This window comes from Homo sapiens, chromosome 22, assembly GCF_000001405.40.
Source record: "Homo sapiens chromosome 22, GRCh38.p14 Primary Assembly".
Lineage (NCBI taxonomy): Eukaryota > Metazoa > Chordata > Mammalia > Primates > Hominidae > Homo > Homo sapiens.
Genome location: NC_000022.11, coordinates 33,058,777 through 34,006,370, shown reverse-complemented (window position 1 = coordinate 34,006,370; position 947,594 = coordinate 33,058,777). Strand labels below are relative to the sequence as shown.

Here is a 947,594-nt window from a genome sequence, read left to right as displayed (position 1 = left end):
TCTCTGTTCAGTGCTCTCAACTCTGAAGGCTGTGAGACCCCTGATTTCCCACTTCACACCTCTATATGTCTGTGTGTGTGTCTTTAATTCCTCTAGGTTAGGGTCTCCCTGACCAAGCAGGTCTCGGCAGAGTACAAGCATCAAGCCTTGGCAGCTTCCATGTGGTATTGAGCCTGCGAGTGCACAGAAGTCAAGAACTGAAGTTTGGGAACCTCTGCCTAGATTTCAGAAGATGTATGGAAACACCTGGATGCCCAGGCAGAAGTTTGCTGTAGGGTCAGTGTCCTCATGGAGAACCTCTGCTAGGGCAGTGCAAAAGGGAAATGTGGGGTTGGAGCCCACACACAGAGTCCCTACTGGGGTACCACCTAGTGGAGCTGTGACAAAAGGGCCACCATCCTCCAGACCCCAGAATGGTAGATCCACTGACAGCTTGCACTGTGCACCTGGAAAAGCCACAGACACTCAACACTCGCCCATGAAGGCAGCCAGGAGGGGTTGCTGTATCCTGCAAAGCCACAGAGGAAGAGCTGCCCAAGTCTATGGGAATCGTGCATTAGCATGATCTGGATGTGAGACATGGAGTCAAAGGAGATCATTTTGGAGCTTTAAGATCTGACTGCCCCACTGGATTTCAGATATGCATAGGGCCTATGGCCTCTTTGTTTTGGCCAATTTCTCCCATTTGGAATGGCTGTGTTTACCCAATGCCTATACCCTCATTGTATACAAGAAGTAACTAACTTGCTTTTGAGTTTACAGGCTCATAGGCAGAAGGGACTTGTCTTTCCTCTGAGGAGACTTTGGACTGTGGACTTTTGAGTTAATGCTGAAATGAGTTGAGACTTTGGGGGACTGTTGGGAAGGCATGATTGGTTTTGAAATGTGAAGATATGAGATTTGTGAGGGGCTGGAGCAGAATGACATGGTTTGGCTCTGTGTCCCCACCCACATCTCATCTTGTAGTTCCCATAATTCCCACAATTTGTGGGAGGGACCCAGTGGAGATGATCAAATCATGAGGTCAGGTCTTTCCTGTGCTGTTCTGGAGATAGTGAATGGGTCTCACAAGACCTGATGGTTTTAAACCAATGGAAGTTTCCCTGCACAAGCTCTCTCTCTTTGCCTGCTGCCACTCCACGTAAAATATGACTTGCTCCTCCTTGCCTTCCACCAGGATTATGAGACCTCCCCAGCCACGTGGAACTATAAATCCAATTAAACCTTTTTCTTTTGTAAATTCCCCAGTCTCAGATATGTCTTTATCAGTAGCATGAAAATGGACTAATACAACGGGATTGAGCCCATTTCTGCCTGACTCCAAAATGTCATTCTATCCATGAGTCTCTTCTTGTAGGATAGGTCTCTACCCTCAGTCTCTTAATCGTGCTTCTCAGCAGTACAGGATTGCTCAGATCCTGGCCCAGAAACCAGTCCTGCCCTTACACAGGAAGAACAGTTACAGAATAGTTGCCAAGGTTGTACTTCACCCAGATCTTCCCTTGAGCCTAATACATCACTGCTGTGGAGTGTGTGGCTCAGAGAGAGGCCTGAGTATCCTACTGCCTTCTGACTCCTGGGATGAGCATGCTCAGGCAGGCATGCAGCAAGGAACCAACAGACAGACAGAGCCAGAGACACAGAGCCAATCGACTCCTCAAGGGAGACCCTAAGCCCACCTCCCCACACAGTCTCTTGGATAAGGGTGTGTAGATGTTGGGGTTCATGTCTCTGTGGTCACAGTGACCTTGATTTTGCAGAAAAGCACAGCCCATGGGAGAAATACCTAATGTAGATGATGGGTTGATGGGTGCAGCAAACCACCATGGCACATGTATACCTATGTAGCAAACCTGCATGTTCTGCACAGAACTTAAACACAAATAAACAAATAAATAATAAATGGAAAAAAAAAGAAAAAAGAAAAGCACAGCCCAGTGGGTGCCCTGGACCTCAAAAGATGCAAGGAGTAGTAACTTCATACCGTTTTTCCAGGCTTGTGGCCATGCAGGCAGAGCCTGAAACTCGTTCCCAGCAGAAGAAGGGTGTTTACTCAAGAGCAGAGTGGTGTTTCCTGTCTTGCTTCCAACACCAGCCTGAATGAGGACAGACATTGTACTGGCTTCCTTGCCTCCAGCGGCACTTGGAGCTGATGCCTCCATGCAATAGCTCTCAGGGGATTCAGAGCTTTTGGGTCACAAATGAAAGGGAAGAACCCTTCCTCGGGCGTGCCCTGCAGGCTGGCTCCCTCCTGGCTTCTCAGCTCACATGAGGCATGGTGACATGTGAATGTCACACTCAGGCCCTCTCACCAGGACCCTCACTGCCTCCCTGTGAGAACACTTTGTCTTGCCACATTATTAACTGGAAAAGCTTGGGGTCATTTGTATCCTTAGAGCGCTGTGGAGGGCAATGACAAAAGTACTTAAAAGTTCAAGATCTCTCGAAAATCCTGGGCTTTGTGTCTCCCTCTAGAGAAGGGTAACTGTCGTCAGTTTCTGAACATTAGGCTGGTCTCCAGTCTATAAAATATCCTCTCTTATCCATGCCATGCCATGAGTAACTTTTAAAATCTACACTTTCATGTGAAACAAATCCCAGCACTCGCCAACTGCCATCCCTATTTTTTTCTTCGTTTCTTTTTTTGTAGTTATGATGTTCTTTTAACATATTCTATTATTTACTCATTTATTGTATTGATAGTCCCTCTCTTCCCACCAGCACTACAATATAAGTCCCTCGAGGAGGCCAGGGCTTTTCGTCTGGGATGTTAATGCTTTGTCTCCTGTGTTATGAACAGAGAGGCACACACTTGGTGTTTAGTAAATATTTGTTGACTGATTGAAGAAATGAATGAATCAATATTAGAAGAGGAATATTTAGGTGTTTAAATGTACCTGGATATTTAGGTGTTTTTCTCCAAAAAACTATGCCTCAAAAATAAAGTCATCTCATATTTAAGTCCTTAAAAAATCTCTGGGTCAGGCACGGTGATTCACCCCTGTAACCCCAGCACTTTGGGAGGCCAAGGCAGGCAGATCACAAGGTCAGGGGTTCAAGACCAGCCTGGTCAATAATGGTGAAACCCCGTCTCTACTAATAATACAAAAATTAGCCTGGTCTGGTGGCATGCACCTGTAGTCCTAGCTACTCAGGAGACTGAGGCAGAAGAATCACTTGAACCCAGGAGGTGGAGGTTGCAGTGAGCCGAGATCGTGCCACTGCAATTCAGCCTGGGTGACAGAGTGAGACTCCATCTCAAAAAAAAAAAAAAAAAAAAAAAAAATCTCTGAATGAGGCCACTAACTCCATTTTTTCCGGGACTATTACTTCACATTTGCAAATGTTAGATGTGATTCTAAACAAGGCATGCCTGAAGCTAGACCTACCCTTGAACTTCCATGTTGGCCTAAGCCAGGCGGAGTTCAGTTTCTGTCACTTGCAACCAAGATTGCAGAACAACACAGAAGAGGGAAACACTGGCCCTGTTCAACAAAGATTCCTAGTGAAAACCTGAAAAATAATGTTCACTAATGTTTATACCATACTACTATAAGCCAACAATACTCTTCTTTGTGATATATATGTATGTGTATGTGTATGTGTATGTGTATGTGTGTGTGTGTATACTCATTTAATTCTCACAACCTCAGGAGCACAGTTGGGGATAAAAACCAGGAAAGAAAAGGAAAAGCATAACTGTCAGAAAAGGAAAAGCATAATTGTGTCTGTTCCCTGCCTGAAAGTGGAATAAATGTGCTGCAATGGATAAGCATTCTGGAGTCAGCTTCATGAGGAAAGAACTATTCTTTTTTTTTTTTTTTTTTTTTTTTTTTTTAAGACAGGGTCTCAGTCTGTCACCCAGGCTGGAGTACAGTGGTGTCATCCTGCTTCACTGCAGTCTCAACCTCCTGAGGGTCAAGTGATCCTCCCACCTCAGTCTCCCAAGTAGCTGGGACTACAGGTGTTCACCACCATGCCCAGATAATTTTTTGTATTTTTTTGGAGAGACAGGGTTTCACCATGTTGCCCAGGCTGGCCTTGAACTCCTGGGCTCAGGTGAGTCACCTGCCTCAGCCTCCAGAAGTGCTGAGATTACAGGTGTGAGTCACCATGCCTGGCTTGTAAGGACTAGTCTTATGCCCATTCTGTAAATGAGAAAACTAAAGTGCTGCAAGATGAATGACCTGCCCAAGTCACATATCTAGTAAGTTGTAGAATCAGAGTTCAAACACTAACAGGCCTGGCCCAGAGGCCACATTATGCTTTATTGCTCGCACCAATTTAAATCTATGTGTAGGGATCAGAGCATTGCTAGAAAAGCCATCCAAAGAAGTTGGACTTGCCCCTTTTCCATGTCCCATGACACATCTGGAGGCACAGGATGTCTATGAGGGTAATTTCTGACAGGGCACAGCCAGGCCCCTGAGGGTGTCCAGCTCTGCAGGTGAGTGACCCAGATGCACACACTGACTTGCAGCTGTGGACATGCAGGAAGCTCAGCATGCACAAGGCCAGCAGGCTGGATGTTCTCACAGGGTCCCTGCCCGATAATCCCCATGGGCTGCACTGGCCGGCTTTGACTTCAAACACAAAATCTTTTTTTGATTGAGATTATGGCCTTTTTTGGCAGCTCCCAAAAAGGAAGAGGATTACTGCCTGATAAAAGAAAAATTCTTACTGAAATGGAGTGAGGCAACTTTGACTTGTAGCAAGCACAGTGTTGGTAATGCAGCGAGAATAGATTCCTGAGAGGAAAGACCCTCAGGAGCACAGCTGGGGATAAAAACCAGGAAAGGTGGTTAATTGTCAGAAAAGGAAAAGCATAATTGTGTCTGTTCCCTGCCTGAAGTAGAATAAATGTGCTGCAATGGATAAGAGTTCTGGAGTCTGAATTGAACATAAGCCCAATAGAAGGAGCAATAATTCAACCCCTCCTAAGCATGGGTTTTTTGATTTGTACAGTACAAAGTTCAAATTCAAGAGCTGACACTCATTGCATAATGTTAGTCAGGTTACTGAACTACATCAGAGTTGCTGTGAAATCAATCTGCACTGCACTTGGCACAGAGTAGGTGCTCCACAGATGCTCTCTTCCATGTCCCCTTGCTTCTGATGCCTTCGAGGGCACAGCAGCATCCACCTCTTCCACACTGCCAGTCTGTTTCTCCTGACCTGAGATTTCTTAGCATCTGCTTTACACCAACACATTCTGCATCCTCCCAACATGCTTATTAATGACTATAAAGAATAATGACTCAGGGTTAGAGTTCAGCAGAGAGTGAGGTGACAAAACACTGAGTGGACACATTGTTCTGAAAACACTGAGCACAGTCCAAAAAAATAAGATTAAAAGGCACAGTAAAAGAGAAAGAGAACTAATCCAGAAGAGTCTCATTCTAAGTCTTACCTTAACCAATATGCAGCCTTATGTATATCACTCAACATGCTTGCATCTCAATTTTCTTACCTGCAAAATCGGAGCATAAGAAGGAATTGGTTTTATAATATAAGCATTTTAAACTGTAAATTCCCCTCTGAGCATTGCTTTAATGCATCATACAAATTTTGATATGTTATGTGCTTTTTCATTTAATGCAAAGCATTCTATAACTTTTCTTGCAATTTATGTTTTGACTCATCGGATATTTAGAAATATATTATGTACTTTCCAAACACTTGGGTATATCCCAGACAGCTTTGTGTTATTGATTTCTCATTTAATTATCTGTGTTCAGAAAACATATCAGCTTAATTTATGCCAATCTTGGTGAATGTTCCATGTGCACTTGGAAAAATGTATATTTTGCTATTGATGGGTAAAATATTTTGTAAATGCCAATAAGGTCAAGTTGACTGATATGTTGTTCAGGTCTCTAAATCCTTACTGATTTTCTGTCTGCTTGTTCTTTCAATTACTGAGAGAGGAGTGCTGAACTCTCCAATTATAGTTGTGGATTTGTGGATTTTTCTTCTCACTTTCATCAAGTTTTGCTTCATATATTTTAAACTGTTATTAGGTATGGAAATAATAAGGACTGTTGTACCTTCTTGATTAATTGACCTTTCTGCTATTATGAAATGTGATTCTATATTCTTAATGGTATCCTTCCTTCTGAAGTCCACTTAGTCTGATATTAATATAGCTACTCCAGCTTTCTTATGCATAGTGTTCATATGGCATGTCATTTTTCATCCTTTCACTTTTAACCTATCTCTGAGTTTACATTTCAAGTGAATTTCTTGTAGACAGCATAGATTTGGGTCTTGCTCTTTGTATCCATTCTGACAATCTCTGCCTTTTTATTCGAGCACTTAGACCCTGTATATTTAGTGTAATTATCAATATGACTATCTTTTAAATCTATGATTTTGCTATTTTTTTCTATTTGTCTCATCTGCTCTTTGTTTCCATTTTTCCCTTTCTGTCTTTTTTTGTATTGGGTATTCAGTAATATTCCATTTTTATCTCCACTGTTGGCTTATTATTATAAATGATTTCTTTGTTTGATTTTTTCAGTCATTTCTGTAGATTTTACAACATGAATCTTTAAACTATTACAATTTAACTTCAAATAATATTATATTACTTCACATAAGAACCTTGCAATTATATAGTTTCATCTGTCCCTCTCATATTTTCTAACAGTTACTAAACATCTTATTTCTACATATGTTATAAACCACAGAATACATTGCTATTACTTTTCCTTGGAATGGTCAGCTATCTCTTAAAGACACTTTTTAAGAGAAGAGAAAAAGTATTTTATATTTACCTACATGGTTATCATTTTTGGAGCTGCTCATTACTTTGTGTAGATCTCATCAGTCCTATTTCCTTTCAACCTGAATGACTTCCTTTAATAAATCTTGTATATATGTTTATTAATGATAAATTTGCTCAGCTTTTGTTCTTCAGAAAATATCTTTATTCTGTTTTCATATTTGAATAATATTTTCAGTGGGTATGAAATTCTGTATTGGGAGAGTTTGAGATTTGGTGTGTATACTAGTCTGGTTGGGCTGCCGTAACAAAATATCATAGACTGTACGGCTTAAACAACAGAAATTTATTTTCTCACAGTTCTGGAGCTATAAGCCCCAGATCAAGGCCTAGCATGGTCAGTTTCTGGTGAAGGCTCTCTTACTGGCTTACAGACAGCCATTGTCTCATTGTGTTCTTACATGGTAGAGAGAGAAAGAGCGAGCTCTCTGGTATCTCTTCTTACAAAGACACTAATACATCAGAACAGAGCCCTACTCTTATTACATTGTTTAATCTTAACTGTTTCCTTACTCCAAATACAGCCAAACTGGCATTTAAGGCTTCAACATATGATTTGGGGGTGGAGGGGGTGGAGACACACATTCAATGTGTAACAGTAGATTTTAATTTTTTTAGTACATTAAAAACGCAATTCTATTGTCTTCTGGTTTGCTTTCTTTCTGTCAGGATCCTGCAGTCATTCTTATCCCTACTTCCCTGCACATAATGTCTCTTTTTTTTTTTCCTGACTGTTTTTAAGATTGTTTTTCCCTTATCACTGGTTTTCAGCAATTTGATTTGGACGTACCTTGGGTGTGTTTTTTGTGCTTATATTGCTTAAGGTTTGCGGAATCTCTTGGACCCATGGGTTTATAGTTTTAAACAAGTTTGGAAATTTTCAATTATTACATCTTTAAATATTTTTTCTGATCCTGCTTCTGTCTACTGGGACTCCATTTCACTCATGCTATACCATTTGATAGTGTCTCACAATATCAAGAGCCACATGTCATTGAGACTCTATTCATTTTTTTGTCATTTTTTTTCTTTCTTTTGATTTGGGTTAGAAAATTTCAATTGCTATGCCTTCAAGTTCATTTGATGTTTTTCCAGTGCCTAATCTATTGTTAATCCCATCCAGTAAATTTTTCATTTAAGATATTGCATTTTTTATTTCTAGAAGTTTCATCTGATTCATTTTTATATCTTACTCTCCTTATTATGTTCATATTTTCCTTTAAATCCATGAGCATATTTATTATAGTTTTTTTCATGTCCGTGTCTGATAATTTCATCATCTCTGTCATTCCTAGGTCTATTTCTATAGCCTAATTTTTTTTTCCTGTTTCTTTGTATGTGGGATTGTCTTTTATTATTGGATTAAATTATACTGTTTTCCTTTAAAGAATATGAGATCTTTTCTGGCAGGTAGATACATTACTTCAAGTTTACCTTCCCTTTCTTATTTTTTTAAATTTTTCCCCTATTTTTCACAGGTGTTGAATTTTTAAAAATTCAACTGTGTCAGGCCACATACGTAATAGTCTCTATGGCTACCCCAGCCTACTACTAAGGCATGATCCCTTTGGATCTCTAAGGAATACCCTGAGTGTCCAATGAGCTCTTCCACTCTGGCTGGTCACTACTCATATATCTCTGGCCCTGCGTGAACTCTGAGAATTCATCAGCTTATAGCTTGCCATTCTATGGCCAGATTCATGGAGTTTCACCCTACACACATAGCTTAGTATTCACTAACTGACTTGAATAGATCTCTATGTAGGAGCTCTCTGCATTTCTCCTTCCTCACTGGTTCTATGTATCATAAATACCAGACACTGCAGCCTCCCTGAACTCCAATCCTAATCTCTATTTCAGCAAGACCACCATACAAGGTAGTCAAGATAGTGCCTCCAAGCAGAAAGCCAAGACCAGGCTGAGACTCACATGTTTGTTTCACGTTTCTTAGGGATCATAACCCTACACTGCCTGCTGCCCAATGTCTAAAAACAGTTTCATATATTTCATCTTATTTTCTAGTAGTTTACAGTGGGAGGACAAGTCCACTTCCAGTTATTCTATCATGACGGAAAACAGGATTCTGGTCCATTTTGAAACAATTTTTAGCAACAAAACTCTCTTTTTAATGAAATCTGTCATATAAATACAATATAGCAGAGGGACAAATGTGAGAAATTCAGGGCTTCACTGAATTTTAATTCATATCGTTGGACATAATTCTTTTATTATTTATGGAACACCTTATGGCATCAAGTTTAAGAATCATTTTCTGGATCAGTTTTCATATCTCTTGATGAAAGAAAGGACAAAACAACCCTGAGGGATGCTAGAAGACAATACTAGACCTTCTCTTTACTTTCAACTCATTTTAATATTTCTTTTTCTGGTAAATGTTTTATGATGGAAAATGTATTAGAATGGTAGTACCTTTAAATACTTTGTAAGTAAACAAATATACATACGTAGGTTAAAGGATGTGTGTTTAATGTTTTTGCGTGTGCATATCAAAATAGCTTGAAGACCTCCGGACTAGATCAGAGGTCAGCAAACTTTTCCTGCAAAGAGCCACAGAGTAAATATTTTCAGTTTGAAGGTCATATGTTCTCTGTCAAAACTACTCAATTCTGCTGTTGTAGTATGAAAGCAACTATAGATTATATGTAAATGAATGAGACTGGCTGTGTCCCAAGAAAATTTTATTAACAAAAATAAGAAGCAGGCTGGATTTGGCCCTCAAACCATAGTTTTTCAATCCCTGATCTAGGTGATTTCTGAAGACCCTTTCGGCAAGAGAATCTTCTGGCTCAACTTCAGCCTGCAAACTATAGAGAAGTAGAATGGAGTATCTGATAGCTCTAGCTCCCTATCTATTCTTAAAGGGGTCATATAATTTTTTTTTTTTTTTGAGATGGAGTCTCCCTCTGTCACCCAGGCTGGAGTGCAACGGCATGAACTCGGCTCATTGCAGCCTCTGCATCCTGAGTTCAAGCGATTATCCTGCCTCAACCTCCCAACTAGCTGGGACTATAGGTGTGCACCACCACACCCAGCTAATTTTTATATTTTTAGTAGAGTCGGGGTTTTGCCATGTTGGCCAGGCTGGTCTCAAACTCCTGACCTCAGGTGATCCACCTGCCTTGGCCTCCCAAAGTGCTGGGATTACAGGTGTGAGCCACCATGCCCATCCCACACACTCCTTCTTTAATCTTTTCAAAAATCATACAATGGTTAAAACTCAAGACACTGGAATGAAACTGAAGTTAGCATCCTAACTCCACTGGGTAGAGCTAGGCTCAGTTTTATTACTTCTCTGTGGATCCATTTTCCTCCATGTCCATCATGTGTCAAACAGGAATTCTAATAGCTACCTAGCACAGAACTTGACACAAAGTACATGTTCATTAATTGTTGGGATTCCTCCCCTAGTCTCCACTCTGGGCCTTTTTTGCCCTTCACAGCAACAAAAAAAAAAAAAAAAAAAAAAAAAAAAAAAAAAGGAGAGAGAAAGAAGGGAGGAGTTTTTTTGTATATCTTTGATCCTTCTCCCCACAAGGTTTACTTCTTGTGCTATGAAAAGTGTAAAGAGAGGTTCCCCTACAGCTCTGTATGCCTTGCCATGCACCAAAACACCTTCCTTACAAAATGGGATGGGGCCAGGAAGGTAGGTGATGGCTGGTACAATTTATACCACATCCTTTAGGTTAGCGATCTCCAAAAGGAAGCGTCTACACCAGGGATTTTACAAAATGATCCACTGGGGCACAGGCAAAAAATGTTAGAACTTCTAATCATATTTATTTTCCATTGCATCCTTTAAAAGTTCCCAGTTTGATATGTTTTTCCACGTATTTAATATATAATACTATAGTACATGCATGTAAATTATCAATAATTATACAGATGTTAAAAATATGCTAAATATTTTCCTGATTATGATATATAATAAGGGAGATAAAAAGCTTAGGAGACCTCTGCTCTACTGCTCTAGGGCTGTAATTCTCAACAGGGATATTTAAACACATTGATGTGTCAGGGAATTTAAAAAGAGGCAGGATAAATTTGGTACCTGTTCTTGGAATATCCATTTTGTTCAGAATTATTTTTTTCAGAGGGGGAAAACAGTTAATATCATTAAAACAAACATATATTTTAGAGTTGAATGCTAACTCCACATGATTTTTCCATGACAAGCATTTATTCTAGATCATGCGATATAATATTCACAACAATATTATTAGATAGGTGGTATTATCATCCTTTTTCTACAAGGAACTGTGGTGGGTAGAATTCTCAAATCACTGTCAGTGACTCATGATCTTATGTATTAGCCCATTCTCACACTGCTAATAACGACAAATACAAGACTGGGAAATTTATAAGAAAAAGAGGTTTAATGGACTCATTGTTCCACGTGGCTGGGGAGGCCTCACAATCATGGTGGAAGGTGGAGGAGGAGGAAAGGCACGTCTTACTTGGCAGCAGACAAGAGGGTGTGTACAGGGGGACTGCCCTTTATAAAACCATCAGATCTCGTGAAACTTATTCACTATCACACAAACAGCATGGGGAAAACCCGCCCCCATGATTCAATTACCTCCCACAATATGTGATGATTATGGGAGTTACAATTCAAGATGAAATCTGGGTAGGGACACCACCAAACCATACCATCTTATGTAATCTCCTCCCCTTGGAGTATGGGCAAGATCTACAGAGACAATGGGTTATCACTCCCGTGGTTGTGTAATATGGCAAAATAAGTTTCTACAGATGTAATTAAGGTTCCTAATCAGCTGAGTTACTCAAAAGGGAGATCATCCTGGGTGAGGCTGACCTAATCATGTGTGTTTTTAACAGGCAAATCCATCAGTCACAAACTAAAGAAGACAGAGTGACAAGTTCCTGCTGGCCTAGAAGAAAATAAAGAGTTGGCCAGGTGCAGTGGCTCATGCCTGTAATCCCAGCACTTTAGGAGGCTGAGGCGGGCGGATCACGAGTTCAGGAGATCAAGACCATCCTGGCCAACATGGTGAAACCCCATCTCTACTAAAAATACAAAAATTAGCTGGGCATGGCAGTGCATACCTGTAATCCCAGCTACTCAGGAGGCTGAGGCAAGAGAATAGCTTGAACCAGAGAGTCAGAGGTTGCAGTGAGCCAAGATTGTGCCACTGCACTCCAGCTTGGCAAAAGAGCGAGACTCCATCTCAAAAAAAAAAAAAAAAAAAAAAGAGATGTTGTGAACTGCCTGAGACAATTACATGCTAAGAACTAGGGGCTGAGAATAGCCTATGGCCAAGGGCCACCAGAAAAATGGAATCTCTCTTCTACAATCACAAGAAAATGAATTATGCCAACAACCCATATGCTTGGAAGAGGACCTCAAACCTTAGATAAGAATTGCAGCTCCAGCTAATTCTTTGATTTCAGCCAGGTAAGAAGACCCACACCCAGCTTCCTTACCCATGGTAACTGTGAGATAATACATTTGCATTGTTCTAAGCTACTAAGTTTTGAGTAATTTGTTATGCAGCATAGAAAACTAATACAGCAAGTTCAGAAGCTCATCTGAGCTTCCAGCAAAGAAGTGTTGCCAGAATTCAAACCTAAGCAGTCTTAGTCCATTCATTTACATGGTCATTCGTTCAACAGTGTTCCTGTTTCTGGGAATATAGCAGTGAATAATAGATGCCCCTGCTCTCATACAGAGTCTGTCCTAGTGTCACCGGACACCTTGCCTTTCATGCGATACTGCACTGCCTCCTTATAAATTGAGGGGTCTTTAAGACAAAGTCTAGCACAGCCAAACATAGGAGGAGATTTCAGATCCTTCCCTGCCTCTTTTCAGGATAGGTAATTTTTCCCAAATAAGAGAATGAGAAATGCAAACCAAGGTGAGACCACCAACCCTGTAGAATTCCCATCTATTCCACTTGGATTTGGCTTTCTTCTGGGACTCAGTGGGCCTGCTGAGGGGGTCTTTCTCAAATAACCCAAAGAAAGTCAGCATGGGGGCGCTTCGGCTGCAATGTCGTCAGTTCTACATTTAATTTGATTTAATCTGGTTTGTTCCTGTGGGGTATTTTTTTTTCCCAAAAAATCAGGTTGTGGGTTTGTTTTTTAAAAAATACTCAAGATAGGCCAGGCGCGGTGGCTCACACCTGTAATCCCAGCACTTTGGGAGGCCGAGGCAGGTAGATCACAAGGTCAAGAGATCAAGAGCATCCTGGCCAACATGGTGAAACCCCATCTCTACTAAAAATACAAAAATTAGCTGGGTGTGGTGGCACATGCCTCTAATCCCAGCTACTCAGGAGGCTGAGGCAGGAGAATTGCTTGAACCAGGGAGTCGGAGGTTGCAGTGAGCTGAGATCGCACTACTGTACTCCAGCAGCCTGGTGACAGAAAAAGACTGCATCTCAAAAAAAAAAAAAAAGAAAAAGAAAGATACTCAAGATAATTCACAGATTTCCCAAAAGAGTTTTTTTAAGGACTCATTACTTTGATGCCAGTGCTTAGAAAGGACCAGAAAACTATCACTACTCTTGGTGGGGCAGAGTTAAGCCAACTCTGGGTGATTAGGGTGCACCTGCTGGACGCCAGCACCCAGGAAAATGGTGAAAGCAAAGGAAGTTCATTGCATGGTCATGTCCTCAGAGAAATGGTACAGAAAAGCACATAAATATAAAACCCTAACATTATATGGCTTCACAAATGCAGACATCAATGGGCACACCCAGGAAAAGTCCATGGGCTTTGGAACCTCCCAGACCTGGGTTCTAATTCCTGCTCTGCCCCTCTCTTCCTTAGGAGATTTCCAGAGTAATAATAATAATAGCAATAGCCACAATTTTATTTAGTGCTCACAATGCTGAGCCCAATATATACATAATTGCAATCACTAGCTCTCATGAATCTAAAAAGTACAATATAATCTTTATTTTATAGATGAGGACATAAAGCTCAGAAGAGTTAAGCAACTTACGCAACATCAGCCAGCTAAATAGTTGGGAAAGTGATGTTTCTCTCCAAGTTTGCTTAATTCCTCAACCTAAACTCTGAGCTTCAGTTTCCTCATTTATAAAATGAGTTTGATAATCCTCACTCCATGAGGTTGCATGGAGGAATAAATGAGATAATGTCTGCAATGAATCTGGCCCACGTTAGGGGCCCCAGACATCTTAGTTTCCCATGCGGAAGCAATCAGTGGTCTGCACAAATCCCATCAGATTTCATGGAGGAGGTATGACCTGGGAAGAACGGATCAGACTCAGAGGCCATTTTGTTTCAAAGCCTTTAGAGGTGTCTCCAGTTCCTCTGTATAGTCAGGCTGCTGGGCACTATGCAAAAAAGAGAAATGCTGCCTGCTTAGTAAGAGTAATGCATTATTTCTCTTCTCCAGTAACTCTTCTCTAGTAACGGGTAAAGGAGTGTGTGATTCTGCTCTCAGTGCAAACGCTCAGTGTTGGGCACGCACTGGGATGCCCTGACTTGTCTGCTTTGCAGAACAGCCTCATAAAGAAGCAATGGTGTCTTCCCTGAGAAGTGATAAGCGCTTGTCTGTTTGAATTGAAAGAGAAATATTTATCCAGGTTGCAAAAGCCCTCCAGGAGGGCATTACATGAAAAACAAAAAAACAAAACAAAACAAAAAAGAAAGAAAGAAAGAAAAAGGAAGGAAATTTCTTGCTGTATTGAAGAATCAGTGCTTCCCTTTTGACATTTCATAAGGCATAAATCTGATAGCAACAGAAGCCCTAGAGACACACTGTTAGCTAAACTGCCGGTGAAGGCATATTGCTAAGGAACCCAGGGAGTGCTGTGTCCTTGCTGTTCTTATCCTGAGCACAACTCCTGTCTATGGTATCTCTGGCATACCTCTTCCTCCCAAGATTAACTCATCAGGGACTCCAGTTTACCCTCTTAAAAATGCATGTTTTAATCCTTGTCCCTGGCTCTCTTGCAGAACCCATCCTGGTCAGGCAATGACTCCGGGGCCTGAATTTAAGAAAGTTGGCACGGCTCTCTGGGGTCTTCCAACAGCTGGTCCTCATGTTTCTAGATGGCTTTTAAAAGTCACCCCTTTGCTCTTTGGTGAGAGGGAGAAGGAGAGCACCTGCTATGGGGGTGGTGCTGATAGGAGGAAGTGGAGGTTTAGACAGGATGACACCATTTATTCAGTGCTACCAGTAGCTAATGGTGGGTTTCAATGAGGCATTTGCTGCAGCAGCTTAGAAAAATATTTTTTAAATAATGACTGAGTGGAGTTCGGAAACTGATCATCTCTGAGATAAAATTTAAGGATCTCCTTACTTACAGAGGATGTTGGCATGCTGTGGATCTCAAACTTCAGCATACATACAATTTACCTGCTTGTTTTACTTATTATGATTATTATTATTATTTTGAGATGGAGTCTCACTCTGTCACCCAGGCTGGAGTGCAATGGCATGATCTCAGCTCACTGCAACCTCCATCTCCCGGGTTCAAGCTATTCTCCTGCCTCAGCCTCCTGAGTAGCTGGGATTACAGGCACGCACCACCACGCCCGACTAATTTTTGTATTTCTAGTAGAAATGGGGTTTCACCATGTTGGTCAGGTTGGTCTCTATCTCTTGACATCTTGATCCACCCACCTTGGCCTCCCAAAGTGCTGGGATTACAGGCGTGAGCCACCACGCCTGGCATGTTTTATTAAAAATTCCTGGCCCCTATCCCACAAAGTTCTGATCAACAGGGGAACCCATGAGTCTGCATTTAACAAGCCTTAGGTGTGATTTGATGCAATGGCTAGGGAGTCAACCTTTGTTAACCAATTAGATGAAAAGAGATTGGAGTCAGGCAGCAGCATCTGGCTCTGATTCAAATCCTCAGTGGGTCATTTACTTGCTGTGTGCCTTAGAGCATGTGACTTGACCTCTCTGGGCCTCGGGTTCCTCATCTGTCCAGAGCTGTCACCATTTGGAATCCTAATTTACAGACTCTTTGAACAGGAGAGGAACGAGGGCAGGAACCACTTGATTGAGCCCTTTCTGCAGACCAGCAATGTGATTGCATCCTCTCCAGCACTCTCTCGGCTAAGGAATTCTCCTTGTGAAGTTAAGGAGTACATACTAAGCTGGTTGGGCTTCTGAAAAATGTCTTCAAGGTGGTAGTTTCTGACCCATATTTTAATGTAAGGTAGATGCACTGAGTTCATTTTGATCAACACACATTGATTGTTTTATAAAATGAGAATCTGTTTGTACATGTTATATAATGCAACTTGATTCATTCGTTCAGCAAGCATTTATTGAGTTTCTACTGTGTTCTGGGCCCTATGTGAAATGCCAAGGACCAGGATGCCATGGTGAACAGGCACGGTCTGCCCTTTCCAAGCTAGGCACACTGGCATTCCTTGCTGGATGACGGGGTAATTTAATCAGAAGCAGCTGGAGCAGACACAGCCCCTCTCGGCCCACGTAGTCAAGGGAGAGAAAAAGCTGGGAGCCCACTGCACCTGGATCCAGGAGCTGAATCCGAGCTTGGCTGCTCTAAAATGAGAAAGCCTTGGGCCAGGTGAATTCAAAATACCTGCCTAAGATAAGTAGCAAAACAATGATGATGTGATATTTAAATACCAGAGCCCAGAATTCTTATCAGCTGTGCAGGCTTGTAGGGAGAAGACCAAAACAATGGAAAGGCCACACACTGGCTTAGACGTGAATACTGAGACATGAACAACCAGCTTTTCTCTAAACACAGTCCTCAGGACACTGACCACACAACCACCTGTGGAGCTTATTTAAAATGCAGGTTGCAGGGCCAGGCGCGGTGGCTCACGCCTGTAATCCCAGCACTTTGGGAGGCCGAGGCGGGTGGATCACGAGATCAGGAGTTCGAGACCAGCCTGACCAACATGGTGAAACTGTGTCTACTAAAAATACAAAAATTAGCTGGGCATGGTGGTGCGCGCCTGTAATCCCAGCTACTCAGGAGGCTGAGGCAGGAGAATCGCTTGAACTCGGGAGGCGGAGGTTGCAGTGAGCCAAGATAGTGCCGCTGCACCACAGCCTAGGCAACAGAGCGAGACTCCATCCCAAGAAATAAATAAATAAATAAATAAATAAATAAATAAATAAATAAATAATAAAAATAAATTAAATAGTAAATAAATAAATAAAATTCAGGTTGCTAGACCAGGCATAGTGGCTCTCACCTGTAATCCCAGCACTTTGGGAGGCTGGGGTGGGATGATCATTGGAGCCACCCAGAAGTTTGAGACCAGTCTGGGCATCATAGTGAGGTCCTCCATCTCAACAACAACAAAAAAATTAGGTGGGCATGGTGGCACATGACTGTAGTCCCAGCTACTCAGGAGGCTGAGGCAGGAGGATCATTTGAACCCTGGAGGTTTAGGCTGCAGTGAGCCATGATTGTGCCATTACACTCTGGCCAGGATGACAGAGTGAGGCCCCAATACAAAAACAAAAATTCAGATTGCTAACCCCCTAACCCAAATTTACTGAGTTGAACCTCAAGGCGGAGGGTGTGTGAAGCACATATACAGCGAGAACATCTCCTGCTTCCCTCACCTGGTGAGCCTATTCCATCTAGTCTGAGAAGTGCTGCAACCTGCTATATCTAGTCTATATATTGTTTATAGTACACATGGGCCAGGGCACATGCCCCTGGCCCAGGAACAAGATGACTTGTCCTTTTGGTAGGAAAGATAATAAAAATAATAATTGATAATATTTACTGAGCACCTTCTATCTTCCAGGGAGTGGTCCAGGCACTTTACATACAACTCATTTGATCTTGGCAATAACCTCATTGTAGTGTTCTTGTTACCCCCACTTTACAGATGGAGAAACTGAGACACAAAGAGTTCAGCGACTTACCCAAGGTCGTATTCATTAGGAATGCAGCCAAGATGCAAACTCATACCTATAGACGACATAGTAAAGGATCCAGCGTTTTGTAAAAACAAAACAAAATAAAAGCAAGGTGCTGGCCGGGTGCGGTGGCTCACGCCTGTAATCCCAGCACTTTGGGAGGCTGAGGCAGGCAGATCACCTGAGGTCAGCCTGGCCAACATGGAGAAACCCCGTCTCTACTAAAAATACAAAAATTAGCCGGGCGTGGTGGCACATGCGTGGTGCAATCTCGGCTCACTATAACCTCTGCCTCCCAGGTTCAAGCAATTCTCTTGCCTCAGACTCCCAAGTAGCTGGGATTACAGGCACGCACCACTTTGCCCGGCTAATTTTGTATTTTTAGTAGAGACAGGGTTTCACCATGTTGGTCAGACTGGTCTTGAACTCCTGACCTCAAGTAATCCACCTGCCTCGGCCTCCCAAAGTGCTGGGATTACAGGCATGAGCCACTGCGCCCGGCCAGAATATGCATTTTAAGATCCACAGGTGATTCTCATGGAAGCATAGGCTAGAGAATTGGTCTCCAAAAGGAGGAGTGTTAGATAGGGAATAAAAATACTGATCTGCTGGGAGTGTGGGAAGAAAATATTAGAATTTCTATTTACTTTTAATCTCTTTTTTAAATGTCTGATATTTTTCTGTGTGTTAACATATACATAGTTGATTAGTACTGAGCACACAATACACAGTTTGTTAAGTAAACATTGTCCTGAATGAAGGGGGTCTCACAGTCACACACACTCAGATAATATTAACCCTTTCTTCCCTGCAACGCTCCCAGCACCAACTTCCAGGAGCTCTATTATTGGGTGGGAATAGAGCTCCTTTCCCATGCATGCTGTTTTCTTCCTTTGAGTAAAAAACTCTTGGCTGGGCGCAGTGGCTCACACCTGAAATCCCAGCACTTTGGAAGGATCACCTGAGGTTGGGGGTTCGAGACCAGCCTGACCAACATGGAGAAACCCCATCTCTACTAAAAATACAAAATTAGCTGGGCATAGTGGTGCATGCCTGTAATCCCAGCTACTTGGGAGGCTGAGGCAGGAGAATTGCTTGAACCGGGAGGCAGAGGTTGTGGTCAGCCAAGATTGTGCCATTGCACTCCAGCCTAGGCAACAAGAGCGAAACTCCGTCTAAAAAAAAAAAAAAAAAAAAAAAGACTCTCCGTTTTTGAAATACTTGCCATCTCTATCCCCACTGGGAGGGGAAGAGAGATTGAAATCCTTGGAAAATTGGTGGCCCAGCCACTTTCTCTTGCATCCCCTCGGAGAGAATGCATGCATTTCACTCGGCTCTTCCCTGGAGAGTTTTGAAGGGGGCAATTCTGCCTCTACACGGGGTGCCTGGCATCACCAGTCCCCTCTGCATATTCTATCAACTCTCTCTTCTGCCCTTCCCCCATTGTGCTAGTCTGGAAAAACCTAAATCCTGGTCAACTTCAACACTCAGTCTGCTCATTGCCTGCCCCAGGAAGTTGTATGTGGCTGAGAAAACACGCGCAAGGTAGCTGACAGCCCTCCCCTTAAATTCAGATTGAAATTCAGATGGGCCCTAATCCTGCCTGGCAGACCTGCCATGTTTTCCCACTCCTGTCTTCCTCTTTTCTGCCAGATGACTTTCCCGCATTCCTCCCTCCCCACCCTTAGCTAAGGACCTTTGTCTCCTGTGTCACATTGTGAGAAGGCACCTGTCCTTTGTCAAGGCTTGTCTCGCCTGGATTTTGTATTTAGATATTTCAGTCCCCTGGAATCAAATCAGATCACCATCACTGCTAATTTTGTGCTCTTTCCAGCACACATAGCACCACTGGCTCCCCATCAATGTTGAATACAAACACCACGTTTTTAGAAACTGCCCTTTTTCCAAGCACCTTATTAATCCTCAAAGCATTTGTAAGCTTTAAAAAATTTTTGCTAGCAGCATGTGACATGAGGGACAGGCCACAGCTCACGTTCCCCATTTTCCAGACCAGGAAAACTGGGACGCTCGGCTGAGTTCCTGGTCCAGCATCATACGGTGAGTCAAGTTAGAGTTGGAGGGTTTTGTCCCCTCTTTAAAACCCACCGCCTCTTTGGGACTGTATTCTAACAAAAGGGAATCAAAAAATGCAAAATACAAAGGCTTCTCCCCTGCCCCCCAAATGAGGCTGAATAATGCAGCTGAAAGTTATCTGCAATTGTGGCTGGTTTCAAGGCCCAGAATGTAGGATGGGGGCTAGGGGAACTGGGGAGAGGTCAGTGTTTTCATCCAATGAGACTTTTTGAAATAATGAAAATGACCCAGATCTGGGCTGTCTGCAAAGGGCTTTCAGTTCCTCTTGTGGCTCTCAAATACCAGCCAGGCTGAGCATAAGCTGTGAAGAATTACCTGAGCCTATTAAAAATACATATTTCTAGGCCCTAACTGAGACATACTGAATCAGATTCTCCAGGGTTGGATCAGAAAAATCTTTATTTTTTAACACACTCCTTAGCGTTCCTGATGCTAGGTTTAGGAACCCCTGAGTCCTTGTCATTATGAATCTATTTACAGTATATCCTAAAACGGCAAAGCTCTCAGGAGCTTAGAGATAGTTTAGTCTCTCACCCCTCATTTTACATATAAGAAAACTGAGTCTCAGAGAGCAGATGGGACCTGTCCAAGTTCCTGGACCCAGAGTAAGTTAACTGTAGTCCATTTAACTTTGAGTTACAGTCCCAGATCTAACTTTGGGATCAAATTGACATCACTGAAATTCACTTGTATATTAACTTTTAAATGGCTAAAAAGCAGAGTCAGGTTTCTCATTTAGATTCCTCTCTCTGGTAAAGCGAATCATCTGAGTCACGAATAGGCTTCCTCACACCCCATAGGATTTTATAAAGTGACTTCCATCCTGAACAGGAAATGCATCCCATGGGCCTTCTTATTTTTCTGTGTTGGTCTTTGGGTATTTGGCAGAGTTGGTCCCGAGATCAGGTCTCAGGTCTCAGGAATGTTTTGCTCACCATCTCTCATTGTCCCACTCTGTTGAATCCCTGTAAGTGGCTTGAGTCTTCCAAACCCTGAGTGCTCAAGTGACCTCCTTAGTCAGACCCTGAAAGGCACTCACCTGCATCAAACGAAATGCAAATACATTCTGCACACACTTTCTCTCTGTGGCAGGGAGGTTGTATGCACTGGTGACATCCTTAAAAAGAAAAACAGGCTGGGCGCAGTGGCTCATGCCTGTAATCCCAGCACTTTGGGAGGCCAAGGCGGGCAGATCACCTGAGGTTGGGAGTTCGAGACCACCCTGACCAACACGGAGACACTCTGTCTCTACTAAAAATACAAAATTAGCCAGGCGTGGTGGCACATGCCTGTATCCCCAGCTACTTGGGACGCTGAGGCAGGAGAATTGCTTGAACCCAGGAGGCAGAGGTTGCAGTGAGCTGAGATTGCGCCATTGCACTCCAGCCTGGGTAACAAGAGTGAAACTCTGTCTCAAAAAAAAAAAAAAAGTAAAACAAAAAAGCACATGCCCCTGGCCCAGGAACAAGAGTCACTGATGGGAGAATAAACATGCCACCATCTGAGTGGGTGACAGATTGGGAGGACAATTACAGCTGGTACTACTGGGAGTCCCTGGCAAGGTCTCTCCCTCTAAGGATTTGTCCCTAGAGTCTTTGCTTGAGCCTGCTGAACTCTGGCTTGTTTATCTTGCTTCTGGCAAGCCGAGCGCTTCCCCAGATAGCCACCTCCTTAGACTGACCCGTCTCCTGGGAGCACTGAGCCCAGCATGGTGCCTGGCACTTGGGCATTCACAAAAATATCTGTTGAACCTTTGAACTGAACTTACCCTTTCTGAAAACATATGTTTCTTGGGCGGCTTCCAACCTAACAGCTGATGCCGAAGTGAGTTCAATTGAATTTCTATCCAACAAGCATGGAATGCCTGCTGTTTGCTGTAGCTGTATTAAGATCAATGAAATAGAGGCCCTCCTCACCAAAGGCTGCAATCTAGGGGAAAACGCAGACACACATTCACGTCATCCCTACATAAGGCAGCCTCTGATAAACGTAACTCAAAGAAGTACAAAGAGGCAGGCGGCACAAAGGGAAGACTCCTGCTTGACTTTCTCCTTTATAGTTTATCCAAACACCTCCTAAACCACTGCAGATTACTTATTGCCTTCTTCCCCCACCCAAAATGGTAAGCTCAAGGGTGGAAATCTTTGTTTCTGTTCACTGATCTTGCCAATCACCAGAAGAATTCCTGGCACTTAATAGGTAATTCACAAATATTTCTGATTCATTTTTGAATCAGATAGGATCTAGATTCCAATCCTTTTTGCTGTCTATTAGCTACGTAACCTAGGATCACTTTTTTTTTTTTCTGGCTTCAATTTCCTCCTCAAAGAATCAGGAATACTAGCAGTTGTTGTCAGAATTAACGTTTATAAAAATGTAGTTCTCAACTGATGGTATTAATGTTGCGATCATCATACTGATCTTAATATTTTTAAAAGGCACAGTATCTTGGGAGAAAACTTGGTTAATTATGGCTGGGCATGGAGGCTCATGCCTGTAATCCCAGGAGGATCACTTGAGCTCAGGAATTCAAGACGAACCTAAGCAACATAGTGAGATCCTGTCTCTTCAAAAATAAATAAATAAATAAGAAAAAAGAAAAGGCTATTAATTGTAACTGGCACACTGATTCTATTTTTCAAGTATTCATTAGGTTTCTGCCAGCCACAGTAGTAACAGGAAAACCAATTCATGGTGACTTAAACAAATAGGGATCTATTTTTTTCCCATATAACAAAAAATCTGGAAGTGCCTTCACAATGTCAGGGCTGGTGTCTCTGCAATTCTCTTGATGGGAAAGGATGGCAAACTATGGCCCACAAGCAAATCCAATGCACTTCAAAGAAAGGTTATTTTGGAACACAGCCACTCTCTCTTGTTTACATATTGTCTATGGTTTTTGAACTCCAATAGCAAAATTGAGTAGTTGCAACTGAGACTCTATAATGCACATTGCCTAAAATATTGGCTAAAATAGTTCTTATTTGTCCTTTATGGAAAAAGTTTTCCAACCCCTGTTCTTTATGATTGCTTAATCAATGGTCACACCTCCAAAAGCACATCTGCTTTCAAGACAAGAAGAGTCCTAGCTACTCGGAAGGCAGAGGCAGGAGGATCACATGTGCCCAGAAGTTTGAGGGTGCAGGAGTTTGAGCTATGATGGCATCACTGCACTCCTGCCTGAGTGCAGAGTGAAACTCTGTCTCTAAAAAATAACCTCCCCACACAAAAAAAGACAGAAAGAAAGACAAGAGGGAAGAGGTGACATAGCCATGTTTGTCCTTCTAATCAGGAAAGCAAAAGCTTTTCCAGAAGGCCCAGCTGACCTCCCTTTTCAGCTCATTGGTCAGAACTGGGTCACATGTCCACTTCTTGCTGAAGAGGAGTCTGGGAAAGTAGGAAATGGATTGTTACAATTGGTTAGACTGACCTGGCCAATAAGGGAGCTACTAGCCACAGGTACCTCTTCAGCTCTTGAAATGTGGTTGGTCCAAATAGAGATGTGCTGTAAGCACAAAATACACATCAGATTTCAAAGACAACACAGAAAACAGAATGTAAACTATTTCATTAATTAGTGAAAGAATCTATTTCAAATGAATTATATGTTAAAATGTTAATATTTTGGATATAATGGGTTAAATAAAATATAATATCAAAATCAATTTCAGCCGGGTGCAGTGGCTCACCCCTGTAATCCCAGCACTTTGGGAGGCTGAGGTGGATGGATCACTTGAGGTCAAGAGTTTGAGACCAGCTTGAGCAACATGGTGAAACCTCATCTCTGCTAAAAAAAAAAAATACAAAAATTAGCCGGGTGTTGTGGCAGGCACCTGTAATCCCAGCTACTCAGGAGGCTAAGGCAGGAAAATTGCTTGAATCCAGGACCCAGGAGGCAGAGGTTGCAATGAGCCGAGATCATGCCACTGCCCTCCAGCCTGGGTGACAGAGTGAGACTCTGTCTGAAAAAAATAAATAAATAAAAATCAGTTTCACCTGTTCCTACCTACTTTTTCAATGTGGCTACTAGAAAATTTTAAATTTCGTACGTGCCTCACATTCTTGGCTCTCATTATATTTCTATTGGACAGCACTGTACTAGACTAATCATGATCTGTTGCCTGAGGCTGGGAAAATTGCTACCCTCCACTACAGGAACATTCTGTTGGCAAGGAGAAAATGGGAGCAGACATTGGATAGTAACTATAGGGTTTGCTGTTATTCATTTATTAAAAAAAGAAAAAGAAATGAGTACCTAGTCCATGCCAAGCACTATGCTAGATGCTTGGAATACAACAGTGAGCAAAACGGATGTGGTCCTTGCCCTCGTGAAATTTAAAAAGTCTTCCTGGAACAAGTAATATTGGACCTAGACTTTAGAATGGGATGGGCCTTGACAGGCAGTGACAGGCAATGTTGGGTGAGATGGGCTGGAGGGCATAGCAGGCTGAGGGAGGGGAAAGGGGAGACATCTGGGGAATGGAAGGAGGCAGGGTGACGGGGACCCCTTCCACCCAGGCCCACCGCCCTCCTCTTCCTGTTCCATCCTAACCCAAGCATATTCATCTTCTCTCCACTTCCCAAACATACCATGTCCTTTCTCACCTTTGAGACTTTGCATGTCCCACTCTGCTAACTGGAATGCCCTTCCTCCTCTCTGTCTCCCCGTTAGAGAAAGACTATTGTACCTTGAGGCTCAGTGAAAGCATCCTCTCTTCTGGGAAAATGTCCTTGGTCCCTGATCCAGAGGTTAAGCTCTACTTTCTTTGTGTGCTAATAATAACAATAAAAGTAGTATAGTAGTAGTAACCATCTACTGAGCACTTACTATATATCTGACACTATGCTAAATACTGTATATTAATTAAACTGAGTTTCATGACCACCTTATCAAATAAAAAAAATTTTTTTTTGAGATGGAGTCTCGCTCTGTCGCCCAGGCTGGAGTGCAGTGGCACAATCTCGGCTTACTGCAAGCTCCGCCTCCCGGGTTCCCACCATTCTCCTGCCTCAGCTTCCCGAGTAGCTGGGACTACAGGCGCCCACCACCGCACCCGGCTAATTTTTTTTTTTATTTTTTAGTAGAGACGGGGTTTCACCGTGTTAGCGGGGATGTTCTCGATCTCCTGACCTGTGATCTGCCCGCCTCAGCCTCCCAAAGTGTTGGGATTACAGGCGTGAGCCACTGCGCCCGGCCATCAAGTAAAATTTTTAGCCTATTTTCCAGATGAAGAAAGTTTAGAAAAATTGACAGTTCCATTTCACATGGCCTAAGCTAAAACTTTGAACAGGAAAAAAAACGTAGGCGGCTGTGAGGAGTGGGAAAAAGGCATTTTAGAGAGGACATGGTGTTTCTCCAACAGGAGAGGCAGATGGGGCAGGGGTGAGACAGGGGAAGAGGGGAAAGAGCAAGCAAAGAGTAAATGGGGAGGAGCCCACATACCCCACAAAGACGTGTGAATTTCACTCTGGAGATAATTGTATGTCAAAGAAAGAATCTACACAGATGAAGGGTATTATTAAATTTGCATGTTGGAGATGGGAGGACATTTAGTAGGTGACCCTTTCCATCCAGACAAAAGATGATGAGTGGAGGAAGAAGGGCAATGGCAGCAGGAACAGAGACTTGTGAGGGCTTTAGGAGTGCTCTTGGCAGTCTGGTGAATAATCGGCACATTAAGTTGGGAAGATGAGATTTACTCCCCAGCTTCCAACAGGGCTGTATCACTCATCTCAGTTAACCCCACATCACCCTTCAATTAGGTGTTTGCATTCTTGTTTTACAGATGAGAACACTGAGCCCCAGACAGGATACGCGGCCTGCTTAAGGTCACACCAAGAATATCACAGCAACAGAGTATGCCTGACCTTTCCAAAGCCCAAGATCTTGCCATAATTCTATACTGCCTCTAATCCAAAACCGGGACCTGATTCTCTATCCTCAGCAGTTCTTGTTTGTCAGTCATTAAATATGGGATGACTTGCTGATATTAAGTATCAAGTATTTAAATGCTTCACTCATCTGCAAAGCATTTTGCCATCCTGGGTCTTCATGTGGCTTTCATTTTATTCCCTCTTGGGCAAATACCATGCTGCAGCTGGATAATAGGACCTCCATGTATGCACTCATGCCTCTAATGGTAAAAAAAAGTTACTTACCTTTCCTGACCTTGAGCGCCACCCCTGCTCCACCCATCCTCCTCCTATTCATCTCCCTCCTTCTTTATCTCAGTCAGCACAGAAGGAATCCATCCAGAAGGCCACAGAATCTTCCACAAAGCAGAATGTATAGGGAACGTTGTACCTTGGTTCTACTTTAGGGAAGGGTAAAATTTTGTTTAAAAAAAAAAAGACTAGGCCAGGCATGGTGGCTCACGCCTGTAATCCCAGCACTTTGGGAGGCCGAGGCGGGCGGATCACGCAGTCAGGAGATCAAGACCATCCTGGCTAACACGGTGAAACTGGTCTCCACTAAAAATACAAAAAAATTAGCCAGGTGTGGTGGCAGGCGCCTGTAGTCTCCGCTACTCGGGAAGCTGAGGCAAGAGAATGGCGTGAACCCGGGAGGCAGAGCTTGCAGTAAGCCAAGATCGTGCCACTGCAATCCAGCCTGGGTGACAAAAAAATAAAAAAGACTAAATTAAATGAGTGTACCCCCAAAAGCCTTGGATTTAAACTCAGTTATGGCATTTGTCACCTTCTAATTGGCTTTTGAGTCAGCTGCAGAATGTGGTCCCTCTCACTCTATGGTAAGTGCTTTGTGGTCAGAGCCAGAGTCTTCCCCATCTTGGTATCCACAAAGCTGTCCTCACCCAGTGCCTTGGCAAGTAATTAATGCCTTCGATGTCCACTTTCCTCATCTCAGAATGGGAAGAACAATGCCCAACCAAGCAGGTTGATGTCATTAAATGAGACAAGCATGTGCCCAGCAGATAGAAGCTACTCAGTGAATTTTTCTTAGTTCTTTTGTTTGGTGGTGGTGGGAGACAAGGTCTCTCTCTGTTGCCCAGGCTGTAGTTCAGTGTCATGACCATAGCTCACTGTAACCTCAAACTCCTAGGCTCAAGCAATCCTCCTGCCTCAGCCTCCCAAGTACCTAGGCTTACAGGCACATGTCAGAGGGTCTTACTACGTTGCCCAGGCTGGTATCAAACTCCTGGACTTAAGTGATACTCCCTCCTTAGACTCCCAAACTGAATTTTCTTAGTTCTTAAAAGAATGTGGGAAAAATTAAATACAAAAGGATAGCTTTATAGTTAAATAAGTTTTACCTGTATGTTGTGCAAGACTAGCCTTTTTTTTTCTTCTGTAAAGGCATTTCACACTTATTCTAAGTATAATTTGTTTATAAAAATATACTTAGTACCTATGGTATTCTTACCACAATGCTAGTGATTATTGCAAGGATGGGCAGGAGAAGGCAATACACATGATAGAAGGAAAAGAGGGACTAACACTTATTGAATAACTACTAATTGTCAGACATTGTTAAGAGCTGAATTTTGCCCCCATCTCAGTTCATATGTTGAAGCCCCAACTATCGTGGGATCTGGCCAGCAGCCCACAATGCAGCAGGGCTCTTTCTTTGTTCCCAGGTGGATCGGCAGGTCGAGAAATAATAGACACACACAAGATAGTGAAAGCTGGGTCCATGGGGGTCACTGCCTTCTGGTCCTGTGGTGCCGCCGATGCACTGGATATATCAGCATTTATTATTAAGTTTAGTGAGGGCAGGGGTAGGTTAGTGAGGGATTTAGGGTCATTTGATTATGACGTGAGATGGTCACATGGGGATGAAGTAATTCTTTAACATAACATCTATACAACAACCCCCAGTACCACAGAACATGAATGTACTTAGAGACAAAGTCTTTAAAGAGGTGATTATGGTAAAACGAGGTCAAATGGGTGAATCCTAATCCAATATGATGGTGTCCTTATAAGAAGAGGAGATGAGGACACAGACGTGCACAAAGGGAAGACCATGTGGGCATGCACAGAGAAGACAGCCACCTGCAAGCCATGGAGAGAGGCCTCAGAAGAAACGACCCTGCTGGGCTACATGCCGTGGCTCATGCCTGTAATCCCAGCACTTTGGGAGGCAGAGGCGGGAGGACCACCTGAGGTCAGGAGTTCGAGACCAGCCTGGCCAACATGGTGAAACCCTATCTCTACTAAAAATACAAAAATTAGCTGGGTGTGGTGGTGCATACCTGTAATCCCAGCTACTCAGGAGGCTGAGGCAGGAGAATCACTTAAACACGGGAGGCAGAGGTTGCAGTGAGCCGAGATTGCGCCATTGCACTCCAGCCTGGGTGACAGAGTGAGACTCTGTCTCAAAAAAAAAAAAAAAAAAAAAAAAATATATATATATATATATAGGAGAAACAACAGTAAAATGAAAAAGAGAAAGAAACATTTCTCACAGCTAAAGAAAGATGCGTGGCTTCCGATTTAAAGGGCACACGAATGCTGAACAGTCTGAATGAGAAAGACATTATTTTGACCTTGTAATTGTGGGTACCTGGCACAAGAGGGACTCAGAGGTAACTGGGTTCCCACCTTTACCCTTCACATTTGATGCTAGGCACATGACTCTATGGAGGTAGCTTCCTTTCTCTCCCATCTTCAACGGGACTTCTTTCTGTTATCTAAGATGAAATAAAAGCATTCATTTAGAATTCATCTTTGATTCTGGGCCAATATTTGTGGTGTATGGAATTGGAAGTGTCCATTTCAGAAGAGGGTTGTGGTGTAATTAGAGTTTATTAGTCTCTACAGTGTGTGTTCATCAGAAGTTCATCCAGTTTGACCTAGTGTTGGCCTGTGACAGTCTAAAGCTTTAATCCCTGCCAAATTAGAGTGGAAATCATGATAAGGAACCATCTAGAGATTTTTAATTGCAGATAAAACATACAAAATGTTTTTTGAAATCTCATGTAACAATCTGTTTGGATAATATTATTGGAGATGTTGACATTTAAGTGAGAAAATTATTGTGCATAAAGTGAAGCAGAATGAAGATGGTAAGAATCTCTGAGCAGATAGCAAAAATAAAAAGCTACATAAACCAGTTGATTTTTAAAATTAGCACAGCTTTAATCTGAGATGCAAGATATCAGTTTTGTAAGCATTATTCAGGGCTGGCACTTGGTGAGGTCCTACGTCTCTGGAGGAGTAAACAGTTCACGGGATTATTTTGTTAATCAACTCTGAGGAGAGAGATTTGGACAAAAACACTTTACTTAGTAAATGAAACATATTTAATTTGCTGTCTCATTCTTTGTCAGTTTGTCATTAGAGGAACCCGTATCAAGACTTATAGCAACAGCTTTCCATCAATAGTTGTTTGACAGTTACTATGCTACTAGGTGCACCTTTCAAATTTATAATTAGGAAGACTTGGCAGATGGGACATATTGATCAATAACATAGTCAATTTTCTATTATGGAAATAAATTGATATTTCCACTGTAAAAACATTTCTTTCAGTACCTCAGAACAACACTATTTGTTTCCAGCAAGAAGGTAACTAAGAGGAGGCATAAATGTTTGACAAATTATAATAGGCATTTACCAATTCTTTCAACTACATTCCATTTTCAATATTCCTAGAAGATATCAGGGCTTAGCAACTTTCTTACGGGAAATTATTCTCAGATTTTTGCCTTTAGTCAAGAGAACTGGATCCAATACTTCTCATATAGTTCATCCTATCAGGATCAACGTTATCAGAGATGGAATTGGCATTGATGGGAGAAGTAATACAATGGAATGGGCATAGTTTTAAGAATCAGACAGATATAGACACATGTCTTGGCTTTGAACTTGAAGACATTGCTAATTATCTCTGAACCTTAGCTTCCTTGCCTATAAATTGGAATCAACTCAATCCAGATTCAAATTCTGACCCTTTTACTTATACTAGCAAGGTGAACCTAATCAGTTTATTAGGCCTCTCTTAGCTTTGCTTTCCTCAATGAACTGTGGTGAGAGTGAAACAAAATACATACATAAATATCACAGCACCAAGGGCATGCCTAACAAATTTTAGTTCCTCTCCCTTCCCTATGCTATGTTATCTGAGTAATGTACAAACAATGCACCAAGGTACAGAAATTTGAGGTACAGTTGTGCAAAGCATTCAGTCTTTTTAGATGTCATTTCCTCTAAGAAGGTGAATTTATATCCAAATATGAAATCACATTAATGTACCAGCTTTGTTATCCATTGTTTATGGCATATAAATAAGCAAATCAATCTCATATCTTTGTTGAGAAGCAATTATACACAAGGTATGAGAGCAGATGATATGAAGACCATGTCATGACCACAAATCTCAAGAAGGTTAAATCCAGCGGGGAAGTCTCTGCTCAGTCCAAGAACAAACATAGTTATGACAATTACACTAATGTCTCCCAGGGTGAAGGGGAGCCCAGACTCTCAGGATCTCAGGAATTTTCACCAGTAGCTAACTTCTGCTGAAATATATCAGATCTTCTGTGTTCTGAGTCTCCTGGCTCCTGGGGTATGCCTTTCCCACTATGAATCTAGCCTGCTTGAGGAGCGGGGAATGAGTCAGTCCTGCTCTAATTACTGACAGTGTTATCATTGGCACAATCTACCTCAAGCTGAGATATTATCTACTCTCTCCATTGCAGCCACTTCAATATTGAAGAATGCTCTGAAGCAGAATCAAACCTGGCCACTGCCTTGGGACTCGGGTCTTGGAAACCATCTCACGATGGTCAGGATGGACAATGGTACCATTTATAAGGAAGATGAGAAGAAAAAAAAATTAACAAAATCCTTGTTTGGGAAGAGAATGAGAATGGAAAGTCAAGAGTTCTATTTTGAATATGTTAAGTTTTACATTCCCACTCAACACCTGTGTGGAGATGTCTAGTAGAATTTTAGATATGTGAGTCAGGAACTCAAAGGAGATGGCTGAAATAGTGAACTGATGTTATAAATTGGAGAACTATATTATTACATGGAGCTAAGTAGAGCCATGAAATTATTATAGCTCTCCAGAGGCAAGAATGTAGAGAAAGAAAATAAACCAACCCTGGGGAAGATCTCCTGAGGATATGGCATTGGAGAATGAACAAGATTTGGATGGATAAAGAGAGAGGAATGCCTTCAGGTAGTTCAGCGTATGAACAAAGAGCCTGGAGAGCACATTATGGTGTCTTGTTTGGGGCTACTAAAGATACTAACTAACTGAGTTTTCAAACAGTGTCCTATGGAACCCGGTTCCCCAGACCTACTGGGGGCTACCATTTTGGGTCTAAAGAGAGGTCAGCCATGTGGGTCTCTAGTCTCCCATCCCTGCTTCAACCATAACTACTTATTTCTTGTCTCTTTTATGATTTTTCATATAATATTGTCTGTAAAGAGAGAAATTCAATGCTTCTTAAAAATTATATTTTTTGTTTGTTTTTAATTGACACATAATAATTGTACATATTTATGGAGTACAGTGTGATGTTTTGATACATGTATACATTGTGTACAAATTAAATCAGGGTTTTAGCATACCCATCACCTCATACATTTATTATTTCTTTGTGGTGAGAACATTCAAATTTTGGCCTTCTAGCTACTGGAAATATACAATCCAATATTGTTGACCATAGTCAACAATAGAACACCAGAACTTATTTCTCCTATTTAACTGTAACTTTGTATCTGTTAACCAGTCTCTCTCTACTGCCTCCTTACCCTTCCCAGCCTCTAGTATCCATTATTCTACCCTCAACTTATACAAAATCAATGTAATGTTTAGATTCCATATATGAGTGAAATAGTGTGGTATTTGTCTTTGTGTGCCTGGCTTATTTTACCTAACATAATGTCCTCCAGGTTCATCCATATTGCTCCAAATGACAGGATTTCATTCTTTTGTTGTGACTGAATAGTATTCCATTGTATATATGGATATATATACAAATATATATATATATATGTATACATACTTGGATATATACATATATCACATTTTCCTTATCCATTCATCTATAGTCAGACACTTAAGTTGATTCCATATCTTAGCTATTGTAAACAGTGCTGCAATAGACATGGGGGTGCAGATATCTCTTCGGCACACTGATCTCATTTCCTTTGGCTATACACCCAGTAGTAGGATTGCTGGATCATATGGTAGTTCTATTTTTAATTTTTTGAGTAGCCTCCCTACTGTTTTGCATAATTGCTTTGCCATTTTCATTTCCACCAACAGTGTATAAGAGTTTCTTTCTCCACATCCATGCTGGCATTTGTGTGTGTGTGTTTTTTGATAATAGCCATTCTAACTGGAAGGAGATGGTATCTTGTTGCATTTTTGATTTGCAGTTCCCTGGTGCTTAGTGATGTTGAACATTTTCTCACATATCTGTTGGCCATTTGTATGTCTTCTTTTGAGAAATGTCTAAACAGGTCTTTTGCTCATTTTTAAAACAGATTTTTTGGTTTTTTGCTATTGAGTTGTTTGAGTTTCTTATATATCCTAGATGTTAACACCTTGTCAGATGCATAGTTTGCAATTATTTTCTCCCATTCCATAGATTGTCTTTTCATTCTGTTACTTGTTTCCTTTGCTGTGCAGAAGCTTTTAGTTTGATGTAATACCATTTGTCTATGTTTGCTTTTGTTGTCTGTGCTTTTGAGGTCCTATCCAAAAAACCCTTGCCCAAATCAATGTGATGAAGTCTATGTTTCTTTCTAGTAGTTTCATAGTTTTAGGTCTCACACTTAAGTTTTTAATCCATTTTGAGTTGATTTTTGCATGTGGTTAGAGATAGGGGGTCTAGCTTTATTCTTCTGCATGTGAATATCCAGTTTTCCCAGACACTTTATTGAAGAGATGTCCTTTCTCTATTGTGTGTTCTTGAAACCTTTGTTTCAAATCAGTTGGTTGTATGTGCAGGGATTTATTTTGGTGTTCCCTACTCTGTTTTATTGATCTATGTGTCTGTTTTTATGCCAGTACCATGCTATTTTGATCATTATAGCTTTGCAGCATATTCAGAAGTCAGGTAATTTGATGCCTCTAGCTTTGATCTTTCTTCTCAAGGTTGCTTTGGCTATTAAGGGTCTTTTGTGATGCCATATAAATTTTAGGATTGTTTTTTCTATTTCTGTGAAGAATGTCATTTTTATAGATATTGCTGGGTACTATGACATTTTAACAATATCAATTCTTCCAAGTCATGAGCATGGAATATCTTCTCATTTATTTAATGCTTTTAAAAGAAGTAGGTTTTCTTATAATATCACAGGTGCAGGAGTACCAAGAAATGTCTTGTCTTCTAGATTCTGGCACTTATGTCTGTGTGACTTTGATCAAGTTTGATATAAAGTTTGATCATTTGATATAAAATGAGGCTACTAGCCTTTCCAACTTAGTCAATTAGCTGAGAGAATTAAATAAGAAAATTTGTAAAAGTAATTAACAGAGTGTGTGACATCCAGTAGGTTCTCAACCCTTGCTGGTTTCTTTCCTTTCTTGAATGAGTGCTGACCTGGAAAAATTAATCCCAAGAACAGCAGTTTCTGGATTCTCTAGCATTGCTAGCCTGATTCCCAAGCCTTTTCATCTCCTTGGGGGTCTTTTTTTCTTCTCCCAGTCTCAGCAACATGCACCCATACGCTCATACACAGGCACCTACACACAATTTTATTTTCTTCCCGTTGCCAACAATGTCAAGTTTTCACTTTATTACAGCCTCACCTGTTCAGGCTCCCTCTCACACCCATGAATTCCTACATGGCAGTCCTGCTGGACCAATGTCTCCCCAGGGCCCAGTGAGCTTCCTGGTGCTCCACGCAGCTACCTGGTCCTGTCTGGGAACCTGCTGCAGGGAGGAAACTGCCCAATGGCCCTGCTCCTCTTAGGGGCTGGGCTTGAATGGGAGGCTTTGAGAATCCAAGAACTCACTTTATCCCACTCAGAGCCAGAACTGAAGATGTCTGGGGGGAGAGCTAGGTGCCTGGAGAATGGAAAGAGAGAATTTTAGACATTCAGGACTTCTTGGGTTTATTTATTTATTTTTTTTTTTTTTTTGAGACAGAGTGTCACTCTTTTGCTCAGACTGGAGTGCAATGGTGTAATCATGGCTCACTGCAACCTCAAACTCCTGAGCTCAAGCAATCCTCCCACTTCAGCCTCCTGAGTAGCTAGGACTACAGGCCTGAGCCACCACACACAGCTGATTTTTAAATTTTTTGTAGAGACAGGGTCTTCCTGTGTTGCCCATGCTGGTCTTGAACTCCTGGCCTCAAATCATCCTCCTGCCTCAGCCTCCCAAAGTGCTGGGATTACAAACATGAGCCACCACTCCTGGCTGACAAGAGAGACATTTTAAAGGTCTATTTAAATGATGGAAAAGTTATAAATTTCTGCTTTCCTCCCTGGACCAGATTGTATTTTCCAAAGACGGCAGCACCATTTCCATCCCTCAGGCTCTTCTACAATGTGACCCTGACACTCCTCTGTCAAGAGGTCGGATCCATTTCTCCTCCTTTTGAAATCTGAGCTGATTGTAGGACTTCCTTGTAACCAGCAGCATGCGGCAGAAGTGCTCTGTGACTTCCAATACTGGGTAAGAAAAGGCCAGGCAGCTCCCACCTGGTTTTCATGGAATGCTCCCTCTGGGGACACTCCCTGTCGGAAATGAGCCTTCATGCCACATGGAGAGCCCACATAGAGGGGCTCTGTTGACAGACCCAGCTGTGCACAGCCTCTGAGTCATCCTAGCACAAGGACCAGATGATAACATGTGAGTGAAGGAGCCTCCATATGACTCCAGCTCCCAGTTGTCTGAGTGTCCTCAAGTGAAGCCCCAAACATTGTGGAACAGAGACAAACCATCCCCTTTGTTCCCTGCATGAATTCCCAACCCACATAATCTGTGAGCCTAACAAAATGGGCATTGTTTTACACCACTCAGCGTGGGGTGGTTTGTTACGCAACATTAGTGACTCAAACACTCCCCCAATGCATAAAATAAGTAAGCATACACACACACACACATGCACACACACACACACGCATCTTCACTCCTGGTGGAGAATGGGACAAACGTTAAAGAAGAAAGATCAGCTCACCAGCTCTCTCTGCATCCCAGTTTCTTCATCCATCAGGTGATAGGGAAAAAAGACTCTGTGCTCCCAAAGGCCCTCCCTGCTCTAACACCCTGCCTCTGTGATCTTCCCTCGCTTCCCTTCAGTTAAGCCTGGTTGAAACCCTTCATTTTCTCTGAGGTTGACATCGCTGACAACTTCCCTGGACTAGTTGCACTTTAGAAAGCCTTGGAGCCTAAAGGGAAAGGAACAAAGCTTTGATGGTGGAATTTCAGAGCCAGTGGATTATTTTTTTTTTTCAAGAGATGGGGAGAAGTGGTTATAAGTCTTGAAATTAATAGTATCGGTGTATCATTATTACATAAATGAATTCTATGATATACAGTGGTTGTTATTGTACATGGAGTGTTACCATGTGTTGATGCTCACTTTGGGCTAAGTATTCTTCTAGGTATTGAACATGCATTATCCTATTTAAACCTCACAGCAAGAAATTCCCTAACCCCATCATGAGCGGTACCTGTCCTGGCACCACGTTAGGGAATATAAAATGTCTGTCACGTGGAGATGTGAAGATGCCTGAGAATTCTGCACAGAATGTTGGTTTTAAAATTTGCTGCAGCAAAACACGTTCCATACTCTGAATTGAGGGGTTCTCCTGACAAAATTGGATCATATTAATGTCTTCATTTGCAGGGGAACTATGTTAATGCAGAGCGCTTTCAATTTTCCTCCCATAATTTTCATTTAAAAATCTTTGATGTCCACTCCCACTTGCTGGTGAAGAAAATCAGTTCTAGCTCAAAGGGAAAGCAAATGTTACAGTAATTATGAGAATGAACTCGAGTTGGACCTAGGTACCAAAAAATGAACAAAATGAGTCTGCCGTTTACTGGGGCATGACCTTGGACTTGTCACTTAACTGTTCCAAAGCTTAATCCTGTTGTCTGTAATGTGGGGTAATTATAGCTCCTCTCTTACAGGGTTGCCTTGGCATTGAGGAGATTATGTATTCAGCACAATGCCTAACACATGTAAATAGTTCATAAAAGTTTGCTGCTTTTGGCCAGGCACGGTGGCTCATGCCTATAATCCCAGCACTTTGGGAGGCCGAGGCAGGCGGATCACGAGGTCAGGAGATCGAGACCATCCTGGCTAACACTGTGAAACTCCGTCTCTACTAAAAATACAAAAAATTAGCCGGGTGTGGTGGCGGGCACTTGTAGTCCCAGCTACTCGGGAGGCTGAGGCAGGAGAATGGCGTGAACCTGGGAGGCGGAGCTTGCAGTGAGCCGAGATCGAGCCACTGCACTCCAGCCTGGCTGACAGAGCAAGACTCCATCTCAAAAAAAAAAAAAAGTTTGCTGCGTTTACTAATAATCCACTCATACATCATGGTAGGCAAATTCAAGAGAGATGGCAATTTCCAAAGTAATTTTGACCTGCTAGAGGAATTTTTAGAAAAAAGGAAAATTGTGTGTGCATGCATGAACATCTGAGTTTTGCAAGCTAGATAACTTCTTCCAGTAATACTTCCATATTGTTCATTAACTTTCCACTTTTCTTTTCTGATATAAAAATACCCTGCAGAAAAGTAATACACTGATTGGGAAAAAACATTTGGAGAAGAACAAAAATAAATTCTAATCCTTAGGTAAGTTACTTATCTTCTCTAAACCTTCTTGCAGACATATATAAAGTGCTCAATAAATGTTTGGTGAAGAAAATTCTAAAAATTATACTAATATCTTTTTCATTTTAGGATTAAATGAGATATAAAATGAAGGTACTATTCACAGTTACTAGTTGGCAAATGTTAGTTTTCTTTATTTTTCTCTGAGCAGCAAAGTAAGACCCCATCTCTACAAAAAAAAAAAGAAACTCCAAATTTGATCAGTTCTGTTCATTCCTGATGAATTTTAATTCTCTATTTATCATACAGATAACAGTGTTTTAGCTGTCAGAGAAACTGAACAGGCTGCACAGGAATTAACCTAAGAGGTAGCTGTGTCTGCTTTTATCACTGACACACACACACCCCTTGAATATAGTGTCTCATAACCATGAAGTCTGAGATGGTCTTGGAATCATTAGACTCCCTTCCTCTGGAGATGAATTTAGATATCTATATCTCCCTGAAAGAAAATCATTTGTTTCATCTTTAAAATTAAGGAAGGGAGGATGAAGGTTCCAGTGGTTCTTTTTTAATGCTCAGCAATTTCTACTCTTCCACTTAGAAGCAACTAAATTCCCATCACATGACTCATCTTCTTGGCATAAATCAGGTGACCAATCTAAAAGCCCCAGTGTGTCAGCCATTTCCTAGGTAACCAACCCCAGGTGACTTTAATGGATGGCCCATAACAGACAGAAATCAGCCAGAGATAGGAAAGACCTGTTGTTTTGAGCTTTTTCTCAATACTTTTAAATAATTAAAAACACCATCAAGAAGCTAATCCATAGAAAAAATGATATGTAAAATATGATTGCATAGTGCTTTTCTGCCTTCATTAATTCATTCTAGATGGGAAAGAACCATTTACTCCAAGCGTTACTTGTCCTAGAAGAAATTTCTTCCAACCTTTGATGTGAAGTTAGAATTATCACACCAGATCTTGTTAAGGGAGTGAGTTTCAAATGAGCCTGAGCTAATTATTTGCAGCAGTAGTGACCTCTAAGTTTCCTTTTAATCTGAAAAGTTAAACTAACTCTTTTGGGGGTGCACATTGGCTCGAATTTAGTAACTCAAGTAAGTTTAAAAGTTAGGGTCATCCATTAGGGAATCAGTCCTCAGTGACTCTTTGGTCCAACACTTACCAGTTGCATGACTTTTGGAAACGATGCATAATCTTTTTAAGACCCTATTTATTCATCTGTAAATGGGAATAATAAAAATTAGTTGTATCCTGTCGCAGTGCTGGGAATCAGGAAATTCAGATAAAGCACAGAATACAATACCAGCCGCATAGTAAACACTTAATAAAGGTTAGAAATAAGTGAACAAAAGAATAATCATCTTCTTATATGTAAATACTTACTAAATGTCAGCCACCAGACTAAAACACTTACACGAAAATGCTAGAGCTATAAGAATTAAATGGCTCCTGAATTGAAAGAAAGAAAATAATTAACCTGAGAATATTGGCAGCAGCATCATAAACAGCAAACATACCTTGAGCACCCTCGATTAATAAAACAGTGGAGTACAAGGAGACAGCATGGACTTTAGAATAAGAGAGAAGCACATCTAGATCCTCCTTCTCTCTTACAAGCCATGTGGCCATTACTAAAGTAAATTAAGACAAAGAATAGGCCAGAAGAATCCCTGAGCAGAAAAAGCCAGTTAGGCCTCATAAGTGACCTTAACCTTGCTTGATTTGCAAACAGAAGCAAAACTTAACTTCGAGCTATTTCTTTTGCATGCCTATATTAAGTAAAACCAGAACTTCAGCTCAACCAACCAGAAGCAGCCAATGATTTATAATTAGATAACTAGGAACTTTTCAGGGAGATAGACCAAATAAGGCAACTTTATAACCAATTAAATATTTAACCAATTAAATATTTTCTTTCTATTATTTCTGCATTCACTCTACAAAAGCCTCTTTTGGTTCAGGGCATCCTGATTCATGAACTGCTTTTTGCTCTAATAAACTCTTTTTTTAAAAAAAAAAAAGTTATTATGGGCCAGGCACGATGGCTCACACCTGTAATCCTAGCACTTTGGGAAGCCAAGGAGGGTGGAATCACCTGAGGTCAGGAGTTCGAGACCAGCCCGGCCAACATGGTGAAACTCCATCTCTACTAAAAATATAAAAATTAGCTGGGCGTGGTGGTGGGTGTCTGTAATTCCAGCTACTCGGGAGGCTGAGACAGGAGAATCGCTTGAACCTAAGAGGCAGAGGTTGCAGTGAGCCACGATCATGCAATTGCACTCCAGCCTCACCAACAGAGCAAGACTCCATCTCAAAAAAAAAAAAAAAAAAAAAAAAAAAAAAAGATACTGTGTCTCTGTTTACCTTTTAACACCACGGAAAAGCAACCTGCCCTCTCATCTTCAAAATGAGTAAGTTCATCAGAGCTCACAGTTGCTATCAACATAAATGATTCAGCAATGTTAACCAAAAAAGCAATTCATTAGAAGTACAACAGATGCTTACAGGGTCAATGCAAAACTGGAAGAAGAACAGTTTGGAAAACTGGTAAAGGTTTGCAAAGACACCAGAGGGTTAAGTGGAAGGAACCATAGAAAAACCACATAGCAGCTGCTGGCATGAATAACCACCTCCAACTAGCCCTATGTTGTTGGGTTCCTGGCTCAAAATTCGAAGTTCTCAGTTGTGACAGCTATGTCACTCACAAGCTGCTGCTATCTCTGCCAGGATAAAAGAGGCCTCTTCAGTCTCCATCACTGGAGGTAGATATTACCTCCACCATGACCGTACTATTGAGCTATTCCAGAAATGTGCAGTTGGGTACCCAAATGACAAATGCCCACTCTGATAGGAATAATGTTACAAAATCTTTGTTGTGAGAACAAAGGAACTAAGATCTTTGAAATAGATCACAATGCCCAGCATATAGTTGGCACCCAAGTGGAACTGTTAAATTGGAAGCTATTATTATTAGACGTTGAAAGTATATCCTCTGGAACAAAACAAACTTTAATCGACCACTTATTCTGTGCCTGGATCTATGCTAGGCTGAGGATACACTAGTGATAATATAAGTTAATATGGTAATACATCTCCTTACTGTGTAATGAGGATGGCAGATGAGTGAATAATAATAACTGGAAATACCTGTGATGAGGACTATAGGTTCTGGGTAGGTGTAAAGTGCTCTGGACGCAAGGAGAAACTATTCATTCTCTCTGTGTATCTGGAGGAAGTGGAAAGGAAAAGGAATTCCTCACTGAAATGGTGGCATTTGAGTCTGGAAGACATTCTTTTCTCCAACTATCCTGATGCTTCACATTCTCCAAGATTCTGCTTCTAATGAAACAGCTTTGACTCTGAATCCAAAATGCAGGTTGTAGGATTTGAATAGAGAAAAGCTCTGGAATGAAATCCTCCAGGTGGGCAAGAGGTTGTCAACCAAAGGAATTCTTACATGAAATGTTTTTCTTCATTATTTTCCATAGTTACCCCTTCCTCATGTCCAAGGGGACACTCTTCCTCCATTATTCATTATCTGGCCCAAAGGAAAGGTTTTCCTTTCACTGTTCGTTATTTCAATGGATGGCCAACTTTTATTGAGGAGGTGACCCAGGCAGTATTTCCTAGTGATTAGGCACTGGGTTATGGAATCAAGCAGATCCCAATATAGATCTTACCTTTGCCTTAATTCTCCAGGTAACCTTCGGCAACTCATTGAAACTGTTTGACCTTATGTAAACCAAAGCTGACCATAGTAAGCACAATCACAGAACTGGAGTGACACCGCACACATATACCTTTGCAAGATAATAGGTATTCAGTAAATGTTAGCTATATTCTTACTATAATCAGAATTGGGAGAAAGTGCTTTTTATCAGCAAGTAGAAGAGGGGATTGCAATTTTCAAAGCCTTTACTAAATAGTAGCAGAGACAGGAAGGAAATAAAGAAAATTCAAGAAATACTACAAAGTTCGACATAATCAAGGGCAGGTTTCTGATTCTTCCATAGCTAGCTCATTCCATTTCACTGTTTCTTCAGGACCTACGACAGTGGCTGGTACCAACAAGGTGTTCTATAAATATCTTGTGAATTATTTAATTAATGGCATCTGTTTAATCAGTCAATGAGGTTTACCCCATGACCATCACCTTGCCACTCCAGGAGATACCATTTATATATGACACACATAGATGACAACATCGTGCTTCAGAGCAGTGGTTCTCAAACTTAGCTGGACTTTGAAACCACCTGAGAACATTTCAAAAATCCTAATGCCTAGGTCCCACCCCTAGGGAATTCTGATTTTAATTGATATGTAGCATGGGCTAGGCATCAGAATTTTCTAAAACTCCCAGCAGATGATCATGTGCGGCAAAGTGTGAGCACCGATTCTCCAAGAGGCCATTGTATTCTGTGTGAGTTTTGAGCCCTGGTCTGTACAACAGAGTGGTCCACACCGCTCAAGTTCTGTGTTCCCTAAGACATACAGTGAGGGGGGAACATGGGTGATTCTGCTAAAGGTGGCAGTTTATTGTGGTAAAAGAATACAGAATGGAAGTTGTTTAAACCTAGGTTTAAGTCTAGGCAAACGTATTACTAAATTGTGTAACCTTGGGCAACCCACCCTGGAGGCCTCAAAATTCAATGAGCTATAATAGAGTGCCTGGAGGAAGGGTGGGACCTGTATGAAAGATGATTATATCTATGTCTTCCCTGACTGTTCAAGAGTAATCACTTTTGTACCCTTCTCTCACATTCAGAGTCTGCACCAGAGGTTGGAAAAGTGCCTATGTATAGATCAAATCCAATTGGCCACTTGCTTTTGTAGCTAGTTTTACTGGAACATAGTCATGCCTATTCCTTTATATATTATCTAAGGCTGTTTTTGCTCTACAGCATTAGAGTTGAGTATCTACAACAGAGACCATATGGCCCACAAAACCTAAAATATTTACTATCTGGCTCTTTAAAGAAAAAGTGTATTGGTCTCTGGTCCAATCACCAATTAATTACATTTTATATGCTACTTTGGATAATGAAGATGGATTGTTATTTGCAAACCCCCTCCCCCGTTAAGATTTTAAGGTCTTTGAAACTGAACCACCTCCTGCAGTTTTTCCCTAATAGTACTATTTGACATTCACTTCCTGCTTTCCAAAGAACTTTGATATGTGAGCTATCATTTCCCACAGAGTCTAGTCTAGTGTTGGGCAAACAGAAGACACTCAAAAAATATTTTACTGATTGATTGCATTTCTCTGATTTATTTCAAGTTCTAAGCAATTGGGCCAGTGGTTATTTTTGTCATTGATGTTAAGGGTCATGAAAACCATCACAAATCCCTATATCAAGTGGGAATGGAATATTTCAAACCATTGTACAAAATGGATTGTTATTACATTTCTGGTTGTCACTAGTTTTTATCCAAACCCTTTATAAGCATTATGTGATTCTTCCCACAAGAGACAGAGCCATTTCTGTAAAAGAGAACAATGTTTAGAATCAGACTTGAGTTAAGACTCCAGCTTGGCCTTTTCCTAGCTTCAAGGCCGTGGCCATATGGCTCATGTCTTAGTATCATTTAGAATCTAGACAAGTCAGAAACATGTTCTTTCCTCCACTTGTATGTCTAAGTTTCACTTTTCTACCTATCAGCTCCACAGAAACAATAGTTTAGACTGGGAAATTGCTTTTTATAGTTGTAGATGAGGTTTAGACTGGGAAATTGCTTTTTATAGTTGTAGATGAGGGCACGGACCAATCTAAAGTCAGGTAAACTTGCTAAGAAAAAACAATGATGAGAAGCAAATGTTCAAACATGAAATACTCATGCCTGTCTGTGAAGCTCTGGAGTGATGTGACATGTCTTGTCACTGGTTTGACCTACTTACAACTCTTCTATGTAATAAATGACAAAGCACTCGATACTGTTAAATATTCTACTTCAGCACAATGTATAGTTAATTTTAATGATGCTCTCTAGTTATTTTATGCTTGTTATTATATGAGCCAGGAGGGCCTCTTTTTTTTTTTTTTAATCATTGAGTTAACCAGGGAGATTTCATTATAAACGTAAGCTGAACATGGTCCACTGCTTAATGTTGTGGCTAAGAGTGATCCACGTTGAGATTTTTACATTGAATATTTATGTAATTATTTTTGGTTAATTCTATCTTTATTCCAGGTATTGGATGCTTCTTTGTTGGAATCTTGTATTTATTTTGTGCTCTATTTGTGTGTTGTTAACAATGTGGATAATTTATAAAAGAGCCCCAGACATGGATTATTCTGCAGTTAGAAAACAAGATCAAGTGTGGAATTAAAGAAAATAAGTTGGAAAAGATGGTTTCCAACTATATAAGGAGATGGTATAGTCACTAGCAGTTCTGTACACTATTGCAGGTAACCAAAGATATGAATTATCTTCTCTACAATCCTAGATGTGGCAGCAGAAATGAATTCTTATATTTATATTTGAATATGGAAGAATATTGTATTAGGAGAAACTCACTTCAAATTAAATAATGAACCATAAGAACTTAAATGTGGTTACTCTTCAGAACCTTAAACATGATAATGCTGACTAATAGATAACAATAATCTCTCCATGGTACCTATCTTACTTCATTTGACCATTACAATGTTGTTATAAAGTAGCCATGGCAGGCATGAAAATTTCTATTTTATAGAAAAAGAAACTCTCCTCAAGGAAAGCCAGAGCTTTCCCCACGCATATATACCTGGGCTTTAAGCCCATAGCTGACTTCAGGTCCTTTGAGGTTTCCAACCCTTTATATATGAGCCATCCTCTGCTCCCCAGAAGAGGGGCAAGCCTGGTCCTAAGGATTTTTCTGTGCTCGCTCTTCCTACTTCATTCTAGGTTCTGACTTTCTTTCTTTCTTTTTTCTTTTTTTGAGACAGAGTCTCGTTCTGTCGCCAGGCTGGAGTACGGTGACATGATCTCAGCTCATTGCAACCTCCACCTCCCAGGTTCAGGCTATTCTCCTGCCTCAGCCTCTCGAATAGCTGGGAATACAGGCGTGTGCCACCACATCCAGCTAATTTTTGTATTTTTAGTAGAGTCGGGGTTTCGCCATGTTGGCTAGGATGGTCTCAATCTCCTGACCTCGTGATCCGCCTGCCTCTGCCTCCCAAAATGCTGGGATTACATGTGTGAGCCAACGCACCAGGTCTGGTTCTGACCTTCTCTTTGGTTTTGTCTCACAGCTCTAATCTGCACTTCCCCCTTGGGAATCATCACACGGTTTAACTTCCCTCTTTGTGACTAGATTTCTGGCTCCTGATTGAAGGTAACTACCCAGTCCCATGAAACTCTGTTCCTAGACCCATATCTATTCCTCTTTTTTGTTGTTGTTATGTTTTGTTTTGTTTTTTGAGACAGGGTCTCTCTCTGTCACCCAGGCTGGAGTGAAGTTGCGCTATCTCAGCTCACTGCAAACTTCGCCTCCCAGGTTCAAGCTATTCTCATGCCTCAGCCTCCCGAGCTAGGATTACAGGTATGCGCCACCACACCTCGCTAATTTTTTCTATTTTTAGTAGAGACGGGGCTTCACCATTTTGGCCAGGCTGGTCTCGAACTCCTGACCTCAGGTGATCCACCCGCCTCAACCTCCCAAAGGGCTGGGATTACAGGCGTGAGCCACTGTGCCTGACCCTAAATCTATTCCTCTTTACCCTTGGCAACCAGAGCCTGTTCTAAGAATGTATTTGGGTACTGCAAAGAATCTGTGCATGCCATTTACTCTGGGGGCCTCTGTTTAGAGACCAGCGGTAGAGACTAGAGTTCTTGCTAGGGTCTGGGGACAGAAGAGAGGAAGACTATGAAGAGAATGTCCTCCATCTGGCTGGCTACAAAAACTGGTTTTAGATAGGAACAAGACAGACAGGTTTCTGTTTGTTTGTTTGTTTGTTTGTTTGTTTGTTTGTTTTCCTTGAGATGTGAGCAAAATCAAAGCTACTTTGGGACCCAGGATGGTTATTCATTCAAGAAATATTTAATGAGCAACTACTATGTGCCAGACACTATTAATAGACACTGAAGATACATCAATAAATGAAACAGAAAAAAATTCCTGCCCTCAAAGAGCTTGTATCCTATGGGGAGATGCAGATAATAAACATATAAACAAAAACATATAAGTTTGAGAGTGCCAATCCTTGAACATGGTATATGTTTCTATTTATTTTGTTATTTTATGTACTGCAGTAATGTTTCACAATTTTAGTGATTATATCTTGACTTTTATTAAATTTAGTTTTAAGTATTTTGTGTTTTTAAAGCAATTATACATGGAATTTTAAAATTTCATTTTCCAGTTGTTTGCTGCTAATATATAAAAATAGTTCCTTTTTATATTAACATTCTATACAACCTTATCAAATTTATTTATTAGTTTTAGTAGTTGTGGATTCCTTGGACTTTTCTATGTAAATTACCATGACATCTACAAATAGAGACAATTTTGCTTCTTTCTTTCTGGTCTTTATGTCTTTTATTTCCTTATCTTGCCTTATTATAAAGGTTAAGACATCCAGTACAATATAAATAGAATGGTAACAGTGGACATGCTTGTCTTAATCTTAGGGGGAATGATTCAATATTTTACTATTAATTATGATGTTAGATATACAAGTTCTTTATAATGTCCTCTAACAGATTGAGGAAGTTCTCTTCTGTTCCTAGTTTGTAGAGAGATTTTTATCATGACTAGGCATTGACTTATGTTAAATGTGTTTTTGCATCTGTCGAAATAATCATATGGTATCTTACTCCATTGGTGCTGCTGTAACAATATACTACATACTGAGTAAGTTATAAATAATTGAAATGTATTTTTTATGGTTTTGAAGGCTGGGAAGTCCAAGATCAAGGCACCAGCAGAAAATGTGGTACTTATAAACAATGGAGTACTATTCAGCCATAAAAAAGAATGAGATTCAGTAATCCGCAACAACATGGATGGAACAGGAGGTCATTAGGTTAATTGAAATAAGCTAGGCACAGAAAAACAAACATCACATGTTATCACTTATTTGCGGGATCTAAAAATCAAAACAATTGAACCCGTGGAGACAGAGATTAGAAGGATGGTTACCAGAGGCTGGAAAGGGTAGTGGGGTGGGTGAGGGGGAGGTAGGTATGGATAATGAATACAAAAATAGAGTGAAAAAATAAGGCCTAGTATTTGATAGCACAACAGGGTGACTATAATCAGTAATAATTTAATTGTACATTTTAAAATAAATAAGAGTATAAATAGATTGTTTGTAATACAAAAGATAAATGCTTGAAGGAATGGATACCCAATCTTCCATGATGTGATTATCACACATTGCATACCTGTATTAAAAGATCTCATGTATTGCATAAATATATATACCTATTATGTACCCACAAAAATTAAAAATTAAAAAAGAAAGACACCAGCAGGATTGGTGTCTGGTGAGGGCTGCTCTCTGCTGCTAAGACGGTGCCATATTGCTACATCCTCTGGAGAGGAGGAACTGTGTCCTCCCATGATGGAAGGGACAGAAGGGCAAGAGAACTCTCTCTCTTCAACCTTGAGCCCTTTTATAAGGGTGCTAATCCCATTCATGAGGGTAGAGCCTCTCAAAGGCCACACCTCCTAATACTGCTGCATTGGGAATTAAGTCTCAACATGAATTTTGGAGGGGACATCATTATTCAAACTATAGCATATGGCTTTCTAAATTTAGTCTGTTAATATATGAATTACACCAAATCTTTAAACACAGATACATTTTAAAAAGTCATAGAATAAATGCAACAAGGAAAACAAACAAGTTAAAGGGAGTAAGAGTAATGAGATGCACTGTTTCAAACAGCGTGGGCAAGGAAGGTCTCTCTGAAGAGAAGACATTTGAGTAGAGACCGAAATAAAGTGAGAGAGCAAGCTATGCAAAAGCATGAAGGAAAGAGCATTCCAGACATCAAATGATAGAAGATGGCTTTGAAGACATAACCAGGGGCTGATTATACAAGCCCTTGGGGGCCATGAGACGGAGTTGGGGATTTTATCTTGAGTGTCATGGGAAGTCATGAATAGGTTTTAAGCAACAGAGCTCCATGAACTGATTAATGGTTTTAAAAGAACATTCCACCTATTATGTGGAGAATTGAATGTGGGTGGCAAAAGCGGATGAGAAAATTAACCAAGAGATTATTTTATTATGCCACAGGGATTATAGCATGGTGGGTGCTATAATTAGAAAAGTAACAGATGAAGTCATCAAAGGTGATCTATATGGGATCAATTTTGAAAGCTGAGACAATAGGCTTATGCTGTTGCTGTTACATTGGACCTGGGTTAAGGAAAAGTGAGAATGCAAGAACTCCTTGGGTTTGAGCCTGAACAACTGGATATATGATGGTGCCACTTACTGAGGAGGAGAAGAGGATTGAATAAAGAACCAAGATGTGTGCTTTTGAAATTTAGACATTCACCTATTTGGGTGAATCCAAATAGGCCAGGCTGGGTGGCTCATGCCTGTAATCCCAGCACTTTGGGAGGCCAAGGAGGGCAGATCATGAGGTCAGGAGTTCGCGACCAGCCTGGCCAACATAGTGAAACCCCGACTCTACCAAAAAATACAAAAAATTAGCCAGGAGTGCTGGCACACGCCTGTAATCCCAGCCACTCAGGAGACTGAGGCAGGAGAATCACTTGAACCCGGCAGGCGGAGGTTGCAGTGAGCCAAGATCATGCCATTGCACTCCAGCCCAGGCAACAGTGTGAGACTCTGTCCCCACCCCCCAACCCCCCCCAAAAGAAAAGATAGCAATCCAAAATAGATGGCTGAGTATACAATTCTGGAGCTCAGAGAGGAAATGAGAGTATAAAAAATTGGAGAGTCATAAATGTGATCCCATGGGGCTAAGTGAGTTCACAGAGGAAATGAAAGTAAATAAAACTGTGCACTAGGAAATACCAATGCATAAAGAGTCAGGAAGAAGAGGAAGACCAGCTAAGGAGGTTGAGATGGAGCAGCCAGTGGAAGAAGAGGAAAATTAAAAGAGTTAGGGTGGCACAAAAGCCAAGTGAAGAAAAAGTGTCAAGAAGAAGAGAGTGCCCAATGTTCCTGAGAGGCCAAGTGAGATAAAGATCACAAAAGCGGCCATGGAATTTGGCTGGAAGACACAGGAACCTTGAAAAGAGCAATTTCAGTGCAGACAGTGTTGTAGGAGTGCTAAATAGAATAAATTAAAGAAGAGAGAGATTTGGAGTGGCTTGGTTGAGTGGATTGCAGTCAGCAAGTATAGACAAATTTTTTACAAGTTTCATTTTAAGGGAGAGCAAAGAAATTGCTCAGGCCAGGAATGAGAAACAAAATCTAAGGATAGTTTAATTTTGTGTAAATATCATAGATATTTCTTACATGTATACATATGGTGGGAATGAGTCAGTAGAAAGGGAGAAGTTGATGATGCAAGAAATAGATGGGATAATTGAAGGAGCAGCAAAGTCAGCAAATCGTGGGGGCAGGATAAGGTCTAATGTGCCACAGCCAGGACTGGCCTGATTCAGGAGCTGGACCAATTTGCCCACTGTCACAGCAGGGGAAGCAGGGTATGGGGGAAGCGATGAAGATTGGTGAGTAGATTAGAAAGTGTCAAGATGAGGCAGTTCTCTTCTGCTTGATTCCATCATCACGGCACCATAAAGACATGAGGTCATCAGCTGGAGTGAAGAGGCTAGAGCAGGGATGGAAGTTGAGAAGAGAGAAGTTATTAAATAGCAGTCTTAAGGGTTAGAGAATGAGTGGATTAGGAAAATCTAGGACTGCCAGACAATGCTAAAGTCCACCTAGGAGTCATTATCATAATTTGAATTGTGATCCACCAGCTCAGTCCCCATATGCATTTTTCTACCTCCGTGTTCTGCTACTTAGGCATAGAAGCAGAGGAGGACAGCAGAGTATATGGGGTCTAGCATGCTCGTTTGATGGAGGTGAAGGGTGGGAGAAGGAAAGCAGGGTGTAGTACACTGCCGTTATTGCATTGCTCTAAAGAAATACCCGAGGCTGGGGAATTTATAAAGAAAAGAGGTTTAATTGACTCATGGTTCTGCAGGCTGTACAAGCATGGTGCTGGCATCCACTGGGCTTCTGGGAAGGCCCCAGGGAGCTTTTACCCACGGTGGAAGGTGGAACAGGAGCAGGCAAGTCACATGGCAAGAGCGGAAGCAAGATGGATGGGGTGGGGGTGTCACCCACTTTTAAACAACCAAATCTTGAGAGAATTCACTCACTATCTGAGGACAGCACCAAGCTATGAGGGATCTGCCCCCATCACCCAAAAACCTCCCACCAGGTCCCACCTCCAACACTTGGGACTATATTTCAACAGGAGATTTGGATGGGACAAATATCCAAACAGTATCACAGGGTATACACCAGGGATTGATTGCAGGGATGGACAATGTTATCTACACCGAGTAAAGGAGGGAGTGACAGATAGTAAAACACTGTTAGGGTTGACGGAGGCCCTGGTGAGGTTGGAGGTGTGTGTTTGTGGGGATAGAATGGTAGTCAAGTAAATGAGCTGGAAAAACAGGAAGTGGTTATCAAAGCAAATGAGATGTTTAAATGAAGAATTTGAAGATAGCCGAGCTATGGCTAATGACAAGGTCTATGATTTAACCATGTGAAAAGATCCTTGACATTTGGGGGTGGAATGAGATCCTACGAGGTGAGAAGGGTATGAAATGGAGGACAGAGGCCTGGGTGCTGGGCAAATCACTTACCTAAATGTTGCTCTTGAAGTCTTGTATTTACACATCCTTCCCCTCTGATATCTGCACAGCTTACTCCCTATCAACTAGCTTTCTCTTACAGTTCTCACTGCTGTCCATCCCCTGCCCACCCTGCTTTATTGTCTGTGCTATTTATCACCAGCCAACATGTTACATGGGCATTTGTTATTTGTCACCATGCCCCACCATGAAGTCAAGGACTTTCTGTGCTTTCATTCACAGCTGTAGCTTCAGAATGGAGGGACAGTAGGTAGAAGAGACGGTGACAATCACTGAGGACACGTATCTCACCTCCTAGCCTCCTGGTGACCCTTGTGCAGATACAGAATATCAACGAGCTCTTTTTTTTTTTTTTTTTTTGAGACAGAGTCTCTCTCTGTCGCCCAGGCTGAAGTGCAGTGGCGTGATCTCATGTCACTGCAACCTCCACTCCCAGGTTCAAGTGATTCTCCAGCCTCAGCCTCCTGAGTAGCTGGGACTACAGGCATGCGCCACCATGCCCAGCTAATTTTTGGATTTTTAGTAGAGATGGGGTTTCACCATTCAACCAGCTCTTGAAAGGGCTGCCAAGGAGGCAGTGCTCTCAGAGGCATTAGGGTAATGAGGGGAAGGGGATGCAGAGAGAAGGGATTACAGCTTTAGAATTTGTGAGTGTGCATCAGAGGACAAGGTAAATGGGTATGAAATTGGGTCAAATTAGTGAATGTGTGGGGTGGTCTAGAGATGTGCCCAGGGGGCCAGGGATGGCCAGAGAGGCCTAGGAGTGTGATGGTGACTGAGGTAACAGGGATGGAAGGCATCATGGGATCAGTGCTAGTGGTCTTGTACGGGAAGGTGAGTTTGCAATTTTCACTATGGACTCCCTTTAGGGATTGCCCTAGTGAGTAGTTTGTTGTGGGGAGGCAGATGGTCTTACCAGGAGTTCAAAGACTTCTGGGGGTCTCTTTAAAGAGTGTGGTAGGTTACATCATGGGGTGTCTCTCCCCACCTCTGCATAGAACCCTGCACCCAAGAACTGGCAATTTGGAAAGAATTGAGTCACTCCACAGTTGCATGGATCTAGGCATCCTCATGACATCACAGCAATGACAGCTACAGGTAGGGATCCTTTAAGCAGATGCCAAAGCAGTAGAGGCAAATGAGGAGAGCTGAAGCAGGAGAGGAGATATGGGATGGAGAGCTTCCGAGTCACTGCAATTTGAGAATCATGGTGAAGTCATCCCAGCCTCTAATAGGTAGATAAGGCCAGAAGTCATAGAAGTGACAGACAACAGTTCTAATATCAAGCCTCTCTACATCACTTTCTCTGTATAACCAAAACCTTTTTTTTTTCTTTTTTTTTGGAGATGGAGTCTCATTCTGTCGCCCAGGCTGCAGTGCAATGGTGTGATCTTGGCTTACCGCAACCTCTGCCTCCCGGGTTCAAGCAATTCTCCTGCCTCAGCCTCATGAATAACTGGGATTACAGGCATGCACCACCACACCTGGCTAATTTTTGTATTTTTAGTAGAGATGGGGTTTCACCATGTTAGCCAGGCTGGTCTTGAACTCCTGACCTCAGGTGATCTGCCCGCCTCAGTCTCCCAAACTGCTGGGATTACAGGCATGAGCCAACGCACCTGACATCCAAAACCTTTCTCTATATAACTCACTTCTTGCTTTCCCTCTTTAAAAAAATGGCAAAATTTGCCTTTTTAAAAAGCTTCCCTAATGCAGAGTTTCTTAAGTACTGAGATTTCAAAGGATATCTCAGTTTGCAGAGTTACCCAGAGTTGAGATGTCAAAAAGTTAGAAAGTCAAGAATCATGGCACTTTCCCCTACAATTGTGCAAGTTATTCTTCACCAGGGCACACTTTACCAACTTCAAGAAACATCCTTTACTAATTTGAACAAAGACATTAGATGGGCAAATGGCAGTCCTGAGTCAATCAATTTGAAAGCAGAATCAGAGCATATGTTGAAGAGGCAACAGAGTACTTTTCATCTGTATAACATGGGAGGACGTGGATTCATTTATGGGAGGAGACATTCAGGTTAAAAGTGGGGAAAGAGACCCAGGGATTTCTTTCTAAGGAGTCATTGAGAACAGCCTTTTCAGCAAGTCTTCCAAAAGACAATGTATGTTGTTTTAACGTCAATTCTGCCTGGGGTAGAGGGTCTCTCAAGGTCTCTTCTAGCCCTAGTAATATATTTGCTTTTGTGTTTTCATTCCTATTCAGAGGGTTAGAATCATAACCTTATTTATCTTTGTGTGTCCAGGACTTGGCCAAGAGTGAACACTCAGAATATTTTTGGGTGGCCTGGTGAGGTGGCTGAGGCCTGTAATCCCAGCACTTTCGAGGCTGAGGTAGGCGGATCACCTGAGGTCAGGAGTTCCAGACCAGCCTGGCCAACATGGTGAAACCCCATCGCTACTGAAAATACATAAAAAAAAAAAAGTTAGCCAGGTGTGATGGCAGGTGCGTGTAATCCCAGCTATTCAGGAGGCTGAGGAAGGAGAATTGCTTGAACCCAGGAGGTGGAGGCTGCAGTGAGCCAAGATTGCACGACTGCACTACAGCCTGGGTGACAGAGTGAGACTCCATCTCAAAGAAAAAATATATATATATATACACATATATATATGTTTTTGAAGTAAATTGTATAAAATGCTGCATGTAATAATGTGAAGTTTCACTTCTCAGGCAATTCTGAGCTCAGAACTTTAAAACCACAAAATCAGAATAGCTACTAAGCCTAACTAATCTTTTTTGAAAGCACTATATGAATTATATTATTTAATACTCATTGCATTGCTCATAAGGTACAGTCACCTCCCTTTTACTAATAACAACAATAATAAATGCTTACATAGTACTTAATACATGCCAGCATGTGGTTCTAGGTATTTCTACTCAAGTTGGAAGAACACACCTTTGACGGAGGTACCATTATTATCCCCATGAAACTGATAGCAAAACCGAGTTGTAGGAAACACATTTAGTAAGTAGCAAAGCTTATAACCTCTCTGGCTCCAACATCCATGTGATTAACCCATCAATTTTGCTGTCTGCCCAAATTATTTGGTCAAAATAGTAACCATACCAGGATCTTTCAAAACATCTAACCAGTATTTTCTCTGAACTTAGAATCTGAAAAATCAGTGTTCTTTTTTTTTTTTTTTTTTTTGAGACAGAGTCTCACTCTGTCACCCAGGCTGGAGAGCAATGGCGTGATCTCGGCTCACTGCAACCTCTTCCTCCAGCGTTCAAGTGATTCTCCTGCCTCAGCCTCCTAAGTAGCTGGGATTACAGGCACGTGCTAATTTTTGTATTTTTAGTAGAGACGGCGTTTCATCATGTTAGTCAAGCTGGTTTCGAACTCCTGACTTCGTGATCCACCTGCCTCGGCTTCCCAATGTGCTGGGATTACAGGCAGGAGCCACCGAGCCCAGTCAAGATTAGTGTTCTTAAGAGAAGGGAGGGTAACAAGAAATGGGAGAGTGCCTCTATGAATATGTTCAATTCCAACGAAACACTGAAGGAAGAAAAAAATCCCAAGAGTTAGAAATGTTATTTGAAAGCCTGACTGCACATCTTCAATGATCAGTATGCCACCCTCACAGCAAGTGGCTCAAGTATAGATATCCCGTTTGGTCATTAACACCCATTATCTCACTCCCCCTACAGACTTGCCAAATTTACTTTTAACTGCTCTCAGCACTGAGACAGGAGGAGGGCAGGATAATGAGTCTCCACAATGTATAATTATTATAAATGAGCAGAGATAAACTACACCTGTCAAAATAAATGATCAGCATCCAAAATCGCTGGTTTCTCCATTTACTGTTTTGTAAACTTGAGTTATTCACCCTTGCTAATCTCTCCCACTGCTGTTTCCAAGATATTTTTTCCTGATCCGAGCCCCTAGAGTTAGCTCGGAAGGTGCTTGTCACCTCCAAAGTCTTCTGAGGATGAGAGAAAAGCGTGAAGTAAATTGTTCCTGCAGGAAATGAATTACTAAATAACTAGACTTCCCTGAAAGAATGTCAGACATGGGTTGGCTCATTGTGGCTCAAGTCTATCAACAATCAGCCTTTCAATAATACCCCCTTTTTGTTCTTTTCCTATGGTTCTGCCAAGTGACAGAGACAATAGCCACACAGCATAGGAGCCAAAAGCCAATTTTAAGCGTAACTGTATTTAGAAAATGTTCAGCTGACAGTATTTTAGATGCAGAAACACTTATTTCCATACTTATTTCCAATACTTATTTCCAGGAATACTTATTTCTGAAGCTCGGAAGTTCAAATCCAACAGATGAAACTATTGACTGGTTTCCAAGTTTGTCCACGCAGGAGTAAAGTAAAATAATTGTGTACGTGGTTTTTAATGATCGTACACTTACATTTTTTTTCCCCTGAGAATTTGTTTTCTTATTATCCAGGTGTACCATTCAGAATTCTTAGGATGTGAGCAACAGAAGTAAAGAAAGAAGCCTTACTAGAAGGACAATGAGATCACTTAGCAAGTCATAGAGCTGAACAGTCAGATGGGAACCGGGGCCACTCTGAGCATGTCAGACACAGGAACATAGTACTTCCTAGGGGTCCCAATCAGACCAATTTTAGCATCTTCCATTTCCTTTGAGAGAAAATCTGATTGACCCCGATAGGGTTATGCAACTGCAAGGGCGGGTGAGAAGGATACTCTGTGAAAGGTGAGCTAGAACCAGAGAAAGGGTAAACAAACAAACAAAAAAAATATAGCTCTCACCATGGGTTTTGTTTGTGACTTCATACAAGAAACCATTTAGAGACCAGCCTGGGCAACATAGTGAGACCCTGTCTCTATAAGAAAATTTAAAACTTGGCAGGGTGTGGTGCATAGTCCCAGATACTTGGGAGGCTGAGGTAGGAGGATCGCTTAAGCCCAAAAGTTCGAGGCTGCAGTGAGCTGTAATCACGCCACTGCATTCTGGCCTGGGCAACAGAGTGAGACTCTGTCTCCACAAAAAGTTTTAAAATTGGCAGAGTGTGATGCATACCCATAGTCCCAGCTACTTGAGAGACTGAGGCAGGAGGATCGCTTGAGCCTAGGAGGTCGAGGATGCAGTGAGCTGAGATCATGCCACTGCATTCCAGTCTAGGCGACATAGCGAGACTCAGTCTCAAAAAATAAAATAAAATAAAAAGGAAAGAAAAGAAAGAAACTCTCAGCCTTCCAAAATTTAGTCCCTGTTCCAACACACTCTGGCCCAAGACATAAATCCGTACTTCTTTGAGCTCCTGGGTGTCAAGCAGCTCTAAGAAAAGAAAGACAAGCAGTGGTCAGTACATGAAGCTGTTTGGACAAGGCTGAGTCCATGGATTTGCTCTTTGTTGGACTGGCCTGGTGCGATGGTTAATACTGAATGTCAACTTGACTGGATTGAAGAATGCAAAGTATTGATCCTGGGTGTGTCTGTGAGGGGGTTGCCAAAGGAGATTAACATTTCAGTCAGTGGGCTGGAAAAGGCAGACCCACTTTCAATCTGGGTGGGCATAATCTAATCAGCTGCCAACACGGCTAGAATAAAAGCAGGCAGAAGAATGTGGAAAGACTAGACTGGTTTAGTCTTCCAGATTTCATCTTTCTCCTGTGCTGGATGCTTCCTGCCCTCCAACATCAGACTCCAAGCTCTTCAGCTTTGGGACTCGGACTGGCTTCCTTGCTCCTCAGCTTGCAGATAGCTTATTGTGGGACCTCAACTTGTGATCATGTGAGTCAATACTCCTTAATAAACTCCACTTTACCTACACATCTATCCTATTAATTCTGTCCCCCTAGAGAACCCTGACTAATACACCTGGATTCAGTGTTAAGGAGAGTAAAAATTAGCTGGCCTCTATTTACCAAACACCCCTATAAATTAGTCTTTTCCTAAATTGCTATAAAGAAATACCGGAAATTGGATAATGTATTTTAAAAAGAGGTTTAATTGGCTCATGGTTCTGCAGGCTGTACAGGTAGCATGGCTGGGGAGGATTCAATCAACTTTCCACCAGGCGAAGTGGCTCACACCTGTAATCCCAGCACTTTGGGAGGCCCAGGTGAGTGGATCACAAGGTCAAGAGTTCGAGACCATCCTGACCCCAACATGGTGAAACTCCATCTCTACTAAAAATACAAAAATTAGCTGGGCGTGGTGGCATACCCCTGTAGTCCCAGCTACTCTGGAGTCTGAGGCAGGAGAATCATTCGAACACCCGATTCGGAGGTTGCAGTGAGCCAAGACCGTGCCACTGCACTCCAGCCTGGCGACAGAGCAAGACTCTGTCTCCAAAAAAAAAAAAAAAAAAAGAAGAAGAAACTTTCAATCTTGGCAGAATGCAAAGGGGAAGAAGGTACATCTTACATGGTGGGAGCAGGAGAGAGAGAAAGGGGAGGTGCTACAGACTTCTAAACAACCAGATCTCATGAGAACTCACTATCACGAGAATAGCAAGGGGGAAGTCCACCCCCATGTCCAGTCACCTCCCACCATTCCCCTCTTCCAACATTGGGGATTATAATTCGACATGAGACTTGGGCAGGAATACAAATCCAAACCATATCACCCCCATAAGACTACTTACTTAAAGATATCTCTCAGACACCCCCCATCCACTGGTGATCCTGTGGTTCATTTAGCCTTGGGGATGAATCCAAGTGTGATTGATACTCAAAACCTTTAATGATCTGCATGGCAGAGCCTCTTCTACCCCCCAGAATAGGTTCAGCACCTCCTGTGCCAGAAATTACCCCTTTAGTTGCTGGATAATGGAAAGGTCCAATTCTCCAGGGGAGAAGCTGGGTGGTCAGAATAGGAGCAGTAGCACTCAGGGGTCTCAGCATCACAGCTGTTTACCCACCAGCACAGAATGTTTCAGTATTTTAACCATCAGTATGCCTGTTTTGGTGTATATCTGAATATCAGCCTGGTATACAGCCCCTGGAGGACTTAAGCCTGTGGGTCTTTGGACAGATTTAAACAGATTTAAAATCTAGCTAAGAGCAGCCTTAGCCATTGGAATTTTTGACTGAAGAAGGAGAAACAGAGGGGATTAAAAAAAAAAAAAAAGATTTCCTTGGGAGGGGTGCCTTAACCGCACAACCCCTACTATGCCCCAATTCAGCAGGAAGCAGTTAAGAGCAGTCGTCGGCCACCCTCCCCAACAGCACTTGGGTTTTCCTATTGAGAGCAGGGACTGAGAGACAGGAGTAGCTGGATTTCCTAGGTCAACTAAGAATCCCTAAGTCTAGCTGGAAAGGTGACCGCATCCGCCTTTAAACACGGGGCTTGCAACTTAGCTCACACCTAACCAATCAGAGAGCTCACTAAAATGCTAATTAGGCAAAAACAGGAGGTAAAGAAATAGCCAATCATCTATTGCCTGAGAGCACAGCAGGAGGGACAAGGATCGAGATATAAACCCAGGCATTCGAGTCAGCAACGGCAACCCCCTTTGGGTCCCCTCCTTGTTTGGGAGCTCTGTTTTCACTCTATTTCACTCTATTAAATCTTGCAACTGCAAAAAAAAAAAAAAAAAAAAAAAAAGATATGAGACAGAAAAATCCCAGCACCAACCCAATGCTTCCTCCTCCTCCCAGGTGAGGTTTCTCTAGTCTTAGGGACCCTGTCCTTTTCCCTGTAGTTGCAGCCTCTTGATACTCACCTATAGCCCAGTTCGCAGGAGCACTCTGGAGCGCTAGTCTGGGACTAGGTATCAAGCCCTTTCTCTGCTTATCTGAATCTGATGGGTTGCCCCAGTTGGAAAGCTGGGCTCCAGCCCTATTCAGGAGCTTTAGTCCCCTCTGAGTGACCCAATATAGAGAAGCTAATGACACTCTTTGTCCCCTAAGGCCACCCTTTGTCCCTTGTAACTGGCTTCTGTTACAATAATCAGCCTGGTGTCTCCTTCCAGACCCATGATGGGGGCATGGCCTGCTCTGCATCATTTCCTGCCATTCATTCATTGGGTCACTTATTAACATTCCCTGGGGAGCCGGGTACAGTGGCTCACGCCTGTAATCTCAACACTTTGGGAGGCCGAGGCAGGCGGATCACGAGGTCAGGAGATCCAGACCATCCTGGCTAACACGGTGAAACCCTGTCTCTACTAAAAATACAAAAAAATACAAAAAATTAGCTGGGCGTGGTGGCGGGCACCTGTAGTCCCAGCTACTCGGGAGGCTGAGGCAGAAGAATGGCGTGAACCCAGGAGGCGGAGCTTGCAGTGAGCCGAGATTGCGCCACTGCACTCCAGCCTGGGTGACAGAGCGAGACTCCGTCTCGAAACAAAATAAAACAAAAGAAAACAAAACTAACATTCCCTGGGGATTGCAGGATTAATGTAACACAATCCCTGACCTTAAGGAATCAAAGCTCTACTCTTGAGCACCAGCTTGTGCCTGGAGCTGACTACCTGCCGATGGACCTTTGTGGAAGCAGTAACCTACTTGTATATCTAGACGTCTCTGTGTATGAAATTCCAGAAGATGTTCTCCACCCATTTGTTGGGAAACCTGAACACTGGGGTGGTCACTGGAGACTGGAATAATTGGATATTAGAATGTATCCTTCCTTTGCTACTGTGAGAGGTTCCATTCCCCACAAATGGGATGATTTTAGCCCTCTCTTCTCTCTCTCTCACCTTCCCTGGTTTTACTAAGTAACCAGACACATCTAGCAATGGCCCCACATAGCAATCTTTTTGTTTTTTTGAGACGAAGTCTTGTTCTGTTGCCCAGGCTGGAGCGCAGTGGCACGATCTCGGCTCACTGCTCACTGCAACCTCCACCTCCTGGGTTTAAGCAACTCCCCTGCCTGTCAGCCTCCCGAGTAGCTGGGATTATAGGCGTGCGCCACCATACCTGGCTAATTTTTGAATTTTTAATAGAGACGGTGTTTCACCATGTTGGTCAGGATGGTCTCGAACTCCTGATCTCATGATCTGCCCGCCTCAGCATCCCAAAATGCTGGGATTACAGGTGTGAGCCACCACACCCAGCCCCCACGTAACAATCTTAAGTTCCTCCTAAATTCTTGGTTTATCGTCATGGAGAGTCCTGTGTTCTCCCTGTTTATTGGGAAGTTCAAGGCCATGGGCTGTACTAAATGTGAACGTTCCACTTTCCCCAAAGCCTCTGCTTTAAAATAAAAAATATAACATGAGCTTAGAGAGGTCACCATAAAAATTCATCACTAAAAATAGGTTATTAATTCGGTAGATGCCTGATTTTGAAATGTCCTACTTTGTTACCCTAAATTTCAACCTTTGCGATATCCATGTTTGGCTAACAACTAGCTAGCATAGTGTTTATAGAATACAGGAGATTGGAAGAATTGGCAGAAATGTGTTTGAGGGTATATTTGCCCTTCAGAGAGAAAATAGCCCCCCAAAGCAAGGTGTTGCACATATCAGACAAATTTTTGTTTTATTCTAAACGCAACCAAGACACATAACTGGTGATAACGAAGCAGGCACCAAATTGTCTTCTGCTGTTAGTTTTGTGGTGAAGCGAAACCTACAAAGGTTAGCAGACAAGGCTGTGTTGGCTGCATGAAAGCACCTTATCAATGTCCTAAGATGTGAAGAAGAACATTTCTAGGTGCAAAAGGCCATTGGTGTTCAGCCCTGCAAGAGCCTGTCTCTCTGATTCATAAACCTGGACTTCAAATACCCAGTGTCACCTGGTCTGACCCTCTTTCCCAGGACCACTCAGCAAATTACATTCTCACCTGGTCCCAATTCCTCAGACTTCCAATCCCATTATCCATTTTCTAGCTAACAGCCTTGGTCCATCTTGAAGGCCTAATATTCAGACCTTCTTTCCAAGCAATGACTTTGACTGACATTCAGAAACCCTCTCCAGCTACTCTGCGTCTAGATGCAATGAGTAAATGCCACTTCCATAGGGTCTCCATTTAAAGAGAGAGAGACAGAGAGAGAGAGAGGATTATTAGCCAAGCACAGTTATTCTCTAGAATAAGCTAACACTTGTCTTTCCCATAAAGACTGGCAATGACATGAGGCCATTCCTTTCAAAAGAAGCTATGAAATCAACTGCCTTTACTTCTATCTGGAATTCATAAGGTTTTATGCCAAAAAAAAAAAAAAAAACCCAAAACTAAAATCTCGATTTGCTGCGTAAGTGGTAAATTGGGAAGTTATGTGGACTTCATAGCTTGTCTTTGGTTTAAGCAGCAGGATTTCCCAGCTGGTTTCTCTTGGCCCAGCTCTTGGATGTTGACACTATCTCTACAAAGAATACTCACCACTTTTGGCTATTTGGTACACTGTAATAATTCGCTGGCAGTTTACATGATAGATAACAGAGCTTTTAAAAGCAGATTTTTTTCCTGCCCCCCTCGTCAAAAATGCAGGGCTTAATTGTTCTTTCAGAGCATTACTGGGAGAGCTGAGGGAGGGCATGGAAACTAAAACAAAACTGAAGTCTGTGTGATGAATTTTCTGAAAATGTTCCATCATGCACCTGCTTGCTGGGCAGTGAAATTTGTTGAGGAAAACATTTGAAAAGGGGAGGTGACTCCTAGACTTAATGTACTGCCGGATTTCGTTGTTGATCAAAGCAAGGAAGCAAAACCATTCTTTTGGTTCCATTATTTCAAAAATGTAAAAATTATACACCTCAGCCTTACTGTATAAAGCTCTGTCAAACTATGCTTTAATAGCAAGAATTCTGGACTCTGAAATTATAGACTGGATTCTGCCCCCAACACATCGTGTGACCTAGAGCATGCTCTCATTCATTCATTCTTAAATATTTATTGAGTACCTAGTATATGTCAGACGCTAGGCTGGGAAGCAAGTATACTTAAGTAACGAAAACACCCTTCCTACTGAAGAAGTCAAAAATAAGAACTGAGTCTAGACAGGTGGAGGTCAGTGGCAACCTTAGCGAGAGTCATTTTCCTGGAAGTAACAACACCAGAAACTTTACTGGAGTGGGTGGAAGAGTAACTGGCAGGAGAACTAGAGATAGCAAGGACCAACAAGTGTTTCTAAACTTCTCAAGAAGGCAAACATATGTGAACTGCCCACTCTTACAGCAGAGACCTGATTTGCTGCCTAAGTGGTAAATAGGTACATAGATCAAGTCCCCTCCCCAGATATAGTAAATGGATAGTGCCAAAATTAAGCACTTGATGGGCAATTTCTCTCAATGAACTTTAAATTCAGAATGATTTGGATTCTATTCCACTGGTGCAGAATGATTGTCATTTTAATAAGGCTTAACCAAGGAAGATTTTTCTCTTCTATGCCTACGCTTCAGCCATCAGACACCACTGATTCTCTTTTGTGTCTTTTGGCAACTATAACATGAGTTTGGACTAAGGGCTTGGCTTTTAGAACACAGTTTTGCTTGGAGTAGATGATCCAAGGGCTGAAGACTGACATACTCTCTTTTTTTTTTTTTTTTTTTTTTAAGACTGAGTCTGGCTCTTGTCACCCAGGCTGGAGCACAATGGCATGATCTCGGCTCACTGCAACTTCCACCTCCCGGTTCAAGTGATCCTCTTGCCTCAGCCTCCCGAGCAGCTGGGACTACAGGTGCATGCTACCACGCCTGGCTAATTTTTTTGTATTTTTAGTAGAGACAGGGTTTTGTCATTTTGGCCAAGCTGGTCTCGAACTCCTGACCTCAGGTGATCTGCCTGCCTCGGCCTCCCAAAGTGCTGGGATTACAGGAGTGAGCCACCACGCCTGGCTGACAGACATACTCTTAAATTTTGTGGGTGTTGGGCTGGTGCCAGGAAAATCCTATGAGTACTATTGCTAAAAACCTTCCCTGACCCTCAAGCTACTTCTCTGTTTATCTCTTAACAGGGAAAACTTCTCAAAACACATGATACAAAGCACCTAGAATAATAGTACCTGGAACATAGTAAACATATATAAGTGTTTGTTGTTGTTTTTATTTCTAGGACTTAATTCCTCTGCATCTCCAGTTAGGACTTTGATGATGGGTGTTCCATTTTATCAGCTGGTAATTCTTGAGCATGAGGCAGGTGACCACAGAGAACTACCAAAAATAAACACTTTTATACATAGTAGGGTTTGAAAACCATAAAATTGATCATTACAATTATTGGGGGATTGGAGTACCTAGGTGAATGACTCTTGAGATACATGTATGAGAATGCATTCAGCTACAAGTAACAGAAAACATGGACCCACTCAATCTAAACAGTTAAGGAAATTTTAAAATTTCAAATTACGAGCATCCTGAAGAAGAGTGGCTTCAGAGTTGATTAATTCAATATCCAGTGACATCATCAAGGACCCATATTTCTTCTAATTTTCTTTTTTTGTTTGTTTGTTTTTTGTTGTTGTTGTTTTGTTTTGTTTTTTTGAGACAGAATCTCATTCTGTTGCCCAGGCTGGGGTGCAGTGGTGGGATCTCGTATCATGGCAACCTCCGCCTCCTGGGTTGAAGCGATTCTTCTGCCTCAGTCTCCTGAGTAGCTGGGATTACAGGCATGCACCACCATGCCCGGCTAATTTTTGTATTTTTAGTAGAGACGGGGTTTCACCATGTTGGCCAGGCTGGTCTCGAACTCCTGACCTCGTGATCTACCCACTTCGGCCTCCCAAAGTGCTGGGATTACAGGCTTGAGCCACTGCACCTAGCCTCTTCTAATTTTCAACTGTACCATGGCGCTAGCTTTATCAGCTTTGTCCTTGGTGAAACTATGCTCACAAGATGGCTGCTGCCATTCCACGCATTGTATGCAAACACTGAAATGTCCAAAGGAAGGAAAGAGCCTATCTCTTCCACTGTCTTTTTTTGTCAGTAGTGAAAACTATATCCCAAAGCTTCAGCATATTTCTCACATCTCATTGGCCAGAACTAAGTCACATTTCTAAACCAGTGTCCAGCAGGGGAGATATAGATTTAGATGGTAAATTTTGGTAGATTTTGAAGCTTGAGACTTTGCCAGCAAGGATGAGGGCAAATGGCCTTGGCAGTAGGCAATGGACACAGTGTGTATGGCAGAATTACTGCCTGGCCAGCATGTAAGCAGTAGGCAGACAGGTTGCTTTGCTTTAAAGAGTAGAGAATAATCAGGCCTCCTGGGACCTTCATTCAGTGCAAAAGTATATTGAGTAGACTAAGAGTGTTTTTTTTGTTTTTTGGGTTTTTTTGTTTTGTTTTTTTTTTTTTTTTTGAGATGGAGCCTCACTCTGTTGCCAGGCTGGAGTACAGTGGGGCGATCTCTGCTCCCTGCAACCTCTGCCACCTGGGTTCAAGCAATTCTCCTGCCTCAGCTTCCCAAATAGCTGGGACTGCAGGCATGTGCCACCACACCCAGGTAATTTTTGTATTTTTAGTAGAGATGAGGTTTCACCATGTTGGCCAGGATGGTCTTGATCTCTCGACTTTGTGATCCGCCCGCCTCGGCCTCCCAAAGTGCTGGGATTACAGGCATGAGCCACCGTGCCCCACCGACTAACAGTGTTTTATTAAAAAATATTTAACAAAGGCCTGGTTTTCTGTGCTAAGATTGATAAAGGAACAGTTTTGGAAACACTGCCTTGGGCTATTTCCTGCTGGATATACATTTATGGCAACTAATCAAAAACTTTCTGTGGACAATGGAAGCTCCAAACTCCTCCTGTGACCTACTGGCTGGAAGCGTCTGTTACACTACAAATTTAGTGAGGCTGGACAGTAAAATGTTTAAAATCTTCATAAAAATAAACCCCAAACAAATGAAACAACCACAACAATAAAAGCCCTGCTTTTCTTTTTCCTAATTGATTCCTTGGGAAATACAGTAGGAAGAGGTTAATGAAAAAGGAGCCCAGATAAATAGTTAAGGCGTTCCTGAGATGTAGGAAGGGCTAGAAGGGAGATTAAGAAATAAAGACTCATGGCCAGGCACGGTGGCTCACGCCTGTAATCCCAGCACTTTAGGAGGCAGAGGTGGGTGGATCACCAGAGGTCAGGAGTTCAAAACCAGCCTGGCCAACATGGCGAAACCCTGTCTCTACTAAAAATACAAAAATTAGCTGGGCGCGGTGGTGCATGCCTGTAATCCCAGCTACTCGGGAGGCTGGAGGCTAAGGCAGGAGAATTGCTTGAACCCGGGAGGCAGAGGTTGCAGTGAGCGAAGTTCACCATTGCACTCCAGCCTGGGCGACAGAGCCAGACTCCGTCTCTCCAAAAATAAAAATAAAAAATAAAAATAAAGACTCACAATCTAAAATCTGTGCTTTGCCCTTTAAAAGCCCAAGAGAGAATGTATTTGTCTCAGAGAAACTGTGCTGTGCAGCAGCTGCATGTCTGATGAGGCCAGACTGCAGCTTTTTGAAGCTTTTTTAGGGGGAAGTATTATTGTATTTGGCACTTGGCTCAACAGTATTTTCCATGATGACCACTAAAGTTTTCATATCTGGTTCTTGTTTACCACAATTTAAGTGATAATTATTTATCTCCCACATTTACCAATAATATTTTATACTTTTAGATCAATCACAACTCTTCTGAGTTAGCTTTCATGAGTTAACTAAGTACACACTCTTCACACAGAAAATAAAATATATAATGTAAAATATATATTACTCTTTAAAGTCTTAATCAAAATCATTTTTAAATTTTTAAGTAGAATTTCTGAATGTTATAGCTGAAGGTAGATTGGCTTATACCATCTGGCCAAAATCTGTAGCCAAAATATCAGTGAGATCACTAGCTGTTTCTGAATAGTCCCGAAACCTCCAATTTTGCTAGTATCACAAACTGACAAATAAGAGCATGAAGGCTTCTACAAAAAGACAACTGAAATGATAAAGTAGATGGAAGGATCATGCTAATACAGGCTAACAATGATTGTACTTGATAGAATGAGACAGAGGGCTTTGGAGATTAGTTAATAAAATCATAAAGGTTAATAAGAAAAACAACAGTCATTATTTATTGGTCATCTATTATGTGGCAAGCATCATACAGTGAGACTTCTAATGCACAGGGTTTAGGGTTACAAACAACAGAAACCATTTCTGGTTAAGCAGAGCAGAAAAGGACATTTTGGGAAGGAAAGGCTGGTAAACTCCATACTGAAAACTGGCAGGAAATAACAGGGCCTGGGAAGCTGAGACCACAGGGAAGGACGTATCTCATAGTTAGTCTGTTTAGGACACGACCACATCTGAACCACTGCATGTGCCTCCCTGGGACTCTGTGGCTTTCACTTGGTCAGCCTCTATTGAGTGCACCATGTCTTAGCTGCCAGAGAAAGGGAATTTCTGCCCTTCCTCAGCTTCCTTATTGAAGGTGGAGTTGTATCTCACCAAGGTCCTTCCAAAAGAGAATTTCACCATAATAAGAATGATATTTTCCAGCTTCATCCATGTCCCCACAAAGGACATGAACTCATTCTTTTTTATGGCTGCATAATACTCCATGGTGTATATGTGCCACATTTTCTTTATCCAGTCTATCTTTGATGGGCATTTGGGTTGATTCCATGTCTTCGCTATTATAAATAGTGCTGCAATAAACATATACATTGGGGCCTGTTTGCGGGTGGGGAGAAAGGGAAGGGAGAGCATTAGGATAAATACCTAATGCATGCAGAGCTTAAAACCTAGATGACGGGTTGATAGGTGCAGCAAACCACCATGGCACATGTGTACCTATGTAACAACTCCGCACGTTCAGCACTTGTAACCCAGAACTTAAAGAAAATAAAATAAAATATATATTTAAAAAGAATTTATATACTGTACATTCTGAGACATTATCCTTAAAGAATTCTGAGCCAGAAAGAAAAAAGAATGATATTCAGTTGCTGCATAGTCTAACAGATAAATAAATGGTCACTGAGGTCCATAACCCTTCTTCCTATATTTAAAAAAAAAAAAAAGCCTTTAAGAGATTGCTCTCCACTAACATAATACCCATGCAGCTATCCTTTTTACAACTGAAAATGAGCTATGAAATGTTCTGTTTGAAACACTGCCTATGGTGAGATGGTGCTCCTTCACTCTCCTGCAAGACCACCCGTGAGGGCCACCACAGTGCTAGATCTTAGCTTATGTACACAGGGCAGACTCACTGCACACCTAACTCAAAGGTTTCCTTTTCTGTTACTGGAAAATCCCATGATGTCATAGATGTGGAATGGCAGCAGAGTAAAAGGCATAAGTATACTCGGAACCTGAGCAAGGGATGGATGCAATTTATTTGTGTCTTCAAAATCATTTGGGGTCCAGTCTTGCGTGTGTGTGTGTGTGTGTGTGTGTGTGTGTGTGCGTGCGTGTGCACTTGTGTATACATTTTAGTCAACCAACCAAGCCATCAATTAGAACGACTTGCAGTTGTTTGAGCTAGTACACTGGATTGAGTCTAAAGAATATGTGCCCAGATCAAAATTATCTTGCAACTGACCCTTTTTCACTAAGACTACGGTTTTTAATCGAACTCCCAGCTCAGAGCATGCTAGCATATGAGTTTATTTACAGGCATGGAGCACATAAATAGAACTAGCTTCTTCTTCAAAGATAATGGCCTTAGGCAAGAGAGTTTTAATACCTTCAAGCAAGAGAAAAAGAGCCTCATCAAACATGAGGAGGAACAGCTGCTTCACTTAATTCTAAGTGGGAGAATTACTGAGGGCTGGGAGTGTCCAGTGCTCTGAATCCTCTCATATATCCCTATTCCAACTCTTGAGGGCCTGCTATTTTGTCAGCAATAACCTAGTTTATACAATAACCTAGTTAAAAGACATTTGGTGATGCCGTGAATTCAACAGACATTGCATTGGCAATCAACAGAATCAAACTTTGCTTTTGGTTTTCAGCTGTAATAGATAGGAGATTATTTAACTACAGTCATTCAGAGTTCCTGGTTTCTGAGTTCTAAGCCAACATTTTAGAGATTTGAGGATATCATTTCATCTCTTTATGTTGTCACCTATAGTCCATGAATTCCTCATGCTCTTGTAGATACAAAACACAACACAAACACGACACATACCATTCTCTTTCTGCCTTTGTCTTTTCCATATTTTAAGTTTTAAAGCTTCTCAACCTGTTTACCCCCCTCACAGCTAACAATGTGATTTAATTACTAAGCTTGAAGCTGTACCTTCTAACCTCTGATGAAAGAAAACTCAAGAAAAATAAGGAGACAAATGTTCACTCTTTCCCTTCAGCTACAGAAAAGCAGATATGATTTTGTGTGAGGATGCCATACGTGTAAGTACATTTTCCCAACTAAGGAGTCTTGTAAAACTCTCAGACATGAGATGGTTTCAGTGGTCTGGAAAAGTTACCTTTAACCTAAAGAAAAAAAGCTGCAATTGTCTGTTATTTTAATTATTTGATGCCTGAATATAATATGTAGAGTGATATCCTCATTTTTATAAAGGCTACAAGTACTTGTGAAGTTTCTTTGACAAACCAGAAGGGTTTTATTAGTACTTCTCTGTTTATACTACATGCATGGATGTAAGAAAATTAAATAAACATTTTCACTCTGTTAGATTTCTTATTTAAACAAAGTATCTCAGACTATTTCAATAACATCCTTTAGATTGTTCTATGACAGCAAACACTCACTATGCCTTTGAGGGGATCAGATGCATTGATTTAATTAACTGTCAGACCACCATATACCTTAGTCTGCCAGATTCTCACAACCCCAATTAGGCTAGAAATGATTACAGATTACTCCCTTTCCCCTGATAGTCTATCATTGTCTGTAACCTACTCACTAGTGGCAATTTATGTACCAATGAGTGTTCTTGGTTGCAAACATCAGACAGAAAATTATTTTATTGGAAGGTTATTGTATAGCTCACAGAATATATGGAAGGAATTGAAATTAAAGCTCAAAACAAATGTAGCATTAAAGAAAGCAAAGACACAAAAACCACGATCAAGGCCATGTCTCTCAGAGAGAATCTGGTTAGGGTGCTACTGTAGGTACTGTCATCCCTCGAGAGTCACTGCTGCTGCCACAGATTTTTGATTCTGCTCTGTCCACCAGGAACAAACTCTGTATGGCCCTGTATGTTTGTTTTGCTTCCTCAAAAGGGACATTTGATTGGTTCAGTCTAGGTCACATGCTCATGCTCTCCTTGCAAGCGTGTGGAGAGAGGAATCTCTGCCCTCTGATAGACATTTGCATATCTATTATCCATGTGTTCTGGCTGCTCAGGACCCTTTGAACATCTTGTAATCTCTAAGTAGTCCACCCTGCCCCAGTGGGTCCCGACTTCCCAAAGCAGAAATTTGAAAAATCTCTCCTCCAGGTACCTTTGCAGCTTTGACCCAGACATGTGACCTCAGCTTCACCCATCAGCAGGGAACTACACAAGGAATCAGGCTCTGTGTGGAGCACCCATTTTGTGGGGTTGCTAGATGCAAGGTTGAGTTTGTCATGCAGAAGTGGCATCGAAGCTGTAGCAAGATATTGAGTTCCTAACAAGGGTGCAAACTCTAGTACTCAGGGGCAGCACAGCAGCTTTCTCAACAGGCCAGCTCCCCAGCATGGTTTCAGGCATTGTTCCTAAGCTCTTGAGTTTCTTTCTTCATCCCTCCCAATGATGTAAGTTAGCTCTCTTCAGCTTAGTCATCCAGAATCAGTTTGTTTTGATCAAAGTCAGGAGACCCTGGCTGGTGATGCGTACTCTACTTCAGTTTCCACATCAGAAATTGGGACCCTGGGCTGGGTGCGGTGGCTCACGCCTGTAATCCCAGCACTTTGGGAGGCCGAGGCGGGTGGATCATGAGGTTAGGAGTTTGAGACCAGCCTAGCCGACATGGTGAAACCCCATCTTTACTAAAAATACAAAAATTAGCTGGGTGTGGTGGTGTGTGCCTGTAGTCCCAGCTACTTGGGAGGCTGAGGCAGGAGAATTGCTTGAACCCTGAAGGCAGAAGTTGCAGTGAGCTGAGATTGTGCCACTGAACTCCAGCCTGGTGACAGATCGAGACTCCATCTAAAAAAAAAAAAAAAAAAAGAAGAAGAAGAAGAAAAGAAAAGAAATTGGGACCCTATTTTCCACTAAGACCAAAGTAATGAGAATTTCATCCTGAGTAAGAAGGATATTCTGGCTGGGTACAGTGGCTCACACTTGTAATACCAACACTTTGGGAGGCCAAGGTGGGCAGGTCACTTGAGCTCAGGAGTTCAAGACCAGCCTGGGCAACATGGTGAAATCCTGTCTCTACAATTTTTTTTTTTTTAATTAGCTAGGTGTGGTGGCATGCATCTGTGGTCCCAGGTACTCTGGAGGCAGAGGTGGGAGGATCACTTGAACCTGAGAGGTCGAGACTGCAGTGAGCTGTGATCATGCCACTGCACTCCAGCAGCACAACACACACACACACACAAACACACACACACACACACACGCACAAAGGAAAACAAACAAAAAAAGAAGGATATTCCAACCTTGGGTAGTCCCTTGTCCCCACAAAAATGACACACTAATACTACAGTAGTATTCTCACATGTATTATCTCCAGCATTTATAGCAATCCTTAAATTTGCTATGACTTTGTCACTTTAGAAATTAAATTAATCAAGGCTCAAAGAGATAAAGCAACTTGTATAAAGTTACACAAGCATGCAGGTGACAGAGCAGCAACTAAACCCATCAAGTTTCGATTCCCAACAAGCATTCTAAGCCAGAACGAATTCCTAACTCTTGTTATTTTCCACTATGACACACCTTTTTATTCACTGAAAGTAGTAATAAAAACACAAAACAGGCCGGGCGCGGTGGCTCACGCCTGTAATCCCAGCACTTTGGGAGACCGAGGCGGGCGGATCACCTGAGGTTAGGAGTTCAAGATCAGCCTGTTCAACATGGCGAAACCCTGTCTCTACTAAAAATACAAAAAAATTAGCCAGGCATGGTGGCGGGCACCTGTAATCCCAGCTACTCGGGAGGCTGAGGCAGGAGAATCACTTGAACCCAGGAGGCGGAGGTAGATCCCGCCACTGCACTCCAGCCTGGCGACAGAGCGAGACTCCGTCTCAAACAAAACCAAACAAAACACAAAACAAAAACCACAATGTTAACAACAGCAAACTTTTTCCTCCAAGAAAGCATGTTGTACCTATTGAAAGAATTTTCCGAAAGGAGGTATTATATAAGAACATTCCAGAAGGTGACAGACAATGTCCTCACCAAGAATTCCACAATGAACATAGAGGAGAGGTCCATTCAGTTGATTCTTGGGGCAGTAAAGCCTTCTATCTAAGCACACAGGGACTGAAGCTTCTGCTGTTTGAGCTGTGATGATCCCGAGGAAGTCCTTTAACCTCCTTGAGCTTCATCTTACTTGTCTAATAATAGAGCCATCTCCTTCATCATGATGCTGGAAAAATAAGATGCATATAAAGGACTCAGGGGGTGCAGTGTCTGACATACATTAAATGCTCAAGAAAGGTTGGCTATTATTATCCTTGGGTGACCTTTGATAAAATGTGGAGGCAGTCCACAGAGAAGCACGTCAGCTGAGGTTCTGAGGGAGGCTATAGTGATGAGGTCGAAGCCTTACATGGGTCCAAGTGGATCCTGTTCCTCTACTGGAGTTAACTCCTAGGCTGAGTTTTATTGTTTTTCCCAGAGAAAATAACATCTACCTTCCCTAATTCACAGTCATTAAGTGAGTAAAAGAAGATAATGTATTTGCCAAAAAAAAAAAAAAAAAAAAAAAAAAAGCACTGGGAAAAAAAGTTAAATGCCATCAAGTTGTAAGGTATTGTTGTCCTTGTGGTTGTTATTATTTCTGGAAAGCTTTTACTCTGGTAAATAATAAGACTTACTCTTGAAAGCCCTTTAAGTACATAGGGCCTAAATATGTGACCTAAAGGGAAAAAAAATGATTTCAGGGATTTAAATCAGTCTGGCAAAAGGAAGGTTGAACAGGGTGATTTAATTACTTTTTGTAACTGAATATTGCCTCCACATGGAGGGTGGTGACCAAATCGTCTGGTTTCTACCAAGGTCTAAAGAATAGGAAATTAATTTTTGGTGCAAGTGGAGAAGATTAAGTTAACACTGAGAATCACCTCCAGACATTCGGTTGGAAGGATTAAAGATGCCATATGTAAATGCTATCCATGTAACATTAGGGGCTTTCCAGAATGAGAAGTCAAGGTGGATGCTTGAACCAAAAAAAAGAGCCAGTGGTTTATAAAATAAGATGATAAATTGTATTCTAAAGGGAAGCTGGGATGGGCCATGAGCTCTCTAAAATGGAAGCTTGGAGCCAAGCAGCTGATAGGAAGTAGTCCCAGCAAATCCATGATTATTATTATTATTTTTGAGATGGAGTCTCGCTCTGTTGCCCAGGCTGGAGTGCAGTGGTATGATCTCGGTTCACTGCAACTTCCGCCTCCCGGGTTCAAGCGATTCTCCTGCCTCAGCCTCCCAAGTAGCTGGGACTACAGGCATGCGCCACCAAGCCCGGCTAGTTTTTGTATTTTTAGTAGAGACGGGGTTTCACCATCTTGGCCAGGCTTGTCTCGAACTCCTGACCTCGTGATCCACCCACCTTGGTCTCCCAAAGTGCTGGGATTACAGGCATGAGCCACCACGCCCAGCCAAATCCATGATTATTAAAATGCCATCCTATTCCCACTGGGAGGGAGGTAGAAGGGGATGGGGTGAGAGAGAATAGCATAAACCAATTCAGTTTTGAGTCAAAGAATCACTGACAGTTTTCAGGTAAGCTCCCTGTTGAAGACAGGGTGTTCCCAGAATAGAGTTTAAGATTAGGCTACATGAGGAGGTCAAGTCTGTATTGCAGTGAGAATTAGAGAGATGCAGTTGAGAGCATGACAAAAGTTTGAGCTGGGTTTCCTGCTCGTCCTAACAGAGGCAAAACTGGAAGACAGAGTGACAGAATATTGTTGGAGAAGGTTCCAGAACTGTGCTGACTCGGATCAGCATTAATTCATGCTAAGTGAATTAGTGAAACCCTGTCTCTACTAAAAATACAAAAATTAGTTGGACTTGGTGGTGCACGCCTGTAGTCCCAGTTGCTCAGGAGGCTGAGGCAGGAGAATCGGAAGCTCAAGGTAAATCAAGCCTGAGTTTTCAGTGGGACCACACTGCTACTTGGCAATCCATTTATTCATCTCTTTTGATTCCCCTAAATACCCTCAATAGCTGTTCATGTCCTATTGTTCTCTTCAAGACTCTCCCTCCTACTCACTAAGCTCCAGCTATACTGAACTTTGTTTAGTTGTTCAGACATGGCAAGTTCTCCTGCCTCATTGCTTTGCACATGCTATACCTCCTACCTGGAACACTTTTTAAACTCACTAATTCTCTGAATAACTCCTACTTTATTTATTTATTTTTTTGAGACAGAGTCTTGCTCTGTCGCCCAGGCTGGAGTGTAATGGCACGATCTCGGCTCACTGCAACCTCCGCCTCCCAGGTTCAAGCAATTCTCTTGTCTCAGCCTCCTGAGTAGCTGGGATTACAGGCACATGCTGCCATGCCTGGCTAATTTTTTGTATTTTAGTAGAGATGGGTTTCACTGTGTTGGCCAGGCTGGTCTCGAACCCCTGAGCTCAGGCAATCCACCTGCCTCGGCCTCCCAAAGTGCTAAGATTACAGGTGTGAGCCACCGCGCCCGGCCCATTACTCCTACTTTATATCTCAGCCTCAATGTCCCTTCCTCAGAAAGACTGTCTTTTAAAAAATTATTTTACTTTAAGTTCCAGGATACACGTGCAGAATGTGCAGGTTTGTTACCTAGGTATACATGTGCCGTGGTGCTTTGCTGAACTTATCAACCCATTATCTAGGTTTTAAGCCCTCCATGCATTAAGTATTTGTCCTAATGCTCACTCTCCCAGCCAGGCACCGGTGTGTGTTGTTCTTCTCCCTGTGACCATGTGTTCTCATTGTTCATCTCCCACTTATGAGTGAGAATATGCGGTGTTTGATTTTCTGTTCCTGTGTTAGTTTGCTGAGAATGATGGCTTCCAGCTTCATCCATGTCCCCACAAAGGGCATGATCTCATTCTTTTTCATGGTTGCATAGTATTCCATGGTGTATATGTCTCACATTTTCTTTATCCAATCTATCATTGATGGGTATTTGAATTAGTTCCAAGTCTTTGCTACTGTAAATAGTGCTGCAATAAACATATGTGTGCATGAGTCTTTAGAGTAGAATGATTTATAATCCTTTGGGTATATACCCAGTAATGGGATTGCTGGGTCAAATGGTATTTCTGGTTCTAGATCCTTGAGAGATTCCCACACTGTCAGAAAGACTGTCTTGAACTCTAACTTTGGTTATGTCCCATAGTACCTCTCCCATTTTATTTGTGGCATTTGCCCCACTTAATAATAATGTATATATTTGTGTTCATTTGCTTAATGTTTGTCTGTCCAACTAGAGAATACCTTCTGTAAGACAAAGAACATGTCTGTTCTGTTGATTACTAGCACCAGTCTAGAACGGTAGGCCCTCAACTAATCCCGGTTGAATGGATTAATGTTCATCAACTCTGATGTCTCCATTAGAGACCTTTTCCACCAGTTTTCAGCATGGATTTTACCTGTCTTTACCAAGTTTTTATTTTCAACTACACAGCTATGGGTGGAGATGGAGAAGCTTCGTCATGCGCTACCTTTATTGGGCCTGTAGAAACTGCAGGAGCCTGGAATTCATAGATGGGACCTTCAACAGAACTCCAACCACCTGCCTTCTATTTGAGAAACTCTAGGTATTGACTCACCAGACTCTGAAAGGTCTAGACACCACAGGAAAAGCAGAATAGGGACACACAGTGAGAGGAAGAGCTGGGAATTGTAGTTTTGCACACTCCACTTGTTCAGAGTATCAGGGAGCCAGCTGGAAGAGAAAGACAAGTTTTTTTAGTTTTGATTCAGCAAAGCCACATAAGATGTGAGTCAGCCAGGGAGGGGACTTTCAGCCAGGAGCTATTTGTGCATATCAACCTTTTGTCTAGCTGTAGAGCTGAAAAATAGTTCAAAACTACTACTCTGAGAATTGGGCGATGGGAAATCCGTCAACCTAGGGTATTAGTAAACACTGGGTGTAGATGGATTTGTTCTTACTTGAGGATAAATGAGAAGAAATCACCAACCACACTAAGTCAGTGGAAAACACTGCACAATAAGAGAAAGGGAAGGAAAGGGAATATCTTAAAGGCTTAAAGAAAGAGAAATTGTCTCCAAATGATTTACTATGGGAAATAAAGTAATGCTTTAGAATGTGCTTGACATCGATAAAACTGTAGCAGAAAGGCCAAGATGTCAAGACAAAGAAAATGAAATTAAAAGGGAGACTAGTGGCATAAATAAGGATTGTAAGGAGAATGAAAAATGAAACAGAAATGGAAAAATTAAAGTCTACAATGAAGCCGTAAAGAGCAGAATTGAACATATGGAAATGTAAGTCAGTAATGTGGAAGATGAACCAGGGTTGCCCTCTTAGAAGGCATTTATCAATGATTTGGGTTGAAATAATGAGATAGTGAATGACACGTAATATTAGATGGAACATACAGACAAAAAATAAATACAAGGCACTATCCTGAATCTTTACCCACTCCCTCCCCAGCTCTTTAGTTAAGACTGCGAACAACCAGCCGGGCGCTGTGGCTCACACCTGTAATCCCAGCCCTTTGGGAGGCCAAGGCGGGCAGATCACGAGGTCAGGAGTTCAAGACCAGCCTGGCCAGCACGGTGAAACCCCACCTCTACTAAAAAAATACAAAAACTTAGCCAGGCATGGTGGTATGTGTGTGTAATCCCAGCTACTTGGGAGGCTGAGGTAGGAGAAATTGCTTGAACCTGGGAGGCGGAGGTTGCAGTGAGCCAAGATCATGCCACTCTCCAGCCCAGGCAACAAAGTGAGACTCCGTCTCAAAAAAAAAAAAAAAAAAGATTGCTAACAACCAGCTGGGCACGGTGGCTCACACCTGTAATCCCAGCACTTTGGGAGGTTAAGGTGGGCGGATCACGAGGTCAGGAGTTCGAGACCAGTTTGGCCAGCACGGTGAAACCCCATCTCTACTAGAAAATACAAAAAAATTAGCCAGGCATGGTGGCACGTGCCTGTAATCCCAGCTACTCGGGAGGCTGAGGTAGGAGAATTGCTTGAACCTGGGAGGCGGAGGTTGCAGTGAGCCGAGATCGCGCCACTACACTCCAGCCTGGGCAACAGAGCAAGACTCCATCTCAAAAAAAAAAAAAAAAAAAGATTGCGAACAACCTTCAGAAAGCCCCTGAGGTTTTGCTTCTAGTGGCTCAGAGCTGTCCCTCCAACTTCATGTCTTAGTCTTACCTTTTATTCTGTTCTCCTTTTTTTTAAGTACTGGCACTTTGTAGAGGCAAGGTGGCATGGTGGTTAAGAGCACACTTCTAGAAATAAACCGCCTGTGTTTGGATTCCAGGTCTACTGTTACTGTGTTATCTTTGGTAAGTTATCTGACAGCTTTAGGTCCTAGTTATCTAATCTGTAAGTGGCCATGATGGTGACAGTAACAGTAACTGTTAACACCTCACAGGGCTTACTATAATTAAATGAGGTAATGCATGAAGGTGTTTTGAATAGTGCTAGTTGCAAATTGCAACTCCATGGTAAATCATTATTCTAATTTTTTTACATTATCCCTGGTTTCTTCCTTTCTATTCAACTCCAATTAGTACTTCTGGGGTGATATTTCATTTGAGGCTTTTAAGGGACACTCTAGATTTTGGGTTCTGTCTTGGTTGTATTTTCTGGAGCCCACGTAGAAATCTTATCCTTAGCTCTTGAATGCTACCTTAACCACAGTCTGCGGCTAGTATCCCAGATCCCCACATAGGGAAGTCAAACAAGAATTATTGATATTTTTTGAAAGGAACTAGAATAAACAAGTAAACAGAAGTAAGAAGGCCGGGCACAGTGGCTCACGCCTGTAATCCCAGCACTTTGGGAGGCCCGAAGCAGGCGGATCACGATGTCGGGAGATTGAGGCCATCCTGGCTAACACAGTGAAACCCTGTCTCTACTAAAAATACAAAAAATTAGCCGGGCGTGGTGGCGGGCGCCTGTAGTCCCAGCTACTCGGGAGGCTGAGGCAGGAGAACGGCATGAACCCGGGAGGCAGAGCTTGCAGTGAGCCGAGATCGTGCCTCTGCACTCCAGCCTGGGGGACAGAGAGAGATTCCGTCTCAAAAAACAAAAAAAGTAAGAAGTATGCCCAGATTTACTCTGTGGGGGCAATTTGGTTAGCACTTAGGAACTGGGGGACCGGAGTGGGGGGTGGGAGGAAGGCTATATTAGGAGGCTGATGATAGACAGGTAGGTTTTGTGAGATTCCAGGTGAGAGATAGGGTCTGAGGTAAGACAGTAACAGTTTGGATGAAGCAGAGGGAATGGATTTGAAGGATATTCTGAGGGTAGGTTGGACAGGGATGGGTGATTGAGGAAAAACAGTAGATGAAGCTCATGAATAGTTAAGAATTTAACTTATTATCTTTTAGTGTTTTATCTCTATCTACTTGACCGTGAGCCACTAAAAGAACAAGAACTGTCATTTTTCTTAAAATCCTCAATGGTCAGCATAGTAACTGACACAAAGCAGGGATGTATTTTCAACTAATCTTGGATCTAACTTAGCTTTTCAGTCTCTGATCTCTTAAACAAATGCTTTACCATAGCAATCACACCTTCTGCTTAACATCCTTGCTGTTTCTCAAAGCTCGAAACTTCTTCCCTTTACAGACGGCCAAATCTTGACAAATCTTTAAAGTCCAGCAAGGGCCTCTTCCTTTTAGAAGTCTTCCAAAGACAAGATGGACCATGGTAGCCTTGCTCTTCCAGATTGACGGCACTGGTTGTCCTCAATGCATCTTTCATGATTACTCAGTGACAACCCTTCCATTTATCTAATACTTGCAAAGTCATTTAACTCATCAAAGTAAATGCTTTGTTCCATGAATTGGATCTGGAGATTCTCAAGTATCGGAACCATACCCACATTTCTTTCAGTGCACTCTCCCCACTACTCTCACCCCGTAGAACGCATAGCACTTGAGCATGTGAATAGCAGCTACCCAATATATCATGGGCCACATAATCACTCGGTTTCCACTTCTAAATACGCAGGTTCCATTTAAAATCTTTTTAAGTTAGAAATTCTTTTAAAATATGGTTTAAGATAAGAAACTCCTCACTTTCTAGCAGGACTGGATAAAACACTGCCAGACACAGCCCCTCCCTGGCATCCAGACATTCTTTAATCTCCCAAGAGAGAGAAAACCAATTTGAGGCTTGGATCTGGGAGTTTAACTGGGACACAATTACATGCCCTCTTCTCACAGAGGTCATCAAGCCAAATCCCCTAATTCTGTGAGCACCGCGCACTCAAGTCCAAGCGTACAAAAATCAAAGCCGAAGCTCCAAGTGCCAAGGTGAATAAAGGACCTGTTACAGGAACTTTAAATCATCAGCATTTCTCAAGTCAGATTCTTGCCAGAGCATAGATCTACCAAGGTTAAAGCAAGGGTTCTGGAAGCAGACTCCAGGTCCCACGATAGAAATACTAGCAGAAACTACATGGCAGAGGCAAGGATGGTTAAAGGACCAACCGAGCAGGTGGGGTTTCAGAAGGACCAACCAAACAGGTGGGGTCTCAGGATTTGATTGCAGATGCAATAGGAAATTAGAATGATACCCAGTCCCCCAGGCAAAAGGAAGGTGTGGCTGAGCAGAACAACCATATGTGATGAGTGTTGGGTGGAGGATGGGAACTTTCTTTCTTCCACAAAAAAGTGGAAGAAAGCAAACCCCTTCCCTCATGCTCTTTTATAAGGGCCCTAATCCCTGCTGTCATGACTTAATCACCTACTAAAGGCTCCCCCTCTTAATACAATGATGCATGTGGGTCATCCTAGGCCTCTGTTTCACACCATTATAGAAGAGCAAATAATTTCCAAACTGAATTTCACTCTGGAGGAAAGGGAGCCCCTTGTACCCTTCCAGCATTGGCTATAATTGCATCCAGGAATAGGGTGGATGAGAATTGCTGAGTCTGAATCTTTTGGCAGTAGGTCTTTATTACCTGTATCAGTTAGGATGTTCAAGTAAGAGAAGACTCAATTAAAACTTACACAATAGGTAGATTTTTTTGGCTCACATAAACAAGGAGCTTGGAGTCAGGACAAATGTCAGGGTTGGTTTCATTCAGTGACTTAATGATATCATCAAGGGTCCTAGAGCAGGTAGTTAATTGGTACCCAAGAGCCATTTCTCCTCCTTTGCTAACAAAATCCAAAAATGTTCCATTTCTAGATGGTGATTCATGACAAACTTAAGTCAATCACAAGGAGAAGTCTACTAATAAAAGGGAAGCCTCTTTCTACATGCTTTTTAGCCCCCTGCTTTTGTTAATGGCTGTTGTGAAACCTCAGTTCTTGTCTTCTTAGTTTAAAAGAATTTAAACAAGAGACACACAGCAAAGGAGATGCAGCATAGAGCAATTTATTGCAAAGGAGGAAGAATGCTATGAAAGCTAGGTGCAGAATAGACAGTACACCCTGAGAAAAGATTCAGGGCGGGCTGCTCCTAAGGATGAGACAGCAAAGACTGGCACTAGGGACACTCCCTTTATGGGAGTCTTATATGATTATTCATAACGGGGTGGGGGAGAGGTGTTACTAGTAAGCATGTTCTGGGTGGCCCTCTAGAAGCCCATGCGCAGTAGCTGTACATGCTTGTTCATACGTTTCATGTCTCGTTAGCATCTTAAATATCCACCCAGGGGTGCTTTTTTTTTTTATCATTACAATGAGCAAAGGGTCAGTCTGAGGACAGGTGAAATAAAAATGCACATGCATTTTGCACAGGGGAAATTCCCAACAGGAGATAGCTTTGCTTGAGTGGGTTGACTCAAGTATGAATGCTTGACTACAGTATGACTACAGTATGAATGCTGGGGCTTACTGTGTTGATGGTGCAATTAGTACAGTTGCTGCATCCCGAGGACATGGTTACTTCCTTGACTATCCTGCCTCAGTTTGGATGCTGGTTTGGGAACACAATGTCTGGAGCTCTCACAGCCATCTTGTGATCATGAGGAAACATGGAATGCCAATATGCTGAGGAGGCAGAATATCAAGACTAGAAGATCTTGAGTCCTTGACGAAATTGTTGAGCGGTTGCACCAAACCTGGACTTACTTACCTCGAGATTTATCATTACGTGAGATCATTATTATTTAAGGTTAGCTGGGTATTTCTGTTATTTGCAGCTCAAAGTATCACTAACTGATATGGATTGAGTTTTCTGTCTCTCTGTGCTCTGTTATCCTCAGTGTCAGCTTTATCTTCTGTAGTGGCAAAATGACTGCAGAAATACTAAGCTTTGTATCTGTACATCAAATTGGTCCAGAAGGTAAAAACACACTTTTAGTGATCCAGCATACACATAAGAGTTGTGAGATTCACCCTGACTGGACCAGCCTAGGTTATCTACTCAGCTTTGAACCAATGATAGTGGTCAGTGGCATGGAATATATTGATTAGCTTATGCTATTCAGGATCTGCTCCTGGAACTGAGAATAAGAATCAAAACCAGGATTCTTTTAGCAAATGCTCTCAATGCCTTGCTCATATCCCCTAGGCTCACCTGGGTGATCACCTCCACCTTTGATGGGCAGTTTCCATATACACTAAAGACTTCCAACCTTAAGCACCTGCAACTCTCTGCTGAGGTTATTCTCGGGCCATGGAAGCACAAGTGAAGTCTCAGGCGTTATGAATTCCCAGGAACCACCCTCAACAGATGACGGAGTTTGATGGATAAATATTTCTTTAGGTTTCTTGACCTAGTGAGATGGTTCTTAAGTTATGTTCTACATTTGTAGTGTCCAACACAATAAGCCAACACATGTGGTTATTACAATTCAAATTAATTGACAATAGATAAAATGAAACATTCAGTTCTCAGTCACAGTGGCCTCATTTCAAGTACACAACAATTGCATGTGGCTAGTGTCTACCATATTGGACAGTGCAGATAGGTCATTCCATTGCACAGAAAGTTATTTTGGGCAGTGCTATTCTGCACAATCTCTCTGAGCATACTCTCAGAACTGAGCACATGTTGATCACTTATTAATTCACCTTTCTTTAGCCTTCTTTCCTTACCTATTTTGTTTCCCCACACCTTCACTCTATCTTAGTCCATTTGTGCTGCTATAACAAAATACCTAAGACTGGTAATTTATAAAGAACAAAAATTTATTTTTTACATTTTTGGTGGCTGGGAAGTCCAAGATTATGGCACTGGCGTTTGGTGTCTGGCAAGGGCCTTCCTGCTGTATCTTCACATGACAGAAAAATGGAAGAACACAAACCCACTCCTTCAAGCCCTTTTATAAAGGCCCTAATCCCTGCCCTCATGATTTAATCACCACCTAAAGGCTCCATCTCTGAATACAATCACATTGGTGATTACCTTTCAACATGTGAACTTCAGGAAATACCCAAATCGCAGCACTCTGCTTCCTGGAATCACCTCCCAAATAAGCTTCTTGCCGCAAAGTCCTTGTCTCAGGGTTTTGAAGAATCCTAACCAAGGAAATACTCTTAGGAAGAGGAAAGAGAGGGAAGGATGTTGTTGACTTCCAACAAATGTCTTCTACATTCTTGCTACTCAAAGCATGGTCCACGAATGGCAGATTTTTAGAAAAGCAGAGTCTCGCCAGGAGCAGTGGCTCACGCCTATAATCCCAGCACTTTGGGAGGCCGAGGCAGGCGGATCATCTGAGGTCAGGAGTTAGAGATCAGCCTGGCCAACGTGGCGAAACCCCGACTATACTAAAAATACAAAAATTAGCTGGGCGTGGTGGCAGGTGCCTGTAATCCCAGGTACTCAGGAGGCTGAGGCAGGAGAATCACTTAAACCTGGGAGGTGGAGGTTGCAGTGAGCCGAGATTGCGCCACTGCACTCCAGCCGGGCGACAGAGCGAGACCCTGTCTCAAAACAAACAAACAAAAAAACAAAAAACAAAAGAAAAGCAGAATCTCAGGCCTCACCCCAAACCTACATAACCAGGATCTGCATTTTAACAAGATTCCCCAGGTGATCTGGCTACACAGTAAACTTTGAGATGTTCTGCCTCATAGCTCTTTTAAACAGAGGGAGGAGAAAACAGAAACTGATAAAAACACACCCTTTAAACAGGGCTTCACACTAAAGAGCTCCAAAAGGTATATGTCATAATGTTTCATTTCAGGACTCTGGTGCTTTTACCAATGTTTAAATTTTTTGTTTTCATTTTTGTCTTGAGGATCTTATGGCCCACTAGCTTGAGCTCCCCTTTCCTTGAGAAGAAAAGCTCCCTTTGTCCTTTGAGTTGACCTCTTTGGCACTGATTTTTTTCTTTCTGTCTCTAGAGGGGCTTTGACTCCCCAGTTCAGCATTTTATCATAAGGTGGTCAGAGAGCCAATACCTGACAAAGTCCTACTCTGACGGACTTTCACAGCTGGCGAGTGAATAAACCCTCTCTCCTAAAAGACAATGGGATTCTCTATCTACAGCCAAATTTGTTCTAATTAGCTGGCTCTCAGCTTTGCAGGGGCAAGTCTTCTGGAGGTTAATAATGCTATTTTGAGCATACCTGTATCTCGCCTGTTAATGAACATGATGATGTCAGCATAAAATAGTTTCATTCCACAAAGAAAGACTTTATCCCCATTCCCTGTCTCATGTCTCCATTCTGGACTTGCTTGTTTTTACTTAAATTATGTTCAAATCACACTTCCATTAGTGTTAATTTGGTGGCTTTTGCAATGTTTTTTCATTCTTTACCTAACAGGTGATTTCTTCTTTGCTTAGCCCGGATGGAGACATTTGTTTTGTTCAGCAATGTCTTTTGATTATTGGCCTAAATAAAAGAGCAATGTTTCATGCCCGGTGCTTAAATTTTTGCTTGAAGTGTGTCAGGACAGAGCATCTTTGGCAGATATTTATCTAGCATTGGTTTAAGGAAAACTAGGCTTTTTCAAACCTGTGCTATCTGAATGCTGTTTGATTCTTGACTCTCATAAAGGACATCTTAACTTTACCTACTGGTAAGATATGGAAAAAATACTATGTGACTGCTAAGGATCTGGAAGCCATGAAAATTTAATTGCTAGTTAAAAATTTTAGGCAGCTTTCTGTAGGATCAGACCCGACATTTAGATGTTTTGATAAATATAACATTAATTAAGATACTGCAATCCTTCCATACTGGCTAAGTAGCCCTTGGAGTAATCACCCCTCCACTACCACTGGCTGCCATTCCCACTATACCCTGTCTCCTCACCCCTGCTGCAGGAACCACTCCTTCCTCCCAACATCAACACCACCATTTCACCAGAACCCAGCACTAAAGAATAAATGTCTGGCCTAGCAGAAGCCTTCAGGACTCAGCTCTAATGCTAGTGCCCCTGTGGCTGGCTTGACTTCAATTAAGTTGGCAGGTGGGTGCCCTGCTGTACAGGTTGCTTAATCTTTTAAATATCCTCTTTGTGAGAATTCAATCGTCTTGTTATGTAGCTCTTGAAGAATGTGCAAAACATTCAGAAAACAGTCCTCAAATCTTTGAAAGAACGTCCTGTTTGGAATGGCAAACATAATTGTGCCGACTTTGAGACAGTTAAGAGTATTTGGTAACCCTCCTCTCAAGGATACAATATTTCCTTTCTTGGAGGTGAGAAAAGAGTTGAGAAACTAAATTGACTTAGGAGTCAAAATTGGACTCAGGTCATTTATTACATAAAACTAGATTTGCCTCCAAACTTTGCACTATGTTTTTGTTTGTTTGTTTTGAGATGGAGTTTTGCTTTTGTCGCCCAGGCTGGAGTGCGATCTCGGCTCACTGCAACCTCCGCCTCCCCGGTTGAAGCAATTCTCCTGCCTCAGCCTCCTGAGTAGCTGGGATTACAGGCGCCCACCAACACGCCCGGAACATTTTACCATTTTTAGTAGAGTCGGGGTTTCGCCATGTTGGCCAGGCTGGTCTCTAACTTCTGACTTCATGTGATCCGCCCGCCTCAGCCTCCCAAAGTGCTGGGACTACAGTGCACTGTGTTCTTAACGTGCCTTTAGATTCCCCAGTTCCTAATATCAGGCACACAGAAAAACGGAGGTGAGAGTGTTTCCTGGCTTCCTCTTTGAGATGCCTTTAGGGCCCCCTAGTGGCTGCTTTAAGACCTCAGGTTTCTTAGGATTCGGTCTCCTTGACCCTAATAAAAAATAAGAGACCTTTCCGAATCTCTTCAGTGACAGGTACAATAACTGTGTGGAGATAAACAGATAACAGTTGGTTTAGATAGCTCATTTTTTTTTTTCATTTTTCAGTTCTCAGCAAAAGCTGCGCTCATTCTTTACAAATAACAGATATATCACTTTACATATTTTATTCTGCATTCTCATACTATATCGTAGCGGAAATCCTTTTAAGACATTTGTATCTTGGTTGTGTCAAAAGGCTATAATTCCTGGTAACTACATCCTACTTCAGGGTTTCCATGTATATGTATATACATATTTAGTTGCTTGGACTGGGGAGTTGAGGAGCTTTACAATTTTCCAACGTAATACTTTAAACCTGGGGCTTGATGTACTAACCAGAGGACTCAGTATGTGGCACATTTCAGTCTGACAACATTAATATCATTTAGAGCATTAGCTATGCCACTGACTGCAGGCACTTGCAACCTTGATTTGATAAAACAAAGCTTTTCCACATTTAAGGTGCTTATTGACCAATGCAAGTACACTTTGTGAAATCCACTAATAAGGCATTATGTCTTCAACGTGCCTTACTGACCAGCGTGAACATTGCTAGCTCCCACACCATGGTCACATTTTTCTTTCTTAGATTCCATCTAGAGAATGTACTACACTTGAGTCATTATAATGGAGATGTTTCTTTCCCGGAAGCTTATCTTTTAGTTTCTGATGTTATTCAACTATTTCTCCTTCGCTTGTAAATTTCAGGTCTTTTCCTTTCCTCAGTCACGTTACCTTTATTAATATGCTAATGTGCTGTAATAATGCATTTTACACCACTAATGAAGTGAAGCAAAGCAAAACGTAAAAAGAAAGTACAAATTCTCCCTTTAACTTTACCCGGTTCCGGGGAGGGGGTAGGGGTGAGAGAGGAGGAAGAGAGTAGGAAGGAAGGACATTCGGGCGGCAAAAAAATAAAAATGATCCCCTTGTTTTCAGCGCGTTCTGGAACAGAGCTGCACGTCAGAGGAAGAACTGAGCAGCCTTCGAGCTAAAAGACTTGGCATTAAACTTTGACACTTTAATGGTCTCTAGGATATTAGATAGTATTTTTTCATATAATGTTCTTCTCCGACACGGTAATGGCATCAGAAACAGAATCTGCTATGCCTGCCAACGTGCACGGTGAGGCTCATCGCCGCAGAGGTAAGACAGCAGGACCCCAGCTTCGCAGTTAACTTATCCCGAAGCTCCAAAGCAAACGTCTTTTACTTCTTCGCCGGGGACGCTGCTGTACCACCGCTGCCTCCCTTTCGCATTCTGCTGGGCTCGGTCAGCCGCTGAGATTAGGTAAACAGCGCTCCGGAGCCGGGGCAAAGCGGGCGCTGCTGCTGCTGGTGGGGGTCGTTGTTTCACGAGGCTGGAGGGAAGGGGGATGGGAGAAGGGTCCCAGCTCGGTAAAGCCAAAGGCCGAGAGTGTGGTTACCGAGGCGGGAGCCAGGTCCGGAGCCAAGCAGGGGCCAAGCCTCCGAAGCCCTTGCCGCCCCACCCCCCCAGCCCGACCTCGAGGAGTGGGGTCAGCTGGGCAACCCAAGCTCGGCGGCCCTTTCCCGCGCGCCCCCTCCCCAGCCCATCCTTCCCCTGCCCCTTCCAAGAACTAGGGTGGGCTTCCCGCTGCCTCGCTCGAGTCCTGGAGAGCGGAGAGGCGCGCAGAGGGAAGGCAAAGACCCGGCGGCCCGCCCGGCTGGGGAGAGGTGGAGACCCGGGGGGAAGGGGACCCCAGAAGCCCTGGGACCGAGCTGCGGAAAAACCCGGGAGCTGGATCGCGCGCCCGGAGCTCCGGTCTCCGAGTCCGAGTTGTGCAGCTCTCGGCGTCCTCTTTCTCTCCCTGCCTCTCTGCTTTCGCCTCCTCTGGGTCTTCTCTCGAGGGCATCCTCCTTCCATCCATTCTCACACCCCCGCTCCTGTGCCCCGACCCATTTCACCCACTTCTCCTGTGGCTCGGGAGGACTCTCCGTACCCCCACCCTGGTCCCTAGAACTGGGAGGCTGGAAGTCCATTCAAGGGATGTTGCGCGCCGGGTTCTTATGCCAAGAGGGAAAGAGCGAGAATAAAATCAGCAGGGGAGGGGCGTGTTGTGCGTGCATGGGGTGTGTGTTTGGGGTGGAGGAAAAAGAAATGTAGTTTCCTCAGAGGAAGAGGAAGCCTTGGACAGGATTCTTGGATACCGATCCCAGAAAGATGCCGTCAGAGCCCTTCGGCGGGGCTCCTCACAGACTCCGGCTGCCCCACAGCATGCCCACCTCCGAGAGAAGCTGCGACCCGAGGCGGGGAAACTTCCTACTTCTCACGACGGCTGTTTTGTGCAATTTGGGGAGCAGGCTGCATGGTCCTGCAAGCCTGCGAGCCTCTCTACCACGGCAGCTGCGGGCCCGTCCCGCTTCCCTTCCCCCTTTTTCCGCGAGGCACGCCAAGCCCGAGGCGGCCGGGAGCCGCCGGGGTTGGGGGAAGAAGGGCGGGGAGCTCCCAGCTTGCACCCTTTCATCCCGACCCGGCCCGGGATCCCGGCTCCGGGTGTTGCTTCCGCCTGCCTGCCAGCCAGCGAGCTGAAGAAGCACCGGGGCGGAGTCTCGCCGGGGGGCGGAGCCTGTGCGGGGGCGAACTCTCGGTCCGCGCGGCTGCGGCGCTTGCCATTGGCCGGCCGCTCGGTCACGGGGTCGGGGGCGGGCGCCGACGCGGGCGCCGGCCCCGCCCCCGCTCGGAACCCAGCCCCGGCTCGCGGTCCCCCCCGGCTGCACAGACATGACACAGACACACAGTCACTGCAGCTGCTGAGCGAGTCCGGCGCTCTGGGCACGCGGAGGCGGCGGGGCCAGCCCGGAGCCCGGACCCCAGCGCCCGCCCCTGCCGGTTCCCGCGCGGCGGCCCACTCCTGGCCGGGCGCGGGAGGCGGGGATCGCGCGCCGGCTCCGGCCAGCGGCGCCCGGCTGCCCGCGGCGGCTGCAGCGGCCGCCCAGCTCCGAGCGCCGGGCGCTCCGGGAAGCCGGCGCATCTCGGAGGCGGCGGCGGCGGCCAAGGCCGGCGAGCGCTCCCGGCGGCGGGGGCCGCCCGCCTCGGCTCCCCGCACCCACCGCGCCGCGATCCACTCGCCGCGCCTCCGCTCCCGTGACCTTCCCGGGGCGCCTCCCCTAGCCCCGCGCCCCCGGCCCCGCGCCCCAGGCCGGGGCGAGGCCTTTTCCGGCGCTTCTTTCCCGCGGAGCCGCGGGCGGGCGGCGCAGGCCCTGGGGGAGAGCGCGCCGCGGCCGGTTGCAGCCCCCCCCGCGCCGCCGCGTTCGGCGCCCGGCCCGGCCAGTCTGCTCCTGCCCCGCCGCCGCGCCGGAGCCCGGGCGCCCGAAGCTGGGGGCGCGGCCGCGCTCGTCTCGCCGGGCTGTTCGCGGGCAGGCCCTGCCCTGAAGGGACGAATCGGCTTGGAGCGCGGGAGGTGGAGTCGGCCCCGGCGGTCGCTCCCTGGACCCAACCCGAGGCTGACCCAGGCCCCTGCCCATGCGGGGCGCCCCTGGCTCGGAAGAGTCCCCCGGGCCGGGAGCAGCTCCAGGCAGCGGCCCCGGAGGAAGAGGAAGAAGGGACAGTGCTCAGCTTGGGGGACCCGGACCCTCGCCGCGGCATTTGGAGCCGGGGGCAGTCCCGAACTCTGTGCTTGGCACCGCCGCTCCGAGTAGGGCAGCGCCTGCCGGGACCCTGACCCGGACCCCCTGCGCCTCGTAGGCGGCGGCGCCGCCGCGCCACCCTGTTCTTCCGTGTCTCCCTCTGCCTGGCGGCAGTCACGGCCAAGGTAAGAGCCCCGGAGCGCGAGAGTCGCCGCGGGGGCGCCGTGGTGTGTAGCGCCGGACAAGTTCTCCGAACCTGTGGCTGGTACCCCCTGTACTCGGGATGCCGGCGGGGAGGCCGGGCACACCCTCTGCTGCCCCGGCCGGGAGCCCTGGAGAGGCTGGAGGTGGAAGCCCCCAGTCTCCGAAGTCCCCAGGACCCCCTCAGGGCCTGCTCGGCTTCTGGGCACACAGGCTGCTGGCAGGGAGCGAGCCAGGAGGAGTTTCTGGTTAACACCACGAGGGCATGTGACCGATACCCGCACCCCCGGCCCTCTTGTTAGCGGTGAGCACCTGTGGTTCGCGGAGCCTGCCGTGTTTGGAGAGGGCCCTGTTGGGCGGTACGCAACTACCTTTCGTGGTGTGATGCTGTGAATAACTTTTCTTGTTCCTTCTTGCAGACAGTCCTGCGCAATTTGGGGGCGAGCAGCCACAGCTTGCGAGTCCCTCTTTAGGACAGAGTGGTTGGTTGGCATTGCTATCTGTAGGGGGGAAGCCCAGCCAGCATGTCCTTCCTGTTAGTCAAAGCTGCTTGTGAGGAGTGATCAGTGTATAGCTATCCAGACATTCTTGTAAATGTCACTGCTTTTGAAGTTTTGGAGTGAGGACTCCAAAGTTTGTGTATCCTCAAGTTATTTTGTTCATTGCCTTATCCTCTTTTAAATGTTCCTCTTAAGGAACCTCAGTTGTACAAGCCTGTCCTTGCCTGTTTGAAATTTATTAAACCTGTGAGCTTCCCCCAGAACAATCTGATTTTAAATGGGTCACTTCGGAGGGAACAGATTGTCTCTTGCACACTGAATCCATCCCTTGGGTGACCCTGTTTAATGGGGTTGGACTCTTTTTTTTTTTTTTTTTCGTCTCTGTGCTGATGTGCCTCGGTTGAGCAGGTTTCTGCTGAATTCAGAATCCGTGAATTTTGTCACTCAGTCCATTAAAATGATCTCCTGAGGGAGCAAAATAGCAGCTTACATTTTTCGTGAATGTCACTGGAAGTTTTACAGGGTCTTATGTAAGTGCCCAGAGAGAGAGAGAGAGGAGGGAGTGGGGGGAGATCAGGCTCCTGCTTCCTTCAAGGGGAGAAACGGAGGGGGTGGCAGGTGGGGGCGTCCGCCTCCCTGACATGCAGATGCCTTTCTTCTCTGACACAGGTGTGGAGACCTGAAGTGCTTATCATTCCGTGGAGGCAGTCACCTCGGGTTAATTTTTCTTCTCACTTCTCCTGTCTTCCCACCTCAGGAGTCAGCTTTGATAGACTTAAGATAAGGAAAGCTTCTAAATTAAGAAGGGAACAAGTGGTGGTTGTTTCTTCTCCCATCCCTCACAAATGGGTGACATGAATGAATTACTCACTGGCACGCTTGGTCCTCCCTAGGGGTAAAAATAAAAGAAATAAAAACGCCAGCTTTAAGATTTCACACATCTCTTAGTGTACCTTTATTGTTCAAGAGTACTTTAGTGAAAATTGCTTGTGGAGAACACATTTATCGAGCCTGTCCCTGTTAATTCCATACCAGGAAGAAAACTCACTCGAACAGAGAGGCAAAAATCACCAAGATTTAGAGGTTAGTGGGTTTTCAAGAGTGGCGAGGAAAGGAATCAAATCCCCCTGGCAGGAGAGAGAGGTTTTTAACGGGAAGATCGGATTGCTCTGGAGTGAGCAGTAGCTGCTGACAAGTGTGGGCCCTCCTGCTTCACTTAATGAAGTGTGCTGGGGTGTGGATTAACTTTTTGATGTGAGCCAATGCAGATTCCTTTGGCTTTTAAACCATACCTGGAAGGGCCTTAGAAATGAAATGAAAGGTTTTTTTCATCTCATCATAGGTCTCGGAAGTGCTTCCATCTCTTGGGAAGGTTGTGACGAAGGTTTCCTTTGTTTCTGGGTTCCTGAGCTGCGCTTTAAAGTTGATGCACAGTGCAGGGAGGGTGCGTCCTGTAGTGTCGCCATCCTTCAGCCACCTACAGTAGCAGGACACTAGGGGGGACTAGTTATCTTTTCCACCATCGAAGAAGAAAACACCAGGGCCCATGTTACTGTGGTTTATCTTGAGGGTTCATGAGCCTGTGGTTTATGTTGAGGGTTCGTGAGACTGTGGTTTATCTTGAGGGTTCCTGAGATGAACTTTTTGGGATCTAGTACATGCTTGCACTAGTGAGTGGATTCTGAGTGCCTAAGGGATGGGCCTGCTCACATCTAAATTGTCATTTGGACAACTCAGAACCAGTTAACTGCAAAATGTTATGTGACATTCTGAAAAGACTCAGTTATAATCTCTAAGTATTTAAGGACTACAAAAAGGCTCTATCCTTTGAATATTAGACCATCCTAACTTTAAGTTCCCTAACAGTTTGTAATCAACACTTTTGGTGTTTGGTTTTTGACTGCATATTCCCTGCAGTCATCATAAAATCACATGGCTTCAAAATGTCTCTGCAGTGGACTCCATCAAACTTAAAATTCCCCTTAAAAATACATTCCGTATACTTAGAGATGTTAACATAACATTTGACGGTGTAGTTGCACTTCCACCTCAGACGCTGTCTGCACTTTTAATAGTATGAAATCATTAATGTCCACAGCCCTTCCAGCAGAATTGGAAGATAATTCTACTTCCCTGAAGAACACTGACTGCCCCATTGCCTAGGTTTACCCAAGTAGCTAAGTCTTATCAAAGCTGATCCCAGAGGTGGGAGTAGCGGGGAGACAGGAAAGATGCAAGGTAGAGGCCAAGAAGAGCCTGCTTAGTTTAGAATACTGTCACAAAAACAGGCAGATATCACCAAGATGTTGGTCACACTGGATTCTAAAAGGCCCAGTTCAGCATGTAGAGTTAGACTCTGTTTGAAACCTGTGAACCCACCTGAGTTATTACTTTTCCCTTGAACTCTGGGGTCTGGTAGACGGCATTTGTGACCCTTTACCCATACGTGTAGTGCACATTTAGGTAGTTGAAGGGGAGCTATTGTTGTGGTCTAGGAAAAATGGTCAGCAGACAGCTTTATTTCTAACATTAAGACTTTATAGATTGATTCTCTTGGGCACAGTACAGCCAAGGGGTAAGAGATTGGAACAGGAAAATACCATCGCATTTGCCATTGAGCACCAACGATTGAAGACCGATCCTGTGGAGAATATATGCTGTCATCCTGAGACATGAATGAAGTCTTATGAATTTGATGGAAGCCAGGTGGCAGAAGTAGAGGCAGGAGGCTGGCCTTCCTTACGGTCCGTGAACAAGATGAAGGTGTCTTTTTGGCTAGAGATTCTCAGAAAGGAGGAGCATACTGCATTGGGGGTGGGGGATATAAGACCCAAAAGGCTGAGAGCTCTAGACACCCTGCCACTGACACACCTCGGGGATACAGCCACCTTGGAAAATCTGCTTAGTGTTGGTGAGGTCGCTCTACATGGAGTATTTGCCATTGAGAGGTGTTCAGCATTTCTCTGTCACATTGGCGTATGGAGAGTAGCAGGCAGCAACGAGTGAAAGGCTTCGTTAAATGTATTTTATAAGACTTTTCATCTTTTCGTTTAACAAATAATAATAGACCATCTACCCTGTGGCAGGTGCCATGCTCTGTGTGGAGGTTACAGAGTCAGGTTACATTTAGCTTCTAGTCTTTTATGGGAGGCAGACATTCAGCTATTTGTTTGTTTGTTTGTTTTTTCTTTTTTTTTTGAGATGGAGTCTTGCTCTGTCAGCCAGGCTAGAGTGCAGTGGCATGATCTTAGCTCACTGCAACCTCCGCCTCCCGGGTTCAAGCAATTCTCCTGCCTCAGCCTCCCGAGTAGCTGGGATTACAGGCGCCCGCCCCCACGCCCGGCTAATTTTTGTATTTTTAGTAGAGGCGGGGTTTCACCATCTTCGCCAGGCTGGTCTAGAACTCCTGACCTTGTGATCCACCTGTCTCGGCCTCCCAAAGTGCTGGGATTACAGGTGTGAGCCACCGTGCCCGGGCCAGACATTCAACTATTATTACCAGGTAAGTACTATCCTGCAGACTTGTTCAAGGGATGAGTTTGAACTTCCCAGGAGAGTAGGGAGGAAGGGGATCACAGGCAGAAAGAACAGCATGGAAACCCTAAAGTATCTATTGTGGTGTGTATGGAGAATAGTCATAGTTAGTGTGGCTGGAAGGTGGGATGTGCCCGAAGAGGGAAACGCGGTGTTAGAAGAGAAATAATTTAATAAGATTCCATGCTGAGGACTGTGCCCCCGCTTCTTGCTCTGTGTATTCAAATAGTGGCAAGAATGGTTGCGAGATAAAATCTGAGCATGCTAACTGGTTATCCCACATTGTTATTAAAAACAGAAAATTTTTTCTTTTGTCCGTTATCATTCTACGTACAGCATTTTGCCTATTCTTTAAAAAACTATTAGCAATGCAAATAAAGAAAGGGTCCCTTATCAACCCTAAGTCTGCCCTCTTGTGTACATGAATTACACCTGGCACTTTCATTATGTCATTATGCAGCAGTGGGAAAAATGACAATGTTACTTGACAAATGATATAATATGAAAAAAAAAACACTTAGGTGAGAACAAATTCCATTTTATCAGATATGCTCTGGGTAGAGTTATGGTTGTGTTTAACACCTGAACAAGATTCATATTATGATCATTTCAGTTCTAGTCTAAACTTCCTTTGCTGTTAGAAAAGAAAGAGTTTTGAATATTGAGAATGGGAGGGTAGGTGGGCATGTGTGCATATGTGTGTTTCTTGGGATGAGGAAACTATGGTGAGGAAGAGCAAGCAACAGTGTAACTGCCTGAAGGATATTAGATAGAGAATGTGGAAAATCACAGTTGTAAAAGCAGTCTCCAGGGCCAGGTATATTTAGTATAGTTTTTAGAAACAGCAGCCAGAAGGATAATGGGAATAAAAGTTAGAAGCCTCTCTCTCTCTCTCTCTCTCTGTGTGTGTGTGTGTGTGTGTGTGTGTGTGTTTGTGTTTGTATGTTTGTCTTGTCTCTATCATCCATCCCTATGTTGATTGGGAGACAGGATGCTTTAATCAAGCCCCAGGGGATCAGGGGTTTAGTCTTACAGCATCCTGTGCTAACTTGCTGTGTGACCTTAGAATATTTCTTGGCATCTCTGGGCTTCAGGCGCTGTCTCTATACATTAGTGTGTTACTGATCTTGTAAGTAGGAATTTAGAGGCCCAGGGAGGGAAAGGGCTTGCTTCAGTCAGTTAGCTTAGCCTCTACACTGAGCACTCTTTAGGTTGTCTAGTTTTCTCCTTCTTAAATGGAAAGAAAGAGGCCTGACCAGTTCATAGGTGCACTCTTCCTTGAAATATAAAGCACTGCAAATACACAAGGCTGAAGAAAAGAATCACAAAGTCTTTGTGATTGGTCATAGCCATTTTCATAAAGCAGCAGCCAGACTTGCCAGCTAACTTATTACCTATGGTGGAAACCCGTTAGTTCTGAAATGTTACACTGTTCTTTGACCACTATTTGAGAATTAAGTGCTTTGTGATTAAAAACAACAGCAACAATGCTGAATCTTGTAATTATTTCATAATTAAGTAAATAAAAGCTGAGGTGACCTCTCCGGATTTTGCAAAGCCCTGAATGTAACTTGGAAGGGGAAACCCATTCATTTGGCCTGAACGGGAGATTACCTTGTAGGGGAGCTGCTGGGTGAATATCAAAGGTCTTTTGAAGAAAAACAGAGTAGAAGAGCAATTGGGTAGATACACAAGTCAGGAAAAATGCAAAGTGACTTAGTTTGATGCCTCCAAATGTGTGAGTTGCTAGAAAGAGGGCTCCTCACTATGGCTGATCTCCTGGGGGTAGAGGAAAGAGGAGATCTGAAGTAAGTGCAGTGTAAATAGAAGGTTTGTTACATTCTTATTTGGGAGTTGAAGCCAAGTGGAGGAGTGCTGTATTTTAGGAGAAGTGGGCATATAAAATGTGATCTTAAAACTAAATAATTTGAGATAAGTTAATTGCAGTACAAAAAGATTTTTACCTTACTAAAGGGATTCATAGTGAGTCTCCTTTTAATAGCTAATTCCGTTATTATATTTCAAATTATTTGATGAACACAATCATGATAGACCCTTTTGGGAGCCTCACCTGTTATGCAAAACCAAGGACTTTTCGGTTGGGCACAGTGGCTCACCCCTGTAATCCCAGCACTTTGGGAAGCCGAGGCAGGTGGATCACGAAGTCAAGAGATTGAGACCATCCTGGCCAATATGGTGAAACCCCGTGTCTACTAAAAATACAAAAAAAAAAATTAGCTGGGCATGGTGGCGCGTGCCTGTAGTCCCAGCTACTCGGGAGGCTGAGGTAGGAGAATGGCTCGAACCTGTGAGGCAGAGGTTGCAGTGAGTTGAGATGCCGCCACTGCACTCCAGCCTGGGGAAAGAGCAAGACTCCTTCTCAAAAACAAAAAGCAAACAAAAAAAACACCAAAGACTTCTCAAACATAAACGAATGTTTTAACAAATAACCCGCTAGGAGCCTAATATTCAACTGTATTGCAGAAAGCAGTACAGTGGTTATGTAAACTGTCATTACCGCTAACCTAACACATGGAGTTACATCACTTACTTACTTTTGGCAGATTACTTATTTAACTACTGTTCTGCCTGGAGATAACAGTACTCACCTACCCACCTTCATAAGTTCCTTAACCACCCGCACATTCTACCTCTAAGAATATATCAAGAACAAAAGTGGTTTAAAAAGTAAATTAGGTAAGAGTTTCCAGGATTCTGAGTTTTTATAATTGCAGAGACATGGAATTCATTTTGTTCTGCTTGAGTATACAGGAGAGGCGGTGTGTATGAGACATTAAAAAATATCAAAATCAGGCCGGGCTTGGTGGCTCACGCCTGTAATCCCAGAATTTTGGGAGGCCGAGGTGGGGGGATCACCTGAGGTCAGGAGTTCGAGACCAGCCTGGCCAACATTGTGAAACCCTGTCTCTACTAAAAAATACAAAAATTAGCCGGGCGTGGTGGCGCACGCCTGTAATCCCAGCTACTCGGGAGGCTGAGGCAGGAGAGTCACTTGAACTCCAGAGACGGAGGTTACAGTGAGCCGAGATCACAGCCATTGCGCTCCAGCCTGGAAACAGTGAGACTTCGTCTCAAAAAAAAAAAAACATGCTTGTCTGCTGGTTCTTCCTTCACTGTAACAGAAATATCTAGGGCTTTTTTTTTTTTCATTGTTGTTCTTCCTTTATCTCTTATGAGGCTTTCCAAAAAAGATTTTGTTCTAGGAATGGAATAAACTGTAGGGCGTTTAAGGCTTCAGAGGTAATTTTGGGCAACCTGGAGTTGCAGGTAATCACAGGCTGGGGCTGGAATTGAAAATGCAGTCTCACCCATAATTTGAGCCTCTTTTGTCGCATTATGGGGCTGTGCCTTGGACAGGCAGCAGACGCAGATGGAGATGGAACCCTGACTACTGAGAGAGCTTTGCTTTTAACATAGTCCTTTTCTGAATTACCAAGGCCAATTGGGAAGAAAGGACTTGCCGATCTTTCCAGCTCTCCATGGTAGCCATAGAATTTAGGAAGATTTACAGCAGAACGTGGGCATCTAGGGATTTCTTTCTTCCTTTTCTTTTTTTTAAATTTTAAATTCAGAAGGGAATCTTGGGCTCTTGAGTGTTATTCTGTGGTTAGGGATTGCTGCGGCTTCCTTGGATACATTAAATGCATATTTGTTATTATTGAGTAAGGTTAACCTTGCTGCGGCTAACTCGAAGCCATCCCCTCCCCTTTTGTTTTTAGAACAGTTGCGTAGATCCTTCATGTGCCAACACTGTTTGTTTAAGAGCCTTCTTGACTGATGTCAGCTCTCATCTGGAAATGGCATTTTGTGGTTGTTTCAGAAGCCAAGGGAGGCATAGAGGCAAGCCCATAGGCCGGTGGGGCTTTACCTTTCTTCAGGAGTGGTGCTGGTGCTTAGTAGGTCTGCAGTTAGTAAGTAGTTGTGTCCACACTGAATGATTTGTTTTGTGAATGAATGGTCATGTTTTCATTACTGGGGTGGAGGTGATGCGGGAGGGAGAGGTGGGTGAGTAACAGTAGACTTAAATGGTGATGAGATAGACTTGAGCTCCTCAAGGCGTCTCCTAGCAGCTTTTGTTTTAAAAATGTGAAGGATATTTCAGATCAGCAGAATGAATTCTCTGAAGGATCATTGTTGTGGTTCAAACATTGATGGCTTTGTAAAAAGGCAAGGAGAGTACAATACCGAAATGCGTGCTTTCTTTCCTCCGAGTTTGTAGGGATTTTAACTTATCTGGAATGAGAAGAATGGACATGCTGTAAAGCTTGTTCACATTTACATGACAAGTTGCCTTGAAAATGCCTGGAAAGACATTTTCAATATGAGAAACTTTAGGATGGTTGTTGTCCAGCATGGATGACGATGATTATGAAATGACTTAGGTGTAGACCGGCGCTCCCATGTCAGGAGGATGAAGTGGACGTGGGAGAATGGAGGGAGGGACTCAGTACTTGGTCCCCAGCAGGAAGAACTCTCCTCGACCATATTGGTGTCTTTACCCATTTCCCAATATGACTCCCTCTCTGCTGGGTTTCTCAGTTACAAGAGCACTCTCTGATGCCTTCCGTCTGTAAGGCAGAGCTACTGTATTGAGAGACTACCAAGGCTGGAAGAGACCTTGGAGCCCCACTAGACCAACACCTTCATTTTACATCCGTAGAAACTAAGGCCAGACCTAAGGGAGGTCAAGATGATTATTCAGAGGGGAGGTGGAACCAGAACCTAGGCTCCCTGGTCCTCAGCTCTCCCTTCTCTGCAGCATGCTCTGCTTCCATCCAATCTGCACCCAAAGCACGTTCTTCCAGTGTTTCTTTTGTGCCAGGCACTCTCTCATTCGGTCATTTTTGTTATTTCATTCTCACAGCAACCCTGGGAGGGGGATGTGCTCACTCTCCCACTTCACAGATGTGGAAACTGACGCTTGTGCAAGGCCCACAGCCATGAAGAAGGAGCCAGGACTCAACTCGCAGCTGTTCAGACTCCTCAGTTTGTTGTTCCAGGACCGACCTTGCCCCTGGCTTCCCTGCCTCTCTGACCTCGCTGTATTTCCTAGGACTCCTCTCCAGGTTTTCTTTGTTCCTAGCCTACTAGGCTTCACCTAAAAATGCCACTTGTTTTCCCACTTGAGTGGCCTTGTTACGCTGCTTTTTTTGCTGGATCCAACCCCCCATCCTCTCTCTTGTCTCTGGCTGAAATCGTTCCTGACTGTAGGCTCTGTGACACTGTCTCTTTGTGGGGTTTCCTTCACTTGCTCAGCCAACGTTGATCAAGCTCCTACTGTGTGCAGGTCCTGGCTTGACAGCGGAACACAGAGGTGCAGAGTTACTCATCGTCCATTCAGGAGCCTCGTCTTGGTGAGGGAGGAAGAGTCTCGTAAGGGGATGAGTGAAAGTCAAAGGGCCCAGAGGACAGTGTGTTGGGTAGCATTCTGCTTGAAGAAGTCAAGATGAGAATATTAGATTTGGGTCTTAGTGATTAGGAGATGGGAGGATAGGGTAGGAGGAGGCGTCACCAAACAGCAAACCAAATCAAAGGCTGTGCTTGGCCATCTTCAACTAGGCATTGTCAGTATCTACATACTTTAATTCTTATTCCTTCACTTAGGTATTAGAGGCTGTGAGTACGTTACACCCATCCTTATATCTATGAAAGCACCTTGCGAAGCTCTTAGTACTTACGACTCCTCCACTCAACATTTATTATATTAAATTCAGAGCTTCCTGTCCCTGCCCTCGAGGGACATAGTTGGAGAGCTTGCAAAAAATGTGTCATAAGTTAAGCAACAATAGAAGATTAAATGAACAGTTACGAGCAACAATAGAAAGGAGGTAGCAGTGTAGTGAATGGATGTGTGCACTGTGGTGGCTGAACACGGATGGGAAGTCAGAGGTGGGAGCTTCCTTTAGCTTCTCAAACTCAAAGGAGGGGTGGGACTTGAGTTGGGTCTTTGGATACAAGACAGTTAAAATCTGAATGGAAGGATTAAGGGAGGGTAGTTTGGCAAGCACAAATATATTTTTTGGGTTGGAGAGGAAGCCAGCTTGGGTTTCTGTTAGCAAGGAGTTGCAGATGAAGTTGGTGAGTTAGGCCGGGCGTGGTGGCTCATGCCTGTAATCCCAGCACTCTGGGAGGCTGAGGCGGGCGAATCATGAGGTCAGGAGATCGAGACCATCTTGACTAACGCGGTGAAACCCCGTCTCTACTAAAAATACAAAAAATTAGCTGGGCGTGGTGGCGGGCGCCTGTAGTCCCAGCTACTCGGGAGGCTGAGGCAGGAGAATGGCGTGAACCCGGAAGTCAGAGCTTGCAGTGAGCCGATATCATGCCACTGCACTCCTCCAGCCTGGATGACAGAGCGAGACTCCGTCTCAAAAACAAAAACAAAAACAAAAAAAAAAAAACAAAAGAAGAAGTTGGTGAGTTAGGGGCTGTGGGCTTTGGGAAGGCAGGGTGACTTTTCATCAGGGGGATGTGGTGTGCTAAAGGCCCTGGTTTTGGAAGGTGCACCTGCATCGTGCCTGGGACAAATTGAAGCGGGGAGAGATGGAGGCTGGGAGACAGCTGGACAGGATTTTGTACCAGTTCATATATGAAGTTCTAAGGGCCGCCAGGCTGGAACTGTTACAGGAGGACAGAAGCCCAGGGAGGCTTGTGAATTTTTCTCTGTTGAATCACTGGCTCACAAACATTTGCTTGATATGGAAGTCTGAGATGGCTTTCATTGCCCACTGTAATATGGCCTTGTTGGAATAAAGTCCACTCGTGACACAAGCAGCAAGTCTTAAAATAGCGCTTTCTCCTTTGGCTTGGCTTGGGGTAGAGCTTTGGTGAAAATACACTTTTCGGGGCCTCTCTTATTGGGGGTTTGTTCAAATGGGCTCAGGGTTATAGAACAACCTTTTTCCTAGCCTTGGATGGCACCCAATAAGGGGTATAATAGAGAAAATTCTTCTTTTCCTCATGAGTGGCTCCTAAAGCAGCTGCGTGGAGCTGAGAGCAAAGTGCTTGGAGCTCTGACATCTGGGTTCTGGATTCACCTTAAAAGTGAAGCCAATTTCTTTGCTTCCTGTGACGGCTGGTGTTTCTCTGTCTGAGGAGGAGCTTGCTTTGAGATTACGGTACACACTTTTCAGCATTGTGGGGTAAGCCATTCTGGATAACAGAATTTCTCAAATAGGATAATCCAATCCCTTACAGACAGCAAGTCTTTATTTTTAATCTTTAAGGAATGAGGGTTTCTCTAGGATGTTCTGTGTACTTACCCTCACTGGCTCACCATCAGCCCCTGGAAAACTTCAGCTGTCATATTGGGACGCACAAAGCTTGTTATGAACCAGCCCTGCCTTTCTCTGCAGTCTCACCCCCCACCCCTGGCCACCCCCCATTTCATGCATCATCAATCTGTAACTTAATCATTTTCTTCTTTACTGATTTTTTTCCCCCTAGACCTGTCAAGCTGTGCACATACCCCTCCTGCCCGGTAAGCTCTTTCCTTCTTTATCTGCCTGGGACACTTGTGTTTTTCCTTCAGAACCCAGCTCAGGTAGTCCTGCCTCTTAAGCTTTTCCTGGTACTGAGCACTGAACCGCATCTGCACCTCAGTCTGACTTCTGCAGCTGCACTTTCTGCGCCGTAACCTGACTGTTTTGCTAGAGAGCGGGAGCCTTTCAGTAAAACTGCATCTCAGGGGATCTTCTAGGTTTTACCGTATGCCTGGAACATGCAGTCAATACAATAAATGGTTGTTGTTGTCGTTTTAGATTTCAGTGAATTTGCTGGCCAGGCATAATGTAACCCTTTCTGATGAAACCTCGAGTGTCATACTGTGCTGCAGTGGTGGATGGGTTGATGTGAATTAGCCTCTCAAAGTATTCCGGAATCTAAAGAAAACCTTCCCCCTCTCACCAATGACCAGAATGGCCATTGGGCATTCCTGGGGTACACTGATGCCTTCAGGAAATCTGGTGGTGCTGGTGAGGTAGAATGCATCTTAGTCATCACTGCAGACCTAGAAATGTCTTCACACAGGCCGGGCACGGTGGCTTACGCCTGGAATCCCAGCACTTTGGGAGGCCGAGGCGGGTGGATCACGAGGTCAGGAGATTGAGACCATCCTGGCTAACATGGTGAAACCCGGTCTCTACTAAAAATACAAAAAAAAATTAGCCGGGCGTGGTGGCGGGCGCCTGTAGTCCCACCTACTCAGGAGGCTCAGGAGGCTCAGGAGGCTCAGGAGGCTGAGGCAGGAGAATGGTGTGAACCCGGGAGGCGGAGGTTGCAGTGAGCCGAGATCGCGCCACTGCGCTACTCCAGCCTGGGTGACAGAGCGAGACTCTGTCTCAAAAAAAAAAAAAGAAATGTCTTCACACAAGCTCTCAAGGGCTGAGTATTGAAGTGGAGGATTAGCAGGTAGGAGGACTTGAAGAACCTTGTACCTTTTATGTTTAATAGTATTCCCCATTTAAAGAGCCAGATGCAGAATGGCAGTCATAATTGATGGAGAAATTATCAGACGGTGATGGGGACTGGCTAGGGAGGATCGAATAAATTTGTACAGGAGCTTAGCAGCAGTGCCTAAAGACTCTTCTCCACATAACCACATGTTTATGTTAGAATATTTAGTATTGCCTCTAGTATTCGTGAGGTCCATTTGGGTTTTTATGGCACTGCCCTTGTAAGCCAGGCGTGAGTGCTGCATGAATAGGTTTGCTTAGCAAATCACAGAGGAGTGACAGAGGAGCCCTGGGCTTATCAGAAGGTTTGTGTGATCCAGGCACTAGCAAAACTTTATGAACTTGCACTTGGCACGTGGTGTTGGTTATATGGTTCAGGAAGCCCTACTGCTTCTCCAGTAGTGGTCTGATTTAATCCATACCAAGGGGTGCTTGTTCTGGGTCTTAGCTTTTGCCATTTTCCTTTTTCTTCTGCTTGGAATTATCTATAACTCCTTTGGAAATACAGCATTTTTGAGCTCATTAAATTTGTTAATGTGTGTATTATGTTGAGAAAGCACTCAGTTATTTAGAGTTGCTTCATTCCCTTTCCCTTCATCTCTTTGCCTTCCCCACCTTAGAGTAATTGTGCTTGGTTAACCAGGAAACCAAGGGCTCCTGGGGATGAAGAAGAGGCCAGTCTTTCTCTTCTTAGCCCTGTCCAGAGATCTCAGAAAATTTGCAGAGGCCCTGAAGGTAAAAGCAAATGGTTGCCCACTAATCACCTGAGGCAGTTTTTCAGGAGTTTTCTGTCTACCTTGCACTTTTCTCTCATAGGAAATTTGGGCTCTGACAGTTAAGAGAGATGGCAGCCAATGAATGGGATAGGAAAGGCCCCTTCCTTAGCAGTTTGTAAGAAAAGGTACTGAGGTGTGCTTTACAAGTATTATGCCTTTTGACAGCTCTCTAAGCTGAGTAGTTTCATTTTACAGCTAAGGAAACTGAGGCTTGGAGAGGTTATTTGCTCAAGCAATAAAGCCCAGAGACTGGAAATGAATTTTGTTTTCAGAATATTTGCTTTTAATCTCTGTCCTATAATCCAACAACCCAGGTGTCCTAATACTGGAAATATACATACCCCTGGGAAATACATGAAGACTTTTCATGGAGTATGCAGATGTGGATACTTCTAAGAAAATAAATTTTCACATCTCCAGCCTCACATATGTGCCCTTCCCTGAAATTGATCAGCCTGAGATGATCCCTGTCTGGTCCACGGTTCTCCCAATCCTCCTTTCATGGTTATCCTCCCTCATTTTGTTTATTTTTATTTTTATTTAATTAATCAATTTATTTATTTTTGAGACAGAGTCTCGCTCCGTTGCCCAGGCCGGAGTGCAGTGGCGCAATCTCGGCTCACTGCAACCTCCGCCTCCCAGGTTTAAGCAATTCTCCTGTCTCAGCCTCCTGAGTAGCTGGGACTACAGGCGCCTGCCACCACGTCTGGCTAATTTTTGTATTTTTAGTAGAGATGGGGTTTCACCTTGTTGGTCACGCTGGTCTCGAACTCCTGACCTCAGGTGATACACCCTCCTCAGCCTCCCAAACTGCTGGGATTACAGGTATGAGCCACTGCACCAGGCCCTGTCCTCCCTCATTTTATAAAGGCACATCTCTTAGCCAGAACTAGTCTTATTCTGGCATGTTGCTCTGGGTATGAAAATCTCAAGGGTCACCTAACAAAGGGACTATTTGAAATTGGTATGTTGAGGTCCTTCTAATCACAGCAATGCCACATGGTTGCCTCTTTCCCTTTTGTCTTTTACGTGTTGAAACTTGGTGCCAGAAACAGGGCATTTAAGCCCCTTTCTCATGTGAGAGAATAATATAACATTTTCAGTTCTTAAAAAATAACTTGCTGTTGGATTTTTAAAATGAATGATGGCTATCAGATTGCTAGATTCCATTTAAAACTGTGATGTGAAAGTTTTATTTTAAAATGTTAATGTTTACAATATGCTGAAAATTGTATCCTTAGAAATTGTGTAGTTGAGGATGAAAACTTTATGTCAGCCTAAAAATAGGCACGGCAGTACAAGTTTTTCAAATTTCAGAATTCAAGGGCCCAGGCATGGTGGCTCATGCCTATTATCTCAGCACACTGAGAGGCCAAGGTGGGAGGATCGCTTGAGCCTAAGAGTTCGAGACCAGCCCTGGCAACGTAGTGAAACCCCATCTGTATAAAAAACAGTTAAAAAAAATCAGCTGGGCATCCTGGTGCATGCCTGTGGTCCCATCTACTCAGGAGACTGGGAGGTGGATTCCTTGTGCCCAGGAAGTTGAGGGTACAGTGAGCCCTGGTCACGCCATTGCACTCCAGTCTGGGTGACAGAGCAAGATGCTGTCTCAAAAAAAAAAAAAAAAAAAAAGGAATTAAAAAAAAAAAACTTAAATACCTCTGTACTATTCTGTCTCAGATACTGAAGTTTGGAGTGGGTAATTTTTAAGTTGATTTCTGCCATAGACCCTTATACACCTGAATATTTTTTTCCATAAAATTTAAAGGACATCAGTATTTCCTAAAGCTCATACATTGCCCTCCTGATTAAGCACACTTGAAATTCTGTTGGGTTTCAGGATAATGTAAACATCCTTTAAATGTTGATGAAACTTTTACACATGTAGCTAGTCATGTGATCGTGTATGCCAGAGTGCCTCAATGGCTCACTGAGGACTGTTTCAGGTACAAATTATAGAAACCTAACTCATAGTGATGTTAAATAACCATTCCACTTTATCTTCTTAAGTGACTGAAGACCCGAGGGCAGCGTCAGGCAGGGCTGGATCTAAGTCCTCGAACAGCGTCACCGACTCTACTGCCCCACGCCTGGCTCTGCCTTCTTCTGTATTGGCTTGGTTCTCAGGCAGCCTGTCCCCATGGGATGCCAGGAGCCCTGGGTGCACATCTGACTTGCCCCACCATCGTAGCTGAGGGAAAGCATCTTTTTCCCAGTACATCTGGCAAAAGTCCTGGTTGTGGCCAGGCGCGGTGGCTCATACCTGTAATCCTAGCACTTTGGGAGGCCGAGGCGGGGGGACCACGAGGTCAGGAGATTGAGACTGACCTGGCCAACATGGTGAAACCCTGTCTCTACTAAAAATACAAAAATTAGCCAAGCGTGGTGGCACACGCCTGTAATCCCAGCTACTCAGGAGGCTGAGGCAGGAGAATCACTTGAACCAGGGAGTCGGAGGTTGCAGTGAGCCCAGCCTGGCGACAGAATGAGACTCCATCTCAAAAGAAAGCCCATGTTGTAATCTGGTTGGAAGAACCTCCACCACATCCCCGGAGCTGGTAGGAGGAAGTCAGTCCTATTTGAATTGCTTGAAGAGTGGGGAAGGAGTCATTCTAGGAGAGAAGCTGGGTAGACAGAATGGCCGAAAATATTCAGTAGGAAGATTAATCTGAAGATCTAGAAGTCATACAAAAGAGACCACAGGTCTCTATAAAACCTTTTGACTGTCCTGTGTGTACTTCCCCTACCAGCGCCAGTCAACACTTTCCCTGCTAGGATACTCATCCGCCCATTGACACAGTGGTGTCAGTGATACCTTCTATTCCCTGCATCAGTCATTTCAAGACTTTTTTTGTTTTGTTTTGTTTTTTGGAGATGGAGTCTCGCTCTGTCACCAGGCTAGGGTGCAGTGGTGCGATCTTGGTTCACTGCAACCTCCTCCTCCCAGGTTCAAGTGATTCTCCTGCCTCAGCCTCCCAAGTAGCTGGGATCACAGGCGCCCACCACCATGCCCAGCTAATTTTTGTATTTTCAGTAGAGACAGGGTTTCACCATGTTGGCCAGGCTGGTCTCGATCTCTTGACCTCGTGATCCGCCTGCCTTGGCCTCCCAAAGTGCTGAGATTACAGGCGTGAGCCACCGCGCCTGGCCAATTTCAAGACTTTTAAGGACACGGTGAAGAATCTCTGACAATGTGTTTTGCCATTCTTTTTTTTTTTAACTGTTATGTGATTTTATTTATTTTTTAAAAAAATTCAGAATGGTGGAATTCCATCTATTTTAGTTTGCCAGGGTGGCCATAACAAAGTACCATAGACTGTGGAGCTTAAATAATATTAATGTATTTTCTCACTGTCCTAGAGGCTGGAAGTCTGAGATCAGGGTGTTGGCAAAAGCCTCTCCCTTTGGCTTATATGTGGCTGTCTTTTCCTGCTGTTTTCATATGGTCTCCCCTCTGCGTGTGTCTGTGCTCTAATCTCTTCCTGTTATTAGGACATCAGTCATAGTAGATTAGGGCCCACCCTAATGACCTCATTTTAACTTAATTACCTTTTTATTTTTTGAGATGGAGTTTCGCTCTTGTTGCCTGGGCTGCAGTGCAATGGCTTGATCTCGGCTCAGTGCAACCTCCGCCTCCCGGGTTCAAGCGTGTCTCCTCCCTCAGCCTCCCGAGTAGCTGGGATTACAGGCACTCGCCACTGTGCCCAGCTAATTTTTGTATTTTTAGTAGAGACAAGCTTTCGCCATGTTAGCCAGGCTGGTCTTGAACCCCTGACCTTAGAAGATCCACCAGCCTTGGCCTTCCAAAGTGCTGGGATTACAGACATAAGCCACTGCGCCCAGCCTTAATCACCTTTTTAAAGACCCCGTCACTAAATACGGTCACATTTTGAGGTTCTGGGGGTTAGAACTTCAACATACGAAGTTGGGGGAGGGGATGTAATTCAGCCTATAACATCATCTGTTGTTTTAATGCTGTGAATGGGTTGTATTTTGAAAAACATGTACATATCTTGTTTGAAACACAAATTAGTAACAGATTCACCTAGGCAGTGCAGACTGTTTCAGGGATGGTTAAGTTTGATGTAGAGTTTATTATTCGGGTACTGCTTTCCCTTTAATAGGAGTAGAGAGAAGACAAAACGTACAGATGAGAACTGGTTGTGGATTTGCGAAAAATGCTTGGGGTTGGATAGTGAGAATCTGGACCTTTCACCTCCCTAGGCTCAGTGCTGCCGTGTTGGAATTGTAGCATTGTCCTTGCAATTGACAGCTTCTCTGCGATACTCTGAGGGTGGACTTGGGTTGTGAAATGAGTTTTATGACTTTTTGGGGAATGGGATGGGTGGCTGCCCTAAGGCAGGACTCTGTCTTTGAGACCAACAGCTCATCCTATTCTTCCCACTGGAGCAGTGGATTGGCCAAGAGCTCTGCTGGGCACGCCAGCACTCCCGTGTGTGAGAGAGTCTTGTCGTCTTGTTTTTTTGTGTGTCTTACGGACCAAAGTTTTCAAGTGTGGGGTTTTATGAGTCCATTTGGCCCACGTCGTAAAAGTGCCACTGTTGTGTTGGAATGATTTCTGTTCATTCTCAGAGCTAATCTTTAAGGTTCTGCCTGTGACAAACCTGTTCATCGTTCCACTTTATCAAGAAGTTGTCATTGTTCTCGCTCTTGCACTAATTACTGTTTTAATGTGGCTTGTGTGTTCATTGTCTGGTCTGTCTCTGTTTAGAATGAAACATCACAGCCAAAAAGATGTGGGGAGTAGGTAGCAGCTTTCAAATTGTAGTCTTTTCACATTAGAACCCAAAAATCCGCTTCCCAAATTTTGCTTGCCTGCAAACCAGAAATTTCAGTACAATTTTAGAAAGCCATTTGCTATACGATGTGGTTAAAGTATGCATATGTTCAGGTTGAGGGCCTGAATAAGTCATCCATGTATCATCACCCCTTTATCTGCCAACATCGATTGTGTTAACTGATTGGAAGATTGTCATTTCAACATTTTAATTTAATTTTTTATAGAGATGCTATCTCACTCTGTTGCCCAGGCTGGAGTGCAGTGGTGTGATCCTAGCTCACTGCAGCCTTGAACTCCTGGGCTTAAGCGATTCTCCCACCTCAGCCTCTCCAGTAGCTAGGACTGCAGGCATGTGCCACCTCACCCAACTAATTAGGGGATTGTCTTTATGGAAGACATTTCACAGTGTCTGAGAGAGTAGGACATAGGATCAAGAAGTTTTGGCAGAACATGGTTTATTGTTATTTCCATGCTAATATTTCCTGGCTCCCCTTGGGTAAGGTGCTTACTTTCTTTGCATTCATTTCCTATGGCAGCCGTAACAATGTACCACGTGCTGAATGACCTAAAACAACAGACATTAATTGTCTCACAGTTCTGGAGGCCAGAAGTCCAAAGCCAAGGTGTCTGGAGGAGTCAGCAGGACCACACTCCCTCTCCAGTGGCTCTCGGTGAGAACCCTTCTGGTTCTCACTAGCTTCTGGTGATTGCTGGCAATTCCTGGTGATCCCTGGCTGGTAGACATGTCCCTCCAGTCACATAGCTATTTTCTTCTTGTGTGTCTTCACATTGTCTTCCCTCTGTACATGTCTCTGTGTGCAAACAACCCCCCCTCCCTTTTTTTCTGAGACAGAGTTTCACTAGTGTCACCCAGGTTAGAGTGCAGTAGCGCGATCTCGGCTCACTGCAACCTCTGTCTCCCGGGTTCAAGCGATTCTCCTGCCTCAGCCTCCCGAGTAGGTGGGATTACAGGCGTGTGTCACCATGCCCAGCTAATTTTTGTATTTTTAGTAGAGACGGGGTTTCGCCATGTTGGGCAAGCTAGTCTTGAACTCCTCACCTCAGGTGATCTGCCTGCCTCGGCCTCCCAAAGTGCTGGGATTACAGGCGTGAGCCACTGCGCCCAGCCAGCTTCCCCTTTTTATAAGGACAGCAGTTATATTGGATTAAGTTCCACCTAATGACCTCATTTTAACTTGATTATCTCTGTAAAGGCCCTATTTCCAATGAAGGTCACAATTTGAGGTACCAGGGGTTAGGACTTCCTCATGTCTTTTGGGGGATTATTTCAACCCTTAATACTGTCTGAGCTTCATTTTTTTCTCCTCTGTGAAACAAGGTCTGTCATCTGTTCTCGCCTTTAATGTAAGGATCAAACACAAGTTAATGAGAAAGCAATCTAGAAATCGTATCCCCTGAGTGATGGCCGGATGCCCGTTGGACATTAGAGGCTCTTCATTCCAAGCAAGTGACATCTAATGAGCATTTGGGTCTGACACGTGATGTGGTCTGTGAGAATTTTCAATTGTAAGTCCTTTGGAGGTAAGAATGTTGTACCTGAGCTGTGTGTTTGGTGGAAACGTAGAGTGAGCCGGGGCTGGGCTTGCAAGGGGGAGCACCACCCGGGAGCTGAGCTGCATCTTCTTAGACGTCAGGACTGCTGTGTTCCTCCTTGTCCTGACTTGCAGGCCAGTGACTGCTGCCCTGTGGTACAATTTGAGTGTAAATCCTGAGATATCTGTTCCAACTCCTGAATCTTTCATGGAGAGTGTGGGAATGTATTCTGGTTTTTTGGTTTGTTTTCATGAGCTGTATTTTGATATTCAACAGAGGTTCACTTGGGGCAGAGGCTAAGAATGTTTTCAGACTGCATTTCTCTTTTGTTTCTTCCTAATAACTTGCAATGGTTAGGGGAAAAAGCTACAAAACAAATAAGCCAAAAACAACCCTCCAAACCCACACACTGACATTTAAAGGATTTGTGCCTTTTACTTGCATTTACTTACAGCATTGTACAGATTGCTGTCTGAATATATACATCTGGATGTATTCTTTGAGATGCCCAAAGCACTGCAGAAGTCTCACTTCTTTGTTAAATAGATTTTCATGTTATTCCCATCAATTGGATCAGAATTTCTGAGGGCTGCTGGTCATCGATGTTGCTTTGCTCAGATTCATTCCTTCATTTGCTGATTCACTGAACACACAGTTGTTGACCCTCTGTTATATGCCAAGCACTGTACTGGGCACAGTGAGGGGGCGGGTGAGGAGGAGAACAAGACAAAGTCCCAGTCCCTGCTTGCTTGGAACTCTCATTCTGTGTGGCTTGGTTCATTGTGAGCAGATTAGGTTGGCCCTTGGCTGTCATGCTTCCAGGCAAAGCTATCCCTTTTGTCACTTGCCACCTGCAGTTCTGGGCTAAAAACTACCATATGTATAACTCCTCTTGGTATTTATTGGTTTGTTACATCCAATTTTGCAAAGCCTGATGCATTGTTTGGTTAGAAGGAATCCTCTATTCTACTCCCAAGAGGCCGCTCAACAGGCTTTGATGATCCGTTAAACCCAGTTCCATTTTTGACATGGGAGAGCCTGTAACTTTTTTGCCTGTTTTGATTTTGAGTCCTTTATAGGGTATTTTGAGAGTTGGGCACCATCAGGCGGGTTTGATGTCAGTGCCTCACAGGTGGGCGATGAAGTTCTGGGATCAATTTTGTTATATGGCCGCCTTGTACAGTGCCACACTGGAAGCTTACATTGCAAGACATGTTCTTTTCATGGCGAGATTGAGATGTGGTAATTGAAATGGGAATGGCTGAAAGGAATACTGATGTCTCCATACTGCAGGGAGGGGTCCAAAGCCATCTTGCTGAAGAGCAGCAGGGGTTTGTGGTCCTGTTCACTTCTGATAGGGAGCAGCATAAATAGCACATCCTGTCACTTCCCGATGGATACAGTTGCGTGAGGACTTGTTTATAATGAATGGTCCTGGAAAACAACATCTCAGGGAATGAGGAGGCAGGAGGGAACATTTCTGCAGGGATAGGAGAAGGAGGAACTGGTAGAAGATGTCATGGAGAATTGCATAATGGGTTGGTTTTATCTTAAGAAGAATCTTTTTGTTTGTTTGTTTGTTTTTGAAATGGAGTTTTGCTCTCGTTGCCCAGGCTGGAGTGCAATGGCACAATCTCGGCTCACCACAACCTCCACCTCCCGGGTTCAAGCGATTCTTCTGCCTCAGTCTCTGGAGTAGCTGGGATTACAGGCATGTGCCACCACGCCCAGCTAATTTTCTATTTTTAGTAGAGAAAGAGTTTCCCCATGTTGGCCAGGCTGGTCTTGAACTTCCAACCTCAGGCGATCCGCCTGCCTCGGCCTCCCAAAGTGCTGGGATTATAGACGTTGAGCCACTGTGCTCGGCCAGTCTTAAGAAGAATCTTGTAATGATCTTGTGGAAGGAGAGGAGGAAATAAAAGTAGGGTTACGTGGTGTAAAGTGCTTTGCACTCCCTCTGCATCTCATGGAAATGCAGAACTTTTGGGCTCCCAAGAGGGATGTGGACCAATGGGATGCCTTAGTTTGTGGATGGGGGGCGGGGCACTTGGGCCCAGATCAAGGGAACCGTGTAGGCTCACACCAAGTTAATGATAAAATTCAGGCCACTTGACTTCCAACCTTTTATTTTCTCCCTCAAGCCCAGGCTGTCTTCCGCATCATTCAGGAGCTCTTTTAAGCCTGGCTCAAGCTTTCTTGGGGCCTGTGGGCCGCCAAAGAAACTGCATAGTCCTCTTGGTAATTGTTGGGTACCTTTTGGGTGGCTACAGCTGTGGCCACGTGTATGCTGAAAGGAGTGACAGGACTGGGTCTCTTGTTTTTTAAACAGGGTCTCATTGCTACAATCATTGAATGTATTTTTTAAAGATGAATATAAAACAGCTACCCTCCCAAGCAAATCATAAAACAAATTATGCCCTTGCCACCCAGAACTACAGAGAAACAGCAGGCACTTCGTGGCACAGAGAGTAATGGCTGCAATATTAAAACAATGATGGGAAAACCAGGATCCAATAGCTGAAAGCAGGGAGGAAAACAGCCTCGTAATCCCCCAGGGATAATGGGTCTCACCGACAGGTCCCTGTGATTTATTGTGCTTAATGTACTTATTTTTATTTGTCCCCTTCAACACGGAGCTTTGTCACTGAAGAGATTTGATAATGGCCTGTTTGCAGTCACTTAGACTCTCGTAATAAAGCGCCACATTTTGGCTGTCTGTAGGTTCCGCTGGCTTCATTGGCATTCCCCCTCTGATTTCACCTTCACTGGCTGAGCTGGGATAGATCTAGATAAGGGCTGCCTCCCTTGCGTATTCCCGTCATGCTGCCCTGTCCTGACTTCTGCCTGATAGCCAGCCTTACTAGGTGGCTCTCCAGGCCCAGCTTGCCTCCTGCTTTCGTTTTATGCTACTTTGGGACCACAGGAAGGAACCCCTTATTCTGCCTGAAATAATAATGGATCCCTGGGACTTTTATCTTTGTAGACCACCAATGAGAGTTTACTGCTTGCAGCTTTTTGGGTGAGCAAAAATAAAAGCGGAGGAGTAGGTATGTGGGGTTTTTGCAAAAGAATGGGCTTGATTTAAAGGCTGTAGTGCCTTCTGAATGTGGTAGCCAGCTGCTTTGCAAAGAAGGGTGTGTGGGATTCAACAGTTGTGAGTGAGTCAACCTGAGGCTTTCATTTCAGCTTCTTCCTGGGCTTTGAAGGAAGGGAGGTAGAAGCTCTCCAGGGAGCTCCACAAAGGAGGCATGACTGGCCTCCTTCCTGCAAAACTGTCCCTGATCTGCTAACGTTGGGGTGAAGAAATCCAGGAAGTGAGAGACAGGGGCGATAACCAGAAAAGCAGCTTCAACTGTTTTCCAGGGCAGCATGTGTGTTTCCTCTCTTTGAGGACCTCTCTCTGATACCCCACCATCAGGTCTGGTCGGCGGGGAAGGTTCTGTGCTGGGTTGCATCTGACACTTGGCCCCTGTAGCACAGCTGGGGGAGAGCATTGCTTTCATTCTGAATACTGAGAGAGAACGAGTGAGTATCTAATTACGGAAAACTCAAATAGTGTAACTGAAAAAGACTCCTTTAAAATGTAGGAGCAGCAGCAAAAGTCAAGCACACCAGGGGTGGGAGCCGGGAGTGGAAGGGATCAGTGTCGCTAGGCCTCAGTAGATGGAGTGCTGTGGACACTGTGAAGTTTGAACATTCTAGCAAGGTGACGGCATCATTGAGGGAGAGATGGTGCTAACAATAGGACGTTGCTCTCAGTCACTTGGGCACCTTTTACTTTCCTATGCCTCTGTCAAAAGTTTTAACAGGCTCCCAAGCCACTGGACCCCAGTACACGGTACACTTTGGCCTCAAATGTGCCCCTGGTACCTTAAGATCTAGCAGTTCTGCTGAGTATATACCCAAAAGAGTTGAAAGCACAGTTCTAAAGAGATATTTGCATACTCATGTTCATAGCAGCGTCATTCACAATAGCCAGAATGTGGAAGCCACCCAGGTGTTCATCAGTGGAAAGGCTAAACACCATGTGGTGTAGACATACATGGAATTTATTCAGCCTTCAAAAGGAAGGAAGTCCTGTCACATGCGACAACATGGATGAACTTTGAGGACATGATGCTGAGTTAAATGAGTCAGTCATTAAAAAGATAAATATTTATCATTCCACCTATGTAAAGTCCCTACAGTAGTCAAATTTGTAGAGACAGAAAGTAAAATGGTGGTTTCCAGGGACTAGGGGAAGGAGAGAATTGGGAGTGAGCTTTTAAGGGGGAGACAGTTTCAGTTTGGGAAGATGAAACAGTGCTGGAGGTGGGTGTTGGTAATGGTTGCACAAAAATAGGAATGTGTGTGATTCTACCAAACTGTTCCCTTAAAAATGGGTAAAATTGTAAGTTTTATGTGATGTGTATTTTACTACGGTGAAAATAAGGTATCTCTGGCAGGCAGACTCTAAGTTGGCCCTCATGATCCTCATCTCCTGATCTGCTCTTGTGTGGTCCCTTTCACTTGGGGTGTGCAGGGGACTTGTGACTTGCTTCTAATAAGACCAGAGCAGAGGCGAAGGATGTCACTTCTGTGATTACATTTCCTTATGTAAGACCCCATCTTCATAGCAAACTTGCCCTGAAGGATTTCCTTCTTGGCTTGATGAAGTTGGCATGTTGGGGGAGCCCATGTGGCAAGGAACTGTGGGTGGCTTTGAGGAGCAGAGGGTGACCCCTGCCCACAGCCAGCAAGAAGGCAAGGACCTCAGGCACAAGGAAATGAATTCTGCCAGCACAGGAGGGAGCTTGCAGGTGGATTCGGCCCCAGAGCTCCCTGGGGACACCTTGGCTGTGTAGCCTTATGAGATTCATGAACCATAGACACAGCTAAGCCATGCCCAGGCTCACACTGAGCTATAGGAACTGTGAAATAATGAATGTGTGCTGTTTTGAGCCATCAACTTTGTGACAGTTTGTTACACAGCAATAGATAACTAATATGTAGCCTCCCAGGAGACCTGCCTGAGTCCATTCCATCCTAGTTTTCTACTCTGGTCACCTCAGGTCTCCATCTCCTCCTCTTGTCCTCTGTGAGTGGGCAGATGGCCTGCTTTTCTGTTTTCTGTTTATGCTCAAGTGCATTCATAGTTAGAGCCAATTTGTCCTCCTTGTGCCTTCCTGCTCTCTCTGGTTTCCGGTTTGTGTGTCCCATCCAGAGACCGAGGGTGCCAACTCTGCCCACCTCTGTAGAGGTGTACTCTCCTCCCCATCCCCCACAGCACCCCCACTTGCCTCTCCAATATAAGGCTCATGACACAAAATACAGGTGATCGGTGATCAGATTTTCTAGGGTGGCTCTAATTGCAAATATTCTGCCCCATTTGTTATCCCATTAAACCATTAAACTGTCCCAGGCATTCCACTTTGGTATATAAGCTCTTCCGGGACTGGCTCCCATGTGACAAATTGAGAAGTGCCACTGCCATTTTTTGAGCACCTCCTGAATGTCAAATGCTTGATTCATGATTCTCATTGTGTTTTCCCAACAGCCTGATGAGGTGGCTGTCATGGTGCCTGACTTACAGAGGAGCACACTGAGACCAAATGAGGTTCATTTCCTTGTATGAGGTCACACACATGTGTGTGACCTTGGACCAGATATGGGTCCAGACAAGGATGAGAACTCCAAAGCCCTGTCCTAACTTGCCTGGGGCCACTGCCTTGGAAGAGCACAGTAGTTTTTCTGCCAGCTCCCATGTCCCAGTTTTGTTTGAAAAATAAGAGTTGCTGCACACAGAGGCTACTTCGAGGTTTCTGATAATTCATTCTGATGGACAGCAGTGGGACAGTGTCGGGTAGGGGACACAGCTAAAGCCTCAAATTGAAATAAGAAGAGGAGACAAGGGGGTCAGGAATAAGGTTGCAACTGGGGTAGCCACCCTAGTGAGTAGAGTAGGGGTCCACAGTGTTTCTCACCTAGGATGTGTACTAGAATCCTCTGGAAAGCTTTAACTGATGCTGATGTCTGGGATCCACCCCTAGAAATAGTGATTTTAATGGTTTGTGATGCATCTTGGGGACCAGGATCAAAAACTCCACAGGTGATCTGCATAGGCAGCCAAGATTTAGAACACTGGGAAGGAGGCCTCCATATGGTACAGGTTGAACAGGAAGTAGAGAAGACACAGCCTTAGGATAAGGGCAGGGCCTGGACCAACAGCACAACCTCTCTCCCCATCTAGAGGGTGACCCTGAGTGCTCATAGGGTCAGCCTCTAGATGGGGAGGGGAGTTGACCCTTAGACTTAGAGCATCCAGGTCTGCAGGGCCGGGAGCCCAGTTTGGGGACCCAGTGAGGCCTGCTCATGCTTTTCCTGTGGAATCGATAGATTTCCTGCATCTTCAGTGCCTTCAATGCACTTCTACTCAACATGTAGTGAAAGGGGCGGAGGTGCCCTGTGAGACTTGTGACGTTCAGCGGGCCTTAATAATAGGCCTGCATGGACTGCCTTTTGTCTTTGCTTAGAGTTCATGGTTAAACGTGGGGTTTGTGGTGTTCCCATGATACCTGAATACCGCTTGATGAGAGGGATTAGATTGCAAACACCTTGTGAGTGGGGAACCCAATATTTGTGTCTGCTAGAATGAGTGATATGATGGCTTACCTGTACCACTTAAGTTAATGATTGATTTCAACAGCTTTTGAAAGTTGAAGCACAGAAGTCTTAAGGTCACTTCGGGAGGTGAAAAACTTGGTGATTATCACTGTATTTAAAATTGTGGCTCTCCGATAACTCCACACTTGCCTTCTTTACCCTGCTCTGTTTTTTCCTATAGCATCACCGTTTGTTAATATGCTGTGCGTTTATCTGAATGTGAGCTGATGACGGCAGGGTTTCTGTCTTTTTGTGTCTTAGGCATAGAGAACTCTCAATAAATATTTGTTGAGTGAATGGAGTAAATGGTGGCCTCTACTAGTGTTAGTGGATCCAGAAAGGACATGGAATAGTTTAAGATTTATTCCTTGGTTGAGTTCCAGGAGGAACTGCAGGATTTACTGGGGTGGTGGGAAGAGGAAGGGGGACAGTGCTGTGGATACATTTTGTTTTACCTACCCTTTTGGAGCTGGTGTTTTCTTTCTCAATTAAAATGTATTTTCTTTAGCGGTTACTTTGTAATGGAAAATGACACTTCTGCCAGTTTTAGTCTTTTATGTGTTCTAAACCGAGTCCTTTCCTCCTGCTGTGGCTTCAATAATGCATCGTTTCATAAGTTCACAGAATTTAATGTGCTTCTGCTGAACCCCTAGTCTCAGCCAGATAGTTAAATGAAAATTAACCACTGTAGGTTGGATTCAAAGTCACCTATTCACCTTCTCCCTTTTTAATCCCCTTCCCTCACTCCACGTTTGCAAAGCAGTGTTGCATTTTTCTTTTTTGAGAAATAGGGCATGATGTGTGCCTGCACACGGGCTCTTGTGTGTGAATGGGAATATTGATTTATTTCACAATCAGAGATCCATGAAAAAATAACACTGTGAACATACACATTTTTGAAATGCTGCCTCTTCCGCTGAAGTACAGTGGAGTGTAGGGACCTGTAGCAAACTAATATTTAACGAGGGTGCCACTGTTGTACCACCTTTAGAATTCACAGTGGCTGCTAGTGAAACTGGCATGTGTCTTGACAAGGCTGTGAAATGTAGTCAGTCTTCTTTCATTCATTCATTTGTTCATTTATTCAGAGCCAGATGATCATTTTGTATGCATGAAGCACCTGAGTGGTGGATGTGATAGGCTGATTGCATTTGTGGCCTCAAATCTTCACACGTTTCTGATTTCCTACCCAACTCCTTTGACTTTTGACTTTAAGTTTCACCATGTGACTAGCTTTGGCCTGAAGTATGAGGTGGAGGGGATGGTATGCCAGTTTTAAGCCTATGCCTTAAAAGATCTTGAGCATTTCTGCTTTTTTGTGTCCCTGCCTTTGCCACAAAGAGTGTGCCCTGCCAGCTGCTGGTCAGAAGAAGAGTAGGAGAGGGGAGCAGAGCCACGCAGCCAATTCATGGGCCCTCAGTGAGAAACCAAGCCCAGTCTAGATCAGCCAAGTCCCAGCTGACCTGCAGGTGCATGACTAGAAATAAGTGATCGTTGCCTCAAGACACTGGTTTTGGGATGGCTCATTAGGTAGCATTATTATGCAACAAATGACTGATGTGGTGGGTTGCTAACATGATTCAGACGTGAATCCTGTTTGAAAGAAGCTTTGTAGTTTTGTGAGGGTGGTGAGAAGGCCAGGACAAGATTGTGAACTCTCGTACGTGGTAGAGAAGGTACGAAACGTCTTAAGAAAGGACTCATGGTGAGAGTGGCTTTTGAGAAGGCATTTTTAGGTGATGTTGTCAAAGTCGAGAATAGAAGAACTATTAGACTAGGATCCTATCAGACTAGGATTTTGAGTTAAAAATATGTGATATTTCAAAGTTGATTTCATCACAGCCAATGCATCGATGCCAATTTTCCGTTAAATTTCTAATGACTTTGCTTTTGATGAACCAAAACCAGCTCTTACAACTTAAAGCTACGCTGCTGTCAGAGAACATCTCCGTTTGATAATAGCCAACATTTACAGTGCTTATCACAAAGAATTTTACCCAGCATGTATTTGGTCTATGTACTGTGTGCCAGGGATGTGTTTGCTAAGCATTTTATAGGTATGATCTCATGTAATCCTCCTCATGATCTGAAGAGTTGTAGGTACTAATGTTGGGTCAATTTTCCAGGTAAATTAACCAAGCCAGAGAAGGGTAAGTTACTTGCTAAAGTCATGCAGTAACATCGTATTCTCATTCTCCTTCCTGCACCTGTCTCTCCTAATAGAATGGCATCCTCTCAATACAGTTTTTTTTTTTTTTATGGCTAGCACATAGCATGGTGCCTTGCACATAGTTGTTGCTCAAAAAGATGTTTTTGTTCAACAAAAAGTGAATAAATCTTTTAAAAAGGAATAATGGCTTCATCCATGTCCATATGGAAGTCATAGCCAGTAAGGAAATGAATTTCTGGACTAATTCATATAAAACAAAGGGGCAAGTTTAGTGGTGGAGATATTGGAAATTTTTATAGGCATTTGGTAGAGCACAGAGGAGAGCCTCTTGATTCAGCCTTGAAAGATAACATTTCTGGAGCTGGTGAACTCTGAAATGACTCTCAAATGAGGGGTCTGAATGAGGCAAGGGGGAAGCAAGGGGCCTGCCTGTTGAGGAGACGAGAGTTCACAGAACCGTATGCAGCTTCCCATATGCACAGAACCGTATGCAGCTTCCCATATGCACAGAACCATATGGAGCCCAGGGTAGCTTCGGGGACAGGTAGCTGCTCAGTTGTAAATGTTTGTTTTTCTGAGCTGTTGCATGCCTTGGCGCTAGGGCAGTAAATCTCTGAGCAGCTATGCCCAGTAAAGTCATGAAAACTTGAGTCTCTGTAGTCTCATAACCCCTTATTTCCACCTGCCTAATGCTTGTTGCTTTAGGGAAACTGAGGCAGCACCCCCCCGCCCCCACCCCAAAATTATGACCTCCTCTGTCCTGAACAACCTGAGGAATTGTTGCCTATGAGGGCTGGCTTATCACGAAGCTCATGGTCCTTTTGAATAGATCTGAGAATTTTGCAGATATAAAATAAATTTGAAATAGCTTGTTGTAGTTTAAACCTTGACAGCATTATGTGCAGTGATTCTTGGTTTTTGAAACAATTTCTTGATGATTCTCAACTTGACTCAGACTCCAGCATGTACCTGTGAGATTTTGGTGAAGTTCTGTTGCAGAGTTTTGAGCCTCAGTTTTTTCATTTCTTGCAGCTTTTTGAGCCTCAGTTTTTTCATTTGTGAAACAGAGATAAAATATGCCTCCTAGAATTGCTGTGCGGGTTAATTTGAAAAAAATATGAAGAAAAGCTCATTTTTTTTTTAAGCACCAACTACTGTGCCAAGCACTCTTTTTAGCCTCTATATGAATGAATTCATTTGACATTTTAAATCCTCACATAAAACCCTAAGATGGAATAAACAGGAGTGTGAGCCCCGCCTTGCATCTGAGGCATTGTGGAGTTTGGTAACTTGCTTAGGGCTACAGGGCTGGGTAGGGGAGAAACTAGGATTTGAACACCAGAATTATGCGCTTAACCCTGAAGCTGTAGTAGCTCTGTTCCTAGAATGTGGCAGGTGCACATGGGTCGCTAGTTCCCCTCTATCTTCAGACCACTGTCGTTGTTCTCTCCCAGGCCTGAGGAGCCAGTGGGCCAGCTGGGCTGGGAGGGCTTGGCAGGGCCCTGGCCTGGCTCCCCACTTATGGGGGGCAGAAACCTGGGGCCTCCCTTTCAGCACTGACATGGCTGGTGGTTTGCATTTGCCTGTGTGTTCCTCATCTGTCTATCCCATGAGGTTTCACACTACACAAGGGCGGGGGCCATTTCCGTTTTCCTGGTTCACACTGTGTTTCTGGCACCGAGCTTCACATCCTTCCCTCATTGAACACTCAGAAAGTTATGAATGAATGAATACATTTTTATTTAGTTCTCCCCTCCTCTATCTTCTGGTCACTCCAGACCACTCTCCCTTTAAGACCCAGTTCAAATGACCCCATCCCCTTGTAGGTGCCTCCGTGAGTATTGCTTGCATCTCCTTTGTTTCCTGTCCATGAGCCCCTCCGGGACCCCCTGCAAACACCAGACCCAGAGCCTGCCTCCCCATGTTGGATGTTCCCAATCAATGGTCTTGGCGTGAGTTGATTGAACAGAGTCCCTATTTGAGAAGAGCCTGACTTATGTCTCTGCTAGACTTTAGAGGGGACCAAGAATAAAGGGTCTATTTAAGGAAACCATTACACAAAATTTCCAGATACGTATTATTCCAGCTCCAGAATCTCAAACTTCTGAATGGATGGGCTCCAAAAAATACACTTTCTTTTCTCTCATTGAAAAAGATGTCATAAATGGCGCTAAGAAATGCTGCCGGTGTGCAGAAGTCTGCCTAGCCCAGGAGGGAGCTTCCTGGACCTTTGCCACGAAAATTGTCAGACATACACTTGCAAACCTGACAATTAAAACGGAAGACAATACAATAGAATAAGAATCTTTTCCATTTCTGTTGAATGAGGGGGCTTGAGAAAAAGCTCACGAAATTAAAAGGAGAATGAAGACGCTTCTGAAGGGAGCTCGGTAAGAATTTTAGGGGCAGGTGGCATCTGTTATTTATTGTGCCAGTTTTGATTTCAGATTACAGTATATGCTTTCTTTTGGGGAAGTGAGGTGATATCCTGGTTGAAAGCTCAGGCTTTAGGGTCAGGCAGATGCTGATTTACATCAGGAACTTAAATGTGTAACTGACTTTAAGTAAGCTACTCAAAAACCACCAGTCTCTTCATCTCTAAAGGGAGTGAAGTATGTTACAAAACTCGTGAGTGTTGTATGAAGATATATTTGTTTTTTGTTTTGTTATTGAGACAGAGTCTTGCCCTGTTGCCCAGGCTGGAGTGCAGTGCTGTGATCTTGGCTCTCTGCAACCTCTGCCTCCTGGGTTCAAGCGATTCTTGTGCCTCAGCCTCCCGAGTAGCTGGGATTACAGGCACGCACCACCATGCTTGGCTAATTTTTTGTATTTTTAGTAGAGATGGGGTTTCGCCATGTTGCCCAGGCTGGTTTCTAAGTCCTGATCTCAGGTGATCCTCCCACCTCGGCCTCCCAAAGTGCTGGGATTACAGCGGTGAGCCACTGCACCCAGCCTGTGTGAGGATATATTCGAAGGTGCTTTGTAGGTAGTTGGAGGGCTCCATAAATGTTACCCACCTCCCCCGTGTGTGATACAAATATTCTTTATCATGAGCTTTATTAGTACAGTTGTCCACCACGTGCACATCATTTCTTGGTTGGAAGGGAAATGGAAGGGCATTTGCAAATGCAGAAGGAAGGGATTTTCATGAGGTCATTGAAGATGGTGACAAAATGGAAGGGAGGAAGGAGTTTGTTTCTCAAACAGTGTTCCTTCATGGGCTCATGGATGTTCTGTAAGACTTTTTTTTATTACTTTTTTTTTTCGTTTTTTAAAAATTGACCTTTTGATGTCATCTAAAATTAATATAAGCATCTTCTGGGTCATGAATGTGACTACTTATAACCAAATACTGGTCCTAGGTGAGGCATTGCTTTGGTACAAAGTGGTCCCTCTTCAATTGAAGAAAGAGAATGAAGTGCAGAGGGGCCTGACTGTGGAACGGGAGCATTGGTGGTTCCACAGTGTTGTCCACATTGGGAAGGAACGATGGAATGAGCTCCATGCACAGGGTGGGGCCACCATCTTCAGGAGAACCTGGCCAGCCTGAGCAAAGTGGACCATATTCCTTCTGGGAAGTGGTGGTTTAGGTCAGGGGAATAGAAACAAACGTATGTGACGTTCACTGAAACTTGTATTGGCGTTGATCTTCAAGGTAAACCTTGTAAGTTTGTTTTGATTTCAAGATTGTTTTAGAGCAAAAATCATAGGCATGAGAACCTTGTCCTAGTCTGTTCAGACTGCTGAAGTAAAAATACCATCAACTGGGTGATTTTTTTTTTTTTCTTGTGAGATGGAGTCTTGCTCTTGTCACTTAGGCTGGAGTGCAGTGGCACGATGTCAACTCACCACAACCTCCACCTCCAGGCTCAAGCAGTTCTCCTGCCTCAGTCCCCCGAGTAGCTGGGATTACAGGCACCCACCCACCACGCCTGGCTAATTTTTGTATTTTTAGTAGAGACAGGGTTTCACCATGTTGTTCAGACTGATCTCGAACTCCTGACCTCAGGTTATCCACCCGCCTCGGTCTCCGAAAGTGCTAGGATTACAGCTGTGAGCCACTGCGCCTGGCCAGGTGACTTTTAAATAACACGAGTTTAGGTCTCGCAGTGCTAGAATGTTGGAATTCCAAGATCAAGATACCAGCAGATTCGGCACCTGCTGAGGGCCTGCTGTCTCTTGGCCTTCTCATTGCGTCCTTACGTGAAAGAAGGGGCGAGGGAGCTCTCTAGTGTTTCTGTTTTAAGGGCAGTAATCCTATTCTCGAGGGCTCCACCTTCATGGTATGAACAGCTCCCAAAGGCCCCACCTTCTAATAATACCATCACATTGCGGGTTAGGATTTTGACAAAGCAATTTTGGGGGGGACATCGATATTCAGACCACAGCAGAACTCATTCGATGTTCACGTGCTGTTCTTTTCACTTGGAATTCTGTTTCCTTCACTTCCCCACCCTGGCCTCGATAACCCCTGCTCTGACCCAGGTCTCTGTTTAATTACCGCTTTTTCACCCTACCATCACCACCTTGCCCAGACCAAAACTTGCCTTCTGTATTTGTAAAGCCCTGCGAGGCACTTTTCCCAGTTGACTTTATAGGCTTTTATGGGATGTTCTGGTTTATTTGTTTCTTCCCTGCTGGACTGGAAGCTTCACAAGAGCCAGGGGTGTCTTTTTGTCGTTTTCCTTGCCACTGTATCCTGCAGTGGTGAGCGCAGTGCCTGGTACTTGGTGCTCAGTAAACATTTACTATAAAAATAATTTTTTAATTTTAATGTCTTACATGTTTTTCTCTTCTCTTTTCTTCTCTTTTCCCTCCCTCCCTCCTTCCCTCCCTCCCTTCCTTTTTTTTTCTTTTTTTTTTTTTTTTTTGGCAGAATCTCACTCTGTTGTCCAGGTGCATGATCTCGGCTCACTGCAACCTCCCGAGTTCAAGCAATTCTCCTGCCTCAGACTCCTAAATAGCTGGGATTACAGGTGTGGGCCACCATGCCCTGCTAATTTTTCTATTTTTAGTAGAGACAGGGTTTCGTCATGATGGCCAGGCTGGTCTTGAACTCCTGGCTTAAGTGATTCACCTGCCTTGGCCTCCCAAAGTGCTGGGATTACAGGCATGAGCCATTGTGCCCAGTCCACTTTAATGTTTAAATAACATAGGAATAAAAACAGTTTAAGCCCAAACTAGATTCTCTGCCAGTTTCTTTTCTCTAAATGTGCCCCCTAGTCACACAAGTCACAGGAACATCCTGTAGGACGGCTGGAGGGCCTAAGTCAGAGTGTCTGAGTCCCCAAGTGTAGGAGAGGAAAATGGGAGGTGGGAATTTACTGGGTCCTTACTGAGCACCAGGGAGCAGGATTGCTGTGGGCTGGCTTCCATGGATCTAGCCTGCACCTCAGCTTGGCTGCGTGGTTACCTGAGATGCTCACAGGAGGGAGTTTTAATTCAGTGATACCCTTCCTGGGGCTCACATCTTTTATTTTATTTATTTATTTATTTATTGACCAGAGTCTCACTCTGTCACCCAGGCTGCAGTGCCACGGCATGATCTCGGCTCACTGCAATCTCTGCCTCCCAGGTTCAAGCAATTCTCATACCCTAGCCTCCCCAGTAGCTGGGATTATAGGAACGCCACCACGCCTGGCTAATTTTTGTATTTTTTGGTAGAGATGGGGTTTTGCCATGTTGGCCAGGCTGGTCTCGAACTCCTGGCCTTAAGTGATCCACCTGCCTCGGCCTCCCAAAGTGTTAGGATTACAGGTGTGAGTCACCACGCCCGGCCACATCTTTTATGATCTTTTATGAGAAACTTGGGCTCCAGCGGAAGGTGAACAGGAAGTTGTAGGTTGGGTGGTTCATCTCCCGGAGGGTAGCTGAGCTGCTTATGCCTGCAGTGAGACCTCTGAATGGGTGTCACTCACTAGATTTCATTATAATTATAACTTTGTTTTAATAGCCTTTCAGAGTTTATAAAGCACATTAACAAGCTTCATATTGCTCTATCAATATCAGTAGTTACGTAAGGCTGCCTTATGATACTGATATGAGATAAACATTCCTATTTTTGTAGATAAACAGACTGAGGCTTAGGGGGATTGGTGTGAACTTGGGGCTCGGGACTTCACGTGTAGTTAGCCATCTGAAGTACTGGTGTGTACCCCAATTCTACTCCTGGGATGAAGTCTCAGAGGCAGGAGTTGGAGCTGCCCCCTCCGCAGAGGGTCAGCTAAGATATCAGCTTGAAATAAAGTGGCTCAGTAGCAATGTAATTATATTTTCAGCAACTTAAAAAGTGATAGAGTCACTGGTATAGGAAGCATGGTATCGCCTGTGGAACACACACCCTTGTGCCCTGCAAACCTGGGTTTGAAAGCGAGGGCTGTCACTTTCTGGCGCATGTGGATTATTTAGCCGATGAGCCTTAGTTTCTGCATGGGCAAAACGAGGATGATAATGGTTAATCAGAGCATTAGGATGAAGTGAGTTATCATTTAAAAACTGCCTAACTCAGCATTTAAATAAGTTCCAGTAATTATTCGTATTCTTCCCAAGGTTTTACCTGCCCTTTTATTAATTCCTCCCCCCCATGGAAAGCCTCACAAATACATGTGCTGTTGGTGCCATCATGGGCTCAGGGTGACTCCGCCTTTGTGTGCTTGGCAGCATCTCAGAAGCTGCAGAGAGCCTGAGCTTCAGAAAACAGGAGGGGAGGTTGATTTGTGCCATCAGGAAACCTAGGGTTGCTCCTGTCATTGTCCTTTGTAGACAAAGGTTGACTTTTGGAGTAAGTGCACGCATGCCACTAAGAGGGTGATTTGCAGGAGGTGGAGGCTTTCCTTCCCTGGGTAGGCAGATTAAAGGCGGGGTTGCCGGCCCTCCGCAGTGTAAGCCGTGACCTCGAGAATCTGGCAGCTCCGCGGGATGGTGGCATCTGGCCTTTCAGGGCCTCCCCAATCTGGTCTTGCCCGGTCTCCCACAGATTCCCTGCATAGTTGTGACACTCCAGCCAAACTGACAGTCACTTGGATGTGGCACATGCCTTCCCATAGTCAGGCCCTTTGCGTGGGCTGGCACAATATGGGGGCCTCAGAAGAGAAGTGGGGTTTGATAAGTGGGCTGCTTCTCCCACACTGACTCACCCTGAATGATAGCAGTGTGTGAAGAGCACACTCGTTAATGCCATCAGAGGAAAGAGGGTCAACGTACAGTGACCCAGGATAATGTTCCCTGCAAGCGCATGATCGCTTTAAAGTGCTGTGTTCCCAGCAGTGTGGACGGACAGCTGCAGTAATGATTCGTACACAGAGGAAGCTGGCATTGACCGAGGCCAACCGCATGGCCTTGGTTTCTGCCCTGAATGAGCTGACATTCTTGTTGAAGGTGAGACAGGTGGTGTGGTTGGTGGGCAGAGACCACCTGACTTAGATAGGTTCAAGTCTTTATTTTTCTCATTGATTCATCACACAACTATTTACTGTGCACTACTGTATATGAGGCACTGTTCTAAGTACTGTGGGACTGTTAGTAAACCAAGGGACACGAGTCCCTGCCTTCATAGAGTTTGTGTTCTGGCAGAGGGAGATAGACTAACACACAAAACAAGGAAAACATACTGTGTCTCCTGTGGTGGTAAATACTCGGAGAGAAGAAAATACAGAAGGGAGAGAGAGGGAGGGTGGAGTGTGTGTGTTGGCAGGAGTGGGTTAGGGTTTGCGGTTTTAAGGAGGTTGGTCCGGGAGGGTTTGCAGAGGTAATTGGAGGAGATGCCTGAAGGTGGTGAAGGAATGAGTCATGGGGCTTTCTGGGGAAAGAGCCGAGGCCCATGCCAGTGCAAAGGCCTTCAGGCCATTTCTTAATTGCTAATAGAGAGACCACAGAGGGGTCGTGTGCCTGGAAGGGCGCAAGCCCCTAGGAAAGTATTGGGAGAGGATGACAGAGAGGAACCCAATTGTTCTGGGTCTCCTGGGCACAGTGTGCATTGGAAGAGATGCATGAGCTGATTCATGTTTATCAGGATCACGAGGCTACTTCTTGGTTGTGCATTGGCCCCAGGTAGCAAAGGCTGAAACAGGGAGACTGCGGAGGGCTGTACTTCAGGCAGGAGATGAGGGTGACTTGGGCCAGGGAGCAGTACTGGAAGGCTTTGAGAAATATATGAGTCTGAGTCTCTGCTGCTTACATTCTCTATGACCCTGGTTGAGTTACTTTGTCTTATTACACTTTAATTTTCTTGACTCTGCAATGGAAATAATAATACTGAAACTTCCTGGAGAGGCTGCAAGGTGGTAGCCAAGCATCACCCTGCTTGCAAAGCAGCGCTCCCCGACACTGTGGGTGCTGGAGGTGTGTGCATGGCCCTTTGCATCATATCTCACTGGAAGGGTCTTAAGCTGCTGAGGCTGAAACGTAAAGATAACAGCAGCTTCCTGCCGCACAGACTTCTCCGGCATTGGCATCCGAGCATATCTTTAGAAATCTTCTAACCCATTCTTGGTTATTATTTGCAATCCAGGGCCCAAAGTGATGAGTTTTCCCATTTTCAACATAATTCATCTGGCTGTGTGTCATGTCTCATGGCCTCTTGGATTTGTGGAGAGATGGGGGTGATTTGTAGACGCACGTGAGGAAAATTGGATTATGGAGTGATTAGTTAAAAGAGCGCTCCATCAGTCTATTGAAAACCCCATCGTTTGGGGCTCTTGGAGTTCAAGTTAATCATAGCAAAGGTAGGAGAATGGCAGGAGAAAAGTAAAATTCCTGCCCATTTATGTAAGCAGGGGATGCATACCTGTTGTCCCATGATCAAATCTCACAGGTTTCCTAGACATGCTGAAGTGAGGTAATTCAGTGCATCCTTTTACTCTGTGGAATGTATGAAACTTTTATTTGCAAAATACCTTATTTGTAGTCTTAGTTGCCTTATATGATAAAGATTAGCCTTCCTGTTCCAGTGTTACTGATGAGAGGCTGAGTTTCATCTTTGGTGTTTTTCCTAAGCTTTAACAATGCCCCCCTGCTGAGAGGTCTCCTGGCTGGCATCTGCTTCCCTCACCTGCCCCTTTATCACTGCTGAGGGTGGAACTGGGTGTGGGGGGGCATCTTGGTATGATTTGGATATAGTCTGCACTGACTTGAAACACAGGCATTTCATTTGCCCCAGGTTACTGGCCTTTTTTCATTTCATAGAAGGCAAAGAGAATTGGCCGGGTGCGGTGGCTCAAGCCTGTAATCCCAGCACTTGGGGAGGCCGAGGCGAGCGGATCACGAGGTCAGGAGATTGAGACCATCCTGGCTAACACGATGAAACCCCGTCTCTACTAAAAATACAAAAAATTAGCCAGGCATGGTGGCAGGTGCCTGTAGTCCCAGCTGAGGCAGGAGAATGGTGTGAACCCGGGAGGCGGAGCTTGCGGTGAGCCGAGATCGTGCCACTGCACTCCAGCCTGGGTGACAGAGCGAGACTCCGTCTCAAAAAAAAAAAAAAACAAAAAAAAACAAAAACAAAAAAACCCCGCAAAGATAATTGATAGCATTTGCGGGTGTGGCAAAGGTGTTAGTACCTCCTCTCCTCTGTTAAAGTGCTATTGGAGACTTTCATTCAGCCATATTTGGCCTCCTGGTTACAGTACTGCCCTGAGGGCTTTGCAGTGTTAGCCTGATGTCTGGAGAACCTGCCCCATGTGCCACTGTTTTCATATTCAGGCTCATGAAGATGATCACTCACTTAAGGGTTCCTATTTCCTTAACCTTTTGTAGTGAGACATTGTAACTTGTTTCCTGAAACCGCAAGGCTTAACATGAGTGAAATATACTCTGTAGGTGGGTCTTTTTCAAAATAAGGTCCATGGGTCTATATTCTGTATGTTTTATGAGAGGGAACTATTTAAACAAAACTGTTCAAATTGGGGTTTATATTTTGATGAATCTGAAAAACAAATGGCTGTGATTCTTTGCTGTGATAATTTGCCATGGAAACATATTTTTGTAAGACTCTGCCTTTTAACCACACTTCTCTTCTTTAAAAAGGGTCAAGTTATTACCCACATTTGATAAACCCAATTATAATTCTTATTTCTTTACCTTTCATTTCTCAAAAATCCTTTCCAGGTGATGAGGTTTAGACCAGCCTTCCCACACAGATGCTCACCTTTCCTCTGAGTCCTCCAGCTGCTCATTTGGAGAGCTGGAGGTGACTTCGCCTGGGGGATTTAGTGCAGGGACTTCTGGGGGCACCAGGGCCCGCTACAGGCTTTGAGCAAGTTGCTTGTTGAGCTGGACAGTAAGCCATGCAGCGTGTTGTGTGTGCAGAGCTTCTTTTTCGGCCCCGGGGGGCTCGTAACTGTGTTCTGGAAACCTGGTACACAAGAAGGCATCTGGAACGTCAGACTCTCCATATGGGAGCCTGTCAGAGAATGTCGTCGCGTTTTGGCCTAGCAGCCTCTGTGGCATCTTTATCGAAAGTAAAAAAAAAAAATTAAAAAAGCTACTTATTAAGTAGACAAGGACAGTTTGGAGGAGGACAGTTTGTAAGAATAGCATTTATTCTTTGCAATCAGAAGGCTAAAAAGTACATTAACATACATTCAAAGTATATTAAACATAAAATATATTCTAATAAAAAGTACATTCACGTATAAAATAAATCTCGCTTCCATCCCTCTGCTGCTGGGTTGGCTGTCCACAGAATGGGCACAGCGAGGCAGGTGTGAGGGAGAAGCATATACTTATGTTAATATGTATGTCAAAAGTAAGAGGAGCAGAGGGAATGAAAATATCCATATGAATTTTTTTTTCCAGAATTTAAAGCAACACCTAGTTGAAGATTCAGATGAAAACGTCTCAGTCCCTTATGGCTGGGAGGTTTAGCAAAGCTTTCCCAGAGGAAAGAACACATCATTTGTGTGGGGTGGCTCTGCTTCACTGAAATGACCAGAACGTAGCTGTTAAGCCTGGGAGGATGGGTCAGGCCACAGGATCAGGTAAGAGTGTACCCTTCAGGCCGCACATGGCAGAGACTGCACATGACTTGTGCACGGATAAGGTCTGGGCCTTATCTCTGTCTCTTCTGGCTCTGGAATATAGTACATTTCTCAATTAAGCCTCAGTTTCCTTATCTGAATGCTGGCATGGTAATGGCAGTCTTGCAGGATAGTTAGAATGTTCAAATGAGAGAGTCTATCATAGTTTGCTCTGCTGTTTGCTCCATAGAAGCTGCGGATGGTTGAGATTTTGGTCAAGACCTTTCTTTCGTCTGATCTGACTTGGGTCCAGATACTTGGAAAAATATGGCAATCATGCTGGGTCCAAAAGGCTGTGGGATTCTTTTACTTCAGCTTAAACCTGTTTTATTGGTCTTCCGGAAATGCTTGCAGAAATAAGAGCATGTTAACGTGGGTGGACACAATTTGGAGTGCTTGATTAACTCAGCAATTAATAAAAATGGAGAGGTGACAATTGGTGTTACCAAGCTACAGTTGAAAGCAGTGCACTTGGCCTCTCTCCATGCAAGCAGATTGGTGGAGAAGCCACCCATGGGGAAGAACATCAGAATTCAGAAGAGTGAAGCAGGTTGGGAAAAAGGTACTCAGAACAAAAAACAGGGTGTCAAGATGAGCTGGTTGCTTATTACATTCATTTAATCAGCAGATGCTTACTGAGTAATTCCCATGTACCTGATACCGTGCCAGGAGCCGAAGATACCTACATGAATTAGGCATAGCCTCTTCTTTGAAGAGAGGCTGATGCTGTTTTGGAGGTAACAGACATATAAGCAACACATTCTAATACACTATGGCGAGTACAGGATAGATGGTGTTTCAAGTTCATGCGTTACCAAAGTAAGGAGTGGTTAATTAATTTTACTAAAAGGGAGAGAACAGTATTGGCTTTAAAGAAAAAGTGGTTTGAGCCAGACCTGCCAGAATAAGTCGATGGGAAAAGATATTCTAGCACAGAGGACAGGAAGAGCAAAGACAGGGAGGCCTAAAATGAAGGGTGGATTTGCAGTTGTTAAGTGGGAAGACTAGATATAGACTGGGTTTGAAGTCTACTCTGCCACTTACTAGCTGGGTGGCTGTGGACAAAGCAGTAAGCCTTCCTGTGAGTGGTTTCATCATCTGTCAAATGGGGATGCAGGATCCATGCCTCATGGGGCTGTTGGGAGGATTCCATGTTAGTTTAGTGTGCTTGGGATGTTGTGACCCCTCCTGAACATTACAGCCCTGAGGCATCCCCTGTTCTTTGATGTGCTGTATATAAGAAAAGAGACTGGGCGTGGTGGCTCACGCCTGTAATCCCACCACTTTGGGAGGCCGAGGCGGGCAGATCACCTGAGGTCAGGAGACCAGCCTGACCAACATAGAGAAACCCTGTCTCTACTAAAAATACAAAATTAGCCAGGCATCGTGGCGCATGCCTGTAATCCCAGCTACTCGGGAGGCTGAGGCAGGAGAATCGCTTGAACCCAGGAGGCAGAGGTTGCGGTAGGCTGAGATCACGCCATTGCATTCCAGCCTGGGCTCGGAACTCCATCTAAAAAAAAAAAAAGGAAGAAGAAGAAGAAGAAAAGAAACTGGGACTAGAAATGTCACTATGGCCAAGTATTGAAAGCATCTGAATATCATGCATCCTGATGATATCTCTGCAAACATTTACCCTCACTCTTTTAAAACCATATCTTAAGCTATCAAACACTTATCCTATTAAACACAGCATCCATCGGTGATCCCAGTGACAAGTAATTGAATGTTAGTTCTGGAGTCTTTCCTGGGGTGATGGCCTGGAGAAGCCTCTCTTTTAAGGATTAGATTCAGAGGTAGAGGTAAATGAGTGTTGAGCACCAGGAAGAGCTGAGTTCAGCATTGAGTTAGATCTGGGGTCAGATTCTGGCCTTACCTTTGTTAGCCGCTTGACCTCAGGCACATCATCAGGTTCATGTTTAGTTTCTACATCCATGAAGTTAATGTATTTATATATTGAGATGTAACATTTTCTCTGAAGAGCTGGGATTGAAAATTCCTTTGAGAAAGGAATTGCCTTCGTTTAGGAAAACAGTTTGATAAGCTAGAACAGCATTTTGTCAGATAGAAATACAATATAAGCTGGCCGGGTATGGTGGCTCATGCCTGTAATCCCAGCACTTTGGGAGGCTGAGGCGGGCGGATCACAAGGTCAGGAGTTTGCGACCAGCCTGGCCAATATGTATTTGTATACTAAAAATACAAAAATTAGCTGGGCGTGATGGCGGGTGCCTATAGTCCCAGCTACTACTTGGGAGACTGAAGCAGAATCACTTGAAACCAGAAGGTGGAGGTTGAAGTGAGCCGAGATCACACCATTGCGCTCCAGCCTGGGCAACAGAGCAAGGCTCTGTCTCTAAAAAAAAAAAAAAAAAAAAAAAAAGAAATACAATATAAACAACATACATAATTTTAAATATTTTAGTGGTCATATTTTTAAAAAGGTAAAAAGAGGTAAAATTAATTTAATAATATGTTGTATTTAGCCCAGCATAACCAAAATATATATATATAAATTCAAATGTTACATTCTTTATTTCATACTGTCTGGACTGTGGTATGTATTTTATTATTATTATTATTATTTTTTTGAGACAGAGTCTCGCTCTGTTGCTCAGGCTGGAGTGGAGTGGCATGATCTCGGCTCACTGCAGCCTCTGCCTCCCAGGTTCAAGCGATTCTTGTGCCTCAGCCTCCCGAGTAGCTGAGACTAGAGGTGTGCACCATCACGCCCGGCTAATTTTTGTATTTTTGTAGAGACACGGTTTCACCATGTTGGCCAGGCTGGTCTCGAACTCGTGACCTCAAGTGATCCCCCCACCTCAGCCTCCCAAATTGCTGGGATTACAGGTGTGAGCCACCGTGCCCAGCCTGTATTTTAATTTATAGCACAGCTCACTTCAGAGCAGCCACATTTCAAGTGTTCTGTAGTATTTTCCTGTATCATCGTATTACATCCTTCCAGAATTCTAAGAAGTAATCATTTCTCCCATTTTGAAAATGGGAAAACTGAGGCATAGAGAGATTAAGAAACTTGCCCAAAGTCATTCAATGAAGGTTTGAACCCAGATAATCTGTCCTCAGAGCCCTGCTGTGCTAGTTTCTTACAAAATCTTGGGAAAAAAAATTTTTTTGGAGGATACTTGGGGCTTTCATTTGGCGTAGACTGGGTAGTTTATACCTCAAATGGAGGGATAATCTTGACTAGACTGAACCTCGCAACAGGGTTAACAATAAAATTACATGGCAGATGCACCCCCAGGGCACCATTATTATACATAGCAGGGCCTCAGTAAATGGTATTCTTTCCCTTCTCTTCAGACCCATAAAATCAGCTTTTTTTAAAAAGGGACTTTCTTAGTTTTGTTTACCTCTGGATCCATTCCTGGTACATAGAAGACGCTCAGTAAATACTTGCGGAAGGCAGAGAGGATGCTTTGGGGTCACTGGATGTGATGATCACTCACAGTTGTTGGGGCATCTGCAAATACAGTGGTACCATTAGATGGTGGGTTTTATAAATACAGCCCTGGGTGAAGGGGGCTTATGTGGAGAGATGACCAGAGTGTTCAGATCTGGAGTTCTTTCCCTGAGCCGAGGACAGTCATAAAGGCCAGTTTTTGTGTCCCATGCCAATGCTTTTTTTTTTTTCCAGTACATTTTTATTTTATATTTTATTTATTTATTTTTTTATGTTGTTTTAAGTTTTGAGATACATGTGCAGAATGTGCAGGTTTGTTACATAGATACACATGTGCCATGGTGGTTTCCTGCACCTGTCGACCCGTCATCTAGGTGTTAAGCCCTGCATGCATTAGGTATTTGTCCTAATGCTCTCCCTCCCCTAGCCCCGCACCCCCGCACCCCGACAGGCCCTGTTGTATGTTGTTCTCCTCCCTGTGTCCATGCATTCTCATTGTTCAACTCCCACTTGTGAGTGAGAACAATGCAGTGTTTGGTTTTCTGTTCCTGTGTTAGTTTGCTTTTAAATAGAAGTATAGCATATTATACCAGCAGCAAAGCACAGAAAGCATAAGTGTGCAGCTTGGTGAATTTTCACAAAGGTAACATATCTGTATCACCAGCTCCCAGAACAAGAAATAGGACATTACCAGTGACCCGAGTGCACCTCCCCCTCTCCCATCACTGCCCCCTGTGTCTCTAAGGGTATCTGCTCTCCTGATTTGTGACTCCATAAATTACCTTCGTGGGCCCACACTTTTGAGCAAATCCCAATGGTTGGAGTTATCATGGGGACCAGTATGGGGGTCCAGTTAGTTTCAGTCCTGTTTTATCCCCAGGCCTGGGGTTCTAACCTGGTTCCCGTGTTCATGGTACAGATGATAAACTGTGCCCACAGAGGCCCACCCAACTGCTGGGTCTCATGGTGAGAGAATAGATCAGTGATTCAGACACAGAAATTACATGCTCCAAAGCCTGCATTCTTGACCATCCTGTATGTTTTCTTCTATGACGTTTTGTTCTAAAATCCCAAGATTGGGATATTTAGGTTGAGATCTTTGGACTGAATCCTATCTGGGAGTGGCTGCTGGAAAACTGTGGAGGAGGAACCCATAGCTCTGCATCCCAGAGCCCAGATGCAGCATGCTCCTGGCCCCCGGGCACTGAAGGCTGCACCTCACCTACCAGAAGTGACCTGGCTAGCAGAGCCCATCAGGTGGGGCTGCCGGAGGTGTCAGAGTGTGGGACAGGCAGGCTTCTCATTGTCCTGTGTTTCCCGCTTCCACTTCCTGCTGTCAAGCACTCTCAGGCACTGGTGAGGGAAACTTCCAATTAAACGAAATCAGGCGGCTTCCTCCCACCAAAGTGAAAATGCCCTGTGCTGCCAAGTGCGAGCTAAATTCATCGGTCACCTGCTTTGCGGCATGGGACATGGCTGGGGCTGCTGCCTGTTGGTTGCTGTGGATTTTAGCACCAGTCACTGCTCAGAGGATGCAGCAGGCATGGCGGGCTGGGGAGGGCCATCTCTGCTCAGCCTGGAGTCCCCTTGGCATGGTTGGAGATGGGCATGTGTGTTCTGGAGGAGCTTTGCTCTCTCTGTGGCACAGCCCTCTGCCCCCATGGTTCCCCAGTCAAGAGGGACAGGTGGTGGCTGTCATTCTGCAGTTGGCCCTGGCCACAGAGAGATTTGCCAACAATTCTGGGATGGAGACACCCCCAGCTTCTTTGGCCCAGAGACTGCAGCTTGACCCATAAAGCTGCAAGCAGGCAGTTCCCGCAGCCTGCCTTTCTCTCCAGAATGGTGAGGGTGGGGTGTGGGTAGAGATACATATTATTATAGCACGAGGGTCAGTGCCCTGGCTCTGAAATTTAATTCAAAAGCCAGAATAAAATTGCCCCTCTGGAGGCAATGGTTCTTATAAAAATGAAGCCAGTAATATTTATTATAATCCTAGTGAGTGAGTTGTTGAGCAGCTAATTCTTTGCTGGCCACTGGGCCTAACCTCATAGATGGAGTGGTGTATCTCTGGAGCTAGACTGCCTGGGGTGAATCCTGTATCCTCTGCTTAGTCATGTCATCTTGGACGTTTTTCAACTTCGCTGACCTTCTGTAAAATGGGGATCACAACAGTCCCTACCTTTTAGAGCTGTGTGAATTATTAATCCATGTAAAGCACTTGGAATAGCATCTGACATGTCAGTGGCTCCATACACATGTATATAATGTTGGCAGAGTCAGTTACAGTCCTCTGACTACTTTTCTATGGTGGGAACTTTATTATTCCATGTTTAACAGACAAGGAAACCGAGGCACAGACAGGCTAAGTTACTGGCCTGAACTTTCAAAGACAGTTAAGTACCAAGGTGGAATTTGAACCCAGGGGGACCTGACTCCACACTTTCCAGTGATCGTTGGGTGGAAATAGTGTCTTGCCCAAGATTTATTACCTAAAAATGAAATATATTTCAAAAAAGATACCCTCAAACTCTAACATTTCCAGTAAAAGCAGGACAAATACTCTATTTTATAATCCATTTAAAATAATAAACATAGCTGCAGTTCGTTGAGCAAATTGCTCCGTTTCAGCTGCCACGTGTTACATTGCCTTTCTGTTTGGGTCACGCCCTGAGACCTTTGTGAAAAAGTTGTGAGGTCAGATCAAAGCGGCGGCTGATGTGCTCCTGGAAGAGGAGGTGTCCTGGGGAGTGAGGACAGTTGCAGTAGCCTCTTAGAGGAGTGAAAACCTGAAGACCAGCTTTCTACCCTTTGTCTGCACAGGGTTTCCTTGAGGTGAGGCGTGCCTGTGGTCCTGGCCTGCTGTATCCCTCTAACCTCAGCATGTCTTAGGTCCTGTCCCCGGATTCAGTCAGGCTGTCACAAAGGACCGAGTTAGCCAGGAAAGAAGAGGTTTTGCGTTGGACAGAGGTAGGATGCAAAAAGCGGCCTGTGGAAATAATGTACCATTTTCTTATTTAAGTTCCCTGAGCAGAGGCAGGAGAATAGAGGACAGGAGGAGAAGAATAAAGGAGGAGGGAGGGAGGGGAAGAGAGACGGAGGAGGGGGAGAGAGAGGGAGAGAGAATACAGCCGGGTGGGGTGGAAGGAAGAAATATCAGGGTTGGGAGGTGAGAGGAGAAGGGATGCAGCCTCAGTGGGGGAGGAGGAAGAAGAGGTGGAGGAAGGTGAAACCAGTGACTTGTACTTGGCTTCTTGTGACATGGAGTGAGGAGGGCAGGGCAGGACCCAAGTGGGAGGCAGATCCTAGGCCTGGTGGAAAGGAGGAGGAGGAGGAAGGATGTGAGGTAGCAGACAGTGGGAGGGTAAAGAATGGCATATGAATCTGAGAAAGGATCATACAAGTTTTAGTGCCAGAATTGGTGATGGGGTGTTTTGGATGGGTAAACAGAGGCACGTTGTTGGACCCTGGTCAGTGGCTGTTTCCCAGGTTCTATGGTTGTGACATGCTATCTTCCTGGGTGGGTGAAGAGGCTGGACCCCAGGCAGACGAGCACGCTGAGTGCCACCTGCTCCATGCTTCCACTCGTCCTGTGTTGCCTGCCTGCATCTCAGCTTCCCGGAAGGCCCCAGGAGCGACACGGCCTTCAGGGCTTTCAGCCGGGGGCAGGAAGTGCTCCATCTGACACCATTCAGAACAGACTAGACAAATAACTCCACAGCATGTCTCATTAGGCCAGGAACACTCCAGCTAATCGAGGCGTGCCTTTGTCGTGCGCTGCTCGTGCCAGGGGAGTTAAAAAAAGAAATAGGCCTGATCCCAAGGGTGTGGGCAGGGCAGAGATAATAAACCCAAATACAAAGTCAGGCCACCCAGGAATGAGGTGGTGTGCTCTATCGGGGCCGGATTCCCCCAGCTCCAGATCATCTGGCCAAATCTGCACCCTCCTCCCGGGCCTCCCTTTTGCTGGGGATGGTTTGGGCAGAGGTGAGTGGGCATGCTTTCTGGTAAAAGGATCCGATTTTAATGTAAGAGGCTTGCTTGTGTGTTTTCCCAGCTAGTTCACTTCCATGGCTTTATTTATTTTTTTTTTTGAGACAGAATTTTGCTCTTGGCACCCAAGCTGGAGTGCAGTGGTGCAATCTCGGTTCACTGTAACCTCCACCTCATGGGTTCAGGCAATTCTCCTGCCTCAGCCTCCCGAGTAGCTGGGATTACAGGTGTCTGCCACCACACCCAGCTTATTTTTTTGTGTTTTCAGTAGAGACAGGGTTTTGCCATGTTGGCCAGGCTGGTCTCGAACTCCTGACCTCAGGTCATCCACCCGCCTCAGCCTCCCAAAGTGCTGGGATTACAGGCATGAGCCACCGCGCCTGGCCATGGCTCTTTTCCGTGCTCCAAATTCACTCAGTTTCTGGCTCTTCCTGCCAGTGTGCTCCATAAGACCAGCTCCCAGGGAGCCCTACACTTAGCGTTTGGTCTGTAAATTCCATGGGACTTGCTTCATAGCTGTAGAAACTCAGGTTCAAGGGCGTAAAGGATGTGTCCACAGCTAGTGTGTCGCTGGGGGGGTGGCGGTGTTGGTGGTGATGATGGGGATGGCGATGATGACACTGGTGATGACGATGGATAGCAGCTGCTGTGTATTTTCTTAGGAGCCGTGTTAAATTCTTTAATGGCAAAGATCGTGCTAGTAATAATAATAATAATAATAATAATAATAATAATAATAATAGATAGCATTTACTGCGTGTCTGCTCTGTGCCATGGAAGGTTCTCAGCACTTCTGGTACACTCAACCTGAGAATGACTCTGTGAAGTGGATGCTGGCGTGCCCATTTCACAGTGCAAATAATGAAGGCAGTGTCACGTCAGAGTCTGCATTCTTACTGCTAAGCCACGCCGCCACATGGCAGTCAAGACAGCGTGCTGTGTGTGGAGTGACCAGCCTCTGTGGGTGGGCGAGTGACTGGCTGAAAGGTTGACGTCAGAGCATGCTCTATTTTAGGTTCTTCAACTCGAAGGAACCCCCTCCATCACTCCCACCTCCTGCCACCCTAGTTCCTCATTCCTTTCCCCAATATTGTTTTCTTTTCTTTTTTTTTTTTTTTTGCTGATTTAGAAATAGACTTGACTTCCTGGTGCTGAGACTGTTTAGATCAATTAACACTAATGAACATTGCTAGTTAGCTATGGACTTTAGTTCTTCAAGCCTCTGACCTTAAATTTTTTTTTTCTGAAGGTCATCAATTAACTATTTACTTCATTATGGATTAGTAATCATTAGTTAAATATTGCCATTTGTTCTGTAGGTCACCGGTGTGGTTCATGCAGTGAAAAAATCAAGTGTTTCAGTGAAAAGTTGCAGAGAGAAAGAAAAAAGAGAATGAGGGAAGACAGAGGAGTATGTGTGTGTGTGTGCGTGCACGCTTATGTGCAGGGGAAGGAGGTTGGTAGTAGTGGTGTTTAGATTAGCCTTAAAATAAGAAGCTTGAAATTAAGGGTAAAGGTCTGGTTCCAGATGCTCTAAAGCCATCTGTTATTTACCTGGACAGATTTTGATACCTCTCTTCTGTCCTCTAATAGCATCTGTGTTCTGACTTTAGTCCTGGTACTTACCTGGATATATGGTAATTTGGCCATTTCCATGTCCTTCCAGATGGAGCACCTGGCAGGCTGAGTCTGTGTCTTTTGTATCCCCCTTACCTGACACAGTGCTGGCACACAATATGTGCTCATTAAATGCTTACTGAAATGACCTAGCACATAAAAGCTTTGTAAGACAGGAGCTTTATTTTACTCTGTCTGCTTTGTACTCTAGACACCCCAGGTATTCCTATTCTGATTTCTGTTGCTGCTATAGACCTGGGTCAGCCTTAAAATGAATATAAATATACGTTAATTTGAGCTAATGGGATGTATGGAAACCACTGCCTATCTAATTAATTTATTTGTGCCATGAAATAAATGTTTTAAGGTGCTCCTGAGTGCAGAGCATTCTATCAGCAGGTGGAATACAAAGTTTTAAAAGAGGCTAGGGATGTGGGCTGTGTCACCAGACCTTCTGAGTTCAATTCTAGATCAGACACTGTTCTGGTTATAGTGGGTCAGAGCACAGATTCTGGATCTGGGTTTGAATCCACATTAGACCACATACAAGCCTTGTGCCCTTATGCAAATGATTTAATCTCTGTATGCCTCAGTTTTCCCTCCTTTAAAATGGGACAGGCCGGGCACGGTGGCTCACGCCTGTAATCCTAGCACTTTGGGAGGCCAAGGTGAACGGATCACCTGAGGTCAGGAGTTCAAGACAGCCTGGTCAACATGGGGAAACCCTGTCTGTACTAAAAATACAAAAATTTTACGAGTGTGCTGGTACACACCTGTAATCCCAGCTACTCAGGAGGTTGAGGCAGGAGAATCGCTGGAACCCGGGAGGCAGAGGTTGCAGTGAGCCGAGATTGCGCTACTGTACTCCAGCCTGGGCAACAGAACGAGACGGTCTCAAACAACAACAACAACAACAACAACAACAACACAGACAGTCATGGGGATGTTGTGGGGTTAGGGTTGTTGTGGGAATAAAATGAGTTTGTCTGTAAAGCACTTGGTACCATGTTGATACCTGTCACTGGTATTTGTTGTTAATGAAGATTTAGTGACTTCATGTGTAAAACCCAACTGTGTCAGTACTTGTCTTCATAGAATTGTGGTGAGGACTGTATCAGTTTCCGAAGGCTGCCATAACAAACTGGATGGCTCAAAACAACAGAAATGAGACAATAATGTCTCTTGATTCCAGAGACCAGTTTTGTGTTGGCAGGGCCATGCTCTCTGAAACTGTGTCCTTCCTGGCCTCTGCCTAGCTTCTCTTTGGCACTCTGGCTGGTAGATGCGTCCCTCTAAGCCCCTGTCATCACTGGAGCTCTTTCTGTGTGTCTCATCACATGGCCATCATGTTATAAAGACACCAGTCAGACTGGGTTAAGGGCCCACCCTTCTCCACTATGACCTCATCTTAACTGAATTATATCTGCAATGAACTTGTTTCCAAATAAGGTCACATTCTGAGTGGGGTTAGGACTTCAACACATCTTTCTGGGGGATACACAATTCAACTCATAACTAGGGTGAAATGCGAGACTCCACATGAAGTATTGAACCCAGAACCTCTAACAAAACAGTGCCTTCAACATCAGCGGTTTCTGTTTTTACTTCCCCATACTCCTGATGACGGCCCTTTGTGGGGTGGCTTTGGGCAGTTCTCTGAACATCTTTGAATTTCTATTTCCCATCTTTTCACCGTGATGTGGCACGTCTTCCAGCAACACTGAATTATGTAGTTTTCCTGGTCTGCATTGCCTCATCTCTGAAATGGGGAGAAAGGAGAACCACCTCCCAGAAGGGACCCCCTTCCCAGGATGACATGAGGGTACACACCTATGTGCTGGTGGTCTGGACATGCGAGTGCTTCCCACGGTTGCTACCCCTCCTTTTGTGCCTGGTGTTTTCTCGTCAGTGAGGACAAATGGCTTTTGTAGTACCCCTGCAAACCACTGCACAGACCCGAGGAGGCTCCTCTTTTCCTTCCCATGGAGGTGGGAAGCCAGAGGCGCATCCAGATGTGAGGAGGCTTCGATTTTTCAGACCCCTGGGTTGCTTTGCAGTCAGAATGGAGAATACTTTTTTTTTCCCTACTTGGGAGGGAGCTGAACACATTTGCTACAGAGAAGTCTAGATATCTATGGAAACAGTCCTAATTTTAGCCTTGCCACACTTAATGCCAACTCTGAGAGTGTTGTTTTGGGTCAGGGCCTGGGGAGTAGGGAAGGTGAGTAGGCCTGCAGGGGTCAGATCAAGCAGGGAGTAGCCAACCGACAGACAAGAGGAGGATGCAGTAGAAATCTTAAGTGGATCCAAAGGAGCTGGCTCCAAGGGTAAGAGAGGGCCAGAATGATGAGCATTGATCAGAAAGTTGGATTTCAAATGAAAGGGTCTCCCTTCAGAAAGTTGGATTTCAAATGAAAGGGTCTCCCTTCTTTCCCCCTTTTGCTCTCCCTGTCTACATTCTGCTCATTTTTGGAGCCTCGTTCATGGCCCTTCTTTCCACAACCCCACGTTTGGAATCAGCCAGTCCTGCCCTGAGTGCCTGGCATCTTAGAATTCTGTTGAAGTACTAGTGGCTGCCCATTTAGTTTTGCCGTGAATCCGTGTACCTTGCAACCCCCTTTCCATTTAGTTTTGAGCCCCTCAAGGTCAGCCATGGTCATTGTCAAGTCTGTGTGCTGTGCCTGCCATGGGGTAGACATACAGTAAATGCATGATGAGTTGGGATTTGACATGATAGGTGATTTCTGGTTGACCAGACCAGGGCGTGGGCAATCACTAGAAAGGGGCATCAAATGAAGGAGTTTTTAATAAGAGGCACAGAAATGTTTTTGATGGGAGGAATCTGCCTGGTTAGGGGAGTGGAAATTGCCTGTAATACAATTAAGGACATGTTAGGGAGGGCCATGGGCAAGAGGAGGTCATGGTGTGGCAGATGCTGGCTGGGATGGTGAGGGAAGTGAGGGACAGTAATGGTTTTAGGCCACGTGGGGAGCATCACCTAACCTCATTTCAGCCCTGTCCTCCCCACCAGGTGAACTCCTAGCAGGAATCCTTGTAGATCAGATACAGGAAGACCCTTAGACATCATCTCGTCTCGAAGTGTGGTATTCAAGACAGGCATTTTTACACTAAAACTTGGCTCTTAATTTTAGTACATGTATAAAAGCCACATAGAACTAGCATTCCAAACCTGGCGTTTCTCAGGTGTTTCTGCTTCCGACGAGGCCGGCTGTGGTAGTTGCCTCTCAGTCCCATGGATTACAGGGTGCTGTTCCCACACACCCATGCACATGTGAGACCTGTAATGAGCACAGGGCCTGTTGTCACCATTTGGAACGAAGTCTTATGCAGATGGACGAGGTTGCTGGTATGAATTCTTGCACTGAATTTTCATATGCTTTGTATTCTTTTCAGCAGGATGAAATGTACCGTGGTTGTGGGAAAATGGAGCGGGTAGTGTGCTGCAAGAGATTACAGGGTAGGCTGCTTGGATCCGGTTTGGCCCTCTCCTCTTGAATGAGGAGGGAATTGGGCAAGCCGCAGGTAGACCAGGTGGCCCCGATAGATAGTGACCGAACTGGTACTTGAGCTGCATCTCCTCTTCTTGTCTAGCCATCTTGGTGTTCTAGGTAGGACATGAGCTAGGTCCTACCAAAGACTTGGGCACTTTATTTAAGTTCTCTCATGTAATCCTACTAACAACGTTGTGAAGCATGCACTATTTTTACTTACTAAACAAAAAAGGAGCGATCGGGACTAGAGGACTTGAAATAACTTTCTGAGGCCCAGCCTGCTGGTGCGAAGTAGATCCAGTGATTCAACGTGGCTCCATCCCATGACATTTAGCTGTCAGGGAGCTGCAAACCTATGAAACAGAGCTTTCAGATTTTGGAAATAGAAACGCAGGCAGCATAGTGCCACTTGCTGCCTCCTGGGAAAGCCCCTTGTCGTGAATAATAGAACCAGCGCTAGAAGGCACGTTGCTCAGGCCGGCAGGTGAGTCCGAGGGCTGGGGAGGGGTTTTCTGGGCAGTGGGACACCTCCCTCTTAGGGGGTTTCATTTGTCCAGGGCCAGTGAAAGGCTGTTTGGTCCCTCTGCTGAGTGAACAGTCCCAGCCCACAGGATGAGTCAGAGCAGAGTCCAGAACAGAAGGCAGAGGGCATGTGTGCAAAGGCCATGTTTATCCCAGGCATTTGGATCTTAAGATTCCTGTTCATGATGATTAAGGTTTTATACATAACACTGTTTACAGACTGCTTTATGATCATTTATGAGTGTCACCTGGCAACAGCTGAGTTAGCCACATCCATCCACCGTGGGGTAATTAACTCTGGGCCCACCCAGAGCCCAGTTCATTGCTTGTGCATTATTGAGCCTCCTCCCCACACCCTCATTCATTCATCTATCCATCCATCCATTCATTCATTAGAGCCCTTTTTGTCAGATGCCACCTTTGTGGGTAGCTTTGTGGTTGGCATTTCTTTTTCATTGCTGAGAATACGTAATATGCTGGACATGTTGGTGTTCCTGTTAGCGTAAGCAATAATCAACCCCTTTAGTGAGACTGTAAGCTCCATGAGGGCAAGGCCTTTGTTCATTTCTATGTCTCTGGTGCCTAGAAGAATGCCTACCCATAGTAGGTGCTCTGTGAACATTTATTGAAAAAAAAAGTGAATGGACTGAGTGTCTGCTATGTTTGGGCCTGTGGGAGGTGCTTTCTATAAAAGTCTTTCTAATCCTCGCAGCAATCCACCGTGCACCATAAGGGTGTCTGTCGTCCATTCTAGGGCTCCATCTGGTGTGTGTTTACCATTATCATAAGCATTATTGTGAGTGCTTCCAGAGCAGATAATCCTTATTATGACTGAATAATGTAGCTACATTATCCCCATTTTACAAATGAGGAAATGAGGCACAGAGAGGTGAAGTAACTCACCCAAGGTCACACAGACCCTCAAGCTTCAAGCTACTCCTTCACCTTCATATCAGCACTGTCTTACAGAACCTTCTGCAGGATGGAACTGCTCTCCATCTGCACCATCCGATGTTGTCACCGCTAGACATGGGTAGTTACTGAGTACTTGAAAGGTAGCTAGTGCAACTGAGGAACTGAATTTTTAATTTTGTTTAATTTTAATTAAATTTAAATAGCCACATGTGGGTTGTGACTCCCATACTGGGCAAAACAGCCCCCTATATGCTGTCTCTAAAGAACAACAGGCTGGGTACAGTGGCTCATACCTATAATCCCAGTGCTTTAGGAGGCTGAGGCAGATTGCTTTATGATCATTTATGAGTGTCATCTGGCAGCAGCTGAGTTGGCCACATCCATCCACCATGGGGTAGTTAACTCTGGGCCTACCCAGAGCTGAGGCCGGAGGCTGAGGCAGGAGGATTGCTTGAGCCCAGGAGTTGGAGACCAGCCTGGGCAACATGGTGAAACCCTATCTCTACTAAAATTACAAAAATTAGCTGGGCATGGTGGTGTGCATCTGTAGTCCCAGCTACTTGGGAGGCTGAGATGGGAGGATTGCTTGAGCCTGGGAGGCAGAGGTTGCAGTGAACTCAGATCATGCCACTGGACTCCAGCCTGGATGACAGAGCGAGACCCTGTCAAAAAAAAAAAAAAAAAAAAAAAAAAAAAAAAAAAAGAATAACAGCTAACATTGAATGCTTACTATATACTGAGTATTTTTTAAATGTTTTACATTTAAAATCCTGACAACCACAAATGAATTAACAAGAGTCAGAAGTTAAATACCTCCTTTACTCTCAAGATTTTATGGCAAGATACTAGTGTAGCTGGATTCTCCCCAAGGATGCATTCTGCCTGGCCCAGAGTTTTCAACTATCACCCTATTTTTATCCTTATTTTCCCTGCGTACAGCAAGGGATATCACCATGGAAAGGATCTCATTGTTCATAATATTTGTCAGCCCCAAACACAATGCTACCTGCCACCCTCCTTGGTAAAGGGGTCAACCTATATGCAGGCTTGCGAACTCACTGTTCCCACCAAATGACTCATTTAGGTTGAAAACATTTATTTGCACAAAGTGGAGTTGTGTCAGTGTCACTTTGAAAAGAAAAAGACGCCAATATTCCCTACCAGGATGTTCTGTCATGAAAACAAACAGATGAAACAAAATCTACTTCGAGGTCAGAGTGAGAAGAAGAGAAGGTCCGGCTGAAATTATCTGCAGTCTTGCTGGAGGGAACAAATGGTTGCAGCTCATGGGTATAGTGGCATTTTACGGCTCCCAGCTGTGCCTTCCCTTCTTGAAGATGGGTGAAGGGGAGTAGGTTCTGGGCTAGACTTGGGGCTATGGAGCAAAAGCAGAGGGAGCTTGTCCTGCACAGACGTGGAAGCAGAGGTCACTGAATTCTGTTCCACAGTAGAAGTCAGCAGTACTTTATGATAACAGTGCATCCAAACGTGTTCTGTCTGCTGGGCTGGGCCTGACACCCACGGCTGTGACTCTTTCAGAAACTGCGAACCAACCTGTGGGTGGGCCAGGGATCCAGGTCAGGAGCAGAAGTAGGTTAAAGGTGATCGAGAGAGACATGTGAGAGAGTGAGCGAGAGATAGAGGCCTGCAGGATAAGGCCACATCAGGAGTACAGTCCAAATATAGGCAGTGATTGTGAAACCCAGGGACTGTGGGCTAAAAGTGCTGTAGATTCTGAAAGTAGGAAGAGGAAAAATGTGGCCACGGGCCTCTGGGGAAAGCCCTGTTCTGTGGGCTTTGGCCACTTAAATCTATATGTCTTCTGCTGCTGTCTCAAGGCAGTGATGCAGCCCTGACTATCCTTCTGCCCATCTATCCATTCATCCATCCATCAGTCCAGCATTTGAGTCTCTATTCTATGCATGGTACTGGGGATAGTGTGGTAAACAGGGCACCATCCCTACCCTCAAGGAGCTTACAGTCTTGCCTGGTAAAATGTACAGAAGCATGCATTTTTGAAACAAGTAAAGGAAGAAGACTTAGGCGCTCTCCACTCCAAGGCCACCTGCACCTTGCCTATGTAGCTTTCCCCAGCAACACGAAGCCAGCATTGGTTTCTTAAGTTCCCTTCTTGTCTTTATCATGTATGTACTTAGTATCTGTATTGTGCTTTGGGCTATTTATTTATATCAGCATAGCACTTTATTGCATCTTTATTGTAAATAACCTTCCTGAACATAGGGGCCTCCATGTCTTTGCTGGGTCCTAGCTCCATGGTAGGCACTGATGGGGGCTCCAGGATTATTGAAGTAAATGAGAGCCCCTTAAACCTACAAGGAACCTTAATGGTCATCAGTGGTCTGAAGGGTCTTCTTGACCTTTCCTGCCTCCCAGCTTCCTCCTGTCTCTGTCAGGTCAAGACTCTACCTGCCTGGTAGGTTCTGTACAAACCATTGCCAGGCAATGGAAGAAGAAAGGGGAGCTGCACCCCTCACTGGAGTTGGAACTTCTGTGATGCTTGTCATAGCTCCATATGCCTCACATTCACCTGGAAACATGGGAGGCGTTAGTTAGGCCAGATTAACAGATGTGGGATGCCATATAATGACTTTGCCTTCAAGTGAAACTGCAGTCCAATGGGAGCAGGCCCCAGACATTGGCCTCCTCAAAACCCTGGGTTACTTTTAGTGTCTTCCAGTTCAGGAACCACAGTTTTCAATTTTTTGAAAATAAAAGTACTCCTATCTCCTTTCATTTTTTTTTTTTCTGAGACAGAGTCTCGCTCTGTCATCCAGGCTGGAGTGCAATGGCGCAATGTCGGCTCACTGCAACCTCCGCCTCCTGGGTTCAAGTGATTCTCCTGCTTCAGCCTCCTGAGTAACTGGGATTATAGGCATGCGTCACCACATCCAGCTAATTTTTGCATTTTTTTTTTTTTTTTGGTAGAGACGGGGGTTTCACCATGTTGGTCAGGCTGGTCTCGAACTCCTGACCTTGTGATCCGCCCACCTCGGCCTCCCAGTGTTGGGATTACAGGCATGAGCCACTGGGCCTGGCTCCTCCTTTGTATTTCTAATAAAGTTTACCTGAACTTACAGGGTCTTCTAGAAATGGGGATGGGATTGACCAGGCATTGTCAGCCATCCCCTGGCCCCATCGTGAGGCAGGAGACTGTTGGGCAAGCCGAGACGGCAGGGACCCCACCCTCTTGACTGCTAAAGGAAATAAAGACAACAGCATTATTGAGTGCTTCTCCATGGCAAATGCTTTGCCTCAATTACCTGATGAGGTTGGATTAACCTCCATTTCAGAAATGAGGGAAGTGAGGCTTGCAGAGGTGGCACGCCCGAGATAAAGGAGTGACTGAGTGGCAAAGCTGAGACTTGAACCCTAAACTGTCGGCTCCCGTGTTCCTGTGTGCCACGGTGCTGTGTGAGAAGTGGGAACGGTGAGTTCCCTGCTGGGCTCAGTATGGAGGCAAACCGCTTTCTGCAACACATTCCTATGCTCTCGGACAGCTTAATTGACTTCTGTGCCTTAATTTTCTCATCCGTGAAAGAGTATAATAATAACAACAATAATAATAATAGACTAGAAATTGGCCAGGCCCTTGGTGAGGACTCGGTGCGTGCTACCTCTGATAGATACTAATATGTAGGTATAGTAGGAACATCAATCATCAATATTGTTTTGACTCTTTTGACCTCTGATAAAAAATTTTGACCATGGACTGCCCTTTTTGTGTTAATAGATTTGTTAGGTCAATGAAAACACAGCTCTCACAAGAAGAACTTATGTTTTATAACACCAAGCCCACAAACGAACGTCATGGTGGCCCCCGAGGACACGTGACAGAGCTGGGATTTGAACCCAGGCCTATCTAGCCTCTGTGTCCCCACACTGTTTCTCTTGGGACCCAGGTGTCCGGCTGGCCCTCAGCTTCCTGCGTTCCTGGTGATTCGGCCCTGGCGGTCACAGTGTCAGGTACACCCACTCAGAGTGGGTTTATGATACAGTTAGGAAGGAGCCCAGGCCACAGCACTGGAAAAGACGAAATTGTAGTGTTGATCAAGGCCAGGAGCCTCTTTGCTCAGCGACTGCCGTCAATCCTCTTCCCTGAGAAGATCGCCTGTATTGTTCAAGATGTTCGGATATAACCTCCCCCAGGAAGGCTTCCCTGATGTCACACACACCTCTGTCGAAGGCTCCCAGGTGGGCCGAACAGAGTCTTCCTTTGCTCCCATGGCAGCTTACAGGATCTTTGGCAGCCTTTTCCATGATGTTTTCTTCCCAGGGGTTTGTGTAGCTTGTCTTCACCACTTGCCGTGAGCTCTCGAGGACAGAGGATTTGTCTGTGTTAGAAACATCTGGTTCCTGCCGGGCACGGTGGCTCATGCCTGTAATCCCAGCACTTTGGGAAGGTGAGGCAGGTGGATCATTTGAGGTCAGGAGTTCAAGACCAGCCTGGCCAACATGGTGAGACCCTCTGTCTACTAAATATACAAAAAAATGAGCCGGGCATGGTGGCGCGTGCCTGTAATCCCAGCTACTCGGGAGGCTGAGGCATGAGAATTGCTTGAACCCAGGAGACAGAGGTTGCAGTGAGCTGAGATCATGCCACTCCAGCCTGGGTGACAGAGTGAGACCTTGTCTCAAAAAAAAAAAAAAAAAAAAAGAATGTCTGGGTCCCAAAATCCACTTTTCTTCTACTGAGGACATAGGAATGGTCACCTTCCCTGCCCTTTTCTAGGGCCATGTGGCTCATTCTGGCCGAAGGGTGGTGAGCAGAAGTGAGTTGCATAATCCCAGTGAAAGCATTTATTTGCGGGTGCAAGATCTCCTGGGGCTGGCGCGAAGTGCTGGGGGGCAGGACTGAGGAGTGGCACCAAATGCTGCGTAGGAGAGTTCTCCAGATTTGACAGTCAAGGATCCTCATGGCAGCATGGAGAGGCCAGGCGTGTCTGCGTGGCCATTCTGTGGGTGAGGAGCCTGAGGCTTAGTGAGGTTAATTGCTTGTCCAAGGGATCTTGTGCAAATTCCATGGCTTGTTCTATGGCAATATGCTACATTCGCTGTTATGATTTCTTGTTGTTGCTGTAAATTGTAGGCTAAGGGTGTGTGTGTGTGTGTGTGTTTGTGTGTGTGTGTAGGTGGGTGAGGAGTGGGAGTGAGGAACAGCTAGCCGAGTTGCAGTGCTTGGTCCTTTTGCAGAATGGGTGTTAGCAAAGGCTGGCATGCTTAGCCCAGGTGGTGGCTGTACTCGGCCACCAAGTTAACGAAGAGAAAAACGAGTTAGCTGTTACCTCCTCTCAGATGTCAGTTTTCCTTTAATGTGGAGCTTTGGAGAGAATACCAAGATAGGGCTGTGCTTACTGACCTTTTCCTTGCCGCACAGATGGGAATAAGGGGGGTGGAAGAAAAGGAGGAAGAAGAGAGGTGTTCGAGGCAGAGGCTGCCTGGGCGATGCCGCTTCGTTACCCACTCTCAGCCTAAGGAAGCGTTGCCCACCCTGAGATTCAGGGTTGAAATCTCTCTAGCGACAGTGCCCAGGAGTGCAGGCTTCACACTCCAAGGACCTTGCTGAGGGTGCATGGATGTACGGGCAAGGGTCGTGGTTGTGGTGGCAGTGCAGTAGGTCATCAGAAAGGCCTCAGGCTGGCTGCGCCCACGGTGTTCCCCGTGCTGACTCCAGCTTGCAGGCAGATGCACCATTCTAGTTGTTGTGGGCAGCTGGAGTGGGGGACTGGCCCAGGAGGGTCAGGGTAGTGGCCTGGTAGTTTGCACGTGTTGGTCTTGCCCCCGCTTTGCCCTGGTGAGCGCTGAAGTCATGTTTGTGTGAGCCAGGCATTCTCCTGATCACGGTTGCACGCCCATCCTCAGAAGAGCCCCCTCTGAGGTGCTGATCCCACCACCACCTTCACAGCTCAGGACGCTGAGTGTCAGAGAGGCTGGGTCGCTTTCCTCAGGCCATGCTTGCTGCTGAGTAGAGAATCCAGTGTGGAGCCAGGACACTGTGACCCTGGAGTTCCCAACCACTAGGATTGCCCCTCCAGGCCCTTAACTTCTCTGGCCACAACTTTATTTCTTATTCCGAAAACAAAGACAGTGGGAGAAACAAATATTTATTTGAACATCTATGGTATGCCAGGTGCTATGGGTTAGACTGTGTACATTATTTTATTTAAGTCTTATTTCAAGCCCTGGGGTTAAGTATCAGCTTCTCGATTTAAAAAAATTCAAAAAAGGCCAGGCATCGTGGCTCACGCCTGTAATCCTAACACTTTGGGAAGCTGAAGCGGTAGGATCACTTGAGTCCGGGAGTTCAAGAGCAGTCTGGGCAACATAGTGAGACCCTGTCTGTACAAAAAAATTTTTTTTTAATTTAAAAAAAAATTTAAAATTTTTTAATTGTAAAATACACATAAGATTGACCATCTTAACTATTTTTGGGTGGACAGTTCAGTAGTGTTAAGTATCTTCACATTGTCGTGCAGCCAATCTCCAGAACTGTTTGGATCTTGCAGAACTGAAATTGTGCATCCTTTGAACAAGAACTCCCTATTTTCCCCTCCTCCCAGCCCCTGGCAAGCAGCATTCTCTATGGGTTTGAGTCCTCCAGGTACTTTATATGAGTGGAATGATATAGTATTTGTTGTTTTGTGACTGGCGTATTTCACTTAGCATGAGGTCCTCAAAGTTTACATCACATGGTGTAGCGTGTCGATGATATTTCCTTCTACTTTATATGTATGCCACATAGCACCTTGGTTTGCCCATTTATCTGTTGCTGAACATGTCCTTGATGAACCATACATGTCATAATGGGTTGCTTCCAGCTCTTGACCACATTTTGTTGATTTCGTTAATCATTCAAGACCAAGAAAACATACCTGGATTTAAGCCCCGGTCTCTGTTTGATACCTGACTTCTGACTGCTTTTTACTTCCAAGGATCCTCCAGCTTTAGGAGTTGAGAAGAATTTTATACAATGTGGCCTTTGTTAAGCCTGAAACTGCTTTGGGCCTGTTGAAAACTCCCTTTTATTTTCTGAGTCCCTACTCAGACAACACTTCTTCCAGAAGCCTGGTGGGGACCAAGTTTATACCGCCAGAGGCCACAATGTAAGGTGAAGGCTTTTTGTTTGTATCTGTTGGGTGCCCGTTGTTTTCCTAGTGTCATTTCTACCTTTTCCCAAAGCTCGTGCGTTTGTTTCCATATTTTAAAAATGACTATGATGAGATGTCGTTCTGAAATTAGGAAGTACAGTAATACAACATTATTATCATGATACAGGTTTGCATTTATAAGGTGAGCTCCCTTGGGGCTAGTCATTTTTATTTTTTTTAATTATACTTTAAGTTCTGGGATACATGTGCAGAACGTGCAGTTATGTTACATAGGTATACATGTGCCATGGTGGTTTGCTGCACCCATCAACCCGTCATCTACATTAGGTATTTGTCCTAATGTTATCCCTCCCCTAGCCCCCGACCCCCTACAGGCCCCAGTGTGTGATGTTCCCCTCCCTGTGTCCATGTGTTCTCATTGTTCAACTCCCACCTATGAGTGAGAAGATGCGGTGTTTGGTTTTCTGATCTTGTGTTAGTTTGCTGAGAATGATGGTTTCCAGCTTAACCCATGTCCCTGCAAAAGACATGAACTCATCCTTTTTTATGGCTGCATAGTATTCCGTGGTGTGTATGTGCCACGTTTTCTTTATCTAGCTTATCATTGGCATTTGGATTGGTTCCAAGTCTTTGCTATTGTGAATAGTGCTGCAATAAACATACGTGTGCATGTGTCTTTATAGTAGAATAATTTATAATCCTTTGGGTATGTACCCAGTAATGGTGAGAGACAGGACTAGCTGGATTTCCTAGGCCAACTAAGAATCCCTAAGCCTAGCTGGGAAGGTGACCGCATCCACCTTTAAACAGGGTGCTTGCATCTTAGCTCACACCCGACCAATCAGGTAGTAAAGAGAGCTCACTAAAATGCTAATTAGGCAAAAACAGGAGGTAAAGAAATAGCCAATCAACTATCACCTGAGAGCACAGCGGGAGGGACAATGATCAGGATATAAACCCAGGCATTCGAGCCAGCAATGGCTACCCTCTTTGGGTCCCCTCCCTTTGTATGGGAGCTCTGTTTTCACTCTGTTAAATCTTGCAACCGCACTCTCTTCTGGTCCGGGTTTGTTATGGCTGGAGCTGAGCTTTCGCTTGCTGTCCACCATTGCTGTTTGCCACAGTCACAGACCTGCCGCTGACTTCCATCCCTCTGGATCCAGCAGGATGTCCACTGGGCTCCTGATCCAGCAAGGTGCCCATTGCCGCTCCCGATCGGGCTAAAGGCTTGCCGTTGTTCCTGCACAGCTACGTGCCTGGGTTCATCCTAATCGAGTTGAACACTAGTCACGGGGTTCCACGGTTCTCTTCCGTGACTCGTGGCTTCTAACAGAACTATAACACTCACCACATGGCCCAAGATTCCATTCCTTGGAATCTGTGAGGCCAAGAACCCCAGGTCAGAGAACACGAGGCTTGCCACCATCTTGGAAGCGACCGGCCGCCATTTTGGAAGCGGCCCGCCACGATCTTGGGAGTTGGAACTCCCGGTTCCAACTTGGGAGCAAGGAACCCCGGTAACAATGGGATTGCTGGGTCAAATGGTATTTCTGGTTCTAGATCCTTGAGGAATCGCCACACTGTCTTCCACAATGGTTGAACTAATTTACACTCCTACCAGCAGTGTAAAAGCATTCCTATTTCTCCACTTCCTCTCCAGCATCTGTTGTTTCCTGGAGGCTAGTCATTTTTTCTCAAGCCCAGGTCTTAAGCAGATAACTGCCCTGGGTGTGCAGTAATATGGTTTATGGTGTCAAAGGCGAGATCTCTTGTGTGATAGGCTAGAGATTCTCTCTGATGCACTCGATTATCATTTTCTATTTAAAATAGGCATTTTGTTTATCTAGGAGAGCATTAATTACTAATTACTAACATTTACCGATAAACAACTATAAGAAATATTTAAGTAAGTGTTTTGTTAGTATGTGTCCTTGAAAACTTACTGCAAGTGAACATGTAATTTAACTTGGCCTTTTTCTGATTGCATCGTTTCTTGCCGTTGCCTGTCCAGTGGGAGTATTTATTGAATTCTTGCCCTTTGGGGCTTCCCAGCTGTCTGGGTATCAAAAGCTCCCAATGGATTTTTTTCTCCTGCCCTTGAGGGGAGTCTGTTCCTTTTGGCTTCCAGCTTAGAATAAAAGAGCCACTAATCTGTCTGCCCCATGAACCTTTACTTAAAGATGTTCTTTTAGGCTGGGTGCGGTGGTTCACCGCTGTAATCCCAGCACTTCTGGGAGGCTGAGAAGGGCGGATCCCTCAAGGCCAGGAGTTCGAGACCAGTCTGGCCAACATGGCAAAACCTCATCTCTACTAAAAATACAAAAATTAGCTGAGCCTGTAATCCCAGCTACTGGGGAGACTGAGGTACAAGAATCACTTGAATCCAGAAGGCAAGGGTTGCAGTGAACTGAGATCACGCCACTGCATTCCAGCCTGGGCAACAGAGCGAGACTCTGTCTCAAAAAAAGAAAAAAAAAAGTTATTTTAGCTTTTTCTGCTTGCTCTTGGAAAAACAAAAATTAGGGAGCGGCGGGGAGACAGGAGAGGATAATGACAGACAGGTTCATCTGACAACTAACCTTAAAGGGGCCTTGTCTATTTTTCAGAACCTACATTAAGAAACGCATTCAGATGCATCAGCCGTTTGTAAAGCACCTGTCGTGAGCCAGGTAAGATGTGTAGCGTTTTCAAAGCTGTTTTATTAAATCCTCACAGAAACCTTTCCAAGTTGCCGTTTTTCAGCAGGGCGATCTGTGCTGAAGTAAGCTACCTCGCTTGGCTCACACAGCTAAAAGTAGACGCACCAGCCTAGGGCTTGGCGTTGTCCGCCTCTAAGTTTAGGGCTGTAATCCGGTTCTTTCACCAAAGAAGACACAGTGGCTGCCTCACAGGGACCTGGAAACAGTGTCTAATTCCCAGTTCTGGTGGGATTTCCCCTGTGTCTTACTCTCTTGGCTGATGATCAGTAGATCTATTTATCACTTCTAGGAGCTGCGCCTTAAGTCTTCATTTCAGCCTCTTCGTATGGACCTCACTGAGGCTCTGAGGGGGAAGTGACTGCTTAGACCCACCACCCACCCACCCAGCTTGTTCTGTCGGGAATGGTTCTGACCCTCTTCCATGGAGAGGCATGTGTTTGTCTGGGTGGAGAACATTTCCAGAGGAGCATGGCCCCCTGAGAACTGGTCCGGGTATGGCCACAGTTCAGCACTCTGGTTGGATTCTGCACATGAAACATTTTGAAATCTTTTCAGTGGAAGTTTGGTTCTTGGACAGCTCTCTTCTGCTGTCCCCTAAACCCCCTATTCCTACTGAGATCAGAGGCCATTTGTTGTACATAGTCATCGCCCAGGTGCCAGCGTAGGGCTGGGTGCCCGGGAAGCCTCCAGTAAGCAGCACAGAGGTGCGGGGTGCGTCTCAGGATGCCAAGACTTGATCCCGACTCCATCATTTATTATTCCTGTTCTCTTAACCTTTTAAGCTTCAGTTTCTTTGTCTTAATAAAAAGGGGGCATGTGAAGAGATGACAGTAGTCCTTCATGGTTTTGCTGTAAGGACTCACTGAGCAAAAAACGTGTAATGAGGGCAGGTATGGGCTTTATTAATTTTTGTATCCTGAGGTTGGTATTCACTACATATTCATCAGAATGATGATGAAAAAGTAAGGAACCCCCCCACTCTGAGTTTCATTTGCTCCACTTCGAAAACTAAGATACTGGTGTTAATCTGTGGTTCCTGGGGGCAGAGGGCTGCTCATCAGAAATTCCTTGAGGGCCTTTCCCAGAAGCACAGGACCAAGCCCCACCTCTGAAATTCTGATTCCTGCCATCTTGGCTGGAATGTGGCATTTGGGTTCTGAAACATGGGTCCTGGGGATTGTACCACACAGCCCTGGTGAGGCGTGATGGGCCCTCCAGACCCTGAGGTCTCTCGCCTGATCCTTTCTGGGTTGGGCAGGTTGGGGGCACATGGAGTGGCTAGCAAATGGTTAGGGTTCTGACAGTTTCCCACTCCACCCCTCTACCTTCCACCCGTTCTTCAAGGCCCACTTTATTTTTATTTATTTATTTTTTTTGAGACGGGGTCCCGCTGTCTTGCCCAGGCTGGAGTGTGGTGGCGCGATCTCCGCTCACTGCAAGCTCCGCCTCCTGGGTTCATGCCATTCTCCTGCCTCAGCCTCCCGAGTAGCTGGAACTACAGGTACCGCCACCACACCCGGCTAATTTTTTTGTATTTTTAGTAGAGACAGGGTTTCACCGTGTTTGCCAGGATGGTCTCGGTCTCCTGACCTCATAATCCGCCCTTCTCGGCCTCCCAAAGTGCTGAGATTACAGGCGTGAGCCACCGTGCCCAGCCTAAGGCCCACTTTATATGCCACCTTCTCCAGAATGACTGCCCGGGCCTCCTGAGCTGGAAAGTGCTCTCTCTCTCTGCTGAATGCCTTGTGGTCCTGCCTCTGGGGTTTTGTAATGCTGCAATCAGCCATAAGCTTGTGAAGGACGCGGCCTCGCTTGATGCAACATGGCACCCCACAGCACCTTCGCCGGGCTCTTGCATCCAGTTGGCATATCATTATATATTTACATATGTCACCGATACATTTATGAATAACTGTTTCAACAGCTAACTCTTTGGCTTTATAAATCACAACTGCATCTCCCAAGATTCCTTCTGTGTCTCTTCAGACCAGTAACACAGAATGTCTTTGTTAAATTGGACCTTTTTTTTTTTAAATAAACTGGAGACACTTGGGGAGAATAAAATGATGTACTCTGCTTTTGTAATTAGCTGTGATGATTAGACTATCTTCTTCATAATGTCTTATTTTTACTTGCTTTGGAATTTATCAAGTGCTCTCTTTTCTATGAAGGTTACCCTTCAAGTGAGTAAGGGGGCTTGATTAGAACACTGGGGGATTTACCTTGTACTTTTTAAAAATAAGACTCATGATGGAGAAGGCTGATGTGAGCCGATGGTGAAAGGTCAGCCTGGAGCTATAAAAAGGGGTCTCTGAGCTGAGAAACTGAAACCGATGCTCCCAGACCAAGATTTTTTTTTTCTGCCATCAACTGCTGAAGTAATTAATAGTCACTTTTATTTTAGAATTTGTTTTATATTTAACAAAGCAGCCTGTCATGGCTTCTCTTCATGCCCAGGGCAAGGTCCTTTCTTTTTTTTTTTTTTTTTTTTTTTTTTCCCCTTAAGTGCATTTATAATTACATTGATCAGCTCTGAGTTTGTGATATGCCAAGTCCTTGAATGTGATACTCATTTGCTTTCACGTTTTTGATGCAAATGGATCTTGGAATCCATTCTAGAGTGCTTTGGTAGATTTTTTAATCCACAATAGGCAATTTATCTTGTTCAGCCTCTACAAGGACTGTCTGGTATGGCCGGTCTGGGCATCTGGCTGGCCACGAGCCTGCCCAGTAGGGACTCAGTTGGGACCTGCTGAGAGCAGTTTCACTTTCGCATTTGCTTCCTCTTGTCCACAGCTGAACTGAGAGGTGTTCTCGGGGATCCCTAGAGTATTGAGAACAAAGAGCAGAAGGAAGAGCTTGCATACTTCTATTTTCCATCCATTCAGTGAATATTTAGTGCCTGCCCCAAGGCAGGTTTTGAGGATACAGCAGACGGCACAACAGGCAGACATATCCTTGTGGACGTGCTCTGGCACCAAGCTGTTTCCAACTCAGCACATGTGGGAAAGGAACTGGCACTTTTTTGTATCCTTGCTATCTTCGGCATATGTGGGCATACTTATTTAAGCCTCACAACTGTCTGTGAAGTAGGTATTATTAAGGGTTATGTAGGCCACATGTATCTGTGAACATCATACTGGTGTGTGGTGTTTTGCATAATAGAGCTATGAAATTATGCAGCTGGGGTTTGAAAATAAACCCTGCCTTTGGCCATCTAGATGTTGAACAAGGGACTTAAATGCTCACAGCCTCCTCCTCTTCCCCTGTTTTGAATGAGGCTAAAGGTTGGACCTCTCAGGATCATTTGGTAGTTAACACTTTGCAAGTTGGCATGGATACACACAGGTATTGTAAACCTGTGTGTGCTTGAAAAGCAGCGGCTGTTTCTGCCTGTGATTCTGGAGTTACTTCTGGATTTGATCCTATACAGAATGCTCTTATATCCTGTTCATTATAGGGAAGGAAGCTTGTGGCAGGGAATCTGCAGACCCACGTTCCACCTGGTTCTATCATCAAATTGTGTGGTCTCGGACAAGTTCCTAGACCTCTCTAGTTCTCAGTTGTCGCATATCTGAAATGAGACGATGGTGCTGATTTCCCTTTGGATTAATTTCTCCTTGGATTAATTTCTCTTTGGTGGCTTTGTTTAGGCCCCCCCTTCATTTCCATCAAGACTTTCTCATGTTTCAGTTTCATATGGCGGAGGGCTTGCCTGGCTGCCTCATTGATCACTGTGACCCTCGCCTGGCATTCCCATCCCTCTTTACCCTGTTCTGTTTTTTCTTTATTTTCATAGCACTTATCACTTTTCTTTCTTTCTTTCTTTCTTTTTTTTTTTTTTTTTTTTTTTGGAGACGGAGTCTCGCTGTCTTGCCCACGCTGGAGTGCAGCGGCCCAATCTCCACTCACTGTAACCTCCGCCTCCCAGGTTCAAGCAATTCTCCTGCCTCAGCCTCCCAAGTAGCTGGGACTACAGGTGTACGCCGCCACGCCCGGCTTATTTTTTGTATATATGTTTTTTTAGTAGAGACGGGATTTCACTGTGTTGCCCAGGCTGGTCTCGAACTCCTGAGTTCAGGCAATCTGCCCGCCTTGGCCTCCAAAAGTGCTAGGATTACAAGTGTGAGCCACCGTGCCCAGCCTTTATCGTACTTAGCACTTTCTAACAGACTGTATGTTTTTTTAAATTTGTTGTGTTTATTTTTATAGACAAAAAACACATGTTACCTTTGCTGGAATGTAACCTAATTAAGGGGCGAAATCTTTATCGATCTTGTGCCCAGACCACCTTGAAGCCATGAAGGGATGCTCAGGAGGCTTTGTTAAATATAAAACAAATTCTGAAATAAAAGTGACTATTAATTACTTCCACAGTTGATGGCAGGAAAAAAAAAACTTCATCTGGGAGCATCGGTTTCAGTTTCTCAGCTCAGAGGCCTCTTTTTGTAGCTCCAGGGCTGACCTTTCAACGTTGGCTCACATCAGCCTTCTCCATCATGAGTCTTATTTTTAAAAAGTACAAAGTAAATACCACAAACAGGTATTGTGACTTGTGGAACAAGTTGTCGAGAAAATTACAAAGAATAGTTCCTTCTGCTGCTATCTGCTTAGAGCCAGCCTGGCTCTAATAGCTGGGGCCTTTGTGTGTTCTCTTCTTGGGCATAAAGAGTTTCACAGAATACAATATAGAGTGATGGAGTCACTCTATGTTGGTAATAGAACAAGACAAAAACAAGACCACTCAATCATCAACACTGAGCACAGATAAAAGCAAGATCACTGCAAGGCACAAAAACAACCAAACATTCCCCAGTCTCAGCTCACACGAATGTTTCTTTACCGATTATGGCTTTAGCCTCATTCTGTTCCTCCTGCCTCTTAGATAAAAATTAGGAAGCTACGTCATCATAAAATTTCTGCTCTGTTGACAGCACCCAATTCAGAGCAAAACTACATTTCCCTGAGCCTACCCCTAAATCACTGAACACAGTCCAAATTGTATAATGAGCTCCTCCTGACATCCTCTTGCTGAGATCTCTGAAATTCTGCCTGTTGTAGTGTCCACCTTGCTGCAGTGAACCAATGAACCCAACTTTGTTTGACCACAGGTATGTTCCTGGTAGTCTTTAACTGGAGCCGGTGGCATAGTCGCTTGGTGAATAAAACTTTGTCCTAGGCATCACTGTAGAAATGTGTAGGTTATTTTACAGCTGAATGGTATTGAATAGACATGTACACAGTTTAATTGGAGAGCTGAGTCACTTGATAATTGTGGAAACAGAGCAGGATGTGACAGAAGGCAGAAATGCAAAGGTTGGGTAAGTGTGCCTCGAAGTAAGTGACTTGAGAGAAGGAGAAAGCCTAGAAGGCTGGGGCGGTAGAGAGAAGGTAGCTAGGGCTGGAAGACACAGTGGGGTCTTGAGTAAATCGCTTGTTTAGGAGTCAAGAGACCCAAGGTCTTATCCTGGATTTACTGCATATGAGCTGTTAACAAGTCCAATTGTTAGGTTTTTCATTTGTAAAAAACAGGGTCAGTAATCTCTCCTCCTTATCTCACATGGTAGTTAACTTGTGTGAAACACCTTGTAAAGTGTCTTGTGCTGGAAAAGTGTAAGGCCTGGCTCTAATTGTGGAGAGAATTAAAAAACATGCAGTTTCAAGGTGTTTCACCCATAAGCCAGGTGCCAAATGATCCCTCTCTGTCTTCCACCACCCAAACTTTAGAAATGGGGGTTGCCATAGGAACCTTGTCATTATCATTCAGCAGCTATAGACTTGCTCAGGTGGTGTCTTTTTTTTTAAGACCGGTTAGGTTACTTATAGGGTCTTGGGAGCAGGAGTGTGGTGGGAGGGGCATAAGAGAGAGGCAGGGATAGAATTAGAATGGGGAGCCAGCAAAACTCTTCCTCCATCAGATGAGGGGCCTGGGATCCAGCTGCTACCTTTATGCCCTCCGCCCTATCCCCCTCCACTCTGAGTCAGACTTGGTTGTTCAAGGATTTAAATGGGAAAATGTGTTAGCCAGATTATCCTTCCAAATAAGGTTATAAAGTCTACCGTATTAAAGAGGGGAAGATTTCCTTCTGTGGAATTTCAGATCTTGATAATAGTAATGGTAATAATAATAATACGACTGTCTGTCATTTATTAGGTGTTTGTTATATGCTGGACACTGGATTCAGCATTTGTGGGTGTTGCTTCCTTTAGTACTTGCAATAAATTCATTGTTATCCTTCTTTGCAAATGAGGAGGCGGAAACCTAGAGGTTAAATTACCCACCCACAGTCACCAGCCAGCTGGCCTCACAGCCCAGAGTTGAACTAGGTCCCTCTGACCTCAAGTGCGGAAGACTTAAGACTCTGCTCCCTGGTTTCCTTGCAGATAATCCTAGGATATGAGAGCTATTATCTAGAACACTCGTCTTTTAGATGGGAAAATAGGGGTTAGAAGAGGTGAAATCCCTGTTTGAAGGCCGTGTTATTGCTGCTGCTGGTGGTAGGGCCTGGGTGTGGCCCGAGATCTTCTGATCCTCAGTCCAGAGAGTGAATAGGACTTTTCTCCTGATGGGTTTAAATATGAGTGGTTGTGGTCGCTGGCAGTTTCTGCAACAGAAGTATGGTCCTCCTTTTACTTTTCTGTGGAAAAGGCCCTCAAGCTACAGAACCAGATCATTGCACCCCCACCCCCTACCAGCCATCTGACCCTGGGCTCCTTCTTTAATCTCTCCATCCCTTTGTATTTCCTCGTATGGAAAATTGGGATAACAACTGTACCTATACCTTAGTATTGTAATAAGAACTAAAGGAGTCCGGGCGCAGTGGCTCACGCCTGTAATCCCAGTACTTTGGGAGGCAGAGGCGGGAGGATCGCCTGAGGTCAGGAGTTTGAGACCAGCCTGGCCAACACGGTGAAACCCCGTCTGTAGTTAAAATACAAAAAAGTTAGCTGGGCATGGTGGTGCTCATCTGTAATCCCAGCTTCTTGGAAGGCTGAGGCAGGAGAATTGCTTGAACCTGGGAGGTAGAGGTTGCAGTGAGCCAAGATCGCACCACTGCACTCCAGCCTGGACAACAGACTGAGACTCTGTCTCAAAAAAAAAAAAAAAAAAAAAAAAGAGAAGAAAAGAAAAAAGAACTAAAGGGATTAATATGTTGAAAACTCATAGCCTGGTGTCTAGTACCCAGTAGGTTATGAGTGAGTACTGCCTGTTAATAATGTATCGCATCCCTCGTTTGAAGGATGTAGTCCTAATTTGAGTTTTTTTCAGTAGACTGGAGCTCCTGCCCTCACCCTATAGCATTCGTATCCTCTGAGATACATGGATACTGTTGAAGTTATGGTGAAGATGATGGGGTGCTGGGAGGTGGAGTGGAATGGGATTGATTGATGAAAAAACGACATTAGCTTGCTAAGGACACCCAGGTGGTTGAGATGTTCTGCGAAGTGGGCCTGTGTGTCTGCTGGACCTGGAGTTGAGGGGACAGCTTTCTTCTGAGGCAGCGTCTTATCCTGGGGTGACTCCGGGAGGCAAAAGCATTAACTATTGATGAGACTGATGACACACTATCATTCCTAGACCAGAAATGGTGCAAGAACAGAGAGGATTTATCCTGCTCTTCTTTCTCTACACAGTCCCTGTGTCAGAGAAGGTGTCTGCTGAGTGGACAGGCCAAGAACTGTTCTCTGGGACGGAGTGCAGATGAAGTAGGGGGTGTAAACCCATGAAGAACAATGAAGCAGAGCGAGTGAAGCAGGACAGGCTGGGGTGGAGGAGAAAGAATTTGCCTTTATTGTGCAATTAGCCTTTTCGATTCTTTAAAAGCTTTAGGAGATAGTGAATATGTCCCTCCAATCTACAGACCCGAAGAGGCATCTCGGGAAAGTGATTTGCCCAGGGGGACAGATCAAGGACCTGACCCCAGGTCCCTCTCTCTGCCTCAGAGGCCCTCTGGGATCCATTAAAGGGTCTTGTCTTGAGTAATTAACTGAATACTGGTTTATTCAGAATGAGGGGTCTTTAATTGGGGGATAGGCATACCTTTGGTAAAACCACTGGAGTTTTTGGGCCCAGTGTCTGGCAGTGTGCAAGGAGCGTGGGGCATCTTTGGCACAACGCGGCTTCAGGAAGAGCCCTCCTTCCCTTCCTGAGTAAGGCAGAGTTTGAGTCAGGCTGGGGTGGGCTCCTGGTGTGGGGACAGGTTATTGTGGGTGCTGGAGGGAATGACTTTCACTCTGAGTCATTCAGTGGCCTGCAGGGGTGCAGGGCTGGGGGTGGAGAGAGAAATAGAGGGCTGGCCAAAGACTCTCAGTGCCTGCCCTTTCTTACCCCTAGGGCCCATGAGCCTGGTTTAAAAACCGCTTATCCACCACCTCGTTTTCATTCTCACACACTGAGTCCTTTAGACGTAAGCCTGTTGGTGAGGAAGACTGTTGCAGTGGCTGAGATGTGCTGGGCGAAAGATTTTCAACTAGTCTTTTCCTAATAAGCACCTACTTGTTTATATTCTGAGCTTTCACAGCAGCATTCTAGAAAAAAGAAATACGGAGGACTCAAAAAAAATACGCTGCCTGATTTAGTTTTGATTGCTCACGTCTCTGGCTTCTTTCATGGAACTATTAATTGACTATAGGGAGTAGCTGCTTTTCGCACAATAAGCTCCTAGTCATGAAGCAAAATGGTGACATTGATCATTTTGGGGTCCCTCAGACTCTGGCAACGTTGAAACAGGCTGTCAGTTTTTTTTGTAACCACCAGTTAGCATGAGTGGGGGTGGCAGAAATTACCAGTTTGATTTTTGATCAGGGGCTATGGCTTATACTTAAGCTATTTGGAGGGAGGAGAAAGCGTGAATGAGCGAGTTAAGGCAGTAGAAAGATGGAGCCATGCTGGGTTTTTAGGCAGTTGTTTCAAAAACAACACAAAGTGAGAAATGGTGAAAACCAGGAACTGTTTGGCTTTTTCTAGTTTACAATGAGAGAAGAAAGATGTTTGGGGAATTTTAGAAGACTTGAGTCTATCGTGTAGTACATCTGGTGGAGTCCTTGTACAGGTCAGTTCACAGCGTACCACTGCTTAGAAGTGGACTGGATTTAATGGGGCTGGCTATTTATTCAGCAACAACTTATTATTCACCTTCTATGTATAAAGCACTACTCTGAATAAATGTCTTCTAAATTGTTAGAATCTAAACTATACTCAATATTGTTACCATGTGAAGCATATCTTATGGAATTATGATTTTTTAAAAAACTGTTACTCCCATGTCATTAAATGAAAAGTTTCAGAACAATGGTAGTTGAATGCAGTTTGGGTAAAACTGTGAATATCTAATATTCTATATTTGTGTATGCATGAAACATTTTGGAAGATGGATAAGACACTGTAAAATAATCAGTCTAATAAAGTCAGTGTTTTAATCCATGGTTGCCAGCATCACAAAAGAGAAACAACCAGATGTCATGTGCCTCTTGATGGAACTTTATCGGGGAACCTGCCCCGATAGTCACGTAGGTTCTTTTCTATTTTCCTAAGCGTCGGCTGGCTTGAGAAATAAAGGACAGAGTACAAAAGAGAGAAATTTTAAAGCTGGGCATCCGGGGGAGACATCACATGTCGGTAGGTTCCGTGATTCCCCACAAGCTGCAAAAACCAGGAAGTTTTTATTAGGGAGTTTCAAAAGGGGAGGGAGTGTACGAATAGGGTGTGGGTCACAGACATGAAGTACTTCACAAGGTAATAGAATATCACAAGGCAAGTGGAGGCAGAACGAGATCACAAGACCACAGGACAGGGGTGAAATTAAAATTGCTAATGAAGTTTCGGGCACCATTGTCATTGATAACATCTTATCAGGAGACAGGGTTTTGAGAGCAACCGGTCTGACCAAAATTTATTAGGCAGGAATTTCCTCTTCCTAATAAGCCTGGGAGCGCTATGGGAGACTGGAGTCTATTTCACCCCTACAGCCTTGACCATAGAAGATGGGCACACCTAGTGGGGGCCGTTTATAGACCTATACCCCCAGGCATGTATTCTCTTTCCGAGGGATGTTCCTTGCTGAGAAAAAGAATTCAGTGATATTTCTCCCATTTGCTTTTGAAAGAAGAGAAATATGGCTCTGTTCCACCTGGCTCACCGTTGGTCAGAGTTTAAGGTTATCTCTCTTATTCCCTGAACAATTGCTGTTATCCTGTTCTTTTTTCAAGGTGCCCAGATTTCATATTGTTCAAACACACATGCTCTACAATTTGTGCAGTTAACGCAATTATCACATGGTCCTGAGGCGACATACATCCTCCTCAGCTGACAGGATTAAGAGATTAAAGTAAAGACAGGCATAAGAAATCACAAGGGTATTGATTGGGGAAGTGATAAGTGTCCAAGAAATCTTCACAATTTATGTTTAGAGATTGCAGTAAAGACAGGCATAAGAAATTATAAAAGTATTAATTTGGGGAACTAATAAATGTCCATGAAATCTTCACAATCCACATTCTTCTGCCATGGCTTCAGCCGGTCCCTCCGTTTGGGGTCCCTGACTTCCCGCAACAGAACTTGGATCTGTTCAAGACCCTAGATCTAGCTATGAAGTCACAGGAAGTATACAGAGGGCAGAGATGCAGGTTAAATGACAAACAGAGACGCTGTCATGAAAATTCAGACAGCGGAAAACTCTGTAGAAAAACAGCTCTGTTCTTCACCAAGGAAATTGTAAAGGGGAAAATTTGATGGCACTGGTGGCTTGTGGATTTTAGATGAAGTTAAGGAATTAATGTTCTTTTCTTAGTGTGGTAATGAAATTGAGATTTAAAAATAAAGATTTTGAAACCCTCAGGACCAAGATGATAGTATATCGCGGATTTGCTTCAAAGTAATCACGGGGCGGGGAGAAAGGGAGTCATGGGAATGAGTAGGTTAGAGAGGAAACAAGGCTGTAATTATCATGACTTGATAATTACTGATATTGGGTCATAGGTACATAGGGACTCTCTTGTTTTAATGTTTTTAACATTTTTCATAATACAAATGTTAAGTGAAATAATGATTTAGTCTATTTCTTAGCCATTTCCTAAAGATATGCATTATAAGGTCCATTATAGGCCAGGCGTGGTGGCTCACACTTGTAATTCCAGCACTTTGGGAGGCTGAGGCGGGTAGATGATCTGAGGTCAGGAGTTCGAGACCAGCCTGACCAACATGGAGAAACCCCGTCTCTACTAAAAATACAAAATTAGCCGGGCATGGTGACGCATGCCTGTAATCTCAGCTACTCAGGAGGCTTAGGCAGGAGAATCGCCTGAACCCAGGAGGTAGAGGTTGCGGTGAGCTGAGATCGTGCCATTACACTCCAGCCTGGGCAACAAGAGTGAAACTCTGTCTCAAAAACTAAAAATAAATAAGTAAATAAATAAGATCCATTATACATCCCATCCTGGAATTTTTCAACTTGATGTGATGCTACAAAGATGATCTAGTTCCCTAATATCATTCCATGAACTTCTAGGATTCTGGGTTTCCCAGGGGCTGGGGGAGGTAAGGGAGAGAGACTCAGGTAAGTGGGACTTTAGAATCCTGTAAATACACTTCAATCACAGATGCGTCACCTGTGTGTTTTAGATCTTTGCATTTCCCGGAAGATTTTATTGGGGACAAAAAGGGGGCTTGTTATTTATAGAAAGAAAAGTTTGAGGCCAGGCGCGGTAGCTCACGTCTGTAATCCCAGCACTTTGGGAGGCCGAGGCGGGTGGCTCACGAGGTCAGGAGTTCAAGACCAGCCTAACCAACATGGAGAAACCCCATCTCTATTAAAAATACAACATTAGCCAGGCATGGTGGTGCGTGCCTGTAATCTCAGCCACTCAGGAGGCTGAGGCAGGAGAATCTCTTGAGCCCGGGAGGCGGAGGTTGCAGTGAGCCGAGATTGTGCCATTGCATTCCAGCCTGGGCAACAAGAGCCAAACTCCGTCTCAAAAAAAAAAAAAAAGTTTGGAAACCACACTCTTATTTTATAAACAAGGAAACCAAAGCACACAGAGGGGAGGTGATATACCCAAGTTCGCACGGTAGGCAAGTCGCCAATCCCCAGACCCCATGGCAGCTGTTTTTATGCTCTTCAGTCATGCCGGTCCCCAGTCATTACCCTTCAGACCTCTTGCACAGGGGCCCCAAGGAAGATAGGTCACCTGCATTCCAGCTTCCAGTGCTGCCTGATCGTCCTAAGTGGAAGCTGTGCTGAAATTGAAATCACTTCCTGTGTTCAAAGCACCGAAAGGAGAGCCCCATTGGAGATGCACTTACTGCATGCTCCCAGCTCCCAGCTTGCTCTTTACTAAACTCCCTGTGCCAGGGAGCATTATAGCAGGAGGAATACATTGAATTTGGGAAACAAACAGTCTCATTGGGACTCTTCCTGGGCTAGAAAGCCTGTATGTTGAACACTTAATCATTTTTAATGCTTGTTTCACCTGCTCTCATCTTTATTTGCCCTCAATAAAACCAAGAAACCTTGGACGGTCTCAAGAGGTATCCTGTCTTTCAGGGTTAGGGACACTGTGGAACACAGAATCTAGGGTTGCAAGTCTTGTCTGTAAATTGGAGGTTTTTTCTTGTCTTTTTTTTTTTTTTTTGAGACGGAGTTTCACTTTTGTCACCCAGGCTGGAGTGCAGTGGCACCATCTCGGCTCACTGCAACCTCCGCCTCCCGGGTTCAAGCGATTCTCCTGCCTCAGCCTCCCAACTAGCTGGGATTATAGGTTCCCACCACCATGCCCAGCTAGTTTTTTGTATTTTTAGTAGAGACGGAGTTTTAATGTGTTGGGCAGCCTGGTCTCGAACTGCTGACTTCAGGTGATCCGCCCGCCTTGGCCTCTTAGGAAAGAAAGGAGATGAGTAAACTAGAAGTGGGAGGAAGGGTGCCGGGAACAGACTGTGGGAACAGAGTTGCACATATATTCTCTTACGGCCATTTTGGACCAGTGGCCTTTAAACTTCTTTTACTGCACTCAAACCTGCAGGATAAGACTTGTTTTCATCAGTAACATTTGAGTAGAGGTTTGGCCAGGTTGTGGGTACAGGGAGGGCTTGGGGCAGGGGTGGGACCTCTGGAGAGGATGGTGGTGGGACTGCTAGAGGGTTTGAGTGCGGTTTGAATAAACCCCCATATGCATTTTGGATCTTCCTGCATCCGCTACTCTTTCCCTGTCTACCTCTGTTGAGACCTCTTTAATTTTTTATTTTTATTTATTTATTTATTTATTTATTTATTTTTTTGAGAGGGAGTCTTGCTCTATCCCTCAGGCTAGAGTGCAGTGGTGCAATCTCGTCTCACTGCAAACTCTGTCTCCTGGGGTCGGGCGATTCTCCTGCCTCAGCCTCCCAAAGTGCTGGGATTACAGGCATGAGCCACTGTGCCTGGCCCAAAGTGCCAATCCTTACAGCCACCCTCTCTGCCTTCCAGTCTGGAAGGGACATACTCCCGACCCACTGCAGTATACTGAACAAAGATGTTCACACGCACAGGGCGGTGGGGAAGGAGAGCTGACCCATTCACAAGCAGGGAAGATAGAACGGAAAATCAAGGACAGCTTCACAGAAGAGATAAAGCCTGGGTTGGGTTGTGAGGATGAAAAGGATGTCTTCCAGGAAGGCTAGGAGTATGGAAATCCAGGGCCACGTGAACAACATAGACAGGACCCCCCCAGAGGAACAAAACAGATGCCCTGTTTGGAGAACTGTAGGTGTTGTGGTTTTTTTGTTTTGTTTTGTTTTGTTTTGTTTTGTTTTGTTTTGTTTTGTTTGTGCTAGAATGGGAAATGTGAGTGAGAGAGAGCAACAGGTAAAATGCTGGAGACATTCTCAAGAGTAACATCCCAGCTGCCCTCTAGATCAGTAGCCATTAGCGGCATGTGGCTACTTTAAATGAGTTGAAATGAAATAAAATTAAAAATACAGTTCCTTAGTCTCAATAGCCACCTGCAGCTAGTGGCCACCATATTTTAGAGCACAGATGTAGAAAATATACATCATGACTGTTGGGCAGTGCTGGGCTGAATGTTTCCTTATTTGGCTCACATCTGTCAAGCTGCACCTGGTGTTTCGTGACACCTGCACGCGTCAGGTTTTGGAGTGGCTTGCTTCGTTTTGGTAGAAGAGCCTGTACTGGCTGCTCAGGGCCACAGTGGATGTGCCAGAGAGATTGAATGTATAGTTAGAAGCAATGTACAATTGCTCAAGATATGAATATTAGTAACTTTGTTTTATTTTTTAGCACTGCTCAGATGAATATATAAAAATCCGAAGAAATATGTTATTTCCCCTCTAAGCCAGCAGAGCTACTAGTTTTATTAAGCAGACAATGGCAAATCTATTTTTAATTTAATTTTTTATTAAAAAATGCCCTACTGCTTGAGATTCTAATCTCTAGCTGAATAGTAAGTGTCATTTTCGAGTTGCGAATCGCCAGAGCAACAGCGTGCGTCGAAGGCACTTAATAAATAGGATTCGGTGCTTTACGTCCGTGTAGAGACAAAAATAGATCAAAAAGCTTTTCGATTTTACTTTTGAGTACAGTGTTCTGACTTTCTAGATGGTAAGGAACCATTTAGAACTATAAAGGGATTTCGATTTCGATAACAGTAACTGTGTTTAATGTTACAAACTTTCTATTTTGTAAGTGGCTTTCTTTGAAGTCCTGTTGGCAGTTTGTTAAATATTTTAGACTGTTATTTGTGACCAAGAGGTTCAGTTTGGAGGACTTTTTGTGATTCACCCGTGTGCTTTAAAATAATTTGCCACTATTTTTGGAGTACTCGGTCCCAGGAGATTTGTGCATGAGTCCTGATTTTGTCTCTTAGTAGCAGTGTGACTCAGGGCAAGTCACATAGCCTGTGCTGAGGATCTCTTGGCTTTCTGACTTTGTATTTATTCACCCTGCTTAGTTTTCCCAGGGAGACCCACACTCACACCCACCCTTTAGCCCATGGACTTTGGTGGAGATGATATTGTGCAGGGCTTCAGGGGGAGACATAGGACTCAGATTATTCCTAATACTGGCTTATAGTAATTGGCTTAGAGGTGGTTTCATGACCTAGTTGGAGCCCACAAGATGTGATGAGGCTTTTGTTGGGGCTGTTGAGAGGTATGTGTGTTCTTTCCCACTGGCCTTGAACTCAGAGGTTGGAGCTGCGGATATTGTAGCTACATCCAACCTAGTAGCTGTCTTGCTACTGCATGGCATCTGAGTATGAAGTCCGTGTGGATGAGAGCAGAGCTGAGGTGGAGAGGGACCAGGCCATCTCCTGGACCCAGATCAAACCTTGCCACAGGGTAGATTCACCTCTGGACCTTACAGATTGTGAACTATTCAGTCCTTTATTTTGCCTGCATTAGTTTGAGTTGGATTTTCTGTCACTTTCATTGGAAAGCTCCCTCAAAAACTCTGAAACATTTTTTGTACATTTGTAAGAGGAAAAAAAAATGAGAGTAACAGAACAGACGCACCTTGGCTTAGCATAGATTGCATCCTGCTAAACCCATCGTAAGTTGAAAATATCAAGTTCAAAATTTGCGTTTAATACATTTAACCTACATTACAGCATAGTTTAGCTTAGCCTGCCTTAAACATGCTCACTTTCATTGGCCTGTATTTGGGCAAAATCATGCAACCTAAGCCTAGGTATATTAAATACTGTACTGAAAATGAAAAACAGAATGGTTATATGGGTACTCAAGTATAGTTTCTATTGAATGCATATTGCTTTTGCATCATCATAAAGCTGGAAAGTCATCCAGGTGCAGTGGCTCACGCCTGTAATCCCAGCACTTTGGGAGGCTGAGGCGGGTGGATCACTTGAGCCCAGGAGTTCGAGACCAGCCTGGGCAACGTGACGAAACCTTGTCTGTATAAAAACTAGAAAAATTAGATGGTCATGGTAGCATGTGCCTGGGGAGTTTAGGCTGCAGTGAGCCGTGATCACGCCACTGTGCTCCAGCCTGGGTGACTGAGCGAGACCCTTTCCCAGAAAAAAAAAAAGCTGAAAAATCTAAGTCGAATTATCCTAAATCGGGGACTGTCTGTACTTACCTTATATCTAGGGTTGCTGTAAAGATGAAGGAGGGCAATAGATCCAATAGTACTTTAAAAGTGGTAAAATACTAGATATTTGCAAGAAAAGATGCTAGAACCTTTCACACCAAATTTTGACTGTGTGAGAAATAAATCAACAATGTAGTTTCACAGCTCCAAGCTAATAGAGATTAAACTATATTACTCTCAGTATTTTGCCAAAGTGAGTTGGTCTTCAAAAATAGTTTTAAAAGAATGTATGTATAAAAAGTTTTTAAAGACAGGAAGTAAAACTGCAACAGGATTTCTTATTCATTTTTATGACCATTTTTGTCTTTTAAAAACTAGGTCCCTTTTTATGCATGGATTCTATTATTTTTCCTAGATTTTACAGTGAGGGGATGTGCATTTTCTTGAGGGGGTGCCGATTTGGTGCAGTGCTGCTTTGCATATATTATTAAATCAAATAGTTTTATAATTGAATATGAAGTAGGGCAAAATCCTAAACCTAGTTAGTATGGGTGTGCATTTCCTGCGTATTCATTTTCCTGTGTTGGTTTACATAGTTTCTTACCACCTTCAATTCGGAGGCATTTTAGAGGCATTTTCTCTAATGATCTGGCCCATAGATCGTTTCATAAGTAAATGGGATCAGCAGGGTTTTATGTCTCCTACAGCAGAAGGTGCCTGGGCTTTAGGGTTGAATGCATCTGGGTTTGAAGCCTGGAGCCCCCACGTTTCCTGGGTCCAGGTGATCTTCTCTGGAACAATGAGGGGCATAGTTCATTGTAGTAGGCATGCATGAAAGTTAGATGAGGTGACGCAAGTCAAAGTGCCTCATACCTGGTAGGTAGTTAATAATCGCTTTTCTTATTTTTTTATTTCATGTAAACGTGTGATTTGAAGGCAGTCAGTCTGTCTCTAGGGAAATTAAGAATTTTAGCAAAGAATCAATTGGTCCCCATAGCATTCATATTTTAACTGTTCAGGCTACTAAATCTTATTCTCACTAGTTGTTCTGTTTTTGTGATCTATACAGGCTGCGGTAGAATGAGAATGTTCTCTATTGGCATGCTAACATATGGTCACTTATTTGTTCAGTTATTTATTTGTTTGTTCCAACATATGTGTAAATGGGGATCTTCTCTGCCAGGGGTTGAGGAAAACATGCTTTTTTCTCGCTGATATGGTTTGGATGTTTGTCTCCTCCAAATCTCATGTTGCAGTGAAATCCACAGTGTTGGAGATGGGGCTGGTGGAAGGTAATTAGATCATGGGGACTGATTCCTCATGAATGGGTTAGCACTGACCCCTTGGTGATGAAACAGTTCTTACTCATGAGAAATCTGGTTGTTTAAAAGAATCTGAGACCTCCTCCCTCTTTCTTGCTCCCACTTTTGTCATGTGACGTGTCTGCTCCTCTTTTACCTCCCACCATGATTGTAAGTTTCCTGAGGCCCTCTCCAGAAGTGCAGAAGATGTGGGTGCTATGCTTCTTGTACAAGCCTGCAGAACCATGAGCCAGTTAAACCTCTTTTCTTTATAAGTTACTCAGCCTCAGGAATTTCTTTCTAGCGATGCAAAAATGAACTAATATCCTAAATTATTTCTTGACTTTTTGGTGGGTCTATGGACTGGGCTATTTCTGAAGCCACTGTTTAGGTAAAAGCATTGGTTTCTATCAGAAATTCTACATTCACTTCCTCTCCTGGCAAAGGTTTTTCTATTATGGGAGTAGTTCATTCCTTTCATTTTTTTCCTCCCTGATATAAACAAAAAACGTGGAGAGCCGTCACGGGTAAGATGGATTGGATTAATTCTGCAGACACAATCAGGGAGACCCAGGAGCCTTTGGGGGAGTGAGGGAGATGAACATCATCTCAGGAAGAACTTTTAACCTCTGGAACTCCCCACCAGTAGGACGGACTGTTCCAGAACGCAGTGGTGATCTACTGCCAAAGATGTTTTATTAGGATAGAAATCGCTAAAGGACAATTATTTATTTATTTATTTATTTTGCTGGGGACAGGGTGGAGTGCAGTGGCACAATCATAGCTCACACTGCAGCCTCAAACTCTTGGGCTCAAGTGATCCTCCTGCCTCAGCCTCCCAAGTAGCTGGGACTGCAGGCATGCTCAACAACATCCAGCTAATCTTTAAACTTTTTGTAGAGATGGGGTCTTGCCCTGTTGCTCAGGCTGGTCTCAAACTCTTGGCCTAAAGGAATCTTCCCATCTTGGCCTCCCAAAGTGCTGGGAATACAGGCATGAGCCACTACACCTGTCCAATTTTTTAAAACACATTTTTTGAGATCCTAGTGGCTGTATGAGTCACTGAAGATTGAATAGACGAGATTTCAGCAGCCATAGTCCCCACATAGAATGTCAGAAGCTTGAAGTTCCATGTTACTAGAGATTGTGTAGGGGTAATGATTGAGAGCAAGAGTCTGCATTCTGTGGGCCAGTCTGTCTTCCTTTAGCCCATGAGCTAAGAATGGCTTTTACATGTTTAAAGTGTCCAAAAAAATCAAAACAAGAGTACTGTTCTGTAGCACGTGAAAATTAAATTTCACTGTCCATAAATTAAGTTTTCTTGGCACACAACCATGCCTGTTTCCTCTTATCTGTGGTTGCTTTCCTACTACAGTGATTGCGAGTTGCCAGAGAGAAAGTATGGCATGCAGAGCTTACGTGATTTACTATCTCACCTTACACATAAAAATTTTGCTGGCCCGTGTTCTAAAGTAGAATATCCTCAACTTTCCCACCCTGAAACTTTGTGGAAAATGATAATGTTTGTTCAGTGTACTGGGATAAGTGGAAGATATCTTGCTGGCCTGGGGCTGAAGGCACCACCTTAGCACACCTGAGGCTCATTTGGGGCAGAGCCTCTTGAAGTTCTCATTGAGAGCCGGCTCTGGCCATAGGCTTCAGCCCTACCTGCAGCTGTTTGATACGAACACACTCACCTGGGTCAGCTCTTCTTCCGAGGCATCCTGAAGATGCCTCATGGACTCAGATGATCATAGTCATCTATGTAGCTGACTCTCACAAGGGTTTTCACAGTTTACAAATGCTTTTCACTTAGGCTGCTTGCTTTTTCTCTGTTTTCAATGGTTACGTTTGTCTCTCACAATCCTTTTGGTCCTGGTCTCTCTCCACTTGAATTAGCCTTTCTTGAAGATGTTAGGGCATGCATGAAAGTGTTTGTTGTTAAAAAATTCGTAATGTTGCAGGGGGAGACAGGACAGGATATATATACATACACACATGTATATATAAACACATATATGTATACTATATATGTGTGTGTGTATATATCCTGTTCGTATCCATATGTACACATATGTATGTATGTATAGGTGTGTGTGTGTGTGTGTGTGTGTATATGTAATACTCTCTACTCCATATATATATATATGGAGTGGCATGTGAAAATTAAATTTCACTGCCCATAAATTAAAAGTATTGCAAAATCCCTGTGCCTTTGGCATTTCAATCACAATCATGGATGTAGCAGTGGGACAAGAGGCTGGAGAAAGCAGGGCCAGATCTTATAGAGTTAGCTGGAGGCGAAGCTCACTCTCCCACATGGAGGTCCCGTGTGCTGCCTGGGTTCTAGCCACATTCTTCTATATTGCTTGGTTGTACTACAGTTACTATTCTGGGATTCATGCACGACCCATCTCCCTTTTCGTTCTCAGTATGTTCATGGTAAACTGCTATTATCTGAACTGGCTTATTGAGTCTCTGTTTCTTGTGATCAGGTCATAATGGTAGTTGGTACTTACAGTGTTCCAGGTCTTGGCCTCACACTTTACATGGATTAATTCTTTTTTTTTTTTTCCAGTAAGGTAGATAATGATGGCCATCCCTATTTTACAGATAAAAAATCTGAATCACAGAAGGGTTAAGTTACTGGTCTAGGTCACCAGCTAGGAAATGAGAGGACTGAGGCTTGAACCCAGGTGGCTTGTTGCTGAAGCTCATTCTTTTTCTACCTTGGGCTGCCACTCGAAGCCATGGAATGCAGCTGAGATGCCTGGGTGTGGAACTTGGTGGGAACAGAGGGAACATTGAACCTTAAATGGGTCACAAACCTAGATAAGTGAGATCGGGCCTGGTCTGGTACAGCAGTTGTAGAAGTTGCAGGGTTCTTGGTGTGCAGGAAGCAAATGGACAAAAAAATATGACAAGGCTGGTCCTTGGTCCTGCTGGCCTGAGGGAACCTTCCAGTTTTCTGGCAGGGACTGTGAATGGGGAGACTAACACAGTTGACACCATTGTGTGCCAGGCATTTGTTACTGTATTTAATCCTCCTAATAACTCTGCAACTGGTGGTCTTGCTTCCATTTTCCCATATTACATAGGAGCTACCATGCTCAGAGAGGTAGAGAGCTCCCCTAGGATCAACTAGTGAATGGGGGCCAGAGCCAGAATTTAAACTTTGGAACCATCTGCCTCCACTGTCTTTCCTTTCCATCACACCAGCTCTGTAGGAAGCAGGCTGAACTGGACTGCACTCTAGTCACTGTCAACCTTTCCTGGTCACGGATCCCTTTGACAGTCTCTTGAAATGTGGCCTCTTCCCCAGAAGTGCTTGTTTGTGTACATGTATGCACACAGAATTTTGAATGCAAAATCTGGAGCTTTACAGAATCCCATTTATGGGTTCAGAGCTGTTTCTGACTTTGTAAAGTCAAGCTAAACCGGAGCTAATACAGTTGGGAGGAAGAGGAATGGAGTGATTGCTATAACTACTGGCTTCATCTGGATCTTTTTCCTGATTAGCAGTGACTTTGCTCATTCTGGTAGTTAACGCCTAATGTGTGTTAGGTTCCAGACCCAGACCTCACATGCTCGATTTTATTTCAGGACTGCTTTAACCGTATGCCTCAATTTCCCCTATTTTAAAGATGATAAAAGGAAGCTTGGAATTTGGACATTTATCCATGCCAGGTGAGCTGGAGAACCTGGCTTCTAACTTAGCTCTTCGTTATAACGACTTTCCAAATAGGCCGCAGTTAGTGCCAGCAAGTCTTTAGCATGAATAAGTGAGTGCTTGAGGATATTGCCAGGCTCTCAAATGTCATTTCTCACCTGTCTCTGTTAGGCAGCTCAGATCCACCAGCCTGGGGAATGCTGCTGAATTTCGGTTTTTATCCTGAATGCCATCCGATGCATTAATTAACATGACTGTGAAAGCACCTCACACTCTTGGAGGGTTATAGAACTAGGAAGTCCTTGCAGCCTCTATTGCAGGCAGCAGTGCAGTTAATCCCTGCTGAGACAGTGCCAAGCTGTCCAGGGAGTTGAAAATCACAGGAGGTTTGCAAAGACTTGCCTGCCTTTACAGACTCCAAAGTGTAGAATTGTAAATGACAGGACACTTAAAAATGCCACATATTGTGTGAATGCTTCTCTAGCAGTAAAATATTATACCACCATAAAGCCCTTATGAACATGTAATAATAATTTCTGCATAAGCACCAGCAATAAAGTGAAATTCAGCTCCATCCAGTTTTGCAAGAATTTTCCCTGGTGGAGAGTGCTAGCCATTGTGTGAATTCTCATCTGGGTGAAGAGAAACAAAATCCATTTCTCTGAACATGGTTATTCTTTGGAAATAGCTTTGGCCTCAAACTTTAGAGCAAAAATTATCCTGCATGGGAAATGCTAACTGTATCATTTCTAAAGCTGTAGCTTTGTCGCTGAGGCATATTAACATGATAGAAACTTTTCCTTGGGGCTCATGACTTGCCTCTGCCTGATTTTTTTCATAAACTTAAAGACCAGTGAATGGAGTGAGCAGTGCTCTCTTGAAAATTCACTTTTACCATTTGGCTTTTTTAAAAGAAAATTTTGTTCATCTTAAATGTTTATAGTAAAAACTATAGAATGGGATGATAAAGAAAACTTGCTCATATTCCTACCACCCTCCAGTTATTGCCGAAGGTACTTTCACTCGCGTCCGTGTGAAGAGACCACCAAACAGGCTTTGCGTGAGCAATAAAGCTTTTTAATCACCTGGGTGCAGGCGGGCTGAGTCCGAAAAGAGAGTCAGCGAAGGGAGATGGGGTGGGGCTGTTTTATAGGATTTGGGTAGGTAGTGGAAAATTACAATCAAAGGGGGTTGTTCTCTAGCTGGCAGGGGTGGGGGACACAAGGTGCTCACTGGGGGAGCTTTTGAGCCAGGATGAGCCAGGAGAAGGAGTTTCACAAGGTAATGTCATCAGTTAAGGCAGGAACCTGCCATTTTCACTTCTTTTGTGATTCTTCAGTTACTTCAGGCCATTTGGATGTATACGTGCAGGTCACAGGGGATATGATGGCTTAGCTTGGGCTCAGAGGCCTGACAGGTACATATTTTATATTTTCTTGATTATGATTATTTTTGCTCCCTATTTGTCTGAAAGCTCTACTAGAGAAGAAATTTTGTCCGTTTTGGCTGCTGTAGTATCCTTAGCCCTTAAAAAGACCTTATCACATAATAGATGCTAAACAAATATTAGTTGAGTAAGTATTATATTCTTGGTGATAGAAGGAGTCAGGCTTTATTACCTTGAATCCCAGCTTTCCCACTCGGTGGCTGAGTGGCTCCAGTAAGTTATTCAGCTTCCCCGAATTCCAGTGTTCTGCTAAAATGACAATAATTGAGCTGGGCATGGTGGCTCATTGCACGTAATCCCAGTACTTTGGGAGGCTGAGATGGGTGGATAACCTGAGGTCAGGAGTTCGAGACCAGCCGGACCAACATAGTGAAACCTCGTCTCTACTAAATACAAAAAATTAGCCAGGCGTGGTGGCGCATGCCTGTAACCCCAGCTACTTGGGAGGCTGAGGCAGGAGAATCGTTTGAACCCAGGAGGCAGAGGTTGCAGTGAGCTGAGATCACGCCATTGCACTCCAGCCTGGGCAACAAGAGTGAAGCTCCATCTGCAAAAACAAAAATAAAAATAAATAAATAAAAATGACAATAATTGTGCACAAAGACTGACCTCACCTAGTGTGTTAGTTTGCTAGCCCTATCGTAACAAGGTACCACAGACTGGGTGGCTTAAATGATAAAAATATATTCTATCACAGTTCTGCAGGCTAGAAGTCCAAGATGAAGTTGTTAGCAAGGTTGGCTTCTTCCAGGGCCTCTCTCCTTGGCTTGTGGAAGGCTGTCTTCCTGTGCCTTCATATGGTTTCCCCTCTGTGTTGTATCCTTATCTCCTCTTCTTATAAGGACACTGGTCATTCTGGATTAGGGCCCACTCATACATTCCCATCTTACCCTAATAACTTCTTTAAAGATCCTGTCTTCAAATACAATCATATTCTTAGGTACTGATGGTTAGAACTTTAACATATGCATTTTAGGGGAGGCACAGTTAAGCCTGTAACCGAGGGTCACTGGTTTGATTAGACTTTATAATTGGTAATCCGCCATTCAGATGTTTCAGTATTACATTAGTTTCAAATCTAATTGAGGAGATAATGTAATAAAAGGTAAACATAAATAAAAGTCAGCTACCTCTACAGGCTGAGACATCATCTGCTTGGTGAGCACAGTGCTCTTGGGGTTCTGGAGTTGACTGCCACCCCTGCACTGGGGCATCCTGCAGTTCTCCCGAAGGATGAAGGCACAGGTGCCTCTGAGACTTACTGAATCACTGTGGCCTGTGTTTACCCACCTGAGGGCAGTCACCACACCTCAGACCAGATGGGCCCGTAGTGCCTGCCAGGCCATGTCTGGCCCAGTCCAACAACAGTCGTCTAATAACATTTAGCACTTATTGAGTGCTTACTGTATACTGGACATAGATCCTGGGCCTCAGTCCAGAGTTCCAGTTAACTGCATGTGCCAGACCACACAGCATGTGCCAGAGTCAGTGTCAGGCTCTGTGCTCTCTTGCCTGCTGAGCTGGACCGGTTCCCAGGGAAGATATCTTTTTGCTGGCAGCTGGGAGCCCCAGCCAGTAGCAAGTCTGGGGCTGCAGCTTAAACAGCCTATGCACAGTGGGTACAGTCAGCTGATTCCGAGCCCTCTGGGGTTGCCGCATCTTAATCGACCCTTCCTGACTTCCATGCTGTTGAGGCCTGTATTGGAGGGTCCAAGCCACAGCTTGCGTGAAGCCTGGGGGCTCTGGGTCCAGGCTCCCTTGGTCACTGACAGCACTGACAGCACTGTCCCTTAACACTGACAGTGTGTTAAGGCTCGAGTTTGTCCCATGGGCCCTCCAGTTGTGTTTTGGACCTCTGTACCTCCATTCCCTCTCAGTTCTGTTCCTGATCTGTCTTGTTCTTTAGACAGAGCTCACAGGGTACCTCGGGCTTGGGCTTTGCTGTCTGGGACTTTTCACCGATGAGAATGGGACTCCATACATGAGAGAGGAAGATGGCTGTGTGCTGTCTTCTGGTTCTGGAGCTCGAGCTAAGTGAGCTCTGCATGTTTGAGCTTCCTAGGAATCTGGTCATTATGACTGATAGGTGCCAGGACTCATGCTGAAGGTACTCCAGTAAGAAAAGCACGGTATTATGGGAGCCCAGGAAAGGGGCCACTGACTAGAGGCTTCCAGGGAGATGTTTGATTCCTGAATCTTGAAAGCTGAGTTGGTGTTAGCTGGGTGAAAGGAAGAAGGGAGGGCTTTGCAGCCAGTGGGAACTGCAGGAACAGAAAGGTGAGAAACGTTTGAGGTGTGAAAGAGAGCATTATTCTAGGGCTGTTACTACCCATGTCCAGAAGCTTACGACTTGGAAAGGTGGAGTGGTTGCCTCGGGATTACGCCTGGGCCAGGCTGGGAGGGGCTTTGTGTGCTAGGCCAAGCAGCTTGAACGTTATCCTCTTTGGAGGCTCAAGTCTGTGTATGTGTATGTGTGTGTGTGTGTGTGTGTGTGTGTGTGTGTGTACATGCATGTGTGTGTGTTGTGTTAGGACCTGACCCTGTAGCTTCCACTGTTTGCTAGTGGTATGTCTATGTCTGAGTTTGCAAACTGCAAGTTCTTGTCCAGTTATCTTTTTTTAAAAACTTAGGAATACTTTTCCAATCCAATCGCTGGTTTTGGGAAGCCACTGTGAGTGGCTTGAGAGTGCTCCTCTGGCCCCAGGGGCCACTTAGGGACCTGGGCAGGCATCGGTCCTAGGGCAAGAGGAGAAGAGGCAGCTTCCGATGAGCCTCCCACTCCGTCCTCACGGCAGGGCTCCCCGCCCTCTCACCTGACATCTTCCAGCTCTCCAGGCCCTGGCTTCCTGTCTTCAGAGTGTTCTGGAGGAACAGGAAGGCAAAGCAGAGGGGGGGTGCATGTATGCACGCACATGCAAGATCAGAAGGGACTTTTTACGAATTCTTTCCTTGACACTCCTTTTTTTGTGTCGCAACTTTGCCTGTGAACCCTTAGAATCTCTGCTAATGAGCCGGTCGCAGTGGCTCATGCCTGTAATCCCAGCACTTTGGGAGGCAGAGGCGGGTGGATCACCTGAGGCCAGGAACCGAGATCGTGCCACTGCACTCCAGGCTAGGCGACAGAGCGAGACTCCGTCTCAAAAAAAAAAAAAAAGAAAAAAGAAAAAAATAATATCTGCTAATATGTGAGCAGTATCATCGTCATCACCACCATTGTCGTCTACATTGCTGTGGACCAAATGTTTGTGCCCCTGCAAAATCCATAGGAAACCTAACTTTCAAGGTGATGGTTTAGGCCTTTAGGTGACACTTAGGTCATGAAGGCAGAGCCCTCATGAATGAGATTAATGCTTTTATATAAAGAGACCTCAGAGAGCTCCCTCACCTCTTCTTCTACGTGAGGGCACAGCAAGAAGACTGCTGTCTGTGAAGCAGCAAGGGTGCCCTCACCAGACACTGAATCTGCTGCTTCCTGATCTTAAGCTTCTCAGCCTCCAGAATTGTGAGAAATTGTTTATAAGCCACCCAGTCTATGGTATTCAGTTAAAGTAGCCTGAGTGGGCCAAGAGAACAACCACCACCGCCATTGTCATCATTTCCAGTCTCTATAAGCTTGCTTGTATCAGCTTTGCTTGAGGTGTGTTTAATTCTCACAGTAACCGTAGGAGTTAGATACTTGTTGCATCCTCATTTCACCCTTGAGGAAACTGAGGCAGGGAAATGTTCAATAAATTGTCCAAGGTCACACAGCTGATAAGTAGCAGAGCTGGAGTTCAAAGGCAGGCCATCTGGCACAAGAGTCAGCTTTGAACCATTTCCTCCTGCCTCTCGTGGAGGAAATGTGTCCCTGACAATTCCTTCACCTGTGAGCTGGAAGGAAGGAAGAACTCGACAGCAGCCAGCTCCCTTTGCCTCGGCATCTGCATGGTGTTGGTTTCTTCTTCACTGTAGAGCTCCCCTAAGTTTTATGTTATAATCAAATGTGGTCAGCATTTGCTTATGGAATTTGATTTAGCTGGACAGTGTCTCTCTGTAAATTTTACAGATGGAGTGTCTCTTGAAGACAGAGTGGCCATGGGTCTCAGGCCTTGGGTGTCACGGTGGGAGCACACACGGTTGCTTTAATAAATGAGCAGAGAGCATGGTTGGCACCCGGCCCAAAGGACCTTGTTGACTGGTGGGCACATGGTATGTTACATCTGTCATTGTGAGAGAATTCCTCATCTTCCCACAGACATTATCTTGCCAAAGCACTTTTGCTTCCATCTCATCCTTTCCTTGGACAAGTCATCTATAATCTCTCAAGCAGGGGCCTGGTCTGCCTCCTGCCTTCACCCTTGTAGGGAATGGTGGTTTCTTCTTAGGATGACTGGGAGCTCCTTGGCTCAGAATGGGTTAACTCCAACCCGGGCTGCCTCCTGAGGACCTGTCCCCCTGGATCACTGTTGGTTTTAATCTTCATTATCTTGAATGGCAATGCTGTTAGCACCCAGGAGGGGTCCTTGAACAGCCAGATGGTGGCTGGATTTTTCTGCCAGTCATCAGTTTTCATCTGATTGCAGTGCAGGTGCAGGGAGGAGGAGGGGTTTTAGTAGTCCCCATGCCTTCCAGTGTTCAAGCACATTCCTCCAGGAACCATTAAAGGAACTATTAAGGCTGGGAGAATTTTTGAGAGGTAATATAGTGGATTCATTCACTTAATAAATATTTATTGAGCACCTACTGTGTGCCAGGAACTGTACTAAGCACCGGGGATACAGGAATGAGCGAAGCAAAGCCCTGTCCCAGTGGATCTTATAGTAAACAAACAAATAGGTATGAAATACGTCAGGTGGCATGGAGTGGTGAGAAGGGGAAATATGGCAGTTTAATGGTAGTGGGGTCAGAGGCTCTCTGGGCCATGCGTGAAGGGTGGGATGATGCTGTTTTAGAAAAAGAGACTACAAGACCGGGTGCGGTGGCTCACACCTGTAATCCCAGCCCTTTGGGAGACTGAGGTGGGCGGATCACTTGAGGTCAGGAGTTCGAGACCAGCCTGGACAACATGGCGAAACCCCGTCTCTATTAAAAATACAAAAATTAGCCAGGCACGGTGGCACGTGCCTGTAATCCCAGCTACTAGGGAGGCTGAGGCAGGAGAATCGGTTGAACGTGGGAGGAGTTGGTTGCAGTGAGCCGAGATCACGCCACTGCACTCCAGCCTGGGCAACAGAGCAAGACTCTCTCAAAAAAAAAAAAAAAAAAAAAAGAAAAAGAGACTTCACAAAGCATCTCTGAGAAAGTAGCATTTGATCTAGCACTGAATGAAGTGAGAAAGCGAGCCTCTGAGATAATTGAGGAAGAACATTCCAGCGAGAGGGAATAGCAAGTACACGGACCTTGATTAGCAAGGAGGCTGTGGTGGCTGAGTAAAGCTAGGGAATGCTATACACCAAATTTATGCACAAAGAACTTTTTTCCTTCTCTTCTTGTAGCATTATTATGTTTTCTCATTCATCCGTTTATGCATGCATTCATTTAGTAATTCTTTACTGAAGCTAACATTGGTGTTGGGCACAACGTTAGGGACTGGGACTTTAGACTTCAGTGTGTTCCTTTGGGGAAACCACAGGGGTGCTGGGTGCTGGCATGGAAGGTACCCTCAGAGTTGTCTTTCTCAACGTCGCTTACTTCTCACTCCTCCTTCATCACTAGGCTTCAAAGAAGAGCCTGTGGCTAAAGTTTTCACTTTCTTAGCTTTGCCACCCAAACCTGGCTTCCTTCCCACAAGCTGCTGCTGTGTGCTGTTGATGACCTAGTTGTCAGATCTAAGCACCTTTCTTCTATCCTCATCTTTTCTGAACTCTGCAGTGGCACTTCATGCCATTGACCATCTCCTTCCTTGTTTAGAAGCCTTTCTGTCTGCCTTCCTTGAAGAGGACTCTCTCAGGATGCCCTGGATTCTTTAAGAACTCCCATCCAATCACCTGTGTCAGCGTCTCTCTTCCTGCCCTTCAAAGGCAGGTCACCTGCAGGTTCTGTGGCTTCTTCTCATGGATCAACTTACTCCCTTGGTATGTGAATTACCCCATCTGTCCTACTGGCACCTTTAAACTTAGCATCTTCAGTGCAGAGCTCATCTTCTCCCCTCCTGAGAATTCTTCCTTTACACTGCGTCTCTTCTGGTGAATACACCTTTGTCCCCTTCCGCCATCTCATTTCTTCTCATCTGCCCAAATCTTAGCAATTTCTGTAATACTCTCTGATATCATCTCTTTTATTCTAGTTCTTCTGCTCCCTGGGCTAAGTCTTCCATAGGACAATGGCTTTCAAACTGTGCTTCTCAGCCCTGCAGTATGCATCACCTGGGAACTTGTTGGAAATCCAAATTATCCAATCCCACCCTCGATCTCTATAATCCGAAACTCTAGGGGAGGAGGTGTTGAGGGGAGGGCAGCAATCTGTTTGAACAAAGCTCTCCAGGTGACAGTGATGTTCCTAAAGTTTGGGAACCGCTGAAGTAGACAGTGGAAGTAGCTTCCTTCCCAGTCTCCGTGACGGGCCCACTTGGCTCTACACCACGATGTCAGCTTTTTCTTCGAAAAGAACAGCCCTGATGTGATGCCTCTTCTCATCACACGCCCTCTGTGGCTCCCGCATTGGCCACGATGGGACAGATGTGAGTTCGTATTGTCCAGGAGTGAATTCAGGCCAGAACTTTTGCACTTATTTCCACTTTTCGGGGCTAACCCAGAATTGCTTTTTAAATGTACATTATATCCCTTTGTAAAGATGTGTCTCATTTTTTGCAGTCCATGTGCCAAAAGTTTATGTGTATTTTTTTGGCGGGGGGACAGAGGGGCGAGGAGGGTAATAGGACCTTCTTTTCAGTAAACTCTTTTTTTTGAGACCGGGTCTTGCTCTGTCACCCAGGCTGGAGTACAGTAGTGCGATCTCGGCTCACTGCAAGCTCCGCCTCCCGGGTTCACGCCATTCTCCTGCCTTGGCCTCCCGAGTAGCTGGGATTACAGGTGCCTGCCATCATGCCCAGCTAATTTTTTTTTTTTTTGTATTTTTAATAGAGACGGGGTTTCACCGTGTTAGCTAGGATGGTCTCGATCTCCTGACCTTATGATCTGCCCGCCTCGGCCTCCCAAAGTGCTGGGATTACAGGAGTGAGCCACCGTGCCCGGTCCAGTGAGCTCTTTTAAATGTCTTAGGAGAAAGCATTGATAAAAGTAGCTTTTGTTTGATAGGCTGCATCTTCTGGGTAATCCGGGGTGAATTGCCTCCATCCCAGACCCTTTTCAGGTGGAGGAGGCTGGGGTTAACTGATTTCTAAGGCTATTTCCAGCTTGGATATTCTAGGGTGAGATGGGTGTTGACTCTCATTTATCTGTTTTAAAGGGTTAAATTTTTTTTTATTGTTTTTTTAAAAAATGAGTTAAGATGAGAACTATTGTAGGCCAATGATAACAGGCTCCAATTCCTGAAACCTGTAGCTGTTCCCTGATTTGGAAATAGGAAAAGACCCTTTGTGGATGTGGTTAAGTTAAGGATCCTGAGATGAGAGAAGCATGGATTGTCCAGGTGGGTACTAAAGGCAATCACATGTCTCCTTATAAGAGGGAGGCAAGGCCGGGTTGATGGCTCTCGCCTGTAATCTCAGCATTTGGGGAGGCCGAGGCGGGCGGATCACAACGTCAGGAGTTTGAGACCAGCCTGGCCAAGATGGTGAAATTCTATCTCTACTAAAAATACAAAAATTAGCCGGGTGCGGTGGTGGATGCCTGTAATCCCAGCTACTCAGGAGGCTGAGGTAGGAGAACTGCTTGAACCCAGGAGGCGGAGGTTGCAGCGAGCCGAGATTGCGCCATTGTGCTCCAGCCTGTGCGACAGAGCGAGACTCCATCTTAAAAAAAAAAAAAAAAGGTATGCAAAGGGAGATTGAACACATAGGAGAAGGCAGTGTGACCCTGAGGGTAGAGACTGCAGTCATGCAGCCACAGGTCAAGGAATGCTGGCACTTATCAGAAGCTGCAAGAGTCGAGTAATAGATGTGTTTTCCCTGGAGTCCCTGGAGGGAGCACAGCCCTGCAGCACCTTGATTTTGGACTTCTGGCTTCCAAACTTGTGAGAGAGTTATGTTTCTGTTGTTTTAAGCCACCGTTTGTGCTATAGCAGACGTGGAATTTTACCACTATATTAAAAAAAGACAGAAGTGAACACTCCTGTGTTGAAATGTGATCTGGACAGCGGGTCTCTCTGTCCTTGGCATTGAGGTTCCTGGCAGGATGTATGTCTTCAGCACTGCCCTCCCCAGCTCTGTGCTCTTACTCAAGAGTGGCAGTTTCTGTCTCCCAGCCTTGTCCCTCCATTATAACGCCTTCCCACATCCACACCTGCTGTTTTGTTTTATTAATTGCAGCTGGGGAATGTAGCAGCTTCCAGTCTCTGTTGGAGTCAGGATTGATGGGTAGTGGGAAAAAGCCACAGTGGGCTTCGTTCCCTCTCTCTGTCACCATCTGATATGGTTTTGCTGTGGCCCCACCCAAATCTCACCTTGAATTGTAGTTCGTGTAATCGCCAGTGTCATGGGAGGGACACAGTGGGAGGTAATTGAATCAAGGGAGCAGTTACCCGTATGCTGTTGTCCTTGTGTTAGTGGTGACAGTGAGTGAGTTCTCACGAGATCTGATAGTTTTAGAAGGGGCTTTCCCTCCTTTTGGTCAGCGTTTCTCCTTGCTGCCACCATGTGAAGAAGGACATGTTTGCTTCCCCTTCCATCATGATCGTAAGTTTCCTGAGGCCTCCCCAGCCACCCTGAACTATGAGTCAATTAAACCTCTTTCCTTTATAATTACCCAGTCTCGGGTATGTCTTTATTAGCAATTACCCAGTCTCGGGTATGTCTTTTATTATAATTTATAAATTACCCAGTCTCGGGTATGTCTTTATTAGCAGTGTGAGAACAGACTAATACCCCATCCCATATTTGGGGACTGGATAAATATCCGTATTCTGAAATGAACAAACTGTTCTCTGGAACATTCCTTTACAAAGGATTTCCTTCATAATGCAAAGTCATTTGGGGCTCCTCCATAGTGCTTTGTAGTAGAAGCCAGCATTCTCTGCAGAGCAAACTGGGGGAATTGTCTGAGAAGCTCAGTCTTTAAGTTGCTCATCGACTGATCAACTGCTGGAATGACAAATCATAGCATTTTAAGACTGGTCCCTGGAGATGACCAAATTCACTTCCCTCATCTTGCAAATAAGAAAACAAAGACCCAAAGTGTTCCTGGGATGAGCTGTAGTAGAACATAGCATTATACTTGGCCCTTGCTGACCACCTGTGTCTGTCCCTTCTTCCCCAAAACTGTGCAAAAATATGTTGCTGGACAATAGCTGTTATTATATTCAGTGTTATAAACTGACATTTATTGAAGCCATATCGTGTACCAGTACTTCTCTTGACACTTTTCTTGTATTAAGTCATTTCATTTTCATTATAGTCCTATGAGTTACATGCTACTATTATTAGAAAATGTTTGGACTTTATAATTGGTCATATTTTTAAATTCTGGAGTCACCATTTTGTGGTTAAATATAAACCTCGTGTGTAGAGTGGGGGTCATGTGGTTCCAGCACAGGTCCTCAATGAATGTCTACAGGTGAAAGGAATAACATGAATGAGTGTGTAAGTGATATGGTTTGGCTCTGTGTCCCCACCCAAATCTCTTGTCAAATTGTAATCCCCATGTGTTGGAGGAGGGGCTTGGAGGGAGGTGATTGAATCATGGGGGTGGACTTCCCCCTTGCTGTTCTCGTGATAATGAATGAGTTCTCACAAGATCTGATTGTTTAAAAGTGTATAGCATTTCCCCTTTTGCTCTCTCTTTCTCCTTCCACCATGTGAAGGCATGCTTGCTTCCCCTTTGCCTTCTGCCATGATTGTAAGTTTCCTGAGGCTTCCCAGCCATGCTTCCTGTACAGCTTGCAGAACTGAGAGTCAGTTAAACCTCTTCTGCTTATAAATTACCCAGTCTCAGGTAGTTCTTAATAGCAGTGTGAGACTGGACTAATATAGTAAATCATGGACTTGGGGAAATACATATAATGAAGAAATGTTGGTCAATAAAATGTTAGCAAAACTCAATCGGGCATGTGGCATCAACCTTTTGGGTCTATCATTTTCTCATCTGTAAAATGAGGATAATGATATCAGCCTTAAAGGATTGTTCTAAGGATGTGATGGGATAATAATATAAGTACTTACCATGATGGCTTGAAGTTACTGAGCACTCAGCTAATGGCAATAATTACTATTAACTGGTAGACACTTAACAGGGCAAATGAGGAATGAACCATCACTGGGCTGTGGGGTGGTGCTCTCGGGTAACTGTGAAGCCCTGTATCGAGACGTGCCCTTTAAACAGGACAGCATGGAGGAATGAACTGCAGATGACTCAGTTCGAACAAAGATATCCTGACCCCAAAGGGCAGCAGAAAGAGCTCTCTCCATAAATGGGCCTAGCTGGAAAATTCCTCACTATCTATGGGGAAGGCACAATGGGCAGGAGAAGTCATTGGCTGTGTGCAGATGCATCTGTCTACAGTCACACTGTGTATAGGGATGAGTCATTGCTGTGTCCTCAGATGCGGAGGGCAAGGACAGGGACAAATCATGTCGTCGGACCTATCTGAGGGGTGCGTGAGGCTGTGTTCTGGAAGTGTGGCTGGACCTCATTTCCTTTTCCAGTTACAAGTTCCATGTAAACTTAGATAAGCTATTGTAATTATTTTTTACTTCCTGATAGATAGCAAGATGGTTAACTGAGATGAATATTTATTGACCTCTACTCTGTACCAGGCACTGTATCAGATTCTGGGAAGACAGGATGAAAACATAAGGCTTCTGTCCTTGGGCAGCTTATTACACAGGCAAGGAAGCCAGCATTAACAGGTGTACCATGATGCTGTGAAAGCATTTATACATGTGTACATACACACACACAGACACACAGCCTTTGGGCAGCCAAGGTATGTGCTATGGTCTGTGTTGAAGCTCATGAATTTTTCTCATGGGAAGACCTCTAGACTGTTGAGTCATGACTTGTTATTCTTTTTTAATACATCATTTATATTTGTCAGGATGGATTAGGTTGTGCTATTTATATGGACAACCCCGATATCTCTGTGTGGTTGAAATAACAAAGATTTATTTCTTGTGCAACACATTCATCTGTGGTAGGTGTATAGGTGGGGTGTTTTATTCTTCCCCAGGTAACTTATACCCTGGGATGCTGGTGTTTCCACTAGCTGGAGTGTCATAGATCACTGTGGCCAGAGGAAATTGGAACTTGGGGGATCATGTTCTACTTCTGGCTTTTGCTTACAGTTCATTGGCCAAAGCAAGTTACATGGCCACTGCTCACTTCCAGGCGCTGAGGAAGATCATTCCTACGTGTGACTGGAAGGATAGAAACCAGAGGATTTCTGATAGCCTTAACGACTTCCCCTTTGTTCTGACCAGCTTTTTACATTTACATTTCTTTCTTTTAATTCATATTACTTTTTTGAGATGGAGCCTTATTCTGTCACCCAGGCTGGAATGCAGTGGCGTGATCTCGGCTCACTGCAACCTCCGCCTCCTGGGCTCAAGTCATTCTCTTGCCTCAGCCTCCCGAGTAGCTGGGATTACAGACGTCTGCCACCACCCCGGCTAATGGTTGTATTTTTAGTAGAGATGGGGCTTCACCATGTTGGCCAGGCTGGTCTCGAACTCCTGACCTCAGGTTATCTTCCTGCCTCAGCTTCCCAAAGTACTGGGATTACAGGTATGAGCCACTGCACTTTGCATTTCTAAGCTCTTACTGTGCCTGGGCTACATTTGCATTTCTAAGCTATGGGAGATCAGCACAACAGTGCATTTGAAAGGGGAACTTCAGATGCCGGCCAGAAACCTGAGCAAGAAGTGACAATCTGACCTCTAAGAGAAGTATAGGAAAGCCCTGCCTACCAGCTATAAGAACTCAAACTGGGGCAGAATGGAACCATGGCATAGGGTAGGGCTGATTGTCCAGACATGTTTGTAGCTCCCAAGGGCACACATAGTGCTGTTGGCAGCTTAGTGAGATTTAATGCTACATAGTGCCTATACCAGGCATCAGGCCAAGGTTGGGAATACATAATTAACCGGGATCATTAAGAAAAATTTAGAATATATTTATTATAGATTACAAGATCAGGGAAGTATCTTTTCACTTAGTTAAAACTAAATATACCCGCAATAGAAACAGCTCTTTAAAAAAAAAAAAAAAAAACCTAAAAAAGTCACTTAAACGGAACCTGAGTGATTGGGACATCACTGTTTATAGTTTTCCATTTCCTTCACATGAAGTTTTTAATGCACTTGGGCAGGCTTTTCAGTCTAATTCCTCTGTTCCTATTTTTTTCTTATCCATCATAATGATTGTTGAAGATTTCCAATAATGTATTGAAAATTGAACTCCTTTGATAGCATATACACACATGTATGTATACATGCACACACCTTTCTGCTGGGAAAAATATGGACTTCAGTGGTCAAAGGGAGTCATTGATTGGGGCTAAGGAGGGTACAAGTCATCATTGGAGCAGACTTGCCTGTTACCTCCACTCTGTTCCCCTTCTCGGCATGCTCTTAGACGCTCTTTACGCAGGCTGGTGGAGAGAAATCTTTCTAAATACCTTTGGCTCACTTTCTTGGACATCCTTACCATCTCATTAGTCAGACAAACATTTGTCAGACGTGGTTTATATCTGTAAGGCATGGTGGGGAAAGAATGAGAAGTGTAAGTCATGGCCTCTGCACTCTAGGAGTTTATCATTTCAGGATGGGGAGGTAAACTAGTGTTTGCTTGCTGTGTGTCAGGCACTGTTCCAAGCTTTTTTTTTGGCTGCACCATCTCCTTTGACCCTACAGTAGCCCTCAGTAGCTGCCATTTTTTTCTAACTTCGTAACGATGAAGACATCGAGACTTGGAGAAGATAACCAACATCGTCTGTGCTTAGGAAGTGACAGCATTTGTGGGTGAAGCTGGGATTCTCCTAATGCCCTCTCTGCCTTTGTCACAACATCTGCCAGCCATGAAGCAATTAGAGATTCTTAAACTGGAGGAGAATCTTGGGAGGACAGAGATATTTGTTTGTTCTCTTCACCACTGTATCCCTGGTGACTAAAGAGAAGTCTGCAATAGATACGGTGGTGATTAAGGAAGATTCCTGCCCTCAAGGAGCTTGCAGTCCAGGGTTGTGAAACTGACGAGTAAATGTATTGTGTTGGTGCAGGGTGTCAGCTACCCTGGAACAGAGAGCCATGTGGGAGGCAGAAGAGGGGGTGGTGCACTTAGCCCAGGAGGAGCCTCTGGAGGTTGGTTAGACAGCATGTGTCTCCTGAGCAGCAGCAGGGACAAGGACTAGAAGAAAAGGGCAAGTGTGGATATAGCAAGCCTGGTTCAGGTGCCACGATGAATGAGAAGGTGGTGAATCAAATGGTAGCATTGGGGTAGAGAGGAAGTATAGGGCCTGGCAATATAATTGCTGTGTGATTAATATTTTTCTTCTTTATTTTATCCTATAGTATTTAGCTCCAACACTTTAAAATGAGAGGCTGTGGATGGTGGCTCAAGCCTATAATCCTAGCACTTCGGGAGGCTGAGGCGGGAGGATTGCTTGAGGCCAGAAGTTCTAGACCACTTTGGGCAGCACCACGAGACCCCCATCTCATCTCTACTTAAAATAAAAAATTAGCCGGGCATGGTGGCATGCGCTTGTAGTCCCAGGTACTCAGGAGGCTAAGGTGGGAGGATCTGTTGAGCCCCCGAGTTTGAGGCTATAGCGAGCTAGGATTGTGCCACTACCCTCCAGCCTGGGTGACAAAGTGAGACCCTGTCTCTAAAAAAATTAATAAACATAAAATGAGAATAGAAGTTATGGCAATATGCTATGGGAGAAAATAAAGGGAAGAAAAATTAAAAACATCTATTGTCAGGCCTTATGTCAGATCTTATATGGGGGGTTTTGCAAATTTTCATTATTTAATCAGCATAACTATTCCTTTAGGCAGGAAGAATGGTACATTAGTTAAAGCAGGCTGAATGGACCCCCAAATTCATAATGACCCGGGATGTTTATTTTGCACTCACAGAATGAGTAACTATGTGGGGTGAGTGAAAGCAGGGGAGGTGTCTCTGCTCCACACAGTGACCCTGGCCTAAGGAAACACCCTGGACCATCCACATGCAAGCTCTAGACACTGATGTCCAGCCAGCAGAGGGCATTACCTGCGGGTAGGGCCCACATCACGCTGCACATGTCCTACTGGCTAGGACTTGGTCACATGGTCACACCTCACTGTATAGAGGCTAGGAAGTGTCTCATCCTGTGCCCAGGCTTTGGTGAACAGCTAGCTGTCCACAAATGGCCCAGAGTATAGGAGAAGAAACTGAGTTTCTTAGAAACACACAAATTTCCTTAGGGTTACAGAGATTTTTTATGGAGTAGGCAAGGTTCAGATTCAGGGCAGTCTTTCACCCCATGGGAAAGTGGAAAGGGTGGTTGAGGAGGTGGGGATTAAATGAGGTGGATTTAGTGGGATTAGGTAATTAATAAAGGTAACTTAATTATTTGAAGTCAAGGCAGTTGACTTCAACCCTTAGATGATGTCAAGGGCTGGAGCTGGTGCTAAGGAGGCTCGGTGGGGAGGTTTGTTGGTATCAGGGAAATTAAGGATTTGGTGAAACAGCCTGTGGATGGATAGCCACAGGCCTGCTGGAGTTGCCCTGGATGGTGACGTAGTTGGCAAGGGGAGAAAAACCTGAGATTGTTAGAGGACAGCAGAGGGATAGAGCTTGTGACCAGAAGGTCTGAACTTTAAAAATGTCATCCAGAGCATTCATATGTGTGGAATAGCTCATTTTTCAGCTCTGCCATGAACTTTGTAGAATATTAGCGCAATGAAGAGCTTTGTACTCACACACCACTGGGAGAAGACATAATGAGATATGATGATGGGACTGACAAAAGTTGGCTGTTGTGATCCATACTTTTGGATCCCAAAGCCCCCAGGAGCCCGTGTGAACTCTGAAGTGGTTTGACATCTGGGACTGGGCTGCTGGTGACGTCACTCCATCCAGTCCTCCTCAAACTGGTGGCCTTTGAAGTTGTTTTTGAGCATGATGATAAATCAGCCATCAGTTGGTATTTATTGAGCACATACCATGTGCCCAAGTAATTAGGCACCCGTTTCTGGGATGGTGCTGGGAAATAGGAATGCGGTGTAGCCTGCAGCCCTAATCAGAATCTAGTTGTGGAGAGACTAATAGAACTTTCAGCCCACCCAAGGGAGACCACAGTGTACAGACTTCCTGAAGGTGGGGGAAGTCCTGGACTCTTGCCCTGCTGAGTTCTTACCCTGCCAATTTGCCTCGAAAAAGCCACTGGGCTCCCTGGTCCTTGGGTGTCTAAAGTGTTTAACAACCAACAAAAATCACAGGCAAATCTGCTTTGTTTTCATTGTTCGGTAGGTATTTGCTGTGTATCATTTCTTCTGGTCCATGAAGCACAGCAGGGCAGGATACAGAGAGGCTGCCCTCAAGAAGCAGAAGGAACAATTTTAATTTATTCAGGAGGGAAAAGTTAGGCTTTTACAGGCTATCAACAAATACTGATTGGGAACCTCCCTTTTTCTAGGGCTCTTCTCAGGGCCACAGTCCCCCTTCTTTCTCTCAGGTCAGTTACAAGCTGGTGCAGCTGCTGAATGAACTTCCTCCCCTCCTCTTTTCTCCCTCTTATTCTTCCTTCCTTCCCCTGTCCTATATTTATTCAGAAAATATTCATTGAACACCTACAATTTATCAGGCTCTGGAAAGACATCCCTGAGTGAGTTGATAGGGTTCCTGTCCTTGTAGAGTGTATGTTCTCCTTGCAGCGACAGACTACAAACAAACTATAAGCAAATACGATGATTTCGGATTTTAACCCATGCCCTGAATCAACTGAAGACAGCAGGGTTTGGTAAGTGACTTGAGGGGGCACAGCTGGATGGGAAGGTGTGAGTCTCAAGAAGCCCTATGAGAAGGAGCTACCATGTGGCTGGAGGACCAGTGCCTAATCCAAGGGTGGAGACATGAACCATCCCCATTTTTACAGGAGAGAAACTAAAGCATAGAACCTGTCCAAGGTTAAATTAGTTGTGGATCTGGGGTCTGAACCTAGGTCATCTGCCTGTAAAGGCCCTTCCTCCACAGTGTGAAGCTGCCTGCACCACCATGCTACCCTGTTCTTCCTTCCTCTCCTCCCCCTTTCCTCCCTCTCCTCCCCCTTTCCTCCCTCCTTCAGCTTCTCCATCTATCATGAGTGGATAATGATTTTGTCCTACCTTACCGCTGACCCCCTTGATAATATTGACCTAGCGGGGAAGTTGTAAGGCATAACTAATAAAAATGACAATGAAGCATTTGCCAACAGAAGGTGTACTACTGAATGCTAATATCGGTGAGAGCCTGTCTGTGATGCTAGGGCAGATTTATTAGACAGCTGTTTAGCCAGCATGAGTTTCCCTGCCCCCAACTTCACCAGGCAGCTGAGTCCAGTTCGAGCAGCTCTGTGCTCTAGACTTTTGCTGTTACCTCTCTGTGGTCCCTTCTTATCTGGATGTGCAACAACCCAAACACTCTTTTCTGCAGTGGATTGGGCTTGGCTGTCAGGAGAACAATGGATAGCGTGCTGGGTATGCAGCCATGAAGGTTGTGGGGTCTGCCCCACGGGTCCCCTGCGAAAGAGAGAGAGAGAGAAACACAAACGAGTGATCTGTCTATGGCTGTAAAATGGGGTGGCAGTACTGACTCCCTCATAGAGCTATTTCAAGCATTAAATGAATTTATATATATGCAAAGGGCTTAGAAAGTATCTAATAGACAAGTGCTTTAAATACCTCTAAGTGGAGGTGTCAGTACCTGCAAGTCTACTGATATTTGACTTTGAAAATGTGTGCCTTCAAAGGGGCTAGATGGGAGACAAGGCTGTTGGCAAGCACCAGGTTGTGAAGAAACTTGTGTGCCTGGCAGAGGCGAACCATAGGGAAACTGCCGAGCCTCCAGTGTATATATTTGATTGTATGTATATGTGTATGCATGTATGTATGTCTATATACGTATACACATGTGTGTATGTATAGAAACACATATATACACATATAAATGTATATGTGTGTGTTTGTATATACATGCACCCCTCCACCCCGACTTCCCAGGGTCTTAGCTGTAGGGGCAGATTGTGGTGGGTGAGGTCAGGTTGAGGAGAATGACTTGAGTGAGAGAGGCACTTAGAGGAGGTTGGCAGTGCGTTAGACTCACTTTTCCTGGAGAGCATCCTGGAATTTGAAATGATTGAGAATGAACACTGCGTTGTGAAAAGGATATTAATTTTGGTGGCCAGATATGCCTGAATTTGAATCTTGGCCCCAAAAACATTGTCTGTCTGTATCTGTCTTTCTGTATCTGTCTGTCTGTCTGTCTGTCTGTCTGTCTGTCTGTCTGTCTGTCTATCTATCTATCTATCCATCCATCCGTGCATCCGTCTGTCTGTATGTCCACCCGCCCTCCCGCCTGCCTGCCTGCTATGGTCTGAATGTTTACACCCCCTCAGAATTTGTATGCTGAAATCTAACCTGCTGTGTGAGGGTATTAGGAGCTGGGCCTTTGAGCAGTGAGGTCTTGAGGGTGGAGCCTACATGAGTGGGATTAGTGCCCTTAAAAATAGACACAAGGGAGCCTTTCACCATGTGAGGACGTAGCAAGAAGACGGCCATCTGTGAACAGAAAGCAGACTCTCACCAGACACTGAATCTGCTGTTGTCTTGACCTTGGACTTCCCAGCCTCTAGAACTATAAGAAATAAATGCCTGTTGTTTATAAGCTACCTAGTCGGTGGCATTTTGTTTTAACAACTTGAACAAATTAAGAGTCTGCCTACCTACCTGGAAGCCAGACTGCTTATGGAGGATGAAACCAAGCATGAAAATCCAGATGCTGTCCTGCCCTGTTCATGGATGAATTTTTGCTCTTCATTTCTTCGCCCGCAGCCCACAGAGGTTGCTCGCTGAGTCAGGCCTGGAGTTCCCATCACTCTTAGACCTTTTTTATTTGTAAAAACAGTGTGGGCATCAGAACACCAGGCCATGTCTTTGTTTGCTTATTTAATGACAACATTGAATGCGAAAGAGGAAAAGTTTGGAGATAATTGGACTCAGGAGGGTTGCCTGTGTTTTTGGAGGTGATGAACAGTTGATAGTCTCATAAGTAGTACTTATGATGATCTGCAAATGGTTCAGCAGCTGAATCTCTTACTTCCACGGCACCTCTCCTCGTGATTTTACTCTCCCCACAAACCCTTTCTGGTTCTCTGCAGATGCATGAGACTGCACACTCACAGGGCTCTGCTGAGCCGTCTGCATGGATGTGAATACATACATGCCTTCCGGTGTGGTTCACAGAAAGACAGAGTTCAGATCCTTGCTACAATTCTCTGCTGAGAACTCATGGCCAGGCAGTCTCTTCCCTGAAGTGGCAAGCCCAGGTGTGTGAGTCCCTGGGCTGGGTTGATAGACAGATGTTTGCACTTTGCACACTATCAGATTACTAAGAATGGTTCTTGGCTGAAGAGTCCTTTCTGGTTGTAGAAGCCACCATCAAAAGCCAGTCCCTCAACCACTTATTTTAAAACAGATGAAGGCAACCCAGTGCTTTTTCTCTGATGGCACATTCTCCCCGCATGAGGAAAGGAACATAATTGGAAAATGGGCAATATTCACAGAACAATTACTGTGCCTCTTAATGAGGTTTGCATGAAGGCTTCCAGTGAATTAATGAAGAGCAATGATTTTGCCATTCACGTTGAACAGCTGGACAACAATGATAAGGGTGCAGACTGTGAGGTCTCTGGCTTAGACGAGGTGATGAGGACCGGAGGAAGTTCTAGCTTCTGCCCTTCTTCAGTTCTCCTTTGGTCTCACTACTGTCCTGGGAGAAACTGAACGTGCTAGGCTGCCAGACTGTGCCGCCCCAACAAAAAGTGAGAAGAACCAGTTTGGCTGGGCTGTGGGCTTGCATCTTCCTTGGACTGTTTTTCTAGATATATTCAGTGGCAGATCATTAAATCTCCTCCTTTACTGGGCTATTCTTATTAGGAATTATGGTGACTTTTGGAGGGCAGTGTGTCTTGCGGAAAGCAGCATACCATGTTGAGTTGAAGATATGAGTCTAAATTATGGCCTTGTCGTTTAATGTCTGTGTGTTCCTTGCACATGTTGTTTCGCTGCAGGCAGGGAGCTGCAGTTTCTTCACTTGAACAAAAGGCGATCATACTTACATAGGTGACCTGTTGTGAGTATCAAATAGCCTGTATGAAATTACATTATGCATATGTTAGTATCAGTCAGGGTTCTCCAGAGAAATGACCCAATAGGATGGTGTAGTTGTATAAACACACACACACACACACACACACACATATACCTTGATTTTAAGGAATTAGCTTATGTGATCGTAGGGCTAAGTCCAAAGTTGTGGGTAGGTTACACTGGCAGGCTGGACTCTTGGGCAGAAAATGAAGCTGTGGTCCTGAGGCAGAGGCAGAATTTCTCTTCCAGGAAAACTCAGTTTTTCCTCTTAAGGCCTTCAGCTGATTAGATGAGGCCCATCAATACAATTGAGGATAGACTCTTTTACTTAAAGTCAACTGATTGTAGATATTAACCACATCTACAAAATAACTACCAGAGCACCTGGACAGTGTTTGATTAAGTAACTGGGGACCATAGCCTAGCCAAGTTGAAACATAAAACTAACCATCACAGTCATTATTATTGTTACTGATATGTCAGGAACCAAAGTATTTGACCCTGTTGGGCCCTATTGGGGACTGTTGGAAAAGCATCATTTGCTTGCCTGACATGTGCTCAGTGTCTTAGCTTTAGGGATAGATTTTCAGGGGCGAGGTCAGGTTGAAGAGAATGATTTGAGTGATAGAGGCACTTAGAAGAGGTTGACAGTCCATCTGACTAGCCTTTCTTGGAGAGCATTCTGGAATTTGAAATGGTCGAACAAGAGTGAATACTATGTCATGGAAAGGATATTAATTTTGGAGACGAGATATGATTTACACTCTTGGCCTCAGCATGTCTTTCTTCCCCCATCGAGATACGTAAGTTAACTTCAGTGATGCTTTTTAAAGTTTTTTCTCTAAACAGGAAAAATTAATATTTACGTTTTAGGCTTGTTGCAAGAGTGTGGAGTATCTCTGGCATGATTTAAACACTCAGTAAATAATTGTTTCCCTCCTTGCATGTTTGTTCAGTGTTCATTGAGTTGTTCTAATGTGACGTTTGTTCTTATGTGGAGATTTTCCTATAAGGTATTTAAGGCTGAAGTTGGGAGCATCGTAGAATGCAAGAGTTTGGGAAAAACTGGAGATACCAGTCAAGATGGAGAAAAGGATGGAGTTCAAGGGTACCTGGGCTTCCTGTCTTCACTGTGAAGATGGATTTCACCATGAGATCTTTACTAGGCAGAAAAGATGGAACATCCTGCAGTAGTGTTTTGTCATCGAGCCCACAGCCGAGGCCGAACAGAAGCTGTATGTTGTTCCTCAATGGTTGTGTCCAAATGGGAATGAGTAAGACTTCAACATTTCTGAAGATGGATGGTCACCATTCTCAATTCTGTTTTATGTATCTGGTGGGCCGTTGAGCAGAAGAGATCCCAGATGTCAGACACATCTGTCCTCCACCAAGATGTGTGTGTGGGACATTGCTGGAACTATGTTTTGTTTCTGGTCTTGTGGCATTTGACTATCGGAGATGAACAAAAGAGCATACAATCCTGATTTATTTCCACAAGCTTCTCAGGACTAGGGCTTGACAGTCTTGCCTGGGGAAGCTTGTTGATTCTTAGAGTGGCACTAATTTTTTTTTTTTTTTTTCTTGAGACGGAGTTTTGCTCTTGTTGCCCAGGCTGGAGTGATGGCACGATCTTGTATCTTTACTAGAGACGGGATTTTGCCATGTTGGCCAGGCTAGTCTCGAGCTCCTGACCTCAGATGATCCACCTGCCTTGACCTCCCAAAGGAGTTGGGATTACAGGGGTGAGCCACTGCGCCCGGCCTAGAGTGGCACTTCTTAATGCAGTAGATGTACTTCATACCACCATTTAAACCAATACTAAGAGAATAGTCTGTATTCATATGCCAATTTGGTACCACCTAATAGGAGAAAACCAGAAAGCAAACAGTGCTAGTTGCATTAATTATCTCTGTTTTATTTGTCTTTTAATATCTTTGTCTCCTTGAGGAGGCTATGGACTTCTTGAAGGACAGACAGTTTTCATCTCTGTGCTTCATTGTCTAGCACAGGGCCTGGCGTGTTGTCAGGGCATAGTACCTGTGTGTTGAATGAGCAAATAAACTGTGAAGAAACTTCTTGATCTTTGTTGGCCTGGACAGCTGTTGAGGCTTGACTGTGCTTATGGAATGAAATATCCACACAAAGGGAAACTTGGTAATAGCCCAGAACCCCAAGGGGATCATTGCAGAGGGACTGATAGATGGACAGGATGGCCTGGTGAGGCCTGCGCCATCTGTGCCTTCAACCCGGCGGATCAAAGATGAATGTGTGATTGAGTGAGGCCTCACTGATGACAATGCACCCTGGCTGGAAAATGCACAGCAGGAGGCTCTGGTTTGAATCTCAGTTTTCCTAGGAGACCTGAATGAAGAGAAAAGGCACCGCAGTATGCAAAGAGAGAGTCATCACTTGTGCATGTGTCTGGGGGAAGTAACGAATAGAAGACATTACATGTCAAAAAGAGCCTCGTCCAAAATGAAGCCAAGTGACTGTCACAAGTTCTGGGCAGGTGAGATGCTGTGTCAGAACCGTGAGAAGGCAGGGGAGGCCAGGCACAATTCCCAATATGTTTTAGAGCATACCTGGAGCTTAGCATAGCCCTAACTTCATGGTCCAGCCCTTTGGGGCATGTGCTCCTGGAACCTTAGCTATTAAGTGCCCTTGAGTGGGAAAATAAATGAGTTTTTAATGTCTGTGTGTACATGTTGTTAATCGTTTTCTGCATTTGCCACCTGGGTTGAACCTGTCAAATTAGTTTCCAGTAGTCCCTTTTAATGCATTGTTATATACCCAAGGTGGAAATCTCAGTCATCCTTAGAGACTTTCTGTAGCCAATTTCCCCTTTCCTTGTTCCTCTCTTACTTAGGTCATGCAATTGAGCGCTAAGCCCGGGTCAGCCCATTTCCTGTGTTCTGGTCTTTTTCTTTCCATTTGTCACAGTTCTGGGCTGGGCTCCCATTATCCCTGGCCTGAAGTATTTCACTAGCTGATGCTCCGGCCTCCTCCTTCCTGTGTCTCCTAATCCATCATTCTTATACTGCCAGAATGACTTTTCTAAGGCTCAGAGCAGCTCATGACATTCCCTGCTAGAGCCTCTTTGATTACTTCTTCTTGCCTCTAGAAAAAGTTTGAACAATTTACCGTGACGTAATAAAGCTGTTCCCAGTTGGGCTCTGGCCTTCTTTCCTGGTCTTGGGCCCCACCTCTATATACCAAATCATGATTTTACCACTTCCTAAATACAGCATGCTCTTCCACGTTGCGAATATTTGGGAAATCTTTTTTTCCTTGGAAAGCTGTTAACTTTTTCTCCCTGTCAGACTCCTAGTAATCCTTCAAGACTCAGGTTTTGTTGGTTGAACTGAAGCTCATGCAAATGATCACTTAAGAGGTGCTGAGATTGGCATACTTCTCCAGAGTGCCTGGCTTTAGTGTAGTGGAAATTCTCTTCAGCCACGAGCGTCCCACAAGGGAGCCTAGTTTGTTCATGTCTTTACTTGCTCTGCTAAATTATGTTTTATTAATGTGTGTGCTTGTACTGTTGCTCAGGCTACTGTGCTAATGACTGATAATTGCCTTAATGAGCTATTTGTAAGAAATACAGTAATACCAGTAGGGATGAAACCAGACCCCACCACAGCTGGTGGTCTAATAGCCTTTTGACTGACTTTATGGAGGAGCAGACTGCAGGGTTATTGCAGTTAACATAAGCAAGAGCTCAGAATCACCCACTTTTCCCTGAACACCCAATTTACCCATCTTCCACTCACGCATTAATCATGTTTATATGAGTCGGGGGCAGGTTAGGTTATGCTGCAGTAACAAATCTCGCATAGAACAAAAAAATCACTTTGGGAAGCCGAGGCGGGTAGATCACAAGGTCAGGAGATCGAGATCATCCTGGCCAACATGGTGAAACCCCGTCTGTACTAAAAATACAAAAATTAGCTAGGCACGGTGGCGCACACCTGTAGTCCCAGCTACTTGGGAGACTGAGGCAGGGAAATTGCTTGAACCCGGGAGGCGGAAGTTGCAGTGATCCAAGATCGCACCATTGCAGTCCAGCCTGGGCAACAGAGCAAGACTCCATCTCAAAAAAAAAAAAAAGAAATTCATCCCTCACCCTGTACTACAAGTCCATCACAGGCTACTCATGGCACTGCTGCATGCTGTCTTCACTCTGGGATCCTGATAGTGAGGCAGTCTCTATCAGTACTCTTGCTAGTCCTTAAGATAGAGAGAAAAGGGCGCATAATGGTTCTTAAAGCTTGCAGTGAGTTGCATGCATTCGTATTTCATTGGCCAGAGTAGGTCCCATGGCTGTTCTGGGGCAGAGAAGTTCTACCTTGATGTGCTCAGAGCTGAAGAGCTGATATTTGTGAACAATATGAGAACCACCACACCATGGTAGAATCTTGGATTCATGTGCCTTATGTAATTTGCTTCTGGGGAGTCAAGAGGGAGATTTTGTTGCCTTCAGCGGAGGTCCAGAGAGTACTGTGGGACCAAGAGTATCGGGCTATGGCTTTGGGTTCAGCCAGTCCTTGGTTCAGATCCTGACCAGCACTTGCTAGCTATATGATCTTGGTCAGTGTAAACTCTCTCAACCAATTTCTTTACCTGCAAACGTGAAAACAGCAATACCTATTTTATAGGATTGTTACATATTCCATGAGATAATGGGTTGAAAAGTTTTATAATTTTGTCATAATAAATGTTAGTTCTCTTCCCATCCCCCATGCTGTGTCTTGTTCAGAGTGAGAGATCTGGTGTCTGTTGCATGCAGACTACTGTAGTTTTTTTTCTGTGCTCTCCTGGGTGGTAGCAACACCCGCCTATAACTACAAGTGCTTGAAATGTGGCTAGTACCACTGAGGAACTGAACTGCAAATTGTAAAATCTTTATTACATCTAAAAAGTGAAGCAGTGTAAAGTTTTTTTGTTTTTTTTTTTAACACAAGCTTCTGGTTTTGGAGGTACTATTTCACTTCAGTCATTGAAAATTTAGCACCCCAATTGAGATGTACTTAAGTGTAAAATATGCATCTGATCTTGAATATTTAGTATGGAAAACTATAAAATATCTCATTGGTTATTTTTATATTGATGATATGTTGAAATAATATTTTCATACATTGGAGGAAATAAGGTATATTATTTAAATTAGTTTCACCTGTTAGCTCTTTTTAAAATGTGGCTGCTAGAAAATGAAAAACTATACATGTGGCTAACTAGCATTATATAATATTTCCATTGGAAAGTGCTGGTTTAGACATGCAGAATGTGAGGCCCACACCTCTCTGGAAATTCAGACTATTCATCCATCTGTCCTTGCATCTAATAATACATATTTATTGACAACTTCCTATGTGCTATGCACAGGTGTTGTGCTAAGCTTTTGGGAACCAGTGCTGGTCAAAACAGGCATATTCTCTGAGCTCACTGCTTATTGAGGGCATGGAACATATAGTTGTGTATGTTCATAAGTATAAATGGTAGCTCCATCTAGAAAAGTGCAGGAGGCTAGGGAAATACATCACACAGGACCTGATTTTTTTTTTTTTGAGATGGAGTCTCACTCTGTCACCAGGCTGGTGTGCAGTGGCGCAATCTCGGCTCACCGCAGCCTCTGCCTCCTGGGTTCAAGCAGTTCTCTTGCCTGAGCCTCCTGAGTAGCTGGGATTACAGGCACCCACTACCACGCCCAGCTAATTTTTGTACTTTTAGTAGAGATGGGGTTTCTCCATGTTGGCCAGGCTGGTCTTGAACTCCTGACCTCGGGTGATCCGCCCACCTTGGCCTCCCAAAGTGCTGGGATTACAGGTGTGAGCCACTGTGCCTGGCAGGACCTGAGCTTTTTAATACATGGGGTGGGTGGGCGGGGTTAGGGAAGGATGTACTGAGTTTCTGAATAAGGAGAGAAGAATGGATGAAGATGGGTCTGGGATTTGAGACCCACCAGACAGTGTTAAGAGCTTGTGCCCAGGTTCTGAGGCTGAGGGGGAAATAGGTTTAATGGTGCTACTGGGTCTGTCTTCAACTACTGCTTTGGAAGTTCACAAACAGTTCATGGGAAAATGCGAAGAGGATAGACTTTGCATGAAACACTGGTTCCTTTTGCTACATCCTCAAAGAAGTGCAACTCCAGTGTACTCGTCACTGTGAAATTGATCCGGCTCACATGTGGGGTGGTGAGCATTGTCAGGGCAGGGGAATACGGGGCTTTATTCTTCTTTACGATCCCAGCGTCGTGCAGGGTGCCTTGTGCTTTGTAAACATTCCATAAATACTGTTTGATTTCATTTGCATATTACTGGAGAAGACTTACTATCTGGATTTCCCCCAACCTATTTGTGCCAAGCACCTTGGTGGTAGGGGCAGGGAGGGGCTGCTTTTGTGTTCTTGCTGAGTCTCAGCACTCTGGCAAGGCTTCATCTTTCTTTTCTCCCCATAAGGAGTTGGATGAACATAACAAGAAGAGAACAGCCTAATTTAAAAAGTGGATCAAAGACTTTAACAGATACCTCCCCAAAGAAAATATGCAGATGGCAGATAAGCACATGAAAAGATGCTCCATGTCGTTTGTCATCAGGGAAATGCAAATAAAACAACAGTGACGTACTGCTACACACTTATTAGAATGGCCAAAACCTGGAACACTGGCACCACCAAATGCTGATGAGGATGTGGAGCAACAGGAACTCTCATTTGTTGCTGTCAGAATGCAAAATGGTATAGCCACTTTGGAAGACAGTTTGGCAATTTCATATGCAACTAAACATACTTTTACCATACAACCCAGAATCTCACAACTTGGTATTTACCCAAAGGAGCTGAAAACTTACGTCCACACAGAAACCTTCACATAGGTGTTTAAAGCAACTTTATTCATGATTGCCAAAACTTGGAAGCAGCTAAGGTGTCCTTAAGTAGGTGAATGGATAAATAAACCATAGCACATCCAGGCAATGGAATATTATTCAGCGCCGAAAAGAAATGAGCCATCAAGCCATGAAAAGACATGGAAGAAATTTAAATACATATGACTAAATGAAAGAAGCCAATTTGAAAAGGCTACTTACTGTTTTCCAACTGTGACATTCTAGAAAAGGCAAAACTCTGGAGATAGTAAAAAGATCAGTGGTTGCCAGGGGTTGGGAAGAGGAAAGGATGAATCAGCAGAGCTCAGACTATTTTTAGCGCAGTAAAACTACTCTGTATGATATGTGTAATTACATATTCCTCAAAACCAATAAGATATTTATCAAAAATGAACTGTCATGTAAACAGTGGACTTTAGGCGATAATGATGTATCAATGTAGGCTCACCAGTTGTAAGAAACTTACCACTCTGATGGGGTATGTTGAGATTGGGGGAAGCTGTGCATAGGTGGGAGCAGGAGGTATATGGGAAATCTCTCTATACCTTCCTATCTTGCTGTGATCCTAAAAAATAAAGTCTATTTTTAAAAAACTAAAGACCTGGTTACGAAAGTGAATGCTTATTGAACACCTACTACATGCTGGTTCCTAATAATTAATCGTGTAGATTAATTTATTTAATCCCAAACAGTCCTGTGAGGCGGGTAACATGACTGTCCTCCTGATTGTGCAGATAATGAAACTGAGCACAGAGAAGTTAAGAAATTAACTCAGGGTCACATAGCTTGGAGGTGGGAGAGCTGGGATTTGCATACAGACACACTGTCTCTAGGGCTTTGCTTTTAATGACTTGTTGCCTTACCTGCTGCAAACAAACTGCCTATCCAGCTGTCTTTGTGGAAGTTGCATGGTTTGAAATTGCAAGGAAGAGGATTTTTTTTTTTGAGACGGAGTCTCACTGTGTCGCCCGGCTGGAGTGCAATGGTGAGATCTCAGCTCGCTGCAACCTCCGCCTACCAGGTTCAAGCGATTCTCCTGCCTCAGCCTCCAGAGCAGCTGGGACTACAGGCACGTGACACCATGCCCAGCTAATTTTTGTATTTTTACTAGAGATGGGTTTTCACCTTGTTGGCCAGGATGGTCTCGATCTCTTGACCTCGTGATCCGCCTGCCTCGGCCTCCCAAAGCGCTGAGATTACAGGCATGAGCCATCACGCCCGGCCAAGGAAGAGGATTTGAAGTCAGCTCTGAGTCTTATTATCTTCCTCCGAGTAGCACAGCTGGCATCATTGCATCACTGAGAGCCTTCTAAGCCCTGGACACGGCTCTGGGTACCCAGATTCAAAGATGGATTAGCTCTTGCCCCGTTTTCAAGGAGCTTATAGTTGAGGAGATGTCACATTGCAGGTAATTTCAATGTAATGATACAGCCATGTTCTCAGAAAGTGTTCAAGGAACTGTTTGTCCTCTTGATGTATGTGATTATGTCAAGAGTTGTTCCTGCAGAAGATCCTGTAAACACTGGGGCTGGAAAATGTGCCAGGCTTATTGGTGAGACTCTAGGCTGCCCTGGAGGCCAGACTTTTGGACTGCAGCTTGCTCACGTGTGTCCCTAGCTCCATTTGCTTCAGCTACCCACTTCTGGTTTTGGTTTCGGTATCTGATGCTCCCAACACCTCACATGAAGCTTGCAAAACTGTTGCCATAAACTTAATTTCTAGCAAAGGGCAGAGAAAGAAGTCAGATACAAGAGATCACATATTGTTTGATCCCATTCATAAGATATATCCAGAGTGGGTAAATTTATGGAGACAGAACATATATTGGTTATTACCAGGGGCTGGGAGGGAGGGAGAAAGGGCAGAAGCTGCCTGATGGGTGTGGGGTTTTGTTTTGGAGTTCATGGAAAAGTTTTGGAATTAGATTGAGGTGGTGGTTGCACAGCATTGTGAATGCACTAAATAAATGCCTCTGGGTTGTTTAAAATAGCTCATTTTATTTTATGTGAATGTCAGCTTAATAAATTTCAAAAAATAATAATCATAAAATGTAGCAAGGGGAGAGGCATTAGACAAAGTTCATAGTGACAGTGAACATTGTTTGAATGGAAGAAAACAATTGGAAGAGAAGAAATAGGACATGTTAGGTATAATGATGGTTGTTATTTTATTTATTTATTTATTTATTTATTCATTTATTTACTTATTTATTTATTTTTTGAGACAGAGTCTTGCTCTGTCGCCCAGGCTGGAGTGCAGTGGTGTGATCTGGGCTCATGGCAACCTCTGCCTCCCGGGTTCAAGGAATTCTCCTGCCTCAGCCTCCCCAGTAGCTGGGATTACAGACACCTGCCATCATGCCCAGCTAATTTTTTGTATTTTTGCAGAGATAGGGTTTCACCATGTTGGCCAGGCTGGTCTCAAACTCCTGACCTCAGGTGATCCGCCCGCCTGAGTCTCCCAAAGTGCTGGGATTACAGGCGTGAGCCACCGTGCCCGACCAGGGTTGAGTCTTTACTCTGAATGAAGTTGGGAGCCATTGGAGTGGTTGGGGCAGAGGAAAGAGATTCCTTGGCTTGCTTTTCTAAAAGATCTCTTTGGTTACTGACTTGAGCAGAGCTTGCAGACAAGGATAGAGGAAGGGAGATCAGTTAGGAAACTAGGACAGTTGTTTCATTCAAGCAGGAGATGCTGGTGGCTTAGACCAAGTGTAGTGGCCAAAGTGTTGGGATATAGTCCAAATCCAGGTGTGTCTTTAAGGTATATTCAGCAGGATTTTCTGAGATATTGGATATGAGACTAACAGAGGAAGAAGAGTCAAGGGTGTGTCTAGTTTTTTATTTGAGCACCTAAAGGAACGAAGTTGGTGGAGTTCGGGAGCTGTCCATATATTCTAACTGGGAAGATTGCAAGAGAAACAAGCTTGGGAGAGAACATTAGGAGTTCAGTTTCAGTCTTATTGAATGAGTGGTGCTTTTTCGATATATCCAAGTGAATATATTGGGCCAGACAGTGGGATATGAGCCAGGAGTTCTGGAACAAGGTTAGGGTGGGAGATACAGATTGGAGGTTGCTGGCCTTTGCAGGCCATTGAAAGCCGTGAACCTGACTGGGATCAGCTAGAAAATGCATGATGGTAGAGAAGAGGAGGCTGAACTTGACTGCACTCTCTGCATGCTCTGGAAAAATAAAACCTGGGTTGCACTGGGGACATTGGGGGCTAGTTCAGTCATTTTTTAGAGCTGGGGTTTTGTTGTTGTTTTTGTTTAAGCCAGGCACTTTAGTCTTAACTTTCAGGGAAAATCAAAGTAGGTTGTTCAAGGTACCCAAAACACACAGATATGCAGCTGGCTTTCTGCAAAGTGTTCATGTGAAGAGGTGCCAGGTGTGTGCCTGGTAAGTGTGTGTTTTACTGAGCAGCAGGGAGCTGAACTGTGGATCTCTTGCAGCCTCCCTTTTGATATGTGCGTCTCAAGCAGTCAACCTGCAAATTGCTTTGTATTCAGAAGGTGCCAAATACATGTTCATGGAATGAATGGATAAATGGTCCTTGCCCTTTGTGCCTGAAGACCATGGTAGAAAGGTGCAGTTTATTATTTTATTGTTGACTTCTGGTTTGAACCAAAGAGGTTTTTGCATATACGTTGGCTATTAGAGATCAAGTCTGCGTTCAATGTTGGAGATTTATTATATTTTGGATAGATAGAGGGCTCTAAAGGCAATTCCCAGAGAAATCCAAAACTATTGTCAACAAAGGCAGCATTAGTGGAATCACTGACTAACTTCCCAAAAAGTTATGTTAAGCAGGCCTTTCTAAGGATGGCAGTCAGGATTGCTATGTTCTCTTCTGTATAGGGAGGAGAGTACAGGATGGCAGCCAGGATTGCTGTGTTAATTCTCTTCTGTATAAACAAGAGAGTACAGAAGACAGTTAACATAACAATCCTGACTGCCATCCTTCAACAGGCCTGCTTACGAGGTTGGCTTTGGCTGGCATCTGGGGACTTGGATTTTAGGAGGGTTCCCATCATTCTCAGACCCGATAAGACTGGGTCACTGTGCTTAAACTGTTGATGCAAACAATATAGTTTATTCTGAACATCTGTTTTCCTTCTGGGAGTCTACAATTTTGGATGCCTGCCTAACCAGTCCTGGGTGAAAACCCTAGGCACGGAACCTCTAATGAGCTTCCCTCGTAAACATGTTTTCACACGTGTGGTCACAGCTCATTGCTGGAGGAATTAAGTGTGTCCTGTGTGACTCTACTGGGAGAGAACTCTTGAAGCTTGAGCCTGGTTCCCTCCAGACTTTGCCTCATAGACCTTCTTCCTTTGCTGGTTCTACTCTATGTCCTTTTGCTGTGATGAGTCATAGCCATGAGATGCTGTAAGTCATAGCCACATCTACATGCTGAGTCTGGCGAGTCCTCCTAGTGAATTGTTGAACCTCACCTCCTCTGCATTTTTGGTTGTTGGTGTTGTTAAACAGCCAGTCATATCATCTTACGGAGCTATGAATTCCATTAGCATTTACTGGATTCCAGCTATGTACAACATACTTGTAAAACTCCAGTTTGCCTTAGAAACTGAGTCAAACCACCAAATGTGTCCAGGAGTAACTCGTTCCCAAGACATTTCCAGATATCAGGCAATATGGAAGCTACAGAGATGAAGTCTCTGAAGCTCAATTGAGATAGGAAATGTAAGTTGTATAGAAGTTGTATAGAAGCAGAACCCCTAGAACATTGAGGGAAATGAGTGCTCTACCAATTCCATAATGTAATAGTAGCTTTTATTAAGAGGAGGGTCATGAATGCTGTCTTGGGGGAGTTAGAGAAGTGACTTTAAGGCATTGGTGGACTTTGCTGGTGTTGAGAAAGAATATTTTGATCTTCCTTGGTATCCGTCGTCATCTTTTAGCTTTCATTTGTGTGTTGATCTATCCACCCATCTTCCTGTCCATCCAATTGTCTGTCTACCCACTCACCCACCCATCTATCTGTCCAGCCTTGCCAGGCAGCTTGTTACATTCATGAGCTTTGATTATGTGTTAGGCTGTGTTCAAGGCACTGAAGTACTGGGGTGAATTGAGTAGGGTCCCTGCCCTCTTGTGCAAAGGAAGGATTTGGTTGGGTGGGAGATGACTAATGAATCCGTACCCTGGTGGTATTGTTTAGGGAGAGGGAGATAGACCTGGGAATAAATATTTATTCCTAGATAGAAGTGCACAATTCTTTCTAGGGATACACAGGTACACATGCCCAATTCACCTTGGTGGGTTGAGTGGGGAGAGGGGCAGGGTGACAAATAAGAGTTACTTGTCACCTTACCTACTGTATATCTAAGCATATTGTCCATACAAAGAGATCAGTGCAGGAGATGTCCTGTGTCCCTGTCTTCATAACCAGAACGGGGAAGAAAACCTCCTCCTGTGAGTTCCCCGAAGGTTAATTTAAAATATTCTTTTCATTTGGCTTTAAGATTACTCAGAGCCATCTTTAATACACAATTAGGGACATAACCATTCCTAAAGGTAGGTGGCAGCTGCCTTCATTCACCTGCCAGTGATAATCAAAGGAAGACTCCCAGCCTGTCTAGTCTGGAACATTCAGCAGGGCCTAAGAGCTCTTCTCTAAGTGATGATGGGACTGAAGCCATCTCTGTAGTGCTTCCCTTGCTGTTCTGAGCCATTTGCAGTGGGAATAAGTGCTTATGGAGTCAGCAGCTGTGAGTTGGGGGAGGCAAATTATTACTTTTATTTTTGGCTCTGCCTGGGGTCAGAATTTCTTTTGTTTCTGATTTACCTTTTATTTGAGAAACTTGGCATGATACCTGTGTTCAGAGGATTCATTAGTCATCTCCCTCTCAACCAAATCATTCCTTTGCACATGTGATTGTTAACCCCTCTTTTTTTTTTTTCTCCAGAGTTAGTTATCAGGCATTTTTTCAGAGGACTTTCATAAGGTAGTCTGAACAAATGAAGATATTATTTTCATTAGTAAAAATAGTAACAGCAAACACTAGGGGTGTCAGACAGTGTTTTAAGTGCGTATATAGCTTTACTCTTTTGATACAACTTATGAAGTAGATGCCATAATTATCTTCCCTGTGTTACATATGAGGAAACTAGTCACTGGGGAAGCGGGGGGTATCAGGTAATTTGTCCAGGTACCTCTTCTGATCTTGGATTTTAAAAGGAGTTGGAACACCAAAAGCACAATTCGTAAAACAAAATGGATGAACTGGAATTAATCACAGTTTAAAATGTGGCTTTGTAGGAGAATCTGTTAAGAGGGTGAAAAGAGACGCCACTGACTGGGAGAAATGTGTGTAAATGACACATTTGACAGAGGACTCGTATCCTGAATATATAAAAATCTCTCCAGACTCAACATTAAAAACCAAACAATCCAATTAGAAAATGGGCAAAAGACTTAGACATGTCACCAAGGAAAATACACAGATGGGAAATAAGCGCATGAAAAGATGCTCAACAACATCAGGGAAATATAAATTAAGACCATAATTAGCTACCATTACACACCTATTAGAATGAATACGATAAAATTTGCTGACAATATCAGATGCTGGTGAGGTTGCAGAGAAACTGTGTCTTTGGTGGGAATGTAATATGGTATGACCATCTGTCAATTTCTTAAAAAGTTAAATATATACCATATGTATTAGTACATTTTCATGCGGCTGATAAAGACATACCTGAGACTGGGAAGAAAAAGAGTTTTAATTGGACTTACAGTACCACATGTCTGGGGAGGCCCCAGAATCATGGTGCGAGGCAAAAGGCACTTCTTACATGGCGGCGGCAAGAGAGAAATGAGGAAGAAGCAAAAGCGGAAACCCCTGATAAACACTTCAGATCTTGTGAGACTTACTCACTATCATGAGAATAGCATGGGAAAGACTGGCCCCCATGACTCATTTACCTCCCCCGGGTCCCTCCCACAACACATGGGAATTCTGGGAGATAAAATTCAAGTTGAGATTTGGGTGGGGACACAGCCAAACCATATCACCGTATGATCCAGAAGTCACACTTCCAGAAAAATGGAAACTTGTGTTTATAGAAATACCTATACACAAATCTTTTTAAGAGTTTTATTTGTAATAGCTCAAAACTTATAAACTACCCCAAAGTCCTTAACAGGTGAATGAATGAACAAAATGTATATCCTTGCAGTTGAACACTACTCAGCGAGAAAAAGGAATGAACTTGATGCGTGCAATAACTGAGATGGGGCTAAAGGCTATTACGTTGAGTGCAAAAAGCCAGTCTCAAAAGGTTAGAGACTATATGGTTCTGTTTGTACAACCTTCTCCCAATGACAGAATTATAGAGCATAGGAAAAGATCAGTGGTTGCCAGGGACTAGGGTGGGGTGTGAGTATAATGGGGTAGCATAATGGAGTTTCTTCAGGATGATAGAACAGTTCTGTATCTTGATTGTGATGGTGGTTGCACAAATCTGTACATGTGATAATATTTCATAGAACTACACACAAATACAAAAAAGCCTGAATGTATGCAAGAACTAATAAAATCTGAATAAGGTCTGTGGTCTAATTAATTGTATCTTGCTGATGTTACTTTCATGATTTTGATAATTATAGTTATATAAATTATCACCATTGGGAGGAAACTGGATGAAGGGTACACAGGACCTCTCTGTACTATTTTTGCAACTTCTTGAGAGTCTATAATTTCAAAATGAAAATAACTGTAAAGTTAAAAAACACACAGGGAGGTAGGTATTTAGCAGTCAGAGCTTTTGATATAATCCTTGCCTGCAAGGGGCTTACTATTTGATTGGCAGGGTTTGGTGTACTCACATTAAACTTTTGGAACGGAATGAGTCAGGGGATAGCAAAAAGCTTAGCTTCATGTCTTAAATGAAGCTTAGCTTAGATGTCTTAAAAATTAAAGCAAGCCATAAGTGCGTGGGACAGCGAGGATCTTCTTCTTCCCTATTTCCTGGCTAAATAGAGCCCACCACATGCACATGTGAGCACACATGGTCTCAGCAAATTCTAGTTCCTACTTCAGATCCTAGCTCTTCTATGACCTTATCTATGGAGAGGTCTGTATTTTCATTCTCCCCTGAACCAACTATGTCCCCATACCAATACACAAAGTCTTCTTCCTCCATATTACCAAACTCTCCGTTTTCAGTCACTCTTGCTTTTGTTTGTGAGAATGTTCCTTATTGACCGGGCACGGTGGCTCACTTCTGTAATCCCAGCACTTTGGGAGGCCGAGGCGGGCAGATTGCCGAGGTTGGAAGTTCGAGACCAGCCTGACCAACATGGAGAAACCCCGTCTCTACTTAAAATTAGCCGGGCGTGGTGGTGCATGCCTGTAATCCCAGCTACCTGGGCAGCTGAGGCAGGAGAATCGCTTGAACCCAGGAGGGGGAGGTTGTGGTGAGCCAAGATTGCACCACTGCCCTCCAGCCTGTGCAACAAGAGCAAAACAACTTCTCAAAAAAAAAAGAAGTTTCTTATCTGTATATGTTTACAAAAACAGCCATCCCTTTTTGTTAAGGAGTTAGTTGTAGATTTGTTTGTCCCCACCACATGGATTATGGCTTTGTTTTCTCAGCAGCAGTGCCTGGTCATAGCCCGGCTCCAGAAATGCTGCTTAACTGATCAAACAGTGGGCAGTGGTATGCCCGTCTCCAGATGCTTAGTCTAACTTCACGTGGATAGGCTCGCATCCTACCCACGGGATTGCAGGTGTTTCTTTGGCGTGATACTCCACCACTGAGAACATTTTGCAAGGTACCAGGCATATCTCTGGCTCTCCATCCATGCATGGATCAAGCTGCTATCAGTAACTTCCTGGAGAAAAAGAAACTCCAGGAATCTGGAGGAATAATACTAGATAAAATTGTCCAAATTATCCATGCACACCAGAAGCTCAAATTGAATACTGTAGATGGCCAGGGTCCACAGTGTTGTTGTTTTTAATGGGATGCAGTAGTGTTGGGTGGAAAGCTGAAATGCCTGACTTTTAAGGTTCCTTCCAATTCAGAATTTTTATGGTTTTGCTGTAGGATGTATGTGCTCGTGCTCCATTTTAGAGCAGCACGGAAAGCCCTCCTGGAGGATTCCTCCGGATGAAAGATTTAGGGTGGGGTCATGGTGTCTGCATTTGCAGCCTGTGTCATGGACCCAATGAAGCTAGTGAGGTGCCAGTTTTTCTTTGTGCATATTCTTCCAGTGTGTCAAGGAGCTTGGGGTGCAGGGACCTGAATGATTACACCATCCTCTTCAGATCATATCTTTGAAAAACGTGTCAAGGTCCTATGTCCGGGGTTTGGAGCAGCAGTGCCAGCGTGGAACACTCCTGTTGCGAAAAAGCCATGTGTGTTGGTAAAGATGGAGAAAAGCAGGATGTGGTCATCCAGTGAGCACTCCAGTGGTTGCTCCTTCTGTCAGCTCTCCCTTTCAAGCCGTCGGGATCCCAGAAGCTTTCACTGTGTTCCTTTTTAACTTGTACATTTCATCATGTAATATACATGTTTATTTGTAGAGGGAAATGCAGAGTATGTGCATGTGTGTAATACCTATACTCACTATTTCAGACATTGCTAGGTACTTTAATATCTAGGTACTTCATTTGATTGATTGATTGATTGATTGATTGAGAGACAGAGTTTCGCTCTTGTCTCCCAGGCTGGAGTGTAACGGCCAGATCTCGGCTCACTGCACCCTCTGCCTCCCAGGTTCAAGCAATTCTCCTGCCTCAGCCTCTGAGTAGCTGGGCTTACAGGTGCCTGCCATCACGCCCGGCTAAATTTTGTATTTTTAGTAGAGACGGCTATTTCAGTAGAGACGGGTTTTCGCCATGTTGGCCAGGCTGGTCTCAAACTCTTGACCTCAGGTGATCCACCCACCGTGGCCTCCCTAAGTGCTAGGATTACAGGTGTAAGCCACTGCACCCGGCCAATGTCTAGGTACTTTAATGTGTAGGTACGATAGCATTTATTGCTTTACGTAATTCATGCAACACCTCTGTGCATTAGGATTATGATCCTCATTTTATAGGTGAGCCACATGGGAGTGAGGCGAGGAGGGATGGTTAGGTTACGGTTGTAAATGGCAAAGCTGAGATAAGACTCAAAATCAGTTTATCTTCAGAACCATTTTGCAAGTAAGGGAGGATCCCAGATCTCAAAGTGCCTGTATCAGTTAGGATGCCTTTGTGCCTTTGGTTGTGAGAAGCAGACTCTACAAACTGGCTTATGCAGGTGAGGGAATATACTGGAAGTTTGCCATAACTGAGAACTCCAGAGGCAGAACCAGCTTAGGGGAGATTGGTCAGGGCTGTCACTTGTCTCCTGCGGTTTCCTAGGCTCTGTCCTCTTCCATGTGCTTCTCCTCTGCCTCCAACCACCGTTGGCTCCTCCATCATTGGAGTAACTCTGGCTCATGCCCATTGGAATCAGTCACTATGGCAAGGGAGCTTTGATTGTACTGGTTGTGTAGGTTAACACGATGGTTTTACACAACCATCTGTAAAATTTGGGATGGTGGGATACCTCCCCAGACCCAGACTTCTGGACACCCTAGATCGTTTTGGGAAGAAGAAAGAGGAGAAAATACCTGTCAACAATGCCCAAAGGCAGAGAAAGGTGGAGCTAAGGGCTTGGTGAAGGGGAGCTGAGAAGGGAGGAGGTGCAGGCTAGGGAAGGCGAATGAACTGGCTGGAGGGGTGCCCCCTTCTTGTCTTTTTCCTCTGCTTGCTTCTGTGCCAACTTACATACCTAGCCATTCACGGGTCCATCACCCTCTTCTGTCCCTGATGTTCTTTGCCAAGCTCCCACTCTCTTTAATTAACAACTTTGGAGATGCTTTTAGAAGAGCCCAAGTCTGGCCAGGCATGGTGGCTCACGCCTGTGATCCTAGCACTTTGGGAGGCTGAGGCAGGCGGATCACTTGAGGTCAGGAGTTCAAGACCAGCCTGGCAAACTTGGTGAACCTTGTCTCTACTAACAATGCAAAAATTAGCCAAGTGTGGTGGTGTGCCCCTGTAATCCCAGCTACTCGGGAGGCTAGGGTAGGAGAATTGCTTGAACCAGGGAGGCGGAGGCTGCAGTGAGCTGAGATCTCCAGCCTAGGAGACGGAGCGACATCCCATCTCAGGGGAAAAAAAAAAAAAAAAAAAAAAGCCCAAGTCTTACTGTGTCACCTTTAAGGTAAAAATCTCCCCTCCTCCTCCACCTGGCTCTGTTTCTTTGCATTTTCCAAGGTCTTCCACAAGAGGGACTTTGCTGTTTTCTTTCTGCAGTTTCTTTAATGGTGTGTTGGTATGGTGCTTTTGGTGGGATAATTTTACTTGGAAAATAATGTTTCTGACCCATGTCCTTCTTTGATTGATTTTTTAAAGATTTATATTTTGCTTTTCTTACGAGTCTTCTGGATTATTTTGGGTGTTTCTCTCTTTTTTGTTTTCCCTGGGAATTTGAGTCTAGCGGGGGCTCAAAAGAGGTTCATTTCGCTAGTGGCTTTGCCTGGTGTCCTCCCAGTCAGAAGTCGGCGACGCTGGTCAGTGGTGCAGCCTTCTCTCCAAACTCTGTCTGCCTTCCTCTTTTCTGATATTCTGAATCCCTAGCTGCGTATTCTCCACTTCTCGTTGAAACCAACTCTTAGAAAAAGGGCTGATGACATGTTAAATTAGCTACTTTGAGTATGTATGTGTATGGATGTATACCCGAGTAATACTCAAACTCTTAATTTGTTTTAATTATTATGCCTTGATTAGGTTATTTAAACTTCAGAACTCCTGTGAGGTACATACAAATGCCACATTTTACACATGAAGAAACTGAGGCCCAGAGATGTCAATTGACTTGCATCAAGTCAGTTTAGAAATAGCAAAGGTGGGATTTGAACCCAGGTAGTCTCTGGCTCCACAGCCTATGTTCTTTTTTTTTTTTTTAATACTTTAAGTTTTAGGGTACATGTGCACAATATGCAGGTTTGTTACATATGTATACATGTGCCATTTTGGTGTGCTGCACCCGTTAACTCGTCACTTACATTAGGTATATCTCCTAATGCTATCTCTCCCACCTCCCCCCACCCCACGACAGACCCCAGTGTGTGATGTTCCCCACCCTGTGTCCAAGTGTTCTTATTGTTCAATTCCCACCTATGAGTGAGAATGTACAGTGTTTGGTTTTCTGTCCTTGCAATAGTTTGCTGAGAATGATGGTTTCTAGCTTCATCCACGTCCCTGAACGCATCCTTTTTTAGGGCTGCATAGTATTCCATGGTGTATGTGTGCTACATTTTCTTAATCCAGTCTATCATTGATGGACATTTGGGTTGGTTCCAAGTCTTTGCTATTGTGAATAGTGCCGCAGTAAACATACGTGCGCATGTGTCTTTATAGCAGCATGATTTATAGTCCTTTGGGTATATACTCAGTAATGGGATGGTCCACAGCCTATATTCTTAACCACTATGTCTAGTGTGTTTCTCTCTTTGTCTCTCTCTCTCCCTCTCCCTCCTAAAACTTCTTATACATAGATCCGTTAATGTGTATATATAGTCATGGTTGCTGCAAGGATCAAGTTATTTGCGTCTGTGTAAACCTACATATAAGTAAGTAGTGGTAGTAATTATTATGGCTGTTAATGAAATACTTACTGTATACCAGCAATTATGCTAAGTGTTAAGTACTTAAATTCTCCCATGCTGAGCTTTCAGCAGCCCTACAACTTGTTACTGTATTTATCCTACTCCTACTTTTTAGATGAAATTGGGTTTTAGGATTAATTTATACCAGATTACACAGTTTACAAAGACGGAGACTGAATTCAAACCTCTTTAAAGACTAGTTCTCTTAAAATAGGATCAGCAACAACTCTTACCATTCATTGAGTCCTATGACATGCTGAAGGTAAAGGAAAACAATGCTGACGCAGTCTCACTTCAAGCATCCTCTGAGGGAGTTTGGCCTCATTTTATATGAATAGTGTTCCTTTTTACTCTTGAAATTGTCCCATTTTAAGGCCGGGCACGGTGACTCACGATGGTAATCCCAGCACTTTGGGAGGCGGAGGCAGACGGATCACCTGAGATCAGGAGTTCAAGATCAGCCTGGCCAATATAGTGAAACCCTATTTCTACTAAAAATATAAAAATCAGCTGGGTGTGGTGGCACGTACCTGTAATCCCAGCTACTCGGGAGGCTGAGTCAGGAGAATTGCTTGAACCCGGGAGCGGAGGTTGCAGTGAGCCGAGATCGTGCCACTGTGCTCCAGCCTGGGCGACAGAGCGAGACTCCATCTCAAAAAGAAAAGAAAGAAATTTTCCCACTTTGAGGAAATGAGTCTGTGGTTTCTGGATGGATAAGAAAACTGAGTTTAGAGAATTTGTGCCACTTGTCCAAGGCCACACAGCAGTAAAAGGATAGACTGGGGTTGGAACTCTGGTCTGTCTGAAGAGGCCAGGCTCTTCACCCTGACAGTTGCCTGGCTTCTGGTATTTGCTGCCTTCTTGCTCCTCTTCGAGAGCAGTTCTGGCTTTAAAAACAAGTTCTGTGGGCAGAGGTACTCCATGCCCCAGCCTGAGCCCTTGGGGCCCACCTGGGATTGGTGGTGTCTGGGCGATCTCAGGGTTCCCTTCTTTCTTCCCTCCCTCCTGAGAAGAATCAGACTCAGACACCATCTTTTGTGGTCTAGTGTTTGGGAAAAGACGGCTGCACAGTCTCCACCAGCATTTGCAAATTATTCACAAATTATATGCACAGACACATGGGGCCCAACTACATACGTCGCAGACTTGAATGTGGGTCCTGGGAAGCTTCTGGATATGTGAGTTTGGGGGTTGGGCATCCCATCTAGCATAAACTTACCATCTTCATGCTTGCAGCCTTGCAATATACAGGCCCTGTTTTCCCCTCAACATTAATAAACTTTATTTTCCCTGCAGTTGTAGGAGACAGAGGCTCTATAGAAAACTTACAAATGAAAACATATTCTTTTGGAAAAAAAAATTATGGTTATCAATTCCTTCTTTATTAGTTTTCTTTTATTTTTAGATCCATTTGCATGAAAGCAAGAGATTCTCACACCACCCCCTCTTTGTATGATTATGACAGAGAGGCAATAAGAGGACAGATTCTTATGAAAAAAAAAAAGTTGGGGGGTGCTTGCCTTATTTGAGAAAACAGAGATCTGCAGTGATGAAGCTACACATACCACATAGCTTAAGAGAGGAGCTGGAAAAAGTTCTATTTAGGGAGAAGGATTTTTCCTGTGTTCTTGCGGGAGGTAGGAGGGACTCTGGAAGTGACAGTAGCTATCCGTATTCTGGAATAAAAGCTGTTCTCCTGAGAAAAGAAGCAATATTCCTCACTTCTCACAGCCTGTGCCGGGTTTCAGGTTTGGGAGTGGGAATTGGACATTTGAACCTTTCATTTCCTAAATGGATTTGCAATAAATAAAACTAGAGTTAAGGCCTCATTTCAGTAAACATGGGGGAGCTGTTGGAAGCTGCTGCTCCCTGTTTCAGACGATTATCTCCCACTCAGTCCTGGTGGGCATTATGTATGCCAGGTGGGAGCGGAGACTGATTTTGTCCTTCCTCATTGAAGCCTGGAAAAGTCTAGTATCTTTTATCAGATGTGGGGTGGTTGGCTGTTTCCTTTTCTCCTCCAGCCATGATATTTTTAAAATTGACAGCCCCGTTGTGATCCAGGGTGATGAGAGAGAGACTGACATTTTAAAGTTTCAGAACATGTTTTTCAGCTCTTCTTTGGATTGCTAATGTGAATAATAATGCCACATTGAACACTTATCCTGTGCGATGCTGTAGGAGTGTGGTAAACATCTCATAAATCTTCATGGCACTGCTCGCTGCAGCATGGCCAGTCGTGGAACTCCCTGCCTCCGTCTCCTCCTCTGGGCACGCTCAGCAGCTTTCGCTGTTTGGGTGGAAAGCTGTTTGTGGATATTAAAGGAGATGGTACTTGGTCTAGAAGAGGTGCTCAATGTCAGTGTCTTCTTTAGCCCCTCCCCTGGCCCCACCTTCTCCTTTCTTTTTCCCGTGGCTGGGGTTTTGGGGAAGTCCCTGAACACAGTGAGAAAGGGGTCTGTTTTCTCCTGAGTAATTTGAAAATCTTGGCTAAGAATGGGGGAGAGAAAGGAGGGTGTGGATGCTACTAGGTGAGGGCTTGGGAACTCCTACATTTCCTATGGAGGAAGAGTTTCAAAACTTGTGTTTTTTTGCTTCTGTGCTTTGTTTTTTTTTGTTTTGAATATGTGACTTGATTATTCTGGTTTGTAACGTTGTCTTTAGGAAATGAAAGATGCCTCATTATTTTCTGATTCCCCAATATCCTGCCCTCTTAGGGGTTTCCTAGTAACAGATTTTCCTGGTTAGACCTTGCCCTCCTGTGTTAGTTCATTCTCATGCTGCTAATAAAGACATACCCCAGACTGTGCAGTTTATAAAGGAAAGAGGTTTAATTGATTCACAGTTCAGCATCACTGGGGAGGCCTCAGGAAACTTACAGTCATGGTGGAAGGGGAAGCAAGCACATCCTTCTTCACATGGCGGGAGCAAGGAGAAGTACCAGCAGGGAAAATGCCAGACACTTATAAAACCATCAGAACTCCTGAGACACACTCATTATCACGAGAATAGCATGGGGGTAACCACCCCTTGTGATTTGATTACGTCCTAACAGGTCCCTCCCATGACATGTGGGGATTATGGGAACTACAGTTCAAGATGAGATTTGGGTGGGGACACAGCCAAAGCATATCACCTCCTAACAAGTATAATCCTAGGTTGTCTGTGGCCATAGTGCGTTCTGTTTTACCGAATTGACGTCTCTGAGTCTGAACACTGGTTCTGCTGCTAAGTGCTCCTGGACTCTGAGGCTCTGCATTTAGGCTCTCTGGGCATCTATTTCTCACATAGAAAAGGGAACAGATAATAAAAAAGCCTACCCTGTGGGGCTGTTGTGAGTAGTAAACGAGGTAATGTTATCAAGTGCCTGTCTTAGCATGCAGTATGCACTTCACAAATAAGACACATAAAAATTTCTTTTTCCCTTGGACACAAGACTTAGAGTATTTTTCCTAGGATGATGGTGGTAGTTGTGAGTAGTAATATGAGTAGCAATGGCACTAGTGCTGGCAGTAATAGTGGTAGCACTAGTGCTGGTGGTCATAGAAGTAGTAAGCCTTTGGCTTGGCTTCCATAATGAAAGTCTATAATGATTTCTATATAATAATCTCTGCTCTTTAGCAGCATTTTTCCAACAGAAATTTATCCATAAAGTGCCCAATAACCTAATGATAAGGCATTGTTAGCAGTGAGATATTCCATACAAATGAATTTTCAGATGAAGTGGCACTTTTCCCTTTAGGCAGCAACATTTCTAAACACAAAATGAAACCAAAGAGGCATAATGATTTTGTGGAAAATGTTCTAAGCTAGTATTTTTCTTCCTTTGCAAACAGAAAAGACTGAAAATAATTAAATTTTTTTGTAATATGACTCAGTTCCCCTTTGTGCCATATTATAATCCATGGAAATTACTGAGTTGTGCAGAAGAGTTTACTCCTAGGGTATACGGCCCCAAAGGATCATGCTTTTTTAATTCTTGAGACTGCTCTTTGTTCTTCTTTTTTAATTTTTTTGGCCAGCCATAAGGATACTACGCAGACATGCTCACCATTCCTAAACTTCCTGGGGAAAGTTTAAAGGTGGCTACAGCCTTTCCAGTGTACAGCACAAAGACATTTTAATTTTAATGATTTATCTCGCTCATGAGCTTTTCTCATTTACTTATAGAATAAAGTTTTCATTCTTCATTTAGAAGGCTTTTCTTTATAACTAGTACAAGTTATAAAACAGACCATCTATCCTTTATATTCTCTTAAGAAATTTGTGTTTGTGGTAGGTAAAATGAAAAGTTACTGCCGTTGTTTTTGGTAGAATTTACCTGGTGTTCACCTTGAAAGGATATGTGCTTGTGGGCCTTTTAAAGCAAAAACAAAATAAAAAAAGGATTGAAACTTCTGAAGTTATCTAAATAAATATTCTTGGTATGTATTGCTGTGAAAACAAAATTCAACAGAGCTTTTAGATGTACATGTCAGTTATATCTTATATTTTGTAGAACTTGAGAAGTTGGCATGTCAGATTAGTAGATGCTCTGGATGCGGAGTTTTTCAATCTTTGTGACAGGTAGGATACATTTAAACTTTGGTCAGCTTCCGGAGAGGCATAGCCTGGTCTTTCATCATATATCTGAAGGCAAAAAGATAGATGGAAATCTCTAAGCAGTATGAATTGTAAGTATTTCTGTTGAGTTATAAATACCTCAAGGAAAAGAACCATCTTAGTTTTCTTTTATTCACTTAACAAATATATATTGGCTTTTGAAGTGGTTGAGTGTAGAGTTCTAGAGTTAAAAATATTTTGGACTTAAAGAAAAAAAAATTGGTTTAAATTCCTGCTGTATCCTTGGATGATTCAGTGTAGGCCAGTTTCCCTTCACAATAGTTATTGAGGGGCTACTGGGTGTCAGTTGCTATGCCAGGTGTATTAGCATGTTCTCACGCTGCTAATAAAGACATACTGGACAGTGGGTAATTTATAAAGGAAAAAGGTTTAATGGACTCACAGTTCACATGGCTGGGCAGGCCTCACAATCATGGCAGAAGGTGAATGAACAGCAAAGTCATGTCTTACATGGTGGCAGGAAAGAGAGGTTGTGCAGGGGAACTCCCATTTGTAAAATTCTCAGATCTCATAAGACTTATTCACTACCATGAAAACAGTATGAGGGAAACCCCCATGATTCAGTTATCTCCACCTAGTGCCGCCCTTGATGTGTGGGGATTATTACAATTCAAGGGGAGTTTTGGGGACACAGCCAAACCATATCATTCTGCCCTCAGCCCCTCCCAAATCTCGTGTTCTCTCATTTCAAAACCAATTATGCCTTCCCAACAGTCCCCCAAAGTCTCAACTCATTTCAGCATTAACTCAAAAGTCCACAGTCCAAAGTCTCATCTGAGACAAGGCTAGTCTCTTCCACCTATAAGCCTGTAAAATCAAAAGCAAGTTAGTTACTTCCTAGATACAATGGGAGTACAGGGCTTGGGTAAAAATTCCCATTCCAAATTGGAGACATTGGCCAAAATGAAGGAACTACAGGCCCTGTGTATGTCCGAAATCATATGGGGCAGTTAAATCTTAAAGCTCCGAAGTGATTTCCTTTGATTCCATGTCTCACATCCTCTAGGTCATGCTGATGCAAGAGGTGGGCTCCCATGGAGTTGGGTAGCTCTACCCCTGTGACTTTGCAGGGTACAGCCCCCATCCTGGCTGCTTTCACAGGCTGGTGTTGAGTGCCTGAGGCTTGGTGCAAGCTGTTGCTGGATCTACCATTCTAGGGTCTAAAGGACAGTGGCCCTCTTCTCACAGCTCCACTAGGCAGTGCCCCAGTGGGCACTCTGTGTGGGGGATCCAACCCCACATTTCCATTCCACACTGTCCTAGCAGAGGTTCTCTATGAAGGCTCTGCCCCTGTAGCAGACATCTGCCTGGACATCCAGGCATTTCCATACATCCTGTGAAATCCAGGCAGGGGTTCCCAAATCTCAATTATTGACTTCTCTTTACCCCCAGGCCCAACAGCATGTGGAAGCCACCAAGGCTTCAGCCTTGCACCCTCCGAAGCAATGGCCTGAGCTCTATGTTGGCTCCTTTTAGCCACGGCTGGGACACAGGGCACCAAGTCCTGAGACAGCAGAAAGCAGCAAGGCCCTGGGCCTGACCCACGAAACCATTTTTTCCTCCTAGGCCTCCAAGCCTGTGATGTGAGGGGCTGCTGTGAAGACCTCTGACTTGCCCTGGAGACATTTTCCTCATTGTCTTGGCAATTAACATTTGGCTCCTCATTACTTAGGCAAATTTCTGCAGCAGGCTTGAATTTCTTATCAGAAAAAGGGTTTTTCTTTTCTATTGCATTATCAGGCTGCAGATTTTCAAAACTTTTATGCTTTGCTTCTCTTGTAAACATAAATTCCAATTCCAAACCATATCTTTGTGAATACTTAAAACTGAATGCTTTTAACAGCACCCAAGTCACCTCTTGAACGCTTTGCTGTTTAGAAATTTCTTCTGCCAGATGCCCTAAATCATCTCTCTCAATCTTCTCTCTCAAGTTCAAGTTTCTACAAATCTCTAGGGCAGGGGCAAAATGTCACCAGTCTTTTTGCTAAAACCTAGCAAGAGTCACCTTTATTCCAGTTCCCAACAAGTTTCTTATCTCCATCTGAGACCACCTTAACCTGGACTTCATTGTCCATATCACTGTCAGCATTTCGGTCCAAGCCATTGAACAAGTTTCTAGGAAGTTCAAAACTTCCCACATCTTCCTGTCCTCTTCTGAGCCCTCCAAACTGTTCCAACCTCTGCCTGTTACTCAGTTCCAAAGTTCCTTCCACATTTTTTGGGTATCTTTATTGCAGCACCCCACTTCTGATACCAATTAACTGTATTCATCTGTTCTCACACTGCTAATAAAGATACACCCAAGACTGGGTAATTTATAAGGGAAATAAGTTTAATGGACTCACAGTTCCACATGGCTGGGAAGGCAAAGGAGAAGCAAAGGCACGTCTTACATGGCAGCAGGCAAGAAAGCTTGTGCAGGGGAATGCCCTTTTTTATAAAACCATCGGATCTCATGAAACTTATTCACTACCACGAGCACAGTATGGGGAAAACCGACCCCATGATTCACTTATCTCCACCTGGCCCTGCCCATGACATGTGGGGATTATTACAATTCAAGGTAAGATTTGGTTGAGGACACAGCCAACAAATAATACCAAGTATGGTGGACATAGCTGAGAACCAGCTGGATGCTTGGTCTCTGGCCTCCTGGACTTTACTGGGCAGGGTTTCATGAACTCTGTCATCCTCATATCCCTTTATAGTGTTTGGCCACATCTTCTTAAGACCTTGTTATTTACTTAAATACATTAAAGATATTAAGAAGTTTATGTCATTCTCTATAAATAGCAGGGAACCACAGGAACTAAACCATGTTCAAGTCTGGCTAGATGCTGCTACTAGCCAAAAGCTATCTGAATGGAAACTCTCAGTTCCTTCTTACCAAGTGTTGAAGGGCTGTAAGGACACACTAACAGTGTATTGAGGCTTGCCTGGAATGCATTAGAAGAATTGTCAAGGGAGGGGGTAACTTTCTCACTAAGTTCTTTTGAACTGAGAGATGAAGATTTTTAAGGCTGATGTAAATATTTGATTTTTCTCATTCTGATTGAGCTGAGTGCAACATGTTGGGAACGGCTTCATGCAGAAAGCCTGTGGTGAATGGGGTCTGGAAGAAGACTTTGGAGTTGACTTGGAAGGAAGATAGTTTGGAGGCAGGACTGGTCATAAAATCACCTTTATTTGCTTTTGAAATATTATTTTATATCAGGTGTCAAATGTAGAAATCTGAAATTCTGGAAATTAAAAGCTGTTTCAGAACAATATTGAGATATCACCCATGAAGATCCTGTCTTGGTAGGAGGAGCGTAGGGAAAATGTCCTGATCAGTGCACTCACTTATTGCCAGGGACAATAACATCACCACTGAGAATAAGGTCACCAGTCTAACTAGTGCCCCATATTCTGTAAAACTTGCCTCTCCAGTGCTTTTCCAGAGGTTTAGGTTAACCAGCAAATCAGAAGTCTCAAAGATCTTTTCTAGTTCCTGCTTGAAATTGGGTAGAAGATAATACCAGCTGTTACGTGGAAGTATAGCATGCCATTCACTTAACGTGGAATGAAGCAAAACATTCTGAGAGGGAAGACCTATTACAGTGCATGTGTACCATTATCTTACTTTTTCTTTCTTTTTTTTTTTTTTTTTGAAATGGAGTCTCACTCTGTCACCCAGGCTGGAGTGCAGTGGCACAATTTCGCCTCACTTCAACCTCTGCTTCCCGGGTTCCAGTGATTCTCCTGCCTCAGCCTCCTGAGTAGCTGGGTCTACAGGCAGGCGCCACCACGCCTGGCTAATTTTTGTATTTTTTAGTAGAGACGGAGTTTCACTATATTGGCCAGGCTGGTCTCGAACTCCTGACCTGGTGATCCGCCCACCTTGGCCTCCCAAAGTGCTGGGATTACAGGCGTGAGCCACTGCGCCCAGCCTATCTTACTGTTAAGCTGTAATGGTGTTATAGGCAGGACAGGTATTTGGTACTGAGGAAGGCTCTTCAAGGATGTGAGAATTAAGCTGAGTGAGACCTGAGGGAAATGCCAGGGGACCCCCTCAGGAGGGGAGGCTCTGAAGGGAGGAGAATTCTCGGAGACCCTCTGGAGGGAGTAGGGAGAGAGAGAGGTCCCCAACCTCCTTCTGAGGCACCTCTTTATAAGGTTGGAATATTTTGTACTGTTTCCTATCTCTTGGAGAGAAGAGTCCACCCTTTCCCAGGTAACCTGTCTCAGCTTTGGAGAGGCTGAGATGGAATTCCAGGGACCAAATCTAATTAATTCCTCAAAAGAGAAGTGCCTTTTGGGAGTAGCAATATTGAATCTCACTTTGATAGCTCCTGGTGGAGCAATTTGGAGAGAATATATTGGGGATGCTTTTTTCCAATTAATATGCTTGAATAAGAACTTTGGTGCTCCTTTGCAGTATAAAATGAATGTATAGTAAAAATAAGAGCCTTTTTCTTCTAAGAAGGGCCTTATTAGAACTTGGAAAGCCACCTTCCCTGTCTTCCCAGCACCTGAATACTGTGCCCTACTTATGCCCAAAAGACAATGTACTTCTTGAGGAATTTTTGTAATTTAGAAGCATGTTTTTGCTACCTACAGGATTAAAAAAATAAAAATAATAAAGATGCTGTCAGACTTGGCCTCCAGGCAATTTAGTGCTGCCTGTGGCTTCTGGTACTGTGCATTTTAAACAGTCCTGCCTCTTCTCCTTTTTATTTTTTTACCACCCTGCCCTGGTTATGGCAACTTAATACAGCATGTCTAAATATCTACCCCTTGTTTGCACAGAAATAGTGCACAAATTAGATAAAATGGCATTTCCTTTCTCTCTTGACAGCTTGGAATTTTTTTTTAAGTGGCTTTGACAAGATTCAGGGCCAAATTATGAAATCACCAGGTGACCCTTTCCGTTCATCAGCTGCTAATGAACTTAGAAAATTGAGATCTCATCTGGCAGACAAACTCATTTTGTTTGACAAGCAGCTTAAAAGTATTTGTAAATGAACAAATTATGTTTTTTTTCCCCTCCAGTTGGCCCTGTGATCACTACACATGGGTTTTACAGTTTTGTTTGTTTCTTTTTTAAACTTGTCAGAGGTCTGTAGAAACCAGGCACTGGGTTTCTTCCTGTCTTGATTCCTTTCATGTTGTGCATTGTTAGCCTAGGGTAGGTGATTCACACTAGCCACTCTGGTAGTAATCGGTTAGGGTATTAGAAAGAGTGCTGGATGTGAAACAGGCAGGCCTGGGGTGAGATACTGTTCACCCGTTACTCATCGAGTGACTTTATGAGTTGTGTAACATCTGAATACTTCAGTTTTCTAATTCATAAAATGGATGGCTAATTTAAGTGGGGTGTGTGTGTATATATATACACATATATACGTATATATACACATATGCACATATACACATGCATATATACACATATGTATGTATACACATATATGTATATACACATATGTATGTATACACATATATGTATATACACATATGTATGTATACACATATATGTATATACACATATGTATGTATACACATATATGCATATACACATATGTATGTATACACATGTATATACACATATGTATGTATACACATATATCTATATACACATGTATGTATACACATATATGTATATACACATATGTATGTATACACATATATGTATATACACGTACACATATGTATGTATACACATGTATATACCCATGTACACATGTATACACGTGTATATACATATATGTATATACACACACATATAATATACAGTATATATACTGTACAAATATAGTATAAATACGTACAAATATAAACTGTCTATGTGTGTATATTATACATATATGTGTATATACATATGTGTATGTGTGTATGTATACTATATGGTATACATACTGTATGAATATATGGTATATATATTGTTTATGTACAAATATAAACTCTGTATGTGTGTATATAAATAAAATAAAGATTCATTTTGTGCATATTAGTACCTGTGACTGTCTCCTGAAAGCAGAACAGACTTCTTTGAGGGTAGAATGCCACTTTTATTCTAACTTTTCAATACATTATTGATCTTGCACCGGAGCACCTAAACTCTGAACTGGTTTAAAAAGTGAATTAGGGCACTAGAAATCCTTACCTTCCATTTTTGTTCCCTCAAATTTAAGCGAGAAGTTAGTAGTTCTTTAGTTAACTTCCAGGAGCTCCCACGCTATACACAGGCCATATGGTGACAAATAGACATTCTGGAGTCAGATTGCTGGGTTTATATTTTTGTTCCATCATTTACTGGCTTGTGACTTCGAGCAAATTGCTTTATTTCCTCTTCTATACATTGGGGATAGTATTAACTAATTTACAGGGTTGGATTTTAGTAAGACAACGTATGTGAAGCACTCATGTATGTAGAGCTTGGCATTGCAGAAAGATACTGCTCAGTATATGATAGAAAATACTACTGCAAGTCGTAATGTTATTGGTTTATTCATTAGCAGAAAGCAATTGTTGCAGTTGTTAAACAAAACGAAACGAAAAGCCATTCTAATTAAGCAGAGTCTAGTGAGAGCTCAGAGGAGTCTGAGTTGGTTTTACCAAAGAGGAGGTCTCTGAAGGATGGATTGGAGGTAATCTTGGATCTGCCATGCACTAAAAGGGGAAAAAGAAAAAAGAAAGAGAGAGATTGTCTTAGTGATTTGGAACTGATTGGCCTTACCAACTTGGAAGCTCCTTTTAAACACATAGGTCCTTTTTAGAGCCCATTGAGGAAAGACCACTCTAATCTCCCTCTACCGCCCACTACTTCCACTACTTCCAGTAGAGCCTGGTGGTCAATAACCACCAGGGAAGTTAGAGCCCGTTCTGCAGCAGTGATTGTCAGAATCATGCAGTGGCACCAGCACTGCCATTCTCTTATCCTGCGACCATATCCTTGGCTGGGTTGCAAGCAATTTCTCATATGTAGTAGGCCACAATGGATACTTGTTTGATTAAATCAACAACAACAACAATAACAACAAAACACTGCTCTTCTGTCTGGAGAGTACTTTTAGTAGACACCTCTTCTTCCTTTCATGATAACTCTCCATACAAATTTGTGTTTTTTGAGATGGAGTTTCGCTCTGTTGCCCAGGCTGGAGTGAAATGGCATGATCTCAGCTCACTGCAACCTCCGCCTCCCAGGTTCAAGCGATTCTCCTGCCACAGCCTCCCAAGTAGCTGGGATTACAGGCACCCGCCACCATGCCCAGCTAATTTTTGCATTTTTAGTAGAGATGGGGTTTTGCCATGTTGGCCAGGCTGTTCTCGAACTCCTGACCTCAGGTGATCCACCGCCTCAGCCTCCCAAACAAATTTTTAAATATCTCAGCCTTCTAGTCCCTTTTCCCATGATTTGGCTATAATCTCAAACTGCTCTTGCAAATTTTTTTTTTTTCTGAAGAAACATAGTGCTCAAAGAGACTCTCATCACTCTGATGAGAGAGAAACAGATCCAGTGGATTAACGTGTTTTGCTAAGTGCTGTGATAGGAGACCTAGAAAACAAGCTTTTGGCCCTTTATATGATCTTGAGGGAATCTCCTGACCTTTTGGATACTTAGTCTTTTCGTCTGTAAATTGAGTACCATAGCATTTGTGTCACAGCATTACAATGCCAATTAAATCAGGCCGAAGCACTGTAGTGTATGGCCTGACACGCTACGGTCTGGAAATTTCTCAGGAAAAATAAGGGTGTGATGAGTGGAAGTGGAACACTCCCTCTCTCTCTCTCTTTTTTTTTTTTTTTAAACTTGATTTTGTTTTTTTGGAGACAGAGTCTCACTCTGTTGCCAGGCTGGAGTGCAGTGGCGTGATGTTGGCTCACTGCAACCTCCACCTCCCGGGTTCAAGTGATTCTTCTGCCTCAGCCTCCCGAGTAGCTGGGATTACAGGCACGCACCACCACGCCCAGCTAATTTTTGTATTTTTAGTAGAGACGGGGTTTCACCATGTTGGCCAGGATGGTCTTGATCTCCTGACCTCGTGATGCGCCCGCCTCGGCCTCCCAAAGTGCTGGGATTGCATGCATGAGCCACCGCGCCCAGCCCAATTTGATTCTTTATTTTGGTAGTAGCTAATCTATGTGATGAAGCCCTGACTCTTCATTGTTCTCGTGTCACTGATGTAAAACAACAACACATTTAAATGTGTGTTTAAAATGTACAATTCATATAATGTACAATTTAGTGGTTTTTAGTATTTTCACAAGGTTGTGTGATTGTCACAACGAATTCCAGAACATTTTCCTCACTCCCAAAAGAAACCCCATATGCATTATCAGTCACTGCCACTCTCCTCTTATTCTAGCTCCTGATAACCATGTTCTGTCTCTGTGGATTTGGACTGGGAGAGACATAAAGGATAGGGGCTACTCTCCCTCCCGTCTTAAATGCGTCTCAGTCATGAACCTTGCCATATTTTAGTGCTTTAAACATTTTTAAAAATAGTTGATTTGAGGAGGAGGAGGATAAAACAAACAGCAGAACCCAAAAAGAAGAACTCGGACTCCAGACTTAATTCTATCCTTTGCCCTCTGGCTAACTTTGGATATGCCAATTCTTTGTCTGAGCCTCATTTTCCCCATGCAGATAATTTACATTGTATTAGAGAACTACCTCCTCCCCAAGCTCTCTTTCAGGCTTAAATTCAGTGATCTTGAGTCTGTGTGTGTGTATATATATATATGTATATACACACACACACATTGATTTTCTTTTACCATGTGCTGGTTCTTTCAGTCTCTTGCTGCTTTCTGTTATCCACGGAGCTGGCATTGCTTTCTATTTTTATCAGTGTACTATTTAAATATAGAAATAAATATCTTATGTATATCTATTTGTGTGTGTGCATAAAGCAGTGGAATTTATGGACTAATGCGGTCACTTACGTAAATTACTTAGCACGGGGTTTGGCACATACTAAGTGCTAGATAAGTATTATTTGCTAGGTGAGTGATGGGTCACCCTGGGGTAGACCAGTTGACATTTGCTCATATGGAACTTGTTCAGTGAATTGTCCTAAGTGATCACAGCTGGAAGCTGCCTTGGTCTTTGGATGGGGCTTCTGCTGTCTGCATTCTTTCCTCTTTGCTTTCACTAGTTTCTGGAACACGTCAGTGTGAATTTTTTTTTAAGGCAGAGTCTCGTTCTGTTGCCCAGGCTGGAATGCAGTGGTGCAATCTTGGCTCACTGCAACCTCCACCTCCCAGGTTCAGGTGATTCTCCTGCCTCAGCCTCCCGAGTAGCTGGGATTACAGGCACCCACCACCATGCCTGGCTAATTTTTGTATTTTTAGTAGAGATGGGGTTTCACCTCATGTTGGCCAGGCTGGTCTTGAACTCCTGACCTCAGGTGATCTACCCATCTTGGCCTCCCAAAGTGCTGGGATTACAGGTGTGAGCCACAGCACCTGGCCGTCAGTGTGAAATTATAGATTTGGAAAAACAAATCCTGTGAGAAGAGCAATTTACCGTACCCTGCTCTCTTCAAGTGACGTGGGAAATGAAAAACGTCCAAACTAAGACAAATTTATTGGATACCAAAACCACCAGGCTATTGATTCTTAAAGCCAGACAACAAGGTTATGAATTGGGTGATAAAAATGGAAAGCATTTAGCTTGACTTCTAAGGCGGGGCAGCTTTGTGCGCTATCGCAGTTATTGGGTTCTACTGACAGCCCCACAACTAATGACCTAGCACTTATTAACCAGAGTGTTTACTCTATGTGCTACATCTGTCTAATGTGTTGTGTGAGTGAGATATATCTGAACAATTTGATTTTGTATTGAGGCCGGGGTGCCTGAGACTTACTCTGTAACTTTGAAGGCTGCAAGAACATTAGCTAAAAGTTCTTAGCTGCAGCAAGGAAAGCAAGAAATTGTTCTAAGCCCTAAATAGTTTTGCACTGCTGCAGAGGAGGGATTTATGTCTCCTGATGGGTTTTGGAATGGATAAGCAGATGTTGTGTGTTAGATGTTAGAGATCAGTTATTGAACCCACAGTTATTTTAATTTGGATGCTGAAATTCAGAGAGGCTGTGTTCATCAGGGTCATAGTCAGTTGCTGACTGAGATTTCCTAAAGCTTGGCTTCATGCTCCTTCTTTCACACCATTCAGACTGTTGAGGCCTGTGGCAGCTGTCAAGACCGTGCTGTCCATCCTCCAGCTGCCTGGAGTGAGCCCCACTGCTCTTCGACAGGGGCTGCTGGGGACTGGGTATCACTGACCCCGTGGAACTGAAATGCCTCTTTTTGACTCTGTCTCACAGTGGTTTACTTGTGTCTTTTACTCGATGGTGCAGGTAACTGTTATGGGTTGAATTCTGTCTCCAGAATTCATATGTTGAAGTTCCAAGCCTCAGTGCCTCAGAATGTGACCTTATTTGGAAATGGGGTTGTTGCAGATGCAATTAGTTGAGGTCATCCTGAAGCCACTTGGGTCCTTAATCCATTACAACCAGCGTCCTTGTAACGGGAAGTTTGGACACAGACGTGCACACAGGCACAATGTCGCGTGAAGGTTGGAGTTGTGTTGCCACAAGCTAAGGTCCTACCAGGAGCTAGGAGAGAGGCCAGGAACAGATCTTTCCCCAGCGCCTTGAGAGTGAGCGTGCCCTGTTCACACCATGATCTTGAACTTCTAGCCCACAGAACTGTGAGACAAGTTTCTGCTGTTTAAGCCACCCAATTTGTAGCACTGTTGTTATAGCAGCCCTGGCAAACTGACACAATAGCCCAGTGAGCATTCTATACCATGAAAGTAGAATTAGGAGAGGAAGATACAGTAGACTGTACCCTCTTACCACCCCCTAGTTCTTCTTTTTTTAATTTTTTTTTAATTTTTTTGAAACAAGAGTTTTGCTCTTGTTGCCCAGGCCAGACTGCAGTTGCGCGATCTTGGCTCACTGCAACCTCCGCCTCCCGGGTTCAAGTGATTCTGCTGCCTCAGCCTCCCAAGTAACTGGGATTACAGCACACGCCACCACACCTCCACATCTGGCAATTTTTGTATTTTGAGTAGAGATGGGGTTTCACTATGTTGGACAGGCTGGTCTCCAACTCTTGACCTCTGGTGATCCACCCACCTCCGCCTCCCAGTGTCCTGAGATTACAGGCATGAGCTACCACGCCTGGCCTTTTGTTTTAAAATGATCAAACTGTCGCTAGGAACTTGATTACTTCTCACTGTAGAGCTGCTGGGTGCCAGATTACAAGCTAGGTACTTCCTGGTTCCACTCTGTACTATTGTGTGTAATGTATGGCATATTATTTAACCTACCCTGAGCTGTGGTTGTCTGATGTGTACAATAATGGGTGGAATAATGATAGACAAATATTAGGAGTTTGGGGTGGATTAAGCACCCACCATAGAGCCAGACATATATAATGAAATAACCACCGTTCCTTGTGTGGTTCTAGAACCTTATGTGCTAAATTCTAGAAATTTAGGATCATTAATAATAACAAAGATAAATCCCATGTATGCAGAGCGAAGAGATTTAGGTAAACTTAAGAAAAGGCATTCATCTCAAACAAGTACTTACGCGCAAATGTTTGTAGCAAAACTATTCACGGTGGCCCAAAGTAAAAGCATGCCAAATATAACATCACCTGATGAATGGATAAACAAAATGTGGCCTCTCCGTGCAATGGACTATTAATCAGCTGTAAAACAGGATGCTAGGCTGGGTGCGGTGGCTCACGCTGGTAATCCCAGCACTTTGGGAGGCCAAGGCGGGTGGATCACCTGAGGTCGAGAGTTCGAGACCAGCCTGGCCAACATGGGGAAACCCTATCTCTACTAAAAATACAAAAATCAGCTGGGTATGGTGGCAGGCGCCTGTAATCCCAGCTACTGGGGAGGCTGAGGCAGGAGAATTGCTTGAACTCAGGAGGCGGAGGGTGCAGTGAGCCGAGATTGCGCCACTGCACTCCAGTCTGGGCGACAGAGCGAGACTCTTTCTCCAAAAAAAAAAGGATACTGCGCTGACATGTGCTGCAACATGGATAAACCTTGGGTACATGGTGCTGAGTGAGAGGAACCAGACCCAAAAGGCCATGTGTTGAATGATCCCACATACATGGAATATACAGAGCTGCTAACTCTGTAGAGGCAGAAAGCAGATGTTGGTTGCCAGGGACGAGGAGTAAGGGAAAATGGGAGGTGACTGGTTTTCTTTCAGATTGATGGAAATGTTTTAGAATTAGATAAAGGAGTGGTTGCTCAACATCGTGAATGTACTAAATGCCATGAATTGTACTTGTTAAAGTGGTTAATGTTATGTTATGTGTATTTTGCTGCAATAAAAAGAAAAAGCCCGTCTCACTACAAGGATATTTATGTGGCTCAAATCAGGGGGTATCTTGAAACAAGGGTTAAAGGGCATTGCTGTTGGAAACCATCACACGGGGTACAGTTCAAGGTTCTTGGAATCAAGAGTCCCTGTGCTTTATCCTTATAGAGACTTTTTCTGTGACCTGAGGAAACTCATGTTTCCATCTGTCTAAAAGAATTTCTTTCCTGACTCTTTTCCTCCTGTGGTGGCTTTGGTGACCCTTTGATGACTTCTCCTTTCATTGCACCTCATAACTAAGACTGTGTCACAGGTCATCCCTGAACCAATTCTGGGCAAAGGAGATGTTGCTCTAAAGCATGAGACCAGTCATGGTTTATCCCCTGCAGCTACAGGCCCCACTCCTCAGCATAGTGTTACCCTGTGTGACTGAATCTGCAATGTGTTAACAAGGAAAGCCCCCCAAAACAGGGGCATGACTGTTGGGAGGGCCCCCAGCAGGGCATCCCAGAAGAAAGTTTCACATTGGCCTTTGGGCCTCCACCTAAACAAGCCGTTCTTGTGCTCGGCCTCAAGGTCATTAGTCCTTCCTTCCTCCCTCCCTTCACCTGCCTTCCCTTCACCTGCCTTCCCTTCCCCTGCCTTCCCTTCCCCTTCTCCTTCTCCTTCCCCTTCCCCTCCCCCTCCCCCTCCCCCTTCCCCTCCCTCCCTCTCTGTTGCCCAGACTGGAGTGCAGTGGTACCATCATGGCTCACTGCAGCCTTGACCTCCTGGGCTCAAGAGATCCTTCCACCTTGGCCTCTCAAGTAGCTGGGACTGCAGGCATGTGGCACCACACCTGGCTAATTTAAAAAATGCTTTTTTTGTAGAGATGAGGTCTCATGTTGTAGCCCAGGCTGGTCTTGAACTCCTAGGCTCAAGGGATCATCCAATCTCAGCCTCCCGAAGTGCTGGGATTACAGATGTGAGCCACGACGCCTGGCCATTGATTGTCTTAAGCACAGATCCCATCATTCCTGCTCGGAAATCTCGAGTGGCTCCCTAGGGACTGTGGAAGGAAGTTCAGATTCTCCTTCACTGAGCATTCAAGTCCTGTCCCAGTCCCATTATCTGAGTGTTCTCTGTACCTTTTCTTCTGGAAGGAGCGGTTGGTTGCCACACTGTGTGGTTCCAGCCTTTCATTTTTTCTAATGGTTCTTTCTGCCAGGAATGACTTCTCTCTCCTTCTCACTCTTTTGAAATTGTGCCATCTTCTGGCTCAGCTCATTTTTTCCTGAGAATCATGTGTCCCTGGCTCCCAACTTATGTTCATGTTTGTGGTGTTTGTGTCTGCCTGACTATCCTGTACACTCTCTTGAGGCCCCTCAAGAGCAGGGGCCCATGTGCTGACCATCTCTGCATCCCCATTCTCCAGCCCTGGACCTGGCCTAGCATGTACCCCAGTCAGTAGGTGCCTTGTGGACTGTAGTGAATGGCAAAGCGTAGAGAAAAGGTAAAGCAATAGCTGTCTTCCCTGTATCATTTGGCACCAGAGATATTTGTATGAAATCTCCCTAGGCCTTGGAACTTGGAAGAACAATACACTGCACGTTAGACAAGTCAGGACCCTTCAACACTAAGGGATGCCAGAGTGCATTTCCCAGTATTGGTCCTTGTGAAATGCTTATGTGTATTTGCTTAAGCAGAATGAAAATGTGAGGCCTGCCTGCTTACGTCGTCCGTTTCCAGAATGAAAATCGGAAGAACAAAGATCGAAATACTCCAAGGCAGGGCTTCATAGGTAGTCCCATGGATGTGATTAAGGGCTGATTTAACATTCAGAAGAAAAACATAAAAACCAGCCTTCTTGAAGCTGTAGTCTGACCTTGGGAAGAATGTATATCCTCAGGAAAGATAAATTTGCGTTAAAGACCTCTTTGGCAATGCATTGTTGAAAGAGGTTAATATTGTAAGTGGAAAATTTTGATTACTTCTCGATTCTTTCCTCCCATTTGCTTCTGTACCTGTGTCACCCCAGAGAGATCTCTATGCTAGAAGTAATGTCCACACCACCTGCCTGCCTGTGGCTCAATTAAACTTGAGTTCCTGCCCTTTTAAAGTACAATCCAGATTGTGTGCAACAATACAAAGGGTGGAAATTAAGAAAACTCATTGGGATGCAGATCAGTGCACTTCACTTCCCCAAGCCAAGGGAGATGACTCTGGAGGAAAAGATAAAGATGACCACAGTGAATTTGCAGGTCATCTTTTGTGCATGTGCTTGGTTGAAACATCCTTGGAACCTTTCAGTGAGGGAAAGGTCCTCTCTGAAGAAGTGCTTGCCTTAAACCAGGTTTTCTCAGTCTCAGCCTTATTGTCATTTGGGGCATAATCCTTCTTTGTTGTGGGACTGTCCTGTGCCTTGTAAGATGTTTATTAGCATTCCTGACCTTGACCCACCCGATGCTGGTAGCATCCCACCCTCCTGAGTCTTTTTTTTTTTTTTTTTAAGACAGTGACTTGTTCTGTCACCCAGGCTGGAGTGCAGTGGCGCGATCTCGGCTCCCTGCAACCTCCACCTCCTGGGTTCAAGTGATTCTCCTGCCTGAGCCTCCCCAGTAACTGGGATTACAGGCATGCACCACCATACCAGCTAATTTTTGTATTTTTTAGTAGAGATGGGGTTTCACCATGTTGGCCAGGCTGGTCTCGAACTCCTGACCTCAGGTGATCCACCCACTTCAGCCTCCCAAAGTGCTGGGATTACAGGCATGAGCCACTGAGCCCCGCCAACCCCCCAGTCTTAATAATCAAAATTGTCTTCACATTGCCAAATGTCCCCTGGGGTAAATTACCCCCTATTGAGAACCACTGACTTAGAGGCTCCCCATGGGGAAAAGCAGAGTTGGTGTGGGAAAGTCTAGCAGTTAAAAGAGGCAGCAGGTGGAAAGGCAGAGAAGTGTGAGGCCGCATAGCAGCTTTGCCCATGTGGTGTTCCTGGATTAGAAGGTGTGATTTGGACCATGCCAGGGTATGAAGCTGGAAAGGTCAGGTCGACAGGGATCCGATTTTGGAGGCCTTTGCTACCAAATTGAGAGAAGCACATTCAATTTGAAGCTGGAAATCTTGGGGTTATTCCCAGTGCCTCTCTTACAGCTGTGGGACCTAAGCCACTTAACCTCTTTGAACCTCAGTGCCCTTCTCTGTTAAGTGGAGTCGCACAGATGGATTGTAAAAGTTGAGTGAATTAAGGCCGTGTGAAAGTGTCAGTATGGTACCTGGGTATCCTAGTTGCCCAATAAATGTTTTCTTCTTTCCTAAGCACTGTCACATCCAGTTAAATCCGGTTCTCTATAGTTCTGCTGCCACTAACTCCTGCTGCTATTTATCCAGCCTGTATTACGGCAAAGCTTCCTGGGCTGTCTGCCTCAACTCCATTCTCAGTCTGATGTAAAGGTTTAGAAAATACTGAAACCTGCACAGTCCAGCACGGTGGCCACTAGCCCATGTGGCTCTTAAGCACCTGAAGCGTGGCTACTTCAAACTGAGATGTGCTGTCAATGATAAGATGCACTCTGTATTTGAAGACCAAGATGAGAAAAAGAACTAAAGCGCCTCATTAGTAATGCTTTATATTGATTACATGTTAACATGCTAATATATTAAGCATACTAGGTTAAATAAAATATTAAGATTAATGTCTGGCTGGGCATAGTGGCTGACACCTGTAATCCCAGCACTTTGGGAGGCCAAGGGGGACGGATCACCTGAGGTCAGGAGTTCGAGACCAGCCTGGCCAACATGGTGAAACCCCCATCTCTACTAAAAATACAAAAATTAGCTGGGTGTGGTGGCACGTGCCTGTAATCCCAGCTACTCGGGAGGCTGAGTCAGGAGAATTGCTTCAACCCGGGAGGTGGGGCTTTCAGTGAACCGAGATCGTGCCACTGCACTCCAGCCTGGGCCACAGAGCAAGACTCCGTCTCAAAAAAAGAAAGAAAGAAAGAAAAAAAAAGATTAACGTCTCCTATTTTTTTTAACCCTTTTTTTAAGTCAACTGTGGAGAATAAGGTAAGTTTTGTAAGAGTGGCCATTGTCTTATCCAAGGAAGCCTATTGATTCTTCATGAGAGAATCATTTTCTGGTGCTAAATTTTGAGACATAATTTGTTTCATAGGGGTAGTCTCTTTTGAAAAATGGATATGGTCCCTTCAAGAAGAGCAGTAGCATATTGAATAATGTGTTTGGAGGAGTTTTTTTCCATCCGCCCCTCCACCCCCACCCCACCCTTCTGGTAGATGTAAGAGTATTCTTTCCTTTTTCAATAGTTCTTCCTTTTCCAAGATACACAGCCTTGAGGCAGAATCAGAGCACATCTTCCCCACCTCACACATGATTTGTGGTTATCAAAGCAAACAAACAGTAGTGTCTGTACTGTCCTTAGATTTTGATTGGTCGAACAGCTATAGTCAATCAATTTATTTTAGTCCTATTAATACTACATAGCATCTCATATTGTTGTTTGATAATCGTATTTTGGATTTCATTTGATCTCTTGCAATCCTTGCAACAACCACGAGTGCCTGATATTGCCATGGGCTTTCCCAGAAAAATGACGGGAGGCTCCAGGATAACAAATCAGTTGCCAGGCTCCTGCAGCTTGTATCTGCAGAGCTGATGCTTGAGGCCAGGTTTCCTGACTCCCAGAGCTTTGTAAATGCTGTGAGGCCCATGTGAAATGCAGACTGTGCCTTGGAGTTTGCTTGTTATATAACAGAGACAAGATGGGCACAATTCGGGTGACAACTAATGTGTCTTGACTGCAGAGCTGTATGAAAATGGGTGGTTGAGGACTGTGTTGGATGCCTCAGGGGGCCACTGCCCCGATCTGTGACACCACAGTGGTTCTGAAGGCAAATGTACATGTTTCTCTGCAGCCAGAGAATTTGACTTCGCAGCAGGATCAAGACAAACTGAGTTGGCAGGAGTGGACCCTTGTGGTCCTTTCAACATAGTGAACTCGAAATTTTCAATGTTTGTTTGAGAGCATATTGCGTGCGGCTTTTAAATTAGAGTTCACATGATGAATCTTTAATAGTGCCTCCAAGGCCAAGTGCCATTAGGAAGTGCCAGTTTGACAGGCCAGAGGATCACCTTCAGGGAGGAAATTCCACAGAGATGCTCGCGTGGCCCCAGACCCGGAGGGAGGCACCAGTTGCTTCCTGTGTGGTCATTCCCATGGAGCAGGGAGAAGGAGAGAAAGTTACCAAAGTGAACTTTGCAAATGACCTCACGTGCACGAGAGGGTGTCTGAGGGGCAGTACCCCATTGCCTCAGGGACCTGTGTGGGATGCTGTGTGGATTCCATTTCTCATGTTACAGATGTTGTACAGTCAGACAGCTAGTTGCTGGACCTTTGTTTTAAAAGGGTTTATTGGAGCAGTATGAGAGTGACTGCAGGCCGCCTGATGATGGCACATTCGTTCATTCATTCATTCATTCATTCATTCATTCAGCAGATACTCACTGAATGCTTCCCATGCGTCTGGATATACCTTGAATATAAAGTAGTCATGGTTTATGCCCAAGTAGAGATTAAAATCTAGTGGGCGCAGCAGCGATTAAGCAAGTAATCAATCAAATAATTGTTTAATTTAGAAATTTGATGAGTACTATGAAGAAAATGACCGCAGCACGGTGATAGACAAAGTTGGGGAGGGGGCTACTGAGGCATAGGATTGTCTGGGAAGAGTTCTCTGAGTTGACAGCATTCAAGATCCAGTCTAGAGGGATAAGGATGCAGTCCAGCAAAGAGCCCAACATAAGCATTTCAGGCACAGGGAGCACACTTGCAAAGACCCTGAGGCATGTTCCAGAAGTGAAGGGGTCAGTGTGGCTGGAGTAGAGCAGAGAGAGTGGCCAGAGACAAGGTCGGAGAGATCGAGGTCAAGTCAGGTGCTTCTAGGTGGAGCAAAGAGTTTGGATTTAAGAGTTGATGAGAGACACTGAGTAATCTCCTTTTTTTTTTGAGGCAGAGTCTCGCTCTGTTGCCCAGGCTGGAGTGTAGTGGCGTGATCTCGGCTCACTACAGGCTCTGCCTCCTGCGTTCACACCATTCTCCTGCCTCAGCTTCCCGAGTAGCTGGGACTACAGGTGCCCGCCACCACACCTGGCTAATTTTTTGTATTTTTAGTAGAGACGGGGTTTCACTGTGTTAGCCAGGATGATATCGGTCTCCCGACCTCGTGATCCACCTGCCTTGGCCTCCCAAAGTGCTGGGATTACAGGTGTGAGCCGCCGCGCCTGGCCAACACTGAGTAATTTCAAGTGGAGTTTGAATGAGGCTGCTAATGCAGAAGCCACGGGCATGGGGCGATGGTAGCTTCGATTCGTATAGTGGCAGGAGAAATGGAGAGAGGACGATGTATGCGAGGCATGGAATAGCAGAAATTTGCCTGAATTGGAGATTGCGTGGATTGCCCAAGATGAGCTGTTTGAGTGAGGAACTGAGAATGGCTCCCATAATATGTGGCTTGAGCAATGGAGTAAATGATGTTGCCCTTTCTGGAGCAGGTTTGGAGGAGGAAATCAGGAGTTGAGGTCTGAGATGCATGTGGGTTTATCCAGTGGGTATATAGGAAGAAGGTCATTGTACACATGGACCTGGAGCTAAGAAGAGAGGCCAGAGCTACAGGGAGGAATATGGGAGTCATCAGCCGGGAGATTGTTTTGCAAGCTGTTGGCATGGGGGTTTTCACCTAGGGAGAGAAAGAAAGTGTGGATCCCACATTGAATCCTGGAATACCCCTAAAATTTATCATTCAGGAAGGAAGAGGTTTGAGAAAAAAAATGTATGAAATAAGTATCTCAGAGGTTGGAGAAGTGAGTTTACTAGAGAAAGGCAGTAGCATTTCTGAGCAGTTGAGTGCCCATTTGAAATCAGAAATGATTAACTGAAACATATCTGCCAGCCTGAGAGTGTGATTTCCTACCCCATTTGGCTTCACACATAAAGCTGTGAAGAGCAAGGAGGGTTGCATTCATCTGAAGCGTTGGATTTTCCCAGGCTACTGCAGTCTGAAACAAAAAGGGCCAAGGGAGGGGCGAGTACTTACAGAAGGGGATTATAGTAACAAACCGTGGCAGCATCTACGCTGAACAAGAGAGAATACAAAAAAAAAAAAAAGCAAAAAAATAGACCTGGATAGAGAGTATGATAAAGAAGGGCAGTGGATTGGGGATCATGATGACAGTAAAGAATCTATGCAATTGTAGCCTTGGAGGGCTGGCAACGGGATTGTGGGAGATTGTGTGGGGGACTGTGGGGGATATTGACATTTTAAACCATGCAGGTTGTGCTGCTTTGGGTGATGACAAGGCCTAGAATGTGAACCTGGTTAATGTGAAGTGGCAGATATTTTGGATGGGCATTTTCATCATGGAAGTAAGTGGAGAGGAGGAAGAATGTGAGAATGGTCACGCGGAGATTACAGTTATCAAGAATGGGAGGAGTAAATGACCTCCCATTTGGATTATGGGCAGTTTCTTGGTGTGATGTGGGGGATTGTATGTACACACACATGCACACACATACACATAAAATTTTTTTTTAATCTGCAGTAGCAATATAGGATATTGCCTTTCACCTTTTTTGCTTTTTTATTTTCTATTTTTTAGAGATAGGGTCTCACTCTGTTGCCCAGGCTGGAGTGCAGTGGTGTGATTTTTAGTTCACTGCAGCCTCAAACCCTTTGCTCAAGTGATCATCCTCCCTCAGCCTCCGGAGTAGCTGTGACTACAGGCAGATGCCACCATGCCCAGCTAAAGTCTTTACATTTTTTTAGAGTTGGTAGGTCTCTCTATGTTGCCCAGGCTGGTCTTGAACTCCTGGCCTCAAGCAATTCTTCCCCCTTTGCCCTCCCAAATGTTGGGATTATAGGCATGAGCCACTGCACCTGGCATGTCTTTCACCTTTTAAGTTCAGGGAACAGTTTCTCCTGGCTACACATACGTTATCAGTGCAATGCTTTATGAAGCTTTAGAAATGAGCTGATGACTTTCATAAATAATGAAATATAAACATGACATTATTTTAGTATCTTCAAACAAATGATCTGAGGATGAGTTACACATTTTAATATCAACACTAACTTGTAATTTGTACATTTGCATTGGCTATACATGCAAAAAGATTATTAGCTACAATGAAATGGATTCCTTAATATCTATGACATTCTACCTTGCTAATGCTATAGAATAACTTGCACTTTAAAGTACATTTGCACACTTTGCATATTATGTTCTATGATTGCTTCTGGGTTTTCCATACAGATTATTTTTGTTGATATTAAATGGAAATCGTAGGGCTGAAATATGCTGTTCTTATGTGAAGTAAATTACTATAACCTGTTGGCCTAAAAAAAAGAATGAGAGCTGTGACCAGTAGTTGCCAAGGACAGGGAGGACGATAGTGAGCCACAGTGGAACAGGGGTCTTCATTAGAGAGAGTGGCAGGAGGATCCAGGAGAGACAGCTGGAAGCCAGAAGGACAGAGGCCCATTTCTTTTCCCTTAGTTGGGTACATGCTTTGCAAGAGGGTAACAGATCTTTCTTTTAGGGGAAGCAGTGATTTAGGGGACAGCTCCACTTTCACATAAAAGCAAGAGGCAGAATGACGTGAGAGGAAGGAGGTTGAACATAAAGAGGAGTTTTCTGATCTCATAGTGTAAGTTCCACAGCATTCCATAGATGGACTTGGAGGGGAAGGGTGGGCTGAGGGGTATCGTGTGATTGGAGTAGTTTGTATGATAATGAATATCCAGTGAGACTGCTGCCGTGATGGAGATAGTCATTGATCCATTCAATAAATATTTATTGATTAGCTTCTTGTCTATATGCTAGATACTGTGCTAGTAATGAACAAGGCAGCAGTGGGCAAAATGAACAAGTCCCTGCCCTTGTGACACTGATGGTCTGATAGGGGAGATAGACCGTAAAGGAAACAATACGAGAATTTGCGTGCCAGGATTTCCAACCACTAAGTCAGTGTCTTTAGCCTCTCTTAGTCTCAGTTTTCCATTTGGTAAGGTGGGTGTAATGAAGTGGGTGGTGCTGGTGCTCTTCAGTCAGTATTCACTTGTGGGGGAAGTTTTTGATGAAAAGTCGGGCACATCATCAGAGCCAACCCTAGTCCGTAGATGTTTTTGTTTAGTTAGAAAAAGGCACGTGTTGAGAAACTCTGCTTTCATCTCTTAGAAAGCTGTTGTAACAAATTTGCAATCAAGGAAGTCTAGGATGTGAACAGTTTGCCCTACTGCACTGGCGGATTCCTGCCCTGGTGAAGTGAGGAGCAGAGAGGAGAAGGGGTGGCCAGCTCTGTTTATTAACCAGTTATTTACTAGGTGCTTTAGTACAGGCTTCTCAAACATTCGTGTATATATGAATCACCTGAGATCTTGTTAAAATGCCAGTTCTGATTCAGTGGGGCTAGGGTGAGGCCTGAGATTCTGCATATCTGAAAAGATCAGCTGATGCTAATGGCTGTTGGTTCAAGGACCACCCTTTGAGTAGAGGTGGGTTGGTGTAAACATTCCTTGGTCTTAGATGCTGGTCTCAGGGAGAGGCTTAAAACTAACCCTGGAAGACCTAGATCCTTTGCCCAGAAGGGGTTTTAGTCGAATGAAGAGAGATCAAGTAATGCACAGGAAATGATTAGAAGATAATTAAGTGATTAGGAGTGTGCTGCTGACTCCTGTTGGTGTTGAGAAGCAAAAAGGGAGAGCCTCCGGGACTAGACTTGACAGAGAAGTCCTATAGAAGCAGTGAAGACTTGATTCTATTGAGGTCCCAGAGAGGAGGAAAGACATCTAGGATACAGTAGGCAGGGCGGGAGACTGTGTGTGTGTGTGTGTGTGTGTGTGTGTGAGCGCGCGCGTTGGATTGTGGCTTGGGTAAAGGTGTGCAGTAGGAAAATAATAATGACAGTAATATAAATAATGATAATAAAGCTAACATCTTTCAATGGTCCATCTGCCATAGGACTTGGTTTTTTTTTCTTTGGAGTGGGACGGAGTCTCGCTCTGTCGCCCAGGCGGCACAATCTCTGCTCACTGCAAGCTCCGCCTCCTGGGTTCACGCCATTCTCTTGCCTCAGCCTCCTGAGTAGCTGGGATTACAGACACCTGCCACCACGCCTGGCTAAGTTTTTGTATTTTTGGTTGGTATGGGGTTTCACTGTGTTAGCCAGGATGGTCTCAATCTCCTGACCTCATGATTCGCCTGCCTCGGCCTCCCAAAGTGTTGGGATTACAGGCGTCAGCCACCACGCCCGGCCTATAGGACCTGTTTTATAACAAAACCTCGGTGATGTCCAGCTCTTTCTCTTCAGGTGCTGGGACAGCACCTTGTAAGAAAGGTTCACTGAAGACGAGTGACAATGTGTGAGTGGCAGGATTCAGGCAATCTTCTAGTTAGAATCAGTGGTCCAAATCCTCCCACTGTTATATGCACCTAGGATCAGTTTGGGATCCTAAGCAATTCTGAAGGGTTTGAGCCATTTTGTTTCCCCATATATGTGTGTGTTTGTGTGTATGTGTGTGTATATATTTTTTTCTTAGATTTTTATTCCTTCTTCATGTGCAGTGTTTCTAGACAATCCACACATCCTGAACACCCATGAAAAATTATTTCTAACATCCATGATGCTAATTAAAAGACAGCCTCTGGTGCTGATGAGAGATAGCTGGCGCACACGCTTGGAATGTAGGCTTCTGACTGGAGTCTCTCAAATGGTAACTAGCCACCCCTGGAGGGTGTATTCCCAATTAGGACACGAGAGATGTTAACTCACTGCACTGAGCTTGTAAATTAAAGCTTATATATATAATATATATGTATATATATTAAAGCTTATATATATACATATATATACATGCATATATATGCATATATATTTTATACTGTCTGTGCTGAGGTATTTTGAATTGCAAGCAATATAATTAAGACATAGAGATCAAAACTTTTAAATAACATTTATTTATGAGATGGAGTCTTGCTCTGTCGCCCAGGCTGGAGTGCAGTGGCGAGATCTCAGCTGATTGTAACCTCCGCCTCCCCGGTTCAAGCAATTCTCCTGCCTCAGCCTCTCCAGTAGCTGGGATTACAGGCATGCACCACCACGTCCAGCTGATTTTTTTTATTTATATTTTTTAGTAGAGACAGGATTTCACCATATTGCCCAGGCTGGTCTTGAACGCCTGATGTCAGGTGATCCACCTGCCTCGGCCTCCCAAAGTGCTGAGATTACAGGTGTGAGCCACTGTGCCTGGCCAATTTTTAAATAACTTTTAAATTGTAAAAGCAATGCAGGCTCCTTGTATAAAATTTCAGGAAGTATATATATATATATATATATATATATATATATATATATATATATATATATATATGTATATGTTTAAATTAGTCATATTCTATACCAAAAGATAATTTACAACATTTAAGCCTTTTTTTCTTATATAGGTATATAGGTTATTTGTACACGTATATAAAATTTATTGCTTTGGACTGAAGGATACTTGTGATCACATTATATAATACATTTAGCTTTGAATCCTGTGTTTGTAGCTTAACAGATCAGCCAGGCATGGTGGCTCATGCTTGTAATCCCAGCACTTTGGGAGGCCGAGGCAGGTGGATCACCTGAGGTCAGGAGTTTGAGACCAGCCTGGCTAACATGGTGAAACCCTGTCTCTACTAAAAATACAAAAAATAGCTGGACGTGGTGCCTGGCACCTGTAATCCCAGCTATTCGGGAGGCTGAGGCAGGAGAATGCGTGAACCCGGGAGGCGGAGGTTGCAGTGAGCCAAGATCACGACATTGCACTCCAGCCTGTGCCACAAGAGAGAAACCGTGTCTCAAACAAAAACAAACAGATCATGGTGATTTTTTTGGGTTCATACAATGTTCTTCATAAATGTAAATTTCATTGGTTAAGACAGATGGGAGACGACAGATGGAGTACATGTTTAGGAGGAGGAGTTGACCAGCTTGGCCGAAGAGTTGGATCTTGGAGTTGAGGGAGAGGTGTTTAGGGATGACTCTTAGACACCTGGGTTAACAGGTGGGGAGGCCTCCCTCACACCAGGGAGCAGTAGGGAGACAGCAGATTAGAGGCTGGTTTTCCCAGTTAATTCGCCAACATTTGCACATGTTCGTGATGTAATTTCCAGCCCACCTCCTGTTTCTTCCTTCCGTTCTTCTTGTGTTGATTTCTGTGTTGACTTCCTGGAGTAACTTCTGATATAGATTGAGATTTTTCTTAAAAATGTGTTTTTAGTACACAGAGGTGTCATTTAAAAGTGAAATTCATGAAGGAATATTTTTTACCTGCTGGGTTTAATTTCAGATGCCTGTGTTATCATAAAAGGGGAACCACCATAGATTCTGTTTTAAAACTTTCTACAAATTGTATGTGTTGATATTAACTTCTGCAGATGGAGAGAGGAAAAGAGGAAAGTAAGTATCTTATTAAAGAGTTTTTTTCCCAGTGTTATTTGAATATTATTAATGCCAAATGAGTTCAGTTCCTATCCTCCTCCCTTCCTTTAAAAGTTTAAATTTGTCTATAACTTTTTTTTTTTTTTTTTTTTTTGTGAGATGGAGTTTTGCTCTTGTTGCCCAGGCTGGAGTGCAATGGCATGATCTTTGCTCACTGCAACCTCTGCCTCCCAGTTTCAAACGATTCTCCTGCCTCAGCCTCCCAAGTAGCTGGGATTACAGGCGCCCACCACCATGCCCAGCTAATTTTTTGTATTTTTAGTAGAGACCGGGTTTCACTATGTTGGCTAGGCGGGTTTTGAACTCCTGACCTCAGGTGATCCGCCCGCCTCAGCCTGCCAAAGTGCTGGGATTACAGGTGTGAGCCACTGCACCCAGCCCTTGTCTATAGCTTTTTAATGCCTTTCTATTGTACTTTTTTCTGGAATGAGAGTTAACAGTTATGATATATTTCACCCTGGGAAAGAAATAATCATAATATTCAATATGAAGGATTTAGGTTAAAGTAAAAGGAAAAACACCCTCTGGCAAGAGTTCTTAGGATCAATTGCTGAGGGAGAGCAGAGCCTGAGGTGTTTTTGCCTCTTACTAGTAGTGTATAATCCTTGGCCAGTTAATTAATCTCTCTAGGCCTTAATTTTCTCATCCGTACAGTGGGGACTGGAAATAGTGTTTATCTCGTAGGTTATTTTGAGAATTACATAAGCAGCTATATGCAAAAAAATATAGAAAAGTGCTTGACATATAAGTGCTACTTACTGCTAGTTGCCTTGACTTATTGCTGTAAGTAAACTGTGAAAACAAAAATTGTGATTTTAATGTTGTGATACAGTCAGCCCTTCATATCTGAGGGTTCCACATTCACAGATTCAACCAACTGTGATTGAAAGTCTTCAGGAAAAAAAACGGATGGTTGCAACTGTACTGAACACGTGCAGACTTTTTTGTCGTTCTCTAAACAATACGGTATAACTATTTATGTAGCATTCACATTGCCTTCGGTATTTTTTGGTTAAGTTTTTAAAAAATTTATTATTACCATTTTGAGATGGAGTCTTGCTGTGTTGCCCAGGCTGGAGTGCGGTGGCACAATCTTGCTCACTGTAACCTCCGCCTCCCGGGTTCCAGTGATTTTCCTGCCTCAGACTCCCAAGTAGCTGGGATTATAGGCACATGGCACCACACCCAGCTAATTCTTGTATTTTTAGTAGAGACAGGGTTTCGTCATGTTGGCCAGGCTGGTCTCAAACTCCTGACCTCAGGTGATCTGCCCACCTCGGCCTCCCAAAGTGCTGGGATTACAGGCATGAGCCACCTGTAATACCCGGCCTGCATTAGGTATTATAAGTAATCTAGAGATGATTTTGAGTAAAGTATATAGGAGGATAGGTGTAGGTTATATGCAAATACTATGCCCATTTGTATGAGGGACTTGAGCCATCTGTGGATTTTGGTATCTGTGGGGGGTCCTGAACCAGGCCCTCACAGATCCCTAGGGAGAACGGTAACTCTGGAAGGAGAATTGAGTAGGTGGATCCTTCAGGTTTAAATCACCTATCTGGCATATTGGGCAATACTTGTTTGTTGGAATCTGTTTTCTACCCAATCCTGTGGGGGAAATGTGGGAGTAGAGAGAGATGAAAACCTCATTAAGGGTCAGGTGCGGTGGCTCACGCCTGTAATCCCCGCACTTTGGGAGGCCGAGGTGGGTGGATCACAAGGTCGAGAGATTGAGACCATCTTGGCCAAGATGGTGAAACCCCATCTCTACTGAAAATACAAAAACTAGCTGGACGTGGTGGCGTGTGCCTGTAATCCCAGCTACTCGGGAGGCTGAGGCAGGAGAATCCCTTGAACATGGGAGGCGGAGGTTGCAGTGAGCTGAGATCACACCACTATACTCTAGCCTGGTGACAGAGTGAGTCTCTGTCTCAAAAAAAAAAAAAAAAAAAAAAAAAAAAAAGCAAACTAATTAAGGCTGCTTTTCTGCCCTCCAGGAAGGAAGGATTGCCCCTGAAATGTACTTAAAATATCTTTGGTAAGCACTTCATTAAAGGCTCTCTCATTTGAGCCTCAAAGCAACCCTCCAAGATAAAGGGTATCATCTTAATTTATAGATGAATAAGGAAGCTTATCCAGAGACAGGGGACTTGGTCAAGGTCACAGCCAGTCAAGTGCAGCATCTGGGCTTGAACCCACATCTCTCTAACTGCACAGCCCTCTTTTTCTGCACTTCCTGCTCCTAAGAGATTCACGGGACTTGGTGGTTCTTATTCTCTGTGACTGGTGGAATGTGTACGTAGGGTTTGTTTTCCATGCTTTAGACTGAACATTCCCTAGAGGGGACTTTTTTTCAAGTCAACATTCTCTGTTCAAAAGGATTTTGCTTTTTTCAGTTTTACTTTCTAGTCTACACCCTCTAGCCCCGTGGTCTTTCATCTGTTCCAAAAGAATTCCATTTAGAAAATCGTGTCAGATTGGTTGCAGAAGCAGGCTCAGCATTGACAGTTGTGATCGGCTCCATTAGGTGTTTATTATTGGCAACTCACTGAACATAAACTCCTGAAGCTTGAGAGGGTGGCCTTTGGATAGAATCTGATTCCATGTATTCATTTAACAGACAGTTATCAGGCACCTGCAGCTGACAGGCAATATGCTAAGTTTTAAAGAATGCAAGGTGGATCTGATGGGGTGGGTATCTGCCTTCTGGAAATGCTAAGGCTGGTGGGGAAAGGAGTCAGTCCAACCAGACCACCTTCATGGCGGTATAAGGGTTACCCAAGAGGGAAGGATGCATTTGGGAATATGGAAGGGGAGAACCAAGCCAGCTGTTTTATAGACATCTGTTCCTTGGGAATCTGAAGCTTTTTATAGCTGTGTGCAGTGGGTGAGTTCCGCTCTGTTAGGGAAGCACCATGTGGGTTTATCTTTCTTTCCACCTATAGTCAGCGTGACACCTATGTCAGGAGGTGGGTAGAGATGAGGTCTTAGGGTCCATTGGTTTTTTAACTCCTTTGTAGGTTTCATGATTCCCTGGTCAAATAATCAGGTGAAAGATCATGGGCCATCCACTTTGTCTGCACCAACCTGCTCCCTCTTCCGTTGACACATCACGGCCAGTCTTCTGCCGTGGTCTGAGGATATGCCCTCCCCAGGCTGTCCGTTTGTTCTTATCCCTTCTCTGCATGTTTTGATGGTTTCTGTGATTCTCTGGACCTCTTCTTCCATATTGAGGGTGGAAGCTATGAAGATAGTCCCTAGTGAGTGTGTTTAGGCTTTCAGTTGTGACTAGGGTACAGTCCCATGCACATGGAGGTGGTGGCCTCTCCCATCTCCTTGCCTTGGCATGTGCTCTTTAGTCGATACCATTGCCTTTCTCAGTCTCCTCTGCCCAGAATGCTGGAACTGTTCTGCCATCCTGACCACGCACAGGGCAGTCAGCACCTTTATCTGCCCTTCCAGAGTGGTCCATGCACATCTCAGCTTGGGGTTGTTATAGATCTTTTCTGTTGGTCTCTTTCATTAGACTACACTTTTTGAATCCATCCTCTGGTCTAGTCTTTTTTTTTTTTTTTTTTTTTTTTTTTTGAGATAGAATCTCGCTCTGTCTCCCTGGCTGGAGTGCAGTGGCGCCATCTCAGCTCACTGCAACCTCCGCCTCCCAGGTTCAAGTTATTCTCATGCCTCAGCCTCCCATGTAGCTGGGATTGCAGGCGTGCCACCATACCCTGCTAATTTTTGTGCTTTTAGTACAGACGGGGTTTCACCATGTTGGCCAGCTGGTCTTCAACTCCTGATCTCAAGTTATCCACTCGTCTCGGCCTCCCAAAATGCTGAGATTACAGGCGTGAGCCACTGCGCCCAGCCTATTCTAGTCTTCTTTTGAAACACAGCACGTGGTTCATACGTGGTACATAACAGGTGCTAACTAAATGCTCCTTTAAGTATGTTAGTTCAGGTCTCGAAGTTAACCTATACTATAAATTGTGCGTGTGTATGTGTGTGTGCGTGTTTGTGTGTGTGTGTGAGAGAGCGAGCTTACAGTTTTTGTTATTTACTTATTTATTTATTGTCTCAGTTTTGAAGACTGCGAGACGGCAGCATCATCTCTTGGGATGAAAGGTTAGCAGGAAGCCTAGATCAGTTGAACCCCTTTCAGGATCTATGAGATATTTCTCTTCCATAACTTACACCCATCTCCAGTGCTAAGAACTCAGGCCTTCCTCTTTGCTCTTCCTTTCAGAGAGTATTATGAGGGAGGCCGAGGACTTCATGCTCCGGACAGAGAAACGGCGCTGGGATTAGGGATTGCCACTTCTGAGAGGATGCTGGGAATCTGCAGGGGGAGACGGAAATTCTTGGCTGCCTCGTTGAGTCTTCTCTGCATCCCAGCCATCACCTGGATTTACCTGTTTTCTGGGAGCTTCGAAGGTAAGAATGGAAGCCAAAGTGAGAGGGAAGGAGGGAAGAAAGGGAACATTAGCTGTCATAGAACCCTAGAAAAGAAACTCAAAGCCATCTAATAGGAATATGTATTTCCAGTCATGGGAAGTGACTTGTCTAGAATCACACAGGTAGTTGGCAGCAGTCAACAGTGTGAGGAGAAAAAGGGAAAAACAAGCAAAATAAGGCATACCTTGATGTAGTGGGAGTGTGGTGGGTACAGAAATGTCAAATCAAGTCAATTACTTTGTCGATAATGGGAGAAAAGGTTGGGCCCTGGAGAAATTACTGAGCTATTCATGGAGCCATATGTTTCAAGAGTTGGTCCATCTTTTCATTCATTTATTCACCCATTCAACATCGTGGTGGTGGTGGTGGTGGTGGTGGTGTTTTTTGTTTGTTTGTCTGGTTTTTTTGTTTTGTTTTGGTTTGGTTTTTTTGAGACGGAGTCTCGCTCTGTTACCAGGCTGGAGTGCAGTGGCGCGATTGTGGCTCACTGCAACCCCTGCCTCCCGAGTTCAAGTGATTCTCCTGCCTCAACCTCCCAAGTAGCTAGGACTACAGGTGCCCGCCACCACACTCAGCTAATTCTTCTATTTTTCGTAGAGATGGGGTTTCACCATGTTGGCCAGGATGGTCTCCATCTCTTGACCTTGTGATCTGCCCACCTTGGCCTCCAAAAGTGCTGGGATTACAAGTGTGAGCCACTGCGCCTGGCTGTGTTGTTGTTATTATTGGATGCCTGCACTAAACTTGGTGCTGAGAATATGGAGATAACAGATCTGGAGATTCACAGGATAGCGGAGGAGACAGATAGGCTAAGAAATGATCGCGGCACGTTGCGATGCGCGTTGTGATGGAGGAAGGCAGGGTGCTGTGGGAGAGGTTTGTTGGAGCTGTCAGACCTGGGCTGGGGATGAAAGATGATCAGTTACATGAGGGGCCGAGCGCAGGGAGGCAACAAAGGATTTGCTCTCCCCAAACAAATAAAAACAAATGATGATCCCTGCTACTTTCCAGAAATCAGTGGGAACAGCAAGACTCACCATTTTTCTAGCCAGCCGTTTCAAATACAGTGCAATGTTTTGCCTGTGAAGATGGTTTTCTAGGCTTCAGAGAGAGAGGGAACGGCAGTGGTGAAGAGCTGACTTTATTTTTATTTACCCCCACACTTGAATTTCAGAAGGAAGATCTCAAATGAAAATCTGTCTCAAGGAAGTCACAACTGTGTTTTTAAACGTTTCCTTTATGCATAATTTTATTGGCAGCTCAAGGCTACCTTTTAATTAGGATCTCCACTTCACTTTCTGAGATTTGCCTTGAGTTAGCTAGACTGAATATAAACAAGGTGAAACTGTGTGCCTGTCTAGCAGGGAGGGCTCAGGATGCTCAGCCCAGTGCCGAGGCCAAGTGACACACCCCTGTCCCTGTTCCCACCCTTTAGGTGCATCCCTGGAACAGTCAGAACCTTCATCTAAGCAGGTAGATAGAGCCAATTATGCCATGGCAGTGGATGGGAAGTTTTTGGAAAAGGGACTAGAGAGAGGAAGGGGAGGTGATGTTGGTCTTGATGTAAGGAAACATTCTCCCAGAGATCATGGAAAAGCCCTTTTTATAAAAGAAGTTAGAGGTACCACCCGTGCTAGTATAGGTTTAATAAGTAGAACATTGACTTTTAACTAAGCTGGTAATAATAATAATGGTATAACAAGGACAGTGATGACAGACACTGTGATTCTGTCATCACAGTGATGACGACAGTACAAACAACTAGTATTTTGAGTATTTCTACAGGCCAGGTATTGTTATAAGGACTTCTACATATGTTTACTCTTTCTTCACAATGATTCTTTGTGCCAGGTGCGTTTAATACACCTGTTTTACAGATGGGGGGGATGAGGCAGATAAGCTTCAGTGATCTGCCCATGGTCCCAGAGGTGGTCAAGATGGAGCCTGGATTGGACTCAAGAGCTTGAGTTGTTAACTGTAATACCATGCTATAGATTGGGGCCTCAATGAGTGATTGAACTTTGGTCAGGGATTTGACAGGGTGTCACACAATCTGGGTGAGGAAAGTTGTAGAATTTTGATTTGCACTCTTTGGCAGAAAGCCAACCCAAATTGATTTTTGGTGAAAAGGGAATTTGATAGTTAATAGGATTTGTAAGTTCAGAGGTAGGGCAGGCTTCAGGCAGAGTTGGATCCAGGGGCTTGTAGCTAGGTCTCCCTCTATCCCTTTGTTCTATTTTTCTCTGCCTTGGTTTTTCTCAGGGTGACTTTATCTACATAGAGGAAGTTTCAGGCTTGCATCCTGTCCTCACCAACCCCAGTAGAAAGAGGATTTTTTCCTTTTGCTAATTCACTAATATTGCCTCTGATTGAATTGCCTGTGGTAACTCCTCCTGAAACCAGTCACTGCGGTTATGGGAGGGGAGTGAGGGAGGCTGGTACTTTTTTGTTAACTTTAAGCCCTGTGCCTATTTCTGGTCACAGGATGATGGAGAGTTGCTTAAAACACGCTGGGTGAGATTGGGTGACTGGGATGGCCACCAAAGGCAAATGGCATGGTTTCCCAAAAGGAAGAGATTAGAAGTTGATCTGGATTATGGAGAATTCATAACTGTCTGTGTTTATGGTTAGATGTGTTGATGGTCAATTTGAAGGCAGCTTAGAACCATCGTGGCCGGTGGAGTGAATGTGATCACTAACTTTGAGCAATTTCACCAGACTGGCAGATAGATTATGGGAAACTGGAAAGATCATGAAAATACTTTGAGGCAACATGACAGACTGGGTGTAGGTGCTGTATCTATCAACATGATCCTTTAGAATGAACCCCACACTTGGGACCAAATCACGAGCTGCATTTAGTAGGGGCTGGGTGATGTGGGCATGTTAACACAGTATTTTAGCTAGGATGACAGAGGCAACAGATTTCTGTTACTGAGTGTCAGTTAGTGTGCATTCGGGCTGCCGCATTTGTATTTGTGGACTCTATGCTGTAAGGACAATCTAGATGAGGCAGCATGCTTAGGAAAATCCAGGTGAGTGACAGTGCCCGTTCAAATCTGGTTATGTAAGAAATGGTGGGAAGAATTGAGGATGTTTACCTTGGAGAAGCAGAGGCTCAGGGTGTACATGCTCAGCTTCAGCAAACAGACAAAGGGCTGTCCCCTGAAAGAAAGATTGGGATTGCTCTGGTGGCCCCAAACCTATGGAGGGACGTGGCAAGGAGCCAGATGTCAAGCTCCTCATAATGAGGATCATGCTGACCAGAGCTGGAATGAGCTGCCCAGGAGGTGGTGAAATACCTGGCATGAAAGATGCAGAAACACAAGTCCAGTATCGTGGGAGGGAGCTGAGCGAGACAGGCAGTTACGCAAGGTGACCCATCTGACCCTGCCTGACCCAGAGATCCTGAGGCTCTGGGAAAGTCTGAGTATTTATCAGAACACAAAGGCAATGCCTCCATGAAGCTCCCTGCTGGTTGCTACAGACAACAGTGCATTTCCCAAAGGGCCCGCAGAGACGTTATTTTCTTTGTAATTAAACATCACAACAACGTTACAATCCATTTATTGACACCCTTGAGTTTTTGGTTTCGTGGCAGGTGAAGCCATAAATAAGGGGCAGAGTTGCTGCCTGTATTCATGGAAATACTATTCATACTTTATGTGGGTTTATTTATTTTTTGACTCTGTTTAATATCAATGGACCTCCTGAGAGCAGAGCCAAGAACTCCCTCTGAGATGTGGCTGCTCTCAGCATAGGGTTTTGGAGTTGGATTACACGCCGCAGCATGATATATTGAGAGAGCCCTGGAGGGGGTCAGCTGTCTCAGGATCTCAAATCACCTCAGCCAGAGGAGCTGGATGATCTGGGGCACACTTGCTCTTCATGGTAGGCCTTCGTTTCTTCCGACGTGAAATGAAGTTGTCGAGTGCACTTAGCAGGGTGCCGACATTCTACCTACAAGCTTCTGATTCTAACGTCTGATGTAAGTGAACTGAAAATGACCAGAATCTTCCCCGATTAAGGGGAATTATGACACTAAGAGGGAGTCGGCTTAGGCTTACTGTGATTTGCTCCTGAGCATGGAAGCAGGATCAATGCATAAATGTTATGGGGAGGCAGGCATTGTCTCCCTGTAAGAAAGAACACCTGTTTCAGCGACTCAGTTGTCAGGCATGGAGTTCACCATCTGGGAAAGAGATGAGATTCCCATTCCTTGAGACACCTTTTGAAGGCCCAGTGACCTCTGGTGAAGGACGCTCATCAGGTGGTGTTTTTGTTAGTGCGTTAACCCCTTAGTTCTTAAACCCAACTCCTTGCTTTATTTCTTTCCCAGTCCACCTTTCTTTCTCTAACATCTCAGTCAGCATTCCCAGCTCTACGCCGTTCAGGCCCTAAACTTGGGAGTAATCCTTGTCTCCCTTCATTCACTCCGTGTCTCGGTTGCCACCTCCTGTTGAGTCTAAGCTCGGCCTTGTAGCTGCGTCAGTTGTTTCCCATCTTTCACCACTGCTGTCGCCCTGGCTCTGCCACTCCTCCTTTGTGATCAGGACTAAGCACAACAGCCCACTTTCTTGCAGGTCTGCTTCGTTCTTCAGACTCCTCAGGGCTGAATCAGAGCACCGCTCTGCTCCTTGTCAGCCCCTCTGGCCCATCCCCTAATCCCCACCATACTGCCTCGCATTATCTGGCATCCTCTACCCAGCCACGCCAGATTCTTTTAAGTCCTGGTGTACATCGCCCTCTGTGGGCTCTGCTCTTCCCACCTGTTCTTTCTTCTCCCTGACACCCTCTATTGCTCTTACTTCCTTCCTCTTCTTTGTCTGGCTGCCTAGATCCTTGGGTCTCAGCTGAAACACAATTAATTGCTCCTGACCCTTAACTAGCAGGCTTCCTTGGCTCCCTATTTACCTAACTCCTTGTATGTACCCTTAATACTCAGGGCTCTTTATTTTTCTTGTTTTTATAATCTTTTGTTTTCACAGCAGATTTACAAGCTTTGGGAATGGAGAAAGCGGGTCTCTTTAGCTCGCCCTTCCACCTCTAGCACCTACTGTAGTGCCGGGAGAAGATTTGGTCCCCAAATGTTTGTTCAATGAATGAGTGAACGAACACATGTGCCCTCCTCCGACTTTGAGTACTGACAGGTCTCATCATTGCCTCCTGGATCCACTGTGGACTCCTTACCATGACTCTGGGGTCTTCCACAATTGTTTTTTCCCCAACCTATACTGTCTGTCTTCAGGGTATAATACCCTGTTGAACTACCTGAGGAAACTATTTCTCTGATTCTTAATTTTCACTCTTGCGGTCTTACTGCCCACTATTCAGTTCTTTTTTCTGTAACCCTCCCTCCCAGCCAACACCTTCAATGCCCATATTCAATGTCATTTTCCCCTAATGCCAGATCCCATGTGGAAACATCTATGACCAGCAGTCATCAAGAGATATTTTGCTTGTTTGATGTCTTTCTAACCACTTACCTATGAGTTTCTTGAGAGAAGGAAGTGTTTTATTCGTCGTTACACTCCCAGTGTCTAACTGAGCACTCGCTCCTAATGTGTCCTTAGTGAATGTTCCCTGGGTAGGACTGTGGTATTGAGGGACACAGGAACCGCTGGTAGGGAAGGGCTCTTGGTGCTGTGAGCATCTGTGATTTTTGAGACCTGAGGACGTGGCTCCTTTCATTTGGTCGTGATGTTAATTCCGGGACTGGAGTGAATCTGCTCAACTATAGCCCCATTTGAATTTAGAGCATACCTGTTATTTTCTATCAGAATCACCTTTTCTCAGAGCCCAGTGGGTTTTATTGTGGGATGTGGTTCTTCTTTTCTGTCCATCAAGGAGATGTGTTCGGCTATTAGAGACTTATCAGCATGTGGAAAAAGGGTGCTTTTCAGCCGTTCAGAAAACTCTTCACACATGCTGCCCTCTGATAATTCATAACCAGCTCGGTGCAAAGGTTTCCCATTGTCAGGGAGGCAGTCCGGGACAATGTGGGTGTTATTTAAAAGCAAATGTCTTCAGAGGATGTGAAGTCCTGAACACTTAAAACCAGTGTCATGAAAAGGCAGAGGATCTTCACTTCTGAACTGATATCAGCCTGCACCCCTGTTTTGTCATTCCTAAAGCCTGAGTTCCCTGTTGCTTCCATTTTTATCAACATGAACCCCCTCTGAAATGAATGTTTTTGAGTGTTGTCACAGTAAATTTCAACAGAAAAAAATACGGTTCCGATACTGGGCTATTTTGAAGACTGGCAGTGAGAGTGAAAGAATTGTAAGTTAAAGCTTTTTCTTTGCCTTATTATTATGGGGGAATCCCAGGGCACTTGTGTGGTGGAATAGGCGGGATGGGGGTGGTGCATTTTATCCAAGGAGGGTTTGTCCAGACATGACTGATTCCCCAGCCCTGTGTCTGCTCCCCCATCCCTCAGCCCCTCATCCCAGAGAGTGTGCTGGAAGGTCTGGGAAGTCAGATTGTACATGGTATTGGTGAATAATCTGCTGGAGCTTTCAGTATCCCCCAAGTCTAGGCTATGCAGCAGCTTTAGCAGGAAAGCCTATTTTTGCTGTCCTGCCAGTGGTCCAAATGTATCATTTAGTAAGGATATTATGGAGTATAAGAACATAGGATGCCGAATGCAAAATGAAATGGGACTTATAATACAAAAGTTGTGTTTTTAAAAAATTGGATCAAAAATGAAGAGCTGGCCGGGCACGGTGGCTCACGCCTGTAATCCCAGCACTTTGGGAGGCTGAGGCGGGCAGATCACAAGGTCAGGAGATCGAAACCATCCTGGCGAATACGGTGAAACCCCGTCTCTACTAAAAATACAAAAAAATTAGCCGGGCGTGGTGGTGGGCGCCTGTAGTCCCAGCTACTTGGGAGGCTGGGGCAGGTGAATGGCATGAACCTGGGGGGCGGAGCTTGCAGTGAGCCGAGATGGCGCCCTGCACTCCAGCCTGCGTGACAGAGCAAGACTCCGTCTCAAAAAAAAAAAAAAGAACTTTTTCAGCCAATGTTTAATAAGTGTTAGTGCTGAGCTTGAGCAAAATCTTGCAACAAATGAAAATGTGAGCATGCAAGTGGGCTGCTCTGAATAGTGCCCAGGTGACACATGCATCCCAAAGAATGCCCAGTGCATGTGTCTGTAGTTCTTACCTTGGGACTGTTAAGAGTCTCTTTAAGGTCTTGGCATCTGAGAGGGCAGTAAAGTCTATCCCAATTATTTGCTTGTGAGATGGTTACAAAGATGACCTCTACTTTCCTTTTACTTTTTTTTAAGATGGAGTCTTGCTCTATTGCCCAGGATGGAGTGCAGTGGCGCAATCTCAGCTCATTGCAACCTCCGCCTCCCAGGTTCAAGCAATTCTCCTGTCTCAGCCTCCTGAGTAGCTGGGATTACAGGTGCCCACCCCCATGCCCAGTTATTTTTTTTGTTTTTTTAGTAAAGATAGGGTTTCACCATGTTGGCCAGGCTGGTCTTGAACTCCTGACCTCAGGTGACCCGCCCACCTTGGCCTCCCAAAGTACTGGGATTACAGGTATGAGCCACTGCACCTGACCTGACCTCTACTTTTCTTATACGTAGCCTTTGGTCTTAAAATAATATTGGCTATCCTGCTAGGGTGGAACAAATAATCCTGCTGCATCCATTGGCTGCATCTCCTTTAAGAGGTCATGGCAAGAGGCCTGGACCAGGAATCAAGAAATGTGGTTGCCGTGAGTCCCAACATGCAACTTGTATGAGTTTCCTGTGGCTGCTGTAACAAACCACCACAAACTTAGTGGCTTAAAAAAAAACCATACATTTATTATCTTACAGTTCCAGAGGTCAGAAGCTCAAAATCATTCTCACTGGGCTAAAGTCAAGGTGTTGGCAAGGCTGGTTCCTTCTGTAGGCTCCAGTAAAGAATCCATCTCCTGGTCTTTTTAAGCTTCTTGAGGCTGCCCGCTTTCCTTGGCTTGTGACGCCTTCCTCCATCCCCAAGGCCAGCAGTGTGGCATCTTCAAATCTTTCTCTCTGATGCTAACCTCTACTTCTGTTGTTATATCTCCTTCTCTGACTGTGACTCTCCTACCCCCCTCTTATTAGGACTATTATTATTATTATTACTATTTTTTTGTGATGGAGTCTTGCTCTATCACCAGGCTAGAGTGCAGTGGTGTGATCTCAGTTCACTGCAACCTCCGACTCCCTGGTTCAAGTGATTCTCCTGCCTCAGCCTCCTGAGTAGCTGGGATTACAGGCACGTGCCACCACGCCCAGGTAATTTTTGTATTTTTTGTAAAGACAGGTTTTCATCATGTTGGCCAGGATGGTCTCAATCTCCTGACCTCGTGATCCACCCGCCTTGGCCTCCCAAAGTACTGGGATTACAGGCGTGAGCTGCCCCACCTGGCCAGACCCTTGTAATTATATTGAGCCTACCCAGAAAATCCAAGATAACAACCCTGTCTGAAAATCCTTAATTTAATGGTACTGGCGAAGCCCTGTTGGCCATGGAAGATGACATATTCATTGGCCATGGGGATTAGGATGTGGACATCTTTTGGGGGGTCATTTTTCCGCCTTCCATACCACTTTCCCACAGTCCCATGCTCCCACATTCTCTCCATCCTCTTCTTGTCCTTTATGGACAGAGCAGAGATGGTGTGCCATGCACTTTTCATATGGACATCTCATCCTTCCCTTGGAGTTTTGGGTTCTTGCATTTGAATTTGACATATATGTATCCAACATTTCATTTACAGCTCATGAGAAAGGCACTGTATTTAGATGTATTGGTCTGAATTGTCTGAATGATTTAAGACCATAATACTTCATCTATGATAGGTGTTTAATCAGTAACTGATGATGCGTTAAGGTTTTCTGAAAAGATAAGTTCAGAATGTCTGCTCTTTGTTGCAGGTTTCCTGGTTTTAAGTCAATTTTATTTTATTTTTTGATTTTGGATACCAATTTAACAAAAGGAGGGAGGATTTTATTCAGAGGGTCCTTTTGATGTTTGAATAGGTCTCTTAATTTTAAGTAAAAGATAGCCATTTATATAACTACTTTGGAAAACTTACCCAAAGTATTACCAAGCAAAGCCAAGCATACCCCATGATCCCTTAGCTCTACCCCTAGCAATACACCCAAGAGAAATGCATGTAGGTGGAAACAAAAGACTAGTACTAGAGTGCTCACATCAGCGTTATTTATAATAGCACCAGACAGGAAACTATGAAATGTTCATGAACACTAAAATGAGAATAGTGGGGCTGGGTGTGGTGGCTCACGCCTGTAATCCCAGCACTTTGGGAGGCCAAGGCAGGCAGATTACTTGAGGCCAGGAGCTCAAGACCAGCCTGGCCAATGTGGCGAACCCCCATCTCTACTAAAAATACAAAATAGCTGGGCTTGGTAGTAATTAGGTAGTAATTAGCATGCTTGTAGCCCCACCTACTAGGGAGGCTGAGGTAGGAGGATCGCTTGAACCCTGGAGGCGAATGTTCCAGTGAGCCAAGATCATGCCACTGCACTCCAGACTGGGCAACAGAGCAAGACTCTGTCTTAAAAAAAAAAAAAGAATAGTGGCACGTTTATATAGTGAAGTACTATAGAGTGATGAAAATGAAATTACTCTCAGTATTGAGCAAAAGAAGACATACACAAAATAATACATACTATAGGATTCCAATTATACCAAGTTCAAAAACAGGCAAAAATTAATGTAGGCTCTTACCAATTCAGATGGTGGTTAACTCTGGTAGGGAGGGTAGAACAGAGACTGGGGCAGGCCCCAAGGAAGACTTTGGGATGCTGCTAATAATTTAATTTTAATTTTTGTTTGTTTGTTTTTGTTTTTTTTTTTTTGAGATGGAGTCTCAATCTGTCTCCCAGGCTGGAGCGCAGTGGCACAATCTTTGCTCACTGAAACCTCTGCTCCATCCCCAGGTTCAAGCGATTCTCCTGCCTCAGCCTCCCAAGTAGCTGGGATTACAGGCGTGTGCCACCACACCCAGCTAATTTTTGTATTTTTAGTAGAGATGGGGTTTCGCCATGTTGGCCAGGCTGGTCTCGAACTCCTGACCTCAGGTGATCTGCCCTCCTCGGCCTCCCAAAGTGCCAGGATTACAGGTGTGAGCCACCACGCCCAGCCTTAATTTTAATTTTAACCTGTGTGATGACTATATAGCTGGGCTCACTTTATGATAATTCACTAAGTATTTCACTTAGGACTTGTTCATTTTTCTGAATATGTTATTTTAGTTTTCAAAAAACTATGCAAATCTTGATGGTAGCAGAATTTGAAGTGATTTTGTAGGTTTTGCATTGTTTTTAGATGAGAGGAATTTTCTTAACCTTTGGGATATGTGAATCTATGTCATTGTTGGGCTTTGAAGTTCAAATGCTTTTTAAGAATGAAACTTTTCTTTAGAGATCATTGTTTAACACTTCTATGTAATGACATTGGCTTTTTTCCTTTCTGATATACCATTTGGACAGATATTCACCCTATGAGAGTGGATCACAGCACTGATTTCAAGATCTGAAATTTACTCATAAAAACCCTAATCTGTATGAGTGTTTTCATCAGTTGGAAACAAGACCAGTATTCTTACCAGCTCTTGCAATGACACGGCTCTAATTAATACTAAAACAATATTACTGCTTGATATTGACCCCAAGCCACATTAGATAATATTCTCCTTTGTGTTATTCAACAAACATGCATTTTCATAAAATCCTTATTCCTGGAAATGGAAAAAAAAAAAACCTTTTATTATTGTATTGTGGAAGATATAGAAACACAAGAAGGAAATGTACTATTTAAACTATAACAATAATGGAAACTGTAGCAATCGTTTCTATTTATCGCATGTTAAACCAAGATTGGCTGCATCTGGCTTGCACTTGTGTTGGGTTTGGCCCGCCTACTGCTTTTACCATTTTTGAATTTGTTGCTAATGGTTAAATATTGGGAGATTGCACATAAGAAGTCATGATTTTTGGCTTTCCCTAAAAAAAGTGAAAAGATCTGCAAAACCAGACCCTCATTTCATCATAGTAGCTACTGGCTGGAGCTGAGTACTGGCTGTCCATGTGCACAGTGCTCGGATGATCCATTTTGTCACGATCTCCATCCTTCCTTGTTGATCCTTGTGTCATCCCTGCACTGTCGTTTACATAGAACAGAATTGAGAGGGAAGAGCTTCTGGTATCTGCGTATGGCAGTGGTTGACTCTGTCTGGCTCATTTAGACTTTGAGTTTCCACCTTTTGGCCTGGTGCTGGGCTAGGAATTTTACACATATTATCTCATTTATTCCCCCAAACAACTTCATCCTTGTCCCATTTTATAGATGAGGAAACTAAGGCTCAGGGACGTTGTACCGTTTGAGCAAGGCCACCAAGATAGCAAGGGAGCCTGTCCTTGTCTAAAAAGGTCCTTTATTCTGCAGTCACTGAAGAACTTGCAGATATAGAAACAACTGGTAGATGACATTTCAAAGTCGATATGCTCAAGCTTTAGACAAGGACGAGACAAACCCTGAGACAAGTGAAAATGGGGTATCTTGGACAACAGAGAAGACATGCGAACTTCTGTGGCTAGCAGGATTCTTATAAGCCAGTATAACGAAAAAATTCAGTTAATCCTTTAATGCAGTTTGCATTTTGTTTCTGTCATAGACTCATATAATCAAGAGAAGGAACGGACATCAGGAGTCATCTAGGCTGGCTTACAGCCTAAACAGATAAAACTTTTGAAAATTACAGAAGGACTTTTTATAGGGCAAATGTTGATGGTTGGGGGAACATAGCCCCCAAGGACAAGTGGATGGGAGTTTGAATTTTAGTAGACATCATTTAAATCACAGAGTGAAATAGACAAGTTACTCAACATCATTGCAGGTCAGTTTCTTCTCCATAAAAAGGAGAGCACAGGGCTGGGCGCTGTGGCTCACAGCTGTAATCCTAGCACTTTGGGAGGCTGAGGAGGGCGGGTACCTGAGGTCGGGAGTTCGAGACCAGCCTGACCAACATGGAGAAACCCCATCTCTACTGAAAATACAAAATTATCCAGGCGTGGTGGCACATGCCTGTAATCCCAGCTACTCTGGAGGGTGAGACAGGAGAATCGCTTGAACCCAGGAGGCGGAGGTTGCGGTGAGCCGAGATTGTGCCATTGCACTCCAGCCTGGGCAACAAGAGCGAAACTCCATCTCAAAAAAAAGAGGAGAGCACAACCTGTAGCTTACACCGCTGTTATAAAGACTAAATGACCTGTTACATCCGACAGTGGTCATTTAACAAATCTTTGTTTTTCCTTTCATTCTCATATTTTTCTAGAATCCTGGAAAGTCTCCTGGGAGGGATGCAAAAACGTCACCCACCTGGTCCAGAGAGACCCTTGTTTTACAACTGAGGAACTGAAACCTAGAGAACTGTGATATAACGAAGCTCACAGCCTCAGCAGCCTTCTTCAGGCATTAGAAAGGGGCAGGGAGAGACTTCCTAACATACTGCAGCTGTGGTCATAAATGCACTGGCACTTCCTTGTGAATGCATTGGCCATGTTTGGAGAAAATTAAATTATTTCATCAAAATGACCTGTAGTGAGAACTTTAAAGAACAAAGAGGAAAGGGCCATCCTCTGATGCAGAGTTTAATCACTTTCCTAACAGATATGTTGGATGGGGCTGTCTAAGTCCCAGTCCTCCTTTTAAATGCTGTGTGTCCACATTGAGTCACTTAACCTCTCTTACCGCAAATTGACTCTGCGTAAATTGGGGGTGCTGTTGAGGGTTTTTGCAAGATGAAAACGAGTCCATGGTGCCTAGCATGAATTAGGTTTGCAGAGTCATTTTGTCTCAGCAGCTGCTTTGGATATGTTGACTGTACTTCTGGAAGCAACAGGTCGCTCAAGGAGTCAACAGAGTTGAATATTTAAAGCTACGGGATGGGAGGTGGAAGTGGAGATGGGTGCATCACGAGGTCTGGAGATTGAGACCATCCTGGCCAACATGGTGAAACCCCGTCTCTACTAAAATACAAAAAATTAGGCAGGCGTGATGGCGGGCACCTGTAATCCCAGCTACTCGGGAGGCTGAGGCAGGGGAATCGCTTGAACCCGGGAGGTGGAGATTGCAGTGAGCCGAGATCATGCCACTGCACCTCAGCCTGGCGACAGACTGAGACTCTGTCTAAAAAAAAAAAAAAAACAAACCTGCATTGATAGGAAGAACCCTGGCCATGCCAAGATTCCTTCTTTCTGGGGTGGAGCCTTAGATAATGGATAGTTGGCTTTTTTTTTTTTTTTTTTTTTTTTTTTTGCTCCAGCAGAGGGCACACAGTGCCCCATTTCTGGCACACAGCCAGTGATGGATGCTTGAGGTGGTGTCCCAGCTGGGAACCCTCTCCATTGCACCTGTTGATAACAATTATGATTCATTTGCTTGGCCCTCTTGGACATGAGCTTTCTTGATACAGTGAAATAATCCCCCCATAACCTAATTAGGGAAGAAGGGTTTACCATTTCAGATGAGGTCACTGAGCGCCAGTGCCATTGGGTGGATCACCAAGGTTATTCATTCATTCCGCACACACAGTCAGGCACTGTCTAGGGCACTGGGCATAGAGCCCTGAGCCACATGGGCAAGTCCCCTCTTCTCATGGAGCTTAGTTTTCCTAGTGGATGGAGAGAGATGATGATCGAACAACATCATGCTCTGCTGAGTGTTGATAAGTGCAACAAAGAAAAATAAAGCAAAGTGAGATGATAGTGCCAGGGCAATGGGCTTGGTGAGGAGTGGGGAAAGGGAAATGCTGTGTTAATAGGGTGATCTGGGCAGGCCTCTCTTACTGGTGACATTAAGCAGAGCCAGGTGGTGAGGGGAAGGAAAAGAGTTTCAGGCAGGGAGAAGAGCAAGAGATGGAGAGTGCTTGGTGCTTTTGTAGGATGCCAAGGAGGAGTCTGGGTGGCTGGAGAGAAAGAGAAGAGAGGAGAAGCAACATGGTGGATGAGGTCAGGAGGAGAAGCAACATGGTGGATGAGGTCAGGAAGGGTAGGCAGGGACCTGTCACACAGGCCTGCAAAGTGGATCTTGGCACCTTGGCCTCTGGCTTCTCATTCCTTGCTCTCCTCTCCTCGGGAAGCTTAGTCCTTTCAATCTGGACTTGCCTTTAGCTGCTAATCAAAGTTCAGAGGAACCTGAGAGAGTATTTCCTCTTCTTGCCTATAAGGAGGTCACCTAGATCTCTGGTTCCAGCATTTGCTAGATGATAAGAATCACCTGGGGCATTTGTTTAATATATAGACTTCCAGTCCACCCCGGGGCACTTAATGAACAAGACAGCCCAGAATCCTGCCCTAGATCTACTAAATGGGGTTCCTCAGGGGAGGTGCCCAGGTGTCTGTATTTTGAACAAGTGCCTCTCTTCTGGCCCACTTGAGAAGTTTGACCTGGATTAAGTGCAGCCTCTGGGTTCCTGGTCTCAGCGCCCCCTCCTCCTCTCCTGGGCTCCAGGACTTGGATTTAATAATAACCAGCATGGTAACAACATCGCTGATGGAGTGCCTACTGTTTGTCTTGCACAACAGCCTCACTCCCTATTTTATCTCCTCTGACTTAAATCTTAGTTTTCACACCAAGTGCCTGGCAAATATATTGTTTGTACTTCTGTTAATCATTTATTATGTTGAATTGCACTTCATTTATATAGCATACTTCCTTTTTAGAACTTTCCTGTGGACTCTAATAACATTGCCTACAAAAGTGCCCAGCACAAAGTGCCAGTGCCATTGGGTGGATCACCAAGGTTATTCATTCATTCCGCTGGCCAAGTCATTGTTATTATTATTTGTTTGGATTTCACACACTCCAGATAGTGAGGACTCACCTTTCCGTAGTCATCTCCGAATCCTTAGTCTTTGGCAAAATACCTGAAATAGAGTAGATGCTCAATGAATCTTGAAGTGCCAGAAATAAAAATAATATTAGTTACTATTTATGGAGCATTTATTGTACATCAGGCACCAAGTCCTTGACTTGTAGTAACTAGTTTCTTCCTCAGAACTGTCCTATGAAGTAGGTGCTAATATTCTTATTTTGTTTTGAGACGGAGTCTTGCTCTGTCGCCCAGGCTGCAGTGCAGTGGTGTGATCTCTGCTCACTGCAAGCTCTGCCTCCCGGGTTCACGCCATTCTCCTACCTCAGCCTCCCGAGTAGCTGGGACTACAGGCGCATGCCACCATACCCGACTAATTTTCGTGCTGATATTCTTATTGTGCAGATGGGGGAACAGAGGCACAGAGAAGTTTGAAAATAGGTAAAGCTGAGATTGAACCCAGGCAGGCATGCCTTGTGTGATCTCTCTAAGGTTTCTTTCATTTCTTAAATGGGTATGATTCTAGATCTCTTTTTTTTCTATGTAAGGTCGCTCCCTCCTGGTTAGTTCTCCACAGGGATCAGGTAGAGTTGGTCCTCTCCCTATGTGTGAATAATGCCTCACAGATCCTAGGAAATGTACTAGGTCGGAACTTCCACCCAGGCTCAGTGGGCTCGGTTGTGTCTTTTATCACTTTTCAAGCCATGCATTTTCTTTGCCTCCTGGGATCCTGTGCCAGTTGCCTTGGCTTCTGTGGCTGATGGATGATTGGATCCAGCCTTTCAGGGCAGATTAGGGTCAGCCTGCTCCAAGCAGTAGCGAGAACCGGGCCCTCGCCTTTCCTTTCCTAGAAGCTGTATCTGTGAGTTAACGCTTCTCAAAATGCTGCACTTAGCTCACTTGAGCGCAGTTTGGGGGCAGATTGGTTCTTGGACTCTTCAAATCCCCAGTGCAGACATGAACATAAGCCTTCTGGGTGCTCAGATTGTCAGGGCACACACACGCACTGGTTCTGAGCCAGCACTGAAGGAGACAGGTCTGACAGAGACGAGCACCTCACCCACGGCTTAATTTCATGTTTTGGATAAACACTCAGAGGTGAGTGGCATGAAGGGGCGGATAAGCAAAGATCACCAAGAGTGAGTATTTACAAAATTTTTTCATTTTGCTCTCACCAGTCTTCTTCCTAATAGCTCTTGCTGCTCTGATGGCTCTCTGACAAATAGAAAGGAGGCTGTTTTCCCTCTGGTCCACACCTTTGCTCCAAACAGTCCCTGTATTGCATTCCAGATGCTTCAGTGACAGGTAGTCATCAGAAAGAGACCCTTGGATTGCATATTTTCTTGGCTTCTTCGCTTGTTCTGTTCCCTGGGTGAAATCCCTCGGCTCCTTCAGGCTTTGAGGCAATTCCTTCCCTCGGTCCTTAGTGTGGGATAATAGAAATTAACACTTGGTGGGGCTTTGCCGTGTGTGCTGCTCTAAAGCACTTGCATTTATGTTCATGACACATCACCCAGGGAGGCACTAGCATCACCCTCCTTTTAGAGGGAAAGGCAGGTGCAGGATGTTGAGAAACTTGCCCTAGGTCCCAACCTGTGAGTGGCAGAGCCACTTGTGTGGCCTGGAGCCCACGTTCTCACCCACCATATATACAGTGCATCTTGCTGCCTGTCTTTCCTCCTTCTCCTCCCTCCTTTCTATGACAATCATTTGGCTGTAGGTAGTTCCTCCTCTGTGCTGAGCACTGTACCAGTCAGTAGGAAACAGGGACAATGAGGTGTTTTCCAGGGCGTGAGCGTGGCAGAGCCATCCAGAAGTCCAAGTGTGTCCCCGGTGCAATGAGAACACAGTACATAAAACCTAATAGGGCCCTGTAGGGCCAGAGGTCAGGAGAGGGCATCACGGCAGCAGGCATGCTCTGAGGACCCATGGGAAAGCACGTTGTCATTTAGGAAGACACAGAGGAGCCACATAGCCTGGGCAAGAGGAAGACTAGCAGCTCCCAGGTACGCCAGGCATCCCCATTCCATTCCCATCACAGAGGAGCATCCACCTCCTGGGAGTGGGGATAGTAGGACTGGAGCGGACAGGGGCTTTGCAGTCAGAACACTCAGGGTTTGAAACCTGTCTGTTCCACTTACCAGCTGGGTGACCGTGGGCTTGTCTCTTGCCTTCTCATGTGTAAGTGGAAACAACAATACCGTCCTCACAGATGTATTTGAAAGTCTAAAGAATGATGAGTTTTGCAGGCAACTGACACATATTAAGTTCTCAGCAAATTGCAGATACTTGTTTTATTCCTTTCGTTTTTGAGGAGATCATGTATTGATAAACTTCAGATCTGTGATTGCAAATAAAATAGAGTATTAAAAAAATCTGTTGCGGCACATAGTTGTTGCTCAGTAAATATAAAGCAAAGGCATAATTTGCACGCACTTGGACTGGATTCACAGCCAGCGGGGCATGATGGAAAAAGCACAAAATGAGAACTGAGAGTGGCTGAGTGGATTGCTCAGGGTCACTCAGCTGGTATGTGAAAGAGCTCACTTTCTCATTGAATCTCCACAACAGCCTTGTGAGTCAAGCTGGGCTAACGTTATCTGTCTCTTAGAGAAAATTAAAACCCAGGGAAGGTGAATGTCTTGTGCAAGTCAAATTACTGGATTGTAGAATAATGAACTTCATCACTAAATAGCCATGTGACAAGTCGAGGACTCCCTTTCATCATCTGTAAAATGGGGGTGGTGATATCTGCCCTGACTACCTCAAAGAGTTGTGGTGGAGGTCAGATCGAAGAGCAATAATAAGCCTGGCTTCTATATAGAGAATGATCTATGGTGGACAGGAATTTAGGCCAGATCACCGGCTGGGTAGCCAACATACTTTTACAGAGAAGCAGTGAGGTGACCTGAACTTAGATGGTGGTAGTGGCAATGGAGATGAGGCAGAAGTGGCTGCCTGGGGATAGGTTTTGGAGGTAGAGGTTTTAGGCCTTGGTGATGTTTGGGTTGTGAAGGAGAGAGAAAGAAAGAGTCAGTGATGACTCCAGGTTTTGACCTGAGCAAATGGATACTGGCAGAGAGGTCGGTGGGAAGAGCTGTGTGGGACGAGTGATCCATGGCTGGTTCAGGACATATTGATAGCTGATCAAAGATCTGACAGTGAACTTCCAACACGCTCCTACCTGGGTATATTAAGCCATTCTTGCGTTGCTACAAGGAAATACCTAAGGCTGGGTAATTTATAAAGAAAAGAGGCTTATTTGACTCACGGTTGTGTAGGCTATACAGGCATGGCACCGGCATCTGCTTGGCTTCTGGGGAGGCCTCAGGGTGCTTACAATCAGGGCGAAAGGCAAAGTGGGAGCAGGTGTGTCACATGACCAGAGGAGAAGCAGGAGAGAGAATACGGGGAGGTGCCATACGCTTTTTAAACAACCATATCTCACAAGGATCGCACCAAGAGAATGGTGCTAAACCATTCATGAGAAATCTGCCCCCATGATCCAAGACCCTCCCACCAGGCTCCACTGCTAACATTGGAGATTAGATTTCAACATGAGATTTGGAGGGGACAAAGATACAGACTTTATCACTGGGTGTTGGAACTCTTGAACCAGTGACATCCAATAGTGAGGTGAGCTAGAAGCCAGTGTCAACCATCTTTACTAGGAAAATTAAAAAAAGACATTATTTGGAAAGAAAGATAGGGATGCCTTTTTAAAATTTCCAGTGGAAAAAAGACATTGTACTTTTGTTTTTATTATAAAGAAAAATCTGGTTGAAGTAAAGCTGAAGCATCTGCGTGGTTTTATTAGGCAGTGCTCTCGCCATGTGGTAGGGTAGAAAGTGCAGGGGTTCTTGCACCAGAAGACCTGGGCCCTGAATCTGATGCTGCGACTTGCTGGCTACATGGCCTTGGAGGGGTCCCCTGACCTTTCTGAACCTCAGACCAAGTGGGCTCCTAGTCCTTGCTTTAGGGGCTGGTATGCCAAGTAAGGGAACTCATACTACATGACAGTTCCTTGCACACATTGTGCTCGGTGCACGAAGGTTGATGAGTGAGTGATCGCCTCCTTTATGAGAACAGGATAGAAAAGAACAGCTACATCATCACATGAAGAGTAGTCACTGATGCTTGTGGAGCACTTGCTATATGCTAGGTGCTGTTCTCTGTGATTTACTTGGATTAACTCATTCCATCCTCACAACCACCCTATGAGGCTGGTCCTATTATCCCTGCTTACAGGCGAGGAAACTGAAGTATACAGAGGTTCAATGACTTTCCCAAAGTCACTCCCCTGGGAAGTAGAGTTGGGGGGACTCCAGGGCTCACCGTCTTGTCTCCAGGGACCATGATTTTGCTTACCAGGCTGTATTGTCTCAGCCTGTAAAGAGGAACCCTTGTTAGCCCCATCTTACATATGAGCAAACTGAGGCCCCAAATGGTTAAATGAACTGCAGAAACACAGCCGGTTGGTGACAACTGGTACGTTCTCATTTGTGAGTGGTTAAAAGTGGGGTATCTGAAGCTGGTTCTGCTGGGACCCTCAGCCAAGGAGCAGTTCTTTGCCCGAACAGAGGCTCCATCCATCTGGAGGGTGGGCATGGAACCCACTCACGTTCTCTTGCACACCCCTCCTGGCTCTGGGCTTTGGAAAGGTTGGATTTCTTGCAAGGTGATTGCAGGACAGAGCTCTTTCTTCCCGCTGCCATTCCAGGCGCTTGGCCTGTGCTTTCTCAGTGTCTCTGTTTCTGTGCAGTCGCTTTCACGGGGTCCTCACCTCATCCTGCCTGTGGCATCGTGAGAAATTATGGTCATGGGTATTTGCAGGCTGTGTTGGTGCTGCCAGAAGCCTGCTCTTCTCGCAACTCCAAGCCCAGCGGTGTTGGGTGCAGTTGTTGGCTCCGCATTTCTGCACTTGGCTGCAGCACACTTGGGTGTGTAGGAGAGTCTCAGCTCCCTCCACCAGAAATGTTTGCAACTAATCCAGGTGACTAATATTTGATGCTTCAGTTGTTGGTCTTTCTATAGATATTTATATTGCTATCAACCTGTGCCTTGAAGGTTAAAACTGGCTTTTGGGCCTCTTTAAACCATCTCCTGTGCTTTGCACTTAGTGGGAGTGCATTCAGTAGTTGAGGTGGTGTTCCTATTTCTGACACTTAATTTGCATTTTTAACCTACCCAAGGGAGCTTGTTATTGCATGATGTATCAGGTGAGCTATTGTCAAGACTGTAATCTAATTAAATGCTGGGGTCCAGAAGCCTCAGTGCTTATAATGTTGCAGCGTTTATTCCACACGTGTGGCCTTCGTGCTCAGAGTGCTGCTTATCATCCACACAGCAGACATATTTTGACAAAGGCTTGCCTTCTTTTATGAATCCCAAACTAGTAGCCTTCACATTTGCAATTTTCCTTCTATTTAATGAAGTGGTTCCAGATCATTCTGTGACAATCGAAGGTAAACATTGCTCTGCACAAGGCCTACTCTTCTGGGATTCTTCCATGCCTCTTTCACATTTCTCAAACTCTCAGGCCCAAATGTCAGATGGTGTGGGATTTGGAGAGTCGGGAATCCTGAGCATATTTGAGTTGAAAATTCACACAGAGCTTGAGTGAGTGAGGATGGCGGTGGCGGGGGAGGGCATGAACTGTTTTTGCTTTTATTTAATGGCGCACCTTTGAGAATGATCTTGTGGCTTTTGAGCAGGTTGCAGGACTTCAAGGTCTCCATAGTGGTTTGGTTTGCACCTTTCTTTTTGGATGTGGAGGTTTCCCCTAGGTGGCCAGCTGATTTTTTGGTGCCTCCATTTATGCCCTAACCCCTTCTTTTTCTCTTAGATCATTGCATACCGAGCACATATTTATTAAGTACCAAGTGTACGTCTGATACTGGACTAGAGTCCGAGAAAGACACTAAGATTAAGACATAGTTTCTGTCCTGATGAAAATTGTTCTTTTGTTAGTCTTAGGTGATAATGACCTTTTCTGAAGATAATAGGTCCTCGGAGGAAACCAGGAGATGAGATGATGGAAACACTGATTAATGAGTAAAAAGGGAAATTATAGAAAGGTGGGAAGCAAGAATTTAAGGCTGAGAGCAATCTTCTTTTGCAGGGAAGGACTCACTATTGCCATTTAGCATACTTGCTATAATAGAAGTATGTATGCCGGTGTTCAGGAATCCAGAAAAAGGGGCACCTAAGTATCTGGGGACATCCAAGAAAGCTTTCATGGAAGAAGATGCCTCCTGGGCTGAATCTTGAAGCATGACTAGGAATAGGCCAAGGAGAGGAGTCAGAAGACCACGCTTGAGTCCTGCCATTGTTGGGCTCTCCAGGAAGCGATGGTCAAGGTCTGTGTGCTGAGATCGTATGCCAGATGTGGTGTTAGGGATCGGCATGTTTAACCCAATCAGTCAGATGATCCCAGTAGGAAAAGCAACACAGCAAGTCTGAAACACTGTATCATACCACACAGTGCCTCAGCTCTCAAATTTCTCTATTGGCTTTTGAGCCCTGCAGAAAATCAGCTGTGTCTTTCTACATTCAGGGGGTCCTTCTCCGCTTCTGTACTCATACCTTGAGGTGCTCTCATCTCATCCCCCGCCTCCTTCCATGCCCTCATCTTTGGCTCTCAGTGATTCTGTATTAATAGCAGCGATTAAACTGCCTCATCTCATCAGGGAGGAGATATTAATCTTCATCAGGCCCAAGGAAGAGCTTAATTTTTTCCTGCTCTTCTCCTCTCCCCAGGCTGCCCCACTGAGCTCAGGCACTGTCAGCTGCACCACTGTCTGTGGGACATTTAGTGATCTGCTTCTGCAGATGCGTTTCAGTGAGTTCACTTCTCTGACTCCCTCCCTTAGCCTCCCTGCACCCAGAGCTTCACAGGCTGTTATTGAAGACCACTGTCAGGAGAGGGAGAGAAGGGGAAAAATACTCCCTCAAATAGAAATTCCCAACTTCATTGTCTTGCGTGGCTGCAGGGTAAATTAGACCAGGACAGTACCGCAGCTGAAAGCTGTAGGTTTTTTGGTTTATGAAATCCTATTCAGCCCTTGGAGAAGTATGCCTTTTTTCATGCTATGATTCTGCAGTTAGCTGTGAACTGAGGATGTCAGATGCCCAGGGGCAGGAACAGGAGACAGGGAGGCTCGAGAGTTCATCAAGAAATTAGGATGGAAAAGAGCTATTCCCAAAGCCAGGCATCCCAGGCTGGTCCTGCCGGTGTGCACCAACAGCCAGTGATAACTCAGCGCCCATCAAGTTTCTACACGTGCCCAGTGAGCCCAGGGCTGGCACGGTAAAGGACACATGGTATCTCTTTTAATCTTGACAAACTTGCGAGGCATGTACTGTTATTCCATTTTTCCAATAAGGAAACTAAGGCCTGAGAGAGTAAGTACGTACGCTGAGGTTACACGGCTTGCAAATTTTGTCTTTGCTTTCTTCACTCTTCCTGTCATACTCTGCCCACTGTATCTAGGATGACTGTATAATGTCTTGTCCAAACTGGAACACTGTTAAGAATGCGGGGGGGATAGGGACATACATGGGGACATACAGTTTCCAGTCCATGGAAACTGGGAAGCATGGTCTCTCTTTTTTTTTTTTTTTTTGAGACGGAGTCTCGCTCTGTCACCCAGGCTGGAGCGCAGTGGCGTGATCTTGGCTTACTGCAAGCTCCGCCTCCTAGGTTCACACCACTCTCTGGCCTCAGCCTCCCAAGTAGCTGGGACTACAGGCTCCTGCCACTGCACCTGGCTAATTTTTTATTTTTAGTAGAGACGGGGTTTCACCGTGGTCTCCATCTCCTGACCTCGTGATCCACCTGCCTCGGCCTCCGAAAGTGCTGGGATTACAGGCGTGAGCCACCGCGCCCGGCCCTGGCATGGTCTCTTACGACTGCCCAACCAGGAGGCTGAGGGATGCTTCGTGCTCCTTTGGAAGCAGAGCTAGCCAGATGGACACTATTCCCCCTTCCTCATTTCCCTGCCCTCCTCTCCTCCCATCTGAGCCATCTGAGGCCCCTGAGTGCCCTGCTGGCTTTCCAAATGCCTGATGCTAGAGAGCCTGATTAGTTTGCTTTCACAATGAAGAATCTCAAATAACCACTGCCCCTTCGCCCAGCAAGCAGCCTTCATATCCAGACCACCTCCTAGGATCTATTTAACTCCCTCTACTCTGTGGGATTGGCCTTTGTTCAGCCTTTGAGCACACCTGGGTTGGGGAAATGGTTATTTTTCCCAGAATGGGCTTTATTTGCATTCCACGAGCAATCTTCTTACTCGGAGGGATTCCTGGGACATTAAATTAGCAGAAAATGACATTAGCGCTAAGAACCAAATTCGATTACCTGAAATACATGTATTATTGTAAGAAATAAAACAACGTCATCTCCACCTCCACACCCCCAGATCATACCCTCACACTGAATTGTATTAATGCCAGTTTCCTTTTAGTTGCTGGCTTTGTGTGTGTGTGTGGCAGGTTGTCTCAAAGGCACAGAGTGTATAATAATAGTACATGTCAGCACAAGGCAAGCTTGTGCAGAGTTTTTCCCCATGTAATTTGCCGGCTCTTGTGGCTGTGGTGTGTGAATGTGAGTTCTGGCAGAGGCTTGTACACTCTGCCTTTACCCAGCCCCATCTCCCTAGAATCCAGCCACATCACTACTCACTTTTTCTTCAACTTGACAGTTATTTTTAATGCCTTCATTGTTGTCCCACTCTTTGCTTTTTCTCCAGGAAAGATTCTACGGTGAAAGCTCCACCCACTTCCCCCGTACTTGAATCCTTGGGAGACTTTTCACTCTTTGCTCCTGGAGGCCTCTGCTTATTCCTCTGTTAGCGCTGATCTTTAGGTAGAGTGCTTTGCACACGGTTGGTGTGTGATATGTCCTGGAAAATGGAACAGTGATATCACTACCTCATAACGCTGTTATGGACTTAAGTAATGCACCTAAAGCACAAAAATAGAGCCAGGTGTGTAGTAATTAATATTAGCAGTTAACGCTTGTTATGACTAAATGTTGGGAAAGTGTTAAAATGCCAGGACTTAGCGTGTGTTACTTCCACAAAACTGACAGCTCTGGGAGGGCAGGGGTGTGTCGTCTTATTCAATTTTGCATCCCCAAAGCCAAAGCCAGAGTACCTGGTAAATGCTCAGTGAGTTCAGCTGAGTGAATGAGACAAAAGCCCATGTGGGGAAGGGAGGCTTTGAAGAAGACATTCTATTCCCTGTATACCTGGGGTAGGTTTCGAGGGTGGAATGTAGGGCCTGAGATTCATCAGAAACAGTTATGGGACAAATAAGAAGCAAATGACGCAGGGTCATTTCAGGCTGCTGCACATCTGAATCTGACTGTTTACGTGGGGGTGCCACAGTCTTCTGTGAAGAGAGGGGAGGATCCCTTCTGACCTACACAGCATCCAGGTCTTCGTGCATGTCAGGGAGGTTTGACCTGTACATCTTTTGTGGGAAGCCAGAGTCATTTGTTGACATTGAGGCAGAGAACTTGCTCTGAGTCCATCGATGCCTGAAACTCCTTTTGTGACCATGGCAAGTTATTTATCTCCTTTCTAGAATCTAAAATATGGTGGCTTGGGATCGGGGGAGTTAAAACACATTTTTTATGGATTGCTATCCTCTAAAAAGAGTAAAAATGAAAATAAAGTAAATCAACCAAAAGATCAGAGCTAAAGCTGTGAGATTCTTAGAAGGAAACATAAGAGTAAATCTTTGTGACTTTAGATTAGGCAACGGTTTCTGAGATATGACACTAGAAGCACAACCAACAAAAGAAAAAAATAGATAAATTGAGCTTCATCAAATTAAAATCTTTTGTGTTTCAGAGGGTTCCTTCAAGAAAATTAAAAGACACAAAATAGGAGAAAATATTTGCAGTCATTTATCTGATAAGGGACTTATGTACAGAATAGATGAATAACTCTTATAACTTAACAATGAAAAGACAAATAAGCCAATTAAAAAATTGAGTGATGGATTTGAATAGATATTTCTCCAAAGAAGATACACAGGTTGTCAAAAAGCACATGAAAAAATGCTCAGCATCATTAGTTATTGGGGAAATGCAAATCAAAACCACAATGGTATACCACTTCACACTCACTAGGGTGGCGGTTATCAAAAAGAAATAACAAGTGTTAGAGAGGATATGGAGAAATCGGAACCCTTATACATTGCCGGTGGGAATATAAAATGGAACAGCCACTTTGGAAAACAGTTGGGTGATTCCAAAAAAAGTGAAATGTGGAGTTGACATGTGGCCCAGCAATTCCGCTCCAGGTATCTATGCCCAAAGGAACTGAAAACAGGTTCTCAAACAAAAACATGTACAAAATTTTTCAAGACAGCATTATTCATGATAACCAAGAAGTGAAAACTACCTGAATGTCTATCAGTTAATAAATGGATAAACAAAATGTGGTCTAGCCATACAATGGAATGTTATTCAGCTATTACAAGGAATGAAGTACTGATACATGCTATAACATGGGTGAAATTTGAAAACACGCTACGTGGAAGAAGCCAGATACCAAAGGCCACATATGTACATGTGATTCCATTTATATGAAATGTCAGAATTGGCCAGTCCATAGAGATAGAAAGTAGATTGGTGGTTTTGAAGGTTTGAGGAAGGCGGGAATATGGGGAGGGTTGGGGTTTGTTTTCTGGGTGATTAAAATGCTACGGAATTAGATAGCGGTGATGGCTGCACAACTCTGAATACCCTAAAAACCACTGAAATGTACACATTAAAAGGGTGACTTATTTGGTATATGAATTATATCTCAATAAACGTATTATTTAAAGAAGATAAATGGAGCTGCTGAAGGCAAAACAGGACCAGGAGACTTGGATCCCTTCATTCACCAGTTCTTTCAACCCTCCCTTTCCTCCACTGCTGGGGTATTTTCTGAGATACCTTTGTTGGGGAGGAAAAAAAAATCAATTTTTCCCTCTAAGTTCTTAGCTAGGACGGACCTCTGTAACAAAAGATAGATTAACAGGAGAAAATCAAACAGAAGTTTATTAAGGTGTGCATTTCATGTATGCAGGGGGGACACCCAGGGAGTGCATGGTTCTCAAAGGGGTGGTTTAGAAATCCAGCTTATATTGCATCTTCAACAAAGAACAGTAAGTTTTTAGGTAAGTAACAAAACAAAGGAAAAAGGCTTCGAGTCCCTAGGTGCAGCAACTGTGGGAAGGCAAATATCAAATACATGGGAATTTGTTAAGCAGATTCCTCCAGTGCCTTCTCCTGGCTGAGAAGGGCCAAAGCTTCTTTCATGATCAGCCTTTGTCCTTCCTGGAAGAAGGAGTGAAGGGACACTGCTACCTTTGTAAACTGATGTCCTGCTTTTAGGCAGGGCAGAGAGCTTTTGTTCTGTTTCTTCTCAGTTGTCTCTTATTCAAAATAATGCTTTTGCTAAAGTGACATATTTTGGGCTGGCAGATTCTGATCTCCTACACCTTCCAAGTTCCAGGAACATGTTTTGGAGGACTTCTATGGTTCCTTCCAACTTCGATATTATGTGTTTCCAGGAAACAGGTGTGAGGCATTCCATGGTAGCCAGAGGTAGCATGGAAGATGTTTCCTTTTGCCTATGTCTCTGAACCCCTTACTCTGAAGGGGCGTGACCACCGACTCTCCCAGTTTAAACAGAGGTGGGAGAAGGTCTTTGTGATGACTTTCCACTTAGTTTATAGACCAGTCCTATACCAGAGCTGAGGCCAGGATTATTAGGAAAGAGAAGCATGAACCCCAAACTCCTCTCCCTCATTGAAACATGAAAGCTAAACAGGGCTTCCATGCAATTTCCCAGGACAAAGAGAAACAAGCAAGAGAGAAAGCAAAAAGCCCTCCCGCAGATGAACAAAGAGTGTTTCAAAGCACAATACTACTGTTGTTTTAGTTCCTCTCGTAAAACTCTTCAGTGGTCTCTCACTACTAATAGGATGAAGTCCAGCATCAAGGCCTCTCATCACCAGTGTCATCCCTCACCTCTGCACCAGCTCCCCCATCCCATGGTCTCCCATTCTCTGTTCCTTTGACCACATCAGTACCCTCTTCTGCCGTCCTTGTAGGCAAGCTCATGTTCGTCTTTCAAGATCCAACACATCACTATGATATGGCTAGAATTGTGTCTCCCACAAAAGATGTTGAAGTCCTAACCCCCTGGTGCCTGTGAACGTGACCTTATGTGGAAAGAGGGTCTTTGCAGATAATCAAACTAGGATGAGGTCATTAAGGCGGCTGTAATTCAATTTGACTGTGTCCTTGTGCAGAGGGGAAATTTGGACACAGAATGACATGTACAGAGGATCAGATGATGTGAGACACACGGAGGATGTCATTTAGAAGCTGAGGACTCCTGAGGTTACTAGAAGCTTGGAGAAAGCCCTAAGCGTATCCCTCCCTGACACCCTTCAGAACCAATCCTGTTGACAGTTTGATCTCAGTCTCCTAGCCTCTAAAACTGTGAGGCAGTACATTTCTATTGTGTAAGCCACCCAGGTTGTGATTCTTTGTTTGTTATGGTAGCCTTGGAAAACAAATGCCCACCATCTCCATGAATGCTATGGTCTTTCTGCTTCTCCCCAGCAAGCCATTCAACAAGCCGTGTCCCCCAGCACTTTGTCGTTTGATTATTATACTAAATTTACATTATATTCACTGCTGTTTGTCTATCTCCCTAAATATACTGTGATGGCAAGGTTTATCTCTTTGCATTCCCAACAACTAGTGATTTACCTGTCACTTAGGAAAGATGTGGCTGGATGGATGGATAGATGGATAGATGGATGGATGGGTAAAAAATTAGTCTCTTGATTTCTTCATTCCAAAAGAGAAAAGCCAACCTGTATCAAAGCTCAAAGTTTCAAATGCAAATTAACATGTGAAAGATATATGTGTCATCTCTATTTGAGTCTCTTTGGCAGGCAGTCTTAAGTATGCATTTCCCAGTGTAAATAACTCTGGATGTGTTAAAAAGTTCACCAGTGTTTAAGTTCATTAAATTAATGTTGTCATTTTGAGCTGCCGAGTGTGTTGCAGGTTGTAAGCTGTTCATCACATTTCTTTAATTTTGCAGTAGTGTCATCTTCAGGAATGTGGGGTGTATTAAAAATAGAAGAGTTATTTTATATCAAAGAGCCCAGGACCAGGAATTAAATTACTAGAGTCTGCCACTTAATGCTGTGTGGCTTTTATTGATTCCTTCATTCAGGAATGCAGCTAAAATCTGAGAGCCGGCCTTCTGCCATGGACTCTGTCGGGCATGAGAGGTGCGGAGGTAAAAGCACCAGCTTCCACCCTCGAGTGGCTTAATACTCTGGGGTTGTTGCGAGATGAATGAAGCCAAATTCATGAGCAGAATGGTAAATGATATGGGGGACATTATCATAGGCGGCCATGGAGGCATGGATAGAGGGCACCCGGCTGCAAGTTGGTCATCAGGAAGGGCTTGATACAGGAGATGACATGAACACAGGAGGTGCTTTGCCTGCCCACAGGTGAGGGGGTGGGTGGTGTTTCAGACTCATAGAAAGGCGAATGCAAAGACCCTGAGGCCCATTCTGGGACTTGAAGGCAAATCCCTAGGAAAAGGGCCGAGGTGAACGGCTGCCACAGGAGAGTGTGCGAGTAGACTCTGGTGGTGAGTGCTTCAAAGGTGACTGCAATCTTCTGGATGCAGAGATTCCAGGGGGCTTCTAATATATGCAGCCCTATACATTCAATCTTTTCCCCATTTGCGAAGAATTTGCTTACTTAGACTTTCATTACTCACCTATTCTTCCATTTCTGGAACACAGACTCTGGTGTCTGGTACTATGCTCAGCACTGTGCATGTGTCAGTGACTCAACCAAGCGTCCTGGAGTTTCTGTTTGGAGAGGAGGCCTCATATTCTCTGTCAACTTCCCAAATCTTGTTCACTGCATTCCTGGATCATAGGCTGGTTCCTTCTCCCCGCTTCTCCTGCGAACTCCTGCCCCAGGGCCTTTGCACTGGATTCTGGTTCTGTTCTACTGCCCTTTCAGATCTACTCATTCTTCTTCAGGGCATCCACAGGCTTCCTGGCCCCTCAGCTCCCTTTTGTGAGGTCTTCTGCAGAAGATCAGCCAGAAGGAAAGGAGGGAGGCCAGGGATTCCCCAGCCCCGCCCGCTCCCCGAGGCTGCTTCTCTGTGGGCAGAAGGAACGAAGCAATGAAGACCACAGCTCCTGCACACGACCTTTCTGTGCTGTTCTTGTGTCTCATTTCTGATGTCCTTTCTGGGACCACTTCAGGCCTAGAGGTGACATGGTGCCTACTATCACTAACCTGGGGCTACCGAAGCTCTTGTTGTTTCCGTAAGCCCTGCTTTTCTTTTTTGTTTCATGAATTTACTGCATAATAGATAAGGTGATTTCAGAAGACATAGTATAGCTGAATAAAAGCAAGGCATTTGAATGCTTAATCATTATTTTCCTGTAGCGAAATATGGTCTGAATACAAGGACTTTTAAGTAGATTAATTACTGATTCAGTGACTATATCTAAAGCTGCCTTGTTTGTTTTTAAAACGACTTTATAGAGGATGAAAGACATACAAAAAGCTGTACATATTTAATGTGTACAACTTGATGAGTTTGCAGATAAATGTACACTGGTGAACCCATTACCACAGTCTATAATCCATCACCTCTGTTTCCTGCTGCCCTCTTTATTTATTATTAGTGATAGGGCTTAACATAAATCTACCCTCCCAGCAAACTTCGAAGTCTACGATACAGTATTGTTAACTATAGGCTCTGTGTTTTGCAGTAGCTCTGTAGGACTTACTCATCTTGTGTAACTGTAATATTGTACCCTTTGAATAATACCTCCACATTTCTTCCTCCCCCCAGCCCCAGGAAGCACCATTCTACTCTGTTATTACACGCTCTTCAAATTACCCAGTTTGAGTATGGCATCTTTTTCCTGCTACAGCTCTGACGAATACAACTAGCCATTCCCTTTCCTGAATTTAACAGCTCTGACGAATACAACTAGCTATTCCCTTTCCTGAATTTAACCTCCTCAGATATCCAAGTTTTGCCCCAATATCACTATCTCAATAAGTTCTCTCGGGTCATTCTACTTAGAAATGCAGGCCGGGCTGGGTGCGGTGGCTCATGCCTGTAATCCGAGCACTTTGGGAGGCTGAGGTGGGCGGATCACAAGTTCAGGAGATCGAGACCATCGTGGCTAACATGGTGAAACCCCGTCTCTACTGAAAATACAAAAAATTAGCCAGGCATGGTGGTAGGCGCCTGGTAGTCCCAGCTACTGGGAAGGCTGAGGCAGGAGAATGGCGTGAACCCGGGAGGCGGAGCTTGCAGTGAGCCAAGATCACACCACTGCACTCCAGCCTGGGCAACAGAACAAGACTCCGTCTCAAAAAAAAAAAAAAAAAAAAATTGCAGGCTGGGCGCAGTGGTTCACGCCTGTAATCCCAGCACTTTAGGAGGTGGAGGTGGGTGGATCACCTGAGGTCAGGAGTTCCAGACCAGCCTGACCAACATGGTGAAATCCTGTCTCTACTAAATACAGAAAAAAATTAGCCGGGTGTGGTGGCGCATGCCTGTAATCCCAGCTACTTGGGAGGCTGAGGCAAAAGAATCGCTTGAACCAGGGAGGCGCGGAGGTTGCAGTGAGCCGAGATAGCACCATTGCACTCCATCCTGGGCAACAAGAGTAAAACTCCGTCTCAAAAAAAAAGTAATTATAATAAAAATAAAATAAAATAGAAATGCAACCCCCTCTCCACTTCTCATCATTCATCCCTACTTAATTTTTCTCCTTACCACTTTTTAATATGTTGTATAATACAGTCATATTACAGTTGACCCTTAAACAACATGGGAACTAGGGACACTAACCCCCTGCACAGTCAAAAATTCGTGTAAGCTTTCAAAAACAATTTTATGGATACATAGTAGGTGTATAGATTTACAGCGTGCATGAGTTGTTTTGGTACAGGCATGCAATGTGAAATAAGCACATCGTGGAGATGCATATAACTTTTGACTTCCTGAACATTTGACTCTTGATAACCTACTGTTGACCAGAAGCTTTAACAGTAACAGTTGATTCACATGTAGTTTGTATGTATGTTATATATTATATACTGTACTCTTACAGTGAAGTAAACTAGAGAGGAGAAATTGTTATTAAGAACATCAAAAGGAAAATATATTTACTATGTATTAAGTAGAAGCAGATCATCATAGAGGTTTTCATCTTCATCTTCATGTTGAGTAGGCTGAGGAGGAGGAGAGATTGGTCTTGCTGTCTCAGGGGTGGCAGAGGCAAGAGAAAATCTGTGTATTTGTGGACTCATGCACTTTAAACCCGTGTTGTTCAAGGGTTAACTGTATTTTGGTCTCTGTCTCCCTCAACACACACACGCACGCATGCACGCACACACACACGCATGCACACACGCACACACACACTTCATGAGGGCAGGGACTTCTGTCATTTCCATACCCCAACAATGAGACTCATGCCTGGCATCTTATAGGTCCTCCATAAATACTTGATGAGGGGAGAACGGGTAAGCATGAGAGCCTCTACATGTGTGTACGCTAACTCATTTGCTTCTCTTGACAGCCTTCCTCAGGAAGCAGAGATAAAGATCTTTGCAACTGTAGGAACCAAGGCTTAGGGAAGGGGCTAGGGCCATGTCCATCCTGTGTTCCTGTTGTTGATCTTCATTGTCCTTGATAGCGCCTGTTGTTTGGGAATGGGCTTTGCAGGCCCTTAAATAAGGGCACCCAGCTCTTTGAGGGATTGGTGGCATTTTCAGTGGAAGTAAATGAAAAGCCTCCTAATGTGGCTACTTTGAAGCAGACCAGAGTCATTGGATGGAGGAAGTCTGGTGTGTTATACCCTAACTGATCATATTATTAGCATATTTATCTCTCATGATATTGAGCACAGCAAGTAAATTTGATTCCTCATCTTCTGGAATGCATTAGTGATAGTTTATATCCCTTGAAAGGCTGAAGCTTAACCCATTTCCCATGACATTGTTCAATGTCCCTTCTGTCAAAGGAGAGAGACCTAATTCAACTCATGTCTTTTTCTCTTCCTTCTGAGGCTGCTGCCTTAAAATTGGATGGTTGATTGCAGTCAGTATCTTTGGCTGTGACTTCATGTAATTATTTCCTTCCCAATTCCTTTCCCCATTGCATATTGCCTTTTGCTTAATCTGCACTTTGGTGTTCTATATACATGTGTTTTAATTGTAAGTTAACTCATTTTGGGGGAGGGCAGGAATTAAGGTTTATATTATAAATGAAACAAGAATTCTTATCACTATATCATCGTCAGTTCATCATCTCTATGCATTATTTTATGATGACACTACATAAATTGGTTTCTTTTCTGAAATAAAAGCTCATTCCAAGAATGCCTTTTTTTGTGGGGAGGGGGGTGACAGTTAATACCTTTGAGCTTCTGGATCTTTTTACAAACATTATCAGACAAGTAAAGAAAGCTGGATATTATTTCTTTGGCAAAGTAGAGAAAGCTGAGGCCAACCGCAGGCCAAGGACTCACTCACCTAATACTATATTTACTCCCTTCCTCTATCCGTAACCGTGTGTTTGTAGACTTGATAATTATTGAGTGTCTACCTCATGGGTGTAGACCTATGGGTCCTGCCCTCTAGTAGCTAGTGAGGAAGTGGGACACAGCAGGCCAGTCTAGTATAGCATCCTACCTGCCTAACAGGCATTGCCTACTGGGAGTGTGTCTGTCCTGGAGTGTCAGGGACAACTTCCCACAGGTGGTACCTGGAAGAAATCCCCTGGAAATGTGTCTCTGTTGTTGGTTTTTTTTTTTTTTTTTTTTTTTTTTTTGGTGGTAGGGGTGGAGACGGAGTCTCGCTTTGTTGCCCAGGCTGTAGTGCAGTGGCGTGATCTTGGCTCACTGCAGCCTCTGCCTCCCAGGTTCAAGCGATTCTCCTGCCTCAGCCTCCTGAGTAGCTGGGATTACAGGCATGCACCCCCGTGCCTGGCTAATTTTTGTATTTTTAGTAGAGACGGGATTTCACCATGTTGGCCAGGCTGGTCTTGAACTCCTGACCTCAAGTGATCTGCCTGCCTTGGCCTCTCAAAGTGTTGGGATTACAGGAGTGAGCCACTGAGCCTGGCCGTTCTGGAAATTTTTTAATTTGTGGGATAAAGAGTCTGTAGGCTGGAGGAATAGCCTGCATATGTGTATAGGTGTAGATGATGAATACGGGATACTACAAGTGGAGTTGGGGCTACTGAAGTAGACAGGAGCCAGATCATATGAATTGAGTAGCACAGTTGATGTGAAGTCATTTCAAGGGCTTTGAGCAAGACATTGCTGGATCAGACTTGGGTTTTCTCTCTGTTTATATGGACACTTGGCCTTTGATATCAGGGCTTGTGAGTGCAGATCCATCTACCTGACCCCTGAATACCCCTTACCTGTCCCCAGTCCTTTGATCTCACCTCTCCTCCCTGCTGATGTCTTTAATGCTGGCCCTGCTCTGCTCAAATCTCACCTGCCCTAAGAAGCTTCCCCTGACCTTTCCAAGCCTCAGGAAGTCCCTGCCTTCCCTGACTGTCGTTGCCTTGGTTTTCTGTGTTAGCCATTTAGAGAGAGGAACTAGTTTCAGGTCCCAGCCTTATCAGCCAGTATATTTGTGATATCACGTGTATCATGTGATTCTTCTGGGTCTTACTTTCTGCATCTATAAGATGGACATGATAATAATACTTTCCAGACCAAGAAGATAAACAGACATACATTTGTATTCTTCCTCAAGCAAATGTGAATTTGTGCTAGATCACCTTCCTCTTAAACGACATTCCTGGTGGGGATTGAAGCCACAGGGCTCTAGTAAGCTACATCTCTCTCCACGTTCTGTTTTCCATCTTCACTGACATTGCTGTAGGGTGGTGAGAGAAACAGGGCATTAGATACACTCTTTTACTTTATTTGGTTTAGCAAAATATTAGCACCTTTATGGGTCTTGGTTCCTCATTGCGATATATACAAGAGTAATACCTACTACCTCCTTTAATGAGAGAATTGAATCAGATGGTGAATGGATCACCCTCTGTTCAGTGCCCAGCCCCAAACAGATGCTAATTAAATGGCTTAATCAAACCAGCTCAGGCTGTTACTGGATGTCATCCCTTGGCACAGTCTGACATTTCTTGATTCTTGTTAACAGCCCTATAACAATATTGTCATAAGAAATAGAAAACATCATTTTCTTTAGGGACCAATTTGGAGCCCATCCATAACTGTCTTCCAGCTCCTCCTGGCTTCCCCCTGTCACCTTGACCTTCAGGGAGCCTTGTTTCTGCTGCCGGCATTGACCCATCCGTGCTAGCCATGACAGACTGATTCTCCCTACCCGGCTTTTCCAAATCTACTCACATCTCATCTCAAAACCTCTTTCTCTCATCCATATTGCCTTGCTTTCTCATTCCTTTGCCATTTAGTAGGTAATGATTTCTATTAAGATGATCATCAGGATTTATTGAGCAGAGAGGTAGATATTGACACTGACTGGGAGGCATGATCCGAGTGGGGAGGGAATTCTGTCCCTGCACCCCAATTCCCCCAGTCTTGCCTGCTGCTTATAAAGTTAGCTGGAGTCCCAGTGTAGTGCCCCATCTGTGCAGTAGGGAAATTGCCCACCTTGGGGCTGGCCAAGTAATGGAAGCTTCACAAATACACCATATTAAAAAGGACTTTGCACATCTGGCATTAGAATATTTCCAGCCCTGGCTCAGTGCTTGGCACAGGTGGCTGTTCACAGATATTTTTAGAAGCAAGGAAAGGAGGAGGGGAGGAGTATATCATAAGACATTTGGCATCTCCTGCCTTTGCTGAGTAAAGGGGAAGGAATTTAGGATTTGTACGGTGAATATTGCCACGTGTTTACGAGTATTTATATAATGCTAATATTTCAGTTGCAGGGAAAAACTTGTCCTGAAGATGTTAAAGCTGGAAGTCAGTGATCTTCTACACCTCCTGGAATTTTATAGCTGTGTGCTCTCAGGTTTAGAGTCAGGAGGGGAAGGCCCAGGGCCATGTGTCATTTCTTGGCAGAGCTTGGCTTAGGACTACTTTTCATCCATTCCCTGTTCTTTTCCATATTTCCCAGTTTTCCCATTTTTGTCTCAATCTGTCTGCCTGTCTGTTGCACTCTACCCATCTACTTATTTACCTGTCGGCTTCCACTGTGCTCTAGAATGTTGCCCACTGTGATCTTTTGGGCAAGTTAATGTCTCAGGGCCCAGTTTCCTCAACTGGAAAAAAAAAAAAAAAAGAGTAGCTGTGAAAATAAATAGTGATTTATAAGCGCTAGATTTTGGGGGCTGGAGAATCCTTCCTTATGGGGGGCAGGGAGGCTGTCTTGTGAACTGTATGACATTTTGCAGCTTTCCGAACCTACTATGTACCAGCAGCATCTCTCCCCTGATTTGTGACTCCAAAAGTGTCTCCAGACATTGCCAAATGTCTCCGCGGCAGGGGGGCAAATTGCCCTTGGCTGAAAAGTACTGGCACAGAGTAAGCAATTATTAAATATTGTTTTAAAAAAAACACTGTCATTATGACTATTCTGCAGTTATTTAATTTATCTGAAAAGTGTTCATTTGGTGCTTACTGTATATACTGCAGAGCTCTGAGCCGTGAGAGGCAAGTGGAAAATGTAAGCCTGATGTTCTTGCTTTCTAGGAGATTACGATGCGGTTCACAGTCACACACCTGTGGATGGGCTTCCGAGGGGGCTTTGAACGTTTTGTTTCAACCTAAATTTAGCAAAAGGACAATTGTGAGGCTTGAGAGGCATGTCTGCATGCTCCCAGACCTTCTCTTTGGGTTCGTGGTCCTCCCCTACCCTGCCCCTTTTGATTACCAGTGAATGCAGCAGTGGTGACAGGTAAATGACCTTGTTGGTTGGTCCTCTAGTTCCTGATGAACCCTCAACTGGGAGGGACTGTCTGTGAATCAGAGCAGCTGGCTCTTTGAAAAGAAAGGCACTATTGCACAGTTGCTGCTGCTGACCCTTGCATTCAGAATACCGGCCGAGGCCAATGGGCAGGTCACCACCCTGTCGCCTCTGTGCTCCTGCCTCCCAGACCACATCCTGGGATTCTTCCCTCGCCCCATGCAGTAGCAGAAGGGTGTCACAAAGCGACTCTGCTCAGACCCACCATCAGACCTGACCGCTGGCCTTTCCAGAGCTTCCAGAGCCACTCAGCCCTGCCCTCCTGGCTCTGCCTCCCGCGGCCCCCACCCTTGTGTCTTCTCTTACTCACCTCACACACACCTGCTCTCCTCACTGTGCGCACTGCCCTGGCCCCGCTTCTGGGAATGCTCTTTCCATGGATCCCTTGTAGCCCCTTTACTTCCTGCAGGTCTTTGTTTACACTTCACCTTGTGAGAGAGGGCCCTTTATGAAGTCAGAATCAGAACCCTCCTCCTCCCACCCCACCTTTCCTTCCTTTATTTCCTTCACAACTCTGATCACTGCCTGATGCCTCCACTGTATTTGCTGGCTGTTGAGACTGTCTCTTTTCTATGTTCTCCCGCTGGACTGTAAACTCCCTGAGGGCAGGTGATTGGTTGGTCATGTTCAGTACACTTAGAAGTGCCCAGCTTGTCCCAGACACTCAGTAATAATTGCCGAATGAATGAATGGATGAATAAATGAATGAGCCAAGGGAGAAGAAGTTACCATGACTGTTACAAAGTTGATAAATGCATGCAGAGCCTTTGTTCACCATTTTCTGGGAGGAATGGGTCTCCCGTACCATAGCCTGTGGGCATGGCTGGGTGGAGTTTGGTCTACATTATATCAACTCTTCCCTTCTCTATCTGGAGATAATTCTCTCCTGGGTAATGAGCCTACTGGAGCATACAGATGAGGGCACGAAGGTGACCCTTATAGAACTGTGGCTGAGAGCCAGGGATTCCCACTTCCACCTCCACCCCCATAGCATCATCAGTCTAGTCAAGAAAGACCCGTGGTCTTTGTATTATGGGACTTAGTCCTTCATTGTCCCTGTGGCTCTGCTTTTCACCCCTGTCTCATGCTCTCCTCCTTCACCCTTCCCATCTGATGTGTGCTGAATTGTTAGGAGAACAGCAAAAATGCATTCCTTTGCTGACACTTCTCTACCTGTGGTTGTCTTCCACTCTGCGTCATGTGCCGTATCCGCCTGTCACCCCGGCACACTGTCAGCCACGCAGCCTCTCGTTCCCTGTGTTTCCTTGCACACTCGTGCTCTGCTGGCCTCTGTCACTCTCACTGGGCGTCCTGCCTGCCTTCCCACCCCCTGCACGTGTCCCTGTTGGCACTTCCCTATTCACACTCTCCTCTCCACCAAGCTTCCTTTGACGCTTCCTCTTTCAAGCTGTGCAGCCTTCTTCAGCTGACAGTTCAGCATCGTTCCATTTCTGAAGCAGGGAATTGGTTTGGTGGGCACTAGCTCCAAGTTTGCCTTTGTGGTATTTCTAGCCTCCTTCATTCTCTTTCCTGTTTTGGCTGCAACCAAAGGCTGGGCTCAGTGATGAATCGCAATTGGGTTTGGTGGCCCAGCCGGGCCCTTCTCAGGTTAAGGGTGGTATAGGGAGTTGTGTGAATGAATGAGGTCCCGCAGAGAGACCATCACACATGGGTAGAGGGGGAAAAAAGGGGGGCTCAGAATGCCTGTGTGGATGGCAGTCTCCTGAAATACAGGAGTTTTTCTCTCTAAGGTACACCACAAATTTTATCTTCCAACATTTCTTAGTCATTTTCCAAATTCCATGTCCCTTTTCCCTTGATTTGTTGATTAACTTCATATGAGCCTTACCCAAATCCGCCTGATATCAGTGTGTGTGTCTGTGTGTAAGGTTTTTGGAATCAGCAAGCACCTTTTTCATTCTTGTTTCCACTCATCACCTTACAGTACCTCACTGGACACAATGGATTTCCAAAGCATCTGTAGACATGAGCTGATTCTAGAATTTCTTTGTACATCACCCACATCCTGGAGCTGTTTCTTGGGAGAAAGAAAGATGGCATGCCTCCCTTTGCCCCTGGACCCTGAAGGCTGTGCTCTTTACACCGTGAACCTAAATCTGGGCTTGGTCTGCAGCCAACCTGGAAATTCACTACTGCAACTCCGTTTTCTTTTTAACGAGAGCTTCATACGGTTCTTTTAAACTAGAAACTTCTCTTTCTTGTAATTGTCTCTAATGGCTTCCTTGTTCGAACAAGCCTTTGCTAGCTTCTGTCTGACCCCTTTGGCTTTGCTTTCTGCCTCCTTTTATCCTCCAGCCTTTCGTATAGATTCCAGAGGAATCTTCCTCAAAGGCTGTGCCACTCCCTGTTCAAAGGCTTTCTGTGGCTCCTCATTGCCTAGAAAGCAAGTGAGTAAGGCCAGATATTGTTAGTGGCTCACTTACCGCATTCCAGGATCTTGCTCTAATTTCCCTTTACAACGTCATCAAAACAGCTCACCCCCAAGCTCCGACCTCAACTCCCACTTGCGACCCCAATCAGCAGCCTACCCATGCTGCGGCCTCGATGGTTCCCTGAATGCACGTGTTCCTTTTCTGTCTCTGTGTTGTTAACTCATGCAGGGTCCACCCCCTTCTTCCTAGACCTACCTCACCTTTTTTGTAGAGTCCCTCTTCACTGTTTCTTCCATTCTGTCTTATCAGGATTATTTTTCTGTCTTTGGTCTTGCCATTATACTTCCCTCCATTGGGTGACTTACTATAACGTGCCTTCTGCTGTGACTCTGTTGGATGTTTTTGAGTGTTCATTCAATTCTAAGGGCAGGAATGATGTATTTCCCCCATAATGTGCAGCTCGGTTCCATGCACATCATAGGTGCTCAACACGTTTTCATTCACTTGAAGGACTTTTACCGTTGTATTTGTCACAATATTTGTTACTGTTATTTTTGTCATCACCACATCATTGACCTTAGTATCTTCCTAATGACTTATAATTGACAAAGTAATTCCCTCCCTTCTTTCCTTCCTTTCCTTCCTTTCCTTTCTTCTCTCTCCCTCTCCCTCCTCTCCTCTCCCTCTCCCTCCTCTCCCTCTCCCTCCTCTCCCTCTCCCTCCTCTCCCTCTCCCTCCTCTCCCTCTCCCTCCTCTCCCTCTCCCTCTTCCTCCCTTCCTTTCTCCCTCCCAGGCTAGAGGGCAGTGGCGTGATCTCGGCTCATTGCAACCTCCGCCTCCCAGGTTCAAGCGATTCTCCTGCCTCAGAGTCCCGAGTAGCTGAGATTACAGATGCCCACCACCACGCCCGGCTAATTTTTTGTATTTTTAGTAGAGACGGGGTTTCACCATGTTGGCCAGGCTGGTCTTGAACTCCTGACCTCAGGTGATCCAACCGCCTTGACCTCCCAAACTGCTGGGATTACAGGCGTGAGCCACTGCGCTCAGCCAACAAAGTAATTTTTTACCCAAGGATCTCCATTGTGGCTGTGACTGCTGCCTATAAAACAATATACCAAAGACAAAAATAAAGACAAAAACAAAAATAAAGAGTACAAAACAGTATGGGGGTTGTACATAAGGCTTTTGTGTTCCTGCTTGTACCAAGGAAAAAGATACCACTCAGACCAATCAGGATGCACAGTCCAGAGCTTCTGTGAGAAGTTCTTTGTCCTTCTATGCCACTTAGAGTTTTTCTACGATACCTTTAACCTGCACCATTTAATAAGCTTTTAAGGAGCCGCACATGCATTTACTGTGTGGCTGCTCTGATTCTTTGGCAAATTTATAAGCTGCCCTTCAGTTGGGGGCATGGATTTGCCTTAGAAGATCGTCTTTAAAGACACTTGCTGAGAATGTTCACAAGTGTGTTGCCCTTTTATGCTCATAGGTGTGTGTACTTTCTTGTTCTTTGCCTTTCCCTATTTCACCCAGACATTTAAGGTAAGTGGGTGAATTTCGATATTGTATGAATTGATAATAGTCCTCTGTGGTTATCAAGCATGGCACCCATAAGAAACTTGCACATTCAAATTCTCACCTAATCGTCATAATACACCTGTGGAAACAGGAATTTTTGCCCATATTCTATGAATGAGACTATTGCCATTCAGAAGGAATGTGTGTTTTGCTCTGATTTAATGTCTTGTTCAGGGTCCTACCTCTGGAAAGCCAGGATTTCAGGGTAGAACTAGCAAGTCTTAAGTTCAGTCCTCTTCTCCTCCACAATACCTGGTTCCAAAGTCACTTCTACATAGGTAGCCTCACTAAATATTGTAGCAGCTGCAAATGATAAAGCCCAGTTTTGTTGTTTAGTTGACACCACACTGTTGAATTCCACTTCCTTTGCCTCCATTTCTTTGTTTTCCATCAAGAGGATTTGGTTTACTTTCATGCTCTGAATATCTGGTTTCCTTTCACTCCTCCAGGAATCCCGTAAGCACTAAGGACCCCAAAAATTACCCACCCAAAGCAGGCTCTCTTTCCCTGCTTGAGGAGGGCATTCCTGGGAATTGGGCTGCTCTTTTTCCAGCAGCCCCCTGGCCTCAGAAGCCTTATCTTTTCTTAGGAATCATCTCTGCCGTGACACCAGATCAGCAGACCAGCCACTACACTCCCTTGCTTAAACCACCAGTGGCTTAAGTCAGTCTACACTTCTTCAGGCCTACAAGGATCTGTGAGATGTAGGCCCTGTCCACTTTGTAGCCAGTTCCTTCTCTGATATTTGCTTTTCCAATCTTATGTAACCACAGGCCACATTCTCTGGACTCTGGGACTTGGACCTCAAGTGTGTGCTGGTGCAGTCACTCTCAGTAAAGAAAACAAATTATTAAAAAGTAATTGTAGTACTTTTGTAGTATAGTCATGCGTATGACTGGGATACATTCTGAGAAATGCGTTGTTAGGCAATTTTGTTGTTATATAAATATCATAGAGTGTACACCTAGCCTATATAGTATAGCCCAGGGGTCCTCAGCCCCTGGTACCAGTCCGTGGCCTATTAGGAACATGGCCACACAGCAGGAGGTTAGGGACTGCCGGCCAGTGAGAGAAGCTTCATCTGTATTTACAGCCACTCCCCATCACTCCCGTTACCCCGTGAGCTCCGCCTCCTGTCAGATCGGCAGTGGCATTACATTATTGCAAACCCTATTGTGAACTGAGCACAAGAGGGCTCCTTATGAGAATCTAATGCCTGATGATCTGTCACTGTCTCCCATCACCCCCAGATGGGACTGTCTAATTGCAGGAAGACAAACTCAGGGCTCCCACTGATTTTACATTATGGTGAGTTGTATAATTACTGCATTATATATTACAATGTAATAATAATAGAAATAAAGTACACAATAAATATAATGTATCTAAAACATCCCCAAACCATCCCCTTCCCCCAACCTTTGTCTGCGGAGAAATGGTCTTCCACAAAACCGGTACCTGGTACCAAAAAGGCTGGGGACTGCTGGTATAGCCTATTGCCTCTAGGCAGCAAACCTGTATAGCATGTGACTGTACTGACTACCGGAGGCAATTGTAACACAATGGTAAGCATTTGTGTACCTAAACATGGAAAAGGTACAGTAAAAATATGGTATAGATGAGCCAGGTGCGGTGGCTCACGTCTGTAATCCCAGTACTTTGGGAGGCCAAGGCGGGCAGATTATGAGGTCAGGAAATCAGGACCATCCTGGCTAATATGGTGAAACCCCATCTCTACTAAAAATATAAAAAATTAGCCAGGCGTTGTGGTGGGCACCTGTAGTCCCAGCTACTCAGGAGGCTGAGGCAGGAGAATTGCTTGAATCTGGGAGGCGGAGGTTGCAATGAGCCGAGACTGTGCCACTACACTCCAGCCTGGGTGACAGAGTGAGACTCTGTCTCAAAAAAATAAATAAATAAATAAATAAATAAATAAATAAATATGGTATAGATGGCATACCTGTATAGGGCACTTACCATGAATGGAGCCTGTAGAACTGGAAGTTTCTTTCTCTGGGTGAGTCAGTGAGTGAGTGGTGTGTGAATGTGAAGGGCTAGGGCATTACTGTGTACTACCGTAGACTTTCTAAACACTGCGCACTTATGCTACACTAAATTTGTAAAACTGTTTTGCCATCTTTAGTCATGCTACATTAGTTTGCTGTAACTTTTTTACTTTATAAACTTTGAAATATTTTTAAGCTTTTTGACTCTTGTCGTAACACTCAGCTTCTAACAAACGCATTGTATAGCTGTACAAAAATGTTTTATATCCTTACACTGTAAGCTTTTTGCTGTTTTTAAATCTTTTAATTTTTACTTTTTAAACTTTTTTGTTGAAAACAAAGATACAGCCGGGTGTGGTGGCTCATGGCTGTAATCCCAGCACTTTGGGAGGCTGAGGCGGGTGGATCACCTGAGCTCAGGAGTTTGAGATGAGCCTGGCCAACATGGTGAAACTCCGTCTCTACTAAAAGTACAAAAAATAGCTGTGTGGTGGTGGGCACCTGTAATCCTAGCCACTTGGGAGGCTGAGGCAGGAGAATCGCTTGAACCTGGGAGGTGGAGGTTGCCGTGAGCCAAGATCATGCCACTGCACTCCAGCCTGGTGACCCAGCCTGGGCGACAGAGCGAGACTCCATCTCAGAAAAAAAGAAAACAAAACAAAGATACAAGTACACACTTTACTTTAGCTGAGACCCACACAGGTTCAGGATTATCAGTATCACTGTCTTCCACCTCCACTTATTTCACTGAGAGGTCTTCAGGGGCATGAACGTGCATTGATTGGAGTTAGGATAGGGAAGGCACCTCACCATAAAATAACTGTGGATCAGGATGGAAAGAACTTAGCCCACTGGCCATGTGGCGAGCCAAAAAGCTCATGTTGTTTTCACCCAATAAGAACCTATGTCTATTAAAAATCATGGCTTCAGCTTCTGTGACTACCTCTGAGAGTCCATTCAGCACATTCATTAATTATCCTCAGTATGAACAGATTTCCTCTAAAAAGCCTCCTGTCCTATTTTCTTAGCCTCAGTCTGTGCCTTCCAGTTTGTCCAATCTAGTTCCTCTCATAAATTGGTCACTATCTTGGATTTTTCCCAGCACCTGGTCTGGCTCTCCACAGTGCTGTCTTTGGTGAGCAGCTGAGGTCCTGATGGGTCACACTTAGCCGGGGGTTCTCAGAGCAGGAGGATGGGCCTCTTCTTTGGTCAGCCTGTTGGTATTGATCCCCAGGTGTTTGTTCTCTGGACATAGTCTGTGTGCTAATAAGGGAACCTCAGGTGACAGTAAATAACGGCATATTTGGTGTGCTTGAAGAGAAAGCCTAGATAGTGTTCAGAATTTTCTGCAACCACATGGAAAGGTTGTCTCTACTGCAATATTGTGATTGAGCCTATCTTCAAATGGCGTATCTCACAAAGTATGGCAGGAACCTGGAGATTAGAAAGGGAACTTTTAGAGCCGAGATGGGAGGAATGAAAACAGAGTGATGCCAAATAAAGGGATTGCTCAGGGGTGACATGAGTGGTGACTGGTCTGGGCAGGCCTGGCACAGAGGCCTGGAGTAGGAGTGGACACTCTGGCTCATGGGGACAAAGCGACTTTGGCAGAATGCATTTGAAATGAGATTTCAGGATGGTTAGTTAAGTGGTTTTCTGTATGATTTTATTAGTTTTCATCCTTCATTCCTTGTTTCTTTTTTCATTTGTCACATCACAGAAATAGTGCTAGTTGGTTTCTTGAGTACATTCGTTAGTGCTTGGGATTGTTCACAAAAGAAGCATCTGTTGGGTCAAGAGCCTTCTCAGATAACTTGTGGCTTCAAGCCCTCGATTCCACTGTGGGGATTTGAGTGTTCTCAAGTGGATTTATTGATCTTTACGGGCTCCTCTGTGGCTTTCTGGATTTCTCCAAGATTATAATCTGACCCCAAGGAAATACTGAGTAGATGAGGAGAAGAACTGGGTCAACAGAGAGTCCAGGAATGTATCAATACTGGAAAAGAAAAGAAAAAGCTCTCATTCTGTGGTAGCAGCTGAGAGCAGATTCACAAAATACTCCTCCAAAAGAGGCCCCTGATGGAAAATGTTGGTGATTGGCTCAGAATCAGTCAGAAGCACTCACTGGTATGCCTCCCAATAGTTCTAGAGCCTGGTTTCGTTGGATATTGCAAGAAAATGAATCAATAAATACATGGTGCACTGTGGGGGTAGATGGGTGGATGAATGGGTAGGAAGGTAAGTGAGTGGGTGGATGAATGAGTGAATAAATGAAGGAGATGGAGGGAGGAAAGAAGAGACCCACCAACATGTACCATGCAGAAATAGGTGTTGATGTATTTGGAGAGGGAGAGTACAACATATACAGTGAAGAGGGGTATCCTTTGGGTATCAGTTGGGAATCATTTGTCATTTCCAATAACAACAAAAAACAATTAAGTTGTTTAATGGTTTAAACAAGTAAGAACTCATTCATTTGATATGTAACGAGATCTTGGTTGTTGACACTGGTTTTGTGGTTCCATAATGTCTGTGCTCTGAATGGGCATCTCTGCAGGTCTTTTCGCCTTCTCATATTTGCAGGATGGCTGCAGGGTCTTCAACTATGAGCCAACAGTAAAATTTATCCACTTCCTAGGAACCGGTTGTTAAACATTTACTAACACACTCTGGCTCCATGTCTTGTATTTACAGCAAGTGACACATAATAGAGGCTCAGTAAATATTTTGGGGGTGGCCAGGTGTGGTGGCTCATGCCTGTAATCCCAGCGCTTGGGGAGGCCGAGGCAGGTGGATTGCTCTTGAATGCAGGAGTTCGAGACCAGCCTGGGCAACATGGTGAAAACCTGTCTCTACAAAAAATAATGTAAGTTAGCTGGGTGTGGTGGTACTTGCCTGTGGTCCCAGCTACTCAGGAGGTAGAAGGATTGCTTGAGCCTGGGAGGTCAAGGCTGCAGTGAGCTGTGATCACACCACTGTTTTTGAGCTTGGGTGACAGACTGAGATTCTGTTTCAAAACAACAGCAACAACAACAAAGAAAACAAAAGCAAACAAAAAAATTTCTGAACAAATGCACAGATGAAGTAGAGTTGCCATATGAAAATGTAATTCCCTCTGTTAAATTGGAATTTCACATAAACAATGGCCAATTTTTTTAGTATAAATATATCCTAAATATTGCAGGGCATATGTTTATGCAAAAAATTTATTATCATAAATTCAAATCTAACGGCCATCCTGTATTTTAATTTCCTAAATTCATCAACCTGAGGATATAGGAGTCATTTTATGGGAACAGATTTGAAGGCTTATCACTGTTTCCCAAAGTAAGAGGTACCTGTGACCTGTGTTGATCATACTTAAGTATATGGGGTGAGATGGAAATTGGAGTGTACATTGTGCAAGGAACTGGGACAATGTATTGGGAGGGAAACATGAATTCGGAATTAGTAGTTAGTAATGGGGAATTAACTCAAAATTAAATAAACTTGTGGATGGTTTGTAACTCTTTAGAGAAATTTCTTAGTGCTGGTTTCAGAACAGTGAAAGGAAAGCCGTTGTCAGCTGGGATCTGCCGCGTTTCCATGGAGGCCCTTTGCTCAATGATGTCTGTGATCCTGTGAGCGTGACAACTTTAGCCTAGCCTGTGCGATGCCACTGCAGTTGCAACTGGGGGCTCATCTGCTTTCCAGTCCTTGCCATGTGTTGTTTGGGGAGCTAGGGGAAGAGAATTTCTGAACTGGGAACTTGTTTGAAATACAAATGCTTGGACTCTATTTCAGAGGCAGATGCTCTGGGGGTTAGGGCCTGGCGATCCTACATTTAACCCAGCCCTCCAGAGGACCCTGATGCTGGATAAAGTTTAGGAGCCACTGCTGTAGACAGTACTAGGGGATGGGGCTATGGAAGAATGTTTGTTTTGCAGTTTAAAAGGATAGCTGCATATGCAGTGGGGGGATGAGAGTGCAGCCAGCTAGGAAGACCACTTTGAGAAAGTCACCCAGGCGTTACCCAGTATCCAGTTACCAGCCTGCCCTTAGGAACATTAATTCAAAGAAGCAGGACGACATGGATCTGTTGTACCTCTAAGAAGTATGGGAGGACTCAGTGAGCTTGGAAAAAGACCACCCTATTGGTGGTCAAAAGAGATTCATGAGTGATGTTAAGACATGAGAAACGCCTGTGGTGATAGGCAGGTAACTCTGGGTTGTAGGCCTGACCTAGCCAGTAACTTAACTGGGTGATCTCATACAACTACTTAATTTTCTCTGGACATCCATTTTTGATTGTGTAAAGTGAAGATTTTGAAGGAACGACCCTAATTCTGATTCTTTCTAGCCCAAGCTTCTCATGCAAAGGTAGGAGCCCAAAGATGGTGGAAGTGAAGCCTCCATCAATTGAGCATGGAGTTCAGATAGTCCTGCTTCTTAAATAGTCTCTTCTCCTTCCTGATTTCTTTCCACCTCTTGCCAACAAGTCCTTCTGGCAGCATGCCTCCAAAGGATATGAGAGGGGACTGCCTTTGAATTTCAGAGGACAATCTGAAGCGGGTGAGGAATGTGTCCTATGTTCATTACACACGAGGTAATCACCTGCCATCTTTCCATAACCTGAGATGGCGTAGATTGGAATTTAGGGTACATGGAGCAGAGTGGGGTTTGAATGGGTCAGAGACCTGCGTGTGGTTGCTGTTCTTTCACGCAAGTACCTGAGGCCAGTTGGGCCAAGGGAGGCCACAGGCCTGAGTGAGAACAAGTTGAGTAGCAACATAGGACCATGCCACAGTCAGTTTTACCTGAGCAGTGAAGATTATCCTGCCAATTTCTTTTGTTTTTCCTTCCTTCAATTGATTTGTTATCAAGGTAAATTTATATTACAGTTCTTAATTTGGCATTTATATGATTAAAGCAGTTATTATTTGTCATTGTCCCCAACAGATTATGTGTTGTCTTTTATCTCATTTTTGACTTTGGTCATCTAATTCTACTAAGTGAGTGTAATTATGTCCCCCAGTTTACAGATGAGGCCTCAGGCTTAGTGAGGGTAAGGAACGTCTCCATGGTACACAGCCAGAGAAGCCGAGGGTTGAACCAGCCTTATCTGCCTCTAGAGCTGGAGTTTTTTATTGCCATGCTCTTGAATGTGAGGCTGTTCTCTGAACGAGGGGCTCCTCATTTTTCCAGGCCAAGACCAGCTTTTCTCATTTCTTTGGAATTACATGATCATGTGTGTGATGGAAGAGGGGCAACATTTCTGGCCTGCTGGTCACCACAGTGGTAGGAGAGTGGGCACTTCAGCTGTAGTAGCCAACTTGGTAGGAGGGCAGGAGTCAGTCTGCATGGACCAGTTTCCAGGATGATTCTGCTTTCATTATTGACCACTGGGTACTCATTTTGTTTTATGTTATGTTATGTTATGTTATGTTATGTTATGTTATGTTATGTTATGTTACGTTATGTTACGTTATTTACTTTTTCTTTGAGACAGGGTCTTGCTGTCACCCAGGCTGGAGTGCAGCAGCACCATCCTGGCTCACTGCAGCCTCAACCTCCCAAACTCAAGTAATCCTCTCACCTCAGCCTCCTAAATAGCTGGGAACACAGGCACATGCCACCATAGCTGGCTAATATTAAATTTTTTGTAGGCACGGTGTCTCGCCATGTTGCCCACGCTGGTCTTGAACTCCTGGGGTCAAGTGATCCTCTCACCTTGGACACCCAAGGTGCTGTGATTACACATGGAAGCCACTGTGCCCAGCCCTGGGCACTCATTTTAAAATGCTGAATATCAAGGAAGAAGAGTAAACAAATACATGGATCGATCATTTATGCATTAAGAAAGTTTAACCTGAAAAAAAAAAGAGCCTACAACAGAACCACCAATTAGGTAATTAAGAGTGCCAACCTGGTTTGCTGTGTCCAGCTGTGTGTGCTGGCTTGTGTGTTTCAAATAAACCACCAGCGACCGCGGAATGAATGAATCCTGAGCTGTGATTGATGTGCTTCCCAGTAGCCAGATGTGGTTCTCTGCATTTATGTACTAGTGGAATAGCAGGGGGGATTCCTAGCGAAAGGCTGTTTAGGGATACATTTTAATGTGGTTCCAGAAGGGAGTGGAAACAGCCCTCTCATTTTTCTTTATCTGATCCTGGGGGAGCTGGGACTTTTTTTTGAAACCAACTCTATCCATTCCTTTAATGATCATCTGAACAGCCAAACCTTCTGGGACTATTATGCATAATCCTTCTCTAAGCTGAATCTATTTTCCCTCATCTGTAGATATATCTATCCCCCTACTCTTTTTAAAATAAAACTGATTAATTATAAGAAAATAGATATGAAATGAAGCACTGAGCTGCTTCTTAGCACATCTCAGCCCTTCAGTGATGGGATTTTGCTCTCAAGATGGAGAGGTCCCATAAAGGGGCAATTTTTCAGAACAAACACACAACAGATTAGCCACAGGGTAGGCAATTTAGGTACCTTTAAAAGTGTAGCTGTCGTCCTCACCGTTGACAAATACTTACCATATACCTTCTGTGAGTACAAAGATTATGCAGAGCAAATTCCTAAGGCACAGAGTCCGCACCATGGAAACATAATTTAAATTTCACTCTGGTTGAGGCTGTTGAAGAATGCTGGGGGTCAAGCTTTCTTCCCTGTGTTGTTGCCTCTGCTTTCTTTTTTAGAGACTAGTAGGTTAGTGGCTTTTCTTGCTGGCCTCAGCTTTTCATGCTACCCACATGCAGACACACACACACACACACACACACACACACACACACACACACACACACTGTACCCCTCACCCCTCAATTTCTGTGACTCTAATTACTGTTTGTTTCCTCCACTTCTCTACCCATTTCTTTCGTCTCTTGACCACTCAGAGTCAAGGAGGGGTTTCCTGATGAATTTCCATTGATGATGGAGTGGACTGTGTGACTCACCTAGTTACCCCATGGCTGGACCCACCTCATAGCCAGTGGGTTCATGGCCTCAGTGAACATGCCCCTCTTGTGCTGGTCTCCTCTAGAAGCCTTCGAGCCTGTGATCCGTCTTCTCGTGCCTGCCTGAAGGCTGTTTAGATGCTCAGTGCAGGGCCATTTCTCCCACTGAGGCTGGCATCTTTACTAGCTCAAGGCCATTCATTTCCAGTGTTAGGCCTGCAATCCAGGCTCCAGCTTCCCTGTCCGGGTAGGATTTGCCCTTTTTTTTTCCCCCATCCCCAGGGTTCCAGGGTTGTGCCAAATGGGATAGTGGTAGTGGTTAATGCTCTCCAGACTCAAACTTCCTGGGGTTGAATCTTGGCATTAGCTCTACTTGTTGGGTGGTTTGGTTGGGACAAGTTACTCCACTTTTCTGGACTTCTGCCTTTATAAAATGGCACACCACTCAATATGCAGCACACGTTAGCTCTTACCTTTATTTTCTGAAATCTGGAGAAGATAATGTCTGTTTAAAACCCGTATTTCTAGGTCAGGCACGGTGGCTCACGCCTACAGTCCCAACACTTTGGGAGGCTGATGCAAGAGGACTACTTGAGGCCGGGAGTTCAAGAGTGACCTACGCAACATAGCAAGACCCTGTCTCTGCAAAAAAAATAAAACAATAAAAATAAAAATTAGCCAAGCATAGTGGTGCTCACTTGTAGTCTCAGCTACCTGAGAGGCTGAGGAAGGAGGACTGCTGGAGTCCAGAAGTTTGAGGCTGCAGTGAGCTATGATCACACCATTGCACTCCAGCCTGGGTGATAAAGTGAGACCCCAACTCTAAAACAAACACAAACAAACTCATATTCTTACCTTTTCCCTTCTCTGTGCTCTTTCCTTTTAGTCTGGTCTCAGAGGTGTTTCTGCTCATATCATTTGGCCATAGGTAGCAGGCAGTTTTCCTGTACAGCATCCTATGTATCGGTCAGCTGTGGGCAGCTCACCTAACTTCTCTCCAGTAAGGAGGTCGGCCTCATTCCTGGTTTCCAGGGTATCCTTCAGACCCATGGTCTATTCAATATTTTAGGACACATTTGAACGAAAGTGTGAAGAATTCTAAATTGAGGCGTAGTATAGCAGAGGATTTTAACACAGGGGTTAGAACCCTTGAAAGAGACCAATCCATTCTAACCTTCGGATCTCAGTTCTTCCCTGTCTCCTATCCTGCTGCAGACCCCCTGGACGCTTCGCTCCAGCAGGTTACAAAACATGGGAGCCTGGTGGCCACCCCTTGCTCTTGCATAGCTCCCTTAGCAGGGCTCTTCTCTCTCCTGCCTTGCTTCACCTTGTTCACCTGGGGAAACTGCTGTACCTCTGTGGGATTAAGCTGGAGCTCGGTGTTTGTCACCCTACAACTGCTCCTATAACACTTGGCCCTCTCTTGCTTGCTTGGGATCTATATCCAGCACAGTGCCTCGTACACAGTAGGGGCACAATAAATGATGAGCGAATGATTTCTTACGTAAAGATTTGGGACAGTTTACTACCAAAGGTCTTCTGCAGCTGTGTCATTTGTTGCTTTGGAAATTTCTAAGTTTTAACTGGTCTTTTGAGAAAAAACATCATACAGCATTTATCGTGTACTCTAATGCCCCTTTTTCAAAGTAATGACTTCCCATTGAAATGTGCCCCTGGTTTTAAAGAATTTTGCCATTTCCTTCTCTAATGTGTAGGACGACTCCGTTACACTTGGATCGATGTACCTGCCATTGTGGTGATCTTGATTTATTCTACTCAAATGACAGCAGAGCTGTTGGAATGTTATGAATTCCTTAGGAATTTGCATCATTCTATTCCTCTGCTCAGAAAAATCAAATGAGTGCCTTGTGCCCATTGTGTCCAGTCTAAATGCCTCTGATTAAAAGAACCTTTTGTGGTCCCCCAGGAACTCTCTGCACCTGCTGCTGTCATTTCCATTCTCCTTTCTTCAGCCAGCCAGGGACGAGTTGTTCCTTTCCCCTTGACACACAGTATGGCTTCTGAGCCTTCCTTGCCACTGTCTTCCTAACTTGTTCAGCTCCCTGGCTGGTTCATCACCATGATCATGCATTAGACCATGACCTAGCCATTTTCTGGGGCCAATTCTTCCAGTTTTCATTTTTAATTTGATTCTTTGATTCACTGGTTCAGTCTCTTCTGAGAAGACGTTAGTCTTTAAAACCTTTCCCCAGACTGCTTATTCCTCAAAGGCTTAACACCGAATACAATTTGTATTACATTATTCTGCATTCTTAAGTTTTGTTTTTTTTTTTCAATCTCCTTGAATTGCTTGTAACTGCCTTGCTGTCATGAGCTATTGTCTTCTGCTTCTTTGGAAAGTGCCCAGGGTAGTTCTTTGCTCGTATAGCTACTCAAACAGACATTTGTTGAACGGCAGTAGCATTTTCCAAGTGGGAACATAGACAACAGGGACAGTGGAATTATACGGTGATGATGAAGTTTTCCTTTTTTTTTTTTTTTTTTTTTCTGCCTAGCAAAGGTCTGATGAGAGAGGAAAGTACATCAAAGTAGCATTGGCCAGCTGAGCGTGGTGGCTCACGCCTGTAATCCCAGCACTTTGAGAGGCCGAGGCGGGCAGATCACCTGAGGTCAGGAGTTTGAGACCAGCCTGGCTAACATGGCAAAACCCCCGTCTGTACAAAAAATATAAAAATTAGCTGGGCTTGGTGGCGCATGCCTGTAATCCCAGCTACTCGGGAGGCTGAGGCAGGAGAATGGTGTGAACCCGGGAGGTGGAGCTTGCAGTGAGCTGAGATCGCGCCACTGCACTCCAGCCTGGGTGACAGAGCAAGACTCCGTCTCAAAAAAAAAAAAAAAGAATTAAAGAATTAAAATGGAGAGTAGGTACCTCTAAACAACCACGCCACCTGGACCACCCTGAATAGAGGAGAATGAGTTATGAAGGAAGCGCGCTACTGCCTCACCAAGGATGAGTTTAAATCCAAGTGCAGTCTTGGCGTGCATTCAATGCAAATGACTAGTAGGGGTAAAGCTAGATAGACCCTAGATATGAGTCCCAGTGCCACTCTTTTTAGATCCATGACCCTCTGGTAAGTTCCTTCACCTTCCTCAGCTTTGGCTCTCTTATTTGTAAAACAGGGCCTGACGCCAGCAACCTCACAGGTCTAGGCACCTTCGTGGCGTGGTGGGATCGTGTTTTCAGGGTCTTGGAGGTCTGGATTTTAAACCTGGCTCTGCTGCAGATGAGCGGGGTGGCTTCTGAGAATCACTTACTTCCTGTGTGTCTCATTTTGCTCAGTGGTATAAAAGTGGTAATGACTGTGATTGGCTGAATTGCGCCCCTCCATGTCCGAAGTTGTGTTGAAGCCTTAACCCCTGATACCCAGGAATGTGACTGGGGATGGGGTCTTTACAGAGGTGATTAAAGTAAAATGAGGTCATTATGGTAGGCCCTAGTCCTATCCGACTGGTGTCCCTATAAGAAGAAGAGATTAGGACACAGATACAGAGGAAAGACCCCATGAAGACACTAGCAGAAGATGGCCAGCTGCAGGCCAAGGAGAGGCCGCAGAAGAAACTAACTCTGGGCTGGGGGTGATGGCTCGCGCCTGTAATCCCAGCACTTTGGGAGGCCAAGGCGGGCGGATCACGAGGTCAGGAGTTCGAGACCAGCCTGACCGACATCGTGAAACCCCGACTTTACTAAAAATACAAACATTAGCTTGGTGTGGTAGCACATGCCTGCAATCCCACCTACTCAGGAGGCTGCGGCAGGAGAATCGCTTGAACGCGGGAGGCAGAGGTTGCAGTGAGCCGAGATAGCACCACTGTACTCCAGCCTGGGCGACAGAGCGAGACTCTGTCTCCTACACACAAAAAAGAAGAAACAAACCCTGCCAACACTTTGATATCAGACTTCCAACCTCCAGAACTCTAAGAGAATGAGTTCCTGTTGTTTCAGCCCCATAGTCTGGTATTCTGTTAGGGCCGCCCTAGCAACATAGTATGAGGACAATCACCTGAAGGTATGAAATGCCTCAGGCAGGCATGTAATGTCTGTGTTATGGCGAGGGGCACTCAGGAGGGCTTCTGGCTGGGCTGGGTATGAGGGTCTCTGTCTACGCATTGGCCACCACAACCCCCTTCCAGAGCGTCTTTTCCCCATAGACAGCCTCAGTGCCCAGTGCACTGTCATATCCCTTAGATTTTTCTTTTCTCTTTCCCTCCCTCCCTCCCTCCAATAGCAGCTCCATATCAGCAACTCCTAACTTCTATTCAGTCCGTGGAGGCTGGACTCACGACAGTGCCAAGCTTGGTTGAAAACACTCTTTTCTCCTCTGGGATAGGTGCTTTCTTAGTCCTGAGCCTGACATTCTACACAGTGGCCAAGGGAATTTTCCCTAAGGGTCCTTCTGGGTGATATTTGGGACTGGATCCTTCTCAGCAGCTTGGACATCGTCAGCCTGGTCAAGTGTCATCCTCTCTAAGGCCCTGGCTCGTTCCATCCTGTGTGTGTGCACAGATGTCCATATCCTGGGTCTCTGCTTGGCAATTCTGCAGACACTTCCAGAGCTAAGCACACTCTGGTTCCCTAGTTTCTCTCTGGCTTTCTCAGATGTGCTTGATATTGTTGATTTTTATGGGGGTTCTCGCCCCCAGGGCCCTCACAGTGCTACTAAAATCATAACAGTGACATCAGCCACTTGGGTGTGTGGGTCGACTGTGGGAGGCAGCTCCATCTGGAAACTAAAAAGAGACACAAAATCCTCTTCTTTTGCTTCCCCCGGACTTATCTGTATCTTTGCAGGTAGACAGGGCCAAATGGAGAATTTACAAATTGACACTTTTCTAAAGCAGCTTGATATTTTAGAAAGTTCCCTTGATTCCAAAGAACTGAGACCAGGGAGTAAGATTGGCTGCAAAGCCAGAGCAGTTGGAGAAAGGAGGGAGCATGATGCGTGTGTGCTTGGACAGTCTTGGTTGTTTTGCATCAGAAATATAGCCACAAACCCCATCTATAGGATTTTAGGAACCTAATAACCACTTCCAGCTGTTAACACCTTGAGACTTTCTAAGTTACAGTCAAAGAGGATCCCTGGCAAGCTAACATTGATTTTATAAATTTTGTTATAGGGAGGTTGAATGTTTTTCCCATTCACCTGGATACTCCCTGTATTTTACTAATGGACTCACAGTAAAATGATGGGCCTGCTTGTGCCAGGGGGCAGGTGTGGCCCCGGGAGCTCTCCCTTTCTCACCTGACAGATGCATCTAGTGTCAGGGCAGTGAGAGAGGGAAGCCAGCATGTTTTCCCCATTCCCTCCCACATCTTTAGTAGCCATGATATTATTCAGCTAGAATTGGTCTCGCGTGCCAGTTCTGGATCTACTGAAGATGACAGAATTCTTACTGGATGATGGGGTGATGGTTGCTTTTTCAGGCTGCTTTCTGGTGACATTCTGGAAGACACACCTTAACACATATATGTTAGTTTTCTGTTGCTACTATATCAAATCACCATACACTTAGTGGCTTAAAATAATACAGATTTACTTTTTTATAGTTCTGGAGGTCAGAAGTCCAAAATCAGTCTCACTGGACTAAAGTCAGGGTGTCCATAGGGCTGTTTCATTCTGCAGTGGTTTCAGGATCTGAGATGTCATGGATTAGGAAGAATTTGAGATTGTACCTGCCTGAGGGCAGAAAAGGGCCAATTCACAGGGATTTATGTGTCTCTGTCTTTTGACGAAAAGAACTTCTAAGAAGGTAGGTTAGCTATGCAAATGATCTGAGGCCCAGGTATCTTCTGTCTGGATTTGCTGAATCATTTCCTTTCTTTAAAGCGATTTAGTTGATTTTTACTAGAACCTCTTCCATCCCCTTCCAGAAGGAGAATCTGAAATTACATCAAGTTACTTGTTTAATAATTTTATTAGTTGTCCTGTGACCAAGACTGACTTACCCCAGGTAACACATTGAGTTATGGGCCGAGTTGGGACTTGAACCTGTGGCTTCTTTCCTAGCCTTGAAGCTCACCCCTTATACCAGGATACTCTTGCTGCTTTCTAGGAGCTCCCCCTTCCTGTTTCCTCCTCTGCAGTGCAGATGGTGCCATGAGAGGGAGCTTTCCCTCTGTTCTCAGGCCCTGACGAGGTCCCTCTTGGCCATTGGAGGCGGTACCCTGGAGGCTTGTGTGGGGGTGTGGGCTGAGCCGTGTGATCCATGTTTGCTATAATGGGAAGCAGCTCCCAGAAGAGAAAGACATGCATTTGTATGCAGCCAGTCTGATGGGGTTGAAATAAACTCAGCACTGATCAAACGACACACAGCCAGCACATTGCAGGGAAGACAAACCAACATGGAATGCTGATTTTTCTCACTGTCATCTTTAGAAACCTTCTTTCTTGTCGCCCACCGGGGCAGTTAACTGTTAGGAGCCAGCCCTGTGTTCAAATCCATTTATTGATGGATGTGTTTTCCATTTATCATCTGTGGGACTCTTGGGTGATGTTTCTTTTCCGAGCTCCAATTCTTTCATCTATAAACTGGGCATGTTAATGGTAACTCATAGATTTTTAGAGTTAAAGTAATGCAAGTGCCTTACACAATGCCTGCACGTATTAAACATTCAGTAGTAGGTAGGTGCTATTATCATCATCGAAAACATTATCATGTTTATTGCCTTATTGACTTGGATGAACACGGTAGTGTATATAATAAAGTAGCCAGTCTAGAATCTGGCCTGTGGTTATCTGTAATAAATGAAAGCTGTGGAAATAGTGTGGGATAACTCAAAGACCTGAATAATTCAGCAGATACAATGGAGTTGGAAGATTCTAGGGACTTAAATTCTTCTCCCAGCTCTGTCTCAAAATAACTGCATTGCCTTGGACAAGTCGCTTTGCTTTCCATAACTTCACTTTCCTCATCAGTGAAATGGGGCTGAGCATTGTGTGGTATTGGAAAAGAATAACTGAAGTGCTTAGTTCCATGCTGGAATGAAGTAGAGACGTGAGCAGTGCTGTCTTATCTGACTTACTGGTGGGATCAACATCGCTCTTCCTGGAGAGAGCCAGGTCATCACAAGAACCATAAATTGTGCGTATCCTTTAACTCCATGATAGACCCTTCAACTCAATGCTTTTATTTTCAGGGAAATACTGTCTCCAAATATAGACTCTAAAAGAAAAGATGGAAGGGGGTGGAACAGACTCTGCAAGAATCTGTTCATGACAACGCTGTTGAAAACAGCTCAAAATTGAGGCTTCAGCAGTGCCCAGTGTTGCCAGGTGTGTGTTGTGTTGTGCTGTATTGTGTGTGTTTCCACCACAGAGCCCTTTGTGGCTGTGGGACCTGTCAGACGCATGAGACGTGTAGCTTTCTAATTTATGGGGTGCACCATGGTGGCAAGTGTTGGTGATGGCCACACCCTACTGTTTTGATGGAAGGACAGTGACTTGGCCAAGGTTTTACAGCCGTGAAATGTCTCAGTGAGGATTTGAGCTCAGGTTTCTTGTGCCTGGGTCCTCCTTAGTGTGGGTCCTCTGCTCTGGCAACAGGCAGAGCACTGCTTTAGAGCCTCTGCGTGTCTGGCTGTGGCCTCAGGGGTCTAGCAGCAGTGCTAGAGCAGACCCAGCTTGTCAGATCCGGGGCTGCTTAGAGGCCACCTAAGTGATTCCTTTGGCAGCAAGCAACATTCGGCCAAGGACATAGCTGGCGGGGGCCCTGACAAGGGGTGTGTGAGTGCATAAAGGTTGGTGTATCAGGAGTAAGTGAGAAGGAGGAGGCCGGCTGGAATTTTACCCTTCAGTGCTTTTCTGTGTGTAGACAGAGATTGGGCGGAGGTAGGTAGGGACCATGTGTAGGTGGATTATCATCTTTTCCAGGCCTCACTGATGAGTGTCGTGCCTTGCAACAGTAGTGCTCAGGGAATCAGGCTCAGTTGCGAGAGGCTCCCGGCAGATGAGGGTACTGCCCAGAAGGATCATGGAGAGCTCAATGATGGAATGTTCACAAAGCTTCTGGCCCTAAGAGAGCACTCGGTGAGCATGGGTTGCCTGTCCCGTTCCTGGAGTTGGGGCAGGGTGGGACATTTGAACGAGGTCTTTGTAGCCATACAGCAATCATCAGGCCAGGATTCTGGGGAGAAATCCCCAATTTCCAGTAAGTTCCCCTGTCTGCACACCCGTGCTTGTACTGGGTCACAGCCCTGCAGATACATGTATGCATCTTCAAGAACATTAGAGTGGGATTTGGAGGCATAAAATAGCCTTCCATATTCCTTTGTTTTATACAGTATACATCATTACTTTGTTTTATACAGTAATTACAGTCTATAATAAAAGAAATGAGTCAATAAAATGGATAATTAGACATGTGGTCATTCCTAAGATTTAAGATCTAGAAATATGACAATTCAGCGCTTTAGTATCCCTCTGCTAAGACGCTTTAGTGGAAGCTCCACATTGAGGATAAAACTTAAACTCAGGCTGGTGCACAGATCCTCCCATGACTTGGCCTGAGCCTGCCTCCTCTAATTCATTTTTCTGATGTTCTTCCTTAACATTCTGGAAGACACACCTTAACACATATATGTTAGTTTTCTGTTGCTACTGTATCAAATCACCATAAACTTAGTGGCTTAAAATAATACAGATTTACTCTTTTATCGTTCTGAAGGTCAGAAGTCCAAAATCAGTCTCACTGGACTAAAGTCAGGGTGTTCACAGGGCTGTTTTCTTCTGGAAGCTCTGAGGGAGAATCCCATCCCCTTGCCCTTTTCAGCTTCTAGCAGCCACCTGCATCCCTTGGCTTGTGGTCCCATCCTCCATCCACAAAATGAATCACACCACTTTCTGCCTCCATTATCACACCAACATTCCCTCCGACGCCGACTCTTCCTGCATCTCTCTTATAAGGACCTTTGTAATTATATCAGGCCCAGCAGGATAATCTGGGATCATCTTCCACCTCTAGGTCTTTAATCATACCTACAAAGTCCTTTTTTGTTATGTAACGTGATACTCACAAATTTCAGGAATTATCAGGAGGTAATCTTTGGGGGGCATTATTTAGTCTATCATGATGTGTCTCTCTAGTCTTTTTTTATTTTATTTTTTTTTTTTTTTTCACTTTAGGCTCTGGGATACATGTCCTAAACATGCAGGTTTGTTGCATAGGTATACATGTGCCACAGTGGTTTGCTGCACCTGTCAGCCTGTCATCTGGGTTTTAAGCCCCACATGCATTAGGTATTTGTCTTAATGCTCTCCCTCCGCTTTTCCTCCACCCCTCTGATAGGCCCTGGTGTGTGATGTTCCCCTCCTTGTGTCCATGTGTTCTCATTGTTCAACTCCCATTTATGAGTGAGAACATGCGATGTTTGGTTTTCTTTTCCTGTGTTAGTTTGTTGAGGTTGATGGTTTTCAGCTTCATCAATGTCCCTGCAAAGGACATGAACTCATGCACTCTAGTCTTTGTACCTGGTGTTTGCACTTCCTGGAACACCTTTTCCTGCCTTCTTTGCCAGGGTAACTCCTAGTCACCCTTTAGAACCCCGTCTCAGGGTCTTCTGCTCTACAAGAAGACAACTTTGTACCTAATCTTTCTCCTGCTCCATTGTTCTGGCAATCTGCCCCTCTTCCTTGCTTATCTAATATCTTGAGCCTACACATCTAGTAACATTTACCTCACACTGTATTGTAGTTATAGGTTTATTTTTCTTGCCTCTGTAGTCCTTGGGGACAGGAGCTGCTGTAATTTGATGGATGCCCAGGATAACAGGGACCACAGCAGGAACCTTATCTCACACCATAGAGGCATCCCAAGGAGAAGCCCTTTGTCCTGATTTCCACGTAGCCTTCCTTGTTGGCCTGGAATTACATTTCCTCCTAGAAACTGCAGTCCATTGGGCTTCAGCTTGTCAAGGTCCCGTGTTTTCCTGTCCCTTCGACTGTCTAATTCCCTCTTTGTTGGTCTGCTGTAGATTAGCCTAAGTAAAAGTGAATAGACAATTTCCTATTAACATTTATATTGCTTTTCTTTTCTATTTCTCGGCAAGGCCCTGAAAACTAGGATGGCTGTGGAAAAATGTTGTTTTATCTAAATAATGTCCCTACTGGGGGCTAGATTCTGGCTTTTGGCTGGGCCTTGGAGAATGGTAGGTGTGGTGGACACATGAGCCCCAGGAAAAAATTAAGGCGCAGAGGTCAGTCCAGAAGCTGCAGATTACATTCAGCAAATGCATATTGAATGCCTACTATGTGTCTGCACCCATGCAAGGTCTTAGTGCATGTAATTCATATCTAGCATTTATTAAGCGGTTATTATGTTCCCAGCACATAATATGTGCCAAGCATTGTTCCTAGTGCTTTACCTTGACTTTTTGGAACAACTCTGTGAAATGCAGCCACAGTTATTGGAGGAGATGGCAGTGGAGCCGGCTCTTGCAGATGAGAAGGATTGGGACAGGTTTTTATGACAGAGGAGAGGAACACTCACACTAATGAACTAGCAAAATCGCAAGACACAAGTAGATTCAGACACCCATGAGCACAAGAGGCCGACACTCAAATATCCCCTAAGAATCTGATTACTTCATTGTGCCCTCCCCTTTTGAGCTGTCACCATGGATTCCACTTGCAGCAAGGACTGCCATGTTGCTTCCCTATATCCATTGTCCCTTTTCTGCTTAGGAACAGACTTCTGCTTACATTCAGGAGAGCAAAGCAGCCAGATAAATGACTGTCTCCCTGCCCCTGTGGCAGTTGGGCATGGCCATGGAACTTCAGGGAATCCACTTACAATCACTTTTGCTGTTGAGATGTGTCCCCGTTTTTGGCCTTCTCTTCCACTACTTTTGGCTGCCAGCCTGCAACAAGGATGTTGATGCTCTAGCATGATATTGGACACTGAGGGGCCTCAACCTAGAGCTGAGGATGGTAAAGCAGAATGTTGGGATCCAGGGAAGTCAATGGCACTGTTAAATCACGTTCCACCCTACACTACCAACCTCCTGACTTTCTGGATGTGAGAGAGACATAAAAGTCCCTTTGGTTTAAGCCACTGTTATCAGGAATTTATTGTCACGCGCTGCCGAGACTAATTGCAGTGGATGCACTGTTCTGTTTCCAGCAACCTCCTTTTCATCTGCAGAAGTCCACATTCCACCTTTGCTTTATGAAAACTTTTGGCCTCCAATTCCCATTTTCCTTTCCATCTGTTGCCGTTCTTCTGAAAACACCATCATGGACCCATCCAATCATGTATCCTGACAGCAATGTAAAGGCATCATTTCCAAGCATCTTCAGGTACTCTCCCTGTAGCACCTGCGTTCCCCTCCAGGCCGTGACCACTCCGAGTGTGATCCAGGTACAAAAAGCATCAGCATCACCTGGGAGCTGCTCAAGAAGACACAACTGCAGGCCCATCCCAAGATTATGAATCAGAGCCCGCATTTTAACAAGATCCCAGGAAATCCATGTTCCTCTTACAGGGTGAGAAACACTGCTGTCAACGTCTTTGTCCTCACTGCCAGCTGCTCACCTCAGACCACGGATGTGGAAATCCACTCTCGGGCTACACCCTCCTGTCCCTCCAGGTCTCTCATGCCTTGTCAACCTTTCCTACAAGCTTAAAAGGTACCTAAACTACTGCAGATTGCTACCCACTCTTCCCAGAACAAAATAATTGCTTTCACACTTCCCTGCTTTTGTTTCTGTTTTTCCCTCTACTCAGAATGTCCTTCAAGACCTCTGCCTACTTATGGGTTTCCTACTCACTCTTCAAGGCCAGCTCAGACACCGCCTCCAGGCCACCAGCATTTGGGGGAGAGGGACTGTGCCTCTCCATCAATAAGAGAGCACCACAGTGGGCTCTGAACAGCTTCTTCACCTATAAAATTCAGAGATGAAGTCCACCGGGACTCTTGGATCAGAATCAATCCTCTATTTCCTTGAACAGAGCATAGTTCTGGCACCCCCGCCAGCCCTCATGTCATCCCATTTTGCATTTTATTTAGTCATTTACACACATACCACTTTGGATTGTGAGGCAGCATTCAGCCTTCCGCATAGTGCCTGGTACACAATTAATTCTCTGGACATTGTAGTTAAACTTCAGTGAATGGTGACACTTGAGTGGTCAAGTTGATGGTAGATAGTACTGGGTGTTTTTCCTAGAGCATCGATTCTCAAACTCCAGCATGCATCAGAATGACCTAGAAGGCTTGTTGGAACCCCTTCTTCTCCCCAAGTGTCTGAGTTAGCAGGTCTTGGGAGGCCTCAGAATGTGCATTTCTAACTACTGTGTAGGTGATGCTGCTGTTCCCAGGACAACCCTTTGAGAACCACTGTCCTTAAGGAATACGTAGATTTGTTGCCTTTCCTGGAGGCAACAAATCTCATGCTCCTGGAGAGAAGGAAACAAATCTATGTACTCGTTAAGGACAGTGGTTACATTAGAACCTGCAATGTAAGTCAGTGGTTGCATCGGAACCTGCAATGTAAATCAATCTTGAAAATAGACAAAATAGACATGGGAATTAAATACAGAGAAATTAGATCAATGGATGAACCAATAGAGAAGTGACTGGGATCAAGAGTGCTTTGGAGTCTTGTTTTTCAATTTTTTTCCAAACAAATTCACCTAACCTTAGATGCTGCTGAGTGTAAGACATGGCATTGTTTTACATAAAGCCAAGAAATCTTTTAATTAAATCATGGCACAATTTTTTTTTATCCCTTTGAATCTTTCTTTTATGCTTATTGAAAGAACTATTTTAGACTTGGGTTTTTGTCATATTTTATTGCTATGCCTACACATAAAGAAAAGTATAGGCAAATATATTGGTTCAGATATTGCAAAAGCTTCTTTGCTTGGAATCTCACTCTTCAGAATCTGTTTTTCAACTCAGTGTCATCTCCTGCATCTGTCTACATCGTGCCGTCCTCTGCATCATCATGAGCATGGAGCATTTCTTATGAAAATCCTGTGAAGACGACACTTAACCCACTTTGCAGCTCTGTGGAGCTGGCCTCCTCCTGGCTCTGCTTCTAGGAATGTTGCTAAACACATCTGGTTCTCCATTTCTTCCTGCCTCTTCCCACAACCATTTGGTTCATAGCGGTTAAAAGAATGACTCCCTTCATTGTCTCCGGGATTTTCACTGAAGCCTGTGACACCCATTCTGCGAAGAGGTGAAGGCACTAGTGGAAACAGCTGTGTTACCCCTGCTGTGTGGTCTCCAGTGATTGCTCAAACTTTCTCGACTTCAGGGATGTTAGAATGTGAAAAATAGTTTTTCTTAGAAACAATAAAGCTTGTAAAATGCTCTCTACTTGCCGAGCAGATGTTTTCACCATCATGGGTTTTCATATAACCAGTCTCAGTTCATATTTACATCGGTTGTTCAAGGTCAGCTTTGGGAGGTCAGCCTACAGAGGAGGACCCCGAGTCTCTGTCAAACTTGCAGGCAGGCATTCGTTCACTCTTGAAAGATTTATGGAGTTCGTGCTATGTGCCAGTCACCAGGGGATAATCAGTGAAGAAATAGGTATATAAGATTGAGTCATTTAAGTGTTACGGGGAAGAAAGTAAGTCAGGGGAGCAGGGTGTTAGGGAAAGCTTTTTGAACAGACACTAGAGTGAAGTCAGGGTGCACAGCACACAAATATCGAGAGGATGCACGTTCCATCCAGTGGACATTGCAAGTGTGAAGTTCCCGTGGCAGGAGTGTGCTTGTCTTGTTGGAAGATCAGCAAGGAAGCCAGCTGGGCTGGATGAGTGGACGTTCAGTAAAGGTTCAGTAAATGGCCCTACCTGGGATGTAGCTGAGCTGAAATGTCCATCCAGATCTTTGAGTTCTAAGCTAAGGGTTTGTTGGCTGGGCGCAGTGGCTCACGTTTATAATCCCTTTGGGAGGCTAAGGCGGGCAGATCGCTTGAGGCTAGGAGCTCAAGACTAGCCTGGCCAACATGGTGAAATCCCATCTCTACAAAAAGCAAAAAGAATACAAAAATTAGCCGAGCGTGGTGGTGTGCCCCTGTACTCTCAGCTACTCAGGGGGCTGAGGCAAGAGAATCGCTTGAAACTTGCAGATAGAGGTTGCAGTGAGCAGAGATCACACCACTGCACTCCAGCCTGGGTGACTGAGTGAGGCTAAGGCGGGCAGATCGCTTGAGGCTAGGAGTTCAAGACCAGCCTGGCCAACATGTCAAAATCCCATCTCTACAAAAAAATACAAAAATTAGCCGAGCGTGGTGGCGTGCTCCTGTACTCTCAGCTACTCGGCAGCCTGAGGCAAGAGAATCACTTGAACCTTGGAGAGAGAGGTTGCAGTGAGCAGAGATCGCACCATTGCACTCCAGCCTGGGTGACAGAGTGAGTGAGACTCCATCTTAAAAAATAAAAAATAAGTAAGGGTTTGTCCACATGCAATAAAGTGTGAGAAGCCACTGCAGATTACATCCTTCTCTGTTTACTGCGGTGAGTTGAGTCTTTTAAGAAACAAATGTCTTGATTAATCCAGCCCCAGTAGCAAGGCATGGCAGAAAGATATGCTTATTGCTGTCATCTTTGTGCTGCCTAAGAAACACCCACAGTGTCTCATTCCTGAGCAGCGGTTTAACTCACCCAGGCAAGGATGACCACACATGTAGGGTGAAAAGGATGTGACAGAGAAATACAAACATTTCATTCCCAGTGTGTGTTCTCAAAATAGAATGTGGGACTTTCAACTCTTTCTTCTTTGAAGAACATTGTTGAGAGAAAGACTCTGCAGCGCACCGCAGAAGAAGGAACAGAGATCTGAGTTTTGATCCCAGCTCTGCCAATAATTAGCTGTGGGACTATAACCATTAGAGTTCAGTTACAGACAAGAGGATGCATGAGCTTCAACAGAAAGAGATGTATTTCCTTTTTTTTTTTTTTTTTTTTTGGGACAGAGTCTAGCTTTGTCGCCAGGCTGGAGTGCAGTGTTGGTCAGGATGGTCTCAATCTCCTGACCTCGTGATCCGCCCGCCTTGGGCTCCCAAAGTGCTGGGATTGTAGGCATGAGCCACTATGCCCTGCCAATGTATTGCCATTCTTAAGTGCCTTGAAGAATCCTAAGAGGCTAGAGACAAAGGTGAGAACCATATTGAACCAGACCACCAAGGAAACTGTGGTTAAGAAGCCATGGGGTGGCTGCTCCCTTACGGACCCTGCTGTATCTGCTGAGATCTGTATAAGCAGGACGAGAACCATACTTTTTGATACTTGAGAAGTTTGGGACTGGACTCAGAGCTCTAACGACAGCTGCCTCAAAAAGAAAATAACATCCCTTGTTCATGCTTGCCAGAAAACGGCAGCAGAAGCAGGCCCAAGGGCATCCTCTACCTCCTGGCATTCATTTTTGCCTCTGTCATCTCATGCAGGTGTGTCTGCTTGGTGGAAACTGGGTTTCACAACAGAGTCCAAGATGTAAAGGAGTTTGGAAAATGTCTAATGTGGCTTTTGATGTATGTAAGGGAAATATTTAAGGCAATCCTATTGTAAATGAGAGAGGATAAAGGGATACAATGGGAGTTAAGTGTGCTGCAGTTCACTCGAACTGGTAAAATGTCAGCCCCAGTTGACTTTGATAAATTATGCATATGTAATATAATACCTAGAGCAACTGTTCAAAAAGCTATACAAAGAGATGCATTAAAAACCACCATAGGTAAATTACAATGGAATTCTAAAAAATGTTCAAGCAACTCACAGGAAGCAGGAAAGACCACAATGAGATGCCATTTCAAACCCACCAGCATGGCTAAAATTAAAATAAAACAAAACTAACAACATCAGATGTTGGTAAGAATGTGTTGCAGCTGTATCTCTCACACATTACTGGTGGGAATATAAATGGTTCATCCCCTTTAAAGAAAGGTCTGCTGATTTCCTATAAAACTGAATAGATAGGCCTGTAATCCTAGCACTTTGGGAGGCCAAGGCGGGCGGATTGATTGAGGTCAGGAGCTCGAGACCAGCCAGGCCCACGTAGTGAAACCTTCTCTACTAAAAATACAAAAAATTAGCTGGGCGGTGGTGGCAAGTGCCTGTAGTCCTAGCTACTCAGGAGGCTGAGGCAGGAGAATCCCTTGAAACCAGGAGGCAGAGGTTGCATTGAGCCGAGATTGCGCCACTGCACTCCAGCCTGGGCAACAGAGTGAGACTCTGTCTCAAAAAAAAAAAAAAAAAGAAAGAAAGAAAGAAAGAAAGAAAGAAAAATACTGAATAGATATCTACCCTCTGACCCTTCAGTTGCAGTTGTAGTTATCGCTGGACTATGAAACTGTTATTGCAAAAACAGCCCAGGTATTCATCACTGAGAGAATAGATAAATAATTTGTGTTCCGTTAATATCATGGTATGCCACTCACCAAGCGGTCAGTAAAAACAGATTAGCAATACATGAAACAACTTGAATGAATTGCAGAAACTTGATGTTATGAGAGAAAGCTTACCCAAAGAGTATATACTTCAGGATTCCTAATAGATCGAGTTTGGGGACAGGAAGAACCAATCTATAACAAAGCTTAATCAATAAGGGATTGCCTATGGTGGGAGGATGCAGATATTGTCAGAGAAGGAGCTTGAGGGAACTTCCTCATCACTCCAGAACGTTCTGCATCTTGAAAAGTGTTTGGGTTACATAGGAGTATGCATTGTCAAAATTTTCCCAGTGATTTGTGCATTTCATTATATGTAACTTTTACCATGAAGGCGGGGAAAAAACCCATAAACATTATTGAATCCTGGTTAATGATATACATATTAAAATGCCTAGGAAGTAATGTGCTGCTGACTATCTTACTGTTTTGAAATGCATTAAAAAACCAAAGATGTGTTGATAGATGGATAGAAGGATAAATATGATAGAAGCAAATATGGTAAGAGGGTCTTGGTACATCACAGGGGCAGCTATATATATGTTCATTGTAGAATTCTTTCAACTTTACTGTGTATTTGGAATTTTTCATAATAAAATATTAGGGAAAAATCTGAAAATAAAATCTTAGGATGTGTGGTACCTTCCTTCATCTGCATCAGGTGGCAGTTGTTTGTTAAGAAAATCACGGCTGGGTATCCCAGCACTTTGGGAGGCCAAGGTGGATGGATCACTTGAGGTCAGGAATTTGAGACCAGCCTGGTCAACATGGTGAAACGCTGTCTCTACTAAAAATAGAAAAATTAGCAGGGTATGGTGGCGTGCGCCTGTAATCCTAGCTTCTCGGGAGGCTGAGGCACAAGAATCACTTGAACCCGGGAGGCAGAGGTTGCAGTGAGCTGAGGTCTTGCTGCTGCACTCCAGCCTGGGAGACAGAGTGAGACTCATCTCAAAAAAAAAAAAAAGAAAGAAAGAAAGAAAAAATTACTGCAGCTATCTGATCATTGCTTTATGGGACAAGGGTGATTTTTGCTGAATTGAATAGAGAGTATACAAAATTAAAATTTTAGGAGACTGAAATAACTGGGATTGGGGATGCAGCCTGGATATAGTATTCACTAAAGATGCTCACTAAGCACTTAATTAATTTATTTCTTTTACTTTGTAAAGATAAGCCCAAAGGTTCATTCTCTAATCTCATCCTTGCTCATGCCCCCAAAGTCAGTGCTGGCATGCAAACACGACCACTAGTCATCTTTTAGATAAGGTTCAATGCAAACATTTATAGTTGGAAGAGACTAGGGGGCTACCTGATCCTATTTTTTTCATTCTCCCTACTCCCTCCCTTCCCCCTCCTGTCTCTCCACACCTTCTCTCTCCATGTATGTGTATGTGTATGTGAATTTACCTAAATCAATTTGGTCATGGACAACTCTTAGCTGAATTTGTAGGTAATAGTAGTGGCCAAAAAGTTGAAGATGGTGGAACCTCAAACTAGAACTTTACTAACATATTGTGATGAAAAAAAAAATATTCCACCAGATTCTGCCACACAAAGAGACATTTATTGATCAAACGTTCATTAGTAGGCGCACAATGATTCAACCAACAGTAGAGATATGTCTCTGCCCTCTGTCCTTTCAGATGCTCTGACCACTCTCTTACAGAAAGGTTCACTAGAGGCAGGTGTGACACTGTGACAGGGACCATTGCTGTCACCCTCATAGTTGGCATTAGGCAAACAGAATTTCTCCTAAGCAGCAGCTGGAAACAGAATAGCTATGGATCACCCCTTAGACAGCATCGCTAAGAATGTTGGTGTCAGCCTCTCTAGATTTTCCTTCTGTGTTATGAAAAGGTGGGGAGTATCTCTAATATTACTGTAGCCAGTCCACGTTGTTGGTAGCACTTTATCTTACCAATGAGAGCTCTTTCCTAACATCTAACATGTCATTTGACAAGCTGCTAATGTCACCAGGAAAAACTGATTCCAGAATTCACTAGATCAAGACAGTGGTGACAGAGGGAGCCACCTCAGGACTGTATTGGGCCTCAAATACTGTGAGCAGATACTGCTCCTTCCTCCAGGGTGGGTCCCTGAGTAAAATGGTCACTGGCTACACCTGGGTTGCACTGCAACCTAAGACTTATGTAAAGTCTACCATGACACACAGGCACACCCTACAGCGTGCTTCTGGGTTGAGGTTTTCTTTTCTTTTTTCTCTCTCTTTTTTTTTTCTTTTTTTAATAGAGACAGAGTCTCGCCCCGTTGCCCAGGCTGGAGTGCAATGGTGTAATCTTGGCTCACTGCAACTTCCGCCTCCGGGGTTCAAGTGATTCTCCTGTCTCAGCCTCCTGAGCTGCTGGGACCACAGGCGTGCGCCACCATGCCCAGGCAACCTTCTGTATCTTTAGTAGAGACGGGGTTTCACCATGTTGGCCAAGCTGGTCTCCAACTCCTGACCTTGTGATCCGCCCGCCTCGGCCTCCCGAAGGCTGGGATCACAGGCGTGAGCCACCGCCCCAGCCATGGGTTGAGGTTTTCATAGTAGAATGACTCTTGTTTGTTTGTTTTAATTTGGTAAATTATATATAACACAATGAGAGCTCTTTCCTAACATCTCCCTTCCTTCCCTCCCTCACTCCCTCCCTCTTTTTAATTTTTTTTTTTTTCATTTCAGTTGCTTTAAGGTTACAGATGGTTTTTGGCTATAAAAATGAATTGTGTAGTGGTTAAGTCTGAGATTTTAGTGGACCTGTCACCCAAGTAGTGTACATTGTACCCAGCGGGTAGTTTTTTGGCTCTCACTCCCTCCCAGCTTTCCCGCTTCTGAGTCTCCAGTGTCCACTGTACTGCTCTTTCTGCCTTTGCGAACCGTAGTTTAGCTCTCACTTGTAAGTGAAAACGTGTGGTGTTTGGTTTTCTGTTCTTGTGTCAATTTGCTTAGGATAGTGGCCTCCAGCTCCATCGAGGTTGCTGCAGAGGAGGTGATTTTGTTCTTTTTTATGGCTGTGTAGTATTCCATGGTGTATATGCACCACATTTTCTTTATCCAGTCTACTGATGATGGACATTTAGGTTGGTCCCATGTCTTTGCTATTGTGAATAGTGCTGCAGTGAACATATGTGTGCATGTGTCTTTATAATAGAATGATGTCTATTCTTTTGGGTATATACTCAGGAATGGGATTGCAGGTTTGAATGGTAGTTCTCTGCCTTTTTTTCTTTAATACCTAAACTTCATAAAAAGTACATATGTCATATTTTTGGAGTGATGTGTACATACAGAGAATTTATACTTACATTGTAAAAATTGATACAGTACTTTTAGCAAAATGATGTGTGTGATAAATATTGAGTTACAGAACTGATAAAATTGGTAGAAAGTCAGAATGATATATACACATATTGAAAACCTTAAGCATCAGCAGAAGGATAATGAGGGTCTAAAATGGTGCCATTGGCCGGGCGCGGTGGCTCACGCCTATAATTCCACCACTTTGGGAGGCCAAGGCAGGCAGATCACCTGAGGTCAGGAGTTCATGACCAGCCTGGCCAACATGGTGAAACCCCATCTCTACTAAAACTACAAAAATTAGCCATTTGTGATGACGGGTGCCTGTACTCCCATCTACTCAGGAGACTGAGGCAGGAGAAACACTTGAACCTGGGAGGTGGAGGTTGCAGTGAGCCAAGATCGTGCTGTTGCACTCCAGCCTGGGTGACAGAGCAAAACTTCATCTCAAAAAAATAAAATAAAATAAATGTTGCTGTTATTGGGGAAGGCCGTGTTACTGCATGCATAGCCCCTGTTGGCTGATGGCTGCATGAATAGTTTTGAGATCAGGAAGCAGTGTTTTAAGCATTTTGCATCCTAACAAGAGAAGTTGTCATTTACATACAACTATCTAATGGTATTTTCTTTTCCATTTTGGACATTGATTGGAAAGGGAAGTGGGCAGTTTGCTTAGCATACAATAAATTTTAATTTTTAATTATAATTTATAATTTTAATTATAATTTGTCCTACTTAAAATAATAGGAGATTGGTTCCGTGGTAGCCTTTTGGCACAAAACATTTTATTTTCAGAAACAAATCAGTGATGTAATGAGGGAGATACTTTTCTCTAAGGTCTATTCAAGATACTGTAAACCCTCTTCACTTAGGAGAAAAGAAATACGGGGGTAGAGGGAGGAAGAGAACTGCTCTCCTAGAGTCCAGGGAGCTGCCTAGAGAAGACGAGAGTCCACCCCTCCTAGGCCAAGGCTGTTCTAAGTTCCATATGGGTCTTCCATTGTCTTCCTGTGAGACCCATTGAAGGATCTGACCCAGACGGTAGGAAGAGGCTAATTGTTAAGTGGATTCATGGCCTTTGCAAATGCTTATTAGAAATCAGCCATGATGGTCCAGGACATGCTGGGAATCTTAGATTAATGGGGCTTAGCAGATTTTTATGTCTGAACCTGCGTAGAGATGTATGGATGTGAGCAGAGAGGCATGCGTTTTGCTTGCTGACTGACTTGTTTCCTGCCCCATGAGGAGCCATATTCCAGTCTTGAGCTTGCGTAGTTTCTTACTGTGCAGTCAATATTTGCTGGTGAGAAATGAGCCCACTGGTACTGGTGCATCTGATCCTCTGCCGTGCTTATTCTCTCTGTGATCAATGTCGTGTGCATGGCTTGTAGTGTTAGGGCAGCAACAAATCTATTTTTAATTCCCTCTTCCTTCCCATCTTTTAGAAATGGGTGAAACCATTTCTCCTGACGAGTAAGCCTCTTCTCCTCCTCCCTCCCTCCCTCTCTCCTCCCTCCCTCAAAATGTCAATTGGATTAACATTTGCAGTTGTGGCTGCCTCCACATCTGCTAACAGAGCGTGGCTGGACTTTGGAAAACAGTTGCCCAGAGCCATTCTGGGGTTTCTATATTTATTTCTTTCAATGACATCCATAGCAAATTTGCACTGCTCTCAAGCCAAAGGTTGATTTGTTCCATGGGCTGCCCAGTCAACCTGGGGTCCCCCTGGAGATGAGGACTTGGGGTCTGGTGCCCTGCCAGCTCTGGTGTAGGTTCCAGAGCTAGGAAATAACTGGCAGGCTTGTTGTGGAGGCGCCATGGCAGGGTCCACATGAGCGCCTGCTCTGTGTTGTGGCACTAGTTCAGCGGTACTTTATGAGACCAGGAGGGTGATGGATGGAGCCATGGAAAGGTGTGGGTGGAGGGAGGGACAGGCATGTAGGCAGAACAGCAAGAAGGTGCCAGCCTGCAACATCGAGTGCCAGCCTCATCAGCTAGCGGGGCCCCTAATGTCAGATGGAGACAGCCCCCAAGCCAGCCTCCACCTTGGCTGCCTTTGTCAAGTGGGCCTCGGGATTTCTCTTACCATTCCTTTTTTTTTTTTTTTCCTCTTCTCTGGTCTCTTTGCCTTCTCACTCTGTCTGCCCTCACCCTACAAGGAAAGGTCCTTCTCCCTTTCTTTTCTTCCCTGTTTTCCACACTTCCCTCCCTCTTTTTCCCCAGGTCTCTAGTAGAAGGAGCATGAGGTGTGTTTGAATTCCACCTCCTGTTGATCTTTGGGAGAGTAACTCAGGTCAGGCTTCTTCCAGCCTTACCTGGGGATGTAGATACCTATTTCTGGGGTTGCTGGGAGGGCTGAATGACAAACTTTTATAGCCGTTACGTTCACATAGCACTTACTGGTGCTTCATGGGTATACTTAGTTAGTCCTGAGGACAGCCCATGAGATGGGGGCCATTATCTTCAGTTTATAAAGGAGGAAACTGAGGTCTAAGAACATTAACCAGCTTTCTGAAGGTCACGTAGCTGTTACTTCATTTTGCCTAACTTTTCTTTCTTTTTGTCATTTCTACTTTTTGGGTTCTGTATTCCCTCTTCCTGTCTCCATTTCCTTTCTGCCTTTTTCTTTTGCCCCAGGCAACTCAGGGCAGCCTGGCCACAGAGTACCCTCTCTTACCCTTCATACCCTGCGGAGCTTCCCCTTGGAAGCAGCCAGCATGAGAGGAATGGAGGACGGATGTCTAGTGATCATGTGGGAGTGAAAGCTCTGTAATGTGTAATGTGAAAGATGTACATTATAAGTATCTACAAGATTAGTTATTCATATCATTTTTCCCTCCTTTTTTTTTTTGAGACAGAGTCTCGCCCTGTCACCCAGGCTGGAGTGCAATGGCACCATCTCAGCTCACTGCAACCTCCGCCTCCCAGGTTCAAGCGATTCTTCTGCCTCAGCCTCCCGAGTAGCTGGGATTACAGGCACCCACCACCATGCCTGGATAATTTTTTTTTATCTTTAGTAGAGACAGGTTTTCACCATGTTGGCCAGGCTGGACTCAAACCCCTGACCTCGTGATCCACCCACCTCGGCCTCCCAAAGTGCTGGCATTACAGGTGTGACCTTCTGTCCATTTTAATTCTCCCCCACCTCACCTTTTTCTTTACATTTCCTTCTTCTGAGCATTTTGCCTATCTCTTCTTCTTTCTGTCATTTCTACTTTTTGGACTCCTCAATATATTCCTTCTTCCCAGTACCCATTTCCTTTTTGCCTCTTTCTTTTGCATTCCCCAAATCACTTCTCCCCTAACCCTGTTCCTTGCCTGTTTGGTTTTTGCCTTCGGTCACCTCTGTCTGTCTCATCTCTCTGTGTTTTATCTGTCACGATATTGGCCAAACCAAGCCCTGGAAGTGCGCTGAATGCGGCTTCCTGGGCATTCATCAGGGTGTGCTCTGGAGTTCTTCCTGCTTGAGCAACTGTGCAGCATCCACTGCTGCTGAGAATTTAACCTCACCAGAGTCAGGAAAGTTCTGAGATTTTGCACTCCTCATAAACTTAGCCAGCCTGACACACATGTGTGTACACACACACACACATACACACACAGGAGGGGGGAGAGAGAGAGAGAGAGAGAGACAGTAAATTTGTCAGCCCTTGCAGTAGCACGCATTTCTAAATATGGGCATAGTAGGAAGAGAGATGGTTACTGTGGGAACTATAACTTTTAATTTACTGGCCTGAAGCGCTAAACCAGGGCTTGATACTTAATGTAGTGTTTTTACATTTAGATGTGTGCTTAGGAAAGGCATAAAACTTTTCAAAGCTGGGGCCAGTGCTGGGGGAGGTCACTGAAGGAGGTTCAGGAGTGGTGGAAAAATTAGGGAGGTGGAGTGGGCCCACTGGGACCAATCAGCGTGCCCTACCAATCAGAAGTGGAAGAAATAGACACATTATGGACAGCACAGTTGGTCAGGATAGGAGGCTTAATGACCAGCCCAGCAAGGGAGGAAGGCTTTATGACCATCCCTCCACTTGCAAAGGAGACCAAGATCTGGAGAGAAAGGATGATACGGCCAGGGGAGGAGGCTGAAGGTGCATGACTTTTGGAAGTCTGAGTTCAAAACAATGCAGGGCCGGGTGCGGTGGCTCACACCTATAATCCCAGCACTTTGGGAGGCCAAGGCAGGCAGATGACCTGAGGTTGGGAGTTCAAGACCAACATGAACAACATGGAGAAACCCCATCTCTACTAAAAATACAAAATTAGCCGCGCGTGATGGTGCATGCCTGTAATCCCAGCTACTCGGGAGACTGAGGCAGGAGAATTGCTTGAACCCAGGAGGCAGAGGTTGCAGTGAGCCGAGATCGCACCATTGCATTCCAGCCTGGGTTACAAGAGCAAAACTCCGTCTCAAAAAAAGAAAAAATAAACAGTGCAACCTGCAAGGGATTTGGACTCTGACACTCTGAGCTTAAAGTAATGATGAACACTTAACCTACTGCTTCCTATGGGCTAGCACTGTTTCCAGCAAGTTAGTACTCACCCATTTAATCTTGACCACAGCTCTGTGAGGGAGGGACTCTTCTCACCTCTACTTTATAGGTGGACATTGAGATAGAGACAGCGTTCGAGTAGGATCTCATCCCAAGGAGCCTGGCTTCAGGGTTGGTGCATTTCATTATCTCTGTTTTGTTGCATTTAAATCCTGACATTGTTACTTACTTGCTGCGTTATCTTGGATGAGTTTCATCACCTCTTTGAGCCTTGACTTTCTCCCCATGAAGATGAGGGCAGGAATACCTTCCATGTGAGGTTGTGGTGGGTCTAGGGAGGGAATAAGCATATGGAAGTTCTCTGTAGGTATGACATTGTATTATGTTTACCATCAAGAGAGAAGGTGAGTGGAGGCTCCGTCAGATAAAGAATAGGACAAATATTAGTATTCGGTATTTTTACTTGTTAAGTGGGTAGCACTCAGGTTGGCATCAGGCCTACCTGGTGAACAGCAGGTTCTCTTCCCACCTCCCACCTCTTCCGTCTTCCATGTGAGTGGGTGCATCGGTCCCGAGCGCTCCTCTTCCCCTCCCATCTCTCCACACTTTCCCTAGCACGTGACATAACTGAGAAGTCAATAACACCTGCTGGGGTGTGTCAGCCTGGCAGAACTTCTGGCGTGGCTCTCAAGAACATGCGACGCCTCCTGGAACCTTCACTCATTCAACAAATGTCTGCTTCGTGCCTACTCTGTGCTCCCTGTTGTTCTCAGCCCTGGGGATATGTTAATGTCCAAGGCAGATGCAGTCTTTGCCCTCATAATACTTAGTTTCCAGTAAGAGAAATGGATAAGAACCAAGTTCTATCGGCTGGTAATGAATATTATTTAAAAAAAAAAAAAGCAGCAAGGTAAAGGGATGGAGACTGAGGCATCGGATGGAGAGTAGGATTTTAGAAGGTCAGAGAGGACTTCTTTGAAGAGGTCAGCTTGAGGCCATGCACGGTGGCACACGCCTGTAATCCTAACACTTGGAGAGGCCAAGGCAGGAGGATTGCCTGAAGCCAGGAGTTTGAGACCAGCCTGGGTAATGTGGCAGAACCCCATCTCTACCAAACAAAAAAAAAAAAAAAAAGGAAGAGGTGGTCATCTTGGAGCAGGAAGCCAAGCAAAGATCTGAGGGAAGAATATTCCAGATGGAAGGAGCAGCCAGTGCAGTGATCCCCAAGACAGAACAAGCTTGGCATGTTCAAGGGACAGCAACGAGGAAGAGATGGGAACAGAGAGTTAGGTCAGCATCCGTGATCGGGGGCCTCACAGATGCTAGCAAGGAGATTGAGCTTTGTTCCAAGTGCAGTGGGAAGCCACTGGCACTGGGGTTGCCAGATAAAATAGAAGACAGCTTGTTAAATTTGAATTTCAGATAAACGATGGATAATTGTTTAGTTTGGACATAATTGAACATCCTATATTTTTGTTTGCTAAATCTGGCAACCCTACACTGATGGGCTCAGAGCAGGGATCTGCTGTATGCAGAGAGCATTGGGCTGGAAGGAAAACTGCAGTCAGGAGACCAGGAAGAGAAGGGCGCCATAGTCCCCAAGACCAAAGCATGGCTGGTCTAGGCCATGATAGGCCAAATGGACATGCTGAGTAGTGTTTGGATTTGGGGGTATGTTGTGATACCTGTGCAGGCTTGTTAAGTTATTCATATCATTTTTGTTTTTTTTTTTTTTTTTTTTTTTTGAGATGGAGTCTTGCCCTGTTGCCCAGGCTGGAGTACAATGGCATGATCTTGGCTCACTGCAACGTCTGCCTCCCAGGTTCAAGCGATTCTCCTGCCTCAGCCTCCCCAGTAGCTGGGATTACAGGCACGCACCACCACGGCCTGGCTAATTTTTTGTATCTTTAGTAGAGACAGGGTTTCACCATGTTGGCCAGTCTGGTCTCGAACCCCTGGTCTTGAACAGGGGTTCGAACCAGGGGTTGTTAGTGGATTGGGTACACCAGGGAAAGAGGGCGGTCAGACAGAAACAATCCTAAGCTCCAGTTCACAGGGAGGGACATTGAGCATCTCAGGGCCCGGTCAGCTGTGCACCAAGTCGCCACTTGTTTGCCTGAGCCCAACCCACATATCTCTAGATGGGTTAGCTTTAGGTGCCCACAAGGAAAGAGAGTCGGCTGATTTAATTTGCCATGGCTTGCTGCATTTTTTTGAACTCTCAGTGAATTTATATGCACTCTGTATAGATAGATGAGTCGATAAATACTACCATAAATGAATTCATCATCTTTTGAGCACTTATCCTGTGCCAGATTCTCTGCTAATTAATTGCTCTGCATGTTTGTCTCTTGGTTGAGCCTCACAACAGGTGGGGTTGTGCAGTGATGGTCCACATTTTACAGCTAAGAAAATCAAGACTAAGGAGAGTGTGACACACATTCTACTGTATTTGCTTTATAGTGTCATGGTTATTTCTTTGTTTCCTGAAGTTTTGTTGGCACATGTGTCTCCCAGACCTATAGTCAGCTCTCAGTGGGAACATTGTTTAGATGAGGGCGCATCTTGGAAAGCTGCCTCAATCCTAAATGCTAGAATTAGAACCCAGTTCTGATTCCAGAACTTGATAGAGCAGTGTTCACAGACTTGAGTGGAAATAAAAAATACCTAGCAAATTTGTTTATAATTCATATGCTTGAGTCTCATGCCTAGGATTCTAGTTCAGTCAGACAGGGGGCATAACCTAGGAATCTGCATTTTAACAAAACCACAGTTGATTCAGATGCCATTATTCTTGTATCTGCTTTGGGAAATGCTGTAGGACTTTGCCTTAATTATGCCAAAGAGAAAACCCTGTCCCCCAAATGCTCCCAAGGAATATGACTGGGTTCTATAATTTGGATATTAGGGATGCACATTTGACTACAGGTTGATGTCACTCACATTCCTGTTTTTAGGCATTTGTACATGCTTTATTAGATGCCTCTAGGAAGTGCTTTGTTCAGCATTTCAGGCAGGATGGCTGGGATTTCTTTTGTATATTAATACCCCCTGGCATTTGTTCAGCACTTCATCCAGTGCCCAGGGTTTCCAGGTCACCATCACACTACCTCTGTCCACCCTCTTCTCATCTCCAGGGCATATGCCAGCTGCCCCAGTCACAGTCTTGAAGCTCTTGCCCTTTCCTTGTGTGTGTGGTTTAGGATGGGTTCCCATTGGCTGTGTTTCCATCCCATCTCATCTCAAGGGAAATCTCTGGTGTGAGGAGCTGGCAGTGCTAGGATTGGTCTGTGCTTGGTGGCTCCACCCCCCATACACCTGAAAATCCTCAGAATGAAACCAATGGTCATGGAGCCTCAGCAGACATCATTCATCACCTTGAAGAAGTGAAATGAAAGGTGAACAACCTTGGTTGAAAAAGTGGGGGAAGAAGTTGATCTGAATCAACTATGGTTTGTTAAAATTCAGATTCCTAGGCCACACACCCCCTTTTTGATGGAAAAAAGGGAAGGCCATCGCTGTAAGAAGCACATGGGGTTGGGTGGCATCCCGGGATGAGCTTTAGAATGAGTTCTCAGCTTCTTAGCTCCACCCTGGCTGGCTTGGCGATATTTTTCTTCATCCTTGCATGTCCTAGTGAGGAACTTATCATTATGCACACAGTAGCTTCTCCTGAGCTAGGTTCTCAATTTCCTCAGTTCCGCATGGAGTTACAGGCAACCAATAACTGTCCCTAAATGGGCCATCCCTTTGTTAATAGGCAGCGTGACTCAGGAGATCAGTGAAATACCAGATTCATTCTCAAAGGAAAGGTTCTCAGGGTGACTTCTATGGGATTTTCTCTTCTATCCGTCTTGTTTCTCGGGGGCAGATCAGGGCCTGTGGAAGCCAGGGGTGCGAAGGGTATAAATCACATGAGTAGTCCGAGGCTGAGGCCCTTCTCTAGGTCCTTGCACTCCCGTTGGCCTTGATAATTGTGTCATGTTTCTCTTACGTAAATTTGTTACCAAGGTGTTGGTGGTGGGGAGCAAGGTCAGAGAAGGGAGTGGATGACATAGAGAAGGGATTCCAGTCACACAACAGTGTTCCTTCCCCAAACACATTCCACATTCACCGGGTGTACAACGTGCAATGATTTCTGTTGTTGCTGACTTAAGAGCAAGCACGTTCGGTACTAAATCTTGCCTCGTGTCTTATTAAAGAGCAGCTCACTACAAAACTGTTAGTATCTCAGAATGGTTTACTCTCCACACCTTCCTACCCTCCTGGCTGTCATGCCAAAGGACAGTCTTCCAGCGAGGGCTGTCTTGCTGCTATTACTACAACCACTGGTGATGCTGAGATTGCTGCCATGGACCAGACTGTGGTGGCGCTTTACCTACAGTAAACCCCCAGCTCCATTCTAGTACTTCTGGACCCAGGCTGGGCTTTTCATCAAGGGCTCCAGAGAGAGTATACTCTGTTTTCTTGGTGTTGTATAGTCAACTTACTGGGAAGAGAAGGCAATGGACCCTGACTGGCAGAGTTCAGATAGTATCTCTGTCATTTAGTAACTATGTGTCTTTGGGTATATTGCCTAACCATTCTATTCCTCAGTTTTCCTCTATCTCCATCTATCTTCTGTCTATCGTCTGTCTGTCTGTCTGTCTGTCTGCCTGCCTGCCTAACCATTCTGTTCCTCAGTTTTCCTCTATCTCTACCTATCATCTGTCTGTCTGTTTGTCCGTCCTTCCGTCTGTCCATCCATCCATCCTATTGATTCTGTTATATATAATATATAAAGAGATTTATTGTAAGGAATTGGCTCATTCAATTATGGAGGCTGAGAAGTCCCAAGATCTTCAGTCAGCAAAGCTGGAGACCTAGGAGAGCCAATGATATAGTTCCAGTCTGAAAGCCAACAGACTCAAAACCCACAGCTATATTTCTGTTCAAGTTTAAAGGCAAGAAAAGACCAGTGTCCCAGCTCAGCTGTCAGACAGGCAGTTTCTTTTTACTCAGCCTTTTTATTCTACTCAGATCTTCAATTGATTGGATGAAGCCCCTCCCCGTTAGGGAGGGCAATCTTCTTTATTCATTCTACCAAATCAAATGTTAATCTCATCCAGAAATACTCTCACAGGCACACCCAGAATAATGTTTGACCAAATGTCTGGGCACCCTGTAGCCCAGTCAAGTCAATTTATTACCATGACAGATTGCATCGTATATCTTATGGTGTTATAAAATAAATTAAGAGCACAAAATGGCTAGAACAATTCTTGTCATATAGGAGACCATCAGTATATGTTACCCATTATCATTTCTATCATCATCTTTGTCTTTGCCATCATCATTGTTTTCATTACTAACCTGAAGTGGGTTGGAGCCAGCAAACTTGGGATGGGACCACTGGCTTTGTTCCCTACCATTGGTATGGCCTTGGGCCTGAGCCTCAGTAAAATAAAACCATATGTCTCTGGTTTTCCTCTGGGTTCAGATAGCATAGCAGCAAGCTCACAGCAGAGTGCCTGGCTCACAGTGGGTCATATACTTGCAAACATATTTGTACCAAGTTTTTACTCTATGCCAGCCACTGTGTGTGTTACTAGAGAATCAGTAATTCAAAGATTCATGGTTCCTGATTTCAGAGTACCTACTATTTCCCAAGAGCTTAGATGTGATGATAAAGGATTTCATACAATGAAAGAGTTGCGGAAATGGAAGATGGTATGAGGGCAGAGGAACCAATCAGGAAGTGCCAATGTCCACCAGCAGGAGTCAGGAAGATTTCTCATGGATTTATGATGAGGGGGACTTGAGAGTTGAGTAAGAATTTCCCATTTGGGGGCAATGGCAGAAGCCTGGGTGACAGGGAACAGCCTGGGGTGTCCTGGTGCAGGAGAAGAAGTGGGAAGGGTGGGAGAAGGAGGCCAGGGCCAGATCACAGGTCGTTTGGACACAATTTCTTCAATTTAGTGTCTTGCCATCCCAAGGTACAATTTTCACAGACCACTGTGTTAACGTCAATTCTTTTCATTTTAATATTACTTAAATGTGCAATTTGGTGCAGCCTCTGTATAGGGAGAGCCTGCATGAACTGGAGGAGTACAACAGATTTATATAATAAATTCTAAGAAAACTATAAAACTAACAAAGTTTAAGTTATGAGCACGTTAACGTGTCAGGTGATGCTGTGTTAATATGGTGTGGATCACTTTGGCATGGAATTTGCAGTGTCCACGCACCACACCATGGCTCATATTTCTTTCCAGCCAGAGAGCACCCAACCACTTTGCGTCAGATTCTTGGTCTTTGCATGGTAGAAGTGCATCATTTAGGCATCTAGCCTTTTCCTGTTATCTGCTGATCAGCCTGGGGCAGTTAAGGTAGTGGGTACAACCTGGGGCTAGCATGAGCATAGACTTAGGTGTAAAAGTGGGCTGTGACATTGGGCTCCGCTAAAAGATGACTGTCCAGATGACCCTGAATGTGCCTCTGTACATTTTTAAAAAGATAATTATCAAAGTAAGAATTGCAAATTAGCAAACACTTTTAGAAAACACAGAAACCCCAGCCACTATTGCATTTGAGACGTAGCATTGATAAAGAGAAATTTTGGAGAGATCTGGTGGATTAAATCAGACTAATATAGAGTGGGAGACTGATTATTGTTATTGTGCAAATGATGGTGATCTTTAATAGTATAGGAAATACTTATTCTAGCAAGTGCTTAAATTTTGCTTCTCATGTGCCAGGTACTGTTCTGAGAACTTTATGTATGTTATCTGTTTTAATCTTCACTATACCTGTATGAGGTAGATGTTGTTAGTATTCTATTTAACAGAAGAGGACGATGAGGCCCAGAAATCTTAAGTCATGAACCTAAGGATACAGGGTTAATAAATACCAGACCTGGGACGTGAACCCTGGTAGTTGGGCCCTTGACTCCTTGCTCCTAACAACTGAAAGTATGAATTAACATTTCAATGCCTGTTTTAATAACTTTCTACACAAATAACTAATGGCCCATTCACATCATCCCCTGCAAATGTTTTGGGGTGACAACTTGTTAAAATTTAATATTCAGAGCAATACAGCCCCAGCTATTTGACAATTTCAGATATAAATCTACCTTAAAGATGTACAAGTACAAATTATGCAATTTGATTTTTAAGTGCTTTTCTAGCAATATAAATAATAAAGTGTGTTGGAACTGGCAGGTATAGTACATTAAATTGAGTGCAATTAAAACACTGTGATATTTTTAAATTAACAAGAAAAAAATAAGTGGCGAAATTAAGAAACCTGAATCTGTCTTTGCAGCCTCCTCCAGCTGATAACTGGGTGGATGATTGCAGAGGGTATTAGTAACATTTATACTCTGGATTTCAAGTGTGATGGTTGTCACATTTAACACAAAGAGCACTTCAATTTCACTTCTGCATAACAGGCAGATGACATTTCCCACAACATAATCTTTTCAGTTTTTTTTTTTTCCTAAAGCAGATGATAAGGGGGTATTCTGAGAAGACATCTGAGTTGAAATAATGACTTGCCTTGTGGATAATGTCTCAATGAGACATCTGAAAGTCAAGATTCTCTTTGTTAGACGCAGGAATAATCTGCATCTTTCACACTCATGGGCGGCCTTCACCCTCTCCAAAAGCTAACAGTCTGTTCATTGGAAACCAGGAAGATGGTGCAACTGTTGAGGTTGTTTTTCACGACCTTCCCAAAGGTTTGATATGGACAGAGTGAGATCTGCTCTCAGCCGGTAGTTATTGTAAAAATAAAGGCTGATCAATACAAATTTGTGCATCAAAGGTCTCTTCTGCCCCCCACCCCATTCTGGAGTTAGAAATCTCCCAAAGGTTTGATATGGATAGAGTGAGATCTGCTCTCTGTCAGTAGTTATTGTAAAAATAAAGCCTGATCAATACAAATTTGTGCATCAAAAGCCTCTTCTGCACCCGCCCCGAGCCCCATTCTGGAGTTAGAAAAGTTCAGGCGTAGATCATGGACTGATTTTGTCATACACACACCTGTACCTCTGCATTGTTTCTGAATGTGTTTTCCCTGGAACGGACCATCTCGCTTACTTCTCCACTTACTGCCATTACTTAGGGCCCTTCATCAGTGTTCACAGACTCCAAGGGAACTCTGTGTTTAAAACTGGATGTATGACCTGAAGCACATTGTTTTGAGTGGAACAAATCAGGGCCATGAGCCACTTTAGACTGGAATGTGATCCCCTCCATTTGAAGTCCCCACAGCTGCCGTAATAAAGTACCACAAACTGGATGACTGAAACAAAAGAAATTGATTGTGTCCCGCTTGTGGAAGCTAGAAGTCCAAAATCAAGGTATTGGCTAAACCATACTCCTTCTGGAGATGCCAGGGAAGGATCTGTGCCAGGCCTCTCTCCTAACTTCTTTTTTTCTTTTGTTTGTTTGTTTGTTTTTTGAGACAGAGTTTCGCTCTTGTTGCCCAGGCTGGAGTGCAGTGGCACGATCTCGGCTCACTGCAACCTCCGCCTCCCGGGTTCAAGCAATTCTCCTGCCTCAGCCTCCCGAATAGCTGAGATTACAGGAGCCTGCCATCACACCTGGCTAATTTTTGTACTTTTGGTAGAGACAGGGTTTCATCATGTTGGCCAGGCTGGTCTCGAACTCCTGACCTCATGCAATCCACCTGCCTCGACCTCCCAAAGTTTGGGATTACAGGTGTGAACCACCGTACCTGGCCTTTCTCCTAACTTCTGATAGTTCTTTGGCTTGTGGCAGCATGACTCCAAGTCTTCACAAGGCATTCTTCGTGTGTGTGTGTGTGTGTGTGTGCGTGTGTGTGTCTGTCCCCAAATTTCCCCTTTATATAAGAACATTGGTTATAATGGATTCGTGGACATTTCTACTCCAGTATGACCTCATCTTAACCAGTTATGTCTTCAACAGCCTTATTTCCAAATAAGGTCACATTCTGAGGTGCTGGGGCTTAGTACTTCAACATATAAATTTTAGGGGTGGGACACAATTAAATCCATAACGCTCTGTAAGGAGCAAAGTGTCTGGCACATAGGTGATTGATTTATACATTCATTGTTCATTGATTGAATATCTGAGTGCTTGAGTCAGGCACTGTTCTAGATACTGAGAATAAGGGGATGACCAAAATAAACAGACTTCCTGATCTTCAGAAGCTTTTATTTTAATGGCAGAGATAGATATTAAACAAAAAATATTATCTGGAGAGTTCTGCAGGTGGCCGATTCTGGGGTCCCCACCGCTACCTGCTGAATTGAAGGGATCCGGGCTTGCTATCTATTTTTTATACAAAGCTCTAAGGTTAATTCTGCTACACACTCAGGGTTAAGCATCGCTGTCCTAATGCACTGGCACTATTTCTGTAGTGATCAACTATTTCGTTAGATGCGCATCAGGGAAAGTGGATGGGCAATGTACTTCGGTTCCCAGCACAGTGTCTTGACCATCGCATGGCAAAACGGTCGCAGATGCGCCTCTTCCTCATGGTAGTCATGCAGGGTTCTGTCCCATGGTGCGCTCTGCTCTCATTCGTGGAGGGTGTGTCATCTTACCCACACTCTCCTCGGATCTCTGAATGTCATTAAGAAATGCTGAGAGATCTGGGTCAGCTTGGAGAAGCAGGAAAGAGAGAATTAGCTGCTAGTGCCAGTGCTGAAAATAGAACTTGAGCTGAGGTTTATCTTCTCGTCTCCTAAGAACCACTAGAATGGAGAAATTAAAGACAATAATGAGGCTTCCTATTCTAGCATCTTCCTAGTGCACTTTTATGTAAAGTGAGGAATTCTTTGCGATGTCAGTCACCCCTCCTCCCCCAAATGTTCTGTGTATGCATTTAGGTGGTGGTTTATACTAGGTTGTCTGTGTTACTTTAGATATTTCATGGTATCCATTAGCAACCTATATTAGAATATATGGTCAAATTCTTTAAGTCAAAGAGGAGGGCCCAGCTCGAGGTATTGTTCCTTCTCACTCTGTCCTTTGTAGGGATAAAAAGCAGCTTTCCGCAGCTGTGGAAATAGTATCCCTTTACGTAAAATAAGAACCCTTTCCACATGCATAATATTGTAGTTTTACATACTGGATTTCTCATCTATATGACTGTCACTCTTATTTGGTCTCTTTTTGAGCTCTCCAGATTCTTTCTGAATTGAGTAAATACGTCCCACTTCTTTTACATAAATTTTACAAATGCGTTTTTTATTCCAGTTGGTTTCTGTTCCTCTGATCTGTCTGCTGGTTTTCTCATATTGTAGATCCCAATCGTCTTCTCACTTTTCCTGATATTAGACACATTGAGTTGTGTGCTCACCTGTCAAGAATTGACTTTGTCTCTAGCTCCTGCATTCTGAAATATGTCTGGTACTGGAGGACCGCGTTCCATCTTTGGCCATAACTGGACTAAGATTGTACCTATAACCCATGCCTAGCTAACTCTTGTGCTCCCATGTGACTAATCGGGTCTCAAGAATTTGGACAGACAAACAGGGTGTAAGCTGTTGGTCTGGACAGGAGAGGCTGACTCAGGGCAATGGTACCACTTTGGCAGGCATCCTTGTTCCCATGTCGACTGGAGAGGCAGGCACCCTTGGGCAAAAGAATTTATCAGCTGGTAGAAAAGAGAGAATGCTGCAAACCCCAGATAAAGCACAAGTGAGAAACCCTTAGGCTTCTGACTGAGGGCCATGGTGGGGCACAGGGAGAGAAGAGAGAAGGAGAAAGAAGGAGAGAGGAGATAAACAGTGATGGAGAAAAAATATGGAGACAGTGAGGGAGGGGTAAGGGGGAGATAGATGGAAGAGACAGAGATAAATATGGAGAGATAACTGTCGTAATTTCCAGTGGGTTTCCAGTTCCTGCAAGAATCAGAATACTTTGTTCCTCTACTAGTTCCATTGTTTATGTGTTTATGTTAAACTGTCCTTTTTCCTTGGGCCAGTTCGAGTGAGTTTTTCTTTTCTTTTTTTTTTTTTTTTTTTAACTCCTGAAAGACTGTGGACTGAATCACACTAGGAGCTGTTACATCTTGAGAATCATTTTATTATCCTCCCCCGTCTTTTTCACTAAGGAATTGTTTCTCATTTATTAAGCAATTAGCTGCAGGGGATGGTGAGAAGAACCTGAGCATTAACACATCAACACACCTGGGTTCTAATGCTGGCCCTGCCACTTGTGAGCTGGCTGGCCCTGTGCAAATGGTCGAAGGTCTCTGAGCCGTCGATTTTTTTCTTCTGTAGAATGAGGATAAATGATATTTGCTTTACAACATAGGGTTTTATGAAAAGTAAAACTTTTGGAAACATTTTAATTTTCCTTCTTTTGTGATATTGAAGCTCTATCTTATTGCTTTGAAGAATCTGAGAGGTCTTCTTCTTGACCTTTAAGGACAGGTTGCCAAATTCTGGCCTGCAGGTTAAATCTTGCTCTCTACATGTGTCTGTAAATATACTTCTACTGAAACAGAACCATGTCTCTATCTCTGGTGGCCACTTTCAAGCTACAGTGGCACCACTGAGTATTTTGGCCCACAAAGTCTAAAATATTTAGTATTTAGACCTTTGTAGGAAAAGTTTGCCAACCCCTGTTCAAGGATCTTACAGTCTTGATGAGAATTAATACAATGTTCTTCTAATATACATGTTGTTTATTATTGTTGATTTTCTTATTTTTTTTTTTTGTTGGTGGTGTTTTTCTTTTCCTGTACCTGCTGATGGCAGATATTGTAGATTTAGCTTTTTATTTTATTGTATAGTTTTCTTGGTCTTTGATATGTATTTTGGCTTTTCACTTAGAAGTCTGGTATATTTTATGTCATCCTCAGTTATCTATCACTATTGTTATAAAATGCTTTTAACCAGCCAGCTTTTTTTTTTTTTTTTTTTTTTTTTTTTTTTTGCCATTGAATCTGTAACATATGATGTGTAGGTTTAACCTGCTGGACGTATTCTCTGATGTGCAAATAATTTGATGTGGTTGGTGACAGCTCTCAGAGGATTCTCCCACCTGCTGCTGACTGGCTTCTCATTGTCCAGTTTCATCTCCAGAATTTGGTCTCTTTAGGGTAAACTCAAGCTGTGACCTAAGTCTCTGCAGCCGGTATAGTGAGCAGTGAATCTGCATAAGCCACTTTTTGATGTTTTGTGCAAAAATATCTTTTGTTACTAAAATATCACTCTACAACTTGTACTGCTAGTGCTTTTAATGCATAAAAACATAGAACTCTCTTTGGAACCAGAATTTAAATAAGTACTTAAAAAAAAAAAGAAAACCTCCAGGCTTTATAAGAGGTATGGTTTGGTGAAAATGTCGTGGATTTTGGAGACAGATTTTTGTTCACACCTGAGGCCCTTTCACTTACCAGCTGAATGACCTTGGGCCAATTATTTAACTTTCCAATTATTTAACTTGTCTTACTTTTAATATGCTGTCCTCTAAATTGGAGTGAACACCAATTGTAGAGGCTGTTGAAGGGATTAACTGAGAAGATACCTATAAAGCAGTTTGGGTCATAAACGCCTTTTGTGAGGGGAGTGGTTATTGGAGAGTTATTTAGAGACAATTCCTTTGGCAGGTGACTCAAAATTGTGGTACCAGGTATAATAGAACTTCCTTGAACCAGAAGTCTTCAGAGAGAACCAATTTGCCGTTGTCATTAGGTCAGGCAGCTCATCGCTGGATCTCCTTGTTCACCCTGTTTCACCCACACTGGCCTTCGTTTTGTCTTATTTTGTTGTTTTTTGTTTCCCAAGTACATCAACCTCTTTCCTACCCCACGGCTTTTATACCTGTCCAATCAGAGATATGTGCTGCTCTGCCACAGTCTATGCCCTACTTCCCAGTTATTCTCTTCTTATTCATTCCCTCTTGTTCTTCAGTTCTTGGATCAAATCTCACTTTCTCAGGCATGCCTTTCCTGAACCAGTCTTGGTCAGGTTCTGCTCTTGTGTTCTTTTTTTTTTTTTTTTTTTTTTTTTTGATGGAGTTTCGCTCTTGTTGCCCAGGCTGGAGGGCAGTGGCGCAATCTTGGCTCACCGCAACCTCTGCCTCCCGGGTTCAAGCGATTCTGCTGCCTTAGCCTCCTGAGTAGCTGGAATTACAGGCATGCGCCACCATGCCCAGCTAATTTTTTGTATTTTTGATAGAGGCGGGATTTCGCCATGTTGGTCAGGATGATCTCGAACATTCGACCTCAGGTGATCCACCTGCCTCGGGCTCCCAAAGTGCTGGGACTACAGGCATGAGTCACCGCGCCTGGCCTCTTGTGTTCATTTTTAAGCAAACAAACTTTTTTTTTTTCTGAGCCCCTACTATATGCTGGATGTTGCAGATAGAATGGAAATTTAAAACATACACTCCCTCTCCTCATTTGAAACTTCTGCACTCAGCAGAAGAGAGAGGTATTGCAAGCATGCAAGCATACAGATAGATTGTGATATCACTGCAATTGAGCTCCACAGAGGAGAAAGCCATGCTGCCAAGACAGCTCATGAAGTCAACAAATTGGGCGTGTTGGGGATTTCAGGGGAGACTTTCCTGAGGTTGAGGACCATGGGCCTTTATCTGAAGGACCAATGGGAGTGTGTAGACAGAGATCCTGGAAGAGTGATCCATGCATTGGGAATGGCTTGCAAAGGCCTGGCAGTGGGAGAGATGGATGAGACAGTTTGCCATACCTGGGGCACTGAGAGTGGGAGTGCCATGCTGGGAAGTCACTGTCGGCTGAGCATGCACGGCCTTGAGTCATGCAAAAGAGTTTCGCCTTAGTCTTTTGAGAAACTAAAGCTGCATGGAGGGCTGACAAGATCAGATTGGCATTTTGAACAGCTCCCGCTGTGCAGAGAATAGATTGGGAGGCAAGAGTGGATTCCAGTTAAGGACATGATAGTAGGTGAAATAAGCCAGTAATAAACAAGTAAAGACTATATGATTCTATTTATGTGAGGTTCCTAGAGTTGTCAAAGTCAGAGCAACAGAAAGTGGAATGGTGTCCACCAGGGGCTTGGGGGAGGGAAGAATGGGAAGTTGGCTGGGTGTGGTGGCTCACACCTATAATCCCAGCACTTTGGGAGGCCGAGGCAGGTAGATCACATGAGGTCAGGAGCTCGAGACCAGTATGGCCAACATGGCGAAACCCGTCTCTACTAAAAATAAAAAAAATTAGCGGGGTGCAGTGGCTCACACCTGTAATCCCAGCACTTTGGGAGGCTGAGGCAGGTGGATCACATGAGGTCGGGAGTTCAAGACCAGCCTGGCCAACATGGCAAAACCCCATCTCTACTAAAAATACACAACACACAAAATTAGCTGGGCGTGGTCGTGTAACCCAGGCAGGTGGATCACATGAGGTCAGGAGTTCAAGACCAGCCTGGCCAACATGGCGAAACCCCGTATCTACTAAAAATACACCCACAACACACAAAATTAGCTGGGCGTGGTCGTGTAACCCAGGAGGCTGAGGCAGGAGAGTCCTAGAACCCAGGAAGCAGAGGCTGCAGTGAGCCGAGATTGCGCCACTGCACTCCAGCCTGGGCGACAGAGCAAGACTCTGTCTCAAAATAAAAATAAAAATAAAAAAGAATGGGGAGTTTTTTCATGGGTCTGGAGTTTGTGTTTTACAAGATGAAAAAGTTCTGGAGATGGATAGTGATGATGGCTGCACAGCAGTGTAAATGTGCTTCATGCTACTGAGCTGTACACTTCAAATGGTAAAGATGGTCAACTTTATGTTACGTATATTTTACCACGATTAATAATTTTTTTGACAAGAATGGATGCAAGGGGATCAGCTGGCAAGCTGTTGCAGCTGTCAGACAGAGAGACCTGCTGAGAGTTTGGGATGTGGAGTTGTGGGTGGAGATGGATCTGAGAGGTGAGAGGGGATGAATTAGCTGTGGTGCAGTTGGCAGCATGGAAGAGTACTGCTTCAAGGGAGGTTGTGGGTCAGGCTTATTCAACTGGTGGGGCCATTTACCAACACAGAGAATTTTTTTTGAGACAGAATTTTCACTCTTGTTGTCTAGGCTGGAGTGCAGTGGCATGATCTCTGCTCCCTGCAACCTCCGTCTCTCAGGTTCAAGCAATTCTCCTGCTTCAGACTCCCGAGTAGATGGGATTACAGGCGCCCGCCACCATGCCTGGCTAATTTTTTTGTATTTTTAGTAGAGACGGGGTTTCACCATGTTGGCCAGGCTGGGCTCAAACTCCTGACCTCGTGATCTGCCTGCCTCAGCCTCCCAAAGTGCTGGGATTACAAGTGTGAGCCACTACACCCGACCAACACAAAGCATCTTGATAACAATCTCTCAGAGCACCCTGTACTTACCGCAGTGTAACTAAATAATTATTTGGGCAATCGATTGTCCTCCTGATGAGCTGTAAAGAACACACAGGTAGAGACCATATCTGCCTTCTTCACCAACTGTCTTCAGCACCTGGCATATTGTCTTGCACATAATAGGTGCCGTATAGATATTTATGAAATGCAGATGATTTGGGGTATTTTAAATCTACTTCTCTACCAACTCCTTTGGTTCTTAAGCTTATTTCTAGCATTGAGTTTTTACATGTCAGCAATGAGAACAGACTGAGAGACACAGGACCAGGCAGAAAGAGATCAAAATATTACTTTTTGTTCCAACAGTTTAGAGAATGTGTCTCAACCAGATAGACTTACTTCCCCACCCAAATTGGTCAGGAGCATAGCAAACAGTATCAAGTCCTCTCCTAGGAACACATGGCACATACTGTCTACAGGCAGACAGACCCTGGAAGAACAGGAGAGCAGGGCTGGCTGAGCATGGAACCAGGAAAGTCTTTCTCACAGACTTGGCAATCAGATGTCACTCCTCTTCCCTAGGAAGGAAGTGGGGGCAAGAGGTTAGGCTTGTTGCTCTGCTAGAGCTCACTCTTCATTGAAACCTCAGGAATGAGGTGGAAGGGTTAATAGATGGGATAGCTTTTCTTGCTGCAATTTTCGGTTTTTCTGAGGGAGGTGTTGTGAGTGGCCAAAGTCTCTGGTCCTCTGACCATTTTCTGTCTAGTATAAGAAAGAGCGTGAGAGACACGTGGGTACCTGTCTCCTCTTCTGTGCTTATCTGGGACAGGCTTTATAACATCTCTCTTCGTAGGTCTTCTTCTTTCTAAAACCCAGGGGTGTACATGATGATTTTTTTATTACCTAATATGTAGCTGTTTCCTAACTTTTGGAACTGCCTGATAAATTGGCTGATAGAGCAAGTGTAGCTTAAGATTGATAAGTATTTTTTATGTGTGGTAAGAAATGTCTCCTAAACATAACATTTGAAAGGTAAAACATCTTCATGTAAAATGTTTTAGGAGATGAATTGTCAGTATTCTTTATTGTCAAGTATATCACACATACAGACAAGAATGGCCACCATTCTTAATCCATTTATGCTGGAGGTTGCAATTTTTTGAATTTTTGCAATCAGACCTTGGCGATGACCTTGAACGGTAGGATATCAATAACTCCCACATGCTTAGTGTTCCAATAATGGAACACTAGGCATAGATGGGTTGAAAATCTTAAACGATGCTTAAGAGAAAGGACAACATAACTTTGATTCTGCATGCTGAACATATTGCATCATGAAGTTAAGCATTTCAGATTTCACCATATAGCTCTTTCTCTTCATAGCCAAATGTTGTGTTAGGGATTAGAGAATGAACGGTTCTAGCTCTATCTAGCATAAGCTTTGGTAATAATATGGAACCAGGAAAGGAGACATTAACAGCTTGAGGGTTTGAGGCAGGACTCAACTTTGCTGTAGATTGACTAATTGTAGAGTATGAAACACACATACGTGAATGCTAGGTAATAACTTTTCTTCGTAAAGCATTTTACACTTTACGTATAGTATTTACTTTGGTTCAGTGTTTAGGTGTAATTGCAGGCCATTCTCTAGACATCTCATGATGGCTTTCATCTCACTCAGTATGGACTCAGCAGTGTGGTATCTGCATGATAGATGGTGAAATGTAGCCATTCTGGGAACTGGGGAAATCCAGTAAAACTCAGGTGGTGGTGTACTTCCTGCAGCAGGGAGGTTTAGAGGACAACTCTTTTTTAGCTCCCCCTGGCCTCAGGATAAAGTTCCAAGTTTTTTGGTGTGCCTAGAAGGCCCTCTGGAATCTGATCCACTTGTCTTTCCAGCATTTTCTTTCACTGGTCCCCACTTCGACCAGGGCTTGAGTCCTATCACAGTATTTTATGTTCACTGGAAGCTCTACTCCCTCTGATCTCCAACCATAGGATCTCACATTTTCTCATTTTTTGGTGCCTTTGGCATCTCAGTAATTTTTTCACAGCACCCGTAGGTAAAATGAAATACCTATTTTGTTATTAAGCATTTATGTCCTAACAACTTAGTAGCTGTCTGAAAAAAAGGATACATATAAATTGAAGGGAAAAATACCATTATTTCACTCTTATCCACATTTATTTGCTTATGGGATGTATGGACCTGTTGGGCACTGTACAATTTTTCAAACTCTGGAATTAGATTGGACAGGCGTTGCACACTGATTTCCATGCAGTTATTGTTTTTTATCATAGCAAGTTCTGAAAATTCAGCTGTGTTTAAATACAGCCACCAAAGGAATTAGTGCATTCTAATGTTGAAACTGTGAACTACCTCGAGCTAATAGTTGAGGCTGTGTCCAGCATGTGCTGAGAATTGCTGCACTTCTCTAGAAGTTTTAAAGTATCCTGCGGTGCCCCCGTGGGTCCACTTTGGCACCCTGGGGCACCTTGGCACACAGTTTGGGAACCATGGTTCTAAGATGTTGTATATGCCGTTTCCTCTGCTTGAACATGTCTCTCAATCTAGCGTCTTGGTGCTCACCTTTCTAATCTCAACATGTACGTGATGAGTCCTCGAAGTTTTTCCCTTAATCTTTAAGACTGAGCTGGGAGGTGCTTCCAAATGCTACTTCAGCACTCTGTCCTTCACCCTGCTATTTTTCTCTTTGCAGTGTGATTTTATCTTTTTTCTTCTACTAGGCTTTATAGTGATTGATAGGGAAAGGGACTCTGTAGTGACACTGCAGATATTTCATAAATGTATGAATTTAATGAGTGAATGAATGAGTGAATAACTGCTATTGGATCTTAACCAGAATGAGCTTGTTGGCTGGAGAAAATCAAATAAACAAACAGGTTGACAAGTACAGGGCTCCTTTCATTTGTAGGAGAAGAGTTTTTGTAAAATCCTGACCTTGGGGACTTGCAGTGTCTCTTGCATCCTGCGACCTCACATCCTCTTTGGTTACACACAACGGCACTCCCTAGTTATAGCAAAAGGCCTCATGAATTATAATACCAACAACAGTGCAGGTCAATGTGAGCCTTTTGCATTTATTCATGTTGTGAGACATTGACCCATATGCATGTCTCTGTTGAGAAATTGTAGGTATAACTTGCTTCAAATGTATGTGTTCTTTCCTTTAGAGGGAAATATATTAAGTTGCCTGATGGCTCAGACTCCTGGCATATTGCAGCATTACAGAAAATACAGATGTGCTGCAGTAATTTAATCTAGAGGTGATGGAGGCTTGGGGACTCTGGCGCAGCTCCAGTCACAGGGAGCAGATCTTGGGCTTTATCCCACAGCAGGTGGGAAAGGTCTCCCCAGGCCTCAGCTAGCAGGTATTTCTGTTTCTGGAACTAATAGAACATCAGGAACCTTCTGATAACAATGAGTATCAAGGAAGAGGGATGTGCATTTCCTCCTCCAGACCAAAAGAACTCAGGTGGCTTTTCTGAGCTCTGTGGACATTGTTTTGCTTTAGTTTTGCCTTATCCCTATAATAGGAGGATACTAATGTTATAATCTACCAGAGATGGCTGTTTTTATTACTAAATTGAAGAGCATGGTGCATGAATGTTGGCCAATAATAACAGTAATAGTAATCTCAGTGAAGTCCTGTGCATCTCCACTTAAGGAGAACATCATGTCCTATTCCCTTAAGATTTCCTGTTTTCCCTAGGCCTTTCCCATAGGCTTAAAAATGCATTTTCAAAACAGCCCTGAAAGATAGATGGAAAGCTATGTTCCCAGTTAATTGAAGCTGAGGGATATAAAATTACTTCCCCAAAGTCAACATCGCTAGTAACTCTTCTGAGTCCTCCTTTGTAATGGCTCAGTTGCTGCAAAGCAAGGGGAGCCTTTTCTCCACTCTGCTGCCACTCTATGGGCCTGGGAGATGCCAGTAACGTAGCCTGAGGTGTTAAGACTCAAGGTTGGCTGAAATGTTTCATGCAGAAGGACAGAGGTCTGCTGAAGGGTCCTTGTGAGTGCTGCAAATTAACCCTCTCTTGCCCTTCCATTATTGCGAGGGAGGATCTGTTTCTATCCATCTTTTTACGCCATTACATACTTACACTACTTCCAAAGTTAGAAAGGTGAGAAGAAGCAGCTAAATGTATACTAAAAGCAGGTTCAGGGAATGGGAAATAACAAAGAGGAAAGGATTTGATTATCTCTGGGGTCCTGCTTTCAACCTTCCTGTAGATCTTAGGCAAGTGCCTGTGAGTCTCTGGGTCTCACCTGCCTTATGTAGAGTGGGCACAATCACTCTCTCTTCCGTACCTGCATCAATGGACATGAGTGATCAATGCACTAGCACAGCCTCAGATGCTCCAAAATCTGTCTCCAAGTTCCGCCGATCTAAAGGAGTATTATTTTTCTCAGAAGCATATGGGAGTTTATTTCAGAGAAGCACCCATACTTTACAGGGAAAGTGACTTAACCGATATAATAAGGTAAATAATAAGTTGTCAAGCCCTTATCTCATACTTAGCTGGAGCAGCTAAATGCCTCTAGTGCTTCATCTCATTTATTCGACAGTATCACAAGGTAAGTGCTCAGTGGAAGATCCTTAACTCATCTCCACTGAAGAACACATCCAATAAGCAAGGATTCCTCCATTCCCTCTGGTAAAGGAGTGTTCACTGCCCACTGAATGTGGAGTCTCCAGCTACCAGCTTACTTTCTAGTACTGTTTAGCATTGCTGATTGCACCAGTTAAACTGTGTGCTCAGTTTCATCAAGCTTATTATAGCATATCTTTACCTATAATTAACAAATACAGTTTAATTAATTATTCCATAAAGCAGTGAAATATGAGTGCAGGAAGGAATGTTTCTATAAAAAATAATAAGTTGTGTATTTTGGAACAGTAGCCTAAAAGCAAATTGCCTTAAGAAGAGCTGTCAAATAAGATGTTGGCAAGACAACTGAAAAATGGCGGAAAAGATAAAAATAGGAAAGGAATTCTGTACTCTGATTAGTTTACACATATCTTTTAAGTTTACCCCACACTATGAAAGAAAAAGAAAAGATAAAAGTGTGTGGCGATGTCTGTGATTTATGCCAGGAAGGCAAGGTAGGATTTTCAGACAGCGGGCATGTCCTTATAGAAAAGGCCTTTGCCCCATAACCAAAAATTGTCCAATAAATGCATGTTTGTATGTGATAAACTAAAGTGTTCCTAGTTTATACATGCCTTAATGGTGCTGGTAAGAGCATGCCTGTTTTTACCCCCATTTAACAGATGACAGTGAGGACCAGGGGATCACGATCTTAACCAATGATGAAGAGACCCAGAGTTAATAATTTATATTATGTTTTTAATCCTGTTGTCTGCTTCTGTCTTTCGAATGTTTTAAGTATACTTTTAGGCACCTTTTCTTGGCCCCAGTGGCTTTCTCATTACAATCAGGCTGTAGTGCCTACAGCTGACACTGGTATTTAGAAGGCTCTGATGTTTTCAAGCCAGGCTAAGGCCAGTGTTCCTGGCTTTTCTCCTGGGAGTAATGGCTTTTCTGTTAAGGCATCCTTTCCTGTAGGAGGAGGAGCTCAGTGACTTTCCTCACAGACTGAGATAAACGTCATGATAGAGATAAGCCATCAGATACTTAGAATTTGATGCTGTTTGCATTTCCTTCTGGCTTGTTGTTTGGGGCTGACGCTTCTTAGTCCACAGGTGCAAAGATGGAAAAAAAGTGTCAGGAATATGTGAGAAGGATGGAAGCCTTCTTTCTGGAGAAACTCATATAACTCTCCCATCATCCAGCAAAACAACCCAGGTGTGTGTATATGCGAGGGTGTGTGCACGTGGGTGCATGCACCGGGCTGAGTAATTATAACCCTTATAGAGGCTTATTGTGGTGGAATGCAGCCTTCTGGGATCTGGAGAGAGAGAGGTCTCCTATGTGAGCTCTGGATTTTGACAAATGGCATATTTTGGGATGTGGGGTTTATTTCTGCTGAATATCTGGCTTGATTAGCGTGGAGAAGCACATGCAAAGCAGACTGAAGCCCCACCCACCCAAGCCTCCCCAGTGCTGTACAATCAGGAAGTGCATTCTCACTCCCATTGTGGCTTTGGAGGGAAGTGTGCTTTACATATGCAAATGCAAGCCCCAAGTTTCACTTAATAATTATCAGCTGGAGATTCTATTGATGAGCAGCTGAAGCTACTCATCAGTAGAGAAACTGTGAATTAACCATTTCTAGGCCATCCTGGAGACTGCTGCCTCAGACCAGCCTCTGAATCCACTGGCGGTTGCAGAAAAAGATTTCTGATTCCTCCTGTGTGTCACTTCTCCTGTCTGACCTGAGCCTGGCAGCTGAGACCTCCTGACCCCTTTTATTATCATGTGTGCATCTCTTCCCTGCTCCCACCTCCTTTCTGTTTTGTAGGCTACAGAAGGCAGAATAGGTGCGTCTCTATTGGCAGTAGCAGGATTGCTTACAGCTCTAGAAATAATGGCCTCATGCACTCTCTGCGGTAGCTCTCCTGCTTAGGCAGCTGCCAGTGTCCTTTTGAAAGGGCACAGGACAACCCAGGCAGGGTAGCCAGGGTGTTCAGATTAAGATGTCAGGAAATTGCCTTCTTTCTGATTCTTCTTTCCTTTCTTCTGCATCCATGCTTGCCCTCTGAGTGTAATAATAGTATACTTGGGCTGCTTTATCAGCCTCGCTTGTTCTTGCTGTGCCTTGGTAGAGTTCAGCAGACTGTTAAAAATGGTATGATTTGGATTCTCTTGTTATTCATCTTTCTGCACCAAGTTCCTTACTTTCCTGAATCTTGTTGAAACAAGGCTGCTGCTTCTCTTTCCTGCAAGTGGCATCTTGCAAGAGGGTATCCCCAGCTTGTTGTATAGAAGTACAACCTTTATTTCCTGGAAAGAGATATTTAGATGCAGAAAGTAAAATGAAAATCGAGGTTTTTTTTGGAGTCAATTTGATCTTTTTTTTTTTAACTTCTTTTTGCAGTAAATCTTGCAAGTTACTTAAACTTTACTTAAGCCCAGTGAGCCTCTGTTTCTGCTTTTTTTTTTCTTTTTTCTTGAGACGGGGTCTTGCTCTGTTGCCCAGGCTGGGGTGCAGTGGCACGATCTCGGCTCACTGCAAGCTCCGCCTCCTGGGTTCACACCATTCTCCTGCCTCAGCCTCCTGAGTAGCTGGGACTACAGGCGCCCACCACCATGCCCGGCTAAGTTTTTGTATTTTTAGTAGAGATGAGATTTCGCCGTGTTAGCCAGGATGGTCTCCATCTCCTGACTTCATGATCCGCCTGCCTCAGCCTCCCAAAGTGCTGGAATTACAGGTATGAGCCACCGCGCGCAGCCCTGTTTCTGCTTCTTTAAAATGGGGACAATAAACCCGTTTCAGAGAACTGAAATCACTATATAAGATAATGTATGACATTCATCCCGCCAAAGTGGCTGGTCAGTAAGGGAGCCCTAATCTTGATCCTCATTTGAAATCCGATTCTCATCACTGAACTGTTGCAAAAGTTGCTTGTATTCACCTGCGTTCTTGATTTAGTATCAAGATGTGTCTTTTGAGTGCTTACTGTGTGCTTGGTTCCAGACCCTGGAGATACTGTTGTTGAAACAGATCCACAGAAGACTCTGCTACCATTGAACTTGTGTTCATGAGGTGGAGACAGGCAAATAAAAAGGAAACAGATACGTTTATACTTGAGGAGAGTGTTGTGATTTGTGGAGTGGAGAAGAATAAACCAGGGGACAGAGTGAAAGAAACACTGTGGCCTCAGGATGGGCAGAGATGGGGTTTTAAAGGTTGGCTTACAGATGCTGCTCTGAAGAATGGTATTATATTTAAGCAGATTCCTAATGAACGAGGGAAGAGGCAACAGCAAGTGTAGAAGCCCTGAGTGGGAGAGTGCTTGCTATGTATCCCAGGAGCATATGCCAGGCCGGCATGGCTGGTGCCCAGGGAGCAGAGGAGCATTTTGAGGTCGGAAAGATAACTGTGGTTGATGGGAAGGCAGGTTCAAAGCCCTGGGTTCGAACAGGATAGACATGTGGTCTGATAACCAGTTTTTTTGTTGTTGTTGCTGTTGTTGTTGTTTTTTTAAGATGGAGTCTCGCTCTGTCACCGGGCTGGAGTGCAGTGGCGCAGTCTTGGCTCACCCTCCGCCTCTTGGGTTCAAGCGTTTCTTCTGCCGCAGCCTCCCGAGTAGCTGAGACTATAGGCATGTGCCACCATACCTAGCTAATTTCTGTATTTTAGTAGAGACGGGGTTTCACCATGTTGGCCAGGATGGTCTTGATCTCTTGACCTTGTGATCCGCCCACACTGGCCTCCCAAAGTGCTGGGATCACAGGCATGAGCCACTGTGCCCGGCCCTGATAGCCATTTTTAAAGGCCATCTGGCTGTGAGTGACAAGTAGAATGAGTGAGGCAGAGTGGCCTGTTAGGTGGCTATTGAGTGAGTCCAGGTAAAAGGTCCCAGAACTGGGGTCATAGTGGTGGGGGTTGTGGGGAAGTGTTTGTATCCAGGGTATATTTTAAGATCAAACCAACATTGCAATACATTGCTAATGACATACATGTGGGACATGAGGGAAGAAATTCAGGAGTGAGTCCTAGATTTTTGGCCTGTGCAGTGGGGAGCAAAAGTGATGACATTTGCTGAGAAAAGAAGCAGAAGGTTTTGGAGGTGGAAATCCAAGGCTGTGGTTTGGATGTGGGGACATGAAAGGACTCCTAAGTCATCATCTCCTTCCACAGTGTTGTGGCTGTGTAGGAATGGCCACGGTGTATACACGTTGTGCCAGGCACTGGGAAGCACAGGTGATTCAGCCTGGCTCCTGCCCTGAACAGGTGTTCAGTTGACGTGTTGAGACAATGGAGGTGGCATAAAGAGCTGTTACACATGGGGTGAGAGCCACTACCTTATCTACGTTGTGGAAGGTAGTAGGAAATCCAAGGATGGTGAAAGAAGAGAAGGAGCCAACTCACCCTGGGCAGATTGGAGAAGGGTTCCTAGAAGAAATTATTGAGCCAGGTGTTGGAGGGTCCATGGTAATTCACCAAATGACAAAACATGCAAAGGAAATAATACAACATTTTTAATGCTTATTCCAACTGCCAGCCCTGCATTCAGGAACTTGGCACAGGGCTTGTATATGTAGGGGCTCCTGAAATCCTTGTTGGTGAAGATCGTTGGTCCACTGAGGACTCTTCAGAGCCAAAAGATGGAAGTATAAAGTGCAGTAGATTTCACCAGCAATTTCAGAAAGTTTAGCAAGGCTTGAACCAGGATATCCTCTTGGCCAATCAGCCGCGTCATCCCCATCCTGACACTGTCTCTGAGATCAGTCCCTCAGGTGGGCCTCTGTCCTGCAAGGGGCTTTTCTTTTTGGGGTCAGAAATTGGGATCCTGTACTGGAGGCTTCACCATCATAGGCTTCCCCTTGGTCCTCTGCACCTGTTACTTCCTGCACTCAAGCGCATCATTCCTCTCAGCTTGCAGAGGAAAATCCTGACTTTGCCTTATAGTGGTATTGAGTTGAGGGTTCTTAGTTTTATTCTTCTTACTTTTATAAGACTGCTGGAAGCACCTTATAAAAACTCTCCGGTGTAGGACTTGGAAGAAAATACCCGTCCGTCAAAAGTAGAGATGGCGGGTTTTGACCTTAATAAGTATTAACACAAGATTTTACCCAAACATCTATCTTGCTCTTGGTAACATGTTATCTTTGCCAAGTGCCCATCCCAATAAAGCGTTATTTCTGTCAAGCTGAACTCCTGATGAAATCTTCTATTCCCCTCTCTCCCTGATCGGTTTCGATAAAACCTCATTCCTCATTCTGATTTTCTCCTAAGGGATGGTTTGGATTTGTCAGGAAAGGGTGAAAAAAGAGGTGATTTTTTTTTTCATTTTCCTCCTCTTATTTCTTTTTCTAATATAGATACTTGTTGGAATTGGAATATAACTTTAATGTAAGTCAAACTGATAAAGGGTGGTTGGACACTACTGTGAAGAAGGAAAAGAAGATAGGAAAAAGGAGGACAGTCACTTACAGGCAAAGGAATGTCCAGCCAGGCTTTTGCTTGTTTTCTCTTGTTTTTAATTTACAATGGAGCTGAGGAAGATAACACTGATTTAGGTGAAGTGGCATTTTACAGCAGGGGGATGCCATTGAAGGAATCAATGACATTCACAAAAGTACTTGCTTCCATTTTTTTTTTTGGAATGGGTTAGAATATTCTGGATGGCAGCTACTCATGCCGTTGGATGGCTATGTTGCCACTGCTAACTTTAACAAGTACAGAGTCCCCCTTATCTTTGATAACTAGCTCTTTCTATTCCTCTTTTTACCAGCCCCATCATTTCTGTCTCTCATCTGGTTCCACTATCGAAGAGTGAACACTGCAGGCCAGAGTTGGACACTTCTGGTGAAGTGTGGCTTGCATAGCAGGTGGTCTCCATAGAAGGCTAGGCAAGGGGTGGGGAGTTTGGATGAAGGGCGGTGATTTGTCTCAAAGCCAGTTGACTGTAGAGGAGATGGGGTATGTCAGAGGGCCCCGAGAATATGGTGCAAGTCAAGTCCATCCTCACTGATGCTGGGGCTCCTGAAAAGATGGGGCAGGGCCTTTCCTCCCATGTTGATCTTGCTTACATGCAGTATAAGGGAAGAGAACTTTTGCTCAGGTTTGGCAGGTGCACCATTTCAAGGGCAGTGGTCAGATAGGCAAACTGACCATTCTACCTGACGCATAGCCTAAAGAACACTCTCTGGACCAGGCTTATCCAACCTGTGGACAGCTTTGAATGTGGCCCAACACAAATTTGGCCACTTTGAAAACACTATGAGATTCTTTTCCTTTTTTTTTTTTTTTTTTTTTTTGGCTCCTAAGCTGTCCTTAGTGTTAGTGTTTTTTATGTGTGGCCCAAGACAATTCTTCTTCCAGTGTGGCCCAGGGAAGCCAAAAGATTGGACACCCCTGCTCTAGATTTTTAGTCATGTTTCACATTCAGTTTTCTTCTTACAGTCCCAAGACATTCATGGAACAACTGTCTTCCAAATACAGAGAAGGATATCAAAGTCTGAGTGGGTTATCTGGTAGTCCCCCTCCCTCCCGAGGACAGCAGAACACCATAGTTCAATTCTGATGCAGTCCAATTAAAGACACACTCATGATGTACGGTCATCATTCTGTTGGATCCTTTTTGATGAGAGTCCCTAACTCTTCTCTGTAGATCTGAATTTCACTTGGATATTTCTCCTCTCAAGTGAAGCAGGAGGGGCACAGAAGCCCAAGGAGCAGGAATGAATGGGGTCAGGGCTTTGCTGATTTGTCTGGCATCCTCAAATAGCTGCTGTTTGCCATTGAAATCTTTCATCCTCTGTAACCCAAACCAGACATTATTGTCAGTGCTCCTCATTTAAAAAAAAAAAATCACAGAAATGCCAGGTGCGGAAGCTCACATCTGTAATCCCAGCACTTTGGGAGGCTGAGGCAGATGGATCACTTGAGGTCAGGAGTTCGAGGAACAGGCTGGCCAACATGGTGAAACCCCGTCTCTACTAAAAATGCAAAAATTAGCCAAGCATGGTGGCGCGCCTGTAATCCCAGCTACTTGGGAGGCTGAGGCAAGGGAATCGCTTGAACCTGGGAGGTGGAGGTCGCAGTGAGCCAAGACTGAGCCCCTGTACTCCAGCCTGGGCAACAGAGCGAGACCCTGGCTCAAAAAAAAAAAAAAAATCATAGAACCTTTTTTGGTAATAAATATGGCCAACCAGAATGACAGTTTGAGGCTTACAGCAAGTATAGATTCACAAAGTGAGAAAAGGATAGTTTTCAACATACTCAGTATGATGAATGCAAAATAAAATTGAAAATCTTTGCTAAAAAATCATCCCATGTGGGTCTTCTGATTTGAACAAGATTTTAGCTACAAAAAAAAAAATCAAACCTCATTAAAAATTTTTACTGTAAAATATGATTCTTAGCACGTGTGATTCGCCTCACTCTTGGAACATTTTAGTGGGATTTTATAAGGGCTATGAATATTTCATATCAAATAACACATTTATTGCAAAGGTTTTAAAAAATTAAATCAGTGGAAAAAACACTTATGAAATCTTTCATCTTGAGTGCTGCTAAAGAGAAAATTAAGAAATTCTATAGTATTTCTGCATTTGATTTTATAGTAAATAGCCACATTGAGGACACTCAGTTGATGCTTTGCAAAGGATAAAATCGTTATGGTTGTTTAGCTTTTAGTTTTGATGAATCTACCAACAAAGGGGATTGTGTCCAACTATTGCATATGTATGAAATAGGACTCAAGAAACTGGGGAAGGAGAAAGGATGCTTTCTCAGACTCAACCATTGGAGACCGTCACTAACGCTGGTGATGCCTTCAAGGCTGTGTAAAAGTGATTGAAGTTTAGGGGCTAACTGGGGGCAGAGGCTCTTCAAAGATGACTGGAATGTGAATTTATTGTGCTCTCACACACAGATCAATTGTCAGGATTTGCGGTGAATATCTATTCACCTTTTCTAGTATACACTGTTATCATTACCCTCCAATGACGGTTTTCTAAACCACCTGGTGATCTAAGAGAAGACCTTCACTCTGCTGTCAAGTCCTTCCATTTTTCTAGGAAACAGAGCACTAAATACATTATCTTTTTTGGCCTTGGTTGGTGACGATTTGAATGCTACTAACAAAGCCCTTTTGTCCATACTCAGACTCCTTGAGTATATGACGGGCCAGTTATAGAAGCAGGAAGACATGGTTGCCCCACCATGGTAACAGCAGTTCAAAGACCAACTGCCTCCAACTTTCAAAACTTAGCATATTTGGCAAAAAAAAAAAAAAAAAACACACACACACACACACACAACAAAACATTTGAAGCTTTGAAATCATTGAACCTGAAGTTTCAAAAGACAAAAACTGGTATCATTGCTCGTTAGAACACACTTCAAGCATTTGTAGTCTAAACCCAGGTATAGGTACAGCAAATTGGTGCTAAAAATGTCTTCATTTTCTTGACTTAATGAAGCTCTTTAAGCTAACGTTCTTGGAAATGATTTTATGGAAGACAAAAGTCAGATCTCATTCAGCCTATTATGGTGCAGTGAATCCAGGCCTCTTTCCCTGGCACTGTAGTTGCAAATTCTTTTTAGAAGCTAGTGAGGAACTCTCCTTTTTTTTTTTTTTTTTTTAACTGTTCTTCCATCTTTGTCAGAAGATCTGTCTCCAGGGCCTTTGCTGGAACTCAAGTGTGCTTTGGTTGCCAAAGATAACTTCCAGAAAATCACTTAGGGGAATTTTGGGGCAAAACATTCCCTGTGTACCTCATAAAAAGCGAGCAGCCTTTGTGTGTCATCATTGCCATTTTCCTTCCCACAGCAAATCTGATTCCATGCTTTTGAAACTTAAGAAAATGGCTCAGCCTGGACCTGTGTCTTGCTGTGACTTATAAACTGCCTAGAAAAGAAAAGCTGATGACACGTTGGCAGACTCAGCTCTCCTGTGGACATCTCATGATCAAAATTAACTTTTAAGATCAAACTGAGTTTTCTAAATTTTTCTAAAATGACTTTGGCTGCAATATTTAATTTACTTTGAAATATCAAATGATATTAGATATTTGGCATTGAATGAGGGTGTGAAATCTTTATGTTAATTAAAAGGAGGGCATTTTCTAACAAAAATTACAAATTGCTAAATGAATATAGTCTCATATGGAGAATGAAAAATTGAAACATATATTGGAATAAGGTGACCTGTGATTGGTCAAGAGAAAGGAACCAGAAACCGGAGAAGCTGGATAGTCAGGCAGCTGGGCTAGAAGGGAACTGCTTTTGAAGGAGACTGTCTTCCAGGAAGCAGGGCGATGCCGAGGAGCAAAGCAGGCCCTATGCTTGGAGGAGCTACAATACCAGGAAATCATGTGGGTCTGGGTCACATGATGGAAGCTGCTGAGAGAATACAGTAGAGGCTTGTGTAAGGGAAATGGAGTGCAGGGTCAGAGCAATACTATAATTAAGTGTGGCAATGCTAAGACTTCCTTTGAATCTAGAGAGTCTGGGGAAATGCCTCAGCCAGCATTTCTCAACCTTCATTACACATGAGAATCCCATGGGAGTGGCTGTTTTTAAAAATGCTGAAAACCCAAAGGAATATAAATCATTCTGTTACAAAGATACATGCACACATATGTTTATTGCAGCACTATTCCCAATAGCAAAGACTGGAATCAACCCAGATGCCCATCAGTGATAGATTCAATAAAGAAAATATGGTACATATACACCATGGAATACTATGCAGCCATAAAAAGGAATGAGACAATGTCCTTTGCATGAACATGGATGAAGCTGGAAGCCATTATCCTCAGCAGAGTAACACAGGAAAAGAAAACCAAAAATCGCATGTTCTCACTCATAAGTGGAAGCTGAACAATGAGCACATGGACACAAGTAGGGGAACAACACACACTGGGGCCTGTTGGGGAGTTGGCAGGGGAGGGAGAGCATCAGTAAGAGTAGCTAATGGATGCTGGGCTTAATAGCTAAGTGATGGGTTGATCTGTGCAGCAAACCACTGTGGCACATGTTTACCATGTAACAAACCTGCATGTCCTGCACATGTATCCCGGACCGTAAAATTAAATTAAAATTTTTTTTTAAATGCTGATAACTAGACCCCCACCTCCAGAGATGCTATATGAATTCATCTAGGTTGGGACCTGTGCACATTCATATTGTTTCCTAAGTTTTTTAATGGAAGCCCAGATTGAGGACCACTGGCCTGAGGGACCAGGGAATGAAGCAGAAACAACAACCGCAACCACAAATTAGGCTGGACTTGTTCGGAGGGTGTTGAATAGGAGACATTCCGGTTCGGTGCGGAAAGAGCCATTTATCTGGAGCCAGTGAACCTGGGTTCAAGACTCTCCCTCTGCCATTGTTGCTGGGATGACATGGAACTAGTTAAATCATGTGCCTGTTTCTCTTTTTTTTTTTTCATTAGTCAAATGGAAATAGTGAGAATACCCACTTCATGACAGCGTTGCATAAATTAAAATGAGACGATGCAGACACAGCACCCAAGGACATGTACTCAGGGGGAACTGACCAAGTGTTTGTTGAATTTGATGGATGACCTTGAAGTAGATAGAGTTGTTTTTGTGCATTATCAGACTGCAAACGTGGTGGAAATAGGATTGAAGAATGTTATCCGTGGCACCTGCGAGTGAGCTGACAGGAACAGGGAGAAATCAGAGGCAGGGGGACTAGCCCAGGAGACCCACACAATGTTCTAGGACAGGATCCATAATCTATGGCCAAAAAGTATGCCTGATCTGGCCCTCTGCTTGTGTTTGGAAATAAAATTTGACTGGAACACAGCCACAGCCATTTGTTATGTATTTCTATGGCCGCTTTTATGCTACAATGGCAGTCAAGTGCTTGAAGCAGAGATAGCATAGCCTGCGAAGTAAAGCACATTGACTCTCTGGATGTTTACAGAAAAAGTTTGATGACCCCTGTTTTAGGATAAGATTAAGAGGCTTGGCTTCGGATGAGATGTTTGAAATCAAATGGGAAGAGCAAGTGCTTCAAACATCAGGAAGAAAGAATTGGCAGGCTTTAGTGACAGATTGTACGTAGGGAGATTTTGCCATATAAAGGTTAGGGATGTAGTGTCTTTATCACGGGCAGGATGATGCAACCGGACAGCTTTCCTGAAATCTGGCACTAAGTGCAAGAGTTTGCTTTCCTAGACTAGAGAGATCTGGGTCTGTCACCCCTGAAAGGGTCTGAGCCCCCTTCATGGGAGGCCCATCCAGACCCTGGCCCTGCCTGCATTAATGAGTCCCAGTCCTATTCATTTCAAAGTGGTGGATCCCACATGCAGTACCAGATGCCAGCACTCTGGAGAGATCCAGAGATACTCAGCACATTCAGATTGATTGAGATCATCACTTAGGACATTTTGGATGGTAAGTCCCTAATCTCTGTCACTGCACTGCACGGAGGTTGATTTTCAATTTACCTTCTTTGTTCTGAATCTTAGATGTTTTGATTCTTAATTCAGAACATTCATCTCAAGTGGATTCAGAGATTCAGAGTCGATGATAAATTCATGTTTGTTGAGAAGTTTTGCAGGGAGGAGGATGATGTTGTCAGCTTAGTTTTTGAATAATGTCTTGTTTGACATTTTAAGCTGAAAGTGGGCTGAACCGCAGATCAACACACACACGTATTGCATGATAGAACGATACATCATGTTCATACATAGACTGTGTATATCTAAAGAGTAGAAACCTGGAAGGAAAGGTAATAGAGAAACAAAGGTAAAGGCACTTACACGCAGGGGATTCTATCCACTTCTGCCTTTATGTGCCCTGCCTGCAGCTTTAGTGGGCTTGGGCTGGGAGAACAGCAGAGAATTTGAGTATTGATACGGTTTGGCTGTGTCCCCACCCAAATCTCATCTTGAATTGTAGCCCCCATAATTCCCATGTGTTGTGGGAGGGATGCAGTGGGAGATAATTGAATCATGGGGGCGGTTCCCTCATACTGTTCTCATGGTAGTGAATAAGTCTCACAAGATCCAATGGTTTTATAAGGGAAACCCCTTTCGCTTCACTCTCATTCTCTTTTTGCCTGCCACCATGTAAGATGTGCCTTTGTTCTTCCCTCACCTTTCACCATAATTGTGAGGCCTCCCAAACCATGAGGAACTGTGAGTCCATTAAACCTCTTGTTTGTTATAAATTACCCAGTCTCGGCTATGTCTTTATCAGCAGCGTGAAAATTGACTAATACAAGTATCTACTCTGTGTAAGCCTGATATGAAGTAATATTTGTGTGTGTACACACACACACACACACACACACACTCATGCTTATGCTCCCATGTCCCTCATTTTACATAAGACACTGAGTCACAGAAAAGTTAAGTATTTTGCCTAAGTTATTTATTAGTAAGTGGAAGAACCATAATTTAAGCTCAGCTCTTTCTTACTCCAAATCCCATGCTCTTACTTATCTACTTGATTTGTTTGCTTTTCTCAGTTCTCTCTCCCTCTTCCCCAGCATCTAATATTATAATGAGATGTCTTTTTAAATAACTAGTAGTTTATGATGTGCTAGGCATTTTATGCCTTTTTTTAACAAAAAGTTATAGTTGTTAGTTCTTCTCTTTCTCTCTTCCTCAAATGCTTGCTAAGTATAGGGAGCATGCCAGGACCTGGGGATGGAGACTGGAGATTGGGCGGTGCCACTCAAGGTGTGATCTGCAGGCCGTTGTTCGTCCTTCTATTTGTCAGGGCTCTTTAGAGAAGCAGAACCAATAGAGTGTGCATATACAGCTATGTTTATTGTAAGGAATTGGCTTGCATGATTATGGAAGCTGACAAGTTCCAAGATCTTCAGGTTGAGTCAGCAAGCTGGAGACCCAGGAGAGCCGATGTGTAGTTCTAGTCTGAGTCCGAAAGCCTGAGAACCAGGAGATCTCATGGTGTAGTTCCAGTCCAAATTCCAACAGGCTCGAGACCCAGGAAGATCTGGTGATTCAGTTTGAGTTTGAAGGCAAGAAAAAGATGATGTCCCAATTCAATGGCTGTCAGGCAAGATGAGTTCTCTTGAATGTGGAAGATGGTCAGCATTTTTGTTCTACTCATGCCTTCAACTAATGGGAGGTAGCCAACCCACACCAGGGGAGGACACCTGCTTTACTCTGTCTACCAATTTAAATGTTAACCTCATCCAAAAACACCTTTAAAAAAAAACACCCAAAATGATGTTTGATCACATATTTGGGTACCACCTGGCCCAGTTGAGTTGACACATAAAATTAACCATATCCTCAAATTGTTGCTGCTCTGCAACAAGATACATATGGAACTTGAGACTAAGCATTTTAGAAACATCTAGAGCAAATGGACTTTGTGGCCAGCATCAAGTGTATGATCAATAGTCTTGATTAACGTAGTGTAGACCAGTTTGTTTAATTCCAGTGATGAGTTACACGTGGGCCAAGCTCTGTTTTACCTTTGAGTGTTAGGGGCAAATTTTTATCCAGGATGGACTGGGGGAGGGAGAAAAACTGGTTCTTCACCCAAGCTCCTTGTGCTTCCATGCCTCTCTTGCTGTCTTCACCACTGGTAGTTTGAGAAATATCAGTGTGGGCACAGTTGTTTACATAGCCATAAAATCGTATGTAATGGGCTGTATAACTACGACCTATACACAAAGCTTGAGGAGCGTTCCTGGGAGGGACCAGTGCCTGTAAAACGTAACAGAGAAACGTAAGGAGGCTGGCTGTTCACTACCCTGACCCTCTCTCCTGCTTGTGCTCCCAGAGAGTCAGGAGAAGCCTGAGCAAAGAGATCAGGAGCCAGAAAAAGGAATAGTCAGGAATAAAAGCAAAAGTCAGGATGAATAAAACGAGAATGAGCTGTGAATCTGGCAAGGCAGCAGGGCCCACTATTCACTTCTGATCATGCGGTGTTGGGATCATCTGGACCACACAGCTACGGAGAGTTAGAGCTGAGAGGGGACTCGGAGCACATCTCCAGGGCCCCGCCTTTCAGAAGGCAAAACTGGCTTGAGGAAAAGGAAGGGGCCGGCTCAAGATAATGGACCTTTAAAACAAACCAACAAACCGGAAAGGACAATTCTGCCATTAATTGAGCACTTCCTCCATGCCAGCAGTTGGGCACAGCATGAATGTTGCTTTTTTCAACATTGATTCCTCTGAGACCTGACATTAATTATTTAGTTGTGGCTTCATTGGTGACAAATCTATAGGGCTTTTAAAAGTGGGAAAACCCCCGCACGTCTTTGAGAGTTAAATTTGGTTAAAACCATTTGGGGTCTAAAGCAGGGGAGAAATGGACACAGGATGTCGATAGCATTTCTCTTAAGCCCACAATCAGACAATCATAATTTACGTAAATGTTTAAAATATGGGACTTTCAGGAGAGGGGCTAGAGAATGTGACCCGGCCTCTTTGGTGAAGCCTGCTTGCTTGCTCCTCCATGTTCTTACGGATTAACCATGACCCCGGCTAAGGATGAAGGCAGGAAGCTCAGCAGTGCCTCCTCTTGGAGTATATCTCAAAGGAAGCCAAGGTCTGTTGACTGCTTGTTCCCCCATACAACACACAGAACAACTCTGTGTTCTGAAAATACAGCGTGCTTTACACCTTAAATTACATCATCAACTCATCTTACCCATGACATCACCTTCCCTCACTGAGAAAGGGTCACAGGAACTCACTGATGCCAAGCGCCTCCCAATAAGGGACACCATGCTCTGTATTTTGTTATTTTGCTTAAGCCTCCCATCACTCTTACTGGAACATTTTATGTTCCCATTTCACAGAAGAAAAAATCGAAGCTCAGAGCACTGATGTAACTCCTCCAAAGAGGAAACTCACAGGTCCCATTTGTTAATTTTCTAGAGACCCTGAGACCCTGTTGAGCTTCCTGCATTTCTGCCCAAATGCTCCAAAATCCTTTCCTGAGAAGGAAGACCCTCTCAGTCTCCTGAGCGTCTTTACCTCTAACTTAGCACATATATGCAGGAGCATAGCTGAGCTCAAAGTCCAGGAGACCTTGTTTACAGTCAAACTGCAACATAATAGGAACACAGTTTAAACTTTAGTCTTGGTTTCTGCATCAGTAATAGGGATAACTATTACTACTTAATTGTACTGATAGCAACCTAAGGCATTATCAGCATGAACCACCTAGCGTGGTGCAGATCCATGATAGACACTACAGAAGGTGTAACTCCCGAGGAAGCCAGAGGTTCATCTTTACCCACCCCTGCTCAAAGGGTCGATGTTGGTTGAGAAAACGCAATTATTAATAGCTGCCTATTCTTTTTCATTCTCAGTTGTACCAAACAGGGAGACAGGTTTCAAAAGCTTGGGTTGAAGCTTGTAATTGGCCAGTCGGTGACAATGCAACCCTAATCAACCTGTGATTTCACGTCCCCTACCAATTCTGCATCGGCCTTTGATTTGTGGTCCCAGGCAGTGCAATTCATTGAGTCATATTTGTTGCATTGATAGGAGAAGACCAGGCACTTAGGCGTTTAACCCTGAGGTGATTAAGAGGAAAAAAAATGAGTCATATTTGTTAAGGCCCAAAGATACATCAAAAAGCCCTGGGCAGAGGCCGACACAAGCACAAGTGAGACCTGCAGGGTGTAATTCATCACATTCTTTGATCCTCAAGTTTGTGAGTCACAGAGACTCTCTGGGACAGTTTTGAAGCTCAGGGGTCTGGGCAGGAAGGAAAAACTTGAAGTATGGAAAAAGAGGAATGTTTTTTTGACAGGCAGCTGAGAGAGGACGATTTTCTAGAGATATGCTTTTTTTGCTTGGTAACCCCTGAGGTGGCTGTAAATGTAGCTGGAGCCCAGGATTTCTGCAGAGTGGAAACAGAAATAAGTGATAGCTTTGGGTATGCCTTGTGCCACTGGGGCTCCTGAACAGTAAGCATGCCTTGAGCGCCTACTTTATACAAGGTGATATAAGTATCCTTGGGAGATGGGGTTTTTATACTAATAAGTGTTTGTTTTTTTTTAATGTTAGCTCTCTGAATAGCCTATAATGAAAGTTTATTGAAGTGGAGAGTGTACAGGCCCAGATATCAGAGAGACCTGGGTGCGAATTCTGACATCACCATTGTGGTGGCATCACATTGAGAGACCTGCTTATCGTCTCTGTGCCTCAGTTTTTTGTGTTGTTTTTGTTTTTGTTTTTTGTTTTGAGACAGAGTCTTGCTCTGTCGCCAGGCTGGAATGCAGTGGTGCAATCTCGGCTTACTGCAACCCCTGCCTCCAGGGTTCAAGCAATTCCCCTGCCTCAACCTCACGAGTAGCTGGGACTGTATACAGGTGCGTGCCACCATGCCTGGCTAACTTTTTGTATTTTAGTAGAGACGGGGTTTCACTAGCTTGGCCAGGATGGTCTCGATCTCCTGACCTCGTGATTTGCCCGCCTTGGCCTCCCAAAATGCTGGGATTACAGGCATGAGCCACCACACGCGGCCGTGCCTCAGTTTTTATTGCAGGGTTGTATGATTGTTACATGGAGTGTTGCTGGCACTCACTTTAATGGTTAACTGTTTTTCTGGGAAAACCATGAGATGGGTCATGCTTCTACTTCTTTTTTCCTTGTTGCTTTTAATATTTTATTCTTGGCATGGAGCCATGCATCCAGTCTTCCAGCATTTCTCAGACCTTGTGACATGTTAACCACAAAGACAGGTAAGACCCGCCTTTGCCTACATTGAACTCCCAGTCTTCATAGGCAACATTTAGTAAAGCTGTTTACCAAATACAGTATGGCAGATACATGTTTTCATAGCGCTACATACAAATTATTTCGGAATATGTGGAAGGATATCTTGCCTGCAAATGGAAGAAGGTTTCCCCTGAGAGGTGATGCTTTTAAAACAGGATTTTGAAAGATGTATAGGAGTTTGCATAGGAAGAGCTCAATAAACTTAGTCATTATTATTATCTTTTTTCTTTTTTTTTTTTTTTTTTTTTGAGACGGAGTCTCACTCTGGCCCAGGCTGGAGTGCAGTGGTGCGATCTCGGCTCACTGCAAGCTCCGCCTCCCGGGTTCTTGCCATTATCCTGCCTCAGCCTCCCAAGTAGCTGGGACTACAGGTGTGTGCCACCAAGCCCGGCTAATTTTTTTTTTTTTTTTTGTATTTTTAGTAGAGACCGGGTTTCACCGGTTAGCCAGGATAATCTCAATCTCCTGACCTCGTGATCCGCCCGTCTTGGCCTCCCAAAGTGCTGGGATCACAGGCGTGAGCCACTGCGCCTGGCCTATTATTTTTTCCTTATTACTCGTTCTCTTCCTCTTGCTCCCCTCCACTTCCTGGTACTCCTTCTCCCCTCCCTTGTCTTTCTCCCCAATCCGCCCACTTTGTATTCATAATTCTTTATTGTTAAGAAGCCTACTTAGAAACATGCCAAGTAGGGAGAGGAAGACAGTGCATTTAATTAGAAACAATTTTATTATGATTGCCTTCTCTAAAAGGCATATTAGCTTTTATCACCATAATAAGTTGTTCTGTTCTCAACTTTGTTCCCAGTTCAATCTGGATGCGTTTATTTGTAACTCACTTTCCATCTGTTTTCCTTAAACATGGGATTGTGCAAGGAGCCTCGCCATGTAGTAAGGGATGTCTGGGGAACTTGGAGGGGCTTGAGGCATGGTTCATCCAGATTAAAGCTTCCCTGGTGTTTCGCTCCCCAGATGGAAAGCCCGTGTCTCTGTCACCGCTGGAGTCCCAGGCACACAGCCCCAGGTACACGGCCTCCAGCCAGCGGGAGCGCGAGAGCCTGGAGGTGCGCATGCGCGAGGTGGAGGAGGAGAACCGCGCCCTCCGCAGGCAGCTCAGCCTGGCCCAGGGCCGAGCCCCATCCCATCGCCGAGGCAACCACTCCAAGACCTACTCCATGGAGGAGGGCACTGGAGACAGCGAGAACCTTCGGGCTGGCATCGTGGCAGGCAACAGCTCCGAGTGTGGGCAGCAGCCGGTCGTGGAGAAATGCGAGGTAAAGGGCATCTGGAGCCTGGGGAGGAAGTTGTCCAAAGTCCCGATTGCCCTCACCCCTTGCAAATGCCTCCTGGAAACACAGCCAGATGCCAAGAGCTGGCATTCTTGATTCTAGCCCGGGTGTGTAAGTCTGGCTTGCTCGCTAACTTTGCTCAATGGTCTGACAAGTCATTTAGCCTCTCTGAGCTTCTGTTTTCCCATCTGAAAATGGGGATAAGAAGGCGTAATCTACAGATATTAAGAGGAGCTCACTGATGGAACCTACCGCTTGTTTCTATGTGGTTCATTTTGACATGCGCAGGGTTTCTACACCTAGCTGTCATCCTGTAGGCCCCTGCTTCTTAGACTATAGTGTGAATGGTACACCTGGAGTTGTGGCCCAGTTGGGCAGTTTTCTTAGACCTCATTATCACTTCACTGTATAAACAGCCTCTCCAATTCAGAACCACAGACTTGTTCCTTATCTAAAGAAGTAATTTGAACTTTTATAGCCTAATATCACTTCTCCCCTTTTAGGGTATGCTTTCTTTCTTAGCAGCTCTTTGGAAATGTGGGATATTTATTGTCCTCTATTTCCTCAAATACCTGCATCCACGCTTCTATGTGCAGTGAACACACATACACTCATTCCCCATTGTTTCCAGTTCTCATGGTGGAGATGAATTAGGGCATGCCTATTCATAGGAAGGCCTTTTGAGAGATGGGCGAGACTGAATTCATATCCCAGCTTTAGTGATTTATGCAGAGAGTACCCTTGATCCAGTTGCATAACTTCTGTGAACTCCAGGTGTCTCATCAGTAAACTTTAGGAAATAATACCTGCTTCATGGAGTATTTGTGAGAATTAAACAGAATGGCCATATAAAGGCTTGACTAGCGCCTAGTACATAGTACATTTTCAAAATTATGGTTAGTTTTTACTATTCTTAGTTAAACATAGATAGGACCTGCTGTTTCTTTATTCCATTTTCTGGAATAAAGAGTGGTTAGACTTCAAACTCCCTAAAGAGAATGCTTTGCAAACTGTAGTATTCTATTCTAGTGAATGGGATTATTAGTAATATTGGTGATACTATCCAATGAGACTATCCAGTGTCACTAACAAATGGCTTCCTCAGTGATGTAGACTAAGTTCTTTGGAAGTTCAGTGGTGAGGGAGGAGGACAAGGAGAGCCCCTGAGGATAGGAGCATTTCTCAGGTTTCTCAAGCCTGGTTGAAAAGTGGATTGGTGGAGAGGTAGAGAGCATCCGACAGAGGATGTCCAACGAGGAATGTGTCATATGAGTAGGAACGATGTGAAACAAACATCCATTATAGCAGGATTCGGGATGTCACAAGTTGGTCCTTCAGCCAAGCCCAGAGAACCTGGGCGAGGAGGTGGTTCTACTCCATCATCATCATTCATTTATTTATCCATTCGTTCAGCAAACATATTGCACTCGTGTTTTGTATCTCATTCTGTTTTATGTGTTGGGAAACAGCAGTGAACAACAGCAAAAAAGACAGAACCCCTTTCCCTCTGGTTCTTACATCTGTCATCAGAGGTAGAGGGAGAGATGATAAACAAATAAATAAATACAAATGTCAGGACGTGATAAATGCTGCACATTTATTCAGCCCTGACTGTATGCCAGGCCCAGTGCCCTTTAGTCTTTGACAACCACTGTCAGTGGCTTCTGTTACTTAATATCTCTATGTATGAAAACGGGCATTCAGCCACGTTAACAAATTCCTTTGGTCTTGGCTGGTCTGGGGAGGGCCCTAATTTAGGGATCTTCTGTTCTTGCCTTGGTGAAGGCATATTTGATTTCTTTCAGGTTCTCTGCTAGCAGATCACAGCCATGGTGTTGGTTTAGAAAGGGTTAGTTTGGATGGGAACTCTGCTACCCAGGTGAGATGGCCCAAAACGAGCAAATTTTTTCTCCAAGCGTATTTACACTATTATGACATAGAACCTAAAGAACAAATAAGAATCGAGGAGGGGAAAAATAAAAAAGGAAAAGGGGAAAAGAAGGCATAAAAAAGAGAAAAAGAGTTGTGTTTGTGGGGACATTTCTCTTCCTTCTGTAATCTCTCTAGCCAAGAGTTTCACTCCCCTGCTCAGTCTTCTGAGAAATAACTCATTGTAATTTGGGAGTCCCCTGTACAATTGTGTAGACCAAAGACCATTGGCTTTTGAAGCTGGGAGTTGTGAGTCTAAATCCTGGCCCCATTTCTAGTTTAACAGCTATGTGGCTTTGAGCAAGTAAGATCACTTTTCTGTGGCTGTTTCCTCATTTGCAAACTGTGGATTAAAATCAAGTTCTGGGCCCGACACAGTGGCTCATGCCTGTAATCCCAGCACTTTGGGAGTCCGAGGTGGGTGGATCACAGGGTCAACAGATTGAGACCATCCCGGCCAACATGGTGAAACCCCGTCTCTACTAAAAATAGCAAAAATCAGCCGGATGTGGTGGCGCGCATCTGTAGTCCCAGCTACTTGGGAGGCTGAGGCAGGAGAATCGTTTAAACCCAGGAAGTGGAGATTGCAGTGAGCCGAGATGGTGCCACTGCACTCCAGCCTGGGTGACAGTGCAAAACTCCGTCTCAAAAGAAAAAAAAAATCAAGTTCCTGCCTTTTACTATTTCAGTGGTGACAATGGATATTGGAACTTGAGGGAAATTCTAATGTAGTTAGTTGTATCAGTCTTAGATTTCACTGCAGGTTATCAAAAATCCCAACTAACACTGGCTTAAGCAAGATTTGCATCTTGTTTCTCATTGTGTTTAAGATGTCTGGAGGCCATCAGTGTAGGGATGGCAGTATTGGGATTTCTTTATCTTTCACCCCAGCCTGCTTGATTGACATTCCCAAGGTCATCTCATGACCCATAATGATTGTCAGAGCTTTAGCTATGTTGTCCACATTCCAGCTGGCAGGAAAGAAGTGTTAAGGTGGGACATACCACTTTCCTTAAAGAACGTATCTTGGAAATTTCACACTTCAGATCCTTTTAGATCCTATTGACACAACTTAGTTACAGGGATACCCTTAGCTGCCACCTAGGTCCAAGAGAGCCTGGAACAGATAGATTTTACTCAAGGAAGCCATGTTTTTCTGGAACATTCTGGAGTTCTGTTACTGTGGTCACAGTGAACCATGTCTGTCACATGGGTGGTTCTCAAACTTGGTTGTGTGTTAGAATTACATATCAAAAATGTGTATCCATGAGACCTACCCCAGACCTACTGACTAAGAATCTCTGGGAGTAGCCCCTGAGAATACAGATATTTAACAAAAGAATATATCCAGATGATTCTAAGATAGGAGAGATTGTTTGGAAACCACTGCTTTAGGCTGGACACAGTGGCTCACGCCTATAATCCCAGCACTTTGGCAGGCCAAGGCGGGTGGATCACCTGAGTTCAGGAGTTTCAGACCAGCCTGGCCAACATGGTGAAACCCTGTTTCTACTAAAAATACAAAAAAATAGCTGGGCGTGGTGGAGGGTGCCTGAAATCCCAGCTACTTGGGAGGCTGAGGCAGGAGAATCGTTTGAACCTGGGAGGCGGAGGTTGCAGTGAGCTGAGGTCATGCCATTGCACTCCAGCCTGGGCAATAGAGCGAGACTCCGTCTCAAAAAAACAAAACAAAACAAAAAAAGGAAACCACTGCTTTAAGGAGCAGCACATAGGATTGATGAATTTTCTTTATCCCTGTGTTCCTTGAAACATAAAACAGTCATATAGGAATTCAGATCTTGAACTCGTTGACTTTTTTTTTTTTAAACTTTAAATTCTGGAGTACATGTGCAGAATGTGCAGGTTTGTTACATAGGTATACATGTGCCATGGTTGGTTTACAGTACCTATCAACCATCATCTAGGTTTTATGCCCCACATATATTAGGTATTTGTCCTAGTGCTCTCCCTCCCCTTGCCCCGCCCCTCAACAGGTCCCAGTGTGTGATGTTCCCCTCCCTGTGTCCATGCTTTCTCATTGTTCAACTCCCACTTACGAGAGAGAACATGTGGTGTTTGGTTTTCTGTTCCTGTGTTAGTTTGCTGAGAATGCTGTTTTCCAGCTTCATTCATGTCCCCACAAAGGACATGAACTCATTCTTTTTTATGGCCGCATAGTATTCCATGGTGTATATGTGCCACATTTTCTTTATCCAGTCTATCATTGATGGGCATTTGGGTTGGTTCCTAGTCTTTGCTATTGTGAATAGCACTGCAGTTAACATACGTGTGTGTGTCTTTATGGCAGAATGATTTATAATCCTTTGGGTATATACCCAGTAGATTGCTGGGTCAAATGGTATTTCTGGTTCTAGATCCTTGAGGAATCACCACATTGTCTTCCACAATGATTGAACTTATTTACATCCCCACCAACAGTGTAAAAGCGTTCCTATTTCTCCACATCCTTTCCAGCATCTGTTATTTCCTGACTTTTTAATGATCGCCATTCCAACTGGCATGAGATGGTATCTCATTGTGGTTTTGATTTGCATTTCTTTGATGACCAGTGATGCTGAGCTTTTCTTCATATGTTTGTTGGCCGTATAAGTGTCTTCTTTTGAGAAGTGTCTCTTCATACCTTCGCCACTTTTTGATGGGGTCATTTGTTTTTTCTTGTTAATTTGTTTAAGTTCCTTGTAGATTCTGGATATTAGCCCTTTGTCAGATGGATAGGTTGCAAAAATTTTCTCCCATTCTGTAGGTTGCCTGTTTACTCTGATGATAGTTTCTTTTGCTGTGCAGAAGCTCTTTAGTTTAATTAGATCCCATTTGTCAATTTTGGCTTTTGTTGCCACTGCTTTTGGTGTTTCAGTCATGAAGTCTTTGCCCATGACTATATCCTGAATGGTATTGCCTAGGTTTTCTTCTAGGGTTTTTATGGTTTTAGGTCTTATGTTTAAGTCTTTAATCCATCTTGAGTTAATTTTTGTATAAGGTGTAAGGAAGGGGTCCAGTTTCAGTTTTCTGCATATGGCTAGCCAGTTTTTCCAGCACCATTTATTAAATAGGAAATCCTTTCCCTATTTCTTGTTTTTGTCAGGTTTGTCAAAGATCAGATAGTTGTAAATGTGTGGTTAATTTCTGCGGCCTCTGTTCTGTTTCATTGGTCTATATATCTGTTTTGGTACCAGTACCATGCTGTTTTGGTTACTGTAGCCTTGTAGGAGTACCATGCTGCTTTGGTTACTGTAGCCTTGTAGTATAGTTTGAAGTCAGGTAGCATAATGCCTCCAGCTTTGTTCTTTTTGCTTAAGATTGTCTTGGCTAGATGGGCTCTTTTTTGGTTCCATATGAAATTTAAAGTAGTTTTTTCTAATTCTTTGAAGAAAGTCAATGGTAGCTTGATGGGAATAGCATTGAATATATAAATTACTTCGGGCAGTATGGCCACTTTCACAATATTGATTTTCCTATCCATGAGCATGGAATGTTTTTCCATTTGTTTGGGTCCTCTCTTATTTCCTTGAGCAGTGGTTTGTAGTTCTTGAAGAGGTCCTTCATAACCCTTATAAGTTGTATTCCTCAGTATTTTATGTTCTTTGTAGCAATTGTGAATGGGAGTTCACTCATGATTTGGCTCTCTGTTTGTCTGTTATTGGTGTATAGGAGTGCTTGTGATTTTTTCACCTTGGTTTTGTATCCTGAGATTTTGCTGAAGTTGCTTATCAGCTTAAGGAGTTTTGGGCTGAGAAGATGGGGTTTTCTAAATATATAATCATGTCATCTGCAAACAGAGAGAATTTCACTTCCTTACTTCCTGTTTGAATACCCTTTAATTCTTTCTCTTGCTTGATTGCCCTGGCCAGAACTTCCAACACTATGTTAAATAGGAGTGATGAGAGAGGGCATCCTTGTCTTGTGCCAGTTTTCAAAGGGAATGCTTCCAGCTTTTGCCCATTCAGTATGATATTGGCTGTGGGTTTGTCATAAATAGCTCTTGTTATTTTGAGATTTGTTCCATCAAAACCTAGTTTATTGAGTGTTTTTAGCATGAAGAGGTGTTGAATTTTATCGAAGACCTTCTCTGCATCTATTGATATAATCATGTGGTTTTTGTCATTGGTTCTGTTTATGTAATGGATTACATTTATTGATTTGCGTGTGTTGAACCAGCCTTGCATCCCAGGGATGAATCCAACTTGATAGTGGTGGATAAGCTTTTTAATGTGCTGCTGGATTCGGTTTGCCGGTATTTTACCGAGGATTTTCACATTGATGTTCATCAGGGATATTGGCCTGAAATTTTCTTTTTTTGTTGTGTCTCTGCCAGGTTTTGGTGTTAGGGTGATGCTGGCCTCATAAAATGAGTTAGGGAGGAATCCCTCTTTTTTTATTTTTGGAATAGTTTCAGAAGGAATGGCACCAGCTCCTCTTTGTACCTCTGGTAAGATTTGGCTGTGAATCCATCTGGTCCTGGGCTTTTTTTGGTTGGTAGGCTATTAATTACTGCCTCAATTTCAGAACTTGTTATTGGTCTATTCAGGGATTCGATTTCTTCCTGGTTTAGTCTTGGGAGGATGTATATGTCCAGGAATTTATCCATTTCTTCTAGATTTCCTAGTTTATTTGTGTAGAGATGTTTACAGTATTCTCTGATGGTAGTTTGTATTTCTGTGGAATCAGTGGTGATGTCCCCTTTATCATCTTTTACTGTGTCTATTTGTTCTTCTCCTTTTTCTTCTTTATTAGTCTAGCTAGTGGCCTATATATTTTGTTAATCTTTTCAAAAGACCAACTCCTGGATTCACTGATTTTTTTGAAGGGTTTTTTGTGTCTCTATCTCCTTCATCCATGAGCATGGAATGTTTTTCCATTTGTTTCTGCTCTGATCTTAGTTATTTCTTGTCTTCTGCTAGGTTTTGAATTTGTTTGCTCTTGCTTCTCTAGTTGTTAGGGTGTCAATTTTAGATCTTTCCTGCTTTCTGTTGTGGGCATTTAGTGCTATAAATTTCCCTATAAACACTGCTTTAGCTGTCTTCCAGAGATTCTGGTATGTTGTGTCTTTGTTCTCATTGGTTTCAGAGAACTTATTTATTTCTGCCTTAATTTTGTTATTTACCCAGTAGTCATTCAGGAGCATGTTGTTCAGTTTCCATGTAGTTGTGCAGTTTTGAGTGAGTTTCTTAATCCTGAGCTCTAATTTGATTGCACTGTGGTCTGAGAGACTGTTTGTTATGATTTCTGTTCTTTGCATTTGCTGAGGAGTGTTTTATTTCCAATTATGTGGTCGATTTTAGAATAAGTGCTTTATGGTGCTGGGCAGAATGTATATTCTGTTGATTTGGGGTGGGGAGTTCCGTAGATATTTATTAAGTCCACTTGGTCCAGAGCTGAGTTCAAGTCCTGAATATTCTTGTTAATTTTCTGCTCATTGATCTGTCTAATACTGACAATGGGGTATTAAAGTCTCCCACTATTATTGTGTGGGAGTCTAAGTCTCTTTGTAGATATCTAAGAACTTAATGAATCTGGGTGCTCCAGTATTGGGTGTGTATATATTTAGGATAGTTAGCTCTTCATGTTACATTGATCCCTTTACCATTATGTAATGCACTTCTTTGTCTCTTTTGGTCTTTGTTGATTTAAAGTGTGTTTTATCAGAGACTAGGATTGCATCTCCTGCCTTTTTTTTTTTTTTTTTTTTTTTTTGCTTTCCATTTGCTTGGTAAATATTCCTCCATTTCTTTATTTTGAGCTTATGTGTATCTTTGCACATGAGATGGGTCTCCTGAATACAGCACACTGATGGGTCTTGACTCTATCCAATTTGCCAGTCTGTGTCTTTTAACTGAGGCATTTAGCCCATTTACATTTAAGGTTAATATTGTTATGTGTGAATTTGATCCTGTCATCATGATGCTAGCTGGTTATTTTGCACATTAGTTGATGCAGTTTCTTCATAATGTCATTGATCTTTATAATTTGGTATGTTTTTGCAGTGGCTGGTGCTAGTTTTTCCTTTCCATATTTAGTGCTTCCTTCAGAAGCTCTTATAAGGCAGGCCTAGTGGTGACAAAATCCTTCAGGAGGATTTGCTTGTCTGTAAAGGATTTTATTTCTCCTTTGCTTATGAAACACAGTTTGGCTGGATATGAAATTCTGGTTTGAAAATTCTTTTCTTTAAGAATGTTGAATATTGATCCCTATTCTATTCTGGCTTGTAGGGTTTCAGCATATTGATCTGCTGTTAGTGTGATGGGCTTCCCTCCATAGGTAGCCTGACCTTTCTTTCTGGATGCCCTTAACATTATTTCCTTTGTTTCAAACCTGGAGAATCTGACGATTATGTGTCTTGGGGTTGCCTTTCTGGAAGACTATCTTTGTGGTGTTCTCTGTATTTCCTGAATTTGAATGTTAGCCTGTCTTGCTAGGTTGGGGAAGTTCTCCTGGATAATATCCTGAAGAGTGTTTTCCAACTTGGTTCCATTCTCTCGGTCACTTTCAGGTACACCAATAAAATGTAGGTTTGTTCTTTTCACATAGTCCCATATTTCTTGGAGGCTTTGTTCATTACTTTTCATTTTTTTTCCTTTAATCTTGTCTTCACACTTTATTTCATTAAGTTGATCTTCAATCTCTGATATCCTTCTGTTTGATTGATTCGGCTATCGATACTTGTGTATGCTTCACAAAGTTCTCGTGCTGTGTTTTTCAGCTCCATCAGGTCATTGATGTTCTTCTTCTCTAAACTGGTTATTTTAGTTAGCATTTCCTGTAACCTTTTTTCAAGGTTCTTCACTTCCTTGCATTGGGTTAGAACATGCTCCTTTAGCTCAGAGGAGTTTGTTATTACCCAGCTTCTGAAGCCTACTTCTGTCAATTGGTCAAACTCATTCTCCATCCAGTTTTGTGCCCTTGCTGGAGAGGAGTTGCGATCATTTGGGGGAGAAGAGGCATTCTGGTTTTTGTTATTTTCAGCATTTTTGCAGTGGTTTTTCTTCATCTTCGTAGATTTATCTACCTTTGATCTTGGATGCTGATGGCCTTTTTTGTGGGCATCCTATTTGTTGATGTTGATGTTATTGCTTTATGTTTGTTAGTTTTCCTTCTAACAGGCCCCTCTTCTGCAGGTCTGCTGGAGTTTGGTGGAGGTCCACTCCATACCCTGTTTGCCTGGGTATCACCAGCGGAGGCTTCAGAACAACAAAGATTGCTGCCTGCTCCTTCCTCTGGAAGCTTTGTCCCAGAGGGGCACCCGCCCGTTGCCAGCCGGAGCTCTCCTGTTTGAGGTGTCTCCCAATCAGGAGGCACAGGAGTCAGGGACCCACTTGAGGAGGCGGAGTCTATCCCTTAGCAGAGCTTGAGTGCTGTGCTGGGAGATGGGCTGCTCTCTTCAGAGCCAGCAGGCAGGAATGTTTAAGTCCGCTGAAGCTGTGCCCACAGCCACCTTTTGCCCCAGGTGCTCTGTCTCACGGAGATGGGAGTTTTATCTATAAGCCCCTGACTGGAGCTGCTGCCTTTCTTTCAGAGGTGTCCTGCCCAGTGAGGAGGAATCTAGAGAGACAGTCTGGCCCCAGGTGCTTTGCCATGCCGTCATGAGTTCTGCACAGTCAATTAACACTGTGAGGGGAAAACCGCATACTCAGGCCTCAGTATGGTGGACGCCCCTTTCTCCACCAAGCTCAATCATCCCAGCTAGACTTCAGACTGCTGTGCTGGTGGGGAGAATTTCAAGCCAGTGTTTCTTAGCTTGCTGGGCTCTGTGGGAGTGGGACCAGCTGAGTGAGACCACTTGGCTCCCTGGCTTCAGCCCCCTTTCCAGGGGAGTGAACGATTCTGTCTCACTGGGATTCCAGCTGCTACTGGTGTATGAAAAAAAAACTCCTGCAGCTAGCTGGGTGTCTGCCTGAACTGCCATGTTGACTTTCGGTATAACTTATTTTCTAGTCTTTTGCACTTGAGAATTAGGTTTTGTTCTTCTTCTCTTTCTTTGTGTTTACTGATCATGTTAACTTCTTAGATTCTTAAAAAGTTATTTTTGGTAGAATTCTTCTATGAGGAACCCCTGGTCCTGTTCAGAACCTCCAATAGATGCACTTAAAAGTCTTGGCCTGCTACAGTCATATTTCAAAGCACACTCTCCACAAGGTGCTGGCCTCCTACCCATGAGCAGTGCACTTCCTCTCACTCCCTCATTTGGTGTCTTTAAGGATTTTAACGAAAAAGCCATAGAGGCAGACAAGAAATGTCAGTCAGTAGAGTCAAAATAGAAACTCCCTTCATCACAGCGCTTTTTGGTTCCAAGTGCTGAAGCTCATCTTGACATCCTGTCACGGTGCAGGGCCACGTAACCAGAGATGCTGCCACCATCTGTGGGTGTTGCGGAAACTTCTCTGGGCTCCGAAAAGCATTTCTGAAAACTCCTCTATCAATATGCCAAGGCTGTCAGCTGAGCTATCTGGTGATAGGAACAACGGGCCCTCATCAGTCCCTTTGCCCTCTTATCATTTGGTAATTATGTGTCTTTCAAATAGCTGCCTGTCTTATTCTTGCATATTTCTGTTGCCTGTGCAGTGCTGTTTCAGTGATGGCCTGGCCTCTGTGTGCCTCAGAAGTTGGAGCAGAACGATCCCCTTTGATCTTCACTCATGCACATGTGTGTATGGATGTGTGTATTTTTCTTGCCTTTCCGGTTCAGGTCTATTCTGGGACTCAGCTATTGTACGGAAGAAAAAACAGTCACTGGAACTGGTATCAGAATTCCTGAACAGGAGACTTTCCTTTGCTACTCATTAGTCTTGTGACCTTAGACAATTCAGTTACCTTTTGGGAGTCTATTTCATCATTATAAAATGGAAATAATAACATGTTCTTCCCAGTGCAATTGTGAGGATGAAATGAGGTGGAGGCAGGGGAAGCTAACTATGCATGAGTGTCACATATACTCATTATGAATATTCAACTTCTCCACTGGTACCTGAAAAATCACCTAACACTTAAATAATCTGAAACAGCACCAGTTATTTTATTAGCTGTCATGGTTTCTGTGGGTCAGAGATTTGAGAAGGACTTAGCTGAGTGGTTCTGGTATGGGGTCCCTCATACAGGTGGCATTAGTGTGTGGCTGGAGCTGGAACAGTACAATGCTGGAAGAGTGGGTGCTGACCCAACCTCCCTTTCTTTTAGACTCAGGTCCTCATGTGGTCTCTGCATGGGCTAGTTTGAGCTTCCTCACAGCATGGCAGCTCTAGGCAGTCAGCTGCTTACATGGCAGCTAAAGGCTTTAAGTACAAGTATTCCCGTAAGCAAGGCAGAAAGGAAGCACTTTTCATGACCTGGCCTCAGAAGCCACACAGTGTCACATCTGCTGATAGTGGATTCTGTTAGTTGAAATGGTCACAAAAGCCCACTCAGCACATACCCATCTCTCAATGAGAGGAACGTCTAGGCATTTGTGGATGTACTTAAGAACTGCCACAATGGATATTGTTATTATGGAAAGTGAATGAATGTTATCCTCTGATGCCAGACCACTCCTTAAGGAAGTACTCATTTTTCCTTCTGCTCCTTGCTTTGAACTTCATTTCTCAGTAGTAATGTATTATAGTTAATAACCGTTAATCAGTCCTTGAAATGTACCAGACATCATGCTAGAGCTTTACATAAAATATCTCATGTAATTCACACAACATATTTACCTTCATTTGACAGATAAGAAAACTGCTAGGAAAGGTTTTATAATTATTTCAAGGTCACACAGCCAGAAAGAGGTAGAGCTTGGGATTAAACCTAGGCAGTTTGATTCTAGAACCTGTTCTTTGAACCATTGCACTGAAGCTCTGTGAATTAGAGCTTGTGGGACCCAGACTCTCATCAGCTGCTGAGCCCAGATCCTTATTGTGTGCTTCACAGGGGCCTCACCTCTGCAGACTTTAGGGTTACCAGTCATTATATGGGGATCATCTTTCACCTTGGGGGCTTTAGCAGCCCCATGAGGTAATCGTTCCTCAGTGAGTTTAGGCAAAGATCTGTCTGTTCTTCTAAAAGAAGCTGAAATGTTTTAAATTATTCTCCAGACTATGGATGTATTTATTAGCTTAGTGGGGCGTTTGCATTTTGCTGGAGGCAACATGTTTATAAAACTTGATGCGTCTCACCTATATTCTGGGTCCTAACTAACCTTACAGTATTTTAATGCACTTTTTCTATTGTATCTTCATGGACTTTACATAATAACCCAGCAGTGAAGGCGTTTGCCAGCTATCTTTCCATATCCCACATTGCTGTTGGAGGATACTATCATAGCATTTAGACACACATTTTATTAGCTTCATAGGCCTTCTTTGGGGCTTCTTCAAGGATGTAAATCCACAAAAATAAAAATGTCCTCTTTAAATTTCAGGCCCTGAAATTAGGGGATGTTATAGCTGGAAGGAACCTGGTGGTATTGTCACGTGCAGTGATTTTCAGGGCACCTTAGGTACCCTCCCTGTATATGTTAGTTACTTATTGCTACATAGCCAGGTACCCTCAAAACTTAACAACTTAAAATGTCAAGCATTTATTATCTCATACAGTTTCTGAAAATTAGGAATCTGGGAGCAGCTTGGTTGGGGATTATGACTCTCAACCTTTAAAGAGATTACAATTAAGATGACATCAGGGGTTGCAGTCATCTGAAGGTTTGATTGGGGCTGAAGACTCTGTAACCATATAGTTTACTGACATGATTGGAATTCTCATTTCCTTAGGACTGTTCAAGTGTTCTCATAACATATCAGCTAGCTTTTCCCAGGGTAAGCAGTTTAAACAGAAGAAGTAAAAAGCTACAACGACTTTTATAACCTAGCCTCGGATGTCTTATACCATTACTTCTGCTGAATTCCATTGGTCATACAGCCCGGCTCTGACACAGTATAGGAGAGGCTACACGGCATGAAAACCAGGGGGAAGGGATCTTTGGAGACAGTCTTGGAGGCTGGCTACCACACCATGGCCAAGGCAAGGGACCATATCTCTGCCAGCCCCCTGTCTGTGCTGGCCTCAGAGTAGCCTTCTCTTGTTGCATATTCTGCTTTTTTGTAAAACTTATTTTAGAAATTGTGCCACTGAGAATGACAACAACAAATAAAGATGCAACTCTCTCATTTTAAAAATGATGAAAGGGTCTTGCCTCAGGTTACAAAGTTGCAGCCACAGCCCAGATGATGAGTCAAGTGTCTCACCTCCTCATTCCTGTGTCTTTTACCCTGTTATCTGGGGAGAGGTGACAAGGCAGTGTCAGCATTTGATGGAACAGAGGGAATTGGGCACCTTGAAGACCTTCCTTTCAATGATGGGAAAAATACTATCCTAACCTTACTTGAAGGTAGAGGAAAGAGTGAGAGAAGAAGAAAAGAACTTGATGGCTGACATTTGAGGAAATTTGGGGCTCAGACCTTAGATATAGAACGTTCAGCTTAGAATAAACTATAATTGTTATTATTATTGATGATTGCTGATACATACCCATTACTTACAAGGTACCAGGCTCTAATCCCTTTACGCGAGTCATCTCAGTTAATTTGCCCAACAGTTAGTTGACATGGGGCTGGGCATGGTGGCTCATGCCTGTAATCCCAGCACCTTAGGAGGCCGAAGTGGAAGGATTACTTGAGCACAGGAGTTCAAGACCAGCCTGGGCAACATAGCGAGACCCCATCTCTCCAAAAAAAAAATACAAAACTTAGCTGGGCATGGTGGAGAACACCTGTAATCCCAGCTACTTAGGAAGCTGAGGTGAGAGGATCGCTTGAGCCCAGGAATTTGAGGCTGCAGTGAGCCATGATTGTGCCACTGCACTCCAGCCTGGGTGACGGAGCAAGACCCTGAAATAAATAGTTGACACATTTATTACTCCTCTTTATAGATGAGGAATCTGAGGTCCCAAGAGGTGGAGTTACGTCTTGAAATGTGGGGAAGAGTTTGATAGGTGAGGTGAAGGGTCAGAGCAATCTAGAATGAAGGCACATTCTAAAAACAAGAAAGCTTGATGAGTCATCTAGCATGACCATAACATGGCGCTACACTGATCATTGTTGAGTGATTGTCTGGCTAATGTGTGTGGACTTTTTGGACCAGGCCAGTCTTCCAGAGGCCCCCATGATGGATCAGTATTGGGGTGTTGTTAGATAACCCACCTACCCCAGATATGATCTCCCTGTATTGATTACAATTCTCTTGACCCACCCCAAAATCGGTCTCATCCTTTAATGTTTTCTGTGTAAAATTTGGGTTTCTGATTTCTCAGGTGGCTATGCTCTTTATAGCACAAGAAAGTCAATCCTAAAGCAGACTGGGATATGCAGGATAGAAAATCCTGGATGCTTCATTCATTCATCATCCATTTATGTGCCTTGCCGTGGAGGGGACACCAAGAGACTCCTTGTTCTCACAGCAGGCCCTGGAACCCATGTGGTCACACCTGTTCCTCGCTGAGCCCTGAAGGCTTGGCTTACAAAGCCAGGTGGTGCATCTACTTCTGTTTTCTGCATAGTTGAAATAACTTTGTCTTTGCATCCATGGTTCAGCATTTAGAGTGGACAGATTTAGATGAGTGGTTTCCCAAATCCTGGAGGTTTGTAACATGATTTGAGAGGGTACATTTGCCATATGTTTTAAAAATGTTAATAGGTACATATGTGTTTTATTGAGGCCATTACTGTGGGCTTAAAAGCAGGACCCTGAATTCAACCCGTCACTTTGTCACAGACTAGCTGAGCCCTCGGACCTTGGGCAAGTTACTTAACCACTCTGTGTCTCACCTTCTTCAGCTTGAATTTGGGAAAAACCTGGATGTTAGGAAAATGCTGTATAGAAATTCTAAATCCCTTGTTTGATAGAGGCAGTGGCTGAGGATCCAAGAGGTTAGATAATTTGCCCCAAATCACTTAGCTGGCACAACTGTGTCATACTGGACCCCTTTTGACTCCAGTAAGGACAACACCGTGTCTGAGAGGTTGAAGAAGAGACTCAGAGCCAGTGAATGAGACAGGGTTTATGGAGAACTTACATACAGGGGTGGACCAGTGACCGCAGGCTGAACAGCAGAACTGCTACCATTTGTAAAAAGCATGCAGTTGATATCATGTTTTCACTTAGCAGTCTCCACCCTGCAACCATCACTTAACCAAAAATAAAGGGCCTCGATCCCCTGTACGGTCTGCATTCCAGGGAATGGGCCAGGGGTTCAGATTCCTTCATAGATAAGGAGTGAATCTCCAGATTGGCCACTGTGGGATTCTTTTTCTTTTTTTTTTTTTGGAGATGGAGTCTTGCTCTGTCACCCAGGCTAGAGTGCAGTGGTGCGATCTCGGCTCACTGCAGCCCCCACCTCCCGGGTTCAAGTGATTCTCCTGCCTCAGCTTCCCGAGTAACTGGGATTACAGGTGCCCGCCACTGCGCCTGGCTAATTTTTGTATTTTTTTTAGTAGAAATGGTTTCACCATGTTGGCCAGGCTGGTCTGACCTGTGATCCACCCGCCTCAGCCTCCCAAAGTGCTGGGATTACAGGCGTGAGCACCATGCTTGGCCCGGGATTCTTAGCTCAGAACTCCAAACACACATCCTTCTTGGACCATAGGGTCATTCTCAGGAATTGCCTAGGTTATTGCTGTCAGGTCTGTCTGCCATTACAAACTGGAACCAGCATCCAGCTCTCTGGATTTCCAGGGGTTTTTATTATTATTATTATTATTATTATTATTTTGAAATTTTTTTTGCAGTAGAAGCCTATACCCATTCTCATCTCTTTCCATTTTTTCTCACCCTGAAAGAGTAACAAATTCCAAGGCCTCGGGACATGTGGTGGTAGCTGAAAGAAGAATGCAGCCTTTCCTTGTCTTGTCCAAGTGAAGAAAAGTGGTGCTCTCTACTTGAGAGGAATTGGAAATAGATTATTTGCACGCCCTCGTACTCTCTCAAAATAATCACAGTTAACATGTGTTGAGTTTTTACTATAGAGTCTCTTCCAAGTGCTTCTGCTAGAGCAGCGGTTCTCAAAGTATGGTCCCTGGGCCGGCAGCAGCAGTGTCGCCTGGATGCAGACTATTCTCAGGCTCCACTCCAGAGATCCTGGATCAGAAACTGGGGAGGAGTCCGCACTCTGTTGTAACAAGCCCCTCCAGGTGATTCTGATGCATACTGGAGTTGGAGAGCCACTTACTCCATGTCCTTAACAAGCACTTTAAGATTATGTCCCCCATTATACAGAGGATGAAGTCAAAGAAGGAGGACTCTGAACAGTGTCTTGTGCTGTTTATTCATTCAGGAAACATTAATAAGCATTGATTTATTAGGGGCACTTTCTTGCACTCATTTGTTTGATCCTGACACAACCCAATCGGTAGCTGTTTTTATCTCCGTTTTACGGATGAGGCGAGTGAAGCTCAGGGACACTAAATAACTCTTCCAAGATCACGCGGCCACTTAGCTTCGAGCTTGTGGCTCCAATCGAGGTCTCTCTGCTCTTGTTGTGGGATTTGCACACTACGTTGCCCCTGCCTCTGACCCTCGCTGCTGCCTGTCTGACCCCGGCTGTTCGCTTCTCCGCAGCTGTCAGAGCATCTGTCCTCTGGGAGGTCTTGCCTGTCCCCCTCAACCCCACCAAAAGTCTGCAGCTACCATCCAGAATCTGTGCTGAGCCTGTCTTTCCATAGCACACCTGATGCCCAAGTTGAAATGGGTTTCGCCTCTCACTCTCTCAGTCTGTCTGATAGGAGATGCTTAACTGAATCGTGCCCCCAGGCAGAATGGGCTGAAGGGAGCACCAGGCCCTGTGGGCAAGAGAAGCAGGGCTGGCAGGGTGTTGAAGAGTTCTGCCAGGGCCACAGCTTGCCTGGCATCCCTTAGTTTGGTGTGAATTTCTTTTGGGACAATGATTTTTTTCCCCATATTTATCTGTGAAAAACTGCTCCCTGAGGATTCTTTCCTGCTGGGAGGCAGAGCATGGAGAACTTTATGTTTCAGGTTTTCATGGAGGCTGACAAGCAAAGAGTCACAAGTCCAGGCTGGCCCTAATATCACTGGTTGCTCTTGTGTGGTCACTGAAATGCCTTCTCCTCCAAGATGCTCTCCCTGCATCGTCTCTTATCTGGGTGATGCTGGCCACTCTGGGATGCAAAGACACCCAGCTTGCCATGGTAGGAGCCTCTCATTCTCCTGTGGGATCTCCTGGTTAACTATCAAATTGCCTCCACACCTGATTTTGGGGAATGGGGATTGTCTTAAAATTTACCTTTATTTCCTCCAAGCCCAGAACAGTCCTGGAACACTGGCAACTCTAAAAACATCAATGTTATGAATCTTTTCTGCAGGTTGTAAGACAAGGTCATCCCTTGACCCCAGTGGGGTCAGGAATGAACCCAGTTCACAGTTCTGCACTACCTTACCTGTATCATCAAGTACAGCCTGCAAGATTCAAAGTGTGCTGGGTACCATGTCTAGGATGACAGGAAATTAGTGGAAGCCTTAGCATTGCCTTAGAAAGAGCTTTTATGGTTCATTACTCAAGAGCTTTGTAAAGCTTTTAAAAAGTATAAATAAAATGTATAAATTCTCAAGTTTGTTACATTGGTGCCGTTTCCTTTAGGGATCAGCAAGTATCTATGAATGCCTGAAAGTCTTCTGTGCTTTCTTTCCAGCCAACAGGACAAGTGAGATGCTGAGGAAAGGTCCTCAGTGTTGGTCAGGTCCTGGCAAGTTACTGCTTGCATGCTTAGGGGCTGAAATGATTCCAGGAGGGGCCAAGAGGTATGGGCAGGGCTGAGGGGAGGCAACACAGAGGCAGGAAGGTGTTAAGAAACCCAGCAAGGACTGGAACTTGTGTGATTGGGCCCCTGACAGGAGCCGGGGAAATCTGACCTCTGAGACCCCCACTGGTGCCTCCCAATGACCAAACTCAACCCAAAATCAGAGGCAAAAGGAGCCCACTTAACGTGGTCTACAAAGGTCAGACTCAACCAGGCACGGTGGCTCATGCCTGTAATCCCAGCACTTTGGGAGGCCGAGGTGGGCGGATCACATGAGGCCAGGAGTTCAAGACCAGCTTGGGCAACGTGGCCAAACCCCATCTCTACTAAAAATACAAATATTAGCTGGGCATGATGGCCGCATGCCTGTAGTCCCAGCTACTTGAGAAGCTGAGGCAAGAGAATCGCTTGAACCTGGGACACGGAGGTTGGAGAGAGCTGAGATCATACCACTGCATTCCAGCCTGGGCGATAGATCGAGACTCGGTCTCAAAACAAACAAACAAACGGCCAGACTCTCCAGACACAGGACTGTTAGGAGAAGGGTAGAGAGTGAGTTGGAGGGGCAAACGAGAACATCATTCCATCCTCCATCTGGACTTTGTGACAGAGAAACATGAGTGTTATGTCTATACAGTCATGTGTTACATAATGACATATCTGTCAACAGTGGACTGCATTTACCACACTGCTCCCATCAGATCATAATGGAGCTAAAAATTCCTATTGCCTAGTGACATCATAGCCATCCTAACATCATGTGCAACACATCGCTCATGTGTTTGGTGATGTTGGTGTGAACAAACCGACTGCGCTGCCATTTGTATAAAACTATAGCGCAATTATGTACAGTACATAATAATACTAGAGAGAAAATGGCTGTGTTACCAGTGTATGTATTTATCATACTATCATTATTTTAGTGTATTCCTTCTACTTATTTTTTTTAAAGTTAACTGTAAAACAGCCTCAGGCAGGTCCTTCAGGAGGTATTTCAGAAGGCCTTGCTGTCGCAGGAGATGACAGCTCCATGTGTGTTAATGCCCCTGAGGACCTTCCAGTGGGACAAGGTAAGGAGGTGGAAGACAGTGATATTGATGATTCTGACTCCGTGTAGGCCTAGGCTAAGGTGTGTGTTTATGTCTTAGTTTTTAACAAAAAAGTTTTAAAAGTTAAAAATAAATAATTTTTAAAACAGAAAAATGCGTATAGAATAAGAATATAAAGTATTTTCATACAGCTGTACAATGTGTTTGTGTTTCAAGCTATGTGTTGTTATAAAACAGTCAAAAAGTTAAGAGCCAGGCACAGTGGTGTGCAATTATAGTCCCAGCTACTCTGGAAGCTGAGACGGGAAGATTGCTTGAGCCCAGGACTTCGAGGCTGTCGTGTTCTGTGATCATGTCTGTGAATAACCGCTGTACTCTAACCTGGACAATATAGCAAGACCCCATCTCTTAAAAAAAAAAATAGACAGTTGGCTGGGCGCAGTGGCTCATGCCTGTAATCCCAGCACTTTGGGAGGCTGAGGCGGGTGGATCACGAGGTCAGGAGATTGAGAGCATCCTGGCTAACACGGTGAAACCCCGTCTCTACTAAAAATACAAAAAAATTAGCCGGGCGTGGTGGCAGGCGCCTGTAGTCCAAGCTACTCGGGAGACTGAGGCAGGAGAATCGCTTGAGCCCGGGAGGCAGAAGTTGCAGTAAGCCGAGATCACATCACTGCACTCCATCCTGGGCAACAGAGTGAGACTCCGTCTCAAAAAAAAAAAAGAGATAGTTAAAAAAAATTTTAAATTTGTAAAGTAAAAAAGTTCCAGTAAGCTAAGTTTAATTTTTTATTGAAGAAAAATATTTTTTATAAACTTAGTATAGTCTAAGTGTACCATGTTTATAAACTAAGTGTACACAGTAGTGTACTATAATGTCCTAGGCCTTCACATTCTTTGACCACTCACTGACTCACCCAGAGCTACTTCGATTTCTGTGAACTGTAATCATGATGAGTATCCTATACAGGTGTACCATTTTTTTCTCTTATATTATATTTTTACTGTACTTTTTCTATGTTAAGAGATAGAAATACTCACCATTGTGTTACAGTTGTCTACAGGATTCAGTGTAGTATCATGTATACAGGTTTGTAGCCTAGGAGCAGTAGACTCTAGTATATAGCCTATGTGTGTTGTAGGCTATACCATCTAAGGTTGTGTAAGTGGACTCTAAAGTTGCTCGGAAGACAAAGTCACCTAACGATGATAGGCTACTCAGAAGATATCTGTGTTGTTAAGCAAAGCATGACTGTAATTTCAGGTGTAGACAGGAAGGCCTAGTGCAAGGACCAGTGGTCACTGATTCTGACATTCAGATCCCACCCTTTGGTTTGTTTGTTTGTTTGTTTTTTGGTTTTCGGTTTTTTGGGGTTTTTTTTTGAGACCGAGTTTTGTTCTTGTTGCCCAGGCTGGAGTGCAATGGCGAGATCTCAGCTCACTGCAACCTCTGCCTCCCAGGTTCAAGCGATTCTCCTGCCTCAGCCTCCTGAGTAGCTGGGATTATAGGCACACGCCACCACACCTGGCTAATTTTTTGTATTTTTAGTAGAAATGGGGTTTCACCATGTTAGCCAGGCTGGTCTTGAACTCTTGACCTCAGGTGATCCGCCGCCTCGGCCTCCCAAAGGGCTGGGATTGCAAGCATGAGTCACCGCGCACAGCAAAATTAGCCTGCAGTGATGGTGTGTGCCACCATGTTGGCCAGGCGGGTCTCGAACTCTTGACCTTAGATGATCCGCCCACCTTGGCCTCCCAAAGTGAGCCACAGGCATGAGCCAAGACCCCACCCTTTGATAGGAGGAATGTTGAATAGTTGTGACCATTTTTAATCTACCACACCAAGAAACTTAAAAACTGAACTTAATAGCTTCAAGCCCTAAAGTCACATGACAAAACCATTTTTGTGACCCCATTCTTTCAAGGATCGTTTATCTTTCTCCCTACTCTCCCCATTCCCACTCCAACCCCTGCCCCACTCATGGTTCACTTCTGTAACCCCAGATTTTGGAACACCCAAAACTCCTCTAAGAACATAGTCGATGCCACTGTGATTTTCTGCTTTCCCAGGGAGCAGGGCCCTGCTGCTATGCCTCCAGATGATGCATTTATTCATGGTGGCAGGTGTATTCGATGAAACTAAAGAGATTGGAAAATTATGTAAAATGTTCAAGAATGTGCATGCTTGTGCTTACATTTAATGGGCCCATTTTAAAAAGTCTCTGAACCCTGAAGCCAAGACAAAGTTTGATATCTCTGAGGCTGTATGTTTAAATATTTGCGATTCTGAAGAGCCTGATTCAGCGTGTTTTTCCCCATTCTCATCCCCTTCCCAGTTATGTCTTCCATGTGCAGGCGTTTTCCTATTCATTTCCCTCATGATTGAAATGGTGACAGTTACATCTGCATTATAATCTTTCATCCTGAGTCTTTTACAGATATTATCCAGAGATAAGCAATGGTGTCTTTCTTTTACAGGTGGAGAAATTAAAATATGCATAAATTAGCCTGAAAAAAAGGTACCAGAAAACCCAGAGGGATCTGACATTGCTTCATTTTGCTTCATTTTGCTCCCTCATCCCTCATACAGGGTTTTCTAACAGCACTGCTCTTGACCTTTGGGGCAGGACAGGTCTTTGTTTTGGGGCTGTCTTGTGCATTGTGGGATGCTGAGCAGCATCCCTGGCCTCTACTCACAGATGCCAGTAGCATCCCCCTGCCCCCCACCCCAGACCCACCAAGTAGTGACAACCAAGACTGTCTCCAGGCATTGCAGATGTCTGCGGGTTGGAGGATAGGGAGGTGAATATGTCCCTGGTTGAGAACTACTGCCTTCCAGTAGAGCATTTGAAGATCCTGGGCATCAGGGACTGTGAATTATTGGTCTGAAGGACGGAGGGCCTGGGGCACAGAATATATCTTAAAAATCTGTTTCTGATGTACCACCAGGGTTAAGAATCTATTCTAGGCGGGGTGCGATGGCTTATACCTGTAATCTCAGCACTTTGGGAGGTCAAGGTGAGTGGATCACTTGAGGTCAAGAGTTTGAGACCAGCCTGACCAACATGGTAAAAACCAGCTCTACTAAAAATACAAAAATTACCTGGACGTAGTAGTGGGTGCTTGTAATCCTAGCTACTCAGAAGGCTGAGGCAGGAGAATCACTTGAACCTGGGGGGCAGAGGTTGCAGTGAGCTGAGATAGTGCCACTTCATTCCAGCCTAGGTGACAGAGTGAGATTCTGGCTCAAAAAAAAAAAAAAAAGCAAAAACAGTCTGTTTCAGAATTCAAATCCCAATTCTCTAAGCCTGGGTTTCCTGATCTGTGATACTAAAATGATAATACTGTACCTGTCTCATACAACTTTGAGCCTGAAATCTGGTAATATGAAGCACAGTGCCTGGAATGTCATGATTTGCTCACTACATACTAGCTTTCATGATGCTTCTCATTCCTCTCTTGCATCTCCCCTCCTCTTTCTTCTTGGGAGCAGGTATAAGAGCAGAGGTGGAGACCGTAGCACCCATCTGGGTTGGGGATTTGCATTTTGAATGTGGGGGTAGAGTGCATACGGGAGCTGAGAGCAGAGTGGGGTGATGGTTCAGATGAGCCCTGGTGGGGGCCAGCATGGAGCCTAACAGTCAACGGCAAAGGGACCCTCCATAGAGGAAGAGGAGCGGTAGAGTGATGTGAGGCTCTGAGTCCTGCTCATGTGGCAAGCCCATAATTGTAGGATTTCTGAGAAAATTAGATTCTATATGAAGCCAAGGTCAAGTTTCTCGTACTGGGAATAGGTGTCCAAGTTGGGGTGAAGGTCATTGGGGTTAAATGGGTCATGGATGTGGATTGGAGGGTGTGGGATGGTTCATCCCTGATGGCCGAGCCTCCCGTGCTGATATAAGACAGTGGGGTGATGAAGGAGGCCTGGGAACCAGAGGACATTGTCACATCACCCTGTATGGGATGGACCCAGATATCAGAACTGCATTTTGACATGGCTGGTTGGGATAACAAGGTATCTGGAAGCCCGTGTCATGGGAGCAAGGGCTCTGAGGAGTTCTGGAAAAGAAAAGGCATCTCTCAGGTCCCCTCCTTTAATGGAAGTATTGAATGCTGGAGGAAACGTCATTGTTCTACAATATGCCCAGGACAGAATGCAACTGGAGTGGGTGTTAAGAGGCAGGTTTCCATTCAAGGAAGGCTGTGCTTCAGTAGAAAGGACAAAATCCGGAAGTATGAACTCTCCATTCTTCCCGAGGCTGGATAATGATGTCCCGTCGGGGATGCCCTAGAGTGGTGCTTTCCGATCTTTTTCAAGTTGTGCCACACATAGAAAATGATAACTGCTATGATGCAGGAGGAAAATAGAAAAGTTGCCTGAGGATGCCAGCCCCGCCCAGTAGCTTAGAGGGCGTAAACAGATGAGTATATTTGTCACCTGTAATTCAATCGTGGCACACTAAGGTGCCTGGGCACTCCATTTGGGAAGCCCAGCTCTGGAGGACCTTTTTTGGTATCATTGGAATGTAGTGTGGTGGGCAGCATATTCCCCTCTTGGCATTGTTCCCTCACTCCTTAGCACCATCCTGCAAGACACATGTCATGACGCTTAAATGGCAGTGAGTCAGTGGACCCTGCAGCACTCCCAGGGTCACCCTGAGTTCAGGGATTCATGTCTGAGGCCCATGCTCCTGGCTACTTAGTTGAGATGACCCCTTGGGTTCCCTTCAATTCTGCCAGTCTTCCGTTCTTTGAACTGTATCCCAGATGGGGTGCGGAGGTGTTCCTGTGTCCCCTTTGGCCCTTTTATTAGGTTGACCCTAACCCAACACATCTTGTGGGAACATTTCACTAACTCTCTGAGCCATAACTTCTTAGTCTGAGATCCCTGATTGTTGGTTCATACTTTCAAGATGTATTTCTTTCCTCTCTGTTTAACCAATTGTCATTGTCGCTCAGCTTGAGGACAGGAGACTCACTGTTTGCCTATTTGAGCCAATCACCATCTCTCTTGTCCCCAAAATGTAATTGGAAGGAGCCTTAATGGTTTCCAAATGATAATAGCTCCATAAGCCGATTAAAAAGGCCTTAATAAAACTGTCTTGAGTTATTTTCCACAGCTGCAGACAGTGTCCTTTGTTTTCTAATGATGCCAACAAGAAATCAGGGCAATTTTTCTTTCTAGTGTGATCTGAAGCACCAGGAAGGCCTCCTTCCGTCTGTCTGACTGCTCACCCCGTCTTCTTTTCTTCCCAGACAATCCACGTTGCTATTGTCTGCGCCGGATACAATGCCAGCCGGGATGTCGTCACCCTGGTCAAATCCGTCCTGTTCCATAGGTAAGAACAACTTCTGTGCTGTGTGGGCTGAGGTCTGTCACTGCCTGCCTGTGTATTTCCTTGGGGAAGGGTTAAATAGGAGCAAAATTTCTCATCAATCATTCTAGCTGCCATAAAAATGTAATTTTTGTCTGAAACCCTGAGGAGATGATTGTGTTAACAATGTTTAATGACAGCGATTAGGTGCTGTCTTGCCATGTTTAGAATTGTAACTCTCAGACCTAATGCAATCTTAAAGGACACCTCAAATCTGATGCTTCAGTCTCTCTATCAGCTTCCCCTGCCTAGCATTTACCAGATCTCAGTTGTTATACATCCTTGTCGGTAGGTTGTGTTATGGATTGAGTTATGTCCACCACAATTCTTATGGTGAGGCCCTCATTCCTGGTACCTGAGAATATGACTGTATTTGGAGATAGGGTCTTTAATTAGATTAAAATGGGGTCATTAGTGTAGGCCCTAATCTAATATGACAGGTGTCCTTTAAAAAAAAGAGGAGATTAGGATACAGACATGTGCCAAACACAGACCATGTGAACATACATTGAGAAGGAGGCCATATGCAAGTCAAGAGAGCGGCCTCAAAAGATCTTGGACTTCTGGCCTCACAGACAGTGGGAAAATAAATGTCTCTTGTTTTATCCACCTAGTCGGTGGTGTTTTCTTATAGACAGGTTGCTTCCTCTATTCTGGTGTGGGCTGTCCCACTTTTGGGCATTTCTGACTGTAAAAAAGTCCTGCCTTAGTTAAACTGTTTCCCAACCTGCGGATGATCTCCATTGACTCTCGTGGACCCCCATGGGAACCATCATCCTAAGGATTGGTTCTTCTTCTACCTGGAAGTGATAATGCCTCTGGATGCTCATCTCTTCTCCATGTGACACTTCCAGCATTGGCTTCTGCTTTCTCATGGAACTTTTCTTCTGTTCCTCACTATTTTGATTGGCATCTAGACATACCCAGGGTCCTATCCAGAATGGTGTTCATGGTTCCAGCCAGTGTCCTTGGCTCTGCTTTAACACTCTTGCCAAGGGTTTGGATGAAGCTTATCCACAGCTGTAGCCAACAGCATGGAAACCTGTTGGGTGGATGAGTCAGGATCCAGGAGGCTCTCCATAGTAGGAATAGTGGTGAAAAGTTTGCAGAGGTCAGCTGAACAGAGATCAGTGTAAAATGCTGCACCTGAATCTGTCAATGGCATAAACAAAGATGGGAACCATGGTGGGCTTCAAGACCTACCAACCCTGCAAGGAACTGGGATTCGTCATTGGTTCTACCTTCTCTCTGTCTTCCAACAAGCCCATCTGCAGTCAGTGCTTTGCGATTCTCCCTCTGAGATAGTTTTCACTTTCTCCCCGTTCTCTCCATCCCCACTGCAACTGATGTCATTCAGGGCCACCTATCCTCTCACCTTCATGTGTCCTTCCTGCTTCCCCAGTTTCTACTCTTCAGATCATCTGCTGTGATTCCAGAATGACATTTCAAACAGGCACATCTGATTTCTCAAAACCTTTTAGCGGCTTCTCCTTGTCAAGGGGTGGAAATCAAACCCTTTTACCATGGCACAAAGACCAGGTTGATCTCCATAGTGCTTTCTGTCTCCTCTTTTTGCTTTGACTTTGCACTCCAGCAGCTCTGACCTGCTTGTAGCTCCCCTCTGCCCCCATAGCGTGTCCGGCCTGTTGTGTCTGGTTATGCTGCTCTGTCTACCCATTTCTCCCTCCTTCTCCATTTCCTCCCACCCTCACCTTGGCAAACTCCCTCTTAGCCTTTAAGACTTTACATAAGCATCTTTTCTAACAGGAAGCCAACCTTCTGCCTGTGTTGGGGTTTCTCGTCTACCAGCCCACAATACCCCCTGTGCTTCTTTCCATCATTAGATTTATTACATTATATTTTATATATCTATTAATGACAGGTCTGCTGTAGCAGAAGGTGGGCTTTCTGGAAGACAGAACCCATGCCGTCATTTTCTGTGTCCCTAGTATCTTAGCAAAGTAGCTGACACGTATTACATGCTCAATAAATGTTTACTTATTTGACAAGTCAGTCTGGGGGAGTTCATTAATAAAGAACGTGAAGATATATATTCAATCAGTTAATTAATATATCCAGCCCAGACTTAGTTCAGTTCCACATTCATGACACTATATTGCTGAGTGATTGTCAGCAGTTCGTTTTGCCTTATTTTTATTTTTTATTTTATTTTTTTTGAGATGGAGTTTTGCTCTTGTCGCCAAGGCTGGAGTGCAGTGGCATGATCTTGGCTCACTGAAACCTCTGCCTCCTGGATTCCAGCGATTCTCCTGCCACAGCTGCCCAAGTAGCTTGGATTACAGGCGCCTGCCACCACACCCAGCTAATTTTTGTATTTTTAGTAGAGACTGGGTTCCTCCATGTTGGCCAGCTGGTCCCAAACTCCTGACCTCAGGTGATCCACCCACCTTGGCCTCCCAAAGTGCTGGGATTACAGGTGTGAGCCACCGCCCCCAGCCATTTTAACTCTTTAGACTTTAGGTTTTTTTTTTTTTTTTTTTTAAATCAGTTAACTTTTGCTGTGTGTCAGTTCACCCTAAAACTTAATGGTCTGAAACATTTACTTATTAGTTCAGTTGTTTCTACTGGGCTGACCTGTACGGTTCTTCTGCTGGGCCACTTACGTGCCTGCAGCAAGCTGGCAAGTTAGCAAGCGTCAAATTCACTGCCCATCCTGAATGGAGAAGTGGATAGGAGAAGTAAGCAATCAACAAATAGATAACAGTTCACCGTAGAGGCTGTCAGTTCTTCCTCATAGCGCTGTCCAGTTGGAATTATGATTTCAGTTGTATATTTGAAGAGGAAATGGAAACACCAAAGAAAGAATGGCCAAATGGGGCTTGACCTACTGTCTTCTGACCTGAGGTGAGATGCCCTTTCCACATTGTTATTGTTTCTCTGCAGTTTTGAAGGCTCCTTTCAGTACTACGGCCTTCATCCTGTGGCTTAAAACCAGGCATTTTGTACACTAAGCATTGAATGAGATGAGTGGTCTTCAGACTTTTATGTATTTACTACTTGTTGCCATGACGTATCAGGTCTCTCCCTGGTTTAAAAAAAAAAAAAAAAAGCCCACTTTCTAGAAAAGGGCCTTTGCATGATGTACAGGTATTCAATTACGCTATTTCTCAATTATGGCAAAGTTAAAGGTCATAAAAACCTCTGGTGTTGTGTATAAATTTTATTCCTGTTGCCCTAGCTGCAAATCAGATAATCTAATAGTTGTTGAAATTGTAAGAATCCTGTTGGGTGTAAACTTTTACTCCTACAGTAACTGTGCAGCACAAAGATGTTAAATTAAAAAATAGCGGTAGTAATATTATTAGCTGCTGATGGCATGTCGTACTTTTAAGACGGCGTGAGGACTTGAGAAGAAAGCAAATCCTTAGTATGTGCTACGAAAATTCTGCATCCCATTTGTTATGCTGAGCCCCTGTCTACTCCAGTGGGCATGGCACTAGGTTCAGGAGGCCAAAGAAGAAACCCAGGGCCAGCAAATGAGACGTTGGGTTTAACTGGGGGCTTACATATATGGGGAGAGATTCCAGTGGCAGCGGGCTGGACAGATCTGCCTTACGTACAGCCCAGTGGCAACAGGCTGGTCAGGAGAACCCCAGGACCCAGTGGCAGCAGGTTGGGCAGGAAAACTGCAACTACTTATGAAAGGCATGCAGTTTATATAACATTTTGGCTTAGCACCTGTGTTAGTCCATTTTCATACTACTATAAAGAACTGCTTGAGACTGGGCAATTTGTAAAGGAAAGGGGTTTAATTGACTCACAGCTTAGCATGGCTGGGGAAGCCTCAGGAAACTTATAATCATGGCGGAAGGTGAAGCGGGAGCAAGGCATCTTCTTCACAAGATGGCAGGAAGGAGAAGTGCTGAGTGAAGGGGGAAGATCCCCCTAGAAAGCCATCAGATCTGGTGAGAACTCACTCGCTCACTATCATGAGAACAGCATGGGGGAAACCACCTCCATAATTCAGTAACCTCCACCTGGTCTCTCCCTTGACACATGGGGATTATGGGGATTATAGGAATTACAATTCGAAATGAGATTTGGGTGGGGACACAAAGCCTAACCATATCAGCACCCTTTCCCTAACAACCTCCAGTGGGGGTGGCACCAGGAGGTTGCCAAGTAGCACCACTTCAATCATCCCAAAACTCAGGGCCTCAATTCCCTGTATGGCTTGTATTCCATGGGACAGTTTGGGAGCTCAGATGTTTCTTATAGACAAGGAATGAATCTCCAGGTTGGCCTTTCCTGGATTCTCCAGTTCAGAACATACATTCAGGTACGTCTGTCAAACAGGGTCATTCTCAGGGTATGCTTAAGTTATTGCTGTCAGGTGCGTTTACCATACACCATTTTAATGACTACTGACCACCTTGGACCAAATTACCACAGAAGTTCCTGTCATCCCTGAAATTATACAAATGGGAATGATTCTGTGAATTGATATGCTGGTGATGAGTTGAGATACAAGACAAAAGGACTTTTGAAAGACTTTCGGCTCAGAAAGTCCAGCTATAAATAGCTTCATTGCTTCCCAAGCACATTATGGGGATTAACTAATACATGGTTATAAAATACATTGACAAATGAAGTACCTTACTAATGTTAATAATAATATAATAATAGTGGTGCAGGATGCTTCTTTTGGCTTTCACTGTTAATTATAGTAATTAGATTTATTTTCCAGACAAGATTTGGTGCAAATTTTCATTTAAGGCTTGCTTCATTACATCAAATCAGTTTTACTTCTGCCATATGCTTGATGACATATTTCAAAAGATAGTAAAAGAGTAATATAGACACACTTGCACACTAATGCCAACGCTGACAATTGCTGCGACCTGTTGGAGAGAAATTAATACAATGTGGGAAGACCTTGACCCAGTATGACCACCGTAGGGACTCTCCCTTAAAAAGAGAACCCTAACAATAGAAAAACCTTTTATAAAATATTGCTTTATAATTATAAAATTGGATAATACTTAAGAACAGAATAAATAATGGAACATTCTCTTATGGTAAACCATGTACTCAGTTTTGAAAAGTATGGCATACCATGAAGCAATGCTTATATAAAATAAGTGAAAATATAATTTAAAATGGGATGCATCGTATATATTTCAGTATACACACACATGCCTATATGTGACATGTACACATATACAGGGTCAAAATGCAGACTAGCAGAAAATACATAAGAAATAGGACTTTTGCGTCTTGTGTTTGGGTGGTAGAAATAAAGGTAATCTTGTTTTTTTTGAGACAGATTCTTGTCCTGTCATCCAGGCTGGAGTGCAGTGGCCTGATCTTGATGCAATCTCAGCTCACTGAAACCTCCACTTCCTGGGTTCAAGCAATTCTCCTGCCTCAGCCTCTTGAGTAGCTGGGACTATAGGCATGCACCACCACGCCCGGCTAATTTTTTTTAGTGGAGATGGGGTTTTACCATGTTAGCCTGGCTGGTCTGGAAGTCCTGACCTCAGATGATCCACCTGCCTCGGCTTCCCAAAGAGCTGGGGTTACAGGTGTGAGCCACCATGCCTGGGCGTAATCTTGTTTTTGTTTTCAGTGTTACATATATTTTTGGTTGTGTCAGCATGCAACCTCTATGGTGAAGAAGAAAGATGGATGAGAAAAATATATACAAATTATAAATGACAAAGGTTTGTTTGTTACCCAGTAGAAAATAGCACAATACACGTCTGTATCACCTAGACGGCAGGCTATTCAGAGGAAAATTGGGGGGAATGCCTGTGACTCCAATCCCAGTTGCAGATAAACGGGGAAATATTGCTGCTCTTCAAGGAAACTAAACTCTTAGGGAGCAGAGAAAAGAAATATTTATTTAGCAACTAAGTGTTTACCTCCTGGGCAGGAAAGTGGATCAGCTTGTAAAAATTTAATATTTGTTTGCTAGCATGATCTGCTTTCACACTCTACAGCCTTGTTGGCAGGATGAAGCTGGGTTATTTGCCTTACTTTGCATATCAAGTAGTTGTTTTTGGTTTTGTTTTTTTAAACTTCACTTGTGCCCCTGAAGGACGTGGTGAATAAAAGAGCATATTCGTGACCAGTATCTGCCTTTAATTGTCTTATCCCTTATTCAGGCTTGAATTCATTGTAGAACTGTCTGAGTTGTGCATAGGATTTGAATAAAACAAAGAAGCAGGCCTGGGTTCTGGTTCTGCTCCTACCAGGCCTGAGCTGGGTGACCCTAAGCACGTGCCTCTACATCTTGGAGCTTTGGCTTGTTTCTCAACCTGCCTTAGAGCCCCGTTTTGAATATGGGAATATAGGCTGTATGTAATACTTGTCTGTATTTTATTTATTTAACAAATACAAATGTAGCTCTTGCTCTGTATCAGGGTCTGTTCCAAGTGTTTTCCAGATGGTAATGCATTGATTCCTCATATGCCTTCAGGAGGTGAGCACTATTATGATGTCCATTTTACTCAGAGTTAAACTAAAGAACAAGATGGTAAGTCGTGGCTCAAGGTCTCAGTGAGAAGATGGGCAGAGCCTAGTTGGAAACCAGGCAATCTAGCTTCAGAATCTGAGCTTCTCAACAAAAAGAAGTTCTCATTTTTAGTATCATGCTTCTTTTTTCTTTTTTTCTTTTTTTTTTTTTTTTTGAGACAGAGTCTCACTCTGTCACCCAGGCTGGAGTGCAGTGGCGCAGTCTCGGCTCACTGCAAACTCTGCCTCCCAAGTTCAAGCAATTCTCCTTCCTCAACCTCCCAACTATCTGGGATTACAGGTGCCTGCCACCACACCTGGCTAATTTTTGTATTTTTAGTAGAGATGGGGTTTTGCCACGTTGGCCAGGCTGGTCTCGAACTCCTGACTTCAAGTGATCTGCCTGCCTTAGCCTCCCAGAGTGCTGGGATGACAGGTGTGAGCCACTGTGCCCGGTCTCATTATTCTTACTTTTACTTTTAATTTTCATTCTGGGTGATAGTGTAGACGTTGTGATCTCCATAATCATTTTGATGCAGGATTTTTTGTTCCTTAGCTCAGCTAGGTCTGGGTTCTTGTCTCGTGACCAGGAAGAATTAGGCACACGGACACTCAAAGAATGAGCAAGATGGGAAGTTTTATTGAGTGATGAAACAGCTTTTAGTGGGGAGAGGATGCGGGGTGGTCCCCCTACTCAAAGGCAGGAGAGTTCCCAATATAGCTGAGCTCAAGGCTTCTTATGGGCTCAGAATAGGAAGTGCATGCTGATTAGTTTGTGACTATGCAAAAGAGGTTAAAGCAAAGACACCACACAAAGGTGGGCATGATAGTGTAGAAAACCGATTAGGAAAGGGTAGTTATGTGTAAAATAGGTGAAGGATGTGGATTAATTAGGGGAAATCACACCAAACAGGAAGGCGGGTTCTCAATCCAGTTCCAGAATTTACCCAGGACTGTTTCTGGCTTGAAGGTTGGATTTCACTGGGGACCTGTTCCTTTCTGCCTAGGCATTTGTCTGCCTTTTGCCTCTATCAATTCTCACCCCTTCCAGGTATGTATTTTTGAGGTGTTAAGTGTAGAATCAATACAGGTTTTAAAGGCCTGGGCATCAGTATTTCTAGTTAAGTCTTAAGAAAATAGCATAGGCACGTGATATCTTTGAACAGGTAAGAGATCAATGGTATTTGGTCATACCCATAAATATTAAAACCAAAAGGAACTGCTTTTTATAGTGCAGATGTTAAGCTTCACATGGGCTATTGTATTTGAATGTTATCCCGACCTGGTGCCATTATCCCCATAAACAGATGAGGAAACCAAGGCTCAGGGAAGTTAAATAGTTTGTTCAAGGTCACAGATGAATCAGTCTCCAACCTGGACTCTGCCAGCCCCTACAATCCATGCTGCTTTTACTGCATTACAAGGCCTTTTGATTTTTCTTGAAAGTTGCTCTGTTCTTCTCTTTTGGAAAGCTTTTCTGATATGGCACTGACTTGTCCTTGAATCTTCCCATATCATCAAAGGCACTTGGCCACTCTCAAATGAAGGACTCACTGAAAAACTCTCATTCTGGCTGCGGTGATTTTCTGAAATGAGTCCTATTAAATCTGTAAGTGCAACAGATTCACTGAGAATTCAGGTTGCTGTCACACGCGCTTTCTTTTCCTAAGTTTGCCATTGCATTGTAAATTTAATAATTAAAGATTATTTCAGCTCAAATGTCCTTGTATATTTTAATGAAAACAGGCCCTAGATTGCCTTGGAGGGACTGTGGCACATTCCTGACAAAATAAGGAAGGCAGGAAGAAAGCAATGGCTTAATCATCTTTGCCTCTTTGTAGTACCATATTTATTGCATCTCAGCCTGGAACAAGGGAGCAGTTAAGGAAACCAGAGGGAGCAGAAGCGTTGCTCATTAAGAGTGAAGTCTGCAGGCTCTGCTGGAGAGGAAGCACATACTTGCTTCCTTCTTTGGTGTAGAATTGTGGTCTGGTCTGTCTGTGGACCACACTTGATGTCTGCAGCAATATGTGGGTTGCAGTAACCCAGGCATGCTATGTGGGACCACTCTGTATTAAGATGTGTACCCAAGCTGGCCTGGCCAGGCAGAAGCTTTTTCTAAGGGGCCTCAGGCAGTGCTCGCAAGTGTATTTATAACTGGTAGCTGGCATAAAAGACTATTTTAGATGTTATACAAATATAAAACTAAATAGCCTTGAATCATATATTGAGAAAATTATTCCTCTGAATGAGTTTTTATTATCTGCAGTTGGCGAAATTCTCTTTGGTGTAAATATGTCCTTAACATCTGTCTAACTCTTGCTAATCTCCCTTTGAACAAAAGAGAATAGGATGTAGACTCATAGGCTTTGGCTGATTTTGGAATTTGCAGGGCTCTGTCATTAAAACTATTTCTTACCTTCCTGAGTTAGGAACCAAATGTGAAATAAGGCTCAGAAGTCACGCATATAAAGAATGAAATAAGCCTCCTTTATGGCCGTTAGTCTTGAGTATAGGATGTTCTTTCAACTGTGGCCACAAATAGAGCTCTCACTTATGTCTCCATGAATTGGACTTACCTCCCGGTCAGAGGCCAGCCTGGACAATTGCGGGGTTTCCCACATGGGCACACCATTTACTGCTTAGCACATCCCCCTAGGGAAGGAAGCCCAGAAACAGAAGCAGAGCAGGCCTCCTTCCCTCTCCCAAATACACAGGTCAGACCAACATTCCAATATTTGCCTATTCCTCTGAGATGAATAAGTAAATATGATAAAATTTGCTCTTTAAAAGTGTACAATTTAGTGGTTGTTTAGTAAATTCACAGAATTGTGCAACTATCCTCAGTATTTAATATCAGAGCATTTTTATAACCTTAAAAAGAAATCCCCAGCCCCAATACTACTCATTTCCTCCTCTTCCCATCCCATACCAACCACTAATCTGCTTTCTGTCTTTTTGGATTTGCCTGTTCTGGACATTTCATGAAAGTGAAATCATACAGTATTTAGTCTTTTGGACTGGCTTTTTTTCATATGGCAGAATGTTGTCAAAGTTCATCCCTGATGTAGCATGTATCAGTTCTTCATTTATTTTAATTACCCACAAATATTCCATTGTATGAATATACCCCATTGTATTATCCATTCATCAGCTGATGGCCATTTCAGTTTTTTCCACTTCTTTTTTTTTTTCTTTTGAGACAGAGTCTTGCTCCATTGCCCAGGCTGGAGTGCAATGGTGTGATCTCGGCTCACTGCAACCTCCACCTCTTGGGTTCAAGCAATCCTCCTGCCTCAGCCTCCCAAGTAGCTGGAATTACAGGTGCCTGCCACCATGCCCAGCTAATTTTTTAATTTTTTAAATTTTCTTATTTTTTTGTTTTTGGGAGAGACAGGGTTTCGCCATGTTGGCCAGCTTGGTCTTGAACTCCTGACCTCAGGTGGTCCACCCACCTCAGCCTCCCAAAGTGCTGGGATTACAGGCATGAGCCACAGTGCCCGGCCATCCACTTCTTGACTATTATGAACAATTCTGCTAAGAATGTTCTGTATAAGCTTTTGTGTTGACATCTGTTTTCATATTTTTATAGATATTTTTATTTTTATGCTTAATTTTTTGAGAAATTGCCAAACTGTTTCTCCTACCAGCTGCTTCATTTTACAGTTCCACCGGTAACCATTGAGGGTTCCAATATCTGCAAATTCTTAATCACTGTTTGTTATATATCTTTTTTATTTTTGCCATTCTAGTGGGTAAGTGGCTTATTGTGGTTTTGATATGCATTTCCCTAATGATTAATGATATTGAATGTCTTTTCGTGTGCTTGTTGGCCATTTGTATATCTTCTTTGAGAAATGGTTATTTAAATCCTTTGCTCAATTTTTATTGGCTTACTTGTCCTTTTATTGTTTGAGCTGTAAAGTATCTTTATATATTGTGGATACAGGTTGCTTATCAAATATATGCTTGAAAATATTATCTCCCACTCTGGTAGTTTTTCACTTTCTTGATCATGTCCTGTGAAGCACAAAGTTTCTTCCTTTTTTTTTTTTTTTTGTTTTTCCTTAACACTAATTTATTTCATATGGTTCTGAAGTTGGGGCAGTCTGAGATCAGGGTGCTGGTCTGAGATCGGGATCTGGTAGGAATGGACCCTTTTCCTGGTTTGCAGATGGCCACCTTCTTGCTGTGTCTTCACATGGCAGACAGCAGAAAAAGAGAAAGGGTTTTTTAAAAATTATTTCAGTGAAATCTGTTTTTTCTTTCATTGTTTGTGCTTCAGGGACCATATCTAAGAAACAATTACCTAACCCAATGTTAAAAGATTTGCTCCTGCATTTTTTTCTAAGTGCCTCTGTACCTAACTTCCAGGTAATTATGTCAAGCTGTGGGCATTTGAATCTCTTTGGTAATTGCGTCAAACTGAGGGCATTTGGATCTTTTTGGTAATTATTCATGTGTTCATTTATTCATTCTTTCCTTAAACAATCACTGAGTATTTCTACCTGTAAGGGGCTGTAAAAAAAAAAATCTAGGTATAAGATTCTTAACAAAATAAAGCATCCATGCTAAGATTCCATCTAGCAGGGAACAAAGAAGAAGTAAATAGTCGATTATTTCAAAGATCTGAACTAAGGTTTGAGCACAGACTCAGCTGGAGCCACTAAGAAGGGCGTCTGACACCGTGGAATGGCCTCCTCAGAACTGTGGTGTCTAACTTGAGAACAGAAGGCCAGACGCAGTTAGCGGGGTGAAGCGTAGATGGTCCAGGAAAAGGCGACAGCATGGGCACAAGCCTGCCAGGAGAGCATGCTCAACCCTGGAACTGCACCCGAGACCAGCTAGATGCTCTCTAAGCGCTGGGGTTGTAGAGAGTAAACAAGAGAGGAGGTACTTTGTGAAGCTGGAGAAGCGCTATCCTCCACAGCTGACAGTCTCATGGAGGGTAGGAGGTAGTCTTGGAGGTTAACATGGAGATTTCCAGTGATAATAAATGCTAGGAAGAAATCTGACAGGACAGTGGGATGGAGAGTGATGGGGGAGATGGGGCTGCGTTGGATGGGGTGACTGTGGAAGGTTTCCCCGGGAATGTGGCTGTTGACTTTATTCCTGCAGGAGGAGCAGGAGCTGGTCACAGGCAGAACTGAGGGAGAAATGGCTGGAGTGCAGGGTTTAAGGAAGGGGTGTGAAGATATGAGCTTTGAGGGACAGATAGGGTGAGATCGTTGAAGGTCTTTTTTGCTCCATGCGAGAGGCTGGGGCTTATATATTGTACAGTGAGCAAGGGGCTGTGTGATTACATTAGAGCAAGTGTATGGCTTAGGGGCTAGAGGATATATCAGAGTGAGTTAGAGAGTCAGAAAAACAGTGAATATATTCATGAGAAAAAAGAGTGAATATTTTCATGAGATGTCCCCAAGGTTGGATAGGATAATGAGGCTAACATTTACTAAGTCCTCACTTCCTGCCAGTCCTTGTTGTAAGTGCTGCATATGTTTTAGCTCAATCGATCTGACAATAACTGTAAGGTAGGAGCTATTGTGATCAAGCCCATTTTGAAGATTTGGAAACTGAGACTCAGAGGTGAAGAAGCTTTCCCAAGGTTCAACATTTGTTCATGACAGAACCACGTTAAGAAAAAAAAAACAGGCAGTTTTGCTTTCAAGACCCAGCTCCTAACCATTAAGCTAAGCTGCCTTTCAGGACTTGAGGTTGATTGAGTGTGTGGCATACAGCTGGGTGGGGGGCCCAGGGCATACCCCCATTTCTAGCTTATGAGGCTGGGTGAATGAGGCACCTTTAACGCAGGCAGGAAATTCAAGGGGAAACCTGTGTAAGGGGCCAGGAGAGGGAAAACTGATTTCTGTTTTGGAAATTGAGGAAGCCACTCATCCATGCAGTCCTGCAGAATAAACAAAAGCCCCTCCTTACTGTGTCAGGTGGTGCTCTGGGAGCTAGGATGCAGCAGTGAATGCAAGACCCAGTCTCTGTCCCCAAGGAGCTTAAATTCTAAAGAAGAGACAGGTCCCAGACAAACACTCCACAAATCATTAGAAACTTGGTGTGTAGTAGCCGGGCGTGATGGCACATGTCTGTAATCCCAGCTACTCAGGAGGCTGAGGCAGGAGAATCTCCTGAACCCAGGAGGCGGAGGTTGTGGTGAGCCAAGATCGCGCCATTGCACTCCAGCCTGGGCAAAAAGAGTGAAAACTCTGTTTCCAAAAATAGAAGAAACTTGTGTGTAGTAGAATTGTAATTGGGTGCTTCTTGATTCCCAGGGACCTGTGGGATGTGAAAGTGGGGCCATCTGGTTGACAGTCAGATTTACAGGTTAAAGCTCAGGGGAACTATTTCGGCTTACACAGAAGCTCCAAGAAAGGTGGTCTGGGCAGTATTTTCATGTGCTTGTGCCATGGTTTGGTGAGCCTAAAAGGAAAAGGCCACTATCAGGAACTGCAGTCTGGGCCCAAATTCTTATGATGGTACCCAAAGTGGAACATTAATGGAACCCCTCAAGCATGCTGTCTGATAGGAGTCAGACACAAGCTGCTGATAGTTAGCCCGCCTTTGATTGCTGAGACAATATCAGCAAACTGCCAAGGTCTTGGTTGTCACCTGGGCTGAGGGGCTCATGTGTTTTCTGATTAAGCATTTGTATATTCTCAGGCAAGCTAATGAAACCCACTATTCCCTTTGACAATGCAGACACCTAGTATTGCCATAAAGGTGAGGGTGAGGTTTCTTTCTGGATTTACTCTGCCTTCTGGACAGAAGCTTTAAATAGACCAGAGGCAGAAGAAGATTGAAGGAGGAAGCCCCATCCTAATGTTTGTAGCATCTTTCTTTAAGGGCTTGCTCCTCTTACCCCACACTGGTCCACCTTCTGCTCTGTAACCAGGTTAAAACTTCCCAGAATTATAACTTCTATTTGCTGCCTGCTGAGCCTCCAAACCTTGTCTGGCTGTTTCTCTTAGAGAATGAAGTTTGCAGTTCCTAGGAACTCACACATTCTAGCCCAGTCTGTCCTGTAGACGTGGTCTCTCTTTTTTTCTTTTTATCCTCCCTATTTCTGGCATTAAGTAGGTGTGCAGTAAATGTTGTTGTATGATCCACCCAAATATGACTATTGTTCTTTCACAGACCTGCTCTGTACTTTACCACCTTTGTTCCTTTCTTACTCTATCAGAGTTGTCCCTTGGTATATAGAGGGGATTGGTTCCAGGCAACCCACATATCCAGAATCTGCACATATTCAAGTCCTGTAGTTAGCCCTATGTCACCTATCCCTGTTAGACTGTTCTTGTGTTGCTATAAAGAAACAACTGAGGCTGGGTGCTGTGGCTCATGCCTGTAATCCCAGCACTTTGGGAGGCCAAGGCAGGCAGATCTTGAGGTCAAGAGTTCAAGACCAGCCTGGCCAATGTGGTGAAACCCCATCTCTACTAAAAATACAAAAATTAGCCGGGCATGGTGGTGGGTGTCTGTATTCCCAGCTACATGGGAGGCTGAGGCAGGAGAATAGCTTGAACCCGGGAGGTGGAGGTTGCAGTGAGCCAAGACCATGCCACTGCACTCTAGCCTGGGCAATAAGAGCGAAACTCTTTCACTGGGGGTGGGTGGGGGGAAACTTAAGACTGGGCAATTTAGAAAGAAAAGAGATTTAATTGGCTCACAGTTCTGCAGGCTGCACAAGCATGGTGCCAGCATCTGCTCGGCCTCTGGGGAGGCCTCAGGGAGCATTTACTTATGTCAGAAGGGCAAAAAAGGAGCAGGCACATCACATGGTGAAAGTAGGAGCAAGAGAGAGGGTGGGAGGTGCCACAATCTTTAAACAGCCAGCTCACATGAGAACTCACTCAGTATTGTGAGGACAGCACCAAGCCATTAGGGATCCACCCCCATAACCCAGACATCTTCCACCAGGCTCCACCTTCAACGCTGGGGATTACCTTTCAACATGAGATTTGAGTGGGGGAAAAATATCCAAACTATATCATTCCTCTCCTGGCCCCCGAAATGTCATGTCCTCCTCACATTTCAAACTACAATCATTGTTTCTCACTAGCCTCCCAAAGTCTTAACTCATTCCATTTTTAACTCAGAAGTCCCAAGTTCAAAGTCCCATCTGAAGATGAGTTCCTTCTACCTGTGAGCCTGTAAAATCAAAACGCAGTATTTACTTCCAAGATGCAATGGTGGTACAGGCATGAGGTCAACACTCTTATTCCCAAAAGGAGAAACTGGCCAAAAGAAAGGTGCTACAGGCCCCCACACAAGTCTGCAACCCAGCAGGGCAGTCATTAAGTCTTAAAGCTCCAAAATAATTCTTGACTCCATGTCCCATACCTAGGGCACACTGGTGCAATGGGCAGGCTCCCAAAGCCTTGGGCAGGAACACTCCTGTGGCTTTGCAGTGTACAGCCCCTGCAGCTGCTCTCATGGGTTGGAGTTGAGTGTCTGTTGCTTTTCCAAGCACAAAGGTGCACATCGCCAGTGGATCTACCATTCTAGAATGTGGACGATAGTGGCCCCCTTCCCACAGCTCTGCTAGGCAGTGTCCCAGAGGGGACTTTGTGTGGGGTCTCCAACCCCACATATAACCTAAGCACTGCCCTAATAGAACATCTCTGGTGGGCTCTGCCCCTGTAGCAGGCTTCTGCATGGGCACCCAGGCTTTCTTATACATTCTCTGAAATCTGGTAGAGGCTGTCAAGCCTCCTTCACTCTTGCACTCTCCGTCCTGACAGGCTTAACACCCCATGGAAGTTGCCAAGGTTTATAGCTTGCACTCTCTGAAGCTGCAGCCTGAGATGTATCTTGGGCCCTTTGGGCTGAGGCTGGAACTGGAGAGGCCACAATGCAAAGAGCAGCCTTTTGGGGTGGTGCAGGGCAATGGTGTCCTGGCCCTGGCCCAGGAAACCATTCTTTCTTCCTAGGCCTCTGGGCCTGTAATGGGAGGGGCAGCCTGGAAGACTTCTGAAATGCCTTCAGGGCCTTTTTCCCATTGTCTTGGCTGTCGTACCTGGCCCCTTTTTAGTTATGCTAATATCTCTAGCAAGTTGTGGGTTCTTCTCCCCCACCACCCACCACCACCCTATAAAGCCTTTTCTTTCTTTTCCACATGGTTAGGCTACGAAATTTCCAAATTTTTACACCCTGCTTCCCTCTTTAAGTTCCAACTTTTAGATCATTGCTTTGCTCCTCCATCTGGACACTTTGCTGCTTAGAAATGTCCTCTGGCAGATACCCTAGGTTGTCACTCTTAAGTTAAAACTTCCACAGATCTCTAGGGCATGGACTCAATACAGTCACATTCTTTGCTAAGGCACATCAAGGGTGACCTTTAATCAAGTTCCCAATAAGTTCCTCATTCGCATCTGAGAACTTGTCAGACTGGACTTCAGTGTCCTTATCACTATCTGCATTTTGGTCACAACCATTAAACCAGTCTATAAGAAGTTCCAGACTTTCCCATCTTCTTCTGAGCCCTCCAAACTCTTAGCCCCTGTATGTTACCCAGCTCCAAAGTTGCCTCCATATTTTCATATATGTTTATAGTAGTATCTCACTCCTGGTACCAATTTTTCTGTGTTAGGCTGTTCTTGCCTTGCTATAAACACCTATGACTGGATAATTTATAAAGAAAAATGGTTTAATTGGCTCATGATTCTGCAGGCTGTACAAGCATGGCACCAGCATCTGCTTGGCTTCTAGGGACACCTCAAGGAGTGTTTACTTATGGCAGAAGGTGAAGCAGGAACAGGTACATCACATGCAAGAGGAGAGTGGGAGCAAGAGAAAGTGTTTAAAAAAAGAGAAACTCTTTTTTTCTTAAACTCTTAAAAACTCTTAAAAAAAACTTCTTAAAAAAAGAGTTTCTCTTTTTTTAAACAACCAGATCTTGAGAAAATTCACATCATGAGGACAGCACCAAGCCATGAGGGATCCGCCCCCATGACCCAAACACTAACCATCAGGCCTCACCTCCAAAATTGGGGATTACGTTTCAACATAAGATTTGGATGGGGAAAAATATCCAAACTGTATCACAGCCTGTGGGAAAAATCAGCCCTCAGTATAGCTGGGTTTCCCATTCCAGATTTTGTTGAAAAAAATCCATATGTCAGTGGACCCATACAGTTCAACCCCATGTTACTCAACGGTCAACTGCACTTCCCTGCTGAATGCCTCCCTTTCTCCTCCTCTGCCCATTTAGAGCTCCCATTTAATTGCCACATAGTTCATGGAAACCTCCCAGATTCTTCACTACCAAAATGTCATCTCTTTCACCCTCACCACCATGTAGCTTTTGTGCTCCTCCTTGTAGAGTCGTCATATATGGTTGTGCAGGTTGTTTTCAATCTAACTCTGAGAGTGTCCTGCATATTACCTGTTGGTTTATGTGGAAGGCTCCCTGGGAAGTGGGCCATTCCCAAGCTCAGCTGTTGTGGGTGGCAGCCCAGCACAGCGGCGCATCCATGTTCTGACGTTTGTGGAGTTTTTTGTATTCTGTCTTCCTCTGACTCTCCAAGATCGTAAGCTGCCTGTAGAGAACACTCGTAGCTCATTCATCACCTGTATCCCTGTTGTAACTTATATGTAGTTATTGCTTAATAGCTCTTTGTTAGATATTCATTCAGCCCGTTTTTTGTCTGTGCTTGGAAGAACTAATTGAAAATACTTCATCAAAAACGCGATGCAAAAGTAGTAGAGAAAAAAAGCAGTATCATAAGTTAATATTGGTAATAGATAACCTGTATTGAAATCTTACCATATATCAGGTAGTACTTTACTAAGCACTTTATGTTTATTATGTTATTTTATCCTCACAATTATCCAGTATAATATTCCTTGCTTCCCATTATCTCTTTCCTGCTTTGGAGATGAGAAAATTAGGCCTTGAGAGATGAAGTGACTTGCTTACAGTCACTCAGTAGGTACTGCAGCCGGGATGCCAAGCCAGGCATTCTGGAACATAGTCCAAACTCCGAACTCTTGATACAAAGTGTGCCATCAACTGTTTCTGCCCTCCTATGCTGGTGGTTACAGTGATAATACAAGGAGGGGCATTGGCTTTTTGTTGTTGTTACAGGAATATCTATTCAGGACCCATGATTCACCAGGTTCTTTGCTGGATACTGTGGATGGGGATGAAAAGATGGTTTCTGTCGTCTGTGGTCTCACAGTAGGGACAAGGAGCCAGCAGTTTAAATACGTATCACAATGCCTTGCTACAGATGGCGGATGAGCTTTTCACACAAGGTGCAGAGTTAGCAGAAGAAAGACACGAGGAAGTGCTCAAAGAAGATTTCCAGGAGGAGATGACTTACAAAGGGAATTTTGAAGAATGAACAGGAATTCATGGGGCTTCCAAGCAGGGAAGGGCATTCCATGGAGAGGGAACAGCACAAGCAAAGATACAGAAATATGGAAAGTATGATGCATTAGAGCAAATATAAGAAGCTTGGTCCATTTATTATTGTCACCCCATGGCTAAAATTAAGCTGCCCCTCTACTGTAGATGAACATGCAACTTGACCATGATATAGGCTTACCTTTATCCATTCTCCGTTAATAAGAATCCATTATGGCAACTGTGGCCTTGGGAGACAGTCGTGGAAACACTGAGGGCCAAATGGACCGTCTGTCTCCCTGGTGACTTTGTCCTGCTGCCTCTGACTTGGCCCTCAGGTAAGCCACTGGCCAGTGGGCAAACACAGCATTGTCCCTTCATGCCACCAAGCATCACCAAGGCCCAGTGGCAGCTTCTTATAGGGCATTTAGGGAAGCTGTAGGGAAAATATGCCCCTTTCCCCTGAGCATGGTGAGCATAGATAATTTTATGGGAAAGTTGCAGTCTTTAAAAGGCAGTGGGTCCCATGGGGAAATTCTGCAGTGCTGACTGCTTTTTGATTCGTTTATTCAGTTTATTACCCTTAGGCACCTGTTACATGTATGGCAGGTTGGCCTTGAGAAATTTCTTTCTTCAGGTCTAGACCCACCCATTCAGCAGCAGCACTGGCTTTGCCACCCCTGACTTCAGCTTGGTTGCCCAATCCCAGACTCACTGTCCTCCTCCAAGGTGCCTTTCTCATTGTATTCCCTGTCCTGGAGCCATTGCCGCTGACCCAGGAACCCCAGTGTTGCCTTCTGCTCCTCCCTCTTTTTTTTCTCATATCTAATATCTGTTCTCCTGAAATCCTCTAGATCCAGCTTCCTTGTTGCTCTTCCTGGGATAGACACTTTTTTTTTTTTTTTTTTTTTTTGAGATGCAGTTTTGCTCTTGTTGCCCAGGCTGGAGTGCAATGGCACGATCTTGGCTCACAGCAACCTCTGCCTCCCAGGTTCAAGTGCTGCTCCTGCCTCAACCTCCCAAGTAGCTGGAATTACAGGCATCTGCCACCACGCCTGGCTAATTTTGTATTTTTAGTAGAGACAGGGTTTCGCCATGTTGGTCAGGCTGGACTCAAACTCGTGACCTCAGGTGATCCGCCCACCTCGGCCTCCCAAAGTGCTAGGATTACGGGTATGAGCCACGGCACCTGGCCAACACTGTCTTAATCGGATTCTCATTTCACATCCACCAAGTCTAATGATCTCCTAAATGACATGTCTACATCTGTTCCCCTCATCTCCCATCTATCCATTCAGTTCATTGATTCAACTCCTACTCTCTTCTAGGCACTGTGCTGTAGATCATGGGCCTGTCTATTTGAATGTATCTGATGTGATCCTTGAGCTTGCTGAGCTCACATGGGGGGTGTAGACAAGTAGACAGGCAACCACTACATAAGGATGAGTAGGCCGGTACGTATGGCTGGGATAACAGTTAGGAAGGACCCCTGACCTAGATGTGGGTAGTCAGGAAAGGATCCTAGGAGCAAATGATGGCGGTCCTAAGGCAGACTAAGAGATAACCAAGTGCTGAATGTGGAGGTGCAGGGTGGGCAAGACTGTGAGCTCCATGACAGCAGGGGCAGTGTGGGTATGTCTGACTCACCACTGTGTCCCCAGCATCCAGCTCATCCCCTGACAAATAGGGTGTACTCAGTGAGGATTTATTGAATGAGCAACTGCGGGACAGATGCCTGCAGAGCAAGCTAAATATGATAAGGCCCAGGGTGGAGAGAGAGCACGGGGTAGGGGGCGGGAAACTGAGAGATGGTCTGTATGTCTGGAACATAGGACAGGTGTGGGGAGTGACCATGCCGACGGCCGAGAGCTAAAAGGCCAGTCATCCTGCCCCCCACACCTCCCTGAAGTCTAGTCTGTTAATTTTTATTTTATTTTATTTTATTTCATTTTATTTTATTTATTTATTTTGTGATGGGGTCTCGCTCCATCACCCAGGCTGGAGTGCAGTCGTGCAATCTCGGCTCACTGCAACCTCCACCACCCAGATTCAAGCAATTTTCCTGCCTCAGCCTCCCAAGTAGCTGGGACTACAGGCATGTGCCACCACACCAGGCTAATTTTTTGTGTTTTTAGTAGAGATGGGGTTTCACTGTGTTACCCAGGATGGTCTCGATCTCCTGATCTCATTATCTACCCACCTTGGCCTCCCAAAGTGCTGGGATTACAGGCGTGAGCCGCCGTGCCCTGTCCAAACTGTTTTAATTAAACTTTCATTGCATTCTCATGTCCTTCTCTGCTCCAACCCTGGAGCCCTACTAAGCCCCTCCGCCCCCGGCCCCCACTCCTAATACACCCTGGGCCCAGCCTTTGTCTGTTGCTCTCCTCAGATTGCATCCCCTCTGCCTTCTTCTCTTGTCAAAGTCCTGCATTTCCCTTTAGGGCACAGCTTCCCTCTCCTCTTACACGTCCTTCTGACCCTGTCAGAATTGGCTGCTGCTCTTACTCCCGTGGAACTTTGTGTTCTTTTGTAGTCCTTATCACATTCCGCCCCGTGCTTATATTTAACTGCGCTCGTCTGTCTCTGAGCAGTATGAGCTCTTTGAGGTCAGCGGGCCGGGTCATTCTCATCTTTGTATTTCCCACAGTGCTTTATTTCTAGTAGGTACTCATTCATGGCATTACGCTTTATGTCATTATTTGTAGTAGCACAATAGTATTTATGCTAGTAGTTCTTGACTGACGTATTGCTTTGTATCTAGCCAGTAGGGCGCATCTGCTATTGATTATTATCCCATGTTTATTTTTGATGTGCCGTATTTTGCACTTCTTATTTTATTTAATCAACACAGCAGCCTGATGAGAAGGTCTTTCTCCACATTTTCCAGAATGTAGAAATAGCAGTGCAGAGGGGTAAGTGACATGCTCAAGATTCCCACTCATACATTTCAGACCTGGGTTTGGAACCTGTTTCCATTTAACTCCGGAAGTTTTGCCCTTGCGTAATGCTCCTTGGTATTTCGGGTGCTGCCTCAGTAAAAGCAACATCAGACATCTCAGCTCCTAACTGAAAGTGTTCAGGGCATAATGAAGTTGTTTGCCACCAGAATCTGATTTTATTATCAAAAGTATTAAAGTAACCGCTTGGTTGGCACAGAATCCACTTTGGTCTGAGTTCTGGCCACCAAAGCTTTCAGTAGAGGCTGGAGGCCATTGGCTTAGTATACAACCTGGAAGTGGTCTATTTCAGATGAACAAAAGCTATAGAAATATTAAAAGTGAGGACAGGCTGTTACTGGGTGATGGGAGCTCCCGATGACTCCATCTTAAAGCCTGGTTTTCTTTTGGAGAGGAACAAGCAGAAGACAGAACTTACACTGTGCTATTGGAGAAGTCTCTTGCCAGCCGCCTGCAGCCAGTCTAAAAAACTTACACTACATTGTTGTGTTTCTGCGTTAAGGCTGATAAGTCAGATATAAAGGTTGACCAAATTGTTAACACATGCTCTACTTACGGCTTTCAGAAAAAAATGAATCCTAATAACAGGTATGGCGTTTGGCCTGAATTGGGTGTCAGTAGTGATTGGTGGTTGGTTGTCACTTCTCTGAGTCACAGAGGTTGGGTGAGATGACTTCTCTCCTTTTCAGCTCCTGCAGCCTCACCAGTGAGCACTGTTTTCGTAACATTCCAGATTTACTTTCACAATTGCCGTTAGAAACGTGCCCCACCGTAGGAACTGTGAAGAGTGTGTTTTTGCAGCTGTAATTCAAAGAGCCGTACCTCTCCACCTGACCCTTCCTTCTCACACTCCCCACAGACGGAACCCTCTGCACTTCCACCTTATTGCTGACTCCATTGCGGAGCAGATCCTGGCCACGCTCTTCCAGACCTGGATGGTGCCCGCTGTGCGTGTGGACTTCTACAATGCAGACGAGCTCAAGGTATGGGCAGGAGGGGAGGCACTTCCGTGATCTCCTCTAGCTGGAAGCGTTATTACTTGTGGTTGAGCAGACTGTAGCAATGCCAGAAATCTCAGCTCCTAACTGAAAATGTGTAGGGCGTAAGGAAGTTGTTTGCCAGCAGAATCTGATTTTATTATCGAAGTATTAAAGTAACCCCTTTGAGTGCACAAAATCCACTTTGGTCTGTGAGTTTTGACCACCAAGGCTTTCTGGAGACGCTGGAGAGCATTGGCCTGGTGTATAATCTGAAAGTGGTCTATGGTAGCTGTCATCTAGAGAGTTCCATTACCCAGTGAAGTAAAGGCTGAACTCAGACCCCCATGGGCTGGGGTTTAAATTTGCCTGTTGTCACTTACTGATCAAAAGACACAAAGTAAACCACGCATCTCTGCTGGACCTGTTTTCTCATCAGTAGAAAAGGTGGATGAAATACCAAACTCATGGGGATAATTAAGAGGCTCAAATGAGAGAATATATTTGAATGTGCTTTAAAAAGACACTGCTGAATAAATATTAAAGGTTATGTCAGGCTGGAGGGGTTTCAACCAAATGAAACCTTTTTGGTCATCTCTTCCCCTTACAATTTTTTTGTGGTGCCATTTTGCTTGCATCGTGTTGAGACCCACAGCCCGATTAAGAAGTCCTGTATATTCTGGCTCTTGATTCTACTTCCAGTCTTGTCACTGGCATTCCCGTAAACCTTCGCTATTCCTTTAACTCTAAGTAGCAGAGCACACCTCTGGTTCCCTTTGCCCCCTCTTCTGTGTTTGAGTCTTTGCTTATTCTGTTCCTTCCATCTGATATTTCCTTCCCACCTATCTTGCCACAACTCCTGTTCGTACTTCAGGACTCAGCTGCAGTGCCAACTCCTCTTAAGAAACAGCCTGACTTCCACAGGAAAGAGGAAGACATTTTTTGTTCACTTGTCTGTCTACTGAACCTTTCTTAATGGGGTAGGAGGAGAGGAGCCGCATCTTATTCTTTTCTATATTTCTGGTGCATAGTAGGTACCCACTAATGCTTGTGGATTTAACAAATTGCTGTGATTAGAGGAACATGTAACTTTGCAGAAATGCACTGATGCTCTGTCTCTGATCACCTTGGGAAGGACTCAACACCTAAGCATGAGGCTGACTCTGGCAAATTGCTTGTTCCAAACCTCATAAAGCCATTATCTTTTCATTTTAGAGCCATAGCATTTTTAATAGATCACTGACATGCCAGCCAGAGTTTCTGATTTTCACATATTTCAGGCTCTGAGGTTGATGGAGATGTTCAGAATTTAGCATTTGGGGATTGTCTTGGTAATTTGCGTGCCATTCCCAATCTATTCTGAGCCTAAAATTGATTAACACTCTTAAAAAGGGAAAAACAAAATTTAGCAAATTGCTGCGCTAATTAAGGTGAAAGCAAGCCACTCTGTCTCCCAGGGTCTTAGCGCCAACACCATGGGGGAAAAGCAACATGGGAGGAGGAGCAGCAGCTGGTTCCGAAGGATGCCTCTGCCGCTGTGTTCACCATTTACCTTTCTTTGGGTAGGAGTCCAGTGCCATGTCCCCTGTGAGCCTGCACCCTTTACTTTGTAAGAAGACACCGAAGTGTGCTGGGCGTAGTGGCTCATGCCTGTAATCCCAGCACTTTAGGAGGCTGAGGTGGGGAGGATCACTTGAGCCCAGGAGTTTGAGACCAGCCTGGGAAACATAGTGAGACCCCCACCTCTACAAAAAAATTTTAAAAATTAGCCAAGTGTGACGGCACACACCTGTAGTCAGTCTAAGCTGCTCTGGAGGCTGAGGGCAGGGGGATCACTTGATCCCAGGAGTTCGAGACCAGCCTGGGAAACATAGTGAGATGCGTGTCTCTACAAAAAACTAGCTGGATGTGGTGACTGCACCTGTAGTCCCAGCTACTCTGGAGGCTGAAAAAGGAAGATCACTTGAGCCCAGGAGTTCAAGACTGCAGTGAGCTATGATCGTACCACTGTATGCCAGCCTGGGTGATAGAGCTGGCATGTGGTACAATTGTAGTGGTATGCATTATGATGTGGTACAATCACAGTGGTAAGATCATGGCTAAATGATTGTATCATTTTTTTTCCTCAAAAAAGAAAAAAAAACGGAAAAAAGAAAAAGAAAATACAAAGTGATTGGGAAAAAACTAATTTCAAATCCTGGTTTACCGCCGAAGAATTCTCTAACTGGTTTTGAACCTTGGTTCTCTCAGCTCTCAGATGGCTTGGGACTGAGTCAGCCACAAAGGAAGGGGTGAAATAAGATGGGTCAGTGTACACGACATGACAGCTTCTTAAAAATGCTTCATTCCACTTGTAGCCAAGGCCAGAATGACTTAAAATGCACTCGGGTGGTGTGGCCGGTTGTGAAGTCCATCAACAGCTAAGAAGTTGAAGGAGTAAGGTACCATGGACTGGAATTCCCTCCTGGAAGCCCCTTCCATGAGGTCTCGGATGAAAGGGGAGAAGGGGAGGAAACACTGATGCTCTGACTCTGTCAGGCCTACTTTAATCCAGGGAGACCAACTGTCTATTATTTTACGTGCTGGCTTTATATATATATACATCCGAAATAAATACTTCATGGCTTAAAAAATAATAATTTAGAAAATACAATCTGATACGTTCAAAAGAATATTGTCTCTAGAGTCCTGTCCTCTAACCCGATGTCTACTATCGAAGACTTCATCAAAGTTTCCTGACACCTGCTTTTTATTCCCCTACCAATTAACCACCTGTCTCTCTCACATTCCTGAATCCCATGAGAGTGTTGTCAGAATCCAGTACAACAGTATGAAAGTATTTATAAAACGTAATTTTTTCATAATACTAGTAACTGTGGTTCATGACAAAGCCAGGATGAAAACCCAGGCCTGTCTGACTCCATGATCTATTAGTCTGTCTATGTTTTAGTTTATACATAACCCGGATCAACAACCCCAAAGCCATGATCTGCCTACTCCACCAGCCTGACAGCCCCTCTGTAGTGGCATCACCATCTGCTTAGTTGCTGTTCTGGAACTGAGAGCTCATCTTTGTCCCTTTCTCTTGCCCTGGGTCTAACCACATCACACCCTAGCGTGGCTCCACCTCCCCTACACCTACCTAGTCCATGCTTTGTGATCTTTCCCCAGCACAATGGCAAGTGTTTTTCACACTAGTCTCTTCCTTCCACTGCTCACCTCTCCTCCCCCATATCTTTTCTCTCAGTAGCAAAAGTCAGCTTTCCAAAAACAAGCGCAGTCATGCCACTCTTTTCCTCTGGGTAAAACCTTTTCTGGTTTCCTACTGCTCTGAGCTAGAGGCCACAGTTTTTGTTTGTTTGTTTGTTTTGCAGACAGAGTCTTGCTCTGTCGCCCAGGCTGGAGTGCAGTGGCGTGATCTCGGCTCATTGCAACCTCCACCTCCTGGGTTCAAGTGATTCTTCTGCCTCGGCCTCCTGAGTAGAGTAGCTGGGACCATAGGCGTGCACTACCAGGCCCAGCTAATTTTTATATTTTTATTAAAGACGGGGTTTCACCAAGTTGGCCAGGTTGGTCTCGAACGCCTGACCTCAAGTGATCCATCTACCTCAGGTGATCTGCCTACCTCAGTCTCCCAAAGTGCTGGGATTACGGGCATGAGCCACTGCCCCCGGCTGAGGCCACAGTTCTTAACCGAGTCACATCTCTCTGCGGACGCTGGCTCCTGCCTCCTTCCAAGTTGTTCTTGCACCACTTGCGTCCTTCCTCACTCTCCAGTCCTGCAGATTCATTTTGCTCCTTCTTTCCCACCAGAGCGTTCTATTTATTAAACTGTTGCCCAACCTCCTTCCTTTCCCCCATTGCTAATGAATAACAAGTTCTTTTGCTAAAGTTACGTGTACTCAGGGAAACTTTCCCTGTCTTTATCATTTCATAGGGGTTGCTTTGTTACATGTTCTCCTAGAATCACATACATTTCTTCAGTAAACTCAACACAGAGGGTATTCTTTCATGCTTTTGTGTGATGAGCTAATAGATGTCTATCTCCTATACCGTAAGCTCCCAAACCAGGATCACGTCTGTTTTTCACCACCTTTGTATCCCAAAGGCCTGACGTGAGGCTTTTAAAGATGTTTGCTAAACATTTTTAAAAGAAGCTTTATAGATGTGTGCTAAAACTCATAAAGATGCTTGCTAAATGACTGGCTTATAAAGATGTTTACTGAATGACTGATACACAATGAATTTAGAGCTGGGTCCCTAAGAATAATAAAACCGATGGCAGAGTTTCTTTATCACGGTCAGGCCCAGGAATTCACGTTTCTTTATCACTGTAGAGCCCAGGGTCACCACATTCCTAATGCCTATTTGTGTCCCAGAGGCTTGTGTGGGTAGCCAGGAGTTTGCCCACCAGCCACCCTGAAGTCGCATAGATAAGGCAGCAACATTTGCACCAGCCCACCTCCTAAGAGCAGCTCTGGGACAGGTGAGTGAGTGTCTTTCCATGACAGGTATGCTAGGAAGGAAACACATTAAAACACCATCCAGTAGACGACCTTAGGGAAGGAGGAAGAACAGGAGAGAAATGGACTTGCGCCGTGTTCCACAGTTGCATTCAGGAAGCATGTCAGATGGTACCCTCAGCAGACACCCGTGACGGCCTCCCTTGATACAGCTCCAAGAAATCACTTTGTACAGCTGTTGGAAATGGCATTTCTCAGAAATGTTCCTGTGGGCCCCTTATGATATCTGTTAGTGCTGTAGAATGAAGTAATAGGAAACAGGACATTTGTGAGGGATTGGTGCATGATTAAAAACGAACTGTGGGAAATTCGCAGTGGACTGGTACACTTCTCTCTGTAATGACCAATTAGTGGGGATTTGCAAATAGTGATGGCTCAGCCTGCCTATCTCTATGGCCTGTGAAATGCTCATTGGTCTTCCCAATGTTTACATGGCCCATTTGTTTCCGGCCTCCAACTCCTGGTACCAACAGGCTACCAGGACTGAAGGTACCTCTGCTCTGAACTCCACTCACTCAAAACATGCAGCTCCTGTCTACAGGAGGAAAACTTATTTTTGCGTAGAGCTTTGTCAATGATGCGTGCTGTCACTCATCTCTCATGATGACCCTGGGGGTTGGAAAGATAAGTATGATTACCTCCACCTCACTTAAGTTAAAGTGTGGGGTTGAAGAGCATTTGCTTAAGATTAGACTGCTAACAAGTGCTGACGCTGATATTTGACTTTTCCCTTCCCAAAAGAAATGGTATGAGATAGAGGATTGTATAATTCAGTAGACATGGATGTAGTGGAGATCTTAAGGGAATTTGAAAGATATGGACCACAGCCCCTGGGGAATGACTGTTGGTTACCACTGTTGAGTTGCACTTGAATTCAAAATTCCTCTTTTCCATGGCTTTGGATCCCACAGGCTGTGGTCTAACATCTGTTGTTTAAGAATCACTTACTCAACCATTGTGGAAGACAGTGTGGCAATTCCTCAAGAATCTAGAACCAGAACTACCATTTGACTCAGCAATCCCATTACTGAGTATATACCCAAAGGATTATAAATCATTCTACTATAAAGACACATGCACATGTATGTTTATTGTGGCTCTATTCACAATAGCAAAGACTTGGAACCAACCCAAATGCCCATCAATGATAGACTGGATCAAGAAAATGTGGCACATAGACACCATGGAATACTATGCAGCCTTTAAAAAGGATAAGTTCATGTCCTTTGTAGGAACATGGATGAAGCTGGAAACCATCATTCTCAGCAAACTAACACAAGAACAGAAAACCAAGCTCTGTATGTTCTCACTCATAAGTGGGAGTTGAACAATGAGAACACATGGACACAGGGAAGGGAACATCACACACTGGGGCCTGTCAGGGGGTGGGGGCCTGGGGGAGGGATAGCATTAGGAAAAATACCTAATGTAGATGATGGGTTGATGGGTGCAGTAAACCACCATAGCACATGTATACCCATATAACAAAACTGTATGGTCTACACATGTATCCCATAACTTAAAGTATAATAATAAAGAATCATTTACTTCATTTCTCATGTTTTACATGGTTCTCTCATGGTCTGTTTCTCAACAACACCTCTATGGACTAGGTCCTGTTATTATTCCCATTGTACATACAAAGGAACTGAGGCATAGGGGAGTTAACTAACTACAAATCATGTAACCGGTACATGGCAGAGCCAGGATGAATATCCAGAACTGTCTGACTCCAGTATCTGTGCCCTTTCTCCTATGTCCTGTTTCCCTCTCTGTGGCTTATTTCAGCTAAGTTACTGTCATTGTGTCTAGACAAGGACTCTCTGAGCTTTTGATGGGGGCAGGTTCCTTCTCTGGGTGTTCCTGAAGAACCAGTATATTAAGCATGGCTCCTGCATGGAAGGCCTGCTGGGAATGGTACTTCCTGTAGGGGATGAAAGGGAGCCCTTCTAAGGATGCTGCTGAGGAGGGGGATGGCTCTGTCACTTCCATCCAAGGATCCTGTTCTAAACTAACAGTCATCACTCTAGACAGTTGGCTTTAAATCAGGAAAACATTTCTTGCCAGTTTTCAGACAAGGCCCTACATGTCTACCAGCCTTTGATCTTGCTCCAGCTGGCCCAGAAAGTCACCCCCATGCCATCACTGGGGTGCGCGTGATCCCGAGCTCAGGAAGGGAAGCGGCAGGGCAGTGGCTGTTTCATGATTCACCTGTCTAGCTGGGAGCCCTAATTTTTCTCCTTTTCTCTTAGACCCAATGCCCGCTTGTTACCAACATCAGAAAGATGATGAAGTGAGATTCAGGACTGTGGCTGCAGAAAATATTGATGGTGGACTCTAAAAACTGGCCTCCTACTCATCCTTAATTGCCTTTGTGCTGGTCTCTATGGAGGATGGCAGAGGTTGTCTTTAGAGAACTGTAATCTTCCAGCCCCCTGCCGTCCTTTAGGAGGCAGACTCATTGTTCCTGTCATGTAGGGGGTGGGTAAACTGCTGCTACCCTATCTGTTTCCTGGGAAGCTATGCTTCCTGAATACTGGACATTTTCTTCTGGGAGAGACTGAAGAGAGCATGAAATCATAGGATTCTAGGGTGGGAAGAAGGCTTAATACTTACAAGTTTTTTTTTTTTTTTTTTTTCATGAATTAGGCCAAGAAGTGCAACTGAATTGCCCAACAAGAGATCACATATGTTTCTTTCTAACATATAGCTTTTCCCAGAATGGGATCTGGGTTTTCTGGCTGCTGGGCCTGGTTTATAGTTCAGTGGGGACCACACTTAACAATGGTTGAACTTCAGGTGCTGTGACGAAATGCTCTCATAAGGCTGGAGCAGCTCCAGTGAAGCTGGACCTGCAGAAGAAAGAGAGAAGACATAGATATGTCTCATGGAAGGGCATTATCTGCTCTGGGATGTCCTGCAGAAACATGAGAAATGAAGTAAGGTGTGTGTGGCCTTCTGAATCCCCCAGTTCACTAATAATGTGTTAATACCCAGAGCAATGGACAGAGGTGAATAAATAGCCTATCAAAATGGGTATTTCTGGCTCTCCTTTATTGGTGAAGATTGATTGCAGTTAAATGAGAACTTGTAATGGAAAGCAATGCTTGGCACATAATAGGCACTCAACAAATCTTGCTTTCTTCTTTTTGTTCCTAATGTGGCTGCCTTTCATATATTTAAAGATGACTGTAATTAACTTCTTAAATCTTTTCTAAGCCCACCATGTCAACCCTTCCTCTTCTCCTCCAACAATGACTGCCGACCTGTCATCAGAGGGTCTACATTTTGGCTTATTTTTCTAGAATAGTTGATGGATGTATGCTCTTCTTCCTTCTTTCCTTTGTGGTCCTGTGTTATTCGGCAGGGTGACAGAGGTTAAATATTATGCGCAGGTCTGGAAAAATTACCACTTTCCCATTTTCTTTATTGTTTTATTGGTTCTTGGATTATCTGTGTGGTTTCTGAATACGAAGGCTGGTTCTGCAAGGTCAGCAGTGTACCTCTGGCCTCTGTCATGGGCTTTTCTGTCTCACACAATGAGGGCAAGATCACAGAATGGACATGGAAAAGCATAAAGCACTTGAAAGCATACCTTTGTGTATTTATAAGACTGATGTTTGACTGTGAAATGTTGGACATAGAAAATTTTAGACAATGAATGCAAACTCTAATCTGCATTATAAAATAATCTTTTTATGTCATTTGTTCAATTCACTTTTTACACAGGCAGATTTTTCTTTATTTAACAGTCTTCTAATGAATGGTTCTTGTCCCCTTTTGAGAAGCATAGAATCTTAATTAGAAAGGAACTTGGCAGTCATCTAGCATAACCTTCCACTTTCTTCTATAATATTCTATACAAATGGTCATTAATCTTCTGCTTTTGAATACTTCCAGAGATAAGAGATCATTACCTCCCAAAGGACCCTGTTCCATATTTAGAAACTCTATTAGAAATATTCGCCTTATGCCTTACTGAAATCTTCATCTTTTTCATTCTCCTCATTGGTCCACCTGAGCATTAATGAAGATCAGGTGCAAGCCTGTGTACCATTTGTCTGTTCCCTCATCTGCCTTCTCTACTAGACAGAGGGAACCTAGAGGGCAAGGTCTGTAACATTTATGTTCATGCCCAGCCTTTGGCATGGGCATGGCCAGATTTGGACAAAATCTGGCCAATCCTGGCCTCCAGCAAATACCTGGCTTCTATGTTTTGAGCTACACAGTGTGCATCAACCAGTTGTTTGAAGACCTGACACATTTACTGAGTCCTCTCTTCTTCTCAGTAATCACTACTACATTTCTTCAACTGTACCTGAAATGACAGTGTATGGAGCCTAGGTGACAGTTGACCCTTAAAACATGTCTTCTGACCTGCTTGTGGAATAAATGCCTTCCAGGTTGCTGACTTGCTTAAATGTGCTCCCCATTGTGTCTCCATCCCATAGACAGAGACATTCTCTGTGGTTCTGCAAATCACAGCACTTGGTCTAGATCTGCATATGTGACATGCCCCACCTTGAGCTACAGTTGGTCTGAGCTCAGAGTCTTAAACTCATTTAAAAGCAGTGAAGTGTCCCAACTCACCTTTTTTCTCATCCTGAGCATTGTTTCCTTCTCATTCTTATTTATTGTGGTCTTCTCATTCATACTTCATTTAACTGATAAGGAAATGCTTTATCTGTATCAAAACATCTCTTGTACCCCATAAATATATACACCTACTATGTACCCACAAAAAATAAAAATTAAAAAAAAGAGAGAGAAGTGCTTTCATATACCTACTTTCATTCTGTCCTCCCAAGAACTCCATGCCACAGAGAGGACATGTGTTTTATTATGTTTTATTTCTAAGGAATTTGCCAAAAGAATTAACCAAATGCTGCTAAAGAGAGCAGCATTTGGATGGAGCGGATGCCAGAATCTCGTTCTTGTGAGCCTTCCCTGCAGTGCTATCTCATGCACCACAAGTCTTACCTACCAGAAACTTCTGTTAAGAAACAACTTCAGCGGGGTATGGTGGCTCAAGCCTGTAATACCAGCACTTTGGGAGGCTGAGGCAGGTGGACCACCTAAGGTCAGGAGTTCGAGACCAGCCTGGCCAACATGGTGAAACTCTGTCTCTACTAAAAATGCAAAAATTAGCCGGGCATGGTGGTGGGTGCCTGTAATCCCAGCTACTTGGGAGGCCAAGGCAGGAGAATCGCTTGAACCCAGGAGGCGGAGGTTGCAGTGAGCTGAGATTGCGCCATTGCACTCCAGGCTGGGCGACAAGAGCAAAACTCCATCTAAAAAACAAAAACAAAAAACTTCATTGATTCAAGAGTGTGGTTATAATGACGGAGTTGGGATCAAAACAAGAAAGACCAGAGGTGTTTGACAAATAATGAGAAAGCAATGGGCAGGGTAAACTGGAAATTATGATGAGGTTAGGAAATTTGCACTGAGCACAGAGTCTTTGTCCAAATGTTATGAAAGGATAAAAGGCTAGAGTTGAGGAGTGAGATGTTAGAGATTTGGTATTTTCGATGAGGCCCTTTTTGGGGTTCTTTTTTTGGCATGTTAGCCTGGGATTGAGTGGCTGAGGTGTTGTTGGAAAAAGTTAATGAAAACTATGGGCTCTAGATACTGCAAGGCCCAGGGTGTTGGCTGCTTCATCCCTAGGATGATGAAACTCAAGGAAAATTGTCAAGCACCAAAAGGAATTGTATACCTGCAGATCAAAAGGAGCCTCGACAACTAAGGTAAAATCAGTGATAAGTTGCCCACATTAGTGTACACCCTAGAAAATTATTTGAATTGCAAGGATTAAAACACAATCCTTCTTTTAGGAATAGTAATTCCCATTATTAAGAGTTGATTATTTGCCAACCTAATATGCTTAACTTGCATAATCTTCTTTTATCCCTACCATTTCCTGGCGAGGAAACTGAAGCTTAGGAAAGAGACTTGTTCAGATTACTCAGCGAATGCATTGTGGAACCAAAACATGAATTTTGGGTAGTCTGACTCTTGAGCAGCGCTACCCGATGGAAATAAAACAGCAACTCATCTGTGTGATTTTAAATTTTCCAGTAGTCACATTCTGAAAAGCAAAATAGAACCAGTGCAATACATTTTAATAATACATCTCATTTAATTTTATTTATCCAAAATAGTATCGTTTCAACCTGAGATCAGTATTTTGAGAATTACTGAGATATTTTACAGATTGTAAATATTAAGTCTTTGAAATCTGGTATATATTTTGAACGTCTCACTTTGGACTTGCGTATTTTAAGTGCTCAGTAACACATATGGTTGTTGATGGCTGTGGACAAGGTATGGAACTTGGCTTTTAACACTACGTGGTAATACCAGGGCAGAGGGTGGAGACAAGCTTATTATCTTGGAAGAATAAAAATCCCGCCTCAGCTTCTGTGCTGTGAGAGTAGGTGTCCAAATAAAATGTCTGCAGAGTTTTGAGCAAAATAGACAGAGACCCAAGAATACCAACCAAGTTCTCTCATGTTAATAAGGCAACAGAAAAAAAATGATAGGCTTTGCAGGAACTCAGAAAATATACACCAATAGGCCAGGTGCAGTGGCTCACGCCTGTAATCCCAGCACTTTGGGAGGCTGAGGTGGGTGGATCACTTGAGCCCAGGAGTTCGAGACCCACCTGGGCAACATGGCGAAACCCCGTCTCTACCAAGAAAATCCACAAATTAGCCAGTCTCATAACCTGGTCTCAAAATAAATAAATAGACTTAAAAAAATTTTAAAAACAGAAAAAAGGCTGGGCGCTGTGGCTCACGCCTGTAATCCCAGCACTTTGGGAGGCCGAGGTGGGCGGATCACAAGGTCAAGAGATTGAGACCATCCTGGCTAACACGGTGAAACCCCGTCTCTACTAAAAATACAAAAAATTAGCCGGATGTGGTGGTGGGCACCTCTAGTCCCAGCTACTCGGGAGGCTGAGGCAGGAGAATGGCGTGAACCTGGGAGGCAGAGCTTGCAGTGAGCCAAGGTCACGCCACTGCACTCCAGCCTGGGTGACAGAGCAAGCTCCGTCTCAAAAAATACACACACACAAACAAACAAACAAAAACAGAAAAAAAAAGAAAATATACACAAGTGTATTGTTCTTGAAGAAACTATAGCTTCTTTGCAAGCCACCCAAAAAAGTGATCAAAATGAATATTCAGGAATGAAAAGGTATTGTTATAAAGGGGCAGACAGTGTGTACAGAGTTACACATAGAGTGATATGTAAATAATTGTTTTAAGTCAGTTGCAAGGCTGATTGCAAATGCCGAAAAGTATTTGTCTTCAGAACATACGCAAATAATAAGCTGATCACAGCCATTTTAAAACACACTGGAGAGTATGAGTTGGGTTTAAAAGCTGTTAAATATAGTGGATTTTGTGGGGTAACTTAGGTGGTATCTTTTAACTCTTTACTTTGATTATCCTGGAAAAAAGGGTAAGGTGTTTCTGCAAAGCTCAGACATGACCCCAATGAAATAAGTAGAATTAGATCTAATTTATTAGTGATGATTATTTCAAATGAAATAAAGCCTAAGTAAGAAGCAAAGAAGATGAGACAGAAAAAAATAATAATAATAATAAAATGAACTATTAGATAGCCACATGGGAAAAAATTAATCTTGCTCCTCACTTCATTCCACATACAAAAATTAACTTGAAATGAATCTTAACACCTAAATATGGGAGCTAAATCTGTAGAACTTATAGAGGAAAACAAAGAAAATTATAGGGACTTCAAGTTGGGCAAAGATTTCCTCCCTCCCTCCCTCCCTCTGTCCCCCTTCCCTCCCCTCCCCTCCCCTCCTCTCTCCTCCCCTCCCTTCTCCTCTCCTCTTTCTTTTTTTCCTTTCTTTTCTTTCTTTCTCTGGGTCTCCCTTTGTCACCCAGGCTGAAGTGCAGTGGCAGAATCATAGCTCACTGCAGCCTCAAATACCTGGGCTCAAGCAATCCTCCTGCCTCATCCTCTAGAGTAGCTGGGACTACAGGCACATGCTATCACGCCTGGCTAATTTAAAAAAAAAAAAAAATTTTTTTTTTTTTTTTGGAGAGACGGGTCTTGCTATATTGCCCGTGTTGATCTTGAACTCCTGGCCCAAGCAGTCCTGCTACCTCGGCCTCCCAAAGTGTTGGGATTACAGGTGTGAGCCACCATGCCTGGCAGAGAGATTTCTTAAATAAGACATAAAAAGCACACACTAAATAAGAAAAAAATTGATAAATTGGACTTCATCGAAGTTGAGGATTTTTGTTCTTGCAAAGACATTAATAAGAAACTATAAGGATAAGCTACAGACTGAAAGAAAGAATTTGCCAAGCATCTATCTGATGAAAGATTTGTATCTGGGATATATGGAGAGGTCTTACACCAATAATAAGAAAACAACCCAATTTAGAAATGAGCAACATATTTTAAGAGACATGTCAGCCAAGGAGAGATGGAGTGGCCAATGAATCCCTGAAAAATGCAAATCAATAATGACATCATTAGTCATCAGGGAAATGCAAATTAAAGACCATCCTGAGATACCACTTCACACCCACTACAATGGCTAAGATTAAAAGGACTCACAATACAAAGTGTCAGTGAGGATGTGGAACAGCTGCAACTCTCTGACATCACTGATGGAAGTGAAAAATGGTATACCACTTCAGAAAACAGCTTGGTAGCTTTTTTGTTTGTTTGTTTGAGGCAGAGTCTCACTCTTTGCCCAGGCTGGAGTGCAGTGGCCCCATCTTGGCTCACTGCAACCTCCGCCTCGCGGGTTCAAGCGATTCTTCTGCCTCAGCCTCCCGAATAGCTGGAATTACAGGCACCCACCACCACGCCCAGCTAATTTCTGTATTTTTAGTAGAGACGGGGTTTTGCCATATTGGCCCGGCTGATCTCAAACTCCTGACCTCGTGATCCACCCGCCTCAGCCTCCCAAAGTGCTGGGATTACAGGTGTGAGCCACCACGCCCGGCCTTGGCAGCTTTTTAAAATATTAAACATAACTCACAATATGACCTAGTGGTTCCACTCCTAGGTGTTCAACCAAGAGAAATAAAACCTATGTCCACTGGAAAACTTGTATGTGGATATTCGTGGCAGCTTTATTCATAGGACTTCACTGACTGTCAGCTGAAGAACTGGTAAACAGCTGTGGTATGTCTCAGCAGTGGGAAGGAATGAACTGACGGCACATACAGCAATGCCAGTGAGAAGGTTTGATGTTAAGTGAAAGAAAGCCAGACCGAAAGACTGCATGGTAAATGGTTCCATTGATGTGACATTCTTGAAAGCAAGACAGAGTTAATAGGAGCCAGAGGGTGGTGTGGTGGGACTGCCTAGCAAGGGACACCAGGGCATTTTCGAGGGCGATCAAATTGTTTTATAAAGTGACTGCTGTGGTTGTTGCAAACTGTATACATTTATTAAATTGAACTGTACGTTTAAAAGAGGTGAATTGTGATGATGTAAGATTTTTTTCTCGAAGAATGCATAAACATACTATCACAGAAGTAAAATCAAACATCAATTACTTTAATAAACGTAAATGCTTTAAACTCTTCCATTACTGGATAACAACTTTAATTCTTGGTTAAATAGCAATATGGTGTGAGTGTGTTAATTTTAGACTAAATCAAATACAATAAAATATATTTAATTAGGTACAACTAATAATTTTAAATTGGTAAGTTTAATACCCATAAGAGGATAGAATAGCCGAGTTATTTTCCAAGTAGAAAACTTCCAGATATACTAAGCACAAAACAAAAATTGATAGAAATATATGTTGGGAGAGCTTTGGCCACAGAAAAGAAAGATGAATCATCTTGTTAATGACAGAAATGATTTTTAAAACATAATATCAGTAGTTATTGAACTGCCTATCATATGGAATAAAAATGAGTGAAGTGTTCATCAAAAAAATTACACAAATGATAGATACCATAAAAATTACACAGGCCCTACTCTTGACCACAGTGCAGCGGAACTACATATCAGAAACAAACTATTAAATGGGAAATTCAAACTTCTTGGAAACTAGAGGAGGGTAAAGATTCTTCCTAAATGCTATTTAATCCAAAAGGATATAAAAACTAAAATTATAGTCTGTTTTGGTATCAACAGAAGAGGAACATTTCATAGTAAAGTTTATGGAATGTGGCCAAAGCTGTCACTGGAGATATTTTAATAGCCTCCACTTCTTTCATTATTCAAAAACAAAGGTAATGATAAATGAATCTTGCATTTCATGCAGTAATTGAAATATGAACAATGGTGTGTCCCTAAGGAAAGCAGAAGGGAAGTGGAGTTCACAGCAGAATTCTGTGAAGTAAGAAAAATAATAAACAGAAAAGTAAACAAATATTAATTTTCATTAATTTAAATTAATGAAAATATTAATTTTTAATTAATTAATTTCCATATATAAGAAGATGGCAAACCTCTGGTAAATTTAATAAAACAATGGAGGAAATATTAATAAACAGAACAATGAGTAAAGGTATACAACAATATAAATTTGCAAAATGGTAATCAAAATCAATAGCCAACATTTACTTGTCACTTATCATGTATCAGACATAGTACTAAACATTTAGTGTTATCTCATTGAAATCTCATGACAGATCCTTGAAATTAGTGCTGTGATAATCTTTTACAGAGGAGGAACCTGAGAGTAGAGGCAGCTAGACCAAGACTTCTTAGCTGTGGAGTGGTGGAAACAAGAATTGAGCCCTGCAGCCTAGCCGTGGGCCCTAGCCTTTCCTCCTCACTTACTACAGTTGAACTCTATGGGAAATTCCATGCAGATTTATGAAAGCCTGGAGGTGTAATGTTGTGTTTGCCTGGAAGCAGATTTGCATTTATTGCGGCTAGTTGCCTGAGGCCCTGTCAGTCCTAATCACTTTGAATTAAATTCTGCATTTGAGGTCTGTCAGACACCAGATAGCTTGAGTCCAGACAACACACCACTGTGTGATCCATCTTGAGGGTGCTAATTCTCAGGGAAGGCCTCCCACCCCCACTTTAGTAGTCATCCAGATAAAAATCAGTGTGTTTTCTGTTCCTCCCTTCTGTGTGTGGGGGTTTGTTTCTAAATCACCTTTATACTAAGAGTGTAGGATTCGGGTCCTAACTTCATGCAAAGGTTCTCTCTCTGACTCCCTCTTAAGCCAGGCCATGGGCCTCATCTTCTCCCTCCTGCACCCTCACAGCAGTGAAAGCAGAAGGTCAAGAGCCATTCCCCTCAAAGCAATACTGAGTTTCAGGGATTACTTATATTCTAATTTTCCAACTTGGACTTGCTTTTCATTTTTGTATTTTTGCTGTGATGCCAACTTAAGTTTTATATGCGTGCGTGCGCACACACACACACACACACACACACGCACACATATATGTTCCTTGTTAACTTTTCAAAATGTTTTCACTGTGAGGGTTTTGAGGTTGTCTAGTTCACTATGTTACCTGAAATAGGAATCTCCCTTCCTCATCTTTCTTCTAGAGCTCAGTTAGCATCTCAAGGAAAGTGTTCTGGGCCTGGCATTCTGTTCAAATTTGGGTTCCCCTTCTATAGGTTATCTTTCCACCTGTTACTTCATTTTTTATGACATTGATCCTTGTGTACTTATTTGTTAAATACCTTTGATGCATGGGTATTGGTGGATGTATGTCTCACTTGCCACTGCAGTGTGGAGCCTACGTGGATGGACCCCTCGGCTCTTCTTTCTGCTTCCCAATTCTTAGCATGTGCTTGCTCATAGTTGGCTCTAACCAGGTGTTTGAATGAAGAAGTCTTGGTAAGAATTTTGAGGCTGTTTCATTCAGCACGGAGGATTCCCAGTAACGTTATTTTATCTGCCGTGAACATAAAAAGAGAAGGCCGATAACTTAAGTTCTGGGTATCCATGGTCTCTTGCTCAAGAAAGAATTTCCAACCTGTAGAGAATGAATGGATTTTCCAACAAAAGGCATTAATGTGATTGAGGATTTGGGAAGTGATCAAATAAGATATCACCAGATTAAAAAAATAAATTTTGTATTGATTGAAAGCTTGAATTTAAAAACAGAAACATTAAACAAAACTAGAAGAAAAATATGAAAATGTTGGTCTAAGAATGAGGAAGGTTTCTGTGTGCCTAAGGAAAATGAAAAAAAAAAAATCTTAAAGGAAAACTCCAGTAGATTTGATTAATTGCAATGGAAAAAATCAAGGGGAAAATTCTGAATAAACTGAAACAAAATTAAAGGACAAGTAATAAATTGGAAAAATTGTACTTGAAACAGATACAGCATGTAATACATAAGGAGCTGTTGCAGATAAATAGGAAATACAGACTCGCAGAAAAATGGGTAAAGAATAAGAATAAGGGAACTCGCAAAAAAATGCAAATGGTAAAAATATACAAATATATTCAAAGAAAGAAGAAAATAAGATTTTATATAGGAGTCTTTAAAAATTTTTATTACTTATTAATGGGAAGTATCTATGAGGGCCAACCCTTCTTAAATTGTCTATTGTAAGTCAACATCAGAATACCCTTTTTGGATATTTTGGCAATATCAAGATTCTTAAAAATTATATACAGGTTCTGTGAGGCAGAAATTCTTTGCTCCAAGGAAATAAAGGTGGAATCAAAGGATTTTCATCATGGTATTGTTTGTTTGCAATAGTAAATCTTAGACACAACCTAAATCCCAACATTCATGAAAGGTTAGGTAAAGTATGGTACATCGTTGAAATAAGATAGTTGAAGCTTTTCCAAATCATTTTTAAATAACATTTTATTGATTTAATAGCAACGTTGAATGTTGCTTCAATAAGTGGAAAGGGAAATGCTCATGATGTAATATTAAGTTTAAAATAAGACACAAAACTAGTTCTCTTCAAAGTTTAAAGATGTCTGTGTAGTTATATAATTATTTACAAAGGCAGATCATATGACAGTGTTTAATATGTTACCTCTGGGTACATGTATTCTAGTTTTCTCGTTTTCATTGCATTTTGCAGACTTTCTGTAGTAGCACAATTTTTAAAACTATATTTTTCTCTCGACTGTGAAAGGAGCAGAGGGAGGGAAGGAAAGAGAAGGTAATTAATGACTTCACATAGATAATGGGAATAGTAACCTTGTTGTTCTCAGCTGGGCGCGGTGGCTCACGCCTGTAATCCCAGCACTTCGGGAGGCTGAGGCGGACGGATCATGAGGTCAGGAGATCGAGACCATCCTGGCTAACATGGTGAAACCCCATCTCTACTAAAAATACAAAAAATTAGCCAGGCGTGGTGGTGGGCGCCTGTAGTCCCAGCTACTTGGGAGGCTGAGGCAGGAGAATGGCGTGAACCCAGGAGGCGGAGCTTGCCGTGAGCCGAGAGATCGTGCCACTGCACTCCAGCCTGGGCGACAGAGCAAGACTCCGTCTGAAAAAAAAAAAAAAAAAGAAATCTTGTTGTTCTCCCTGTTTGGGGGCAGCATGGCGTATTCACAGGTGTAAGGGTGCAGCATACCATGGGGTTTGGCTCACCTGCATATGACTTGTGACTATCATGGGTGTCATTGTCTCTGTAAGAAGGACTTGCAAGGGATAATCCAGGTAGAAGAGCACCCACAAACTTATAGAGGCTTTGTGTGCATGCGAGCGCCTACCCTTTTTACTTAGGTCATTTTGGAGGTGTCTTTTGGGAACACGTAAAGAGTAACATCAGGTTTTCCAAGCCAGCTGGTTTCCCTGTGCTACGGAAAAAAATGAAAACTCAACTGGCAGTCCATCCATCTTAATCCTGAAGGAACTGGGACCTTCCCCACTTACTTAACTAGGTGACTCAGAAAATCCTAACGTGATCCAACCCAAACTCCAAACTGGCTAACTTAGAAGTAACAGATGAAAAAGAGAGAGTGGGCCGGGTGCAGTGGCTCACACCTGTAATCCCAGCACTTCGGGAGGCCGAGGCAGGTGGATCGTTTGAGGTCGGGAGTTTGAGACCAGCCTGGCCAACATGGTGAAACCCTGTCTCTACTAAAAATACAAAAATTAGCCGGGCGTGGTGAGCATAAAGGAACCTAATGGGGAGAGGTCACGAAAGACTCACTTTACATCCCTTTGTGCAGCTACAGTGATTCCTCCCTGCATTACCTGTGTGATCAGTTTCCTGATCTTTTATGTTGTGATCTAATATATAACCTGAGTAAAGTGCCTTAAACAATCTACTAATTTTGTGTCAAATATCAAGAAGCCCTTCGATTGGCAGTTCCAAGAGTGGTGGTTATTATCTTGGGAATTTTCGTGGGCTCCTCATGGTGGAGGGGTGAGAATAAATCCAGAAATCTGCTGCCTACAGGACTGTAGATGGGAAGAGGGAAGGCAACCTTATTCTCATATGCACTCTGTCTCTCATTACCAAACAGGGAATCTTCTCCCCCAGATTTCCTAGGAGACTTTGCTTCATGTACATTGGCCAAGATGGTGTCTCAGGCCCATGACCTGTCTTCAGGGAAGACTGAAAAAGTGATGATTCTTTGTGTCTTTGCCTGTGTGTGCGTTTCTATGTGTGTCTCAGTGTGTGTGTCTGTGTGTTTTCAGCCTTCTCAGTAGGGAATCTGAAGTGTAGCTCTCTGGATAGGCAACCAAAAGAATCTCCCCCGTCTCCTTTGTAGGTTTGCTGTGAGAAGAAAATGCTTATCTCAGAAGCAGGAATAATTAATGTATATAAGTGAGTTTCTCTCTCCTCTCACACTCCTTTTTCTGTGGTGTTTGTTTGTTTGTTTTGTTTGTTTTTTATTGAGACGAAGTCTTGCTGTGTCACCCAGGCTGGAATGCAGTGGTGCGATCTCGGCTCACTGCAACCTCCACCTCCCAGATTCAAGCTATTCTCATGCCTCAGCCTCTGGAGCAGCTGGGATTACAGGCGCGCATCACCATGCCTGGCTAATTTTTGTATTTTTAGTAGAGACAGGGTTTCACCATGTTGGCCAGGCTGGTCTCAAACTCCCGACCTCAAGTGATCTGCCAGCCTCAGCCTCCCAAAATGCTGGGATTACAGGCGTGAGCCAATGCGCCCAGCCCACTTTCTCTTTTTCATCTGTGACTTCTAAGCCAGTTTGGAGTTTGGGTTGGATCATGTTAGGATTTTCCGAGACACCCAGTACGTATGTGGGGAAAGTCCTGCTTCCTTCAAGATTAAGATGGATGGACTGCCAGCTGAGTTTTCATTTTTTTTTTTTCAGTAGCACAGGGAAACCAGCTGGCTTGGAAAACCTGATGTTAACTCTATTTAATAGGTAGCTGAATTCTCATCTGATTAGGAGGAAACAACTCAGGTCTGTACCTAGATACAAATCAGTCAGTGGATAAGGATTTGCTGAATGCACACTGTTCCAGAATACAGATGAGGAAAAGCTCATGTCTTCTCCAAGAATTTAGTGAAAACTAATGAAATAGGGAAGAGTGTAGTACCAATCAGCTACCAGCTGGATAGTCAGGGATGACTTCACAGAAAAAGGGGAACCCTGAGCCGAGCCTTGGGGGCCACTGTGATTTCCAGGAGTCGGGGGGAAGTGTGGTGTTCCCATGCTAGGTACATCATTGTCGAGAACACAGAAGCTTTGAGGAGGAGGTGAAGAGGAGGCGTAAGAGCATTTTATCTTGCTCTTTGAGTTAATGACAGGCTTTCGTTGCCCAAAGAAGAGAATACTTTTTCCCAAGCAAAACTCCTTTACCTGCTTTTTATCTGCTCAGCTTAGCTATAAAAGTTAATACTCTTATTAAACTTTTTCTATTAGAAAGGAAAGAAATGCACTTCTTTTCTCTGCCTGACACTTCCTTCTCTTTTTCACTTATGAAGGGCATACCTTTTTGATAATTGAGGAAACTAATAAACCAGATCTCAAACTAACATCCAGGACTGGTCAGGATGCCCACAGCGGGGAAAGTTGGGCCAATTTTTATTTCTGAGGTTTCAGTATCAGTATAGTCAGTATGTCCACATTTTGATTAAAAGAAAGCAAATAAATGGAATGCCTATATATGTGTCTTGGAAAGTGCTAAGGGAGCTTCCAAGGTAAAAATAGTAACTATCTATCACAAAGTGTGTTCTTATGGGGGAGATATGTGTGTACTGAAGTGCATTACTGAAGGGATGGACAAGGCGAGGGAAGCACACTTCATACTGGATGGGGGGGACCCAACTGTCCTTATATTTGGAAAATTGAACTTTCATTTTATAGTGTACAGATTCCATTTTAAAATCAATGTCCCTGACCTATTCAGTGGGCTCAGGGGCAGAAGATGGAGCTGAATGGGATAGGCGTTGTTAAATTTCTTTCCGAGGTTCTAATTTTCTTATTTATCGGGTAACTTGCAACAGGTTGCCAGCTATATACCTTGAGAGGCATTGATTGCTACTAAGTCCAAAACCCTGACCTTAAGGTTTTCAAGTCCAGTGACCTAGTGACAATATGGATCCTGAGGGCAGGAATCTTGGTAGATGAGTAGAAAATCAAGAGATAAAATTGATTTATTTTCTCCAGACTTAATATTTTGCCCTGTGATGGTTCTCAAAAAGAAGGTGTTTTGGTGAAAAACTACCTCCATGCACTGCCTTCATCCTGTGGAGGTGACTGCATTGAGAGGCAGATTCATTTTTACAGCTGACTTGACAGGGAGGGTTTGACATGGTGGCTGTGACAGAAAGGTAGATCTGGGATGTGGGGGAGATGGATCATGTCTAGCTCCTAGAATTCTGGAACAAGCTGGTGGGTGCATGGTGGTAGGAAGATGGAGAAAACTGAGGAAGGATTGAGCTTTAGCAGGAAGAGCAAGAGTCCTATTTGTCATCTAGACAGGGTATAATATATGTGACTGGAACTGTCCAAGGTAGACATGTGCTCATACTTAATGTGGTTTGTTTCCCCTGAATAATAACATAGTACAGTATCCGCAGGGGGCACAAATGCCCATTCTTTAAGCATCCTGCAAAGAGGTGTTCCTGGTTGAAAGCACAGCCAGGTACACCTTGGAGCTACTATCTAGCAGAAGGAATTCACTCTCCTCTTCTTTTTGTACAAGACAAGCATGAGGATGCTCTTGACCTAATGAAGTTAACATTTGGGCTCAGATGCCAAGAGTCTGAACTTTGGTGGAAGTATTCAGGGGAATGCTGAGTAACATCAGCTGTCCAGCACCTGGAGCTTGGAGCCCTTGGTTCAGTGTGAAGTTGGGTTTTGGATGAGGCGTACCTGCTGGGTGACCAGGGTGCCTAGGTACAGTGGAAAGGCGTAATCCCTCTTGTTGAGAGAATGGCAGCCAATGGCTAGTTCATTGCCTTCAGCCAAGAGAGATGTCCCTGAATCAGTCACTGGACAATCTTGCTTATCTAAACTTTATATTCTTTCATGTATAAGTCTCATTCAATTCTCTTATATGTAGTGGTTAAAGAGTTGTCACTTTTCTTTCTTTAAGGATTCTGAGGACTTCAAACTCATCTTTTTTTTTTTCCTCTTTCAAGGTCTTTCCTACTTCCAGATAATGCAATGTTTTCCATTAGGTCAAAACTTAGACAAAATGTGTACTCTCCTGTACCAGGACAAAGACTTTTCATCCACATCCATTTTTTTCTGAGTTTCAGCTGGTACTTCTGAGCAAGGTGCCTCAACCTTAGCACTCATGATGTTCTGGGCCAGATAGTTTTTTGTTGCGGGGGCTGTCCTGTCTGAGGATGTTGAGTGGCATTCCTTGCCTCTGCCCCCTGGATCCAGTAGCACCCCAGTGCCCAAGTCATGACAACCAAAAGTGTCTCCAAGTATTGCCAGGGGTCCTTTGGGGGCAAAATTGCCCTTCATATTAGAAACTGACACAATTGGGGTGACCCCACGCTCTAGGCAGGTGCTGACTGTGAAGGTGATGGGATAGAAAATGGAAGTACTAAAGTCAGAGGCCAGTCCAATGGATTTGTGTCATTTTATTCCCAGCCATGTGAAGCTTTAAGATGTATCTATCACTTGGTGACCCCATGGTGATGTCCATTCATTACTCTCTTTCCTCATTTGGGACACTGATGGGTCAGATTCTTTTTTTTTTTTTTTTTTTTGAGACGGAGTTTCACTCTGTCACCCAGACTGGAGTGCAATGGCACAATCTCGGCTCACTGCAACCTCTGCCTCCTGGGTTCAAGCAATTCTCCTGCCTCAGCTTCCTGAGTAGCTGGGATTACAGGCACGTGCCACCACCCCCGGCTAATTTTTGTATTTTTAGTAGAGATGGGGTTTCACCATGTTGGTCAGGCTGGTCTTGAGCTCTTGACCTCGTGATCTGCCCACCTCAGCCTCCCAAAGTGCTGGGATTACAGATTTGAGCCACCGTGCCCAGTCAGATTCTCTCTGTCTTCTAACTGAAGCATGGAAAACAAGCCAGGTCAACAAAATAACTTTATTTATTTCTAAACAAAGTTACTTTGGATAGGAAACTTGGAAACATTTCAAGTTTTCATCCCTGGTTGTACCATTTCACCAAGCTGATTTTAGGAAAAGGTGCACAAAGGTATCAAAATGTGAATTTTCTTGCTGAGAACAGTACGTGATGCTTCACAGTCTCTTAATTCCATCTGTTTCCCATGATAAAGTTCCAGCATTAGGTACTGGTGTTAGAAGGCCCTCCACATTATGACAGTGATTTTCCTGAAGGTCAGAAGGGGCAAATTTTAACTCTCCCACTTACTAGCAGTGCAATTTGAGACAATGATGTTTCTAAGTCTTAGTTTCCTATGTGTAAAATAGAGGTATGAATCCCTTACTTGCTTAATTCACAAACTTATTTCAAGCATCCAATGAAATAATAGATGGAAAATTTCATTGAAAATGAGAAAATGCTGCACATGCATTCTTATTACTTTTGTCATCATCATCATCATTCCTATTATCATTTTTGAAAGATGGACGTCTTACAAACTGACCGGTTATGTATGCTTTTGTATACTCAACTCCCTTGGCTAAAAACTCATCTAACTAGAATATTTTCATTGGATTTAACCACTCAGCCAGGCTGAATTCAAGAACCCCAGTGGGTTTTAAATCTGCTCACTACTGGCTAAATAACATGTTTGAAGAGAAAATAGCAAGCAATGATCAACATCTTATTCAGAGGCATAATAGCACTGCTGAAACTCCCCTTTCTCATCCCCTGTTATTATTAATGTGCTGCTATTACTTATTGTACATTGTGTCCCAGAGTGTGTGTGTTGCCCTTACATTGTATATATACATAAGTCCCACCCTCCAAAACCAGCCGTTATAAAGGAGAGAAAATCACAACTGATGCCATGTGGTAAAGGACTAGCGTCTCGAGCTCACTCACTGTGATCAGGCCTTTATTCCACCTGTCACATAATGAAATATTTCTTCCTTCTTGATTCAGAATGAACCAGCAGCTCGATTCTGTAAGGTCCTCTGCTGGGTATTTTCCTGTACATCATCCCATTTTCAGGCTGACAGAGCAATAGGTGGCCTTGTGTCTGCTTTTTTTTTTTTCTTTTTTTGTGACAGTTTCATTCTTGTTGCCTAGGCTGGAGTGCAGTGGTGCGATCTCGACTCACCGCAACCTCCGCCACCTGGGTTCAAGCGATTCTCCTGCCTCAGCCTCCCAAGTAACTGGGATTACAGGCATGCACCACCATGCCTGGCTAATTTTGTATTTGTAGTAGAGATGGGATTTCTCCGTGTTGGTCAGGGTGGTCTCAAACTCCCGAGCTCAGGTGATCTGCCCCCCTTGGCCTCCCAAAGTGTTGGAATTACAGGCGTGAGCCACTGCGCCCGGCCGCCTTGTGTCTGCTTTACAGATGCAAAACCTGAAATTCAGAGAAGGGAATTGCCACACTCCAGCTTGTATTGAAGACAGTGCTCGTGCCATCATTCCATGTTGCTTCCAGATCAAGGACGCTTAAATATTCCCAGGGGATTAAAAAATATGTATACTATGTAGGAACTCAGCAATTCTGTGCAAACAGAAAATAAAGTTACAGAGCTGTGCTATTAAGTTGGGTCTTGATCTTCCGCAGTTAGAATTAATTGATTGGCTCACTTCCCAATTGTTGTGTACCTCAGGCTTGATTGCACCTAAGAATCACTTGGTACTGTTGGTAACACAAAACAACACCACCAAAACAATGCTAGGGGCCACTCTGGATGACACTTTAGCATGGCTTGTGTTCCAAACCCAAACAAGCAGCAATGCCAGGCCCTACCACTAGATGTCATAGTTTAGTTTTTCTGGGGTAGGCCCAGTAGTGCGCCCATGTAATTCCAAAGTGTGGCCAGCCCTGGGCTGGGGCTGCAGCAGGTCTTTATCAGTGTCCTGAAGGAGGACATCCAGGCTCCACTTGGCTCCTGCTCAGGACCCTCCGTAATGTACAAATGCTAACCGTTAGTTTTAGAAGGCTGAGACTTTCCCTGGCACACTGTATTAGTCCGTTTTCATGGTGCTGATAAAGATATACCCAAGACTGGACAATTTACAAAAGAAAGAGATTTAACTGGACTTAAAATTCCGCGTGGCTGGGGATGCCTCACAATCATGGTGGAAGGCAAGGAGGAGCAAGTCCCATCTTACATGGATGGCAGCAGGCAAAGAGAGAGCTTGTGCAGGGGAACTCCTCTTTTTAAAACCATCAGATCTCATGAGACTTACTCACTGTCACAAGAACAGCACGGGAAAGACTTGCCCCCATGATTCAATTACCTCCCACCAGGTCCCTCCCACAACACCTGGGAATTCAAGATGAGATTTGGGTGGGGACACAGCCAAACCATATCACACACTCTAAAGTACAGAAGTTAAAAATCCATTGTAACAATCTTCCTGGGTCTGGACATATGTTTCCAAGCTTCCCTTCCTGCTTTGTATTTTGGTGTTAACAGCTTTCTCAGTAGAGCGTTACTGGCCACTTGCAGTCCTTTAGAGATTGGAGAAACATTTGTTCTGAGAAGGTGTATGACTCTATTATAACTGCATTGGAATGTTTGTTTCTGCTAACAGTATGAGCTCAATCTAGTAGTCACCTTTGTCTTTCCTGATTTTACTTCCCATTTCTGAGTACAATTAATTTTGCTATGTTCTAAGAATGTTGGTAAGAATTTATATACAGATTTCACTGTGTAATAATCATGTGAGTATCATATTTGAATCCATTTCCAAAAACGATTAAGGTTTTTGGAAAGAGGCAAATCTGATTTTTAATCCCAGCTCCTATAATTCATTATAATTGGGTGATTTCCTTGATGTCTACATCACACACAGTAATAAAGGTTATTGGGTGAATTAAAAGATACTTGTAAATTGCTTTAGTATACTGTCTGTTACATAGTAAGCATTCAACAAATGCGATTGTTATTATAAACATAATAATATTTTCTCCCATTTAATGGTGATCTTCTAAGAAAGAGGAACATTTTTCATTTACTCCTCTTTCCTTAGTATCTAGTACAGAATTTGGCACACACAATGAGTGTTTAGATAAATGACTCACTTTCGGAATTAGGTGATTTTTTTAAAGGGGATTTAGAGCATTAGGAATTCCTTTGATCAGTAGCCAAATCCCCAAGTGGAAGTAAAGGCACAATGGAATTACCTTGTACCTTGTACCGTCTTCTATACTACTTTTTAAGGGTGACATTTTTCCCTTCTGCATTCTCATGTATGATAAATTCTAAATCTAGAAAGGTTAGACAGCCATCCTCACAATCTGGTTGCCTTGACAACCATCATATTAAACAGTAAAGGCCTGTTGTTGGCGGGGGGAGGTGAATGTCAATATTACCACGGTCTAAATCTTCTGAAGCAGGGCTTGAAGGTCAAGGTTAAAAGTATTCAAAATTGCAATAAGACCTTTGGTTAATGTTTGTTAGATGTATTACAAGAGCTGAGTGAAGCCATCATCTTTTCAGGGTGACCAGTGAAGAGATTCATTTTGGCTGTCAGCCAGAAGACATTTGGACTGCCATTGACAAGGTTTTCCTTTTACTACACCAAGAGACTTTTGCCTTCTATGTGTGGTGAAAGAAAACAGTTTTTAAACCAATCAGAAATTAATAAAGGGACAACTCTGGATCATCCTCCTCAACTGTCTTTGCCTGCTTGTAAGTTGCTGTCCGTGTGTTTAAACTCACCTGCAAGGTGTATCTCCGCAGCTAGTAACAGAGATTGTCACAGGCAAGGGTGTCACCTACAAAGTGCTAAAGAGCCCTCTGAAAATGAAAAGCAAAGTGCCTCATTAATGTAGAGCAGTGTGGGGCTTCTTTAATTGCAGCCTATGTGGCTGCCCTTTTTAGATGGCTCCATGGGAAGGCGGAGGTAAGAGTGGAAGAAGGTATGGTTGTGAGAGCGAGAGAAATTGCTCCCCAAATATCCAGATGAACTTGACAACAGAGAAGTGTGTTTTCTGATTCAGCTGCCTTCTGATTAAATTCAGAAAGGCAAGAAAGAACTGTTGGATTCAGCAGAGGCTAAGATCGGGGAGCAGGTTTTTGAGATGTGTATGCGTGTGCTTTTGCATACTTCTCTGTTTTGTGGCTATTTTAGTGTTGTAAGATCCTGGAGGGTGGTGTTTCTTAACCTCTTTTTAAATATTATCACTCCCCTCTCCTATGTGCCTTTTTATACTTTTTATTTCCCTGATTAAACCTCTAACATGAGATTTTAATACCAAACCATTGGAATATCTTATTTTTTTTTGATCCCCACAAGAACCAACTTTTGTGTCTGTTAAGAATGCATGCAGTAGAGTAAATTTATGGTAACAGAAACAAAATCTTTTTTTCCACTTGCGTTTAATAGCAGAGTGATTATCTCTCTTCTTAGCACTTTGAACAGGAATGAAATATAACTAAATACACCACGCATACATAGTCACCTATCTATATCTGTGGGTTCTGTATTCTTGGGTTCAACCCACCAAGACTTGACAGTATTCAGGGGAAAAGAATAGATGGGTTACACCTGAACTGAACATTTATGGATATTTATTTTCTTTTCAGTATGCTCTAAACAATACTGTATAACAGCCATTTACATAGTATTTACATTGCATTAGGTATTAATAAGCACTCTAGGGATGATTTAAAGTATATGGGAGGATATACCTATGTTATATGCAAATACTACACTTATTTACATCAGGGGACTTGTGCACCTGAGGATTTTGGTATCCTTGAGGGTGCTGGAACCAATCCTCCACAGATAGAGAGGGTATGTATACACACACATGTTTATCCATGTGCTTTCGCGGTGATATCTGTATATATGAGCATATTCACATACATAGGAAGACTACAGATAGACAGGTTATGGCATACCCTGATAAAGCACCGTGTCATCTAACTTAAAACTAGAACAATAGCACCAAAGCCACCTGGATATCTTCACCATCCCATGCCCCACCTCCCTCACTCCCACCTCCTGTCAGGGTAAACCACCACCCTGACAGCTGTGACCATCCTTTCTGAAATTATTTGTTATGTCTCCCCAAACTGCACTGTTATTTCCTCAAAGCAATCATCTGGCACAGAGCTTTACACTTAGAAGTCGCTGAAGTGTTGAATGAATGAATGAACGAAGCAGGTGCATCAGTATATCCCCATCAGAAGCAATGGTTCTCAATAAGTGTTTTCTGTGTAAATGCATTGTTTCACTTTTTCAAAACTATTCATTGAGTGCCTTCTATGTGTCAGACACTGTGCTAAGTCTACATACATAAATACATACTGTGCACGGTAATAAGAATTGCAGCTTCTAAAATTATTAAGATCAGGCTACGCAGCAGCTAATGCAATTTTCTCCTCAGTGCATTGAAAAATCTATTAGTGAAGAAGGCAGCTATATTTCAGGAAATTAAGCCACTGTAACAGTCCAGTTCACAAATCAGAATTCCCAGTGCTTTGAAATGCTCCATTTCATAACATAAAGTACTGAAGGATGTTCAGGCAGTCTGTAAATGCTCCAGTGACCAATCCCCTCAAGCTTCGCAAAGCTAAATAGAGGATGCTTCTTGCTGGGCGATGAGAGAGGAAGGGGTTTTGTGCCACCGATAGGAGGAGGGACGTGTCTGTAGATCCACGATCACATTCCCCTTGGTTCACTTCTCCTTTGTCATCATTCTGGAATTATTTATGTTTGCAGAAGATGGTTGCTTAGTAGACTTCTGAATAATGAGCATTTTTAGGTGCAAGCCAGCTAATCTTATTTTGGGCTAGGGTTGTATGTCTGAATAAATGTTCATTGATGCTTACGGGAGATTGCTGTCACCTGCAAAGACCAGCTTCCAGGCTCTCTCAACATTTCCTTCTAAGTTGCTAATATAAGAAGGCATGAAATATGTAATTCAGTTCTCCTGTTGATGCTGGTTACTAAGAATTTTGCTGTAGCTGACCTAGAGCTGCTTGTATTTAAACAGGACTTCTAAATTTAAAAAGAAGTACAGCCAAGAAGCCTTCCTGGCCTCACTGTCATAAACTGCCTATGAGGTATAGAGATAGCTAAAGAACTCCTGATCTTACATCAACACTTCCTTTTATTAATATTTGAGAAAGGTCTTCTCTCCCCATAAATCCAACAAAGTATTAGTTTCAGGTGGGGCACTTAAGCTTGGGGCTATCTTATGACTTGTTTCTGAACAATAAGTTGGTTGTTGATCCAGTGTAAATGATTCAGCCAAGAAGACCTTGAGAAATAGCATTTTCTGTCTCCTAACTTGGTGTTTCTTAGAGGGTAATCTATGGAGACTTGCTTTTGAATCACCCGGGGTGCTGGTTTTAAAATACGGATTTCTAGGCCCTACCACAAATCTAATGAATTGTAACCTCTCAATAGGATCCTGGGAATCTAGATTTTCACCAGGCTTCCTCCAAGGTTCTGATGCCTCTCAGCTGCCTTCTGTTAATCTTTCCTCCATAAATCATTAGAGTATATTCCAAAAATATAGATGAGATCACATCTCTTAGCTCATGAAACCCCTTTTGTTTTTCCCACTGTCTCTGGGATATTATCCAGTGCTCTTTTGTATGGCATATGGTCCTGGTCTTCTCCAACATTTGATCCTGTCCTACCTTTCCATATCCATCTCTATCATTTTCAACTCTAAGCTTTTTCATTAAGTGTATCAGACTATAGTTATTTTACACACACACACACACACACACACACACACACACACACACACACACACACAATTGTTTATATCTCTGTGCCTTCGTTGTCCTATCATGCTTTTCTCCCAATATTTGAGAATCTCAATTTTCAACCCATTTTTCAAGACCAAATTTAAGGTTTATTTCCTCCAGACATCTCTATCTGATTGTTGTCCCTCCTTTCTTATCACTCCCCTTTAATTGTCCTTCTACTGGACCACTGCTATACGTATCTCAAACAACCAAGGGCTGAAAACACTTGAAAAAAAAATAGATGGTTGCATCTATATTGAACATGTACAGAGTTTTTTCTTGTCATTCCCAAAACAATACAGTATAACAACTGTTTACATAATTTTTACATTTTATTAGGTGTTATAAGTAATCTAGAGATGATTTAAAGTATACAGGAGGATGTGCATAGGTTATATGCAATAGGGCACCATTTTATATCAGAGACTTGAGCATCTTTGGATTTTGATCTCCAAAAGGGGTCATGTAACTAATAACCCACAGACTCCAAGGATGGCTGTACTTGGAATTTATCACAGTCCAGTTCATAACATTCTATAATTACAGATGTGGTAGCCAGTTTCCAAGATGGCACCCAGTAATTCCCACCTCCTAGCATTCATTCACTCCCATGTCTAGTCCCTTCCCACATTGCATAAACTTACCTATATAACCAATAAGATGTTGCAGGAATGATGCCATGTTACTTCTGAGGCCAAGTTTTCAAGATAACCTTGCCTCCACCTTGCTGTCTTTGGGACCACTCACTTTGGGGGAAGCCAGCATGTTGTAAAGACTCTCAAGCAGACTTCTGGAGTGGCAAAAACGTGAGCCTTCTTATTGATAGCTGGCATCAACTGCCGGGCATGTATGTGGGAGCCAGCATAGAATTAGATCTTACATCCCAGAGCAAGTATTCAGATGACTGCAACCTCATGAGGAATCCTAAGAACCACCCAGCGAATATACTCTGAGATTCCTGACACACAGAAACCATTTGAGTTAATAAATAACTGGTGCTGTTTTAAGCTGCTGCATTTTGAGGTAACTTGTGCAGTCATGGATACTGAATATCCACTAGACCATGGACTCCTTGAGAACGTCAGCCATGTTTCCTTCATCATGGACCCTGGTCCCTCGCCCTCCTCAGTACCTGCCCCATATTAAGGTGTTCCATAAATGTCTCATTAAATGATCTCAACTGAGCTAAACTGGAGTTTCTCTGTGCTGCCAAGGGTGAATACTCACAAATGCAGATGACTTTTTTTGTTTTGTTTTGAGCAGAGTCTCGCTTTGTTGCCCAGGCTGGAGTGCAGTGGCTCGATCTCGGCTCACTGCAACCCCCACCTCCTGGGTTCAAGTGGTTCTACTGCCTCAGCCTCCCGAGTAGCTGGGATTACATGCGCACACCACCACGCCCGGCTAATTTTTGTATTTTTAGTGGAGATGGTTTTTCACCATGTTGGCCAGGCTGGTCTTGAACTCCTGACCTCAGGTGGTCCATCCGCCTCGGCCTACCAAAGTGCTGGGATTACAGGCGTGCAACAGCAGGTGCCTTTAATAGATGTGAATATTGTCTTTTGCTCTTAGTATCATCAGTCATAATATTAACAGTTAACAATATCCATTGCTTAGATATAGCACCAGAATTTTCACAATCCCATGGAGTATGTGCTGTAAGTAGCCCCAATTTACTGATGAAAACTGAGGTACATAGAGGTTTAACTGCTTGCCCAGAATGACTCAGATAGTGAATGATGGAGCCAGTATTCAAACCCAGTCAGTCAGTCTCCAGACTATGTGTTGTTAACCATTTTATTTTATTTTTATGTATTTAATTTTTTTTGAGACAAAGTCTCACTCTGTCGCCCAGGCTGGAGTGTAGTGGCACGATCTTGGCTCACTGCAACCTCCACCTCCCGGGCTCAAGGGATTCTCCTGACTCAGTCTCCCAAGTAGCTGGGATTACAGGCATGCGCCACCATGCCTGGCTAATTTTTGCATTTTTAGTAGAGATGGGGTTGTACCATGTTGGCTGGTCTTGAACTCCTGACCTCAAGTGATCCGCCCACCTTGGCCTCCCAAAGTGCTGGGATTAATGGCATGTGTCATTTTAAACACTCATATCGAGCCCTGATGTGGCAAGCATTGTGCTAGGCACTTTGACTCTCCTACCTCATTTAATGCTTTTTCAAACCTCATGCAATGTGTATTGTTTTCTCTATTTTATGGGTGGGGAGCTTGAGACTTAGAGAGGTGACTTTGCCAGGCTGGTTGTGGTAGAGTCAGGATTCAGAATTGGGCCAGCCAGACTCCAAAGCTCGTGCTCATTTCACGATCTTCTTCCAAGGCATCTGCCAGTGTCTCTGTCCCAGCATCTCAAGCCCCGCCCCACTTCTGTTTCTTAACAATTATACTCTGAACATATAGGTTGGTTGCCAAGACAACCACTCAGAAACAACATGAAAGGCAAATGACTTTTCAAACATTCTGCAGCTGGGATGACTTCTTTTTTTAATTTTTTAAAATATGTCAAGGTGATTTGTAATCCACAGCAAAATGTTAATATGGGTAAGCAATCTATTTTGAGCAAAAAATATTTCCAGTATGGCAGAGGAGAGCTTACAGATTACATATATAGTAACGCCTTAGGAAGGAAGCAGGATATACTACTATTACCCTTTTTACAGGTGAGAAAATTAAGGCCTGGAGAGATTTGGAAGCCAGGAATGCCCAGCTCTAAAGACATTGTACCTAATTGTTTGAAAAACTGCTTGGAGAATGAAAATGTGTCTGGAGGGAGGCAGAGGCTCAGTCCTGACCCTGCAGTAAATCAGAAGAGTGAAGAGCACATTGAATAAGCCAGGTCCAGTGGGAAGGGAGGGAAAGAGAGAAACACATCAGTTCAGAGTAGAGTATCTAGGACTGGGGGACTGAAAGTTGAGGTAAGGAAAAGGACCACCAAACTTTGGGTACTAAATAATAGACAACCCTTAATCTTGGTAGGAGGAGTTTCAATAGGTCAGCCCATATAAAGGTCTTGCCACAATGCCTGACACCCAGCACGTGCTAGGCATATTTTCTATTATTATCTTTACTGGGGTATCTCAATGACTCCTGGAAATCCACATCTTGGAGAAGGAGTGAGCATCATTTCCTGACAAAACCAGTCTCTTTTCCTGTTTTTCCCTTATTTATCAAAGGTCAGAAATGTGTCATCACCATTGAGACATGGCTTTCCTCCATCCCCTGTGTTTTGGGCAGTCACCTGTAGAGGTGAGGTGTGTCCACTGTCCAGCTCTCTGCCTCCATGCTCATACTGCTAATCTGGTCAACTTCTCTGTGGACCACCTGGCATCAGATATACCCTAGAATCACTTACACCGCCTCATAGATGCTCCCCTTTGGGTCTGCCTGGTAATTGGCAGCTTCTTCAAGAAGGCAGATTTCCCTTTGAGAGCATCCCCAACCCCCCAGTTTACATAAAACCCTTAAAACCTGGGGTTGCCTGTGCTCCCTTTACATAAGTGAATTAGGTGATAATCTTGGGCATGACTGCATTTTTGCTGATTGAAGTTTAGACCATGCTGCTTAGAATTATTAACAGCCATTGCAAGGATAATGATCTGCCCATTAAAATAAACTAACTCTCATTTTTATTATCATTTTAATTACACGAACCCTTTGGCGTGTTGATAGTGATGAACAACATGGTGGGATATTACTCTGCCAGGTGTTGACTTCTCTATGGGGTGCTCTCGGGAAAATTTGCCTGGTGCCCTCCAGGTTTCCTCAGCCTGCCTTCGAGGGTGCTCTTCTCTCCATTGACCCCATGATGTAAGAAGTTCCTGGTTGGACTGAAGTGTGTTGCGGCATGGAAATGAGATTAATACCAGTGTGGATTGCATGGAGAGACTGCCCCAAAAGGTTGCATGGCTAATCACTCCCACGCACTTTTCCTCCTCCTCAAACCCAAAGTGTGCTGTCCAGTTTTGGAGATCTACCAGAGGGAGGGACTTTGCATTTTCCAGATTTCAGCTTGTGATTTTTTTTTTTTTTTTTTTTTTTTGAAATGGAGTCTCGCTCCATTGCCAGGCTGGAGTGCAGTGGTGCTACCTTGGCTCACTGCAACCTCTCCCTCCTGGGTTCAAGCGATTCTCCTGCCTCAGCCTCCCGAGTAGCTGGGACTGCAGGAGCACGTCACCATGCCCAACTAATTTTTGTATTTTTAGTAGAGACAGGGTTTCACCATGTTGGCCAGGGTGGTCTCGATATCTTGACCTCATGATCCGCCTGCCTCATTTTTTACAGAAACATAGGACAAGGTGACAAGTGACTTATTTCCCCTGACAAAACCATCTGCATTCCTGACTTCCCCTTTACTTTCAAAGGTACCAGAATTTGCTGCTTTTATCATGCCCCAAATTCTGAGTCATCTGAACTTCGGTATTGCTGACAGGCATTCACTGAGAGGAGAAGTGGGCTTAGAGGAGACCTGTTGCTTGCCCCGCATGAGGCTGGATGCTGTGCCTTCTCCTGTGAATACTATAACATTGTAGGCCCCCATTTTCCAGATGAGAAAACTAAGACTCAAGGAGGTTAAGTGAGTTACCTGAGGTCACACAGCTCATTAAAAGTAGAACCAGTTCTATAGCCCAGGCTTCAGGGCTCAACAAACTATGCCTCTTCTGTTGTTCTGTCCTGACCCTGGATTTTAGCAATCATGAACACTTCTGCTCCTAGGTGAGGAAAATATCAGAGAAAAATGAACTCAGGCCTGGCTGACTCCGTAGTCATGCACATTCATCAAACAGTTTTTGAATAATTACTGTGTTGTTACCACAGTCAAAAAGACATCGTCCCTGCCTCAAGGAGTTTCAGTCAAGTGCAGGAGAGGGGCATGGAAAATTGAACCCAGCAGGATAACATGCTGTGCTGGAGGAAGGGAAACAGCTTGCTTCTTGCTTTGGGAGCCCCTAATCCAGCCTGGGGCTGTGGGGGTGGGGGTGGCTGGAAGGCAGTGATTTCTAAGTTGAGACTTGAAAGAGGGGGAGAATGTGGATGGAGGTGGGGGAAGAGTGCTAGATATCATGCCGTCTCTAAGAGGGTGAGCTATTTGTAATAAATGTACCTGCTTCTTACCACTTGTTCTTTCCCCACCACCAAATTTCTTAATTTTCCACCTTTTCCTGGGGCTTTCTTTCTGAATACAAACTCATCCCATTGCCTCCTTTACAACTAATTGAACACTTGGACTTAATTGATTATGTATTAAGTTGGGGACTTGGAGTGACATTCAGGACTGGGCTCATGTTGAGATTAATTTATTCCTGTAGTCTTCCTGTTTTGCAGTGTAACTGAGTGCCTCACATGTGTGTTAAAAATAAAACGGAGAGTCAGGGCAATCTAATTAGACAGCTTAACCCATCACTCTCGTGTTCAGTCTTCACCCAGCTCTCCTGCTTTGATGGTAACCAAAATAGATGAATAAGTTAATCAAAGGTCTGATTAAATAGCACAGCTCTGCAGCATGGACTAATGATTGCCAAGCCTCAGTTCAGGCAGATTGCTAGAGGAGAGAGGAAGCTGAGCTGAGCTCCAAAGGCCAGGGCTTTCATGAGGAAGATGTTTATAAAGCACATGGGAGGGAATTCCTCACTGAGTCCTCGGATCTTAACGGTGATGGCTCACTCTAAAGGAAGGATAATGTAGTTTGGGGAAAGAACACAAACCTTCTCCTGGCAAATTCTGACTCTTAGAGCTTTGCATCTTGCTGGCTGTGGGATTGTAGACAAATCGCCCGCCTTCCTATGCCTGCCTGCCATCCATCATCCATCCATCCATCCATCCATCCATGCATTCATCCATCCATCCATCCATCTGTTCCAGATATGTGTTTTGTACCTATTATATACAAGGCATTGTGCTTATTTTTTTTTTTTTTTTTTTGAGACTGAGTTTCGCTTTTGTTGCCCAGGCTGGAGTGCAATGGTGCGATCTCTGCTCACCGCAACTTCCGCTTCCTAGGTTCAAGTGATTCTCCTGCCTCAGCCTCCCGAGTAGCTGGGATTACAGACATGCACCACCACACCCGGCTAATTTTGTATTTTTAGTAGAGATGGCATTTCTCCCTGTTGTTCAGGCTGGTCTCGAACTCCCAACCTCAGGGGATCCGCCCACCTCAGCCTCCTAAAGTTCTGGGATTACAGGCGTGAGCCACTGCGCCCAGCCAGGGCATTGTGCTTTGATTTTGTTGTTGTTCATTTAATTTGCCCTTGTGTTAACTGTATGACTCGGTTGTGTGAGGTTTTTCCTTCTAGGTCCTCTCTTGCCGTAACCCTCACTTTATGCTCCATGAGGCTGATGCATAAAGCATCTCTAGTCTCGCTTTCGCTCTGGTTTCCGTTAGGGTTGACTGGAGGGCTGCCCTCCCGGGAGACTGGTGGGCAGGAGGGAAGTGAGGTTGAGATGTTTTTTCCTGTTCTGGCTTATGCGTTGCCACAGGTAGGCTGTGTCCCTCTGCTGAAGGTCACTGCCTCAGCCAGGTGGCCTTACTCAAACAGCAATTCTCTCTGGATTCCAGCATCTGCTGGCCTGGGCCCTTTTGGCCTTGGGGTGGTAATGGCCCCAAGTACTCTTCCCCTCCTCAAGTAACTGCACGGTTCTTGTTACTGCCCCTAATTCTGCATATACTTAGATTAAATAGTCCTTTTATTAAATCTTCCTTAGATTCCCCAGGAGAGTGTGCTGTTTCCACCCACACACTGCCTGATAGGATGAAGTAAGTGTAGCAACATGGATGGAGCTGGAGGCCATTATCCTAAGTGAACTAACTCAGAAGCAGAAAATCAAATATCACATGTTCTCACTTACAGATGGAAGCTAAACAACGGGCATACCTGGATACAAAGCTGGAAATAATAGACACTGGGGTCTCCAAAAGAGGGGAGGGTGAGAGCTGTGTGAGGGGTGAGAAATTGCCTGCTGGATACAGTGTTCAACATTCAGGTGACAGGTATACTGGAAGTCCAGTCTCCACCATTACACAGTGTACCCATGTAACAAAAATGCGTGTGTACCCCCAGAATCTAAAATTAAAAATTTTTTAAAAAAGAAATCATGACCTTTATAAATAGCAGAAACTCAGAAAAGCTGAGCAAACCTGTCCAAGGTGACATGGCGATTAAGTGATGATACTAGAATCTAAATCCAGGCATGCCTGAATCTACCACCCAGGGTGTTTTGCTCTCCTGCATACATCCCACAGACCCTTACCTTCATCTGGAAGCACCAAAAGAGGCACTGATAGCTAAATACATGGAATAAGATAGAGGGATCAGGAAGAAGGGCGGGAGCTTATTACTGAGTATATTTTGTGTACCACGCCCTTGAGTCCTTTAATATAATTTAATTTTTATACCACTGTGTGAAGTAGGCATCGTCTCCATTTTACCAACTTTTAAAAATGAGCAACTACTCTTAAAAAAAAACTAAGTAACCACATTTTTTTCTAACATCATAGTCTAGTGATGGTGGCACACAGGAGGCCAATTTAGGGCAGCTATGAGACAGGTTCCCCATGCTGACTCATGAGACCCATTCCATCTCTGAAACACACTCCATTTTACAGGTAAAGAAACCAAGGCTTAGAGAGATCAAATGCTTTGTGTGGGGCTAGAGCCCAGATTTGAACTTCTGTCCTTTTTCCCCACCTCCATGATGCCTGGGTGTAGGGTGACAGGGACTCATACACAGAGTTGGGGATGCTTTTTTTGAAATTGATGAGAGGTGAAGCCAGCTGGACTTCCTGGGTCAAATGGGGACTTGGAGAACTTTTATGTCTAGCGAAAGGATTGTAAATGCATCAGTTAGCACTCTGTAAAAATGTACCATCAGTGCTCTGTGTCTAGCTAAAGGATTGTAAACACACACCAATCAGCACTTTATAAAATGGACCAATCAGCACTCTGTAAAATGACCAATCAGTGCTCTGTAAAATGGACCAATCAGCAGGATGTGGGCAGGGAGAAATAAGGGAATAAAAGCTGGCCACCCCAGCCAGCAGCGGCATCCCTCTCGGCTTCCCTTCCAAGCTGTGGAAGCTTTGTTCTTTCGCTCTTCACAGTAAATCTTGCTGCTGCTCACTCTTTGGGTCTGCGCCACCTTTAAGAGCTGTGATACTCACCACAAAGGTCCACAGCTTCACTCTTGAAGTCAGCGAGACCAAGAACCCCCCGGAAGGAGCCAGCTCCGCACACAGTTTGATGTCTTGCTGCTATTTTTTTCTTCCTTTGCATAGATTTGGGTGAATGTGTTTCATTTGGTTTGATTACACGTAGTTGTTTTTAAGTAAAAGCAGTTTTAAAGCTTGCTTTTTTCCCCTTTAACATCATATGCAGGTTTTTAGAAATTATATCTTGATCCACATTGTTTTAAACAATTACATAGTATGCTATCAGAAAAACAAGAGTATCATGTTTGAATTAATTGTTCCATTTTGGGGCATTTTGATGGCTGTTCTTTGGTAACATGGTGATGAACATCTTTGGGAATAAAACTTTGGTGTCTAAAACAAAATTTTTAAATTTGAATTTTTTTAAGAACATCTCCTCAACATGGTATTTGTAAGGTCAAAGGAGATCAATATTTTTTGGAATCCTGAGAAGGTGGCCATGTTCCCTGTTTTAAAGGGTTCTATTAAAAGTGTTACCCTCTTGAAAATAAGTGTGCTTTGGCTCCCATGGAAACTCCCCATGGCAGCTAGGTTGGGGCCTCTGCCCACAGTGATCTTCATAAATGACTGTGCATAGATGAGAGCTTTCATCACACTGGTGCTTTTATTTTTATCCTTGCCTTTGGACACAAAATGGCACCCGTGTGTGTACCTCGCTGATGACTCTGCCCACCTGCAAGCCATTGATTGTTCCATTATGTTATGTGAGGATCATAATGTCAGTGCTCCATGGGTGGTTCATTTCTGTCCTATGTGTGTGTCCTCTATTGCTGTCAGGTGAAGAGTGTCGCGTGATGACTAGGTCCTCCTTGACTAGGAGGTGAAGAGTGTCACGTGATGACTAGGTCCTCCTTCTGTCCTATGTGTGTGTCCTCTATTGCTGTCAGGTGAAGAGTGTCGCGTGATGACTAGGTCCTCTTATTTATCTGAGAATAAAGAGAAGGCAGCAGTAGTAATCTATTCAATTACAGTTTTAAAAGAATAAGCATAAGCTTTAACAATACTACTGCCCACTAATCTTTAATGACACGTAAATGGAATATGATTTAAAGAAATATACGTACATAGGAACAATTTGATACTGGTTGCAAAAGTATTTGTAGTGGGATTCAATTTTTGGACCTTTATGTTTTTGCATATCCTTTTTTTCTCTAGTGGATCTATTTAATTTCTATAATAACAAAAGTTTTATTTAAAAATCTCAACATAGGATTTGCAGTAATAATTATTTCATAACTATTACTTTTCCTCTCCCTTAATTCAGATACATTTTCCTCCAGAAAACTTCACATGTCAAAATGCAAATTATATAAATCTTTAAAAGAAAACTCATTCATTTATTCAACAAATTTTTATTGGATACTTTTTGTGTGCTAGGCACTATTTATAATGTTTAAGCAAAGAATTAATATAGCAATTTTTTTTCCCTTTCTCCAACTCTCTCTCTGCCTTGTTCTGTCTAGTCTGAAGTTTCCTGGATCCCCAATAAACATTACTCTGGGATTTATGGTCTGATGAAGCTTGTCCTGACCAAGACTCTTCCTGCCAACCTGGAGAGAGTCATCGTCCTTGACACGGATATCACCTTTGCCACTGACATTGCAGAGCTGTGGGCTGTGTTCCACAAGTTCAAAGGTAATGGTAGCCCATTCGTTTTTTCCCCGATATCCTTGTAGGTATCAGCATGCCAAGAATAGGGGTTGACTTTTTTAAAAAGGTGAGGTCTCCTCGAATGAGGTCGTGCTAATGCAGTGGGTGAGGAATTACAAATATGGTTCAATATCAACTCTGCTTGGATTTGAAAAATAATAGAGTAAAACAGAAACTTGTTTACATGTCTTTAGTAAATGAAGATGTTTTTAACAGATAAATATCAAATGTGTGTATTTTGTATGCAGATAGCGGAGTGTTCACATACTGGTCGGGACGTGTGTTCATTGGTTTTCTTTTTATCGAAGGATAGTCTAATTGCCAAGAAAGCCTGTGAGGTAGTAGAGATGAGTATTGATTCTAGAGTTTTTGAAAATGTTCATATGGCTTTTGCTTTCATTAACGTTGTGGTTTATCATTTTAAGGAGATGTATGTATTTGGCTTTCTTTACAAGACGTTCTTTCTAGTCTGGTGGGTTTCTTTATAGCTATTATTGTAACTCTCGTCACGGCCTCAAGGTATATGAGAGTACCTAGGGGGAAATTGTGAGCTCAGTAGGTGTACTAACTGTGGCATGGATATGTGAGAGAAGTGGCAGGTTAGCACAAATCTTAGGCTGTTATTTTAATACCCCTCTCCCAGATGTCTTTTTAAAAATTATATTATTTTAAAAATTCTTCTATACTGGATGAGTACAATGAGAAAGAAATTCGACAGTGAAATTTTTAGTTTTATATATTTTTTTAATTGCACGCTAGCCCCTTCTGTGTTTAAAATCCCTTCTGCCATTCCTCTTAGCTCCATATCCTATGAAAGCAAAATACTACTTAATGATTTTAAATCCCAGCATTTTCATAAATCACAGGATATTCCTGTTGGTTTCTGTTTCTATTCATGAACAGAGAGTAAATTTCCTTGCTTGCCCTGGTCACTCCCTGCTTCCTTCTCAGGGCTTCTGAGCTCTGGGCTAATTGAGGAAAGTCTTCACCAAATCATGGGAATGACATTTTGATCCCCGGGACTCTTTCCCTTATCAGGATCAAAATTTACTTTTCTTATTCGTGTCAATAATGACACTAACAATGACATCATTTAGGACAGCTGTTGAAATTGAGTATGGCACAGCTCTCTAATCTTCATAGAACGTGTGGACGTGTCCTTTTGTTTCATAAAGAAAGAAACGGAAGCTTAGAGGGATGCAGGCTTTTCCCAGAGTTGAGATCAGAGTGCCCGTGTCTTGGCTTCCATCCGCTGCTCTTTTCAAGTTCCCCTATCGTGTCTGTTTGTTTTTCTCTTCCTGATCACAGTGAACTCACGAGGGGCAGTTTTTCTATAATTACATGGTGTTTTATTCATTTTCTTATGCTGATGTTGAGTGTTCAGTGATGCATTTCTTCAACTGGCGTTTATCGAATCCCTACTGGGTGTGAAGCAGTGTGACGGGCTCTGCAAATGAGGAGATGAGTAATGAGGGGACAGTGAGAGTTGTCACCTCTCCTAGAGGGGGTTAGAGAAGGTAGCTGGGAAGGTGTCACGGAGGAGCTCCTAATTGTGCTCTGTCTCATCAGATGAGAATGGTGGTCGTATGTACTAGACTCCCACATTTTCCTTTGGGAATAAAGGCCTTATTACGCCAGCTGGTGGGAGCAGTCCCTGCAGCGGGGGCTCTCAGAAAAGGCATCAGCCCTTTTTGCAGTTGCCTCTGTTGAAGTGAGTGGCCATGCCTGTGGCCACACCCCTTCGTGGGACACCCCACATCACGGAATGGCTGATGAACATGAGGTCCTGCAGGATCATCTGCCACACTCGGATACTGCCTCACAGGCTGATTTTCCCCTCTGCCTAGTCCTGCTTTCTCCCCTTCCCTTTCATAGGTGCTGTTCTCAAGAGCTCTCTCTAATAAACCTCTTGTATGCTGACATCCATCTCGGGGTCTTTTTCCAAAGAAACTCAACCCACAGCATATATTTAGAGCTGTAAGTCTCCGTTGGATAAGTATAACCACCATAGTCACCAGAACAGGTCATCAGAGATTGTAGAGCTGTAGCTAGGAAATCACGTTTATTCTCTTGCAGCTTGCAATGGCTATAGTGCTAGTGGCGCTCTGTAGCCAATAACAACGTGAATTGTCATGGTTATTTTAAATACGCTGATATCATCCGTGGAAGGGAAGGCACCAGAGCTCTTGCTGCTCCCATAGCTGGCCCAAGGACTTGATTTGGAGGACTCTCAGATTCAAGGCAGCTCCTGGGGTTGAGTAGGGTATATGGGCCAAGGTCAGGACAGGGACAAGGTAAATTTGAATGCAAGGAGCTGAGTTAATGGGCTGCATTTTATTTGTTCATTCTTTTGTTGGTTTATTTCTAGCATTTGTTAGGCCCCCACTGTGAAGAGGAATAGATTAGATGCTGTTGTTCCCTAAAGCTGTTGAGAACACAGCACCTGCCTTCAAGGAACTCAGAAACAAGGCAGAGTGCATTGCGTTTTTATCTATCACCAGCAAAGGAGTACAAAACATCAGAAGTTTTCCCATGCCCACCCTAATTTTTCTGGAAAAATACAGAGGTGAAAAGAAAATAAGTAAAGCTCATCTCTTCTCCATATGTCCCTATTTTGTATCACTTTTGTATGTGTGTGATTGTTTTTCTAAACCAAACTATTAGAAGCCAGGTCATGGAATAGGAAGAAAGCCTGTTAAGTCAGGCGCATAAATGTAGAATGTTCTGATCCAAGAGAGAGTGTCCTTCATAAAGGCAATTGTCGTTGACATCCTTCACTGTAAACGGTTGGAGTGATGTTGATACAATGTGGCCTGGCTAATTTTTCACTTTTTGAGAACAGCTGGTTGTCTGGGGCTGCAGTGGCTCTTGGTCAGATTGCGCTTGATTCCTTTGTGGCGCTGTGAAAGCCCCTTGTTCCTAAATTCATTACCGGGAGAATTACAAAGAAGCCTTTTTCAGGAGTTAGACCCATCCTCAGCCTCTACCAGAAGAAGCCTCTTAGAGATGTCCCCATCTTCCCTGAGCTCGACTTCAGCTAAGTAGCAGATACCTCCCTCCTATGTCAGCGGTTTGCACCTTTACCCAGCCTGCACCAACAGCTGGAAGATTTTCAGAACCACCAATTCTTAGCAGAAAGAATCAGACATACCATTATTGGCCAGGGTCAGGAGCCACCCATTCGGTCAATATTTACTGAGCTCCTTCTAGGTGCCAAATAGCTTACTGTTGGGACTGTTGCAAGAATAAGACTGTTTGGTGAGCCCGTAGCTACACCGGGGTGCTAGTACCAGAGTGGCTAGCAGCCCTGTCCTAACAGAACATTCAGGGGAGCTGGACATGGGTATGGTATGCTTCTCACGAGATACTTCTGGTATACCTGGCAGGGGTCCCTCACATGGGAAACTTATTTTCATAGGCAGATGTCCTTGCAGCTCTTGTCTGACCTGTGTTCAGTTTACACCTGTCTGACTACCAACTACTCTGCCACTGGGAGCCTGACCTTGTCCTCTCCCTGGCGTACCAGAGAAAACCAGCCTGGGGCAGCCCCTGGTTCTTCAATGGAAGGCGCAAATTCAACACACCATTACAATGGTGGAGCTGGTGAGGAGGCAGGTGGCTAAATGAGTGTTTGTAAAACAGAGGGAAAGCTAACTACCATTTCTTAAGCACGTCTTAGGTTCTAGGCACTGAGCTAGAAGCTTTGCACACTTGAAAGTTAAATAAACTGATGGCTCACGCCTGTAATCCCAGCACTTTGGGAGGCCGAGCCCGGCAGATCACGAGGTCAGGAGATCGAAACCATCCTGGCTAACACGGTGAAACCCCATTTCTACTAAAAATACAAAAAATTAGCTGGGCGTGGTGGCGGACGCCTGTAGTCCCAGCTACTCGGGAGGCTGAGGCAGGAGAATGGCGTGAACCTGGGAGGCAGAGCTTGCAGTAAGCCGAGATGGCGCCACTGCACTCCAGCCTGGGTGACAGAGCAAGACTCTGTCTCAAAAAAAAAAAAAAAGTTAAATAAACTGGGCTCAAGAGAGATTAAATTACTTTTCATGCTCAGAGAGCTATTACATAGTGAAACTGAACCCCAATCCATACGGCTTTGGAGTCTGTGCTCTGTCCACTGACCCAGGAGGCTGTACTGCACTTAGAACGGGTGTGACTGCTGAGTACGTGTCACCTTGGACCCCTGCATGCCTTAGTTTTTACTGCACAAAACACTGGAAATAATATGTGATTGTTGTCATTTGGGGAGGCTGTTGTGAAGGCATAAATAATAAATACACACCCATAATCTGAAGCTTTTGGAAGAAGGCCGTGCTGAATATTCAAGATAGTGATTTGATCCATAAGCACAGATGCCTCCCCTCTAAGAGGATCTTAGTGCCACAGAGTAAAATTCTCACCCTACAGCAGGTATGGTCAAACTATCCAGCGTACATGGGCACTGCCTTCCTCACCCTCACGGCACCGCAGATGTGCCATGCCACTGGGTATCATTCAGGGCCTAATAGACTCTGTGTTGTTCCTTACAACTAACATGTTTAAGCACTTAGTCTGTGCCAGCCACTCTGTTAAGGACTTTATGGATAAACTCATTTAATCCTCACAACCCTCCCATGAAGTGATTACTGTTGATGTTCCTATTTTAGAGATTTGGGAGCTGATGCTTAGGGAGGCATAGTTTACCTGGAGTCTCACATTTCTTAAGTCATGAAACCGAGATTTGAACCCAAACAGTCTAACTTTGAATCCAGTCCTCTTTACTCTGCACCCTCCTTTCCCTTGAAGAGGAGTAAGAGAAATCATTGTCATGTGGGTGGAGTTAAGAGTGTCTTTGGAGAGACCGAAGTTAGATTCGTGAAAGAACTCAAAGTGACCATATACACCAGGTTGTAGAGGGCGGGCCCAAGGCGATCTAGGCATTCAGAGAACAAAGGCAGGGAAGCAAAATTAGCATAGAAAAGTGTAGTTTTCACAGGATTCGAGAAATAAAATCTCAGTCTCCAGAATTCTGGCCCAGCATGTGACCTCCGAGAACATCATCTTTAAGTAGCTGTAGTTGGGGTCCAAGAGCTCTACCCAGAGACTCAGCATGTCCAGAGAATAAGGCAGGATCACCCTGATGACTCTGTCAGCGTGGGCAGATGCTGTGGCCTGAAGGTTTGTGTCCTCGCAAAGTTCCTATGTTGAAACCTAACCCCCAGTGCAATGGCGTTAAGAGTAGAGCCTTTAGGAGGTGATTACCTCATGACAGCTGTATGAATGGGGTTAGTACCTTTATGAAAGAGGCTTGACAGACCTTGTTCATCCCTTATATGTGAGGACACAGTTAAAGGGATACCATCAGCAGGGTGTGGTGGCTCACGTTTGTAATCCCAGCACTTTGGGAGGCCGAGGGGGGTGGATCACCTGAGGTCAGGAGTTTGAGACCAGCCTGGCCAACATGGCGAAACCCCGTCTCTACTAAAAATACAAAAACTAGCTGGGCGTGGTGGTGTGTGCCTGTAATCCCAGCTACTCAGGAGGCTGAGGCAATAGAATCACTTGAAACCGGGAGGCAGAGGTTGCAGTATGCCAAGATCACACCATTGCACTCCAGCCTGGGCAACAAGAGCAAGACTGCGTCTCAAAAAAAAGGTGTACCATCAATGAAGCAGAGAGTTCTCACCATGCATCTGATCTGCCGGAGCCTTGATCTTGGACTGCCCAGCCTCTAGAACTGCAAGCAATAAATTTCTGTTGCTTATAAATTACCCGGTGTCAGATATTTTGTTATAGCAGCTCAAACTGAATAAGACAGCAGGTTATCTTAGTTGATTTAGGCTCAGAGAAGGAATAATGCTAACGGGGTCTTTGTGAGAATTGTACAAGATAATGTGCATTATTTTTCCACATTCCATTTTCTCTAAGGACTCCTGCCAGAGTGAATGGGATGATGGCAGACATCGTTAATGTGTGTCTGCTCCATTTCCTCACAGTTCTGTCCACAGAGCCATTGGGGCTGTACAATAATGTAGAAAAGCTGAACATGAAGAACATTGAAGTATTACTTTTGAAAAGACATTTGTAGAAATTTTATGCTTATAATCAGTTGCCTCGAAGGAGTTTTTAATGCTCTTTGAAGTTTCTTCAGGTCTTGTCTTTCTTTGTTACCTTGCCGCCCTGCCTGTCTCCTCTGATGGAATTGGTGGAGTCAGAAGAGCTTAGCAAAAAAGAGACCAAGCTTCAAGTCCCTGCTGGTCTACTTTATCAGCAGGGTGATCTAAGGGAGGTCATTGAACCACTCTTGACCTCGCTTCTGCACCTGTAGAAAGAAGATACTGATATCTGCTCACAGTGGTTGTGTGAAATTTGAGGAGGTGATTCAGTGATCCTGGTACCTGACGGACACTTGGACCTTGCGTGTTTCTTTCCCCTTTCCTTCCTCCTCTCTCCTGTGGTTAAGTTTGGTGTTGTCCCATTGGCCCCTTTTTATTTGACTTTAAATCTCCTTTCCTGCCTTCCCTTATCTCCAAATGAAGCTCAGTGTCCCCCGCCCTGTTAGCCCATAGGAAAGGAATCAAAGAAGACCTTTCAAGACAATCCCATGACCTTATGCCAGTCAGATTTTCCTGATTAAAGGCTTCCCTTCTTGGCTGGCCCAGTGTGCCCCCTTCTAGGGCTCAACATGGACAGATTTCCACGCATCTCACATTCACTCCTGACAGTTCCTAAACTTGAGAGACTGTTTTGCCCCGGGGAAGAAAAACATAAATTTTAAAAGATGAAATTCTCAAAGTGCTTTAAAATGACACCAACAGCTGGTGTCTGTAGAGGTGATGTGCTTCTAGTACAGAAGGCGCTGGAATTCAGCTGGGAAAGGGCGAGGCTTGGCCTGTTCTTGGTCAGCAATCATACAGTTTTGTTAAAAGTCCTGGGCATTTCTTTTTAATCTGTACGGGGCCTTTAGAAGTTCTCCTGGGCCGGGCTTAGTGGCTCGTGCCCATAATCCCAGCACTTCAGGAGGCTAAGGCGGGTGGATCACCTGAGGTCAGGAGTTGAAGACCAGCCTGGCAAACATGGCGAAACCCCATCTCTACTAAAAATATAAAAAATTAGCCAGGCATGGTGGCAGTCACCTGTAATTCCAGCTACTTGGGAGGCTGAGGCAGGAGAATTGCTTGAACCCTGGAGGCAGAGGTTGCAGTGAGCCAAGATTGCACCACTGCACTCCAGCCTGGGCGACAGAGCGAGACTGTCTCAAAAAATAAATAAATAAAAAGTTCTCCTGCACTCCCAGTATTGATAAAGTTCCCTCCTCACTACCAGTTTTCATGGTTTTGTTTAGGTCTTTAACGTCCTCTAGCTCCTAGTTGATTTTCCACTTGGAAAATTTTGATGACCTCTTCCATTATTTCCTCCTTGTACCCTCCTGCTTTCTCTGCCTCTCTTAACCAGCCTGCCTTCTACTCAGAATCAGAAACTAGCGCTTTGATTTTCTTGATAGACACTACTGGTTCTTCCATTGGTCCAGCCAAGATGTACACCATTGAAGCAACACCAAGGATTTTTTTCCCTGGCAGAATTGGGTGAAGAGGTTTTAATTATTTTCAGATTAACTTTGAAGCAAATCTGCCTTGTCTTATATATTAGAAAGATCATTTAACTTCTCAGAGCCTCGTTTTTGTTGTTGTTCTATAAAAATGAGAGAATGATACATTAATAACCGCCCCATAGGGTTTATTTTGGTGATTAAGTCAGGTAATGGCTCTGTATTGCACAATACCTAATAAGTGATAGTTCCCTTCTTTTCTTTGTATGTCTCAGGGTTGTTTGTTTGTTCGTGAAACAGTCTCACTCTGTCGCCAGGCTGGAGTGCAGTGGCACAATGTCAGCTCACTGCAACCTCTGCCTCCCGGGTTCAAGTGATTCCCCTGCCTCAGCCTCCCGAGTAGCTGGGACTACAGGCGTGCACCACCACGCCTGGCTGATTTTTTGTATTTTACTAGAGACAGGGTTTCACCATGTTGGCCACGCTGGTCTTGATCTCCTGACCTCATAATCTGCCCACCTCTGCCTCCCAAAGTGCTGGGATTACAGGCGTGAGCCACTGCAGCCAGCCTCTTTTTTTTTTTTCTTGTTCTTCAGCCTGAAATTTCAGAGAGTTCACAGACCAGAAACCAACCCTAACCTCTCCCTACCTTCCTGAGTTCCTTTCTCCCTCCTTCCCTCCTTCCCTGCCTCCCTACCTGCCTGCCTTCCTGCCTGCCTGCCTGCCTGCCTCCCTCCCTCCCTCCCTCCCTCCCTCCTTCCCTCCCTCCCTCCCTCCCTTCCTTCCTTCTTTCCTTGCCTTTTGCACCCATTCAGTCATTCATTCTTTCATTAATTTACTACCTTCTGAGGCTCTTGGCCTGCCCTAGGCCCTGGGGGTAAAATATTAACTGAGACAGACCTAGCTCTACCCTCCTGTTGCTAATATCTATTAAATGTGTTTTATGTGTCATGCCCTGAACCATCTCATTTAGCCTTCATAAAACTCTTTAAGTCTGTTGCCTGAAATCACTAACTACAAGTTAGTGGCAAAACCTGGGCTGAAGCCAGGCTGGTCTCAGAGCCGACACTTAACCGCTAGATTCTAGATACATCTGAACACATGGTTACATGCAAGTGTAGAAAGTCTCTTGAAAGGGAAAAGTCAGGGTGAGGTCGAATCACATTTTAGGGAAAGCATTGCTAGTGAGGGAAGTTGGAGGGAGTCAGGAGGGCTTCTAAAGGGAGAGAGGTGGATGCATTGGCCTCTGGTCTCACTTAGAGGGAGCAGCATATGTGAAGCCCTGAGATCCAGAGAGAGATTAGAGAGAGTGATACAGACAGAAACTGAAATAAACATTAAATCTACACTTTTTTTTTTTTTTTTGAGATGGAGTCTCTCTCTCTCCACCCACTCTAGAGTGCAGTGGCGTGATCTCCACTCACTGCAACCTCCACCTCCCGGGCTCAGGCAGTTCTCCTGTCTCAGCCTCCAGAGTAGCTGGGATTACAGGAATGTGCCACCACACCCGGCTAATTTTTTGTAGTTTTAGTAGAGATGGGGTTTCACCATGTTGGCCAGGCTGGTCTCAAAATCCTGACCTCAGTGGATCCTCCTGTCTCGGCCACCCAAAGTGCTAGGATTACAAGCATGAGCCACCACGCCTGGCCCTTCAATCTACTTTTCAAACAGACCAGACAGGCTCCTACCTTTGGCCCTCTGCTCTGATGTTCCTGTACCTGGAATGCTGCTCCTCCAGATCATTCCCTGTCTTGCTACCATAATCCCAGCCCTTCGAGTCTTTGCCCAAACCTGAGCTTCTCAGCAAGGCTTTCCCTGACTGTCCCATTGAATCCTAAAGCCTGAGACACCATCCCATTTTTCTCTACTGCTCTTTCATATTTTTTTTTTCAAGAGGACTCATCACCTTCTAATGAATATCTAATTACTTATCAAGAGGGCTGCTCTGCCTCACCCCATAGGGAGGACAGACCCAGGTACCAGGATACAGCTGGCTCCATCTGGTTATTGTGTGTTCTTTCTAGGGACCTCCCACGGATACCAAAATCTGCAGATGCTCAAGTCCCTGATATATAAAAAATTGCATTTGCACATCATCTGTGGACATCCTCCTGTATGCTTTAAATCATCTCTCGATTATTTATAATTCCTAATACAATGTAAATGCTAAGTAAATAGTTGTTAGACTGTATTGTTTAGGGAATAGTAAGAAGACAAAAAAAATCTGTGTATATTCAGTACAGAGGCAGTTTTCTTTCCAAATATTTTCAGTCCAGGTTGGTTGAATCCACAGATGCAGAACCCATGGGTGTGGTGGGCTAACTCAGTGTAAGCACCAGGAAGGCAGGGATCTTTGTCTGTTTTATGCCTGATATGTCCCAGCACAGAACAGTGCCTGACACATAGAAGGTGCCCGATAACTATTTGTCAAATGAACAAGTAAAGCGGATGTTTCTTGGTGAAGTGAGTGGTGGGGAATAAGGTAAGAGAGGTATAAAGGGTCTTATTAAGTGTTAGCTTTGGGTCTTCTCCAAAGGTCATTGAAAGACAGTTTAGAAGATTTGAAAAGATCCCTTTGGCTGATGTGTGGGGGTGATATAAAAAGTGCGACAGGAAAACAGTACTTTCAAAAAGAGTTGGCAGCAGGTAGGAGGCTTCAGTCTCAGCAAAAGACCACTGTGGCCCGTAGCGGGATGTTAGCCTTGGAGTCAGAGCAAGGGATGCAGATTAGAGATGAATGGGGACGTAGAGTGAATAGCACTGGACGGCGAGTTCGGTTTTGGACATGCAGAGATGGGGTAAACAGGTCTAGATCTTACAAGAAGGGTCGGGGCCAGGGGTCTCTTCAGGTGTTTGTTGTTGTTGTTGTTTTTAATAAACTTGAAATAGAGCTTTCTTGGTGTTAAAATAGGTATTCTCACCAGATTGTTACAGTTTCCTTTTCTGAATGGCCAGGTGAGCCCCAGTGTAGAATCCAGTTGGGCAGCTCTGTAGTGCGTGGTCCTGCAGGGACAGCAGAGGGGATTTGATGAATCTAACACAGGGCTCATTGGATGGGGGCAGGATGAAATCAGCAAGCACAAAGACTGGGCACGGTGTGATTGGCAAGCTGTGATTTGCGAGGGGGAGCAACGGAACGGATGCTGAGCAGAACTCATGAGGAGGGATCACTGGACTCACCCTGATTGTGTCCTGAGCTCCTCCTTGTACAGCCCACACCCAGTGAATGATGTTCACTGCTGCCTCCAGCTGCCGCTGCGTTGAAAAGTCAGCCATGCCCTGGGTCCCTAGCTCTGTGCTGCTTACTGGGTGGGAGTGAGGAGCCTCACGGATCCATCACCAGGATTCCATGGACCTCTCTATCAGTTGTGGGTCTTTCTTAGACACACAGGGCTCAGACTCTCACGGAGGTGAGCTGGAGGACCCTTTTAGGCTCCTCACCAAGGGGGAGGAAAGACATCTCTGGAGGTAGATGTGAGATGTTTCTTTCCCCACTCCCTTTCCCAACTCAAGTATTTACTCTCAGTCAAGGGCCCTTCCTTGGGGTTGCTTTGCATCCTCTTGCCATCTTTGCAACGTCGGGGTGTTGCTCAACTCTAAACCTCTGTTTCCTGTGGGCAAGATGGGGAGAATGATACCCATGGGGTATTGGCGTGAGGGTAACGTGACATGATACATTTCAAAGTCTTAGTGCTATACCTGACACAGTAAGCTCTTGACAGTGTTAGCTTCTGCTGTTATTAATATTAGAGCTATTTTGTTTTGTTTTGTTTTGTTTTTGTGACAGGGTCTTGTTGTGTCACCCAGGCTGGAGTGCAGTCGTGGGATCATAGCTCATTGCCACCTGAAATTCCTGGACTCAAGGGATTCTCCCACCTCAGTTTCCAGAGTAGTTGGGACTGTAGGCATGTGCTACCACGTCTGGCTATTTTTTTTTTTTAATTTTTATTTTTGCAGACACAGGGTCTCACTTTGTTCCCCAGGCTGGTCTCAAATTCCTGGGCTCAAGCGATCCTCCCGCCTCAGCTTCCCAAAGTGCTGGGATTACAGGCGTGAGCCACTGTGCCCCGCTGAGTCATTTTATTGTAATCACAATAAGATGGCTGTCTACATACCTCTAAACAGTTCAGGATGGGAGAGGTTCTTAATATCAGAGGAGACAATACAAGGCCTTGGAGTAAACACATTTCCAAAAATAATCTCTGTCAAGATGGGGAAAGAAGCCTGAGAAATGGTTATGTAAAAGCATAGGAGTTGGGGGTTTGCTCCTAATTGGAAAGAGCTGGCCGTGTATCTCAGTGGGGAAAGTACAGGCTGTAGAGTGGGATGATTCCAAGACCTGGGTTTGAGGCCCCACGCTTCCAGGCACTTCGCAATTCAGCTTCTCATTCTCAATGGGAATATTATGTTAGGAGCAAAATATGTAATTCACCTAGTATTTTGCAGGTGTTTTGTCATATTATCTCAGTTCTATGATACAGGACTTTGCACATTTTCCCATTTCCGAAACTGAGATGTGACTTACAAAAGCAACTTGACAGATGGTCTTTTTCTCCTGGCAAATGTTTTGATATATCGTACAATCAGCAGCCTCTTAGAATCCAGAAAATATGTTGTGATTATTTTTATTAGCAATATCTCTCTAGCTTTTCTTTTTATCTTTGAGTTGTACAGGGGAGAAGGAGGGCGAGTAGGACTGTAGACTAAAGGAGAAAGAGCTGAGTCAGTCAAAGAGAGGATTTGGGGGTCTTAGCAGACTCTTCCTTGATCAACTTTTATTGTTTGACCACAGGGTCCTGGAGCATCTGCACCATTGCTATTTTTTTTTCTTTTGTAAATAAATATCGTGCTTGTGTCTCCCGTGTTGAGATAGGTGCCATCTCTTGGTAAGCCCTCCCATGTGGAGACTGACTGTCTGTTTCCTGGAAGCAAGTGTTTGTATAGGTTGGGGGCAAGGAGAGAGGGGAGGTCAAGGGACAGAGTTGTGGTACAAAAACATCTGGGATTTCTTTGAGAATATCAGGAAGAAATATTGAAAAGCAGAACAGCATTAAATCCAGAACTCCAGGAAGCCTGCTCTGCCATGATGTCTCTTCTTGCTCAGACATTTATAAATATTTATTGAGCACCTACTTGTTACCATATGCACAAGTTATGCTCTTTAATGCTCAGTCCGTTAGAAATTCATATGACTGACTTAGCCTTCCTTGAAAAGATCTGATATTTCTGGGAACATTTTAGTATTACCCGTGATTAATGTGAATTTTTTAGCTAGATCACTTTTTTTTTTTTTTTTTTTTTTGAGACGGAGCCTTGCTCTGTCGCCCAGGCTGGAGTGCAGTGGCGCGATCTCGGCTCACTGCATGCTCCGCCTCCCGGGTTCACACCATTCTCCTGCCTCAGCCTCCCAAGTAGCTGGGACTACAGGCGCCCATCATCACGCCCGGCTAAATTTTTTTGTATTTTTAGTAGAGATGGGGTTGCTAGATAACTTTTAACATCAGCTGCTTTGAGTTCAAGAGATTTTGATTGCAGACACAGCTATTGTGGATGCGTAGAGGGGACAGGGCTTTCCAAGGACATTCTGGACAAAGAGGGTGAGTGAGTAGGTTAGGACCTAATAAAGGCAATAAACAAATCCCTTGAGGCAAGAAACAAATGGCTTGTTGAATGAATTTATGGAGATAAAGTCCACACCTTTAGAATCATGTGCTAAGAAAAGAAGCCAGTTTCCTTTTTCTTGTTTGTTCTAGATGTATCTTGTCTGGGAATCCCACATGAAAGTCAGGGTTACTCCTACTCTCCATAAGCAACAGGCCAAATTGAACTAATAGCCATGTGAAGGCTAAGCAGCAGCCTCATGATCATTGACAGCTCTGCCTTTTGAACAGTAATTCTGAGCCATGGAGAGGAGGGTAGCTGAAGTACTGGAATTACCTGTAGGGTCTTTTCAAATTGCACAGGTTCATGTCCACTCTTATCTCTGCACAGTGGCCTGCTCATCACCAGTGACTGGAGAATCTGCCTTAGTACGGGGTTTCTCCATGTTGGCACTATTGATATTTTGGGCTGTATATGTCTTTGTGTGTTTTTAACAGTTGTACAAATGTATGGGGTACATATACAATTTTATTGCATGTGTAGATTTTGTAGTGGTGAAGTCAGGGCTTTTAGGGTATCTATTATACGAATAATGCACATTATACACATTAATTTCTCATCATCCACCCCTTTCCCATCCCTTTACCCTTCTGAGTTTCCATTGTCTGTTTTTCCACTCTCTACATCCATGTGTACACATTTTTTAGCTCCCATTTATAAATGAGAGCATGTGATATTTGACTTTCCCTGTCTGGCTTGTTTCACTTAGACAGTAACCTCCAGTTCCACCCATGTTGTTTCAGAAGACATGATTTTATTCTTTTTTGTGGCTAAATAGTATTTCGTTGTACTGTGATATGCATCTGTATACCACATTTGCATTATCCATTGATGGGCACGTCGGTTGATTTCATGTCTTTGCTATTGTGAGTAGTGTTGTGATAAACATCAGTGCAGGTGTCTTTCTTATATAATGATTTCTTTTTCCTTTGGTTAGATATCTAGTGGTGGGATTGCTGGATTGAATGGTAGTTCTATTGTTAGTTTTTTGAGAACTCTCCATACTGTTTTCTTCTAATTTACATTCCCACCAACAGTGTATAAGAGTTCCGTCTTCTCCACATCCTCACTAATGTCTGTTATTTTTTGTCTTTAATAATGGCCATTCTGACTGAGTTTAAGATGATATCTCATAACTTTTTGTGGTGGAAGGGCTGTCTTTCACACTGTGGGATGTTCAGCAGTATCCCTAGCCTCTTCCCTCTATCCTATGCCCCTCCAGCTATGACACGCAAAAATATCTCTAGGCGTTGCCAAATGTCCCCTGAGGAAAATGTCTTTCCCTGTTGAGAACCACTTCCTTAATGACCCACTGTTACTGATGGAAATGTGTAGGGTCCTTTAGGAATATGTAGTGGACTTGGTAGTTTTAAGTGGTTAATAGCGACTGGCCCAAGAAATGAAATCTAAACCTTCCACAACTTCTATATATATATACATACATACATATATATATATGTGTGTGTGTGTGTGTGTGTGTGTGTGTGTGTGTATACTTTAAGTTCTAGGGTACATGTGCACAATGTGCAGGTTTGTTACATATGTATACATGTGCTGTGTTGGTTTGCTGCACCCATTAACTAATCATTTACATTAGGTATTTCTCCTAATGCTAACCCTCCCCCATCCCCTGACCCTGTGGACTGGATTAAGAAAATGTGGCACATGTACACCATGGAATACTATGCAGCCGTAAACAAAGGGTGAGTTCGTGTCCTTTGTAGCAACATGGATGAAGCAACAGAATGATGGGAAACCTTCATTCTGAGCAAACTATCGCAAGGACAGAAAACCAAATACTGCATGTTCTCACTCATAGGTGGGAACTAAACAATGAGAACACTTGGACACAGGGCTGGGAACACCACAACTTCTTTTTCAGTTCATAACTCATAGTCCACGATCCATGTGCTCTTTGACTTGACTTTTCTTAAACTCCTATTTTATGTGCTTCTGACTTGCTTTCCCTTCTTATTTGTAATCCACACTAGCCTCAAAAGATGCATGAACTGTGAATTTTCACTTCCAGGGCCATGGATAGTTGAACATCTAGTAGTGAATTTCCTCTTTCAGAAGATAAATAAATTCATTCATTCCCCTGGATCTAGAAGGATACACAATACCAAGAGAAAGTGTGATCGAATTAACCAGACTCAAAAGCATTCACATCCACAAAAGGGCACAGATTCAGTTAGGACCCATTAGAATTTATGGTCTTCCCTCGAAATTACAAGAGGGAACAACTTGCAGCTCATCTGCATATCCGTGAAGAGAGGAACCAGTGTATGCCATTCTATGACTATCAAGAAGACACAACTTTTTTTTCCTCCTAAATGCATATACATAGATTATTAGAAGCATCTAATATATGACAAAGACATATGTGGCCTGTCAATGAAGACAAATATGCTGGTCTCTTCTCTGCACCATGCACTGGGCTTGCCCATGTGGAAGGATGCAGCAGGCAGAGGTATGTATGCAGGGTCCTTATTGAGATGAATGGAGGGTCCTTATTGAAATGAATGGAGGGGCCTTTTAAAGGAACACTGTCAACCAGAGTAGGTCCTGGTGGAAATTACCAGCTTCCCTAGAAGCAAAGGGATACTTTTTTCATTAATAACCACCTCCATCAGAAAAGGAAGGTCTGGCTTTTATTTTCTTATTTGCCTCCTGATGAATTTTAGGGACAAAGAAGGCATGTGGATTTTAGGCTTCTCTTCGTTACTGCTTAGATGTCAAAAATGACCACAGGTCATATCCCATGGTAGCACAAATTCTTATGAGATAAAAGAGAAGATTACCCAAATCCAGCCAATAATCCTCTTTTTAAATTTTATTTTTGAGACATTGTATACTACAATATAAATAACAAAGGGAGCCTGTATTAGTCTGTTCTCACACTGCTGTAAAGAAATACCTGAGCCGGGTATGATGGCTCGTGCCTATAATCCCAGCACATTGGGAGGCTGAGACAGGCGGATCACCTGAGGTTGGGAGTTTGAGACCAGCCTGACCAACATGGAGAAACCCTATCTCTCCTAAAAATACAAAATTAGCCAGGTGTGGTGGCACATGCCTGAAATCCCAGCTACTCGGGAGGCTAAGGCAGGGGAATCGCCTGTACCCGGGAGGTGGAGATTGCAGTGAGCAGAGATTGAGCCATTGCACTCCAGCCTGGACAACAAGAGTGAAAAGTCCATTTCAAGAAAAAAAAAACGGAATGCCTGAGACTGGGTAATTTATATGAAAAGAGATTTAATTGGCTCACAGTTCTGCAGGCTGTACAGGAAACATGGCAGTATCTGTTTCTTGGGAGGCCTCAAGGAGCTTACAGTCATGGCAGAAGGCAGAGCGGGGGCAGGCATCTTACATGGCAGAAGCAAAAGCAAAAGAGCGTAGGGGAAGGTGCCACACATTTTTTAAAAAACCAGATCTCATGAGAACTCTATCACCAGAATACCAAGGGATGGTGGTAAGCCATTTGTGAAGGATCCACCCCAGTGAACCATTCACTTCCCAGTAGGCCCTACCTCCAACGCTGGGGATCACAACTGAACATGAGATTTGGGTGGGGACACAGAACCCAAACCATGTAAGAGTCCTTGAAACATCTGCCTTATATTGGGAGTTGGGGGGTGGGGTAGGGTTGGTCGGCAGTGATGGACTCTTTATTTTCTTTATTAAAAATAACTTTTTTATGGCAACAGTTTTAGATTACAGAAAAATTATGAAGACAATACAGAGAGTTCTGATATACCCTATAGCCTGTTCCCCTTATTATTAATATGGTACATTTTTTTAGAGAACCTGCTTTTTTTTTTTTTTTTTTTTTTTTTTTTTTGAGATGGAGTCTCACTCTGTCGTCCAGGCTGGAGTGCAGTGGCACAGTTTCAGCTGACTGCAACCTCCACCTCCCGGATTCAAGCAATTCTCCTGCCTCAGCCTCCTGAGTAGCTGGAATTACAGGTACATGCCACCATGCCCAGCTAATTTTTTTTTTTAAAGTAGAGATGGGGTTTCACCATGTTGGTCAGGCTGATCTTGAACTCTTGACCTCATGATCCACCTGCCTCGTCCTCCTAAAGTGCTGGGATTACAGGCGTGAGCCATGAGAACGTGCTTTTAAGAAGCCTGGTATGGTCTAGACCAGGGGTTCCCAAACCCTGGGCGCCAGACCGGTGTGGTCTGTGTCCTGTTAGGAACCAGGCGAGCAAGCATTACAGCCTGACCTTCACCTCCTGTCAGATCAGCGCTGGGATTAGATTCCCATAGTAGCGCAAACCCTGTTGTGAACTGCGCATGCGAGGGATCTAGGTTGCATGCACCTTATGAAAATCGAGCTAATGCCTGATTATCTGATATCTAAGGTGGAACAGTTTCATCCCCAAACCATCCTACCCTCCCCCCCACCACCCTTCATGGAAAATTGTCTTCCGTGAAACTGGTCACTAGTGCCAAAAAGGTTAGGGACTGCTGTACATACAGTTTAGGTATCATACATACATACATTAGCTTCTTTCATCTTCACAAAAGACCTGGCATATAACAGTTCAGTCCACATCTTAGAAGAGAAAAAAAAATGCTTAAAAAGGTTAAATAATACTAAATACTAAAATCTTCTAACTGGCAAGTGGCAGAGCCAAGATTACAACCATCTCCACTATTACGAGTTGATTTATTCCACAGGTTTTGAAGCACTGTTCCTCATCAATCTCTAAATCAGTACCGAGTTTGTAAGAATGGATAAGATGGGCCAGGTGCGGTGGTTCACGCCTGTAATCCCAGCACTTTGGGAGGCCAAGGTGGGCGGATAACCTGAGGTCAGGAGTTTGAGACCAGCCTGGCCACCGTTGTGAAACCCCATCTCTACTAAAAATACAAAAATTAGTCAGATATGGTGGCATGCACCTGTAGTCCCAGCTACTTGGGAGGCTGAGGCTGAGAATTTCTTGAACACAGGAGGCATAGGTTGCAGTGAGCTGAGATTGCACCATTGCACTCCCGCCTGGGTGACAGAGTGAGACTGTGTCTCAAAAAAAATAAAAAATTTAAAAAAAGAATGGATAAGATGGTTCACCTGCCTTCATGGAGGTCCTGTTCTGAGAATTCCGAAGGGCAGTCAAAGATAAAGGACTATGGTGAGAGAAAAGGGGGCATGTGCCAAACATAATGGTGTTGCCATGGAGACAGTCATTAATTTCGGAACCTGGGAAAGACATCCCCCATAACCTAAGAGAAATCGGTCCTTGTTGATTGGCTGGAGATCTCCACCTGGGAAAAGGGGAACAAATAGGCCATTCCAAACAAAAGGCACAGAATGGACCAAAGGCAGGAAGGCATGATAAAGCGTGGTGTGTTCCCTATGTCAGTTGCATTCCCTAAGGAATCAGGTGGTTGGTGAGATCGGAGGGTTTGGGAAGGTGATGGCAGATCGAAAAGTAGGTAGGAGCTAGGTCATGAAGGATTTAGCGTGCTGTGCCATGCCAAGGAGTTTGGCCTTTTCTGGAAGGCACTGAAAATCCACTGACAGTCTCATAAGGAGAAGACTGACCAGGTCATACTAATCAGTCCTCAGTGTAGAAAGGTGAGTGTGCGCTTGTCAGAGAAATGGTTTGGAGGAACCAAAACCGAGCATCCAATTAGGAAGCCATGTCAATAATTCATGTAAGGAATGATCATGGCCTGAACTAAGGCAGAGGTTGAGCACAACAGCAGAATCAAATGCTATTAAAGGGTTAAAATGGGTGTCCAGGGCACCTGCCATGGCTCACGCCTGTAATCCAAGCACGTCGGGAGGCCAAGGCTGGTGGATCCCTTGAGCTCAGGAGTTCGAAACCAGCCTGGGCAACATGGCGAAACCCTGTCCATACAAACATATAAAAATTAGCTGGGTGTTGGCTGGGCGCAGGGGCTCATGCCTGTAATCCTAGCACTTTGGGAAGCCGAGGCAGACAGATCACTTGAGGTAAGAAGTTCGAGACCAGCCTGGCCAACATGGCAAAACCCCATATCTGCAAAAAATACAATTAGCCAGGCATGGTGGTATGTGCCTGTAGTCCCAGCTACTTGGAAGGCTGAGGCAGGAGAATCTCTTGAACCCAGGAGGTGGAGGTTGCAGTGAGCTGAGATCGTGCCACTGCACTCCAGCCTGGGCAACAGAGCGAGACTCCAACTCAGAAGAAATTGTGTGTGTGTGTGTGTGTGTGTGTGTGTGTTAGCTGGGTGTAGTGGTGCACACCTGTAGTCCCAGCTACTTGGGAGGCTGAGTTGAACACAGGAGGCTGCGGCTGCAGTGAGCTGAGATCATACCACTGCCCTCCAGCCTAGGCAACAGAATGAGACCCTGTCTCTAAAAAAAAAAAAAAAAAAAGAAAAGGAAAGACATAGGTGTTCTGGTCAGGTGTAGTACAAAAGAAAAAAGATTTGTACATGACCTACTTTCCCAGTTTGCAGATTAAGTAGGGAATACAAAAGGAAGCGCAGATTTAGAGTGAGAGAATGAATTCGTCTCTTCTATGTCTGTGATTTTTCTTTTTGTTGTTGTGGTTTTGATGTTTCACTATAACACGTGCTTCCTCATGATATACTGTGTTTGTGTTCTACTGTGGTAGTTGTGGTGTTCTGCCTGCTCAGCATACGTTTCTTCCTTCCAGTAACATCAGCAGAATGACTGTTTTTCTGTTGAACACCATATCTCTCCTTGCTTGTTTCAGTTGGTTTTTAGTGTGTTTGAGGGGTGTTGATCTCATCCCTGGCTGAAGGGATAAGGACATGACTCAGTCCTGGCCAGCTGCAAGACCACAGACATCTCCCTGGCTATAGGGATTGGTTTAGGGCAGATTTGTGACCCAAGCTGAACCAATCAGAACTAGTAAGCATTACGCCAAGGCTTTTTGCTAGTGCTGTTGGGAAAGGTACTCGTTGTTGTTGTTGTTGTTGTGGTTGTTGTTTTGAGACAGGGTCTTGCTCTGTTTGCCCAGGCTGGACTGCAGCGGTGTGATCTCAGCTCACTGCAACCTCCACCTCCAGGGTTCAAGTGATTCTCCTTCAGCCTCCCAAGTAGCTGGGATTACAGGCGTACCACTACACCCAGCTAATTTTTGTAATTTTAGTAGAGATGGAGTTTCACCATGTTGGCCAGGCAGGTCTCAAACTCCTTACCTCAGGGGATCTGCCCGCCTCAGCCTCCCAAAGTGCTGGGATTACAGGCGTGAGCCACCGCACCTGGTAGAAAGGTACTCTTTCCACTCTATTTGCTAAACTGTGATGAGGCAAAGCTGGAACCACCATTTGTCATTTTGACACCGCCAGGAGTTTCCAAGACCACCCCTAAATTCACTGGTTTGCTAGGAGGACTCACAAGACTCAGTGTATGTCATACTCACAGATATGATTTATTACAGCAAAAAGATATAAGGCAGAATCCACAAAGGAAAAAGGCTCATGGGGTGAAGTCCAGAGGAAACCAGGCTCAAACTTCAAGAGTCCTCCCCCAGTGGAGTCACGCAGGACATGCCAATTCCCCCAACAATACGTTGTGACAACACACATGAAATGTTGCCCAAAAGGGAATCTCATGAGAGACTCAGCACCCAGGATTTTTATTGGGGGCTGGTTATGTGGACATTCTCTAGGACATACCAAAATTCTAGACTCCCAGAAGGAAAGCAGGTGTTTATGGTAAACCATTTTGTTTGCACAGTTTAGACACAGTGAGCTCTTAGAGAATAGCAGGAAGCTTCCCAAAACCCCAGTTCTCAGATGCCAGCCAAGGGCCAGTCTTGCAAGCAGTTCATCGTTCTAAGGACAGCAGTGTCAAGCCTGCCGTGTTACCTCTTTCCTAGACAGTCAGTTTGTCTGAGAGGGCAAACAGATCTGAGAGCTTGAAAAGAGAAGACAGATTTTAGATTACATTGTGTTGGAGTCTCTAGTTCCAGCCATGCCTGAAGCAAAATTTCTCTTTTTAAAAACTGCTTAAGTCTCAGTAAAGTCTCTGTCACTTGCGACCTTAAGAAGCATGCTGGCTGACAGAACCCATGCTAAGTAAATAAAATGTTTTCTTCTGACTTCTTTTCCACTTACTACCATCATTGTTTCCCTTCTTAAATTGTCAGAGCCTCCTTATTGACAGGGCCTTTACCCCCATAGCCTAGCATAGTACCCAGCTTATCATAGGCATTTGTAAACTTTTGATGCGTGGATGAGTTTTCTGTAGCCGTTTAGAGGATTAATCTGTTTAGATGGAAAAGGTGGTATCTGCAGCCTATTTATCCATGAAAGTGACCTAAATTAAAATTCTGACCAAGCTGAATTATCTCTTTGATCTTCCCTTTTACAAATTCCTCTTCACTGAGAAATTGGCCACCGCTCTTATTAAGTAGTACTACTTGGGCTCACCATCCTGGGCCTTTTTTTTTTTCTTTTTTTCTTTTTTGGCCTAATTAACTGTGTCACCATTCAAGCCAATTAGGTGTGTGCCTTACTGGGAGATCAATTAAAAAATAAATTAGTGTCAAAGTGGAAAGGGATGTGTCGAAAGATAAATTTTCTTTCCAGTCTTGTACAGAAGCAGCGGGAAACAGAGCATTTTGTAGCTTTACTTACATGCACACATGTAGGAAAGAAGGACTGGAAGGGATCTTAGAGGTCATGAGTTAGCTCAGTGCCTTTTGTTGCAAAGGTCAAGAAGGTTCTAAGGTCTTTGACTTGGATGATGCAATTTCAAGAGAACTTCGCTTGGACAGAAGTCTGTGTTTCATCTTTACTAGCTGTAGGCGAGTCCCTCTACCTTTCTGATCCTAAGCTATCTGTTCAGTAAGTGCTTCACTGAGTGACTATAGAAAGCATGAATGATTAGTAAAATAAATGGATTTGAGTAGGTGGGCCCAGTGTCTCTTTCAGGTCTATGGATCTGATGCAAATTCACACTGTCAGGGGCAAAGCCAGAACCATATAAAAGCGGGCATCTTTGGTACCTCTCTTGTCCTCATACCCTACATTTATCTTCCAGTAAGTCCTGCTGGCTGTGCCTTCAAGGTTCTATATACCTATCCAAGCCTACTAGATACTAAAATATTAGTTATTGAATAAACAAAATTAGGTCTCTGGCCTCTGGGCTCTTTGGATTCTACGATATATTTTTCTCCCTTCTGTTCCTTTAAAGGAGCAAATAAGAGGGACCCTGAAGTCACCAAGGGGACTTGAGTCACTGAGTTTATATCCGGCATGAAACACTGTCCAAGGCAGGAATGGAGACACAGAGTGAGGAAGAATGACGAAATCTGCCCCAAACAGGGTTCCCATGAGAGTTCAACTAATGAACAGTGACCTGCTGGCTCAGCCCAGGGAGAATCTCAAAACATAACATTTGGCTTCCAAATCATGCTAGATTGTAGTCTATATCTCTGGAGACAGATCTGGTAGCAGTTACAATGGAAGTGGGCTTTTATTCTTTTTTTTTTTTTTTTTTTTTGAGACAGAGTTTTGCTCTTGTTGCTCAGGCTGGAGTGCAGTGGTGCGATCTCGGCTCAATGCAACCTCTACCTCCTTGGTTCAAGGGTTTCTCCTGCCTCAGCCTCCTGAGTAGCTGGGATTCCAGGCAGCCGCCACCACACCCAGCTAATTTTTGTATTTTAGTAGAGATGGGGTTTCACCATGTTGGCCAGGCTGTTCTCCAACTCTTGACCTCAGGTGATCCACCCGCCTCAGCCTTCCAAAGTGCTGGGATTATAGACATGAGCCACTGCACCCAGCCTTGAATAGCTCTTAATGTTTCTCATAGACACGTACAGTAGGGGCTCAACCCCAAATGTTTGTTTCCTTGACTTAAGATTTTAGAGATACCCTGATATCCCATGACATCAGCACTGCCTTTTTTTTTTTTTTTTAATTTTTGGAAAGAAAATGTGTTTTCCTTGTAGAACAGTAAGACGATGACTCCAGACAGGATGAGGGCAGTCAGCACAAAAAGACCCTCTGGGCCTCATTGTAATAGTGAAGGAAAAAACAAGAATTGACTAGACCTTTTCAAGAATGGATTGCTCTGCTGGAGGCATCATTAAGGTTCTCCAGACTGATCCACTTTATACATGTGTGTCATGAATAAAACAATGCATGTCCGTATCAGCACAAAGGTAAAGAATGAAACTCAATTGTGTATATTTCTACTACCTACAGTCAGCTATTGTTAATATTTCAGATGCTTTTCTGTGCATATAGGATGGATTCTTTTATAAAATTGGGATCATAATATAATCCTGTTTGTATACCAGTCTTTTTCGTCTTAACTTTGCATCACAACCATTTTTCTTTGTTATGCTAAAACATAAAAGTCAAAAAGTCGGCTTGCCCTGTGTTCAAGTCCCAGCCCCGGCTCCGTAATCTTGGTGATCCAATTAACCTCTCCCTGCCATATTTTCTTTTTTTTTTTTTTTCTTTTTTTCCCCCACTTTTTTTGAGACAGGGTCTTGCTCTATAGCCCAGGCTGGAGTGCAGTGGCACAATCACGGCTCACTACAGCCTCAATCTCTTGGGCTTGGGTGATTCTCCCCCTGCAACCCGCCCCCCGCCCCCCCCCCCCCGCAACCCACCACCCCAGCCACCATGAGTAGCTGTAACTACAGGTGTGCACCACCACACCTGGCTAATTTTTATATTTTTTTTTAATAGAGATGGGGTTTTGCCACGTTGCCCAAGCTGGTCTTGAACTCCTGTGCTCAAGCAATCCGCCTACCTCCGCCTCTCAAAGTGCTGGGATTACTGGTGTGAGCCGCTGTGCCCGTCTGCCATACTTTATAGGAAAACTGGGCACCTTCTCTTCTCTGAGTGCAGTTGTTGTCAACACTGCCTTTAAGTTATAATCATCTGGGGAGCACGTGAAGAATAATGATGCCCAGGTCTACCCCATATCAGCCAAGTCAGAACCTCTGGTATGGGCAGTGGCCTGCCGTATTTTTGAAAGCTCCCTACATAATGCTGAAGTGTGGCCAGGGTTGAGATTCACTGCCCTAAGGTTGCTATCCCAGGATCTGCTGGCTACTGCAACAAAAGAGACACTGTGTCTTGGTTGTTTTGCCATGGGGGCAGTGGGGCAGGGTACTGTTTGGGAGGAGTGTTTGGAGACGGGATTAAAATCCTGGCACTTGTCCCTCCCAGGGAAAAGGGTCATCCTGTTTATTTTGTGTCAAGAGCTCAAACAGTGATCAAAATCCAATCCAACATCATAAATACCAGAAAAGGTCAGGGCTGGGCTGGTCATAGGATCAAGCACACACAGCCGAGCTGAGGTTGGCACTTAGTCAACTCCAAACTCTTCACTAGCAAACAGCACAGGGGGGGACTTGGCAAGGCCCGGCCTCTTGGCGCCCCAGTCACAGAATGGAGGTTCACATGGCTCTGTTGTTTTTGTCGAAGGAGGAGAAATGCCATTTTCTCAGCAGTCCTTCTCCTTGACTCATTAGTGTAGTTGGCAATGTGGTTACTTTTTAACTTCTCTGCAAATATTCATAGAAAGAGAAGGGGAGTAGAAGGCAGGAGCTGTTAATGTACACCAAGCTCCTATTTTTTGCAGGCCTCCACAGGGTAAAAGGGACTGGCCCCCGTGCACCAGGCCACTGCCAGTGGTGCAGATGAAGGACCTGAGCCCCCACAGGCATCTGAGGTCACATGGTCAGTAGAGCTGGGAATTTTATCCCGGGTCAGAAGAACTTCAAAGCCCATATTTTGTCTTATTACTACACATCTTAAGAGATTAGAGGGCCGGGTGCAGTGGCTCACACCTGTAATCCCAGCGCTTTGGGAGGGCAAGGCAGGTGGATCATTTGAGCCTAGGAATTTGAGACCAGCCTGGGCAACATAGCAAGACCTCTTCTCTACAAAAAAATACAAAAATTAGCCAGGTGGGTGTGGTCCCAGCTACTTGGTAGGCTGAGGTGGGAGGATCACCTGAACCTGGAAAATTTGAGGCTGCAGTGAGCTGTGATCGTGTCACTGCACTCCAGTATAGGTAGTGGAGCGAGACCCTGTCTCAAAAAAAAAAAAAAAAGTTTGGAGGATTTAATTAGATCATTTCTAGATATTCTGATCTTGATTGTGACAATCTAAAGGAAATTGCATTGTAGGCTATTTAAGGAACTTTCCACATAAGTTTGTCAAGCCAGCCTAGCTAATAGAACAGGATATGTTTGAGCAAGTTATTTACCCCATTGGGCCTATGTGGAATCCCACTGGCTCCTTTAATAAAAGAACATCCAGTCCTCAGGGTTGGTGATAAGATGAGTGTGAAGTGCGGATGCCCATGGGCATGGGGAATTTATTTACCAGTTCTTTTATTAAAAGAGCTGGCAGGATTCTGTTACCAGGACTTGCCTTTTTTTTTTTCTTTTAATCAGAAAATTTTGACAAAGAATCTATGAAGTGCAGATGTAGGGCCAACCATACTTTTCACACTTTTTTGATTGTATCCTACAGTCAGAAATACATTTTTCATCACAATCCAAAAGACATATGTGTGTATGTATGTTTATACAGGCATATATACACACATATATGCAGATGAGCAATTAAAACAATATTTTCGTAAAACAATACTTGACCTTACTATGTTCAGTGAATTTTTATATTTCTTTTCTAATCTATTTAATGTATTTTAATTTTTAAAATGCTTGCTCAGATCCACTGAATTATTTTCACAACCTTCAAATGTGTTACAAACCCTAGTTTCAAAAACACTGGACTGGAAGATATCCTAAAATGCCTTTTAACTCTGTATTAAGCATTCTGAAATTCAGCAAACTTGCCAGCAATCAGAGAGGAGATCAGAAGCTCATTTTCTAGAACCCATTTGCTGGAAGGGGCAGTGAGTAATCTCTTGTAGACGGCTTCCTTGTCCTCCAGTGGCCTTCCCCTTCATTGAGTTACTTTGTGTGGCCGTGCCAAGCATGGTGGCTGCCACGTGGTGGGGGGAGCCTTACATCTCATTTTCCTTACTTCCCAGGCAGGTGCCCTGTTTTATTTATCTCTGTATTCCAAGCATCTAGTAAGGCTCAACACTGGGCTCAGTAAATTGATGGGGAAACAAAATAAAAAATGTGGCTCCATTTTCGTTTTTCATTAACCTTCAGGGAAGATTGCACAATGTACCTTCGTAATGCTATTCATTTTTTAACTAGCTTCAATTCAGCTCAGAAATATGTATGGAAATATGCCTACTATGTGCCAGGTAATGTTGGACACAGAAGACACTAAAGAATGCGCAAGAAAGAGAAGTGATTCTTGCTCTGAAGGAAATCCTGTGTAAATGGAGAAGGGGAAGAAAAAAGCAAAAATAACTACAAAGTAATATGGCCATTGCTTGTGCAGAGAGTTTCCAAAAGCATGGTGCAGGCATAGTTGAAGGAGAGTTACTTCCACTTGGGGTAGGTGAGGTTGAGGGGAAGCACTAGAGCTGGGCTTTGAAGACTAGGCAGCAGTTTGTGAGGGTCCAAATAGCAGGGAATTCCAGGCAAAAACAGCACCTTGGAAAAGGCATGGAGGCATGATCCTGCAGGAGCTGTTTGAGGCACCATGACCTGTGGATGTGGATAAAGCTGAGAGTTCACCGGAAGCAGGCCTGCAAGGGGTTGGGCACTCTGCCTCAGAGACATAGGACTTAGGTTGGAATCGCAGGTCCTCCTCTTTCTACCTGTGATAGGCTGGATAATGGCCCCCAAAGACATCCTCAGCCTAATCCATGCACTAGAACCTGTAAAAAAGTACCCTGTATAGGGCCAGGCATGGTGGCTCACGCCCGTAATCCCAGCACTTTGGGAGGCCGAGGCGGGTGGATCACGAGGTCAGGAGTTTGAGACCAGCCTGGCCAGTATAGTGAAACCCTGTCTCTACTAAAAAATCCAAAAAAAAATTTTGCTGGGCATGGTGGCATGTGCCTGTAGTCCCGGCTACTTGGGAGGCTGAGGGAGGAGACTTGCTTGAACCCAGGAGGTGGAGGTTGGAATGAACCGAGACTGCGCCATTGCACTCCAGCCTGGGTGACAGACAAGCCTCCGTCTTAAAAAAACAAATAAACAAATAAACCCTGTATAGCAAAAGGGACTTTACATAAGCGATTAAGTTAATGGTCTTGAGATGGAGGGAGTATCCTGGACTATACAGGTGACCCCCAAATAGAATGAGTGTTCTTGGAAGAGGGAGGTGGAGGAAGATTTGGCTGCAGAGAGAAGAAGCGATATAATGATAGAAGCAGAGATTGGAGTGATGTACTTGGAAGATGGAGTTAAGGGCCACAAGCCAAGGAATACAGACAGCCACTGGAAGCTGGAAACAGCAGGGAATCGAATTCTCCCCAGAGCCTCCGCAGGGAACCAGCCCTGCCAACATCTTGACTTTAACCTGCTAAGACTGATTTCAGGCTTTCTGACCTCCAGAACTGTCAGAGAACAAACGTGTGATTTCAAGCCACGTCATTTGTAGTGAAATGTGGTACAGAAGGAATAGGAAAACTGACACACTTCTTTAAATGGCCTTTCACTGGGCGCGGTGGCTCACGCCTGTAATCCCAGCCCTTTGGGAGGCCGAGGCAGGCAGATAACCTGAGGTCAGGAGTCTGAGACCAGCCTGACCAGCATGGTGAAACCCCATCTCTACTAAAAATACAAAATTAGCCAGGCGTGGTGGCGCATGCCTGTAATCCTAGCTACTCAGGAGGCTGAGGCAGGAAAATCGCTTGAACCCGGGAGGCAGAGGTTGTAGTGAGCTGAGATTGCACCATCGCACTCCGGCCTGGGCAACAAGAGTGAAACTCTGTCTCAAAAAATAAGTAAATAAATAAATAAAATAAATGGCCTTTCAACTTTATTCCACCTCTGTAAGCCTCAGTTTCCTCATGTGTGAAAACGGGGATAGATGGGAGTCATCATGCCTGACGTGGCAGCCTCATCGGGTAAACCTCCTTCTGGTAAGGACGGTGTACGTGTCCTGAAACATGGGCCTTAGCCCACTCTGTGACGCATCATAAGGCCAAATTTATTCATGAAAGTAGATAAAGATGAAACAGGAGAGATAATTATGTTTTATTGAAAATGCTTGTTGACTTGTCTTTGTTTCTGGCAAAGCTACAAGTGTGGAGTGGAAAGTGCCTTATCTGTCTGGTTTATCACTCTCTCCTCAGTGCATAGCAGGGTGCTCAGCACGTTAAGCCTTCTGTAATTAATTGATAACTGATTAAATGCGTGCTCTGTTGTATTTGGAGATCCCAAATCATGAAACATACAGAAGGCCATTTGTAGAGAGAGATTACAGGAAGGGAGGCCAATGTGACCACCACAGTAATCTTCATGAGAGATGATTTTTCATATCTACTTAAAATCCTTCATGTTGCACTTTTCTGCTCATGCCCTTTCGTTCTGTTCTCAGAGCAAGAGAACAGCTGCAGATTGTCCTCAAATAGTCTCGTCTCTACCATTAATTTGTTCTCCAGCCTTCTCTTTCCAAACAAAATGACCCAAATTATTTTGGCTTTCCCTTGTTCAGAGTGCCGTATTGTAATGCCCTGCAGATGTTGCAAGAGGATGGCCCAGAGGACAAAGTGGGCTTGCACATGTGTTTTAAGTGACCATGCGGACTTTTTTGTTTCATGCGAATTATAAAACATGGCAACTTGAACACATGAGCTCATTTCCATGGTCTCTCAAAGTCCACCAAGATGGCAGGAAAGGAATAAAAGAAGGCGTAGTTCACAAGGACTAAGGTACTGGAAGAGGAGAATACAGACAAGGGTTGCCGGCAAATTTCAGGAGTGAAAATACAGATGGGACGGGGGAACCGACATCACAGATCAGCGATCCCACCGGGCAACAAGGCAAGGAGTGGGCTGATTGACTTTGCTGATCCCAGACAGGGCTCAGCCGTGAGAGGTTCCAGGTATTCCCAAATGCCACATGGAATGGATCCCCAGCCCTATGAGGGGGTTGGTCAATAGTTTGTATAAGAAATAGTTAGAACCCCTACCTCTTCTCCAGTTTATACAGCCAGGGAGATATTCCTCTTTGGTCCCTGCATATTGCTGCATTTTTTTTCTTTTTTTTTTTCTTTTGTTTTTGGAGTTTTACTCTCATCACCCAGGTTGGAGTACAGTAGTGCGATCTCAGCTCACTGCTTCCTCCACCTCCCGGGTTCAAGCGATTCTCCTGTCTCAGCCTCCCAAGTAGCTGGGATTACAGGCGCCTGCCACCACATCCAGCAAATTTTCGTATTTTTAGTAGAGACAGGTTTTGCCATGTTGGCCGGGCTGATCTCAAACTCCTGACCTCCGGAGATCCACCCACCTCGGCCTCCCAAAGTGCTGGGATTACAGGCATGAGCCACCGCGCCTGGCCTGCTGGAGGTTTTCTCTTGGACCCACAGCATCAGCGTGGCTCCGGACACACGCACTTCATTGTGCACAGATAGGGTTGCAGCAGGGTGCTGGAGTGAAACCAAGGAGATGAACAGAAGGCGTACGCCCTGACGGGGGAGGCCCCTCAGCCCCTCCTCTACTCAGAAGTCAGAAGGCTTGAGGCCAGTTTTCTGTCCTCCAGACAAGAGATTGTATGATTCCTCTTTGGGGAAACAGCCCAGCCCAAGATTGTGATAATGATGCTTGGGATATGCCAAGTGCTCATGTAAAGTCGTATTAAGTTATTACTCTCGGCTTCAACCCACCCTACTGGACCCTGCTCTGAGATGGTGGGGATGGGACTCTGCATTTCAGCACTGCCAGTATCTTTTGGGGGTTTTACAGATGGAGCGCCATGGGAAGACTGAGTCCAGAGGGGAAGAAGAGACTTGCTCCTGCCTGTCTGCTTCCTGTTTTTTGTAAAAATCAGCCCAGCATTGCAACCTCACCTGGTTGTGTTGTTGATTCTAGTTGTAGTCCATCCTCTCCCCAAACCCAGAACCAGCACTGGGGCAGCCCCGCCTCGGAGGCCTGGGTCCCAGCACTGTGGGGCTCCAAATTCTAATAATCCACACTCTTTCTGTGTTACCCCAGCCCTAGGATTGCAGTTGACACTTGCAGTCGCCATTTGTGTGACAGGTCAGCATTCCCCCTTTGCTCTTACATTTCCCATGCCTGGCTAGCAGCTCTTTATGAAGGTTCCGCTAGCTGGGGTTTCTTGACTGGACCCTCACTCGTGGATGCAGTAGAAGTCAGTGAGTGACTTCATCCCTCTTTTTTTTTTTGTCTGTTTGTTTTTGAGACAGAGTCTTGCTCTGTCGCCCAGGTTGGAGTGCAGTGGCGTGTTCTCCGCTCACTGCAAGCTCCGCCTCCTGGGTTCACACCATTCTCCTGCCTCAGCCTCCCGAGTAGCTGGGACTACAGGTGCCCACCACCACGCCCGGCTAATTTTTTGTATTTTTAGTAGAGACAGGGTTTCACCGTGCTGGCCAGGATGGTCTCGATCTCCTGACCTCGTGATCCGCCTGCCTCGGCCTCCCAAAGTGCTGGGATTACAGGCGTGAGCCACCACGCCCGGCTGACTTCATCCCTCTTTAGTGAAGGCCTGCAGTCAAGAAGCCCACCCACACACTCAAAGCTGCCCACCTACTTTTAATGCCTCACTCATCCGCATTATGAAGAGTCAGTAAACATTGGAGGAAAAGCTCTAATAAAAAAGTCAGGTTAGTTTTGACAAAATGAAAAAAAAAATAAAGAAATGGATAGGAAACAGTCAAGGCAGAGAAGAGCGGAAAACGTCCAAAAAAAAAAAACCTGAAATTAATGTCCTAAGAAAGATGAAACAGCTATTTCACCCATCAAATATGAACAAGATCCTACATTTTTTTTAAAAAAGGCAGCTTTGAAAAACAAGGAAGAGCTTTAGGAAATTAAAAGCATGAGTGTTGACATTTTTAAAAATGGGTCAAAAATTAGAAGATGAAGTGGGGCAGTTTACCATCTAGGTTCTTTTAGATGACTTTAGACTCATGAGAAATAAACACAAACATACATTTATTGAGTGCAGTTGCTGGGCTAACGTTTCCCGACTTGATATTAGCCCATTTATTACTGGTAAAAATCCACAAAGTCGGGGCATTTTACATCTGTTGGATTAAACAACTAAGGCTGAGGGAGCCCTGCCTGATTTTGCAGCTTCTATTAGCCTCATCGCCTCGAGAAAGAGAACTGTATGCCAATCGAGGCAGCCTGCCGCAAAGTTTCCAAGGGGCCGTATGGGGAGACAGCATCTTCATTGTCTAGCTAATTGAAAAAAGGAAGGTGCTCGAATGGAACCCAGCTGATATGAATAGTCTCAAGTGAGGACTCGGTCTTTCAGGCATGGACAGGGCCACCCAGCAGCTGACGACGTTAATAAAATTGTCAGGCAGCTATTAGAATAGCTTAAAATTATTCAATTTTTATAGGTACCTAAAAAAGCCGAACAACACTTGTCTTTGCTCATAAAATGAACATCTGTTAGCTCCCGGAAGACTGGTACCCATTGTTAGTGGCTGGCCCTTTGTATGTCACTCAGCCCAGGATGCTCATAATTTAGCTTGGGTTTTACTCCCTTCTTTAACATGGGCCCTGCAGTAGACATGCATATACTTGATGTTTCTTTTTTCTCAATTTTGTTTTTACTTTTCTCATTCCTTCCACTGAAAGACCATGAAATCAAACATTTGGATTCAACACGCACCACTTTGAGCTGTAACCTACCACGTGTCTTGCTCTGTACTGGCCCTTTGGGGCACTAGCTCATGCTCTCAGTGGCCATTTCAAGTAAACGACTAACTGGACATCATCGATGAGCAGGTTCCAGGGCCGTTGCGCCTAACACTACTTGGCACTCACAAAGGAATGAACACATTCTTGGTGTATGTATAGGGGAAATGGATCTTAGGGCTGAATTCTTGCTTGCATTCTGACAAATCAGCACAGTCTGAATGTTACGTCTTAGAAATGTCAACAGAAGGACCCAAGAAGCCTAAAACTTTAAGCATGGATGATGATGATAAGAATAATTTGCAAGCAAGAACTATGCCACCTCTCACCCTGAGTTGGTGACAGCCAGCCTCTGTTAGCCTTAGTTTTTATATCTGTAAAGTGGGGATGAAAATCTCTGCCTTAGAGTGTTGGTGTCTGGATCATTTGAGATAATGTATGTGAAATATATGGATTAGTGTCTGGCACAGAGTTGGGGTTCAGGAAATGGCTGTTCTTTAGTCTCCCCCTTGTCAGGGCTTGCACATCTAGAGATTTCCCTGCTGCAGGTACAGACCCAACCTAGATCCTGTGGGGACAGAAACAAGTATAAAACAGAACATTTTTCCTCAAGAAGCTTTCTGTATCACACGTAGCCTCCAAAAATTTCTCAAAGGTGGTTAGAACAGGTGTTTTAGGTGGGGAGGAAATAAAACGTTAAAAGAAATTCTGAAGCCCAAGATTTCTTTGTACAAGGAAACAAAAGTTGGGAGAGATTATTAGAGTTAGCAAGTGGTGGGAATGAAATAAGGGATAGATTTGGTCCTCTTCATCCCTGTTCTATTCATCCATTTATTTAGCAAGTGTTAATTAAATGCTCACTCTGTGCTAGGCACATCAGAGTGGTGCACCACTACGGCATCTAAGTTGATTGCAAAAATGTACTAAAACAGCTTTCTAGATCATCTAGGCACTCCTGAGGCTTCAGGCGCCTCCTTGCAATCCCCACCTTGCAGGCATGCAGTGTCTGTTGCATGGAACCATTGGAAGGAAGCTCACCCGGCAAGATAATCTTCTCTTGTTCCGGGCAGCCTGAGCAAACCTTGCATCCTAAACCATTCTTTCTAACTTCCTCTCCCTTCTTTGAGTTTGGTCCTTGAGACCCTACAGCTGAGGCTGATTGGTTGTACTGTGACAGTCCTTCAGGTAATTGAAGTCTACTATCAGAGCCTCCTGGGCGGTTTCCCTCCTCCATGCTGCATTTCTCCAGGTGAAGGATTCCAAGTTCATCAGGATCTTTGTCTTAAGACAGCAGCACACAATTACAAAAGCAGCATCGGTGCAACATATTCATGTTTCCTTGTGCCATTTTCTAGCTGTGTGATCTTCAGTCAGTAAATTAATCTGCATTAGGCTTCTCAAAAGGAAGTGTGGAGGTCACAGTGGTGTCCACATCCAGGTAGTTGGAGAGATAATTGATATAATTCAAAAGAATGCTGGCCAGGCACGGTGGCTCATGCCTGTAATCCCAGCACTTTGGGAGGCCGAGGCGGGTGGATCACCTGAGGTTAGGAGTTCGAGACCAGCCTGGCCAACGTGGTGAAACCCTGTCTCTACTAAAAATACAAAAATTAGCTGGGCATGGTGGCGGGCACCTGTAATCCCAGCTATTCGGGAGGCTGAGGCAGGAGAATCACTTGAACCCAGGAGGAGGAGGTTGCAGTGAGCCGAGATCGCGCCATTGCACTCCAGCCTGGGCAACAAGAGCAAAACTCCATCTCAAAAAAACAAAACAAAACAAGAATGCTGCACATGGAGTAGGTGATCCAGTTTGTCTATAAGTATAGTACTACTGGCTTGATGTTGTCAGGTGTCAGGTTATGGATGGAGAGGCCAAAGTACAATTAGGGCAAGTCAGTCACCAAGACTCTCACATCTGTTAGTGTGAAGATGAGGAGTGAGACCAGATATCAGTGCCCTGTCCACATTGAATGACTGGGTAGAGAGTCAAGCTCTGCAATTCCTGAGTCTCTGGTGTGTACTCTATGGTACTTAATGGCCAGTCAATAAGATACTGTTCTTTTAGTAGCAAAGAAAATGACTAGATAACCAAATAATTACATCGGAGTCCAGGGTGCATCATGTAGGCTGCTATTTCTCAAATTTGAATCTGCATGACAGTTCATCACACAGGGAGCTTTTAGATCCTGGTCCTCATCCCTGGAGACTCAGGCTCTGCAGGGACTGTGTGATAGGCCTTGTACTTGTGAAGCTGATGCATGATCCTCATGGGACATGGTCCTCAGAGCGCAACTATGCCTAGCTTCTAAATGCCTAGGTGAGCTGAATCTTGTAAGGCCAGAGAAAACAAGAGTGCTTAAAGGAGAAGGACGTTTTCTGCCTAGTTGTTTTGTTTTCGTTTTAACTTACCAGGAAAATATAAAAACAGTATCATTAGGAGACTTATCTGATGGCTAAAAAAAAAAAAAAAAAAGCCTCAGCAAGAGTCTTTCCAATAGGCAATGGTGTTTGCTAGCTTTCAGTGAGTTTTCTTAACGTTTCCAAATTCTGGGCCAGATGTTATTTATATAATCTCAGTTAGGAGAGCTTTTGGCTGCAAGTAACTGTGCTGTAAGCCATAAGGAGGTAGAGAGTGTTTCCAAGGCCCCTGATTCTTTCCATCCTTTTTCCATTCTTAGCACATTGGATTTTTATCTTCATGCTTTCCACTTCATAGTTGCAAGATGGCTGCCATAGCTCCAGGTGTCTTGTCTTCAGAGTCCCAAACAGGAAGCAAGAGCAAAGCTAAAATCCCTTCTTCCCAGAAGTCTGCCTTTTTATTTAGGATAGGAACCTCCAAAGCAGACTTCTCTTTACATCTGATAGTTTAGAAATTAGTTATAAGCTGAACCCTAGACCCTATCGCTGCTAGTAGGGAAGGGGATTACCATGTCTGGTTTATAGAGATTATGAGTTATTCCCTGAGGATAGGAAGAGGCCCACCTTTCCTGAAATCAGCAGTCTCCCGCTGCTGCCAAAACACAAACACATGGTTCTGTTAGCTGGTGAGAAGGAGGAAGATGGTTGGGTAGATATTAATAGCAGTGAGAATCCCTCATGAAGCTCAGAAAGGAGAAATAATCTTCCGAGAACACACAGCCAGCAAAGACAGAGTCAGTTGTCAAATTTGGGTTTGCCTTTGAAGCCCGTGTGCTTCCTATTTTACCATCCTGCATCTTAGAACATGCAGCCTTCTCATCAACCAGAGATGCTATCTGTTCCAGCAAACCTCAGAAAAAGATCCGATCCCCTGCCTTCGTTTCACAGATGGGAAAATAATGGCCAGCATGGGGGAAGTGATTCACCTAAGTTCACTGGCCTATTTGGCAGGCTGTGAGCCTCGTCATCTTTCCTTTTGGCATTTAGTACTTTCTGACCCGGTTAATAGCTAGGCACGTTGGGGCTGCTTTTGTCTTGTGTATACTTTATTGTCTGCTATCATTTTTTGCTTTAGCATCCCCATTGGTAAGTGCTCTTGCATGGATTCCCAGTAGGTAATGGGGCAACCACAGTAAATTAGGAAGGTAATTCGAGCTGTAGCATTTGATGCACCCCAGTCACAACTATGTTGTGCTGGTTCAACCTGAGGGACACATGAGCAGGAGGGAGGATAGAGAGCTCAGGGCTTGGGCTGCCAAGGCAAGGGGCCATCATGGTCCTCAAAGGCGATGAGCCAGGGATTAGAGAGGGCTCACCATTTCTACTCCTGAAAAAAAAGCAAGATAAGCTTTAAAGTCCCTTCCCAATTCTTTATAGAGTTTCCTTTGGCTAAGGCATAAGCTGATAGGAAAGATACTGAGGAAGGACAAAAGAGAGAATAATTAGAGGAAAAAAAGTGCTATTCCACGTGTAGGGAGTGAGATAAGGGAAGTGGTGAGTTGATGAGTTTCTCTCCTATAAAAGATGAGGCTGATGACATGAACTGTCTTTCAGGCTTGTTCTAAGAAGAGATGACTCCATACGTGCAAAATGCATAGAACAATGCCTGGCGTATAGTAGACACTCAATAAATGTTAAGTACTAAGAAATAAAAATAAAATCCTAAGCTCCCTAACAAATCAGACCATCTCTTGGTCAAGGAGACCCCAGAGTAACCTTGACAACTAAGTTGTCGGCCGTGATGGGTTGGGGGTGTCAGTGTCAAACATACCTCGTTATGCCCCCTCCCTCGCTAACCACCGTTAGGCTTTCTTCTGCAAGGGATTGACAAAAACCAGCCCTCTCAAGAGACTGATATCTACTAACCTGCTGATGCTGCCCCTCCTTTTTCACCTGATCAGAGATCACCCAACACAGAGTGGTTCTGGCCAGTCTATGGAGAATGTGCAATAAGAGTTTTTGTGTCCTTTGCTTCACCTTTTGACATCAGAGGATCAAAACCTCCACCCTTGGATAATGCTAACTCTGCCATTTTTTGTTCATGAGACACATGAAGGGCCATGAAGCTCAGTTGCTCATGGGCACGTGTCTCCTTTTATAAATATTCATGACTCCTCCTATAGCTTATTGAATATGTATATTTGGTCACCCTGATCAGCATAAATTTCTGTTTCCTTTTTCCCTCTGGTGAAGTGTCTGTTTCTGGTTTCTGACGGAGTCTACAGTCCCCAGCCTGTTAGAATAGCCACCATGCAGGCTGCGACCCTTTATGAGAAATAAATCTCTCCTTTCCAAATTTATGAACTTCATCATTCTTTAGCTGACACTACTGTATTATCCTTAATATTGGACATTTTGTGAGATTTTACCCCGCCCCGCCCCCCCCGACCTCTGCCAGAACCCACAGTTTGAAGAACAAAGTGGGTATGTCTACTCTGTACAAGGATCTGTTGCTAGAATATTTTACTCATATGGGTTTTTTTCTCGTTTAATCTTTCCAGCAGCCTGAGAGATCAATATTAATATTCTGATGTTACAGAGCAGAAAATCTGGGGGACCCTGAAAGATTAAGATCTGTTCAAGTCCAAAAAGACATTGGCACCAAAGTTGTTCTGCTTTTCCATGCAGGAACTCCACCTCTGCCTACAGCCAGCTGAGTCCTGCTCTAGGAGCAGATGTGGTTTGTCATTTGGGAACCACTGTTTACACCTCCTCCACTGTCTCCTGGGCCCTTTCTCCCCCTCCCTTCTTTCCTTTTGTTATTATGGTTTGTTCTGGTCAAGGGGCCAGTCACTTTCTCTTTGTGCTGTCACCTTCCTTTAATGGGTTCCACATCTGGGCAGATGATTCTACCTTCCCTCTAAAGAGGGTGTAGAGGAGCCAGAGAACCTCAGACTCTGGGTGGGGTGGGTGTCACACCGATGCAGGAGCATGTCAAGGAGAAAGACAGCAAGAGGGATTAAAGTTGGCACTCATCTTTGAGAGAGCCTCTGAACTGATTGCCATCCGAGTGCCACCCACCAATGAAAGGCCGTTCAGAATTTCTGTCCCCTGGGAACATAAATCCGATCGCCTTGGCTCTGTGTCTCCACTGCATCATCTCACTGGCCCTTTGAGCTCCTTCCACGTGGTAATGCCGTTATCTTTGTACGTGAACCACCTGCCTCAGAACCATTTGGAGTACGCTTGGGAAAACAGAGTTCCAAATCTAGCTCATCCGACCTATAGGGGTTTTTATCCTTGGAATTCGCTTCTTTTTTGAGACGGAGTTTTGCTCTTGTTGCCCAGGCCGGAGTGCAATGGTGCGATCTCGGCTCACTGCAACCTCTGCCTCCCATGTTGAAGTGATTCTCCTGCCTCAGCCGCCCGAGTAGCTGGGATTAGAGGCATGCGCCACCATGCCTGGCTAATTTTGTATTTTTAGTAAAGATGGGATTTCTCCATGTAGGTCAGGCTGGTCTCGAACTCCTGACCTCAGGTGATCCACCCGCCTCGGCCTCTCAAAGTGCTGCGATTACAGGCGTGTGCCACTGCACCCAGCCGGAATTTCCATTTTTAAGCAACTCCCGTGGTAACGCAGGTGCTGTCTTCAGGCCATGCTTTGAGAAATGCTGTAGTCAACTGTGAGCTGCAGGGGAGCATGTCTGTGACTCTCTCTTTGTATTCACAACCCCTTGCCTTGTGTATTTTTTTAATCAAATGGTGGATTAATTGAGTATTTGATTAATTAGTGTACAAAGAGAACAGAAGGAAGTCCGGGAAATGGAAAGTTTTAGTTTCTCAAGAGTAAAGGAAAACAGAATAAATCAAAGTTACCCTGGAAGATCAGAACAGCCTTTGCAGTTGATGGACTTGTGTTCTGTGTTCTCTCTCTGAACTCTTCCCAGCGCCTGTCCAGCGTAGGCTCTCTGCTGAGCCATGTGAGAGCACACGGATACTGCACTCTCTGAATCTTGTACACTACAGAAGTTTCATTACAAGCAAAACCCTTAGTCCAGGCACCTAGCTGAAATGTGAACAGGTGCCCATTCTAGGATTCTTCATCTGATAAATGCCTGCAAAGGCTCCAAGTCCAGCATTGAATACTGCCTTTTCTCTGAAGCCTCTTCTCTCCCCTCAAGCCACGTAAGGTCCATCTCTCTTTTCTTTAAGTGTCATCTGTGGCGAAAACAGGCCTCTTTAAGTCTCTGGCATTGTACCTATTTGTTCACTTGTGTGTTTCCTTCATTAGACTAGAAACTCTTAAGACAGGCTCTCCACTAATCCTCTGTAGAATTTTTTTTCATATAAATATAGTTTTTTTCTCTTATAAATACAGTCGTAAAACATTGCTATCTTTTGTAGCTTCTTTCAACCTAACATAATGTTTTCAAGGTTAGTCCATATTGTAGCATATGTCTGTAGCACATTTTTTATGGCCGCATTATACTCCGCTTTATGGATATATACCACATTTGTAATGCTTTCATCAGTTGATAGATACTTGGGCAGTTTTCACTTTTTGACTACCATGAGTAATGTTGCTATGAATATTTCTGTACATAGTTTGTGTGGACATACATTTTCAGTTCTCTTGAGTATATTCCTAGGAATGGGGCTGCCGGGTAATATGTTGACTCCATGTTTAACATTTCGAGGAATTGCCAAACCATTTTCCAAATGGCTGCACCATTTGCAAGGCTGTATTTTACAAGTAGCTGTTCATATGCTAAGAATACCAATCCGCTGTGTCTTCACTGAATGCCAGCTAACCAGACAGGTGAAACACAGGTGATGAATTTGGAGTCAAGACCTGCAGAAGCTTCCCGTCCCCGTAGCCTCTCTGAGCACTCATTCAGAAATAATGAGTGGATCCAGTATGCTGGGGGGGAAACATAGGGGACCCAGGACTTACGGGTCACCTAGGAACAGATGAAGTTGTTTAACCATGAGCTAAAGGCAGGATGGTATTTAATAGATACATTTTCATATCTGGGACCTGCATCTTGATTATAGATCAAATATCACTTGCATTTGTTTTTCTTTACTCTCAGTGACATGCAACAGAAGACAGGCTTTATTTGAGAGGCTGTTTCATGCAGCTTTCAGCTTGTTTCAGTCTCTTTGTCTACCTTGCCCAGTAGTCACAACCAAGATTCTGAATACCTCCAATTTCTTCTTGGAGATCATACTTCTTATGCTGCAAATCAAGGCAGTACTATGGGCCTGGGGTGGTAGTGGAATTTGCAGCGGAAGCAGTTTCATTGAAGACATATTTTCTTTGAGCCTCAATCTTGAAGGATTAAGCTGAGCATATTACTGTCAGAAGGTCAAGGGACCCTCTGTTCTCTGTGGCAGACCTGCAGAATGGAGTCAGGTTTCATTCTCTTCCTCCTTCCTCCGTGCCCTAATTATCACTTGACTTGAGTAAGCCATGAGTTCCATCTTGATGACATCAACACATTGCCTGATGGAAAGATGCTAAACAAAAGATTAAACATTTACACCTTCCTAAACCAGAAGACCTGTGTGCTAAAGAAATAGTAGTAAGCCATCTCAGTGTTTGGCAACCTTATTGGATTTCAGACAATTCTCTGGAATCTCTCTTGCCTGGTTTCTTTACCAAAACAAACTACTTTTGCCATCTGGAGATTAATTCAGTAGATAAACATGGGACAGAAAGGACCTTCTTTGCAGTACTTTTTCCCAGTGGGCTGTACTTTGCTTATAGCTTCTGTGGGACTTAGTTTTTTTTGTTTGGTTTGGTTTTGCTTTTTTTTTTTTTTTAGCTTTACCTAGAAAGTTTTGGCAGATCAGCCAACCAGGAAGAGTGACGTGGTTTTCTCACACCCTGGGGGAGACTTGTTCCACTTTCTCACACTCATGTTGGAGTGGGAAAAGAGGGCTTACTCCAAACCCTCCAGGAGGAAAATCATTGTCTGGTACCAGATGTAATTTCAGAAAAGGGTGGGTTGGAGCGAATGGGAGAGCATGGGAAAGTGATGAGGGGTGAGACGTTATGTGGCCCCAGGATTGAGTTGGACATTTCTTTTGCTCAAGTAAACAAATTATGCATCTGATCCTGTACTAAGAAACTTATTAGAGAAGATTTTATAAGATGACAAGAGGGTAAATTAGAAAATAGATTAGAAAGGTGATAATATTGGTGAGTGCCAGGAGTTAGAGATGTGGGGAGCCTGGCAAGGAAATGGGCTTGATTTTATTATTATTATTATTTTTTTTTTTTTGAGGGGAGTCTCACTCTGTTGCCCAGGCTGGAGTGCAATGGCGCAATCTCAGCTCACTGCAACCTCTGCCTCCTGGGTTCAAGCAGTTCTCCTGCCTCAGCCTCCTGAGTAGCTGGGATTATAGGTGTGTGCCACCACGCCCTGCTAATTTTTGTATTTTTAGTAGAGACAGGGTTTCACCGTGTCAGTCAGGCTGATCTTGAACTCCTGACCTCATGATCCGCCCGCCTCAGCATTCTAAAGTGCTGGGATTACAGTCGTGAACCACCACACCCGGCTGGGCTTGATTTTTATAGAGGTGTAGATTTAAGGAGATTTTAGTGATGATGGCACAGTTCTCTGTTTTGATTGCCATGATGGTTTCTTGAACACATACGATAAAATGGCATAGAACTATACACACATATTGTACCCATGACAGTTTCTTCATTTGGATATTGTACTAGTTATCTAAGATACCAACATTGGCAGAAACTGAGTGATGGATACACAGAACCTCTCTGTACGTTTTTTGCAATTTCATATGCATCTATTGTTATTTCAAAATAAAGTTATTTTTAAAACCTAGAATGAGGACAGGAAATAGTAACACAAATAGAAAAAAAAAAAAGAAATGATATGATGGACAATGCAGATAATGGCATAGCATTAAGCAGGTGTAACCTCTACTGGGCTCCTGACAAATGGTGACATTTAAAACAGGGCAACCACACTGCATCTAATGTGGTGGCCTTCATTAAGATTTTCCAAGAGGAAAATGTTTGCGATTCATGTCACAGACAATAGGCTAATCTCAAAATTAGATACAAAGAACCCCTAGAAATTAGTATTTTAAAAGACAAGTAACCATGGGTACAGAGTATCAACACACAGTTCACAGAGGAGGAAATGCAGGTTGTTGGTTTTTAACCACAGAAAGAGAAGCAACTTCTGCCTCGCAAAAATAAAAAGAAAGGAATGCAAATAAAAACAATAGTGAGGGCTGGGCAGGGTGTCTCACGCCTTTGGGAGGTCAAGGAGCACTTTGGGAGGTCAAGGTGGGCGGATCACCTGAAGTCAGGAGTTCGAGACCAGCCTGACCAACATGGTGAAACCCCGTCTCTACTAAAAATACAAAATTATCTGGGTGTGCTGGCACACACCTGTAGTCCCAGCTACTCGGGAGGCTGAGGCAGGAGAATTGCTTGAACCCAGGAGGCAGAGGTTGCAGTGAGCCGAGATCGCGCCATTGAACTCCAGTCTGGGCAACAAGAGTGAAACTCCATTTCAAAAACAAAACAAAACAAAACAAACAAAAACAGTCACCCAAGCTGAAGTACAGTGATGCAGTCTTGGCTCACCGCAGCCTCTACCTCCCGGGCTCAAGCCATCCTCCCACCTCAGACTCCCAAGTAACTGAGACTACAGGTGTGTGTCACCATGCCTGGCTAATTTTTGTTTCTTTTTTTTTTTTCTTTTTTTTAGATAGAGTCTTGCTGTTGACCAGGCTGGAGTGAAGTGGTGCAATCTCGGCCCACTGCAACCTCCACCTCTTGGGTTCAAGCGATTCTCTTGCCTCAGCCTCCCAAGTAGCTAGGATTGCAGGTGCATGCCACCACGCCCAGCTAATTTTTGTATTTTTAGTACAGATGGGGTTTCACCATGTTGGCCAGGCTGGTCTTGAGCTCCTGACCTCATGATCCACCCACCTTGGCCTCCCAAAGTGCTGGGATTATAGGCATCAGCCACCGCACCTGGCCTTTTTTGTATTTTTTTTAGAGACAAAGTCTCCCTATGTTGCCCAGGCTGCTTTGGAACTCCTGAGCTTAAGCAATCCACCCGCCTCCACCTCCACCTCCCACAGTGCTGGGATTACAGGCATGCACCAGAGATACCATTTATTAACTCTCAGATTACTGAAAATCTGTAAGTTTGGTAACACATTCTGTTGGTGATGCTGGTGGGAGTGCAAATGAGCACATCCCCTGTGAACTGCCTTTCAGCAACGTCTACAAAATGCCTGTGACAGAGGTGGCTAACTCTTCACCAAAAATTTGTCTTGCTCTTCCTCAGTAATACAGTTACAGCTGGCAAGTAGCTCAGCAGCTAAGGGCTTGATATAGTTTGGATGTTTATCACCTCCAAATCTCATGTTGAAATGTGATCCTCAGTGTTTCAGGTAGGGCCTGATGGGAGGTGTTTGGGTCAAGGGAGCGGATCCCTCATGAATGGCTTAGTGCCATCCCCGTGGTAATGAGTGACTTCTTGCTCCGAGTTCACATGAGAGCTAGTTGTTTAAAGAAGCTGGCACCTGCCCTTTCTCTCTCCCGCTCCTGTTCTTGCCATGTGACTTGCCTGTTCTCCCTTTGCCTTCTGCCGTGATTGGAAGCTTCCTGAGGCCCTCACCAGAAATAGATGCAGGCGCTATGCTTTGTATATAGTCTGCAAAGCTATGAGCCAAAATAAACCTCTTTTCTTTATAAATTACCCATTCTCAGGTATTCCTTTATAGCAGTGTGAATGGACTAACACAGAGCTACACCTCTCAGCTTCCCTTGCAGACATTGCTAGTACTCTGCATTAGAATGTGAGTAGAAAAAACGTGGTGTATGTATATGTGTTTGCAAAAAATGGCCACAAGTTTTTCCCCTGCCTACATCGGTTACTTTCACCAAGACTGTGTAGCTCCTCCCATTAAGAGGAGGCATCTATGTCCACTTCCTGAATCTGGGCCGGTCTTGTCGTTTGTTTTGACCAATGTAATGGTATGAGCATGACACAAGCAGAGACCTGAAAAGTACTTGAGCACTGGGGCTCCCCCTGCCACTCTGGGAGCCTGTCTGCCCTGTTGTGAACAAACCCGGGCTAGCCTGTTGGAGGATGAGAGCCCATGTGGAGAGAGGCCCCATCATCTGAGCTATCCTATGCTAGCAGGTAAGGCCACCCTATAGTAGCCAGCCCAGCTGATCCAACAGCTGTACTTATGGCTGCAGAGGCATGAGCACCGTAGCCCAAACCAGAACAGCCCAGCTGTGTCAGGCCAGCTTGCCTACTTGCATTTTAAGCCACTACATGTGAGGATTACTTGTTACACAGCAATGCTGACTGATACAGTGTGCTACTTCTTGGAGAAACTTTTTAAGAACCACGTATTTCTTCACTGTGTTCTCTTTTTACTGTCCTATAGTCATTCCTGAAATAACCCATAGTTCCCAGCCAGTGGGACATCTCATTTTGCAACCAGGCAACAGTGCCAAAATACACTCATCCAGGCTCCTCTTTGGCAAGCGCTGGGGACTGAAAATCAGTGCCCTGGCCTCAAGGAGCTCACCTGCCAGCAAAGACAGACACATGTAAACAACACAATCAAATTACTACTTATTTTTATTACTAATAGATACATTGATTTCAGGTGCTGATCAGTGCAATGAAAATACAGCTGGAAGCTTGTTATGCCTTAAGGAAGTGAGCTTTTGGGAATCAGTTCACGGAGCCACTCCACGCTTTCTTTTTACATTGAAGGAAGAGAGGCCCACACAGAAGTCCCAAAACAGCAGCTCGTGTTTTGCACGGAATCCCATGAATTTCTGTCAGATCATGTCTCATAGAGCATTACTAAAACCAGGACAGAAAGACGCAGAACACTTCCGGGAGTCAGGCAGAGCAGACTGGGATTAGGATTCAGATGTGAACAGAAAGCAGCTGCAAGCTGATGTGGCTCAGCTCAATGCCCAGGTGGGCAGTGGGGGCAGGTGTTGGTGGGGAAGTGAGTTAGAGATGGCCCAGCTCAGCACTGCTGTGTTCTGCAGAGAGTTCAGAGTCCCCTCCCGTGCTTGTCAGAGAGCAGAAGCTTGCTGTCTCCCTGCGGGATTGTGGGATTTGGAGAACAGCCACCCCCATGAATCTCAGGTACAGGATGGTTTAAGAAGCACTGAGGCCAGACACAGTGGCTCTTGCCTGTAATCCTAGCGCTTTGGGAGGCTGAGGTGCAAGGATTGATTTAGCCCAGGGTTTCAAAACCAGCCTGGGCAACATAGTGAGACCCCCCATCAGTACAGAAAATAAAAAATTAGCCAGGCATGGTGGCACACGTCTGTAGTCCCCATTTCAGGAGGCTGAGCGATACAAAAAGTAGAAAATTAGCCAGGCGTGGCAGCACAGGCCTGTAGCCCCAGCTGCTTGGGAGGCTGAAGAGGGAGGATTGCTTGAGCTCAGGAGATCCAGGCTGCAGTGAGCTCTGATCACACCACCGCACTCCAGCCTGGGTGACAGAGTGAGACCCTGACTCCAAAAAAAAAAAAAAAAAAAAAAAGAGAAAAACCACTGAAACAGATAGACGAACAGTCTCTTAGCCTCTCAGCAAGAGGAAGCCAGGGAGTACAAACTTCTTAATCCTAAGGAAAAGAAAATGCTACTTAAACTAAATATCAAGAAGAGACAAATTCCCCTGTGCTTAAGAACACGACTTGGAAATGTTCTCTTTTTACCCAGCGTCATAAACAGAATGTGGGCTGGTGATGTGGCCATGTAGATCAGCCTCTCAAAGAATGAATTGTTTTCTTTCTCTTTTTTTTCCTTGTTTTTCACTTCTAAAATACTATGTTTCCTCTTTTGGTTAAATGACAGACTTGCTTTTAAGAAGAGCAGTCAAGGATGTAAAAATAGTGATTTCAAAGAAAGCTGGGAGAGAATCATCATTTACGTGTTTTTGTTTTTTCAATTTGGGAATAAACTCCCAGTGTGGGTGGGGAGTGTCTGGAGCCTGAGAGGGAACCTGGGTGTCTTCGGGAGCCAGTGCAGGGGCTGGTACTTTATTTTATGGGGACCTGTGGCCTGAGATGCGTTTTAGAGGTAACAGTGCCCCCTTCTGGTGCAAATGAATAAAGAGTTGAGGTTTCTGTAAGTATAATTTAGATATCCCCGTGGCAGAGTGGAGCTTTTAAACTCATTGTCTCTGGGGCAGAAATTATGCCTTGGCTGTTCCTCCCTCCAACCCCAGGGAGCCCCCCTGGGTCTCCTTTGAGGCATGCTCCTCTCTGAGGCATATGTGACCACACACACACACACACACACACGCGCGCGCACGCACGCAGCTCAGGGACCTGCAGAATTGCCAGAGATCATTGCAGTGAGTCAGGATTCCTCTGTCTTGACTTGGATCTTCATTCTTCAGCTTGAGCATATCCATGAGATTTTTTTTTAATCTGCAGAAAGCCAGAGTGCTCTGTGGAATCAAGCTGCCTGTGAAAGTGTTTCTTTTCTTTTCTTTTGCCTAAAACAAATTCCAACTAGCTGTCTTGTTTTAGGTAAGTTCCAACTAGCTGACTTCCATCTGGTCAGCTAGTTGTACAGTCATATGTGTACACATCCAGGGGCAGAAACATCTAGGATGTTGGTCCCTGGATGTGCGGGTCCCTGGATATATGTACACATGACCGTCTCTTTTGATGTATGTCAGGATGTGATCAGAATTAACACTTAAACCCCCACGGTCAGTACCACACCCCTTTCTCTGCCCCACTCCAGTCCCCTCAGGGGGTGCAGTTACACTTCCACTCCTGTCCTAGTGAATTCTCCTTGGCCTGGTGACCTGGGAGGGCCTCATTGGAGAACAAGAATATTGGACACTATCATGATCAACACTAGGGGAGAAGGGCCCAGACTCCAGAGCCAGTCAGCCTGGGTTCAAATCCTGTGCCTGAGGCCGGGCGCGGTGGGTCGTGCCTGTGATCCCAACCTTTTGGGAGGCCGAGGCCAGCGCAACACCTGAGGTCAGGAGTTCGAGATCAGCCTGGCCAACATGGTGAAACTCCATCTCTGCTAAAAATACAAAAATTAGCCAGGCATGGTGGCATGTGCCTTTATTCAGGAGGCTGAGGCATGAGAATTGCCTGAACCTGGGAGGCGGAGGTTGCAGTGAGCTGAGATGGTGTCACTGCACTCCAGCCTAGGCGACAGAGTGAGAGTGTCTCAAAACAAAAACAAATCCTGTGTCTGCCATTTGCTGGCGTGTGACCTTGGGCTGTTGATTTAACCTGTTTGGGATTCAATTTTCTCACATAGGGATGATGATCACAATATGTAATTCCTGGGATTTGTGTGACACACAGATGAGTTCCTCTATGCCACGTATTTAGAGCAGCGCTCAGCATAAAGGACTTCATGCACATTAACCATTATTCTAGCTTCTTGGCTTAAGGTATGAAGTTGCCAGATCTTCTCAGCTGTATGATTTCCTCAAGTCAAATCCTGGTTCCCATTGCCTTGAGAAGAGAGGGTGCCTCAGATCCCAGAAAAATCTGTAGGAGTTGGAGTGATCTAACGACAGCAAGGAGAGTGAATTTGGGGCATCACCCAGTTCTCCTTATAATCTTCAGGCCAGTCCTGCTCACTGCTGTCTGACTTTGTAGCCTGATTTTTCCAGATGAAGCTGCTCTTGTTGACCCAGGTCTCCCCCTTCTTCTTTAAGGTATATTGTATCTGTGGGATACAGACATAGTGCAGGACTGAGGCCATGCATTCTCCTTCCTAAGAGCTTCTTACTCCGGGTCTGTGGGTAGATTCCAGGGATTCTCAGACTCTCTCAGAAGTTGTATACAAAATTCTCTGGGCGGCCCGGCACAGTGGCTCACGCCTGTAATCCCAGCACTGTGGGAGGCTGAGGCAGGCGGATCACAAGTCAGGAGTTCGAGACCATCCTGGCCCATATGGTGAAACCCCATCTCTACTAAAAATACAAAATTAGCCGGGCGGGTGCTAATATTTGCTAATATTGGTGGCAGGTGCCTGTATTCCCAGCTATTCGGGAGGCTGAGGCAGGAGAATCGCGCTTGAACCCAGTGAGCCAAGATTGCACCACTGCACTCCAGCCTGGGCAACAGAGCGAGACTGTCTCAAAAAAAGAATTCTTTGTGCATTATATGTATGTTTTTGTAGCTCTACTCCACCGAGTTCAGCCCTTTTTATTGGACAACTTTCCTAGAGGTTAGAGTGCGTCTTTAGTACTTGTTGGGTGATGATGGGACAGAGAGGGGTGTGGAGGGGTTGAGGGATATAAGTTTGTAGCCACTTTCCAATTTTTCATCCTATCGTAGCTTCTCTTAGTAATCCAGAGTTAGCTTTCTAGTGGCTCAGGTGTATAGCTCTGGAATCATCAGTTAATACGTATTCACAGTTAAGGGGAATTTGTAGGGAAAAAAATGCCACATGCTGCTTCCCAGAGCTGAGGATTTTCATCAGCTCTTCTGAATTATTCACACTCCTCGTCCCTTTTTTAATGTAGATAACAAAGAGTTGGTAGCAATATAAGAGTGCGTGTTTGCCTTTTAAGGCTATAGTCAACATATAAAAAGAAAATGATGTGTTCCCTTGAGTACTTACTACTGTCTAGTAAACAGGGGACAGAGGTGCTTAAATAGGAGGAAGTGGGCTGGGCATGGTGGCTCACGCCTGTAATCACAGCACTTTGGGAGGCCGAGGTGGGCGCATCACAAGGTCAAGAGATCGAGACCATCCTGGCCAACATGGTGAGACCCCATCTCTACTAAAAATAAATTAGCCAGGCGTGGTGGCGCCTGCTTGTAGTCCCAGCTACTTGGGAGGCTGAGGCAGGAGAATCGCTTGAACCCGGAAGGCGGAAGTTTGCAGTGAGCGGAGATGGCACCACTGCACTCCAGCCTGATGGCAGAAGGAGACTGTCTCAAAAATAATAATAATAATAATAATAGGAGGAAGTTGGGGAGGCTTCCACCCCATCATCTTGGTCTGTCCTCAGTGGTCTGATGGGATGCAGGACCAGCTGTATAATTTGTGAGGCCTGGTGCAAAATGAAAGGTGGGGCTTCCTTTTTTTAAAGAAATGTGTTAGGAGTTTCAAAATGGTGATAGCAAGCCATTAAACCAAGCACAGGGTCTTCGTCAGCACAAGGCCCTTTAGATCCTGTGTCCCTAAAGCTGGCCCTGGTGAGACATAGGGATGTGGGCCTCTCCCCACATCCTCACACTATTTCAGCCCGCTGGATGTCTTGCCTGCCTTCGTCACACCAGGCACACATCTGCCTTGCCTGCTTTGTGCTTACTGTTTCCCCGCCTTTAAGCCTCTCTCCCCAGATAGCCCTAGCCCTCGCTCCTTCATTTCCTGCAGGTTTCTGCCCAGAGCTCACCTTAGCAGAGGGGCCTCCGCCATCAGTCTTCTCTCAAACAGCATCCCTCACACCCTCCCTGCATCCTCTGCAACAAACTCTCAGCTTTCACTATGGATTTATCTGTCTATCATTGATTGCTCTTCTCACGCTGGTGAAGCGCAGGCTCTTAGAGGGCCTGGACACGGTGGCGTTGCTCACTCCCGGACTCTGTGAAGCTGGCAAGGTGCCAGGCTGGTGCTGTGTGTGTGGAATACACAGGTGGGAGTGTTCTTTGCTAACTGGGGAAGGCAAGCCAAAGGGTGAGAGGCCAAGGGGAGGGTGAGGGGTGACTCTGGACTCGTCACCTCTCATCCTGATCTTGTCAGGCAGGAGCACCTTCTTCCTGCCAGTGTTCATCATTCTGGAAGCCTTTTGTAAGATCCAGGGCGCTGACCAGGGAACTTTCCATGCACCACCTTTTGGGCAGATTAAGTCCGGGGACTACTGCCTCCCCTGCCTGGGTTCTTCAGTGTATAAAATGAGGGGGTTTCTGGGGTAGCTTTTCTGGCTGTTTTCTCGTTGAATGTGTTGTTGATGAGTCCAGAGTTCTTGTTTAGCTCCAGTGTTCTGGGAAAGATCGTCCTGGCTGTCTATTTTCTGCTCCCTGTGAAAATGAGTTCATTCATTCAACAAACACATACCAAGTGCCAATCATGTGTCAGGTACGCTAACAGGCCCTCAGAATACAGCAGCAACAAACAGCAAGCAGACCCTCCGGAGTTTACCTTTTCATGGATGTGATGTCTGCAGGGATGAACAGTTTGTCATGGATAGATTTGCTGCTCTCTTTCTAGGTCTCTGTGCATCAATTTGCACTGGAAAAGCCACTTGCAATGCTGTAAAAGAAGGAGTATTTGGAGCGAAAGTCTAGGGACCTTCATTAAAATCTAGGTTTCTGGGCCTCAGCACCAACAAGTGTGGCTTTGGGGTCAAGAGCTTGCGGTCTGGAATCACATCATGCAGCATTCATTCTTTTTTGTTGTTTTTTATTTTTTATTTTTTTTTTTTTTAGCTACACCTGCTGAAATGGGAGGGGTTCATTCTTGGCTCTACTGTTTTCTGAGAACTTGAACAAATAAACTGCTCGATATCAATTTGTTTTTATTTTCAATAGCAAAATAAAGATAGGAACATTACGTGCCTGCGAGGAGATCCTTTACCTAAAGCGCTTAGCACAGTGCCTGGTTCATGCTGTTCACACAGTGCTGTGTGTTCATGTTATTGACAGCCTCAGTGACAGCCTCAGTGAGCTTAGGTCACTATCTTTGGGCCTTGGCTGTCCCCTTCTATCAAATGAAGTGATTGTTTCACCCCTTTATAGGTCCGTGTTTCTGACTCACTTTAATAGGACTGAAACTCGTGATTGTCTCTCCTCCACGTGTAGACTAGCCGACTAAAAGAAGGCTATATGATATATATATACACGTAGTTGTCCCTTCATATCCGTAGGGGCCTGGTTCCAGGAACCCCGTGGATACCAAAATGTAGCAATGCTCAAGTTCCTTATATTAAATGGGGTTGTATTTACATACAATCTATGCACATCTCCTGCATACTTTAAATCATCTCTAAATTACTTATAATACCTAGCACCATGTAAATAGTTATTATACTGTATGAATTTTTAAATTTTGTGTTACTTTCGTTTATTTTTATTTTCATTGTTTTTTCTTAGAATATTTTTGATCCACATTTGGATGAAGTCGCAAATGTAGAACCTGGAGATACAGAGGGCTGGCAGTATACACCTGTGATACATATGTGTGTGCATATGTCTATGAATATATATATACACACATATGCAGGCATAACTGTGCATCATCGTGTGTGTGTGTGTGTGTGTGTGGACACACATAGACTAGCCGACTGAAAGAAAGCTATGTGAGATGTATACACACACAGTCATCCCTCAGTATCCACAGGGGACTGGTTCACATAAACATATATGCAGTCTGTGACACTTAATGATGGGGATATGTTCTGGGAAATGCATCATTAGGTGATTGCATCATTGTGCAAACATCACTGAGTGTACTTATACAAACATAGATTCTATAGCTTCCCACACATCTAGGCTATATGGTATAGCCTGTTGCTTCTAGGCTACAGCCTGGGCAGCATGTCACTATACTGAATACTGTAGGCAGTTGTAACAAAATGGTAAGTATTTGTGTATCTCAACATAGAAAAGGGACAGTAAAAATGCAACGTCATAATCTTATGGGACCACAACACTATACTGTCTGTTGTTGACCAAAACATCATTATGTGGCACATGACTCGTGTGTGTGTGTGTGTGTGTGTGTGTGTGTGTGTACATCAGCTCTTAAGTCTCTAGAGCTTTCTGTATCTGGCATTGCAGTCTCTCAGCCAGCATTCCAATCCCTGAGAGATGCTGCTTTTTCACATGTGGGAGCGTTCCGGGATTAGAAAAATGAACTCTTGTCTCTTCCAACTCAAGGGTTCTATCAGTCCTGTTGCAATCCAGACAGATTTTACTTAATTTCCTCTCTTGCATGTGTTTGTTTTGCTTGTGTATTGAAGAGAGTTGCATCTCGCTGCCTCCTGGATCTGCTTATCAGCATTTTTTTCAGGCAGAGTGTGTTCTTGCTTCTGCTGGTCTCCATCATTCTGGATACCATTTGTAAGATTCAGGACCCTGGCCATATAACAGTCTGGAACAGGAACCAAAAAGTGTTTGAGTTGCTGTATGCTCAATAATGCACTGATTTCACAAGGTTTAGCCCATTTAGCTCACAGAGGAATCTCAGCCAAAGTTTAGACTTGGGCAGCTTTTCTTATTACCTTGAAATTAGTCTCGATTACCCTTAAATTACTGAAGATTGACCACCATGCAAAGTGGTTTCTCCTTTCATTAATCTTACTAACTGGCTGCATTGTTACAAATCTTTTTTCCTAGCCAGCACAAGATTCCTTTTCTGCAAAAGGGCTTCTCCCGCGGTGCCTTTCTTTTACATTCCTCACTTCTAGTGGTTTGATTAATGGTCACACCAGTACACATCCTGACAGCCGTGCTTCCACTTGTGTCTCACCAGCAAAACCATCTGGGTGGAAGGTTTGCATCTCTGGGATCCTCAGGCATTAGGCACCTCCTTTTGCATAAACCTGGGTTGGAGTGATGTCACACATCTGGCTCAGGCATTTAAAAAACAATTTAAAAAAAACAGTGAATGTGTTTGCTTATTATAGAGTACATTGTGAGCATCACAGGGTATGTTGAAGACAAGAGAAAATTAGGGGAAAAGAGAAGAATCATACATCTCCTACTACCTGAAGATCACCATTATTTTAATTATTTATTTTTGAGATGGAGTTTCACTGTTGTCACCTAGGCTGGAGTGTAGTGGTGTAATCTCTGCTCACTGCAACTTCCGCCTTCCAGGTTTAAGTGATTATCCTGCCTCAGCCTCCCGAGTAGCTGGGATTACAGGCGCCTGCCACCACTCCCGGCTAAATTTTTGTATTTTAGTAGAGATGGGGTTTTGCCATGTTGGCCAGGCTGGTCTCGAACTCCTGACCTCAGGTGATCTTCCTGCCTCGGCCTCCCAAAGTGCTGGGATTACAGGCGTGAGCCACTGCGCCTGGCCCACCATTATTTGATTAGTTACTTGCAATCTACTTTTCTGTATATTTTTAAAGACTGTTGTTTTCCTCCTATATGTAATTCTGACTTCTGCCTTTTATTTTCACTTAATATTATCGATCTTTGTAACTGTCACTTTCATTGACTGGGTAATGTTCCATCTAGTGATAAATCATAATTTTTTAAAAGACATTCTCCTATTTTGGGCCAGTTAGGATGTTTCTGGTATTTTGAAGATTTAATTAAAGACTGTTGAATTTCTTTGGCATACAACATTCCCTATTTCAGATTCATTTTTAATATAAATTAGCATAGTATGATTCCTGGGTCAAAGGATTTGAATTCTCTTAATCTACAATATCAGTTTCCTTCCTAAGAGGCAAGTGTCTCTTTATACTGCAACCAGAATGTCAGAGAGAGCCCTGTCAGAGGTAAATTTAATATTTTAGCTCATAATGAAGTTCTATGACATTAATTTTTTACAGGACTTTTTTAAGAACAAGGAAAAAAATCATGGCTTTACAAAAAACAACTGTATGGTCAACCTACAAGTAAACAGTTCCCTTTCCTGGGCCTCAGGTACAATAAAGAGATGAGACAAGAAGATATGCTACAGTCCCATCCACTTGTAGGGGAGTTAGCCATTGCAGTTAGACAGTTTGACAAAAGCCATCTCTGGCTGTGGAATCAAAGGAGGAAAGGCTGGGTACTAAGTAGAAAAATGACATTTCGTTTCGTGGAAAACAAGCAACCTTGACATAACTCAGATTTGTCTTACAAGGATGGAATGAGCAGAACTTGCCTTGCCAGAGACGCAGTTCACAATGGAGGTAGTCAGAGATAAGAAGACAGACTAGGGCCATGCAGAGCTGAATGCATTCCTTCTACCAAGTCCTTTTCCAGGGTAAAGCTCTCCATCCCTGTCATAGGGTCTGCAAACATCACAGCTGCTGGGGTAGAGGAAGGGTCCATTCTCTAGACTGGATCATGAGATCAGTCCCACTGGTTGTACTTCTTAGGTCACCTAAAATCCATGGAATATTTGGGAACTATGATTACAGAGCTAGACGTGCCCTGGAATTTATCATGCAAAGCTGAATCCCCCCTCACTCTGAGTAACAACACAGAAAACCTCTTTAAATGCCAGGGAAATATCACCCTTGTTGTCTGTATCAGAGACTAAAAGTATTCTTAATAGTTTAAAGGGTACTCAATAAATATTACCACATGGGGTATTAAGCTTCCAGATTACCCCACCTCAAGGCATACAGCAGTACACACACAGGTACAACTCATGTGGCTGGCATCAGCAACATAAAGAAATAGCAGCAGTAAAAGCTGCGTGTGAAGATACCTGAGTACAGCTGCCACATGTGGAAACATCTGTCCAAATGGGAGGAAAGTCTGGCTGCCCCCGTTTGGTCTCATCAGTCATTTAATGGCCCATCAGTAAAACAGGAAGAAAATCACTATGTGTGTGATGGATTGCCCGACAATACAGAACTGTATCGGCACCCGCCACCTTGAATTGGGTTCATTTGTATATATGCTTGCCTTCTCTCAAGAACAGGGACCATTTGCCAGTCATTGGAGAGCCTGGGGCATGTAGCACGGACTTCAGAACCAAAAGCTAAGCCAGGCTGGGTGTGGTAGCTCACGCCTGTAATCCCAGCACTTTGGGCGGCCAAGGTGGGCGGATTGCTTGAGTTCAGGAGTTCAAGACCAGCCTGGGCAACATAGTGAAACTCTGTCTCAACAACAACAACAAAGAAATACAAAAAATTAGCCAGGCACGGTGGCATGCACCTGTAGTCACAGCTACTCAGGAGGCTGAGGTGAGAGGATCATTTGAGCCTGCGAGGCCAAGGTTGCAGTGAGCCAAGATTGCATCATTGCACCCCAGCCTACCCTCCTGGAGTTAGATCCTGTCTCAAAAACAAAACAGAAAACACCAAACCAGTTTTTAGCCTCTGTGGACTTTGGTATTTTCTTATCAGTGAAATGTGGGCTATACACACTTACCAGCGGAGGTGATAGAGTATAGCAGTCATTAGCACATCCTCTGGAGACAGGCAGCCTGGGTTCCAATTTTACCTCCACTTTTTACTAGCACGGAGACACAAGCCAATTGTTAGAGGTCTCCTCTCTATGGCTGAATTTCCTCATCTGTAAAGTTCCTAACTCATATAGTTATTGATTAAATCAGTAAATATGTATAAAATGCTTAGAGGAGACTTGGGACCTAGTAGGCATGTTATTCGAATTTGCTGTCATCACCACTACCCCCTTACAAGGTGGCTGCAGGGATTAAGACTTGCATGTTTAGACTGCTTCGTGCATGGTCGGTGCCTAATAAATGTAGTTACTATTATTGTGTTTACATCCCTAACTCCCAGTACATTGCTTGCTTATGGTAGTTTATTAAGTAGAATAATGAGCTCATTTCTCAGGTTTATTCTCTAATCTGTTAGGTAGGTGCTGGAATATTGATTTGGTTTTATTATTGTACTCACACATTCTTGTTCTTTAGGTTTCAAATGTAGATCAAAGCAAGGTCAGAGATGAGGGCTCACAGGGGAGCGGCGAGACTTTTTCCCAAATGCAAAATTGTCATAGGTTGGTGAAGCCCAGGTAAACATGCACCGCTCACTTTTCCTTCACTCTCTGCGATTCATTTCTGTCTAAATGAAAGCAGACGAGAGAGATTTTAAATTGCCCAGTTAGGTTTGGGCAAAACACAGATCATTTATAAAAACACAGAACATTTATAAAATCTTGGACGCAATGGCACACACTTGTAATCCCAGCACTTTCAGAGGCCAAGGTGGGAGGATCACTTGAGGCCAGGAGTTTGAGACCAGATTGGGCAGTATAGCAAGACCCTATCTGTACCAAAAAATTTAAAAATTAGCTGGGTATGGTGGCATGCACCTGTAGTCTGGGCTACTTGGGAGGCTGGGGTGGGAGGATCACTTGAGCCCAGGGCTTTAAGATTACAGTGAGGTATGATTGTGCTTTGCTCTCCAGGCTGGGTGACAGAGCAAGACCCTGTCTCTTAAAAAAAAAATAAAAATCCCTCTTTCCATAGAGGACTCTATTAAACATGACACCATTTCATCCTTGCAATGGAATGTGTGCTTGGGACCTCCAAGACAATTGTTTTTGTTGCACTGCCTCCATTTTGCAGATGAGACAGATGAGATGGGGAGAGGGTCTTGGATCAGGTTGAAGGAGAGTATTGATGAGGCCAGTGGTTCTCAACAGGTGGCCCTGGGACCAGCAGCATCAGCCTCACTTGGGAACTTGCTGGTATTCAAAGTCTTGGGGTGCACCCCAGGCATACTAAATCAGTAACCCTAGGGGTGGGGCCCTCAGTGATTATAATGCGTGGGAAAGTTTGAAACCCACTGGGTTAGGCGGATCATTTTAGGCAGGTGATGTCTTTTGGAAGGACAGCCTAAGGCCTGATATACCTGTTCTTTTCCTCACTCCCCAAGCAAATATATACCTGTGACCACACAATCAGAGCGGTAAATTGAAGCCAATTAGCAGCTAAGTAACTGCCAGCACTTGTCACCAGGGTAGTTGTTAGTAATTAGCACTAATGACTCTAGAGAGGAAAACAGTTGTGGTTCAAAGACATCCCCACCATTTGAATTCACTCTGGGTTTTTTCCCACACTTCCCTGCCATATTTTCCTTTTGCATGCAAACACCATCGCAGTTGGATGGATGCTTCTCGGGAGACAAATGTCACGTGAAGTAATAATATGCGATGAGTTTTTAATGCTTGCCAGGATGAGATTGTTCTGTTGGGGTATATATTAAAGTTGCCAATCAACCTTTTGGATACACCTGCATAATTCTGATAGGATGTCATGGATGTACGTTGTAACTTTCTCCAGGAAGCAAAAAGTGATTTATAAGCATGACAAATTGTTGAATGAGATCACCACATGACAGTTCTCTGCATTTGGTGAGAGTGTCGCGAGAAAGAAGAGAAACCAAGGAAAGAGAATTTTCACATAGAGAGTCAAATATGTACACTTTAGTGTTGAGTTACCAAATGTAGGTTTTAGAAAACCCTTTTAAGAAAATGGTAAGGGTGTAATTAACATGACCCTCTTACCTGGTTACCCATGAGTATAGTGTGCATTGGAAGAGGAGAAAGGCTGCCTTTGATCCATGTGCTCCTTGAAGTTGGCAGTGATTGTGTTTTACTCGTTCCCAGTGCCCTGCAGTGGCCCCTGTGCCTTGCCCAGGGTGACACCCACCAGTAGAGTCTTCAGAATGTCAGATTAAATTGAGCAGGGTGGGATCTAGCACCACCTGGTTTTGGCTATGTGAAATTCTGTTGTTCGGTGTAGATTCTGTGTGCTCCACTGTGATCAAAGCTCATCTCTGTGAAAGTTTTTGAGGCTGGCAGATGTTTAGTTGTGCAAGGTCTTGTTAATTAGGAGAGGGAGCACATTATCAAAGGGAAGTGTGGCTGTTTCTGTTCTGTCTCTTTTCTTCCTTCAACCCAAAGGTATAAAATTAGGGAAGTTAGTCAGAAACGCAAGGAGGAGGTAGGAATTGTGGGATTTAAAGGTCCCCCTCTTCCAGAAGGTGATTGCTGTTAAAAGATGCTAGATTGTTTGTAAAGTGTGAATCCTCAACAGTCCCCCTAGGTATGTAATTCTGGTACCACACCAGTGTAGAGCAAGCTGGAGTTCCTAAACTTCCATAGATGAGAAGAGGGTGGTCATGAATGTGTGTCTTCCACCAGAACACCGTGCTTCAGAAACATTATTATGGTGAAATATACCTAACAAAATTTTACCATTGTAACCATTTTAAAGTACATAGTTCAGTGGCATTAAGTGCATTCACGTTGTGGTACAACCATCGCCACCATCCATCTCCAGAACTTTTTCATCATCCTGAACTGAAGCTTTATACCTATTAATATATATAATAACTGTACATTCTCCCCTCCCCCAGCTTCTGGTAGCCACCAGTCTCCTTTCTGTCTCAATGAATTTGAATATTCTAGGTATCCCATATAAGTGGAGTCATATGATGTTTGCGGGTTTTTTTTTAGTGTATGTCTGGTTTATTTCACTTAGCATGATATCTTCAAGTTTGATCCATTTTGTAGCATGTATGAGAATTTCCTTCTCCTGGGCATACACTTCAGGACTGTCAGCATCCTTAGCTCTGCACTCAGAGCCCCTCTCTAGGATTAACTCCCAGCACCAGATGCCCATTCAGACAACCTTGTTTCATTTGCACCTTTCTGAAGCAAACAGCATACCTGCTCTCGGGTCTCTATGCCATTGCAAAAGCTGGTCCCTATGCCTGGGATGTTCATGTCATCAGCCTGCTGAATTCCATCTCATTCTTAAGGCTTCCCTTGACTATCACTGTGACAGGGGTTGGGGGGTGTTTACTTGGATCACAGCATGTGACACCATCATGACCATCAATTCCCTTACCTCTTCTTCCCACTCCCTCTTCAGCCTGTGAGTACCTTAAAAGCAAACTCTCCCTTGCTCTTGTGTCTCCCAAATAGCTGACATGAAGTCTGGGGGTACAGTCTGCTTTGTTGTCTCTAATACTTCTCCTGAGTTTTTTTGTTTGTTTGAGACAGAGTCTAACTCTGTCGCCCAGGCTGGAGTACAATGGCGTGATCTCGGCTCACTGCAACCTCCGCCTCCTGGGTTCAAGCGATTCTCTTGCCTCAGTTTCCCAAGTAGCTGAAACTACAGACATGGGCCACCACACCTGTCTAATTTTTATGTTTTTACTAGAGACGGGGTTTCACCATATTGGCCAGGCTGGTCTCGAACTCCTGACCTCAGGTGATCTACCCGCCTCAGCCTCCCAAAGTGCTGGGATTATAGGCGTGAGCCACTGCCCCAGGCCAGTTCTCCTGAGTTTTAAGAAGAGGTGGGCAGCCTGCTAGACAAAGGCCAGACAAGACAGAATCCTCCTCCACTTTTGACGTAAGAAAGAGAACATCTGTGACCATGCAGAGTCATCATCTGGCTCCATGCCCCTTTCTCAGCTCCTCCCCGGGTGGAATTGTACATGCTGGGTTCAGCCTATGGGAGGAGGAAGGGTTTCCTCGAGGACACAGGAACAGCATGTCTCTGATGCCAGATCCCTGCTCTGGGGGCGCTCATCTGTGGCCTCAAGAGATGTATGGCTTCTGTGCCTAGTGCAGAGTTGGGATTGATTGCTCAGTTTAAATGGAAAATTGTTCCAAAAGCAGCAGCTGCCTCTCCAGCCCTGAATGAGAAGAATGTATCTTTCTCTGAGTCCAAAAATATATATATATATATATTATGTAGCACATACTATGTTCAGGGCATCCTTTGAGGGGAAGGTTTGAAATGAGGCCCTTGAAATGAGGCCCCATTCTTCCCTTCAGGGAAGATCTAATCTCAAAGGGAAGCTGGGTAAATGCACAGAATTCATGGCTGTGAGTCCCCTAATTGAGTGGCAGTTGTAAAGCCTGGGGAATGCTGCCACTTTGATTTGCACATTGGCACCTACTATGCTTCAGGACTCTGGGGTGTCAGGGATTGGCATGATAATTTGTCCAATACAAACTATGTGGTGCTTTGTCTAATAGAACAGAACATAGAACATTCTGAGAGCAAAGTTGTCAGATCCATCATTTATTAAGCATTAGTAAGTGAGAGAAAAGAAGGGAAACTGATTGCAAGTGACAGGAATCAAGAGATGATTCCTGAAATGACACAGTCGCAGCACGACAAGGAATCCTGAAAGCCTGGGATGGCCACTCACCTAACCCAAGTCATCAGGTAGCCTGTGCACAGACTCCCCAGTGACGGGGAACTCGCTACCTCTCATGACAGCTTGTTGTGTCTACAAAGAGTTCTGGCTTTTGAAAGTTCTTCATATTCAGCCCAAAATCTCCTCTTGTAACTTCTCCCTTTGTTCTGGGTTTTACCCCTCACCATGCAGAATAAATCTCTCTTCCCAGCATCACCCTTCAGATGTGTGAGGCATCTATAATGGGCCCTGTGAGCCTTTTCTTCTTCCAGGGAAACGAGCCCAGTCTCTGCCTCCCTTCTAGGGGTAGGGATGACACATGAGCTGGGCAGAGGATTAGTAAAGCCCATTTGGATCCTCTCATCTCTACTACGATAATGGTATTAGCAGTAGCTCCAGACAGAAACCTGGCATTCCCCTGCAAACCTGACAGTTCAAAGCCTCAGCTTCACCCAGCCTCTGCAGAGGCTACAGGATGGATGTCTGCTCTAGCAGGCCGCTCTATTCCACTAATCGTGGTCCTGTCCTGAGCACAGGTCTCCTCTGCTCACTGTGGGACACAGGGAGAGGACAGGACAGTAGATAGACAAGCTGTTGAAGCTGCATGCCTGTTCAGTGCTCACGAGACTGTGTAATACGAGCTCTTTAGGAATCCTCTGTGTGTTGAGCGGCTTTAACTTTCAGTACTGAGGAGTTAGAGATGTAGTTGCCTCCTCATACCTGATGCCCCTGGCCATGGCTTGAGGTTACCACCTTTGCCACCTGGAGGTTGTCACCTTTGCCCTGTTGCTGTATCCAAATGAGGATAGATGCTATACACTTTAGCAATACAGTGCTTGCCTGCGAATATGATTAGTTGTGCTTTCAAATGCCACTTGTGGTTTTCAAAATCATTGTCTATTTAAGGTATTATGTTTTGTTAACTACTATGTTATTTTTTTTAAATGTGAGTATCTTATAGCAACTGTGAGACTAATGCTTCCTATGAAATATTTCATTTTATAGTCACAGCAACCCCGTGAGTTGGTGTTACGCATCTTGAACCAATGCGGGAACTAAAGCTTAGAGAGAGAAATTCATCTGATCTATTTCACACGGCTTAGTAATGAGTAGAACTGGGATTTGAAACCAGCCTGCCAGTCTCTAATGTCTGAACTTTTAGTCAATATCCTTTTTAAAAAAGATATATTTCCAATGGCTCACGCCTGTAATCCCAGTACCTTGGGAGGCCGAGGCGGGTGGATCACCTGAGGTCAGGAGTTTGAGACCAGCCTGGCCGACGTGGTGAAACCCTGTCTCTACTAAAAATACAAAAATTAGCCGGGGATGGCGGTGGGCACCTGTAACCCCAGCTACTCGGAAGGCTGAGGCAGGAGAATTGCTTGAACCCGGGAGGCGGAGGTTGCAGTGAGCTGAGATTGCGCCACTGCACTGCAGCCTGGGCAACAGAGCAAGACTCTGTCTAAAAATAAATAAATAAAAATTCACCCATTTGTAGTGTATAGTTCATGGGATTTTAGTATATTCAGAGATGTGAACCTCACCACAATCCAACTTTAAAGTTTTCAACTCTCCCTAAAGAAATCCTGCATCCATTAGCAGCCAGTCCTCATTTTCCCATTACCGCTGCCCTAGGCAGCTACTAATCTACTCTCTGTCTCTGCAGAACTGCCCATTGTAAGCACTTCCTGTAAAAGTAATAATATACAACATGTGGCCTTTTTCTGTTTGGTGTCTTTGACTTAGCATGACATTTTCAAGGTTTGTCCACATCATACCATGTATGGAATTCCTTTTTATGCCACAATAATATTCCATGGTATGGCTAAACCACATTTTGTTTATCCATTCATCGGTTCGACTGACATTTAGGTAGGTTGTTCTCATGGTTTTTGTTTTGTTTTGTTTTGTTTTTTGGTGTTTTTGTTTTTGTTTTTGTTTTTTGAGACAGAGTCTTGCTCTGTCGCCCAGGCTAGAGTGCAGTGATGCGATCTTGGCTCACTGCAACCTCCACCTCCCGGGTTCAAGCAATTTTCCTGCCTCAGCCTCCTGAGTAGCTGGGATTACAGGCACCCACGACCGCACCCAGCTAATTTTTGTATTTTTAGTAGAGACGTGGTTTCACCATATTGGCCAGGCTGGTCTCAAACTCCTGACCTCGTGATCCACCCGCCTCGGCCTCCCAAAGTGCTTAATTATTGTGAATAATGCTGCTATAAACACTCACATAAAAGTTTTTGCATGGATGTGTGTTTTCATTCTCCTGGTACATATGTACCTAGAACGGAATTGCTGGTCATATGGTAACTCTGTGTTTAGTATTTTAAGGAACTCCTCGGGTGCCTGTAATCCCAGCTACTCGGGAGGCTGAGGCAGGAAAATTGCTTGAACCCGGAAGGCGGAGGTTGCAGTGAGCCGAGATCGCACCACTGCACTCCAACCTGGGCAACAGAGCAAGACTCCATCTCAAACAAAAAAAAAAACAAAAAAAAAAAAAAAAGGGGAACTCCTAAACCATTTTCCAAGGCAACTGGACCATTTCTTGGCCACTGTTCTTCACTGCATTTTTGAGTAAAGAAATCACGTCTTTGGTGTTGCGGATAACCTTTCCCACATCCCTTTTATTCTAGTTCAGCAACTCATCTGGTGGTTTTGGACCTCCTTGCACAAAACAGCCATGCTGTAGAGTTTCTGAAGCATACCTGATTCGAACCTCAACCTGAACTCACCACCTCAGTGACCTTGGGTTTTTCAGCTATTCTTTCTTTCTGTATCAGACAAATGAATGGATGTGAGGATTCAATGAGATATGATGTGTAAAAGCCTGGTACGAGGCCTAGAGCATAGCAGGGACTCTTTCATTCACCCAGCACTTGTGCTTCAATTTCTGCTGTGCACCGTAAAAGCATGTGGCTTGGGAGGCTGAGGTGGGCAGATCACGAGGTCAAGAGATCGAGACCATCCTGGCCAACGTGGTGAAACCTTGTCTCTACTAAAAACACAAAAATTAGCCAGGCGTGGTGGCAGGCGCCTGTAGTCCCAGCTACTTGGGAGGCTGAGGTAGGAGGATGGCGTGGACCCTGGAGGCGGAGCTTGCAGTGAGCCGAGATCACGCCACTGCACTCCAGCCTGGGTGGCAGAGCCAGACTCTGTCTCAAAAAAAAAGCACGTGGCAGGATATGCAGGATACGCAGAGGTGGGTGGCACCTATACAACATTATATTTGGAGGCTGGAGAAAGGCAGGCCTCCACTCCTTCTTGCCTGTTGAACTTCACCGCTCCCTGCATGCCTGCTCCGTGGTTCACTTTCTGCAGACACCCTCATGTCCCTTCTTTTCAGAGCAAATAATTCTCCCTCCGTCTCTGGCCCTTTACACCTGCTCTTCCTTCGTACTGGAACTTTCTTTCCTCTGTTTCCTAGGCGACCATCCCACCCTTGCTTGACTGATCTCTGCATGTTTTTCCAACCTCAGCTCACCGCCGCTGTCACTGCCTGGGGAGTGTGTCACCTGTCCAGATAGGTTCCTACAGTTTTTTTTTTTTTTTTAAGATGGGGTCTCACTCTGCCATCCAGGCTGGAGTGCAGTGGTGCAATCTCGGCTCACTGCAGCCTCCGCCTCCTGGGTTCAAGGGATTCTCCTGCCTCAGCCTCCTGAGTAGCTGGAACTACAGGCGCCTGCCAGCATGCCCGGCTAATTTTTTGTGTTTTTAATAGAGAGATGGGGTTTCACCACGTTGACCAGGCTAGTCTCAAACTCCTGACCTCAGGTGATCTGCCCGCCTCAGCCTCCCAAAGTGCTGGGATTACAAGCGTGAGCCATCATGCCCACCCAGTTCCTCCTACTTTGTACCTCCACAAGCACCTGTGTTTCCCCTTCATAGCACATGGTTGTCATTTTACACTGAAGTGCATTTGCATGACTGTGTAGCTAACGTCCATGTCACCCACTAGACTATAAGCCGTTGAAAATCACTTGCTTTGGGCTCGAAGGACGGCATCACCCACATCATGCCTGGGTGAGTGGAGAGTCATAGTCCAGGCCGCCTGCCGCCCCATCTGGATGCCAGGCCTGGCGTTCAATTCAAATAAGTGTTGATGGACAGCCAGGTGGTAAGCAGGTTGAGATTAAGAACGACTTGGATCATTTCCTAACAATTCCAAGAAAGAAACCCAGAGCACATTGAGATCAGAATCGAGGGCTGCCAGTGGGCAGTTTCAGGGAAACCAGCCCATCTCCCACTCTATATTCAAGTTAATTAATCCTCCCTCATCTCCATCCTCCTCTCCCCTGTGGCCACCGCCAGCTACTGATCATCGCAGGTGTAAGTGTCCAGATTCATGCCCCCTAGGGCCTGGCTCCTTTTGCAGCAAACACAGAGGCGATCTCCCATCCTCTCCCCAAGTCAGCGTCTTCTGTTTCCTGCTCCTGTTTTTGTGAGGAGCAGCCCCTTTCCCCAGCCCCTCTGCCGCTCACTGCCTTTGAAGTATACATAATAAACTTTTACAGATGGTGACAAGAAAAGCTACATTAGCTTCGTCCCTTACTTGGAGAGTGGCTCTAATCCACTCTCCTTCTGAGTATGACTCTTTAATGTACCATTTCAATTCTTTCCCTCTCAAATACAGCCCTGGAGCTTCTTTGAAGTGTCACCCTCCACCCTCCGTCTTTGATTCCTCCTTAGGGTGTTCTAATCATGGAGGGTCCTAGGCTGTCCAGGAAGCCTTCCATGGGCGCCCGCACCTCCACCCAGTCTCTAAACCCTTTTCACTGGTCTCATAATGATAGTTGTCCCTCTCCCCTGAGCTAGCACCTATGCTGGGAGTGAATGATCTTCTATTTCTTCTGGGGCTAGCAATCCTTCCTGTAGTTTAGCTGTGAATTTCCATTAAGCCACTTGTTTGGATGGGCTTCTGTGAAAGCCACTGTTGAAGTAATGATGATAATGATCCATTCCATTTATTGATAATGCCACTCATTAGATTAATGGCTTCCTGTGTACTGCCTTATTTAATCTCCCAACAATCATGTAAGCAAAGGTGCTTTCATCATCCCCATTTTATGGATGAGGACACAAAGACTTAGAGTGGTTAAGTAGTTTGCCTGAAGTCAAAGAGTCACCAAAGAGTGATTCTGCAGTTAGAGTCAGGCAGAGGGATGCTCCACTGTGCCCTTACCCACGTTGTAAACCAGGAAGCTATGAGACCAATTTTTCTTTAACAAATTCACTAGAATTTTTATATCCAAATAGTCTCCTGCGGGAGATTCCACACTTTAATGATGTTTTTCTTTTGCTTTAATTGTCAACATCATGGTCCTCAAAGAGTGTTTGTACCTATAATTGAACAGGTAAGATTAGGAGTTTTCGAAGATTGAGATAAAGTAAGTGCCTTGCTAATTCCTTTGCTGCCTGAAGATGTTCCAAAGCTTAAATTGAATGGTCTTTTGAGAAAATCATCTCCCACTTAGCACCTAACTGTTGGCAAAGCAGCGTGCTAATCATGGGGGATTCAAAGGTGAATTAGACCCACTTCCTACTTTGAGAGGCTTTTATGTGTAAAAGAAAAAAGAAACATAGAAGCAGACTTACATATTATCTTATAGATGTACATGATACATATATTTCAATGTATACATGGTATCTTTATGATATAAAATTACATATTTTAGTCCAGTCGTGGTGACTCACGCCTTGTAATCCCAGCACTTTGGGAGGCCGAGGCAGGCAGATCACCTGAGGTCAGGAGTTCGAGACCAGCCTGACCAATGTGGTGAAACCCCGTCTCTACTAAAAATACAAAATGTAGCCAAACATGGTGTCCCGCGCCTGTAATCCCAGCTACTCAGGAGATTGAGGCAGGAGAGTCGCTTGAACCTGGGAGGCGGAGGTTGCAGTGAGCCGAGATTGCACCATTGCACTCTAGCCTGGGTGGACAGAGCGAGACTTCATCTCAAAAAAGAAAAAATTTACATGTTTTATCTTTACATATCTAATACCTATTACAACACATAATTGCGTAAGATGCTGTAGGAACTGACAGAGGAGCTTAGGACTCCTCATGCCTATAAGTCAATAAAATCTCTACCATATTGAGTTAAATAATGAAGGAATGGATTGCTTCATTTAACTGAAAAAACAGAGATAGGACAGGTGTCACGGGACCCTGGCTCACTTCTCCAAGGTTCTCTCATCCGTGTCCTCGGGCTGGCTCCCCTTTTGGTAGTGGATGATTTCCATCTGCCCCTGGGGCTGCAGGCTTCCACTTTTCATTTCTCAGAGAGGAAGAGTCCTGTGCTGCACCATGATCGTGCCATCTCAGGTCACATGCCCATTCCTTAACCAATCGTTATAACTAAATAAGTGGATAATTGCCATCTGCCTTAGTTAGACAGGGCCCATACTTTGAACAGGGATGAGGTCAGTCCCATCTAAACCGAACGGCTGCCACAAAATGAGAGAAGAGAGTAGGAAATAGGAGGAAGCTGTAAGCACTAGCCGACTATAGGCACCTTCCTTTGGCGAATCCTGTTCAGGGCAGAAAGCCCTGGGCTTGGGTTCCACTCTGACCCTAGAGTCCACCCTGCTACTAAGCACAGCCTCAAGGTGTGGAAGGTAGTGGGTAAACTGCAGTGTCAAAGAGGCTGCTCCAGATGTCTGTCATCCCAAAAGTTATATACACAATTGCCTTTAAAGCCACAAGAGTCTCTGTTTTATACTGTTTTATTTCAATTTTTTTTTAAATTTTTTGTTTATTTATGTATTTATTTTTTTGAGACGGAATCTCCCTCTGTTCCCCAGGCTGGAGTGCAGTGGCGCGATCTCGGCTCACTGCAACCTCCGCCTCCTGGATTCATACCATTCTCCTGCCTCAGCTTCCCAAGTAGCTGGGACTACAGGTCCCCCGCCACCACTCCCGGCTAATTTTTTGTATTTTTAGTAGAGATGGGGTTTCACCCTGTTAGCCAGGGTGGTCTCGATCTCCTGACCTCGTGATCCGCCCACCTCGGCCTCCCAAAGTGCTGGGATTACAGGTGTGAGCCCCCGCGCCTGGCCTGTTTTATTTTTTATAAAGAACACGCCCTGCTATCCTCTGTTAGTACTTATCTTATTTACATGATTTGGAAGTGCATGGGAATGTTGGCTTGTTCTGAAAATTAAATCAGCTCTGAAAGGGAAAGATATGCCAACCCTTAGGTGTTTAGAAGAGTATGTTGTAGGATCTGAGTGCAGTTCCAAGACATTCGGCTGCCGCAGTGGTGATTTTAACAATAGCAGCATCGTTAATATATGTATCCAGCCTCCTTGATGACTGTTCTGGAGAAGAAGATGTTCTAATCACAGCTTGCTTTTTCCTACCAAGTCATTCTAAAAAGTTGTAGAGATTATTTTAAGAGAACAGCCCTGCCTGAAGGACTGTTACTGTTATTTGAGGCTAAAGGAAATCTTGCAATTTGCAAAAAAAGTTAAATCTGAACCCTCCCCTCCACCGTGGGGGCCAGGGACAAGGCACAATTCCATTTCCACCCCCCAGCTTTCTTATTGGAAAAATAAACACCCCTGCCAGACACAGTGGCTCACACCTGTAATCCCAGCATTTTGGGAGGCCGAGGTGGATGGATCACTTGAGGCCAGGAACTCGAGACCAGCCTAACCAACATGCCGAAACCCCGTCTCTACTAAAAATACAAAAAAATTAGCTGAGCATGGTGTTACACGTCTGTAATCACAGCTACTCGGGAGGCTGAGGCACGAGAATCGCTTGAACGTAGGAGGCGGAGGTTGCAGTGAGCCGAGATGATACCACTGCATTCCAGCCTAAGCGACAGAGCAAGACTGTCTCAAAAATAAACAAACAAACAAATAAATAAATGAAAAGTAAGCACTCTGTAACTCTTGCTTTGTACAGTGTAGATGAACTGAGATGAAGTACGCAAAGGCTCTTCTAAACCACTAAGATGCCAGTAATATATGATTGTTATCGTTAGCATCAGTTACTTATATGAACTACAGATATTTAGCAGTGTTAGGAAAAAGTTAGAAGTAATTAATAATATATTGATGCCTTCTTCTAGAAGAAGAGTTACTGTCCTTTATTGAACATATACTGGACACTTTGTATGTTTTGTCACATCGAAAAATTGACAAGAATGCAGCCCTAAGCTTCTGGCAGTGATCTTATGTGAATGATCTCTACTGAAGCACAAGACTCTTTTTAGACACTGTGCAGAATAATTATGATAGCTGATATTTACATAGCCCTTACTCTGGGCCAGTCACCAGAAGGCAGGCATTGTTATTTTTGTCCCTAGTTTATAGTGATGAAACTGAGACATGGAGTGGTCATTTCATTTGCCTAAGAAAATAGCAGGCTGGGTTTGTTGGCTCACACCTGTAATCCCAGCACTTTGGGAGGCCAAGGTGGGTGGATCACTTGAGGTGAGGAGTTTGAGACCAGCCTTGCCAACTTAGTGAAACCCTATCTGTACTAAAAATACAAAAATGAGCCAGGCATAGTGGCATGCACTTGTAGTCCCAGCTGTTTGGGAGACTGAGGCAGGAGGTTCGCTTGAACCAGGGAGTCAGAGGTTGCAGTGAGCCAAGATTGCACCACTGTACTCCACATCCTGGGTGACAGAGTGAGACTCCGTCTCCAAGAAAAAAAAAAAAAAAAGAAAAGAAAAGAAAATAGCAGAACTAGTTTCCAACTTCCCTGAGTCTGGAATTTGTGTCCCTACATATACTGCCTTTCCAAGTATCAGATTTCTTCAGAAAGAGCCTATTTTTATGAACAAGATCCCAAACAAAAATAAACAGAAAGCAAAAATAAAATGAAAAAGATAAACCAAACAATGTTGAATTTATTATTTACTTCCTGATAGGCAAGAGAACAGATGCCCATGTAAAAATTTACTGAGTGCATCACAAAGAGAAAAATTAGGAGTTTTTAAGTGCAGAAGTGGGATAAAAGAGGTGGAATGAGAGATAGAGTCTGAAAACTGTTTTCTGGGCAGGACCTAATGAGTTCATAGATTTGTACAAAGTTGTTGAAAACGATAGCGTAGTTCATTGGCCGGAAAAGAAGAGTGTTTCTTTAGTCCTGTCGTGGTCCATTCAGGCTGCTAACAACATAGCGTAAACAGAACGGGTCATAAACAGAAATTTATTTCTCACAGTTCTGGAGGCTGGGAAGTTCAAGTTGCTGGCAGACTCAGCTTGGTGTCTTGGTGATTGCCCTTTTCCTGGTTCTTGGATTACCCTTCTTGCTGTGTCCTTACTTGGTAGAAGAGGCAGGGTAGCTCTCTGTGCCTCTTTTATAAGGGCATTAATCTCACTAATGAGGACTTCGCCCTCATGATATTATCACTCACCGTGATGGTTAAGATTGAGTGTCAACTTGATTGGATTGAAGAATGGAAAGTGTTGTTCCTGGGTGTGTCTATGAGGGTGTTGCCAAAGGAGATTAACATTTGAGTCAGTGGACTAGGAAAGACAGACCCACCCTCAATCTGGGTGGGGACAATCTAATCAGCTGCCAGCACGGCCGGAATAAAAGCAGGCAGAAGAACGTGGAAAGACTAGACTAGTTTAGTCTTCTGGCCTCCATCTTTCTCCTATGCTGGATGCTTCCTGCCCTCCAACATTGGACTCCAAGTTCTTCAGCTTTGGGACTCGGACTGGCTTCCTTGCACCTCAGCTTATAGATGGCCTATTGTGGGACCTCAACTTGTGATTGTGTGAGTCAGTACTCCTTAATAACTTCCCTTTATAGAAGCATCTATCCTATTAGTTCTGTCCCTCTAGAGAATCCTGACTAATACACTCACAGAGGTACCACTTCCTAATACCACCACACTGAGGACTAGATTTCAACATAGGAGTTTGGAGGAACACAGACCCTCAGACCACAGCAGATCCAGTTAGAGTCTACCGTGATCATGACCCCTTTATGGCTTCAGCTGTTTCAAAGCAGTAGCATTGAAATACAAACTTTAGTTTTTTTGTTTTGTTCTGTTTTGTTTCGTTTTTGAGACAGAGTCTCACTCTGACTCAGGCTGGAGTGCAGTGGTGTGATCTCGGCTCACTGCAACCTCCGCCTCCCAGGTTCAAGCAATTCTCCTGCCTCAGCCTCCCGAGTAGCTGGGATTACAGGCACATGCCACCACGCCCAGCTAATTTTTGTATTTTTAGTAGAGACAGGATTTCACCATGTCTGTCAGGCTGGTCTCGAACTCCTGACCTTGTGATCAGCCCGCCTGGGCCTCCCAAAGTGCTGGGATTACAGGTGTGAGCCACCACGCCCAGCCAAACTTTAGTTTTGCTCTGTCCTGGGCAAGTGCTACAGGGGATGGAAAACTTGTTTTTACACTATATAGCATGCACTGCATAAGGCGACCAAGGCAGTCAAGGGCTTGGGAGAGCGTAAATAAGCAAGACAATTCAGATAGCGGTCAGTGCTATGAAAGATGTAAGACTGCAACACGATGGAGACTCAAAGGAAAGTTCAAAGGATGAGAAGCTTCCGCCAAGAGAAGATGCTGTGGAAGTGTTCTAAGCAGAGGGAAGGCAGATGCAAAGGAGAGAGCCTGTGATGTTTGATGGAGAGAAAGGAGGCCTCTGTGTGTCCGGGGGGTGGGGGTGTGGGTGGGGAAGAGAGTGTTAGGCAGTGGAATCATGTTCACGTGGGCCTTGCTGATGAATTGCAGGGAGAGAATAGAGGGAACGAGGAAATCAGCCACAGTTCCAGACTGGGATAGCATTACTGAGTGGAGTGTGGCTCTCCCCTTGAGCCCTAGGGTGCAGTTATCTGCATAGAGGCAGCGCCAAGAGAGGACAGAGACTTGAGGAGAGTTGCCTGCCCTCTCCCAGATTTGCCCTGTGATCCCAGAGAGCCGATTATCTTTCTTCACTGTGATTTTGCAGAACCTGCAGGCAGTTTGGAAACAGCACTGGCAAAGGAGAAAACGAGACTCAGATTTCTCATCCTAGCTGTGACAGAGATGCCAAGTAACCTAGTGGCTTTGTGCAAGTCCTTTAATCTCACAGAACCTCATGTTTCTCATCTGCAAAATGAGTGTAAGATTAGTTAAGCTGCCTACCTGTTAGGGTAGTTGTGAATATCAGTTGGGAAAATTGGTGGGAAAAGAGCTTGGAACCATTTAAAATATACAGATTTGTGAGGAATCAATGCTATGGATCTAACCAATTAAAATAGAATATGGTGGCATGATAGCTAATCTTTTAATGGAATCATTGTCATTTTCTTCTACCATTTTGAGCACTAACTGTGTTAAACACCGTACTGAGCACTTCCACATACATTAATCTTTGTTATATTTTAGAAGCAGCTCAGTCACTTTATTCATTTACGTAAGCTGTCAAGTAGCATTTAACCAAGGGAAACGTCCTCAGTTAATCTTCACAACAGCACACACAAGCCATCTCCATTTTATGGGTAGGGAAACTGAGGCACATCAGTTCAATTCATTGCCCAGGACCCAATAACCTATAAGTGGAAAAATTCCAGATCCACAGCCAGGGCTTTTTGGCTTCAGAGCTCATCAAAGACCATATGCAAAGCTTTCTCTCAGCACAGCTTTATACAGCTGTTGAGCATCAATGCTGTCTATAAATTAGTGTTCAAACTTGGCATCTGTGCTGAAGAGCTTAAAAGTTAATTTCTCGTATTTGTCCTTGGACCTGTGTTAGCCACGGAGTGGGCATCGCCTTGCACAAAGTAGCACCTTTTAAATGAGAGCCTTCACTAGAGATTGAGCAACTGCTGCGTACTTTGCAAATAGAAAGTGTCTTGTGACTGCCACCCAGTTGGAAGATGTAGAGCCCTTGTCAGCACCTGGGTTTGGAGGGTCTCTTAATTATGTCAGGAGTCTGGGCACACTGATATTTATTAGCTCTATACTATGCAGATGTGGACCACAGAGGCTGGGTACCTGGAGTCATTGTTTAAAATAAAGGATCTTGAGTGCAGCTGTGTGGCTGTGAATCCCAGCCCCAAGACATCCCAACTAGGTCACCTTGGAAAAGTGGTTCAATCCCTCTGTCTGCAGTTTCCTCATCTGCAAAATGGGTATGATCATACTGCCTACTTCATAGGGTTGCTGCTGTTGTGGGGGTGGGTGTTGATTTGGAACTATCCACATAAATAAAGCATATTGCCCAGTACTTGGACCAGCACTCAGACTTGGCTGTCATCACCATTAGGTTGAACCATTTTATCACCTCCACAAATGTCAGATGTAGACACATTAAAAAATTCCATGCTCAGGCCGGGCACGGTGGCTCACACCTGTAATCCCAGCACTTTGGGAGGCCGAGGTGGGAGGATCACCTGAGGTCAGGAGTTCAAGACCAGCCTGGCCAACATGGTGAAACCCCGTCTCTACTAAAAATACAAAAATTAGCTGGACATAGTGGCGCGCGCCTGTAATCCCAGCTGCTAGGGAGGCTGAGGCAGGAGAATCACTTGAACCCGGGAGGTGAAGGTTGCAGCGAGCCGAGATCGCACCACTGCACTCCAGCCTGGGCGACAGAGCAAGACTATGTCTCAAAAAAAAAAAAAAAAAAAAAAAAGGCCACCATGCTTGTAGAGCTATCCATTTGGATAGAGATGGTTTTAGCAGGAAGGAATTTGAAAGAGGACCCTCGAGTTATGTGCCAGAGCACTGCTACTCTTCTCACTTACACAGGCATTAAACACAATTTTGAATTTAATGGGATACTCTGATAATTTCTCTTTTGTCCTGAAAATGGATTGTTAGAGAGGAAGCATCACAGCAGAGTATGTTGCCTTTCAAAACAGGGTGCGCATTGCCCACCCGCCGCCCGCATTTCCCTCCTCCCTCCCTGTGGAGATTCAGCTTTTATCAGATACTGTTCAAAGCCCCCAGGACAAGGACAGGACGTCCTTTCATATGAAAGTAATTTAAAACATGTTTTGTTTTGTTTTGTTTTCAGTTAGCACACAACCATATTATGAGGTAAAATTTAAAATGTGCACAATTGATTAAAAATTGAGACTTCAAAGAAATCACTCGCTCATTGGCAGGCTAATTTGGGCTGTATATTCGTTCTCAAGGGCTCTTAGGAATTGTGTAAGTGAAAGAATTTGCAAAGCTCCCGGAGCTTGCAGCCTGTGCCTTCAGACACAGCAGCACGGAGTCCCCACTCTGCTTCCTGTTTACTGTGCAACTGGAGTTTGTTACTTAGAGGCTTAGTTTCCTCTGCTGAAAATCAAGATAGCACTTTCCATTTCAAAGGGTTTGAGGGGACAAAGGAGATTCACAGATGTAAAGGGAAAGTGTGGTGCCCAGGAGGTGGTTTGCACCCAGTGTAGTCCCCCCACTCCTTTGCCTTCACTTGAAAGACGCAAAAGTGTCACTGGCAATGTTGTGCACAGAGCAGACGTCAGAGAATCAAGATGGGCCTGCTTCCTGCCATGGACTTTGGACCCTGCAGCCCCAGCTTCTTGCTCTTTGTGCCTCTCAGCTATAGGGGCTTAATCTGGGAGCTTGGAGTGTCACCATGCCTCCCTTGCATCTCCCTCAGTGATGCATTGGCTCATCTGTCACCTGCCAGTGGCCGACAAGGCCCCATCAGTCTTGCTGTTACCTATTTATCTACCTGCTTTTTCTTCTTTCTGTCATCACTCATTTAGTAATTCAACACTATTCTGGCACCCACTCTGTTCAGAACACTGCCACTGATACTTTTGTATCTTTCTATTTTGAAATATTCCATGAAACTCTTCTTACCATTTGTGGAGCCATAAGGCCACATCAAGGGGTCGGCCTTTCATCTCAGCAAAAATTTTGCATTTCAGCTGCCTCGGGAATGGTTTTCTTTCCCCTCGACCTTGTCTTTATTTCATAGTAATTTAGCCACATCTTGAATTCCTCGTCTTTTCTGTTTGAGTTTGACAGTTTTATTTTGTTTCAACTATGCAATACTAGCCTTCAAGACTGATAAATTCATATTATTCCAAAGCTTTTAGTACCTACCCAATGGTGGGCACAAAAATGGGGCTGTAAGATCGACTTATGATTAAGTTCCAATTTCAGATTAAGTGGTTTATTGTCTAGGCAGAGCTCCTTGTGATTTCTCCTTTATAGGCAAAGAGCTGAGGCTCAGGAGAAATCCAGGCAACCAACATTTTAATTAAAAGGAAGTTTTGAGAAGATTCTTTCATCTTCAGAATTTTCTCTCACCTTGAAGTGAGCGTCGAGCATTGTCTTTTAAATTATTGAATCTGGGCTGGATGGGATAGCTCAGTTGGGAAAATGCGTTCATCTTTTTTAACTACTTTTATCAGAGGTTCTGTCTGACCCTCCATGCATGTGGGTATAATGACCCCAACCTCTTTCTAGCTGTATGCAGTTATATGTAAAACCGCTTCCTGCTCTTTCCTACATAAAAATTCTTGCATTGTATTTTTACATTATTACATGTAGTGGGTGGCCAGCTATCAGGAAACAGCATTTTAGTGCCCTCGAGCTTTTAAAATGTCCCTAAATTTGGAGGTAGACATAGAACAACAATACTATTAACAATTCCATATACTGTGTACCAACACTGTCATATTAAGAGATGTATATCCTCTCAACTGCCCTGAAAGCAGCTTTGTGTTGTCCTAATTTTACAAGAGAAGATCCTTGTAAACAAAGATGTGTCTGGCTGAGGTGGTCTCACAGCAATTGAAGGGGATGTTTGGGTCTCAGGCTCAGGTTTGTCTGGCTGGGCTGCTGAAATTCTTGCCACTTTCTCTCAGAGAACATGTAGGCAACAATAAAGAGAAAAACAGGAGTAAGAGAGAAGAGTACCCAGGAAACTGGCGACAATGGTAGGAAGAGGTGAACAACAGAGAAAACTCAAGAAGTGGAGCAGCTCTGCAGCTCATGGTCACCGGCGAAGAGCTACTAAAGTGTCAGTCCTGTGGGTTTTGCAGACAAAGCATCTCCACCATATTTGAATGTGGAGAGTGTCAGAGATGATGTAAAGAGTCAGTAACTACCTCTAACTTGGGGCAATGCCTTCAAATGTGAACCTTCTCTTTAGTGAGCCGGGAAGCTGTATGGGATTCCCAGGTACTATGGCATCCACTATCAGATTGATCTGACTCTAGTTGGAGACTAAAATCAGAAGCGTTGCAGCAGTGTACTGGATAATGAATGGAGTGATGTAGTTAGAAAACAGTTGGCCTACAAATAATTCTATTTAGAGTAGTAATAGTAGTTATAGAAACAACACATGTTTACTGAGCCGTTTTCATGTTCTTGGCACTGGGCTAAACACTTTACATGCACTATTTCATTTAAATTGCACTATTTCATTAAAATAACATCTCAGTCCTTTGTGAGAGACGAATGAGGTGGAAAGAAAATAAGGACAAAATGACAGGGATTCCTCTTTATTCTCTGGTAGGGAAGCGGGGCAAGGTTCATGGTTGATGTTCCATGGAGCTTCTGGCGTGAATAAATGAAGATGGATAAGACGCAGTCCCAGCCCTTTAGTAATGTGAACTTGGTAGGAATAACTTACCCGAATATATAAATATGATGTAATATTGCATGATGCAGATTAATCAAGTTATTTATAATTTACAATGATCCAGTTGAGGGAGCAAGTAATTATGCCTAAGCAGAGCCCCCCTAGCTCCAGAGGGAAAGTGCTTCTGGAGTCAGGAGTTGGAAAAGGAGGAGAAAGTGGCCAGGGATACAAGGCGGGGAAACCGTGTTCTAGCAAAACAGTAAGATGTGCATGTGAAGTCACTGCCTTCCCTGGGACAGGCACCCTCTTTAGAGACAGCAACACCACCCAGCCCAGCCCCATCTACGCTTGTTCATGTCCACTTAGCACTTCCATTCATCTGAGCGCCTGCAGTGTGGTGTTTGCTTCTTGTTTCTCTCTGCCACTAGGATGTCAGCTCCCTCAAGCCAGGGCTTTGTTTTGTTCATTGTTTCTATTAGTTCGCTTTCATGCTGCTGATAACGACACACCCGAGACTGGGTAGTTTATAAAGAAAAAGAGGGTTTAATGGACTCACAGTTCCACATGGCTGGGGAGGCCTCACAATCATGGCAGAAGGGGAAAGGCACATCTTACATGGTGGCAAACAAGACAGAATGAGAGCCAAGTGAAAGGGGAAACCTGTTATAAAACCATCAGATCTGGTGAGATTTATTCACTACCACAGGAACAGTATGGGGGAAACCACCTCCATGATTCAGTTATCTCCTACTGGGTCCCTCCTACAACACATAAAAATTATGGGAGCTACAATTCAAGATGAGATTTGGATGGGGACACAGCCAGACCATATCATTGTCCTCACCCCAGTGCTCAGAACACTGCCCTGCGCATAGTGAAGTGTTCAATAAAAATTTCTTGAATGAATGATTGACAGTTTGAAAAGACCTGGGAAGGTAACATCTAAATATAAAGAAAGTTGCCCTCTTCCCTCTCCCTCCACGACCACACATTTTGTGATCTTCGTAGCACCTATCACCATTTGTCATTATGTATCTTAAATATTTACTTTTCTGCTGCCTGTTTTCTCCTGCTACAGTATAAGCTCCACGAGGATAGGCATCTGACTTTGCATTCTCTTGTCTTCACCTCTGTAGCCTCAGCACCTAGCATCATATGTAGACATGGAAGCACTTAATAAACATTTGTTGAATGAATGAATGACCAAATGAGACTACTGCTGGTGGACTGAGCAGAGAGGAGGAGGTGGTAAACTACAGTTAGGTTGTGAAGGGGATCATATGTCATGACAAAGACTTTGATAGGTACTCCAGGGAAAGGAGTGCTTTGTGAAGTTTTTCAAGTTGGGTGTTGTGATTACATTTGCACTTCGCAAGGAGCATTTGGTGTGGCCCCAGGGAGATTTAGAGAGGTAGGTTATGTCTAGAATGATGACTGCTTGCATCTTGGAATATTACAAAGCGTTTCCCCAGATTATGATGATTAGCGCATGATTTATTTTTGGGAAACTCTTCCTTAAGTGCTAGGTTATCAGAATTAGTATTGTCAGGGCAAATGATAGTAGGTGAGCCATTTGGCTTAAGGGAATGGATTCTGTATGACTTTTTAATGTCTTTATTTTTATCTTTACTTATTAGTAAAATATAATACTTCTGAATGGTGCTGAACTGTTAGTAACCATAGCTACTAAAGCTGTCCTGTAAAACCATCCAAATACCCCAGAAAGTACTTGTTAAGACAGCCCCAAAATGAGAACAGCCTCACTCTGTTAACCATGAAAAATTATTGAAAACATGCCAACATTTTATTTTACAAACCTCCATGGAATTGACTCTCTTGCCCTGTTGTTCACTTTTCTCTTATTTCTCCTCCCATGTCTTATTTTCCATCCCTAAGCTCTGTCCAACATAACTTTCTGGACTGATGGAAATGTTTTACATCTGCACTCTTTGGTATGGTAACCACTACCATGTGGTCACTGAGCACAGGAGATGTGCCTGGCATGAATAAAGAACTGAGTTTTAATTTAATCCGAGTTTGATTAATTATTTAAATTTAAATTGCCACATGTGGCTAGTGGCTACTGTGTTCAACAAGCACAATTCTAGACATTTGGAAGTCAACGGTGTTTGAAATTTCACCAAGTCCTTTGGGCACCAGCAAAGTGTTTGACCCCAGAACTATAGAAAACCTCTTTTCTGGGAAACAAATGGCAAAATTCCTCCCCAGTACTTTTACTCTGAGGCTAACATGAGTAGCACAATTGAATTAAATAAGATTGTGGTTGATAAGCTGCTTCACACACTGCCTGGCTTCTAGTTAATGCTTAATAAATGATAACAATTATTTAATATTCATGGCAGGCTTAAAGGGAGATAACATGATCTCCACTTTGCAGATAGGGAAACAGAAGCTCAGAGTTTCAACATCAAGTGCCCAAGAGGTCTTGCCGTCAGTGAGCAGCAGAACAGAGCTTCCTTGCCCATGTCGGTGTGTGCTTTCCAGTACACCAGGCCAAGAAGCAGTCTTATTTTCTAGATTTCAGTGAGTTTTATCCTCTTACTCAGCTAAAGGAGGCCATCTCAACAACAGCACAGGCTCTGCATCCTTTGTGGCAGGTTCTTCGTCTTTCTTGATCAGTAAGTCTACTGACCCTGCGAGATGGATAGGCACTTTCTCTGATTACCCAGCTTGGCAGCTGGAGGAAATGCCTTTACAACTGAAGGGCTCTCCAAAGGTCCTGCCTTGAGAAACTCATGAGCCAGAAAAGCAAGCAGAGGAGTAGATACTGGGGAGAAGGACCTTAGGCTGCTGTCAAGAAACCCGTTAGACTGATGCCAATCAGAACAAGAGGAATTGGTGATTTTCATCACCAACATGGAGTGGAGATCAGGGAATTCAGCAGACCTGTGATGAGGACAGGAAGCAGCTTTCCAACTCCTGATGCTAGTGAATTGCATCTGTCTCACCAGTTTGAATAGACTCTTTATCCCGATTGCCTGAATCAGTGTCTTGTTGATGGTACAGGCTCAGTAATTATCCGTCAGATGGATGAACAGGTGAATGAATGAATAATTTGATAAGCATAAGTTTACTGTTGCCCTGAAGCACATTCCTTCTTAAGGGGTTTGTTGGGGCGGGAAGCTTGCTCCTGCAAGCTTGCAGCAATCCAAAAGGGCTAGAGAATAGACTTAGGCTGCAGTCACTCATCCAGAGCGAATGTAAAAAGGAATATTTGTGTCCGCAATTTGGATCTAGCCTTTTGATAAAAGTCACAGAATTACAATAAGAGCACAGTTATATAACCCAGTAAACAGATTTGATAGAGACCTAGATATATTCTTCTAAATGTGTTGCAGAAGTTTCAGCCTCAGATTTCTGAGGATTCTGCAATCTTCAAGCCAAGTTTGGGGGATGAGAGCCGGAGACACTCATGCAGGTCCCCTCTCTCCATCAGAGGGACATGGAGAAAGCACCAGGAGTCAATGAAGATGACTAGATCAACAGTGGATTGTGTAATTCCCATTGGATTCATGAAGTGTGACAGTTGCCAAAGCGGTATTTAAATAAGATTTAGATGAATTCTGTGAAAATTAACTCCCCTGCCTTTTGGTGCTCTTTTTTTCTCTTTCTCTCTGAAGTTGCAGTTAATTTCCCCAATGGATTTCCTCAGTCTTTCCCTGGTGTGCGCTCTCCTCTCTCTCTCTCTCTGTCTCTCTCTCTGTCTCTTCTGTTTAGTCCTGCTGACTCTGCCATGCCATTTTAGGTGCTTTCCATGCTTGATGTTGATGCTCTGTTTGAGATTCCTGTGCTGATTAGCCAATTGATAAACTTAATGAGAAAGCAAAAGCACTTTGTAAACTGTCAAGTCCTGCACCAGTGGAAGGAGGGATAGGTGATCAGATTCTGCTTTCCGTGGCTTTGGTCTAGAGCCCCAGGAACTTCATGCTGTCTTCTCTGTAGAGGCTGTATGATCTCTTCGAACAAAGAGATGGAAGCGCCTTCAGGCACCACCCACACCCAGCCCTCTCATTTCTATCAGTGTGAAACTGAGGCTCAGAGTGGGCAAGCCACATGCCCTGGATCACCCAGAGAGTTAGCAGCAGAGCTGACACGAGAGCCAAGTCTCAGAATATCTTTCCTCTTCTTCCCCTTTGCTGGCAGAAGTGCCAGGGAGCACATCTGCAAGGCCATTGTCCTGAGCGATGGTCCTTGTCTCTAAGAGTTATTTACTGTTGTGAAAGAGAAGCACCTGCTCTTCTTGAGATAATCAGGGCGTATGTATCCCTGGGCCTCAGAGGTGTAGCAGCAAACAAAACAGACAAAAATTTCTGCCCACCTGGAGCTTATATTCTCCCCTGGGGAAATACATAAATGTATATATAGTATGTCAGATGGTGATAAGAGCCATGGTGGAAAATAAAGCTGAGTAAGTGCGGTTGAGAGTGTGAGGGGAGAGGTGATACTGTGTTAAATAGGGGGTGTGGATCAGAGTAGCCTCACGGATAATGTGGCATTGGAACTGATGGTTGAATTTGGGGGATGATCTAACTTGGAACCTAATTTGGTAGAAATCAGGACAAGAGTTTAAAAAACAACGTCTAAGTGACAGAAAGTCATGGAATATTCACTAAAATGTTAACCATCCCAATCTCTAGTTAATGGGATTACAGTTATTTCTAGTTTGCATATTTTTATTTCCTAAATTTCCTGCAAGGAATATGTATTCCTTTTTTTATTTAAAAAAATGAACTCCCCAGCACTTTGGGAGGCCGAGGGGGTGGCAGATCACCTGAGGTCGGTAGTTCAAGACCAGCCTGACCAACATGGTGAAACCCGGTCTCTACTAAAAATACAAAAATTAGCTGGGTGTGGTGGCCCGTGCCTGTAATCCCAGCTACTCGGGAGGCTGGGGCAGGAGAATTATTTGAACCTGGGAGGCAGAGGTTGCAGTGAGCCCAGATCGTGCCACTGCACTCCAGCCTGGGCGACAGAGCAAGACTCTGTCTCAAAAAAAAAAAAAGACTCAGACCGGACGCGGTGGCTCATGCCTGTAGTCCTAGCACTTTGGGAGGCCAAGGCAGGCACATTGCCTGAGCTAAGGAGTTCGAGACTAGCCTGGCTAACATAGCAAAACCCAGTCTCTACTAAAAATACAAAAAATTAGCCGGGCGTGGTGGTGGGAACCTGTAATCCCAGCTACTCAGGAGGCTGAGGCAGGAGAATCTCTTGAACCCTGAAGTTGGAGGTTGCAGTGAGCCAAGATCGTGCCACTGCATTCCAGCCTGGGCAACAGAGCGAGACTCTGTCTCAAAAAAAAAAAAAAAAAACCACCTCATTATTTACTTTGGGTGAGTGGATATCACTCTAGGACAATAAGTGACAATAGTGACAATTGTGGCAATAGTGTCACAAAAATGACAATAAGGAAGAATGGGTAAGAGAGGTCAGAGGATGTGAAGAGGAAGAGAAGCTGAACAGGAATAACCAGACCGGGGGCATGGCTTTAGTCCTGATGCTGCACCTGTTGGCGGATGGGCGCAAAACAGTTTGGAGGAGACAAAGTAAAAGCAACCATTAATTGACTCTTAACTTAAAGTCAGCAAGGCAGTAGAACCCAGCGCTCTCCTGTCGTGGAAGCACCTCTGTCATGGAGGCCAGAATTCTAGTTTTGAAGCTCTGATCTCCAGAAAGAGTCACAGCCCTTCAAAGCCTTCTTGCAAACTGTTCTGTAACATAGCTCTCACTTTAAGATGCAGAAACTCTAAGAAGATGGGAAAAGAGGAAATTGATCATCCTTTAACATTTGTTTTCCAGAAACATTATTCTCTTTCCAAGTATGATTCACAGTAAGATTTATTGGATAAGTCCTGTTGCTGCATTTAAATCATGATGACATTGGTTTTAGAATAAGAAAGATTCTTATATAATCATTACATTGAAACTCCTCAAGGTTAGAGATCTGGCTCATTTTTCTTTGAATCACCCATAGCACCTAGCCCCATAAATATTGATTTTATCAAGAAAGATTGTGTGATGAAGTGAGAGGAACATTAGAACTGTAGCTGACGAATTTTTTAAACCCAGGAACATCAAACTCTTCCCCAAGGTGTCTGTTGTCCCAGGCTCTTTGTGTATTTGGTGAGGTGCAGCTTTAGAAGGTGTCACGTGTACAGCCCGGGTAGATAAATGTATTTGTAGCAATGAGGCCCGTGTCGCGGCTTTTCACTGTCCGCACCCCGTATGCTCAAGGATTCCCAGAAAGTCTAAACTTCCGGCCGTCAAGGTCACGCATCTCACCTTCCAAAGGATGGTGTTGACCGCCTCTGCTGCCAGGCCATGCCCAGCAGCAGGCTGATGAGATGCATGGGGAACAGGGGCCTTGGGGAACAGGATTCTCCACCCTAGCATGCCACTCCTTCCAGATCTCCAATTCTTTCATCCCTGTTTCTGTAGAAAATTCTACAAGCCAGTGGCCCACTTTCCTGCCTCCATCAGTTTAACAGAGTGAAGATAATTTAATCGTCCTTTAACGAGGCAGGATCTTCAGTGCCCTGTGGTTATAATTAAGAGCATCAGCGATCATTACTAGCATTCATTAATGCAGCCCGACCCCTCCTATTTCGTTCCCCTTGGCTACTTCCTTGCCCACACTCACCTGTTTCTTTCCTTAAATGCCTAGAGCTGCTGTTTGACCATCTTTAACCTGCCTCTTCACTGCCCTTGCTCTTTTACCTCTGTCCTTTCTGTCCCTATCTGTTCACCATCACCCTCTCAGTCCTCTGGACATGGGAACTCAATAGCTAATTTTGCATGACACTACCTCTGCCCCCAATATCAGTGTGTTTCCAAGCTTTGGTGGACTGATGGTTGCAAGGGGAAGCATTTCCATTAATAAAATGAAATCTTGGATCTCCAGAGTGGCTCTGGAAGTAAAAATACCTTCCTCTCTAAGAGAGAGAGCTGGATGAAAGCCCGTATTGGGGTCCTCTGAATATGACCTTCTCTGGTGAGGCCTGTCTGCCGAGCCTCCGGATGATGCTATGTAACCCTTAGTGCTGTCACTCAAGTGTGAACCAAATGGAAGGCGGGCCAGCCAAGACTTTTGAAAAGATTGAAATTTTACAAGTAGAAAGGAGGTGGAAGAAAACGATAATAGTAAACAGAACACAAGACACATAACTACAACCTAATGAAGATACACGGCAGAGGTTTCCGGAGCTACATTGGTTGGTTTGCTTCCAGGCCACGTAAGTCCTGTCCATCCCGCATGCAATCTCTGCTTTCCTGATTTCCCAGCATCAGGTAGAGAAGGTGCCATTTGTACCCCCACCTTCCTGGAGCTGCCTCAAGTGCTCAAACTCTTGACATTTCCAGGAACTATGGAGCCAGCTTTCCATTTTGCTTCCCAACACCTCAATAGGGACAAGAGTCTTTTCTTTAAATAGGGTGCCTACAGTCAATAATAATTTCATTGTACATTTTTAAATAACTGAAAGAGTATTATTGGATTGTTTGGTGTTTTTTTTTATTATTATACTTTAAGTTCTGGGGTACATGTGCAGAACGTGCAGGTTTGTTACATAGGTGGCCAAACCATGGCCAGAACGTGCCATGATGGTTTGCTGCACCCATCAACCCGTCATCTACATTTGGCATTTCTTGTAATGCTCTCTCTCCCCTAGCCCCCAACCTCCCGACAGGCCCCAGTGTGTGATGCTCTTTTAACTTGCAGTGAGACCTGCCTTTAACATGCAGGAAGTAGTTTTCCAAATCCAGAAACTGTGAGTCCCTTGAGGATCCCTATTATGTTTTGTTCAACCCTGAGCCCCCAGTTACTGGAACAAGGCTCAGCATAGAACACCATGGCTTAATGCCCGATAAATGTGTGAGAAATACAAAAACAGAAGAAAGGAAAAAGGAAAGAGGAGAAAAGCATGAATAACAACACCTTGTCTTTGCTAATATTATAGCCATCACCGACCCATTGCAAGAGGGATAGAGTCTCCGAGAGGTTTTTCTAGGTTATGACCTTTCTTGCAAGTCAACTTCCAAGACTCCTGCTTTTGACCTCAAACCAAATAATTCTACCTAATTCCTGATTCAAATTGGTCATAAAATGTAGCAATCATTTTGATAACACTTAACAGTTCAAGAAGTGCTTTCAGTTAGATTTAAGAGCTAGTTTGTGGAGTACAGTAGATATGATGATGATGGTAATAATATCTGGTAGGTAGTGAGAAAGCTGAAAATCAAAGAAGTTGACCTAACTGTCTGGTAGGTAGGAAAGAAGGAAACTCTAATGCAGGTTTCCTCACTACAGATTCTTGACTCTGTCTGTGACCTGTATGTCACTCAAAATTTTATTGTCCTAAATGAGGTGGCCACTGCCTGACTTTTGCTAAGAGAACTGGTGCCGGTCTCTTTATGACCAATTTTTACATCATCTGTCAACCTCTGTTTCAGTTGGCAGTTGCTCTAACGGGCAAGGTTTACCCAGGGAATATCCACCTTGAATGTTGGCAGTTGTTCTAACGGGCAAGGTTTACCCGGGGAATATCCACCTTGAATGAAATCTCTGCTCATCCAACAGAAAAATTAGTGATATACCTGCCGTGAATGGTGGTGTTTCTCTTATCTGCTTTAGTATGGCTTTACTGGTACTGTTTGACAAGAAGACAAATGAAAAATTCATAGGGTGCATGAGAAGAGGTAACAAAACACCATTAAATTTTTGTTTGAAACAAACTATTCTAGAAAAAATGTGCACCATAGATTAAAAATCATGGATCAGTATTTCGATATGTAAAATGTTCCTACAAAGCATTTAAAAAAATAATGGCCCACAGACATGAATGTTCTCCACTGAAGAAGTAAACCCAAATAAGTCATTTAACACATAAAAAAAACTCTACTTCACAAAGTAAACAAAAAATTGAAAACCAAAGCAGTAATTAAACACTGGCAGTGCTTAAAAAAAAAAAAATGTGTGTGTACGTGTGTGTGTGTGTGTGTGTGTGTATCTATAGTGCCAATGATAATAAAGGTATGAAAAATGTAAATACTTCTCCTTGCTGGAAGAAGTATAAATCACTAAAGCGTTTTTTTTTTGCAGGGCAATTTTAAAGTATGTATCTAAGTTTTAAAATATGTATATATTTGACACAGCCATTTCATTTCCAGGAAATTATAAGAGATGAGAATAGGGAGCTTTTAGTATTATTTATGATGAGGAAATTTTGAAAACATAGGCAACTTCCAAAAACAGATAAATTTAAATTTAAGTTGTTAAATTTTGGTATATCCATACAATTGAATAACATGGAAATCATACATAAAATGTGGAGTGTCGACATGAGGAAATGTTAATAACGTATTTATAGAACAGCTGCTAAGAGTAAGTAGGTTATATAGTAATTCTACCGTTATCCTGTTTTTGTCAAAATATATCTGTATATCTAAACACATAATAAAAGTCTAAGACTGCATTATAAAATTATCTCTAAGTGATAAGATTGCAAGTAACTTACTCTTTTTGTGTTTTTTCAAGTGTGCACATTTTATGAAAGGAATTTTTTTTGTTTTATCATCAGAAATAAAGATAAAATGCATCCAAAGTTATTGGAAACATGAAATTTGATTTACTGAGATTTCATTTACATGCAGCCCTTGGAGAATATATACATTACTTAAAGCAGGGCCTGGTTCTCCTCTACTGGAAGAAGGCTGCTTTCTGGAAAATACTCCCTGGGAGCACAGGAACCTCTACGGGGCTCACCTCCCCTCCCTGGGCAGAGAACCAGAGAAATGAGCAGGAGATTATACCCGCTTGACTTCTTGTTCTTATCCTTTTTGATTAAAAAATACATCAAGACATGAGATGGATGGAAAAACCCATAAAAATTGTTTTACTGCATCATAAAAGGCTTACATTTCTGACATTAGGATCATGAAGGGATTAATTGATACTGTCACTCTCTGTATTTCTAGCAGAACACACTCTAGCTGGGATGGCGCAGCCCTGCTCCGAGGTCTGCGTGAAGCCGTCCAGGGTGCCTGTTCCTTGCGCCTCGGTTGTCATTCACTCTCTGTGTTCAGTTTAGGCACCGTTGCTTTGAGTAGCTCCTGGGGGGCAGGGTCAGCGTCTTGATGTAGTCACTGAACTTTGTACATTGCTTGACCGATAAGAGGCATTCTTGCCGGGCACAGTGGTTCACGCCTGTAATCCCAGCACTTTGGGAGGTGGAGACAGTCAGATCACCTGAGGTCAGGAGTTCGAGACCAGCCTGGCCAACATGGTGAAACCCCATCTCTACCAAAAATACAAAAATTAGCTGGGTGTGGTAGTGCACACCTGTAATCCCAGATACTCGAGAGACTGAGGCACGAGAATTGCTTAAACCTGGGACACAGAGGTTGCAGTGAGCTGAGACTGCACCACTGTACTCCAGCCTGGGCGACAAAGTGAGACTCTGTCTCAAAAAAAAAAAAAAAAAGTCATTACTTTTGTTAGTATCCCTTGCCCCTCATTTTGATTTACATAAATATTAAAATATTCTAGTAATTGTGGGGAACAAACAGATCAGGAAGTAATCTCAGAGCAATTTGATTTGTTGGTGAGTAGGAATTATTTACTGCTAATTTTCCAAATAGTAGCTTGGCTTATTCAGTCATTCATCCTTTCATTTAAGAAACATTGATTTAGTTTCTGTTATATGCCAGGCACTGTTCTAGTCCTGTTGACTGTAGAAATAACTGACAAAGTCCCTGTTTCTATGGAGTTTATCTTCCCATGGAATTGAGACCAGATCTTTCCTTCCTTTCTCCCTTCCCTTTCCCTCTTCCTTCTGTTTGTTCATCCAATAGTCCATCCAGTCATCCATTCATTTTATCCACCCATCATTTGCTGAATGCTCATCAGGTGCCAGATGCTGTGCTAGGTGTTGGAGGATACCAATAAACAAGACCATGTTCCTGTTCTGAAAGAGCAGAGGGTCTAATAGGGGAATGGGACAATGTCAGGGCTGTCTAGTAAATGCAACATCAGGCATAACCCCAGGGCAGCATCAAGGGGTGCATGGGAGACCTCGCCCCCCAGTTGGAGAGCACCTTTCTCTTGGCCACAGAGGAAGTTGGCACCTGCTTGCAGGAGGAAAGTTGGCCTCAGGAATTCAGGCTTAAACAAAAAAGGATGCCACTTGCTACCAGGAACACTCATATGAATGGTGAGGTTCCTTGGGGGAAAAGCTGTTGTACAGTAAAAATCCTTGGTGTCAACTACATGTTGAGCCACCTGCTCCATCCTGGGGGCTAAATGGAAGGTCTAAGTCCCCCGGTACCCAACATCCATGTTCTAGGAAATCTGTCCACTGGAGAAGATAGTTAGCGATGCCCTCTCACATCTTTAAGTGCCACATCAGGGACTTGGACTATCCCTGCTACGGGAACACAGTGGAACTAAGAGAAGAAAGAAAGAAATGCTTATTGAGCACCTACTAGATTCCTCCTAGGCATTGTGCCAGATGCTTTCATGTGCTATCTCATTTAATTCACACAGAAATCCTGTGACAGTTCATTATGTTTTTACAGATGAAGAAATTGTGGTTCAGAGGGGCTAATTGACTTGGCCAAGGTCACAGGTAGCAAATAGCAAAAGGCAAAACTGAGTTCCCAAACAAATCTGTTTGACCTCTTCATCTTTCTGCAGTTAGGAAAGCAGCATGGAGGAAGTTTCGCCCTTTGGCTCTTTATTTGAAGTTCTCTCATGGCCATTATTTCATCCTACTTTGCAATGCGGTGTTGTTTCCCAGACTATTTTGCAGAACACAAGATGTTAATAGGTGTTCTAGGCAAAAGAGCCTCCATGGCTAAATACATTGGGGAGATTGTGGGTGAAACTGGTTTAAGCCTGGAGCTCCTTTAGCCTTCAGTGTACTTCCATGTGTTTTGAAGCTCAAAGAAGAGACTATGGCAGGCACACAGTGGCTCAGGGCACTGGTGTCCAGTGGAAGCCCGTTTGGAAAGTATTGCTTATTTCCCAAGCATTTGATGAGCTTCTTCTCTGAGAATGGCCCCTGTGGTCCATGTTATTGCTCCCTCTGGACTGGACTGTGAGCAGAGATGGGGCCCTATCCTCCTCTCTCCCAGTGCCCATTGAACTTGACATAATTAGAGCTTAATCAACCTATGCGTGGGTGAGTGAAATAGGGCTCACCTTTAACCCTGAAGAGGTAGAGGAAAGAGCCATTGAGTTAGAGGAGGGCTTCCAGGAAAAGGAAGGAGTTAGACCTGTGACTCAGATGCAAATAGAGATGCTGCCCATTTGAGAAACGTAGAAAGAGGTTTGGTTTCAGCAGAGGGTGAGTATTTTAGATCAGCGACAGTCAGGGATCCTTTATCCAAGCACTTGGGCTATTTTTACTGCAATGAAATGGAATTTGCAGGACATCGAAAGACTGATGGTGACCAAAGGCCTTAATTCTCCATCTGTTACCGATGAATTGCAATGCTTAGTACTTTCCTGGGTCATAGCCATACTGGTTCTAACCCATTGCTTGAAGGTGGAATTACTCAGCTGAGCTCTAAGACCTGGCGGAGCTCACTGGCATTTTGTGGCGAACGTGGGGGTGCGTGTGTGCATGGCTGGGGGGAGTTGTGTCTAACCACAGGCAAGCTTTGGGGGTATTCTGAACGCTTTTACTACTTTTCTTGGACATGAAATTAAGGTCCCATGAGGACAGGCAGTTTTCATTTACCTTATTTGGAATACAGATTGACACATTTTTCCCTGATCTTTTGTTGAACCCAAAAGAACAAGCAAGCATAGTTTCTAAACAAAGAGGGACTTTGACAAAGCATCTTTAGACGGCATAATTATCAAGTAGAAACTTTTAACAAAGAGTTCTTTAGAGATTGAAAAATTCCCCATTCCTTATAACTGACAGCAAACCCTTTCTTGGAAGGGACCCGTTGGCCTGGCCTTGCTTTTGCTGCAGCCTGTAATTATAGTCACTTGATCTCCTGATTCAACTAAGAAGGAAGAAATCTGTACATATGAAGTGTCAGGGTCTCTCACGCCCCAGGTGGGGCTTTTTCTGAGAACATTCCTCCCAGAATTTCTTGTCACCAGTGGCACTTTGAAAACTTAGCGGTGAGCCGCCACGCAGCTCTGAGCTGTTTCTTTTTCATCTCTTTGGAAACTTTTCCCAGGAAAGTTATTTCTGTGACCTGAGAAAAGAGCACTGTGACAGGCTCAGAAGGCTCCCCACTGTCCTTCGATTCCAGCAATTGTCACCGAGCCGAAGAATCGCAGGGCAGCACCTCATGACTCACATCCGAGTCATGTCACCGAAGCTGCATGTTGCGTGCATGAAAAGGTCCTGTGTGCACGTTCTGCTAATGTTAGTTATCCACACTCTGACATCGCCGTTTGAGTTTCTCTGCTTCTGCCCTCCTTGCTTATGATCTGGTCATGAATGTATACCTTTGGAGAGCACCTTTTGGGTGTAGTTAATACCTAGTATTCTTTGGGCTGGGGGGCGGGGTGCAGTGGGATAGGGAAGAGAACCAAAAAGGAAATGTTACTTCATTTAAAGGACATATGAACCCAAAGTATCTGAGAGCAGTCTCAATCAATTTAGAAAGTTTATTTTGCCAAGGTTAAGGACATGCCTATGACACAGCCTCAGGAAGTCCTGAAGACATGTGCCCCAGGGTGGTCAGGAGACAGCTTGCTTGTATACATTTTACAGAGACGTGATGCATCAGTCAATATGTATAAGATGTGCATTGGTTTGGTCCAGAAAGGAGGGACAAGTCGAAGTAGTAGGCGGAGCTTCCAGGTCATAGGTAGATAAGAGACAAAGGGTTGCATTCTTTTGAGTCTTTGATCATCCATTCACTGAACACACAATTTACAGTGAGAAGAGTGGTGGAGAAATAGTCACTTTTGCCTTAGTCTGGCTCAATGAATCTGCATTTTTACATAAATAGGGCAGAGGAAGCAATCCAGGTATGCGTTTGTCTCAGGTGAGCAGAGGGAGGACTGTCTGTCCCACACCTGTGAAGATCAGCTAATCAGCTATCAATTTACATTGCCAGGTGAAGTTCAGCAGAATTGTTTTAGAATAAAGATATTGAGTTTCACAGGGAATTTCCTTGTGGCCAAATTGTGAGGAAGATACGTAGCTTTTGTTTTTTCTTTTTAAAATCTTTGTAGCTATCTTATTTAGGAATATAATGGGAAGCAGGTTTGCCTGAGGCAGTTGCCAGCAGTTCCCAGCTTGACTTTTATCTTTGGCTTAGTGATTTTGGGGTCCCAAGATTTATTTTCCTTTCACAGACAATATTCTCTAATAACACCTATCCAAATTAGGGGCTCTGGATGGTGTTTGGGCAGCAGACATGGTTAAAAAGAATGGCTGATTGTACAGTATGCTAATTATATCTCAATAAAGCTGTGAAAAAAATAATGAGTTAGGCCAGGTGCGGTGGCTCACGCCTGTAATCCCAACACTTTGGGAGGCTGAGGCGGGGCAGATCAACTGAGGTCGGGAGTTCGAGACCACTCTGACCGACTTGGAGAAACCCCGTCTCTACTAAAAATACAAAAAATTAGCCAGGTGTCGTGGTGCATGCCTGTAATCCCAGCTACTTGGGAGGCTGAGGCAGGAGAATCCCCTGAACCTGGGAGGCGGAGGTTGCAGTGAGCCTAAGTCATGCCATTGCACTCCAGCCTGGGCAACAAGAGCGAAACCCCATCTCAAAATAAATAAATAAATAAATAAATAAATAAATAAATAAATAAATAAATAAATATGACTCACTGATGCTGATTATCAAGTAGGTACTAGGAACTGGTCTAAACATTTTCTCTACCTTGATCTCCTTCAGTTTGTCTTCATAACCATCTCTATCACATAAATCCTATTATTATCATCCTTATTTAACAAATAAGGAGACCAATTAAGAGATATGCAACTTGCCTTTGACTGGTAAAGTGATGCAAATAGGAAGAGATGAAACAGAGATTCAAACCCTGGTAGTCCCACCCCAGTATTCATCTTCTATATGGGATTAGGCAAGATTCCTGAAAAAGCTTCTAAACCCCTCATATTAAACACAAAGACTCTGTTCCAGTGAGTAGACTATGCCATTCCCTGTCCCCAAATTCAGCCTGGCTCCCCCTCCCTGGTGCATGTCCTGTAGATGGTGGAGTGAAAAGAGGTGCAGTTTGACAAAAGAGGGCATTCCATCTCCTTATCTTCTGATATTACTGTCAGAAACAAGTTCCTGGCCTCTCACTTCAGCTCTCTTCTTTTCAGCCAGTTATCCCCTGAACAAAATTGCCTCAAGATTACAGATGAGCAGCTGTGTTTTGGATGCAGGAGCATTGCCATCTTGCTGACAGCTGAGTTTTCTCTGGGGACATCAGCTAGCCCACAGCACCCCACTCTTTTTCCACACTCCTTATTTTCCTGTAAGCTGTGGTTGGTTTCCTCTTGTGACCACAAATGAATCAAAAAGAGAACTGTTTCCCAGTTATTCCTTATTATGTCAAAGCAGATGTTCAAGGTGAGGCTCCGGATGACTTATCAAAACTCCAGAGGTGATTTGTGTCCTGATAACAGTGAGGTCTCAGACTCACATGTATGCAGGTGGAAGGCAGGCAGTGTCAATATGCAAAGCGTGCCAGGCATAAGGGGGTAAGCGCCATGTCTCTACCATTGTCACCAAGCACAGCACCTGTCTAGTTGTATTGCCTTTTAAAAGACAGACTAGGCCGGGCACAGTGGCTCATGCCTGTAATCCCAGTACTTTGGGAGGCCGAGGCAGGTGGATCACCTGAGGTCAGGAGTTCGAGACCAGCCTGACCAAAATGGTGAAACCCCATTTCTACTAAGAACAGAAAATTAGCCAGGCATGGTGGTGCATGCCTATAATCCCAGCTACTTGGGAGGCTGAGGCAGGAGAATCACTTGAACCTGGGAGGCGGAGGTTGCAGTGAGCCGAGATTGCACCATTGCACTTCAGCCTAGGCAACGAGAGTGAAACTCCATCTCAAAAAATAAATAAATAAATAAATAAAAATAAAAGACTAGATACATTGGCCAACAATATATGTTTGAGGCCCTTTGAGTGAAAAAGATTATCCAGATTTAGTAACCTTGAAGTTCCTGTGAAATATGTGATCCTGTGATATCATGATTCCTTTTCAGAAGGCAGACCAACCTCCTTTCCCCTCCAAAGATGTTTTGGAGAATACTTTGCAGAAAATATAAGAATATGAAATGTCTTCAAACTGTGGGATGGTGAGAAGGTGTGCCTTGGTATCAGCTGCACATTTCTGGAAAGTCGCATACTCATAGAACAGAATTAATTTTAGCAACTCTGAGAAAATGGCCTGTTTTTTCTCTCCCTCTTCTCCCATTCATTTAATATTTTTTTCCATCACTTTTCATATGCCCAGCACCTTGTGTATGTAGAAGGTATGAAAAAGTGCTGGGCTCGGTGGCTGACGCCTGTAATCCCAGCACTTTGGAAGGCCAAGGTGGTGGATCACCTGAGGTCAGGAGTTCGAGACCAGCCTAGCCAACGTGGTGAAACCCCACCTCTACTAAAAATACAAAAAATTGGTTGGGCATGGTGGATCACGAGGTCAGGAGTTCAAGACCAGCCTGACCAACAGGGTGAAACCTCGTCTCTACTAAAAAAATACAAAAATTAGCTGGGCATGGTGGTGGCATGTGCCCCTAGTCCCAGCTGCTCAGGAGGCTGAGGCGGGAGAATCACTTGAACCCGGGAGGCAGAAGTTGCAGTGAGCCGAGATAGTGCCACTGCACTTCAGTCTGAGCAACAGAGTGAGACTTCGTCTCAAAAAAATAAAAAAAATAAAAAATAAAAAGAACTACCCGGGCATGGTGGTGGGTGCCTTTAATCCCAGCTACTTGGGAGGCTGAGGCAGGAGAGTGGCTTGAACCTGGGAGCCGGAGGTTGCAGTGAGCCAAGATCACGCCATTGCACTCCAGCCTGGGCAATAAGAGTGAAACTCCATCTCAAAGAAAAAAAAAAAAAGAGAGATATGAAAAAGTGTAGGTTGTATCATTTTGAAAGTATCATGCATCTCAATATGTTAATACTCAGTAGAGTGGCTCGCTCATCCTCATTTGCCTGGAACTTTCCCAATTTTAGCATTAAAAGTTCTACATTCAGGAAACCCCTCAGTCCCAGGCAAGCCAAGATATTTGACCACCCCAGTGCTCTAGAAGACAGGACGAAATGATCTTGTGCAGGCATCAACAGAATTCCTTTACACATGACAGCTACAAATGCAGAAAGATACAGGTGCATCGTTTGATGACTCAGATGCTGCCAGCAGCACTGCTACTGGTATCATTACTTTACAAAATGACGAGCAGCTCTTGGTAAAATTCCAAACAAAGTGGAGTACGATCTTCCCTCAATTTACATGGTAGATGCTTTGCTAGAAAACTCAGCACATATTAAAATGTGCAGAAACACTCAGAGTTTAAATGTAAAATGTGGTTTAGATTTTATACATAGCTGCTTATTGACGTCTTTTTCACTAAAATGACTATCTGCTGAGACATTTGAAAGTCATGAGAGGCAAGGGACTATTGTGTGTGGTGTGGAATTTCCCTGTAGAGTGCAGAATGTTGATCATCCCTTGACCTCACCTCTAAATTTAGCCAATGGCATCCTCTAATTATAGCAACAACAAAAAACACCTGCAGAGGTTTCCAAAATACCCCACTAGGAATCAGTCCTGCTCTCATTGGAAACCACTATACTAGATATTTGAAAAGAAAGAAATACTCAAAAAGAGGTAAGCAACAGTAAGATCCTTTCTCTGGCATCCCTTTTTCTTTATCTCCTCTCCCTCTGCATGCCTGTCTCTCTCTTTGTCTCCTTCATCAGTACAAACTGTTGACATTTTCTCTGTGTATAACATCCTGCAAAGTGCTTGGGAAGGTCTGCAGGTAACTGCCATCTTTGCCTCCAAAGACCTTAAAGTATGCTTGAAAATATGAAACCAACCAGGAGAATCAGCTCAAAGTTAACCCATGGCACTAAATCAGGATTGCCTGCTCAGCTCCAGCTGTAACTGAATTGATTGGATGGTCTTCCCATTGTCTCCCCTGGCTCTCCACTGAGGCTCTACTCTTTTTTTTTGAGTCAGAGTCTCACTGTGTCACCCAGGCTGGAGTGCAGTGGTGTGATCTCAGCTCACTGCAACCTCCACCTCCCGGGTTCAAACAATTCTCCTGCCTCAGCCTCCCGAGTAGCTAGGATTACAGGCACCCGCCACCACGCCCAGCTAATTTTTGTATTTTTAGTAGAGACGGGGTTTCACCATATTGGCCAGGCTGGTCTCTTGGCCAGGCTGGTCTAGAACTCCTGACCTCATGATGCGCCCGCCTCGGCCTCCCAAAGTGCTGGGATTACAGGGGTGAGCCACCGCGCCTGGCCTCTCCCACTTATCTTTTATTGATCATAAGATCAGCCCAGTGCTTTCAGCCTCTTTTTGTACTTTGGCACCTGGGGAGGAGCTAAGGCCTACACCTCTCTGAGTGGAAGAGTTTCCTGGGCAGCCCTGTGTTTGGTCCCAACCAGTTATTCAGCATGGTCCATATTGGCATTATTTTGGGTGGGGCACAAGAGTTGGAAATAAGCAATAAATAAAATACAAAAAAATTCATGATGAGAGAGAAGAGACCATAAGAAATTAGTGAAGAGCCACATCGGAAAATTGAGCAGATGCTTTGCACATAAAAGCAACAGTTATAATAAGAGGTATTATTATTATAGTTGTTTTTGTACTTTGTGGGGTTGTTCGGGGCTTTCCAGAATCAATATCTTGTTGTTAGAAGAAAGACTGGGCTGAGTGTGGTGGCTCATGCCTGTAATCCTGGCATTTTGGGAGGCCAAGGTGGGTAGATCACTTGAGGTCAGGGGTTCGAGACCAGCTTGGCCACCGTGGTGCTAAAAATCTCTGCTAAAAATATATCTCAACTAAAAATACAAGTATGAGCTGGGCATGGTAGTGTGTGCCCTTAACCCCAGCTACTTGGAAGGCTGAGGCATGAGAATTGCTTGAACCCAGGTGGCAGAGGTTGCCGTGAGCAGAGATCACGCCACCTTACTCCAGCCTAGGAGTCAAAGCGAGACTCTCTCAAAAAAAAAAAAAAAAAAGAAGAAGAAGAAAGACTATTAAGTTTCATCAGTCCTACAACGTTTATAAGTCATTTTACAAACATTATCATATATGGTCCTCACAACAACCAACTTAATATCCCTATTTGACAGAAGTCTAACCTGAGGCTCAGGGAGACTTAGATTTGGTTAAGGTCCCACGCTGTAAAATAGCTCTCTCAGATTCATGCATGGTGTTTCTATGAGACTACACTGCCTTTTACTCAGAGGAGGCATTTGAACTGAATCTAAATGAAACCTTAGATGGTGTGGGCCAGACCAGAATGGGGACCTGCATTCAGAGAAGCAAGTGCTCCCCACGAAGAGGTCAAGGTCCGTGTAGAGGAAGTGGAACTCACAAGGTGAGGGCAGCTTATGGACGAGAGGAATGAGGGGCCCTTCCGGGGAGGTGAGGGAGAGCATGTGCCCACACGGGGCTGAGAGGCTTCAGTTAAGAGACCAGGCTTGTCAGGACAGCATGCACTGGTGTGTTTTGACAGAGAGGAGAACGTGGAGCAAAAGGAATAGATTCTAAGATCTTTGAGGGCAAAGACTGCTCATTCCTGTTTATTATTCCCAATACCTGAAATAGAGTAAATACATCATAAATGTTCACTTGAAAGTTGTGTGGCAGGTTGAAGCCAAGCCAAGGAGTTTAGGGTTGAAGCCACAGCAAGAGAGGGCTTGTCTGCCTTTTTAGAGTTCAATAATAATGCCATGATGTATTTAACTTTTATTTTGGTTTCAGGGGTACATGTGTAGGTTTGTGATATAAGTAAATTACATGTCATGAGGGTTTGGTGTACAGATTATTTTGTCACCCAAAGAGTAAACATAGTAGGCCAGGCCCAGTGGCTCATGCCTGTAATCCCAGCACTTTGTGAGGCTGAGGCGGGTGGATCACAAGGTCAGGAGATCAAGACCATCCTGGCTAACGTGGTGAAACCCCATCTCTACTAAAAAATACAAAAAATTAGCCGGGCGTGGTGGCAGGAGCCTGTAGTCCCAGCTACTCGGGAGGCTGAGGCAGGAGAATGGCGTGAACCCGGGAGGTGGAGCTTGCAGTGAGCCAAGATCGCACCACTGCACTCCAGCCTGGGTGACAGAGCGAGACTCCGTGTCAGAAAAAAAAAAAAAAAAAAAGAGTAAACATAGCACCCAATAGATGGTTTTTTGTTTTTTGTTTTTTGTTTTTTGTTTTTAAGATGGAGTCTCACTCTGTCGCCCAGGCTGGAGTGCAGTGGTGCGATCTTGGCTGACTGCAACCTCCACCTCCCAGGCTCAAGCAATTCCCCTGCCTTAGCCTCTCGAGTAGCTGGAATTACAGGTGCATGCCCCCATGCCTAGCTAATTTCTTTTGTATTTTTAGTAGAGAGGGGGTTTCACCATGTTGGCCAGACTGGTCTCGAACTCCTGACCTCAAGTGATCCACCCACCTCGGCCTCCTGAAGTGCTGGGATTACAGGCAATAGATAGTTTTTCTATCCTTATTCTCTTCCCACCCTCCACACCCAAGTGGGCCTAGTTTTCTGTTCTCTTCTTTGTGTTCATGTAAACTCAGTGTTTGGTTTTCACTTATTGGAGGTAAACATTTTGTGTTCCTGCGTTAGTGTGTTTACGATAATGGCATCCAGCTCCATCCGTATTGCTGCAAAGGACATGACCTTGTTCTTTTTTATGACTGCATAGTATTCTATGGTGTGTATGTACAATATTTTCTTTTTTCAGTCTACTGTTGATGGGCATCTAGGTTGATTCCATGCCTTTGCTATTGTGAATAGTGCTGCAGTGAACCTATGTGTGCATGTGTCTTTATGATAGAACTGTTTCTACTCCTTTGGGTATATACCCAATAATGAGATTGCTGGGTTGAATGGTAGTTCTAATTTCTTTGAGAAATTGCCCAGCTGCTTTCCACAGTGGCTGAACTAATTTACATTCCTACCAGCAGTGTATAAGCATTCCCTTTTCTCCAGAACCTCACCAGCATCTGTTATTTTTTTACTTTTTAATAATAGCCCTTTTGACTAATTCTGTGATTTTTAATTAATGAAACTTGCAGCTCCCGAGGTATGGTGAGTGTGGTGTTACAGGAAGATTGACCTGGCAATGGTATAAGTTGGTGAAAAGGTGTAAGTCGGAGGCAAATACTGATGGAGATTTGGGAGTCTGCTGTGGAATATAGGGGGGAGATTCCATGAGACTTTTGGGGAGGCAGCTTTGTGTGATGAAAATAACAGGACTTTGAAGTCAGACAAACCTGGATTTGAATCGTGGCTCTACCGTATTCTAGCTGTGTGCCCTAGGACAAGTAGCTTAAACTGTCAACTTCAGTTTCCTAATCCATACAAACGGGGATTAATATATGTATCTCAGAGAGCCGCTGGGAAAAATAAAATAGATGTATGCAGATCTTGTGTTCCTAGGAAATATTCAATAAATGTTTTGATTTTGTGTCCTCCTTTTTGCCAAAGGAATTATTGATCAGAAGTTGATAAGTAATGGGATTTGAGACTCCAGAATGTGCTGCCTAAAGATGGTGACTATAATAGAAAAATTAGATGTTGGGGTTTGTTTATTTGTGTTTTTAAAAGGAGATGGGAGCTTGCTGTGTTGCCCAGGCTGACCTTGAATTCCTGAACTCAAGTGATCCTCCTGCCTCAGTCTTCCAAGGGACTGGGACTAGAGGCATCACTGCACCCAGATCAATGGGTTTTTTTCATGTTAACTTTGAGTGACAGCCTAGTTGAGATGCCTGGGGTAGAATTGGTGATATGGGGCCAAAACTCAGCTGAGGCTTGAGAGGGGTGAATTGTGCAGAGACATTGATTTGGAGAGTCCTCAACAAAGGAATGAATGCTCTGATCAAAGAGTCACAAGATCAAAACAGAGACCAGGCTGTTGGTGTTCCATGCGCTCATCAACGCTGTTGATTAGCATTACCCCATCCTAGGAAACATGACAGGTTGCTTCCAGATGTTACCTTCAAGATCTGCATTCCTTTCAGATTGCTCGTCTTCTGCCACAGCTAGCAAGATTTGCCCGAACATTGAGGTCACAGCCTCAAATGAGCCCCTCAAAGCCTCAGAATGACAGGAGAGAAGCTTGGTCAGGCACTCCACTGGCATCTAAGGTAGACTGAGCTCTGCCAATTTCCAAAGACAGATGGGGCTGAAGAGCCAAGTTTTGGTAACATGGACAAAAACCAAAGCAATTCCAGATGTTAGAGCCGGAGCAGCCAGCGCCTCTGTTGCTTTCCACCCCTGTAGCATTAAAATTAGAGAGCAACAGCCAAGTAATGAAGCCTGGGTCACTCCCCATCTGTCTCACTAAATGCCATTTGGAACCAGTGCCTTTTCATTTGACAGTAAAATCAATGAATGAAATATCGCAGGGTTGAAAGTGATGCTGTTCAGAATTCATTATGGGCGATGCTCTATTCCAAAGGATGGAAGACTCAGCCCTCTGCACTTTACTTTCCGGTAACATCAACACATCTACTTAATGAAACTTGAACCTTCTGTTAATCCTTCACCTATTTGCTTTTAAACTGAGTCGTTTTGAGGAAAGTCTAAAGGCCTTCTCTCTGGATTCTGCCTCTTAATGAATTAGCTATCACAAAAAGTTGGAAGATGCAGCAGTTTAAGGAAAGAGGGACTAGTTAATTAGGAAAACAGCTTGAGATTGGAGGACTTTTGCCAATAATCACTGGGTCCCTTATCAGCCAACACCATTTCCTTTGAATTGTTCTTTCCTGTTGAGAAATGTCTCAGCACTGAGCACACCGAGCTGAGGGTCACAATTTGTACAAATTCAGATACAGCTATGAGGTGGGAGAGCAAAGAAGGGTGGCAAAGAGAAGAGGGAATGCCCTCACTCTTGGAATTAACACCTGCCTCTGGAAAAATGGAAGACACAGTTGAAACAATATCATTCCTTTATAAGTAATGAAAACTAGGATCAACATGAGAGAACAGACTCTTTTTTTTCAGAGAGTTTTGCTCTTGTTACCCAGGCTGGAGTACAATGGCACGATCTTGGCTCACTGCAACCTCCACCTCCCAGATTCAAGTGATTCTCTCCTGCCTCAGCTTCCCAAGTAGGTGGGATTACAGGCGTGCTCCACCACGCTCAGCTAATTTTTTTTGTTTTTAGTAGAGACTGCATTTCAACATGTTTGTCAGGCTGGTCTTGAACTCCTGACCTTGGGGGATCCATCCTCCTCAGCCTCCCAAAGTGCTGGGGTTACAGGCGTGAGCCACCATGCCTGGTGATAACAAACTCTTAAGGTGTGTGTGTGTAGTGTGTGTGTGTATGTGTGTGTGTGTGTGTGTGTAGAGAGAGAGAGGGGGTGAATGAGGCCAGGGCTCATTATCTGCTGCCCTTTCTACAACAGAAGTGTTCTTTCCTTGGGATAGTGGGTGTTTGATTTATGTAGGGGTATTAGACAAAAAAAGAAATACCTGGGATGACAAGTAACATTCACAGCTCATCTAAGAAATATCTTCAAATTTAATGCAGCCTTCCTTTTTTTTTTCCTTCAACAAATATTTATTGAGCACTTACTATATTCCCACCAGGTCCTAGAAATAATAAGTCATAGACTTCCCACAAGAGCCTGGGTGTTCAAGTATGACAGAGAGAGAGAGAGAGAGAGAGGCAAGAGAAAAAGCAAGAAAAAAAAACAGTGATGGGCATTAGAAGGCAACAAAGAAAGAGAGAACAAGAGTAAGGCAGGGCAGGGAAAGCTACTTCGGAGAGAGGGACATGAAGTAAGGCTTCTCCAAGGAGGAGAAATTCAAGCTGGAAACACAGAAAGGCGCTGACCATGACAAGAGTTGGGGTGAGCATTTCAGCATGTGCGTGGGCATGAGACAGGGCAGAGCTGGTGGTCTTGGAAGGGTGGAAAGTCCAACATGGCCGGGGTATAGGGAGTGACAGGTGGTGTTATGAAATTAGGATGGAAATGAGCGGGGACATATTGGGTAGGGACGTATAGGCTACCACAGTAAGTTTGGGTTTTTATGTCTAGACTTTTCGAGTAGGGAACTGGATGGGAGAAGACGTCATGGAAGAAAGGTGACCACTTAGCACCAGGTAAGAAAGTTGGTACAGCAGTATTTGCAGATGGAGGTGGCTAGATCCAAGATATATTTTGGAGTTAGCATGATAGGGATGCCATTGGTGAGAGAGAGGAGGAATTTGGGCAGACGCAGATTCCTGTTGTGAGCCACACTAGGAGGATGGAGTCACTGTCACTCAGCCTTTTAAGGAATGTTCTTGGCACATCAGCAGTGCACTTTGTCTGTGCCAGGGCTGGAGAAGCAAACAAGTGTAGAATGCAGTTCCTTCCCTCGCTGGCTTCACAGTCAAAACAGGAAGATGGACGTGTGAATAGACACTTAAAGAACGCCTTATGGTACTGGCACCCACCTGGAGGTTTTCTGCAGAACGCCCTGCAAAGCCTATTGTTTCCTCATCCACAACCCCCATGTTTGTTTTGTTGCAATCATTATTGTTTTGTTTTTGTTGGTATATGTGAAATCTATGGCATATGTTCTACTTGGGAAGGAGCATATATAATGTTTACATTCTGTTTAAAGAGTAATAAACCTAACATCCATGCACCCACCATCCAGCTTAAGACAAATCCTCACCCAAAGACTTGGAGCTCCATGTGGTCTTTGCCCCAGAGCTAACTATTGCACCAAATTTTGGATTTATCACTTCCATGTACTTTGTGGTTATAACAGTCACGATCACAAGCAATATGTATTTCTTTTGCCTCTTTTAGCTTTATACAGTGGAAGCATTCTATATTAATACTTCTGTGACTTGCTTCTTTTGCTCAAATTACGTTAGTGAGATGCATCAATGTCGCGCCATGTAAACTGAGTTCATTCATTTCACTGATGCATGTGAATAAGTCACATTAGATTGATCTATTCTTTTGTCATAGGACATTTGGATGTTTGCCATTTTTGGCTATTCCTAATACTTCTGTGAGTACTATTTATGTATCTCCTAGGGTTTTCCTGAGAGGTTACATGTAGGAGTGGGTTAGAGAATGTGTGTGTGTATGTGTGTGTGTATGTGTACGTGCATGTATGTGTGCATGTGTATGTGTGTGTGTGTGTATGTGTGTGCATGTGTGTGCAGTGTGTGTGTAGTGTGTGTGTATGTGTGCGTGGGTGTGTGCATGTGTGTGTATACACAGTCAACTTTATTAGTGACTGCCAGTGATTTTCCAAAATGGTTATTCCAGTTTACACCCCTACTAGTGATGAAGAGTTCTTATTGCCACCCATCTTAACCAGTTCTTATTCATTATTGTTTCACATTTTACGATCTTTTCCAATCTAGAAGAATGATACCTGAGATATTAATTTGCATTTTTTCATCATTAATGAGGTTATACATTAGGTATGTGCATTGGCTGGTTGAATTTCTGAGAAATATTTGTTTATATCTTTTGCCCATTTTTTTTGTTGCTCATCTTTTCCGTATTGACTTGTAGCCGTTCTTTATCTGTTCTGCAAACTAAGCCTTTGCCAATTTTATATGCTGCAAATATCAGCCTTCAGTTTATTGCATGTCTAATTTTTATGATGTCTTATGATGTGCTGAAGTTCTGCACTGAAGTTGAATTTATCAGTCATTTTTTTTACGGTCTTACATGTTTTTGGATTCGACTTATGAAAATAAACCAAAACCTGGGGTCATAAAAATACTCTTCTTATTGTATTCTAAGTTTTTGAAAGGTTTGCCTTTCACATTTAACTCCTTCATTCATATGGGATTGAATACTTTTTGTATGGTAGTGATTTGTTCCAAGATTTTTTTCATTACCTTTTCCATGCTTATTTGTCACAGATCAAGTTCCTATATATGAATGAATAAGTTCCATTGGTTGTTTATGTATTCCTAAGTCAATACTACATTGTGTTTAGATTATTATGCCTTTATAATAATCCTGATAGCTAGTAGTGCTAGTTTTCTTACCTGCTCTCCTCCCTTTTTTATAACTTAAAAATTGAACTATTAAAAACGTAAATAAAACGGGTGCAGTGTCCCACACCTGTAATCCCAGCACTTTGGGGGGCCAAGGCGGGCAGATCACCTGAGGTCAGGAGTTCGAGACCAGCCTGGCCAACATGGTGAAACCCCATCTCTACTAAAAAATACAAAAATTAGCTGAGCGTGGTAGCAGGCACCTGTAATCCTAGCTACTAGGGAGGCTGAGGCAGGAGAATCACTTGAACCTGGGAGGCGGAGGTTATGGTGAGCCGAGGTTGCGCCACGGCACTCCAGCCTGGGTGACAGAGTAAGACTCTGTCTCAAAAAAATATAGTACCAGCTCAATGAATTGTCACAATCTTGGCTGTTCTTAACCATATATATTTTGGGATAAGTTTGTCAAGTTCTTTACCTATGTACAAATACACATACACACACATTGGGATTTTGATTGCAATTTTATTTCTATCTATAAATTAATTTGATGAGAATTGTTGTATGTGTGATAATGAATCTTCCTATCTATAAACCTGATTTGTTATTATTTTATTTGTTCTTTAATATCATCCAATAACATTTTGCAATATTCCCCTTAAAGTCTTGTACATCTTGTATAATTTATCAGTAGACTTCAATTTTTTTATGATGTAAAGAGTACTTCTAGTAATGTGTTTTTTGTCTATTTTGAATACAAATTCATCAGCTTTTTTTGTATTTGTATTTTCTTTTATGTCTTCTTCCCTCTTTTTATTTTCAGAGTTTTTCTTTTAAATGATATATAGTTGGATTTATTTAAATTCCCAAATGAAAATCTTTCACCTAAAAAGTAAGGGTCTATTTACTAGATTGCGGCCACCAAGATGGCAGGTGTTATTTCTGCCACTTGATATTGTGCTTTCTAGTTGTCATACTTTTTAGATTTCTTCATTTCTCCTTTCTAACCTTCTTTAGAATGACTGTAGATTTTTATTTCTCATTCTAATTTTAACCCCCACTAGATTGAAAGTTATATACCAAGAATCTTAACATGAATATTTAACTTCAAGTCTGAAATTAATATCTTCACTCTTCTCCAACACAGTGTGAGACGTTAGAAAGTTTAATCGCCTCCTTCTGAGTTACATGCTTGTTATTTTAAAAGTTTGCTTGTTCTATTTTATTCTTGTTCAAATTTCATTAATTAGATAGCCTTGTTGATTTTTCAGTTGGTATATATATTATTTTTATTTTTTGAGACAGAGTCTTGCTCTGTCACACAGGCTGGAGTACAGTGGCATGATCTTGGCTCACTGAAGCCTCTGCCTCCTGGGCTCAAGCAATTATCCTGCCTCAGCCTCCTGAGTAGCTGGGATTATGGGCACATGCCACCACACCCGGCTAATTTTTGTATTTTTAATAGAGATAGGGTTTCAGCATGTTTGCCAGGCTAGTCTCAAACTCCTGACCTCGTGATCCACCCACCTCGGCCTCCCTAAGTGCTGGGATTACAGGCCTGAGCCACCACGCCCAGCCTCAGTGGGTATATTTTTAAATGTTTATCTATAAAGTTGCTGTTTTTTTTTCTCACTATTCTTCACATTTCAGACCTTCCTTCTGGGATTATTTTCCTTCCTCCTGAAGTATATCTTTTAAAATTTCCCTTCATGTAAGTGCCTAGTACTAGTAGCATCTGTTTTTTATTATCTGAAAAATGTCTTTATTTTGCCATCCCGAAGGGTGTTTTTCCTGGATCTACAATTCTTGGTTGACACTTATTTTCTCTCAGCACACTGAAGGTATTCCACTCCCTTAAGGCTTACATTGTCTCTGTTGGTAAGTCAGCTGCCAGTCATTTTTTACTTCTGCAACATTTATTTGGTTCCTTTTCAAATACACCTGGTCATTTTTAACAGTTTTCTTGTTCTTTTATCATAAAATTGTATAATCTGTATGGTTATCTATTCATGAATAATAAATTACCATAAAACTTAGTGGCTTAAAATAATTGGATTTGTTATGTCTCATAGTTTCTGTTAGAAACCCAGGAGGAGCTCAGCTAGGCAAATGTCTTCTGGGATCTCTCATGCAGCTGTAGTCACACATCAACATGGAGGGATAATTGACTTCTAAGGTGACTCATTCAAGTAGCTGTCAAGTTGGTTCCTGCTATAGGCCATGGGCATCATTTTTCCTCTATGTGGGCCTCTCCATAGGGCATCCTGAGTGTCCCTACAACATGGAGATTGGCTTCTCCCAAAGAGAGTAAACAATAAGAGACAGAGAGAGTGTGTGTGCCTGTGTGTGTGCGTGCCAGGCATAGGTCATAACATTTTTTTTTTTTGTAATTTCTCTTTTTTTTTCTTTTTTCTTTTTTTTTTTAAATTATACTTTAAGTTCTAGGGTACATGTGCACAACATGCAGGTTTGTTACATGTGTATACATGTACCATGTTGGTGTGCTGCACCCATTAACTCGTCATTTACATTAGGTATATCTCCTAATGCTATCCTTCCCCCACCCCATGACAGGCCCCAGTGTGTGATGTTCCCTGCCCTGTGTCCAAAGGTCATAACATTTTTATTACCTAGATTCACATGTCCCACAATATCACTTCTGTCCCATTCTATTTATTAGAAATGAGTCACTGAAACAATTCAATGGGAGGGAATCTCTGCCTTTTAAAGGGAAGAAAGGGAAAGAATTTAGGGACATATTTTATTTGTTTGTTTGTTTGTCTGTTTTTTAGAGACAGGGTCTCACTCTGTGGCCCAGGCTGGAGCATGGTGACACAATCATAGCTCACTGTAACCTCCAACTCCTGGGCTGTAGCAATCCTTGGAGACATATTTTAAAACCACCACCTACTTCCTATTATTTCTTGAAATATATTAAACAGATTTTCCTTATGTTCTGTACATGATGATTTTATCAGTCTTCTGGGGTTGAATTCATTGTTACTTCTGCAGTTTTTGTTTGATGTTGTGGTAAGTTCGTGTTCTTGGAAATTTATCTTTGAGGCCAGGTTTTAAAATACAGTCCTCTAGATAGGATTTGTATTTGCTTCTGCCAGGCTACAAGATGGTTGGCTTTCAGACCAACAAGATAGGTATGATTCTGGCCCCCAAACTCCCTGAGAATGGGCCTAGAATTAAGAATTCTCAGTGGAGATCACTGTCTTTTACCCAGACCCAAGGCTAAGACAGGCAAATTTCCTATAGAACTGGCTCCTTACTTCTTTACCCATCAAAGGTGTGACTTCTGGGGGATCCTGTCTTTACGCTTTGTTCTCTAGGGTGTTTTTATGTAATCCTGCTCTTCATCTCATTTTCCTGTGTTTGCCCCATTAAAACCAATGCTTAATTCCAGTAGGGATAGGCAGGCTCCCCAGTTCAGGTACTGCCTTCAGCTTGCTTAGCTCTCAGGGTCTGTGCTATCTTATCAGTTTCCATTATTGACTCAAGATCTGCCTTATGTTCTTGCCTACTCATCTATTTCTGTTACACACAGATAAATGCATGTATGTGCATATATACATGCATTATTTTTACATAGCATTTTTATGTGTTTTTATGCCAGAGTTTTGTTTTCCATGATTTATTTTTCTCTATGGTATCAGACACCAAACTACCCAGGAAGCTCTTTAGAAATACGAATTTGCTGGCCCAACCCAGAGTTAGGAAATTAGCAAATTAGAATCTTCTGAGATGGGTACCAGGTACCTATATGATTTTTTAAAACCTCCCCAGAGGATGCTGATGCCTGTCACTGTTAAAGATAATTATTATAATGAAGACATGGTCCAGAAGCAGTGGAAGCTCAGCAAGAGAGCTAAATTTGGCCGACACAACCGAGGAAGGCTTTATAGAGGAGGAAATTGCATTTCGCCTTTTTAAAACATTTCCTCTCATCCTTTGACTGCTACAGTTAGCTGGACAGTATGTAAGCCCCTTAGCGCCATGCCATGCGTTTGAAGACCCCAGGGGGATGTCCAGAGGCAGCCATTGTCTCACTGTGTGTGTAGCAAGGTCGTGGGACTTAGCCACTTTGCAGGATAAGATTCTGTAGCACTTATCAGTGCCCATCCACTTATCTGCCCATTGCCTAGGCTCAGAGCCACTATGGACCAGCTTACAGAGCAGGAACTTGCCAGCATTGTTCTTGGGTGCTATTGGGGGTATGAATTGGGCTGTCTGGGCTGGCGGTGTAATGTAAATATCAGATAAATTGCCTAGGCTCAGAGCCACTATGGACCAGCTTACAGAGCAAGAACTTACCTACATTGTTTTTGGGTGCTATTGGGGGTGTGAATTGGGCTGTCTGGGCTGGCGGTGTAATGTAAATATCAGATAAATTGCCTAGGCCCAGAGCCACTATGGACCAGCTTACAGAGCAGGAACTTACCTGCATTGTTCTTGGGTGCTATTGGGGGTATGAATTGGGCTGTCTGGGCTGGCAGTGCAATGTAAATATCAGATAAATGTAGCAGGGAGGATTCTATAGAGGCGATAACTCTCAGAAGGTTGGATACCATTATTTCACAACCCAGAGCTGTGCCAAACCCTGCAATGTCAAAAAAAAAAAAAAAAAAAAAGAGAGAGAGCGAGCGAGCTTTGTTTGACTTTACTGTTCACTGCCCTGTAAAAGACTTTCACGGTGGATCATGCTCCTCGATCCACATTGAGAGCAGATGCTAAACAGTGCCTGAGGCCTGTGCATTTGGAGGGAAGAAAACCCAGTTTGAATCTCAGCTCTACAACTTATTAGCAGCATGACAAGGATTTCACTGCCTCTGAGCTTCAGTTTTCGTTCTGTTAAATGGAAGGTAAAAATACCTATCTTGACATTGAGAACACATAGACACAGAGAGGGGAATAACACACACCAGGGTCTGTTGGGGGCCGAGGGGTGATGGGAGGGAACTTAGAGGACAGAGCAATAGGTGCAGCAAACCACCATGGCACATATATACAAACCTGCATGTTCTGCACACTTTTTTTTATTTTAGAAGAAATTAAAAAAAAAATACTTGTCTTCTAAGGTTATTGGAAGACTTACGTGAAGCAATGTATTTTAAATGCCCTATACTATACCTGGTATCTAGTGGACATTTCTGTTTATTATTTTTGCTGTTGTGATTCTGAAAGACCCTAATGGATAAGTAGGGCAAGGATTATTTTCATGTTCTCGTGTTTAGCATATGTAATGCCTGCTCACCTCTGCATTCAAGTCAAGACCAGACTTATGTATCCATAGCTTGAGCCAACTCTTCCCTCTAGATTTAGTTCCTAATAAAAAAGTAAAAATGGGCTGGACACAGTGGCTCACGCATGTAATCCCAGCACTTTGGGAGGCCTAGGTGGGCGGATCACCCGAGATCAGGAGTTCGAGACCAGCCTGACCAACATGGAGAAACCCCATCTCTACTAAAAATACGAAAACATTAGCCGGGCATGGTGGCACATGCCTGTAATCCCAGCTACTCAGGAGGCTGGAGAATAGCTTGAACCCGGGAAGCGGAGGTTGTGGTGAGCCGAGATCACGCCATTGCACTCCAGCCTGAGCAACAAGAGCAAAACTCTGTCTTAAAAAAATAAAAAAATAAAAAATAACAGTAAAAATAGACATTTTTGGCCGGGCACGGTGGCTCACGCCTGTAATCCCAGCACTTTGGGAGGCCAAGGCGGGCGGATCATGAGGTCAGGAGATCGAGACCATCCTGGCTGACACAGTGAAACCCCGTCTCCACTAAAAATACAAAAAATTAGCCGAGCGTGGTGGCAGCACCTGTAGTCCCAGCTACTGGGAGGCTGAGGCAGGAGAATGGCATGAACCCGGGAGATGGAGCTTGCAGTGAGCCGAGATCATGCCACTGCACTCCAGCCTGAACGACAGAGTGAGACTCCATCTCAAAAAAAAAAAAAAGAAAAAAATTAGACATTTTTAAAATTTATTAAACAAATATGAAGTATCTGGCACCAAGTTAGATGGTTTACAGATATGGTCTCTAGTCTTTATAATAAACTTCAGGTAGGTTTTATTAGCCTCATTTGACAAGAGCAAACCAAAGCTCAGAGAGTAAAAGATGCTGAAAGATTATACACTTGGCCAGTGGGTAAGCTGGGATTTGAAACTAAGGTTGTGTCGTTTTCCATATACACACACAGCCTCTCCTTCACCTTATACTTCTCTACCACAATTGCTGTGCTCAGGGTCTTTCCTCAGCCTGGAAGGCCTTCTACCTCCCACTCTGCCCAATAAACTCTTACTTATTCTTTAAGACCCAACACAAATGCTGCCTCCCTTGTAAGGCTTTGGCTCCCTCAGGTGCAAAAAAAATTACTCTTTTGCAATATTTTCATGGGATTTTACTTACATTCCTTTTTTGTACACTTTTTTGTACACTTTTACTTACATTCCATTTTTTGTCTTATGTCTCTTAGGCATATACATGTCTTTTGTACTTATTTGTAGTGTGTTTGAGGTCAGCAATTATATCTTTTTTTAATTTAATAAGGACTATCCTTTATACTTCATAAATGTTGATTAAATGTTTATTGAATTAAGAAATACAAATTAGGCCGGGCTTGGTGGCTTACACCTATAATCCCAGCACTTTGGGAGCCCTGAGGCGGGCAGATGAATCACTTGAGGTCAGGAGTTCGAGACCAGCCTGGCCAACATGGTGTAACCCCGTCTCTAATAAAAATACAAAAAAAAAAAAAAAAAAAAAAAAAAAAAAGAGCCAGGCGTGGTGGCAGGCACCTGTAAGCCCAGCTACTTGGGAGGCTGAGGCACAAGAATCGCTTGAACTTGGGAGGCAGAGGTTTCAGTGAGCCAAGATCACGCCACTGCACTCCATCCACCCTGGGTGACAGAGTAAGATGCCGTCTCAATAAATAAATAAATAAAAATTATGTTCAGAAAAGTTGTTAGACAGATACATTCTTAAGTATGTTTGTCCTTACATCTTCAGTGATGCTATACAAGTGACTACCATCTCTTAGCAGGGGAAAAAGTTGACACACATTTGCCTTAGTGCCTGGCTTTGCCCTTCTCTGCGAAGTTTCCACATTGCAAGTGCACAAGTAAAGGACCTTCTGTCTACCCAAGTTTTATAAGTTGCAGAAGCTTATTTGACTTGATCATATCTCCTGTTCCCAGTCCAGGTCTTTATCTGTGGCCCCTCCAGCTTCTTCATTACCTGGCACATAATTCTACATTTACAGAAGGGCACTGGACCGCATGTTGAGTTCTATTAGCTCAGAGTTGCAGCTGCTTCCATGAACAAGTTCTTAAAATGATTCATCATGAGGAGACTTACACCTAAGTTACTGGGTCACTGTCACTGAAAAATTGCATAAGTGGAATGGAATTAGAATCTCTCAGGAGCTAAAAGGTTGCATTTACAACAGGTTCTGCCATTTCTATGATGTCTTTCATTCAATGACACTTCAATAGAAAGTTAATTGAAATGGAAAAGATCAAGCACAAAGACAAAAAGCAAAAAGGACTTTACAAGATGTTTAGCCTTATTCCATGCTTTGATGAGGCATAGATGTAGAAGCCACAGGCAAGCCAAAAACTTTGTTTCGAAAACTGTTAAAACAATAATATGTCCAAAATTGGCCTGTCTCCAAGAAAGATTCACAGTACCCAAAATTGGGGAGTATTGATACAGCAAATACGGTAGGTCAGAGTCATTAGATCCTGTGGAAGATTCTCGGTATAGATGGGGTTGGTGATTGTGTCTAAGTCTTCAGTGGCTCAACAGCTATGCAATAATTGGCAGCCACAGAATCCTGGACCATCAGAACCAAGAACCTTTGTGGGTTGTTCTGTGGAAATATTAATGATCTTATTTTGCAAGAGTGGAGGTCCAGGTCTAAGAACAAGTGGGCCTAGCCTGGAACTCAGATCTCTTGTTGCTTGTTTCCAACGTTTACCTGTAGTAATTGCTCAGCCAGCTACAAAGCTGGCCTTAGCATACGGAGAAAATGTACAGACAAATCATTGCTGTGTGATGGGAGAATAGCTGTGGATAGGGATACTTTGCAGTCACAATATTGTCTCTGAGTGAGGGTCCACCAATTAGAGTTAGATGTCGTGTTTCTTGCAGCCCCGATACCCACAATGCAGTTTCAAATACCAGTTACTTAAAGCAAAGTTAGTATTCAAACTCACTCTTCACGCACAAGAATGCAGACTCCGAGGAGACTTCTACTATCCTTCCCAGTTGTTTAAACCAATAGCAATTTTTTTTTTTTTTTTTTTTTTTGGCTGAGACAGAGTTTCACTCAGTCGCCTAGGCTGGAGTGCAGTGGCATGATCTCAGCTCACTGCAACCTCCGCCTCCTGGGTTCAAGCGATTCTCCTGCCTCAGCCTCCCGAGTAGCTGGAATTACGGGCACACACCACCATGCCCGGCTAATTTTTTGTATTTTTAGTAAATACAGGGTTTCACTATGTTGGCCATGCTGGTCTTGAACTTCTGACCTCAGGTGATCCTCCTGCCTCGGCCTCCCAAAGTGCTGGGATTACAGGCACAATAGCAATTTTTTTAGCAGCTCACCATGGTCTAATCTTTCTAAAGTAGTCTATTTTGTTTTCAGAAAAACAACTCTCTTCCCACACTGCTAATTAATAGATGTACATAATATTAGAGTTCTCAATGGTAAGAACAAGAAATGACATAAAAGGTTTGGGAACAACCACAAGTCACTCTTGGTAAGCACCCAGCCCAGGTGGTGGAAACAGCAGTGTGTGGACATACCAGAGTGCTGCTTCGAGTGAGCCATCTGTGTGCCCTGCACATCAGTTACTATAAAAACATTCCTGGCAAAAAGGAAGCATTGGCAACAAGGCCTCAATCTATTGCCATCCATTCCCTCCCTTATGGACCCAGGAAAGAAAGAAAGGTGTCCTGGGTCAAGTCTTAAACACACTGACAGACCTTCTGTCAAACACACATATTAATACATTAATAGCATTTGCTAGGAGAGAGTCCTTATCTGTGGATTGCTTTTAGCAGTACGTACCTTGCTATGGTTTGGATCTGTGTCCCCACCCAAGTCTCATATCCACTTGTAATCCCCAGTGTTGGAGGTAGGGCCTGGTAGGAGGTGATTAGGTCACAGGGGTGGATTCTTCATAAATGGTTTAGCACCATCCGTTTCATGCTGTTCTCATGATAGAGTTCTCTCGAGATCTGGTCATTTAAAAGTGGGTGGCACCTCCCCCCATTCTTTCTGCTGCTCCCACCATGTGAGACGTGTCTGTTTCTGTTTTGCCTTCCGCCATGACTGTGCATTCCCTGAGGCCTCCCCAGAAGCGGAGGCTGCCATGCTTCCTGTACAGCCTGCAGAACCATGAGCCAATTAAACCTCTTTTCTTCTTCTTCTTTTTTTTTTTTTTTTTTTAGACAGAGTCTTGCTCTGTCACCAGGCTGAAGTGCAGTGGCTCAATCTCGGCTCACTGCAACCTCCGCCTCCCGGATTCAAGCAATTCCCCTGCCTTAGCTTCCCAAGTAGCTGGGAGTACAGGCACGTACCACCACACCCGACTAATTTTTTGTTTTTTCAGTAGAGACGGGATTTCACCATGTTGGCCAGGCTAGTCTCAATCTCCTGACCTCGTGATCCACCCGCCTCAGCCTCCCAAAGTGCTGAGATTACAGGTGTGAGCCACTGTGCCCGGCCTAACTCAACTACTTTTCTTATAATTTACCTAGTCTCAGGCATTTTTTTTATAGCAATGTGAGAATGGACTAATACATACCTGAACTAGGATTACTATGGGAAACAAATCTGTAATTATTGGGTTTATGGTACGTGCACCCCCTGGAAAACAGCACAGAAACTCTGTAATTGTTGGAATATAAAATTGAGATGTTTCATGACCGACATAGCTCTGTTCAGTGCAAGCAATGATGCATACACAACTCAGAGACCTCATATGTTAAATCAGGGCCAGAACACTTTTCCATGTGGCAAGGAATTGGAAAGTGGTATTGGTGGTCCTGGGCTTCTCTCTGCCTTGCCTAATAATTACTTGACACTAAGGCAATGAGCTCTGATATTTGTGATTCTGATCCTTTGTGTTATCTCAATTGCTTAATTCAGTGTATTGATTAGACATTCAAATAAAACAGCCTCTGGTAGATGTTCAAAATGCAGTAGGAAAAAGACAAATAACTGGTTTTTCCATTTTTCAAAGAGATTTTGTTAGAAATCTCTTATGAGAGAACCCAGATCTCTAGTGGAAGCAAAACCATCATAGAAACTGGAGGTTGGAACAAAGTCCGTTCCTAGGTGAGTTTAGCGAGAACCAAGTAAAAAAACCAGGAGCCAGGAAAGACAGATGGACACAGACAGAATGAAGATGGGCTGCCTCAGACTGCCAGTCAGATGTACTCCAAATCACGGTGCACGCAGAGGACCTGGCTTTTCAGTGATAAGAGTGAACCATTATCTCACTGACTGTAGCTGACTCTCTACAATTCTTGGTAGCTTTATAAACTCTCACCACCAGTGGTGGTAGTTTTGGTCACTCCCTGGGAGATCAGACTGAAGTATGTAGCTGTCCAAGTTAAGAGTGAAGCAACAACTTTTTTTTTTTTTTTGAGATGGAGTCTCGCTCTGTCACCCAGGCTGGAGTGCAGTGGCACGATCTTGGCTCACTGCAACCTGTGCCTCCCAGGTTCAAGCGATTCTCCTGCCTCAGCCTCCTGAGTAGCTGGGATTACAGGCGTGCACCACCATGCCCAGCTAATTTTTGTATTTTTAGTAGAGATGGGGTTTCACCATATTGGCCAGGCTGGTCTCGAACTCGTGACTTCATAATCCACCCGCCTCGGCCTCCCAAAGTGCTGGGATTACAGGCGTGAGCCACCACGCCCGGCCTGAAACAACAACCTTTCAATGTCTTAGCTTTAGCACTACAAACCTGTCTGTAGAGATGATGAAGTTGGCTTGTCTCTGTCTATTCAGTTTCCTTCTGGGAAAGCTGGAGGGCAGGCCAGGGTGGTATGGCTTAAGCACACAGCATTCTCTGGTTCCTTGCTGCCTTTCAAACAATCCTCCGTCACGGTAATTCCTCTCTACCAGGCCTTTGGCAAGCCATAGATAGTAGATTGTGCAGGGTTCATTTCTTGAAGTAAAGGAAATGAGCATGTTGTAAGCTATAGTATCCATTAATTAGAATTGTAATAATTTTGAGTAAGGAAAAGGATGGAAATGCCTCAGCTGTTTTCAAGGGGTCGTATTTAAACATCTAGACCTCTGAGCTAAGGGAGCGTGTTGTTTCTATGCAGTCTCCTTTATGTACCCCAGATGGGCGCTCCTGCCAGCACCTTTGATGGCGCTGAAATGCTGTTCTGACAAATCCACCGTGTGGCCTTCCTCACCGATTCATTCTCAAGTGGCCTTGAGCCCTAAATAAGGAACAGATGTCCCCCCAGGCAGACTTGCCCTGCCACTCGCTACTAAACTAGTGACGTTTTCCAGATTGAGCTTGTGACAACAGCCTCTTTATGTGGCCCGCTCACCTGAGACAGGTGTACCAGGCCTGCCATGGGCCCCTTCCTGGAGGAGAAGCCACCACCTCTACCTTCTCTGCCACTCTTTCTTCTTTTGCTGGCATTGCTCTGAGCAGGGGAAATGGCCTTTCTCCTCAAATGTCACCTCAGCTGTGCTTCCCCAAGCCCCTCCCCCTTTCTGCTGCATAGGCCACCCGTCCTTCACCCTGCACCCTTGCTGTGTCCCCTTATCTCCTTTCCTTTTTGTAGCATCTCTTGTCACCACTTAGCATTTCATTACATATTTATTTGTGGTCCAGCTCCCGCATTGGAATGAAAGTGCCAACAAGGCAGGAATTTGTTTTGTTTTGTTTTTTTAAACACTCAAGAGTCCAGAATAGTGCCTGACGTATAGTCACCTCTCAATAAATAACTGTTGGATGAATAAATGTGTAGATGAATAAACAAACAGCTGAATGAACAGATGAGCAGATTCGGGTTGGAATGCGATCTCTGACTCCTTGTGAAGAGGAACCTGGGTGTAATTGGAGACCATTAGTCTCAGTGAAGTAACTCAAGAGTGGAAAACCAAACGTTGTATGTTGTCACTGATAAGTGGGAGCTAAGCTATGAGGATGCAAAGGCATAAGAATGAGAGACTCCCGGCCGGGGGCGGTGGCTCACGCCTGTAATCCCAACACTTTGGGAGGCCGAGGCGGGTGGATCACAAGGTCAGGAGATCAAGACCATCCTGCCCAACATGGTGAAACCCCGTCTCTACTAAAAATTCAAAAATTAGCTGGGTGTGGTGGTGCGTGCCTGTAATCCCAGCTACTCGGGAGGCTGAGGCAGGAAAATCGCTTGAACCTGGGAGGCAGAGGTTGCAGTGAGCCGAGATCATGCCACTGCACTCCAGCCTGGCGACATAGCGAGACTTGGTCTCAAAAAAAAAAAAAAGAATGAGATACTCCCATAGAGTGGATTTTGGGGACTCGGTGGGGAAAGGGTTTGAGGGGGTGAGGGATAAAAGACTGTACATTGGGTACAGTGTCTACTGCTCGGGTGATGGGTGCACCAAAATCTCGGAAGTCACCGCTAAAGAACTTATTCATGTAACCAAGCATCACCTGTTCCCCAAAAAGCTATTGAAATAAAATAAAATAAAATAAGAATTTTTTTGGCAGCTGAGCGTTCTTTTCTTGGTGGTCACCTACGCGCATATAGACAAATGTGTTCCCTCTCTTGTTCTCTCCCACCGCTGCCCACCCCCATCTCTGAAACTTTGCCAGATGAAGTTTTTTCTACCCTGAACTTGGATGCCTCCATCGGAAAGGATATCAAAACTATTCAAAGGCAGTGTCTTACATGTTGGGATTGTTGGTGATTTAACGCCATGCCAGGAGAAGACCACTAGCTGGCCATTGTAGCTGTGTTGTCCTTGGCTTGCTAAGGGAGAATTCTCTCCGAAGAGGGCAGTGGCAAGAGGGAGATCAGTGGGCTGCGTCTGCACTGGCTTTGCTGACAGAGCCATACTCTGCTTTACCCCGTGTTTATGTGGAGTGTGTGCTGTTCAGCATTTGGAGGTGTTGGATGAGAAGGCTCTTGTGTGTGTGATGGCCTAAACAAAGCCAGGATCCGTCCAGACACCCCATTCTAGCTATTAATTTCAGCAACCTTCATTTCCAGGCTGATACTGCGTGGCTCATAAGGACAGTTTTGTTAGGAAACAAGGGTTCTGGCCTTTACTCATCTGTGTGATCTTGGGAATATCATTTACCCTCACAGCAAGTCAGTTTCATCAGTTATACGATGAAAAGATTGGACTAAATGAGTATTAAGGTTTTTTTCCAGGTGTAATATTTTTAACCATATTGAGATCCATTTATTTATTTATTTATTTATTTATTTATTTATTTAACAGAATCTTGCTTTGTTGCCCAGGCAGGAGTGCAGTATCTTGGCTCACTGCAGCCTCTGCCTGCTGGGTTCCAGCGATTCTCCTGCCTCAGCCTCCTGGGTAGCTGGGACTACGGGCACCCGCCACCACACCTGGCTAATTTTTTTTTTTTTTTTGTATTTTTAGTAGAGATGGGGTTTCACCATGTTGGCCAGGCTGGTCTCAAACTCCTGACCTCACGTGATCTGCCTGCCTCGGCCTCCCAAGGGATCTCCTCTTTATATTGGAGTTCTCATGTTCTTTTTCTCATCATTCAAATGAGAAGTTTGGTCCAAAATATCCTACAGGCCCTTGCAACTCTGATTCCTGTGATGTGATGCTGCATCAAATTTTTTAAAAGTACAAAAGCCTCGGCCAGGTGCAGTGGCTCACACCTGTAATCCCAGCACTTTGGGAGGTGGAGGTGGATGGATCACTTGAGATCAGGAGTTCGAGACCAGCCTGGCCAACATGGCAAAACTCCGTCTCTACTAAAAATACAAAAATTAGCCGGGCGTGGTGGCGGGTGCCTGTAGTTCCAGCTACTTGGGAGGCTGAGGCAGTAGAATCACTTGAACCCAAGAGGCGGAGGTTGCAGTGAGCCAAGATCACACTGCTGCACTCCAGCTTGGGCAACAGAGCAAGACTTCTCAAAAAAAAAAAAGTACAAAAGCCTCATCCTCGATGCAAGAGTCCCCTTAGACATAGCAGACTGTTTATAAACATGAGGGACGCAGTCTTCTTGATGGGCATCTTCAGGGCACTGGCAGCCAGGAATGTGGGTTGGGGCTCAACTTTCTTTTGAAAGTGGGCTGGCTTGGCCAGCATATTGTTTCCTTGGCAAAAGACTGGCAATTGATTGCTCTCCTCGAAGCATGTGCTTTGAGACGCATATATACCAGGCAGCCTAACCCAAAGTTGATGAGAATGATTCAGAAACCTTGGTTTTTCACTGAGGATGTTAAGGAAGCCAATTGTGAATCTCACCATAGACGGAGCATCTTGTCTTGTGAGTGAAATGCGGTTGTAGCTGTAATGAACTGGCAGTACATACCATCTTTGGAGTCAGAGTGCTTGATTGCAAATTTTAGATCTAGAAAATTCTGCTACATTGATAATCTAAAACCCACACCTGTGGATTCTCCATTGCCTCCCCTTTATATTAATACAATACCACAAAGTTGACTTCTGCTCTTACCCTGGGGGAGCTCTGCACAGCCCTGCCTAGGGATACTCCTTTTCTGCGTTCCCTTCCTCTTTGCTCAACAGCTAAACAGTGGAGAGCCCCAACACTCTGCCTTGGTCTTCTCTATAAGCATCTCCTTTAAATGAGCTCACATTTTAAAATACTATTCATGTTCCAATGATATGCAAATCTATAGCTTGGATCTCGGGCAGCTTGGATCTCAGGCTTAACTTACGGAAAACAGAAGTCTTGATTCCACTCAAATTATGGTATATCCATACTTGGAAATACCACTCAGCAGTAAAAAGGAAGGCAGTATTAATACACATAACACTTGGATGGATTTCAAAAGCATCATGCCAAGTACAAGAAGTCAAACAGGAAAAACTACGTGCTATAAGATTATAATTCTATTTTTATGAAATTCTAGAATAAGCTCAACTGCAGTGACAGAACGAAAATCAGTGGTTGCCTGGAGCGGGTGTGTGGGGAAGTGGATGGACCCAAAAAGAGCACAAGAAGACTTCAGGTCCTTGGAACAGTTCTGTATCTTGATGGTCGTGGTGCACTACCCATGACTGCACCCAGTTACTAACATTTGCTGAACTGCACTTAAAATGGGTGAATTCATTGAGTTGTACGGTACTTCAATAAAGTTGGGGAGGCAGGGAGGCTGACTCCACAGTTTTCTGGCTTAAGGGAGAGAATGGATTGCCATTGACTGACATGGGGAAGGCTGAGGGAAGAGCAGGTGTGAGGGGAAAAAACAAGAGTTTGATCTGGGACACCTTAAAGTCTGAGATGCTGAGCTGATCATTGGCCCAGAGGGGACAAGCAAGACCACAGGGCTGGACAGAGAGCAGCAGAGCTCTGAAGACTGTGTCCTGGAGCCCCAGCATTTGTGGTGAAGATTAAATAGGATAAACTATGTGAGAATATTACCGACATATACCAAGTAATACTTTCTTTTCTTAATTTATTGTTTAATTAACAAATAAAATTGTATATACTAAGGTATATAAGCCGATGTTTTGATATTTGTGTACATTGTGGAATGACCAAATCAAGCTACTTGACATACACATTCCCTCCAAGTATTACTTTCACGTTACCCTCATCATAATTTTCTATGGAGGTGAAATTCACATACTTCCATGTAGTTAACAGTTTTAAAGGGTGCAATCCAGTGGCATTTAGTGTTTTCACAACGTTGTGCAACCACTTGATGTCTCTAGTTTCAAGATGTCTTTATCACCCCAGGAAAACACCGCGAACCCACCAAATAATCATTCCACACCCCCCTCTCCCTGTCCCCCATTGACCACTAATCTGCTCTCTGTCTCCGTGAATTTGGCTATTCCGAATATATCACGTGAAATGTGATATATACTGACTTAGTCATGCAATATGTGACATTTTGTGTCTGGCATCTTTCCCTTGACATAAGGTTTCCAAGGTTCATCCAGGTGGCAGCATCTGTTAGTACTGTGCTCCTTTTTATGGCTGAATGTGTTGTTATTACTCCATTCCTTTCCACACACCAGCTCCAGAGTGTGCATGAGTATACTTAGCTGAGCCCTTCCTCCTTCCACCCACTCTCCCCAGCCTGTCCTTCCTCCTCCTCCCTGTGCTGCACCTGCCTTTGTGTCAGTGGTGCAGCCCACCTGCTCCCGAGGGACTTACCCCACGCCCAGAAGCACTTCTTCTTCATCCCCAAGACATACACCATAGTAATTTCTTGAATTCACCTTCACCGCCTCTTTGGCAGAGCCAGATTGGCTCCTAACACAAGCCAAAGTGTTGCCTTTGTAACAATTCTATTCAGCAAGCAGGAAGAGAGTGCTAGGAGGCTGTGCATTGGGACGTGCTGGGGTTACCAGAGCTGCAGAGCCCACTGTGCCCCTTCCTTCCGGGCTCAAGCCCTTATGTGGATCACAGGGGAGACAAGCACTCTCACCTCCCGGCTCCTGGTTTGGCCCTCGGCCCCTGCATGTCACCTGTACACAGGCCCCTCAGAAGATGTTGCTGACCATGATTTGTGTCTCCAGCCCTTACCTCTCCCCTCATCTCCATGCTTGTGTATCCATCATGGAATATCTCTAAAAGAAAGAATGAAAAGTAAATGCTTGATTTCCACCTGCTCAAATCATTCCTGATCCTACTCCACATAGTGGCAAGGATGTTCTCTTCAAAACACAATTCTGGGCCAGGTGCAGTGGCTCATGCCTTATAATCCCAGCACTTTGGGAGGCCAAGACGGGTGGATCACCTGAGGTCAGGAGTTCAAGACCAGCCTGGCCACCATGGTGAAACCCTGTCTCTACTAAAAATACAAAAATTAGCTGATTGCAGTGTGGCGTGCCTGTAGTTCCAACTACATGGGAGGCTGAGGCAGGAGAATCACTTGAATCCGGGAGGCAGAGATTGCAGTGAACCGAGATGGTGCCACTGAATTCCAGCCTGGGTGACAGAGCAAGACTCTGTCTCAAAAACACAAACAAACAAAACCCACAATTCTGACCACATCAGCACCTAGTCTCAACACTGCCGTGTCACTCAACTCCAAGGGACACTGTTCACGTTGCCTCTGTGCAGATGGTGCCCTGGTGTCATACAGCAGGATGGTCCTGCCCGCCTGTTCCCTTCAGTGGTTCCCCCTGCTTGTCCTTCGTGGAGAAATCCCCTTACTCTGGCCTTGACCACAAGGCCCCCAGACCAGCCCTCCTGGCTTCAGCCTCGTCTCCCTCGCCATCTGCTCCTCCATCTATTTGTCTCAGCCACATTGACCTTGAGTCCCTGCAGAGGTGTTTTTTCCCTCCTGATACAAAGCAATGATCAGATTCTGTGCAGATACCCACTAAGTGTCCTGCAATTCAATTCAATTCACTTCTGACCCTAACTACCCAGAATTAGTGTCAGGCTGCACGGGCTTAAGAGCTCCATCCCACAAAACCACCATCACTTCAGACGCCAGCCACACATAGTGGGGCCCCAGGCTGCAAAGTCAGAGGTTTCCATAGCACTCACCTCAGGTTCCATAATTTCTTAGAAGGATACAGAGCTTAGGAAAGTGTTTTACTTTCTGTTGCAGGTTTGTTATAAAGGATACAGCCCAGGAACAGCCATATGGAAGAGATGTGAGCTATGGGGGCAGGGCGTGGAGCCCCCATACCTTTTCCAGACATACCATCCTCCCAGACCTGGATGTGTTTCTACCCAGTAGCTCTCTGAGCCCTATCATTTAGGGATTTTAATGTTGGTTTCATTACATAGGCATGTTGACTAAGTCAGTAATGATTGGTGATCAATTCAGTCTCCAGCCACTGCCGCCTCCCTGCAGGTTGAGGGTGAAGTTCAAAGATCCAACCCTCTAATTCTGCCTTGTTACTTCTGTCAGCCAGCCCCTATTCTGAAGCTCTCTAGGGGCCTAGTAAGAGTGGCCCCCTTAGGGCCGGGTGCAGTGGCTCACGCCTGTAATCCCAGCACTTTAGGAGGCTGAGGCACATGAATCACCTGAGGCCAGGAGTTCGAGACCAGCCTGGCCAATATGGTGAAAGTCCATCTCTATTAAAAATACAAAAAGTAGCCGAGCATGGTGGCAGGCGCCTATAATCCCAGCTACTCAGGAGGCTGAGACAGGAGAATTGCTTGAATCCGGGAGGTGGAGGTTGCAGTGAGCCGAGATCCCGCCATTGTGCTCCAGCCTGGGTGACAAAAGTGAAACTCTTGTCTCAAAAAAAAAAAAAAAAAAGTGGCCCCCTTAGAACAAAAGGTGTTGCCCCTGTCACCCAGGAAATTCCAAGGGGCTTAAGAGCTCTGTCTCAGTGATCAAGGAGGGACAAAGACCAAGTATTTTTCTGAGATACCACTTTACTCATCCTTGTCAAGCTTCCTGCTCTGAGGTCTTAACGCTCTTCCTCCTGCCTTCTTCCTCCCTTCCCGATTTCCTTCAGATGTCTATTAAATCCTTATTTCATCAGCAACCTTTTTGGCTAACTTCCCACCTTTCAGCATTCTGGACCTCTCTATCTCAGCCATTTCTGAGTCACAGTTCCACAATTGTTGGTGTGACTGTTTAGTGGACCTCGTCCTGTTTTATCAGCTGAATTCAGTCCCCCAAAATTCATATGTGGGAGCCCTGACCCCTTGTCACCTCACAATGTGACCATATTTTGAGATGGGACCTTGAAGGAGGTGATTAAGGTAAAGCTAAGACATGAAGATAGGCCCTAATCCCAGAAGACTGGTGCCCTTGTAAGAAGAGGAGGTGGCGGGGCACAGCGGCTCACACCTGTAATCCCAGCACTTTGGGAGGCCGTGGCGGGCGGATCACCTGAGGTCAGGAGTTCAAGACCAGCCTGACTGACATGGCGAAACCGCGTCTCTACCAAAAATACAAAAATGAGCCGTGCATGGTGGTACGCGCCTGTAATCCCAGCTACTTGGGAGGTTGAGGCAGGAGAATCGCTTGAACCTGGGAGGCGGAGGTTGCAGTGAGTCGAGATCGCGCCACTGCACTCCAGCCTAGGTGACAGAACAAGACAACGTCTCACCGTCTCAAAAAATAAAACTGTAAGCTCCACTGAGGGAAGGGACCGCCTCAGCCCTGCTTGTTGCTAGACTCTGATTCTGATATAGATGCAATGAATATTTGTTGAATAGATGAATAACTTATCTCATGATGTTGACAGAGACCTTTGAAATACGCCTTTCATTAACCTTATACCAAATGATGCCAAGCCAGCATACCTTTATCCTTTTAGTAAGTCCTGGCTTGAATTTCATCCACATTCTTCCTCATTCAACAAGAATTACTACATCTTTATAATCTGCCCAAGGATCAGGCTTAAGAATAGAAAGAGATTTTGTGCTTAAGTTTCCTGACCACTTCGCCATGCAAGGAGGGCCTCTCTCATCAGTAGCTGTTCTGAGTGAGCCGAGATCATGCCACTGCACTCCAGCCTGGATGACAGAGCAAGACTCCATCTCAAAAAAGAAGAAAGGAATACTATAAGGGGAAAAAAATTAAGCAGTAACTACTTAAAACCCAGAAATTTTTGGTAATAGTGATAATACTTAATCAAAATTGGACAGTTATTTTACAATTTAACAATTCATTTTACAGTCAAAACAGTGTTATGATAGAAGTAGGATGAGTTTTACTGTTATCCACTGTTAAAAAAATAAAAATTAAAGTTTGGAAATTGAGTCATTTGACCCAGGTGGCACAGTTAATAATTGAAAAAGCCAGAACTTAAATGTTGGCCTTATCCTACACAGAAGTGCTTATTCTACAACCCCGCTTTGCAGCATTCTGGAGAAATTAACAAATTAAACAATTTCTCCTAGACACTAATAATAGTAAGTCAAAGGAATATCTGTGAGTGAAGTATCTAAAAGATGCCAACAAATTCTGTTTTTTAAAAAAGACAAATCCAAAATTTCCATGGATGGAGGTTGTAGCTGGGCTGAGGCCAGCTCTGCCGCCTCGTGGAGGCCTCGTCTGAGAGGTGGCGGCAGCCATGCGTCCTGGGAGTCAGTGTTATAAAAGCAGCCTTGGAAGAGAGCCTAGCAGCTCTGTGTTCCTTTTTTAGTTTTTCCCATTTCCAAAGACCAAAGATCACGGAAGGAAGAAGAGAAAAATCATTATTTCAGATTGAACTGAAGTCTTAAACTGTAAATTAAGTTAATGTGGGCCTGCTGGGGATATCTTGGGGGTTGGGGAGGGTGGACTTGTTCTTGGATCTTGGCAGAAGAAATCATTATCTGGACCTTTATTGGACTGGATACCCTTTTCTGCATCTTGGGCCTTCCTTCTCTATGCTCCCGAGGTGCCCTGGGTAGGATGTCCTCTCAGCTCAATGTACTAGGATTAACACTGAAAGAAATTAAACTCAGAGCATCCCAGTGGGCACCAGAGGGTTCTGCAGAGGGGCCTGGGCTCCTGCCTGCAACCCCAGGTGGCAGTGCAGACAGGAGCAGGTGGGCTGGGCATGCACTTCGACCACCCTTTCTCCCCTTCCTCTCTGTGCCCTTTAGAGTCTACCCCATGGTGATGCCCGCTGTAGCCATTCCCTTGGGGAGAGAAATGCTTTGCAGATGTTTCTAACCATAAGTGTAGGTGTGAAAACATGGGCTTTTGTAACTGAGAGGTGGGAATGCAATCCCCTACTCTGAGATTTCTTGACCTTGACATGTGACTTTATCTCTCTAAACCTCAATTTCCCTTCTGAAAGGTAGAAATAAGTACACTGCCCACCTCGTGGTGTCATTGTATCTCTTTGATGATGCATAGAAAGCAATCAATGGCTGGGTGCAGTGGCTCACGTCTGTAATCCCAACACTTTGGGAGGCCGAGGAGGGCGGATCATGAGGTCAAGAGATCGAGACCATCCTGGCTAACACGGTGAAAACCTGTCTCTACTAAAAAATACAAAAAATTAGCCGGATGTGGTGCGGGCGCCTGTAGTCCCAGCTACTCGGGAGGCTGAGGCAGGAGAATGGCGTGAACCCGGGAGGCGGAGCTTGCAGTGAGCGGAGATAGTGCCACTGCACTCCAGCCTGGGCGGCAGAGCGAGACTCCATCTCAAAAAAAAAAAAAAAAGCTATCAGTATCCCAGTGCCTGGACCAAGTACTAACTAGAGGGAGCAGCACTGAGAAAAACTGACTCTGCTCATAGGGCAGCTGTCCATACACATATGGACAGCACAAGTAAAAGAAGAACAAGTATGGGGATGTTCTTGATGAGAATGTTGAGAAAACTCATCACTGACATAGCATAAAGAGAGCTCCCAATCAGGTTGGAAGGCAGCTTTGAGGTCTTCAAACCTAGTCTTCTGCGCAGTACAGAAATCCCCCTTCCCACAGCATGCCTGGTAGGTGACCACCCCCTTTCAGAGGTCCCCAAACCTACCCTGTATCAGAATTAATGGGGGCCACTGTTGAAAAAGAAATTCCCAGGGCTCAGCCTGCGAGTAGCTGCATCCGTGAGATTTGAGGCAGAGCCTGGCAAATGGTAGCTGGACCGTTTGAGAAGCTCTTTGTAAAGATAAAATTCAGAAGGGCCAAGAGCGTGCCTGTTTTCTTCCCTGCTGTGTCTGTAGCAGTTAGCACAGATCCTGGTGCAGAGTTGGGGCTCCATAAATACCTGCTGGATGAGGGCTGAATCATGCAGCCTCTTCCAGAACCATTCCGGTGATCGGAAGCTTCTCCCTAGAAAGGGAGCTCATTTCTGTTTTGATTAACTGATGGCTAGTTATGGTCTTGCTTATAATAAGCAACGTCTTTCTTCCTCTCATCTTCACTTATTCAGCCTAACTCTTCTTTCAAGAGTGACACAGATTCTGTTTGCTCTCAGAAGGGATTATCCCTGAGCCATAGTTCAGTAAGGGTGGAGTATTTTTTCCAAGTGAAAGGAGGGCTGAGTGATGAATAAACTGGGTTAGAGGTGCTTCATCAAGAAACTGAAACCCAAGCAATCAAAATGAGTGGCAATGAATTGGAGTACATAGATCGCATCTGAAGGACATGCAATATAAACCTGGGCTCCCCAAACCTGATTAAGAGTCCCAGTGAAGCCCTATGAAATAGATACCATTTTACACATGAGAAAAATGAAGAACTGAGAGTTTACTCGATATTACCTATGAGCTGGGTGTGGTGGTGCATGCCAGCACTATGGGAAGCTGAGGTGGGAGGATCATCTGAGGCCAAGAGTTCAAGACCAGCCTGGGCGACATAGCGAGACCCCCATGTCTACAAAAAAAAATTTAAAGTTAGCTGGATGTGGTGGCATACACCTGTAGTCCCGTAGCTGCTCAGGAGGCTGGGGCAGGAGGATAGCTTGAGCCCAGGAGTTCAAGGCTGCGCTGAGCCATGATTGTGCCACTGCATTCCAGTCTGGGTGACATAGTGAGACCCTGTCTCTTTATTAAACAGAGAGAGAGAGAAAGAGAGAGATTACCTATTAAATATAGAAGAGCTAGAACTTAAACCAGGTGGAGAATTATATTAAAGTTCAAAGAGGCTGGCTGTGGTGGCTCATGTCTGTAATCCCAGCACTTTGGGAGGCCGAGGTGGGCGGATCACCTGAGGTCAGGAGTTCGAGACTAGCCTGGCCAACATGATGAAATCTCGTCTCTACTAAAAATACAAAAATTAGCTGGGCATGGCGGCAAGCACCTGTAATCCCAGCTACTCGGGAGGCTGAGACAGGAGAATCGCTTGAACTGGGAAGTGGAGGTTGCAGTGAGCCAAGATTGTACCATTGCACTCCAGCCTCAGAGACAAGAGCAAAACTCCCTCTCAAAAAAAAAAAAAAAAAAAAGTTCAAACAAAATAGCAGCAGCTGAGTTTGAGACACATAGGAAAAAAAAACAAAAAAAGGAACTTCAAGCCAGAGTTTTGGTTTTGGCTCCTGGCTCTTCCATTGACTGCGTGTTTCTATAAACACCGCTCGCCCTTGGCAGTCTTCATGTGCAGTAGTAGATGGTTCCAGAGAAGTCATTAAGACCATCACAGTTCATCTGACTGTCTGTGATCCTAGGGTGCTTTGAGCTGGAGCTGAACTGCAAAGTAGGAGCTGTGAAACACACAGGTTCAGAAATTCTCCTTTTCAGTCTATTCGGGGTTGTTTAAATATCGTTCTGTGTGCATCTTCTCAGGAAATGTTTTCTTATTCTACATTGACTAGCCAGGAACACCTGGGGCTGTGTAGCAGCTCTTTCAGGAGGTTTAGTAAACGGTAATATGATATTATATGTTTTCCTACTTACAGACATCCTGCACTCAGACACACATTGAATGGTGCTATTAAATGCTTTTCTATTTTAAAATAGCTTATTAGAATAAATATGAGGTTGGGAGAGCACTATTAGGTTCTCTGCTGACAGTCAGGGCAGCCTCTGGTTTTAACATTTTAATATTCACCTAGTGGTATAAGCACAGCCGGTTTGATCAGCAGCAGTGATTGGCAGACTTCCTCTGTGTGCCCAGGAGCTTTTCTGGGGGTGGAAAAAAGGAGATAGCACTGAAAGCATCCTGCAGATCACAGCTAGAGCCACCTGTTCCTGGTGTTTACCTGGAGAAGTTAACTAGTACGCATCTACTTCCACTCCATTCAGATAGAATTTACCAATTCCAGATGGGCTAAGATGGTGGGTTGTGGATAATGTATATTTTTTATTTATTCACCCATTCATTCATCCATTCATCCACACACCTGCAGTATAATGGGCCCCTAGAGCACTTAAGCTTTTTAATCAAGGAAGCAGAATCATCAAATTTGTGCTTTCAAAACATTTCTGTGGCTAGGTAGGCAGAATGGAATGGCACAGGGCTACCCTGAGGAAAAAGTGATCAGGTACAAATCTGCTAATCCAGGAGAGAGAGAGAGGAGGAGAGCATGGTAGAGCAAGGGAAGGGATGAATTTGAGAAACACTCCATAGATAAAATCTGTGGGATTTGGGCATGGCAAGGATGTGAGGAATGAGGAGCAGGAGGGTTCAAGATTGAGTAAAAGGCTTCTAGCTGTGGTGACAAGTTTGATCTTCATGCTACCAACCAAGAAAACAGGTAGGGGTCACACCTATTTTGTAGGAGGAGAAGATTGTGGAGTTAGTTTTGGTCAGCTTGCGTTGAAAGTCATTGTGGAACAGCCAAATCACCTAAGAAGATGGTGGGCTGATACATAGATTGAAGAGTAGGGCACTTTGGAAAGAAGTCTGAGTTAACATGGAGATTGGTGATCATCTTCCAGTCAATAGTGTCTGAAGCCACCGGAGTAGATCCCATCATCTGTGGATAAAATAGAGAGTAACAAAAGGGGGCCAAGAAGGGGAGTTGGGGAGCACCAGCATGTTAAGGGTGGCAGAGAGAGGGAAGCTCCATGGAGGAGGTAGGGGAAGGATGTTCAGAGGGAGTACATCAGCGAAGGGACAGATGTCGCCGACGCTAAAGGCTTCAGAAAGGTGGAGTGGGGTGAGAGACAGCAGGGATGGGGTGAGGGGTAATGTAGCCAAATTTTGCAGAGTCCAGTCTATGCACCTAAATGTCAGCACTTGGGTAGGAAAACCTAGACATTATGAACACTGGTCATCCCAAAAGGGAGGAAGAGAAGTGCCTTTAGTTGAGCATCTCCCATGAGCCAGCACTTTACATCTGTCATCCTTTTTTTTTTTTTTTTGAGATGGAGTCTCACTCTGTCACCTAGACTGGAGTGCAGTGGCGCAGTCTCGGTTCACTGCAGCCTCCGCCTCCCAAGTTCAAGCGATTCTCATGCCTTAGCCTCCCAAGTAGCTGGGATTACAGGTGCATGCCACCACACCCAGCTAATTTTTTTGTATTTTTAGTAGAGGCGGGGGTTTCACTATGTTGGCCAGGCTGGTCTTGAACTCCTGACTTCAAGTGATCCACCCACCTTGGCCTCCCAAAGTGCTGGGATTACAGGTGTGAGCCACCGCGCCCGGCCTTGTATCATCTTAATCTGATCTCAATATCCATTCTTAGAGGTCAGAGATAGATTTTATACTTAACCTTTTATGATAAGGAAACTCAAGGCTCAGAGAAGCTATACCTTGGTCAAATCATACACAGGTGGGGCTAGAATCCTGTTTTGCCAAGTTTTAAAATCCTTTGTCTTCCTGATTTATCATGCTGCCTTCTTTATACCCAATGGACGAATGCTCAGCTCAGCCTTTTCATGCCAGATGCACTGTGTGGAAGAATTGTAGTTCTCTGCTCCTTGGTTCTCACCTCCCGAGCAGCAGGAGCCGGGCCTTGAGCCAAAACCTGCAGAAGGAAGAAGAGAGGAGAGTTCCCTGCGTAGAGCCATCCATCTGCTGGCTGGTGACACCAACACCAGGGCCCCAGCAGAAAAGCAAGCTTGTTCGCTCTTGTCTGACTGTTAGTAGTGATGTATGAATAAGCAAAGAAGACAGCTTCATTTTCATAAGTTAACTTGTGCCTAGACTAAGGAAGATGGAGAACAGCGCACTTAATCATAACCACAGGCCCAGCTTGGAAAACAATGACAAAGCGTTTTCTGTGAGTCACAGTGTTTTATTACAATAACTCCCAAGAAGACGAGACAGGCAGTGCAGAATGCTGAGCAAGCCAGCACCCTGTAGCCACCTGTGTCATCTCCCCCAAGGAATCCCCTGGGATTTTACCTCTTCACACGATGGCAAGCTGAAGATGTGTTTGCACCATCAAGGTTACAGCTGTAGACTTGGGCCTCTGGAGACCAGGATTTAGATGCCACCTGGATGATGGGCTGGGATTGCTGGAACTGTCACAGATCACCTGTATCATCCATGCTGTCACCTGGTAGCAGAGGGGACTTCTCTCCTAGAAGGGTGTTACCCGACAGAACCCTTATTGGAAAAGCTTTTGGGGAGGCCTGGCTGCAGTGCTGGAAGGGATGTGGTAGGTGACTCGGTGGGAAGGGAGACATCCAACTTGTCTAGCAGGTATCACCCACTTACCCCCACAGAATCAATTACTCCCTACTTATTATTCCCCCATCTTGCTAATATCGCCCTGTCACTGCTAATATCATGCTGCTTCAAAATTGTTTATCTGTCTCCTCTTCTAGCTGCCCCCAGGGCAAGAACTATGTTTTTTTTGTCTTTCATTCCTTAGTATTTTGTGTGGTGTCTGACACAACTCAAACCCTCAATCGATACTAAGCTGAACCAACGTCTCAGCAAACTAAGGGCCATGTCAGCTAAGGACAGGAGGAGATGGCTGAGCTGGAGGTCCAGGCAGATGGAGCAGAGTGTAGGACCAGGGAGTTCTGGGTGCTTCCATAAGAGCAAATGCTTACTGAACGCTTTACTATTTCATCGACGCTTTTAGTGGTAATGTTTGAATAAGCACAAAACACAGCATCATTTTCACAAATTAACTTGTGCTTAGAGGAAAAAAAAAATTAGGTATGTTACTTACTATCTCTATTTTACAAGTGAATGAAGAAGCAAGCACAGAGAGGCTAAGTACCTTGTCCAGGGTCACATAGCTAGTAAGTGGAAGAGCCAGGATTTGAGCCCAGGCGTCTGGCTCTGGTGTTCATTTTCTTCACCACTTTACTGTACTCAGGAAGTATGGCATTGGAGACTACCAATGAATTCTACTGGTTTATGAGGTGAATGTAGACACCATGTGAGTTTATTATGTGCCAGTCACCCTGCAGGTGAAATTTACCCTTGACTAAAGCAGTAACGGAGCTTCCAAACTCCAATCAGTAATTCTCAAACTTTAATGTGCATCTGAATTACCTGGGGAGTTGGTTTATTTCAATGCAAATTACTAGACCCCGTGGCCAGAATTCTTATGCAGAAATATTGTGGAGTGAGGGAATTAATATATTATTTCCCCATATGCACCACCCCCGCCCCTGCCAATATTGAACCAACTTAGAGATAAAGGAGGGAGAGCCAGATGTCACCTTATTTTACTGATAAAGGTGAAATTGGAGGACTCAACTTTAGAGTCCTTCAGTATCTACAATGGCTCTTCCTAGCACCAAAACCCAGAGTTGGAATTGCTCAGCTATCCCAAGAAGTACTAGACAACCACAGCCTCACAGAGGAGGTCTGCTCTATAAAATTTAACAGCGTGAAAGAACAGATTCGATGCAGGCTATCTGTTGGCATGCTGGCTCCTGGAAGAAGGGACAGAGGAAGAGGCTAGGCCACATCAACTTGGTTGCCTCTGAAACTCACCTTTCTCTTCCCCATGGATGTGGAAGGAGTTATCTGTCACCAGTCAGATAACTGTCACCAGTCAGTTAACTCCTTTCACACCCATGGGGAAGAGAAAAGATCGGCTCAAGGTGTCAAGAAATCCCTCCTTCTAGAAACCGGAGAAGTAGGGGAAAGCATCCTCCCACTAATAACTAACTTCTAGGTTGAATGAAGCCCAGGAGCCTGTGCTTTTAGCAAGAATCTCAGGGGTTTCTGAAACAGATAGTCCTCAGACCACACTTAGAGAGGCAGAGTTCGAGAATGGCCTAATGGTTGTGCTGGATGACCTCCAAAGAAAACCTCATGGATAAGCTTGCTGTCTATCAGGGGCTTTCGGGTTAGGATAGGCAGTGACTATCATATGTACAGTGCTTAGAGTTCCAGCTTCTGTTCTAAGAACTTAACATGTATGAAGTCATTCCAGCATGTGAAGTCACAGCAGCTGTAAGAGTTAGATACCAAGGCAGAGATAGGTTAAGCAATTTTTTTCACGGCTACGCAGCTAGAAGGTGGCAGGGCTAGGAACCGGAACCAGGCAGCCTGAGTTCAGTCCACACTCTTTATCTCCAACTATATTGATGTTCATGGTTCCCTCTTCACACAGAAGCTGGGAAGGCACAGCCTGAAAGCAAAACTCAACACCGTTGAGAGGCTAAGCAACATCGCTTACCCTTACTACTGTTTTGATCATTGATATGGCAGCTAATGAATTTCTTTTAAAAAGCAAAATGAAGTCTCAGTAGCTGCTGATTATTCTGTTTTTTTCTCACCAATGGATATTAAAGTTCTAACTATCATGTTGCTAATTAAGGAATTTTTTAAGAGGATTGGCGTGCCTGAGAGGGTTAAGTGGTACTATCAAAAGCAATGCAGCCCAGGTACAAACTGAATGAAGAGCAATTTGGATATTATTCTTTGGGATAACGTGACTTTAGGTTAACCATGAAAATCATTCCTTCTCTGGAGATGAAGACCTTGAGTTTAAGCCTTATGTAGAGCACCCCAAGTGGGTGCTGCCTCCCCATCTTTGCAGTTTTCCATACAGGGGAGCGGGTGCCTGAGTTCCCAGAGCTGGGTGGAAGGTCTGTTAATATTGGTGACTACAGAGAGGGTGAAATGATTTATGAGGACACTAACACACACCCGATCAGGAAGGTTAACCCACTAGATGTCATTTATTTAGCAGACATTTATTAAGCACCTACTGTGTGTTCAGTACTACACCTTGTAGTATCTTGCCCTTGGAATAATGCAGGAAGTGGTTATTTATAAATGAGGTCTGTGGGTGCCTGAATATTGCCAACTTCATCTTTTATGGAGTGTAAGTCAGCTGCTGGCAAAATACCCGTAGGAGCCAGGCATGGTGGCTCACGCCTGTAATCCTAGCACTTTGGGAGGCTGCGGTGGGAGGATCGCCTGAGGTTAGGAGTTCGAGATCAGCCTGGTCAACATGGCGAAACCCTGTCTCTGCTAAAAATACAAAAATTAGCCAGACATGGTGGCAGGTGTCTGTAATCCCAGCTACTCAGGAGGCTGAGGCAGGAGAATCGCTTTAACTCGGGAGGCGAAGGTTGCAGTGAGCCGAGATGGCGCCATTTGCACTCCAGCCTGGGCGACAGAGCAAGACTCCATCTCAAAAAACAAAACAAAGCAAACAAACAAACAAAAAACAGTAGGAAGTACTAAATAGTGATGTCTTCCATCTAATATGGGAATGAAGATAAAGTAATAGTTCAGACTTGGGCTTATTCATAAAAGGCTTCATGCTGGAGATGGACCTTGAAAGGATTGTGGGTGGGGATTGGCAGGGGGGGCAAGGGCAATGCCTGCCAAGGGAGAGCTATATGAGCAAGGTAGAAATTAGACCACAGGCAACAAAATATTTTTGTTTGGCAGGAATAAAGTGTAGCTCGTAGAGTATTTGTCTGAAGAAGTAAACAGGCAAAATAAAATGTATGGGATGCCACCATATAAAATTTGGCCTTTCAGATATCTGAAGATGACCTTACCTGAAATTTAGATGGACCCCCTAAATTCAATAAAAGATCCTTCCCAGGCTGGGCGCAGTGGCTCACGCTTGTAATCCCAGCACTTTGGGAGGCCGAGGCAGGCGGATCACAAGGTCAGGAGATCGAGACCATCCTGGCCAACACGGTGAAACCCCGTCTCTACTAAAATACACAAAATTAACTGGGTGTGGTGGTGTGTGCCTGTAGTCCCAGCTACTCGGGAGGCTGAGGCAGGGGAGTTACTTGAACCCGGGAGGCGGAGGTTGCAGTGAGCCCAGATTGCGCCACTGCACTCCAGCCTGGCAACAGAGCGAGACTACGTCTCAAAAACAAAACAAAAGACCCTTGGGATACCCACCTGGGGCCTTAGTAATTATCTTAATAATTAGGTATCACCCCTCTCCCCCAACAATGACACTTCCCATCCTCATTGTGAGGTTATTAAATGAGGTCTCTAGCTGGGTCATAGCATCAGGACAGGACACACAGCTTTCCCAACTAAGGGCACCCTGCCTTTCAGATCTAATTGTTCTGCACAAATGTCCTAAGCTTGTTGCACATGGGATTGATTGACTCTTATACTCCCTGAATTGGTGTTATGTTTTTCTGAGGAATTCTACAAGTTTTAGATGTCATCATATACAATGACAAAGTGGGTGGTAGTGTTTTTCCCATGCCTCTGATTTATGTATTTGTGCCCGGGGTGATGATTTAGATAGGAGCTTAATAAAATTGATCGAATATATTACCCCAAACCCACACACCATCATTTCAGGGAGCTGTCATCATACCAAGGAGATGCTATATCACCCAGCATAGTGTTCCAAAAGAACCACTGTGTTTTCTTAAGTGCGGATGGGCTTCCATTTGGTCAGAAAGGTCTTTATTTCTCAAATTGGCCAACAGTACAAGAGTGTAAATTCAAAAGGTATTGGTTAGCTGTAGAAGAGAGTCATTGTTAGGTGTGTGACTTTTCCAAGTTATTTAAACTCTCTAAACCTCAATTTCCCTTTCTTTTTTTTTTTTTTTTTTTTTTTGTTTTGTTTTTTGAGACGGAGTCTTGCTCTCTCACCCAGACTGGAGTGCAGTGGTGCGATCTCGGCTCACTGCAAGCTCCGCCTTCCGGATTCATGCCATTCTCCTGCCTCAGCCTCCCAAGTAGCTGGGACTACAGGTGCCCGCCACCACGCCTGGCTAATTTTTTGTATTTTTAGTAGAGATGGGGTTTCACTGTGTTAGCCAGGATGGTCTCCATCTCCTGACCTCATGATCCGCCCATCCCGGCCTCCCAAAGTGCTGGGATTACAGGTGTGAGCCACCGCACCCAGCCCTCAATTTCCCTTTCTACAAAACGTGGATTGATAATTCCTGCCTAAAATATTTGTTTTTGTAAGGATAAGCAATAGTGCATCAAGACAGTGGGAGGAATCTTTGTTTCAAACAAATGTAGATGTCTATCCTAGCTCCATCTTTAGCTGTCCAAGTCACTGGTCCTTTGTGAGCCTGTTTCCTAGGCTGTGAAATGGTATTGGTAATAATTGCAAGAGAAGGCCTTCTGCATGATGGAGTTGTCTAAAGGAGCCAGGTGGATCAGATGTGAAGGCCCAGAGACATGTACGCCCTAAGAGATTGACCACAAGGCTAACTTGCCTAAGTTGCTAAGATGCAGCAGAGACTGAGGCCAACATCAACGCCAGCTCTGGGGACAGAGGAGCAGTTGTTATCTAGACAACACTCTTGTATTGATATGATATTGACATGATGCTTGTTGACACAAGATAAATATATTTGAAAGGAAGCAGTGAGGGTGAGAACAAAAACCCTGTAAGAAGGTGGACAAAGAGTGGCTCTTCTCTTTGGGCTCTCGTCTCAGCAAACAAGGGTAATCCCTCCTCCCTGTCGTGAGAAACCAATCCCAGTCCATTCCCAGAAAACGAGTAAATTAATGTACAGTGGGAAATACCAGAATGGGAATGCTTGAGAAATAGTATGCCTGTCAATAAATATGTGCTCCATGAGTTAGGAAAGAAATGCATGCATGCATGCATGAATGAATGAATGAATGAATGAATGAATGAATGATTTGGGATTCTAGCTTTATCAGATTCACTAGGTGACCTGCAGCAAATCAGTTAACTGTTCTGGGCCTCTATTTCTTCTCTATAAAATGGAAATAATAAAAATGACTGCCTAATGGTGAGAATTAAATATGTTAATGCAAGTTAAGCTGTTAGGTCAGAGGCTGGCACTTCATAAAACCTCTCAGTAAGTGAATACTGTTGTTGTGATGATTTGCCATTACCCTGTGTCTTCAATAGTCACTGATCCAGATGGCTTGGCTTCTCCTTTTAAGATGTTTGTATTCTCTGTACCTCACAGGTCAGCAAGTCCTGGGCTTGGTGGAGAACCAGAGTGACTGGTACCTTGGAAACCTGTGGAAAAATCACCGCCCATGGCCAGCCCTTGGAAGAGGCTACAACACAGGTAAATCCTCAGGGTGGTATGGGAAGAGTTGCAGAAGGTGATATGAGGACCCAGTGCTCCTTCCGCAGGAGAGGAGATTGCAAAAGCTCAGGAGGAGGCCACCTGATTGCTTGAATTCAGTGGTGGATGGTTTGTGGGCAGTTTGCATTCCAGTTCCTTCTTGGTGCTATACCCACAGGTAGAGTAACCGTTGGGCTGTGGCAGTCTGTGGCATCTCACCAGAAAGCCCCTCTCCTGACCTCTAATCCAGATCCTATTGGATATCTTTATCAGTATGACCCATAGGTTCCCTGGCTCTGTTAATACAGACCAGATATCATTCTTCAGTAACAACCCCATTTCAGTTTCTTAACACAACGGATATGTACTTTTGCCAATCACATTCCACGTCCACTTGAGGTCTTCAGGGATCTGTGTTCACTGTGGGTACTCAGGATTCATCTCCATGCATACTTCCATGTATGTGGTGGGAAAGTAGCAGAAGTTGTATTATCTCTTAAAGTTTTTGTTTAGAAGTGACGTAATTTCATATTTCATTGACTAAGCATGTTGTGTGGCCATGCCTCCCTTTAAAGCGTGTGGGCAAGTGCAGTCTACCATGTGCCTGGCAGGAGAAAAAGCAGATATATTTGCTAATCAGCACTTTTGAGGACCACATGTGCCTGGCAGGAGAAAATGCAGAAATATTTGGTAATCAGCACTTTTGAGGACCACAGACCTATAACCATGTGTCTAAAATAAAATCCATTATTCTACCTCGTTACTAGCCCCAAACTTGCATCTCCTCTTCAGTTTCTTTCTCTGTTATTGGTGTCCTTCATTCATCCATCAACCCTTCTTGTTCACCAGCTGTCCCTTGAATGCTTACTGTGTACGAGGCCCTATGCTAGCTGCAGCAGACACAGTCCATGACCTCATGGGGTGTATAAGCAATGAAACTAGGGCAGCCTCTTCCTCCTGAGGCTCAATTCCCATCAGTGTCTATCTTTGACATGCTTCTGGATCCTTCTGCCTCCCTCCTCCATCCTCATTGCCACTGCTGTGGTATCCCATTCTCAAAGGATGCAGACTCCTGATCTTTGTCAGACTAGAATGTGGAACTCAGGGAACAGTAGGATGGGTGAGACCAAGAAGGGCTGGAACTTGGCATCTGAGACCAGCAAATGAAGTGGGTTGGGACAGGTGTCTGGCTCTGGGGACAGTACCACCTAAAAGTGATAAGTGAAGCCTGCCCTGGAGGCTGAGGCCAGTCTGTAGTGGGATCAGCCAAAAAGAGTCCCAAATTCTGAGAGCTGATGGTCAGACTCCAGAAAAGTCAAATGCAAACACAGGGTCCCAGAGAACAAAGGAGAAGGGACATGAGTCAAGCTTCCAGAGGTAAGAGTTCACAGATGGGGTCAGAGTGGGGGTCAAAGCTAGAGGAGGACAAGGAAAGAAAGTCCAGCATCAATGTCCAGAGGTGGCAGGCAGCCAGGGAGCCCTGTATTGACGGCCATCCTAAGAGACGGGGACATTCCTTAGCTAACATTTGCCTGAGTATTAGATATGCCTTGCTCTATGTAATTTTTTTTTTCCTGTAATGCCTACCAGGCAAACAGAGGTTGTGATTGAAGAATGTCAACCACCAGCCCTTCACAGACTCCAGATTCCCACCCTGGAGTCTCCCATGCTGTGTTGGGCATTAATACTTTAGTTGCTGGATGATGGGGAAGTCTGAGGAGTTCCTGAGAGGGGCCAGGTTGGGGAAAGGCAGCTGAGGGCATCAGAGCAGTGGTTCTCTTAGCAGGTCAGGAGGTATTTCACTCTTTTCAATAATGGGTAAGGCAGGGCCTCTACGTATCAGCTGAGTATTAGCCAGGCACCATGTTAGGTGCTTTATGGTTGTCAGTCTCCTTTGATCCTCACACTCATCCTATGAGGCAGGTGCCATGCCTATACCAGAAGAAACTAGTCTATACCAGAGGAAACTGAAGATTGGAGCATCGAAGGCTGCAACCCTGAAAAGTCAAGGAGCCTGTGGTGTTAACTACCAACCTGCCTTGCTTGAACTTTAATGGCTTCAGGATTAAACACTTTTCAACAATGGAGAATTCTGGGCTCTGCCCTTCAAGAGTCTGATTGACTAGGTCTGTGCAGGAGACTGGGATTCTGTCCTATAGGAAGCCTCTAGGATGTTTCTGGGGCAGAATGTCCAAGGGCCTGCTCTGATTAAACATGGCACTCTGTTTCCTGTCCCAGCAAGCTCTCCCAGACGCTGTTTTCTCAGTGCATTGGAGACTGGACCCTCCATGAACCCACAGCGGGCCAGGGACGGGGGTTCCACGTGCTTTCCTCTGGCAAACGACTAGTCACCCCGTGTTGATCTTTTGTGCCTGGATTTTCAGACACGTTCCCTCCAAGCTTTCATGGAGGTGGAGACACCTATGTTTCTGGGTGGAGAAAGGAAGTCTCAGGAAAACCCTGGTGTATACATTTCGTTTCTGTCTTCCAAAATATATAATAGAAAATGTCACATAGAAATATACTGCAGTGCCTCAGGGATGCTGCATCAAGATCACGGTTTCCTGCGTAAAACAAAAGCCGCTGGTCATCAATCCGGGTTTGCAGAGAGAAGAAGAATGTAGCACACTAGGGAATTTATTACAACCAAAATGGCATGTCTCTTCCTGCCCTTCCCTATTTGCTATAGAATGTAGCATCAGGAGACACAGGAGCACGTAAACCACCTCCAGTTCCCGCTTGATTTGTCAAAGCAGTGAGTTACTTCCCTCCTCGCTGGTACTGAAAGGGCAGAGCAGAAGAGGGAAAGCCCTGTTGAAGTGATGTGTCCATTTAAATAAGCCAGTGACACTGAGTGATTATTATGAAAGGACTTAGGCAACATCAAAATGCAAAAAAATGGCTTTCACGAAGGGGATGTGTCGCTTTAAAACCAAGGATTGTGCCACCCAGTGAATGAGTCATCCAGACATGTAGATTCTCATGGAAACTGAGGACGACCCTGGAGAGAACCTGCCACCCTAAATCCCAGCACATCTGAAGCCTCCAAAAAGAATATCTCCAGCAGAACCTCCTGTCTTATGCCTTCAGCTTGATGTTAGGAACTCAGGCAGATCTGGGTTAGAGCTGCAGTACAGTCATTTAGTCTTCTTATGCAACTTGGCCAAGTCACTTCACTCCTTGAACCTCAGTTCTCTCCTTTTTTTTTTTTTTTTTTGTTTCTTTTTTTTTGAGACAGAGTCTCGCTCTTTCGCCCAGGCTGGAGTGCAGTGGCGCAATCTCGGCTCACTGCAAGCTCTGCCTCCCGGGTTCACGCCATTCTCCTGCCTCAGCCTCCCGAATAGCTGGGACTACAGGCGCCCACCACCACGCCCGGCTAATTTTTTTTTTTTTTTTTTTTTTAGTAGTGACGGGGTTTCACCACGTTAGCCAGAATGGTCTCGATCTCCTGACCTCATGATCCACCCGCCTCAGCCTCCCAAAGTGCTGGGATTACAGGCATGAGCCACCGTGCCCAGCAGTTCTCTCTCTTTTTTAAGATAGGACAAGGCCAGGCACGGTGGCTCACGCCTGTAATCTCAGCACTTTGGGAGGCCGAGGTGGGTGGATCACGAGGTCAGGAGTTGAAGACCAGCCTGGCCAAGATGGTGAAACCCCATCTCTACTAAAAATACAAAAAATTAGCTGGGCATGGTGGTGTGTGCCTGTAATCCCAGCTACTCGGGAGGCTGAGGCAGAGAATTGCTTAACCCAGGAGGTGGAGGTTGCAGTGAGCCGAGATCATGCCACTGCACTCCAGCTGGGCGACAGACTGAGACTCTGTCTCAAAAAAAAAAAAAAAAGACATAACAAACCTAGTATGTGAGGATTAGCAATTAATGTTGTAACTTGTTTAATGAGCCTAGCCTGATCCAGGGCACAAAGTAAGTACTTAGTAAATCTTGGTCTTTCTCCTCTTGCATTTTTCTGCCACTTGCTCTATCAGGGAATGAGATTTACCGACTGGAAAAAGGAGGTTATGTGATTGACTGGGGTTTGCTAAGGTCTCCCAAGCCCTTTGGTCAGAAAGAACGAGTAAGTATTTTACTTTCCCCAGGTGTAATCCAGCTACCTAGCAGTTTTTCCTGTATCTCTTTACTATCTGAAAAGGTTAGCTTTTTATATCACATTAGGAAAAAAAATGACTATTTAGTTCGCATATCAGCTTCCTCGCTGTGTTTTACTTTGAAAATCCCCAGAAAAGCATATGAGATGTTTGTGTTGGAAGCTCTGCCTTCAAGACCTGGCGTTGTTGCTTTTGAGTTCTGTGCCTTTTGGAAAGCTTACCCAAGCTCAGGGAGCCTTGGGCTTCTCATTTATGAACTGGGGACCTCAGAACCCACTCGGAGGCTCTGTTGTGGTGGCGCAGCCACGTGTGCCTGGGGTAAACCAAAGTACTTTAGCAAGTTGGTTGTGATTTTTATTTATCCCCCTAACCATAGCCCAACTGAATAACTCTTTTCAGCTAATTCAGATTCAACCGCAGACATCAAACACAGCCTCTTCACTACACATTCATTCATTGACTCATCCCACCAGGCATCATACCAGGCACCATAGCGTGCATGGGCTTTGTTAATTCCTTGAATTATCTTATAAACTAGACTTTTCCCCCTACAAGAGTCAGTCAGTTTCCCCCGTTCTCTTTGTTTGCTTTTCTTTCCCAGTCTGCTTTTCCAAAGCCTACATGGCCACAAAACATTAGAGAAGATCTTTCCACCATCTCCCATTCATCTCCTTCCCTTTTTACTAGAGCTGTTCCCAACTTAATTCCAGAAGCTACTGAGCCACCGCAGCTTCGGATGGATAACCAGGCAGATCCTAGCATGAAGCTCTTGCCCATAACTGTTCGGGTGAAATTACAGGCGTCTTTCACAGTCTTGCACAGAAACGGGTCAGTTTCCAACCGCTCTGCCCAGGCATCATCTCCTAGATGCAAGAAGCTGTCATTCACCCAGCATTCAGCTGTGAGCAGGACTTAGAAAACAACAACAAAAATACACCTAGGATTTTGACAGGCTCATTAAGATTCAGCTCTCTTCAGTTCCTAAGCTGACGGATGAATATCTTAAAAACAAACAACAGCAAAGAAAAGGGGAAGGAGGGCTAAACATAGCAGGGGATTGGAGAATGAGGTGAGGGAAGGCAGGTCGGTAGAAAGAAGATGGCATGTTTGCAGATAGGTTTATTTGCATGGGACCCCAAAGGCGACTCAAGCACAAGGTGCGTCCTCCCCAAGTTGAAGGGTGTAACACTAGCCAGAGAATGTGCTTTTTAAAACAATTTAAAAATAAAATGTATCGTGTTTCATTCAGCCCCCAAATTAGGGCAGAGACAGGCAGATGGAGACCTGGCTGTTTAGGGAGGGAGGAAGAATTTCTCTCGGAATCCTTCTCTGCAGGACAACAAAATTGGAATGCTCAAGGACTGGCTCACCTCTGAGGTTAGAGCAAACCGTGGAAGGCAATGGGCAGTACAGTCAGATACCATGGAAAATTCTGTGGCAGAGATTCAAAAGGAGAAAACATTTGATAGTTTGCCAAAGAACTGTTAAATAGCTTTAGTGGGATAAATAGAAATATGCAATCTAGGCTCAACTTACCTCTGCCTCTGACATCCAGCATTCTGGGACCCTGGCTAAGTCCCTTCATTTCTCTGCATCTTAATTGTCTCTGATGTCAGGAACTAAGATCTCTTCGTGTTCTGAAAGAATACTGTGATTGGGTGATTTCTGTCTGTAATAATTGCATCCAGAGAAGCTATATTTAAATACAATTTATTCATTCATTACATGCTACTGAATACCTATAATACTGGCAAGGGTAGGGTAGAAAACTGTTTTGTTTTGTTTTTTAAATGGGTGATACCAAGAACCTTCCTTCAAAAAGTTTATCGTCTAATAGAGAAGCGTTTGCATATCTGCAAATAAAGTTAATATGACTTGAGCCTCTTCCATGATTGAGATCCAGAATTGATCATCAGCCCTGCAGTAATAACCCCTAGACTAGCGTTTTCTAGACTAATTCCAGAGGTCACTGCAAGGGATGTGAATATGTGTTTAGAAATTGTGAACAGAGGCCAGGTGCGGTGGCTCACACCTGTAATCCCAGCACTTTAGGAGGCCGAAGCGGGTGGATCACAAGGTCAGGAAATCGAGACCATCCTGGCTAACATGGTGAAACCCTGTCTCTACTAAAAATACAAAATAAATAAATAAATTAGCCGGTCATGGTGGCACGTGCCTGTAGTCCCAGCTACTCAGGAGGCTGAGGCAAGAGAATCGCTTGAACCTAGAAGGCGGAGGTTGCAGTGAGCCGAGATCGTGCCTGCATACTGTGTCTGCCCTTTGGAGATTCATATGTGCATGTTAGAGATCTTATAAAGTCTGGAAGTAAAGAAAGCTATTACACCCAGAAGCATTTCCCAGTTTTACTTGATCCTAGAGCTACGGAAATAAATTAGGGACAAACTGCCTGTAGATGGAGTCTGTAGAATAATCCCACTGAAAGATGTGTGCTATTCTAAGAACAGTTCTTCTGACATCGTGCTCAATAGAAATGTCTACTCCCTACTTTCTTTTGTACTGTAGGTTCTCATTCATCTTTCTGCTGCAAGGATGTAGACACTGTCTTAGGTGCTATAACAGATGTCCCATAGACTGGGTGGCTTAACTACAAACATTTCTCACAGTTCTGGAGCCTGGGAAGTCTAAGATCAAGGTACCCAGCCATTCTAGTGTGTGGTGAGGACTTACTTTCTTGTTTGCACATGGACACCTTCTCATTGTATCCTGACATGGCAGAGAGCAGGGAAAGAAAATATTCTGTCTGTATATCCTCTTTTTTTGTTTTTGTTTTTTTGAGACAGAGTCTTGCTCTGTCACCCAGGCTGAAGTGCAATGGCAATATCTCGGCTCACTGCAACCTCCACCTCCCGGGTTCAAGCGATTCTCCTGCCTCAGCCTCCTGAGTAGCTGGGATTACAGGCACACGCCACCACACCTGGCTAATTTTTGTATTTTTAGTGGAGGTGAGGTTTCACCACGTTGATCAGGCTGGTCTTGAACTCCTAACCTCATGATCCACCCGTTTCCACCTCCCAAAGTGCTGGGATTACAGGCGTGAGCTGCCGCGCCCAGCCTTGTGTCTCTTCTTACAAGGTCATTAATCACATTAATGAAGTCCCTACCTTCATGACCCTAATTACTTCCCAAAGGCCCCACCTTCTAATACTGTCTCATTAGGAATTAGGATTTTAAAGTATTTTATTTTATTTTTTGAGATAGGGTCTTGCTCTGTCAGTCAGGCTGGAGTACAGTGGCGCAGACACAGCTCGCTGCAGCCTCGACCTCCTAGGCTCAAGCAGACCTTGCAGGCTCAAGCGATCCTCTCACCTCAGCCTCCAGAGTAGCTTGGACTACAGCTGTGCACCCCCACCCTAGGCTCATTTTCTTATTTTTTATATAGACAGGGTCTCACTTTGTTGCTCAGGCTGGTCTCGAATCCTGAGCTCAAGCAATCCTCCCACCTCTGCTTCCCAAAGTGCTAGGATTACAGGTGTGAGCCACTATGCCTGGACGGGTTTAGGACTTTAATGTGTGAATTTGGGGGAGATATGACATTCAGTCCATTGCAGGTACCATATCATTGCACCTGCTTAATCACTCTGCTGTGTGTCATTGCATAACTGAAGCGAGCATCCTTCCAAAACCTTCTGTCCATAGGTAGGAATTCTGTGAGAGATGGCTTCTACACCTTTTCCAATCCTGATTGGTTGACCACCTTTAGATAGCTCCACTTTTTCTCTTTGGAAGTGACACTCTGACCTGAATGATATGCAGTGGCCATTATCCAACAATTGAAGGTTCACACCTCCACCTGTAAACTTCCGCTCACTGTTCTGAATCACTTAAAATTCCTGTTTAAAATGTCAACCTCAGGGCCCTGCCCCCAGAGAAAGTGAATCTCAATGTCTAGAGATGAGGCTGGGTGACTGTTCTTTTAAACATGCTCCCTACTTGATTCCGATGGTTACTTAAGTTTGAGAACCAGTACCTAGGCCTCTGATGATGTACTTTTACTGCCACATTGCACTTCTAGCTCAAATTGAACTTGAGTTCAACTGAGAAGCTCCATGAATGACTTTTCAGCCAAATGCTCCCCTTTCTGTACTTCTGTAGTAGCCTTATTGAGTCTAAAGTACAGATTTTATATTGGTCTAGTGAGTTTTATCTTCTTTGGACCATTCTTTTCATCATTTTATTAGATTTCATATTAGGGTATCCACAAAAATACTAAAAATGCCTTCTGTTCCTTCACCCAGTGTCCTTGCCCCATATTTGTAACAAATGTTTTGAATGCCTCTTTTATAATCCTGGAATGAAATTCAAGGATTACATCTATATTATATTGCCTACAAGTGTAATTTTTTTTTTTTTTTTTTGAGACAGAATCTCACAGCAGAGCCCAGGCTGGAGGGCAGTGGTGCAATCTCTGCTCACTGCAACCTTCGTCTCCGGGGTTCAAGCCATTCCCGCGCCTCAGCCTCCTGAGTAGCTGGGATTACAGGCGCACACCACCATGCCCAGCTAATTTATGTATTTTTTTTAATAGAGACGGGGTTTCACTGTGTTGGCCAGGCTGGTCTCATACTCCTGACCTCAAGTGATCCGCCCACCTCAGCCTCCCAAAGTGCTGGGATTACAGGCGTGAGCCACCGTGCCCAGCCATAATTATAATTTTTTTAAAGAAAATTAATATAGTGCCCTGGCTTTAATATAAAGAGTAAATAAAATAAAATTATTATAAAATAATATTTACTTCAACGTGTAATGGTCAGGTTTGGCTATAGTAAATGACCTAATAAAGTGGTCAGATGCTTCTGTGCCTGTATTTGGGATAGAACTGTCTTCACTGTGACGCCTACGAGTGCTGAATGGTACTGATACATTACCAGCACTCGGCATTTCATGAGTGGGGTTTGCCAAATTTGTGGTACATTTTTCCAAAGTAGTGAACAACTCTTGGTAAAGTATCAGATAACAGGAAGTACCATCTTCGCTTGACTTGTTCTCCAAGTTCAGTGACTATTCAAACCATGCAAAAAAAAAAAAATGGTTTTAAAAAATATCCCGTAAGTAGTGTTAGTTCCAGGCTCAAATATTGATAGGGTTTGGATCTGTTTCCCTGCCCAAATCTCATGTTGAATTGTAATCCCCAGTGTTTAGGTGGGGCCTGGTGGGAAGTGATTGGATCATGGGGGTGGATTTCTCATGAATGGTTTAGCACCATCACCTTGGTGCCGTTCTCATGATAGTGAGTGAGTTCTCATGAGATCTGGTTGTTTAAAAGTGTGTATGGCCGGGCGCAGAGGATCATGAGGTCAGGAGTTCGAGACCAGCCTGGCCAACATGGTGAAACCCCATCTCTACTAAAGATACAAAAAATTAGCCAGGCGTGGTGGCATGCACCTGTGATCCCAACCACTCGGAAGGTGGAGGCAGTACAATCTCTTAAACCAAGGAGTTGGAGGTTGCAGTGAGCGGAGATCATGCCATTGTACTCCAGCCTGGGTAACAGAGCAAGATTCCATCTCAAAAAAAAAAAAAAAAAGTGTGTAGCACTTCCAAGCTCGTTCTCTGTCTCCTGCTCCTGCTCTGGCCATGTGAGGTACCTGCTCCCCCTTTGCCTTCTGCCATGATTGGAAGCTTCCTGAGGCCTCCCCAGAAGCTGAGCAGATGCCAGCACCATACTTCTTGTAAAGCCTGCAGAACCGTGAGCCAATGAAATGACTTTTCTTTATAAATTACCCAGTCTTGGGTATTTCCCTGTAGCAACACGAGAACAGACTAACACAGATACTTAACAATTATGTGTAATTATAAACATGAACGGCCTGTGGTACCCACATGTTATGTGGGTGCATTTTTCATTGTGCTGGACACTCCTGGGAAGGAGCACTGCCTGCTTTGAAAGTCGAAGGTTGGAGGTGTTGCCAGTGTTCAACAGGCTGGCTGGATGCAAAGCTGTGCTGTGTTTAAAATCCTTCCTGGGGTTGGCAGCAATGAGTAAGATAATGCTCCTTGCTCACAGAGAGTAGTCGGCCAGCTGAAAGCCTGCTTGGCAGTACTGCCATGGGCTACTTCTCTCCACTTAACCTTTATCCAAATTCAGTGACCCAACCAAAGCTTATTCACTTTGTATCCTGATCCAGAATCTTCTTTGGCCTCAGGTCTGCCTCCTGGATTCACAGAGAATAAACCTACTCCCTCTTCCACCTGCTTACCCCCAGAAATCTAACTGAAAGAAAGCAGACAATGCCTTCTCATCTTGCCTTCTGTAGTCCTGGCACCCTGGTTTCCTCAGGAATTCCTATATGTCACTTAGTCTCTGAGCACCAGTTCACTCATATGTGAGTTGAGGATGGTTATAGTAAGTACCATAGAAAGGATTGTTCTGAAAAGTAAATGAGATAATAGAGTACATTTAATGTGATGAGACAAGGTTTAGCACATAGTAAATGCTCAGTAAATGTAGGCATAGTTACCTTGTTTTTTAAGAGGCAGACGGAGGGCCTGCAGTATGTCTGGCCTCTTGCCTTATTGGTCAACCTGGGATCCTATAGCTCATATTTTATTTTTGCTATTAAGAGACTGTATTGCTTGTATTCTGGAGTTGAACAGTCTTTGGTCCAAGTCCCACCTCCACCTGTTACTAGCTCCCTTATTCTGGGGAATGAACAACTTTTTCATTTCAGGATAAAAAGAATTCATATTTCACACAGATGCCTTCAGGAGAAAAGGAGTTAATGTTTTCAAAGTGCATGGGACAGTGTCTGGGTCAATAAATGTTAGATATTAGTATTTTCCCACTCCTTTATTGATTGATTGATTGATTGATTGATTGATTGATTTTATTTTATTTTTTATTTTTTGAAACAGAGGCTCACTCTGTCGCCCAAGGCTGGAGTGCAGTGGCGTGATCTCTGCTCACTGCAACCTCCACCTCCTGGGTTCAAGCAACTTTCCTACCTCAGCCTCCCAAGTACCTGGGACTACAGGCATGCATCACCACACCTGGCTAATTTTTTGTATTTTTGGTAGAGATGGGGTTTCACCATGTTGGCCGGGCTGGTCTCGAACTCCTGACCTCAGGTGATTCACCCCCCTCGGCCTCCCAAACTGCTGAGATTACAGGCATGAGCCACCGCGCCCAGCCTTCCTTTTCCTTTAATACTCGAAGTACGTAAATGGGGAAAGAGGATTACGTCTGTGTCTTTTGACAGTAACTCCGTCTTTTGCCCAGGTAAGGTATTTGGAGCTGAGCATTCTCCCAGGGCTGACCATCCACGTGTTCATTCATTTGTTGGACAGAAATTAAACATGCATCTAGCACATGCAATGTGCCAAGCTTCTCTGTAGGCCCTGGGGTGCCACAGTGAACAAGACAAATGGGAACCCTGTTTACAGGGAGGTTACTGGTTATTGTGGGGGAGAAACTGTCTTCCTTCTTGTGCTTTTTTGATGTCGTTTCCTGGAAGTGTTCCCCACACTCGCTCCACTCCAGCCACTCTGGCTTCCTTGCTGCTCTTTGAACACACCTATTTAAATGTGAGCCTCTCTGCCTCCAAACTACAGCCTCCATGCTATTCCGTTTTCCACCTTATTCTCCTCCAGCACTTTTAAGTACCATCTGACCAACTACAGTTTGGTTCATTTTCTTTTAATTTCCCTGTGTCTTTCCATGAGGATATAAGTTCCTCAAAGGTAGTAATTTTTTTCTGTCAATTTCACTGCTGTCTATGGCCATACCACCCTGAATGCACCCAATCTCATCTGAATTTCACTGCTTTATCCCCCATACCTGGAATCATGCCTGGCCTGTATTAGGCACTAAGTATTTGTTGTTGAATAAAATAAATAATTTTGGAAGATAAGTGTTTCGAAGACAGTGATATAGAGCAGCATTTCTCATGGTTGCTCGTGGGAAATTTTACAACCCATGGGACACCGGCAATGTCTGGAGACATTTTTCTTGTCACAGCCAGGAGGTTCTACGGGCACTTAGTGGGTAGAGGCCAGGGATGCCACTAGTACACCAGACAGTCCCCCCATAACAAAGATTCATCTGGGTCAGGTGCAGTGGCTCATGCCTATAATCTCAGCACTTTGGGAGGCCAAAGTGAGTGGATCACTTGAGGTCAGGAGTTCGAGACCAGCCTGGCCAACATGGTGAAACCCCACCTCTACTATAAACACAAAAATTAGCTGGGTGTGATGGTGGTAGGCGCCTGTAATCCCAGCTATTTGGGAGGCTGAGGCACGAGAATCGCTCGGACCCAGGAGGCAGAGGCTGCAGTGAGCTGAGATCGTGCCACTACACTTCAGCCTGGGCAATAGAGCGAGACTCCATCTCAAAACAAACAAACAAAAAACAACAACAACAACAACAAAAACAAAGATTCATCTGGCCACAAATACCACTAGTGGAACCCTAACAGAAAAGCAAGTTTTGAGGGAATTGGATTCTTCTAGAAAGGACCGTTTCTTTGGGTAGAGTCTCTGAGAAGACGACATTTGAGCTAAGACCTGAAGGATGGAAAGGCGGCAGCCATGCTGAGAGCTGGAATGAGCATCCCAGATAGAGAGGACGGCACGTGCAAAGGCCACCAAGCAGGCGTGTACTTGGGTGATCGTGTTTCCCTCTCATGATCATGGCCCTCATCATTCCTGGCACTGCACCCTCTGCTCTTGTCACCTTTATCTAGTAATGCATGAGTGGTTGATATGGTCAGGCCCTGTGTCTCCACCCAGATCTCATCTTGAATTGTAATCCCCATGTGTCAAAGGAGGAACCTGATGGGAGGCAATTGCATTATGGGGGTGGTTCCCCTATGCTGTACTTGTGATAGTGAGTTCTCCTGAGATCTGAGGTTTTTTAAGGTGGCGATTTTTCCTGTGCTTGCAACTGGACTTCTCTCTTGCCTGCCACCATGTAAGACGTGCCTGCTTCCCTTTCCACCATGATTGTAAGTTTCCTGAGGCCTCCCCAGCCATGCGGAACTGCGAGTCAATTAAACCTCTTTTCTTCATAAATTACCCAGTCTCGGGAATGTCTTTATAGCAGGGTGAGGATGGACTAATACAATGGGATTCTTCAGGTGTTCAGACCCCAAGTGCCCTCGCTTTCTTCCCTCCATGCCCTCTGGACTCTCTGACTCGTACTAACACACTTTGGAACCATGATGTGGTCCTGTTGACCTGCCTGTGCCCCAAGGTTCCTGAAGATCACCACTAGCACAGAGTGAATAATGGCAAAATTCAGCCTCATAGGATGGGAGCCGGCCTGGGCTGGCTTTGTCCAGTTGTCCGTATCCACAGCCCCTCCTCTTCCCTGCTCACTCCAGCCGCCTCCCTCCAGCCACTCTGGCCCCCTGGCTGTTGCCCAGGCACATTCTCACCCCTGCAATCTGAGCTCTTTGCCTGGACCGCTCTTCTGCTAGCAGCTCTCTGGCTTATCCCATTACTTCCTCAGTCCTTGGATCAGGTGTCATCTCCTCAGAGTGGGCTTCCCTAGCCATCCTATTCAAAGCGGCAGTCTCCATCCCTTTACTCTGATTTATATTTCTTCTTTGCACTTTCCATCCATGTTATAAAATATGTTTTTGATTATTTGACTGCTGTCCATCACAGTAGGCAGAATCCCCCACCCCCATCCTAGTATCCAGGCTCTAAGCCCTGGAACCTGTGGATATGTTATGTCCCATGGCAAAAGAGACTTTGCAGCTATAATTATGGGCTTCAACATAGGGAGTTTATCTTGGATTATCTGGTGGGCCCATTCTAATCACATGAGCCTGTAAAAGCAGAGAATTTCTGGCCGGCTGCAGTGGCTCACGACTGTAATCCCAGCACTTTGGGAGGCCGAGGCGGGTGGATCACAAGGTCAGGAGATTGAGACCATCCTGGCTAACACGGTGAAACCTCGTCTCTACTAAAAATACAAACAATTAGCCAGGCATGGTGGCACATGCCTGTAGTCCCAGCTACTTGAGAGGCTGAGGCAGGAGAATTGCTTGAACCCGGGAGGTGGAGGTTGCAGTGAGCTGAGATTGTGCCAGTGCACTCCAGCCTGGGCGACAGAGCGAGACTCTGTCTCAAAAAAAAGAGCAGAGAATTTCCTCCACCTAGATGTAGAAGAGATAGAGTCAAAGGGGAAGTCACAGAAACTTGAAGTAGGAGAAGGACTCAACCTGCCATTGCTGGTTTGAAATGGAGGAAACAATAGGACAAGGAGTTGCAGATGGTCGTTAGATGCTGAGAGTGGCTCCCATTTGATTGAGAAAGGGCGTGGGGACCTCCGTCCTACATAGAACTGAATTCTGCCAACAACCTGGATGAGCTTAGAAGTGGTTTCTCCCCGAGAGCCCCGGGCAAGAGCCCTGGATGGCTGCACCTTGACTTTGGTCTTGCAAGACTCTAATCAGAAGACCCACCTGAGCCCCCAAGATTTCTCACCTACTTAACTGTGAAATAATAAGGGTGTGGATTTTAAGTGGCCAAAGTATTTTGTTATGGCTGCAATAGAAAGCTAATATCCCTGTCCTTCCCACAAGAATGAAAGTTCCATGAGAGTAAGATCTTGTTTTCTTTGTTCCTATGTCCCTATCTGGTGTGTGAAAAGCTCTCAATAAATATTTGTTGACTGAGTAAATGAATTCTACACTCCCACCTGCATTTCTCCCCAGAGGGCAGGGAACACACTGGTGATTAGAAATGGAGAAGGGGCTTGAAAAGCCACTGGTGGGAAACATTCCATATTCCTAGGTCCTGCCGGCTGCCCATTTAGTAGGCAGTTGTCCAGCAGATACTAGGTGCCTGGAATCATGATTGGCATTAGGAGTAGAAATTAAAAAGAAAGGCTGGGCACGGTGGCTCACGCCTGTAATCCCAGCATTTTGGGAGGCCGAGGCAGGCGGATCACGAGGTCAAGAGATAGAGAGCATCCTGGCCAACATGGTGAAACCCCATCTCTAGTAAAAATACAAAAATTAGCTGGGCGTGGTGACACACGCCTGTAGTCCCAGCTACTCGGGAGGCTGAAGCAGGAGAATCGCTTGAACCCGGGAGGCGGAGGTTGCAGTGAGCTGAGATCACACCACTGCACTCCAGCCTGGTGACACAGCGAGACTCTGTCTCAAAAAAAAAAAAAAAAAAAGTCCGGGCGTGGTGCCTCACACCTGTAATCCCAGCACTTTGGGAGGCCAAGGCCTTGGTAGCAGATCACAAGGTCAGGAGTTCAAGACCAGCCTGACCAACATAGTGAAACCCCATCTCTACTAAAAATACAAAAAATTAGCCGGGCTGGTGGCGGGTGCCTGTAATCCCAGCTACTCTAGAAGCTGAGGTAAGAAAATCGCCTGAACCCAGGAGTTGGAGGTTGCAGTGAGCCGAGATCGCACCTTTGTACTCCAGGCTGGGCGACAATGCGAGACTCCGTCTCAAAAAAAAAGAAAGTAAAAAAGAAAATGGGTGTCTACTTGCACCACCATTGCCTCCCCCGCCCCCCAAAAAAAACACACAAAACACTAGATGACCCACATAGAGCCAAAAATCAGAAGATTAAGGACAGTGAAATGCAATGTGGCCTGCACTATGATGGAGGAGTCTGTACACAATTCCGAGAGCTAGAGTGGAGGCCTGCACGGGTGGGTGGAGAAAAGCTTCAAAGTGGGTAGAACTGGAAGTGGGGGATGGTGGCATGGACTTTGCAGAGCTTGCTGTTCAACAGAGCAGCAAGCCCCCAGCCCAGGTTGGAAGGTGTGAAAATACTTGGGATGGCCAGAGCAGCACACACGGTGGTTTTTAGTTTCACTGAAGGTGCAGCTTGTAGGGTATGTGCCCAATGTAGGAGGAGCAGGGAGGAGCTCAAGCTCTGTCTCACCCTTGACTAGCTGAATGGTCTTGGGCAAATCCCTTTGTCACATTTTGGGTTTTTATGGTCTGACTTTCCTCACCTAGAAGATGGGAGCATCAGTGTAGACTCACGAGATTGGCAGAAAAAATGGCATGAATGGGAAATAGCTGGCACAAAGTAAATGCTCAGCAAGTGATAGCTAAGATTCGTGGTGCAGCCACAGGGAGTATGGGACAAGAGGCTCCTGTCATGTCGAGGCTGGGAATCAGGGAGGTCTAAGGTCTGAACGGTAACCAGGCAGTTCAGCCTTATCCAGCAAGCTGGAAGGTTCTTAAACAATACAGTTTCCCGCCTGGCCCTCAGGAGAAACCGCCCTCACCCACCATCCTCTTCCCTCTTGATTGTCTCCATTTATGTCTTGACCCTGAGCCAAGTGTTCATCTCTCAGGGCTGTGGCTGCAGCCTGTTGAAACATATGCAGAAGCTCCCATCCACAGGCCCAGGGCACTAAAGTCATCGCAGTGCCTTCAGCCTTGCTACATTCTCTGCAGTACCCTAGCAAGGCAGCCAAGCGAGAGCCCCCTCCTATGAGACTTGGTGGGGGCTCTAATTAAACTGAGCAGCTAGAGAGTTTTCCCAGCTGCATCCTGAAAAGATGGCAAGATTTCCCATCGCTTGCCTTCCTGAGCAAAAGCCACTGTTCTAGAAGAGTTGCTCTACCATTGCTTCCTCCCTTCCTGGAGCACCAGCCCTCACAGGAGAGAATATGTATGCAATGTAAGGCTTCCAGGATCTGGCCTGAAGTGCAAGAAATCTGTTTCCCCAGCTTCTCTCACTCTGAGACTTTTTCTCCTGAGCTATTTTTCTTATAAATGATTCTATTTCCAGGTTAGCTCTGGCAACACCACTCCATGGTTTTCCTCTCTCTTTGCTAATTACATCACAGAGCTACTGCATGCTGATTAGAAGGAAAATAAAGCAAAAACAAAACAACGCCTCCACCTGAGCTGGGCCTCCCCTGCAGTTGTCTGTGAACTGGAGCATCTGCCTTTGTGCAGCTGGGCTGCAGGGTGCTGGGTGCTCCTCCTGACTTGCCCTTTATTGCTCATGCATCCTGACCTGAAGATACTCAAGCCACCTCTCCACACCCCAGGATCCTCTTGTTTGAATCGAAAAAAATAACACTGTCTTAGTCCATTCTGGCTGCTATAACAAAATAACATTAACCAGGTGGCTTATAAACAACATAAATGTATTTCTCACAGTTCTGGAGGCTGGGAAGTCCAAGATCAAGGTAGATTTGGTGTCTGCTGAGGAGTCACTTTCTGATTCATAGATGACACCTTCTAACTGTGCCTTCACATGGTGAAAGGGATGAGCTAGCTCTCTGGGGTCTCTTTTATAAGGGCACAAATCCCATTCTTGAGGACTGCACACTCATGACCTAGTCACCTCACAAAGACTCCAACTCCCCAATACCATCCTCTTGGAGATTAGGATTTCAACATATGGATTTTGAGGGGACACAGACACTTAGACCAGAGCACATGCCTGGAAACGGAAGCAATATCCCTCATGATCTTGTTGATAAGATAAAAGGCTACAGATGCCATAGAGCTATGACATTATCAGCAGCTGCATTTTCTTAGCATCTGAACATGAGTTGCCAATCCTAGTCAACCCCTTTGTTAGCTACGTCCTACCCACTTGCTCTCAGCTTATCTTTAGCCATTTCTCATTGTATCTGCAGCCCTCAACCTTTTCTCCCCAAGGCCTATGGCACACACCCTTTTATTGTTGTTGTTATTGTTAACTATAGCAGATTTCCAGTTATATTTTCTGTTATATTTCATATAACAGAAACTTTTACCTATTAAGAAATAATTCATTTCTCCCTTCCCCTAGTCCCTGGCAATCATGATTCTATTCTTTGCCTCTATTAGTTTGACCATTTTAAATATCTCATATGAGCAGAATCATGCAGTATTATGTACTTCTGTGAATGGCTTATTTCACTTGGCGTAATGGAACCCTTTAAACACTGTTTTTGGGAATGTATTATAGAATGATGCGGCCACTATGGAAAACAGTATGGCGGTTCCTCCAAAAATTAAAAATAGAATTACCATATGATCCAGCAATCCCACTCCTGGGTATATATCCAAAAGAATTGAGATCAGAGTCTCAAAGCAGTATCTGTACCCCCATGTTTATTCCAACATTATTCACAATAGGCAAGATATTGTAACACCCCACATGTCCATTAATAGAAGAATGGGTAAAGAAAATGTGGTGTATTCATGCAATGGAATATTATTCAGCCTTAAAAAGAAGGAAATCTTGCCCTCTGTGACAACATGGATGGCATGCACCCTTCATGAATGGGGGCTCACTATGCCTTGTGTTCAAGAGGGCAGTGGGCAGTTTTAAAAAGCCCCCAGTAGGCCGGGTGCGGTGGGTCACACCTGTAATCCCAGCACTTTGGGAGGCCGAGGCGGGCAGATCACAAGGTCAGGAGTTCAAGACCAGCCTGGCCAGCATGGTGAAACCCCATCTCTACTAAAAATACAAAAAAATTAGCCGGGCATGGTGGCACACACCTGTAGTCCCGGGTACTCAGGAGGCTGAGGCAGGAGAATTGCTTGAATTGGGCAGGCAGAGGTTGCAGTGAGCCAAGATCTCGCCACTGCACTCCAGTCTGGGCGACAGAGCAAGACTCCTTCTAAAAATAATAATAATAATAAAATAAAATAAAAAGCCCCCAGTAATGATGCCTATGTCAGAGTGTTTCGGGGGAGAGGTAGGGATATCATATGGCATATATATAAAATATATGTAGGAAAAATTTGTATTCTGGCATATAGCAGGCATTTAATAAACTGTGGCTCTTTTTGCAGAATGTGCCACACAATAGGTAGGAGTAGAAGTTAAAAATTATTATACCACTCTTTCAGAAAGAGTGGTTCAGTTGCTTTAAAACTCCACTATAGACATTGCCAGTTACTAGTGAATCTGTGAGATTCTGGTTCTAGATTACTGCCAAAGGATAGGATTTTTTTTTTATTTTAGACTATTTTTTAAAAGAATTTTGACAACTCATATTCACATTTGTTATAAAGGACAAAAATAGTCTAGAAATGCAGTGATGTGCTAGGGTCCTAGCTCACATCTGCTAGTGAAAGCCTATTGTTAAATTTTTAGGAAATATGGGATCCAGTTGTTAAACATAGCCACTATTAAAAATCAAGGCCGGGCACGGTGGCTCACGCCTGTAATCCCAGCACTTTGGGAGGCCAAGGCGGGTAGATCACCTGAGGCCAAGATATCGAGACCAGCCTGGCCAACATGGTGAAACGCTGTCTCTACTAAAAATGCAAAAATTACCCCAGCATGGGGTCACATGCCTGTAGTCGCAGCTACTCGGGAGGCTGAGGCAGGAGAATTGCTTGAACCAGCAAGGTAGAGGTTGCAGTGAGCTGAGATTGCATCACTGCACTCCAGCCTGGGCGACACAGCAAGACTCCATCTCAAAAATAAATAAATACATAAAATAAAATAAAAATCAGATTATGTAAACTTACAATGAAATATGTCATTTGAAAAACAAAGGTAACAAATACTCAAAACTCTTAAAACTTGTTAATTCCTAATCACTTTACTCTCTGTGCTTCTAAGGTTGTTTGCGTCTGCCATGTCTGTATGGCGGGAATGCCATGCAGTGGGGTCGTGCTGCACATCCCTTCATAACCGTTCAGTAGCATTGCATTGGTAGCTTGAAATCTGCCATGGTGGGACTATTGCAACCTGGAAATGGGAAAACACTACCATCAGGGGATTTCTTTCTTTCTGAAGAGTCAGTTGTTGAACATTTACCAGCATTGCTGAAATATAATAATAATAAATATATATATATATATGACTTTGAGATGGAGTCTCACTCTTGTCACCCAGGATAGAGTGCAATGGTGCGATCTTGGCTCACTGCAACCTCCGCCTCCCGGGTTCAAGCAATTCTCTTGCCTCAGCCTCTCGAGTAGCTGGGACTACAAGCGCGTGCCACCACGCCTGGCTAATTTTTGTACTTTTAGTAGAGACGGGATTTTGCCATGTTGGCCAGGCTGGTCTCGAACTCCTGACCTCAAGTGATCTGCCCGCCTCAGCCTCCCAAAGTGCTGGGATTACAGGCGTGAGCCACCGTGCCCGGCCAATAATATATATTTTTCACATTCCCTGAAAGTAAGTACTGTTGACAGTTTGCAGTCTTGACTTCTGCTTTCCACATATGTAATTATCTATTTCTCTGTATATATGCATATTCTTTTTGAATAGACTTGTTTACTTAAAAATAAAATATTGGGCGTCTTCTACATTAATACAATGGTGTATTTTCTTTCTTGTTAAGAACTGCATAGTTTTGCCATTTGATGGAGGTGCTATAATTCGTTTATTCCATTTTTTATGAGTTGGTATTTTAGCTGTACCTAGGTTTTCCCCTCAATTATAAACAATACCATACATAGATATTCTCATTACCCATGTTTGTTTGTTTGTTTGCTTATGCAAGTATTGGTACACAATAGCTCCTAAGCTATTCTGGTACTGCTATATTAAATGTTATGGATATTTTAAATTCTGATAGATCAAAATTTAAATTTGCCAAATGTGTCAGTTTACAATCGAGATAAAATTTTAAATTAAACAGATGTGTGCATGTTTATGTATGCATGTGATTTGCTTGTTTGTTTTCTGTGTTAGGCACACAGTCTGTGTATTTGCAAAGAATCAGTATTTTGCCAAGGAGCTACTTCATAGGAACCCAACTTGAGCTTTTTCAATTTAGGCAGATGATCTCTGACTAAAAGGTCCAGGTGTTTGAAGCCATGGATCGTTGACCAGTGGCCAAGTGAAACAGAGACATTTCCTTGCTGTGGCTAACTCTGCCTGGCTGCAGCATTCCAACACCTGGATAAGTGAGTTGACCTGGCTTAGTATTTACACGGGGGTGGCCGTTCCTGAAAATGTGTCTGCCCTACTCTGCTGACCCATACAAGGTCAGGGGTTTTCTCTGTCACTCACTCAGGTCTTTAGCATTGCAAGAGCTAACAGGAGTTACGACCCAAGCATCCAGACACCTGTATGGTTCAGTGTGCAGTAGAAGGGAAAGAAGGAAGGATATGATCCTAAATCTTCCTGACTTAAGGAAAATAATCTGGCCATCATTCAGAACGTGGTTTCCTTGAAGACACATTTGTGATGGGAAGAGGCACTTGATTTCTCTGGGGCCTCTCAGGTTCACAGTACTAATTGCTTAGATTTGATTCATGCTTTCACGTGCACCAGCTCATATAATTCCCATTCTACAGAGGAAGCTGATGGAGGCTCAGCAAGGTTCGTTGATTTTGCAAGTTAGCAGAGCCAGTAAATGTCAGAGCCCAGTGCTTAAGCCTACCTTGCAATCTCTTTCTGGGCCTTCAGTGCTTGAGAGTGGTTGGTAGAGCAGTATATGAGTCCATTCTCACACTGCTATAAAAAAAAAATACCTGAGACTGGGTAATTTATAAAGGAAAGAGGATTAACTGACTCACAGTTCCACATGGCTGGGGAGGCGTCAGGAAACTTATAATCATGGTGGGAGATGAAGGGGAAGCAAGGATCTTCTTCACATGGCAGCAGGAGAGAGAAGACTGAGCATCAAAGGGGGAAGAGCCCCTTATAAAACCATCAGATCTCGTGAGAACTCACTCACTGTCACGAGAACAGCATGGAGGAAACCGCCCCCCGCCCCCATGATTCAGTCACCTCCCATCATATCTCTCCCTAGGCATGTGGGGATTATGGGGATTACAATTCAAGATGCGATTTGGCTGGGGACACAGCCAAACCATATCAAGCAGTTACTTAGCTCTGGGGATTTTTCTAGCTCCCTCCCCAGTCTATAGGTTAGAGAGCTATGGACCGTCATAACAACGTCGTGCTGTCTACTAAATTTACAGTAGTACTTGCCATCATGGCTGCATGTTGGAATCACCTGGGAGATTTGAAATAATCCTGGCATCCCAGGGCTTATCTCAGACCACTTAAATTAGAACCTCTAGGGTGAGACTCTTCCTTCAGTAGTTCGTAAAACCAAGCAGGTGATCCCTATATACTGGACAGGCATGTCCTCCTTTCCTTCCAAAGCCTGCATTATAAAGACACCATTTGTAATGTAGCCACTCTGTACCTGCTTTCCCTCTTCATTACCTATACCCTATTTTTCTAGCCATCACTGAACTCCTAGACTCCATAGCTGCTTGAATTTGTGGACATTCAACCAAGATTTCTTATCTTTTTTTTTTTTTTTTTTTGAGATGGAGTCTCACTCTGTCGCCCAGGCTGGAGTGCAGTGGCATGATCTTGGCTCACTGCAACCTCTGCCTCCCAGGTTCAAGTGATTCTCCTGCCTCAGCCTCCCAAGTAGCTGGGACTAAAGGCGTGTGCCACCACACCTAGCTAATTTTTTGTATTTTTAGTAGAGATGGGGTTTCATTGTGTTAGCCAGGATAGTCTCAATCTCCTGACCTTGTGATCCACCCACCTCAGCCTCCCCAAGTGGATTTCGTTTTATTATTATTATTAACTGTGCATAATGTCACACCCCATGCTGGACTCTGGGGATGCTTCAGTGGGTAAAAGAATCCTAGCCTCAGACTGCTGACTGTCAAGTAACAGCTACAGACACAAGCCATTTGGATGCAGAAGTGCCCTGATGGAGAAAGCCCTTAGACAACTGGGAAAAGGGGACAGGCAGTGATGTACCATCAGTGGCTTATTTACATCCCTATTGTTGCCTGGATCCTGACCTGCTATACTATGCTTTCCCCTGGGGCTGCCAGTGACATCACATAGAGAAAGAGACCAGCCTCCTCCTCCTCCTTCCGTCTCAGGGTAAGCTGTTCCCTGTCATCCACCATTATGCTTCAATAGCCCCTCCTTGTCCCCCTGAGCCCTTGCCTGCCGCATCTCCTTTATTGCATATTTGACATTTCACCACAGCAGATCAGATGTATTTGAATCAGAATGGCACACAGGGCCCCTGAATTGGTTGGCAGAGCCCTATGGGACTGCTCCAAGTGAAGGGAATCTCCATGAAGACAATTATCCAAGAGAAATAGCCTATCTCAGCAGGCATCGTTCTGCTTTGCTTATTGAGCCAACATTTATGAAGCATAGACTTCATACCGAGCTCAATGCAAACAGACTCACCTCTAGCAAGGCTCAAGGGAGGCAACAAAAGAAATAGAAAACACGGCCCTTGTCAACAAACCTAGGATTAAGTTGGAGTGGCCGGGCGAATATACTGAGGAAACATTGGTTTTCTTTTTTAACCCTTTTCGAAGTCTATTTAATGTCTGCCTACTGAATATTTAATTATTAACAACAGGAGTTGACCCCCCCTGGCCATTTTTGTATGTCCCACGCTGGGTTTTTCCATTTTCAGATAGTTAAGGCAAAAAGAAAAAAAAAAAAAAAGACAAGTCTATTTTGTGGCACATGAAAATCATATGAAATTCTAATTGCAGTGTCCATTAATAAAAGTTTTGTGGGCTCACAGCCACAGCATTCATTTTTATTTTGTCTATGGCTGTATGAAAGTTGTCAGGATCAAGATGGAATCACTAATATTAGAAAACCCTGATAAATAGGGGAAGGCCACGAAGACATGATTCTCACACTTATATGCCTGATAATGAAACAGACTCTACAAAAAACACAGCCTTGCACAAACACCTCACGACCTTACACAAAAACATGTGTGCAAGGACATCTGCCTCTCCAACCTCGGACCAGTGTCATCCTTATCATTGATCTTTGTAGCCAAAGATAATTACTCAAAACAATTATGTACTCCTCCTTATTTTTTCCTTTAAAAATGTTTATCTTTGGCTGGGCTTTGTGGCTCAAGCCTGTAATCCCAGCACTTTGGGGGCCGAGGCGGGTAGATCACCTGAGGTCAGGAGATCGAGACCATCCTGGCCAACATGGCAAAACCCCGTCTTTGTTAAAAATACAAAAAAAAATTAGCTGGGCGTGGTGTTGCACGCCTGTAATCCCAGCTACTTAGGAGGCTGAGGCAGGAGAACCTCTTGAACCCAGGAGGCAGAGGTTGCAGTGAGCCGAGATCGTGCCACTGCACTCCAGCCTGGGCGACAGAAAAAGACTCCGTCTCAAAAAAAAAAAAAAAAAGTTTATCTTCCTTACCACCCTGAATGCATGCAGACTTTACTATGACATGTGTATTCCCATTACAATATTTAATTCCCAAATAAACGTATTTTCTTTTACAGAGTGTCTCTCTGCTTATTATTTAGATTGACAGCTGCTTTGAGGCTGCAAAGACAGAAATTAAGTAGTTGCAACAGAGTCCTTTTCGCTTCCAAAGCCAAAGATACATACTTATTGGCCCTTTCAGAAAAAATTTGCTGACCGAGGTCCACAGCATAGCAGAAAGCATGGTCTCGGGAGCAGACTTGGTTAGGATCTTGCCTGCACCAGTTAGCTTTCCACATCTAGTGAATAGGAATAATAACATGTTCTTAATAGGCTGAGATTGAATAAAGCCACTGTAAAGGAAACATAAACCCCAGTTATTTAGAACTAGTATTGATGCCTAGTAAATATTGGTTACCTTCACCCACCTTAATTATATACAAATATAATTTCCTATATAGGCACAAAAAGAAAGATAGAATTACCTGAGGCTAATCCTACTCTCAACTGGAAAGATATGCACAAGAAATAGAGGGAAAGGGAATGAGACTAATACATTCATTGGATACTTTATAATAGCAGAGTCTTCTTACTCTTGTTCAATCCTTTATTCCCCAGCAGTTAGAGCTGTCCTGCTGGGCACAGTGGTGCACACCTATAGTTCCCGCTACTTGGGAGGCTGAGTCAAGAGAATCTCTGGAGCCCAAGAGTTCAAAACTGTAGTGTGCGATGATCGTGCTTGTGAATAGCCACTGCACTCCAGCCTGCTCAACATAGTAAGACCCAGTCTCTAAAAAAGTAATAATAGAGTGGTCCCTGGCATATGGTATAGGCATAGAGTTCAGTATATATTATATGCATTTTCAGCCAGGCGTGGTGGCTCATGCCTGTAATCCCAGTACTTTGGGAGGCTGAGGTGAGTGGATCACCTGAGGTCAAGAGTTCAAAACCAGCCTGGCCAACATGGTGAAACCCCGTCTCTGCTAAAAATATAAAAATTTGCTGGGCGTGGTGGCGGGTGCCTGTAATCCCAGCTCCTTGGGAGGCTGAAGCAGGAGAATCGCCTGAACCTGGGAGGTGGAGGTTGCAGTGAGCCAAGATCGTGCCATTGCACTCCAGCCTGGGTGACAAAGGCGAAACTCCTTCTCAAAAAATAAATAAATAAATGCATTTTCACATTCAGCCCTCTTAATAATTGATATAGTTGTCAAACATTTTACTTATGGAGTCATCATCAGGATGAGGCCCCAAATTCCACTCCTCCACACACCACCACACAGCCCTGGGCATGCCAACTTCTCTGTGCCAGTGTTCACACCTGAAAATGCGGATAATGGGAAAACGTGTGGCAGAGGGTCGTCTCGAAGACTGAATGAGATCTAAAGTGTGCTAGATACCTCTGCAACCCAAAAGAGGGAAGGGCAGACAAACAGTGAGGGTGTGTGCGTTCAAGTCAAAACATGGATGTTTCATCACACAGGCTTCTTTGAACTCTGTCTCGGTGTGGTAGTAAGCAGGAAATCCTGCAAGCTCTCAAGACGGAGAGGATAGGAGAAAAATCCCAAGATGCAAATCGGGCAGAGGTCATTGTTTAAGGAGCAGCTTTGTGGGTCGGATCTCAAGGGATGGGACTGCGCAGAATGTTGGACAGAATGGGGAAGGGAAGACCTGCAGGTGGAGGGGGCACGCCAGGCTGTGGAATGGGTGTGGCCAGGCAAGTCTGGGTATACACGGCGGGAAGAGCCGTGGTCATAGAGGAAGCCTTACTACTGGACTTCAGAGAAGAATGGAGTCACCACTCACTTGCTTTAGGTCTGGAGACCTAATGAGAATGTATCATCAGATTCCCATACCTGTTTCTACCAACCACATATTCAGCCTGGTTTCAAAGTTTATTTCTGGTTTCCAAGTTCTTTGGATTGAATCTATACTACTGATTGGATAAGACTGAGGAAATGTATGTGTTAATGGAAATGGCAATGCATTCCTATTGCAGTTGTTAATCTTTCCGAAGATTCCAGACTCTGATTTTTAATGGTCTTCATTTATTCTAATGAGTTAACGTAACCACAGATTAGTAAACAGGGACTATCGATCTTCACAGAGCGTAAGGAAGGAATTTACACGTAGTAAGGGCCCATTGTTGTACTAAAATCACCACTGACTTTTCGTTCAGCATTGACTCTGCACCAGGCCCTGTGCTAAGTGCTTCCTGTGCTTTCTCTCATTTAATGCCCACTACATCGTTTGTAAGGATCGTTACACCATTTATTCAAAATCTCACTATTTGTCGGCAGCAAAGTCAAGACTGGAACATGGAGCATTCCGTATTGAAAGCAGAAGGCTCCTGCCCCTGTAGTGCCTTAAGTATGTGGTCTGTTGAAATCTTCACTCCCCACCTAGAAAAAAAGGAAAAGAAGGAAGAAAGAAATTACACATAGTAATGTTGATTACTCCCTAAAGTAATTAACCAGGATTGTGTAATGAATGACAACAGAGACAGACCTCTCTGATGAGGTGACAGTTTAGCCGAGATCTGAAGCGTGTCCTGAAGCCAGCCACACACTTGGCCAGAGAACAAGAATGTAGCAGCCCTGATGTGGGCTCCAGCTTGGCCTGTTCTGGAACTGACAGGTGGGAGGCTGGAAGGAGGAACTTGAGTTGAGACTGGGGAGCTAGGCTAGAGCTTCCTGGGCCATGATACAATGACACAGAATTTGCATTTTGTTCTGTAACACACTGGCAAAGACGGCACTTGGCTGAGAATATCCATGAGCTTTTGAACAGTAGCAATCATGCAATGTCCTTGTAGGGATCTACTGAATGCAGGACGATCTTTCTCCCTAGAAAGAAAGAAAGAAACAAAGACAAAAATAAAGGACACAGAGCTTAGGACGGTCCCATGACCTTAAAAGCCAACAAGAGGACAGCAAACTCCTTTATGCTCCTCTTCCCCACTACCCAATGCAGAAGTGCAGAGTCCTTCGAACTGGGAGCCTCTTTTGTGGCCGTGATGACTAAGAATCACCCTGGATAATTGCTCAGGTATAGCTTTCACCACACTTTCCTTCCCCCCCACTGAACAGAAGCAAAATTCCTTGCTAGGGAGAAAGTTCACCCTGTACTCAGTAGATACTGCAAAGTTTGGCTCCAACCCCCTTCCCCCTTACTTGGGGGTTATTGAATACTGCAAAAGTGATCAAGGAAAGTACATTTATCACTCTTGCCTCAAAGCTTGAGCCAGGATAATTTTGCACATTCTGTTTAAACGATTGACACGAGAAAGCTGGATTTAGTTCTCCCTTCTTACTTCCCAGCACTAAATGCACACCTCGCTAATCCAATTTCTAGGAAATCCTCCCTTGTGAGCAGGACAGCCTGTGGGTTTGCCCAGATCAGGCTGGCAGAGGGTAGATAGGCTCGTTTGTGGGAGCACGTTCAGACCCCAAGGATTACTGTGGCCTTATGGCTGCCAGAGCCACTTTCTATTAGGTAGGGGGCCTTTATGTGCCCCCAGAAATAATGTTAATAGTCCTAGCTAACATTTATTGAGCACTGGTTATAAATGTGGCATTGCAAATGGATTATGATCTTATTTAATTTTCAAAACAGCCTAGGAGGCAGGCACTCCTTGCTGTTTTTCCAATTTATCAGCTGGCTTAAGGGCCTTTGCACTTGTGGCTAATTCTGCCTAAGTTCCTCCTCCTTATCAGCATGGCATGCTACCTCGCCTCCTGCAGATCCTGTCTTAAATATCATCTTCTTGGAAAAGTCTTCGCTGACCACTGGTTGAAAATTTCACCACATCTCCCAGCTGAGCTTTCTTTATCTCCCCTCCCTGCTTTGTTCTTATCATACAATAGACTATATGTTTAACCTACTTACTTGTTTATCCCTCTTCTGTTAGCACATAGGCTTCCCGAGGACTATGATTTCTATTTTCAGATGGGTTCTGGTACATAGGAGACTTGCAGAAGATACTGGTCTAAGGAAAAACATAATATCATCATAACTATTTTGCAAACTAGGAAAGAGAAGTTTATAGAAATGAGCTAGTATGGGCCGGGCGCGGTGGCTCACGCCTGTAATCCCAACGCTTTGGGAGGTGGGTGGATCGCCTGAGATCAGGAGTTCGAGACAAGCCTGGCCAACATGACAAAACCCCGTCTCTACTAAAAATACAAAAATTAGCCAGGCGTGGTGGCAGGCACTTGTAATCCCAGCTACTCGGGAGGCTGAGGCAGGAGAATCGCTTGAACCCAAGAGGCAGAGGTTGCAGTGAGCCGAGATCGCGCCACTACACTCCAGCCTGGGTGACAAGGACGAAACTCCGTCTCAAAAAAAAAAGAAAAGAAATGAGCCGGTATGGTCCAGGTAAGACCGAAAACAAGTAGCAGACTAGAATTAACCTAGGCCTCAGACCTTCTAAGTGTTTACAACACTGCAGAACCAGCACGTGGCCAAATACAAAGCCATCCGTGGAACTGTGGTTGTGCTGGGAAATAAGGAGACACTACTCCCTATTACTCCCATTAAAATGTTCTTTTGAAATCAACTTAGTCCTTCAGGATGACAGTTATTGATGTTAACACAAGTGGAATTTTTTAGCCCCTCTTCTGCACTAGGACTCTGCTTGTTGAGATCCAGAGGAAATAAGTTATGGTCTCATCTCTCTGCAAGCTCACTCCAGTTCATTGCCAATGCAGGAGCTTATACTTGTATTGAGTAGACCTACTGTATGGCACATACCGTGCAGGAAGCTGTGGGTATGGAGTCAGTAACACACACCACTGCCCTCTGGGAGCTCAGAGTTTGGTGCCACAAAGCACCTACAATAACTGCAGCTCTGAAAGGCACAGATGTAGATTGTACTATGTAGTATTTTGTTGTTGTTGTTGTTTGTTTTGTTTTTTACAGCCATAGCCCTGTAAGTCATATTCCACATCACCCCATAGGCATCAGTATTAGAAAACGCATGGATTTTGGAACAAGTGAAACTGGATTTGAATCTGGGTTGTCACTTGCTAATTGCTTACTCGATCTTTCTGTGATGTTATAAGGAATAGAGTTAATAGGCATGCCTAGTGCCTGGGTCCTAGTAAGCTGCTGCCATCACCGTTAGCTCTCAGTATCATCATTATTATTGTTCTGCCTCTGGGTCACAGTGAGTGGTGAATTCAGTGCCTACAGGTCAATAGGAAGAAACTAGTTTGGTTAAAAATATACCCCAGGTAATAACAATAGTCCCTTATTTAATTAAGACTAACGTGTATTAGTCACTGTGCTATGCTGAGTATTTCGTTATCTTATTTGATTCTCCCAACAGTCCTATAAGTTATGATGAATATCCATTTTGCAGAAGAGTACCATAAAGCACAGAGCAGTTATTAAGTAACCTGCCCAAGGTCATGCGTGCTGTGTGGGTAGATGCTAGGACCCTGACCCTTGATTTTTTTGCTCAGCTGCCCCAGGTCATCAAAGTGTGCACTGGGGAGGTGACTGTATTCTTGCTGTCATTCCCAAATTAGTCAGAGAAGCAGCAAAAAGTACCAAATCTAGCATCAAGAGGCTTTTATTCAAGCCTGTATTCTGCCACTGCATAAGCTTCCTGACCTCAGGCTGCTGACCTCACTCCGAAGTCTTGGTTTCCTCATCTATAAAATGAAGACGTTGACTTAGTGATGCCCAGCCCCTGGGCCTCTGGTTCTGGGATATGGCTCTTTCATTCATCACACAGCAGACCTACCAAAGCCAATGTCATCAGAGTTAGAAAGACCTCAGCTGAAACCCCAGCTCTGCCACTCACCAGCTGTATGACCTCTCCGAGCCTCAGTTTCCTTGTTTGTAAAAACAAGCATAAACATACCAATTTCATGGGGCTGTTACAAGGACTCACTGAAATAACATAACAATCAGGATCCCATCAAGAAGACATCTGCCCTTGGAAGTCAGCATATTTGAATGAAGGGACTGCATATGGGGGTGAATGGGCAGGATTGAAGGCATCAGCAAGGGATGCTGGGGCACCCAGGGACTAGCCAAAGCTGAGAGCTGGTACCAGTTCTGGGCTGAGAGATGTGTGTTAGTTTGCTAGGGCTGCCGTAACAAAATACCACAGACTGGGTGGCTTAAACAACATAGATTTATTTTTTTCTCACAGTTCTAGAAGCTAGAAGTCTGGGACCAAGGTATTGACAAGGTTGGTTTTATCGCACCCTTCTCTCCTTGGCTTCTATATAGATGCTTCCTCTCCCTACGTCTATAATCTCACTTCTGCGCATGTCTGCCTCCTAATTGCTTCTTCACATGAGGGCACCAGTCCTATTGGATTAGCCTGAGACAGCACTGCAGAGCCTCTTCATGGAGGGTGAAGCCCCACAGGCTATATACCAGCTACTAAAAAAATGGCTACCACTCTCTAAACAGAAATCTGATCTGCTGACTGGCTGGTTGGCATGGAGATTTTCTTTTTCTTTTTATTTTTTTTATGACTAATGGGCTGGCCTCTCCTCATCAATCTGGCTAGATGCTTCACAGCACACGAGGATGTCTCATTTGCCTCCCAAGAAGGACGAGACAGCGTGGATGGCCAAGCATTTCTGACCAGTTGATTGGACATTGGTCACCCGTCTGACCTCATTTTAACTTAACTACCTTTTTAAAGACCCTGTTTCCAAATTCAGTCCCATTCTGAGGTTGCTGGGGATTAGAGCTTCAACAGATGAATTTGGAGGAGGACACAATCAACTCATAACAAGATACAAAGGGAAGCAATAATGGTGCCAGAAGCCACTGAAGGCTTGAACCATGGAGATGGCTGCCAAGCAGAGACTGAAGTGGAGGACACAGCCATTGCTGGGAACGTTGCCCACCCACATGCGAGAGTGTGCGAGGGAGAAACACACTCTCTTTCCTCCCACCCTCCAAGCTGTTGCCAAAGCTTCCGATCAGGAACCAGCCACCAGGGGATGCCAGGTGATCCCAGGGCACAGAGAAGGGCAGAGTATGGACCTGGGAGTGGAAAAACTGAGAATATGTGTCTGGCACAGAAGGGGCACTCACGAAGTGTTCATCCTTCTCACCTCATAAATGAGGAATTAAAGTAGAGAAGACACCTGTGACCTCTGCACACCTCCCTGAATGTGTTTTCAGCGTCTGCTTTTTTTCTGAGCATGCGAATGAGTGAATAATGAAGGCATACTCAGTTGTGCCCTTCCATGCAGACTCACTTTGTTTAAGCTGGAAGTTGCAGAAAGCTTCCTGCCCTTTCGGCTGTTTAGGAGCTCCACATTCCAGCAGGTGCCAGCACATGTTCAACTGGTCAGAGCTGCTCGGCCATCCACGCCATCTCTCCCTTCTGGGGAGGGAAATGAGACATCATCGTGTGCCGTGAAGCATCTAGCCAGACTGATAGAGAGAGGCAGATTCATTATTTGTTAAAAATTTAAAATATCCATACCATCCAACAAACTGGCCAGCAGATCTGACTTCTGTTCAGAGTTGCAGCCATTTTTCGGTAGCTGGTATATAGCCCATGGGGTGTCAGACCCTCCCATCCCTCCCCCAGATGGCTCTGCAGTGCTGTTCTATGCTACTGCATCTACCCCAGCTCTTCAATTATTGCATTGTGCTCCATTTTATTCAGTGGCAATTTTAAGACCAATATCCTGGTACTACTCAGTATATTGTTCCTGCTATACAGCTGCAGAAAATACTTCCTCCTTCCTGAAATAGGCTGGAGAGTTTTTAATAACTACTGTAACTGCAGTGGCCTGGACACAGCCAGAATATCTTCATTCAGTAAATGTTATCTCCTGCGTTCTGATGGACTGCCTGTGAAAGCCTGTCTTGTCTCAGAGCAGGACCTCTAAGGGACTTGACATCTTCATGGATTTCTGAGCGAGAGAAGAGACAACTACAGACAAGTGAGCGTGATTTCTGCCTTGGGTTTTTCTTATCATTTACTGTCTAAAATGTGCAAAATTACTTGCCTTCTGTGATTTAGTGATTAGCTGAAAATCTGTCCAAATCTGGAAAATGACAGTGATATTACTTTACTGGAACTGCTGTAACAAAGCACCACAAACAGTGGCTTAAAAAAGCAGAAGTTGGCCGGGCGTGGTGGCTCACGCCTCTAATCCCAGCACTTTGGGAGGCCGAGGCGGGCAGATCACGAGGTCAGGAGATCGAGACCATCCTGGCTAACATGATGAAACCCCATCTCTACTAAAAATACAAAAAATTAGCCGGGCATGGTGGCAGGCGCCTGTAGTCCCAGCTACTCAGGAGGCTGAGGCAGGAGAATGGTGTGAACCCGGGAGGTGGAGCTTGCAGTGAGCCGAGATCGCACCATTGCACTCCAGCCTGGGCAAAAAAAAAGCAGAAGTTTCTGGTTCTAGATCCTTGAAGAATCGCCACGCTGTCTTCCACAGTGGTTGACCCAGCAATCCCATTACTGGGTATATACCCAAAGGATTACAAATCATTCTACTATAAAGACACATGCACACGTATGTTTATTGCAGCACTATTTACAATAGCAAAGACTTGGAATCAACCCAAATGCCCATCAATGACAGACTGGATAAAGAAAATGTGGCACATATATACCATGGAATACTATGCAGCCATAAAAAAGAATGAGTTCATGTCCTTTGCAGGGACATGGATGAAGCTGGAAGCCAATATTATCAGCAACTAACACAGGAAGAGAAAACCAAGTACCACCTGTTCTCACTCGTAAGTGAGAGTTGAACAATGAGAACACATGGACACAGGGAGCAGAACATCACACATGGGGGCCTCTTGGTCGGGGCGGGGGGAAGCGGAGGGAGAGAATTAGGACAAATACCTAATGCTTGAAGGGCTTAAAACCTAGATGATGGGTTGATAGGTGCAGCAAACCACCATGCCACGTGTATATCTATGTAACAAACCTGCATGTTGTATCCCAGAACTTAAAATAAATTTTTTTTAAAAAAGCAGAAGTTTACTCTTCCACAGTCCTGGAGGCTAGAAGTCCATGTGAAGGTGTTAGCCAAACCACGCTCTTTCCGAAGCCTCTAGGGGAAAATTCTTCTGATTCTTCCTTGCCTCTTCCAGCTCTGGTAGCACCAGGCATTCCTTAGGGTATATCTTCAACCCCTGCCTCTGTCGGCCCTCTTCCCTTTGTGTCTGTCTCTATCTCTTCTTCTTATAAGGACACTAGCCATTGGATTGGAGTCTACTCTAATCCACTATGACCTCATGTTGACTTGATTACAACTGCAAAGACATTTTCCAAAAAATGGGTCACATGCATAGGTATTGGGGGTCAGGACTTGGACATACCTTTTGGAAAGGACATAATTCAACCCATAAGAACACTTTTCCTCAACTTTTTATTTGCAAAGCACTCTGTGGTTAAAAGGAACTATCTGTGGAATCTCCTCAGATCTGCAGGGTTGACCAGGAATTATCACTCTAGTTCGGCAAGTGAGTCTAAACAGACTAAGGAAAGCTGAGATGAGCTTAAACAGATTGACTATAGAGAAGCAGAGAGTTGGAGGAGTCAGAAATAGCTCAGGAGGAAAGGTTGGGGGAGTGTCAGGGACTTAGATCCTTGACCTTTTTTTTTAACTTCGTATTAGTTGTTTTGCTTTGACCAGCCACATAGCCTTTCTGAGCCTCAGTTTCCTGAAGCCATTGGGGATAGAGATGGGGCATGGATTTGATAACCTTCTTTGAGGTTTTTTTTTTTCTAGCTTAATATAGATTCCAGAAAAGACTAGCAAAGTAGGCAGCAGGCATCACCCACCCATGAATGCCCATCCAGCTTTGAGAAGGGGGTCTCTGTTGGTGCATAGCTGGACACACAAAGCCAGAAATTCGCTCATTTCCAGTCAGCTTCAGGACCCACATTCCTTTACTTTAAAAGTGGGAAGAAAAATATATGAAGAACTCGTCCAAACCAGTAAGAAAAAGGGCAGACAACCCAATAGAAAAATGAGCAAAAGAACAGGCAGTTCCCAAAAGAGGACAAAATGGGCAATTAACATATAAAAAGACTATGACCCTCATTAGTCATTAAAAAATGCAAATTAAAATCCATATTGTTATACCACTATACAAAGTGTAGACCTAACCGAATGCCTAAAATGCAAAAATTGAGACAATGCCAGTTTTTAGTGGGACTGCGGAGCAATTGGAATACTTCAGAACCACTTTGCAATATCTACTTAACCTGAGCACATGCACACTCAATGACCTGGAAATTCCACTTGGAGGTATGTACTCAACAGAAATGCATACACATGCCGTCAAAAGACATGTTCAAGAATGTTTATTACAGCCCAAATGTCCATCAGTGACATAATGGGTAGAGTAAGATATTCATGTCATAGATTATTACACAGCATTAAGATGAACAAATGACAATGGCATGCATGGGATGGATGGATTTCACAAATGTAATATTCATACAAAGGGCACATACTGTATGATTCAAAGCATATAAAGCTCAGAAATGGATAAAACTATGCTATTGTGTAAGAAGGCGAGATGAGGGCAGGCACCATGGCTCATGCCTGTAATCCCAGCACTTTGGGAGGCCAAGGCGGTAGGATCAGCTGAGGTCGGGAGTTCGAGACCAGCCTGACCAACATGGAGAAACCCCGTCTCTACTAAAAATACAAAATTAGCCGGGCATAGTGGCACATGCCTGTTATCCCAGCTACTCGGGAGGCTGAGGTAGGAGAATTGCTTGGACCCAGGAGGCAGAGGTTGCGGTGAAAAGAGATCGAGCCATTGTACTCCAGCCTGGGCAACAAGAGCGAAACTCCATCTCAAAAAAAAAGAAAGAAAAAAGGCAAGATGATGGCAAGATATTGGGTAGGTTTTTGACTGTAAGGGGGATTCTGGTTTAGTGATATTCTGTTTCTTGGTCTGGGTTCTAGTTATTCAATTCATGAAAATTCATCAAGCTGTACAGTTATGATCTATGCACTTTTCTGAATGTACATTCCACTCTAATAAAAAGTTTGCTTATAAAAGCAAAAAACAAAAGTACTCTGCAAGTTTTTGTTGAAAGTATTTGCCAGCCACCAAACCGTTTGTGTCCTTAGTTCTATCACAACCTTGGCCAAATGATTTCTGTCCAGTGAGATAAAGAGGAAGAGTGAAGTGTTGTTGTCTAAAAGAACCACTTCCCACAACATGAAATCCAACCACACCCACCTTTGGGAGCCCACCCTGTCTGCCTAGAACATACCTCTATTTGCCCATAACACCTCCAAGCTCTCTCGGGCAGGGACGACTGTGTTCTTTGTCTCTGTGTTGCTAAAATATATATTTATTGAATGAATGAGTGAGTGAATGACCACACCCCATTCCATTCACACTTGAGAAAAACCCAGCCAAGTTAGGGAAGGTTTGAGATGGAAGGATTTCCACTTTCTCTCCCACCCCTCCCTCCTTCCCTATCTCTCTCTCTCTCTCTCTCTCTCTCTCTCTCTCTGTCACTCTCTCTGTCTCTCACTCTGTCTTTCTCTCTCAAAAAGCTTTCAGGAAGAAATAATTTAAAAAGCAAAAGCTGGATTACAGAACCTTTTCATTTATATGATCAAAAGTGAGTCCCAGGTAAAATCAGCAGGGGATTTTAAATTAAGTGGTTTTTAATAAACTTACTTTCTGTTGGATTATGAATAAGAAGAGAACTCTAGTGCTTCAAAGCAGAAGGGAGGAAGGTTGCGATTCTGAGGGTGATTTTTATCAGCATTTCTGAGATGAGAGTCTGCACGCTCCCCAGAGCCTCCTGCTGAGCAGCTGCGCTGTGTCCATAGGATTTCACTGGTTCAAACCAGCAAAGCCTCAAAAACCACTGAAGGACTAAGGAGCAAATCTTCATTTTCACGTAGTGGATCCTGCATTAGAGGTGGAGAGCTGAGGAAGTGCAGACCAAAGCCAGTGAGGACTCAAACTGAAGGGACAAGCAATATCCTATTAGAGTCCTGGGGGAAAAGGGGCAAATCGTTCTGACAGTGTTGGAAGCCGTAACCACCTTTGAGATTCACTGTGCACACTGATATATCAAAACCTATTTAACTTTATTTAACCCTAATCAATCATCTCCTACACTTATTTAACTTATTTAGCCCTGCTTCCACAACATTTACTAGCATCCTACAGAATGCTACATCATACACTGTGAGAAGTACTGAGTTTAGGAATAAAAGGTTTCATCTGAAACTTCCTCTGAACCTCATTCAAAGGAGTCATCCAGGCACTTTGGTCCCTACTTTCTCCTCCTGAGCCAAGGAGGTATGTGGTCTGAATTGACCAACCCAATTCTAGCTACATTCTTGTAGCTAGCCTAAAGAATGAAAATAGGGCAGGGAGGGAATAGTGGCAGAACCTTCTCTTAAACAGTTTTCATAATGCAAGCTTAAGGCATTCCCCTTTGCTAAAAAAGTTTTAAAGAGTTCTTGCCTGCAAGTAGTCCTCTACATGCTATGAAGTTACTTGGATGGTTTCAGATGCAGAAAGAAGGGAATGTTCCTACCATGCAGGAGGGAAAGTTGACATAAGTTAGCGCTGACACAGTGTCCTGAGTTGAATATTTATTGGCTCCATCCGGTTACCCACTATCACTAATCTTGGATCAGGCCCTACCCTAGGCCTACAGCTTCCTTTTCATACAGGACTGTCCTCAGGGAAGCCCTAGTTTTCCTGGCTTTTTTTTTTTTTTTTTTTTTGAGGCAGAGTCGCTGCGTCACCCAGGCTGGAGTGCAGCGGCGCGATCTCGGCTCACTGCAAGCTCCGCCTCCGGGGTTCACACCATTCTCCTGCCTCAGCCTCCCAAATAGCTGGGACTACAGGGGCCCGCCACCACGCCCGGCTAATTTTTTTGTATTTTTAGTAGAGACGGGGTTTCACCGTGTGTTAGCCAGGATGGTCTCAATCTCCTGACCTCGTGATCTGCCAGCCTTGGCCTCCCAAAGTGCTGGGATTACAGGTGTGAGCCACCATGCCCAGCCCTTTCCCGGCCTTTTATAATGATTGGGATCTTCCCAGGTTTTCACAGAGGCAGTCTGCTTATGGCCTGTGGTCTTCTCAAAGTCCTTCAAACATTTACTTACTGCTCCTCCAGGAGCTACTCTTTTGTTTTGGCTTTAGACCCCTGATTCAGCAAAGCCTCACCGTATTTAGTTATGAGCATGTAGATACACACACACATACACACACACACACACACACACACACACACACACACACACACGCTCCCAGGAGGTTGAGACCACATGGTATGGTTGAGACCACAAATCAAAGAGTGAAATTAATTTTACCACACGTTAGTTATATGGAAGCTTTAGTTTCTTCATCTGTAAAATGGAGGTAATTCTGTCTACCTTAGTTTCTTCATCTGTAAAATAGAGATAATTCCATCTACTTTGCAAGTTTGTCATAAGAATCAGAGGTCATCTGGCTGGGTGCAGTGGGTCACACCTGTAATCCCAGGACTTCGGGAGGCCGAGGCATGCGGATTACGAGGTCAGGAGTTCGAGACCAGCCTGGCCAACATGGTGAAACCCCGTCTCTACTAAAAATACAAAAAATTAGCTGGGTGTGGTGGCACACGCCTGTAGTGCCAGCTACTCAGGAGGCTGAGGCAGAAGAATCACTTGAACCTGGGAGGCAGAGGTTGCAGTGAGCCGAGATTGTGCCACTGCACTACAGCCTGGGTGACAGAGCGAGACTCTGTCTCAAAAAAAAAAAAAAAAAAGAATCAGAGGTCATCTAAGTTAAGTTCCTTCTCTCTAGTATACTGCAGTTGCTTGATAAATAGTAGGTATTATCATCATTGTCACCCTGTTTAGCTTCTCTTTTTTTTTTTTTTTTTGGCAGTTGCACTGGCAAAAAATAATGTCTAGCTCATAAAATAGCATTATTCTCACTTTCCTCTCTGCACAGATACCTACTTTTCTTTCCCTGCCATCTTGATTACTGAGCTGTTGCTAAAAAGAAAACATGGCCCTCTGATCCACAGATGAAAAGCCCTGCTACTTGACCAGATGTTCATGAGAGAATCCTTTGATTTTTAATTTATTTATTCATTTATTTATTTAGCGTTGGTCTCTGTGCTCCCAGCACAACAGCTGTAGGTAAAGTGCTGCGGGTCACATGCATCCCAGCCAGCTCCCTTGACAGTCCTTGTCAAATTTAAGGCATGTTGCCTCTGTGCAGAGCACTCAGGGGCAAGGGGCTTGCTCCAAGCTCCCAGACCCCGACGACAAGGATGGGAATGGGTGGATCAGGCAGCAGCGAATGCCAGGCAAAGGCCAAAGTCAAGCTTTTTGGCACCACCTTCCACCTGACAGCAGAAAAGCAGGGTCAAAAGTCTGATTTGGGGCACGCATTCCAAAGCCAAATCCGTGTTGTTTCAGCTTAAAAGGCTCCAGTTTCAAATGGAACCATTTTCATAACTTGAAGCAGTAGTCACTTAAAAATCCTCTTTCTACTTTGCACACATGCACATAATTTATATTAAATCCAGTGGGAATTAGGCAAGTTCAGTGAGGGATAATTAGACACCTTAATGAGGAAATGTATAGTTTCTGTAACTGTCATTTATTAAGCTTTTATGTACTACTTCATATTTTGAAAGCACTGCACAGCCATTAATTAGGATATTTCCGCAGCCCCATAGGAGCAAGGTCAATAAACAGAGTTCTGTTTCTCTTGGAAATGTTGTTTCTCAAGTCTTTTATGACCTGAGTGCAAACTCCTAACCTTTGAAGAAACTGGCAGATTGTCTTATAAGCTCATATCAATATGATGATTATATTTAACATCCTAAACAGACTCATTAGCTGCTTAAGAATATAATTTAAGCTCATAATTTTCCATACAGTGGATTTTCTTTCCTTTATTATTATTTGTTTTCTTCCTGTGGATGTATCTCTTAGCTGCCACTTGGAATAACCTCAAGAGATCTCCTAAGCATGCAGGCTGTGACACTATAAGCCACCTATTTTCAGAACACTGAGAAGGCTATGGGCCTGGAAATGTTTGCAAATATTGCAAATATTTCAAGTTGTCCAGTACATTTCACACTCACGGGAATTTTGAAGATTATTTGAATAATCAGTGGATTACAAAGAAAAATGATTTACTAGGTTTGGACATTAATTATCCATTAATAATTCCCACTACAGCACTGGTGGATACTCTTCCACTGTACCAGATGCCATTTAAATCTTTAAAGTGGCATCCACTTTAAAGATGCCATTTTTCTTGCTTTTGTTGTTGTTGTTGTTGTTTTTAAGACAGAGTCTCGCTGTGTTGCCCAGGCGGGAGTACAGTGGGGCCATCTTGGCTCACCACAACATCCGCCTCCCAGGTTCAAGCAATTCTTCTGCCTCAGCCTCCTAAGTAACTGTGATTACAGGCACCCACCACCACATCTGGCTAATTTTTGTATTTTTAGTAGAGACAGGGTTTTGCCGTATTGACCAGGCTGGTCTCGAACTCCTGACCTCAGGTGATCCACCCTCCTCTGCCTCTCAAAGTGCTGGGATCACAGGCGTGAGCCACCGCACCTGGCCCCCATTTTCTTTTTTGTTCCTCACAATCACCTTGGAGTTAATGTGGGATTGTCACTATATTACAAATAAGGATCTGAGGCTTAGAAACACAGTGACTTTTTTCAAGAATCATATTGATATTAAGCAGTGATATCAGGACTCAGAGCCAAGAGTGTGTTTTCCAAGTCCACTGCAGTTTTTTCTTTTTCCTTCCCCTTCTGGGATAGCTACAAAAAAAAAAAAAAAGAAGAAGCGTGTGTTCCCAGAATTCATTCTGCTGTGTCACTCTGAGGATGTGAGGATATTGGTTATAGGAATAACCTGTGGTAGGCTGGGCACGGTGGCTCACACCTGTAATTGCAACACTTGGGGAGGCCGAGGCAGGTGGATCATGAGGTCAGGAGTTCGAGAGCAGCCTGGCCAACATAGTGTAACCCTGTCTCTACTAAAAATACAAAAAATTAGCTGGGTGTGGTGGTGGGCACCTATAATCCCAGCTACTCGGGAGGCTGAGGCAGGAGAATCGCTAGAACCCGGGAGGCAGAGGTTGCAGTGAGCCGAGATCACGCCATTGCACTCCTGCCTGAGCGACAGTGCAAGACTCCGTCTCAAAAAAAAAAAAAAAAAAAAAAGGAAAAAGGAAATAACCTGTGGATAATTATAGATTTATGAGCAAAGACAAATGTTTTCACCCATGCTAGACAACTTTATGCAGCCTTTCTAAAATTTTCTTTTTTGGGAGAAGAGGGGGACATGGGTCATTACCTTTTGAGGTCTGCAGTTCAGATGTGGTGGACAGTATTTGCTACCTGCTAGATATTCAGCAACCCATTCCTTTGAAATCACTGTCCTAGAGAGAGAAGCCTGTCTGGTTTGACCTTTGTTCTTCCTGTCTCTCACTTATATAACCTTTTTTATCCTTAAGTTTCAGTGTAGACATCATTCATTTCAAGATGCCCTTCCCCTAATGCTTCCCCTGAGACACAGTCAGTTTACCTGTACCCCAGCTCCCATAGTTCTTCCCCACCTCCCATTTATCACAGTGCTTTGCATTTTTGTGATTACCTGTTTCCCTTCCCTATCAGGCCTTGCTCCCTGAGAACAAGGACTGTGTTTTAAAAACTTCCAAGTCCCCAGTTAACTAATGAATAGAACCAAAGCAGGTGCTCAAATAAAAAAATTTTGAAATGAATCATAGACGAAATGACTTCTGAATGCAGGACCTATGAGGATGTGAGGATATTGGTTATAGGAATAACCTGTGGTAGGCTGGGCACGGTGGCTCACACCTGTAATTGCAACACTTGGGGAGGCCGAGGCGGGTGGATCATGAGGTCAGGAGTTCGAGAGCAGCCTGGCCAACATAGTGTAACCCTGTCTCTACTAAAAATACAAAAAATTAGCTGGGTGTGGTGGTTTACACCTGTGTTCCCAGCACTTTGGGAGGCCAAGGTGGGCGGATCACTTGAGTTCAGGAATTCGAGACCAGCCTGGCTAACATGGTGAAACCCCTTCTCTCTTAAAAATACAAAAAACATTAGCCAGGCCTGGTGGCGCACACCTGTGGTCCTACTTACTCAGGAGGCTGAGGCACAAGAATGGCTTAAACCTGGGAGGCGGAGGGTGCAGTGAGCTGAGATCGTGCCACTCACTGCACTCCAGCCTGGGCAGCAGAGTAAGACTCTGTCTCAAAAAAAAAAAAAAAAAACACACAACAAAAGCAGACAGAGTCCCCTCTGGTTTGGCATGCCAAGAGCAGCTTGCCTATGGCCCAGCTGTGGTGTCTGGGAGCCCTGATTCCCAGAAGCCCACATGAGCCTGTGTCAGCCGAGCACACGTGTGACATTCATGTTTAAGAGGAAGCATGGTCTTTAAAAATGTCTAGGTACAAAGAAGAGCCACCCATGGGTTCTGCTGGCACAGGAAGCACAGGGTCTTTATTAGTTCTAATGTTCTAAGATAAACAGGGCAGTAAGAAGCAGTTGCCAGCACTGTGACATCGGAAACATCACCTCCATCCTCAGCACCTCGGTTCCCACATCGATGCAAACTTAGCAGTAAGGTCTAACCAGCCCCCCTTTCTAAGAATGTTGTGAGATTAGAGGAGGCTCAGGAAGCTGAGAGTGAAATTCATAAGCTTTGTGACATGTTTGCTCATGAATGTTTTTGTCTGCTTTGGATTCTGATTCTTGGTTGAATCGGGGTACAGAGAGTGGTATATTTAGTAAACGTTCTGGAATTCCAAAGAGAAAAGCAGCCTGAGAATCAGCTCATCAAATTCACAGAGGCAGAGGTTGCGGTTGTTTTATGGCAGAGTGCCAGTTTTCCTGGATGAAGTGGTCTGATGAAAGAAAAGAAAATTAAATTATGGCGAGAACCAGATGGTCTGGCCACAACCAAGGGGTTATAGCTTGTTCTGAAGACCACCCTGAAATACTGGAGGCCTTTGATCTTGTGAAATGGCAGGATAAATGACAGCAACATTTTAGCTTGGTTTTTTTTGTTTGGTTGGTTGGTTGGTTGGTTGGTTGGTTGGTTGGTTGGTTGGTTTTTGAGACTGAGTCTCATTCTGTCACCCTGGCTGGAGTACAGTGATGCAGTCGCGGCTCACTGCAACCTGTGCTTCCCAGGTTCAAGTGATTCTCCTGCCTCAGCCTCCCAAGTAACTGGGACTATAGGCACACACCACCATGCCCGGCTCATTTTGGTATTTTTAGTAGAGACAGGGTTTCTCCATGTTGGCCAGGCTGGTCTCAAACTCCTGACCTCAGGTGATCCGCCAGCCTCAGCCTCCCAAAGTGCTGGGATTACAGGCATGAGCCACCGCACCCAGCTAGTTTGGCTTTTCTAAAACAGATTCTGTTGTAGTCACTCTCTTGCTCTACATCCTTGTCTGGCTTTCAGTTGTCCTCAGTAGGACTTCCCAACCACTGTGTCACACATGGGTGACAAGTGCCAACAAAATCATCTCCTGGGCCTTGGGGATACTTTGGTAGGGCCTGGGGCCTCTGAAACCCTTGGATCAGCCTTTCCAGCCATAAGCAGCTTAACTCCCAGTGGGTTTTAAGAATAGCATTTTCTCTGTAGGAAACGGCATAAACATGGTTGGAACGCACCTGTGTTGCATAGATACGAGGCTCTTCCTGATTTATTGCCTGTGCGTGTGTTCAGGCGTCTGTCCTGGCATTTGCCTAAGCCTGCTATTGAAACTGTCTGGCCATGATACACTCTAGTTCTTGCGTAGCCCAGTCTTGTCATGCATCTCCTGCCTCTGTGCCTTTGTCCATGGTGTTTCCTCAGACAGCTTCCCCAACTGCCTGACCAAGTCCTAGCCCAGGCCACCCAGGCCTCCCTCCTGTGAGCTCTCTTCATAAGCACTGCATGATCTCAGTGTTTGCAGTCATCACATTGAATCCTAATGATGTACGTGTCTTATGTGTGTTTCCACAAAAGGGCCTGGCAAAGAATGAATGTTACACCTCCAGTAAATATATGCTGAGTTAATATGTTGAATAAAGCCCATGAGATTGGCCAGGCGTGGTGGCTCACACCTGTAAAATCCCAGCATTTTGGGAGGCTGAGGTGGGTGGATCACCTGAGGTCAGGAGTTTGAGACCAGCCTGGCCAACATGGCGAAACCCCATCTCTATTAAAAATACAAAAAATCAGCCAGGCGTGGTGGTGTGTGCCTGTAGTTCCAGTTACTTGGGATGCTGAGGCAGGAGAATTGCTTGAACCTGGGAGGCAGAGGTTACAGTGAGCCGAGATCGTGCCATTGCACTCCAGCCTGGGCAGCAGAGCAAGACTCTGTCTAAAAAAATAAAAAAATTTAAAAAGCCCATGAGATTGGTGAAAGTAGTGAAGCAAAATAAGTACAAGTCTATTTCTGTGAATTCACACATAGTAGCTACTCAGTAAATAACTGTTGAATGAATGAATAAAAGAAATGTAAAAGGTGTTTTAAATTTAGAATCTGTGGACTCAGTAATGGCTGACTGTAAGAGAAATGGAAGATGGAGTAGTTGAAGATGTTTCAAGACAAGGAGCGCCTTCAACACGGCAATCCCGGTCCAACTTTGGAAGCTGCACCCTAGCTAAGCTCTCGAGACATGAATCAAGATTAGGATATTTATTGCAGCATTGTTCATAATGGCAAAAACATAGTAAACAACCAAAATGTCCTTCAGGAGAGGAATGGATAAATAAATTATGGTATAGGTATAAAATGGATGATGTGATTACAGTGACTAAACTAGATAGGAAATACTAACATAGTTAAATCTTAAAGACATAACAGTGGGTGAAAAGGCAAGTTAGAATAGGAAATACGCAATCCAAAACACACTAAAAATACCATGTGTTATTATGTGCATAGAGGATAAAAATATAAAAACAAGCCTAGGAATAAAACACAGACCCCTGGGAATACTGGCTGCCTTTGAGGAAGAGAGGAGGTAGAATGAGATGAACTTTAGATTTATCTGTAATGCTTTAATTTTTTAACAGTAAATGTGGCAAGGTATTATAACAACCATTATATCTAGGTGGTGGGTATTCATTATATTAGTTTGTGTGCTTTTCTATTGTTTTGAAATAGTTCATAATTTTAAAAATTAAAGTCACGCAAAAGAAAAGACTGGCTAACAGGGAGGATGATCCTGCATCTCTGCATTTAGTCATCTGTTTTAGACATTCCGACTTTTCAGGCAACCTGGCAAATCACATCTGCCAAGTCTCACACCATTTAAAAGCATCAGTTCTCAGCTTGGTCACCAGAGACTCATAGGTTTATCCTGGACCTCTCTAGAGGCTTCAAAAATGTGCATTAATATATTTCATCATTGTTTCTAGTTTCCCACCATCCCCCCCCCCATTTTTTAATACATTGGAGCATCTATCCAACCTAATTATAATTCATTTTTGTAATAAGATTAATGAAATTCTTTCTTTCTTTTTTTTTTTTTTTTTTTTGAGACAGAGTCTCACTCTGTTACCCCCACTGGAGGACAGTGGTGCAATCTCAGCTCACCGCATCCTCCGTCTCCTGGGTTCAAGCTATTCTTGTGCCTCAGCCTCAGGAGTAGCTGGGACTACAGGCGTGCACCACCACACCCGGCTAGTTTTTTTGTATTTTTAGTAGAGGTGGGGTTTCGCCATGTTGGCGGGGCTGGTCTTGGACTCCTGACTTCAGATGATCTGTGCACCTTGGCCTCCCAAAGTGCTGAGATTACAGGCATGAGCCACCACACCTGCCCGCCCTTTTTTTGTTTTTTGTTTTTTGTTTTTTGTTTTTTGAGATGGAGTCTTGCTCAGTTACCTAGGCTGGAGTACAGTGGCACAATCTCGGCTCACTGCAACCTCCGCCTCCTGGATTCAAGCACTTCTCCTGCCTCAGCCTCCTGAGTAGCTGGGATTACAAGCACACACCACAATGCCTAGCTAATTTTTTTGTATTTTTAGTAGAGACGGGGTTTCACCATGTTGGCCAGGCTGGTCTTGAACTCCTGACCTCAAGTGATCCACCCACCTTGGCCTCCCAAAGTGCTGGGGTCACAGGTGTGAGCCACCATGCCCGGCTTCATTCATATTTTTGACTGGAATATATTTTCTTAAATCAGTCACCAGTGACTTACATCACTATATTCTCTTGGTTTGTAACTTTGTAAATGTTTCTTTTCTTTCTACCCCCCCCAACATTGTTTATCTGAGTAAAACAATCAGATAATACATTTATGGCGAACAATTTCCACTGTGTACCTTCCTCCCCAACTCCATATTCAGTGATATGATATTGCTAGCTTGAAATTAGCCATGATGGGAGTGTTTACACCTTGGCAATTGGCAAATGCTACAAATCCGGCCGTTTTTTTCCCCCAGAGAGCTGATGGTTAAACATTACCAGCCTACCACAAGAGTGCGCAACAGTTTTCTGAGCTGTGCAGGGCAAGTAGCATTTTTCTCATTTAACACTCATAGAAACTGAGAGTCAACAAAAGACAGATCTTGACCTGAGTCCCATGGCTCCAAAGTGACATTGCTGGGGCTCTAGTCTATGTGGTTGAGTGGAAGAAGCACTGGCCTTGGAATCACGCAGATCTGAGTTTGAATCTGACATAGCTACTTTTGAACAGTGAATTGACAAGTGTCCGATTTAGCCCCTCAGTTTCCTCACCTATAAAATAAGGATAACAAAATCTATCTTGTAGAGATCTCAGGGAGCATTAGGGGAAATGATACGTGATGTGCAAAAACCCTAACAAAGCACAAAGGACCTATGCAGCAGATCTAATTTGTCCTTCAGACTTACAAGTTCAGATCTCTGTGTATTAACCCAATCTTCCCATAGCCATATAGATACTATTTTTTTTCCAACTCCACCTGGCCAAACACCTTTCACTAAATGGTGAATATATCTTTTCTCCAAATATGTGCCACTGGAATAAGTAAAGAGGCTTAGAGTTGACATTTGTATGTGATTTGGGGAAATCAGTTTCTTTCCTAGAGTCTTGGAAATGCAGGTGCTAGGTTTCAACTAAGATCATTTTTCAACTGCCTTGAGTCTTCCCCACTGACCATTCTGCTGAGCTAAGCATCCTGAAGAGGATTGATTTGGGGGCCTCTGGGTGCTACAGTTCCACCCACCAAATTGACTGCAGTGGCCTGCAGGGAAATTCTCTCGGCTTTTTGTGTTCCGTGCTCAGGGCTTTTTCTGCTTGCTCTAACTGACCTGATGGTAGATAGTTGCTTCTCAGCCATTCAGCTAAGCCTAAGTGTATTTTTCTTTTTTAGATTTTAACTGATGTATTTATTTTTTGCCTGAATAATATGTTTAGTTGTTTTAGCTTTTTTTTTTTTTTTTTTTTTTTTTTTGAGACGGTGTCCTGCGCTGTCGTCCAGGCTGGAGTGCCGTGGCACGATCTCAGCTCACTGCAACCTCCACCTCCCAGGTTCGAGTGATTCTCCTGCCTCAGCCTCCCAAGTAACTGGGATCACAGGCATGCACCACCACACCCAGCTAATTTTGCATTTTTAGTAGAGATGGGGTTTCACCATGTTGGCCAGGCTAATCTGACCTCAGGTGATCCACCCACCTCCCCTCCCAAAGTGCTGGGTTTACAGGCATGAACCACCACCACACCCGGCTGTTGTTTTAGCGTTTTAAAAAACACAAAAGGATATAGACAAGGGGAGTTTCCCTCCCTAAACAACCCTCCATTCACCCAGGTCCCTTCCGCAGAAAGTAACCAAGAAAAGATACCAAGGAAGAGGAACCACCTCTTATTATTAGTTTCTTATGAGCTCACAGGCTTCTGGAGCTCACCTTAAAGACCCAGCGTGGATGGGCCAAAAAGACCCTCTTGAAATCAGGAAGACTGAGACAGGCCCATATGGCTTGTCAGTAATCATCAAGCAAATTGGCAAAGCCATACCCAGAATAAAGTCACAGAGGAGCTGCTTTTGTGTGTACGGATAAATGGTATACATCGTACAAATTCCACCTATCAGCTCAACCTAGGTAGGTGGTCATATCTCTGGGGAAAAACACAGGAGAGAACCTAATGTCTATAAGGAATGTGCTCTGTATCCAGTGCAGAGCTAGAATCTTTTTTTTCATTATTGTGGTGAGATATACATAACATAAATTTACCGTGTTAACCATGTTTAAACGTACAGTTGAGCGGCATGAAGTCCATTCACATTGTTGTGCGGCCACCACCACTGTCCATCTCCATACAATGCTAGGCTCTCCCTGCCCTCATCACTTACTCCTTCCAACAGTCCTTTGAGGCCTGTATGACCAGTCTCCATACAACAAGGAGGTCTCAGAGAGATGGTTTCATGTCTCCTATCGAGTAACTGGCAGGTCCTAGGCTTGAACCCAGGTGTATTCGTCTCCAAAACAGGTGCCCCATACTGTGGAGCCTCATTGGAAGAATTTTTAGAGGGAAGACTCATCTGCAGCAGTGCATAGGCCTCTTGTCTGCATAAGACAATCATCCCCGAGAGACTGTGGCTGTGATGTGAGTAGGTGTGCCTAGCTCTCCATCTTTTTTATTTTTTAATTTTCTCTTTTATCCTGTGCTGTTGCCCAGGGGTGATCCTGTTACTTCTGGATAAGCTGCGGAAGATGAAATGGGAGCAGATGTGGAGGCTGACCGCAGAGAGGGAGCTCATGGGCATGCTCTCTACATCCTTAGCTGACCAGGTGAGTGGCCAGGTTCGAAGGTGCAGCTATTCCTGAGTGTGCTTGGTGCTGTTTCTCAAAGAAACTTAAAATTAAATCGATCTGAATGGTTTTCTACGTATTGTGTGACTCTGTGTGCTCTGATACAGCTGCCTTATTCTTGCCAGTCTAAGACAACAGCTCAACTCCTTAGTGCCTTCCCTTTGTTCATTCATTTGTTCATTCGGCAGACTTTCACTGAGTACTGTGTATACCAGGAGCCAAGTTCAGAAAAAGGATGACAGAGATAGACGAAGGATGCAGCACTTGCCCTCATAGAGCTTAGCGTCTACTGACGCAGACTCATAAGTAGATGTCGGTGCCCTCTTCATCACCAGGTGGAGTGCACAGGGCCTGCTCTCTGGGACCCCAGAATGCCACAGCATATTTCCCAGGCAAGGTTTCACTGGCCTCCCTGGCAAATAGAGTCTAACCTTTAATCTGAGCCTTTTGCTTAGATGCTGTCCTAGTGTCCCTTTACTCAAGGGAAATGCACTTAAATAGAAAGAATAAACTGCAAGAAAACCACCTTGCTATGCAGGCAGCCTCAGAAACTCCTTGAACTCTACCAAACTGTTAGCAAATATTCATTTTTATTATTTTATTTTATTTTTGAGGTGGAGTCTCGCTCTGTCACCCAGGCTGGAATGCAGTGGTACAGTCTCGGCTCACGGCAACCTCCGCCTCCTGGGTTCAAGCAATTCTCCTGCCTCAGCCTCCCAAGTCGCTAGGATTACAGGCGTGCAGCACCACACCAGGCTAATTTTTGTATTTTTAGTAGAGATGGGGTTTCTCCACGTTGGCCAGGCTGGTTTTGAACTCCTGACCTCAGATGATCCGCCTGCCTCAGCCTCCCAAAGTGCTGGGATTACAGGCATGAGTCTCTGCACCCAGCCAACAAATAGTCATTTTTTAAAAACCTATTCCTCATTTTGACGTCCTAGGAAAGGCAGAGGGCTCCAGTCTGACTTTGAGTCTACCAGGATCACTCATTTAAATTTTCATCTTCCTGTGGCACTGGTAGCTGTCTTCAGGCACGAAGATGATTTCTCTGAGTTTTCTGCATTTCACCCTTTCCTTTTCATCCAAAGAGCCAGCTCACTCTGCATGTTTTTGTTCAAAGTGCAATTTCCTGGTTCGTCGAATGCCTGCAAAGTTTCATAATACGGAGGAAACAAGAAACCCTGCATGATTACTTTACTATTTTTTAAAGTATTATTATTCAGTATTTCCCAAGCAGCCAGAAACTGATTTCCTTTTTCAAACATGAGATAGAGTATAATGAATGAGTTTAAGAAAAAAAATAATACCCAGGTAGCTGTTTTAAACCTGAGGGGAAAATCGTCCACCAGCCTCATATTTCAAGTCGGGTCACAGTGACTTGAGCATGTCCCCCAAAGCTAGCAATTGTATGCCCATGTCCAGTAAGGATAGTTTATTCAGCCATCTTCTGCCACGAAGGCCCATAATTCACCTCCCGGCGCCACCTGTCAGCAGCTAGTTAATAAGTATGGCCTGGTGCAACAGCTTGGAGAAGAGCCCAAAAAAGGTAAAACCTCCCTAGACAAGTCAGGGTTGGATTTTGAAACGGGGAGTGCGTATCCTGGGCACCATGGGCTGCAGAAATCCAAGGAGCATCCATCACTGAGTCCACCGCAGGCCCCAGGAAGCACTGCTGAAAGGGAGGATCTGTAATTTGTCTCAGTCCCTGAATGAGTGGGGCTACTTGTCATCATGCAGTTTCCTCTCCAGGAGGCTCAGGATGGGTAACACAGGGCTCCTGCCTAGGAGGCCAGAGGGGAAGGAGACTTCGTTTTTCATATGCCAGTGAGGGTAGGGAAGACACCCCATGTCTGCACATGTGAGCTCACTGGATAGGGCCTTATGAGACCAGCAGGACTCTGGAGCTTCCAGTCAGCCTGGGACATTCCCCCGTCTCTATCCAAACATTATTGCTTGGTTCCTAGAGATAACAGGCAAGAGAGATGCCTCACAGTGCGAGCCAGCCTGTGTTCAGAGCAGGAGGTTCAAGAGAAGCCCTATCACAGGGGATGCAGTGCCTTGAGAGCCAAAATGGGCAGCTGGACCATCCGACTGTCTTGACTGTGTCTTTGGCTTTCATCCCCCAGGATATTTTCAATGCCGTCATCAAACAAAACCCCTTCCTTGTGTACCAGCTCCCCTGCTTCTGGAATGTGCAGCTGTCAGACCACACCCGCTCCGAGCAGTGCTACAGAGACGTGTCTGATCTAAAGGTAGGGTCAACACAGGGACATCCCTGGAGGTAGGGTGAGGTGGGCCGAGAGGACCTCCCAGGGGCATGGATGGCTGGGAGATTTATGTGCAATGTGGTGAGAGAGATAAGGGCACAGGAGAGCAGAATGAGTATGCTTTTCATCTTTGTGGGGTGTTGGTTTTTTTCCACCCTTATTTGGGCTTTCTGGAAAGCCTAAAGCCTCCTGGCGTAAGAACCAGCTTGTGTGGTTATTATTCTTGCCATCTGCTGCTGGCTCTTTTGGTTCATGCCAGCTCCCCAAATCTATTCATTCAACTCAAGCAAAAACATTTATTGAGGGCCTACTCTGTGCCAGGTGCTATAGATGTGGATGTGAATAATTAACCTGCTTCCAAGTCATGTATGACTTGGAGGAGGAGAGAAATGTGCAAAGAAGTAAGTATTTAAAAAAGGACAAAGTGCTATGACAGGTGTGGGTGGGTCAGTCGGGGAGATGCAAGCATAAATGTCTCATTCTTCCTCACAGAGGGCGGACAATGACAGAAAAAGCTTTCATCACCACTCTGTAGGTACCAAACACTGTGAATGAACCTGGCTATAGAAAGAGGAAGAAGACAGGGTATATTAGTCATCTACTGCTATAGATAATGCTGCATAACAAGCTATTCTGATAGTGGCCTAAATCAGCAACCATTTATATAGTTGATGAGTTTGTAGGCTGGTTGGATGGTTCATTTTTTTACTGGTTTAACAGAGTATTTGTGGTCAGCTTCAGATGGGACAGCTGGTGACTGGGGCAACTTAGATGTCCTCTGTCCCCTCAGCAAGCCAGTATGGTGTTTTCTCATGGTGAGGCAGAGGTGGCAGAGGAAGCCCTAATACACAAGAGGAAACCTTGAGTCATTGTTGCTAATATCCCTCATTGGCCAAAGTAACTGTATGACTAAGCCCGTATGATTACTTTGAGTAAGGAGTGTGAGTTAAGGAGTGTGTTAGAATTCCCTCCCTACAGTGGAAGGAGTAAAGAATTGACCACAACTATTCAACAGAACGAAGATTTCAACACAGGCCTGTCTGACAGCAAGGGCTTTTGCCTCTCAGGTTGTATCACAGAGGATTAGATACATGCATCCTTAAAGAATTTGTTCCATATAAAGTTTATATCCATTGCAAGTTTTAAAAAGGAAAAAGGATTGCAAAGCTAGCTTTTCTAATAAATTAGTCTTTTGTACTTGGCTTCTGATCCATGTCCCCATGTGGGTATTATGTCTTATTTGTAGTCATAACGCATGTTAAATGTGGTTTTCTGCTTTTCATTTGTTGCATATCATAAGCATTTTCTGGGTGAGCCACATGGTGTTAATGAACATCATATCCAATAGTTAGTCTGTTACCTAGCCACTCCCTTGACCTTAGTTGTTTTCAAATTTTCATAAATATAAATTATATCTTAATTAACAGCTTTGTCCATGAAGCCCTTCCATCCAATATTGTTGTAGCTTGCCTTTCCAGGAATGAAATTATAGCATTAGAAAGAAAGAACTTTTTTTTAACTGCACTTGAAATTTATTTCAAAATATTAGAAAGGATTTAAAACAGAGGTGCCTGCAACATTCATTCCTTCCATCGGCATTTATTCAGTTCCTTCTGTATATCATGTGCTTGTTAGAAATAAGGAAAAGAGAAGAAACAGACAGGAATATTGTCAAGAATATCATGGATTAAAAAGTTTGGAGAGGGGGCGAAATAAAACCAACTGTGTAAAGAATATGTAAAAATGCTGGATTAAAAAATATTTTACATGCTTTGAAAGCATAATTGATCGGTTCATAAAGCAAGTAAAGAAAGCAAAGGCCAGAAACAATGACAGAGTGAATCCAAAAAGATAAGCAAAGAGCAACTGGATGTCACCTTTGCCCTTGGAAGGGATGATCCCTAGTGGCAGGGAGCCTGGTTTAAAGGTGAGCCTGGTATTATAAGAAATCTATTTAGTCTTTGTCCCTGGTTCCTGGAACAGAGCTCCTAAAACCCTTGAAATTTCCTGAGTGATAAGAACAGCTTTTATTGTGTATATGAGCCCCTTTGGGTTATACCTGAGTTTATGCTAATGAGGTGTCTTAGAGTAGGGCCCCTAGAGAGCCTCAGGATGGAAAGACCAAGTGATCAGAGGGTTAGAACTTCCCCACTGATCAATTCCCACCTACGAGTGAGAACATGCGGTGTTTGGTTTTCTATCCTTGCAATTGTTTGCTCAGAATGATGGTTTCCAGCTTCATCCATGTCCCTACAAAGGACATGAACTTATCCTTTTTTATGGCTGCATAGTGTTCCATGGTGTATATGTGCCACATTTTCTTAATCCAGTCTGTCACTGATGGACATTTGGGTTGGTTCCAAGTCTTTGCTATTGTGAATAGTGCCGCAGTAAACATAGGTGTGCATGTGTCTTTATAGCAGAACAATGAGAACACTTGGACACAGGGTGGGGAACATCACACACCGGGGCCTGTCATGGGGTGGGGGAGAGAGGAGGAATAGCATTAGGAGATATACCTAATGTAAAGGACAAGTTAGTGGGTGCAGCACACCAACATGGCACATGTACACATATGTAACAAACCTGCACGTTGTGCACATGTACCCTAGAACTTAAAGTATAATAAAAAAAAAAAAAAGAAAGAAATCACTCAGCAAATATAAAGCTTTGCCTGTGTGACTTCTTTCATAAAATAAAGACTTTACGACACTCAAAAAAAAAAAAAAGAACTTCCCCACTGAAAGTTCCATGGACCTCTGGGAAGGCAGGAGGGTGTGCTAGAAATCAAGCTCTTTAAATGCTCTTGAATAACAAGATTTGATGAACTTCTGGGTTGGTGAACACTATTGTTGCTGCAGGGTGGTGTGCCCAGAGAAGGCATGGAAGCTCCATACCCCCTCACCCCACACCCCCATATTTTGCCTTATGTACCTCTTCTCTCTGGCTGTTCCCAAGTTGCATCCTTGATAATAAGCTAGTAAATGTGTTTCCCAGAGTTTCAGGAGCCATTCTAGTAAATTATGGAACCCAAGGAGGGGATCATAGGAATCCTTGATTTACAGCAAATCTGTCAGAGGACAGGAGACTGGGATTTGCAACTGGCATCTGAAGTGGGCAGCCTCGTGGGACTAAGCCACTAACCCATAGAGTCTGATGCTTTTGTCAAGGAGGTAGTGTCACTGTTGTATTAAATTATAGGGACCCAGCTAGTGTTGAAGAACTGGTCATTGTAGGAAAATAACCCCACAATATCTGGCATCAGAAGTCTTCTGTGTGAGAGTATAGAAAAACAGTGGTTTTTCTCAATAGGTAACTGTATAATTTATTGTTCAAACAAGCGAATGCTATCATGGGATACAGAGGGACAATAGGCCAACAGGCAAAACATATAATTATTCTGTTGAAATACTATACACAGGACCTTAGGCCCACAAGAAGAAAGACCTCACATAAAGGCCTCACATAAAGTCAGGATCCACAAAGAGTATTATCCTCAGCGGATAAACAGTTAATAAAACTCAGAGTGTAGAAGAAGACAGTAGAGGTTGTTGTCTGTTTCATCCTTGGTTTTAGGTAGAATGAGGGAGAAATGTTTCCTCTGAGATTTTATTTTAAGCCTATGCCCATATTATTTTGGGGGCTGAAATTACATGTGTGGGAGCAAAAATGGAAAGAAAAAAAATTAAAAATTTGCCAGGCACTTGGCAGAAACTAACATAAATCTGATCTAGAAGAATATTCTTAAAAACAAGTCTTCAGAATTTTTTAGGGGAAGTTACAAGGAAAGCAAGGTTCTCAGGAATCACAAAACACACAAGGAAGTAAGCTACCCTGAGAAAGTGCAAAAACTGAAGACTGGAGTTAAATCTGAAAGACTGCAAATATTGGACTTACCAGATATAAAACATAAGTATTTTTATTACATGTAGAAATAAAAAATGAATATTGAAAGTAGGATGAAGGAATAGTAGATTCTCAAAAAATGAATAGCCGTATTTGGATTAAATAGTATTTTTAGAAGTGAAAGATATGATTATTGAAATTAAATGGATATGTTAAACAGCAGCTTAAACACAGCTGAAGAGAGAATTAGTGAACTGGAAGAGGTATAAGAAATTACCCAAGATGCAACACAGAATGAAAAGAGATAGAAAAACTGAGAAAGAAGCAAAGAAATTGGGATATGTCTCATTGGACTATCAGAAGGAGATAATAGAGAAAATTGGAAGTGAGGCATATCTTAAGTATGCCAAGAAACAATAACAGGTTGTATACCTAGAAGAATAATCTTTCAAGTATAAGATAACAAAGAGAATTTTCTGCAAACATGCAAAGAAACTGCTAAAGTATTGTCAGCCTTAATAATGAAGAGATCCTCTCTAAAAGAAAATTATATTTATTCTGGAATAGTGCATTGCAATGGGAATATACATGCCATAGCAAACTATGTGCATACCCAGGGAGGTAAAGGAAGATAAAGGTTTTTAAAGGAAAAATGAAGAGGATTTTATAATTGTTTGGAGATAATTATCTTTGGCCAAAGGATCAGTAACAAAGTTGACACCAGTCCAAGACTGGACAGGCAGTTGCTGGGCAGACGTGCCTGCAGAAGTTTTTATTTTGTGTGTGTAAAGTTACGATGGCATTTGTGCAAGATTGTGGTTTTCACGGAGTCTTTTGTAATCATTCTTGTTATCAGACACTTGTGGAAGAAAAGCCTCTTTCCATGGCATTCCTGGTTCTATTTGTCAGGGTTTTGTTAACACAAATGACTCCATTTTTATTTTGGCAACATTCATATTTCACCCTTTTGATCAAGATGTTTCCCCAAAAGTGTCACTGTTCAGTCATCCTTTAGTTAGGTTTTCATGTCTCTCAGTGCCAGGATGGACCTCTCCCAGGTTTCTGGTCTTGTTTCACGTTGGAGAGAATGAATGGCAGCTAGGAGTCAGTGTCAAAACCTTTTTAACCACATTTGAGCAATAAGGAAGTTTAAGTGGGGTGCTCCTCGTCTGTCTACTTGGAGTCTGTAATTAAGTTCAATTTTGTCTGTTCCATAGGCATGTGTTACCATCTCAAAGTGCTGGGTTAGCATTATACTGTTAGGATTCGTACATCTGTAAAAAATTTGAACAAGTAACAGATACAAAATTAAAGAGAAAAATGCAAAGTAAAATTAATAGTGATGTGACAAGAACAGTTTGCATAAGGACTTTGAGCAATAAACCTAGGCTTTAAAGACAGCCAATTGAATAAACAAAATGACCATTATCCTACCAAGTGAAAAAGGTAGGCTTTGTTATATCATTATGATATAGAGCCTTGTTCTGACATCTTGAAAAAAAGCTGTCTACAGCATGAAAACAATCAACTCTCGTCCTGGTTTGCAGTTTGAATGTCTCTGGTGATGGCATGGGACAGTTTGGTGAACCTTGTGTGGCCCAGACATCAGGCACGAGACTTATTTCTTAAAATTCATCTAGTTTCATCTTATAGGGCTTCCAAAACAGAGAAATTCCCATTTGTGGTAACTGCATAGAAGAAAGTAGGATTGTAGAAATCTAGAAGAGTTCTATAGGCAAATAACAAATAGCAATTTGCTCTATAGGCAAATAACAAGAACTTGAAAACAGTGCACACAGCTATCATCTAATAACAGGTGTATTCTAGCTTTCTTTAGAAATATAACTCGTGTCCGCATTTTTTTCTTTAAATCATAGCCATATGGGAAATTTTCTATTTTGTTATGGTTCTCTTTTATTGATGGGCATGCAGTGAGTGTTTCTTGGAAATGGCCAATTTTTATTAAAATATTTCTGGAAGAAAAAAAAGAACAGAAACATAACTTTTTCTTCCTACGGTGATATTGGCTTTTCCAAAAATAGAGTAAGACAAATTTGTTTCTAAAATAAATTTAGTTTTTATCAAATATTGCCTGCAAGAATAGTGATTTGACCACATAGTAATCTCAGATTTAAAAACCTTTCAAAGCTAAGCTGGTGGCAAGTGCCTGTAGTTCTAGCTACTGGGGAGGTTGAGGTGGGAGAACTGCTTCACCCCAGGAGCCTGAGGTTACAGTGAGCTGTGATTGTGCCACTGCACTCCAGCCTGAGTGACAGAGAGAAACCATGTCTCAAAAAAATAAATAAAAAATAAACATAAATAAAAATAAAAATTTCTTGAGGTTAATAAGATAACCCAAGACAGACTTTAGGTTATACTTACAGTCCTAATGTTCCTGCACCTGCCAGGAATTGATAATTTTTATTCATCTACTCTAAGGCTGAGAACCCTAGAAGTCAGGCAGTTTATACATATTCTCAGATATGACATTTCAGTCAAAGCCTTGATGATATAACCAATTGTTGCCATTGTATCCTGCTATAGAGAGAGAGTTAATTTTTTTTTTATTTTTAGGAGAGACAGAGTTTCACCATGTATGCCAGGCTGGTCTCAAACTCCTGGCCTCAAGGGGTCTGCCCACCTGGCTTACAGACATGAGCCACTGTGGCAGGCAGAGAGAGCAAATGTTATTGAACTTGTATAAATAACCATATTACCGTAAAAAATAAGAATACTCACAAAATCTCTCCAAACTTTGGAGAGAGAAAATTGGAAGAAGGAAATGCTTCTACCTTGTTCACAAATATATAGTTTACCAAATCATTGTGCACTATAGACAGCTTAGGGAAGAAAATTTCCTTAAATCTGGAAAACAAAACATTTAAGTGAAGAACTAACAGTGTTTTAAATAAAAGTCAAAAACATTATCAGTTACTTAATCTCATGCAATTTATTTTTGTTCTGCTTGAGCTTGATTAGTAGTTTCATGAATTCATGTTTCTTCATTGGAGTTCTCAAACATTTGCATTTAGTCCATTGATCTTAAAGTTTTTATTAACCTATATCTAAGAGTACTTGTTAGAGTCGCTTCCATAAATTTGCTTGCAAATGCCTTTAAAGAAGAATTCAAAACAATAGCTGTGGATAAAAACTTAGAATAGCCATGGCTAAAAATCTGATGGGAGTTCATTATAATAAGCAATTAACATGGAAATTTAGTTATTTTTGTGCCACACAACATAATGTCTAGAATTTTAACTAATGTCATATTAGATTTTTAAGAATTTTATATAATTTGGGTAGATACCCATAAATGTAATGCAAAGAAGATCTAGTATCACTTATTATTTGACAGCATTTAGCATGCAGTTCACAAAATAAGACTAATCATTTAATATTTCTACAAGATGAGAGATACATTCTTTGAGACTCTCCAGAGTCTCTGGAAAATCCAAAAGTTAATTTCAGGTCAATAAAACTTAAGTTAGAATTTTGATTCATGGAAACCTGCCAAAGATTTTAAAAGGTTGAAAGCACTTGATAAGAAGTTACTGTGAAGTAATAGTCATTCATGTAACCAGAGTGATTATCAAAAGACGATAGAGAAACTTACGTGGAATCTTAGTGCTTTCAAAACTCCATTTTCCTAAGTAATCAAATACTGAATAAAGATAACACAGGAAATTATATTGATAACATATAAAATGTTTGTTTCTTAGGCCAGTTATTAAAAAGGTAAGAAACAACTTCAGCAGGTTGATTGCTTCTCCTTGTGAGAAGCCAATGTATAATAGATAACCAGGTAGTCGACCTGATGAAAAGGGTACTTGAATTTAATCTGACATAGAAAGAATGAGTCCAAGGTTAGGAATGTATACCATATTATACAGGAATGTAAACAAGAAAACTAGCACCTTGAGCAGGGGAATACATGGTCCTTAGTAATAGCACGGGAAGTTTCTTGGTTACATGGGATAATTCCGACATGTCAAGAAAAGCCAAGAGTACAAAATCAAGGTATACTGGTGGAAGACATTGCCTTTGTAGGCCTTCAAGATAAACTTTTTTTTTTTTTTTTTTTTTTTGAGACGGAGTCTCACTCTATCCCCAGGCTGGAGTGCAATGGCGCGATATCGGCTGACTGCAACCTCCACCTCCCGGGTTCAAGTGATTCTCCTGCCTCAGCCTCCCGAGTAGCTGGAACTACAAGCGCGTGCCACCACACGTGGCTAATTTGTTGTATTTTTAGTAGAGACAGGGTTTCACCATGTTATCCAGGATGGTCTCGATCTCCTGACTTCATGATCTGCCTGCCTCAGCCTCCCAAAGTGTTGGGATTACAGGCATAAGCCACCGTACCCAAGATAAACATTTAATGGACAAGCCATAATAGCAGAGTTAGAACTGGGGGAAAAAAAACAGTTACAGGAAGGAATGGAAAACTTAAAGGAGAGAGTTATCCCAGGCCTTCTCAAGGGTAGAAAGACGAAGAGCAGAAGGCAATGATGTATGACCTGAAAATCACATGCAGCAAGATATAGCAAAAGTTGAACTTCTGAGACATGAATCTGAAAAGCTTCCAGAGGAAACCTCTGCCTCAAGAAGTGAAATTACCATTCTAAATGAAGAAGACAGCATTTCTAACCCAAAACTAGGGAAATTAAATGGATCTCAGGAAGAAATTTTGCAGAAATAGAAACTGCAGTTCAGAAGATGGCAGTTAAACAGATTTCAGAATTAAAAATTATGATCTCTTATGGTTTTACTAAGAGCAGATCAGTACTTCAAGAAAACCTTGTTGTTCTAACATAGGGGATGAAAATTTTAGTTTTGTTTTAGTGTATTTTTAATAGCAAAGCTCAATCTTTAGGAAGGCTTATAAATAATTGCCTTCTAATTACAGGCAACTTGATCACACCCACAATTTCTTTTATAAATTTATCCTTCATAAACTTTATCGTGACTTACTCAGACCTTTTACAACATGCTTAAACTTTCTGCTTTGTCCTTTACTTTCTCTTTATTAAATAACCAGTCATTTTACTTTAAGACAAAAATTTACCACATAAGATTGTTTCTCATAGGAAATGCTCTTTTCTTTTTAACTATCCTTACCAAAAATACATCCTTATATCCATAACTTTCTTCATATTACTCTCCTACTTATGGATTCCTGTCTGTCTTGTTTCTATTTCCATTCTAAATATACTTTTCGAGGCAACCTTTAAGTAACCTCTGAACTGGACAAAATTATTCTATTTTCTCAGTAAGAAACATATTTTTATGCCTTGTAATTTCATTCATCAAAACACATCTTATTTTGGTATACTTTGTGATATGATTTGGCTGTGTCCCCACCCAAATCTCATCTTGAATTGTAGCTCCCACAATTAACACATGTTGTGGGAGGGACCTGGTGGAAATAATTGAATCATGGGAGCAGTTTCCCCCACAAATTTCTCATGGTAGTAAATAGGTCTTACGAGATCTGATGGTTTTATAAGAAGTTTCCCCTATTGCTTGGCTCTCACTCTGTCTTGCCTGCTGCCATGTAAGACTTGCCTTTTGCCTTCCACCTTGATTGTGAGGCCTCCTCAACCACGTGGAACTGTGAGTCCCTTAAACCTCTTTTTCTTTATAAATTACCCAGTCTTGGATATGTCTTTATCAGCAACATGAAAATGGATTAATACACTTTGTATACAGAATTATATATAAATTAATTAGGATTTTATTCTTAGTAACCTTAATTTCTAGTGAAAACCTAGGAAGCCAAAAATTTTGAATTCTCTGTCACATATCAGCATTTTGTAATAAGAACTATTTTATAATTTTTAGAAGCATGTTTTAATAGACTCAAATATATTTAAGAAGCTGAAAACAACTTATATTTATGTTCAGCAATTTGTTCTTATTTTTATGGAAATGACCCAGACATTTGATGAGTGTTTTTTATTTAATGTAACATAGCATAACCTTATGATTTTAAAGTACATGAAAAGTTATTTTATAAACATTTATTCCACATTCCATTTATTCCAAATGTTTATTTTATAAACTTTTTTTTTTTTTTTGAGATGGAGTCTCGCTCTGTCGCCCAGGCTGGAGTGCAGTGGTGCAATCTCAGCTCACTGCAAGCTCTGCCTCCCACATTCACAACATTCTCCTGCCCCAGCCTCCCGAGTAGCTGGGACTACAGGCGCCCGCCACCATGCCCGGCTAATTTTTTGTATTTTTAGTGGAGACGAGGTTTCACCGTGTTAGCCAGGATGGTCTCGATCTCCTGACCTCATGATCCACCCACCTCGGCCTCCCAAAGTGCTGGGATTATAGGCGTGAGCCACCGCGCCCGGCAAACATTTACTCCATTTACATTTACCTAATTTACTGATTTTTAACAATTCACCTAGATTACTTATGAAAACTGAAATATTACACAAAGCGAATCATCATTTCAAGTTATTGTCCTGTTAACCATTTTTGTATTTTGTGAATATCAGGTGTTTGTTTAAGTAAGAGCCTGAAAGTAAAATACACAAGTATTTTGCCTGTAACTCAGAAGCTACAACTGTTTTTATTAAACCAATATTAAATTAGTCCTACTTATCAAGGAGTTACACAAAGATTATTCTGTTTTCAAGTTGACTTCATAGCTTCATGACTTTAAAACATGTAGCAGAAACAAATACAAAACCCAGCCAAAAATGTATGCTGCCAGTTTCGAAGATATTTCCATTTTTATTTTACCAATGATTTAAAAACCATCTTATTTATCAAAGTTTTATTTAAGTCACAGGAACTAAAAGGCATTTGGGTTAATTACTATATATTTTATATGTGTGATAATTCATCTAAGCCAATCAAAATAAAATTTCTTAGGAGTTTTTTTTTTGGCCAACTATTCCACATTTTACTATGTAGATACAGCATAACATATATTATCTAACATAATGCATGTTATATAATATGTATTATTCATATAACATGTTATTCTATAACATGTATTATTCGTGTTCTATGAATATACTATGAATATTATATTTCATTATACATTTTATTTTACATTTCTTAGATTTTACTATGTAGACATAACATATATAAAATGATAAATGTTATATGTATTATTCATGTTATGTTATATGAATACTATTCATTGTTATATCCATTAATATTCAATAATTATTGAATATTATTAATTTATTAATATTAATATCAATTATTTAATTTAACAGTGTTAAATTATTGATGGTATTTAATGATTTGATAATATTAATATTTATAATGCAATAATAATGTTCTATAATATAATATGTATTATTATAACACCTATTCCAGATTTTACTTTGTAAATACAACATAACATATTATATAACATAATACATGTACATGTTGGTAACCACACCTAAACACATAGACATACATACACAAAGATCTTACTGCTTTTATTTTAGAATTTTAGCCATGAGATAGTAATACAAACTCACCCATTTATAAACAACGATTGCATTCAAATTATATTTCTCTCAAAATTGGGACCTTTTTACATAGCTAAACTTAAATGCTAATCTAGTGAAGGCTATGGATCAAAGTTTTGGATAAAGCAGTTTGATTTTTTAAAAAACCTCTTTTACCTTTTTTTGTTTCCTTTCTTCAGCTTCAAATGAGTTTACATTTTAGCTGGGAGTGACGAATTGTATAAGAAAAACAAAATCTCCAGTGGCCTTGAATTAGTAACACATTTATCTTTGTTCACTGATCCCCTTTGCTAGTCAATGGTTATGGGGAAGCATCTTAACAAGAGTTTTGTTTTCCAGCTATTTTTTTTTAACGGCCCCTGTGTGGCAGACACAACAGTTTTTATGCTGGAAAGAGATACCTTATATTACTGTTCTGACCTCAAGATTTTGACCTGAGAGCCTAACCTTCATAATGATTTATCTAATTTTTATTATTTTAGGCTATCAGTCCCCTTAGTTAACTGCTCTAGCATCCTAAGCAATTGGTAGCCAGGCAAACCCAAATTTACATTTGCAAAAGATGTCTAGGTTGTTGGTTACTTTGGAGCTGTTGTAATATGTAAAGCCATTTATTTAAAAGCCCTTTAAGACTTTTTTTTTTTTTTAATCTTGGCTAGAATGCCATAAGCACTGAATTTTATCTCAACACCAGCAGAAAAGTCAACTGATTTAGGCCAGGCACAGTGGCTCACGCCTGTAATCCTAGCACTTTGGGAGGCCAAGGCAGGTGGATCACTTGAGTTCAGGAATTCGAGACCAGCTTGGCCAACATGGTGAAACCCCGTCTCTACTAAAAATATAAAAATTAGCCGGGTGTGGTGATGTGCACCTGTAATCCCAGCTACTCAGGAGGCTGAGGCAGGCGAATTGCTTGAACCCTGCCTGGAGGCAGAGGTTGCAGTGAGCCTAGATCGTGCCACCGCACTCCAGTCTGGGCTATAGAGCAAGACTCTGTCTCAAAAATAAAAAAGAAAAAGAAAAGTCACCAGATTTAAAGTAGGCAGTAAAAAAAGTAGAGATAGAGAACTAAGAAGGCTCTGTTATCTATATAATCACAAACTCTTAATTTGGGGAAAAAAAAACCAAGAAAATAGAAAAAAGAAGCTTGGGGAGTTCAAATAATCTGTGTTGTGGCTGTTGATCCAAAAACATGCATGAGGAAAGCCTTGTAATTAGCTGGAGTCTCTGAAAACCTGGCACACCTTCATGTGGGAGAATCCCATTCTATTTCTTATCAATCTCTTGAGAGCAAAGAAAATTCCATAAATCCTATCTGAGAATGTCAGGATTTTGGACTTGTGTCTCTTCCTGTGACATTTTGGTAATGTTCATTGTTATTATATCTGATTTAAAATACTACATAAACTTAGTTGATAAAGCAGGGGCAGGATTTGAGAAGATTGGCTCCAATTTTGAAAGAAGTTCTATTGTAGGTAAGAATTATCAAACTGCATCAATTGCTACAGAGAAACTTTTCATGAAAGGAAGAGTCGATCCATGTGGGAAACTTCATTGTTACCTTATTTTAAGAAATTGGCCACAACCACCCCAACCTTCCAACAACCACCACCCTGATCAGTCAGCAGCCATCAACACCAAGACAGGACCCTCCACCAGCAAAAGGATTGTGACTCACTGAAGGCCAGGTGATCATTAACATTTTTTAGAAATAAAGTATTTCTTAATTAAAGTACGTATTTTTTTAGACATAATGCTGTTGTACACTTAACAGAGTACAGTGTAGTTTAAACATAATTTTTATATGTATCGGAAAACCAAAAAATGTGATTCACTTCATGTGGTATTCACTTTATTACAGTAGTCTGAAACCAAACCCACAATATCTCCAAGTTATGCCTGTATATATATCTGTCCAAATACATATACACAAACAGGCACACACACACACAGAGCTCATTAGAACTCCAGGGAGAAATTGATAAGTCCATTTTCATCTTGGAATATTTAACATATTTTTTCTTTTTTCCTTTTTTTTTTTTTTTTTTTGAGAAAGAGTCTTGCTCTGTTGCCCAGGCTGTGGTGCAGTGGCATGATCTCAGCTCACTGCAACCTTCACTTCCCATGTTCAAACGATTCTCCTGCCTCAGCCTCGCAAGTAGCTAGGACTACAGGTGCCCGCCACCACGCCTGGCTAATTTTTGCATTTTTGGTAGAGATGGGGTTTCGCCATGTTGGCCAGGCTGGTCTCAAACTCTTGACCTCAGGTGATCGGCCTCCCACCTCGGCCTCCCAAAGTGCTGGGATTACAGGCATGAGCCACCGCACCCAGCCCATATTTTTTTTCAAATGTTGAAATATCAAAAGACAAAAATTACTAAGACTATAGAAGATTTAAACTACACAGTTAACATGTTGACTTATTGGGCAAATAAGGAACCTTGTACCTAATGATCTGAGAGTATACATCCTTCTTAGGCTCATATGGAACATTTATTAAAAAGAAACCAAGTACTAGACATCAATACATTTCAAAGAATGATATTATACTATAGTTCTCTGAAGAAAGCAAAATTAAATAAGAAGGCAGTAACAATAAGGTTTTTAAAAATCTATTTGATTACAATTGAAAACATACTTTTACATTACTCATGGTTCTAAACATAAATAATTTAAATTGAAAACTACTTAGAGCCTAAATGAAAATAAAAATAATATGTCAAAATTAGTGGGATAAAATAACATGTAAGGAAATGTATATCCTTAAATGTTTATATTAAAAAGAAGAAAAGTTGAAAATTAATAAGCCAAGTTTGCAACTCAAGATGATATATTAATATAAACAACGTTAGAGTTGGCCGGGCCTGGTGACTCATGCCTGTAATCCCAGCAACTTGGGAGGCTGAGATGGGAGGATCCCTTGAGTTCAGGAGTTTAAGACCAGCCTCAGCAACAAAGCAAGACCTCCATCTCTACCAAAAAATAAATAAATGGGGGGATGGGAGTGGGGCAGTGGTGGTAGCTACTCAAGTCCCAGTTCCTAGAGAGGCTGAGGCAGGATTACTTGAGCCCAGGAGCTCCAGACTGCAGTAAACTGTGATTGCACCACCGTACTACAGCCTGGGTAACAGAATGAGACCCTGTCTCTAAAAACAAAACACAACAGAACAGAACATTAAATTCAAATGCAATCAAATTGAAGTTGGTCAGCAAATTGATCAATAAAGTCAAAAGTTTGAAAGGGACCAATAAAATAGACAAACCTATGGCGAGACTCATCAAGAAAAAAGAAAGTGAACTCACCAAGAAATGAATAGGGGCACCTAATTCCAGATCCACTTACTCATTCTCTCATTGTTTTTGAGCAAGTGACTTCTGAGTTCTAGATATACAGCAAAGATAAAGCAAACAGTCTCAGTTGGTGGAGCTTTCAATCAATTAGCAGAATTGAAAAAAAAAATAGAATACTGTGAACAACATTATGTGAACAAATTTGAGAATTTTTGTTAAATGGACAAATTCCTAGAAATGTGTTACTTACCAAAACCGATTTAAGAAAAAAGTATAAAGTTTAGATTATCTTCTAGCCATTAAACCTTTTTAAAACAGTACCCCTAGACGGCAAGTAGAAATAAGTTCTACCAATTTTTTTTAATCCAAGGACATTTCCAATTTTAAATAAACTTTTCTAGAGAATATGAAAAGAGGAACACTTTTTAACCCATTCAGCAAAGCCAGGATATTATCAACACCAAAATCAGACAAAAAAAAAGTGCATTAGTCTGTTCTCATGCTGTTAATAAAGACATACTCGAGACTGAAACTAGGTAATTTATAAAGGAAAGAGGTGTAATTGACTCACAGTTCCACAGGGCTGGGGAGGCCTCACAATCATGGCGGAAGACGAAAGAGAAGCAAAGTCACGTCACAAAGACAGGAAGATTGCAAGCCAGTCTCACTCATGAATATAGATGCAAAAATCTTAAGCAAAATATTTAGCAAACCAAATCTAGCCATGTATAAAATAGATAATATATCATTGCCAAGTTGGGTTTGTTCCAGGAAAGACAAGAGTGATTTAGCATTGAAAAATCCACGTGTCATTCAGCATGTTAATAGATTAAAGGAGAAATACCAAATAATCATATAAACAGATGAAGGAAAGTTATTTGACAAAATTACGTGCTCATTCATGATAAAAACTCTCATAAATAGTAACTAGTGAAAACCTACAGTAAACTATTGCTGAGCATTTGCTCAGGGCCGTGCAATTAGTTGGAAAGAGGAGAGCGTGCAAGAGCACACACACATTTATGAAAGCATTTTGGTATATGAAGAGGCAACATACCTGATCATTGAAGAAATGATTAAGTTTTCCATAAACTGTGCTGAGACACCTGATTATCCACATGGAAAAAATTTAAGTGGATCCCTGTCTCATACCATGCATAAAATTAATTCCAGACGGATTAGAAACTTAGAAAGTGAAGGGCCAAATTAAACTTTTATTTTTTAAATGAAAAGGGAAACTGGCCTTAAGACTTCAGAATGGAGAAGTATGTATTCAACAAGACATCAAAAACGCATACCATAAATGAATGAATCCGTAAATTTAATCACATTGATATCAATAACTCAATCAAACAGGCATTAAAAAGAGAAAAGCAGGCCAGGTGCAGTGGCTCACGCCTGTAATCCCAGCACATTGGGAGGCCAAGGCAGGTGCCTCACTTGAGCTCAGGAGTTCGATACCAGCCTGGCCAACATGTGAAACCCCATCTCTACTAAAAATACAAAAATTAGCCAGACGTGGTGGCGCATGCCTGTAGTCCCAGCTACTCAGGAGGCTAAGGCAGGAGAATTTCTTGAGCCCGGGAGGTGGAGAGGTTGCAGTGAGCCGAGATTGTGCCACTGCACTCCAGCCTAGGCAACAGAGCAAGACTCCATCTCAAAAAAAAAAAAAAAAGAGAGAAAAGCAAAAGATACTTCAACACATGTAACTGACAAGAGAGCACTAAACAAAATATATAAGCAACTCTTAATATTGAATGATAAATCTGTAAAACATGTAAACAGTCCTTTCACTTGGTTGCCAGGCAAATGGCCAATAAACACATGAAAAGATATATAGCCTCGCTGTTCATCAGGGAAGTGAAAATTAAGACCACAAATAATTTTATAGCCACCAAATTGGAAGAGTGATACTATCAAGTCTCAGTTGACCAGTGGTCTGTTATGTCACCCATAGGAGTGTGTATGGATACACCAAATTGGAAAACACTTTGGCACTATATTGAAAAATTGAAGTGGAATATACCTTACAATCTGGGTCTTGGATGTAATAGGTCACAAATGGAGAAGTGGATGACTTTCTAAAGAAAGTCAGGTTCAGCCATCAGTGAGCGAATTACAACAGATAGAAGTAGTGCTTTGGAAGGCCTGTGTCCTCCTGATGAATGACATTTCTTGACCAGGCAGGGCACAGGAGACTTCTAAACTCTCAAGTCTTTTTATATCAAAAATAAAAACATAAAAATAAGTACAACTAAAAACTTTGGCAGGCCTTGAAAAGGGATAAAATTCTGAAGGTCAGGCATGGTGGTTCATGCCAGTAATCTCAGCACTTTGGGAGGCTGAGGCAGGTGGATTGCTTGAGCCCAGGAGTTTGAGACCAGCCTAGGCAACATAGTAAGACCCCCGTCTCTACAAAAAATAAAAAATTAGCCGGCATGGTGGCATGTGCCTGTAGTCTCAGCTACTTGGGTGGCTGCGGTGGGACGTTTGCATGAACCCAGGAGGCAGAGGATGCAGTGACCTGTGATTGTGCCACTGCACTCCAACCTGGGCAACAAAACAAAAAACTGACATATGCTATAACTTGGATGAACTTTGAGGACATTATGCTTAGTGACCTAAGCCAAACACAAAAGGACAAATACTGTATTATTTAACTTAAATGACTTATGTAAAGTGGCATGAAACATGCTACTTAAAATGGCATGCAATTTAAAATATGAATTATTTCTGGAATCTTCCATTTAATATTTTCAGACAGTGGTTGACCTCTGGTAACTGAAGTGGAGAAAAGCAAAACCCCGAGTAAGGAGAGGCTGTTGTACTCCCAAGGGAAGAACATAAAAAACAGCAATTAGGAGGTCCTTCGTAAACGCGGAACGGGATTGAAAAAACAAAAGATGGGAGGAAGCGGAGAAAAAGAATGAAAATAGGCCGGACACAGTGGCTCACGCCTGTAATCCCAGCACTTTGGGAGGCCGAGGCGGGCGGATCACGAGGTCAGGAGATGGAGACCATCCTGGCTAACACGGTGAAACCCCGTCTCTACTAAAAATACAAAGAAAAATTAGCCGGGCGTGGTGGCGGGCGCCTGTAGTCCCAGCTACTCGGGAGGCTGAGGCAGGAGAATGGCGTGAACCCGGGGGGCGGAGTTTGCAGTGAGCCGAGATTGCGCCACTGCACTCCAGCCTGGGCGACAGAGCGAGACTCCGTCTCAAAAAAAAAAAAATATATAGCAAAGATGCACTTTGACCAGGACTCTGAGACCCAGATTGGCCTGGTGGGACAGACGGTGTTCTTGGGTCATCCCTGAGGGCTCCACAGAAATGTCCAGGCACCAAGAGGACCCAGAGGGTCTCACCATCCCGCTCAGTCCCACCCGGGAGGTGAATCATCCCTTCATCCAGCATCTCCATGCTGTCTGCACTACTGGCCTGTGAATCACTTAGTAGCCATCTCAGTTATCAGATTGACTCTCTGGGATCGCAATGCTTGTGTTCAAGTCGCCCTAATTTTACTTCGTCATGGCTCCAAAGTGCAAAAGCAGTGGTGCTGACGTATTATAATTATTCAGTTTTATTATAATTTATTGTTATTAATCTTTCACTGTGCCTAATTATGAGTTAAACTAATCATAAGTATGTATGTATAGGAAAAAACATGGTATGGAGTTAGGTACGTGATACGGTTTGGCTGTATCACCACCCAAACCTCATCTTGAATTGTAGCCCCCATAATCCCCATGTGTTGTGGGAGGAACCCAGTGGGAGTTACGTAATTGAATCACGGGGGTGATTTTCCCCATACTGTTCTTGTGGCAGTGAATAAGTCTCATGAGATCTGATGGTTTTATAAGGGGTTTCCCTTTTCCCTTGGGTCTCATTCTTTCTCTTGCCTGTTGCCAATGTAAGCCATGCCTTTCACCTTCCACCATGATTGTGAGGCCTCCCCAGCCACACGGAACTGTGAGTTCTCCATTAAACCTCTTTTTCTTTATAAATTACCCAGTCTTGGGTATGTCTTTATCAGCAGCGTGAAAACGGACTTATACAGCACTATTGCATGGTTTCAGGCAACCATTCTGGGTTTTGGAATGTGTGCAGATACTACTGTAGACAGGGGGACCCTGCCTCTCCTGGTCTCCCTCAGCTCACACTCTGCTACTCCAAAGGAGAGTCAACCTGAGCAGCCCCCTGTGGGAAAAGCGGGAGCCCCATGCTGGGTCAGATGATTGAAAATGTCATTTAAAGCGAGAATCATAAAAATATTTTAACCTTGATTTGCTTTCTTTTCATCCACAGGCCAGGTTTTTTGATCTGCTAATTGAGTGCTGTATTATCTTGCATAAACCACCCTCATGCATCTTCTGTGGTTATCGGTGTCCTTTCATTCAAAGTGAAACAAGAACTTAAGGACTCTTCCAAAACAATTGGAGGACGGTCCTGGGTTAGTTCTATTTTCCCCCCTTTAGTCTCACCCACACCTAACACAAAAGCAAATTTGTTTAGGGACTTCTTTTCATTGAGCTGTTGCAAAGCGTTTAGTTTGCCTTTCAGGGAAACAGCAATTCTTTGTAGTTACATACCATAAACTCAAATAATATTTAATTAGATTTCCAATTGCATTAGAAACACAAGATAGAAAAACACCTTCGGTAATAATCACAGCTCACTCTTGCTGAGCACAGAGCCCATTTGTAGGAACAGACATCCTCTGACATCCTACTAGCGAGAGGCTTACCAGCCTTGGGCATCTACTTTGCCCTAGGTGTCCATGGAGAACTTTGTGCTAAGTAGAGGTTGGTTAAGAGAACTTCTAAGGGGAGAGGTGTTTTCACTGAAGAGGCAAAAGTGTATATCCTTTGGGAGCCAAGCAATCTTGTAAATTCTGATGACAGTTTTGCTTCTTACCAACTGAAGGACTTGAGTAAATCACTTAACCTCTCCCAGGTTCAGTTACATTATTGAGAAAATTGAGGCCATTATTCTTTGCCCCATTCTCAGCCATGCCCCTTGAGTGCTCCATAGAAATACACTTGACTTTACCTCAGTCTTTGTGTTTCAGGACCTTCATTGTTATCTCTTTAGTCCTTACGCTTGATAACTCAGCCTTCCCTGGCTGAGTCTTAAATTAAAAAGAGAAGGGAAGGGCCCAAGGGAGCATCTTTTTATCACTTTACCAGTGGCACAAACTCTTAGGAGACCAGAGTGTGTAGTGTGCTGGTTTACAGAAAGGAGCATGAGAGAATTCTGTGAAACTTTGCTCTAGTTCTTGAGCCTTTGATGGACCATTAGAGAATGAAGCTCTGGCCAGAATCAGTTGGTAATGACCAGGAAAGGGAAAGCAGAGGGTCTACCAATGGGTCTCTCTAGGGGTTTCTAGAGTCCCAGAGCTGAGTGAGCCATGGTTCCTGCTCTCAGAAAAGTCTCTAGTGAGACCTAATTGGTGAGTAATGGAAAATTCCAATAGAGTCTGCTAGGTGCTGTGATGTAAGGAAGTGAGGGAGCCTAACAGAGCAAGAGGAGGGACTCTAAAGAGGAGGGACTCTAAAGAGGAGGGACTCTGAGCCAGTTGGGGAGTGTGATGCAGAATCTGAATCTCAAGGAATTCAGATTCAGATAGGAAACCTGAGCTGAATCTTGATATCCAAACTCCCAGACACCTGAACTCTCTTCCTTCCCCATCTGCTGCCCTCACACTACCCCTCAGCCCCAAAACATCCTTGCTGCCCCTCTCCACAGTCCTGTGAAAACTGCTGCTCCTCCCCTGCTCATATCTCCAGAGCAGGGAGTAAGTGCAAGGACTACACGAGAAAGAGTGGAAACCCAAATGCAAGTTAAGAAGAAATAGATGCACACAGCTGGGCCATTGCTTCAAAAATGTTTATGTAGAATGCATTGAGCTCTTTCTGGAATCAACAGGAAGTACATTTCAGAGGAAGTTGTTGTGTCAAACCCCTGTGAACCTCATTAGGAAAGTCATCAGCTCCAAGAGGCTGAAGAAGAGACCCAGAGACAGCAAACCAGAACCAGACATGGTTTATTTTTATTTTTATTTATTTATTTATTATTATTATTTTTTTAAACAGTCTTGCTCTGTCACCCAGGCTGGAGTGCAATGGCGCATTCTCGGCTCACTGTAACCCCCACCTCTCAGGTTCAAGCAATTCTGCCTCAGCCTCCCGAGTAGCTGGGATTACAGGCATGGTGGTGCACGCCTGTAATTTTTGTATTTTTAGTAGAGACTGGGTTTCACCATGTTGGGCAGGCTTGTCTTGAACTCCCGACCTCGTGATCCACCCGCCTCGGCCTCCCAAAGTGCTGAGATTATAGGCGTGAGCCACTGTGCCCGGCCGACATGGGGTTTTATCGGGATTACATACAGGGGAGAGAGTCCAGCGGCAGCAGGCTGGACAGGAGAGCTGCCTTATGTACAGAAAGAGTCCAGTGGCAGTGGGCTGGACAAGATACCTGCCTTCGTACAGCCCAGTGGCGGTGGGCTGGGCAGGAAAACTGCAATTATCTGCAAACATCACGCAGTTTATATAGCATTTTCACTTAACACTCTCCCACTAATGACCTTGATACGGTTTAAATCTGTGTCCCCCTCCAAATCTCATGTTGAAGTGTAATCCCCAGTGCTGGAAGTGGGGCCTGCTGGGAGGTGCTTGGATCATGGGGGTGGTTTCTCATGAATGGTTTAGCACCATCCGCATCGTGTTGTTCTTATGATAGTGTTCTCACAAGATCCGATTGTTTAAAAGTGTATAGCATCTCCTCCCTCTTTCTCTTGCTGCTCTGGCCCACATAAGACATGTGTAAGTTTCTGCCATGCCCCTTCTGCCATGATTGTAAGTTTCCTGAGGCCTCTCTAGAAGCAGATGCCACTATGCTTCCTGTACAGCCTGCAGAACCATGAGCCAATTAGACCTCTTTATAAATTACCAGCCCTCAGGGTTTTTTTGTTTTTGTTTTTGGAGACACAGCCTTGCTCTGTTGCCCAGGCTGGAGCACAGTGGCGTGGTCTTGGCTCACTGCAACCTCCACCTCCCAGGTTCAAGCAGTTCTCCTGCCTGAACCTCCCAAGTAGCTGGGACTACAGGCACACGTCACTACGCCTGGCTAATTTTTGTATTTTTAATAGAGACGAGGTTTCACCATGTTGGCCAGACTGGTCTCAAACTCGAACCTCAAGTGATCTGCCCACCTCAGTCTCCCAAAGTGCAGGGATTACAGATGTGATTTCTTTATAGCAATGTAAGAATGGACTAATACAGAACTCTAACTGGCAACCTTCATTTAACCCAAAACTCAGGACTTTGGTCCCATATATGGGCTCAGATGTTCCTTATAGACAAGGAAGGAATCTCTGGGTTGGCCACTCCTAGATTGTCTAGCTCAGAACACACGTTAAGATGAGTCTGCTGGCTGGGTGCGGTGGCTCACGCCTGTGATCCCAGCACTTTGGGAGGCCGAGGCGGGCAGATCACAAGGTCAGGAGATCGAGACCATCCTGGCTAACACAGTGAAACCCCATCTCTACTAAAAATACAAAAAAATTAGCCGGGCGTGGTGGTGGGCGCCTGTAGTCCCAGCTACTCGAGAAGCTGAGGCAGGAGAATGGTGTGAACCCGGGAGGCGGAGCTTGCAGTGAGCCAAGATCGCGCCACTGAGCTCCAGCCTTGGCAACAGAGCGAGACTCCATCTCAAAAAAAAAAAAAAAAAAAAAGATGAGTCTGCCATACAGGGTCGTTCTAAGGGTTGCTTAAGTTGCTGCTCTCAGGTGTGTTTATCCTACAGAAGTGAGCTGTCACAGCTTCATTGTGGGCCTCAAAAGATGAAAAGGAGTTTTCCAGGATGATTGGCTGGGAATGGTGTTCCAGGCATGACCTCACTTAATCTTCCCAAGTCTCACAAGGTAAATCTTTTTTCATTTTATAAGTCAGAAAATGAAGGATCACACAGGTTAAGTCACTTTTCTTGCCCAGTCACACAGCTAAATATGACAGAGCTGAGATTCCAACTCACATCTGTCTGATTCCAAGTCCGCAGCATTTTCCTCTGATACAGCAATGAGTTTCTACCTGAAAATATTTTCCAATGAAAACATGATATATAACATAATGACTGTATAGAACTATTGTATGGGACTGTATACAGTCCCTCTTGTGTAGGGCTATTCTGCATGAACTCTGTTTGGATTAAGTGGGTTTTAGAGGGTTAACTCCAGAACAGAGCCCCTTAATAATACTATATCCTTGAAAGGACATTTGAATTTTTTTTTTTTTTTTTAAGATGGAGTCTCACTCTGTCGCCCAGGCTGGAGTGCAATAGTGCAGTCTCGGCTCACTTCAAGCTCCACCTCCCGGGTTCACACCATTCTCCTGCCTCAGCCTCCCGAGTAGCTGGGACTACAGGTGCCTGCCACCACACCTGGCTAATTTTTTGTTGTTGTTGTTGTATTTTAAGTAGAGATGGATTTTCACTGTGTTAGCCAGGGTGGTCTCAAACTCCTGACCTCATGATCCACCCGGCTCGGCCTCCCAAAGTGCTGTGAGCCACTGCACCCGGCCAGGACATTTGAATTTTAAACAACAGACTCAGAGGCTGAATTTTAGACCCCAGTCCATTTATAAATTGGTAATTGAGTACACCTAAAAGAAAAATCCTAAAGCAGAAGAGAAAAACCAAGAGAAAAGATGCCAGCCATAGGAGGAAATGATATATCTTCTTAGGGGCAATTTATAGCATTTGCATAAAAAAAGTAGCCCATAACTCAAGCATTGAAACATTTTATAATAGTTAGAGTTGTGTCAGTTTCTACATCTTTGGGGGAAGATGAGGGGCTACCATATATCAGCATACTGAACATGTCACAGCTAAGCAGACTACAGTGAAAAATGAGGCAGGGAAAACACAGGGTAATAAGAATGATGAATGTTAAGGTTGATTTTGGAGGATTGGGATGGATCAAGGAAGAAAAAAAAACAGTTGGTTTTGGGGGAGAAGATCTAAAATCTCGAATTACTACCTTCTAGTCAGACTTCTCTTTCACTTCAGGCCAGTGCCGGTTTCATTTCTTTCATTGTATGACCTGCGTCCAAGGGCTGTCAGTGTTTTATGATCTCTTTGTGCACTGCTGTGACCAGTAAACTCAAGGAGTCCTCAGGATTAAATATGAGGCAGCTGGCTCCTGTTTAAGTACCCTGTCCTTTGGGACTATTGCCCTGTGGCTTGTATGCGGGATCTCTCATTCCCCCAGCAGACATGGCAGAGCACCCACTCTGGGCCAGGCTGTCACTGAGTTCTTTAACTCACCCTAACCAAGTCTTTTCATCTGAAAAACTAGGAACTTTTCCTCATGAGTCTAAAGTCATCCTCATGACTTTATAGAAGAGATGGAAAGATTAAAAGGGACAATACATAAAGCAGTACAAGGCTTTGAGACATTGTAGTAAACCTATTATTCTTTTTTGTATAATTTTTTTTTCTTTTTTGCGACAGTTTCACTCTTATTGCGTGGGCTGGAGTGCAATGGTGCAATCTCGGCCCCCCTCAACCTCTGCCTCCCGGGTTGAAGCGATTCTCCTTCCTCAGCCTCCCAAGTAGCTGGGATTACAGGCATGGGCCACCATGCCTGGCTAATTTTGTATTTTTGGTAGAGATGGGGTTTCTCCATGTTGGTCAGGCTGGTCTCAAACTCCCGACCTCAGGTGATCTGCCTGACTCAGCCTCCCAAAGTGCTGGGATTACAGGTATGAGCCACTGGGCCAGGCATCTTTTTTGTATAAATTTAAGTGGTACAAGTGCAGTTTTGTTACATGGATATATTACATAGTGATGAAGTCGGGGCTTTTAGGATAACCATCACCCAAAATAATGTACATTGTACCCATTACGTAATTACTCATCCATCTCCCCTCTCCCACCCTCTCAGCCTTCAGAGTCTCCAATGTCTGTTATTCCATGCTCTTTGTCCATGTGCCCTCACTATTTAGCTCCCACTTAAAATGAGAACATGTAGTTATTTAGCTTTCTGTTTCTGAGTATTTCACTTAAAATAAGGCCTCCAGTCCTATCCATGTTTTCATTCCTTTTCATGGCTGAATAGTATTCATATATATATACCTACACTCCACATTTTCTTTCTACGTTAAGCCATTGATGGACACTTAGGCTGACTCTGTATCTTTGCTATTGTGAATAGTGCTGCAGTGAACACACAAGTATAGCTATCTTATTGTTACAATGATTTCTTTTCCTTTGGGTAGATACTGAGTAGTAGGATTGTGAGATTGAATGGTAGCTCTGTTTTTAGTTCTTTGAGAAATCTCCATGCTGTTTTCCATAGAGATACTAATTTCCATTCCCACCAACAGTGTATAAGCATTCTCTGGGAATAGTTTCCATTTGGCTAGTGGGCAGACACATAAAAAGGCACTCTTCCTACTCCTCTGTTCTGTCTTGTTTCTTTTGTTTTCTCTTCTCTTTCTTTCTTTTCTTTTTTTCTTTTTCTTTTTTGATATGGAGTCTCACTCTATTGCCCAGGCACAGTGCAATGGCATGATCCCCGCTCACTGCAACCTCTGCCTCCTGGGTTCAAGCAATTCTCCTGCCTCAGCCTCCCAAGTAGCTGGGATTACTGGCACACACCACCATGCTGGTTAATTTTTGTATTTTTAGTAGAGATGGGTCTTACCACGTTGGCCAGGCTGGCGTCAAACTCCTGACTTCAAGTGATCCGCCCACCTCAGCCTCCCAAAGTGCTGGGATTACAGGCATGAGCCACCACGCCCGGCCAACTCTCTTATTTCAAAGAAGGGAAATAGAGACACACAAAGGTTAAACACCTTGCCTAAGGTTAAACACCGGTTGGTGGCACAGCTGGGATAGTACCTGACCTTCACATCATGTGTCCTTGGATCATGCCAGAGAATGGCAGGCTAAGCAGACGGGACCTTGGGTGACTTAAGCTTGAGTCTGTTGTCTTCCCTCAGCACTCATCCATTTTTTGCTCCTGGATAATTTTCAGAACTGAACTCTTTTGAGTTTTATTGATTTCAGTTGTCCTTCATTGGCTTTTTACACATAGCTGATAAACTTCCAATGCAGTTATTGCTAGAAACAACAAGATTCCTAGAAGCAAAGTGATGTCTCTGGAAATTTTACCCTATGACAGCATTTTCCAGAGTGTATGTCCAAACAGTTCTAAGAGCTGTTAATTGGACTTATTTAAAATGGGGAACTGGGGAGGAGGATGGGGAGAGCGGAGTTCTATGTACTACATACCAAATACTGTATTAGGAAGTCCTGCAGCCAGAAAATCTGATTGATTTTGTTGATCCCCAGCATTTCCCACATCTATTTTATATCAACACACAGGAAAGACTCCCCTTTGATTACAGAATGCCTGGTAGGACAAGTTCCTTAGAAGCCCACACTTCCTTACATAAATACTGGCTCTATTAAGAAGAACACAATTTTGAGCAAAGGAAGCGCCATTGTAAAGCAGTATTTGGCGACCATGGACATTGAGCCACTAACTGAGAGCCTCCCCTATAGAAGGCTCAGGTGCATGATATTAACACTGGGCCTCAGAAAGCCGGAGGGCTAGGCAGAGAAAGGGTGGTCCAGGAGGAGTTAGAAGATCTACTTTTGAGATTCTGGAAAAGACCATAAATTGAATGGATCATGGGTTCATAACTTGGCCGTGATCAGAGAAGAGTAACCAAGGTGAGCAAGAGACAAAGGTTTAATTTTCCAGTTATCACGAAGGGGACAGGCAGGTAGCATATCCAGGTGTACATTTGAAGATCCAAACTATCCTTGAGGAAAGGGCTGCAAAACACATTTCAGCCTAGCAAGCTACCCAGTATTGAGTGCCCGTTGTATGCAAGGGTTTGAAGACACTTAGTGAAGTTGAGGATATAGAGACAAGTTCATCATAATTCCTGCCCTGAAAGAGCCTTACAAACAGGGGATACAGAAGTTTCAACTGCTAATTTCCACATAATGTGAACAATACTGTGCAATATTGCTTAGAGGTATCCAGGTCAGAAATGAAGGTGCTACATAAAAAGGGATAGTACGAATGAACACAGGGGCCTAAAAGATCATGGTGTCCAGAAATAACAAGGAGATAAGCAGAGAGTTCAGGCTGTGTACTAAGGAGCTTGGAATTTAAACTATGGGTCACAGTACTAAAATACTTCTTATCTGACCTATTCCAATGCAAACATATTTTTACTGTGGTACATGAATACACTATAAAACAGAAAAGTTTCATTTTATTATATGTTTGAGTAATTTTAAGTTAATTTAGTAATAATAAACCCTTTTGCTCTTATGAAAAACATAAGTATTCATATGTTTAAACATAGCAATATTATTGAATGTGCTTCATTATTTTTGAAATGTTGGTTTAGTACTTTGTGACACAGTGTTTCATAGTCTTAGTTTTAAGGGCATGTTATACAAATACTAGAATTTAATGGCTATGACTGCAAAAAGGATCCCTCCTAAAATTCACAGATCCAAATGGAAAAAAAGTACATCATTGGCTGGCTGAATACATTTTATACTCATTGTTTCAGTTTAATCCAAAAGTCATACAAAAATATTTGTAGCATTCAGCTATTATATTTAAGTCTCTCTTGATGACCATCATTTGCTTTTGATAATTTATTAAATATTCTTTAGCATTTTGATAACACATTCAAAACCCACCATACAATAAGTCCTCACTTAATGTCATCGATAGGTTAACGGAAACTGTGACTTTTCAGTGAAACAACACACTATGTGCCATAGAAACTTAATTCTTGTTTATATCAACTAACAAGGTAAATTGATTTCTTTATAGTGTATATAATTTCACTTGAAGTTGCAGCCTCCAAGAACTTATCAACCTTAAGTGAAGACTGTAATTTTTTTTATTTGCAAGTTAATTTTCAAAGTTAAATCTATTTTGAAGTTTTCTAAGTATATAGAAATGAGGGCTTTGATAGGTAACATCATTTCTTGGCCTCACAATCCCATAACGATGGAAACAATTTCAAACATTTATTTTCTAAAAGCTCTATCCTGTTTCAGAGTTTCTGTCTGAAAGCACAATATTTACTTTCTCATTTGTCACCTTTCCACCGAAGGGTCAGATTTAAAGTGTGTGTGTGTTTTCAAAAGTGTGAGATAGAATACTACCAGCAACCATCCTTTCTTCACGTGTGCCATCTCTTACATGTCCTTTGCTTTGAGTTAGCCAGCAAAGCTGTGTGTTACAGATTTTCATTGCCACCTCTCATGTCATTAGAAAGTATTGTACAATTGTAATGCTATTTTTAGTCTTGCCTTTATAAAATTATCTAAATCAATGGCATCTAGCAGCGCTTGTGCCTGCTGGCCTCAGGTACTCTGTTGCAGGCTTGCTTAGCAATGATGGAGTCAAGGAATTCATTGCATGGTGCTGACTCTGTGACCTTACTCCATAATTCTTTTGTTATTCCAGTTAAAGCACTGTACCTCTAATGATTCCACATACTCTCTTTTCATAAAATATCGTTATCATTAAAGTAGGAATTTACTGCTCAGTGTATAACTCTGCAGGACAGCTTTCCTTTAGTGCTCACAAAAAAAGTCATTCTTTCTGTCTTTCATTCTCTAAACAGAATCTATCACGTAGCGTAAGCCTACACACAGTACTCTGTACTTTGATTTAATTCCATAGCAAATCTCCCATGTAATTCAGTCTAATACTAGTTGCTTCCATCCTTCAGCGTGGTTTTCTCTGACTCTTCCTGCAATATTTGCTGACAAAGGAACTTACTTCATTTTGTTACCATATTATCTTTGTGTATTTTTACAGCCATTTTTGCCAAGGCAAAAAAAAAAAAAGAAAAAAAGAAAAACAAGTATTCTCCTTACTGGACTTTATTGTCCTTTATTCTGATGAAAGAAATCTCTAAAGCAACTTCTAACCTCTTTTCACAGAGTTCAGTGAAACATTGTCAAGCTTAAGACCGACTTTCACAAGACTTTAAACATCATCCAGAAATTATGGTGACTTCATCTGCATATTCTGAATGCTTTGTTTTTAAATGTCTTGCTAATCACACATCTTTGTACTAACATTAAGTAATATATCAAGGCATAATACACAGTTTGAAGTTCTTCCTGAATGATAGTGGTTGTAAATTCATATTTCAAATAGTCTTGAAAATTTACATTTTTTGCCAGTTTCTTGTCAGATCCAATTAGGGAGTCATTTCTCTACTTTGTAATGTAGCTAAGGAAGAGCTTATACTGGGAACAGAAGTGTCAGCTCAGCTGTTTTCTTGCTATTCACATCAGCTTGTCTTATTGGTATTCTCAATCTGTAGCTCCTTTGTAGAACTCCCTTTTTTAATTATAAACTTTTATTTGGAAGGATGTTAGACTTAAAAGTTTAAAAGGTAGCATAAAGAGTTTGTATATATCTGTCATTCGGTTTCAATTTCCCCTCACATTAACATCTTTTTTTTGGTGGGGGTCGGGGAATGGAGTCTTGCTCTGTCGCCCAGGCTGGAGTGCAGTGGTGTGATCTCAGCTCACTGCAACCTCCACCTCCCAAGTTCAAGCAAGTCTCTCCCTGCCTCAGTCTCCCAAGTAGCTGGGATTACAGGCGCCTGCTACCACACCTGGCTAATTTTTGTATTTTTTTTTAAGTAGAGATGGGGTTTCACCGTGTTGGCCAGGCTGGTCTTAAACTCCTGACCTCAGGTGATCTGCCCACCTCGGCCTCCCAGAGTGCTGGGATTACAGGCATGAGCCACCATGCCTGGCCAGCATCTTCTAACAGTTGTACATTCATCAAAACTGACAAACCAACATCAATATATTGCTTTTCAAGTAAACTTCAAGCTTTCATTGTATTTCACTCAATGTTTCCATTTAAGCTTTATTTCCTTAGTCTCCTTGGGTCTGTCATAATGTCACAGTCTTTCCTGGTTTTTCGTGACTGACCTCAATAGTTTTGTGGAGTACTGGTCAGGTAGTTTCTAAAATGTCCCTTAAGTTGGTTTGTCTAGTATACTTTCTCACGATTAGACTGAGGGGATAGATTTTTGGAAAGACTATCACAGATGTGAAGTGCCCTCCTCCTCACATTGTGTCAGGAGGTACATGATGCCCACATATAACATTACTAGGGATGTTAGCCATTCTTATGTAGTAAAGGCAATGTTTGCTAGGTTTCTCCACTATAAAGTTACTAATTTTTGCCAGGCCTTGGGGGCTCACGCCTGTAATCCCAGCACTTTGGGAGGCTGAGGCGGGTGGATTATGAGCGCAAGAGATCTAGACCATCTTGGCCAACATGGTGAAGCCCCATCTCTACTAAAGATACAAAAATTAGCTGGGTGTGGTGGCGCGCACATGTAATCCCAGCTACTCGGGAGGCTGAGGCAGGAGAATCGCTTGAACCCAGGAGGCGGTTGCAGTGAGCCAAGATTGCACCACTGCACACCAGCCTGGGTGACTCTGTCTCAAAAAAAAAAAAAAGTTTCTAATTTTCCCTTTGATACTTTATTTTTTGAAAGTGAGTCATTATATCTACCCTGCAATGGAAGTGGAGGGATTAAGATCCATCTCCTCGCAAAGGGGGTAGTAGTATCTACATATATTATTAGAATTTCTCTGTAATTAAAGATTGGTCACTTTTTCTCATTTATATTTATTTATTTTAAAAATAATTTATGTCTATATATACTCATTTATTTTATACTTTGGGTTATAATGCAGGACTCTTCTTTAAGGCATTATTCATTTTGTGAGGGTTATTTTAATTCAATATTAGTAATTATAAAATAATATTATGAAATGCACTAAAAATAAGTAATAGTATGGTTGGTTGACAGAAGACTTTGCCAGATTCATTTAAACCCCAGAACACCTCAATATTTGAGAGCGCCATGCCACCATATCATGCCTTCTGCATTGATGCAGCTACATATGGGTGCTCACATGACTTAGCCTCTCCCCTCTCTCCCTCTCTGCCTTTGCTTTTCTCTGTTATGGCAGGGTGGCTTCCTGAGGCCTCCAGCCAGTAGGTAGAGCTTAGTCATTCAACAGATATTAATTGCACACTTGCTATGAGCTAGACACTGGTTACACAATAGTGAACAAGACAGTGCAGGCCTTTGCTCTTCTTGAACTTACATTCTAGTGCAGAATACAGCTATCACACAAGAAAACAAATGATCAATTGTCATTTCAGGCAAAACGTGCAATGAAAACATAAAGAAATCTAAGGCTAATGGAAGAGTGACTAGCACTCATGAACCCAAATTGAAGAGAGAAGCCCCTTTTCTCTTAATGTCTCCTCAAAAGGACTCTGTTGACCCTTCATGGGACAGGTATCCATGCAAGAACCCATCCCTGTGTTCTTAGGAATGGTCAGGAATGACTCACTGGTCAGCTGGAGTCCGTGTCTGGGCTTCTGGCTGGTCAGGCATGACTGACAGCCCCATTAGAGTCATGGGAAGAAGGCCTGATCTACTTCTGCAAAGGGCGGTGATGCGGGGCAGACAAAAGAGCAATAGTGGGCCTCACGGAAGGTGCCTGCTGGGAACCAGGAAGCACAGCTGCCTCTCCCAGGGTTTCCAAGCAGCGAATCCTACGGTGCCCACCCCCAAGGGCATGACTGAAATTCGGCCAAGTTAGCAACATCCCACGGGACTCAAGCCAGCTGCTCCTCCACCCACCTTGGTCAAATTCCTCAGCTAAGGATCCCATGCCAACCTCTAGAGGTGGGATCTGCTTCCTTCTAGCCTGCCTGTCCTCCAGTCACACCCCCGAGGAGGACACTGTGGGGAGGCTAAAATGTGAATACAGTCTTAGTAATTAATTCCATAGAGACAGGAAGAATACGGGCTGGTTATCACTCCTGGTCTTGTGTGGGTTGTCTGCAGGGAAGTCGCATAAAGGCAGCAGTCATTGAGGACACTTAACACTGTTTGCATCTTTTTTCATGTCCTGCTATCAAGACAGCATCAGGAATTCTTTGCATGTAACAGAATCCAGTTCAAATTGGTTTTTACCCCCATTTTATAGCATAAAGGAACCCAACACATTGAACATGATGAACATTAGAGAAAATACAGCTGAATTGTCTCATGGATTCATGACCTTCCCAGCCCTGAGTATTGTGAAAAGTCTTCATTTTCCTGTTGTCCTTTTATCCCCTCCTTAGCCTCTACCTCCTTGGGCAGGGAAAAATAAGAAATGTTACAGAGAACAGAATAAGCAATGATAGGATATAAGACAAGGCCTGGGATTCATGCATTGGCCTAAGTGTCTACATTTTCCAAGTGAGAGGACTAAGTCATCAATGAGTTGGGTCTCTTTTCTTCCCCTTTCCTGGATAATGATGTGTTTTTGTCTGGGAAGAAATTTTTCTTTTCTTTTTTGGCTGAGACTCCTAAAAACCAAAAGGCAATAGGAATCTGTGTGACAGGAGCCAAAGAGTTATGAGTACCAGGACCCTAGACTGCACTGTGGCAAAACTTCCATGGCTGAAAGAGATGTCTTGGTATAAAGGGCACCATTTTTATTTAATTTTTATTTAATAGCAGTACCTGATAATTGTCAGGAATTGGAAAGGAAAAGGAAGGGGGATGAAAGGGAAGCTTCAGCAGCTCATGGGGAGCATAAAAAAGCTGAGATACAATCCATGGGGAGTCAACAAACATTGACCAAGCCTCCTTTTGCATGCAAAGTTGGATAGAACACAGCTCTTGCATTGAAGGATCCAGCAGTCCGGGATGTTGGACAGTGTCACTTTAGCTAGTGCTGAGCCTCCCTCAGAGAGAATCATGTGGGAATGGAGCGTGTATATTCCACAGACTTGATTCACATCACAAGCACTGAGCATGGATCTGCTGCAGGCTCCATGGTGAACACCTATATTAGATTCTCCAGAGAAACAGAACCAATAGGAAATAGAATGTATATGTATCTGAAGATACTAATTATGAGAATTGACCCATGGGTTATGGAGGCAGAGAAGGCCCACCATCTGCCATCTACAAGCTGGATTCCCAGGAAAGCCAGTGTTATAATTCAATCTGAGTCTGAAGGCCTGAGAACCAAGGAAGCTGATGGTTAAATCCCTGTATTCGTCCATCTTCATACTTCTATGAAGAAATATCTGAGACTGGGTGATTTATAAAGAAAAAGAGGTTTAATGGACTCACAGTTCCACCTAGCTAGGTGGAGGCCTCACAATCATGGCAGAAGACGAAGGAGGAGCAAAAGCATGTCTTACATGGCGGCAGGCAAGAGGGCATGTGCAGGGAAACTGCTCTTTATAAAACCATCAGATTTTGTGAGACTTATTCATAATCAAGAGAACAGCACAGGAAAAACCCACCCCGATGACTAAATTACCTCCCACCAAGCCCCTCCCACAACACCTGGAGATTATGGGCACTACAATTCAAGATGAGATTTGGGTGGGGACACAGCCAAACCATATCGGTTCCAGTCTGAAAGGAGGAGAAGACTGATGTCCCAGCTCAAATAGTGAGCCAAAAAAAAAAACAAAAAGCAAATTTCTCCTTCCTCAGTTTTTTGTTCTATCAGGGCCTCAATGGATTGGACGATGGCTCCCTGTACTGGGAAGAGCCATTTGCTTTGCTGAGTCCACTGATTCAGATGCTAATCTCATTTGCAAACACCCTCACAAACACACCTAGAAATAATTGTTTCACCAAATATCAGGGCACACCATGATCCAGTCAAGTTGACACATAAAATTACCTACTACAATGCCATTACAGCTTTTGTTTCATTGATCCTATGCAGCAGGTATTATTATTTTATTTTAAGAGGTTGGAAAATAGAGGTTCAAATATAGTAGGTAGTTTGGAGTAACAGAAAAGGCAATGGTTTGAACCTAAGTCTTACCAGATCAGTGCCTTGCCCCTGCCCAACAGCACTCTTGATCTCTGCCTAGTACTTTTTTTTTGGGGGGGGGTGGGTGGGGGAGCGGGGACAGAGTCTCACTCTGTTGCCCAGGCTGGGGTGCAGTGGAGCAATCTTGGCTCATCGCAACCTCCACCTCCCATCTGCCCAGTACTTTAAACCCAATTTAAAGTGCCTGTGTTTCAGAATAGTCCCCTTTTCGGGTCACTCCTTGAAGTCTAGCCAGGAGGACCTGCCCTTGGCCTGGCTTCCTCTCTGGGCTGTGTTGTCTGTACCTTCCCTGTCCTTGCCCCTCAGGTTGTGTGACAATCTGCAGCCCCATATTTAAAATCTTGTTTCTTACTCCTCCTTCCCCCATAGAGGTTCTGTTTTCATCCAGCCTTCTTCATTGGTAAGGTGACTCTTTCATGAAGTCTAAACCAGATGTCTTTTATAACTGAATGAACACATGCAATATACCTTTATCTCCATCATTTCATCTGTCCTGATATTGACCACAACTTTGCAAAGTACTTGTGGTTCTTTGCAAAGTACTTAGGTTCAAACACCCCTTCTACAGATGAGGGGCTGTCTCTGTGATATTAGGCAACTAGGTGCAGGTTACATAGCAACTAAGTGCAGCTCAGAGCTGGAGCTGGGTCTGGCTTGTAGGTTTGTCTGCTCCTCCTTTTCTCTCATGTGTCATAATCCCGAAGATGACAAGGAAAAGGACTTGTGAAAATATTGTCCTTCTCTTTGAAAATCCAAACAAGGGGATAACAGCGGGAGCTTAAACTCCTTCAAGAAAAAATGACAAGCTCTTTGTCCCTTAGACAAAGAAAAGGGGAATATGTTTCTCCATTCCAAATCCCACATTAGTAGAGCTTTTATCACTGATTTACTGTAGACAGACAAAATGTGAGGATTATTGAGAATGTCATCATCATGATTTCCATTCTTGAACCAAAGGGCAGCTACTGAATACTAACTGCGTGCCAAGCACTGTGGCACTCCAAAAGAATAATAAGTCAAGTTCTTTACCAGCCTGGAAATTCACATCCCAATGCTGCCAGGTGCAGGCATGTAAATAAATAATTACAAGAAGCATGCAATGAGTTCTCTAATAGAGCTACCTGCAAGAGCCTGTAGAGCACTGAAGAAGGACCTAGCAATTGCCTAGGGTGTTATGTTAGGAATGCTTACAATGAGAATCAGAAAACTCAATATGCAGTGGCTTAAAATAAAGTAGGGGGTTTGAATTTCTTACCTGAGAACTCTAGAGTAAGCAAACACAGACACTGGCTCATAGGAGAGCAATGTGTTGACCTCTCATGGTCACAAGATGGCTGTCATGGTTCTAGTCATCACATCTCTGTTTACGATAGAAAGGTGAGTGAAGTGAGAAGAGGACACTAGCCATATGTGAACCTTTTTATTAGGAAATCGAATGCTTCCCTATGTAACTTTTTGGGCATTCCTAGGTCACGTGGCCACCCCTGGCTGCAAGGTAGTCTGGGAAATCAGAGACTTGGATCATCATGATTGGCTTGGATCTTGGGTCATGATCCATTCACAGGGGCAGGGGACATTGCAACTACAAACAAAGTTAGTGTTCTGTTAGGAAGAATGGGGTGGAGGGGGAGACACACAAGGAGGTGTCAATGTGAGTGTTCAGGAAAAGCTTTGCAGAACATGTGCATTTGAGCTCAGCCATGAAGGATGAGCTGGCATTGGTAGAAAAGAAGGTAGGAGGCCAGGCGCGGAGGCTCATGCCTGTAATCCCAGCACTTTAGGAGGCCGAGGTGGGCAGATCAACTGAGGTCAGGAGTTTGAGACCAGACTGGACAACATGGCGAAACCTCGTCTCTACTAAAAATACAAAACATAGCCAGGCGTGGCGGCGCATGCCTGTAGTCCCAGCTACTCGGGAGGCTGAGGCGGGAGAATCGCTTAAACCGGGGAGGTGGAGATTGCAGTGAGCTGAGATCGCATCATTGCACTCCAGCCTGGGTGACAAGATTGAGACTCTGTCTCAGAAAAAAAAAAGAAAAAGAAGAAGGAGGAGGAGGAGGAGGAAAGAAAGAGAGAGAGAGAGAAGAGAGGAAGGAAGGAAGGAAGGAAGAAAGGAAGAGAAAAGAAGGTAGGGTATTGTAGAGAGAAAATAAGGACATTCTAGCAAGGGGGAGAGCACAGGGAAAGGCACAGCATCATGAGAGACAGGTTTAAGAAATACTAGGATTGCCTTTTAGCCTGGATATAGAGCTGGAATCATAAGTGGGAGGCAGTTTGCATCAGGCCTACCTATCAGGCTAGGTGTTATTCTGTGGGTCATAGAAGGTCAGTTGGAGTGTTGAGATGGAGACCCATTTTCTAATGCCTCTTATCCCAGTAACTTGGAAGAGATAAGATCCATGTTCTTATTCACCTGGCCATTTGCACACAGGCTCTGATTTCTTCACTGTTTTGCACCATTAATTACTTTTATGAACCCTCTGGGGTCTAAGTGCATCAGAAGTATTGGCTGGACTCTTTCCACAGCCTTGTCCTTGCACTGAGGTCTTGTTTCTGCCTTTGAACTGCTTTCTTCTGTGCCCTTGATGGGTGATAGAGTTTCTCGTGTCTCCTTTAATCACATGGACTTCTGCTGCCTTCCCAGATGATGTTTAAGTTTCCTGGACAGTAATCAATTTCTGTCAATTTTCTCTGGCTCAGTAGAGGCCGACTCCAAGTCGGCACATATACTCAGCCTTTATAGGCATTTCAGATCCAATCAGATCACACCCATGGGGCCCCTGATGCTTGGCAGCTCCTGCAGCCCACCTGGCATGCAACTTCCATGCCTCCCTCTCTCTGCTTCCTGCCAGACTGGAGGCTCTGCCTGTGTATCTGGGAAATCCTAAATCATCCTGCAGCCTTAGTATCCCAGGGGTGGGTATTAGAAGGGGAAAGTAGGTTTCATTTCTGATCCTGTCATCTTTTGTCAATCTCATGTTCATTTAATGATGACAGATATGGGAGAAATAAGGGACACAGAATTCTAATTTTTCTATCTGCTTGGGTTCAAATCCTGACTCTCCTACTTTCTAGCTGTGTAACTTCAGGCAACGTGCTAAACTTTTCTCATCTGACAGGTAACATAGTAAGAGCATCACTTGTCTCATAGAGTTGTGTAAAGAGTAAATGAGCTATCAGAAGCAAAGTTTTCAGAGCAGTGCCTGGCATACAGTAAGTGTCTGATACATGTTAGCTGCTAATAATAATTATTATTATTACTACTTGATAATGTGCCTCAGAAAGTGGAACAAGTTATCACAGATTTTCATCACAATCCTTGTAGATCCACATGCACTTATCAGCTCCTTACAAAAATCTATTTTGGGTGCATTCTCCAGTGTCACTCTGTCTCAGATGTGAAAGCCTGTCAATAAATGCCTACACCACCAGCTTTTCCTGCCCCCAAGCCAGCAATGATGGCTGATCCTTTCCCTCAAGGGACCAGGACAAGACATTCTTTAGCAGTCACCAGCTTGCTGCCCCCAAGCCAACAATGATGGGTGATCCTTTCCCTCAAGGGACCAGGACAAGACATTCTTTAGCAGTCACCAGCTTGCTGCCCCCAAGCCAACAATGATGGGTGATTCTTTCCCTCAAGGGACCAAGACGTAACATTTCTTAGTAGTCAGACAAGCACTGATAAAAATATATATATATATCAGCAACACAGATCCTGAGTCAGATTTTCAGAGTGAGAGATGTGGTTTAGTGGAAAGAGCAGTGGCCCAGGAGACAGAAGCTGGCCTCTACTTCTACCTCTGCTGTGTGACTCTCGGTAAGTCACTTTCCGACTCTGGGTCTTGGTTTCTTTCCACTTAATGCGCCCTTCCCAGGAAAAATCACCAACAGCCTCTTTAAATGCACGTTATCATACTTGTAGTTTAAAATGGACAGTTTTGTGATACCTTCCTCTCTATCTAAGTTGTAAGTTTCAGGAAGAGAGTATGGTCTCTTGTGTGTATCTCTGCATTCACAGCCCCCAGATCAGTGTCTGGCACAAAATCAGTGCTCATCTTACTATCTGTTGAATAAATAAATGAGATATAATAGAAAGAAAATCATTTCTGAGTGTGATGGTTAAAACTGAGTGTCAACTTGATTGGATTGAAGGATACAGAGTATTGATCCCAGGTGTGTCTGTGAGGGTATTGCCAAAAGAGATTAACATTTGAGTCAGTGGGCTGGAGAAGGCAAATCCACCCTTAATCTGGTGGGCAACATCTAATCAGCTGCCAGCAAATATAAAGCAGGCAGAAAAATGTGAAAAGGAGAGACTGGCCTAGCCTCCCAGCCCACCTCTTTCTCCCGTGCTGGATGCTTCCTGCCCTCAAACATCAGACTCAGTTTTGGGACTTGGACTGGCTCTCTTTGCTCCTCAGCTTGCAGACAGCCTATTGTGGGACCTTGTGATCGTGTAAGTTAAGACTTAATAAACTCCTTTATATATCTACCCTATTAGTTCCGTCCCTCTAGAGAACCCTGACTAATATACTGAGCAAGACAGATCTGATTTTGTTTTAAGCTTGAGCATGTACTCACTTAGTGACCCTGGGCTAGTCTGAGGCTCAGACTCATCCTCTGTAAAATGAAGATAATAATAGAAATCACCATACCAGGTTGTTTTGATTGAATGTGATCCCACAATCACATTCATGAATTTTGAGGGAGAGTGGGAGACAGTCCATTACATCTACTAAGCTATTCAACCCCTGCAGGAGAGAGTAAGGACAGTAGGGGGCTACTGAGGAAACGTGAGAGCTATTTTGTTTCCTCTATAATCCCATGATCACATTCAATGTAGAGAAGTAAATAATAGGTATTATGTATTTAATATCATATATATATATGGATACATACATACATAAAAAACCCTGGCCTGGCCGGATGCAGATGCTCAAAGTGCTGTAATCCTAGCCGTTTGGGAGGCTGAGGCAGGAGGCTCACTTCAGTTTAGGAGTTTGAGACCAGCCTGGACAACATAGTGAGACCTAAGCTCTACAAAAAATAAACAAAATTAGCTGGACATGGTGGTGTGTGCCTGTAGTCCCAGCCACTCAGGGGAAGGATCACTTGAGTCTGGGAGATTGAGGCTGCAGTGAGCCCAGATTGCACCACTGTACTCCAGCCTGGGTGATACAGCATAGACCCTGTCTCTAAAACAACAAACAAACAAACAAACAAAAAACACCAGCCTAATGTCTAGCATATAATGGGTATTGAATACATGGTAGCTATTTAGGTTGGTGCAAAAGTAATTGCAGTTTTTGCAATTTTTAATGGCGAAAACCGCAAGTACTTTTTGTACCAAACTAAATATTATTTATTTAGATCCTAGCACAAGGTAATGGAGTATTCTATGTCCTGATGATTAAAAACTCAGGTGCAAAATGTAAACCTGAATATACCTTAACAGATTTTTGGATGGGCTTGCCGATCAGAGGGAGCTGGATGGGAAAGCACTCTTCAGAACCGCCTTTGCTTGCCTAAGACCTCGCCATCCACTCCCCCATCTTCCTTCTTATGTAACACCAGCACTTGCCTGTAGTGAATACACAAACTAGACAGATGCAGAGCGGGATGAGGCTTGATGAGCTAACAGACGGCTTGCGGTGGGTTGTGGGGCACCAGGAGACCTGGGTCCTAGTCCCAACCCTGACTTGGCACAGACTCACCATGTGATGTTGGGCAGACTCATTTCTCTGTAAATTTCACTCTCCTCATCTGTAAAATGCTCAGCCCTTTAGGACTAGATATAATAGTAGTTAAGAACCTCAGGTTTGGGCTTCAGAGTTGACTTCCAGTCTCAGCACTGCAACTTACCAGCTGTGAGATACAGGCAAGTCACATACCATCTCCATAAAGTGGACAGTGGGATTCAAATGGGCTTGTTTGGAGGATTTAATGAGACCATGTCTCTTAAGTACCTGGCAGATTTGTGCACAATCCATTAAGCTTTGTTTGCGGGGTCCATAGGCCAGCCCTTCTTTTCACTTAGTTTAAGTTTCTCCCTGTTGAAGAAGCTTAACATTTCCTCAGTCAGATCCACATCCATCAACCTTCCTGCTGGCTCAGCACTTGGCAAGCACCGGAATCATTCGCAAAGACGACACGATCCCCCCACTGGGTGTGAGTGACACCAGCCCACATGCAATTATTTTAATGCATGGCCCAGGATCTTATGCCCAGATCAAATGTGTTCTCAGGGGAGAGTCTTCCCTCTCCTACCCTTCAAAAGGCACAAGAAGAAAAGCACATATTGCACACTCATACGTCCCTGAAATGTAAGCCTCATCGAATAGTTTCATCCCTGCCAGCCGTCTCTACTCTCCTGAATGCGGAGTGCTTGCTTTCTGACTGATGGCGGCAGGAAGGAGAAAGGAGGGCAGAACTCCTTCCCTGCCCCATCTTTGAGAGGGTAGGAAACCCACACTTATGGAACCACTCTAACATGGAAGCACTGAGCTAGGCATTTGTTTAACCCTCTTACCTACTTGCTGATCCCCACCTTGCACTTGAGGAAACAGGTTCCAAGAAGAGAAACGAGTTGTTCAAGGACACACACAGCTAAGTAAAGAGCATAGCTGGAATTCAGACCTCGGCTGGTCTGAGGTTCATAGTTCTTACTCTGGCTACTGTATCATTCGTTGTTGGTTATGGGAGTTCGTGGGGATGTGGTTTGGACCAAATAGGTTTCCCCATAATTCACTGTGCCATGAGAGAGAAAACTGGTCTTCTAGAGCAGTATTTATCCAGCCAACTTCAATGGGTATTGCTATTGCACATTGCCAAAATAGAGGACAGAGGGAGCTGGGTCTTCCAGTCCTCTCTTCAGATGGCAGGCTCTGGACCCTGCTGCAGACTCTCATAGATGGAACCCAACCAAAGGAGGGAAACAAGAAGTGACTGAGCTGTGGATACCCAGTTCCTTCCCTCAGTGTCGTAGTCCAGTCTGGCTGCTTGATGTTTATTTCTCAGTTTCTGGAGGCTGGGAAGTCCAAGGTTAGGGCGCTGGCAGATTTGGTGTCTGGTGAGGGCATGCCTTTCGGTTCATAGTCAGCACCTTTTCCATCTGTCTTCACATGGTGGAAGCAAGCAAGGGAGCACTTTGGGGTGTCTTTTCTAAGGGCGCTAATCCACTCACGAGGGTTCTTCCCTTGTGACCTAATGACTTCTCGAAGATCCCACCTCCTAATGTCATCACCTTGGCGATTAGGCTTTCCACATGTGAATTTTGTGGGGGAATGGGAGATAGTCCATTACATTTGATATACTGTTCAACCCCCACAGGAGGAGAGAGTAAAGGTAGTAGGGGGCTATTGAGGGAAAAGCTATTTCATTTCCTCTATAATCAGACAAAGCATGAAACAGAATGTTTTAAAAGCTTGGCTTCTGTCCTCCACAGTGTATAGGAAAGAATGTGGGCTTGGGAATCAGACATGCTTGTGTTTGAAGCCTAGCTCCCATGTTTACCAGCAAGGTGGCCATAGGCAAGTCACTTCTTCACTGTTTCTTCCCCTTTACGATTGCATGCCTTGCTAGGGTCATTGTGAGGACTAAAAGAAGCCAATGAATGTAAAACTGCTGGTGAAGTGTTCAACCCATGGGTGAGCCCCCCAGGAGAAGGCTCCCAGTCAAGGGCATGAGCAGTGGCCACTCAGTACAGGCTTCCCTTTCCCGTCACAGGTGTCCCATGGAGGGTTCTCTGGGGACTGTGCTCAGGTATTCATGCCGTTGCACTGGGCTGAGCCTTGCCTTGGTGTCTGCCAAGGAGCATTGAGAATATGATCATATATGACCAGGGCCACCTCACAGTGCAGTCCTCATGGGGTCTTTCCCTGGCTTAGCTGTTTTTGATGGTGTGTGATTTCCCTCACCTGGACTCAACCTGTCCCCTTGGACCCTCTGCCTCCACCCATCATTCAGGGTTCAGCTTATGTGGCTCAACTGTGAGAGGCCATCTGATTGGCCCAGCCATCAGTCTCCTGGGTCCCTGTGTGCTGATCTCAGACACAGTGCAAGCCCAGTGAGTAGTTAAGCAGGTGGACTCTGGAACCAGGCTTCAGAGGTTCCAAGCCTACTTTTCTGTGACCACAGGCAAATTACAGAGTCTTTCTGTGCCTCTACTTCCCCATCTGTAAAATGGAGTTAATAATCATGCTGCCCCATAGGCCTGTTGTGCGTATTAAATAAACTAATACAAATTATGTCTTGCTGATCATGGTTATTCTATAGTAATAATGAATCATTTTTAATACTAACAATGAATGCCACCAGATATTAATAATAAATTAAGGTGCTTTCTTAGAATAAATTTTAGTACTATTAAATATTCTAGGCCAGGCGTGGTAGCTCACACCTGTAATCCCAGAACTTTGGGAGGCCAAGGTGGGAGGATCACTTGAGCCCAGGAGTTTGAGACCAGCCTGGGCAACATGGCAAAACCCCATCTCTACAAAATACAAAAACTTAGCTGTGCATAGTGGCATGTGCCTGGTCCCAGCTATTCAGAGGGCTGAGGTGGGAGGATCACCTGAGCCCAGGAGGTCAAGGCTGCAGTGAGCCAAGAGTGCACTTTGTTATGACCATGTCATAAACAAATAAATATTTTATAAATATTTTATTGCTTTTCCCAGATTTTTTTTTCTTGTGCATATCTTGTCTCTCCAATCAAACTGTCTACAAGGCCTTCTGTCTCGGCTGGAAGTTACAGCGGACTCTTAACCATCATCCTAGGCTCTAGTTTTGCATCTCCCATCCTGCGACTTGCATCTTCTTCATTATGAATAGAGTGATCTTTCTGAAACCTAGAGTTACGGATGTTCCTCCTGCTGAAAATCTGCAGTACCTACAGTCTGAGTGCTGACCATGGGCCTCTCAGGTCCAGGGCATGACCCCACGACGCCACTACCAACATTTTTCCGCCCCTTGTGCGGAAAGACCCCATATCTTTCCGCCCCTTGTGCTCCAGCTAGAGCACTTGAGTTCTCATGCTCCAAATGAGCCACCCCACCCCAACACAACACATCTTCCCTCTGTCCCAGGCCCTGTCTCCCTCAAGCTCCAGCACAAGCATCTTCTTCTTTGATGCTTCTCTGATCATTCTTCAGCTCTCATTTCTTCTTCTTCTTTTTTTTTTTTTTTTTTTATTTTTTGAGACGGAGTCTCGCTTTGTTGCCCAGGCTGGAGTGCAGTGGTGCAATCTCGGCCCACCGCAACCTCCACCTCCTGGGTTCAGGTGATTCTCTTGCCTCAGCCTCCTGAGTAGCTGGGATTACAAGCACCTGCCACCACGCCCAGCTAATTTTTATATTTTTGGTGGAGACAGGGTTTCACCATGTTGGCCAGGCTGGTCTTGAACTCCTGACCTCAGGTGATCTGCCCACCTCAGCCTCCCAAAGTGCTGGCATTACAGGCATGAGCCACCGCACCCGGCCTCTCATTTATTCTTGATCGTCTCTCCATTATCACATTCAAATTACCTGTTTGTGGACACTTTTCCCCAACTGACCATGAGTGTGCCAAGGGAGGGACCCAGTGTCCTATGTCTCTGGCTGCTTCCCAGCCCTCTATACTCTAGGCACTCAGTAGTCAGAACCAGCATCTACTGAGCACTTACCATGTGCTAGGCATTATTTACATGCTTTATAGGCATGAACTTGTTTATTTTTCAAAAAAGCTTTATGAGACAGTGTATCATTCAACGTCCTAGCTGGAGGCAGAAACCACAGCAATTATTTGAACAGAGAATTTAATCTTTAAAAATAGTTATAAGGCATAAAGTGTTCACTTGGTACAGGAAGCACTACCCTAGAGCTGAAGAAATAGGAGGAGGAGGTAGGAATGATTAAAACCTGGGGCCAGGACCCAGACCTCTAGGATGGCATCACCAACCGATTCCAGAGGCAGCATCACTGGGCCGAGAAGTAGGGACAGCGAAGCGTGTTCTGAGTGTGGGAAAAACTGCAGAATGGATGTAGCTGCTGCTAAAGGAAGGAGGTGCCACTGCTGGGCTGAAAAAATGGGACTAGGGTGATGCCCACAGGGACAGGAAGCAACAGGAGGAGCAAGCGCCTTTCTCCCCTTCCAGACCCTTCATGTCCCAGTCATGCTCCCTCTGGGTGGCACCTACAGGCAGCAGGTGGCCAAGCAGAATTAGGGTTTGTAGAGTCGTGGCCTAAGCATCACATCTTAGGGCTGAGAGATGACAATGTAATAACTGGCACAGATTATTCCCATTTCACAGATGAGGAAACTGAGGCACAGAGATTCAGTCACTTGTGTGAGATTAAAGGACTACCTAGAGCAGAGGCAGGGTTTGATCCCAGGTGACCTGGCCCCCGAGCCCCTACCCTTAACCACTCTGCCAAAATGTTGAATGAGCGAATGAGCAGACCCTCAAATAATGCTTAGCCCAGTGCTGAGCCATGGCTTCCTACAGGTGTGAGGGATCCCCACCCCACCCCTGCCATACCTGACCACTTCCTTATCTCCCTGCCAGGTCATTCACTGGAACTCCCCCAAGAAGCTCCGGGTGAAGAACAAGCATGTGGAGTTTTTTCGCAACCTCTACCTGACCTTCCTGGAGTATGACGGCAATCTTCTGAGGCGGGAACTGTTTGGCTGCCCCAGTGAGGCTGATGTCAACAGTGAAAACGTAAGTGGCTCGCAAGGCTGGGCAGGGAAGGGGCGGCTTCTCTGCTCATCCATCAAGGACCTCCCCCATGCCAGGCTCTATGTCAGGCTCATGGCAGGACCTAGGTGAACACAACGCCATCGGTGCCCAGGGTCCACCATCTAGTCGGGGAGAGAGGTACATCAGCGGGTCCTTTGCATGCTCATCATTGTGGATGCAGACAGGGTATGTTTGGTCCAGACGAGGTGAAGTCAGAAGTGAGTTTCCAAGCAGAGGAAACAGAATGAACAAAACCACCAGTGAAAGGAAAGATCAAGTGTCTCTCATAGCCAGGAAACACCAATGTTTTTGTGGACATGATACCCACATGGGAGACCCTGGATTCAGTGTAGTCAGTGCATGGGGAAACACAAAAAGAGCTTTTCACAAGTAACTGGCTCCTTTAGGGTGAGCATGGGTGAAGACAGTGTTAGGTAGGTACTAAGTCACCGCCATAGCTACAGTCTACTATAGCTATTCCTGTTTCTCTGTCTCTTCACCACTTATAATTTGTTCATATGCTGTATCTCATTTGATGTTCATAGAAACCCACTTTTTTTTTTTTTTTTGACAGAGTTTCACTCTGTCACCCAGGCTGGAGTGCAGTGGCGTGATCTTGGCTCACTGCAACCTCTGCCTCCCGGGTTCAAGCGATTCTCCCGCCTCAGCCTCCCAAGTAATTGGGATTACAGGCATGCACCACCACACCCGGCTAATTTTTTGTATTTTTAGTAGAGATGGGGTTTCACCGTGTTAGCCAGGATGGTCTCGATCTCCTGACCTCGTGATCCGCCTGCCTTGGCCTCCCAAAGTGCTGGAATTACAGGTGTGAGCCACCGCGCCCGGCCAGAACCGACTTTTTAGAGTTGAGTAAGTTGAGGCACAGAGAGATTAGGCAGGTTGCCCATGGCCCCACAGGAAACAAGGAGCAACGTTGAGACTGGTTGTGAGTTTCTTAGGATATAGAGAAGAGGCACTTTAACAGAAAAAGCAGGGCATGGGGAGTCAGGCTGACCTGGGTTTGGCTTTAATTCCTTCCAGTTACTACCTGTGTGATCTCAGATAAGTGACTCAACCTCTGTGCTTCATTTTCTTCAACTGTCAAATGGAGAATAAAAACTTTTGTGGGGCCAGGCGCGGTGGCTCACACCTGTAATCTCAGCACTTTAGGAGGCTGAGGCAGGCGGATCACTTGAGGTCAGGAGTTTAAGACAAGCCTGGCTAACATGGTGAAACCCCATCTCTACTAAAAATACAAAAATTACCAGGCATGGTGGCAGGCACCTATAATCCCAGCTACTCGGGAGGCTGAGGTAGGAGAATTGCTTGAACCCGGGAGGCGGAGGTTACAGTGAGCCGAGATCATGCCACTACACTCAAGCCTGGGCAACAAAGTGAGACTCTCTCAAAAACAACAACAATAACAACAAACTTACATGGGATGTTTTGACAGTAGCTGAAAAGTTGCATGCAAAGCACCTAGCTTGGTGTTGGCCCTGTGTTACATGCATAGTCAATATTTGCACTCTGCTCTTTCCTTGACCCTTAGTATTAGACACAGAAGTACCTGGTTCATTCCTTTAGGCAGCAAACATTTACTGAGGACCTTCTACTTATTCTGCACACTAAGTATTCGTAGATGAAAAAGGACTTTGGTTCCTGATCTCATGATGTTTATATTCTGGTGGAGGAGACACAGTTAATAACTAAACTCGCAGAAAACAATGATCAGCCAGTGGCAACTGCTACATAGCAATATATTAGTGAGCAGCTCCACTGGTTTAAGGATTTCTATGAGGAGGTGACGTTTAGTCTGAAACCTAAATGACATGAATGAGCCTCCCAGAGAAGAGCAAAGGGAGCACGTTCCAGGTAGAGGAAGTAGCTGGTGCAAAGGCCCTGAGGCAGGACAGGTTCGGGGTGTGGAACAGAAGGATGGCCAGTGTGCCTAGGAGCTAGTGGGGAGGGAGGGCTCAGGTAGGCAGGAGCCAGATTGGTAGGAGGTTGTATGTTGGATTTCAGATTCAGAATTTTGATTTATTGTTGTTGCTGCTGTTTTTATAGTTATTTTTTATAGTTATTTTGGATGTAGTGAGAATTCTTTTAGGCTCCCAATGGCAGGGAAGGGCACCTGTGGAAGGACCAGAGGCATGTACTCGCCTGGCCTTTTATCAGGATGACCCTGGTCACAGTGCGCCCCTGCTCTCTGTGACTGGGTCCCCAAGTCACAGTGGATCGCCACTGGCTCTGGCCCTTCTCCCCATCACCCTAGAGGCCTTCTCAGCATCTGCCCTCCTTCGCATCTAGTGATAAAGGAAAGAAAACCATTAAGCACTGGAACTCTTTCAGATTCTGGGAAGCACTTAGAGGCTCAACAAACACTGTTCTTTCAGTTTTTCCTTCAGTTCTCTTTGCTCACATCAGTATGTATCATCATCAAGATTTGAGTGCCCATTCGGCACATTTTTGCAAACGTTAAATGGAAACTGTTCTCCTACCTCGTTTATTTCCCCCCTCCATGGAGAAGGCTCCCATAAAAAGCCTTGCAGGATGAAGCCGTCAGTTAATCATTTGTATCAGTGCATTCCCATGCCATGCTGCTGCTCAGTGTTATAAGAAATGAGACTCCTTTTATGAGTGACTCACCAGCTTTTCCTACCATCTCCTTCCCCTGGGGGGATCGGCGAGGTGAAGAAGTCGTCGGTGGTCTTTCTCGGAATCCGTGACCATACTTATTTGCTCAGGAAGAATGCGTGAATGCTGGCCATCTGCCAGGAGCCGTGTAGCTCACGGGGGTTGAACTTAGAGACTGAGCCCACCCCTGTATGTAAGTGGCCTGAAGCTTAACAGCTCTTAGAGATGCCAACAGGAAGGGCCGTCTGGGCCCAGGAGGCCCATGAATGAGAAAGCAGCCTGCTCTAAGCAGTCACCATGGCTGTCATCCCAGTCTCTCTCCCCTCTCTCCCTTGACCACTATGCATGGGCCACATCCACCTCCTTTCTGTGCTTTCTACATTCTGGGCTCACCATAGGGCTTTCGTGCTTGCTATTCCCACTGGCGGGAACACCCTGACCCTCTGTGTTTAAATGTCTCAGCTGTGACATCACAGAAACTTTGCAATCCCCTACCCCCACACAAAGTAATCCATTAAGTCACTGTCTATGACATGCCCTGTTTCTTTTTGTTTGGTGTTTTTTTTTTTTGTTTTTTTTTTTTTGAGACAGAGTCTTGCTCTGTCGCCAGGCTAGAGTGCAGTGGCGCGATCTCAGCTCACTGTAACCTCCGCCTCTCCGGTTCAAGCAATTCTGCTTCAGCTTCCTGAGTAGCCAGGGCTACAGGTGCACACCACCATGCCCAGCTAATTTTTGTATTTTTAGTAGACACAGGGTTTCACCATGTTGGCCAGGATGGTCTTGATCATGATCACCTTTCATGATCCACCTGCCTCGGCCTCCCAAAGTGCTGGGATTACAGGCATGAGCCACCGCGCCTGGCTTTTTTTTTGAGACGGAATCTCGCACTGTCGCCCCAGCTGGAGTGCAGTGCCGCGATCTCGGCTCATGGCAACCTCTCCCTCCCAGATTCAAGCAATTCTTCTTGGCTCAGCCTCCCAAGTAGCTGGAATCAGAGGTGCCTGCCACCATACCCGGCTAACTTTTTTTGTATTTTTAGTAGAGACAGGTTTTCGCTGTGTCGGCCAGGCTGGTCTCGAACTCCTGACCTCAGGTGATCCACCCACCTCAGCCTCCCAAAGTGCTGGGATTACAGGCATGAGCCACTGCACCCAGCCCCTGTTTTCTTTTTGTCAGAGCATCTACTCCTGTTTACAATTACCTGGTTCATATGTTCGTTTCCTACATTTTTTCATAAATGTAATACCAAAACATAAGACTCTTAAAGACTTTGTACTGTTCACCTCTGAGGTTCTCCGTCCTAACATAGGATAGAACCAAGCACATAATAAGCACCTAATAAATATTTATTGAGTGAATGTACTAAGTAAATTTAAGAAGTAAGAATGAATTACCACCAAGTAAAGGGAAGAGCAGATGAAGAAGTGAACTGTTAAAAGAGAACATGCTGGAAGTTCATGTACCAGAGCACAGGCATGTTGGGGGCATGGCTAGGAACAAAGCTGACCAGGAGGCGCCCTGACTGTGCTGAGAAGCTTGGAGTTTCTCCTCAGGGCAGTGAGGAGCCACTGAAGGGTTTTGGTGATGGGCAGATTTATATTAGAGAAAAATCACTCAAGGTAGAGGATGAAATGAAAAAGACAAAACTGGAGGGACCACTTAAAGGACATTGCCCCGGCCCAGCACAGTGGCTCACGCCTGTAATCCCAGCATTTTGGGAGGCTGAGGTGGGCGGATCATGAGGTCAGGAGATCGAGACCATCCTGGCTAACACGGTGAAACCCTGTCTCTCTAAAAATACAAAAAAATAGCCGAGCTTGGTGGTGGGCGCCTGTAGTGGGCGCCTGTAGTCCCAGCTACTCAGGAGGCTGAGGCAGGAGAATGGCATGAACCCGGGAGGCAGAGCTTGCAGTGAGCCGAGATCACGCCACTGCACTCCAGCCTGGGTGACAGAGTGAGACTCCGTCCAAAAAAAAAAAAGGACATTGCCCCATCCCAGGCAAAAACATGATGGATGGGGCTCTGATCTCTAGGACAGTTGCGGTGGGAATGGAGAGAGCAGATGGATTGTTTTGTGGGTACTAAGAACATGAGAGTAGGTGCAGCTAGCACTCATAAGTCAAGACAAGCAGGTTCCTGTACACTGCTCCAGCCCTGTTCCTCTGCTGGCTGGGGCTGGGGCTGGGGCTGGAGCTGGGGCAAAGAGAGAGTCTGTAAACATTGCACTCCTGAACCACAGCTCTGTAGGGAGTTTACCACCTGGTCTTCCGCAGCGCGTCAAGTGTTATCTGCAGACACAACCAGAGGGAAAGGGTATGATCTTGGATCCAGCCCAAAGCCTATGCTCCCAGCTCTGTGGGAAGAGGTCATTAGAGCTGTGATAAGTGCACAGATGGTGGTGAGTCTGAAAGAAACCAAGTCAGGAACCTCTTCTTTGGACTTGAGATCCTAGATGGGAGCAGGCTCTGATGGCAGTGTCTAAGTGACTTAAGACTCCTTTCATCCACTGTATTAGTCCATTTTCACGCTGCTGATAAAGACATACCTGAGACTGGGTAATTTATAAAGGAAAGAGGTTTAATTGACTCACAGTTCCACATGGCTGGGGAGGCCTCACAATCATGGCGGAAGAGCAAGGGACGTCTTACACAGTGGCAGGCAAGAGAGAGAATGAGAACCAAGTGAAAGGGGTTTCCCCTTATAAAACCATCAGATCTCATGAGACTTATTCACTATCATGAGACCAGTATAGGGGGAACCTGCCCCCATGATTCAGTTAACTCCCACTGTGTCCCTCCCACAACATGTAGCAATTATGGGAGCTACAATTCAAGATGAGATTTGGGTGGGGACACAGCCAAACCATATCATCCACCCAGCTGATAATTCAGGTAGTCGCCAGACACAGGGCTAGTGTTCTAGCAGGCAGCATTGCAGATTAAAGCTCGGCTCTTGCAGTCACTGTTGAGTGAGGGTTACAGACAAGCAGAGGATTATTAAGTAGTGCGGTTAGTGCCAAAATAGTGGTAGTGCTTTGAGAGCACACGGGAAGGGCATTTTACACAACTAGGGAGAGAAGGTGCATCGAGGAAGACTTCCTGGAGGAGGTGAGATTTAAAGGTTGAATAAGTAGGAGTGAAGGAGTCTGAAGGGTAAACTTGGTGGGTGGGAGGGAGCAACATGAGCACTGGAGACCAGGAGCCAACACAAGCATGATCACTCGAGGACCTGCTGGGAGTTGAGAGTCAAATGAAGTCAGTGTGAGAACTATAAAAATGGCTGCACAGGCCAGGTGCGGTGGCTCACGCCGGTAATCCCAGCACTTTGGGAGGCCGAGGCGGGCAGATCACCTGAGGTCAGGAGTTCAAGACCAGCCTGGCTAACATGGCGAAACCCCGTCTCTACTAAAAGTACAAAAAGTAGCTGGGCATGGTGGCACATGTCTGTAATCCCAGGTACTCGGGAGGCTGAGACAGGAGAATCGCTTGAACCTGGGAGGCAGAGGATGCAGTGAGCCGAAATCATGCCATTGCACTCCAGCCTGGGCAACAAGAGCAAGACTCCGTCAAAAAAAAAAAAAAAAGATAAGAAGAGAAAGAGAGAGAGAAAGAAAGAAAAGAAAGAGCTGCACAAGTTAATTTTTGCATTATTTTAACTTTTTCACTGGGAAATTGATAATGACAACAAGAGTATGAGCTCTCTGGTAATCTGAATCGCTCATTTAATAGACACATGACCTCAGAGAAGTCACCTAAATGCTCTGAGCCTTGGGTTTACCATCTGAGAAATGGGTACATGACACCATTGCCATGGGGTTTTATGAACAATTGAAGGCCAAAAAAGAAGGACTTGGCACCAGGAACACAGTGTGCCTTGGGATGAGTTTCTTCACAGACCCCAATGCCTGACCCATGTGATCATAATCCACTGTTCCACACATAGGCTTTAGGTTTTATTAGCAACTCTGGTAAAAAGACGTAGCAGAGAAGGGAACCTGTAGAGTCTCTGAGAAATCTGTCTGTAAAGCATGTGAGAGGGTGTCACATTTGCTCTAAGTCAAACAATCCCCAGTATCCCCACTGATTCGGAAATTCAGGGTAGGAAGAAGAGGCTATTTGGTTTGCCTTGCTGCCAAAATAAAAATAAGGACATCCAGTCAGGGATGTAATTCTTCATCAAGGAGCCAAGATGTGAGGGGCAGAGCGCCATTTCAGAGCCACTGGTTGGGCTGCTTGCTCTAGGACAAGACAGTTTGATTTGCAAGAGAACAGGCTCCCCCAGTGCTATGGAATGACAGTAGCTAATTGGTCACAGCCACTTGTCTCTCATAGTTTGGGCATCTCTCCCTGGAACTTGTAAATTCTTTATGTAGTGCAGTAAGCATTTGGTATGCATTGGTTATTATGAGTTGATTGATTGACATAGGGATGGAGGTTAGAATTCTATACCTTAGCATTTCTCTCCCTTTTCCTCAACAACCCAGCCCCTCAAGAATATCCAAGAAATGGCAGGGTGCGGTAGCTCATGCCTATAATCCTTGCACTTTTGGAGGCAGAGGCACAAGGATTGTTTGAGCCCAGAAGTTTAAGGTTGAAGTGAGCTATGATCGATCCGCTATACTCCAGCCTGTGTGATGGAGTAAAACCCAGTCCCTAAAATTAAATTAAATTAAATTAAATTTATAAAAGAATATCCAAGAAACCCCAGGACTCTTCCAGAACATAGTTGGATAATCAGAGCTATTCTCTACCGTTTTTTCTATTCAGAATCCTTCCACAGTATCCCTAATAGGCTTGCATCTGGCTTCTGCTGAAATTCTCCCAAAGACAGAGAGCCACCTTCCAAGGCAGCTTACTCTGCTATTGGAAAGCTCCAGATGCTAAATTGTTCTACCTCATGTTGGGCTGAAATATTCCCTTCTGTAAAGAACCCACTGATCTGAGCCCTGTCCTCTGGAGTCTAGGTTTTGTTGGGTTTTTTTTTGTTGTTCTGTTTTTTTAATGAAACATAAGGAAATAAGGATCCTTCCACCTCCCTAGTACCTGACAGCCCAGAAGATAGCATAGAAAGTTTCCATTCAGTTTGCTATTTAGAAACATGCAATGCTCCCTAAGTATTGTATTTGTAGGGTGATGCTTTATCATCAAGAGGGTCTTGCTCCACCTAAGGGAATTTCCAACTAAAGGAACCTCATCTTTTTAAATGCAAAAACCATTAAAATAGATGGGTTTTAACCAATTTGGACAGGAAACTTGCTGCTAAAGTGTATGCCGTTCCTTTAGTAAGCAAACACTAAACTCAGTTTAGTATTAAACTAAGTTTACAATATTTGATGACTGTGGTTACATTGAAAAGGCTGGAGGAGGTGGAGGGGGTTGTCCAGAGGAGGAAAGATACTGTTTAACCTGGCAGGAAATGGCCCCAGACTGTTCACTGCTTATTCTGTGGATTCCTTTCTGACAGCTGTCACTTTCTGCTTATCAGCTTCAGAACAACCCTTTCTGGGCTCGCCTCCTTGTTCCTTCTTTCCAAGGCAGCCAACGCCCCCTTCCCCCCACAAAAAAAAAACCCACAAAGGTATTTAATTTAGAAAGACTGATGGTAAAAGAATGATCTGTTGTTATGTTAAAAGCTAGATTATGAAACATACCAAACATCCACAAACTACAAAAAAAAAATACACTGGACACCAATGAATTTTTGAATGTATATGGAATTGTAAGTCAACAGCCAGTGTCTCCAACCCCTGCCCACAGCAGACATCACTAATTGATGACTGCATTATTCACCTATGCCCAGCTTCTTTATCCTCCTCAAAACAGCACTCTGAGTAATCAGTATTGGTCTCCTAGCCTCCTAGTGATAGCAGGGAACCAAAGCCTGCTGGGTATCCCTACGATAGGTATTAGTCATTCTGGTCTCTCCTGCATGAGCACAGCTCTTTGTGCTGTTCTAAGACCTTTCTCTGCTTGCCTCTAGCTTTTGGGAATTGGAAATTTTCTACAGGGAAAGAAAGAGAAAGGGAAATACAACTTTAATCTTCACCACAAAGAGTGGGAGTCATTATGAGTCACATTTCACAGATAAGGAAAGGAAGGCTTCAAAGAAATGATTTACTTGTTCAAGACCACACAACTCCTAAGTGCTGGGGCCGTGATTAGAAACCAGGTCTACCTAACTCTAAAGCCACAAGACAAGGAAGTGCTTCCCAAATGGATGTAGCTATGTATGTCATATTAATGTAATAGTAAGTTACATTATTACATATATCCAGGTTATTCCACAATTCTCCTAGTTGTTATATGGATACGGTTTTCTTACTCTTTCACTAACCCTTCAAGGTAGTTCCTGTTATCTCCTTTTTTATTATTTATTTGTTTTATTTTATTATTATTATTATTATTATTATTATTTTGAGAGAGAGTCTCGCTCTGTCACCCAGGCTAGAGTGCAGTGGCACAATGTCGGCTCACTGCAACCTCCGCCTCCCGGGTTCAAGCAATTCTCTGCCTCAGCCTCTCGAGTAGCTGGGATTACAGGCACCTGCCACCATGCCAGGCTAATTTTTGTATTTTTAATAGAGCTGGGGTTTCACCATCTTGGTCAGGCTGGTCTTGAACTCCTGACCTCGTGATCCACCCACCTCAGCCTCCCAAAGTGCTGGGATTACAGGCGCGAGCCACTGCTGTTATCTCCATTTTATACAGAAGGAAATAGAAGCTCAGAGAGGTGAATTCATAGAACACGTTGGTGGCAGGGCTGAAGCCGGTATCAAGCCCTGATTCATAGTTGAGTGGTCTCTCTACGACTATTTAAAATACTCCTCTATCTAAAATTGCAATGCCTGTCCCATACCCCAGCACTCCCTCTCTCCAGGGCTCCTTCATTTTTCTCCATAGTACTTATCACTAATATAATCATGACTTATTTATTTTTGTTGATCATGTCTCTACCCACTAGAATGTAAGCTCTGTGACTACGGGGCTTTTTATCTGTTTTATTCATCAGTACATCTTCATTAAAGAGTGCCTGGCACCAGATCCATGCTCAATAAATCTTGTTGAACAAATGAACTATAACAAGTCCTTTTCTTGAAGCATTTGTGGTGTGCCAGAAGCATCCCTCCACTTGGACTCAGAAAATTTGGCCCAAGCTGGGAATAGTGGCTCATACCTGTAATCCCAGCACTTTGAGAGGCTGAGGCAGGAAGATCACTTGAGCCCCAGGAGTTCTAGACCAACCCAGGCACCATAGTGAGACCTCGTCTCTGTGAAAAATAAGCAAACCACACATGCCTGTGGTCCTAGCTACTCAGGAGGTTGTGGTGGGAGGATCACTTGAGCCTGGGAGGTCGAGGCTGCAGTGAATCGAGACGGCACCACCACACTCTAGCCTGAGCGACAGAGCAAGACCCCGTGGCCCTAGACCAGATCTATGATTTTAGGCATAACTCTAGCCTTACATGAACCTCGGTTTTCCCATCTGTAAAATGGTCAGTAAATGCACCCACACCAGGCTATTTGAGGAAAGTTAAAGGGGTTAAAGTATTCAAAGTGCTGCACCATCTAGGCAGTTATTGTTACGAGTATTTTCCAGAAAGCTTGTCTTGGATACCCGCTCTCTCAACTGCTGGGAGATCACTGCCTCACCTCTGAAATGAAGAAGGCTTCCAAGCTTAACTCTCTCACGCTATGAAGGTGACAGGCCACTTCCAAGGCCACGTTCCCTGACACTAAGCCTGCTAAGAGGAAAAAACAACAGCATCACCTCAACTAGAAGTTAAAAATAAGACACATATAAACAGATTCTATAACATTGTATGGCATCACCCTGCAAGACAATGCCAAGAAACAGATGGCTCTGTGGAAACAGCTGTATCTCAGAAGAATCCCGGAGAAAGCCCAGAATGCATTCCTGCTCTCACGTGCGAGCCGCATGTCGCCAACTCTTCAGTCACGCAGCAGGCAGCAGAGCCCAGGATGGACAGACCCAAAACCCTAAGACAGGCTAGGCTGCTCAAGGCCAGTCTCCAAAGGACCCTCCAGGAATGTGTTAAGCTCCAGAGAGAGGGGGTGAAGGGAAGAGGAGCTGTGGGATCAAGAGACTCAGTGGATACAAGTCTGGGCCACGGTTTCCCCTTGTGGCCTGGCTGCTTTGATCCTGTTCAGCTGCAACTTACACAGAGCCCTGTTTGACCCCTCTAGGCACTGGTTGTCATCTCTCTGCACTTGCCAGGTGTTCGGCCCTCCCTTGTCTATAAAGCAGCTCCCTCCCTTCCTCTCCTTTCCACCATATCTCCCTTTCTCAAGTGGCATCTCTTACTTGTGCAGTAGATAAGAAGGCAGCTCTGGAATGAGGCTGCCTCATGTGAAATCCCAGCTGGACTGCCAGCTGTGGGATTCCTGGTGATCTGCTTAAACTCCCTGCACCTCAGTTTTCTCATCTGTACGATGGAAATTAGTTATTCCTATCTGATAGACTTAAGAGGAATCAATAAAGTAAGACAGGGCCAGGAGCTTAGAACAATGTGGCAGATGGCAAAGGCCCCCCAGAATTAAGGTTTGTGTTGTGATTGCACTGTGTTTGTAATTAGTGACTGGCTTCATTGCCTCTCCTCCTAGACCATAGGAATAATACAAGTGCAGAAGCAGGAGCTCATTCCCCATTCCTAGCACAAGACTTGGCATAAAATAAGAGCCTATGAATTGTATGTGATGCGTGAATTAATACTGATAACTGGGAGGGAGGAGACCAAGCCTTTTTCTTATCTCCTCCAAGTCGAGGTCAGGGCTGGGCAGACCCTCTCTGAACCTTCACTCAACAGTCCTGAATGCAGCCCCCTACCTCCCTGCAAAAGAATGAAAATGGACTCATAGTTTGGTTTCCTTAGTAAAAAAATGCTTTGGGTTCCTGGAACTTGTTGATTAATACACACAGCAGGCAACGAGGAAGGTCGTGAGCTTTTTCTGCCTGTCTGTGTGGCTTAATAAGATGTAACTGCTTTGTGGAAACCACAGGGACAAGCTCTGGGTTAGGTTTCAGGAGACCAGAGTTGGAGCCCCAGCTTCTCTGAGCACCTTGGGCCCTCATCTGTCAACTGAGGGCCCTAAGGGCAGCCTTGCCTGTCTCATGCAAGCGCTGGGGAGGAGTAAAAATGAAATAGTGGATACGAAGCCACCAAAAAGTGAAAGCAAGTTGAAAGTGCAAAGCAACATGCTTGAGTGGTAATTTCCCCATCAGTGATTTCACCCATTGCCCCAAGACATCAGAAGGAGGGGTGTCACAGGAAGGAAGAAACGGGGCCTCCCAGACTCCTTAATTGGTCCATCGTACTATGTCTCCATCACTTACAGGCTACAAGCATTCAAATGTGCCTGTTAGTCAAGGTAGCACAAGCAGCTGTAATGTGGCTCAACCTGCTGGAACCTTGCAGAAAGTCCACATGGGTGTTCATGATTGGCAGGTAGTTTTTCTGCAGGTTGAAGGACCCAGGCTCCTTTTGTCTTGTGGCTCTGCCCTCCACAGAACCCCAGCCTGCTCTACAGGATTCTCTTGCTCTGGCTGTCAGCCAAGAAAAGAAGGCGAATAAAATTTGTTCCTGAGCAAGGCTTCAGAGTGGTGCCTGTACTAGCCAGAGCCTTTCCAGACTCCAGTGGCCAGAGCTGTATCACAGAGTTATTCTTAACTGCAAGGAGGCTGGAGATACAGCCTAGCTCTGTGCCCAGGAAGAGAGCAAAATATGGATATTGGTGAGCACAGGATGTTTCTGCCACCATGTGAAATACATGTGTTGAGTCCTCTGCAGTCACAGAATCGTTTACTGTTAGAACTAGAAAGAAGCCCAGAGGCTGACCAACTAGGCATTGTAGTGAGTTGGTTACCTGCAAGAATTCAGAGGAAATACACCTGGGTTTGAATCTCAGCTACTCTGTTCGCGCATTGTATAACCTTAAGCAATGGCTAAACCTTTCAGATGATGGATGTCTTCTTCTACTAAAGAGGACTAAGAGTGGTTCTTGATCTGTAGAGTTGATGTGAGTCTTACATGAGAAAGAACCTGCAAAAGCTCTCCCCACTTTACCTGACCCAGTGAGTGCGTGATCCTTGAGCGTCACTTTAGGAAGTCCAAACCCTTTGTCTTACTAATTCAGAGACATGACTTGCTCAAGGTCGCATAGAAAATGAGTGTCAGAGATATCAGGTCTCGCTTTTCAGTTATCCCCATAATCTCACTCCTTAGTTTGCGCAACTGTGAACAGAAGTCTCTAAGGCCAGAGCACAGGATGCACTTGTACTCCCTCTGGATCCTCAGGTATAACCAGCCATCATTTCCAGCAGCTCAAAAAGTCAGTCTAGGCCACTGTCCTTAAAGATGAGGAGAAATAAATGCAAACTGCCTAACGGGCCATTTTCCCTTGGGTCCAAATTTCCCTCTGCCTCAGCTGGCTGCCCAAAGAAGCAGTTTAGCAAATGCATTTTATCTCAGGAGAAATCTGTCTTTTGTTTCTGTGCCTCCCTTGTCAGGAGCCCTCTGTTCCCTGTGGCAGTGGCCAGAGAGCAGAGTACAGTAGCATTCAGACCCTGTTAATGAAATACTCCCTCCGGCTCCATGGCTCCCCAGAGAAATTACCCAAACCCTGGGTGAAAAGGAGGCAGGTTTTGTTTTTGGCTTTTTTGTTGTTTGTTTTGGGGGGGGGGTTGTTTGTTTTTGGCTTTTTGTTTTTGTTTTTTTGGCTTTTTTTTTTTTTTTTTTTTTTTTTTTTTTGAGATGGAGTCTTGGTCTGTTGCCCAGACTGGAGTGCAATGACATGATCTCAGCTTACTGCAACCTCCACCTCCTGGGTTCAAGCTGTTCTGCCTTAGCCTCCCGAGTAGATGGGGTTACAGGCACCCACCACCACACCTGGCTAATTTTTGTATTTTTAGTAGAGATGGGGTTTCCCCACGTTGGCCAGGCTGGTCTCGAACTCCCGACCTCAGGTGATCCACCCGCCTCAGCTTCCCAAAGTATTGGGATTATAGGCGTGAGCCACCGCATCTGGCCAAGGAGGCAGTTTCTAAACTGCTAGAGTCTCCCCATTGAGATAACATTAGCCACGCAGTCAGGAATAAGCGAGCCTAAATTAGAATTTGAAAAGGTACATAATATAATCATAACCACATTGCTTAGGTTTGGGTAGCACTTTACAGTTCACAAAGCAGTTTTACGTGCATTAGCTCATTTGAGAAAATTGCAGGGAATTAGTTAACTACAGAAAAGTTTAAGAAGCCAATAAAATTCATCTGTGAATCCACCACTCAGAAAATCTTTGTTAACATTATAATGTGTTCCCTTCTTTTTTTGAGTGGGTTTTTCTTTTTCCTTTCGTCTTTTTCCTGCACTGGGACCACAGTTTTTTATGGCCTGCTTCGTTCATGGAACATTGTGTCTTCCACCATCTCATTTGATTCTCACCTCCATCTCCTGGGAAGAAGTAATTGTGTTGTGAAATGTCCCTGGTTTGAGGTCCGAAGACTGGATTCCCATCCTGGACTTCTTCTCGCTCACTGAAGCAGATTACTGAAAGCTCCTGAGCCTTAGTTTCCTCCTTTGTACAACAGATATGTGTGCTGAAGGATTAAATTGATGAAGCAATGCACCTGAAAACATTTAGCATTGCGCCAGTCACATAGTAGGTACCCAGTTAGTATTAGGTGGATCAAGGTGCAAAGCACCATGTAGAGGAGAAATGAACATGCAAGTTCAAGGATGGCTTCTGGTTGCCCCAGAGTCCTGTGGACAGGTACGTCTGACAGCATACCTTTCTTTCTTTCCTGTTTTGTTTTTGTTTTTTGTTGTTGTTTTTGTTTTTGATGGTGGTGGTTGTTTTTTGAGACAGAGCCTCACTCTGTCACCCAGGCTGGAGTGCAATGGCGTGATCTCGGCTCACTGCAACCATCCCCTCCCAGGTTCAAACGATTCTCCTGCCTCAGCCTCCCAAGTAGCTGGGACTAGAGGCGCACGCCACTGCACCCAGCTAATTTTTTGTATTTTTAGTAGAGACGGGGTTTCACGGTGTTAGCCAGAATGGTCTCGATCTCCTGACCTCATGATCCGCCTTCCTTCGCCTCCCAAAGTGCTGGGATTACAGGCATGAGCCACGGTGCCCGGCCACCTTTTTTTTCTACAATACCCACTGTGGTTGGTAAATGACAATATTCCCTAGATAATACCCTTTATACACTGCAGCAAGGGCTGCAAGTGAGCTTGGGATGTGGATGCCACCAAATCCCATTATTGGTACCATGAAGTTCAGAGCTGGAGGTGGCCTCTTCTCCAGGACTGCCCTAGTCCATCCCACTAGGGCAAGGTGTACTTTGGAAGTCCTCGGAGCATCTCCGTTGACCAGTACTCCCTCTCCTAACATACAGGGGCTGAGGACATCCAACAGAGGCTTGCTGAACATCCAAGATGGATCACATCAGCCACGCAGTCAGCAATAAGCAAGCCTAGGTTAGGATTTGAAAAGGTACATGATATAATCATAACCACATTGCTTAAGTTTCTGCAGCACTTTAGAGTTTACAAAACACTTGACATGCATTAGCTCATTTGAGAAAAATGCAGGGAATTAATTAACTACAGAAAAGTATAAAGAAGCCAATAAAATTCATCTGTGAATCCACCACTCAGAAAATCTTTGTTAACATTGGATATAGAACCTGGATATTGCTAGGTTCAGATGGTTCAGAAATGAAGGGGATACAGCTCCTGCTGTTAGGAGCTCACCATATGGATGCTTTTTAGAAAGTGGTTCCTGGAGCCATTTACCTGGGAATGTCTTTTTCCCCAACTCAAGGGTATGTACCTGTGTGTGCATATAAAGAGAAGGAGAGGCCAGACGCAGTAGCTCATGCCCGTAATCTCAGCACTTTGGGAGGCCGAGGCGGGTGGATCACCTGAGGTCAGGAGTTCAAGACCAGCCTGGCCAACATGGTGAAACTCTGTCTCTACTAAAAATACAAAAATTAGCTGGGCATGGTGGTGCGCACCTGTAATCCCAGCTACTAGGAAGGCTGAGGCAGGAGAATCGCTTGAACCCGGGAGGCAGAGGTTGCAGTGAGCCGAGATCGTGCCACTGTACTCCAACCTGGGCGACTGAGTGAGACTCCATCTTAGTCAATCAACCAGTCAGTCAGTAAAGGGGATGAGAAACCCCCATACATGCATGTGTTTCTCATTCTCCACTCACTAATGCCCATTTTCACATGGTGAGGACCAGCTACTTGTCTGAAGCCTCATCAAAGAAGGACCCATTTCTCCACACACATTTGCCTACCCACGCTCACACCCACGCATCACACACATTTCCACTGTCCTCTTCATTGAACTGGAAGCCCTTCATTCTTCTGAGCATATTAAAACAGAAACCAAAACCAAAGGAAAAAAAAGCCAACCCTGCTCTTGCAAAGAATTTTGTAGATGTTTAGTCTCCAGTGGAGGATAATTTCTTGTGCTCTTCTGCAGTGTGGGTGAGGGAGTTTAGGAGCATAGCAGTTGGTTACGTTTTCTGCCGGGAGGTAACATTATGGTTTATAGGCATATTTTAGGCCCTCAAGGGGAAAGCCAGGGGGACTCCCTCTAATATGTATGAATCAGAAGGGCCACCCTGGCTCATCCAGCCCCTACCATCCCTGCCCACCAGGATCTTGCCATACAGTCTCCTTCAGGTGAGGTTTGAGGACAAAAAGTATCCACATAGGTGTCTTCAGGGGCCCAGGTGTTTCCCTTTCCTGTGATAATCACTATGATAATAGGTGACATCTGTTGAATGTTTTCTTCAACCGCTGTTTTCTCTATATGCAGCATCTTTCAGAATCCTTCTATAACCTTCTGGGGTAGTGAGTTTTGTCGTCCTCATTTTACAGCTGAGGACCCTGAAGCTCAGAAAGGTTAGGTCACTCACCCACTTACCTGAGATGATCCAGGCAGAATGGGTTAGAACCAGTGTCCTTAGCCACTGTGCTGCATCTGCGTCTTCACATGAGGCCAAGCAGGCATCTTTCCTGAAGCAGCAGCATGGTGGTGGAGGGGCACAGACCCAGGTTTGACACCTCCACCCTTCTCAACTGTTGGATGAGGCTGCCAGTGACTCACCGGGGGCTCTGGGGAGGAGAGGAAATCACCTGTACCCAGCACCTTACGTGGAGCTTGGCACATGCTTGTTTGCTCTCCAAAAGCTTTTCAGCCGTCACAGACCCTTGGATGCAAATATTGAAGCAAATCATAGGCTGAAGAATGGGCTTATTGATCACCTTCTGTGCATATAATTAGAGGACACAAAAGGAAAATTGAAAGGATAGTCTTAACTTCACAGTGATTACAGGTTTTTTGTATACAGCAAATATTTTTCAGGCATGCAACACATGATATTAGCACCTGTCACAAGCCAGGCATGGTGCTCAGGACAATGGTAAAATGTCACAGTCTCACCGGGAAAGTTGCCGTTAAATAATTTCAGTTTAAGTTGACAAGTGCTTTAATGGAGTTACGAACTGAGTGCTCTTGGAGCGCAGAGAAGAAACGGATTGCTTCTACCCAGCAGGATCTGCAGAGGTCTCACAGAGCAGGTGCCATCTGGGCTGAATCTTGAAAGGTAAATGGAAGGTTTTTTAGGTGGAGGAGAGTGGAGTGAAGTGAGGGAGGGCATCCCCGAGAGGGAAGAGCATGGCACGGAACAAAGTCACGGAGGTGTGAGGGAAAGGCAGATTTGGGGAGCACACAGACCAATGATGAGGCCACAGAGTGTGGGGGTGATGGGTCAGAGAGAGCAGCCCGTAATTGTCAACAAGGAAATCTGGATTTAATCATACAGGTCAGAAGGAAGCAGTGGGGTCATAGATCTTAGATGGAATGAGAATTTCAGCTTCCTTGTCTTATATTAAACTGTTGGCATGGTGAGAATCTTCAAATAGGCAGGGACAGCAAATTGACTTGAAAAGCTGAATATCCCTAATTGCATCCTTTTAACGGTTAAAAATTTTAGAGATAGTTGACAGTGTCTCACAGATGATTGGATCTCAGCCAGTTTCCCAAGCTGCATTTGGAAATGTTCAAGTACATTTGGAGCATCACAGGGCTGTCTGGAGAATGCTATAAGCATTTGGTGGGCAGGAGCTCGGGAGGTTGATTGTCCTTCAATATGTGGTACAGGTCCCCATAATAAAAAAGTGCCCCCCACAAAATACCAATAGCACTCTATCAGTATCTATTGCTCAGAACCAGTAAGATCTCAGTGGCCTTCAAGAAGCATTTATTGGCCGGGCGCGGTAGCTCACGCCTGTAATCTCAACACTTTGGGAGGGTTCGGTGGGTGGACTGCCTGAGGTCAGGAGTTCAAGACCAGCCTGGCCAACATAGTGAAACCCTGTCTCTATTAAAAATACAGAAATTAGCCGGGCGTGGTGGTGAGTGCCTGTGATCACAGCTACTCGGGAGGCTGAGGCCAGAGAATCACTTGAACCCGGGAGGCAGAGGTTGCAGTGAGCTGAGATCGCGTCACTGCACTCCAGCCTGGGCAACAGAGCTAGACTCTGTCTCAAAAAAAATAAGTAGTATTTATTGAGGCAGCTGGGCCAGGCTGGCTTGCATGACTTTGGCAATTGGGGAGGAGCTGCTCTGCCCCAGATGTCTCATCTTCCAGCAAGCTAGCCTCGGCATCTTCTCATGGCAATGGTAGGGGTGCAAGAAACACTTTCTCTTGAGGTCTAGCCTCAAGACTGAGACAATATTACTTCCCCTGCTTTTTGTTAACAAAAATACATCATGATTCTAGCCCTTATTCAAGGCTAGAGAAATAAACTGTGCCGCTTTAGTAAGCACCACTGCAAAGGACAAGGATATCTGGGGTGGCGGGGAGTGGGGGAGAGAGAAGGAATTGGAGCAATTAATGCCATCATCTTCCATAGCACACATCTTGAGAAATAATGCCATCAAGTAATCTGTCAAGGCAATGGTCTTAACAGGTACAAAGCTCTACAGAAGCAAGTTAATATATTTTCTTATTGACTGCTACACTGTTGATTTGGTGATTTAAAAAAGTACACCTTCTTGGAAAAACATTCTATGGTATTCAGCTAGGTTGGTAACCCTTGCCATGTAAACTTTTGTCTGTATTCTATCGTGTGATAGACAAGGCTGATTTAACAGAAAAAAAAAAATGGAACCAGCCCTCCTGTGACCTTTGGCAAATTATCATTTTTTTTTAATATACTTTAAGTTTTAGGGTACATGTGCACAATGTGCCGGTTAGTTACATATGTATACATGTGCCATGTTGGTGTGCTGCACCCATTAACTCATCATTTAACATTAGGTATATCTCCTAATGCTATCCCTCCCCTCTCCCCCAACCCCACAACAGGCCCCGGTGTGTGATGTTCCCCTTCCTGTGTCCCTGTGACTACAATAGCAAAGACTTGGAACCAAGCCAAATGTCCAACAGTGATAGATTGGATTAAGAAAATGTGGCACATATACACCATGGAATACTATGCAGCCATAAAAAATGATGAGTTCATGTCCTTTGTAGGGACATGGGTGAAGCTGGAAACCATCATTCTCAGCAAACTATCGCAAGGACAAAAAACCAAACACCGCATGTTCTCACTCATAGGTGGGAATTGAACAATGAGAACAAATTATCATTTTTTAAAAGTTTGTTTTTATGGAAATACAGATTGCCTCCGACAAGTCCTCCCATTCTTTTTTTTTTTTTTTGAGATGGAGTCTCGCTCTGTCGCCCAGGCTGGCATGCAGTGTCATGATCTTGGCTCACTGCAACCTCTGCCCCCTGGGTTCAAGCAATTCTCTGCCTCAGCCTCCCGAGTAGCTGGGATTAGAGATGCCCGCCACCATGTCCGGCTAATTTTTTGTGTTTTTAGTAGAGACGGGGTGTCACCATCTTGGCCAAGCTGGTCTTAAACTCCTGACCTCGTGATCCACCTGCCTCAGCCTCCCAAAGTGCTGGGATTACAGGCGTGAGCCACCGTGCCTGGCCAAGTCCTCCCATTCTAAGTGCACAGTTTGTTGAATTTTCACGAAAGTGCACATCCATGTACCCATCGCTCCAGTCATGGTGGAGCGGGTTTCTGTCACTCCCAGCCCTCTCTTGCCTCTTCCCAGGCTTCACTCCCCCACCCCACATGCCCGAGTCCAATTTTTGTCACTGTGGATTAGCTTTTTGCTAAGTTGTGTCACTTTTTAATTTCAGTTCTTCATCTGTAAAACATACATCATACCTGCCTGGTAGGGGTTCACATGAGACCGTGTCTGTTGGGCAGCTGCAGATTTGCACATCTGTGTATCTGCCTCTGCATATCTGAAATGTTATCTTCTTAGCTCCCTGTCAGCAGGTGTGCCTGCTCTTTTCACAAGTTGGTGAAGGAAGAGAGAAGTACAGCTAGTTAAACAACTTCTACAAGCAGATTAATGAAGTAAGACTTTCAGAGAGTTCAAAGAAAGAAAAGAGAAAAAAGTACGGGTGCCAAGATTCTGATTAAACTTAGGTGAAATGAAAGGAAAAGAGTTTCTGTTTTGTTAACGTGCTAAGTTTTGTTTTGTTTTGTTTTTTTCCGAGACCTAGTACAAAAATTGAAATCAGTAGCTCTAGGGAGAGAAAAGCATCAGGTCATACGGAGGTCCTTGTCAGTTTTGAGCGTTTTCTTCTTTGGGCATTTTCCTGTGTAATTTTTATTTTTATTTGTTTTATTTGTTTTTTGTTTGTTTGTTTGTTTGTTTTGAGTTGGAGTCTCACTCTGTCACCCAGGCTGGAAGGCAGTGGTGCGATCTCAGCTCACTGCAACCTCTGCCTCCTGGGTTCAGGAGATTCTCCTGCCTCAGCCTCCTGAGTAGGTGGGATTACAGGTGTCCGCCACCATGCCCGGCTAATTTTTGTATTTTTTGTGGAGACAGGGTTTCCCCACGTTGGCCAGGGTGGTCTCGAACTCCTGACCTCAGGTGATCCAGCCACCTTGGCCTCCCAAAGTGCCGGGATTACAGGCATGAGCCACCGTGCCCAGCCCATTTTCCCATGTTATTTGAAATTGTTATGCTGAGTTGTCTAGGAAAACATTTCTCATTTGTTTCTAAGGAGTTTATGGTTGGTTATATGTTTTTCAGTGAGCACCACCTTTGTTCTTAGCTAAGAGGGGACTCATTTCTCAGGTGTTAAAGGCATCCTCTTTTTTTTGTTTTTTTCTTTGTTTGTTTTTGTTTTGAAACAGGGTTTTGCTCTGTAGCCTAGGCTGGAGTGCAGTGGTGCCATCTCAGCTCACTGCAGCCTCCATGTCCCGGGCTCAGGTGATTCTCCCACCTCAGCCTCCTGAGTAGCACTACAGCCACACACCTCCATGTCCGGCTAATTTTTCTATTTTCAGTAGAGACAGGGTTTTGCCTGGTTGCCCAGGTTGGTCTCGAACTCTCAGGCTCAAGCGATCTGCTCGCCTTGGCCTCCCAAAGTGCTGACATTACAGGTGTGAGCCACCACAGCCGGTCCCCAGGCATCTGATTTTTACCATCACCTTTTTGAAATTAGATTAAGTTGCAGAGGGAAATAAAAGTGGTGATCCCTTCCATGTACGTCAGACCCATCAACAACGTCCTGATGGGTAATAAACTCAGGGGAGGGCAGGGCTCAAGGGGCAAGCTCATGGGCCCCCTCGGACCTCTTCTTCACGTGCCCAAGCCCTCTCTCCTACCCTGCAGCTCCAGAAGCAGCTGTCTGAGCTGGACGAGGACGACCTGTGCTATGAGTTCCGGCGAGAGCGCTTCACTGTCCACCGCACCCACCTGTACTTCCTGCACTACGAGTATGAGCCTGCAGCAGACAGCACGGACGTCACCCTGGTCGCTCAGCTGTCCATGGACAGGTATGGCAGACGGCCTCACCCACCCCAGTCTCCTCACCGCGGCTGTTACATGGAGGATAGAGAATGGAGAAGGGTGTGCCTGCTTCCCAGTGCATCTGCTAAAATTGGAGGATGGAGCAGGAAGAGATGGCACATGGGCTTAGAATATTGAAGCCTGGGCCGGGCACGGTGGCTCACACCTGTAATCCTAGCACTTTGGGAGCCCCAGGCAGGCAGATCACAAGGTCAGGAGTTCTAGACCAGCCTGGCCAACATGGTGAAACCCCGTCTCTACTAAAAATACGAAAATTAGCTGGGCATGGTGGTGTGCGCCTGTAATCCCAGCTACTGGGGAGGCTGAGGCAGGAGAATGGCTTGAACCCAAGAGGCAGAGGTTGCAGTGAGCCAAGATCGTGACACTGCACTCCAGCCTGGGTGACAGAGCACGGCTCCATCTTTAAAAAAAAGAAAAAAAAAGAGTACTGATAAGGGTGAGCTGTGTCACATCCCTACCACCTCCCCAGCACCGAAAACCAAGGGCTCTTACCTTATCATTGTCTGAGGATAGATGAAAGGATCGATTCTTAAGAAGTAGAGCCCGACTCGAATTACCTCAGGAAGAGGGACAGTGGGGAGACTGGAGCTACAATTGCGGCTGGAAAGCAACGCTGTTTCTTTTCCTTCTATGTGTATTGATGAAGCAAACATCCATCAAGCATTTCCAGGCAGTACGGACATGAGCCCCGCCCTGATGTAGCTTACAAGCCAATGCACTGCTTCTCAACCTTGTCCAGGGAGATTGAATCACCTCGGGAGTTGTATAACACGTTCACATCCAGGCTCCCTTGCAGAGCAGTTAAGTGAGGACCTTTGTAGGATAGAGCCCTTGGCATTGTTTTGTTTTAAGCTTATAACGTGTAGCCAGGGCTGAGAATATGGAGCTAGTCACATAAACAGCAATACACGCCTCCCGGGTTCACACCATTCTTCTGCCTCAGCCTCCCGAGTAGCTGGGACTGCAGGCACCAGCCACCATGCCCAGCTAATTTTTTGTATTTTTAGTAGAGACAGAGTTTCATCGTGTTGGCCTGGATAGTCTCGATCTCCTGACCTCGTGATCCTCCCACCTGAGCTTCCCAAAGTGCTGGGATTACAAGTGTGAGCCCCTGCACCTATCCCAATTTATATATTTTTAAAAACATCTCTGGCTGCCAAGAAGTGAATGGATTTGAAGCCCCAAGGTCACTCAGCCAGGGCTACATGGCTTTTCTATACTTGGCCATTCCAGGTGCCCCTTCCCACCTTGTCAGACTGGCTTCCGCTTCAATTTACACATGGCCCACAGTGGCTGCCCTTACCCCAACTCCCTCACATGTCATCCCCCCTCAGCTCCTACAATTAGGAAGGAAGTTTGATTCCTCATTCTGTCTTTTGAGCCACATCAGAGATGCCTATCCAGCCTATGGGTGAGATTCCATGGGATTGTTCTAAGGATTAAATGAGCTAATGCCTGTACAGTGCCGAGAACAGTGCCTGGCACATAAGTGTTCCATAAATACCAGGTGTTATTAGTCATGAATGACTGAAGAATGGACAAACTGATGAAAGAACAAACACCTGGATGCAAAAACGTTTTCATAAAGGCACTTGAGAGCTCCAGGAAGTGAGAGGAACCTGGCGCTGGAGGCAACGTGGAATGATTCATGTTGAGGGTGGCTCAGGGAAGTGGATTCCTTGCTCTGTGAGTCCCGCCACATGCAAGCAAATGACCACATGCATAATTCAATGGCTTCAGGGGCCGGCGGTCTCTTGGGGATTCACAGGCTCCAAAAGAACTTGGAGAAAGGCCACTGGGACTCCTGTGCACAGAGAACTTGGGGATCCTAGCAGGTAACAGGTAAAGACAGCATGGGACAAAAGAGCAAGGGACAAGCATGGAGGCTCTAGCACCAGGTCCATGCTTGACCTGCTGTGAGGGCCCTGGCGAGCCCTGTCCCTTCTTGGGCCCACAGTTTTCTCATCTCCACATCCACATGATCACTCGGCAAATACCGCTCACCGTTCTGCACCAGGCACTTAGTGGGAGGGGAATATGTGTTAAAAGACCTATCCCTGTCTTCAAGGAGTATGCAGCCTATGTGGGGCTCAGGCACCCCATTCGTTTTCTGTTGTTAGGTGACAAAGTACCACACATTGAGCAGCTTAAAAAGTACACCTTTGTTACCTTGTGGCCACTATGGGTCAGGAATCTGGAAGATGTTAGCAGGGCCCTCTGCCCAGGGTCTCAGGACTGAAATCTCAAGGGATTATCCAGGGCTGGGATGTCATCTGGGGATTGGCATCCACATCCAAGCTCATTTGGGTTGGAGCAGAATTCAGTTCCAGGATGGAGGTCCCATTTCCTTGCTGGCTGTTGATGGGTGTCCCCCTCAGCTCCTCGAAGCCACGCTCAGTTCCTAGCCATGCAGCCCCCTCCCTGCAGGGCAGCCCACTTCTTCAAGGCCAGCAGGAGAATCTCTCTGGCCCATGACCCTGGAGTCTTCTATAACATCACATGATCACAATGTGATATTCAGAAGCCCTGCCCACACCCAAGAGGGCGATAACACAGGGCATGTCCGCCAGCGGGGCGGGAATCTGGGGGGTCCCTCATAGAACTCTGCCTGTCACTGACAGGTAAACAGGTCTACAGTAGGATGTTTAGTTCTGAGTGTCGTGCAGGAGGTGCACCGATTCTATGAGAGCCCAAGGAAGTGGAGAAAGGAAAAGGCAGGGAATGTGTCCGAGGGGAGGTAGTACCTGAGTTGAGTTGGAGGCTGAGTGGACTGAGAGTAGAAGGCACAGAAGGAGAGAAGGAGGGCTCCCCGAGATAGAGCGTGCAGCATGTTCACGGGACAGAGAAGACGTCAGGGCCAGTGGGGAACACAATAGTAAGGTGTGGTTAGGGCTTAGGGTGTAGGAGGGAGAAAGAGGAGATCAAATACACATGGCCAGGTAGGCAAGGGCTGGATCACAGAGGGCCTCAGGGAAACCAGGGGAGGTGGCCAGCCCTTCCAGCTCAAATCTGGCATCCTGTGTGTCTCCATAGGGACACCCAACTGGTGTCCCAGAGTCACCCCTAAAATTCTCAGGTCCCTTTGGCCTCTCACCCAGATTTCAGTTTGGACACCTAGGCTCCCCACCACTAAGCATCAGGAAGCCACCTCACCACAAAGTCCCTCTTTTCACATATGTGTTTCCTTCTCCTCCATGGCATTTATAGTAAAAAGAAAATGGAATACTCCATGTCAGTGCTGAATGATGGTCTAGATTGGTCTCTTTCAACTGCATCTGTCCCCTCCCGTGAGCTAACTGAAACTCAGGTACTATAATCCATGCAAGTGAGAGGGTTTCACTTAAAGCCAGGTGCCCATTTCTCCAACCATCACTGGCTCTCTGTTGCATTCAGGCCTCCTGATAATGCATTCAGATTATCAGCAAAATATTCTGAGTCAATATTAGTGGCCAGTGGCTACCAAAGAAATCTGATATACTTTCTAATCAAAGTAAAGAGTAGCATAACAGTGAATGACACTTGGTCCCTGGAGTCAGGCACTGTGGGTTCTTTGTTGCCCTGTCACTTTGTTTTTGGACAAGTCACTTAACTTTTTTTTTTTTTTTTTTTTTTGAGACAGAGTCTTGCGGTGTCGCCAGGCCAGAGTGCAGTGTTGCAATCTCGGCTCACTGCAGCCTTCCCCTTCTGGGTTCGAGCGATTCTCCCGCCTCAACCTCCCAATAGCTGGGACTACAGGCGCGCACCACCAGGCCCAGCTAACTTTGTATTTTTAGTAGAGACGGGGTTTCACCATGTTGGCCAGCATGGTCTCAATCTCTTGACTTCGTGATCTGCCCACCTTGGCCTCCCAAAGTGCATCACTTAACTTCTTTAAGCCTCAGTTTCTTCATCTGTGATCTGAAAGTGGTAACTGTATCATTATCCTCATCCCTAAGGTTGTTACAAAGATCAGATGAGAGAAGGCGTGCCAGTGCTTAGTCCTGACATACATTCAGAGGCTCCCAGAATGATACCAGTACTGTTGACCAGAATCTTAATATTTGTGATATTGGGTAAAAAGGCACTAGACGGAAGGACAGAGAGCTCCGGGTTCAAATCCCACCAACTCATTCAATCCTCAGCTGGTGTTCTGGGCAAGTCACTTAACATCTTTGGGTTTCCGTTTCCTCCTTCTATAAAAGAAGGATAAAATTACTTGCCTCATAGGGTCCTGTTTAGGAGTAAATAAGAGATCCTCTATAAAAGCCCTGAGCACATATTTGACATCCAGTAAATACTGGCTAGATCTGAACATCCTTACGAAGGCATGTGCACATGATAGTTATTTAGGAGAGGTAAAGTGATGTAGTAGAAAAGAAAAAAAAGCAAGACTTGGATTCAAAGTACACTTGTGCCACTTCCTAGCTGTGTAAGTTTGAACGACTTACTTAGCCTTTTTGAGCCTCACTTGACTCATCTACGAGATGGTGATAACGTCAGATTCACTGATTATTGTCTGGGTTCTACAAAATAAGGTGTAAAGTGCCTAGTAAGTAGTTGATGTGAGAAAATATTAATTTCCCTTTTCTTAATGTTTCTCACCTCTCTGCTGGCTATAGAATTTGCTATCTGGAATTTGCAAACAAGTAGAACAAACATGTTTCTAGTTATTAACAGCTCAAACCCATCCTTCTGTATACACTAGTTAGCAAGAAGAGAATACAGACAAAACCAAGTGCCTCCTTCTATTGCCAGTGGGATCCATCCTTCTGGCCTGGGCTGCAGACACAGTGCATTTAAAAGAAAGTCCGGGGCCGGGCGCGGTGGCTCACGCCTGTAATCCCAGCACTTTGGGAGGCTGAGGCAGGCAGATCACAAGGTCAGGAGATGGAGACCATCCTGGCTAACACAGTGAAACCCCATCTCTACTAAAAATACAAAAAATTAGCCTGGCATGGTGGCGGGCGCCTGTAGTCCCAGCTACACGGGAGGCTGAGGCAGAAGAATGGTGTGAACCCGGGAGGCGGAGCTTGCAGTGAGCTGAGATCGTGCCACTGCACTCCAGCCTGGGCAACAAAGCGAGACTCGGTCTCAAAAAAAAAAAAAAAGTCCGGGCCCCACTCACATATACAGCAAACACCAACCATAGCGGTCTTCCCTTCAAAGCATGGACAGCCCAAGCGTAGCAGACACACGATACCCACTCCTGTATTGTGACATGTATCACCATCAGGACAGTATCTCAAGAGAACCCAAGGGATGCCAAGCCCTAATGAGAGGCACTTAACGGGCCACAATTAAAAATTATAAAGCGGCACTGCAGGCTTATGAAGAATGGTAGAAATTCCTGCAGCCACTTCCACTCTGTCAACACATCCGATTATGATGCAGCACGCGGACTGGTGCCTGTTGGATTGATTTTTAATTTAAGAAACCTTTCAGATATATTTGTAAACCTTCGAGTCAGAAGTAGGCCCTACGTGAATGCCACAACGAATTAGGAGAGCCGGCCTTCGCACTCCCGTACGCAGCTCCCTCTGGAATTCCGTTCAGAAAGAATGAACGTTGCAACCATGGCCATGAAGCCAGGAGTTCTGCTTCTCCTTCAGCAGCTCAGCACCCTTCCCTCCCATCCCAGCAGAAGACACCAATGGCAAAGGGACAGAGGGAGCTGATCACGAGGGGTTCACCTATCTTCTGACACCACACCAGGGAGAGCCTGGTTCTTTAGTGTGTTTTTGACAAAGATGTTAAGTGTTGACTACAGTTGCGGGGCCTCATGGGGATGACAGGTCACTTCTCTGCTCTCTCTGAGTAAAGGAGAGAGAATGGGCTGGGCTCACAGAGCCCTACTCTCTAGAACAGCGTTGCTTCAAGCCTGCTCCTGGAACCAGCAACACAGCATTGCATGGGAGCTTGTCAGAAATACAGATTCTCAGGCCCCACCCCAGACCTCCTGAACCAGAATCTCGGGTGGTGCCTGGAAATAGGGGTCTTAAGAAGCCCCGCAGGTGATCTTTAAGAAGCTTACATTTGAAAGCACTGACCGTTCTGGAGAGTGAAAGGTAATTTTTTCTCCATGTAACAGGCAGAGCGATGTTTTAAAAATGTAAATCAGGTCACATCATTAAAACCCTCAGATGACTTCTTGTTACATGTGGAACAGTGTCCCACCCGCCTGCTGTGGTCTTCAAGGCCCATCCAGCCTGGCATCTGTGCAACCCCTGACACCTTCATCTCACCCCTGCCCCTCACCGTCCTGTGCTGCACCCACACTGGTCCTGTTTCTTCCTGCTCGAACATGCTGAGCCCATTGTTACCCCAAGGGCCATCCCCTCTTCTTGGAGAGCTTTCCCCCCAGACTTTTCACAACGCCAGATCCTTCTCATTATCTGCTGTAACAAAATGCCACAAATTATTTGATATATGAACAATGGAAATGTATTTATCACAGTGCTGGAGGCTGGAAGTCCAAGATCAAGGCTTCGGTCGATTTGGTGTCTGGCGAGGGGGCACTTCCTGGCTCACAGAGAGTGCCTCATTACTGTGTCCTCACGTGGTGGAAGGAGCCAGCTAGCTCCCTGGGCCTCTTAAAAGGGCATGAAGGCTAGGTGTGGTGGCTCATACCTGTAATCCCAGTACTTTGGGAGGCCAAGGCAGTCAAATCACCTGAGGTCAGGAGCTCCAGACCAGCCTGGCCAACATGGCGAAATCCCATCTCTACTAAAAATAGAAAACTTAGCCAGCTGTGGTGGTGCACACCTGTAATCCCAGCTACTCAGAAGGCTGAGACAGGAAAATCGCTTGAACCTGGGAGGTGGAGGTTGCAGTGAGCTGAGATCGCACCACTGCACTCCAGCCTGGGCAACAGAGTGAGACTCAGTCTCAAAAAAAAAAAAAAGGCACGAATCTCATTCAAGAGAGTTCCACCCTCATGACCTAATCACCCCCCAATCAAACCTCTGGTTTGTCGATTGTCTTTTTTCCCCACTAGAATAAAAGCTCCTGAAATGCAGGCGCCTAGGCCCCTTGCCTGTATAGTATACCAGATGCATTGGAAATAACAAATATTTATTAGGTGAAGACATGTTTGAGAGGCAGAAATAGAACCTAAGGAGGAAATTACAGCTGTCATATACTGAGTACCTGCTGTATATCTAGCTTTGCACCAGACACTTTGTATCATCATCTCATTTAACCCTCAAATCCAAGTAAATGTTACTGTTTCACAAACTGCCCTGAGTCTTAGCAGCTTAGTACAAGAACTGGAATGAGCTTGTGATTCTTTGGATTGGCAGTGTGGGCTAGACTCTGCTGGGCTCATTCCTGTGTCTGCCGTAAACTAGGTAGCTTTTCGGGGGTTTGTCTGGCTATCAGCAGGGACCATGGGAACGCCAGGGCAAGGTGGTGTAGGGCTAGTTCACATGGCGGCAGGTACAAGCCGGTTGTCTCACCTCTTCTCATGTCATGTTTGCTAATATCGCATGGACCAAAGCAAGTCATGTGGCCAGGATTCATGTGGGAGATTATTTCCAGAGGGTATGGATAGAGGCAAAGGGACGATTGATAGCTATTTTGTAATCTACCAAAGGCATTATTATCCCCAAAATACATATGTGCAAATTGAAGCTCAAAGAGCTGTCACTTGCCCAGGAATACTGACATAGCTCAGAGGACAAATCCAGGCCTGTCTGACCCCAAAACCTACAGTTGCAAGCTGTGTGATATGCTACACAGCCTGCCTCATGGGCAGTGCACCAGATTAGAATGGTCCGCCTTGGTGGGTGTGAGTTCCCCATCCCAGCAGACACTGAGTGATCACTGCCTGGGCTGCTTAGTCCCACTGAGACTCTAGAATTCCTTCCAGCCCTGGTCTTCTGGGTTTCTGACCTGGCCGTCTCCCTACCTGTTCCTTTATGACTACAGAGACTGCGTGAGGCTTCCAGCTTTAATGGGACTCTCTGGAATAGCCCCCACCTGTTTTTAGATCTGCCAGACATTTCTGAGCCTTTGCCCACCCCTCCCTAGATGAAGCAGTGGTGGGCTCGATGGGGTAGTGGGAACCAACATGGGACAGAGACAGGCCTTCTGGGTTTAGGGTCAGCTCTTCCATGGACTCATCCAGCAAAAGAAAGCCTGGCCACAGAGCTTGGCATCAGCAAGAACTGCACGGGGACGACCCTTAGGGAACACATGAGGGGAGAGAACCTAGGAGGTAGAGGTTGCAGTGAGCCGAGATCGCACCACTGCCTCCAGCCTGGGCAACAGAGTGAGACTCTGTCTCAAAAAAAAAAAAGAAAAGAAAAAGGGCACCAATCTCATTCATGAGAGTTCCACCTTCATGACCTGATCACCTCCCTAATCAAACTCTGGTTTGTTGATTGTCTTTTTTCCCCACTAGAATAAAAGCTCCTGAAATGCCGGTGCCCAGGCCCCTTATCTGTATAGTATATCCGATGCATTGGAAATAACAAATATGTATTAGGTGAAGACATGTTTGAGAGGCAGAAATAGAACCTGAGGAGAGGGCCGAGGGGATTGTGGAACTTTGAGACAGATACCAAGAGGGACTGAGGAGGGGAAAGAGTGGGGAGGCATTGACACCGGGAGAAGAACACGCTCTTACTTGGGGAAACAGACAATGAAGCAAAGATATTTGGGAACATTGTTCTCAGCCTAACCCCAATCCATAGTAAATAATGACCTGGATCCGGGCTTTGGGGTGAGGTAGACCCGAATGTGAATCTATGTCCTTCACTTTGTAACTGCGTGACTTGAAAGAAGTTATTTCACCCCCTTAAGCTTCCTTGCCTGTAAGAGGGTGGTGACAATCTCAATATTATAGTTACTATGAGGATTAAATATGATAGCCACAGTGTGGCAAAGACATGACAAGCAGCAGGTAAAGGGGGAGATGGATGAGATCATGATCACACTTTAAATATTACCATCATTATTAGAAACCTCAGTTTGTCACAGTTGTTCAGGTCCTGGCAGAAAAGTTGGTTCTAAGGGACTAAAGATTGGAGAGATTGGGGCTGGAGGGCATAGAAACAGCAGTGCGTTGTGTCACCATTCTGTCTCGCTTGTGGAGGTTCCACAGAACAACATCCAGCTGTGTTATCTGTAAAGCTCAACTTATTTTTCATGTGCACAGCACCTTCTGAGAACCTTGAGTATTTTTTCTCTATTCTTTTTTTTTTTTTTTTTGAGACAGATTCTCACTCTGGAGTGCAATGGTGCGATCTCAGCTCACTGCAACCTCCACCCCCTGGGTTCAAGCGATTCTTCTGTGTCAGCCTCACAAGTAGCTGGGACTACAGGCGTTCACTACCACGCCTGGCTAATATTTTTGTATTTTTAGTAGAGATGGGGTTTCACCATGTCAGTCAGGCTGGTCTTGAATTCCTGACCTCGATGATCTGCCCGCCTTGGCCTCCCAAAGTGCTGGGATTACAGGCATGAGCCACCGCTCCTGGCCTCTCTGTTCTTACCCTAAACTCTTGGCTGAGCTTAGGAGAGGGACTGTGGCAGGTCACGGGGCAGGGGAGGGGTTCCTTTCTTGGAAAACTGAGACACAGAGGCAAAAACCAAGCCAGTGAGAGAATCCTGAGAAGTGGTCCTCTCTTCATGCCCAGCCAAACCTCCCTCCTTCCGCCCACTTCCTTCAGCAGGTCTCATGTCTACATGCTAGAAATTATTCTTGCGTTTTGCTCTCCAATTCTCAGAGGAGTTGTACAAATGGCCCTCTCATGAAGCGCAGAGTCCCCCACATTTGCAGAAGGTAAAACAGGTGCAGGAGGCATAATTCAAAATTCCAGATCAGAGCCCAGGAGAGGGCAGGCCCCCACAGCAGAAGTCTAGTACAAAGTTCAGTGCAATTAGGCGTCATGGAGAATGCATGCCTTTTTAAGAAATGGCTCTGGTCGGCCAGGCGCGGTGGCTCACGCCTGTAAGCCCAGCACTTTGGGAGGCCGAGGTGGGCGGATCACGAGGTCAGGAGATCGAGACCATGCTGGCTAAGATGGTGAAACCCCGTCTGTACTAAAAAATACAAAGAAGAAAATTAGCCGGGCGTGGTAGCGGGCGGCTGTAATCCCAGCTACTCGGGAGGCTGAGGCAGGAGAATGGCGTGAACCCGGGAGGCGGAGCTTGCAGTGAGCTGAGATCACGCCACTGCACCATCCTGGGCAACAGAGCAAGACTCCGCCTCAAAAAAAAAAAAAAGAAAAAGAAAAAGAAATGTTTCTGGTCAATTTGGTTAGCAAGCATTATAATGGATGAGAAATGGAGAGCATTTTGCACTGGTGAATATCTTAATCCTCCCTATTGAACGAGGAAGCAAATCTGGGCAGTGCCACTTAACAGAATTACTGAGAGAAAACTCTGGAAGTCATCAAAAAGGCCATTGAAACAAGATAGGTGTGCCCATTTCCTTTTGTTTAGAAGCATGGAAATGCATGGAATCGATTTCCTGGTAATCGTCCGAATAAAGTGGGCATTCTGACCAGGAGACTGCTGATTACGTACCTCTTGCTGGGTAAGGAAAAACAATTCAAGTAGGCTTTTGCTGTTTCTTAGCCATAGATTTTATGTACCAGACGCTTCTAACGCCTTTGAAAGAAAATATCTTTATAGATTTATCTTCAGACGTCTTTGCAGAACCCTCTCTGTTGCAAACCCTCCACACACACCTTTTTTTTTTTTTTTTTTAATTTTTTCCCTGGGCTCTATTTTTCCCCCTCTCCCTGGCTCAGCATCTCTGAGGTAGCCTTGCACAGTTGCCTGGCGCCCTGGGGTAGTAGGGGCTCTGAAGACGAGTGATGCAGACAGCATCACCCCAGGTAGACTTTTGTTTCCAACATTCACATATTTTTCTATTCCCTTTTTTAGTGTTATTTTTTTCTCCCTGACTCCAAGGTCCCATCAGGGTACCTGTCTACACATGTCTGGCCTCTAAGTGTAAGAGGCCAAGCTGATTGAACATACGGCACGTCCGTTCCTCCATCAGGAAAATGGGGAGAATGACAGCTAGTGCTCAAGGTTATTGAGAGAATTCTGGGAAGCTCCTGGCACACTGCAGCACATCTGTAATTATAGTTGTTGTAGCTCTTGTGTTTACTGTTTATTTTACCGTTCCTTGTAACTTAGCAGCCTCTAAGTTTGTGTAAGTCCTCTCTGGCTGGTCACTGCCTTAGGAGATCAGCAGAGCTTTTTTATACCTTTGTGGAGAGAGAAGTGTAGGACTTTGGGGCTGGAAGGGGATCTTCAAATCATTTAATATACTCACCACCTGGCTTTGAAACGAGGAGTCCAAGGCTTATAGTGGGATACAACTTCATATCACATGTTCAGTTGGAAGCAGGGAAAGATGAGAACCAGCAAGGTAAGTGTTTTGATGCCTGTTTTATAGGTAAAGGAACTGAGTGAGTCAACGTTGAAAGCAGGGATTTGATCCACAGCTGGTTGATCAAGTGTCACTGGAGGCAGAGCCCCACAACAGGCCCGGCGGATGATGCATGGATGGCCCAGGTCCCGCGGCTCACCCTCCCTGTCTCTTCCAGGCTCCAGATGCTGGAGGCCATCTGCAAGCACTGGGAGGGGCCCATCAGCCTGGCCCTCTACCTGTCAGACGCCGAGGCCCAGCAGTTCCTCCGCTACGCACAGGGCTCTGAGGTGCTTATGAGCCGCCACAACGTGGGCTACCACATCGTGTACAAGGAGGGCCAGTTCTACCCCGTGAACCTGCTGCGCAACGTGGCCATGAAGCACATCAGCACTCCCTACATGTTCCTGTCTGACATTGACTTCCTGCCCATGTATGGGCTCTATGAGTACCTCAGGTAAGGACCTGCAGGGGCCTGGCCATCAGGCCAGAAGGCACATAGGGCCATGCAGTGCCAGGACCAAAAGGCCCTTAGGGTCATCATCTAGTCCAACAGGTTTCTTTTCCAGATGGGGCAGCAGAGACCCAGAAAGGGGAAGGGACCTGCCCACAGCCACCCAGCAATAGAGTTCTCAGTGAACAGACTGAAACCTGAGTTTGCAGAAGGAAATGTTGATGGCAGAGCTTGGTCCAGCGAACATCTCTTTTTGTCTGCCAGTCTATTGCTTTTTCTGTAGCATCTATGAAAACATACCCTCCTCAGGCAGGCACGCGATGGCTCTCGCCTGTAATCCTAGCACTTTGGGAGGCTGAGGCAGGTGGATCACGAGGTCAGGAGTTCGAGACCATCCTGGCCAACATGGTGAAACCCCCCCCCTACTAAAAATACCAAAAAAATTAGCTGGGCTTGGTGGCATGTGCCCGTAATCCCAGCTACTTGGGAAGCTGAGGCAGGAGAATCTCTTGAACCAGGGAGTCGGAGGTTGCAGTGAGCCGAGATTGCTCCACTGCACTCCAGCCTGGTGACAGAGCAAGACTCCTTCTCAAAAAATAATAATAATAAATAGAAGAAAACATACCCTCCTTCTTCTGGTTTTGGACCAGACAACCTTCATATAACCCAAGAAAGATTATTGCCCAGTCTTTTAAACAAATCTAAGTGATGATGATGCCTAGTGCTTATGGAAGTGTTTGCTGCGCGCCAGGCACTGTTCTGAGTGCTTGAGAGGTAGGATCTCATTTCCTCCCCCAAAGTCCCTGCCGTGGGTAGTATTATCACCTTCCTTTTCTAAATGGGGAACTGTGGGACCGAGACCAGGAGCCGTTGGCCCGGGGTTACTCATCTAGGAAAGGGAAACTGGGGTGGAAACAGCCAGTCTGGCTGCAGAGCCAAGTGCATAAGCACCATGACAACTGCTTCTGTGAATCTCCAGTGTCCCTTTCCAGCTCCCCCCACATCATGGGACGGGGTGTCAGCAGCTGGAGAAAGCACTCGGCTAATGGAAGGCTTAGATGGCTGTGTGAAGAGTGCATTTATTACAGAATAGTACACAATTCGGATTGATAGGAGCCATGGAAGTCATATGGCCCAAAGGTCCCATTTCACACATGAGAAAACTAAAGTCACACAGTATCATGGTCCAATGACATTTTAAAAAAATCCTTTATTTACTGCCATTGGTCAGCATGAATTATGCCAATACCTAGTGAGTGCCTGCCTAGATCCAGGTACCATGAGAGGTGATTTGCATATATCATCCCATTGGTTCTACACATCGAACCCCAGAGGCAGGTATAGCTACCTGCATTCTACAGGAAGGAAGAGTGGGGCCCAGAGAAGCAAAATAACAGTCCAAGTCCAGAGAGCTCACGCCAGGGTGTGAACCAGCGTCTGCAGCCCCAGGTCTGCCCGTCACCCTGCTACACGTTGTTGGGCTGCGCTGGGGTTTCTGTTTGTCGCAAACCAGGCAAGGTCTGATTTCTTTCTCTCTCGTTCTCTTGCTCTCCCTCCCTCCTTCTGACTCCGTCTCTCTGTCTCTTAGTATCTTTCTCTTACTGCCTCTGTCTCTTTCTCTCTGAAAAGAGCTTCTAGGAGTCTTTAAACTTTCTGTCGGGAAGCCAAAGCGTAGGTTTAGCCTGCATACCCTCCGTGCCCTGCGCTGTCTGGAGCAAGGTCAGGCAGCCTGTGTTCTCTCTCCAGCTTCTGAGTCCGTGTCCTTCCAGGGACATCTCCGGGTTTCCTAGTGTTAATCCCTCCCCTGGGGCGGGAGGAGTCCCTACCAGACTCTGTTAAAAACAGTAGGGTCAGCGACCCCTAGGCAGCATGACCCTGAATCGGGAATGGGAGGTGCTGTGGTACCCAGCACCATGAGCCTCAACCCCTGACCCACCAGGCTGCAGAAATGGAGCACTCCCTCCAGCCCCAGCGCCTGTGCCAGTGCCTGCTGGGTCTTAGAATCCAGTGTGTGGAGCCAGGGTGCCCCCATGTGGCCAGACGGGGCTTGCAGCCTCTGATGCCTGCAGATTCTGAAACTTGGGCAGCTTCCGGGATGACAGGCTCCCAAGGGAACAGATAGATGATGGGAGTGAGTGCCACCCTAGACTAAGAAAAGAGGCTTCAGGATTGGACCCCTGCCCACCCTCCACCCCTCTGGGACTCTTCTTCGCTCCAGCCAATTGAAAGTGAGCTGGCCCCGTATGAGTCTGTGGTCTCTACTCCCTGTGCAAGGACTATTTAATTATTTGACCTCATGGGCATCATGTTTTAAAAAGCAATACGTATGAACAGTTTTTTTTTCTTTGTCTTTCTATGTTTTATTAATTAAAGGCATCGTTCACTGCTAATCCAGACCCTACTTGAAGTGAGGTAGCTAGTGTGCCCTTCTACTTAGCACTTGCTTAATGCAGAGTCACTTGAGGTGGTAGTTGGCCTTAGCTACCTTATCACAGGAAGGTATGTGGTTCCCCTCAGGGGTTTTGAAATATTGCAAATTGCTTTTAAAACTTTATTACTTTCTTCCCAGACTTTTCCCAAGAATGCTGAGTACAATTCAATAGAGAGACCAGAGCCCTGGTCTCAGGGAGCCAGTCGTCTCTCCACACAATCGTGCCATTATTGCTTTATGGACGCAGGGAAGGTTACTAGGTATTCATATTTTTCAAGAGGAGTTGGGAATCTGGATTTTCATATAAAATGTTTTTTTAATGTTGGCAACTAATTTTTAAAAATTGTTTTTAGATGATGATTTGGAGCAAAAAAATCATTTCAAATGCTGTTGAGGCCGACAAAATATGCCTTCAGGCTGCCTTGACTCCTCACACCCCCACCCCAAACTACCAGAGTGTAACCTCTGACCTAGACAATTCCTAGGCACCAAAGTATTTATGAGAATCAATGAGGAATGTCATTCTCTCGGAAGCCCCAAATAAGCAGACACTGTTCTTTTCATATGACATAATCATATCAACTTACCCTTGGCTTCAGGGACATTTTTTCTGGTGAGTAGATGGATTCATTTCTGACCCAGACGTTACCAGTGGATGCCCCTTGTGCACACCATAGCATCACTGGTGGGAGTTGAGGTTAAGGGTGCTGTTTGCTGTGGCAGCTGAGGACTCCAATGAAGCCCCCAGACCCTTCTAGAAACTGACTTTCTCAGCACTGATCTCCCATAAAATTCTGTACCCAAGCTCTGTCAAGATATTAATATTGGCCAGGTGCAGTGGCTAACACCTGTCACCCAGCATTTTAGGAGGCTGAGGTGGGAGAATTGCTTGAACCCAGGAATTCGAGACCAGCCTGAGCAATATAGTGAGACCCCATCTCTACAAAAAATTTCAAAAATTGGCCAGGCGCGGTGGCTCACGCGTGTAATCCCAGCACTTTGGGAGGCCGAGGCCGGTGAATCACGAGGTCAGAAGATCGAGACCATCCTGGCCAACATGGTGAAACCCCATCTCTACTGAAATACCATAAATTAGCTGGGCATGGTGGTGCATGCCTGTAGTCCCAGCTACTAGGGAGGCTGAGGCAGGGGAATCGCTTGAACCCCGGAAGGCAGAGGTTGCAGTGAGCTGACATCGCACCACTGCACTCCAGCCTGGCAACAGAGTGAGACTCCATCTCCAAAAAAAAGAAAAAAAATTGCTGAGCATTGTGGAACATGCCTGTTGTTTCAGCGACTTGGGAGGTTGAGACAGGATGATCTCCTGAGCCCAGGCAGCTGAAGCTAGAGTGAGCCATGATTGTGCCACTGCACTCCATCCTGAACAGCAGGGCAACACCCTATCTCAAAAAAACACATTTGTTAATTACTTAAGAATGATGACAGTTACAAGTTACTGAGCCCTTACCATGTGCCAGAAACCCTGCCAGCTGCACTCAGTCTGTCATTACCTCTGTTCTTCACACTGCTCTTTAAGGTAACTACCATTACAGGTGACCAAACTGAGGCCCCAGAGAAGTTAAATGTTAGCATTAGAGGAGGAGGAAAGCAGCCTTCCTCCATGCCAGCCTGCTCACTCTGTCGAAGGGGCCAGGTTACTCCCAAACCCCCAGGGTACCAGAGCAGGCCGACTGGCAGCCCTCGGCTTGTACCCCCAAACACTGATTTATATCACCTTTTTTGGGGTTCTATTTGGTTACCAAAAAAAGTTCAGCATGTTAGCTCTTTGAGCAGTTGCTTAGCAACCAGCTAATATTACAGCCAAAACAAACAGATCAATTGGAAAATAATGGAATAAGCTGTACGCATGGACAATAGCTGCAGAGTTTTACTAAAATCTCCTTCCAGCCCCTTCATCTACTTTTTCTGAAGAATGAGCTCCTGGATGTACAGCTTTCACTTTTGATCTCAGAAATGTCAGGCGAAAGTCAGCGGGGCATGGCAGAGGTTGCGCAGACTTGCCTTTGAAGCCAGGTTCCACAACACTAATCAAGTGTGTGAGTTGGGGCTGCTTGCTTCATCTCCTCATTCTTTCACTTCCTCAGTTAATATAGGAGCTAATGATAGCCTCCTGTGGGGCTATGGCGGGTGCCCAGCAGGAGTTCATTTTCTGCCCCTTGGCCTATTCAGTATTGGACTTCTGTGCTAGGCCCCTGCCCCAACCCAACCCCCGCCATTGCAAACTCTGCCACCTTCTGTGCAGCCTGGGTAGCTTCATGTGACCATCTCAATTTTTTTGCTTTCTGAAAATGAGAAACTATATATTGATACTACTCATTCTTTCAAAAACTGTGTAGTGAGCATGTACTATGTGTCAGGCAGTATGCTACATTGTAGGTGATGTTGCTGTCCCTGGGGGTCATTCAGACCTGCGTTTCAGTGCAGAGGACTCTCCCTCCCCTTTCCCTTCCCTCTTTTCCCCTCCCCTCCACTCCTTTCCTTCCCTTCCTTTCTTTCTCTCTCTCTTTCTTTCTTTTTCTCTCTTTTCTCATTTTCTCTCTTTAATTCATTTCTTTCCATACTGCTTCCTCTCTCTCTCTCACTCTGTTGCTCAGGCTGGAGTGGAATGGTGCAATCATGGCTCACCGCAACCTCAACCTCCCCAGGCTCAAGCGATGCTCCCACTTTAGTCTCCCCAGTAGCTGGGATTATAGGCATGCGCCACCATGCTGGGCCAATTTTTTTTTTACCATTTGTAAAGACAGGGTTTCGCTATGTTGCCCAGGCTGGTCTTGAACTCCTAGTCTCAAGTGATCCGCCCACCCAGGCCTCCCAAAGTGCTGGGATTACAGGCAAGAGCCACTGCTTCCCGCGTCTCTCTCTCTCTCTTTCCTTTTTTCTTTCTTTCCATCTTTCCTTTTTCTTTTCTTTTTTCTTTTCTTTCTTCTTTCTTTCCTTTACTTCTCTTTAGACACAGGGTCTTGCTCTGTCACCCAGGCTGGAGTGCAGTGGTGCAATCATAGCTTACTGCAGCCTCAAACTCCTGGGCTCAAGCAATCTTCCTGCCTCAGCCTCCCAAGTAGCTGGGACTACAGTTGTACACCACCTTGCCCAGCTAATTTTTTAATTTCCTTTTAGAAAAATAAACATAACCCAGACCCTATTGTCCAGGCTAGTCTCAAACTCCTGGGCTCAAGCAGTGCTCCTGCCTCAGCCTCCCACAACCCTAGGATTACAGGCGTGAGCCACCATGGCTGACTGATGCTGAGTACTCTTTATTTAGAATTTATTTGACCTTGGGAAAGGCACTTAACTTCTCTAACTTGTTTTATCTGTGAAGTGGGAATCATACTGCTTTTTCCTCTTCCCCAGTTCTTAAGGAACTGAGAAGATAAGAGCTAACAGTATTTGCAGAGCACCCAGGAATGCCCGAAACATTCTTTGTTCCATGCCTCTGCGTGGCCAGGCACTGTTTCAGGTGCTGGGGCTAGAACAGTGAACAGGGGAGACAAAGTTCTGGCCCTCAGGTTTACAGCCTGGTGGTCATTGCAGCTGTATGTGCCATTGCTAGCATCGGGATTCACACAGATACGAGGCTGAGAGATACAGGAGCTCAAACTAATAAGGGAATGACCCAATGTGGGTGCACACTGAAGGTCTCTAAATGAGGAGAGAGGAAGACGTGAGACATCGTGGCATTTCCAAGACCTGGACAGCTTCACTCTGCTGAGACTTTCCACATTCATGAGACTGGTACAGGTTTCTGACACCTTTCACTGACCCTGCAGAATCATCATCTTTTTTTTTTTTTTTTTTTTTTTGAGATGATGTCTCGCCCTTGTCCCCAGGCTGGAGTGCAATGGCGTGATCTCAGCTCACTGCAACCTCTGCCTCCCGGGTTCAAGCGATTCTCCTGCCTCAGCCTCCTGAGTAGCTAGGATTACAGGCGCCTGCCACCACGCCTCGCTAATTTTTGTATTTTTAGTAGAGACAGGGTTTCACCATGTTGGCCAGGCTGGTCTTGAACTCCTGACCTCAGGTGATCCGCCCACCTCGGCCTCCCAAAGTGCTGGGATTATAGGCGTGAGGAATCCTCATCTTTAATCCATGCCCAAAGTGTAAAGTATCTCTACTGTCCTCACTGCCTTTTGCCTTCTTGGGGACAAACCCTTCTTTTTTTTTTTTTTTTTTGAGACGGAGTCTTATGCCGCCCAGGCTGGAGTGCAGTGGCACGATCTTGGCTCACTGCAACCTCTGCCCCTCAGGTTCAAGCAATTGTCCTGCCTCAGCCTCCCAAGTAGCTGGGATTATAGGCACATGCCACCACACCTGGCTAATTTTTTTTGTATTTTTCAGTAGAGACGGAGTTTTGCCGTGTTGGCCAGGCTGGTCTCAGACTCCTGACCTCAGGTGATCTGCCCATCTCTGCCTCTCAAAGTGCTGGGATTACAGGTGTGAACCACTGCGCCCAGCCCCCTTCTTGAGGACAAATAGGCCACACTGGGTAGAGACTGTATTCTGACACTGTGTAGGAATGCCAGATTTCTGTTCGACTCTTTTCTCCCCAGCTTGACATCTAACCACCTACCCCCTTACATTTTCCCTGGCACATCATGGCTGTTCTATAAATACTTGTTGAATGAGTGCAGACATGTGAACAAAGCCAGGTAGAGGTGGCACCAGGTGAAGCTGACTGGCTGCCTGCCCAGAGACATTACCAGGTAACATTTCCTTGGGCCCATTCATTGTCTTAACTCTGCTGTATCTATAACATTCAACATTTACTGAGCACTTACTATGCGCCAAGCACTGTTATGAGCCCTTTCACCTGTATTTTACCATTAAGGCTCACCACAATTCATCTTACAAATGAGGACGTTCAGGCTAAGTAACATGCCCAAGGGCACAGCAGTACTAAAAGGATAACTGGCGGGCTGGGCGCAGTGGCTTATACCTGTAGTCCCAGCACTTTGGGAGGCCGAGGTGGGCAGATCACCTGAGGTTGGGAGTTCAAGACCAGCCTGACCAACATGGAGAAACCCCGTCTCAACTAAAAATACAAAAATTAGTTGGACGTGGTGGTGCATGCCTGTAATCCCAGCTACTCAGGAGGCTGAGGCAGGAAAATCGCTTGAACCTCGGAGGCAGACATTGCGGTGAGATGAGATCGCGCCATTGCACTCCAGCCTGGGCAACAAGAGAGAAACTCCATCTCAAAAAAAAAAAAAAAAGAAAAGAAAAAAGAAAAAGGATAACTGGCTCATCTTAGGCTTATCCATAGGTGTTCTATGCTTAGCCTGTTTATTGATCCAGTTGCCCGATAGGCCCATTTTATCTTCATCGTGATGGCCATGACCATCATCATGGCTTGTATTTGCCAAATGTATCCTATACACCAGGGAACTATTTTAATCTTTGCACCAGATAATCCATGTAGTTCTTACAAAGTCACACAGCACAGCTGCTAATACAGTCCCCAGCTCACAGAGAAGAAAACTGTGGCACAAAGTTGTAACGTGTTCAAGAGTATGAGCTGGTGAGTGTCCATGCAAGTGGGATCTGAATCCAGGCAGTCTGCCGCACAGCTGCCCTCCTTAGTGCCAGGCCCCCGTGATCCCCAGCCAGCGTTTAACTCTATGCCAGTACGTGGCAAGTGCTCTACAACGTTTAGCTATTATTACTAACAGTAAACATCAGGACAGTGGGGTAATTAAACAGGAATGTTGAGCATTACCTGAGATGGTGGAGACAGAGTCTCTAGCACAGAGCCTCGCACATGGTCAAGTGCTCAGTAAACTATGGCAATCATTACTACTTTTTATTTGTAAAATTTACCCCAAAAGCTCCTTCTTAGCTTCTCTTTCTCACCTGCCCCTCTCTGACTGACAGGTTCTTCCTCTGGAAATGTTAATGCCACCCATTAAGGAATCACCGGATCTTGCTCATGCCTGTGAGCCCATCTGGCTCTCAGATGACATGCCCATGTCTGACCTCATGTATTATGTGTGTATTCTACAGTGGCACTCTGTGGGCTGCCCTGTCTCCCTCATTTGCAAGTCCTTGCTGTTGTCCCCACAAAGCTCCTGGAAGCCAGTCAGCCAAGAGCTCATTTCCTAGACAACTGGAGTAGAATCGAGCAAACCCTATTCCCTGGCCTTTATGTTTAGGGATGAGACAAGAGGAGGACAGGGCTGTGCTGAGGTGGCCTCCAGAGTGAGCAGCACAGGTGGCTCCTTCCTTCCTCTCTGCCCACGTATTGTCACCCTAAGGTAGATTGCTAAATCCTCAGGTGTCATTCACATGATTTCCCATTGCCTTGGTCAAAAGCCATGCTTACGTCTAGCACTATTGAAGCTAGTCAGTTTAAACAGCTATGAGGGACAGCTGGAGACAAGAGGGCTTCTCGTAGTCTCCCAAAGTCACATAGGCACCCACACGCATGTACACACACATGTGTGCCCTTCTTTGCCTCTCACTGGTTGATCACACCTGTGTCTGCACTGGCCCTGCTGCTTCTCATCACACATCACTAGCTCACTGGTTCATGCCCACACACCTTGCCAGGAATAAGCTAAAATAAGAAAATGATGGTGCATCTCAGACCCAGGCCTCTGCTTTCTCTTTAACCCCCACTGGCTGATCCACTTCTTACGAGCATCCACGAGAATATGAGTGCATGACCGTCTGTAAAGGACCCAGGAAGGAAAAAACACTGTTTATAAGTGCCCTGTCTCGTGGCAGGTGCTGTGCTAGGCCCTGGGCAAATGTTATCTTTTTTAGGACAACCTAGTCAAAGATAAGTGCTTTTATTCCCATTATACAAGTGAGATTAAAACACAGAAGTTAAGTTTGCCCAAAGGTCATATGTATTTAAGTGGCAGAGCTATCGTGTCAACTCAGGTCTTTGTCATTTCCAAAGAGGCCTCTTCACAGTCCCATCCTCTCTACCGCATAGGGCAGTTACAAATAGATTCCTCCATTCCCTATACACTTACTGAGTGCCTACCGTTTGCCTGGCACTGTGCAGGACCTGGAAACGTAACCATGAACAGAGGCTCACCCCAGACCTCAAGCCCAGCAGGGCTGAGAGGTACATGCACAGGCAGCCACCACCAGTGAGCGAAACAGTCTAGGATGAACCAGTCCCAAAGAAGATGCAGACCCAACATGAAGGGGAGCATGAAAGGAGACACATCAAGGCCCATGGAGGTGGGGAAGGGAGGTACGGGGAGGCCGGTTTTTCTAACTGGCTATGCACTAAATCTTGAGAGAAATCAGTGCTGTTCCAGGGTTTCTGAAACAGATGCACACTCCAGCACAGGTTTCTTTATCTCCTCCTGTCCCCTTTTAATATAACTTTCATAGGAGTCCCTGGGAACTTGTATGAGAACCACATGGATTTCTTACGACTCAGGTTTGATTAAACAGTGGGCTCTCTGACATTTGATGCTGCAGAACAGGGCTGTGGAAACCCAGGGCTCCGAGAGCTGACAAGTCTGGTTCTCTCCCAGCATTCTGACAGCAGCCCCAGTGCCTTCAGCCCTGCGATTCCCAATAGTTTGTCACTTGTCAGCATTGGCCTCAGCCATTTATTGCAACACCGCAAAGAAGTCAGCACGGGCATTTCTGTTACAGGCGTGGAAACCTGAGTGGCAGAGATGGGGAATTCCCCAACCCCTGCCCGAGGAGTAGGGGCCACAAGAGGTCCCAAATGGTTACCAGCATCCAGTGGGCTGAAAGTCAGTCATCCTGGTGAGAAAAGAGAGAGTAGAAAGATGCCTTCAGAATTATGGGATGGGCTTCTTGAAATAAGGCTAGTAGGAGTGGTCATTAGTGCTAAATGCAGAGATAATTCAAACAAGGTGAGAATGGATAAATCTGTTAGACTTGACAGTGAGGGGACATTGCTGACTTTGGCCAGATCCACAGAGTCAAAGACAGATTATAATAGTTTGAGAGACTCATGGGTGGTAATGAAAGGAAATAGCCAGTATAGGAGGCTCAGTATAAGCCAGTGACATGTAGGATCAGTACACATGTTCCCAATCTCATAATACTCTTTGTTTTCTGACCTCCGCTCCACTTTGCTCATTCAAGGTGGAATCTGCCATGTGGATGAGATTGCATTTAAGGAGCATAGGTACACAGATCGTAGCCTCCTGCCTTCTCCCTTTTTGCCATTCCTAACCACTCTCCCACTACTGCCTTGACCCATGAACTCAAAGAAGTTCATTTTTCCAGTTGCAAGGTTGGGAAGACAGACACAATCACTGCATTAACAGACTTGGTCCCAATACATCTTGTGGTTATTGATCTTTCCTGCTTAATTTTAAGCTGGTGCAGACTTCATTAATATCATTATATGATGATGATGATAACTACTAGCTGTGTGGTAGTTACTTGTTAACCTCTCAGAACTTTAATATCTTTATCATTAAACTGAAAATATGAGTATGTAAGTCATAGGTTGCAATAATTAAGAGAAGTAATGCATATAAAGCACTTAGCATGGGGCTTGAAACTCAATGCATGTAAGCATTTATTATAATTTATCAACCACCTACAGTATACCAGGCAGGTGCTGAGAAATTCAGTTTCTCCAATCCTATATGCTTTCTCGTTATCAGAGCTTTGCAAATAACCTGGAACACCCTTTCCTGACTGGCTAACTCCTGCTTCTTGATTGGAACACATCTCAGTGATGAGAAGTCTTCCATGACTCTGCACACAGAGAGGAGTATGCTTCTGTCTTCCTCCCTCCCTACACTGTGAGCTATGCATGGACAAAGTTATATGTGTTCATTTAGCTCTGTGCCCAAGGTTTAGGTGTTGGCTTCATTAATATTCATTAATTGATGAATATATTATCTTAGTTCTCTTAATCACCAAGTCCATAAAGCATTTATTATTATCAAGATAAGGAAACAAAAGCCCGGGGTGTTAAGAAAATGGCCCATGATTGCACAGTTAGGGAAGTAGTGGAATTAAGATGGAATCTACATCATCCGATTAAAAAGATCATGCTCTTTTTTTCTCACTGTTCAGCCTCCCTTCAAACTGGCATGCCACGAGAGGTACCCAGCCATCAGGTGTGCTGAAGATAATTTCAGTTGGCTCCTCTTGAAATATCAGACTCTGTGGCTCCAATCCCATATGTCAGGCACACAGCTGGAATTGAGGAGCAGCTAGGCGTGGACTCTCCTGTTTATCCCATCCCCTGCTCTCCCCTCTCCCTTTTGTCTCCTCGACATGTAAGCCTGGCATCCTTTGCCATTGAACATCGTGCTCTCTCCCCATCAGCCTGCACCATTATCCACATCACTGGCCTGGCCCTGCAGCTGCTTGAGGTTGCCCCCCAAACCCCCCAGTATAGAAAGACACAAAAAAGAGATACTTCCAGAATCCTTTGTCCCTGTTTAAATTTGACTGTGCTCTCTCCTTTTCTTAACCTCAGTGATGGATTATTTTTCTAATTTTGTTTTCTTGAAGATGGCATCAAATTGGGTTTGTAATATGTCCTAGTTCGTTTTGTGGTGCTATAACAGAATACTGGAGACTGGGTAATTTTTTAGAAATGTATTCCCCATGGTTCTAGAGGCTTGGAAGTCAGAACAAACTTGGTGGCAGATTCGTTGTCTGGGAGGGCTGCTCTCTGCTGCCAAGATGGTTCTTTGTGGGTTTTGTTTGTTTGTGTTTGTTTTTGTTTTGAGACAGAGTCTCACTCTGTCACCCAGACTGGAGTACAGTGGCACGATCTCGGCTCATTGCAACCTCCGCCTCCCTGGTTCAAGCGATTCTCCTGCATCAGCCTCCTGCGTAGCTGAGATTATAGGTGTGTGCCACCATGCCTGGCTAATTTTTTGTATTTTTAATAGAGACGGGGTTTCACTATGTTGGCCAAGCTGGTGTCTAACCCCTGACCTTAGGTTATCCCCCAACCTCGGCCTCCCAAAGTGCTGGGATTATAGGTGTGAGCCACCACGCCCGGCCCCAAGATGGTTCTTTGAACACTGCATCCTGCAGAGGGGAGGAACGCCATGTTCTCACGTGGAAGAAGGTGGAAAGGCAAAAAAAATGGGACCAAACTCTCTCTTGTCAAGCTTTTTTTTTTTTAATCATTATGTATTAAATGTATTGATGTAATACATTATGTATGTATTGATGTAATACATTATGTATTAAATGTATTAATGTAATGAATACATTATGCATTAATGTATTCATGAGGGTGGGGCCCTCATGACCTAAACACCTCCCATAAGGCCCCACCTCTGCTGCTGCATTGGGAATTAAGCTTCCAACACATGAATGTTGGGGGACACCATAGCACAATACCTAAGCACGCACCAGTGAGAGAGGAGGAAGTTATTTCAGGGAATGCTGAATAGAGGAGAATGCATAAGGGTAGACAGACAGGATTTAGGGAGTTCTTCCTTTGGTGGAAACTGGCAAGTAACTGGAATCCCATTTTCAGGCAAATCGTGACCATTGTGGGACTCCAGGATGGGTCTGATTGGACCACAAGGGTCTCTTCTCCCGGGTCTTCACTCACTGTGAAGGAGTTAGGTGTTGGTCGTAGAGTTTTCCTTATATCCTCTCCTGTGGACCAACATAGGTTAATTTTTCTAGACACTTAAGATGAAACTAAATTGGCCAGCGTTGTGACATGGATCCTTTTCCTGATTAGCAATCCAGCCTTGCACTGTGTTGACTTATTTTTGCAGAACCAGAGGTGAGGAAGGGAACTTCTTTTTTTTTTTTTGAGATGGAGTCTCGCTCTGTTGCCCAGGCTGGAGTGCAGTGGTGCAATCTCAGCTCACTGCACCCTCTGCCTCCCAGGTTCAAACGATTCTCCTGCCTCAGCCTCCTCAGTAGCTGGGATTATAGACACGCACCACCACACCCAGCTAATTTTTGTATTTTTAGTAGAGACAGGGTTTCACCATGTTGGTCAGGCTGGTCTCGAACTCCTGACCTCAGGTGATCCACCCGCCTCAGCCTCCCAAAGTGCTGGGATTACAGGCGTGAGCCACCGCGCCTAGCTGGGAAGGGAACTTCTAAATGGCCATGGCCCTCACACCCACCTACTTGACTGGTGCCCTAGATGCTAGCAGTCAGGGAAGATGCCACCAGCGACCTCCATGTTGCCAAACCCAGCTGCCAGCCCCCAGCTCTCATCTCATTTGACTTCTCAGCCACCTCCAACTGCCGGTGACTCCTCCATGGCACACGTTTTATTTTCTCCTGGCTTTTAGGTGCTCATCGCAGTCTCTTTGTGGTTCTTCAATCTTCTTGGTCCCTCCCAGGAGTTCCCATTGCTGGCTCCTCTTCTCGTTCTACCTGACTCCCATTTTATAGATATTCCATGTTACAGATACGGAAATTGCAGAACCAAGAGATTAATTAAGTAGTTAGCCAGGATGCAGACCCGAGCAGCCTGCCTCTAGAATGTGAACCACTGTGACTCCGAGGAGGTGAAGTTGTCAGAACTAGGCAGTGCACGGCGTTTCCTTATGTCTTCCGAGACACTTTCCCGTAATCTCTTCATGCCAGGAACCTGGGCTGTTTCCCTGGTTACAGGGACCTGCCTCTAGAGGAAAGGATGGAGTTAAAAAGAGAGAATGAGATGGAGGGAGGGAGGTGTGTATGTATGTGAAAGAGATCAACAGCCAGGGTCAGGTTGAGGATTGGTAATTCCATGCCACCGTAGCACCAGGGAAACCCATCCAGCTAATACTCTGCCCTTCCATCCATGCTGTTTCTTTGGTTTATGCAGAACCCGGGCAAGCCTACCATCTGCACCCACCCCTACCCCTTCATTTGGCATAGGAAGCCTCACTGCTCACTCACACTCACATCCCCTCCCCTGCTCGCCAGTTTTGCCAGATTGGAGCAAAAGAGGATACGAACTACCCATATACCTGAGTGAGCTGAGAGGAGGGGCTCGGGGAAAAAAGATATACAGAAGAGGAGGCTGTGGGGGGCTTTGGAGGATAACCTTTATCAAATTCACAGTTTCCCCACTGGTTAGCTCTGCCACGCTGGAAAAGGTGAATTTACTCTGTGAGCAACACCTGAATTGTTTTTGTTACAAAGAGGGACTCAGAGGGCTGGCTAGAGACCGAGATCTCATAAGTTCTGTTTCTGTAGATGAGCAAGCAGAAGTCTTCCCTGGTTGTAAGTAGTATGTTGACTTCTCTGAATCCTCCTTCACTCTCGCCCATTCTCTTGCCTTGGATGCACCAGTAGGCTCAGCTGTGACAGGGGAAGGGGACTTGTTTGTTAATGAGTTAATTCTAAGTCAGGCACTGCTTTGGGCTCTAGAGCCCTGAGAGATGAGAGATAAGCCTTTATTATCTCCATTTAAGATGGGGAACCTGTGGTTGGGAGAGGTTGCAGAATGGGCCTGAAGTCAGGAGAGAGAGGAGCAGTCAGGTTTGGAAGCTGCTGCTGTCTGGCTCCAAGTCACTTATGTTCACAGGGCTTCCCATTGTATCAGCAAGGTTCTGAGTTATTTATATTGTTTTAAGAACTCCTTGGTCCAGCTGGGCGCGGTGGCTCATGCCTGTAATTCCAGCACTTTGGGAGGCTGAGGCAGGCAGATCACGAGGTCAGGAGATCGAGACCATCCTGGCTAACACGGTGAAAACCTGTCTCTAGTAAAAATACAAAAAATTAGCTGGGTGTGGTGGCGGGCACCTGTAGTCCCAGCTACTTGGGAGGCTGAGGCAGGAGAATGGCGTGAACCCGGGAGGCGGAGCTTGCAGTGAGCCGAGATCGCACCACCGCACTCCAGCCTGGGCAACAGAGCGAGACTCTGTCTAAAATAATAATAATAATAATAATAATAATTCCTTGATCCAATATACTATAGTAGGTTTGTGAATGTTCTTGCAAGTGTCTTGGACAAGACAAGGGCAACAAAACTTTGAACCTGTGCATAGGCAGGGACTGGAGCTGGTCTGCAAAGAGGAGTCAGACCATAAGGAAGAGACTGTGTCAGCTCAGGCCCATGTAGGGGACAAGAACAGAGTGGCAGTCCAAGAAGGACATCAATAGAGCTTGGTATCATTGAATGATGAGGAGGAATCTGGACCAGGTCGGAATTAGGACACTTTTTATTTTAGGTAAGGTACCTGGTATTAATTTCTGTTGCTTGCAGCTAAACAACCCTAAGCAATATATTACAAGACCCACAGTAGACAGACTCAGTAAGCAGCATGTCTTACCAGCACAGTCCTCAGGGGTCTCCAGAGACACAGAGCCAATAGGAGATGTATATAGTATATCCTATAGATAGTAATATATGTATCAATATGCAGAGCTAGATAGTGATATGTGTACTGATAGATTGACAGAGCTTAAGGGATTGGCTCACACTGTTGTGGGGTTGGCAAGTCTGAAATTGACAGAGCAGGCCAGCAGGCTGGAAACTGAGGCAGGATTTCTGTGTTACTGTCCTAAGGCAGTATTCCGTCTTCTCTGGGAAACTCAGTTTTTGTTCTTAAGGCCTTCAACTGATTAGATGAGGCCCACCCACATTATCAAGGGAAATCTCCTTTCCTTAAAGGTAACTGATTGTACATGTTAGCTATTAGGTTGGTGCAAAAGTAATTGCAGTTTAACACGTCTATGAAACACTTGCACAGCAGTGTCTGGACTAGTATGTGACCCAGTAACTGGGCGCCATAGCCTGGGCCATCTGATACAGAAAGGGAACCATCATAGGCATCATGTACCCCGTGCTTAATGTGTGCCAGGCCTTGTAGCAAGCCCTTCCACAAGCACTGTGCTTATCCTCATCAACATATTTTTCAAGTGCATCAACCCCAGGACTCAAAATAGTGAAAGTGACTTGCCCAAGAAGACAGCCTAGTAGAGTCAGAGCTAGACGCCTTGTCTAATGACCACTACACCTGACTGTCCTCCAAAGCTTCCATCTTAATAATCTACATTTAGCAATCTAAAGAGTAATAGAGTAACCCAAAGTCACTCAGCTTCTCAGGGTGGGCCTAGAACTGAAGTCTCCTGGCTGTTCGCCCAGCTTTCTCACTCATCGTCCTGCCCCACTGTTCCTGGAAGACTCTGCATTCTATCCTCTGCAGGACTCACTTTCCAGAGAACTAATGGCTGCAAATTGTTGACCCCTAAGACAGCAAGCCCCATCCAGGGTAAGATGTACTAACAGAACACAGAACAGAAAGACCCAGGCTGCTGTTACCTTCTCAATAAACAGATGAGCTCAGAGTTTGTACCATGAAGCCTTGTTTATTGCTGAAACAACTTCATAATGAGACCCTTTCAGGACATCGGTATTGAAACCTACTTGAACTGACTCTGAAATAGATCTATCTGGTGACAGATCCATCTTTGTGGCAGTTTGTATTTTAGTGAGATGAAAGGGAGTTTGCAGAAAGCACTCTGGAATCTGGTGCTATCTATGCAGAGGGAAATAAGGCTTGCTAGGACTGTAATTGTGAGGCATGCTGCTTGCTGAGTCTGTCTGCTTTGGGTCTTCCAGTATATTGGTTAGGGTTGTTTAGTTGCAGGCAACAGAAACTAATACCAGGTAGCTTAAGTAAAATACAAACAAATCAAAGAAAAACAAAGCAAATAATGGATGGGTTATCTTATAGAATCAAACTAGGACTTGGAAAACCAACACATAAGACAGCAATTAACCAGGGCAGCTCTGGGCCCCTCTGCAGCAGTTCAGAAGTCTTTAGAGCATGGTCTGTCATCACTGAAAGTCAATTCTGTGCTTTCCCAGTCTCTATTTCTATTCAAATTTCCAAGAGTAAGAAACTGATGTGCTCAGCCTGGGTCAAGTGTCTAATCCTAAACAACCTGCCCTTGCCAGGGGTGCAGGTAGGGCAGGCAGAGAGCTCTGAGAGCTTGCTTCTATGTATAGGGGCAGGTTGCCCCCATAGAAAGGGGAATTATTTTCTAGCAGGAATTAATCTCTAAGAAGCAGCTCCTATAGCAACTGATGATAATAGTAACTTGATCCTTATATAGATACAAACATCCATGTTTGTAGATCTCTGTATCCATCGTGTATATATGTGTATGTGTCTTTATATCTTGCCCATTCCCTTTATAGTTCTGCCCTCGCAGCCTTCTATTCTGTTTCTATAGCATTGTATTCTAAAATAATCAGCTACAAATGCAATCTGGGGCCCCAGTTTAGAGAGATTTGTCCTTAGGCTTCTAGCATCTCGAGACGTTTATATGAATGTAAGCACCATGCGGGCAGAGACTTTGCTTGTTCTTTTCACCCTGTATCTTCAAGTGCCTGGCACATCATAGGTGCTGGGTGATTGCTGAATGGGTAGCAACCACCCACCAATACTGGGACACCTTCCCCCCTGCCCCAGGGATTCCAAGGGCTTTGCTGTCTTGGTCCAAGTATATTCTTTAGATCCATATATCCCACCCCCAATACCCAGAATCAATAGATAAGGTACCCACCTCTCCAGGGGGAAAGGTAAATAGCCTAGCTCTGCCCCTATCCAATAGAGGATTGATACAAAAGAGAGTGCTAGCTGACACTAGATGCCTGGCCACAGAGGAGGGAATCTTGGATGTTTGAAAACTAACATTGTTCAGACAGACAAAGCGGGAGAAGAATCCAGGCTGGGACAGGCTGACTCAAACCTCTGGTCCTCAGACTGGCTAAGTAGAGCTCGTCCACACTCTGTATCTTGCTGTCGTCCTTTACGAACCTCCTCTGGAATAGTGGTGAGAGAGCTATATATTATTTGGTATATAGTTAACATGAGCACTATGGTAAAGAGTGAACTGCAAATGATATTCAGAGGGTTCCAAAATGAACTTCCAGCCCATCCCAACCACCCCCTCTCTACTGGGAGCTGGTGAGATCCATTAACCACGGATGGTTTTAGGAAACTGTCCTTATTCTGACCTGATCCAGGTTCCCCCTCATTATTCAATGATACGAAGCCCTGCTGATGTCCTGTGTCCTTCTGGGACTGCCACCCTGTTTTGTCCCATTCAGGCCTGGGCTAACTTAGTCACTTCCTTATGGTATGATTCCTCTTTGCACGCCAGCTCTAGTCCCTGCTAATGCACAGGCTCAACGTCTGGTTGAGTGAAGTGACTTTAATAATACAGCAATGGAGGACAAGGTTTTTTTGTTTGTTTGTTTGTTTGTTTTGTGACAGGGTCTCGCTCTGTCGCCCAGGGTGGAACACAGTGGCGTGATCTCAGCTCACTGCAACCTCCACCTCCCAGGTTCAAGCGATTCTCCTGCCTCAGCCTCCTGAATAGCTGGGACTACCAGCACCCCCCACCACGCCCGGCTAATTTTTGTATTTTTAGTAGAGACAGGGTTTCACCATATTGGCCAGGCTGGTCTCAAACTCCTGACCTTGTGATCCGCCTGCCTAAGCCTCCCGAAGGGCTGGGATTACAGGCGTGAGCCACCATGCCTGGCCTTCAATGGACAGTTGTATGGCCAAGGAGGGCTGCTGCTTTCAGTGGTTTTTCAAAATGCCTTACAATGCCTACCTTTTCCCCAGGAAAGGCTGCTTTCTGTATCTCAGAGATGGAAACAGACAGCCATGATGACCCTGAGACCCAAAGGTCAGTGTCCAAGCAGGAGCCAGAATGAATTCCTAGGTCCTGGCCAAGAGTGATCACAGAATATCCAAGCCAGGGAGTCGTGATAGCACTGCAGTGTAATAGTGACCACTTGTCCCAGCATGCCTGCCCCGGCCAGGTGTGCCAAGTGGCAGTATATGACGACCTTGTTCGGTCCACAGGAGGTAGATGTTATTGCCATCATTTTAGGGACGAGGGACCAAAGGTAGTGAGGAGCTAAATCGCTTTCCCAGGATGGCAGGTCTCATAAAGTGACCTTGCCAGGGTTCAAATCCAGTCTGTGTTTATTAAAAGCCTCATGCTGGCCGGGCGCAGTGGTGCACACCTGTAATCCCAGCACTTTGGGAGGCCAAGGCGGGCGGATCACAAGGTCAAGAGATCAAGACCATCCTGCCAACACGGTGAAACCCAGTCTCTACTAAAAATACAAAAATTAGATGGACGTGGCAGCATGTGCCTGTAGTCCCAGCTACTCGGGAGACTGAGACAGGAGAATCGCTTGAACCCGGGAGGCTGAGGTTGCCGTGAGCCAAGATTGCACCACTGCACTCCAGCCTGGGCAACAGAGCAAGACTCCATCTCCAAAAAAAAAAAGCCTCATGCCATATGGCACTAAATGCTTGGCCGTGGATGGCTCTCCATGAGCCTTTCTCCCTTTCCAAGTAACCACCACAGAGCTGAGAAAAGGCAGACAAACCCAGGCGTGCAGGATCGGGTCTCGGAGGAGCAGAGTGGAAGGCCAGGCACTAAGGCAAGACTTTAACTTTCTCTTAGGGAGATACCAGAGCTCTGTCTCACCAGCACTGGCTGCCTAGGGTGGCTGTGGCTGCTTTAAAGGCTTGGAGTCTGGAGAATTCAAGGAGTTGAGGAGTCACTGAAATGGAACCTGAAAGTGCCCAGTTTGGTGATTCTCTCATCGGCTCTCTGTCCACCTGCTCTGGTGCGGCCAGGGGTGCAGTCGGAGTGATTGACCAGCCCAGGGAACCAAGCAGGCTGGGCTGTAACCCCTGTGATCCTTTGAAGCCTTCCTTCTGTGCCTGGCTGGCAGGAGCACACACTGAAAACATGTGGGAGGTTCTCCCAGCCCCTCAGTCTGGTCTGCCCTCTGTTTATTCTCCAGGAAGACCAAGTTCTCTGTCTCGGGGACAGCAGATCCCATTCCACTCTGGGTTCCCCAAGTGTTTAGCAACTTGCTTTGCCTCCCAGGGCTCCCCATCTTTCTTCTTTTCTTTTCCTTTTCTTTCTTTCCTTCTTTCTCTTTCTTTTCCTTCTTTTTTCTTTCTTTACTTTTTCTTTCTTTTCCTTCTTTTTTCTTTCTTTACTTTTTCTTTCTTTTCTTTTCTTTCCTTTCTTTTCTCTTCCTTTCTTTCTTTCTTTCTCTTTCTTCCCCCCACCTTTTTTTTGACAGAATCTATCTCTGTCACCCAGGCTGGAGTGCAATGGCGTAATCTCAGCTCATTGCAACCTCTGCCTCCCGGGCTCCAGCAATTGTCATGCCTCAGTCCCCCAAGTAGCTGGGACTACAGGTGTGTGCCACCATGCCCCACCAATTTGTTTGTATTTTTAGTGGAAACGGGGTTTCACCTTGTTGGCCAGGCTGGTCTCAAACTCCTGAACTCAAGTGATCCTCCTGCCTCGGCCTCTCAAAGGCTGGGATTACAGACGTGAGCCATCGCACCTGGCCCAGTTTCCCCATCTTTAATTGAGAGGATGACCTGAGCTTTCTTTCCCACACTTCCCCGGGCCAATGACCACCCCGCCCTCATGGGGGAAAGACCTTGGCCTGGTGTCACAGGGACTCTGTCTCTCTGCCTGTCCCCTCTTTTCAGGAAGTCTGTCATCCAGCTCGATCTTGCCAACACCAAGAAAGCAATGATTGTCCCCGCGTTCGAGACACTGCGCTACCGGCTGTCCTTCCCCAAGTCAAAAGCGGAGTTGCTGTCAATGCTGGACATGGGGACCCTCTTCACATTCAGGTGAGTGGCTCTAGCTGCTGTACTCTGGGGGTGCTCGAAGGCCTTCTTTCTCCTGGGAAACCCAGATGCCAAAGCTATCGATCTGGAAGTTTGTCGCTCGCCTTAGTCCATTGTGAGGCCAGGAAAGCACCGCTTTCTCCAGACAACGTCCTTGTAATCTCCCTCCTCTCCCCATGCCGGTACGTGCCATGTACTTTTTTGTGCATGGATGACAGACGTTATGTGTTCAGATGGAAGGGTAGGCATGTTTGGAGGGTGGAAGGGTAGGAAGGTTTAGCTTATTTCTGTTTGTCCTTTTTTCTAAACTCAGTTTAGGTTCCTGCTGCCATCTCCTGGCTCCGAGTTCTCCCTTTTGTGTGCTTGTCCATTCATTCGTCTGGTAGGTGGGTTTCATTCTATTAGCACCACTGTGGCAGTTTTCCTTTTTATTTGTGGTATGAGTGGTCTGTTCTTTGAGCCCCTGAGGCCTGGGGGACGTGTAGCCGTTGTGTCAACAACTTCAAGTCATCAAGGTGACCCAGCACATGTGGCAGCCAGCTTTCCTGTTGCCCAAGTGACAGTCGCAAACAGAACCCTGATTTTCCTTTTTTCCCAGGCCCCCGAGTCCTGCAGGAACATTGCAAGGGAGCTCCCCTGTCACCTGTCCCCAGTGTCCCAGGAGTCTGTGCCACCGCACAGGAGCAAACAGGTTCCATGTCCTGGGGACAGGCTGCAGCATTACATGTAGTGATCCAGGGGAAAGTAGGTGGCCTGCTAGGTGCCGTAACTGAGCAGTCTAAAGAGAGGGCTGGTACGTCTGCCTGCTCCAGGTGTTTGCTTGTGTTTGTTTGTTTGTTTGTTTTGTTTGTTTGTTTTTGAGACAGAGCTTCGCTTTTATTGCCCAGGCTGGAGTGCAATGGCGTGGTCTCGGCTCACTGCGACCTCCGCCTCCTGGGTTCAAGCAATTCTCCTGCCTCAGTCACCTGAGTAGCTGGGATTACAGGCATGTGCCACCATGCCCGGCAAATTTTGTATTTTTTAGTAGAGACGGGGTTTCTCCATATTGGTCAGGCTGGTCTCGAACTCCTGACCTCAGGTGATCCACCTGCCTTGGCCTCCCAAAGTGCTGGGATTACAGGCCTAAGCCACTGCGCCTGGCCCTGCTCCAGTGTTAAAGTGAGGCCACCCTTGTGAATGATGTCAGAATGGCCAACACTTCCTGGAAGCTAAAAAGCATACGTTTCTAGACCATCGGAATTTTACTGAAAACATTATAGTCTTAATAACTTGGGTTTTCCTACCACAATTAAGTTTCTAGAAATTTCTAGCAAGTTTCCTCAAATAAACTTTATCTTGTGAAAATAACTTTATGAGGTGGGTTGTTCGTTCAACAGTTCAGAGGCTATCATTTTTCACATTTTATACAGATGAAGAAACTGAGGAGTGGAGAGGTCCCAGTAGAGCCAAGACTCAAACTCCAGGCTTCTTCCTCTATCCAGAATTCTGGAAAGTGGCCTGGAAGAGTTAGTAACCCCCCACCCAACCCAAGCCTTCCTTCTTTTCTGAAAGAAATAACTACCACTTATTGTGTGCTTAGCATGTGCCAGGCACCGTGATTACATATTTAATTCTCACAATAAACCTATGTGACAGATACTATCATCCCCATTGCATGGATAATGAAACTGAGGCTCTGAGAAGTTTAATAACTTGCCCAATGACACACAGCCAGTAAATAGCAGAGCCTGGATTCGTACCAGGTCTGAGGAACCTGTGTTCTCAGTCAGAATGCCATCCAGCTACTGATTGAGTCCTGAATTTTTTTTTTTTTAACCAGTGTTTAAAGATGCAGAGTAAAAACTTGCTCCTCAGAATTGAGACTTTCAAACCAAACCTTAATATAAGTCTCCCATGAATGCCATAGTCTGATGGCTGAGCACCTGACACATTTCCAAGGCATCCTTCCTGCCGTCTTCATACCACAGTGAACCGAGAACTCATTTCACAGCCACATTTGTGGCCACAAGAGCTGGGGTGTGGCCTGCTGTGTCCGTGATTGCTGCTCTGGCCAGCAGCTTGCCAGCCATCATGCCAAGTGCTAAGTTACAGCCCTTGTCTCCGAGAAATTGCTATTGTCACCTGCTCTCCAAATAACAAACTCTTCAGCCTCTGAGCAGCCGAAATCTGCTCCCTACCACACCTGGAATGAGAAAACATCCACACCCCTACAAGTCCTCTAGGGCGGTGGCTCCAGAATGCGGTCCCTGGACCAGTGGCTTCAGCATCACTTAGGAACTTGTTAGAAATGCAGAGGCTCAAGCCTAGCCCAGACCTCCTGCATCAGAAACTCTGGAATTGGAACCAGTCTTCCAGATAATTCTAATGCATACTCAAGTTTGAGAACCACTGCTTAAAGCAAAGTGCCCCAAATCTCTTCTCCCCAGTAGCATCCTGTAAGGTGTACCTAGGAAACCTCTCTCATCTTCCCATCCCTTTTTTAGCAGGGAAGGAGGCTACCTGGCATTTGGCAATAGGTCATTCACAGGCTGGGGCTTGTTTTAACGAGAGGTTCATTGTAACTTGACTGCACCCTGTGCTGCCCAGCCTTTCTGCAAGCTGCCAGTGTCCAGGCTAAACTGATCAAAGCTGCCTCCTCAGCCAGATGACTAGAACTGACCCAGCTGTCCCTACAATGGAGTGCAATGGCGCCGTCTCCCCCATTGTTTTCCCTTCCTTTTCACATTATAATTTTCTGAGAGTTTAGATTCTAAAGGTGGATGACCAATAACATGGCTGTCAATATCACTGAGAGCAAGACCACCAGGAATTGACATCATATCTGGGAAGCAAACAAGGAGAAATAATAAAGAGAATTTTCTCTTTCTCTTTTTTTTTTTTTTTTTTTTTGAGGAGTTACCATATATCAGAAACTACTCTGAGTACTGTATGTGAATTAAGTCACATAATCATCATAAATCTATGAAGTAGATATTGCTGTGTCCGTTTTGCCAAGAGAAGGAAACAAAGGTGCCAAGTAGTTAATGTACCCATACCTGTTGAATGACAGAATTGGAACCCAGGCAGGCAGCCTCCAGAACCATTGCTTTTAACCACTTTGTTATAAAACTAGCATTTATTGAATTCCTCTTAGATGTCAATACTGCGCCAGACTCTTTATATTTTCTCACTTAAGCTCTTTGGCAGTTCAACCAGATAGGTATTCTTTTCCCCAGTTGACACAAAAGGAAATTAACGGCTAATTAAAGCATTTTGTTCTGCAAGGCATTCAGCTCCTAAGTGGCAGAGGTGGGATTTGAACCCTGGCCTGATGGCTCCATTGTGCTTTAAAACCTCATACAAGTTCACGGCCATCAGCTGTGCTGTGCCAGTTCTGTTGAAGGCATCAGGTGTTAAGACTGCCCATTCAGCAAGTTCACAAATGGAAAAGCAACTGCTTCTGGGCCTAATTGTTGGATCATGCCCGAAATTGACATCTCCCGCAATATCCCTTTTCCACACTCCATGAAAATGGCATTGCTTCACCTTTCATTTTTCTTCCATTTAAGTGGCTTTGGTTTTGATGGAAGTTGCTGTGTTGATGGAGCTGAAGTTCAAGTTCCTGCCCTCCCCTAGCCTGGCTGTCTCACCCAACAGCACAACTTGATCAAAGCCCACCCATTGGCCAGTGCCCATTCAGCTGCACTGGCCAGTTCCCTGAGGGTTTGGGGGGAGTCCAGCCTCAGTGGTAGAAAAGCAAAAGAAGGAAGCAGTTGCATTCCCTGCCAGAAAGTGTCCCATTGGCCACACGGAACACTCAGTCTCACTTAGCGCCTCCCTTGCTTTGGAGAGACTGCCCACAGGATGAGATGGAACCCAGACTTCCACTTCCTCTCTCCCTGCAGCTATGCTCTTGGGTTCCCACCCTTCTGTCTTGTTTTCATTTCATGAAGCTTTTCTTTCCAGCTCTGGATACTCTTCCTAACTCTTCTCTTGGGCCCTGTCTAGTCCTTCACTAGATGCCCAGCTTCCTGCCGTCTCTCTGTAGCTTCTAGAGGCATATTGCCATCTCACACATGGACCTGTCTCAGGTGCCTCTCATGTTGTTAGGTTACTCATTCATTCATTCAGTTTAGTGCACAATTGTTGAGTACTCGTTCAACAGGCCAGGAAGTGTGGGGGACAGGGACATATAAGAGAGGTGACCCAGCCGGCCGTGGTGGCTCATGCCTGTAATCCCAGCACTGTGGGAGGCCAAGACGGGCGGATCATGAGGTCAAGAGATGGAGACCATCCTGGCCAACATGGTGAAACCCCGTGTCTACTAAAAATACAAAAATTAGCCAGGCGTGGTGATGCGTGCCTGTAGTCCTAGCCACTTGGGAGGCTGAGGCAGGAGAATCGCTTGAACCGGGGAGGCAGAGGTTGCAGTGAGCCAAGATCGTGCCACTGCACTCCAGCCTGGAGACAGAGCGAGACTCCATCCCAAAAAATAAAAAAATAAAAAAAGAGAGGTGAAGTGCTTAAGGAGGCTCCTGGCCTTTGAGCAAGGCTTCCCGGGTTTGAATCACAACTCCACCACTGACTACTTGTACTTTGACATTTGGTAAGTTATAAGAATTTAAAACAATATCTGCGTGTGTGTGTGTGTGTGTGTGTGTGTGTGTGTGTGAGAGAGAGAGATTTAAAATAGTCCCAGTACACAGTAAGTGGTTAACTAATATTAGCTGCTTCTTATTGTGGTTATATGATTGTATTCATTTGCTACTACTGTATAACAAATTACCACAAACATAGCAGCTTGAAACAAATTTGTGATCTCACAGTCTCTAGGGATCAGAGATTCAGGCATGGAATGACTGGATTCTCTGCTTGGGATCTCACTGGGCTGAAATCAAGGAGTCAGCAGACCTGCATTTCTCCTCTTCCCAGATCACTGGTGGTTAGCAGAATTTCTCTCCTTTCGTTCCTAGGCCTAAGGTCCCATTTTCCTGCTGGCTTTTGGCCAGGGACTGCTCTCCTAGAGTCTAGTTAATTTGCCACATGGCCCCCATAGGCAGCTCCCAACATAGCTCCTTGCTTTCTTCCAGACCCAGGTCTAAAGGGTCACATGATTCAATCATCTCCCATTTTCACACAAAGTAAAGTGGTGAGTAACCTTATTTATATCTAGAACAATCCCTTCTGCCATATAATGTACCATAATCCCAGGAGTGATCACATACATACTCACAGGTTCTGCCTCAAGGGGAGAGCATTGGACAGGGTGAGAGTCATGGGGGACCGTCTGATACTCCTACCACAGTCTGGCAGCAATCACTACACAAGCTCACCTGCAGTCAATTCCTGAGAAATGACATGGAGCCCTCCAGGAGTTCCTTTTCATAGTGAGAATCTCCTCGTTAGTGAAATGTGCAGATAGCAGATGGGATTAGGGTTTCCTGCAGCTGCTGCAGCAAAATACTACAAACTGGATGGCTTAACATAATAGAAATTTATTCTCTCACAATTCTGGAGGCCGGAAGTCCAAGATCAAGCTGTCAGCAGGTCCATGCTTCTTCCCTGAGGTCCTAGGCCTCCGTCTGGTGATTGCCAGCAGTGTTTAGCAATCTTTGATTTATAGATGCACCCGTCATCCAATCTCTCCCAATGTCTATACATGGTATTCTTGCTGTGTGTCTCTGTGTCTAAATTTTCCCCTTCTTATAAGGACAACAAATATTGGATTAGTGCCACCCCAATCCACTGTGATCTCATGATAACCTCATTATATCTGCAAAGATCCTGATTCCAAATAGGTCCCATTCACAGGTACTGGGGGTTAGGACTTCAACATAGCTTTTGGGAGGGAGACAGTTCAACTCACCCGAGGACTACATCAGTGTACACCCCTTCTTCCTCCACATCGGCTGCATTTGGAGAGCTTGGCTTCCTTCCCTACACCCAATGGCTTTTCTCCGTGTGTCTCAGGTACCACGTCTGGACGAAAGGCCACGCACCCACAAACTTCGCCAAGTGGCGGACCGCCACCACGCCTTACCGGGTTGAGTGGGAGGCCGATTTTGAGCCGTATGTTGTTGTGAGACGTGACTGCCCGGAGTACGACCGGAGGTTTGTAGGCTTTGGCTGGAACAAAGTGGCTCATATCATGGAGCTGGATGTGCAGGTGAGAAGAACGGAGCATCCACCTGGTATGGTCGACGGGGGAGAGGCCTAGATCCTAGAGCTTAAGGGATCCTTGGAGACAAGAAAGCAGAGAGCTAAGAGGGAACAAGATATGCTTGAGGACCAGTGGTAGTACTGATCCTTGGGCTCTTGATCCCAAACCATTGCTCCTTCCTCAACCCTTGGGTGAGAGTTGGGTTCTTGGCCAGGACCCAGGTAAATGTGAGTTTCCTGTGACAAACCATTTCATCTTCTCATCCTCACCCAACCTGATGATGAAGACAAGCAAATGTGACCATTCATCACTTGGTCTTTGAGTCACGTAACAGACACGAAGCATCCTTAGAGTTCCATATACATGACAAAGCATGCTGCTAAGATGCAGCTAGTTATTCCACCCTTTACTAAAAGATTAATAGATGCATCCATCATTACTAAAAGAGTGGCGACTTTGAGACTGTGTTTAATCACGAACTCCTTCATTCATCCAACTGATACGTATTGAGCTCCTACTTCAAAGTATGAATCTTCTACAGAATTCTAGTAGGTGAAACCAAGGATCAGCACACATTTTCTGTAAAGGACCAGATAGTAAGTGTTTTGAGCTTCATGGGACCTACAGGTCTCCTTTTCAACTACTTAACTCTGCTATTGTAGTTCAGTCTTACAGTCTTTAAACAAATGGGTGTGGCTGTTTCAATAAAACTTTGTGTACAAAAACATGAAATGGACCAGACATGCTTCAATTTTTCAGCCCCTGTGTTAAACAAACAAAAGCAAAACTGCTCTGGTTAAATTAGAAGAAGGATTCCTCGGTCCCTCCAGCCTTTTTTTTTTTTTCTTTTCTTTTCTTTTGTATGCTCTTCTCCAAGATCTCTCCTCCTGGTGCACAGTGCAAATATTTTTCAACAAGAGCACCTCCAATTCAGAAAAAGCTAAGGTTGGATACTGAGCGCTGGCCGTTCATGAGAATCACCAGGAGAACTTTCCTTCCAATAGTTCCAATATGTTTGAGAACAGCCCCAGGTGATTGAGAGGCGTTAGGGTTGAGAACACTGATGTAGATAGGTTATAGAATCATGTCCATATTTAACAACAGAAAGCAGGGCTGTCAGTATCCATATTTTTTATAATACTTTGAATGAGCAGAGTGCCACTCACAGACAACAGTGTTCAGTCAGCCTCAGCTTCTGCTTAAAAGGAATGTCATGTTCATGTGTCCAGCAGTGCTGTGAGATGAACTAGTTCAAAGAAAGTTAATTTTTCTAGCCATGAGACCTGGGCTTTGTTTGTTTTGGACAGTTTTGACAGAATTCTTGAAAATACGTTGCATATTTTCTTTTTTTTCTTTGCGAATAGCATGTCCCAGACATACTCTTAACCTTTTCCAGTACCTTAAGGAAATAATGAGTGCACACCTGCCAGGTATTAACACCCACACCCATGGGGCTAGTGCGGTTGGTGGGGTTCTTTGTCCCTCCATTAAATGTCCCAGACAGTTCAGCTCTGGGAGATCTTGCATTTTCTTTTGATGGTTTTTCTCACTCATTCCTCACCAGCAACTGTCTTTTCTTGCTGCTGTTGTATTGTTCTACCTAAAACAGCCGCCTTTCCCCATCCCAGTTATCCCTGAGTTTATTCTTATCTGCTCTGAGCTGGGAAACTAGATAACAAAAGCTTGTCAGACAATATGTCCAAAATGAGAGTAAATAGATCTGAGTAAAAGTGTGCTGAGTTCTCCTCTAAGCGATATGACCTAAATCTGGGTCACCTGTTTTGGCTATTCAGAGGCCTTTTATTTTTGGCCTGAGTATTAAGCTGTATTCTGCCAAGTTGAGAATACTGGGTGACAGTGTGACCTGCGATAAAGATGTGTCAGGGAGAGGTTTGTTCTTGGTGAGCTTAGGTCCAGCAAAATACTTGTTTTTATTTCATCTGGTCTCTCATTCCTGTTTTGTACCCTCTTTTGCACTCATCTGTTGAGACTGTCAGATCGCATCAAGTCCTATGAGGAATCATAAACAGATGTCAGTTAATCGAGCAAGAGAATATCCCATGGCGTGTGTCATCCTAGACTGTCCATGTGGGTGTGAGCTCACATCTATTTATCAAGAAACCTTTTCTAGGCCATGAGCTCGGCTCAGCACTGTTTATACAGTATTGGCTTCTCCGTCATGGTCATCATTCAAGAATATTATTACTTTCACCTTATAGATGAGAACATGAAGGCTCAGAGAAGCCAGTTTCCTGGTCCAAGGTCATGGAAACAGCCCTGAATTACCCCACTCCAAAGCTGTTGTGCTGTCCTTTGCCATCTGCTTGTGGGTGCCATTATCAAGTCATTCATTCACTAGCCATTCAATCATTCGCTTGGGCCTTCATCATGCATGACCCTCGGCTCTTGCGGGTTCTCACGCTGCTCTTGTCTTCTTCCAGGAGTATGAGTTCATTGTGCTGCCCAACGCCTACATGATCCACATGCCTCATGCCCCCAGCTTCGACATTACCAAGTTCCGTTCCAACAAGCAATACCGCATCTGTCTCAAAACCCTCAAGGAAGAGTTTCAGCAGGACATGTCCCGCCGCTACGGCTTTGCTGCCCTGAAATATCTCACAGCCGAGAACAACAGCTAGCACCAAGAAGCCCACCACTAGGGGGAGACATGCTGTAGGGGAAGTGCCACTCGCTGTTTGGGGCCCGGCCTTCAAATTCAAAATTGAGCCATGCTTTTTCGGTTTGTTTTTATTTATCTCTTTGGCCCAGCCAAGCTGCCCTCACTACAGAGACCTTGGACAAGGATCCAGCCAGTCCCTCTCTGCCCCACAACCCTGCATTCCCAGAGGTTAGCTATGCAGCCCACCTAGATGAGTCTCTTCAAGAATGGGAAATCAAGGGGTGACAGGGAGTAAAAGGGTTATCATCTTACTGCAAAGCCACAAGATCAGGGCAGGGCTTTAGGATGTTCTGGATGCTTTTTAATAATTATGCTTCCCATCATAACTGGGGAGAAAGGGAAGTCAGGGTTCTAGGGGTTATTCGTCCCAGGAAATAGAAGTGAAATTGTCTTTATTAAGTGAAAACTTTCCCCTTTGCCCTGCAATGTAGCTGGGCATTCAAACGGAGGGCAAACCGATGATCTAAACCAACCACTTGGAAAAACCCAATGGGGACATTGTAACCAGAGGGTCCTGGAGGTGGGGTTGATGGGTTTCCTTATCCCCAAAGTCACTCCTGTTTTGTTTTGTTTTTCTTTGGGGGTTTTGTTTATTTTTGGGGCTGGCAATCCAAAATAGAAAATCTGATCCTTTGAGGCTCTAAAGGAAAATCAGCTGCCTCTACCAACCACCCTCTATCAGCAGTGGCCCAGGAAGGAGGTCAAGCATCTTCGGCCGATATTTAAACATGGGCAGCTTCCTTCAGGATGATCACCGAGGCTCCCGTGACTTTGAACTCCCTACTCTCCAGAATCCAGGGGCTATAGCGATGGGGACTGCGGAATTACGAGGGCTGGCTGTTTTACACCGGTCACATTTTCTATTGGCAGTGACTGATTCATGGGAAAGGGCTTTGAAGGAACTACTTCAGTGCACACACAAGGTACGAACCTCTCAGGCCTTTCGAAGAACTTTCATAATTCATGAAAGCCCAGTTCTGAAGATTCACGTATCCATCTGGAGACCTACAGGAAGAAAGTGATTGGGTTCCTCTGGTTCTTGCCTGCTTCACTGTGGATGGGAAGAGGTGACAACCTCAGTCTCCCTTTGGGACCTGTCCAAGGGTAGGCAACCACCTTCACCTTCACACAGATTGAGGAGACACTGGACTTTTTACCCATTTTCTTTAATCTTCAATATTAATATTGTGTTTACATTGATGAGAACAAGAGTTAATGCCCTACCCTCTGCTGGGCTGTTTGTATTGAGTTGCAATGTGACCAGCGAAAGCTGCATTTAATAAATGAAAGTACAGACTGTTTCTTCCCCATTCCCCTCCCACTCTTGCAGGAAGCTACTGAGACACACCTTGACATAGAGAGCTAAATTGCAGTGGATAAACAGCAACTTCACACTTTCTGTTCCCCCATTCTATTTTTCTCATCATTTGAACTTTAGCCTTTTTTTTCCCCTTTTGCCTGAAGTTAGATCCCACTCTGTCTCTAACTCAAACCATCTTCAAGTTTTCCATTCCGCATCTTTCTCAACACTGGAGCCAGATGTTGTCTTCTACCAGATGTGGGCTAGGAGGGTAAATCCTGGTAATCAATTGTAAAGGGAACATCCCATCCTTGGGCCTGGTAGTCATGTGGGACCCTATAGCAATCCGGTTTGTGAGATCACTCACGATGTTACATGCTCAAGTGGATGTTACACGGAAATTTATACAAGAATTAGGAAAATTACCATTAGGACTAATTTTTGCATAGATCTAGCTAGGCTTATGTATGTATGTAAATATATATGTAGACAGAGCATACAAGTATATAGCCTATATACAAAGCATTTATAAATAAAAAGTGACATATATGTATAAAGCAGAACAAAAATTTTGAAAGTACATGTCAAAGTCCAATTTGTTCAGTGGTGTGCCAGGCCAGCTTCTACATGCTCACAAGGCCTTTTTGGGCATATTTCCAGTTTCCACGTTCAGTGATTCCTCTGTCCCCATCCCCAAGAGCTAGTTGTTAAATATTTACCAGCAGCATATCATTGACTTTCTCTCTCCCCTGTGTACACACAAGCACACACAGACAGATACACAGATACAGAGGCACTCACTAATTTCTCCTCCTTCCCTAGAGAGGACCACTGTTAGGAGATGTACACATACCGATACAGGTTTTGAATTAATCATTACCAGCTACTTGAGCCAAGTGAAAACCTGATGGTAGCACTGGTTCCTCAATGTTAAAAATCCATTTTTAATTCCCTAAAGCCTTTTTATTTTTAAAATTTTGCTTGGCCCCTGACTCATGCCCAGCCACCTTGCTTTCACTTGCATTTTTATGGGCGTAGCTGGTGACCATGTAATTTGTCATCTAAATCGGGTCACTTCTGAGAATGAAAGGTGCTAATTATTTTTACACAATAGGCATAAACTAGAAGATGATGTACCTTCACGTACAGTGAATTTATTAAGGCCAGAAACTGATACTTCACACCAACAGGAGAAAATCCTATTTCCCCAAAGACAGGTGCCTTACACTGTAAGCCAATCTCACTGAAGGCTGGAGCTCAGACATTGGCGGATGCCCAACTTCAACAGAGAGGCTGCCAACCCAATGGAGGCTGAGGTCCGCAGAGCCAGCAGCCTGCATTCCCAGAACTTACACTGGGAGCAGCAGTTCACTGCCAGCCCCAGCTTATGTGTGGGGAGCTGTAGCCATTTGGGCAGAGGTAATTGCAAAAGATGTTGATTTCTTTGCATCAATTCCCTGGGGGGTAAAACAGGCCTTTAAATGTGTCACACAGATGTTTTCATGCTTAAATAAGCCAATACTAATCTTGGCTTTCAGTTGAGAGGAAGGACAAGGTTCCCTCATTTGGTCCCCTTAACAGTCAGTGTGGAGGGGAACTGAGATGTTTTCAGTAACCACTATGTGCAGAAGCCTTTGGCAGGCATGAGTTCACCGAACCCTTGGAGCAAAACTGCAAAGTGGATATTAACATTTCTACTTGGGGAACCTGAATGCATTCTGTGTAATTAAGTAACTCCTCCAAATTCACATGGTTAATATATGGCAGACCTAGAATTTAAATCAAATCCTACTTCTTTGAATCCAAAGGCACATAACCTGCAATGCTACTTCCTTTCCCAATAAGAAGGAAACAGATATGAAACAGTGACAGACAAGAGAATTTGAACCTATGTAGGAAGATTCTTGGATTTCTAGTCTTCTTCCTTCAACATCCATCCAATAACACACACAGTCCAGACAGCAATCTCCTAAAATATGCCAAATCTTGCTATGCTCATGGACTTCCTGAAAATTAATTTGAAATAGACCTGGGTGATCTATAATCATATTCAGACAGCTGGGTTCCACTCTAGGGGATAGTAATTGATTCTCTGAATGCTTCTCCTGGGTTGTTTCTTAGATTACATGGCTCAGGTAGAGACACTAAGTTTTAAGCTCTCCCTTGTACCCTGACTTAGCATGCTGCTTCAGAGTGATCTCTCTGAATGTGTTGAGCTGATTTACAGAGCACATATTTGCTGAGTTGACTAATAGCCTCTTTGTGCCCCATCATGAAAGGACAGACCCTACTTTAATTCTGTTCCTTTCAAAGACTCTACTGTCTTTGAGTTAAGGCTTCATTTGTGGTCACCAGGCCTTTAGGGAGCTCTGTGTTAGTGAAAGAAATGTGATTCAAATCCCCTCTCAGACACAGCTCCTTCACACTCTTGGTAGAGATAATAAGAACTACCCTTTATTGAACCAAGACTTCTATGGTAGTTGGCAATGATGGATCCTCACAGCTATGTTATAAAATAAGGGAGGTATTATTATCCCCATTATTTAGCTAATAAAACTAGCTCCCAGAGAAATTAATGTGACTTGCCCAAGACCACACAGGCTGCTAATGGAATGCCAGAATTTGAACCAAAATCTGGCTGGCTTCAAAAACCCCTGTCTTTCCACTAAAATGTGCTACTGCCTTCCCATACAATACTGAAATCAGCTTAGCTGCGAGGCTTGTACAGTCGTATCTTCATGTACTTCATATACTTCGTTTTCCTCATTTTTTTTAACCCTAAGGGTTTATTATTCAGCTTAGTGCCATTCAAGTTTATGAAATGTCACTTATCTGCCATATGCATTCTAAGAGGTTTCAGACCCATAGGATCTAATGTCGGATATACCATGATCTTTGTTTCCATTCATTTAACAAAACTCCTTTTAAGAAGTGTCCTTTAATTTCAAGAAATAACTGGTGATATCCAAAAGGAGGTAATGGGGGTGCCACAAAAATGTGGGGTTTCTGACTGTGAATATTTAATGGATTTGGTCATTGGTTTGTTGTAACACATTCGTATAGTCTTTTTTTTTTTTTTTTGAGACAGAGTCTTGCTCTGTCACCCAGGCTGGAGTGTAGTGGCGCGATCTCGGCTCACTGCAAGCTCTGCTTCCCAGGTTCACACCATTCTCCTGCCTCAGCCTCCCGAGTAGCTGGGACTACAGGCGCCCGCCACCACGCCCACCTAATTTTTTGTATTTTTAGTAGAGACAGGGTTTCACCGTTTTAGCCAGGATGGTCTCGATCTCCTGACCTCATGATCCGCCCACCTCGGCCTCCCAAAGTGCTGGGATTACAGGCGTGAGCCACCGGTGGCTCAGGTTAATATAGTCTTAAGAGATAATGTCTTCTGGAATGAAAAAATGTCAGGCAGTTCTGGGAAAGTGTTTCCCAAGGTGTCGTACCAAGGCCATCTGATCAATGAGGCCAGGACAATGTCATGAAATGATTGACAGGGCTCACTGAGAGCAAAGCTTTGACAGATTCCTGGGTAAGTGGTGCTGAAGAAAGAAAATAAGGGCTCTAGTGACATCAGTAATTTCACTGCACTTTTTATCATTTTTTTCTGAATTCCACAAGTAATGTATTGAGCATCTACTCATTGGTGGACATTATGAATGCAACAGTGAACCAGGTACAGTCTACTTTCATGTAAGTGCAATTCATTAGACAGCAGAAAAGTAAACAGATAATGCCAAGGCTGGTTTCACCTTAAGACTTTCACAGAAACGGTTTTAGTTTTGTTTTAGTTTCATTTATTTTTGAAACTGTAAGTTTGAAAACTAACAGGAAAATTGCAAGGATAATACAAATAACTTTATCCCTTACATTTAGATTAACCATTTGTTAACATTTTGCCACATACTCTTCATAGTTTTTTTCCTCAAACATTTGAAAATGAATTGTAGATACCATGCCCCTTTAAATTTAAATACTTTAGTGTGTATTTTTTTAAAACATAACATTGTCTTGTATAACCAAAATACAAGGGTTAAATTCAGAAGTTGTTTTGTTAGTTCAGTGTTTTGAATGAAAAATAAACATGCATACACAAGGCTATGCATATGTCTGTATGCATATGTAATTTTTTGAGTTTATTAATGTTATATAGCATATTATGTGACAAAATTTTATGGCAAGTAGTGCTAAAAAGCCAGATTCAGAAGGTTTACCATCCACATGTATACATTTCTGAGATGATTCAATATGTGGGTCCCTAAGGCAATGTGTACTATAATATGTCACTAACTTAGTCGCCTTATTACCAGACAATGAAAGTGATTATTTTCTACCTGCTTAAAAGTTTTATAACAACTAGGCCGGGCGCGGTGGCTCATGCCTGTAATCCCAGCACTTTGGGAGGCCGAGGCAGGCAGATCACGAGGTCAGGAGATCGAGACCATCCTGGCTAACATGGTGAAACCCCATCTCTACTAAAAATACAAAAAATTAGCCGGGCGTGGTGGCGGGCACCAGTAGTCCCAGCTACTTGGGAGGCTGAGGCAGGAGAATGGTGAGAACCCGGGGGACGGAGCTTGCAATGAGCCAAGATCGCGCCATGCACTCCAGCCTAGGCAACAGAGTGAGACTCCATCTCAAAAAAAAAAAAAAAAAGTTTTTTAACAGCTATTAAGATATTCATCAGTTTCAGTTGAAATGCTTTTTGTGTTAGAATGCGTGTTTATTATGTGTGGATATAAATGTGAACCTTCATAGTTTTTTTAGTTTCTCAGATATGCAAGGAGAAAAGATACATCAAAACGGCGATGTAAGAATTTTTGACTTTTGCGGGCCGGGCATGGTGGCTCACGCCTGTAATCCCAGCACTTTGGGAGGCTGAGGCAGGCGAATCACTTGAGGCCAGGTGTTCCAGACCAGCCTGGCCAACATGGTGAAACCCCATCTCTACTAAAAATACAAAAAATAGCCGGGCACAGTGGCAGATGCCTATAATCCCAGCTACTCGGGAGGCTGAGAGGAGAATCGCCTCAGCCCAGAAGGCGGAGGTTGCAGTGAGCCGAGATCGCGCCACTGAACTCCAGCCTGGGCAACAGAGCAAGACCCCGTCTCAAAAAAAAAAAAATTCTTGAATTTTGCCATTATGTATGGGTCCACATAATCTAGCTCATTAATATTCCAGCTTTGAATCTTCACCCTCCCCAAAGATTATATAATACTTAGGTAAAACTAAGTGACTTGGTTCCTTTCCCCATGAATGTTAAGATCAACATTTAATATTGAGAAGATCAGAAACATCTTCTACGTAAGTGATAGAAAACTGCGTCACCCTACTGATTCCAGCACCAATGCAATGGGAGCGCATAGAGGCCTCTTTATGTGCAGCGGCCTAGCAATCGGCCTCAAGGTAAAAAGCTCCACTTAGAAGTCTCTGAGAAATGCCTCTGTTTTCTTGGTGGTCCCTGGGTACTGGGTCACAATCGGCTGATCACTCTCAGACCCCCGAATCCCAGGAAAACCTACGTAAGTGATGCCTTCTGCAGTCTAGTGCATCTTGTAGTAAGCGAAAGGCAATTCTGAGCTTCACAATTTCATTAACTCTGAGTTATTTGAACATAACCCATGTCTAATTCAGCAGAAAGAAATTGATGGAAGACTTTGATGTAATCCTGTCCTTTGACAACAGATCTGCCTTCAACGTTCTAATATTGTTCAGAGCTATCTTTAAGCAATCGCAGCTACCATTAATGGAGCCCTTGGGCGCTGAGTGCTAAATTTGTTGCTTCCGTAGCTTACAGGACTCCCATGAGAGAAGGGATTTTTTGGGGTTTTATTTGTTTTCTTTTGAGACAGGGTCCCCTCTGTCGCCCAGGCTGGAGTGCAGTAGCACAATCTCAGCTCACTGCAACCTCTGCCTCCCCGGATTCCAGCAGTTCTTGTACCTCAGCCTCCTGAGTAGCTGGGATTACAGGCGAACGCCACCACACCCGGCTAATTTTTGTGTTTTTACTAGATACAGGGTTTTGCCATGTTGGCCAGGCTGGTCTCGAACTCCTGGCCTCAAGTGATCCACCTGCTTCGGACTCCCAAAGTGCTGGGATTACAGGCATGAACCACTGTGACTGGCCATGAGAAGATATTATTTACTAGACGAGGAAACTGAGGCTTGGTGAGATTGAGTAATTGGTGAAGCCACAAATCAAACTCTTTTTTTTTTTTCCTCTGACTCCAAGACTGTTCTCTACAGCTTCCTGAATGGGAGTGAAATGAATGTGAGGTATAAGGACAGGGAGCATGGAGTAAATCAGCAGACAGGAGTCTGTTGGTTGGCCTCATATGATGTTCCCAAACCCGTCATACGTAGGCTCAGCCAGACCAGCTGTTCCCTGCTCAGTTAGCGTCTTAGCCTTTTCATACTCCTGCTGGAGAGTCATGGAGAACAAACATATGCTGGACAATATACATTTTCTTATTTAATCAGCAATGGGAAGCACGATGTAGTATTCTCCATATGTTAAAGATAAGGAAACGGAAGCTCAGAGAGGTTTTAAATAAGAGCCCTGGCTCGGCACTGTGGCTCATGCCTGTAATCCCAGCACTTCGGGAGGCCGAGGCAGGCAGACCAGCTGAGGTCAGGAGTTCAAGACCATCCTGACCAACATGGTGAAACCCCATCTCTACTAAAAATACGAAAAAATTAGCTGGGCATGGTGGCGAGTGCCTGTAGTCCCAGCTACTCGGGAGGCTGAGGCAGGATAATCGCTTGAACCGAGGAGGTGGAGGTTGCAGTGAGCCGAGATAGCACCATTGCACTCCAGCCTGGGCAACAAGAGCGAAACTCCATCTCAAAAAAAAAAAAAAAAAAAGCCCTGAAAATCAGACCTAGGCCCACGTGGCCCCAGTGCTCATGTTTGCTTTCATTCTTTTTTTTTTTTCCCTATTGAGTTCTTGCTTACTGATTTTTATCCCATCTTATATTCTCATGTTTTCAATTGTCTTGATAGTTTCCTAGGGATTCAGATAAACACAAGATTAAGGAATCTTTGCTTTAGAAAGGACTTTAGTAGCCAGAATATGCCTAGTCCTTGGGGAATTTATCTTTTCTTGGCCTGTACCAGTGCTTCTCACACTTGAATGTGTATATGAATCGTTTGTGAGGGTCTCAGGAAAGTCTGACTCTGTTGGTGCTGCCTGCGATTCTGCATTTTCTAACGAACCCCCTTGTGATACAGAGGACCACACATAACACTGTCTCCTTACACCTTTAAGAATCCCCTTATTTCCAGATATTTATGGAGCCTTAACAGCGTGTCTGGCATTCACCACTAGACACTACAGAAACCCTCCTGTAAACAAGTGATTGGTTCATTTTTTAAAATAGTTGCTGGGGGTCCAACAGCTGTGCCAGCTGATAATTATTCAAAAATGAATAAGACACTATCCTTGCCCTCATGAGAGGCAGATGGGTGTGTGAGTAGTGACGTACAGGCTGGTAAAGGGAAGTGGTGCCCAGGATGTGATGGGAGCTTGGGAGAAGGGTGCTCACTCCAGGCCGGGGATCATGGAAGGCTTCTAAGACAGATGACACCTAGTAAGGAAAAAATTATTCTAACACCTGTTAAAACGGTAAGTGAGACTCTATTCAGGACTATTGCCACAATAGGTGTCAAGACGAGAGAGCGCTTGGATTCAGCTCTGAATACAGCAAGGATAGCTGGAGATGGATAGCCAACCAGTGGAATGAGGGGGTCAGTGGATGCAAAATTATTCAGAGGACACATCAAGGGTTGCTTGGTTCTTGCTAAACTGACTTACCAGGATTATTGCTAGAGGCAGTCCAAGAACTTAGACCCCAAAGGTGGGGTATAAAGAATTTGATCAGGCCAGACATGGTGGTTTACGCCTGTAATCCCAGCACTTTCGGAGGCTGAGATGGGAGGGTCACCTGAGGTCAGGAGTTTGAGAACAGCCTGACCAACATGGTGAAATCACCCCATCTCTACTAAAAATAAAAAAAATTAGCCAGGCATGGTGGCACATGCCTGTAATCCCAGCTACTCAGGAGGCTGAAGCAGGAGAATCACTTGAACCTGGGAAGCAGAGGTTGAAGTGAGCCCAGCTGAGATCGTGCCATTGCACTCCAGCCTGGGCAGTAGAGCGAGACTCCATCTCAAAAAAAAAAAAAAAAAAAAAAAAGAATTTGATCAGATGTCAAAGGGGAGAGATTTCCTCTAAAATGACTTAGCAGGATTCTTGTTAAAATTGAACTCAGCAGGCTGAAGATGACAGCGCCCAGTGATAAGGTCTAGTTGGAAAGAGAGCTCACTAGAGTTCATCTAATATTTCATCAAGCAGAGAGACTTTGTTGCACCAGAAGGAAAAGGCAAAAAGGCAAAACTAAGTTTTTGTTTTGTTTTGTTTTGTTTTGATATGAAGTCTCACTCTGTCGCTCGGGCTGGAGTGTAGTGGTGCAATCTCGGCTCACTGCAACCTCCACCTCCCGGGTTCAGGTGATTCTCCTGCCTCAGCTTCCCAAGTAGCTGAGACTACAGGTGTGTGCCACCAAGTGGGCTAATTTTTGTATTTTTAGTAGAGACAGGAATTTCACCACGTTGGCCAGGCTGGTCTCCAACTCCTGACCTCAAGTGATCCACCCGCTTTGGCCTCCCAGAGTGCTGGGATTACAGGCGTGAGCCACTACAAACCTAATTTAAGTTGTGTGCCTCCTATGGAGAAGCCTGAAACTGCCTTCTTTGATTTAGGCCTGATTTCTTCATGAATGGATTAGGATGAGACTTTTTATCCTATGGACTCCCAGAGCCTTTACCTTCACGGTTAAATTTAGTTTGTGAATCTAGACCTATCCCTCTAGCCTTGTCCCTCTGGCCTTAAACAAGACACTTCTCCCTGGAGCTCAGTTTCCATGTCTATAATATGAAGGAGTTGATCTTCTGTGTTTGTAAACACAAATTCAGTTGATTTGCTAATTATGTTAGCAAGCACTTGGGCAGTCCTTGCTATGCTTCAGTCATAGTTCTAAGCGTTTACATTTAGTAAGTTCTATGGTAAGTTAGTTCAGATAGATACTTTTACTAGACCCATTTTACAGAGGGGCAGATCAAAGCACAAAGAAGTTAAGTAATTTGCCCAAAGTCATAACAGTAAGTAGCAGAACTGAGATTTGAACCCAGGTAGCTCAACCCCAGAGTTCGTTCTTAACCGCTGTGCTCTTCTGCATCCCTGATGGGAGATGAAATGGCATCCAGTTGTAACAGGTCCTTCATCGTGCATTTCATGTCCATGGGGAGTGTATTTGTTTTCCACTGCTGTGTAAGAAATTACCACAGATGAAGTGGCTTCAAACAGCACGCATGTATTATCTCATAGTTCCCATGGATCAGGAGTCCAGGTACCAGTTATGGCAGACCTGTGCTCAGGCTCTTGCAAGGCTGCTGAATGCAGGTGTCAGCCATGCTGTGGTTCTCCTCTGGGCCTTGACTTCCTTTTCCAAATTCATTGGTTGTTGGAAGAATTCAGTTCCTTGTGGGTTGCAGGACTGAGAGCTCTGCTCTCTACATGGCTATTGACCCAGGACTTTTCTCAGCTCCTAGAGAGAACACACCACTCCCTGCAAAGGAGTCCTCTCTGCCACATAGCAGCTCACCTCTTCAAAGCCAGCAAGAGCACTTCTCCCTTCATCCTGCTCAACCTGAGTCTTCTATAACACAGCATAATCACATGCGTGATATCCCATCGTATTCCCAGGTCCTGCTCATCTTCACAGAGAGATTATATAGGGAGATACAGCAGGGCTTGGGAATCTTGGAGGTCCTCTTACAAGTCTGACACAGAGAGGAATTCTGATAGGAATTTATGGTCAAAGAAAGGATGTCGGCCGGGCACAGTGGCTCATGTCTGTAATCCCGGCACTTTGGGAGGCTGAGGTGGCGAATCACAAGGTCAGGAGTTTTCGAGACCAGCCTGGCCAACCTGGTGAAACCTCGTCTCGACTAAAAATACAAAAAACTAGCTGGGCATGGTGGTGCGTGCCTGTAATCGCAGCTGCTTGGGAGGCTGAGGCAGAAGAATCACTTGAACCCCCAAGATGGAGGTTTCAGTGAGCTGAGATCAGTCCACTGCAGTCCAACCTGGGCAACAGTGTGAGACTCCAAGAAAGAAAGAACGGAAGGGGAGGGGAGGCGAGCGGAGGGGAGGGGAGGGAAGAAAGAAAAAGAAAGGAGGGAGGGAGTGAAGGAAGGAAGTCAGGAAGGAAAGAAGGAAGGAAGGAAGGAAAGGGAAGGGAAGGAAGGAAGGAAAGGGAAGGGAAGGAAGGAAAGAAGGAAAGAAAGGATGTCTGCAGAGGGAGCCCACTGTCCCTGAAAGAGAATGAGATCATTGGTTATCATCCTGACTGGCAGGCGTAATAGAGTACTGCAGGAGTGTGGAGGGGCTGCCTGACCAGGCTGGGCATCAGTTAACGGTTCCTAAGGAGGTGACTCTGAGTCCAACATTGACAGGTGGGGGCACTGAAGATCTTCCAGCAGAGGAAACAGTTCATGAGGAGGCAAGATGGCATGAGCGGCAGGTGTGCTCAGGAAGAGCAATGGTCTGGGGCCACTGATAGGCACCCGGGGCCCTCTCTAGCCTGTGTCCCCTGGCTGCAGGAGGCCCAGTCGTAGCACCAGCAACCACAGTGATGACTGGCTATGGGGCTTTCAACAGAAAGGAATGGGACTTTCCTAACTGTTCCGTGTACTCCCAGAAAGGGTTTGACTGAAATCAAAGGAGAAGGGACAATTTCCAGGAGTTCTTTTAGGAAGTGGTAGGCCTGGGCATGAGAGCTCCATTCTTGAAGCCGGATGTGCCAGAACCACTGTCTCTACTCACCACTGAACAGCCGGGTGACGGTGAAGCCAGTTTACATCTTTGCCCTTGTTTGCTCACCTATAAAAAAGGAAGAAATCCTGCCCGTCTTTTAAGGCTTTCGTGGAGATCAAAGGCGCTAACATGAGTGTTTACGATACTTTGTCAACTCCAAACACCCCATCAATACATGGCATCGTTTGCTAGAGAACTCTTTCTTTATCCGTTATTTTTTTCTCTTGTTCAGCTGTAGTGCTTCACTAAGTGGGAAAAGAGAGCCAAGAGTTTAGTTCTTATGAGCATTCCTGCAACAGAGATTCCTCTGAGGCATTGATCTTAAGAGCTGAGAGCAAACATCACAGGCAGCACTGCAACTGGTTGCTGTAGAGTTTGATTCTCTACTACAGAGAGAAGCAGTCATTTCAGAGATGAGAAAACAGGCAAAAAGAGCATTATTTTCTAAACTCATTAGCAGAGCAGTCATTGTCTTCTGATTCTGAGTCTCATTTTCTTCACACCTCCCCACACTAACAGAAAGTCAGTATAATTCACCCTCCTCAACTTCTGGAATCAAATACAGGGTTTAGTGCTGGTTTTGGTCTTTTTTTTTTTCTTTTTTGATTTTTGTTTTGTATTATGTCTTGGTTTTTGTTCACTTATTTTTCCTTTTCATACCTTTTATAAAAGAAACAAGATTTTCACACATGCTATTCTTCTGAGAGCCACGTTTGAATTACAATTTGAATTTGGGACACAGAAAAATGGCCCACGTGCCTTTGGTAGAGGCAGCATAAGATCGTCTAAGGAGTGAGCATAGGTAAAGAAGAGAGGGGAGCCTGAGACAGGGCCCCAGAGCACTTCCAGAAGCCTCCATTCTCATTGCTCTCTGGAAGTTTAAACATGGCAAAGCTTCCGTAAAGATAGAATAGATAAACAAAGCGAAACCATGAGAATGTCAGCTACAGCACTGTGTGGAGAAGCCTCTAGCTGTCACAATAAGTAACCTCCACCACCCTCCTCTCTTCAGGCTAACCTGGGCACTGCTTGAGAGAAAGGACCGTGTCTTGTTCACCACTGTGTTCCCACCTTTGGCACACAGGCGAGCACGAAGGGGTGCTGGTACACGCATGCTGAATGAGTGTTGACTGAAATTCCATAATGTTCCGGAGACTGAACTGCTGTTACTTTGGGTCATGCCAGGCATGGTTCTTCCCTTGGGCAATTCATTGGCATTTCATTTTGAAAACCCTGACATTTCTGGGGTGGGGATGTGCCGTTTTCCAATTCTGTGCTCTTTGGAGCACTCTTCAATGAGCCATCAGCAAGAGAGAGCAGCCAGGATGAGTGCTGGGTCCAAGCAGTTCATCAAAAGTGCTCTTTCAGAACCTGCCAGAGCCTGCAAGGGGCTTATGAAGGGGAAAATAAAACGCTCTGGTTGGATGGAGGTTAACAAATAAAGGAAGCAAAGGTTGAAAAGCTTACAATAAATCTTCCACGGGTTTTCTCAAGATTCCTGCGTGACTGAACAATAAAACTGGCAGGCAGAGGCAGACAGCAAAGGAGGCTCTCGGTTCACTGAAGGCAACGAATGTGGGTTCAGCAAACCGCTGTCCCAGGTCCTCTGCTAGATGCATGGCCGGCATTATCTCATTTAATCCCCAGGCAAACCCTATGAAATAGACGCTGTGATCCTCATTTCTCCAGATGGGTCGAGAAGGTGACATAAGAGACTCACAGCCCAGCGGTTGGAAAGGGGCACAGTGGAGCTGTCAGCTCAGGTCAGCCAGACCCCAAAGCCCATGCCTTCCAGCTAGCACATGCCAGGGAGGCCAGAGAGCTTTCAAGTGGGATTTCTCAGAAGCAAATGAAAGAAGAGAGTCTGAGGAAGGTGTTTTTAAATGTTGGTTTTATTATTTAGGGATGCCGTTGAAAAGGCAGTTTGTTACGCACCGTTCCCCAGAGGAGAGGAGGGGGCATGCCACGCCTTACAGGGCCACAGGGGAAGCGCCAGGGTGGGTCAGGAGGCAGGGGGGTGGGAAGAAAATGTGGGCAAGAGGCTTTGCGGGGTTTCAGTGGGAAGGAGCAGGTGAGGTAGGATAAACAGGCTTAGGATTGGCTAGTGTGAATAATTTCAGTGGGCTCTTTGGTGTAAGGGTGATCTCTAGTTGCTCGGTACCTGGTATGTTTATAGCAAGGGAATAATGGCCCAAAGTGAAACTGCTCGATAATGGGAGTTGAGGGTGGTTATAAGCATGGGCTTGGTTAATTTGCATATGGAACGCAAATTGGCCAGACCTGGGAGGGCCAGTCTCTCCAGGGTCAGCAAGACCCCAGATGTCAAAATACCAGATGCATGTGGTAGATACGGAAGAGCAACATTCAACAAGGCAGGCAGGTTGCAGCACAGACCTTCCAAAGTGGCTTAAGAATGGCACTCCTGGGTCTTCTCTAACTTCTGGAAGCAGAGAGTGGAACTTCATCACACCAGAAGAGACCTCACCATTGAATTGTCATCATTTGGAGAAGCCAGGATGGGCCTTATTTTCAGCATCATGACAGCAAGTAATTGTGGATTCAATGACCCAAGTGGGTAAACTAATTGGAATTTAATGAGATTAATCAGAATAAGCTCTGTAGTTCCTGTATCAGAAATGTCAAGACATTGTTTGCTAAGATGAAGATATGCATGTAAAGTGTGTGTGTGTGTCCATGCACACACGCGTACTGTGCACATACAAATCAGGCTTGCAGAGAAATGGAAGGCAGTTGACCAGCCAGGTTGCTAGAAAACTACGATGTGGCAAAAAAGTGAAGGAATTTTTTTCCTAAGTGTCTGTGTGTGTATGTGTGTGTGTGTCCGTGCATGTGTGTGTTTGTGTGTGTGTGTGTGTGTGTGTGTGTGTTGCCCTTTGGATTTCTCGTGGATAGTAATTGAATCTGCCTTCTCTCTCACTTGTCCTTAACATTGTCAATGTGGTTAAAGGTAAGGAATGGGAACAGGAATCAGATAAACCCTTCAGCATTTCTTAGAATAAAGATAAAGTTGGCCGGGTGTAGTGGCTCATGCCTGTAATCCCAGTATTTTGGGAGGCCAAGGCGGGCAAATCACAAGGTCAGGAGTTCAAGACCATCCTGGCCAACATGGTGAAATCTCGTCTCTACTAAAAATACAAATATATTAGCCAGGTGTGGTGGCGGGCGCCCATAATCCCAGCTACTCAGGAGGCTGAGGCAGGAGAATTGCTTGAACCTGGGAGGTGGAGGTTGCAGTGAGCCAAGATCGTGCCACTGTACTCCAGCCTGGATGACAGAGCAAGACTATGTCTTGGAAAAAAAAAAAAAAAGAAGAAACATAAAGTTTATATCAAGGCCTACATGGTGCTGCAGGTTCTGTTCTCTCCTGCTGTTACAGGAAAGGGGTCCCGATCCAGACCCCAAGAGAGGTAAAGGAATCAGAGTGAGTCCACGATACAAAGCAAAAGCAAATTTTCTTAATTACTATATTAGTTACTATATTTTGCAAGAATTGATATTATCTTTAAAACAAAATTAGGAATGCCTCTGTTCTCAAGATATTGGGATATCAGGACACTCCCAAGTCTGGGTTTGTTTAGTAAATGTATTAATTTGTTCCCTTAACCGTAAACATCTAGAGGCTAGAAATACCGAACTTTCTGGAAATGCAGTCCAGAAAGTCCCAGCCTCATGTTCCTAGTCCTCACTCAAGATGGAGTTGCTCTGATTCAAATGCCTCTGACACTTCCATTTCTCCGCATCTAACACCACACTCTACCCAGTTGCCTAAAATGGCCTTTGCTCCTTTACCCAGCAACCTCTCAGGCATTCTTCAGCACTCAGTTCTAGCATCTTTCCCTCAAGAATGCATTGCTTGGCTGAGCATGGTGGCTAACACCTGTAATCCCAGCACTTTGGGAGGCCAAGGTGGGTGGATCACCTGAAGTCAGGAGTTCAAGACCAGACTGGCCAACATGGTGAAACCCCATCTCTACTAAAAAATACAAAAATTAGCCGGGCGTGGTGGTGGATGCCTGTAATCCCAGCTACTTGGGAGGCTGAGGCAGGGAGAATCGCGGTGAACCTGGGAGGTGGAGGTTGCAGTAAGCCAAGATCGTATCACTGCACTCCAGCCTGGGGGACAGAGCAGGACTCTGTAGTCTCAAAAAAATATATATACATTTCTTGATCCCCCCATCCAGGTAAATCCCCCCAACCTATGCTCTCACAGCACCAAGTACTTCTCCTTCCTAACATGGGTCACTGCTGAATTTCACATTTGTTTGTGCAGTGATTTGTTTGATGACTACCTCTCTCTCAAGGCTGTGACTTCTACATATGGGTAAGAACTGGAACTGTTTTTATTCACCAGAGTAGCTCCAGTTCCTAACATGTAGTAGGTCCTAAATAGATATTTGTTAAATGAATGGGTGGATGAGTGAATGTAGATTCTCTTCCCAAACCCACCTCTCCACAGCTGCTCATTCTTGAGCAACTTATTCCCCTCTCTGAGCTTCCTCTTCCTCGTCCCTAACATGGGAGAGTTGGTTGAGATGATTTCTAAAGCCCTTCCTGCTCCTATCCCGTTAAGGGCTATTTAAAGGCTTTCTGTGTCCTCTGGGCAGATGCGTTATCTCCTAGGGAGGTCTACTTCCTCCTCACAGCCAAGAGAAAATGGCTTCTTTAAGATTAACTTGGAATTCCAGCTACTCATTCCCTCCCACCCCCCTGCCTTTTTTTTGTTTTTTTGTTTTTGTTTTTGTTTTTGTTTTTGTTTTTGTTTTACCTTCCAAGTAGCTAGGACTACAGGTGTGTGCCACCTAGTTTTTGTATTTTTTGTAGCGATGGGATTTCACCATGTTGCCTAGTCTGGTCTCAAACTCCTGGGCTCAAGTGATCCACCCACCTCCACCTCCCAAAGTGCTGGGATTACAGGCATGAGCCACAGTGCCCAGCCTTCACCTGTTTTTTTGGTTGTTGTTGTTGTTGTTTGTTTATTTTTGAGACGGAGTTTTGCTCTTGTTGCCCAGGCTGGAGTGCAATGGTGCGATCTCAGCTCACCACAACCTCCACTTCCTGGGTTCAATCGATTCTCCTGCCTCAGCCTCCAGAGTAGCTGGGATTACAAGCATGCACCACCACGCCCGGCTAATTTTGTATTTTTAGTAGAGATGCGTTTTCTCCATGTTGGTTAGGCTGGTCTCGAACTCCCAATCTCAGGTGATCCATCTGCCTTGGCCTCCCGAAGTGCTGGGATTATAGGCTTGAGCCAGCACAGCCGGCCTCACCTCCATTTTTAATGATCTGTGTGATCACCAGCTTTGGAGTAAACCCAGAAATTTGAATTTTGTCTCTGAAATTTACCAGTCTGAGACTGTGGGTAACTAATCATGTAAACTCTTTGAGTCTTGTCTGCAAAATGAATATATGAACAAAATGAAGAGAAATATGTGAGTTGATACAGACCGCATGAGGCTAGGGTGAAGGTGAAATGAAAATGCATGTGTAACATCCTTAGCATAGTGCCTGGTACCTACTTGGTGCTGAATAGATGCTACTTTTCTTTCTTCTTCCACATGCATGACTGGAACAATAATTAATATGGGAATGGAAGTCTGGCATTGTTGGCATATTCAGGTCATGGCAATATTATACATTATTATGTTCCCAAGCACTTTACCAGCCAATGTTGCAAGCTATCCAGAAAAGAGATTAATTATCCCCATTTTACAGATGAGAAAAGTAAAGCCTAGAAGGTTAAAATGGCTTGCCCAGGATTACAGTGAATTAGTGGCAGAGCGGGAGGTTTAAGTTTCACACTCCTGGTGCCCATTTCTCTCTGTGTTCTTTTCAACTTTTCTGCAACTTTCGGCTTCGGTTTATTTAAAAGTCAACCCATTTCAAAGAACGCTGGCTCTGTGAATGGTTTAAATAACACAGACATTCCCCATAGATGGTACTCATACCATGCCTGAGAATCTCTTCTATCGTCCTCCAGATGTGCAAAACCACATTGGAAAGATTGAAAGAGCTATACATCTCTAGGTAGACCAATTCTGCAGGAAGAATTACAGCTGATAAATTCTTGGCTTGTCTTGCTGACAGTTCCCTGCTCGGCTGGCAGAGGAAGCAGCAAGATCTGCCATTCTGGACTTGATTTAGATCAATAAGGGACAACTGACTGGTTGCCTGGAAATGATGAGGAAATGAAAGAAACAGGTCAGCATGGAATCTGCAGGGGGTGAAGAGAGGAAACCCCAGGCGCTAAACTTTGATAATGCAGCTGTCAAACGGGAAGTGAAATATGAACTTGATCCCGGGAACTGACTCTTCAAAAAAGCAAAACACCTCAAGTTGGATAACAGGACCCTCAAAATGAGTCTGACAATATGATTTAAAACATTCCTAGCCAGAGATAAAAGAAGATAGTTTCAGAAATGAATGTGGCTGCACAGATAGAACCTATGTTTTAGGTAGGGTCCTTTTGGGTGCAAGTAACAAATTCACTTTGAGTTAACTTAAAAAATCAAATAAAGAGGAATGCATTTAAAGGTTTCTGGGACAAATTAAAAAACCTAAGGGCAGCTAAGCCTGTGTAGCTTGTTGTGAATCTCAAGCAACAAACTCAGATATACGAGAATATTGAATGGCTTTCTTTTATTAAAATCAACTTACATCTGGGTTTGATGCTCTCATTTTGCCAGGCTGGAGGGACACAAAATTTTGATTGTTTTGGAGACATCCTCACCCAACTTCATCCAAGAGGATACCAGAGAGCAGAGGAAGCCTCTCCAGCATTTGGTCAGCAGTCCAGAGTGTCCACGCGTTGTTCCATTTTTCCTGCTGTTTTAGTCTGCATTTCAGATCTAGCAGCTCTACTCCTTTCCTGCTATATGAGAAAGGATTCTATATTACTGAATGTGAAAGTTAAAATACCAATGACTCAACTAAGATAGAAGTTTACTTCCCGGGCCAGGCACGGTGGCTCACGCCTGTATTCCCAGCGCTTTGGGAGGCCGAGGCAGGCGGATCACTTGAGGTCAGGAGCTCAAGACCAGCCTGACCAACATGGTGAAACCCCGTCTCTGCGGAAAACACAAAAATTAGCTGGGTGTGGTGGCAGACGCCTGTAATCCCAGTTACCAGGGAGGCTGAGGCAGGAGAATTGCTTGAACCTGGGGGGCGGAGGTTGCAGTGAGCAGAGATCTCGCCGCTGCACTCCAGCCTGGGTGACGGAGTGAGACTCCGTCTCAAAAAAAAAAAAAAAAAAAATCTACAGGTAGACCATGCAGAGCTGGAACAGTTACTGTGAGATTATTAGATATGAGCTCCTTTTATGTCACCACCTCCAGCATCAGAATTCTGCTTCAAGGTCCAAGATAGTTTAAGGACCTTGAACTACAGACCAAGTAGAGAAAGAGAAGAAGAATGATACTATCAATAAACCTAGTAAGTACTATGGACCAGAGACTGTCCTAAGTGCTTTACATATTATTTCATTACTTCTTCTAGCAACCCAGTGAGGCAGGTTCTATTATTGTCCCATTTAAGAATTGGAAATTGAACCACAGTGAGGTTGGGTGACTTGCTCAGGGTCACACAGCTTGTAAGTGGCAGACCTGGAATTTAAACTGAGTCATTCTGGCTCTGGAGTCTATAGCCTTAGCTATCCCTTCTTTGAAAGGAGATGTCCCCACAGTGATATGTAGCACATTTGCTTAGCACGGAGAAACTGTATATAAAATAGACAATGGCCAGACCATATCTGACAATGGAACTCTGACCCACAACCTCTGTAGCAACCAACCAAACCACAACCTCTTCAACAATGGGCCTACTATTGTCAGAGCTTGCTCAAAGACTGCCAGCTGTCCTAGTTTTTGTCCCCTGCTTCCAACACAGGCCCAACGAGGGAAATCCAAACATGCTCCCCAGTCCAGTCACACACCATGTCCCATTTCTAGTTAGCCCACCTCCAGCTTCCCCAGGCCAAAAACCTTCAATAGGAGCACTCCTGAAGCCTTCCTCTTTTTTTCGTGATAAGCTTTCCTACTCCTTGGCCTGCCTTTGAGTCCCTGCCAAATGCACGTGGTAGTGGCTGCTTTCATTGCTGTAGCAAGTTCTGAAGAAACAGCCTGTTTGCTCCCACTTTGGGTAGCTTTCACTTATTCCCACGCATCTTATTGGCTAGAACTTGGTCACATAACCAAACCTTGCTAAAAGGAGGCTGGGAAGTGCAGTCTTTTACATAGGTGGCAAGCTAAAGATTTAGCGTTCTTTTACTAAAAAAAAAAAAAAACCAAGAAGGAAAGAATGAAAATTGGGAAGGAGCTACCAGTGTTGGTCATACCCACCATCCCCTGGGCATAGGAACCTTTGGCAAAGTATGCCAGCCAGGCCCTGCTTTCTCAGACTAAGGAGGCAGCCTTCCCCTCCGAGGTGCAGCCCCATCCTCAGATACTACTCTAGAGTGCTGCACGAGGTGCTGCTCTTCCTGCGATGGAGTCTCGCTCTGTCGTCCAGGCTGGAGTGCGATGGTGCAATCTTGGCTCACTGCAACCTCCACCTTCCGGGTTCAAGCGATTCTCCTGCCTCAGCCTCCCGAGTAGCTGAGATTATAGGCGCCTGCCACCACACCCAGCTAATGTTTGTATTTTTAGTAGAGACAGGGTTTCACCATGTTGGCCAGGCTGGTCTCAAACTCCTGACCTTAAGTGATCTGCCCACCTGGGCCTCCCAAAGTGCTGGAATTACAGGCATGAGCCATGTAATCTCTGTTCTTTACCTAGTCTGTTTCCTCCCAACATACTTACAGTCTCAGAGGCGTTCCTCCATCTTCTTTCACCCTCTGAGACACATAGTGCTACTCTTTAATTAGTTTAGGGCCTGGGGGAAAAACAAGGGTAATAAAAATGACTTGCACTTATTAGTTCCCTTATGATATGATTATAATTGTTCTAAGAACTTTATGTTTTTAATCAATTTAATTGTCACAACAACCCTATAAGATAGGCAGCATTATCCCTATCATATCTACGAGCAAACAGAGTGGCTAAGTAGCTTTCTCAGGTTCTCACAGCCTGATTCGCTGTCTCCACTTCACTTGACACGTCTGTTCATTCTCCTTTCAATAATTCTTTCTGTATAATCCAGTTACATTCCACGTCACACCTTCTGAGCTCATAATCTCCCCATTCTAATGGCCAGCCCAGACTAAAAATGCCAATTCAGTCTCAGCTCCAAATTGCTGAGAGAAAGAGTCTGATTCCCCATGTATCCATCCCTTGTCTATCACACTTTGGTCAAAGACCATGATGACGTTACACAAACCCTAACTCTAGCAGTGGGCTCTCAGAAAAATGGAGTGACCCCAAAGAGTGTCTCCTAAATTCTGTTCTTTAAGCATTTGTAAAGAATACGATGGGATTCATAGCCAAAAAGAAAAACCAACAAAGAATTACATGAACCCAAAAGAATGTTGCTTGGAAGAGCAGAGGCTGACAAAGTTGTAAATAACACCACCAACAAACAAAGGAAGGCACACGTCTTTGGGCAAATGTTAGAATGTTAAAACTTAAAAGGAAGAAAAATAAACGACTCAATTCCTACTTTGCTTTACTGCCAAAGGGAACAATTCCTAACTATAAATGGTAGAAAAGCTATCTTGAAGAGGACACTTCCCTAAAGATAGAAGATAATAATAAGAGAACGTTTAATATGCTTTAAATGAATTCAAATTCCCGGGACCAGAATAATTACATCTCAGGGCACAGAATGTATTAATAAAATGCATGCATGTTGATGAAGTCAACATTACTACTCATTAAGAAATGATGGAGAAGGAGAGTTAGGCTGGAAGACTAGAGTAAGGTAAATATTGATTTGTTTTACCAACAAGGAAAAAAGGAGGGATTCTAGATATATATTAATGAGTTTAAAATGGCGGGGGGGGGGGGAATGAAGGAATTATCATTAAAAAGATGGCTTATAAATATTTATAACTTAAAAATAATTATTAGGAGTTATCAAAGGTTTATTTGATTAGTTAACTCATTCATGAAACATTTGTTGAGTATGCAGTATATCCCAGATATAGAGGTAATAAAAAATTTCTAAGATTAGCTTTGCCATGTATTTAGTAGCCTTTACTAACAAAAGGTCAGGACAAACTTAGTGTCACTTTCTTTTCTGTTGCTTTTGCCAGCTAAGTAGAACACTGGGATGCATTTAGACTTCAGCAAGCTCTGTGAGATGGACTCTAATAGCTTATGGACCAGATGGAGATGTATGGACTGGCTGGTAGTTATTAAATGTTCACTCAACTGGGTAGATCACCATAGACAGAGGTTATTGTCTAATTGTCAGTCTTACCATAGTTTGCACTTCTTTACGAGCCAGGCATATTGTTCCCCAAACAGTGAGAGACTGAGCTGAAAGACTGTGCAAATTTCCATCACCAAAGTTGGACAGCTGTGGCAGAAACTGATATGGCAATAGAGGTTTGCAATGGGGTTTGAAAGAAGCTAAATAATAGCACCTCTTTTTCCAACTTAATTTACCTAAGTGTGAGAGATATAAAAATAACAAGCAAAGGGAAAACCAAAATGCCACCTTTATTACCAAGAGTTGCTATTGATAAGTTTAACACATCTTCAGGCCAGGAGAATCTTTAGTACTAGAATTAAGCATATATATCCATCATGTCACAGGAGTGTTGAATCATGTCCAGATTGCCCATGTGACAACAGACCCTGTTTCATGTTTGGCATGATCCCAAGAAAAAAAAACAGAGCAGAAAGTCACTGGCTGATGCATACCCAATTTCTTCTCCAAAAATCACAAATCAGATAAACAAAAATAGTTAAGTACAGGTGTGTTTCACTAGTTGAGCTCCCTCCACAGAGAAAGAGCCATCAGGAGTAAAGAAGAGGCACGTCTTTCTTAACAATGAGCTCCAGAATGGACACATGGGTGTTCCACATCCAGAAGAACAGAGTAGTCTATCTTACTGCCAAAGTTGGAAGCATTTGGCTCTAGGATATCAAATAAGGCCAGTAGTGTAGGGTGTCAAGGGCCCAGGTATTGAGCACAGTAAGAGATAAGATTGACTACCAAACATTTGAGGAAGAAATTGTACCAATTCCCTATAATCTCTTTCAGAGGATAGAAACAGAGGGAATACTTTCTACATCATTCTATGAGGCAAGCATGACCCTAATACCAAAACCAGAAAAAGCCATTACAAGAAAAGAAAACTACAGACCAATATCTCCCATGAACATAAATACAAAAATCCTAAACAAAATATTGGCAAATCAAATTCACCAGTGCATAAAAAGAATTGTACACCATCAAGTAAGATTTATCCCAGCCGTGCAAGGCTGATTCAATTTGAAATCAATTAATGTAATCCATTACATCAGTAAGCCAGGGAAGAAAAATTACATGATCATATAAGTAGATGAATAACAGGCATTTGACAGAATCCAAAAGTCAATCATGATTAAAAGTCTCAGTAAAGTATGAATAGAGATGAATTTCCTCAACTTGATAAAAAATACAAAAAACCTACAGCTAATATCACACGTAGTGGTGAGAAATTTAAAGCTCTTTCACTAAAATCAGGAAGGATATCTCCTGTACTACTTTTCAGCATCATACTGGCATTACTAATGAATGTAATAAGACAAGAAAAGGAAAGAAGAGTACACATATTGAGAAAGAAGAAATAAAATTGTTTTTGTTCACAGATGACATGATTGTCTGTGTAGAAAATCCAAAAGAACTGACAAAAAACGCATGGAACTAATAAGCAATTAGAGCAAGGTTGCAGGATGCCAGGTTAATGTATAAACATCAATTGCTTTCTTACATATCAGCAATGAACAAGTGGGATTTTAAATTAAAAACACAAGACTATTCACATTAACACCTTTAAAATGAAATACTTAGGTAAAAATCTAACAAAATATGCATAAGGTCTATATAAGGGAAACTATAATGATGAATGACATCAAAGAACTAAATAAATGGAGAGATATGTACATGAATAGGAAGACAATGTTATCAAGATATCAGACCTTCCTAACTTTATCTGTAGATTCAATGCAGTTCAAATTCAAATCCCAGCAAGTTTATTACGTGAATATTGGCAAACTGATTCTAAAGTTTATATGTGGAGCAAAAGACTCAGAATAGCCAACACGATATTGAAAGAGAAAAATGAAGTTGGAAGACTGACACTCTCTGACTTGAAGGACTTAGTATAAAGTGATAGTAATCAAGACACTGTGGAATTGGTGAAAGAATGACTATATCAATGGAACAGAATAGAAAGCCCAGAAATAAACCCACATAAATATAGTCAGCTGATCTTTGACAAAGGAGCAAGTACAATACAACAGAGCAAAAATAGTCTTTTCAATAAATGTTACTGAAACAACTGGACATCCACATGCAAAAAATACATCTAGAGATAGACTTATACCCTTCACAAAAATTAACTCAAAGTGGATCATAGACCTAAATGTAAAACCCAGAACTATGGAACTCCCAGAAGATAACATAGGAGAAAACCTAGATGATCTTGGGTATAGTAATGACTTTTAGATACGACAACAAAGGCACGATCTGTGGAAGAAATAACTAATAGGCTAGACTTCATTAAAATAGAAAACTTCTGCTCTGTGAAAGACAGTATCAAGAGAATGAGAAGACAAGCCACAGACTGGGAGAATACATTTGCAAAAGACACATCTGATAAGGAACGGCTAACCAAAGTATAAAAAGAACACTTAACACTCAGCAATAAGAAAAAAAGCAACCAGCTTAGTAAATGTGCCAAAGACTTTAACAGACATCTCACCAAAGATATGCAGATGGTAAATAAACATATAAAAAGTTGCTCTACATCATATGTCATCAGAGAAATGCAAATTAAAACAACAATGATATGCCACTACACAGCTATTAGAATGGCCAAAATCTGGAACATTGGCAAGGATGAGGTGCAATAGGAACTCTCATTTATTGCTGTTGGAATGCAAAACGGTACAGCTACTTTGATTTGACAGTTTGACAGCCTCTTATAAAACTAAACACACTCTTATCATGTGATCCAGCAATTACACTCCTTGGTATTTACCCAAGGGAGTTGAAAACTTATGTCCACACGAAAACCTACATGTGGATGTTTATAACAGTTTTATTCAAAACTGCCAAAACTTGGAAGCAACCAAGATATCCTTCAGTAGGTAAATGGATACATAAACTGTGGTACATCCTGACAATGGGATATTATTCCGCTCTGAAAAGAAATGAGCTATTAAGCCATGAAAAGGCACGGAGGAACCTTAAATGCACATTTTACTAAGTAAAAGATGCCAGTCTGAAAAGCCTGTGCACTGTATGATTCCAACTATATGGCATTCTGGAAAAGGCAAAACTGTGGAGATAGTAAAAAGATCAGGGGTTGTGGAGGGAGTGTTGGGAGTTGACCACACAGAGAAATTTTAGAGCAGTGGAAATACTCTGTATGATACTATAATGGTGGATACATGTCATTATACATTTTTTCCAGACCCACAGAATGGACCACACCAAGAGTAAACTCTAAACTATGCACTTTGGGTGATTAGGACACGTTAATGTTGGTTCATCAATTGTAACCAATGGACCACTGTGGTGGGCTGTGCTGATAGAAAGTCTACACGTGGCTCACGTGTTGGCTCACGCCTATAATCCCAGCACTTTGGGAGGCTGAGGTGGGTGGATCATGGTCAGGAAGTCAGGAGTTCAAGACCAGCCTGGCCAAGATGGTGAAACCCCCTCTCTACTAAAAATACACAAAAAAATTAGCTAGGTGTGGTGGCACGCACCTGTGGTCCTAGCTACTCAGGAGGCTGAGGCAGGAAAATTGCTTGAACCTGGGAGGCAGAGGTTGCAGTGAGCCGAGAACACACCACTGCACTTCAGCCTGGGTGACAGAGCAAGACTCCATCTCAAAAAAATAAAAAAAATGTCTACAAGTGTTGGGGAAGGTGGCGTATGGAAACTCTCTGTATCTTTCTCTCTGAATTTTGCTGTGAACCTAAAACTGCTCTTAAAAAATAAAGACTTGAAAAAAGAAGAAATCAGATTGAGTCATGAGTCAAACCTCAGTTATGAGGTTCCAATCTTGGCAAAAGGAAATGGCAAGAGTGAGTACTATTGTTAAATTTGTCAAGAGTCAAATTTATCTGTGATTCAGGGTAAATTCCCTGGTCCAGGGTTGGAGGCTTTCAGAAGAAAGAGAAACCTAGTCAGAATTTCTAGAATAGTGTTTCTCAGTTCCTCAGCATTTCCAGACCAGCTCACGGGCATCTGTTTCAGGCAAGGCACCAGTCAGGTTATCTATGTCTAGCTTGATAATGAATAGCTTGAGATATATGTCCGGGCTCCACAATCAGTACACTGCCTTGTTCTTTATCCCATCAATATTGGAAGATTCCCATTCATACTTATAAGAACATTTAGATAATTATTGATATTCAAATGAAACATTGACGCAAAAAGAATAGATTTATCACTGAAGATTATTGTCCATATTTCATTAGACATAAACACAGAACATGCAACGTTTTAGCTTTCAGCTAATCTTTCAACTTGAAAGATGAATATCAATCAATTCTTTGGTTGAATGTGTCTCTGGAAAATATTTTTACGTGATCTGTGGCAGCATTTGGATGTGATTTTTCAAACATCATCAATAATATATCATTAGTTTCTTTCACTGACAAAGGAAGAAAATTATCAGCTGTAATGATTGACAAATTTATTCACGGCTTGGTCTTCTTAAGACATTCTAATATTGTGTCCTGAATATTATAAATTATACTCCTTTAGCTCTGAAATGATAGATTCAGTTTATTCTAGATACTGACTACAATTTTGAAACATATCAATCCATTCTAAGTAATTGAAGTAATTAAATCACAAAGAAATATTTCCTTTTTATGCCTCACTTTTTTTAAAAAAGAACATTTTGGTTTTGTTTTTTTTTAATGAATCACTCTGTGCAACTTTAAAAGTAGAGTTTTATATTCACTGACCTTTTCTTAACATACCACACTGAAAAGATACAACACACACACACACACACACACACACACACACACACACATACTGGCTGCAGTTCTCTCATAGTAAAAATTTTCACAGTGTCTTTCAACCTTAGATCAAGATTGTGAGACATATTGTTGGCTACTGATTATTCTCTGTGAATAAAATGCTAGAAAAAATTTATGTGTACTGTTGGCATAGATCCCAGCACATTTTGTGCTGTTCTTCTCATGGCTCACAAAATCACTTTAATTTTTTAAAAGGCTTTTCTTGTGCCACAGGCTTTCAGTGATAAAAAGTTGTTGACCACACTCTATGTCATATATACATTACACGTATTTGAGAAATTGATTCATACTCCGCCTATCAGTGGTTTAATCCAAATGTAAAGCACAATATGTGCTGGAAATTCATGCTTAATAATTTCTCTTCAGTTTTTAAAAGTTGTTATTTATTTATTTTTTAGATGGAGTCTCGCTCTGGCACCCAAGCTGGAGTGCAGTGGTGCGATCTCGGCTCACTGCAACCTCCACCTCTTGGGTTCAATCTATTCTCTGGCCCCAATCTCCTGAGAAGCTGGGATTACAGGTGCGCACCACCACGCCTGGCTAATTTTTGTATTTTTGGTGGAGACAGGGTTTTGCCACGTTGGCCAGACTGGTCTCGAACTCCTGGCCTCAGGTGATCCATCCCGCTCAGCCTCCCAAAGTGCTAGGATTAAAGGGGTGAGCCACCGCGCCTGGCCACTTTACTTTGTAAAATCACTGACAGTACATAATATCCCAAAGTGTTACTTGATTAAGGAATTTGGCAAAATTTCCATAAAAGCTTTGACTAGTATGGTGGGGTTTTCAGCAATAGTGTGATTTGTACATGTTTTGAATGATGTCTCTGCAGTGTTGGACTCTTCTACACTTGAACATAAAATTCTCATATCACCCTAAAAAGCATTATTTGGTGGAAGGACTTGAGGAAAGAACTTTACTGGATGTCCAAAGAGGTTGCTATTTTATTTTAAAATGGTGCATTTCTATGGCTACAGCAGTATTTGCAAGGTTTCAAGCTTGACAGTTCCTTGAGCAGCAGAAGCCATGAATTGCAAGTTTAATAAAATACATTTTAAGATATTTCATATTATCTTTTTATTGACACTTCTCATTTTTTTGGATGAATTCTGTTTGTTTGTTTGTTTTTGTTTTTGAGATGGAGTCTCGTTCTGTTGCCCAGGCTGGAGTGCAGTGGCGCAATCTCAGCTCACTGCAACCTCCGCCTCCCAGGTTCAAGTGATTCTCCTGCCTCAGCCTCCCAAATAGCTGGGACTACAGGCATGCACCACCACGCCTGGCTAATTTTTGTATTTTTGATGGAGACAGGGTTTTGCCACATTGGCCAGACTGGTCTCGAACTCCAGACCTCAGGTGATCTGTGCACCTCAGCCTCCCAAAGTGCTGGGATTACAGGCATGGGCCACCATGCCCGGCCAAGAGCAGAGCTTTCAAAAGACGTTTGAAATAGCATCAAGATCCTGAGGCATTTTTTTAAACTGTAAGGAGATGAAACATGGCTTCACCAGTACAATCCTGAAGACAAAGCACAATCAAACTAATGGCTACCAAGAGGTAGAAATGGTCCAGTCAAAGCAAAAGCAGATCATTCAAGAGCAAATATCTTGGCAACAGTTTTTTGGGATGCTCAAGGCACTTTGCTTGTTGAATTTTGGAGGACGACAGTGTGATCATATCTGCTTATTATGGGAGTGTTTTGAAAAAGCCAAAACTCTAGCAGAAAAACACCCAGGAAAGCTCCACGAGAGAGTCATTCTCCAACACAACAGTGCTCTTGCCCATTCCTCTCATTAAACAAGGGCAATTTTGCAAGGGTTTCAATGAGAAATCATTAGACAACCACCTTGCTGTCCTGATTTGGCTCCTTCTGACTTCTTTTTGTTTCCTAATCTTAAAAAATCTTTAAAGGGCATTCAGTTTAGTTAATAATGAGAAAAGATGGCATTGACAAGTTAAATTCCCAGGACCCTCAGTTCTCCAGGGATGGACTAAATGGCTGGTTTCATTGCTTACACAAGTGTCTTGAACTTGATGGAGCTTATGTTGAGAAATAAAATTTATATTTTTTATTTTTATCTTTTAATTTTATTTTTCCACAAACTTTTTAAAGTCCACTTGTATGAAGACTTGGTGGGGCATTTTGAGGGCAGGGGCTGTTGTTTTTGCCACTGTTCAAGTTGTTGGAGTTGTTATCCACTTCCCCTCCCCCTCCTTACGTACACTCCATGATTAGAAGCATCCTGGTGATCACTAAGAGCTCCGCCACTTCAACATCCTTTCTTGTAATTATTTCATGAATGGATCAGATTTTAGACACGATGATTTACGCCATCAGTTGAAGATCCTTAGCTGTAGCAGGTCAAGATGATGACAGATGGCATAGTTGATTTCTAACTGCCTACAGAGACTAATGTATATCTTTTCTTTGAAGACCCTAAAAGCATATCTGGTGCTCATGTTCAAAGGGGCTTAGGTTGTCCTGCAAAGTGCTTCTTCCAGGGACTCCCTTCCACTTTGATCCAAACAAGCTGAATTTTGGATAAAATGGGGCTAAAGAATGGAGTTCAGGGAGCATAAAAAGTCAGAGGCTTGGATTCATGTTTCAGCTCTCTTCTAAAAAGTTGCTTAGCCTTTTTGAGACTCAGTTTCCTCATCTGCACAATGGGGATGGTCATCTTTGCTTAGCTTATTAGAATTTGTGACAATAATTGAACTAGACAGTGAATATGAAAAGACTTTAAAAACTATAGGCCGGGCGCGGTGGCTCATGTCTGTAATCCCAGCACTTTGGGAGGCCGAAGTGGGCGGATCACGAGGTCAGGAGATCGAGACCATCCTGGTTAACATGGTGAAGCCCCGTCTCTACTAAAAATACAAAAAAAAAAAAATTAGCTGGGCTTGGTGGCGGGTGCCTGTAATCCCAGCTATTTGGGAGGCTGAGGCAGGAGAATGGCATGAACCCAGGAGGCGGAGCTTACAGTGAGCCGAGATCGCGCCACTGCACTCCAGCCTGGGCGACAGAGCAAGACTCCGCCTCAAAACAAAACAAAACAAAACAAAAAACTGTAAACCACCACACAAAGTGAAATGACCACATTATTTACTATTGGAATGATGATACCTACACTTTTGCCTGGAGTGGGTTTCAGGACTTTTATTGAGAATGGGCTCCATGGGTAAGTCCCTAACGCCAATGAATGCTTGGCTGATTTTACTACTTTCAGAATAAAAAAAGGTGACCTGAAAACTCTTTATGCATGACTCAACACTTTCATGTCTAAATATTTATCCAAAAGAAATAAGAACATATGCCCACAAAAAAATATTAGCACATGAATGCTCATAGAAGGCCTGTTCAGGAAAGCCTGAAACTGGAAACAACCCAACTGTCCAACAACAAATGAACGGATAGAGAAATGTTGGTATATTTATGAAGTGAAATTCTACTCAGCAATAAAAGGAAAAAATTACTGATACACATAAAATGGATGACTCTCACAGGCATTACATTTACAGAAAAATTGCCTGACATTAAAGACTACAAAGTATATAATTCCAAGGAATATTTGATGTTCTAGAATAGACAAAACTAATCATTGGTGACAGAAATCAAATAAGTGGTTGTCAGAATGGTGATTGGGTTGGGGAATATTGATTAAAAAGAGAAGCAAAGGAACTTTCTGAGGTGATAAAAAATGTTTTATATCTTGATAGTGGTAGAAGTTAAATAGATGTGTACATGTGTCAAAACGCATCAAACTGTACACTTAAAATATACATAAATTATATCTAAATAAAGTTTTACTTAAAAGTATGTTTTGATATAAAGCTTTATTTAAAGTTTTCAATGGTTATTGTTAATTCTGTCTTGTTATGGGTTGAATTAGCTCTACTGCCCCCCATGCAAATTCATATGCTGAAGTCCTAACCCTTGCTACCTCAGAATGTGACTATTTGTAAATGGAGTCATTGTAGATGGAATTAGATGAGTTTAGATGAGGTCATCCTGGAGAAAGGTGAGCACTCAATCCAATGTGACTGATGTCCTTATAGAAAGGGGAAATTCAGACAAATAGAGACACACACAGGGAAAATGCCATGTGGAGAGGAAGGCAGAGATGGAGGTGATGCTTGTACTAGGCAAAAATGTCAAAGATTGCCAGCAAACCACCAGAAGCTGGTGTAGAAACATGGGGCAGGCTGTTCTTCACAGTCTTCAAATGGAACCAAACCTATGTGACATCTCAGACTTCGAGGCTCCAGAACTGTGAGACAATACTTTTCTGTTGATATGCCACCAGTTGTGGTACTTTGTTACAGCAGCCCTAGCAAACTCATACATGTCCCTAGAGTTTAGTTCTCACTTTCACTAACTGCTCAACTCAACTATGTTAATTGAGCACCCTCAAGACCCTGTGAGAAAAACATAAATAAAAATTGTCCTCCTTGGATAACATATATATGAAAAAAACGGAAAGAAAAGCTTAGTTCTGTTAGTTCCCAGCAGGAGTGCTGAGATCGTGTCCATATGAACCAAAATTGTATAAAATAGCTTTAAAAAGTACAGAGCCAACATAATCACCTAACAGTGTGCAATTCTCAGTCTATCTAGCAATAGACTGAGAATGTGTCACTCAGCCAACACATTTCTGTTCTAGTTTAAGAAATCTACTTGGGGAAGTGCATTAAGACTAGAAGATTGATAGGTGCATATAAATTGAATTTGGTTAAGGGATATTTTTAACAAGTTCTGGGAGCAGAATGAATCACCTCTCTCCACCAGAGGTACATAACTGCCCTGAGGTCATTAGTGATTCAGGGTTCCCACCTGCTAAGAGTATTCTATGAACATACTGACAGTCTACTTACTATTCATTCTTTATCTTTAAAATTTTATTTTTAATTGAAAAAATAATATTTTAAATATATTTATTGGGCACAATGTGATGTTTTGATATATGTTTACAATGTGAAATGATTAAATCAGGCTAGTCAACATATTCACTACCTCACATACTTATTTTTCTATGGTGAAAACATTTAAGATCTACTTTTAGCAATTTTGAATTATGTAATGCATTATTAATTATAGTCACCATTCTGTGAAATAGATCACTAAAGCTGATTCCTCTTGTCTAAATGAAACTTTCTACCCTTTGATGGACAGCTATGCTTTCCCCATCCTCTCCCGTCCCCCAGCCCTTGGTAACCATCATCCTACTCTCTACTTGTAGGAGTTCAACTTGTTTAGATTTTGTGAGTGAGAACATGTGGTATTTGCCTTTAGAGTCCTCTAGGTTTATCCATATTGTGTTAAATGACAGGATTCCCTGCCTTTTTAAGGCTGAATAGTATTTCATTGTAATATATATACATACACACACACATATACACACACATATATATACATATATACATATATGTACATAGATACATATATATGTACATATATACACACACATATACACACATATATACACATATATACATATACATATATACACATATATGTACATATATATAACTTTTTTTCATTTATCCATTCACTTAATACATATGATGGAGGGCTTTATATATGCCAGGCTCTGTGATGAATGCTGGAAATTCAATAGTGAGAAAGACTCAGTCTCTGCCTCCAAAGAGCATCATGGGCTAGGTGCTGCAACGAGGAATTGCCAACTGTTGTCATGAGAGCACAGAGAAGGGACTCAACCAGCCTTGAAGAATCAGGGGAGGCTTCTAAGCTAATGGTGTGTGCCTGGGGATCACATTGTTTCAAGCAGCAGTAACAGGATGTGCTCAGGTCCAGATGTGAGAGAGAGAGAGAGCATATGTCTTCAAGAAACTAACAGTAGCTCCCTATAGCTGAAGCAGGAGTACAAAATAGTGAGTTTAAGTGATGAGGCAAGAGATATGAAGAAGCTTGACCATGCAGCTACACCGGGCAGCATGCCCTCTGAGACATCTCATGGAAGCCGGAAATGGGAGTGCCTTGATACCAAGCCAGAGAAATTATAATACTAAGTAGATAGACTGAGCAGCACTCCTCCTGGGAAGAATGAGACAAGCCCTGAATTTGGAGGTAAGTTGTGGATTGGTGATTAGAGGAGAGGTAACAGGCACCAAAGCAAGAAATAGTATTGATGCAAAGCTGAGGTTAATTGGATGACAAAATGAAGAGCATAAGGGGCTCAGACACAGACTGAGCAGAAAACGAGTAGCATCTGAACCTAGATTGAGTTACTAATGGATGAGAAAGAGTTCTTAAAGTTGATGACCACGGGATCCATATATAAGAATGTCCAATCTCCCCAAATTGATCCACGAGTTCAGTGCAATGCCAATCAAAATCCCACTAACAAGTTTATTTTAAAATGTAAATGAAAATACAAAATTTTTAAAAAGCAAAGCAATATTGAAAACCCAGGAAAAATTAGGAGGACTTACACAACCTGATCTCAAAACTTACCATTATCAAGACAGAGTGTTATTGACACAAGGAGAGACAAATAGATAAACGGAATGTGGTAGTCTGGAGATGCACCCACATGTATGTGGTCAATTGATTTTTGGCCAAGGCACCAAGTCAATTCAAAGGAGCAAGGAAAGTAGTACAGAAACAACCAAATATTGTTTTGGAAAATAATGACAAAGGGCTTATAACCAGAATATAAGCATATAAATATAATTCTTTCAAATCAATAATAAGAAGGCAAATATCTAATAAAAATGAGCAAAGACTTGAAAAGTCACTTAAAAAGGCTTATTAATTAGAAATATGCAAATGTTATTAGTCTTCAGTGGAATTTACATTAAACCACAAGGGATACTATTATATCTTATGCCCACTAGAATAACCAAAGGAAAAAAGACAGACAAAACAAAATGCTGGTGAGGATGTGAAGCAACTGGAACTCTCATACATTATTGGTGGTAATGTAAAATTTATACAACCATTATGAATAAAGGTTTGGCAGTTTCTTACAAAGTTGAATGCACTTCTCCACGATGACTAGGCTTTTCACTCATAGGCGTCTGGCTCCCTAGAACTGAAAACATATGTTCACAAGAAGACTTGCAAATATATATTCTCCCACGTCAGGAGATATTTGCTATGCATTTAACTGACATAAGATTAGTGCTAGAGTTTATAATGAGGTTCTTCAAATCTAAAAGAAAATGCAAAGCATATAATAGTAAGGGGTGCAGGCCAGGCGCAGTGGCTCACTCTGTAATCCCAGCACTTTGGGAGGCCGAGGTGGGCGGATCACAAGGTCAGGAGTTCGAGACCAACCTGGCCAACATAGTGAAACCCTGTCTCTACTAAAAATACAAAAACTAGCCAGGTGCGGTGTCATGCACCTGTAGTCCCAGCTACTCGGGAGGCCGAGGCAGGAGAATCACTTGAACCTGGGAGGTGGAGGTTGCAGTGAGCCGAGATCGCGCCACTGCACTCCAGCCTGGGTGACAGAGTGAGACTCTGTCTCAAAAAAAAAAAAAAAAAAAAAGAAAAGAAAAAAAGAAATAGTAAGGCGTACAAAAGATGTGAAAAGATAATTCACAGAGGAAACATATGGAAGTATTGTCAGCTTAATAACCAGGAAAGTGCAATTAAAACCATTGTGATATACCATTTCACACCCGTTTGGTTTCAAACAACAACAACAAAAATCTGTTGATACTAAATGCTGGCCAGCCTGTGTGTAAGTGGGCACTATCTTCCTGGTAGGACTGTAAATTACACTAATTGCTTTGGAAAGAAGTTGGCAATATGTATTTAAGTAGACTGTGTATATACCCTTTGATGCAGCAATTTCACTAGGTATGTACCCATCCCCTTAAATTCCAGCATGAACAGAGAAACAATAATGTTTAGCATAGTATTCTATTATGGTTTATAAAATATGCAGGTCTGTTGAGGTTTTTTTTTTTTTACATTCCTAATAAGGTTAATTTTTGCCTTCTCTCTCCTTTTTGCGATTAATCTTGCCAAAGTTTTAATTTATTTGTTTTTTGAAGATAACTTTGATTTGATCTTATTTTTTTTCTATTTTATTAATTTTGACTCTTACTTTTATTATTGCTTCCATTCTATTCCTTTTGGATTTAATCTGTTATTTCTCTTTGATCTTCTTAAATGTAACCACTTCCTAAATTATTTTCAGTGTTCCTTATTTCTCAATATATGAATTTAAGGCTATACATTTTCCAGGAACCACTACTTCAGTAATGTCACAAAGGGTTCTGTATGTACTGGTTTCATTGTTATACGATGCTTAATGTTTGCTAATTCCATTGTAATTTTTCCTTCAAACTATGAATGATAAAGATGTGTATTTTCAGTTACCAAGTGAGTGTGGCTTTATATTCTTGTTATTGATTTCTAATTTTATGGCACTGTAAAATATTTATTCTTTGGTACTTGCTGAGATTTTACTTATGGGCTATTCTGTGGTCAATTTTTTCAATAATTTCACATAAGCCAGAAAGCAAATGCATTTTCTTTGGTGGTAAATTTCTCTATTTTGTCCATTAGCTCAAGTTTGCTCATGAGATTGTTTAAATGTTCTAATTCCCACTAATATTTGGTATACTAAATATATCAGTTCCTAGGACAGATATTGTCAAATCACGCCCTATGATTATAGATATATTACTTTTTCTTTGCAATTATGTCAGTTTTTGAGGTTCTCTGGCTAGCCACTTACAGGATCAAGATATATTCCAGACACTCTATTTTATCCTCTATGTCTCTAACTTCTATTTTATATTTTCCCTTTATCTCTTTTTGTTGCATTCTGGCTAATTTTCCTGGTTTACTCATTCTCTTTCTAGCTGCATCTAATTTGATTTTAACCTAACTGCTGAGTTTTTAATTAATTGAAGTTATATTTGTGCTCCTTTAAAAACTCTAAACAGCTTTTTTGGTTGTTGTTTCCAATTTATTATTATTGTAACCAGCAGCTTAGCAGCTGAGCCTCAAACTGCATTTGAAACCTTTTTCTTCTGTCCCCTTTCCTCGTCCCCATCCTGGTCTCAAGATATAACTTTGAGACAAACTACATATATGTTACCTTTCATCTTAAAATACAGCCTCTGAATGTGATGTCAGCCTCCACTCCCTTTCCTTTACCATACTGTACTCCCGTGCGTTATGCACATTTATTTACCTAAGTGCTTGTTAAGCATGGACCATGCTATCTCATCTGGTCATATATTTCCTTAGAAGCTTCAGGAGTCGGATCTTGATGGGGCCAGGCACCTCTGGATATCTCTTTCCAACAAAAGACTACTTCAAGGATGGAACCCACACCTGCCTGAAGAGTGGAATTGCTTTCTGCTCTTCCCCTGCTAGCATGGATAATGAAATCTCACTCCCTTTTATCACAACTCGTTATTATTTTTGACTTTTTTCCACAAGTGGTGAGCAGCCAGACCCTTTTGCCAGTTACAGTATTTCTATTTCTTATTACTTTGTTCATTTTAAATATACTTATAGTTCTTTTAGATTTAATGTATTAGTTGCAGGTTTTTTTTTTCAGGGGGAGTAATTCTTCTTATTACATGAGCTCATAAACATTCATTTCCTTAAATATTCTTTTTTTTCCTAGTAAAGTCAACTTTAGCAGGATTTGCATGTCTTTTTGGTTTTGGTTTTAGGTTAAGAGGACAGAACCAGGAAACCACAGAGTTCAATTATCTTGGACTAATTTTACATTTCCTTTCTCAACTTGTGTTTCTTACCATGCATGTTTAAGCTTATCATGGTTTAAATATACCATGCATGTTTAATTCTTACACTTATGCACGGCAAAGTCATGATATTTTGCTAATAAATTGTCTGGACGGATAGCAAGTTTCCTCACCATTGATGGCTGGATCCTTAATATGTTCATATGGCAGTGATCTCCCTGTCAGTGAAGAAATTCAGACCAAGCTGCATAATCTCCAGAGGGATATAGTGGAAGGATTTGGTAAGAGTTGGACTAAAACACCATTATGGTCCAATTCTAACCACGCTGATGATCTCTACTCTCTTATATTTGTTACATTTCAAAGCTTGTCCACATCCACTGTCTTACTTGACAATGAGATGCCAGCGATTCAATGGTCTTTAGGCTTCATAACTTAAATCTCCTAACCTATACAGGCATGTTCAGAAGGCCCAGGACGCTTACTTAAGTCTCTCTTTCCCATGATTGGGACAGATTCCAACTTTTCAGACCCTGAGGTAGCTGCCACATCTACTCAATTCCTGTGGTCTCCTGGTAGGTTTGGGCTAGACTGGCCCTAATGCTTTGTGGGAAGGAGCATGGAGAGGAGCAGCAGCATCCACCAACACCTTCATGATTAATTATGATTCCTTGATCTCAGCCACAGCAGGAGCTCAGAAATTGTCAAAGCTTGAGTTCAATGTTTACATCCTGCTGAGAAAGTGTTTGAAATTCAGTCTGGCGGAAAAAATCATGAAACTTGCAGGTTGAGGTGTAAGCTGTAATACTAACCCAGGGGAAAATGTTGGTTTGCTCATGTTCCAGCACTTCCCAAAGAAGATTTTGGGAGACTTATCACAAGGAACACATACACACAGTCATGAACAGAAACAGAACATATGAATTTCCAAAGAAAAATGAAACCAAGCTGACAACTACTGAGTCTATTATTGCTTTTGGATATAAACAGTTGTAGCAGATTGTCTTTTCCAAAGATGGCACCACTATCTCTCATCATTGTTTTATTCTTCTGTAATGCAACCTTAGCACACTCAGCTGGGGTGTTTCTCCACTCATGTATTCGTTTCCTAGGGCTGTCATGCAAACTGGGAGGCTCAAAACAATGGAAATTTGTGCTCTCACAGTTCTGGAGGTCAGAAGTTCAAAGTCAAGGTGTCAGCAGAGTTGGTTCCTTTTGGGGGATCTAAAGGGGGATCTGTTCCATGCCTCTCTCCAGCTGTGGTGGTTGCTGGCAACCCTTGGTGTTCCTCGACTTAAAGTTGCATCACTCGTCTCTGCCTCCATCATCACATGGCTTTCTTCCCTGCATCTCTCTTTGTCTGAATATCTCCTCTTATAAGAATACCAGTCATTGGATTTAGGCCCCACTCTAATCCAGTATGATCTCATCTTAATTATAACTGCAAAGAACCTATAAAATAAAGCCATATCCCAACATTCTGGGCAAATATAAATTTTAGAGGACATTTTCTACCCAGTATAACTCCTTTGAATCTGAGCAGGTCTTGTGATTGCTTTGACCACTAGAATACTGTAGGAGAGATTCTGTGCCAGTTTCAAGCTAGTTTTTGCTTTTCGCCTCCTGGGATGTTTAGTCTTGGACATCTCCTCTTGGAACCAAGCCATCCTGCTATGAGAAGTCCATGCCACCCGGAGAGGCTACACGTAGGGGAAGGTGTTCAGATGGAGCTTCAGTTAAGCTCCTAGATAACAGCTACCATCACTTGCCAACCATATGCCTGAACCACCTTTGACATTCAGTCTAATGAAGCTTTCATGTGACTACAGCCTCAGCCAACATTTGCAACTACATGAGAGATCCGTTTGTTTGTTACGTGCACCAAGCTTGTCCCAAACTCGGGGCCTTGGAACTAACTCTTCCTTTTGTCCAAATGACTTTTCCCTCAAGCATTCACATGGACAGCTCCTTAACATGCAGGTCTGAGGGCAAATATTACCTCCTCAAAATAACCACTCGAATGTATAACCCCATGTTATTTTCATTATAGAACTTATTGATATCTGAAACTCTCTTCTTTATGTATTTGTCTACTTGGTTTTTATTCCAGATTTCCTACTCTTTCCCTTAAAATTTAACCTGCATGCAGGAGAAACCTTGTCTCTCTTGCTTACTGCACTATTGTCAACTTCCTAACAGTGTTGAACACATAGTTGATTCTCAATAAAGAAATGTTGAATGAATAAACAAATGAGAATATGTGTTTTCAAGTTAGAAGGGAGTCAGGTAGACTGGGGTCCAAATCTTAGCTGTACCATTTATTTGAGTCCTCATGCAAGTTATTTAATTTCTCATAGCTCAGTTTTGTTGTCTGGAGAATCAAAATATTCATCTCAAAGTGCTTTTGTAATTATTTGATGAAATAATTTATGTGTAGCATTCCCCAACACATTCCAGTTGGGGAACTCAGATTTTTAAAAAATACAATTAATATTATTAGAACTTGCTTATTTAGGGTGTGGTGGCTCACACCTGTAATCCCAGCACTTTGGGAGGCCAAGGCAGGCAGATCACATGAGGTGGGGAGTTCAAGACCAGCCTGGCCAACATGGAGAAAACCTGCCTCTACTAAAAATACAAAATTAGCTGGGCATGGTGGCTCATGCCTGTGATCCCAGCTACTCAGGAGGCTGAGGCAGGAGAATTGCTTGAACCTGGGAGGTGGAGGCTGCAGTGAGACGAGATAGCACCACTACACTCCAGCCTGGGCAGCAAGAGCAAAACTCTGTCTCAAAAAACAAAACAAAACAAAACAAAGAAACAAAAAAAAACTTGCTTTTTTATTATAAATCCACTGTGTCAGAAACATAATCTCAAAACAGTTAGGATTCTCAGGTTCTTTTTTCTTGTCACTAAGTGCTAGGTATGTGGGGCAGTCATTAATGCTCATCACCAAACACATGACAGGTAGGATTGTTCCTTCCTTCCAGACACATGACAGGTAGGATTGTTCCCTTTGAAGATAGGCATATGCCAATGTGATTCACATTGGCCAATGAAATGTAAGTGGGCATGATATATGTCACTTCCTTGAAGGAGCATTGACAGTCAGTGTTTAATATACCATTGTCTCATTCTGCAAGCATTTTCACTGTGCAAGCACATGGTGAGATGAAGGCTTCATTTGCTAGGACCCTGAGTGATATGGATGAGCAGAGACTCCTTGTTGACACATGCTGGATATGTAACATGAGCAAGACTTTTGTAGATTAATTTGCTGGATATGAAGGCTGTTACTGCAGCCTATCTTGAATGATGCAATGCATTTCCTAGGGTGAAGGCATTTGGTAGGACATTTTGGTCCATGGGAGGCAGTGTAATACAGAAGTATAGGGCAAGATGGGCAAGATGTGTTCAAAATATTTCACAATTAGTATAACACAGGCACGCCAATCTGAATGGCAGGAAGAACCAATTGAAGATGGATGCAGAGAGAAAACACTATCTACAAGTCAAGGAGAGAGATCATCTTGTCAACACCTTGATCTTGGACTTCTGGCCTCCAGAATCATGAGGATATGTATAAATTTCCATTGGTTACCAGTCTGTGGTACTTTGTTATGGCAGCCTTAAAATGCAAAGAAAATTATCTCCAGGGTCTCAAACTACAAGGCCCTTTTCTTAGGGACTTTCACCAACATTGAAGCTAGGTGTTCCCTCTCCCCCATCCCTTGTCTGGGAACTCTTTTCTCATCTGCCCAACCATACCTCTATCCCAGGAAACTTGATCATGCATTCTCCATGGTCTGAGGCCCCCCACAGCCTAGACTTTTCGATCCTAGACTAAAAACAAGGAAGGAAGGAGGCCAAGTAAAGAAGGAATGGGGTGAAAGCTAGAGAGAGGACAAGAGGAAGGAGGAAACATATGACACCTGTAGACATAGGACACATGTCACATATAAAGGTTCTTAGCACAGGCTTGGCATAAAGTAAATGCTTTACTAGTGGTACCTGCTATTATTGTATCATCATCATTGTCATCATCATTATCATCATCATCATCATCATCACTAACACCACCACCACCTAGGCTGCTAACAACCTGACTTAGACAACTTCCTATACCCGGAAGTTACCTCTCCTCCACACTCATTCTGTTCTCTCTCTCCCCAGAGTCTACTCGAAATTTCTCCTTGCTACCTTGCATGCTCAGATGTCTGTACCTGCTTTAGAAAACAAGCTCCTGACGAGGTTTAGCAGCCCTTGGAAAAATGAGAATTTGAATGAGTTCAAATAATTCAGAATTCAAAGCACATTCAACCTTTGAAGCTTTTCAGAGTTTTCCAGGGTTCGGGAATCCCCCAGGCCAGATGATGAATGGGGCACAGAAATGCCACAAGAGGCATAAGCACAGGCTCCTGCTCCCTGCCCCCAGAAACATGGGTTATATTTGGTGTGCAGTCATTTTCTCATTTTTCTCCATCATTTTGAAGCACTAACTCCAGATTCTAAAGGACTTATGAGTCCATAAGTCAAGCACCTTGCAAAATGGCTGCCGTTACTCCCCCATTTTTCACCCTGCCTTGAGAATAGGCCTCATTTATCTGCAGCTTCCATGCTGCCCAGCTTTCTTCTCTTTACTGCTTTGCATTTCTGTCAACTAGACTCCAGTGAGACCATCATTTAGGGATGCACTTTATCAAAATAATCAGGCCAGGAGCTGGAAGGCAAAAGCCAAAATAAGAAAGCTAAAGGGTCAAGGCTTTCCAAATACCAGAAGGAAGAAAATACTTATTTTAAGCTAATCTTTAGTCCATCCTCTGCCAGATTCCCACCCTGAGGTAGTTTTATCTTGGTCATATTTTGCTCCCTTTCTCCTGGCGGATGAGCATGACAGAACTCATCCTTGCCATTGGTTCCCCCCACCTCCCAGCAAGTCCACATCCATGGACTTGTCACTTGCAGGAAAAATTGCAAATCAGTGGGTGCACTTCACTTTGATGCTGTTATAGTTCTTGGAACAGAGGCATCTGCTGTGCGTAGAAAAAGCCATTGGCCTGTGCTTTTCTAAATCATTAAAACGCCATGGGCGTTTTGACAAATTGGCACAGATCTTTAGGCTTAGCAACTGGGAGCAATCTGTTTTGCAGGCTGAGAGAAACAGCTGTAAGACTTTGGTGAAAATCGGCTCTATTGTGTTCAAATAACTTTTAGGCAGAGAGGCAGACTGGTAAAGTGAAAATGCATGGTCTTGGGAAGCAGAGGGACCTAGTTTGGAATCCTGACCCCTCTGCTAACTGGCTGTGAATGGTTAGCAAGTGAGTTAACAATTTCCTCATCTGTAAAATGGGGACATACATACAATTCTTTCCAGATTGTTGTGATGATTAGAAATAATACCTTTAAGGTGTCTGGCAAAAGTTATGCATCATAAATGGTTTCTAGTAGAGAGGAGAGCACAACAGCAGAATTAATGATGGTTGTAGTAATAGTAGTAATAGCAATAGTTGTAATATAAGTACTAATAGTAGTTGTAGTTGTAATAGCAAAAGTAAAGTGATGAAAGTGCTAGAGAGGAGCCAGGAGACTTGGATTGTACAAGCGGTGGAATTAATGGAGTGAGTGATAGACGGAGAATCAAAAGACCTGGATTAGTCTTCGTAGTTTCTCAACATTTTGAGAGTCAGTGTAGAATTATAGAAAATTGGAAAAGTTTTATGGTCCCCTCCAAATCTTCATTTAAATGCCTTCTCTTCACCTGCAATAACATATAAATTGAATAGCAGATGTTTCTTCCTTCTTTGTGTGATTTAAATACTAATAAAAATAATGGCACCCTATGCTAACTTGTATTGAGCATGTGCTATGTATCAAACACATTTCAATTTTACACATATTGCTTCATTAAATTCTTTCAAGTGCCCTATGAAATGTGTCATAATTTTATTTCTATAGTTAGGTATTGAAGTACAAAGGAATCAAATATCTTACCCCTGGTTACAGAGCTAGTTGGAGAATCAGAATTACAACTCAGGAACCTGACTCCAAAGCTTCTGTCTAAACTCCTGTTCTGTACTATACCGTGAAAGTTGTCACAACCCAGAGTTGAGGGCACGTGGCTTGCATGATTGATAGAGAAGATTTACACTTTTTAATGTACAGTCTTGTGGTATAATTTGTCAACAGTGGTTTAGCACAGATTAGATGCCAAGATATAAGAACATAAGAACTGTTTTTGTTTATTAAAACAGTCAACAAATCAACCAACAAACAACCAATATTTACCAATATTTATTTAATTCATAGTTATTAAAATGTGACTTTTTTAAAGGTTAAAGAAGAGTCCATTTGAGAAGGAGAGGGTTAATTCTGGGACAATTGAAAGATTATATTGGAAAAGTTACAATAGGACACGATGGCGAAAGGCCTAGAATGTCAATCTAAGTCTGAACTATAGATGACAAGGAGTTGGACACCTACTCTCTTGATGGTCATAGAGGTGTCTATGGATGGTCTGAATGGTCTCTTTTTGAGCACACACATGCTTTATAATTATTATGAACTTACCTATTTCCTTTAGTAAGCTATTTATAAGCTCTTTGAGATCTATGACAATTTCAAAATTCTTCTGACCAGTGCAGACAAACTGTGTGTCCACCATTAAGGCCCCATGGGCCAGTCCAATAACCCACCCATAAAATGAGCCCCACCTATCTCTGAGAAGGGATTTTCTCTCAGAAGTTGGAATAGATTAAGAACCTAAAATCAGCTCAAACTTATTTGCTTTGGGCTTCCTTTCTTTTTCTTGGGAGAAAAAGACATGTTTGTTTTCTTTATGCAAATTCTAGGTTTATAAATACTGTTTTTTTCTCTGATTTTCAGGGTCCTTCTAATCTCCTGCTCTGTGAGGGCAAGACTTAGAAATAATCACTCTAGGAATCTCACCAAAGCAATGTCTCACCACTGCTCTTCAATATAAGAGAGCTGGCACAAAATTTCAGTGTGGCAGTTATTTTACATGAGAACTTTGAGGCCAGGCATGGTGGCTCACACCTGTAATCACAGCACTTTGGGAGGCTGAGGTGGGTGGATTACGAGATTACGAGGTCAAGAGATCGAGACCATCCTGGCCAACATGGTGAAACTCCATCTCTACTAAAAAAATACAAAAATTAGCTGGGCGTGGTGGTGCACTCCTGTAGTCCCAGCTACTAGGGAGGCTGAGGCAGAAGAATTGCTTGAACCTGGAAGGTGGAGGTTGCAGTGAGCAAAGATCGCACCACTGTACTCCAGCCTGGTGACCGAGCAAAACTCTGTCTCAAAAAAAAAAAAAAAAAAAAAAAAAAGAACTTTGAAAATGTTTGAAAATGTCACTCCATAGTTCTCTGAATTCAATTGTTTTTTATGAGACTCTGCTGTCAATCTAATTCTAATTATTTTGTAGGATATTTTTCCCCCTCTCCTTGCTTTTAAGGTTTTACTTTTGTCTTTATTGTTCAGAAGTTTTACCATGATGTGTTAAGATATGGATTGGTTTTTAATTTATTCTTCTCAGGACTCAATGTACCTTTTCATCTTTTTTCCACTCAGAAAAATTATTGGCCATTGTCTCGCCAAATATTGCCTACTCTCCATCTTTCTATTTCCTCCTACTAGAATCTTCTAATTTTCCTTTTCTGAACATCCTGTAAGATATGTCCTTGCACCTTCTTATGTTATTATTTTCAAATATCTCATAATTTCTGTGACAAGCTCTAAATTCTACTTTATTTCCTTATGTTTATCTTCCAGTTTACTGAGTCTCTTTTCGGCTGTATCTAATCTATTTACATCTACCATACTGTTTACAATTTTAGTGACTATCTTTTATTCCTCAAAGTATTATTTATTTTTAAAATATTCATATTATTTTTTCATACTCCCTTTATAATTTCTGTTTTGTCTTTTTGTCTCTAATTATATACATATATATACACACACACATATAAATAATTTTTTCTAGTTTGTGAGATGCTAATTTTCCTCATTATTACTTGTTGAATTTCCTTCATTATAATTTATTATGTTAGTTTATAATCTTAAGTGGAAACTAATATTTGGATGGTGTTTCTTTTGTAGGAGGGCCATGTGTCTTGGAACTATCCTTACATAGTGGTTTTGAATTTGTAGCTGATAAGATCCTTGTGGTCACACTAATTTCAAAACAGATTTTGTCTTTATTTCTTATTTGGACTTTTAAAAATTATGGCAATAATGTGAATGAATTTAGATCACCTACAACACATGCTTCAGGCTTGGCATTTCCATTTCTTATGGTAACTTTATTTTCTCACTTACAGTTAGATACAAACTTCCTTGAGCTGGATAATTAAATATTATCTCCTTTTCATAGATGGAATGGCATTTCAAGGTTCCCAGCCTTATGCAAGGGTCTGTGTTACAACTTGTTTCCTTTCTCTTTCTCTCTCTTTCTTTCTCCACCTACCCCTTTGTCTATCTCTCCACCCTCTCACCTCCCCAGGCCAAATCTCCTACCTACTGTGTGGTTGTAAAATTCCCAGCCACTGATTGATAAGACCCCTGTGAATCAGTGCAACATTGTCTCTTACTTAACACTCTTGCCTTAATTTTCCATTTTGTTTTTATCCCTTAAGTATTTTTTTCTTTCCTTTGAGCTCAGCATAAAGGCCAGGAGCAAAGCTGGTATTGCAGAGAAAGATGTATTTAATTAAAGGACTGTGTATTACATTTTTCCTGACTTTGACCAATATTTATGGTACTAAGGAAGTCCTGCAACATCAGCTCAGCCTGCCAAGTTGTTAGAGGTTGCCTTCACCCAATATCATGGATCTTTAGTTTTCAGATAGAACCAATGTTTGAAAGAGTTTGCAGGGTTCACTTAAGGGTAGCTTCCATAGCACCACTCTGATTTTGAGACACTAGTCAAGAAGCAGAATAGTTGTGCTGGGTATTCCCATGTAATGTTTGCCTAACAATGTAGCAGTCAGTGTAAGGATGCACTTCCGTTTTCATTATAATGATTTAATTTGAATTGCAGCTATGCTGCATTTATCTGTGTCACTGCTACCCATTGTTATGGTTGGCAAATAATAACAAAGAACATTCATTGAGCTCTTACCTATGTGCCAGGCAGTGCTCTAAATACTTCAGATGTATAATTCCATTTTATCTTTACAACAAAGAACTGAAGCACAGAGAGAATAAATAACTTGCTTGTGGTCACACAAGTGGTAGAGCCAGTATTCAAATCTGGGCATTCTAATGCTACAGCCTCATGCTTATTTAAGTGAGCACTTAAATAAATATATGTTGAATGAATGAATAGAAATATGTTGACATTATTACCATTACTACAGTCATCATCATCATTATCTTTGGGGAAGAAGAATGCATTTAAAATAGATCCTTGCTGACTATGAGCAAATAGATGATGGATGAACAAGAAAACCTACAGGCAAGAATTACATTAAGTAAGCTGCATAGGAATGTGCCTAGCCCAAAGGTTTACATTTTTAATTAGAACCATGACAAATTGTCCTTTTTTCCCCATACATAGCTCCAAGCACACTACTTGTGCAGCTAAGCATTGTGGAAACTTTTTCTTTTAGATCCAGCTTTATTTCTTCTAAAAGCTTCAGTTCTTAGAACTGCAGATAGAGACTTGAAATAAAGCAAATTTTAAAATGATCTTTGGTAGCATCCTGTAGATACAATGTTCTGTGTAGTGGAAAGAGCATATTTTTAAAAGACAGGTTTGGGGTCAAATCTAAGCTTCACTGCTTCCTGTACCTCAGTTTCCCCACTTGTAGAGTGAACAATGGAGAGTTAAACTAGTAGGGCTGTTTTGAAGACTAATTTAGATAATGTAACTAGGGTAGGCAGTTCCATGTCTGAGTCATGGTACTTCTGAACCCCTAATGATGGAAAGAGTGGACACATCATTTCTTCTCTAAGGCCTCACCGTTTAAGCTTGGGTTTGTCCTTGGGATTGGCCCTCCCTCTGTGCAGAAGGGAACCACTGCAGAGCAGCATGGTCTAGTAGTCAGGAGCACTAACTACAGAGCCAAATGACCTGCTGTAAACCTTAATCTGCCACTAGCTGTCTGTATGACTTTGGGCAAGGCTGTCTGTACCTCAGTGTCTTTGTCTGTCAAATGGGCATAAAAATAGACACTATCTTATAAGATAACTATAAAAATTAAATGAGCTAATATTTGGTAGCTGTCACTTAGAAGGTGTTTATGTAAGGATCTGTTAAATAAATAAATAAATATAGTCACTCAGAGTTAAAGATGAATGGTGAGTTTCAAATGCATATGCTTTGGACACTTATTTAAAACCTCTACTTAATAATTTAAAGGTTACAAGGTCAGGAGATCGAGACCATCTTGGCTAACACGGTGAAACCCCGTCTCTACTAAAAATACAAAAAATTAGCCAGGCGCGGCGGCAGGCGCCTGTAGTCCCAGCTACTCGGGAGGCTGAGGCAGGAGAATGGCGTGAACCTGGGAGGTGGAGCTTGCAGTGAGCCGAGATTGTGCCACTGCAATCCGGCCTGGGCTAAAGAGCGGGACTCCGTCTCAAAAAAAAAAATAATAATAAATAATAATAATAATAATAATTTAAAGGTTATCTTCATCATAGGTGGGTGCATCTCTAGTGAGATGTTTTCGTTAAGTTTTTTATTTTGTTGCTTCCTCTTGTCAGGCCCAGAGAATGAGAAGGTGTTGGAATTGTAATTGTAGGACTTTAAAAGGAGGATTCTTGTCTGGGTAGATAAGTGAGGCTGAGCTCCTCATGGCTAGAGGTCAGTGGCTTTAGGTCCTGGTGACAGGAGTGACCTCCTGGGAAGGGACAGGGTGGATGTGTCCTAGAAGCAATGATGCCTGACATCCAGTCACAGTGTAATGTCCTCATTTTGTTTTTGCACTTTGGCAAAACACATCCAACCTGAAGACCTTGTGTTTGCTGTGTATTGGGACTTCGAGAAGAACTTCGGTTCTACTACGGTGGAGAAATAGATATAGCAATGTGCAAAGTGGCCCTGAGAGGCTGGTGGCAATGCAGAGACATGATTTCAAGGCAACCATGGTGAATGGACTTAAGCTCAGAGAAGCAGCCCAATAGGAGAGGTGACAAGCAGCAAAAAGATTTTTGAAACATAAAGCAGTCTTTGGAAATTCTCAGAATGCCAGTGTGGCAATTCCTCAAAGAACTAAAAACAGAACTACTATTCAATGTACCAGTCCCATCACTGGGTATATACCCAAAGGAATGTAAATTCTACCATAAAGACTCATGCATGCAAATGTTTATTGCAGCACTATTTACCATAGTGAAGACATGAAATCAACCTAGATGCCCATCAATGGTAGACTGGATAAAGAAAATGTGGTACATATACACCATAGAATACTATGCAGCCATTAAAGAGAATAAGATTATGTCTTTTGCAGGAACATAGATGGAGCTGGAGGCCATTATCCTTAGCAAACTAATTCAGGAACAGAAAATAGAATACCACATGTTATCATTTATAAGTGAGAGCTAAATGATGAGAACACATAGACACATAGAGGGGAACAACAGACAGTGGGGCCTAGTTGAGGGTGGAGGGCGAAGGTCAGAAAAAAAATAACTATTGGGTACTATGCTTAGTACCTGGGTGATAAAATGATCTGTACACCAAACCCCCATGACACAAGTTTACCTGTATAACAAACCTGCACATGTACCCCTGAACCTAAGATAAAAGTTTAAAAAAAGAAAGAAAATAAAGAAATAAAAAGAAAAAAAGAGAAATGCCTGGAAAATGCCCTGGCCTTCCAGCAAGCTGTAGGATGAGTGCTTATATTATCTGATTATTTAAAAATAAAGACTTAACTCTGAACATCTGTAGAATATGGGCATCCAATGTTTATTCTTAAAGCAGCTAGCACAGTGCCCAGCACATTGTAAATGCTCAATCATTGATCTCCTTACTTTTCTTTTGTATCCTTTGTGAACTAAGGTCCTCCCAAGGCACCCAGAACTAGTGCCGAGAGGGCAGTGGCTTCCTTGTGTCCTGCTCCCAGGCCCAGAACAGCCTCAACCGCTTTGCCAAGCAGACCGTCCTACCTTGCCTCTCCTGGTTGGTCTCTATCATGCCCACGGCTGTAGCACCCAGGGACACCTCTTCCCTGACATCAGAGTAGATGTGGAAAAGCAGTGTCTTCTGTTGGCATGCTGAGCAGAGGCTTTCTCAATGAGCCATTTGACATCCCTGACAGCCCATGCCAGAGGAACCTTCATCCAGAAAATGTGGAGTATAGAATTACCTGGGTTTCCAGTCAGCGACCTGGCAGGTGCTTGCCTACCCAGCAGGGTCTGTGCTCACCTAAGCATTTCCTGCAAAAGAAGAAAAATCAATCTCTTTTCCCTTGTCCTCCAAACAAATGACTTTGAATAATTGTTCTGATTCAGTTCCTCTGGCTGACAGGCCTGGCTCTGTCTTCTTCTGACAGGGGCTGACATCCTGTGAGCCTGTGTCCTGCCTCTCCTTGTTCTTCTAGACACCAGCATCTTTTTGTCCTGTTGCTAACAAGTGTGACACTCTGTGCTGCCTTTGACAAGGCATGCAGGTTGGGATGAGATGCATTATTCAGCTGGCACCAGGGAGCTTGTTGGATCTCGGTTTAGGTCACGGTGGACCCGAGTCCTAGGCCCACACTACTCAAAGTGTGATATGTGCACAACAGGTAATAGATGATATGGTTTTCCATGGTACTTGGACTGAACACTTTACTGTAGTAGAAAGACACCTGTTTTCTCTTAGAATATAGAGCTTCTCCTTAGGTTAGGTTTTTTACTCAAATCACTTGAGGCAAAAAGTGAGTCAATTTAAAGGAGATAATAGCGCTGGCACAATATGGGTATGGAAAAAGTCATGAAGGCAATCTATGAACAAATACCATGTAGGCAAATTTGACTCAGGGAGGAAGCTGAGCTGTCTAGTCATACAGGGCATTTATCCAGCACTTTTTGAGCACCTTCTTTTTTTTTCTTTTTTCTTTTCTTTTTCTTTTGAGACAGAGTCTTGCTCTGTCACCCAGGCTGGAGTGCAGTGGCGCGATCTCGGCTCACTGCAAGCTCTGCCTCCCAGGTTCACACCATTCTCCTGCCTCAGCCTCCCGAGTAGCTGGAACAACAGGTGCCCACCACCACGCCCAGCTAATTTTTGGATTTCACTGCATTAGCTAGGATGGTCTCGATCTCCTGATCTGCCAGTCTCGGCCTCCCAAAGTTCTGGGATTACAAGCGTGAGCCACCGCGCCCATCCTGAGCACTTTCTATGTGCCCCTCACTGTGCTAGGCTGTTGCAGAGCTGGGGGCATAGAGGTGGCTGTGAGCATACGAGGATGCCGACCAATGGTGGGGCTGGGTGAGCATTTGTGAATTGTTTGGGATTGACTGACTGTCCTATAGCAAAAACAAGCTGCAGGGCCAGGTGCTTTGTGACTCTAAGCGGAAGGGTCTGGTACCAGACCTAAAGTAAGATAATGTCAAAGGCTGGTCCAGGCAGAACTTGACATTTTTAGATAAGTGTATAACAAGTACGGTTCCTTGAGTCTAAACCGAGTCATTGACATGCAAGCCTAATCCAGTAGGTGACCTCTGAGGGGCTGAATTGCATGAGGGCTGCTTCTGTTGAACGAGGGAGAGAGAAATGTGGCATATGAGTATCACCTTTTTCCCTAATATGGTATAAGAACCATCACTTACTGACCACAGGACAGATTGGGCACCACACAACACTGGAGGGCGTCATTCTCATCTTAGGCATTGCTTGCACCTGAATTGTGGCGATTCCAGGCAGATGAAAGTAAACTCTCTGGTTCTATCCCAATCAGCCTACTATAACCATTTTCTAGTAGATGGAAGTAAAGTATCTTGAAGAAAAGGTGCCTATAGCAAATGCACAGGCCAATCCCTGAAATGCCCAATTGGCAGGCACCACGTGAGGTATCACGGTTTTTTTAAATCTGGATGTTGCCTACCATCAAATTCTTGGCTCATTTTCTGCTCAAGCTTCTGCCTTGCCCCTTTGACTTATTTCAAGGCTTTAGGAAGCGAACGAATAACAGTCTACTTTCTCCACCTGAGAGGCCAAAGAATCAGGCAGATAGAGATGAAACTATCACCGTTATTATGAATGATACTGGAGTAAAGTGGGTCAGCCTGTTGGAAAGCGATCTTGCTAACTAACCCTGAATAAGGCACGTTTATTCATCCAGCTGCTGGCACAACTTCACACCCATGCGTCTCCCCTGATAGGGGCAGGCTCTTTACAACACGTAAGCGAGCAGGTGAGAAAAAGGGTGCAGGTAGGCAGACCCCATTTAGGGGAGACTGGGGGGGCCTGCAACTCTGTAGTTTAAGTCATGTTGCTCCCTCTGGGGAAAAAGTCCAGGAACATTACTCAAATGGAGGCCCCTCTAGGTGTGAATGAGGTACCCTAGGGTTGCGGTAACAAATTGCCAAAAAACCAGGTGCCAAAACCAACAGGTATTTATTCTATTGCAGTCTGGAGGCCAAAAGTCCCAAATCAAAGTGTGGGCAAGACCATGATCCCCTTGAAGGCTCTACTCCTTGCCTCTTCCAGTTTCTGGTGGCTCTAGGGTTCCTGGGCTTGTGGCTGCTCATTCCAGTTTCTGCCTCTGTCTTCACATGGTCTTCTCCTCCTGTGTGTGAGTCTCCTCTTCCGACTCTTACAACATCACTTGCTATTGGACTGAGAGCTTACCCGGATAATCGAGGATAATGTCATCTCGAGGTCCTTAACTTAATTACATTGCAAAGACCTTTTCTCCAAAGAAGGTCACATTTGCACATTTTGGGAATTAGGATATAGACATATTTTTTGTGGGGGGGCACCATTCAACATGCTGCAATATGAAAACATGAAGAATGGAGGATAAATGCTCTCCCCCAAGGCCCTTCTTTCTCAGCAGTGCAGACCCCAGGCTCATGCTGGTAACCCTCCCTTCTAGACCCCTCACCCCTAACCCTGGCTGTCTCTCCTGTTGGAGCACTCAGGTGCAGCACCCTGGAGGCACAGAAAGGTCCTACGCAGTGGTGACCACCAACTTCTCTGCCCTTTTTCTTTTTTCTTAGATGTATTTTAAGTATCGTGTTCGAAATGATTCCTTGGTGAGTCCTTCCCTTGTCACCCAACCCACATGCTGGCTAGAGCTAAGGCTTTAGTGGAAATAGAGAGAAATTACATTTTAATGCTCCAGAAAGAGGTAGGAAGGAAAAGAGAGGGAGGGAGAAAAATGGCAAAGAGCCAGCAGAATTAAGTGGAACAAGCTGAGGGGCCAGTGAAAATGTTTAGTTGATATGTAGCCCGCCCATAGATATTTTAAGAAGGGGGAGGACTGTGGTGTTCTTATTGCTGTCATATAAACCTCCTTTCCCTTTTAAAATCTTTAGTAAAGACTTTAGTGTTCACAGATGATTGGTGGGGCTGGTTCCTATTTGGTGAGTGGAGGTTTCAGGAAGTTTCATATCTGGGTCAACCCAAAGCCCAGAAAAGAGGCAGTCCACAATGAGTCAGTATCCAGGAAGTAGAGGCGGGAATGGAAAAGGAAGATTCCAAGAATTTTCAAAAACACAAGAAAAGAGCTTTGGACTTCCACAGGCCATGGACTGGGGAGAGGTATAAGCCGATATAAATCCATCTTTTGGGGGTAAGGAGATATCCATCTAAAAGCTGGGTTACATTTTTTCTAGTCGTTTTTCCTCAGTTATTGAAATAAATGCAAATTTCCTTTGATGACTCAACATTTGCTTGATTTTTAAATTCCAGAATAGTGACCTTGAAGATGTATACCCAGTTTTAAATAACTTGCATCTTTTTAATGCTAAGAAGCAGCAAAATTTTTGACTTAAAACTATGTCCCAACCTTTACTCAGCAGGTGGTCCCTTGCAGAAGAATATCAGGATTGGCAGGAGAGAGAGAATTGAGATACGGAAAAAAACCGGCACAGGCATTTCCCCTCGATGTTTGTAATTGACCTTGCTAGAGATGTACACAGCACTAAATTTGTAATCAGAATCGTGTGTGGAAATAGCCTTTTGCTTAATTCCTTTGTGTTATTCCCTCTCTCTCTCTCTCTCTTTTTAACAACGGCAAGGTATTAAGCTGAAGATAGAAGGACATTATAATTTTATAAGTTTCTTAATGATAGGAGGATGTCTGCTTTTGCCGTCAGGTGTGTCTGGGGAGGGTGTGCTGAGGGGGAAACCCAGGAATCTTCCTGTGGGGGTCCCACAGGAATCTTCCCTGACCTTCCAGTTTCTCAGGGCCTCATTCCTGTGGGAGTGAGAAAGAGAGGGAGGAATGGGGAAATCAGAGCCCAGAATCCTTGCTCTAACCATGCAAGGCCGAATCTCTGTCCCCTGCATAGCAAGGGATTACATGCAACTGTTTATCCGAGAGAGTGCACATGAAGGATTCAGCTGAAAGCTCTTCCAGGAGATGGTAGGAGAGGGAGGAGGGCAGCCAGCATGGGCTGATAAAGGTACAAGATTCAGAGATTGATTCCTTTTCTGTGCTGCATCCTCTGTTGAACACACCAGACTCCCAGTAGTCAATGGGCAGCTTCAGCGCCGTGCTCAGGCAATTTAAAACTTTCTAAGATTATCCCTCAATACCTGTTCCAGGCTCAGAGGAGAGAAGAAACAGGGTCACTGACAATTTTTATGGATCAGGAAAGTGAAAAGCTGACGTACAAGCTTTCTTCAAATGAAAAAGGAGGGAGGTAGAATCTATTTTTTTCCCCTTTCACTCCACCCTGTTCTTTTATCTGTCTCTATATTCACTCTGCTCTTTCCCCCTCGTATGCTGACTCTCCATTTCCCTCTGTCTTTAGTCTTTTTGCTTGTTTATTTTTCTGTTCTTCTTTGATTTTTTTCACGTTTTAAACAACTGCTAAAGCAAAAACCAAAGCTGACAAAACAGCAAACATATATTGTTTTATTACCTAGCCTCCGAGCTTCTAACAGTATGAGCATAATATCTCTCCCTAGAGAGATGGTCATTTTGAGAAAATGGCTTGAGCTGGCAGCAAACTCAGTAAATTTCATTCCTCCTGAGCTGTGCGTGACCTCACAAATCCAAAGGTGACCTTTCTTTGTCCTCTTCCATTAAGATAGGTTAGCGGTTCTCACAGGAGCCCTCTGCAGCGGAATTCAGGATTGAATCAAATTCACCATCCGTTGTATTATCCCAGCAGTTATCAGCCCTTGTAGAATGCTACAACAAAAATCAAGGTTAGAGTGGACTTTTATGAGAAAGTATTTTTCTTTTCTTTTCTTTTTTTCTCTCTTCTCAGGACTAAGGCTGTGTGAGGGGAGGATTCCAGGTCCTTTATGAGAGAAATTGTTGGGAACAAACTGTCCCTTGTGACAGTGGGGGAGTTTGACCTTCATTGTTGCTCTCCATTTCAAACTAATTACCTGCTCCGTGGGCAGGCTGGGCAATAAATCCACCAGGCATGGCGTCTGAGTTCTGGCAGCTTCAAAGTGAGGCTTCAGCATCATGAATAGTAGAGGGTCACTTCTGGCAATGGTTGAACACCTTTCTGACTCAAGAATGAATCCTGAGGGATGCTGTCCAATAGGATTTAAGGAATCAGCACTGGATTTAGGATCCAGAAGAGATGGAAAGTTTGGGGTCCCTTTCCACAGAAATGCCCTATTGGCTCACACTTTTGTTCATTCACCTATGCAATGCTGCCTGATCTCCTATTCTCTGTAAAACACTGTGCTGAATATTAGGAAGGAGACAATATCATTCATAGAAAAGTTTCTCAATATTTAGCGTACACCAGGTTCTCCTGGGAAGATTGTTAACAAGGCAGATTTTTGTCACAAATACCAAAGATTTTAATTTGGAAAATCTGGAGTGAGGTCCCATGTCTACATGTTTTACAGGCAGCTTTGTAATCCTTGTAGAAATGACCTTTGACTGACACGATGAGAGACACTGGCTTCGTGGTGAAAAGTGCAGGCTTCTGATCTTATAGATATGGATTCATACCAATCACAGCCTCTAAAATAAGCTTTTCTCAGTCTGAAGCCTAGTTCCACCCCTTGGTAGCTGTTTGAATTAGTTAAGATAATGCCAGCTGCTGTATAAACTCCCCAATTTCAGTGCCTCAATACATTTGTTTCTCATGTAGGTGGTGCTTCCAGGTGGATATTCCTGGTTGATTGGTGTAGTCAGAGAGATTCAAGAGCCTTTCTTTACGGTGGGCTCCTTAGAGTTCTCTGCATCCAGATAGCAGATAAAGGCGGAAGTGGGGAAAGGCACAACTGATTCTTAAATACCTTCACTTGGAATGGACACACATCACTTCCACTTGGATTCTATTGCTGAGAACTAGTCACAGGTCCTGCCTGGATGCCAGGTGGCTGGGGAATAGTCATGTTAGGTTCCGCTTCCATGCAACCACTCTATATTATGGCAATGAAACAATACATTTTGCCAGACCACAGCCTTCTCTGCCACATTGTGTAAACTTGGCTGAGTCTCTAAATCTCACTGTCCTTATCTGTAAAATGGAGCTAACACTGCCTACCTCATCAGGTTGATAAAAGGATCATATGAGCAAATAAATATAGTACTATATGTACAGTGCCTGGCACACAGTAGGCACCCAATACATTTTAGCTCTTAGTTATGAATTCTGTCCCAAGGAGATCATGGCATGTACAGACAACAAGGTAGTCAGATGTGAGTACCACGAAAAAGGAGAAGCTAGAGTGTTATGGGGATTTGGAAGAGGGAAGAGACCACTTGCAAATACTGAAATCAGGGAAGACTTCAAAGAATTGACCTATGAACTGGGTTTTGGAGGATGAATAGTATTTGTGCATGCAAGGTATGAGATAAGGGCATTCCAAGCAAAAACAATGGTATGCATATAGGCATGGCAGAGAGAAAGGACAAAAAATATGCAGAGGATGTTTAATATGGTTGGAATATATAGGTGAGTGATGGTGACTTAAATGTCAGAAAAATGAAGTATTCAAGAAGATAATTAAGAAGTTATGGGGCCCAGCATGGTGGCTCATGCCTGTAATCCCAGCACTTTGGGAGGCCGAGGTGGGAGGATCTCCTGAGGTTAGGACTTCGAGACAAGCCTGGCCAACATGATGAAATCCCACCTCTACTAAAAATACACAGATTAGCTGGGCATGGTGGCAGGCACCTGTAATCCCAGCTGCTTGGGAGGCTGAGGCAGGAGAATCACTTGAACCTGGGAGGCAGAGGCTACAGTGAGCCAAGATTGTACCACTCCACTCCAGCCTGGGCGACAGAGTGAGACTCCATCTAAAAAAAAAAGAAAAAAAAAGTTATGATAAGGCCAGTTGCAGTGGCTCACACCTGTAATACCAGCACTTTGAAAGGCTAAGTAGGGGAGGATCACTTGAGGCCAGGAGTTCAAGACCAGCCTGGGCAACACAGTGAGATCCTGGTTAAGATGGTAAATTTCATGTTATATGTTTTTTAAACCATTATTCCTATTATAAGGAATAATACAGTAAATTATTTAAGGAATACCATATTATCAATATAGTTGAAGTCCTCTGTATACTCCTGCAAACTATATATCCTATTCATTTCCCTCCCAGAGGCAACCATCAGCCTGAACTTAGTATTTATCGTTCCCATGCATTTCTGTTTCATTTTACTACTTCACATGTATGCATTCATGGGCAATATAATAATATAGTGAATATTTAAACATTTTCTATAATGGTGTCATATGAATGTATTATCATGCACCTGACTTTCTGCCCCACATTATGTTTGGGAGACTAATCTGTGCTGCCATAGCTCAACTTCAGTGGTTCTCAAACTTTAGTGTGCACTAAAATTGCCTGGAGGGCTTGGTAATACACAGATTGCTGAGCTCAACCCCCAGAGTTTCTGCAGTTGGACTACGTAAGGACCTGAGAATGAATATTTATCATAAGTTCCTAGACGATGCCAATGCTATCAGTCCTGGAGAACTACTGCTCGTTATTTTTTTTTTTTTTTTGCTGTTAGATATTGTTAACTACCTATCATAATTTATTTATTCACTCTACTGTTGATAGATATTTAGGTTGCTTCCAGATTCTTTTGTATGATGCTATGAATATTGTGTACATGTGGGAGAGCTTCATTTGCATAGAAAAGTCTTGTCCAGTTCTATCCATCCTTGTTGATTAGCCTTCATGAAAGAGTCCCCATTGTTCCACATTCTTGCCAACCCTAAGTACTGTCCGACGTTTTAACTTTTGCCAATCTTAGAAGGGTGAAATGCTTATTGTTGTTTTCATCTACGTTTTCCTATTAATGAGACTGAGCACCTGCAGCAAATGCTCCATTTTCCTTGCCTTACCTGAGTTTGCCTCTAGCTCCCACATGTCCAAGCCCTATGCTGGCTTCCCACTGCAGTCTCCTGCATGTATCTTTCTTCTTTTCTGCCTGAGGGCTTTACCCAGCAGATGGGATAGCTCCTCTGTGGGACAGTGTGGGGTCATGTGCTACATGGTATCTCAAGAGAGTATCACTGGGGCTTTACTCTGTTGCCCTCCATGGTGAAATGATCATTAATTCTTGTTTGTTTTTGTTTTGCTTTCTACAATCCTTGTCTTACTGTCCCTATTTTCTTTTCTTTTCTTTTTTTTTTTTTTTGAGATGGAGTGTCACGCTGTCGCCCACTGCAAGCTCCGCCTCCTGGGTTCACACCATTCTTCTGCCTCAGTCTCCCAAGTAGCTGGGACTACAGGCACCCGCCACCAAGCCTGGCTTATTTTTTTGTATTTGCAGTAGAGATGGGGTTTCACTGTGTTAGCCAGGATGGTCTCGATCTCCTGACCTTGTGATCTACCTGCCTCGGCCTCCCTAAGTGCTGGGATTACAGGCGTGAGCCACCACGCCCAGCCCCCCAAGCCCTTTTTAATCCACTCAAGAGAGTGGGATAGCTCTCACTAGGTCCCACCTCCCAACACTGTTGATTTGGCACAAGAATTTGTGGGGGAGGGCACATTCAGACCATAGCATGTGGTATTATTAGTGCAGGAACTGGCAAACAGAACAATGGTGCAGAATAAAAAGAGAACTAGACCCAGGCACATATGGACATTTAGCACGTGACAGAGCTAGTATTGAAGAACAATGCAGGAAGGAAGGAGTATTCTGTAAAAGGCATCGAGACAACTGATTATCTATATGGAAAAAAATAAAATTGGATCCTTTCCTTCCACTAAATAAATACCAATTCCAGCTGAATTAGAAATCTCAATTTTAGAAACAGATGAATAATTTTTTTCTTTTGAGATGGAGTTTTGCTCTTTCACCCAGGCTGGAGTGAAGTGGTATGATCTCGGCTCACTGCAACCTCTGCCTCCCAAATTCAACTGATTCTCCTGCCTCAGCCTCCTGAGTAGCTGGGATTACAGGCATGCGCCACCACACCTGGCTAATCTTTGTATTTTTAGTAGAGACGGGATTTCGACATGTTGGCCAGCTGGTCTCAAACTCCTGACCTCAGGTGATCCACTTGTCTCGGCCTCCCAAAGTGCTAGGATTAAAGGCGTGAGCCACCACGCCCAGCCTTAAACAGACGAGGAATATTTCTATGACTTCAAGAATGATGTCTTAAGGGAAAAAAAAGCACACACACAAATCATAAAGGAGATTATTGACAGTTTCTCCTACATTGCATTTGAAATTTCTACTCATCAGGGACACCATTGAAAAGTGGAAAGATAATCACAAACTGGGATAAAATATTCTCTCTCTACATAAATAATTAAGGTCAATATTTAGTATATACAATAACTATTATGAGTTAAAAAGGGAAAGATAAACATCCCTATAGGAAAATGGGCAAAAATAGAAACAACCTGTTATTAATAAATAAATAACCTATAAACATAAAGTGATGCTCTTAGTTTGGGTTCCCCCTAAAAGTACACCATGAAACTAGACCTCTGGTGCAAGTAGTTTACTTGAAAGGTGACTCCAAGAATCACAAGAAAGTAGGGACTGTAAGGCCGGGCACGGTGGCATTTAGTGCTGTATACCTAGGAATACAGCTTACAAGGGATATAAAGAAAGAAGCACATTTTGGAGAGAAAATCAAGGTGTGGCCAATTAACCATTTGGTATGGAGTTTAGTATTGCTAGAAGAAAGCCAGGTTCTAGACATCAAGAAAATGGAAGAATGCCCCTGAAAGTATATCAGAGATTTTTGAGGCTCCCCCTCCCATTGTAGGCCCAGAGTAGGGCCTTGGGGGCAGAATGGTTTCCAGGGCACCAGGAGGACCCAGGGTGCTCGTGGGACCTTGGGGTTTGCTGTGCAGGGCCACCTCAAGTCTTTACTCCCTGCTTTCTGGCCCAGCACTCCTCAGCTGTCCCAGCTGAGGCCAGGCTGTAACATAAAGGAATAAAGCCACATCGCAAAGTCAATGCCCCAGAAAATTCTAATTCTGCCTTAGGTTGGCGAAAACAGATAATTTCATGTGAAAGACCGGGCTCCCTCGAAAATGGAACCTGAAGGAAAATCCTGCATGCACACACTTCAGTAGGGAACCATTCTCTCAGCCAAGTAGGTATGAGATTAAAGAGAGAGTGTGGCAAGGAAGGAGGCAGAGCAGATAGAAGAGTGTGCTGGCGACTGGCCACAGCTTTGTAAAGGGCCAGGAGATTCCTTGGTCTCTGAGGTCGTTCTCAGAAGGGCTGCTTAAATGACTGTGTCTCCAAATACATGATGGGAAAAAGAAAGGAGAGGAATTTTTTTATTTGAGCACCTTTCTCACACTGACCAAACATGCCTATTATTTATATATTTTGCTCCCCCCGGCCCCCCAAATTTGTATGTTGAAGTAGTAGACAGGACTTTAAAGGGCAATTAAGTTAAGATTAGTTCTTTAGGTTGGGCCCTAATCCAGTATTACTTGTGTCCTTATAAGAAGAAGAGACGAGGACACAGATACACAAAGAGAACCCATCTGAAGACACAGGGAGAAGATGGCCATCTACAAGTGAAGAAGAGAGACCCCAGAAGAAAGGAACCATGTAAACACCTTGATCTTGGACTTGTAGCCTCCAGAACTGTGAGAAATAAATTTCTACTGTTTAAGCTACTCAGTTTGTGGCATAGGTACACCTTGAAGACATTGGAGATTCCATTCCTGACCATTGCAATAAAGAAGGTGGATCATGAGGTCAGGAAATCAAGACCACCCTGGCTAGTACGGTGAAACGCTGTCTCTACTAAAAATATGAAAAATTAGCCAGGCGTGCTGGCGGGCGGCTGTAGTCCCAGTTGCTCAGGAGGCTGAAGCAGGAGAATGGCGTGAACTTGGGAGGCGGAGCCTGCAGTGAGCGGAGATTGCGCCACTGCACTCCAGCCTGGGGGACAGACAGAGTGAGACTCCGTCTCAAAAAAAAAAAGAAAAAGAAAATATCATAATAAAGTGAGTCACACAAAGTTTTTGGTTTCCCAGTACATATAAAAGTAATGTTTACAGTATACTGCAGTCTGTTTAGTTTGCAATTGCATTATATTTTAAAAAGACAAAGTATAGACCTTAATTTACATATACTTTAAATTTTTATTGCCCCCAAAATGTTAACAATTATCTGAACCTTCAGTGAATCATCGTCTTTTTGCTGGCGGATGATCTTGCCTTGATGATTGATGGCTGCTGACTGACAGGTTGGCGGTTGCTGGAAGCTGGGGTGGCTGTGGCAATTCGTTAAAATAAGACAACAATGAAGTTTGCCTCATTGATCAACTCATCCTTTTATGAAAGATTTTCTGCAGCATGAGATGCTGTTTGATAGCGTTTTATCCACAGTAGAATTTCTTTCAAAATTGGAGTTGATCCTCTGAAACCCTGCCACTGCTTCATCATTTAGGTTTATGTAATATTCTAAATACCTCGTTGTCATTTTAACAATGTTCACAGCAGCTTCACCATGGGTAGATTTTATCTCAAGAAACCACTTTCTTTGCTAATGCATAAGAAGCAACGCGTTATCCATTCAAGCTTTATTATGAGGCTGCAGCAACTCCATCTCTTCACACGCTACTTCTAATGCTAGTTCTCTTGGTATTTCCACAGCTGCAACTCCTTCTTCCACTGAAATCTTGAACCCCTCAAATTCATCCCTGAGGGTTGGAATAAACTTCTTCCAAACTCCTATTAATGTTGATATTTTGATCTCCTCCCATGAATCACAAATATTCTTTTTTTTTTTTTTTCAGACGGAGTCTTGCTCTGTCACCCAGGCTGGAGTGCAATGGCACGATCTCGGCTCACTGCAGACCCCGCCTCCTGGGTTCACACCATTCTCCTGCCTCAGCCTCCCAAGTAGCTGAGATTACAGGTGCCCACCACCACGCCCAGCTAATTTTTTTGTATTTTTAGTAGAGACGGGGTTTCACCGTGTTAACCAGGATGGTCTCGATCTCCTGATCTCATGATCCACCTGTCTCGGCCTCCCAAAGTGCTGGGATTACAGGCATGAGCTACCGCACCCGGCCCACAAATATTCTTAATAGTATCTAGAACGGTGAATCCTTTCCAGAAGATTTTCAATTTACTTTGCCCAGATTCATCAGAGGAATCACTGTCTATGGCAGCTATAGCCTTATGAAATGTATTTCTTATTTAAGAAGACTTGAAAGTTAAATGTACTTCTTGATTCATGGGCTGCAGAATGGATGTTGTGTTAAAAGACATGAAAGCAACATTAATCTTGTACATCTCCCTCAGAACTGTTGCATGACCAGAAGCATTGTGAATGAGCAGTAATATTTTGAAAGAAATATTTTTTCTGAATAATATTTCTCAACACTGGGCTTAAAATATTCAGGAAACCATGCTGTAAATGATATGCTGTTATCCAGGCTTGTTGTTCCATTTATAAAGCACAGACAGAATAGATATGGCATAATTCTAGGGGCCCTAAAGTTTTTGGAATGGTAAATGAGTACTGGCTTCTATTTGAAGTCACCACCTACATTAGCCCCTCACAAGAGAGGCAGCCTGTCCTTTGAAGCTTTGAAGCCAGGCATTGACTTCTCTCTAGCTAAGAAAGTCCTAGATGGCTTTTTTTTTTTTAACCTTGAAAATCTGTTGTTTAGTGGAGCCACCTTCATCCGTGATTTTAGCTGGATCTTCTGGATAACTTCAGCTTCTCCATCAGCACTTGCTGCTTCACCTTGCACTTTTGGTGTTATGGAGACAACTTCTTTCTTTAATCCTCATGAACCAATCTCTGCTAGCTTCAAACTTCCTTCTGCAGCTTCCTCACCTCTCTCAGCCTTCACAGAATTGAAGAGAGTTAGGGTCTTGCCCTGGATTAGGCTTTGGTTTAAGGGAATGTTATACAGCTGGTTTGATCTTTATTCAGATCACTCAGACTTTCTCAATATCAGCAATAAGGCTGTTTGGCTTTCTTATCATGTGTGCATTCACTGGAGTCACAGCACTTTTTTTTCTTTGAGACAGAGTCTCACTCTGTTGCCCAGGCTGGAGTGTAGTGGCGCGATCTCGGCTCACTGCAGCCGCCGTCTCTGGGGTTCAAGCAATTCTCGTGCCTCAGCCTCCCGAGTAGCTGGGACTACAGGTGTGTGCCACCACGCCCGGCTAATCTTTTGTATTTTTAGTAGAGACGGGATTTCAGCATGTTAGCCAGGCTGGTCTCGGACTCCTGACCTCAGGTGATCCATCGCCTCGGCCTCCCAAAGTGCTGGGATTACAGGTTTGAGCCACCACGCCCAGCCTCACAGCACTTTTAATTCCCTTGAAGAACCTTTCCTTTGTGTTCACAGCTAGGCTGTTTGGGACAAGAGGCCTAGCTTTTGGCCTATCTCCACTTTCAACATGTCTTCCTCACTAAGTGTAATCATTTCTAGCTTTTGATTTAAAGTGAGAGGTGTGTGTCTTCCTTTCACTGGAACACTTAGAGCCTTTTAAGTGTAACACTTGTAGCATTATGAATTGTCCTTATTTCAATACTATTGTGTCTCAGGAGGCCCGATGAGGAGGAGAGAGATGAGGGAATGACCAGTCAGAACATTTATAGATTAAGTTCTCTGTCTTACATGGTTCATGGAGCCCCGAAACAATTACAAATCACAAATCGCAGATCACTGTAACAGATATAATAATAATGAAAAAGTTTGAAATACTTGAGAATTACCAAAATGTGACACAGAGACACAAAGTGAGCACGTGCTGTTGGAAAAATAGCACCGATAGACTTGCTCAATGCAGGGTTGCCACAAACCTTCGATTTATAAATAACACAACTATCTTCAAAGTTCAATAAAGCAAAGTGCGGGAAAACGAGGTCTGCCTGTACCTTGTTACGGCAGCCAGAGCCAATGAATGCAAGGCCCCGGGGCAATGACTCACCCACATTTTGGGGGAGCCGCAGAGGCATCCGTGGTGTGAGGCCCAGAGCATAGGGGCAGCCTGGGAACAGGGGAGAGCCAGAGAGGGAAGAGAGGTCCACCATTCACCTGCAGCCCAAGGAACCAGGCCAGGTGAGCCCGTGTGCGTGTGAGCGCCCAGTGCTTCTCTATGGCAACAGGGGTGGAAGCTTGCATGGCATGGTGGGTCAGGCTTGAGGCTAGGTGCCATCAGGCCACGTCTGCCGGTGACTTAAGGGCAGGGAACAGCCACCATAGCAGCGGGCCTGGTGGCGGGGTAGGCAAAACAGCATGAAGGCTAAGACTGAGTTCAAGGAGGACCTCCCTCTGAGGCCTCCAAGAATGAGGTTCAGCCCTGTAGGGCTCCTAGAGCATCGTCAGTTGCAGAGGACAGGAGACCATGGCTGAGCCAATCCCAGGCGGCACACAGACCAGGTTCCGCCGGTGTCGTTCTCTTGCCATTTTTCAGAGAATGGGACCATTAAGACGCTAACTTCATTTTTTAAACCACTAGATGTCACCCTTGTGCCACCCCCGTCTATCTGCCAGACCATGCTCTGTGGAGGGCAAAGAGGACAAGGATACACGCCCCAAAGGCCTGTGGAGGCCGGGAGGGCGGCTGGTAGGGACCCCTGGGTCAAGGACCAAGGTTGAGAAGGAGCTAATGGAAAGCGACAGCCTCCTGGATCTGGAGAACACGGCTCTGGATGACTTTCCAATAGTGTTTCTCAACTTTGGCTGCATACCAGGAAAGCTTTAAAAAAACTGATGCCTGGGTCCCACCCTCAAGAACTTCTGTGTGAATTAGTAGAGGATTGGGGTGGGTACTGAGAGTTTTGAAAAATCCCCCAGTAGTTTTAATGTAGAGCCAAGATTAAGATTAAGAACCACAGCCGGGCGTGGTGGCTCATGCCTGTAATACCATTGCTTTGGGAAGCTGAAGTGGGAGGATCCCTTGAGGCCAGGAGTTCGAGACCAGCCCGGAAAAAATAGCCAGACCCCATCTCTACAGAAAAATAAAAATACAATTAGCTGGCCTGGTGGTGCACGCCTGTAGTCCCAGCTCCTCAGGAAGCTGAGGTGGGAGGATCACTTGAGCCCAGGAGGTCGAGGCTGCAGTGAGCTGTGATTACACCATGGCACTCCAGCCTGAGAGACAGAGTGAGACCCTGTCTCTATTATTTAAAAGAAACGATTGAGAACTGCTACTGTAGGCTGTGATTATGAATCCAGATATTGTACATAGAGCAAATATTTATCAATTGAATTGCAGTTGAAATGTACTCTAGAAGTTTGTTTTTATGAGCAAAACTGAATAAAGGAAAGTCAATGGATTTTTTGGAGCAGGGGTCAGAGTGTGGAAATTGAACCCACCACATCATATTTTCCTGTGACTGAATTTAATTTGAAAGGTATCTAACAAACATACATTTTATGTGGCACCCTGTGTGAGTCTCATAATATACTATCACTGTGAAGAGCTCTAATGTTGGAGGAAAATTACCATAGATCGCATCTGCTACCTCCTACCTTTGCATTTGTTAGTTCTGGAGGGTGAAGGTGGTGGAAAAGAGCTATAGAAAGAAAGTTAAGCAATGAAAGCTGTAAAGGGCTTAATACATAGTTGTTAAAATGTGACTTGTTTCGTTCACAGCACTTTTGTGATGTTTTGTCAACCACTGTGGAAGACAGTGTGGTGATTCCTCAAGGATTTAGAACCAGAAATGCCATTTGACCCAGCAATCCCATTACTGGGTATACACCCAAGTGATTATAAATCATTCTATTATAAAAACACATGCACCTGTATATTTATTGCAGCACTATTCACAATAGCAAAGACTTTGAACCAACCCAAATGCCCATCAATGATAGACTGGATAAAGAAAGTGTGGCACATATACACCATGGAACACTATGCAGCCATAAAAAAGAATCAGTTCATGTCTTTTGCAGGGACATGGATGAAGCTAGAAGCTATCATTCTCAGCGAACTATCACAAGAACAGAAAACCAAACACCACATTTTCTCACTCATAAGTGGGAGTTTAACAAGGAGAACACATGGACACAGGGAGGAGAACATCACATACCATGGCCTGTCTGGTGGTGGGGGTTAGGGCAGGGATAGCGTTAGGAGAAATACCTAATGTAGATGACAGGTTGATGGGTGCAGCAAACCACCATGGCACGTGTATACCTATGTAACAAACCTGCACATTCTGCACATGTACCCCAGAACTTAAAGTATAATAAAAAAAAAAAGTGACTTGTTTTTAAAGGTTAGTAAAGAGTCCATTTGAGACTCTTCTTTCTTCTAGAAGGATGCTCATAGACCTCCAATGGCTACTACACTGGGAAAGTTTGGAATGCAGTGACTACAATGAGTAACAACGTTTGATCTTTGTGACATAGTTACCTTGTACTTATCTTGTTGATTGCTAAGAAACCCAAGCAGCTTTGAAGACGACTTGGATTGCTTGAAACCTAAAACATCCATGCAAGGTGAAGGGGACTGACATATTCTTAGTTTCTTGGAAGAGAAAACACAGAGAGATCTTCCAGCCTGTTCTATGTGGCCTATACGATTTTCATAGATCTCATTTCCTTGGCCTTCCAATTCTAAAATCCTCACCCTAATTCCTCTCTTTTCTAGAACACCTGCATCTAAACAGGTATAATAAGATGGTAAATAGACGTGTTGGTGATACTGGAAGCTAGTGCCCTGAAACGGAGAACATTGAGCCTTAAGCATCCCACTTTGTAAAATGAAAGCATGGCTTTCCTCTTCAGGCTTATTACAATGAGGTAAAGCTAGTCCTATGGCCAACACTCATCCATACCCTCTCCAGTCTAAAGAAAAGACTAGAAATTTGAAAAGATTGCCTAAACTCAATGGAATTTGTGAAAATATGGAGTAATTGTGCCTTTAGGGGAGAAAAACTTTATTTTTTCCTCTCCCCTCCCTTCTTAATGGGGCCCGCTCCCCACCCAAGTCAAACTAGGGAGTATTCTGCAAGGACCACTTGCAGAGACCACACATGCCTAAAAGACGGTAGCCTGGCATCCCCTTTGCCCTGTTGGATATCTGTTGGAGCAGTGGATTTGCCAATCTTCAATCTGTGTGAGCAAAGGAAAAAGAAAGAAATAGAGCAATGGCTGGGTGGAAAAAGAAGCTTATAATGGGGTCGCCGACGCTCTCACTCTGTGGTGGGTGAGGATCATGAGTTTTCAATGGGCCATGTGGAAACTGAGAGTCAGCCAGTATCGAGCTTGTCTTGCCAGTGCTCCTCCCTCCTACCTGCAAGTAATCTGGCCAGCAGGGGAGGAGTACCATAGCAATAAGGTATTTTGGAAAGTATTACCTGGGGGCAGAAGGGGAATAGATATTTGGAGGAAGTCAAGTCAAAAAGGTTCTCCCACATAAGAGAATCATGCAGTGAGAAGCCTCAGGGACCTCTGGAAGCACTGAAATAGCTAGGGAAGAAGCGTCAACTGTAGCTGCGAAGTAAAAGTGCTTTTGCCACTTACCCATAATCCTTGCTTTCAGATCCTGATCTTGGAGAACTCCAAAGCATTAGGAGGAAAAGGGAATGGTAATTTAGTTTAGGCAATCTTTTCAAATTTCTAGTCTTTTCTTTGGACTGAAGAGGGTATGGATGAGTGTTGGCCATAGTACTAGCTTTACCTCATTGTAATAAGCCTGAAGAGGAAAACCATGCTTTCATTTTACAAAGTGGGATGCTTAAGGCTCACTGTGCTCCGTTTTGGGGCACTAGCTTCCAGTATCACCAACAAGTCTATTTCCCATAATGAAGGAGAATCAAAAGGGCCTGCTTCCTAGTATGCAAGGCAGTTCTGCACCGGAGAGGGGAAATGCTTTGAATTGAATATAAAAATAAAATTTTAAACTGGACTAACTGGGCTGGACATTTTAACACCACCTGTGGGATCTGCCCAATATGCCATGAAGCAGCAGGAAAGGAGGAGCCAACAGCATTTGTTTGAAGACTGATAGAAGAAAAACAAAATCATTTTGTCTTGTAGTCCACCAAGTACATGATTGTTCAAAAAACTATTTATGAGAGTTTCACACTAGACACAGAACCCAACTTTTCTCCAAGAGAGTTATTATGGAGGAGCAGAGACCTATTGGACTGTCCTATGGAGGAGCAGAGACCTATTGGACTGTGCTATGCTTTCCATATGGTTTCTTTCTGGCTGCAGGCATGCCAGCCTGCATATGTGTCCTTGGGTGGCTGGTCATTTGTTCTAGACCTTTAGTAAGTTATCTGTCCCAAACGACTTGTGACTGAAAGTTTCAACCCTAATGCAAAAAGTCATAGAAAGCATAAACTCCTTTTAAAAAATCTGAATCTGTAGGTAAGTAAGGCAGGAGGGAAGGGAAAACTTGCATGGCAAAATGGAAAAAAAAAGTCATGCAATTTGGTCAGTCACGGTGGCTCACGCCTGTAATCCCAACACTTTGGGAGGCTGAGGCAGGTGGACCACTTGAGGTCAGGGGTTCGAGACCAGCCTGGCCAACATGGTGAAACCCCGTCTCTATTAAAAATACAAAAGTTAGGCCGGGCGCAGTGGCTCACGCCTGTAATCCCAGCACTTTGGGAGGCCAAGGCAGGTGGATCACGAGGTCAGGAGATCAAGACTGTCTTGGTTAACGCAGTGAAACCCCGTCTCTACTAAAAATACACAAAAAATTAGCCGGGTGTGGTGGCGGGCGCCTGTAGTCCCAGCTACTCTGGAGGCTGAGGGAGGAGAATGGCGTGAACCGGGGAGGCGGAGCTTGCAGTGAGCAGAGATCGCGCCACTGCACTCCAGCCTGGACAACAGAGCGAGATTCCCTCTCACAAAAAAAAAAAAAAAAAAAAAAGAATTAGCATGGCATGGTAGTGGGCACCCGTAATCCCAGCTGCTCAGGAGGCTGAGGCAGGAGAATTGCTTGACTTGGGAGGTGGAGGCTGCAGTGAGCAGAGATCGGGCCATTGCACTCCAGCCTGGGCATCACAGCGAGACTCTGTCTCGGAAAAAAACAACAAAGTCACACAATATGATCAGATTTCAATGAATGTTTTCTCCCCTCTTGAGTAGTACTAAATCAATGACTCTCCACATGTGTCATATGCTAGAGATGAAATGTCCAATTTTTTTGCTGGAAACTTGACAAGAGCCTGTTTCTTTGGTCTTTCTGTTGAGTTTTTGAAGGAATCCTGCTTAATAAATTCTCCTTTAGTGAAACTGAATTCTGCTGGCTACAAATGAGAATGCTGAGGGAAACACTATTACATTACCCAGTTTTATTGTCCTTAAAACACTGAAACTCTCTTTTTATTTATTTGTTTATGTGCTATTTATTATCTGTCTCCATCCACTGAAATATAAGCTTCAAAAGAACAGAGACCTTTTTCATTTTGTTCAACTCTTTGTGCTCAGCATCTGGAACTTTTTAAAAGCTGAATTAGGGGTCTACCTTAGAGACTCAGCTTTGGAAAGAGACTTTCCCTGTGGCTGGCACATAGCAGTCTCTCAGTTTATTTTAGGTATTTTTTATTTTTTTAGTGCATGATCTCTCATAAAATGTAGCAAATGATGAGTGTCATGTGAGCATTGCCCAGAAGCAAAGGGCTGCATGTTGATTAATTACAGACAGAAGCTTGAAGGGGGTAGCATCTGAGACAGGTCTTAAAGAAAGAGTATGATTTTGGGTGGAAATAATGGGACAAGGTGTGACCAGTATATACTGTTGTGATCAGGAGCTACACAGACTGGTAAAGCTATTTTTTTTCAACCTAATATGTCCTCCATGCTTGTCCATTCGTTTTCATTTCTTTATTCATTTATTTCATAAATGTGTTCTGAGCACTCTTTTGCTATATTTCATCCATGTGCTAGAACGGAAGACTACAAAGATACTGAAGCTGTATACCTCCTTGGTGTTGCTTTCAGACAGTGGGGAGCAGGTTAAGATACTTTCAACAGAACCCTTCTATAGTAATTCCTACAATAGAGGCTTGAAAAAAAATGCTGGAATTAAGGCATGAACACAGCACAAGGGGAACACAGTTGAGGAATGGCCACCTTTGCTGTGTGAAAATGGGAAAGGCTCTTCCCAAAGCTAAGTCTATAAGGGAGACCTCTAATTTAGCCTTTTTTAAAAAAGGGATTCAAACATACTCCCAGCAGAGGAAATAGCACATTTCTGCTCAAAGGTTTGGAGAAGTGAAAGTGTTTGGAGGTGGCTTAAGGTGTTTAAGAGACATTTCTGGGATAACAGTGCTTGACTTTGATTAATTAGGTGCTAGAATCAGGGAGAGTGGAGGTTTATAGGAGTCTTGAAGATATTGAGATTGGGAAGCTGATAAGTCCATTAAATGAGACGTTTTCAAGCAAAAAGTCTTACATTTTAGTGAAATGCAAAGTTGGAATCCTCTCTGATGGTTTTAGTGATCTGAGTTGCAACCCTTTTAATAAGCCATTTTATGACTCTCTTGTGCTTCTGACATAATAACCATTATTATATTAATTCTAGTATTACATAAATAGCTCTTTCTCTGGTGGTGAAATGAGTTATTTTCTACAACTCAGTAACACTCCCTATCCGTTTTCAGCCCTCTCCAGCCCCTCAATTCGGGTACTTCTTCTCTCAGTTCTATTCCTCCCCTCTCCTAATAACATTGATTTTTCTTCCTTAAAGGCTTTAATCTGATTTTTCCAAATGTTATATGCATACCATTTATTTTGTTCATCCATCCATCCATCCATCCACTCATTCATTCATTTGCTCTCCCAAAGATATTAATGAAAGATCTGCTAAGCCTTGGGGACATACAGAACAATAAGACAAGTTCAGTCACACTCCAGGGCCTCCAGGGTTCATGGGAGAAAAGTATGGAAATGTTGACACCCACCTTTAAGTTGTGTAGGGAAGAGGCGATGATGGGACAGAATGAAATCCCTGATTCTACCAGGGTAAGGTCCGGGGAGTGGTGATCAGGCAGGGGTTCACAGATAAGGTGATGCTTCAGCCAGATCTCTGAGAGGCGTGGGCTTTCACAAGGCAGAGTCTGTGGGAAAAGCATTCTGGGAAGAGGTAGCAGCGGCAGCAAAGTCACAGAAACCCAAATGCTTGAGTTGCTGGGGAAATCCAGGGCAGTTCCTCGTGGGTTTTTCCCTAGCATGCGTTCTATCATCTCTGCTTGCCTCCCTAGCTTCATCTCATTTCCCTCTCCCCTCACTATAAACAACCTCTCCATGCCCCGGCTGAAAACACTGACAGCTGTGGAAGCCTTCACACCATAACCAACACATATTGATATTGTGGGCACACCTGGGAATCGACTAAGCACTATGAAGTTGAGGAGCCAGAGGAAAGGATCACCGCTCAGTGGTTCCCAGTATCTGAACACAGGGTGGCAGTGTCCACCCACCAAGGGGAAAGGCTAATTCACAAGCCTGGTTCCCGGCATTCTCCTGGGAGATCAGGCTCGAATTATCCTGCACGAGGCTGTCTTGCAGTAGCTCAGAATTTTAATGAGGGAGTGGGAAAGCAGATGAGCTTCAAGTGTGACAAATAAAAAAATCTAGTTTTGTTTGGGGAGGAGAAAGAGTGAGTCTGTTTATCTGCACTGGGACCTTGAATCACCAGCCTCTCTCTGTCTGTCTGTCTGTCTCTCTCTTTCTCTCTCATTCTCTCTTGCACACACACACACACACACACACAGAGAGAGAGAGAGAGAGAGAGAGAGAGAGAGAGAGTTTAGATTCTATTTTTCTAGGTTCTATCTTGCCTGTCAAACTTCAGAGATATGTTTTTTAAATTTTATTTTTTAAAGTCTTATTATATTATTATCCTACAAAAATGAATCATCACTAGCAAAGGGTGGACAAGAACTTAGCTAATTCCTGCTAATGCCTTGCTTTCCAGGAACTTTTCCCTTCCATCCATGCTAACTTTTAGGTGCTGTCTTTTCCACTGTGTCCTTTGGTTCTTCTTTAAGACAGCCATTTTTCCAGAAAAATCAGCAGGTCTCTGGCTCTTGGGTTCAACCAGATTTGAGGGATTGATGTAAACACTGTAGAACTTCGTGGGGTTTCTAGGTATCAGTTGCCATCTCTGAAAATGAAGACCTTGGGGAAGTCAAGGTGAATGAGAAAGAGGAAGAATGGCACTATGCTTTATTGAGCAGCTACTGTCAATCTGCACTGTACTAGACAGTAAACTTCAGGTTATTTAGTTCTCAGACACCTTTCCAAAGGCAGAAATATTGTAAGCCCAAGGAAATTATGTGTCATCCTTTATTGGCCTGGCATAAAACATAATTTCATGTCTTCTTGAAATAAAATGAATGAAATGAATGGCTTCAAGTTCCCTTTGATTAAGATGGCCAAGCTGGCCTATGGTTTCATGCCTGAGAGAGGAAGGACAGTTCTCGTGTAAAAAGATAAGGTGGCCGTAGTCTGTCCACCCCGGGAAGCACTGAGGTCAAGGAGACCTGCCACTCTTGCTGAATGTGGCACAGACTCTGCTCACAGTACAGAAACGGTGGATCATATTCACCTGTTAGGGGCCAGTTTCTAAAGTTGGGAGTGGGGAGAGTATCTCTTTCTCTGTTCTAGTGTCCCAGTGCTTCATGTCAAAGCAGACCTAAGCTCTTAATATAATAACAATTGTTACGTTTCTCAGCACAGCAGCCAGAATGATTCTTTTTTTTTTTTTATCATGCCGTGATGTGATCTCAGCTCACTGCAACCTCCGCCTCCCTGGTTCAAGTGATCCTCCTGCCTCAGCCTCCCGAGTAGCTGCGACTACAGGCGTGTGCCACCACGCCCAGCTAATTTTTGTATTTTTAGTAGAGACGGGGTTTCACCGTGTTAGCCAGGATGGTCTCGATCTCCTGACCTCGTGATCTACCCACCTCGGCCTCCCAAAGTGCTGGGATTATAGGCATGAGCCACCAAGCCCAGCCCAGAATGATTCTTTAAATGTAACTTGGATCAGGCTACTTGCTTGCTCAAAACGCTTCAGCGGATCTCCATTTCGTTCATGGTAAAAGCTTAAGTTCTGATGATGACCTACAAGACCCAACAGGATCTGGCCCTTATCACTTCTCTGACCCTCAGCCCCCTCCACTCTCTTTCTTTACTCAGGCCACACTGGGCTTTTCTTGTTTCCCAAATTCCCTCCTGTCCCTCTGCTTTTTCTGGAGTACCTCTCCCAGATGATGACCAGACCGTCTCCCATACCTTTCCAAATTCTGGCTTGAATGTCCTTTTCTCAGTGAAAATAATTGTGACCACCCTATTCAAAATTACAAGCTGTCTGCCCAATCCATTTCAGTTACCCCTTACCTGTTCTATGTTTTCTTTTCTCCTCCCTTCCTTCCTTCCTTCTTTCCTTCCTTCCTTCCTTCTTTTTCTTCCTTCTCTCCTTCTTTCCTTTCTTTCTTCCTTCCTTCCTCTCTCTCTCTTTCTCTCTCTTTCTTTCTCTCTCTCTTTCTCTCTTTCTTTCTTTTTGAGATGGAGTTTCGCTCTTGTTGCCCAGACTGGAGTGCAATGGCACAGTCTCAGCTCACTGTAACCTCTGCCTCCCAAGTTCAAGTGATTCTCCTGCCTCAGCCTCCCAAGTAGCTGGGATTACAGGCATGCACTGCTATGCCAGGTTAATTTTGTATTTTTAGCAGAGATGGGATTTCACCATGTTGGTCAGGCTGGTCACGAACTCCTGACCTCAAGTGATCCCCCAGCCTCGGCCTCCCAAAGTGCTGGAATTATAGGCATGAGTCACTGCACCCGGCCCTATTCTATTTTTCTTTCATTTCATAGCAACCATGACCTTTTAAAAAACATTGAGATAATTCTTATACCAGAAAAATCACCTCTTTGATGTATACCATTCAGTGATTTTTTAGGATATTCACAAAGCTGTGATGATCATCACCACTGTCTAATTCCAGAATATTTTCATCATCCCCCAAAGAATCCCTGAACCCACTAGCACTCCCTCTCCAATGCTTCCTTTGCTCAGCTCCTGAAAACCATTGATTTACTTTCTGTCTTTATGGATCTGACTATTCTGTACATTTTATATAAGTTGAATCACAACATCTGTGGCATTTTGTGCCTGCCTTCTTTCTTGGCATAATGTCTTCAAATTTCATCCAGGTTGTAGGATATATCCAGGTTGTATGGATATATTACACTTTGTTTATTCATTCATCAGTGGATGAACATTCCAGTTTTTTCTCCTTTTTGACTAACATGAATAATGCTGTTATGAATAAATTCTGAGAAGTTTTTATGTGGACATACGTTTTCGATCTTTTGGGTATATGCCTAGGAGTGGAATTGCTGGATCACATAGTAACTCCCTGCTGAACTTTCTGAGGAACTGCCAAAATAGTTTCCAAAGTGGCTGCCCCATTTTACATTCCCACCAGCGACGTACGAGGGTTTTGACTTCTCCACATCCTCGCCACAACTTGTCATTTTCTCTTTGATATCACCACTATAATGGATGTAAAGTAATATCTCATTGTGATTTATAGTATTTTATGTTCTATATAATTTACTTATTTACTATATTTATCTGTCTCTCCCTGCTGGAATGAAAGTTTACAAGGGGAAGAATCTTCGTCACTTTTGTTCATTGACGTTTCCTAGCAATTAAAAGAGTGTCGGCTGGGCGCAGTGGCTCACACTTGTAAACCCAGCACTTTGGGAGGCTGAGGTGGGTGGATCACGAAGTCAGGAGTTCAAGATCAGCCTGGCCAAGATGGTGAAACCCCATCTCTACTAAAAATACAAAAATTAGCCAGGTGTGGTGGCAGGTGCCTGTAATCCCAGCTACTCAGGAGGCTGAAGCAGAGAATTGCTTGAACCCGGGAGGCAGAGGTTGCAGTGAGCCGAGATTGTGCCACTGCCCTCCAGCCTGGGCGACAGAGTAAGACTCCGTCTCAAAAAAAAAGAAAAAAAAAAAAAAGTGTCTGCACGTACCAGGCACGTACTATGGACTGAATGTGTCCTCCAAAAATTCATATGCTGACTTCAAATTATACTACAAGGCTATAGTAACTAAAACAGCATGGTACTGGTATAAAACTAGACACATAGATTAACAGAACAGAATAGAGAACCAAGAAGTAAAGCCATATACTTACAATCAATTGCTCTTTGACAAAGTCAAAAAATATATATGCTAAGGAAATAATACCCTATTCAATAAATAGTGCTGGGAAAATTGGATAGCCATATGGAGAAGAAAGAAACTGGACTCATAACTCTCACCATATACAAAAATTAACTCAAGATGCATTAAAAACCTAAATGTAAGACCTGAAACTATAAAAATTCTAGAAGAAAAGCTAGAAAAATCTCTTCTGAACATTGGCCTAGGCAAATAATTTATGACTAAGTTCTCAAAAGCAAATGGAACAAAGACTAAAGTAGATAAATGGGACTTAATTAAACTAAAAATCTTCTGCATAGCAAAATAAACAATCAACAAAGTAAACAGTTACCCTACAGCAGGGAAAAAGTATTTGCAAACTATGCATCCAACAAAGGACTAATATCTAGAATCTACAAGGAGCTCAAACAACTCCATAAGAAAAAAAAAAACCTCAAACAGCGCTATTAAAAAGTAAGCAAAGGACACAAAGAGATATTTTTAAAAAGAAGACATACAAGCGGCTGACAAATATATTAAAAAATGCTCAACATCACGATCATCAGATAAATGCAAATTAAAACCACAATGAGATAATGAGATACCATCTCACACCAGTCAGAATGGCTATTATCAGAAAGTCAAAAAACAACATGTTGGGAAAGATGTGGAGAAAAGGGAATATTTATACACTGTTGGTGGGAATATAACTTAGTATGACCTTTATGGAAAACAGCATGGAAATTTTTCAAAGAACTAAAAGTCTATCATTCAATTCAGCAATCCCACTACTGGGTATATACCCAAAGGGAAACAAATCATTATATCAAAAAGAGACTGGCACTAGTGTGTTTATCACAGCACTATTCACAATAGCAAAGGTATGGAATTAACCTAAGTGTCCATCTACGGAGGACTGGATGAAGACAATGTTCTATATACATGTATCTCACATTCCATGTAGTATAGTATTTTAGATACGTGTGTGTGTGTGTGTGTGTGTGTGTGTGTGTGTGTGTGTCACGGTGTATATATATACTATAAAAGTTTGGAGGGTGGGAGGGAGGTGAGGGTTGAAAAATCACCTACTGGGTACAATATTCACTATTCTGGTGAATATTCTAAAAATTCTAAGAATTCTGGTGAATCACTAACAGCCCAGACTTCACCACTATGCAATATACACATGTAGGAAATCAGTACTTGTGCCCCCTAAATATCTGAAAATAAAAATTTAATAAAAGAGGAGTTTGAGGCTGCAGCGAACTATGATCATGATACTGCACTCCAGCCCAGGTGGCAGAGTGAGACTCTGTCTCAGATATATATACATTTTATGTCATAGCTTGCAGATGTCTTAAAAGTGTCTTTCCTTAAAGATGTCTTTCAAAGAGCAAAGACTCTTAATCTTTATACAATTCAATTCATTAGTATTTTTCTCTTAATACGTTGTACTTGTTATATTTTTAAAAATTATTTTCCTAATCAATGTCTTTCTCCTGTTCCCCCCACCCACCACACCGCTCTGGAGGTTACATATTTTTGCTTTTACATTTAGGTTTATGATCCGCTTCAAACTAATTTTTGTATGCACATGTGGTTTGAGCTGAGGGTCAATGTCAATGTTTTATATAGATATAAAAATTTTCTCTTTTTGTTGCACAGCCTTTTGTTGAAGATCATTTGACCACATTTTAGTGGGTCTGTTTCTGGACTCTATTATGTGGCATTGATCCATATGTCTGTTTATATACCAATTCCATACTGATTTGATTGCTATAGAGTTATAGTCAATTTTGATATCAGTTCTACCACTTATTTTTTAATTGCTTTGCTATTCTAGGCCTTTTATATTTACATAACAATTTTAGGATTAGATTATCAGTGCCTCTGAAAAGCCTTTTGGGCTTTTGATTGGGAGTGCATTGAATATATAGATTCATTTGAGGAGAATTGACAACTTTACAAAATTGAGACTCCCATTTTAGAAATATTGTATGTATCTTCATTTATTTAGAACTTCTTTAAGTTCTCTCAACAGTACTCTGTATTTATAGTAGGGCTATTATACTTCTTTTATTAAATTAATCCTAAGTAAATTTACATTTATGTTTTTGGTGCTAGTATAAATGAAATTAATTTTTAATTTCATTTACCATTTTTTTATTTCTAGAAGATAAGACAATTGAGTTTTATTAACCTTATATTCTGCAAATTTAATAAATTCACTTTTTAACTCTAGTAATTATTTTTATAATTTATTTGAATTTTATATATAAACAATCACATTTTCTGTAAATGAAGACAGTTTTCCTTCCTTTCAAACATTTGTGCTCTTTGTTTTATTTTATGTATCTTTGCCTTACTGCACTGCTGGAACCTCTTATACAAAATCGAATACAAGTTATAAGAGCAGGTATCCTTGCTTTGTTTCCACTCTTGTGGGAAATATTTAATATTTCACCATTAATTATGTTGGCAGTGGGATTTTTGTAGCTCTTCTTTAATAGATTCCTTCTCTTACTATTTTTCTGAGTTTTGTTTCCATGAAAGTGTATTTGCATTTTCTCAAATGTTTTTCTCTGTATCTGTTGAATAATCAAAAGTGCTTTTTTTCTGTTAATATATTGAATTAATTGATTAATTTTCAAATGTTAATCTAACATGGAATTTCTGGGAAAACCACATCATGGGGAATTATCAGTTTTACACATTATGCTAGTATGTTGTATGTATGTATTTTTTTACATTATGCTAGTCATGAGTAGTTCATTTTGCTAGTTAAGGACTTTTGAGTGTAAAGCCATGAGGCATAGTGGCCTGTAATTCTCTTTTCTCTTCTTTTTTCATCCTTTCTCACCCTCCTCCCTCTTTTCCTCCTCTTCTTCTTTCTACTTTTTTTATTCCTCCTCCTTATTCTTCGTTTCCTCTCTCCCTCTCTCTTCCTCATCCTTTTGCTCTTTCATTTATAATATTCTTATTAGTATTTACTCTTATTGTTATGGAGATCCCAAAGTTGAATGAAGTAACTGTTCCCTCTTCCCTATTTTGCGAAAAATTTTATTTAAGGTGAATTTCCTTATTCATTTGCTGTTTGATATAATTTATCAGTGAAGCAATCTGGGCATAATGTTTTCTTAATAAAAATAATTTTTAATTACAAATTTTATTTTTAATAGACATATGTTTGTTTAGAATTTCTGTTTCATCTTGCATTGTTTTAGCTAATTGCTTTTAAAAATACATTTCCCCATTTCATTTAACTTACTAAATTGAATGCCATAAAGTTGTTCATGATATTTGCTTCATACCCTTTTGAAGTCTGCAGCATCTTTAGTGATAACTCTGCTTTCTTTCCTATATGTTATATGTACTCTTTTGTCTTCTATTGCCTAGTTTAGCTAGAAATTTATCAATTTCATTGATCTCTTCAAAGATACAATTTTTGGCTTTCTTATCTTTCTCCGTTGTTTCTCTCTTTTTCAGTTTGTTGATACCGGTTTTTATCCTTACGCTTTTTTTTTTTTTTAATTTACTTTGGGTTTACTCTGCTTTTCTTTTTCTGGTTCATAAAGGTGGTATGTTAAGAAATTAATTTTAGGCCAGGTGTGGTGGCTCACACCTGTAATCCCAGCACTTTGGGAGGCTGAGACGGGCGGACCACGAGGTCAGGAGATCGAGACCATCCTGGCTAACACGGTGAAACTCCGTCTCTACTAAAAATACAAAAACAAAATTAGTGGGACGTGGTGGCGGGCGCCTGTAGTCCCAGCTACTTGGGAGGCTGAGGCAGGAGAATAGCGTGAACCCGGGAGGCAGAGCTTGCAGTGAGCTGAGATCGCGCCACTGCACTCCAGCCTGGGCGACAGAGCAAGACTCCGTCTCAAAAAAAAAAAAAAAAGAAAAAAGAAAAAAGAAATTAATTTTAGGCACTACTTCTTTTTTAATAGAAGTGTAGAGTGTCATAAATATTTCTTTAAGCATTGCCTTAGCTGTATCATCTAGATTTTGATATATTTGCATTTTCATTTAATTCAAACAGTTTTCTGGTTTCTTTTTTGATTTCTTCTTTGACCCATACATTATTGTAAATCTATAATTTAATGTCAAATATTTGTGGTTTTCTTAGTTACCCTTTTGTTACTTGTGTCTAATTTAATTCTGCTGATGTCGGATAAGTATTCTGGGTAATTTCAATCTTTTAATTTAATAAAACTTATTTTATGACCCCAAATATAGCCAATAATGATAAATATAATATAAAATCTTAAAATTAATATGTATTCTGCAATTATTGGGTCGAGTTTTCTACAGATACCAGTTAGTTCAGAATAGTTCATAATGTTCAGATCGTTTCTCTGCTTACCATTTTACCAGTTGCTGAGTGAGGAATGCCCAAATGTCTTACTCTAATTATGGAGTTGTCAACTTACCCCTTTTGGAGATATATAGTTATTATATTTAAGAGCATCTGTTTGAAAGAAGGGTATTTTTCTATACTAAAAGTAACCAATTTAAATCTTGATTGAGATATGACGGTTCTAATAACTTGATACAGGCACATATACTACACCACTTCCTGATAAATGCTTGAACACAGATTTTAAAAAATAAATAGTTGGTTAATTTATTCCTTTAATGTATTATCCCCTTAGCAAGCTGAAAAACCTTGGGCAACTTTAGGGTGTTGACAGGGTAGTTAAAATATCGGAGCAATGAGTTGTCTAGAGATTTGGGGAATAGCAGATGGTTAAGACTCTGGGCTGAGAGTCAAGAGAAGCACTCTTTCTATCAACCTAGGTGTAATGCTGACTGGTCTGGCAAAAGTCACTCCTTCACTCTGGCTCTCTATTCCCCTTTCTGTAAGATTACGCAGTTGGAATATGGAAGTTTAGGAGTCTTCCAGCACTATCATTCCGTGTCCCTGGCATCTCAAGAATGTGGCCTGCAGGGTGGGGCTTGAGAAGAGGCCAGAGAAGAAGCAACAAACCAAACTTTGTCTACTTCCAAGGCCCAGTTTTGACCCTTAATCTTAGTAGAGACTGCAAGAAGTGGATGGACAGAAGTTCTTAACATTCAATGTCAACTTCTCTTAATATCTATACTAAAAATATTTCATATAACCCAGACATTAGGCTCAGAAGAGACTAAAATCCAAAATTTAATCAATTGAATAAACTCTCCATCTCTAAACCTTGAAAATCAAATTGATGGGATAGGAAAATGACAGCTAAAAAAAACTTGGCAAATGACCTTCTGTCCTTAAGTCTGGATATCTGAGGAATGACTAAGAGTTCATGCCGTGCAAGTCTCAGGTAAGTTTATATGTTAAGGACGATTGCAATAAAATAAGCCATTTATCTTTGTTTAGAACTCTTTTCAAAGCACTTTCTTCTGCAATTAATTTATGCCCATAACAACCCCAGGAAACAATTTCACCATAACTTTGGACAAAGAAACATATTTCATTTAGCTATACCATAGATTTTGAAACAGAAGAAGTCAAATTGGGGCCAATTCTCTTTTAGTCTTTATGTAAATAACTGTGAATTATAAAAAGTAAGTATAAAAATTTATGACATGAATAATGCAGACAGTATAAAATTTATCATATTTTGTTAAATAATATATTGTTTTAATAATGTGACATCTATGTTTTTATATATATGTAAAATTATATATAAAATATAAACATATATAACATATAAAACATAATCTATAACATATTTAATATATATAACATATATAATATATAAAACATATATAATATATAAAACATTATATATAATATATAAAAACAATATATATAAAACATATGAACACATATATATATAAATTACTTTTTATAGTCTCACTCTGTCACCCAGGCTGGAGTGCAATGGCAAGATCTCAGCTCACTGTAACCTCTGCCTTCCGGGTTCAAGCAATTCTCATGCTTCAGCCTCCTGAGTAGCTGGGATTACAGGCATGCACCACCACACCTAGCTGATTTTTATATTTTTAGTAGAGATGGGGTTTCACTATGTTGCCCAGGCTGGTCTTGAACTTCTGGCCTCAAGTGATCTGCCCACCTCATGCCTGACCTCCCAAAGTGCTGGGATTACAGGCATGAGCCACCGTGCCCGGCCGACATCCATATTATGTTAACCAGATGTGTAATGCACTGTATAGCACATTAATGCATTCTGATTATCTTCCTGATTTCTTATATCTATCTCTGCTTCTTTCTTTATCACTCTACTCATATGTGATTTGCTGTGATGTTCCTATTTTATCATTTCTTCCTTTGATTTCTTTACTGTCTCTCTTTTTGCTTTTCTCAATATTCTTTGAATGGTTTCCTGCCCATTCGTTCCTTAAACTCTCTTGCTTTTTCACTGATTATAATATTTTTAAAAAGTAATAAAATGGGTTGTACTTAGTGATTTAGGTTAAAATATCCAGAAATTAACTAAACTATACTTTTTTCATTCCTTTGTCTACCCACACTCTTCTCTCTCAGTCTCTCCCTCTTTATTCTTTTTTCCTCATTGCATCCAGAGTATTACACACACACATACACATACACACACACACATCATAAACAGAATCAGAATAAAGTTATATGTGAAAAATAAAAACAAATAAAATGAAAAGTAGGACAATGGAAAAATTAAAATGCAACTTCAAAATGTTAATTTATTAGTTAATTGATCTTCGACAAAGATACCAAGAACACACATTGAGGAAAGTACAATTTCTTCAATAAATGGTGTTGGGAAAACTGATTATCCACACATGAAGAATGTAATTGGACTCTTATCTCACCCCATACACAAAAATCAGCTCAGAATGAATTAAGGTCTTAAATGTAAGACCTGAAACCGTAAAACCACTAGAAGAAAACAGAGAAAAAGCCTCTTGACATTAATCTGGGGAAAGATTTTTTGAATATGACCCCAAAAGCACAGGCCACAAAAGCAAAAATAGACAAATAGGGTTTCATCAAACTAAAAAGCTTATGCATAGTAAAGGAAATAATTAACAGGGCAAAGAGACAACCCATGGAATGGAAGAAAATATTTGTTAACTGTACATCTGATGAGAGGTTTATATCCAAACTATGTAAGAAATTCATACAATTCAATAGCAAGTAAACAACCAGATTTTTTTTTAAGGGGAGAAGAACTGAAAAGACATTTCTCAAACGAAGACACACAAATGGCCAACAGGTTTGTGAAAAAAATGCTCAGCATCACTAATCATCTGGGAAATGCAAATCAAAGCCACAGTGAGATGCCACCTCACACCTGGGATGGTGATTATGAAGAAAGTTCTTTTAATAGGCAGTGGTTCCAATAAAGCATCAAGGAGATTTGAGGGTTGAGTTAACACACAAGTGAGATATTCATCAAAACACCTTTCGGATGTCTCAGTTCCTTCACCTCTAAAAGGGCAAATAATAATTCCTTTTACTGATGATACTCTTAATGATATGTAAAACTCTTCCACAAAATTTTATGTAGTCACTGCACTTGCCTTTCATAAACAATAGATACTAAGATTAGTTTTTAAGGTAGTTTTCTTAAAATCAGAAGAGAAAATGAAAAGATTTCTAGTTTGACCCTTAATCCAGGGTTGGAAAATAAGAAGTATATTTAGATATGCTTAATGTTCAGTTTTCATATAAGAATCTTCAGAAAAATATTTCTGATTATGCTTGAAGTCATATAAGAGCCCAGTTCTAAAAGGTTTAAGGATTCAGTCTGTGTTGATACACTAGTGGGGAAAATCTATGATTAATGTGCTTAGTGAACACATCATAAGAAATATGTTTCCATGGTTGGTTCTGTTCAATTTTAAATTTTTATGATTTTAAATATTTTAGTTCCTGTAATGTATTTTGGACAAAGAAACATGGACGCTGAAAGGGCCACTCACCAATGCCTACATGACCCTTCTAGAAACCCTGTAGATTATGTTGTGGCACTCACAGAGTTACACTCATGTCTGTGCTCACCTTGCCAGCACCACTGGCCAACATTTCAACAGCACCTGTAACTCTGGGGGCAGAGTGGTATTATGGGTGAAACCACGGACTAGGAATCTGAGGTCTCCTTTTAGTTCTAAATTTATCTGATCTCACCACGAAGCCCCTTTGAAAACCAATGACATTATTTCAAACACAGGGATTCTTGAACCTGGTTGTGCATCAGACTGACCTATGGGCTTTGCTAAACAGGGACCTCATTAAACATGTTAGTTCCTGGGCGCACCGCTCCAGAGATTCTGATTCAGAAAAGCCAGAGAATAGCCAAGATGCGATTTTATTTTTACTGTCTCTGTCAATGGTTCTAATAATAAGTAAATTTAGGAACTGCTGTTTAAATTCTTTTTTAGTTGTAGCAGAATGTACTTTTTACATAACTGTATCTGTTTCCATCATCATATCCCAATATTCATCTTTAACTCTCTATTTTATGTAATGAAACCCTATGGGCAGTTGTGTAAAATAATATTGAAAAAACATCTTATGAATGTATTCAATAATTCATTCAGCAAACATACATAAACTGTCAACTATGCTACACACTGTGAGAGTGCTTAAGATACCACATTGAAGAAAACACAGACTCACAGCCTAGTCAAGGAAACAGGTGTTTAAAAAGAAAAATTACAATTCATAATGCTAAGGGCTGTGATAAAACTTAGCACAAGGTGCTGCTATTACCAGGGTGCAGAGGAGAGAGTTTTACCGAATATGGGAAAGGCAAAAAAAGATTTCCCAGGATACAAGATGCTTAAGTTGAGCCTTGACTAGAAAAGAGAAAGTAGCAGTGAAGGGAGAAATGCATTGAGTATAAAATGCATGATTTCAAAGTCAACTATTTCTACCTTCTGCTTATTTTGGAGTCTAGGAATCCCTGGTTTCTATGGAGAACAAAGACCAAGAGCAGTAGAAGGAGATATTGAAAAACGTTCATCCCCACCAAGATCTGCATTTGTGGTGAAACTGATCGGACCCCTCCCAGTGCCCTTCTAGCCCATTGTCTTCAAGGAAGCCCTTTATAATACTCAGTTCCATTTCCATTTCTCTGGTGAAGGATTCACCTGTACCATCCCTAGTGTGTACCACTTTGGTTTTGAATTTGAGCTGTTTCAGAGCTGTGCAAATGTGGGTATTATGAGGAATGGCATCCATATGAGAAATAAACATGCTGTGGCCAAGGATGGCTATGAGCAGGAACCGCCATATTGCAGCTGGAGTGGTATTGCAGCTGCAGAAGGAGCTGTATTGCAGCTGGAGAAGGAGGACGTGGTCTGGCTGTAGTCTAAGCCATAGGAATTAAAGTCTGAAGAAGGAAATATTCAAACTCTGTTCTTTTTATGTACTCTATGGAAATTAAGAAGGCTGGGGAGTAACAGTACTCTTCCCAGTCTCCAAGAAGACCTGGTATTAAGAGCAAATCTTACTTTCCCAATTCTCTACATAATCCCCCCAGCACTATTGAGCTGCTGCTAAAAAAAAAAATGTTTTGTTTATACAGTGCTATCACTGCAGAGCTGAAAAATACTAACCAAGCTACACATCTATTCTCATTGCTTACTGCTAATTCAAGTCAGTTTTAAATATTAATTATCTCATAAAAGTATGAGCATGGATAATCCCAGTAGTGTAGACAGATGAACTAGCCTGGCTATTCCCTGGGGTTGCCCTTTGTCCCTTTGGACAACTTCTTGTGAATTCTGGTATCAAAAGCTTAGATGCAGCAAGCCTGGCTGTCCTTGCTGTGCCCTCTCCCTGCGATACTGTTACCTCCTCATACTTGTTTACCTTCGACTCCTAACTCTGGATCTGGGGCATATTGCGATGAATATTCCTTGCTTCTGTGAATGTGTGGAAAACTGATGGAACAGTCTGTGCCCTCTCTTCCCAGCTGACCATCTCACCACTCCATTTCCACAATGCTCTTTCCCACATGCCAGCAGCAATGGGGCTTGTCCTCCATCCTTACAACCTCCATATGGGGAATCATGTGGCAGTCTTCATTATTGGAACCACTCACAAATTTTACAAAGATCTGTTAATCTTGGAGATCCTTTCTCTAGTTAGGGAAGTAGAGGTCATGTGGTTATCCCTTCTTTCAACTAGAAAGCAGCGCAATAAAAAGAGTGAGTATCGTGAGTGTGTGTATGTGCGTGTGTGTGTGTGTGAATCAAGAAACTCAGAAAGAAAAAGGCAGAATGTCCAAGATTTTTCCACCATCAGATAACTGAGGATGATTTAGTCATCCATCACCACCTTGACTAGGGAATTTAGTGAGTTTGTTTGTCTTGAGGAAAATCCAAGTCACTGTGTACTGGCCAAGCCATTACAATGGGAGCATGGGGGACTTCATTCTGGGACGACAAAGCCAGCATTGTATGCATTTGCCTCCTCTTGGCATGGCTGTGCTAATTCTTATCAGGATGTTGTCCTGTGAGGCACACCAACGGCTACTGTAGAAATGAGAAGAAAGGTTAATATTCCCACTCTTTCCAGCTTTGTGGACCTCTTGGGATCTCAGATGCTCTTAAACCATCAATATGGGGGTTGCCTGACTGGCCTGTATTGCCTAGTCTTTCTGGCTCTGCCCAGGGATCATAACTTTACTGGGCACCCAACCCTGGCTGAGAGTGCCCACACCTTGTGTCCACGATCACTGAAGCCCATTGGGTGGACAATGTTGGCGACCACCTTGACATAGCCCATGACTGCGCCTATTTTATAGGTTACTGCTGACAGGCAATAGAGAGATGCCCTTGTCCCACAACCTCCTGCAAGTGCCTTCCTGGAAGTCAAGAAACTCAAAGCAGGCAGATCCCCTCACATGAGATCCAAATTGGCAGTGGTCCAGCTATCATATAGGGTAGTTCAGAGTATGAGTGTGGGCAATAGGACTCCCATGAGAATGAGACTGGCAACTCCTCCAGCTCCAATTGTCATTATATCTAAGCAAGTGATTCAGTGCCTGGTTCCCTTCTGCTGTGTGCTTGTATTTAGAGTCCAGATGGCTTTAGTCAACCTCATTGTTCAGCCATTGAAGGTGCCCTGCAGTGACCCCCACCTTAGTTGTTGCTTTAGCTACTCTTTGTAATGTTCTCTCAGCCCAGCAGCTTGAGGATGATATGAGTCATGCATCCTCTATTGGATGCCACAAGAGGCTGCCTATTGTTGAGTAGCATTTGCAGCAGGCCCGGTGTGAGCTCAGTCTTCTGTATCCCATTTCCCCTTAATGATGGACCTGTGTTGTACCTGCCCCTCCTTATTTGTTGGGATAGAATTGACCCGGTTCAAAATGAGCAGATTGGGCCTCAGCAACATGGTGGGTTCGTGAATTATGCATCCTGTCTCCATTAGTGTCCAGTAAGAGTTTCTCGTTAATTTCGTGTCTTAGTCTGTCTGGATTGCTATAACAAAATACCATAGGATGGGTGACTTATGAACAAGAGTATTTATTTATTTATTTATTATTTAATTATTATCAGCAAAAACATTTTCTTTTTTGGAAAAAATTTTTAATTGATGCATATAAGTTGAGTATGTTTATTATATACAATATGATGTTTTGAAATATGCATACGTTGTGGAATGGCTAAATCAAGCTAATTAATATAGACATTACCGCACACACTATTTTTTTGTGGGAGAACACTTGAAATCTATCCTCTTAGTGATTTTTTTTTTTTTTTTTTTTTTTTTTTTTTTTTTTTTTTGAGACGGAGTCTCACTCTGTTGCCCAGGAGAGTGCAGTGGTGCGATCTCAGCTCACTGCAAACTCCACCTCCTGGGTTTACGCCATTCTTCTGCCTCAGCCTCCCGAGTGGCTGGGACTACAGGCACCCGCCACCATGCCCGGCTAATTTTTTTTTGTATTTTGTTTCGTAGAGACAGGATTTCACTGTGTTAGCCAGGATGGTCTCAATCTCCTGACCCCGTGATCTGCCTGCCTCGGCCTCCCAAAGTGCTGGGATTATAGGCGTGAGCCATCGCGCCCGGCCTCCTCTTAGTGATTCTTAAGACTACAGTGCATCATTATTAATTATAGTCACCATGTTGTACAATGGATCTCTTGAACTTATTTCCCTTATGTAACTAAAATTTGCTATTCTTCTACTAACATTTCCCCACCCCATCCCACCTCACTCCCATCCCTGAGCACTGGTAACTACAATTCTACTCTCTGCTTCTATGAGTTCAACTTATTTAGATTCCACATATAAGTGAGATCATGCAGTATTTGTCTTTCTATTTCTGGCTTATTTCACTTCACATAATGTTCTCCAAGTTTGTACATGTCACAAATGACAGGATTTCCTTCTTTTTAAAAGCTGGATAGTATTCATTATGTACATATACCACATTTTCTTTATTGAGCTTATTCATTGATGTGCACGTAGTTTGATTCCATATCTTGACTACTGTGAGTGATGCTGCAATGAACATGGAGGACCAAATACTTCCTCAACAAATCGGTTTCATTTCCTTTGAATTTATACCCAGTCGTGGGACTGCTGGATCATATGGTAGTTCTAATTTTAGTGTTTTTGAGGCACCTCCATACTATTTCTCATAGTGGCTGTACTTTGAATCACATTGGTGCCTTTCAAAAATCAATTGAGCATAGAAGCATGCATCTATTTCTGACACTAATGGAGACAGGATACATAATTCATGAACCCACCATGTTGCTGAACTGATGGCTTTGAACATTTAGAAAATATATAGATACATAAATTTATATATCTAAATATTTCATCTCTATATTATGAATTAATTTTCAAAATTTTATTTCTCAATGCTGCTAACATGTAGAGACACAATTGACTTATGTATTTTGATGTTATATCATGTGACCTTGCTAAACTCACATATTAAGTCTAATAGATTTTTACTTTACTTTGTTTTTGATTTCTTAGAATTTTCAATGTAAACAATCACATTCTCTTTGATACTTATGCTTTAATTTATTTATTTTTTACTTTATTCCACTGGCTAGGACTCCCAGTAGAATGCTGAGTAGAAGTAATAAGAGTGGTCATACTTAATTAATTTCAAATCTTTAGGAGAAAGTGTTTAGTGTTTCAACATTAAGAATTATGTTAGCTCAAAGATTTTTGCATGTGACTTTTTTTTCAGATTGTAGTGGAAGCTTTCTAGTCCTATTTCGCTGGGAGGTACATTATGAATGGGTACTGAATTGTGTCATATACTTTTGCTACATTAATCAACATAATTGATTGTCCTTATTCTGTTAATGCAGTAGCTACTTCTCAAATGTTAAGACAAACCTGCATTCATGAGATAAACCTTGTTATGATTTATCACCTTTTTTACGTATCACTGGATTTGATTTGCTAACATTTGGTGATTTTTTGCATCTATATTCCTGAAAAGTATTTGTTGATATATTATTTTCTTGTTATGTTTTGGTCAAGTTTTGGTATCAGTATTATTCTGGCATTATAAAATGAATTGGAAAATGTTGTTTCTTCCTTATTTTCTGGATTTGTGTGCGATTGATTTTTTTCCCATAATTGGTTGATAGACTTCAACAGTGAAACTATGCCTAGAATTTTTTTGTAGGTTTTTATTATAAAGAACTTTTTAAAGTTGAGTTCTTGAATAGCTACAGAGTAATTCAGATTTTCTATTTTATCTTGTGCTGGTTTGATAAGGTAGAAATTCTAGTAATTTTTCTTTGATCAAATTTGTCAAACTTATAAATTCTTTATAATATTCCCTTAATATTCTTTCATGTCAGTAGGATCACTAGTAATAGAGCTTCTTTTGTTCTTAACATTGTTAATTGTGTTTTCTGTCTTATTTTCTTATTAGTCTTCAAAGGGACTTAACAATTTTATGAATTTCTTCAAAGAACAGACTTTCGGTTTTATTAATTTTTGTAAGTAAACTATATTTAGAACAGTTATAGATTCACAGCAACATTGAGTGGAATTACAGAGAGTTCTCATACACCCCTTCCTCACACACGCACAGACTCTTCCCTCTCAAGATCTCATGCCACGGTGGTACATTTGCTACAATCAGTAAACCTACATTGACATATCATTATCACCCAAAGCCCATAGTTTACATTAGGGATCACTCTTGGTGTTAAATATTCTACGGGTTTCTATGACTTTATAATGAGTTGGATTCACTGTTATAGTTTCATACAACATAGTTTAACTGCCCTAAAAATCCTTCATGTTTCACCAATTCATCCCTCTTATCACCTTAATCCTTGGCAAACACTGTTCTTTTTTACTGTCTCCACAATTTTACCTTTTCCAGAATGCCATATCGTTGGAATCATTCAGTATGTAGCTTTTTCAGATTGGCTTCTTTCACTTAGCAATATGCACTTAAATTTTCTCCGTGTCTTTTTATGGCTTGATAGCTTATATCTTTGTCACTGAATAATATTCCATTGTCTGGATGTATTACACTTTATTTACCCAGTCACCTACTGAAAAATATCTTGGTTGCTTTCAAGTTTGGACAATTGTGAATACAGCTACTATCAATGTTCAAATAAAGGTTTTTGTGTGACCATAAGTTTTTAATTCACTTAGATAAATACCAGAGAGAGTGATTGCTGGATCATACACTAAATTATGTTTAATTTTATAAGAAACTATCAAACTGTCAAAGTGGCTGTACCATTTTGAATTCCCAGAAGCAATGAGTAATAGTTCCCGTTGCTTCACATCCTTGTCTGCATTCGATATGGTTAATGTTTTCGATTTTGGCCTTAATAATAGGTGTATAGTGATATCATGGCGTTGTTTTAACTTACACTTCCTTAACAAATAGTATTAAGCATTTTTAAACATGCTAATTTGCCATCTGTATATCTTCTTTGGTGAGATGTCTGTTCAGGTCTTTTGTCCATTTTTAGAATTAGGTTGTTCATTTTCTTATTGTTGAGTTTTAAGAGGTTTTTGTATAGATATGTTTTTGCAAATATTGTCTCCTAGTCTGTAGCTTATCTTTTCATTCCCATGATTAATTTTTTGTTTTTTTCTTTCATTGATTTCTGGTAGACTTCCTAATTTGCTTCTGTTTTATTAATTATAATTTTAATTTTCTTATCTTTTTCTAACTCCTATGGTGAAGATTTTGATAACTTATTTTAAGCCATTTTTCTTATTAATACAAAAATTTATAGATATAAAACTTTGTAAAGAACTACTTTAGATGCTTCTCAATAGTAGTGATATGACATAATTACATTATAATTAAATTTATAATATTTTTTATTCTCTTGTGATTTCTTCTTTGACTGTTGTTTGTTTGGAAGTGTAGTATTTAGCTTCCAAATATTTTCAGCTTATCTAGGTATTTCATTATACTTTGTTTCATTGTAATCCGGTTATTTACTCTACAAGATATCAAGCATTTGAAAATCTTTGGCCTTGTGTCCCTGCTCAACATGTGTCTCTCAACACAGTTTCAATTTTTTTATTTTAAAATATTTAATTGACCAATGAAAATTGTACATTTTCAAGGTATATAGCATAAAGATATGATATATATATATATAGTGTACTGATTACCACAGTCAAATTAATTAACACACCCATCACTACCCATAGTTACCACTGTGTGGGGGTTAGGGTTGGTGAGGACACTTAAAATCTGCTCTCTTATCAAATTTTGAGTAAACAATACAGCATCATTAACTATAGTCACCATTCTGTGCATTCAATCCCCAGAACTTAATTCATTTTATAACTGGAAGTTTGTACCCTTTGACCAACATCTCTCCATTTCTTCTACCCCCCAGCCTCTGACAACCACCGTTCTACTCTCTGCTTCTGTCAGTTTGACTTTTTAGCGTCCAAATAGAACCCGTCTTTCATACAGTAAATATCATCCAGTACTCACCTTTCTGTGTCTGGTTTATTTCACTTAGCATAATGGGCTCCAGAGCAATCGATGCCATCACAAATTTCCTTCTTTTTTATGGCTAAATACTGTGTGTGTGTGTGTGTGTGTGTGTGTGTGTGTGCGTGTGTGTGTGTGTGTGTTTTATCCATCAATAGAGACTTAGGTTGTTTTCAAATCTTGGCTATTGTGAATAATGCTGTGATGAATATAGGGGTACAACTATCTCTTTGAGACACTGCTGATTTCATTACTTTGGAATATGTACCCAGAAGTGGGATTGCCAGATCATGTGGTATTGCTATTTTTAATTTTTTTGAAGAATTTCCATGTTGCTTTCCATAAAGGTTGTAACAATACACATTCCCAGCAACAGTGTATAGGGTTTCCTTTTCTTCACACCGCTGCTACCACTTGTTATCTCTTGTCTTGTTGATAATAGCCATCTTAAGAAGTGTGAGTCCTATCTCATTATGGTTTTGATTTACATTTCTCTGATTATCAGTGATGTTGATCATTTTTTCATCTATCCATTGGTCATTAGTATGTCTTTGAAAAAATGTCTGTTCAGTTCCTTTGCCCAGTTTTTCACTGGGTTAACTTTTCTGCTATTGAGATGAGCTCCTTATATATCTTATATATCATATATTTATATATGTATACATGATACTGCTTATCAGATATATGATTTGCAAGTATTTTCTCCCATTTTGTAGATTGCCTTTTCATTTTGTCGACTGTTTCCTACACTGTGCAGAAGATTCTTAGTTTGATATAATCCCACCTGCTTAATTTTGCTTTTGTTGCCTGTGCCCTTGGTATCAGATCCAAAAAATCATTGCTAAGACCAATGTCATGGAGCTTTTCTCCTATGTTTTCTTCTAGGCATTTTATGGTTTCAGGTGTTACACTTAACTCTTTAATCCATTGAGTTGACTTTTGTATATGGTGTCAGATAAGAGTCTAATTTCATTCTTCTGCATGTGGATATCCAATTTTTACAACACAGTTTATTGAAGAAACTGTTGTTCCCTCACTGTGTATTCTGTAATCAAAGATTAGTAGACAACATAGGCATGGGTTTATTTCTGGACTATCTTCTGTTTTATTGATCAATTAGTCATTAAGTCAGTACCACACTGTTTTGATTACTATAGCTTTGTAATATAATAAAATCACAGAGTGTGATGCCTCCAGCTTTGTTCTTCTTTCTCCAGATTGCTTTGGCTATTCAGGGTCTGACACTATTTTTTAAAAGACTATTCTTTCCCTATTGAATTGTCTTGGCATCCTTGTTGAAAATCAATCATGAACACATAACTGAAAGAGATACAGACACACAGACACACACACAATATGAAAGGGAGAAAACAAACAGAAACAGGAAAGAGTAAAAGAGCAAAAAGTTTTGAGTACAAAAAGTTTTTAGTTCAAAATTTATGTACTAAATTTTGCAGCTGGTCACTTATGCTGTGGGACTGTAGAACCCTAATATATAATAAAAAATTCTAAACTCAAATATTAAACATTTCAAGTCTATTGGACTACTTATATTTTACCTTAATCATTTGTTAGTTTCAATATTTGGTTACTGACTGCAAATTAGTCAAAAGTAATATACCCTGTTGGGTGCGGTGGCTCACGCCTATAATCCCAGTGCTTTAGGAGGCCAAGGCGGGGAGATTACTTGAGGTCAGGAGTTCGAGACCAGCCTGGCCAGATTGTGAAACCCCATCCCTACTAAAAATACAAAAATTAGCCGGGTGTGGTTGCATCCAACTGTAATCCCAGCTGCTCAGAAGGCTGAGGCAGGAGAATCTCTTGAACCGGGAGGCTGAGGCGGCCGAGATCGTGCCACTGCATTACAGCCTGGGTAAAAGAGCAAGACTCCATGTAAAAAAAAAAAAAAAAAAAAAAGGCCAGGCATACTGGCTCACGCCTGTAATCCCAGCACTTTGAGAGGCCGATGTGGGCGGATTACGAGGTCAGGAGATCCAGACCATCCTGGCCAACACGGTGAAACTCCATCTCTACTAAAAATACAAAAAATTACCCGGGTGTGGTGGCGGGCGCTTGTAATCCCAGCTACTCAGGAGGCTGAGGCAGGAGAATGGCATGAACCCAGGAGTCGGAGGTTGCAGTGAGCCAAAATAGCACCACTGCACTCCAGCCTGGTGACAGAGCGAGACTACATTTCAAAAAAAAAAAAAGAGTAATGTAGCCTAATAGCCTAACAATGTGCTCACGTGAAGAATGTCTGAGTTCAAAAAATACTCTCTTTGCCACTTCCTAGCAGTGTAACTTCTGACTAGTTAGGTAAGTTTAGTTAGCCTCAATAAAAGATCTTTAAAATGGAGATATTATGCTCATCAATTGATCTGAGATATGGTATAAAAATGAAAATACATAAAAATAGAATATTATCATGTATACAGTAGATACTCCATAAAATCATGTATCTTTAAAGAGTAGGTTAATTAAACTGCTGGATTGGACCTCTTCTTCATAAAAATTTTATCCGCTGATTTTAGATTCTATTTTAAATTTATAACTCCATTATTCTTTATATAGTTTTACATTCTACTGTAAAGAAAAACTTCCCCTTCTTTCCTGTTTATGTATTTACATCAGAATAGACTCATGGGTCTTTAAGCAGCTTTACTGAGATATAATTAATAAACCTTATAATTTACCCACTTTCAAGTGTGCAGCTCAATGGTTTTTACATTTATAGAGTAGTGCAAATGTCACCACAGTCTAATTTTAGAACCACATCCACAAAAGGATTCCGTACCCACTGGCTGTCACTCCTCATGCCTACTCCCAATCCTATCCCCCAGAAATCACTAATCTACTTTTTGTCTCTCGATTTGCCTATTCTTGGTATTTCATATGAATGAAATCATACAATATGTGCCCTTTTGTAATAGGCTTCTTTCATTTAGAACAATGTTTTCAAGAGTTATCCAGGTTGCAGCATGTATTCATACTACATTCCTTTTAATTGCCAAATAACATTCTGTTGTGAGGATTTATCACATTTTATTTATTCACTCATCAGTTAACGGATATTTAGGTTGTTTCCACCTTTTGGCTGTTACGAATAATGCTGCTATGAATAATTGTGACACATTTTTGTGTGAACATATGTTTCCAATTCTCTTGGCTCTATGCCTAGGAGTGGAATGGCTGGGTTATATGATTACACTATGGTTAACTTTCTGAGGAACTGCCAGTTTTTCACAGTGCCTAGCAGGCACTAGCAGGTTTTACATTCCCACTAGCAGGTTTGAGGGTATTAATTTCTCTATGATCTAATCAGCACCTGTTATCGTTTTAAAATCATAACCATTCTTGTGGGCCTAAGTGGTATCTAATCGTGGTTTTGATTTGCATTTTCCTATAGCTAATGATGTTGAGCATCTTTTCATGTGCTCTTTGTATATCATTTACATTTGTTTATTTTATCAACTTTATCAAATTTATACCATTCAAATTTACATCACTCAAGTGTGAAGGGGAGTGTCTTAGTCCATTTCTGCTGCTATTACAAAATAACTGATACTGGGTAATTTGTAAAGACCAGAAATGTATTTCTCACAGGTCTGTAGGTTGGGAGTCCAAGATCAAGGTGCTGGCTGGTGAGGGCCCAGTCTCTCCACTACCAAGATGGTACCTTGTTGCTGCATCTTCCAGAGAGGAGGACTGCTGTGTCCTCACATGGCAGAAGGCAGAAGGGCAAGAAAGGCAAAATATTGCATGACTTCTCTTTTACGAGGGCCTTACTCCCATTCACAAAGGAAGAGTCCTCATGACCTAATCACTTCTTAAAGGCCCCACCTCTTAATACTGTCACAGTAGCCATTACGTTTCAACACAAATTTTGGAACAGACACCATCATTCAAACCGTAGCAGGGGATTAAAGTGGTAAATCAGTAAGGAGGAAATTGTATTTGAAAAACCCTTTGAACCTGCCCACCCTTTCCATAATAAGGAGTCTGCTGGCAGTTGCTAGTCTAACTGAATCCAAATAGAAACCCAGCAAATAAATGGACAACTCCCAAAGTACTTAAATAATAGGAAGAACAAATTGTTGGGATATACAGAAGAGTAAAACACTACATTGATTTAAGGAGCTACCAGGATGCCACAATGTAACTTCATAAAGGCAGAACAACAGAAATATTTCCCCAAACAGTACCTATGCGTCTTGTACTGCTCTGCCCTTCTGTCATGAAATTGGCCTCACAGAAAGCATCATGAAGCCATGTAAATTTTCATGTAATAAAAGCAAAAACTTTATATTTCCCAGGGCTATTTGTGTCATTAACCTTGTCCTTAATTAATTTGGGAAAGATTTTGCTCAAGAGAAGAAAGATCCAGGTATAAGTGTGTAGGGGGCAAAGGGCTTTTCTAGTGCTCCAATCTCATTCTAAATGACAGCTGTCTTCCTCTGTACATGTGGGTGGTTCTGATTTAGAATAGCTCCTTCACAGCTTTTGCCCCCATAGCTGCATGTGTGGATTGCTATGGTTTGAATATGCCTTCCAAATTTCATGTGTTGGAAACTTTATTCAAAATTTATATGTTGATTGGAGGTGGGATAATGGAGAAGTAATTAGGATTAGATAAGATTCTTCAGGGTGGGGCCCCCATGATGGGACTGTTGGCTTTATAAGAAGAAACATCAAGGCCTGGGCTGACACACATGCTCTTGCCCTCTTGCCGTGTGATGCCCTCCACCCTGTTATGATGCAGCAAGAAGGTCCTCACCAGATGCTGGTATCATGCTCTTGGAATTCTCAGCTTTCAAAACTGTAAGAAATAAATTTCTTTTCTTTATAAATTACCCAGTCTCAGGTATAGCAATAGAAAATGGAGTAAGACATGGATACATATACATTTTATCATAATTCTGGAAACATGGGAGGATGCCAACAGTTTATAGTTGAGTGTTCAAATATAAACTGGTATAATATTTATGGTTTCAGCATTAGTACTAAATTCACATTGGTATACTAGAAATTATTCAACTCTATTATCCTCTTAGGTATATTGAGGAGGAAGAGAATATTCTGTTCTTCAAGTCAGACTTTTTGAAGAAAGGAAAAAATTACTGCTTCTCCCCCAGTTAACTTTCATAAAGCAAAACCCCAAAAAATATAGTTTGAAGAATTCATTTTTCATGTTGTGGGTTCACTTTGGACTCCATCCAAACCCTGTCCCCACTCATCAGCTCTAAGACAGCAGTCCCTGAACCTGTTCATGTCCATTCTAAGCCTCAGCCTCCTTCTGCATAACTTGAGTGCCTTTCTTCATGAGTATCACCTTCACAGGATGCTTGTGTGTTTCAACATCAAAACAAAACTGGTGGATTCCAGGAACAGCATAAAGACTCCAGTGTTCAGATCAAAGTGGCCTTAATGGTTGTGCAGGGCTTCCTTTAAGGCAAGGGGCTGCAAGGGGCCTGGGAAGATATCACTCAGCTTCATGACAAAGGAAAACTTTTGTGTGTATGGACACTGCTCAATATCTTTTGGAAACTCATTTGGCCCTGGTGATCCTAGTGATGCAGGCCTTCCTAAATCATAAAATAAATAAAAGTGATGTATTAGTCTGTTTTTACATTGCTATAAAGATACTACCTAAGACCGGGTAATTTACAAACAAAAGAGGTTTAAATGACTCACAGTTCCACATGGCTGGGAGGCTTCAGGAATCTCGCAATCATGGCGGAAAGTGAAGGAGAAGCAAGGTACCTTCTTCACAAGGTAGCAGCAGGAGACAGAGAGAGTGAAGCTGGAAGAGCCACACACTTTTCAAGCACAGATCTTGTGAGAACTCACTGACTACCACGAGAACAGCATGAAGGAATACTGCCCCTACGATCCAATCACCTCCCATCAGGCCCCTCCCTCGACACATGGGAATTACAATTTGAGAAGAGATTTGGGTGGGGATGCAGAGTCAAACCATATCAAGTGAGACGGGGTGATTCTGAGTTGATCCTTTTCACACGAAGTGGTTTCCTACACCATCCCACATCCACCCATTCCAAGCAACCTCTAGTCATCTGTTAAGACTCAACTCAAATATTTCTTCTTTATCTACTTTAGACTGAGATTTTTTTTTCTTTATCCTCTAAGATATGGGAATCACAGCATTATGTGCTAACACTGATCATAGTCCTTGTCATAGGAGTTTTGAACCTTGAATTAATTCTATATTTTCTCTCTTTTTATGTTACTTGAGGCAGGAGATACAAAGTCTGCATCTAGATTTAGAGGGTAGATTTTGACATTGAACTGATATGCCATGCATGTTTGTTAAATGAATAATTAAAAGAATAAATGTTCTCTCTAATATATTAAATATCCATATCTATTGTTTTATTTAATAAGGCACTATAATCTTTCTTCATAAATTATAATTTTTTATTATTATATTTTAAGTTCTGGGGTACATGTGCAGAACGTGCAGGTTTGTTACATACGTATACACGTGCCATGGGGGTTTGCTGCACCCATCAACCCATCATCTACATTAGGTATTTCTCCTAATGCTATCCCTCCCCTAGTCCCCCAGCCCCGACAGGCCCAGTGTGTGATGTTCCTCTCCCTGTGTCCGTGTGTTCTCATTGTTCAACTCCCACTTACAAGTGAGAACATGCGATGATTGGTTTTCTTTCCTTGTGTTAGTTTGCTGAGAATGACAGTTTCCAGCTTCATCCATGTTCCTGCAAAGGACATGAACTCATCCTTTTTTATGGCTGCATAGTATTCCATGGTGTATGTGTGCCACATTTTCTTTATCCAGTCTATCACTAATGGACGTTAGGGTTAGTTCCAAGTTTTTGCTATTGTGAACAGTGCCACAATAAACATACATGTACATGTGTCTTTATAGTAGAATGATTTATAATCCTTTGGGTATATATCCAGTAATGAGATTGCTGGATCAAATGCTATTTCTAATTCTAGATCCTTGAGGAATCGCCACACTGTCTTCCACAATGGTTGAACTAATTTATGCTCCCATCAACAGTGTAAAAGTATTCCTATTTCTCCACTTCCTCTCCAGCATCTGTTGTTTCCTGACCTTTTAATGATTGCCATTCTAACTGGAGTGAGGTGGTATCTCATTATGATTTTGATTTGCATTTCTCTAATGACCAGTGATGATGAGCATTTTGTCATAAGTTTGTTGGCTGCATAAATGCCTTCTTTTGAAAAGTCTCTATTCATATCCTTTGCCCACTTTTTGATGGGGTTGTTTGGTTTTTTTTCTTGTAAATTTGTTTAAATTCTTTGCAGATTCTGGATATTAGCCCTTTGTCATATGGATAGAGTGCAAAAATTTTCTCCCATTCTGTAGGTTGCCTGTTCACTCTGGTGATAGTTTCTTTTGCTGTGCAGAAGCTCTTTAGCTTCATTAGATCCCATTTGTCAATTTTGACTTTTGTTGCCATTGCTTTTGGTCTTTTGGTCATGAAGTCTTTGCCCATGCCTATGTCCTGAATGATATTGCCTAGGTTTTCATCTAGGGTTTTTATGGTTTTAGGTCTTACATTTAAGTCTTTCATCCATCTTGAGTTAGTTTTTGTATAAGGTGTAAGGAAGGGGTCCATTTTCAGTTTTCTGCATATGACTAGTCAGTTTTCCCAGCATCATTTATTAAATAGGGAATCCTTTCCCCATTGCTTGTTTTTGTCAGGTTGGTCAAAGATCAGATGGTTGTAGATGTGTGGTGTTATTTCTGCAGCCTCTGTTCTGTTCCATTGGTCTATGTATCTGTTTTGGTACCAGTACCATGCTGTTTTGGTTACTGTAGCCCTGTAGTATAGTTTGAAGTCAGGTAGTGTGATGCCTCCAGCTTTGTTCTTTTTGCTTAGGATTGTCTTGGTAATGCGGGCTCTTTTTTGGTTTATTTGAAATTTAAAGTAGTTTTTTCCAATTCTGTGAAAAAAGTCAATGGTAACTTGATGGGGATAGCATTGAATCTATATATTACTTTGGGCAGTATGGCTATTTTCACGATATTGATTCTTCCTATCCATGAGCATGGAATGTTCTTCCGTTTGTTTGTGTTCTCTTTTATTTCATTGAGCAGTGGTTTGTAGTTCTCCTTGAAGAGGTCCTTCACATCCCTTTTAAGTTCTATTCCTAGGAATTTATTCTCTTTGTAGCAATTGTGAATGGGAGTTCACTCATGATTTGGCTCTCTGCTTGTCTGCTATTGGTGTATAGGAATGCTTGTGATTTTTGCACATTGATTTTGTATCCTGAGACTTTGCTGAAGTTGCTTATCAGCTTAAGGAGATTTTGGGCTGAGATGATGGGGTTTTCTAAGTATATAATCATGTCATCTGCAAACAGAGACAATTTGAGTTCCTCTTTTCCTATTTGAATACCCTTTATTTCTTTCTCTCTCCCTTCCCTTCCCTTCCCTTCCATCCTGGCCAGAACTTCCAATACTATATTGAATAGGAGTGGTGAGAGAGGGCATCCTTGTCTTGTGCCAGTTTTCAAAGGGAATGCTTCCAGTTTTTGCCCATTGATTTGTGGATGTTGAACCAGCTTTGCATCCCAGGGGTGAAGCCGACTTGATCATGGTGGATTAGCTTTTTGATGTGCTGCTGGATTCGGTTTGCCAGTATTTTATTGAGGATTTTCACATCGATGTTCCTCAGGGATATTGGCCTGAAATTTTCTTTTTTTGTTGTGTCTCTGCCAGGTTTTGGTATCAGGATGATGTTGGCCTCATAAAATGAGTTAGGGAGGATTCCCTCTTTTTCTATTGTTTGGAATAGCTTTAGAAGGAATGGTACCAGCTCCTCTTTGTACCTCTGGTACAATTCAGCTGTGAATCCGGACATTTTTTGGTTGGTAGGCTATTCATTACGGCCCCAATTTCAGAACTTGCTATTAGTCTATTCAGGGATTCAACTTCTTCCTGGTTTAGTCTTGGGAGGGTGTATGTGTCCAGGAATTTATCCATTTCTCCTAGATTTTGTAGTTTACTTGCGTAGAGGTGTTTATAGTATTCTCTGATGGTAGTTTGCATTTCTATGGGATCCGTGGTGATATTCCCTTTCTCATTTTTATTGTGTCTATTTGATTCTTCTCTCTTTCCTTCTTTATTAGTCTGGCTAATGGTCAATCTATTTTGTTGTTGATCTTTTCAAAAAAGCAGCTGCTGGATTCATTGATTTTTTGAAGGGTTTTTCATGCCTCTATCTCCTTTGGTTCTGCTCTGATCTTAATTATTTCTTGTCTTCTGCTAGCTTTTGAATTTGTTTGCTCTTGCTTCTCTAGTTCTTTTAACTGTGATATTAGGATGTCGATTTTAGATCTTTCCTGCTCTCTCATGTGGGCATTTAGTGCTATAAATTTACCTCTACACACTGCTTTAAATGTCTCAGAGATTCTGGTATGTTGTGTCTTTGTTCTCATTGGTTTCAAAGAACATCTTTATTTCTGCCTTTATTTCATTATTTACCCAGTAGTTATTCAAGAGCAGGTTGTTCAGTTTTCATGTAGTTGTGTGGTTTTGGGTGAGTTTCTTAATCCTGAGTTCTAATTTGATTGCACTGTGGTCAGAGAGCCTGTTTGTTATGATTTCCGTTCTTCTGCATTTGCTAAGGAGTATTTTACTACCAATTATGTGGTCAATTTTAGAATAAGTGCATTGTGGTGCTGAGAAGAATCTATATTCTGTTGATTTGGGGTGGAGAGTTGTCTAGATGTCTATTAGGTCCAGTTGGTCCAGAGCTGAGTTCATGTCCTGAATATTCATGTTGATCTTCTGTCTCATTGATCTGTCTAATATTGACAGTGGGGTGTTAAAATCTCCCATTATTATTGTGTGGGAGTCTAAGTTTCTTTGTAGGCCTCTAAGAACTTGCTTTATGAATCTGGGTGCTCTTGTATTGGGTGCATATATATTTAGGATAGTTAGCTCTTCTTGTTGCATTGATCCCTTTACCATTATGTAATGGCCTTCTGTGTCTCTTTTGATATTTGTTGGTTTAAAGTCTGTTTTATCAGAGACTAGGATTGCAACCCCTGCTTTTTTTTTTTCTTTCTATTTGCTCAGTAAATCTTCCTCCTTCCCTTTATTTTGAGCTTATATGTGTCTTTGCATGTGAGATGGGTCTCCTGAATACAGCATGATGAGTCTTCACTCTTTATCTAATTTGGTCATCTGTGTCTTTTAATTGGGGCATTTAGTCCATTTACATTTAAGGTTAATATTGCTATGTGTGAATTTGATCTTGTCATTGTGGTATTTTGCCTGCTAGTTGATGCAGTTTCTTCATAGTGTCGATGATCTTTACAATTTGGTCTGTTTTTGCAGTGGCTGGTACCGTTTATTGCTTTTCATGTTTAATGCTTCCTTCAGGAGCTTTTGTAAGGCAGGCTTGGTGGTGACAATCTCTCAGCATTTGCTTGTCTGTATTTTATTTCTCCTTTGCTTATGAAGCTTAGTTTCGTTCTATATGAAATTCTGGGTTGAAAATTCTTTCCTTTAAGAATGTTGAATATTGGCCCTCACTCTCTTCTGGCTTGTAGGGTTTCTGCAGAGAGATCTGCTGTTAATCGAATGGGCTTCTCTTTGTGGGCAACCCGACCTTTCTCTCTGGGTGCCTTTAACATTTTTTCCTTCATTCCAACCTTGGTGAATCTGATGATTATGTGTCTTGGGGTTGCTCTTCTCGAGGAATATCTTTATGGTGTTTTCTGTGTTTCCTGAATTTGAATGTTGGCCTGTATTGCTAGGTTGGGGAAATTCTCCTGGATAATACCCTGATGTGTGTTTTCCAACTTGGTTCCATTCTCCCTGTCACTTTCAGGCACACCAATCAAATGTAGATTTGGTCTTTTCACATAGCCCCGTATTTCTTGGAGGCTTTGTTCATTTCTTTTTACTCTTTTTTCTCTAATCTTGTCTTCTCACTTTATTTCATTATGTTGATCTTCAATCTCTGATATCCTCTCTTCCACTTGATCAATTTGACTATTGATACTTGTGTATGCTTCATGAAGTTCTCGAATAGAGCACTATAATCTTATCACATGATACTTAGCACATTATTCTTAGGAGGTGAAATATACTAGAGTAATTAGAGTTCCTAGGATAGGGGTGGAGAATTCACATCATAGACAATATCCAGAAAAAATTCTATTGCAGAGAAATTTGGGGAAGCCTCAGGAAGCTTACAATCATGAAGGAAGGGGAAGGGGAAGCAAGTACCTTCTTCACAAGGCAGCAGTAGAGAGAGAGAGAGAGAGAGTGAGCAGGGGAAACTTTCACTTTTTAACCATAATATCTCATGAGATCTTCCTCACTGTCACGAGAACAGCATGGGAGAAACCACCATTTCAAAACCAATCATGCCTTCCCAACAGTCCCTCAAAGTCTTAACTCATTCCAGCATTAACTCAAAAGTCCAAGTCCAAAGTCTCATCTGAGACAAAGCAAGTCCCTATGAGCCTGTAAAATAAAAAGCAAGTTAGTTACTTCCAAGATACAATGGGGGTACAGGCATTGGTAAATATTCCCATTCTAAATGGGAGAAATTGGCCAAAACAAAGGGGCCACAGGCCCCATGCAAGTCTGAAACCCAGCAGGGCATTCTTTAAATCTTAGAGCTTCAATACAATCTCCTTTGATTCCATGTCTCACATCCAGGGCAGGCTGATGCAAGAGGTGGGTTTCCATGGTCTTGGGCACCTATGCCCCTGTGGCTCTGCAGGGTACAGCCCCTGTGGATGCTTTCACAGGCTGGCATTGAGTGCCTGTGGTGTTTCCAGGTGTATGGTGCCTCTGTCAGTGGATCTACCTTTCTGGGGTCTGGAGGACAATGGTCCTCTTCTCACTAGGCAGTGCCCCAGTGGGGACTCTGTGTGGGGACTCCAACCCCACATTTCCCTTCCTCACTGCCTAGCAAATGTTCTCCATGAGGGCTCTACCCTTGCAGCCAGCTTCTGCCTGGATATCCAGGCATTTCCTTACATCCTCTGAAATCTAGGTGGACATTCCCAAACCTCAGCTCTTATCTTCTGCGCACTCTCAGGCCTATCACCACGTGGAAGCTGCCAAGGCTTGGGGCTTGCATCCTCTGAATCAATGGCATGAGCTGTACTTTGGCCCTTTTAGCCACAGCTGGAGCTGGAGTGGCTGGGATGCAGGGCACCAAGTCTGGAAGCTACACAGAGCAGTGGGGCCCTGGGTGCAGCCCACAAAACCACTTTTCCCTCCTAGGCATCTAGGCCTGTGATGGGAGGGGCTGCTGTGAAGGTCTCTGACATGCCCTGGAGACATTTTCCTCATTGTCTTGGCTATTAACATTCAGTTCCTCATTATTTATGCAAGTTTCTGCAGTAGGCTTGAATTTCTCCACAGAAAATGGGTTTTTGTCTTCCACCACATGATCAGGCTGCAAATTTTCCAAACCTTTATGCTCTACTTCCCTTTTAAACATAAGTTCCAATTTCAAACCATCTCTTCGTGAACCCATATGACTGAATGCTTTCAGAAAAAGCCAGGTCACATCTTGAATGCTTTGCTGCTTAGAAATTTCTTCTACCAGACACCCTAAATTATCTCACTCAAGTTTAAAGTTCCACAGATCTCTACGGCAGGGGCAAAATCCTGCCAGTTGCTTTACTAAAGCATAGCAAGAGTGACCTTTGCTCCAGTTCCCAAAAACTTCCTTATCTCCATCTGAGACCACCTCAGCCTGGACTTTATCGTCCATATCACTATCAGCATTTTGGTCAAAACCATCCAACAAGTCTCTAGGAAGTTCCAAACTTTCCCACATCTTCCTGTCTTCTTCTGAGCCCTCCTAACTGTTCCAACCGCTGTCTGTTACCCAGTTCCAAAGTTGCTTCCACATTTTCAGGTTACCTTTATAGCAGTACCCACTTTATAGCAGTACCACTGATGGTACCAATTCTCTGTATTAGTCCATTCTCACACTGTTATAAAGATACCAAGATGGGGTAATTTTTAAAGGAAAGAGATTTAATTGACTCACAGTTCTGCATGATTGGGGAGGCCTCAGGAAACTCACACTCATGGCAGAAGGCAAAGGGGAAGCAAGTACCTTCTTCCCAAGGGGGCAGGAGAGAAAGAGTGCAGAGGAAACTACAACTTTTAAACCATCAGATCTTATGATATCTCCCTCATTGTCACGAGAACAGCATCGGGGAAACCACTCCAATGATCCAATCACCTCCCACCAGTCTCTCCTCCGACACATGGGGATTACAATTCCAGATGAGATTTGGGTAGGGACACAAGCCAAACCATATCAAGCTAGCTCTATGAGGTCTCCTTTATTTATTTTTATATTTATTTATTTATTTTTGAGATGGAGTCTTGCTTTGTCATCCAGGCCAGGGTGCAGTGGCATGATCTCGGCTCACTATAACCTCCATCTCCTGGGTTCAAGCGATTCTCCTGCCTCAGCCTCCTGAGTAGCTGGGATTACAGATGTGCACCACCATGCCTGACTAATTTTTGTATTTTGAGTAGAGATGGGGATTCATCATGTTGGCCAGGCTGGTCTAGAACTCCTGACCTCAAGTGATCCTCCCACCTCGGCATCCCAAAGTGCTGGCATGTGTCACCAGCCCAGGGCAATAATCTCATTTATGAGGGCTGCCCTCATGATCTAATCACCCCAGAAGACTCCACCTGCTAATACCATCATGTTGGAGCTTAGGTTTCAACACATACATTTAAGGGGGACACAAATATTTGGACCATAGCAAGTTCCTTAGCAGTAACTTGAATAGATAGATATCTAGGTATCTAAAGGTTAAAAGGATTTCCCTGGTGTCTCAGTGCTATGTAAAACCTCAGGACTTTTTTTTTTCCTTTTTTGAGAGAGAGTCTTGCTCTATCACCCAGGCTGGAGTGCATTGGCAAGATCTTGGCTCACTGCAACCTCCGCCTCCCAGGTTCAAGCAATTCTCCTGCCTCAGCCACCCTAATAGCTGGGACTACAGGCACGTGCCACCACACCCAGCTAATTTTTTGTATTTTTCGTAGAGGCGGGGTTTCACCATGTTAGCCAGTATGATCTCAATCTCCTGACCTCATGATCCGCCCGCCTCAGCCTCCCAAAGTGCTGGGATTACAGTTGTGAGCCACTGCGCCCAGCCCCTCAGGACATTTTTATGACTCTGGGTTATCTATTACTGAGGTTCAATTATTCACTTTTGTTCATTAAGTTTTGAAGCTTAAAGGTAAAACTTAGCTGACTAAAACAAGAAAATATATGATTTATAGCCTGAAAGTCATGTCTGGTATATGCATGTTAATTTGGCTCCCTTCTTTGTGGACTTGACTCTAGTTGCAACCCACATCAAGCACAAATTCTTAGCAAGACTTTCCCATAACAAGAAGCACTGTCTCCAAGCAGAATTTTAGGGCCCACATGGGAAGATGATGAAATGTTTTACTACCTCATTATACGTAAGACCTAATTCAATCCTTATTTTACCAAGACAATATATATCATCAATTACATATGACTTTGTAACAGGACAGATTTTTAAAATCTTTATCATATCTTATACAAAAGCAAATGATAACTGTTTGACACTCCTGCTTTCAAAAATATTCTGGAAATGGAGTCATTGCTCACATGCTCTGGGTTGCTTCCTAGGCATTTATAGTCCAGTGGTGGGTCAAGCAATTTTATTCTTATCTTTGACAATCATCAGTGTGCTATTTGGCCTTGCACTGTAGGCCAAGTGCTGGTTTACAGGAAAAGACCCAGGGATTATTTACTGTTGAATTATAGTTCTTCTGCTTTACTATGTTCAATGCTGCTCCACTACTCCAACTCAGAATTAAATTCTAATATCTTCTTGTAAAACAGTCTTCTTCTTATACACTTGTATATTTGATGTAGATATTAAAGGAGACATTTGAACTAGACCTTAGGAAATGGATGAGTTCATCAAAGATCAGGAACATAAGAATTCCAGGCAGAAAGAACAAAATAAGGGTAATGGGAAAAAACTTGGAATGTTATGTAAATAGTTTGCTTTGTATGAAATATATAGTAGATATTTTCCTTATAAGGTTGTTATGAGGATTAAAAGAGATGGCATGCATGTTAAACAGTAACTAACATTAATTAGCATTTCATGCTTTATGTTTATTAGACCGTTTTGAATATGTAGCACTTAATCTTAGTTTCTTCCTGCACATTTTTCTCATTGGAAATTGCCTCCAATTCTAGACTTTTTGATCTGCATTTGACTTCTGGTACTGAAAATGGTTTGTGATAACTCCTAACCTGTGGTTCAGCACAAGGAATACATCTTCAAATAGAAGTCAGGGTAGGAGGTAGCATGGCCTCTTTACTTTGGCCTTATATATACAGCTACTCCTAGAACAGACATGCTGGAAGGAAAATCTAAAAAATGGCCTAGGAATTATAGTCTATAATCCTATCCACGCTGAGATCCAGAGCCAGTAAGAATGGGTGAATCTACCTTGTGGTTAAATATTAATCTTGTTGCTGGCAGCTGGTTGTACCAGGGGTAAATATCTGAAGAGGCAATATTGTACTGTTTACTTAAGGCCTTGATAGGGTGATCAGAGACGGGTCCAAGCCTTAGACCCCACAGCTAGGCGTGCCAGAAAGAACTCCTGGAGAAAGTTCACCCACTAAAAGGAAAAAGACTTTTGTCTTAAGAATGGCTGGTAGGAGGCTGACCCAGGTTGTGAGAGGGGCAGTTTCCTGCTTCAAATATTTGCAGGAGGGTGGGTGGAAAGCATCATTTTGTTAATTGGGGTATGCAGATCCTGGTGCCAACAATTTGTTTTTTCTGACATTATCTCCTGAGGCTACTGCTCTAGGGGAGAGAATGAACAAACAGAGTAAATGCCAGCCAGAGTAAGGTTGCTTCTTGTAGGTTGCTGTACTCCAAGGCTTAGCTGGAAATGAAAAGCAAAAGCCAAGGGCAGAGCTTGGAGAAATGAGTAGATGACAATTAACTAATCAAAAACACTATGGTTAAGAACTCGGATTCTTGGGAAACCTGGGATTAGAATCCTGTCTCAGGCTTTTAACTAGCAATCTGGTTGGGAATAAGTAGGATTACTTCTTTGAATCTCGAATTATTAATCTGTAAAATGCAACAGGAACCTTACCTGTTAGGAATAAATTGAAACATAGAATGGGTGAATGGATACTTAGTAGGCAACTAATAGGGTCTTATGGGTATTAAGCCATAGAAACTGCTCCTCCAAACCATACCCTTGCCCCTTGCTCTAACAGTGGCCAAAATATGCACTGTTCATCGAATGCAAAATATGCATTTAATAGTATGTATTCACAACTTCATGTGACTTTGAACAAATTTTCTTCATCTCTCTGGGATATGTGCTTTCCTAGCTGTACTGTAAGTTGTAAAATTGAAGTGATAGAAGGGGCTATAATTAAGACTTTTTTAGTATGGAGAAAAATGTTCAGACATAATCACAAAAAGGAATGAGAACTTTCCTGGTCCCCTCAGTTTCAAGTGGCAAGAGGCTTCCAATTAGATCTGATTTTCTGACATCCTCTCCTGGAAATTCCTAGGATATGGCAGAATACTGGAAATGTGATAGACTTTCAATAAGAAGTTGTTGACCAATTAATGGATTATTAATCTTTACTGCTTTTGGAATTACATTCACATTGATAAATTGGGTTACTCTTAATGTTATGCATGTAATGATCTTAGGGAAAAATATACTGGAGAAGGGGGAGTTTCGCTCTGAAATTTAGACCCACTTGAGGAATTGAAGTGTGTGGTTACTCTTAGCCAGTATCATTGCATAGAACAAATAACCACAGAACACACTTTGAATCAACCCTTTCTCATTCTCTTTTGCTTCTAGCTTTGATTTTAGCCAGACCCTATCTCCCATCATCAGCTGCAAGACGACAGTTCCAAACACATGCCTATAATTGTCCTCGGCGTTGGCTTCCTTCTCGAGGACTTGGGTACTGTTCTTCATGAGCCCTAATTTTACAGCATGTTGGAACGGCTCAACGTTGAAGCCAAAGTGGTACGTGCCAGGTGAACATCCTCACGGTAAGATTGAAGTGGTACATGCCAGGTGAACATCATCCCCGTGGTAAGATTGAAGTAGTACATGGCAGGTGAACATCCCTGTGGAAAGATTGAAGTGGTACATGCCAGGTGAACATCCCCGTGGTAACATTGAAGTGGTACATGCCAGGTGAACATCCCCGTGGTAAGATTGAAGTGGTAGGTGCAGATGAACATCCCCGTGGTAAGATTAAGGTGGTACGTGCCAGGTGAACATCCCTGTGGTAAGATTGAGGTGGTACATGCAGGGGAACATCCCCTTGGTAAGATTGAAGTGGCCTGATGATTACGCAACACTTCCTTGAAGACAACGGGCTGGGAGGGGCCTGGGATGGGATCCCTCAGCTTCACTGCAAAGGCAGACTTGAGTGGGGAAGGACTTCTCAATGTCTCCTGGAGTTCCAGGTGGCCCTAGGTATCCTGGATGGCGTGGGAGTCTTAAACACCAACGTAAACAGAAAGGGGATATTTGAAATTCATGCATTTCACAGTTTATTAATTTCTTTCCATTTTAACCCTCCTTACTAACATTCATTTACCCTTCAAGAATCATCATAAGCATCATTTTCCCAGGAAGTCCTTTCCTCTATGCCATCAGAATAGCAAAATCTAGTGTTTACTCTGGCCACAGCGTTTACCACACTGAATAATAATCTCTCCTCTATGTACCTGTTTTGTTTCCTTAAACAGGCCATAGCAGGTATTTTACTTGATTTTGTTCCTGAAGTGCTACCATACAGTGTCCAGCATAGAGTTGGTACTCTTGGTGTTTTTCTGAAGCAATGATGGAATAAATAGTTGCTTAGATTTTCAAATTCATCTCATATATTTGATCATATGATTTTATTATCACAAACAGCAGTTAAGGACTCGAAGGAAACATTGACCCAGGGAAGTCCAGGGATTGTATCATATCAGAGATAAAAGGGATGTTAGAGTGATGTTTTCCCAGCTGGGCTGTGTGATACAATCAGCTGTAGAGCCTGTGAATAACCCAGTGTCCTCGCTAATAATGCTGTGACCTTCTAAATCAGAATTTTGGGGGTTTGGATCTAAACCTGCATATTAGTAAAGGTCCCTAGATGATTTTGAAGTACAGGTAGATTTAAAAATCACAGATGAGGAATCAAACTGGTGAGTGGCTTCCCGTGAGGTTCAAATGGCACAGCATTTTCTCAGAACCTATGGGAGATCTCCTAATACTGTATCCAAGGTTGTTGTTGGTGACACCAAACTGCAGCAAATCCCTGGACTTGCAGCAAACTCACCAGTGCTCCAGTGTTAACAATGGGTGAGCACAGAGCAACTATGCCACTTTAAAGAGCACACCAATTTTAATGCTATCTCAACTATCATCAAGGTTTTTCCTTAATCATATAAACATCAAATTGTGGCTTCTTCAGGATCTATCCCCGAAGTTCTTCTGGGGTAAAATCAAAGCATCTATTCTTTTTATAATTTAAACTTTTATTTTAGATTCAGTGGTACACATGCAGATTTGTTACATGGGTTTATTGCACGATGCTGAGGTTTGGGATACGATTGGTCCCGTCACTCAGGTAGTGAGCATAGTATCCATAGTTAGTTTTTCCACCCTCCCTTCCTCCTGCCTCTAGTAGTCCCCGTTGTCTATAGTTGCCATCTTTTTGTCCATGAGTACCCAGTGTTTAGCTCCCACTTGTAAATGAGAATGTGCGGTATTTGGTTTTCTGTTCCTCAGCATATGTTTTAAGGACCTATGTGCTTACCTGTGCTTGGGATGAGAGTTCGTGGTAATTTTTTTTTTTTAATTCTTGTCTTGGCCGAGCGCAGTGGCTCACACCTGTAATACCAGCACTTTGGGAGGCCATGGCAGGTGGATCATCTGAGGTCAGGAGTTTGAGACAAGCCTGACCAACATGTGAAACCCTGTCTCTATTTAAAAATACGAAAATTAGCCAGGTGTGGTGTTGTGTGCCTGTAATCCCAGCTACTTGGGAGGCTGAGGCAGAAGAATCACTTGAACCTGGGAGGCAGAGGTTGCAGTGAGCTGAGATCGCGCCACTGCACTCCAGCCTGGGTGACAGAGCGAGACTCTGTCTCAAAAATAAAAATATACATAAAAATAAAAAAAAAAAACAAAATCTTACGTTGATTATTACTGCTTGTCAGAAACACCTGTATATTTTCACTGGTTTATGGATATTTCAATAGAAGAAAAACAAGAAAAGAAATAACCAATAACATCTGAATGTTTTATTTTCTCACCTGGAGTGCCGCTCATCCCTGGAAGACGTACTTGGGAACTTCGAGCTCCTGGGAATCTATGAGAATTGCAGAACCTTGACATTTCTGAAGAGTTGACATCAGCTCCCACTGATAAAACAGACAAAGCGAAAAGTCAGACATCGACAGCAGGAGATCAATGGATAAAAACGGACATAAACTGCAAGATGTTTCTGCTCCTCGTGAGGGATTATGTTCCCAGCACTGTTAGGGGGCAGCAAACTCACAATCCCAAGAAATAAGTTTGAGTTTGGTCATATCCATGCTCTCCTCCTACCTCCCTTCTTAATGGGGCACAAACAGGGAGAAAGGCGACCTATAGCTACCTGGTATTTGATGTTAATATTGTTTGCTGAAACTTGAACTTCTGCTGACGTAGAGGTTTTCTCAAGGACACTCAAGCCTTTGACTCTTTAAGTAAATATATTAAGTGGTGCTATCTTTGTTATGATTTGGCACTGATAGCCCACACAATTAAGCATGGAATTTCCTCAAAAACAAGCCAATTGGGAGTTTCATTTACTATTCACCACTTGCTAAATGTTTCCCTCATATCTGCATCGTAAATTTCTTTTTATTCTTACAGAATAGCTAGAGATCACCAGTTTAAGAAATCCTACAAGACTTTTTCCATGAGAGCTATGCACTCTCTCTCCAGCATCACCTCTCCATCTGCTTTTCACGATGCATTTCTTACACTGGAATGTGATAAAACCGTACACTGTACTTAGCCCTTCCCTGTAAAGGGGCAATGAGCTGTTTAAGGGTAAAGGGGTAGTTACTAAGCCCATGCCATCGTCTGTATTAAGTCTTATTTTTGTATTTCTACAAGGGTGGAAAGAGAGCCTGTTAAGTGAATGTACCTGTAATGAACAAGTTCATGCCAAACAGTGGAGTAGCTTTCAATTATTTTGGAGCCAAAGACCTTCACTTCATTCTGGAGTATTGAAACACAAAGATGGTCATTGGAAATGTTGGAAACTGGTTTTTTTCCTACATCAGTAAAAGCATACCACACTTCATTTTAAAATGTAATACAGAGTTATAGAAAATATATTCAAGGCCCAAGTGACAAATTGGTAAATAGCGAAAAGAATCAGAGCTTGAACAATTTACTTAGTTCTTCTGAGCACACTTTTCCAACCTGCGACATGGGGACAATGAGGGCTGCCCAAGACGACTGTGTTAAGGATCTGTGATAATTTATATGATGCATCTAGTACAGTGTTGGACTTAAAAGAAACTCATAATATTTGAGAATATATGCAAATGCTGGATTTTCATGGAATGACAGACACCCCTTTACTCACATTGATTAAGCAGTGCAATTACAACATAGACATGAGAAGAGAATCTGAGAAGACACCTCTATTTGTGGGTACCGGCATGAGCAAACACTAAAGGAAATTTTCCCAGAGGACTGTAATCCACCTCCAACACTAATGAAAGAACTTTGTAAGCATACACGTCCAAGTGTTAACCTTTTAATTGGTGACAATCTCCTTATTATGAAAGTTTTAAGAGGTACTTAGTGTGCCATAACATTTTGTCATAAGTGTATAATTCAGTAACTTTCAGTCAATTGTTAGAGCTGTGCAACCACTGCCACAATTCAATTTTAGAATATTTCCATCACCCCGAAAAGGCTTCATGTGCCAATTTACAGACATCCTCTATTTTCACCCCAACCTCCAGGCAGCCATTCTTTCTTCTGTAGATAAGCAAGCCATCAGTAACTTCCTTGCCAGCAAAGTTGATCCTGATTTATGATTTTTCTGATACTTTAAGTAAAGAGAAAGAAAAGTCATAGGGAAGATGATATAGTTTGGCTATGTTCTCACCCAGATCTCATCTTGAATTGTAGTTCCCATCATCCCCACGTGTCAGGGGAGGGACCTGGTGGGAGGTAATTGAATCACTGGGGCAGTTACCCCCGTGCTGTTCTGTGATAGTGACTGAGTTCTCATGAGATCTGATGGTGTGATAAGGGGCTTTTCCTCCTTTGTTCAGCACTTTTCTCTCCTGCTGCCCTGTGAAGAGGTGCCTTCCACCATAATTGTAAATTTCCTGAGGCCTTGCCTGCCATGCTGAACTGTGAGTCAATTAAACCTCTTTTCTTTATAAATCATGCAGTCTCGGGCAGTTCTTTATAGCAGTGTGAGAATGGACTAATACAGTAAATTGGTATTATCTCATTATAATGAGAGTGGGGTGCTACTGTAAAGATACCTGAAAATGTGGAAGCAACTTTGGAACTGGGTAACAGGCAGAGGTTGGAACAGTTTGGAGGGCTCAGAAGACAGAAAAATGTGGGAAAATTTGGAACTTCCTAGAGACTTGTTGAATGGTTTTGACCAAAAGGCTGATAGTGATATGGACAATGAATTCCAGGCAGAAGTGGTCTCAGATGGGGATGAGGAACTTCTTGGGAACTGGAATAAAGGTGGTTCTTGAAATGCTTTAGCAAACAGACTGGAAGCATTTTGTCCCTCCCCTAGAGATCCTCATCCTCTAGACCCCAGAATGGTTGGTCCACCAACAATTTAGACCAAGTCACAGACACTCAATGCCAGCCCATGAAAGCAGCTGGGAGGGGGGCTGTATTATGCAAAGCCATAGGGGCAGAGCTGCCCAAGGCTGTGAAAGCCCACCTCTTGCATCAGCATGACCACAATGTAAGACATGGAATCAAAGAAGATCATTTTGGAACTTTAAGGTCTCATGACTGCCCTATTGGATTTTGGACTTGCAATGGGGCCTGTAACCCTTTTGTTTTGGCCAGTTTCTCCTATTTGGAGCAGATGTATTTACCCAATTCTTGTACCCCTATTGTATCTAGGAAGTAACTAACTTGCTTTTGATTTTACAAGTTCATCGGTGGAAGGAACTTGCCTTGTCTCAGATGAGACTTTGGACTTGGACTTTTATTGGGTTAATGCTGGAATGAGCTAAGACTTTGGGGGACTGTTGGGAAGGCATGATTGTGTTTTGAAATGTGAAGACATGAGATTTGGGAGGGGCCGGGGGCAGAATGATATGGCTTGGCTCTGTATCCCCACCCAAATCTCATCTTGAATTCTAGTTCCCATCATCCCCATGGGTCGTGGGAGGGACCTGGTGGGAGGTAATTGAATCATGGAGGCAGTTACCCCCATGCTGTTCTCATGGTAGTGAGTGAGTTCTCACAAGATCTGATGGTTTTATAACGGGCTTTTCCCCACTTGCTCGGCATTTCTCTCTCCTGCCACCCTGTGAAGAGGTCCCTTCCATGATTGTAAGTTTCCTCAGACCTCCCCAGCCATGCTAAACTGTGAGTCAGTTGAACCTCTTTATAAATTACTCAGTCTCAGGCAGTTCTTTATAGCAGCATGAGAATGGACTAATACAGAGGAAAAACCACACTCACTTTTAAAACATGTTTTCCAATGTCAGACAGAGAAAGGGAAATTCAAATCTTCACTCTGCTACTTTCATCCTGGGAGATCTGGCCCAGGCCAACTTCCCTTCACTCAGCCTGAGATCTAGAGAAGTGCAATAAATGCTACACTCCTTGTCAGCCAGCTGTGAAGCTTAAAGCAAATGCTGTATGAAAAGGGTCTATCACTATGTCTGGAACATAGGGTGTGTTTCCTATATGCACATTACTGCCTCCACGCAACCTCCCATCTCCTATGCATGCACTGTGCTGATTTCTGAACAGGAGAGGACTGCCACTAAAAGTGTTAATAATCACTCACATGACAACACAGAGCATCTGTCACAGTAATTTTAAGGTGGATATAAAAATTACATAGAGTCTCCAGACATGTCTGCTTCATGTCTCTAATCCCATTTTCATGACAAATTTGTGAAGTGAAGAAGAGAATCGTATTGTATTCTACATTGTAGAGAACGGGAAATAGAAAGCCAGCAAGGTAGAGTGGTTGGACTCCCCCAAAGTCAGCTAAGTAATGGAGGAGCCAAGTATGAAACTCCTAGCTGATTTTTTCTCTCATTCAACAATATGGAAGGGTCAGCTTCTGAATGCAGATACACAGACTCATTAACTCTTCCTCCTTCCAACTGTCCTCAACATACACATACACACACAAAGTCCAAACAAAAAATGTAATTCAAATAGGTTCCCACTAAAACCAAGAGAGATATCAATTGATTTGCTCAGCATTTAGAACATTGAACTTGTCATATATTTTAAGGACACTACAACTGTAATGTAAAGCTTAACACTGAATGTGCTGTAGGCTTTTATTGAAGTGGATTATGCTACTTTGTGTCCCCTATGTGAAAACTTATGGGAAAGATTTCCCTCTGTATAAGTTCAAGTCCCTCAAGTAATTGATATATCTTTCTTTTATGCAAATGCTAAGTGCATAAGTTATTTTGTTTCTCTTTTTGATTTGAGTGTTTTTTTTTTTTTACCACTAATAGTTTCAGATCCAAATTTTCAGGTAAAATTTAAAATTGATTGCCAGGCATGGTGGCTCACACCTGTAATCCCAGCACTTTGGGAGGCTGAGGCGGGTGGATCATAAGGTCAGGAGATCAAGGTCATCCTGGCTAACACGGTGAAACCCCGTCTCTACTAAAAAAAATACAAAAAATTAGCCAGGCGTGGTGGCGGGTGCCTGTAGTCCCAGCTACTCAGGAGGCTGAGGCAGGAGAATGGCGTGAACCCGGGAGGCGGAGCTTGCAGTGAGCCGAGATTGTGCCGCTGCGCTCCAGCCTGGGTGACAGAGAAAGACTCCATCTCCAAAAAAAAAAAAAAAAAATTTAAATTGATTTAGGTACCAAGAGGCAGAGTAACTACATTTAAACCTATCAGTCTATCAATGAGTATTTGTGTTGTCTTTTAATTTTTTTCATTCCTAATTTTTATCTGGTAAAATGTTTTAAATTTATTTTATGATTGCACACTAGGGACCTTAAATACTCCACTGAAAAAGGTGAGCAGGAGGAAGAGAGAGTGACAACAGATAATAAATGAATATATATGTGAATGAAAAGTGTACAGATATTTTGCTTTTGTCAAAGACTGAGAACTTCAAATTGAAATTAGTATATACAACAAATATTATGTGTTAGATTTTGATTTTATGTTATAATTAGTTAAATAGTGAAATAAGTCAGAGAACTGTCAGACAATTAGAGAATGTGGAGAAAAGGCCAAGATAGAAGAGAATGATGGAATCAGAAAGGGGAAGTGACAGGAAGACACAGCCACACCCAGATGGGCAGAGAGAAGAAATGAGGGTTTGAAACAGGGATGAGGACAAAGAGGGCCCAGAGAATCTGCAAGTGTTGATATATTTGATTATAGGGATGAGAATATTAATATTAGGTTATATATCAGACTACTGATAAAAAATATACATTCTATAGTCAAATGTATAAACATTTTGCATTATTTAACCTTCTGCTTTTTGAATGTCACAGTTTCCCTGGACTAATTTGATGCAATATAATTCATTACCTATTGACAACCTAGGGTTTTATCTACATTTAACTTCTAATTCCACCCTATTCTATCTGCCATATCTGATTGAAGAACTAAGATGGAATTTATCCCTTTGTCCAGTGTTACGGGAAAATTGTATCTCAGGATAGTTTTGATGATAAAATAAATTGCAAGTGATAGCAGAAGACATTACTTTGGATAGTTACTTGTATCAACATGTGGGGCTCAATTCTTTATCAGTTAACAGTGATTACAGTTACCTACAATTCCCATGGAGAGGCCTCTTCCTTATATTCTGAATATCCTGATATTCAGATGGAAGTTTTTGTATTGTAATAAATATGCTTCTGGTCATTTCATTCTTCTCTCACCTGCCTTTCTTTCAAAGCTAGAGGGAAGATGTTATAATATATCAATTGTTCTTAATATTTATTTTTTTGTTCATGTCTGAGGCCAACAACCTAAGTTGGTTTCTAACTAGAGTGAAGTTGTGTCAATTGATGTTCAAACATAGGCTCTATTTGTTAGTCGTTCATTTATTTTTCTCTTACTGCCTTCTTTTGCAATAATTGAGCAGTTGTTTCAAAAGATTTAAATTTATCTCCACTATTGGTTTGTTATCTACACCATTTTGTTTTATTATTTTAGAATGCTGTTGCAATGTATAGAATATACATTTTCAACTCAGCACAGTATAATTACAAATAATATTATACCACATCACTTAGTGGATAAGAACTTCAATGTAGTATAATTTCATTTCCCTTCTCTCATTCTTTGTAATATTTTTGACATGTTTTACACACTCATATATTTTAAATATACAATACACTGTTATTTTTCTTATTTTCAATAATTATATTTTAAAGTGATTAAATGAAGAATATATTTTGCATTGTTCTGCAAATTTACTATTTTTGGTATTCTTCATTTATTCATGTAAATCTGAGCTTCCTTCTTCACCTTGACTTTTCAAGATTATTTTTACTGGGTCTACAAATCTAGGTTGGCAGTCATTTCCTTTCATCACTCTAAAGATGTAACTCCTTTGTCTTCTGAATTTCGTAATTTCTTTTGTGAAAGCTAGTTTTTCTTGAAAAGTAATGTATTATTTTTATCTGATTGCTATCAGATTTTCTCTTTGTAAAATTAAAACTACGATGAGTACTAAAAGAAGGGTATCATGATGTTTCAATAATACAAAAAAAGGAGGATTTGTACAAGTCAGTTCGATCATCCTTCATGAGTATTTTTACTCATCAACATTGTTGATAGTGGTATGGAAGTATGGATAAGTAGGAGGAAAATGAGTTTTATGCAGAGGTAAGACAATGAGCAGTGGTTCTCTGTTGGTACAAGCATGTTACTGAGGACTAACAGGCAGTTTAGTTAGAGCTGTAAATAATACAAGGAAGGGACTGAGATGCAAATGGGAAGTGGGGAGGGGCCAGGCCATGTGCAACATTGTAAGCCATGCAAAGAAATTGGTCTTTATCCTTAAAAAAGTGGGAAAACATTAAAGAGTTTTTAAGCATGGGATACCATGACCAGATTTCCATTTTTGAAAGCTCACATGGGTTAATAGGTAGAGTGGCTGAAAAAAGTATCAACTTAAAAAGGACCAGAAGGTTAATCTCTCAGCTTTTTATACATGAAAGTCATCAAGTTATCTTACTTACTTCATAATGATTCACTCACTTTGGACTCTGAGCTCACTTGATGAATTATCCTTCTTTTGAAATACTACAAAAGGCCAGTCTTTATTAACTATGATATTAGTCCATTTTCATCCTGCTGATAAAGACATACTTGAGACTGGGCAATTTGCAAAAGAAAGGTTTATTGGACTTACAGTTCCATGTGGCTGTAGAGGCCTCACAATCACGGCAGAAGGTGAAAGGCGTGTCTCACATGGTGGCAGACAAGAGAAGGGTGCTCGTGCAGGGAGACTCCCATTTTTAAAACCATCAGATCTCGTAAGACTTATTTGATATCATGATAACAGCACAGGAAAGACCTGCCACCATGATTCAATTACCTCCCACTGGGTTCCTCCCACAACACATTGGAATTGCGGGAGTTACAATTCAAGATGAAATTTTGGTGGGGACACAGCCAAACCATATCATTCTACCCCTGCCCCCACCAAATCTCATGTCCCCACATTTCAAAACCAATCATGCCTTCCCAATATTTCCCCAAAGTCTTAACTCATTTCAGCATTAACTTAAAAGTCCACAGCCCAAAGTCACATCAAAGACAAGGCAAGTCCCTTCCACCTAAAAGTCTTTAAAATCAAAAGCAAGATAGTTACCTCCTAGATACAATGGGGTTACAGGCATTGGGTAAATACAACCATTCCAAATGGGAGAAATTGTCCAAAACAAAGGTGATACAGGCACCAAGCAAGTCAGAAATCCAGTGGAGCAGTCAAACCTTAAAGCTCAAAAATAATCTCCTTTGACTCCATGTCTCACATCCAGATAACATTAATGTAAGAGGTGGGCTCCCACAGCCTTGGGCAGCTCTGCCTCTATGGCTTTGCAGGGTATAGCCCCCTTTCCCCATTCTGCCCCACCAGCTGCTTTCATGGGCTGGTGTTGAGTGTCTGTGGTTTTTCCAGAAGCACAGTGCAAGCTGTTGGTGGATCTACCGTTCTGGGATCTGGAGGATGCTGGGCCCTCTTCTCACAGCTCCACTAGGCAGTGCCCCAATAGGGACTCTGTGTGGGGACTCTGACCCTCATGTCCCTTCCACACTGCCCTAGCAGAGGTTCTCCATGAGGACCCCACCCCTGCAGCAAACTTCTGCCTGGGCATCCAGACGTTTCCATACATCCTCTGAAATCTAGGCAGAGGTTCCCAAACTTCATTTTTTGACTTCTGTGCACCCACAGGCTCAACACTACATGGAAGATGCAAGGCTTGGTTGGGGCTTCCACCCTCTGAAGCAACAGCCCGAGCTGTACCTTGGCCCCTTTTAGTCACAGCTGGAGTGGCTGGGATGCAAGGCACCAAGTTCCTAGACAGCACACAGCAAAGGGACCCTGGGCCTGGCACATGAAACCATTTTTCCCTCCTAAACCTTTGGCCCTTGATGGGAGGGTCTGCCTCAAAAGTCTCTGACATGCCCTGGAGACATTTTCTCCTTTGTCTTGGTGATTAACATTTGGCTTCTCATTACTTATGCAAATTTCTGCAGCCTCCTTGAATTTCTCCTCAGAAAATGGGTTTTTATTTTCTATCGCATTGTCAGGTTGAAAATTTTCCAAACTTTTATGCTCTGTTTCCCTTTTAAAACGGAATGCCTTTAACAGCAACCAAGTCACCTCTTGAATGCCTTGATGCTTAGAAATTTCTTCCACCAGAAACCCTAGATCATCTCTCTCAAGTTCAAAGTTCCACAGATCTCTAGGAAAGGGGCAAAATGCCACCAGTCTCTGTGCTAAAATGTAACAAGAGTCATTTTTGCTCCAATTCCCAACAAGTTCCTCATCTCCATCTGAGACCACCTCAGCCTGGATTTCATTGTCCATATCATTATCAGCATTTTGGTCAAGCCATTTACCAAGTCTCTAGGGAGTTCCAGACTTTCCCACATTTTCCTCTCTTCTTCTGAGCCCTCCAAAGTGTTCCAACCTCTACCTGTTAAAATGTAACAGGTACCTCTACCTGTAAAAATGTTCCAAAGTCCACATTTTTGGGTATCTTTTCAGCAGCACCCCACTCTTGGTACTAATTTACTGTATTAGTCCATTTTCTGATACAGTAAATTGGTACCACTGCTGACAAAGACATACCTAGACTGGGCCATTTACAAAAGAAAGAGGTTTATTGGACTTACAGTTCCACGTGGCTGGGGAGGCCTCACAATCATGGTGGAAGGTGAAAGGCACATCTCACATGGCAGCAGACAAAAGAAGAAGCTTGTGCAGGGAAACTCCCATTTTTAAAACCATCGGATCTCATGAGACGTATTCACCATCACAAGAACAGCATGGGAAAGACCTGCCACCATGATTCAATTACCTCCCACTGGGTTCCTCCCATGACACATGGGAACTGTGGCAGTTACAATTCAAGATGAGATTTTGGTGGAGACACAGCCAAACCATATCAAATCTGTATCTTACATATATGTCTATCTATGAGGCCTAGTCTTATCCATCTTTATAAATAAATATTTTCCATTTAACCCAAGAAAAAAAAAGACTAACTTATTATGATTCTTAAATAGAAGAAGGAAAGGAAGAAAGAGTGATGAGGAATTATAGAAGTGAAAAAGATAATGGATCTCAGAGAAAGCGTAGTCACAGAAGAAAATATAAGGTTGTTTCTGCCTGTATTAAACATAAACCTGGCTGGGCGCAGTGGCTCACACCTGTAATCCTAACACTTTAGGAGGCTGCAGCAAGTAGATCACCTTAGGTCAGGAGTTCGAGACCAGCCTGGCCAATATTGTGAAACCCTATGTCTACAAAAATACAAAAATTAGCCAGGCATGATGGCAGGCACCTGTAATCTCAGGTACTTGGGAGGCTGAGGCAGGAGAATCGCCTGAACCTGGAAGGTAAAGGTTTCAGTGAGCTGAGTTCATGCCACTGCACTCCAACCTGGGCAACAGAGTGAGACTCTGTCTCAAAAACAATAACAACAACAAAACAAAAACAAAAATGTAAACCTGACTTCAGTAGCTTAATAAAAGAGGAGTTTACTTTTTTTTTTTTTTCCATATAACAAGAAGTCCAAAGTCTGGCCATTAGAGATTAGCTAGCATTGGATTTAACCTTCTGTCATAAACAATTATAACAGATAAACAAAATACATTAAGCAACATTTTGTAGGCACTGGGTAGCAACCAATAGAGGAATATGACCTTGGCAGAAGAGGATAAGAAGTGAACCCCACATTGGTCCCAGATTTCTGCTTATGAGAATTTCCTAAACAACATCCTGGTGTAATACAACCAAACTTAGAGAATGATGGTTTCACTGGTTTTTTGAAACAGAGATTAAAATTTGGGACCGCCAGTCCCCTGGGATTTGAAGGGCAAGTATCAAAGAGTAGGAAGTCACAGAGAGAGAAACCCAAATATCTGCAAATATTCACCTGAAGTTCCTAATTCACTTATAAACTATGCAAATAAAGCTCAAGGATATAGTGGGCTACAGAGAATTGTTGGTAAGATAATGCAAACTAAAGAGAAATTTCAGGAATCACAGAGTGTTAAGTAAATGTGTCTGAGAAAATGGAGAGACCTTAATTTAAGTTGCAGAAAGACACTCCCCACACCCCACCATGAGTAAGTACTATGCTGCAGGTAGAAAAGATATTCCATGAAGACGGGAAATTTCAACTCACCCACAACAAACCTTAAGAAAGGTTTGAAATGATGGATACAATTCATTGATAATTTAACTACTGTCCAAACAAATATAAACTCTTCAGAAATATAATCCATATCACTCACAGCCTGTCACCTACAATATTGAACATACAGTAAAAAGATGAACAGATATTCAAAGAAACAGGAAAAAGTTATTGATAATCAAGAAATAAAAAGTCAGTGAAAGCTTGGTGCTGTGGCACGTGTCTGTAATTTCAGCTATTCAGGAGCCTGAGGTGGGAGGATCACTTGAGCCCAGGAGTTTAAGTGCAGCCTGGGCAACATAATGAAACTTCATGCCTAAAAAAATTTAAATAAAACATAAAATAAAAAATAAATGAAAAAATTTAAAAGTCAATGAAGATAGACCAAGAGATGATCCAGAGTTTAAGGTAGCAGACAAGGAATTCCAATTAATTGTGATAAATACGGAAAATAAAATAGGAAAACTGCTGGACAAAGTTGATGAAATTGAAATATTTGAACAGAGAATTATAATCAGAGTAAAAACCAAGCTGATAATCTAGCACTGGAAAATAAAAGACTCTTAGAATATAGCAAAGTAAACACAGCAGAAGACAAACTAGTGGACTTACCATCAGGAAAATGGAAAACAACTAAATTGAAGCAGAGATAAAAAATAATAACAAAATAAAAAACAACAAAATAGAGCACAAACTATATGCGGGACATAATCTAAAGAACTAACATATGTGTAATATGAAAGCCATATTTATATGGTGAAAATAAAGTGACAAATTCAAAGTACTGCAAAATAAAAAGAAACCAGATCCTTTGATAACCAAGAAATTATTAAATTTTCTATGCTGCGATTATCATGCATTGCACATGTATACCAAAATATCTCATGTACCCCATAAATATATACACCTATTATGTAGCCACAAAAATTTAAAATTTAACCATTAAAAAATTTAAATATAATAAAAATAAAAAATCCAAAAAATGTTATACTCAGTAAAAATAGGTGAGAAGTCAACTTATGATTAGAACTGAAAAGACCTCTCAGCTGGTGTGATCCAATGTGAGCTAGCGTTTTGGGAACAGTGGGAATCTTATGGCCAGCACAATGCTCGGGCCAGTAGGCACTCTTTTCCCACATGTCATGAGGCAAGGAGTGGAAACATTCTTTGAAGCACTGCCTGTGCCAGAGAAGAGGTGCAGTTTTGGTCAGCACCAGCCAGCACCAGCCAGCATGCCACTGGGCTCAATCAAAATGTCACTGTAGCTGATGGAGAATTCTCAGCTGATGTAGACAATAGTGGGCTGGTATGTTCCTAAAGGAAAGCTTGCTCTTCAGGCAAGGATTGGCATTGAAAGGGAAATTATGAGGCCTGGAGAGACATGAGCTGGCAGAGCTAGGAATGCGTAAATGCCTACAGGGTCATTAAATAAATTGAAGTTAGAAATCTTCCAAAAAGAGAATTCTCCAGGCCAAGATGATTGCACTGGCAACTTTTATCAAACATTTGAAGAAAAAATAAACACAATTCTATACAATCACTTCCAGAAAATAGATAAGGGAACACTTCACAACTTGTTTTTTTTTTTTGAGGCCAACATTGCCCAATACTAAAATCAGACAAAGATAATGCAAAGGAAGAAAACTACAAACCAATATTCCTCATGAACTAGATGCAAATATCCATAATACAATATTAGCAAAAGAAATTCAACAATATATAAACAGAATAATATACCACAACCAAGCAGATTTTATTGCAAGAATGCAAGGCTGTTTCAGTGTGCAAAAATCAATCATATTAGCAGATTAAAGAAGAAAAGTCTCATAGTTGTCTCAATGAATGGACAAAGCCATTCAAAAAAATTCAGCTCCTGCTCACAATAAAACCTCTCATCAAACTAAGAATAGCTTGAACTTCCTCAATCTGATAGAGTATCAACAACAACAAAAAGACAATAGCTAGTATCATACCATTAACAGTGAAAGACTGAATTCCATTTTGTTAAGAGCAGGAAAAAGGTAAGGATGTCTTTCACTGCTATTTGACATAGCACTAGAAACCAATGGAATAAAGAAATTAAAAGAAATACAAGACATCCAACTGAGAATAAACGAAATAAAATTGTTCCTATTTGCAGATGGCATAATTGTCTATATTAAAATTTCAAGGGATTTACAAAGGAAACTCTTAGTACTCAGTGAGTTAGGCAAGGTCACAGGATACAAGGTCAACACACACACACAAATGAATCATATTTTTATATACTATCAGTGAACAATTGGAAATATAAATTTAAAAAACAATACTATAAATTATAGCTCTAAAAATTGAATTCTTACATAAACGTCTAATGAAACCTATAGAGGAAATGTATGCTAAAAACTACATAATGCTCCTCTTCAAAGAAATCAAAGAGGACCAAAATAAATGGAGAAGCATACTGTGCCTAATGTTTGGGAAGACTAAGCATAGTAAAGATATCAATTGTCCTGAAATATCTACAGGTTTAATGCACCGCCTCTCAAAACCCCTAGCAGATTTTTTTCTGAGATACAGATAAGCTGATTCGGAAATTTATATTGAAAAGAAAAAGAACTAGACTAGGGAAAACAATTTTGACTAAAAAAAATAAAGCGGATGAATCACACTACAGGATTTATAAACTTACTATATAGCTATAGTAATCAAGACAGGATGGTATGACAAAGAGATATGCTCACACATCAATAAAATAGAACAGAGGGTCCACACATAAGCCCATACAAGTACAAAAGCAAATTTATTTTTGCCAACAAGCAAACACAATTTAGTAGAGAAATAATGGTCTTTTACAAAAATGATGTTGGAATAACTGGATCTCCATAGGCAAAAATTGAACCTTAACCTAAGTCTCACACTTTATACAGAAACTAAAAATGAATGATAGATCTTGAGGTAAACAGAATGGCCTCCTAATGATGACCATGTCTTAATCTCTGGAATTTGGGAATACGTAATTTTAACTTTGTAGAAGGGATTAAATGTATGGACCTTATACTGGGGAGATTATCCTGAATTTTCAGGATGGGCCCAATCTAATCACATTGTTACTGAAATGCCAGGGATTCAGTATAGGTCCTGCTGCTTGCCCACAGAGAGCCAACCACTGAGACAATGAGGATTGCCAGGGAAGAAGCCTTTAATCGGGGGCTTGCAGCTGAGGAGATGGGAGATCAGTCTCAAATTCATCTCTCCTACTGACTAAAATGAGGGGTTTATTTAGCAGGGAAGAAATATAACTATGTGTGGGAAAACAGGAACTAAGGGGTGATAAGGAAGCAATCACGATGAACAAGAGGCCTGGTGTCTCATTGTCTGGATGTGGTGATCTGGTGAGTTTCAGTTCTTTGATACTTTTTGAGAGGCTTGGGGGTTCTTTCCTGAGGAAGAAACTCAGATAAAACAAATTTAAGTTTTAAGCTTTAAGACCAGAAGGGTCCATTTCTACTTTTATTTTTAAAAACCTGTCTATGGGACTTTTGGGTTAGTTTTAACATGAGACCTTAAAGCAGAGAACTTTTTCCAACTTAGGTGACAGACAAGTGATAAAAAATAATTACGTAGAAGGAAGCCAGAGCAGAATAGAAATTCAGACAGATCCTAAGCATAAGAAAGATTCAATGATGCATTGCTGGCTCTGAAATGCAAAGACTGGAAAGAAGCCTCTGGAAGCTAAGATTGGCCTCTGACTGTCAGCAAGCCAAGAAATAGAGACCTCAGTCCAACAAGCATAAGGAGCTGAATTTTGCCAAAAACGTGAATTACTCCAGAAGTGCAATCTTCTGGAAACTCCCAATAAGAGCCCAGCCAGCTGACACCTTGATTTCAGCTTTATGAAAGAGTAAAGTAACTAATTAAACTCATCAGGACTTTTGACCTACAGAACTGAAAAAATAAATTGATAGTTTTCATCAGCTAAGTTTGTGGCAATTTGTTATGGCAGCAATAGGAAACAAACACACATCTAAATGTAAAACTACAAAACTTTCAGAAAAATATTTAGGAGAAAACCTTTATGACCTAGGTTTAGGCAAGAGTTCTTGCACAAAACACCAAAGCATGATTCATGAAAGAAAAAAGACCAATATGGTGGGCCTTATTAAATCTAAAACTTTTACTCCATGAAAGACACTGTTAAGAAAACAGGCCAGGTGCGGTGGCTCACGGCTGTAATCCCAGCACTTTGAGAGGCCAAGGCGGGCGGATCACGAGGTCAGGAGATCGAGACCATCCTGGCTAACACAGTGAAACCCCGTCTCTACTAAAAAATATTAAAAAAATAATTAGCCGGGCATGGTGACGGGCGCCTGTAGTCCCAGCTACTCGGGAGGCTGAGGCAGGAGAATGGAGTGAACCAGGAGGCGGAGATTGCAGTGAGCCGAGATCGCGCCACTGCACTGCAGCCTGGGCAACAGAGCGAGACTCTGTCTCAAAAAAAAAAAAAAAGAAAAAAAGAAAACAAAAATGAAGCCATAAACCAGGAAAAAATATGTCTGAATCAAATATCTGAAAAAGCACTTACATTGTAAATATATTTTTTAAATCACTCTCCAAATTTAGTAAGATACCAAACAATCTCATTAGAAAATGGGCAAAACCTGGACAGACATTGCACCAAAGAGGATACATAAATAGTAAATTAACACAAAAAAATTTAATATTTTTAGCCAGTAGGGAAATGCAAACTAAAGCCACAATGAGATATTACACACCTACCAGAATAGCTAAAATAATAAACTAACATAACTGATATCAAGGATGGAGAGCAACTGGAACTCTCAAATATTGCTGATGGGAAGTAAAATAATACAGCCAATTTTGAAAAAAAGCTTGGCAAAATTTACATATGAATTTTATACTGTATATATACATTTTATATGACTCAACCATCTTGCTCCTGGGAATCCTAGCAAAAGAAAAATTTATGTTCAAACAAAACTTGCGCATGAATATTCATAGGAGTTTTATTTGTTATAGCCCCAAACTTGAAACAACACAAATGGTCTTCAGTGAGGGAATGGATAAACAAACTGTGGCATATTCATGCAATGGCCTACTATTGAGCAACAAAAAAGAAAAAATATTGATGAACACAACTTGGATGGATCTCAAGTTCATGGTGTTGTGTGAAAAATCCAATAGTAATAGATCACATATTGTAGTATTCCATTTATAATACAGTCTCAAAGTTAAAAACTATAGTGATGGCATCTTAGTCTATTTTCTGTTGCTATAACAGGTTACACAGACTGGGTAATTTATAGAGAACAGAAGTTTATTTGGCTCCAGGCTCTGAAGTCTGGAAAGTCCAAGAACATGGCATTGACATCTGTAGAGGGTCATTCCACAGCAGAAGACATCACATGGCATGTGGGTGTCAGAAAGAGGAAACAGGCCCAAACTCATCCCTTGAAGAGGAGCCCACTTCCATGGTAACTAACCCACTCCCATGATAACAGAATTAATTTATGCATGAGGACAGAGCCCTCATTTACCTCTTAAAGGATTACTTCTTAATACTGTTACAATGGCAAGTAAATTTCAACATGAATTTTGGTAGGGACATTTAAACCATAGCAGATGGGGAACAGATCAGTGGTTGATGGAATAGATTTGCTTTGTTACTTTATAGGGTAGGATGATGATGTTTCTCTGGGGTAATTAAACAGTAATTAAATTATCCTAATTGTAGTGGAAGTTATATGAATTTATAAATGTGAAGGAATTTCATAGAACTATTTACCCAAAAAAAGCGTATGCAAAAACTGCCGAAAACCAAATAAGGTCTGTTTATATAGACAGTCAATACTAAGTTGAATTAGTATTCTTTCAATATCAGTTTTCTGGTTTTGATAATTGGATCACATATATGTAAAAAGCTATAATCGCGAGACCTAGGTGAGGTTACATGGAAAATCTCTAAATTGTTTTGCAGCTCTTATGTGAGTCCAAAATTATTTCAAATACAATGTTTAAAACATTTTAACATTATTGCTTATCTGGAGAAAATAAACTAAAACGTAATTATACTCTATAAACTCACCAAAATGGTTAAAATTTAAAACTCAATAATATAAAGTCTTTGTGAGGATGAGGCCCAACTAGATCACTCATATATTCTTGTTGGTGGTATAAATTGGTTCTATTACTTTGAAAAATCTGTGTCTATTTTACTAATTTTTAAACATACATCTACTCAAAGATCCTCAAATTTCACTCAGATGTATGTACCTCAAAGAAATGAGAGTTTGTGTTACAAAAGGCATAATCAATAATGTATATAACTGCTTTATTTATAATAGCCCATCCCTGGAAGCCATTCAAATGTCCATCAACAGAAGAGTGGACAAACAAATGGTGGTATAGTCATACAATTAAATGGTATACATCTCCATACAATGAAATACTACACTACTGTCACACACAACAGTGTGGGTGAATTTCACTGACATTATGAAGAGTGAAAAAATACTGGACACAAAAGATTTTATATTTCATGATATTATTGATATGAGGCTCAAGAGTAGGCAAAGATAACTGACAATGCTGAAGGTCAGACTAATGGGTTGAACATTACAGACACGGCTGTAGACTGGAAGGACACAGGGGACATTTCTGGGGTGATAGAAATGTTTTATACATTGACTTGGATGGTGGGTCCATGCTTGTATGTGTAAGTAAAAATTCCATGCACTCTTTAGATTTTTGCATTTTAATGTATTTAATTTACAGTTCAATTAAAAAAAAACCTGCTAAGATTTTTTTTCCCCAAAGTCTAGTCCTAAGTAGTATAAAGTTGACAAGAGGCTCAGGGAAGTCTGCAAGGATTGGGGGCACTTCTCTTCTGCTCCACCATGGAATATGTGGCTTTGGTTTGCTGCCTGCAAGATGATTGTTGCAGCCACCAGAACCACATTCTGCAAAGGAAGAAATGGAGAGAGTAAAGCGTAGAGGCCAAAGCCTGAAGACATAAGCCAACTGAGTCTTTCCCCTTTTAAATATGAACCCTGAAAGCACTACTAACTTACACGTCATTGGAAAGGATGGTGCTTTTTATGGCCACCCTGAATGTAATAGAGACTAATCATATTAGGTATCTTAACTGGGCTCATTGAGCCAACTTGAACAAATTAGCTAGAATAGAAATTAGGTAGAAGAAAGGGAGAATGGGTTTTGGGTAAGTAGCTAACAGTCTGAAGTAAATTAAGAGTCTAAAATCTATGAAGCCTTAGAAATTCTCTCACTTCTATCTTTGACCTTCTGTCTCCAGGTACCACCACCCATGCAATTGTGCTTTAAGGAAATCCTCTGGTGGGAAGCATTTTCATTAGGTCCTTTAAGTAACTTGTATTTGTCCCAAGGATATTTACTTTTATATCCATATACTTAATTCTCAAAACAGGTTTAGGAATTTGAGCAAGATTTTTGTCCCTTAGAGACGTGGGAAAAAGTGCTTAATAAAGGAGTTGAATGGGAGTTTTCATGGTGTATTCAATAGTAAACTGGCTGGGTAGCTTCCTCTCTCTCCCTGTTTTATTGTGAGGTTTTTGTTTGATTTTCCCCATACTTTTGCCACCCAGGATGTTGAATTTTGAGAATGACAAATAAGAAACTGTCAACAAATTGATGAGTTGTTGGTCTTTATTGGTTTCAGTCATTGCTAATATATTCATTTTGTTCAAACTTAGCCATTGCCAATTTGGTGAGCTATTCACCATTGAATGATACTAGAGGGAATACTTGGGCTGAGAGCAGTAGAAAGCATCCTTTCTTAAGTGCAGAGGTACTTGAGGAAAAGGCCCATGCTGTTAGTTCCAGCCTTCTGAATTTCCACTGAGCAAATACCCATAGAATACAGTTAGATAAGTTCCTTTTTCAGACTCCGCTTTGTCCAGCTTAGACTGTGGCCACATCATATCCCATTTCTCAGCTGTGTGATGGAACTTCCTGAAACTTGCTCATGGCTGTCCTTGGTCTCCTTGTTTGTCCCTGACCTGGATACCATTCCTCATGAGACCCACCTTGACAGCATTCTGAAACAGTGCAATGTCAGAACCAAAGTGGTATACACGAGGGTGGTGCAGGAGAATGAAGAACACACTCCAGTGGCCAGGTCAGAATGATTCTGATGGTTGTACAGAGCTTCCTGGAAGACAGTGGACTGGGATGGTCCTGGTAATGGCCCATTGAGCTTTACACAGCAGGCACATGGTGGTAGGGGTGGGCATATCTCAATATCTCCAGGTAACTCAGGTGATCCTCTTCATGCTGGTATACCTTGGGCTCCTAGATTTCAAAAGAAACATAAAATAGAATCATATGTTTTTGTATTTCATAGTACATGGACATCTCCCTCCTTCCTGCCCTTCCTCCCATGTCAACTACTTTCTCCTCCCCCGTCAGGGCCCAAATTAAGCATTGCTACTTCCAAGAAGCCTCTCCTTTCTACTCCAGACTTGGAAAAGTTTTATTTTATTGGGCACAACAAAATCCAAGAAAGCCATTCTGCTTGAATACATTCTGCTTGAAAACTATTCTGCTTTCTCAAACACATGCCAACTGTAGAGGTTGTTTCTTGGGGACTTGCAGCCTCCTGCCATCTGTTTAGCAATTATATTTAAATAATCAGTTTGAGTAATCATGTCCTTATGATGATTGAGCATTTGCTTTGCCCATTTCCTATTCTATGTCTTATTGCTACTGCTCTATCTCTACATGCTTGGAACATAAAAGATGTATGATGAATACTTCTTGGGTGGTGAATGAATTAATACCAAACACTGAATTAGCCAGCTACTCTTTTCCACCACCTTTGGCATTTTTATTTAGTTATGTGGCTTTCATTTCACTCTGAGATGTCAAGCCAATAACAGTATGGTTGCATCATTCTCACTTCTATGAATGCACTTCTTATATTAAACCCTTTGCAGCACTATTAGATTCTTGACAGCACTGAATCTGTTATTTGCCTCCAATAATCAACCTCAACATATATGCAACAACTATATATGTGTGTATATATATATATATATAACTCAATATATGCAACAACTATAGAATCAATAATTCTGTAGTTGTCAATATATGCAACAACTATAGAATTAATTCTATGCAACAACTATAGAATTATTAATCTTATGATTAAAAACTATAAAATTTTGTCTTGGGAAACACAATTAACTTCAACATGATCAATTACACCTTGAAAGTAGAGTGTTCTAAGTGGTATTAGTCAGTAACCATAACTTTTAGAACATGCCTTCAAATTGAAACAAGCCATCAATCACTTTTTTGGGCATGAAATCAGGCCCTAATTTCAACTCAAGTGATACTCTTTTAAAATCGAAGTGAAGTTATAAAAGAAAAGTTGAAAGATAATAAACAGTATATTGAAACAGACATAGGACAAGAGAGATAGTAAATAGAAAACAGAATCAAAGAAAATAAAGAGTAAACATACGGATAGTCAAACAAAATACATCTGGGAATTAAATCAAGATAAAGAAAGGCAGAAACAGAAACAGATACCAAGAAGAGTTAAGACATTAAGAAAATTTTAACATATAGAGCAATGTAGTATGTTATTGGTTTACTATGACTATGAGCATCTTCATTTTAAATTTTAAGATTTAATTGAAAGTCAGTATAATGGATTTTGTTATTCATACTCTTGTTTATGTACTAATGATCCTGATTTAATGTGAATGATTTGATATTAATTCTATATGGAAGGCAAGAGTCTTGGTCGCTAGATTTGGCTTCTACTCTTTCTAATCTCTTCTATTTGCAATATCCAATTGGCAAGGTTGAGCAGGTGTCTTTCTTTTTGGCCAGAATTATGGGTAATTGTCTTCCAGAGTTGTTCTAATGAAAAAAAAATCACATGCAGGGAAAAGAAAGTGCTTTAGAAAGTGCTCTGTACTCATGCAATGGGTTAATTTTATTATGATAGATACTAATAAGAAAACTTACCTGCAACGCTCATGGAAAGAGCTTTTCCTCTCTCTCTGGGCATTGAAGCTCTTTTGGTGACCATCTTCTTACCTGTCCTATTACTGATATATCTGCTTGATTTTTGAAACATTGTGATGAATGGTTTAATACATTGATTTCTTTCAATATTTGATTTTTTGGTCTCATGAGGCTGAAGTTGGGGTTATTTTTTTAACCAGAATAGCTAAATCTCAAATATATTAAGGAAAGTTGACCCATTGACATTCAAACTGAAACACTTATGTTCACCAACCTTTGATAGCCAGCCACCTCCAATTTTCATAGTCAAGCCTGGGCCTCTTATGCCAATCAACTTTGTTTTGGCTCTTCCCTTTCTCTTGGTCATTTCATCAGTATCACCTTGTGAACCCATCTCTGACTATTCCAGAGACATGAGAGAAGGAATATGTCTCATTTCCTGTCATCTAAATCCATAATTTCATAGGCTGAAAAAATGATGCCAGGTAGAGGAAGTGGCTTAGTTGTTCAAATCAGGGTTAAATGTAGGACACTACAGATTTTCCTCCTAATTTAGAGCCCAAACATTTTCCTCGAATGTCTCTCTCTCTCCCTTGCTCTCCATATGTTCTGATAACTTTCTGCTTTGCTATAATAATCCTTCTACTGACATCCTCACATGTGCCAGCCAGGCTCTGTGCTTGCCAAGGTAAACCCAAGTTAATCAAAATTGAATTAATTGAGGGTGAGCCTTTGAAAATCGTTGAGTGATGAGCTTGGCAATCCTCTCAAAAGTCAATAATAAAACTGGGCAAAATAGCCAAAAACAAACATTAAAAACTTTGGAAAATGACCAATGCATACCAAAAACTGAGTATTTATTCAAAACTGTCCACTGAATCTCAGGAAGGACAGCCTGTGGTTTCTTCCTTGGGGTTACTCTTATTTAACTCCCAGCTCTGGAGTGTAGAAGTTCTATCAGTGTGTGGCAGGCAGAGAGGACTGGCAGCAGAGGTTACTGACTTTATTTTCAGCAGTAAGAGGGAAATATGCCCAAGGGCACTGCCAAAAACAACAGTGTTTTAAGGAGCAAATGATCAGGGAAGGCCAATGTCACAGCTAGTCTGAGCTCTTCATACTAGCTGGAGCAAGCAATAGACCCACGAGAAATTTAACAAGGGGTTTGGGGGAATGCGAGAGCCAACAAGGGTTTTGATAAGATCATATTTATCCATTGTGGTCTGGAAGGTTGTTCACATGCACAGGCTTCTTTCAAGCTCAGGAAAAGACCAGAAGGAGCAGCACAAAGCCAATTGTCCCTGGCTAACTAGGAAGGCTGCAAACACAGAAAGTAAAGGCAGACAGAGCTGAACATTGCCTGATCTTTGTTTAAGCACAAGCTCTGATCAATCATTGGCTGACCACTAACCTATCCTGACCCTGTGACAATCCCAGAAAGCCAGGCTTAGGGTATAAAAAAAAGTCTTGTTTTGTTTTGTTTTGTTGTTAAGTAAGCAGTAATTTTGAGCTGTAAGAGACATCAATGGCAGCAGAGTATGGAATAAATTGGTGACATCTGAATCCAAAATTGTTACAATCTACTAGTAATGATATTCAAATATAAAAAATGTAGAATATGTAAAGAAACAGGAAAGTGTGACCCTTTTGCAGGGAGTAAAAGTAGTCAGTAGAAATAGTCTTTAAAGAGGCCCAGGTATTAGATTTAGCAGACAAAACTTGAAACAGCTATTAGAAATATGTTCAAGAAACTAATCTTACATATACCAAAAGCATACCTGGTGCCTTCACAATTCACTTCATATTGTATGTAGAGTGGGTGCTTGTCTTAAATGGCTTGGAACAACCTCAGTTTATGTACATCATGCCAATACCATTTCATATTGTATTGGGAGCATTATAACTACTGTCCCTTTTACTCTAAAAATTGTCCTTTGGATGAGAAAATTATATCCATACATATAAGTATAATATAGATATAAATTATATGTATTTTATACGTATATAACTGTAACTATAAAAAGGCAAGAAATATTTAAAAACAAAAAAATTATTTTGCCATAAATTTTGAGTGCTTCATGAATGCAGCAGATAAAATGTAGGTCATATACTTCGTCTTCATATTTTCCATATTTTTCTTCAAACACTAACACTTCTCAGTGATATGTAACTTCTACAAGTTCTACAAGGAACATTGAAGTTTGTCAAACCCTTCATATGCATCTTTAAGGCCAGTTTTTAGAGCTATTCTTTTTTGTCATATAAGGAAGATAGATTATGTGAATTTCAAAGTGGTGTGTGTGTGTGTGTGTGTGTGTGTGTGAGAGAGAGAGAGAGAGAGAGAGAGATTCTGAGAATAACTTGACCCCTTTCAGAGTGTAAATAATTTTTTCCATAGATTTCAGTAGATATTATGTTCTACTTGTTAATATTTGTGGGCAAAGACGATCTCCAGGATGGCGGCATGAAGAGCTTTAATGACTCCTTCACCAGCAACCATAATTGTTAAAAATATTTTCTTTTTAATGTAAAGTATCTTTAAATTGTCCTAAGGGCATGTAGTAAGTAAAGAAATATTTTTTTCAAGAAAATCTTCTGTATCTCTAGAGGGACAGGACTAATAGGGTAGATGTATATATGAAAGGGAGTTTATTAAGGAATATTGACTCATACAATCACAAGGTGAAGTCCCACAATAGGCCGTCTGCAAGCTGAGGAGCAAGGAAGCCAGTCTGAGTCCCAAAACCTCAAAAGTAGGGAAGCCAATAGTACAGCCTTCAGTCTGTGGCTGAAGGCCTGAGAGCCCCTGGCAAACCACTGGTGTAAGTCCAAGAGTCCAAAAGCTGAAGAACTTGGAGTCTGATGTTCGAGAGCAGGAAGCATCCAGCATGGGAGAGAGATGAAAGCCAGAAGACTCAGCAATTCAAATCCCTTCAACTTCTTCCTGCTGTATTCTAGCCATGCTGGCAGCTGATTAGAGGACACCAGATTGAGGGTAGGTCTGCCTCTCCCAGTCCACTGACTCAAATGTTTATCTCCTTTGGCAACACCCTCACAGATACACACAGGAACAATACTTTGTATCCTTCGATCAAGTTGACACTCAATATTAACCATCACATCTACTAAATCTCAGTAAGAACAAGAGACTGTAGCACTTGAGCTACAATTCATCCCCTTTTCTCCCCACTGCACCCACTGTTCTGTATGATGGAGCACTGCTCTGGGTGGGTAGAGCCACTTAGACTGGTCTTTCTTCCCCCAGCTCCCAGTTGAGGACCACAGCATCTTCCCAGAAGGGGGAGGCTGCCAGCATTTCCCACCACCTGCAACCCCCTCCCAGATCCATGTTCCAGAGGCTGAATTCCAGGAGAGGGCAGCCCAGAGTTCTTCCACCAAGCCCTTACTCATAGGAAGCTCTATCCCAGACACAGCAGGCTGAGAATAATGGGGCTCTAACCTCTCCCACCCAACTCATTCATAGGGCAGAGGTTCCATTACTGGAGAAGCAAGCCAAGGAGACCAGAGGCAGCCCTCCAGCCCAGTTTCCTGATCATAAAGCAAGAGTGTCACTCCAAAAGAATCAGACCACCTCTGCACCCACTAGCTCTGAAGAAATGGCCCAGAGATTATTTGCAAGTGGGGAGAGAAAGGCAATGACCACAAACAAAGGTCATTTCTTTCCCCAAAGGAGCTAACTTGCTTTGGAAAAGAGCATGGGGAAAGTCAAGCCTAAGGGTTCCCTTAAAGGCAATGTAGATTTTGGTGGTAAGCAATTAAGAAGAGGCTTGTATTTCCATGAGAATAGCAAGCTAAACCATAGGCTAGCTAGTTTACCAGATAGAGAATAGCACATAAAGAGATATAAATTATAAAATAAAAAAGAAAATGAAAGTTTTGGAGTTAAAAAGTACAGCAAAGAACTGAAATAGAAAATTTACTAGAGGGGTATAAGAGTAAATTTGAATTGTCAGAAGAAAGAATCAGCAAACTTAAAGGAAAATGAAAAGTTTTGTGATCCTAAGAAGGAAAAAAAGAATGAGGGAAAATAAACAGTCTGAGAGAAATGAAGGACCCCATTAACTGAACTGACAAATGTGTAAAGGAAGCAACAGAAGGAGAGGAAAGAGAGTAGGGAGTAGACAAATCAGCAAGAAAAAAACAAATGCTCCCATCAAAAAGTGGGCAAAGGATATGAATAGAGAATTCATATACAAATGGCCAACAAGCACATGGAAAAATGCTCAACATCACTGATTATCAGGGAAATGCAAATTAAAAGCACAATGAGATACCACCTGTATTAGTCTGTTTTCACACTGCTGATAAAGACATACCCAAGACTGGGTAATTTATAAAGGAAAAGGGTTTAATTGGACTTACAGTTCCACGTGGCTGGGGAAGCCTCACAATCACGGTGGAAGGCAAGGAGGAGCATGTCATGTCTTACATGGATGGCATCAGGCAAAGAGAGAACTTGTGCAGGGACTCTCCCATTTTTTGAAACCATCAGATCTTGTGAGACTTATTCACTATCACGAGAACAGCATGGGAAAGACCTGCCTTCATGATTCAATTACCTCCCATTGTGTCCCTCCCATGACACATGGGAATTCAAGATGAGATTTGGGTGGGGACACAGCCAAATCATATCATTCCACCCCTGGCCCCTCCCAAACTTCATGTCCTCACGTTTCAAAACCAATTCATGCCTTCCAAACCATCCCCCAAAGTCTCAACTCATTTCAGCATTAACTCAAAAGTCCACAGTCCTGGCCAGGTGTGGTGGCTCGTGCCTGCAATCCCAGCAGTTTCGGAGGCCGAGGTGGGCAGATCACCTGAGGTCAGGAGTTTGAGACCAGCCTGGCCAACATGGTGAAACCCTGTCTCTACTAAAAATACAAATAATAGCCAGGCGTGGTGGCACATGCCTGTAATCTCAGCTACTTGGGAGGCTGAGGCAGGAGGATCACTTGAACCTAGCAGGTGGAGGTTGCAGTGAGCTGAGATTGCCCCACTGCCCTCCAGCCTGGATGACAGAGTGAGACTCTGTCTCAAAAAAAAAAATGAAAAAATAAAAGTCCTCAGTCCAAAGTCTCATCCGAGACAAGGCAAGTCCCTTATGCCTATCAGCCTGTAAAATCAAAAGCAAGTTAGTTACTTCCTACATACAATGGAGGTACAGGCATTGGGTAAATACGGCAGTTCCAAATGGAAAAAATTGGCCAAAACAAAGGGGTACGGGCCCCATATAAGTCCGAAATCCAGTGGGGCAGTCAAATCTTAAAGCTCCAAAATGATCTCTTTTGACTCCATGTCTCACGTCCAGGTCATGACAATGCAAGAGGTAGATTCCCACGGTCTTGGTCAGCTCTGCCACTACGGTTTTGTAGGGTACAGACTCCATCCCTGCTGCTTTCACAGGCTGGCACTGAGTGTCTGTGGATTTTTCAGGCACATGCTGCAAGCTGTCAGTGGATCTACCCTTCTGGAGTCTGGAGGATGGTGGACTTCTTCTCACAGCTCTACTAGATGGAGCCCCACTGGGGACTCTGTGTGGGGGCTCCCACCCAACATTTCCCTTTTGTACTACCCTTGCAGAGGTTCTCCATGAGGACCCCACCCCTACAGCAAACTTCTGCCTGGGCATCCAGGGGTTTCCATATATCTTCTGAAATCTGATTGGAGGTTCCCAAACCTCAATTCTTGACTTCTTTGCACCCACAGGCTCAACACCACTTGGAAGCTGCCAAGGCTTGGGGCTTGCACCCTCTGAAGCCACAGCTGAATTAACTGGGACACAGGGCACCAAGTCTCTAGGCTGCACACAGCACAGGGACCCTGGGCCTGTCCCACAAAACCATTTTCTCCTAGGCCTCCAGGCCAGTGATTTGATGGACTGCTGTGAAGACCTCTGACATGTCCAGGAGATATTTTCCCCATTGTCTTGAGGATTAACATTCAGCTCCTCATTACATATGCAAATTTCTGCAGCCAGCTTGAATTTCCCCTCAGAAAATGGGTTTTTCTTTTTTATCACATTGTCAGGGTGCAAATTTTCTGAACTCTTATGCTCTGCCTCCCTTATGAAACTGAATGCCTTTAACAGCACCCAAGTCACCTCTTGAATGCTTTGCTGCTTAGAAATTTCTTCCTTATTAGCCAAAATTTGCTTCCTCATTAGCCAAATATTCACCTTGCAATGATGCAGCTCAACATCAAAGCTGGAGTAGTAATTCCCAGGCACCCTGCAAGCAAAGACTCCCATGGCCTCCTTTAAATCCCTCTGGGCATTGTACAGGACCCCTGTGAAGATGATGGGCTTGAAAGGAAGAGGAAGTTTTCCACTGAGCTTCACAGTAAAGGCTGACCTTTCTATATCAGGACAGGGGCATTTTGTCATTTCACTTATTTCTCCTGTATATTGTGGTAAACCTGGGGCACCAGGACATTCCAGAAAAAATGAGAAACAACCAACGAGAAGCTGACAACTCAGTGGGCACATTTAGTCATTCATTTCATGGCTATGGAACTTCACAAGCTCTCTTTGAGACATATAGATCTCCAGTTTATTTTTTTTTTTACCTTAATATTTGTGGTTCTAATATCAGCTTCAGTTTTCTCCTCCCCTAACAGAGCCCTCAAAACAACCCACCTTGGAAGGTAATACCCACTCCTTTATTTCCCACCCTGCCTTGATCCATATACTTAGCTTTCCCTGGATCACATGTCCCAAGCTTCATTATCCTTGACTTCAACCATGGCTATTTCTGGACCTAAATGGTCATGAAACTAATTGCATCTTAAGGCTTTGTATTGCCTTCCCAAGTTCCCAGGATTTATATTAAATCCCCCATGCTTGCTCAGGTGTTTCCTGTTTTGCCCTTAACATCCCAAGCAATGATTAGGGTGTCAATTCAACACTATCAATCTGTTTTAGGTTAATTGTAAAAAAAATATTGCTTTGTTGGTGATATGGTTTGGCTGTGGCCCCACCCAAATCTCATCTTGAATTGTAGCTCCCATAATTCCCACATGTTGTGGGAGGGACCTGGTGGGAATTAATAATCATGGGGGTGGTTTCTCCCATACTGTTCTCATGGTAGTGAATAAGTCTCACAAGATCTGATGGTTTTATAAGAGGAAACCCCTTTCACTTGGTTCTCATTCTCTCTTGTCTGCTGCCATGTAAGATGTGCCTTTCACCTTCTACCATAATTGTGAGGCCTCCCCAGCCATGTGGAACCGTGAGTCTGCTAAACCTCTTTTTCTTTATAAATTACCCAGTCTTGGGTATGTCTTTATCAGCAGCATGAAAACAGACTAATACAGTTGGCATAGCATCATTTTTAAGAATATGAACTTTTGGTTTATAAAGAGAGCAAACCACATTCTGTCCTTCTGTCCTATTGTCCTATTATCCAGCACCTAGTCCAATTACTTAAATTCTCTGAGTCTCTGTTTCTTTGACCACACAATAGAGGAGGAGGAAACAATCATATATTCTCATAGGACTATTATGAAACTTCAAGAAGATAGGAAAGAGACAATCCAATAAAAGTACTTACCACAGTGTCAGGGAAACAATAGTTCTAAATGAATATAAACTATTATTTTATTTCTGTTGGCTTCTCACTTTTATTTTATTTTATTTTATTTTGTTTTATTTTTATTTTTTGAGATGGAGTCTTGCTCTGTTGCCCAGGCTGGAGTGCGGTAGAGCAATTTCAGCTCACTGCAACCTCTGCCTCCCAGGTTCATGCAATTCTTCTGCCTCAGCCTCCCAAGTAGCTGGGACTACAGGCATGTGCCACCGTGCCCGGCTAATTTTTGTATTTTTAGTAGAGACAGGGTTTTGCCATGTTGGCCAGGCTGGTCTCAAACTCCTGAACTCAAGTGATCCACCCACCTCCGTCTCCCAAAGTGCTGGGATTACAGGCATGAGCCACTGTGTCCGGTCGGCTTCTCACTTTTAGATTAGGCTTTGTGCTCATGATGAAGGTTTAGAAAAATGTAGCAACAAATTTATGGAATGTTGTTTATTTTCCCCTAACTTCAATTAATCTAAAATGTATTTAATGATATTGTTTTTCCTGGAGATTTTGAATCCAAGGATCTCGGTCTTTTATCTTTGAGATAAATGAGACTGGAAGTCACCAAACCGATAGCCTCTTGAACCCAAGGCAGGACAACACCTGGATATCCAGTGACTATTCTATTAGAAGCAAGGGAAACTTTGCACAATGTGTGGACTTCCCTGAAACTCTCATCCAACCCAGCCTTACTCAGCTACAGGCAGAGGGGCATCAAGTCCCATCCACTCCTGAGCCAACCTGGAAAGGAAATGACTTCTGCAGGCCTGTTCTACAGTGGGTAGTGTCTAAGATGAATCCTTCTACTACACCCATGTGCTCACTGAGAGCCAACCCAAGGATAATCTGTTATTTGCCCAGTTAATATGGTTCAATCCTGCTCTTCTCCTGGGGCTGTTTTCCTGCTAAAGTTTTTGCTGCCTTTCTTTCCTGGCTCTAAACCAGGCAGATGACCCAGCCCCAGCACTCTTTGATCACAAGTGGTAACTGCTTCACAGCCCCTACCATAAATCTGCCTCCACCTATGAATCTGACTCTTCACATATAAAAGAAATCTGGGTCCAGGAAGTTTCATTTTTTTCCACTGGATCTATGATTCAGGCTGATGATCACTCTACAATGATCAGTTTTCCAAGATTCTGAGCCTAGGAGAAGGATGACATTCCCAAACAAAAGGAGAAAAGGAGAGGGGCATTTTAAAGCAAAAGAAATAGACTTCTTACCTGGTGCACCAGGAGGCCCCACTTCTTCTGGGGGCCTGGGGTGTGCTGGAGGTCCAGCAACTTCTACATGCTCAATGACTGCCGTTATTAAGACAGGTATGACCACTATCCTAAAACATAGAATGTGGAAATAAAAAGGAGTTCTTGGCCGGGCGCTGTGGCTCACGCCTGTAATCCCAGCACTTTGGGAGGCCGAGGCGGGCGGATCACAAGCTCAGGAGATTGATATCATCCTAGCTAACACGGTGAAATCCCGTCTCTACTAAAAATACAAAAATTAGCCAGGCGTGGTGGCGGGCGCTTGTAGTCCCAGCTACTCGGGAGGCTGAGGCAGGAGAATGGCGTGAACCCGGGAGGCGGAGCTTGCAGTGAGCAGAGATTGCACCACTGCACTCAAGCCTGGGCGACAGAGCAAGACTCTGTCTCAAAAAAAAAAAAAAAAAAAAAGGGAGTTCTTTGTGAGTGCAGACTATGACATGGGTAGACTTACAGCCTGTACTGGCACAAGATCATTCATTGACTTTAGAAATAAATGCATCAAGTTTCAAATTTGGTTTGCTGGTTTACGGGGAAGTTAACTTTCCTGAACCTCTCTAGTTCCTTTGGTTCCTTCATCACAGCACTCATCCTAGTGTAGGACTGACTTAGTTGAAGGAGTGATTGTCTTTGATTTTCATTGTACTGCAAATTTTTGTATTTATTTAATCTCCCTGAACATGGTTTTTTCTTAAATATGCTTATTGAATTATTAAATGCTTTATGATCACTATGAAAAATAATATATTGAAGGCTTAAAGTGAGAAGTCATCTTTAACCCAGCACACATTCTCTTTATAAGTGCCCTGGCTCAGAAACAACAGATGCTGGAGAGAGAGGTTGTGGAAAAATAGGAATGCTTTTACACTGTTGGTGGGAGTGTAAATTAGTTCAACCATTGTGAAAGACAGTGTGGTGATTCCTCAAGGATCTAGAACTAGAAATACCATTTGACCCAGCAATCCCATTAGTGGGTATATACCCAAAGGATTATAAATCATTCTACGATAAAGACACATGCACACATATGTTTATTGCGGTACTATTCACAACAGCAAAGAGTTGGAACCAACCCAAATGCCCATCAATGATAGACTGGATTAAGAAAATGTGGCACATATACACCATGGAATACTATGCAGTCATTAAAAAGGATGAGTTCATGTCCCTTGCAGGGACATGGATAAAGCTGGAAACCATCATTCTCAGGAAACTGTCACAAGATCAGAAAACCAAAAACTGCATGTTCTCACTCATAAGTGGGAGTTGAACAATGAGAACACATGGACACAGGGAGGGGAACATCACACACTGGGGCCTGTCAGGGGCAGGGGACTAGGGGAGGGATAACATTAGGAGAAATACCTAATGTAGATGACGGGTTGATGGGTGCAGCAAACTACCATGGCACGTGTATACCTATGCAACAAAACTGCACGTTCTGCACATATACCCCAGAACTTAAAGTATTAAAAAAATAAAAATAAGTGCCCTGGCACAGGTAATTGTTTCTTCTTCCTACAGGACCCAGTAAATTTTCTCCATAATCTCCTGAAATATTTTTTTACTATATGAACAATCCCTTCTTCAACATCTTCCTCAAAGGAAAAACTGTTTCATCTCTCTCCAGGAAGAAATAAAGGAGGCCTAATTTCTTCAATGGCCTTAGTCTTTTAGAAATAAAAACCAATAGGGGAAATACCTTTAAAGAAGCTTCTGCTTCCTACCTTGCCCTAAATGTCCCAGGACACAATAACCAGAGCCTAAAAAAGAAAGTATAAGACGGGAAACAATAAATTATCGTCTTAAAAGTGTATGTTACATGCACGATAATAGATGAAGAATTTCGTTTTCCCAGGGCAGTCTGGAAGTGATGTGGTGAGAATCAAGGAGGAATAAAAGAAGCAAATGATTTGCTACTTGAGGAGGGTGGACACATCAAAGAAGGACCAAAGAATCTGTGGTTGCTGAAAGGCCAGAAAAAATCTTAGACAACCAGACTCCCTGTAATAAATTTTAATTTAAGTGCTGTGTGTTCTATCATACATGAGGAGTTATTAGGCTGATAAATCAAAAGTAAAAACTCTTTTGCTTCATAAAAACTTGAGCTTCCAAATTAAATTTTTAAGTACAAAAATACTAATAATGACTTTTAATTCAACATTATATTTAAATAGTTATGGAGGCCAGAAGCAGTGGCTCATGCCTGTAATTCCAGCACTTTGGGAAGCCTAGGTGGGAGAATTTCTTGAGCCCAGGAGTTCCAGACCAGCCTGGCAACATGGTGAAACCCCGTCTCTACAAAAAACACAAAAATTAGCGAGGCATGGTGGTGCACGCCTGTAGCCCCAGCCACTTGGGAGGCTGAGGGGGGAGGATCCCTTGCGCCAGAAAGGTCGAGGCTGCAATAAGCTGTGATTGTGCCACTGCAATCCAGCCTGGGTGACAGAGTGAGATCCTGTCTCAAAAAAATAAATAAATAAATAAGTAAATACACAAATAAATAGTTATGAAGGTTGATATGGTTTGGCTGTGTCTCCACCCAAATCTCATCTTTAGTTGTAACTCCAACAATTCCCATGTGTCATGGGAGGAACCTGGTGGAAGGTGATTGAATCATAGGGGTGGGTCTTTCCTGGGCTGTTCTCGTGATAGTGACTGAGTCTTATGAGATCTGATGGTTTTAAAAACGGGAGTTTTTCTGCACATCCATGTAAGATGTGACTTTCTCCTCCTTGCCTTCTGCCATGATTGTGAAGCCTCCCCAGTTATATGGAACCGTGAGTCCAATTAAGCCTCTTTCTTTTGTAAATTGCCTAGTCTCAGGTATGTCTTTATCAGCAGCATGAAAATGGACTAATACAGAGGTGATACGGTTTGGCTGTGTCTCCACCCAAATCTCATCTTGAATTGTAGCTCCCATAATTCCCATGTGTCATGGGAGGAACCCAGTGGGAGGTAATTGAATCTTGGGGGTGGGTCTTTCCCATACTTTTCTCGTGATAGTGATTACGTCTCACAGATCTGATGGTTTTATGAAGGACAGTTCCCTTGCACATGCTCTCTTGCCTGCCACCATTTAAGAGGTGTCTTTGCTTCTCCTTTGCCTTCGACCATGATTGTGAGGCCTCCCCAGCCATGTGGAACTGTGAGTCCATTAAACCCCTTTCCTTTATAAATGACTCAGTCTCGGGTATGTCTCTATTAGCAGCGTGAGAACAGACTAATACAGGAGGCTAGGGAGAGAATAGGCAATGAGACATGAGAGAACATCTGGGAATAGGGATAAAGGAAGGCAGAAAAGGGCCATTAAAAAAGGAAAAACAGTCAAACACAGAATCACAGTGGCACACTGAGAGAGAGAGAGAGAACAGACTCAGGGACAGAGAGGGATGGGGACAAAAGTAGAAACTTTGTAGGTTTTACACGGTTCCTTACCTTGGGCTATAATAGCAGGTTAAAAGAAGGGAAAGCAGTTCTGATATAAGAGATGTATTTAATTATTCTAGTCCTTAAACAGTACACCCACTTGCAAATCTCATAGGAAGGTCTCTTTCACTTTCCTGAAGCATCATGACTTACAGATGAAGTTTTTCGATAGTTACTTTTTTTTTTTTTTTTTTTTTTTTTTTTGAGACGGAGTCTTGCTCTGTCGCCCAGGCTGGAGTGCATTGGCGCGAGCTCTGCTCACTGCAAGCTCCGCCTCCCGGGTTCACGCCATTCTCCTGCCTCAGCCTCTCCGAGTAGCTGGGACTACAGGCGACTGCCACCACGCCCGGCTAATTTTTTGTATGTTCAGTAGAGACGGGGTTTCACCGTGGTCTCTATCTCCTGACCTCGTAATCTGCCTGCCTCGGCCTCCCAAAGTGCTGGGATTACAAGCGTGAGCCACCACACCTGGCCTCGATGGTTGCTTTCTCACCTGTCCCGTTCTTGTCTCACTTGCTGAGGGTCAAGGTGTTGAGGTGAATAGTTCAACACTTTGATTTCGCTGAGTATTTACTTTTCTGATCTCTCCTGACCTGGGGCTAGTGGCCTCATTATTGTTTAACTAGAAGGCAATTGGGCAAGTGGCATTTGTTTTTCTGAAACCGATTTGCACAGATAGCCTGGAGTATGCCCATTGCATGGCCTCTTAGCAAGTGGACTTAGAATTTTTAAAAGACATTATTATTATTAGACAGTGTCTTGCTCTGTCACCCAGGCTGGAGTGCAGTGGTGCAATCTCGGCTCACTGCAACCTCCTCCTCCTGGATTGAAGTGATTTTTGAGCCTCAGCCTCCCGAGTAGCTGGGACTACAGGAATGCACCACCATGCCTGCTAATTTTTTTTTTTTTTTTTTTTTTTTTTTTGAGACGGAATCTCACTCTTTCGCCCAGGCTGGAGTGCAGTGGCGCTGTCTCGGCTCACTGCAAGCTCTGCCTCCCGGGTTCACGCCATTTTCCTGCCTCAGCCTCCAGAGTAGCTGGGACTACAGGCGCCCACCACCACGCCCGGCTAATTTTTTGTATTTTTAGTAGAGACGGGGTTTCACCGTGTTAGCCAGTATGGTCTCGATCTCCTGACCTTGTGATCCGCCCGCCTTGGCCTCCCAAAGTGCTGGGATTACAGGCGTGAGCCACTGTACCTGGCCCTAAAATAGTTTTAGAATGAAATAGAAGTTGCAAAAATAATAGAGCTCACATACGCTTTTAACTTAACTTCCCACGATGATGATACGGTTCGGCTGTGTGTGTCCCCACCCAAAATCTTATCTTGAATTGTAATTCCCTTAATCCCCACGTGTCAAAGGTTGGACCAGGTGGAGGTAATTGGATCACGGGGGCCGTTTGCCCCATGCTGTTCTCGTGATAGCGAGTCTCATGAGATCTGACGGTTTTAAGTGTCTGGCACTTCCTCTGCCTGCACTCAATCCATCCTGCTGCCCTGTCAAGAAGGTGCCTGCTTCTCCTTTGCCTTCCACCATGATTGTAAGTTTCTTGAGGCCTCCCAGCCATGAAGAACTGTGAGTCAATTAAACCTCTTTCCTTTATAAATTACCCAGTCTCGGGCATTTCTTCATAGCAGTGTGAGAACGGACTAACACCGATGACTTTTATTTTTTTAATACGTGCGTATATATATATTTTTTATTATACTTTAAGTTTTAGGGTACATGTGCACAACGTGCTTTACATTACTCTAATACAGTGATCAAAACCGTGGGATTGACCTTGGTATAATAATAAGGTATAAAACCTTATTGCAATTTCACCAGTTTTCATATCCTTTTGTATTTTGCTTTTGTTTCTTTTTTTGAGTATTCTATGAAAATGCATCAGAGTATACATGCATGTAACCACAACTACAATTAAGATAAAAACCTGATTCTTCATCCCAAAGAAACTCCCTCATGCTACCCCTTTGTAATGTCACCTCTCCATCCCTAATTCCTTTCAATCTTTGATCTGTTTTCCATCACTAAATTTGATCATTTTCTTAGGTTACATAAATGGAATAATAGAATGTGTAGTGTTTTGAGGTTATGACTCACCAAATAGAAAATATCAATTAAAAGCAAGCAATTTTTAAATTTTTATTTTAATTTCCGGGGTACATGTGCAGGATATGCAGGCTTGCTACATAGGTAAACGTGTGCCATGGTGATTTGCTGCACCTATCAACCCATCAGCTAGTTATTAAGCCCAGCACACATTAGCTATTTTTCCTGATGTTCTCCCTCCCCTGACTCTCCCCATTGTTGTTCCCCTCTCTGTATCCATGTGTTCTCATTGTTCAGCTCCCACTTGTAAGTGAGAACATGTGGTGTTTGGTTTTCTGTTCCTGCACTAGTTTGCTGAGGTTAATGGCTTTCACCTCCATCCATGTCCCTGCAAAGCACATGATCTCATTCCTCTTTATGGCTGCATAGTATTCCATGGTGTATATGTACCGCACTTTCTTTTCTTTTCTTTTCTTTTTCTTTTTCTTTTTTTTTTTTTTTTTGTTTTTGAGACGAAGTCTCACTCTTGTCCCCCAGGCTGGAGTGCAATGGCATAATCTCGGCTCACTGCACCCTCCACTTCTGGGTTCAAGAGATTCTCCTGCCTCAGCCTCTTGAGTAGCTGGGATTACAGGTGCCTGCCACCATGCCTGGCTAATTTTTGTATTTTTAATAGAGACGTGGTTTCACCATGTTGGCCAGTCTGGTTTCGAACTCCTGACCTCAGGTGATCCGCCTGCCTCGGCCTCCCAAAGTGCTGGGATTACAGGCATGAGCCACTGCATCTGGCCTACCACATTTTCTTTATCCAGTCTATCACTGATGAGCATTTGGGTTGATTCTATGTCTTTGTTATTGTGAATAGTGCTACAAGGAACATACCCACGCATGTATCTTTATAATAAAATGATTTCTATTCCTTTGGGTATATACCCAGCAATGGGATTGCTGTGTCAAAGGGATTTCCTTGGCACATCTCCACACTGTCTTCCACAATGTTGAACTAATTTACATTCCCACCAGCAGTGTAAAAGCATTCCTATTTCTCTGCAGCCTCATCAAAGCTAGCAATTATTTTTAAAAGGAAAGAATAAAGAAAAATAATTTAAAAAAGGTTTTTCTCTGAACAGAACCTCAAACATCTGTGGAACATCATCAAGCATACTAATATATGTATGAGGGGAATCCTAGAAAGAGAAGAGAAAGAAAAGGGGTAGAAAGCACATGAAGAGAGAATGGACAAAATGTTCCAGATATGATGAACAACATTAACTTACAGTGCCAAGAAACTCAACAAATTTCAAGATAGATGTCTGAAATTCTATCTCCCAATATCTCACTCTATGACTCTAGGAAATTCATTTCATCATTTTCTTTCAGAAAGGGATATGTGGTCTGATTTCTCAGTCAGTCAATCATTTTTGCTATGTATTCAAGGTGTGACACTCCTGAAGTGGGTTTTATCATACCCTCCTTATTATTACCCATCCCAGTCCCTTGATCTCTTACCCCTCACTGTCTTCTCCACTATCCTAGAAATAGGAATGTTGTACTTTAAGTTTGTTTAGGGACAGGAATGATGTGGAACTTTAAAAGAGTTGAATATGAGAAAGAACTAGAGATGAAATATTTAAAGAAAAATAAGAGTTCATATTGCTTTCTGTTGTTTATGGTGCTTGAGTAAGTTTTTCTTTTCTTTTTCCTGAGGATTGAGCAAGACATGCCGCCTGGATGGTCAGAAGAGGTAATTTATGCATCATATTTAGTGCGTTTAACTCTGGACTTGAGTCATTGTCTTGTTCAGAATTCACTAGAGATTGAGTTATGTTCCCATTGAGACACACACTCTCACCTGACCACTTGTGCTTAGGAAGAGAAGGGAACGTTTTTCTTAATCCTGGGTTGCTCATTGTCTCACGGACACCTGGGGATTGGATATATAGGAGAAGGCAGCCCCACTGGAGCAGTGCTAGGGAGGGCTGGGCTGAAGAAAGCTGGGTCCTCCTCACTTGCTCCTATGCGTTCCGTTTGATCCAGCAACCACATGATGGGAAAAATCTGTTCTCTCAAATGGAACAAATCCCTCTGTTGTCTCTAGAGGGTGCTCAGAAACCACTGATCCAGACACAAGCAGCTTCAGGACCTAAAGTGAAGAACACTGAAGATCCCAGGAAGGAATAGTGCAAAGAAGGAGAAGAGAGAGCTATGAAATAACAGAATACAGAGCAAAATCCCCCTGCCTTTGGGGAAAGAATCAGCCATCATGGACTCTCTGGCTTGGGCCACAGTATTGCAACCAGCATTTGGCCTTCATCTTCCAATATCTTTGGGGACAGAATTTATCTGTGCATTCCACAGCATCAGGTGCCAGTGGGGTAGCAGTATATGAGAATGAAGCGAAGCAAATATAACTTCCATGAAGTGTGCATCAATTTTGTATGTCACTGTGTTCAAAGTGCTTTACCACACATTATGTCTTGCCCCATAGCAATGCAACAGAATAAATTAAATTTTACTACATACATTTTATAGATGTGAAAGTTGAGTTGCAGAGAAGGTGAACAGCCTGCCCACAAAGAACATAGCTTTTTGGTATTAGAACAGATTCCAAATCCATGATCTCTTCAATATACCACCTAGACCTTTTCTCAGGCTCTGGGGAAGTTCACAATTCAATTCAGCAAGCATTGATTTACATACACAAAGCAAAATAGCAATGCACGATACAAAATTTTTGAATGCAACATATAAAGGTTTATAAAATCAAAGAATTTCATGGCTAAATGTGACCTCAGTGGCCATTTAGTCCAAAACACAAATCAGAGAGTGACTCTTCATCATACGTTAGAAGGGGCCTCTCCAGCTTTGGTTTGAATGTCTTCAATCTCATGGAAACTCCTACTTCAGAAATATATCCTTCCACTGATAAACTGCTCTGTTCGAAAGATTTTCCTCATCTAACCCTAAGTGTGTTCCCTGAAACTTCCAGCCGTGTCCTAAATCCATCCTTTGCAGCCACATAAGCACATGACCATTCTTCATTTTATATAACAGCTCTTCATATATTGTGTGCCCATTAAGCAAACCCCAGCCCTAGGATTTCTTATCTCAAGGTTATAGAAATAATCCAAATTCCAGCCGGGCGCTGTGGCTCACGCCTGTAATCCCAGCACTTTGAGAGGCTGAGTCGGGTGGATTGTCGAAAGTCAGGAATTCGAGACCAGCCTCGCCAACACAGTGAAACCCCGTCTCTATTAAAAATACAAAAATTTGCCGAGTGTGGTGGCAGGTGCCTGTGGTCCTAGCTGCTCAGGAAGCTGAGGCACGAGAATCGCTTGAACCCAGGAAGCGGAAGTTACAGCAAGTCAAGATTGCACCACTGCACTCCAGCCTGGGTGACTAAATAAAATAAAATAAAAATGTATTTAAAAAAGAAATAGGCCTGGCACAGTGACTCACACCTGTAATCCCAGGACTTTGGGAGGCCAAGTCGAGTGGATCACGAGGTCAGGAGATCGAGATCATCTTGGCCAACATGGTGAAACTCCATCTCTATTAAAAATACAAAAATTAGCCGGACATGGTGACATGTGCCTATAGTCCCAGCTACTCAGGAGGCTGAAGTACGAGAATTGCTTGAACACAGGAGGCAGAGGTTGCAGTGAGCCGAGATCATGCCATTGCACTCCAGTCTGGGCAACAAGAGTGAAACTCTGTCTCAAAAAAAAAAAAAAAATTGAAAGCAGGATGTGTACTCGTCTTCACAGCCTCAATACAGTGCACGATACATATAGGATGCTCAATAAGTGTTCCCATTCCTCCTTGGTAGTAATCTTGTCAATTTTTTTCACATATGTGTACCCAGCACCTAACCAAATTCTGATTATAGTTCTCAAAAAATATTTGTTGAATGAATGCCTGTGTCAGTAACTCCACATGAGGTAGGAGGCAGGCGGGACTCATCTCCAGACCAGACTGAAGACTGGCAGAAACCAGGAAGGGGTCCTGAAAGCACCTCCAGTTGCTCTCGCTGCCCATCCCTATAAGACACTACCACAGTTTACCGACACGTGGAGATGCCTGAAGTTACTACCCTTTGCCACGGCAATACCCAGAGAGTTATCACCCATTTTCTAGCTATTTCTGAGTAGAACTGCCTCTTAATTAGCATGTCATTAGAAGTAGATATAAATATGACCGCAAACCACCCATATGTTGTTACTCAGTTCACTGCCTATGCGATAGCTTTGCTCCACAAGGAGCAGTCACAGAGACTTGACACTGCTGCCACTTCAGTAAAGCTGCTTTCTTTCATCACCAGCCTGCTCTTGAATTCTTTTTTTAAGTAGGGACAGGATCTTGCTATGTTGCCCAGGCTGGTCTCGAACTTCTGGGCTCAAGCAATCTTCCTGCCTGGGCTTCCCAAAGGGCTGGGATCACAGGTGTGAGCCACCACGCCCAGCCTTGCTCTTGAGTTCTTTCCTGAGCAAAGCCAAGAATCTGCCCTGCATCGGTGATGAGTCAGCCAGGAGTGAAGAGAGGATGGTGGTCAGTGATTGATGAGGCAATGGTGAGAGATAATGGTTGGTGAGATAGTGAGAGATGGCAAGAGACAGCAAGCAGTGAGAGAGACAGCAAGAGGCAATGATCAGTGAGACAGCGAGAGATGGTGAGGAAATTGGTCATCAAAACTGCAAGAGCAGTAACACTAAGACTGTAATACCAAAGAGCTGCTAACACTGCAGAGAGGTGTAACATCAACCAAAGGCTCTTTTCAGAGCCATCATTTTCCTTCCTCCCTTCCTTCCTTCCTTCCTTCCTTCCTTCTTTCCTTTCTTTGTCTCTTTGTCTCTTTCTCCCTTTCTGTCTTTCTTTTCTTTTGAGATGGAGTCTTGTTCTGGTGCCTAGTCTGGAGTGCAGTGGTGCGATCTTGGCTCACTGCAACCTGCAACCTCCGCCTCCTGGATTCTCCTGCCTCAAGTGATTCTCCTGCCTCAGCCGCTCGAGTAGCTGATATTACAGGCACCCACCACCATGCCTGGCTAATTTTTGTATTTTTAGCAGATATGGGGTTCCACCATGTTGGACAGGCTAGTCTAGAGCTCCTGACCTCAAGTGATCCGCCCCCTTATGGCCTCCCAAAGTGTTGGGGTTACAGACGTGAGCCATCGTGCCTGGCCAGAGCCGTCATTTATCCTGGCAGGCAGTGGAGCCAAGAGGACAGGCAAGTGGCCAGAGCACCGCCTGATGTGGGACCTACCAGGTTGCTGATCTCCACACTTGTTCCCCTCTAGCAGCCAAGCCCACCCAAGCTGGGGGTCACCTAGGCAGGCCTTCACCCAGTTCCACAAGCCTGGCTGGCACCATTTTGGCTCCTGCAGACAGTTGTCTCCATTGCCAAGTAGGTTCTGTGGTGAATCCGAGCTTCCAAGGTCTCCCCTTGAGAAATGCTGTTCACCCCTTCCCTTCCTCCCTTCTGTGTTTACTTTCTGTTTAGCCCCTCTCTGCCCAAACTAAGATGCTTTCATTGCTCTCTGTAGAATTCACTCTCGTCATTCTACTACCCATTCATAGCTCATAATTGGCTTTTGTAATGCTTTGCTACCTATACTTACACCTTCTTTGCAAAAAGTGAAAATTTGAAAGGAAAATGTGACTAAGCTTTTGCTAGACTTAGACTAACTACAAAACTCCTGTAGAAATCCTTACTAGACATGGGGACAGCAGTGAGCATCCCATAGGCCTTGCCACCGGGATGTCTTTTAGGCAAGTGGAGGAAATTCAAATCTGATGATTTAAAGAGGAAAAAAACCTCATTTTCCATGGCAACACTGAGTCGAATACAAATTGGGGAATCAACAAATTTGGCCTAGAAATGGCTCTTTATGTTATAATGCTATTTTACAATTAGATTTATTCTGTAAAAAGAAAGGAAAATGGGGAGAAGTTCCTTATGTGCAGGCTTTATGGCCCTCTACCAAGATCCTGACCTAAGAGATAGCTGTAAAATGTGTCTGGCTCATAACACCTCTGGCACCAAGAAGCTACCCCAGATATCCTGGATTACCCCTTCCTAGCTGCTCCAGCTAGAACGCCTACAAGCCCGCCTTGGAGATTCCTCAGTCCTTCAGTTCTAAGAAGGTTCCCACCAGTTCTCTAGCACAGGATTCCACTCCAAGGTCATCAAGAACTTCTCCCCCTTATCCAACAGATCCCAGCCTATGCCCCCTGCTGCCCAAGGAAGCAAGCCCAACCAGTACCACCAGCAGTAGGGTCCCGTATCAGCCCCTCAAATCAAACCTGTGTCCGTATCAGCAGGTAGTTGACAGAGATGGTGGAAAAATCAGAATATATGTACCTTTTCCATGTCCAATTTGGCTTTATGCAAGAAAATGTGGCCAGTTTTCAGAGGATCCAGGGAAGTTTGTACAGGAGTTTGTTAAATTGGCCATGTCCTTTGATTTAAGGTGGCATGACATGCCAATATCATTATCCACTTGTTTTGCCATAGAAAAAAACAAAACAGGCTGGGCACGGTGGCTCAGGCCTGTAATCCCAGCAATTTTGGAGGCCAAGGCGGATGGATCACCTGAGGTCAGGAGTTCAAGACCAGCCTGACCAACATGGAGAAACCCCGTCTCTACTAAAAACACAATAATTATCTGGGCATGGTGATAGGCACCTGTAATCCCAGCTATTCAGGAGGCTGAAGCAGGAGAATCGCTTGAACCCGGGAGGCAGAGGTTGCAGTGAACCGAGATAGCGCCATTGCACTCCAGCCTGGGCGACAAGAGTGAAACTCAGTCTCAAAAAAAAAAAAAAAAGAAAAAGAAAAGAAAAGAAAAAAAGACTCTAGATACTGCCCACGAACATGCAGATGGAGTGGCTACTCGTAACCAAGGCCATACCATTTACTGTGTGGAGGGGGGTGAGGCAGTTCCAGATCAATTCCTAAGATCTTGAATGCAGAAATCACATACTAACTCATTTAATAGAAGGCATGAAAAAGTATGTGGTCAAGCCAGTTAATTATGACAAGATTAGAGAAATAACTCAGGGGAAAGATTAAAATCCTCTGACAGAAACACAATCCAGATCCTTAATTTTCTGGGAAAACAAGGTGATATGGTTTGACTGTGTCCCCAGCCAAATCTCATCTTGAATTGTAGCTCCCATAATTCCCACGTGTCATGGGAAGGACCTGGTGGGAAGTAATTGAACCATGGGGGTGGGTCTTTCCCATGCTGTTTTCATGATAATGAATAAGTCTTATGAGATCTGATGGTTTTATAAAGGGGAGTTCCCCTACACAAGCTCTCTTGCCTGCTGCCATGTAAGACATGACTTTGCTTCTCATTTGCCTTCTGCCATGAGTGAGGCCTCCCCAGCCATGTGGAACCGTGAGTTCATTAAACCTCTTTTCTTTATAAATTACCCAGTCTCAGGTATGTCTTTATATCTCACACATTAGCAGTGTAAGAACAGACTAATACAGAAGGGTACTGGGTATCTCCCCACAAGGCCCAAATTTCTGCCCAAAGGGTGAAGTATCTGAGATGTGTGTTTATTCCTGGGACAAAAACCTTAGCCCAGGAATAGAAAGAGACCATTCTGGCACTCCAGCCCACTCAGACTAAGAAACAGTTAAGTGCCTTTTTGGGAATGGCCAGATTCTGCCATATTTGTATTCCCAGGTTTGGGATCATATCAAAACCACTCTATAAAGCTCTAAAAGAGTGTGATCACAAGCCTTTGAATTGGGACAGAACCTCACAACAGGCATTCTTAACCCTAAAAGAAATGCTGGGAACATGTCCCAAACCTTTCACTCTCTATGTGACTAAAAACAAAGGACATCTTTGGGTGTTCTAGCTCAAAGGCTCAAGAATAATCCTAAACCAGTGGCTTACTTTTCTAAACAGCTAGGCCAGTTGGCAGCTGGGTGGCCAGGATGCTTTTGAGCTGTGCCCACCACTGCTCTGTTGGGGGAAAAAAACAAAAGGCAGTAAATTTACCTTGGAACAACAATTAGATGTCATTATCCTTCCCCCAACCAAATACAGGGGGTCCTAGAGGCAAAAGGACATCAATGGCTAACAGGTAGTCAGTTGTTTAAATATCAGGCCCTTCTGCTTGACACCACAGATGTTACCTTAAACTATGTCAGGTTTTAAACCTGCTACTCTGTTGCCAGACTTCACATCCCAAAAAGCAGATCCCCAGCTCATTTATTCCTCTGTGGAAACCACAGATCAGACCTATTCTAGCAGGTCTGACCTCAAAGATGAGCCCCTGCATAACCCTGGTATTGAGCGGTTTACAGGCAGGAGCAGCTTTATTCATGAGGGAGTAAGAAAGGCAGGCTGTGGTTGGGCATGGTGGATCAAGCCTGTAAGCCCAGCACTTTGGGAGGCTCAGGCAGGCAGATCACCTGAGGTCAGGAGTTTGAGACCAGCCTGGCCAACACGGTGAAACCCTGTCTCTACTAAAAATACAAAAATTAGCTGCACGTGGTGGCAGGAGCCTGTAATCTCAGCTACTCTGGAGGCTGAGGCAGCTATTCTGAATCACTTGAACCCAGGAGGTGGAGGCTGCAGTGAATCGAGATCATGCCAGTGCATCATGCCGCTGCACCCCAGCCTGGGTGACAGAATGAGACTCCATCTCAAAGAAAGAAAGAAAGAAGGAAAGAAAGGAAGGAAGGAGAGAAAGAAAGAAAGAAAGAGAGAGAGAGAGAAGGAAGGAAGGAGAGAGAGAGAAAGAAAGAAAGAAGGAAAGAAAGAAAGAAAGAAAGAAAGAAAGAAAGAAAGAAAGAAAGAAAGAAAAAGAAAGAAAAGAAAGAAAAAGAAAGAAAGAAAGAAAAGGCAGTTTATGATGTGGTTATCCAGCAAGAAGTCATGGTAGCCAAAGACTTACTTTTCCAGATTTCCACTCAAAAAGCAGAATTAATTACTCTAATTAGGGTCCTCCAATTGAGAAAAGACTTAAGAGTGTATATATACATATATATAGACTTAAGAGAGTGTGTGTATGTATATATATTTACTCTTAGGTATATAAAAAATATACTTTTTTTTACTGCAAGAGTCAATATATTTACTAATTTCAAATATGGGTTCCTGGTACACCATGCTCATGTGGCCATATGAAGAAAAAAGGAGACTATTAACAGCCAAGGTATCCCCCATATAACATCTCTCTGAGATCTTGGAATTTTTAGCTGCTGTTCAGCTCCTAAAGGAGACAGCAGTTATCTACTGCAAGGGACATCAAAAGGAGACACCTCGATTATCAGAGAAAATGCTCTGGCAGACAGGGCAGCCAAGGCCACAACTGAAAAAAATACCAGCATTACAGGTCACTGCATTAATACCAGGCACTCCACACGTGTCAGTGGCACCCTACAATACCCTTGAAAAAATTAAGTGGGCAGAACAGAAAGGCTTACAAAAAGACCCCTCAGGGTGGTTGCCAGAAAGCAACAAACTCTTTCTCCCTGGAGCTAAGCAGTTGAAAATAATGAAATATTTCCATGACTCTTCACATTTGGGACAGGAATCTATTCAAATTGGCTTCTCAAATCTTGGGAAAGAAACTGTTCTAGACCATGGGAAAAAAAAAAGTCATCAGGGCCTGGGGACTTTGTGCCCATAACAGGCCAGGAAGCCACCCCATGCCGCCACCCTACTCAAACCTATAGAACACTGAGAAACATACCTTGGGGAAAACAGGCAAATAGATTTCACCCAGATGCCACTTTATAGGGAACTAAAATATTTGCTAGTATTCATATGCACTTTCACTGGGTGGATAAAAGCTTTCCCTAGAAAGACCAAAAAATAAAAAAAAATATATAAAAGCATTAGAAATGTCCAGATTCTTACTTAAAGAGATCATCCCAAGATTTGGGTTACTAAAATATTTGCAAAGTCATAACGGACCTTCCTTCACAGCTAAGGTGACCCAGCAGTTTTCCTTAGCTTAGACATTACCTATCATCTTCACTCCTCCTGGAGGCCTCAATACTCTGGGAAGGTAGAAAAAGCCAGCCATATTTTTAAAAGGACATTAGCAAAACTCTCGAGAGACCTCAGAGGCCCAGTTCCTCTCCTACCCATAGCCCTTTTGCTCCAAAGGAAACCTTAAAGCTTAGTCCATTTGAAATGACTTAATGGAAGTCCCTTGTTAACTTTAGACCTCCTGTTTGATGAAGAGACACATAGATTGTTCACCCACATTGTCAACTTAGACGAGATTCAAAAGGCCCTTCAAGAATATGGAAATGTAGTATTGCCTCCTCCCACAGGGGAAAAAAATAAACTCTCCCATTCAACTAGGAGACTTAGTCTTACTGAAACCTTATAAAGATGGATCCTCTGAGGATCAATTACAACCAAAATAGAAAGGTCATTATCAGGTGGTATTGAGTACCTGCACTACTGTTAAACTCCAGGAAATAACTGGTTGGGTACCAAGATTAGACCTGTTTCTTATGAGTCACATGTGCAAAAGGAGGATACCACAGCCTACATCTGTGAACCTTTGGAGGACCGCCACTACCTATTTAAAAGAATCAACACTCAGCCAGAAGTGGTAATGAGATACTGTGGGTGGGAATTGTCCTTTTTTGTCTCTCTTCTTCCTGTCTGTAATACCTCTTTTCTTTTTTTTTTTTTTTTCTTTTTTCTTTCTGAGGCAGGGTCCCTCTCTGTCACCCAGGCTGGAGTGCAGTGGCATGATCATGGCTCACTGCAGCCTTGACCTCCCAGGCCCAAGCAATCTTCCCACCTCAACCTCCTGTGTAGCTGGGTCTGCAGGTGCATTCCACCATGCCCAGCTAATTTTTTATTTTTATTTTTATTTTGTAGAGATGAGGTTCCATGATGTTGCCCAGGCTGGTCTTGAACTCCTGGGCTCAAGCGATCCTTCCACTCTGGCCTTCCACTCTGCTGGAATTATAGGCATGAGCCACTGTGCCCAGCCATAATACTTCTTTTCTAATGCTTTGTCCAACTGCCTCCTCCTGAGAAACATGTATTTTTTCCTTGCTGGGATATAGTTTGGATGTGTGTCCCCACCCTGCCTCTGGTCCTAATTTTATTATACAATCCATTTATCCTTTCTCTCTGCCTTGGTGCATCCTCAGATTTGATTAGAGAGCCATCACTGCTCTCAAAAGAAACAATGATCAAAAGGTTGAACTGCACAAAGTCAAAGCCAGGACTCCTTAACTGAGACCATTTTTCCAGGCTGACATGGGCCCATTAGTCAACATTCTCAGGACACAGCCCTTCAGTTATGATTGCACTTAGCAGTAGTGCCACCAGCATTTTGCCATTTGTTCACAGAGACATAATGAGATTTTGGTAAATGCCTCATGAAAATCCACATGCTCCATGGGTCCAGTAATCCCCTCAGTCATTCATAAATAAACAAACAAATAAATAAGGTGATTTTGGTACAATTTGTTCTTTGTAAACGTCTGATGCCTCTTTGTGAGCACTGTTTTATTTTCGAAGTCCTCATGTACCATCTTCTTGATGTTCCTGTCTATAAACTCTCCTAGAATTTCCACCAAGCTCACCAACTTATAGCTTATGACTTCGATTTTCTTTCTCTATTTGGAAATGAAAATGTTTTCCTGTATCCTGACCCTCCCCAATCTCCTCAATGTCTCTAAGACCCTCTAAGCTGTTCAAAGAGATTAAGCTCCCCTAGGACCCTCACATGTTAAAAAAAAAAAAAAAAGTTAATAATGTGAGAGAAGTGCTTACAATATCTATGACTCAAGGTAGCATGGGTGTTGTTTGTCCAACATCCTTTACTCTGAGGATCTGCAGCAGACTGTGTTAGCAACTCAATGCCATCCTCCCTTCTATGCTCTTCCATGTATCAAAGGGGCCAGAAACCTGTGACTGTGAGCCACATATCCCAGAATCTCTGAAAACTAGAGTCTGCCAGTGTGAGGAATTTACACAAGTTTTGGAAGACCAGAATTAGATAGGTAAGTAGGAAGGTAACTAGGAAGGTAGATGATTGATAGACAGAGAATCACTGCTCCTTTGGAAACAGCAAGAAGATATGCGAACTTCAGTAGACATGAGACTCAGAGAGGCCTCTAGGCATTTTCCTGTGACTCACTCACCACAGTACTGAAGATACCTGCCATTGCCAGCAGTTTCCTGGGGCCCTCCACCTTCCTGTTTCCTTGAAAACTAGCAGCATACAAAGATTAGTTGTGACCTTTCCTGATTTATTTCCCTCTGCCCCTTACTGTAGTTTTAGAAGCATCTAATGCTCTGTTTTAAATCCCGTGCTACTTGTAAAACATGTAGTATGCTCTATTTTCCTAAGCTCTGACTTACATAGGAATCCCCACCTCCCCTCAACAACCAACTCCACCCCCACTTTATGAAAACCTCACAGCGTGCTAAAAATCATGTTCCCTTTTGTTTCAACCCAGAGCATGAGGCTGTCTGGCCAGTGATTGGCCCAGAAATAATCATTGAAACTAATCAGGGAGCTGGGCGCGGTGGCTCACGCCTGTAATCCCAGCACTTTGGGAGGCCGAGGCGGGCGGATCACGAGGTCAGGAGATCGAGACCATCCTGGCTAACACGGTGAAACCCCGTCTCTACTAAAAAAAAAAAAAATACAAAAAATTAGCTGGGCGTGGTGGCGGGCGCCTGTAGTCCCAGCTACTCTGGAGGCTGAGGCAGGAGAATGGCGTGAACCCGGGAGGCGGAGCTTGCAGTGAGCCGAGATCGAGCCACTGCACTCCAGCCTGGGCGACTGAGCAAAACTCCGTCTCAAAAAAAACAAAAAAGAAACTAATCAGGGAAAGGCAAAAGAGTACCTTAAGGTTTGATCTTAGGTGGCTGGAAAACAGCAAATCTCCCCTCCTTTTGCAAAACGCCCTGTTAAGGATGGAGGGTTAGGAGTGCCAGTCGCCATCGACCTGCTGCAGTCAGAGCTCCTGCGGGAAAAGAAGGTGGATGGATCTGAAATATGGAGAGAAAGACGGTGTCCTGCCATTGTTTAAGTCCCTAGGTCCACCCTCGTCGATGTCCACCTTTGCCTGGCATCTGGAATATAAGATTGTTTTTTGGGTGCTGTCCTAGGACACCTAGTGTATTAGTTTTCTAGGGATGCCGTAACAAAATACCACAGACTGCATGACTTAAACAACAGAAGTTTGTTCGCTCACAGTTCTAGAGACTGGAAGTCCACGATGGAGGTGTCAGTAGGTTTGGTTTCTCCTGAGGCCTCTCTTTATGTCTTACAGATGGTCACTTTCATGCTGTGTTCTCACACGGCCTTTTCTCTATAGGTGCATCCCTGGTATCTCTTTTTTTTTTTTTTTTTTTTGAGACAGAGTCTTGCTCTGTTGCCAGGCTGGAGTGCAGTGGTGCAATGTTGGCTCACTGCAACCGCCGCCTCCCAGTTCAAGCAATTTTTCTGCCTCAGCGTCCCGAGTAGCTGGGACTACAGGTGTGTGCCACCATGCCCAGCTAATTTTTTTTTATTTTTAGTAGAGACGAGGTTTCACCATGTTGGCCAGGATGGTCTCCATCTCCTGACTTCGTGATTCCCCCGCCTTGACCTCCCAAAGTGCTGGGATTACAGGCATGAGCCACCTCGCCTGGCCTCTTCTCTTCTTTAGAGGGACACCAGTCATATTGAATTAGGGCCTCTCCTTCATGGCCTTGTAGATTCTTTTTTTTTTTTTTCTTTGAGAGGTAGTCTCACTCTATCGCCCAGGCAGGAGCGATGGAGAATGGGTTTCACCATCTTAGCCAGGCTGGTCTTGAACTCCTGACCTCGTGATCCATCCTCCTCATCCTCCCAAAGTGCTGGGATTACAGCCGTGAGCCACTGTGCCCGGCCTGGCCTTGGAGATTGTTAGTAGGAAAATTCATATCCCCCACTTCTCATGTCTGCATATGCTAGGACTGCAACTGGAATATTTTTGAGCGCTTTAAAGGCCCTACTTCCAAATATGGTCATAATGGGGGGTCAGAACTTCAACATGTTAATTTGGGTGGGTGAGAGGCACAATTTAGTTTGTAATATCTACTATCCCACAGATGTAAACGACACACACCAAACATTCATCTATATCTCCCTCAGTTCTGAACTAGGTAGCAAATGAAAATAACATTTTTCAGGACACCAAGACCCTTCACATAGACCAAGGTAAGGCATATGAATTTAATTCCAAATACAATAAGAAAATTTCAGAGTTTAAGCAGAAAAGTAACACAATCTGATTTATAAGGATTACTCTGGCCATTGCATAGAACATCTGTTTTAAATTACTAAGTCTTTTTCAAGCCTATGTGACAAGATTCTGTTCTAAGTGCCTTAAAATGGTATGTTTTGTCCTCACTACCACTCTATGAGATTATTATCCTCATTTTGCAGATAAGGAAACTATGATTCAGGCAAGTGAAATTACCTCCCTAAGGCCACAGAGCCACTATCTGCCAATGCCAGAGTTCACACCCACTATGTTTAACTCAGTTAAATGTGAACCTGGCATAGAAACACATTTATGCAGTTGCTTCAAAAGTAAGGGAAGATACACAAGAAACTATCAACAATATCTGTCTCTGGATGATGAGTTTTTTTAGGCATAATGCAGTGTGAAGAAGTAGCAAATAGAAGTTAAGAGCTGTGTTGTGGAATTTATAGATAATAATAACTAAACATGGGCATAAGCATGACTATTTTCCAGGCACTATTCTGAGTGTTTCACAGGTGTGAGCTCCTTGAATTCTCAGAACAGATCTGCCTGCCCTGGGAAGTCCGTTCTTTTTCTTCTAATGAACCTTGCTGGGATAAGTTATGTTGTCCTAACAAGACAGGATAGAAATACTACTGCTACCAATTATATTAATATCAGCTATTAGCTATGAGAGAGCAGGTACTATTATAAGCATTTAGCCTCTATTAGCTAATTTAATCCTTGCAACAGCCCATTGTCACTATTAAGATCTCCAGTTTTCGGCCGGGCGCGGTGGCTCACGCCTGTAATCCCAGCACTTTGGGAGGCTGAGGCAGGCGGATCACGAGGTCAGGAGTTTGAGACCAGCCTGACCAACATAGTGAAACCTCATCTCTACTAAAAAAAAAAAATAGAAAAATTAGCTGGGCGTGGTGCTGTGTGTCTGTAATCCCAGCTACTTGGGAGGCTGAGGCAGGAGAATGGCGTGAACCCGGGAGGCGGAGCTTGCAGTGAGCCAAGATCGCAACACTGCACTCCAGCCTGGGCGATAGAGCGAGACTCCGTCTCAAAAAAAAAAAAAAAGAAAATCCCTAGTTTTCAGAAGAGGAGCTGAGGCACACGGCTATATGGCTTGCCCAAAGACATAAAGTTAGTAAGTTGTAAAAGAAGATTTTGAACGAGAGTGTGGTTCTAATGTCTAAGCACACTTCAGTCTACTGGGAGAGAGAATTTGAAACTCAAGTCAGCCCAACCAGTTGGGTCCTTATCCTCTGTAACAGTTGAACCAACTGAGGCATAGGGAGATTAAGTAACTTGTCCAAATGAGCAGGTCATAGAACAAGCTGTGCAACTCTGGGCAAGTCACTTAAGCTCTCTTGGTCTTGGGCTCATTAGTTGTAGAATGGGTAAGTGATAATATGCACACAAGTTTGGGTGATAATTAAATGACGGCTGGGTGCAGTGGCTCACGCCTGTAATCCCAACACTTTGGGAGGTCAAGGCGGGTGGATCACCTGAGGTCGGGAGTTCGAGACCAGCCTGACCAACATGGAGAAACCCCGTCTCTACTAAAAATACAAAATTAGCCAGGCGTGGTGGCACATGCCTGTAATCCCAGCTACTCAGGAGGCTGAGGCAGAAGAATTGCTTGAACCTGGGAGGCAGAGGTTGTGGTGAGCTGAGATCATGCCATTGCACTCCAGCCTGGGCAACAAGAGTGAAACTCCATCTCAAAAAAAAAAAAAAAAAAAGATAATTAAGTGACGTAAATATACATAAGGCTCTAGACTTACTTCCTGCCATATAGTTGGTGCTTAAAATAGTTTCTATTGATAGTTTGAGTCTTAAAATGAGCATATATTCCTTTAAAACCTACAAAAACAACAAAACATTTATATTTTGAGTTGAACCCTAACATGTCATTTCTCTGAGCAACGAGACTTGAATGCATTTAATAGAGCATGACATTCTCTCACTGTATCTTCATTTCTCTTGGATTTTTATTTCCTCTGACCAATTTTAACACCTGCCCTCCTGACATGATGATTGATTTTCCTGGCAGAGAAGACAGAGACAAAGAGGACTACGGTTAGGGGTGGTACTTCTCCTGTGGGCTTTTTGTACCAGACTAAAAATAGCTTTTTCACACATCTGTGCTGCTTGCAGGCTTTTGTTTCCTGACCCTCTTCAAAAGGACTCCAGCCTGCTTGCCCCACCTGTTCACCATTTGGACACATTCTCTTTGTGTCCTAACTCTCAGAAGAGCTCACCAAGAGAGCACATTGACCTCTTTACACAACAACCCTTCCTACCTCTCTCTGTCCTTCCTCACCAGGACTATTTATACCTTTTAAACAAGATTTCAGTCTTGAAAAGGGCCTTTTCTGGCACTCACTGTCTATTCACTTATTTCATTCATTTAAGCAGCATGCCCCGAATGCGCCCTGTGATATTTGCCAACATGACTTCCACTACTAACAATGGTAATAGTCGCTTCCATCTTGCCAGCGCATACGATGTGGCAGATGCTGTGCTATGCGCTGTATATGCATTCTCTCGTTTAATCCCCTAAAAACTCTAGGATGCACATACTATTACTGTCCTCCATAAACAATGGGGAAAAATGTGAGACTTAACTCAGTGAAGGTTAAGTAACTTAAGTGAGGTTAAGTAACTTCCTTGAAGCCATAGCAAGTGGCACAGCCATCCACTTTTCTCGATCCCACTTTTGTCTTTCTGGCTCAGGCCACCACCCATCCTCTGGACTAGTTCATCAGCCTCCTAACTGGGCTGCCAGCTCCAGCCTTGACCCCCTGCAAACTATTCTCTACACAGGCACAGTAAAGTTTTAAAAACACATGTCAAGCTATTCCCTTGCTTAAAACCCTTCAATGGCTCCTCCCTTCTCTTGGGATAATGTGCTAAGTCCTTATATGGCTTTGAACCCTCAGATCTCAAGCCTTCATTTATTTCCCATATTCTACGTTCCAGCTATATTGGACTTTATTTGTCCCCAGGCCTTCCACTGTCTGTTCCCTCAGTTGTAACACTCTTCCTTGCTTTCCACTGTCATTCCTGGGAGAAAATAAAGGCATCTCTCTTGCTTCCCCGCCCCATAATTCCTCCAGAAGCACATAAATTCCTCAGTAATTTCATGCATTTATAAGGTTTCTATTACATCATTTATTTCATCACAACCCCCTACAGATGAGGGAGCTGACCTCAAGCAACCTTCTCAAAATCAGAGTTCTAGCAAGAGGCAGAGGTGGGATGCAAATGCATATGTCTCTCTGACTCGACACTGTGATCTTTCCTCTGATCTTTGTTGCCATGACGTTTTTTGAGGTTAAAAACAACAGTAGATAAATGAGTCTGGACGGGGGGAATTGTCAGTGAGGCTGAAATTAATCCAATCAGCTAGGGGAAAGGAATCTTATCCTATGCCTTTGGGGGTGGGAAGGTCAGGAGTTGGGCTCCAGCTGCAGAGTGGGTTTCTGCTTTCCAAATTAGGGTCTTTTCCTTGCCTACCTTTGTGTGGCTATAATCATAGAAGCTGTTTTATTAACGCCCTTGGTAAAGCCCAGCAAGATGATACATCCTTAGCAACAAAGGGTTAGCTGGGGCCAGTCCTACGGAGTCAGAGTCTCACAAGGGACACTTGGAGGAGAGCAGAAAGGAAATCCACCAAGGAAGCGGCGATCCTGAGAAACCAAGGTTCCAGAAATGGGCTTCAGAGGATTCTTACCACCTCTCCCCCATCTCTCCTCAACCCAGCCCTCACCCATTCACTTGGGGAAATTAGGGAGGTTTGATAATAACTACAACCAGCTCCTCCTAATTAATTGCCAGGTCTCAAAAGTCACTGGTGCCTAGTGGTATGATAAAAGGCTTAGTGTCTTTTATCTGTCTTGGGCCCCACCCAGTTTGGCATTCTTTAAAGCATGCTCAACACACATCATACAGCTTGATCTTTATATAAGCCTCCTAAAAGCAGAGCTTTTTTGTTTACCTCTGCCTCACATGGAATTTTCCCCTTTGTTGTTTTTATTATCTAAGCGATACATATTTATTATGAAAGAAATAGGCCAACAGAAAAGCAATGACTCAAACCACCATCAGCTTGGCATTGTGACTGATGACCAAATCTGCCACTACAACAGAATGCCAAAAACCTCCTGCCAGATGGTAAACAACTAGAAGAACCAAGTCTGCAGCCGTGCATGGTAGGAAGGCACGGATTGGGGAGTAGCCCCAGTTTGGACTTGGACTTGGAACCAAATTCCGCGCTGTGCGAACTGTGCAGAAATTCTTACTCAGACCGTTGGAACAATAAGGACATCTGTTGGCCCACATAGCAGGAAGCTTCAGGATTGGCTTTATCCAGTGGTCTCTGTGATGCTCCTGGCCATTCCCACCGCTGCACCAGTGTCACGCACAAGCTTCTTGTGAGGTGGCTGCAGTATCCCCAGAACTCATATCCACACACAGCAATGTCAGAGGATCAAACTGGCTCCTGCTGATGCTTTCTCCAGAGAGAGAGGACAATATCTGCAGAAGCCCCAGAAAATTTCCCCTTGCACCTTTTTTATTCAAAACGTACGCTCATTTCTGAACTAATCCCTACAGCTGGCAGGATGCTCTGCACTAATTGGCTTAGGCCTGAATTCTCCCACTGGAAATGGAGATGTGATTTCTGTGACTAGCTCACATTAATCAGGCCCCACCCCTGCAGATGGTGTGGGGTAGACATTGCAATGTCAATAGCAATTGTCTGGCCTTGAACAGGTTATTTAACTCCTCTGAGCATCAATGTCCCCACTTAGAAAATGGGAATAGTCAGACAGTTTTGGTGGTGGACAGTATCTGAGATAATTTATGTGAAATGACAAAATTTGATGCTGAACACTTAGGGGATGAGTAAGCGTGTTAGTTCACTTTGCATTGCCGTAAAGGATTCCCTGAGACTGGGTGATTTACAGAGAACAGAGATTTATTTGGCTCACGGTTCTACAGACTGTGCAATAAGCATGCTGCTGGCATCTGCTTCTGGTGAGGGCCTCAGGAATCTTACAATTATGGCAGAAGATGCAGGTGGAGCAGGTGGTGTCACATGGCAAGAGCGGGAGCAAGAAGGAGAGGAGGAGATGCCAGGCTCCTTTAAACAACCAGATCTCCAGTGAACTCATTATTGCAGGGAGGACACCAAGTCATTCTTGAGAGATCTGCCCACGTAATTCAAACATCTCCCACTCCCACTAGGCCCCACCTCCAACATTGGAGATCACATTTCAACATGAGATTTGGAGGTGGCAAACATTGAAACTATATCCATAAGTGAATAAATGTTTGATAAAATCCATTAATTAATTAATGGTAACTTTAGGTAGCAATAAGCAAATAAAGGTACATTTCCTCATCCCCTTCTGGCTGGACCTTTTGGCAGGCGATGACTTAAGAAGGTCCTTGAATCAGGCATGGTGGTGCATGCCTGCAGTCCCAGCTAGTCAGGAGGCTGAGACGGGAAGATCACTTGAGCTCAGGAGTTCCAGGCTGCAGTGTGCCATGATCATTCCTATAAATAGCCACTGCACTCCTGCCTGGACAACAGAGCCAGATCCTGTCTGTTAACTTTTTTTTTTTTTAATTTAAAAAAGAAAGTCCTTGAAACAGAGTTAAGCATGTCAAAAGTTTGCCAGAGAAAGCCCCAACTTTAGCAACCAAACCTGGCTTGTTAGATGGTAGAGAGATGGGGCTCTGTGTTGAGACTTCCTGGGTTTGAATCCAGAACCTTCAAATTACTGGCCAGGTGACCTTTGAAATGTGACCTCCTCTCCCCAAGCCTCAGTTTTCTCCTCTGTGAAATGGGTCAATAAAAGGCAACCTTCATTGAACACAATGTATTGGACAGACATTATTTTAAACATTTCACAGGTAGAATTTTATTAAATCCTTTCCACAACCTCATCAGCTTGACACTTTTATTACCTCATTATAAAGATAAGAAAACTAGGTCATGGGGAGATTAAGCTACTTGCCTAAATGTGGAGCCAGGACCTTAACACAAATAATCTAGCTTCAGAGCATGCATTCATAATAATTAAATTCTACTGCCTCTCAGTAATAATAGTAGACACCTCAGGGGCTTTTTGTGGTGATAAATGACATAATACATATGCAATGCTCAGGAGGCTCAGCAACAGTAGTATAATTGCTAATAATAATATTAGTAATTATTATTATTACTATGTGGAGGTAAATGATGTTTCCACATAAGCTCAAAACTTCCACCCCATTGTCAGAAAAATCTTCGCCATAGAGTTGATGTACTTACAGGATTCTACTAGTTCCCCTGTTTCCAAAGAAAAACTTCAGCTTTCCCTGATCCATCCCCCAACCCCCATCCTTCCTGCCCCACCGTGCACAGGGATGAGGCTGCTCACCCAGGTCTCTGTGACTCTGTTCATGTCATTACTTGTGATGGAACAACAGCTCTCTTCCCACCGTGCTCATGGGCAAACTCCTTTTCCTTCTGCAGAAAAACCACTCCTTCTTCTATGCCCTGGGGTCACTGGGGAGAGCTCTCCACTAACTTGAGCTGTAATCACTTTCAGTTGCACGTGTCTGTCTCCCTCGTGGAGATGGGATGGAGCACTATGTTTAGCCATTTTTCTTTCTCCAGTGCTTGATACAAAGCTGGCATATAATATAAACTCAGTGAATGTTTGTTGAATGAATCAGTGACTCACAATTAGGATGAGTACACGCTGAGTACTGAGTGTATATCAGGAAGCATCCTAGGTGCCTTATGTGCTGCATTACAGTTATAGTTACAACGGCACACATGTAATTTAGATGAAAAAAGAGGGAATCCATAGAACCTGATTGGTGGTTATATAGCGTTTGCTTTATGAATATATAATATAGTACATTTTATTCAGTCTTCCATTTGTTTTATTCATTTTCTATATGCATGATGTCTCAAATTTTGCTTATTTTAATTCATTTTTCAAGCTTCAAACTAAAAAGTTGATGGCAAAAAAAAAATCCCAATGAGAAAATCATAAAATTAAATAAAGCCTTTAAAAATATTTATTTATTTTAGAGACAGGGTCTTCCTGTGGGGTACAGTGGCACAATCATAACTCACTGCAGCCTCAACCTCCTGGGCTCAAGCGATCCTTGCTCCTCAGCCTCCCTAGTAGCTAGGTCAACTGGTATGTGCCACTGTGCCCAGCTCATTTTTAAAACATTTTTTGTAGAGACAGGATATTGCTTTGTTTCCCAGGCTGGTCTCAAACTACCAGCCTCAAGTGATTTTCCAGTTTCAGTCTCCTAAAGTGCTGGGATTACAGGCATGAGCCACTGCGCCTGACTAAATGTAGCTTTTTAAATGATTTTTTTTGAGACAAAGTCTCGCTCTGTAACCCAGGCTGGAGTGCAGTGGTGCGAACGTGGATCTCTGCAGCCTCGACCTCCTGGGCTCCAGCAAGTCTCCTACCTCAGCCCCGCAAGTAGCTGGGATTACAGGTGCATGCCACCACTCCCAGCTAATTTTCGTAGAGATGGGGTTTTGCCATGTTGCCCAGGCTGCTTCCAAACTCCTGAGTTCAAGCAATCTGCCTGCCTTGGCCTCCCAAAGGGCTGGGATTACAGGCATGAGCCATTGCATGCAGTGTGATATTTGGAAATATTAAAATATGTCATTAAATCTTAACATTTGTTTTAATTATGGCTTAAAATGCAAATGTCATTAATAAATGTTTTTTAAATGTTTGAAAGACATTTTGGAAGTGCTGACTGTGGTGAATCTGAGAGAGAGAGTATCATTGAAATAGGACCTGAACTCTTCAGTAATGATTTAGTCTCTTACTCTTTTGCATTAGAAGTATTTTCAGTTAAGTGGCCCCCATCACTGCGTGTGAATGGTTTTTCTCTTAAGTATGGGGAAACTTTGGGATGAAAACCAACCCTGAATTATTCTTGCTGTCTGGGAAAAACTACATGGACATTAAAATGTTAGATCATCTGAAGAAGGTAAATTTTGACCTCTCTAATCATTTCTTACTGACCTCTTTCTCAATAAAACTTCACTGAGATGGGAAAAATCTATTTGGTTGGTGCAAAAGTAATTGCGGTTTTTGCTATTTAAAAGTAATGGTGTGGCTGGGCGCAGTGGCTCACGCCTGTAATCCCAGCACTTTGGGAGGCTGAGGTGGGTGGATCACCTGACTTCAGGAGTTCAAGACCAGCCTGGGCAACATGGTGAAACCCCATTTCTACTAATAATACAAAAATTAGCTGGGCATGGTGGCACATGCCTGTAATCCCAGCTACTCCGGAGGCTGAGGCAGGAGAATCGCTTCAACCTGGGAGGCAGAGGTTGCAGTGAACCGAGATCGTGCCACTGCACTCCAGCCTGGGCGACAGAGCAAGATTCCGTCTCAAAAAAAGAAAAAAAAAAAAGGAATGGCGAAAACTGCAATTACTTTTGTACCAACCTAATGGTAACAGAATTGAATTTCCGGCTAAAGCCCACTCCCACCTGGACTCTTGTGAACCGTTCCTCATTCTGAGCAGCTTGTCCGGATCATTCATTCAGGGCTTAGCAAAGGAGTTTGTGTTGTTAAGCAGCTTTTTGTTTTGTCCACCTTTTCTACTCATACTCTCACCTGCTGGAAAGTGAGTTCCTGAAGAAACCCTGTCTTCTTCACCTCTGTATCCCCAGCCATTTCCCAGATGCCTGGACAGCAGAGGTGCCCAATCAGTGGGTGCTGACTGAACCAGACTCAATGAAGCAACGGCTGCCATAGGCCACGTCGGAATTCCTTTCTCCACCGTTAACAGCCCACATCATTTAGGGCCTGAGAGTGAGTTTGCGGAGCTGCTTGGACAAACCAAAAGAAAGCCGGGGCCAGAAAGAAACTCAGACATCATCTGGCTTACATTTTAATCTTGCAACTGAGAAAAGGTAGACTCTCAGCAGGTAAGGGTATCATTCATTTGACATATCTGGTAAGCAATGAAGTTGAGACTAACCCTAGTGCCACTTGGCTTCCAGCCCAGGCTCCTTCCCCTTTGTCATCAGGCTTTCCTGCTCCGAGGGATGTATGCCACCCCTTTTATACTGGCACAGAACGTTTCCAAGCTGTGAAGCATCGTGCCATCTCCAGGAAGAGGAGCCTGCTCCCAGCCTGGCTTAAGAGAGCTCATTTTTCACTTACAGCTCCTGGCAATAAACAACTCAGGCGCAACGGGATGTTTCTTACAAGGAGCAGCCGTGCAGTGATTGCTCCACTCTGAGGGTCTGACTCAGCCCTTCCTCAGCTTCTGGGCTTATTTTAGCCCCACGTTTCTGGAGGAGGAAACGAGAACATGATCAAGGATGCCGTGGGAAGAGCCTGGGGCCCTCCAGTTCTCTCGGGGAGCCTCGGGAAGCTCCTCGCAGTTTCAGCTACTGTAGAAATTCACAGCCAAGGGCTCCTACAGAATTGGGCTGTCAGCCTGGCCAGCCTGGGCGGGTGGGCCCCGCTGTAAGAAAGCCTGCCATTTGGAAATGAGAATTAGAGCAAAAGGATACATTTGAGGTTGATTATTGACCTGGGAAAGAGTTTCTTTCCCTTCTTTACTAAATGTGGGATAGTAGAAAGAACAAGTCGAGGCCAGGCGCGGTGGCTCATGCCTGTAATCCCAGCACTTTGGGAGGCTGAGGCGGGTGGGTCATGAGGTCAGGAGTTCGAGACCAGCCTGGCCAACATGGTAAAACCCTGTCTCTACTAAAAATGCAAAAAAAAAATAGCGGGGCTTGGTGGCACACACCTGTAATCCCAGCTACTTGGGAGGCTGAGGCAGGAGAATCGCTTGAACCCAGGAGTCGGAGATTGTGGTGAGCGGAGATAGTACCACTGCACTCCAGCCTGGGTGACAGAGCAAGACTTCATCAAAAAAAGAAAGAAAGAGAGAGAGAGAAAGAAAAGAAAAAGAAAGAAAGAAAGAGAGAAAGAGAGAAAGAGAAAGAAAGAAAGAAAGAAAGAAAGAAAGAAAGAAAGAAAGAAAGAAAGAAAGAAAGAGAGAGAAAGTCTATTGAAGTCCCAGCTTCTATTTATGAGCCATGAAAACGGGCTCGAGATTCACCTTTTTGAGACTGGGAACTGTAGGGAAGGAGCCTTGGGCTGGGTCTTGAAAAGACAAGGGAGGAAGGCAGAAAAGTTGTTATAGGCAGAAGAAGAGGTCTCTGCAAATGCCTGCAGATGTGAAAATGCATAACATATTCAGAGAATTGTCTGGAATGGCCTCAGCCAAGTCAGACAGGGAAGATAGATGGGATCAGTGGCAGCCTCCCTACTCTTCCTATAGCACCTCTTGCATATTTCTGCTCACACAGTTGTGCTTAAATCACTCCCCTTACCTGAAGGCTTTCCCAGTTCTCTCCAGCTACCAACTCTTCCCATTGTCACTCGCATGTACCCCATCTCTCCAATGCAGCATTTCTTGCTGCCCTGGGCCACAAGGTCCCCTCCATAGGCCTCTATCAGCATTTACCATCAGTGCAGCTCATTTAGCCCCTAGCCCTTTCTCTGTGTGACTAGTAATACTTTCATCTCCAACAGAAACAGAAATCATTCATGTATGAGCTGTCTTATCCTATCTGTCTTTACTCTTGCTCTGTGTTGATTTTCTATTGCTAGGTAACAAATAATGGCAAACTTAGAGGTCCAAAGCAACTCCCACTTATTAGCTCACAGTGGTATGTAGGTCAGAGGTCCAGCAACAGCATTGCTGGGTTCTGTTTGCAGGGTCTCACAAGGCTGAAATCAAGGTGTCAGCCAGTCTGTGTTTCTTTTTGGATACTCTGGGGAAAAAAATCCATTTCTGTATTAGTCTGTTTTCACTCTGCTGATAAAGACATACCTGAGACTGGGTCATTTAGAAAGAAAAAGAGGTTTAATGGACTCACGGTTCCATGTGGCTGGGGAGGCCTCACAATCACGGCAGAAGGTGAAAGGCACTTCTTACATGGTGGCAGACAAGAGAGAAGTGATAGCCAAGTGGAAGGGGTTTCCCCTTATAAAACCATCAGATCTCGTGAGACATATTCACTACCACGAGAACAGTATAAGGGAAACCACCCCCATGATTCAATTATCTCCTCTCACAACACTTGGGAATTATGGGAGCTACAATTCATGATGAGATTTGGGTGGGGACACAGCCAAACCATATAAACTTCCAAAGTCATTAAAGTTGTTGGCCAAAGTCAGCTCCTTGAGGTTGTAGGACTGAGGTCCCTGTTTCCTTATCAGGGGTTTCTCTTACCTCCTATAGGACACCCACATTCCTTGCCACATGGTCCCCATGGACAGCTCGCAACATGGTTGTTACCTCTTCCAGCCCAGCAAGAGCACATCTCTGACTCCTTCCTCAGTGACCAACCTGAGAAACACTTCTGCTTTTAAAGAGCTCATTTGATTAGGTCAAGTTCACCTTGAATGACCTCCCTTTTTTTTTTTTTTTTTTTTTTTTTTTTGAGACAGAGTCTCACTCTGTTGCCCAGGCTGGAGTGCAGTGGCACAATCTCGGCTCACTGCAAGCTCTGCCTACCGGGTTCATGCCATTCTCCTGCCTCAGCCTCCCGAGTAGCTGGGACTACAGGCGCCCGCCACCACGCCCGGCTAATTTTTTGTAATTTTGGTAGAGATGGAGTTTCACCTTGTTAGCCAGGATGGTCTCAATCTCCTGACCTCGGGATCCGCCCGTCTCGGCCTCCCAAAGTGTTGGGATTACAGGCGTGAGCCAACGCACCCGGCTGAATGATCTCCCTTTTTAAAGTGAATGTGTCATCTCACATAACCTAGTCACGGGAATAATATCCATCATGTTCACAGGCCCAAGGATTATGTAAGGCATCTACACCGGCGGGGCGGGGGGCAGGGGCCGCGGGAGATCCTAGGGGACGTCCAAAAATTCTGCATACCACAACCTCCAAGATCCTTTCTATGAAGGAAGAAGTTTTTTCTTTCGGGGTCTGTTTCTGACTCTCCCTTGTTATCCAGGAAATGGGCAGATTTCCACCCAGACACAGTGAGAAACAGAGCCAGATTTCCTCTCCCAAGAGATTGCAAGGTGTGGAAAGGGCCGGGAGTGCAGGCTCGTAGACAGGGAATGGGGGTGCCAGGTGCAGTGGTTTACGCCTGTAATCCCAGCACTTTGGAAAGCCGAGGCGGACGGGTCACCTGAGGTCAGGAGTTCAAGACTAGCCTGCTCAACATGGCGAAACCCCGTCTCTACTAAAAATACAAAAAAGTAGCTGGGCAAGGTGGCAGGCACCTGTGATCCCATCTACTCAAGAGGCTGAGGCAGAAGAATCACTTGAACCCGGGAGGCGGAGGTTGGGGTAAGCTGAGATCGTGCCACTGCACTCCAGCCTGGGCAACAAGAGTGAAACTCCTTCAGAAAGAAAGAAAAAAAGGAAGGAAGGAAGGAAGGGGGGCCCAGGTGCAGTGGCTCATACCTGTAATCCCAGCACTTTAGGAGGCCGAGGTGAGCAGGTCACAAGGTCAAGAGATCAAGAGCATCCTAGCCAACATGGTGAAACCTCTTCTCTACTAAAAATACAAAAAAAAATTAGCTGGGCATGGTGGCCCACGCCTGTAGTCCCAGCTACTCGGGAGGCTGAGGCAGGAGAATCGCTTGAACCCAGGAGGCGGAGGTTGCAGTGAGTCAAGATTGCATCACTGCACTCCAGACTGGTGACAGAGTGAGACTCCATCTCAAAAAAAAAAAGGAAAAAAAAAAAGACAAAGGGACTGGGGCCCGTGAACATCAGGACTGGAGGAAGAGGAAGGAAAGGGAAACAGTTTATGGGCAAGGGGATGGGCATATGAGAGAGGCAGGGCTTGGCTACCGTATGAATGGGAAATGGAGAGAAAGAGGCAGGAAAGAATCACAGATTTCATTTCAGGTAAACATTTGGTAGGAAAAAGAATGAGAAAGGAAATTGAAAGGAATAAAACAAAAAGATTTTAAAAGCACTGCTTTCAGTTGTAAATTGCATCCTTTGGGACATGCTTTGAAAGGAACTCACAGAAACATAAATTTGCTTTGAATAATGTTGGCTGCTTGCTGTCTTTCCTTGAATGTGACATTGTGCAGGGACTGAGCCTGGTGACATATCTTCCTATTGCACATGTAGGTACCTTATCTGCCTGGTTAGGCTACAAGCAGGGTTGCCCTATAATGTCAACTGAAGCACCAAGCAGCAAGGTAAAAGAGAAGCATTTATTTTCATAGAAATGTGTGCCATCTGACATCGTGAGACATCTGCTTCATTTATTAAACACAATACTTAGAATCTCATTCCCAAAGACCCACGCCAATGCCAGACATCTGGGAATCCTGTCTGAGAGCCCTTCAAGGTCAGGAACTGTGTCTTGATCATATCTATTTTTCCTAGTTCCTAGCACAGAGGAGATACATGAGAAAAGGAGGCTTGCAATCGAACCTATTTGATTAATAAATGTAATAGCTAACATGAATACATTACTTACAAAATCTCAGAAAGCATTCTAAGATATTATTATTTTCCCTGTTTTGATTATGAAAACTGAGACACAGAGAGGTTAAGTGACTTGCTCAAGTTCACACAGCTGATAAATGCTAAAGCCAGAAATTTAATATAAGCATTTAGGTCTTTAGTCCATGCACCTGCCATAAGTTATGATCATCTAGTAAGGAACGGTGAGGATAATACCCTGCAGGCATTCTACCTCCAATGGCAAAATAAGACCACGAATGGATGTGAAAGAAGTTAATGCAGGCCAAGCATGGTGGCTCACGCCTGTAATCCCAGCACTTTGGGAGGCTGAGGCAGGCGGATCACCTCAGGTCAGGAGTTCGAGACCAGCCTGACCAACATGGAGAAACCCCGTCTCTACTAAAAATAAAAAATTAGCCGGGTGTGGTAGCACCTGCCTGTAATCCCAGCTACTCGGGAGGCTGAGGCAGGAGAATCGCTTGAACTTGGGAGTCTGCCTCCCAGGTGGCAGTGAGCCGAGATCGCACCATTGCACTCCAGCCTGGGCAACAAGAGCGAAACTCCATCTCAAAAAAAAAAAAAAAATAGAAGTTAATGCAGAAGCTCCCTGGGCACCAGGTATTTTCTAGAAGCACTGGAGAACAAGATGCAATCTCTGAGCTCTTGCTACTAAATGGTGGTAGTGAACCAGCAGCATCGGATCACCAGGGAGCTAATTAGAAATGCAGAATGAATGAATCTGCACCTAATGAATCATTCTGCACCTAATGAATCAAACTCTGCTTTTTGACAAGGTCACGAGGTAATACATGTACACATTAAACTTGAGTAGCACCACTCTAAAAATATTATCTAAACCAGTACAGTCCAATAAAACTTCCTGCAAGTTGGAAATGTTCTATCTCTACACTAGTAACTAGCCTTATGTGGCTATTACAGTCTTGGGCCGCATGTGGCTACACTCTTGGGCCACATGTGACCAGTACAACTGAGGAAGTGATTTCTTTATGATATTTTGATGAACTTAGATTTATTTATTTATTTAATTTTTTACTTTTTTTTTTTTTTTTTTTTTTGAGATGGAGTCCCATTCTATCACCTAGGCTGGAGTGCAGTGGCGCAATATCTCGGCTCACTGCAACCTCTGCCTCCTGGGTTCAAGCGATTCTCTTGCCTCAGCCTCCCGAGTAGCTGGGGTTACAGGCATACACCCCCATGCCTGGCTAATTTTTGTTTTGTTTTGTTTTGTTTTAGTAGAGACAGGGTTTTGCCATGTTGGCCAGGCTGGTCTCAAACTCCTGACCTCAGGTGATCCACCCGCCTCAGCCTCCCAAAGTGCTGGGATTACAGGCATAAGCCACCACGACTGGCCAAACTCAGATTTAAAAATAGCCTCATGTGTCTAGTGGCTACCATTTTAGACAGTACAGAGTCTAGATTTATTGTTCCCCTGTGTTTATTTCTCTGTGATCCAATAATCTCTGTAAAGTTTTATGAAGAGTCCAGTCTTGAAACAGCTGTTATGGAAATGCAGTGGAGGATTTTGTGTCTCTTCCTGACTCGGGCCAGAGCGTCATAGGAAGCATGGAATCACATCACTGAAGGCATTTCATGATCTGGCCAATCCTGTTCCCTGCCTGGTACACCTATGTGCCTCTTCAGCAATCTGTGCATTTTCCTATGCTTACATATTTATTGTCATCCTCTGGTGACTCAACTATATTTAATGCCAACTTCAAGCTGTCCAAGCCCACAATCAAACCTTATTAGGAAACATAATATAACCTTCAGGATGCCCTCAGCCATAAGTAAGAGGAAAGAAATGTTCACTGGGAACACGCCTTGCCCACCTTCTTATTTTAAATTAGCATCCTCGCCGGGCGCGGTGGCTCAAGACTGTAATCCCAGCACTTTGGGAGGCCAAGGCAGGTAGATCACCTGAGGTCAGGAGTTTGAGACCAGCCTGCCCACATGGAGAAACCCTGTCTCTACTAAAAATACACAATTAGCCGGGCTTGGTGGCGCATGTCTGTAATCCCAGCTACTTGGGAGGCTGAGGCCGGAGAATCGCTTAAACCCAGGAGGCAGAGGTTGTGGTGAGCTGAGATCACGCCATTGCACTCCAGCCTGGGCAACAAGAGCAAAACTCCCTCTCAAGAAAAATTAATTAATTAATTAACTTAGCATCCTCCTCTTCCACACTCCATAGCTATCTTCCACGCCTTATTTTGCTCTGTATCATTTCACACATATTCGGAGGGATAAAAAACCTTTTTCCTCTACCCTCCTAGGCTCTCTGGCTGGGACCCTGCAAATTAGACTGACACAAACTAGATTAAGAGGAGAGAAACAGAGTTGATTAACACATGGGAGAAACTTGATGATGGGTAACTCAAAGGGGTGGTTAGAATTTGGGCTTATGTAGCATCTTAACAAAGAACAATAAATTTGTAGAGAAATGATCAGACAAAGGATAATATTCTAGGCCTCTTAGGCCTCCAAGGTTGGCATCTGTGGGAAGGTAAGCATATGGGGAAACTAACAGTGTGAAGCTTGTTTATTCAGTTCCATCTTGGTTCTCACTTTCTGTCCTCTTCACGGCCATGAAACTTCCCTGGAGAAGGTGCGGTGTGGGGTGGGATTTATAACAGTCCTCATTCCTCAGAACTTTCCACTTTTAGTTAGAGAACGCCAGCTCTAGGAAGGTTTCTTTCTGCATCTATTGAATCACAAATGCCTCCAGCTCAAAGTAAGATTTGTGCCAAAAACATACTATATTTTTTATTTTTATTTATTTATTTTTTTGAGACGGAGTCTTGCTCTGTAGCCCAGGCTGGAGTGCAGTGGCACGATCTAGGCTCACTGTAAGCTCCGCCTCCTGGGTTCACGCCATTCTCCTGCCTCAGCCTCCCGAGTAGCTGGGACTACAGGCGCCCGCCACCATACCCCGCTAATTTTTTTTGTATTTTTAGTAGAGACGGGGTTTCACCGTGTTAGCCAGGATGGTCTCCATCTCCTGACCTCGTGATCTGCCCGCCTCAGCCTCCCAAAGTGCTGGGATTACAGGCTTGAGCCACTGCGCCCGGCCTATTTTTATTTTTTAAGTTTATTTATTTAATTTTTGAGACCGGGTCTTCCTCTGTCACCCAGACTGATGTGTAGTGGAGTGTGATCATAGCTCACTGCAGCCTCAAGCCTCAAGTGATCCTCCCACCTCAGCCACCAAAGTAGCTGGGACTACAGTCATGTGCCACCATGCCCGGCTAATTTTTTTTGACTTTTGGTAAAAACAAGGTCTCACCATGTTCCCAGGCTGGTGTCAAACTTCTGAGCTCAAGAGATCTTCCTGCCTTGGCCTCCCAAATTGTTGGGATTGCAGGTGTAAGCCACTGTGCCTGGCTTATATATTTTACTAGCTTATTTGTATGGCCTCATTTCAATAAAAGTTTTATGAAGGCAAATGCTAAGTGTATGAGATAGAAAAATGGACATTCCAAGGGTTTCATGTATCCAGTTATATAGTAATGGCTACCATATAATTAAGTTCTTGATGTGTGCCAGAACCATTCAAAGGACTGGACAAACATACCATTTAATTTCCTCAACAACCCTGAGAGAGCTGTGATATTATACCCGTTATTTTAGATGAAGAAACTGACAATCAGGAAAAGTACAACCACTTTCCTCTTATTTGACCTCAACTGTTAATTCTTTAATTAGCTATAGCCATATTAGAAATAATTGGGATAACAAAGGTCTCTTAATAGGAGGCTCTGGAGCTGATAATGCTAATATCCAGAGAAAGGGAGCTAATTATCTTGGAAAGAGGTGTCTTCAGAGGCTATTAAGATACAGCACTCTGTACTGACTTATGCTTTACTTGGGGAAAAATCAAATTAAACTTGATTGTCTCTTCTGCTGCTCCTTTTCTCCATATTAATACTTTAATCTGCATGGTGGGTGTTGGATGTGCACCTTACGGCTGTTTATAGCAATTGGTGAAGTACTTAACATTTTAAAGAAATTAACTGTCTGGTGAAGAGGACTCCAGAGGACAGAAGGGCAAGATATAGACAGGATGTCTGATAATTCTGCCATTCTGGGGGAAGGAGAATAAATGGAGTTGCTTTCTCCTGGTTCTCCTCCAGACTTCCTGACCTCTCTCATTTTCTTTTGCTATTGTTTCTTTCTTTTCTAATCCCCTGAATGTAGATGTGCCCAAGGCTTATCCTTGACCATCTCTTCCTCCAGTGCTGTGTTTCCTCCGTGGGCTATCTCATCCATCTGGTGTCTCAGGAGGCAAAGGAAGGGGGCCCAGGTGAGGAGCATAAAAACCCCAAGACACCCAAGGGTGGTACTTAAACACTCACTCCCTCTTTCCTTTTGTGTGTGTGGAAAATCCTCCAATTCCAGCACAAGAAGTCTCTGGGGAGTTATTTGGGGGTTCCCCAGTCTTGCCCAGATTAAAACTACAGCCAATCCTCTGCAGTAAAGAACTCAGATTTGAACATATCCAGTCATCGAGTCAATAGACCCAGATACTTTAAAAATGCTCCAGATCCGCCGGGCGCGGTGGCTCACGCCTGTAATCCCAGCACTTTGGGAGGCCGAGGCGGGCGGATCAAGAGGTCAGGAGATAGAGACCATCCTGGCTAACACAGTGAAACCCCGTCTCTACTGAAAATACAAAAAAATTAGCCGGGCGCAGTGGCGGGCGCCCGTAGTCCCACCTGCTCGGGAGGCGGAGGCAGGAGAATGGCGTGAACCCGGGAGGAGGAGCTTGCAGTGAGCCGAGATCGCGCCACTGCACTGCAGCCTGGGTGACAGAGCGAGACTCTGTCTCAAAAAAAAAAAAAAAACAAAAACAAAAACAAACAAACAAAAAACAAAAGAACAAAATAAATGTTGAATGCTAAATAACTAATAATTAGCTTCATCAATTACTTCCATGTTTCCTATCTCAACTACCTCGAGAAATTGGGTATTATATCCTTTTTTTTTTTTTTTTTTGAGATGGAGTTTAGGTCTTGTCGCCCAGGCTGGAGTGCACTGGAATGACCTCGGCTCATTGCAACCTCTGCCTTCAGATTCAAGTGATTCTCCTGCCTCAGCCTCCAGAGTAGCTGGGATTACAGGCATGCACTACCATGCCCAGCTAATTTTTGTATTATTAGTAGAGACGGGATTTTACCATGTTGGCCAGGCTGGTCTCAAACTCCTGACCTCACGTGATCCACCCGCCTCGGCCTCCCAAAGTGCTGGGATTACAGGCATGAGCCACCGCGCCTGGCCTGGGTATTATCTCCTTTCTACAAATGGGGAAATAAAACTCAGAGGAAAACAGAGTGGAGGAAGTGGGACTTGTTTCAAAAAAGCCCGTAGGTTAATTCTATGCCTAGACGCAGGAAGTAAAATCCCCACAGCTGTCAAGTGGGAGCAGGATCCAATGATCCTAGGGGAATGGGGGTTCCAGCTGGACTCCCGTACTCCAAAACTCACTGCTAGGAAGGTCCTGAATTAGTCATGAGCACTCTGGTATCAAACACGCGGGTAGGTCTATTTAAAGCTAAGGGGCTCAGGGTGAGCTGAGGACTGCAGAGGACACACTACTGGGAAGCTCAGGCACATTACGGGGAGGAAACGATGGTTGAAGCCACATCTTATTCTCTGTGACCTCCGTGCCTACCACAGGACCTAGCATAGATGGGGCACATAGCGAATACCTGTATATTGGGATAACTTATTCTGTCTCTCTTCTTTCATTTATTCCTTCATCATTTAATGAGCATTTTTATGCACCTTTTATAGGCAGTGGCAATGCACAAACATGTAAAGCCTAGTGCTGTGGGTTGAATTATGTTCTCCTCCAAAAAGATATTTTTGAAGTCTTAACCCTCCCGCTACCTGTAAATATGACCTCATTTGGAAATAGGGTCTCTGCGTATATAATCAAGTTAAAATGAAATCATATTGGAGTAGGGTGGACCCTGACCCAGTGACTAGTGTCTTTATAAGAGAAATGAGAGGACACAGTGACACAGGAAAGAAAGCCATATGACAACAGAAGCAGAGGTTGAAGTGACACAGCTGCAAGCTAAGGAACAATAAGGATTGCCGACAATCATCAGAAGCTGGAAGAAGCAGAAAGGATCCTTCCCCAGAGCCTTCAGAGGGAGCGTGGCCCTGCTGACACTTTGATTTTAGCACTTCTAGCCTCCAGAACTGTGAGAGAATAAATATCTGTTGATTTAAGCCACTTTGTGGTAATTTGTTACAGCAGCCCTAGGAAAGGAATATAGACTCCGTGGAGGAGAGAGATGCATGAACAGAACGTTGTAATACGATAAGCCAGGAATAATACAATGCAAAGTGCAATGCAATGCAAAGTGCTATAAGAACACAGGAGAGGCCAGGCGCGGTGGCTCATGCCTGTAATCCCAGCAGTTTGGGAGGCCGAGGTGGGAGGATCACTGGAGGTCGGGAGTTCAAGACAAGCCTGACCAACATGGAGAAACCCTATCTCTACTAAAAAATACAAAATTAGCCAGGTGTGGTGGTGCATGCCTGTAATTCTAGCTACTCAGGAGGCTGAGGCAGGAGAATCACTTCAACTCAGGAGGTGGAGGTTGCAGTGAGCCAACATCGCGCCATTGCGCTCCAGCCTGGGCGACAAGAATGAAACTCTGTCTCAAAACCAAAACGAAACAAACAAAAAAGAACACGGGAGAGAGTCATAAACTCTTCCTGAAGGAATCTCGTAAATGAGGTGGTATTTGAGTAGGATGTGAAAGAATGGATGAGAAGAGTTCATTAATCAAAAAAAAAAAAGAAAGAAAGAAAAAGTAGAGAAAGGCATTATGTCAAGTGGAGTTGACAGCAAATGCAAAGGACTGGAGGTCTGGGCTCGAGTGGTATTGTCAGAGGATGGCAAAGAATTTTGAAAGGCTGTAGCTAAGGGTGGGCTGGATGTGAGGCTAGGAAGTTTAGCTGAGACGAGAGTGGATCGTGTAGGAGCATGATTGCCAGGGGAGCTGTTGAGAGGAGTCACAGAGGGAATTGGAGTTGAAAGGGAGGCAGGGCCCTGGTAAAAAGATCACTTAGTGCAACGGTCCGTGCAAAAGATGGGGAGCCTCTAATGAGGACAGTGGAGAAGAGGGCTCGATTTGGCAAAATGACCAGCTCTCGTCATGTTCCAGATACGCCTTTTCCTCAGCTCCTTAGCTCCCATATCGAAATGGTTATGTTGGGGCTCAGAAAATGATAACCCTGAAAGAATGGTGCTTTGGGCTCAGAAAATGATTTCCCAAAAGTATGCTCAATGCAAGCTGAGTACTTTGAACTAAAATAGGAAGGCTTTACAAATTGCCTTAGAATAGCCGGGCAAGGTGGCTCACACCTATAATCCCAGCACTTTGGGAGACCGAGGCAGGCAGATCACCTGAGGTCGGGACTTTGAGACGAGCCTGACCAACAGGAGGCTGAGGTAGGAGAATGGCTTGAACCCAGGAGGCAGGAGGTTGCGGTGAGTTAAGATTGCACCATTGCACTCCAGCCTGGGAGACGGGAGCAAAACTCTGTCTCAAAAAAAAAAAAAAAAAAAAAAGAAAGAAAGAAAAAAAAAGAATCAAGGACTTTCTGACCACTCCCATCAGCCCCTCCATCCCACCGCCCCCACACCCAGTGCAGAATAGAATTTTACTCTGATATTCCCTTACCTGTCTTAAGAGTAGACCCACCAAAGAGAACACAATTCCCTTCCATCTCATCCCTGAAATTTGATTATCTATGGCAGGAAAGAAGACTGAGGAATGTAACCACACCTGGATGGACTTTGTTACAAGATATTGTCTCCATCTCAGGCTCATTCACATTCCAAAGAGAATCCTTTACAAGATAATTTCTGTCTCCTGGGTCCATTTACGTTTACTGAAATTATTTACTACCCCTCAAAATTACCTACATTCTCCCTCCTCTACCTCTCCCATGAAGAAGGATATATAAGCATTACTGGGTTTTGGGTAGTCACTCTCCTGTGGTTTTCCCCATGCATGTTAAATAAATTTTATGCCTTTGTCTCCTATTAATCCGCCTATTGTCAGTTCATTTTCAGAGAAGCTTCAGAGGGCAATGGAGAAGCCTTTCTTTTTCACCCCTTACAGTTACAACCATTCGGGGAAAATGTCTCCCTTATCATCAGCTTTAGATGAGCAATGAAAGTCAGACTCATTGCAGAGCTGTGCCCATGATGTTCTGAAATAGTCAAAGTTCTAGTTACATCTTTGTCCCATTTTGCAAAGAAAGGAGCTCACTCTCCTGGGTGAAAATAAGTTCACAGTTTATTTGAATGCAAATTAATTCAACCATTGTGGAAGACAGTGTGGCGATTCCTCAAAGATCTAGAACCAGAAATACCATTTGACCCAGCAATTCCATTACTGAGTATATACCCAAAAGAATATAAATCATTCTAGTATAAAGATACATGCATGCATATGTTCACTGCAGCACTATTCACAATAGCAAAGATGTGAAATCAACCCAAATGCCCATCAATGATAGACTGGATAAAGAAAATGTGGTACCTACACACCATGAGACTCTATGCAGCCATAAAAAGGAGCGAGATCATGTCCTTTGCAGGGACATGGATGGAGCTGGAAGCCATTATTCTCAGCGAACTAATACAGGAACAGAAAACCAAACACCACATGTTCTCACTTATAAGTAGGAGCTGAACAATGAAAACATAAGGACACAGGGAGGGGAACAACACATACTGGGGCCTCTTGTGGGGTGGGGTGGGGTAGGGGGAGGGAGAACATCAGGATAAATAGCTAATGCATGCAGGGCTTAATACCTAGCTAATGGGTTGATGGGTGCAGCAAACCACCATGGCACCTGTTTACCTGTGTAACAAACATGCACATCCTGCACATGTATCCTGGAACTTAAAATAAAATAAAATTTAAATTTAAAAAAGAAAAGAAAAGAAGTCCACACTTTATTTGTTCTGAGCTTAGGCAGCCAGGACATAGGCAGATCACTTGAACCGCTCCTCCCCATAGGACTTGCCCATGACTCCAAACCACCTCTATAGCCTCTGAGGAGCTGGACCTGCAGCCAATGAAATTTCTCTTCTGTATTTCTTAATTTGTTGAAGAAAATAGAAAAAAAAAAAGCCCTGGAGATTCTACATAGTCTTATTAAGGATTTAGAAGAAGAGCATAGGGCCATGCACGGTGGCTCACGCCTGTAATCCCAGCACTTTGGGAGGCTGAGGCAGGTGGATCATGAGGTCAGGAGTTTGAGACCAGCTTGACCAACATGGTGAAACCCTGTCTCTACTAAAAATACAAAAATTAGCTGGGTGTAGTGGTGGGTGCCTGTAATCCCAGCTACTCAAGAGGCTGAGGCAGGAGAATGGCTTGAAGTCAGGAGGCAGAGGTTGCAATGAGCCAAGACTGCGCCACTGCACTCCAGCCTGGGTGACAGAGTGAGACTCCATCTCAAACAAACAAACAAACAAACGAAAAACGAAGAAGAAGAACATGAAGACTATTTCTGAAATTAACTTTGAACCTCTATGAGGTGCCAGGCAACTGTAAACACATCAAATCACTAAAGTCTCACAATGAATCTCCAGGATCGGTATTACCATTTTCACTTTACAGATGTAGAAGTAAAGGTTCGGAGAGACTAAATCACCTTTCACACCGCCCTGAAGGGGCAGAGCTGGGATTTCCGTCCATGTCTATCTGACTTCAAAGTCTTTTCGCTTTACCATGCTATCATCTAGAACCTGGCCCAGACCAAGGATAAGATGTCTCTTTATTTATTTATTTATTTATTTATTTATTTATTTATTTGAGATGGAGTCTTGCTTTGTCACCCAGGCTGGAGAGCAGTGGCGCGATCTCAGCTCACTGCAACCTCCACCTCCTGGCTTCAAGCCATTTTCCTGCCTCAGCCTCCCAAGTAGCTGAGATTACAGGCGCCTGCCACCACACTGGCTAATTTTTGTATTTTTAGTAAAGACAAGGTTTCACCATGTTGGTCAGGCTGGTCTTGAACTCCTGACCTCAAGCAATCCACCCACCTCGGCCTCCCAAAGTGCTAGGATTACAGATGTGAACCACTGCCCTGGCCCAAGGATGGGATGTCTCTGATCTGGTCTCCCCCAGCTGGACACACCTGGCTTCCCTTCTAGGCATCAAATATATAGACCTGCAGCAGAGTCAGAGGAGAGAGATCTGATGCTGGATATAATTGTCATGTGAGAAATGATAGCAGGAACTGGAGTTGATCGGCTTGCAGAAGAGAAAACTCTAGGGATATGGCAATCGTCTTCGAATATTTGAAGGGCTGTCATGAGGAAGAGAGATTATGCTTATCCTGAAAGGCCTCCAAGGGTTAGAAATAAAGATGATGGATGGCAATGACAGGCCGACAGATGTCAGCTCTATAAAAGGGAGACTTCTACCATACAGGACTGGAAAGAGGGCTGCCTTGGGAAGAAGAGAGCTCCCTATCACCAGGTGTCCAAGAACAGGCAAATTGACTATATGGTACCAATGCTTTGGAAAGAATTCAAGGATTGATAAGCAAGAGAACTCAATTTCCTTAAAGGCCTCTGACAGCTCAGGCAATCTAATTTTGTGGTCTATTTATACCGTCACTGCCTAAATCAGACTTGAAATAACTATGCAATAGGAACTCTAACCCCATGGTTACATCCTGTGTCCCCAAATAATTTTGTTGGAAGTAAAACTCATGGTCTTTACAATGTCCTACAAAGCCCTACATGCTATGGCCCCATTGCTATCACTCCACTCCAGAAACATCAGCTTCCTTGCTGTGCTTTGAAAGTTCAGACACATTCCCAACTTAGAAGTTTTCCAGTGCTACTCTCTCTGCCAGGCACCTCTTCCTCCAAAATAACCCTATGGTTATCTTGCGACCTCCTCCAAGCTTGTGCCCAGTGCTCTATTCTCAGTAAGACCCTCCTGGAGAATTCTGTTTAAATTATTACCCAATCCCACATCTCCCACTTCCCATCCCCCTCAGTCTGCTCATTTTTTTTCAGTGCTTATAATTTTCTAACATAGTGAATAATGTGCTTATTTATTATTATTTATTGTCCAACTCACCTCACTAAGATGGAAGCTCCATGAGGGCAGGAATTTATTTTCTATTTTATTATTTATTTAGTTAGTTAGTTATTGAGACGGAGTCTTGCTCTGTCACCCAGGCTGGACTACAGTGGTGCGATCTCGGCTATCTGCAACCTCTGCCTTCCGGCTTCAAGCAATTCCCTGTCTCAGCCTCCTGAGTAGCTGGGATTACAGGTGCCCACCACCACATCTGGCCAATTTTTGTATTTTTAGTAGAGATGGGGTTTCACCACCATCTTGGCCAGGCTGGTCTTGAACTCTGACGGCAGGAATTTTTTTTTTTAATCATTTCATTCTCTGTTGACTCCTAAGCACATAAACAGTATCAGACACAAAGTAAGTGCTCAGTAAGTATTTGTGGAATGAATAAATGGATAAATGAATGAGACTTCATTTCATTCTCAGTCCCCTTCTTAAGAGGAAGTTCTTCTGTAAGGCTACATAAAGAAGCAGAAAAAGGTCAGGCATGGTGGCTCTGTATCTGTAATCCCAGCATTTGGGAGACCAAGGCAGGAAGATCACTTGAGCCCAGGAGTTTGAGACCAGCCTGGGCAACATAGTGAGACCCCATCTCTATAAAAAATTTAAAAATTAGCTGAATGTGGTGCACGTGCCTGTAGTCCCAGCTGCTCAGGAGGCTGAGGTGGCAGGATCCCTTGAGCCCAGGAGTTCAAGGTTGCAGTGTGCTATGATCATGCCACTACACTCCAGCCTGAGTGACAAAGCAAGACCCTGTTTCAAAAAAAGAAGGAGGAGGAGAAGAAGAGGAAGAGGAAGAGGAAGAAGAAGAGGAAGAGGAGGAAGAAGAAGAGGAAGAAGAAGAGGAAGAGGAAGAAGAAGTAGAAGAAGAAGAAAGAAGAAGAAGAGGAAGAAGAAGAAGAAGGAGAAGAAGAAGAAGAAGAAGAAGAAGAAGAAGAAGAAGAAGAAGAAGAAAGAAGAAAGAAGAAGAAGAGGAAGAAGAAGAAGAAGAAGAACAAGAAGAAGAAGAAGAGGAAGAAGACAGAAGAAACAACTTAGCATGGTAACACATCTGAATTCAGCTGTGAGGTGGATTTGGTGGTCAAAGTCAGCAAGAAGAGTTGTCTTAACAGATACTCTGTTCTGAAGAAAATGAAAGACTTATTGTCTCCTCCAGTGATTAATCGGATCTGGAGTTGCAATGACCTAGTATGAAACCAGGATACTGTTGGAACCCAGAGGAACTCGTGAGGAAGTAGATGGAAAGGAATCACGAAAAGAGGGAAATTCCCAGAAGCTCATCCATGGGGACTCAGCATGGATGATAACAATTGCTAACCATTTATTGAGAACTGAATATGTACCAGGCACTCTTTTAAATACTTTCAAAGGATTATCTCACACTGTAATTAACCTTGTGAAATAGGACCCACTATTATCCCCATTTTCCAGATGAGAAAAATGAGACATGGCAAGTTAATGTGCTCAAAGTCTTACGAGTACTAAATTCTAAACCTTAAATTCTCTAAAAGTCGGGGATTCAAAACCCTAGGCTCTTAAGCCTGTACTCTTAACTATTAAGTTCCACTCCTAAAAAACAAACAGACGAAAGTATGATTAAGTACTAGTGTCTGGATTTTGTGTGCAACTGATTGGCTAATAGTGGGACATCTCTCTGGTACTGACTGAGCCTACACATGCTCTGCCAGTAACACGGGCCTCCCTGACAACATAGCAAAGCCATCCTGCTTCCTATGACACGGACACTTTCTGAATGGTGTGGCATTCAGCCCGAGACAGATTTCCTACTGGCACAGACACGATAAAAACACTAACATTTGGACTGTGTTTTAAAACCTATGAATAGAAATATTTTTATTTGATCCTCACAGCAAATATGTGGAGTATTATAAGCTGTCTTTTTTGAAGAAGGGAAATCTAACACACACAGCTAATGAGCTGTGGTGTGGGGACTACAACCCCAGTCATTTGGCCGTAGGTGCAGTGCTTTTTCCATGATGCCATGCTGCCGTCAACCATAGAAGGTTTTCTAGACCCCTCCAACCTCTAGTATCCCCACTAGTCTATTAAAAATTGGATATCATCTCTGTGTAATTGATCCTAGATTACAGAATGGTTGAGTACGATGCAACTATATTTAGGTCTTAATTTCTGGGTTTCAGATGTAAAGTTGGGGTATATATCAATGATGTGTGTGTGTGTGTGTTTGTGTGTGTGTGTGTGTTAGGCCTGTGCTGTCCAATACAGTAGCTACTCTGGCTACGTGTGGCTATTAAACACAGTTGATCTATGATTATGTTACTGAGAAATTAAATTTTTATTTTAGTTTATTTTAGTTTATTGAGATAGAGTTTCACTCTGTTGCCCAGGCTGGAGCACAGTGGCACGATCTGGGCTCACTGCAACTTCCACCTCCCGATTCAAGGGATTCTCCTGCCTCAGCCTCCCGAGTAGCTGGGATTACAGGCATGTGCCACCAAGCCCAGCTAATTTTTGTATTTTTAGTAGAGATGGGGTTTCGCCCTGCTGACCAGGCTGATCTCAAACTCCTGGCCGCAGGTGATCCACCTGCCTTGGCCTCCCAAAGTGCTGGGATTACAGATCTGAGCCACCACGCCCGGCCTAAAATTTGTATTATTAATTTAGATTTAAATTTTAAAATGGAAACAATATAAAATACTTTTCTATTAAATTCAACATTATTGTTTTGATTGAACTCTACCTCACTTTAGCCTTTGCATGGCCTCATATAGCAGTGCTGTATACTAATGCACTTTTTGGGTACACATGTTGCTTCCACTATTATGCATAAGTACATCACTGATCCAGTCAGTGTGGATGGATTGATTCAGTTTAAATGTTTTTTTCCTACACAGCAATGCAATATTGTAACATGTATCTTTGAATGTTTTATATTAACAACTCCAATTACTGTGGTAACTATGTGAATCTTAATTGGTAATTAAATTGAAGAACTTGTTATTATTTTAATTATAATACAATTAAATTATTTTTTAGTATAAAAATAAATATGGACAAATTTTTTCTACTTAAAATAATGGAGATGCAGAAATTAATACTATGATTAGAATGGAAAAAAAATAAGAGAGTGGAAGAAAGCATATTGTAAACTTTACAATGAATGACAATTGCAATTTACTTCAGCAGAACAAATCTAAGAGACCCTCTGTTTTGAAAAGAAAAAAAGAAAGAAACAAAACAGAAAGAAAAATGTAATAGACAGTATCGAGACATTTATAGCAAATACTTGGTGAATTTGATAAGTTCCTCCTGAAAAATTAAAAAATGATTAACTGAACTAGCCACCTGGCATCAGAATTAATGTCAAAAAATTTAAATGATTTTTAACAGAATCCAAGCTTGTAGTAAGGAAAAGACTAAAAATGATATTTTACAAAAAGTGGGGCTGGGTTTGGTGGCTCACGCCTGTAATCCCAGCACTTTGGGAGGCCAAGGCAGGCTGATCACAAGGTCAGGAGATCGAGACCATCCTGGCCAATATGGTGAAACCCTGTCTCTACTAAAAATGCAAAAATTAGCTGGGTGTGGTGGCATGCGCCTGTAATCCCAGCTACTGGGAAGGCTGCGGCAGGAGAATAGCTTGAACCCGGGAGGCAGAGGTTGCAATGAGCCAAGATCACGCCGCTGCACTCTAGCCTGGTGACAGAGAGAGACTCTGTCTCAAAAAAAAAAAAAAAAAAAAAAGTAGAAGAACTTCAATTATGCCACCAAACAATTGTCCATATAATTGAAGACTTTTCTAACAATATCAAAGGTAAATTTATTCAAATATGAATAAATTGAAAGGACTTCATTTTAGCTTTAAATGAGTTGAGAATAATAGAGACACTACCCAACCTGGGGGCAGGTTGTCTCAAAATGCTTGCAAATTTAGAAGACAAAAATCTGTTATCAACCCATGACCTAAAATATGGAACTCGTAGCAAAGTTATTTTAAACTCTTTTATATCTGCCAAAGAATAATTTTACTTAGATGTGGGAAATAAAATTTTTCTATCATGGTGGATGGTGTTCAAACTATTTTAGATTTTTTTTAAAAATCCAAATTTATTGGAATTTAAAACAACAGACTGATACTATCTTTATTGCTTCATTTCACTAAGTACTATGAAAATATTTGTACTCTGAAGCATATTTTTCCGAAGCATATTCTGTGAAAGGCCTCATGTGCACAGGTGTTAAAATTCTTCAGTATATACATATAAAAGTTGTGAATTACTGCCAGTTATGGATCTATTGAACAAAATAGAAGACAATTAACTTAACAATCTTGTGATATTTGCTAGTGTTCATCAGTTGTGTGGTGGAACAGTTATACAAAAATTTACTGTATTATTAACTCCATTTGCTTGAAGCAAAATTCACCAAATCAAAGACAAAAAATGACATTGTGATTTACATTCCTAGACAATATCACACTCATATAAACAAGCTAAATTTGAAGTTTCATGGAACGAAAAGGTTTATTTGTGACTCAGCAAGACCAGTATGAGAATTTGCTGAAATTATAATTTTCATTATACAAATCAACAATAATTATATTACACATTTTTCTAATGTGAATTAATATGCAGAAGATTGTAATTGACAGTATTATGTACATTGGCTGCAAAAATGACAAGACAAATTTGAAGAACATTGTATTGATATTAGTAAATTTAGAGCTGCTTTCCAATTTTTGCAATACCCTTTTGAACCCAATGTTGATACTGAGTTGACATAAGAGTTAGTGAATTTACTGTGGACAGACATGATTTTGAAATGAATATGCTTTGGCTTCAAAGCATATTCAAAGTCAAATTGATTGTTCTAAAATGATGAGCCAGTTTTGTCAATATAGATTTAAAAATTAAATGAAAATGATGCTTTGATATTCCATTCTGTTTTTAGAAAACTTTTAAGTTTGTTTCAAACAGCTTGAGCATGTGATTCTACTGTTTATTTTTTTATTTTTCTTTGAGACGGAGTCTCGCTCTGTCACCCAAGCTAGAGTGCAGTGGCGCGATCTCGGCTCACTGCAATCTTCGCTTCCCGGGTTCAAGTGATTCTCCTGCCTCAGCCTCCCGAGCAGCTGGGACTACAGGTGCCCGCCACCACACCCAGTTAATTTTTGTATTTTTAGTAGAGACGGGGTTTTGCCATGTTGGCAAGGCAGGTCTCGAACTCCTGACCTCAGGTGATCCACCCTCCTTGGCCTCCCAAAGTGCTGGGATTACAGGTGTGAGCCACTGTGCCTGGCCAATTCTACTGTTTTTGAGAATATGCTTTATAAAATCTAAATATAGATAAAATATTTTTGATGAAAATTAGCTTATAAATTAAGATGTGCTGTCAGTGTAAAATACTCACTAGATTTTGAGGATGTTGTTATAATAAAAAGAATGTGAACTATCTAGTTGATAATTTTCCATGTTGATTAGATGTTGAAATGGTAGTATTTGTATATATTGGGTTAAATAAACTACATTATGAACATTAATTTCATCTGTTTCTTTTTACTTTTTAATGTGGTTGCTAGAAAATTTAAAATTACATATGTGGCTTACATTATATTTCTGTTTGTTTGTTTTGTTTTTTTTGAGACCAGGTCTCACTCTGTTGCCCAGACTGAAGTGCAGTGTTGCTATCATGGCTCACTGCAGCCTCAACCTCTTGGGGTTCAAGCAATCCTCCCACCTCAGCTCCCAAGTAGCTGGGACTACAGGTGTGAGCCACCACACCAGGCTTTTTTTTTTTTTCGAGAGACAAGGTCTCACTATGTTGTCCAGGCTGGTCTCAAACTCCTGGGCTCAAGCCATCCTCCCACCTTGGTCTCCCAAAGTGTTGAGATTAAAGGCATGAGCCACTGTGCCTGACCTTGCATTATATTTCTATCAGACAGCAATGAGGGTATAGACATCAATAAGACCTAGTTCCTTCCTTCAAGCAGAAAACTAAACACAGAAACAGCCAATCATAAAACATTATGGAAGTCAAGGGATGGAATTCAAAGATGCTGAAGAAGTATCAGAGAGTGTACCTAACTCAGCTTGGGGAAACCAAGGAGGACTTCTTTGAGGAGGCGATAACTGAATTTGATCTTAAAAGAGGAGTAGAGATTAAATAAATAAGAAAAAATAAACATGACTTTCCAATGGAATGGTCATTTTCAACAATGGGCTATAGGAGTGAAGTAGCAAACTCATGTGGGAGACAAAAAGCAGTTCTGGTTTACTGGGGTGTAAAGTGTAAGGAAGATATGGCTGGAGATCAGGCTGAAGAGGCAAATTAGATCATGAGGGGCCTGGTAGATTGTGCTAAGATTGGGACTTATTCTATAGGTGACAGCTAAGGGTTTTAAGTAGAGCACTCAGGCAGTAAACCCTGTAAACTCTTGCTGGGAGGTTTTCCTTTCCCAATCTGTTTCACTGTGGAAGTGGGAGTACTGATCATTTTCATTGCTTGATTGAACTGAGTCAGTGGCAGGGACCTTTCTCAAGAGATGACCTCTTACATTGTGTGGCAGCTGGTTTCGTGTCACTAGAGACAGTCCTCCCTCATTCAACACACTTCGAACTCACAAAGCTGATTAATTTAGCCTTAAATCTCAGCATTTATTTATTCCACTGATCACTATCTGATATATTATATATTTTTTCATGGTTCAGACTTTCCCCTACTGAAATGTAAGCTGAGTGAAACAGAGACTCTGTCAGTTCATGACTATATCCTTAGAGACTTTCATATAGCAAGTGCTCAGTGAGTACTTTTGAACAAATAATCACATTAGATAAGATAGTGACACCTACTGACAATGTGTAGTATTGTAATCTAGCTCTACTGCACTCTGTAATTACTTGGATATGACACCTAAGGAAGACAAATTCCATCAGCAGGGAGTCCCTATCTCTGAATGATGCTGACTTAACTGGCCCAAAATTACAACAAGTGAAAAGTCAAGGAAGGCAAATGCATACCTAGAAAATTATGGCAGCCTAGCATAGTGAAAGAACAGAGACTTGAGACTCACATTGACATGGGTTTTCCTCCCCACCTCAGGTATTTACTTGCTGTGTGACACTGGGCAAAGTAATTCACATCTCTAAGCCTTAATTTCCCCATTCATAAGAAAAGGCAATAAAACCAACAGTGTTTTGATATTAGAAATGATATATTTAGAGTGTCTACTGTAAATGGTAGTTTATTATTTTTATTTTTATTTTTATTTTGAGACGGAGTCTTCACTGTGTCACCCAGGCTGGAGTGCAGTGGCATGATCTCAGCTCACTGCAAGCTCCGCCTCCCGGGTTCACACCATTCTCCTGCCTCAGCCTCCCAAGTAGCTGGGACTACAGGTGCCCGCCACCACGCCCGGCTAATTTTTTGTATTTTTAGTAGAGATGGGGTTTCACCGTGTTAGCCAGGATGGTCTCGATCTCCTGACCTCATGATCCACCCACCTCAGCCTCCCAAGGTAGTTTATTAAGTATTAGTTTCTGTATAAGGCTTTATGGAGGGGAGGGAACTTGTCTGTTGCTAACTATCTCTCCTTCATTGTGGTCCGGAAGGAGCTTTGAAATCATTCCCATGCATTTGGTTTTTCAGAGAAGGTATTTCTCTGCTCATTTCATTGCAGGCCATTTCCTGGCCTTGCACAGTGAGTGAATAAGTAAATGCGTAGATTGCTCAGACTTCTGAGATCAGAAACCTTTCTCAGGAGGTTTTCCAGGCACAAGAAAATCAATAGCAGATGTCAAGCAGCTTCAAAGCTGATTACCTTGAAATGAATGGTCACACCTCCTTTCCAGCCAGGTCTCCATCTTTCTCTTGTTCAAGGGTCAGCTGCAATACATTAGATCCCTAATTAAGAAAGAAGATGATCAGCAAATGACTCCTCTGAGCAGAATACTAAACAACCGGAAGGGTCTTGGAACAGATCTGCTGGCATCTGCACAGAGGAAGAACATGTAGATAGAATTGAAGCTGCCTTAATTGGTAGTGGTGTAGGGATTGTATTTCACTGCTCTGCTGGGAGTAATAAAGGCCGACATTATAATCAGTGCGGCAGTAGAGAAATGGAAACTTAGAATCTGAGCTGCTCTGCTATTCAACTAGAGCCAGTGAAAAGGAAATGGATACTCTTGGCTGGTTGAAAATGTAGAGCCTCCACCAAATAATTAAAATACCCTTGGCAGGGTAAAACTAGACCCTACACCTAATAATAATAATAATAACAACGACAATAACAACAATATTATCTATGGAGTGAAGCTGACCTCGATTTAAATTCTTTGTCTATTACCCATTTAGCCTAAAGCATATTGCTTAGCCTCCCTGAATCTCCCTGAATCTTATCATTTATAAAATGGGATCATGGAAAATGTTAAATAATTAATCTATCATAACTGGCAGAATTCCCAGCACAGAGAAAGCTTGCAGACAATGAAAATCTCTTTCTCCCCTCCCTTTCCCTATGTGCTATTCAAAGTGTCTTTATATTTGTCAGATGTTCCCAGTCTAGGTTCTGGATAGACATGAGGGTAGAAGGCTACAAAACCTCTGGTATTTTATGCAAAATGTCATATGAATGTGGTCTTTTCTGATGAGCATGTCCATAGTTTTCAGCAGATTCTCAAAAAGGGTTAATCTCTCAAAAAGTTTGAAAAAATCCCTGGTATATTTTATCTTTCTTTTATGACTTGGCCTCTGCTTCCCCCTGCACCCGTATTGCCTACTGTTTTCTTCCTCATCACTGTATTCCAGCTACTCTGACTCCCTTTATTCCTCAAAGATGCCATGCTCATTCCTGCCTCAGTCTTTTACTTATCATTCTTTCTCCTCCCTACGTCTTCACATGCAAAACTTAGCTCACAGGTTACTTCTGGAGATGGTCCTTCCCTGACATCCTAATCCAAAGAATCTTCTCCAGTTACTTTCTATTGTATCAGTATTAATCTGTTCAGGCAGCTATAGATTGCTGCATAGACTGGGTGATTTAAACAATAGACATTTATTTCTCACAGTTCTGGAGGCTGGGAAGTCCAAGATCAAGGTGCCAGCTAATTCAGTTCCTGGTTAACGTTCTCTTCCTGACTAGTAGATGGCCACTTTCTCATTATGCTGTCACATGGCAAAGAGAGAGTGATTACCTTCAAAAGGCCCTATGTCCACATACCTCACACTGGGGAATAGGGATCCAACATATGAATTCTGAGGCAAAACAGTTCAGTCCAGAACTGTGTGCCAATTACTACAAGAGTGGATGGATGGATGGATGGATGGATGGATGGATGGATGGATGGAAGACAGATGGATGAACGGATGAGCAGATGGATAGATGGATGGATGGATGACTTTTGAGTGCATCCCTGTAAGGCATAGAAGAAAAGTTTCTTTTCCCATTTTACAGATGGGTAAACTGAACCGAGGTTCAGTGCCTCAGAAAAGGCTTATGGACAGCAGTTAAGAGTATTCTCTGGAGCTAACTGCCTGAATTCAAATCCCAGCTTTACCACTTATAAATTATGTAACTTTGGGCAAGTTACTTAATCTCTCTGTTCTTCAGTGTCCTCATCTGCAAAATGCTGCTAATAATTATATATGATATTAGTCATTAGAGCTGTTCACCAGTATTCTGATTCTTCCACTTCTAGGCACATAAGCCATGTGTTCCATGCCCACGTGAAGTTAGGTCTGGATATCAAATGTGAGCTGAAGTGTCTGTGTCATCCCCTTGTGGAAACTTTTAAGAGCTAATGTGAGATTTGCCCTTTCCTGTTCTCTGACATAAAATCTGAAACATTCTGTATGAAGGTCATTTTCTTAGCCTGCATCCTGGGGTGAAGACAGAGTGGAACGGAATTCCCATGAACCTACAACGAACAAAGAGCACGAGTGAGAAACAAACTACTGAGATCTGGTGGTTGTTTGTTATCACAGCATAACCTAGCTAAGCTTGACAAATACACATATATACCAACTTACTGAGCTCTTGTAAGAATTAAATGAGGTGATGCAAGTAACATGATTCAAAAACATCTGGCACATAGTAGACACTACATAAGTGCTTGCAATAATTATTACTCAGTGAATGTCGAAGCTAAGACTAAAACTCATGTTTCCTGGGGCTATAATTATAAAACAAATTTTACTGCACTTTTTAATTCTTAAATCTACAAAGGAACATTTGAGAGGAAGAGGGGAGGATCCACAGAAGCCTTCCCTCCACATGCCTGCCACCTCTGGCTCTAAGAAACCCAGCACCTGGAGGCAATGAGGACAAGTTCCTGAGCACATGCAAGAGGACAGTCCCCCTGATAGCTCTCTTGTGCTCTGCCAGGCCAATGATGCCATTGTCGGAGAAAAGAGCCATGATCAATTTTCATGGGTTTTGCCCTCAACGGGTCATTCCTGTTCATCTTTTCCTTCCTTCTTCTTTTCTTGGGGGCTCAGAGTAAAATTATGTCTTAAGGGGAAAGTTCCAAGCAGCACTACTTGCTAGGTTCTTCTAAGCAGAATGGACAACTCATTTATTGCCAACCAACTTTGTAAGGAAACTAGAGTTTCCTTAAACGAACTGGGTTGGTACCTCTGAAAAGCTTAGAGACACTTGAAAACAAATAATAGAGTGTGATCCAGTCTAGTCTATCTTATCAGTAACATAGCAGTGAGGAGTTAATAGGCATCAAAAATAATAAAAGTTGTAGGTAATAAGAATGATAACTAGATGGCCAGGTGTGGTGGCTCACGCCTGCAATCCCAGAACTTTGGGAGGCCAAGACGGGCAGGTCATGAGGTCAGGAGATCGAGACCATGCTGGCTAACACAGTGAAACCCCATCTCTACTGAAAATACAAAAAATTATCCGGGCGTGGTGGCGGGCGCCTGTAGTCCCAGCTAGTTGGGAGGCTGAAGCAGGAGAATGGCGTGAACCCAGGAGGCGGAGCTTGCAGTGAGCCGAGATCACGCCACTGTCCTCCAGCCTGGGTGACAGAGTGAGACTCTGTCTAAAAAAAAAAAAAAAAAAAAAAAAAGAATGATAACTAGATATCATGGAGACTTATGTCAGGCACCGCTGCCTCTAAGCGCTTTATGTACCTTAATCATTTAATCATCACCCTACACTACTAGGGAGTTACTAGTATTACCATCCTCATGGCATAGATGAGAAACTGAGGCACAAGAAGCTAAGGAACTCAACACTGACACCAAGTAGAGCCAGGTTCAAGCCCAGGCCATCCAGCTCCAGCATCCATGCTTGTAGTTAGTGTGCTGTGTTGTCTCTCACCTGTTTAAGGTGTTACGTAGTTTCACACTTCCATGCCTTTGCACGTGATATTTTCTCTCACATTTTAAAACTTAGATCAAGAGACATCTCATCTGTGGAGCTTGCCCTGACCTCGCCTCTAACCCTCTCCTTTGAGGCAGTCACTTACTTTTCTGTGACCCTCTGTGCCTTTATTACAACAAATTTCACACTAAGTCATGAGTAATTTAGGGGAAGAGACTACATCTTAATAATCTTAGCATCTCTGGTATCTTGCACAGTCCCTGGCACAAAATAAAGGCTAATTCAATGTTGTTGAATTGATTTGTAAGGATTCAAAAAACATGAGTACATAGAGGGCAATACAATATAGTGACAGACAGCATTGGTTGTGGAGTCAGACTGCCTGGCTTCAAATCCTGGTCAGTAATTTTCATAACTAACTGGTATGACCATGGACATGTTAACTTATTTTTCTGTGCCTCGATATTTTCCTCCTATACAATGGGTATAATAACAGTACATGTTGTAATGGATTATTACATGGATTAAATTAGATAATGTAGCAAAGAACTTAACCTGGGTCCTGGCACATAGTAGGTGCTCAATAAATATTGGCTCCTACTGCCTGAGCTTCCTGGTACATTTCTCGCTAAAGATGTATTATAGCTATGCCTATCACTGACTAATGAGGAAAGAGCCTCATATGAATATGGCTAAATGATGACAATTTGGCAGACTTAGAGGTGTAAACCAAATTATCTGTAAAGCTGCAGGACTCTAGTTAATGTAGTCCATGACCAACAGCAATCAGCAAAAGCACTCAGCATTTTTTTTCCATTCAGATGGATGGAGGCAAAGCAGTCAAAACTAGGGAAAGAGAAATCACCGGAGAAAATTGATTACACCATTACCAGTTATTTTCTGGGACAATACTAATATAGCTTTCATTATTTCTTTTTTACGCCAGTCTTCTACTGCAAATTGCAAATAGTACATGCAGTTCAGATTTCACTCAAAAGGAGACTAGTTTTGAAAAAAAAAAGGAAACGAAACAAAGGTGCATAAACACCTTCATCCTAGATGGACATGAACTACAGATTATTATACTCAGTGTATAAGTGAAATGTAAAGTGAAGAATGTTCAGTATTAAAATTTAGACTAACGATGAAATGAACCTTAAACTGCACCGTCAGAATTATTTTAATAACTGAATTAGAGGTGAAGACAGTAAACCAAAAAGCATAAAATGTTCTAATCCCTGTGTTAAGATGATCAGGTAAAATATGCATAATATATGTTTAGGATCTACATGCTAATTGTACTGATTGGAAAAGGCATGCACAAATACCCCTTCTCTTTCTATCCCCTCAAGGAAAAAAGATTAAAATATTGGAAATTCATCTCGTTTTATTGTGAGGCTGTTATAGCTCAGTATTAAAGAAAGACTTGATCACTTATAGAAAATGCCCCTTTCATATCCAATCTGCTCTCCACATTACTAACATTAGGGAATCCAAATATTAAGAAGCAGTAAAATGGCGTCTTATTTAGATGTATTAGTCTTATAAAACCTAAATAAGAGCCCAGATTTCTAAACAGCCTAGGTTTAAATCTGAGTGCCAAAAGTACTATATGACTCTGGGGTAGTTACTTAGGCACTCTATGAGGTTCCTCACTTTATAATGGGAATAATAATAGTACCTAGATCATGTACTATTGTAAGTAATTAGTAAATTAGTATGCCTGGTACATAATAAGCACTCAATAACTTTAATCATTATTATGTAACTTGTATGTACTATTCCTAAATCTCCTTTTGAAAAGGAATGCAAACAAGGAGTAATAATAATAATAACAATAATACATAGCACTTACACTGTTGCAGGTTCAGTTTTGAGCATTTCTTGTGTATTAACTCTTTTGATCCTCATAGCAACCTTTTGAGATAGTCTTACTGGGTAGAAGTGACATGACTTGCTCAGGGTCACACAGCCAGTGAGTAGTACAACCCTGATAGGAACCCTGGCAGTCTGATTCCAGAGACCTCCCACTTGAGCATTAAATATGTATCCAATTCTTTGAGCACTGTGACTGAATTTATTCACTATTCACTAAAAAGAAAATCCATTGAGAATGAACTCTGGGTCAAGTAACATCCCAGCTCTTAAGATACAACGCTAAAGAAGAAAGAGTCTCTCAAAAAAGTTACAATTTCTATAGCTATATGGCTTATCTTAAGCTTATCTGTGTTTATTTTGTTTATAGACATATGGATAAACACTATTGGACAGATCTGTAGGCTTTTATGAAGTCTAACTCTTTCCCTTTTACCTTTCCCTCTTCCAGCTGAAACATTCACACTTGAAATCTGAAGGACTTGTATAATACAATTCAGCACCACGGACAGCAGGAAAAATCCCATTGACAGAATAAATCTGAAGTTTTCCTTTCAGTATTCATGAAAATCTGGTGCTTCAAAACAGATACACACACATCCAATTAGGTACTCAAAAATATCTTCAGAAGAATCCTAGAAATTACAAAACACAAGTCCTTGGAACAGAGAATGAAAATTGCATCCACAAGGCCACATAGCCAAAGCCAAGAACTAAGCTCCTAGAACTAATCTACTTATAATAAATCCCATCACAAGTATACTGTCACCATCAAGCAGAATTGTGTGTATCTCCAGTGACATGGGTGTGTTTACTATGGCACTTTCTCAAATAGGAATTAAGGAAGAAGTCACGTACTCTGATTTAAGTGCCAGAGAAATATCTTATCCAATCAGTTAGGGAGACTTATTTCCTAACAGTATAACTTATTATTTCCTGTTTCCTAATATTTTTGAAGTCATGGGTTGAAAATGAGTTTCAAGGTCAGGTAGAGGAGAAATAGATTCAAGTTACTACTGCCCTTGCCTTAGACACTGAATTTCTTTGACCTTGTTGAATACATTAGAATTCTTTCCAGCCTATCGATGTTTATTAGATTTGATATTGCCTAATTCTGACATCCCAAAGGAAGGTGACTCACTCGCAGTAAACGTGTTATCATTCTCTAAGGATATGTCTAATCTGCATGACATCGTCTTATCTGGAAGACACATTTTAGGTGGATAGTCCCCAGAGCTCATGAAAGGAAAATTTTCCATTTGTTATGTTTCTCTAATCCTATTCAATTATAACAGCTATGAGAAGCATCTTTGAAGAGGAAGGAATGTGATACCGTGAAGGAAAATAGAATTATAGATTTAATTACTCAAGACCATATTTACTATAATAGTCAGTGCAAAGCTTTTCAAAGAAGTCTTCATTGAGTAAATAAGAATTGTCATAAATCTTTCTCCTCCAAGATCCTTTCAACAATTATTCAGGTTCTACCACCTACTAGCTATGTAATTATGGAAAGTTACTAACATTCTCCAAGCCTCGGTCCCCTTATCTATACAATGAGGGCTGTTTTACTTAGGATTCCTCACTGGAGCATTGAGGAATAATGAGACAATTTCTCACCACATGGTGTAGAATTGTAGGAAACAGAAGCAGAGGAAATGAGGCCCAGGTGACTGATTCACCTAAGGAAGATCAAATACATTTTTTGATAAAACAAATTAAGTAAATCCTCCTACAGATAGACACAGGATTTTCTTTGTCACTACTGATGAAATTCTTCAACTATTCTAAAGTTAGAAGACCACGGTATTTGGAGTAAGAAGATCTGGACTTGATTCCAACTCTATCACATAATAGCTACCATATCTCCCTCCCTACCAAGACTTTACCTAGCTACAGAAACATAGCTATTTCACTGAAATGGTGGCTATCACTGTCTCTTGGTAAAGAATCCAATTAGCTACTTGGATTAAAAGAGAGAAGCAGGTGTTGCATAATGGTTAATAGTTCAGGCTATAACACTGGTACGCATTTAAATCTTGGTTCCAACACTCATTGCCTGAGTAACTTTGGCCAAGTTACATAAGCTCGCTAAGCTTGGAATTCCTCATCAGCAAAATGTAGATAATATGAATAACTATCACATGCCTATGTTATGATGATTTTAAATGTTAACATGTGTAAAGCACTTAGAACAGTATCTGGTACAGAATAAAAACTCAGTAAATGTCAAATATATAGAAAACATGCTGGACTAAAGTAATCCAGGCCCCTGGGGCAAGGACCCCCTTCACTTACTTCCCAGATATAAGACTAAAGACAAAGGACCCTTTCTCCTCTGTAGATCTGCTTATTATGGAACTATGATTTTTTTCTTTTTTTCTTTTTTGTTTGTTTGTTAGTTTGTTTGTTTCTAAGATGGAGTCTCACTCTGTCGCCCAGGCTGGAGTGCAGTGGTGTGATCTCGGCTCACTGCATCCTCCGTCTCCCTGGTTCAAGCAATTCTCTGGCCTCAGCCTCCTGAGTAGCTGGGACTACAGGCACGCGGCACCACACCTGGCTAATTTTTGTATTTTTAGTAGAGATGGGGTTTCACCATGTTGGTCAGGATGGTCTGGAACTCCTGACCTCAAGTGGTCTGCCCACCTCGGCCTCCCAAAGTGCTGGGATTACAGGCGTGAGCCACCACGCCCAGCCGGAACAATGACTTTTACATATTTATTTTTCTTAAGGCCATTCCTTGCTCAAATCATGACTCACATTGCGGTCATGATTATGGAGGAAAATCATATCAAAGGTACTTTATTGCAACTCACAACAATGTATGAATGAGTGGAATTCTATGGAGGAGAGATGTGGGAAGCGGTCCCGGTAAAGGAGTAGGTGATCCTGGCCATAAAGAAGAAGAGTGAGGAGGGGGACACAAAGCCAAGCCACATGTTCTCCTCCTGACATTTACAAGTGCTGAGCTACATCTCAGCTGATTCACCCAGTCACGCTGCTTTCCTGTTGACATCAGTCCAGAGGATAGAAACATAATATGAATCACCAGAATGAGCAGACAATAAGCCCGGATGAGTTTAAGGGGAAAGGGAGAGAGTGAGAGCCAGGAAGGAAGCTTCTAGTTAGGAAAGGTAGGAGATGTGGATGCCCTCATGCTGCCATGGGAGGATTATAGGAATGGTATTACTTACAGTCGCTGTCTGCAGGGCTGTTGTCTGGAGTACAGATGATAACCCCAAACATACATGTGAAGGAGGTAAGGTTTATTAGCATGTATATGTTCTCGGCTACCAAATCCTTTACCTCACTCGTATTAACGCAATTTTCTTTTTACTTGGTTAGCAATCAGTGATGTTTTGGCTTGCTATCCCAATTTGTAGGGTTTTGTGATATAAATTCAAAAGAATATGAAGAATGTGAATGGGAAGCCAGGCTCAGAGATCCAAAAGGAATGCCAAGAGGAAATAAAAATAAAAGTTGCAGGGTTGGGTGTTAGAGAGAGTGGAGGAGACTTTATGAGGGGTGGGCTCTAGAGCATCTAAGAGGTGGGAGAGAATGGAGGGAAAGGTTAAGGAGGAGTTTAGAAAATTGTTCTAGGTTATAAAATGGATTCCATGTATTGGTCTTCAAGAGAACCCGGCATAGCTTAAAACTCCTTTAAAATTCCTTTTGATTGGTAGATTGGACTTCTAAAATATGATTTTTAATATTCAGAGGCTGGTCCAGGGTTCAATAATCAGGGTTACGTGTGTGCACACAGATCCTTCAAATTTCAGCCCCACTCTACAGAGATGGATTGGGACCTGCAAGACCCTTTATTGTACTAAAGAGTTGTTGATGAAGGCAAATGAGAAAATGTCTGCAAAGTTTATTTAAACTTTAGGAATGAAGTTTAAAGTACATAAAACAAAATCCTCTGTCTTTTCCTGAACAGAAATAGAAGGCATTTCACCACTACCCCACCCCATATGGGGGAAGAAAATCGGTCAACAGACGACCTGTTTAAATTGGATGAGAGTTGACATGATGTTCCCATCATCAGGGAAATTATGAACTGTAATGATAGGAAATGTATATCCCTCGAGACGGCCGCAGGAAAAACTGGTTTTCTCCCTTGCCTAGAAATGTCTGTGCTGAGCATTATTAACAGGTGGTGCAGCTGGAATGAAGGCCAGCCCTGGCGTTTCATAGATCAGTGTTTGACAGCCAGGACTACGAACAACCTTCATTGGCATGAGCTGGACCGGAGAATGGATGAGAAAAGGTCTTCAGGCTATGCCCTGTGGTCTGGGGTGGGTGACACTGAGTTTGGATTTAGACTTGGGAGAGAGAGTCAGAATTGGCTTTATGAGAGAATGAGATTGTGCCAAGCTGAGAAGTGCTCCATCACTGACCCACACTAGCCCACCACCGACCAATCCAGGCTATGTATCAGTATCTCCACGGAATATTTTTAGAAATATACATTCTGGTACTTTACCTTTAGAGCCCTGATTCAATAAATCTCAGATGAGACCTGAGCATCACTTTTTTATGAGCTTCCCAAATGATTCTGGTGAAGTTTTTCCACCAGCAGGAATTTAAAAACCACCAGTTAATTCAATCACAACTATCTATTGTCTCCTGATCAGCCAGCTAAGAAAATGATTCCCCTTGCCATGAACCAGTCAATCAGGGCCTTTTTATTCTTTTTCATTTCCCTGGAAAATCCTATCCAGGACAAAATGAAGAAAAGTGCTCCAGCCTCTCTTAAAATACCATACAGACATCTCCTCCTCCTCCCCCACCTCCTCCTCCTTCTCCTCCTCCTCCTCTTTTTCTTTTTAATTTGCACATCAAAAATAAAACAGAGCTTAACTGTGTACACAGCCTACATTAAAACAGAAATATGTTTTGCCTCATAGGCATTTTTGAGCAGATCTCGAGAGACAGTCTTTTGGACCCAGGGATGTGATGGTGTCACATGAGGGAGGAGTACGTTCTGCATGGGGAGGGCAGGGAGGTGGAAACCAGAAGCAAGCAACCCACTTGGTGTCCAGTAAAGTGATGGTTCCCATCAGGGTTTGGGCTATAAAGGACCTGTAGTGCTCCAATCTGCATTTAGGGGATCAAAACAAGATCAGAAACGGCCGGGTAGTAGCTCCAGAACAGAGAATCCAGAGGCTTGATAGCCCCACGTGGGAAGAGTCAGGAACAGCCAGGTAGGAAGGCTGGGGCCTTGATCTCGGCAGGCCAATTAAAGAGACCTCATCTCTGACTGGCAGCACAGCAGTTCCCAAACGTGGGCCCCTGGACATCAGAAGTAATCAAGTAACTAGTTTCCAGTACAGATTCATAGGCCCTTCCCAATTTCTGATCCTTGCCACTTTCTGTCTTATTTATTATGCTAGTCATTCCACCAGTCCATAAACATGTATTAATATAAAGTATCTTCTACATGCTTGCTGGTCTGTTAACTGTGTGAGAACAGGGGCTCCATGTGTCTTGTTCAGCCTCAATGTGTAGTACAATGCCTGAAAACAATATGCATGTATTCATTTAAAAATAGGAGCATGTGCCTATTATCTGTCCAGCTTATCTAGGCACTGGGATACAGTGATCGACAAATGTGCCCCCTACAACAAAAATTTCAGAGTCTAGTGGAGGAGACAGCCCAGGAATCAATACATCACAGCATCATGACACACACTTTAACAACGTGTATAAACATCTCCTACCTACTGAATCCACTTTCACATAGGAGCCAGAGAGATCTTCCCAAAACTCAAATCCAGACACTGTATTTCTTAAAGGCAACCCATAAATATCTTCATAGCCTGTGGCTCCTCTTCCCAAAGTGGGGTCTGTAGAATCCAGGTACATAAGTGTCTGGGAAAGAAGTTCTCATGGTCAAAAACCTTTGGAAGACTCTGGGTTAAACTAAATGAAATCAATCAAGTTTCTTTAATGCAGGATTTGTCAGAGGCTGCATGATACCAACATGTCTTGCAAATCTCCAAAAGGGTAGGAGGTAGCGTTCACTACTTTCTCATTCTTATTTGATGTTGGCTTTTTTTATTTTTTTTAATTTTTTATTTCTGGCATGTGTTGAAGGACTAGTGTTTAGAAAACAGACTTTGGAAATTCTGGCTGATCACATCACGCCCAGCTCTCCACGATTGCCTGCCAAGCCTCTGCTCCCACTCCTGTTCTGTTGTTGCACTTTAAGAAACCCAAACTACTTTTTACTTTCGAGCCTTTGCTCATGCTGTTCACCCTTCCGGCACATTTCCCCAAGTCCTATAACTTCTCCCAGAACACACAAAATGTGCCTGGAACACTCACACATGTTCTTGAAGATTCCCCTCAGACACCACCTCCGCCAGAAGCCTCAGCTGTTCAGGTGCCTCTTCTCTATGTTCTCACAGTCCCGCCCCCTGCACAGTACTTAGTGTGCTATGCTCTCACGGTTGCACAGAACAAGAGCTTTTGGAGGGAAGGGGTCATTACAAGGCTTTGTTTATCTCTGTTGTATTACCAGGGCTTTTCAGTTTGTTGCTATTGATATTGGGGCTGGGTAATTCTTTGTTATGGGGGCTGTGCTGTTTGCTTTAGGATTTTAAAAGCATCACTTGCCTCTACCCACTAGACGCCAGTAGCACCACCACCACCACCTTCTCTAACCCACCCCACAAGCTGTGAGAACCAAAGATATCCCTAGACATTGCCTGATATCCCCAGAGGGATCGAAGTCATCTCTGGTTGCAAACCATTGTTCTATACATAGCACAGTATGTATATTAAACAAATATATATGTATATTAAACAAATATTTACTGAACATGTACTAGACCCCTGGCCCAGTGCCAAGCACAGGTAATACAAATGTGAACCAAACACATACTGGGCATTTAAGATGCTTGCAGGAATTGCAGGTCCTTGCAGGAATTGAGAAATAAACAGACATTATTAAGAATGTAATAACAGGCCAGGAGCGGCAGCTCATGCTTGTAATCCCAGCACTTTCGGAGGCCGAGGCGGGTGGATCACCTGAGGTCGGGAGTTCGAGATCAGTCTGACCAACATGTAGAAACCCCATCTACTAAAAATACAAAATTAGCGGTGTGCGATGGCGCATGCCTGTAATCCCAGCTACTTGGGAGGCTGAGGCAGGTGAATAGTTTGAACCTGGGAGGTGGAGGTTGCAGTGAGCCATGAGCCAAGAACGCGCCATTGCACTCCAGCCTGGGCAACAGGAGCAAAACTCCGTCTCAAAAAAAAAAAAAAAAAAGAATGTAATAACAGTCATAGTTGCATGAAGCAGAGAGACATTTACCTATTTTTTTGATTTGTTTTATATCTAGAGCTCCTAGGTCAGTGCCTAGTACATACAATGTATTCAATAAATATTTGTTGATGGATCATATTAGCTAAAATTTATAGGGTACTTATGGTGTACCAGAAAGTATTCTAAGCACTTTATGCATATGAAATTATTTTAGTTCATAATGAACCTAATAGGTTCAATTATTACACTCATTTTACAGATAGGGAAACAAATCCTGGAAATTGTAAGTAACTTGGCAGTGATCATGTGGTGAGTATGAGGCAGAGCTGAGACTTGAGCCCAGGCAGCCCAGTTTCAGAGTCTAAGTTCAAGAGCCCCAAGTGTTATCTCCAACGATGGCCAACATTTACCGAACTTTCCTTTGTGCTTTAATTCTCATACTTAACATCAGTTTATTTGAGAAAACGTGACACAGACAGGTTAAGTAATATCCATTCTCCCATAAGTAGTAACGGGCTGAGCTGAACCCTGTGCTCTGTCTGGCTGTGAGTGCCTGAATCTTTCATCACTATGCTTCATTGCCTTCATTATGGAAGTGAAATAAAGCATTGTTAGACGGCCGAATGAGGAATGGCGTCTAAATGGCTTCTGCATCCCTCACACTGCAAGCAGGAGTCTCATACATAGACAGTGCCACACACATGACTTGAAATGATGGCGATGAGGTATAAGGGATGAAACACTAGACTAAGACTGGGAGATCCAACTTGTCCTCCTGGCTCTGCCACAGAGTTTCTTTGTAACCTTGTGGACTTCACAGTCAAACAGGCCACCACTTAAGACACAAAAATGAGAGGTTTCTAGTTTCCTGGGTTCCCTCCAGCTCTGATGCTGATCCCAGCAGCCGCAGCCCTGAGTCCACCCAGAGAGCCCCTTTTCCATCTTGGAGGCCAACCAGGTAAAGCTTTTCCTTCAAGTGTTTTGATTGGTTTGTTCACCTCCTGAGGCACGTGCTGTTTTGGTTGCCTGGCAACACGGTGATGGAGACTACCAATTCCCAGAGGAGCAATGAATGAATGAGCAGAGATAGTCACTCTGGGAGCAGTGGCCACAGCCAGAGGAGTGCATTGCAGAATTCCTAACTCTGTCATTTATTTTTATTTATTTATTTTTTTGAGACACAGTCTTGCTCTGTGGCCCAGGCTGGAGTGCAGTGGCGCCATCTCGGCTCACTGCAAGCTCCACATCCTGGGTCCACGCCATTCTCCTGCCTCAGCCTCCCAAGTAGCTGGGACTACAGGTGCCCGCCACCACACCCAGCTAATTTTTTGTATTTTTAGTAGAGATGGGGTTTCACCGTGTTAGCCAGGATGGTCTCGATCTCCTGACCTCGTGATCTGCCCACCTCGACCTCCCAAAGTGCTGGGATTACAGGCGTGAGCCACCGTGCCCGGCCCCAACTCTGTCTGTCTTGAATGTGCTTTGCCCGTCCTACTAGTATAGCAGCGTAATGGAGATATTTGGGGGAAAGAAGAAGAATTTCCATTTCAAAGGTGGTAAAAATCTTTATGCACAATCTCAAGGGATTAAAATGCCACCTGCCCATAGTGAGGTGACCCAATCACAAAAATCACAACCACAGGTGTGCTTTAGTATTAATAATAAAAGATTTCCCTCCATGTAAAAAGCCATGGTTTTCTCTGTTCCACTTGCTTTTAGTGATACATTCCAGGTTCTGGATTTCAGGACAGGACATATAAATTGGTCCAATTGATCCTCATGATCATCTCACAAGACAGGAAGAACTGAACTTCAGTAGACAGAAAAGTCTTTTTTTTTTTTGAGACAGTCTCGCATTGTCGCCCGGGCTGGAGTGCAGTGATGCGATCTCAGCTCACTGCAACCTCTGCCTCCCAGGTTCAACCGATTCTCCTGCCTCAGCCTCCTGAGTAGCTGGGATCACAGGTGCCCGCCACCACGCCTGGCTAATTTTTTGTATTTTTAGTAGAGACGGGGTTTCACTATTTGGCCAGGCTTGTCTCGAACTCCTGACCTCGTGATCCATCCGCCTTGGCCTCCCAAACTGCTGGGATTACAGGCATGAGCCACTGCACCTGGCCTCAGAGAAGTCTTTTAGAATGGTTAAAAGCAATGCTTTTCAAAGAATGTGGATGTGGATCTGGGTTCAACTCCTGACCCTGGCACTCTTAGAGTGTGTGACTTTAGTAAGTTTCTTAGCTTCTCTGAGCCCATACATCTCTATCTTTAAAATGGAGGTATTAATATCTATCTTAAAGTGTCACTGAAAGAATTCAATAAGAAAATAAAGGTTAAACACTTAGCAGAGAGGCTGGTGCACAAGTGTATTATTATTAATTATTACTATCATTATCATTATTGCTTAAGATCACACACACTATTTAAGTGGTAAAGCTGGGATTTGAACCCAAATCTCTAGTAATGCCAAGGTAAATGTTTGCCATTATCTCGTTTCTTCTTTGAAAGGAAAAGTCATAAGAATGTATTCTTTCAATGACTATTTTTCAGCCACTATGTGATATAGCATTTTATAGACCAAGCAGTTCTTTCAAATGCCTTCTTTCACTGATTATGGTATGCTTACTCCTCTGAAGTCCAGATGGAGATGGTTTTGAAGAAAGTAATGATCTGCTTCTGGAAGTTAAGCTCTGCTCTCCTTCCAGGGGCTTGAAAACCAGGAAAGGGAGCCCCTCTCCCAGTGTAGCGGAGCCAGTCCAAGCAGAAGGTGACAAGGAATGCTGCTGGAACTCAGCATCCAGTCTCACAGAGCCTGAAGAAAGGCCAGTCAGCTGGTCCTCCTCTCATGCCTGTTCTGCTCGACACAAAGGACTGGAAGCATCAGTGTGTCTCTGGAGTCCAGCATGGAGGTACCGGTGTGTGGCCAGATGGCTGGAGTTCAGGCTGAATCTGTTCTTGCCGATGGCAAGTTCTCTAACTTCCAGCCAGGTGCTTCTCCACTGCCTCCCCGCAACACACAGGGTACAAATTTAAAGCCAGTTGTCTAGCTTCTGTTGCTACTTGCCTCTGCTTAGAATAGCTGAGCCGAATGGATCTTAGAAATCTCTCTCTTTTGCATGTCAATCATATCTGAATAAAGTGGTTCTTTTACAAAAGAAAATCTTTTCACTCTCTCTTTTTCTCTCTCCCTCTCTTTCTCCGCCTTCAGTTCTTTTCTCCTTCCTTCTCTCTCTCTCCTTTTAACCTTCTTTGTATTTGTCTTTATTTCTCTATCTCTGTCTCTCCACGCCTCACCGCCCCCTGCCCCAACACATGCACATACACTTTGCAATGGCACCTGAGCCACCTCTGGCAAATCCTGGGGCACTGGAAAGTAATGAGAAAACCATTGACTAGGCCCAAACCCCTCATTCTACAGAGGAGGAACAGAGACCCAGAGGAGGGAAGTGATTTGCCTGAGGTCACACAGTCGAACGCCCTGACTCCCAATCTCATGTGCTTTCTTTTTTATGGCACTGAATACAGAACCCTTTTTCAAGTTTCCATTCTAAAATCTTCCCATTTAAAAATATTGTACTTCATTGTTCAAATAAAAAAAGAAATTGCAAGAGTTTGGATTTTTAATTAAATTTTAATTACTGTATATCCATAATAATTATAACATCACAAAAATTTAAACATAATGGAAAAGACTAACGCCCTCTTTGAAATCCACCCACAAAAATACACATATAATGAGGTTCTCTCCTTGCTGCCCTTAGAGATAATTGTTAGCACTTTTTGTGTTTTATTTTATTTTATTTTTTTGAGATGGAGTTTTCACTCTTGTTGCCCAGGCTGGAGTGCAATGGCACAATCTCGGCTCACCGCAACCTCCGCCTCCCAGGTTCAAGCGATTCTCCCCCCTCAGCCTCCCAAGTAGCTGGGGTTACAGGCATGCGTCATCACACTTGGCTAATTTTTGTATTTTTAGTAGAGACGGGGTTTCTCCATGTTGGCCAGGCTGGTCTCGAACTCCAGACCTCAGGTGGTCCACCCACCTTGGCCTCCCAAAGTGCTGGGATTACAGGTGTGAGCCACCGCGCCTGGCCCTTTTTGTGATCTTAGAGTAGATGTGTATGTATATGTATGTGTGTGTACATACATGCTATATCCATTTTTCTTCAATTTGCCTTATTCATTCAGCAATAATGTTTAGCCATTATAACACATATGAATCTGCCACACTCTTTTTAGTGCTTTGTAATATTCCACGTATATGGCCCTGCCATTGTATACTTACCCATTCCTTATTGATGAACTGTTGGATGATTTCAGACAATGCTACAAAGGATATCGTCATATTGTGCCCTCCTCCTTCAGCACGTAAGGGAACCTGTCATTAGGGACAGTCCCTAGAGGTAAAGCAGCTGATTTGTGGCACATGAGCATTTTAAATGTTGAGACAACCTCATCTCCTTTCTCTTGATGCACATTGTCGCTTGAGGGTTACTGCTGTCGAATTATTCCTTCCACACCAAAGAGGAAATGAGATAAAATATTTTCTTGATTAAATAACACCACATGCACGGGAACAGATGGGTCTAGAAAATAGATCATGCACAGAAGGGATAAGCTGATGTGTAAATGGAAGAATTTGAAAGGTGTCCAGAGTCCTGTGACAAAGCACAACCCCTGTCAGCCTGCAACCATACCTGAGAGTTCCCTTATTAATGGTCCTCCTTCGGAGAAAAAGTATTCAGTCTCCAGAAGGCTCTTGTAAGAATATAAATACACTATCTCAGAAGGGTGACACGCAATGCATGGATTAATTAATCAGTTTAACCAACAAAGAAGTGCTAAAAACTTGAACAAACCAGTTCCCTTCTCTAAGCAACAGTAGTACTAACTTTAGAGGGTTTTGTGAAACCTAAATAAAATAAAAATATGCAAATGCTATTAAAAAGGCTTGACAAATAGTACATACTCAATATAATGTAGTTTTTAGGATTGGCTTAGAGTTATAAAGGACAAAATAGATACACATTTCAAGCTGGGTACATGATTGTGATTGGAAAATGTTTGGTGAGGAAATGTCTTCACTAGGGCGTAGTTAGCCCCTAACATCAGAAGGCACTTGAATGGTTCATACCCATTGTTCCATGGTCCCTCCAGCCCTACCTTCTCAACCCTGAGAAGCAGCTATTATTATGAAGTAGTTGAGGCATAAAGAGTGTCTCACACCTGGGAAGTTCAGAATTGAGACCCAAACCAAGGTGTATATGATTTCAAAGCCCATTTTACTTTTTTTTTTTTTTTTAAATACGGAGTCTTGCCCTGTTGCCCAGGCTGGAGTGCAATGGTGTGATCTCAGCTCACTGCAACCTCCGTCTCCCGTGTTCAAGCAATTCTCCTGCCTCAGCCTCCCAAGTAGCTGGGATTACAGGCGCATGCCACCATGCCTGGCTAATTTTTGTATGTTTAGTAGAGACAGGGTTTCACCATGTTGGCCAGGCTGGTTTCGAACTCCTGGCCTCACGATCCACCCAAAGTTTGGAAAAATGAAGAGGCTAACAGACAAGAAGTTGAAATGAAGACGCTAGACAAAGTCCAGGAAGTGGACCTGAGACGTTAACTTCAGCTCAGGCCCTCTCAACCTTGACTATACATTAGTGTCATCTGGGAGGCTGAAAAATACATATAACTTCTGAAACCCTGGCCCCGCTCCCTGTCAACTGATTTGGTTGGGGCATCAGGGGCCAAGGGCATCGGAGGCCAGGTCACTGGTGCATTGTAAGTTCTAGAGGTGATTCTAACATGCAGCCAGCAGTGAGAACTGCTGCCAAGGTGTTTTCATGGATGTTCCCACTGGACTTAGTCTTCTCTCTGCCTTGCTGCAGCTGCTCCCTGGTGAGTCGTGGAGGCAGATGTATTAGAACAGCACCTTTGAAAGTGACATGATCAGCTAAAACCTTCAAGCACCCTTAATTACAAATGAACACCCACTGACATCTGCCTCCCTTTAAGGGGGACTCCAAGGACTTGGAAACTTATTTCTCTGGTTGCCATGACAATCCTTTGCAACGTCAGCAAAAATGCTCTGTGCTGCAAACAAGCTAGCACAAAAATCTCCCAAAGTCTTCAGCTCAGAATGAACCTCAACACCAGATCAGGACATGTCACGTCTGAGCCTTTACTCAGGAATCCCAGGAAAGAACCATAGATGTTAGGAAATTCTAAACACTCTCTTCATTTGACCAGGTTTCAGAGATAAAACAAATTGCCTCATGTTGAGGAATAAACTAATACTTTCAAAATTTCTTTTATTCTATCCTTAACTTCCCCATCTTCCCAAAAGATTTTTTTTTTTAATTCAAATAGGAAACAAGTGAAACCAAACAGTTCTAATTTCACCCTGTCATTGACACTCTGGATAGACTCAAGAGTACTTTACTCCTCCAGCTGATAAAGCTTAGCATTTTACCCCTCAGGGACAGGTTTGAATTTGTACCCACACTCCCATCAGTTTTCACACCTAGCAATTCATCTTTAATGATATGGAGTTTAGGCACCATGATAGTTATGTAGGGGAAAATATTAATGAGCTTTTTCTATCACCTTAAAAATCTTGCTTTGGATGGACAACCAAAAAGACTCCACTCTTTTCGGTCCGTATGGTTAAGTCTTAGCTAAATGAAGTGGAAACTGTCCTGAATTAGGGCCTAGGTCCCAGGTATAGCTCTGTCACTCACCAGCTGTGTTACATGACACGAAGCTGTGTGTGCTAAAATCACACATGGCCTTTGTTGTCAGACAGAACTGAGTTCGAGTTCTCACCTCAACTATGTATTATCTATATGACCTGGGGCCACCCTCCATTTCTTCAGCTATAAAATGAGGATAATAATACCTCCTTAACAAGATCGGCATATGGGTATATAAAGCATTTAGCAGTGCCTGGTACATAACATGTGTTGAGTAAATGGTAGCTATGATTATAATAATCTATAAACTGTGAATACTATCTATTCTGCCTACTTCGCAGGAGTGCATATGAAATGAGGGAATTTATATGAAAGTACTTTGAAAAACTACAAAATTTACATACGAGAGGGCTATTTCTAGAGTGGTTTTGTTATTATAAGAGCCTGCTCACTTAAAAAAAAAATCTGTTAAGAATAGCAGACTTGGGTTCTTTTCAAAAACAAATAACCTTTTAAACACTACCACCGCCACCCCATGGGGTTGGATTTCTTACTGAGTAGTGAGGGAACATGTATACCTATCACCGTGTGTGCATCCATCTGTATGCAAATTCCTGCGCTGAATTGTTGCCCTGGGGAAAGGATCATATGATGCAATATGTTTCTTTTCTTCCTAGATCCATGAGGATTTTTGGTTAAAAGCAAGAGAAATAATTGGAGTAGCTAACACAAGAAGACAGTTTTAACAGAGATGGGAGACTCACAAAATAAAATTGGGTAGGGGACAGGGATGGCAGGACCAAACTTGAGAAACAGAAATCTAGGAAATTCACGAGGTTGGGCGGCAAGATTCATGACCAAGAGTCCAGGAAACTGCTGCCACCACCATTACTGTAAGCAAGCAGTCTTAGTATGTCCAATTTCTCTCTTCATCTTTGTCACTTTCGGGTGAGGGAAAGTCCCAGGAGTGAGCATCCAATAGGCTCAACTTAGACAACATCCTTTCTTCAAGGATTTTTGGAGTAGTTGGGGAGTGGCAAATTGTGCAAGAATCTGTCCCTGGGAATTGCCAGGTCACCATACAAAAAAAAAAAAAAATCCCCCAAAAGAAACATGGAGTACAAATAGAAATAAACAAGTCTTCTAGGAAGCCACCTTTTGTCAGCTCTCATTCTACTGATGAAGAAGGTTCAGAGAAGTTATTCAAGGACTTAGTTTCAGGTCTCCTGGTTCCTAATCCATGTTGACCCTCCTACACAAAACCCAGCAATTTATAAAATCATAAGCCATTTCTCCAGCTTTAAATGATGTCTAAGGTGGAGGAGATAGGAGTAAAAGGGACTGACTCTACAGAAAGTGATTTTCTGTTTTCAGGCCTTTTTGATTACATGAGATCAGTACATAAGAATAAATAATGCTAGAATGCAGCTGACCTCCAATGCATGATGGGAGAACCTCATTACTGCAAAACCCTTGGTGATATATATTGAGAAGTGGCTACAATACATTGAATTTTCAGTAGAAACCATTAAGCACTCCTGCATCTAATTGCCATTTTTTCTTATTCAGAGTGCAATAAAAAATAATTTTCCATGCAATAATTTATCTGGCTTTCATCTAAACCTCTATGCCATTCTGTTTCCTCTTTCCTTCCTTGCTTCAGACTGACAGCACTGAGGCCTTTTAGATTTACAGACCCAGACATGAATACACACCTTCCATGTTTCCCCAAGCAACATTCCTGTGCATATTTGAAAACCAGTAGTTAAGAAAAATTATGATGATGTTACAGCTCCAAAGGTTACAGTTGGGAGGAGTTTTGGAGGAGCTGTGCTCTAGCCTGAGGGAAACTGAGGCTTAGAAGATATATGTCAGGTAGATGGAGGTAGGGGCGGGCCAAATGCCATTAAAGACTATGCTGGGTTTTTCATTTGGGATTTCCTTGATCCTTTTATTTCCCATTATTGTTCTCATCCAATCTGGACAGACACTATGAGGGTTTCTTTAAAAGGTTGGAGGTATTGTCTAATCCAGAGGTGGAAATAGTCCCTAAGGGGATAAATCCAGCCCATACATGGGTTTGATCTTGTCCAACAGTCTTGGCCAATACAGTCTTTTAAAAAGTTTTAGTTAATTGGCTGGGTGCAGTGGCTCACGCCTGCAATCCCAGCACTTTGGGAGGCCAAGGCGGGCGGATCATGAGGTCAGGAGATCGAGACCCTCTTGGCTAACGCGGTGAAACCCCATCTGTACTAAAAATACAAAAAATTAGCTGGACGTGGTGGCGGGCGCCTGTAGTCCCAGCTACCTGGGAGGCTGAGGAAGGAGAATGGCGTGAACCCGGAAGGCAGAGCTTGCAGTGAGCCGAGATTGCACCACTGCAATCTCGACAATCCACTGCAATCCAGCCTGGGCGACAGAGCGAGACTCCGTCTCAGAAAAAAAAAAAAAAAAAGTTGTAGTTAATTACCAGCATTTAAAAAAACCAGAGATTTAACATAATCTGAATTTCTGGCCTCTTAATAAAAATCAGGGTCTGGTGTGGTGGCTCACGCCTATAATCCCAGCACTTTGGGAGGCCAAGGTGGGCAGATCACGAGGTTAGAAGTTCGAGACCAGTCTGGCCAACATGGTGAAACCCTGTCTCTACTAAAAATACACAAATTAGCCAGACGTGGTGGTGGGCGCCTGTAATTCCAGCTGCTTGGGAGGCAGGAGAATTGCTTGAACCAGGGAGGCGGAGGTTGCGGTGAGCTGAGATCGCACCACTGCACTCTAGCCTGGGTGACAGAGCAGGACTCAGTCTCGATAAAAAACAAACAAACAAAAAACAGAACATCTGGCAACTCTGGGTGGGTCTCCATTCACATATGGCAAAAATCAGTTGGAGCTGAGCAGTGACTGTCACCTTAGGCAGGTGTGCATACCTCAGTCTGTCACAAGCCCCATCCCTCCTTTCTATTATACCCTGCCAACCTCACTTAGTACATGACTACCCGGCCACGTCGGTATTAAAGTTTGTGATCCTTCAGCTAGTCTTATGCCCTCTTAGTTACTGAGGTTAGAGTCACTCCCTCTTAGTTACTGAGATCATGTACTAACGCTCATGCAGTAAGTGGAAGATGCTGGGTAAGAACCTTCCCGATCTTGGAAATAGTACCATTACTCCACAGTGGCTCAAGCTAAACACCTAGGAGATTTTCTTCTTTCATCCCTTTACGTCAACCCCTGTCATAGTCTATTTTGTGCCAATATAACAGAATATCACAGACTGGGTAATTTATAAGGAACAACAATTTATTTAGCTCATGGCTCTGGAGGCTGGGAAGTCCAAGATTGAGGGGCTGCATCTGGTAAGGGCCTTCATGCTGAGTCACCCCATGGCACAAGGCAGAACAAGAGAGCAGCAGAGGGGTGGGGAGAGGGCCACTCCTGGCATTAATGGAATCACCTCTTAAAGGTCCCACCTCTCAACACTGTTGCATTGGGGATTAAGTTTCCAAGATATGAACTTTGGGGAACATATTTAAACCATAGCATCCCCTAAATCCAGCCTAATCCATCATCAAGCCTTCCTGTGCTACTTTTGACACACATTGCAGGAGGTCCACCTTTTCCGTATCTTGCTGTCACCACCCTGGTCTTCATCACCATAATCTCTTGCCTGAATTGTTCCCTCCAGATTGATATGACAAAGCCCTGACCCTCACGGTGGCCTACAAGGTTCTGGGTGATGGTGATTCCACACTAGTCTACCTCTCTGGCTGTAACCCACTCTCCCCTTGCTCACCTCACTCAGCCACCCTGGGGGCCAGTTCCAGCTTCAGAACCATGCATCGGCCGACCCCTCTGTCAGCAATGCTCTTGCTTCAGCCCTGGAATCGTTTTTGTCCTCCAAGTATCCAATATCACAAGCGGCCCGGAGACCACCCTAGGTATAGCAGTCCTAGACCCCTTTCTTTTTCTTTTCTTTTTTTTGGAGACGGCATCTAGCTCTGTTGCCCAGGCTGGAGTGCAGTGGCTCTAACTCGGCTTACTGTAACTTCCACCTCCCGGGTCCAAGCAATTCTGCCTCAGCCTCCCGAGTAGCTAGGACTACAGGTGAGGGCCACCATGCCCAGCTAATTTTTGTATTTTTAGTAGAGACGGGGTTTTATCATCTTGGCCAGGCTGGTCTTGAACTCCCGACCTCGTGATTCACCTGCCTCGGCCTCCCAAAGTGCTGGGATTACAGGCGTGAGCCACAGGCACCCAGCCGACATTCTCTTGTTTTTTTCGTTTGTTGTATATAACCTACCCCCACCTCCACCCCATGCAAAGTCCACGAGGACGATAGACTTTGTCTTGTTCCCTGTTGCATCCT

At 43.6% G+C, this 947,594-nt stretch overlaps 1 protein-coding gene, 7 long non-coding RNA genes and 2 other non-coding genes across 38 annotated transcripts, besides 41 other annotated features; 4 read left to right on the top strand and 6 right to left on the bottom strand.

The window, feature by feature from the left end:
• Positions 19,795-19,904: an enhancer, noted in NCBI's record as "active region_18888". NCBI's record gives its function as "activates an Ori minimal core promoter by ATAC-STARR-seq in GM12878 lymphoblastoid cells {active_cell/tissue: GM12878}" and the evidence as "EXISTENCE:reporter gene assay evidence [ECO:0000049][PMID:35858748]".
• On the bottom strand, positions 83,316-85,146 carry LARGE1-AS1 (LARGE1 antisense RNA 1). The gene is made up of 2 exons (XR_001755630.2): positions 84,848-85,146; positions 83,316-83,964 (listed from the first exon to the last, which is right to left on the bottom strand). It is a non-coding gene; the product is annotated as an LARGE1 antisense RNA 1 (long non-coding RNA).
• Positions 83,547-939,708, top strand: LARGE1 (LARGE xylosyl- and glucuronyltransferase 1). Of its 27 annotated transcripts, none has more exons than XM_047441600.1 (17): positions 85,895-86,376; positions 149,569-149,631; positions 240,418-240,527; positions 244,813-245,000; positions 355,703-356,004; positions 380,045-380,127; positions 401,813-401,936; positions 441,352-441,523; positions 574,106-574,210; positions 622,067-622,179; positions 624,327-624,452; positions 668,570-668,725; positions 690,123-690,286; positions 701,864-702,142; positions 723,023-723,169; positions 729,116-729,311; positions 731,747-733,862. In XM_047441600.1, exons 4-17 carry the CDS (start codon positions 244,895-244,897, stop codon positions 731,942-731,944), a joined length of 2,271 nt encoding a protein of 756 aa, XP_047297556.1. In that variant the 5' UTR covers positions 85,895-86,376; positions 149,569-149,631; positions 240,418-240,527; positions 244,813-244,894; the 3' UTR covers positions 731,945-733,862. The 27 variants fall into 27 exon arrangements, 24 of the variants coding, with proteins under 24 accessions (NP_001349878.1, NP_001349882.1, NP_001365553.1 ...); XM_047441602.1 differs by lacking the exon at positions 240,418-240,527 and adding an exon at positions 158,630-158,714; NM_001362949.2 differs by lacking the exons at positions 85,895-86,376; positions 240,418-240,527 and adding an exon at positions 83,547-83,750.
• Positions 85,028-85,527: a silencer, noted in NCBI's record as "silent region_13650". NCBI's record gives its function as "represses an Ori minimal core promoter by ATAC-STARR-seq in GM12878 lymphoblastoid cells {active_cell/tissue: GM12878}" and the evidence as "EXISTENCE:reporter gene assay evidence [ECO:0000049][PMID:35858748]".
• Positions 85,848-85,997: a silencer, noted in NCBI's record as "silent region_13649". NCBI's record gives its function as "represses an Ori minimal core promoter by ATAC-STARR-seq in GM12878 lymphoblastoid cells {active_cell/tissue: GM12878}" and the evidence as "EXISTENCE:reporter gene assay evidence [ECO:0000049][PMID:35858748]".
• Positions 86,268-86,367: a silencer, noted in NCBI's record as "silent region_13648". NCBI's record gives its function as "represses an Ori minimal core promoter by ATAC-STARR-seq in GM12878 lymphoblastoid cells {active_cell/tissue: GM12878}" and the evidence as "EXISTENCE:reporter gene assay evidence [ECO:0000049][PMID:35858748]".
• Positions 101,596-101,890: a silencer, noted in NCBI's record as "tiled region #1840; K562 Repressive non-DNase unmatched - State 24:Quies". NCBI's record gives its function as "represses a minimal TATA promoter and a strong SV40 promoter by Sharpr-MPRA in K562 cells {active_cell/tissue: K562}" and the evidence as "EXISTENCE:reporter gene assay evidence [ECO:0000049][PMID:27701403]".
• Positions 106,823-107,435: an enhancer, noted in NCBI's record as "H3K4me1 hESC enhancer chr22:34294924-34295536 (GRCh37/hg19 assembly coordinates)". NCBI's record gives its function as "activates a minimal SCP1, AML or CMV promoter by ChIP-STARR-seq in naive H9 embryonic stem cells {active_cell/tissue: H9 hESC(naive)}" and the evidence as "EXISTENCE:reporter gene assay evidence [ECO:0000049][PMID:30033119]".
• Positions 109,056-109,350: a silencer, noted in NCBI's record as "tiled region #329; K562 Repressive non-DNase unmatched - State 24:Quies". NCBI's record gives its function as "represses a minimal TATA promoter and a strong SV40 promoter by Sharpr-MPRA in K562 cells {active_cell/tissue: K562}" and the evidence as "EXISTENCE:reporter gene assay evidence [ECO:0000049][PMID:27701403]".
• Positions 130,217-130,716: an enhancer, noted in NCBI's record as "H3K4me1 hESC enhancer chr22:34271643-34272142 (GRCh37/hg19 assembly coordinates)". NCBI's record gives its function as "activates a minimal SCP1, AML or CMV promoter by ChIP-STARR-seq in naive H9 embryonic stem cells {active_cell/tissue: H9 hESC(naive)}" and the evidence as "EXISTENCE:reporter gene assay evidence [ECO:0000049][PMID:30033119]".
• Positions 136,324-136,824: an enhancer, noted in NCBI's record as "H3K27ac hESC enhancer chr22:34265535-34266035 (GRCh37/hg19 assembly coordinates)". NCBI's record gives its function as "activates a minimal SCP1, AML or CMV promoter by ChIP-STARR-seq in primed H9 embryonic stem cells {active_cell/tissue: H9 hESC(primed)}" and the evidence as "EXISTENCE:reporter gene assay evidence [ECO:0000049][PMID:30033119]".
• Positions 136,825-137,325: an enhancer, noted in NCBI's record as "H3K27ac hESC enhancer chr22:34265034-34265534 (GRCh37/hg19 assembly coordinates)". NCBI's record gives its function as "activates a minimal SCP1, AML or CMV promoter by ChIP-STARR-seq in primed H9 embryonic stem cells {active_cell/tissue: H9 hESC(primed)}" and the evidence as "EXISTENCE:reporter gene assay evidence [ECO:0000049][PMID:30033119]".
• Positions 138,415-138,914: an enhancer, noted in NCBI's record as "H3K27ac hESC enhancer chr22:34263445-34263944 (GRCh37/hg19 assembly coordinates)". NCBI's record gives its function as "activates a minimal SCP1, AML or CMV promoter by ChIP-STARR-seq in primed H9 embryonic stem cells {active_cell/tissue: H9 hESC(primed)}" and the evidence as "EXISTENCE:reporter gene assay evidence [ECO:0000049][PMID:30033119]".
• Positions 152,025-152,524: an enhancer, noted in NCBI's record as "H3K27ac hESC enhancer chr22:34249835-34250334 (GRCh37/hg19 assembly coordinates)". NCBI's record gives its function as "activates a minimal SCP1, AML or CMV promoter by ChIP-STARR-seq in naive H9 embryonic stem cells {active_cell/tissue: H9 hESC(naive)}" and the evidence as "EXISTENCE:reporter gene assay evidence [ECO:0000049][PMID:30033119]".
• Positions 152,025-153,026: a biological region, named in NCBI's record as "H3K27ac hESC enhancers GRCh37_chr22:34249333-34249834 and GRCh37_chr22:34249835-34250334".
• Positions 152,355-152,624: an enhancer, noted in NCBI's record as "active region_18887". NCBI's record gives its function as "activates an Ori minimal core promoter by ATAC-STARR-seq in GM12878 lymphoblastoid cells {active_cell/tissue: GM12878}" and the evidence as "EXISTENCE:reporter gene assay evidence [ECO:0000049][PMID:35858748]".
• Positions 152,525-153,026: an enhancer, noted in NCBI's record as "H3K27ac hESC enhancer chr22:34249333-34249834 (GRCh37/hg19 assembly coordinates)". NCBI's record gives its function as "activates a minimal SCP1, AML or CMV promoter by ChIP-STARR-seq in naive H9 embryonic stem cells {active_cell/tissue: H9 hESC(naive)}" and the evidence as "EXISTENCE:reporter gene assay evidence [ECO:0000049][PMID:30033119]".
• Positions 156,497-157,132: an enhancer, noted in NCBI's record as "NANOG-H3K27ac-H3K4me1 hESC enhancer chr22:34245227-34245862 (GRCh37/hg19 assembly coordinates)". NCBI's record gives its function as "activates a minimal SCP1, AML or CMV promoter by ChIP-STARR-seq in naive H9 embryonic stem cells {active_cell/tissue: H9 hESC(naive)}" and the evidence as "EXISTENCE:reporter gene assay evidence [ECO:0000049][PMID:30033119]".
• Positions 157,816-158,110: an enhancer, noted in NCBI's record as "tiled region #8125; K562 Activating non-DNase unmatched - State 24:Quies". NCBI's record gives its function as "activates a minimal TATA promoter and a strong SV40 promoter by Sharpr-MPRA in K562 cells {active_cell/tissue: K562}" and the evidence as "EXISTENCE:reporter gene assay evidence [ECO:0000049][PMID:27701403]".
• Positions 157,831-157,980: a silencer, noted in NCBI's record as "silent region_13647". NCBI's record gives its function as "represses an Ori minimal core promoter by ATAC-STARR-seq in GM12878 lymphoblastoid cells {active_cell/tissue: GM12878}" and the evidence as "EXISTENCE:reporter gene assay evidence [ECO:0000049][PMID:35858748]".
• Positions 161,716-162,010: an enhancer, noted in NCBI's record as "tiled region #672; HepG2 Activating non-DNase unmatched - State 23:Low, and K562 Activating non-DNase unmatched - State 24:Quies". NCBI's record gives its function as "activates a minimal TATA promoter and a strong SV40 promoter by Sharpr-MPRA in HepG2 and K562 cells {active_cell/tissue: HepG2 | K562}" and the evidence as "EXISTENCE:reporter gene assay evidence [ECO:0000049][PMID:27701403]".
• Positions 164,411-164,470: an enhancer, noted in NCBI's record as "active region_18886". NCBI's record gives its function as "activates an Ori minimal core promoter by ATAC-STARR-seq in GM12878 lymphoblastoid cells {active_cell/tissue: GM12878}" and the evidence as "EXISTENCE:reporter gene assay evidence [ECO:0000049][PMID:35858748]".
• Positions 170,655-171,212: an enhancer, noted in NCBI's record as "OCT4-NANOG hESC enhancer chr22:34231147-34231704 (GRCh37/hg19 assembly coordinates)". NCBI's record gives its function as "activates a minimal SCP1, AML or CMV promoter by ChIP-STARR-seq in naive H9 embryonic stem cells {active_cell/tissue: H9 hESC(naive)}" and the evidence as "EXISTENCE:reporter gene assay evidence [ECO:0000049][PMID:30033119]".
• Positions 186,362-186,431: a silencer, noted in NCBI's record as "silent region_13646". NCBI's record gives its function as "represses an Ori minimal core promoter by ATAC-STARR-seq in GM12878 lymphoblastoid cells {active_cell/tissue: GM12878}" and the evidence as "EXISTENCE:reporter gene assay evidence [ECO:0000049][PMID:35858748]".
• Positions 223,183-223,683: an enhancer, noted in NCBI's record as "H3K4me1 hESC enhancer chr22:34178675-34179175 (GRCh37/hg19 assembly coordinates)". NCBI's record gives its function as "activates a minimal SCP1, AML or CMV promoter by ChIP-STARR-seq in naive H9 embryonic stem cells {active_cell/tissue: H9 hESC(naive)}" and the evidence as "EXISTENCE:reporter gene assay evidence [ECO:0000049][PMID:30033119]".
• Positions 226,092-226,593: an enhancer, noted in NCBI's record as "H3K27ac hESC enhancer chr22:34175765-34176266 (GRCh37/hg19 assembly coordinates)". NCBI's record gives its function as "activates a minimal SCP1, AML or CMV promoter by ChIP-STARR-seq in naive H9 embryonic stem cells {active_cell/tissue: H9 hESC(naive)}" and the evidence as "EXISTENCE:reporter gene assay evidence [ECO:0000049][PMID:30033119]".
• Positions 255,554-281,385, bottom strand: LARGE-AS1 (LARGE antisense RNA 1). Of its 2 annotated transcripts, NR_038949.1 has the most exons (10): positions 281,270-281,385; positions 280,615-280,759; positions 280,174-280,255; positions 278,739-278,880; positions 272,686-274,115; positions 268,588-268,807; positions 262,043-262,242; positions 259,914-259,956; positions 258,547-258,701; positions 255,554-255,767 (listed from the first exon to the last, which is right to left on the bottom strand). It is a non-coding gene; the product is annotated as an LARGE antisense RNA 1 (long non-coding RNA). The 2 variants fall into 2 exon arrangements; NR_038950.1 differs by lacking the exons at positions 258,547-258,701; positions 272,686-274,115; positions 280,174-280,255.
• Positions 267,221-267,740: an enhancer, noted in NCBI's record as "NANOG-H3K27ac-H3K4me1 hESC enhancer chr22:34134617-34135136 (GRCh37/hg19 assembly coordinates)". NCBI's record gives its function as "activates a minimal SCP1, AML or CMV promoter by ChIP-STARR-seq in primed H9 embryonic stem cells {active_cell/tissue: H9 hESC(primed)}" and the evidence as "EXISTENCE:reporter gene assay evidence [ECO:0000049][PMID:30033119]".
• Positions 267,741-268,260: an enhancer, noted in NCBI's record as "NANOG-H3K27ac-H3K4me1 hESC enhancer chr22:34134097-34134616 (GRCh37/hg19 assembly coordinates)". NCBI's record gives its function as "activates a minimal SCP1, AML or CMV promoter by ChIP-STARR-seq in naive and primed H9 embryonic stem cells {active_cell/tissue: H9 hESC(naive and primed)}" and the evidence as "EXISTENCE:reporter gene assay evidence [ECO:0000049][PMID:30033119]".
• Positions 283,559-284,087: an enhancer, noted in NCBI's record as "H3K27ac-H3K4me1 hESC enhancer chr22:34118270-34118798 (GRCh37/hg19 assembly coordinates)". NCBI's record gives its function as "activates a minimal SCP1, AML or CMV promoter by ChIP-STARR-seq in naive H9 embryonic stem cells {active_cell/tissue: H9 hESC(naive)}" and the evidence as "EXISTENCE:reporter gene assay evidence [ECO:0000049][PMID:30033119]".
• SNORA50B (small nucleolar RNA, H/ACA box 50B) lies at positions 301,451-301,585 on the top strand. Its single transcript, NR_145833.1, has one exon. It is a non-coding gene; the product is annotated as a small nucleolar RNA, H/ACA box 50B (small nucleolar RNA).
• Positions 383,933-384,108: a silencer, noted in NCBI's record as "fragment chr22:34018247-34018422 (GRCh37/hg19 assembly coordinates)". NCBI's record gives its function as "represses an EF-1alpha promoter that drives an FKBP-Casp9 reporter gene in an ReSE screen in K562 erythroleukemia cells {active_cell/tissue: K562}" and the evidence as "EXISTENCE:reporter gene assay evidence [ECO:0000049][PMID:32094911]".
• Positions 417,307-432,592, bottom strand: LOC105373007 (uncharacterized). The gene is made up of 3 exons (XR_938183.3): positions 432,321-432,592; positions 419,436-419,528; positions 417,307-418,330 (listed from the first exon to the last, which is right to left on the bottom strand). It is a non-coding gene; the product is annotated as an uncharacterized LOC105373007 (long non-coding RNA).
• Positions 426,640-426,709: a silencer, noted in NCBI's record as "silent region_13645". NCBI's record gives its function as "represses an Ori minimal core promoter by ATAC-STARR-seq in GM12878 lymphoblastoid cells {active_cell/tissue: GM12878}" and the evidence as "EXISTENCE:reporter gene assay evidence [ECO:0000049][PMID:35858748]".
• Positions 436,434-436,728: a silencer, noted in NCBI's record as "tiled region #960; K562 Repressive non-DNase unmatched - State 24:Quies". NCBI's record gives its function as "represses a minimal TATA promoter and a strong SV40 promoter by Sharpr-MPRA in K562 cells {active_cell/tissue: K562}" and the evidence as "EXISTENCE:reporter gene assay evidence [ECO:0000049][PMID:27701403]".
• Positions 440,342-440,411: an enhancer, noted in NCBI's record as "active region_18885". NCBI's record gives its function as "activates an Ori minimal core promoter by ATAC-STARR-seq in GM12878 lymphoblastoid cells {active_cell/tissue: GM12878}" and the evidence as "EXISTENCE:reporter gene assay evidence [ECO:0000049][PMID:35858748]".
• Positions 461,381-461,581: a silencer, noted in NCBI's record as "peak4484 fragment used in MPRA reporter construct". NCBI's record gives its function as "represses an SCP1 promoter by STARR-seq MPRAs in K562 erythroleukemia cells {active_cell/tissue: K562}" and the evidence as "EXISTENCE:reporter gene assay evidence [ECO:0000049][PMID:32103011]".
• Positions 533,717-533,786: an enhancer, noted in NCBI's record as "active region_18884". NCBI's record gives its function as "activates an Ori minimal core promoter by ATAC-STARR-seq in GM12878 lymphoblastoid cells {active_cell/tissue: GM12878}" and the evidence as "EXISTENCE:reporter gene assay evidence [ECO:0000049][PMID:35858748]".
• Positions 533,797-533,856: an enhancer, noted in NCBI's record as "active region_18883". NCBI's record gives its function as "activates an Ori minimal core promoter by ATAC-STARR-seq in GM12878 lymphoblastoid cells {active_cell/tissue: GM12878}" and the evidence as "EXISTENCE:reporter gene assay evidence [ECO:0000049][PMID:35858748]".
• Positions 533,997-534,076: an enhancer, noted in NCBI's record as "active region_18882". NCBI's record gives its function as "activates an Ori minimal core promoter by ATAC-STARR-seq in GM12878 lymphoblastoid cells {active_cell/tissue: GM12878}" and the evidence as "EXISTENCE:reporter gene assay evidence [ECO:0000049][PMID:35858748]".
• Positions 567,324-568,523: an enhancer, noted in NCBI's record as "MED14-independent group 3 enhancer chr22:33833834-33835033 (GRCh37/hg19 assembly coordinates)". NCBI's record gives its function as "activates an origin of replication core promoter dependent on BRD2, BRD4, P300/CBP and CDK7 cofactors, and independent of MED14, by STARR-seq in HCT116 cells {active_cell/tissue: HCT116}" and the evidence as "EXISTENCE:reporter gene assay evidence [ECO:0000049][PMID:35650434]".
• Positions 569,702-569,789, top strand: MIR4764 (microRNA 4764). Its single transcript, NR_039921.1, has one exon. It is a non-coding gene; the product is annotated as a microRNA 4764 (primary transcript).
• Positions 680,856-680,905: an enhancer, noted in NCBI's record as "active region_18881". NCBI's record gives its function as "activates an Ori minimal core promoter by ATAC-STARR-seq in GM12878 lymphoblastoid cells {active_cell/tissue: GM12878}" and the evidence as "EXISTENCE:reporter gene assay evidence [ECO:0000049][PMID:35858748]".
• Positions 684,747-684,876: an enhancer, noted in NCBI's record as "active region_18880". NCBI's record gives its function as "activates an Ori minimal core promoter by ATAC-STARR-seq in GM12878 lymphoblastoid cells {active_cell/tissue: GM12878}" and the evidence as "EXISTENCE:reporter gene assay evidence [ECO:0000049][PMID:35858748]".
• Positions 706,109-706,478: an enhancer, noted in NCBI's record as "active region_18879". NCBI's record gives its function as "activates an Ori minimal core promoter by ATAC-STARR-seq in GM12878 lymphoblastoid cells {active_cell/tissue: GM12878}" and the evidence as "EXISTENCE:reporter gene assay evidence [ECO:0000049][PMID:35858748]".
• Positions 706,489-706,538: an enhancer, noted in NCBI's record as "active region_18878". NCBI's record gives its function as "activates an Ori minimal core promoter by ATAC-STARR-seq in GM12878 lymphoblastoid cells {active_cell/tissue: GM12878}" and the evidence as "EXISTENCE:reporter gene assay evidence [ECO:0000049][PMID:35858748]".
• Positions 784,586-792,229, top strand: LOC124905106 (uncharacterized). 2 transcript variants are annotated; one of them, XR_007068071.1, is made up of 2 exons: positions 784,586-784,769; positions 792,059-792,229. It is a non-coding gene; the product is annotated as an uncharacterized LOC124905106 (long non-coding RNA). The 2 variants fall into 2 exon arrangements; XR_007068070.1 differs by having other exon boundaries at positions 792,056-792,229.
• LARGE1-AS2 (LARGE1 antisense RNA 2) lies at positions 837,323-842,085 on the bottom strand. The gene is made up of 2 exons (XR_007068069.1): positions 842,001-842,085; positions 837,323-840,190 (listed from the first exon to the last, which is right to left on the bottom strand). It is a non-coding gene; the product is annotated as an LARGE1 antisense RNA 2 (long non-coding RNA).
• LOC124905107 (uncharacterized) lies at positions 860,508-871,814 on the bottom strand. Its single transcript, XR_007068072.1, has 2 exons — positions 871,669-871,814; positions 860,508-861,170 (listed from the first exon to the last, which is right to left on the bottom strand). It is a non-coding gene; the product is annotated as an uncharacterized LOC124905107 (long non-coding RNA).
• On the bottom strand, positions 890,077-897,842 carry LINC01640 (long intergenic non-protein coding RNA 1640). Its single transcript, NR_134617.1, has 4 exons — positions 897,746-897,842; positions 897,138-897,268; positions 895,728-895,962; positions 890,077-890,163 (listed from the first exon to the last, which is right to left on the bottom strand). It is a non-coding gene; the product is annotated as a long intergenic non-protein coding RNA 1640 (long non-coding RNA).
• Positions 894,933-896,132: an enhancer, noted in NCBI's record as "CDK7 strongly-dependent group 2 enhancer chr22:33506225-33507424 (GRCh37/hg19 assembly coordinates)". NCBI's record gives its function as "activates an origin of replication core promoter dependent on BRD2, BRD4, P300/CBP, MED14 and CDK7 cofactors, with strong dependence on CDK7, by STARR-seq in HCT116 cells {active_cell/tissue: HCT116}" and the evidence as "EXISTENCE:reporter gene assay evidence [ECO:0000049][PMID:35650434]".

Coding starts and splice junctions, on each gene's coding strand:
- LARGE1 (NM_001362953.2), top strand. CDS start 244,895: ATGCTGGGAATCTGCAGGGGGAGACGGAAATTCTTGGCTGCCTCGTTG. Junction 441,524..574,105: donor TGTGTTCCACAAGTTCAAAG/GTAATGGTAGCC, acceptor TGTACCTCACAG/GTCAGCAAGTCCTGGGCTTG. Junction 729,312..731,746: donor TCATGGAGCTGGATGTGCAG/GTGAGAAGAACG, acceptor GTCTTCTTCCAG/GAGTATGAGTTCATTGTGCT.